General features: G+C 36.2%; 35 protein-coding genes, 2 long non-coding RNA genes and 1 other non-coding gene across 56 annotated transcripts; 16 read left to right on the top strand and 22 right to left on the bottom strand.

Annotated features, from left to right (window-relative positions):
• Nucleotides 1-47,329: 47,329 nt before the first annotated feature.
• On the bottom strand, nucleotides 47,330-48,544 carry LOC123321211. Its single transcript, XM_044908682.1, has 2 exons — nucleotides 48,457-48,544; nucleotides 47,330-47,593 (listed from the first exon to the last, which is right to left on the bottom strand). Exons 1-2 carry the CDS (start codon nucleotides 48,523-48,525, stop codon nucleotides 47,330-47,332), a joined length of 333 nt encoding a protein of 110 aa, XP_044764617.1. The 5' UTR covers nucleotides 48,526-48,544.
• A 23,274-nt stretch (nucleotides 48,545-71,818) lies between these two features.
• LOC123317259 (ninjurin-1-like) lies at nucleotides 71,819-76,183 on the top strand. Its single transcript, XM_044903696.1, has 3 exons — nucleotides 71,819-72,020; nucleotides 75,268-75,372; nucleotides 75,801-76,183. The coding sequence occupies exons 1-3, from the start codon at nucleotides 71,885-71,887 to the stop codon at nucleotides 76,136-76,138; spliced, it is 579 nt and encodes a 192-aa protein (XP_044759631.1). The 5' UTR covers nucleotides 71,819-71,884; the 3' UTR covers nucleotides 76,139-76,183.
• Nucleotides 76,184-109,780: 33,597 nt separating this feature from the next.
• On the top strand, nucleotides 109,781-119,727 carry LOC123321355 (coiled-coil domain-containing protein 102A). Of its 4 annotated transcripts, none has more exons than XM_044908889.1 (8): nucleotides 109,781-110,015; nucleotides 110,414-111,054; nucleotides 111,109-111,334; nucleotides 114,939-115,145; nucleotides 115,229-115,503; nucleotides 118,646-118,700; nucleotides 118,760-118,831; nucleotides 119,490-119,625. In XM_044908889.1, the coding sequence occupies exons 1-7, from the start codon at nucleotides 109,905-109,907 to the stop codon at nucleotides 118,790-118,792; spliced, it is 1,548 nt and encodes a 515-aa protein (XP_044764824.1). In that variant the 5' UTR covers nucleotides 109,781-109,904; the 3' UTR covers nucleotides 118,793-118,831; nucleotides 119,490-119,625. The 4 variants fall into 4 exon arrangements, 3 of the variants coding, with proteins under 3 accessions (XP_044764824.1, XP_044764833.1, XP_044764815.1); XR_006538858.1 differs by having other exon boundaries at nucleotides 118,757-118,831; nucleotides 119,490-119,556; XM_044908898.1 differs by lacking the exon at nucleotides 118,760-118,831 and having other exon boundaries at nucleotides 119,490-119,727.
• Nucleotides 119,728-121,820: 2,093 nt separating this feature from the next.
• On the bottom strand, nucleotides 121,821-131,979 carry LOC123321095 (collagen alpha-5(IV) chain). Its single transcript, XM_044908601.1, has 7 exons — nucleotides 131,770-131,979; nucleotides 128,725-128,790; nucleotides 128,500-128,655; nucleotides 127,453-127,729; nucleotides 127,227-127,375; nucleotides 125,214-126,965; nucleotides 121,821-124,056 (listed from the first exon to the last, which is right to left on the bottom strand). The coding sequence occupies exons 1-7, from the start codon at nucleotides 131,842-131,844 to the stop codon at nucleotides 121,927-121,929; spliced, it is 4,605 nt and encodes a 1,534-aa protein (XP_044764536.1). The 5' UTR covers nucleotides 131,845-131,979; the 3' UTR covers nucleotides 121,821-121,926.
• A 2,508-nt stretch (nucleotides 131,980-134,487) lies between these two features.
• Nucleotides 134,488-139,678, bottom strand: LOC123311300 (WD repeat-containing protein 43). Its single transcript, XM_044895189.1, has 8 exons — nucleotides 139,414-139,678; nucleotides 139,085-139,323; nucleotides 138,745-138,958; nucleotides 138,502-138,686; nucleotides 138,197-138,368; nucleotides 137,631-138,052; nucleotides 134,695-134,939; nucleotides 134,488-134,632 (listed from the first exon to the last, which is right to left on the bottom strand). The coding sequence occupies exons 1-8, from the start codon at nucleotides 139,588-139,590 to the stop codon at nucleotides 134,535-134,537; spliced, it is 1,752 nt and encodes a 583-aa protein (XP_044751124.1). The 5' UTR covers nucleotides 139,591-139,678; the 3' UTR covers nucleotides 134,488-134,534.
• A 2,347-nt stretch (nucleotides 139,679-142,025) lies between these two features.
• Nucleotides 142,026-190,828, bottom strand: LOC123320546 (sushi, von Willebrand factor type A, EGF and pentraxin domain-containing protein 1). Its single transcript, XM_044907896.1, has 17 exons — nucleotides 190,468-190,828; nucleotides 163,135-163,311; nucleotides 159,672-159,974; nucleotides 158,450-158,572; nucleotides 157,149-157,439; nucleotides 155,698-155,847; nucleotides 155,366-155,542; nucleotides 153,471-153,769; nucleotides 149,645-149,879; nucleotides 149,402-149,575; nucleotides 148,916-149,095; nucleotides 146,298-146,537; nucleotides 145,888-146,067; nucleotides 145,564-145,737; nucleotides 144,228-144,404; nucleotides 142,911-143,019; nucleotides 142,026-142,350 (listed from the first exon to the last, which is right to left on the bottom strand). Exons 1-17 carry the CDS (start codon nucleotides 190,574-190,576, stop codon nucleotides 142,095-142,097), a joined length of 3,354 nt encoding a protein of 1,117 aa, XP_044763831.1. The 5' UTR covers nucleotides 190,577-190,828; the 3' UTR covers nucleotides 142,026-142,094.
• Nucleotides 190,829-199,088: 8,260 nt separating this feature from the next.
• Nucleotides 199,089-536,586, top strand: LOC123311204 (protein bric-a-brac 1-like). Of its 6 annotated transcripts, none has more exons than XM_044895067.1 (8): nucleotides 199,089-199,443; nucleotides 200,022-200,075; nucleotides 240,850-240,901; nucleotides 263,084-263,886; nucleotides 520,830-520,887; nucleotides 532,587-532,853; nucleotides 534,803-534,951; nucleotides 535,601-536,586. In XM_044895067.1, exons 4-8 carry the CDS (start codon nucleotides 263,110-263,112, stop codon nucleotides 536,258-536,260), a joined length of 1,911 nt encoding a protein of 636 aa, XP_044751002.1. In that variant the 5' UTR covers nucleotides 199,089-199,443; nucleotides 200,022-200,075; nucleotides 240,850-240,901; nucleotides 263,084-263,109; the 3' UTR covers nucleotides 536,261-536,586. The 6 variants fall into 6 exon arrangements, with proteins under 6 accessions (XP_044751002.1, XP_044750970.1, XP_044750978.1 ...); XM_044895035.1 differs by having other exon boundaries at nucleotides 532,584-532,853; XM_044895077.1 differs by having other exon boundaries at nucleotides 199,090-199,443; nucleotides 532,587-532,850; nucleotides 535,601-536,585.
• Nucleotides 536,587-543,245: 6,659 nt separating this feature from the next.
• LOC123313495 (active breakpoint cluster region-related protein) lies at nucleotides 543,246-559,500 on the bottom strand. Its single transcript, XM_044898407.1, has 15 exons — nucleotides 559,096-559,500; nucleotides 556,268-556,479; nucleotides 554,371-554,525; nucleotides 553,929-554,061; nucleotides 553,724-553,874; nucleotides 553,558-553,668; nucleotides 549,864-550,043; nucleotides 549,458-549,784; nucleotides 549,277-549,399; nucleotides 549,034-549,222; nucleotides 548,593-548,977; nucleotides 545,825-546,197; nucleotides 545,604-545,743; nucleotides 545,293-545,539; nucleotides 543,246-544,932 (listed from the first exon to the last, which is right to left on the bottom strand). The coding sequence occupies exons 1-15, from the start codon at nucleotides 559,360-559,362 to the stop codon at nucleotides 544,731-544,733; spliced, it is 3,195 nt and encodes a 1,064-aa protein (XP_044754342.1). The 5' UTR covers nucleotides 559,363-559,500; the 3' UTR covers nucleotides 543,246-544,730.
• Nucleotides 559,501-559,797: 297 nt separating this feature from the next.
• Nucleotides 559,798-570,405, top strand: LOC123310926 (protein virilizer). Of its 2 annotated transcripts, none has more exons than XM_044894650.1 (4): nucleotides 559,798-560,805; nucleotides 560,863-563,528; nucleotides 566,188-567,241; nucleotides 569,664-570,405. In XM_044894650.1, exons 1-4 carry the CDS (start codon nucleotides 559,917-559,919, stop codon nucleotides 570,350-570,352), a joined length of 5,298 nt encoding a protein of 1,765 aa, XP_044750585.1. In that variant the 5' UTR covers nucleotides 559,798-559,916; the 3' UTR covers nucleotides 570,353-570,405. The 2 variants fall into 2 exon arrangements, with proteins under 2 accessions (XP_044750585.1, XP_044750577.1); XM_044894642.1 differs by having other exon boundaries at nucleotides 559,799-560,805; nucleotides 569,649-570,405.
• A 3,175-nt stretch (nucleotides 570,406-573,580) lies between these two features.
• Nucleotides 573,581-575,341, bottom strand: LOC123310784 (actin-related protein 2/3 complex subunit 1A-A). Its single transcript, XM_044894436.1, has 5 exons — nucleotides 575,187-575,341; nucleotides 575,062-575,134; nucleotides 574,520-574,953; nucleotides 574,109-574,468; nucleotides 573,581-574,031 (listed from the first exon to the last, which is right to left on the bottom strand). Exons 2-5 carry the CDS (start codon nucleotides 575,132-575,134, stop codon nucleotides 573,774-573,776), a joined length of 1,125 nt encoding a protein of 374 aa, XP_044750371.1. The 5' UTR covers nucleotides 575,187-575,341; the 3' UTR covers nucleotides 573,581-573,773.
• A 1,815-nt stretch (nucleotides 575,342-577,156) lies between these two features.
• LOC123308653 (F-box/LRR-repeat protein 16) lies at nucleotides 577,157-594,466 on the bottom strand. The gene is made up of 6 exons (XM_044891416.1): nucleotides 593,865-594,466; nucleotides 585,207-585,500; nucleotides 581,805-582,096; nucleotides 580,332-580,527; nucleotides 579,812-579,960; nucleotides 577,157-578,287 (listed from the first exon to the last, which is right to left on the bottom strand). Exons 1-6 carry the CDS (start codon nucleotides 594,240-594,242, stop codon nucleotides 578,139-578,141), a joined length of 1,458 nt encoding a protein of 485 aa, XP_044747351.1. The 5' UTR covers nucleotides 594,243-594,466; the 3' UTR covers nucleotides 577,157-578,138.
• Nucleotides 585,708-585,779, bottom strand: Trnae-uuc. Its single transcript has one exon. It is a non-coding gene; the product is annotated as a tRNA-Glu (tRNA).
• A 2,845-nt stretch (nucleotides 594,467-597,311) lies between the features above and the next one.
• On the bottom strand, nucleotides 597,312-598,739 carry LOC123308660 (2-(3-amino-3-carboxypropyl)histidine synthase subunit 1). The gene has a single exon (XM_044891424.1). The coding sequence runs from the start codon at nucleotides 598,643-598,645 to the stop codon at nucleotides 597,437-597,439; it is 1,209 nt and encodes a 402-aa protein (XP_044747359.1). The 5' UTR covers nucleotides 598,646-598,739; the 3' UTR covers nucleotides 597,312-597,436.
• A 1,810-nt stretch (nucleotides 598,740-600,549) lies between these two features.
• On the bottom strand, nucleotides 600,550-613,221 carry LOC123308667. The gene is made up of 4 exons (XR_006537154.1): nucleotides 613,043-613,221; nucleotides 612,817-612,971; nucleotides 602,791-602,915; nucleotides 600,550-600,614 (listed from the first exon to the last, which is right to left on the bottom strand). It is a non-coding gene; the product is annotated as an uncharacterized LOC123308667 (long non-coding RNA).
• Nucleotides 609,589-612,820, top strand: LOC123308644 (activating transcription factor 7-interacting protein 1). The gene has a single exon (XM_044891405.1). It carries the CDS (start codon nucleotides 609,793-609,795, stop codon nucleotides 612,472-612,474), a length of 2,682 nt encoding a protein of 893 aa, XP_044747340.1. The 5' UTR covers nucleotides 609,589-609,792; the 3' UTR covers nucleotides 612,475-612,820.
• A 4,605-nt stretch (nucleotides 613,222-617,826) lies between the features above and the next one.
• On the top strand, nucleotides 617,827-648,110 carry LOC123320993 (activating transcription factor of chaperone). The gene is made up of 4 exons (XM_044908497.1): nucleotides 617,827-617,984; nucleotides 621,422-621,600; nucleotides 622,076-622,259; nucleotides 647,047-648,110. The coding sequence occupies exons 2-4, from the start codon at nucleotides 621,535-621,537 to the stop codon at nucleotides 647,871-647,873; spliced, it is 1,077 nt and encodes a 358-aa protein (XP_044764432.1). The 5' UTR covers nucleotides 617,827-617,984; nucleotides 621,422-621,534; the 3' UTR covers nucleotides 647,874-648,110.
• On the bottom strand, nucleotides 641,130-651,726 carry LOC123321003 (N-acetyltransferase 9-like protein). Of its 3 annotated transcripts, none has more exons than XM_044908512.1 (4): nucleotides 651,590-651,726; nucleotides 651,159-651,268; nucleotides 650,697-651,016; nucleotides 641,130-641,650 (listed from the first exon to the last, which is right to left on the bottom strand). In XM_044908512.1, the coding sequence occupies exons 1-4, from the start codon at nucleotides 651,664-651,666 to the stop codon at nucleotides 641,639-641,641; spliced, it is 519 nt and encodes a 172-aa protein (XP_044764447.1). In that variant the 5' UTR covers nucleotides 651,667-651,726; the 3' UTR covers nucleotides 641,130-641,638. The 3 variants fall into 3 exon arrangements, with proteins under 3 accessions (XP_044764447.1, XP_044764454.1, XP_044764442.1); XM_044908519.1 differs by having other exon boundaries at nucleotides 641,130-641,647; XM_044908507.1 differs by lacking the exon at nucleotides 641,130-641,650 and having other exon boundaries at nucleotides 650,482-651,016.
• Nucleotides 651,727-651,766: 40 nt separating this feature from the next.
• LOC123320979 lies at nucleotides 651,767-653,127 on the top strand. Its single transcript, XM_044908482.1, has 3 exons — nucleotides 651,767-652,424; nucleotides 652,481-652,680; nucleotides 652,736-653,127. Exons 1-3 carry the CDS (start codon nucleotides 652,237-652,239, stop codon nucleotides 652,903-652,905), a joined length of 558 nt encoding a protein of 185 aa, XP_044764417.1. The 5' UTR covers nucleotides 651,767-652,236; the 3' UTR covers nucleotides 652,906-653,127.
• On the bottom strand, nucleotides 653,026-684,735 carry LOC123320971 (putative ATP-dependent RNA helicase TDRD12). The gene is made up of 18 exons (XM_044908475.1): nucleotides 684,398-684,735; nucleotides 683,555-683,761; nucleotides 682,993-683,312; nucleotides 680,285-680,518; nucleotides 679,958-680,214; nucleotides 677,473-678,066; nucleotides 674,735-674,978; nucleotides 674,290-674,680; nucleotides 666,654-667,023; nucleotides 663,589-663,780; nucleotides 663,378-663,532; nucleotides 663,194-663,316; nucleotides 662,573-663,086; nucleotides 659,394-659,874; nucleotides 658,936-659,336; nucleotides 656,661-657,028; nucleotides 656,360-656,565; nucleotides 653,026-653,741 (listed from the first exon to the last, which is right to left on the bottom strand). Exons 1-18 carry the CDS (start codon nucleotides 684,554-684,556, stop codon nucleotides 653,390-653,392), a joined length of 5,568 nt encoding a protein of 1,855 aa, XP_044764410.1. The 5' UTR covers nucleotides 684,557-684,735; the 3' UTR covers nucleotides 653,026-653,389.
• A 286-nt stretch (nucleotides 684,736-685,021) lies between these two features.
• Nucleotides 685,022-685,959, top strand: LOC123320986 (thioredoxin, mitochondrial-like). The gene is made up of 3 exons (XM_044908488.1): nucleotides 685,022-685,315; nucleotides 685,396-685,519; nucleotides 685,572-685,959. Exons 1-3 carry the CDS (start codon nucleotides 685,149-685,151, stop codon nucleotides 685,689-685,691), a joined length of 411 nt encoding a protein of 136 aa, XP_044764423.1. The 5' UTR covers nucleotides 685,022-685,148; the 3' UTR covers nucleotides 685,692-685,959.
• A 929-nt stretch (nucleotides 685,960-686,888) lies between these two features.
• On the bottom strand, nucleotides 686,889-689,402 carry LOC123315151. 2 transcript variants are annotated; one of them, XM_044900747.1, is made up of 3 exons: nucleotides 689,313-689,402; nucleotides 688,343-688,467; nucleotides 686,889-688,286 (listed from the first exon to the last, which is right to left on the bottom strand). In XM_044900747.1, the coding sequence occupies exons 1-3, from the start codon at nucleotides 689,321-689,323 to the stop codon at nucleotides 687,181-687,183; spliced, it is 1,242 nt and encodes a 413-aa protein (XP_044756682.1). In that variant the 5' UTR covers nucleotides 689,324-689,402; the 3' UTR covers nucleotides 686,889-687,180. The 2 variants fall into 2 exon arrangements, with proteins under 2 accessions (XP_044756682.1, XP_044756674.1); XM_044900739.1 differs by having other exon boundaries at nucleotides 688,343-689,401.
• On the bottom strand, nucleotides 689,377-690,620 carry LOC123321062. Its single transcript, XM_044908570.1, has 5 exons — nucleotides 690,286-690,620; nucleotides 690,031-690,194; nucleotides 689,836-689,922; nucleotides 689,624-689,704; nucleotides 689,377-689,555 (listed from the first exon to the last, which is right to left on the bottom strand). The coding sequence occupies exons 1-5, from the start codon at nucleotides 690,366-690,368 to the stop codon at nucleotides 689,377-689,379; spliced, it is 594 nt and encodes a 197-aa protein (XP_044764505.1). The 5' UTR covers nucleotides 690,369-690,620.
• Nucleotides 690,621-690,757: 137 nt separating this feature from the next.
• On the top strand, nucleotides 690,758-693,481 carry LOC123321302 (G patch domain-containing protein 1 homolog). The gene is made up of 4 exons (XM_044908776.1): nucleotides 690,758-690,921; nucleotides 691,027-691,328; nucleotides 691,425-692,485; nucleotides 692,542-693,481. Exons 1-4 carry the CDS (start codon nucleotides 690,858-690,860, stop codon nucleotides 693,380-693,382), a joined length of 2,268 nt encoding a protein of 755 aa, XP_044764711.1. The 5' UTR covers nucleotides 690,758-690,857; the 3' UTR covers nucleotides 693,383-693,481.
• Nucleotides 693,482-725,996: 32,515 nt separating this feature from the next.
• On the top strand, nucleotides 725,997-854,988 carry LOC123308636 (transcriptional regulator Myc-2). The gene is made up of 6 exons (XM_044891394.1): nucleotides 725,997-726,412; nucleotides 738,754-739,491; nucleotides 744,542-744,848; nucleotides 781,894-781,938; nucleotides 851,015-851,303; nucleotides 851,387-854,988. Exons 2-6 carry the CDS (start codon nucleotides 738,862-738,864, stop codon nucleotides 851,763-851,765), a joined length of 1,650 nt encoding a protein of 549 aa, XP_044747329.1. The 5' UTR covers nucleotides 725,997-726,412; nucleotides 738,754-738,861; the 3' UTR covers nucleotides 851,766-854,988.
• A 3,919-nt stretch (nucleotides 854,989-858,907) lies between these two features.
• On the bottom strand, nucleotides 858,908-861,357 carry LOC123317103 (WW domain-binding protein 11). Its single transcript, XM_044903479.1, has 6 exons — nucleotides 861,171-861,357; nucleotides 860,973-861,098; nucleotides 860,414-860,511; nucleotides 860,099-860,350; nucleotides 859,535-859,923; nucleotides 858,908-859,464 (listed from the first exon to the last, which is right to left on the bottom strand). The coding sequence occupies exons 1-6, from the start codon at nucleotides 861,232-861,234 to the stop codon at nucleotides 859,008-859,010; spliced, it is 1,386 nt and encodes a 461-aa protein (XP_044759414.1). The 5' UTR covers nucleotides 861,235-861,357; the 3' UTR covers nucleotides 858,908-859,007.
• Nucleotides 861,358-861,619: 262 nt separating this feature from the next.
• On the top strand, nucleotides 861,620-866,973 carry LOC123317111 (arf-GAP with dual PH domain-containing protein 1-like). Of its 2 annotated transcripts, none has more exons than XM_044903499.1 (6): nucleotides 861,620-861,815; nucleotides 862,278-862,503; nucleotides 862,608-862,864; nucleotides 862,920-863,249; nucleotides 865,409-865,600; nucleotides 866,017-866,564. In XM_044903499.1, the coding sequence occupies exons 1-6, from the start codon at nucleotides 861,734-861,736 to the stop codon at nucleotides 866,070-866,072; spliced, it is 1,143 nt and encodes a 380-aa protein (XP_044759434.1). In that variant the 5' UTR covers nucleotides 861,620-861,733; the 3' UTR covers nucleotides 866,073-866,564. The 2 variants fall into 2 exon arrangements, with proteins under 2 accessions (XP_044759434.1, XP_044759427.1); XM_044903492.1 differs by lacking the exon at nucleotides 866,017-866,564 and adding an exon at nucleotides 866,621-866,973 and having other exon boundaries at nucleotides 861,622-861,815.
• A 1,442-nt stretch (nucleotides 866,974-868,415) lies between these two features.
• On the bottom strand, nucleotides 868,416-936,245 carry LOC123322567 (dynein axonemal heavy chain 6). Its single transcript, XM_044910512.1, has 61 exons — nucleotides 936,007-936,245; nucleotides 935,448-935,532; nucleotides 935,295-935,385; nucleotides 934,764-934,959; nucleotides 934,492-934,704; nucleotides 932,409-932,580; nucleotides 932,071-932,206; nucleotides 931,937-932,012; nucleotides 931,693-931,876; nucleotides 931,092-931,258; nucleotides 929,854-930,080; nucleotides 929,161-929,335; nucleotides 927,931-928,312; nucleotides 927,525-927,653; nucleotides 927,150-927,407; nucleotides 926,674-926,883; nucleotides 922,753-922,965; nucleotides 922,491-922,637; nucleotides 922,229-922,405; nucleotides 921,766-921,985; nucleotides 918,285-918,544; nucleotides 918,057-918,193; nucleotides 917,809-917,999; nucleotides 913,090-913,351; nucleotides 912,887-913,032; nucleotides 912,555-912,826; nucleotides 910,570-910,782; nucleotides 909,739-909,924; nucleotides 909,420-909,616; nucleotides 909,171-909,357; nucleotides 908,612-908,835; nucleotides 905,187-905,398; nucleotides 904,853-905,108; nucleotides 904,606-904,798; nucleotides 901,523-901,715; nucleotides 901,135-901,421; nucleotides 898,781-898,971; nucleotides 898,525-898,697; nucleotides 892,269-892,452; nucleotides 892,040-892,205; nucleotides 891,648-891,809; nucleotides 889,164-889,340; nucleotides 888,186-888,382; nucleotides 887,890-888,135; nucleotides 885,815-886,052; nucleotides 885,595-885,755; nucleotides 880,311-880,638; nucleotides 878,811-878,983; nucleotides 878,570-878,750; nucleotides 878,271-878,450; nucleotides 876,773-876,984; nucleotides 876,552-876,720; nucleotides 876,262-876,452; nucleotides 874,529-874,730; nucleotides 874,197-874,437; nucleotides 873,133-873,333; nucleotides 871,260-871,672; nucleotides 870,928-871,200; nucleotides 868,976-869,176; nucleotides 868,797-868,914; nucleotides 868,416-868,710 (listed from the first exon to the last, which is right to left on the bottom strand). Exons 1-61 carry the CDS (start codon nucleotides 936,147-936,149, stop codon nucleotides 868,481-868,483), a joined length of 12,225 nt encoding a protein of 4,074 aa, XP_044766447.1. The 5' UTR covers nucleotides 936,150-936,245; the 3' UTR covers nucleotides 868,416-868,480.
• Nucleotides 936,246-936,699: 454 nt separating this feature from the next.
• On the bottom strand, nucleotides 936,700-937,041 carry LOC123321179 (zinc finger protein 706-like). Its single transcript, XM_044908680.1, has one exon. It carries the CDS (start codon nucleotides 936,963-936,965, stop codon nucleotides 936,738-936,740), a length of 228 nt encoding a protein of 75 aa, XP_044764615.1. The 5' UTR covers nucleotides 936,966-937,041; the 3' UTR covers nucleotides 936,700-936,737.
• A 609-nt stretch (nucleotides 937,042-937,650) lies between these two features.
• Nucleotides 937,651-944,141, bottom strand: LOC123314951 (opsin, ultraviolet-sensitive-like). Of its 2 annotated transcripts, none has more exons than XM_044900434.1 (6): nucleotides 944,010-944,141; nucleotides 941,621-941,821; nucleotides 940,904-941,250; nucleotides 940,052-940,224; nucleotides 939,133-939,399; nucleotides 937,651-938,085 (listed from the first exon to the last, which is right to left on the bottom strand). In XM_044900434.1, exons 1-6 carry the CDS (start codon nucleotides 944,060-944,062, stop codon nucleotides 937,981-937,983), a joined length of 1,146 nt encoding a protein of 381 aa, XP_044756369.1. In that variant the 5' UTR covers nucleotides 944,063-944,141; the 3' UTR covers nucleotides 937,651-937,980. The 2 variants fall into 2 exon arrangements, with proteins under 2 accessions (XP_044756369.1, XP_044756378.1); XM_044900443.1 differs by having other exon boundaries at nucleotides 937,651-938,089; nucleotides 939,137-939,399.
• Nucleotides 944,142-946,660: 2,519 nt separating this feature from the next.
• Nucleotides 946,661-953,208, bottom strand: LOC123312821 (opsin, ultraviolet-sensitive-like). Of its 2 annotated transcripts, XM_044897337.1 has the most exons (7): nucleotides 953,083-953,208; nucleotides 950,351-950,551; nucleotides 949,913-950,259; nucleotides 948,460-948,632; nucleotides 947,264-947,526; nucleotides 946,946-947,085; nucleotides 946,661-946,884 (listed from the first exon to the last, which is right to left on the bottom strand). In XM_044897337.1, the coding sequence occupies exons 1-6, from the start codon at nucleotides 953,172-953,174 to the stop codon at nucleotides 946,974-946,976; spliced, it is 1,188 nt and encodes a 395-aa protein (XP_044753272.1). In that variant the 5' UTR covers nucleotides 953,175-953,208; the 3' UTR covers nucleotides 946,661-946,884; nucleotides 946,946-946,973. The 2 variants fall into 2 exon arrangements, with proteins under 2 accessions (XP_044753272.1, XP_044753264.1); XM_044897329.1 differs by having other exon boundaries at nucleotides 946,661-947,085.
• Nucleotides 953,209-959,655: 6,447 nt separating this feature from the next.
• Nucleotides 959,656-964,698, top strand: LOC123311137 (ubiquitin carboxyl-terminal hydrolase 10-like). Its single transcript, XM_044894931.1, has 7 exons — nucleotides 959,656-959,797; nucleotides 960,026-960,149; nucleotides 960,249-960,511; nucleotides 960,621-961,140; nucleotides 961,251-961,449; nucleotides 961,510-961,750; nucleotides 963,824-964,698. The coding sequence occupies exons 1-7, from the start codon at nucleotides 959,777-959,779 to the stop codon at nucleotides 964,523-964,525; spliced, it is 2,070 nt and encodes a 689-aa protein (XP_044750866.1). The 5' UTR covers nucleotides 959,656-959,776; the 3' UTR covers nucleotides 964,526-964,698.
• A 2,576-nt stretch (nucleotides 964,699-967,274) lies between these two features.
• Nucleotides 967,275-971,772, bottom strand: LOC123315314 (FAD synthase-like). The gene is made up of 3 exons (XM_044900968.1): nucleotides 970,889-971,772; nucleotides 968,172-968,522; nucleotides 967,275-967,740 (listed from the first exon to the last, which is right to left on the bottom strand). Exons 1-3 carry the CDS (start codon nucleotides 971,630-971,632, stop codon nucleotides 967,477-967,479), a joined length of 1,359 nt encoding a protein of 452 aa, XP_044756903.1. The 5' UTR covers nucleotides 971,633-971,772; the 3' UTR covers nucleotides 967,275-967,476.
• Nucleotides 971,773-971,915: 143 nt separating this feature from the next.
• Nucleotides 971,916-973,722, top strand: LOC123315321 (glucose-fructose oxidoreductase domain-containing protein 2). The gene is made up of 3 exons (XM_044900978.1): nucleotides 971,916-972,553; nucleotides 972,609-972,917; nucleotides 972,973-973,722. The coding sequence occupies exons 1-3, from the start codon at nucleotides 972,031-972,033 to the stop codon at nucleotides 973,305-973,307; spliced, it is 1,167 nt and encodes a 388-aa protein (XP_044756913.1). The 5' UTR covers nucleotides 971,916-972,030; the 3' UTR covers nucleotides 973,308-973,722.
• A 2,062-nt stretch (nucleotides 973,723-975,784) lies between these two features.
• On the bottom strand, nucleotides 975,785-979,617 carry LOC123317650 (transcription factor 21). The gene is made up of 2 exons (XM_044904258.1): nucleotides 979,316-979,617; nucleotides 975,785-976,223 (listed from the first exon to the last, which is right to left on the bottom strand). Exons 1-2 carry the CDS (start codon nucleotides 979,610-979,612, stop codon nucleotides 976,065-976,067), a joined length of 456 nt encoding a protein of 151 aa, XP_044760193.1. The 5' UTR covers nucleotides 979,613-979,617; the 3' UTR covers nucleotides 975,785-976,064.
• Nucleotides 979,618-984,625: 5,008 nt separating this feature from the next.
• Nucleotides 984,626-988,146, bottom strand: LOC123319311. The gene is made up of 4 exons (XM_044906212.1): nucleotides 987,874-988,146; nucleotides 987,480-987,581; nucleotides 985,581-985,729; nucleotides 984,626-984,913 (listed from the first exon to the last, which is right to left on the bottom strand). The coding sequence occupies exons 1-4, from the start codon at nucleotides 988,078-988,080 to the stop codon at nucleotides 984,685-984,687; spliced, it is 687 nt and encodes a 228-aa protein (XP_044762147.1). The 5' UTR covers nucleotides 988,081-988,146; the 3' UTR covers nucleotides 984,626-984,684.
• Nucleotides 988,147-988,640: 494 nt separating this feature from the next.
• LOC123321596 lies at nucleotides 988,641-995,334 on the top strand. Its single transcript, XM_044909279.1, has 6 exons — nucleotides 988,641-989,350; nucleotides 989,486-989,707; nucleotides 990,549-990,815; nucleotides 990,912-991,251; nucleotides 991,468-991,901; nucleotides 994,638-995,334. The coding sequence occupies exons 1-6, from the start codon at nucleotides 988,759-988,761 to the stop codon at nucleotides 995,273-995,275; spliced, it is 2,493 nt and encodes an 830-aa protein (XP_044765214.1). The 5' UTR covers nucleotides 988,641-988,758; the 3' UTR covers nucleotides 995,276-995,334.
• Nucleotides 995,335-998,109: 2,775 nt separating this feature from the next.
• Nucleotides 998,110-1,014,464, top strand: LOC123320043 (flightin). 4 transcript variants are annotated; one of them, XM_044907196.1, is made up of 4 exons: nucleotides 998,121-998,268; nucleotides 999,116-999,118; nucleotides 999,507-999,739; nucleotides 1,011,341-1,011,803. In XM_044907196.1, exons 3-4 carry the CDS (start codon nucleotides 999,513-999,515, stop codon nucleotides 1,011,639-1,011,641), a joined length of 528 nt encoding a protein of 175 aa, XP_044763131.1. In that variant the 5' UTR covers nucleotides 998,121-998,268; nucleotides 999,116-999,118; nucleotides 999,507-999,512; the 3' UTR covers nucleotides 1,011,642-1,011,803. The 4 variants fall into 4 exon arrangements, with proteins under 4 accessions (XP_044763157.1, XP_044763148.1, XP_044763131.1 ...); XM_044907222.1 differs by lacking the exons at nucleotides 999,116-999,118; nucleotides 1,011,341-1,011,803 and adding an exon at nucleotides 1,014,116-1,014,464 and having other exon boundaries at nucleotides 998,110-998,268; XM_044907213.1 differs by lacking the exon at nucleotides 999,116-999,118 and having other exon boundaries at nucleotides 998,120-998,268; nucleotides 999,508-999,739.
• A 2,130-nt stretch (nucleotides 1,014,465-1,016,594) lies between these two features.
• On the top strand, nucleotides 1,016,595-1,017,980 carry LOC123319149. Its single transcript, XR_006538455.1, has 2 exons — nucleotides 1,016,595-1,016,821; nucleotides 1,017,773-1,017,980. It is a non-coding gene; the product is annotated as an uncharacterized LOC123319149 (long non-coding RNA).
• Nucleotides 1,017,981-1,018,376: the final 396 nt, after the last annotated feature.

Raw genomic sequence — 1,018,376 nt, 5'->3', positions numbered from 1 at the left:
AACACGGATCTCATTCATTTATTTTGTTTTTTCATAGGGTGACTTGAGAAAAGGCCGAATAGATACAATCTGCTCATTGGCAGCAGGAAATATGCCGATTTTTCGCAGGATATTACTATTTACGTTAGTTCCACAAAGAAATCACCAAAGAATGAAAGAAATCAAATTTCCCTTGTTTTGTTTAGTTTTTTTACATTTGAGTTGCAATATATTTACTTTCGCTGAAATAGGGGTATATCATTTAATTCCCTCACCTATTTCATTTGAGAATTGAGAAATCAGTAGTTTTTAACTTGTGTCCCAAGCTTCCCAAATCGGTGGGTGACTTGGACAAGTATATTTTATTTTTTTTTCAAAAATATCCGAATTATGAAGCATGGTATATATCCTAATCAATTGTCTGAGTCATTAAGCATTTTCGAACCTCATTTTCGGATAAAAATAGGTCGATATCAGGTGATAAACTAAATGAAACAGGCTACAAATAGACAATAGTAACAATAGGTTTATTGTTACAGGAGTGTAGACCGACCATCAGAAGGTAAATATGGTTCTTGAAAAGAAAACTGTCATCGTCGTGTTATATTTTCAAAAGAATCGAGCCTCTAGGGGACAGGGGACCATATGTCCCTGGCCACCTTCGAATCATTTGTCATCCAAAAAAGCCTTTTCTGACGAAAGAAATTAATCTTGATTTCCTACTGGGCACAAATGGTTCCTGGGATTTGAATCGAATTGCGTAATTCGCTTGTAAGAATGAGAATTTAATTCCTACATCATAGAAAGAGATCGAATGGGCTCTTAAGCGAGCTATTAAACCAAACTATTCTCTCGGCAAATGTGGATACTGAGGTTTGAAATCAGGGAAAGATCCCAAGCGGAATAGAAATATTCCGCCTTTATCCCCCGGTGTAAAAGTTATTCAGAGATTGGAATTTTCCACACTCGACTAACATTATATATTTAATGGAACCTTTTATTCGAATCATGCCATTCTCCTTTCTTTCCTGAATTAACGGAAATATAATAGGCCGTATGTATTCATGGGTTTTTAAATGATCTTTTTTTCGGGATATAGAGTAGGTATCCCAGATAATACTGCTTTCCAGTACTGGGTAAACTTTCAATTTTCAATGTTATTTTTTCTTCATATGAGATTTTTCGACATTGTTGCCATGGAAATTTTTTCAACGATTCTGACCCAAGCGAGTATACTTCATTCAATTTTATTTTAGCAGTCGGTTGGCCATGGAAATTTGACACATTTCACTCTGTATGGTACGAAAATGTGGGGTTATGAAGCTTGTCAAAACATTTTTGGGTTTTAAATCAACGCTATGTTGCCCGTTCTACGTTAAAGTTTCTGTTATTACGTATTTAATCACAATGTCGAATCTCTTTGGAAAATATGTGACGAACATAATTGAAGTTTATAGAAAATGTTTGAAGGCATACCAAATCCAGTTATTTGCATGGAAAACACAAGAGATCAGTATAATATCATAATATGCACTAGCTTGAGGAGAGTTAATGTTCGTTATCTTCTTTGGCTTACATCATTTGTAGATTTCAGAAATATTAACCCGAAGATGAAATGAATATGACGCAGTGGTTGAAAATGGGTATCCCCCGAAGGAATTAACAGATAATTACAAGAATGTTAAATTCTTCAACAAAAATCATCTTGCATCAATATAAGTAAAAGGAATTGAAGGAAGTTTCAAGTTAAGATGCAACTTCACCGTTGAACAAAAATTTCACATGAATAAACAAGTAACAGGGCAACTTGCGCGTATTTGTGGCTATTCATCTTAATACATTGATGTAATAATAATAATTAGGTATTTATTAGTACCTTAAGACTTTTACATTGTATAGGACAAGTCAAATGAAAAATGGAAAAATCCATTTTAGGGAACTTATTCTCCTATGACATTTATCGAAAATCCTGTAGTAATTTTTTCGCATTAATTCACTCAAACATAAAATTCTCAAATGCCACCACTTTTTTGGGTGTCCCAATAGAAGGAAATTCTTTGTCATCCTCTTCATTCACATTCTTTCTGATTGTGGAAATATTCAGCTGAAATATAAGTCTTTTAGATCCAGATAAAACATTATATAAAATCTCTTACATTGAATATGTTCGCTACCGTCTGACGTATTGTGGATTTTAGAATACCAGGGTATAACTTCGAATGAGCGGACCTGAATTCTAAATAGCACTTCCTGAAACCCTGTCCCTTTTTTCAATCACTTTCGGCATTTTCGTAATAAAAATTGATATTAGTTGTGGCAACGACGTTATGACATTAACGACAGTTCATGAGTGCCAACTCAACTTCTAGTTACAAAAACTTGAGAATATTATTTCATGGCCAACCGACTGCTAAAATAAACTATAGAGTATAAAGTATAGATAGTTGAAAAAATTGTGTTTCTACATTTATAAGGCAACATAAGCTTTTATTCTGGAAAAAAGTCCTCTTTCACAAAATGCAACAAGGTGAAAACAACTCTATATGGTATTGAAATGTACCCACTCAAAAACACAGTAGCAATATTAAAATAGCGGGCACTAGTTTAACAATACTTAATTTTATTCATCGACTTCCAGATTCAGAGTGTTCCACCATATTTACCGATCATCTCACAATCATTCCTCATCACGCATGATCAATCATCATAATAATATAAATTATCGAAATGAAATAAATCTTCACTTCACAGTAGAGTGTAAATCTTCCCCTAAAAAATCATTTTTAGCTCAAAATGCTGAAACATGTCGACTCATATATTTTCTGATCACCGAATTTTTGACATTCATGTGAAAGAGATTACTGATTTTTTTAACGGGAAATTATGTCACGTGACACCTCAATTTGATGGTCTTTCAATTACAATACTATTACACAGAGTGAGACTCTGACCCGTACAAATATTTTAACAGTAGATTCTTGAGGTTGAAAGAACCACTTTTTTTTCTATACGATTTTTTCCAATTCGCCCTGATAAAAGTTATAGCCATAGTTTTCATAATGGGCTGTGCAACCCCTAGAAAAAAAAATTCCTTTCAGAATAACTACCTGAATCTGTGACACTACAAATCTGTGGATCTTTTAAACAGTGTTGTTTGTTTGTTATATTCAGCTCAAGTACCCGATTTTTCAAATTTCACAGATACTTTTTAATTTTTGACAATCAAATTACTCGAGAACGGAACATTATACGAGAAAACATAAAGAATACTTTCATTTTACAAAACGTTCAAACATTCATTAGATAGCGTCCCACTTAGTTTCAGAAATTGGGTTCTTTGAATTTTGGTACGTAATGGTTATAATGAGAAAACTGGAAAACGTGGGTGATATCTTGTGAATTTTTTTATGGTTTTTAAACAGCCTGTTACTCTTAAACTGAGCCGATTCGGAGAAAATGGTATGTAGGAAATGTAATAATTTCCTCGAAAATAAATTCACATGCCGAATTCCTACAACAAATTCGACGAGAAAATCAAAACGGAGAAACATAGGAAACCACTCCTCCTTCGTCGTACAATTTCATTGGTGCAGAGAAAATGTTCCGAAAATGGTATAAAAAGAACCCATATGAAAAGCAAGATTCATTCACATTCACACTCAGCGATCGAGACAGACGACCACCAGCTAAGAAAATTACGCATATCGCTTCCGCATTCCAAGCCTGCACACAAAAAGGTTTTTCTCAAAACCGCTCCAGCTACTCGAAGACGTGCGGTACCAACACATCTGGCAACAATTATCAGGGCGACACTTGACCTGCATCCCGAGCCTGCATTCCGGACGTCAACAGTGACCGCACATTAGGGCGAAACAAATTCGTTTTTGTTAAAACGACATTGCACATATTTTACTCTTCAGGGCAACCCTCATAAAAGTTGGGTTGAATAAAAACTGTGATATTCTGTTGGAATATTTTATTTCACTTCCCTTTTCCCTGAAAATACTAACGATAGTTCCAGCTCAACAGACTATTCAACCCACAAATTGGTGACCCCGACGTGATCGAAAAGGAAGCCCCGAAGAAAAATGGAACAAGAAGCAGCCCAGGTCTCAAGAGTCGCCGTTCGGATGCCAGAGTTTGTAGCCGCCGACCCCGAATTATGGTTCGCCATGGCTGAAGGAAGTTTTCTTTGCTCCGGAGTGACACAAGACCGGACTAAGTTTGGTTACATCGTAGGAGCCCTGCCAGCAAAATTTGCCGCCGAGGTGAAGGACATAATCATGAACCCACCAACCAACGGGGCCTACGAGAAATTGAAGATGGAGCTGGTGCGACGTCTGAGTGCCTCCCAAGAAGAGAAGATCCGCCGCCTACTTGAACGAGAGGAAATTGGAGATCGTAAGCCGTCACAATTCCTTCGTCATTTACAGGGACTCGCAGATCGAACCGTCCCAGATGCCCTGATGAAATCCCTGTGGATGAGCCGGCTACCCAAGTGTGTCCAGGTGTCATTGGCCATCATCAAGGACATAAATCTCGAAGACTTGGCAACCCATGCAGACCATATAATGGAAGCCTCCCGACCTATCTTCCACCAGATAGCGGAGACAACCAACATAGAGGCCGTCATCAATAGGAAGCTGGAGCAGATGTTCTTAGGACTGAACCTAGAGATAGCAACCCTGCGAGCAGAGCTGGCAGCACACCACCGACCCAGGAGAGATGGTAGCCGAAGCCGTTCCCACGACCGTCGAAGAAGCCAGAGTCGCAGACGATCGTCAACTGATGGAAAGTGCTGGTACCATGCGAGATTTGGAGCCAGGTCCACGAAGTGCGTGCAGCCCTGCAACTACACCTCGGGAAACGAAGGGGGCCTTCACTAGAAGCGGCCAGTGATCCCAGCCCAACGACGCGCCGCTTGTTTATCACGGATCAGGACTCCAAGTTGCAGTTCCTGGTCGACACTGGGGCAGACCTGTGCGTCTTCCCACGCAGCGCAGTCACTGGCAGACGAGAGAAGTCCGACTACGTCCTTTCAGCAGCCAATGGGACATCCATCGCCACGTATGGTACAACCACCCTCACGCTGAACCTAGGACTACGCCGAGATTTCACATGGAGGTTCGTGATAGCAGACGTATCAAAACCCATCATCGGCGTCGACTTCTTGAGTTTCTACAACCTGCTAGTGGACGTGAGGAACCGAAGACTTTTGGACGGAACCACCCAACTCACTACCCAAGGAGAAGTGGCTGAGTGCTCCATCCCAGAAGTCAAGACTGTCAACGGATCCTCCAGGTATCATGATCTACTAACGCATTTTCCAGAGATCACCAGACCTGCAGGAGCACCAGGACGCATCAGGCACAACACGAGGCATCACATCAAGACGATGCCCGGACCACCAGTAGCTTCGAGACCACGACGTTTGGCACCAGATAAGTACAAGGCAGCCAAAAAGGAGTTCGAAGCCATGCTACGACTAGGAATCGCCCGTCCATCCAAGAGTCCATGGTCATCCCCACTGCATCTCGCACCAAAGAAGGGTTCTGAAGAATGGAGACCGTGTGGAGACTACCGTGCCCTAAACGCCCGGACTGTCCCCGATCAGTATCCCGTGAGGCACATCCAGGACTACGCCCACATCCTCCAGGGGAAGAAAATTTTCTCAACCCTCGATCTAGTGAGGGCATACAACCAGATTCCCTTGGCCGAAGAAGATGTTCCCAAGACCGCCATCACAACACCATTTGGACTGTTCGAGTTCCCAGTCATGACGTTTGGACTACGGAACGCAGCACAGACTTTCCAAAGGTTCATCGATGAGGTTCTACAAGGACTGGACTTTTGCTTCAGCTACATTGATGACGTACTGATCGCCTCATCGTCCGAAGAGGAACACATGGAACATCTCCGGATCATCTTCGAGAGGTTCCGCAACTACTCCATCGTCCTCAACCCAGCCAAGTGTATCTTTGGACAACCAGAAGTAAAGTTCCTTGGTTACCTCGTCTCTACCGATGGAACAAGACCACTGCCAGACAGAATCCAAGACATACTGGGGTACAGTCAACCAACAACCGCCAAAGACCTTCGAAGATTCCTGGGTATGATAAACTTCTATCGTCGTTTCATACCCCGAGCATCACAGACACTTGCACCTCTCCACGACCTGCTTGTGCCAAAACTGAAAGGAAAGGCGAAGATCTCATGGACCCCAGAAGCCACTGCAGCCTTTGAAGAAGGGAAGAAGATGCTAGCTTCAGCCACCTTGCTTGCGCATCCCAAGGACGCCGCTCCTCTAGCCTTAGTAACCGACGCGTCAGACACTGCAGTAGGAGCTACTCTGCAACAATTGGTCAACAGCGAATGGCAACCACTGGCATTCTTCTCCAAGAAACTGTCACCACCAGAGACTCGTTATGGAGCATACGACCGTGAACTGCTAGCCATCTACCTAGCCATCAAACACTTCAGACACATGGTAGAGGCCCGAAACTTTACCATTTTCACGGATCACAAGCCATTGACGTATGCCTTCAAGCAGAAGCCAGAGAAGTGCTCGCCCAGACAGTTCCGCCATCTGGATTATATATCGCAATTCTCCACCGACATACGCTACGTACCAGGATTGCAGAATGTCGTCGCTGATGCCCTTTCAAGAGTGGACGAAGTGACTCCCATCTTGGACTATGCAGCATTGGCCACATCGCAAGATGATGACGACGAACTGCAGAGATATCTTCAAGGTGACACAGGATTGCTGCTACGGAAGATGAAACCACATGGGTCAGAAATCGCGGTGTACTGTGATACATCCACACCTCAGGCACGTCCATTTCTCACCAAATCATTTCGCAGAGCAGCCTTCGATACCATTCACAGACTGGCACATCCCGGAGTGGATGCATCCATCAAAATGGTCAAACAACGTTTCGTATGGCCTTCAATCAACGCAGACTGCAGAAAATGGTCCCGCAGCTGTATAGAGTGTCAGCGAGCCAAAGTCACTCGCCACGTCAATGCTCCACTGGGTACTTTCATGCCACCAACACGTCGATTCGACCACGTGCACATGGACATCATCACCATGCCACACTCTGAGGGCTACCGATACTGCCTCACTTGTGTCGACCGATTCACTAGATGGCCAGAAGCCATCCCACTCCAAAACCAGGAGGCATCTACCATCGCCAGAGAATTTTACACAAACTGGATAACGAGGTTCGGTACTCCACTTCGGATCACCACTGATCAGGGAAGACAATTCGAGTCGAGCCTGTTCAACGAATTAAGTAAGTTGACTGGCACGAATCACATCCGTACCACTGCCTATCACCCAGCAGCAAACGGCATGGTGGAGAGAATCCATCGACAACTTAAGGCAGCAATAAAATGCCACAAAAACGACCGATGGACCGAAACACTCCCTACCGTCCTCCTCGGAATGCGAGCAGCCTGGCGAGAAGACCTTAAAGCAACGGCAGCAGAACTGGTATATGGAGAGCCACTCAGATTGCCTGGAGAGTTCCTGGATTCCAGAAGTACGGATGACAGCGAGAACACATCCGACTTCATAGTGAACCTGAGGCAACAAATGCAAGAAATAAGGCCCACTGATGGAAGCCACCACGTAGAGCGGACCAGCTTTATATTCAAGGACTTGTTAACTTCACCTTACGTGTTCGTCCGGCATGATGGTCCGAAGAAAGGCCTGCAAAACCCCTACGACGGACCATACGAAGTGTTGAGTCGAAGTCCAAAACACTTCGTAATAAAAATAAACGGCAAGGAAACGACAGTGACAATCGACAGGTTAAAACCAGCCTATGTCATCGCGGACGACGATATGAAGAACCAGCCAATGCAAGAACACCCTGTAGAACCCGATAGAGAAGATCAAACTCCAGCCCAGGAAAGAACAACTACTAGATCCGGCAGAAGAGTTCATTTTCCCAAGAGATTTCTACAATATGTTTCGTAACTTCGTCACTGGTGGGGGAGTGTGTAGGAAATGTAATAATTTCCTCGAAAATAAATTCACATGCCGAATTCCTACAACAAATTCGACGAGAAAATCAAAACGGAGAAACATAGGAAACCACTCCTCCTTCGTCGTACAATTTCATTGGTGCAGAGAAAATGTTCCGAAAATGGTATAAAAAGAACCCATATGAAAAGCAAGATTCATTCACATTCACACTCAGCGATCGAGACAGACGACCACCAGCTAAGAAAATTACGCATATCGCTTCCGCATTCCAAGCCTGCACACAAAAAGGTTTTTCTCAAAACCGCTCCAGCTACTCGAAGACGTGCGGTACCAACACATCTGGCAACAATTATCAGGGCGACACTTGACCTGCATCCCGAGCCTGCATTCCGGACGTCAACAGTGACCGCACATTAGGGCGAAACAAATTCGTTTTTGTTAAAACGACATTGCACATATTTTACTCTTCAGGGCAACCCTCATAAAAGTTGGGTTGAATAAAAACTGTGATATTCTGTTGGAATATTTTATTTCACTTCCCTTTTCCCTGAAAATACTAACGATAGTTCCAGCTCAACAGACTATTCAACCCACAGGTAAAAGAAAATAGTGTTTCTTTTGACATCAAGAATCTACTGTTGAAATATTTGTTCTCACCTTGTAGATATTAATCATGGTTATTAAAATTATAATAAATGCCCATCCTGATGACATTCAGCAATTATGCAATGAGAAAGAAGAAAGAAGAAACATTTTCCAAGAATTTTCGGGTTAACGCATCATGACATGACATTACACCAATAACGCCAGAAGTCTTGGAAAATATTAAAAAGAGTTAATCTCCCGTCTTTTTCATTGCATTTTTGCAAAAGGCATTGACTGGAAGACCAATAAGAATGCGTAATTCTTGCTCATATCACTAGAAAATACAAAAAATCCCGAAGAATTCCGAAAAAAAATTCGGGAAGTTTTGCAAAATGACACTCACAACTCCAATCCAATTGACCACAATGTATAATATTCCACTTTTATATCTTTTCATAACCGTTGTTTTTATCGTCCTTCTTCGATCATTTATGATGCAATAAAGGGAGGTCCCGTACAGCTCCAACAGTCCTCTCATTGGGCGTATCGGAAATAACCATAAATTATTTCCTATAAAATAATCGAATTAGGAAATTCATCCCATCTATCACTTTTTCTCGCTGCTTCGAGTTCACCAACACAAAATCAATATACATATCCTCTTCATAAATAAGAGCAAAAACGTTTCAAGGATCGTTCGATAAACCTACCAAACAGCTCCTAAAGGAGCCATCTTCGCAGCGATAAACTAGAACAACTGCAAGAAGGAAAGCTGATCAGGCCCCTCGAGGATTGAATAACGCCATTCTGACAACGTGCCTGTTTTGGAAAAAACACACAGATAGCAAATTAAAAGGCTCACCGGAGAATGAGATTCCCCGATTAAAAAGGAGGAAGTGTTAACTGGAATTAATTAATTAAATGGGTTTCGACGTATACAGGGTGAGTCTTTGACTCGTACGCTTTCTTCCTATGCCATTTATTCCTAGTCGGCCCTGATATAAGGATATAGCCATTTTTAATTTTCTTTATGAGCTGCACCACCCCTGGAAAAACAAAATACTTGCTGAATCTATGACACTAGACATCTGTAGATCTGCCAAATAGAGTCTTATTCAGCCAAAGTACCCAATTTTCCAAATTTCATAGATACTTCTTAATTTTTGATCATAAAATTAGTAGAAAACGGCACATTATGCGAGAAAGTATGAGGAATACTTTTATTTCACAGAACGTTCAAAACTATATATCCCCAAATATAAGACTGCCAAGTTTGAAGCATCCCCTTTGTTCCAATTATAACAAATTCAAGAAAAATGTAAAAATTTATTGCTAAATAGATACTATGAATGATTGTATCAGAGATTATCTGAAATTTGTTAGTTCTCTTTGATTTGTCCTATATGCATGTACACACATGTCCTAAAGGATCAATGAATTATTATGACGTTAGCCTTGCGGCTTTCACACTCCCCTCCAGAGGAACATTCACTTATTCCAGAGATCTCAGAAATCAAAAGGATTAGGCTCTGTTGGAGCCCTTTCCAGGTTTTCGGGCTCTCTGGTAGTTTCTTCGGTATCAGGCCTGTAGATGAAATGACAATAGTTATGGTCTTGATATCTTTCAGCTTCCACTGTCTTCTGTGTTTAATTTTCATTAAAATAGCGTGCGTGTTCATGTCATATTAGTTACTAGGGTGATTCGTTAATATAAAAAGACAGTCGAAAATACATCAGTCAATTCATCAGAAGCTTTTCAATTTTCTATCCTAAAATAATCAATTCTAAAAAGAATATTCGTTGAGTGACCAGGACCGACCTACAGTATTGTTCAATTCTTCGTTCACTAATAAAAACCAGCAACACAAATATTTATGTGTTCATCTTTTTGAATGGATACATAAATTTGGTCCAATTCGAGACGTATTTGAGAGTGAAGGTTGATTTCAATTCCTATCCCGAGGAGTAGTGAAGAGGTTTGCTGTTTCATGGTTGGATTTTAATCACCCCCAGAAGACAGAGGAATCGGGTGACAGCTGGTTGTTTACTACTGAGCGAGTTCATCGCTGGATTTTCGATAAGTAGCACTATCATCGTGCAAATTTCGTCTTATTTTTATTGAGCTTTGTTTTCTACTGTGCTTATAACAATTACAATGTCTGAAGATAATTCAAAATCGAGTGAAGTCGATGATGAAGTGAGAACTCTGATTAAAAACAGAGGTATAGTTAAAGCCAAGATGACTAGAATGGAAAATTGGTTCAAACAAGATAAACCTCTTGATATTGTTCAATGAAAATTACGTTTGGAACAACTAATGCAAATTTTCAAAGACTATGACAATTTTCAAACTGAATTAGAGGTTATGGATTATGAATCACATCATCAAGACAGAGAAATTATGGAAGATAAATATTTTGATTTGATTTCTTTTGTAACTAAAATTGTTAATCAGTCTGAGGACACTCAACAATTCAATTCTTCAACTGATAATCGGTCTACAATATCTCATTCAATTATAAAGTTACCTGAAATTTCTATTCCAAATTTCTCGGGCGATATCAAACACTGGCCAAGCTTCTTCGAACTATTTACTGCACTGATAACAAATAATCAAAAATTATCTAATATTCAAAAATTAATGTATCTGAAATCTGCTCTAACAGGGGAGCCATTACAACTCATAGAAAATTTGGAAGTGATCGGGTTGAACTTTCCCATAGCTATTAATACGTTGAGGGATAGATTTGATAATAAATACCTAATTGTTAACGCATATATAAGAAATTTACTGAATGTTCCATCCTTAACAAAAGGTAATGATAACAATCTGAGAAACTTTATTTCACAAATTAAAACAAATTTGGCAGCTTTACACACCTATAATTTATCAGAAAAACTTACTGACTTGATCCTTATTCAAATTTTCACACAGAAGCTAGATTTTGGTTTAAGAAAAGAATTTGAAGGGGAAAGAAATGTTCGCGATTTTCCAACGCTCCCAGAATTTATACAATTTTTAGAAAGAAAATATAAGGTTCTCGAAAATTTGAGTGAGTCAACTCAAAATTCAAAATTAAATTCTTCGCACAAAAATAATAATACTTCTCGTAGTTCTTATCATGTTGATACTTCAGATAAAACTAAATTCTTCAAATGTTTCATCTGTGGTACCGATGAGCACAGAATATATTCCTGTAAAAGGTTCCTGAATTTATCTCCAAACGATCGTCATGCTGCTGCTAAAGCAAAAAATGCCTGTTTGAATTGTCTTTCATCAGGCCATACTATTCAGTCATGTTCTAGTCAACGCAAATGTTCCAATTGTCAAAGGTCTCATCATAGTTTATTGCATTTCAATAAGAATTCATCTCGAAATTCATTTTCCCATTCCAAATCTCATGATGAACCATCCAGATCAACTAGTTCGACGCAAGCATCTTCCCATTTATCCACTAGTGCTCAACCATACATTCCAGTGCGAGAAGAGGTTGATTCTTCTGCTCAAAATTTGTCTTCTCTTTCAGTACAGTCCTCTAATAATGAAGTGCTTCTAGCTACGGCATGTGTCAAATTGTATAATTCTCACAACCAGACAATTATAGCTCGTTGTTTGACAGACTCAGCAAGTCAAACATCATTTGTAACTGAAGATTTAGTTAGAAAACTCAATCTCAAAACTTATGACCAGAAAATTCAAATTTCCGGTATCTCTCAAAGTTGTTCTATGTCAAATAGAATGATTGATCTAAAAATTCACTCATTAGTACACACCGACCGAAAAGTTAGTGTTTCTTGTGCTGTTCTTAAAACTATAACTTGTAAACAACCACAGTTACCAATTAGTTTGAGTTCTATTCCTATTCCAATGAACATTCAATTAGCAGATATCCATTTCAACACTCCATCTAATGTTGATATACTTTTGGGTGCAGACATATACTTTGACATCATTACTGATGTTATAATTAAATTAGGTCCTGGATTGCCTGTTCTTCAAAATTCACATCTAGGATATTTAATTGCTGGAAATATTCCTCAGTCAGGATGCATGTCTCGTGCAACTCATTTAAATGCATCACAATATTTATTCGAATGTACAGAACCTACTGCCAATCCAGATGATATGTTGAATGATACTTTAACCAAATTTTGGGAAATTGAAGAAGTACAAATTCAATCTGAATCTATATTGACTCAAGCAGAGCAACAAGCTGAACAAATATTCAAAGACACAACCATTCGGTTGCCGTCTGGTAGATTTCAGGTTGACCTACCATTCAAAGGTCCAAATGAACCTTCCAAACTAGGTGATTCATTCTCTCAAGCAAAAAAGAGATTTTTAAATTTAGAAAAGAGACTTGAAAGTTTCCCTGAACGAAAGGCCCAATATTCAGAATTCATCAATGAATATTTATCCTTAGGACATGCAGCAATTGTACCTTCAACTCTAACCAATGAATTGTCCCTTAACAAATATTTCGTACCTCATCATTGTGTCATTCGTGATCAAAGTATCACAACTAAGCTTCGTGTAGTATTTGATGGTTCTATGAAAACCTCAACTGGTTTTTCTCTTAATGATATTATGCTTAAAGGTTATACTGTACAACCAGACTTATTCGATATATTAATACGTTTTCGTACATTCAGGTACGTTCTTATTGCTGACATTGAAAAAATGTTTAGGCAAATTCAAATAAATCCTAATCACACATATTTATTGAACATCTTGTGGCGTGACAATCCTCAAGATAAACTGAAGTGTATAGAATTGAAAACAGTTACTTATGGCACAAATTCAGCCCCCTTCTTAAGTACAAGATGCTTAAAAGAACTAGCAATGCAAAATAGGGAGAAATTTCCTCTCGCAAGCGAAGCAATTCTGAACTCCTGTTATGTGGATGATTTTCTTTTTGGCTGTCATGATGTATCAACTTTGATTGAGGCTCACCATCAACTCACTAATTGCTTACAATCAGCTTGCATATCACTCCACAAGTGGGGTTCAAATTCTCAGGAATTCTTAAATTCTATTTCAAAAAATTCTCACAAGGAAAATTATACTTTAGATTCAGGAAAATCTTCAAACAAAATTTTAGGTATGCTATGGGATTCGCGTTCTGATAATTTTAGAATTGCATTGCCAAAATTTTCAATGAAAGAATCTTATAGTAAACGAGAAGTTCTCTCCACCATAGCATCCATTTATGATCCTCTAGGAATCATAAATCCTTTTGTTTTTGTTGTTAGTTTGAAAATTCTCTTGCAAAAAATTTGGATTTCAAAAATTGGATGGGATGAAAACATAAGTTCAGAACTTCTTTTTGATTGGAAGACTGCCTTAAAAGGTCTTTCAATGCTTTCCCAATTAAAAATTCCAAGAACTATTCTTCAATTTGAATCAAAAATTTTACGACATGAAATTCACGGATTTGCCGATGCCAGCTCTCAGGCATATGGAGCCTGTATTCATTTAAGGACAGTCTATTTGAATAAATCTGTCTCTTCAAAGCTGATAACAGCTAAAAGTCGTGTTGCACCATTGAAAATCTTATCTATACCTAAACTAGAATTGATGGGAGTTGTACTCTTATCAAAACTAATTTCAAAAATCTCTAATTCATTGTCATCCCACTTACAAAATATTGATTCCATTAATCTATGGTCTGATTCAGAAATAGTGTTAGCATGGATCCGATCTCATCCATCCCGTTGGTCTGTGTTTGTTTCTAATAGGGTAGTTCAAATCCAAGAAAATTCAAAAGGTGCCACATGGAGATATATAAGTTCCAAACTCAATCCTGCTGATTTACTCTCCAGAGGTACATTGCCAGCACAATTGATAGTCTCAGATTTGTGGTGGCACGGTCCCAGTTTCTTTTTTCAACCAGACCTTGATTTAACCCTATTCAATGTCAAGGAATTCTTTGGTAATCTTCCAGAGCAAAAGAAAACTGTTCATTTCGTTCAAAACACTTTGGATATTTATGATGTTTTCACACAGTATTCTGATTTATTTCACTTAAAAAGGGTAATGGCCTATTGCCTCAGATTCATTCAAAATTGCAGAAGACCATTCAAAAAATTGATTGATTCGTTATCTGTTACTGAACTCAACTCAGCAAGGATCAAAATTGTTGAAGTTACTCAACGACGGTATTTTTCCTGTGAAATAGGAAATATAAAGAACGAAAAGATATTGAAAAACAAAGTTATTCAAAAACTCAATCCATTTATCGATTCCATGGGTATTCTGAGAGTTGGGGGTAGACTCTCAAATGCTATTCTTCCCTTCAATCAAAGATTTCCCATATTACTTCCTTCTAAAAATCATATTTCAACACTTTTGTTGAAATCAGAACATTTGAAACTATTGCATGCAGGCCCTCAAAACACGCTTTCGAGTATCAGACTTAAATATTGGCCACTAGATGGACTGAGAGAAATAAAGCGTATCATTAATAAATGTCATACTTGTTATAAATTCAAACCACAATTGTGTTCACAATTAATGGGAGATCTTCCGAAGGAAAGGCTTCAAGTATCACGCCCTTTCACAAACACCTCTGTTGACTTTGGTGGTCCTTATTTAATAAAATCTTCTCCGCTGAGAAGGTCTCCACTTATGAAATGCTATATGGCAGTGTTTGTTTGTATGACAACTCGTGCAGTTCACATCGAATTGGTTTCAGGGTTAAGTACAGAGTCATTTCTACTCACTCTAAAAAGATTCATAGCTAGACGTGGAAATCCTTCTATAATATTCTTTGACAATGCCACTAATTTCCTGGGCGCAAAAAAACAGTTGAAGGAATTAAATGAATTCTTCAGAAAACCTGGAACTTCTGAAATATTGCAAAGGTATGCTGTTCAAAACAATATTCAGTGGAAATTTATTCCCCCTCGTTCACCTCATCATGGTGGCCTGTGGGAGGCAGCCATTAAGAGCGCAAAATATCATCTCATAAGAATTATGAAAAATTATATTTTCACTTTCGAGGAATTTAGTACTGTACTAGCCCAAATTGAGGCAGTACTTAATTCACGCCCCATCTGTGGCATTTCCAATGACCCTTCAGATTTTAACGTTTTAACACCAGGACATTGTTTGATAGGGACTAGTTTGACAACTTATCCAGAAAAAGATATCACTTGTTCTCCAATGAATAGATTATCGCTTTGGCAGAAATGCGGCCAAATTCAACAGCATTTCTGGGCACGTTGGAAAACCGACTACTTGAATAGATTACAAAATAGACCTAAATGGTTCATTCCTTATAATAATATTCATGTAAATGATATTGTATTTTGAAGGATGAAGCAACACCTCCGCTCAAATGGCCACTAGCACGTGTTATTGAATTGATTAAGGGCAAAGACTCACGCGTTCGTATTGTCAAAGTTAAAACTCAAGGAGGAACATTCACTAGATCAATCACTAAAATATGCCCTCTTCCATATTGCGATAACAATATTGAATCTTAATATGAAGTGTTAAAATATATCGCAATTTTAGAACTCTTTATTTTCAATTCTTAACCTCAACGGTTCAGCCCGGGGAGTATGTTTAATTTTCATTAAAATAGCGTGCGTGTTCATGTCATATTAGTTACTAGGGTGATTCGTTAATATAAAAAGACAGTCGAAAATACATCAGTCAATTCATCAGAAGCTTTTCAATTTTCTATCCTAAAATAATCAATTCTAAAAAGAATATTCGTTGAGTGACCAGGACCGACCTACAGTATTGTTCAATTCTTCGTTCACTAATAAAAACCAGCAACACAAATATTTATGTGTTCATCTTATTGAATGGATACATTCTGGTTTGTTCCTCTAGATCTCTGTATTTTGGAATTTTTTCGGTGTGTCTATCCAGAAGATTGTTATTTTTTGAATCGCCACGTCGATGAATAGTGCTCTGTCCTCATCCTTATTGAGCAATATGAGGTCTGGTCTATTGTGAGTTATTTTTAGGTTTGTGAGAACCTTGCGATCCCAGTAGAGCTTGTAATGTTTATTTTCCAACACAGCATCCGGATGGTAATTGTAATGAGGAACCTTTTTCGAACTTAGAAGTTGGTGTTTTAGTGCCAATTCTTGGTAAAGAATCTTGGCAGCAGCATTATGTCTATTTTTGTACTCCGTGCCCGCAAACTTCTGACATCCCCCGGTGATGTCATGGATAGTTTCATGTGTCGCACAGCCATAACGACAGATGTCATCCTTCACTGAAGCATCCTTGACCCCATTATTATCTGCCTATAAGGTACTAGGGCAGAAGCCTAACGACAGTGAGCATCTGGTGGCAACCCCGACTACTGCAGCTCTAGTCTCCAGTTCCTTCTTGATTTTACACCATCTAAGGATAATGGATTCGCTTTATTCAATCTTCCTTCCTACCATCGTAGAATGTAAAGTGTTTTTCGATAGGGGGAGTCCGAGAGACTTGCTCAGGTAGGAGACTTGAACCACCTCAAATATTTCAATTCAAATTTCGCGCTACCGATATCGTTAATAGCTTGCGACATACTCGTAACAAGTGAGTGAGAGTGAGAGGGTTAAACGTGATTTTATTGTTAGGAAGTGAGAAATTGAATAATTTTGGTTTGTTACACTCTCTGAAAAGTTTAATAGTTGCGTGGTGTTATTTAGTTTCATTGCTTTTATTGATTAATATTGTTTTACAAACGATGAGCCTTTTTAATAATAGTTGTAAGAGTTTCAAGAAAACATCTGTTGAATAGACTACAAGGGAGTGCGGGAGACTTGACCCATGCTATGGTCGGGAGACATAATCAGTGATCAAAAAATAAAATTGAATAATACAAATGAATATAAAAAAATAAACAAAGGTTCAAAAAGTAGAAAACATCTCGGAAATAAGGCAGAGTGACTCTGAAATAGAAAATATGTATTCCATATGCTGATACATCTGATGATGAAAACCTTAACATAGACAAACTTATGGTCAAGTCTCCCTCGCCCTCTGTTCAACTCTCCCATGGGTTAGGGAGACATGAGCTAATTTTCTTAAAAATAGAATTGCTGTACTCAAAATGTTCATCTCACCATCACTCTACCATTAACTTTTGATACAGGCTTATATCCGCGGTCTGTAGCCGTTTTCAAAAGTATTATACTAGTGAACACTATTCTTTGGCAGAGGGCATTGCGTGACGTTAATCTGTAAGGCTAACAGTAGTTTGTTTGTGAAATATTCAACAAAGAGTGTTTCGAGGTGAGAAATTGTTTCAACTCAAGTGACCTAAGGGTTTTATGATCATGCATTGATTCTTCGGCATAAACAAACATGTCACTGGGAAATATGCATAAAACTACTCAATCACAGTTTTATTCGGTTTTCGAAATATTGAGTGTAAGATGAAAACATGAATCACTTTAAAAATTGCTTTCAGGGAGGTTTGAGACATTTCTCGTGGGGAGGCCTGGTACATGTATCATCTTCAAAAAATATTCCGTAGCTAGTTGGATAGGCCTACATGAAGGCGTTTTCACCATCCAACATAACAAGAGGATTTTTAACAACTGGAATTCATCCTCACAATCCCCATGTATTTAACGAGGCCGACTTTTCTTGTGCGGAAGTGACTAACCGACCATTTCCTGATTTTTCTACACCTAGGGGACCTAAGCAAGCTAGTATCATTGCTGAACTACCTACTGAGCTAAATAATCCTAGTACATCCAGCAGCATACATAGCCGAGGCAGAACAATAACCAAGAAAATCAAACAAAAGAGGTATACGAAAGAAAGAGTATGTAGACCGGGGTATTTCGGACAATGAGGATGACACGGTTGAAGAATATGACTGAGAGGGCGAAGATGTAGCCTATATATATATATATATTGCAATGGTTCATTTTAATCCTCTAGATCAAACGAATTCTGGATCAGGTGTCAGGTGTGCTCGCAATGGCGCGACGAAGAATCTGCCGGTGTTAGAAAAGGCACAAAAATTTTTATATGTGACATTTGCAAGTGATGCCAATGGGACTTATATTTTCAATTTGTGTCTCATGCCTCCCAGTAAATCGTATCAATCCTCCCATATGTGGGGAGGCTTGAGACAGTTTGCATGTTTTTGGTGTTCAACGTTCTGTACAGAATAAGATGTTTATGTTTTGAGACTTCTATATTTATTTTGTTGATCGATTAATTGAAGAATTATATAATATAAGAAAAGTCCTGTTTCTTCATATAATTCAGTTTCCAAAATAAAAATTCCAAAAAACGTATCAACCCTCCCCAGTCTCCCCTATATAGTTGAAATTCGGTATGGAAATTAAATGATAAACCCTTATTACTGCGAAAATGAATATATTGCAACTCAAATGTAAAAAAACAAAAAAAGTGAACTTTGATTTCTTTCATTCTTCGGTGATTTCTTTGTGGAAATAACGTAAATAATAATTGCCTGCGAAAAATCGGCATATATCCTGCTGCCAATGCGCCGCTTGTATCTATTCGTCATTGTTTGTCCCAAGTCAAGCAATGAAACAACAAAATAATTGGGTGAGATCCGTGTTGCCGTTTGATTTGTAAACAACCTTGTTTCATGACATATCTAATATTCCGATATCTCCCGTATCCAGAAAAAAAAATTACACATGCACAAATTGAAACACATGTAAAGGACACTAGAAAGTTCAAGGGCCATAAAAAAACGCGCTTTTACTCTTCTGAAATGGTTAATTTTTCCTGTCGATTCAAACGCTCTGGTCACGGCAAACTCAACAGGAATTAATTGTTAAACTAACAGAAAAGACGCTACACAATCTTATAAGTTTGTCCCTTCGCTCATAAATGGTAAGAAACAAAGAAATTTGCAAGGGGGGTAACTGTCCCAAGTTACAGGACTGTCCCAAGTCACCCGATTCTACCAGTACTCATTTTTTGATTGTATTATCCTTGGGAGATTCACTGATGAGATTTACTTGGTTAGAGAGCACCAAGATTTCCAAATCTTTAAGGCGCGTACTCACTGGCGAGCAGCAACATCAACCGGCCATAAAAATCCTATAAAATTCTACGACCTTCTTCGTTCGTCGCAGTCTTCGAAGCGACCCGAGATCGGTCTTCGCCACTCTCAAAGGAAAGTAAGGCCTACCGCAGACATGTAATTTTTAATTTTGCAACTGTTTAGTTGCAGAAGTGAGTACAATGCATTTATATGGGGCCGCGCAGACATGCAACTGAAAAGTTGCAGCGATTGCCTTCGTGTACGCCCTCGAACCGCTTGCAATCAAACTGTTGCGCAACTGAGAAGTTGCATGTCTGCGGCAAGCCTAAAGGCGCGCACTCATTGGCGAGCAGCAACAGCAACCGGCCATAAAAATCCCATAAAATTTTATGACCTTCCTCGTTCGTCGCGGACTTCGAAGCGATCCGAGACTTGTCGGTACTCACATTTTATGGCATTTTTATGGCCGCAGTGAGTACGCCAATATTAAAATAAGACAAATCAAAAAAGAATATTGGGAAAAGTTCTCCACCGACATGCAACATGACATGTACGGAGGACAACGGAGAATATGGAACCTCATTAGATCGCAGAAGAGACCAGTTAACGAACAGATCACAGTCAATATCACCGCTGAAGAATGGACAGACCACCTCAAGAGTCTGTACAATACTGAAGAACAAGCAGATCTATGGACCGTGCCCGACAACATAGACGAATACATTATAGACAAAACAGAGATCGAAGCAACAACCAACAAATTGAAGAACAGAAAATCACCAGGCCCAGATAAAATAACCAACGAAATGCTCAAATATGGCGGCGATGAATTGATGATGGAGCTATCACATCTTTTCAGTATGATAATGTCCACAGGAGAAGTACCCCAGGAATGGAAATCTAGCATCACAATACCTATCTACAAAAAGGGAGCAAAGAAAGACCCAAGGAACTATCGAGGCATAAGCCTGCTCAACACCACTATGAAGCTGCTCACCAAAATTATAACCCAACATCTATCAAGTACAATCAGCATCAACGAAGAACAACAAGGCTTTAGGAAGAATAGGTCAACAATCGACGCTATATTCATATTGCGACAAATCATCGAAAAGTCCATAGAATTTAACAAACCTGCGTTCCTTTGCTTTGCTGACCTAACTCAAGCATTTGATAGAGTGCAACTAAAGGATGTGCTAAAAATCCTCCAAGAACGAGGAGTCAACAACAATATTATCCAGTTTATAAAACAACTCAATACCAACAACAGCACAAGAATACAGTCAGGCACCTCAACCACAGAGGAAATACCGATATCGATAGGTATCAGGCAAGGAGATAGCTTGAGTCCAGAACTCTTCAACCTGGTAATGGACCACATCATAAGCCGGGTGAAGAGGGTAGGGCGAGGTTACAGGATGGGACAAATCCAATTCAAAATATTGTGCTACGCTGACGATGCGGTTCTCATAGCAGAGAATGAGGACGACTTGCAGCGACTGCTATTCGAGCTAAACCAGGCCGCCAAGGAATATAATATGAGCATCTCGATATCGAAAACCAAGTCTATGACCATCAGCAAGGAACCGATACGATGCAAACTAGCACTAAACGACCAACCAATCGAACAAGTGATGAGTTTTGAATACCTGGGGATAATAGCTTCAAGCAGCCGAAACACATATGACGGGGTGAAAGCACAAGTGAATAAAGCAGCAAGAGTGTCTGGCTGTCTGCACAGTACTATTTGGAAGAACAAATGCATGTCGATAACCAGCAAGGCAAGGATCTACAGAACAGCAGTGAGGCCCATCCTCACCTACGCAGCAGAAACGAGAGCGGACACTAGCCGGACGAAAAGAGCACTACGAACAACCGAAATGAGGACCCTTCGAGCGATCGCAGGCGTTACACTGTGGGACAGACAGCGAAGCAGTGAGATCCGGGAGCGGTGCGATAATATGCCAGATGTCGTAAGGTGGTCACGAGGGGGAAGAAGAGAATGGAGACAGCATGTATAGAGGATGCAGGACGATAGACTCGCCAAAGCCGCATACAAGGAGAAACCGAACACAACTAGACCCTTAGGAAGACCACCGAAGAGATGGGCTGACTCCTGGACTTCATCGTCACAGGACATCGAATGAAAGTTGGAGAAAACAGGACATCGTCCTAGCAGAAGAAGAAGAAGAAAGAAGTGAGTACGCGCCTTAAAACTGTGCTTCGAAACGAAGAACGGGACTTACTCACTGGTGCAACATGTGACGTCGTTAAATTGTATTGGATAAATGACGTCTTCGATGAAAAGAGTCATTTATTGGCGCCCGAAACGAAACGTCCAACCGGAAAATTGTATCAGGACCCAACGTACAAGCTAATTTCAATTGCGAACCCGGACGCAATATCGGCAAACATAGCCGCGCTTTGTCGAGGACGCGACTTGAATTGGCATTATTCCGTTCGGCGTGTTACCCGCTACTTTTCGAATTATCCCGTCACTCGTAAATCCGTCCCGGCCGATGACAGTTTCCACTTATTCATCGCCTGATTTATCGACGGGTACAACGACGCCGATTTCGGCCAGATTTATGAGCTGTCGGTGAACTAAAACGCCGCCGACAGATGCCTCCTTTGTTTCTATTTCGAGGATTTCGGAGGCGCAGGGAAAAATCCCGATTTTCTAGTCGATTGAGAGCTGGATGGAGCGCGTCTGGCTCGAACGGCTCTATCGGAAATGAAGAGGGAAATCCGCGGGATTGTCGAGTGGGGGGTTTTCGGTTATGTGTGGATTATGTACTGGTTTTCGGAAAGTCCCAACATCGACTGGGAGTCAATCGAAAGCAATTACAGTTTCTGTGCCAAAACTTAGGGCAGCACCTGATTGTTATGTTTGGAGCGTCAACAAAACCTGAACAAACTCGAAAAAATTGACTGGCATGCCCCTTTACGTCGAAGGCATGCCACTGTAACCTTACTGCGGCTATGGAGATGCCTAGTACCATTAGCCAGTCTTCAGTCACTGTAAGACCTTGCACCCTTATATATATTATAATGGACGAGAAGCAAGACTATCAACTCACAAACTTCACAACTCAGCCCTGATTCATTGCTGAATCTCGTTAACAAGAATGAATCTACAAAAAGACTAACGGCCGGTTTCAAATCAAACCTAAAGTCCCTTTAATTTTAAAGCCTCCTTTAACCCTACTACAATAGACCGTTGGTCGCAATGGCAGGTTTGGGTTTATCCGTCCAACCCTACTAAAAATGACAGTAAAGGAAGCTTTAAGCTTAAAGTGACTTTAAATTTTATAATGAAACTGGACGTTAAAAACCAAACGGTGCGATCAAACTTATCATTTCTTAGGGCTACTTGAGACTGTGTGCTTTCCTGTGACTGAAGAAACCCAACCGCGACCTACAGATCATTCCACACTCCGGGCATGGATGGTCACCAACCAGATCTTGCCGCCGCTGTATTCTTCTCGAGTCTCCATTATAACTGTGGACCAAAGACCTCCTCTGTGATTTGTCTAACACTAGTTATGATTGGCATTAACTCATTTTATGGATTAATGCAGTATATACTTAAGCCGCTTATAAAGGCCTCCTCGTTTCCGAGCTCCCTCTGTAAATTCTCCATACAGAGCTAAGTTGTTATACTACTCCTTAGACCGAACAGACCCAACCGTGACCTATAGATCCTTCCACACTCCGGGCATGGATAGTCACCAACCAGATCTGGCCGCCGCTGTATTCTTCTCGAGTCTCCATTATAACTGTGGACTAAAGACCTCTACTATGATCTGTCTAACGCTAGTTGTTCCCAGTTTTGATTGGCATCAATCGATTTTAGGGATTGATGCAGTATATCCTTAAACCGCTTATAATGGCCTCCTGGTTTCCGAGCTCCCTCTGTAAATTCGCCATACAGAGCTAAGTTGTTATACTACTCCTTAGACTGAACAGACCCAACCGTGACCTACAGATCCTTCCACACTCCGGGCATGGATAGTCACCAACCAGATCTGGCCACCGCTGTATTCTTCTTGAGTCTCCATTATTACTCTGTACTAAAGACCTCCACTATGATCTGTCTAACGCTAGTTGTTCCCAGTTATGATTGGCATCAACTGATTTCAGGGATTGATGCATTGAATCCTTAAACGGCTTATACTGGCCTCCTGGTTTCCGAGATCCCTCTGTGAATTCGCCATACAGAGCCATTTTGGATAGTCTTGTGTCTTGCATCCTCAGAATGTGGCCGCTCTATCTGAGTCGGGCCCTCGTTACTCGAGTCTCAATTGTTATACAACTCGCGCGCTGCAAGACTTCTGCATTTGAAACTTTGTGGAACCATCTGATGTGCATTATTTGTTATAAGTCTCAGATGACGTTGTTACGTTTGTTCAAGCTCTTTAATGTGTCGACTGTGGGGCGTCAAGCTTTCGCTTCAATAATGAAGCGTTGGGAGGACTGCTTTGTAAACAGCTGTCTTGGTCTTCAGATTGAGGTCGTGATTTTAAAACACTCTGTGCTTTAGCTTCCAGAATGCCCGTGATTCCGAATTGATACGGTTGTGTATTTCCGTGCCTAGGTTAGCCCTAGTATTTATGAAGCTTCCCAAGTATTTGAACTGCTCGATCTGTTCTAGAGTTTCATCCTCCCGGTTGATATCTATTTGAAGGCTTTGGGGCGGATTTACCAAGATTTTGGTTTTGTCAATATTGAGTCTAAGGCCTAGAGCTCTACATCCTCTGAGTGTCGTCTGCATATTAAAGTTTCGTGATAAACTTTGTACGGGTTTTCGCTCTGAGGCGCCTCAGGCCTCAGGTTGAACAGGCCTTCATCAAATCTGAACCTTAATCCAACACCTCTTAGTTGGCGTTGCAACGATGTATCGGATGCTCTAGCCAGAGAAGGCGCGACATCAACGCTTATTGGCCCGGAACCCAGTATAGGAATTTCTAATTCCTTAATCAGGGACCGAAACAACAGCTGGATAAGGCAAAAGGTCCTAGAGCGCTGGCGCAACCGTCCTGGATTGCGTCACTCGCATAGGGCTATTTCAGTTCCTCCCAGCCCATACACCAGTCGCTGGCTAGAATTTTCTAGAACTAATCTGAGATCCATAATAGCGGTTTTTACAGGACACTGCAGACTCAGAGCCCACCTCAAAAAACTCAGCATCGTCAATGACCCACTCTGCAGACTCTGCTTAGAGGAAGACGAAACAATTGAGCATATCCTCTGTGACTGCCCGGCGGCAGACAGGGTCAGACTTGGAGTTTTCGGCTCTCCGAAGATGATCCTAGAGGAACTCAAGAATCACTCCCCCTCCGACATCATCTCCTTTTTGGGTAGGATGGGACTAGAGGGTGAGATCTAGCTCTTTGAGCATGCTTGTGTGCTACAATAGACCGTTGGTCGCAGTGGCAGGTTTGGGTTTATCCGTCCAACACACCCAGCAATCAGTAATCAGTAATCAGTAGTTGGCGTTTGCACCAAACGCACTTAGTGTTAAGTGTCCCTTAAAATGAACCCTTAACTTAAATTACGTTGCACCAACTGTAAAGTGACATTTAAGTGGCTAAAGCTTGCCTTAAATTTAAGCGCTCTTGTAATGACCACTTAGGTATTTAAGGGCGGGATTCTAACCTAAAATAATTTGTTGAACTCATAAACTGGCTGCAGAAGTGCTGTGGTTTTTCTAATAACGTCAAGTACCTTTTATTTGACAATCCATTCCATTATCAATAATAATGCTAATTCAGCCACAAAGAGTTGTAACTCTTTGATAATAATATTATAGTTTATTTGACACTGACTGACAGGACAATAAAGTTAGGTTAATGAAATGACAACGATCATCGGCCAACCAATGAAATGGCTTTCTTGGACTAGGATGAAGTTGCACCAAAATAAAAAACTGAAATATCACTAGATATGAAAACTTAAGGGCCCCTTACGATTCTGTTAAGCCGCAGTCGTGCAACTGACAATAAAATTAAGCGTCCATCAACTTCAAACTACGCTTAGTTAAGTACTCAATTTAAGGAGGATTGGTGCAAACGGGCCTTACAGGCATACTCATGTTAGCAATTATTGAGAGAGCTATGGCGAAAATATTGAATAGTAAAGGCGCTAACACGCAGCCTTGTTTTATTCCAAAGTTGGTTAAGAAATAGTCGGTTGTAGAGCCATTATGTTGTATTCTAGCGGTATTATTGGAATGCAGCCCTGTACGATCATGACCTGCCATAAAAGATCTCTGCAAGTCATTCTAGAATATGCATCGCATTCAGATCTGCAATGATTATTCTGTGAGATACGAGTGTAGAAACTGCCAACACACATCCGTTGTACCGAGCTCGATGAAATTTCGAGATTTATCACTTAAAGAGTTTCCCTTTAAAAATATTTACCACAATTAAATCTATGGTTATTTCTCTGGGATATACGCATGTCGATAGTTGACCTTCGAAAAATCCCGAAAAAGATGTGTCAGCTGAAAATTCGTCAAGACCGAAGCTCGATGAAATTCCAAGACACAAATCTTGCCTAATCCATCCTAAATATTCAAATCCTAACTTCGCCAACTAATTCAAAGTTAAGTGTGAGTGCTGAACTGCAACGAAAGACAATCAATAAAAAGGGAAGAAAGCAAAAGTGTTTCATTCGAAGCCCCCAGATTGAAACTAAGTGCCCCCTTAAGACTCGCTTCATCTCGAGGCGTCTCTTTGACAATGAAAATTAATGATTCAAGAAAATAGACGGCTATTATTTGCCGAGTTCTCTTTTTCAAGCTTTCCTTACATTTTTTCTTTAGACCTACGCCGAATATAGACAATTTTTTTTCGAAAGTCTGAAATTTCACCTGGTTAAATCTACGTGATTACTTTCCACCATTTGCTGGATGAAAATAAATGATAGTGGGTATATTTGATACCCTTTAATCATTCTTTAAATGAAAATCCCTAATATAGGTCATTCTCCGATATCCCCATGAAATTTATTAAAGATGATACATTCTATCAAAGGCTTCTTGTGAAAACTCGTGGGTGTTTATCAGCTCAATCAGCTCATTTGGTGACTCCTTAGTCATTCGAAGGTACTCAAGAAGATTTTTACATAATTTATTTCTCTTGATATATGAATATTTTATCCCAAATTGATTTGTTACTGAAAAAAATTCTCTTACGAAAGGTTTTCCTCATTTTCTAGCATTGAATCAAGTGGTGTTGAAAAAAGCATAGTGTGCCTCATGAAAATGAAGTGTGCCAGAGTTCAATAAGAGGAAAAAATTGGCAGCAGTTCCTAAACACTTTGTCTAATTCAATATCATGAAGTTACGAGATTTATTCAGATTAAATTCCAAAAAAAATGGAATACAGGATCTTGCAAACATGGTTCGGTGTTCTAAAATCCGTGCAGTATAATTCAATATTTTCTGTAATTTTAAAAAAGGCTCGAGTTCGACAAAATACAGGGTGTTTTTGAAGGTGAGACTTTTTTTCAACAGAAGGTAGAACTGGTCAAAATAAAGCGTTTCATCAAAAATCACCTATACAAAACTTTCAAAAGGGCAAAGTTGAAAGTTTAATTGAAAATGATTGCTGAAATAGATCATAATACGACCTTAGACCGTTTGTTAGCTGAATTATCGCAGTAGAAAAAAACTTATCTTCTGATTCGACCATGTGGTTTCGTTTAGGATATTGGCTCGTTCGATATTTACGTGGTAATGAAAATGGAAACTTAGAATTGCCGAATTGTTATCGTTATTGTTACACTTACACGATTTTATGGAATGACTCATTTCTATACCAACTGACACAAGGGGCTTAGGACACAAGTGTAAAAAATATAAAAAAATACTTCGAAATCTCACCAACAAAATTCGTCTAAATCATTCGAGAATTTGTTCACAATGGGCATCACAATATTCTTGTCCGAACATTCCAACAATAGTCGTAAAAATGAGATGAAATGGAAAAAGATCATAGCACTTTTTCAACATAACTAAAATAAGCACTTTCAAGAAACTGCCTCGATTTTCTACATTTTTTTTCACCCTAAATTGCACGATTTAAAAATTATGATTCTTTCAAAAGTGACCTGTTGCATCTAATCCGATGAACTTGGTACTGAATCATTAATTGTCCAACCATATGTTTATGTTTCGTTTCGTTTTTGCGATGCCGGAGTCACCTTCCACAGATCTGTACCTACATGAAATTCAATGCAATTTTGTCGAAATTCTAGGGGTTGTACCTCAGCCATCTTGGATATTTTATCTAGACAATTTTTAGTTGAACGACTTATTTTGATGAGTTCTACCTTCTGTCAAAAAAAAAGAGACTCGCCTTTGAAAACATTCCGTATAGATATTATTTTAACAACTGCGGACTTCGATAAAATAAAGTTGTAACAGTTAAAATCGAGCACCCTGTGTTAACAATATATTATTCATTTTATTCAGCTCGAACTATTAGGTAGAATTATACAAAAATAGCCTCCTAACTGTGTCTTAAATGGAGATATGGAAAATTACACCATTGCTTCAGAACTCTATGTATTTATTGGGAAGATTGCATAAGTTGGACAAAAAGTGGAATGCAAATAAATAATGACTTTGCTAAGCATGTAGTAAAAAAGGCGAATGGCCCCACGTGGCTGAAAATGACATGCAATTTCTGTACCATGTGTATTATTCAATTTGAATTCAATCAAACTATTTTGAACGCTATATAAACGTAATTTAGTCCAAAAACATAGGTACTGGAATGCAGAATTCACGGTCGGAACAATCCATAATTTGTATGTGATAGAATTATCTTTATGGTAATTAATTCGCATGTATAACAAAGCAAATGGCTGTCGTTTTGAATCCTACGGTTGAAGCAGATTTGATAAACAACCAGCCACAGACAGACGTCATGTTTTGTCATGTCGGGTGCAGGAAATTTGAACCGCATTTTCACTATCTGAATTGAAACGAAATAATTCATTATTGAATTATACATTCGATAGAGAGCAACCGCTGTTCTTTTTTGTGGCTTCTGGCATGCACCGCGCAAATACAACGCCATAATAAATGATGTTCCGTTTTCATTTGACAATTTCGAGGTTGACTAGGAGTTGGAAAAGTTTCAGGTTGTTGTGAGTTGAATTATAATCGATGTAGGAGGTCTGGCTATTAAATAACGGGACTAGTTAGACCCTAAATTAGTTCAAAGAGCCATACTTCTTGTTGCGTTATTTAGGACAGTTATCTCTTACAAGATGTTCCCCAGGGTTCCCATCTAGGATCTTTAATATTCTTAATTTATGTGAATGATATATTTTGCTGGCGTTCTTCAAGTCTATTGGCAGCCTTTTTTCACAATGGGCATCACAATCTTCTTGTTCGAACATTCCAGCAATCGTCGTAAAAATGGGATGAAATGGAGAAAAATCATAGAATTTTTTCAACATAACTAACGTAAGCACTTTTAAGAAACTGCCTCGATTTTCAACGTTTTTTTTCACCCTAAATTGCACGATACAACAATTATGATTCTCCCAAAAGTGACCTGATGCATAATCCGATGAACTTGGTATTCAACCACTCATTGACCAGCCATATGGTTATATTTTGTTTCGTTTTTGCGATGCCGGAGTCACCGTCCACAGTCCCGTACTTGGAATTCAATGAAATTTTGTCGAACTTCTAGGGGTTGTATCTCAGCCATCTTGTATATTTTATATGGACCAGTTTTTGTTGAACGACTTATTTTGATGAGTTCTACCTTCTGGCAAAAAAAAAGCCTCACTTCTGAAAATACCCTGTAAATACACTGCGCAAAAAAATTAACGCACATTATGGAAATCTCAAATTTATTCTACAACTGAAGCTGTTCTCAAGGATAATTATTTTTATCAGAATTATGCATGCATATGTTATCCACTTTCAATGGTTTTTTTCAATACAGATGTTTTTTCCCAGTAGGAATAAAAAAAGATTATATTATCAGATTTTGAATGTATTGGCTCCATTCTACAATGAGTTTTTCTCGATCAATTCTAGTGGTCAATAGTTTTTCTTTCGTTTGATTTTCTACACTCGATCGCTATGCAACGCGAAACACGCAATTTGACCCAAGAGAAATGTACCCAAGCGGTAGTTTTGCGAGAAGAAGGGTGGACATACACAAGAATTGCAGAAAGGTTTGGAGTTTCCCACACAAGTGTGTCCAGAATGTTGCAGCGATTCAGGGAGACAGGTGTGAATGTCCGAAGACTAGGACAGGGTAGACCATGCGTAACAACTGCCATTCAAGAACGTTATTTGAGAGTTTCTTCGTTGAGACAACGGTTTGCAACCGCTCGCCTCCTTCAAATTCAGCTTGAGCAAACTCATGAGGTGCAAATTAGCACTCAGACAATAAGAAATCGCCTCAGAGAATATGATTTAAGGCCTCGTGTCGCGGCAAGAGGCTCAGCTCTTACCCCAGCCCACCGAAGGGCGCGTTTGGATTTTGCGAGAGAGCATATCCATTGGGAAGAGGCCGATTGATAAAGAGTCTCTTCACAGATGAGTCTAGATTCTGCCTCTACCATTGTGATCGACGTTCCCTTGTATACAGACGTCCACATGAAAGATACGCTTAGTGCAATTTCCTGAATACTACTGGTTTCGGGGGAGGATCGATTATGGTATGGAATGGAATATCTTTGACTGCTCGCACAGACCTATTGGTAGTTGATAATGGAGCTATGAATGCTGATAAGTATATAAGGAACATTCTTGAAGAACATGTAGTGCCTTTTGCCCCATACATTTGTGAAAGTTTCATTTTTATGGACGATAATGCCAGAACCCATCGTGCGCGCATCGTTCAGGAGTACCTTGAAGAGGTTGAAGTCTCCCAAATGGAATGGCCAGCAAGAAGTCCAGATCTCAATCCGATTGAGCAGGTTTGGGACAACCTCAGTAGAAGGCTGAGAAGTTGAGAAAATCATCCAGCTACTCTTAATGACTTAGGAATCCAACTCGGAGAAATCTGGGAAGGATTAGATCAGAACATTTTGAGATCACTCATTTTGAGTATGAACCGTCGTTGACGAGCTGTAATTAACGCAATGGGTGGAAATACCAAGTATCAAATCACTTATCAGCATTTCAGTATTTTGAAAATTGTTCATTTCTCTTCTTTCACATAAGATTCGGTGAAATCCTGAATATTTCTTCCATTTAATGTGTCTTGTTTCGTTCGAAACCTTCTCGAGAGAACATAAAAAATAAGTTATAAAATCAATGTGGAGTTAACTTTCATTAAAATTGAGATTTTCAGAATGTGCGTTAATTTTTTTGCGCAGTGTATGTGATTTCGTATACGAATGAGTTAGTCTTATTGTATGAATAATTATTGAAGACTGATTTATCCAGAATTAATTTTACTTGAATTTTTTTTTCTGTAGCTCCTATAGATTCGCTTATAAGGTATAGGGTCATTTTCTGGCGGACACTCTGTACATTCTGTTAATTCCAAATTTTTTTGTATCAATGCTTCACTATTAAGACATATTCATGTTGATAAACATTACTGAACATAGATATTTGGATGAATAAATACTTATTCTACTTTCTGACCAAGATTTCCTTGTCGATTGTAAAAAATCAGAAAATTTACGTGGTCCATTGGCGAATAGAATTTTAATAGTGGCGCATTTATAGCTCCACCAGTGATTCAAGCGAAAACCATAAACCACAATCCGTATTTTCAGCATAACTACCAATCACAGAAGTCCTGGAACATCCGTTTCTATTATGAATGCGTTGATCTAATAAAGTTTGATGTAGCATCAGGCTGAACATTGATGGCTACAGCAGCTGCTGCCATCTCCGTAATTGCAGTAATTATGTACAAGGGAAGGCTGATTCGTAGTTTCAAACATTGAAATTATTAGCCGTTATCAATCTAAATGGCTTCCTTGCCACGGGATGAGTCTTGTAATTGAAAGGATATGTATGAATTTATATGCCCTGTGGTTCGAAATTGAGTTATCCACAAATTCAAACTTACTGGATAGATTTTCATGAAGTGTAAGGACATTGGAACCATGTAAGAATCGATGCTCTGAAAATTCTTCACTAATGAAAAAAAAATTTGGTACTTCCAGTTTCATAATCAAATTTAAAGTCACTTTAAGCTTAAAGAAAGCTTCCTTTACTGTCATTTTTAGTAGCGTTAAAGGAAGCTTTAAAATTAAAAAGACTTTCGGCCGGTTTCATAATCAGTCTCTTTAATTTTAAAGCTTCCTTCAAGACCCGTTTGCACCAAGCGCACTTAGTGTTAAGTGTCCCTTATATATATAAATAATCTTTTGAATTCAGCAATACATTTTTAGGTATCAAACAATAAAGCATATGTGTGAGTTTTTGCAAAGGTTAGTGTAACGGGGTACCATACAATTTAGAGTATGATACAAGAGCTTAGGGAAAAACCTCAGTAAAAAAACCCTATCTCCCCGTGAGTAGTGTAGTTATGTCAAATTTGTTTACAGAATAAGCTTTCAATACTGAAGGTTGAAGGGCTTCTTTTCCATCGATATCAAAATTTCTTTATCCTCTTTCCCATTTCGAAATAATATCTGAAACAAAGAAACAGAGTAGAAAAAGAGAAAAAAAGTGAATAATAAAGCTTTCATCAAAACTTATTTGAAGACTTGATGATGACTGAAGAAAAAAAATAATCATAGATACATAACTTGGCCTTCAATTGCACTGGGTGGAATATGATCTTGGTGGAGGATCACCCTCGTCGTTAGAAATGCCTTCAGTACTTATATTACGTTGCACCAACTGTTAAGTGACATTTAAATGGCTAAAGCTAGCCTTATATTTAAGCGCTCCTGTAATGACCACTTAGGTATTTAAGGGCTGGATTCTAACCTACAATAATTTGTTGAACTGGCTGCAGAACATCCCATTTTTGATGGATTTTGAAAATTGAATAAATTCATTATTGAATATCGAGCCTTTTCTTTTGCCTTTATTGTTATGCCATCAGTCTTTTTTAATTTTCAATGTGGTGTCACAAATCATACTATAGTTAGCAACAAACTCTTTTCTTCTGTTGAGAAGTTGAGTGCCCTTTGTAGATTACCACCACTTGCTTGGCAATCATTCACCGTATTCGTACTAACAAGGGCAATAAGGACATTTTCTTCACGTTCCTGTTCAACATTAGTAAAACAAATTCACAGACCTTTCAAAGAAAGTGTTGTAGTTATATAAACTCAGGTACATTTTATTTGACAATCATTATCATTATCAATGTTAATGCTAATTCAACAACAAAAAGTTGTTACTCTTTGATAATATTATAATAATATCCTTGAAACCGACTGACAGGACAATAAAGATAGGTTAATGAAATGACAACGATCATCAGCAACCGGCCAACCAATGAAATGGCTTTATTGGACTAGAATGAAGTTGCACCAAAATAAAAAACTGAAATATCACTAGATATAAAAACTTAAGGGCTCCTTACTCAAAATTCTGTTAAACCACAGTCGTGCAACTGAGAATAAAATTAAGCGTCCATTAATTTTAAACGACACTTGTACTCGTTTTAAGGGGTATTGGTGCAAACGGGCCTAAGGGATAGTAAAAGTCTAGTAACTTCCTATTTACTCTCATAATAAGACTATATTATACAGGGTGCTTTATTACGTAATAAACCCTGCCCTTCCAGAATTAGGACTGCCACAAATTTCCAGTTTTTCGTTGGGCCAACATCACCCTGAAAACCCGACTGAAGGCTACCTCTCCAGAAATTCAAATTTGTCCCCGTAAATTTACATAAATTAATCAGCCCCTGAAGGTCCAAGACCAGACATGACTCGCTTTCATTTTCCACTGATGAACAGGAATTTGCCTCGGTACATCATAAACCGAACTTTCTGACAGGGGTCAATTCAATTACAGCTCCACGAGATACCCCGTACTATTATGACTAGAACCGCACATGCCTCAAGTTGTTAGTTCACCCTCTCTCCCCCGCTGACATGATGCTTTCGGTTTCTTGGGAAGCCCCGGCGATGCCACAAAGCGGATAGTATTAAAAGTTCCATGTTGACATAACTTTGAGGAAACTCATTATCATCTTAGGCACAATGGGTGTATTACTGCAGATAAGGACGAAAATAACAGCGAAATGAATGTCCATAAATAATGGCCCTTTCACAAAAGGATCTGATAATAAGGCCGGATTTGCACGAGCTGCCAACCGGACGTTTCGGCGATATTTAGAGTGATATTAGGGAGGCATTATCCTCGGTCCCGTGAGCATTTGCGGAGGTGGCTGCCTCGAGAGGAGTAACCCGAGAAGTAACCCTTTTTGAGTGGGCGAAGAGAATGGAAATGTTTCAAAGTTGGCTTTAATAGCTTTGATTCCCTGCAGGACGTTATAATGCGTTTCAGAGTTCGCACAGTCAGTCTGTCTCATCCGATCAGCTGAATTCTCGATCATTTTCAATATTGCGGGGTGCAGGGGGGTAAAATATATTCATTTGCGCATATGAAGTATTCTATTGGTTGAATTGGAATGGGAAATGCCGAGCCACCCCGATTATTAAGGGGTGCTATAACTGTCACGAAGGATCTATTTTTGCTAGATAACATAAAGGTACCATATATACATGGTTTATTCGAGAACTCATCGAAATAAGTCATTTAACCAAAAACTTTCTATATAAAATATCCGAGATGGCTGAGATACAACCCCTAGATCTTCGACACAATTTCATCGAACTTCAAATACAGGACTGTGGAAGGTGACACCAGCATCGCAAAAACGAAACAAAACATAAACGTATGCCTGGACAATAGTTCAGTACCAAGTTCATCGGGTTAGATCAGATCACTTTTGACAGAATCATAATTGTTGTATCGTTTGTATCCATATACAGGGTGGCCATTTGAAAACGAAACAGACGAGATTACAGACGAAATAAATTTTTTCGATAGAAATGCTCGGACAGGTCGATTTCTGTTTCGAGGCGGACAACTTAAGATGTAGGTTACGGACGCATAGCGCTTCAACCCTTGCTACTACAACCCTCACCCCCAATTTTTGAAAAGGGAAGATGGGGTGAGTGATACCTCATTTGAAAGGTATTTTTATACTGATTTCAGCACAGTAATTGTTTTTTCATTTTATGCATTGGTTCTCGAAATATTCTTAACTATGTATTTGAAAATGAAGTGGTGTTTTCATGGCACTTGTAGTGTTTTTTTGTGAAAAATCGACATTTTGAGCTTCAAAACAACCATGACTGTGGCTTCCTTCCTCCAATCCACTGACATAGAAATCTTTAATCAAGATGTCGAACAAACAAAGCGTATTGCGAAGAAGCTCAATCTTGCTGAAACTCAATCTAAATTATCTTCGATATAATTTGCAGGATTTCCAATAACATGCGGTAACACTTGATCGATAGAAATCTCCAAAAAGTCCAAATACGTACATATCAGATTACCAGGTAAGAAAATCAAATCATTAATGATGCCACAGAAATATTCCAGTCCCAATTCGTGAAACGATTTCCGACTTAATTATGAAGTGTTTTCTCAGTTGGCTTCAATAATGTTTTCATTTTGTTGATTATTGAATTCATATCTTTTTCAAAAAAATGAGAATCGATAATTTTTTATTTATTACGAACAGATCATTAAGTTGGCTTACTGGTTCTTTGACATGTGAATTATTCTTAGTTTTGAATCGAGACTTGTATGTGTTCTAATTCATTGTTCGACGTGGTTTATTCAATGGGGTATTTTCCTAAATTTCAAAATATATATCAACGAAATCCTCATATCTCAAATATATGGAAAAGTATTTTTTTTCTATTTTAACAGTTGTATTTTGCCTGTTTTTAATTACGGAAATTCACATCGCGGAGGCATTCTCCCAGAAACATTCTACGTCACTTTTACAATCCGGCATCGTTGGAACACTCATCCACGTTTCTCATCAAATTTTCTGATCTCCATATATTATTGCGTCTATGGTTGTGTATTGCCATCAATGACTCTCATCGATGTTTTCTGATCTCCATAGACTTGATAATATATTATTGAGTCTATGGTTGTTTATTGTCAGTTAATATTCGATCTTCCTTGGGCTGTTATTGTTGATGAAAGAAGGCATTGCTGATATATTTTATAGGTTCCTAAAGTCATCAATATGAAAAAGTTTACAGGTGGTAAATTTTCACTGCCTGCTTTTGAAAAATTCGACTCCATTTCCACAAGTTATATCATCTGACAAGAACGTTTAAAACAATGTCAGAAACTGTCATCGGTTTCAGGAAGATATAATTCTGTATCTTGGAACATAAATACATAAATGCATTTATGTTCCAAGTTCTATATAATATCCTCTTGATCAGTTCCGATGTTGTCGAATTCACAAAAATTACTAGACTCTAGTAAAGGCATTCTACGTCACAAGCTCTCACAAATTTTTTTTCAAAGGCTATATTTTTATTCCTACTGAATTTTGAGTGGAACCTTTTATGTGGTGACTAACCAATGGAAAATGGTTTCCAAAAATAATTTTTAATTCTTTTTTTTAGTTTTAGGAAAATACCCCATTGCAGAGCGGGTGGAAATAATTTCACTTTTTTTTGCAAACAATCAATGTGCGAATAGAACCGCAGAATTCTACAATGAACGACATTTAGATAAACATGTTAATAGGAAGTATGTTTTGAAGCTCAAAATGTCGATTTTTCACAAAAAAACACTACAAGTGCCATGAAAACACCACTTCATTTTCAAATACTTAGTTGAGAATATTTCGAGAACTAATGCATAATATGAAAAAACAATTACTGTGCTGAAATCAGTATAAAAATACCTTTCAAATGAGTTATCACTCACCCCATCTTCCCTATTCAAAAATTGGGGGTGAGGGTTGAAGTAGCAAGGGTTGAAGCGCTATGCGTCCGTAACCTACATCTTAAGTTGTCCCCCTCGAAATAGAAATCGACCTGTCCGAGCATTCCTATCGAAAAAATTTATTTCGTCTGTAATCTCGTCTGTTTCGTTTTCAAATGGCCACCTTGTATACAGGGTTTATTGGAAATTGACCCTTTTTTTGACAGAAGGTAGAACTCATCGAAATAAGTCGTTCAACCAAAAACTTTCCATATAAAATATCCGAGATGGCTGAGATACAACCCCTAGAATTTCGACACAATTTCATTGAACTTCAAGTACAGGACTGTGGAAGGTGACTACGACATCGCAAAAACGAAACAAAACATAAACGTATGCCTGGACAATGAATAGTTCAGTACCAAGTTCATCGGATTAGATCAGGTCACTCTTGACAGTATCATAATTGTTGTATCGTTTGTATCCATATATATATGGAAACAAAATTTGATGTCTCAATGAAGAATGTTGTTTTGGCTCCTCAACATCTTCGTATATTTGGACTTGACATCCCTAAAAAGATGCTTATGAAAAAAAATATTGATTCAAGTTATCAATAAATTGATGGAGAAATCACTGGCAGAAGGCCTTCCTACGACGGTAATCAACGTCTTCAATTCCAATTTTCTGATTACACGTCCATTTATGTCGAAAAAAATTGATGTACCCTTTCAAACTCCTGTAACATGAGCTAACGCAGACTCCAGACTGTTGAAAAAAAAAACGCGAACAGAGAGGCTCTCATCTTTGGTCGACCACTTCTTGTATTTCTTTGAAAAGAAAATATGTTATGTTATATGTTTATATATATGTTTATGAAAAAATGGAGTTTGATGTGCCCTTAGTCAAAGGTGAATTGTGAGACATATTTTCTTTGATAGATCTTTAACTACAGAACGTTATGAAAAAATGATCATACATGGAACTATTGAAACAGTTAAATTCAGTTCAACAAGGATACATGGAGACTTTATTTTCCCCTATTTCATGCGATTCACTGAGAGCATTGGAAACACTACCCTCATTTTCCAACATATTCATTCGCCTTCTTGTACAAATTTTGTTTGAGGTTTGTAGAAATTCAATTAATTTTAATTGGCATTATGAAAAATGAGAAACTGCTGCGTTTCAACAACTTCGAAATTTTTATTCAGAATTAATTCTCCTTTAGGATAAACAAGATATATGTTAAATTCGTGCAGTACTGTATTCAAGCTATGTCATTCACTTCCCCAAAAATTTTTTGGGATCATCAGAAAAAATAATTTCGCTTACATTGATAAAATTGAAAAATGTCTGTTGTGAATTCTTGGGTTCATCCATTAACAACCAGATTCGTATGAAATTCAATCAAATCATCAGACACTTGCTAGACTCCGCAATCTATTCGTTTTCGAAATGAAAATTTCCACCTTCTAGAGTATGTCAGACTACCAATTTAATGAATATATAAGAATATCCTTTCTTCACCTTTATGAGAAAACGTCTGGATGTTATTTCAATGTTTCCAACGTAAACCGGGAAGGAGAACGGTTACGTGGTATTTCAATTACGCAAATGAAAAAAAATTGTCGTTTTATACTCGGGCACGAAAGTAGAACGCACCAGAACAACCTCCAATTCCGACGAGGTAAAAAGGGAGGACCATTAGACAATGTGGATGGTAAAAGGGCAGATATTTGAAGTGAGGTGAATTTTTTCATTAAGGAATAATGGGAACAAAGGTAGAGGATTCTTTAAGATGGAATTATATTTGACCTCGCCTCGATTTTTAATGAGACGAATTATCATCTTGTTAAATGATTGAATACTAATACAGTGTGGTCCAACGAAAATTTAACTCCTCGATTTTCGAGCTTTAAAATAGAAATGTGGAAAATCACTCGAAACCGTCAATTTCTGATTCGGGGGGTAACAACTTTTTCGTTTTTTGCATCCCCGTAACTGCAACTCCCTAACAGGGGTGAGCACAATCCACTAAGGGGGTGTTCCGATACCTCACGTTGAAGATCTTATCGAGTACTATCTGATCTGAAATGGGCACCATTCACTTCCGTGACTCAGGCTGGGTAGCGTAAATCTTGGATTTCAGATGACCCCATGAAAAAAAGTCAAGTGGAGCCAGATCAGGTGATCTGGGAGTCTTCTTCTTCCAATCCAGGCGTGAGAAAAATTTTCATCTGAGAACTGACGTACCGAAAAGAAGTGGTGCGCCATATTGATCGTCTTCTCTATTCTCCAATACTTGCACGAGGGCTGGTGTTAAAAATTGAGCGAAGCCCCCCTCCAATCTTTCTTTAGTCGACGCTCCTGAACAACTCCGGTGGCCACGTATAATACCCCGATGCTGCGGTGCTCTAATTGACCGAAGCAGCAACCCCACTCTCAGTGTTTTCAGAGAAAATCTACACATTTTCTTATTACTCTCTATAGTCACGTTGATGAATTGACTTCTCATTAAAATCGATGTCTTTGTGAAACTTCTCCAACAGTTCACTTCATTTAAGTAATTCTCTTTCTAGTCTTTCTCATTCAATTCTCGTGCTAAATTGTTCTGCTCAAAAGGTAATGTTTTCTCAAAATTATTAGTTCAACCATTTTTATGTTCTTTTCATTATGTACGAAATATGCCCACGTGTGAATTATTTCAGAATCTTCAAACAGATTTATAATCCTTTCTAGTACTGCTCCATAAATATGTCAAATCGAGGCAAATCATTAATTTCTCTCCTCATAACTATATATTTTATTATTATATATTTTCATAATTTACATACATTTTGAGACCTCTCTAGATTTCTCACATGGGTACCTATATAGCACCAGAATAAATACTGATTTACTGCATTCTCATGCTTATTTCTTTGATTTGAATCAGGTTATTTCATTTCTCAGCCAACTCTGTAAACTGCTCAATTACATATGACTTAGTACTGATGTCGAGGTCCAGATTGATGAATCCTCATGTTCTCCAGGGTGGACCTGGAACTTCACAAATATGGTTCAACGGTCAGTTGTAAGCCATGATACTGGTTGATAGTCTCTCGTCCTTGACTCCACCCTGGAAGGTCTGCTCTAGTAATCGTGCATACTCAATTCTACATTCTCATATTCATTCATCGTGTTCGATATATTACACAGGCCAACAAAATGAAAAAAAAAATTTGGTGCCGGAAATCTAACATCTGATTTTAGATGTTTTTAATGTGCTGATTCAAAAAATGCCACCAGATTTTTTCTATCAGCTCTAGTTTCTGAGATACACGTTACAGGTTAAATGGTATATTTTTTTCTGATAAAGGACAACAAATGTGTTCTTTTACATAACGGTAACAAATATGGCTCAATTCCTATTGGTTATTCTACTACCATGAAGGAAGAATATGAAACAATAGCATTAGTTTTGAGAAAAATTAAATACGAAGAACATCAGTGGTCAATTTGTGTTGATTTAAAAATGATTAACTTTCTCCTTGGACAGCAGAGTGGTTATACAAAATATCCTTGTTTTTTGTGCCTTTGGGACAGCAGAGCTAAAAATGAGCACTGGGTTAACAAAAATTGGCCTTCGAGAGATGTCATGATTCAAGGAATACAAAACTTGATCAACGAACCTTTGGTTTCAAGAGAAAAAATCTTACTTCCGCCCTTGCATATCAAGCTAGGCCTAATGAAGCAGTTTGTGAAGGCTTTAAATCGAGATGGAAATTGTTTTGGGTATTTGTCACGTAAATGTCCTGGCATTAGCACGGAAAAACTAAAAGCTGGTATGTTTGATGGTCCTCAAATAAGGCAACTTGTTAAAGATCCACAATTCACCACATCAATGAACGAGACTGAATCTAACGCTTGGAGTTCATTTGTTCAAGTAGTACAAAATTTTCACTAAAAAAGTTCACTACCTCCACAGCCACCTAGATCGTTTTCCAGAAAACTTAGGTGATTGTAGTGAAGAACAGAGGGAAAGATTCCATCAGGATATTAAAACTATGGAAGATCGTGATCAAGGACGATGGGATAGCCACATGATGGCGGACTAATGCTGGAGCCTTCAGCGAGACTGCCCTAGTAAACTCCATTCTAGAAAATCGTATAAAAGAAAATTTTTATGTGATTAGTGACTAATGTAATTATGTAAATTAAGTTTTCGCAATAAATACTTAAATCCATGTGTCTTTGTTTTTTCTAACTGTCAATAGTTATATTATATATTACAACAGTTATAACGTAAATTATATATACAATATTTTCAAAAAATCTCAAAAACTAGATTTGATAGACAAAATCTGAGAAATTTTTTACATTCTGCATCCAAAAATTACTCAGGAACAGTTAAAACATCGCAGGCACCAAAATGTGTGTTGGCCTGTGTTATATGTTATCGATATGTTAGTTTTCAGACTTTTGCACTTCTCGAAACCAACGATTAGTAGATTCCCTCCTTAGTTCTCTCGATTTGTACCTCTCATAATTTATCAATTTTATCTTTTGTTTTTCAGATGGACGTTTTAATCGTGTTAGTGTTCAGTCTCTGTAAATGTTGTGTTCATTGATAAATTTTCGCACCCTTCAAGACCAACGTAATTTATATTAATTATAATATTCTTGCTCTGCTCATAGTTAAATAATAATTATTGCCCAACCCACATATAATGTATTGATCCCTCATTTATGATCAGAATAGGATAATTTAGTTCCACCTCTTGGCCTATTTCACTATTACAACTCGGTTTCCTTATTAAAATTCATTATCCCAACCTTCTGTTATTCTGATGGAATAAAAAGGCTCTCGCAATCAATTTCCATTGATTGCTCTGTCACGGTAAACGCTGTGTAAATTTTGAGTGACTTCTCATCTGAACTGCTCTGGATTATCTCTGCTTTTAGTTGAATAATGTCTCTCTGAGTCTATAGATGTTGTTAATATTTTTTTTGTTTATTATTGCTGTATTAGCTTCGTGCAAGTGACTCATTCATTTTATGATTGTGAACGATATACAATAAATGTTTTCATACCATATCCAACTCAATTATCTTGTCATACAGTCCACTATTCTTTTTTTACAAAATCATAACACCCATGATTTTGAACAGCTGGATGAATAGTGTTCTCCAATAGATCTAATTAAATTTCGAAAGTGTATAATGAATGCCATTTTGTTGTGATCCTCAACGAGATGCAGAACATTTTTGCTACCCCCGTGAACGGTTTGTAACCCACAAATTTCAATATTGAGATCTCCCGACATTCCAGAATATATAAGCTACAGATTAATAAATGCGGCTGCAAAATTCCTAACCCCATCCCTCGTCTGTGAGAGCACAAAACGTAACATCCCCCGGTTTGCGTTGGAGGAAATTCCGATGGGATCAGGATCTTATTGCTGCTCATCAAGAGAGGCGGATAAATTAGAAGGAATTTTCCAGATGTATTTCGTACCGTCCTCTCTGAGAATTCAATTTCGAGCAAGACTAGAATGCGAGCAGTATCATCAATTTGAATTTTCAACCGAATATAATTACTTCAGGATACCGAGTATTCTAAAAATTTGGATATCCCTAGAGGTCAATTAGGTTCACTCGCTCTTGCAGAAGAGTTAATTGCTGGAATGAAATTGAAAATATCAGGTGAATTGTATTTAAAGGCGATGACGTCTTGAGTAAGTTGGAAACATCGTTGCCAGACGGTCAAATTCAACGTTTATGTTATCTGACAATGATACTATACTTCATTCAAATTTATTTTAGCAGTCGGTTGGCCATGATATAATTTTCTCAAGTTTCTGTAACTAGAACGAAGTTAGGTTGGCACTCATGAAATGTCGTTAATGTCATAACGCCGTTGCAACAACTGATATCAATTTTTATTACGAAAATGCCGAAAGTGATTGAAAAAAGAGACAGGGTTTCAGGAAGTGCTATTTAGAATTCAGGTCCGCTCATTCAAATAGTTATACCCTGATATTCTAAAATCCACAATACGTCAGTCGATAGCGAACATATTCAATGTAAGAGAATTTATATAATGTTTCATCTGAATCTAAACGACTTACATTTCAGCTGAATATTTCCACAATCAGAAAGATTGTGAATGAAGAGGATGACAAAGAATTTCCTTCTATTGGGAAACCCAAAAAAGTGGTGGCATTTGAGAACTTTTCATTTGAGTGAAGTAATGCGAAAAATTTACTTTTGGATTTTCCATAAATATCATCGGAGAATAAGTTCCCTAAAATGGATTTTTCTAATTTTCATATTGTCCTATACAATGTAAATGTCTTAAGGTACTAATAAATACCTAATTATTATTATAACATCAATGTATTAAGATGAATAGCCACAAATACACGCAAATTGCCCTGTTACTTGTTTATTCATGTGAAATTTTTGTTCAACGGTGAAGTTTTGCATCTTAACTTGAAACTGCCTTTAATTCCTTTCACTTATATATTGATGCAAGATGATTTTTGTTGAAGAATTTAACATTCTTGTAATTATCTGTTGATTCCTTCGGGGGATACCCATTCCCAACAACTGCATAATATGCAGTTCAACTTCGGGTTATTATTTTTGAAATCTACAAATGATGTAAGCCAAAGAAGATAACGAACATTAACTCTCCTCAAGCTAGTGCATATCATGATATTATACTGATCTCTTGTATTTTCCATGCAAATAACTGGATTTGGTATGCCTTCAAACATTTTGTATAAACTTCAATTATGTTCGTCACATATTTTCCGAAGAGATTCGACATTGTGATAAAATACGTAATAACAGAAACTTTTACGTAGAACGGGCAACATAGCGTTGATTTAAAACCCAAAAATGTTTTGACAAACTTCATAACCCCACATTTTCGTACTATACAGAGTGAAATGTGTCAAATTTCCATGGCCAACCGACTGCTAAAATAAAATTAAATGAAGTATAGGTATCATCCTGATTTCTATCTATGTTTATCAAAAAGGAACCCTTCTATGTACTAAGACTAACAAAATGTAATTAAAGTTTATCGAAGAGGCTCTGACTGCTCCAAGTCTTGTCTCATTCGATATTTCAATGGGAATTCAGATTTAATCCCTCACTGAATCATTTCTGTATTGACTCATATCGAGGTCTTTGAATTTCCATATTTGCCTAAATACAGGGATGCAGGGGTAGTGAAATTTATTCGACTATGAATAAGGTTTCCTGAAAGAGAAACGGCAACCTCAACTTCAAAGCAAAGCTTGGTCAATAATGTATTCCGACAAGCCGAAGTAATTTCTTCATGAAATTATTGATGTTATTGAATTTGCCCCTTATGAGTCCGCGAATCGTAAATATTGATACGAAATCTTTATTTTCCATTTGCGACTACACTTCGGATTATAAATGAGTTGGCAATTAAGTCGAATATGAGTTATATCAAAAAAATATTCAATAGTTTTATAATATACGAGGATGTATTGATATCGAGTTAGATATTGCGTTACCATAGCAACGAACAATAACTCATTAGAAGTGTCAGTGTGGAGTTTGAGGTCAAAAAAGTAAACCAGAGTTGCGCAATAAATTAAAAGAAAGAAGATATCCACCGAAATTGTGAAAATCGAAAAATTGGAGTATCGAGCCATCATCAAGTACCTGTATTTAAAAGGGTAAAGAGGTAAGCAGATTTACAAAGATATGCTTAATACTCTTGGTGATCGATGTCATTCGTATGCGACCGTGAAAAATTGGACTGCAAGCTTCGAAAGAGGTAAATTTTCTATTGAAGATAATGACCGATCGGAAAGGCCAATTTCTGTGTCAGTCCCCGAAAACATCGATGCAGTTCATGACATGATTTTATCAAACCGTCGAATTGTGCTAAGACGGATATCTGAAGCACTGAATATTTCATACAAACGCGTTCATCATATATTTCACGTCAATTTGGACATGAGAAAAATTGCTGCAAAATGGATCCCCAAATGTTTGAATGTTGACCAAAAGCGAACATCGAGTCCGATCTGTGCTCGATTTGAAAACGATGTAGACTTCTTGAACCGAATTGTTACTATGGATGAGACTTGGGTACATTTCTACGATCCAGAAACAAAGCAACAATCGATGGAATGGCGACACTCTGGTTCTCCAAAACCTAAAAAGTTTCGTGTACAAAAATCTACTAGAGAAGTTCTTGCTTCAGTTTTTTTGGAGTTGCCATGGAGTAATCATGATTGATTTTTTGAATAAGAGTAGAACAATAACCGGAGATTACTATTCGATATCACTGAACACCATACAGAAAAAAAATTAAAGAGAAAAGACGCGGAAAGCTATCCAAAGGTGTTTTGTTTCTGCAGGACAACGCCTCTGCACACAAATCTCCCCCCTCATTCACCAGATTTGGCTCCATCCGATTATCATCTCTTTCTTCAAGTAAAAAAAAATTTAAAAGGTCGTAAATTTTCTTCCAACGAGTAGGTAATAAAAGCTGTAGAGGTCTGGTTTGCAGAACAGGAAGTGAAATTTTTGTCGAAAGGTCTAGAGACGTTGCAGGTTTGCTGTAATAAACGTATCCAATTAACAGGAGAATATTTTGAGTAATAAAATATTTCTACATTGAAATTCTGTTTGGTTCCATACTAGGCTAAGAATTTTTCAATATATCCTCGTAAGGATGGAACTTCTCTTCTCCTGGTGACAGAACATAGTGACTTCCACAAATATTAATCTTATTGGCTGTATGTTTTTGAGCAAAATGAATCGAAAAAACTTCTATCTAATGAAAAATATCATCAGAACCCTCGGATAGAATCCTGTCTACACATTTCCTTTCTCCGTACAAACTGCCATTTTATCAACGCCTTATCCGAGCAATTTCCAAGCTTCTAAACGTTCCAAATTGCGACACTGATAATTTATGCAAGGAACGAAATAACACTCGACTGAATGAAAATGCAACGAAATATAACTGGAAAGCGGAAAAGCCAGTTCAGCATTATCTTTATATGCAAGCTACCAAATGTGATGCTCCGCTGGAAAACCCGTTAGGGTATTCCAAACCCGCTCCCCTGTCTATTCATAGCCATATCTGACAATCGAATGGCAAGAAAGGAGTAATTACCGTTTATAAGGGAACCTTATCTGAACTTCATTGTGTTTCAATTATATGGGCATTAACAGTTAAAAAGAATGGGCTATTTCTGGGGATTGTCATTAGTGGTATAGGAGGGGATGTGGAGTATGGAAAGATAAGTGTTACCATTTAGTATTATTGGGGATATATATTCAATGGTGTTACGGAAGACTGGATTCATGATACAGGGTGTTCCACGGTGGGTGGCGGACTATTATGAACGTTTACAGAGAACAGATCATAGGATTGTTGTGAAAAGTTGTCGTCCTCTTCATTCACAATCTTTCTGATTCTGGAAATATTCAGCTAAAATACACTGCGCAAAAAAATTAACGCACATTATGGAAATCTCAAATTTATACTACAACTGAAGGTGTTCCCAATAATAATTATTTTTATTAGAATTATGCATGCATATGTTATCCACTTTCTACGGTTTTCTTCAATACAGATGTTTTTTCCCAGCAGGAATAAAAAAAAATGATATTATCAAATTTTGAATGTATCGGCTCCATTCAAAAATCAGTTGTTCTCGATCAATTCTAGTGATCAATAGTTTTTCTTTCGTTTGATTTTCTACACTCGATCGCTATGCAACGCGAAACACGCAATTTGACACAAGATTGCAGAAAGGTTTGGAGTTTTCCATACAAGTGTGTCCAGATTGTTGCAGCCATTCAGGGAGACAGGTATGAATGTCCGAAGACCAGGACAGGGTAGACTACGGGTAACAACTGCCATTCAAGAACGTTACTTGAGAGTTTCTTCGTTGAGACAACGGTTTGCAACCGCTCGCCTCCTTCAAATTCAGCTTGAGCAAACTCATGAGGTGCAAATTAGCACTCAGACAATAAGAAATCGCCTCAGAGAATATGATTTAAGGCCTCGTGTCGCGGCAAGAGGCCCAGCTCTTACCCCAGCCCATCGAAGGGCGCGTTTGGATTTTGCGAGAGAGCATATCCATTGGGAAGAGGCCGATTGGGAAAGAGTTCTCTTCACAGATGAGTCTAGATTCTGCCTCTACCATTGTGATCGACGTTCCCTTGTATACAGACGTCCACATGAAAGATATGCTCAGTGCAATTTCCTGAATACTACTGGTTTCGGGGGAGGATCGATTATGGTATGGGGTGGAATATCTTTGACTGCTCGCACAGACCTAGTGGTCGTTGATAATGGAATGCTGATAAGTATATAAGGAACATTCTTGAAGAGCATGTAGTGCCATTTGCCCCTTCTTCTTCTTCTTCTTTCTCTTTTCTTAAGACTTAGTCTTGTTTCTTCCACTATTCAGCCTCCTGGGAAACAGATGTCCAGCTTTCGTGCCATCTCTTCGGAGGTCGGCCGGGGGGTCTCCGTGAATTTGGTCTTCTATCCTTTGCCCATTTTGCCCATCGATCTTCCGTCATCCTGTCGACGTGGTCTCTCCAATAACGTCGTCTCGATCTCGTGAATCGGACTACGTCCTGAATGTTCAGATCTTCTCTTATAGCGTCACTCCTTATTTGGTCTCTTAAGCTCACTCCTTTGATAGTTCTCAACGTTTTCATCTCAGCTACCCTCATCATGTTCTTTGTTTTTGCTGCATCCGCTCGAGTTTCCACTGCATATGTAAGTATTGGTCTTACGACTGTTTTGTATATGCGGACTTTACTATCGGTAGATATATATTTGTTCGTTCATATGAGGTCCCTGAGGTAGCCAGAGGTTCTTGAGGCTTTATTTACTTGTGTTCGTACTTCTTGTTGTAAGTTTTTGGAACTTGTGATCTCGACTCCTAAGTATGTGCATTGCATACATTGGTGAATAGGTTTGTCGTTCACAGCTAATTTACATCTTGTAGGCTCTTTTGCTATGACCATTGATTCAGTTTTTTCCAAGGATATCTGCATATTAAGCTTTTCGGCTGTTGTTTGGAACCTATATAGCAGTCTCTGTAAGTCGTCCTCGTCACAGAACACACCGACTTTCTGACCAGTGGCGTAGCTTGCCTTAGAGGGGCCCTGTATCAAAATGTGTTGAGGGGCCCTAAGGAAGGGTGAAGTAAAAACAAAAGTAGCAAAAAATGTTCGATTAGTATCGAAATGATTATATGTACTTATAATTATTCTAACACATACTTGGTGCTGGGAGCGAAATAATATACAAACAAATAACATACAAACAATATAAAATAATATACAAACGAATAATATTCAAACAACATAAAATGATAAACAAACAATACAAAAAATTAAAGATACACTTTTCTAGCCTTTATTTCATCAAATCTATCTATTGAATCAGCCATAGCTGATGACGACTTCAGTTTTTTAAGTTGTTCCCCCTCTATTGACAATAACGACATGTCTGACAGCTGTTCCTGTCCCATACAAGTCCTCAGATAATTTTTTAGGACTTTTAATTTTGAAAAACTCCTTTCAGCGGTTGCAGTTGTAACTGGAAGGGTCAAAAATGAAAGGCATGCAGTAATAACGTCCGGAAAACTGGATGCAAGGCTATTGAATTTTATCAGGACTAATTCTAAAAGTTCTTTGATGGCACGAATTTTCTGAATTTCAGATAATAAGTATTCGTATCTATCTGAATGATCGATTCGGTGTAATGAAAAGGATTTTGAAATGAATGGTTGTCTTAGCAGTTATTCTCAAAAATGCTATCGAAAAAACCTGTAAGAGGTTTTGGTAAACATTTTTAGGAATTTTTTGCTTACAGACATTCGGGGGCCCCTAAAGCCTGGGGGCCCCGTATCACTGATAACGCTGATACCGCGGTAGCTACGCCCCTGTTTCTGACTTACTTTATGGTCCTCGTTATCCGCCATCAAGATTACGTCATCAGCATAGCATAATATCTTTATTGATCGTAGCCCCATTCTGTATCCACCACAGACTTTTTTCACATCATCAATTATCCGGTCCATAATTAAATTAATCAAGAATGGGCTCAGACAGTCTCCCTGGCGAATTCCTGTTAGTATTGGACCTTGCTCGGTGAGCCCCTGCGATGTTTTGATTTGTGTTCGGTTGTTTTTATTGAGATCTTTTATCACATTAATGTAATTTACGGGTGTTCTGTGTTCCTGAAGTATATCAATGATGTCGTCTATCCGAACTCTATCAAATTTGCCCCATTGGTGAAAATTTCATTTTTATGGACGATAATGCCAGACCCCCATCGTGCGCGCATCGTTCAGGAGTACCTTGAAGAGGTTGAAGTCTCTCGAATGGAATGACCAGAAAGAAGTCCAGATCTCAATCCGATTGAGCAGGTTTGGGACAACCTCAATAGAAGGCTGAGAAGTTCAGAAAATCATCCAGCTACTCTTAATGACTTAGGAATCCAACTCGGAGAAATCTGGGAAGGATTAGATCAGAACATTTTAAGATCCCTCATTTTGAGTATGAACCGTCGTTGCCGAGCTGTAATTAACGCAAGGGGTGGAAATACCAAGTATTAAATCACTTATCAGCATTTCAGTATTTTGAAAATTGTTCATTTCTCTTCTTTCACATAAGATTCGGTGAAATCCTGAATTTTTCTTTCATTTAATGTGTCTTGTTTCGTTCAAAACCTTCCCGAGAGAACATAAAAAATAAGCTAATGAAGTCAATGTAGTTAACTTTCATTAAAATTGAGATTTTCAGAATGTGCGTCAATTTTTTTGGGCAGTGTATAAGTCGATTATATTCAGATGAAACGTTATATAAATTCACTTATTTTAATATATGTTCGCTACCTTGAGATGTATTGTAGATAGTAGAATATCATAGTTACCTACTATTTGAAATAGCGGACCTGAATTCTGAGCACTTCCTGAAACCCTATCTTCTCTCTTTTTCAATCACTTTCGGTATTTTTGCAATATCAATTGATATTAGTTGTAGCGACGGCTTTATGACATTAAGGTCATTTCATGGCCAACCTAGTGCTAAAATAAAAGTGAATGTAGTATAGAAACCAGAGCGTTATCATTATACCTGTATATCTGTCATTTTAAAAATTTTGTGACTCAAATGCCTAGAAACTAGTGCGCAAAAAATCCACTTTCACCTGTGCCAGGGTATCGAGCCCGATATTATTATTCGCTTTTGATCCACGAAAACGACTGTGTTTTACCCATTCAAATCCGTACAGTGGAACCATCTGCAGCTCAGTCCTATTCTGCACGTATTATGTAATTCGTTTGGGAATGAGAGCTTTATGGTTTGCCCGGCGGTATTTTGAACTTGCAAAATCTGAGATTTATGACAAAACTGTTGCAGTAAACGCTCGCTGCGAGTTTGCACAAATAACCCATTACACGTGAGCTCATGCAGGCATTTGATTTACATATACTATGCGACGGAACTCTGAAAAAAACGCCTGAAATGGACAGACTGGAACATATAGTTTAATTTAAGGTAGAACGCTGTCATTCCCGTTGTCGCTACGAATGCGCTGCATATTCAGATTCTCTAACGCTGGGAATTTTTTCCCGTCGCGTTTTGTTCCATTTTGATGTAACTTAGTATACACTAAGTGACACTAAAAGAAAAATACCTAATATCTGCGAATTTGGAACAAAAGTACAAATTATATTTTCCTCCGCAACAGTGTATAAATAAGCTTTTCACATATTCACAAAGTAAGTAGAGGGTGACAATTTAAAAACTTGCCAGGCCAATTATGTCGCGAAAGCCTAAATCCACTCAACCCTAGGTGTAGGTTTTTCAACAGCTTGTCTTTTTTAAACCGTGCCGATTCGGAAAAAATGGTGAAGCAAAAGAGTGTTCCTTTTGACCTCAAAAATGTAGTGTTGAAATATTTGTACTACCCTGCATAGTAACGCATTCAAAGTGTATATGATTAGGTGAACCATATTCCTTAAATTCAAATCTTGTGTGCCTAATTATACCGAACTTATTGCATGCCCACTTCTTTGCCTCATTATATTGCATATTCTAGAATTGAATATGATGGGGTAGGTACATTTATACAGGCAAATTTTATGGTCACTCTCATTGAAGTCAGTTTTCTAGCTTCTAAGAAAGAAATAAAAAAATTCTGTACCATCTTTATGGATCTCTATCTAATCAAATTCATATTATGATTCATACTATTTTTTGTCACCCCTTCAAATTTCAACATATCAACATTTCTCTTTTCTTTTATTTCCACATGTGCTCTTACCAAGAAGAATCACATCTCAATGTGATGATTGAGCCATAAACTAAAGGCGATCAAAGAATTGTAGGATCATGTGAGAAAATTAACAAATCTTAATCTTTACTCCTATCCACAGTTGTAGGATTATCTTCTGGTGAATACCAATTCTTCAAGAAATATATATATTGATCTTGTCTCCATCCACAATAGGACAAATTTTTCAGATCATACAAAATCTGAACCGCAAAACATCTTTTACCAATGCTTCTGCTCCTCTCTCTGAAGAATGGGCTGAAGAACTGATGTCAGTCCATTCTGAGAGAATCAAGGCATGCCTCGAGAGAGTTAAAACTTTGTAGACCAAGCTGGCCGAAACGGGAAAAAAAGAAGAGGGACCTAAATAACATTCTTTCAATATGTTTCTTCCTCAGACCAACAGAAACTACATTCCCCAGTTTCTTCTAGACCTTTTCTTATTAGGTCGCCTGAAGCGACGATGATAAATGTAGTCAGTGAGTTGGTGTAGCATATGTTTGCTTTTTAGATTACCCAGTTTTAGAGTGCCAAAGGAACTTTTCGAGATGATATAGCCCTGAAAGATTTTTTTTCAGATTATCTGTCTTTCTAGGTGCGTTTCGTTATATGTACATGTATGTATACAGGGTGGCCATTTGAAACGAAACAGACGAGATTACAGACGAAATAAATTTTTTCGATAGAAATGCTCGGACAGGTCGATTTCTGTTTCGAGGGGGACAACTTGAGATGTAGGTTACGGACGCATAGCGCTTCAACCCTTGCTACTACAACCCTCACCCCCAATTTTTGAATAGAGAACATGGGGTGAGTGATACCTCATTTGAAAGGTATTTTTATACTGATTTCAGCACAGTAATTGTTTCTTCATTTTATGCATTAGTTCTCGAAATATTCTTAACTAAGTATTTGAAAATGAAGTGGTGTTTTCATGGCACTTGTAGTGTTTTTTTGTGAAAAATCGACATTTTGAGCTTCAAAACAACCATGACTGTGGCTTCCTTCCTCCAATCCACTGAAATCTTTAATCAAGATGTCGAACAAACAAAGCGTATTGCGAAGGAGCTCAATCTTGCTGAAACTCAATCTAAATTATCTTCGATATAATTTGCAGTATTTCCAATAACATGCGGTAACACTTGATCGATAGAAATCTCCAAAAAGTCCAAATACGTACATATCTCTAATCAGATTACCAGGTAAGAAAATCAAATCATTAATGATGCCACAGAAATATTCCAGTCCTAATTCGTGAAACGATTTCCGACTTAATTATGAAGTGTTTTTTCAGTTGGCTTCAATAATGTTTTCATTTTGTTGATTATTGAATTCATATCTTTTTCAAAAAAATGAGAATCGATAATTTTTTATTTATTACGTACAGATCATTAAGTTGGCTTACTGGTTCTTTGACATGTGAATTATTCTTAGTTTTGAATCGAGACTTGTATGTGTTCTAATTCATTGTTCGATGGTTTATTCAATTGCAGAGCGGGTGGAAATAATTTCACTTTTTTTGCAAACAATCAATGTGCGAATAGAACCGCAGAATTCTTCAATCAACGACATTTAGATAAACATAGGAAGTATGTTTTGAAGCTCAAAATGTCGATTTTTCACAAAAAAACACTACAAGTGCCATGAAAACACCACTTCATCTTCAAATACATAGTTAAGAATATTTCGAGAACTAAGGCGAAAAATGAAAAAACAATTACTGTGCTGAAATCAGTATAAAAATACCTTTCAAATGAGGTATCACTCACCCCCATCTTCCCTATTTAAAAATTGGGGGTGAGGGTTGTAGTACCAAGTGTTGAAGCGCTATGCGTCCGTAACCTACATCTTAAGTTGTCCCCCTCGAAACAGAAATCGACCTGTCCGAGCATTTCTATCGAAAAAATTTATTTCGTCTGTAATCTCGTCTGTTTCGTTTTCAAATGGCCACCCTGTATGATTCATATCACCTTTGAATAGATAACATTAAAGCTTCGCAATAATACAATATTTTATTGCAATCAGTGTGCTTTTGATTAGATCTCCTAAACAATTTTTCCCTCTCATAACTTAATCATGAATATTTCTTTGATTTACAGTGTTATTCAACGCCGTTGCATCATTGAGCCCTCAGCCCAATACGCATCGAATGACGTACTCTGCTACCCTCTCAAACGTTGAAGTAGCTTGAAATTCAAAAGGGAGAAAAAACACTAGACATAGCTATGTCGCGGAAGCGCGATTGCATGGTAGGGGAGTAAAAATTATTAATCTCAGTATCCCTCATTATAAGTCTCAGACCCATGTATGCAGAACGTACATGAATACTGCTTTGCAATTAATCCGCTCGTTATACATACATATTATTCGGAATGGCTCTCGATCCTACAACCCTTTTTTATTCGCTACAGGTGCGGGAGCCTATAAAAATTTGTTAGGCAAATTTTACGACCTCAAACTGTTTCTAATCGCCGTTGTTTACGAAAGATACGGTTGCTTCCATTTATCACCATGAATATCTTCTTTCGAGCGAATTCACCGATAGCTAGTGAGGCAAGATTGGGATGCATACAATGTGGTCCAAGGAAAACTCAACATCTCGATTTTCCGAGTTTGAAATGAAAATGTCGGAAATCGCTCACAACTATGATTTCAAATAGGGATGAGGGGTGTTACGTTGCGATAACTAATTTTGTAGATCGTATCGAGTACTATCTGACCCTAAAATTTCGCTTCAAAATATCCATCGATAAAAAAATAACTGCGAAAATAGTGGAACTGTCTATGTGGAATTTATCCTGATAATATTATTCGTATTCGACACATTTCAAAAGTTTTTGTAGTCATGTTGTCAATTTTTTGTCCAAGATTGAATTAATTTGCTGTCCAACAAAGTAGATGGACCATGTTTTTGATTCATCTTAGTCTATCGTGAAGTTTTAAGAATGTTTCAAGTGACTCAAAGCGATTGTAAAATCCTAGTAGAATTGAAATATTTAAAATGATAATTTTTTTTTATTTAACGTCACTTTAAACTTAAAGCTTCCTTTACTGTCATTTGTCATATGTACAGTTTCATAATCAAATTAAAAGTCACTTTAAGCTCAAAGCTTCCTTTAACCCTACTAACGGCTGGTTTCATAATTAAACCTAAAGTCGCTTTAAGCTTAAAGCTTCCTTTACTGTCATTTTTAGTAGGGTTAAAGGAAGCTTTAAAATTAAAGCGACTTTAGGTTTGATTATGAAACGGGCCGTAACGTCCAGTTTCATAATCGAATTTAACGTCACTTCAAGCTTAAAGCTTCCTTTACTGTCATTTTTACGTACAGTTTCATAATCAAATTAAAAGTCACTTTAAGCTCAAAGCTTCCTTTACTGTGATTTTTAGTAGGGTTAAAGGAAGCTTTAAAATTAAAGCGACTTTAGGTTTGATTATGAAACCGGCCGTAAAGGAAGTAGCTTAAAGTGACTTTAAATTTGATTTAGAAACTGGACGTAAAAATGACAGTAAAGGAAGCTTTAAGCTTAAAGTGACTTTAAATTTGATTATGAAACTGGACGTTAGAAGGGTTGGAGGAAGCTTTAAAATTAAAGCGACTTTAGGTTTGATTATGAAACCGGCCGTAAAGGAAGTAGCTTAAAGTGACTTTAAATTTGATTTAGAAACTGGACGAAAAAATGACAGTAAAGGAAGCTTTAAGCTTAAAATGACTTTAAATTTGATTATGAAACTGGACGTTAGAAGGGTTGAAGGAAGCTTTGAAATTAAAGCGACTTTAGGTTTGATTATGAAACCGGCCGTAAAGGAAGTAGCTTAAAGTGACTTTAAATTTGAAAATGACAGTAAAGGAAGCTTTAAGCTTAAAGTGACTTTAAATTTGATTATGAAACTGGACGTTAGAAGGTTGAAGGAAGCTTTAAAATTAAAGCGACTTTAGGTTTTATGCAAAAGTTTACTACAGGATTTTCGATTAATGTAATCGAAAAATAAGTTCCCGAAAACTGATTTTTCATCACATACCTAATTATTATTATTATCATCTTTATCAATGTATTAAGATGAACAGCCTTAAATACGCGCCAGTTGTCCTGTTAATTGTTTATTCATGTTCAAAGGTGAAGTTCAACTTGACTTGAAACTTCCTTTAATTCCTTGTACTTATATTGATGCAAGATGATTTTTGTTGAAGAATTTAACATTCTTGTAATTATCTGTTAATTCCTTCGGGAGATACCCATTCCCAACCACTGCATCATATGCATTTCATCTTCGGGTTCATATTTTTGTAATCTACAACTGATGTAACGTATTCAAACTTTAGCCAAAGAAGATAACGAACATTAACTCTCCTCAAGCTAGTGCATATTATGATATTATACTGATCTCTTGTATTTTCGATGCAAAGAACTGGATTTGGTATGCCTTCAATCAGTTTGTATAAACTTCAATTATGTTCGTCACATATTTTTCGAAGAGATTCGACATTGTGATAAAATACGTAATAACAGAAACTTTCACCTAGAACGGGTAATATAGCGTTGATTTAAGACCCAAAAATATTTTGACAATCTTCATAACCCCACATTTTCGTACTATACAGATTGAAATGTGTCAAACTTCCATGGCCAACCGAGTACTAAAAATAAACGTGAATGGAGTAAAGGTTGCTATATATGTCAAAAACATTCGTCACTTATTTAAGTATTCGATAGAGGATCGACTCTCAGGCTTTCATAATTAAGGGTATCGTTTAGCGTTTAAGTATCCCCTAAACGTTGGTAGAAACGAAATCCCTTTAGTGAGTAAAAATGGATGACGAGTGAATCAATATCCGTCTACTGCAGGACACTCCAACAGGCTACAGGTTGGGTGTGAAAAGGTCCTGGTTGTATCAGCTTACTTATTCGAAAATGAATTATCTGCCAACAGATATAATTCATAGGCTCGAAACCCGGACGAACTCAGCGAATTGAATTGTAGATTTTGTCAGAGCAGATTAACCTGAATAGCGAGACGGATACGTCTTTGTCTTCCGAATTTCACGAAATCCATTGCAATTACAGGAATTCTCACTATGAGTTTCCAAGTCGAGCGGGGAATTCAGGCAGACGAACGGAAAAGCTTTGATGTTAATGTATTTCAGACACACACACACACATACAACATATCGGTAGGTACCTTGCAAAATGAGTAGTAAGTCTGCTCCTCCCTGGGAAACTCCGGACAGAGGAGCGTATATCGGGACGAGTTTGCTTCCCTCTAGGCCGTCTTCGATCTGAAATTCAAAGTGGAATATTCACTTAAAATTTCGTTATTCCCTTTGTGAGTTCAATGTCGCAATTGGCTGAATTAATTCTGCATTACTATTCCTGGAACATTGGAACACAATAAGTCTTCTGTGCTAGTTTCCGGAACTTGAGTTCAAGGTGTGGAGGTTGATGGAGTTTTTTTTGCTACAAGATAAAAGTTGGCCTCAGTGTTGTCTAGATAATGGTGAGTACCAAAGAATCGATTGGCGTGAAACTTATTAAAAAAAAAATTCGTATTAGACTTTTCTAAAAAAATTAATAGTATGACCTGAGTCACTCTGAAGAGGTGACATATGCTCAGAAAATAGAATCACAGTTTAGGTTGTAAAGTCGAAAAGTCCTCATGGATGGCCTGAAAATTTTATGTCCTTTTAAACTTTTTTTCAGTTAAGGATGATAGTCGGATGAAACCAAATCTGGTGAATAAGGGGGGTGTTCTAGTAATTCAAACCCTAAATCACGAATTTCTACCCTTATCCAAAAAATCAATCATGAATACTCCATGGCAATCCCAAAAAACTGAAGCAAGAACTTTTCCAGCAGATTTTTGGACACGAAACTTCTTAGGTCTTGGAGAACCAGAGGGTCGCCATTCCATCGATTGTTGCTTTGTTTCTGGATCGTACAAATGTACCCGAGTCTCATCCTTAGTAACAATTCGGTTTAAGAAGTCTACATCGTTTTCAAATCGAGCACAGATCGAACGCGATGCTTCTGCACTTGCACGCTTTTGGTCAACATTAAAACATTTGGGGATCCATTTTGCAGCAGTTTTTCTCATGTTAAAATTGGCTTGAATTATATGATGAAACTCGTGATGAAAGCGTTCGTATGAAATATTCTATGCTTCACATATCCGTTTTAGCCCAATTCGACGGTCTGATAAAACGAAATATTTTCGGGGACTGACACAGAAACTGGCCTTCCCGATCGGTCATCATCTTCAATGGAAAATTTACCTCTTTTGAAGCTGGCAGTCCAATTTTTCACAGTCGCATACGAAGGTCAGTGATCACTAAGGGTATTAAGCATATCTTCGTAAATCTGCTTACCTCTTAACCCTTTTAAATACAGGTACTTGATGATGGCTCGATACTCCAATTTTCCGATTTTCACAATATCGGTGGACATCTTCTTCCTTTTAATTCATTGCGTAACTCTGGTTCACTTTTTTGACCTAAAACTTCACACTGATACTTCTAATGAGTTTTTGTTCGTTGCTATGGTAACGCAATATTTTGTTCATGCATGGAACCATAGATAAACGCATGGAACTAGATGACAATACATTCTCGTAAAACGAAGAAAGGATTCTTCTGATCCTAGTAGTTATCCACCCATTAATTTATTGAGTGTTCCTTTCAAAATTTCAAAGGGGCTAATTCTTTTAAGGATTGAATCGACTCTAGAAGACGCTTTCCAAAATTGTCAAGGGAATTTCAGGAAAAATAGAAATTGTTATGATCAGGTTTTGAGCCCTATCACTTTCATTGAAACACGATAAACTGAAAACAGGAACAGCATTTGTGGATTTATCTGCAGCATATGACACAGTATGGAAGGATGGTTTGATTTTCAAACGTTATACAGATCTGAAGTGTGGAAAGATGGTTCGCTTACAAGAACACATGTTGTCAGATAGAAAGTTTAGTATTTTTATTGATGATAATAGTAGTATTATCATCATGTTTTCTTGTAACAAAACTATGAATAATGGTCTTCCAAAAGGATCAGTTTTAGCATCTTCTCTTTTTAATTTATATCTATCTGTGTGATATCTCTACTTCCTCTTTTGAGAAATTTTATACGCTGATGATTTTGCCCTCTCATTCCGTCGTTCTTATATTTTAGATGTATAGAGAATAATCAATCTACAGATTCAAAAATTTTTAGGAACATAACTTCAGTCCAAAATATTTAGGTGTTAAGCTGGATTCCTCGCTGAATTTTAAAGCAGATTTGGAAAATTTACTTTTCGAAAAGCAACCCTAGCTTTGGTTTTTTCTGCTGCAGAATATTGTTGTCCCGTTTGGGTAAATAGTGCTCATGTGCAAAGAATTGACGCATCTTTCTATGAGAATTATTATTACTGGATCTATTAGATCTATCATTCAATGGTAACCAGTTCTTTCAAATATTGTGTCTCTCCATATTCGAAGACAGAGTGCAGTTATAAATTCTTGTGATAAATTTCACTCCTTTACCGACTCATTTCCACTTCTGTCCTATTTTCCACAAAATACGATTTCCAGACTGAAGTCGCCTTCAACCCTCATGGTCCAACTCTTCTCTTGATTAAAATGTAAGAGACAAGGGCATTTGTCAGTCTGAATGGAATACGTGCACTATTTTCAACTAAGAACTAGATCACTAACTGATAGAGTTCCTGGTTTTGATTTTCCTAGGAAAATACAGTGTATTCTTAATCGTACAAGAACAAGTCACGGCCGTTGGAATTCAGTTAAAAGCCTTAGTTGTGAATGCAGGCAACTGAAGAAACAATGAATCATTGAAATCAATCAGTTCCAAGCCTGCAGGAGTGAATAATTCTTCTAGCTCTGGTCTAAATCTTTATGTATGAGATCTGATGAGATGGAAAGATGCAACTTTGTGCCAATTACTTAAAAGGAAAAAGGAAATTGAAACCATGAATGCAATAGAAAATCAATCATCAAGCAGCAACTGTTTACGATTGCATGAAAATCGATGTTGAAGTAGGAAAGGCCTACAATGAGAAATTGATTAGGTGTGCACTAAATTGTAGGAGAGGCTGTTAACATCAGGCGAACACCGATTCATTTTCCGCTTCTATAACGAATTCAACAGAGTATATGATATCACCATAGGAACAATATCTCGAACATCAGCATCGAAAACCACCAATTAAATGCCGATTTAGCTGATCTCAGTTACAGATAATAATAAATAGGATGCCGTAATTAGAAAGACAAAAACGATCCCAGTAAGGCGATGTGAGCCATCAATGACTCGCCGAATAGAATAGTTGTACTTTCGTTGACTCATGTGATATTGTTTGGGAGGAACCTTGAAATATGATTTGGAAGGTTTGGCTGTGTTGCCTTTATTGTTTTTCATTTTTTGTAAAAGTTCCGGAATGATCTTGACAAAAGATTTAGGGTGTCTATTATTTCGTAATATGTTCCTTACTTCATTTATGTTTTGGTCGTGATATACGGGGTTGCTTAAGTTTATTGCTCTATAAAGTAAATTGTTGAGGCACCGATCTTATAACAAGTGGCATGATTTGATAGATAATTCAAGATAATCCCAGAGCTAGAAGGCTTAGTATACCAATTAGTGATGAGCCCCTGTTCTCCTGTTCATCCAAATCATATTTCAAGGTTCCTTACATCCCAGAGCTTTCACAAAAGATTAAAAAAACACACAAGAGAAAATAACGAATTAGTTTTTTATAACATGAAAACTGTTGCTTCATTGTATAGAAAAAAGACCCTATCGATAAAGATATCAGACGTGATATACGGGATTCCTTGTCTAGACTGTGATAAGATATATGTAGGCCAAACCAGACAACATTTACAGAGTAGAATTAAACAGCACAAATATGATATTAGAGACATTAAAAATAGTGAAAAGACAGCTTTGTGTTCCCATTATTTCAAAGATAAACACAAACTTGATTTTTCTAATGTAAAAATATTAGATAACGAGCAACATTTTAAGAAAAGAAACATCTTAGAGACGATACACATCAACATCAATAACTCTGTGAATGTTAGGTCTGATTCTGAACACCTAAGCAGATTGTACAATTCCATCCTGACTAAATACACGAATTTGAGATGAGTTAATCGTTGTGGTTGTAATATAAAGAATTGGTGTTCCGTGGTTGGTAGACAGTTGATGACTGGGCCTCTTTGAGGTTAATATTTTCTGTAACCCTTCATTCTGTAATTTTCTAACGTCATTTGGTTTGGATGTGCTTTTTATATGATGAATTTTATGATTGATGACTGATGTTACCTTTTAATTTATGTTCAATGCTTTTTAAAAACTATAATTTATAGAGGTAATTTTTATACCATTGTTGTGTATAGTTGTGTAGTCATTCTCAATGTTTTCAGGCCTGATGAAGTGTATGAAAATCTACGAAACGTCGCCAAATATAACACAGGCCAACAAAATGAAAAAAAAAATTGGTGCCGGAAATCTAACATCTTATTTTAGATGTTTGTAATGTGCTGATTCCAAAAATCCCACCAGATTTTTTCTATCAGCTCTAGTTTTTGAGATACACGTTACAGGTTAAATGGTATTGACAGTTCAAAACGTAGTTTAAAATGTGTTCTTTTACATAACGGTAACAAATATGGCTCAATTCCTATTGGTCATTCTACTACCATGAAGGAAGAATATGAAACAATAGCATTAGTTTTGAGAAAAATTAAATACGAAGAACATCAGTGGTCAATTTGTGTTGATTTAAAAATGATTAACTTCCTCCTTGGACAGCAGAGTGGTTATACAAAATATCCTTGTTTTTTGTGCCTTTGGGACAGCAGAGCTAAAAATGAGCACTGGGTTAACAAAAATTGGCCTTCAAGAGATGTCATGATTCAAGGAATACAAAACGTGATCAACGAACCTTTGGTTTCAAGAGAAAAAAATCTTACTTCCGCCCTTGCATATCAAGCTAGGCCTAATGAAGCAATTTGTGAAGGCTTTAAATCGAGATGGAAATTGTTTTGGGTATTTGTCACGTAAATTTTCTGGCATTAGCACGGAAAAACTAAAAGCTGGTATATTTGATGGTCCTCAAATAAGGCAACTTGTTAAAGATCCGCAATTCACCACATCAATGAACAAGACTGAATCTAACGCTTGGAGTTCATTTGTTCAAGTAATACAAAATTTTCTTGGCAATCATAAAGAATTACGTAGAATTAGTGGAAACTATGCTTTCAAATTTTAATATTCTCGGCTGTAACATGAGTATAAAAGTTCACTACCTCCACAGCCACCTAGATCGTTTTCCAGAAAACTTAGGTGATTGTAGGGAAGAACAGGGGAAAAGATTCCATCAGGATATTAAAACTATGGAAGATCGTTATCAAGGACGATGGGATAGCCACATGATGGCGGACTACTGCTGGAGCTTTCTGCGAGACTGCCCTAGTAAACTCCATTCTAAAAAATCGTATAAAAGAAAATTTTTATGTGATAAGTGACTGATGTAATTATGTAAATTAAGTTTTTGCAATAAATACTTAAATCCATGTGTTTTTGTTTTTTTTAACTGTCAATAGTAATATTATATATTATAACAGTTATAACGTAAATTATTTACACAATTTTTTTTAAAAATCTCAAAAACTAGATCTGATAGACAAAATCTGAGAACTTTTTTACATTCTGCATCCAAAAATTCAGGAACAGGAAAATCAGGAACAGTTAAAAAATCGCAGGCACCAAAATGTGTGTTGGCCTGTGTAATCTAAGAGTTTTTCGTTGTTTTTCCTTGTTCCCACTAAAAGATTTTTTTTTTGATTGTCAACATGTATATGTTTTAGCCTCTCTGGGAATACCTGCTCTGATTCATGACTAGCTCGCTTTAATGTAACGAAAATTCTGAATTGTCGTCTCCATTTTAGACAGGAGCGCAGTACTGTGTGCTCCGTGGTACAGGTCTTTCTTTTTCATTAGGAGCTTGCGATAATCCATCCTGGGGCCAGGCTCAGTTTCCAGTTCCCAATTTCCATCATCGCTATAATCGATGAAAAATGAACTCGATCCGACCCGGGACTGCTCGCGATGGAAATCATGGGAATAATAAATGCCGAAATTGAAAAATATAAGAAACACACAACACGGTTCGCGCTCAGAGAATCGAAGTCGAGTTTGCGTTTTTGCGATTTATGATCGCCGTTCCGGTTTCAGATGGAAATTGAATTAACAAGAAGTATGCACGATATTGCCTTTTCACTCTCTCGACATTTCCAATTTCAGAAAGCGAAAAGATCTGTACGTGCTCGGCGCTGAAAAAACCTTGATTCGTGTTTTTCGCCGCTGCAATATTTTTGATTTTAGATAATGGAAATATTTTTTTTATTTTCGATAGCACGATTTGGGTGTATTACTACGATAGTTTTTTTACGTTTTTTTTTTAGCTAAGTGTATTGAGGAAATGAACAAACTACTGACTGATTACTTTACTTAACTGGGACGATGGTATCGTGGTGTAGAAAATATATAGTCCATTCATATTAGTACGATAAATTGCCCAATTAGGATTCAGGTTACATTGTTAAAATTTATTTTTACTAACCCTGACCCCAGTACTATTATCCTAGCGAAATAAGCTAGAACTTTTTTTAATTTCTTTCTCGTTTTTTCAATTTTCTACTGAATAAGCACTGGTATATCTATGGAAGATGATTCCTCAACATAAGGGTCATGTAGCGTTCCTCGAACAACTGAAGAATCATCACTCGGAAGACTGGACCTGGTCGATAGATCCTCCCAGTCAAAAGCAAGATTTGGCTATTATTAATTTGAGTACTGGATGCATTTCTAATGACGAGGGTGATCCTCCACCAAGATCAGCACAAAATTTTTGACGCAGAGATGATTCCTCACAGTGCAATTAAGGTATGTACCTATGATTATTTTTTTTTTCATTCATCATCAAGTCTCTGAATAAGTTTTGATGAAAGCTTTATTATTCACTTTTTCTTCTCGTTTTCTGCCCTGTTTCTTTGTTTCAGATATTATTTCGAAATGGAAAGAGGATAAAGAATTTTTTATATCGATGGAAAATAAGCCCTTCAGTATTAAAAGATTATTCTGTAAACAATTTTGTCATCACTACACTACTCACGGGGAGACAGGGTTTTTTACTGAGGTTTTTCCCTATAAGCCTTGTATCATACTCCAAATTATATGGTACCTCGTTACACTAACCTTCGTTAAAACTCATACATATGCTTTATCGTCTTATAACCAAAAAATGTATTGCTTACATTCAAAAGAATATATATATGATAAGCTCAACTTATTCTGACTAAAAATGTGCCCTCAAAGAGATGTTTCCATACAGGGTGAGGCTTTTTTTTTGACAGAAGGTAGAACTCATCAAAATAAGTCGTTCAACTAAAAATTGTCTATATAAAATATCCAAGACGCCTGAGATACAACCCCTAGAAGTTCTGTGGACTGTGGAAGGTGACTCCGGCATCGCAAAAACGAAACAAAACATGAACATATGGCTGGACAATGAATGGTTCAGTACAAAGTTAATCGGATTAGATGCACTTTTGAAAGAATCACAATTGTTGTATCGTGCAATTTAGGGTGAAAAAAAAAAATTTGAAAATCGAGGCAGTTTCTTGAAAGTGCTTATGTCAGTTATGTTGAAAAAGTGTTATGATGTTTCCCCATTTCATCCCATTTTTACGACGATTGTTGGAATGTTCGAACAAGGAAATTGTGATGCCCATTGTGGAAAAATTCTTGAATAATATAGACGAATATTATTGGTGAGATTTTGAACAAATTTTTTTTTTCTCACTAATGTCTCTTCTGTCAGTTGGTATCGAAATGAGCGATTTCATAACATCGTATAAGTTACTAAAAAATAATGAGAACAATTCCGGCAATCCTAAGTTTCCATTTTCATTACCACGTAAATATCGAACGAGCCGATATCCTAAACGAAACCACATGGTCGAATCGATGAGTTTTTTCCCACTGCTTTGCGATAATTCAGCTAACAAACGTTCTAGGGTCGTATTAGGATCTCTTTCAGTAATCATTTTCAATTTTTTTTGCAACTTTGTCACTTTGAAAGTTTTGTATAGGTGATTTTTGGTGAAACGCTTCATTTTAACCAGTTCTACCTCAGCTTTAAATATACCCTGTATTTGTTCGGTTTTATGTCCTGCGAATATCCGAATAACCTCTGAGCAATTACCATAAAGTTGTGGAGCATGGAATTCTCCGTCGATTCACGCTGTATAGTTCCTTTTCATCATATCAAACACGGGTTTGATTCATTGACAAATGTCAATGATCCTTTATCGAGATAAAACTCAGGATTACACTGTTACTCGCACAAATGAGTATTGAATTGGAATGCTAAAATAATGAAAACATTAAACATTCGCCCTATCTCTTTATGAATCCTTAATGTAACGGGTAAATACTTCATTTCTGAAAACTAATTGGGCCAGCAGAAAAACGTGACAGATTTCCAGTATAACCAATAGACATCTGGCAACATTTTCGAAAAAGAACTTCAGAAGCCCCGCTAAATTTCAGCCATCCCTTGCAACCCTAAACCCTATATCGACCCGGCATGTGCCAGCAAGGTTGCATTCTACAAAACGGCCAAATCCCACCCGTATTAGCCGGATGAATTTATTCAACGGCATGAGATAAAGTTAGCGAAAAATTGTATTAATTCAGCAGGGAAAATACACGACCTCCCCTAGCGAAATAACAAGCAGGATCTTTGTAACTGATATTTCGTGTACTGCACGTGCTTATATCAAAGTGAATTAGCCAAGTCTGCTTGTGACTTCTAACAGGCGTTGAGATACCTACACCCCTCTACACATTCACGTCAATCCTTGGGGCCATGGTTTCGATGGCCATTTTCGTGCATATCCATCAGAATCAGAAGGGGTTCTACTCTGTAATCTGTGGGGTTCACCGCTCAGTCGTATTACATGGTTGGTGCACTCAATTTTTTATTCTTCCGAGAACAGTTGGGTCAGAGGTGAAGGAATTAGTAACAGCGCATGTTTTGAAGATTCAATAAACCGCACCTAGCGGAAAATTCATATACAGGGCCATTCACGAAGACCCTTCGTTAGAATATTTTTGGCGGCGCTGTGCTGGGGTGAGTTCACGCCATTTGAAGAATGGCGTGCTCTTGGGGTGATTGTTTCGTCCCACTGCTAGGGTCGGACTCATCAGGTAGGTTAATGAACCCTAGCAGCTACCTACGACAATCGCCGAAGCAGCGTAGTTTGTGCCTGCTATAAACGCCGGTTACGTCGAGGGTATAGAGTGTTGCGTCGCCGGTGGCGCCATCGTTTGGCGTATGCTGCACCGCAATAGACGTATAATCTACCCTGTGATCGCAACCGTCGTGCGCAGTGATGCCATCGTTTGGCTACCCTTGGTACCATCATGGTGAGATGAAGTATCCCTCTACCATGGGTACAACTACGCCGCCACAACACTCCCCCACCAGCGGCGCTGACTGGGGAAGCGATGCGATACGGTAGGCAGGGTACCGCCGTTTACGAAGATGGGAAAGGGCGTCTAGAGTAGCGTCAGAAATACCAGAGATGGGAGCGTGCATTGTGAGCGAGCTATTGTCTCAACCGGTCTGGCCTTCTGGGATAAGTCGTTAAGACGGCCCTCCCACATCACGTCGGGGTCACCACTTTGGCGGCGCTGTGCTGGGGTGAGTTCACGCCATTTGAAGAATGGCGTGCTCTTGGGGTGATTGTTTCGTCCCACTGCTAGGGTCGGACTCATCAGGTAGGTTAATGAACCCTAGCAGCTACCTACGACAATCGCCGAAGCAGCGTAGTTTGTGCCTGCTATAAACGCCGGTTACGTCGAGGGTATAGAGTGTTGCGTCGCCGGTGGCGCCATCGTTTGGCGTATGCTGCACCGCAATAGACGTATAATCTACCCTGTGATCGCAACCGTCGTGCGCAGTGATGCCATCGTTTGGCTACCCTTGGTACCATCATGGTGAGATGAAGTATCCCTCTACCATGGGTACAACTACGCCGCCACATATTTAAAAGAAACACACACAAGATTTCAGATTCAACTTTCATTTCTTAATGTTATACCCAGTGTTTTTATTGATAATAGTTAGGTTAGGTTAGGTTAGGTTAGGTATCCACTGTTTTAATGTATCACTTACATATTATTCGCAGAAAATTTGTGTGCAATTTGAAAAACCCCTTTATTTTCTCAAATAAAACCTCATTCCAATGTCAATAACTTGTAGATTTTTGCATGGAAATTCCTAATTTTCTAGCTTCTATCAGAGACATGCCAATGCTGCTCCCTCCGTTAATTAAAATGGATGATTTGCCAATCCATTGGATTAATAATCGTTGGTTGCAAATGGATGGAGCGCCAGCTCATTTCAGCATAGACGTAGATGCCAAGCGAATGGATTTATTCGAAGATCGTCGGTGGGAAATAGAGGTCCTTTTCTCTGGCCTGCTCGATCACCGGATCCCAGTCCTCTAGACTCTTATTTATGGGGTCGGAACACGGAATCGATTTGAAATAATCATATTATGCATTAACAAGATCTGAAAATTGAAATTGTTGTGGCTTTTGATAGTTTGGATCCTGCCGATATTCGTAGAGCAAAAACAATCCGTTAGAGAACGTCTTTTGAAATGCCTCGATGAAAACGGTGAACATATTGAACATTTGTAATTGAAAACCCATTGAAACAAATTTAATTAATGAATCAATGAAACAGTGTTGTCGTACTACATAATGGAAAAATTGAAAATGGCAAAGATTTTTCATTAAATCTCCGTACTTCCCATTCTCTCCATTTTTTCCAAAAGAATCCCAATAACTCATAAATCGTCTAATAGGCCATCGCGATGAATCACGATATGATATAATGTATATTATATGGTTCAACGTTTTTGAGGTTCTGTATACATATGTGAATATGAGAGACAACAAACACAATTTTCGGTGAATCATCACTGTGGTACTCAGGGTGATCACATCAATACACTTATCAGCGATCCAATTTATTTATTTATTTATTTATAATAATCCCAAAATAACAATCTAACTAACACTTATAAATTCAGTGGTGAACTAAATGTCTCTACACCCGCTGTCGTTATCACACTGCTTTTTCCCTTCACTGTTCACATCTCGTTCAACACTTGGAGTGAGTCATCGCTTATGACTATTCCTGACTAATCGCCGGTCTCCACAATCACCAATCCCTTGCATATCTACTATTTTGGTAATCTTAAGTTGATAATGATCTTGGAATCATTCAAGTAATTAGTTTTGCAAAAACTCGAATTCAAAATTCACATAACAGTCACTGTCAAATAGTTTGGGAGCCGAAGAGGGACATTCGGGATATTAACGAGCGTGTCAGATTAATATAAGGGCAGATACCTTGGACCATATAGAGTACTTCTACCAAAAATTATATATAGGAGGAATTATCTAGGACAGCCTGTCAAAATAGTGAAAAAAAGGTCATTGTACACACACGAGCATGTCAGATTGAGATATATGTGGTTAACTACTATGTTGAAAAGTAAATATGTATCCTCTTAATCTGACAATTTAAGCGTGATTAAAATGTGTAGGAGGGCGCCATACATCCAAAAAAAACTTTTCTTCTTATTTTGAAGCTAATAATTCAAGAATAATAGAAAAAATATAATCTGACAGTTTCAGCAAGCCGAATCTATAGGTCCTTTCGTTTGCATACAAGGTGTAGCACTTTTCTACAGTCGATTTTAGTATTTGTTTGCTGATTGAATTTACACCAGTATAGAGGAGGTGTAGTTTATCTAAATCTCTTTTTGACTATGTGTAGATGAACTACACTTCCTCTACACTGGTGTAAATCAAATCGAGTGTAGAAAAGTGCTACACTTTTTATGCAAACGAAAGGAAATTAGCCATAAAGGACACAAAAATGAGTCTTATTGAATTATCTCCTCTCCTGGGCTTCAAATTCTTTTCGCATTCATTATAAAAGTTGTAGAGCATAACATTTTCCACCAATTTTGTTCGAAGAAATTTTCTCTACGTTTGAATATTTTTGAGATATATGGCGATGAATACATTGACCTTGGCCTTTTGCATGTGTGGCTAAGCTCCTCGCCCTTATCGCCCTCTAACTCGAAAAAAAACGCTTAAGAATATGTGAAATTGCTTTAGACAAAAATTGCATAGAATTTTATTCTCTAAAACTTTCAGAATGAAAACAGAAACGATTAGAGGTACAGGAAGAGAGATATTTAAAGAAAATGCCTTGTTATCAACTTCAAACTCTCAGATTAACAAACCCCCGCCCTGATTAGTGTCAGATTAATGAGTCAACAGGTCTGAAACACCGGAATGAACCATCTGTATGAAAATCTGACACGCTCAAGAATGTACAAGTAACGATTTTTTTGCATTTTCAGAGTCGCTGCTGTGACTTTGCTTCACGTCCGAATCGTCAGTATCTTGAAAAATAGCTTCCTTTGGGTCCAATTAAAGTGCATACATCATGAAACTTTTTTTTCTTTCTACCATCTTATCTTCAAAATCCACTAGGTCTCCACGACGCTCGAGTAAATCCCGATTTAGCATCGTCGGCTCCCCAACTAAAGCCTTCGATCACGATAAATTAAAAAAGGAGGACTATCGGAATTCAAGTATCAAAGGATATCCCTATAAACAAAATTATTTCTTCCGCACCAACTAATTCCTTCGCTTTGGACATTTCCTCCGGTCAAATATCGCCTTTCGTATCATTTTGAATAATTCCCATTTCTCCGTTGTTAGATAAAAATAATCGAGTTTTCTTCCCCATTGCACATAGTCCTACTCAGCAATCGTGGTTTCCCCGTCTGATTGGTGAGGAAAAATGAAAGTTATTATAATAAATCGGCCATAATTCTACGGATTACTGTAGAAAACCTTTCCCGGTGGCGCCATATCGATTCCAGAACCGCTTCTCTATTGAGTATCGTCATTCCTCTCGGTTTTACGCACTTTATTGCGTCAGCAGCAGGCAATATACATTTCTTCGAGACTTCCACTCCACTCTCCTTACTGATATATCGTGCATTCAAGCTGGGAAATTCCGTAAACCCATGCAGCTCTTTATGACGAATAAATATCCGTACATTTTCGCTTTGTTGTCAATGCTCGATCGTTTTATGAATCAAAATATCATATGCCACAAAAGAGATTCACGAATATTGCTGTTCAATATGGCAGCAAAGCGTTATCCAAAGTAGATTTTTCCATTCTCAAGAAGTCTTATAATATTTGTCCATTATCAAAAATGGAAATTAGTCTGGGGTTAATATTACACCACGACTTCATAACCTATTGTGCCCTCTTTCTCCTTGTGCTGAATGAGGAATCAACTAGTCAGCAGCTCATTATCCTGTTGTGGAGTTCTAATGAACACTAGATGAGATAGCTTCACAGAAGGCACTTTTTATCCTTTATAATTTCCCGGAACAATTATCCTTCGCGTTGGCACTCAATGGCAAGGCGTGCAGTTGGCAGGAACTGAGAAGTTTTTCATTATTGCCCACAGAATATACATTCGGGATTTTCTGCTAGTTACAACCAATAGAAGTGCTTTCTGAGGAAACAATGTCTTATGAGAAAGCCTATAAGAAGATGCAGCATGCTCTCTGTGATTCAAAATGTTGAATTTGTTGAATTTCCGAAAAAAGTCTTTGGAGTTTTCCCAGAAGGCTTTCTCTCGTTTCATGGATCATTCTCTAAGGAGGGGCTTATAGACTTTCTTTTTTTCCCCTAGTTTCTGTGTGTCCACATGAAAGGAATGAAGTTTTTCTACACCATCTTTCTCATTGGGGTTTTGCCGTGTTTTCTGATACATCCACGATTTACGAAACATCTCTACTAGATTTTGAAGGAGGGTCCATCAATTTCCATAGTATTTCCGATAATTCTCGGACTTTTTCGGTTATCTAGCATTCGGTTCATCAGGTTTCGATAATGCTGGGTAGAATTGCAGTGGATTTCTTTCGATAGTTTCATCGCAAGGTAAGTTTGCAGAAGAGATGTACATACTTGGGGACAGATGATCAAATCCTCTGATTTTGCATTCTCTCATCATCCATTTCTTCTCAGATATTCAAAGAATTGATTTGTGGGCCGTTCTGCCCAACTCTTCGAGAGGCGTGGGATTCTGATTTCTACTTATCTATAGTGACACCGAATACGGTATGTTTAGCCTGAGTGCTAGATCACTAGTGAATCAATGGAAATAAAGACGCCAATGCACTTGTCATCATCCGAGACTGGAAGAAAGCTCATTGAGAACACTGCGACATCTATACGAGGATGTTTTGATATCTAGTTAGCCTAGAAGTTTCTGTGTTAGTCCCCGAAAATAACGATGCAGTTCATGACATGATTTCATCAGATCATCGAAGTGGGCTACAACATATATCTGAAGAAAGCACTGAATATTTCATTCGAACGCGTTCATCATATAGTTCACGTCAATTTGGACATGAGAAAAATTGCTGCAAAATGGATCCCCAAATGTTTGAATGTTGACCAAAAGAGTGCGAGGGTAGAAGCATCGCGTTCGATCTGTGCTCGATTTGAAAACGATGTAGACTTCTTAAACGGAATTGTTACTATGGATGAGACTTGGGTACATTTCTACGATCCAGAAACAAAGCAACAATCATGATTGAGTTTTTGGATAAGGGTAGAACAATAGCCGGAGATAACTATTCGACATTACGGACCACCCTACATGAAAAAATTAAAGAGAAAAGACGAGAAAAGCTATCCAAAGGTATTTTGTTTTTGCAGGACAACGCCCCTAAACACAAATCTCATGTTGCCATGCAAAGAATTCGTGATTTAGGGTTTGAATTACTAGAACACCCCCTATATTCACCAGATTTGGCTCCATCCGACTATCATTTCTTTCCTCAACTGAAAAAAAGTTTAAAAGGTCGTAAATTTTCTTCCAACGAGGAGGTATTAAAGCTGTGGAGGTCTGGTTTGCAAGAAGAAACATTTTTTTGAAAGGTCTAGAGACGTTGCAGGTTCGCTGTAATAAATGTATCCAATTAAGAGGAGAATATGTTGAGTAATAAAATATTTTGACATTGAAATTTTGTTTGGTTCTATAGTAGGCTAAGCATTTTTCAATATATCCTCGTATAAGCACCTTATCCAGTGCTTTTCAATAAATCAATAATATTATCCTGATTCTCCCTCAGAAGCTCTGTGTTCTGTGTAGGTATACAAATTAGTGTATATCGCAAGTACTGAGCTGACGCCTGACTACCAGGCTACGGACGCTCTGTAGTAGGTACTTCCTTCTTCCTGACAAGCGAAGTTTCCAGGTATTAGGTTAAGCGGGTTGATTCCATCAAACCGAAGAAAAAAGTTTACAGGTGAACCAGTTAACAATCCATTGGTCTTCACTCTTCTTGATGTTTGTTGGGCTTCGAGTAAATTTAAGTTGATTCTTACTCGAAGATGAACTCATGATGTCAAGATATCATACACGTGCCGTGATGTGAATAAAACTGAGAGCTCAATCCGGACAGTTCTCAATTCTCACAACATTATCGATGGATTGAACTTCGCAGATATAAAAATATTGGTATCTACACTATTTTATCGCGAAAACATAGGTGGAGAATGGAAAATAAACTAATTTTTCCAGTAATAATAATTAGAAGGATGAATGATTGAAGTAGAAGGCATAAGTGTTTTGGAAAGCCATTTTCTCACTGATATCTAATTAGGGTTTACCTTTCAGAGGAAGGTATCGGCGATATGATCACCTACGCTCTTTCTGATCGTTCTCCATTATCTCATCTACATTACATCCTCTGCGGTTATACACTATCGGGTTATTTATTGTTTTCATGTGGGCACAAACATACCAGGTAATCGAAATTTTGTTACAGTGAACGTACCTACTAACCGACTAACTGGTGAAAATAACTATGTGTGATGTGAACGAAGAGACAAAACATGTGAAAATTGATTTGGACAACGATGATGAGGACGAAGATAATGATAATGATGGTCCGAAAAAGGGGAAAAAAAATAAGCGGGCCAAGGAAGAACCTGAAGAGGAAGGTTGGTTGATAAGACACCCAGTTTCCTTCCATTTTAGCAGCAACCGAGAGAGTGCTTTATACGTGGTTAATATTTAAGAAATTCCTGGAATTCTGTCATTCGCATATTATTTTTCTACAAAATAAATTTTTGATTCAATAAAATTGGAAAATTGAACAATGTAATTTAAAATTTTTCATTCAGGTTCACAGATACCTACAAGTTTTTTGCAGGTTTCAATCATAAGTCACCTAGACCTCTATGATCTCGAGTACTGCGTAAATTTTTATTATCTTGTCCACTTTATACGAACAAGGAGGATAATTTGAGTTTTTTGAAATATCTCTATTCCATATCTCAAATCGTTTTAGGATTTTTTACAAAATCGGTAGATTATAAAATTCTCTACAAATCTTGTCTGAATCAATTTCTTATTCATTGAATTTTCTTTCATATACAGATAGAAGGATTGTAGGTACATTCCTTAGACTTTTGTTTAAGGTACCTTCTATGATAGAATAGAAAAGAGAAGACTGATGAAATATTATAAATGAGATCATTTTCAGATAACTCCCGTATAATTTGAAATAATCCACCGTTTGGATAATTTCTCCTAATCCCTGTATACAGGGTGTCTGTGAACAAATGCGAAGGATTTAGGGAGGTCATAAATTTTTTTCGAAATTGACTTCCCTTCCAAAAAAAATCCTTTGGAAGGCGATGACGAATTGAGAGTTCTTAATTTTTTTACGGGTTCTAAAGAACAATGAGTCATAAAACTATATATAATATGAAGCATGAAGTAGATATTATTCACACAATTTTTTCGAACTGCTTGTAAGCTCTCATTTATTCTGAGCAAAGTAACGAATGTATCGAAAATATCCAAAAGACTTTTTTTCTCCAGAATTGAATGGGAAACCAGAAGAGAATTCAATTTTTTGAAAATCTATCCTACGAAAACAATTTTTGAAGGAAAATCATAAGGGGTTGTCATTTTCATTTTTCAACCCCTAATAATAAAGTTATGAGATATAAAAAAATTGTATGAGTAACATCTACCTAGTTAGTGCTCCATATTATGTATAGTTTTATGACTCAGTGTTTTTTAGAACCCGTAAAAAAAATTAAAAACTGTCAAATCGTCATCGCCTTCCAAAGGCTGTATCTTGGAAGGGAGGTCAATTTCGAAAAAAATTTATAGGAACTACCCCTGCTTATTTTCATCGAGGAATCATCTCCCTAAGTCCTTCGCATTCGTTTACAGACACCCTGTATTTACATATCCTGGCACTACAGTAAATTGAAATAATTAAAGACATCATTCAAACTGACTAAAACTCAGCCCACAGGATGTTGTAAAAGATCCCCATTATTTCACTGCTAACTAGTTAAAATGCGAGCACTCCCAGATGATAACCCCTTGAAAACCTCCCTTTAGGAGTTCGATATAAATAAATCCCAGGAAAACAAATTCCAGATTTGCCGTTGTGGAAAACATTCCCTGAAGGAGGAATCTATATTCTACGGTTCGGCGAATATATAGTACATATTAGGTTGAACTTAACCCGTGACTTGTATGCGTTCAACGCAAACGGAATTCTAATAGCTCCCGAATGATTAATTAAACAAACATTTCAGCTGGCAACACGTAAAGAGAGAATCCCTTGTTTGGGAGAGTAGAGAATGGACCGTGTGGAGCTTTGGAATATTGATGAAATCTATACACACAGGAGTGGTTCCAAAGTTTTCTACGCCTCTTACTGATACCCTCTCTTTTGGAAGCAGGAAAAACGAGCAATTTGTTCTCGTTCCGAAGGTGATATCTCGTGAGATAAAAGCAATGAGGGGTCTAAATGAAAAAACCGGAATTTAATATCGCTATGTCCGTGATCGCCGGGAACCAGAACACATTGCGTAATTTCCGTCTACTTGGAACTCTGAAGAATAATATACTTTTTATATTGGTACTTTAAAACAATACGAGGATGTATTGATAACTTGTTAGCCTAGACCAGCTCCATGCATAAAAAAATATTGCATTACCATAGTAACGAACAATAACTTATTAGAAGTGTCATTGTGAAGTTTGAGGCCAAAAAAGTAAACCAGAGTTACGCAATAAATTGAAAGAAGATGTCCACCGAAATTGTGAAAATCGAAAAATTGGAGTATCGAGCCATCATCAAGTACCTGTATTTAAAAGGGTTAAGAGGTGAACTGATTTACGAAGATATGCTTAATACCCTTGGTGATCAATATCCTTCGTATGCGACCGTGAAAAATTGCACTACAAGCTTCAAAAGAGGTAAATTTTCCATTGAAGATAATGACCGATCGGAAAGGCCAGTTTCTGTGTCAGTCCTCGAAAACATCGATGCAGTTCATGACATGATTTCATCAGACCGTCAAATTGGCCTAAAACGGATATCTGAAGCACTGAATATTTCATACGAACGCGTTCATCATATAGTTCACTTCAATTCGGACATGAGAAAAATTGCTGCAAAATGGATCCCCAAATGTTTGAATTTTGACCAAAAGCGTGCAAGGGTAGAAGCATCGCGTTCGATCTGTGGTCGATTTGAAAACGATGTAGACTTCTTAAACCGAATTGTTGCTATGGATGATACTTGGGTTCATTTCTGCGATCCAGAAACAAAGCCACAATCGATGGAATGGCAACACTCTGGTTCTCCAAGACCTAAGAAGTTTCGTGTCCAAAAATCTGCTGTAAAAGTTCTTGCTTCAGTTTTTTGGGATTGCCGTGGAATAATCATGATTGATTTTTTGGATAAGGGTAGAGCAATAACCGGAGATTGCTATTCGATATTACTGACCACTTTATGGAAAAAAATTAAAGAGAAAAGAAGCGGAAAACTATCCAAAGGTGTTTTGTTTGCGCAAGACAACGCCCCTGGACACAAATCTCATGTTGCCATGCAAAAAATTCGTGATTTAGGGTTTGAATTACTAGAATGCCCTCCTTATTCGACAGATTTTGCTCCATCCGACTATCAACTCAAAGCTCAACTGAAAAAAAGTTTAAAAGGTCGTAAATTTTCTTCCAACGAGGAGGTAATAAAAGCTGTGTAGGTCTGGTTTGCAAAGTAATAAATGCATTCAATTAAGAGGAGAATATGTTGAGAAATAATAATATTTTGACATTGAAATTTTGTTTGATTCTACAGTATGCTAAAGCATAAGGATTGAGAAATACATATTCCTATAATAAAAAAAATTAAAATTACATTCAATCTATTTTCAGAGGAGCTCTCTCCAGAAGAGACAATGGTAGTTGCTGAAGATGAAGCCGACATTGTGGCCACTAGAACAAGCAACTCTTATGCTGCCAAAAAAACAGTTGCTCAAGGTTTGTTTCTGGGGTTTATTTTTGCTGCATATCTTGAGTAGAATACACAAATTAATGATCTAAACGAACCTTTGTGTGCAAAAAAAGTAAGAGTAAATTTTTTGAATCGCGGAAAAATTGATGATCCATCATCCAGGAATAGACTATTCGCTCGCCAAATTTGTAATTCTATGACATATATTATTATGTAGTTCATATCCTTTAGTAGGGAGTACTTAATTCAAAGTCTACTGCGATGTCATCATTGTCTGCAATCATTTAGAGCCTATATTTATTTGCTCTGAATCGTAGTTGAATTGAAAATGGAAATAAAATCATAATATACTCGTAGGAGAAATGAACAATTATGCAGAGCATATATGGGGTGTTCGGTTGATACTTCTTATTTCGAACTCTATAACCTAAATTCATATTCCAATTTTTTTCAGGAATGATGGATATAGCTTTGATAACCTCAAACGCAAACCAGCTTCGATATTTGATGGAGTACGCCAGTGAAACAAAGACCTATTATTTGAATTTAGTTCTGATATCAATATCACTGCTATTACAGGTGGCTGTAGGGGTTTCTCTTCTATTCAAAGGGCGGTATCAGTTGCGAGGCGACCCGAAGCACAAGAACGTCTCGAAAATCAACAACTTTTCGGTGATCGGCGTTTTTCTGGTCACCTTGATCAACGTGTTCATAGCTAGCTTCACGATGAGTGAGAAACAAGAGGCACCTAAGCCGGTACTGAATCCAGTTGTGATGTATCCATCAACATAGTGATAAAAAATAAAATCCGTTTCATTTATCGAGATAAACAAAAAGTTTTTCCCCAATTGGAAAACTGTGTAAAGGAGACCGGGTACAAAATTTATACTCTCTGGTTTCGCTTAAAATTCTAAACATTAATCATGTTTGTGGTAGAATATGACCCTTCTACATCATGCCTCCCTTCAATAAATGGTTCAAATTTTACTTCGTTGCTTAAAAACAACATACAAAACAAAGAAGTAGGTTGATACTTTCGTCCACAGAGTCAGTTGAAAACCATCGTTGACGTCATGCCTATAAGACCATATGCACAACTACTACTTATTTTTAAAAATTCCTATAAAATATGTTCCATGAGTGACTAGAACATATAGCTAGAAAGGTAAGTGGTCGTGAGAAATCAGTGAAAAATAACAGATATGACTGATATTTTCGCAAAATCTTCTTCATTATCCAAAGAGATTTTTTCATTTACTGTTTCCTTTCAATGCACTATTAATATCTATTCTCCTTGTGTTCCTATAGACGTTGGTTTAGTATACCTTATTTCCTTGGTGGTAGTTTCGTTTACTTTCATTTTTTCACTTATTTACCTGTCATGCTTCAAACTATCAGGGACATTTCTTTATGCTTTGACAATATCTTTCTTTGTGAGTATCAATGATTTTCTTCAAATAATCTTGTTTTATATAATTAGAGATCTATTTCATCAGATGTCATATGTTATTTTTGTCCCTGATTCTGTGTTAAAGTATTTATAACAAATCATGTTTCTGGAGTTATAATGTCAGAGATTTCAAAACTAAATACGTAGCATAATCATATTTCATTAATGCCAAAGTGCTTTAATAGGTAACTGAAATAAATCTGATATTGTTGTGTGTGTATTTTTCCAAATCCAAGCAGAAAACGGATTCTCACTAGTTTTGAGCAGCAAACACTCTCAACAAGTGCTGCAGTATTATCATCAGTTAAAACTGGTAAGTACTGCTCGAAAAAAAACTGTAAATGGTATGGGCTTCGGCTAACTTGGACGGCGATTCGCATGAAAAGTAAAATTACAGGGTGAGTCTTTGACTTCTGCATACAGGGTGTCCCAGAAACCGACGTCATTCCTGCACATGGCTCAATTCATTTCAGACTAGAATATCAAAATTTGATTCTAGTAAAAGTGTCTTGGATTTAGAGATATTGCCAGTTTTGTTGTTTTTTTCTAATCGAATATTAAAGATGAATCAGCCTATTCAATATGATCAAAGATTATCCCAAGGTTACTATGGTTACATTATAAATGTGGGACTGCAAATGCTTCGTAATCGAGATACCTACAGTATTTCACTTGAAGTTTTAATTTAAAATTTGAATTGTTCATTCAATTATTCTCCCCCCCCCCAGAAATTCAGCCTCAAAGTAAATCCGCCACTGGATCAATGTGCAGGTACTTTACAACTACCACTAGAAGGAGAATTTGTTGGAGAATCTTTTGTAATTTGTACTTCTTTTCTATTCAGTCTAGATATCACACCACTCTATATTATGAACTCAATCGGTTAGAAAAAATGTGGTGGGTATGGGTGAGATTATTTCGCAGAAATATCTCATTTCGATTTTGCATTTCATTAAGTTCATCTTATTCTGTTACCCCAGTGAGTTTGCCTGAATAAATATCATTTACTTGGCTGATGAATTCGTCACAGGCCTGAAGCCAGAGATTGAATACAGTCAAGGCAATCAGTTTGGCAGCCAGCGCAAACCAAAATTTTCATTGTTGGATATAAAAGTGATACTTATTTCGAATAAGTCCAGTCCATCTGGCTACAGGCTTGATTCAGCATTTTCTGAGAAAATAATTCTCATAAAACATCTGAGAATTATTCCCCAACGGACTCATGAACTTATGAAATGTTTCCTCTGGGTAAAATATCTTCCAAAATTCGAAGGCTTATTATACCAATAAAATTCATGAAAATAAATTGAGTGTAAATGAAATTTAGAGTGAACAGTCTGTATCTTCGAAGAGATTCGAGATGGAAACAAATTTTACTGAAAAATCTCTTTATTTTAACTAGAAAGATCACTCTCTAATGTTATGACCTAGACTTTTTAAATTTTAATTCCCCTGTATAAGGTTTCAATTGGGACAGCCTGTACATCGTTTTCAGTAGAACAAAGTAAGAAATAGAGTTTCCGAAATTATTTATTGATTGGACGTCTAACGCAGCATAATCAACCCCAAGATAGATATTCAGAGCAGCCTTTGTCAAAATCAGCACTGGCAAAGTGAACCGAATATATCCCGTGTTGTTGTAGTTTGATGAAGTTATAATGTTCTCGCCCAGTAGTCGGAGAAACTTCGGAGTCATCCGCATAGAAACTCGTTTGTGCTTGGATAATCCTCAAGAAGTCCCAAGTCCTCCTCCTGGTAAAATATATATTAGAAAGTATACGCGACAGCTGTTTTGATAATAAAAGTAATTAAATGGCACTCAGGCTTTCAATTAAGCTCACTTCACGACCGTTATTAAATCCTTATAGCAGTATCTTTGTAAATCGACGCAGATTTACTCCAAGTATTTATTCCGTCAAAGCTTTTGTATCTAGGATACGCAGGAATCAAAGTAAAACCTGAATGAATCTAATTAACACGTCCCCTTTGAAACAGACGGGGAATCGGAGTATTTTCTGGGTTCGGATGAGATTCCTTAATTAAAACGACTGGAAATTCGGATTTACGGCTTGATCGAAGCATCAACAAATAATCCTTCAACCTTCCAAATTCGCAACACTTGAATTAATCACCGAAAACTGACAGCAGAGAATTGCTCAGAACCTCCAAAATATGTGTGAGTTGTAAAAGCGTCAAAGTAAAGATTTGAAGTAAATTGCATGGTCTGCGAAATTCATATCACAGTGAGGTGTTCTAGACATAGAAAATTGATATTAAAGGTAGATCCAATTCTATTACTTGCAAATAAATTCCTAATGTTGAACAGATCTGGCCTGATTACGAGGATGTATTAATATCTAGTTAGATTAGACCAGTTCCATGCATAAAAAAAATATTGGGTTACCCTAGCAACGAACAATAACTCATTAGAAGTGTCAGTGTGAAGTTTGAGGTTTAAAAAGTAAACCAGAGTTGCGCAATAAATCAAAAGAAAGAAGATGTCCACCGAAATTGTGAAAATCGAAAAATTGGAGTATCGAGCCATCATCAAGTACCTGTATTTAAAAGGGTTAAGAGGTAAGCAGATTTACGAAGATATGCTTAATGCCCTTGGTGATCAATGTCCTTCGTATGCGACCGTGAAAAATTGGACTGCAAGCTTCAAACGAGGTGAATTTTTCATTGAAGATTATGACCGATCAGGAAGGCCAGTTTCTGTGTCAGTCCCCAAAAATATCGATGCAGTTCTTGACATCATTTTATCAGACCGTCGAATTGGACTAAAACGAATATCTGAAGCATTGAATATTTCATACGAACGCCTTCATCATATGGTTCACATCAATTTGGACATGAGAAAAATTGCTACAAAATGGATCCCCAAATGTTTGAATGTTGACCAAAAGCGTGCAAGTGTAGAAGCATCGAGTTCGATCTGTGCTCGATTTGAAAACGATGTAGACTTCTTAAACCGAATTGTTACTATGGATGAGACTTGGATACATTTCTACGATCCAGAAAAAAAGCAACAATCGATGGAATGGCGACACTCTGGCTCTCCAAGACCTAAGAATTTTCGTGTCCAAAAATCTGCTATAAAAGTTCTTGCTTGCAGTTTTTCAGGATTGCCACGAAGTAATCATAATTGATTTTTTGGATAAGCGTAGAAAAATAACCGGAGATTACTATTTGACATTACTGACCACTCTACGGAAAAAAATTAAGGAGAAAAGACGCGGAAAGCTATCCAAAGGTGTTATCCAATGAAGACGAGAATATGTTGAGTAATAAAATATTTTGTTTGACATTCAAATTTGTTTGGTTTTATAGTAGGCCAAAACTTTTCAATATATCCTCGTACTCCGCGTTTCACAATTCTTCTGGTAGGCAGAAGTTTTGAGTGTTTTTAACAGTTTGGGCGCTAAGCTTTACACATTCAAATCCTAGTCTGGACTGAGCTCTGAGAAGAAGAAAAGTCTGATCTGGCAAAAAATATTTCCTAGCTTTGAACTGACATCCTAGCTAATTTGTAGCAAATTTTGTAATATTAGTCACATGATTCTCCCAAGGAACCAAAAGGTTGACAGTGACACTCGACAGTTTACACTTCTTGGCTTAAGCATGATACATTCATGAACTCAAAAGCCACCATGATCATGTCATCCATGATACTCAAGGTGAAAATACTTGTTGGGTTTGGGAACGTTATTAAAAGAAACCACTTTGTGTGATGGCCAACGTTTCGCAAAATTTATAATTGCATCATCAGGTCTCTAGAAATACAACCAAAAGTTAGAAAACTACATCGCAACCGAACAATTTGATACAACCTTCAACCAACAGAAAACCAAGAGGAGTACAATCATTTAAAACATTATTTTCTATTGTTTTTTTACATTTTTTATATTTTTCTGTTTATATTCATGTTTTTTATATTTATATCATTCAGGAAACGAATCCTTTTTATATATGTGTCCGTGTTTATATTTCTGATTTAAATGATTGTACTCCTCTTGGTTTTCTGTTGGTTGAAGGTTGTATCAAATTGTTCGGTTGCGATGTAGTTTTCTGACTTTTGGTTGTATTTCTAGAGCCCTGATGATGCAATTATAAATTTAGGGAAACGTTGGCCATCACACAAAGTGGTTTCTTTCAATAACGTTCCCAAACCCAACAAGTATTTTCACCTTGATAATTTACTGGAACGAAAAATCTATCTGTTGAATCCATGATACTGAAGATGCTGTTCTCACTTGGACAGAGATCATTTCGAGAAATAATTATCCATTGAGAAAATCCACAAACAAATGCCACCAAAAGTGGCTCTAACTGCAGTCGCCCAATAATCCATGAATCGTTACTTCCATTCGAATTAAGCCATTCACTCCTGATGGAAATGTTTGATAGAGACCTGATTGCCGACTAAGAGGACCATCCAGCTCAGAACGATGGCTCCACTCGACCAGGATTATAATAAAATTTTCAGAATATCCCCGCATAAAGCAGACAGGATTTCACGCCAGATGAACGAGATAATTGGATAAACTTGTTTAATTTTTGAAACAAGCGCCCGTCAGCTCAGAAAATCTTCCGTTACGGCTTAAACCCAGCTGGCAGTTATCCCTATTCCTCCGCTACGAATTTCCGGCGGGATAGGTTAGAAGTTTGCATTACTCGAAGGAAACAAACTTGTATTTTCAAAGTCCATCATGAAGTAAGGGAGGCCCTTTTACTTCTAATCGTGGATGAGCTATGAGAAGTAAGAAAACTGGCGGTAAATCGCACAGAAATTACTCGTGCAAAATACGCACTTCTTTTTTAAACCCTAGGGAGGGTGGGAGTATTAGAAGGCGAGTAATAAATAGTGAAAAAAGTCGAGCAGGAATCAGTAAATCAAGTGAAATATTCATAGCAGCACTAGTGAAAGTACTACTATTACTCTGAGGCCCGTTTGCACCAATACCCCTTAAAACGAGTACTTAACTGAGTGTCGTTTAAAGTTAATGGACGCTTAATTTTATTCCCAGTTGCACAACTGTGGCTAAACAGAATCTTAAGTAAGGGGCCCCTAAGTTTTTATATCTAGTGATATTTCTGTTTTTTATTTTGGTGCAACTTCATACTAGTTCAATAAAGCTATGTCATTGGTTGGCCGGTTGCCGATGATCGATGATCGTTGTCATTTCACTAACCTAACTTTATTGTCCTGTCAGTCAGTTTCGAGTAAATTATTATATTATTATCGAAGAGTAACAACTTTTTGTTGTTGAATTAGTATTATTATTGGTAATGATAAGGATTGTCAAATAAAGGGTACCTAATAAGTTTATATAAATACAACACTTTCTTTGTAAGGTCTTTTGTGATTTTATTTTATTAATGTTGAAGAGGAACGTGAAGAAAATGTTCTTATTGTCCTCGAATACGATGAATGATTGCCAAGCAAGTGGTGGTAATTTACGAAGGGCACTCAACTTCTCAACAGAAGAAAAGAGTTTGTTCCTAACTATAGTATGATTTGTGACACCAAATTGAAAATTGAGAGACTGTTGGCATAACAATAAAGGCAAAAGAAAAGGCTTGGCATTCAGTAATGAATTCATTCAATTTTGAAAATCCATCAAAAATGGTTCTGCAGCCAGTTCAACAAATTATTCTAGGTTAGAATCCCGCCCTCAAATATTTAAGTTGTCATTAGAGGAGCGCTTAAATTTAAGGTTAGCTTTAGCCCTTTAAATGTCACTTAACAGTTGGTGCAACGTAATTTAAGTTAAGAGTTCATTTCAAGGGACACTTAACAATAAGTATGTTTTGTGCAAACGGGTCTGAACGATTTTAGTTTTTTCTCTTATGTTTTTCCAGCAAAGTTAAATGTGTATTTTTCGAATATTGCAACTGCATCTTTCCAAAAGATTCTGTTTTGTGTTACAACCAACATTTCCATATTATGATACTATAGGTAATATATTCTCTTGTTTTTGAGATATGATCCGAAAGCATCGGAAAATTACTTTACCTTTCGGGTAGAAATAAGGAATTTGAAACCTTGTAGACAAGGCGCCAGAGCGCAGGTCTATAAACCCATTCGGCAGGTATAACAAGCCAGAATCACCAGATAGAGATTCAGTATCAATTTGGCAAGTTACCATTTGTAACCAAAACATATCTCAGCAAAATGAACTATGTTTTCATCTTCGTCAAGTGTTTCAATGATACCCGTAAAAAAAAGTTGAGTATTCAGCCAAAGTACCCATTTTTTCAAATTTCACAGATATTTTTTTATTTTTGAACATTATTCGAGAAAATATACAGAATACTTTCATTTCACAAAAAGTTCAAATTCATTCATTCATTCATTGCTGTATCTCGTTACCGAGAATAAATCTACAAAAAGAGTCCAAAAACAAAACTGTCGGTGCGATCAAACTTATAATTTCTTAGGGCTACTTGCGACTGTGTCCCCTCCTGTGGGGAATGAAGAGACCCAAGCGTGACCTACAGATCTTTCCACACTCCGGGCATGGATAGTCACCAACCAGATCTGGCCGCCGCTGTATTCTTCTCGAGTCTCCATTATAACTGTGGACCAAAGACCTCCACTGTGACCTGTCTAATGCTAGTTGTTCCCAGTTATGATTGGCATTAACTGATTTTAGGGATTGATGTAGTGTATCCTTAAACCGCTTGTACTGGCCTCCTGGTTTCCGAGCTCCCTCTGTGAATTCGCCATACAGAGCTATTTTGGGGTCTCATCCTCAGAATGTGGCCGCTCCATCTGAGTCGGGTCCTCGTTATTTGAGTCTCAATTGTTATACAACTCGCGCGCTGCAAGACTTCTGCATTTGAAACTTTGTGGAACCATCTGATGTGCATTATTTGTCTTAGATGACGTTGTTGCGTTTGTTCAAGATGTTTAATATGTCTCCTGTAGGGTGTCCAGCTTTCGCTTCCGTAAAGAAGCGTTGAGAGGACGACTGCTTTATAAACAGCTGTCTTGGTCTTCAGATTGAGGTCGTGATTTTGAAACACTCTGACCTTTAGCTTCCAGAATGCCCGTGATGCCGAATTGATACGATTGTGTATTTTTGTGTTCAGGTTAGCCCTAGTTCAAATATTCATTAGATAGCGTCAAGAGTTGGGTTTTTTGAATTTTTGGTATTTTTATTATACGAAATGGTCTTAATGAGAAAACTGGAAGACGTGGGTAATATCTTGTGTTCGAAAAATATTCGTCAAATAAAGGAAAAACTATATTTCGATAGAACTAAAAATAACTTTTTTTGTGGTTTTTCACAAGCTTGCATATTTTAAACCGAGACGATTCGGAAAAAATGGTAAAGGAAAAAAGTGTTTCTTTTGACCTTAAGAATCTACTGTTGAAATATTTGCAAGAGCTAAAGACTCACCTTGTATTGAAATGCAGAGAGTTGCATTTCAAGGAAATCATAGAAAGGATCATTTCATAACGTTGAATAAAAATTATACTCGAACATGTAGCTTCTTTCTTGTAATTTTACTCTAATGCTATTGTTAACAATCATCTACAATTTTGTCTTCACCAGAGTACCAGGCATATTGGATCGTTAATTAATCGTGAATTCAGTCCATTTTAAATCTCGGAGAGTGAAGAGTGAAGTGGGCATTTTGGTCGAAGAAGTAGGTACTAAAATGTTTTAATTCGTTGTAACGTGGGTACCTCGGAGAAAACTTATCTCGAGCGCCAGCTCTTCTTTTCACTAGGAAGAATAGCAAACCTACCAGAGTAGCTGCTAGTCGGAGACAGAGTTCGCTGTTATCTAGGGTGGTAGCGATAACGAAGTAGTCAAAATCAAATTATGTACCAGTTTATTCACACCTTCGGAAACTGATTATATAAACAACGGAAATATGTGTAGGTATGAAATATGAGCGAATCGAGTAAACATACATTCGGGAAATTCGATCCGATCACGAGCACTTTATAAAGTTTATGCCGGGTACAGTGAAAAATCAAAGGATGTTCAATAAAATGCGCCAACCAGAACTGACGAAATGGATAATAAGCATGACGAAGTGAAATGACTTGCTATACGGTATCGGGATGTAATTGTATTTCTCCAGAAATGAAAGAAACACAACCAGGGCGGATCTATTCGAGACTTTTACTCGATACCCCAAGGGCTACGCTCCATGACTGATAGCGAAGAAAAGGTCTATCTTGAGCGCAACTACGGGATTTCACTGACTACGAGCGGTATCTCTTATTCTCTACCCCAAGGGCTTACGCACCATGACTGATAGAAAAGAAGAGATTTCAGATTCAACATTTATGACGCGGAACGCGAACAGGGGGGTTAACGGGACTTTCCCTTCAGTACCCCAAGGGCTTACGCTCCATGACTGATAGCCAAGGGAAAAGTCAGACTCGCGAAACAGGGTAAAGTACGATAAAATATAACAGAAAGAGATACAGTACAGCAGTGTCAAAGAAGTAACCGGTGTAGGTCTAATTAAGAAACTGAATGGTAAAGAAGGGGACCTACCTCCTTTATTTCAGGCACTCGCGGAAAACAAACGAAATCCAAAAATTAATTCCTAAGAACACTAACTTCGCAACACAAAATTATTTCTAAAATCGTTGAACGGCTTGTCGTGCACACAATTAAAGTCGAATCGCAGAGAAAATATAGTACGGAGCGTAAAAGCGACTAAAGAGTCAAAGTAAAAAAGACTGAAGTAAAAGAGCAGAAATCAAACAGTTACCGTCGCGGGGGAAAATCTGCTTTTATAGGCAAATCCCCCTACACGTTAAAAATCTGAAAATTCCAGAATGCGACAAGAGTGGAAAACGTCGTCAGCTCCGGTGTATCGCATATCAACATCAGAAAAACGTCGAAATCTTCAACGGCATGCAAGAAAAACAACGTTAAACATAGATAAACGGTTTTTTACATTCACTCTGCCTATCGGAATGAATGTACTGAATATTTGAGAATTAAATATTTTCAAAGAAGGAAATGTGAAATGAAAGGAATGCACTAAAATGAACTCCAATTTTTCTCAGAAAACTAGAGATACATTACATCGTTAAACACTTATATGAAGGGTGGAATACTTTTTCCTTTGAAATGTTACCTTCCCTCCCGTACCCTCTCCGGAGAAAACAAACTGATAGCCTGCAAGTCCATCATACGACAACGGGTGTAAAAGGAGCAGACATTTCGGAAAGTTTAAACAGCGCCAATGAATGTGCCCGAGAATCGAAAATGAAACCCCACAGGGATCGGGATTGCTGTACGAAGTTGAACGAGAAAATGATACGACCAAATGGGAATTCGATATAAAGGAGTTCTTGGTATTGGGAAAAAATTCCCAGTCGATTTGGGACTTTTGTGAGTTTTATTTGGGACAAATTTTCACGGCGATTCTATTTTTATTAGTTTCTCTCTTTGGGTTGCGGCAAAGCTATGGGGGGAAATTGCGAAAGTCTCTTGAACGGAAATAAGAATCGAGTTACCGAGGAATATGAAAAATTCATTTGAATTCAAAGGGGGCGGATTTGCGCTTTATAATGGCGACTTTAGCGGGAAAGAAAATGAGAAAAAGAACAAGAGAAATTGATTTGTGAGTTTGTATGAATATTTTGGACGCAATGTATCCGAAGATTGCATAGTTAAATATTCGAGATTTAATAATTTTATACCCTTTTACTCTTGGTGTACCTCAGAGTGTCATCTCTGAATATGATAAGCAGTTGGGGAGCCCAAGATAGAAATTTGAGATTGAGATAAGCTAACTAGATATCAATACATCTTCGTAAAATCTCCAGAAATTCGAGGTAAGAGTAAACAGGCTGCCATTTTTCAATCAAGGGCTCAAAGGAGATTTCCTCTCGAGTGTCTCATGCATAATTACTGCTAAGCATCGTGAGATTGGTAGATATAAACCTGAAAACGAACTATCGGAAATACGACACAGTGATCCAGAGTAACGCTGCTATCAGAGCACCAGGTTCTTATATGTCATCGATTCAAAGTCGATATGGAAAAAGGTAAAAATAACAGTCACTCAGTAATTAAAGGAAATGAGGAGACTTTACTCTTGCCAGAAAGAGATCACGAAAGCAACTTACTGTCAAAAAAACTTTTTTGTGCTACAGGAAGATGCATCTATAAGAAATTTGGGGAAATGAACGAAACTGGGAGAGAAAATCTCTGGTTATACAGGGTAGGCTTTTCAAAACGAAAAAGACGAGATAACGGGCGGAATAAATTTATTTCGAGAAAATGCTCGGACACGTCGATTTTTGTTTTGAGGGGGACCACTTTTAAGGTCAAATTCACAACTATATCGCTTCAACCCTTAATGTAAGAACACCAACCCCTAAATTTTGAATAGGAAAGATAGGGTGAGTGATACCTCATTTGAAAGGCTTTTTTATGCTGAATTCAGCGTATTAATTTTTTCCTCATTCAATTCATTCGTTTTCGAGATATTCAATTTTGAATTTCGTACAGTACCAGTTATTCCGCTAACCATGCTATGTGAAATCATCAATTATTTGACTAATTCATTCTGTGGTTACGATGGTAACCGTTAATTGTCAAGATTAGACAACGAAATAATTATTATGGGTTCTTATTTTCTTCAACAATTAAGGTGAAAATGGTTTATTCTTTGGCAGAAAGAATTGAAATAATTTCTGTTTTTTTCATTGTTGATGAGAGAAATGACCATTATTTTGATGTCTGGTGTATGGCAATTATGGAGTTCCATCAAATCTACAAAATAAATGAAAAAATTCGCTTGATTCAGACAGCTTGCTTGACGATAATACCATAGTTGTTACAAATTCAAATGTCAATATTTCAAAAATCAATGAATCAAATGAAGAAAAAACCAATATGCTGAACTCAGGATGAGAAGATCTTCTAAACGAGGTGAAATTTACCCCATCTTCCTTATTAAAAATTTAGGGGTTGTTGTTCTAATACTAAGGGTTGAAGCGATATAGTTGTGAATTTGACTTTAAATGTTGTCCCCCTCGAAACAAAAATCGACGTGTCCAAGCATTTTTTCGAAATAAATTTATTCCACCCGTTATCTCGTCTGTTTCGTTTTAAAAAGCCCACCCTGTATATGTATTCCAGGGATGGATCATTCCAAAAAACTGCTCAAAACTGCAACAACTCTGTAACAGTAAGCAAACATCTTATGGAAAAGGGTTCATCAGAAAGTGACTACAGTAGATTCTGTGGAAAGGAAAAGGAAATGAATGTTTACCTGGTGGTTACAGTGTTACAGCATGCCTAGCCATTGCAAGCCAACGGAAAGAATTCTTTGTTCGGGAAACTTCAAGGAGTGAGGACATAACTTCCTTGAGATTAGAGCACTATTCATCGGCGTGACGACTCCAAATAACAACAACCTACTAAATAGGCACATCGAGAAGATTTCGAAATGCAGGGACCTCGAGGATCAAACCAGGAAACAATGGAAGAACAAGACCATCATCAACAGGCCTAACCAAAGAATTAGAAGAAACTTGAATTGGGTGAAGCTATCTATAGAGTCAGTCATGCAGAAAGCTAGGGAAGAAGAGAACAGTACTACAAGTTCCTGGGAAATGCAGCAGAACATGGAAGAGAGCAGCCTCCACTTCGACAAGAAGTACGTGGAGATCAGGAACCCAACAAACCCCAAGGATAAGAGGAGAAACAGAAGGGGCTCCAAAACTTCTCAATCCTTTTGATATCTGAGATATCTGGGATAAGTGAATGTAATTAAAAGATGCACATCCATATTTCTTCTTCCTGCACTCTCGAAAACATTCCTTTCAGCACAATTAATAGTTGTTCGAATTTTATCGGACATCCTCTTGAATGTAAACTTGGAGGTTATAAATTCAGCATCGGCCTCGCTCCGCTAACAGCGCGATTTAGATGTTCTAATTCACACGATAATGAGATTATCGGAATTGCCCTGTTAAGCCCCGGGAATTCGCTCGATGCCGATCTTTAGCCTTTTACCGCCGATGTCGATTGATGTTGCTTTTTTAACCAGGGCGTTCTCGAAAAAGGAAAAACGGTACCTAATTTCTTTTTTGGGATACTAGCGCCGTCTGGGATTGAGGGATACGGAGGTATCAACTCTTCCCGAATCACTGCTTTCGTTGGATTGCGTTGAAATATATATATATATATTCTTTTGATGGTATGTACCTATAAGTTTTAGAAGGTTTAATTGAAGAATGTAAAAAATGTTCAATTCCTGAATTTATCTCTTAAAGGAGTTTTGAAACAACTAGTATAAGAAATAGGGTAAATAAACTGCTCACCTCAAAAGCCTACGCTGTTTCCATAGAGCAATTGAATGTAGTGGCAGGCATTGTTATGGTTTATCTTATATAGTGTTTCCCCAATATAGTTAGTTTGTTCAAAGAGTTTTGAGTATTAGGAAATGAAAGAAATTTGTGTTAATCTATAAGCACTAAGAAATTTATCACAGATGCTTGGAATTGAAAAATTTTGGATGGTATGGTAACATACAAAAAAATTAGAGGATTCATTCGCCAGCCAGTGTCAAGACTCGCACTTGACGGGAATGATGTCGAAACTCAGCAGGGTTAAGGTCAAGACGGCACAGAAATATGGCGATTCTGCTCCCCCCGGGTATCCACACCTGCAGAGATTCGTACTAACAGTAGAGGTAGACACTAGCAAGTTTGGAGTGCGTTTTGTTACCCCCGTGTTTTCACAATAGCAGGGAATCGTACTAACGATTGCCAGAAATTGGATGGGTAAAGGTTAAGGCTAAGAGGGAAGGAAAGGGGGTCGAGTGCGAGCGAGTTCTCTCGCTCCAGATTATAGCCCTAGAGTTTGAAGTTTCTAGTGTTATCTTTGTTAACATGACAGCTTGTCAAAATTCCCAATTTTATTAGTTTTCTCAAGCTGTCATATTAACAGAAATCAAGGTAGCAACTTCAAACACAAGGGTTATAACTATACTCCATTCACATTTATTTTAGCAGTCGGTTGGCCATGAAATAATTTTCTCAAGTTTTTGTAACTAGAACGGAATAAGGTTGGCACTCATGAAATGTCGTTAATGTCATAACGCCGTTGCCACAACTGATATCAATTTTTATTACGAAAATGCCGAAAGTGATTGAAAAAAGAGACAGGGTTTCAGGAAGTGCTATTTAGAATTCAGGTCCGCTCATTCAAATAGTTAAACCCTGATATTCTAAAATCCACAATACGTCAGACGGTAGCGAACATATTCAATGTAAGAGAATTTATAAGTATAATGTTTCATCTGAATCTGAAAGACTTATATTTCAGCTGAATATTTCCTCAATCAGAAAGATTGTGAATGAAGATGATGACAAAGAATTTCCTTCTATAGAGAGAACCAAAAAAATGGTGGCATTTGAAAATTTTATGTTTGGGTGGTTTAATGCGAAAAATTACTACAGGATTTTCGATTAATGTCATCGTAGAATAAGTCCCCAAAAATTGATTTTTCTATTTTTCATTTGACTTGTCCTATACATTATAAATGTCTTAAGGTACCTATAAACGCCTAATCATTGATATTATATTAATGTATTAAGATGAACAGCCACAAATACGCACCAGTTGTCCTGTTAATTGTTTATTTATGTGAAATTTTTGTTGAAAGGTGAAGTTCATCTTGACTTGAAACTTCAATCAATTCCTTTTACTTATATTGATGCATAATGATTTTTGTTGAAGAATTTAACATTGTTGTAATTATCTGTTATTCCTTCGAGAGATACCCATTCCCAACCACTGCATTATATGCATTTCATCTAATATTTTTGAAATCTACAACTGATGTTACCTATTCAAACCTTAGCCAAAGAAGATAACGAACATTAACTCTCCTCAAGCTAGTGCATATTATGATATTATACTGATCTCTTGTATTTTCCATGCAAATAACTGGATTTGGTATGCCTTGAATCAGTTTGTATAAATTTCAATTATGTTCGTCACATATTTTCCGAAGAGATTCGACATTCTGATAAAATACGTAATAACGGAAACTTTTACGTAGAATGGGCAACATAGCGTTGATTTACCAAAAATGTTTTGACAAGCTTCATAACCCCATATTTTCGTACTATACCTACAGAGTGAAATGTGTCAAATTTCCATGGCCAACCGAGTGCTAAAATAAAAGTGAATGGAGTATAGGTAAGAACGTTTGTAGGTGGTTATAACCCTAGAGTTTGAAGTTTTTCCGGCTATTGATCACATTTATCATTCTAGCAAGATAGACATACGTCTTTGAAAATTCATAGTAGTTTCGTTGTAGTCAATGTATCCAATCGAGAAGGAAGTTTGTTGAATAATGAAATATTTGAGCTTTAAGAGTTTATTTGCTCTTATAAAATGCCAAGAATTCATCAATTCTATCAACTTCATGCATACTACAGCCAACGTAATATCCATAAAATCGAATAATGAAGAAAGGAGAAACGTCTAGAGTGAATTCCCTGGCGATAGAAGAAAGCCTCATTTCTGCCAAATCTCAGAAAATGCCATCAAACTAATGAATTAACCAACGAACGAAGTCATGCATCCATTTCCCCAAAGGCTAGATTGAATTGAAAATGTTTTTCCATTCCATTCGAACAATTCCAGAGGCCGTGTTCCGAACTGTCTGAGAAAATATTAAAGGAGAACTTCCAAATCCGCCAACTCCACCGGAGGTTATGCAGGTGACAGACAAGGTGTTGAAGTTTTCAAACAAATTGAATTGATACATACACACGAATTCGTTGTGGAACATACATGACCAACTTTTTCAAATGAGGAATTTGTGCAAACCAATAAATTAAATTCAGCTGAAATATGATTTCTAGTATACCTATATTTATGGTTCGACTATATGCCTCGAACTCAACCTAAAGATGACAAAGACAATGGACTGAATCTCCAATTAACCCAGCCAATTCATCTTTCACTTCTCAACTCATTCGTGGTGAACTTTCCTGGCGTTCAGAATGTGTTTCAATATTGGAATTAGAGAGGTTTCATGCATAGTTCCTAGTTATTGCTGAGCGTGACTTATGACAACTAATCAACCACAATATTGTACTCTCCTGGCCTCAAATTACCTTGCGCTGGTCAGTGACGCGTATATATAATTCTTTTTCATTCGAAGATACTTACGAATGACAGCACTTCAAAGACACCTAACTACTCTATGGCCAAAAATCGTGATCGTCTAGTTTTGGTAGGACTTTACATTACGTAGCCAGTAAAAAAGTACTTACCCTGATTACTAATAGAAAAATTGAAGAGAGGAGAGAAGATTCAAAAGCAAACAACACATTTAAAACCAAAAAGAAACGTTTATTACGGGTTTCATTAGAAACCAATGTCATAGCTCTGAGGTGCAATGGAAAGGAGGAAAAAGAGCAACAATCACCTATACACAGGTATGTTTTTACGTAGCTACAGCAACAGGTTCAACTGGCGAGAGATTACCTCAAGTGAAATGTAAACTTGTTGGAATGAGTTACATCTTCAGCTATCAACTCCTTAATGGAGACTCATAACCGATAATTCAGTGAGATGATTTACTTTCAGAATATACAACAGTTCTGAATTGAGCAGGGTTCTGGTTGTGGGAAAGTTTCAGCGGTGATACAATGGCATCAGGCCTTCAGAGTGCTCAAAAAAGCGCTCCTGATATTGTTGCAAACAGAAGTACAACGGTGCGTCATGAGTTAAGAAATATGGAAAACATAGGAAACTCTTGCTAAAAATCCACAAAAATTGTATATTGGTCCTTAATGCAATTAGAGTATATACCCTGTTGGTCGTACCTCAGTAATCAAATCATTGACTTGGCTTGGGGACGCTTCAGTGAGAGATGCAAGTACCTACTTACAAGAAACGTAGAAAGCAAACGGATTTTCACATTTATATCGAGGATATTATTATTCTGACCATGAAAATTTGACACATTTCACTCTGTATAGTACGAAAATGTGGGGTTATGACGCTTGTCAAAAATTTTTGGGTTTTAAATCAACGCTATGTTGCCCGTTCTACGTAAAAGTTTCTGTTATTACGTATTTTATCACAATGTCGAATCTCTTCGGAAAATATGTGACGAACATAATTGAAGTTTATACAAACTGATTGAAGGCATACCCAATCCAGTTATTTGCATGGAAAATACAAGAGATCAGTATAATATGATAATATGCATTAGCTTGAGAAGAGTTATATTCTTTGGCTAAAGTTTGAATACTGTACATCAGTTGTAGATTTCAATAATATTAACCCGAAAATGAAATGCATATGATGCAGTGGTTGGGAATGGGTATCTCTCGAAGGAATTAACAGATAATTACAAGAATGTTAAATTCTTCAACAAAAATTATTATGCATCAATATAAGTAAAAGGAATTGAAGGAAGTTTCAAGTCAAGATGAATTTCACCTTTGAACAAAAATTTCACACGAATAAACAATTAGCAGGACAACTGGCGCGTATTTGTGGCTGTTCATGTTAATGCATTGATATCAGTGGCGGCGGAAGGCGTAGGCGACGTGGGCGACGGCCTACGGCCTCGCGGCTTGAGGGGCCTCGCGGGCCGAGGAGCCCCTCGCATCAGGTTTATGCAATAAAAACAGTAAACGTGTCTAAATCTGAGAGGGTTGTGGGTATATCCAGAAAATTGTTCTGCCATTTTCAAGTTCCACCAACATGTTTGGTATGAGACATATTCCTGTAGTAATCTAAACAAGTTAATTTAAAAGTTCCTTTACTTTACAACATTTGCGGACATTTTCAAACAGTATCAAAGAATATTGATTAGAGTCGGAGAGTTGATTAAGGAGAACCGTTTTGATCTTCAAAATTACTTCAGAAAGGAAGGAGTACCCAAAAGAAAAAGAATGTTCTGTCATGAAAACAGCGATTAACATAATACATTCACTCAAGAAACTCTATGAAATAGACCGACTTTTTAAAAAGCGCCTAGTGTAGAGGTATTGAGCGAAGATTATAAGTTTTGGTACCGAGTAATTGCCGGGCTAGGGCCCTCACTGCGAGTCGGTGGTCTGTTGGTTTTTATCAGCGCATCAAAGGTCTCTACACGCGACAATTTCGCTCTGCATGAATTGCGCTTTGTTTTAGGTAGTGCGAAATTTCGCTCGAAGCGAATAATTTTCGCCCGAGTGACTTGACTGTGGACGCTTACCTTGAGGATCCACTACACCGCTTGAGCTTGACGTCCAACAGTGGGTTATCAACAATTTGACATCAACTCAATTTTCAGAATGAATCCATGAAACCATGAAATTTTTTCATGCTTAAATAGGGATGTTAAAAAAAAGCCATTGAGACTCACTAAATTGGCGTATAAAGTTCATAATTCTATACGACTATGATATTAGGTACTTTTGTTTGCATAAAGGTGTAGCACTTTTCTACACTCGAGTTGATTCGCCTACATCTACACCTAGTCAAAAGGAGGTGTAGATAAACTACACCTACTCTACACTGGTGTAAATCCAATCAGCAAACGAATACTAAAATCGAGTGTAGAAAAGTGCTATACTTTTTATGCAAACGAAAGGACCTATACTGAATGCACATAACTGAATAAGGCTTAGTTCAGATGATAGCGCGTAAACGCGCGATCCACAAACCGCGCGACTAAAGATACAGAGGAGTCAAATATAAATGTTCATATGCGAGTAGACTCCTCTGTATCTTTAGTAGTCCGGTTTTTGGTTCGAATCATCTGAACTAAACCTTAAGATACAGTGGAGTCTACGCGCGATGTCGCCCGACCATATGAACATTTGTATATGACTCCTCTGTATCTTTAGTCGCGCGGTTTGTGGATCGCGCGTTTACGCACTATCATCTGAACTAAGCCTACTAAATACACTGAAGCCTAGTTCAAAGGATAGCGCGACTCCGGCAACCGTTTACGCTTAATTAATTACGCGCGACTATGTAAACGGTTGAACGAGTTTATCACAATCTTGCACTGTGTATGGATCCAATCACAGGTTGTTGCGCGTTCATTTGAATTAGTCCTCAGTAGTTATTTTGAAATTTTTCAACTAAGCATGATCTAGCATCTCAGGTGGGCCATGACTCGATAATTAATTAGTTCAGTTAAGTGAGTTAGGCTGAAAGTAGTAAATTCTATATTTCTTAAATTTCATTTTTCATTATCAGTCGCTTTCTCATGAAAACGTCCTCTGGCATCACCAGAGGGCCACGCAAAATGTATCTTGCCCACATCAAATTAAGGTCTTGCGCCGCCACTGATTGATATAATAATAATAATTAGGTATTTATTGTTACCTTAAGACATTTACAATGTATAGGACAAGTCAAATGAAAAATCAATTTTTGGGAACTTATTCTACGATGATATTAATCGAAAATCCTGTAGTAAACTTTTCGCATTAATTCACTCAAACATAAAATTCTCAAATGCCACCACTTTTTTGGGTCTCCCAATAGAAGGAAGTTCTTTGTTATCCTATTCATTCACAATCTTTCTAATTGTGGAAATATTCAGCTGAAATATAAGTAGTTTAGATTCAGATGAAACATTATATAAATTCACTTACATTGAATATGTTCGCTACCGTCTGACGTATTGTGTATTTTAGAACATCAGGGTATATCTATTTGAATGAGCGGACTGAATTCTAAATAGCACTTCCTGAAACCCTGTCTCTTTTTTCAATCACTTTCTGCAATTTCGTAATATTAATTGATATAAGTTGTGGCAACGGCGTTATGACATTAACGACATTTCAAGAGTGCCAACCTTACTCCGTTCTAGTTACAAAAACTTGAGAAAATTATTTCATGGCCAACCGACGGCTAAAATAAATGTGAATGCAGTATCACATATCATATCATATCATATCATATCACATCACAGATTAAGCTTGTTAATCTGAAGGTATTTTTGGCACAGCTCATTACGAAAACTCAAAATGGGTATATCTTTTTATCAGAGCGAAATCAGAAAAAATGTTATAGGAAAAATTTTTTTCTTTTGACCTCAAGAATCTACTGTTAATACATTGGTATGACTCAAAGACTCACCCTGTATGTATAGATATATTTCCCTTTGACTAAAATAAGTACACAGTTTGATTGTCCATCATTCACCGAAATATCCGTCAGAAGATTAATTGCGTGCTGATGACGTAAACATGTCACAACCTCGATTTTCTGTTAACATCACCGAAAGCAGGCGACGCCACACCGAGCGGAATTCCCGATAAACCTTTCCGCATTTCGAATACGTTCAGATACACCTACCGCGTTGTTTTATTCATTTATCTCTTCAGGCATTCGGGGAATCCATCACGGGAAATGGAATTGAGCCATTTTTCTATGCGAATTTTCGTATTCAACCTCCGCCCCTTACAATGGGGAAGAATGGCAAGAATGTAATGCCTACCGGTTATTAGTATACAAGCCGCGAAAGCACGCTGATATTTCGGGATATCGGGAATGCGGAGATATGAATGCAGATTCTGAATTATAGACGCTGAGAAATATCTTTTTGGCCGTGAAACCGGGCCGCAATGTTAATATCCGACCCAGAAAGTTGGGGGTTTTATATATTTCGTAAAGTTGGGAGTTGGTAATATATTGGGGTTTTAACTCTCAACTGGAAGGGGTGCTGTTACACTGTAACCAGAATTCTGATTTGAAGATCTAATGAAAAACACTGCAAACAACTGTTCATTTTTTCCGAAATCTTGAGCTATTCTGACATAGGTCAGGTCCAAATAAACTGGAAAAAAATGGGGCAAACCTCGAGCTTCAATTTCATAAACGGGTTACAGGATTTCAGGACTTCTTTGTTTAGAAAAATTAAAAAGTAAACCATCAGTATGGCAGCATTTTCCAAGAGATGTCCAAATATTATAGCAGAAAATTATATTAGGGATATCCAGGATGTAAAGGACTACTTGCGAAAAAATTTAAGGAGTCATGCCTTGTGATTCTTCATACACCTCCTGTTTTGAGACAGTCCCCTAAACATGGCACCAGAAAAGCCATTTTTAATTTTTTTCTTAGTAATCAGAAAAATAAATAATAACTTAAATTATGCACACATTTGATTGGAGCGAGAAGGCATTAAAAAATATTTATTTGTCAACCCCTATAGTGTAGGAAAAGCCACCCTTGAAAATGGTTTCGCAAGAATCTTTTTTCCTTATTATTATTCATTCCTTCATAATTTTTTAACCATTGCAAAATTAGCAAATGAAGTATCTTGTAGTTCTCGTTGAAACTAACGATTCTTGAGAAACGAAATTTTATATAGGATGATTCTTTGACTAATACAAATATGTCAAAAGATTCTTGAGGTCAAAAGAAACACTTTTATCCCATACCATTTTTTCCGATTCCGTCCTGATGAAAAGATATAGCCATTTTACATTTTCATAATGAGCTGTGTGCCACCCCTGGACACAAAACACACACAAAAATTCTGAACTAAACCTTCAGAAAAACTACCTATATCTGTGACAACACACATCTGTGGATCATTTAAACAGAGTTATATTCAGTCAAAGCACCCAATTCTTCAAATTTCACATATACTTTTTAATTTTTGAACATCAAATTACTCAAAAACGGCGCATTATATGAGAAAATTTGAGGAATACTTTGATTTTACAAAATTCATTAAATAGCGTCCAACTTAGCCGATTCGAAAAAAATTGAATCTAAAGGAAAAAAATGTTTCCTTCGACCGCAAGAATCTGAATTTACTGTTGGAATTTTTGTACGAGTCAAAGACTCATCCTGTATAAACAACTTACGTAGCGTCGTATGGGGTAGAATCTTCTACCTTCTTCACCTTCCCTTTTGGTTCAAAAACTCCCTTATATAGACTTATTTCCAACGAAAATCCAACTTCATTTCAAGATGATTCGGTCACTTTTTCCGTTTTTGGTGTTAATTGGCATAATTTCAATACCAATTCACGATTCAGACATCGTTGGAAACTGTAAACACTCCGGTTCTGAAAAACGATGTAAAATCGTGAACGTGAAGAACACTGTAATCAGTGCTAGCTACTGCGAAACCCCTTGACCCACTGACATCAAGAAATGGGAGACACCATGTCCTGTGCCAGTTCTGCCCCTGCTATAAGTACGATTCTTTGCTGGTGCGAAAGCCCGTAAAGGGCAAACCCGTAACTTTTGAGGCTGAGCTACGAGTCTATTGTCCGCACCATAAATATTATGCACGAAACACGAAAAAAAAACGGCTGAATAATTACAAAACTCACCTAGAAAAAGAATATAAATTTTCTTTCATATCACTTGGATTTGAGAATCGGCGACATTCCAAGGGTTTCAGAATGCTTGAAGCAACCGATAGGCACAAATATAAGAGGATATTAAAAAATTCTTAGCCTACTATAGAACCAAACAAAATTTTAATGTCAAAATATTTTATTACCTACCCAACATATTCTCCTCTTAATTGGATACATTTATTACAGCGAACCTGCAACGTCTCTAGACCTTTCAAAAAAAATGTTTCTTCTTGCTCTGCGAACCAGACCTCCACAGCTTTTATTACCTCCTCGTTGGAAGAAAATTAACGACCTTTCAAACTTTTTTTCAGTTGAGGAAAGAGATGATAGTCGGATGGAGCTAAATCTGGTGAATAAGGGTGGTGTTCTAATAATTCAAACCCTAAATCACGAATTTTTTACATGGCACCATGAGATTTGTGTGCAGGGGCGTTGTCCTGCAAAAACAAAACATCTTTGGAAAGCTTTCCGCGGCTTTTCTATTCAATTTTTTCCCGTAGAGTGGTTAGTAATGTCGAATAGTAATCTCCGGATATTGTTCTACATTTATACAAAAAATCAATCATAATTACTCCATGGCAATCCCAAAAAACCTAAGCAAGAACTTTTCCAGCTGATTTTTTGAAACCAAACTTTTTAGGCCTTGGAGAACCAGTGTGTCGCCATTCCATCGATTGTTGATTTGTTTCTGGATCGTAGAAATGTACCCAAGTCTCATCCATAGTAACAATTCGGTTCAAGAAGTCTACATCGTTTTCAAATCGAGCACAGATCGAACGCGATGCTTCTACCCCCTTGCACGCTTTTAGTCAACATTCAAACATTTGGGGATCCATTTTGCAGCAATTTCTCTCATGTCCAAATTGACGTGAACTACATATATGATGAACGCGTTCGTATGAAAGTTTCAGTGCTTCAGATATCCGTTTCAGCCCAATTCGACGGTCTGATAAAATCATGTCATGAACTGCATCGATATTTTCGGGAACTGGCACAGAAACTGGCCCTCCCGATCATACATCATCTTCAATGGAAAATTTACCTATTTTGAAGCAATGCAGACATTCTGATCACCAAGGCTATTAAGCATATCTTAAATCTGCTTACCTCTTAACCCTCTTAAATACAAGTACTTGATGATCGCTCGATACTCCAATTTTTCGATTTTCACAATTTCGATGGACATCTTTTTTCTTTTAATTTTTTGCGTAACTCTAGTTTACTTTTTTGACCTCAAACTTCACACTGACACTTCTAATGAGTTATTGTTCGTTGCTATGGTAACGCAATATTTTTTTATGCATGGAACTGGTCTAGGCTAACTAGATATCAATACATCCTCGTAATTGAAAAAAAATGGGTTTCCATTGTAAGAGTGTAGTCGAATATTTACAAGGTTGGCAAACGTTTCTGATCTCGTCCATTGCAACTCGAACAAAAGCTAATATCATCTTCAAATTGAAACACATCAATATGGGTAATTCTTGGCACGATTATCGGAATCACATGCTTCCGTGCTTCAGAGTTATATCGTCGTTCGTCCAACAAATAGGATTTCCTCTCTCCGACAACAGCGGAGTCTCATTTATTTAACTTCATGAGCAACCAACCCCGTTTTCATGTCCCAAACCCGCGATAAGACCTTCTTGATATTGCTGATGTAAAAACGTTCGTAAAATTCTTCCCAGGGCGAAGAAAACTAATAAAAGAAACGCATTCACCTCTGCTGCCGAAACAGCTCCGGCAAAAACTAATCTTGCTGCGAGATCAGGAAATAATCTGAAACCGAGGCTCTTTGTTTCACGGCTGACATTTTCGATACCATCAGGCGTATTTTATAAAATAATAAGCCGCGTTGCCAGCGCGGCAGATAAGCCATGGAGCTCATGAAAGGCTATATTTTCGGAATATACTTCACCCAAAGGCATAGTTCGAAGAAACTGCTGCTACGGAGTTCACAATCCGCCAGTACTCTTCCCAGCTTTTTCCATCCTTCATAGGAATCCTGAATGAAAGACGGTTTTTTTTCACGCTCGCGTCGCTGAAGATAAGATGAAAGGAACCGAAAGGATATCTGAGGTGGCTGGGGAATTATGAGGCTGTAATTTCATGAAACCCTGTTGGTTCGAAATTCCCACTCATTATAATTAATATACAAGGATGTATTGATATCTGGTTAGCCTAGACCAGTTCCATGCAAAAAAAAATATTGCGTTACCCTAGCAACGAACAATAATTCATTAGAAGTGTCAGTGTGAAGTTTGAGGTCAAAAAAGTGAATCAGAGTTACGGAATAAATTAAAAGAAAGAAGATGTCCACCGAAATAGTGAAATTCGAACAATTGGAGCATCGAGCAATCATCAAGTAGCTGTAGATATGCTTAGTACTGGGTACTAAGCTTTGATCACCAAGGGTTTAGTGATCAAGGTCCTTCGTATGCGACCGTGAAAAATTGGACTGCAAGCTTCAAAAGAGGTAAATTTTCCATTGAAGATGGTGACCGATCTGAAAGGCCAGTTTCTGTGTCAGTCCCCGAAAATATCGATGCAGTTCATGACATGATTTTATCAGACCGTCGAATTGGGCTAAAACGGATATATGAAGCACTGAATATTTCATACGAACGCGTTCATCATATAGTTCACGTGAATTTAGACATGAGAAAAATAGCTGCAAAATGGATCCCCAAATGTTTGAATGTTGACCAAAAGCGTGCAAGGGTAGAAGCATCGCGTTCGATCTGTGCTCGATTTGAAAACGATGTAGACTTCTTAAACCGAATTGTTACTATGGATGAGGCTTGGGTACATTTCTACGATCCAGAAACAAAGCAACAATCGATGGAATGGCGACATTCTACTTCTCCAAGACCTAAGAAGTTTCGTGTCCAAAAATCTTCTGAAAAAGTTCTTGCTTCAGTTTTTTAGGATTGCCATAGAGGAATCATGATTGATTTTTTGGATAAGGTTAGAACAATAACCGGAGATTAATATTTAACATTACTGACCACTCTACGGGAAAAAATTAAAGAGAAAAGACGCGGAAAGTTATCCAAAGGTGTTGAGTAATTAAATATTTTGACAATGAAATTTTGTTTTGTTCTATAGTAGGCTAAGAATTTTTCAATACTCGTAAATCCTCGTACTCCACGTTTCACAATTCATCTGGTAGACAGAAGTTTTGAGAGTTTTTAACAGTTTGGGCGCTAAGCTTTACACATTCAAATCCTAGTCCGAACTGAGCCCTGAGAAGAAAAAAAATCTGATCTGGCAAAAAAAATTTCCTAGCTTGGAACTGAAATCCTAGCTTAGTTGTAGCTAATTTTGTAATATTAGTCATATGATCCTCTCAAGGAACCAAAAGGTTGACAGTGACACTTGACAGTTGACACTTCTTGGCTTAAGCATGATACATCCATGAACTCAAAAGCCACCAATTGAGTCTTCAAAGCATTGAATGGTACCAGATTCCTTTGGATCCATTCATTTATCTTCTTGAGGTGCTCTCTCAAGGAGTCGATTTCATGGCATCTTATGAAGATTAGATGGTGCTTGAAGGTGGTGAAGACACTTGTAAAAGGGGAGATCAACATGCTGTCATCCATGATACTGACGATGCTGAACTCACTTGAACAGAGATCATTTTAAGAAATAATTATCCATTTAGAAAATTCGCCAACAAATGCCACCAAACGTGGCTCTAACTGCAATCGGCCAATAATCCATGAATCGTTATTTCCATTCGAATTAAGCCATTCACTTCTGATGGAAATGTTTGATAGAGATGATAAAATGAAAAGACTCGGAAAGTTATCCAAAGATGTGTTGCTTTTGCAGGACAATGCCCCTGCATACAAATCTCATGTTACCATGCAAAAAATTCGTGATTTAGGGTTTGAATTACTAGAACACCCTCCTTATTCACCAGATTTGGCTCCATCCGACTATAATCTCTTTCCTCAACTGAAAAAAGTTTTAAAGGTTGTAAATTTTCTTCCAACGAGGAAGTAATAAAAGCTGTGTAGGTCTGGTTTGGAGAGCAAGAAGAAACATTTTTTTTTAAAGATCTAGAGACGTTGCAGGTTCGCTGTAATAAATGTATCCAACTAAGGGGAGAATATGTTGAGTAATAAAATATTTTGACATTGAAATTTTGTTTGGTTCTATAGTAGGCTAAGAATTTTTCAATATATCTTCGTAAACTCCAAAATTTCATGACTACAACTATCTTCCAATTTTTTCCTAGAGGTGATAAGGATAAGGGGTGGGTGATTTATGATGAATAACCCTGTACAGGCCCTACCATACCGTCGTTGTTTATGACGATGGAATCACATATAACATGTCCCATCACATAATGGATTCCAGCAGAGATCCAGTTCCATCTCCACGAGCGACGACCTCTCAAATCGGATTACACTAATATGCAGATCAAATTAATAGAATGGCCTCATTTTGGAGACATGTAGCGCAGCCGAAATCTGGGCGCGTCGCTGTTGAGGACGCGAAATTGATGTTCGAGCCTGCATTGTGCTGATGATTTATGGCGATTTCTATACAGAACATGGCTATTATCTCATGTTAATCTGCGATCGGATATACTATACCACTTCGGCTATACTGTGTGGGGAGCTTCAACCGAATTGGCGTATATAAGGGGGGGGGGTTTATTAAACAGAAGTACCGATCTATTGGTAGAAGTAATCAATTTTCGTTTAAAAAAAATTCCATCGGAAATTTCACACAAAATATCATAGTTTTCATACGCAAAACAGCAGTGACGAAACGTGTGACTGATGGGTCTTTTAATTTGACGTTGCCTCTAGATGCGTACAGGGTGGGCAAAATTCGGGGATTAAATGGCAGCTCTGTAACCGTAAGAGCTAGGGAAAAATGGACGGCACGTTTCCTACCTCGATTTCAAAAGATTGTTAATGGCCAAAACCGCATCCCTCTATCTTCTTTTGTTTTCAGTTTATAAGTGTCAACTCATTTTTGGGCTCTTCGTAGTGGTGCCTCTATTTCGGAAAATATCAGTGATATCGTTTCTACACACTTTTTCTGTAGAATGCTACGAAAGCGCTGAAGTGCCACACAAAAAAAAAATCCAAATGTACAATTCCGACTTGCAAGTCGGAATTCTGAGATACATGTCAGAATTATGACTTGCAAGTCGGAATTCTGAGATGCATCAAGTAAGAATTCTGACTTGCAATTCCAAATTCTGAGATACAAGTCGAAATTCTGAGATACAAGTCGGAATTCTATGAAAGCGCTGGCGGGCCACACAAAAAAAAATCCAAATGTTTATATTCCGACTTGCTAAGTCAGAATTCTGAGTTACAAGTCGGAATTTCGAATTGCAAGTCAGAATTTTGAGTTACAAGTCGGAATTCTGAGTTACAAGTCGGAATTCTGAAATACAAGTCGGAATTCCGACTTGCAAGTCGGAATTCTGAGTTACAAGTCGGAATTCTGAGATACAAGTCGGAATTCCGACTTGCAAGTCGGAATTCTGAGTTACAAGTCGGAATTCCGACTTGCAAGTCGGAATTCTGAGTTACAAGTCGGAATTCTGAAATACAAGTCGGAATTCCGACTTGCAAGTCGGAATTCTGAGTTACAAGTCGGAATTCTGAGATACAAGTCGGAATTCCGACTTGCAAGTCGGAATTCTGAGTTACAAGTCGGAATTCTGAGATACAAGTCGGAATTCCGACTTGCAAGTCGGAATTCTGAGTTACAAGTCGGAATTCCGACTTGCAAGTCGGAATTCTGAGTTACAAGTCGGAATTCTGAAATACAAGTCGGAATTCCGACTTGCAAGTCGGAATTCTGAGTTACAAGTCGGAATTCTGAGATACAAGTCGGAATTCCGACTTGCAAGTCGGAATTCTGAGTTACAAGTCGGAATTCTGAGATACAAGTCGGAATTCCGACTTGCAAGTCGGAATTCTGAGTTACAAGTCGGAATTCCGACTTGCAAGTCGGAATTCTGAGTTACAAGTCGGAATTCTGAAATACAAGTCGGAATTCCGACTTGCAAGTCGGAATTCTGAGTTACAAGTCGGAATTCTGAGATACAAGTCGGAATTCCGACTTGCAAGTCGGAATTCTGAGATACGCAATTCAGAATTCTGAGATGCAAGACAGTAGTGGGACTAGAATTGGTCGAATGATATTTGATTTGTTGCATTCGATTGTTGCCGAATCATGTGAGCAATTTAAGGCATGTATAGGCACATTTGGACCCTTAACCTACGCCTACCCTATCTCTTTTCTTTCAAAAGTTTTAACGGACGTTATTGATTCTGACAAGCTCGTAGGGTGACAATAAATCGATCGCTTCCTCGTGTTTTGACACGATTTCCGAAGGCCTCTAGCGAGCACTTTATAGGGATTACTAAGAACTAACGGCCAGTTTCATAATCAAACTTGAAGCCCCTTCAATTTTAGAGCTTTTCTTTAACCCTACCGAAACTGACACTAAACGAAACTCAAAGTGACTTCTAACTTGATTTTGAAACTGGATGTAGGAATTTCGATAAAGTGCTCGAATCACTAAGCACTAAGAAAGGTTTTGAAAAGTTCCAAGGAGCATAATTCTCGGGAGTAAAAATATACTCCAAGTACTTTTACAAGTACTGATCACGAAGCTTTCGGAAAGCTCAGCTATGGTGCAACCGAAGAGAAAAATAGAATATTATTTCATTCATCCAGAAGCCAAAAACACAATCACGGATCAAATGCAAAAAAACAAAAGTCATTAGACCTATTTTAGCCCTCCTCCTGCCTGGCATCTCAAAATTCCGACTTACAAGTCGGAATTCCGACTTGTATCTCAGAATTCGGAGTTGTAAGTCAGAATTCTGACTTACATATCAGAATTCCGACTTTCAAGTCAGAATTCTGACATGTATCTCATGTCATGTACATTTGGAATTTTTTTTGTGCGGCACTTCAGCGCTTTCGTAGAAACCTCAACAGAAAACCCATTTAATAATCTTGTATCTGATCGAACATATGCCTGAAACATGGGAATAATGTATCATTCACCGTGAAAACCAGACCTATAGCAGCTAATGACTTCTTACTTCCACAGTTAAGTAATGACTAGGGATTCACGTTTCACATCAGCTGATGAAGACTCTTGTAAAAATGAAATAAAGTAAGTGACCTGGAAGTTGGAGGAATTTTTTTTCAAGAATTCACAATGAAAAACGGAAAAGTACAGGTTAAACATTCCTGAATGAAGGTTCCATTGCACTACATACAGTGAAGAACACCGGATGCGGATGCTTCGTCTACAAAACTTTGGATACCTACCTAAAAATTCCAACTGTGAACTTGAAGTGCTGTTGTGTTATATTTGCAATTTTTTTTTAAATTTTTGTATACATATTTTCGGACACAAGCGGTAGGGGGGGGGGTGTTCTGTCTTAGAAGTCTGCATTATCAAATTTTTTAAGACTACAATTGTTTCAAGCCAAGACACATAGATACACAACATGAGTCTGATATGGATATTGTACAGAACGTGTCATCTGTGCGAAACGAATGGAAGCAGCAGCAACAGAGAACGTTAAATAGTTAGAATATCGAGAAGAGAACTGTATCAGAAGTCAGAAGTTATTGATTTCATATGAAATGAATAGAGGGTAGAAGTCTCACTACCATAAAAAACCATAAAAAAATACTCAGACTGAGACTGTTAGCGTTAAACTTGAAATTAACGATTTTTATCTTAATGTTATGTTAATGTGCCCGATGTATGCGCCATTTTGCATTCTTTACTTGACTTTATTTTATTGATAATAATTTTCGGTAAATTTATCTACGTTCGACTAATTCTGTTTTTACATTGCGATTGACGGATATTTTATATTTGCTTTTTTTCTTATTATCTACAATTTTGAAAACTTTAACAATAACAGAGGTATTTTCATCCAATCTTTTTCACCCATATTATCTGGATATTCAGAGTTCTGTAGAATCCTTCTAGAATTGATTTTCGGTCCAATATTACTCGATAGCAATTCTCACTTGTGAGATATATGAAAAATCGACCTGAAATGTGGAAAAAAACAGCTTGCCAAACATTGTGAATAAAAATTCCAAGGGAGCACCCTGTATTCAATCAATTCATAAAATCTTCAGAAGATCTAGAAAATGTATACAGTATTTCCTTCGAAAAAATCTATTTATTTTTCGGTAAAACTAGTGGACTGATGTTTCATCAGTAAGACAGCTCGTCCTTTGATTATAAAAGTTGGCCTCGAGAAAATGAAAAAATTTAAGAATTCAACCTGGATATAACTCGATAATTAGGCGCCCAGATGTGAGTATCATAAGTAATGGACCAAGAAATTTCGAGCAATTTTTATAGAATTCAATCATAAGAAATTTTTTGCTGCAAAGAATAATTTTGTTGTTTTCCTGTTTCCAATTAAACTTCAACACATTTTTAATCCGAAACGAAGCCTTTTTGGACCATAGTTTATTAGGAAAAATTCTGAAGCTACGATTGTATGGCCATTTACTTTCGGGTCATTCTGTAATATCCTTAGGGTATGAAATTATTGAAATTTTAATGAGACCCTCGAGAAGGTTGACCTGAATATCAGGGAATTCGAGAAAAAAATCCTGCGAGCAGTGAAATCCTTCTGTCAGAAGTTGCTGAACGTGATTTCGGATGTACGAATAAGGATTGGATGAAAAGGAGGCTGCGCTACATCTATTACAAAAATAATCGGATAATTCGCACAGAAACTCCCTGTTCACTTCCTGTTTCCCCCATTTGTGAATTTCTAGGACGCCATTCACGGAATACCCCATTTGAGCTCGTCCTGAAGCTTGAATGGGATAAACTGAAAGAGCCCCATATACTCCGAGATATGAGATGAGAGTAATAAACTTGTTCGAGATGAGCGATAAAACGCTCGACATTAAGTAGGTATAAAATGACCCTTCCTCGATCGAGTTGATTAAGACTCCATTCTTTTATCATTCTGATGAGAAGGGTAAAATATAAAAACGTAGATTAGGCCGAATCTTTCCTGTCTATTCAGACTGTGGATTTTCATCTGCGTCGTTAAGGCACATCGCTGTTTGTTTCGAGGCAAGTCTCTTTCATTCGTGGGGATTAAGGGCAGATTCTATGAGGAAAATCACCCTATTAGAGCTTGTCGGATCCACTTCGTCCTAGAATCTGAAATCTCCCAGGAACAAAGAAAGATGAGTCGATTTTGAGATTAGTTATGGACGACGTTTCTGTGTACGTTTTTCTACGAAGGCAAAGAAGGTCCAAGGAATTATTTTATTTTCGATACCGACCTATTTGACTTAAAAATCGGGATTTTGAATATTGACTTCGACAAAACACTCAAAAAGTTGGACAATATCACATTTTCGATTATATCGATCGGAAAAGTCCAGAAAAGAATCGTCATGAATTTGTTTGTCGAAGGACGTACTGACCAATAATGGGAAGTAAAGTATATATATATTCTTCTGAATGTAAGCAATACATTTTTGGTTATCAAACAATATAGCATATGTATGAGCTTTAGCAAAGGTTAGTGTAACGTGGTTTAATCGGAGAAACTTATCTCGAGCGCCAGCCATTCTTTTCACTAGGAAGAATAGCAAACCTACCAGAGTAGCTGCTAGTCGGAGACAGAGTTCGCTGTTATCTAGGGTGGTAGCGATAACGAAGTAGTCAAAATCAAATTATGTACCAGTTTATTCACACCTTCGGAAACTGATTATATATATATATACAACGGAAATATGTGTAGGTATGAAATATGAGCGAATCGATCAGCAAACATGCATTCGGGAAATTCGATCCGATCACGAGCACTTTATAAAGTTTATACCGGGTACAGTGGAAAATCAAAGGTTGTTCAATAAAATGCGCCAACCAGAACTGACGAAATGGATACTAAGGATGACCTCGCGAAGTGAAATGACTTGCTATACGGTATCGGGATGTAATTAATTATATTTCTCCGAAAATAAAAGAAACACAACCAGTGCGGATCTACTCGAGACTTTTATTTACTACCCCATAAGGGCTTACGCTCCATGACTGATAGCGAAGAGAAGGTCTATTTTGAGCGCAACTACGGGATTTCACTGACGACGAGCGGTATCTCTTATTCTCCACCCCAAGGGCTTACGCTCCATGACTGATAGAAAAGAAGAGATTTCTATTTCAACACATAAGACGCGGGAACGCGAACAGGGGGTTGACGGGACTTCCTCTTCACTACCCCAAGGGCTGACGCTCCATGACTGATAGCGAAGGAAAAGTCAGACTCGCGAAACAGGGTAAAATACGTTAAAAGATAGCTAAACAGAAAGCGATACAGTACAGCAGTGTCAAATAAATAACCGGTATAGGTCTAATAAAGAAACTGAACGGTATAGACGGGGACCTACCTCCTTTACTTCAAAGCACTCGCGGAAAACGAAAGTAAAAATTAATTTCAAAAGCACTAAACCTCGCAAAACAAAATTTACTCTAATAAAACGTCTCGAACTAAAAATTTGTTGAACGGCTCGTCGCAAACACAGGTAATCAAAGGTTATCGAAGAGAAAAGAGACCCGTCGCGGGGTAAAATCTGCTTTTATAGGCAAATCCCCCACACGTTAAAAATCTGAAAATTCCAGAATTCGACAAGAGTAAAAAAACGTCGTCGGCTCCGGTTTATCGCATATCAACATCATAAAAACGTCGAAATCTTCAACGGCATGCAAAAAAAACAACGTTAAACACAGATAAACGGTTTTTTACATTTACTCTGCTTATCGGAATGAATGCATTGAAGAGTTGAGAATTAAATAGGTATTTTTAAAGGCGGAAATGTGAAATGAAGAGAATGCACTAAAATGAATTCCAATTTGTCAGAAAATTCGGATTCATAACACGGGGTAGCATACAATTTGGAGTATGATACAAGAGCTTAGGGAAAAACCTCAGTAAAAAAACCCTGTCTCCCCGTGAGTAGTGTAGTGATGACAAATTTGTTTACAGAATAAGCTTTTAATACTGAAGGGCTTCTTTTCCATTGATATAAATATTTCTTTATGCTCTTTCCATTTCGAAATAATATATTTGAAACAAAGAAACAGCAGAAAACGAGGAAAAAGTGGATAATAAAGCTTTCATCAAAACTTATTCGAAGATTTGATGATGAGTGAAGAAGAAAATAAATAATTATAGGTACATAATTTGTCCTCTTCAATTGCACTGGGAGGAATATCATTTCTGCGTCAAAAACAAAGAAAAAAAAATACTTTCTCAGCCTGGAGAAGAAATATTCTTTCATTACAGACAATAAATATATTTGGAGCCTTGAACACAAATAAGTTTAATTATCGACATAATTTGCCTGCTTGACTATTACAATAGCCTCGTCAGGTGGGTGAAGCATCTTATCCTAGTGAAAATAATGTTTTTCAGGTTCTATTATGGATTTTCATCAATTCGGTGCAAAACTAGTTTTGGATTAAAAGACAAACAGTCGCTGACTGGTTTCCGACAAGTAGCGAGATAACAGTAACCGACTGAAAAAATATCACGGTATATCCCGTTGTTTCAATTCAAGATATTCTATGTATGTATGTCAATTGCCATGTCAAATTCTATATGTCAAGTAATCAACAAATCAAATTTGTTGTATTTATAAACAAGTTTTCGAAATTATGTAGGTATGGTTCGAAAGTTATGAAATTTGATAAAACACAAGGAAATCATGGCTCAAAGTTCTACAAGCGGTACTGCACCTAGACGTCATCTCAGGGAAAATGATTCTGTTTCCATTAGTTCTAGGGTGGCAGATATTGCTGAGTGGGAGGCAAATGAGGTAGATATTTAAGAATGTTACAATATTCTCTAATTTGAATCAATATATATTCATTCTATCTCTTTTTTCTGTCTATTCCAATGTGCCATCTCAGAAATTGGGATTACGAAGAAAGGTCTTTTGTTATTTCTTTCCCAGAAGAACTATAAAAACGTTCCCACAAGATATTCCACTCAGCCTGTAGAAACACCAGAATGATACCTCTCATTTCATGCATTCACTATATGTAGCACAAACTCAATACATAACATATAACCCTCATTAAAAATTACAATATGTTGGGAATGACTGTTCACTACAAATTCAACTGTATACGATAGTTTCTCGTTTTTCATTCATGAAAATGTTTGTTTTCCATTCATTCACATATAGGTATTATAATTTTTGGTTGTTCGCAGGCTCTACGGCAGCGAGAGCTTGAAGAAGCTCGAGGCAGAGCCGCACAAATGGAAAAAACCATGAGATGGTGGTCAGATTGCACAGCCAACTGGAGAGAAAAATGGAGTAAAGTTCGTAATGAAAGGAACAAAGCTAGGGAAGAATGCAAGCAGCTTAGAACGAAGCTAGACTCGGTTCTGAAAGAAACTTCTTCCAGTAAAAAGAAGAAAGAAGAGTTGGAAATTCAGAATGAACATTTGAAAAAAGAAATAGAGAAAATTCACCTCATACTACTCAAGCATGCCGGACAATTCGATAGTCAGCTATTTGAAGCTTTAAGTGAAGATCCGCTGAAAGATTTCGTTTTCAATAGTTCCTCACCGGTGAAGCTTGAGAATGGTGTTTATTGCACGGAAAATCAGGATAGTGATACATTGAGTACAATTTCGAAGGAGATATCCATAGATGACTATATTCTAAAAGGAGCTGTACCTAAATATGTTAGTGACCTGAAGGGAGATACTTCAGACAAAAATGCTGAAGTTGCTCAGTCAGAAGTAGAATCTAAGGATAGTTGTGATGAGGAGTATGTCATGCAGAAGTTGTCAATGCTGCAGCTCAGACTAGACGAGACAACAAAAACATTACAAATAGAAAGAGAGTAAGAATTGTTGAAAAATGTTTGGCCTTAATCATAATTTGTTTTTTCTCTTAGTGAAAAAACCCAACTACATCATACAATAGATGACTTGAAATCTGAATTGCTAGAAATGAAAACTAAATGCGACGAACTGCGGGAACTACGTCAAGATTCGGCAAGGGAACTGCTTAGCCTTCAGGATCAGCATCAGGAAGAGGTGCGACTATTGAAAGCCGATCTGCAGGATGAAGCAAATTCAAGGGAAGGGTTGGAAAGGAGAATCAACGATCTGAGAGCTGAGGTGAGATATTAATTTGGTTCTGGCCTTTATGAATGATTGTGATAACACAAAAGAATTTACAGGGTGAGTCTTTGACTCATACAAATACAATTCAGGTTCTTGAGGTCAATTGAAACTTTATTCCTATACCATTTTTTCTGATTCGGCCCTGATAAAATGATATAGCCATTTTAAGTTTTCATAATGTGCTGTGCCACCCATGGAAAAGCAAAATTATCTTCAGAATGAGTAGCTAAATCTGTGACATTACACATCTATGTATCTGTTAAACAGAGTTGTATTCAACCAAAGTACCCAATTTTTTAAAACTTACAGATACTTTTCAATTTTAGAACATCAAATTACTCGAAAACGGCGCATTACACGAGAAAATACGAAGAATACTTTTATTTTGCAAAAAAATATATTTTGCAAAAAAATATTCATTAATTAGCTTCCAAGTTAGTTTCATGAGTTGGGTCCTTTGAATTTTTGGCATTTTTAAGGTAGGTAATGTTCTTAATGAGAAAACTGAAAGACATGGGTGATATCTTGTGTTCGAATAAAATTCATGAAATAAATGAAAATCTATATTCCGAAATTATAATGTCATACAATACATATGGTTTGTGAGATATGAACACTAAAACTAACATTTTTTTATGGTTTTTCAACAGCCTGTATATTTTTTTTTCGGAAACCCTGCATACAGGGTGTCCAGGAAAATGTGGGAAATCTATGGGATTCAGATAAAACATAAAAAATAAGATGACAAGTTCCCATCATTTTTTTTCCTAGGGGCCCTCCCTACGAAGATACAACCTCCTAAATGACGTCACTGGAAATCATTTTACTGGAAGTTTGTGTAGTTTACCAGGGGCGGACTAGGTTGTGCATTTTAATGCTTACCTTCTTACTACCCTCCGTAAGGAGGGGCGCTAGAAAAAAAATTATGGGAACTTGTCATCTAATTTTTTTATGTTTTATCTGAATCCTAGAGATTTCCCACATTTTCCGGACAGCCTGCATATATAGGGTGGGCAAAATTGGTGATACCTGAATTAGGACTTTTTCAACCCAACGAGATAGAGAAAAAAGCATAGCACATTACGGTCGTCTTTTTTCTAAAAACTAATAATGCCATCAACTGCATTACTCTATAATATTCTTTTGTTTTCGAGTTATAGGTCAAAATTAAAATTTCAACTTTGGTCATCATCTCCGTTTCTGTTTAAGCTAGGATGTTGGAATGAAAACATTATATGGACACTTTTTTGATAGTAATCCAGTGGCGTACTATGATTTTTTCCAAAAGGTATATTTGCTGAGCTATAACAAAAAGATGTATTTTTTCTTAAGAAAACAGTAGTTTAAAATGACTTAGAAAGACTGAAGGTGATGTATATTATATTTCTGAAACGGTGAAAAAATGGCGATTCTTTCAAAGTCATTTCAAACTACTGTTTTCATAAGAAAAAACACAACTTTATGTTATATTATGGCAAATAAACCTGTAGGAAAAAATCATAGTACGCCACTGGATGGCTATCAAAAAAGTGTCTATATAATGTCTTCATTTCAACATCTTAGCACGAACATAAACGGAGATAATGACCAAAGTTGAAATCGCCCAAATTTAAATTTTAGCCTATAACTCAAAAACAAAAGAAGATAGAGGAATGCAGTTGATGGCATTATTAGTTTCTCGAAAAAAGACGACATGAATGGTACATTAATTTTTCTGTATCTCGTTGGGTTGAAAAGTTGTGTTTCAGGTATGACCAATTTTGTCCACTCTGTACATATTTTCTTCTGATATAGAGCATTGCAATTTTTAACATCAAACAATAATTATAGCATGTGTATGAGGTACAGTTTCAGCAGAGGTTAGCTTAACGGGGTACCATACAAATTGGTGTATGATACAAGAGCTTAGGGAAAAACCTCAGTAAAAAAACCCTTTGGATTGTAAGAAATGAAATTATTCACGAAATAAGCTGAAATATTTTATATTGAAGGGCATCTCGCACTGCAAAAATTGATCCTTTCTTCAACAAAAAGGAAAATACAGAAAATCTTCTCCAAGATACGAGAAACTTTTATCTGAAATAGAGAGAAAACAAAGGCAGAAAAAGGTAAAATAATGAAATTAGATTCAATATGTCAGATTGACCTACTTCACAAACCAATTCAAAAAAGATTCGGAAACAGCATGAATAGCTCTAAAACCATCCTGAAATTTATAAATGGGACAATAATTAACCAGATGATTTATGTTTTCTTCTGGTTCCTCGCATTCACAACTAGGGCTTTCAACTGAATTCGACCTGAAAAGCATACTATTGCAACGTCCGTAACCTGTTCTTATACGATTCAGAATAAACCATATTTTCCTGGGAAGATCAAAACCAGGAACTCTATTCGAGGGATCAGTAACTAATTCTTGGTTGAAAATAGTGCAAGTATTTCATTTAGACTGCCAAATGTCCTTGTCTCTTACATTCGAATTAAGGAAGGAGTTGGACCATAAAGGTTTACGCGACTTCAGTCTGGGAATCGTATTTTGTGGAATATAGGACAGAATTGGAAATGAATCGGGAAATGAGTTGAATTTATTCCAAGAATTAATAAATGCACTCTGTATACGAATATGGGGCGGTACAATATTTGAAAGAACTGGTAACCATTGGATAGGTGAAGATCTAATAGTTCCAGTTATAGTTCTCATGGAAAGATTCAGCTGTGCATCAATTTTTTGCACATGAGCACTTTTAACCCAAAAGATTTCAACAATATTCAGCAGCCGAAAAAACCAAAGTTAGGGCTGCCGTTCGAAGAGTGGCTGCATCAGCACCCCATGAAGTACCAGCTAGTTTATGGAGGATATTATTCCTGGTTTTTAACTTTAGACGCAAATTTTCCAAATGGGCTTTGAAATTCAGCGAGGAATCCAGCTTAACTCCTAGATATGTAGATAATATATGTTATGTTCCAAAAAAGAATTACCGAAAACTACACTCAATTTTCTATATTTTTTGATGATTATTCAAATGGTAACACGAAACCTCGGTTTTATTTAGGTTAGGACGCAAACGCCACTCGAAATAGTAATTCCTCAACATTTCTAAATCTGTAGATAGATAATTCTCTAAAAATCGTAATGCGGTGTCAATATCATCAGCGTATATAGATTTCTCAGAAGAAGTAGTAGGGATATCACACAGATATAAATTAAAAAGAAGAGGTGCTAAAACTGATCCTTGTGGAATACCATCATAACTATTATTATCATCATATTATCAGCCATATTCACTGAGCGAATACTTTGTAGCTTCAAAACGTTTGTAGATGTATTTTTGTGACGTCAATTTCATTTGATCTTTGTATAAAGTTTTCTATTATTTATTCATTTATTTGTTTATTTCAACAAACACGAAACCTTCTATCTGGCCAGTTAAAGTGAAACTAGGAAGCTTCAAAATTAAAGGGAATTGATTTTGAAACTGCCATAGTCCTTATTTTTACTAGAGCCTAAGTAAGCTTAAAATTGAAGAGAGTTTGAAACAGACTATGAAACTGATTGTAACAGGTTTTCATTTGATACAAAAAAATAATTTAATTTCAGTTGGAAAGACTGCAGGCTGAAAACGCAGCTGAGTGGGGTAAGAAAGAACGTCTTGAAACTGAGAAATTAGCTTTGGAGAGGGATAATAAAAAATTAAGAACAGAATTGCGAGACATGCAAGAGAGAATGGAGAGAAGGGGGCGACCGTGGCAAACTTCTGATGAAGATGTGCGACATTTACAGCAAGAATTATTGGATAAAAATAAGGTCAGAATCATAGGTGTTGTCTCTACTGTCAAGTCTCAACTAATCGTTGAATATTTTTCGAAAAATCCTCTGGTTTGTTCTAGGAAATCGCCGAACTCAGGCATTCTCAGAGTAAAATGAAGAAAATGGTACAAGATAAAATTGGCGAACTGGCCCACGCGTCTCGGAGGGCCGAACAGTACGAGGCGGAAGTGAAAAAACTCAGGACGAGGGTGGAAGAACTAAAGAAAGATCTGGCGGTGGCAGAAGACGAGTTAGATACGGCCAGCAACAATGTTAAGAGACTGCAGAGAACGAACGACGAGTTGCAGGAGCAGGTCGATAATTTCCAGATTCAATTACAGCATCTTCACAGCAGGTGAGTTTCAATCATATTTGGATGTTTGTAACCTATTGGTGAAAGGTTAATCGATGAAATTATTTCAAATAACTTTTTTAATGGAAAGTTCATTATGACATTGCTGGGTGACCTGAAGGTTCTATGCGCCATTCACTTTTATTTTAGCACTCGGTTGGCCATGGAAATTTGACACATTCCACTCTGTATAGTACGAAAATGTGGGGTTATGACGCTTGTCAACACATTTTTGGGTTTTAAATCAGCGCTATGTTGTCTGTTCTACGTAAAAGTCTTAGACCTGTTTGCACCAAACGCACTTATGGCCGTTTGCACCGTTTGTCTAAACAACGATTATATTCTTAAACAACGTTTAATTCCTTAACCGGGTTGCACCGTTACTAAACGTTGATTATAAATAAATCAATTGCTACCTACATTGAGGTTTTATGCTAGTGCTGGTCAGTTGGCTTCTGTTGATTTCATAAATGTAGATGTATCGAAAGGATCAAGAATTATTCCCGCAGTTTCATTAGCAATTGATAATTATATTCCGAATTCCTTAAAATGACCAAAGATGAGGATATAGTGCAAATTCAACAGTCCTTCCACAAGAAGGCTTCTTTTCCTAGAGTAATAGGATGTGTTGATGTTACCCATGTTCGCACTTCAAATTCAAAACACAACACCGAATCTCCAAAAAAAAAAGGTTCAAATTTCCCACCTTGACAACGAAAGTTTAGTCAGAAAACCTTGACTTCTTTTTCTTTTTAATTTATCTTCTATGATGTGCTTGGCTGAAATTTTGAATTTTTTATGCTGTGAGTGGTGTTGCCAAACCTATCGATGATTAAAGTAAACAACGATTATGATTCCACGGTGCAAACCGTCAACCGCTAAGCAACGTTTAAATATTAAACATCGATAAGTTTAACCATGGTTACCAGCGAAACGGTGCAAACGGGCATTAGTGTTAAGTGTCCCTTAAAATGAACCCTTAACTTAAATTACGTTGCACCAACTGTTAAGTGACATTTAAATGGCTGAAGCTAGCCTTAAATTTAAGAGCTCCTGTAATGACCACTTAGGTATTTAAGGGCGGGATTCTAACCTGAAATAATTTGTTGAACTGCATGCAGAACTTCCCATTTTGATGGATTTTGAAAATTGAATGAATTCATTACTGAATACGAAGCCTTTTCTTTTGCCTTTATTGTAATGCCATCAGTCTTTTTTAATTTTCAATTTGGTGTCACAAATCATACTATAGTTAGCAACAAACTCTTTTCTTCTGTTGACAAGTTGAGTGCCCTTCGTAAATTACCACCACTTGCTTGGCAATCATTCATCGTATTCGTACTAACAAGGACAATAAGGACATTTTCTTCACGTTCCCCTTCAACAATAATAAAACAAATTCACACAAGACCTTACAAAGAAAGTGTTGTACTTATATAAGCTTAGTTACCTTTTATTTGACAATCTTTATCATTATCAATAATAATGCTAATTCAACAACAAAAAGTTGGTACTTTTTGATAATAATATAATATTTTACTTGAAACTGACTGACAGGACAATTAAGTTAGGTTAATGAAATGACAACCATCATCAGCAACCGGCCAACCAATGAAATGGCTTTATTGGACTAGGATGAAGTTGCACCAAAATAAAAACTGAAATATCACTAGATATAAAAACTTAAGGGCCCCTTACTTAAGAATCTGTTAAGCCACAGTCGTGCAACTGGGAATAAAATTAAGCGTCCATTAACTTTAAACGACGCTTAGTTAAATACTTCTTTTAAGGGGTATTGGTGCAAACGGGCTTTAGTAATCACGTAGTTTATCACAATGTCGAATCACTTCGGATAATATGAAGTCGAAAATTTGTGACAAACACAGTTGACGTTTATACAAATTGATTGAAGGTATACCCAATCTAGTTATTTGCATTGAAAATACAGTTTTTAAATATATTTATTTTTGGTACCTAGTGAATTATTGACACATAACATGCAGTAGCTTGAAGAGGGTTAATGTTAGTTATCTTCTTTGGCTAAAGGTTGAATATACTACGGCAGTTGCAGATTTCAAAAAAATCAACGCAAAGGTGAAATGCATCTGATGCAGTGGTAGGAAATGGGTATCTCTTGAAGGAATTAACAGATAATTACAAGAATGTTAAATTCTTCTGCATCAATGGAAGTCAAAAGAATTAAAGGAAGTTTCAAGGCAAGAGGAACTTCACCTTCAAACAAAAATTTCAAATGAATTAACAATTAACAGAACAACTGGCTGGTATTTATTGCTGTTTATTTTAAATACTCCGAAATAATAATAATTATTTATTTATTGATCCCTTGAGACATTTACAATGTATAGGACAATTCAAATGAAATGGAGCTGACTCTACGATGACATTCATCAAAAATCCTTTACTTTTTGTTAGGTATGTCAATATCGGTTGATGGTTGAAGGAGCAATAAAAAACCTAAATCTCTATGGCGACGTTTCGTGGTTTATTTCTCACCTTCCTCAAGCTACAATAGGTAATAATGACGAAAATCGTCACATTTTGAAAAAACCATTTCAACCGTTTCCCAAAGAAAATCATTTTAAGTAACCCAAATTGAGGAGAATTCCCCATTGTTAAAAAACAATTTCAAACACAATAACGACATTACAATGGTACACAAAATACAAAAAGATTTTTATATTGTATATGTATTTTTGTACGACATTGCAAGAGTGCCAACCTTACTCCTTTCTAGTTACAGAAACTTACGAAAAATATTTCATGGCCAACCGAGTGCTTTTATAAAATTGAATGGTGTATATCCTATAAAAAAATGTCGAACATCAAGATGACAATGACAGATTTCACCCGGCAATACCAGTGTTGCCGGTTTCAATACATAAAAATATTAACCCTCGTAATTCAGTAGCTACTGAAAATTGAATATTGACAAATCACAAAAAAACGCTCTTTACATTGAAATTTGTAGATGGAGTACTCAATGATTACTCATTTTAATTTTTTACTTTTCTATATCTTCTTGGGAAAATAACACGATTATATCAATGATACTAATCGATTCAGGTGTTTGTTTTTGAGTAGAATAATTTTATAACAGAGCTTCATTATTTACTTTGCTTCTTAGTATGGAAAAGGAAGATGGTGGCGAAGAAATGGCTTTGTATGTAGAAGAATCGGAGGTGAGGATTTACAAATGTTTTAATATCTAAGTGTAAGCTTATATGTTTCATTGTAGTAGATAATGAGTAATCTTGAAGATCTGGAATATTGAGGATAATGAATTGACAGTTCGATTCTGATGCGGAAAATGGTTAGAATGATTTTCTTGCATGCCGAATTGTTTCGAAATAAGCTTTCTGTAAAGATTATTTTTTGCATGATTGTTATCGTCAAAGGTTTAATCACAGTTTTAAGATAATCCCAGCTTAGTCTCAGTTGTTTTACTTAAAATAGAGTATACGATTTTCACAAAATGAGTTTTTAAACTACATCACGTGTTTCGCTATCCCAATAGCATCTTCAGGTGGGTGAAGGTTGTTTTAAGAAAACGATTCATTTATGTATCACAGTATTTTGCTTAAAAATCAAAGAATTATTTGGCAACGCATTCGATAGAATGGCGTTTCAATCATAAACATCGAAATTGAAAAGTTCAAATTGATAGTGAAAAAAATTATGATAATGCAAAACAAACTTCAGCCTTTCTGAAAGTTCACATTTGTGTGCCACAATTTTAACCAAAAACGAAAAAATCTAATAAATCTTTCATACAGAATCAAAACATTCTCATCTCACAGAATTGAAACATTCACTCTAGATTCCTCATATTCTTTAACAGTTTTGAGAAAACCAATATTAAAAAAAAAACTAATCCTGGGCTTGAGTAGTGCTTTCTTTTTTAATTCTCTTTAGAATTTTGCTGTGATGTTGCATCAATCTAGAAATTCTTAGATATTACCACTTTCCAGGTTACGTAATTCAGCTCCCACAACTTTACTATCTCATCGAGGAGTTCTCTCCAACGAGGAAGGAAGTGATGATGATTTACCAAGTATTCATTATTAGTTTAATGAACCCATTCTGAGTACGAATCTTAGAATATTTATACAGTGTATTGTGACGGGAAATTCTGCCAATAGTCTCACATAAAAATTTATTTATTTATTTATGAAAATGTACATAATAAACGACTCACATACTAATAAATTTCAATTGCTTCATAATATATCCCTCAAAAATATTTTGGTGATATGATAAACAGATCAGTATGAAATCAGCCCACATATTTGTAAAAAATTAGTGCACAAAATATAATATCCCAAAAAGAATAAGGGAAAAGGGTGCACAATTGTTCACCATTCTGGTTTCTGCTTCCAACGGGTTTGCACACCTGCAAAATCGTACTTCCAGCGAAGAAAACCTCAAAAGGATAAGGGAAAAGGTGCACAATCGTTAACCACTCTGGTTTCTGCTCCCAACAGGTTTGCACTTCGACCAGAAATCGTACTCCCAGAAGTGGTAGAACTAGGTAGGATGAGGGGTTGAAACTGAGGTTTCCAAGTGAAATTCAACTGATCTCCATCCCTCGTATAGATAGTATGACAGACTCCTCATTTGTGAATGAAAAAATCGGTAATTTCGAATAAAAATTGACTTGTCAAGCATTTTTCTACAATGTGCTCAATACAGACAAGTGCGCAAAAAAATTAACGCATATTCTGAAAATTTCAATTTTAATGAAAGTTAACTCTACATTGACTTTATAACTTATTTTTTATGTTCTATCGGGAAGGTTTTGAACGAAACAAAGACACATTAAATGGAAGAAAAATTCAGGATTTCACCGAATCTTATGTGAAAGAAGAGTAATGAACAATTTTCAAAATACTGAAATGCTGATAAGTGATTTAATACTTGGTATTTCCACCCCTTGCGTTAATTGCAGCTCGGCAACGACGGTTCATACTCAAAATGAGTGATCTTAAAATGTTCTGATCTAATCCTTCCCAGATTTCTCCAAGTTGGATTCCTAAGTCATTAAGAGTAGCTGGATGATTTTCTGAACTTCTCAGCCTTCTATTGAGGTTGTCCCAAACCTGCTCAATCGGATTGAGATCTGGACTTCTTGCTGGCCATTCCATTCGACTTCAACCTCTTCAAGGTACTCCTGAACGATGCGCGCACGATGGGGTCCATAAAAATAAAATTTTCACCAATGTATGAGGCAAATGGCCCTACATGCTCTTCAAGAATGTTCCTTATATACTTATCAGCATTCATAGCTCCATTATCAACGACCACGATGTCTGCGAGCAGTCAAAGATATTCCACCCCATACCATAATCGATCCTCCCCCGAAACCAGTAGTATTCAGGAAATTGCACTGAGCATATCTTTCATGTGGACGTCTGTATACAAGGGAACGTCGATCACAATGGTAGAGGCAAAATCTAGACTCAACTGTGAAGAGAACTCTTTCCCAATCGGCCTCTTCCTAATGGATATGCTCTCTCGAAAAATCCAAACGCGCCCTTCGATGGGCTGGGGTAAGAGCTGGGCCTCTTGCCCGACACGTGGCCTTAAATCATATTCTCTGAGGCGATTTCTTATTGTCTGAGTGCACCTCATGAGTTTGCTCAAGCTGAATTTGAAGGAGGCGAGCGGTTGTAAACCGTTGTCTCAACGAAGAAACTCTCAATTAACGTTCTTGAATGGAAGTTGTTACCCGTGGTCTACCCTGTCCTGGTCTTCGGACATTCATACCTGTCTCCCTGCAACATTCTGGACACACTTGTATGGGAAACTCCAAACCTTTCTGCAATTCTTGTGTATGTCCACCCCTCTTCTCGCAAAACTACCGCTTGGGAACATTCCTCTTGGGTCAAATTGCGTGTTTCGCGTTGCATAGCGATCGATTGTAGAAAATCAAACAAAAGAAAAACTATTGATCACTAGAATTGATCGAGAACAACTGATTTTAGAATGGAGCCAATACATTCAGAATCTGATAATATCATCTTTTTTTATTCCTGCTGGGAAAAAACATCTTTATTGAAAAAAACCGTTGAAAGTGGATAACATATGCATGCATTATTCTGATAAAAATAATTATCATTGAGAACACCTTCAGTTGTAGAATAAATTTGAGATTTCCATAATGTGCGTTAATTTTTTTGCGCAGTGTATTTGCACCTTACTTTTTACTGACTGTATGTCATAATGATTTCCTGAAACAGCTCTTATGAAACTCACTCTAAATAAAAAAGTAAAGGGTAAGGTGGCACAGGAAATAATGAGTATTATAAAAATAATCAGTTTATTTCCTAGAATTAAATACTAAGTATGAACACAAACTGTTGAAATTTGCATATTGGACAAGATTTTTCAAAACCAAACATCTCTTATTCAACAAATTCTGATGGAACCATCTGCATTCCTTACAAAGTTTGGTAGACACACTCTCTGATTGTTCCTTATAACACACGTATTAGTGATAAAACCACAAGTCGAAGATTGGGTGTAATGGGTTGAGGATACTCTTTTTCCAGTCTTAGGGTTATCATATCCCGTTTCGGATTTGGATATGGAGAAAAAGTTGGGCACTGCCGTCTCGCCACTTCTGAAGAAATATTGATAAGGTTCGTGATTGTTGTAGGAAGTTTCATAATTGTTGATTCTTTTTTTACTCGGTTTTTGATAGGTGATTCGTCCGGTTCCAGGTGTTATCGTTACACTTTGAGCTTGGGAATTTTTGCCAATGGCGTAGGTTTGCGTGGGACTTGCGACTGACTTCACTTTCCCCCTAAATCCTGGGGGAATTCTGTAACCCGAAATCCCAGGAATTCCCTGGCCTGATTCAAAAGTATCCCCGTTTCTCAAATGCACGTTATCATTTGGTTGATAGACTCGTTCGTGGAAATCATCGAAATTAGTTTGGACCACCTTAGCATCGTAATTTCTCAAATTGGGTAGGACTATGTGTTGGGTTTGACCATCCCTAGTTTGAGTTAAAACCTGATTGTTTGCGGGTTTTTCGGTTTCGTTTTCTTCGTAATCGTATTCTTCGTTGTCTTCGGTGTCGGTTTTCGTGGGAACTGAACCTTGACTCGCTGGTTTTATCGAATCCTGATCATCGGGCCTGATTGTGTTTTCGTCGTTCGAATTAGATTCGTCTCGTGTTGCTTCTTTCTTGTATTCGGTGTCAAATGTGCCAGTATTTGTATTTTGAGTGTTGGATGGTGGAAGGGGAATTATGGGTTTAATTTGAAATTTTGGATCGAACGTAATCTGGGTGAAATTTTTATCTTTTCCATTTCCAGTTTGCGCCTGGGCCCCACCGCTATATTTTATACCGTATTTAAACTTCCCTTGTATTTGAGATTGTGACTGTCCGTAGACCGAACCACCTTGTGCGCTAGCTGTTCCCCCTCCCAAGAAATGATTCTGTTGATTCGCATCAGCCGGATCGTCTTTTTTGTAGGGAGAAAAACCGATCTGGGCTTGCGAGGACGTTTGACCCGAACCATTCGACTGTGCATTGGCCATTCCTCCTTCTTCCCCTCCTTGTACCTGAGTTTGAGAAGTGAAGGCTTTCCCCCCACTTTGCGCAGCGGAAAGGATTCTCCCTGTATCTGAGAATAGTTGCATTTGAGCTTGAGACTGGCCTTGACCGCCGTGACCTTGAGCCGCGCTAGTGGCGCCCTGTTTACCTCCGGATATTTGTGTGAGGGCACCTCGTCTTCCGTCGTCGCTTCCCGCAGACGCACTGAAAGATCCACTTCCCGAATATGTTCCGGTTACTTGTGATTGGGCTGTGCCACCTTCGAATTTCCCTTGAGCTTGCGCACTTGCCTGCGTTTGGTTGCTATTTTGCTGCACAGATGCCAGCACTTGAGAATCGCCGTCTTCGGTTGGCCGATACTGCTCGCCTGCTTGTCCATTTCCAATTTGGCCATTGGTGGCAGTGGGCGTGTATTGACCTTGTCCAGGAATGTACTGAGCTTGCCCAGTCTGGTCTGTTCCAGGCGGGTACTGTATCTTTCCTGGAACTTTCTCGGGTTTGTATTGAATTTGGCCGGGAGCTGTGCCTGGCAGATATTGTATCTGCCCTGGAATTGGATTCAATGGGTATTGGGTCTGGCCTCCAGAGGGATATTGTGCTTGACCAGGTATTGGCCCGGTGGGATACCCCACTTGTCCTGGCACTATTTCAGAAGGGTAAGGGCCAGTTGGAGGCTGTCCTTGGCCTGTACCTATTCCTGGGGGATAGCGTTCTGGATATGAAACACCTCCAGGTGGGTATTGTACTTGCCCAGGTCGATATTCAGTACCTGGCAAATGCTGGATTTGCCCTGATGGTGCTCTTGGCGGATACTGTGGTTGCCCTCCGTTTGGTGTTGGGTACCAAGTCCCTTGTGAAGGAGGTCCGGGTGGCTGTACAGGCCTCACATAACCTGGATAACTTGGTTTCTCCGTAGAATATGGGTATCTGTATCCTGTATATGGACCGTTATCAGTAGGCTCTGAAAAAATGCTCTGAATTAAGTTAACCTTTTCGTAGCATTTCATTAATTTTGTTGGTGTATATGTAGTAGTTTCATTGTAAAATCAGTCATATTATAACACGCCTAGGCTTTTTCAATACGACTAGGCATATTGCAATATCACAGCAATAATCCAGGATCTCATAGTTTGACTGACAATTTGAGGCGTATTATAATACGCCTGCTGCTCATTAGGCTTGTTATTGTCAAAATTCAAAAACGCGGGAACACTTTGGATTCTGATTGTGTGTAATTTATGCAAAAATTAAGAAATAGTGATAATGACCAAAAAAAGAGCAGTAGTGTAATGTAATGGGCCAAAAAAGACTGCAGAAAAAATGCTGAACTTGAGTAATAAGAAATTGAAACTTCTTGAGATAGGTCAAACCGTAGCAATCGAAGTTCCTAGATAGAGGACCTCTGGATCCCAAAAATATCTTAGGAACCATAGTAAAAATCTCCAATGATGTTCACCAAATTGGTACCATCCATGGACTGTTAAACCGATGGTTTCGAGGGATGAGATTGCCACAGTAATGAAGTGATTAATATTCCAGAGAATAGGGTAATTTCCTCAAGGGAAGCTTCAAGATTATTTCCAAAATTCGAAGGACAGGGATTCGAAGAGTGTTCTCGCAAACCAAATCAAATCCCTTATGAAATATACAAGCAAATGTGATAAGGATGAACCATGTTGTAATAAATAATCAAAATCTATAATTATTTATGTTTTTGTCCTATAAGGGATTTCTATGATTTGCCTGGTACACTGCCAGTCGTATTATAATACGACGTATTTTATACAGTCAAATTCTAAAAACATCACGTACAATAACAATAAGACTAAGAAGCGTCAGGCGTATTATAACACGTCTTAAATAATCAGTCATATTGTCCGATTTTCATTTACTTCGTTAGTTTTACAATTCTCCTAGTCATATTGAAAGCGCCTAGGCGTATTATAATAAGACGGATATTATGATAAGCCTGCGACATATACAATAATAGTGGAAGTGTAGATTTGGGTGCCTGGCAATTATTGTTCGGGCAAATATCAACAACAACATAAAAATAGAGATTCAAAAGTACTTCAAAACGAAGAAAAATTATTTCAATTCACAAAATTGATGACAACTAATACGCTGATACGAAATGAACATATCTGAATATACCTTGGGAGACTCTATGCCCATTTGTGTCGAATACTCCTGAAAATTGACCAGAAAATCTTCCACTATGACCTATGTTTGTGTGGTAGTCTCCCCCGAAATCACCTCCGAACGTTCCCCCTGATCCAGTTGTTGGTGGTTGTGATGGTTGACTTGGATACCCAGGCTGTGTGCGGATTCCCGGTTGTGTTGGTTCAACAGGATATCCAGGTTGGGATGGTACTGAGGGGTATCCTGTTACTACTGGATATCCAGGTTGTGTTTGTTTCCCCGGATATGAAGGTTTCGATGGTGTAACTAAAGATCCAGGTTGGGGAGGTCTACCTCGAGATCCAGGTTGTCCAGGTCCGCCGGGATAAGCAGGCTGACCTGTTCCAACGGGGTATCCTGGCTGTGACGGTCCGACAGGATATCCCGATGGCGTTCTCCCACCAGGATACCCAGGTTGAGTTGGAATTACAGGGTATTCAGTTATCGTTGGTCCACTTGGATAACCAGGTTGTGTTGGTCCCACTGGACCACCTGGTTGGGGTGCTCCACCTGGATAACCAGTTGGTATTGGTTCACCTGGATATCCAGGTTGTGTTCCTCCAACTGGATAGCCAGGTTGTGTTGGTCCAAGGGGATACCCAGGTTGTATTGCTCCACTTGGATAACCAGGTTGTGTTGGTGCCACTGGACGACCTGGTTGGCGTCCTTCACCTGGATAACCACTTGGTATCGGTTCACCTGGATATCCAGGTTGTGTTCCTCCAACTGGATAACCAGGTTGTGTTGATTCACCTGGATATCCAGGTTGTATTGCTCCGCCTGGATAACCAGGTTGTGTTGGTTCACCTGGATATCCAGGTTGTGTTCCTCCAACTGGATAACCAGTTGGTCTTGGTTCACCTGGATATCCAGGTTGTGCTCCTCCAACTGGATAACCAGTTGGTCTTGGTTCACCTGGATATCCAGGTTGTGTTCCTCCAACTGGATAACCAGGTTGTGTTGGTTCACCTGGATATCCAGGTTGTGCTCCTCCAACTGGATAACCAGTTGGTCTTGGTTCACCTGGATATCCAGGTAGTGTTCCTCCAACTGGATAACCAGTTGGTCTTGGTTCATTTGGATATCCAGGTTGTTTTCCTCCAACTGGATAACCAGTTGGTTTTGGTTCACCTGGATATCCAGGTTGTGTTCCTCCAACTGGATAACCAGTTGGTCTTGGTTCACTTGGATATCCAGGTTGTTTTCCTCCAACTGGATAACCAGTTGGTTTTGGTTCACCTGGATATCCAGGTTGTGTTCCTCCAACTGGATAACCAGGTTGTGTTGGTCCAACTGGATATCCAGGTTGTATTGCTCCGTCTGGATATCCAGGTTGTGTTGGTGTAACTGGATAACCAGTTTGTGTTGGTCCAACTGGATATCCAGGTTGTATTGCTCCGCCTGGATAGCTAGGTTTCGTGGGTTTCGCTGGATATCCGGGTTGTATTGGTCCGCTTGGATACAAAGGTTGTGTGGGTCCAACTGGATATCCAGGTTGCTTTGGCTGTACTGGGTACGGAGGTTCTGTTGGCCTCCCTAAAAATCCAGGTTCCGATGGATATCCCGTTGGATGTTCTGGATAACCAGGTTGTTGTGGAACTAATGGATATTTTGGTTGTGTTGGCCCAGTTGGTTGATATCCAGGTATTTGTCTTCCAGGTGATCCTGGTTGAGTTATAGCTCCTGGTCCTCTTCCAGGTTTCTATATAAAAAAAATTAAGTGCTTCAGTTCAATAGCATTTATCCACCTGAAACCTTATATATTCATAAAAGCTTTTGAATATTTTTCATCGACATCATTAATGCTTTCCAGGGGCAACTCATATGCTTATCAAAAAGGCTCATTTATTGATATTGGGCATTTCATTTATTATTTTTTAGGTCTAATTAATTTGCATGTTTGGAATCTTAAGCAGATGCAAGTGCACTTGAATGAAATATCCATAAAAAAAGATGTACTCACTCCAGGATAGCCCGATTCTGACGTAGTGTCCCATTCGCCGGCCGCAGGGCCACGGACTGGTTCATATTCGGTTTTGATCGGCCTATAACACTCATCGCAATCCAGTGGGCTGCTTTGGCTTTGCGCTTGGCCCATTCCATTCGTACCCACTGCAAAATGGATTATTGTAAATGATCTCTCGAGAGTTACGGTTAGGTTAGCGAATTGAATAAAGATATCAGCTCACCGACTGTGGCTCTGGATAAACCGTATTCTGATTCCGCTTCTGCTTTTCCATTAGAACTGTTGGAATGGCCGAAGTTCATATACTGAGATTGCGTTTGTCCTCTCAATCTCCCAACGAAATAATGTCTGGTAGATCTCCTCTTCCTCAAACGGGATTTCATAATGTCGTTATCGTCTGGGTCAACTGCTTTGGGATCCCTATTCTTCACTTCTTGGATTAAATACGTTGGAAAACCTCTGCAAAATTCCCATATCCTTGGACCGGCGAGATCCCAAATCTGTTAAATTGGAAGGAACAAATTGTTTCTTTTGACAGTCACTGTATTCAGTTTGAAATGGAAGGATAAAATTAAGTGGTTTTTGAACAGTATATGAAATAGCATCCTAGACAATATTTATATTATCATAATTGATGATCTGCCATCCCGTGCGAAGAAATGCAGCTTTCCTCTGGAAAAACACTTTTGGAGTAACTCAGTCAAAGAAATTCTTGATGATTTCACAGACCTGTACCAGAAGGCTGCTGAAGCTGTCACGAGCTGAGCTTCGGGTGATGGGACTGCTGACTGGTAAGTCTTGGAAATGAGAATGTAGTCTTTACAAGAGAATGTGTAGTCTTAACAATCTGAGTATGGACATGAGGAGAGAGCGATGTTTTTGTATCGAGTTGAAGGACTTTGTGAGACTTTCGAGAAAATGAATATAATGGCTTTATTCGGTTAAACATCTTCACGCATTATAGCAGTATAGCCAATTAATTGGTCAAAGCCATTAAAAAATGAGTAAAAGCCTTAGCTTGGAATATCACAAAAGCAGGATCGTGATAGATTAAGCGAGGATAGGAGGTCGATGAAACGACTAAAAAGAGGCAGAAAGCTGCCTCAACAAATACATGACTTAAATATTGGAGAACAGCCCTTTAAGTTTTTGTCTAGGGGGAGAAAAACTTCAGTTCAAACGGCTTTAGCTAAAATTATGCTTCCTCAGAAGGGTCCTAGGGTATCCAGAAGAAAAGGAATTTGTTTTTTATGTCTCGTTCTGTACTTACCCTACCCTTTGATAATTTTTCTTCGGATATATAAAGCTCAGCAGGTAGTTTCTTATTTGGATAGTCTCGTATTCTTCCACTCAGAGATGGTTCCCCATTTTTTATGAACTCTATGTAACATCCCGAACCAACCAAATCCTTGTAAGCTGACATTCTCTGTGAAATATGAATTGTTTCGTATAGGTGCACTTCTTTGTGAGAAATGACAATGAAATGTATCCTTACCGTATGGTAATCATACATTGTGGTGGATTTCCTTGAATTCTCATCTTGTAGCTTTTCCAAAGAATTCTGTAACCAACGTAAACTCTTAATAAGATCTCCATGATGTATATTCCCAGTGAAATCCATGGATGTAAAGTTATTATAAACAGGCGAATTAAAACTTTGGAATGGGTGCAGTCATAGTCTCAGAAATTGTTTATATGGAATAATACAAACAACAACAAACTACCTTTGTATTGTTGTAAATATTGAAAATTGTTCAAAATTCGTTTCATACTTAGATTAATCTATGGCTTCACACCGCATATACAGTACTGCTAAAGCAAAGAAGGGCAATGGCTAATAAGCTCGAGACCATATTTCCTAAGGATATTTTCTTAGGTTTACTTTCCTTTAAGCCTCATATTGTATAACGCCCCACGACTATGAGTGCTATTATCTCAAAAAAAAAAAACATGAATCAAATATCTATAAGATTTTACTTTTGGCCTTGCGTAAGAATTCCTAATATATAATCGCTTCAGTAGAAGAAATAAAAAACACGAAATTAGCTTTGATGTCAGAACACCAGATACCTAGATTTGTTGGATAAATCGTAATAATATATTCATATCCAATTTCTTAACAAATTCTAACTAGGATTTGGATCAGTGATATTTCACCTTTGCATGTCAACTTTGTCATCTAATTATTATCATCGTTGTTATCGCGTATCAAACTAGAGCGAAGTTTCAATGAACCATTAAATGGAACAAATATATAAACTGACACACTGATACCATGATTTATGTGAAGATGGAAAGAGTAAATAAGAAAAATTATTTCACGAATTCACCCTTCTATCTTGATCTTGCTCATTTTTAAAATAAGATCGACGACGAGAATATAATTTTGAATTTCTGAAAATAATATGACAAACTCGCTTTTTCAGGAGTTTTCAGCGAGTTTGATATATTTTTCAGCGAGTTCCATCTATTTTTGTACAGACATTTTTTCAAAAGAAATAACTCCGTGATGTTTTTCGATTTTCACAGTTTATAATAAGTCCTAGTACGAAAAATACTTAATGAAAAAAATAAACTACAAATTTTTGTAAAAATATCCAGAAGTTCCCATTTTTTCAGCCTCCAAAATTGGTTTATTTTGTAGCCATTCTCAAATTCTTCAAAAGTAAACATCGAAAATTTCGTATAGTATTTTTTGTGCTCGAATCTAATGTTTATTAATCATTACGGTAAACAAAACACCGGAATAAAAGGGCATAAAGCATTTCGCCAATAAAAATGGAATTGTGGTTGATCTTGAAAATACGAATATTCCAATTCCTACAAACACCCGTGTTAGAAAGAAAAGTGTGATTAGCTGTTGAGTTTCATTGATTGTGTAAATGTTTTGGTTTTAGTCTAAATCAGTACTGCATCAGCGGTTTTTTCTCTTAGGTCAGTCGAAATTGTATTCCCAAATATAATTTGAAAATTTTCATTCTATTTTGGCATGATCTGCAAGATAAAGTATAATGAAGCGCGTGGGGATTTTATCAAATACGTATTTTATATTTTTTCAGGTAATTTTTTGAAAGCGACTTCCCCCACGTTTGATTATTGAATTTTTAAAAATTTAGGTACCAACTGTTCGAATGGATGTGGAAAACCTAAAACCGATATTGGTTACGCCCAAAAATAAGACGTTTTGCTATTGAAAAAAGTCTAGAATACCCATAACTCCGAAACCATCGAATTGTGCTCAATAAGACAACTGGCGCATTGGGATAATCTCTTTTCCTTCGTAATAAGTTTGAGTGTTTACAGCAGGACAGATGACATAGTAAGTAAGTATTATATTTCGATATTTTTTACGAATTTTTATTATAATTAAAAGCATTCTTTTATTTGTATGTAATTTTTCTAGCGAAGGAAAGAAAAATTGTGAATTATTTAATAAAGCTAAGTTGAATCTTTTGTTATTCAATGCAATAAGTTAGATGAAAAACTTATTCTTCATATTTAAAATACTCATTCCGTTTGTTTCAGTCCTCTAGCAGAAGAGGATTCTATTTGTCTAAACCATACATTCTCATATTTCCATAATTCAGAATTAATATTGTTCCATTTATGTTATAATGTGATTAATGCCTGAAGCCTTGGCTCTGTGATAACCTCGTGGAAAAGCCTTCTGAAGTAAATTTTTAACCGCAATGGGCTTCTGCATTTATATTTTCACATTGGAAATTGGTTTAAGTCCTTCTTTTAGGCCGAATGAAAAAAATCATGTTCTGAAACTGGATATTGAAGAACAAAAAAACCTTTTATAACTGATTTGTTTCGCTCAATTCCTTTCAGTATTAAAAATGCAGTGCGTAATATTTCAATTTTTATTATATGAATAACTGAAGGGGTTATGGTTGCCATGTCTTCACGTTAAATCCATTGCCGAAATCTCATACGTTTCGAGCTAAATCTAGGGCAACTTACGCACATTTCTTGAACTTAAGACGGTATTTTGAATTATGAATGTGGAAGATTGAGCAGAAAGGTTAACAGATATCTCGCGACCAAAATATTTATGTTTTCTTATACAAATAATAGTTTCTATTTCATGTGAGAAATTCCATTGGGGTCATGTTGTATAAGACCTATAATTTTCATCCGATACAACTGAGGGTATTTTACTGGTAACTTACATATTAAAGTGTATTAACAGAGCCCTTCATCTGATTGGAAAAATGTTTTCTCCAGTCATTTTGAAATATTTATCACGAATACCCAATAGTTCATGGGCATTTTTTAAACTTGCTTAGAGTCAGTTTTTTCATCTAATTTGATAGAGTAGATCATTCGAACATAAAATCAACCTGTGCAAGGGTTTCTTCGAAGAATCCCAGAATCAACAAAAGCTAAAACTATAAAATTAACTACCCTTTTCATTCATCGATTTGAAATTAATACTATGCATGTGGTGTATTTTTGATAATATAATATAGCCGACACTCTTTTGTATTTTCTCTTTAAAATTGAGTGAAGTCATTCGAAATTTGTCGTCACTTACGTTGATTTTTTCCGTACACCCCAAATGCAAACACCAAAAAATCACCAACACATATTTATAGAACATTGGCGCCATAATACGCTGGACATAGAGAAAGCCCTCTATCAAATAAAACTGGATCTATTTCTGTTTACTACTGACCCTTGACATAACATCGCATCCTAACACTTATCTGAATACCGACACTTCGAAGTCGTTTTATATACATCAATCATTCGAAAAACTCATTCATAATGAGACGACACGATACAGATTATGTAATTCTGCGGAACGCAGTAGCTATGGGCATCTTAAAAGATATTGAGGTTTGCCTAGGGTGGACAATCAGAATTTTGATGGTAGATGTACAAAGGCGAAATTAGATTTCATACATTTCATTTATTAACTGTTTACGATCGATAAAATTCTCCTGAAAAAGTAAAAACAATTAATCTTCGAAGAAATTATAGGTAGCCTCAAGCTGATTCTATACACTTATGTTCAATTTCTTTTAGTTAGATGCTCATGTTATTACATTTTAGAAATGCAGTTTAGTTACAGAGATTTTATCAAAATATTGAGCAAAAATTTCTTTAATTCGTTTGCAGGAATATAGTCATGCAGACTCAAAAAACTTTTGCAATATGTGATTTACACTGGACCTACAAATTTGAGCGCTACCATTGAGTATTAAACATTCAGTATATGCTTAATGGCGCTACTTATAAAAAGTCCAAGGCTTCCCCACAAAAATCGTCAAGAGTTTTATAATGGCTCGCATATTCAAATATGTGTTAATGTTGACAGTCTACACGAGTCAGCATTGTCAACACCTACTCGCAAGATCAGTACAGTACTAGGTAGATCAGTACTATATACCCCCAAAGGTATATAGTCACTGTAAAGATAAGGTAGTGACAGCGACACCTATTGAAATTACAATACCCGCAATTTGAGCGACTGCTGACTACCTCTATTCCTGTAATCTGTGGCCTGACTATTTTATTCTCAAATACTACAGTGTGGTCCAACGAAAACTGAAAGCCTTGATTTTTCGATTTCAAAATGAATAGAGGCAATAATAATGTGGGATTTATCTCGATAATATTATTCGTATCCCACACATTTCTAAGGTACTTAGTACTAATGTTGTTAATTTTTTGTTCAAAAAGTATTAATTTTTTGTTTAAAAAAGTAGACGGTCCATGTTTTTGATTAATCTTAGTCTATCGTGAATTTTTAAGAACGTTACAAGTGGTCAAGGCGATTGTAAATTTGTGGGAGAATTAAAATGGTGTATTTCGTAGAAGAATGGGTGGAAATGATAAAATTATTCATTAGAAATAACGACTCTGCGCGAACAACGCGACATATCCTGGAAAAAATACACAAGAATTGCAGAAAGGTTTGGAGTTTCCCATACAAGTGTGTCCAGAATGTTGCAGCGATTCAGGGAGACAGGTATGAATGTCCGAAGACCAGGACAGGGTAGACCACGGGTAGTTTGTCTATGACCACGGGTAACAACTGCCATTCAAGAACGTTACTTGAGAGTTTCTTCGTTGAGACAACAGTTTGCAACCGCTCGCCTCCTTCAAATTCAGCTTGAGCAAACTCATGAGGTGCAAATTAGCACTCAGACAATAAGAAATCGCCTCAGAGAATATGATTTAAGGCCTCGTGTCGCGGCAAGAGGCCCAGCTCTTACCCCAGCCCATCGAAGGGCGCGTTTGGATTTTGCGAGAGAGCATATCCATTGGAAAGAGGCCGATTGGGAAAGAGTTCTCTTCACAGATGAGTCTAGATTCTGCCTCTTCCACTGTGATCGACGTTCCCTTGTATACAGACGTCCACATGAAAGATACGCTCAGTGCAATTTCCTGAATACTACTGGTTTCGGGGGAGGATCGATTATGGTATGGGATGGAATATCTTTGACTGCTCGCACAGACCGAGTGGTCGTTGATAATGGAGCTATGAATGCTGATAAGTATATACGGAACATTGTTGAAGAGCATGTAGTGCCATTTGCCCCATACATTGGTGAAAATTTCATTTTTATGGACGATAATGCCAGACCCCATCGTGCGCGCATCGTTCAGGAGTACCTTGAAGAGGTTGAAGTCTCTCGAATGGAATGGCCAGCAAGAAGTCCAGATCTCAATCCGATTGAGCTACTCTTAATGACTTAGGAATCCAACTCGGAGAAATCTGGGAAAGATTAGATCTGAACATTTTAAGATCACTCATTTTGAGTATGAACCGTCGTTGCCGAGCTGTAATTAACGCAAGGGGTTGAAATACCAAGTATTATATCACTTATCAGCATTTCAGTATTTTGAAAAAAATTGTTCATTTCTCTTCTTTCACATAAGATTCGGTGAAATCCTGAATTTTTCTTCCATTTAATGTGTCTTGTTTCGTTCAAAACCTTCCCGAGAGAACATAAAAAATAAGTTATAAAGTCAATGTAGAGTTAATTTTCATTAAAATTGACGAGGCTGTCTTAGGTCATGTAGCAATGAATCTGACCTTTAATACTCGGCTGAGTGTCTACTTAGCCAAACTGGAGGCTGGCTGAGAATTGATCTAGTTGTAACAAGAATTACCATTCCGGACAGAACCTTAAGCGTTCTGTTTCCCTTAGAGAAGACAGGCTCTGCCTGTCAATCACCCAGATCAACCCCCCAGTATAAGGAGCGTGCAACTCATTTGGGAACTTGGACAAATAAAACCTAATTTTTTATAAAAAACTTTATTTTACAGAATATACAAAACAATTTCTTTCAATCTGATAATTCCTCTTCCATACTGTCAATATCCATGTCGAATTCTTCATCATCGCTTGAATCTTTAGATTCTGCCTCTGATTCACTACTTGAATCTGAAATAGAATAAATGATTACATTCGTCCCTTGTCAGATTATAATTTTTTGTTGCTCCTACCTCTATCATTGAATATGAGCGCTTCATCTTCATTTTCCTGAACGTCATTAGACGTTTTATTAACTTTCCCAGAAAGCAACAAGTCCAGCTTCATTTTGAATTTCCTTTTATCGATTATGGAAGCTAACCGATTTTGCGTGCATTTTCTTATGTGAGCAAAAATTGTGGGTAACTCAGGGTTGGATATAAATAGGGATACATGTACCTCTAATAAAAGTTTCAACCACACTGCTGCAGCTCGAGCTCTGAAATTTCATATAACACATTCAAGCAATGATCTCAATACTCGGATTATGTTGATTTAGGAGGAGATTAAGGAAATTTAATATTTATTGCAAAGTTTCTGGAGCTACAGAAAACCGATAGAATATGCAATAAAAGAGTATATTGCATATTTCAGAGTTGGAAATAATTCACTGAGGGCCAAATGCACTGCTTAAGCTTAACTTTTAAGCGTAGGTTATTTCAATACACAGCCATACACAGCTTCTTTTTTTGTGTTGCCACTAGATTCTTCGCATCTTTCTTTTTGTTTTTGTTGCACTTTTTCAACGATTCCTTGGACAAAATAAATATCGGCAGTTTAACATGCTGTTAAACTGCCGGTATGAGCAGATTGAATTAAAAATTTCATGTAAAACCTCCATTTTTTTCTTCTTAAATAGAAAATTGTATCTATTTTATTTTATACCGTGGTATACAGGACGAGTCTTTGACTCGTACAAATATTTTAACAGTAGATTCTTGAGGTCAAATGAACACTTCTTTTCTTTATGATTTTTTCGGAATTGGCTCGGTTTAAAAGATACAGGCTCTTGAAAAACCATGAAAAATGTTATTTTTAGTTTCATCTCTCAAACGGTTTTATCGAATGAAATGAATTTCGGAACATAGTTTTTCATTTATTTGATGAATCTTCTTCGAACACAAGATATCACCCACGTCTTCCAGTTTTCTCGTCATAACCATTACGTACCATAAAAATTCAAGAATTCAAAGAACCCAACTCTTGAAACTAAGTTGGACGTTATCTAATGAATATTTGTACTTTTTGTAAAATAAAAGTATTCTTCATTTTTTCTCGTATAATGCGTCGTTTTCCAGTAATTTGATGTTCTAAAATTAAAAAGTATCTGTGAAATTTGAAAAATTGGGTACTTTGGCTGAATACAACTCTGTTTAAAGATCCACAGATGTGAAATGTCACAGATTTAGCTACTCATTCTGAAGGTAATTTTGCTTTTCCATGGGTGGTACAGCACATTATAAAAACTTAAAATGGCTGTATCTTTTTATCAGGTCCGAATCGAAAAAAATTGTATACGAAAAAAGTGTTCCTTTTGACCTCAAGATTCTACGGTTCAAATATTAGTATGAGTCAAAGACTCAGCCTGTATAAGTAAAGCGCCTCTTAATTTTCGACGGTACAGTTCAACCCATAAATGGAGCTTAGCTGAGCCCCACTTAGAAATGTTTACGGTGCAGCCAGCCCTAAGACAGTAACCCCTTTAAGATTTCAAAAAGGAAATACAGCAAGGTACTGTCTTCCCCAGTATAATTATACAAGGTGTTTTCAAAGGTGAGTCTTTTGTTTTAAAGACGGTAGAACGCGTCTGAATAAACAGTGTCGCCAAAAATCACCTATACAATATTTTCTAGATAACGAAGTTGAAAAAACCATCGATAAAATTTCTTGTAACTAGAGAAAGTGCACAGATATTTGTTTACATGAAGAAACGGTGAAAATTTCTTGTGTTCTATTCAATAAGAGTTTTCATAAACTCATGAAGTGTGGTGCTTCTGGCGATTGTGAATAGGGAATACTCCTTCGGACGAAAATGATGTATTTCTTATGAAATATCTTTGAAATGTCACATTTTGAAATAACCATTTCAACATTTTCCCAAAAAAATTATTTTAAACATTTTAAAGCGTTTCATTTCAATTGCACAAGTTGGCAACATCGACTGAAATATGCCTTGATAATAAAGGACAACAAATACATTATCTTGATGAGATAGACAAAGATGGCTGTCTATATATGAAGTCTGCGACGAACGAGGAAGGTCGTAAAATTTTATGGCATTTTTATGGCCGGTTGCAGTTGAGGCTCGCCAGTAAGTACGCGCTGTTATTTTATAAACAAGCTGATCGGACATTGTTCTTTTCATTTTCTAATAGGCGCTGTTGCCAAATCGTAAACTTGAAACCAAGCTATTTAAATTTTAACACCCCATATTTGAAGAATGATTTTGAATAGTTTCCGCGGTGCATTTGAAAAAATCATGAATGAAACTCATAATTATCCAGTTTAAACTTGCATATGCAGTGATAGCCCAAATTGTGGAGAATTCCCCATTGGGTCTACTCTGAATCTACCATCTTCTGATCCACTTCAAGTTAAATATCTACTTTTAACATCATTATAGTGTTTAGATAAGACCGAAAAAAATTCTTTGGCAATCATTCGTGACAAGTTTGGGCTCGAAATCCGAAAATTACAGACAGGCAATATTAGAGTAGAGTGTGTAAAAATAGATTGAGCCAATTCAAAATTGAGGATATGCTACAAGTCAAACTTTCCAGATACTTCTTGAAATGAATTCAATTGACACAGAACACTGAAATAACTCTAATGATTGGATGTTTTGAGGACTCAAACATTCAGAGTATTTAAAAATCATCATGATATCAGTCAGCATTGAAATATTCCATTTTTCCGATTTCAATAAATTCAAAGTGTTTTGGAAACAGAAAAATCACAAAATTTCAATAAGAATTGAAAAAATAATAACAAAAATGACAGCAAATTGCAAACTTTCTTAGTATGGAGCTGCAAAGAATAATTTAAAGCCCACTGTGGGGTTACTCTGTATTTAAAACACAAAGTTCATAACCTCGGTGAAAAATTAGGAAATATTGGTGGAATAACTCACTGCGCATTATATCCTTGAATAAAAGTTTCCAGCTGACTGACCAACTCCATTATAACATTAATCGGTATCGTTTCTAATGTATTCCTAATTATTTCTTCGTTCGCTGAATGTAGTACAGTTTCAATTATACTTTTATCTTTGCTCCTCAGACCCTGAAGCAACAAATGCGCCATATTGTTACTTCTAGGTACAGAACCAACATCTTTGTTAAATGTTAGATTTTCTAGTCTCCTCTCCATAGTTATTTCTGGAGAACTACCCAACTTTCTCTTTGTGACCGCAGAAACGTTGCTGTATGGCGTCAGATAAGTGGCATTATTTCCTATAATTGGCGTAATTACTTTATCTATTTGTACATCACTTGGTTTTTTGGTATGTGGATGCTGCCTCAGAAGACATACCAACTTTTTGTTGCTGGTTTCCTGAAAATAAAGAGATACAATATGATATTTTTATATATTTTACCAATATAACATTGTTATAAAGCAGTAATCTCTTCAAAAAATAAGTAGAGATTCTCTATGAACTGTCCTACTCGAGAATATATCTGTAACATTGAGACTTACCAGTTCCTCAAATGTGAGAACTAAATTGCTACCATGAGCAATCAATAATGAGTTCTCTTTTCTGAAATGACTAGAAAAAATTAAAATGGGTAGTATAGCCCCTTTTTTTTCTTGTCCAGTATCAGCTACAACCTTGATAGTTGATTTAGGCTTAATTGGTTTGATGCACCGCCTGTAACAAAATATCAATTGTTCAACAAACATCGCCATATGTTTAGGTACTAATGGGATTGAAGAATACATTTACAGAGTGTCTTTTGGGATAACCAAAGCACCCAATAGACTGAATTAAATCATTTACTCACCCGTTGAAAGCCACTTCAAATATATGAACTGCACCATTTGCAACAGATGCAGACAGTTTAGTTGAACCATCTTCGTTTGCATGTAACGAAATATTATAAACATAATCTTCTGAAAGTAAAGAGGCTGTTGTGTTAACCTCTTTAACATCATCACTTATATTCCAGCAGTTTAATACTCTATCACTCTGAAAAAATTGAAATTTGTAAGTACCTATAATGTCATGCATAAAAATTTGAACTTACCTTAGAACCACTAATCACATATTTGGGTTCAGTCAAATCATAATTGGGTATACAATGTAAGAAATTTACATCTGAAGAATGCCCTGTAAAAGTTTTGAGCAGCGTTCGATCTTCTGAATTCCACAGTTTTATACTTTTTGATGCAGTCAATAGCTTCTTTGAATTAGGAATTGCAAGAATAGCAGAAATTTTATCATTTCCCACTTTCCATTCCCTGCAACAAACATATAGAAAAATTTTATGGTGGTGGTGCATAAAATTGAAAATAAACAATTTCTTGTAGACCTAAATGTTTATGGGTCTTATTAAAATAACAATATCATTTGTTCAATAAACACACCTCAAAAACGAGCGTTGTCGAATATTCCAAACACCAACACTGTTGCCCATTCCAGAATAAACGATGTCTTCCAAATTTGGTGATAAGCAGCTCAATGGTAAACTGATGTTACCATCAATAGTACATTTGATGTCACCCTTTGAAATTGAATATATTAATAATTTACCAGAAGATGTGCCAAGCAATATTTCACTGGAAAATTCTCGTCTTTTCCTTTTTTTATTTTTTGGAGACCCATTCTGAAAAAAAATGAAAACATGATTATCTGGAGAATTTAGAGTAAATGGAGAAATTCATATAAATAAATAAATTTTCAGTATATTACGTACCTCTCTAGAATTTTGTAAACATTCAACAAAGTGTAAACATGTGCATGGAGAAACTAAGTGTATATCTGGTACATATTCCTGTTCTAATGAGTTAGCAGCAGTATTCCAAATTTTGAGAATTCCATCATCGGATATTTGGGCGAAATATCTTCCATCTGGGTCAAACTGGGATGTCATTTTAATAAAATATTCTTTAGCAATATCTTGTAACAACTACTCTCCTCGTTCCCGACAACTTTCGAAATAACCTCAAAATTTTAAAGTCTTTCATAGAATCCAATCACTGGTGCACCATAGAGCAGAGTGACATCAAATATGTTGTTTTTCTTCGGCATATTCAGCCTTCGAGTGCAACTGATAGATCAGTGAAATGTTCAATTTTTTTTCGCATAAATTGATCAAAATGATATTGAAGTTCACAATAGACTAATTGAACAGTTGATCTATGAAAGTTCACGGAGTTCTTGTTGCTCCTCAATTTCGGTTATCATAGCATTTGCAAGTTTAAACTGAATAATTATGAGTTTCATTCATGAATTTTTCAAATGCAAAGCGGAAACTATTCAAAATCATTCTTTAAATATGAGGTTTTAAAATTTAAAGCGCTTTGTTTCTACTTTACGATTTGGCAACAGCTCCTACTAGAAAATGAAAAGAACAATGGCTTGTTTATAAAATAACAGCTGTTGATTTACAGCCATCATAATATAAGGCGCGTAGTCACTGGCGAGCCTCAACAGCAAATGGCCACAAAAATACCAAAAAATTTTGCGACCTTCCTCGTTCGTCGCGGACTTCATAGACAGCCATCTTTGTCTATCTCATTGTATTTGTTGTCCTTTATTATCAACGCATATTTCAGTCGATGTTGCCGATTTGAGCAAAAGAAACGAATAGCTTTAAATTTTAAATTCCCATTTTTATTTTTCATTTATCAGTACTTGAAATAATTTTTTTTGGGAAACGGTTGAAATGGTTATTTAAAAATGTGACGTTTCAAAGATATTTTATGAAAAATACATACTTTCTCCAGAAGGAATATAGATTTATAGCTTCGACATCTCGTCGCGTGAGTAATATCATTAATTTATAATTATATTATCATTATTATTATCAAGCCTAATGTGTTAAAATGCTAACAGACGTCACGTGTGAGCTCAGATGCTGCAATATCGAGGAGGAAATGCGCCGAATTCTTCAGGAACAAGGATCGAAAAAGTATCCAGATAATGGAACTGTGCATTTATATCGATGGTAAAATCAGGTGACGAAACCATCGTGCAGGTTTTGGTCCAGAATTTCAGCCATATCTGGACATCTTCGAGAGTAACACTAAAGAAGAGAACAAAGAGAAAAAAAAAAGAAAAAACGGTGCGAACAGATTTATAACTTCTTGGGGCTAATTGCGACTCTGTGCCTTCCTGAGACTGAATAAGAGACCCAACCGTCATAAAGTAAGTAAGTGGGTCTGTTCTGTGCCAACCGTGACCTACAGAACCTTCCACACTCCGGGCATGGATAGTCACCAACCAGATCTGGCCGCACCTGTATTGTTCTCGAGTCTCCATTATAACTGTGTACCATAGACCTCCACTGTGACCTGTCTAACGCTCATTGTTCCCAGTTGTGATTGGCATTAACTGATTTTAGGGATTGATGCAATATATCCTTAAACCGCTTATACTGGCCTCCTGGTTTCCGAGCTCCCACTGTGAATTCGCCATACAGAGCTATTTTGAGGAGTCTTGTGTCTTGCATCCTCAGAATGTGGCCGCTCCAACTGAGTCGGGCCCTCGTTACTTGAGTCTCAATTGTTATACAACTCGCGCGTTGCAAGACTTTTGCATTCGAAACTTTGTGGAACCATCTGATGTGCATTATTTGTCTTAGATGACGTTGTTGCGTTTGTTCAAGCTGTTTAATATGTCGCCTGTAGGGTGTCCAGCTTTCACTTCCGTAAAGAAGCGTTGGGATGACCACTGCTTTGTAAACAGCTGTCTTGGTCTTCAGATTGAGGTCGTGATTTTGCAACACTCTGACCTTTAGCTTTCAGAATGCCCGTGATGCCGAATTGATACGGTTGTGTATTTCCGTGTCTAGGTTAGCCCTAGTATTTATGAAGCTTCCCATGTATTTGAACTGCTCGACCTGTTTTAGAGTTTCATCCTCCAGGCTGATATCTGTTTCGAGAGAAGACGCATCCATATTAACACGGGTGTACCGTCTGAATTGCAATTGAAACTGCTCGAAGCCACTGAGGCCAGCGGTTGGCACATCCTCACTATAAATTTCCGTTGGCTTTCTTTGATCTAGACCGACAGTTCAGCGATTTTTCAGCGGCATGGTGGCATAATCCGACGGTGCATCCACATACGCAGCGGCTTTGCCGAGCGGCCTTGCCAATTGGCACACAGCGGCATAATGTGGATGCAGCTTTGCTGTCATACTTATGTCAGCAATTATCGAGACAGCTATGGCGAAAATATTGAACAATAAAGGCGCTAACACGCAGCTTTGTTTTATTCCAGTGAGCAGTATTATTAAGTCCTAGCTTGTAGTAAAATTGGTGAAGGGGGCACGTAGGGACATTTTCAGAAGAAAAATCGTCAACGTATACCTAAAATAGATTTATTTTACAATAGACACAATGTACACAGAATAATTACAATTTTTGGTTGAATTCATCGCACAGAAACGCCATTGATAGTGATGGCGTTACCGACAGGTTCAGGCTCGTATGTCTCGCTCTCTCCGCCCGTTTCTTCGTATGGGGAATTGTACATGTTTTCGTCGTCTACGTTCGAATAGATCGAGGATGGCATCCTGTAGCCGTTCCTGTCGCTGAAAGTCGAGTAGCTCACCACCGATGCGCTCCTGTCGTCTTTCATCTCCGCGCTCTGGATATTGTCGGTATTTTTCACAGGAACGGGCGTCTTCCTAAAAAATACAAAAAGCGATGTTCAAATACACGCGATTGTAAAAGCAATTGTAAAATGAAATCAATTTTTGTCCGCAAACATTTTTCGTTCGCAAACATTTTTCGTCCGCAAACATTTTTCGTCCGCAAACATTTTTTGTCCGTTGTCGTCATTATGACACGGCACACTACGAGAGTGGTGATTGAGGTATTTTCGTGAATTAACAATATATTTGAGGGCCATTTGCCCTTAAAAATCTCCTAGTGAATTAAGAACCTATCTTGAATAATGGTGTCCATAAAAATGAAATTTCAAAAGGCATTTTTTATAATTTTTTCCTTCCTGAGCTGCTCCGAATTTAATGAGTTACGTCTTCTGAAGTGAAACTATAACTTTTATTTTTTCTCATTGTGAAGCCCATAACGCCAAAAATTATAAACAAACTAGTAATTGGAATAATACCGACGAAATCATAGTGAAGCTTAAATGAGAAATCGAAAATTTATTGGTACTAATACAGAAGCTAGCAGAACCACCGGTTTGTTAATATATGAATTGTTTAGGAGTAGGCATACTTACAGTTTCAAATAAATTAATCCTAATAATATTAAAAGTATCACAACGATGCTGGCTCCTATGCCCATATTCTGTCCCAAGTTAGAGCTCTCTTGAGGTTCTTCGATAGCAACTGAAAATAGAAATTGGAATCAATATCTAGAAAACTGAACAAAATTTAGAGTTTTGTATCACTTCTTGAAGAGTTACAGCTAATAGCGCACTAATGGTTCTAAAAGTAGAAAAACGTACAGAATAGTTGAGAGAAACGAGTTAAAAAAGTGGAAAAAGGTGAAAGATGAGAAACCTATTCTAGAAAGTAAAAGATAAATCAAGTATAGAGAAAGAGACGTCAAAAGAAAGGTCATTAGATTTCTTCAGAGTTGAGAGCTCGTAGTTCATGTGAGGTTATATCTGGGCATAGTAAACTACAAGGAAGTAGTACCAAAGATTCCTCTTCGGAAGTACTAGGTACTAGTAGTCTACGATCTGGGACGGGCAGATTAACAACATTTGCTAACCCTAAAATAATGTTGTATTGTGATGTATTTCATCACAATACAATAGGGCTAGTTGCGATTGTGTGCCCTTCTGTGACTGAAGAGACCCAACCGTGACCTGCAGATCCTTCCCCGCTCAGGGCATGGATAGTCACCAACCAGATCTGGCCGCCGCTGAATCCTTCTCGAGTCTCCATTATAACTGTGTATCAAAGACCTCCGCTGTGACCTGTCTAACGCTATTTGTTCCCAGTTATGATTGGCATTAACTGATTTTAGGGATTGATGCAGTATACCTTAAACCACTTATACTGGCCCCCTGGTTTTCGGGCTCCCTCTGTGAATTCGCCATACAGAGATATTTTGGGGAGTGTTGTGTCTTGCATCCTCAGAATGTGGCCGCTTCATCTGAGTCGAGCCCTCGTTACTTGAGTCTAAATTGTTGTACAACTCGCGCGTTGCAAGACTTCTGCGTTTCAAACTTTGTGGAACCATCTGATGTGCATTATTTGTCTTATATAACGTTGTTGCGTTTGTTCAAGCTGTTTAATATGTCGCCTGTAGGGCGTCCAGCTTTTGCTTCTGTAAAGAAGAGTGGGGAGGACCACTGCTTTGTAAACAGTTGCCTTGGTCTTCAGATTGAGGTCGTGATTTTGAAACACTCTGACCTTTAGCTTTCACAATGCCCGTGATGCCGAATTGATACGGTTGTGTATTTTTGTGTCTAGGTCAGCTCTAGTATTTATAAAGCTTCCCAAGTATTCGAACTTGGTTTATTTTTATTACAAACTAGTACAGCACCAAGTCTAACCTATAGGTATAAAAATATCTGATTACTCACCTTCACATCTTGGCTCTTCTCCTGACCAGTTGCCAGTCTCTAAACATTTTCTGAGATACGGTCCCACTCTTTTGAATCCAGGTATGCAATGGTACTCAATTGCACTATTATAAATTGTACCATTAGTGATGATTACATGTCCGTTTTCCAGTTTCTTGGGCTCCACGCACTCCACAGCTGAAATGGATATTTTGATTATCCTACTGTGTTTTTATAAATGATTGAAATATCGCAATTGGCTTTTAATTATTCCTTGTTGCTCCTAGCTAATCATCATAGAATATAGAAATTCCGCTGCTATGCTACATTTAGGTACGTTAATTTTCATCTTCTATTGAGACCCCCTATAAGTACATATTGACCAATGAATTCTACTAAATTTTCATTATTGGCATTAAAGGGTTGTTGGGCTTTAAAACAGTAAAAGGGTCATTTTTAACAGCAGATTCTTGAGGTCAAAAGAAACCCTTTTTTCCCCTACCACTTTTTCTGATTAGGCCCTGACACTGACAAACAGATATAGCCATTTTAAGTTTTCATAATGAGCTATGCCACCCCTGGAAAAACAAAATTACCTTCAGAATAAAAAGCTGAATCTATAACACTACCATAGACACTACCTATTAGACCCATTAAAAAAAATTTAATAGGTCTATGGACACTACACATCAGTGGATCTTTCAAACAGAGTTGCATTCAGCCAAAGTACCCAATTTTTAGAATATCATAGAAATTACCTTCAGAATAACTAGCTAAATCTGTGCTGTGATACTACATAACTGTAGATCTTTCAACAGAGTTGTATTCAGCCAAACCACACAATTTTTCAAATTTGACAAATACACTTCTCAATTTTTGAACATCAAATTACTCGAAAACAGCGCATTATACGAGAAAACATACATAATGGTCATAATGAGAAAACTGGATGACGTGGGTGATATCTTGTGTGGAAAAAAGATTCATCAAATAAATGATGGAAATCGATAAAACCGTTTGTGTGATAGAACTGAAAATAACATTTTTTTATGGTTTCTCAACAGCCTGTATCTTTGAAACTGAGCCGATTCGAAAAAAATGGTAAAGGAAAAAAGGGTTTCTTTTGACCTCAAGAATCTACTGTTGAACTTTTTCTACGAGTCAAAGACTCACCCTGTATATAATAATAATAATAATGTTTATTAAGTAAAGAAAACAACAATAGGCCATAACATACAACAAAGAGTTTAAGAATTTAATAAACACTGAAAGAATATATTTTGAAATGCCGCTTCCTGATTCTTCTCACTACAATTTCAGTATCGCCTATATTATTAAAAATGATAATTTAACTTACGAACACATAAAGGTGGTCTCCCACTCCACTTTCCAGTGGATAGACATTGCCTAGTAGCATTTCCTTGCATATTGTGGCCCCTTGGACAACTGTATTGCATTGTACCACCCGCACTGTAAGTATCCACCGTGAATGAAGCTCCATTGTGAACTTCTGGCGACTTGCATTGTATTTCTAGAAAATAATAAAAATGAGGAAATTTAGGATTTCGAAAAATTTCAGCTCCTTATTTTCGATCCATTCACACTTCATCACTTCACAACATGGACATCTGAATTTTTTTAAACTTTGAGATTATGAATGTTACGACTGGCAAATGCTTACCTCTACAGATTGGGGGCTGGAGACTCCATGTAGCATTCTCCAAGCAAATTCTTCTGGAAACGCCATCAAGCTCGTAATTGGTTTCACAGGAATACAGGGCGATAGCTCCATAATAGGTTGCGTTCGAGGTTAAAATCACTTTGCCGTGGTTCACAGCTTCTGGTTCTCCACAATCCACATCTGGAAAAATCAATTGAATCATTTCATCACTAGGTACTAAGTACAAGTAGTCAGTAATTGAATTAACCGCTATATTTTTTGCCATGGTGAAACCTTAAAAAACGCCTCCGGAACGATTTTCATCAAGCATGTAGCTATGGGTGCCCCCTCTCCATAATATCATATACATTATTTAATGGTCTTGGTCTGTAAATCGGGTTATCCAGAATATGTATAAAATTTCTTCTTACATGAACACTCTGGAACAGCCCCACTCCACTGACCGGTCTCTTCGCATGTACTCAGAGATTCTCCGATGATTTTGTATCCTCTTTCGCATCGGTACTTAACCAGGGCTGACACTTTATAAGTGGCAATGGATGCGCTGCTCGACTCCGACGTTTTGATCAAGGTCCTTCCGTACATCCTGTCGTTGTTGGTAACGGACAGGATACTGTGTTCGGCCAAGATGGGTTCTGGACAACGTATCTCTGAAAAATTACGATTAAAATTGGTATATCCAGCTAGGATGATCCATACAGAAAGAATTCTACTACTAACTATAATTCGTGAAAGAGGAAATTAATGAATAGAAGAGTTATGTCGACGTTTTTCGAGTGGGAAGTAAATACTTGATCTGTCAGTGCAATATTTCATTTTAATGATGTAACGTGGTTTCCTCGGAGAAAACTTATCTCGAGCGAATAGCAAACCTACCAGAGTAGCTGCTAGTGGAAGACAGAGTTCGCTGTTATCTAGGGTGGTAGCGATAACGAAGTAGTCAGAATCAAATTATGTACCAGTTTATTCACACCTTCGGAAAATATATATAAACAACGGAAATATGTGTAGGTATGAAATATGAGCGAATCGATTAGCAAACATACATTCTGGAAATTCTATCCGATCACGAGCACTTTATAAAGTTTATACCGGATACAGTGAAAAAATCAAAGGTTGTTCAATAAAATGCGCCAACCAGAACTGACGAAATGGATACTAAGGATGACCTCGCGAAGTGAAATGACTTACTTTACGGTATCGGGATGTAATTAATTGTATTTCTCCAAAAATAAAAGAAACACAACCAGGGCGGATCTATTCGAGACTTTTATTCGCTACCCCAAGGGCTACGCTCCATGACTGATAGCGAAGAAAAGGTCTATTTTGAGCGCAACTACGGGATTTCACTGACGACAAGCGGTATCTCTTATTCTCTACCCCAAGGGCTTACGCACCATGACTGATAGAAAAGAAGAGATTTCTATTTCAACACTTATGACGCGGGAACGCGAACAGGGGGGGTTGACGGGACTTCCTCTTCACTACCCCAAGGGCTTACGCACCATGACTGATAGCGAAGGGAAAAGTCAGACTCGCGAAACAGGGTAAAGTACGGCAGAAAGCGATACAGTACAGCAGTGTCAAAGAAGTAACCGGTGTAGGTCTAATGAAGGAACTGAACGGTATAGACGGGGACCTACCTCCTTTATTCAAGGCACTCGCGGAAAACGAAAAATAAAAATTAATTTCTAAGAGCGGTACCCTCGTAACACAAAATTTATTCTAAATTCGTTGAACGGCTCGTCGTGAACACAATCAAAGAAGAATCGCAGAGAAAAGAGCAAAGAGAGTAAAAAGACAAAAGAGACCGTCGCGGGGGAAAATCCCCCACACGTTAAAAATCTGAAAATTCCAGAACGCGACAAGAGTAAAAACGTCGTCAGCTCCGGTTTATCGCATATCAACATCAGAAAAACGTCGAAATCTTCAACGACATGCAAGAAAAACAACGATAACCACAGATAAACGGTTTTTTACATTTACTCTGCCTATCAGAATGAATGCACTAAATATTTGAGAATTAAATATTTTTAAAGGCGGAAGTGTGAAACGAAAGGAATGCACTGAAATGAACCCCAATTTTCTCAGAAAACTAGGATTCATTACAATGACTGAATAAAATGAACAGCTTAGTAATCAACTGTTCAGAAAAAAGATTCGGACGTTAACCCTATCACTCACGCGGCATTTATTTGGCTGCTTAATAAATATGGATATAATATAATGCAATAGGGTTGACTTCTTATGAGATATATTATCTCCTAAACAAGCCAAGAAGACGACATATGAATCTAGACTCGATAGATTCGAGAAATTTACTCAAGAGAATTAAGCGTGTTTGAATCAGGACTGCGTGAGGGTCAATTATTGATTCTGACAGAGACCAATTTCCGTGGGAAAAGTAAATATATTGTAACGCCTTTTTCCTCGGAGAACTCGACCGCCAACTATTCTTTAAAAGGAAAATAGCAAACCTACCCTGGTAGCTTCGAGTCGAAGAAAAAGTTCCGCGGTGTCTAGGGTGTTAGCGACACCCAGTCAAAAACAAAGTACACACATTTTATTTGTCGAGCTGTAAAAGGTAGCACAAAAATCTGCACCCTCCGGGTATCCACACCAGCGGAGTATCGTACTAACAGTAGGGGTGCACACTGGAGAGTAAAGAAAAATTGAGGATGGATAGCCACCCCGAAGTGCGTTCTGTACCCCCCAGGTATCCACGCCGGAAGGGTATCATACACTAACAGTAGGGGTGGAAACTAGATGTGGCCCGGATGCCGAAAATGAGTAAATTTTGCGTCGATGAAGACGAAGACGTCTTATTTTCGGCTTATCTGTACTGACAAACGACAACTCGATTATTTTCCAACTCAGGATGTTTTATATGGTGCGACATCGTTTTTCAGGACTGAAAACGGAATAAAAATGCTACACTTCTTTACTGGATTCCTTACAGGGCATTGTTGCCACAGGGTGCACCTTATAAGAATGGGTCTAGCAGTACCTTTCGTATTTCTCATCTTACCTTCGCATTTTGGCATTGTTTCACTCCACTGCTTGCTTTCCGTACACGTTCTTTTCGATGGCCCAACAAGTCTATATCCTTTGGAACATTTGTATGTGATTTCGCTGAACAGATAGGTCGATTTGTTCGTGTGAATTACTTCTCCGTGGATTAGTGGAGGAACCTGACCGCAATCGATGACTGTAAATATGAAAAGAGTACCCACGTTAGCATGCCACAATTAAAAGTACAGATTTCAAAGTATGAGATAATATAACTTTGAAATTTCAGTATGAATTTTATCCACAATCGATGCATAAAGTAATCATAATCTAACCGTTTCCTTGAGCATTAATCACTTGTGATTTATAAGCCATTATTCACTGCTCTAACAAACTTTATGATCCGACCATAAGACTGAGGATTTATCTTCGAGAATATCCTGTGCCTGTATATGTGGACTAGATGAATTCAAATATGTTCAAGAATATATCTTCTACTACTCACATTCACAAATAGGAACAATTCCCGACCATTCTCCTGACCTTAAACAAGTGAGCGTCGACTGCCCCTTCAAAACATGACCGGCTTCGCAATGGTATTCGATTACAGAGTTCACGTTGAAGTCATAACCCACAACGTAGCTTCCAGGTGGAACATCAGGTTCTGGACAGGTTATTACTGAAAATACGCAGAATTTAAAGAAATCGAATCTCTTTTCAAGTATGTGTCGATATGGTGCTTACTCACATTCACAAGAAGGCGTATCTCCCGACCATTTCCCTTCACTCGTACACCTTTGGAATTTCTCGCCATCTATCCAGTAATCTGCATCACACGTGTATTCAACCACACTGTCTAGAAAGGTTGTTTCGTTGAGGAGTTGGTAGGATCCTTTCTGTATCCTTGGGGGTGGTCCGCAGTCGATGTATCTACAGGAGGGAGTTTTTCCCAACCATTTTCCTCCAAATTCACAGGTGAGAGTCTATAAGGGAAAAATTGGTGTAAAATTGAGCTTCAACAGGATGAAGAATGACTCGAAAATTGCATTTAATCTAAGCAGTTTGACAAGCTATGAAATCGCTTCTGTTTCTTGAAATTCTAGCTATAACTTCGAGATTCCTTCGCGGATGTTGAATTTTTCGCCAGTAATGCAAAGCACATGCAGTGCTTAGTCTTTATGCAAGTGATTCATGGTATGTTTTTTTCAAGCTCTTCTTGTGTTACAAGGTGAGAATATGAGGAAGCCAATAATTTACATCATTCTTTCGATTTATTGCATTTTTATGAAAATAACACTTTTTTATAAGATTTCGTTTTTCTCAGGAAATTCCCCTTTTTTTACAATAGCAGAGTTTAAGTATACGGGGTGAGTCTTTACCTCGTACGAATATTTCAACAGTAAATTCTCGAGGTTGAAAGAAGCGCTTATTTCCTTTACCATTATTTCCGATTCGGTTAAAAACCAATTGCCTGCTCAATTACTTATGACTAATTACTGTTGTCGAGTCGAATGAATCCTCATGTTCGCCAGGGTGGACCCTGGATTTGGTAGTTTTCCTTCAAAACACGATGTGAATATCTCAACCATGGTTTAACGACACATGGTAAACAAGATGATACAATCTCGTCTCTGGCTCCACCCTGGAAGTCCTGCTCTGGTAATCGTGCACACTCAATTGGTATGATCTACTCATTAAAATTTCTATTTTCATAGATATATCCTCATATTTATTCATCTTGCTCGATATACATGTTAGTTTTCAGCCTAATGCACTTCTCGAAACCAACGATTAGTGGTTATCTCAGTACTCTCGATTTGCACGTCTCATCATTTATTAATTGTATCTTCTGTTTTTCTGATGGACGTTCTAATCGTGCTTACTTGTAAGCAGTCCGTCTCTGTAAATGTTGTATTCATTGATAAATTTTAGCACTCTTCAAGACCAACCCAATGTATATATTTATCATACTATTCTTGCTCTTCTCAGATTAATTATGATCGTTCTTCTCATTTTATTAGTTAATTTTGATCTTCTCATTTTTAATATTCTAACACTTCTCAGATTAATTAATTTTGCTTTTCTCATTTTCATTTCACTTGTACGATTCATGCACTTCTCATACTTACATCATAATTATTGGTCAACTAACATTTAATGTATTAATCTCTTCTTGTTGATCAGACTTATACATATAATGTAGTTTCACCGCTTGGCCTATTTCACTTTTAAAACTCGGTCCTCTCATTGAAATTCGTTATTCTAACCTTCTGTTTTTCTGATGGAATAAAGAGGCTTTCGCCATCAATTTTTATCGATTGCTCTGTCACTATAGTGACTGGGCAATCAATAGCGTTTATAAACAGGGTGTCCGGGGAATAACTGTACATACTCTTACCAGAGATAGAGTTGGACTAGCTGGTTACGGATTGAGTATAAAAAATTAATTTCTGGATTTCCCTAGAAAGCTACAGGTTGATTTTCCAACTTCATGGAAATACTTAGACCATCATAAAATCCAAACTTATTGACAGATATTATTGAAACTTGGGAGGTTATTGACACATGCTAAGATCAAGTCAGAAAGATATCAATTATTTCATTATTCCAGGGCCGGAGTCATTAATCTTCATTTAAGGTGTTCAGGGTAAAAAAAACACTTTGTATTTCGAATTACAAATAATTGATTCGTTTTTTAGAAAGAAGCTGAATTATGCTTCAATTTTTGGTATCACTCAAAGTTGTCACATCAACAATTATTTTTTTATGAATTTCTGAATTTGGAATAAGTTCAAAAAACTGAATTTTTCATCATGAAGAGAACTGAAAATCTCATGTTTGAATATAAAATGCGAATGTATTAGTAGAAGATTTACAAAAAAATTCAGCGCTTTTAAGCACTTCAATAACGAAACAATAACAAATGAAAAAAGCGCAAATACAGTAAAGAGTACCTAATAAAAATAAAAGTAGGAACGAATGAATTGCTGAGTCAACAAAAAAAAAAAGTGGTTCGAAATGAAAACCATCAGCTTGTATACATTTTTCTTGCCGAATTTTCAAATTGGATACAGCCTTCCGAATCATATCGCCATTATTTCTTAAAATATCGCAACAGTTGATTATTCTGTTCATCAGCTGTTCTCTTGACTGGAAGAAGTGTAACTTTGGTCTATATCATTGTTGTCGAACACCCGGTATACATAAGAATAATTTTGAAATATACTTCTGTATACCCTATACACATCGCCATTTTTTTTTTCAAAATACCTTCATTTACTCCCTCAAATTGAAATTCGCGTCTGGGGTGGCCACCCAGTATATCAACAAATTATTATAGTCTTCTTGACCTTCAGTGACTTTTTTAAGAATATTTATTATTTATTTTCGACCTGCACAAGATGGCTATGTCCTGTTCAGGTAAATAAATTGCAATTTTCGAACTTTATCCAAATTGAGAAATTCATAAAAAAATAATTGTTGATGTGACAACTTTGAGCGTTACCAAAAATTGAAGCATAATTTAGCTTCTTTCTATAAAGCGAATCAATTATTCGTAATTCTAAATGCAAAGTGTTTTTTTTACCCCGAACACTTTAAATGAAGTTTAATGAGTCCGGCCCTGAAATAATGGAATAATTGATATCTTTTTAACTCAACCTTAGCATGTGTCAATAACCTCTTAAGTTTCAATAATATCCGTCAATAAGTTTGGATTTTATGATGGACTAAGTATTTCCATGAAGTTGGAAAATCACCCTGTAGCTTTCTAGGGAAATCCAGAAATTAATTTTTTATAGTCAATCCGTAATCAGCTAGTCCAACTCTATCTCTAGTATGAGTATGTACAGTTACTCCCCGGACACCCTGTATAAATGCTGTTTTAATTTTGAATTTATTAAACTTGTCTAAGTCTGACCTCAAGTGACTTCTCATTTGAGCTGCTCTGGATTATATCTTATTTTAGTTGAATAATGTCTCTATATAGAATATAGTATATAGATGTTGTAAATATTTGTTATTTATTACTGTATAAGTTTCATATAAGTGACTTATTCATTTTATGATTGTGAACGATATACAATAAATGTTTTTATATCATCTCCAACTCAATTATCTTGTCATACACATACAGTCCACTACTCTTTTTCGACAAAATCATAACACTTTAAAATAAGCTTATGAGAAATAATTGAATAAAATTAAGGAATGAAGTTTCAATCAGTATTAATTCAGATGCAAACTATCCTGCGATATAAATATCAGTAAATTAGGAAATCTGTGTCGAACTAGCTGCATACCATCATTCAAGTTACCAACAGAAATTATATTCCATCAAAAAAAAGTAGTAGCGCACAATTGTTTCGGTCCTATTATTTGACTTTATCAGAACAACAAAGCTTTCATCTCAATGGAAAAGACTCGTGAAAACAAACATCACCACCGCCAAATGCCACCGTTTTTTCTGGTGAGATCAGAATATTAAGTGTAAGTAAGCTCTATGTGTGCCATTGAGGGAAATATATCACGCTGTTTTAACGAACGCAACAAAATGTTTGGAGATACCTACTTACCGGTTTTCCCATCAACAAGAATCCAGGTTCGCAGGAGTAAACGGCCACATCTCCTGCTTTTTTCCCGACCACTTTCACCACTCCACCTTCAATACCAGGCGGATCATCGCACCAAGTAAAAAGACATTGCGGTGCACTATCCGACCATATTCCGTTCTCGTCGCATTCTCTCATTTTGTTCCCGACCAGCGTGTAGTTATCCCCGCAGGTATATACAGCCTGTGCCCCGAACGTTGTTCGGCTTTCTTTCAACGTCACGTAGCCATGTTCAATGTCGGGAAGAGGGCCACAATTCACATCTGAAAATCCACGGAGAAAGAAGTAGTTAGACGGTAGATCAACGATATGTATTGGTATATATGGAAAACACATAAATTTTATACGAGAATATGCCAGTATAGCCCTGTGACTATCATGCATTCTTTTCGCTTTGTTTCTTCCAAAAGATGCGATAAAAATACCTCAGAACCGAAAAAAAGAATGCGAAATGCGAACAAGACACGTCACTGGTAATTTTCAATCGTGAAATGCCCAGTGGAATGTTACGCTCATGCCTGTGCCGTCCCGTTCCGATCTATCTTCGGGAAGTAACGTATAAATTTCGATTATTATTTCGCGCCTTAATGTGAAGGTATACCTAAATCTAAGACATTCTGTGTCGACTCCTTTTCACGTCGCGTCGGGATGCTCGAAATTTCCAAAATATACAGGGTGAGACTTTGACTCGTACAAATATTTCAACAGTAGATTCTTCACGTCAAGAGAAACACATTTTCCCTTTATCATTTTTTTCGATTCGACCCTGATAAAAATATAAAGCCATTTTAAGTTTTCATAATGAGCCTTAGAACAACTATGTTCTAAGTAATGAGCTGTGTCACCCTGGAAAAACAAAATTACCTTCAGAATAACTAACTAAATCTGTGATACTACACACTACACATCTGTGGATGTGGAACAGGTCGAGCAATTCAAATACTTGGGAAGCTTCATAGATACTAGGGCTAACCTGGACACGGAAATACACAACCGTATCAATTCGGCATCGCGGGCATTCTGGAAGCTAAAGGGCAGACTGTTTCAAAATCACGACCTCAATATGAAGACCAAGACAGCTGTTTATAAAGCAGTGGTCCTCCCAACGCTTCTTAACGAAAGCGAAAGCTGGACGCCCTACAGACGACATATTAAACAGCTTGAGCAAACGTAACAACATCATATAAAACATATAATGCACATCAGATGGTTCCACAAAGTTTCGAATGCAGAAGTCTTGCAGCGCGCGAGTTGTATAACAATTGAGACTCGAGTAACGAGGGGCGGACTCAGATGCAGAGGCCACATTCTGAGGATGCAAGACATAAGACTACGCAAAATAGCTGTGTATGGCGAATTCACAGAGGGAACTCGGAAACCAGTAAGCCAGTATAAGGGGTTTAAGGATATACTGCATCAATCCCTAAAATCAGTTAATGCCAATCATAACTGGGAACAACTAGCGTTAGACAGGTCACAGTGGAGGTCTTTGGTACACAGTTATAATGGAGACTCGAAAAGAATACAGCGGCGGCCAGATCTGGTTGGTGACTATTTCGTGGAAGGATCTGTTGGTCACGGTTGGGTTTATGCACTCACAGGAGGGTAACACACAGTCGCAAATAGCCCTAAGAAATTATAAGTTTGATCGCACCGGTGACAGTCCAGTTTTTTAGTCTTTTTGTAGATTCATTCTCGTTAACGAGATTCAGCAATGAATGAATGAATTGTGAGCTGACTCTGAATTGTTGAACACCAAGTTTGGTCGAAATATTCCTCCTCTAGACCGGTTTTGCGATTACAGTGACGCCATTGAGTATGGTACTCAATGGTGACACATATAAGAAGAAAATACTCACATCTACAGGAGGGAGGCCCCCCAGACCAAACGCCATTGTTTAAACAGCGCCTCGATGGTTCCCCAACTAGCATGTGGCCTTCGGGGCATTTATATTGTACAATGGATCCGATTCTGTAGTCTGTGCCTATTATGGTTGTGTTCTCTTTCTTATCGGGACTCCCACAACTTGATGGTTCTGGTAAGAAAATCAATCAATGATGATCACTATTATTCGATGAAGTAATATGGTTTTTTCTTATTAAGATTGAAAATAAGGTTATACACAAATCAACCATATTGAAAATTATGCATACCAATGATTAATTCATAAGTATTTCTTAGTATAATTACCATATTGGCAGATCCAATGTAAGTAATCCAAATTGCAGCCAACATCGTTCCAGAGCCATTTCCTACCACCATCCAGAACCACGCAGTTTTGTTCTCCGTTGTAGTTATTTGGTTGATCACTGCCCCATGCTGGACCCGAGATTATTTCTCCTGAAAGTTTTAAGGATAAAATTAACCATTTTTAACGAATTTTTGTTTATGAATATCGTAAATATTACGAGGATATATTGAAAGATTCTCAGCCTACTGTAGAACCAAAGAAAATTTCAATATCAAAATATTTCATTACTCAACATATTCCTCTCTTAATTGGATATTATTATAGCGAACCTGCAACATCTCTAGACCTTTCAGAAAAAATGTTTCTTCTTGCTCTGCAAACTAGAACACCACATTTCATTACCTACTCGTTGGAAGAAAATTTACTACCTTTTAAACTTTTTTTCACTTGAGGAAAGAGATGATAGTCGGATGGAGCCAAATCTGGTGAATAAGGGGGGTGTTCTAGTAATTCAAACCTTAACTCACGAATTTTTTGCATGGCAACATGAGATTTGTGTGCAGGGGCGTTGTCCTGCAAAAACAAAACACCTTTGGATAGCTTTCCGCGTCTTTTCTCTTCAATTTTTTCCCGTTGAGTGGCCAGTTATGTCGAATAGTAATCTTCGGTTATTGTTCTACCCTTATCCAAAAAATCAATTATGATTACTCCATGGTAATCCCAAAAAACTGAAGCAAGAACTTTTCCAGCAGATTTTTGGACAGGAAACTTCTTAGGTCTTGGAGAACCAGAGTGTCGCCACTCCATCGATTGTTGCTTTGTTTCTGAATCGTAGAAATGTACTCAAGTCTCATCCATTTTAACAATTCGGTTTAAGAAGTCTACATCGTTTTCAAATCGAGCACAGATCGAACGCGATGCTTCTACCCTTGCACGCTTTTGGTCAACATTCAAAAATTTGGGGATCCATTTTGCAGCAATTTTTCTCAGGTAGAAATTGACGTGTACCATATGATGAACGCGTTCGTATGAAATATTCAATGCTTCAAACATCCGTTTTAGCTCAATACGACGGTCTCATGAAATCATGTCATGAACTGCATCGATATTTTCGGGGACTGACACAGAAACTGGCCTTCCCGATCGGTCATCATCTATGATGCTATGGTAGCGCAATTTTTTTTTATGCATGGAACTGGTCTAGACTTCCTAGATATCAATACATCCTCGTATTTCATTGGTAGTCAAAAACAAAGAAGTACTCCGCTTTTCCAATTATTTTTAAAGATATCGAAAAAACGAAACCCAGATGATAATGAAGAAATACAATTGTTTGAATCAAGTAACATAGGAAAACTGCGACTTCGAGGCAAAGCAAGTAATTTGGCCAAAAAATGTAAATTGAACTGAGTGTAATACGCAACCTCGAAATTTCGTCTTTCTATCTTACCATTAGTCCACCTCCATGTCCTCGATGCTTTATTGGGTTCCTTCTGCGCTCCTATCCAAACCAGCTGAGTTTTGAAGGAGCTTTTCCTCCTCTCCAACTCCGAGTAAAGGAATGACGTCGCACTTCTTCCCATACCGTGGACCAGGTCGCCTTTGAACTTTTGACAATAAGATCGGGCATCTTTGAACGACCTTCCTTGTGTCACACCGAATTCGTAGCAGGTTCTGTTGAATGAGGTCAACTGCAAATCTGCGGGTGCACCTGGTGGAGAGCAATCATCTATGGAGAGCTCTGAAAATGCAAGATAAATATACAGGGTGTCTAAACGAATGCGAAGGATTTAGGGAGATGATTCCACGATGAAAATAAGCAGGGTTAGTTCCTATAATTTTTTTTTCGAAATCGATCTCCTTTCCAAGGCCTTTGGAAGGCGATGACGAGTTGACAGTTTTCACGGGTTCTAAAAAACACTGAGTCATAAAACTATACATAATATGAAGCACTAAGTAGATGTTACCTATTCACACAACTCTTTTAGATCTCATAACTCAATGAATAAATATAATATAAATTTGGATATAGGTTCAAAACCTCAAAATGAGTTCCTATGGAGTCCCGGAAACGCTTCGTTGAAGTGTTACGTTTCTTTAAAGATGACGACTTGATTATGGATTGATTTTCTGGGGTTGGACAAATATATTATTATTGAAAATAGGTGTTGAAAATAGGATTTTATATGGAAACTTGGAGCTATGGAGGTGAGTGAGCGAATGAGTTTCAGGTGAACCTCTATTTGAAAAATACCTCTGCATAATTTTATTTGTTCATCTCTGTCCCACTTTGAAAAAATTTAACAACTCCATAATGAAGTAGTGATCTTTGAAGCAACGTAATTCTTCAACGAAGCGTTTCCGGAAATGCTTCTATGGGAACTTTTTATCCTATTTTTGGGTCCTCTGACACTATATCCAAATTGGTACATCCTGTATACTGTTTTCATTCTGGTCATAGGCGGAAATAGGAGGGGGGGCAGGGGGGGGCCGTGCCCCCCCCAGATGCCCATGGTGCCCCCCCCCAGAAAAGAAGAAAAATAGGAAAACAACAGTAAGAAGCAGTTATTCTGGAGCTTTTTCGTTTTTTTAGCCATTTCTAGAATTTTTGCACATCTTCTCCACCCAACATCTTTACCTCGGGGGCGGTCACCTCAGACCTCCCTAAGGAGTGCCCCCCCCACAAAAAATGTTTATTTCCGCCTATGATTCTGGTCATAATTTTCAATTCACGATGAGCTGCTTACTCACCATCTGACGTAAATACCTCTACATCGCAAAGTGACAGGGATCCATCCACTCCAACCAATTGCAGGAAGACATATTGACCAATTATATTTCTCGCACACGTGAATGATTTTGTGATGCCTTCATCTGAAAAACAAAAAAGTGTTGATTCACATTTCAGTTCTCCCTTTCTGATTCACTCAGTGGGAATGATAAGAAATCGGCTTACTATACAGGGTGTTTTCAAAAGTGAGGCTTTTTTTTTTTACAGAAGGCAGAACTCATCAAAATAAGTCGTTTAACCAAAAATTGTCTACGGTACTGTGGAAGGTGACTCCGGCTTCGCAAAAACGAAACAAAACATGAACATATGGCTGGACAATGACTGGTTCAGTACCAAGTTCATCGGATAAGATGCATCAGGTCACTTTTGACAGAATCATAATTGTTGTATCGTGCAATTTAGGGTGGAAAAAAAATTTTGAAAATCGAAGCAGTTTCTTGAAAGTACTTATGTTAGTTACGTTGAAAAAGCGCTATGATGTTTCCCCATTTCATCCCATTTTTACGACGATTGTTGGAATGTTCGAACAAGAAGATTGTCATGTCCATTGTGAAAAAATTCGTGAATAATTTAGACGAATTTTATTGGTGAAGTATTATTCTATTTTTTTCACTTGTGACCTGAGTCTCTTCTGACAGTTGGTATCGAAATGAACCATTTCATAAGATCGTGTAAGTTACTAAGAAATAATAAGAACAATTCGGCAATCCTAAGTTTCCATTTTCATTACCACGTAAATATCGAACGAGCCAATATCCTCAACGAAACCACATGGTCCGAATCAGGAGATTTTTCCCACAGCTTTGCGATAATTCAGCTAACAAACGGTCTGATGTCGTATTAGTATCTATTTCAGTGATCATTTTCAATTGTGATTTTCAGTGAAACGCTTCATTTTGACCAGTTCTACCTTCTATAGAAAAAAAGCCTCACCTTCAAATACACTGTATTGTACCTGATTTTTCCTGATTTTCCGAATTTTTCGAGATTGAGTGTCAAAGAATGTAAACGTGTGAAATAAAGTTTTATTCGTTTTGATTGAATACGGGTCGTTCATACTATGGAAATATGCCCATTTTCCTTTATATCTCCCCTATATAGATATTGAAAATATCATATAGTCGTCATTCAACCTACTAAGATTGAGAAATAAATTTGGCTAATGGATTTCATCATTATTACCTAAGGTCCCAGGAAACCATGCACATAGAGGATTCCTCTGAAGTTGACCACTGCTATTTCCAACCCGTATTTCTAAATCCTGCAGGGGCTGATGACCACAACAACCTCTGGTGGTGATCCGGACAACCTTCACTGGATAAGGCTTCAGAAGATCGACGCTCCACCACGGGCTAGCTTCCTTTTGGGTTTCAGAGCATTTCGAGTTTTCTGATTCGGCTTTTTGTCCACTGTTTGCGTTCTCTGCACTTCCGCCTCTCACAGATGTGGACTGATTGCTTGGTTTTCTGTATGCTACGTTGGTACCTGAAATATTACATATTTAACATTAAAAAGGCTCACGCCTAAACACCACCCGCCGATATGAATATCAACAAGTCTTACGATCTGAATTGAACTAGCCAATTTGCCATCGTCAGGGCCCTAAATGGAACACGCTCCACCGAAGAAAAGCAGATGCTGACCATGGTTTTGATCTCATTTTACCTCAATGTCAAAGGTCAAGGTCAGCATCTGCTTTTCCTCGCTGGAGCATTCTCCATTTAGGGCCCTGACGATGGCAAATTGGCTAGTTCAATTTGTTGATATTCATATCGGCAGGTGGTATGCGTCCGAATTAATTCTTATTATTACATATTTAATTTCATAAGCTTTAGCTCATTCATTTATCACGTCTAACTGTTCAGGACACTCGACTTAGTAGCTTAATTGTCGGTTCACCATAAGGCGAAACGTCCTTTAATCATATTCTCAAAATGTACAAGTTGATTCTGTTAACCTGTTTTCATTTGACGAAGCTTATTAAAGGTCAAATTCAGTAAAGAATTCTGGACCATAAGTTTGTTTATCAGGAAAAACATTGAAAGAAAACAATTGATGAAATATAGGTACATTTTCTATTTCAGAATCACTCTCACTTATTTCCGAAATGTTTTTTACTTTTCTAAACCTTTGTATATTTTTTTATATTTTTTTCTATTATTAATTTTTTTTTTGAAGCAAACTATTATCTACGCTCAATGTGGAAAACTTGGACCACTGATTATGTCTCCCTATCATAACATGGGTCAAGTCTCCCGCACTCCCTTTCAGTCTATTCAACATGTTTTCTTGAAACTTTTACAACTATTATCAAAAAGGCTCACCGTTTGTAAAACAATATTAATCAATGAAAGCAATAAAACTTAATGACACCACGCACCTACTAAACTTTTCAGACAGTGTAGCAAACAAAAATTATTCAAAATCTTACGTTGTAACAATAAAATCACGTTCAACCCTCTCAGTCCCGAATTGTTCTGATGGCGGCCAAAATGGAGCCGGTAGCGCGAAATTTGAATTGAAATATATGAGGTAGTTCAAGTCTCCTACACATTCTCATTTTCTCTAACTTCCACTATTCGTTTGGGTCAATCAATGCAGAAATCTTTCTAGTAATGTCTATCAGGATTTCGGAAACTCTAACATCATTCCAATTCTCCGTTTATTCCATGTCTGCATCAATTAAAATAATGGCAAACTCTTGTAGTTCGTTGTTGTTAATCATCGAATATTCTTGAAGAAATTTGACCTGAATGATTTGTGGCGTGAAACTGTTCTCATTATTTCTTTGTTACACCAAGTATTCTGAGAAACGTTCTAGTTTTCTCCAGAATATTCACAGCATAAACGGAGAAACCCATTCGCATTCTTGATGAAAAATGCAAAAATGAACGTCCCGGATAAAGAAGAGTATGCTAATGTTTGCGCAGTTTTATGCACAATTGCAACTTATCTTCGAGTCCCCATTGATCCGGTTGATAATTGCCATCATTCGCAGCTAGCAGCTTAATTAATAAGCGTGTGGAAAATGGCTCATTAAAATTATGTTTGTTGTATCCACTTCGGAAACACAATAACTTATTTTACACATTATTAACAGATCTCAATGAAGTGATAATAATTGTTTTCTCGCAAGGCATATGTGAATAGATGTTGATGTTGATGTACTAGTTCTACTTAGTATCACAACTAAAGCACTCCATCTATAGCTGGGCTCTGGGCTGCTTTCGAAAAAAGTGTTTCTTTTGACCTCAAGAATCTATACTGTTCGAATATTTGTATGAGTCAAAGACTCGCCCTGTAGAGGTTGTAATATTTTCACATTTCATGGTACTGGACAGTTACCATGTTTCCAAATTCCGAAAGGGCTTTTTATACAGATAAAACAAAAAATGTGATGAAAAATTTGACGAATCGAATTCTTCAAAACTCAAGATTTTCAAAATCCAAGCTACATTTTTTGATATTTCGGTCGATTCTACGTGAGATACAGGGGGTTTTATAAATAAATCTTCTACTTTGAGGTCCATAGACATAGACACCTAAATAAGGTGCATTCATTGAAATTTCATGCCTACTGTTACAATTTTTTCTGAATTTTCAGGGACTGATTGTCCAATCAAGCTATTGAAGTAAAAAGACAAAAGTTCAGTGAATCTGGTTGATAAAAATCTCTAAATTTATCGATTGATTAATTATACAGCTATAGGTATTAGGTATATGAGAAAAATTATACTGGCAACAATGATTAAGGGCCGTTTGCACCAATCCCCCTTAAAATGAGTACTTAACTAAGCGTAGTTTAAAGTTATTGGCCCTTAATTTTATTGCCAATTGCACAACTGCGGCTTAAAAGAATCTTGAGTAAGGGGCCCTTTAGTTTTTATATCTAGTGATATTTCAGTTTTTTATTTGGGTGCCACTTCATCCTAGTCCAATAAAGCCATTTCATTGGTTGGCCGGTTGCCGATGATCGTTGTCATTTCATTAACCTAACTTTATTGTCCTGTCAGTCAGTGTCAAGGATATTATTATAGTATTATCAAAGAGTAACAACTTTGTTGCTGAATTAGCATTAATATTGATAATAATGATAATGATTGTCAAATAAAAGGTACCTTAGTTTATATAAGTACAACACTTTCTTTGTAAGGTCTTGTGTGAATTTGTTTTACTAATGTTGAAGAGGAACGTGAAGAAAATGTCCTTATTGCCCTTGTTAGTACGAATACAGTGAATGATGCCAAGCAAGTGGTGGTAATTTACTTGGGGCACTCAACTTGTCAACAGAAGAAAAGAGTTTGTTGCTAACTATAGTATGATTTGTGACACCAAATTGAAAATTAAAAAAGACTGATGGCATTACAATAAAGACAAAAGAAAAGGCTTGGTATTCAGTAATGAATGTATTCAATTTTCAAAATCCATCAAAAATGGGAAGTTCTGCAGGCAGTTCAACAAATTATTTTAGGTTAGAATCCCGCCCTTAAATATCTAAGTGGTCATTACAGGGGCGCTTAAATTTAAGGCTAGCTTTAGCCATTTAAATGTCACTTAACAGTTGGTGCAACGTAATTTAAGTTAAGGGTTCATTTTAAGGGACACTTAACACTGAGTGCGTTTGGTGCAAACGGGTCTTACTCACCGCAAAATGGTAATTCTCCTTTCCATCTTCCAGATTGTTGACAAACTACCTCACTATTGCCAAAAAGTTCAAACCCTTCTTTACATTTGTAGGAAGCTATAGTCCCGTAAGTCAAATCAGTCTTGCTGAGTGTCAGTTCGGCGTTAACTGGAACTGCAGGATGCGGACATCTGATATCTGAAAAAAATATACAGTTATGTAAATAATTTGTTCTGTAGTACGAAAAAATGTCTTTCTATATTTCTTTTATAAGCACAGTGGATTTTAAAAGCGGAATTGGAGTGAAATGTATTCCAAACTTTTCATAGGTAATATTTTTGGCACGTTTTCTATTTAAAAACTGAATCAGCATCTTTGAGCCCAAAATTTTCTCATACGACTGTGTTGATCTTATTGCTGAAGAACTGGTGGTCCAATACAAACTCGAATACAAATTTAAATTCAAATAATAAGTGGTTATGTAATTCGATTGCTTCTCAAAAATGTAATTTTTGAATTGATATTTCAAATAGGTACTTGGCTATTTTGTTGTTAGTACAAAATCTGATTTTTAAATTGGTTGTTTAATGCAAATGATGGTTTCGTAGGAATCAATATTTAAATTAGACATATAGCCTATTATTTTCTACGAAACAGTAGGAGTAGATAATCACCAATCACATAATTATCTGAGATCTGATATTCATTCCTCTGTTTTTCAAATTTAATTATACTTATCGATAATGTGCAACCATTTCCACAATACGTTGAGATATTCTTGACGAAATAGTATGCACTACCAGGATCTCTTATCTAATCAAATTATCTGTTCTGTAGGCGTGTCATTGTCATTTTTTTTTTACGTAAAAGCAGTGGTGTAAATCGCGTACAATAGATTCGTATTAGGTAACGAACACAAGAAACCCTACAAGGCTTGGTATACTTTTCCTGTTGTGAAAAAAAAAAGAGTTCTTCGGTGAAACAAAAACACCTTCACCGTTTCAATAGTTCACCTTGACGTTATCTACCTACCTGCAAAGTGCAAACGGTTGAACATTCCCGAATGAAATAAACGAGTTTCAACTCGACGTGATCGAAATACCACGAAAAATTTGAAAGTGCATGACCTCTCGCTGAAAATTGAGTGTCGATCAGTTGTCGCAAGTGATTGTTGACTCATTTGAATTCATGAGATCAAGTTGGTAAATAGGAAATCCTTACTTATTCCAACTTACCACTTAGTTGACGTTATTTAATTATTCAGTAAGGAATACATACGAGGTAGATCTCATAAAGAATTTTCATGAATAAAATAGGCACAACCTACACTAAGATACAAAAATTTACCAAATACTGAATACAGGGTGACAATTTGAGAACTTGCCAGTCCAATTATGTCACGACAAGGATGATTTCAGAGAAAATGCCGGAACAGGTCAATTTCTATTCGTAGGGGGACCTAATTTGAGCAGAATTGTAAGCCGAAATCTCCTCAACCCTAGGTGTAGGAGCTATCACTCGTAAATTCTCAATAGGGAATAGGGGGTGAGCTAAACCTCAATTGAAAGATCACTTGACCCTCTAAATGAATACTATGGTTTGCAAATTCTTATTGAGTCCTTGAAGTAGTTACAGGGGCTGACAATTCGAAAACTTGCCAGGCTAATTATGTCTAGACAAGGATGTTTTCAAAGAAAATGCCGGAACAGGTCAATTTTTATTCGGAGGGGACAATTTCTAGCAGAATTGTTCAAAATCTCCTCAATCTTAGGTGTAGGGGTTGTCACCCATAAATTCTTAATAGGGAATAGAGGGGTGAGCTATACCTCAATTGGAAGACAATAGTATTTTGTAGAGGGTCATATTGTCTTCCAATGTCTGCCAATTTTTCCGGCAAATGTTATCATTATGATGGTTTCACTTATATCTTGTAAACCGTTCTAGATACATTTATTATGGCAGTCACCCAGTATATCTAAAGACATTCAAATACCCTTGATATTCTGTAATAACCTGACGACAGTAATTTCACTCACTAGCCTAATTTCCATAGAAAATAAGAATAGTTTCTTACGCAAGAACCAATCAAGCGATAATATTGACAAATTGATTTTTTTTTCCTGTAAGACAAAAAACGTAGGTATACTTTCCATTGCTTATTATCATGAAATGCAGCTTATTACGTAATCGTTATCGAATAGTGGGTGGCACAGGTTGATCGAACACTTTGACCTGAATCGTTGGTTAAATGTCAGGAAAGTGCATCAAGCGGATAAGAAATATCTACTATTTTTCTTTAGCCACCTGACGTTGCCATGCCAGGTATTATAGTACCTTCTATAAGGAACGAATTTACTGTGATTTGAATTGATGTAAACGACGAATGAGGAAATTATACAGGGTGTAAAAAATGAAGAGTTGAGAAAAAGGGGTTGATTTTCTCTCAGAAAATATGTGTGTGGCCCTTTCACATTTTTTTTTGAGCAGCCCTGCTTAAACATAGTTCCCTTAAGATGACACTCCCAAACTTTTCTCTCTATTCATAGCATAACATTGAAAAATTAATTTTCTATAGATTCATTCATTTTTAACACACAAAGTTTCTTGTACTTTCTTGAAACATTTACTTCGAATTTGAATTCACCGAGTATCATGCTGACATTAGAGGGAATTTTGTTTGATTGTTATCTCGTTCTCCTAGAATTTTTGCTCAGTTTCATTTCTGTAGAAAATCTTAATCTAAAATTGTTTTTCAGGTGCCATCTTCAGGAGGCTGCATCGAAGTAAAGGCTACTAAAAAAAATTGTGAAAGACCGATAACCCTACAATTTTGTAAGAACCTACAAAAGATCATTTCAGGTCCAAATCTCTCAATTTCATCAAGCAGCATCAATGGAGTTCAGTACCTGGATGGATGACCAAGATAATAAATTGTAAATAATTCATGAGGAAAATATTTTCTGGATACAAATGAAGAGGGTGCAAATTATGTTTCTTTTCAGGTAAAATCGATGAACTGATCACAGATATCCATGTCTGCTTTATCGTAGAGTTGTCCTCTTCAAAAAATTTAAATCAATAGACTAACAATAAAAATTAATGGTTAAATCTATCGTGATTTATATTCAAAACAAATAATTCGTGAAAACGTCCCCGTAACATTGAAATCGCGTAAGCTTCATCCATTTGTCACACGGTTAATGAGAAAGTGAAATCGACAAACCAACGAAAATTTAATCTTACAATAATCCGATCGTTTCATTCAATTCCAGTTTGTTGCACTTTCATTTTTAAGCGCCAAGTTCACACATACGTACTATCTAATGGAGTTTCGGAATGAAAGGAAAGTGGATTTGTTACTACTTTCTTAATCATTGTATTTTTATCTATACATTTCCACATTGTTGGATTGTTCTGAATCAAGTACATATTTGTCGTTTTAGAGAAAGGAAAATTTGATTTTTTCTCGAATTATTAAAAAACGAAGTTGAAAAGTCTTTGACATCGACTCCTTTTGATTCGAATTGCGTAGTGGCAAAACAGTTCGAAGCAAATCTTACAGAATCCCACCTCTTATAGGGATATAATATAGACCTTAAGGTCATGGTGCGATATAACCCCCAAAAAATCTGAATCTGGATATAATGAATGTCCTTGCTGTATCTAAAATAAATCACAAAATGACCTTATACTAACTGAGCACTCTCAAATGCGGAAAATCAACTTCAAAAATACCATTGATTTGACACTTATTATACATATACCTATATGTATTATAAATCATCAGAAACTAGATCATCGATTGTTAGCGACAGACGGCAAATGAGATCTCTTTGCTTCTGATGGAATAACTCGTTTTCTCTATTATTGATGAATTACTTTCCCACTGACCCAGAACAATATTATAATAATCATAATTTATTGATCCTTTGAGTCATACAGATGAAAAAAATATCCAGACTGAGTCTCTGACTGTAGATTCTTCAGGCCACAAGAAACACTTTTTTCCTCTACCATTTTTTCCGAATCGGCTCGGTTTGAAAGATACAGGCTGTTGAAAAACCATAAAGAAAAATTATTTTTAGTTTTATCTCACGAACGAATTCATCGAATGAAATGAATTTCCGAATGTAGTTTTTTACTTATTTGAGGAATCTTTTTCGAACACAAGATATCACCCACGTCTTCCAGTTTTCTCATTATGCCTATTATGTACCATATACCATAAAAATACCAAAAATTTGAAGACCCAACTCTTGAAACTAAGTTGGAAGCTATCTAATTAATATTTTAACCTTTTTTTAAATCAAAAGTATTCTTCATATTTTTTCGTATAATGCGTCGTTCTCGAGTAGTTTGATGTCCAAAAAAGTATCTGTGAAATTTGAAAAATTGTGTACTTTGGCTGAATACAACTCTTTTTAAATGGTCCACAGATGTGTAGTGACACAGATTGAACTATAGTTATTCTGAAGGTAATTTTATTTTTCCGGAGATGGCACAACTCATTATGAAAACTTAAAATGACTATATCTATATCAGGTCTCAAAACTTTGCGATAATACCTCACATAGCACCTGAAGATCATCGAACGTTGGGGCCGAAACCACTACCGCAACATCATCAGCAAATAGAGTCAACAAAAACTTTATAATCGAGATTCAGGAACATCGCTCTCAAATTAATGGGGACATCGTTGATGAAGACCAGAAATAGAAGAGGCCCAAGGACTGATCCTTGTGGCACCCCCAGACTAAGATCGTGGTCGTCAGGAAAGATATTCTTATTCATCAGTAGCTACTATCTATCAGTTTATTACACCTACTCTGGGACACCCTGTATATTAGATGCAACTCTTTTTCCCAAAAAACATAACCAAAAATCACTCGGACGAAATTCAATATTATTTTCCAGTTGTACAGGTAAAAAGTATTGGTTTAATTCTGAATCTTAATCTTATGCAAGAACTGATGAAGTGAAAATCCGCATTGTTATTCTTGAGAGTATTTCGCGAAAGTTTTCGCTAATGAGAAAAAAGAATCAGGTACTTGATTATAGGTGAGGATCGCTGATGAATCGATGTTATTCTAATCAGCAACATGGAATGGGACGAAAGTTACGTCAGTAATACCAAGATTGCATTGCATTGCAAATTAGAATAATTGTTTCCCACATTATTATTTCTAGAATGCATTCCAGAAAACAAAAAACAGAAAATTTTAATCCGCCATACATACAAGGTAAATCTTCAATATTTCTTTTTCTATTTCTTCTTCGATACTCTTAGAGCTCCTGCCGAAAATATTTATTTATGTTATTATTATAGTTATTTTAGTTGTTAACCTAACTTAACCTAACCCAATAACATAGAAAGACTTTGTCTTTTCCTCTTATCTTATCTTAATTATAGAAAAGATCTATTGATTTTTTTTTTAATTATTGTTTCCATAAATCATGAAACCCAAAAGTTCAGAAGATTCCTAACAAAAAAATCTTAGTTGTCCAATAACAATGCAGTCTAATAATATAAAGGTATACGCCATTCAGATATATTTTAGCAATCGGTTGGCTATGAAATAATTTTCTAAAGTTTGTAACTAGAACGGAGTAAAGTTGGCACTCATGAAATGTCGTTAATGTCATAGATAACCTATAATGTCATAACGCCGTTGCCACAACTAATATCAATTTTTATTACAAAAATGCCGAAAGTGATTGAAAAAGGAGACAGGGTTTCAGTTAGTGCTAATTAGAATTCAGGTCCGCTCATTCAAATAGTTATACCCTGATATTCTAAAATCCACAATATATCAGACGGTAGCGAACATATTCAATGTAAGAGAATTTATATAATGTTTCATCTTAATCTAAACGACTTATATTTTATCTGAATATTTCAACAATCAGAAAGATTGTGAATGAAGAGTTTGACAAAGAATTTCCTTCTATTGGGAGACCCAAAAAAGTGGTGGCATTTGAGAATTTTATGTTTGAGTGAATTAATGCGAAAAGTTTACTACAGGATTTTCGATTAATGTCATCTTAGAATAAAAATTGATTTTTCTATTTTTCATTTTACTTGTCCTATACATTGTAAATATGCCTTAAGGTACCAATATATTCCTAATTTTTATTATTATATCAATGTATTAAGATGAACAACCACAAATACGCGCCAGTTGTCCTGTTAATTGTTTATTCATGTGAAATTTTTGTTCAAAGGTGAAGTTCATCTTGATTTGAAACTTCCTTTAATTCCTTTTACTTATATCGAAGCAAGATGATTTTTGTTGAAGAATTTAACATTCTTGTAATTATCTGTTAATTCCTTCGGGAGACACCCATTCCCAACCACTGCATCATATGCATTTCATCTTCGGGTTAATATTTTTGAAATCTACAACTGATGTAACGTATTCAAACTTTAGCCAAAGAAGATAACGAACATTAATTCTCTTCAAGCTAGTGCATATTATGATATTATACTGATCTCTTGTATTTTCCATGCAAATAACTGGATTTGGTATGGCTTTAATCAGTTTGTATAAACTTCAATTATGTTCGTCACATATTGTCCGAAGGGATTCGACATTGTGATAAAATACGTTGTAACAAAAACTTTTACGTAGAACGGGCAACAGCGCATTCATTTAAAACCCAAAAATGTTTTGACAAGCGTCACAACCGCACATTTTCGTACTATACAGAGTGAAATGTGTCAAATTTCCATGACCAACCGTGTGCTAAAATGAAAGTGAATGGAGTATACGCCTCACAACAGAAATTTTTGTAGAAATAGAATACTTATGGAATTTTGCTTTGATTTATATTAAACAAACAAATTTTAAACCCATTCGGTACCTTGTCATCGTATATAAAAGAAAGGATAGAGGAAGCTTAAACATTCGAAAATTACAGGGATAATAATCCTTTGAAATTTTTTTTAAATAAGGCCAAAGACTGTACACACCGATCGATTACCAAATTCGGACAGCAGCGTTAACAATCATTCTGCGCTCGCCATTTCACTCACGTCTCATTACACAGGCATCGCTTAAAAAATTATACATGATTACAAAAGAACTCCATGTTGTTATCAAATAATAATTAACATCAGAATATTCGGTTAGGTTCTAGACAATGAATGAACGTGAAATGCATTTAAAATTATCCAAGGCGTTCGAAATAAGCAAGTACAAAAACGTTGAAAGTAACGGTTGCAAAAATTCAATTTCTTCACTTGATGGGGGATAGTAATGCGTATTTGTTGGGTCAATAATGAAATTGCTGGTTTTCTAGATGTGTGGAGTGAAACCAGTGATTGGCCTCGTATTTAATAGGACTTCAGTTATTCCTTTCTATGAATGAAGAGTATAATCTTACTTTTTGCTCACTTATTCGATTATTCTATCTGGGTTTATACAAGAAAAGTTCTTGTTTCATCAACCGATAATTACCTACTTTCCTGAAGTTCTTTTTGATATGGATATAAGGAAGTTGACTTGTCCCCAATTATTTGCACTTTCTATTGGAATTTATCCATATCATTTCGAGATTCAAGAACTATTGTGGATTTTTTGATGGAAAGCTTCTAAAAATTTTAACCCACAATGATGTGGGTCTACTGACGAATAGTACGCGATACGATATATGAAATATATACCCTCATCTGTTATTTGATGATGACAAATGTTATAAGATAGACAATATCTGCATTGAAAGATCGCAAATGGGTTGCCTAGATAATTCAGGGGCCAATAGTGTTAAATCATGTTAACTTTCATCAACTTTTTTTGATCTACTACCCTAATTTGTTATTTACGAGAATCCAGCATAATTCGACAGAATATTACACGAGGAATCAAGAAAACATGCCTAGTTTTTCCTTGGTACTCCTATGAGGTTGCCGGGTACAAAGAGGTAGACAACCGTCATTTATATACCCTCATCAGTTATTTAATTGGCTTTTTTTAAATGAAGGGTTACTTTATTCCATATCTCACAGTATTAGGTTGCCTGGTCAAAAGTGGGGCACATCCATGGTTGCCTAGACTTTATCTGTTAAGGTTTAAACGCTAGCAGGGAGATCGACAGAAGAGTTCAGAAAGACAATTTTTCCGATCTTAGGAGGGTGCTTTATTGATTAAATGCTGGAATTGAAACATATTGAATATTAACGATAATTTCGAATTTATTTGGCGGGCTCATCAAAGAAAACCAATCAATTCAATCTGATTCAATTCCAGCATTTAATCAATAAAGCACCCTCCTAAGATCGGAAAAATCGTCTTTCTGAACTCTCTGTCGATCTCCCTGCTAGCGTTCAAATCTTAACATATAAAATCTAGGCAACCATGGATGTGCCCCACTTTTGACCAGGCAACCTAATACTGTAAGATATGGAATAAAGTAACCTTTCATTTAAATAATTGATGAGGGTATATAAATGACCGTTGTCTACCTCTTTGTACCCGGCAACCTCATAGGAGTACCAAGGAAAAACTAGGCAACCCATGTTTTCTTGATTCCTCGTGTAATATTCTGTCGAATTATGCTGGATTTTCATAAATAACAAATGAGGGTAGTAGATCGAAAAAAGTTGATGAAAGTTAACACTATTTAACACTATTGGCCCCTGATTCGTCAAGGCAACCCATTTGCGATCTATCAATTCACATATATCTATCTCATATATAGAGTCATTCGGGGTAACTGAGCGCAGTGGGTAAGTGTGCGCAGTGCGTATATCTCGACTATGCAATGTATGAAAGAGGGGTTCATTTGGGTGAAGCAAGGGCGCAGAATCGCCATATTAGTTTTTCATAGGAGTGCGCCGTGCCACGTTTCTTTAACTTTTTATTTGCAATCAATCAAATTCACTAGTTTTATTGTTAATTTTTAGCATCTCCGCACATTCTGCCAGGTCCAAGTTCCGAGTCCCTCAGTGTTAAACAATATTTTATTCGATCATGGGCATATTAATCTAAATATATAATAAAAAATTCTAGGTTCTCTTAGCTGCTCAACTCTATAAGAACGTCAATTCAAATTTTAGCTTGCTGGGGAAAGTGTGCGCGGGTAAGTGTGCGCATAGATTCATTATATGGGCATTAGTTCAATGAGGAATAAATTATGACATTGTTGATTTTCTTGGTTAAGACTCGATCAATATTGTCCTATTTGTTCAGAAAAATATGAAGAGCCACCAACAGAGGAATGTATCAAGTGTTGTGTTCGCCAAGAATTGTGGCACGAACAATAATGCACTGCTTGTAAAAAGGTGCTTCTGTATTGACAATAAACAGCATTTCTCTAATATTGTAACATTTTGATGACATTATTTTGTAATTTGTTTTGATTGTGTGGTTCACAAAGCACTGCGTTCACTTACCCCGTGAGGGTGCGCACACTTACACGCAATACGGGGCATGTGAACGCACTCCAACTTTCTCTATCAAATTCTTTTTTGCGGAAAGAAAACGTTTTTGTTTGTTTGCTTTTTGATGTTTTCTCATAGATTAGAAAATTCTCTATCTTATGAATATGTTTTAATTTTCATAGCTTCAACATTTGAAACAGGGTATGGCTTGAAAGGCAAAAGTGCGCACAGTTGCCCCGAATGACTCTATCTATCTCATAACATTTGTCATCATCAAATAACAGATGAGGGTATATATTTCTTATATCGTATCTTAGACTAAGAGCAAATATACCCAATGTATTGCAGTTACATTTGTTTTCACTTTTCCTACTCATTTTATATATTTTTTATTTCACTTGCATGAATTATTGCTGTGCATAGAGGTGTCCTGGTGTCATTCTACAATATTTACCTCCTTTCTTTGAGAATGCAGCATAATTTTACACAATACAATACCACCTGAAAAACGTACGAAAACGGATATTGAAAACCAAGGTTAACAGAAACAGTGTATTGAACTTTCTGAGTGAAAAACATATGAAATCCACACTTCAGCTAGAAAAACGTAGCCTGCAATGCCAACTCTGGAACTCCTCACCTTGCCCTCGTTAATGGCACGGTTCATCACTCTCAAGACTAGTTACTAGACGTTGAAGAACCTACATGACCCAGTTCTTGGTCCAGGCGTATATTGTACTCGCCATATTTCAGTCACTTTCGATCCCATTCAAATGATACCCTTCCGAGGACAATGTCGCATGCAAAACCGGTTATAATTGGCTTTGTACTTCCACAACCAACGCTACTCAACCAGAGCAAGAGCTGCTGGTGATGCGTCAAGCGTTCAAATAAGATAATGAACAAAATAGGTGACGACGTGCTCGAGACAACTAACTGTTTTACGGTTACAGCGTAACTGTGAAGACGTCAATAAACTGTTGAAACGCAATTTACAATGCAATGATGAAGATGCCCTGCCTTTGCTTCAGGAACACTATTTCTGTCACGTAGAGATGAGTTGATGAGTGCCTATTAATTTGAAAGCCTTTATTCACTTTTTTGACTACTGTAGGATGTATCAAGCTATTTCCATGATTTTGGAGTATTCTATTCACTGTTACTGTAGGTATTCACCAGTCGTCTCCAAGGATATCTTGTTGTTCTTTCGGAAAAAATTTGTCAGACTTAACAGTTTCATCAAATTATTATCAATAAACCTGTTCCACTGTGTGGTTCGAATATACCAGATTTACGTTTCTATTCTGTTTGGGTTTGGTTCAGTAAAACTTGGATTTTCTAACTTTCAAATCCTCATCTTTTATGTTTTTTTTTATTGAAGCTCAGTAAGATTTGTTGAATCCCTCTCGATCATGCACTGAAAAAGTTCGAATTTTTTTCTTGCTTTGATATTATGTAAGCTTTATCCTATTTGATTCTAAGGTTGAACCTTAGATTGTGTCGGTCGGTTTCGTGTGAATACAGTCAATACAACAGAAGTTCTTCCGCGTTTGGCTTTTTTATTCGATTATCAGATCAAGATTAACTTGAGTATTGTCATCTCTGATAACCTTTTTCTTATAGTATGGCAGTGTTTATCATCTGGAGCAAAACAGCGCCATTAAAAATAGACACAAGGACTCAAATAGCCTTTTCTGAGAATATCGGTTTTCTTGAGATTGTCGATTAACATCTCTCATTTTCTATTTGTCATTCTTGTCGAGAAAATTCAGGCTAGTCATGAAAACTTTTGGTTACACCCAGTTTGCAGTTGAGATGGTTATTTGATTAGGGGTACTGCGATGTATTACACAGGGTGTATTTGAAGGTGAGGCTTTTTTTTCAACATAAGGTAGAAGTGGTCAAAATGAAGAGGTTCACCAAAAATCACCTATACAAAACTTTCAAAATGACAAAGTTGAAAAAAAACTTGAAAATGATTACTGAAATAGATCCTAATACGACCCTAGACCGGTTGTTAGCTGAATTATCGCAAAGCAGTGGGAGAAAACTTATCTCCTGATTCGACCATGTGGTTTCGTTTAGGATATTGGCTAGTTCGATATTTACGTGGTAATGAAAATGGAAACTTAAGACTGCCGAATTATTCTCATTATTTTTTAGTAACTTACACGATTTTATGAAATGGTTCATTTTTATACCAACTGACAGAAGCCACACAAGTGTAAAAAAATAGAATAATACTTCAAAATCTCACCAATAAAATTCGTCTAAATTATTCACGACTTTTTCAAAATGGGCGTCACAATCTTCTTGTATGAACGTTCCAACAATCGTAGTAAAAATGGGAAACATCATAGCACTTTTTCAACATAACTAACATAAGCACTTTCAAGAAACTCCCTCGATTTTCAAAATTTTTGTTCACCCTAAATTGCACGATACAACAATTATAATTCTCTCAAAAGTGACCTGATGCATCTAATCCGATGAACTTGGTACTGAACCATTCATTTTCCAGCCATATGTTTATGGTTTGTTTCGTTTTTCTGAAGCCGGAGTCACCTTCCACAGTCCCTTACTTGAAATTCAATGAAATTTTGTCGAACTTCTAGGGGTTGTATCTCAGCCATCTTGGATATTTTATAAAGACAGTTTTTGGTAGAACGACTCATTTTGATTAATTCTACCTCGAGTTATACCTTCTACAAAAAAAGCCTCGCCTTTGAAAACACCTTGTATTGTTTGTTGTTTTCCGATTTCCATGTTTAATTTGATAGAAATATTGAATTTATAAATTCTACAATAACTTCAACTCAATTGCTCAAACCTTTTTATATCTGTTATGTAAATGAAACAAACAGTTTTTCCACCAGGACGGCAATATTAGGTACCCATACCCAAAAAATTTTTACCGTGGATTGTTTATAAGCATAAGTTGGAAACTGTTTCTGAAAGTATTCTCTAGAGAAAGCGATTCTAATTCCTATTTTCCAATTTCTAATTCGAACTGTTAATCATATCGAAACCAAATTTTTACCTACAATGTAATAAGGCTAAAAAATATAGGGTACCCAAAACCAGTGGCGGAGATGGGGGGTGATCAGCAATTTTATGATAAAATTCATATGAGCATTCCAATCATTTCAATTAATTATTTAATTTATATTGTCCATGAATGTGCATGTGAGATCCTTATTGTGCGAAAGATTCCATCATTAATAATTGTTGAATTCACAATACAATTTATTACAACACTGTGTCATGTTCTTGGACTTTTTTTCTATCTTGATCATTCAAGGCTATCAGATAGAGGATGATAATATTAGGTTGATTTATTCTGACCGGCAATGGTCTTTTTATTCTTTCAGAAATTGGAAATGGTTGTTTTCTTTGACGTCAATGGAAAAAACTTGACTTCTATTGCACTAACTTTGATTCCATATCGATTTAGAATTTGGGTCTTGAGATCATAGCTTGTAATTCTAAGCGAGTTGAAAAAAAGCTCACAAACGATTCAGCTTTTTGCGAAGGCATGATTTTAGCATCATAGAATCTCGAAATTCTTACTCTCTTGAGTAAGGAGCAGCAAAGAATAATTCAAAGCCCATTGAGATATTAAAATCGTTTATTGAAAACCTGTATAGAAATCTGCTCAGTGATGCTTCCTGAAATTGGCAGACAAAGGTAATTCTTAATATGCAGTTTTATAATACAATAGGTGCCATTTTATACATAGTTCAACTATTGCATTTCATATTATATTTCATAATATGAATGTTATTGTGTACACACAATTTGACCGTAAAAAATAATGTCATGTTAACAACTTCTTGAAATCCATATATCCGAATAGATATAGAGTCATTCGGGGCAACTGTGCGCACTTTTGCCTTTCAAGCCATACCCTGTTTCAAATATTGAAGCTAGGAAAATTAAAACATATTCATAAGATAGAGAATTTTCTAATCTATAAGAAAACATCCAAAAGCAAACAAACAAAAACGTTTTCTTTCCGCAAAAAAGAATTTAATAGAGAAAGTCGGAGTGCGTTCACATGCCCCGTATTGCTGGTAAGTGTGCGCACCCTCACGGGGTAAGTGAACGCAGTGCTTAGTGAACCACACAATCAAAACAAATTACAAAATAATGTCATCAAAATGTTACAATATTAGAGAAATGCTGTTTATTGTCAATACAGAAGCGCCTTTTTACAAGCAGTGCATTATTGTTCGTGCCACAATTCTTGGTGAACACAACACTTGATACATTCCCCTGTTGGTGGCTCTTCATATTTTTCTGAACAAATAGGACAATATTGATCGAGTCTTAACCAAGAAAATCAACAATGTCATAATTTATTCCTCAATGAACTATGCCCATATAATGAATCTATGCGCACACTTACCCGCGCACACTTTCCCCAGTAAGCCAAAATTTGAATTGACGGTTCTTATAGAGTTGAGCAGCTAAGAGAACCTAAAATTTTTTATTATATATTTAGATTAATATGCCCATAATCGAATAAAATATTGTTCAACACTGCCGGACTCGGAACTTGGACCTGGCAGAATTTGCAGAGATGCTAAAAATTAACAAGAAAACTAGTGAATTTGATTGATTGCAAATAAAAAGTTAAAGAAACGTGGCACGACGCACTCCTATGAAAAACTTATTTGGCGATTCTGCGAACTTGCTTCACCCAAATGAACCCCTCTTTCATACATTTTGCATAGTCGAGATATACGCACTGCGCACACTTACCCACTGCGCTCAGCTACCCCGAATGACTCTAAGTGAAATATAATAACTGGCTTTATTTTTCTACCTTATTTGAGACTGATTTTCAGGAATCCTCCAAATCTTCAACGATATCTTTGCTGAAGAAAGATTAAGGGTACCTATTCTATAATTTCGTAACCTTTTGAACAGTCAAAACGAATAATGATTATGTCAACTTCCGAATGAAAATCAATCCAGACACACCGTCATTATAATTTGATAATTTAACGTAAAACAAACGGAATTCAATTAAGTTCGCTTTCATTTCGTCTGATCACCGAGTGTGACAGCCGTGCAACATCCGGTCTGCATGTTTGTCCATCCGGTTCAACATGAGCCAGTTTGCGTAACACCTGCATTTACACCACCAATTCAACCTTCTTGTTTTTGTAGATTTCGATTGGTGAAAATATGACACTGTGCTAAAAGGTACCTCAAAAACCTTTCACTTCTGTGTCTACCATAAACGTTAAGTTACTTCAACATTTACATCAACAATTTACGTAGATTGTTCGGAGACTTCAACTGTGGGTCAAGAAAGAAACCTCTATGCATTGAATCGTTTCTGTTTCGATAGTTTGACCACAAAAAAACACTAAAAAATTAAATTATGGACTAATTTATGTATTCCGCCAGTGAATTTTTTCTCTCCAATTATTGGAGATAACGTTTAGCTAGCAGAATACAGAAGCTAATGGAATGTTTATCTGATCTTATCATGATTTTAAGCCTTCTTTTAAACCCACACCGGATTTCCCACATTTCCTTGAAGTAAGTAAAGTTCGGAAACACTCCGGCTCAAAAAAATTGGACAGAAACTTTTTTCACCAAATTCATTTTGAAATAACTTCTCGAGGTGTGCATCGATTTAGATGATATTTTTGTCTATTTGTAGCCTATTTCATCTAGTTTATCATCTGATGTCGAGTCTGCAGGAATTTCAATTGAATTCGATAGTATACACTATATCTACAGGGTAGAACTGAAAGTTGCAATTTCCTCTGAATTTCTGAACACTCTGTGGAGGTAATTACTGATGCAGTGATGTGTCTTCAAAAGAATTTTCGAAGCCTGATCTTCTCTTAACGTTTTCCTTTCTTTTTCTTAGATACTTCCTGAAATTTTCGAAGGGAACTACGCAATTTATAACATTAAGACTCTCGCGTAGCAATATTAGGATTTGTGTTTATGTAATTCATCCTTTCACTTACAGGTCACTGGAATTTAGCATTCCATTTAGCAAGTGTTTTTTTTTTAAATGCGCAAGCAGTTGCCAATATGGTGAGAATTGTATCAGATTATCTCGATGAGATGAACATCAGAACACCCATCGATTAGATTGGCCTCCACTTAGCCCCGATCTGAACCCAATTGAGAATGAGTATGTGTGGGACATATTAGGGAGGCTTATTCCCAACCGGAAACCTTTCTAGCTCTCAGAACAGCTCTTCTTGACGAATTGGAAAACGCTCCACAACAGGCAATTTCCAATTGTATTGGAAGCACGTGGAGTCTCAATATTAGAATATAGGAAGGCCTTTATTTTTCATAAATTCCTCTGTATATTCTTTGTGTTATCGTTATTGTTATAAATTGCATAGTTTCACTTGAAAAATCGTATTTCCTTTCAGGAAAGAGCTATGGACGTGAATTGAACAACAAAATGTTAAGAGAAGATCAGGCTTCAAGGACTCATTCAAAGACCCATAATTTCGTCACTAATTACCTCTACAGGGTGTTCAGAAATTAAGAGGAAATTGCAACTTTCAGCTCTGCCCTGTATACCATCAAATTCAACCAAATCGTCAATCGAATTTTTATCGAGAATTTGATTACACTATACTTTCAGTCTGTTTAGAGGGTTATTCCGGTGAAAATTCGCTCTACAATTTTCGAAGAAATCGCAGATTCTGCTAGATCAACGCTTAGCCAGCTGTATCAAACCGAAAATCACTTATTTATCCAGAATCTGATCTCACCATAACTCAAAACTTCAAATTTTAGGGTAATTTATGTGTGGGCAAAAAAAAATCGAGAATTCCAATGTCAAAATCATTCTGAAACTATCGGAAAATAAATTAACACATATACGAGGATGTATTGATATCTAGTTAACCTAGACCAGTTCCATGCATAAAAAATATATTGCGTTACCATAGCAACGAACAATAACTCATTAGATGTGTCAGTTTGAAGTTTGAGGTCAAAAAAGTAAACCAGAGTTACGCAATATATTAAAAGAAAGAAGATGTCCACCGAAATTGTGAAAAACGAAAAATTGGAGTATCGAGCCATCATCAAGTACCTGTATTTAAAAGGGTTAAGAGGTAAGCAGATTCACGAAGATATGCTTAATACCCTTGGTGATCAATGTCCTTCGTATGCGACAGTGAAAAATTGGACTGCAAGCCTCAAAAGAGGTAAATTTTCCATTGAAGATGGTAACCGATCGGGAAGGCCAGTTTCTGTGTCAGTCCCCGAAAATATAGATGCAGTTCATGACATGATTTTATCAGACCGTCGAATTGGGCTAAAACGGATATCTGAAGCACTGAATATTTCGTACGAACGCGTTCATCATATAGTTCACGTCAATTTGGACATGAGAAAATTGCTGCAAAATGGATCCCCAAATGTTTGAATGTTGACCAAAAGCGTGCAAGGGCAGAAGTATCGCGTTCGATCTGTGCTCGATTCGAAAATGGTGTAGACTTCTTAAGCCGAATTGTTACTATGGATGAGACTTGGGTACATTTCTACGATCAAGAAACAAAGCAACAATCGATGGAATGGCGACACTCTGGTTCTCCAAGACCTAAGAAGTTTCGTGTCCAAAAATCTGCTGGAAAAGTTCTTGCTTCATTGTTTTTGGATTGCCATGGAGTAATCATGATTGATTTTTTGGATAAGCGTAGAATAATAACCGGAGATTACTATTCGACATTACTGACCACTCTACAAAAATAATTAAAGTGAAGAGACTCGGAAAGCTATACAAAGGTGTTTTGTTTTTGCAGGACAACGCCCCTGCACACAAATCTCATGTTGCCATGCAGAATATTCGTGATTTAGGGTTTGAATTACTAGAACACCCCCCTCATTCACCAGATTTGGCTCCATCCGACTATCATCTCTTTTCTCAACTGAAAAAAAAAGTTTAAAAGGTCGTAAATTTTCTTCCAACAAGGAGGTAATGAAAGCTGTGGAGGTCTGGTTTGCAGAGCAAAAAGAAACATTTTTTTGAAAGGTCTAGAGACGTTGCAGGTTCGCTGTAATAAATGAATCCAATTATGTTAAGAAATAAAATATTTTGACATTGAAATTTTGTTTGGTTCTATAGTAGGCTAAGAATTTTTCAATATATTCTCGTATGCCAAACTTTCAGGTGTCTACATACTTTCATTTTGTACTGCGGAAGTCAACTCATTGACTCAACCTTTGATTGAAGCTGGATTTCAGACACTCCCAAAATCAGCAAATATTGAAGGTCAAGAATTTATTGTACCGAAAGAGTCACGGCTATCCGTTTCACAATTCAAGAACATCGTATATTTCACAGGTTGATCGGCCGCAAACAAGAATTGTTCTTTCTGTTAGGAAATATGAGGATATTATTTATATGTCGTGATTTGATATTCAAATGTGTAGGTTGCAAATGTGGGTGGGGAATCTGGAACTAGCTTTTTCGCAATAGCCAAGAATGGAATTTTTTGTTTTCGTCAGAAAAGTAACGGTGTGAAGGTCAGGAATTGAAACAAAATGCATAAGTAATTGTAGTATGGATTATAAGGAATGTTATATAACATCTAGAACTGCTGTGTTGGTATAGACAGTCGACAATATCGGCGATGATTATCACCATGATCAAATATGGCATACCATATCCGTATATGGCTGAACCAAGTGATGACGAAAACATTTGAGACATAGAAATCTCTCCATATACTTACTTCATTATTTTTTATATTAGATGTCAAAAGTATTCTGAAATACAGATTAGGCTTGTCTTTAAAAGTTTTTGCAATTCTTAACTGTGGCAGGTGCACATTTGGATGAAATATTTCAGGATAGATTGGAAAAAAATACAGATGATGGTGTTCATCATTTCTGAGATGAGAGATAATGACAAGAGTCTCCTTGTTCGTTCATTCAACTTTAAAAATTACTTATCTTATCCTGGACGAATAACTATGAAATTTTATTTCGATTTGACGAAAGAATAAAACACAGGGTGTCCCGAAATGAACGCAACAAAATCTGATACACAGTACCTATTGTTTTATGATATGGACACATATCATTTTTTTGCTAAGATGTCTTTGGAACATCGCCCATTTGAAAGATTTTGAGAAAAATCTAAAAATGTGATACAAATTATTTTATTTTTGGCACTCATACGAGGATATATTGAAAAATTCTTAGCCTTCTATAGAACCAAACAAAATTTCAATGTCAAAATTTTATTACTGAAAATATTCTCCTCTTAATTGGATACATTTATTATAGCGAACCTGCAACATCTCTAGACCTTTCAAAAAAAATGTTTCTTCTTGCTCTGCAAACCAGACCTCCACAGCTTTTATTACTTCCTCGTTGGAAGAATATTCACGACTTTATAAACTTTTTTTCAATTGGGGAAGGAGATGATAGTCGGATGGAGCCAAATCTGGTGAATAAGGGTAGTGTTCTAGTAATTCAAACTCTGAATGAAGAATTTTTTGCATGGCAACATGAGATTTGTGTGCAGGGGCGTTGTCCTGCAAAAACAAAACACCTTTGGATAGCTTTCCGCGTCTTTTCTTTTCAATTTGTTTCCATAGAGTAGTCAGTAATGTCGTATAGTAATCACCGCTTATTGTTCTACCCTTATCCAAAAAATTAATCATGATTACTCCATGGCAATCCCGAAAAACTGAAGCAAGAACTTTTCCAGTAGATTTTTGGACACGCAACTTCTTAGGTCTTGAAGAACCAGAGTGTCGCCATTCCATCGATTGTTGCTTTGTTTCTAGATCGCAGAAATGTACCCAAGTCTCATCCATAGTAACGATTCGGTTTGAGAAGTCTACATCGTTTTCAAATCGAGCACAGATCGAACGCGATGCTTCTACCCTTGCACGCTTTTGGTTAACATTCAAACATTTGGGGATCCATTTTGCAGCAATTTTTCTCATGTCCAAATTGACGTGAACTAAATGATAAACGCGTTCGTATGAAATATTCAGTGCTTCAGAGATGAGTACTCATGATGAAGTATAATCAAAAGTACAACCTCTCAAAATCCAATAACACGACTTCAACCTTGATAACCTAAGTTTCCTATGATTAATTTAAAAGCCCAACAGTAATTGATTTCTTTATTGGAATCCTTGTATGAACGAATCATGACAAAATTTGGAAGGTATTCAGTTGAACGTATGCCTATTAACCTCTCAACTTGTCATATTCAAGGCGTCATGATCACGTTAAATTAAGTTTAGATGGATCTATTCGCTAATCCCAAGAAATAGATAGCAATAGAATTTGAATGAATTGGAATAAATTGTTGGGGATTTTCATATTTTTCACTGCTAACTCTGCTGTTGCAGAATTTTGTTTTATACGTTTGCATATAAAGGGTGTTACATAAACATTGGCGGGCTATTGTTCCCTGAGTTATTCGGAATGGACTTCTAGACTTTTGTCTGCAAATGCTTCATTTCCAATTTGCTAGCTTTCAATTACCATATAAAGAATATAGGAGATACAATTTTATCATTTCACTTTGATTCTCATTTCGAAGCATACTTCGATGTATAAATACAAATGCTATTTAATGTGGAAGAACATGTTTGATTTGAAATTAATCTATAACTTTCTGTTCTGGGTACGAACATGGGAGATGTTGCAACAATTCGTGAATTCAAAATCAAGCTCTGCTGCTTGCACAATATTCACTGGCATGATTATAGGTATGTACAACCTGTTGAGTACATCTTGTAAGAAGGTCAAACTAACATTTTTTCACCGTGATGAGAGATTTTTATACTCCGTTTAACAGAACATTATATCTTATGCACTTTGGAATAAAGTAAGTATAGAACCAAGTGAATATTTGTCAAACGAAATGGACGATATTTGTGAAATTTTGTAGGTAAGTACAACGACGCAAAAGGCCTCTGATGCCCTTTTTTTACTTCTGACTTTCGATTTCATCACAAATGCTTCCATCTTTTCAAATTTGAATAGCACACATATTTTTGCAGATTTTAACATTGTAATTTCGAATTCGTACATACGCAGTGCTGTATCTTGCTACTAAATGAAACACATAGAGTAACTACCGATAAAAGAAGAACAATTTGTATTTTTCTTCAATCGCATTTTTTGGGGGTTTGTTATTGAGTAATAAAAATTTTCATTTATATCACGATACAGCTTATATCGAGGCTTAGATGTAGGTAGTTTTTGCAAGAGTTTGGGACAGGACAATTCTTTATCTAGATGGCGTTCTAGAGAATTCTTCCTGTCTTCTCAAATGATTTTATAGCTCCTACTAAGTAAATAAAGAAACATCAACCTTCATACCAGAAAGACCTTCGAAATTATTGTTATCTCGATCCACATTGATCTACATGAAAAAATTTGAGATTTTTATCATGAGATAACGGAGTTGAGTAAGAGACATTCAAATCATGAAATCAGATTAGGTCCAAACAAGAACAAAACAAATTACCTACGTGTGTCGAATATCAGTTGTGTGGCTAGTTGAAAAAGGTGGTTGAATTTTATTTAAACGTACGAAACATTATCCAAATAAGTATGTTAACCTGTATGGAAACACTAAAACTTTAAATTGTATATTTTTCAGAGTAAAATTCTTATAATAGGTTGTGGTGAAACTTTTTTCATCCCAACATTGTTAAACATTCTATTTCGCACACCCTAGAAAGCTCCAATCCATTGAACCTTGAATCGAAGTTGAAATATTCAAGCTATACATATTTATGCATAAGTATTGCATTAATTATGTCGCATTGGAGAACTTGATTTGCAATGCGATGAATATGTCTGTTGTTAAATAAAAAATAATGTAATGTCATCTTGGGATAATGGCGTAAGTAAATGGAAATAATCAAGAAATGAATCTATATGCAAATGAATCATCAAAAAATATAATCCAGAAATAATACTTATTTAGTTTTTATCATATTTTGGTTTCGTTCTAGAAATATCTTAAAGAGTGACAGGATTTAAAATTCCTAAGTTATCAAAAATATTGGGACTTCATATGGAGGTCATATACCTAAAACTTGGGTACTAATACAGAATAACTTAGTAGTGCTCTGTGACGAAACCATAAATTCAACAATAAAATAAATTCAGTTATAAAATAAGAAAAAAAAACCAAATAAGCAAGCGTTTCCTAACTAGTCCATTGATACTGAATCATAGAGTTAAAAGTTATATTATGTTCATGTGTATATAAGCACATTTATTATTTTCGAGTGGGTATACAGACCAAGAGCAGTGGAAAGTAAAAGTTGAAGTGAAACCTCCATTCATTTCGAAAACAGTTATGTGAACCTTTCAGTTGATTCAGTTGTCATTTATTTAAATAGCCAATTAACGATTTTTTAATATACCCACACAATCTTGATCCTCATTTTTTGACACAACCTGTTCGAATGACTAACAAGAAGATAATGAAATTACCGATTGATATTTCATGTTGGATTGAATCGATAGACGTCGTTTAGTGGTACTTTTACTGTAAATTCGCATCATAAACACTTCCAATTAAAACTCGGAATCTGTTTTGGTGGGAACACCCACAATAGAAATAAATTAATTTCTCAGCATTACCCTGGGTGGAGAAATTATTCATTTGCATTGAATATGGATGTGAAAAGGATGCTGCATGAAAGGTCAAGAGAAGAATCCAAGAAAATCAACTACGATTCGAATCACGAGTGAGAATTGTCGTTTCAGACTGAAGATCTGTTGGAGACTTCAATGCTCGATAAGACGCGAAATCAATCATAGCAACTACTATACTTCATTCACTTTTATTTTAGCAGTCGGTTGGCCATGGAAATTTGACACATTTCACTCTGTATAGTACAAAAATGTGGGGTTATGAAGCTTGTCAAAACATTTTTGGGTTTTAAATCAACGCTATGTTGCCCGTTCTACGTTAAAGTTTCTGTTATTACGTATTTTATCACAATGTCGAATCTCTTCGGAAAATATGTGACGAACATAATTGAAATTTATAAAAACTGATTGAAGTCATACCAAATCCAGTTATTTGCATGGAAAATACAAGAGATCAGTATAATATCATAATATGCACCAGCTTGAGGAGAGTTAATGTTCGTTATCTTCTTTGGCTTACATCATTTGTATATTTCAAAAATATGAACTCGAAGATGAAATGCATATGATGCAGTGGTTTGGAATGGGTTTCTCCCTAAGGAATTAACAGATAATTACAAGAATGTTAAATTCTTCAACAAAAATCATCTTGCATCAATAAAAGTAAAATGAATTGAAGGAAGTTTCAAGTTAAGATGAACCTTTGACCAAAAATTTCACATGAATAAACAAGTAACAGGGCAACTTGCGCGTATTTGTGGCTATTCATCTTGATACATTGATGTAATAATATAATAATTATAGGTATTTATTAGTACCTTAAGACATTTACATTGTATAGGACAAGTCCAATGAAATATAGAAAAATCCATTTTAGGGAACTTATTGTCCGATAACATTTATCGAAAATCCTGCAGTGAACTTTTCGCATTAATTCACTCAAACATAAAATTCTCAAATGCCACCACTTTTTTGGGTCTCCCAATAGAAGGAAATTCTTTGTCATCCTCTTCATTCACAATCTTTCTGATTGTGGAAATATCCAGCTGAAATATGAGTCGTTTAGATTCAGATGAAACATTATATAAATTCTCTTACATTGAATATGTTCGCTACCGTCTGACGTATTGTCGATTTTAGAATATCAGGGTGTAACTATTTGAATGAGTGGACCTGAATTCTAAATAGCACTTCTTGAAACCCTGTCTATTTTTTCAATCACTTTCGGCATTTTCGTAATAAAAATTGATATTAGTTGTGGCAACGGCGTTATGACATTAACGACATTTCATGAGTGCCAACCTAACTTCGTTCTAGTTACAAAAACTTGAGAAAATTATTTCATGGCCAACCGACTGCTGAAATAAATTTGAATGAGGTATACTTGGATATTATATTTCGACGAATAGAGAGTTCCTAAAGGAACTCTATTTCTCTACATTTAAACTAGTTAAATACAGAGTCTTTCTACATGATTTTCACATCGACAGTTTGTTTTGAATTAGGTATTCTGTGCTACTCTTTACTGAAGGGTCTTGATCTTAATTTCATAGAATTTCAAAATAGACACTCACTGCGGTGTTCCAATAATTTCCGAAGTTATATACAGGGTATCTCAAGAGTGGTTGGCCATAGTCTAATAGTGAATGAGGGTCATCAAGGCCTTTTCAGAAAAGTTGCTTCTTTTGTACCCAAAGGTCATTAGATTGGAATATACAGAGGGATTTATGGATTTTGGCTTAAATTTTTGATATCCATAACTTGAGAACGACTAGTCCGATTTTGATGAAAATTTGTGGGCTCTTTTACTTCCAAAAGCCCTTCGGGGTGGCACAGGCAGAACGTATATTATCAGGACTGAACTCAGAATATTGTGATTTATTTTTCAAATTGCAAAATCTATATTTTCTGGATCGGTTGAACAATTTTTGTTTTCAGAATTGAAAAAACATATTTTTTTCAATCAAATTCAATATACACTTCGCATGGCACACTTGCTCCAAAAGAGAAACGACTGAACGAAATCATATTTCAAGTTAATTTTGGAGAATACAGACCTGTTTTCAATTATTTAGTTATAACTTTCAATGCCACCTGCCGAGATTTTGAATAATGAAAGCTCTCTTTTCAATTATTAATCATTCTGAATCATCAACACACACCAAATGTTCAACTGCGCTGACCAAAAATTTTATTTGACAAATGTATTATTGAACTATGAATTCTTTCGAAATTATCAAATCTTAGGCAGAATGATTTCTTCGAAATCAATTCACATAATGGATGCTCAATGTACAAAAAATCTATATATTCTGAGCAATACGAACTTCTTCATATTGCAGAGCAAACTAATATCTATCTGATAATTTCAAAAAAATTCATAGTTCAATATTTAATACATTTTTCAAATATATTTTTTATGCAACGTGTTTGAACACTTGGTTAGTTGATGTCTCAGAGTGAAAAATAAATGATTTTATGGCTTTTGTTATCCAAAATATCGGCATAGGTGGAAATGAAAATTATATAATTTGAAACAGGATCGGATTCTCAAAAATGCACATAGCAATATGATTTCGTTTCACATAATTCGATGTGAAAATTGAATTTGATCAACGTGCTCACAGAATTTCATTAAAATCGGACCACTCATTCTCACGTTAGAGATACAGAAAATTAAGATCAAAATCAATTAATCACCCTGTAACTACAAAACTAATGGCCTGAAGTACAAAAGAAGCAACTTTCCTGAAAGGCCCAGATGAGCTGCATTCACCACTAGCCTATGGCCAACCACTTGTTAAACAACCTGTATACCTAATGAAATAAAATTGAAAAAAATTCAAATCAAGTAGGAAGTTCGTTTTTTGCCTTGGATAGCAGAAGCCCTGGAAAAATCTCATGATTTTATAACAACTGCAATGAAGAATTTCGATTGAAAATGTTATTCAATTCCTATCTGATAATACTAGCTATCTTTTCAGCTAGGGCATTGCCAATTTGATTCAGTCTATAGATACTGATTAAAAGCTCGATAACGAAGTTTTCACAGTGAAACACCCTGTACAACCATGACTATTCCATCTTAGAATATTTATTGTTTTGATTCTAAATAAACGTTTCCCTGTTGCTTCCAAGGTAAAAAAACAAAGTGGCATACTATTAATAAATATTTCTAATGTCATGATATTCTTACGCCAACAGATAACTATAGTAATTAAGTATGATTGTTCCTAGATCAAGCGAGAACAACTTACCATACCGTTTTAACAGATTGTCTCTGTAGGGGGAATCAGATCACCTTCGATATAAATTATAACTTCGATTCAATGTCTGTGTGCATTTTCTCACCTTGATGTCTAAATATGGCGGAAAGCTTTTTTAACCGAAGGTTGATGTAATATAATAGATATTTATGATCCGTGAAGTGCTGATCGAAATAATTCGATATATTTGATCGATTTCAATCCTAAAAAAAATATGGTCCAGATTCAATACAATTCCAATATATAGGTATCAATAATTATGAATGAGAAATTTCACGTTGCTTTTAGTGAATGTGGATTCAAAAATTTCATGATATTCAAAACCATTGTGTTAGCTAAAAGAAAAGCAGGCGAATCAACATGCACACAATTGATTATTAGTGAAAAAAATTTTTTTATTGAATAATATACAGGTCTTTGACTCGTACAAATATTTAAACGGTGGATTTTTGAGTTCAAAAGAAACAATATTTTTCTTTCATTTTTTTTCTGAATTGGTCCTGGTGAAAAGATACAGGCTGTTGAAAATCCATAAAAATTTGTTATTTTTAGTTCTATCTCACAAATGGTTTCATCGAATGAAACGAATTTCGGAATATAGTTTTTCATTTATTTGATGAATCTTTTTCGAACACAAGATATCACCCACGTCTTCCAGTTTTCTCATTACGACCATTACGTAACATAAAAATACCAAAAATTCAAAGAACCCAACCCTTGAAACTAAGTTGAAGTATCTAATGAATACTTGGACGTTTTGTAAAATGAAAGTATTCTTCATATTTTCTCGTATAAAGCGCCATTTTTGAGTAATTTGATGTTCAAAAATCAAAAAGTATCTGTGAAATTTGAAGAATTGAGTGCTTTCACTGAATATAACTCTGTTTAAGAGATCCACAGACATGTAGTGTCAGATTCAGCTAGATATTCTGAGGGTAATTTTGATTTTCCAGGGGCGGAATAAGTCAGCTCATTATAAAAACTGGCTATATCTTTTTATCGGAAAAAATGGTATAGGTGAAAAATGTTTCTTTTGACCTCAAGAATCTACTGTTAAAATATTCGTACAAGTCAAAGACTCACCCTGTATGTATATAATTCATTCCAATCTTTGTACCATTGGTATTTCGTTTGAATTCAGCAACAAAAACAATAAAACAAAAAGAGAATGTCAAATGGCACTAAATTGAAGTAGGTACGTAACTTTTATATCTTCAATTTTTTTTTAATAGATAAAGTATTTAAATGCATTATTTATTGATAGTAATAGATTCATATTGGGAATTACGATCTATTCAAATTAAAGGTAATCGTGAAGCTAAATTAAATGTCAAATCGGAAAAAAATGAAGGTAATCCACTTTTGTTTCGGTTCTGTAAATTTATCGCCAGTAGCTTTTTTTTAGAAATGAATTCATTTCAGACGTAACTAATCTTGGTTACCACTTGAATATTACACTTTTGTTTTCTCCCCATAAAAATAAAAATACGTCTATGGTCTAGATACTACAGTCCGTCATGATTTCAGTTAGAAGTTAGAACCTTCATCAATGCTTTTTCAGTTCTAAGGATTCGCAGAAAAAAACATTGTGGAGCTCTTTTCGTAAGGGAATCAAGTGTAGGTAGTCCACAGTAGTCAAGTTTGATTGAGAAATGAATCCATCCTAGTGGTAATGCAAAACATATACAGGGTGTCACATTGGAAACAGAGGTCTTTCTAGTAAAATCAAGATTTTGGAAAATCTTCATGGTCTAGTCATAACACGTTGACTTTCATGCATTTCCGGGTCACGCACTTGGTTTTTCATTATACGCAGATAGAGTTTTCGCATGAATTTTCAATAGAAATATTATGCGAAGTGTAATAATGTTCCACAGTCTGTAGACAATAGCCGGAATTTCATTTTGTGGGTTGCGATGTTAGTGACTCATTCAATATTCATACTGAAACTGCGAATTTAATTCTCCTCTTTTTTGTGATACATTCCTGATATATTCTATGGAAAATTTCAAATGAAATCGGGATTTTTTTTCAACCCACTCTACATTAAGCCTCTTCCACAAAACTCACCCGATGAACTGACGTTGGTAATCCATGAGGAAACCGCCAAAAAAACCACTGTTCTTAACCAATCACTAACACTCGATCTACTCGTAGTCCAACCACCGATCACCAACATAGTTCACATAAACCTAACTACAATCACAGAGATCACAATTTCCTCATTGTTCACAGAATAACAAACCCTCGAAACTGGACGCGGAAGATTTAAAACATATTGTGGCACGCTCACAAACTACCGAGCATACTGTGAAGCACGATGGCATGCCTACTTCGGCTGAGGTAATTATCGAATGAGAATTGAGAATGAAAGGAAAGTCTTGAGACTTGTACGAAACAATATTCAGGGACGTATTCGCGCCATGAAAGTGTTGTGTTGCTGGTCGTTTCGGTTGAAAGAGACTGAATTAAATTAGTGGAGTCAACGTTATTTCAGCAGGTGAACTGTGCGGAATTGCATATATTATAAGGGAATGATACATCATGATAGACGGCGTTCCAGCGAAGGTATTCAAAGCCCTAGATGAAGACATTGTCAATGGTCTCCTAGCACTATTCCGTAAGATCTGGGAACAAGGAGATGTGCCACAAGACTTCAGAGACGCTTTAGTTATCAACCTCTATAAGAACAAAGGCGATACGTCAAATTGCAACAATTACAGGGGCATATCATTGCTTAGTGTGGCCGGCAAAATTCTCTCGAAGATTATAGCTAATCGTCTGATTCCACTGTAGAAAAGCTTTTACTCGAATCCCAGTGCTACTTTCGACCAAATCGAAGTACGGTGGACCTAATTTTCACACTGCGACAGCTGCAAGAGAAGGCCCGTGAACAACAATCAAGGATCTATACAGCCTACATCGATTTAAGTGAGGCCTTCGACTCAGTGAGTCGGAGAGCGCTATGGAAAATCATGGGACGCCTTGGAGTACCAGAAAAATTCTTAGCAGTGTGTAAAAGCCTTCATACCAACAACACCGCTAGAATACAGCATAATGGCTCTACAACCGACCATTTATTAACCAATTCTGGAATAAAACAAGGCTGCGTGTTAGCGCCTTTAATGTTCAATATTTTCGCCATAGCTGTCTCGATAATTGCTGACATGAGTATGCCTGTAAGAAGTGTTGGAATAAGATTCAGATTTGATGGAGGCCTATTTAACCTGAAACGCCTCAGAGCAAAAAGCCGTACTGAATTTCAATATGCAGACGACTGCGCACTTATCGCTAGCAGCCCAGAGGATCTACATATAATGCTGGACACCTATGAACATATATACGAAGCTTTAGGCCTTAGACTCAATATCGACAAAACCAAAATCCTGGTAAGTCCGCCAGAAAGCCTTCAAACACATATCAGCCTGGAGAATGAAACTCTGGAACAGGTCGAGCAGTTCAAATACTTGGGAAGCTTTATAAATACTAAGGCTAACCTAGACACGAAAATACACAACCGTATCAATTCGGCATCACGGGCATTCGGGAAGCTAAAGGTCAGAGTGTTTCAAAATCACGACCTCAATCTGAAGACCAAGACAGCTGTTTACAAAGCAGTCGTCCTCCCAACACTTCTTTACGGAAGCGAAAGCTGGACGCCCTACAGGCGACATATTAAACACCTTGAACAAACGCAACAACGTCATCTAAAACAGATAATGCACATCAGATGGTTCCACAAAGTTTCGAATGCAGAAGTCTTGCAACGCGCGAGTTGTACAACAATTGAGACTCAAGTAATGAGGGCACGATGCAGAGGAATGCATCCATCTTAATAAATATGGATTTGTCCCAATTTTCACAAAACTACAAAGTTAAATGGAGTAATTAAAACATTTCAGCAGCAAGGCTTCACCAAGTGCAGAGAGTACAAAATCTACAACCACAAGAATTTTTCAATCGTATTGAATTGAAATAATAATCCTAGTATTTTATAGCTCATACTTTTTAAAGATGATGCAATCTTTCTATTCTGCGAAACGAAAGAAATTGTCAATAGCAGGTCCTCATTATTATCACTGATACATATTTTTTTCGTTTGGAATGAATGCAAATTGAATTACGTTAATTATGTATTGAAAATAAACCTACACTTGTTGTTTACTTCCTTATTCTGCTCCTTATTTCTTTCAACGTATTTTTCTTGTTCTTGGAGTTGAGCAGGAACGTTTTGGTATTCTGTGTAAACGCTAGATCAGGGAGAAAAATTTATGTTCGACCTCAAATTATTCACATGTAGAGCGATCGCATTCAAATTACTCCACTGGTTCTTGACCTTGCAGTGTTGTGGAATCATATTTGACGAAATTCCCCTCTTGCCATGGATCACCAATTGTTTGGAGGTGATATTTAGTGAATCTGAATGAAGTGAAGGGTTGTTCTAACTATCAATTTAGATTCAAACACTAGTGGCCTGCGTACAACCGGCTAAGAACCTCTGAACTGAACGAATACAACGATGATGGACATTGAAGGGCATTTCTATGAAATTTTTGTCTTGTTTAACGAAATAATGAAGAGTCGAAATAGGTACAAGCAAAAAAACTGCAAGAAAATCAGTTCCCAACTATACACCCTATGGTCCCCGGACAATCTAGTCCTACTAGAGCAACAGGTGACCATACAACCCCAACCCAAGGTTAATTATCTAATCAATCAGATACCCAACCAGCATTTCCACAGGGCACTTCTTTTAGAGCCCTGCTTATTTCTTTCAGCATTCACGAACATCGCAAATCCAACACTACATTTGAGGATAAGACTTTCCAAGATGGAGGTACTGAAGGACCTCAGGGTCATCAGGTACTTACAGTTATCCTGAAGGCTTCACTGTAACTTTGTCTTCTTCATTTGCTCCAGAACAGCTCCCAAATAGATACAGCTCTTCGAGCAAATCTTAAGGGGGCAATACGTGTTGAGTTCGGACCTGCATTTGTTGTCTTCAGTTAGACAATCTAGCGGTATTTGGAAACCTACTTTTCCACACGAGAGCCGGCCCTAGCAGCAGCAGAATTGAGGTGGGAAGTTATAAATCCCTCGTGGCCGACTATAGTGAGCAATTTCTCGATCAATCATCCGTTGAGCATCCTTAGATCGTGCCTAGTGAAATCTCGAGAATGAGGAAGATAATATCGGAAATTGCACATTATTTCGTCGAAGCTTTATGGTTCATATGACATGGAGATTATTGTATTAGATTGCGTATGACGATCCGAGGAATATTTGGCGTTGAAATTTTATACATTGGTTCTTTATTTCCAAACTCTTTTTTTGTTTTTCTTTCAGATTGAATGAGAAGCTTCAAAACCACATCGACTTCCGAACCTTCGATGTGGGAGTTGCATGCTATAAACAAAATCGACCCCAAAAAGTAATTGAGGTAGAGCAACAAGGGAGGAATTTTTGATGGGTATAATTAAGGAAATATGTACATACACTGCGCAAAAAAATTAACGCACATTCTGGAAATCTCAATTTTAATGAAAGTTAACTCTACATAGACTTTATAACTTATTTTTTATGTTCTCTCGGGAAGGTTTTGAACGAAACAAGACACATTAAATGGAAGAAAAATTCAGGATTTCACCGAATCTTATATGAAAGAAGAGAAATGAACAATTTTCAAAATACTGAAATGCTGATAAGTGATTTAATACTTGGTATTTCCTCCGCTTGCTTTAATTACAGCTAGGCAACGACGGTTCATACTCAAAATGAGTGATCTTAAAATGTTCTGATCTAATCCTTCCCAGATTTCTCCGAGTTGGATTCGTAAGTCATTAAGAGCAGCTGGATGATTTTCTGAACTTCTCAGCCTTCTATTGAGGTTGTCCCAAACCTGTTCAACAGATTGAGATCTGGACTTCTTGCTGGCCATTCCATTCGAGAGACTTCAACCTCTTCAAGGTACTCCTGAACGATGCGCGCACGATGGGGTCTGGCATTATCGTCCATTCAAAATGAAATTTTCACCGATGTATGGGGCAAATGGCACTACATGCTCTTCAGGAATGTTCCTTATATACTTATCAGCATTCATAGCTCCATTATCAACGACCACTAGGTCTGTGCGAGCAGTCAAAGATATTCCACCCCATAATCGATCCTCTCCCGAAACCAGTAGTATTCAGGAAATTGCACTGAGCATATCTTTCATGTGGACTTCTGTATACAAGAGAACGTCGATTACAATGGTAGAGGCAGAATCTAGACTCATCTGTGAAGAGAACTCTTTCCCAATCGGCCTCTTCCCAATGGATATGCTCTCTCGCAAAATCCAAACGCGCCCTTCGATGGGCTGGGGTAAGAGCTGGGCCTCTTGCCGCGACGCGAGGCCTTAAATCATATTATGAATATGTTAACGGCGTGCATTGTATTTAATTTTCAGACATTAACTCCACTTCTCAATTTAAATCATATTCTCTGAGGCGATTTCTTATTGTCTAAGTGCTAATTTGCACCTCATGAGTTTGCTCAAGCTGAATTTGAAGGAGGCGAGCGGTTGCAAACCGTTGTCTCAACGAATAAACTGTCAAGTAACGTTCTTGAATGGCAGTTGTTACCCGTGGTCTACCCTGTCCTGGTCTTCGGACATTCATACCTGTCTCCCTGAATCGCTGCAACATTCTGGAAACACTTGTATGGGAAACTCCAAACCTTTCTGCAATTCTTGTGTATGTCCACCCTTCTTCTCGCAAAACTACCGCTTGGGCACATTCCTCTTGGGTCAAATTGCGTGTTTCGCGTTGCATAGCGATCGAGTGTAGAAAATCAAACGAAAGAAAAACTATTGATCACTAGAATTGATCGAGAACAACTGATTTTAGAATGGAGCCAATACATTCAGAATCTGATAATATCATCTTTTTTTTTTATTCCTGCTGGGAAAAAACATCTGTATTGAAGAAAACCGTTGAAAGTGGATAACATATGCATGCATAATTCTTATAAAAATAATTATCATTGAGAACACCTTCAGTTGTAGAATTAATTTGAGATTTCCATAATGTGCGTTAATTTTTTTGCACAGTGTATTTTGAAATAAAGGAATGTAATTACATGATTTATTACATTCTCTAGGATCTTGAAGCGTAGTTGAGTGTTTGCAACCACTTCTGCAAGTTTTTAAGATCGTCTGTGCAATTCAAAAAAATTAACCCATTTTTCACATTGCTCATTGATATGATCGATATGTTTAAACTATTTAAAGCGTGTTATTTACAAAATTGTATAACTCATCATTGGCAATTTGTGTTACACCCCTTTACATATAAATCAAAGCACAGTATGCTATGAAGATTAGATTCTTAAATTTTTCGTTGAAAGATAGGTCTTTTTTTGTTAATTTTCTCTAGGGGGTTTGGACAATATGCAAACTTTTGGTTTACACCGTATATAATACCAAAATCAATTGCATTCTAACAGCTATCTATACAATCAGGTAAAAAACATGATTGTTGCCCACCTCTTGTATAAAAATGATAAAATCGAACGAAAATTTTGAAGGTTATTGATGATTGACTTAAAATAAAATTGGTTGTTCAGTTTTTTTTCCAGAAGTGTAATACCAGGTAATCTTTAGATGATATTACCTCCTTTTGGATTATGTATCATAATTGTCAGGTAGACAAGCCTACAGATTTTGTACAATCAGATTGAATCGATGAATACAAATCACATTTCAAAGCACCCACAAATGAATAACATGACTTCCTACACCTAAAGGTTGTTGTACCAATGTAACGCTGTTAAGTGTGTGTTCTTAAATTCTTCAGAATTCGTTTCTTACAACCGTTACCATGATCTCATTCGTTACTTGAATCCTAATTGGTATATCATTAGGTAGTTTTGAAAAACTGAGAAAATAACCATTTCAAGATCGCGCCTATCTTGCCATTTGATTAAGCTCTATTGTATTCGGATGAGGAAGAAATATTTGTGAGGAATTTGATCCGTCCTTGTTGGTAATAACATGATTTGTGTAATTGGCTGAGAGTTTCTCTTCTCTGTATATTCTAGAAACATATGCACAATGTGGGAATGATCGTGCAATCAAAGAGAAATCTATCCAGTGTATCATTCCATAAACTATTTCTTTTATACAAAAATATGGTATTCTATTTCTTTTTTGATATATTATATGGCCCACTCAAGGGCAAAAGACATAATGACAAAGCAATTTGTTGTAGAATAGGTAAGTATAAGAAAAAATATATTTTATATCATTGAGTATTTGTTTAATAATTTTAATACTCCGATGTTTATATCGGAATTTTACACGAAAAATAAAATATAAAATATCATATAATACACAAACAAAATTCATTCTAATATATTTTACTTTATATGGAGAAAACTGCAATATTCATGTTTCCATCAAATAGCTATGTCTTATATTCATTTTATGCATTCAGTAGAATTTAACCTGAATAATGTAGAATATCACCTCGCATTCTATGAATGAGAACAAGACAGCAACTATTGTATGACGAGTAATATCAGCGTGGCAATGATAACTAGGTATCACCAGATATCGATTGAAATTCAATCTGGGAGGCTTCTGCATTTTCTGAAATTTTTAAGGGTTTTCGCTCCAAATCTCTGGAACAAAATCAATTAAAAAATTGAAATATACGGATTTGCACCAGCGTAAATTTTTGTACTAATTTGTCAGAAGTAAATCAATTAGAAAATTTTTTGCCTGACAATGAACTGAAAAGAAGAACTTTGAAATTATAATTATATATAGTAAATTTTTTCTAATTGATTTGCTCCTGACAGATTGGTGTGAGAATTTACGCAGGAGTAAATCGTTTATTTCAATTTTTTTAATTGATTTGGTTCCAAAGATTAGAAGTGCAAACCCTAAAAAATTTCTGAAAATATATATCACCACTATCGACATTGCAAATTTTTATTTAAACTTCTCTTATAGTGGGTTTCATAAAACTTTGATTCTCCGATCAACGATTTGACAGTTACTCGATTTCTAAAACGATTTCATTGAAACCTTTTCATTTTTGAATATATTGAAGAACTAACAATTGAGAATCATTGAATGGACGTATGAACATCATAATTTGATCTGAGAATGATATTTTGAGTGATCATGACTGAATTATCGATTGAAAACAAATTGACGTCTATTCGTCAATCAAGCGTTGATTACCGGATCAAGCTTTATGAAACCCGGCGTCTGTCAAAGCTTCATTTATAAAAAAAAATTATTTTAAGAACTTAAAAATGAAAAATAAAAATGGGTATTTAAAATTTAAAGAGTTTCATTTCCATTGCACAAGTTGGCAACATCGACTGAAATATGCCATAAAGGACAACAAATACATTATCTTGATGAGATGGACAAAGATGGCTGTCTATGAAGTCTGCGACGAACGAGGAAGGTCGTAAAATTTTATGGCATTTTTATCATTTATAGATTGTCTATGATTTTTATGGCCGTTGCAGTTGGAGCTCGCCAGTAAGTACGCGCCTGTAAATCAACAGCTATTATTTTATAAACAAGCTGATCGGATCAATGTTCGATCAGCTTGAAAAGAACAATTTCTTTTCATTGTCTTGTATGCGCTGTTGCCGAATCGTAAACTCCGCACAAAGCGATTTAAATTTGAAAACCCCATATTTGAAGAATGACTTTGAATAGTTTCTGCGGTGCATTTGAAAAAATCATGAATGAAACTCATAATTATTTAGTTTGAACTTGCATTTGCAGTCATAACCCAAATTGAGGAGAATTCCTTATTCACTTCAAGAACATTATTTACCCCTCCGAATATCTCACATCCGCAACACACATCACACAATGGGGCTTATAAAATTCTGTAAGTTTTAGCGTCATCTATTCATGTTGGCGTCTGATTGTACTAGATGGCAGCATCATGTTCATTCTGGAGATTTCCGACGTTGTCATGTCGTACGTAACTTCCGGATTTTAGATGATGTTTATTGAGCAAACTGCTTGGGCAGTACAATATAGGGATTGGGTAGTTTGTAAATTTTCCTGTTTTCAATTCACAACGAAACTTGTTGGTGATCAGAAATGAAATAATTCTTAATTTTATACACAACATGTAAAACATTGTTTTTGATTTGTCGAACAAAATTGTATTTTGTATTTTGAAAGCATGAAAGCTATCACGAATAGGTATTTTACGGTCTATAATGTAAATTAAATACATATTAAATCTTATACTTTTGTTGTTATATTATCAGTCATGCCCGAGTCACTGGGATTTGCTATCTCTGTAATATTATTCATTGAAATGTTGTGGGAACTGGGAACGATAATTAACAGTGTTCTATTCAAGACCAAAACTAAGAAAATATTATGGGTTCCTTAACATGTGAAAAATTCAGGATTTCACCTAAATCCGAAGTTTTATGACTGAGAAATATGCTATACCGAATTACATTATACAAAAATCATTATTTTCATACCCCTTATTGTACTATTGTAGATACCGTAAGCACTGACCAGTGTAGCTTATGTGGGGAATAGGCATAGACATATAGACTCTATCTCATGATAGAGTCATCGTGATTTTTCAATGTGACAATCCGGCAACAGCGCATATTGAGCGTCTTCCCATTAGCTTTTACCAGCAATCGTACCGGAACAGAATAATAACAAAACATTATCGCAGAACTGTCAGAAAGCACGTGGTTCTTTTTGCCAAATAGGTAACCTAAGCCGACAATGAGACAATTTCCCTATTATCCTCCAAAAATTAAATAGGCATCGATGAGAGGTAAGATGGCGTTTTGTGGAGGCGCCGCGACGACAGCGCCGATATTTGCGACGTTGTCCGCGCCACGACGCGTCCTACCCACCTGTTTGATGGTCCAGAGTTGAAGCAACAGATAGTTGGATTTGTTTTTGAAGTTGTTTTGAGTTTTGTTTTGCAATTTGGGTTTTGTTTAGTTGAGTTTTAGTGTGTTGTTCATTTGAATTTAGTTTTTTTTATTCAGGTGAGCCTCCCTTATTTTTCCCTCAGGTTTTGAGGGAATTTTGTTCGTGCTTATTTGTAGGTTAGGTTTATGATATGACTGTAATTTAGTATTCTTCGTATTTTGTTCTGTAGCTTTTTTGTAGAGAAACTGCAAACGTTCACTTTCGAAATGAGTAACTGTTCTAATGGTGGGGTTAGATTGTTTCATTGTTTTTATTTCAACGGTAATGAACATGGAGCAGTGGCGTGGAATGTGATTGGCATCAGGTGCTATGTTCTTTCAAGTTGATGCATGATAATTGAAGAAACCTTCTTGTTTACTTTGAAATTCTGGATTTATTATTCATTATTATTGACAGGATGAGGAATTCTCAAAAAAAAAAAAAATTACTGAGGTACTGCTCAGCTCATTTATAATTCCCTAAGGATTTAATCTAAATTTTTTCTTTCTAATAGGCAGTTTGATGTCTAATTGGTAAAAGTATTTTATAAAAAATATATTGGTTGTACATTGTCCAAAGGCGCGATAACTTATTTTATCACATGCCATAATCAGTTTAACCATTGTGAAGCACGAATTCTTTTTCTTTCTTACAGGTTATTCTGTTTATATCGTTTAATCACGATATCTGGAATCTGTTAAAGATAAAGGTATGTTATTTCCTGACTAGCTCCATTGCAATGAAATTGGCGAAAATGACCTGAAATTCGCTTCAGAATTGGTATAAATGTAACTAAAATGATATTTTGAAAATACTGAATAAATAAGAGTTGAAGTAGTTAATTTCTTTCTCAGTATTTCTGTTTCAATTACAAATATTCTTACAAAGTTGATTATAGCTGGACATACCTCTTGAGCTTAGCCCTTGACCAATTTCAAGATACTGGTTCTTTGTGTCTACCTGTGTGGCCTGTGACAATCGATAATGATAATTTCCTAGAATTCATAGGAAGCAAATCGAGAAATTTCAACGTATATTTGGTTTTCTAGGAATTATTGTACAGATTTTTCAGAAGAAGCGAAATTATCAACGGTTTCACGGACCAAGGGTCATTCTCCCGACATTTTTGTATGTTTTGTGGAATGTCGGAAAAATTCCCCGATAATTCCAGCCTTCAGGTTGATTGATTTTGGATGCTGATAATAAGAAAAGAGAATTGAAAAAATTATATACCTACAAAGATTCACTAGAACTTATATCGACTCCAGAAACTAGAGGTACAACACGTAATTGATATACGGAGGATCTAGTTAGCTTAGACCATGCATAAAAAAATATTGCTTTATCATAGCAACGAACAATAACTCATTAGAAGTGTCAGTGTGAAGTTTGAGGTCTAAAAAGTAAACCAGAGTTACGCAATTAATTGAAAGAAAGAAGATGTCCACCGAAATTGTGAGAATCGAAAAATTAGAGTATCGAGCCATCATCGCTTACCTGTATTTAACAGAGTTAAGAGGTAAGCAGATTTACGAATATATGCTTAATACCCTTGGTGATCAATGTCCTTCGTATGCGACCGTGAAAAATTGTACTGCAAGCTTCAAAAGAGGTAAATTTTCCATTGAAGATGATGATCGATCGGGAAGGCCAGTTTCTGTGTCAGTCTCCGAAAATATCGATGCAGTTCATGACATGATTTTATCAGACCGTCGAATTGGGCTAAAACGCATATCTTAAGCACTGAATATTTCATACGAACGCGTTCATCATATAAATAGTTCACGTCAATTTGGACATTACTGACTACTATACGGAAAAAAATTAAAGAGAAGAGACGCGCAAAGTTATCCAAAGGTGTTTGGTTTTTGCAGGACAAAGCTCCTGCATACAAATCTCATGTTACCATGCAAAAATTCGTCATTTTGAGTTTGAATTACTAGAACACACCCCTTATTCACCAGATTTAGCTTCATCCGACTATCATCTCTTTCCTCAATTGAAAAGAAGTTTTAAAAGGTCGTAAATTTTCTTCCAACGAGGAGGTAATGAAAGCTGTGGAGGTCTGGTGTTCAGAGCAAGAAGAAAAATTTTTTTTGAAAGGTCTAGATACGTTGCTGTATTAAATGTATCCAATTAAGAGGAGAATATGTTGAGTAATAAAATATTTTGTCATTGAAATTTTGTTTGGTTCTATCGTAGGCTAAGAATTTTTCAATATATCCTCGTAGTACCTACGATTTTACTCAACTTGCCTGCACTTGCAGAAATGTTCTGGGAGATACAGAGTGTGACAATAAAGCTAATATAGTGGTATTGAAAATACATATCTCTGAAACGTAGTATTGAGCAAGAATACGTTTTTAAGCAAGAAATGTCTGTTCTCCAAGTTCTCTCAACCTCTTTTCCATTTTATAAATGGAATGTATGTGTTTGCATCTTGATTTCTCTCCTAAAAAACACGGGTTGTCAATTTTCATGTTGCTACCGTCGAAATTATCAGAATTTTAACCTTTACTCAATTTTTGTGGAACATTTTCACACCCTGTCTTTTTTGAATGGAAATATGTATACCTAATGCTTGCTTATCGTAGTCGTCAAATGAATTTCTGGGTTCTTTTTCGTATGAAAACCTATTCCTACAAGTCGGAGAATATCCATCTTGAAATGGGTAAGATAATACATGAAACATGTGAATCATCTGAGTTTCAATACTCGAATCGAGAAAGGAATCTACAAAGTCGTATGTTCCTTGTTGTCTCAACGAATACTTCAATTGACACAAAGAATAACGAAAATCTTCCAACGTCTGCTGTCAAGCTGTGAATTTTGTTTTAAGATGAAACTGGCATTCAGTAGATATGCCCATTTCGACTCGTAACTTCTCACTTCATTTCATGTATCTTACAACGACCTCAGTCGACAATTTTTAACCTTCACTGATGAAATTTTCTCGTTCGCATAAACGTCGAATATTATTCGATCTTACAATAATTTCAGAGATTGAAATGCTATCGAAATCGTATCAGCGTAATGAGGCGACATATGGAAGTTTTATTTTGTTCATATTCGGATGAAATCGAAAGCGACTATTGTGCCAGGACCGTACTTGTCGAATTAGATACGTGTGTTGGAAATACTCATGCATTTTAGTTATTTTTCAACGTCAATTTCATTGTGGCTATAGAACAAATGGGGTTTTCATTTGAAAAAATTGAGTTCTCACCTTTTGGGGATTGCCAACTAACAATGGTTTTGTGACTTGTATCAGGTTATTCATGTTCCATCACAGCAGAATTTTATGAAAAATCAGTTTTCATCAACTCAACACAACTTCTAAAGAGCAAACGTGAATTTGAAGTCCTTCCCAAAAATACAATAAGGATATTTTCTTCCCTTTCCTCTTCAATGTTAGTAAAACAAATTCACACAAGACCTTACAAAGAAAGTGTTGTACTTATATAACTTTGGGTACTCTTTATTTGAAAATCATTATCATCATCAATATTGATACTAATTCAACAACAAAAAGTTGACATTCTGAAAATCTCAATTTTAATGGAAGTCAACTCTACATTGACTTTATAACTCATTTTTTATGTTCCCTCGGGAAGGTTTTGAACGAAACAAGAAACATTAAATGGAAGAAAAATTCAGGATTTCACCGAATTTTATGTGAAAGAAGAGAAATGAACAATTTTCAAAATACTGAAATGCTGATAAGTGATTTAATACTTGGTATTTCCACCTCTTGCGTTAATTACAGCTCATACTCAAAATGAATGATCTTAAAATGTTCTGATCTAATCCTTCCCAGAATTCTCCGAGTTGGATTCCTAAGTCATTAAGAGTAGCTGGATGATTTTCTGAACTTCTCAGCCTTCTATTGGTTATCCCAAACCTGCTCAATCGGATTGAGATCTGGACTTCTTGCTGGCCATTCCATTCGAGAGACTTCAATCTCTTCAAGGTACTCCTGAACGATGCGCGCACGTTGGGGTCTAGCATTATCGTCCATAAAAATGGCACTTCATGCTCTTCAAGAATGTTTCTTATATACTTATCAGCATTCATAGCTCCATTATCAACGACCACTATGTCTGTGCGAGCAGTCAAAGATATTCCACCCCATATCATAATCGATCCTCTCCCGAAACCAGTAGTATTCAGGAAATTGCACTGAGCATATCTTTCATGTGGACGTCTGTATACAAGGGAACGTCGATCACAATGGTAGAGGCAGAATCTAGACTCATCTGTGACGAGAACTCTTTCCCAATCGGCCTCTTCCCAATGGATATGCTCTCTCGCAAAATCCAAACGCGCCCTTCGATGGGCTGGGGTAAGAGCTGAGCCTCTTGCCGCGACACGAGGCCTTAAATCAAATTCTCTGAGGCGATTTCTTATTGTCTGAGTGCTAATTTGCACCTCATGAGTTCGCTCAAGCTGAATTTGAAGGAGGCGAGCGGTTGCAAACCGTTGTCTCAACGAAGAAACTCTCAAGTAACGTTCTTGAATGGCAGTTGTTACCCGTGGTCTACCCTGTCCTGGTCTTCGGACATTCATACCTGTCTCCCTGAATCGCTGCAACATTGTGGACCCACTTGTATGGGAAACTCCAAACCTTTCTGCAATTCTTGTGTATGTCCACCCTTCTTCTCTCAAACTACCGCTTGGGCACATTCCTCTTGGGTCAAATTGCGTGTTTCGCGTTGCATAGCGATCGAGTGTAGAAAATCAAACGAAAGAAAAACTATTGATCACTAGAATTGATCGAGAACAACTGATTTCAGAATGGAGCCAATACATTCAAAATCTGATAATATCATCTTTTTTTATTCCTGTTGGGAAAAAACATCTGTATTGAAGAAAACCGTTGAAAGTGGATAACATATGCATGCATAATTCTGATAAAAATAATTATCATTGAAAACACCTTCAGTTGTAGAATAAATTTTAGATTTCCATAATGTGCGTTAATTTTTTTGCGCAGTATATAATAATTTACCCGAAACTGACTGACAGGACAATAAAGTTAGATTGATGAAATGACAACGACCATCGGCAACCGTCCAAAAATTGAAATGGCTTTATTGGACTAGGATGAAGTTGCACCAAAATAAAAAACTGAAATATCACTAGATATAAAAACTTAAGGGCCCCTTACTTAAGATTCTGTTAAGCCACAGTCGTGCAACTGGGAATAAAATTAAGCGTCCATTAACTTTAAACGACGCTTAGTTAAGTACTACCTTTAAGGGGTATTGGTGCAAACGGGCCTCAAACAAAAACCAAACATTTTTCACCACATACTAAATTGTGGATCTTTGCAATAGTTCGGTCCTGTGCCGGCGTCGCCATTTCGGTATCAAAAAGTCAAAATTGCAATATGGATCTGGCGCAGGGGGAAACGCCGGTGGCGTCTGCTCTCTCGTGTATCTTAATTTGTCGCTTATCGGAGGCCCCCCTCGATCGCGAAAACCTGTTGGCTGAATGAGACAGGAAACCGAATTATCGAAGAAAACCTCAGGGGGTGTGACGGTGGCGCAGCTTATTCGCCTTCGGAAAAACTACGCCTGTTCCTCGCTCCCCCGACCTCAATCAACGGCGAATATCATTTAGATCATCGATGATGGGAATGGCCCACCCACCATGGAGACGTACACGTTTCTGGTCGTGGGATCTTCGACGTGAATTGCTGCCACGCACCAGTGGCGCACCCGGTAGCTCCGGAAGTGGTTTTCAAGGCTTTACCATGGCAGAATCAGTTGGTTTTACGACGCTTGGATGAGGGGGGGGCACGTGCCCCCCAAACAACAAGAGTAAATGAACAAACCATATGACTGAAAAGGACAATTTCTTGGCATCTTTTACAAAAACAGCCTATCCACTTGTGATAAACTTTTCAGCGCATCAATTAAGTTGAGATTCACAAGAATCAATAAATACTTTTATGTACTCGCCCAAGTTATTGGCCTCGCTCGCTTTGCTCGCTCTGCCATAAACTTTTGGACTCGTCCATAAAGATCTAATTTATGTATTTGTTACATAAATAGCTATTATTTGTTTCTCATTTGTAAACGTCAGTTTCCAAAAACATAATATTAATCAAGAAAGTTCATTTTATCAAGTCACTAACTTGTAAAACTGACAGTTAACTTGCAAAATTTTTACAAGTTAGTAGTATTATTTACATTACAAAATTTTGTTTCATCGTCATATATGTTGAAAATCATGGTACAATTGTTATTTCCAGTAACACAGATTTTTGATGATGAAAGAGTTGATACTGATGATGATGAACCATCTGTTGACTCAGAAACTGCTGAACACGAGGACTGCAGAACATTGGTACTCTCCTTACTACCAAATAATTTGCTAGACATTTCGATTTTTTTGTTGACTGAATCATCGACATAACTCATCGCAATTTCGGTGCCCTTCCACCCTCCTGCACGCTTTAGTGCTAAAATATCTCCACCCGAATCCGCAACCATAGTGGCTCCAGTTCTGCGAAAAGAGTGGCCGGTGTATAACTCTGGGTCTTTTAAACCTAAATATTTCGCTATTTGCTTTGGGACACCACCAATAGTGTGCTGGCCAGCATTAAGGGAAATGCACTTTCCATGTCGGTATGTCAAAAAAAATCTTAGGCTTTCTGTTCCAGGAGGCCGAAGATTTACATATTTTCTGTATAACATGCAGGGCTTGAAGCTGCAGCCATCATCGGTTATGGTGAATCTTCTTGTTGTTAAATTTTTTGTTTGCCGCAATGTCACAATAACGTATTTTCCCATATCTTCTACATCATTCATGTTTAAGGAGAGAATTTCGTCACATCGACAACATCCAAAAATCCCAAATATTGTTACAATTTTCGCCATCAACCACTGGTCATCAGGAGCATGTAAAAGAAATTGTTCAGCCTCTTCTTTACTTAATACCTTGGCCTTTTTTGGCGTATAACGCTCATTTTTTCGTTTCAGAAACGCTATTACCTTTTGAAATCTGCAAATGACAACTAAACGTCATATTTTTCAATAAATTTTTTAAGGAAAACAAACCTGCGAACAGGAGCATTTTCTTTCATTTCCAAGCAGCTTTTCATCATAGACCATTTTGCCCATAAAGTATTAGGGCTGAATCTAGCTGATAGTTGATTCAAGTAGACCAACAAAATATCTTCAGTTACCCCAATCACACTATTTTTGTTTTTCCACTTTCTGAAGTCGTCGTATTCTCCTCGTACTTTGAAGCTGATTTTGCAGGTAATAAACTTGAAGCTACACTGCTGGCTGCCTAATTTCCTTTGGTACATTCATTTTCACTTTCGCCAAAACAAATGTAAAGAAAAATAAACAGACATGTTCATGGCAACGCTTCTATCGCTTACGACATTTGCGACAAATTATTGAGATTTTTTTGGAATTTATCTAACCTTTTTACAAATGAGAAACAAATAAAATATAAAACAATACACGCAAGGTAACGGGTTTTACTGGCTAAAGGAGGTAACTGACGAGCCGCAGGCGCCGGTAAAAATCCTCTCACCTTGCTAGTAATGTTATATATGTACTATATTCATAAATTACTATATTCGGTATGTGCTTTAAAATACATAGCTTACTTCAGAGGGAAGTATCTTTTGTGTGGAATTTCTTTCCATGGAAGTTGAACTGTGATTGTGTAATTTGCGACGTAATACAGAGTGAAAACTCTGGATATTTATCCTCATTTTCGTACTACACTATAGAAAGACATCGAGCATCGAGCTCTGCTTCAGACTATAGATGCTCGAAGGCTTCCACCCCTTATTATTATTTTTATTGTCCTCTCAGCCCTCTCTGCCGAATCCGCAATACAGTACCGTCCATAATTAAAAGTTGATATTTCGCGAGTCCTCCCCAACCGAATCCGAAATCGAATAAGTCGCAGCGGGTAATTCCTGCTAATAATATTAAATACCTTTTCAACACCTCCCGCCCTCCTAGACCGAATCTCATTATGTCGCGAACAGCGGGTGTCTCTCTACTCGTCGATACGAACGGAGTGCGAAATCGCTCGATAGAAAACCGCCGATTTCGGGGCCCATTGTCCAAGTAACGCTCTCTCGAATGATTTCAATTGCACTTTTATACGCAATTAAATCCCCATTTGGCGCGCACTCTGCGGGCGTAGAGCCAGCCCGTACGGTTCTTGCGCGCCCTGGTTTTGCGTGTTTCCTGATGGTACTCGATTTTCGGATGTAGGTATAATAATTGTTCAAATAAATAATCGGAATCGATGTTTCGGTCCGTAACAAGACTAGGGGCAAGGGTCTTGTCAGGGGCGCAGACAGGGTTTTGTGTTAAGGGTTAAAAACTGAACAAGAGATGAAAATGAATTGATGAAAAAGAAAAGGAATTAAACAAAAATGGGCAAAATAAATTGTGAATCTACCTCATACCTAGGTATTTGACACTGAAAAAATAGTCGAAAATGATGATTTGAAACAACAATAACGATAAATGTCGACCAAACAAAAATTTGTCGTCAAAAAATTACATTTTGACGATTTCGAAAAGTTCTCATAACTTTTTTGTCTTTGAAGATACAGATCTGAAACTTGAACCTTCTTAGTCACTTTTAAAAGTAGTATCTACTGACCAGTGGCGGATTTGCTCTGGGGCCAAGTAGGCCCGGGCCTAGGGCGGCCAGTTATTAGAGGAGGCCAGTCGTGCCTGCCACTGGGAATTGCACTCAGAGAAGATATGGAGTTGTCTCGTAGATTCCGGAAAACCAAACAGTTCATTATTTAATAAAGAATTACACTCTAGAAAATGAATAGTGGAAAAACAAAAAATTAGATTTCCTGGTAAAAAGTGTTAGATATCCGGAAGTTTGGTATGCAAATTTAAAAAAATTGCTCAGAAATATAATGTTCCCATTTATAAAAACATAACTTTGGGTCATAGCTTCGTAATTAAAAATCCTGCTAAAAAGGCGAGCACGCCACTGGATTCTACGTGAAGAAGTGCCTGTATAATGTTTCAATTTCAGAGCTCTATCATCAGTATTAGCGGAGATATAAATTTATTTCGATATCGCCATTTTTCCAATTTTTGCTTATAACTCGAAAACAAAAGAAAGTGGCCAAAAATCACTACTACTATTGTAAGTTTCTCAGAAAAAGAGAACGAGAATGGGGTATCAGATTTGGTCTATCTCCTCTGGTTTAAAAGCTGTAGTGCTAAAACATCGAAATTTTCCCGCCCTGTACATGGCGAAGGGCCTATATCCGCGACTGCTACTGACAAAATAATTTTTTTTTTGAATTCAAAAATAACAAATTCAATAAAAGTTTTCCATTGAAAAAACGTTCGCCTAATGATTCGAAATGAAAAAAATATTTTGAACTCGCCAGTGGATTCTACGTGAGAAAGTGCCTGTAGAAGGTTCAAGTTTCAGATCTGTAACTTCAAAGACAAAAAAGTTATGACGACCTTTCGAAATCGTCAAAATCTCAATTTTTAGCTAATAACTCATAAACGAAGAATCGTAGGAGACTTCGGTTCTTACCATTTTTTGTTTCTCTGAAGAAGATCTAGGAAATGTGTCATCAGTTTTCTTCTAGCTCTTATAGTTCTCGAGATCCCCTCAGTAGACAACGAATTTTGCCCACCCTGGGATACAGGGTATACCAATTTGCTCGATTCTGGCTGTTTCTGGTAATTGCGGACTATGTTATTGTTCTAATGTGACAAACTCTACAAATAGGTCATTTTTAGAAAGGAATTGCGTTTTTCCGAAGAGAAAACACCAATCAATTCAAAATGTTCAACTTATGACGAACAGATTGTTCAAAATAATGTTTTCTCTCTGAGGATGGTCCAGTTCTGTATTTTTTATGAAATATCTTTGAAACGTCACATTTTGAAATAACCATTTCAACCGTTTCCCAAATAAAAATTATTTTAAGTATGTACTTAAAAATGAAAAATAAAAATGGGCATTTAAAATTTAAAGCGTTTCATGTCGATTGCACAAGTTGGCAACATCGACTGAAATATGCGTTGATAATAAAGGACAACAAATACATTATCTTGATGACATAGATAAAGATGGCTGTGTATGAAGTCTGCGACGATCGAGGAAGGTCGTAAAATTTATGGGATTTTTATGACCGGTTGCAGTTGAGGCTCGCCAGTAAGTAGGCGCCTGTAAATCAACAGCTATTATTTTATAAACAAGCTGATCGGATATTGTTCTTTTTATTATATAGTAGACGCTGTTGCCAAATCGTAAACTAGAAACGAAGCGATTTAAAATCCCATATTTGAAGAATGATTTTGAATAGTTTCCGCGGTGCATTTGAAAAAATCATTAATGAAACTCATAATTATTCAGTTTAAACTTGCATATGCAGTGATAACCCAAATTGAGGAGAATTCCCCATTCTTTCCATGGATAATCTGCATGCATTCAAGTTGATGGACGTAAAGGATATTTTCGTGACTACACATTCCTAGTTCTTCACGATAAACTGCGGGATGAAGGCAACTGTAACCAATTCCAGCAAAAATCAGACTCTCCATCTGCCCTTTCACATTGGGTACCATGCCCAATGTGGGCTCGCGGCTCAGCTCGCAGCCTCCCAAGATATTACTTGTAGAAACATTCCGATAGGCGTGCACGTCTCCATTTCAGATATCATTGTATCGATTATGCCGATAGTCGTCGGATCGGGGGGAACAGTTCCTCTATAATCAACGCCGAAAAAAAAGATCACAGATGCGAGTACATTTACATTTTATAAGAATTTCACGAATTCAGTTTGTTCAGTTCCCATAATTACATCCCATTATCGGAGTATGGAAACCGCTGGCGGATAATTTGCGGATCATTCGTAATTCCCTAATGAATATCTTTGAATTGAAACAGAGAAACAAATGAAATTGTTATAAATAAATAATTGACGGTTGATGGGTATCTCCGTCTCGGATATCATTCGAATGTCAGAGCCGTAGCGCCAAAGGTTCCATTGCCTGAAGATTTCACGGTTATCCATTTATTTTTGAGGATCAGAAAAATCCAAAATCCTATCACGACATATTTCAAATAATTTTTGAAAAGCCCCCCTATGAATAGAACAAGTCTTCTATCGATAGAAGTGGAAGCTCCTAAAAATATCACCAGAAATCACCAATATAAAACATTGAAGATGGCGGAGCAATCATCCCCCAAAGTCTTGGTGTATCGTTCATGGAAAAGGAAAGCGTGTGGAAGGAGACACAGAAACTAAAAAAATTGCTGCATTATTCTACCTATTTTTTTCATGGGAGAATGAAACTCTAGAACAGGTCGAGCAGTTCAAATACTTGGGAAGCTTCATAAATAGTAGGGCTAATCTAGACACGGAAATACAAAACCATATCAATTCGGCATCACAGGCATTCTGGAAGCTGAAGGACAGAGTGTTTCAAAATCACGACCTCAATCTGAAGACCAAGACAACTGTTTACAAAGCAGTCGTCCTCCCAAGGCTTCTTCACGGAAGCAAAGCTGGACGCCCTACAGGCGACATATTAAACACCTTGACAAACGCAACAACGTCATCTAAGACAGATAATGCACATCAGATTGTTCCACAAAGTTTCGAATGCAGAAGTCTTGCAACGCGCGAGTTGTACAACAATTGAGACTCAAGTAACGAGGGCCCGACTCAGTTGGAGCGGCCACATTTTGAGGTTGCAAGACACAAGACTCCCCAAAATAGCTCTATATGGCGAATTCACTGAGGGAGCCCGGAAACCAGAAGGCCAGTATAACCGGTTTAAGGTTATACTACATCAATCCCTAAAATCCGTTAATGCCAATCATAACTGGGAACAACTAGCGTTAGACAGGTCACAGTGGAGGTCTTTGGTACACAGTTATAATGAGGACTCGAGAAGAATTCAGCGGTGGCCAGATCTGGTTGGTGACTATCCATGCCCTGAGTGTGGAAGGATCTGCAGGTCACGGTTGGGTCTCTTTAGTCTCAGGAGGGCACACAGTCGCAACTAGCCCTAAGAAATTACAAGTCTGTTCGCAATTTTTTTTCTTTTTTCTTCTTTTTGTAGATTTATTCCCGGTAACGGGATACAGCAATGAATGAATGAACGTCAGGCAAGACTGTGCGGTCATCAAACTATTGATGACAACGCTAAACAATTTTTTTAACAATCCAGGCAGGGTGACAATTGGATTCTCTGGATTATTTCCAAGAGAGGAATTATGTTATGTGAAAATAGAAGATTCGGATGGCATCAAAAAAAATTGTCATTTCGGCTTTATAAATTGCTAGGTTTCTGGATTTTGTAGAGTTTTATCGGGAATCTATTTTTATTGTTTATTGTAAATTGTACCATTACCACTATACAATTTTTGGCCCGTTAAACATACATGGGGTGTCTTCTATTTACTTGAACAGTGTAAATAGAAGTATTATATTACAAATCGAAAATATATACATTAATCACTAAAATATTAACCTAGAAAAGGCACACATGAAGGTATATCACAAGAACACAAAAAACAACAATGTTACCAAACGCATATGCATATCAGTCTATTGGGCCTCCGAATTAATCTTCCAATTTATAGTAGGCTTTTTCCCCCTGTATACAGGGTGAGTCTTTGACCGTACAAATATTTTAACAGTAGATTCTTGACGTCGAAAGAAACACTTTTTTCCTATTGAATTTTTTCCGATTCGGCCTCCTGATAAAAAGATAGAGATATTTCATTTCATTTCATAATGAGCTGTGCCACCCCTGGAAAAACAGAATTTCAGCATAACTTGATGAATTTGTGACACTGTGGATCTTTTAAAAAAAGTTGCTGTCGGTCAAGTACCAAATTTTCCGAATTTACAGATATTTTCTATTTTTAATCATCAAATTACTCGAAAAAGGTGCATTTACGAGAAAATATGAAGAATTATCTGAAAAAACGTTCAAATTTTCATTAGATAGTGTCCAAATTTCAGGGGTTGGGTTCTCTGAATTGTTGGTATTTTTATGGTACTCATGTTAATAATGAGAAATAACAAATAAATGAAAAACTTACGTGATTTTGGGTTATGAGGACCTGTTGTTTCAATATATAAGTTGTGTTTTAATGGGTTTAAGGTCCGAAGGTGGCAAAAACCAATTTCAATAACTTTTATTATCATCATCAGGGCTCTGAAATGAGAGGCACATATTATCAAACATCATGGCATAAACACTTTAAGATATATAAATTACAATGATTCAAACATACAAAACAAAACTACAATGGTTATCCACGAAGGTCAAGAAAAAACAAATAGCTCTCACCACATGTGAATTTTCTTGCATATTAGTTTATCGTTTGTGAATTTGTAAACAAGAGTTCCATGTTCGATCTTTACAGTTCATTTCCAAATATTTCATTAATTAGACTAGAAAAACTAAAACTTAGTTGTAACTACCAATTATATAAAGATGAACCCTTGAATTCCTAGTTTTTGTGTGTGATTTCTTCCTATTTGTTTTTTCTTGACCTTCGTGGATAACCATTGTACTTTTGTTGTGAATCATTGTAATTTATATATCTTAAAGTGTTTATGCCAGGATGTTTGATAATATGTGCCTCTCATTTCAGAGCCCTGAGGATGATAATAAAAGTTATCGAAACTGTCGGCAATTAAATAATTGGTTTTTGTCACATTCGGACCTTGAACCCATTAAAACACAACTTATATAAATGAAAAACTATAAACCGAACTTCATTTCATTCTATAAAACCGTTTGTGAGTTTTTCATGGTTTTTCAACAGCCTGTATCTGTTAAACCGAGCCGATTTGGAAAAAAAGGTAAAGGAAATAAGTGTTTCTCCTTAAATCAAGAATCTACTGTTAAAATATTCGTACTCACCCTGTATATGTGCCTGGGAGTATTGAGTGCTACCTGACTATTAATTTTTCAACTGAACCAACTGGTATTCCCGAAAAATACACTCTTCAACCTGTATTTGTTTGAAGGGGAGTAGGTACCTACAGTAGAAAACTCGTAAACTAATTTTGGTCAGAAAATTTCTACGTCTTCTTGTGGTCAATGACACTGATCAAGAGCACTTGATTTTTCTGAAACACCCGGTTTTTTGCATGTTGCGTTTTGCTGAGCAATCAGATCAAAGTTATCCCACTCATGTGAAGTTGGCGCCGACTTTTTAGAGAACCACTATTGGGGTAGTTCTGGTAGGTTTGAAAGAGTTCTGGAGTTGCTGATAAAAATTTTGAATGGCCAACCGAGTGCTTTTATAAAAGGGAATGAAGTATTATGCGTTACGACCCTGTAAAAGTATGGATGGAACACCTCGACTGCGATATCCTATCAGGCATCGTTTTCGGAAAAGTCTTGTAATTTAAGTCGAACAACAAACGGGGCGACCGAAACCAAGAGAAGAAACGTAATAATAATACAATTTCGCAGTGATATTTATGTATATCTCGATTGATTTCGTCTCGGGTGCCCTGAGGCCGTCTCGAACTGCACTTATCCGTCTGTCTGCCTCGATAATATCCAGTTGCTCCGAGTGAAAATGCCATTAAATCAAATGATATTAGTCCGAACTGCGGGCAAAAATGTTATAGAAATCATCGCATGTCACTGAACTTTGTCGCTGACGATATTTGGGATTTTATATTGATGATGAAGTAGACTCGAGAAAAAACGAAAATATATACTGCTCCACATAAATTATGGAAGTTCAGATTTTGAGACTGGTGTTTCGGAAGTTTCCTCTTTTCAAAATCACTCAGTAAAGAATAGGTACGCCTAGTCGAACATCAACCACAAAGTGACAACGTCTTTACCTGGAAAATGGTACATTAGAAGCTAAGGATCACGTTTAGACATAGAATATATACTCCATTCACTTTTATTTTAGCACTCGGTGGGCCATGAAATAATTTTCACACCATTGCCACAACTAATATCAATTAATATTACAAAAATGCCGAAAGTGATTGAAAAAGAGATAATATATTGAAAAATTCTTAGCCTACTATAGAAATAAACAAAATTTCAATGTCAAAATATTTTATTACTCAACATATTCTCCCCTTAATTGGAAACATTCATTACAGCGAACCTGCAGCGTCTCTAGACCTTTAAAAAAAATGTTTCTTCTTGCTCTGCAAACTAGACCTCCACAGCGCTTATTACCTCCTCGTTGGAAGAAAATTTACGATCTTTTAAACTTTTTTTCAGTTGAGGAAAGAGATGATAGTCGGATGGAGCCAAATCTGGTTAATAAGGGGAATGTTCTAGTAATTCAAAACCTAAATCACGAATTTTTTGCATGACAACATGAGATTTGTGTGCAGGGGCGTTGTCCTGCACCTGCATCTCTGGTTATTGTTCTACCCTTATCCAAAAAATCAATCATGATTACTCCATGGCAATCCCAAAAAACTGAAGCAAGAACTTTTCCAGCAGATTTTTGGACACGAAACCTCTTAGGTCTTGGAGAACCAGAGGTTTGCAGTTCCATCGATTGTTGCTCTGTTTCTGGATCGTAGAAATGTACCCAAGTCTCATCCATAGTAACAATTCGGTTTAAGAAGTCTACATCGTTTTCAAATCGAGCACAGATCGAACGCGATGCTTCTACCCTTGCACGCTTTTGGTCAACATTCAAACATTTGGGAATCCATTTTGCAGCAATTTTTCTCATGTCTAAATTGACGAATACCTCAAGTATTAAAAATGAACAGCTATAAATACGAGCCAGTTGTCCTGTTAATTGTTAATTCATGTGATATTTTTGTTTGACGGTGTTTGCCTTGAAAGTTCCTTTAATTCTTTTGACTTCCATTGATGCAAGATGATTTTTATTGAAGAATTTAACATTTTTGTAATTATGCGTTAATTCCTTCGAGGGCTACCCATTCTCAACCACTCTATCATATGCATTTCATCTTCGGGTTGATTTTTGTGAAATCTACAACTGATGTAACGTCTTCAACCTTAACCCAAAGAAGATGACAAATCATAACTCGCCTCAAGCTACTGCATATTATGTGTCAATAATTCAATTTCTTCCATACCAAAATATAGTTATTTTCCTATCAAGTGCGGGCAAGACACTTTCCGCAAGAGTTAGGAACAATATTTTTTCTACAAACGCTTGAAATATATAAATGTATCCATTTCACGAAGCAGATCATATCTCATTTGATTAATTCATATATAATGACAGACGTAATTCTGCATGTCGTAACTATGGGTTTCTCATCGTTGACGTTCTGTGCATAGAAACATGATTGAATTTAATTTACTCTATAATATTTGCGTGCGGGAAAAACCCCTGCTAATCCATTCCCGCACGCATTTGCGTGCGGGAAAGAAATAGCAGGCGTTTTTCCCGCACCCTTTGGGAAAGTGACTCTTTGCAACTTGGAATGCGTGCGGGAAAAAGGTTGAACGCGCACGCTTGTAGAAAAAATATATTTCAAAACTGATCTTTTGTGTTTTTCATGCAAATAACTAGATTTGGTATGCCTTCAATCAGTTTGTATAAACGTCAATTATGTTCGTCACATATTAATTCGACATTGTGATAAAATACGTAAATACTGAGACTTTTATGTAGAACGGACAACATAACGCTGATTCAAAACCCAAAAATATTTTGACAAGCGTCCTAACCCCGCATTTTCGTACTATACAGAGTGAAATGGTGTCAAATTTTCATGACCAACCGAGTGCTAAAATAAAAGTGAATGGAGTATAGACGGACATTGAAAATTCCATAGCTAACTTCACGACGAATTTTTTAGGATCCACGTCAGATTTTCTCCAGTAGCCAAAAAAAATGTCCAATCCATCGTCCGGCAAAATTAAGGCTACTGTTCGTTAGGGCCGATAAGGTTTTTCGTGAGGCAGAATGAACCGTGACCCGACTTCCTTTCGACCGGACATTGATCGAAATGAATACAATAAAGATTATGTCATTAGGCTAGTGAACTTTCATTTTCGAGTCAATAATTACAATACAATTCCGAGGCTCGCAAAACGCAAGCGTGTCATTATCTTTTCAGTTTTTTTCGATATATTTGATGAAGTGGAAATAACTGAGAGCGTAACTACCGAATCTCTGCATAATTTATCCTTCTCCGGTTTCAATAACCGAACCTCTTACATGAATAATCCTTTCGAGGACCGTAATTAAAATATAACATTCAATTATTGGGTTAGTCCTCTAGCTGGTCGTGTCCATTTATTCTCGTTTTAATTGAATGTTGTGGATTTCTTTCTTGATAATAACTCGCTCCTTGAATAAGGAAACAGCAGATGCGGGGCAGTTGGTTTTTAAATATTTTTTTTGATCGATACGCGACCACGCTTTGGTCTCTCAACCAACGAATTGCTTCATTGACATCTGTGGTAAGCAGTTTATAAAAGAAGAGCTCAATTCTATTGTCCTATTATCAGGATTCAACATGTTTTTAATTAGTCCCTAAAAGCCGTTGAAATTTTCACTAAAATTTTTGTAGTTTCTCGAAAAAGAAAGATTTTGTTAAAAAGTTGGACAAGTATCTTCAATTCTTAATAAACTTTTTAGGGTTTTCACTCCCAATCTCTGAAACAAAATCAATTAAAAATGAAATAAACGATTTGCTCCTGCGTAAATTCTTGCACTTATTTGTCAGGAGCAAATCAACTAGAAAAAATTGTTGCCTGACAATGAACTGAAAATAAACAACGTTGAAATTATAATTTCATGTTGTAACGTTTCGGAGTCTATATCAGACTCCTTCATCAGAAGAAAAATCAATTTTCGTACCTTCATGCTTTTTTGTTGAAAATTTGGTAAATAGTTGTGTTACATTTGTGCTGACTTGTGTCGTTGAGATTCTCAGAAAAAGCTCCTAACTTTTTCTTCGGTGGATATTAGAAAAAATAAGTAGATTTTTTTTTAAATTGGTGTAGGGGGAGTCCGGGAGACTTGCTCAGGTAGGAGACTTGAACCACCTCAAAATTTTCAATTCAAATTTCACGCTACTGGTATCGCAAATAGCTTGTGACATACTCGTAAAAAGGCACAACTAGTGGCGGCTCCATTTTGGCCGCCATCAGATCAATTCGGGAGTGACAGGGTTGAACGTGATTTTGTTGTTAGGAATTAAGAAATTGAATAATTTTTGTTTGTTACACTGTCTGAAAAGTTCAATAGGTGCGTGGTGTTATTCAGTTTTATTGCTTTCATTGATTAATATTGTTCTACAAACGATGAGCCTTTTTAATAGTAGTTGTAAAAGTTTCAAGAAAACATCTGTTGAATATACTAAAAGGAAGAGACTTGACCTATGCTATGGTCGAGAGACATAATCGGTGGTCCAAGTTTCCCGCACTGAGCTCAGTGTGTAGTTTGTTTCAAAAAAAGAAAATTGAATAATAGAAATAAATATAAAAAAATATACAAAGGAACAGAAGTACAAAACATCTCGGAAATAAGTGAGAGTGACTATGAAATAGAAAATATTTGATACGCTGATGATGAAAACCTTGACAGGGACAATCATTGGTCATTGAAAATTGTTTCACTCAATTTTTCCTGATAAACAAACTTATGGTCTCTCGCCCCCTGTTCAACTCTCCCATTGGTTAGGTAGACATGAGCCAATTTTTGGTTCGTAAAAAAAGAATTGCTGTACTCAAAATGTTCATTTCACCATCACTCTACTATTATCTATCGTTACCTATTCGGGCATGATATCTTCATGCAAAAAAATGAGTTGCTACTATTAACATGTACAACTTAAGTAACTTCAAAGTGAAAAGGGGTTCAACTCTCCCGCACTCGTAAAATCTAGCAGATTTCGTAAAGAGTTAATTTGTAAATGACAGTTATTGTCACAGGCACTTATGTTTTTATCAAATTATTCACAAAATTGATTCAATCGCCCCTCTATTATTGGTATCTTAGTGACGACGAACTAGGCCAGACGAAAGGAGTGCGGACGAAAAGTGAATGCGGACGATTAGTACCTGCCATCTAAAAGAAGGCGGAAATTAAAACGTAATATGTAATTTTTTGTGTTAGCCGACGAAAAAAATATCGCATCTTCGGAGAACATCAATATCCTCATACACTGCGCAAAAATATTAACGCACATTATGGAAATCTCAAATTTATTCTACAACTGAAGGTGTTCTCAATGATGATTATTTTTATCAGAATTATGCATGCATATGTTATCCACTTTCAACGGTTTTCTTCAATACAGATGTTTTTTCCCAGCAGGAATAAAAAAAGATGATATTATCAGATTTTGAATGTATTGGCTCCATTCTAAAATCAGTTCTCGATCAATTCTAGTAATCAATAGTTTTACTTGCGTTTGATTTTCTACACTCGATCGCTATGCAACGCGAAACACGCAATTTGACCCAAGAGGAATGTGCCCAAGCGGTATTTTTGCGAGAAGAAGGGTGGACATACACAAGAATTGCAGAAAGGTTTGGAGTTTCCCATACAAGTGTGTCCAGAATGTTGCAGCGATTCAGGGAGACAGGTATGAATGTCCGAAGACCAGGACAGGGTAGACCACGGGTAAAGACTGCCATTCAAGAACGTTACTTGAGAGTTTCTTCGTTGAGACAACGGTTTGCAACCGCTCGCCTTCTTCAAATTCAGCTTGAGCAAACTCATGAGGTGCAAATTAGCACTCAGACAATAAGAAATCGCCTCAGAGAATATGATTTAAGGCCTCGTGTCGCGGCAAGAGGCCCAGCTCTTACCCCAGCCCATCGAAGGGAGCGTTTGGATTTTGCGAGAGAGCATATCCATTGGGGTGAGGCCGATTGGGAAAAAGTGCTCTTCACAGATGAGTCTAGATTCTGCCTCTTCCATTGTGATCGACGTTCCCTTGTATACAGACGTCCACATGAAAGATATGCTCAGTGCAATTTCCTGAATACTACTGGTTTCGGGGGAGGATCGATTATGGTATGGGGTGGAATATCTTTGACTGCTCGCACAGACCTAGTGGTCGTTGATAATGGAGCTATGAATGCTGATAAGTATATAAGGAACATTCTTGAAGAGCATGTAGTGCCATTTGCCCCATACATTGGTGAAAATTTCATTTTTATGGACGATAATGCCAGGCCCCATCGTGCGCGCATCGTTCAGGAGTACCTTGAAGAGGTTGAAGTCTCTCGAATGGAATGGCCAGCAAGAAGTCCAGATCTCAATCCGATTGAGCAGGTTTGGGACAACCTCAATAGAAGGCTGAGAAGTTCAGAAAATCATCCAGCTACTCTTAATGACTTAGGAATCCAACTCGGAGAAATCTGGGAAGGATTAGATCAGAACATTTTAAGATCACTCATTTTGAGTATGAACCGTCGTCGCCGAGCTGTAATTAACGCAAGGGGTGGAAATACCAAGTATTTCAGTATTTTGAAAATTGTTCATTTATCTTCTTTCACCTAAGATTCGGTGAAATCCTGAATTTTTCTTCCATTTAATGCGTCTTGTTTCGCTCAAAACATTCCCGAGAGAACATAAAAAATAAGTTATAAAATTGAGATTTTCAGAATGTGCGTTTAGCGAGCATATTATATTATATGAGATCCTGTATTGTGATCGAAGGTAATCATACTGAACATCGAGTGACTGACTATTATCTACGTGATTCGGCTATTGATTCTAGCTGCTGATGATTATAGCGCCGCATACATAAGTTAAAGTGCATGGCTTCATCAGCAGAAGTTCAGAGAACACACTCCTAGTGTTCATAGTACAATCGGATCATTTCTATCGCTCGAATAACGCGTATTAGTAATGGCGCACCACTGATTTATGCAATTCAGTATTAGGTCCCATAAAATATCTTAAAACGGACTATCAGAATGGAATTTCATTAAAATGGCCGGCTTGAATGGCGATATCGGATGATTTATGACGTATAGCCTCGAATTTAGTTGCAATTAGACAACAAAAACATGTGTGTGCTGGGGACCGTACATTTTGTATTAATTAATAATACAGTCGATAGGTGGATCACGATGTTATATTCAAATATAATGGCCGCAGAGCAGTTTGTCAACTACAATTGTTGGGCTCCAACGTTGGTAAATAATATATGTTCTGTGCTTGTCACTATCAGATTTATCGGACGGAGTCTTACCATATCCGATTGCCGTTATTCCCGTCCTGTTGATTGTATCGGAAAGATCCGCCTGGAAACTGGCATAGACGTGTGCAGGCAAGGGTGAGGGGGTCAATAATTTTTTGCGATATTCCCGATTCTATGGATAATTGTTGGGTTAACGAGTCCAGACATATAAAGGATGCGTTTTTGACTCCTACAAATATTTTAACAGTAGATTCTTGAGGTGAAAAAAAACACTTTTTTCCTTTACCTACCATTTTTCTCGAATCGGCCCTGATAAAAAGATATAGCTCTCTCTCTTAAGTCTTCATAATGAGCTGTGCCACCTCTGAAAAAACAAGGTTACCTTCAGAATAACTACCTAAATCTATGACACTACACATCTGTGGATCTTTTAAACAAAATTGTATTTAGCCAAAGTACCCAATTTTTCAAATATCATAGATTACTTTTTTATTTTTGAACACGAAATAACTCGAAAACGATACCATTATACGATAAAAATGAGGAATACTTTCATTTCAAAAAACGTTCAAATATTCATTAAACTTGGTTGAAAGAGTTGGATTCTTTGAATTTTTGGTATTTTATGGTACGTAGATAAATAATCATAATGAGAAAACTGGAAGACGTGTGTGATATCTTGTGTTCGAAAGGAATTCATCAAATGAATGAATGTGGGGATTTAAGCGTCAATTTGAAATGAACAGCCTTCATTTTATTTTAGGATATGTGCCATCTTAGTTTATTTTGATTATTTATCAAATACGTTTCTTCAAATCTGTAATAAATATGAATTTTCTGAATTATATGCAATAATTCACAATTCACATTTTAAAGGAGACTAAATTATTAGCTCGATTATTAGCTTTATTCATTCATAATAAATGACGAAATCGATGAAATTCAAAAGAAATCACTGATCAAAAAAATGATACCAACATATTATGTTTATCATTGTTTATTGATAACAGGATATGTTAGTTGGTTTAGGCCCCGTACTTTCACCTTCGAATAAATTTTATTCACTGTCAATAAGTATCTGTCGAATAATTTCCTATCTGAAGGATAACTTATTTCGATGCTTTCAGATGAAATTATTTAACGAATAACAATTCTATGAAAACACGGTATACTACTTTTCACTGATTAATGTAAAATAAAACAAAGCATTGTAGAAATTGTCATAATTCCAACTAGAAAGCAAATATTTCGTGAAAATCACACAAAGAATAACCATATATCAGGAATGTAAAAAATTCAACCAATAATGACGTACTGATATTCGATCTATGACAAATAAACTTTCATTATTAAGTTTCAATGACAGATTTATTCGATGAATAACACTATCTGAAACTGAAAACACAGCATTTTTACTTATTCTATGAATAAGACTTATCTATGGAATAAATTTATTTATTCGCACGTGAAAGTACCGGGCCTTAGTGTAATCTTGAAAATGATATACATTTGCTGTGAGGAGTAGAACATATCAAGACAACAAAAGGTAGCAATCTCAGATTTATCACTTATTAGTGTAGATTCTGTTTCCAATATAATGTTATGCCAAAAATTCTTCAAGAATATCCACTTCTGAACCATGTAGTTTTATTGGTTAGATATTCTTATGCAGAAGAGTCCACTTCTCACGGGAGTTGACAATGTCGATTTCGTTTAAAATCATCTTTTTTGATATCTTCATCGCAAAAATGCTCTTGAACAAATTGATTCAGAGTCGATTCTCGAGGAAAGGTTTTTTCCAATTTTCTCTCAAAAATGCACTCGGAAATTTATCTCTTCTCCTTTTCTTTCCGATGCCAAAACACTAACAACATGAACTATCAATTGGTACATATTTTAGGGGACAAATAATCTGTGGTTTCAAATCACTGATCGTTCTCCTTCTCTACACTCTCCATAGAGTTTGGCAACGTTTGAATTTTCAGAGAAAATATTGTTTATTCATATGAAAATAAAATGTTAAATGGGTTATGTTTGAATCTAGTAACTCTTGCACTAAATGAACAACGATAATAAGAATTTCACTAGCTGGTTTACCTATGGCAATATCTGCACACTTTTTCGATTCGTATTGCTTCGTCCATTACCGATTCTTGAGCACAAAAACGGGCTCTCTGATCCTGGATGCTAAAAATTTCAGAGGTTAGAGAGTGGAGAATACCGAGCCCTGTCGGTTTGAAATTAATCGGGTGAAAGGAAAATACGTTTTGTTCGGAACGTACATGGAGGCTTCCATAAATATCGGTTACGTTTGATATGTATATCAGAGCAGCAAACGTTTGATGTCATGTGCAAACAACTCGTACGACTCATCTTCCTAAACACCAACACGTAAGCATAACGGAGTGATGCTCCGGGAAATGCAGATACTGATTCATGCTGGGTGGAAATGGACCAGACTTACGATGCGATGCGAAAATTAAAAATTGGGAAAGCGCTGCCGTGGGTTATGAGCTTCTGCGCTGTTGTACGAATTCATTAACAGAGCGGTCACCCAGGTAAGTATGGAAGCTTGGATCTCCGAAGAAAAAAATTATTTTCCCTATATTTTCTATGTTTCTGTAAAATTCGAGTGTTCTGAATCCAAAGACTGGATATGAAATTCAATTTCGCTGTCTTTATATGTCGATTATATTTTCGAGATATTTCAGATTTTCAGAATTTCAGAGGAGGCTATTATGCACATATCAGCATTTGTCAACCACACCCAGCTCAAATATTGTTAAAATAATCCTATACAGGGTAAGTCCTTGACTCGTACATATATTTCAACAGAAGATTCTTGAGGTCAAAAGAAACACTTTTTTTCTATACCATTTTTTTCGATTAGGCCCTGATAAAAATATATAGCCATTTTCAGTTTTCATTACGAGCTATGCTACCCCTGGAGAAACAAAATTACCTTCAGAATAACAGGCTAGATCTAGGACACTACACTTTAATCATTTTTTAAAAGAGTTGCATTTCAATTTAGATTTTGAGTAGTTGGAGTTAGACTACACTGCGCAAAAAAATTAACGCACATTATGGAAATCTCAAATTTATTCTACAACTGAAGGTGTTCTGAATAATAATTATTCAGATGATATTATCAGATTTTGAATGTATTGGCTCCATTCTAAAATCAGTTGTTCTCGATCAATTCTAGTGATCAATAGTTTTTCTTTCGTTTGATTTTCTACACTCGATCGCTATGCAACGCGAAACACGCAATTTGACCCAAGAGGAATGTGCCCAAGCGGTAGTTTTGCGAGAAGAAGGGTGGACATACACAAGAATTGCAGAAAGGTTTGGAGTTTCCCATACAAGTGTGTCCAGAATGTTGCAGCGATTCAGGGAGACAGGTATGAATGTCCGAAGACCAGGACAGGGTAGACCACTTGTAACAACTGCCATTCAAGAACGTTACTTGAGAGTTTCTTCGTTGAGACAACGGTTTGCAACCGCTCGCCTCCTTCAAATTCAGCTTGAGCAAACTCATGAGGTGCAAATTAGCACTCAGACAATAAGAAATCGCCTCAGAGAATATGAAATCGCCTCAGAGAATATGATTTAAGGCCTCGTGTCGCGGCAAGAGGCCCAGCTCTTACCCCAGCCCATCGAAGGGCGCGTTTGGATTTTGCGAGAGAGCATATCCATTGGGAAGAGGCCGATTGGGAAAGAGTTCTCTTCACAGATGAGTCTAGATTCTGCCTTTACCATTGTGATCGACGTTCCCTTGTATACAGACGTCCACATGAAAGATATGCCCAGTGCAATTTCCTGAATACTACTGGTTTCGGGGGAGGATCGATTATGGTATGGGGTGGAATATCGTTGACTGCTCGCACAGACCTAGTGGTCGTTGATAATGGAGCTATGAATGCTGATAAGTATATAAGGAACATTCTTGAAGAGCATGTGGTGCCATTTGTCCCATACATTGGTGAAAATTTCATTTTTATGGACGAGAATGCCAGACCCCATCGTGCGCGCATCGTTCAGGAGTACCTTGAAGAGGTTGAAGTCTCTCGAATGGAATGGCCAGCAAGAAGTCCAGATCTCAATCCGATTGAGCAGGTTTGGGACAACCTCAATAGAAGGCTGAGAAGTTCAGAAAATCATCCAGCTACTCTTAATGACTTAGGAATCCAACTCGGAGATATCTGGGAAGGATTTGATCAGAACATTTTAAGATCACTCATTTGAGTATGAACCGTCGTTGCCGAGCTGTAATTAACGCAAGGGGTGGAAATACCAAGTATTAAATCACTTATCAGCATTTCATTATTTTGAAAATTGTTCATTTCTCTTCTTTCACATAAGATTCGGTGAAATCCTGAATTTTTCTTCCATTTAATGTGTCTTGTTTCGTTCAAAACCTTCCCGAGAGAACATAAAAAATAAGTTATAAAGTTAATGTAGAGTTAACTTTCATTAAAATTGAGATTTTCAGAAAGTGGTCGCAGTTTTTTCTTAGACTCAGTATTTCTTTAAAGTGATGAAAATTTTTCATCTGTTTCATGTTCAACGCAACCGGTACGTCCCTGTACATATATTCCTTAGTCGGGTTCAACGAGTCCGAAGCATGATGAATGCGATGACGAATTATTTACATGTATGCTTTATTTTATATAAATTATTCCTCACATAAAATCATGATATGCATGCAATGACCTATTATTTAAAGAATGGTAATAGTTCACCGCGATATATTATACGAGGAACTCCATTGTCTCTCACTCAGCCATCAATAACATATGTATACAATATACAATAATAAACATTTTGAATTCCGATGTCATATATTTTTTTCTGCCTCGTATAATATACCTTCGAGTTCAGCCTGATCGTTCAAACATTTTCATTTCACACTTAATGATATGCTTGTTTGTGCGTCTTCCATCGAATAGGGTCAGCGTGAAAATGGTAGTTGGATCGTTTTAATGGGAATGAAAAATTCTTGATGTATGGATTAGGAGTAGAATGCAATCATGACTTCCGATGTCTTGATTGTAGTTCTTCAACTTAGTCCGTATTGTTCGGTATTTCAATAAGAGAATGAATATTAATAAATCTAGATCAAGTGGTGCATGGTACCACTCATATCATGCTTGAATTATACTCAGTGCCTGTACAGTGTACATGCCTTTTCACACAAAATTGAGGATCTCTTCTTTCACCACATCACCCTCTCACGGCTATCATACATGTCCAAACAGGAACTAGAGTCATCACTATGGTTGTATTCTGCTTTTCATCTGTAAGTTACAAATCTATAGCGTACGATCGATCTGTCTGTGTCCTGTGTCCGTTTGACAGATTCGTAAATAATGCAATTCTGGAAATGTTCCTGTAACTATCTTCACTTATCGTGAATAGATACGGATTCCTGTAAGCTACAGATCACTAAAAACTTCCAGAAATGCATAATTTTCCAGCAGAACATCTTCCTGTTTCATCTACATGAGAATTACATACCATAAAATTATAAGAAATTTCAAGAACCCAACTCTTGAAAGTGAGTTGGAGGCTATCTGATGAATACCTACTTGACCGTTTTTGGAAATGAAAGTATTTTTTATATTTTCTCGTATAATGCGCCGTTTTCGAGTAATTTGATATTCGAAAATAAATATTATATATCTGCAAAATTCGAAAAATTTAGTAACTACTTCGGCTGAATCACGTAATACATTACAAATATGTAGTGACATAGATTTAGCCTGATATTCTGAAGGGTTGTCATTATAGTATTCTTTGTTTGTCAACTTGACAACGTTTGAATGTTCACAGAAAATATCATTTATTCATTTCATAGAATATAAAATAATAGGAAGAAGCATGTCTCGGGCTTTTATTTTGAAGAATCTTGCGAATAACAACGACCATATTAGAGTACCTTAACTCTTCAGTCATGTGTTTGAAAAAATATCAATAGGTGATGTCTATAGTTTTTCTTCATCATAGGCCTAATATCAATCAATGCGATATTAGATCTATGTTCTCTATCAACATTTGTCTTCATTGCTGTCAAAGTTTTAGGCAAGTACATATTTCAAAATGGTTAGTTGTTCATCTTGTGGCTGTACTAAACACAAAAACAAACGGATATTGGTAGAAAATTTCACAGGTTAGTGCTCAATAATTAATATATTTATAATATATTATAATACGGAAACAGGAGTCGGCCATATGCAAATACCTACCTATCTGATTTTCTATTTCGGGTCTTATGCTCCCTCCTGTTATTCTACACCCAAAGATTCATTTATATAAAAATAAAAGTTGAATGGGTCATGTTAAAATCTGATAACTCTTGGAAGAAATGAAATGAACATCGATAATGAATGATTATATTATTATCTTGGAGATCAATAACGAATTTGTGATTATTACCAATCGAAAGTGAAATAGATATTTGAAAAGTGAGTCAATATATTTTCCGAATACACTATCTTATTTCCAAGGTTATGTCAGGTTTCCAGAGACATAGCTCATTATGAAAACTTGAAATGCCAGTATTTTTATTTATCTAGGCCGAATCTGAAAAATGGTCAAGGAAAAAAGTGTTCCTTTTGACCTCAAGAATCTATTGTACACAGGGTGTATTCGAAAGTGAGGCTTTTTTATCAACAGAAAGTAGAACTGGTCAAAATGAAGCGTTCACCAAAAATCACCTATACGAAACTTTCAAAATGACAAAGTTGAAAAAAATTTAAAATGATGACTGAAATAGATCTTAATACACTAGACCGTTTGTTAGCTGAATTATCGCAAAGCAGTGGAAAAAAACCTGATTGGACCATGTGGTTTCGTTTAGGATATTGGCTCGTTCGATATTTACGTGGTAATGTACATAATGGAAACTTAGGATTGCCGAATTGTTCTCATTATTTTTTAGTAACTTACACGATTACATGAAATGGTTCATTTCAGTATCAACTGACAGAAGAGACTTAGGACACAAGTGTAAAAAATAGAATAATACATCCTTCAAAATCTCACCAATAAAATTCGTCTAAATTATTCACGAATTTTTTCACAACGAGCATCACAATCTTCTTGTTCGAACATTCCAACAATCGTCTTAAAAATGGAATGAAATGGGAAAACATAATAGCACTTTTTCAACTAACATAAGCACTTTCAAAAAACTGCCTCGATTTTCTACATTTTTTTTCACTCTTAATTGCACGATATAACAATTATTATTCTCTCAAAAGTGACCTGATGCATCTAAACCGATTAATTTGGTACTGAACCATTCATTGTCCAGCCATATGTTTATGTTTTGTTTCGTTTTTGCGATGCCGGAGTCACCTTCCACAGTACCGTACTTGAAATTCAATGAAATTCTGTCGAACTTCTAGGGGTTGTATCTCAGCCATCTTGGATATTTTATATAGACAATTTATGGTTGAACGATTTATTTTGATGAGTTTTTATCTTAAAATTATTCAGTGAAGTCGCTTGTTCCAACTCGTTCATTTATCGAGCAAAGATCTCAAAAATTCCCCCTTCCAGAGATAAAATCGATATTAATTAACGGAAACGATGGGAATCTGCAACTAATTTGGCATTAATAATAACAGAAAATCACGATCGGCTTTAATGGCGAGGCGAAAGATGGCAGACGTGCTCATCCGTCCAATCCCGACCGAAAAGAATCAATATAATGACATATCGATTCGAAATCAATTCAAAATGGCTGCCCATCGTGTATTTTCACTTGGGGCATATCCATACATAAATGCATATCTCCTAAGCTACTGACAAATCATATCCATGCATTATCCTGGATAAAAATTTAAATATAAACGACCATTCGTGATAGAGCCGCATCTACATTAAGTCGAACACGGTCTATGTTTTATTCAGCGGATGCAGCATTTGCCAAAGAAATTATCTACTTGTCTTATTTGCCCATCTCTATTATTTAAGCATGCAATACTGAGAAACTGACTTTTCTGTTATATATTCCGATTGTAGATGGAAAGTTTAATACGCCGCTCTTTGTTTTTGATTAGAAAACACACTTGAATATTTTATGAGCTTTTATTCCGAATCATCTATGTAGGAGTTCTTTCTCGGAAAATTGAGTTCTCTCGTTTCTAGACGCGACTCATTCCTGGAAATTTCAACGATTCGATATTTCACATTATGATGAGTAATTGGGTACAAGAAATCACTCTCCATAATTTTCCGCAATTGATGTTTATTTATAGAACTATGTGTACAGGGTGTTTTCAAAGGTAATGCTTTGTTTTGACAAAGGTAGAACTCATCAAAATAAGTCGTTCAATCTATATAAAATATCCGAAATGGCTTCAATGCAACCCCTAGAATTTCGACAAAATTTCATTGAATTTTCAGTAGGGGACTGTGGAAGGTGACTCCGGCATCGCAAAAACGAAACAAAACATGAACATATTGCTGGACAATGAATGGTTCAGTACTAAGTTCATCGGATTAGATGCTTCAGATCACTTTTGAGAGAATCATAATTGTTGTATCGTGCAATTTAGGGTGAAAAAAAATTTTGAAAATCGAGGCAGTTTCTTGAAAGTGTTTATGTTAGTTATGTTGAAAAAGTGCTATAATGTTTCCCCATTTCATCCCATTTTTACGAAGATTGTTGGAATGTTCGAATACGAAGATTTTGATGCCCATTTTGAAAAATTCGTGAATAATTTAGACGAATTTTATTGGTGAGATTTTGAAGTATTATTCTATTTTTTACACTTGTGTCCTAAGTTGTATTCTTCTGTCAGTTGGTATCAAAATGAGCCATTTCATCAAATCGTGTAAGTTACAAAAAATAATGAGAACAATTCGACCAATTTCATTACCACGTAAATATCGAAAGAGCCAATATCTTAAACGAAACCACATGGTTTATTCAGGAGATATGTTTTTTTTCCCACTGCTTTGCGATAATTCAGTTAACAAACGGTCTAGGATCGTATTAGGATCTATTTCAGTACTCACTTTGTCATTTTGAAAGTTTTTTATAATTGATTTTTGGTGAAACGCTTTATGTTGTCAAGTTCTACCTTCTGTTGAGGAAAAACCTCACCTTCAAATACACCCTGTATAAGTACAGAAATTAGGAGTTGGATTTGCTTCATATATTCTAGAGATACTATTTCCTTACGCGAATCTTTTCTAGATAACTTAGTTTTTTAATCATCAAGACCGCTTTTTACAATTTTTATGTGAATATTGATTCTAATCTCACTGTCACCATTAGAATGAATGAATGTGACAAGGTGCATTGTCTTGGTGAATGAGCACTTTTTCCTCTTCATTTGGTGAGCTTTTTTTTTTGGGATTTCTTACTTCAAACGCACCAGATACATATCTTCTACATCATTCATGTTTGAAGAGAGAATTTCGTCATCGACAACATCCAAAAATCCCAAATATTGTTACAATTTTCGCCAGCAACCACTGGTCATCAGGAGCATGTAAAAGAAATTGTTCAGCCTCTTCTTTGCTTAATACCTTGGCCTTTTTTGGCTTTTAATGCTCATTTTTTCGTTTCAGAAACGCTATTACCTTTTGGAATCTGCAATTGACAACAAAACGTCATATTTTTCAATAAATTTTTTAAGGAAAACAAACCTGCGGACAGGGGCATTTTCTTTAATTTCCAAGCATCTTTTCAGCATAGACCATTTTGCCCATAAAGTATTAGGGCTGAATCTAGCTTATAGTTGATTCAAGTAGACCAACAAAACATCTTCAGTTACCCCAATCACTCTATTTTTGTTTTGCCACTTTTTGAAGTCGTCGTATTCTCGCTCGTACCTTGAAGCTGATTTTGCAGGTAATTAAATTGAAGCTACACTGCTGGCTGCCCCAATAATTTCTTTTGGTACATTCATTTTCGCTTTCGCCAAAACAAATTTAAAGAAAAATAAACAGACATGTTCATGGCAACGCTTCCATAGCTTACGATATTTGCGACAAATTATTGAGATTTTTTTGGAATTTATCTAACATTTTTACAAATGAGAAACAAATAAAATATAAAACAATACACGCAAGGTGACGGGTTTTACTGGCTCAATGAGGTAACTGACTAGCCTGCGGCTCGTCAGTAAAAACCCTCTTACCTTGCTAGTAATGTTATCTACTATATCATTTTATCAGGGCCGAATCGGAAAAAAATGGTATAGGAAGAAAGTTTTTCTTTTGACTTCAGAATCTACTGTTAGCAAGCTACATGTCAGTATTTTCCTCGTTCTTTCAAATCTACAACAGTCTGAATGAAACTGCAAATTTCAAAGGATTTTTTTTCTTTCTTGAAGCGGGGTTGGAAAACTCTCCAGCTTTTTGTTTTATGAAATATTCATGTTGAAGTGGGAATTATTGATACGCTGAACTGATGTGAAATTGTAGTAGATGTTTGATCGTTTTTTTTTCGTTTCGGCCGAAACTGCTGAATTCCAAAATATGTGAATATAGTGGAAAAAATTATGTATGGAAAAACTGTTCCAAGAAAAGTGAATAACAAGTACCCATCTATTCTATCCAAAATATTCTGGAATTTTAAAAATCGCAGCAGAAGATTAATTAAAATTTCGACGAGCAACATTTAAACGTCCGCGCATTCGACACACAAGTGACTTCACAACTGGAAATTCCATTATTTTATTATTTTCGTTATTCGTCCCTTTCTTCCAAACTCGATTTTTGCGTACAGAGTGAAAATTCATTCGGTCCCCTCCATTCCGAAAATTCAGTTTGATATGATAAATTAACGAATAACCGGCATATATCATATTGCCCAAATAACCAGACAATCAAATCAAGCTTTTCAACGAAAGTGCAACGAATAATGCCCACGCACGAAATGACGGACCTCAACGAAGTTAACGGACAGAGAGAGCATGCATATTTCCTCTTATGACAATTTTATAACAATCTGGTTTTCTTTGTAGATTCAATACGGGTACTACGCGGCATGGGGCTGTTTCTGCTCTATCGAATTACCCTCGGACTAGACGTTATTTTCCGATCTATTCAAGCCCATGCTGGAAGAGCACGGTCAAGCGGACGAAGGAACAAATCAACGTTTTACTTCTCCGAGATATTCGCGTGTATAAAAATGCATATTGGGTAATGGGGTTTCGGATGGGAAAATGCGATTGGAATAGGTCGACGTCATGTTGCCTATTTTGTCCGGCTTTCGTGGAATAGAAGTTTAATTATACGTTTTCTGGACATATCCTTCGATTTTCCATTCCGTTTTCGAAAGTTAAAAATATTCAATGGTTAGGGTTAACGATCTGTTTTCGATATACAGGCTCCTGAAATATTTCACTTAGGGGGAGTCCGCGGGAGACTTGCTCAAGTAGGAGACTTGAACCACCTCAAATATTCAAATTTCGCGCTACCGGTATCGTAAATAGCTTGCGACATACTCAATGGAATATCCTCCATTCGCCAGTAAAACCCGTTACCTTGCGTGTATTGTTTTATATTTTATTTGTTTCTCATTTGTAAAAAGGTTAGATAAATTCCAAAAAAATCTCAATAATTTGTCGCAAATGTCGTAAGCTATGGAAGCGTTGCCATGAACATGTCTGTTTATTTTTCTTTACATTTGTTTTGGCGAAAGCGAAAATGAATGTACCAAAAGAGGCAGCCAGCTATGTAGCTTCAAGTTTATCACCTGCAAAATCAGCTTCAAGGTACGAGCGAGAATACGACGACTTCAAAAAGTGGCAAAACAAAAATAGTGTGATTGGGGTAACTGAAGATATTTTGTTGGTCTACTTGAATCAACTATCAGCTAGATTCAGCCCTGATAATTTATGGGCAAAATGGTCTATGCTGAAAAGCTGCTTGGAAATGAAAGAAAATGCCCCTGTTCGCAGGTTTGTTTTCCTGAAAAAATTTATTGAAAAATATGACGTTTAGTTGTCATTTGCAGATTTCAAAAGGTAATAGCGTTTCTGAAACGAAAAAATGAGCGTTATACGCCAAAAAAGGCCAAGGTATTAAGTAAAGAAGAGGTTCAACAATTTCTTTTACATGCTCCTGATGACCAGTGGTTGTTGGCGAAAATTGTAACAATATTTGGGATTTTTGGATTTTGTCGATGTGACGGAATTCTTTCCTTAAACATGAATGATGTAGAAGATATGGGAAAATACGTTATTGTGACATTGCGGCAAACAAAAAATTTAACAACAAGAAGATTCACCAGAACCGATGATGGCTGCAGCTTCAAGCATTGCATGTTATACAGAATATATGTAAATCTTCGGCCTCCTGGAACCGAAAGCCTATGATTTTTTTTGACATACCGACATGGAAAGTGCATTTCCCTTAATGCTGGCCAGCACACTATTGGTGGTGTCCCAAAGCAAATAGCGAAATATTTAGGTTTAAAAGACTCAGAGTTATACACTGGCCACTCTTTTCGCAGAACTGGAGCCACTATGGTTGCGGATTCGAGTGGAGATATTTTAGCACTAAAGCGTGCAGGAGGGTGGAAGAGCACCGAAATTGCGATGAGTTATGTCGATGATTCGGCCAACAAAAAAATCGAAATGTCTAACAAATTATTTGGTAGTAAGGAGAGTACAAATGTTCTGCAGTCCTCAACAGATGGTTCATCATCATCATCAGTATCAACTCTTTCATCATCAAAAATCTGTGTTACTGGAAATAACAATTGTACCATGATTTTCAACATATATGACGATAAAACAAAACTTTCTAATGTAAATAATACTACTAACTTGTAAAAATTTTTCAAGTTAACTGTCAGTTTTACAAGTTAGTGACCTGATAAAATAAACTTTCTTGATTAATATTGTGTTTTTGGAAACTGACGTTTACAAATGAGAAACAAATAAAAAAAATTACAATTCAAGTTCACCTACTCCTAAACGACAATCAAAAATATTGAATCTGTATTACAATTCCTTCCTCGAATACGTTGTGGAGGTTTTGAGAAGTGTCGAGAACATCGAGTGACAGCCGTTTGAATCACCATACATCGACAATGATGTTATGATTAAGAAGAAAAATACCTTTAGAGTCATTCGGGGTAACTGAGCGCAGAGGGTAAGTGTGCGCAGTGCGTATATTTCGACTATGCCATGTATGAAAGAGGGGTTCATTTGGGTGGAGCAAGGGCGCAGAATCGCCATATTAGTTTTTCATAGGAGTGCGCCGTGCCACGTTTCTTTAACTTTTTATTTGCAATCAATCAAATTCACTAGTTTTCTTGTTAATTTTTAGCATTTCTGCACATTCTGCCAGGTCCAAGTTCCGAGTCCCTCAGTGTTAAACAATATTTTATTCGATCATGGGCATATTAATGTAAATATATAATAAAAAATTTTAGGTTCTCTTAGCTGCTCAACTCTATAAGAACGTCAATTCAAATTTTGGCTTACTGGGGAAAGTGTGCGCGGGTAAGTGTGCGCATAGATTAATTATATGGGCATTAGTTCAGTGAGGAATAAATCATGACATTGTTGATTTTCTTGGTTAAGACTCGATCAATATCGTCCTATTTGTTCGGAAAAATATGAAGAGCCACCAACAGGGGAATGTATCAAGTGTTGTGTTCACCAAGAATTGTGGCACGAACAATAATACACTGCTTGTAAAAAGGCGCTTCTGTATTGACAATAAACAGCATTTCTTTGATATTGTAACATTTTGATGACATTATTTTGTAATTTGTTTTGATTGTGTGGTTCACTAAGCACTGCGTTCACTTACCCCGTGAGGGTGCGCACACTTACCCGCAATACGGGGCATGTGAACGCACTCCGACTTTCTCTGGTAAATCCTTTTTTGCGGAAAGAAAACGTTTTTGTTTGTTTGCTTTTTGATGTTTTTTTATAGATTAGAAAATTCTCTATCTTATGAATATGTTTTAATTTTCATAGCTCCAACATTTGAAACAGGGTATGGCTTGAAAGGCAAAAGTGCGCACAGTTGCCCCGGATGATTCTAATAAAACACACAAAAATCAGCTTGCCTAACTCTGGGACGATGTTAGACCTCGATGTGCGTTATGAACATGCAGCGATTTTTTTCGGCCGAACCATAAACCTATACCAATTAATTTCCCGATGAACTGGAACGGCCGATTGTTTGCGAAATATACGGGAGAGCAACGCCGTGTCGCACATCCCATTCCCAGTATCGATTCGGATTAGGGAAGTAGGTGATTTAATCATTATAATTAAACCGAACACAGCACCCAGATGACGGTGTACACCGTTTCAGTTTCCTAACGTAAATATCTCCACTCATTGAGCCCGCTGAATACATCCACTCTCGCAGCACAGACAGACACACAAATAGTTATTTACGATGCACCGGGGGATGGGACAGAACTAATAATATCGTGACACTAATTAATTCAGAATATCATTCCATTATCGAATGCGAATTGATAGCTCTACCGACGCCGGTCGCGTCCCTATCAAACTAATTGAATATTCCGTGTTTCTTCCGCGGACGGTAGCGAGGGACAATTTCCTGATTAGTGTTAAGTTTTTTTTTTCCAATCGACCGAATTCTCATGGAGAAACCATCGATGGATTGGTTCGGACAGAGTGGATAGTGTTTCAGTATCGTCCCAGTGTGTTAGCTCTGAAACCTCTCTTGAAACGAAAAATTCAGTTGGTCTATTGTCTACGTTTGTCCAGCCAAATTTTTTCTTTTGTCGCATCCGGGAGAGTTTTACCTCTTTTCACTCTGACTGAAGCCACTTAAGCTGTATCTGTAAGGCCCGTTTGTACCAATATCCCTTAAAACGATTACTTAACTGAGTGTCGTTCAAAGTTAATGGACGCTTAATTTTATTCCCAGTTGCACGACTGTGGCTTAACAGAATCTTAAGTAAGGGGCCCTTAAGTTTTTATATCTAGTGATATTTCAGTTTTTTATTTAGGTGCAACTTCATCCTAGTCCAATAAAGCCATTTCATTGGCTGACCGGTTGCCAAAGATCGTTGTCATTTCATTAACCTAACTTAATTGTTCTGTCAGTCAGTTTCAAATAAATTATTATACAGGGTGGCCATTTGAAAACGAAACAGACGAGATTACAGACGAAATGAATTTTTTCGATAGAAATGCTCGGACAGGTCGATTTCTGTTTCGAGGGGGACAACTTAAGATGTAGGTTACGGACGCATAGCGCTTCAACCCTTGCTACTACAACCCTCACCCCCAATTTTTGAATAGGGAAGATGGGGTGAGTGATACCTCATTTGAAAGGTATTTTTATACTGATTTCAGCACAGTAATTGATTTTTCATTTTATGCATTAGTTCTCGAAATATTCTTAACTAAGTATTTGAAAAAGAAGTGGTGTTTTCATGGCACTGTAGTGTTTTTTTGTGAAAAATCGACATTTTGAGCTTCAAAACATACTTCCTATTAACATGTTTATCTAAATGTCGTTGATTGAAGAATTCTGCGGTTCTATTCGCACATTGATTGTTTGCAAAAAAAAAGGAAATTTATTCCACCCGCTCTGCAATTGAATAAACCATGCCGAACAATGAATTAGAACACATACAAGTCTCGATTCAAAACTAAGAATAATTCACATGTCAAAGAACCAGTAAGCCAACTTAATGATCTGTTCGTAATAAATAAAAACTTATCGATTCTCATTTTTTTGAGAAAGATATGAATTGAATAATCAACAAAATGAAAACATTATTGAAGCCAACTGAGAAAACACTTCATAATTAAGTCGGAAATCGTTTCACGAATTGGGACTGGAATATTTCTGTGGCATCATTAATGATTGATTTTCTTACCTGGTAATCTGATTAGAGATATGTACGTATTTGGACTTTTTGGAGATTTCTATCGATCAAGTGTTACCGCATGTTATTGGAAATACTGCAAATTATATCGAAGATAATTTAGATTGAGTTTCAGCAAGATTGAGCTCCTTCGCAATACGCTTTGTTTGTTCGACATCTTGATTAAATGATTTTTATGTCAGTGGATTGGAGGAAGGAAGCCACAGTCATGGTTGTTTTGAAGCTCAAAATGTCGATTTTTCACAAAAAAACACTACAAGTGCCATGAAAACACCACTTCATTTTCAAATACTTAGTTAAGAATATTTCGAGAACTAATGCATAAAATGAAAAAACAATTACTGTGCTGAAATCAGTATAAAAATACCTTTCAAATGAGGTATCACTCACCCCATCTTCCCTATTCAAAAATTGGGGGTGAGGGTTGTAGTAGCAAGGGTTGAAGCGCTATGCGTCCGTAACCTACATCTTAAGTTGTCCCCCTCGAAACAGAAATCGACCTGTCCGAGCATTTCTATCGAAAAAATTTATTTCGTCTGTAATCTCGTCTGTTTCGTTTTCAAATGGCCACCCTGTATTATTATCAAAGAGGTGGACACCCGAAAATGTGTGCAATAAATAGAAATAGGTATATTTCATGTTAAAATATGTTATCTTTTTCACAAACAGACATGTTTTAGCATAATCACGGTTAGACAAGATATTTCAAGATTTCTTGACATAAAATTTCTTGTCTTGCCTTGAAATTCTGAAATTACTTCTTGTTTTGATCTTGTTTTGATCTTGTCTTGATTCTTGTCTTGATCTTGTCCCCGTATAAATAGAATTATAAATTAAAAAATTCGAATTCTGTATGATGGTGCAACAAATTTTTGCTGATACTAATGCTGAAACTAATAAGTTTGCTTTTAGAGTTATTTTTGCGAAAATAATCGTACAGGTCCCCACAAAAATTCATAAATCCCAAAATATCGTTACGAGAAACAATAATGCAACTTCTTGTTGTAATGTCTTCAGTTGTAGCCAATAATCTGTTATAGACTCCGAGGAGAAATGTTCGCTTTTCTCATTCTCTGGTGATCTATATTTTAATTTTGGCGGAAATTACTTTTCTCTCGAAGTAATTCCGTTCTCTCCCTTCAAATTGGCGCTCTACCGAAGGACGTAAATATTTATTTGCATGCTTAGCGGTCGGAACTCTGGGCGAATTTCATATTTTTATAAAACTAGGGAAAGAACAATGTGATATATTGCATTTTTAATGAAAAATTCGAGTCGACGATCTTTCACTCGCATCGAATGTGAAAAACCTAAGCACCTCACTGGCAGTTATTGCTCGTCTGTAATATTTTTTTCATTTTTACTTCAATTACTTTTTCTATATCTTATTTCTTCTACTGCTTACATTATCATATTTCAAAACGAATAGTTTTGAAATTTGATCAAAAACAATCATGATCACCTCATGTGCTTATATAACAACACCTATTTTTTTGGTACAGGAAGCTGAATTCTAAACTCCATAAAACTATATTTTATTCCTCTGTTATTAAGGCCCGGTACTTTCACCTTCGAATAAATTTTATTCAGGGCCTGTTTCACCACTTACTGTTAAAGTGGCAGATAAGCTATCCACAACTAATCCACCAGATAAATCTGAAAATTGTGTTTCACAGGTGTCTGTTAGGTTATCCTTACTGTTAAACTGTCGAATATTTTGACTGAGAGATCGAATGGCTGATAAAAGTTCATGTACCAGATAACGTCACTCCGAACTGTCAAAACTTCGAGAAAATTTTGCTCTCGATCAGTTTATCTCGAAGGTATTTCGTGAACGTTTGCAGACGCAACACCAGATTTTGTGATAATGGATCTTTTTGAGTGTCTTGAAGATGAGAGTGACTATTATTTTGCGAGCTTATCGAGGCCTCGCAAACGTCGTGAAATTATTATAGAACTAGAATGGAACATTTTGAAAACAATGATGACGAAGAATTCAGGTGCCGATTCCGACTGACGAAGTCATCTGTTAATTACGTTCTGTCTCTCATAGAGGATGACATAAGAACAACAACTAACTTGTAAGTACCTGCACATTCATATAATTTCGTTATATTGTGATAAAAAATTGCACTTACAATGTGATTGAGAATATTATTATGTTGTAATAAATGTATGTTATTTTTTTTTTCAGGAACTCTGCAATATCTCCAGTGAATAGATTGCTACTCACACTTCGATACTATGCGACAGGATGCTTTCTTAGAGCTGTTGCAGATTTGAGTGGTGTCAGTGCAGCATCAGCATGTAGAATTGTTGCAGAGGTTTCTCTGGCAATTGCAAATTTGAGAACCGAATTTGTTTGGCTTCACACAATTTATTAAACACCCTTTTCTCTTTTGGTTGGCCTGGAAAATGAGTTATAAAATATGTTCGCAGAAAAAAAATCAATAGAATACTTACACAAAGCAGGATGTTTTTTTGTTTTTAGGGAAGCAGGTTTCCATTGGCTCCATGTATTTTCAGTTGCCTTCTATTGAATTTGATGAAAGAACTGATGGAGAAAGAGGTTTTTCTTGTTCCGTTTGTCTATGATTATCACCTGAATCGCTATGCTGCTCCATGTAAATAACTTTTATATTTGGCTCCAATGGCACAAATCCTTCAGTTCTATTCTCTTCAATAACTGACAATAAATAAATATATCACTGCAGATATTATCATATATTATAATGATAGCAAGTACTCACTAATTTGATCAGAATCACATATGCTCTCTTCCCCTTCAACAGATAATAAGATCATTTCTTTGACTTTCTTTTCTGTTTTTGTATAAGGTGGTGCTTCATTTATTCCACCACCTGTCTTATATAACTCGGCGCGGATGGTACTAGCTTTTTTTCTGGTATTTTTTTTATCGCCTCATATTTAATTTTGAGGTGCTTCGCATCACGAAAAGGCCCTAATCCTCTACTATTGAAAGTCATTTCTATATATTTCCACGCTTTCTCCTTCTCTTGCCAAGTCACAGCATCACTTTTTTTGTTCTCGATTATATTTTTACGCTCTGTTATAATCGAGACGAGAGCATCGGTCTCCTCACGTGAAAAATTCACATTTCTTTCCCTTTTTTTTTAACATGCTTTCACATTCACTAAAAATTCACCAACCAATTTGAAAATGATAGAATTTGAATTTTGGATATTTCAAATCAGAGCATAGAGACATGAGAAAAGTCTTCATAATTCTTCTTCTTCTGTCAATGTACTTCATAACTGACTAACTCTGTCCTCATTCTATGCTCATTTATCCTAATTTCAATCACGAGTACGGCGTTGCCAAACTGTCATTCAGTAAAATTTTCAGATAGTTAACTAGCAGATAAATTACTTGGAACTTGGGCGGTGAAACTGATAAATATTTAACTGACAGATTTATTATGATGTTAGCATATCTGCTGAATACATATCGAACACTTTAACAGTAAGTGGTGAAACAGCCCCTCAGTCAAATAATTTCCTATCTGAAGGATACCTTATTTCGGTGCTTTCAGATGAAATTATTTGACGAATAACAATTCTATGAAAACACGGTATACAACTTTCCACTGATTAATGTAGAATAAGACACCGCATTGTAGAAATTGCCATATCTCCAACTAGAAAGCAAATATTTCGCGAAAATCACACGAAGAATAACCATACATCAAGAATCTAAAAAATTCAACCAATAATGACGTACCGATATTCGATCTATGACAAATAAACTCTCATTATTAAGTTTCAGTGACAGATATATTAGATGAATAACACTATCTGAAAGTGAAAAGACAGCATTTTTACTTATCCTAAGGCGTAAACGTAATTGAAAGAGTTTATTTGTCATAGATCGAATATCGGTACGTCATTATTGGTTGAATTTTTTAGATTCTTGATATATGGTTATTTTTTGTGTGATTTTCACGAAATATTTGCTTTCTAGTTGGAATTATGACAATTTCTACAATGCGGTGTCTTATTTTACATTAATCAGTGAAAAGTAGTATACAGCGTTTTCATAGAATTGTTATTCGTCAAATAATTTCATCTGAAAGCACCGAAATAAGGTATCCGTCAGATAGGAAATGATTAGACAGATACTTATTGACATTGAATAAAATTTATTCGAAGGTGAAAGTACCGGGCCTAAGAATAAGACTTATCTATCGAATAAATTTAGTTATTGCACGTGAAAGTATCGGGCCTAAAGAGCAACTGGGTAATTTCAATAGCATTAATTTCATTGTAACATGAGAGCGAGAGCATATCTTTGATGCTCAGCTTTAGAAAAATGAATGTTGATGTTTTTTCACGTGAGGAAATAATATAGAGTAAAAATACGGAGTACAGAATATATACGAATTGAAAATACATCCCCATCATACATAAAATAAAGATCAAGAATATAACACAAATTTATATTTAATAATATTTTTTTTTGTTACAGGAATAATTTTAAAATGGTGTCCCCAACAACTTGCTGTTTTTAGACATTGGAGGTAGGTACTTTTGACTCCATATTACACACAAAAGAACAGTGATATTCGAATCAGTTGCGGACTAGCAGTCTTCTTGTAATGAATGCGTAAATTTCATCCTCCTCGATGCAATCCTTCGGTCTTGACGAAGTTTCAACTGACCCAATATTTTTGGGAATTTTTCGAACATCGGCTTTCGACTCGCGTACTTTCCAGGAAAATTGTCTTAGATCTCAATGCGATACATATTCGGAAAGAGCAACTCTTCTCGTAATTAATCTGAAAATTTCATCGACCTCGGTACAACCGTTCGGTCTTGACGAATTGAAATTTGCCATTTTTGAAAAAATGCCATTTAAACGATGAAAATCTAAGCGAATGGAGATAGATTCACGAAGATGCTTGGAATAGATTCAGCGTATTCGAAAACCCTTATTTGCATACCAAACTTCCGGATATCAAACACTCTTTACGAGGAAATCAATTTTTTTGTTTTTCCACTTTTCATTTTCGGGTTAACTTTGAACGGCCTTCTAGAGTGCATTTCTCTATTGAAGCATGAACTGTTAGGTTTTCTGGAATCTACAAAACAACATCTATGTACTTCATATCCAAGGACAGTAGTAGAACAACCTGGTTTGTAGACAAAAGTTCAAATAGGTCATTTTAGGGGTGACTAACCCCTTGCTCGTTTTTGGACCAAAAATCGAGATTTTCGAAATCGTTTTTGTGCTAGGGTGGGAGTTTTGGCAACGCTGATTATATAAATGGAAACCCCAATTGGTGCAGACGAATATAACAGGAGAAATCGCTGATTGAAATTTTCAGTTTTTTAAAAATGACGTTTTGGAGATGAAAATCTAAACGAAGAATTGATCGATGAACCCTCCTCTCACTTTATTCAGAATAGTCACAACGATAGATGAGAGCAGGGAGAGGAACAAAATTCGTTAGATATTATCAGATATTATTTGTAATGTGTCATGGCTAGAAGTTGCTCCTATTCTTCAGGAAAATTCGATTACGTCTAAACATTCTATTTTCCATTAGATAAATGGAAAACTGCATTTCCAAGTTCGACGGCTACGCCAACCGAAAGACTAATAATTCAGCGTTTTCACTGGAAAACTTCCAAATGGTCGAAGTTGACAAGAGATACATTCGGATTTTCTGTTTTGGGATTGTAACGATTTCTGTTTAATTATAACTTGTCGGAAAACTGCCGCAAAAAACACCTCTGAAAAATTCTCGTGGCGATAAATTTCTCCCTTGGGTTATACCGAGCATAAAAATTGCTGCAGGATCTGACGGAGAGCGTTTCCCTTTTTTAGCCAGTGGCGTCGGTTTGGACATTTCCATATGGTTATCAGCTACATATCGGATGTATATCCAGGATTTTAATGAACATAAAGAGGTACAGGGTATCCCAAATTGCTTGATTTTGGCTGTTTCTGGTTCTTCTTGACCAGATAGGAAAAACTTTGAGAGGAGTTCTTGGCTCGATTTTCCTGAAAAGTCCATCAGTGGAAACCGCTTCACGATATCTTCATTTATCTTGAAGATTTAACCAAATTTTTATATTTTGTCGATTTCGAGAATGTTCAATTTCTTGATTTTAGAGAATACTTGATTGAACAAATGAAGATATCGTGAAATGGTTTTTCACTAATGGACTTTTCACGACAATCAAGCCCAGGTCTCTTTTAAAGTTTTTTCCCTATCTAGGCTTGAAGTACCACAAACAGCCGAAAACAAGCAATTTGGGATATTCTTTTTATAGATAGATAGATATACTTTATTTGATCCATTATATCTTTATTTGTTTCTCATTTGTAAACGTCAGTTTCCAAAAACACAATATTAATCAAGAAAGTTTATTTCATCAAGTCACTAACTTGTAAAACTGACAGTTAACTTGCAAAATTTTTACGAGTTAGTAGTATTATTTACATTAGAAAATTTTGTTTTATCGTCATATATGTTGAAAATGTTGGTACAATTGTTATTTCCAATAACAAAGATTTTTGATGATGAAAGAGTTGATACTGATGATGATGAACCATCTGTTGACTCAGAAACTGCTGAACTCGAGTACTGCAGAACATTTGTACTCTCCTTACTACCAAATAATTTGCTAGACATTTCGATTTTTTTGTTGGCCTAATTATCGACATAACTCATCGCAATTTCGGTGCTCTTCCACTCTCCTGCACGCTTAAGTGCTAAAATATCTCCACCCGAATCCGCAACCATAGTGGCTCCAGTTCTGCGAAAAGAGTGGCCGGTGTATAACTCTGGGTCTTTTAAACCTAAATATTTCGCTATTTGCTTTGGGACACCACCAATAGTGTGCTGGCCAGCATTAAGGGAAATGCACTTTCCATGTCGGTATGTCAAAAAAAATCTTAGGCTTTCTGTTCCAGGAGGCCGAAGATTTACATATTTTCTGTACAACATACAGGGCTCGAAGCTGCAGCCATCATCGGTTATGGTGAATCTTCTTGTTAAATTTTTTGTTTGCCGCAATGTCACAGTAACGTATTTTCCCATATCTTCTACATCACTCATGTCTGAGGAGAGAATTTCGTCACATCGACAACATCCAAAAATCCCAAATATTGTTACAATTTTCGCCAGCAACCACTGGTCATCAGGAGCATGTGAGAGAAATTGTTCAGCCTCTTCTTTACTTAATACTTTGGCCCTTTTTTGGCGTATAACGCTCATTTTTTCGTTTCAGAAACGCTATTACCTTTTGAAATCTGCAAATGACAACTAAACGTCATATTTTTCAATAAATTTTCTAAGGAAAACAAACCTGCGATATTTTATTTCATTTCCAAGCAGCTTTTCAGCATAGACTATTTTGCCCATAAAGTATTAGGGCTGAATCTAGCTGATAGTTGATTCAAGTAGACCAACAAAACATCTTCAGTTACCCCAATCACACTATTTTTGTTTTGTCACTTTTAGAAGTCGTCGTAATCTCGCTCGTACCTTGAAGCTGATTTTTCAGGTAATAAACTTGAAGCTACGCTTTTGGCTGCCTCAATAATTTCTTTTGGTACATTCATTTTCGCTCAAGGAGGTTATATCCTCCATTCGTCAGTAAAAACCCTCTTACCTTGCTAGTCATGTTATATACTATTATACTTGAGAACTTTGAAGTGCTGGGCAATGTATAGTGGAGAAAATCGATCAGGATATGAGGTAGAATAATTAAATGAACATTGAAATATAACCTTTACTAATTATACTTAATTTTATTTTGATTATTGGAAAGAGTCTCGTGTTTTCTTTGTGTGAAATGATTTAATCATTGTTGAATTCAACGGAGTAACAGAGTATCTAACCTCGTTTATTCGTCCTGTATCACTTGTATGTGTTCATTGGAATTTCAATTAAAAAAAAAACTGTATGTATGGGGTTTCTTCACTCACGAGCTAGCAATAACTTTTTGTGTAGGTCCTCGGTAAATCGCCAAATTTCATCGCGTAATTTCATAACGAACTTATCAGCGAAGGGTTAAATTATTAAATCCAAATTTCCACGAATGTGTTCCGACCTTCGAAGCAATTCGGTAAATGCAATTAGACTGTCGTCAGTAAAAACCCTCTTACCTTGCTAGTCATGTTATATACTATTATACTTGAGAACTTTGAAGTGCTGGGCAATGTATAGTGGAGAAAATCGATCAGGATATGAGGTAGAATAATTAAATGAACATTGAAATATAACCTTTACTAATTATACTTAATTTTATTTTGATTATTGGAAAGAGTCTCGTGTTTTCTTTGTGTGAAATGATTTAATCATTGTTGAATTCAACGGAGTAACTTTTGCTCTCAATAATGAAAAATGCACTACTGGACAAAATTGCAAATTACTAGATGATTTTCAACAGGCTGTAACTTGAAGAAAAATTATGGTATAGCGAATGTCCTGTTTTTGGATCTCAACTGGGAATCCAAAAATACTCTACCATATTTCAATTTGATCCATCCAGCAGTAATATGAATTACTTGAAGTCTCTGAAACCTATCAGCAATTCTCTGTATGGCTATTGGTTGCTGAGATATTGATAATCAAAAACAAAATGAGATAATAAGCAATAGAACAATTTGATTTACGTAAACCTTACATGACATAAGATTTCCAAACTCATTACTATTTTTTCAATATAGTTTTTATTAGCATTTTATTATGTATTTTATTTTTAAAGGAAAACAAAATAATTATGAATACTCTTCTATTTTTTGAAGTTGTATTCGAATATTAAAAAAGAATTACTAAATTTGTTCGAATTCAATTTAGTTAACCTCAGTAGAATTGAAGTAAGGGAATGTGGATCGAGTGATAGATCATACCCGAAGCGTCCTCTGGGTGAGGTCGTGTATGGTCTTCAAGTAACACCCTAATCATAAAATATTTCACACCAGAAAATTTCATCACATCACTGTCCAGAATCTTTCACCTTGACAGCTCAATTTGTTGCAGAATATTCGGTACACCTGTACTTGTTCATGGAAAAAGTCCCTGTGTTGGTATAGCGCGATAAAAAAATATGTTCTTGTCTCGGCATCACCAATTCCCTTAATCAATTTTCATTTTAATGTAATTCTCTCTCAGAGCAATGATTATTCTTCATAAATATCCCAAAATATACTTCTTCCGTAGGGAGTGAAATTACTCGTTCATTTCGCGAACATCCAGAGTGCACATAATACTGGTGAAGTCTCCACACTGTTACCCAGAGTTTCATTCATTAACAATTTATATCGGGCGGATGGAATTGAGTTGGATTGCTGTTGAACACCCCTATATCACCACTATTCCAAAGATTAGGGCGCAGCGCCTGCATTTTTAACGACCCCTTCTCTTTATTTAATTATTGCAATATATTTGAGAGCATTTTCGGTAATGTATCGACTTGAAACTGATTCGGTTTCAATTCGTTGGAGTTATGCTGTATAATTTCGATTCACAGCAATATTTTCAATTCGCTTTTATGCTGGAGAGTAGATGTCAACTCCATAATAAATATAATGATTTGAAAGGTGAATGTTTAACTGAATTTCATTTCCATTGAAAGCTTTTATTATATTCCATGCTGTTGAATTGAAGCGTCCCAGTTTATAATTCGAAATTTTTACGTTTTTTTGTCTGCAATCGGGCATTTATGGGGAGTCCGGGAGAGTTGAACCCCTTTTCACTTTGAAGCTACTCAAGTTGTATCTGTAAATGGTAGCAACTCATTTTTTTGCGTAAAGATATCAGGCCAAAATAGGTCAAGATAGATAATAGTAGAGTGATGGTGAGATGAACATTTTGAGTACAGCAATACTTTTTTTACGAAACGAAAATTGGCTCATGTCTCCCTAACCCATGGGAGAGTTGAACAGGGGGCCAGAGAGACTTGACCATAAGTTTGTTTATCAGGAAAGAAATCAATTTCCAATGACCAACGATTCTCCTTGTCAAGGTTTTCATCATCAAATGTATCTCTCACTTATTTCATAGATGTTTTTTACTTTCTTTAACCTTTGTGTATTTTTTTGTATTTATTTCTATTATTCAATTTTCTTTTTTTGAAGAAAACTATTATCTAAGCTCAGTGCGGAAAACTTGGACCACTGATTATGTCTCTGGACCATAGCATGATTCTGTTTTAGTCTAACAACAGAATCATCTTCAACCCTCTCACTCCCAAACTGTTTTGATGGCGGCCAAAATGGAGCCACTAGTTGTGCCTTGTTAAGAGTATATTGTAGATAAGCTATTTGCGATATCGGTAGCGCGAAATTTGAATAGAAATATTTGAGGTGGTTCAAGTCTCTTACCTTAGCAAGTCTCCTGTACTTCCCCTACACCCCAACAGAACCAGTGTATACTTTGTCATACGATTTATTTTCACGAACATTTCATACCCTTCAATGGTTGTTTGAGTTATGTCGCTGGGCTATTTCATTAACTTAATGGGTGTCTCCCCTGGTTATGAATTTTCAAATTCTCATGAAAGCTTCTTCCCTTATTTTGAGTCACTACGATAAGGAAACGTTTCTTATTGGTTGCTACGGTAACGGGTTGTTTAATGATTTCTTCTTCAACGTTGATCGTTTCTTGCCCGTTATTGAGTATACGTTGTAAAACCACGAGAATTACACGTTTCTTATTGGTAGGTATAGTAACGAGTGGAATTATATACAGGGTGCATTTGAAGTTGAGGTTTTTTTTCAACAGAAGTTAAAACTGGTCAAAATGAAGCGTTTCATAAAAAATCACTTGAAAAAACGACAAAGTTGAACAAAAATTAAAAATGATTACTGAAATAGATCCTAAAACAATTGAATTATCGCGAAGCAGTGGGAAAAAACCTATTTCCTGATTCGACCATGTGGTTTCGTTTAGGATATTCGCTCGTTCGATATTTACGTGGCAATGAAAATGGAAACTTAGGATTGCCGAATTGTTCTCATTATTTCTTAGCAACTTACACGATTTTATAAAATGGCTCACTTCGATACCAACTGACAGAGAGACTTATTACACAAGTGTGAAAAAAAAGAATATTACTTCAAAATCTCACCAATAAAATTCGTCTAAATTATTCACGAATCTTTTCACAATGGGCAACACAATCTTCTTGTTCGAACATTCCAACAATCGTCGTAAAAATGGGATGAAATGGGGAAACATAATAGCACTTGTTCAACATAACTAACATAAGCACTTTCAAGAAACTGCTTCGATTTTCTACATTTTTTTTTTCATCCTAAATTGCACGATACAACAATTATGATTCTCCTTAAAGTGACCTGATGCATCTAATCCGATGAACTTAGTACTGAACCATTCATTGTCCAGCCATATGTTTATGTTTTGTTTCGTTTTTGCGATGCCGGAGTCACCTTCCACAGTCCCGTACTTGAAATTCAATGAAATTTTGTCGAACTTCTAGGGGTTGTATCTCAGCCATCTTGGATATTTTATATAGACAATTTTTGCTGAAACGACTTATTTTGAGAGTTCTGCCTTATGTCAAAAAAGAAGCCTCACCTTTGAAGACACCCTGTATATGTTGACTATAGGTGGAATCAACGTATGGTTGAATTTAGGTTTCGAAAAACACCTTTAGAAATTCAAAGAGTATCTAACCTCGTTTATTCGTCCTGTATCACTTGTATGTGTTCATTGGAATTTCAATTAAAAAAAAAACTGTATGTATGGGGTTTCTTCACTCACGAGCTAGCAATAACTTTTTGTGTAGGTCCTCGGTAAATCGCCAAATTTCATCGCGTAATTTCATAACGAACTTATCAGCGAAGGGTTAAATTATTAAATCCAAATTTCCACGAATGTGTTCCGACCTTCGAAGCAATTCGGTAAATGCAATTAGACTGAGATTAATTTCAAAGGAACAGTGAGTTCTACATTAGTTGTGAGCCGACCTCACTGCTGCTGGTGCTACCTATTTCTGATAACTCAGAATTATCGTTTAATCTCATACTTTAATTAAATAAGGAATCGGCTAGACTGATGGAGAGACCGAGTATGTGTAATAGTTCCATGGAATAATTTCTGTTATATCCGAAGCGCTCCTCGTAACTGTTCGTATTATATATTACCCCGGTGAACTATTAAAATGTGGGTACCTATTTGTTGGGTGGAAAATTCGGCCCAATTTATTGAATATTTGAAGGAATTATATTGCTAAATATACGCATATCACGCTTAGTACATGATAAACATTAATTTATAAACCGAGCGTTATTCAGTGTTGAAACTAATGCATATACAGGGTGTTCCTAAATTGAACGTACAAACGAAAAGGGGAGATTCCTTAAGTGAGTTTGAGAAAAAAGGTCCCATAAACATGGGGTCGCAAACGTTCCGTTTTCGAGATACAGAGTGTTGAAGTTTGAATTTTTTTCAAGTTTTTTTTCTCATAGTATCTACACTTCACAAGATATTCAACTGAAATTTGGCATAGATATTACATTTTAGAGTTCTCACCACGTGACATGGCAATTTCGATAGAAGATCTACAGGGTGATATTTTTTCTGGAACACTGCCACCTGTTCTTCTGCAGAACTTTTTTTTGGTGCGCAACTGTTAATTTGAAAAAATGTAAAAAGAAGCTTTGTTCTTATACTAAACTTTTCGGTCTCTTGTAGTTTTGTCGTATCTACCAACGATTTCGAGAAAAAAAATTTTGAACGATTCTCTCGAAATACTCGTGAACATCCAAATTATTTTTTTTCTCGAAATCGGTGGTAGATACGACAAAACTACAAGAGACCGAAAAGTTTAGTATAAGAACAAAGCTTCTTTTTACTTTTTTTCAAATTAACAGTTGCTCACCAAAGTTCTGCAGAAGAACAGGTGGCAGTGTTCCAGAAAAAATATCACCCTGTAGATCTTCTATCGAAATTGCCATGTCACGTGGTGAGAACTCTAAAATGTAATATCTATGCCAAATTTCAGTTGAATATCTTGTGAAGTGACTTCTTTAGATTTTAAAAGGTTATGCTTACATACACATTACACGAATCTAAAGAAGTCACTTTTGAATTAATTGGTCATAAACAACTTCTAAGCCATTTATCTCAAAACTAGGCTGCATGGACTTGGTTCACTTCAGCTATGAAGCCCTCATATGTACAAGTCAGACACGCATACTGGGTGAGACTTGTACAAATATTCAAACAGCAGATTCTTGAGATCAAAAGAAACACTTTTTTCCTATACCATTTTGTCCGATTCTGCCCTGATAAAGAGATATAGAATGTAAGCATATGCTTACATTCACATTACACAAATCTAAATAAGTCACTTTACAATTAATTGGTGATAAACAACTTCTAAGTTGTTTTATCTCAAAACTAGACTGCATGGACTTGGTTCACTTCAGCTATGAACCCCTCATATATTATAACAGAGGATCCAAGCATTAAATACACCATCACCTTGGAAATAAGCTTCTTTTACAAAAACCAAGCATAAACAAATTCTAACTTTTTTCATTCCATTTGGTTACCGAAGTAGTTTTAATAAGACACCAAATGAGTTACCGCAATTTCGTCGTCAATCAATACAGAATCGATATTTTTCTCTCGATTTCTATTTCATTTTCGATATTCTTTTTTTTGTCGAATAGTATGGAATATCTCATCGAAAACAGGGTCGGTTCAGTCGATTCTAATCAGTTCCATAAACAGAGATTGAGACATTTACTACTCTAAAGTCAAAATCCTCGATGTACCAACACCGTTAAACCAATTCGTAACATTGTTTTCGGTTGATCGAAAAGAAAAAACAGGCAGATCAAAGCAGAAACCTTAATTTCTTAAGAAATACTTGTACATTTCCCAGAGGCAACTTCAATCTCTGCACTATATTTTATTCAGGAGATTTTATCGGACCTTACCTATATCCAGTTGGAAAATAATTCACTTTACGTTCTTCTATGGTGGAGCATGACTTGAAGGGACAAATCGGTATCGATTTTCCCTGTAAAAATAATTCCCATTAAATATTTCAGTATTTTGTACTTCCCGACTTAATAAAAATTGACTGAATTTTTCATCGGGTTACCTTTTAATAATGCATCAGTACATTTTCGCTGGAGCGCAGCTGCCTCGTAAACAAATAAATTCATCGAGTTGCACTGTAATCAATGCAACGTTTAGGTATGGCGGGTAGTTTAGAGAGAGAATTAATACTAGATATCGATGCTTCTCTTAGGATTTCCATAAGTTTTTATTCCTCATTTTCCTGAGGTGAGTTTATACAGCAATAATAGTCATTACATCAGTACGATATCTCAACGAGCTATTATTTACGCAGAGGACGTTTATAAAACGAAAAACGAAATCATAGAATTTGGTAAAGGCCCACTCACAATGAATGTAAGTCTAAGGTCTAAGGTATAGTGTTGGAGTAACAGTTGTGGAGCCGATGATGCTAAATCTGGATTTAATGGAGCGTCGTGGAGACCTAGTGTATTTTGAAGATTAGATGGTAGAAAGAAAAAAAGGTTCTATGACCTTCAGGGTGGGGAAAGCGTCTGCAGGTTTTCAAAGATGTAAAAAAAATCGTCAGGTGTACATACTCGAGCGTGTCAGATTAAGATACTCTATATGCCCTACGTGTCTCTGATGATTAATTTATGTTAATCTGACAGTTCGGAAGAGTTGAAAATTGTAAAAAAAAATTTTTCGGCCATGTCAGATTTTTAGAGGATATGTTAATTGGACCCAAAGGAAGCTACTTTTCAAGAGCCTGACAATTTGAACGTGACGCAAGCTAACGATGGTCCTTTGAAAATGCAAAAAATAAATCGTTACTTGTACATACTCGAGCGTGTCAGACTTTCATACAGAAGGTTAATCTTGTTGTTGCAGACGTGTTGACCCATTAATATGACACTAATCAGGGGGGGTTTTCTCAATCTGACAGTTTGAAGATGATAACAAGGCATTTTTTTGAAATATCTCCCTTCCTGTACCTCTAATCGTTTCTGGAGTCATTATGAAAGTTGTAGATAATAAAATTCTATACAACTTTTGTCTGGAGCAATTTCACATACTCTTAACCGTTTCCGAGCTAGATGGTGATGAGGCCGAGGAGCTTAGCCACACATGCGAAAGGCCAAGGTCAATGTGGAACCATCGCCATATATCTCGTATATTTCGAATAAAACGTTCAAACGTAGAGAAAATTGCTTCAGACGAACTTTGTAGAAAATGTTATGCTCTACAACTTTTATAATGAATGCGAAAACATGTCAAAATTTGATCAACTGTCAAATATAACTTTATGCATGTTGAAACAACAAGTAATCCATGTCTCCTATTGAAATATACTAGACGGCAAATGAAGTGGGACACCTAAAAATTGCTTAAGTTTGACAGTTTGAGCTATAACTTGGACATTACTTTGTTTCTTTTGGATTTTTACCTATTTGCATATCTGCAACTGGAATAGGGTAATTTTTTTCATTCTTTCTCTTGTTGTACAGGGTGTGAATGTAAGGCAGCCAAAAATTTTAGTTTTTTGGCGAAGAATTTGGGAATAGTAGAGGTTTTCACAAATTTTTTTTTGATAAACAGATGTTATGTTTTCTCAGATCAATAGATCTTACCTAGTTTTTTGTAGTTTGAATGGGTAGTTTGATGATATGTATGCTTGTTTTCCATATAAGCTATGTGTAAATAAGTTGTTAGTCGGAGATGATTTATTCTGTAGCTCCTGGCTCCTGAGGTGCAAAGCATGCCTCTGATTTAAGTCCATTGACTCAACGTTTCTGCCCTTAACGACCTTATTTGAAGAGCCATATAGCAATGCGAGAATGGAAAAGGTAACAATAGACGCCTCTCGAACACCAATATTCCGCATATTGTTCAATAAAAATAAAACAAAAGCTGTAAACGTGCTCATATGCACATATTTGAATGAATTAAACCATTATAATATTTCTAGCCTATGGAGTGTTTTGTTATTAACATACCCCGAGCATTTACGACTTCTTGCTATAATAAATCTGTAATAAGTTTTTCAACATTCGCACACGTGTTCCGTGAGCAAATCCAAACGGAAACTATCGGAATTATTAAAAACAAATATTTGCAGATGGAAAAATAACAAAGCTGCGATTGTGCACAGTTTCTTTAGGTGCAACTGCTTACGTGGGTCGTATTTTATATTCAAGGCGTTGAAGGCTTGTGGAAGCTGCGGAATGAACTATCCTATATAATTTCTCTCGTTTTGTACAGACGTCGTTTCATGGAAAATAGGTTTGTATCGAAACCAGTTTCCAAAAACACAATATTAATCAAGAAAGTTTATTTGATCAAGTCACTAACTTGTAAAACTGACAGTTAACTTGCAAAATTTTTACAAGTTAGTAAGTATTATTTACATTAGAAAATTTTGTTTTATCGTCATATATGTTGAAAATCATGGTACAATTGTTATTTCCAGTAATACAGATTTTTGATGATGGAAGAGTTGATACTGATGATGATGAACCATCTGTTGACTCAGAAACTGCTGAACTCGAGGACTGCAGAACATCTGTACTCTCCTTACTACCAAATAATTTGCTAGACATTTCGATTTTTTTGTTGACCGAATCATCGACATAACTCATCGCAATTTCGGTGCTCTTCCACCCTCCTGCACGCTTTAGTGCTAAAATATCTCCACCCGAATCCGCAACCATAGTGGCTCCAGTTCTGCGAAAAGAGTGGCCGGTGTATAACTCTGGGTCTTTTAAACCTAAATATTTCGCTATTTGCTTTGGTACACTACCAATAGTGTGCTGGCCAGCATTGAGGGAAATGCACTTTCCATGTCGGTATGTCAAAAAAATCTTAGGCTTTCTGTTCCAGGAGGCCGAAGATTTACATATTTTCTGTATAACATGCAGGGCTTGAAGCTGCAGCCATCATCGGTTATGGTGAATCTTCTTGTTGTTAAATATTTTGTTTGCCGCAATGTCACAATAACGTATTTTCCCATATCTTCTACATCATTCATGTTTAAGGAGAGAATTTCGTCACATCGACAACATCCAAAAATCCCAAATATTGTTACAATTTTCGCCAGCAACCACTGGTTATCAGGAGCATGTAAAAGAAATTGTTCAGCTTCTTCTTTACTTAATACCTTGGCCTTTTTTGGCGTATAACGCTCATTTTTTCATTTCAGAAACGCTATTACCTTTTGAAATCTGCGAATGACAACTAAACGTCATATTTTTCAATGAATTTTTTAAGGAAAACAAACCTGCGAACAGGGGCATTTTCTTTCATTTCCAGGCAGCTTTTCAGCATAGACCATTTTGCCCATAAAGTATTAGGGCTGAATCTAGCTGATAGATTTTCAAGACCAAACAATAATTATAGCTTTGATGTATTTTTAAAGACCTTATTTTAATTTGATAACTGTTGAGAGGGTCCTTGTTGGTCTGGGACCAACAAGGACAATGCTTGATGTAATGTCTCGATAGAGGCCCCTAGCCGTAAGCCAGTAATTGATTCAAAACCGTCTTGGCTAGTATAATATAAACTTCTCCTAAAATATGACGATTTTGCGCTAGAGCGCATAGTTGTCCAGATATCTGAGAGAAAAAGAGAAAAAACTAATTAATTTTTCAACTTCTAATCCCTTCCCTCTTAAATCCGATGCTTTCACTTTGGATGCTGCGGTTTTTATCTAAATGTAAAAGCGTGGCAGTAGGTACGTTAGGGCATGAAAGATTTCAAGTTCCGTTGTCTACTAGAAGATATTTTTTTCTATCCTCATTAAAGGCTTTAATCCTCTTGTGACGAATGACAAAATCTGCATCATCTTTTGTCCCGTTTAATGGAGTCAGATTTATGTATCATTCACCCTCTTCGTTATTCATCGACGTGAGAATGTCAATTCTCGATTGGAAATCGAGCTTTATTACTTTCTGGATTGCGTTACATCTCGACTGTTGACCCCGCAGATGTTAGAATCGTGATTTCAACTCCTCTCCTAGTACTCTTCGCTCCAATTTTATCCGGGTGTTTTCATGGACAACATTGCGTTGAACAGATGTACCATCCCCATTTGGCATTCGACTTCGAAATTGATTTCTTCGCGATGCGGTATTGAATTACAGCCCTTAATCATATTATGACGTTTGACACGACTGGAACAACATCGATTATTATTATTATTGACACAAGTATCAGAGCAGAGGAAATTTCCTTTAATTATTTTTATCAGAATTATGCACGCATATGTTATCCACTTTCAACGGTTTTCTTCAATACAGATGTTTTTTCCCAGCAGGAATAAAAAAAGATGATATTATCAGATTTTGAATGTATTGGCTCCATTCTGAAATCAGTTGTTCTCGATCTATTCTAGTGATAAATAGTTTTTCTTTCGTTTGATTTTCTACACTCGATCGCTATGCAACGCGAAACACGCAATTTGACCCAAGAGGAATGTACCCAAGCGGTAGTTTTGCGAGAAGAAGGGTGGACATACACAAGAATTGCAGAAAGGTTTGGAGTTTCCCATACAAGTGTGTCCAGAATGTTGCAGTGATTCAGGGATACAGGTATGAATGTCCGAAGACCAGGACAGGGTAGACCACGGGTAACAACTGCCATTCAAGAACGTTACTTGAGAGTATCTTCGTTGAGACAACGGTTTGCAACCGCTCGGCTCTTTCAAATTAAGCTTGAGCAAACTCATGAAGTGCAAATTAGCTCTCAGACAATAAGAAACCGCCTCAGAGAATATGATTAAAGGCCTCGTATCGCGGTAAGAGGCCCAGCTTTTACCCCAGCCCATCGAAGGGCGCGTTTGGATTTTGCGAGAGAGCATATCCATTGGGAAGAGGCCGATTGGGAAAGAGTTCTCTTCACAGATGAGTCTAGATTCTGCCTCTACCATTGTGATCGACGTTCCCTTGTATACAGACGTCCACATGAAAGATATGCTCAGTGCAATTTCCTGAATACTACTGGTTTCGGGGGAGGATCGATTATGGTATGGGTTGGAATATCTTTGACTGCTCGCACAGACCTGGTGGTCGTTGATATTGAAGCTATGGATGCTGATAAGTATATAAGGAACATTCTTGAAGAGCATGTAGTGCCATTTGCCCCATTCATTGGTGAAAATTTCATTTGTATGGACGATAATGCCAGACCCTATCGTGCGCGCATCGTTCAGGAGTACCTCGAAGAGGTTGAAGTCTCTCGAATGGAATGGCCAGCAAGAAGTCTGGATCTCAATCCGATTGAGCAGGTTTGGGACAACCTCAATAGAAGGCTGAGGAGTTCAGAAAATCATCCAGCTTCGCTTAATGACTTAGGAATCCAACTCGGAGAAATCTGGGAAGGATTAGATCAGAACATTTTGAGATCACTCATTTTGATATAAACCGTCGTTGCCGAGCTGTAATTAACGCAAGGGGTGGAAATACCAAGTATTAAATCACTTATCAGCATTTCAGTATTTTGAAAATTGTTAATTTTTCTTCTTTCACATAAGATTCGGTCAACTTTCATCAAAATTGAGATTTTCAGAATGTGCGTTGATTTTTTGCGCAGTGTTTCCAACAGTAGATTCTTGAGATAATTTTATACTTGAGAACTTCAAAGTGCTGGGCAATGTTGTTTGACTTATTGAATAAATAAATCTTATAATTTTCCTAGATATCGAAGGAGTTGTGAATTCAGGAACTCCATGAAATTTGTCGAATGCGGACCTGCAAATCGAGAAATATTTTGCTGCAATATTTTTCGACCCACTGAGGATCGATATCAGAAAAATCGGTCTCTTTGTTCAGGAGTTATAGTGGTTTTGATATAATTTTTTTTACATTGTTATGAAACAATCACTGATGAGAAGAGACGTTTTTAATACAGTTCAAAGTTTAATACAACTCCACAAACAAGAATTTCTGTAATTGTGCATCTATATGAACGCACGTAATCCACAATCACATAAAATCAACCCAAATAACATTAACATCCTAACTTTGAAGACTGAATCTGAGCCAGATAGCGCTAAACGTTATTCTATCAACGCAGTAGGTGGGCGTTTAACGCTTCACCAATATCTCTTGTATTCTCCAGAAAATCAAAGAGACAGTCTGGCCCTTCGTCTTATGTATTTTATGATAGAATTCTTAGAAGCAAAGGTGAAAATTTAGAACACATAGGTACCCACCATTTCCAAGAACTAGAACTGCTTCTTGAAGGAACAGTTTAATAATTGAATCATCATGAAATCCTCCGAAGTTTCAGAAGAATAACTTCCCGGAATCGCGAAAAGGCAGCTCTGGATTAGTTTCTTTCACCCAGCCTCCTACGAATCCATTCTAAATGCCGCGTTAATATTGAACAATACGTATACTACATCTGGAGCTCCATTTCTCAGAATGTTCTCAAGCAATTGAATTATTTAACGAAAGAATCGGCATAGAAAAGCGAGTTCTATTCAAATTGCATCTTTAATATTGTATAAGTGGGATAAAATAATTCATAAGTTTGTAGTCTGCGCGTTTAGGCTTATTTACAATGCACAGGGAAATATTTATGCCTCGGCCCTATTCTGCTAAGGAAGGATTGCCAAGCCAGTGTTGTCTTACCCCCAGTCTGATTCACCCCTGAAGTATTAATGTAACGTCGTATTAAATATTAAAAATACTTGATACTTTTCGGATCGCGACAAATTTTCCGCTATTGGGATTGAAAGTGATCCCACAAAGTACATTTTCACTTGTATACATTAATTTCAATATAGTTGATCCCAGTAACTATAGAAAAAAGTATTTTTTATGAAATACCGTTTCCCCAAAAAATGTGAAAAATAAAAATGTGTATTTAAAATTTAAAGCGTTTCGTTTCTATTGCACAAGTTGGCAACATCGACTGAAATATGCGTTGATAATAAAGGACAACAAATACACTGTCTTGATGAGATAGACAGAGATGGCTGTCTATGAAGTCTGCGACGAACGAGGAAGGTCGTAAAATTTTATGGGATTTTTATGGCCGGTTGCTGCTGTGGCTCGCCAGTGAGTACGCGCCTTATTATGGCTCTGGATCAACAGCTGTTATTTTATAAGGAAACCATTGTTCTTTTTATTTTTTAGTAGGCGCTGTTGTCAAATCGTAAACTAGAAACGAAGCGATTTAAAATTTAAAACCTCATATTTGAAGAATGATTCTGAATAGTTTCCGCGGTGCATTTGAAAATTTCATGCATGAAACTCATAATTATTCAGTTTGAACTTGCATATGCTGAGATAACCAAAATAGAGGAGATTTCTCCATTGACAAAACTGGGTCCGTTAGCAGTGGCGTTCTTGTGTAACGTGGCGTGTGGAGGTACCAAAGAGAGCTGAGTATTTTCGGTCTCTTATTGAGCCATCTCAATGAACAAGGAAAAGTTCGCCGGGTGATCGACCATGTACGGTGTCACTGTTTAAGCAACAAATTTCAAAATCTTGAATTACCATGTATGTAACCAAGTTCGTTGTCATATAAATACAACTGGATATTCTGTTAACTTCCAACCTCAAGAATTACAGCAACGGAACAACAAAGTTTCAAAATATAAACAAGTCCGAATATCCCTCCAAATTCCAGGGAATTAATTATAAACTCCGCTATTCCCTAAATGTGTCTCATTTTATTCGGTCGTGGGGGATGTTGTCATCTTTATTAAATTTCAACTCTGAGCCCCCTTGTGCGCGTGGATTTTGGGCGTTTGTGACGAGATTCGTTGGAACATGCATGTCTTCGAATTAGGGCGTTGTGTATTTTTCAACTTTCATTGAGATTAACGGCCCCAATGTATATGTGGCAGTTAGAGCGGTCTTGTCCGAGATGTTTTTTAAAATTTCATTCGGGAGGTATTTATCCTGCTTGGTCTTCATTTGAATGCTTTGGGCCCTGTGAATGGGGCGACCCAATTTCCATGGAAAATACAGACTCTAAACTAATCCAGAATTTAATCGTGATTCCTATTTTTCATATCATTACTAAAATATAGAATGTGTTTTCGGAAACACTATATTCTTCACATATATAAACAGGGTGTGCCACGTTGGATGACCAATTAGACGTTAATAACGTCAAAAACCACAATTTTCTGCTAAAAATGATGTAGTTTTCGACTGTGAAACACAGCTGTAACGTGCGTTTCTCGGAGAAGCCTTAATCTCGAGCGCCAGCTATTCTTTTCAATAGGAAGAATAGCAAACCTACCAGAGTAGCTGCTAGCCGGAGACAGAGCTCGGTGTTGTCTAGGGTAGTAGCGACAACGAAGAAGTCAAAATCGAATTATGTAAAAGTTTATTCACACCTTCGGAAACTAGTTATATGTACAAGGGAGATACGTGAGATATGAGTGATTCTATAAGTGAAAATACATTCGGGAAATCTTATCCGGTCACGAGCACTTTATGAAATTTATACCGGGTGTAGTGAAAAATTAACGGTTCAATAAAATGCGCCAACCAGAACTGACGAATGCTAAGGACTTGCTATACGGTATCGGTGTGTAGTTGTATTTTTTTCCGGGAATGAAACACAATAAGGGCGGGTCTGTTCGAGACTTTTATTCGCTGCCCCAAGGGTTTTAGCACGCCATGACTGACAGTGAAGAAAATGTCTATTTTTAACGCAACCACGGGATTTCACTGACTACGTGCGGTATCTCTTATTCTCTGCCCCAAGGGTTATAGCACGCCATGACTGACAGAAAAGAAGAGATTTCGGATTTAACACTTATGACGCGGAACGCGGACAGGGTAAAGAACGATAAAATACAACAGGAAACGATACAGTACAGCAGTGTCAAAGTTAAAGAAGTAACGGCGTAGGTCTAACAAAGAAACTGAACGGTACAGATGGGGACCTACCTCCTTTGTTTCAAGCACTCGAAACTCAAAGGATTTAAAAGAAAAAAAAACTAAAAAATTAACTCTAAGCACTGATGCAAATATCACAAAATGATTATCTTCAACGGCGAAAGTAATACGGAAAATCAACTGAATTTATAACAGAAGTTAGAAACCACGTTAGAAAGCGAAATGTACTCAAGCGAAAGGAAAGCACTGAAGTAAAATTCAAAAGTCAGCCGAAGAACTGAAGTAACAGTCGAAAAGTCGAAAAAGTGACCGTCGCGGGGGGAAAATTTGCTTTTATAGGCATATCCCCTCTCACGGTAAAAATCTGAAAATTCCAGAATGCGACAAGAATGAAAAACGTCGTCAGCTCCGGTTTATCGCATATCAACAGATGAAAAACGTCGAAATCTTCAGCGGCATGTAAGAAAAACAACGTGAAATACAGATAAACGGTTTTTTACATTTACTCTGCCTGTCGGAATGAACGTACGGAATATTCGAGAATTAAAATATTTTCAAAGACGGAAATTTAAAACGAAAAAATGCACTAAGATGAACTCCAATTTTCCTCAGAAAACTGGGGTTCATTACACAGCTCGCTGACGATCGTCTCAATGTCCGAGGCGACTTGAGCTACTCGAGGTGTTCATTACACCCTGTATACATAAATGTAATTTGATCGAATAATCCAGCGTTATTATTATATTGAACATGGTGAGATATTCAAAAACTTGAGCATTTCGAAGGAAAATATTTTTGAGGGTGTCGTGCTGAGTAAAATAGCACTGAAGTTGCTCGCGGACGATCGTCCTGATGTCCGAGGCGACTTGAGCTAATCGAGTTGTTCATTACACCTCGCATACGTAAATGTAATTCGATCGAGTTATGATTATATTGAACTCAGTGAGATTTCGAAGGAAAAAATCGAAAATCTTCTTGAGGGTGTCGTGCTGAGTAAAACAGAGCTCTGAAGTTGCTCGCAGACGATCGTCCTGATATCCGAGGCGACTTGAGCTACTCGAGTTGTTCATTACACCTTGTATACGTAAATGTAACTCGAACGAGTTATGATTATATTGAACTCGGTGAGATTTCGAAGGAAAATCGAAAATCTTCTTGAGGGTGTCGTGCTGAGTAATACACATCTCTGAAGTTGCTCGCAGACGATCGTCCTGATGTCCGAGACGACTTGAGCTACTCGAGTTGTTCATTACACCTTGTATACGTAAATGTAATTCGATCGAGTTATGATTATATTGAACTCGGTGAGATTTCGAAGGAAAAAATCGAAAATCTTCTTCAGGGTGTCGTGCTGAGTGAAACACAGCTCTGAAGTTGCTCGCAGACGATCGTCCTGATGTCCGAGACGACTTGAGCTACTCGAGTTGTTCATTACAACTTGTATACGTGAATGTAATTCGATCGAGTTATGATTATATTGAACTCGGTGAGATTTCGAAGGAAAAAATCGAAAATCTTCTTCAGGGTGTCGTGCTGAGTGAAACACAGATCTGAAGTTGCTCGCAGACGATCGTCCTGATGTCCGAGACGACTTGAGCTACTCGAGTTGTTCATTACACCTTGTATACGTAAATGTAATTCGATCGAGTTATGATTATATTGAACTCGGTGAGATTTCGAAGGAAAAAATCGAAAATCTTCTTCAGGGTGTCGTGCTGAGTGAAACACAGCTCTGAAGTTGCTCGCAGACGATCGTCCTGATGTCCGAGACGACTTGAGCTACTCGAGTTGTTCATTACACCTTGTATACGTAAATGTAATATGATCGAGTTATGATTATATTGAACTAGGTGAGATTTCGAAGAAAAAAATCGAAAATCTTCTCGAGGGTGTCGTGCTGAGTAAAACACAGCTCTGAAGTTACTCGCAGACGATCGTCCTGATGTCTGAGACGACTTGAGCTACTCGAGTTGTTCATTACACCTTGTATACGTAAATGTAATTCGACCGAGTTATGATTATATTGAACTAGGTGAGATTTCGAAGAAAAAAATCGAAAATCTTCTTGAGGGTGTCGTGCTGAGTAAAACACAGAACTGATGTTGCTCGCGGACGATCGTCCTGATGTCCGAGGCGACTTGAGCTACTCGAGTTGTTCATTACACCTTGTATACGTGAATGTAATTCGATCGAGTCATGATTATATTGAACTCGGTGAGATTTCGAAGGAAAAAATCGAAAATCTCCTTGAGGGTGTCGTGCTGAGTAAAACACAGCTTTGAAGTTGCTCGCAGACGATCGTCCTGATGTCTGAGACGACTTGAGCTACTCGAGTTGTTCATTACACTTGGTATACATAAATGTAATTCGATCGAGTTATGATTATATTGAACTAGGTGAGATTTCGAAGCAAAAAATCGAAAATCTTCTTGAGGGTGTCGTGCTGAGTAAAACACAGCTCTAAAGTTGCTCGCAGACGATCGTCCTGATGTCCGAGACGACTTGAGCTACTCGAGTTGTTCATTACACCTTATATACGTAAATGTAATTCCATCGAGTTATGATTATATTGAACTCGGTGAGATTTCGAAGGAAAAATCGAAAATCTTCTTGAGGGTGTCGTGCTGAGTAAAACACAGCTCTAAAGTTGCTCGCAGACGATCGTCCTGATGTCCGAGACGACTTGAGCTACTCGAGTTGTTCATTACACCTTATATACGTAAATGTAATTCCATCGAGTTATGATTATATTGAACTCGGTGAGATTTCGAAGGAAAAATCGAAAATCTTCTTGAGGGTGTCGTGCTGAGTAAAACACAGCTCTGAAGTTGCTCGCAGACGATCGTCCTGATGTCCGAGACGACTTGAGCTACTCGAGTTGTTCATTACACCTTGTATACGTAAATGTAATTCGATCGAGTTATCCTTATATTGAACTCGGTGAGATTTCGAAGGAAAAAATCGAAAATCTTCTTGAGGGTGTCGTGCTGAGTAAAACCCAGCTCTGAAGTTGCTCGCAGACGATCGTCCTGATGTCCGAGACGACTTGAGCTACTCGAGTTGTTCATTACACCTTGTATACGTGAATGTAATTCGATGGAGTTCTGATTATATTGAACTCGGTGAGATTTCGAAGAAAAAAATCGAAAATCTTCTTGAGGGTGTCGTGCTGAGTAAAACACAGCTCTGAAGTTGCTCGCAGACGATCGTCCTGATGTCCGAGACGACTTGAGCTACTCGAGGTGTTCATTAAACCCTGTATACGTAAATGTAATTCGATTTATTATATTGAACTCGGTGAGATTTTCCAAACATTCAACATTTCGAAGGAAAAGAACGAAAATGTTCTTGAGGGTGTCGTGCTGAGTATAACATAACTCTTAAGTTGCTCGCAGACGATCGTCTTGCTGTCCGAGCTACTCGAGGTGTTAATGTATCGACGTAATTAGGATCGTACGACGGCGGTGATTTCCTCGCGGTGGCCACGCGGTGTCGTGGGTGGATGGGTGGGGTAAGGGCGGGCTCGCGGGTTCTGGAAGGGGCACCAAGGCGTGCGCGGGAGGCGGCCTCAACCCTCCTGCCGAGTCCGCTCGCGGCACCGACCGAGCATCAGTTCGCCACTACGCGTTATGACGAGCGACGCTGGTTCTCGCTACTACCGACCCAACACGCGAAAACATTCGGACTTTTAACCGCCGCCACGTGCTTCTCATGGCCAGGATTGCGCCGCGAGTCCTCTCCCAACGTAACCGATCCTAAACTCAAGTTGTGCTTTGACTGTTTCTCGATGTTTGTGATTGTTGTGTAAACGAAGGTGTTGTTGAACTTTCAGGTGCGAACAAGACAAGGGACAACAAGATGCAGCACACGGCGGGATCGCCTCAGCAGTTCTGTCTGCGATGGAACAATTACCAGTCGAATCTGACGAACGTTTTCGATCAGCTGCTACAGAGTGAGTCGTTTGTCGATGTGACGCTGGCTTGCGATGGGCACTCGATGAAGTGTCACAAGATGGTCCTGTCTGCGTGCAGCCCGTACTTTCAATCGTTGTTCTTCGAGAATCCGTGTCAGCACCCCATCGTGATCATGAGGGACATCAAGTGGCCGGAGCTCAAGGCGGCCGTGGAGTTTATGTACAAGGGCGAGATAAACGTGTCGCAGGAACAGATAGGTCCTCTGCTCCGCGTGGCCGAGTCCCTGAAGATCAGGGGTCTGGCCGATGTGAACGGCGAGCAAGACACCGTGACAACGGCCGCCGGCGAGATAACCACCAAGCCGTCCCCGATCAAACAGCTGTCTACCACGACTCCCGTGCCGATGACCCCGAATTCCAACAGCGCGATGGAATGGGAGTCCGGGAACGGTCATCCCGCCAAGAAGAGACGCCGTTCCGGGGAGAGGAGCAGCATCAGCAGTCCTGGCGAGAGCGCGGCCAGCACGACCGCGGACGTCCCCGAGCCCCCGCTGTCGGTGGAGATGTCCCCGGCGCCTTCATCGACCCCCTTGCCCCCTTCTAGCTCGGCCGAACCGATGCCGCTGAATTTGCCCTTGCCGTCGCACGTGGCGCACATGCCTCCCTCTGACGATATGGAGATCAAACCTGGTATTGCTGAGATGATACGCGAGGAAGAACGGGTAAGTCGAATTTCATGTTTATTCTTCAGTTAATCGCCTCTGATCTTCTTACGCCAGGTTTAATTGACCTTAAAACTTAACATTTGCTCCTTAAGAAGGGTCTACACCGTTGTAGTAGTCAGTTCAAGAAGAGAAATTGAATATCTTACGTCAGAAACCACTAATTTATATGGGGTTTTCACTATTATTCAATTCAATCAGTTCGTTACCTCGGAAAGTCAGAATTTATTTTATTCGTCAATAGGAAAAGAAAATGAAAAAATTATTTCAATGAAGAACAAATATTCATTCATGTCATTAACTTTCCGAGGTACAATCAACTCTTCTATGAATTTCCACATGAAGAAATTTCTCGAAAAGTCTCTCTATTGGCTACAATTCGTATCCTGGTGAAATTGAAAAAAGACGTTCGTTAACTGCTGGAAACTATTGTAATATCCGTAACTTTTATATGATTTCAATATCGGGAAAAGAAGTCAACAATGGGTCTTTTTAATTATTCTTTATTGAGGTTTTCCAAGCTTCTTCAGATACTTAAAAATATAAGCACAATATAAACAAACTGCTATGTATAAGATGGATAAAGATCATTGCAATTTCTAACATCAAGCAATAATCAAGTATATAGCACGTGTATCAGATACAGTTTTAGCAGAGGTTAGCGTAATACTACAAATTGGAAGATTACTTCGCAGACCCAATAGACTGATATACATATACATTTGTTAACATTGTTGGGAAGTATTTCTCTTTTGTGTTCTTGTCATATACCTTCATGTGTGCCTTTTATAGGTTAATATTTTAGTGATTAATGTATATATTTTTGATTTGTAATATAATACTTCTATTTACTGACACCCCATGTATGTGTGATGGGTCAAAAATTGTATACATTATTTACAATAATGTATGGTGGTACCATACAATTTTGCGTAAGATACAAAAACTTGGAAAAAAAACCCCAGTAAAATACCCTTTCTCCACGTGAGTGTAGTGGATTGTAAAAGATGAAACTGTTGACAAAATAAGCTGAAATATTTCATATTGAAGAGCATCTCGCACTGTAAAAATTGATCCTTTTCTCGAAGAAAAAGAAAATTCAGGGAGTCTTCTCCAAGTTACCAGAAAAATTTTATCGTAAATAAAAAAAAAAACAGAAGCAGAAAAATATCGGATAATAAGATTTACCAGAAATTTACAAGCCAATTCTGAAAAGATTCAGAATTGGCACTAAAACCATCCAGAAATTTATAAATGGGACAATGATTAGCCAGATGATTTATGGTTTCTTCTGGTTCCCCGTATTCACAACTAGGGCTTTTAACTGAATTCCATCGGAAAAGCATACTATTGCAACGTCAGTGACCTGTTCTTATACGATTCAGAATACACCATATTTATTTTCCTGGAAAGATCAAAACCAGGAACTGGTAACTATTGAATAGGAAAGGATATATTAAGTTTCAGTAAATCTCATAGAAAGATTTAGCTCTGCATCATATTTCTTGCACATGAGCACTATTAACCTAAAAGGTTTCAACAATATTCAGCAGCCGAAAAAAGCAAAGCACCCCATGAAGTTCCAGCTAGTTTATGCAGGATATTATTTCTAGTTTTCAACTTCAGACGCAAATTTTCCAAATGCGCTTTAAAATTCATCGAGGAATCCATCGTAACCCCTAGATTTTTCGGATTGAAGTTAAGTCCCAAGAAATAATCACCGAAAACTACGGTTTTACATGAATATGAAGTAATATCAACATTATTATCAACAACAATAAAAATTATGAAACTCAGTTATACTGCAAAATGGAAACTAGGCATGAAAAAAAAAAAAGAGAAACGTAATCAAATTAAGAAGTTATTATTCAGTAAAGAATTAGATAATTGAGTGGTTGCATCTTGTCATAGAGCAAAAATTATAGTGAATTTTCAAGTAAATATCACCTAAGTAGTAAGTACCTATGTCTGTATATATGATGAAATGATATAATGATATTTCACACCATCATCTTTACTTTGAAATGCATTCAATTTGATAAAAATGACTCGATTCGCTTGTTCCCGAAAGGTACACCATAACCGAAGAGTTGCTAATGCTTCAATTTCCTCTATCCATTTTAACAATTTGAATTATGATTGATATTCGATGTAAATGATATAGCTTCCCGATAAATGTATAAATAATATGGAGGAAATCTATTGATAATTTTACGATCCATTATAAAGCAATAAGAAAAAGTCTATTGATGGACTGAGCTACAATAGAAATTCGAAAAGGATGTGTTGGGAATATTATTATTCTTCTGAAAGAATATGATCCTTTGTTGCATTATTCATATTTTTATATGATTTCTTTAGATCAAAGGGTAAATTGTCTACATTAACAAATTCTATTCTATTTCCACGGAGATCGTGAAGAATTTCATTTAGAATATGTGGTTACAAGAAAGAAATTTCGTCGAAGAAATATTTACAATGGTCAATAGACCTTTAAGTTTGACTCAGAAATGGTTAAGAGGCTTGGGCAGAGTTGCCAGTTCTACTGAAATTTCAGTAGATCTACTGATTTTGATATTAATCTACTGATCTACTGAAACATTTCTTAATCTACTGAAAAAAAATTATGTCTCTTCCTCATTATTCTTAATCCTCAATTAATCACATACTCTTATATCTTGCATGATATTTCGACAAGCTCTATTCAAATAATATTTAATGATAATAAATAATCTAGAAGAGCAAATTTCACTTACGTTACCTTTACAAAAGAAGTAATAAATTTACATAATAATGATATGTATAAATCAAAAAAAGACGATAGTTTATCTGTTTCAAATTAAATGCAATTTTTTATATACCTCTATCAAGTCCGCTTGAACAGTTACTTACTTATGTTTAATTTTTTTCATTCGTTTTGAATTTTTGTTGTTTTTTCATTCCTGTTTTTCATTCAGTCTAATCTGATAAGTACAATTAAGTACATATGTAACGTCATTTTGTGATACTTGTGAGTGAATTAATAATTAGCGGTATACATATACAATGTTCATTTCTCCTATAAAGATATTTTGCTTGTTCCTATTTTTTTGGATAGGTGATAGATTACGTATATTGTTTAATATAAATATATATTTTTTGACGTCATAGGTTTATTTCATTACCCCTTCCTGAAATTTGTAGAGCGTAGAATAAATCTACTGAAATCTACTGAATTTTTGACAAGAAATATACTGATGAAGTAAAAATTGAACTGGCAACCCTGGGCTTGGGCGATTATATTTTGATTTGACATCGATTAATTCAATTGCATAATTGATTTTCACAAAGGAAGATGTTGATCCTCATATACAGGGTGTTTTCAAAGGTGAGGCTTTGTTTTTGACAGAGGTAGAACTCATCAAAATAAGTCGTTTAACCAAAAATTGTCTTTATAAAATATCCAAGAAGACTGAGATATAACCTCAAAAAGTTCGACAAAATTTCATTGAATTTCAAGTAGGGGACTGTGGAAGGTGACTCCGGCATCGCAAAAACGAAACAAAACATAAACATATGGCTGGACAATGAATGGTTCAGTACCAAGTTCATCGGATTAGATGCATCAGGTCACTTTTGAGAGAATCATAATTGTTGTATCGTTAAATTTAGGGTGAAAAAAAATTTAGAAAATCGAGGCAGTTCCTTGAAAGTGATTATGTTAGTTATGTTGAAAAAGTACTATGATGTTTCTCCATTTCATGCCTTTTTTACGACGATTGTTGGAATGTTCGAACAAGAAGATTGTGATGCCCATTGTGAAAAAATTCGTGAATAATTTAGACGAATTTTATTGGTGAGACTTTGAAGTATTAGTCTATTTTTTACACTTGTGTCCTGAGTCTCTTCTGTCAGTTGGTATCGAAATGAGCCGTTTTATAAAATCGTGTAAGTTACTGAAAAATAATGAGAACAATTCAACAATACCAAGTTTCCATTATCATTACCACGTAAATATCGAACTAGCCAATATCCTAAACAAAACCACATGGTCGAATCAGGTGATAAGTTTTTTCCCACTGCTTTGCAATAATTCAGCTAACAAACGGTCTAGGGTCGTATAAGGATCTATTTCAGTAATCATTCTCAAACTTTTTTCAACTTTGTCATTTTGAAAGTTTTGTATGGTGATTTTTGGTGAAACGCTTCATTTTGACCAATTCTACCTTCAGTTGAATTAAAGGCATGCTCCAAAAAATTGGAAATGATCACAAAGTTAAAAGGAGTGAAAGAAGATAAGCAATAGGGAGTTCAATTAATTAATTTTATTCCATTTTTCCCATATAAATAATATAGGGCGTATATATAGGGGGCTATGTTGCCAGTAAATAGGATGGTCCTTACAAACTAAAATATAATACGAGTCTATTTCCTCTTATATACCTACCTATTTATGTGATCTCAGTTTTTGCATTTATTTTATTCTACTTTCACATTTTTGTTCAAATTATGACTTTAGGTTTTTCCATCACAAAAGCATCATCTCTGCAAATTTCACACATATTTTTATTTCTGAACGTTTTTTTCAAAACGCTCAAATGTTCATTAGATAGCGTCCAACTTAGCTTCAAGAGTTGATGGGTTCTTTGAATTTTTGGTACTTTTACGGTATCTAATGATCATAATGAAAAACTTGGAAGGCGTGGGTGATATCTTGTGTTCGAGAAAGATTCATCGAATAAATTACAAACTATAATCATAAATTCATTTCATTCGGTAAAACCGTTTGCGAGATATAAGTAAAAATAACATTTTTTTATGGTTTTTCAACAGACTGTATCTTTTAAACCGAGTCGATTCGGAAAAAATGGTATAAGAAAAAAGTGTTTCTTTTGACCCCAAGAATCTACTGTTGGAACATTTGTACGAGTCAAAGACTCACCCTGTCTACTTCCACAAAATATGTGACATTTATCTCTTCCATTCGAGGCGCGACCAACACTCGCCAACAATGAACCTATCCGACCTTTCGTCAGTCCTTCGAACAAGACCGCGGGGAGCCCTCTCAACCCTTCGAACCCTCTCCGCCCTCCCGCTCATCAATTCCCACCGAATTCGCCCGGGTAATAATTTCACGATATCGATTGTGGGGAGAGTATTCAAAAACATCACCCTTTTATGTACCGCAAAGCGGCCGTGTTAAATTCAATAGAGAAAATGGCACTCCTCCAGTAGTCGGTGCAACGGAACACTCGAATCTATCGATTCCATCTGACCTAGCCGGAGAATACAGCCAGCCAGCAGCAGCCAGTTCGCAATCTGAAGAGCGGCCGGGTTCGGGGGCCGGGCGGCCTGTTCGAAAGTGGGACATAGTTCGTGCTGAGCATTAAGTTTTGCCTCTCGAGTGGCCCGATGTGCTTGAAAGTGAATCGGGCATTTCAATTTTGTTTTACGCCCTTGTTGTTTCTGCGGTTCGCCTCTCTGTAATCATCGCGTTGCATACACAGGGTGGACGAAATGCGGGTTGCGTCATTGGTGTCTCAGGAACGACGGGAGATACAGGGTCGGTTGCGTAGGGAACTTTGACAGTCGTCGTTGAAGTCGTGGATCCAGAAATTTCTAGCCTTTTTCTGTATTCCGAAATGAATTCATCATGTCATTCGTACTGGGGTGTGCATTATTACCATTTCCTATTTGAACCTGGGTCGTTGTGGCTCGATTAGCCTTTCTGGAACTGCGACCATGTGGATCTTTCGTTCTCTGCCCTACTCATTCATTGACAAATTGTCAATGAAGTGTCAGAAGTTTTTTGAATTTCTTCCCCGTTTTTTTTGAATTTTCTACTGAATAACCACTGGTTCATCTATGGGAGATGATTCCCCAAAATAAGGGTTCTGTAGCGTTCCTCGAACAACTGAAGAACAGAAGAATCATCACTTGGAAGACTGAACCTGGTCGAAAGACCCTCCCAGTCAAAAGCAAGATTTGACTATTATTAATTTGAGTACTGAAGGCATTTCTAACGACGAGGGTGATCCTCCACCAAGATCAGCAGATGATTTTTGACGTAGAGATGATATTCCTCCCAGTGCAATTGAAGGGCAAGTTATGTACCTATGATTATTTCCTTTTTCTTCAGTCATCATCAAGTCTTCGAATAAGTTTTGATGAAAGCTTTATTATTAACTTTTTTTCTCGTTTTCTGCTCTGTTTCTTTGTTTCAGATATTATTTCGAAATGGAAAGAGGATGAAGAAATTTTTATGCCAATAGAAAGGGAGCCCTTCAGTATTAAAAGCTTATTCTGTGAACAAATTTGTCATCACAACACTACTCACGGGGAGACAGGGTTTTTTTACTGAGGTTTTTCCCTAAGCTCTTGTATCGTACTCCAAATTGTATGGTACCCCGTTACACTAACCTTTGCTAAAACTCATACATATGCTATATTGTTTGATACTAAAAATGTATTGCTGACATTCAAAAGAAATCCAAGGAGGTCGTCAATGGTGTTGATAAAACCAACAACATCCTTAGGGGCCTTGGGCCTTTACCTCTTAAGTATCCTGAACCGGTTTCCCCATATGAATGATTCTTAGGCTAGCCAGCTCTGGACACTTGCATACCATGTGTTCAGCTGTTTCTGCTTCTGAGCCACAGAGCCTACAAATCTCATCTGCTGACTTCTCCATACGGTACAAGTGATATTTGTATCGACAGTGCCCTGTCAGAAGTCCCACCATCACCCGAAGATCAGCTCTTGGCAGCTCCAGCAGCTTTCTGGTGTAGGTCGGTGAAATCATCACCAATTTCTTTGACTGAGTATGTCCAGGAGTGTTTCACCAGTGGGTTATTCTGTTGTTCAACTCCCATTGTTGTACCGCTGCCTTACATTGGTCTTTTTCAAGCCCACAGAAAGGCTCAGGTCCAGCAAGTGTTAACCTTGATGCTCTTTTTGCAAGTTCATGGGCTTTTTCATTTCCTTCAATACCACAATGCTCTGGTACCCATAGTAGAGTCACTTTGTTGTCTCTGGCCAGTTGATTTATGGTATGACGGCACACTCATGTCAGCAGAGATCCCAGGTAGTGTGGTTCCAGGGACCTCAGCGTGGACAGGCTGTCCATGGTGTTATAGATATGCGTCCATTTGAGGTTCATTTCAAGACACTCCTCATCGCATACGTGAATCTTAGAACATAGATACATGGAATGGAAAATGAGACTGGAGTGAGATAGTTGCTTAGTGTCGCCAATCACAATTGAGACAGTTGATTCGGACATCATTGGCGCATCAATTTTCAGTGCGAATAGATAGGACGCATGTGAATTTTTCAATAAAACGCCACTGCCTTAGTGTCGCGCTAGACAGAGAAACATCGAATGTGTGTACTACAAACAATTCATTCGTAGCACTGAATGCCCATTCCATGTACCTATGTTCTAAGACGTGAACAGCCAGTGTCTAGGTCTGTAAAATAGAGTAGAGGTCCTCAGTTTAGGTCCATATACGCCAATGCCAGAGCCTGTTTCTGATTCTGATCCATCAGTAAACCACGAATAACGAAACTTATTGCACTAGGACGGTCAGCTATGGGCGTTTTGAAATCGAAGATGATTGGCATAACATCCGATGGTTTTACCAAGAGGTTTGAGTCTAGTAAATTCAATATCCTCATGTGTCCAACCAAGTGTCCTTGTAGGAGATTCCCATTGAGTTCTTATTGCTTCTAGCAGGCTACATTTCCTCACATGTAGGTGTAGGGGAGGCAGATCAAGTTTGGTCTCAAGCCCTTCTGTAAGAGCTGTGTGCATAGCTCCTGCAAAACCAACACAGGCTAGCCTTTGCAGTTTCTGCAGCCGGTTGCGTGTGGTGACCTCTTCGGTTTTTGTCCTACCGCTGTGTATAGCCACAGTACCATTTTAGGCACCTACGGGCTGTGCAAATTATCTCTGTCCATATTTCTCAGAGTGATACTCCATGCAATCTGCAACAGAAAAGTATGGTCCAATTCTGTTATTGAAGATTCTAATAATGAAGAATCTTTCCTATGGTGTACAGGGTGTCCCAAATTCGATGCCCAGTGAGGTAATCTCGGAAACGTGAATAACTAGAGCAAAACCGAGGACACATCTTCGAGCTCTTCATCAGAGAAACAAGGAATGGTGAAAACCGTAGCCTCCTACGATTCTTCGTTTTTGAGTTATTAGAAAAAATTAGATTTTGACGATTTCGAAAAGTTACAGATCTGAAACTTGAACCTTCTTAGGCACTTTTATACGTAGAATCTATTGACGAGCTTGAAATATTCTTTCATTTCGAATCATTAGGCGAAATCTCGTTTTTCAAATGCAAACTTTTATTGAATTTGTTATTTTTGAATTGGAAAAAAAATCTTTCTTAAGTAGATTCTACGTAAAAAAGTGCCTCTAGAAAGATCAAGTTTCAGATCTGTAACTTCAAAGGCAATCATAAGTCATAAGTTATTTTTCGAAAAGAGCTCAAAGTTATGTCTATCTAAAATTTGTTGTCACAAACTGCAATTCAATCGCTGAAATGATATTATCATTTTACTGTTGGGCCAGTTTCTCTGAATATCAATGAATCTGAAACGTTCAATCTGGGATCCATGAAACATAAAACCATAGATAAGTTTTTGAAATCGTACATTTCATCCGGTTTATGTTTCATGAAACACTTGTTATTGATGGCACAGTTTGAAATTTTGAATGATATTCATGCGGGAGATCCTGAAAATCAAAAATCGATATAATATAATAAAAACCACTCATTTTCATAAAACTTCGATAAACATGGCAAACCTCTAAATAATTGATGGAGAAATTTGTGTAAACTGTTCCCCCATCAGTGCTCATTTCAGAACTTGAATCATTGATGAAGAAATTATAGATCGAATTACGAATGAATTTCTGTATATTTTGTGACGATATTACAAGGAAGAGAGTGCATCATACCATTACAACTTCTGAACTCTCATCGCAATATATATATGTATATATTTTTATATGATCCGAAATAGAACTTGTCCTACTTAATGATATATTCTCAAATAAAATCTGTTATTATTCGAAAATCAATCGTCATTACATGTAATGAAGCCTGGCCGTAATTTGACCAGGAAAAAACGTAGAACGTAAAGATTTCCCTGAATTGGCTACTAAATAATTCACGATTCCTAGTTTGCCCTTAGCTGGATGACGATATCCAATCAGTTGACTAAAACATTTGATGTGAGCGTTCACTTATTCAGATACTTGCCTCATCAATTTTTCTGGAGGGTATATATGGGAAAATGCGTCCTGGTAATTTAATGCCCGTTTAGAATACAGGGTGAATCTTCTACTTTCAAGAGTATATATGTACCATTTTTTCCGATTCGACCCTGATAAAAAAATATAGCCATTTTAAGTTGTGCCACTCCTGGACCCTGGAAAAAAATTATCCTCGGAATAACTAGCTAAATCTGTGACACTACACATCTGTGGATCTCTCAAATTGAGTTGTATTCAGGCGCATTATGCGAGAAAATCTGAGGAATACTTCTACACTGCGCAAAAAAATTAACGCACATTCTGAAAATCTCAATTTTAATGAAAGTTAACTCTACATTGACTTTATAACTTATTTTTTATGTTCTCTCGGGAAGGTTTTGAACGAAAGAAGACACATTAAATGGAAGAAAAATTCAGGATTTCACCGAATCTTATGTGGAAGAAGAGAAATGAACAATTTTCAAAATACTGAAATGCTGATAAGTGATTTAATACTTGGTATTTCCACCCATTGCGTTAATTACAGCTCGGCAACGACGGTTCATACTCAAAATGAGTGATCTTAAAATGTTCTGATCTAATCCTTCCCAGATTTCTCCGAGTTGGATTCCTGAGTCATTAAGAGTAGCTGGATGATTTTCTGAACTTCTCAGCCTTATTTTGAGGTTGTCCCAAACCTGCTCAATCGGATTGAGATCTCGACTTCTTGCTGGCCATTCCATTCGAGAGACTTCAACCTCTTCAAGGTACTCCTGAACGATGCGCGCACGATGGGGTCTGGCATTATCGTCCATAAAAATGAAATTTTCACCAATGTATGGGGCAAATGGCACTACATGCTCTTCAAGAATGCTCCTTATATACTTATCAGCATTCGTAGCTCCATTATCAACGACCACTAGGTCTGTGCGAGCAGTCAAAGATATTCCACTCCATACCATAATCGATCCTCCCCCGAAAGCAGTAGTATTCAGGAAATTGCACTGAGCATATCTTTCATGTGGACATCTGTATACAAGGGAACGTCGATCACAATGGTAGAGGCAGAATCTAGACTCATCTGTGAAGAGAACTCTTTCCCAATCGGCCTCTTCCCAATGGATATGCTCTCTCGCAAAATCCAAACGCGCCCTTCGATGGGCTGGGGTAAGAGCTGGGCCTCTTGCCGCGACACGAGGCCTTAAATCATATTCTCTGAGGCGATTTCTTATTGTCTGAGTGCTAATTTGCACCTCATGAGTTTGCTCAAGCTGAATTTGAAGGAGGCGAGCGGTTGCAAACCGTTGTCTCAACGAAGAAACTCTCAAGTAACGTTCTTGAATGGCAGTTGTTACCAGTGGTCTACCCTGTCCTGGTCTTCGGACATTCATACCTGTCTCCCTGAATCGCTGCAACATTCTGGACACACTTGTATGGGAAACTCCAAACCTTTCTGCAATTCTTGTGTATGTCCACCGTTCTTCTCGCAAAACTACCGCTTGGGCACATTCCTCTTGGGTCAAATTGCGTGTTTCGCGTTGCATAGCGATCGAGTGTAGAAAATCAAACGAAAGAAAAACTATTGATCACTAGAATTGATCGAGAACAATTGATTTTAGAATGGAGCCAATACATTCAAAATTTGATAATATCATCTTTTTTTATTCCTGCTGGGAAAAAACATCTGTATTGAAGAAAACCGTTGAAAGTTGATAACAAATGCATGCATAATTCTGATAAAAATAATTATCATTGAGAACACCTTCAGTTGTAGAATAAATTTGAGATTTCCACAATGTGTGTTAATTTTTTTGCGTAGTGTATTTTATAAAACGTTCAAATATTCCTTAGATAGCGTCCAACTTAGTTGGATTCTTTGAATTTTTGCTATTTTTATGGTACGTAATAGTCATAATGAGAAAACTGGATGACGTAGGCGATATCTTGTGTTCGAAAAAGATTCATTAAATTCATGAAAAACTATAATCCGAAATTCATTTCATTCGATAAATCCGTTTGTGAGATACTACTGAAAATAACATTTTTTTATGGTTTTTCAACAGCCTGTATCTTTTGAACCGAGCCGATTAGGAAAAAATGGTATAGGAAAAAAGTGTTTCTTTCGACCTCAATAATATACTGTTAAAATATTTGTACGATTCAAAGACTCAGCCTGTACATGAATTAAATGTTGAAAACGTCGCATCGTCCTTAGCGCCATTCTTAAAAATAATAAGCTCTCGTGTGAGGAGCGAGCCAGGCCGAGTGAAATATATTCCGTATTGCCCAGACCCGCGACATCTGGCAATTTAGCCGTAGATATTCCTTTCAGGAGATCCCACCACACACACCCCCCAACCGCTGGCGCTCCCACGTTTCACTGGAATTTCCCTTTCATTACATTCTTTGTTCTATTTCCAACGACGAGCGTCTTCATTCACCCCCTTCTTTATTTATGCATTTATTCCGAGATTCGTTCCGTGTTATATAAACACGATGCATATTTTAATGCCCGAGGCGGTTTGGATCGGTATTTTGTTTTTATTTTTTGTGTTGAGGATGATATGTTTATTATAATTACAAATTTTATGTCGATGATGGGACTGTATCTTAATAAATGAATGAATGCGATGGAAGTGAACAAACTCAATTTTTAATTTATCGATTAGGCATTCCATCCATCGACGTTAATGGTAACCCGTATCTTTACATTAAAGCCTGACGTCAACATTATCTTGTTCATAACTTTTCTGAGCGATTGCTTGACTTAATTGTCAACTGTATTTGGAATTATTTTCCTGTGTTGCCAGATTCTTGATATCATCATCCACAGAATTTCTACCTCTGTTGGTAATATCGCCTATTTATCATCATGACGTGAAGGTTTTTTTGCAGTAGGTCTGGAAAACTCGAAAAAAAACTTGATATTGATGTTGTAGAGCATTAAATTTTGACTAAATCATTCATTCCACAGGCCCCAGAAAACCAAATAATAAAGCAACCAAAAAAAAAATGAATAAATGTGTGATCTGAGAAGAAATTAAAGCCTTGTAAATTACTTAAATCATTAAATATTTTTCATTTTGAGCTTCCTTGATGAATTTTTCGATTTCTTCCTTCGTTAAAATCTTAGATTTCTTTGCTCTATAATCTTGAGTTTGCCGTTTCAATAAGGAACGAAGTTTTGAATACGTAGATATATCTACATTCTGTTTAATTGCAAGGGTTGACTTCAGCATTGAATGATTTTCTCACATTGTGTAACAAAGGTCTAGGAATCGATTGAAATTTATTCTGGGAGGATTCTGCATCTCTTCATGAACTTTTTAAGGTTTTTAATCCCAATCTCTGAAACAAAATCAATTAAAAATGAAATCAACGATTTGCTCCTGCGTAAATTCTTGCACTAATTTGTCAGGAGCAAATTAACTAGAAAAAATTGTTGCCTGACAATGAACTCAAAATAAATAACGTTGAAATTATAATTCTTTAACGTTTCGGAGTCTATATCAGACTCCTTCATCAGACGAAAAATCTATTTTTTAGAAAATCTTCTGAGTTGTGGTTTTTGTTTGACATTAATTGTCAACACACAGAAACAGAGACTGCAAAGAAACGTTGATTCATTTAATTTTGAAATTACCGGATGACCGTTCCTTCTTTAGTAAATTGATCCAAATATGATCTATTCCTACCGAACGATTTGCCAAATTATTATCTTGATCTAATAGAATACACGTAGACTCTTTAATTTTTCGTTTAAAATGGTCTGGTTCCGTCATTAAAATTTTAGTGTTGTCCCAATCCATCATGTGGTCCCCCGTATTAGAACAAATGTGATCTGCGATTTGTGATCGATTAATTTCTCTATTTTTAATATTATTTTTATGTTCGCGTTTTCTTATTTCTAGAGGTCTGGACGTTTCACCTGTATATGTTTTACCACAAATACAGGGTATGTTGTAAATTCAATTTTTTGATTTTTGTTTTTCGTTCAAAGGTTTAGTTTTTGTTAATATAGATCTTAAATCGTTTTGCGTTTTGAAAACAGTTCGTATGTTGAACTTCGAACCGATTCTTCTTATTTTTTCTGAAAGGCCATCAACATAAGGAATTACATTCAACAAATTTGGTTGTTTTTGACGGTAATAATGATCAGGAACAACCAACAAACCGTCAAGAACAACCAAATTTGTTGTGTGTAATTCCTTATGTTAATGGCCTTTCAGAAAAAATAAGAAGAATCGGTTCGAAGTTCAACATACGAACTGTTTTCAAAACGCAAAACGATTTAAGATCTATATTAACAAAAACTAAACCTTTGAACGAAAAACAAAAATCAAAAAATTGTATTTACAACATACCCTGTATTTGTGGTAAAACATATACAGGTGAAACGTCCAGACCTCTAGAAATAAGAAAACGCGAACATAAAAATAATATTAAAAATAGAGAAATTAATCGATCACAAATCGCAGATCACATTTGTTCTAATACGGGGGACCACATGATGGATTGGGACAACACTAAAATTTTAATGACGGAACCAGACCATTTTAAACGAAAAATTAAAGAGTCTACGTGTATTCTATTAGATCAAGATAATAATTTGGCAAATTGTTCGGTAGGAATAGATCATATTTGGATCAATTTACTAAAGAAGGAACTGTCATCCGGTAATTTCAAAATTAAATGAATCAACGTTTCTTTGCAGTCTCTGTTTCTGTGTGTTGACAATTAATGTCAAACAAAAGCCACAACTCAGAAGATTTTCTAAAAAATAGATTTTTCGTCTGATGAAGGAGTCTGATGTAGACTCCGAAACGTTACAGAATTATAATTTCAACGTTATTTATTTTGAGTTCATTGTCAGGCAACAATTTTTTCTAGTTAATTTGCTCCTGACAAATTAGTGCAAGAATTTACGCAGGAGCAAATCGTTGATTTCATTTTTAATTGATTTTGTTTCAGAGATGGGGAGTGAAAACCCTAAAAAGTTTATGAAGAGATTTTCTCACATTGTTTAAACAAAGGTCTAGGAAGTATGCCATCATAACATTGTCCGAGAAAGAACTCGTATTTTAACTCTTACGATAGTCCACAAAACGTTTATATGCATATTCGTACTTTTCTCTCAATTTCCTCGGCAATAATTTTAATGAAACAGTATTCACTACCTCAATCAACTCTGGAGGAGTTCCAGAAATGGAAATTTCATCATCACTTATCATTTCACATTGTTTGGCTTTCGAAAACACCAGCAATTATTAACCCATAATAACCTAGTGTTACACATATGTAACGCAAATTTCACTGGCAAATCTATTTTATTTTTCAGTAACTGTAGCTATTAGCGTTACATATATGTAACACCATTTTTCTCTAACAAAAACCATACAATTTTCAAACAGAAATTGAGTTGTTTTTGTCTTGTACACTCTATAAAGAATATTTATTGAATTAGAATAGTGATCATAACTCAGGTTATTAAGGGTTAAACTTATATGCGTCAAGTGTGACAATTCAAAATTAATACGTTTCCATAGTAACGCAACCAATTTCATTACGAATGGATAAAATAATTCAAGATTTGCTCAAAATAAATCAATATCTGCCTAATTTTGAACGATTTGCGGAAAAATAGTATGTTTACCTCGTAGGAGAAGCCACATTTCTGTACTCTGTGTTGCTAATCTATCTTCTTCACAGTGATCCAGAAAAATAAAAACACATAAAAAAAAGGTCATTTAACAGTACAATGTTGCATCGTATGTCCATTTTGAAGATGGACACAATGTTTCATTTATTCCATAAGAAAAAGGCATACATTTATTTTCTTCCCAAAGTTCCTAAACCAAAATTAGTAACTCCGCTGTGTTGAAGACTGACCGTCGAGGTTTACCGAAAGATCAATCTCACGATTCCGAACTCCCAACAGAGCCGTCTGGCACAAAACGACCCTAAATTTATTGTGTAGCGCCTTCAAATTAGAGAACGAAAGTACCCACTAAACCGGCCATATTGCAATCGTCCGCATAATAACCCCATCCGATTTCCATGGGCCACAATGATCAATCAAACACATGTTATTAGTTGTAACACACGTAAAGAGTAACCAACTATTCCTATATCAAACCAATATAATTAGGAATATTATTTTTTTCAACGGCGTAGAACGCGTTGTTGGATTGTAGGTCGCCGTGATGTGCAATTATTCACGTCATTATTTTGTTTTTATTTATTATAACAAGTCGGATAATTCCGATTTAATTGAGGAGTTTTGTCGAATAATTATATGCATTGATATTGCTAATAAATTGCGATGGCTCTCTACGGTTGTGCGTTCATTATGAGGCCGGCGAGATGTTGACATGATTGAATTGAATCTGCCTGATTCAATTTTTGTTTTTAATCCTAATAACAGTGAACTCGTGTATTGAGCTCGGATGAAACCAGGGCTGAAACATATTTGATCCTTTTTTGAACAATTTCAATATATTCATCCGTATTTATTCAAAATTGGTGCATCAAAGATGAAAACAACAAATGCGAGAACGCAGATCGTTGTGAAAAAGCAGTAAAAACAAGCCTTTCTAGTGCACCACTGGCCTGGCTGGTATAATTAATAACAAACGTGACGTTCCGATCACTACTCGAATATACCTAAAAAAAGGAGATCCACCTTTACAGGAAGATTTTTTTGTTCGTTTTTTGTGTATTTTAGAGATTGATAAAGCAACAATAGAGTTTCGAAACGTGGCTCATTGATCAAATTGAATGTTTTCTTCTTATATACGAGGATATATTGAAAAATTCTTAGCCTACTATAGAACCAAGCAAACTTTCAATGTCAAAATATTTTATTTGTTTCTCATTTGTGAAAGTCAGTTTCCAAAATCACAATATTAATCAAGAAAGTTCATTTTATCAAGTCACTAACTTGTAAAACTGACAGTTAACTTGCAAAATTTTTACAAGTTAGTAGTATTATTTACATTAGAAAATTTTTTTTTATCGTCATATATGTTGAAAATCATGGCACAATTGTTATTTCCAGTAACACAGATTTTTGATGATGAAAAAGTTGATACTGATAATGATGAACCATCTGTTGACTCAGAAACTGCTGAACTCGAGGACTGCAGAACATTTGTACTCTCCTTACTACCAAATAATTTGCTAGACATTTCGATTTTTTGGTGACCGAATCATCGACATAACTCATCGCAATTTCGGTGCTCTTCCATCCTCCTGCACGCTTTAGTGCTAAAATATCTCCACCCGAATCCGCAACCATAGTGGCTCCAGTTCTGCGAAAAGAGTGGCCGGTGTATAACTCTGGGTCTTTTAAACATAAATATTTCGCTATTTGCTTTGGGACACCACCAATAGTGTGCTGGCCAGCATTAAAGGAAATGCACTTTCCATGTCCGTATGTCAAAAAAAATCTTAGGCTTTCTGTTCCAGGAGGCCGAAGATTTACATATTTTCTGTATAACATGCAGGGCTTGAAGCTGCAGCCATCATCGGTTATGGTGAATCTTCTTGTTGTTAAATTTTTTGTTTGCCGCAATGTCACAATAACGTATTTTCCCATATCTTCTACATCATTCATGTTTAAGGAGAGAATTTCGTCACATCGACAACTTCCAAAAATCCCAAATATTGTTACAATTTTCGCCAGCAACCACTGTTCATCAGGAGCATGTAAAAGAAATTGTTCAGCCTCTTCTTTACTTAATACCTTGTCCTTTTTTGGCGTATAACGCTCATTATTTCGTTTCAGACGATTTGAAATCTGCAAATGACAACTAAACTTCATATTTTTCAATAAATTTTTTAAGGAAAACAAACCTGCGAACAGGGGCATTTTCTATCATTTCCAAGCAGCTTTTCAGCATAGACCATTTTGCCCATAAAATATTAGGGCTGAAACTAGCTGATAGTTAATTCAAGTGGACCAACAAAACATCTTCAGTTACCCCAATCACACTATTTTTGTTTTGCCACTTTTTGAAGTCGTCGTATTCTCGCTCGTTCCTTGAAGCTGATTTTGCAGGTAATAAACTTGAAGCTACACTGCTGGCTGCCTCAATAATTTCTTTTGGTACATTCATTTTCGCTTTTGGGAAACAAATGTAAAGAAAAATAAACAGACATGTTCATGGCAACGCTTCCATATTTTAGGACATTTGCGACAAATTATTGAGATTTTTTTGGAATTTATCTAACCTTTTTACAAATGAGAAACAAATAAAATATAAAACAATACACGCAAGGTAACGCTGGTGACCAAATTTGGTTGCGTTAATTTCGGGACAAGCTGTATATTTTGCACGATTCTGTCGAATATTTCAACAAGAAAGATGAGGTGAAAATCTTCGATGATCTACGAAGACTTATAGCGTAGTATTTGTGTATGAAAAATTCAGCCGACTTTGCGACAATTCTGGTTGATTCCTTGAAATCAAAGCGCAAGACTCGCCCTGTATTCCTTTGTTCGCTCGAAAAATTTAAGCATCGATAGGAAATATCCTATGTAAGTATATTTCAGTCTATAATTAGATCGCAACACATCATGTGCTGTATGCTTCATGACATTGAATATTAATGAAGTGGGTGTTATTGTATATTATATTTCATAACAATATTTTATTGATGGTTATACCATTATATTCAATATAATCAGTTGACGTCAACGTTCTATTATATTAAATCAAAATCCATTATAATAACTGTCCAGGGAAAATAGCATGCCGCATAAATAATTGAGTTCTTATTGAATTCGAAATAATGATACACATCTCGTATACATATGGGTTAAACCGGGCACTAAAACGATTCCAAGAAAATAACACTGACGTCCCGAGCCATTATTCGATATGACTGTTCGAATTTTTTTCAGAATTGTTATTTGGTAGATAATTGCTACTAGATAATATATCGAGTAATCACTAAAATTGGGAATCTATTCCGAACATAAGTTCGGTTATGATGGTTATAATATGTCGATCATGAAATCATAGATTACCAAAGGAAAAAATAAAATCAGAAAAATTGCACTGGTTCATTTCGTTAGAATATTGTGTTTTTTTTTCTAGAAAAAATCTGATTACTCACAATCAATGTATGTTATTTGTGATTTCATAAAAATATTGCTTGTCCTCGTGCTGGTCATTATGTGATCATTTTCTTCATAGTAAAAAATTAGTCATAATAGCTAGACATGGGACAATTTAAATCAAAGTATAAAATTCGTAGTTTGTTGATAGAGAAGCTTCGTTTGTTACTTGATGTGGATGATTTTTTTTTTAAAGTCAATCATTTTTTCATCAAGAAATTGGAAAAGTAAATATACCTCCAACGGTCTTCCTTATGATACAATGTTATTTATGAGATTTCAGAACGATTATTATTATGTCTGTTGTGACCACAAGAAGCTCAATGCTTCAATATTATACCTGGCCCGTTTTTGACTTTGGCCATTTCCGACTTTATATTCAACTCATCAGAAATAGGGGTGATGGCAGGTGTTGAAAAGAGCTCGTTACACCCTGAGGGTTTGAAGGTGCAGTTACGTTGCAATCATTCGAAAGCTCGTTTCGAAGCCATTATAGGGTGGAAGAGTCCAAGGACATTTTCGGCTTGACCTTGATTTCGTATATATCTTTGTTTTCGAATGTAACAGATGATTTTAATGACCAGTATATTTTTCTGCTCAATTTCTGTAAAAATAATTAGTTATATGATCTGTAAAACCTTCATTTTGAGTGACACATGGAAAGGGTGAATTTCTAAAATGTTATTTTCCGAAAACTATTTCTTTTTTCACAACTTACACTCTTTATTCTTGTAGGTGTTATGTGATATCTTATGTTCGAAAAAGATTCATCAAATTAATGAAAAACTATTTTCCGAAATTTATTTCATTCGATAAAACCGTTTTTCAGATAGAACTGAAAATAAATTTTTTTTTAATGGTTTTTCAACAGTCTGTATCTTTTAAACCAAGGCTATTCGGAAAAAATGGTTAGGGAAAAAAGTGTTCACCTCAAGAAACTATTGTTGAAATATTTGTACGTATCAAAGACTCATCGTGTATGAATATTGAGGTAATTTTCATTTAGTTCAATCCACATCATCCCAAATTACTCTGGAGAAATAAAATCAACCGTTGAAAGATATATCCATGTTGTCTATGGTTCAATGAGTATTGGAGTCATATCTAACGTGCGTTCAAAAAAATTCGTCGTCAAGTAGGCTATGGAATTTCAAACGTCAATATTGCGTATCTAAACGTAGTTCTTAGCTTGTGCTCTATTATTATTACAGGTTAGCTGTCAAGTTAGCGTTTTGGATTGTTGTTAAATTAAAATTACCAGCAAATAATAAAGATGGTTTTTACCGACGTACAAAAAGCATTCATTATTGAATCCTACTTCAGAAATGGGGAGAAAATAGAAGGCGAGTGGAAATATTCTGTTGAGAAATGTCTCAGCGACTTCAGGATCGAGTATCCCAACGTTGCTGTAGATTACCAATCTTTCCAGAGTACTGTTTCGCGATGTGTGAGCGTTTTTCGTGAAACAGGTAGCGTTCAAAGAAAAAAAGGAAGTGGTCGACCAAAGAAAAGAACACCCGAGTTAATCGAAAATGTTGAGAATGTGATGACAGAAGCTCCACGAACCTCTGTTCGGGTTTTATCTCAACTAGCTGGAGTCTCTGTTGGTACATGTCACACAATTTTGAAAGAAGACATCAATTTGTATCCTTATAGATTGACATGTTATCAGAAGATTGAAGAAGTTGATTACCCTCGTAGAATGGCCTTCTGTCAGTGGTTTCTAAACGAATTCATCGATAACCTGAATAAAGTTTTCTTCTCCGACGAAGCCTGGTTTCATCTTTCTGGATATGTCAACTCCCAAAATATGAGAATGTGGAGCAGTCAAAAACCGGAAAATTTTTACATTGAGACACCACTTCATTCTCAGAAAATTGGAGTTTGGTGTGCTATCAGTCAGAGAAGAATTGTTGGACCTATTTTTTTTGACGGAACTTTAACAGCAGAACGCTATAAAGAGGATATTATCATGCCTTTTATAGCTGAATTAAATTTCGAAGAATGGTCATATAGTTATTTTCAACAAGATGGAGCCAGAGCACACACAGCTGTAGAAACATTGGCTACACTAAGGAATATTTTTCAGGATCGACTCATTAGCCTCAATACTGAAAATGAATTTCCTCCAAGATCGTGTGATCTTACACCATGTGATTTCTTCTTATGGCCTCATTTGAAGAATTCTATCTTCCAATCACCTATTTCTAATCTGGACGAACTCAAGACTAGGATCATTGAAAAAATTCATCTAATTAACGATGATCCTTTTATATTGAATAATGTCTTTGAATCTCTCAAAAGAAGATGTGAGAAGTGTTTGGAGCAAAGAGGAGGACATTTCCAACAGCTACTTTAATTATATAGAACTCTTAAACGTGAAACTCATTGTAATGAAAATCCTATAATTCAGTTTCTTCAGTTATGGCAGAGACTGCCTCTGGTTATGGATTTTCACTGTCAGCGTCAATTCAATATTTTATTCATTGAGAAATAAACATATTCTGAGGTTCTTAGTGTGATTTATTTCTATTACCTACTGTTATAGGTACAACCTTTTCACATAATTGTAAGTACAAAAACCATAATACTCGATTCGTTCAAGATTCATGTCTTTGACTTATGAACTCAGGTTAATTTTTCCAATCGCCTCAGATTATTTGGATTCTTGTAATCTAATTCAATGAAAAAATGCTAATAAATCATTATTGAATGTGCAAGTAATTTTTTCTGAGAAATTGCCTTTTCATAGAAAATTATGATAAATAGGTTAATGTCATCAATGTTTACATTTGGCTGTGATGACTGATGAGTGTGATGTAAGGAAAGAATTACGTTCAGTCACAGAAAATCAACCTACTAAATTCCATAGCCTACTTGACGACGAATTTTTTTGAACGCACGTTATATTATATTTTCGATTCGATGGATGAAAAGATGCGTATCTAAGCAACGAATTTGTTCCTTTGTATTCGGGAATATGATTTCCTTTATGTTGAAAAACGCAATATTTAGGAGGTAAAAATAAAATTCCAATAATGAACAATAGAAATGGCTGCATTATGTCTAATATTCTCGGATATGTTTCAAGACCCATATAGTGTGTCTTTATCCGGGCCGGATCGTTTCATCATCATTAACATGAATAGAGCATACAGTTGATCTTTCCTAACAATAATCCTAGGTTCGCGTTCACTTAAAAAGAGTTATCATTCTTAGGCACTGACGTGGTCTCATGATTAAAGAGTAATAATGCTGATTTTTTCTTGGATATAAATATAATGAACATGAATTATATATTGACGGATCGATTCCTTTGACAGAAATTATACCTTTCAATGAAACTAGTCCGAAGGATGGGTTTCTATTTCGTCAGTAGTTCGGTAATCTACGAACTTGTGTACCTACATAATTGACGCGTTGACTACAAAGAGGCATCAGTCGTTAATGTTTTGAATGACTCAATCTATGATCGAAACTATTTCTTGGTTATATGTGGTTTAATACTCTGAATTTTAGACTCAGAGCATTAAACCAGGAGTAACTTTATTTTTGATGAACAGACCAAGGTTTCAATTCTTTTCGTTATCGTATAATGTTTATATATCCATCAAGAATAGCTGAACCTGTGATTTTCTATAAGAAAATCATAGGTTCTTTTTTCTCTATAAAAATGTCGGGAAAACTATCAGCAACTCAGGTGAAAATTGTTTCAAGTCACGTTCTTCAAAAGAATTAATTTTCACAAATCATTATTGAAAAAAAAGAAAAATGCAGTAAACGTTGAAGAAAAACATCCAACAAAAATTGAATTTTGCAAAAACTTCGATATTCACCCAAATCACGATTTCACCTCAACTCTGAGGTGCTTTCACACCAACCGTCGGGTTTTCACCTGAAGACGAACCGATGGAAAATTATCTATCAGGATTTATCCTGGCACCTCGTGCCAGTTGAGTGATTATTGATTCATTTTGTATCTCGATCTTCTCAAAATATTGCTGAAATCCTGGTGACCAAATTTTTATCTATGCAGCTCGTATTTTTGGTCGATTTTTGTGATCGGACGATAACTTGCCCCAAATGAAAGGAGGGGCCTGCACAATAAAAACATTTTCCTCAATGCGTAGTCTGAAATGAACATAGAAAATGATTATCAACATGCTGAACACATTCAACGTAGACATATAGATTGATATCGATGATTGTCAATTGAAATTTCACAAAATACTAGAGAAAATGGTAGTTTCGAAACAGAAAACTGTTAAAAACATTCATTAGCGGGAATAGGAAGTATTTAATTCCGTCTCAGTCTCAGTAATCATACAAACTGATAGAAATGATGCCTAGTTATTTGTATGGAAATTACAAGAGATCGGTTTTTAAATATACATATTGATTTTCGCCATGGAAGAACGTTAAGTTATTGAAACATAATATGCACTTGTTTGAGAAGAGTTGATAGTCCTTATCTTCTTTGGCTACTGGTGGAAGACTTTACATCAATTGTAGAAGTCAAAAAATAATTAACCTAAAGATGAAATGCAGTGATAGGGGATGGGTATCTCTCAAAGGAATCAACAAGGATCATTACAAGAGTGTCAAATTCTTCAACAAAAATCATCTTGCATCAATGGAAGTCAGAATAATTAAAGGGGATTCCAAGGCAATAGGAAATTCACCTTTGAACAAAAATTTCACATAAATTAACAATTAACAGGAAAATTGGCTCATTTGAAAATACACCTTTTTCAAGATTTTTCGAAGGTCAGTTTTCGAGTCCTTTATCTCTCAATAAAAGGAATCGTAGATGGAAATGTGATACATATTCTGAAAGAGTAATTCTTCTAGTTATAAATCTGAGAATTTCATCCATCTCGGCGCAACCGTTCGGTCTTAAAGAATTTTTAACTGAACCCATCTTTTTCAGGATTTTTCGAAGGTCACCTTTCGAGTCATTTATCTCTCAATAAAAGTAACCATAGATGAAAATGTGATACATATTCTGAAAGAGCAACTCTTCTAGTAATAAATCTGAGAATTTCATTCATCTCGGCGCAACCCTCCGGTCTTGACGAATTTTTAATTGAACCCATCTTTTTCAGGATTTTTCGAAGGTCAGATTTCAACTCCTTTATCTCTAAATGTAATACATATTCTGCAACTTCTCGGTATTGACAAATTTTTTATGCAACGTCAACTTTTTCGGAATCTTTCAAAGGTCAAATTTCGGCGCGCGCATCACCCACAAAGTCATGTTTCATTTAAATGAGAAGCACTAAGTTTTATAATTGATCCGACTAAAAAGCAATGCTTTCAGAACGCCAAGTGATTCCATATTATTTCCAGCGAACGCCACTGATCCATAGAAAATTCCCTATCTGATTCTCGTGTTCGTAATGTATGATTAACGCTTTATTACCTACCTCCCGCCCTCCCCGCTCTACCTCGCGCCACCAATTCCACTCATTTCATCACAAGATACCGCTATCTCTGAAATATATTTTATGTTTATGTTTTATATTTTTACGGCGTATAAAAAGAAATGTAATTAGAATATAAATAATAAAAGGAATTATTCCCTTATTGCGGACATTAAAATATTACGTCCGAATAAATAATGACTTTAAATTGCGGCTGTGAGCAATACAAAGTTTATATATATGTGATAAATTGACGTTGGAATGTTTTTATCCTTGCTCGGAGTTTTTCGTGCCTGAACTGATGGGATTTACCAACAGAATAACAATTATAAAAACGAGAACGCGAACATTGTTTTGTTAAGTAGTATTATATTATCGGTGAAGAATATAGAATTGAAAAATCATCATAGCTGTCTTTAATCTTTAAATTTGCTTCAATTTCTATTCCAGATTTGTTTGTTTCTTCAAAATCTACAGAATTTTCCGAGCGTTCCTATCTTCGAATGAAACTGTATTCAATTCACTGTTTTCCTTGAATATCAGATTTTGGTCAAGCACGTGCCTGGATATCTCGATTTATGAAGTCATAATAACACTTATATAAAAGCTTCGTCAAGACCGAGCGGTTGCATCGAGGTCGATGAAATTTACGAATTCATCACTAGAAAAGTGGCTCTTTCGGAATATGTATCACATTCAGATCTATGATGATTTTTCTGAGAGGTGTCGAAAACCTACCATCGAAAAATACCCAAAAAGATGGGGTCAGTTAAAACTTCGTCAAGACCGAACGGTTGCGCCGAGGTGGATGAAATTTTGAGATTTAATACGAGAAGGAACGCTCTTTCAGAATATGTATCGCATTTCCATCTTTGGTTACTTTTATTGAGAAATGAACGACTCGAAAACTGACCTTCGAAAAATACTGAAAAAGATGGGTTCAGTTAAAAATTTGTCAATACCGAACGGTTGCGCTGAGATGGATGATATTCTCAGATTTATTACTAGAAGAGTTGCTATTTCAGAATATGTAGCACATTGCCATCTACGGTTACTTTTATTGAGAGATAAACTACTCGAAAGCAGACCTTCGAAAAATTTTTAAAAAGATGGGTATAGTTAAAAATTTGTCAAGACCGATCGGTTGCGCCGAGATGAATGAAATTCCCATATTTATTACTAGAAGAGTTGCTCTTCCGGAATATGTATCACATTGTTTTCTGGGTGATACGCGTGTCAAAAGTTGTCCTTCTGATAATCCCGAAAAATATAATATGGTCGGTAAAAAATTCCTCAAGACCAAGCTAGTTAAAGTTTAAATTCACAACAGGCCGAGGTTAATCAGCCCAGAAAGGTGAATCTACCAATAAAGGGATCTACGAGCTTACTAGTTATTTTTATTACAGCGAGTTTTCGAAGTACGAGTACAATACATTAGTTTCTCTTTATTAGTTAATTCTATTGATCGATTAGATCAACCCCTTTATGTAATATTCACTCATCTTACTCTGCGACACATGCATAGTTGAAACGGGTTATAGGTCTACGAGAACTTGAGGTGCCCTGCATCAGAGCTGTTCGCACCACTGTGCCATCTACAGCTCGCCTCCCAGGTCCATGAATAAACTTCACTATCTGGAAAGGTTTCAAGGAGGTTATGTCTTCATTCCTACAAGTTTCTTGTCCAATGATTTTTTTTTTGTTAACTTGCTATGGCGAGGCGAATAGGAGTTTCCCACAAAATCTACACTCGTCTGTTTCTGACAAACCCATTTCCATAGAATGCTCCCTAAGGTGACAGTGTACTCCAATGTTAAACAGCCAGTCAGGTGGTGTAACTTATACTACTGATCCAGTTATGGGGAGTCCGGGAGAGTTGAACCCCTTTTCACTCTGAAGCCACTTAAGTCGTATGTGTAAATTGTAGCGACTCATTTTTTTGCTTGAAGATATCACGCCCAAATAGGTTAGGTTACGATAGATAATAGTATTGATGGTGAGATGAACATTTTGAGTACAGCAATTCTTTTTTTAGGAACCGAAAATTGGCTCATGTCTCCCTAACCCATGGGAGAATTGAACAGGGGTGAGAGAGACTTGACCATAAGTTTGTTTATCAGGAAAAACATTAAAAGAAAACAATTTCCAATGACCAACGATTGTCTCTGTAAAGGTTTTGATCATCAGATGATGATGAGAGAGACTTGACTATGAGTTTGTTTATCAGGGAAAACATTGAAAGAAAACAATTTCAAATGACCAACGATTGTCCACGTCACGGTTTTCATCATCTGATGTATCAGCGTATGAAATACATATTTTCTATTTCAGAGTTACCCTCACTTATTTCCGAGATGTTTTTTACTTTTTTGGACCTTTGTTTATTTTTTATATTCATTTCTAGTATTCAATTATTTTTTTGAAGCAAACTATTATCTTAGCTCAGTGCGGGAAACTTGGACGACTTATTATGTCTCCCTTTTAGTCAGTTGTTTTCTTGAAACTTTTACAACTATTATTAAGAAGACGCGTCGTTTGTAAAACAACATTAATCAATGAAAGCAATGAAACTAAATAACACCACGCACCTATTAAACTTTTCAGACAGTGTAACAAACAACAATTATTCAATTTTTTATTTATTCCTTACAACAAAATCTCGTTCAACCCTCTCACTCCCGATCTGTTCTGATGGCGGCCAAAATGGAGCCTGCACTGGTTGTGCCTTGTTACGAGCATGTCGTAAGCTATTTACGATACCGGTAGCGCAAAATTTGAATTGAAATATTTGAGGTGGTTCAAGTCTCCTACCTGAGCAAGTCTCCCAGACTCCCCCTACTCTTTGGATCTCGCAGTTTTGAAGTTCCGTAAGGACTTTATGGAGTAAAGAGTGTCACTCTGTGGTTAACCTCCCTCTTCCGAATCTCTTTCTTATAGATGCAGCTTCCTATAGCAGAAACAGAAGGTTCTGGACCAGTAAGTGAAGTTCGTGATCCCTTTCTGGCAAGTGTATTGTTCCACAATTAGAAAAACCTTGTTATTCTTCTTTATTTTATTAAGTTGCGAATCGTGGATGCTAAGAATTATCAAAACCTTCTAGCTGTTATTGCGGACTATTGTCACTCCCGATGCAAGAAAACGAAAACGGGGAAATGCAGCAAACCGCCTAGACTCTAGTGGGATGATGCCGACCTCCCAAAAAATCGGTTACCGACTTCCGCGCCTGCAGCCTATGATGATGTCCGAATTGGGTTACCGAACGTTGCCCCTAGTGTACGCCCGCCGGAACTCGGTCGAGTCTTCTTCTTTCCTCCTCGTGTTAGCGGGTCAGTGTCACGCGGTCTGATGGTCGTCTGGTGCCGCCGGGCCACGCGACCCACGCCGCCTTTATATCTCTATTCCACCATAAATCTCTACACGTCCCCTGCGACGTTGAAAAGGTTGAGCCCGGCTCTCGTGTCTGCGATTATCTCTGATGATGTTACTAGCTTTTCCTCGATGTCAGGTGACACTCGCCCGACTGTCCCTCGGCGACGATACTGTGTTATGTGGCTTTTGAAATGATCGCGAGAATTATTCTAGAAATTATCGAAGATTATGGAGTAGAAAGATATAGGAAACGTCCTCATATCACCAGTACTGAAACCGGCCACGTTTTGGTCAGTGTTTTCCACATTTGACAATGAGATGGCGCTGAAAGCGTACTGTCAATACAGTTACTATATACCCCCACAGTGGCGAAAACGGGTCATAAAACTGTCAAAAATCCGCCATGTTTTGTCAATGAGGTAGACAAATAATCATAGAAATAATAATATAGGTTAGAAAATCTATGCGAATAACAGTCATTTTGACGGCCGACAAAACATGGCGGATCAATCAATAGAAAATGAGACAGCCTATGTCACCACTGTGGGGGGTATATAGTCATTGTAACTGCCAATACAGAAAAACTGTTTAATAACAATCTTCTGTTTTTTCATTGAGGGGCGCGAAATTCGGATTCTATTCCTTGTATTGAATTTCAATATCGACTTTGTTGAGACCAGAAAACAAACATCCTGAGCGACAAAACAAAAGTATGGTTTTGTTTTGTGATCAGAATGTTAGTTTTCATCTGAACATTGTTTGGAATAAATTGATATTGAATTCGACATTATGGACATCAAATAGAGCATCGACTAGGACAGGTGATCTGCTTGAAGTCAAAGTTGTTATTTGTGTGCAATACATTGTTTTGAATTGATAAACTTAGTTTACATAGAAAATACTTTCCAGCATATTCTCACAAAGGTAAACACGGTTACCTGTTTGTGAGACTGGTTGTTTAAATCTAAGAAAGTAATTATATACCAAACCAAATTACAAAAAAAACCTGTTTGTGAGACTGGTTGTTTAAATCTAGGAAAGTAATTGCAAACCAAACCAAATTACAAGAAAAAAACAGACTTCAATATCAAAGCAAAAATCCAACATCAAAATAAAAGTACCTTTGAGTGCTCTCCCGTTCTTTTAATATCTTGTTCTGTTGACAATTATTATCAGTGTAATTATATTATTATATATTTTTCCTCCTATTTATTTGAATTTGTACAATTTATATCAGAAATTAATATGAACCGATAGTCAATATACTCTCATAGCACACACATTACAGTTACCCACATATTATTTGAAGAAGTTCCAGAAACACAATTTAAAGAGAAAACCTTACAGAGGTATAAAAGACCTGTATGTTAGCCTTTCAGTATAGTTTCTCCATGCTTTTTTATAATTTCTTTATGTATGGTCTCTTTATGGAACAATATACAAATTGATTGATGAATGAACAAAAAACTCACAGCAGGTTTCATAAAACAGTTCTCAATTGACTTGCAGTAAAATGTTTACTGCACATGGTGTGGTCAATAGTGTTTGCTCAAGTCATTGTCTTTACGCCCTGAAAATTGTATCCACTTCGGAGAACTGAAAATAAAAATCACTGAATGACCGAGTCACATGTTACCAGTTTTAATACTTACACATCCATTTTCCTTAGTGGAGTAAAAACCCCAATTTCTGAAAATCCATTTTATTTGATCCACAGTTCTTCACAATGCAATAATTTTCCAACGATTTTTTGAGGTTTTCACCAAGAATTTAGACAAAAAATTACAATAATCGGCAATTAGAACGAGATAGATAAAAAAAACGGTACGAGAATCAAAATATTCAAAACCTCTTTGATCAAAATGGCAAATGGCCTTCAAATTGATATTTTAACCAGTCTTAGGGTCTTAGTAACACATTTGAAACACGAGATGGCGCTCACATCAATGTAGTCGCTTCGTTTCCCATCTTTCCTACTCTATAATCTTTGGCTCAGATGATGAACATGACATGAAAATGACATGAAAACTTGAAAGTGACATAGAATCATGATCTCTCATTCTACACTTCGTGTAACTCGTGAGTTGTGCGTTCCGGTTTAATTTTCCCACAAATTCTTCTTCTCTTGTCCATCAATAATGTTGGTTTTTTGCACGTATTAGATGATAAACATGACGAATTTTTACGTGGCTTCAGTTGATTCGAAATAGAGCAAAAATATGACTTATCCACTAATCAAATTGGTCGTATTCGTTTCCTACACATCATTTTCGAACACACGGTGGGAGTAAATGGACGAAATCCATTTAATGCCGACTGGCTCTAGCCAGATAATGTTAATTAAATATGTTATTATGAAGGAACGCATGGAGAATTTCTCATTAACTATATTACGAAAGCAACTATCGAGCTCGGTTACGATTTATAGCCATTGGAAATACAATTTAATGCTTTATGTTTTATACAAGTATATCATTATATAAATAATCTTAATGCTCGCATTTCCATTGGCAGGCCGATGATAAATTTCAATATTAACAATTTGAATGTACATTTTACTATGAGTAACTCGCTATCTTGAAAAGCCCGAAATGCATATCCAGAGTAATTTAGTACTCTAGCAATCATTCTTTATTGATATCGAAAATCGTTTACTTCTTGATATTGCCATTATGTACCTAATTGAAAAAAGGAATAACTTCTCGATTGAACACAAGATATTGGAATTCGAATGAAACTTTTCAGGGAGTTTACATTACCAGTGCTCTATTTCGTTTCTAGTGCACGAATGATTACATTATCAGTGGCGTAGAAATTATCTGTCGGTAAAGATAATGTGAGAATTAATGAACTTCCAACTTCGTGACTGCTCTAAACTGGATTCAACAAATTTTACAACTCTGTTCCATATCCAAATCTTTTTCAACCATACCCAAACTCAACAGGGAATGGGCTCAGGTCTCTCACTGAATCCCTCGTTGTTTATATGAAAAGAAAATAAATCAACACGCCTTGCTTAAGAAGGCCCTGTCCATATCAATTTAACCTTCCGATGAAATTGAAACTTTTTATTGATATAGGAAAAAAGTCTTTCCTTCGATCTCAAGAATCTACAGTTAGAATATTTGTACGACTCAAAGACTCAGCCTGTATAAACTGACGCTTGATTTGCTTTCGCCGAGAAAAAGCTACGGAAACGATTAATGGATTTGAAATTAATATTTTGCCTTATGTCTTAGATATTTCATTCGCTTACGTCTAAAAGTGTAGATATAACTGGAAACTGCAATGGAATATTAATGTTTCCTGCAATATTTCACGCTCAAAGAATTGACGAAGTTGATTGAAGTTATTGGCAAAGATTTGGAATTTCAGAATAATTATCCACGATGTGTATATTTCTCAAGAGCTTATTTTATCTTACCTATGTTCGACGGTTATTCTGCTGATTCAGTGAAATTTCTTCAAAAATACATACATAGTAGATGAAGTTGTTGTAAACTTTATAATCAATGATCTTAATTTAATCTTTAATTTGATTATTTTCAGAAAACTACAGAGTGAGTAAAAAATTACGCACAAAATTCATACTCTGTATTTGTAATTTTTGAAACTTGTTATTTTACAAACTACAAAATTGTGAATACCGAATGAGATATGAATTGTTCACGTTTTCATTTTAATTAATCAAAATTCCTACATCGTTATACTCAAGTTATAAATATACATTTTTGGTTCAATTTCTCTCTAAAGTTTGATTTAATTTTTATAAAATCTTTATAAAACTTTTCTACCAACTCTATACTATTCTTCAAATTTTTTGGCGAAGGAATGTTCAAAATAATTTATTGAAAGAAATTCACTCGAAACCCTTCACATAGTTATAAATAAGCAGGTATTTAATTCCGAAGGCCGAATGAAATTAGGCAATAACAATATGAAATTTTTTTCTGCCTTTCAAATTCGGAGCTGAAATAATGAATTCACACATTCAGTACATTGAAAAATTCAGTTTCACTGAATACTTTAATATTCCAATGAACACAAAGGTATTTATTCAAATTTTCGTATGGTGACAAAGTCAAAGGTCGCAAAGTATCTAATAATACGTTTCAACGAATAAAATGCGGCAGATATTTTTTTTACCTGACTGCTAGTTTCATTTTACCTATACGTATGAAGTTTCGCGGACTTCACAAGTAATCTAAATGAAATGCTGAAAACATTCTTTGTTTTCGTGAGCCATTCAAAGTTTGATGCTGAAAGAATTACAATTAATATTCAAATGGAATTGCACATAAAAAGGGAAAAGTTATTATAACTTTTTTAATATCAAGATCTCAAGTGGGGCTAAGTGGATTGAAAGGAAACTCTGATGTTTTTCCAAGTTATATTAAATGTCTAGAAAATAACGACGAGAGGCAATATGTTTTAAAGTTTCACTTTCGTTTCGTATCTAATTTTGTATTAATGTTCCTTATCGAACTGTCGAATTATATTAATTGAAGGTGAAAGATAGTGAACCACTTCGTCGCACCTCTTTTTCAATGTTTTCTTGTCAAAATTGACGCCAATGAAAATTGCTTACTTTAAAATACCGTTCTCTTTTTATTCATTATCTTTTTTGTTGCAGGTGAGTCTGAGTTTATTCTAATGAGACGTTTTTCATATTGGTAAGTATAATGATTTAATTCGGAATAACATTTAATTAATTTAAGAAAAAAACACTTCTGGTGCTACTCGACTGAGTATAACAAGAGTCCGAAGTTGAACTCTCCTGAAAGACGTCCTATGAAGCATTGGAATCATGAACATAAAATAATAAACCCCTTCAAATTTTTACCTTTCACGTCTTGAAAACCAAATAAACTCTGCCCAGATCTTTGACATCAATCTATTAGTTTTAAATAGGGATGTGAATTAAGATGTGAAACATGAAAAATCATATTACCATTTCTCTGATTTTCATTTTACAAAACGTTCAAATATTCATTAGATAGCGTCCAACTTAGTTTCAAGAGTTGGATTCTCTGAATTTTTTGTATTTTAATGGTACATGATGGTCATAATGAGAAAACTGGAAGACGTGGGTGATATTTTGGGTTCGAAAAAGATTCATCAAATCAATAAAAAACTATATTCCGAAATTCATTTCATTCGATAAAACCGTTTGTGAGATAAAACTAAAAATAACATTTTTCATGATTTTTCAACAGCCTGTATCTTTCAAACCCAGCCGATTCGGAAAAAATGCTAAAGGAAAAAAGTGTTTCTTTTGACCTCAAGAATTCACTGTTGAAATATTTGTACAAGTCAAAGACTCACACTGTAGAATCAGTTTGTTAGGTACAATGCAATGAAAATGAAAATCAAGCAGGCTATACTTCATTCAGTTTTATTTCTATAGTTTTCTGAATATCACAATCAGATTTTGAATCATAATTATTGTAATAAATAATAACAGCCAAACGACACGATTAAAAAAAAGTCGATTAGGGCGGTAACTTGAAGGGAAAGAGGTTTTGGACAAAAAGTTATACCAAAAAAATCCCACTTCTTTGCATCAATCAAGAAACACTCTGTATAATTTAAAATTTCTTCAGAACCACCACTTCCAGGTTTCTGTTAACATATTTTCGACCGTAAGTTATTTCAACTGTGGAGGGCTTCAAGAGAAAGGAGAGGAAGAATAAAGAAAGCAACCAAGACCAGTCGATGTGTGGGCTGGGGACAAATGAAACGTGTCAACAACGCCGTCCGTAAATAAGAAACTCGCATCTTGTTCTTAATATTATATATATTTATACTGGAGAGCAAGATAAATACGGAATCTTAGCACCAGCTTCATTCGAAAAATAAATAAATAACTGGCATATTATATTTACCATGAAGAGAAATTTTATCTTTCCCTCTTTCTCTATCGGCGACGTTTCTCTTTGACTTGGAATGCCCGGCTGCTTCTCATGCACGAAATGCGGACAAAGTGTTTGTATATTCAATTAAAGCGTTGAACGTTATGGACGATGGATTTCGGATATCTAAGTAGGGGAGCTTAATACCGAACTTTCCTATCAAACCGAAAAATTTCATTTGGGTTATGTTTGCGTAGGTACGTCCTGTATAGTACAGTACGTACTGACATTGCCTTTCATAGAAAGTAGTACCTACGCCCTTGCTTTTCGCCAAAAACAAATTCATTTGTAAATTTCTTATTGACGTCAACAAATGTAATTTAAAGTTATTTCAAGTACCTTAATGGGTTAATACAATTGTCTAGAGAGAGTCACACTAATTGTATCAGTGCACTTTTAAGTATGGTATCACTTCTAATGGCATATATATTACATGAGCTCATGTGATTTTATAAAAGTCTGTTTCCGCCTTCGACACTGTCTGTATTATACTGTTGGTATAATCCTCTGCTGGTGTGAAAACCCGGGGGGGGGCAGAACGCACTCAGGGATGAACAATCTTCCCTTTTTTCCGAACGTATGTTAAACAGAGCGGTAAAATACTTCATATGCAGAGGGAGTTTTCGAGTGAAAATGAAAAATGTTCATGTATTCCAATCCAGACCGATTTTTAATAGTGTCGTCGAGTGTGTGTGAACCTTTAATTCGGTCAATGTCATTCGAAGGTACGTTTATTGAAATTCGAGCCGTTCGAGCTGGAGTAAATCCGAATAATTCCTTAAATCATTACATCGATTCATAATACCGATAATACATCCGAGAAGTTGTCGAATAAATCTATTCCTCTGTGCGGAATAATAACACTTTACGACGTGAATTCGTTTCGAGAATGAGTTATTTCGGAACGGCCATATATATCTGCGTGACTCATTTAAAATTCAACGCCAAGAAAAACTAATTTAATATGAATAAGTAATTCAGAATAAATATGAAAGCCGTACGATGTACCCGGCCCCGAGCGAGGGTATTAACTAATATAATATTCTATTATTTTTTATTCGATATCATTAAATATGGAAGGGAAGCATATTTTTTCCTGAGTGCATATAAATTATTTATATTCAAATCCATTGTTGGCAGACTGGGGACTGCATAATTTAGAGGTACCGCCTTATTTATACATATGTCATGAAAGCTATATGAGTTCGGTGAAACGAACATACGGTCCTAACTGAAGTCGACGACGTATCACTGCTCTGACACGGACGTGTGCTCTGTTCTTCTGAAATTATTTCCAGCTATCTTGGATTTTTCGTCATTTTCACCTGTTCGAAATATGAATTAATTCATATAGTTTTTTTTAATGAAAAACACGGTTTTTTATTATAATTTTGAAAAATTTTTTTCGCAGAGATTTTATGACTGTTTTGGTTAGATTTTTCCAGATCGGTTTAAAACTATCGCACATTTATTACTATCACTATCGTTGAACTCTTGAAATGCAGAATATTTCAACACTAAATTCTTGGAGTCAAAAGAAACACTTTTTTCCTTTACTATTTTTTTTAATAAGGGTTGAAAACCCATGAAAAATGCTATTTTTAAATGTCGGTTTTGTCGAATGAAATGAATTTCGGAACACAGTTTTTCATTTATCTGATTAATCTTTTTCGAACACAAGATATCACCCACATCTTCCAGTTTTCTCATTATGACTTATGTACCAATAAAATACCAAAATTTCAAAGAATCCAACTTTGAAACTAAGTTGGACGCTATCTAATGAATATTTTAACGTTTTGCAAAATAAAAGTATTCTCCATATTTTCTCGTATAATGCGCCGATTTCGAGTAATTTTTTGTTCAAAAATAACAAATATCTGTGAAATTCGAAAAATTGGGTACAACTCTTTTTAAAAGATCGACAGATGTGTAGTGTCACATATTTTATTTGTTTCTCATTTGTAAACGTCAGTTTCCAAAAACACAATATTAATCAAGAAAGTTTATTTTATCAAGTCACTAACTTGTAAAACTGACAGTGACTTGCAAAATTTTTACAAGTTAGTTGTATTATTTAAATTAGAAAATTTTGTTTTATCGTCATATATGTTGAAAATCATGGTACAATTGTTATTTCCAGTAACACAGATTTTTGAGGATGAAAGAGTTGATACTGATGATGATCCAACCATCTGTTGACTCAGAAACTGCTGAACTCGAGGACTGCAGAACATTTGTACTCTCCTTACTACCAAATAATTTGCTAGACATTTCGATTTTTTTGTTGACCGAATCATCGACATAACTCATCGCAATTTCGGTGCTCTTCCACCCTCCTGCACGCTTTAGTGCTAAAATATCTCCACCCGAATCCGCAACCATAGTGGCTCCAGTTCTGCGAAAAGAGTGGCCGGTGTATAACTCTGGGTCTTTTAAACCTAAATATTTCGCTATTTGCTTTGGGACACCACCAATAGTGTGCTGGCCAGCATTAAGGGAAATGCACTTTCCATGTCGGTATGTCAAAAAAAATCTTAGGCTTTCTGTTCCAGGAGGCCGAAGATTTACATATTTTCTGTATAACATGGAGGGCTTGAAGCTGCAGCCATCATCGGTTATGGTGAATCTTCTTGTTGTTAAATTTTTTGTTTGTCGCAATGTCACAATAACGTATTTTCCCATATCTTCTACATCATTCATGTTTCAGGAGAGAATTCCATGATATTGACAACATCCAAAAATCCCAAATATTGTTACAATTTTCGCCAGCAACCACTGGTCATCAGGAAATTGTTCAGCCTCTTCTTTACTTAATACCTTGGCCTTTTTTGGCGTATAACGCTCATTATTTCGTTTTTTTTATAGCAATCCAGTGGCGTACCTTAATTTTTTCCTACAGGTTTATTTGCTGAGCTATAACATGAAACTGTGTTTTTTCTTATGAAAAAGTAGTTTGAAATAATTTAAAAAGAATAGCCATTTTTTTCCTGTTTCAGAAATTTATCATACATCGCCCTCAGTCTTTCAAAGTTATTTCAAACTACTGTTTTCATAAGAAAAAACACATCTTCATGTTATAGCTCGGCAAATATACCTCAATCATTGTACTACACTGGATTGCTGGCAAAAAAGTGTCTGTATAATGTTTTCATTTCAACATCCTAGCACAAATAGAAACGGAGATAATGACCAAAGTTGAAATTTAAATTTTGGCCTTTAACACAAAAACAAAAGAATATAGAGGAATGCAGTTGATGGCATTATTATTTTCTCGAAAAAACAGGACCGTAATGTGCCATGCATTTTCCACTATGTCGTTGGTTTGAAAAAAGGTGTATTTCAGGTATCACCAATTTTGCCCACCCTGTACGTGTCAAAGACTCACCCTGTATAAAATACATCATGAATAAAACAATTTCTGGATTTTGTTTCTCGAAAGTTCAAAGCTTCTTTGAGAATCAAGATGAAGTCGTCAGTGCAAGTTGGGCAGATCTAATACTCAGTGAAAAGTGTGATTATCCTGGGATTCAAAGGATTCTAAACTTCTGAACGCATTTTTGTCCGTTCCTGATGACGAAATGACTATCTGTTCACTAATCTCACCCCTTCGATGAAGCGAACGAATGAAAGGCCTGCTCACTTCACTTGACCATCGGACAATTATTCATCTCGTAGTGGAAAAAAATCTCCGACTTGGATGTATTGTTCTCGGTATAAATCATCGGAAGGTCTGTTAAATTACACCGTTTTGTACGGCGAAGCAAGATTGATGACCGTGGCTCGTCCAGGTGAGCAGACCGACCTGATGATAATGTGTGCGAACGATATATATTTTCGAGGGATCAGTCTCCGCTCTCCGAGATTTATTTCGTGAAATATATGTTTACACTCGTAAGTTTCGGCTTCCTGGCCGGCAATTAAAAACGATACAGAAGTCCTACCTGAAGTTCGAGCGGATTCTTGCTCCGAATCCTGCAAGAAGGAAAAATGTTGGATCTATCGAGAAAAATTATATTTTTGTGTGCATACCTTAGGCCATCGTGAATTTCAAAGATCGTTACAAGTGTGTCAAAGCGATTGTAAATTTGTAGTAGAATTAAAATGGTGTGGAAATGATAAAATTATTTTATTTGTTTCTCATTTGTAAACGTCAGTTTCCAAAAACACAATATTAATCAAGAAAGTTTATTTTATCAAGTCACTAACTCGTAAAACTGACAGTTAACTTGCAAAATTTTTACAAGTCAGTAGTATTATTTACATTAAAAAATTTTAATTTGTCGTCATATATGTTGAAAATCATGGTACAATTTTTATTTCCAGTAACACAGATTTTTGATGATGAAAGAGTTGATACTGATGATGATGAACCATCTGTTGACTCATAAACTGCTGAACTCGAGGACTGCAGAACATTTGTACTCTCCTTACTACCAAATAATCATCGACATAACTCATCGCAATTTCGGTGCTCTTCCACCCTCCTGCACGCTTTAGTGCTAAAATATCTCCACCCGAATCCGCAACCATAGTGGCTCCAGTTCTGCGAAAAGTGTGGCCGGTGTATAACTCTGGGTCTTTTAAACCTAAATATTTCGCTATTTGCTTTGGGACACCACCAATAGTGTGCTGGCCAGCATTAAGGGAAATGCACTTTCCATGTCGGTATGTCAAAAAAATCTTAGGCTTTCTGTTACAGGAGGCCGAAGATTTACATATTTTCTGTATAACATGCAGGGCTTGAAGCTGCAGCCATCATCGGTTATGGTGAATCTTCTTGTTGTTAAATTTTTCGTTTGCCGCAATGTCACAATAACGTATTTTCCCATATTATTATCTTCTACATCATTCATGTTTGAGGAGAGAATTTCGTCACATCGACAACATCCAAAAATCCCAAATATTGTTACAATTTTCGCCAGCAACCACTGGTCATCAGGAGCATGTAAAAGAAATTGTTCAGCCTCTTCTTTACTTAATACCTTGGCCTTTTTCGGCGTATAACGTTCATTTTTTCGTTTCAGAAACGCTATTTCCTTTTGAAATCTGCAAATGACAACTAAACGTCATATTTTCCAATAAATTTTTTAAGGAAAACGAACCTGCGAACAGGGGCATTTTCTTTCATTTCCAAGCAGCATTTCAGCATAGACCATTTTGCACATAAAGTATTAGGGCTGAATCTAGCTGATAGTTGATTCAAGTAGACCAACAAAACATCTTCAGTTACCCCAATCACACCATTTTTGTTTTGCCACTTTTTGAAGTCATCGTATTCTCGCTCGTACCTTGAAGCTGATTTTGCAGGTAATAAACTTGAAGCTACACTGCTGGCTGCCTCAATAATTTCTTTTGGTACATTCATTTTCGCTTTCGCCAAAACAATTGTAAAGAAAAATAAACAGACATGTTCATGGCAACGCTTCCATAGCTTACGACATTTGCGACAAATTATTGAGATTTTCCTCCATTCGCCAGTAAAAACCCTCTTACCTTGCTAGTAATGTTATATACTATTCTCACTGCTTTGCGATAATTCAGCTAACAAACGGTCTAGGGTCGTATTAAGATCTATGTCACTAATCATTTTCAATTTTTTTTTCAACTTCGTCATTTTGAAAGTTTTGTATAGGTGATTTTTGGTGAAACGCTTCATTTCGACCAGTTCTACCTTCTGTTGGAAAAAAGCCTCACCTTCAAATACACCCTGTATATCGTGGGTGAATAATACTACAACAGAAATAGGCACCTTAAACGACAAAACGAATCCACATTTCGCATGCTTTTTCGAGAAGGACACACCCAAAGTAAACACAGAGGAGGATCAATCAATCCCCGCCGAATTCAGATTTCATCGAGCCAACCAACGAAACCATTCAGTTTCAATATTAATTGATGGAGAACGTAGCCCCCGACATTATTATTGAAAAAGTGGAGTATTTATTTTCCACCGTTGTACGCCGCCCGTTTCGAGAGCAAACGAACGAAATTACGTTTCCTGATACGAGAGATTCGTCGGGATTCGGAACAAATTCAATAAAATACAATATATTTCGGGACGTAATACACTCGTTGTTTTTTCGTTCAATCTAAAATACAATTCTTGCTCGTTTCATGAAACAAGAGTCGGACAGACGATAATTTATTTTACTTTTTTTTTCGCTTTCATATTCGTCGGGCCTTTGTTTGACGAGAGCTCTCGTAAAAATTGGGTTTTATTATTACAAACAACATTTGCGTTCGAACTTCAATTATTTAATATATATTTTCGTTATTCCGCGCGATATTCCCTGTTTTTTCGAAGCGCGATGTTTGTTCAGTCGCTCCTGTTTATTTTGCCGATTGAGTGCCCCTCTCCAGAAATGTATCTGAAATTAATTTCATTCGTCAGATGGAGGATACAATGTGGTGGCGTGGCGGGGGACGTATTGATTTTCGCGAAATATCGGGGCACGTTCATTTACTTTTCATCATTTCCAAGTCCTGCGGTGCTGAAGAATTAATAAAAATTTTATCCAAACAGAACGATGCGCGCAATCAATGAAATGAAAAATGTTCGGGCCAGTGCTTCCTTGCCGCAGATCGCATGTATAACAGAAATTTTGCATGATGTTACTTCTTGGTTCGTTGTTTTAAATGATGTAGTTTCAGAATTGAGGTTGAAGAAAAGTTCAAGTTTTAAGATCTGTAGATTTTGAAAAACGAATGAAAAAGTTCGATGTCCTTTCTTCAGTTTTTCTTAAATCCAATCGACCAATTCTTGTTTTCATGGAAAAAATTTAAAATCAATGATTTATTGAAAAAACTCATGTTTTTCTCTATCTATCAAGATATCACTGTTTTGAACTGATATATTTATTTCTTGAAACTCATTTGTAGGTGTATCAACATCAAAACGAGTGTTTTGTTGTACATTTTTTAACGCTCCAGTAATCAAGACACCGCTAAAATTCGGACATTTTGAAATTTTCACCTCTCAAATCAGAACGCCAAAATATTCATATGCAAAATTCCTCAAAGAAAAAGTCAAGATTTACCAACTGTTGTGAAATATTCATTTTCTTAGGTACTGTAAGTAACTTATTGGAAACACATCTACAGGGTGTATTTGAACGTGATTCGACCATGATATTTACGTGATAATGGAAATGGAAACTTAAAATTTCCGAATTGTTCTCATTATTTTTAAGTTACTTACAGGATTTTATGAAATGCTTCATTTCAGTATCAACTGACAGCAGGACACAAGTGTAAAAAATAGAATAATACTTCAAAATCTCACCAATAAAATTCGTCTAAATTATTCACGAATTTTTTCACAATGGGCATCACAATTTTCACAATGGGCATCACAATCTTCTTGTTCGAACATTCCAACAATCGTCGTAAAAATGGGATGAAATGGGGAAACATCATAGCACTCTTTCATCATATTTAACATACCTAAGCACTTTCAAGAAACTGCCCCGATTTTTTACTTTTTATTTCACCCTAAATTGCACGATACAACAATTATGATTTTCTCAAAAGTGACCTGATGCATCTAGTCCGATGAACTTGGTACTGAACCATTCATTCTACAGCCATATGTTTATGTTTTGTTTCGTTTTTGCGATGCCGGAGTCACCTTCCACAGTCCCGTACTTGAAATTCGATGAAATTTCGTCGAACTTCTAGGGGTTGTATCTCAGCCATCTTGGATATTTTATATAGACAATTATTGGTTAAACGACTTATTTCGATGAGTTCTACCTTCCGTCAAAAAAAACCTCACCATTGAAAACACCCTGTATAAGGAATCAATTTATATTTTGAGAATCTCGATGCATTGCAGGATACATTGCAAAGTAAGTTTGTTGTATTGGCAGTATTTAACAGTTAGTAGTATAATTATTGAAAATTGAAGGAACAATTTTGGACAACTTGCGAGGTATAAGGGTCATTTCGTTGAATATTTTGTACTGTGAAAATTTGATTTGCCACCTCAAGCATATCATTGAAAGATTCTTCGATATATCCTGGAGCAACGTTTGATGATTTCCATCCGCCATGCCTCTTCAAACTAGTTATGTCGACACCAGAGTCGATTAATATTGTTTGAGAAAACCGACGAAAACAGTGACCAGTATATTTTGTCAGATTCTCCAAGTTCAAAAAAACTGGCAACTATTTTAGGCATTCTTCTAAATTTATGTTTTCGTACTAATTGTCTACAACCCTTTCTGCTTCGATATTTGAAGAAAAATCGGTCATTGTTCATATTTTCTGGTCTTAACGAAACATAGTTTCGATAAAGATTCAAGTATCTGATTAACTACAAATGATCTTGTTTTGTTGGTCTTCGAATCAGGTATACTAATTAAAAGCTTAGATTCTAGGTCTTCTATATCGTGTAGAGTCATTTGGACTAACTCATCTATTCTACAAGCTCCAGAAATACCAAATAATAAAGCAACCTAAAAAATGAATAAACGTGTAATCTGAATAGGAATTAAAACCTTGTAGATTACCTTAATCATAAAATTTATTTTTTCTTGATGAATTTTTCGATTTCTTTCTTCGTTAAAATCTTAGATTTCTTTGCCCTATAACCTTGAGTTTGCCGTTTCAATAAAGAACGAAGTTTTGAATATCTAGATTGTGTTTAATTGCAAGGGTTGACTACAACATTGAATAACTTTCTCACATTGTTAAAGATTTCATCTTTAAACAAAGGTCTAGGAAGTATGCCATCACAACATCTTCCGAGAAAGAACTCGTGTTTTTACTCTCGCGATAGTCCATGAAACGTTTATATGCATATTCGTACTGTTCTGTCGATTTCTTTGGCAATAATTTCAATGAATCAGTATTCACTTCCTCAACCAGTTCTGGAGGATTCCCAGAAATGGAAAATTCTTCATCACTTATCATTTTACTCTGTTTTGTTTTCGAAAACACCAGCAATTATTAAATTTATATGCGTCAAGTTTGACAATTCGAAATTAATACGTTTCCCTAGTAACGCAACCAATTTCATTACGAATTTTAAAGCACCTCGACGTAGCAGTCTTCACAGTCGTCCAGGAATGTTAGGCTTTTACTACCCGGTAAACAATGTACTTGTATGAACAAGTAAAAAACAGTTGCATGACTGTTGGAAAACGGCACAGTGCGCCGGCGGAATCTTTCTTTCTGCATTTGGCTTCATTTACTACTTAATTTTTCTATTACTCATTGACAAGTCTAAAATGTACCTTGTTGCAGGAAAAAATAGATACACGTCAGAATTCGATCAGGAATAGATTCGGAAATCAGCATTTCTGAAAACAAAAAACAAACTCGGTTATTACTTTACCGCTTGATGTCGAAAAATAAAACGAATAGAACAAAGAGCTCACTCCTTTCGGCCTTTCTGATATTTCACATGCTCAACCATCTCTTAAACCCCCTTAACCTTGATCCAATACGCCATGCATGTATAATTTCGAGAACGCCAAAATAAAATAATTTGCGATCACATAAAAAGGAGTGAACGATTTACTGGAAATTTCGTGTATTTACAGCCGAAATTCAACTTAAAATATAAGGTCTAAAGAATACAATCAACGACGAATAATAAGGATCCATAATCAGCGAGAAAAGCGGATCTACCTTGATAATGATACGGGGGGATCGATATTTGTGAGTTGGATCGGTATTATGATTGGCAACGTGGCCAATGCAATTATGTATATGTTATGGGGTACAATTTCACGTCTGGTCCAGTAAATATAAATCCGAAGTCATAATAGAGCGACGTTTTTCGTAATATATGTATTTGGAGGATGCCCTTGAAACTTGATGAAATCCGTTTATTATTTTCGGTTATAAATATGGCGCATATCGAAGAGTCAACAATGTTTCCGAAACGGAAATTTCGTTTTCAGTAGGGACTACAGAAGTTTCCATTATTTTCTGAAAAAAAAAATAGAGAAATAAGAAGCTTGGCAGTTATTCAAACTCATAACCTTAGTGGTCACCCATCCAGTTACTGAACTCGTCCAATGTTGTTAGGTTAGACCCATCAGAGAATAGTAAAAGCCTAACATTCCTGGACGTCTGTAAAGATTGCTAAGTGTAGGCCATAGACATAGAGACATGGACTGTGTCTTCCCTTTATATCTATGCATGAAATACGGTCAAAAAAAGTGACAGAGAGAAAAACACGTCGGGAATGCAGTTGTCTTTTTCTAGAATTTTGATTGGTCTACACTCACCTCTATGTGAACAAAAAAGAGAAAGGTATGTCCCGACGAGCTTTTCTCTCTTTCTAATAAATAGCCAATTTCATGCTGGCATTGCTCAGTCCATGTCTCTATGTCTATGGTGTAGGCGCAATGGTGCTTTGAAATTCGTGGTGACAATTGGTTGCGTTACTATGAAAACGTTTTAATAATGAATTGTCAAACTTGACGCATATAAATTTATCTACTAATTGCTGGTGTTTTCGAATACAAAACAGTGTAAAATGATAAGTGATGATGAATTTTCCATTTCTGGGACTCCTCCAGAGCTGGTTGAGGCAGTGAATACTGCTTCATTAGAATTATTGCCAAAGAAATCAAGTGAAGAGTACGAATATGCATAGAAAGGTTTCATGGACTAGCCCAAGAGTAAAAACACAGGTTCTTTCTAGAAAAAAGTTGTTCCTAGCCCTTCCTTTATGGATGAAATTGTGGGCCAATTATTTAATGTTGAAGTCAACCCTTGCAACACAATTTAGATATATCAACATATTCAAAACTTCGTTCTTTATTGAAATGGCAAGCTCAAGGTTACCTATAGGGCAAAGAAATCTAAGATTTTAACCAGGGAAGAAATCAAAATGTCCAGGAAGCTCCAGATGAAGAAAATTTAATGATTGAGGTAATAAACAAGGTTTTAATTTCCATTCAGATTACACATTTATTCATTAATGAGTAGTAGAATGACTCTACACGATATAGAAGATCTAGAATCTAAGCATCTTAGCATACCTGATTCCCAAAATCATTTGCCGTTAATTAGATGATTGATAGATCGAAACTATGTTCCCTTAAGACCAAAAAATATTAATAATGACCGATTTTTCTTCAAATATCAAAGGAGAAAGTAGGAAATCAATATAGAATTAATATAGAAAAATGCATAAAATACCGTAGATTCTGGTGACTTGGGACGATTATTGAATTCAACTAGTCATATTTTCAAAACGGTGACCTATTTTTTTATGAAAAAGAGGTTCGAATATGCTCAATGACTCAGACTATTGATTAGGATATATACCATGCTTCAGAATTCGAATATAAATTTTGAAAAAATAAAATATACTTGTCCCAAGTCACCCACCGATTTGGGAGGCTTGGGACACAAGTTAAAATCTATTGATTTCTCAACTCTCAAATGAAATAGGTGACTTGGGACGGTGTATAGTTTTGAAATTGCATTATTTGGTGATTTCTTTGTGTAAATAACGTAAATAATAATATCCTGCGAAAAATCGGCATGTTTCCTGCTGCCAATGCGCCGCTTGTATCTATTCGGCATTGTCCCAAGTCACCCTATGAAACAACAAAAAACATAATGAGATCCGTGTTGCCGTTTGATTTGTAAACAACCTTGTTTCATGACATATCTAATATCCCAATAATCCACGTATCCAGAAAAAAATTACACATGGACAAAGTGAAACACATGTACAGGACACTAGAAAGTATAAGGGCTATAATAAAACGCGCTTTCACTCTCCTGAATTCGTTAATTTTTCTTGTCAATTCAAACGCTCTAGTCAGGGCAAACTCAACAGGAATTAATTGTTAAACTTACCGAAAAGACGCTGCACAATCTTATAAGTTTGTCCCTTCACTCATAAATGGTGAGAAACAAAGAAATCTGCAAGGAAGGTAATTGTCCCAAGTCACAGGACTGTCCCAAGTCACCCGAATCTACCGGTAGTCGCTAGTTATTTGCACTTGGAATATCCGACATAATATACTGGCCAATTCTGTCGTCGATCTTCTGCAACAATATTGGTGGACTTAAAGAGGCATAGCGGATGGAAATCATCAAACATTGCTGAAGGATCTACCGAAGAATCTCTTAACGTGGCAGGATCATTTTCCCCAATTTCTTCAAAATTGTTACCAACTTGGCATTTAGAAGTGGATGATTGAAAAACTCCCATAGAGTATTTCGTTGACATTCATTATGCTAAAAAGCCAATATATCCAAGCGGAATGCATTATTAATATTTAACCGAGAACTTTGGGATAAACCTGTTCCACACAAAAAATACGTATTCCTCGACTATGGCGAGACATTCCTACAACTTTTGCGCTCTATTGTTCCATTCAAGTTTACGACGCATAATTTCATATTATATATTTATTTATATAATCTTCTCGTTTCTTTCTTGGCAATCCGGAATGTGTAATCTCTTGGGATGCTGCCTCAAGATGCAACTGTACGGGAAGTCCTAAAAGTTTGTACAAAATCGTTTCATAGTTATATTCACCTCAAACTGAAGATTTATCCGAGTCCATGATTCCTGTTTTGAATTTTCTATGAATATTTCGAATGAGGTTCAAAAAGAAATTCAACCCCCTAAAATTTCCAGAGTTTACATTCGGCGTGATTTCAAAAATCGGACGAAATCAAAGACTCACCCTGTAAAGAAGAGGTCTAAGACTGAATTGGTCCTCCGATATTCCAACAAAGATAGATTATCTGATTTCCTTCGAAAATACAGGGTGTTTTCAAAGGTGAGGCTTCTTTTTTGACAGAAGGTAGAACTCATCAAAATAAGTCGTTTAATCAAAAATTGTCTATATAAAATATCCAATATGGCTGAGATACAAACCCTAGAAATTCGACAAAATTTCATTGAATTTCAAGTACGGGACTGTGGAAGGTGACTCCGGTATCGCAAAAACGAAACAAAACATAAACATATGGCTAGACAATGAATGGTTCAGTACCAAGTTCATCGGATTAGATGCATCAGGTCACTTTTGAGGGAATCATAATTGTTGTATTGTACAATTTAGGGTGAAGAAAAAAGTAGAAAATCGAGGCAGTTTCTTGACAGTGCTTTTGTTAGTTATGTTGAAAAAGTGCTATGATGTTCCCCATTTCATCCCATTTTTACGATTATTGTTGGAATGTTCGAACAAAAAAATTGTGATGCCCATTGTGACATAATTCGTGAATAATTTAGACGAATTTTATCGGTTTTTATTTTTTACACTTGTGTCCTAAGTCTCTTCTATCAGTTGGTATCGAAATGGGCCATTTCATAAAATCGTGTAAGTTACTAAAAAATAATGAGAACAATTCGGCAATCCTAAGTTTCCATTTTCATTACCACGTAAATATTGAACGAGCCAATATCCTAAACGAAACCACATGGTCGAATCAGCAGATAAGTTTTTTTTGCCACTGCTTTGTGATAATTCAGCTAACAAACGGTCTAGGGTCGTATTAGGATCTATTTCAGTAATCATTTTCAATTTTTTTTTTTCAACTTTGTCATTTTGAAAGTTTTTCTATGGGTGATTTTTGGTGAAACGCTTAATTTTGACCAGTTCTAACTTCTGTTGAAAAAAAAGCTCTTTAGCAAATTGATTGAGCTTTGTTACATTCGTATAAACCTTCCTGGTCCGGTTTAACTACCTACCGCTTTTGTCTAAAGTTCCTTGGCTTTTTATATATTTTCTCATGAACCCACGACAATATAAAACGGCTCTCCGAATACCTTTCTGATGCATGTTTTCCTTCCCTGGTTCATATATAAATTAAATCTGAACTAGCGCAGATTATAAAAACCCCTTATTTTCCGTATAAAATTCATGTGCTTAACGAAGCTTGTTACGACCTCCCGTTCGAAAAAATTCCATAAACGAAGAAATATTAACAGAGAGAGATTTCGCGACATAAATATGCAATTACCACATTAACCCCCCCTTATCATTCAAAGTACATTTTATACAATGTATATTAGTTTTGCCACTACTAATTTATTTTCCTACAAAGCAACTTAATGCAACTTCCACGTCTCCGGGAATGAATTTATAATACGGCTCAGGGTATGCCCGATGAAACATCGCTGTGGGATTTTTTAATAGGCACGATGTGGAGGAACATTCCTATACTGGGTGTTGCCCGTTGAGTCGGTTATCTTTCACGCTGAACATCTCTAAAAACCGAGTAAATTATTGTTATTTTCAATACCGTCTTTTTGTTGGGTAACAACATTGTTTGGCTTCGAATGTTACTCGATCACATCTAAATCACAGACACAGAGAGAAGGCATGACAACCATCAATTTTCGCACTTATTGCCCACAAACATGAGAGAGAAGAAGAAGTGAAAAAGAAGCAATTGAAATCGGTTCAGCAGAAGAAACCAAGGAGTAAAATGGCCAAAGAATGGCTTTTGGGAGAGGTATCAAAGGTAGATTAGACAATATTCTTCGATTTCCCCTTTGAGCTCATGGAATTGGGGAAGAAAAATATAAATTCTGCTTATCTTCTTTGATATGAAATTCACAAGTGGGTCTGTAGAGTCAGAATATGGGGGTTGCTACTAGAACAAGAAGGTTTGTGAACGAAATACAAAAAGTATTGGATTGGCAAATGAAATAGGGACATGCAAGTATTCAGAGATATTCGAACAGTGTATAGATCCTAATACGACCCTAGACTAACGTCTAGGGTCGTATTAGGATCTATACACTGAATTATCCCAAAGTAGTGTGAAAAATTTATTTCCTGATACGACCAGGTGAATTCGTTTAGGATTTTGGCTGGTTTGATATTTACGTGGTCATCAAAATGGAAACTTGTATTGCCTTGGATTGTACTCATTATTTTTAAGTTAGTTACACGATTTTATGAAATGGCTCATTTCAATACCAACTGACAGAAAGGATTTAGGACACAAATGTAACAAATAGAATAATACTTCAAAATCTCACCAATAAAATTTGTCCAAATTATTCAGGAATTTTTTCACAATGGGCATCACAATCTTCTTGTTCGAACATTGCAACAATCGTCTTAAAAATGGAATGAAAGGGGGAAACATCATAGCACTTTTTCAACATAACTAACATAAGCACTTTCAAGAAATTTCCTCGATTTTCTACAATTTTTTTCCACCCTAAATTGTACGATACAACAATTATGATTATCTCAAAAGTGAGCTGATGCATCTAAACCGATGAACTTGGTACTGAACCATTCATTGTCCAGCCATATGTTTATGTTCTGTTTCGTTTTTACGATGCCGAAGTCACCTTTCACAGTCCCCTACTTGAAATTCGATGAAATTTTGTGGAAATTCTAGGGGTTGTAGCTCAGTCATCTTGGATATTTTATATAGACAGTTTTTGGTTAAACGACTCATTTTGATGAGTTCTACCTTCTGTCAAAAAAAAGCCTCACCTTTGAAAACACCCTGTATAAATGTTTTCGGACAAGGAATGATCTCTTGTTATTTTGCTTCATCTTCCATAAACATCCAGTGCTGTTTCATTTTCGAATCCTAATAATGAGATCCACTAAGCTTGTACATCTTAAACCTAAGATACAGTACAATGTTTGGAATCGCTCAGTATGAATCATCCTCTTGGATTACACGTGAAGTTTTGTTCCTTGGAAATGAACCTCGGTAATGCATTAAAAACATGGCCGATACGCCAGACTTGAAAATTATTACACAGCACAATTCCATATAGGAACTGTAATTTATTTACTTACATGTATTAAATATATATTATTACGTAGCAATCAAGTATGAATGGTCTCTCGAAATAAAACTTATAATATTTAATGATAACGACCGTGAACCCGTTTTCTTGTTGGTATAATAAAATAAAAAAATAATTACTTAGCAAGCGTCCGAGGCGGACCAGTGGCGTACCGAGACTCGTGAATCTTTGATGTCGGGTAGTGGTTCGGGGGTATACGTGAGGATGTGGTTTTGGGGGTGGGCAGGCTTTGATCGAATGTTTACAAGAAAACGTTCGGTGTATATCTTCTTGCCTTCAGGTCTACGGAGTTTTCGCAGTTTGTTACATTATGTATCGTCGTAAAATCCGATATAGGACTACGTCTGTGTTGCCGGGAGTCGAACATTGTAGCAGGCATTGAATCAATATTTGGTAGTTGACATTGGAAGTTCGCTGCATAATTCGTGTAGTTGTGTTAATAAAATTTGTCGTCCGTCAGCTTGGGTCGTTCGTTTTAGAGTATTTTGATTTTTGAGCACAAATATCAAGATCTAATAAATCTAATAAAATGAGGAAGAAATTTGTGCTTACTAGATGTCGATGTCGAATAGACTCTTCTCAATCTTGGAGAGTTTCATTAATAAAAAGCAGCGACTTCTACGTTGTATTTAGATTACAAAACATGTTGTGGTCCTTCGAGCCGGATATGCACCATCAGCGACCTACATACAGGGTGTGTTTTTGACTCGTACAAATTTTTTAACAGTATATTCTTGAGGACAAAAGAAACACCTTTCTCCTTCACCATTTTTTCCGAATTGGCTCGGCTTGAAAGATACAGGCTGTAGTTTTTTATTTACTCTTTTTCGAACACAAGATATCACCCACGTCTTCTAGTTTTCTCATAATGACCATTAGGTATGAGGGTATATTGAAAAATTCTTAACTTACTATGAAACCAAACAAACACAACATATTCTCCTGTTAATTGGATACATTTATTACAGCGAACCTGCAACTTCCCTAGACCTTTCAAAAATAATGTTTCTTCTTGCTGTGCAAACCAGACCTCCACAGCTTTTATTACCTCCTCGTTGGAAGAAAATTTACGACCTTTCAAACTTCTTTTCAGTTGAGGAAAAAGATGATAGTCGGATGGAGCCAAATCTGACGAATAAGGGCGGTGTTCTAGTGATTCAAACCCTAAATCACGAATTTTCTCTATGGAAACATTTAAGATTTGTGTGCATGGGCGTTGTCCTGCAAAAGCAAAACACCTTTGGATAGCTTTCCGCTTATTTTCTCTTTATTTTTTCAATATTGTGGTCAGTAATGTCGAATAGTAATCTCCGGTTATTGTTCTACCCTTATTCGAAAAATGAATCATGATTACTCCATGGCAATCCCAAAAAACTGAAGCAAGAACTCTTCCAGCAGATTTTTGGACATGAAATTTCTTGTATCTTGGAGAACCAGAGTGTTGCCATTCCATCGATTGTTGCTTTGTTTTTGGATCGTAGAAATGTACCCAAGTCTGATCCATAGTAACAATTCGGTTTAAGAAGTCTACATCGTTTTCAAATCGAGCATAGATCGAACGCGATGCTTCTACTCTTGCGCGCTTTTGGTCAAGATTGAAATATTTGGGGATCCATTTTGCAGCAATTTTTCTCATGTCCTGATGTCCAAAAATCAAAAAGTATAATTAGAGCAATTGGGTACTTTGGCTGAAAGCAACGCTGTTTAGAAGATCCACAGATCTTTAGCATCACAGATTCAGTTAGTTATTCTGAAGGTAATTTTGTTCCTCCAGGGTGGCACAGTTCATTATAAAAACTTAAAATGGCCATATCTCATTATCAGGGCCGAATCGGAAAAAATGGTAAGGAAAAGAAGTGTTTCTTTTGACCTCAAGAATTATTATGTATGTATAATTTTTAGTGTTTGTTATCATTTGGGCAATAACACAACTGAACTCACAGTTTCTGCATTTCGATTCCTGTTTGATCTCCTTGTATTCGAGGTGTTGTTCATCGAAAATTCACAGGAGAGAAAAGGACGATGCTCCCTTCCCAGAAATCAGAATCGATAATTTTCACGATGTCGTTAGATTGATTGCCGCCCGTCCAATGTCGAGCCTGTGGTAGATATTTTGAGGGGTCATATCTTAACGTAACGACGAACGATTTTCAAACATTACCCGAACGCGTTCGGGAAGCGCAACATGGACGAATCTGACGATAAGAACGATTATTAAAACGTTCCGAAATATTTTTCGACTTTATTGCCCCGGGGATTGTCACAATCAGCGCTAGTGATGAAACAACCACCATTAGTTATCCGCGATCTGATCATCAATTGGGCACGATCATCTGCTTTTACGATTTCGCATTATTCGAATGAACTCCAGTCGTAAATTTGCATTTCACCGCAGATTGTGCGTTGATTTTGAACAAATAATGCGGGTTGCCCTTCGCAGCCAATATCGACAAACAAAGGGCATGTAGTATTTCAGCGGCAGTTCATGCCGTTAACGGTAAAACCTTTCGGTTTTCTTCGAAAATGAGGGTGGAACTCCTCAAGATTCATCGTGAATCATTCTGATCCAGATGACGTGGTCTCGTTCACTTACGAAGATGTATTGATATCTAGCTAGCCTAGACCAGTTCCAATCATGAAAAAAATATTGCGTTACCATAGCAACGAACAATAACTCATTATAAGTGTCAGTGTGAAGTTTGAGGTAAAAAAAGTAAACCACAGTTACCCAATAAATTAAAAGAAAGAAGATGAAACGGAATTGTGAAAATCGAAAAATTGGAGTATGGAGCCATCATCGAGTACCTGTATTTAAAAGGGTTAAGAGGTAAGCAGATTTACGAAGATATGCTTAATACTCTTGGTGATCAATGTCCTTCGTATGCGACCGTAAAAAATTGAACTGCAAGCTTCAAAAGAGATCAATTTTGCATTGAAGATGATGACCGATCGGGAAGGCCAGTTTCTATGTCAGTCCCCGAAAATATCGATGATTTTATCAGACCGTCGAATTGGGCTAAAACGGATATCTAAAGCACTGAATAATTCATACGAATGCGTTCATCATATAGTTCACGTCAATTTGGACATAAGAAAAATTGCTGCAAAATGGATCCCCAAACGTTTGAATGTTGACCAAAAGCGTGCAAGGGTAGAAGCATCGCGTTCGATCTGTGCTCGATTTGAAAACGATGTAGACTTCTTAAACCAAATTGTTAGTATTGATGAGACTTGGATACATTTCTACGATCCAGAAACAAAGCAACAATCGATGAAATGGCGACACTCTGGTTCTCCAAGACCTAGGAAATTTCGTGTCCAAAAATCTGCTGAAAAAGTTCTTGCTTCAGTTTTTTGGGATTGCAATGGAGTAGTCATGCCCCTGAACACAAATCTTATGTTGCCATGCAAACAATTCGTGATTTAGGGTTTGAATTACTAGAAAACCCCCCTCATTCACCAGATTTGGCTCCCTCCGTCTATCATCTCTTTCCTCAACTGAAAAAAATGTTTAAAAGGTCGTAAATTTTCTTCCAACGAGGAGGTGATGAAAGATGTGGAAGTCTGGTTTGCAGAGCAATAAGAGACATTTTTTTGAAAGGTCTAAAGACGTTGCAGGTTCACTGCAATAAATGAATCCAATTAAGAGGAGAATATGTTGAGTTATGAAATATTTTGACATTGAATTTTGTTTGGTTCTATAGTAGGCTAAGAATTTTTCAATTTATCCTCGTGTTACTATACTCGAGGCAAAATCAACATTTTATGAAATGTCCGTTTATGAAACCATTGACAGCAAAAATATTCAATACCAATAAAACTCCATCCCTATGATACGAATTAAAATTTCCTTTGTTAGCTGAAACATCTATAACTTCAATAAAATATAACTCATAAAGAGTTCTCAAATTGAGTACCATTATTCTGTAAACAAATTCGACATCTTCTTCCCACAAAATTTACTGTATTCAACAGCATAACTCGGGAAATTTCTCTGATGACTCTCTGCTCTAAATCGTCCCAATTTATGACTGAAGTCTTGAAAATTTTATCTTCAACATATCTCCATACGAAAAAATCCAAACGATTGAGGCCTGGTGATCTTGCTGGCCTGGTGAGCTTGCAACTACCCATATTAGCTGTGTTGCTAATATTCTGAAACCGCCATGACATTTAACTGTCAGGGACTTTTAAAATTGGCTAGGCCGCAGGTAACATTTCTGCGGCGAAAATTTTGTGACCTCTGGGAGGAATACCTGGAAATGAAATATTTTATTTGAATTTCAATTTACTATTCGATGTCAATAATTCTTTATTATTATATTGGTTTTTTTATTCAATTTATTTCTTTTGTTTCAGGTGAGTTGTCTATGGTCTGAAAAATAACAAAGATCGCATTGGGACAACCAGTGAGTACAAAGCGAATTCTTTACCTTATTTTTCCACCTTCACAGAACGGTTCAGTGTAAAATTACCTACTTTATTGAAGGTTTCGCAGAATTCAAGCCGATTCAAGCACTTTTCAGATATAATGAATTTAAACGTCATTGCGGCCACAAAACATTGAATCAAACGGTCAATTGTCAAACTGTTTTTTTTTTTTTATTGGCTGCACTCTAGTGCACAAATGGCGGAAACACCCTAGGGCCTAGATAAAGAATCATATCATTACCCAACTTCAAAGCCATCGTAACCGCCGAACGTTTTCCTTCTCCGTTGTGCTAATAAGAACGACGTCTCATTGCCATAGCGACATCATCACGACATGTTGTTGTCAATACCAATTCTCTATTTTTGTACAAAATGGAAGATGACGATGCGATGACCGCTTTATAACGAATTTAATTCTGATGTGGGAAGTATTTTATTAGATCTGCCCTTGACGCAGTTGTCATTTAATACTGTTATTGTTAAAATAAATTTAATTGGTAATTATAACATGGGACTGCCTCATTGTGACAGAATAAGTATTCAGTCTGAGCGTGTATAGAAATTTCGTTTCGTAAGTTTTTTGTTCCGAAAGCAGTACGTTATTATATTCATTAGAATTGTTGTGTGATTTTCTAACGCGGAGTCGGTCGTAAATCATTTCCTCTGCAATTATTTTCATTTTAGACAAGAATTATCTAGGTAAATCTCACAGAATTGAAATATGCATGGGCGTCGTTCAGACAAGGGCGTAAGGTAAAATCCTTGAACACCTACCCAAAAAACCTAGTTTACAAATGGGTAAAAAGATTCTCTTTTTGTTCTTCGTTATTGTTTAAGTTCAAAATGATTCAAAAGGAACATAAATTTGAATCAAGTCATACTCCCATAAATATGCTCTAAGATCAAAGCAACATCTGAGAGTAGCAGCACTTCATGATAATCCAATAGATAACATATCAAAAAACGTCATTCCATCACAAATATTTTCAAATAATATTAAGATGTGCTATAATCAGAATTGTTCAAGGACAGGCGTTTATGACCTAGTCATATGTTGTGTATTTCTATTTTTTTTCATATTAATTTTGTAAACTCGTAATTTTGTCCAGCATTTAATGTCCGAAATAGAAAAATAATCAATACCTAGTTGTTGAGCTCTAATATTTTTTTGAATTCAGCTGTCATAATTTGATCATCAAATTAATATGAAAATTGGTATGAATATAAGGAATTCTATGGATCAAATGAATGTGAGCTCAACAACTTAGTATTGCATGTATTTTGATGTAGGTAAAATGTAGGTACCTACTATTAGTTCTGAAACGATAGGTATACATGGTGTTTTAAAAGGTTAGCCTTTTTTTGACGGATGGTAGAACTCATCAAAATGAGTCGTTGAACCAAAAATTGTCTATATAAAATATCCAAGATGGATGAGATACAACCCCTAGGTGTTCGACAAAATTTCATTGAATTTCAAGTATGGGACTGTGGAAGGTGACTCCGGCATCGCAAAAACGAAAAAAAACATAAACATATGGCTGGACAATGAATAGTTCAGTACCAAGTTCATCGGATTAGATGCATCAGGTCACTTCTGAGAGAATCATAATTGTTGTATCGTGCAATTTAGGGTGAAAAAATGTAGAAAATCGAGGCAGTTTCTTGAAAGTGCTTGTGTTAGTTATGTTGAAAAAGTGCTTCGATGTGTCCCCATTTCATCCCATTTTTACGACGGTTGTTGGAATGTTCGAACAAGAAGATTGTGATGCCCATTGTAGAAAAATTCGTGAATAATTTAGACGAATTTTATTGGTGAGATTTTGTAGTATTATTCTGTTTTTTACACTTGTGTTCTAAGTCTCTTCTGTCAGTTGATACTGAAATGAACCATTTCATGTAACGTGTAAGTTACTAAATAATAATGAGAACAATTCGGCAATCCTAAGTTTATATTTTTATCACCACGTAAATATCGAACAAGCCCATATCCTAAACGAAACCACATGGTCGAATCAGGGGTTAGTTTTCTCCCACTGCTTTGCGATAATTCAGCTAACAAACGGTCTAGGGTCGTATTAGAAACCATTTCAATAATCATTTTCAATTTTTTTTCAACTTTGTCATTTTGAAAGTTTTGTATAGGCGATATTTGGTGAAACGCTTCATTTGGACCAGTTCTACTTTCTGTTGAAAAAAAGCCTCACCTTCAATTACACCCTGTATAGCTATGAACATAATGGGTGGGTGGATTTATAATATTGATGAATCATCTTGACAACTTTCAATTTATAGATGTGCGTTGTCCGGTGGCACGATAAAATGCAGTTATAGTGAACCCTTCAATACTTGTTCCAAACAGCATCCTTATCGATTCAGATCTCTTTGCCGCTGACGTACGATATCTGTGAGGTTATTAACAATGGAGAATTTCTATTGAACAACTTTTTTGCAGCATGTTACGTCGCACAAAAGACTTGCAGTTCATCAGAACTAATCTTTTGAACACACACATAACAGCAGAGATGAACTGCCGGGGTATAATACATTTGCGAGGGATTTTTACATTGAATGACTCGTGCTTTAAAATTTTTCCGTATGCGAGATTTACCGCGCTCAACCATTTTAAATATGTAATTGTACTTTTTTCAATACACGCCAGGCTACGAGGCAGTAATATCGTGGAAGTTGGAGGCTGTCGTACTCCATGCGATTGCATTTTCGAGTACTTATCCCACTCAAAACTTATGCAATATATGATACTGAATAAAATGGGGATTTTTATGCGTGAAGGGTTGCCAGATTGCCGAAGGTTGCTTACGATCCCGGACGAAGAGCACAGAATACCGTGACGTTTCGGTCTCAGTATGGGATTTATAAGATGTCTAAAAACATGGCGTCTTCAAATTTTTAAATGCAATCACGTTCGATCAATTCGAGAATGAGAGATTTGTTTGTACTATCAAAGAAAGTCTATTGATACTATTCTGTTCTGCGTTAATATCGATCACAGAATACAGCCAAATACTTACGAAGCTCCATAAATACCTGGACAAGGAAATATAAAACCGAATCAATTCGGCATCACGGGCATTCTGGAAGCTGAAGGACAGAGTGTTTCAAAATCACGACCTCAATCTGAAGACCAAGACAGCTGTTTACAAAGCAGTGGTCCTCCCAACGCTTCTTTGAAGAAGCGAAAGCTGGACGCTGGACAGGCGACACATTAAACAGCTTGAACAAACGCAACAACGTCATCTAAGACAGATAATGCACATCAGATGGTTCCACAAAGTTTCAAATGCAAAGGTCTTGCAGCGCGCGAGTTGTATAACAATTGAGATTCAAGTAACGAGGGCCGGACTCAGATGAAGCGGCCACATTCTGATGATGCAGGACACAAGACTCCACAAAATAGCTCTGTATGGCGAATTCACAGAGGAAGCTCGAAAACCAGGAGGCCAGTATAAGCGGTTCAAGGATATACTGCATCAATCCCTAAAATCAGTTAATGCCAATCATAACAGGGAACATCTAGCGTTAGACAGATCACAGTGGAGGTCTTTGGTCCACAGTTATAATGGAGACTCGAGAAGAATACAGCGGTGGCCAGATCTGGTTGGTGACTATCCATGCCCGGAGTGTCGAAGGATCTGTAGGTCACGGTTGGGTCTCTTCAGTCACAGGAGGGCACACAGTAGCAAGTAGCCCAAAAAATTATAAGTTTGATTGCACCGATAGTTTTTTTGTAGATTTATACTCGGTAACGGGATACAGCAATGAATGAATGAATCACAGATTTAAATTTTCTGTGATCTCGATCTATCAACGAGATCAAAAAACGAATTGGTCATTTCCCCAGTTGTTAATTAATATTTTGATTCATACTTTTATTTTCGCTGTAAAATCCAATCTGTAGATAGATAGATATCCTAAAATTATTGAGAACTATGCAAAGTGTTTCTTCTGCACAGCTATCAACTTCGTTATTTTAAATGGCACACCCTATAAATTTTTACATTTTTGAATTTCTTGTTAAATTTGAATATGAGTTAGATAACACAACTATGTCTGAATTCTAAACGGTTTTCGAGAAATTTCACTTTATATTAATATTTTGACAGTTTGAGGTACTTACATAAAGGACTATAGCTCCGTCCCTTTCCTGAATAATTAATTCAAATTTGGACTGCGTCTAGTCAATAAATGAAGCACTAAAGATATTCTTTATATATAACCACATTATATACAGGGTCTACGAAAACGTAGATCCATTATCAAAACAGAAATTCATCGAAATCTTAATTTTTTTAAATGGCAAGCCATATTTTTTTCTGTTCATTATTTAAACATTTTTTGTTCGCTTTTAGTTGTTTTTAATAATGAACAGAAAAAAAATATCGGTTGACATTCAAAAAATGAAGATTTTGAAGATTTTCTGTTTTGAGAATGAACCTACGTTTTCGTGGACCCTGTATATAATAGGGTTATTTACAGAGAAAATATTAAGGGTTAACTTTATTGACTAGATCTAGTCCAAATTTGAATCAATTACATAGAATATGGACGGAGCTATAGTCCTTTATGTAAGTACCTCAAACTGTAAAAATATTAATAAAAAGTCAAATTTCTCGAAAACCGTTGAGAATTCAGACATAGTTGTGTTATTAAACTCATATTCAAATTTAAATAAGAATTCAAAAATGTAAAAATATATAGGGTGTTCCATTTAAAATAACGAAGTTGATAAGCTGTGTAAAAAAAACGAAACACTTTGTATAGTAGGGAGTATTCTTTGTGGGAATAAGGACAAATACTTAAGAACTTTCAAAATATATTTGGCGACGTTTCGTAGATTTTCATCTGCTTCATCAGGCCTAAAAAAACACCAGAGATGGCAAAAACATACAAAACAATAAGATAAAATTAACCTCTATAAATTAAAGCTCTATTGGGACACTTTGAACAACATTGAATGCTAACATCAGTTATTAAAATATCTTAATAAAAAATACACATATCATTATCAGAACCGTCAGAAAGGGAATGTTCTAGAACAATTCATAGAGCACCATCAACCCAAAAAGTAACATTCAAAAACCCACCACAGATACACTGTCAAAACCTTGACCAACATTATTTTAAATTTTTGTATTTACTATGTATTAGTATAATAATATATAGTATAAGTATATTACTTGTATTTACTAAGATGTTCGGTGTCTGATCTAAAATTAACAGACTTATTAATATTTATATGTATCATTTCCAAGATGTTTCTTTTTTTGAAATGTTCTTAACATTTGAAAAATCAAATCTATGGTCATCCCTGAAATGATGGGAGCACAAAGCAGTCTTTTCGATATTTTCTACATCTCCTATGTCACATCTATGTTGATTAACCCTACTTTTTAAATATTGCCCAGTTTGGCCCACATACAAACTATCACAGTCTAAACAAGGAACCCCGTATACCACGCCCGATCTAAGTTCATTGTCAACAAACAATACCCCCTGTTAAACCTTGGAGGACACAAAACTCACTTACTTTGTATAGTTTTAAATAATTTTAGGAGATGCTTTACTTAAAAAGAGGAAAGTCTTATTTGAAACTCTTTCTGTTTATGTTAATAGAATTAGAGTAATCGACCGCTGCCCAATGGCGCCGACACCCTGTATAAGAAACACCCAAAATCAAGCAATTTGAGATACTATTATTATGGAGTCTACCTAGATTGTTTCCATTCGTACACCCTGTAGAGTCGGTTGGTTTCCTGCACATCGAATAACTCATGAAATGACTCGGTTTTTATTTCTGCCCACTGAAGTGATATAGGCATATATCTGATTGTAACCGTATATCGACGTACATACTTCAAAAGTTGGAACGCTGGATAATATCATCCTGCGTATGCATCGCCTGTTTTCGATGGAATTCGCTCGGCGAAATATGACAATCGAAGACTAATGAATAGAGGCCTCCGAAAAATGAAAGGAAAAAAAAAGTCGAGGGAATAATTGAACGTCGGGCGAATAAGGGAATCGACGAAATTCAACGTTCGGCCTCGCTTTGAAATCATCCGCATATTCGAAACATGCTACGCGAATTTTTATACACAATATGTTATTTATCGATTACACATTAAAACCGACGTCGAAAAAACGGAAAAACGGGCACATTGTAAAGTCGTTTCGCCAATCAGATGCTCGGAAATTACATCCAGCAGTCGAACGGTCGGCATGGAAAAAAAAAAGCAACGGGGAAAAAAGGCAACGACGAAATGGCAGCGGGACGTATCGGTCCCCCCTCATTCCCGCCCCCTTCGCTCGCGCTGGGTGTACGAAAACACAACTGTACACGTTTTCCTATACTCTCTCATATTTCAAATGACCATTTTTATTTGTCTGTCAAACTTTTTCCGCATGCCTGAAAAATGTTTAATTATTTTTGCGTTTCATATCGAGAGAAACGTGGGCGGCCGCGTCTATATCGCCCCGATATTTCATTTAAAAAAATGTGTCCAAACGAGAACCGAGCCATCATATATTTATATTCTCGGCGGACCGCCATTGTTTCGCTGCGACCAGACAAAAATCCGATGTGATTTTTTAAATTTAATGAAACAAAACGAAGCCGTCGAATACGTAAAATATCGCGCTGTCATATCTGCCGTTCTCTGCGGCGCTACCTTACCCGAGATGACGTCCGTTTCGATTGCGCGCTATATTGAACGAACGGTTCTGGCATTCGAAAATTCATAGCTCGATGGATTTTCAGGGTTTTCAAAGATGAGTCTGTTTTTTTTTTGACAGAAGCTAGAACTCATCAAAAGAAATCATTTCGCAGTTTCACAAGAGAAGTTTGATCAAATGGTGTTCAAATGTGCCTGTTTTGTAACAACGTAGTCTAATGGTACCTGTCCACCTGCGACAAAATAGTCTCGAGAGCAGTCTCAAGCAGTGTCCGAAACCAGTCAATACTAGTCTCCGAGACTGAACGTGTCTCAAGTGCTCAGATGAACAACTTCCTGAGATCAATCTCGAAACTTTCTCTCGTGATTTTATCTCAGGTGGACATTTACCACTCAAGACACGTTCAGTCTCGGAGGCTAGTATTGACTGGTTTCGGACACTGCTTGAGACTGCTCTCGAGACTATTTTGTCGCAGGTGGACAGGAACCACAAGATCCCAGAGCGATCAAACATAACTTCTTTTCACACAGATGAAACTCAGTAGTAGTTTGGGAGCCGAAGATGCTAAATGGGGATTTGCACGAGCTTCGTGGAGACCTAGTGAATTTTGAAGATAACATGGTAGAAAGAAAAAAAGTTTCTATGACGTATGCACTTTCAGCGGTGGGGAAGTTTTCAAAGATGTAAAAAAAACCCTCACGTGTACATACTCGAGCGTCTCAGATTAAGATAGTGTATATGCCCTACGTGTCTCTGATGATAAATTCATGTTGATCTGACAGTTTGCGTGGTGGGGCTGGCCGTATAGAAGAGTTGGAAATGGCGAAAAAAAATTTTTTGCTCGCGTTTCAGAGTTTTAGAGGATATGTTAATTGGGCTCAAAGGAAGCCACTTTTTAACAGACTGACAATTCGAACGAGACGAAAGGTCACCGGTCCTTTGAAAATGCATAAAAAAATGGTTACTTGTACATACTAAACCTGTGAACGAAAAACAAAAATAAAAATATTGTATTCACAACATACCCTGTATTTGTGGTAAAACTTATACAGGTGAAACGCCCAGACCTCTAGAAATAAGATAAAAATAATATTACAAATAGAGAAATAAATCGATCGCAGATCATATTTGTTCCAATACGGGAGACCACATGATAGATTGGAATAACACTAAAATTTTAATGTATAGCCAGCCCATTATAAACAAAAGATTAAAGAGTCTACGTGTATTTTATTGGATCAAGATAATAATTTGGTAAATTGTTCGGTAGGAATAGATCATATTTGGATCAATTTACTGAAGAAGGAACTGTCATCCGGTAATCTCAAAATTAAATGAATCAACGTTTCTATGCAGTCTCTGCTTCTATGTATTGATGACAATTAATGTCAAACAAAAAAAACAATTCAGAAGATTTTCGAAAATTGATTTCTCGTCTGATGAAGGAGTCTGATATAGACTCCGAAAAGTTACAACATAAAATTACAATTTCAACGTTCTTTATTTTCAGTTCATTGTCAGGCAACAATTTTCTTCTAGTTGATTTGCTCCTGACAAATTAGTGCAAGAATTTACGCAGGAGCAAATCGTTTATTTCATTTTTAATTGATTTTTTTTTCAGAGATTGGGAGTGAAAACCCTAAAAAGTTTATGAAGAAGAATTCTTTGTTCTGCCCGCAAGCTATCGCTAGCGACTGGGACAAATATCGCCTGACAAACCCGAGTAAGGTAACCCGGACCATTTCCATGGACCAAAACTCTGACGTGCTGTTTCAAAATCAAATTCAAAGTCACTAAAAGCTTAAAGCTTCCTTTCCTAATGTCATTTTCAGTAGGGTTAAAGAAAGCTTTAAAATTAAAGCGACTTTAGGTTTGATTTTGAAACCGGTCGTAATATTCCCAAATTCTACGCCAACAAATTTTGGCTGCCTTACATTCACACCCTGTACAACAAACGCATTCAGTGTATCAACGTCCATACTTGGGTATAAAAACGTCGATGCATTTATAAAGCCCATATATACTACATTCAATCCTCTAAAAGAAAAATGACGCCTTTATGTCACATCCAACGAGTCAAACACTGGAAGTAAGTCATATTTCTCTGATCGATAGGTGATTAATGATGTGTACAACAGCCACATACTCTTTCCCTTGGGTGGAATTCATTATTAGGAATCGAAAGCATGAAATCGAATATTATTCTTCCCAACAAACACTGCCTGTTCAATGAAATCGAACCTCCTCTAATGGAATAGCATGTTCGTTAGCACAACAATCATTATTTGACTTTTTTGTTTTCGTAGAGCACATAATACAAACGTTACCATATTACCATAACATTATTGCGGAAACGGGCTACATGACAAATGAACTCCTACTCTTAATATTTTCAATTGTTCTCCATGTATTATTCATAATCATATACTCGATTGTCTGCACAGTAAAAAATACACTTCTGCATTACATAAATCACATTATATTATGTTGCTGTTCGCGGAGTAACTGGTATTTTACGGACAGAACGAAATAAAATAAATACCCGCTACATAGTAACTCATTCTCAGGACGGCGATAGAAGGTATGATACAACTATAAATAATAAAAATAATCTTCTTGGTCTCAAATTATACCCGACAATAAAAAGGGAACTTGGAACGATAGTTGTAAGTAATAATAATGGGACGACCTTGGGTTTCAGATACAAAGAATGTTCGTCTGATTTGAGTCTTTCGCCCGTGAACGCGTTCTGTAGATTTTGATGTTCAATTTCCAAGTAACCCGAGCTTTCTCTTCGTTTTGTTATTTAACTACACAGAACATAAATAAATTCATTCTTTTCAGACAGCACTTACGAGAATTTACAGGAAAACCTTCCATTTGTGTCTTCAAATCGGACAAGTGACGTTTAATAACTTCCGCAAGTGCATTAATTTGACACTTTTCCATCATAATGAAAGAGGTGAACGTTTAAACGTTTAAAAACCTCTTATCGCTAAAAGGAATTAAAAACATAATGTAAAACGCCGAGGCCAAAAACCAGTGTTCTATGAGTCCGATCGGTGTGAAACACCCAGCTCAGTGATCGCTGTCAAAATTAATTAGATTGTGGCATATATACTCCATTCACTTTTATTTTAGCAGTGGGTTGGCCATGGAAATTTGACACATTCCATTCTGTATAGTACGAAAATGTGGGGTTATGACGCTTGTCAAAACCTTTTTGGGTTTTAAATTAGCGCTATGTTGTACTTTTACGTAGAAGTCTCAGTAATTGCGAATTTTACCACGATGTCTAATCATTTCGGAAAATATGAATTCGAAAATATGTGACGGACATAATTTACATTTATACAAACTGATTGAAGGTATACTAAATCTAGTTATTTGCATGGAAAATTCAAGAGATCAGTTTTTAAATCTATTTTATTTGTTTCTCATTTGTAAACGTCAGTTTCCAAAAAAACAATATTAATCAAGAAAGTTTATTTTATCAAGTCACTAACTTGTAAAACTGACAGTTAACTTGCAAAATTTTTACAAGTTAGTAGTATTATTTACATTAGAAAATTTTGTTTTATCGTCATATATGTTGAAAATCATGGTACAATTGTTATTTCCAGTAAGCGAGATTTTTTATGATGAAAGAGTTGATACTGATGATGATGAACTATCTGTTGACTCAGAAACTGCTGAACTCGAGGACTGCAGAACATTTGTACTCTCCTTACTACCAAATAATTTGCTAGACATTTCGATTTTTTTGTTGACCGAATCATCGACATAACTCATCGCAATTTCGGTGCTCTTCCACCCTCCTGCACGCTTTAGTGCTAAAATATCTCTAACCGAATCCGCAACCATAGTGGCTCCAGTTCTGCGAAAAGAGTGGCCGGTGTATAACTCTGGATCTTTTAAACCTAAATATTTCGCTATTTTCTTTGGGACACCACCAATAGTGTGCTGGCCAGCATTAAGTGAAATGCACTTTCCATGTCGGTATATCAAAAAAAATCTTAGGCTTTCTGTTCCAGGAGGCCGAAGATTTACATATTTTCTGTATAACATGCAGGGCTTGAAGCTGCAGCCATCATCGGTTATGGTGAATCTTCTTGTTGTTAAATAATTTGTTTACAGCAATGTCACAATAACGTATTTTCCCATATCTTCTACATCATTCATGTTAAAGGAGAGAATTTCGTCACATCGACAACATCCAAAAATCCCAAATATTGTTACAATTTTCGCCAGCAAACACTGGTCATCAGGAGCATGTGAAAGAAATTGTTCAGCCTCTTCTTTACTTAATACCTTGGCCTTTTTTGGCGTATAACGCTCATTTTTTCGTTTCAGAAACGCTATTACCTTTTGAAATCTGCAAATGACAACTAAACATCATATTTTTCAATAAATTTTTTAAGGAAAACAAACCTGCGAACAGGGGCATTTGCTTTCATTTCCAATCAGCTTTTCAGCATAGACAATTTTGCCCATAAAGTATTAGGGCTGAATCTAGCTGATAGTTGATTCAAGTAGACCAACAAAACATCTTCAGTTACCCCAATCACACTATTTTTGTTTTGCCACTTTTTGAAGTCGACGTATTCTCGCTCGTACCTTGAAGCTGATTTTGCAGGTAATAAACTTGAAGCTACACTACTGGCTGCCTCAGTAATTTCTTTTGGTACGTTCCTTTTCGCTTTCGCCAAAACAAATGTAAAGAAAAATAAACAGACATGTTCATGGCAACGCTTCCATAGCTTTCGACATTTGCGACAAATTATTGAGATTTTTTTGGAATTTATCTAACCTTTTTACAAATGAGAAACAAATAAAATATAAAACAATAAAGCCAAGGTAACGGGTTTTACTGGCTCAATGGAGTTATACCCTCCATTCGCCAGTAAAAACCCTCTTACCTTGCTAGTAACGTTATATACTATACTTACATTGAATATGTTCACTACTGTCTGATATATTGTAGATAATAGAATATCAGTGTCACCTTCTTTTTGAATGAGCGGACCTGAATTCTAAATGGAACTTCCTGAAACCCTGTCTTCTCTCTTTTTCAATCATTGTCGGCATTTTTGCAGTATTAATTGATATTATTTGTGGCAACGTCTTTATGACATTGACGACATTTCATGAGTGCCAACCTTACTCCTTACTAGTCACAAAAACTTGAGGAAATTGTTTCATGGCCAACCGAGTGCTTTTATGAAAGTGAATGGAGTATACAATGTTTCATCCAATTTCCAAAACGACTGGTGGTGGTCTCAGAATATTCGGGATGATATTGGAATAAATTAATCAGTTCGAAACGAGAGCTCGAATGTTGCACACATACACACACACGTATATGAAAATATGAGTGCAGATCAATAGGCGGCTATGCGAAAATATAAAAACAACTCTCCTGAGGATTGGAGCGGCGGGGGAGAAGGAGGTGCAGGCCCTTCGACTGTGGCTCGGCACCCCTCCCGCACCCCCACAACCCTCAGATGGATAGTGACAAACAACTGTCGTTCACCCTCTCGTCACTCGCTACTTTGATTGTTGGCACCGTTCATTGCGCGCTATATTATTCACCGATGCTTGGGAATAGGTGGAATTTTATGTATAGTTGCCCATTCTTATTTTCTTCGTTTCTGAATGTTCTTTCGAGAATTTGGTTTTTCGAGAAATTTTGATGAGTAGTCTGAGTGCCGAACTGACCCAATCTGACCACCAAAGGCCCAGTTGTCTCTGGCTCACAAGAAAATCTACTTTTTGATGAAAAAAAAAACATAAATCACATCAGGGGTAGATTCGAGAAGAGTTTCGTGATAAACTTATGATTCTTGATCATATACAGGGTATCTTGTAAACCTTGTACAATATTTTTGAACTGATGACAGACCAGACTTAACCGAGTGACTGTAAAAATCTCAATGTTTGCGAGATAATGCGGATTTTTTTGAGTTTTGGAAAATCTCTACCTCTGCTTGGGTTTTCCACTGTCATTTCTTATTTATGTCACTTATTTTCAACCAAGTTTGATCGCCAGAGAATATTTTTGAAAGGCTATTTTTTTGTAAAATAAGAGACAATGGGACAATTACCCCCCTTGCAGATTTCTTTGATTCGTACCATTTATGAGTGAAGGGACAAACTTATAAGATTGTGTAGCGTCTTTTCGGTAAGTTTAACAATTAATTCCTGTTTAGTTTGCCGTGACCAGAACTTTTGAATTGACAGGAAAAATTAACCATTTCAGGAGAGTAAAAGCGCTTTTTTTATGGCTCTTATACTTTCTAGTGTCCTGCACATATGTTCCACTTTGTGCATGTGTGATTTTTTTCCTGGATACGTGGGACATTGGGATATTGATATGTCATGAAACAAGGTTGTTTGCAAATCAAACGTCAACACGGATCTCATTCATTTATTTTGTTGTTTCATAGGGTGACTTGGGACAATGCCGAATAGATACAAGCGGCGCATTGGCAGCAGGAAATATGCCGATTTTTCACAGGATATTATTATTTACATTATTTTCATAAAGAAAACACCAAAGAATTAAGGAAATCAAAGTTTCCTTGAGTTGCAATATATCCACTTTTGGTGTAATTGGGGTTTATCATTTAATTTCCTTACCGAATTTCAACTGTATAATCACAAATTCTTAATTTTCCAAATTATACAGCGTCTCAAGTCACTTACTTCATTAGAAAATTGGGAAATCAATAGATTTTAACTTGTGTCCCAAGCCCAAGCCTCCCAAATCGGTGGGTGACTTGGGACAAGTATATTTTATTTTTTTCAAAATTTATATCCGAATTCTGAAGCATGGTATATATCCTAATCAATAGTCTGAGTCATTAAGCATATTCGAACTTCTTTTTCAGATAAAAATAGGTCACCGTTTTGAAAATATTACAAGTTGAATTTAACAATCGTCCCAAGTCACCCGAATCTACGGTTTTCAAAATTAAGAAGTTTTTGTTTTCACCCTTAGTACAAGAGTTGAAAAAAATTGAATATAGTACCGTATTTCCAGTGAAAAGGTGCCTGTAGGAATTTTTTATCGTTTTAATATATTTTGGAGGATAAAGAAGTTATGACACATTTTCGAAATCGACAAAATATCAAAAATGTACAAATTCGTCAAACAGATGGACTTTTCACGAAAATCCAGCCCAGCACTCCTTTAAACGATTTCACGTATCTAGTCCGGAAGTACCAGAAACAGCCAAAATCAAGCAATGTGGGATACCCCGCACATAAATAAATAAAGAGCCTCATATATCAATACAAACTTCATTTTAAATGAACCATGGTTCCAAGCCCAATCGTAATACTTATTATATTCGAATAACAGGGCTGCTTTGTATTTGGGGTTTAGGTCGATGAACTCAATCGAAGAATGCTTTTATTAATCAAGCAAGGGTATTTAGAGATGAATCGATAACATATTAGGTTTGAGTATTACGCACATATTAGGGAGCAATGTAATCAGAGTTCATCCGATGAAGTAACCAATAAGTAGCAACATAAGAGTTTTCCAATATCGGCAAATCCAGATGTTCAAATCCCCATTATGATGGGTAGTTGAGTTTTTTTTTTAAATTGCAACTGTTCAGTTAAAAGCTTATTATAAGAAAAATAAAATGACATGTGAAAGTTTATTAGGTAGTTGTTTATGACATGGTTTAATGTTCTATGATTGGCGCAGGCGTTTAGAGATGATCATTTGTGGATTGTAAAGGATTTTATTATTTCATGCTGAAAATTATAGCAATTTTTGACCATTTTTTAATTTTTTTATATATATTGACGAATATCAGTTTAGAATTCAGGTGAGGAGGAACTTTGTGGGAGAAAATTATTTTGAGAATGATGAGGTATTACATTTGAAGAAAAAGAGAAAACAATGCATTTTCAAAATTTGGCTTCAATGCGTTTGACCTCTTGGAAATGATCTGTTTATAAAAAAAGCTCTAAGTTGAATAATCCTAATTTTGTTTGGCAAAAACAAAATTTGTTGGAAAGTGGGTCATGTGGTACTTTTTTGGCAAGGTCTTTGTTTCCCCTTTACAGGCGTGCAGAAATTAGTTAGTTCAAAGAGGTTTTTTCAGTATGGACACTTTGTCATGGCTTATTTACTTTGAGACGATGGTAGTTGATGAAATTTGTCACCGAATGAAAGTCGACCATTACAGTTTTGTTCATGCACAACTTTTAAACCCTACGAACCCTTGAATGGAGAAAAAAATGGAGTGACATTGGAAATTTATTAAGGCATTGAAGTACCACCCAGAGAATCATTGTGCATTACAAGATAACTTAAATTGAATGCTCAAAATGACCACCATCCTGAGGGGGTTGAAAGTTGTCACGAACAAAACTGTAATGGTCGACTTTCATACGGTGACAAATTTCATCAACTACCATCGTCCCAAAGTACAGGGTGGGCAAATTTCGATGTTTTAGCACTACAGCTTTTCAACCAGAGGAGATAGACAAAATCTGATACCCCATTCTCGTTCTCTTTTTCCTAGAAACTTACAATAGTAGTAGTGATTTTTGGCCACTTGCTTTTGTTTTCGAGTTATAAGCAAAAATTGAAAAAATGGCGATTTCGAAATAAATTTATATCTCCGCTAATTCTGATGATAGAGCTCTGAAATTGAAACATTATACAGGCACTTTTTTACGGAGAATCCAGTGGCGTGCTCGCCTTTTTAGCAGGATTTTTAATTACGAAGCTATGATCCAAAGTTATGTTTTCTTAAATGGGAACATAAGATTTCTGTGCAATTTTTTGAAAGCTTAATTTTTACTGATTTCAAAAATATATAACATCATAGGGTTTGTATCAATTTAAATAATAGAAAATGGTCAAAAACACTTTTTCCCAATATTTCTATGGTTTCTACTTTTGACGAGCACAGAAAAATAGAGTTTCCTATAACAAAAGCAGTCTCCTTCCGGCAATGACATTCTTTCTATGCTTTTTACCAATTTTCACAAAATTTGAATCAAGATATTATATATTTCATAAATTTTCATAATAATGAAAGGACTCATAGAAGAAGACAGTGGTAATTATAGAATGCTATATTTTTTTATGCTCATCAAAAGTTGAAACCATAGAAATATTGAGAAAAAAGGTTTTTGACCATTTTCTATTATTTAAATTGATACAAACCATATGATGTTATATATTTTTGAAATCAGTAAAAATTAAGCTTTCAAAAAATTGCACAGAAAACTAGTGTTCCCAATTAAAAAAAACATAACTTTGGGTCATAGCTTCGTAATTAAAAATTCTGCTAAAAAGGCGAGCAGGCCACTGGATTCTACGTAAAAAAGTGCCTGTATAATGTTTCAATTTCAGAGCTCTATCATCAGTATTAGCGGAGAAATAAATTTATTTCAATATCGCCATTTTTCCAACTTTTGCTTATAACTCGAAAACAAAAGAAAGTGGCCAAAAATCACTACTACTGTTGTAAGTTTCTCAGAAAAAGAGAACGAGAATGGGGTATCAGATTTTGTCTATCTCCTCTGGTTTAAAAACTGTGGTGCTAAAACATCGAAATTTGCCCACCCTGTACATGAACCATGACAAAGTGCACATACTGAAAACCTCTTTGAACTAACTAATTTTTCAAGAAAAAAAATTTCTGCATGCCTGTAGAGAAGATACAAAGACCTTGCCAAAAAAGTACCACATGACCCACTTTCCCTATTCAAAAACTTAGAGGGTTGATGGGTAAGGCAAAGGGTGCAACAAAAATCTTTCAAAAATGCATAAAAATTTGGTAAAAGTGAAACAAAAATTGACCTGTTTCAGGATTTTGTTGCCAAATATTTTTCTTCTGAGAAAATGACTTTGTTTCACAATTTTGACGCTCATTGTATAGCTTACAAAAATTGGAAGTAAACTAACTAGTAATCATATCTGGAGATATAAGGAAACGAGGAATTCCAACAGACTATAGCCTATAGCTGGTAAAATGAAAATACTGTTTCGGTGTAAGGAATCCATGGATGAAATTAGGCGAGTCGAGGATATTTTCTATATAAACTGCTCGAAATGTTTCAATGTATGAATAATTGATCTACTTATTTCACGGCATAGAAACACGACCCGAATCTGTTCCTAGCAGATGATACGTTTTATTGCTCTGTCATTGACCCTGAGTGAATCACGATCACAAACGAAACGAACGCCTTCAACAGTGTGGGCTCATTTCAAGGTATTTCCAGCGTTTCAACGTGCACCAACCATCATGGATTCACATTTAAATCCATTTATTCGTCATACCTATTCATCTTCACTTATGATTAAATATTAAAATATTCATAGTCGCTGCGGTATTTACATATGTTTCTCATAAATATATGGCGCAAACAAAAAGCCTCTGGTATTTTCAACACGCTCCGAGAGTGATTCATCTATCTTTGTAATTTTAATGGATTTTCTCATTATTAGGCGTGGATTATATCTAGCATGCAGCCGATGGAATTATTCTCGACTATTTAATGTTGTGAAGCGACTGGGGAACGAAAGTAATCAGGTCCTGCGGAAATGGTTTCTTAGCATTCAACGTACGGGTGCTGACCGAAATTTCATGATTGTAAAGATTTATTCGGATTGCTTTTCTGTGCGAAAACAGTTATTATGACGAAACGATTAATGTATCGTATTATAAAAATGTAATTAAGTAAACTATACCACTTTGAACAGGAACAAAATTATTTTATACTCCATTCACTTTTATTTTAGCACTCTCAATAATTTGTCGCAAATGTCGTAAGCTATAGAAGTGTTGCCATGAACATGTCTGTTTATTTTTCTTTACATTTGTTTTGGCGAAAGCGAAAATGAATGTACCAAAAGAAATTATTGAGGCAGCCAGCAGTGTAGCTCCACTAACTATTGCAAAATCAGCTTCAAGGTACGAGCGAGAATACGACTACTTCAAAAAGTGGCAAAACAAAAATAGTATGATTGGGGTAACTGAAGAAGTTTTGTTGGTCTACTTGAATCAACTATCAACTAGATTCAGCCCTAGTACTTTATGGGCAAAATGGTCTATGCTGAAAAGTTGCTTGGAAATGAAAGAAAATGCCCCTGTTCGCAGATTTGTTTTCCTTAAAAAATTTATTGAAAAATATGACGTTTAGTTGTCATTTGCAGATTTCACAAGGTAATAGCGTTTCTGAAACGAAAAAATGAGCGTTATTCGCCAAGAAAGGCCAAGGTATAAAGTAAAGAAGTTGCTGAACAATTTCTTTTACACGCTCCTGATGACCAGTGGTTGCTGGCGAAAATTGTAACAATATTTGGGATTTTTGGATGTTGTCGATGTGATGAAATTCTCTCCTTAAACATGAATGATGTAGAAGATATGGGAAAATACGTTATTGTGACATTGCGGCAAAAAAAAAAATTTAACAACAAGCAGATTCACCATAACCGATGATGGCTGCAGCTTCAAGCCCTGCATGTTATACAGAAAATATGTAAATCTTCGGCCTCCTGGAACAGAAAGCCTAAGATTTTTTTTGACATACCGACATGGAAAGTGCATTTCTCTTAATGCTGGCCAGCACACTATTGGTGGTGTCCCAAAGCAAATAGCAAAATATTTAGGTTTAAAAGACCCAGAGTTATACATCGGCCACTCTTTTCGCAGAACTGGAGCCACTATGGTTGCGGATTCGGGTGGAGATATTTTAGCACTAAAGCGTGCAGGAGGGTGGAAGAGCCCTGAAATTGCGATGAGTTATGTCGATGATTCGGTCAACAAAAAAATCGAAATGTCTAGCAAATTATTTGGTAGTAAGGAGAGTACAAATGTTCTGCAGTCCTCGAGTTCAGCAGTTTCTGAGTCAACAGATGGTTCATCATCATCAACTCCTTCATCATCAAAAATCTGTGTTACTGGAAATAACAATTGTACCATGATTTTCAACATATATGACGATAAAACAAAATTTTCTAATGTTAATAATACTACTAACTTGTAAAAATTTTGCAAGTTAACTGTCAGTTTTACAATTTAGTGATTTGATGAAATAAACTTTCTTGATTAATATTGTGTTTTTGGAAACTGACGTTTACAAATGAGAAACAAATAAATTCATTATCCTCTCCTCTGAAAAGAAAAGAAAATCCGCAGGGAGTTTTCTACAAGTTACCAAAAAATTTCATCTGAAATAAAAAAAAAATATGTGAGATAAGAAATTAAGTTCTATATATCAGATGGACCTAAGAATGGTGTTTAGAGGAATATTGGACAGAATTGGAAAAGAGTCGAAAAAGGAGTGGATATGCCAAGATTTTATAACTCTGCACTCTGTCTACGAATATGGGGCGGTACAATGTTTGAAAGAACTGGTAACAAGTGGATTTGTGAAGATCTAATAGTTCCATAATGATTCTCATAGAAAAATTCACAAAATTTTGCACATGAGCACTATTAACCCAAACGGGGCATCAATATTCAGCAGCCTGAAAAACCAAAGCTAGGGCTGTCTTTCGAAGACTAGCTACATCAGCACCCCATGAAGTACCAGCTAGTTAATGCAGGATATTATTCGTAGTTTTCAACTTCAGACGCAAATTTTCCAAATGCGCTTTGAAATTCAGCGAGGAATCCATCTCAACTCCTAGATAAACACGTGTTTCCTGAAGGTAACACTTATAAAAATAAAATCTTATTCAATTTGCCTACGTTTCGGAGACAATTACTCCTTCCTCAGGGCTAAAGAATATCAATCTGTTAGAGACAAACATTTAGTTCCTAACAAATATTCAACGAAACTTCCAGAAAACATCGCCAACAAACAGTCGAAACAGAAACGTCAAATACGAATTTGTATATTTTGTTCTCCATGTCCGCTCAAAGCTTTCGTACAGGTTAACCTTCAGTTCATATTATTAAGATTAATCTGCAGCCTTTTTTTTTCGTTTTACACTTCTCCCCGGTAGAAAACTTTTTCGATTTCTGTCACAGTGCCACTAACAATGATACTGAATATCGGAGGGTGGTGGTTAAAACTATCAACTTCAACTCCAACTGAAGCTTCGAATATTCGAACGAACAAACCTCGAACAAAAAAAGGAGTCGCAGTCATTTTTGTACGAAATTATCAGTCCCAGCGAAAACATCGAACCGATAATTCTGTTGTTGGAAATAAAAAAAAGTGACGCTTGCAGCAGTCGGCATTTTTTCGATGTCGACTACCGAAATGAAAAACCATTGTAGGAGTAGGGTTAACTGAGTGAATAAAACATCGCGCCTTTCAATATTTCAACATAAAAGAGGCGATTTTTTCGCCGTCATGCGCCGTCATAAGGGTGGCGGGGCCGGGGGGTTCTAATTCAATCTATGGCGGAGTGGAGACGATACTTTTTGGTTCGTTTGTGACGCACTCTGTGCCGCTAAAAGTTCGCCATAAATTCTGAAATATTTATTCACTGCGCGCGTTTTTTAAATATATTGCGTTTCCTGATTGATCTGCCGTTTTCGGCCTGCCTCTTTCCCTCTCTCTCTCACTTCCCCCGGCAGCCACCGTACTCCTGTATCTGGGGATGAATCGATGTATATTTCATTTTAATAGCTGGCCATGTTTTCGAATTCCGCGGGTGACGGCTCCCTCTCAGAAATATATGGAAATGAAAACGAAATTGCATTTTTTCGAGTGAAAGGGGTTGGTGGTGGACGTTTGATGAGGCCGATATGTATATTCGCGACTGATGGAAAACGCTGCGTCGGACATAAAAGATCCGCAATATCCATTAGATTCGTCGTGGAAACTCGATTTTTTCAGAATCGGACGGATTTTTTGCCGCGACGAGAAATCAATCGCGCAGCTCGTCGAAAAAGATGCAGTTACGTTTAAACGCAACTGTCATTTCGAATCTAGATTCTAAATGACGTTCTGTCGGGCTCAATGATCGTGAGTCCAAAATCGATAGTTTCAAAAACATTCCTACTCTCATCTTCAAATCTAGCATGAAAATAGAAATAAATGTGCAGCAAGTCGTAGGACATTTCGACTTGAATTTTCATCATATACAGGGTGTCCCAAAACTAGTGAATCAAACGTCACACCACGATAGAGTAGATCAAATACTATCGAATGACACCAACATAAGTTGTGTTTCTGAAAAAACCTAACCTCAAGTTGCCAATTTTCGAACTATTTTTTCAATCACAATGCCAATTTGTGATAAAGGATAGCGTTTTTCTCCCATATTATCACCCCTATAAAGGGGGTTTATTCTGAGTAATAAAAATCATGTAGAAAAAACTTACTTATACTTAGGTTATCGATTAACTACTTAAAATAATTTCAATTAGGGTAGATAAAACAATAATCTCAGTTCAATATAATTTAAAATCGATACTTACCTTTTTTCTGAGATTAAGAAAAATAGTTCGAAAATCGGCAACTTTAGGTATTTCAATAAAATTCTGATTATTTTGGAAACGGTACATTTTCGCTGAACTGATGTTGGTTTCATTCGATAATATTTGGTCTACTCTATCGTAGTGTGACGTTTGATTCACTAGTTTTGGGACACCATGTATACAGGGTGTATTTGAAGGTCAGGCTTTTTTTTCAACACAGGTTAGAACTGGTCAAAATGAAGCGTTTCACCAAAAATCACCTATACGAAACTTTCAAAATGACAAAGTTGAAAGAAAAATTGAAAATGATTACTGAGATAGATCCTAATACGATCCTAGACCGTTTGTTACCTGAATTATGGCAAGGCAGTGGAAAAAAACTTATCTCCTGATCGGACCATGTGGTTTCGTTTAGAGTTACCCTGTCTATCACTAGATGTAGAGGAGTGAGATCTGTTGGATACGTCCTCATAGCTCCAGTGATGCATGCACATCCTCGTGCTGGTCTGCTCTGCTTTAGCAAACCAGACTACTACCCCATATGTTATTATCAGTCTCACATTCATGACGTATATCTATCGCAGTATTTTAGGGTAATAGCCCCAATTTTCATCGGATAGATGCCTATTTGAGCTGTATTTCTAACGAGCTGAAAGCCAAACTCCGTTAGGTTGTGCAGCAGTTCATCTACTACCAACCTCCATAGGAAAGGAGATATTGCTCAACAATGTCTCAACTGTCCTCGTCGTCAGCACCTTATACGTCCATCATAATGGTATTGTTGAATCGAGCAGCGATTGTTTGAATTTATAACCCGAGTGGTCACCCACCCAGATAAAGAACTCGTCCGAAGCTGCTTTTATAATTTTTCCTAACATCGAACAAGACTTTTAATCATTTTTATCTTAAGTTGAGGTAATAATCAATTTTTCACATTGATTTTCAAGATCCTGGATATCGAGATTTTCCTCTAATTTATTTCAAGTCAGGATCTGAAGTGAAACGATAAGAAAAAAGGATCAAACCATCGTGCTCGAAGAAGGATTGAAAATCAAATAAACCAACCGCGGTTCCAGTAGCGCAGTAAGTACTACGAAACGCCGCGGGGACCAGAACACAATACTCGCTCTATTTCGTTGATTATTCGACTAATTAAATGATTAATCAATTGATTGGCCTGCCGGGCAGTTCTAATTGATTTTAATTAAATTCTTGAGTCATTAACATGCAGGGTTTGCCGGCATCGATAAGCAAAGTCGGTCATCATGATAGGGCGTTTCAATTATATTTGATATTTCAAGTACCTTCGGTTCGTCCATTAATATCTGTATCGGCATCCGTCATCTTTCATATTTCCCATGGAGGATATACCTATGGATATCCCGAGACCACTGCGTCATCCGGGATCCCGTTAAAGGAGGTGTTCTCACGTCATATTTAGCGTTTCGATAGGTCACCGACTTATAGGAACAATAGAGACGCGGTTTACGATCTTTGAAACGAATATAAGATCTGGATTTCAGCCCAAACGCCCAAAATGGCAGGACACATTTTTAACAAATTTCTACCTCTACAGAAAAACTTCAATATTTCACTAGAAATCAAATATGTTCAATACCCATACAGTGCATTTATATACCTACTGTTACGAAGCGTAGATACTCAACACTTCCAATTATAGAGTTACATTTGACTGGGGTCAATACTCTTGCCTTGTGCGCCTTCACCATTTAGCAACATCCAAGGTTGGTTGGATGCCTTTAAATGCCCCCGTCACAAAATGAAACCTCATCAGGAGGTATTTGGAATGAGGGCCATTTTATGAGCCATTAACCTATAACCTATTAACCTTGGGTGGTCAGAGTTGACCACCCAAGAAAAATCACCCTCAATTTTGTCGGCCAGTGTTTAATAAAACCTATATTTTATATTGAATATTGTTACGTGTACAAATAAATAGGGAGTGAATCTACTTTGAAATCTCTAAGAAAGACTATTTTTTTAAATGGTTAGAAACTCGGGCTCTCATATATGTTTTTCTCATCACGTATGCTCGAACTTTCACGAAATGAAGTATTTCCATTTCATGATATTGCCCTCGCATTCCCGTCATTCTGATTTTGGATGTATAGAGAATAATCTATCTTCAGATTAAGAAATCCACAGGAATTACTTTTTCGAGTGGCATTTGCCCTTTAACCCAAATAAATCCATTAGACGGTAGCCATTAAGGTCATCCTCAGACTATCTAGGAAAGGTACAGGTAATGAGAGAATTAAAAGTCAGAGAGCCTGGTCCTCTTGAAACAACTACATCTCATCAGAGAAGCTACCTAGTGATGTTATGATGAACAAAGTATACATTGAGGAGAACTTTAACACGATGCTTTCTTCAAAGGAAGGAATGAGAAAAGGAATATACTACCCATATTTTCAAAGTTAATACCATTAAATGGTATAGGGGAGACTGGGGAGGGTTGATACGTTTTTTGAAATTTTTATTCTGGAATCGGAATTATATGAAGAAGCAGGACTTTTCTTATATTATATAATTCTTCAATTAATCGTTCAACAAAATAAATATAGAAGTCGCAAAACATAAACATCTTATTCTGTACAGAACGTTGAACACAAAAACATGCAAACTGTCTCAAGCCTCCCCATATATGGGATGATTGATACGATGTACTGGGAGAGTAATCGAGAGGATTATTCAGCTCAGTAGGTAGGTCAGCAATGATACTGGCTTGCTTTGGTCCTATAGGTGTAGAAAAATCAGGAAATTGTCAGTTAGTCACTTCCACACAAGAAAAGTCGACCTCGTCGGGGATTGTACGGATAAATTCCAGTTGTTAAAAATCCCTTTGATATGTTGGATGGTGAAGACGCCTTCATGTAGGCCTATCCAACTAGCTACGGAATATTTTTTGAAGATTATACATGTATCAGGCCTCCCCACGACAAATGTCTCAAACCTCCCTGAAAGCAATTTTTAAAGAGATTTATGTTTTCATCTTATACCCATATATTTTGAAAAACGAATAAAACTGTAAATTGAGTAGTTTTATGCATATTTCCCAGTGAAATGTTTGTTTATGCCGAAGAATTAATGCATGATCATAAAACCCTTAGGTAACTTGAGTAAAAACTTACAATTTCTCACCTCGAAACACTCTTCGTTGAATATTTCACAAACAAATTACTGTTAGCCTTACATATTAACGTCACGCAATGCCCTCTGCCAAAGAATAGTGTTCACTAGTATAATACTTTTGAAAACGGCTACAGATCGCGGATATAAGCCTGTATCAAGCCTCCCCATGTATCAATGCTCCCTAGTCTCCCCTACTGATGGTTCAAAAACCATTTTTCAGGCAGAAATACTTGCAATCGAAAGATGCGTAGACATAAACCTGGAAGAATCAAGGATGTGACATAGTAATCCATTCTGATAGTCAAGCCTCTCGTGAAGATAAATCTAACGTCAATTACTGATGTCTTTGGACTTTTTGTTGCTTGGTTGGTGTTATGTTAGTTTAGGTTAGGTTGTATGTGATCACGCGTAGTTTCATCGTATTGAGTTATATTAGATGGCGTTACGTCACTTTCTCAAAGGAAATCAGTTGGTACATCAGCTGTCAAAGAATAACGCAAGTGTACTAAGACCAGCTCAGCGAGGACAGAAACCTCGTGTAGAGTAATAGGTCAAATGCTGACTTGATCCCGATGTTCAGTAGGCATAGGGACTGTGAAAGCACGGCCTATCGATCCTTTTGGCTTGAAGAGTTTACAGCAAAGGGTGTCAGAAATGTTACCACAGCTGACATAGGAGTGCCGAAGGAAAGTCATTGAAATAGGCAATAAAAACCAAGGTCTCTTTAGTCTGGGTTCCAGGTGTCACTGGAATCAAAGGAAAGTAGAAAACCAACACACTCGCCAGAAAAGGAAGCACAAACTCTACTTACTTGTCCATAGTCTTTCTGTGATATAGAAAAATGCACCTATAAGGAAGAGGTTCTGGTGAAGGAAGAAACCAAAAGAGGAATGAGGACTTAGCCTCTTTGAAGGCCTCTCAAATACTGGAGTTCTTTGGAACACTAGAGCTGAAGGGCGAGCTGAAGATGACGCAGTTGTGAGAACAGCTCTGTAGGGGCACGAAAGACCCTAAAGTCGCAGTGAACTGTAACCCTACAACCAAATTCCGAAGGAAAGCATCCGATCCAACTGAATTTAAACTCAGTAAGTGTAAGATGGACAGAAACTATTCGAATGACATACGTCAAAATGTCCTTCCATTAAATCATCTCGAAATCGATAAAACACGCTCTCGAACATCTCAGGAACACATTGTGGTACGAACGAATGAATGCCGGATGCCGTTCCCCGCACATAACAAGGATTCCGTGGAATCCTGCCCTTTGGCAGGTACGCCCGAGCATCCAGCAGACGAAGAATATTATCTGTGCCGCATCCGTAGATTAAATTCGGCCGGTAACGAAGCAATATCGTCCATTGCTGGCTGATCCGATGAGACATGTTTGTGCGTTGAATGCGGAGGCAATGTATACACGTTCACTGTGTGTGTACCGCCGCAACACAGCGCTGCGATGTCATGCACGGTCCTTCTCCCTTCCTCACGTGTCGCCAGGACCCTTGAGCACAGCACCCCAAGCTTCGTCGGCGTCGGGCAGACGGGCTACTTCCAACGAATACTTGGCTGACCGTTTGGCCCGCTGGACGTGGCTATTTGCATAGTGCATTCAATACCTATTGATCAGCGGCATTTACTCTCATGATGCCGTGAATTATGGTCGACCACTATCTATTTGTATAGCTGATTAGTTAGTAACATAATTAGATCAGTGCGATACCTGCTAATCAATTAATTATTTATGTATGATCGGCCATTGTTGTGTCCGACCGGGGCTTGGTTCGTTAATTTCAAGATATTACAGTTACATTATGCGTCTCTGCGCTTTCCCCCGATACACTATGGCCGGTTCGGATTCCAATTTGGGTCTGTTTGAGGATTTATTGTGCTGCAAGTTTCAGCCGAGTCCAGGGCGGTATTCTGGTAACGGACATGACTGCTTCTACGCGTCTCAAGGTTCAGATTGAGGGTTTTTCGCTTCAGCTCTCAGATTATACGAGTAATTAGAAGTAGGAATAGATTTTAATGGAGCTGGAATGTATTCCATCACCATCCACGTTTGAATAGTATTTCTTTTGAAGTGTGGAAAAACGCAGAGTTCGTATGAGTGTTTACACATTCATTCATTCATTCATTCATTGCTGTATTCCGTTACCGGGAATAATTCTACAAAAAGAAGAAGAAGAAAAAAAAAAAAAATTCGAACAGACTTGTAATTTCTTAGTGCTAGTTGCGACTGTGTGTCCTCCTGTGACTAAAGAGACCCAACCGTGACCTGCAGATCCTTCCACACTCAGGGCATGGATAGTCACCAACCAGATCTGGCCGCCGCTGTATCCTTCTCGATTTTCCATTATAACTGTGGACCGAAGACCTCCACTGTGACCTGTCTAACGCTAGTTGTTCCCAGTTATGATTGGCATTAACTGATTTTAGGGATTGATGTAGTGTATCCTTAAACCGCTTATACTGGCCTCCTGGTTTCCGGGCTCCCTCAGTGAGTTCGCCGTATAGAGCTATTTTGGGGAGTCTTGTGTCTTGCATCCTCAGAATGTGGCCGCTCCATCTGAGTCGGGCCCTCGTTACTTGAGTCTCAATTGTTGTACAACTCGCGCGCTGCAAGACTTCTGCATTCGAAACTTTGTGGAACCATCTGATGTGCATTATCTGTCTTAGATGACGTTGCTGCGTCTGTTCAAGCTGTTTAATATGTCGCCTGTAGGGAGTCCAGCTTTCGCTTCCGTAAAGAAGCGTTGGGAGGACCACTGCTCTGTAAACAGCTGTTTTGGTCTTCAGATTGAGGTCGTGATTTTGAAACACTCTGTCCTTCAGCTTCCAGAATGCCCGTGATGCCGAATTGATACACATAGGTTTGGACTCGAAACCACATCAATAACGAAAATTCATCGATTATTTTCTCTTTTGTGACGTCCTTCAGTTTTGAACAAAACTATAAACGAGGATGTATTGATATCCAGTTAGCCTAGATCAGTTCCATGCATGAAGAACATCTTCCGTTGCCATAGCAATGAACAATAACTCATTAGAAGTGTCAGTGTGAAGTTTGAGCTCAAAAAAGTGAACCAGAATGGGGAATTCTCCTCAATTTGGGTTATCACTGCATATGCAATTTTAAACTGAATAATTATGAGTTTCATTCATGATTTTTTCAAATTCACCGCGGACACTATTAAAAATCATCCTTCAAATATGGGGATTTAAAATTTAAATAGCTTTGTGCGGAGGTTACGATTTGGCAACAGCGCATACAAGACAATGAAAAGAACAATGTCCGATCAGCTTGTTTATAAAATAACAGCTGTTGATCTACAGGCGCGAACTTACTGGCGAGCTTCAACTGCAACCGGCCATAAAAATCCCATAAAATTGTACGACCTTCCTCGTTCGTCGCAGACTTCATAGACGCCATCTTTGTCTATCTCATCAAGATAATGTATTTGTTGTCCTTTATTATCAAGGCATATTTCAGTCGATGTTGCCAACTTGTGCAATCCACATGAAACGCTTTAAATTTTAAATACCCATTTTTATTTTTCATTTTTAAGTGCTCAAAATATTTTTTTTTGGGAAATGGTTGAATTGGTTATTTCGAAATGTGACGTTTCAAAGATATTCCATAAAAAATACATCATTTTCGTCAGAAGGAGTATTCCCTATTACGAAATAAATTAAAAGAAAGAAGATGTCCTTCGTATGCAACCGAGAAAATTGGACTGCAAGCTTCAAAACAGGTAAATTTTCAACTGAAGATGATGACCGATCGGAAAAGCCAGTTTCTGTGGCAGATGCAGTTCATGACATGATTTTATCAGACCGTCGAATTGGGCTAAAATGGATATCTGAATTACTGAATATTCCATACGAACGCGTTCATCATATAGTTCACCTCAATTTGGACATGAGAAAAATTGCTGCAAAATGGATCCCCAAATGTTTGAATGTTGATCAAAAGCGTGCAAGGGTAGAAGCATCGCGTTCGATCTGTGCTCGATTTGAAAACGATGTAGACTTCTTAAACCGAAATGTTACTATGGATGAGACTTGGGTACATTTCTACGATCCAGAAACAAAGCAACAATCGATGGAACGGCAAACCTCTGGTTCTCCAAGACTTAAGAAGTTTCGGGTCCAAAAATCTGCTGAAAAAGATCTTGTTTCAGTTTTTTGGGATTGCCATGAAATAATCATGATTGATTTTTTGGATGAGGGTAGAACAATAACCGGAGATTACTATTCGATATTACTGACCACTATAGAGAAAAAACGCGTGAGTAATATAATATTTTGGCATTTAAATTTTGTTGGTTCCATATTAGGCTAAGAATTTTTTAATATATCCTTGTAGATACATAAAAATATGCATCTATATTGTACTGAAACCGAAGACTTGTTGGCGATATATAGATAGATGACATTTTTGTTCAATGGTTTGGTTTTTACTTTCATAATCTTACATTTCGTGTTTTGAAAACAGTTGTCATGTTGAGTTTGGAACCAATTCGTCTCATTTTTTCCGAAAGGCCCCTAACATAAGGAATGACGTTCAATAAAGGTTTTTCTTGACTGTTTCCTGGTTGTTCCTGATCATCATTATGAAGAGTTCATCATCAATTATGATATCATCATTTTTACAGTTTAGAGTTCATTTGATTTCTTCTACACCCTAAATTAGAAATTGACTACAAGAGCGGTGAAAGCCAAATCGCATAGCCTTCTCAAATTCGTCTCTACTTCCTGGACACCCTATATACAATCCAAACTGAAATATTTTCTTCTGCGCCAATAAAACGGGAAAATTTCCAATTAATTCCAGAATCGTCGGCAATCAGAGTTTTTGCCCGAGCCAATTCATCGAGGATTCTCCAGAACTCTGGTTTTTTCCATGGCGAAGATGTCGAACTCCTGATTCAATACCGAAGGCGTTCGCCGAACTAAATAATTCATTCGGACTGAAAGGGTTCGCACAAACAAGTCCGTAGCCGTTGCAGTCGGACTCAGAAATCATAACGTATTTTTAATTCAGTCTTTCTCAATTTGAATTTCAAATCATCGTTAATAATTAATTTGTCGTTTTTTACGTTGTTTTTATTTTCTCATTGAACGGGAAATTTTAATTGAAGAATGCAAGATTAATGAAGGGAGGGCGAAACGAACGAGAACTCTCTTTCGTCTTTGTTGGTATTGAAAGGACTGGTGGAAATATATTAATTTATTCCTCTCGTCGGGATCGCCAGAGAAAGGTATCTACATCACGATTGTTGATTGATTAGAACGATCAATTGATGACTAATTAGCTTCAACGTTCTCTTGCTAGCAACAAGGGCTTTTTCAACTGCTTTTACTCGCTTGTTCAATACCGATTTCCACTTGAGCGATTAGCTCTTAAAAAAAAAAATATCTACAAAAGTTCGGCGAGAATTTTCGACTACCCTTGCTCAATACAGGGTAAGAATCTGCGCAACCCTTGGTGTAGGGATCTACCCTAAATTCTTAATAGGGAATAGGGGATGAGATTTACCTCAATTGAAAGATCACTTGACCCTCTACATGAATACTATGGTTTGCAAATTTTTATTGAGTCCTTGAAGTAGTTACAGCGGCTGACAATTTGAAAACTTGCCAGGCCAATTATGTCTCGACCAGAATGTTTTCGAAGAAAAAGCCGGAACAGATCAATTTTCAAAGGGAGGGGGACATATTTCGAGTAAAATTGTAAGCCGAAATCTCCTCGAACCTAGGTGTAGGGGCTATCACCCCTAAATTCTTCATAAGAATAGAGGGTGAGCTAAACCTCGATTAGAAGACAATATGTCCCTCTACATAATACTTTGGTCTTCCATAGTATAGCTCACCCTCTATTGCCTATTAAGAATTGAGGGGTGACAACACCTACACCTAAGATTGAGGAGATTTTGACTTACAATTCTGCTAGAAACTTTCCTCCTCCGAATAAAAATTGACCTGTTCCGGCATTTTCTCTGAAAACATCCTTGACGAGACAAATTTTCAAATTGTCAGCCTCTGTAACTGTAGAGTTTATGTTGAAAAATGAAAAATTACTGCGACCTTCGAAAAATTGGGTACTTTGGCTGAATGCAACTCTGTTTAAAAGATCGACAGCTTGTTAATCTGAAAGGAGTTTTTTGCTCTAGTGTGGCATAACCCATTATAAAAACCTAAAATGCCTATATCTTTTTATCAGCGCCGAATCGAAAAACGGCATAAGAAAAAAGTGTTCCTTTTGCCAACAAGAATCTCCTGTTGAAATATTTGTACGAGTCAAAGACTCGCCCTGTAGAGCTTACTCCGAAGATTGTCCGGATGTATTAAAGAGTTGACTTCAAGAAAATTTCAGTGGTGTGGTCTTCCGCATCGCATATCTATTTCAGAGATCTGAATAATGAATAGAACGTCGAGGTTCTACCAAATTCCCACAAATTAATTAAATACGATCGCATCCTAGCTAAGCCGTTCCCTCCGAGACGTCAGTGACGTCAGGCGTCTGAACCCTTATTTGCATCATCCCTTGTTTCATTTGACCTCGAAGTTGAAGGAAAAATCGACGTTTCGTACTTATTGTATGCACCATCGGAAGCTGAGTAACGAATTGTGCGGAATTCAGTGAAGAACACCAGAAAATTTTCAAAAAAATCATTTTTCAACTCCACGTCTGTACTTTCTCTATTTTCATTATCGCTTTCTGAATTCTTTCTCTAGATATATAGAAATATCTCTATACTGCATTCACATTTATTTTTGCTGTTGGTTGGCCATGAAATAATTTTCTCAAGTTTTTGTAACTAGAACGGAGTAAGGTTGGCACTCATGAAATGTCGTTAATGTCATAACGCCGCTGCCACAACTAATATCAATTTTTATTACGAAAATGCCGAAAGTGATTTAAAAAAGAGACAGGGTTTCAGGAAGTGCTATTTAGAATTCTGGTCCGCTCATTCAAATAGTTATACCCTGATATTCTAAAATCCACAATAAGTCAGACGGTAGCGAACATATTCAATATAAGAGAATTTATATAATGTTTCATCTGAATCTAAACGACTTATATTTCAGCTGAATATTTCCACAATCAGAAAGATTGTGAATGAAGAGGATGACAAAGAATTTCCCTCTATTGGTAGACCCAAAAAAGTGGTGGCATTTGAGAATTTTGTGTTTCAGTGAATTAATGCGAAAAGTTTACTACAGGATTTTCGATTAATGTCATCGTAGAATAAGTTCCAGAAAATTGATTTTTCTATTCTTCATTTGACTTGTCCTATACATTGTAAATGTCTTAAGGTACCAATAAATACCTAATTATTTATTAATTATAAATAATAATTATTATTATTATATCAATTTATTAAGATGAACAGCCACAAATACGCACCAGTTGTCCTGCTTATTATTTATTCATGTGAATTTTTTGTTTAAAGGTGAATTTCATCTTGATTGAAACTTCCTTTAATTCCTTTTACTTAAATTTTTGCAAGATGATTTTTGTTGAAGAATTCAACATTCTTGTAATTATCTGTTAATTCCTTCGGGAGATACCCATTCCCAACCACTGCGTCATATGCATTTCATCTTCGGGTTAATATTTTTGAAATCTACAACTGATGTAACGTATTCAAACTTTAGCCAAAGAAGATAACGAACATTAACTCTCCTCAAGCTAGTGCATATTATGATATTATACTGATCTCTTGTATTTTCCATGCAAATAAATGGATTTGGTATGCCTTCAATCAGTTTGTATAGACTTAAATTATGTTCGTCGCAAATTTTGCGAGAAGATTCGACATTATATTGATAAAATACGTAATAACAGAAACTTTTACGTAGAACGGGCAACATAGCGTTGATTTATTAAAACCCAAAAATGTTTTGATAAGCGTCATATCCCCACATTTTCGCACTATACACAGTGAAATGTGTCAAATTTCCATGGCCATTTCATATAAGTTCCGCAAATTTTCAGATTGTGAATGGTATTTCAAGAACGAAAAACCATTCAACTGATCAAAAATTCTTAGAAACTCAAAACGACGAGAACATGCCTGAACTGAAAAAGGTTACAAACGAGGAGCAAAAAAAACCCCTCAGATATAAGAGAGTAACTATATTTGATTTCTCATGAACAATGAACATTCTGTGCATATATCTATCCATCAGAATTTAACCTAGGAGGACCCTGCATCTTCTGGAAACCCTAAATGATTTCAGAAGAACATTTGATGGTCAAGAATCGGCAATTTTTGAAACAAAATTTCTGAGCATCCTTCCTTTGTGGTGCAGAATATCTTCAGTTCGAATGGTTTTCTAGGTTATATCATATTTCCCAGATTGAAATCAGAGCAACTATTGGAGATCTTTCGTGACCAGATATTAGGCTGCGTCTGGACTTCCAAGGCCTACTGTCATATCAATAATTCTGTAATGGACTACACCTACTGACATAATTTTGAGGATTCTGAAGTTCAAACTGAAATTGGTGATCGTTCTTCGAATTCCGGCACATTTTCGTTAGGAGAGAAAGAAGCCGAAACTCCGTCCCTCCACAATTCGAAGAAACTTTCGTTTCCGCTTCCTTCCTCGGTGCTCTTTTGTTCGTACGCCGTGCAGGATCAGCTGATCATCCCGCCCGCCGCGATGCTGAAACCGAAAATAACCTTTGTGCGGAGGGAAAACGACCTTGTGACGACGACGAGGACTACTACGACGGGCAGCATCATGAGCGGGCCCCCCGAGTGCATCGTACAGGGCCGCGCCAGACTGAGGTCAGGTCAGGAAAAGATGCCGGGGCATCGATTATTCTCTCCTCCGAGACCTTTTCCACTCTAGTAGGGTTCATTATGTTTCTCCGAGTCCGTCGAACGGCTTTTACCGTTCCCGATTTTCGCAATAGATTGTCCATTATGTAGGTCTATACTTTATGATCTGTCCCCGAAATTTGCTGCTGCTCCGTTCTTGTGTGAAGTGCATTTCGGGGTTTCCTTTTGGTGGATTATTTCTATGATAAATCTTCAGAGTGGGACGAGAGAAATAAATGTTAACCCACCCTGCATCATGTCACAAGGTACAGGATGCTAAATCAATGTCATGCACACAAATTACACGGGTCAACACCAAATTTGACTGCAAAACATGAAATTTCGATAGTTTAGATCCTAATTAGACGAAAAAAAAATATATGGCAAGAAAAAGTTTGCTTCTGTGTTTAGGAGACTGATTCAACTTTATCATTTACAATAACTACAAGCAACATGTAGAGCCCATGGCTTGTCTTGATTCCAAACAGAAAAGTCAAAATATGCTTCATAGGCTTCAGAGAGAACGTGAAATGTCTTTAATTCGTATTTCACGTCACGAATTATAATAAATTGACAACATATAAAACAAAATGCATCAGCATCGTATTTACACTTTCTTGACGACATTTGAAGTTTGTCTGGGCTTGTTAACAACACCTTATCATTGTTTATGGCTCGAGTGCTCACTAGTGACACTTTGTAAGGGTGAACACCCCTCTCTCATCGCACGGTTTTTGAATTATTAAAAATTATAAAAAAAAATGAAGAATGAGTATTAATACTATAACTATCACAAAAGCAAACTTTATACCAAAAAAAGGTATTTTCTTTTCGTTTTGGCGCATAATTAACCGGAAAATCCTAGTATAAACGTTAGGACAAAGAACGAAAAATTTTTTGTAGAGTCGTGTTATCAATTCAAATTAAAACACTGAGGTGCCAATCAAGCGTTGATCTCCATATTGTTGAAACAGGGTGTATCATCGTCATAAAACCGCAGAAAATTCTCAAGTGTTCTGTGACCAAAACTTTATATGTTATGCACAAAACACGAAAAAACTTCCTGAGTAGTGTCATAATAGTTGGGGAACCCTAGAGAGAAAATCGCTATTTACTCGTGCGTGTCAGATTAATATAGAGGATGAGACCTTGGACCCTGTAGTGTACCTCTACCAAAAATTTGACCGATATATAGGGGGAATTGTCTGGGCCACCCTGTCAGAATATAAAAAAACGACGATTGTACATACTTGAGCGTGTCAGATTAAGATATAATACGTGGTTAATTACATGTTGAAAAGTATACGAGGATGTATCTAGTTAACCTAAATCAGTTCCATGCATAAAAAAAAATTGCGTTACCATAGCAACGAACAATAACTCATTAGAAGTGTCAGTGTGAATTTTGAGGTCAAAGAACTAAACCAGAGTTACGCAATAATTTGAAAGAAAGATGTGCACCGAAATTGTGAAAATCGAAAAATTGGAGTATCGAGCCATCATCAAGTACCTGTATTTAAAAGGGTTAAGAGGTAAGCAGATTTAAGAAGATATGCATAATATGGTGATCAATGTTTTTCCTATGCGATCGTAAAAAATTGGACTGCAAGCTTCAAAAGAGGTAAATTTTCCATTGAAGATGATGACCGATCGGGAAGGCCAGTTTCTGTGTCAGTCCCCAAAAATATCGATGCAGTTCATGACATGATTTCATCAGACCGTTGAATTGGGCTAAAACGGATATCTGAAGCACTGAATATTTCATACGAACGCGTTCATCATATGGTTCACGTCAATTTGGACATGAGAAAAATTGCTGCAAAATGGGTCTCCAAATGTTTCAATGTTGACCAAAATCGTGCAAGGGTAGAAGCATCGCGTTCGATCTGTGCTAGATTTGAAAACGATATAGACTTCTTAAACCGAATTGTTAGAATGGATGAGACTTGGGTACATTTCTACGATCCAGAAACAAAGCAACAATCGATTGAATGGCGACACTCTGGTTCTCCAAGACCTACGAAATTTCGTGTCCAAAAATTTGCTGGAAAAGTTCTTGCTTCAGTTTTTTGGGATTGCCATCGAGTAATAATGATCGATTTTTTGTATGAGGGCAGAACAATAACCGGAGATTACTATTCGACTCACTGACCACTCAAGAGAAAAGACGCGTAAAGCTATCCAAAGGTGTTTTGTTTTTGCGGGACAACTCCCCTGCACACAAATCTCATGTTGCCATGCAAAAAATTCGTGATTTAGGGTTTGAATTACTAGAACACCAACCATTTTCAAAGGACTGCTGTGACCTTGCGTCACGTCCGACATTTCAGTCTCTTTAAAAGTAGCTTCCTTTGGGTCCACTTAACATATCCTCCAACAAATGAGACACGCTTGAAAATTTCTTCAACTTTTTCAACACTACGGCCAGGCCTCGGGCCAAGCTGTACCACGCAAACTGTCAGATCAACATGAATTCATTATCAGAGACAAGTAGGGCATATACGGTATCTTAATCTGACTTGCTCGTATATACACCTGACAATTTTTTTTACATCTTCGAAAACCTCACCGCTGGAAATGCATACAAGTATCATTGAACCTTGTTTTGTTTCTACCATCTATCCCCATTAGCATCTTGGGCTCCCCAACTGCAACTTATCATATGGAATCCAAAACCAGGAGCGTTTCCAACAATTGCTAAATAATTAAACAGAATGCCTATCCAGATGTTATGTTGTTTAGATACAACAAAGTTGATAAGAAATTTCAGCATATTTCGAAGAAGAATATCAACCATAAACAAAATATGACCTCATTATCTCCGGTTTCAATGAAGAAATCTTCTCTATTTCGTGCATCCTCTCTTATAGAAATCACTATGGCCGAACAAACCGAGAAACTCTGCAGCGGTTCGTAACTAGATTTCAACTAGTTTTATATTTAGCCAACTCCAACGTTGTCATTAGGTCGCATATAATTATACGTGTGGGTTAATTATTCAGTGGATCAAACTAACTATTGTATTCATCGATTGGTCTGTATGCTCTAGCCTGTATCAGGGTGGTCTTGGATACACGTTCAGTCTCTCAAATTCCAGTGCAATGCGAGATTCATTATAATATTATATTATTGCTCCATCGACCAGTTCATATGTTGGTATATAACAACGATCGAATTTCAATTTCTTGAACCTCAACGTCCATTATGACGAAAAGTCACGGAATGTTGAATAATTCATTGTTTTGTCAATAAAGAATTTTTCAAAATGGTGTGAAAAGTCAAGGAGTTACTATTTTGATAGTAAGTGTAAATTGTATATTATTCAACGTGCATATTATAATATAACCAAGTGTATTGGGTATTGATACTCAACAGTAGCTATCAATAAGAGTCAGTTTCTGGGATGATTTCACTAATTACTTCGACATCCAAGATTTAAATGCTGAACATAACGACGATTCATGCCAAAACGATTCGAACAAAAATAACGTTTTGTGAAACTAAATAAAATATAGTCCTGGAAGATATATCTCCAATTCGCCTAGCAAAACTGATTAACCGTATCCAATGGCATTACTCGGGAGCCATAAAAAATATTGATGATATATAATTCCGATAAAAGAGTAATATACAGTTTATCATACAAGCCAATTTTCGACTTCTTCATCAGAGGATGATTGCTTTCGGCCGAATGTGCAATTAAGCTCTTCTAAACGAGTATTGTTTTTGTTCTTGGGAAATGGGCATGATATGAATTTGTTTTGTATTTTATTATATATTCGTTTGGAAATTGATACGCTCAATTTTAGGCGAACTGCGTGATAAAATATTATTGCGATTTCTATGGGAATCTATAAATCAAATCATAGATGAGATACCCAATCGCTTCGATATTTTTTGATCAATATATTCCTCGTTTATTGTATATCTATTACTTCGTCCATTCCAACTTATCAATTTCGTATTTTTTCCATACACTCTCTTTTTATTTTCTTTGTTTTTACAGTACACCAGCTACTCGTTATCAATATTATCAAACTTTATTAATGGATTCTCGCATCATTCCCTTTTTCGAATAAACGCGATGATATGAATATATTTTTATGTCATACGAATGTTTCCAAGCCACTCTATTTGCATTTCTGGCTACTGCTCGGCCAACGAGTCCTTCATGTACAAACACAAACTTCTCGAATCGATATATGATTATATAAAGAACACAATAAAGTTTGGTCATTGTCTTCGTCTGACACATAACGAAATAAAACCGGAAACAATGATATGTTAGCAATCTATTATTCAAAATGTGAATAGCTCGACTTAACTGTACATGTTTATCGTGCTACCAAAACAAGAACCTTATACAAACTTACACATTTGAGTGGACGAATAACAATAGGAAGAATTATTAATAGAGTCCATTGTTCTTATTTTTGGGTTTTTTATTATGTATGTACGATGTTATGAGGACATGTAAATGACCTTTTTCGATTTCTGTTCGTTCAGTTGAATGCGGAATGTTGAAATGAATTCAGCTTACCGGAGCAATGTCTGATTGACATTTCTTTGTGATGTTCTCCAAATTCAGGTAGTTTTATTAACTAACTCGAACCAGTTTTTTACATTCTTTCTCAGAATTTGCACACCTGATCGTCAAAATGAATCGTTTCACCAAAAACACCAGCAAAAACAGACCATTCAAGATGACGATGAAGTTGGAGAAAACATCAACTCTGGATTTTGTGTGAGCTTCAGAAAAGTCATTTATGACTGTGACATATGAATAATGTGGTGACACAAGCTAATAATCGTGTTTTATACCCAGAACATCAATCTTCAAAATTCTATGGTCAACTTGACTACGAATATGAATATGAATGGTGTATTTGCAAACAAACTCAAGATAGCCATGGTGAAGCCCATGCTCTAGCAAGGAGACCCATCTGATTTTGGTACACATTCTCTGAAAGACAACATGGATATCTGAAAGGAAGATCTATACAGACTTCCATATACTACTTCACCAAATGCCTTTGAGGATGGAAGTCTTGCCTTATGACTATTTCTGGAATTATCTAGAGCATTCGACTGTGTGGAGCTCAATAAAGTACACAACCAGAAAGCTGAGAAATTTAGGAATAAGAGGGCTAGCTTTGGAAAGGGTCATATCTTATTTCAAGGAGACATCACAACTAGTGGAAATTAGGCACATTGAACATTCTGACATAATTTTTCACGTTAGCCTTACGGCTTTCACACTTCTCTCCAGAGGAACATTCACTCATCCCAGATATCTCAGATACCAAAAGGATTAAGCTCTGTTGGAGTCCTTCGTTCGTTAGGTTCCTGATATCCCCGCATTTCTTGTCGAAGTGGATGGTGTTCTCTTTGTGATCCATCTATCATTCTGCTGTCCTGGGAATGCCGGAATATCATACAGCAAGGGGATAGAGTTAATAAAGTGACTCTCTACGGGTGACAGGACGCTATGCATCAAGTAATGAGAACCTGATGAACTTGCGAAAAGTGCATCAAAGTTTAAAATGTCGAACTTGAGACCCCTTGTGGTCTTGGGACACAAAACATGTAGAAGAATTCTAGGAGAATATTTCAGCGTCTTGCACAAAGAAGCAGTTGCCTTGGCCAAAGCTTCTTGGAGTATTGTAGGACTGCTCACGAGGCACTTTCGGTACAAATATTATACCTTCTGCGTTGAATGGGCGAATCAGCAGATGACATTTACAGGAGCTTTAACCCAAAGAAGCAAACTGTAAAACATATAAAGTTAAATTGCCCAGAGCTTGCCCCTCTAATATCACTTGGATAAGCCAGATGTTTATTCTCACCATGTGACTACGAATAGACCTAGGGAGATTGCTAGATTTATGAGGGTGATTGATGATATTCTAATATCCCATTCACAGGAACATAAGGAGGTCGTCAATGGTGTTGATAAAACCGACAACATCCTTTGGGGCTTTGGCCGTTACCTCGCGAGTATCCAGGACGGGTTTCCCCATATGAATAGCTCTTAGGCCAGCCAGCTCTGGACACTTGCTTACCACGTGTTCAGCTGTTTCTGCTTCTGATCCACAGATCCTACAAATCTTATCTGCCAACTTTCCCATAAGGTACAAATGATATATTTACCGACAGTACCTTGTCAGCAGTCCCACCATCACTCGAAGCTCAGCTAGTGACCGCTTTAGCAGTTTTCTGGTGTAGTTCGGTGAAATCAACACGAATTTCTTTATCTTAGTAAGTTCAAGACTGTTTCTCCAGAGGGTTATTCTGTTGTTTAACTTCCATTGTTGGACCGCTGTTATAAGGCTTTATTCGGTATTCAGACTACAGGTAGTACAAGCAGATCAAAATCTTGAGCTAATGGGTCACATGACCTCAGAGATGACTCAATGTCAGGTTCAAAAGTTAAAAAAATAAAAACAATAGACCAGTACATCACATCTTTGACAAACAACAGAGAGAGAACAAGTCAGTACACCACTTATAGAACGAAGTTCACGAACACTATCGCACGAACAAACTCTCTCGAACAGCATCCATAGCCGCACCAGTAGCCCGAACACACAACCGGTACCCGCACTCGCGAGACCAGCTGAAGCTTTACCACTGAGATCTTGCAGTGGGACGAACTACACGAACCCTACGAGAACTGCGCCACACCACGCGGTTGAACTGCTTGTGTATGATGCAGCCACCCCTCAGAGCGGTATGGATTATGTCTCCAATATCCGCATCCGTAGCGCCAACCATCTTGATGATGTTCAGGTTTTCAGGGCACCATCCTGCCCTAGCACCCACAATGAGCGGAAGTACTTCGATAATTTTATCGGGATATTGTTCTTCAACCTTCTCTAGGAAGGTGGGAGTGGAGTATATGGCTTTTTTAACTGCGTAAGCCATGCTCAAAGGCTCTGGGCACTCCCAGCTAACTGAAACGTCAGATATTATGACGTGCTGATCTTTAGTTAGAAGAAGGTCGGGTTTTAAAAGTTTTCCTTCCCTGTCCCTAATCCTGGGCTCCCTCGTCACCTGCCAGCCGTTCCTTATCGCTATGTATTGGTATTTTCCAAGTCCAAAGAAAGGCTCAGGTCCAGCAGGTGTTAATCTTGATGTTATTTTTTGCAAGTTCATCGGCTTTTTCATTTCCTTCAACACCACAATGCCTTGGTAGCCACAGTAGAGTCTCTTTATTGCCTCTGGACAGTTGCCTTATGTTATTACGGCACTCCCATGTCAGAGATCTCTGGCAGTGTGATTCCAGGGACCTCAGCGTGGCCTGGCTGTCTGTGGTGATATAGATATGATTGAGGGAATGAATTCTCACTTTAACTGTGATTCTATCAGCCAATCTGACCATCAACGTCCGACTATAATTCGGCCGATCGCTGTTTTACTCCCCAGATTGTTACTGAAGGGATGCAAATCTTTCGTATTCGCTTACTTAACATAATGGAGGCAAATTGACGCCATATATGTCGTCTATCATGCGCCTTGACAAGTCACATCGGCGGTTCGTAGGTCTCATCGGCGTTTCGGTATAAATCTGACATAAGCGATATGGAATAATTGCGCCGAGCAAGGGCCTAATGGACTGTGCTCAGAAACGAAGTAATCACATTAACGGCCATAATTACAAACCCCTTTGAGAACGGAAATGCATCCATATCCTGTTGTGCAATGGCATCAGCATCGGGGATTTTTCTGACGCTCGTCAATCGCCCTCCTCCACCCTATACCTGGGAACGACCTGAGTCTGTTTAATGCGCATAATTCGATTAATTTATTGTCAAATTGGCTCGGGGTGGAAAAAATGGCGATTCGCGTTAGGGGAGTGTCGACTTTTGAAGACGCGATGGTTTTCTGATCCTCGGTTCAATTGGAGAAACGTTATGTAGGTTGATGAGATAATTTATTGCAGTTTGGTTTCTCATTGGATACATATTTTGAATGCCAATCAAGGATCAAGATTTTCTTCATTTCTTCTCAAATGTGAAGTATTTGAATTCTTTGGAGGGTAGATTATACAATATCGATATATGTATTTTGATGGTTGAAGAGTAAAACATATACATATAAATGATATTATCGATTGTCGAGTCATACCTCGGAGTGGCAAAATTCTACACTTTCAGTATGCCATGGAGAACGTGCCCACATCGATGGTAAGTAGTTATAGACCGGTTTCGCTCTTGTTTGAGCTCGTTAGTATCACATGACTCCACCAAACGACATCGCAGACTGAATGAAGCAGAGGACCTTTTGTTGAAAGCCAGCAGCGGCATCAAAGTATCAAATAACTCGATGCGACACCTGGCGTTCAACGACCTAAGCTTTCTCATACATGGCTACTCAAAGGTAGATATCTACGTACATTTCTCTTCTCCCTTCGCCAGGTGTCGCTTCGATTTATTTAATACTTCGATGCCGCTGCTGGCTTTCAACAAAAGGTCCTCTGCTTCATTCAGTCGGTAGTGGCGTTAATCTGTTTTATGATATAAGCGAAGCTAATGCTGGATAATACTGACCTACTCAAAATAGTCGTACGGGGTATCCTGGATACTTGATATTAAAGTGATTAAAGTAGCTCTTCGAGTGGCTTGTTGCAATCTATAGTCTATCCAAATCCGAGAGGCCAGCGTAAACACACTGACTAACGCGTGATCTTATTTAAGGTACTACTCTTATTGGTCAAAGCTTCAGGAACGCCATGTTTGCAGGTGGGAGTAATGCAGTACCGCATTACGTTTGATTCATTGATTGTATGCGAATTGTTGTGCAGAACTGCAGAGATCATTCATTGCTTTTTCTTTCGTAAATTGGTTTATAGTTGTAGCAAGTTATTCAAGTTACAAGCATTTAAGATAATATCAAGTACTGATACTGCTGAGGAATCGCGTGTTGACTTAAGTCCTCCAAAAAAGGGACGTCTGAAACGACACTTCAGTGACGAGATAAAAGATATGATTTTGAATACTTATAAAATTGAGATTATTCAAAATGCAGGAATGTGTTTAAAGGACGTAGAACTCCGAGTTGCTGAGAGACTTGGCATTAGAGCTCGAAGTGTTAGGAGAATTATTTCCGAATACATAAATTCCGGTGTTCTATCACAGCCGGCAACAAATCAAAATCGGACCACCAAATGGGAGTCCTTATCAGATTTCGATAAAAATGTAATACGGCGAAAAGTTCACGAGTTTTTCTTCAGAAATGAACACCCGACTATAGAGAAAGTATTAAAAATAGTTAATGAAGACTCGAACTTGCCAAATTTTAAGAAGAGTACCTTCTCTATAATATTGAAAAAACTTAATTTCAAATATGGACGTCGCCAACGCAACAGTTTTTCAATGAACCGTGACGACATTAAATGTTGGAGAAGAAACTATCTCACGAAAATTAGGACCTTCCGTGATGAATCAGGAAGATTTACTGCTTGGATGAAACTTGGGTAAATACCGGTCATACTAAATCCAAAGTGTGGACCGATGAAACAGTTACATCTTCTCGCCAAGCGTTACTTGCTGGATTATCTACTGGATTAAAAATCCGTCTGGGAAGGTCTTGAGTTTTGAGTTTAACCCTTTGGTTTCATAAAGCTTGATCAGAGAATCAACGATCGAGTGACGGATGAACGTCAATTAGTTTTCAGTCGATAAGTTGGTCATAAGCATTCTGAATATCATTCTTTCACCAAATAATTATCTATACACGCCCATTTGATGATTCTCAACTGCTACTCCTCCAATATATTCGGAAATATGAAAGTTTCAATGATTTCCTTCGGGAAATCGAATGCCAAATCGTTGATCGAGCAATCAAAGTTTTGTGAAACTTGATGTAAGTACCTTTTTGGTGGAAAACAATTTCAACATTCTTTTTCAAATGAAGTGAATATATTTTTCCAGGCAAAGGGCAAAGAATTATAGTGTGTCATATTGGCAGTGACTCTGGTTTTTTAACTGGAGGACTCTGGACTTTCCAATCCAAAAAAACTGGTGACTACCATGAAGAAATGGATGGTCAGTCCTTCGAAAAGTGGTCGAGGGTATAGTTCCTAAATTGGAGGAAAATTCTATAGTAGTTTTAGATAATGCTCCTTACCATTCAAGGAAAATGGAAAAAATTCCTAATTCACAATTCAGAAAGAGTGATATCCAACAATGGTTGAGGGAGAAAAATATTGATTTCACCCCTGACCTCATAAAAGCGCAATAGTTGCAGATAGTCAGGCAGAACAAAGAAAACTTTGAAAAATACATTGTGGATGAAACCGCAAAGGCCCAAAATATTACTGTACTTAGATTACCGCCCTACCACTGCGAACTGAACCCTATTGAATTGATTTGGGCCGATGTCAAGAATTTTGTGGCAGATAAAAACACCACATTTAAAATGGCTGACGTCCAAAATCTTTTTCAAGAGGCTCTCTCACGGGTTACTTCCGAAAGATGGAGAAAGTGCATGAAACCTGTCAAACAAAAAGTTGAGGTAGACATGTGGAAACTGGATAATATTATGGATGATATAACACCAGTCATCGTCAACTTAGAGGAAAGTTCTGCATCTTCTGACGACACTACGGGGTAGTCACTTTTACAAAAAAAATATTGTTACACATTTATATACATAGTATTTATTAAAGTGGGAACTTTAGATTAATTGTTCATTACTCAGACTCGTAGATAAGCATACACATTTTTCACCGAAACTGGAACACTCAAAAAGTTTTAAAATATAACGCTCTCGGAATTCAATTTATTAGTACACCTCTGCGTTATCACGTTCTTGACGCGTGATCACTTCATGCTGCAATGTTTACCGGTGGCCTCTTGGATTTGGATATACTATAACTTGTTAAACTTTCGAAGCGGAAAATCTTTGGGCAAATTTTTTGTCACTATACAGCACTCCATAAAGTTCTGGGACAATCATGTGACGAATTCATCGTTTCGCATACTAAAAAAATAAACATGGTATTGAAATAATTTGTTGAATTTCAATGATCTACATAGAATACCATATAGAAATTTTATATTTTCAGCCGTAGATGTGTTTATCCACATGAAACAAAACCGATGTCATTACCGCAATATTTTTTCAAACATTCTGTTGTTATTCAATTGCAACTGTATATTCGCAGTGTCGGAATTTGGCCTGTGACGGCGATCAAATAATAACGCGGAATAATAATACCAACAGCCGAAATAAATATCATTTCCTACGGTTAACGACAACATAATTTCGCATTTAGGCTGTTTGAAATTGAAAACGATACCGCGAGATAGATGTACACATTGATCCGAGCTCATAGTGGATTATAATGAAATAATACAACATTAATAAACAATCCATTAATAAATACATTAAACGCTGGCGAAAATTACTCTTCGACGCCAGTCCAAATAAACAGATATGAAACTTTGTGTGCGCGGCTAGGCTTAAAATAACCGCAAGTTATTACGTCTCATATGGCTGAGAATGCTTTATAAAATATTCTGATTCAAATGTTATCCATCCGCGAAGAAATGTCATTAATTTCAAATCGGGAATTCTATGGATGTTTCCATCGACCAAAGATTATTTTTTTCTCCGTGTTAACTGGTGAATAACCAGATTTGAATTTAATAATAATAATACTCTATCAGGACGTATACAAAAAATATATACACATACGAGCTACTCTTTATATTCATATAATTTACAATGCAGTTTCTAACATTTTTCTCATCACGTATAGTATTTTAATTCCATTTTCTTTTTCAGGTAAGCTCTTTCGAAAATATCTTGAATTTACTGTCAAGCAACACGAGGGAAGTTCTTGGTGGTAAGTCCCAAAGAAAACGACAATTTCAATAGATCTTATCCTTATACATATATTTACTCAATCGAATTTAAGCACCGGAGGTACGTTTAATTTATAAATTCAATAGAAAATTGATTCGGGATTATGTGAAGAAGGGACGTTGCGTAGTGAGCCGTATTAGCAGATCTTGTGTGACGGCTGTAGCTCATTAAACAACACACTAATTGTTCAAGTTCGAAGGCTTCTGAATGCATAATAAACCTGTGACAATTAAAACACAATAAATTGATACCACACAACACCAAATGAGGGACCACAAAAAAAATCGCAGGAAATGCGTTTCTTGCAATTTTTTTCAATTGAGTCATCAAGTATCAAGAGGACCATATTTTGTGTGTTTAATTCCCGGAATTGTATCTTTGTATCCATTAAATATGATATGAACTTTGCGCTAGTTGCAAAATGGCGAAGGCGCTTGCCATTATTTTGTGTTGAACGATGAATGAAAAATCAAAAAGAATAGAATTGTAGATGTGACAACTTTGAGTGATACCAAGGATTGATGAGCCCGGCCCTGGAATATTGAAATAATCGATATCTCTCTGACCCGATCCCAGCATGCGTCAATGACCTTTCAAGTTTCAATAAATTCCGTATGTATGCACTGTTACTCCCGGGACACCCTGTATATTTTTTATAAACTATGAATAAGTAACAAAGGTGACATGCCATGATGATGAGAAATAATTTCAGAAATACAGTATGTACATATACAATATTAGGGAAAAATAACTAACTTGGGTACTCGGCAATAGTCACGTTTCGGAGTCTATATCAGACTCCTTCATCAGACGAAAATCAATTTCCGAAAATCTTCTTAATTGTTGCTTTTATTTGACATTAATTGTCAATACATAGAAACAGAGACTGCATAGAAACGTTGATTCATTTAATTTTGAATTTACGCAGGGACAAATAGTTTATTTCAATTTTTTTAATTGATTTTGTTCCAGAGATAGGGAGTGAAAACCCTAAAAAGTTTCAGGAAATGCATAATCCCCCAGAATGAATTTCAATCGATATAAAAAATCATTTGTATCCATCGATAAATTAAGCAATATGACACTCATACATCACTTGTGATTAATGAACTATTCACTGATTGTACACTGAACTTCATGGTTATAATCACAGATAGAGGCTCTCAACATAGAGAATATTGCTATGTAGAGAAGTGAGAAGTAGGGAGTATTGAGGTGAATAGAGATGTCATTGAAATAGAGGTGAAATATTTTGGAAGTAATCATTTCAGAATGGTGAATAAAATGCAGTATCCTACTCGCATATGTTTTTCACTTGAATGACGAAGTCGACACTATCCTTCTATGGAAAAATTCTTTCCTTCTGTATAAAAGCCGGTCATAATTTCTGAGTGAGATCATGATCTTGTTATGGGAGTTAGAGATGCCACGACACTGACATCGGCTATGACTCCCATTATGTGCCTTCGTAACTCAATTCCAGCAGGTTTCGGCGCAGCATTAAGAGCATCAAACGAGCTCTGGTTACTCCCATTTGATCGTTAACACTACGCCACTTGCAAACTGCACCAGACTGTATGCATCGAGTGGAAGTTCACCTACTTGATGTATAGTAAAATGGAAGCGGTATCGACAGCTTAGAGCCCTGAAAGCTGATTAGGTACGGAAAAATTGGGATTGGATTTGGCAGGTTGGTGGAAGATGCGGCAGCAAAGATAGGTGATGGTTGAGAGTGCAGGCATGTGAGGAGTGAAATTTAATCGGTCAGTTGAAGAATAGTACTAGTAAGAGGGGTCTACACCGTTTTAGTGACCAGTTTAAAAAGAGTTTCGTTGTCGGCGAACCAGTCTGACTCTCAATGTCGTCGTTATGATCCGGTGGTGTTAGGCTATCTTTGACGGCAGCTGTGAATCTTTCTGTTGTAGAAGGGGTTTTGTAGTTTGGAGATTTGAAGGCGCTCTCTTAGTAACTTTGGCTTGCGTTGGTATTTTGGGAGCATTGAGGTCTTCATTCTCGAGATTACCAGCCTATGATCAGTCCAGCATTCCAGATCTGCTCTGGGTTCAGTGATCAACACCTCTTTGAGATCTTTTCTTCTCACGATTACATAGTCGAGAGTATGCCCTGAGCGCGGGTGGCGCCAGGTTCCTCTTGAATTGAGTCTCGTAATAAAATAGGTGTTCGTTATACACAGATTTTGTTCTGCACAGAGAGCCAGCAGACGTTCTCCGTTCGAATTGATGCTGTCTGTGCCGTGTTTCCCTATTATTCCTGGCCACAGTTCTGCGTCTTGGCATATACCCACCCATATACTGGCGTTGAAGTCTCCAAGAAGGATAATTCGTTCCCGTTTTGAAATTTTACTTAATGTAGCAACGAGTGTTTCGTAGAAAGTGTCCTTTAAGTTGTCAGAGGAGTTCAAAGTGTGTGCGTATACTGCAATGATGTTCACGAAAGTGTTATTTGCTGCAGGAAAGCCTAGGGTCATTAAACGTTCTGAGATGCTAATTGGATTTTCGGTTAGTTTGGCGACCAGGTCGTTTCTAATGGCAAAGCCTACGCCATGTTGGCTGATTTCGCCTTCCGGCAAGTATACGTTTGTTCTACCAAGCTACCTTCGTCCGAAAAGCGTGTCTCGCTTAAGGCAACTATTGCAATGGATGTTCGTTGCAGTTCCTTATCGATTAGGGCAGTACGCCTTTCTGGTCGGTCGGCCTTAGGGTTGTCCAGCAAGGTTCTGACGTTCCATGCTGCAAAAGCTATGTGCTTTTCATCGGTGGTTGTACGATGATTCACTCGCTCAGGCACCCTCCCCCGGAGATCCGAATGGGAGGGTATTTTACCTCCGGATACAAATTTTGTCCTGTTCAACTGATCCATCTTTTTGTAGGAGTTGCGTTAGAAGGTGTTTAAAAGCTGTACTGGTAGCGCTGTCAGTGCAACTTTGGTTGTGTTTTCGACTAGGTTATCTTGAGGCATAGGTATCCTGAGACGACAAAGTCCAAGACGTAGCCTAAGCATCGCAGAGAGCCATTTCCTGCTCAAGCCAATGTTCATGCTAGGTAATTATATGAAACAGAGTTATACCGCTAATGTTTGTAAGAACAGGGTGCACCGCGAGTAGGTGAGGTTGGCATTTGAGGGGAAAGGCTATAAAACGCATCCTTCCCCCTTACACCCCAGTTCAAAAAGAAAAACAGCTCTGGCCGTTCGATTGAACGCTAAAAAAATTCCCCGCGTACCTTTTTATGTGTGCCGGTACACTAATCAAATCCGATTTGTTTGAACGGACACAACGTAAAAAGGTTTTTATAATGAAGTGCTTTCTACACGTCCCGTCCGATTCCCGTCCGGCCCTAAGTTATTTTATGGAATATGGGGTACAAGTTGCTCTCACTGTTAATCCAATCATCTGTCGAAATTTTGTTATTTTATATGTCCGTTCAGCGGAAGGCCTTTTCCGATCAGAGCAGTACGAGCTTTCGTGATTTTATGCAGTTTTGCGGCCGACGTTTTTGTATTTTTTTTTTCGGATATTCGTGATATAATCATCATGCCTAAATCAGATTAAAAGGTTCGTTGAACTTGATCTCTTTGATAGTTGGTGACCTGTTTTCGAAATAATGAGATTTGGGTTACCTAAATAAGTTAAAACATGTGTGTTAGTTTTGGAGCGAAATGTGCCATCACACCGGCATTTTTCTCAACCCCAATGGTGCTTACATGTGCCTCATATAAAGCGGTATTTTGTTCACAACATGGAATATGGGAAGTTTTTGAGCTCCACTGTTTTTTATTTCTTCGATACTCAAAGGTACCTTCGATGTGAATTTTTGTACCCCCAAATAAAATGGGTGAATTACATACATTTTCAATTATGTACAGGGTGGGCAAAATTCGTTGTCTATTGAAGGGATTTAGCTCTTTTTCTTGACTAATCCAAAACTGAAAACAGATCCAGCCTAACGTTCATAGATTTTGAGTTATAAACGATAATTTAGAAATTGTCATTTTCAATGAAGCTGAGTGCCTCGCTTATTTGAATTGGTATTCGAAATCCGTTGTTACATTCTACAGGCACTTTTTTAATACCATAATTGCACTCCAACCCCTAATTAACGGCTAGGTATTTTACAATTTTAATATTAGGGCTGTCCAGATTTTGAGTTTTCATAATGAGCTGTGTCATCCCTGGAAAGACAAAATTACCTTCAGTATAACTAAATCTGTGACAAACAGAGTTGTACTCAGTTAAAGTAGCCAATTTTTCGAATTTCGAAGCTATTTTTCATTTTCAAACATCAAATTACTAGAAAACGCTGCATTATACGAGAAAATATGAAAAAAACTTTTATTTTACAAAACGTTCAAATATTCGTTAGATAACGTCCGCGTTAGTATCAAGAGTTGGGTTCTTTGAAATGTTGGTATCTTTGTTCTACATTATGGTCATAATGAGAAAACTGGATGTAGTGGGTAATATCTTGTGTTCGAAAAACATTCATCGAATAAATTAAAAACTGTATTCCGAAATTCATTTAATTCGTTAAAACCGTTCGTGAGATATAGACATTTTTTTATGGTTTTTCAACAGCCTGTATCTTTTAGACCGTGCCGAATCGGAAGAAATGGTAAAGGAGAAAATGTTTCTTTTGACTTCAAGAATCTACTGTTGAAATATTCGAACCAGTCAAATACTCACCACTTGTAAGATCAAATTCAAAACCGTATGAGGTTAATGAATAATAATCAAAAAAACATTGACAATATATTTTCGATAAGGAATACTGGATGTACCAGAATTTTATTGTGAGTGTACTATATTACATTACGAGGAATGATAGTTAATTACAGACTCTATCGTGTCAGCCTTAAACTATGAAAGTACTAATTAAAATGCAGACAATGTGAGAAATAGTAGAGATCCATATAAAATTGTGCAAGAGAATAATTAATAGGCACAATGCTCATTTTAATATCAATTCATATCAGAAAATTAAACTCATATCGCGACAGAAGATCCAACGATAATGACAAGGTGCCATTTTGACTACAAAAGCCACAATCGCTAATTATAGAGTTATAGAAATGTCAAATGCGCTAAATATATTTCCGAATACTCTCCAGACCCAATAATTAGAAAAACAATTATAACAGTGGAGATAGAATAACCTCAAATTAATATTGAGCGCTATAGAAACTATTAAGATAATTAAATAACCCTACCGCAGGAAATACTTCGTCAATATTTCTAATTGTATGACGTCGGGACCAATTAATGGTTTCAATATTTTATGCAAATATTTAGGCCAAACCCCCTTAATTGGAATGATGGCTTTTTTCGCTGTTCAATCCATAAATGGAACGATCGCTTGCGCATTATTCTTTCAGGACTGATTAAAAATTTGTTATTTACCGTCCCGAATTTATCTTGCATCGATTTCAATTCGTTGGTCCGGGAGGAAAATGTCACCTTGAAAATTTCCGAAGTAACAATCGGAAAAAAACTAGAATTCAAAAATCAAACTGACAATATCAACAAAATATCCAGTAATCTACAACGATCGACTTCCAATGAACGGTGATTTGAAATTGGAGCAAAAAAATTAACGCACATTCTGAAAATCTCAATTTTAATGATAGTTAACTCTCTACATTGACTTTATAACTCATTTTTTATGTCCTCTCGGGGAGGTTTTCAACGAAACAAGACACATTAAATGGAAGAAAAATTAGGGATTTCATCGAATCTTATGTGAAAGAAGCGGAATGAACAATTTTCAAAATACTGAAATGCTGATAAGTGATTTAATATTTGATATTTCCACCCCTTGCGTTAATTACAGCTCGGCAACGACGGTTCATACTCAAAATGAGTGATCTTAAAATGTTCTGATCTAATCCTTCCCAGATTTCTCCGAATTATTCCTAAGTCATTAAAAGTAGCTGGATGATTTTCTGAACTTCTCAGCCTTCTATGGAGGTCGTCCCAAACCTTCTTGCTGGCCATTCCATTCGAGAGACTTCAACCTCTTCAAGGTACTCCTGAACGATGCGCGCACGATGGGGTCTGGCATTATCGTCAATAAAAATGAAATTTTCACCAATGTATGGGGCAAATGGCACTACATGCTCTTCAAGAATGTTCCTTATATACTTATCAGCATTCATAGCTCCATTATCCACGACCACTAGGTCTGTGCGAGCAGTCAAAGATATTCCACCCCATACCATAATCGATCCTCCCCCGAAACCAGTAGTATTCAGGTAATTACACTGAGCATATCTTTCATGTGGACGTCTGTATACAAGGGAACGTCGATCACAATGGTAGAGGCAGAATCTAGACTCATCTGTGAAGAGAACTCGGCCACTTCCCAATGGATATGCTCTCTCGCAAAATCCAAACGCGCCCTTCGATGGGTTGGGGTAAGAGCTGGGCCTCTGGCCGCGACACGAGGCCTTAAATCATATTCTCTGAGGCGATTTCTCATTGTCTGAGTGCTAATTTGCATCTCATGAGTTCGCTCAAGCTGAATTTGAAGGAGGCGAGCGGTTGCAAACCGTTGTCTCAACGAAGAAACTCTCAAGTAACGTTCTTGAATAGCAGTTGTTACCCGTGGTCTACCCTGTCCTGGTCTTCGGACATTCATACCTGTCTCCCTGAATCGCTGCAACATTCTGGACACACTTGTATGGGAAACTCCAAACCTTTCTGCAATTCTTGTGTATGTCCACCCTTCTTCTCGCAAAACTACCGCTTGGGCACATTCCTCTTGGGTCAAATTGCGTGTTTCGCGTTGCATAGCGATCGACTGTAGAAAATGAAACGAAAGAAAAACTATTGATCACTAGAATTGATCGAGAACAACTGATTTTAGAATGGAGCACATTCAAAATCTGATAATATCATCTTCTTTTATTCCTGCTGGGTAAAAACATCTGTATTGAAGAAAACCGTTGAAAGTGGATAAGATATGCTTGCATAATTCTGATAAAAACAATTATCATTGGGAACACCTTCAGTTGTAGAATAAATTTGAGATTTCCATAATGTGCGTTAATTGTTTTGCGCAGTGTATATGATTTTTTTTGAGCAGACCCTGCTTAGGTATAGCTTCCTGAAGATGGCACCTGAAAATAACTCTTTTTCGCTCAGAAAACTGACAATAATCAAAATGAGCATACATTCTAATGGCAGTGAGAAAGCAATGAAAAAATTGTTGGTTATGTTCTCCTATAGAAAATTGCAAAACCACCACTTATGTTTCATTCGGAAGAAACTTTTTTCTTTATTCATAATACACCGAAATCGATTGAAATTTAATCTTGGAGGACTCTGCATCATCTGAAATTCCTAAGAAAGACTCCCAATGTCTGAAACAAAGTAAATTAAAAAATTGAAATAATCGATTTGCTCCTGCGTAAATTCTTTGACGAATTTGTCTGGAGCAAATCAGAGGGAAAAAATTGTTGTCTGGCAATTAACGAAATATGGAACTTTATGGTAAAACATTTCGGAATCTATATCATACGAATTCTTAAAAATCTTCAGATTGTCTATTGATATTTGTCAACACACGGAGACTTTGATTCTGAGATTACCGGATGTCAGTTCTTTCCTCAGTAAATTAATTCAAATACGATCTATTCCTGCCGAACATTTGGCCGAATTATTATTTTGATCGCAACAAAATACACGTTGAGTTTTTAATTTTTCGTTTATAATGATCGGGTTATGTCATTAAAATTTCAGTGTTCCAATCCATCATGTGGTCTCCTGTATTAGAACACACAATCTGTGATCTATTAATTTCTCTATTTTTAATGTTATTTTCATGTTCGCGCTTTCTTATTTCTAGAGGTCTAGAAGTTTCACCTGTATAATTTTTACCACAAAGACAGGGAATGTTTAAACAAGTTTTTTTTATTTTGTTCTTTATTCAATGGTGACGTTCTTGTTAGTATAGATCTTAAATCATTTTGTGTTTTGAGAACAGATTCTTCGCATTTTTCTGAAAGGCCATTAACATAAGGAATGACGTTTAATAAATTTGTTTGCTCTTCTTTCACACCTGGCGTAAAATATTTTACATTTTTAAATTACAAACTTCAAATCTACTAGCATTTCTCAAATCGAAAAAAAAACGACGTCACCATAATCAAGCCAAATACAAGGCGTTTTTCTTGGTGCTGTATATTTTACTTCGGCTGAAACAGTGCCCAGCACGTACTCGTTTGTATACGTTGAAATAATGAAATTAATAATCGTAATGGCACAAACGTCCGTAATAGAGAGCATTTCACACAAGGTAATAACAACGTTATTGCGTATATATTTACAATTCCAGTTATTTATTGTATTATCGAATGTTCTGCAATGCTGGACCCGAGTGTATACAAATATCTGTGACACATGACTAACGCCCTTTGTCCCAATTACAATTATCATTGTCTGATTTAGTTTCGGAGCAGCCGATTCTGTAGCCCAGGCTCTAATTTCCCTCGTAACGTTGAATGGTGCGAACTGGCCGATCGAAGAAAAACCGAATTGATTTGGCTAAATTATCGTTGTGACAAGCCGGAAGCAGGGCCAGAGCCGGTATTTCATTGTGAATTGGCATAGTTGTGACTCTGTTGGCGCGTAGTTGTTCGAGGCGATTCGGTGGTTTTTGCAAAAAGGGAAACGGCAGTATCGATACGATGTGCGGAATCGGTGACCGTTAAATGCATGATGGTCTTCTTTGCGGCTGACCTAAACCACGACAAATATTTCATACAAGCGACAGCTTTCAGTAGAATCTACATAAAAGCCATGGCGTTTTATTCATTCCTGTGAAAATTTGGGACGAAATAGGTGACACCAAACCTCAGACTTAGTTGAAAATGGCGTCTTCAAAACATACAACTACACTGCGCAAAAAATTAAGGCACATTCTGAAAATCTCAATTTTAATGAAAGTTAACTCTACATTGACTTTATAACTTATTTTTTATGTACTCTCGGGAAGGTTTTTAACGAAACAAGACACATTGAATGGAAGAAAAATTCAGGATTTCACCGAATCTTATGTGAAAGAAGAGAAATGAACAATTCTCAAAATACTGATAAGTGATTTAATACTTGGTATTTCCACCCCTTGCGTTAATTACAGCTCGGCAACGACGGTTCATACTCAAAATGAGTGATCTTAAAATGTTCTGATCTAATCCTTCCCAGATTTCTCCGAGTTGGATTCCTAAGTCATTAAGAGTAGCTGGATGATTTTTTGAAATTCTCAGCCTTCTATTGAGGTTTTCCCAAACCTGCTCAATCGGATTTTGAGATCTGAACTTCTTGCTGGCCATTCCATTCGAGAGACTTCAACCTCTTCAAGGTACTGCTGAACGATGCGCGCAATGAAATTTTCACCAATGTATGGAGCAAATGGCACTACATGCTCTTCAAGAATGTTCCTTATATACTTATCAGCATTCATAACTCCATTATCAACGACCACTAGGTCTGTGCGAGCAGTCAAAGATGAATATCTTCAGTCAAAGATATTCCACCCCATACCATAATCGATCCTCCCCCGAAACCAGTAGTATTCAGGAAATTGCACTGAGCATATCTTTCATGTGGACATCTGTACACAAGGGAACGTCGATCGCAATGGTAGAGGCAGAATCTAGACTCATCTGTGAAGAGAACTCTTTCCCAATCGGCCCCTTCCCAATGGATATGCTCTCTCGCAAAATCCAAACGCGCCCTTCGATGGGCTGGGGTAAGAGCTGGGCCTCTTGCCGCGACACGAGGCCTTAAATCATATTTTCTGAGGCGATTTATTATTGTCTGAGTGCTAATTTGCACCTCATGAGTTTGCTCAAGCTGAATTTGAAGGAGGCGAGCGGTTGCAAACCGTTGTCTCAACGAAGAAACTCTCAAGTAACGTTCTTGAATGGCAGTTGTTACCCGTGGTCTACCCTGTCCTGGTCTTTGGACATTCTCCCTGAATCGCTGCAATATTCTGGACACACTTGTATGGGAAACTCCAAACCTTTCTGCAATTCTTGTGTATGTCCACCCTTCTTCTCGCAAAACTACCGCTTGGGCACATTCCTCTTGGGTCAAATTGCGTGTTTCTCGTTGCATAGCGATCGAGTGTAGAAAATCAAACGAAAGAAAAACTATTGATCTCTAGAATTGATCGAGAACAACTGATTTTAGAATGGAGCCAATACATTCAAAATCTGATAATATCATCTTTTTTTATATAATTCTGATAAAAATAATTATCATTGAGAACAATTTCAGTTGTAGAATAAATTTGAGATTTCCATAATGTGCGTTAATTTTTTTGCGCAGTGTACATACAGGATAATCCAACCAAAACTTAACACCTCGATTTTCCGATGTTGAAATGAAAATTCGAGGGAAAACAACTTCTCAACGCTTCTTTCATCCCTGTAATATCAACCCCCGTTAGGGGATGAGCACAACTTCTTGATTCTGAACAGGGATGAGTTATGTTGCGATAACTTATTTTGAACGTATCGAGTACTACTGACCCTAAAATTTCGTCGAAAATAGTAGTTGGGGAGCCGAAGAGGGAAATTCGGGATTTACTTGAGCGTGTCAGATTAATATAAGGGGACATACCTTGGACCCTGTAGAGTACCTCTACCAAAAATTAGACCTGTATATAGGGGAAATTGTCTAGGACAGCCTGTCAGAATAGTAAAAACAAAAACGATCATTGTACATACTCGAGCGTGTCAGATTAAGATATATGTACATGTTAAAAAGTATACCTATATTCCCTTAATCTGACAATTTAAGCGAGTCGAAAATGTGTGGGAGGGCGCAGAAGTTGCAAAAAAAAAATCGTCACTCGTACATTCTCGAGCGCGGTGGCGTTTTTTTTTTTATTCTGACGCTAATGATTCAAGAATAACGGAAAAAATATAATCTAACAGTTTAAGCAAGACGAAACAATAAAAATTGGCCATAAAGGTCACAAAAATCAGATTTTTTGAATTATCTCCTCCCTTGTGCTACAAATCTTTTTCGCATTCATTATAAAAGTTGTAGAGAATAACATTTTGTACAAATTTTGTCCGAAGCAATTTTTTCTACGTTCGAACGTTTTCGAGATATATAGCGTTGAATGTACATTAGACAGGGTTTCTACATTGACCTTAGCCTTTCGCATGTGTGGCTAAGCTCCTCGCCCTTATCGCCCTCTAACTCGGGAACGGTTAAGAGTATGTAAAACTGCTACAGACAAAAGTTGTGTAGAATTTTATTATCTTCAACCTTCATGATAAAAACTATCTGTGAAATTCGAAAAATTCAGTACATACTTTGAACGAATGCAACTCTAAAAGATCGACATATCTGTACTGTCACAGATTTAGCTGGTTATTCTGAAAGTAATTTGTTTTTACAGGTGTGGCACTGCTCATTGTGAAAACTTAGAATGGCTATATCTTTTTATTTGTTCCTTTTGACCTCAAGAACCTACTGTTGCAATATTTGTAGGAGTCAGAGAAACACCCTGTAACAGGATGATTCAAAAGTCCGAGTCATAACTTCTATCTTGAGTTCCTTCGAAGATGCAGGCTGTTAAACATTTTTTTTTCATTCACTTTTATGAATTCTAAAAGAGTTGGATTAATATGCTCTTGAATTTCAGAGGATATTAGTTCTGAACATGGATGAGCTCAGATACTTATGACCCTTTACACCTTTTCAGTAAATAATGATCGTATTCCTAAACCACGTTCAATCATCGAATTTCGATTAGCTAAACGTGGTTGAGAATTCAATCACTGATTACTGAAACGGTACTAATTGGTCGCAAATCCTTTGCGACAGATGGTTATTATTGTGGATAGTGAGCAATTGGTCAGGTGAAAACGCAATTAATTTATTACTTACCTCAACGGGCTTAAGAAGAAACCTAGCCGAATCTCCACTGGTCTGAAGCAGAAAGGGGTTTTCAGTGGGAGAGGAAACACTTCTGCACAAACTTCGTGGTTATCTCCTCGCAGATATAGAAGACACGAAGTACTCCACGCAAAGTTGCTCGATGTCACTCTGGTTTAATTAATAGATGATTTTACTACAGTTGACAAATGATATGATAAACGCGGCTATAATACTTTGCTTTCCGAAAAAACCTTTCGGAGCGTCCGACGAAGAATTTTTTTTCCTGTCCGCAAGTTGTCGCTAGCAACTGGGACAAAAACCGCCCGATAAACCCGAGTCAGGCAACCATAATATTCACGATTGGATAGATGCAAACGGCAATAAATATAAATATGTATTGTCAACTTGGATTTGGGATAGTCGAAATAGAAAATTTATGAAATTCGCCGAATTTTGTCATTTTTTTTTCGAAAACTTTTAATGTAACAATTAAGGGGGTACAATTTTGTGGTAAATTTTCAAAGGGCGTTTAAGGAAAATAATGAACCAAAACTGATAGCATTCGTTCCCGTTCAATCACTTGGCATTGCAGATGCGAATGGGGCGGTCGTATTCCGCCGCCAATAAATAATACCAGATCGGTTATTTGATATGTTCCGACTCGGTTCGAGAGCATGATCCGATAAATCACCGAAGAAAACCGGATAACATATGATAACCGGCATCGATTATAATATAACGCATACGTCCAGAGACGAACATGAAATTGGCCTGGCCATAAATATGGGGGCACTTAAGACGTCCCGGGGCCGAGAAAGGGGCGCGGCATCCATAAAACCGCCGATATGTAACAAAATCTGACACCGCAAGTCGCTAATTACCAATGATATATCACTATATAAACAGCGGCTTCGGGCAGCCTGATCCTGGAAGTGTTAAAACTGCGAAATATATTAGTTCCCCCTCATTTACATGGCGTACGGACGCGTATGTTTTATTATACTTATCTAAGAATATTCCTTATTCCCATACATTTGCATAACATTTCCATACATCATAACGCGGAAATTTTCCGTTTTCAACGCTGTCGTTACTGCATTAATTACAAGTTGAAAGCTTCCCTCGGATAGGCCCAACGACGTGTACTTTTAAGGCCGTGAATGACATTAAAAAAGGTTCTTCGCCGGAATATTCAGATTATTTTCGGGTCTAATAACCTAGCTTGACTTTCAATAATACCATTCCAATTGAATTAAAACTTCTTAACCAGTTTCAAGGTACAGATACGAAGATTTGCAGGTATTATTAGCAACTGAAAATTGGAAGTCAATAAAAAAAAATGTGCATCTCTAAAACTTTTCTCCAAGTAACGCACGAATTTTGACAGAGCAGTCAAAATGTCACTTTAGAGCCAATCAACTCGATTGGATATGTGGTATTGGAAATATTTAGATACACTCGTATCTCCCAGAAAACTCATGGCAGATCTGTATGTGATACATATTCTGAAACAGCAACCCTTCTAGTGATAAATCTCGTAATTTCATCGACCTCGGTGCAACCGTCCGGTCTCGACAACTTTTTAACTAACATCTTTTTGGGAATTTTTCGAAGGTCAACTTTCGACACTCGTATCTTGCAGAAAAATAATAGCAGATCTTAATGTGATACATATTCTTAAAGAGCAAGCCTTCTAGTGATCAATCTCAATATTTCGTCGATATCGGAGCAACCGTTCGGTCTTGACGAATTTCTAACTGACCCCATATTTTTTGGGAATTTTTCGTAGGTCAGTCGTTTATCTCTCAATGAAAATACCCGTAGATGGAAATGTGATACATATTCTGAAAGAGCAACTCTTCTAGTAATACATCTGAGAATTTCATCCATCTAGGTACAACCTTTCGGTCTTGACGGATTTTAATCTGAACCCATATTTTTGGGAATTTTTATCAGGTCAGCTTTCGAGTCGTTTAGCTCTCAATAAAAGTAACCGTTGATGGAAATGTTATCCATATTCTGAAAGAGCGACTCTTCTGGTGATAAATCTGAGAAGTTCATCCATCTAGGTGCAACCGTTCGGTCTTGACGGATTTTTAACTGAACCAAGCATTTTCAGGATTTTTTGAAGGTCAGCTTTCGAGTCGTTTATATCTCAATAAAAGTAACCGTTGATGGAAATGTGATACATATTCTGAAAGAGCGACTCTTCTGGTGATAAATCTGAGAATTTCATCCATCTAGATGCAACCGTTCGGTCTTGACGGATTTTTAACTGAACCAAGCATTTTCAGGATTTTTTGAAGGTCAGCTTTCGAGTCGTTTATATCTCAATAAAAGTAACCGTTGATGGAAATGTTATCCATATTCTGAAAGAGCGACTATTCTGGTGATAAATCTGAGAATTTCATCCATCTAGGTGCAACCGTTCGGTCTTGACGGATTTTTAACTGAACCAAGCATTTTCAGGATTTTTTGAAGGTCAGCTTTCGAGTCGTTTATATCTCAATAAAAGTAACCGTTGATGGAAATGTTATCCATATTCTGAAAGAGCGACTCTTCTGGTGATAAATCTGAGAATTTCATCCATCTAGGTGCAACCGTTCGGTCTTGACGGATTTTTAACTGAACCAAGCATTTTCAGGATTTTTTGAAGGTCAGCTTTCGAGTCGTTTATATCTCAATAAAAGTAACCGTTGATGGAAATGTTATCCATATTCTGAAAGAGCGACTCTTCTGGTGATAAATCTGAGAATTTCATCCATCTAGGTGCAACCGTTCGGTCTTGACGGATTTTTAACTGAACCAAGCATTTTCAGGATTTTTTGAAGGTCAGCTTTCGAGTCGTTTATATCTCAATAAAAGTAACCGTTGATGGAAATGTTATCCATATTCTGAAAGAGCGACTATTCTGGTGATAAATCTGAGAATTTCATCCATCTAGGTGCAACCGTTCGGTCTTGACGGATTTTTAACTGAACCAAGCATTTTCAGGATTTTTTGAAGGTCAGCTTTCGAGTCGTTTATATCTCAATAAAAGTAACCGTTGATGGAAATGTTATCCATATTCTGAAAGAGCGACTATTCTGGTGATAAATCTGAGAATTTCATCCATCTAGGTGCAACCGTTCGGTCTTGACGGATTTTTAACTGAACCAAGCATTTTCAGGATTTTTTGAAGGTCAGCTTTCGAGTCGTTTATATCTCAATAAAAGTAACCGTTGATGGAAATGTTATCCATATTCTGAAAGAGCGACTATTCTGGTGATAAATCTGAGAATTTCATCCATCTAGGTGCAACCGTTCGGTCTTGACGGATTTTTAACTGAACCAAGCATTTTCAGGATTTTTTGAAGGTCAGCTTTCGAGTCGTTTATATCTCAATAAAAATAACGGTAGATGGAAATGTGTTACATATGCCGAAAAGACTCTTCTAGTAATAAATCTAAAAATTTTATCCATCTTTGCAACCGTTCGGTTTTGACGGATTTTTAACTGACCCCATCTTTTTGTCCATTTTTCGATAGTCAGCGTTCGAGTCGTTTATCTCTCAATCAAAATAACCGTACATGAAAATGTGATACATATTCTGAAAGAGCGACTCTTCTAGTGATAAATCTGAGAATTTCATCCATCTCGGCGCAAACGTTCGGTCTTGACGAATTTTTAACTGAACCCATCTTTTTTAGGATTTTTCGAAGGTCAGCTTTCGAGTCGTTTATCTCTCAATGAAAATAACCGTAGATGGAAATGCGATACATATTCTGAAAGAGCAACTCTTCTAGTGATAAATCTGAGAATTTCATCCATCTAGGTGCAACCGTTCGGTCTTGAAGAATTTTTAACTGAACCCATTTTATTCAGGATTTTTCGAAGGTCAGCTTTCGAGTCGTTTATATCTCAATAAAAATAACGGTAGATGGAAATGTATTACATATTCCGAAAAAGAGAGTCTTCTAGTAATAAATCTGAAAAGAGCGACTCTTCTTGTGATAAATCTCGAAATTTCATCGACCTCAGTGCAACCGTTCGGTCTTGACAAATTTTTAACTGAACCCATCTTTTTGAGAATTTTTCGAATGTCAACATTCGACACTCGTATCTTCCAGAAAATTCATAGTAGGTCTAAATGTGATACATATTCAATCAATCATCAATTATATGTCAAATCATGAAGCAGTTGTGTTTCAGTTGGTACACCGTGTATACAATCTCGACACTCTCTTCAGTAGTTGACACGTAGCTGTTCCTAATTACGCGAACATCTCCATCCCGACAATCATAAAAGAAACCCCTTTGACAATATTCGCAGTTCCTTAGTTCAACGGAATCATTGATCTAGACGACGACATATCTCTTCTGACGACAACGAAGGCTCGTCTCCTTTCACGAACCCTAATATATAATAAAGCGAGGCGTGTTTTTTAATATTCGCCCAGATTTTACATACCCTCCTCTAATAGTTGCAACGGCTTTTTTCATATTTGAGAGCGTGTACTTCGCGACATCTTCAAAGGGAAATTCTTTGGAGTGTGTACAATAGGCGTCTCTTTCATCTTTATGAGAGAAACTACATATTTTATACCCACTGTATGAGTAGAGAAAAGTTGCATTACTGAATATGTTGAGACTTGAAAAACGGAGGGTTGGTATGGATAATGTAACCATACTTGTTTTCCACACTGCACATGGAAAGGCCCGGATAAAACATTCCTGATTATCCGACACGGGTCCATATGAACGTCTCCGTAACACACCACTTTCTTTATATCTAGGAAATCTCGGCTTATGAGGATCGGTTTTTTTCGTCATGCGATAAATCCTTCTGCTTCGCGGTTATTTGAAATGTATGAATTCTCATCTGATGAATTTTTTAATAGGGATTCTGAACACGTCAAATACCACCAAGCAAGCGTTGCAAATAGAGGAAAGATTAACATTATCCGAAGGAAACAATATAACTATAACAAATATCTAGAGAAGATGTTGTGGCAATGAATGCAACATGGAATAGGGAAAGCAAATAACAGTCAATAAATCCCATTGTAAATTCATCGAGTAATTCATGTTTCTTTATACACCAACAGTGTATTATTGCATCAAAAGTTGAACGACCTCTGTATATGACACTTTGTGAGAGTTCTCACAATAAATTACTTCGTTTTTATTATGAGAACTACTTCTAGTACTATCAAGAACTATGTTTATTCCCACTACATTTTAGGTGGAACAAAAATTCTTGTGGATTGATGAAAATTATCATATAATAATTAATAATAGTTATTTATGTACCAAGGACCATAAACTCTCTATTACAGTCGAGCCAACAAATTGATAGCAAAGGCGCAGCCGAGGATAGCAGGTAGGCGAGACAATATGGACAGTTTTTTGCCGAGGTCCATATTACATTTTTTCGTCGACCTCACATACCTTTATGGTAAGCAGTTTCCGATTTATGGCCTCATCTAGGTGTTCGTAATTGCCGATTCCCTGAACTCTGGTAAAGTGCTACTGTTATCCATATGGCTATCACTATATATCCTTGATTATACTGAACTGTAACATTCAGACCGCGTACCTGATTCACTGGTAAAATCAAGCCGATTTCATAAAGAATTAATTTGACAACATCAAATGACAGTTATTGTAATGGCACTTATTTTAGCAGTCGTTTGGCCATGAAATAATTTTCTTAAGTTTTTGTAACTAGAACAGAGTAAGGTTGGCATTCATGAAATGTCGTTAGTGTCATAACGCCGTTGTCACAACTGATATCAATTTCTGTTACGAAAATGCCGAAAGTGATTGAAAAAAGAGACAGGGTTTCAGGAAGTGCTATTTAGAATTCAGGTCCGCTCATTCAAGTAGTTATACCCTGATATTCTATAATCCACAATACGTCAGACGGTAGCGAACATATTCAATGTGAGAGAATTTATATAAAGTTTCATCTTAATCTAAACGACTTATATTTCAGCTGAATATTTCCACAATCAGAAAGATTGTGAATGAAGAGGATGACAAAGAATTTCCTTCTATTGGGAGACCCAAAAAAGTGTTGGCATTTGAGAATTTTATGTTTGAGTGAATTAATGCGAAAAGTTTACTACGGGATTTTCGATTAATGTCATCGTAGAATAATTTCCCGAAAATTGAATTTTCTATTTTTCATTCGACTTGTCCTATACATTGTAAATGTCTTAAGGTACCAATAAATACCTCATTATTATTATTATATCAATAAATTAAGATGAACAGCCACAAATACGCGCCAGTTGTCCTGTTAATTGTTTATTCATGTGAAATTTTTGTTGAACGGTGAAGTTCATCTTGACTCGAAACTTCCTTTAATTCCTTTTACTTATATTGATCCAAGATGATTTTTGTTGAAGAATTTAACATTCTTGTAATTATCTGTTAATTCCTTCGGGAGATACCCATTCCCAACCACTGCATCATATGCATTTCATTTTCGGGTTAATATTTTTGAAATCTACAACTGTAACGTATTCAAACTTAGCCAAAGAAGATAACGAACATTAACTCTCCTCACGCTAGTGCATATTATGATGCATCTCTTGTATTTTCCATGCAAATAACTGAATTTGGTATGTCTTCAATCATTTTGTATAAACTTATATTATGTTCGTCACATATTTTCCGAAGAGATTCGACATTGTGATAAAATACGTAATAACAGAAACGGGCAACATAGCGTTGATTTAAAACCCAAATATGTTTGACAAGAGTCATAACCCCACATTTTCTCCATTCCAAGAATACCTCAATATATTCAAGCATTAACAGATAGTCGAAACATACCAATCTCAGACAATAACACACATCAAGTTGTTGTTGAGAACTTTCTTGTTTCAATAAATTGTTGTTTTCCTGGATGAGCGTGAGATTGCTGCTGGTTATTAATTCAAAATACAGGACGTTAACTGATCGATCAGGATTTTTCGCTCACCAAATAATTGTTATAACACGCTAAAGCAAGAACACCGTTATGCCTTTCATTTTTACTATTCGCGCTGTATGCTTGGAAGGAATAAAATCGTTAACTGTTCTGTATAATTCCTTTTCCTATCTGTACACATTAATGATACATACGCTTCATATTAGTAAGTTATATTATAGTGTAATGATGGGGAAATAGAATATTTCTCCAATTTCGTTTTATTATTACAAGGAATCGTACTTGATTCTGTTCAGAAGGAAATATTTCATTACATCGATCACTAGGAAACGACTCGTTTAAGGACAGGACCGGAATAAAATTGTTCCAAACAATACTGTAAACGAGTTAGCTTGCTCTCCTTATAAGTTACTTGTCCAAACTACTGTTCTTGTCTAAGAATATTTTGATTATGACCATAGAGAGCTGTCAAACTTCGCCAGTCCTGTTTTGACAGCACCTCACGCTACTTAGTCATTGAATAAGAAAATGTGTTGGTTGAAAGGAATAAAACTAGCAACTGTCTCAGATTACACCTATAAAACGAACGTCCAAATAAATTCGTCTACAACAAGAAGATATAGAAAGTATCAGATGTCAATGTCAAGCTCGATTGAGAGAATAAAGGACTCCATAGGCAATGGCTAAAGTTATAAGGAAGATAATTAAAAATACCTTCCACTTTTGTGTGCAAACATTATTTATATAATGAATACGTCACAGGAAATTTCGCGAATACTTGCACGAGCTAGTAAGTTAAATCTATTAAATATTGCATTGTAAGGCCTCATTTTAAGATAGCTACGCCAATGCTTGCTAGTGTGACGTAGAGTGTGGCAAAACCCGAAGGACCTGGAGTATTTTCGATCTACTATAGCGCTTACTTTCAATATATTTTTGGTCCATATCAAAAATAAAGTTAGAGGTTAATCAGTTTGGTTTTCATCCATCAATATGATTTGAGTAAAAAAGGTTTTCATGAATTTGGATGTGTACTTATTCTCAAATATTAATCTATTTGCTTACGTTTTGGAGGTATAGTGTTCCTTCTTCTTCGGGGCTGAAAAGACAAAATGTATGCATGAGCAAACATTCATCAATCATTAGAGGTTAATGTTCACATAATTTCTATCTGCTAATCATGGGTTTCACAAGATGTGACAAAAGATTAAGCTGCAAACTTCCATTGCCTTATTGACGAAAAATTTCTCAGAACAGTTATTGTATTACATTGCAGTTTTATGAATAAAAGTTGTTAGAGTTGTCAACTGGGATTAATGCTCGGTTGAAGTGACTAATGTTTGGTTATCGAATTTTGAAAGCATAGAAACTAATGATTCATACAACCACATCGATTGTATTATTATAGTTGTAATGAAATATGGTAATTACCAACATTTTATGACGATATAAAATTCCAAATCAATAAGCATCGAAACATATCAATCTTTACAGCAACTTCATCATTTAAAAGTTATTTCTTTCATTCTCAATGAACATACATACTCATAACACTCATTATCAATTCAAAACTCATAATGTATCTTTGAAATATAGTATATTCTCCATATTGCATATTAGTATCATCTCAAGAATGCTACATAATATTTTAGTCAGTAATCAAAACAACGTTGGAATGTTGTTAATATGGCAATTGGCCAATTCAGTCTTGATTATCTATGAATGATGATTTCTTCTTTGCATTTTCGCAATTCATAATACGAAAATTGAGTTCGCTACAGGCCTGCGGCTTCGTCTCACAGTATTCATCTAATAACACGGAAACGTAAAATCTAAAATTGTTTCAGTGGATTGAAAACTTGGAGCGAAACGATTACTTTGAATTGCATACCGCCCCAGAGTCAATTGACAAAAGTTTCGCTCTAATCTAACGAAATATATTTCGAACAACATACCAGACAGAATAATGCCAGGAATTATATCCTGAATACTCGGTGAAACGTTAGTTACGGTTCGCATTTCTTTGTTGTTGTTGTTCGAGGAAAGGCCATAAGATTAATTTCGCCGATTCGATGCATAAATGCCCTTGGGGTATTTTTATTAGCGAATATAGCATATGGTTGATGTCCACGTGACTCTTTTCGTTTTATGGCATTCATGTATAACGTATTTTCATGTGAACTTTCCGTGGATTCATTCAATTCATTATATAAAAATACCTATACTCCAGTTACTTTTATTTGAGCACTCGGTTGGCCATGGAAATTTGACACATTCCACTCTGTATAGTACGACAAGGTGAGGTTATGACGCTTGTCAAAACATTTTTGGGTTTTTGAATCAGCGCTATGTTGTCCGTTCTACGTAAAAATCTCAGTGATTACGTATCTCATCACAATTTCGAATCACTTGGGAAAATATGAAGTCGAAATATGCGACGAACATAATTAACGTTTATACAAACTGATTGAAGGCATACCAAATCTACTTATTTGCATGGAAAATACAGTTTTTATATACATTGCACAAAAAAATTAACGCTCATTATGGAAATCTCAAATTTATTCTACAACTGGAGGTGTTCTCAATGATAATTATTTTTATCAGAATTTTGCATGCATATGATATCCACTTTCAACGGTTTTCTTCTATACAGATGTTTTTTCCCAGCAGGAATAAAAAAAGATGATATTATCAGATTTTGAATGTAATGGCTCCATTCTAAAATCAATTGTTTTCGATCAATTCTAGTGATCAATAGTTTTTCTTTCGTTTGATTTTCTACACTCGATCGCTATGCAACGCGAAACACGCAATTTGACCCAAGAGGAATGTGCCCAAGTGGTAGTTTTGCGGGAAGAAGGGTGGACATACACAAGAATTGCAGAAAGGTTTGGAGTTTCCCATACAAGTGTGTCCAGAATGTTGCAGCGATTCAGCGAGACAGGTATGAATGTCCGAAGACCAGGACAGGGTAGACCACGGGTAACAACTGCCATTGAAACAACGGTTTGCAACCGCTCGCCTCCTTCAAATTCAGCTTGAGCAAACTCATGAGGTGCAAATAAGCACTCAGACAATAAGAAATCGCCCTCAGAGAATATGATTTAAGGCCTCGTGTCGCGGCAAGAGGCCCAGCTCTCACCCCAGCCCATCGAAGGGCGCGTTTGGATTTTGCGAGAGAGCATATCCATTGGGAAGAGGCCGATTGGGAAAGAGTTCTCTTCACAGATTAGTCTAGATTCTGCCTCTACCATTGTGATCGACGTTTCCTTGTATACAGACGTCCACATGAAAGATATGCTCAGTGCAATTTCCTGAATACTACTGGTTTCGGGGGAGGATCGATTATGGTATGGGGTGGAATATCTTTGACTGCTCGCACAGACCTAGTGGTCGTTGATAATGGAGATATGAATGCTGATAAGTATATAAGGAACATTCTTGAAGAGCATGTAGTGCCATTTTTATGGACTTAACGCAAGGGGTGGAAATACCAAGTATTAAATCACTTATCAGCATTTCAGTATTTTGAAAATTGTTCATTTCTCTTCTGTCACATAAGATTCGGTGAAATCCTGAATTTTTCTTCCATTTAATGTGCCTTGTTTCGTTCAAAACCTTCCCGAGAGAACATAAAAATAAGTTATGAGGTCAATGTAGAGTTAACTTTCATTAAAATTGAGATTTTCAGAATGTGCGTTAATTTTTTTGCGCAGTGTATTTATTTTTGCTATGGAAGAAAATTGAACTATTGACACATAACATGCAGTAACTACTACTACATGCAGTTGGTTGAAGACGATCCAATATATTGCTTAGTGATGAATATCCGGACAAAAAGTGAATCAGTACGAAAAGTACTCGCCTTCAAAAATAGTCGACTTTTCGTTCGGAAATTAGTACGTAAAGAGTCATTTTTTGCTCAGATCGACGAAAAATAATATTTTTCCGTGCTCGATGCAGAAGCTTCATTATCGCAAATAATAACAACCAAAAACGTTGTCGTTATCGTTGGATTCCCAACATCCCCAGACATTCCTAGCCGGAGACGTTCCCAAGGACAGGGATAGCAGCATTTGCATATCTCTATCGTTGTAGGATACTTTAATTAGTTTATAAGTTTGCAGTTGCCCCGCCAGCGTCGGGGTCGATCTGCCGTTTCCCGAGTTTATCCAATCAATACAACGCCCAAGTTTGCCAAGTTAACGTTTGTTATATAAACAATGTGTACCTTATACTCACTACAATAATAACATTCGGGAAGTTTATTTATCTTGGCGCCGGGGGAGAACTTGATAATAATTACAAATAAACCAATTCACCTTTATTGATGTAACCCGATTCAGATCTACAACTTGCAGGGCAGGGAAAAACTGAGGCGGCCGTGATCCGTCATCGGGAAACGGGACACAAGAAGAAAAGTAAGATCGTCACTCTTTCTAGAAACTATAGTATATAACATTACTAACAAGGTAAGAGGGTTTTTACTGGCGAATGGAGGATATAACTGACGAGCCGCAGGCGAGTCAGTTACCTCCTTGAACCAGTAAAACCCGTTACCTTGCGTGTATTGTTTTATATTTTATTTGTTTCTCATTTGTAAAAAGGTTAGATGAATTCCAAAAAAATCTCAATAATTTGTCGCAAATGTCGTAAGCTATGGAAGCGTTGCCATGAACATGTCTGTTTATTTTTCTTTACATTTGATTTGGCGAAAGCGAAAATGAATGTACCAAAAGAAATTATTGAGGCAGCCAGCAGTGTAGCTTCAAGTTTATTACCTGCAAAATCAGCTTCAAGGTACGAGCGAGAATACGACGACTTCAAAAAGTGGCAAAACAAAAATAGTGTGAACTAACTGAAGATGTTTTGTTGGTCTACTTGAATCCTCTATCAGCTAGATTCAGCTCTAATAGTTTATGGGCAAAATGGTCTATGCTGAAAAGCTGCTTGGAAATGAAAGAAAATGCCCCTGTTCGCAGGTTTGTTTTCCTTAAAAAATGTATTGAAAAATATGACGTTTAGTTGTCATTTGCAGATTTTAAAAGGTAATAGCGTTTCTGAAACGAAAAAATGAGCGTTATACGCCAAAAAAGGCCAAGGTATTAAGTAAAGAAGAGGCTGAACAATTTCTTTTACATGCTCCTGATGACCAGTGGTTGCTGGCGAAAATTGTAACAATATTTGGGATTTTTGGATGTTGTCGATATGACGAAATTCTCTCCCTAAACGTGAATGATGTAGAAGATATGGGAAAATACGTTATTGTGACATTGCGGCAAACAAAAAATTTAACAACAAGAAGATTCACCATAACCGATGATGGCTGCAGCTTCAAGCCCTGCATGTTATACAGAAAATATGTAAATCTTCGGCCTCCTGGAACAGAAAGCCTAAGATTTTTTTTGACATACTGACATGGAAAGTGCATTTCCCTTAATGCTGGCCAGCACACTATTGGTGGTGTCTCAAAGCAAATAGCGAAATATTTAGGTTTAAAAGACTCAGAGTTATACACCGGCCACTCTTTTCGCAGAACTGGAGCCACTATGGTTGCGGATTCGGGTGGAGATATTTTAGCACTAAAGCGTGCAGGAGGGTGGAAGAGCACCGAAATTGCGATGAGTTATGTCGATGATTCGGTCAACAAAAAAATCGAAATGTCTAGCAAATTATTTGGTAGTAAGGAGAGTACAAATGTTCTGCAGTCCTCGAGTTCAGCAGTTTCTGAGTCAACAGATGGTTCATCATCATCAGTATCAAGTCTTTCATCATCAAAAATCTGTGTTACTGGAAATAACAATTGTACCATGATTTTCAACATATATGACGATAAAACGAAATTTTCTAATGTAAATAATACTACTAACTTGTAAAAGTTTTGCAAGTTAACTGTCAGTTTTACAGGTTAGTGACTTAAAAATAAACATTCTTGGTTAATATTGTGTTTTTGGAAACTGACGTTCACAATTGAGAAACAAATAAACACATTTCTCTGAGAATTCGACTAAATACACTGTGAGGTGCTGTTATAGATGTATATTCCAACTACCATTCGCTTAAACGCACGCACCAAAATGCGGAATCTTCACACCTCATAAAAGTGATAACTCGGGATATGCTGAAAACAATTTACATTAAAACAGAGCGCGAGCGAACCGTGAACCGGATTAGCAACGCGGCGCTAGGCTACATAAGTAATAAAAAAAAATTCGCTGAAAATTTCGACGCAATCTGCATATTTGATGAACGCTTTGTATTTTAATTACGGTATAATATTTAATTCAAATTTTCCGTACAATTAACTACAAGTGAAATACGGAACGCGGCACTTTCGCATTAAAGAGTTATGACAGCATTTCATTGCCGTGAAACGTATTTTATGTCGAAAGACCCCCGCTAATAATGTACCGCACATTGTTGTTGCTCTTCACTTTTGGCGTTTCTGGAAACTAGTCCCGCTTTGTTTCGTGTTTTGTAATTCACCTTCGCTTTCAGACCGACGACGATTCGACGCTACCTTTGTACGGTATAATTTGAGCTTTCAATTTCATATGTCGGCCATTCATCGAACGCATAAAACCATAATTCAAATTAAAACGGAATTAACCTGCACTAGCGCAGCTCAAATAAGCCAAACGAACATATACTCCATTCACTTTTATTTTAGCACTCGGTTGGCCATGGAAATGTATAGTACGAATATGTGAGGTTATGACGCTTGTCAAAACATTTTTTGGTTTTGAATCGGCGCTATGTTGTCCGTTCTTGCCACTTCTGCCACTTCTGCAATTTTTTGAAGATCGTCTGTGCAATTCAAAAAATTAACCCATTTTACACATTGCTATCGACATGATCAATATGTTTAAACTACACTGCGCGACAAAATTAACGCACATTCTGAAAACCTCAATTTAATGAAAGTTAACTCTACATTGACTTTATAACTTATTTTTTATGTTCTCTCGGGAAGGTTTTGAACGAAACAAGACACATTAAATGGAAGAAAAATTCAGGATTTCACCGAATCTTCTGTGAAAGAAGAGAAATGAACAATTTTCAAAATACTGAAATGCTGATAAGTGATTTAATACTTGGTATTTCCACCCCTTGCGTTAATTACAGCTCGGCAACGACGGTTCATACTCAAAATGAGTGATCTTAAAATGTTCTGATCTAATCCTTCCCAGATTTCTCCGAGTTGGATTCCTAAGTCATTAAGAGTAGCTGGATGATTTTCTGAACTTCTCAGCCTTCTATTGAGGTTGTCCCAAACCTGCTCAATCGGATTGAGATCTGGACTTCTTGCTGGCCATTCCATTCGAGAGACTTCAACCTCTTCAAGGTACTCCTGAACGATGCGCGCACGATGGGGTCTGGTATTATCGTCCATAAAAATGAAATTTTCACCAATGTATGGGGCAAATGGCACTACATGCTCTTCAAGAATGTTCCTTATATACTCATCAGCATTCATAGCTCCATTATCAACGACCACTAGGTCTGTGCGAGCAGTCAAAGATATTCCACCCCATACCATAATCGATCCTCCCCCGAAACCAGTAGTATTCAGGAAATTGCACTGAGCATATCTTTCATGTGGACGTCTGTATACAAGGGAACATCGATCACAATGGTAGAGGCAGAATCTAGACTCATCTGTAAAGAAAACCCTTTCCCAATCGGCCTCTTGGATATGCTCTCTCGCAAAATTCAAACGGGCCCTTCGATGGGCTGGGGTAAGAGCTGGGCCTCTTACCGCGACACGAGGCCCTAAATCATATTCTCTGAGGCGATTTCTTAATGTCTGAGTGCTAATTTGCACCTCATGAGTTTGGTCAAGCTGAATTTGAAGGAGACGAGCGGTTGCAAACCGTTGTCTCAACGAAGAAACTCTCAAGTAATGTTCTTGAATGGCAGTTGTTATCCGTGGTCTACCCTGTCCTGGTCTTCGGACATTTATACCTGTCTCCTTGAATCGCTGCAACATTCTGGACACACTTTTATGGGAAACTCCAAACCTTTATGCTATTCTTGTGTATGTCCACCCTTCTTCTCGCAAAACTACCGCTTGGGCACATTCCTCTTGGGTCAAATTGCGTGTTTCGCGTTGCATAGCGATCGAGTGTAGAAAATCAAACGAAATAAAAACTATGGATCACTAGAATTGATCGAGAACAGCTGATTTTAGAATGAAGCCAATACATTCAAAATCTGATAATATCATCTTTTTTTATTCCTGCTGGGAGAAAACATCTGTATTAAAGAAAACCGTTGAAAGTGAATAACATATGCATGCATAATTCTGATAAAAATAATTATCATTGAGAACACCTCCAGTTGTAGAATAAATTTGAGATTTCCATAATGTGCGTTAGTTTTTTTGCGCATTGTATTAAGAAGGTACAAGGTAGTCAAGAGTTTCTGAACTCGTCTATTCAATCAGATATGTATCTTTAGGAAATATTGGAACGGAACGAATCTATGACCAGTGTTATTATGAATTTGAATGAGGCTAGAAGAGCTCCCGACTTCCGGTCAGTGATTTCCTGATTTTTGTGTGTCCGCGCCTTCGAATTGTCGTGTCGACCGTCAATAAACAGTGGCAATTTGCGCGAATTCATGACGGAGATGCAACTCGTTTCCCGAAATATTCGATTAATATGAATTGAAACCGCTCTCACCGTCCGGGCTCGGTTCTCGGTACACAATTTACATATTCCGCTCCCTCGAAAACCCATTTCCCGGAATTATTGCCCATGCCCTTCGATATATTCCGTTCATTATCTAAATTCGCTGATAATTTTAATGTCTTCCAACGACGCCGCCGCCGCCATCGTTTCGTGCTTTCCGATCGTTATATCTCCGCCGCTGTCGAAATAATCAACTAAAGTAAATATGGCTTTTTATAAATAAAACATGTCTGCCCCCGCCGTTACACCCCCCCGCCTCCCTGCGAACATTATTTGCATATTTGATTTACCTTTATTCCCGGAGAATGTTTTCGCCGATTCGTATGTATGAAATGAAAATAACCGATGAAAAAGCGGCTATCTGTCTGAATTCATTTTCTTTGTTCGTGTCTTCTTTTTCGCGTTATCATTCTTTTCCATGAAGTATTCACGCCGCCCGGGCGCTCCACGCCCGAACGATCCGACGTTGATATGCATTTATACAATGGAAGAACAATAAAATCTAAATTCATCACGAAGGAGCGAAATTGATAATTGAAGTCTCTCTTTATGCTCAACTTCGCTCCGAGCTATACCTTCTGAATTGTTGTGAAGGGTTCTCTATGTAGCAAAATGTTTGTGTTGACTTATACTTACTTACAGGGTGTCCGAAATTTGAGTTGGGAGTATAATATTGTTCTATTTTCTCTACGGAGCTAAAATATTTTGATCTGTTGTTCAAATAGTGTTGAGAATATTGTTTTGAAATTTTTAAATATTGTGTATGTATGATAAAACAAATTTCAAGAATACTGAGGCAGAAACAATACTCTTCGATCTATTACCGATGAGAGGAATAGGTGCTCATCTTACTTTCGTCAAACACGTAACACGTCAAAAATCTCGAAACACTTTTTTGCTTTACCATTTTTTCCGATTTGGCCCTGATGAAAAGATATACGTCCAGTTGCAGGAAAGTCCATTAAAATTTAATACTTCATTAAAATCTTAATCCTCCATTTTCCCCTTCAAAAATGACAGTTTTTAATTTTGATGGGACATCAAATCTTAATGGACTTTCCTGCAACTGGGCCATAGCCATTTTAAGTTTTCTTAATGAGCTGGGCCATTCCTGGAAGAACAAAATTATCTTCAACTAGCTGAATCTGAGATACTACACATCTGTGGATCTTTTAATCAGAGTTGCATTCGGTCAAAGTAGCCAATTTTTCGAATTTCACCCTTTTTCAATTTTTAAACATAAAATTATTCGAAAACGGCACCTTATACGAGAAAATATATTTTTATTTAACGAAACGTTGAATTTGATGAAAACTCTATGAGATAGAACTAAAAATAGCATTGTTTTATGGTTTTTCAAGAGCCTGTATCTTTTAATCTGAGCCGATTCGGTAAAACTGGTACAGGCAAATAGTTATATTATATACCAATCTTATTTGTAGCTAATCAGATGTAGGTACTTGAATATTTATCGAAACTATGTTTCGTTGAGAGCAGAAAATATGAGCAGTGATCGATTTTTCTTTAAATATTAAAGGGGGAAAGGGTTGTAGATAGCTAGTAGGAATACATCAATTTAATAAAATGCCTAGAATAGTTGCTAGTTATTGGTTGGTGAGCCACTATTAATTTGAAAACATGTAAAAACAAGCTTTGTTATGTTATACTAAACTTTATGATCTCCTGTAGTTTCGTCGTATCTGCTATCGATTTAGAAAAATCCAAATTATCATAACAAATTCAGTTTGTAAGCTGTGGTGAATAATTTCATTGTTAGTTCTGATACGTCAAATCAAACTCGATATTTCTGATGATGAATGTGTTTTCACGACCTGTTTTGATACGAATCCAAACATTCTAACTGTATCTCGAAATGAAACATTTGCGAACCCATGTTCCTGGAACTTTTTTCTCAAAATTACCTAAGGAATCTTCCCTCTTCGTTTTTACATCCAATTCAAGAACACCCTGTGTAGAACAAGAATCACAAAGTCATTTGTATAGCTGAAATTTCCAATTGAAAGTCGGTTATCTTAGATAGGCCACCTCACTCGAAACGCCCTGTATAATCATAGCCGATGAAACGTTCCCGATCTGACAAAACCGCAGGACGACCTGCGATATGAAATACTTAACCCGAATCGGAAACTTTTGTCCTCGCAGTTTACAGATCTGATCAGTATTTATAAGCGCCCTGTGCTTGGCTTGCTTCCGCCTTGTTGACAGCTTCTCGGTGGTGTGCTTTTCGGCTCAGCTGCCTCCGTGTGCCTGTTCAACCTGCCTGTCCCCCTTGTCTCTTTACCCTTGCTTCCCCTTCCTACACTGTTAATCTATTTGTTCAAAGAACAAAATTCCAGCGATACGACTTGTATTTTTTCAAGGATCGCTGGGGCAGCAGACCGAGTTTTATTTGGAAGGGTCAGAATAGCTGTTCTTCAAAAGCTTATATCCTCCTTTTGTGTTGCTCACGCTTTTAATCGATGGGTAGCTTTTGAATCCTCCGCCATTGAGTGGATTCTAAAATAAAAGAACATCCAGTTCGTCTCTCCAAGATACCAGAAAACTTTTATCTGAAATAGAGAGAAAAAAAAGGAGAAAAATGTAAAATTATAAAACTAGATTCAATGTCAGACCTTAAATTGACTACCCAATTTAGGAAAGAATCGGAAACTGCATGTATAGCCCTGAAACCATCCTGAAATTTATAAATAGGACAATTATTGAACAGATGATTTATGGTTTCTTCTGGTTCCCCACATTGACAAATAGGGCTTTCAACTGAATTCCAAAGCAGACTATTGCAGCATCCGTGACCTATTCTTATACGATTCAGAATACACCATATTTTCCTGGGAAGATCAAAACCAGGAACTCTATTCGAGGGATCAGTAACTAATTCTTTGTTTAAAATGGTGCAAGTATTCCATTCAGACTGCCAAAGGTCTTTGTCCCTTATATTCGAATTAAGAAAAGAGTAAACCATAAGGGTTTACGGGACTTCAGTCTTGGAATCGTATTTTCTGAAATGTAGGATGGAATTGGAAACGAGTCGGGATAGGATTGGAATTTATTCCCGAAATTCATAACCGCAGTCTGTCTACGAATATGAGGCGGTAAATGTTTGAAAGAACTGGTGACCATTGAATAGATGAAGATCTAATAATTCCAGTAATACTTCACATAGAAAGATTTAGCTGTGCGTCAGTTTTTTGAACGTACTCACTATTAAACCAAAAAGGACAACAATATTCAGCAACCGAAAAAACCAAAGCTAGGGCTGCCGTTCGAAGAGTAGTTGCATCAGCACCCCATGAAGTACCATCTAGTTTATACAGGATGTTATGGGGTATTTTCCTAAATTTCAAAATATATGTCATAAAAATCCTTATAACTCAAATATCTCGAAATATATTTTTTTCGAATTTTAACATATTGCATTTTGTCTGTATTCGATTACGAAAATTCTGATTTCAGGAGTGCTCTTGTGAACATTCTACGTCATTTTTACAATCCGGCAACGCCCATTTGTGTCAGTAATGGTCATGAAAGTTTTCTGATCACCATAGATGTAATAAATATCAAGTTTGATGATCACATTATTCACATTTGACAAGAAAAACACACAATGACACAAAATGTCATCGGTTTTAAGAAGGTAAAGACACAGATTACAGAAACAATTTTTTGTAATCTGTGGGATATCCTCTTGATCGGTTCCAGTGTTGTCGAATTAACAAAAATTTCTATATTTAAATAAAGGCATTCTACGTCACAAGTTCACATAGTCGAAGTTTCGAAGGGTGTATTTCTGAAATGTCTGAATTTTGAAGCGAATCTTTTACGTGTTGAATAACTAGTAGAAAAGGCTTTCCATAAATAATCTCAAATTCGGTTTTGGAGTTTTAGGAAACTTGCCCATTCCTAGTTTTCAACTTCAGACAATTTTCCAAATGCGCCTTGGAATTCAGCGGGGAATCCAGCTCAACTTCTAGATAGTTTGGATAAAAGTTATGTTCCGAAAAAGAATTACTGAAAACTACGCTCAATTTTCTATATTTTCGATGATTTTTCAAAATGGAACACCAAACCTCGGTTTTATTTGGTTTGAGACGCAAACCCTCAAAATTTCGAAAATTGTAGATAGATTATTCTCTATGCATCTCAAATCAGAATGGCGGAATACGAGGGCAATATCATCAGCATATACAAGGTGCTTTCAATTTCAAAGGTGAGGTTTTTTTCTACAAAAGATATAACTCATCAAAATAACCAAAAATTGTCTAGATAAAATATCCAAAATGGCTGGGATATAACCCCTAGAAGTTAGACAAAATTTCATTGAATTTCAAGTACTGGACTGTGAAAGGCGACTCCGGCAAAAACGAAACAATACATAAACATATGGCTGGACAATGAATGGTTCAGTACCAAGTTCATCGGTTAAGATGCATCAGGTCACTTTTGAGGGAATCATAATTGTTGTATCGTGCAATTTAGGGTGAAAAAAAATATAGAAAATCGAGGCAGTTTCTTGAGAGTGCTTATGTTAGTTATGTTGAAAAAGTGCTATGATGTTTCCCCATTTCTTCCCATTTTTACGACGATTGTTGGAATGTTCGAACAATGAGATTGTGATGCCCATTGTAAAAAAATTCGTGAATAATTTAGACGAAATTTGTTGGTGAGATTTTGAAGTATTCTATTTTTTAATAATGAGATTGTGATGCCCATTGTAAAAAAATTCGTGAATAAGTTAGACGAATTTTGTTGGTGAGATTTTGAAGCATTATTCTATTTTTTAACTTGTGTTCTAAGTCTATTCTGTCAGTTGGTATCGAAATGAGTTATTTCATAAAATCGTGTGAGTTACTAAAAATAATGAGAACATTGAGAACAATTCGGAAATTCTAAGTTTCCATTTTCATTACTACGTAAATATCGAACGAGCCAATATCCTAAACGAAACTACATGGTCGAATCAGGAAATAAGTTTTTCCCATTGCTTTGCGATAATTCAGCTAACAAACGGTCTGGGATGTATTTCAGTAATCATTTTCAATTTTTCTTGTCAAGTTATTCATTTTGAAAGTTTTGTATGGTGATTTCTGGTGAAATTTGGCCAGTTTTACCTTCTGTTGAATAAAAAGCCCCACCTTCAAAAACACCCTATATAAATTTCTCAGATGAAGTAGTAGGGATATCACAAGGCGTTGCTGCCTCAGGAACCTACTGAGAATGGATCCAGATTGAAGCTTCAATTAGAAAAATGGAAAATGAAATAAATATCGTTCAGATACAGTGCTCCTTAACCTAAGATCATTCTCCGCTTCTTTTCTTAATAGCTAATTTATTACAGCATGTAAAATCCCTAACTAGAGTAGAGTTTTCGACTCAGTCTATGCATCAATACAGAAATCATTCTTATTTCTTGTATTATATCCCCATTATGAAAGGATAAAAATATCTCGACGAACTTTTATGCTGAGCTTCCGCAGAAGATTATACAACGAGAATCTCGTCTAATTGGGGGTGAGACTACACGAAAGACGCACCATTTTCCCGGAAAATCGAGAGGGGGTTTCTCATCGCCCCACCGTGGAGGACAATAATAATCAAGACTGTCGCCGAACCCAAACGGCCACTCTGCGGCGGGCATCGTCTGCCGCTCGTATACACAACACACGGAGAGAGCCCTCTTGTTTCAGAAGGGTTGCAGCGTAGAGAGCATCGCGGTGTGCGAGTGCAGGAGAGGATGCAGTGTGTATCAACCCCGCTGCTTAATCAATACCGTGATACTTATACGGCCTCGACGGGTAGGGCGACGCTACCCTGATTGCTAATTTAATATTATGCATACCGCATTGGTCCTTGTTCGCCAGGTCGGATGCGAGAGGGGGTTTGCACACGCCGATTTTCGGCTATTAGGGGATGGAGAAAGAGAAAAATGGTCGGGATGTGCGAGTTTAAGTCGGACATGTATAATTAGGCTTCGACTGTCAAATATAAGATGTAGAAAGGCCTTCCTTTCATTCTCGAAGAAAATTAAGGGAGTCTTTCATATAAATTTTTGTTCTTAGTCCCCTCTACGTCCAGTTTACTGACTCTTATGCTGGGGAAAAAATTGTTTCCATTGGATCTCCTATATGGAACATTTCAAAACTTTGATATTGATATTTGGCTGAAAGTTAATGATTGGTTTTTGAAATTCAGAAATGTTATTTTTGATTTTTGACTTTTAAGCTGGGGAAAAAATCGTATCCATTGAATATATCCTGTATGAAATTCAAAACAATTTTTTATTTCTTTTGGCAGTTTTGGATAGCTTTCCGCGTCTTCTCTTTTTAATTTTTTCCCGTAGAGTGGTCAGTAATGTCGAATAGTAATCTCCGGTTATTGTTCTACCCTAATCCAAAAAATCAATCATGATTACTCCATGACAAACCAAAAAAACTGAAGCAAGAACTTTTCCAACAGATTTTTGGACACGAAACTTCTTAGGTCTTGGAGAACCAGAGTGTCGCCATTCCATCGATTGTTGCTTCGTTTCTGGATCGTATATGTGTACCGAAGTCTCATCCATAGTAACAATTCGGTTTAAGAAGTCTTCATCGTTTTCAAATCGGGCACAGATCGAACGCGATGCTTCTACCCATGCACGCTTTTGGTCAACATTCAAACATTTGGGGATTCATTTTGCATGAATTTCTCTCATGTCCGAATTGTCGTGAACTATATGATGAACGCGTTCGTATGAAATATTCAGTGGTTCAGATATCCATTTTAGTCCAATTCGACGGTCTGATAAAATCGTGTCATGAACTGCATCGATATTTTCGGGGACTGACACAGAAACTGGCCTTCCCGATCGGTCATCATCTTCATAGGAAAATTTACCTCTTTTGAGGCTTGCAGTCCAATTTTTCACGGTCGCATACGAAGGACATCGTTCACCAAAGCATATCTTCGTAAATCTGCTTACCTCTTAACCCTTTCAAATACAGGTACTTGATGATGGATCGATACTTCACACTGACACTTCTAATGAGTTATTGTTCGTTGCCATGGTAACGCAATATTTTTTTTTATGCGTGGAACTGGTCTAGGCCAACTATCAATACATCCTCGTATTATCTCACATTTTGCTACTTTTATTTTTTTTTATTGAGATGAAAGATTCTGGTAACTTGGAGAAGACTCTTTATTTTTCTTCGTGAAAAGAATCAATTTTTGCAGTGCGAGATACCCTTCAATATGAAATATTTCAGCTTATTTTTTAAACAGTTTCAATTCTTACAATCCTCTATAGTGACGGGGAGTAAAGGTTTTTTTATTGGGGTTTTTCCCTAAGCTCTTGTATCATACGCAAAATTGTATGGTACAGCGTTATGCTAACCTCTGCTAAAACTGTATCTTATACATATGCTACAATTATTGTTTATGTTGAAAATTGTAATGCTCCATATCAAAATAATATATATTCCAGGACAACTTGAAGCTCTCTGAATTTGCCAGAAAAAGGCACCAATTCAAATTATCTTCTATCTGATTTCATACAGCTCCGTATAAAGGCGATATAAAATTAACAGAATCAAAAAAGGAAGATGAATTAAAAGCCTACCTGAATGTTAGGGACTTCGACTTCTGCCAGACCAATTCGAGAACTTAAAGCTAGTCCCTTTTGTTTGCATGTGAATCGATTTCATGAACAATTAGGTAGAATTTTCATTCATGCAATTGAAGATAAGAATTTCGCTAAGCACGTTTTTACTTTTCAGCGGATAATTTTCGTTCTCCTACAGATCCATAAATCAACTAAGTAGATTCGCCAAATTGCACCCATTTGAAAAATATACATTTTCCTTCCATTAGCATAAAATGTTATATTTTCTCGACATTACTCATGCATTATTACAATATAAGATATGAAAAACAAAAATTCAAATTCCCTTTCCTCGCTGTTATAATTTGCATGGCATTATATCCACGCGCATGGAATATCATGTGCTTTATGAATCTTTATTTCTATATTATGTAAAAGACGACACGGGACTTAACTATATTGTGATATATTCCTCCGTTTCTCGCTGGAAAATGACTTTGGCGAGATCTCAGTTCATATTTTGTCTCTCGTATAGTTCCGGTCAAATGGGTGAGAATACAAACAGTCCTAACTATTCCGGAACTAATCATTGGTGGATAAAAATTTTTATTCATCAGATGATCAACAAACTACACTGATCAAAAAAATTAACGCACATTCTGAAAATCTCAATTTTAATGGATGTTAACTCTGCATTGACTTTATAACTTATTTTTTATGTTCTCTCGGGAAGGTTTTGAACGAAACAAGGCACATTAAATGGAAGAAAAATTCAGGATTTCACCGAATCTTATGTGACAGAAGAGAAATGAACAATTTTCAAAATACTGAAATGCTGATTAGTGATTTAATACTTGGTATTTCCACCCCTTGCGTTGATTACAGCTCGGCAACGACGGTTCATACTCAAAATGAGTGATCTTAAAATGTTCTGATCTAATCCTTCCCAGATTTCTCCGAGTTGGATTCCTAAGTCATTAAGAGTAGCTGGATGATTTTCTGCCTTCTATTGAGGTTGTCCCAAACCTGCTCAATCGGATTGAGATCTGGACTTCTTGCTGGCCTTTCCATTCGAGAGACCTCTTCAAGGTACTCCTGAACGATGCGCGCACGATGGGGTCTGGCATTATCGTCCATAAAAATGAAATTTTCACCAATGTAATGGGCAAATGGCACTACATGCTCTTTGAATGTTCCTTATATACTTCTCAGCATTCATAGCGCCATTATCAACGACCACTAGGTCTGTGCGAGCAGTCAAAGATATTCCACCCCATATCATAATCGATCCTCCCCCGAAACCAGTAGTATTCAGGAAATTGCACTGAGCATATCTTTCATGTGGACGTCTGTATACAAGGGAACGTCGATCACAATGGTAGAGGCAGAATCTAGACTCATCTGTGAAGAGAACTCTTTCCCAATCGGCCTCTTCCCAATGGATATGCTCTCTCGCAAAATCTAAACGCACCTTTCGAAGGGCTGGAGTAAGAGCTGAGCCTCTTGCCGCGACACGAGGCCTTAAATCATATTCTCTGAGGCGATTTCTTATTGTCTGAGTGCTAATTTTTACGTCATGAGTTTGTTCAAGCTGAATTTGAAGGAGGCGAGCGGTTGCAAACCGTTGTCTCAACGAAGAAACTCTCAAGTAACGTTCTTGAATGGCAGTTGTTACCCGTGGTCTACCCTGTCCTGGTCTTCTGACATTCATGCCTGTCTCCCTGAATCGCTGCAACCATTTGGACACACATGTATGGGAAACTCCAAACCTTTCTGCAATTCTTGTGTATGTCCACCCTTCTTCTCGCAAAACTACCGCTTGGGCACATTCCTCTTGGGTCAAATTGCGTGTTTCGCGTTGCATAGCGATCGAGTATGGAAAATCAAACGAAAGAAAAACTATTGATTACTAGAATTGATCGAGAACAACTGATTTTAAAATGGAGCCAATACATTCAAAATCTGATAATATCATCTTTTTTTATTCCTGCTAGGAAAAAACATCTGTATTAAAGAAAACCGTTGAAAGTGGATAAAATATGCATGCATAATTCTGTTAAAAATAATTATCATTGAGAACACCTTCAGTTGTAGAATAAATTTGAGATTTCCATAATGTGCGTTAATTTTTTTGCGCAGTGTATTTGAGATTGCTTTCAGTTCATCTTTCTTCCTTCACTATTATTGAAGCTTCTCCATTCCAAACGTTTTCTCCCTTAGTGTTTGAAAATCTATTGATCACTACCCTACTGAGCAACCCCTTCGTCCAGTTGGTGAATCGATATACATATAGCCTTATGAGTCGGAGCATGAAAATATGGCGATGTGGATGAAAAAATACGATGGAAATATCCTGAATACAGTTCTGACAGCTTGCATTATCAGCCATCTAGACGCAATCTCCCCCCCATCATTTTTATTTCCCGCACCCCGAATTAACACCACATCAAATTAGATATTATTATGACAAGTAGCTGAATCCGCGGCCCTAATTTACGGTATACATAAAGTTTCAATAGGAATAATAATAAAATATGGCCGGTGAGCGATGTTCCATAATAAGCACTTGGCCAGACAATAATTACTACCTGCGATGTTTGTGATCTTTCTGCATCAATTAGACCTTATATTCAGTATATAAATTTCGATGGATGCTTGGATCACTATACAGAGCGAAATTGCTTAATATACAATTATTAGGTACGCATTGCGAGGCATGGAATTAGCTTTCTGTCGGATTGAAATTGCATCCTCATTAGCAGAAATCTTCTGATTCAATTATATCCACCGTGCATGTCTGTATATGTGTACCTACATCGTATTCCAAACATGAATATCTATTTTGCCGAAATTGATTTTCTTTAATCAACGGCGCTATGGATGTGGGTTTATGCTGGTGGTATAAGGGGTGGGTCGATGACCATTTCGGACTGATGAGCTTTATCCTGCGAGCAATTGAATAACGTTTCGACTCGTTGAGAAATCATCATAGGGGGGATATTTTATCCGAGCTCAATCAAATTTTAAGTATATTGCCTAAAAATGAGTAAGTACAATCGGGACTCAATTAACGTGTTTCAGCGTCTAAATTTCAAGTTATTGGTTAAAAACCATTGTATAATTTTATTTTCTTACGAGACAAAATGGAAAAAGAAACAAAGATTATGAGAGAGATTGCATTTTCCGTCAAATTTCTTAAGGGCTTATCCAAAGGGTTAAGAGGTAAGCAGATTTACGAAGATATGCTTAATACCCTTGGTGATCAATGTCCTTCGTATGCGACCGTGAAAAATTGGACTGCAAGCCTCAAAAGCGGTAAATTTTTCTATGAAGATGATGACCGATCGGAAAGGCCAGTTTCTGTGTCAGTCCCCGAAAATATCGATGCAGTGCATGACATGATTTCATCAGACCGTCGAATTGGACTAAAATGGATATCTGAACCACTGATTATTTCATACGAACGCGTTCATCATTTAGTTCACGTCAATTTAGACATGAGAGAAATTCATGCAAAATGAATCCCCAAATATTTGAATGTTGACCAAAAGCGTGCAAGGGTAGAAGCATCGCGTTCGATCTGTGCTCGATTTGAAAACGATGAAGACTTCTTAAAGCGAATTGATACTATGGATGAGACTTGGGTACATTTCTAGGTTCCAAAAACAAAGCAACAATCGATGGAATGGCGACACTCTGGTTCTCCAAGACCTAAGAAGTTTCGTGTCAAAAAATCTGCTGGAAAAGTTCTTGCTTCAGTTTTTTGGGATTGCCATGAATGATTTTTTAAATAAGGGTAGAACATAAACCGGAGATCTCTATTCGGCATTACTAACCACTTTATGGAAAAAAATTGAAGAGAAAAGACGCGGAAAGCTATCCAGAGGTGTTTTGTTTTTGCTGGACAACGCCCCTGCACAGAAATCTCATGTTGCCATGCAAAAAATTCGTGAAATTACTGGAACACCCCCCTTATTCACCAGATTTGGCGCGATCTGACTATCATCTCTTTCCTCAACTGAAAAAAAATTTAAAAGGTCGTAAATTATCTTCCAAAGAGGAGGTAATAAAAGCTGTTAAGGTCTTTTTTGCAGAGCAAAAAGAAACATTTTTTTTAAAGGTCAAGGGACGTTGCAAGTTCGATGTTATAAATGTATCCAATTAAGAGGAGAATATGTTGAGTAATAAAATATTTTGACATTGAAATCTTGTTTGGCTAAGAATTTTTCAATATATCCTCGTAAATTAAGTTCTATATAGCACTTTGACCTAAAATTCACAACCCAATTCAAAAAAGATTCGGAAACTGCATGTATAGCTCTAAAACCATCCTGAAATTTATAAATGGGACAATTATTAAACACATGATTTATTCGACAACAAAAACTATTCAATTTCTTACTTCCTAACAAAAAAATTACGTTCAAGCCTCTCACTCCCCTAACTGTTCTGATGGCGGCCAAAATGGAGGCGAAAATAGTTGTGCCTTGTTACCAATAGGTCTCAAGCTACTTACGATACCTGTTGCTTGAAATTTGAATTGAAATATTTGAGGTAGTTCAAGTCTCCTACCTGAGCAAGTCCCGGACTCCCCTTTACTATATTTTCATTTCGCATCATACTCACTACTACACCTCACTAATGCCTTTATTTCGATATCACACACTGGAAATAAACCAATATTGATTAATTTTTTGTTTGTTCCAGGTATGTAACAGTTTCACATTCCACATCTCGAATCTGCGCATGACGTAAGTAGAAAAATTCCCAACCAACAGCGATGAATTCCACATATCGTGTTTCAATCATCCAACAGATATCAGAATCACCACCTACCCTCCCTCGAACCTGCCAAACATTCGTCGAAATCCGAGAAAAACGTTATCAAAAATCCGTTCCAAAGGATTCATTATTCTATCCCTCATTAATCAAAGCGGACCCACGCGTAAATTTAAAAACTCGTTAACGAAATAACCCGCTTCTCGCCGGCCGACCAACCACCCCCCGTCTCCCAACCCCTATATTATAGATTTGAAAGCGACTGCTTCAAATTTGACTGAGAGGGGGCGCGGCAGGGTTCGAATTAAATAAATGCGGGGGGGAAGTTGCATGTGTGTTTTTGAACGGAATTGATTCATTGTTCAAGGATGATGGAAGGTTTGTTCCTGTACACAGTTCTGTTACTATCCTGAACTAGTTCAGAACCGAATCAATGATCGATTCTACATATCTGTTCTTGGTCTAGTTCATAACTGTTCTTGGTCTAGTTCAGAACGGGTTCGGAATCAAGCATTGTATTCCATAAATCTTCATAAATCATCGTTAAATTCGAGTGGATAGCGATCATATGTAGGGTGAATCTTTGATTTGTGCATATATTTCAACACAAAATTCCTAAGGTCAAAAAAAACACTTTTTCCTTTACCATTTTTTTCCAATTCGGTTCGGTTGAAAGAATGAGGTAGGAAAAGCCTAACATTCCTGGAGTACTGTGAAAATAGCAACACGGAGTCAAGAAATGTGGATTTTCCTACGATGTAATAGTATATAACATTACTAGCAAGGTAAAAGGGTTTTTACTGGCGAATGGAGGATATAACTGACGAGCCGCAGGCGAGTCAGTTACCTCCTTGAGCCAGTAAAACCCGTTACCTTGCGTGTATTGTTTTATATTTTATTTGTTTCTCATTTGTAAAAAGGTTAGATAAATTCCAAAAAAATCTCAATAATTTGTCGCAAATGTCGTAAGCTATGGAAGCGTTGCCATAAACATGTCTGTTTATTTTTCTTCACATTTGTTTTCCTTAAAAAATTTATTGAAAAATATGACGTTCAGTTGTCATTTGCAGATTTCAAAAGGTAATAGCGTTTCTGAAACGAAAAAATGAGCGTTATACGCCAAAAAAGGTAAGTAAAGAAGAGGCTGAACAATTTCTTTTACATGCTCCTGATGACCAGTGGTTGCTGGCGAAATTTGTAACAATATTTGCTTTACTCTAGTTTTGTTGTCACTATCGTGTTCTTTGTTTGTTAACTTGGCAACATTCGAACATTCAGAGAAAATATAATTTATATATTTATATGGAAATGAAAGGTTGAATGGGTTATGTTTGAATCTGGTTACTCTTGTGCGAAATGAAAAAATAAACAACGATAATAAGTGATAAAATCATGGAAACTTAAAATGGCTATATCTTTTCATCTAGACCGAGTCAGAAAAAAAGGCAAATGAAAAAAGTCTTTCTTAGGACCTCATAAATACACTGTTGGATGATATGTATGTACAAGTCAAAGACCTACCCCTGTATATGTCGTATATTGATCTGATTCAAACAATTCTTAAATGTTTACAATAGTTTTCGGACATTTTTCGTCATACATACTTCTAGTCTAGAAGAAGCCGGCCGAGGGGGAGCCATGTTCGACAAATTTCCCGATCCATTTTAATTTTTTTCTTGTCACGATCCGAATTAAAATACACATAATCCCCGGGCTGCGATTAATCAATGGCGCGCCGCGTAGTGGCGAACAATTTCGTCGAAATTATTTTTAATTAAGTTAATTCGAGGTGATTTATAGTCCGCATTAAAAATATAACATAGAATTGAAGACAAAAGCGCAACGGCAAAATATTCCGCGACCGTTCATCATTCAAATTGGATTAGGGACGTTCATTATAAAAATTGAAGTTTTGTTCCTGATTCGAACGGAATATCGATGTGCTGCCAACAGCGAACAGCGCCTGAAACGAGCAGGGGTGTAGCCGGTTTTCACCCCGCCGGGAAAAAAATTCGAACGTTGGATTTCCGACTTTGAGTGATCACCTTCGGGGTGACTTGTAACGCTGAAAAATAAACGTGTCTAGTCGACTGGTTGCGAAAGAAATTGTTTTGATCGCTAAAATTGCCGCTGACGGGTCTTTTTATTGGACGCGGGTATTGGTTTCGTTAATCAGAAATAACCTGCAATTTCCTGATAGCAATGCAGTGTAGATCTAACGATCGACTACCTAACTAAAGGATACAAAATATTGTTATCATGATTGACAGATTGCTAGAGTTTATTTCCTGCCCGCAAGGCGTCGCTAGCAACTTGGACAACAAGAGTCTTTCAAACCCGAGTCGAGCAATCTTCACGACCGAACAGCTTTTTTGAATAGTATGTGTTTAAGAAAAATTTCATATTAATTGAATGTTAGCTCTTGTAGAAAACGCACAAAATGCTACTAGTAACAAACCTTTTTTGCCTTTAACGGTGATTACCCGTTGTGCTGTGTTTTCCTCCATGAGAATGCAGAATCTGTATAAATGAGTGAATCTCGAAATATTGTGATAGATTTTGATTATTTTACTACTTTGGACACAGAAAGACTTTAGATTTCAATGAGGGTTGCATTGATTTGCGACCTTATGATCTATTGTGCTGCTATTAGAGCTGTTTTTGCCTCTATATCGTCTACAGCTCGTCGCCTTGTTTCAGATACTGGAGTTCTAATGACCTCTTCGCTCCTGCAATTTTGTCGTCCAAGGCATTTTCTGCTTTGGCTAGCAATGTCGGGCCATTTTGGCACTAGGTGATCTGGAGTTTCAGCAACCTCTCCCCCACAGATTATTCACTCATCAGTTCCCCTAGGCCCCTTGTCCTAAGGTGTTTCCTGAAACTCTTTCGTGTGGGTACATTTTCCTATGATGATGAGATCTATGTGCATCTATGTGTATGAACTCAATGATTTTCCAAAGGTTTCTAGATCAATGATTTATTCGTAAATCAGCTTTCTGAAAAAATAACCGTGATTAATACTTCGAAGTGGAGCCGAAACTAGTTGACAATTTCTCCAAAACGCTGGCTTTAGGTGACGTGTGAGCTCAGTTCTCTGATGGCAGTTGATGACTGTCAAAATGTCAATATTATATTATATTTCTTTCTATGTTTATATTCTACACGTACACAGAAGGTTCGCCAAATTTTAATAGGAATCGAGAATACATTAATTAGCATGACTGTCAATTTCGAAATTCCTTGATATTTGTTTGTATGGGACGTCGAAAAATAACTCAAGTCCACTGCGATGTTACAATAATTTATAAAGACCAAATTAGGATTGTCGGCGTATAATTTTCATGTTAAAATGATGAAAGGTCATAATTATCAGGCAACTATCAATAATAATTTCTTTTAAAACCTTGAATAAGTATTCAACCGAAAACATCGACGCTAGACAATGTTCATTTTGGATGAAATATTTTCCAATACACCCCTGAATTCAAGCTTGTTATCGTCGTGAAGAACTTTAAAACTTTTATTTGCAAGTTTGAAGTGGAGGACGAATTTGGAAATTATTTCTATCTCGTCAACACTCGAATTAAATCAGATGTAAAATTTGAGATGATTTTTTTATTGTCTCGTGTATTTCATTCAGCTCTTATAGATTTGAGTGAAATTACTACGAGATCGCTTAGTCGAGTTATTATGAGTGAGTAAATTCCAAAAAGTAAATTGATCACAAGAATTGGTAGCCATAATCTAAGGTTTGAATTGAATTGAAATAATAAGGATAACACCCGTCGATATGGGCATGAATAACAATGAATGTTAGGTCCTAAACCTACCAGTCACCCCATCATTCAGACCATAAACCAACTGGCTATAGACTATAATAGGGTGATTCTCCTACGGAAGACAGGACATTGTGGTATTGAAGCTAACGAAATGTTCTAAAAAGACATCAGGTCAGGTTTACGAGGATGTATTGATGTCTAGTTAGCCTAGACCAGTTCCATGCATAAAAAAATATTTCGTTACCATAGCAACGAACAATAACTCATTAGAAGTGTCAGTATGAATTTCGAGGTCAAAAAAGTAAACCAGAGTTACGCAATAAATTAAAAGAAAGAAGATGCCCGCCGAAATTGTGAAAATCGAAAAATTGGAGTATCGAGCCATCATCAAGTATTCAAAAGGGTTAAGAGGTAAGCAGATTTACGAAGATATGCTTAATACCATTGGTGATCAATGTTCTTCGTATGCGACCGTGAAAAATTGGACTGCAAACTTCAAAAGAGGTAAATTTTCCATTGAAGATGATGACCGATCGGGAAGGCCAGTTTCTTTGTCAATCCCCGAAAATATCGATGCAGTTCATGACTTCATTTTATCAGATCGTCGAATTGGGATAAAACTGATATCTGAAGCAATGAATATTTCATACAAACGCGTTCATCATATAGTTCAGTTCTGTGCTCGATTTGAAAACGATGTAGACTTCTTAAACCGAATTGTTACTATGGATGAGTTTTAGGTACATTTCTTCGATCCAGAAACAAAGCAACAATCGGTGGAATGGCGACACTCTGGTTCTCCAAGATGTAAGAAGTCTCGTGTCCAACAATTTGCTGGAAAAGTTCTTGCTTCAGTTTTTTTGGGATTGCTATGAAGTTATAATGATTGATTTTCTGGATAAGGGTAGAACAATAACCGGAGATTATTATTCGACATTACTGACCACTCTACAGAAAAAAAATCAAAGAAAAAAGACGCGGAAAGCTATCCAAAGATGTTTTTCCTTTGCAGGACAACGCCCCTGCACACAAATCTCATGTTGCCATGCAAAAAATTCGTGATTTAGCGTTTGATTTACTGGAACAACCCCCTTATTCACCAGATTTGGATCCATCCGACTTCCTCAACTGAGAAAAAGTTTAAATGGTCGAAAATTTTCTTCCAACGAGGAGGTAATAAAAGCTGTGGAGGTCAAGAAGAAAATTTTTTTTTGAAAGGTCTAGAGACGTTGCAGGTTCGCTGTGAAAAATGTATACAATTAAGAGGAGAATATGTTGATTTATAAAATATTTTGATATTGAAATTTTGTTTGGTTCTATAGTAGGCTGAGAATTTTTCAATAGATCCTCGTAACATCTGCTTGATCTGAAACCTTGTTTGGATTTGGGAAAGACCAAAACAAAGCAGAGGGAAGTGAAAAATAGAACAACCCTCTGGAGGAACAGGCAAAAATTTAGAAAAACCATATAATTTTTGTTTTTTCCTAGTGCTTTTTCTCACTTGTTGTTTTAGTATATTCAGCCTAATAATTCGATATTCGAGTGATGGCAATTATATTATTACATGCTGCCTCAACATTCTGTAAATAATGGAACGCGCCCCCCAACGATGAAGTTTCAGAATAACCGCCCTGATCGATTCCGTGCCGTGCACATGGATCCAACACTCCTCATACAACTAATAGCCCCTTTCAACTACGATGCATCGCCGCAAACAAAGGGAAAAACCGTATGGAGTTGCGTAAACTCCCAGAAAAACCACCCCCAACCCCGCGAAAGGGGAGAAACGTTCGTGGCGGCGCGAAAGGGGTTGCTCAAGAGATGACAGGTTTGATTTGCATGTTCGCATGAAACCGTCGCGTAGGGAGACAACTGATCCAGGGTGGCTGGTTAATGTGTGTGTGGCGCAATCCGCAACCCCTCTCGATCGGAATCCGCCGCCGCCTTCCCTCGCTTCGCCCCTCGCGAGGGCACATATTCCAATATCGCAAATCGCGAATGTATTTTTTAGATTTATTTTCCCGGCACAGAAAATCGCATCGACCCAATATATTCACATCCATCTGAAAAATTAATTACACTTTTTATACGGCCGAGCGTGGACGGTCCGTGTGATCGGGGCCGTAACGGAGGGTGGGGGGCGGGGGTGCGGATACAGGCTTTCTCATCCCTGTCGTCGTTAATTAGTAATTTTCAGCTGCGGGGAAAATCGATGTCAGGAAAAAATTCGTGATGAATATTATATCGACTCTGGCTAGTGTGGGGGGGTGGAAAAGACCTGGATTTTGGGTTGTTGGAGGTCCTGCTGCCGTGTACATTTTACGAACGATGGCATATATAATTATTAAATTGGAATCGTGAATTATTTTGGAATTTGACAGGTAGATGGACAGAGTCCCGAGTTGGATGAAGGTTTGCGTTCACAATGCTTCAGCCAATAGACTTTATTGTGTCATCCTGGTCAGCTCGTGTTAAAAAGGTTATGGGTCTTGATTAGATCTGATAGCCCTTTAGCTAGGCTCCGATTGTAGTAGAACTTCCTCAGCAAATGTCATTTCGGAGTTTTTCATCTCCAAAGATATAAACTTTCGTATTTGAGGATAACATTATCATTAAACAACCTCTTCAATGGATCTTCTTTAAAGATACCAAAGGTTCCCATAAATTATCAGTTTATTAGTCCTTAAGGGCTTACGATCAATTTATATATTTTATATTTTTTGACAAGCCTTATGAAAATTTAATGGCAAGTACCTATTTACACATGTAATTCAATTGGTTGTAACATGTAAGAGGATATATTGAAAAATTCCTAGCCTACTATAGAACCAAACAAAACTTCAATGTCAAAATATTTTATTACTCTTCATATTCTCCTTTTAATTGGATACATTTATTAAAGCGAACCTGCAACATCTCTAGACCTTTCAAAAAAAAATCTTACTTCTTGCTCTGCAAACCAGACCTCCACAGCTTCTATAACCTCCTCGTTGGAAGAAAATTTATGACTTTTTAAAAAAATTTTCAGTTGAGGAAAGAGATGATAGTCGGATGGAGCCAAATCTGGTGAATAAGGGGGGTGTTCTAGTAATTCAAGCCCTAAATTTTTTCCCGTAGAGTGGTCAGTAATGTCGAATAATAGTCTCCGGTTATTGTTCTAGTCTAATCCAAAAAATCAATCATGATTACTCCATGGCAATCCCAGAAAACTGAAGCAAGAACTTTTCCAGCGGATTTTTGGACACGAAACTTCTTAGTTCTTGAAGAACCAGAGTGTCGCCATTCCATCGATTGTTGCTTTGTTTCTGGATCGTAGAAATGTTCCCAAGTCTCATCCATAGTAACAATTTGGTTTAAGAAGTTCACATCGTTTTCAAATCGAGCACAGATCGAACGCGATGCTTCTACCCTTGCACGCTTTTGGTCAACATTCAAACATTTTGGGATCCATTTTGCAGCAATTTTTCTCATGTCCAAATTGACGTGAACTATATGATGGACGCGTTCGTATGAAATATTCAGTGCTTCAGATATCCGTTTTAGCCCAATTCGACGGTCTGATAAAATCATGTCATGAACTGCATCGATATTTTCGGGGACTGACACAGAAACTGGCCTTCCCGATCGGTCATCATCTTCAATGGAAAATTTACCTCTTTTGAAGCTTGCAGTCCAATTTTTCACAGTCGCATACGATGGACATTGATCACCAAGGGTTTTAAGCATATCTTCGTAAATTTGCTTACCTCTCAACTCTATACAGGTAATTGATGATTGCTCGATACTCCAATTTTTCGATATTCGCAATTTCGGTGGACATCTTCTTTCTTTTAATTTATTGTGGAACTCTGGTCTACTTTTTTGACCTCAAACTTCACACTGACAATTCTAATGAGCAATAGTGTTTTTTTATGCATGGAACTGGTCTAAGCTAACTAGATATCAATACATCCTCGTATGTATCGGAACACTGAAATCCACCAAAAAAGATCAAAAACATAAAAGATGAATTTCATGGCAATCATGAAAAATTCAAGGCTCATATAAATCATATTTTTTGATGCCAATGACCTGGGCATTTATTTAATTCTTCAAGTAGATCACATGAGACGAGAGAGTGATTATAGAACTGGAAATCCCAATTGGATCAGGAGATATCGCTCATTGATATGATGAAAATCTAAACGAAGGGAGACCTATCCACCTTCGTTTAGAACGAAATTGCCTGAAATAGATTCAGCGTATTCGAAAATCCAAACTTCTTCGCGCCTTAAATCAGTATGTCTAATCATAACGAGTGAACTGTTCAGGTTGGTATGCTTTGTATTTTAATTATTTGAACTTTTGACGTTTTGAATAAATAGTGGAAATGCATAGGGGTCGAAAACCACATCAATTTCTTTTCGAAGAGAAATGCAGGTGTGATGGGTTTGATAATAATAATAATAATAGCGTTTCATTGAAATCGCGCTGTCGCAAGTTATCTAAATCAGATTCGCTTCGTTTATTCCGAGGAAGTGAGTAAATATTGGCCGAAACAATAACGAGTAGACGCTAAAACAAAAAGATTCCCGTGTTCTACCCCAATATTGCGAAACTACCGACTATGCAAATACCCCTCAACAATGAAAACTAATGGACGATGTAGAAGCAACTTAATTCCGTTAAAACGCAGCAAGGAGAAGCAGATAGCAATGAATTAATATCAGCGCTTTTCAATTCAATTTGAACCGTTGGAAATGAAGAAAAATATCAAGACGGACGGAGGAGTAGGTTGAGGTATTGTTGTTTTGGGCCGGGCGGGGGTTGGGGGATGCGGTAGTCTGCGCTACATTTCAGACTTTTGATTTAATTTAATCTGTAGAGAAATATTAGTTTTCCGAGAATCGTTCCTTTCATTCGGGATAATGGCTCTTCCACGGCGAACGCTCGGCATTGTAATATTTGCGCCATTAAAGTTAATGTAGAGGTATCGGGAATGTGGAAATAGGTTTCCCTCTCGGGTCGAAAATTGAAACGTTTGTTGGTCTTACGGGTGCAATAATCGCTTGGAAAATTTCCTCCGGAGCGTGTACTTCAATTTCCGATTTGCAGGAAGATTGGGAATGTTCTGAGGTAATCTGAGAGGATGAATCAGAAACGTTTTTTCCTCTTTTCGAAAACTGGGATCAGTCACGAATAGGGAATACTCCTTCTGAAGAAAATGATGTATTTTTTATGAAATATGTTTGAAACGTCACATTTTGAAATAACCATTTCAACCGTTTCCCAAAAAAAAATTATTGTAAGCACTCAAAAATGAAAAATAAAAATGGGTATTCAAAATTTAAAGCGTTTCATGTCGATTCCACAAGTTGGCAACATCGACTGAAATATGCCTTGATAATAAAGGACAACAAATGCATTTTCTTGATGAGATAGACAAAGATGACTGTCTATGAAGTCTGCGACGAACGAGGAAGGTCGTAAAATTTTATGGGATTTTTATGGCCGCTTGCAGTTGAAGCTCGCCAGTAAGTAGGCGCCTGTGAATCAACAGCTGTTATTTTAAAAACAAGCTGATCGGACATTGTTCTTTTCATTGCCTTGTATGCGCTGTTGCCAAATCGTAAACTCCGCACAAAGCTATTTAAATTTTAAAACCCCATATTTGAAGAATGATTTTGAATAGTTTTCGCGGTGAATTTGAAAAATTCATGAATGAAACTCATAATTATTCAGTTTAAACTTGCATATGCAGTGATAACCCAAATTGAGGAGAAATCCCCATTGTACCGAGGCTCACCCTGTATACATTTTGTCTAGATAGTACCTGGAATTGATCATTCGAAAAGCTCTCTGAGGATGATTGTCGAAGTGCCCTTTCACACCATCCGGTTTTTACTCTCAGGTTTTTATCCGATATCCTTAATACAGGGTGCAGAAGAGCGGACTGAAGAGTTTCAATCTCTGAACAAAATTGATGAAAGTTGGAGGAAATAGTACATTCTTTAACGAGTAAGAAAAGCCTATCATTCCTAGACCACTGTTAAGATTTCTTAGCAAAACAGAGGACTGTGGCTTTTCGTACGAGGTAAACGTACTATTTTTCGCAAATCGTTCAAAATTCGACAGATAATAATAGGTTCTTTCGTTTGCATAGAAAGTGTAGCACTTTTCTAGACTTAGGCTAAATTTATTCGATAGGTAAGTCTTATTCTTAGGATAAGTAAAAATGCAGTCTTTTCACTTTCAGATAGTGTTATTCATCGAATAAATCTGTCATTGAAACTCGTTAATAAGATTTTATTTGTCATAGATCGATTGTCGGTACGTCATTGTTGGTTGAATTTTTTAGATTCTTGATGTATAGTTATTCTTTGTGTGATTTTCACGAAATATTTGCTTCCTAGTTGGAATTATGACAATTTCTACAATGCGGTGTCTTATTTTACATTAATCAGTGAAAAGTAGTATACCGTGTTTTCATAGAATTGTTAATCGTCAAATAATTTCATCTGAAAGCACCGAAATAAGGTATCCTTCAGATAGGAAATTTTTTGACGGATACTTATTGACAGTGAATAAAATTTATTCGAAGGTGAAAGTACCGGGCCTAAAAGAGTTTATTTGTCATAGATCGAATGTTGGTACGTCATTATTGGTTGAATTCTTTAGATTCTTGATATATGGTTATTCTTTGTGTGATTTTCACGAAATATTTGCTTTCTAGTTGGAATTATGACAATTTCTACAATGCGGTGTCTTATTTTACATTAATCAGTGAAAAGTAGTATACCGTGTTTTCATAGAATTGTTATTCGTCAAACAATTCCATCTGCAAGCACATACTTATTGACAGTGAATAAAATTTATTCGAAGGTGAAAGTACCAGGCCTTAGTCAAAAAGAGGTATAATATTAGTGTTCTGTGGCGTGAGATGCAAAATTTGATATTAATGTCACGGACGTCACAGTAATCTACTTCGTAATGGATACGATTAAATTTAAAATTTGCGATAAATTCATCACTTCACAAGGGGATGAAAAAGTAACACATCTTCTGAGAAACGTAACCATATTTCGAATTCGGATTATTAGTCTATGAGCGTGACAACCTAAGGTCAGTGTTTTCTTCATTCGTTTGCGCAATTACACTGAAAATCAGCTGATTTGAAGTGCAGTGTAGATTACACTACACTGAGAAACAGACGATAGGACCTAGTGAAATATGAAAAAAATCCCGAATTATTCAATTCATAAATGAATGGTTCTTTGAAATTCGTAATGAAATTGGTTGTAGGTTATCTATGATTGGTTGCGTCACTATGGAAACGTATTAATGTTGAATTGTCAAACTTGACGCATCTAAGGATACTTGCATAGATAACCTTCGTTACCTGCTGGTGTTTTCGACAACAAAACAGTTTGAAATGATAAGTGATGATGATTTTTCCATTCCTGGAACTTCTCCAGAACTGGTTGAGGCAGTGAATACTGCTTCATTAGAATTATTGCCAAAGAAATCAGGAGAAAAGTGCAAATATGCTTATAAACGTTTTGTGGACTATTGCAAGAGTAAAAACACTAGTTCATTTTCGGAAAATGTTGTAATGGCATACTTCCTAGTCCTTTGTTTAAAGAAGAAATCTCGAACATTGTGAGGAAATTATTCAATGTTGAAGTCAACCCTTGTAGTTGAACACAATGTAGATATGTCTACATTTCAAACCTTCGTTCTTTATTGAAACGGCTAGCCAGGGCAAATTGGCAAAGAAATCTAAGATTTCTACGAAGGAAGGAATCGAATAATTTATACAGGAAGCTCTTGATGAAGAAAATTTTATGATTAAGGTAATTTACAAGGTTTTTATATCTATTCATATTACACATTCATTCATTTTTTACTTGGTATTATTATTTGGTATTTCTTGGGCCTGTGCCCTGTAGAAGGGATGAGTTAGTCAGAATGACTCTACACAATATAGAAGACCCAGAATCTAAGCTTTTAATTAGCATACCTGATTCGAAGACCAACAAACCTGGATCATTTGTAGTTAATAAGATGTACATGAATCTTTATCGAAACTATGTTTCGTTAAGATCAGAAAATATGAAGAGGGACCGATTTTTCTTTAAAAATTAAAACTGAAAGGGTTGTAGACAATTAGTAGGAATACATCAATGTAGAAAAATGCCTAAAATAGTTGCTAGTTATTTGAACTTGGAAAATCGGAGAGAATATACTGGTCACTGCTTTCGTCGGTCTTGTGCAACAATATTGGTTGACTCCGGTGCCGAGATAACTAGTTTAAAGAGCCATGGCGAATGGAAATCATCAAAGGTTGGTGAAGGATATATGGAAGAATCTCTTAACAGTAAGGTTGAGGTGGCAAATAGAATTTTCACAGTACAGAATATTCAACAAAATAACCCTACTACTTCGAAAGTTGTCCAAAATGTTTCTCATAGTTCTAATAATGTTCCTCCAATTTTCAATAATTGTAGTAACTGTCAAATAACTGTAAATATAACAAACTGATTCTAAAATGTATTCTGCAATACATCGAAATTTTCAAATTATGAAGCAATTTCTTATAGACAACGTGTTTTCAATCATTTATGTTGAACACTAACATCATTTCCTGATTCCTCACAGTAAGGGAATGAATATTTCCTAAAAGTTGGGAAATCTTGACATTTTCTTCGAGGAATTTTGTCTGCCATGCCAAAATTTCCTAGCAACTTGCGGAAAAACAGTTTTATTCATTTGCTCAGAGTCTGAGCCGTTTTCTTGTAACGTACACAACTAATTCGTGATTTTTGACGCTTGTTTCATTTTCGTAATCAACGAAAAACGCCCCCTTCCTTTTCGTCGAATATAAGAGACGAAAGTTCGGTGTGAAAGTCAACCGGCTTCGGCCTGACGTGAATTCGAGAATTTCCCGCTTTTCGGCTCACCCTCAACCCACTTCATCGCCGTCGTGTAGAACACGACGAGGGTAATCCCGGGGTTCCGGTTGAGATGTCTGTATTAGTGGCGACGCGACGCGGTGTGATTAGTGGCCTCCGATCCGACCGGATTGCCGCGTGAATCGTTCTTTGATTTCGTTGCTTTCCCGACCTTGGTCGGACATCGGAATTGAAGATTCAATGCTCTTCAAAGAATTAGTATATTGTTCGATGATCACATATATGTACCTACCTAATTGTTGTATTGGAATAATTTTTTAGAAAAGAGCACAGTACTATTTCTACAATCACATAAGTATACGGGATGAATCTTTGACTCGCACAGATATTTTAACAGTAAATTCTCGAGGTCAAGAGAAACACTTTTCTCTCATAACATTTTTTCTGATTCGGCCCTGATAAAAAGATACAACCATTTAAAATTTTCCTAATGTGCTGTGTAATGTGTACCAAATTTTCGAATTTCACAGATATTTTTATGTTTGATCTTTAGAAAATTACTCGGAAACGGCGCATTATACGAGAAAAATACTTTTGTTTTACGAAACTTTCAGATATTCATTGGATAGCGTCATTCGCCAGCTTAGTTGCAAGAGTCGGGTTTCTTGAATTTTTGGTATTTTTATAGTAAGTAACAGTCATAATGAGAAAGCGTGAGTGATATCTTGTGTTGTGTTCGAAGAAGATCAATCAGATAAATGAAGAACTATACTTCATTCAAATTTATTTTAGCAGTCGGTTGGCCATGAAATAATTTTCCCAAGTTTTTGTAACCAGAACGGAATAAGGTTGGCACTCATGAAATGTCGTTAATGTCATAACGCCGTTGCCACAACTGATATCAATTTTTATTACGAAAATGCCGCAAGTGATTGAAAAAAAGAGACAGGGTTTCTGGAAGTGCTATTTAGAATTCAGGTCCGCTCATTCAAATAGTGATACCCTGATATTCTAAAATCCACAATACGTTAGACGGTAGCGAACATATTCAATGTAAGAGAATTTATATAATGTTTCATCTGAATCTAAACACCACATATTTCAGCTGAATATTTCCACAATCAGAAAGATTGTGAATGAAAAGGATGACAATGAATTTCCTTCTATTGGGAGACACAAAAAAGTGGTGGCATTTGAGAATTTTATGTTTGGGTGAATTAATGCGAAAAGTTACTACAAGATTTTCAATGAATGTCATCGTAGAATAAGTTCCCCAAAATGGATTTTCCTATTTTTCATTTGACTTGTCCTATACATTGTAAATGTCTTAAGGTACCAATAAATACCTAATTATTATTATTACATCAACGTACATATTAACATGAACAGCCACAAATACGCGCCAGTTGTACTGCTAATTGTTTATTCATGTGAAATTTTTGTTCAAAGGTGAAGTTCATCTTAACTTGAAACTTCCTTCAATTCCTTTTACTTATATTGATGCAAGATGATTTTTGTTGAAGAATATAACATTCTCGTAATTATCTGTTAATTCCTTCGGGAGATACCCATTCCCAACCACTGCATCATATGCATTTCATCTTCGGGTTAATATTTTTGAAATCTACAAATGATGTTAGCCAAAGAAGATAACGAACATTAACTCTCCTCAAGCTAGTGCATATTATGATATTATACTGATCTCATGTATTCTCCAAGCAAATAACTGGATTTGGTATGCCTTCAATCAGTTTGTATAAACTTCAATTATGTTCGTCACATATTTTCCGAAGAGATTCGACATTGTGATGAAATACGTAGTAACAGAAACTTTTACGTAGAACGGGCAACATAGCGTTGATTTAAAACCCAAAAATGTTTTGACAAGCTTCATAACCCCACATTTTCGTACTACAGAGTGAAATGTGTCAAATTTCCATGGTCAACCGACTGCTAAAATAAAAGTGAATGAAGTATATCTTCCTACATTCCTTCTGCCGTCCTGAAATGAAAGGTCCTATCTGCAAAATTTAGGTTTTGAAAATATCCAGGGTTTTTGCTTCTTTTCATTGTATAACACATGGTATCGATTGACATTCTTTCCCGGAGGATTCTCTGTATTTCCTGAAACTTTTTAGGGTTTTCACTCCCAATCTCTGGAACAAAATCAATTAAATAAAAAATTGAAATAATCGATTTGCTCCTGCGTAAATTCTTGCACTAATTTGTCAGGAGCAAATCAAGTGGAAAAAATTGTTGCCTGACAATGAACTGAAAAAAATCCTTTAGATGACGTTGAACAGGCTATACACACTTCCAAGGCCCATAACTTTGTGAATTTTTGCTATAATTTAACGAGACGAGTGTCAAACTGTAGATATTCATGAAGTCTTTTGAAACAATTCAGTTCGTTTTTTTTCTAGATGGACAGAGTAATTCAAGGTGCCTTTAAATAACCTATACTTAATGGGTCTCTCTTTATTACTAGGATACAGGGTAATTCAGTAATTTTCCCCAGTTTTTCAATTAATCGTAATTTATTAACCACGCTAAAAATTTTCATAATATTTAGCTTATTCATTCTTCGTCCTTTCAGTTATTCAAAGAAAAAAACAGAAGCTTTTGAGCATTTGTGAACTTCCATAGCAATAAGCACAACAGCGGTCAACCGAGCACGTATTGAACACGCCAACATTGCTCAGAGAAAAAATTTAACCAGTATAAGTCAGCTCGTTTACTAGGCATTCATGTGAAGCTCCTTATGCTAAAATAAAGAAATTTCTTCAGGAGTACGAAAAACTAACACTGTCTCTGTTTCCTTGGCCTCCATATCTAACAACACAACAAGAGAATGGCATAATAATTCACTTCCTGCTGAAATACTGTGTTACTTGCCTAAATTATTGAATACTTTCATTTCAATTTCAATACACTTTTAGCGGAAGAATCACTAGGACAAGTACCACCAGCAAATTTAAAACAAAAATAATGCTATTTCAATGTAAGTACGTACAAGGATGAATTGATATCTAGTTAGCCTAGACCAGTTCCATGTAATATAAAAAATATTGCTTTACCATAGCAACGAACAATAACTCATTAAAATTGTCAGTGTGAAGTTTGAGGTCAAAAAAAGTGAACCAGAATCACGCAATAAATTAAAAGAAAGAAGATGTCCACCGAAATTGTGAAAATCGAAAAATTGGAGTATCGAGCCATAATCAAGTACCTACCTGTATTTAAAAGGGTTAAGAGGTAAGGAAAATATGCTTAATACTCTTGGTGATCAATGTTCTTCGTATGCGACCGTGAAAAATTGGACTGCAAGCTTCAAAAGAGGTAAATTTTCCATTGAAGATGATGACCGATCGGTAAGGCCAGTTTCTGTGTCAGTCCCCGAAAATATCGATGCAGTTCATGACATGATTTTATTAGACCGTCCAATTGGGCTAAAACGGATATCTGAAGCACTGAATATTTCATACGAACGCATTCATCATATTAGTTCACATCAATTTGGACATGAGAAAAATTGCTGCAAAATGGATCCCCAAATGTTGACCAAAAGCGTGCAAGGGTCGCGTTCGATCTGTGCTCGATTTAAAAACGATGTAAACTTCTTAAACCGAATTGTTACTATGGATGAGACTTGGGTACATTTCTACGATCCAGAAACAAAGCGATGGAATGGCGAAACTCTGGTTCTCCAAGACATAAGAAGTTTCGTGTGCAAAAATCTGCTGGAAAAGTTCTTGCTTCAGTATTTTGGGATTGCCATGGAGTAATCATGATTGATTTTTTGGATGAGGGTAGAACAATAACTAGAGATTACTATTCGACAGTACGGACCACTATACGGAAAAAAATTAAAGACAAAAAATGCGGAAAGCTATCCAAAGGTGTTTTGTTTTTGCAGAACAACGCCCCTGCACACAAATCTCATGTTGCCATGCAAAAAATTCGTTATTTAGGGAATTACTAGAACACCTCCCTTATTCACCAGATTTGGCTCCATCCGACTATCATCTTTTTCCTCAACTGAAAAAAAGTTTAAAAGGTCGTAAATTTTCTTCCAACGAGGAGATAATGAAAGCTGTGGAGGTCTGGTTTGCAGAGAAGCAAGAAGAAACATTTTTTTTTGAAAGGTCTAGAGGCGTTGCAGGTTCGGTGTAATGAATGTATCCAATTATAATAAGAGGAGAATATGTTGAGTAATAAAATATTTTAACATTGAAATTTTGTTTTATTCTATAGTAGGCTAAGAATTTTTCAATATATCCTCGTATTCCTTTATTCCTGAAATAACTGGTAACTTTCATCTCTTCTTTCCTTCCTCTGTGATCTTAATCGAACTAGCAAACCACCATCGCTCGAAGTATTAACAGATGTGCCGCATTTTCTATTAATGTATGTGTATTCCATACGCTGTGCTGTGATATATCTTATGATGAAAACCTTGACATTGACAATCGTTGGTCATTGGAAATTGTTTTCTTCCAATAATTTTCCTGATAAACAAACTTATGGTCAAGTCTCTCTGGCCCCCTGTTCCACTCTCCCATGGGTTAGGGAGACATGAGCCAATTTTCGGTTCCTAAACAAAGAATTGGTGAACTCGAAATGTTCGTCCCACCATCACTTTACTATTGTGGCTTTAGGGTGAAAAGGAGTTCAACTCTCCCCGACTTCCCATTCTTATAAATTAGGAAGAAAAATAACAAGGTTCACTCTTGAATAGTTTTTCGACTATTTTTCCAGCAATATATTATAATTAAAATTGATAACGAAGATTTATAAATATGTTTGTTTCGATTAATCGATAAATGAAAGTTTGAACTAACGGTTTTTTGAAATATTGATCAAACCACTTCCCTGGATACAAAAACAAACTATTTCTTGTCGGATGGTTTTTACTCGTTTAACTATCGACGAATCTATCGAAATTTCGTACCCTCTTATCAATAAGTTATCGAAAGTGTTTTCCGATGGTCCACGAAAAGGTCCATTCTTAGACAGTCGCGTCTACGGGCAAATACGAAAAACTCAAAACGACGCCGTCCGAAATATACGGCAAACGACGGCGTGAGGCGTCTCCGTCTATATACCGTATCCCGTAGGAGACGGGGGGCTGAATCGAAAGTGATTCCGGGGTCAGATCAACAAGTGAAACCGGAAGCGAAATCAGCTGCGAGCGACAAAAAGGAAAACCGCAACTTGTTTTCCGCATGTAAAGGCATCCGAATAACGGCGGGCGGACGTGACACCACCACGGGCGGCGAGACGCCAGCCGGGGACCCCGAGCCAATAAAACGCCTCGACCCGGATTAGATGGATTTCGGGGAAGAGAGTGAATAAGTGAAGATGAATGGAGGAGGTAGAGGGAATCCGGGTATCGTTTCGACGAGGCAGGTTTTGGGCTCACGTGCTGTCTGGAATTCTTTGCGGGCGTAGAGGCTTTTAGGTCTTTGAGGCTTTTATACGTATGGAAGTGACACGGGAATAGCTCATTCAGCAAGCACCATTCGAAGGAAACCCATTAGATTGGTGAAGATTGAGGACATGTAATAGGCCATTCCAACCAGCTGTCAGATAGACAGCCAAACCAAAATTGTGGAGAACAAACATAGGTGTTGTGTACGCCAACATAACACATAATTTGAAATATTATTATTTACTTTAAGTTGATAAACGAGGATATATTGAAAAATTCTTAGCCTGCTATAGAACCAAACAAAATTTCAATGTCAAAATATTTTATTACTCAACATATTCTCCTCTTAATTGGATACATTTATTACAGCAAACCTGCAACGTCTCTAGACCTTTTTATTACTTCCTCGTTGGAAGAAAATTTACGACCTTTTAAACTTTTTTTCAGTTGAGGAAAGAGATGATAGTCGGATGGAGCCAAATCTGGTTGATAATGGGGGTGTTCTAGTGATTCAAACCCTAAATCACGAATTTTTGCATGGCAACATGAGATTTGTGTGCAGGGGCGTTGTTCTGCAAAAACAACACCTTTGGATAGCTTTCCGCGTCTTTTTTCTTTAATTTTTTTCCATAGGGTGGTCAGTAATGTCGAATAGTAATCTTCGGTTATTGTTCTACCCTTATCCAGGAAATCAATCATGATTACTCCATGGCAAACCCAAAAAACTGAAGCAAGAACTTTTCCAGCAGATTTTTGGACACGAAACTTCTTAGGTCTTGGAGAACCAGAGTGTCGCCATTCCATCGATTGTTGCTTTGTTTCTGAATTGTAGAAATGTACCCAAGTTCATCCATAGTAACAATTCGGTTTAAGCAGTCTACATCGTTTTCAAATCGAGCACAGATCGAACGCGATGCTTCTACCCTTGCACGCTTTTTGTCAACATTCAAACATGTAGGGATCCATTTTGCAGCAATGCGTTCGTATGAAATATTTAGTGCTTCAGATATCCGTTTTAGCCCGAAGGTCTGATAAAATCATGTCATGAACTCTTCAGTGGAAAATGTACCTCTTTTGAAGCTTGCAGTGCAATTTTTCACGGTCGCATACGAAGGACATTGATCACCAAGGGTATTAAGCATATCCTCGTGAATCTGCTTACCTCTTAACCCTTTCAAATACAGGTACTTGATGATGGCTCGATACTCCAATTTTTCGATTTTCACAATTTCGGTGGACATCTTCTTTCTTTTAATTTATTGCGTAACTCTGGTTTACTTTTTTGACTTCAAACTTCACACTGACATTTCTAATGAGTTAGTGTTCGTTGCTATGGTAACGCAATTTTTTTATGCATGGACCTGTTCTAGGCTAAGTAGACCAAAAAAGATTATAAATATTAAAGATGAATTTTACGGCTCATTTAAACCATATTTTTGATGTCAATGACCTGGGCATTTATTTAGTTCTTCAAGTAGATCACATGAGACGAGAGAGTGTTTCCATCAACGGATTAGTTACACTTATTAAAATAACAAGTGACTCATTATACCAACCTAGCGGCTATCAATTAGAAATATAATAATTGTAAGAATCATTCCGAATGTGACTTCTATCTGAGTAATAGACGAATGAGTCATTACAAATTATTGTGGGCAGTGGTAGAGTGAACTATGAGAAATAAATTCGTAGGCAAACGAAAAAAAAACAACTGAATTATTGATCGAAGCAGGGTTATTAACCATAATATTTACTTCCCCTAGTGCTGATCCAAATGTGCAAAACTCTTCAATTTAATTTGCCATTTAAAAAGTAAAAATGGAAGAGAGAATCTGATTGGATGTAAAATTCGTCGTTTATTCAATTTTTTTTTCCGTTGGCAAGAAAAAGATCGAAAAATACTTCTTAGACATGGAATACGCTAACATTTTGCTTCCTTTTCAATGTTCTATATTACTTTGTGTTTTTCTGTGCCCACCCTCCCCGTAGTTTCATTAAATTCGTTTCCTTGTCGTGCATTCGGAAATCTGGAAAAACCGACGGTCACGTTCGAAAAAAAACTCGATTATCTCCTCGGCCAAATGACCCAATTCCTGATCCATCACGACACAAAACTGAATTTCCATCAAGGAGAGGAAGTGTATTAACGAAGAAAAAAATTACTCCCGATTGTTTTCCTGCGCGACTCCAGTAGATCCGGTCATTTTGCGGGCTGCCAACGCAAATGGAACATGAAACAATCGGGAGCTGAAAGTACCCATAATGATATCGCCAGTGTTTCTGCCATTCTAATTTCCAATTAAATATGGTGGAGGCATTTCATAATTTTTAATGCAGATCGGTATCGCATTAATAACACGGTCGTAGAGTGGCCACAGAGGCCGAGCAGGAGGTGCATTTCTACCTCTGGACGTATGGGCGAGTGGGTATTTTTACGTTTGATAAATTGTGAGATAAAGTGGTGTATTAGAACGACGACGAATTGGACATGTTTTGTTGGTAATACTTGATCGAGAATTGTCGTTTCGTGGTGGAGATTGTATCTCTTTGGTATACAGGGTGATTCACGAAGGCCGTTCGTTAAAATGAACACTTGACATTTTATAGTAGGGTGAATAAACTTTTATGTGATCAACATCAGGCGCTCAGAGTCCCTGATCGATAATATAAATTTATGTAAAAGTAATCAGTTTTATTTGTATTCCGTTATGTTCCCATTGATATTATCTGATTAGTTGTCTAATTATTGTCCAATTCCCTGTGGAAATTCTCTAATATTCATCATGGACACGAACACTGACGGATGTGATAAGATTTTTACTTGAGAAATATGAACATTCTAATGCTTGACACCCAATTTCCAACAGTTGATATCCTGTCTTAAGACTTAGGACCTTTCGCTTTGAAGTTATTATTTTGTAAGATTGTTTATTATTATAGTTGGGGAGCCGACGATGCTAAAACGGTATTTACTCGAGCGTCATGAATACCTAGTGCATTTTGAAGATTATATGGTAGAAAGAAAAAAAGGTTCTATGATGTATGCACTTTCAGCGGTGGGGAAAGCGTCTGCAGGTTCTCAAAGATGTAAAAAAAAATCGTCAGGTGTACATACTCAAGCGTGTCAGATTAAGATACTGTATATGCCCTTCGTGTCTCTGATAATGAATTCATTCTTATCTGACAGTTTGCGCGGTGGGACTGGCCGTACGGAAGAGTTGAAAATTCCAGCGTGTCAGAGTTTTGGAGGATATGTTAATTGGACCCAAAGGAAGCTTCTTTTCAAGGGACTGACAATTTGGACGTGACGCAAGGTCACTGCGGTCCTTTGAAAATGTAAAAAAAAAAATCGTTAATTGTACATACTCGAGATTGTCAGATTTTAATGCAGATGGTTAATCTCGGTGTTGTAGACGTGTTGACCCATTAATCTGACACTAATCAGGGGGGTTTTCTTAATCTGACACTTTGAAGATGATAAAAATCCCTTTTTTTTCGAATATTTTCCTGCCTGTACCTCTAATCGTTTTTGTATTCATTATGAAAGTTGTAAATAATAAAATTCTACACAACTTTTGTCTGAAGCAATTTCACATACTCTTAACCGTTCTCGAGTTAGAGGGCGATAAGGGCGAGAAGCTTAGCCACATAAGCGAAAGGGCGAGGTCAATATAGAATCCCAGTCTAATCTACAATTGTCAAAATGACAAGGTATTTCTATGATGACAATTCCGAAATTTGTCACGAAAATTTTAGTGTTGTCTGTGACTGAACCTTAGAATGTATTATTTTCCAAGGAGTGAATTTTCGCTTCAGCATGTATCGCTAAACACCTCGCATTAATCGCCATATATCTCAAAAACGTTTGAACGTTAAAAAAATTGCTTGGGACAAAATTTGTAGAAAATGTTATGCTTTACAACTTTTATAATGAATGCGAAAAATATTTGAAGCCCAGGGAAGGTGATAGTTCAAAAAAACTGATTTTTGTGACCTTTATGGCCAATTTTTATTGTTTCGACTTGCTAAAACTGTCAGATTATATTTTTTTTTTTATTCTTGAATCATTAGCTTCAAAAGAAGAAAAAACGCCACCGCGCTCGAGAATGCACACGTGACGTTTTGTTTTGCAAGTTTGGCGGCCTCCCACACATTTTTGACACGCTTAAATTGTCAGATTAAGAGAATATATACTTTTCAACATGTAATTAACTACATATATCTTAATCTGACACGCTCGAGTATGTACAATGATCATTTTTTTTTTTACTATTCTGACAGGCTGTCCTAGACAATTCCCCCTATATACAGGTCTAATTTTTGGTAGAGGTACTCTACAGGGTCCAAGGTGTGTCCCCTTATATTAATCTGACACGCTCGAGTAAATCCCGAATTTCCCTCTTCGGCTCCCCAACTATTAAGAACTTTGAGAACGTTTTTACTGTCCGGTGTGCCATATCATTAAAACTGCTGGTACTGATACTTTATTGAATTTGGTTCATTTAGTACCTTCTTTGAGATTGTTGGATGTAATATTTCTATTGGACAACCAGATATGTCTGTGGAACAACTAAGTTGTCCCTAAATTAAAAACACATATAACCGTTTTTTCTCTTCTAGAATAGTTCATAATTTTTTAAATATTGAATTACACAATATAAAACAATGTAGCAGGTGGAATTCTCTTCCATTACTATAACTATTTCGCAATCCAGTTAACAAGTTCCTATTCTGTGAAATTAGAGTTGTCCGGGGGACCTAATTATGAAAAATATTCTGAAATTTCGTGAGATATCTGCCATATAGAAAGATAAAAATGAAACTGTATAGTTTGGGGAATGTGAGTTATGTAATTGTTTCAACAATAATGGATGTATAGTCGGTTTAAAAATACTTTTGAATGGTGCTCCAGGGGACAGGCCAGATGGGGGGTGTTTTTTTCAGTAAAATTAACTAATTTCTCGAAGAAACAGCTCTGCTCTATACATAATCGTAAACAGTATAAAAGGATCGTTTGAATAAAGTATTTAATTGTGGACAATAAGAAAGAAAAATCAAAATCCACAATTTTATCATGAGGAAATTTAAAAGATGATTCACCCAGTAAAGCTTCGTTAGGAGAGATGAATTCTTGACAAAAATTCAAACCAACTTTCGTTTTCTATATGTATTACCCAATTTTTCAATCGATAGTCAGATTACCCATTGAATTCTACATTATTTTAATGTGTCACTTGAATATTTTTCTCAGAAAATTCATCTAAAATCTGAAAAAACCTTGAAATTTTCTCGAATGAGGCTTCGTTCCAATGTTGCAATGTCTGGTTTGAACAGAGGCCAGGCCTCTGTTCCTCTTCCAAGTTTTCCCTTCATTTCTGTCATTTATCACGTATGATTTCGCAAGCGCAATATAACAGAAAATATTAATGCCTTCATCCGGGAAATAAAATACCAAAACTCTCCAAACAATTCCCCGATGAAGAAGGAATTGATGTATCCACTTGGCCGGATGCTCGACGCGAAATTTGTATATTTTGTTATGAATCTTCATTTTTATTACACAGTAAAACCTAATCCAGAATTTATTGCGAAGAATATTAAATTATTCCGTCGGGCGTAAGATAATAAATATAAGATATTAAAAGCTAAATACTCGACCGTTTCATCCCCGTATATTTTTATTCCATGAGAAAGACGATTTTCATCGTTCAACATCCGCGCATAAAGTTCGGCTATTAAAGATACAAGTTCATAATCTTCAATTTTATACTTTTTCTGGTAATGTCCGCCCCTAACTCCGGCGCACCCTTATATTTTCGAATCTTTTTATTATCCCATTCCGGGTGCAACAAAGCTATCCAGAAGCCAACTTTTTCCATGATCTCGAGGAGGTTCAACCCGATGAATTTTTATTGGTCTAGTTTGTCTCGAACTTGCGGCAGAGGGGGGAGGGTAGTGGTCGAAACGATTTCTTCGTATGGGAAAATGAAATCGCGAATAGCTCTCGTCTTTGACGAAATTTTATGCTTTCCGAGGAATTAATTGTCAACTTTTGGAATATTAGAATAAACTTCTCCACATGAGTTAGGGATATTATAATAATAATAATAAAAATAATAATTTTATTCAATCCCCTCTGACATTTACATATGTATGGGCACGTCGATAAAGCAAACAAAACAATACAATACAAGTAATAAACATAAAGACTAAAGAAAAATTATCAAACCAACATAGAACAAGTATTGACTTAAATTGCAAAAAAATATAGTTGTTATAAGATTTTTGTGATGAAAATTCATATTAATATGATTTCAAGTTGCAAATTAATTTTAGCCTATAGGTCTGCAGCGTATACAAGGTGGTTAAGAAAAATCGAGTAAAATAACGAAATTTTATTCCCAGAGAATTCAAGCATTTTGAGACTATCAATACAATGTATGGCCTCCACGGGCATCAATAACAGTTTGACATCTTCTTTGCATACTACACACGAGGTTGTTGAACATTTCTTTAGGAATTTGGTTCCATAAACGGGGCAGAAGCTCTCTCCGATCATTTAAAGATTCTGGGGTAGGTTGATGATTATCTAATCTTCTTTGGAGCATATCCCATGCATGTTCTATGCAATTCGAATCTGGTGAGTGCGGAGGTATTGGTAAATGTGGAATACCAAGCTCCTCGTGCGCAGTCTCAACTATGGCTGCACGGTGCGGTCTAGCGTTATCGTCTAGAAATTGAAAAGTTTCACCAATAGCAGCGTGAAAATTTGGCACAACATTGTCAATGACATGCTTCCTATAGTGTAAGGCGGTCATATTCCACGGACAAATGTGTAGATCTGTGCGCCCGTTGAAACATATCCCGGTCCATACCATAACACTACCCCCTCGGAATGGATGGACTTCTTGGACATGGCGACGATTACGGGGTATGCGTGGGATTGTCCATACCCTTATTCTTCGAGAATCTGTAAATCGTCCATATCTGGATTCATCAGTGAAAAGGACACTACGCCATTGATCGTTCCTTGCCCATTCCAGTCTTTGACGCTTATGGTCACGTGTTAATGGAACTCCTCTTAATGGACGTCTAGAACCTAGATTCACCTCTCTCAAACGTCGTCTGATGGTTTCGATGGAAACTTGAACCCCATATGCATTTTGAAGAGTATTCCGTAACATTCTACACGTAGATGTAGGGTTTCTTCTCGCCGAAACGGCGATGAAACGATCCTGAGCAGGTGTTGTTTTTCGTCGCCCACTAAGCCTTGGTCTTTCCAACACGGAACCTGTCTCCCTGAACCTATTCCAAAGTCCAGATATCACACTTTGGCTGACTTGGAGCCTTTCCGCTACAACAACCTGAGTAAGGCCACCCTGTAGCATTCCTGTAGCCTCAGCGTTTGTTAATTTACGTCTTGGCATTTTCAGAAAACTCATTTCAAATCGAACCGTTGATAAACTGACTTCATTTCAAAACAAGAACATTCATGAAGCATATGCAAAGAACCAAACTTCAGAAAAAAGGCGACCAGATTGACGAAATGTCTCATAATGATTTTTATTGGATCGATTCAAGTTGTTATTGAGTTTTAAATGATTTTACAGCGATTTTCTCAAAGATTACAAACTTTTAAAAACGATTGATTACGATATCCCTGAATATTGTGAAGCAGTTTACATGGTGTTTCACCGGTGACGCTTAAGCGTAAAATTCTGTGATTAGTGCATTAATACGAGTTGTTTTTTTTTTCTTACTTGGCGTACATTTCTATTATCTTCAATAATTGCTTCTTGATATAGTTTGACATATTATCAAACTGCTCGGGCTTACTTCAATTATTCTAGGATACAGACTAATTTATACACCCTAACTAGGTGAAATATTGTTCATTTTTGTCCCTGGTTTTCCGATCTTGATATTTTCTCGATTGAATTTCGAAATAATAACCAAACTTAAAGATGAATTGCCATTTTAATTAGCTTTCTTTGTTTCAGGTATGTGAAATTCCAAACTCAATCGTAACATCCAATCGTGAGTAGATAATCCTTTATTCAGAATTGGGAAAATACGGCTCTGCACGCTTATCATACGTCCCCCACCTGATTGATATCATTACGTCGGCACTCGAAAAAGTTGAGATACATCTCCACCGACGAAGAAAAATCTTCCCTTGTTCTAATTCAATTTTCAACCTCGCGGATCCGACGATAATTTACATAAAGCGAGAAATTTTCGAATCGGGCGAAAAAGACGGGCCGCTACAAGAAGGGAAGGCGAAATATAAAATGGAATAATAAAAAATCAGGCCAACCCTTCACTTTTCTGCCTCGAACGAGATTCGAGAAGGGGGAAATGACAAAGGAACGTTCTCGTCCTGTCCTAGTTTCATAAAAATGTAAAGAGCGCTGCGCTACGTAAGAAATTTAAATGTGTAAATTAGATTATTGCATTTCTTTTGTCGGGTCCGCGACAATGTTGAAATACGCGAAAAGGAAAACTGGGAATATCTCACCATCCCCCCTCTTGTAATTTTATCACGAAAACGTCTGTTGGAAATCGGAGGAAATGTTGTATTAATCTTAAGGATTTCTGTCGCCATTTCTATGCTACATGTTGGTGCCAAACAGTTGATGACATGAAATATGCACAAGAATCAAGCTAGGATATTTCCTAATTTCGGTAAGGAGAGTTCGGGAGACTTGCTCAGGTAGGAGACTTGAACCACCTCAAATATTTCAATTCAAATTTCGCGCTACCGGTATCGTAAATAGCTTGCGACATACTCGTAATAAGGCACAACTAGTGGCGACTCCATTTTGGCCGCCCTCAAAACAGTTGGGGAGTGAGAGGGTTGAACGTGATTTTGTTGTTAAGAAGTAAGAAATTCAATAATTTTTGTTTGTTACACTGTCTGAAAAGTTTAATAGGTTTGTTGTTTCATTTAGTTTTATTGATTTCATTGATTAATATTGTTTTACAAACGATGAAACTTTTTAATATTAATTGTGAAAGTTTCAGGAAAACATCTGTTGAATAGACTAAAAGGGAATGCGAGAGACTTGACCCATCTCAGGAGACATAATCAGTGGTCTAAGTTTCCCGCACTGAGTTTGAAGAGTATCTTGCTTCAAAAAAAGAAAATTGACTAATAGAAATGAATATAAAAAATATACAAAGGTTCAAAAAAGTATAAAACACCTCGGAAATAAGTGAGAGTGACTCTGAAATTGAAAATATGTATTTCTGATGATAAAAACCTTGACATAGAATATCCTTGGTCATTGGAAATTGTTTTCTTTCAATGTTTTTCCTGATAAACAAACTTATAGTAAAGTCTCTCTCTTCCTCTGTTCAACTCTCCCATGGAGCCAATTTTCGGTTCCTAGACAAAGAATTGCTTTACTCAAAATGTTCATCTTACCATCACTCTACTATTATCTATCGTTACCTATTTGGGCATGATATCTTCACGCAAAAAATGAGTTGCTACCATTTAACGATACAACTTAAGTGGCTTCAGAGTTAAAAGGGGTTCAACACTCCTGGACTCCCCATAATTATGCAGGGTCTTTATAAATATTCATGATTTTTTACTCCAAACTCTTTAGCATAGAATCAAAGAGTAACAACTCTCTTTGATAAAATATTTCAAAGGCAATTGTCTCAAAACTTGACTTTCTCCCGACAAATTAATACTCTTACAGCCCCTGTTACTCTAGAACCGTTAATTTCAGATAATTTGAAAAGTAAAGAACAATTTCTTTCGCAATTTAATATAGTTTTTTCATAAAAAAAAACATTTTAAATAATATATTCTTCTGAATGTCGGCAATACATTTTAAGTTATCAATCAACATAGCATAATATCGGCGTATGATACAAGAACTTAGGGAAAACCTCAGTGAAAAAATCCTGTTTCCCCGTGAGTGATGCAGAGACAAATTAAACAGAATAAGCTTTCAATACTGAAGGGCTTCTTTTCCATTGATATTAATTATCTTTATTTTTTCTCCATCTCGGAATTATGTCTGAAACAGAACCGGAACAGAAAACGAGAAAGAAAAAGTAAATAATACAGCCTGCAGCAAACTGGTGAAAACTAAGGAAAAAATAATTAATCATAAGTACATAACACAACTACAATTGCACTTTGAAGAAAATCATCTCTGAGTAAAAAATTCTCTGTTGATTTTGCTATTCCAAATCTTGCTTCTGACCGGGAGGGTCTTTCGACCAAGTTCGGTCTTCCAAGTGATGATTCCTTATGTTGGAGAATCATTTCTCATAGATTTATCAGTGGTTATTCATTAGAGATAGGAAAAAACGAAAGGGAAATTTATAAAACTTCTGACGCTTCATTGACAATATTTTCAGAAAGATAAACGTGGAGAACATTATGAATGCGTTTATACAAGATGTAAGGTGAAAAAGGAGAAAGAACGAAATGGTAAACCTATTTTTTTTTATTTTATTGCTTGAGAACCGATAATGCTCATGATAAAATATGTTTCTTCCTAACCATAGACGGACAAAAATGAATAAAAAGCAAACATTTTTGATTGGATTTGTTTGTCGCAAAGGGAATTTCTTCATCATATATAATGTTTCAACTAGAGACAATTTCAAACTTTTCTTGATTAATTGAAAACTTCGCCATCCTAACTGAAAGGAAGGATTTTCACTGAAGCTCTTATGAAACTTCGATTTGGACGACTTCAAAACTCTTCAATATTCCGTCCACTTCGTCAATAATGTATCGATCAAATCTGACAAACCAATCAAAATGGTGCATTATTAAACTGATTTTTTTTTCTACAAACAAGTCCTCACAACTTTCAAGTTATCGTCAACATTCGAGTCGATACTATTACGAGTTCCGTTCGCGTCATGTAAATTACAATTAAAAGTTAATTTTCATCACAATCGAAGTTGGTACAACGTAGACGAGTCGCATATTCTGCACTATTCAGGTTTTGGTATACCTTATTCCAATGTAATTCAGCATTTTGATGGCACCGTTAGAATGTTATATTGAATTTACTCAACTTATAATTAATGTTCTGTCGCATACGTGGTTCGGGAAAGCATCCTTGGATTATGGGAAATAACTTTGTACCCTCGTGGTCTATGGGTGCGATATTCCACGTACGAATCAGAATCGGATTACTCAGTTGAAGATGAGTTTTATATCGATTTGTCGGGGACTGCAGACGTTCTGGGGAAGTTCATGAAAAGATAATAATTATGTATCTCCCAGTGGATTTGCCTATCTGTAGCGAGCTGCTTCGAACTAGGATTATTGGTGAAATGGCACATATCGTGTTATCCTAGCACTTGCTGTCTACGTACCAGATTATTTTCACCTGTTCTTCGGAGTCTCTCGTCTTTCTAAAGCTTCTGTGCGTGAAAAGGGCGTTGAAAGAACAAGCCAAAGTATCCCTTTTATAAGGGTTGTGTCGAGGAACAATTACATCTGAATATCAACGACTGTCAAAAATATCGAATTCTGATAGGATTTAGGCTTTTATTAACAAAATATGCAGGAGTTGTACTGAGAAATTTTAAAATTCCCGAAAAATGAGGAGTTTTGTTCGGTCCACCTAAGGCATAACGCAACAAACATCTTTATTATTGTTTACATTGGAATTTTTTGGGAAAAACAAGAGAGATGATCATTACTCGTCACTGGAGGCGATACTAGCATATTTGGGAAAATAGTGATTTCCATTAGAATCATTCAGGCCCCTTCAATGAACCCAGTTTTCCTGAATAATTTTTCCACAAAAATCTCAATGCAAAGCAAATATTAAGCCATTTTTGTCAATGATACGTAAAACACCTCCAAAATCATCTTACATTATCCATTAATATACGCAACGACAAAATACTTGAATCCTTTATACAGAGTTAGTGAAAAGTTAGCACAAAATTTATATTGTAACATTTTCTTCACTTAATTAAAGCGTCCGACTGATTAATACTATTCATTAACACTTATACTAACACTAATAACTAAAACTAACTATGTCACTACTATTTTCACACTGTAAACCGTACTGTCCTGACCTGCTGCTCCGCTGGTCTTATACACAGTGTTTTTGAAGGTAAGGCTTCTTTTTCAACAGAAGGTAGGACTAGTCAAACTGCGCTTTTTACCAAAAATTACATATATATATAAAACTTTTCAAATGACAAACTTGCCAAAAAAATTGAAAATGATCAATGAAATAGATCCTTATATGACCCTAGACCGTTTGTTAGCTGAATTATCGCAAAGCAGTGAAAAAAACTTATCTCCTGATTCGACCATATGGATATTGGCTCGTTCGATATTTACGTGATAATGAAAATGGAAACTTTGGATTGCCGAATTGTTCTCATTATTTTTTACTAACTTACAAGATATTATGAAATGGTTCATTTCGATATCAACTGACAAAAGAGACTTAGGACACAAGTGTAAAAAATAAAATAATACTTCAAAATCTCACCAATAAAGTTCGTCTAAATTATTCACTAATTTTTTCACAACGGGCATCACAATATTCTTGTTCGAACATTCCAACAATCGTACTAAAAATGGGATGAAATGGGGTAATATCATAGCACTTTTTCAGCATAACTAACACAAGAACTTTCAAGAAACTGCCTAGATTTTCTACATTTTTCTCACCGTATCTTGCACTATACAACAATTATGATTCTCTCAAAAGTGACCTGATACATCTAATCAGATGAACTTGGTAGTGAACCGTTCATTGTCCATCCATATGTTTATCTTTTGTTTCGTTTTTGCGATGCCGATGTCACCTTCCACAGTCCCGTACTTGAAATTCAATGAAATTTTTATTTAGGGGTTGTATCTCAGCCATCTTGGATATTTTATATAGACAATTTTTGGTTAAACGACTTATTTTGATGAGTTCTACCTTCTGTCAGAAAAGCCTCAACTATGAAAACATCCTATATGGGCGCTGGAAACTTTTTCGAGGCATCTCACACTTTCTAGAAGGAACAGTCCTAGACTGGTTATAATATCTTTTTTATTTACTATTTCGTATTCAAATTCTTGAAGAGGCAAATATCATTCTATTGGAGAAATGTTCATGCAAAATGAACACGTTCCCTTGACATCTTTGGTTTAGGGTGTCAGCTTTCTCCTGCAACTTCACTTTACGATTTGCCAATACGACTTTATGGATATTTTTTATGTTTTAAGGTGCAACCATTAGTTACACCTACTAGTCGATGATGGTGAATTTTCCTTTGAAAATCTCAAAAGTAGCGTTACTTGTAAACAAATGATTGAAATGACATGAAATTTTGACAGTTATCATTTGAAGGGTGGTTCTTCCCAAAAACCGTAAGGATTTTGTGCCTGTGGTGCCACCTGAGGGTCAGACCGGGAGTTTTTTGCCAAGTCGTGCAGTTCTGTAATCAAATCAAAAATTGAGCCACTGTTGACGACCTGGTTCTCCCTCATCTTTTCGAATAATGTCGTTACTCAGCAGTCCAAGTCTGGTTTCTAATTTCAGAAACAATATGATTTTATGGAAATCTAGGTTAAGTGCTGAATATTCCTCCGAGGAGTATCCATCATAAACCGATGCCCGAAGATCGATAGAGGACTGTTGGCTGATGCAGCTACGGCCAGTTGAGGCCAGAACACTTGTTCCAGTTGTTACCATGATCCGTTGATCTGGAGCGGATCCCAAATGAAGATGAAGTATCCGCGTACGCTTTGCCGGCGAACATCCTCGCAATCGAGCGCTGAATTAATCAAAGTTTAAGCTCCGTAATAATGTACGGCGCCTATACGTCAGCATTATTCCTATTTTACAGCAAAACTCAATCAGGGACTAATATATTAGAGCTGTAAATTGGCAATCAATGTTTCCATGCATATGTATATATGAGTGTATGTATGTGTATATCGGAGAAATGCACAGGTACGGGGCGTAGCAGGGACGGACTGGTAGTTTGGTTACCAGAAAATACCTAGGACAAGGGGTCCAAAAATGATCAATGTCAAGGCGTCAATCTTTATTTTAAGAGGGACGTGTTTCAATCAGCATTTATCTTTTCCAAGGTCTCTTCGAACTAGTAAAAATGTCTTCATCTTCTGGTTGGAAACAACAAAAACTATTGCATAATTTATCAAAATCTCAAAATCTACTCTAAACTTAAATTCAAGGAATGGAAAGTACACACTGAAGTTAGATTGTGGCTTATTGTCGCAATTACAAATGAGATACAAAGTATAAGATAAATGTATCCATGTTACGCTACTTCCTTAGTGTCGCGCTAGACAGAGAAGTATAGAATGTGAGTTCAAATGCATTTGTGTAGCACTGCAATCTCCACTTCTTGTATTTATGTTCCAAGGCTCTAAATGACATCCAGTTTTAGATTTTAGGAGCACAGTATTGTAGTTATACTCTAGTTAAAAAGGTGCATTTCTTTAATATAATGTCAATGGTACCCTTGCTATCTCTGATAATTTCACTCATATTGTTAAATTTTGAATATCAAGTGTTCAACTTACTTTTAAGGGTAGAGTTCTTTGAATTTTTTGTATTTTTACGGTATACAGGGTGTTTCTAAATTGGATATACAAACGAAAAGGGGGAATTCCTTAAGAAATTCCAACGAAAAAGTCCCCTAAACATGGGATAGTAAACGTTTTGTTTTCGAGTAGAGAGGAGAAACTGAAAGGATGGGTTGTTTTGGAAAATGCGGAAATTTCAAAAATTCCTTCGAAGATTTCTATAATAGCTGAGTGGATGGCATTTTCTCCATTTCTGTTCATAACTCGATATCTATATATGAAAGGCCGGTTCTGTTTTCAGATTTGGATTAATCAGGAAAAAAGCTCGAGAATTTGTCATCTGTTTTCTTCTAGCTCTTATAGTTCTCGAGATCCCCTCAGTAGACAACGAATTGGTTGTCTACTGAAATCTCGAAGAACTATAGCAGCTAGGAGAAAACAGATGACACATTTTCAAATTCTTCCTCAGAGAAACAGAGACTGGTGAAAACCGTAGCCTCCTACGATTATTCGTTTTTGAGTTATTAGCAAAAAATGAGATTTTGACGATTTCGAAAAGTTCTCGTGATTTCTTTGTCTTTGAAATTACAGATCTGAAACTTGAACCTTCTACAGGCACTTTTTACATAGAATCTACTGAGGATCTCAAAATATTTTTTCATTTCGAATCATTAGGCGAACATCCGTTTTTTTTAATGCTAACTTTTATTTAATTTGTTATTTTTGAATTGGAAAAATCTTTTGTCAGTAGATTTTACGTATAGAAGTAACTGTAGAAGATTCAAGTTTCAGATCTATAACTTCAAAGACAAAAAAGTTATGAGAACTCTTCGAAATAGTCAAAATTTCATTTTTTGCTGATAACTTACAAACGAAGAATCGTAGGAGACTAACGTTTTCCCCATTCTTTGTTTCTTTGAAAAAGAGCTCCGAAATGTGTCATCCGTTTTCTTCTAGCTCAATAGACAACGAATTTTGCAACCCTTGTTTTTATTAATGTAGGACCACATCTGGATGCAGTTCGATGCTTCGTGAAAATCGAAGAAACTACGTCCCTGCACAAGGGTCTTTTCTGCCACTTCGGACGTAATAACAGGGAACGCTAGATTGCGCCGTATATCGAGCAGCATCCAATATAGATGGGACAGTTTTAAAATCAAATTTTCTCTATCTATCACGTGTACGGTTTATAATTTCCAACATTAATACAATGCACGGGATGCTAATCTGCAATAACCATTCGCGCTCTGGGATTTGATAACACCAGGCGATTCTGCCTCCGATTTCGAATGCAAATGTGCCCCGATGTCGCCGCCGCCGCCCCCCTGCTGCCCCTCAAACTTGGTGCCGATGCCTCGTTGTTTATTTTGTTTTGCCGATAATCGCATTCTGCGTCGAGGAGCGTCGCTCGTCTCTTCATCGTGATTGATTGCACTTCCGTATCCAGGATTCACGCCTGGCTTCTGTCCGTTTCTACGTCTCTGTTCACCTAGTTCGCCATGTCCTTGGTCAACCTGTCGTGAGAGTAATCTCTGACGTTATGTTTTTCCTTGCCCATACTGGACCACTTCATTGCCATGATAATATCCTTAATTGAACGAAAGAAAATCTCTGTTCTTATAGATTTCGAAGCAGTTGGCTAGGAGATCCACCTTAGGTGACCTTGCTATTATTTGAACCGGATTCGTTGTGGCTCGATTAGCCTTTTGGGAACTGCGACCATGTAGATCTTTCGTTCTCTACCCTACTCATTCATAGAAACCCAAGGAGGTTGTCAATGGTGTTGATAAAACCAACAGCATCCTTAGGGGCTTGGCTGTTACCTCGTGAGTATCCAGGAACGGTTTCCCCATATGAATGGTTCTTAGGCCAGACACCTGCATACCATGTGTTCAGCTTTTCTGCTTCTGAGCCACAGAGCCTATAAATCTCATCTGCTGAGCTCAGCTCGTGACAGATTCAGCAGCCTTCTGTTATGGGTCGGTGAAATCATCACGAATTTCTTTGACTGAGTGAGCCCAAAAGTGTTTCCCGAGATGTTTATTCTGTTGTTCAACTCCCATTTTTGGACTGCTGCCTGGTTTTCGTACTTTTCAAGTCCACAGAAAGGCTCAGGTCCAGCAGGTATTAACCTTGGTGCGCTTTTTACCAAGTTCATCGGCTTTCTCGTTTCCTTCAACACCACAATGCCCTGGTACCCATAGTAGAGTCACTTTATTGCCTCTTATGGCCAGTTGCTTTATGGTATTATGGCACTCCCATGTCAGCAGAGATTTCTGGCATGGTGATTCCAGAGACCTCAGCTAAGCCTGGCTGTTCGTGGTGATATAGATATTTGCCCCTTTGAGGTTCATTTTAAGACACTCCTGAGCGCATACATAAACAGCCACTGTCTCGGTCTGTAAAATAGAGGATTCAGTAGAAGTTCAGTACTCTACTCTATTAGTCGAATTGGTACCATGTCTAAAAACATGGTGTATGCACACGTCAATTCTTGAATGCAATGACGTTTGACTAAATCGAGATTTGTTACGCCACCATGTCATTTGCTTCGTTCGATCTTTGTTCTATCAAAGAAAGCCCAATGATTCTAGCTTTTTTTATTTTGTTTTGCGTTTATATCGATCACAGATTAGAGTAAAACGAGGATAGAACGAAGCAAATGACATGGTGACGCCGTCACGAAACAAATCTCGATTTAATGAAACGTCATTGCATTCAAGAATTGACGAGTGCGTACACCATGATATCACAAAGTAACATCCACGTTTTCCAGTTTTCTCATATGACCATTATAACGTAAGTACCATTAAAATACCAAAAATTCAAGGAACCCAACTCTCGAAATTAAATTGATCGCCATCTAATGAATATTCGAATATTTTGTAAATTAAAAGTATTCTTCATATTTCTCATAAATAATGCGCAGTTTTCGAGTAATTTCATGTCCAAAAATAAAAAATATGGCAACAATTTTTTCTACTTGATTTGCTCCTGACAAATTGGTACAAGTATTTACGCAGGAGCAAATCGGAGATTGGGAGTGAAACCCCAATAAAAAGTTTCAGAAGATGCAGATTTAGCTTGTTATTCTGAAGGTGATTTTGTTTTTCCAGGGGTGGCGCACCTCATAAAGAAAATTTAAATTGGCTATAACTTTTATCAGGACCGAATCAGGAAAAATGGTAAAGGAAAAAGCGTTCCTTTTCACCTCAAGAACCTACTGTTAAAATATTTGTAGGAGTCAAACTCTAGACCTCAAAAACAAAAGCAAAAATACGAGTTTAACCATTTTATCCATAAAAAAGTTCTCATTATATTCGTGTTTCCCATAATATGTACCCACCGACTATTCCACACGAAATTTTCTGATAGAAGTGATGGTTTTGATTGACTTTTCAATTGTAATTTTTTCTTCTACTAATTTATCCATCTTGTAAACTTGTTTATATCTGTCGAAAATTCTGCTGATAAGTTTTGAATCCTGGGTTAACTATAACAATAACTAATGGCTCAGCAACGAAAGGTGTAGGTAGGTATCTTCTTCTGTCACAAAAAGTTGTGTTTGCCCTACACTTTCCTCAGAGGGTCCATGATGAACTTCTGAATTATACATAGAATGATGCGTAATTGCAATGAAAAATTGACCTGTTCAAGCATTTTCTCACAGAATGGAAAATATCGAAAATAGGAATTCTGTGCGTATATTATAATGAGTGACCTAAAAATGAACAGCCAATTTTGGAAGCCGGTAAAGAGTTGAAACAGATGGGGGTTCACCTTCGATACATTCACCATTCACGAGCCCGTCCCATGAAGTAGATCACATTTTACCTGTACTTTTATCGACAAGAATCACCTGATTAAGTATTCCATCGCTTTACGAAAGAGTATTGTACCTGTACTTAACCAACCAACTACCTGGTAGTTTCTTATTGGTCCAAATGAAAAATTCATTTTTTCACGGACAAATACCGTAATCTTAATGTTACCACCCGTACCTAAACTGTCATTATGCAGCAGCAACTGTACGTATCGGCGAAAAATGCAAATTTCTTTGCGTTGCTCCCACCCGAATCGGGAGTAACGAAAATAATAAGTGGGCAAGCTGAAAATATAAATAATAATTTGCGAGTTACAGAAGAATGATATTTAGCTGAATTTGCGGAGAGGATATTATGCGAGAGCTCGTTGATTTTCCTGTTAAACTGCCCATTATTGATGAATATTTTTAAAGGTTGACTTGCGGCAATACGTAGTGTTTGAATAAGTGAATTGGGGGGCGGGATCAACGAGAAAAATAGTAATTAACTCCTTAGAGAATACGGAGCTGGCGGATATAATGCACACGCATTATTCCTAGTGGGAATTTTTGTTACTTTGTAAGTGGATGTTATGGACAATTCTTCATTAAGGCCTTGTCAAACAGACAGCGAGACGGAAATCTCCCTCAACAGGGTATTAAGTTTGGGAATGAAACATAAAAACTAGTGTCAACTTGGATGGTAATGTCAACAATGATATATACAGTGGGAGTCATTGCCTCGTACAAATAAATATTTTAACAGGAAATTCTTGGGGTCAAAAGAAACACTTTTTTCCTTCAACATTTTTTTCGGATCGGTTCGGTTTGAAAAATACAGGCTGTTGAAAAACCATGAAAACAAGTTATTTTTAGTTCTATTTCACAAACGGTTTTATCGAATGAAATGAATTTCGGAATATAGTTTTTCATTTTCTTGATGAATCTTTTTCGAATGCAAGATATCCTCCACGTATTCCAGTTTTCTCATTATGACGTACCATAAAAATACCAAAAATTTGAAGGACACAACTCTTTTAACTAAGTTAGACACTATTTGATGAATATTTGAACGTTCTGTAAAATAAAAGTATTCTTCATATTTTCTCGTATAATGCGCCGTTTTCGAGTAATTTGATGTTCAAAAATAAAAAATATCTGTGATATTCGAAAAATTTCGTATTTTGGCTGAATACAATTCACAGATTTAGCTAGTTACTCTGAAGGTAATTTTGTGCTTCTAGGGATGGCACAGCTCATTTTGAAAACTAAAAATGGCTATATCTTTTTATCAGAGCCGAATCGGAAAAAATGGTATAGGAAAAAAGTGTTCCTTTTGACCTCAAGAATCTACTGTTAAAATATTTATTTGTTTCTCATTTGTAAACGTCAGTTTCCAAAAACACAATATTAATCATGAAAGTTTATTTTATCACGTCACTAACTTGTAAAACTGACAGTTAACTTGCAAAATTTTTACATGTTTGTAGTATTATTTACATTAGAAAATTTTGTTTTATCGTCATATATGTTGAAAATCATGGTACAATTGTTATTTCCAGTAACACAGATTTTTGATGATGAAAGAGTTGATACTGATGATGATGAACCATCTGTTGACTCAGAAACTGCTGAACTCGAGGACTGCAGAACATTTGTACTCTCCTTACTACCAAATAATTTGCTAGACATTTCGATTTTTTTATTGACCGAATCATCGACATAACTCATCGCAATTTCGGTGCTCTTCCACCCTCCTGCACGCTTTAGTGCTAAAATATCTCCACCCGAATCCGCAACCATAGTGGCTCCAGTTCTGCGAAAAGAGTGGCCGGTGTATAACTCTGGGTCTTTTAAACCTAAATATTTCGCTATTTGCTTTGGGACACCACCAATAGTGTGCTGGCCAGCATTAAGGGAAATGTACTTTCCATGTCGGTATGTCAAAAAAAATCTTAGGCTTTCTGTTCCAGGAGGCCGAAGATTTACATTCTGTATAACATGCAGGGCTTGAAGCTGCAGCCATCATCGGTTATGGTGAATCTTCTTGTTGTTAAATTTTTTGTTTGCCGCAATGTCACTCAGGATTCTGAGTGAGGAATTTTTCGATAATTGGAGTTTGTTTTTAGTTTTCTTCATCGTGACGGTTTTCGTTACATGCTTTATAATTTTCTGGTCTTGATTATTGTTGTTGATTATAAATCATTATTTCTTTTCTAGTTCATTTTTCGTTGTGAGTTTTTTGATATTTTTCTCATTATTTTTCTTGAAATATTCTAAATATTATACGTGCGTTTTACACTGATGAAATATTATGCAAGCTAGTCGCGAATAAAAGGAATGGCTTGAAAAAAATAATAAATCGATTTGTGGCGTCCTTCAACAGAAGATGGCAGAATAAGGTCATAGAACGTTTGCAGGGATTTAAGAAAAAGTTCTATTATTTTCAATCCTGATGCCTTCTCGGATACATATGTACACAGATAGTCGTCTTGTTGATAACGATAATTATCGCAGCTCTCACAGCACAATCAGAACGAACGATCCAAACAGCCAGACATAAAATAATACATGCAATTGAATTAGTTATGGTGAATCACGACTGGCAGCCATATTGGATCTATGTCATTTGAATGCCGGAGTTCAATTTATGACGTTGTAGGATGGAAAGTCGAAGCCAAGGGTTGGGTATGTTTCAGCTTAACGTTGTGTTGGCTGGCTTAATATTAATTTAGTTTTATTATACAGTTATACGGAGATTGCATGCGATGGCGCATTGTGCTCATATTCGAAAGGAAATTAAATGTCCGAACGCTGTTAAATTACACATTGCATTTCCAGGGAAAAAAATGCATTTATCGATTTATGAATTAACACCCTGTATGAAAGGAATGGGGAGGTCAGAAACGTATTTTTTTAAATTCTATTTGAGCCTTTCGGTTGCCTTGATGATTTAATGATATGAAATTTATATTGTATTTTCAATGAAAGTTTTGAGATTATTTGGTAATTTTTCTGGTTTTCCTCTTACATTTATGGTTTCGTCACAGAAGACCAAAACTACTTGAGGATTTTGTAGTAGTATCATAGTGTTATATCAGTTCTATGTGAAGTTGCAATATTTGTGATAATCTGAGTTCATTATCTATGTCTATGTTTTCAATAACTAACTTTGACACTTTAGTAGTATTGGTTCTGTGACGAAACCATCAATGTTATGCACAAAACACAGAAGAATATTCCGAATTATGCCAAAAACCTACATCGAAAACATCCTAAGAGATCTGTTGGCATGTTCATCGGATAAAATTTGTCTCGGCATTATAAAAATTCAGTTTTTAATTGGGTAGAACGGTTTGATATCATCGAAAATAAAATATAGATATGAAGAGAAACTCCCTACAATGTGCAGTTTTGTCACACACCGACAGAAAATTATTATGGTGAGTTTATGTAGAGTTACTATAAGAACTAATACCTAAGAAAGAACCAATCTGTTGGGCAGATGGCAAACACGTGGACGCCGTCTACTAATTAGATTGTTTTCGTTTCTTAGGCCTTAGTTCTGGGCTAAAATTCAGCAGGATTTTTCTCGAAAAGTATTCCAAAATCCTCGGTCCTATAAAACCGTAATTTCGGTTCGCAAGTTCGATGTATTTATACCAAGGTCAATGAATAACGGATATTCGGCGCAACATCAATCATCGCTACTGTTTTGGTGTTTTACCAATAGAGATTATAGAACGCTTTCAGCTCATCAACGGCTCCGCAATTGGTCGATCAATTGGTGTAATGCAATCGTTTCGCGTTAATTATAAAACAGTACGGCAAAGAGGTGACCGCAGCGTGATGTTGGAACGTGCAAAGCTACAAAAAGGCGATCGAGTATGGTTAATTGTTTCCTATTTGAAAATGGGTATAACCACCATTCGACACAAATGCGTTATATAATAATTGATTAAATAAAACATAGTTTACCAGATAAGATGGGAAACATTTTAATGTGAGATAGAGAACACCTAGATGATCACGAGAATACCCCATATGTAGAATAAAGGAGTTCTAGATTCTGATTCACAGGATGTTCTCCTTCAAATTTGAATGGAAATTGAAACCACTCTATCTCCTGAATGGAATCGCGTATTCATCCGAAATTTCGAATGAAGATAGCTTCCACGAGGCTCCAGAAAACTGCAGTCACAAATCATTTGATATGCAGCACCGTATCACATGAATTTCGACAGTTATTAAAAGTTCGGGAAACTACCATGTACAAGGCAAAATTCGATGGGATTGAATGGCAGCTCTGTACCAGTAAGAGCTAGGGAAAAATAGCTAACACGTTTCTGACCTCGATTTTCAAAAGATTGTTAATGGCCAAAACCGAATCCCTCTATCTTCTTTTGTTTTGGCCGTTAACAATCTTTAGAAAATCGCGGTTGAAAACGTGCCATCATTGTATATCTTCGAAATCGTTACCCGACAAAATGGATCACGATGTGTCGGTAAACGTTTGCAATATCACATGTCGACAATGTTGCACATCCCTTTATCATCGAATTGACGAATCTCGCTCTGAGAAATCAAAGAACCCACCATGAAATGTTTATAACAACACTGTATATGTGTAAATGAACAATAACTCTACCGAATATAATACCCATTGATATCATCCAGCATAAATGCGGGCGTTAAAAATTTAGTTATTGAAACACTTTTATGCGTCAATAAAGTGTCTCAAATACGGGTCCGATGAAATTAACTAAGGCGAACGGTCTACATTCATTTTACTACGCGCTGTAACCCGTGTAACTATGACAATATGGTCACATTTGATAACAAACTATTATTTTTACGGAGTAGAGCCTGGGATGTGAACCAAAGTTACGTGGTCCCAGCAGGGGGCACGTGTCCCCCCATAAAATCTATCTGAGTGCTCCACTGGATTTCAGTGGCGGAGATTATCTCGAATTTCTCAGTACTTTTGATGTGAAAGCCAGTGTATTGGAGAGAAGGTAATAAAATTCCCAATCTCTGTGGACCAAAGATCTGGATATTGGGATGGCCATAGTGAAAGATTTTCTGTAATTCATTTCATGGATAATAATCTTTCTGCGTTTTTATAGGAAAAAAGTGTCTATTTCGATCCCAAAAATCTACTATTAAAATATTTGTACGAGTCAAAGACTCGCCCTTTAAATTTCAATGGAACACGTTTTTTTTTAGGTAAACATATTTTGGCTTGTGTGAATGAATAAAAACGAGAATTAATGAATAATTAATTTAATTAGTTTTTCATTACATGAAAAACGTGACGTTTAGACAACACTGGTGAAGCCTCGACTTCTTAAATAAAGGCAAACATAAGTTGCCATGTTTTCTGTGGGGATTGCAAAAATCCCAAAGTAACACGATTTGGTTTTTATGTTTTTATTTGTTTCTCATTTGTAAACGTCAGTTTCCAAAAACACAATATTAATCAAGAAAGTTTATTTCATCAAGTCACTAACTTGTAAATCTGACAGTTAACTTGCAAAATTTTCACAAGTTAGTAGTATTATTTACATTAGAAAATTTTGTTTTATCGCCATATATGTTGAAAATCATGGTACAATTGTTATTTCCAGTAACACAGATTTTTGATGATGAAAGAGTTGATACTGATGATGATGAACCATCTGTTGACTCAGAAACTGCTGAACTCGAGGGCTGCAGAACATTTGTACTCTCCTTACTACCAAATAATTTGCTAGACATTTCGATTTTTTTGTTGACCGAATCATCGACATAACTCATCGCAATTTCGGTGCTCTTCCACCCTCCTGCACGCTTTAGTGTTAAAATATCTCCACCCGAATCCGCAACCATAGTGGCTCCAGTTCGGCGAAAAGAGTGGCCGGCTATTTGCTTTGGGACACTACCAAAAGTGTGCTGGCCAGCATTAAGGAAAATGCACTTTCCATGTCGGTATGTCAAAAAAAATCTTAGGCTTTCTGTTCCAGGAGGCCGAAGATTTACATATTTTCTGTATAACATGCAGGGCTTGAAGCTGCAGCCATCATCGGTTATGGTGAATCTTCTTGTTGTTAAATTTTTTGTTTGCCGCAATGTCACAATAACGTACTTTCCCATATCTTCTACATCATTCATGTTTAAGGAGAGAATTTCCAAGCAGCTTTTCAGCATAGACCATTTTGCCCATAAAGTATTAGGACTGAATGTAGCTGAAAGTTGATTCAAGTAGACCAACAAAACATCTTCAGCTACCCCAATCACACTATTTCTGTTTTGCCACTTTTTGAAGTCGTCGTATTCTCGCTCGTACCTTGAAGCTGATTTTGCAGGTAATAAACTTGAAGCTACACTGCTGGCTGCCTCAATAATTTCTTTTGGTACATTCATTTCGCTTTCGCCATAAACAGACATGTTCATGTCAACGCTTCCATAGCTTACGACATTTGCGACAAATTATTGAGATTTTTTTGGAATTCATCTAACCTTTTTACAAATGAGGAACAAATAAAATATAAAACAATACACACGAGGTAACGGGTTTTACTGGCTCAAGGAGGTAACTGACTCGCCTGCGGCTCGTCAGTTATATCCTCCATTCGCCAGTAAAAACCCTCTTACCTTGCTAGTAATGTTATATACTATTGTTCGAGTCAGAGACTACCCTGTACAGTGGAAGACTTACAGGCTCAGGATTCTTGCGCGAATTTTTCGATAATTGGAGTTTGTTTTTAGTTTTCTTCTTCGTGACGGTTTTCGTTACATGCTTTATAATTTTCTGGTCTTGATTATTGTTGTTGATTATAATTCATTATTTCTTTTCTATTAGTTCATTTTTCGTTGTGAGTTTTTCGATATTCATCTCATTATCTTTCTTGAAATATTCTAAATATTATACGTGCGTTTTACATTGAAATATTATGCGAGCTAGTCTAGAATAAAAGGAATGACCTGAAAAAATAATGAATCGATTTGTGGCGTTCTTCAATAGAAGATGGCAGAATGAGGTCATAGAACGTTTGCAGGGATTCAAGAAATAGTTCTATTATTTTCAATGCTGATGCCTTCTCGGATACAATATATGTACACAGATAGTCGTCTTGTTGATAACGATAATTATCGCAGCTCTCACAGCACAATCAGAACGAACGATCCAAACAGCCAGACATAAAATAATACATGCAATTGAATTAGTTATGGTGAATCACGACTGGCAGCCATATTGGATCTATGTCATTTGAATGCCGGAGTTCAATTTATGACGTTGTAGGATGGAAAGTCGAAGCCAAGGGTTGGGTATGTTTCAGCTTAACGTTGTGTTGGCTGGCTTAATATTAATTTAGTTTTATTATACAGTTATACGGAGATTGCATGCGATGGCGCATTGTGCTCATATTCGAAAGGAAATTAAATGTCCGAACGCTGTTAAATTACACATTGCATTACCAGGAAAAAAAATGCATTTATCGATTTATGAATTAACACCCTGTATGAAAGGAATGGGGGAAGTTTTGAGATTATTTGGTAATTTTTCTGGTTTTCCTCTTACATTTAAGGTTTCGTCACAGAAGACCAAAACTACTTAAGGATTTTGTAGTAGTATCATAGTGTTATATCAGTTCTATGTGAAGTTGCAATATTTGTGATAATCTGAGTTCATTATCTATGTCTATGTTTTCAATAACTAACTTTGACACTTTAGTAGTATTGGTTCTGTGACGAAACCATCAATGTTATGCACAAAACACAGAAAAATATTCTGAATTATGCCAAAAACCTACTTTGAAAACATCCCAAGAGATCTGTTGGCATGGTCATCGGATAAAATTTGTCTCGACATTATCAAAATTCAGTTTTTAATTGGGTAGAACGGTTTGATCTGATCGAAAACAAAATATAGACAGGAGAGAAACTCCCTACAATGTGCAGTTTTGCAACGCATCGACAGAAAAGTATTATGGTGAGTTTATGTAGAGTTACTATAAGAACTAATACCTAAGAAAGGGACCAATCTGTTGGGCAGATGGCAAACACGTGGACGCCGTCTACTAATTAGATTGTTTCCTTTCTTAGGCCTTAGTTCTGGGCTAAAATTCAGCAGGATTTTTTTCGAAAAGTATTCCAAAATCCCCGGACCTATAAAACCGTAATTTCGGTTCGCAATTTCGATGTATTTATACCAAGGTCAATGAATAACGGATATTCGGCGCAACATCAATCATCGCTACTGTTTTGGTGTTTTACCAATAGAGATTATAGAACGCTTTCAGCTCATCAACGGCTCCGCAATTGGTCGATCAATTGGTGTAATGCAATCGTTTCGCGTTAATTATAAAACAGTACGGCAAAGAGGTGACCGCAGCGTGATGTTGGAACGTCCAAACCTACAAAAAGGCGATCGAGTATGGGAAATTGTTTCCTATTTGAAAATAGGTGTACCACCATACTCGACACAAATGCGTAATGTAATCAATTAAATAATACATTGTGTGCCGAATAAGATGGGAAATGTTTTAATGAGAGATAGAGAACACCTAGAGGACCACGAAAAAGCCCCATATGTAGTATGTATCTAGATTCTGATTTACAGGGTGTTCTTCTTAAAATTCGAATGGACATTAAAACCACTCTAAACCGAACGGAATCCGAAATAGTTTTTGAGTTTTTTTATTGGAGGAACAATCAGAAACACGACGTATGTTATATATTCTGAATCAGAAAAAATTAGGGACTGGAATATGTAAAAATAACACAGGGTTTATATTCAAGTTCAAGTTATCACTATATCACTATATCACTACGCCACTGCATTCTACATGAAAAAGTGTCTGTAAAATGTAACATTTGTTTTTCGAAATCACTGATACTTTACGAAATAGAGGCACCAGAACGAAGAGTCAAAAAATTATATTTAACAAAAGAAGATATAGGGATGTGGTTTTGACCGTTAACAATCTTTAGAAAATCGAGGTTGGAACGTGCCATCATTTCATATCTTCGACATCGTTACCCGACGAAATGGATCACGATGTGTCAGTAAACGTTTGCAATATCACATATCGACAATGTTGCACATCCCTTTATCATCGAATTGACGAATCTCGCTCTGAGGAATCAAAGAACCCACCATGAAATGTTTATAACAACACTGTATATGTGTAAATGAACAATAACTCCACCGAATATAATACCCATTGATATCATCCAGCATAAATGCGGGCGTTAAAAATTTAGTTATTGAAACACTTTTATGCGTCAATAAAGTGTCTCAAATACGGGTCCGATGAAATTAACTAAGGCGAACGGTGTACATTCATTTTACTACGCGCTGTAACCCGTGTAACTATGACAATATGGTCACTTTTGATAACAAACTATTATTTTTACGAAGTAGAGCCTGGGATGTGAACCAAAGTTATGTGGTCCCAGCAGGGGGCACGTGTCCCCCCATAAAATCTATCTGAATGCGCCACTGGATTTCAGTGGCGGAGATTATCTCGAATTTCTCAGTCCAGTGTATTGGAGAGAAGGTATTGAATTTCCCAATCTCTGTGGACTAAAGATCTGGATATTGGGATGGCCATAGTGAAAGATTTTCTGTAATTCATTTCATGGATAATCTTTCTGCGTATTGGAAAAAAGTGTCTATTTCGATCCCAAAAATCTACTGTTAAAATATTTGTACGAGTCAAAGACTCGCCCTTTAAATTTCAATGGAACACGTTTTTTTTATAGGTAAACATATTTTGGCTTGTGTAAATGAATAAAAACGAGAATTAATAAATAATTAATTTAATTAGTTTTTCATTGCATGAAAAACGTGACGTTTAGACAACACTGGTGAAGCCTCGACTTCTTAAATAAAGGCAAACATAAGTTGCCATGTTTTCTGTGGGGATTCCAGAAATCCCAAAGTAACACGATTTTGGTTTTTATTTGTTTCTCATTTGTAAACGTCAGTTTCCAAAAACACAACACTAATCAAGAAAGTTTATTTTATCAAGTCACTAACTTTTAAAACTGACAGTTAACTTGCCAAATTTTTACAAGTTAGTATTATTATTTACATTAGAAAATTTTGTTTTATCGTCATATATGTTGAAAATCATGGTACAATTGTTATTTCCAGTAACACAGATTTTTGATGATGAAAGAGTTGATACTGATGATGATGAACCATCTGTTGACTCAGAAACTGCTGAACTCGAAGACTGCAGAACATTTGTACCTTACTACCAAATAATTTGCTAGACATTTCGATTTTTTTGTTGACCGAATCATCGACATAACTCATCGCAATTTCGGTGCTCTTACACCCTCCTGCACGCTTTAGTGCTAAAATATCTCCACCTCCACTACCTGTTCCGAATGTGTGAAAATTTATTTAATTTGGCATTGTAATTTTTTGTTAGTTTTTTCTCTCTTCTTAGTTGTGTGCACGCAATTCTTGTGCAGGTTGCTGGTTTTTGATATGTACTGCCCACGTACAAGTCTTGAACTTTTGTGGGAAACAAAATGTTTGTTTTTGATATAGAATGCTGTAGTAATTTTGTTATTGTGACAATTTTCTTGGGAGCAAATAAACATTCATTCATTTGCCTTGGGACACCACCAATAGTGTGCTGGCCAGCATTAAGGGAAATGCACTTTCCATGTCGGTATGTCAAAAAAAATCTTAGGCTTTCTGTTCCAGGAGGCCGAAGATTTACATATTTTCTGTATAACATACAGGGCTCAAAGCTGCAGCCATCATCGGTTATGGTGAATCTTCTTGTTGTTAAATTTTTTGTTTGCCGCAATGTCACAATAACGTATTTTCCCATATCTTCTACATCATTCATGTTTAAGGAGAGAATTTCGTCACATCGACAACATCCAAAAATCCCAAATATTGTTACAATTTGCTCCAGCAACCACTGGTCATGAGGAGCATGTAAAAGAAATTGTTCAGCAACTTCTTTACTTAATACCTTGGCCTTTTTTGCGTATAACGCTCATTTTTACCTTGTGAAATCTGCAAATGACAACTAAGCGTCATATTTTTCAATAAATTTTTTAAGGAAAACAAACCTGCGAACAGGGGCATTTTCTTTCATTTCAAAGCAGCTTTTCAGCATAGACCATTTTGCCCATAAAGTATTAGGGCTGAATCTGGCTGATAGTTGATTCAAGTAGACCAACAAAACATCTTCAGTTACCCCAATCACACTATTTTTGTTTTGCCACTTTTTGAAGTAGTCGTATTCTCGCTCGTACCTTGAAGCTGATTTTGCAGGTAATAAACTTGAAGCTACACTGCTGGCTGCCTCAATAATTTCTTTTGGTACATTCATTTTCGCTTTCGCCAAAACAAATGTAAAGAAAAATAAACAGACATGTTCATTGCAACGCTTCCATAGCTTACGACATTTGCGACAAATTATTGAGATTTTTTTGGAATTTATCTAACCTTTACAAATGAGAAACAAATAAAATATAAAACAATACACGTAAGGTAACGGTTTTACTGGCTCAAGGAGGTATATCCTCCATTCGCCAGTAAAAACCCTCTTACCTTACTAGTAATGTTATATACTATTTCTCATTACTTTAAGAAAACGAGCATTTCGTTCACGAGTGATAGTCACAAAATCCAGCGACCTGTTCAACTGAAAAACTGATGGAAAGTCTTTTGGTTCATTATTCACTACCATTATAAAGCAACTGTCAAACACGCGGTTAAATGGTTGAATAACGAAAAATTACTCTCGTACCGGAATAGCAATCTTTAAAGTCCTCGCTAAATAACGAAGCAAACTGTATATTCGTAAGATGAAAATTAATTTAAGAGAATCACTATTGTGTAGTTGGCATATACATACGCAGTCTGGATTTTAATCATTGAAAAGCGTTGGGGAACTGTCCAATATCTATAAAATTAAAATCGAACAGATATTTCCTTTTGATCTCAGTTGATATGTATAGAGGTACACCATTCGAAGACTCATAGCATGGAAAAAAATTATCGAATACCTATTGCTACTGCAAGACGGGAATTTTCATTAAAATCCGCCAATCCGAATAGCACTCCTGAATATTTCACTTTACGCCAACCTACTGCTAAAAAGCAATATTTCATTGTTTCGCACGCGAACAATAAAATTTTCGTTTCCATATCGGTTGAAAAAATACAATGTCGGGCAGTTTTTACATTTTATAACATTTTTCATTGCAAAAATATACAGCCCGACCGGGGCTCATAAAGCCGGGGATATAGACTGCAATTCTGATCGCGGTAATGGAAAACAACATCCAATAGGCAAGGGTATAAAAAGTTTTCATATAACATAATAAAAACCTGCGTCACCGCCGTTACCGTCCTGCAGTTCAGCGCCGTAACAAAATATTATTGCTGGCTGTAGGGACATCGCGTAATGACGGCTGCTGGAAGTGTGTTGACATTATATCGGACTTCATTTACATCCGATATTGGGCAGGATATTGCGGCTATCGGGTAGATTTCGAAGAATTTTCGGCAAGCGATGGTTCAATCTACCCTAGGAGCGTTATTTCATATACATACCTATATATGACCGAATGAATAAACATTTATAGCTCGCGTGTTAATAAAAAATGATTAAATGAATTTAACCTTGAAACAACACTCTTATATCCAACTTTTGAAAATTAGTTCGCATATTTAACAAGAGCACAAAAAAATAAACTTTTTCTACGCAGACAGTTTTACTGCAACAATTCTTAACTTTAATCTGAAGTTTTTAAGATCTTCTTACAAGTGACATTTGATAATAAACAGGGTGTATTTGAAAGTAAGACTTTTTTTTCCAACAGAAGGCAGAACCGGTCAAAATGAAGCGTTTCACCTAATATCACCTATACAAAACTTTCAAATTGACAAAATTGAAAATGATTACTGAACTAGGTCCTTATACTACCCTAGACCGTTTGTTAGCTGAATTATCGCAAAGCAGTAGGAGAAAACTTATCTCCTGATTCGACCATGTGGTTTCGTTTAGGATATTGGCTCGTTCGATATTTACGTGGTAATGAAAATGGAAACTTAGGATTGCCGAATTGTTCTCATTATTTTTTAGTAACTTACACGTTTTTATGAAATGGTACATTTTTATACCAACTGACAGAAGAGACTTAGGACACAAGTGTAAAATATAGAATAATACTTCAAAATCTCACCAACAAAATTCGTCTAAATTATTCACGAATTTTTTCACAATGGGCATCACAATCTTCTTGTTCGAACATTTCAACAATAGTCGTAAAAATGAGATGAAATGGGGAAACATCATAGCACTTTTTCAACATAACTAACATAAGCACTTTCAAGATACTGCCTCAATTTTCTAAATTTTTTTTCACCCTAAATTGCACAATACAACAATTATAATTCCCTCAAAAGTGACCTGATGCATCTAATCCGATGAACTTGGTACTGAACTTTTCATTGTCCAGCCATATGTTTATGTTTTGTTTCGTTTTTGCGATGCCGGAATTTGTCGAACTTCTAGGGGTTGTATCTCAGCCTTCGTGGATATTTCACATAGACAATTTTTGGTTAAACGATTTAATTTGATGAGTTTTTCTTTCTGTCAAAAAGAAAGCCTCACCTTTTAAAATATCCTGTATACTATTGCGTTTAGGCGTACCATAGAGGTTGGTGAAAAGTAAAAACAATATCTCCGCCTAAATGGGCTTAAGTGTTCTTCAAAGTCTAGGGATGGTTGGTGAAAACGAGAAAAAGTGTATGCCGCATACAGACATATATACTAACGTTTCTTATTCGTAGGCCGGATGGCACTTACTACGTTTTAAATGCTGCGAAAAATTGTGGAAGCTTTTCGCGTGGTACATTTGAATCCGGCAGAGTAAACATTCAAAAATGGTATGCCAGATAAATACGAAGAGCTCTTCGACAGATAAATTCTCACGCAGAATTCCTTGGTTATATAAATTTCATTTATTCATCTTGAGGATGTTTCTTCTGAATCATAAAAAGAATCACAACGAATGTTCCTTGATTAAAAGTACCCCAAGCCATCGAAATAGAGAAGAACATCATATCGTTTGCGCCTATTATTTCCTTCCTAGTTGTTAAACATTCGAGAAATCTAATCAAATTCGATCTCTATGGAGACATCCTTCTTTGTAAGTACGTCCAATTCGGAACGGAACGGTTTTGCGTTGAATAAATTATAGGAAAACATACAAATGTAATATGAAGTAGGGGGAGTCACCATTTGAGAATACCTGTAGGAGGCATAAATGGAAAATATCACATATTTCATTGAAGCCTCGTGCGTTCCAATTTGTGGTTGCAAAATGGCGAATTCGCCTAGAACAAACTTGGTCCTTTCGCGGTTGTTTCTTGTAACGAGGGCGTCGCCATTTGCTCAAACTTCCGTAAGTTGTGAATTTAGGACCGAAAGTGATTCCATACCGTAAGGAAAAAAACTAGAGACTTGACAGGGTAGATTGAGGGGTTAAATGCGTCGTTTGATGGTAGGCACAATCCCCTCGATGATTTTGTCGATATTCAAAAAAATTCCTATCTAATTGAAATGAAACTTCGGTAGATGTTATAGGAATTTAATTGGAAACTTAAAATTGTATTAAAAAAAACGTGCATTTTCACCAAGATAGCATGTTACTTCATTTTAAAAAAAAATGAATGATTTTATGGCGTACCTAATATCGTAATGTTAATTATCATTGTCCACCAGAGTCATATTTCTCCACATATTCCCATTATTCAATTGGGAATTACATACGTCCAAAATAGCTTTCTGAATTCAAAGAACAAATTATTAATTATTCGGTTTTTGGTGGACTGGAACAGAATTAAGATATCAACAAGAATGATAATATTTCGCAAATGTTTTTTTCAAATTACCTGTTTCGATTATTATCTAAAACTCAAAAGTACTGTTAAGAGAAGAAACGTTAGGAACGTATTGTCATTCGTTATGAACGTGTTCTCTTAAAATACGTTGAAGAAGGAGGAGGCAGGCCGAAGACTACTCGAAAACTGGTCGCAGAGATGCGATGGCCAGTTCCGTCAGTCGGCAACCCACACTCTATTCGATTTCGACACATTTGCGGTGACAAAGTGCGAACGAGTGGCCTGGGATTGCATGTCTGTCACCACACGAGTGGCCCGTGCGTGAATCTACGTTTGCCGCACGCTAGCTCCACTGGCACAGAATCGCCGTCGACGTTTTATCCGGTTATTGTTGAATTTTACACAAGTTATGTAATTTGGAACCTTGCTGTCTGGTCATTGCGACGCGATGAGTTTTTGTTACAGTGGATGACATCATTGAATTTGGGGTAGATTGGTGTTCGAAGATCAGCTCTGCTGAACGTGAGGAATGAAGTAGTATTCCAATATTTGATTTGCACGTCAGTTTGCAGGAGTCATTCTTCCCTTTTTTCAAGAATAGGAAGCTGATGCAGTAATGGCGCTTGGTGAACATTTTATGTGCCTAAAGTGGGGCAACTTCGATATCATCACGAGTTTTCACTTGCTCGTAGCGGTCTTAAACAAGTCCATTCCAAATTGCTTGTCTGCCGGTTTGGTGACCTGAATTGACTTTTTCCTGTCAGATTTTTAGTGTCACAGGACTCACAGTATTCGGGGTGATTCACGAAGACCGTCCTTTAGAATAATTCGAAGAAACACTCAAGATGAACACTTGAAATTTTTCAGTAGAGCTTTGTTAGAAGAGATGAATTCTTGAATTTTGAATGTAATACCAATTGTGTTCATTGATAATCAGATAACCCATATACCTATTGAATTCTACATTATTTTAATGAGTCAATTGCCTATTTCTCTCAGAAAATTCCTCTGAAATCTGAAAGAAGCCTTGAAACTTTCTCAAATAGAATTCATTGCAATGTTAATATCTTGTAGATTTTTCCTAAATTTCTAGCTTCTATCAGAAAACATACCAACGATTCTCTTTCATTATTTAAAAATTCCATTGAACATACAGGGTGCTTCTATTTCAAACTCCCCCTACCTTAAATGAAAATCTTCATAAACCAAACAAAAAAAAATTAAAATTTTATATTTCGATAGTAAAATTGACATTTTATGATTTGCTGATGAATTTTCATCATGTAATTTTATCGGTATCTCCAAAACCAAAGGAGCTATCTAAATTCTGCTCGCCCCATTTTTTATTTGATTAAAAAGTGGCACATTTTCGGAAAATCCGCAATCCTCTATCTTGACGATGTTTAAAGATGAGGGCTATACGCAAAAGTGTCCAAAATGGGTTATCCTGCACTATCATTCATGAAAATCCTATCTTGATAAGAATTGATCATGTGGATCATGTTTCGCTGGCAACGGGGTGAATAATAACAGCAATTAAGTACAAAAGAGAAGAGAATTTAATAATTCGGAAATGGAAGCAACGAAAACAGGAAAACTGGTTCACGTGTCGGCTAAATGAATTCGCAAAGTTCCGGAATAATCGCACAATTTACTCGTAAACATAACATATATTACAAACATATTATGATAGCGAAATAAAGCTCGTGTTCAGTTGACGCTTTTAAGCCCCAAATACGAGTTATAAAATTACGCGTGTAGTTGCAGATAAAATTCGCAAATTTACAGAACTGCACACAACAGCCGTTATGACCAATTTATTTATGGTATGGCGGAAGGAAATTTAAATGATATATTTCTGTTATGATTCATTAATGGTTAGTGGTGGCTTCCGAAAACGATACTAGTGTAGGGAGGAATATGCCTGGTATATGCATTGGACACATGTTTTGAATTAAGGGCGATAAAGGAAGATTTGTGAAAATTTCGCACAGTGATGAATATACATATTGGATGAAATAAATACATAGATGTCTTCAAAATCATGTGTAATATCACTAAATAACTAAATAACAATTGAGCACTTTGATGGAAAATTCGAGATCAAAATCCATTATGGAGGAAGAAAGATAGTTAGGTACATATTTGAAATTTTCAGGGTAGGTTGAGTAGGTATTCGAAGTTATTCATAGTCATTTTCAAGTTTTTTCTCGTTGATCAAAAGTCGGTGCTTTCACAAATTTTTTCAGCGGTTTGTATTTAAAAGTAAACCACTCGACTACTATCATCAATTTCACACTTCGCCTTATAATTTAATCCTTAAAAAAAGATTCAAGTGAAGTCGTCGTCAAGTAGAAGGTAGAACTTATCAAAATAAGTCGTTTCATCAAAAATATCCAAAATGGCTGAGATACAACCCCTAGAAGATCGACAAAATTTCATTGGACTGTGGAAAGTGACTCCGGCTTCGTTTAAACGAAACAAAACATAAACAATGGACAATGAATGGTTCAGTACCAAGTTCATGGGATTAGATTCATCATTTCACTTTTGAGGCAATCATAATTGTTGTATCGTGCAATTGAGGGTGAAAAAAAACGTAGAAAATCGAGGCATTTTCTTGAAAGTGTTTATGTTAGTTATAATATGTTGGAAAAAGTGCTATGATGTTTCCCCATTTCATTCCATTTTTACGACGATTCTTGAAATGTTCGAACAAGAAGATTGTAATGCCCATTGTGAAAAAATTCGTGAATAATTTAGACGAATTTTATTGGTGAGATTTTGGAGTAGGGGAGACTGGGGAGGGTTGATACGTTTTTTGGAATTTTTATTTTGGAAACTGAATTATATGAAGAAACAGGACTTTTCTTATATTATATAATTCTTCAATTAATCGTTCAACAAAATAAATATAGAAGTCTCAAAACATAAACATCTTATTTTGTACAGAACGTTGAACACAAAAACATGCAAAGTGTCTCAAGCCTCCCCACATATGGGAGGATTGATACGATGTACTGGGAGGCATGAGACACCAATTGAAAATATGAAGTCCCATTGGCATCACTTGCAAATGTCACATATAAACATTTTTGTGCCTTTTCTAGCACCCGCAAATTCTTCGTGGCGCCATTGCTAGCACACCTGACACCTGATCCAGAATTCGTTTGATCTAGAGGATGAAAATGATCCATTGCAATATATATAGGCTACATCTTCGCCCTCTCAATCATATTCTTCAACCGTGTCATCCTCATTGTCCGAAATACCCCGGTCTACATACTCTTCCTTTCGTATACCTCTTTTGTTTGATTTTCTTGGTTCTTGTTCTGCCTTGGCTATGTATGCTGCTGGATGTACTAGGATTAGTTAGCTCAGTAGGTGGGTCAGCAATGATACTGGCTTGCTTTGGTCCCATAGGTGTAGAAAAATCAGGAAATGGTCGGTTACTCACTTCCGCACAAGAAAAGTCGGCCTCGTTAAATACATGAGGATTGTACGGATAAATTCCAGTTGTTAAAAATCCCCTTGATATGTTGGATGGTGAAAACGCCTTCATGTGGGCCTATCCAACTAGCTACGGAATATTTTTTGAAGATGATACGTGTATCAGGCCTCCCCACGAGAAATGTCTCAAACCTCCCTGAAAGCTATTTTTAGAGTGATTCATGTTTTTATCTCATACTCATATATTTTGAAAACCGAATAAAACTGTAAATTGAGTAGTTTTATGCACATTTCCCAGTGAAATGTTTGTTTATGCCTAATAATTAATGCATGATCATAAAACCCTTAGGTAACTTGAGTGAAAACTTTTACAATTTCTCACCTCGAAACACCTCTTTGTTGGATATTTCACGAACAAACTACTGTTAGCCTTACAGATTAACGTCACGCAATGCCCTCTGCTAAAGAATAGTGTTCACTAGTATAATACTTTTGAAAACGGCTACAGACCGCGGATATAAGCCTGTATCAAGCCTCCCCATGTATCAATGCTCCCTAGTCTCCCCTAATATTCTTTTTTTTTCACACTTGTGTCCTAAGTCCCTTCTGTCAATTGGTATCGAAGGAAGCCATTTCATAAAATCGTGATAATTCAGCTAACAAACGTTCTCGAGTCGTATTAGGATCTATTTCAGTAATCATTTTAAATTTTTCTTCAACTTTGTCATTTTGAACGTTTTGTATAGGTGATTTTTGGTGAAACGCTTCATTTTGACCAGTTCTACCTTCTGTTGAAAAAAAATCCTCACCTTTAAATACACCGTGCATATGTCAGTATCAGCAATGATTCAACCCTTAATCACATTGAATATTTGGCAGATTTAATTAATTCTTCTATATCCTCCTGCATAGCGTCCCGCCTCGAATAGCACAGCATTTTCCAATTGTTATTAAAACAAAATGAAATAAAACCAGATTTCCCACAGAGATAACAAGACGATCAGTGGAAATTTCGCAATCTTGTACCGTATTTCCTCTTCCACATGGTTTTTACGGCCCATCAAATTGCGCCATCGCCTCATCCCGTCCATGGACCTTTATCTCCATCTCTGGTAATTGAACGGTCCAACGATTACGTTCTAGTAACGAGAAATAGTTGTAACACGTCCACCGCTCATCCATCCATTTAGATAGACAATAAAACAATACAACAATAGCTACTTTGAATATTTATTGTATATATGGCTTATTCATACTGCCGGTTTGTTCTTCGTTTATTAATGAAAATAAATTACCCATAAAAGGATGTCGGTATTTCGAGAACCGTTGAGTCGGATTTCCTAAGAAAACACATCGGTTACAGTTTATTCAACTTATTTTATTGCTGCTGCAAGAGATGGGTACCTCTACTACACAAGCGAAGGAAATGTACAATGTACGTTGTTGTTGATGAATGGTTGGTTCATTTGAGAAAGGGCGGAAGAAGATATTATCATCATAGTGATAGTGAGAGAATCTTTCCAGAAGGGAGTTACGTATTTTTGCGCATGGCTCATTAAAATTCCCATAAGCTAACATTTATTGATTTTAGGTCAATCGAAGTCAAGTAGGAATGTTATCCCCCCCCGGTCAGTTCCTCACATCATTCAATATTGCTCCCTTTGGTTCGGAAAAGTCCCGGTCCACTGCTATCTGCGACATCTCCCTATCGGCGTAAGTCCCGACAAAATTATTCATAATCGTCGTCGTTCACTATCACCCTGCAGAATTTAAAAGGAAAATTATCATGGAAATTGAACGGATTCCATTCTGACCGCGAAGCGAGCACTTTATTAATTGGAATATTTTTCGATTACGTGAAGACCTAGATTCTGCCAGCGGAGACTTCTCGTCGTCCTATTCGGTGCAAATTCAATGATAGATCTTTCGAATTCCAGAGACGGGATGCAGGGCAGGCACCGAGGAGTCTGCGTGGGTATGGCGTTCACCAAGGGGTCTAAAGTGTTTCTTGAATCATTCAGGTGTTCACATTTGAAGGTATATTTGATGATAAGTTTCTGTATCGAACACAGAAGATAATCTGTTCTCAATAAACTCAACATCCGTATTTTCTGCTGGACTCTCCAAATACCCATATACACTGCGCAAAAAAATTAAGGCACATTCTGAGAATCTCAATTTTAATGAAAGTTAACTCTACATTGACTTTATAACTTATTTTTTATGTTCTCTCGGGAAGGTTGCGAACGAAACAAGACACATTAAATGGAAGAAAAATTCAGGATTTCACCGAATCTTATGTGAAAGGAGAGAAATGAACAATTTTCAAAATACTGAAATGCTGATAAGTGATTTAATACTTGGTATTTCCACCCCTTGAGTTAATTACAGCTCGGCAACGACGGTTCATACTCAAAATGAGTGATCTTGAAATGTTCTGATCTAATCCTTCCCAGATTTCTCCGAGTTGGATTCCTAAGTCATTAAGAGTACCTGGACGATTTTCTGAACTTCTCAGCCTTCTATTGAGGTTGTCCCAAACCTGCTCAGTCGGATTGAGATCTGGACTTCTTGCTGGCCATTCCATTCTAGAGACTTCAACCTCTTCAAGATACTCCTGAACGATGCGCGCACGATGGGGTCTGGCATTATCGTCCATAAAAATGAAATTTTCACCAATGTATGGGGCAAATGGCACTACATGCTCTTCAAGAATGTTCCTTATATACTTATCAGCATTCATAGCTCCATTATCAACGACCACTAGGTCTGTGCGAGCAGTCAAAGATATTCCACCCCCTACCATAATCGATCCTCCCCCGAAATCAGTAGTATTCAGGTAATTGCACTGAGCATATCTTTCATGTGGACGTCTGTATACAAGGAAACGTCGATCACAATGGTAGAGGCAGAATCTAGACTCATCTGTGAAGAGAAGTCTTTCCCAATCGGCCTCTTCCCAATGGATATGCTCTCTCGCAAAATCCAAATGCGCCCTTCGATGGGCTGGAGTAAGAGCTGGGCCTCTTGCCGCGACACGAGGCCTTAAATCATATTCTCTGAGGCGATTTCTTATTGTCTGAGTGCTAATTCGCACCTCATGAGTTTGCTCAAGCTGAATTAAAAGGAGGCGAGCGGTTGCAAACCATTGTCTTAACGAAGAAACTCTCAAGTAACGTTCTTGAATGGCAGTTGTTACCCTGTCCTGGTCTTCGGAAATTCATACCTGTCTCCCTGAATCCCTGCAACATTCTGGACACACTTGTATGGGAAACTCCAAACCTTTCTGCAATTCTTGTGTATGTCCACCCTTCTTCTCGCAAAACTACCGCTTGGGCACATTCCTCTTGGGTCAAATTGCGTGTTTCGCGTTGCATAGCGATCGAGTGTAGAAAATCAAACGAAAGAAAAACTATTGATTACTAGAATTGATCGAAAACAACTGATTTTAGAATGGAGCCAATACATTCAAAATCTGATAATATCATCTTTTTTTATTCCTGCTGGGAAAAAACATCTATATTGAAGAACACCGTTGAAAGTGGATAACATATGCATGCATAATTCTGATAAAAATAATTATCATTAAGAACACCTTCAGTTGCAGAATAAATTTGAGATTTCCATAATATGCGTTAATCTTTTTGCGCAGTGTATGAAACTCACATTTCAGACCATGTATACAGGTTGCCATCGATGGACACTTTTCTAGTTTTCACAGATAAATACTGTGCCCAGGATCAAGATATGGCGTCAGCACTCAGCAGAGACTTCAACATCATAAAAAAGCAAGAAGAAATCCGCAAATGAGTAGACTCTGGAGGGGATTCCTTGTGACTCAACGGAGTCGATATTTTACAGGATTTCCTCTGTCACAACAGACTCGACAATTGCTGCTGGAACAAATGTTGGGGTTTTTGTTCAAAGTTCGCAAATATTTTTCACTCTCCAACCTGAGAATACTTCTGAGGGCCCAATTACGAGCGGGATTGGCATACTGACCCATGTTTGGCACCACCAACTTCGATAACTTGACTCAGCTCATCTGATCTATCTATCTGTCTGAAAACCCTATCAGCTAACTCTCGCGTGCTTTGCTTCTTTTATACGCTCAGCTTTTGGATTGTTACGAGAAATAATCAAACATGGTAAATTCAGGGGACAATGACATGTCTCGAATAAAGTTACATGTGACGTCTTCTTGATATCGATTGAAATTTATTCTGGGAGAATTCTGCATTTCTTAATAAACTTTTTTGGGTCTTCTCGAACTCAAAAGTGATTCCCAACTCAGAGTCGAAGATGGATGCAGACGAACTAGGTCCCGATCCAACCCTGTCTCGAGATCGGTCTCTCGGTGCCGGTGAGAAACGCTGCGCACCCCCCTCTCCCCCCACTTAATTACTGCCCGTCTTGGATTACGGAGAAATTAATTTCTCGGGAGAACCGGAGAAATTCTCTATATAATATATTAAATATTGCCTTATATTAAATTTTCCGTCTGCATCTGGGTCGTAGAGAGAGCTCGAAGACGACGCCATTAGTACTTCTCTGGTCGCAGTAGGCCCAGACTCTCTCTACACATATCCTGCACCGGAATTTATTAGCATATTCTCAGAATAAATTACATTTCCCAACTAACTTTCCTAATTCGATATTTTCGACTTACTATAGGATGTTGAGTTTCTACGGCGTCGTTAAATATTTGAAATCGTCTTCCGTAGTTGCCGAGCTGGAAGGGAAACGAACATGGAGTAGGTGTACCTACGTACCTCGTGTTTGCAGCACGCTGGAAATGTTATCTAATAAGTTCTTCGTAAATAGGTTATATTGCAAGTGCTCGAATTAGGATATTCTTGGTATTCCCAGGAATCGATACTATATTAATTTTGATCTAAGGGGTATCTTTGAGGATGTTCCAAATCGGTGGTGTTTAGGTTTTGTCAAATTAATGCAGTGGACTGTTACCAGATAATTGGGATGGAGATGGTAGTGTAGAAACATTTATCGTATACCGTTCACAGTCATAAAATGGAAAGTAAGCCTCGTGAAGCTGAAACAGTATTAAATACTAAAACTAAGAACATCTATAGACTCAGAGTGACATTATTCAAGTAAAATCAGAGATAATCCAGAGTAGTTCGAATGAGATGTCACTCGAAGTTAGACTTAGACACTGAGAAAGTTCAACAAATTCAATATTAACACAACATTGACAGAGCAATCAATGAGAATTGATAATGAGAGCCTCTTTATTCCGCCAGAAAAATAGAAGGTTTAATGGGAAGGCTGAGTTGTAATAATGATACAGGCCAAGAGGTGAAAGCTAAGTAGTCTAAGCCAGGTCAACAATATTATAATTGATATTAACATCGTTGGTCTTGAAGAGTGCAAAATTTATCAATGAATACAAAATTAACAGCGACGGACTGCTGACAAGTAAGCACGATTGGAATGTCCGTCAGAAATATAGGAGATACAAATGATATTATAAATCATGAGGGAATCCAATAATCGTTGGTTTCGAGAAGAGCAGAATGCTTTATATCTAATCTGTATATCGAGCACAATGAATGAATCTGAGAATATATTTACGAGAATACAAAGTATAATAAAGTGATTATACCAACGATTACCAGAGCAGACCTTATAGGGTTACACCAGGACGCGCGACTGTCAGCCAGTGCTATGCTTTACTATTGAGCCTTGAACCATATTGGAGAAGTTCACATCGCGTTCTGAAGGAAATCAACTAAATCCAGGATGCACCCTGGAGAAGATGACGATTGGTTCTTCTGAAACTCGATAACAGTAAGTAGTCATATGTAAGTGAGTGGTTAACAACAGAGTTAACTAGAGAAATGAAATAATCTGATTCAAATTATTGAGGTGAGGATGAGAAGACAATGAAAATCAATGAGAAAGACATGAGTAAGTTCAATTCTGGTATAACATAACCATTTCCATGTGAGAAATCAAGAGAAGTCTGAAAAATCTATGTTAATTGTAAAATATGATAAAATACATATTTCTGAGGAGGCGCATAAATGAGTTGACTCGAGTAAACATGTCCATTGAGCAATACTAGTGAGTAAAAACTTGAAACAGATTATACGATTTCCACAAATAAGTTTTTAAACAACAACACATAGTTAACCTTCGTGGGTTTACCCACTTTGGTAGGTAACATATTGACATATTGACACAGCGTTTACAGCGAGAGCCTCTTCATTCAACCAGAAAAACAGAAGGTTAGAATAATGAATTTTAATGAGAAGAATGAAAAGCAATATCAGGAATATGGACTTTATTGAATATTAATTACAGCTTCGCCGACGTTTCGTTCTTAATGAGAAGGCTGAATTGTTGTAAAGATGCAGGCCAAGAGGTTAAAGCTAAATGGTCTGGTCATCAATTAGATCAATATATCAAATATTAATAGAGCAATAATATTATAATTGATATAAACAACGTTGGTCTTGAAGAGTGCAAAATTTTTCAATGAATAATATTTACATTAAATTAACATTTACGGACTGCTTACAAGTAAGCATAATTAGAATGTCTAACAGAAATATGGCAGATACAAATGATAAATTATGAGAGTTACAAAATGAGGGAAACTACTAATCGTTGGTTTCGAGTAGAGCAGAATGCTTTATATCTAATCTGTATATCGAGCAAGATGAATGAATATGAAAATATATTTACGAGAATACAAAGTATAATCAAGAGATTATACCAACGATTACCAGAGCAGACCTTCCAGGGTTACACCAGGACGGACGGATTGTCAACCAGTGCTATGCTTTACTATTGAGCGTTGAACCATATCGGAAAAGTTCACATCACGTTTTGAAGGAAATCAACTAAATCCAGGAGAAGATGAGGATTGGTTCATCTGAAACTCGATAACAGTAAGTAGTCATGTGTATGTGAGAGGTTAGATTATTGAGGTGAGCATTAGAAGACAATAAATCATTCATATTCATTGAGAAAGACATGAGTAAGTTCAATTTTATTGTAACATGCCCATTTCCATGTGAGAAACCAAGTGTAAAATATGATAAAATACAGCAATCAATGATAGCTCTCATTTTTAATGAGAAGGCTGAATTGTTTTAATGATGCAGGCCAAGAGTTGAAGGCTGGTCTTCAATATATCGAATATTAATAAAGCATATTAATATTATAATTGATATAAACAACGTTGGCCTTGAAGAGTGCAAAATTCATCAATAAATACAACATTTACAGCGACGGACTGCTTACAAGTAAGCACAATTAGAATGTCCGTCAGAAAAATAGAAGATACAAATGATAAATTATGAGAGTTAAAAAATGAGAGTACTAATGAGGGAAACAACTAATCGTTGGTTTCGAGAAGAGCAGAAGGCTTGAGATCTGTATATCGAGCAAGATGAATGAATATAAGAATACAAATCATAATGAGGAGATCATACCAATTGAGAGAGTACATGAATTCTATAACGGGCCTTCTAGGGTGGAACCAGGACGAAAGAAATTAATTTTTTATGTTTCGATTCGGAAAAAATTGTATAGGAAAAAAATGTTTCTTTTGACCTGAAGAATTAACTGTTGAAATATTTGTACGAGTCAAAGGTTCACCCTGCGTATCTGAGTGATTTTTGGTGAAATGATTCATTTTGATAGGTTCCACCTCTCAGAAATACCCTGTATATAAGCGCCCCAACGTGAAAAATGCGTTCGTCCCATTATAAGTCGTAATTAGATTCGTTCATGACGGAGTTGACGTGCGGCAATCACTCGCTAATCAGAAAAAAGTCGCAGCTCGAGTCCTTCCACGTGTCAGTTTTTGCAATGGACGCGGCTTAATTTGAATTTAACTCTATTATCGGGTGCCGGAATTATATTCCGGACACATTCTATCCGAGGCGGGAGGCAGAGGAGGTGGAGGAGGAGGAGAGTGTGTGAAATCGACTGAAAATGAATCGGCGACGGACATCAATTTTCCAAGCTATATAATTTGGTAGCCAGCCGAGTTTCGCTAGGTCGGGGGCGGCCGGGCGGCCTGGCATCCCGACCGCCCGATCGATACCAGAGGGCCGTTCGCCCCCCCGACTTGCCGGTGTCTTGCTTTACACTTCATCTACACAATTCCCGACGTCATGATCTGCGTGCGGCGCAAAGTGCTCGTTTGAGGTTGTATTGTATTGTTTTCGCTACGGATTTCTGACGCTACTCGCTCGAGTCTTTTGTATTCCGAGCGTCTATACAGGTTATGGCAAGTTTCGTGATTTTTTCGGTGTCTGATTTCTCGCCGACAGTGTGGAATTCATAATTTTTCATTGGGCAACAACAATGTCAAAAAATCACATGTAAATACATGGCAATTTAATTTTACGCAGTTTTACAAGTAATGCCAAAAACAATATCTAACTACGCCAACTGCCGGCAAAGATTATAGAGTTAGGATGATAGCAAAAGCCCCCATAGCTCAAGTACTAAAGACATTTTGGTCTATGTTTCCCACATTTGATAATGAGATGGCGCTGTCAATTCGATAACCTACAGTGACTCTAACCCACGTCGGTGGCTTCAACAAATTCAATATTGACATAACGTTTAAAGCGAGAGAGCAATCAATGATTGCTCTCATTTTTAATGAGAAGGCTGAATTGTTGTAATGATGCAGGCCAAGTGGTGAAAGATGAATAGTATAATAGTATAAACAACGTTGGCCTTGAAGAGTGCAAAATTCATCAATAAATACAACATTTACAGCAACGGACTGCTTACAAGTAGGCACGATTAGAATGTCCGTCAAAAATATAGGAGATACAAATGATAAAATATGAGAGTTACATAATGAGAGTACTAATGAGGGAAACTACTAATCGTTGATTTCGAGAAGAGCAGAAAGCTTTAGATCTGTATATCGAGCAAGATTAATGAATATAAGAATACGAATCATAATGAGGAAAGACAGTGGGGATAATTGGAAATTTTGCAAGGTTATGGCGGATTAGAAGCCAGATCACTATAGTGTAATCCGGAATGCGGATTAGGCCACGCCACGTCACGTGGCCAAATCCGCCATGTTAGCAAAAATGATGGAAAACGAAACCACAATTGTCGCCACTGTCTTGTTACTCACTGTAGGAAAATCTGTTCAATAACAGTTCTCTATCGTCTTTGTCGAGACCAGAAAAAACATCTTGGGTCACAGAACAAAAGAAGGGTTTCGTTTTTTGATCAGTATGATATTTTTCATCTGAGCATGTCTCCGGTGTCAGGCTCTTTCTCTGAAAATGAACACGCTGACATGCGTAATTATGGGTAATTTTGTTCCACAATTAGTTACGATAATGCATTTACGTCTCAAGATATCAATTTCCCTCTTCTTCATTTCCATCCTTTGCAATGAAGCACCCCCGTAAATGTTCGTTGTACATTTCGAAAAAACGAACTACTAGATGCAGATCTGGACAATGGATTCATTTTTCTTAAACCGTCCTCATACTTCGTCGAGATTGTCGTGAAAGAAAATTTAAAGAAGGTGCTTGGGAAAATCACGAAAACGAAACACAATTTAAATTTAATAAGCAGATGCATGTTGGGTATTCTATCCTCCTCCAACAAATCAAAAAAGTCAATGTTAAAAAAAATGGACAAAGTTCAGAAAATAGATTATCATTTATTCAATTGATCCTATTAGAACACAAGATATCACTCACGTCTTCCAGTTTTCTCATGATGACCATTACGTACCATGAAAATACCGAAAATTCAAAGAACCCCACTCTTGGAACTAAGTTGGACGCTATGTAATGAATATTTGAAAGTTTTGTAAAATTCTTCATATACGTATATTCGAGTAATTTGATATTCAAAAATGGAAAATATCTGGGTACTTATACCGAATGCAACTCTTTTTAAAAGATCCATAGATGTTTAATGTCACAGATTTATCTGGTTATTCTGAAGGTAATTTCGTATTTACTTGACAATTTGAAGTACAGTACGGTTGCGGTGCTGCAGTTAGAAAATTGACATATACACGATACAACAAGTTTTTCACCTACCACGGGAAATTATTAGCAATATATTCGCGCATTCGCCATTTTGTTATTTAGATTATACATCGTGTACCTAGTGTGAATGGGATAATGATCACACATATCAAAAATGTATTCACTGGACGAATCAAAAGAGGTGGGTGTTCTTGTTGAATTCCGAGGTGTGTACCTAGGTATCAGAATAGATGAAAAGTAACTTGCTTTAAAATGAAATTCGTCGTCAAATACGCTATTTTTATGGATATAGTTGATATTCTGCGTTTGAATGTAATTCTTAGCTTCTACTATAACATTCTGTGTTCATCTTTCAAATTTGATGAATGAAACCAAATTAGAATTTCGAATATTGCTATAAGAAATTCATACTTCATAACTTATGTTATAAAATATTAACTTCCATTCACAAAATTAACAATTTATTTTCATTTTATTGAAAAATTTTACTTGATCAGCCCATGTATTTATGCGGCATGAGTAAATCTTCATTGACATAATCATTTACATAAAAATACGGTATTCTTACGCAAATCCTGCAGACGTAATCAAGAATCCTGTTTGTGGGTTTGGTACAATAGATCTAATATATTATACACTGAATAACAATATTATAATTATTGTGACATCTATAATCTCTGTCAACTTCAGACGAAGCCAATAATATTGAATGCCCGCCGCACCTATGTACCGGTATATGATCTAGTCCTGCTTAAAACTAACCTTCGTGTGCTAATTCTTTTTATTTTTACAGGTAAGCTATGGAACAAATTCGATATGTTGTCATATGTACGAAGACTCTCCGCAAAGGAATTTGGTATGAATTACAAAAGTATCATTTTAATTATAAATCACTAAATAGATGAACAGGTCTTGTATCACCTCGGCAGTTCCATGATTTTCAACCCTAATCCTGAGAAAAATTTATCTACCACAACGAAAGTTTCATCCATGGGTTATCAATAAATAATCAAATTGAGCAGATATTTGAAATTTTGGTATGAAAATTTAGGTTTTCGAACACGCTGAATCTATTGCGAGCCTATTTTGAAAGGTCAGTTGAAACTTCCTCAAGACCGAACGGTTGTGCCTTGTTACTAGAAGAGTTGCTCTTTCAGAATGTGTATCAAGTTTAGACCTACACGATAATTTCCCTGGAAGTTAAATCTCTCTAAAGATGACCTCCTAAAAATTTCCAAAAAGTTGGGTTCAGTCAAAACTTCCCTAAGACCGAACAGTTGTACCGGGGTGAATGAAATTCTCAGATTTGTTACTAGAAGAGTTGCTCTTTCAGAATGTGTATCACATTTGAATCTACGATAATTTTCCTGGAATAAAAACTACTCGAAAGTTGACCATCGAAAAATTCCCAAAAAGATGGGGTCAGTTAAAACTTCCTCAAGAACGAACGGTTGTGCCGAAATGGATGAAATTCTCGAATTTATTACTAGAAGAGTTGCTCTTTCAGAATATGAATCACATTTGAATCTACGATAAATTTCCTGGAAGAAAAACTACTCGAAAATTGACATTGGAAAAATTTCCAAAAAGATGTGGTCAGTTGAAACTGACCAGACCAGACCGAACGGTTGTGCCGAAATAGGTGAAATTCTCAGATTTGTTACTAGAAAAGTTGCTCTTTCAGAATATGTATTACGTTTAGATCTACGATAATTTTCCTCGAAGATAAATTACTCTAAAGATGACCTTCAAAAATTTTCAAAAAGTTGGGTGCAGTTAAAACTTCCCTAAGAAATTTCAGAGGATTTTAGAGTTGAGCCATAAATAAGGGTTGTGATAGGTGACGTATCACGATTTATCCGAAACTCATAACAAAATGAACTGGGTAGTGCACGTCGAAGAGGAATAATTCGGTGGAATAAATAAACAGAACGGGAATATCGGTAAGCGGTTTGTCCGTCAAAAACATCGAAAGTTCGCGCATATAAGGACGGGCGAACCGGAGTCGGTGGATTCTGGAAGTAAATTCCGGTTAATATTTATTTCGCATTTATCAAATTGAACGTCTCCCCGGAGAATCGAAGGCCGTCTCGCGCGTTCCGTATAAATTTGTATTCTATATTTTAAATTAGAATATATACGCATACGAGGGCGCATATTTCATGTAAAAACGGATCTTGGAAACTTTCGGGATGTACCACTATATTTTAGAAATTTCCATTTTATGGCGAAACTTGCGAATTGCCGAAAACGCGGTCTGGAACTTTCGCATATATTAAATTAGAAATGGAGGCTGGGCGTCGTTGTTACGCCTGCATTTCGAATGTTTTTTCGTGCCACCGTAGATATATCGATTCCGAGTATACGTTTCGTCTTTATACTCTTTCACGCGGCAATTTTAATTTATTCACATCATATTTTAAGGGTTCAATTCTTTCGATGTCAGACAGGGTGTTTTCAAAGGTGAGGCTTTTTTTTGACAGAAGGTAGAACTCATCAAAATAAGTCGTTGAAACAAAAATTGTCTATATAAAATACCAAGATGGCTGAGATACAACCCCTAGAAGTTCGACAAAATTTCATCGAATTTCAAGGACAGGACTGTGGAAGGTGATCCCGGCATCGCAAAAACGAAACAAAACATAAATACATGGCTGGACAATGAAGGGTTCAGTACCAAGTTCATAGGATTAGATGCATCAGGTCACTTTTGAGAGAATCATAATTGTTATATCGTGCAATTTAGGGTGAGAAAAAAATGTAGAAAATCGAGGCAGTTTCTTGAAAGTGCTTATGTTAGTTATGTTTAAAAAGTGCTATGATGTTTCCCCATTTCATTCCATTTTCACGACGAATGTTGGAATGTTCGAACAAGAAGATTGTAATGCCCATTGTGAAAAAATTCGTGTATAATTTAGATGAATTTTATTGGTGATATTTTGAAGTATTATTCTGTTTTTTACACTTGTGTCCTAAGTCTCTTCTGTCAGTTGGTATCGAAATAAGCAATTTCATAAAATCTTGTAAGTTACTAAAAAATAATGAGAACAATTCGGCATTCCTAAGTTCCCGTTTTCATTACCACGTTAATATCGAACGAGTCAATATCCCAAACGAAACCACATGGTCGAATCAGAGTTTTTTCCCACTGCTTTGCGATAATTCAGCTAACAAACGGTCTAGGGTCGTATTAGGATCTATTTAAGTAATCATTTTAAATTTTTTTTCAACTTTGTAATTTTTAAACTTTTGTATAGGTGATTTTTGGTGAAACGCTTCATTTTGACCAGTTCTACATTCTGTTGAAAAAAAAGCCTCCCCTTCAAATACACCCTGTATATTGGGTGAGTCCCAGCCTTGAAACGCATAGACGATTTTTATTCGAACTGCATACAATGATCAACATGCAGCCGCCGATTTTATTTAACGACTCCAGCATTAACATTGAAAGTTGTTGGTTGATTGATGCAAACTCCCAATTTTACGGAACTTGCATTTATTTGTCGAATAACAATTATTGAGCAGACTGATGTTTTCAATGGACTGTATGTTAGGTTACCTGACGTACAATTATTTTTGGTACTGCTCTAATCGGATGCTAGAGAGACACTGATTAGTGACAATTCCACAGTAAAGTTCATGCATATGTGTTTATACTAAATCTTTGGATTTACAGGGTTTAATATCTTCAAAACAAAACGGGCGATATTTTTGAAATTTGGCAGCTGCGTATAATGGACCACAATGCATCTGATGAACATATTTTCATTAATGAGATACTTCCGGTTTAACCGGAAATGACAAAACTTTTTTTTAATTTAAATGGGACACCCTGTATATTTCTGCAGATTCTGAAAGTGCACCTTGTTGCGGATCTGTCCATATCGGGTCCATGTAAAAATTATCTGTAAAAAGAAGAAATTCAGTCTTTTTGTACATTGGAGAAAAAATCCATTCAAATAAATAAATCGTTGTTATTTGTATCAATAGTGAGAAATCAAACGAAATACTTTTCATTAGATAACTCTTTCTGCTTTTCATGACGTATTTTTTATGAAAATCTATAAAAAGAAGAAATAATTACCGTCCGTTCCGTTTTAAATATATTAATTTGGTGCCAAACTTTATCCCAACCCTGTATACTTAAGGCGAGGTTGTCAATAGTACAATATGGAACACTCATAATCGAAAGTTTGCGATTATTCGAAGAATCTGATTACCGATTTTTTTTCCATCCGATTTTCACCCAACACTTATTCATGGGCCATTCCTAATACTGAACGGTTTTCCTGATATAATAGGCAAACCATTAACTAGAAACGTATTCTGGTCGAGCGCGACCTCGTAAAACGCTAGGAAGTGTAGAACCAAACCCATACACCGTTTTCGTGTTATGAGAATTGATTTTCAATAATTAATATCGAAGCCATTTCCACGGAATAATATAGTTATATCACGGTCTCGTGGGAATGCCGCTTGTTATTTCGGGAAGATGGCAGAAAAAACATCGATATCGGCTTTGAGCCAGGCAAACATGTAGGACAGACTATTTGACTTGTACGCAATTATCAATTTCAGGTCTTATGCTCCCTCCTGTTATTCTTCACTGAAAGACCATAATATAGTAGCAAATATTAATAATCGGAAAGATGCTTGCATATGGCCGACTACTAGAGACTACTTACGAGAAGTGAAAATATAATACTTTTATTTTACAAAATGTTCAAATATTCATTAGATGGCGAGGAACTTAGTTTCAAGTGTTTGGTTCTTTGAATTTTTATGGTAGGTAAGTAGGTCATAATGACAAAACTGGAATACGTGAGTGATATCTTTTATTCGAAAAAGATTCATCAAATAAAAGAAGAAAAGGAAGAAATTGTTTCTTTTGACCTCAAGAATGAGGTCTTAAAGACTCACCCTGTATATGAAATATTCAAGATGGTGAAGTCGAATGTGACTTTGAGAATTATCGAATACGGTCTTCCCATGAAGACTAAGAACTTATGTATTAATTCAGTACAGTATACCTTAAAAAATTTATTGAAAAATATGACGTTTAGTTGTCATTTGCAGATTTCAAAAGGTAATAGCGTTTCTGAAACGAAAAAATGAGCGTTATACGCCAAAAAAGGGCAAGGTATTAAGTAAAGAAGAGGCTGAACAATTTTTTTTTACATGCTCCTGATGACCAGTGCCTATCCTCTATGGATGTTGGCTATCACATTGGTCCAAATAACTTTAGAAGTTGGCGAAAATTTTAACAATATTTGGGATTTTTGGATGTTGTCGATGTGACGAAATTCTCTCCTCTCCTCTCCTTAAACATGAATGATGTAGAAGATATGGGAAAATACGTTATTGTGACATTGCGGCAAACAAAAAATTTAACAACAAGAAGATTCACCATAACCGATGATGACTGCAGCTTCAAGCCCTGCATGTTATACAGAAAATATGTAAATCTTCGGCCTCCTGAAACAGAAAGCCTAAGATTTTTTTTACATACCTATATGGAAAGTGCATTTTCCTTAATGCTGGCCAGCACACTATTGGTGGTGTCCCAAAGCAAATAGCGAAATATTTAGGTTTAAAAGACCCAAAGTTATACACCGGCCACTCTTTTCGCAGAACTGGAGCCACTATGGCTGCAGATTCGGGTGGAGATATTTTAGCACTAAAGTTTGCAGGAGGGTGGAAGAGCACCGAAATTGCGATGAGTTATGTCGATGATTCGGTCAACAAAAAAATTGAAATGTCTAGCAAATTATTTGGTAGTAAGGAGAGTACAAATGTTCTGCAGTCCTCGAGTTCAGCAGTTTCTGAGTCAACAGATGGTTCATCATCATCAGTATCAACTCTTTCATCATCAAAAATCTGTGTTACTGGAAATAACAATTGTACCATGATTTTCAACATATATGACGATAAAACAAGATTTTCTAATGTAAATAATACTACTAACTTGTGAAAATTTTGCAAGTTAACTGTCAGTTTTACAAGTTAGTGACTTGATAAAATAAACTTTCTTGATTAATATTGTGTTTTTGGAAACTGACGTTTACAAATGAGAAACGAATAAAAAAAATTACGACTTAATACACAGAAGATCATAGCATATTTCTTTCGATGGTTATAAAATATTAATGAGTATAAGAACTTCAAACGTATGAATAGCGGTGCCAACAGCATATATATAACGTAACATCAAAGTTTGAATTGTTCTTCCCCGAATCAAATTCCCTACTGAATATTATGCAGAGCTTACCGACCCGTCAGGCATGATGAATAGGATGTAAATATATTGTCCTGAAAAAAGTCGAACATACATAGGACATCGCTTCATTATGAGAGTGTCAAACTGCGCGTCCGGACGCGTGTGAATCATGTTTCGGCATGACAACTTCGATGCAAAAATATGCATCTCCCCGTTATAAAAGGGAACATATATTGCCCCATAAATTATTAATATAACCTGAAAAATGAATCAAAAAGATTCCATCGGAGCCCGTTGCGACGCTGTCGCCGTTTGTTTGTTTTTCCGTCCTTCGAAAAATGAAAAAAATGGGCCTTGTCACGGAACGTCGAATGCGCGCATTGAGGGCTGTTTTTTCCATCCCGTTTTGCTGCAGTTGTAATAAATGATTCCGAGGCGAATTTCCAATTTTCTCTGATCAACGATTGGAAATTGGCGATCTACATTCGACGTTGACGAAGTTTCGGTTACGTCATACGTCGGCAATCAGGAAAATATGGCCGTTTATCCATTTCGGATGCAGAAAATCTCTTGATGCGATCGATGGTGTCGCATATCGAATGAAATATGAAGCATAACCTTAGGAACGAGAGGTTAACAAAGGAAGAATGAATTTACCGATTTTCATTTGTATCTGCCAAATTGTGACGAAATAATCACCAAATTCAGATTTTTGGTGGTAATAATGAAGAGGCTTCAACTCTCTAGGGGTGCATATAAGAACATACGAGAATATATTGAAAAATTCTCATCCTACTATAGAATCAAACGAAATTTCAATGTCAAAATATTTTATTACTCAACATATTCTCCTCTTAATTGGATACATTTATTACAGCAAACCTGCAACGTCTTTAGATCTTTAAAAAAAACGTTTTTTCTTGCTCTGCAAATCAGACCTCCACAGCTTTTATTACCTCGTCGTTGGAAGAAAATTTACGACTTTTCAAACTTTTTCTCAGTCAAGGAAAGAGATGTTAGTCGGATGGAGCCAAATCTGTTGAATAAGGGGGGTGTTCTAGTAATTCAAACCCTAAATCACGAATTTTTTGCATGGCAACATGAGATTTGTGTGCACCTTTGGATAGGTTTCCGCGTCTTTTCTCTTCAATTTTTTTTCCGTAGAGTGGTCAGTAATGTCGAATAGTAGTCTCCGGATATTGTTCTACCCTTATCCACAAAATCAATCATGATTACTCCAAGGCAATCCCAAAGAACTGAAGCAAGAAATTTCCAGAAGATTTTTGTGCACGAAACTTCTTAGGTCTTGGAGAACCAGAGTGTCGCCATTTCATCGATTGTTGCTCTGTTTCTGAATCGTAGTCTCATCCATAGTAACAATTCGGTTTAAGAAGTCTACATCATTTTCAAATCGAGCACAGATCGAACGCGATGCTTTTCTACCCTTGCACGCTTTTGGTCAACATTCAAACTTTTGGGGATCCATTTTGCAGCAATTTTTCTCATGTCCAAATTGACGTGAACTATATGATGAACGCGTTCGTATGAAATATTCAGTGCTTCAGATATCCGTTTTAGCCCAATTCGACGGTTTGATAAAATCATGTCATGAACTGCATCGATATTTTCGGGGATTTACACAAAAACTGCCTTCTCGATCGGTCATCATCTTCAATGGAAAATTTACCTCGTTTGAAGCTTGCAGTCCAATTTTTCACGGTCGCATACGAAGGACATTGATCACCAAGGTTATTTAGCATATCTTCGTAAATCTGCTTACCTCTTAACCCTTTTAAATACAGGTACTTGATGATGGCTCGATACTCCAATTTTTCGATTTTCACAATTTCGGTGGACATCTTCTTTCTTTTAATTCATTGCGTTCCTCTGGTTCACTTTTTTGACCTCAAACTTCACACTGACCCTTCTAATGAGTTATTGTTCGTAACTATAGTATCGCAATTTTTTTTTCATGCATGGAACGGCTCTAGGCTAACTAGATATCAGTACATTCTCGTACATCAAAAAATTGCAATGAGGGCTTAAGATGGCTGTGAAACTGTTCTGCCAAAATAGCTGAAACTGATTGGGAGCACGTAGAATTTTGAATTATTCTCTAAAATTTTCCCCCAACAAGGTATTGGGAAAACCGATCGCAGCTTTTGTGAATGCTCTTTTTTTATTCCTTTTTTCATCTCCATACGCCGCGTTTCGTCAATGTGAATTACCCCACAAAAAAAAATCCAAATCCCTACGCCTCACAAGTAACACAACCTTCAAAAGTGTCTACGCAAATAATCGATCATGTCTCGACCGAGGGTGAAGCAGAGAAAACGGGGGTATCGTACGAGAGAATAAGGGCGAGAACGTAACATCCAGGATGTGAATAAGAACATAGGCACGCAGCCTCCCGCTCTGTCACTGACCTGCCCCGTGTAACTGCTAGTTCCCCTTCGCCCCCGCAACCCCCGTCAACTCTTTAATCTGTGTCAGGCTCCAGACTATGCATCCCTTGCATCGCCGTCTGTTCCACGGCTGTACAGGTTGCTTTTCCTGTCCTCTTTTTGCTATATACCAACGCCGGCTAATCTGCGGACAATGTCGTTGTTCGCTTTTCTCCTCTCATTCGGACCTTCGTTTTCGTTTCGTTGAATAGGTGAATGAAAGGAAAACGGTCTTTTGGTCGGTCGATGTGACTTTCGGTAAGTGGATTTTGGCTTTGAAGTGCCGACGATCGCTCGGAGCTTTGCTTAATTGGCGGAAACATCGAAGTTGGTCATATTCGTGAAGCCTGAAAGCCTGATTTTGATGTATTTTACTTGTGTCTTGCTGAACTGGGGGAATTTTCGTAATCAAGGGCTTTTTCTCGGAAACTACTGTGGTTAATAATGATAGTAATCAATGTTTATTTCATATCCTGATTACAGTCTATAGAACTGGTAACAGAGCCTGTAAGTGTAAGTTATACAGGCTGGTGACAAATTTGCTACCCACCATTGCGATCTTCCGAACTATACCAGATTCAAATTTCGTTTATTAACGAAGAAGTTCTACCTCCAACATGGCGTCCCTCAAATCTGGATATCTTTTTTGTTCTAGGTTTATGTTGAAAATGAGATATATGATTATCTAAAACTTCTTTTTTCCACGGAAGATTTCCATGAAATTGTGAATTGTCGAACTTGACGCATCTCTGTCTCTTCTTTGAAATTCGTAATGAAATTGGTTGCGTTACTATGGAAACGTATTAATGTTGAATTGTTAAACTTGACGCATATAACGTTACTTGCTGGTGTTTTCGAAAACAAAACAGTGTAAAATGATAAGTGATGGTGAATTTTCCATTTCTGGGGCACCTCTAAAGCTGGTTGAGGCAGTGAATACTGCTTCAATAGAATTATTGCCAAAGAAATCAAGAGAAAAGTACGAATATGCATATAAACGTTTCATGGACTATCGCAAGAGTAAAAACACGAGTTCTTTCTCGGAAGATGTTGTGATGGCATACTTCCTAGGCCTTTGTTCAAAGATGAAATCTTCAGCATTGTGGACCAATTTTTCAATGTTGAAGTCAACCCTTGCAATTAAGCACAATGTAGATATATCTACATATTCAAAACTTCGTTCTTTATTGAAACGGCAAGCTCAAGATTATATGGCAAAGAAATGTAAGATTTTAACGAAGGAAGAAATCGAAAAATCTATCCAGGAAGCTCCAGATAAAGAAAATTCAATGATCAATTCAATTTACAAGGTCTTAATTTGTATTCGGATTACACATTTATTCATTTTTTAGGTTGTTTTATTATTTGGTATTGCTGGGGCCTGTAGAATGGAGGAGTTAGTACGAATGACTCTACACAATATAGAAGACCCAACAAGACCTTTTAATTAGCGTACCTGATTTGAAGACCAACAAACCAAGATCATTGGTAGTTAATCAAATTTACTTGAATCTTCATCGAAAATATGTTTCATTTAGACCAGAAAATATGAACATAGGTCCATTTTTCTTTGAATATCAAAGCGGAAATTGTTGTAGACAATTAGTAGGAATGCGTCAATGTTGAAAAATGCCTAAAATAGTTGCTAGTTATTTGAACTTGGAAAACCGACACAATATAATGGTCACTGCTTTCGTCGGTCTTTTGCAACAATATTGGTTGACTCTGGTGCCGACATAAATAGTGCAGAGCCATGGCGAATGGAAATTTTCAAACGTTGCTGAAGGATATATCGAAGAATCTCTTAACAATAAGGTTGAGGTGGTAAATGGAATTTTCACAGTACAAAATATACAACAAAATAACCCTACTACCTCGCAAGTTGTCCAAAATGTTTCTCATAGTTCTAATAAATGTTCTGTAACGTGGTTACCTCGGAGAAAACTTATCTAGAGCGCCAGCTATTCTTTTCACTAGGAAGAAAAGCAAACCTACCAGAGTAGCGGCTAGTCGGAGACAGAGTTCGCTGTTATCTAGGGTGGTAGCGATAACGAAGTAGTCAAAATCAAATTGTGTACCAGTTTATTCACACCTTCGGAAACTGATTATATAAACGACGGAAATATGTGTAGGTATGAAATATGAGCGAATCGATCAGCAAACATACATTCTGGAAATTCGATCCGATCACGAGCACTTTATAAAGTTTATACCGGGTACAGTGAAAAATCAAAGGTTGTTCGATGAAATGCGCCAACCAAAACTGACGAAATTGATACAAAGGATGACCTCGAAGTGAAATGACTCTCTATACGGTATCGGGAGGTAATTAATTGTATTTCTTCAGAAATAAAAGAAACACAACCAAGGCGGATCTACTCGAGACTTTTACTCGCTACCCCAAGGGCTAACGCTCCATGACTGATAGCGAAGAAAAGGTCTATTTTTAGCGCAACTACGGGACTTCACTGACGACGAGCGGTATCTCTTATTCTCTTCCCCAAGGGCTTACGCGCCATGACTGGTAGAAAAGAAGAGATTACGGATTCAACATTTATGACGCGGAACGCGAACAGGGGGGTTGACGGGACTTTCCCTTCAGTACCCCAAGGGCTTACGCACCATGACTGATAGCGAAGGGAAAAGTCAGACTCGCGAAACAGGGTAAAGTACGATAAAATATAACAGAAAGCGATACAGTACAGCAGTGTCAAAGAAGTAACCGGTGTAGGTCTAATTAAGAAACTGAACGATAAAGACGGGAACCTACCTCCTTTATTTCAGGTACTCGCGGAAAACAAACGAAAACTGAAAATTGATTCCTAAGAGCACTAATACTCGCAACACAAAATTATTTATAAATTTGTTGAACTGCTTGTCGTGCACACAATTAAAGTCGAATCGCAAAGAAAAGAGAGTACGGAGCGTAAAAGTGACTAAAGAGTGAAAGAGTCGAAGTAAAGAGACTGAAGTAAAGAAGAGGCCGTCGCGGGGGGAAATCTGCTTTTATAGGCAAATCCCCCCACGTTAAAAATCTGAAAATTCCAGAATGCGACAAGAGTGGAAAACGTCGTCAGCTCCGGTTTATCGCATATCAACATCAGAAAAACGTCGAAATCTTCAACGGCATGCAAAAAAAACAACTTTAAACATAGATAAACGGTTTTTTACATTTACTCTGCCTATCGGAATGAATGTACTAAATATCATTTCCTTACAGTAAGGAAATAGTAAGGAAATGAATATTTCCTAACAGTTGGGAAATCTTGACTTTTTCTTTGAGAAATTTTGTCTGAAATGTCAAAATTTGGATTTTCCCCGAATCGTAAGCTGCAAAATTTCCCATCCGTGTATTCTCAAATTGAACAAACCGAAAGGAAACCTTTCCTTTCATAACTGGTCATCGGCGAAGTTTTTCCCGGCCGTTGGCCGCGAAGAAAGCGGCGTGTGCCTTCGGCGGTCCGACCTCGTCGACGGCTCGGAAGATGCATCGGCTCGGAAGATCGAATCTCACAGCTGGCGCGCCCGTAGGGGACGAAAAGGGTTACTCACTGGGTCAACTCGGCCTCCTCCGCATCGCGCCGCTCGGTCGTGTTTACACATGGCCATGCATAATGAAGGGCCCTATCTCGAAAATGATTAAACTTGCATCGGATTCGGACGAACCGCTTTATCATTTAATTTAATATGTATGGCTTGCTATTCTCAACCTGAGTGATTTTATTTATTAACGATAGACATCACGCAGAATCAACTCTTTTATGACAACTATTCGCGTGTTGTAAGGGTGGGCGGAAAAGTGAGAACGGGAAACTGGGGGGACGTCTACCCTTCGGGGACTATTTGACACTGGGAAATCCTCCCCCGGACCCTCTGCTGCATTAATATTCGAAAGAAAAGTTGCGAAATTTTACGAACTTTTTACGAATTTAAACGGTTTCCCTTCCATCACATTTAAAAAGGAGGGGAAAGCAGTGAAGTGAAGGCGCGCACGTTCAAATTTATAATCGGGTGGTCACCCATCTACAGGATGTCCCACTAGTGGCTCAGCAGACGATATGACTGTAGCGATCGAAGTTTGGCAAGAGTTTTTGATGTAAACTTGAATTACTCCAAGAATAGCACAACCTTAAAATATTTTCGAATATATCGGGTATATATCATAGAAATGAACAGGCCCGGATCTAGGGGGGGGCAAGCGGGGCGCTTGCCCCGGGCGCCAGCTCAAGGGGGCGCCAAAATCAACCAGAGGTTAAAGTTTTTTTAGTTTTGATTTTATCGGAAAAAATTAATTTCCTAGTGCTAAAATGGAAAATGTAGAATGGAAACATGATAAACCATCACTATGCCTAAAATCTTTAAAATCAATGAGGGATCAATTAACTGCATATTATTCAGTCATCTACGAATGACAGCCACACTTGGGTGAAATAGGTTGAAAGATCTGATATGTTCACACTGCATCGCAAGCAGTAATTTCTTTGCCTGCCAACTCATCGCCTTCTCATCTGGAACTAAGGGCCAAAATTTCCGAATTTCTATAGACCATAACTTAAAAACTAATCCTTTCAGCATAATTCTGTTTGCATTATCGTAATCTATGCCCTAGTAAGAACACCAATTTTGGTGGGAATCGGTAAGATTGAAATTTTTTCAAATTTTCCATGTACCGAGTTTTTCACCATAATTTGAGCCCGCATTTAACTTTGTTACTAAGAGAGGTACAAAAAAATGTTTTATACAAAAGTTTCACGAAATTGAGTTTTTCAAAATGTTTTCACAAAATGAAATATATACAGAGTGGGCGATTTTTTGAAGAATATTTTTGGTCTCCGATCAAAACCGAATTCATTCTGTATACTAATTCGGGGGCGTAGAACACAAATATGCAAACAGTTATTTAAAAAAAATCATTTTTCAAGTTATGGTCGATGGAAAATCGGAAATTTTGGACGCGGAAAAATTCATAAAATCTGAACTGTTCGTGATAGATGAATGAAGTGTGGTTTTTTATATTTGCAAAGAACCAATTCATCAAAAAAAAAAGCAGCATATGACTAGTGCCTTTTTTCTAGTTGCTAGGCTGCTACAGTTCCTCAAAGTTGACCAATATTTTCGAAATTTTGCACTAAAAGTGATTCATTCCTCAAAATACTGATCCTCCAAAAATCTTATTGCATATTCGTGATCTTCGACCTTGAATTAATATGTAAAATGATCCGGGTCGATATATGCAGCTGAAAAAATAAATTTTTGTTCGGAATAATTTCGTTCATGAAGCGCGGGTAACAACGATAGACGAGGGCGGGTTGCAAACGACATTCTTGTAAATACAAACTTTTTTATTTTTCGAACGATTGCAACCCGAGTCATTTTTTCTACTAATACGAGGTCGTTGAATACGAATATGCAATTTTTGGGAGTATTTTGGGAAAAAAATAACTTTTAAAGGAACAATGAGAAAAAATATCTTTTGATGGAACAATGGGAAAAAAATAAGAGTGATTTTTTCTCCAAAGTACTCATCTTAGGAAAAATCTAATTGCATATTCGTAATCTATACGATCTCAAACTAGTGAAAAAAATAACTCGGGTTGAAAGCGATGACGAATGTGCAATTAGATTTTTCCTACGAACCTTAGAGGGGGGGGGGGGGGGGGCGCCATCATGAATTTTTGCCCCGGTCAGAAAAAATCGTAGATCCGGGCCTGGAAATGAAGGGTGACTTTGATTCTTCAAATGGGACACACTATATTCAGTAGTGTTTTCAGTTTTCTGAAACTTGTACATGTATTTCTATACTTTACACATATTTTTTTCAATAGTTTTCGAAATATTTGTCATTTTGACAGAAAATGATACCTGTAGAGGCTATGTTATTTAATTATAATTCACGAACCCTTGCACATACCAATCAAAGCTTTACATGGATTGAAAGACAAGATTTCCAAGAATCATAGCCAGCTAAAATAAAGCATCTCCAACATATGAAGTGTCCAGAAAAAGACTATCAACATGACGAATTATTGATGGCTATGATTCTTGGAAATCTTGTCTTTCAATACCGCCACACGCTACGTCATACTAGCTCGCAATAGCTTAGCTGTAGCTCATATAAAATTAGACGGTGCAATAACTTTAAATACTTTTCATTTTTATCGATTTTGATCTGAATTGCACCTCCTTAGCCAATCTTCTTGATTGTTTCTCAATAATGCCAACAAGCAATTCATAAGGTACAGAAATTATTTATCTGAATTTTAGTTTCTTCTTGTGTATTCCCTAAGTCAGAGAAGTTCGAAATTGCTATTTTCCCTTTTGTAAAGTTTTTCTTCGATAACTCTGAATGTTTTCACTTTAGGATCAAGTTCATTTAGGCAGGTAATTTTCAATTATTCTCAGTTTTTTTAAAGTTTATGTTTTGGTTGAACTAGTAATATACAAACTTATTTTTTCATCAATTTTATATGCTTCTCGAAACTGATGCATATAATTCAAGTGTAATTTCGGAAAAGCGCCGTTTTGCGTTGAGTAATTAATCGATCAAGTAATTTAATATTTTACACGAAATTCGAAACTTTCGTTTCGCATCAATTATTCAACGTCAGTCATTATGACGACTTACCCAAAGGGCAGTCATGCATAAAACATCGCCTCTTACAATGGATTATTTATATCCTTCATTTTTAACATTTCCATTGAATTCCATCATTTATTCATATTCGCGAACAAAAAAAGGATGAATAATAAAAAGGAGGGAACGTAGCTGAATATAAAAGCGTTCTCATAATAGCTACAAATGTTTTCCTGGGTATAAAAAACCCACAGAAATTTAAACCGGGAAATCGATGAAATTTACCCGTTTTATATCGTTGTTTGTGAATTATAAAGACATCGGTTTTTCAATTCATAGGAATACTCAGTAGTCATTTTTGCTCTTTGGAGTACATTAACCAGACGTTCTTATAGAATTATTAATTTTAATAAGATACAGAAATCAAAATGAATTTCATCAAAACGTATTTTTTTAAATTATATTTGTAAATTTTTTTTTATATCACTTGGATTTGAGACCCGGGGACATTCCAAGGATTGTAAAATGATTAGAGCAACCGAAAGGCACAAATATAATTTAAAGAAAATACGTTTTGATAAAATTTATTTCGATGTGATATAAAAAAAATTTATATTTTGAATTTTCAACAAATAATGTCAAAATGTAAAAATTCAATATAAATTTTCTTTTATATCACTTGGATTTGAGAGCCGGGGACATTCCAAAAATTTCACAATGATGATAACAACCAAAAGGCAGAAATATAATTTAGAAAAAATATGTCTCCATTTAAAGAGTTCTTTCTATTATTTACAAGGTTGGCAAACGTTCCTGAACTCGTCCATTGTCTACCTCTCAAATTTTTTTGCATCAGCGGTTTTTGATTTATTTTGATGTTTTGATGCTAGGGGTGTTCGACTTAAAATCTATATGGAACCGATAAATTGTTCATTCATATACAATTTTAATTTTTTTTTTCGGAGAACTTGATTCGATCCCTTCTTTCTGGGCAAGGGGAATTTGAATGGAAATAAATAATTTCTTCTTTACTTATTTATACCTCAGCAAGGGTTTCACCCTTGAATTAATTGCCTTCAATATTAGTTCTTGTGAAAAAAGTTTTTATTTTTTTTATGTCCTCTGCGGCTTTACGAAAAGGACATTCGAGTTTGAAGTCCTGAAAAAAACGTTATCGATGGCGGGGGAATAACCTGGTTTAAATTTACACAACAAAAAATGGCCTTTCGACGGCTGGTTGGATTAAAAAAAGGGAAAAGGTTCGTGGAAATAGCAAATAATAATATCAGGTCTAATGATTCGTTCCTTTCAGCGCATTCGAAACGCGGTAATTACGATACGAATCTGCTTTTCCAGGAAAAGCCCCAATCGAAAAAGTGACGGACTTCAAATTTTTCGCTGGAAAGTTGGACAGCCTATTCATTGTTTAATTACCAAACCCCGATGGATCTGCGCCGTAATTATGGAGTGGGTGGTTATTAGTGAGAAACATAAATGAATTATCCTCCAAGTTGGTACATGTTGGTACAGAACCGGAGGGTTTAGAGCTCATATTCATTATGAAAGGAAACGAATTAATCAATATCCCATGTTCATTAGCACGTAGTTCAATTGGAAATACGTTCAAACTCAAATTATTATTTGATTAAAGTCTTGTCCATATTTTCTTCAACGCAACACGCCATTCTCTGTTCGACGTTGAATTTCTAATTCTCGTTTTAATTTTTGATGAGGTTATGGAAGTTTTATCCATATTCTGTGGTGTAGAACGGATATAGGGTGACGTTCTCGAACATCGTTTAATGTTTGCCGTACCACGAAAGGATATATGCAGTGCATGAATGAGTAACGATCAAACAAGATCAAGGCGCAAATGGCGATTACCACAAGCGATTGTTTCCTCGCAATGTATTGAAAATACTCAGTTCTCACTTATACCTGTTAGAGTTTTAAAGAGAAGTGGCTACACTTTATCACATGACGATAACGTCGAAGACTTTGGTCCAAGTTGACAACCCAAAAGTTTTAAAGATTTTATTTGTTTCTCATTTCTAAACGTCAGTTTCCAAAAACACAATATTAACCAAGAAAATTTATTTTATCAAGTCACTAACTTGAAAAACTGACAGTTAACTTGCAAAATTTTTACAAGTTAGTAGTATTATTTACATTAAAAATTTTGTTTTATCGTCATATATGTTGAAAATCATGGTACAATTGTTATTTCCAGTAACACAGATTTTTGATGATGAAAGAGTTGATACTGATGATGATGAACCATCTGTTGACTCAGAAACTGCTGAACTCGAGGACTGCAGAACATTTGTACTCTCCTTACTACCAAATAATTTGCTAGACATTTCGATTTTTTTGTTGACCGAATCATCGACATAACTCATCGCAATTTTGGTGCTCTTCCACCCTCCTGCACGCTTTAGTGCTAAAATATCTCCACCCGAATCCGCAACCATACTGGTTCCAGTTCTGCGAAAAGAGTGGCCGGTCTATAACTCTGGGTCTTTTAAACCTAAATCTTTCGCTATTTGCTTTGGGACACCACCAATAGTGTGCTGGCCAGCATTAAGGGAAATGCACTTTCCATGTCGGTATGTCAACAAAAGTCTTAGGCTTTCTGTTTCAGGAGGCCGAAGATTTACATATTTTCTGTATAACATGCAGGGCTTGAAGCTGCAGCCATCATCGGTTATGGTGAATCTTCTTGTTGTTGAATTTTTTGTTTGCCGCAATGTCACAATAACGTATTTTCTCATATCTTCTCATCATTCATGTTTAAGGAGAGAACTTCGACAACATCCAAAAATCCCAAATATTGTTACAATTTTCGCCAGCAACCACTGGTCATCAGGAGCATGTAAAAGAAATTGTTCAGCCTCTTCTTTACTTAATACCTTGGCCTTTTTTGGCGTATAACGCTCATTTTTTCGTTTCAGAAACGCTATTACCTTTAGAAATCTGCAAATGACAACTAAACATCATATTTTTCAATGAATTTTTTAAGGAAAACAAACCTGCGAACAGGGGCATTTTCTTTCTTTTCCAAGCAGCTTTTCAGCATAGACCATTTTGCCCATAAATTATCAGGGCTGAATCTAGATGATAATTGATTCAAGTAGACCAACAAAATATCTTCAGTTACCCCAATCACACTATTTTTGTTTTACCACTTTTTGAAGTCGTCGTATTCTCGCTCGTACCTTGGAGCTGATTTTGCAGGTAATAAACTTGAAGCTACACTGCTGGCTGCCTCAACAATTTCTTTTGGTACATTCATTTTCGCTTTCGCCAAAACAAATGTAAAGAAAAATAAACAGACATGTTCATGGCAACGCTTCCATAGCTTACGACATTTGCGACAAATTATTGAGATTTTTTTGGAATTCATCTAACCTTTTTACAAATGAGAAACAAATAAAATATAAAACAATACACGCAAGGTAACGGGTTTTACTGGCTCAAGGGGGTAACTTATATCCTCCATTCGCCAGTAAAAACCCTTTTACCTTGCTAGTAATGTTATATACTATTTCTTACTCCAAAAGAAGCAAAATTTAGAATACTAATCGATCTGTCCGAGCAAACTGACTCTGATTTAGGTACTGAATTATTCCAAGTTGAAGAGTCTCTACAACTCTGCGTCACTCTATGGTGTCGCAACGCAGCATCTTTTCTCCATTTTTTTGAAGTTTCTCGAGTTAATAATCTCAGAGAGAATCGACAGAGATTCTTGGATCTTATAAGATGAGGATTGTATGTTTTTTTTATAGCTTCGATTTGAGAATGAAAGTGGTGAACCCTTGATGATGGCGGCAGATGAACGAAAAGCTTTCATACTCGCGTGGCCGAATACAATAAGCTTAAATTTCCCATTACGATCGAATAATTTCGTAAATAACTCGCCAAGAGAATATTAAGCTAAACGTAGGGAGCCGTTCGATCTAGATATCACACAGAGATAAAATCCGAATAGATGCATTTCTCAACACCGTACAATTTGCAGCAACATCCAACAACATCTGATTGCCGTTCACAGCTCTATCTACACGGCTGTATCGACGAAAAAACCGCGCAGCAAATGTTAATTTCAATAAAACAGCCGAGTATTCGTTGTAAAACGTTGGAAATACGCCCACCACTGGATAAATTATAGAAGAGATATTTAAGTCATCATATCCCGCATTTATTAAACTTAATTACCGATACAAATTATATAATAGATGGCAATAAATTAAATACGTAAGTATTATTTAATTATAGATCGCGGTTGTGGAATATTTTTTTTCTCAATATATACTTCGATTTCCTCACATTGCACATCCTATTGTACATTGTAATTAGGTTTAATTGCTGAGATCCCTTGGCGTTTTATTTATAGTGGAAGCGATGATAAATAGGGATCGTTAGCATGGTTTTTACGGTTTTTAATACCGGGATGCAGGGATGTACATCATTCTCGGGTTGTCGTTATCAAAAATTAATTTTGTGGTGGAACAATTCCGGTTCTATGTTACAAAGGCGAGCAAAATGCTATTTCACGATAGAGTATGGGTAATCCATAAACATTACATTTTTACTTCGCGATGATATGTTAGTTAGGTTTCGAAAGTGAGACATAAACATATTGCATACCGGGTATCCCAAATTTTGGTACTTCTAGACTAGATAGCTGAAAATGTTGAGAGGACTCCTGGGCTCGATTTTTGTGAAAAGTCCCTTAGTGGAAACTATTTCACGATATATTTGTTTGTCTTGAAGATATATCTAAAAACGTTAAAAAATCTACACGCATTTTTCCACTGTGGATACAACCCTATATTCAACTGCTTCTATGTCTTGTAATAAGGGTGGAAAAAAATTTTGTTTATTTTATATACGGATGGTACCTTTTTTTATCTCATGTTATAAAAAAATTTACCTCTTCAAAAATATATAGGTCGATATACGAGGATATATTGAAAAATTCTTAGCCTACTGTAGAACCAAACAAAATTTCAATGTCAAAATATTTTATTACTCAACATATTCTCCTTTTAATTGGATACAATTACTACAGCGAACCTGCAACGACTCTATTCCTTTCAAAAAAAATGTTTCGTTTTGCTCTGCAAACCAGAACTCCACAGCTTTTATTACCTCCACGTTGGAAGAAAATTTACGACCTTTTAAACTTTCTTTCAGTTGAGGAAAGATATGATAATCGGATGGAGCCAAATCTGGTGAATAAGGGGGGTGTTCTAGTAATTCAAACCCTAAATCACGTATAAACATGAGATTGTGTGCAGGGGCGTTGTCCTGCAAAAACAAAATATCTTTGGATAGCTTTCCGCGTCTTTTCTCTTCAATTTTTTTCCGTAGAGTGCTCAGTAATGTCGAATAGTAATCTCCAGTTATTGTTCTACCCTTATACAAAAAATCAATCATGATTACTCCATGGCAATCCCAAAAAACTGAAGCAAGAACTTTTCCAGCAGATTTTTTGACACGAAACTTCTTAGGTCTTGGAGAACCAGAGTGTCGCCATCCCATCGATTGTTGCTTTGTTTCTGGATCGTAGAAATGTACCCAACAATTCGGTTTAAGAAGTCTACATCGTTTTCAAATCGAGCACAGATCGAACGCGATGCTTCTACCCTTGCACGCTTCTGGTCAACATTCAAACATTTGGGGATCCATTTTGCAGCAATTTTTCTCATGTCCAAATTGACGTGAACTATATGATGAACGCGTTCGTATGAAATATTCAGTGCTTCAGATATCCGTTTTAGCCCAATTCGACTGTCTGATAAAATCATGTCATGAACTGCATCTATATTTTCGGAGACTGACACAGAAACTGGCCTTCCCGATCGGTCATCATCTTCAATGGGAAATTTACCTCTTTTGAAGCCTGCAGTAGAATTTTTCACGGTCGCATGCGAAGGACAATAAGCATATCTTCGTAAATCTGCTTACCTCTTTACCCTTTAAAATGCAGGTACTTGATGATGGCTCGATACTCCAATTTTTCGATTTTCACAATTCCGGTGGACACCTTCTATCTTTTAATTTATTGCGTAACTCTGATTTACTTTTTTGACCTCAAACTTCACACTGACACTTCTAATGAGTTATTGTTCGTTGCTATGGTAACGCAATATTTTTTTTTATGCGTGGAACTGGTCTAGGCTAACTAGATATCAATACATCCACGTACACCGCAAAAATTCGCGAGGCCGTTGCGACGTTTAAACCACGGTTAAATTCCAAAAATTCGCAGTCAATTGGCCTGAAAATAGGCTCACGCCGCCCTCGGAACAACCACGGGCCAAATTGAGTGCATGAACCGATTAACGCACAATTAAAGGCCACTCGAATCGCGCGTACGTATATCGAAACGCGGAGTGCCATTGTCGCAAATAGTGAAGTTGTAATAACAACGGGTAAAATAATTACGTCGATGAACAAAAACAATTAATCACACCATTTTATGTGTAATTTCGGCCCGTTCGACCGGGCCCGGAAAATTGGAAATAACAGGTGTCAGTGCGTTCCGGACGCTACGCAAAAAGCAGAAAACTGGGCTTCCAACACCCCGGATTATTTATGACGATCGGAAAATCGTCGACTGGGCCAGATCGTGAACATTATGGAACATCACATCATGATTAGATAGTTCTGTGAGATGGTATTTTTTGAATCCATCAAAAACCTCGGATTTGACAAAGTTCAGGGAGACAGGTTCCTTGTTGGAAAGACCAAGGGTTGATGGGCCACGAAAAACAACACTTGCTCAGGATCGTTTCATCACCGTTTCGGCGAGAAGAAACCCTACATCTACGTGTAGAATGCTACGGAATTCTCTTCAAAATGCAGATGGGGTCCAAGTTTCCATCGAAACCATCAGACGACGTTTGAGAGAGGTTAATCTAGGTTCTAGACGTCCATTAAGAGGAGTTCCATTAACACGTGACCATAAGCGTCAAAGATTGGAATGGGCAAGGCAACATATCAATTGGAACGATCAATGGCGTAGTGTCCTTTTCACTGATGAATCCAGATATGGACGATTTTCAGATTTTCGAAGAATAAGGGTATGGACAGTCCCACGCATACCCCGTAATCGTCGCTATGTCCAAGAAGTCCATGCATTCCGAGAGGGTAGTGTTATGGGATATGTTTCAACGGGCGCACAGATCTACACATTTGTCCTGGGAATATGACCGCTTACACTATAGGGAGCATGCCATTGACAATGTTGTGCCAAATTTTCACGCTGCCATTGGTGAAATTTTTCAATTTCTAGACGATAACGCTAGACCGCACCGTGCAGCCATAGTTGAGAATGCGCGCGAGGAGCTTAGTATTCCACATTTACCAATACATCCGCACTCACCAGATTTGAATTGCATAGAACATGCACGGGATATGCTCCAAAGAAGATTAGATAATCATCAAAATCTTTAAATGATCAGAGAGAGCTTCTGCCCCGTTTATGGAATCAAATGCCTCAAGAAATGTTCAACAACCTCGTGTGTAGTATGCAAAGAAGATATCGAGCTGTTATTGATGCCCGTGGAGGCCATACATTGTATTTATAGTCTTAAAATTCTTGAATTCTCTGGAAATAAAATTTCGTTATTTTGCTCGATTTTTCTTAATCACCCTGTATACGCTGCAGACCTACAGGCTAAAATTAATTTGCTACTTGAAATCATATTAGTAAGAATTTTCATCACAAAATTTTTATTTTAACTATAGTTTTTTGCGATTTAAGTTAATATCCCTAAAGCATGTGGAGCAGTTTAGTTTTTCATTTATTTGACTAATCTTTTTTGAACACAAGATATCACCCACATCTTCCAGTTTTCTCAGTATGACCATAACGTACTATTAGATACCATGAAAATACCAAAAATTCAAAGAAACCAACTCTTGAAACTATGTTGGACGTTATCTAATGAATGTTTTAACGTTTTCTAGAATAAAAGAATTCTTCTTATTTTCTCGTATAATGGTACCGTTTTCGAGTAAAAATAACAAATATCTGTGAAATTCAAAAAATTGTGTACTTTATCCAAATACAACTAAAAGAATTATTATTCAAAAAAACGAAGTTGTAATATTCCCAGTAAAAAAGAGTATGTAGAAAGTTTTTGTCGTTTTTAGATATTTTCGAAAATAAAGAAGTTATGACACATTTTCAAATAATTCAAATGCACATCAGATGGTTCCACAAAGTTTCAAATGCAGAAGTCTTGCAACGCGCGAGTTGTACAACAGTTGAGACTCAAGTAACGAGGGCCCGACTCAGATGGAGCGGCCACATTCTGAGGATGCAAGACACAAGACTCCCCAAAATAGCTCTAATTCACTGAGGGAGCCCGGAAACCAGGAGGCCAGTATATGCGGTTTGAGGATATACTACATCAATCCCTAAAATCAGTTAATGCCAATCATAACTGCGAACAACTAGCGTTAGACAGGTCACAGTGGAGGTCTTTGGTACACAGTTATAATGGAGAATCGAGAAGGATACAGCGGCGGCCAGATCTGGTTGGTGACTATCCATGCCCGAAATGTGGTAGGACCTGCAGGTCAGGGTTGGGTCTCTTTAGTCGCAGGAGGGCACACAGTCGCAACTAGCCCTAAGAAATTACATATCTGTTCGCAATTTTTTTTTCTTCTTTTTTCCTCTTTTTGTAGATTTATTCCCGGTAACGGGATACAGCAATGATGATGATGATGATGATGATAATGATGACATTTTCGAAATCGACAAAGTATAAAAATTTGGTTTTATCTTGAAAAAAATGAAAAGTGAAATGCTTTTCACTAATGGACTTTTCATGAAAATCGATGCCAGGATTTTTTTCAACGTATTTACCAATTTAGTCTAGAAATACTAGAAACACGAAATCAATCAATTTGTACATAAAAGGTTGCACAATTCAAAATAAAAATTGACCTGTTTGGGTATTCTCCTGTAAAAGAAGATAACTGATTTACTTTTTTGTTGTTTGCCCACTTGAAGAAACCATTGTGACAGGGAATAGCTTGTAGCGATAAAAGCTCATCGTCAGTGAAAATTAACGTAATCAGGGTTAACGAAGTGCGAATATTCGACTGGCCTCAAAGTCTGCTCGCATTCCGGCAATCGCCACGTATCTGTCATTAAACATTATCACTGACCATCATCACAAACTATTAAAGCCGTAATCGGCCAAAATCCGCAACCGAACCCTCCGAAATTCCTGACATTCCGATTGATCTGTCACAGTCCGCACCGTCGGTCGGCCGAACCGAGAGCGCCGATAAAATACAGTGTGCACGGTGTAGCTGTCGATGTAAAACACGGCGAATAATCAGTTTGATTTACGGTGAAAATTAGCGAGCGCTAATAATAAAATAATCCAAAACAACCCGAGGCACTTTAAACCTGGTTATTGAAACATTATCTGCGATAGAAAATCGGATAGTTAAATGGCGGCGCACCGCGCTCTGCATAAACAATACGGATAGGTGTTCCGGCAAATTGCCGGCCATTCAAACAGGTGGTATCTGATAGTGGTCCTGCTGAAAATAGCACGGCTCTCGTCGGTATTTTTTTTTTTTTTTTGTTTCGTGTTACACCGTATGAGGAAATTACACAGAAATTAGTTGGGTATTGAATAGATTCTCAACAAAGTTTCCATTTAGAATCAATACTTCAAATATTATTATATGAAATGCCCCAATTAGAACAGGCCACTGTGAATTTTACTCATCCAGCTTTCCGATAGCTCGAACATTTACCCCTTGAAGTTCAAAAGAGGGTTCGAATGACATTATTTCACAAGCCTAAAACGATAAAATCATCTGAATAATAATACCCTAAAATCTAAATCTCCTGTTTCATCCAGGACGTAAAAACAGTGAATTTCTTAGTTGTAATCTCACGAAAAACATATCTTTGATTGTTCATGGTAATTTCGATGTTTCTACTGATAAATCTGTAACTTTTGAAGATAATATTTCGTTTTTTATCAATGCCAGATAATATTATAATGATTTCTCTGTTTAAAGTTGATAATATTGAAATTGAATATTTTTCACTAGTTTATTCAAATAGTTTTATTCAATTTCCAATCAAAATGTGATATAGTTCATCCTTGGATTGAAGAAAAATGAAATAATCTGTCACCAGACCTACTTAATTACGTGTTCACCATCGGCCAATTATACTGGTTATTGATCTTAGGTCATGTTTCCTACCCTGATGAGAATTTCCCCAAGAACTAAGACCCAAAAATTATGATCAGAAGTGTGGCCAACTCCAGGCCAAAGGTCTTTTTGCAGAATTCCTAAGAAAAGGACCATTCATCTGATGAAAATTTCCCTAAGAACTAAGACTCGAAAATTATGACCAGAAATGTAAATTCCAGGCCAAAGGTCGTTTTATGCAGAGTTCCTCCTAAGACCTAAGAAAGGAACCGTAAACCTAAATTTCCCTAAGAACCAGAAATAACGACGAAAAAAGTGGTAAACTGTAGGCCAAAGGCCGATTAAGGCAGAGTTCCTAAGAAGTAAGACCTAAGAAAAGAACAGTCACCTGAAAAAAATTCCCTAAGAACAAAGATTCAAAAATTATAACGAGGAATGTGGTAAATTTCAGGCCGAAGGTACTTTTTAGGAGTTCCTCCTAAGAACTAAGACCTAAGAAAGGAACCGTTCACCTAAATTTCCCTAAGAACCAAAAATAACGACCAGAAAAGAGGTCAACTCTTGGCCAAAGGTCGTTTTAGGCAGAGTTCCTAAAAAGTAAGACCTAGGAAAGGAACCATTCACCTGAAAAAAATTCCCTAAGAATTAAGATTCAAAAATTATAACAAGAAATGTGATCAATTCCAGGCCAAAGGTCGTTTTATGCAGAGTTCCTCCTAAGAACTAAGACCTAGGAAAGGAAGCGTAAACCTAAATTTCACTAAGAAACAAGAATAACGACCAGAAAAGTGGTCAACTCTTGGCCAAAGGTCGTTTTAGGCAGAGTTCCTAAAAAGTAAGACCTAGGAAAGGAACCATTCACCTGAAAAAAATTCCCTAAGAACTAAAATTCAAAAATTATAACGAGAAATGTGGTCACTTCCAGGCCAAAGGTCGTTTGATGCAGAATTCCTCCTAAGAACTAAAAATAACGACCAGAAAAGTGGTAAACTTTAGGCCAAAGGCCGTTTTAGGCAGAATTCCCAAGAATGAACTAATACCTAAGAAAGGAACCAGTCTGATTGGTAGACGGCGAATGAGCCTGATGAAAATTTACCCAAGGACTAAGACCCAAAAGTTATGTTCGGAAATGTGCGAAAGGTCGTTTTATGCTGAGTTTCTTTGAAGTAAAATCTATAAAAGGAACCATGCACCTGAAAAAAAATTCCCTTAAAACTAATACTCAAATTTCAAGACCAAAGGTCGTTTTAAGAAGAGTTACTAAGACCTAAGAGAGGAACCATTCTGATAGTCAGATGGCGATTACGTGAACTCGAACTGTCAGTGACATCGTTCTTCTAGTAGGTCTTAGTTCTTAGGAACTCTACGTAACCCACCAATAGATCTAAGAATAAAAAATTAATGGTGAGTTTATGCAGAGTAACTAATAAGCAATACCTAAGAAAAAGACCAATCTCATAAGCAGATGGCAAACACGTACATTACATCTGTCAATTGAATTGGTCTCCTCCTCGAGTATTTGTTCTTAGTAGCTCTGCATAAACCCATCATAACGGACATTTGCCCTATGCCAATCTCAATCTTAGGTCTTAGTTCTTAGGAATGCTGCATAAACCCACCCTGATAGAAATTCCTCAAAGAACTACGACCCAAGAATTATGATCAGAAATGTGGTCAACCCTAGGCTAAAGGTCGTTTTATGGTAAGTTTGTTACTAAGAACCAAGACCCATGAAACGAACCAATCTAATTGGAAGACGCAGATCACTTGAACGCCTTCTGCCAATGAGATTGTTCTTTTCTAAAGTCTTTCTTAGGACTTTCTCAGTAACGCTGCATGAACCGTCCCTAACACTCGAATATGGTTCTCTGTTAACTAAGAACTAGGAATCTAATCGGCAGACAGCGATCATGTGAACCCTATTTGCCAGTGAGATTGTTCCTTTCATAGGTCTTCTTAGGAACTCTGCATGAATGCAGAGTGACTAGACACTCTGGATGAATCATAAGAATTCATACACAGTTCCTAAGAATTAATACCTATGATATGGGCCTATCTCATGGGCAGATGACAAACACATGCTTGCCATTTGCCAATAAGGTTGGTCCCTTTCTTAGGTATGAGTTCTTAGTTACCCTTCATGAACTGAGAATTGAGTCCCAAGTACCAAGAAGTAATGGTAGGTTTATGCAGGCTTCCTAAGACCTAAGAAGGAAACCAATCCAATTGGCAGATGGCGATTGATTTTCTTGGTTCTTGGATATTAGGTCTCTAGAAAATGCTGTATGAACGTCTCGTCAAGTTTTCCGTATTGTTCGTTGCCCTGGTCATCAAATCGTCCGCCACGAATCACCCTGTACAATTTCCTCCTTTATCAACGTTCCATGAGATCGAAAGAGTCGAGTGGGTCCCAAACTGGCCGTCTCATCCCCAATAATTCCAGCGCACCGCCCGCCAAAGGTGGTCCGTCGAATACGCAACGTAACTACAAAAGAAAATTATAAAAATCTCAAACCATCCATCACGGGGGCTGCCGTAGAATTATTGGTCGGCCGTTGAGGCATCGGTATCATTAGAAAGGAATGCCAATGCCGTCGAAACGAATATAACGTTCCGTATAATGCCGTAAGATTCTCCTTGTACGTTCGGTTCGGGCAACATAATTCAGAATGTATCGTTGTCAATTTAGACATAAACGTACCGTGGAAGCGGTTGATAAATATGTAGGAACCGAATAAAGAAGTCGAGATGCATGAAGTTGTCCGCGCTACCGTGGCCGAGGAGACGTCCCCGAGGCTTTGTGGGTGGCACGAGGAGTCTCGTTCGAGTCGTGAAATGGATGCTGGATGCTGGGGAGCGTACCGGACCTATGGACCGGACACGTTGGTCCGGTGCAGTTTCTCCGGTGAATGATTGGTCCCTCGACAGATTTAAGGAGGTATTAATTGATAATGAAGAAAAGAGCGAATGAACTCCGTTCGCCAATGGCGACGTCTTCTCGAGCGTTATTTGGTTTTCAGTTCATCGTTCTCGATTATGTTCAGGGTGTCCCATATTCGATGCTCACTGAGAGCATCTCGAGAACTATAAGATTAAGGCCCGTTTGCACCAATCCCCCTTGAAAGGAGTACTTAACTAAGCCTCGTTTAAAGTTAATGGACGCTTAATTTTATTCCCAGTTGCACGACTGTGGCTTAACAGAATCTTGAGTAAAGGGGCCTTAAGTTTTTATATCTAGTGATATTTCTGTTTTTTATTTTGGTGCAACTTCATTCTAGTCAAATAAAGTCATTTCATTGGTTGACCGGTTGCCGATGATCGTTGTCATTTCATTAACCTAACTTTATTGTCCTGTCAGTCAGTTTCAAGTAAATTATTATATTATTATCAAAGGGTAACAACTTTTTGTTGTTGAATTAGCATTAATATTGATAATGATAATGATTGTCAAATAAAAGGTACCTAAGTTTATATAAGTACAACACTTTCTTTGTAAGGTCTTGTGTGAATTTGTTTTACTAATGTCATTGAGTATTAAATCCACCATCCAAATAAACAAATGGGTTTAATACTCAATGCTAATGTTGAAGAGGAACGTGAAGAAAATGTCCTTATTGCCCTTGTTAGTACGAATACGGTGAATGATTGCCAAGCAAGTGGTGGTAATTTACGAAGGGCACTTCTCAACAGAAGAAAATAGTTTGTTGCTAACTATAGTATGATTTGTGACACCAAATTGAAAATTAAAAAAGACTGATGGCATTACAATAAAGGCAAAAGAAAAGGCTTGGTATTTAGTAATGAATACATTCAATTTTCAAAATCCATCAAAAATGGGAAGTTCTGCAGCCAGTTCAACAAATTATTTCAGGTTAGAATCTCGCCCTTAAATATCTAAGTGGTCATTACAGGAGCGCTTTAATTTAAGGCTAGCTTTAGCCATTTAAATGTCACTTAACAGTTGGTGCAACATAATTTAAGTAAAGGGTTCATTTTAAGGGACACTTTACACTAAGTGCGTTTGGTGCAAACGGGTCAAACATTTAAATGTCACTTAACAGTTGGTGCAACATAATTTAAGTAAAGGGTTCATTTTAAGGGACACTTTACACTAAGTGCGTTTGGTGCAAACGGGTCTAAGACATTGCACCAACTGTTAACTGACATTTAAATGGCTAAAGCTAACCTTAAATTCAAGCGCTCCTTTAATGACCACTTAGGTATTTAAGGGCGGGATTCTAACCTAAAATAATTTGTTGAACTGGCTGCAGAACTTCCCATTTTTGATGGATTTTGAAAATCGAATGAATTCATTACTGAGTACCAAGCCTTTTCTTTTGCCTTTATTGTAATGCCATCAGTCTTTTTTAATTTTCAATTTGGTGTCACAAATCATACTATAGTTAGCAACAAACTCTTTTCTTCTGTTGAGAAGTTGAGTGTCCTTCGTAAATTACCACCACTTGCTTGGCAATCATTCACCTTATTCGTACTAACAAGGGTAATGAGGACATTTTCTTCACGTTCCTCTTCAACATTAGTAAAACAAATTCACACAAGAACTTACAAAGAAAGTGTTGTACTTATATAAACTTAGGTACCTTTTATTTGACAATCATTATCAATATTAATGCTAATTCAACAACAAAAAGTTGTTACTCTTTGATAATATTATAATATCCTTGACACTGACTGACAGGACAATAAAGTTAGGTTAATGAAATGACAACGATCATCGGCAACCGGCCAGCCAATGAAATGGCTTTATTGGACTAGGATGAAGTTGCACCAAAATAAAAAACAGAAATATCACTAGATATAAAAACTTAAGGGCCCCTTACTTAAGATTCTGTTAAGCTACAGTCGTGCAACTGGGAATAAAATTAAGGGTCCATTAACTTTAAACGACAGTTAGTTAAGTAGTCGTTTTAAGGCGTATTGGTGCAAACGGGCCTTAGAGATAAAATCTTCAAGAATCAATCAGAAAGAAGATCATAGATATCTTGATTCGTTCTAGAGTTACAGGGCGTTTCTGAAAAATAACTATTTCAAATATTTCGCTATATCTCAGTTTATTTTCGAGATATCTGAAGAATTCCGAAACACTTTTTTCGGTAATTTTCATGTTTTATGTGATACTCGGAACGGATCTTAGAAATTTATCACCATTTCAGAGATGAAGTGGAGAATCAGTGATTTTTCAATGGAAGACCCTATATTTTTCAACGCAGTTTTGAAGTCCCAAATTTTTCAAAAAGCATCCAGTTATCGTTTTTTCAAGAATGTCATCAGTCTCGTAGATATTTGGTGTTTCGCCTTCATTCCTTATATGGGAAACCTTATACCTACAGGGTGAGTTTTGACTTTCGTACCTCAAGAATCTACTGTTGACTCAGTAGATTCTTGAGGTCAAAAGAAATTCTTTTTTTCCTATACCATTTTTTCGATTCAGCCCTGATAACAAGATATAGCCATTTTAAGTTTTCATAGCTCTGCTTCCCCTGCAAAAACGAAATTACCCTCAGAGTAACTAGTTAAATCTGTGACACTACAAATATGTGGAACTTTCAAAGAGAGTTGTATTCAGACAAAGTACCCAATTTTTCGAATTTCACAGATACTTTTTAATTTTTGACCATCAAATTACTCGAAAACGGCGCATTATACGGCGTCCAACTTAGTTTCAAGAGTTAACTATGCCTGAATTTTCATAGGTTTTCGAGAAATTTGACTTTTTTCAATATTTTGACAGTTTGAGGTACTTACATAAAATACTATAGCTCCGTCCCTATTCTATGTAATTGATTCAAATTTGGACTGTGTCTAGTCAATAAATGATACACTGAAAATTTCCTTTGTAAATAACCATATTATATACAGGGTCCACGAAAAAGTAGATCCATTATCAAAACAGAAATTCATCAAAATCATTTTTCTAAATGGCAATCCATTTTTTTTCCGTTCATTATTTGAACATTTCTTGCTCGCTTTCAGTTGTTTTAAATAATGAACAGAAAAAAAAAATGGGGTGTAATTTAAAAAAATCAAGATTTTGATGAATTTCTATTTTGATAATAGATCTACGTTTTCGAGGACCCTGTATAAAATATGGGTATTTACAAAGAAAATTTGTAGTTTATCATTTATTGACTAGACAAAGTCCAAATTTGAATCAATTACATAGAATAGGGACGGAGCTATAGTCCTTTATGTAAGTACTCCAAATTGTCAAAATATTGATAAAAAGTCAAATTTCTCGAAAACCGTTGAGAATTCAGACATAGTTGTGTTATTAAACTTATATTCAAATGTAACAAGGAATTCAAAAAAGTGAAAATATATAGGGTGTTCCATTTAAAATAACGAAGTTAATAGCTGTGCTGAAGAAACGAAACACTTTGTATAGTTTTAAATGATTTTAGGAGATGCTCTACTCAAAAAAAGGAAAGTTTTATTTGAAACTCTTTTCTGTAAAGTTAATAAAATTCGAGAAATCCACCGCTGCCCCATGGCGCGGACACCCTGTATGATTCCCATCTCTCATTAAAAATCATATTAATGTGCTTCTGCATATTACATGGCATACATTCGTTGCATTCTCTTCAATCCGATAGTTATGCAAATAACTTGGACGTAAAGGATCCAAAAAATCCTAAAAATTGCAACACAAATAATAATAACCTCAGATAAGAGATCTTTCTCTCACTAAAATGAAATCTGCCGGCCGACAGGAAGGAACATCTTTTGTCCGTCGTATGATATTGTAAATGTACAGCGTAACAGTAAATTCCAGCCGATACCATATCGTTAGCATAAATTAGATTGATGTAGATATGATATATACGTAAGAGTGCCCTACCGGAAGATATAAAACAAATTAATAACATATTTAAGCAGCAACGATGAAATCTGAAACAATGGCCGTTTATTCTGGGGCAGATGTCCGGGCCATTCGATATCATGGAGAATAAGCGACAGGAAAGTATTTATTATCTGGAATGGATTTATTTATTGTGGCATTGTTACTACGCTAACATACACTTAATTTTTATGGAATGCAACTGAGGCCTCTGCTGTGTTATTATTTTCGATAAAAAGAGGAGTCGACCAAAGGTGGAACATGGCAGATATGTCAGAAACACATGCCTCGTACAGACTCATACTGATAATTTCACCACGGGTGTCACTAATAACAATTTCTTGCTGAAAATTTGCTTGTTTCATACTTCAGAGCAGTCAAGGAAAAACTTGTTGAAATCCACGAAAAAACGGAATTTCAAACTGCTTAATTGGTCTGTAACCACAGATGGAAACTGAAATTCGATGTAACATGTAGATTATGTTATTAGTACAAAAAAAAACAGAAAAAATTAGTTTAGGTTTGAAGATACGACTATTCTTAATAATAGTGTTTTTATGTTTATTTACGAAATAGAATTTGACAGGAACGTCAGTTTTCGTGACAGATTTGTATTATTCGAACACGTTTAAAGCTGTATATCTCTCAATTTTATAAATTGCCGGCTGGCAAATTCCAAATGTCAATATCTATTGAAGTATCAATTGTAAAGTAGAACAAATATAACCTCGCAAAATATTGCGCCCACATTGAAACGATCATCCTTTCAACTTGGTCGATTAATTTTTATCAATAACCTAAAACAATCCATTAGAGTGATATTAATATTAATCATTTCATATTCGTTTTATTTCGTGATGTAGACTTCCTAAATTGTTTTTTAGGGACAATAATTTCGTTCAATTCGACAATCTCGAAGCAGGGCAAGCACAAACTTCAAATTAAGTAGAATTACTCTAATAACAATAACTACGAGTTGTCTTTACGGGCCTGAGACCAAAAAAATGATCTCCCAAGTTTATTCTTCGTATCCACGTTTCGATTAAATATTTTCCAACGCGTAATTCAGACTGAGTGTTCGCCCAAAAATGGTGATTAAGCTTGATTAGATTTCCCGGAATATAAAATATCTACAGTCGGGAATGGTTATTGTTATTGTTATCCATCCCCCGTTTATAGTTGAAAAATATATAAATCCTCACGACTTTAATTCTTCCCCGTATTTTTTATCTCCATTGTCTCTCCTATTATTTTGATCTCTATCTAATCTCTTAGATATTATTGATATTAATTTTTAATTTTTTGTTGCAGGTATGTTGACGGCCTCATTTCCTGTATTGGTATGGACTTATGAGGGTAATATGCATGAAAATTTTCTTTGGATAAAGATCACATAGTAATATGAAAATACTGTAGCATATAAGACGAGCCTTTTACTCGTAAAAATATTTTAACAGTAGATTCTTGAGGTCAAAAGAAACACTTTTTTCTTATACCAATTTTCCGATTCGGTCCTGATGAAAATATATAGTATTTTAAGTTTATTTATTATTTATTAGCTTTCCGCGTCTTTTCTCTGAATTAAGTCATGATTTTATAATTATTTCACTCATTCATTAAAATCTGCAGACAGAACAAAAAAAACTGTAGTATACTATACAGAATACTTGTATACAGTATTCAAAAACAGGAAGAAAAGAAGAGATAAAAGTTACCCGTTATGTCAGGAATAAAGGAATACGATCTTACGTCTACGTCTTAGACTACTATATAACCAAACAAAATTTCAAATATTTCATTACTCAACATATTCTCCTCTTAATTGGATACATTTATTACAGCGAACCTGCAACGTCTCTAGACCTCTCAAAAACAAATGTTCCTTCTTGCTCTACAAACCAGACCTCCACAGCTTTTATTACCGCTTCGTTGGAAGAAACTTTAAGACCTTTTAAACTCTTTTTAAACTCTTCTTCAGTTGAGGAAAGAGATGATAGTCGGATGAAGCCAAATCTGCTGAATAAAAGGAGTGTTCTAGTAATTCAAACCCTAAATCACGAATTTTTGCATGGCAACATGAGATTTGTGTGCAGGGGCGTTGTCCTGCAAAAACAAAACACCTTGGGATAGCTTTCCGCGACTTTTCTCTTCAATTTGTTTCCGAGAAGTGGTCAGTAATGTCGGATAGAAATCTCCGGTTATTGTTCTACCATTATTCAAAAAATCAATCATGATTACTCCATGGCAATACCAAAAAACTGAAGCAAGAACTTTTCCAGCAGATTTTTGGATACGGAATTTCTTAGGTCTGGGAGAACCAGAGTGTCGCCATTCCATCGATTGTTGCTTTGTTTCTAGAACGTAGAATCGTAGAAATGCACCCAAGTCTCATCGTTTTCAAATCGGGCACAGATCGAACACGATGCTTATACCGTTGCACGCTTTTGGTCAACATTCAAACATTTGGGGATCCATTTTGCAGCAATTTTTCTCATGTCCAAATTGCCGTGAACTATATGATGAAAGCGTTCGTATGAAATAGTCAGTGCTTCATATATCCGTTTTAGCTCAATTCGACGGTCTGATAAAATCATGTCATGAACTGCATCGATATTTTCGGGGACTGACACAGAATCTGGGCTTCCTGATCGGTCATCATCTCAACCCTATTAAATACAGGTACTTTATGATGGCTCGATACTCCAATTTTTCGATTTTCACAATTTCGGTGGACATCTTCTTTCTTTTAATTCATTGCGTAACTCTGTTTTTCTTTTTACCTCAAACTTCACACTGACCCTTCTAATGAGTTTTTGTTCGTTGCGATGGTAACGCAATATTTTTTTCATGCATGGAACTGGTCTAGGCTAACTAGATATCAATACATCCTCGTAAATCCTGTTCGATTGAAAAAGTTTTACTCAGGCAATTTTTTATGAAACGCAAGATTTTTGGTACAAATCTAAAAATGTGATTTAACGCATTTTTCACGGAATCAAGTTCTCGCTTATTGTTTAGTGGTTCCAAAGACATTGTGGCCCGGTAAAAAGTCTCTTATCGCATATCATAAAATTCCTGTATTTTGGTATAACCGGATTTTGAAATAAAAAGAAAAGGCAATTTTCAGGGCTGTAACTCTGAAAGAGGGGGTTACCTGGCAAAAATCTAAAATAGGTGTTGTCTTCTCGAGAATCTGTGATCAAATTTTGTTGCACCTGTATTACTTGAAATAATCAATCTTTCAATTTTCCTGATCGAGCATAAATTGTTTAAATTTCTACAGTTTAGGTTTCGGGATATGTTGATAAGGAAACGCGAATAAAAAGTCGCTGAAAACTATCAATCATTTCCTCAACTGGCAGAACTTTTTTTTATGAGTTTGTAAATTTCTGCTTAGAATGTATATGCAACGCAAACCGTACTCGCTTCTAGAATTGAAGCAACAATGTTCAGTTGAAGAAATTCCTCTCTCTCCTCGACAAAACGTATTGGTATTTTGACCCTGGTTCCGGCGCCAAGCCAATTTTATAAACAAGTTTATTTTGCACATAAATATAGGGTAATTACTGTGAAATATTATTTTTAGGAATAATATAAGCATAGAGCCCATTAAATTGCAGCTCATGCTCGAAGGATATTAATACTTCCAATTATTTCGTATGATTTACTTCCCTGTTATTAATTTTCGCCCGGCTTATTCAACTTTTCTCCCTTCCGTTCTTGGATACATGCACGTCTTTCTTCCAAATGTAGATGTCATTTTCCCCGGTAATTATCCAGGAAATGGATGCAGGTGGCTTATTAATTTCCTTTGCGAAATGGGCTTTTGTGATTGCTGGTACTGAAATAGTCCCTTGTCGACTCTATTGAAAACAATCAAAAATAAATTCGCAGTCGGTAATTTGCTATATGGATTGTGAAAACTTCATCGTAAACATCTCCAAGGTGATGAAATTCAAGGCTGCACCTTGCTTCGAAATCAGACACGCAGCATAGAAAGAATAGCGATAAAATCACCCCATAAATACTCTTTCATCTCAAAAAAAGTCCGTCTTTCGGTATTATTAATTCATCAGTCTCTAAAAATTTTCGGAATCATGCTTTATCAGGTATACTCCATTCATATTTATTTTAGCAGTCGGTTAGCCATGAGATAATTTTCTCAAGTTTTTGTAACTAGAACGGAGTAAAGTTGGCACTCATGAAATGTCATTAATGTCATAACGCCGTTGCCACAACTATTATCAATTTTTATTACGGAAATGCCGAAAGTGCTGTTCAGAATTCAGGTCCGCTCATTCAAATAGTAATACCCTGATATTTTAAAATCCACAATTCGTCAGACGGTAGCGAACATATTCAAAGTAAGAGAATTTATATAATGTTACATCTGAATCTAAACGACTTATATTTCAGCTGAATATCTCCACAATCAGAAAGATTGTGAATGAAGAGGATGACAAAGAATTTCCTTCTATTGGGAGACCCAAAAAAGTGGTGGCATTTGAGAATTTTATGTTTAAGTGAATTAATGCGAAAAGTTTACTACAGGATTTCCGATTAATGTCATCGTAGAATAAGTTCTCGAAAATTAATTTTTCTATTTTTCATTTGACTTGTCCTATACATTGTAAATGTCTTAAGGTACCAATAAAAACCTTATTATTATATCAATGTATTAAGATGTACAGCCACAAATACGCGCCAGTTGTCCTGTTTTGTTTATTAATGTGAAATTTTTGTTCAAAGGTGAAGTTCATCTTGACTTGAAACTTACTTTAATTCCTTTTGCTTACATTGATGCAAGATGATTTTTGTTGAAGAATTTAACATTCTTGTAATTATCTGTCCTTCGGGAGATACCCATTCTCAACCACTGCAGCATATGCATTTCATCTTCGGGTTAATATTTTTGAAATATACTGATGTGTAACGTATTCAAACTTCGGCCAAAGAAGATAACGAACATTAACTCTCCTCAAGCTAGTGCATATTATGATATTATACTTATCTCTTATATTTTCCATGCAAATAACTGGATTTGGTATGCCTTCAATCAGTTTGTATAAACTTCAATTATGTTCGTCACATATTTTCCGAAGAGATTCGACATTGTTATAAAATACGTAATAACAGAAAATTTTTTGTAGAACGGCAACATAGCGTTGATTTAAAACCCAAAAATGTTTTGACAAACGTTCTAACCCCACATTTTCGAACTATACAGAGTGAAGTGTGTCAAATTTCCATGGCCAACCGAGTGCTAAAATAAACATGAATGGAGTATATTTACGACAACTAGCTTCAAATCATGATGCTATACCCCGTAGTGATGCCCTTGCTCAGTGGCGTGTGAAGGAGGATGGTGGCTAAATGCCGCCGTTAACTTCAAAACTTCTTCATGGGGACATCGGCGACGCCAATATCCTTGCGGAATTAGTCAAAGCGTATTCCTTAATCCGTTAATTACCACGACAAGCAACCGACAATGAGGCCATTCAATTAAGCAATTAGCCGACTAATTTCAATCAGACCTGATGTTGAAGCCAGCGGGAAGTATTTGGTAATTCCTAATGTATCGTAGACCTTGTTGATATCCAACAAAATGGGCGAAATCATGTGATATCCAGATACTCGATATATTCAATATTGGAATATGATATCAATAGGTAGTGCAGTAGGACCCTATGTTTGTCGAAACAACGTCGTAACATCAATGTCGGAGATGTTGTTTGGTTCAAGGTGTATCTTACAATACATATATTGTTTTCGTTTGGATTATGGTTGGATGTTATTTCCAACGATTGAGATTATTGGTTCATGATAAATCGAAGTTAATGTTTCAAGGCATATGAAATCCAGGAAGCCAATAAAGGATTTTCTATTTTCTCATCGTATTGCCACAACAAATATGATATAGTATATAACATTACTAGCAAGGTAAGAGGGTTTTTACTGACGAATGGAGGACATAGTTACCTCCTTGAGCCAGTAAAACCTGTTACCTTGCGTGTATTGTTTTATATTTTATTTGTTTCCCATTTGTAAAAAGGTTAGATAAATTCCAAAAAAATCTCAATAATTTGTCGCAAATGTCGTAAGCTATAGAAGCGTTGCCATAAACATGTCTGTTTATTTTTCTTCACATTTGTTTTGGCGAAAGCGAAAATGAATGTACCAAAAGAAATTATTGAGGCAGCCAGCAGTGTAGCTTCAAGTTTATTACCTGCAAAATCAGCTTCAAGGTACGAGCGAGAATACGACGACTTCAAAAAGTGGCAAAACAAAAATAGTGTGATTGGGGTAACTGAAGATGTTTTGTTGGTCTACTTGAATCAACTATCAGCTAGATTCAGCCCTAATACTTTATGGGCAAAATGGTCTATGCTGAAAAGCTGCTTGGAAATGAAAGGAAATGCCCCTGTTCGCGGGTTTGTTTTCCTTAAAAAATGTATCGAAAAATATGACGTTTAGTTGTTATTTGCAGATTTCAAAAGATAATAGCGTTTCTGAAACGAAAAAATGAGCGCCAAAAAAGGTAAGTAAAGAAGAGGCTGAACAATTTCTTTTACATGCTCCTGATGACCAGTGGTTGCTGGCGAAAATTGTAACAATATTTGGGATTTTTGGATGTTGTCGATGTGACGAAATTCTCGCCTTCAACATGAATGATGTAGAAGAAATGGGAAAATACGTTATTGTGACATTGCGGCTAACAAAAAATTTAACAACAAGAAGATTCACCATAACCGATGATAGCTGCAGCTTCAAGCCCTGCATTTTACATATACAGAAAATATGTAAATCTTCGGTCTCCTGGAACAGAAAGCCTAAGATTTTTTTGACATACCGACATGGAAAGTGCATTTCCCTTAATGCTGGCCAGCACACTATTGGTGGTGTCCCAAAGCAAATAGCGAAATATTTAGGTTTGAAAGACCCAGAGTTATACACCGGCCACTCTTTTCGCAGAACTGGAGCCACTATGGTTGAGGATTCGGGTGGAGATATTTTACCACTAAAGCTGGCAGGAGGGTGGAATAGCACCGACATTGCGATGAGTTATGTCGATGATTCGGCCAACAAAAAATCGAAATGTCTAGCAAATTATTTGGTAGTAAGGAGAGTACAAATGTTCTGCAGTCCTCGAGTTCAGCAATTTCTGATGATGGTTCATCATCATCAGTATCAACTGTTTCATCATCAAAAATCTGTGTTACTGGAAATAACAATTGTACCATGATTTTCAACATATATGACGATAAAACAAAATTTTCTAATGTAAATAATACTACTAACTTGTAAAAATTTTGCAAGTTAACTGTCAGTTTTACAAGTTAGTGATTTGATTAAATAAACTTTCTTGATTAATATTGTGTTTTTGGAAACTGACGTTTGAAAATGATAAACAAATAAAATCTATTACATTGTATATCTATAATATAAATATATTATATTTGACTTTTCTTGGCGAATAATTTTGATTTAAAAATTTTCAACATAGGCCTGAAGATGACCCTATTTTTGTGAGAGTCGAAACATATGTCGCGTTTTTAATAAAGAAAATTTGGAGAAGACATGAAGATTTCTTTTCCATTATCTTACACCTCTTACGAATAAGATTCTGAAACCGTAAACATTCTGCACCGTCTTTATTCCTTTCTAAGTTCTGAAAAACAACGTAACACCGTTGAAAACATCCTGAATTTAGAGATAACCGAGTTTTTTTTTTTTCATTAGTACCGATAAGCCACAGTCGAGACCTTTTGACGAATTCGCGAATTTTACCGATTTTCGGCAGATGAGAGACATTATGTTTGCACACCTCACCGGTGGATACAAGAGGAGATGTATTGATTTTGATTAAGATCATAATTAGTTCTGATTTTCAACGCTCAAGTAGACAGCACTATTATCTGAAAACCTCAGTTTCCACCTTTACCCATCCTTTGCCCCTACTGTTAGTACAAATCTCTGCTATATTGAAAACTCTGGTGGTGTGAAAACACGGGGGGAGCAGAAAGCACTCGGAGATGAGCCGTCGTGTTTATGTGCCGTCTTACTCGAACTCTATACCTGCTGATATTTGCTATGTTCCCTTCAAAGAATAGCTGGCGCTCAAGATATCCGTGAAAACGTCGTTATAAACATGATATACCCTTAAAAAATGATCACAAAAAAGCATTTTCTCTCCTTAAAAAACGCAATTTAAAATATTAACCGACAAAAACCTGTCTTTGATTTACTGAATTCATTGCAAGGGGCTCGGACTGTATTGTCTGTATATCTATTATAGTGACAGATGTCACTTGCCACTAACACGCTTATTAGAGTGAAAAACGCCCAGAATCGAGCCTACGTAAATGACGAATGTTACAGTTCGTCCTAAACCTCGCATTAAAGGCCCTAAACGCCATAAACTTCATTCCGATCCGCGTTTCGCGTAACAAAACCCTTTTTTATCGGATCCTTTCTGCGCGCATTCGTCACTCGCGAGATTTGGAATGTCGTAACGCGATTGTCATTCGGAATTTTTTCTATGTATCATATACCTTTGACAAGCGACCGGGCCAGCCAGCGGGAGCCTCCGTGCCTAGCCGGCGTTATAATTTATGAAAGCGGCATAAAAATCCAATTTCGGCTGCAACAATAACAGGAGAGTGTATGTAGAATAATCGGCGAACACGCGCTATCGCTCCAGATCTGCTTTATTTGCCATTATTAAAACAATAAATTCGCGCCAAACGTCACATTCTGTATTTTTATTATTTTCGCCGCCGACAAGTGATCTGCATTGTGCGCCACGTTTCCCTTTATAAATATCTAAAATAAACTGTTTTAATCTAGAATAAAAGCGGTGAAATATGTAAACGTTACGCCGCCGCTCCAAAAATTGCGCCATAAATATGGCTTTATTAATTTTATAATATGTTACTGGAAATCTAATTTCACGTTTCAGCCGGATAAGTGTTCGTTTTCGCGGATCGCGTCCGCGTTGTTTCAGTTATGGCGGCGTTTTTTTTAATCCGCCTTTTTCAGCAAGTACCGCATAAAGGACATACGTCGACGGTATTGAACGACCTTCTCGGCCGTTTCGGATAATGTGGATATTTTGCAAGTTTTCTCTATTGAGCAATAATAGACGACATTCGAATGGAATGTATAATCAAAATTTAAGAGGGAAACAAACTTTTCAGATGCGGTTAAATTGAAGTTACGTCTCTTGCAAATTATCACTGATCAAAGAAATAGTCAAGAGGCACTACACAAAAGAGAATTTCAATTCCGAAGATTCGTTCTGCTGGCTTGACTGTTCTTTTTTATTTCATTAATTATAAACTTTGTTGTTTATATGAATGTGTTTTTACAACTTTTGATACGAATCCAAAAATTCAAACTTTAACATTGAAGGTAAATATCGGCACAAGGAACATGAAATTAAAACACTTATTCTCTCAGCGACGTTTCGGAAATTGTATTCCCTTCATCAGGCTACAACAAGAGGTAATTGTTAACAAGCATTCAGGTTGAGTCAAAAATCAACAAAAAGGTCCAGAATATGAAAAAAGAGGTCAAAAATACATATGAAACTAATATATGAATAAAATGTGAACAACCGAATGAAATTTATTTGGATAAATTATGTGAAAACGAAGCATAGAATGAAAACAAACGTACAAAAATATCAATTGTGTAAAAACATCATAGTTAAAATCATATATATACACATATCATAAAACTTTGTTTGTTGATATATTTATTCCACCAGTTTATTGTTGTGTTAAATTAATTGATCGTCTGGAATTTTCTTAACCTGATTTATTTAAGTCAAATATAAGACGTTTCGGGTTCGGGCCCTTTTTCAATCTAAAAACAAACATCAAAATACAGTTACATATACAATTCTTCGAGATAGAAACCTGTTACCTAATGGTAACACCATTATCACTATCACCAAGGATATATCCTTGGTGATATTCAAATAAAAATACTAAGCAATACAGGGTCTTTATGAATGAATGCAAAGCCGCAGCTCACTTTGATTTATTCTGTGCTGCATAGTAGATGTAACATACGAAATAAGAATGAGGAAAACAACAATTTCAATCTTCACTTCAGGGCCGTATCCACGAGGGGGACTGGGGGTTATTAACCATCCAGAAAAGTGTATTTTTCCTGAATAAATCAAGGTTTGGAAAAATTGTCGAAAATGCCGAATATCAAATCGATTTTGCCCCAAAATTTTCGAATATGATTTACCAACACCGAAATATTTCCATTGGTTTCGATTTTCGCCCACACTTAGAGCAAAATTCCAACCTTGGTTTCGTCATCTGTAATCGTTATCGGAAAAGTTTATAATCGAATGATTGTCGCACGAATAACATTCAAATGTATTGGAGAATATGTCGAGGTGACTAAATACCAAGTAGCGCTTGTCGTGGAATAATTGCTTCAGATTGTTTTGTTTTCGAGATCGAACGAACACCAATAAAATTTTATTTCCTGATTCAAATATACAAATGGATGTTTATTCGTTGAAATAAATATTTGTTTAGTTTAGGACCATTATAATGTTTACAATAAATACAGTTACGTGTATCGATCGGTTACTAAAATATTTATGTTGGTTGGTACCTATTATTCTAAGGCGGGTGTTACAACAATCAAACTTGATTAAGAGTGCTCACCTCATAGGTATTATGATGTCGAGACGTTGTTCCTGATATTATGTAAAAAATGGTTTAAGCTTATAGTTGGGGAGCCCGAGAAGGAAATTCGGGAGTAACTCGAGCGCGTCAAGTTAATATAATGGGAGATGATACCTTGGACCCCGTCGAGTACCTCTACTAAAAATAAGACCTGTATATAGGGGGAATTGTCTAGAACAGCCTGTCAGAAAAGTAAAAAGAAAAACGATCAATTTTACATACTCGAGCTTGTCAGATTGAAATATATGTGGTTTATGACATGTTGAAAAGTATGTATCCTCTTAATCTGACAACTTCAGCGTGAAAAAAATGTGTTGGAGGGCGCCAAACTTGCACAAAAAAAACGTCACGTGTAAATTCTCGAGTGCTATGGTTTTTCTCATATATTCAAGCTAATGCTTCGAGAATAAAATATAATATGACAGTTTCAGCAAGACGAAACAATAAAAAAAGTCTATAAAATCAGTTTTTTTGAATTATCTCCTCTCCTGGGCTTCAAATTGTTTCCGTATTCATTATGAAAGTTGTAGGGCATAAGATTTTCTACAAATTTTGTCCGAAGCAATTTTTTCTACTTTTGAACATTTTTGAGATATATGGCGATGAATTTACATTAATACTGGGTTCCTACATTGACCTTGGCCTTTCGCATGTGCGGCTAAGCTCCTCTCCCTCATTACCCTCTATCTCGAAAAAGGCTACGTGTATTTGAAGTTGCTTCAGACAAAAGTTGTATAGAATTTTATTATCATTATCTACAACTTTCATAATGAATATAGAAACAATTAGTATTACAGCAAGGGAGATATTTTTTTAAATGCTTTGTTATCATCTTTAACTGTCAGATTGAGAAAACCTCCCCTGATAAGTATCAGATTAATGGGTCAACATGTCTGCAACACCAGGTTTATTGGTTATCAATTATATTCGGCTATAAGTTGCCTAGATTTTCTAGTTCTATGTACAATGAACACCTCAAACTCGAACACTCTATGAAAATGATCATGATTTCGCAGACTAAACGTTTGTTTCATATACTACAAGTTACAAAAAGCTCGACAATGTGGCACAGGAACTGATCCTTCGCTTATCACGGTGCGTTATTCAAACTTCTGACCTGAGACAGAAATTCGCTCTATTGACACATAGCACGATGAAACGATTCTCGAATATTTTTGAATAAGTCTGTATCACTACCTCACAACTACTTATTGAGTTCATTTTAATTGGATCGGTAATTTTTTGAATACGGAAAGAATTCAGATGCCCATAAATCGAAGTTTCTCATTGCAATAGTTCGGAATAAATTCTACTTTAAGTAGTCTATTTAATGTTATACCGTAGGCGTATCTATATCTATTTATTCCTCCGAATCCGATAGTTTGAGAAAACTCGGTTGGTTTCATTTTCGAATAAACTATTCGGATATAAAACGTAATGATATAGCCGTAAAACTGCCATTGTTTATTTCACTAGAATTTATCGACTAATAAAATGCAATTCGAATTTATCATATACTTATTTCGAGTTCAATCTACACACATCTGCTAATGAAATATTCGCATAGCTAACTTTTATAATATGCAGATTGTGATGAAAAAACTTCTCATTTTTTTGAACTCATTTGGGTACGTCTTTTCAGTCATATTTGGTATCTTTATGCAGGGTCTTCATTAATGCGACATGACCCTATATAATTACAATTTAGAGAAAATAACAAAAATTCAATTCAATTCAATTATTATCATTTTTATACCAATAATACGAATAATTAATGCATCCTCATGTTCAAGTCGGTAGTGAGTTTTCAAACTTGACTTATCACGCAACTTCAAAGATAATTGTCTAATGGTGTCAAATTATATAATTTTGGTTGCCAATTATTATCGCCGTTTTCTGTCAAGAAAGTTTGCTACGCAAAAGAGTGACTTTCTAGATATTCAAAATGTTTTAATCAATATTATTCAGCTAGCATTTCAAAATAAGTCTAGCAACGTTCAAATATTCATTAGATAGCGTTCAACTTAGTTTCAAGAGTTGAGTTCTTTGAATGTTTGGTATTTTTACGGTACGTAATGTTCATAATGAGGAAACTGGAAGACGTGGGTGATATCTTGTGTTCGATTTATCGAATAATATCAAGAAATAAGCGCTAACATGAAAGATCCTTTACAACTTAAAAGGGAATCCCATTCCAATTTCAATGACATTTTTCTCTCGTTATAGAACTCCTATTGATGTGTGGTTTACAAGGATATTTATGAAAAAAGTATAGTTCATTGATCAACTATAGTTGAACCATTTCTGCTTCTCTTGAATTTAGATTTTTTTATGTTTTAAAAAAATTTCTAATTATAAAATAAAAACTCCTGCAAGAAGGAAGATCCCCGATTCAATTCCAAAGAAGCATTCAGTTGGGTACGTAACAAGATTTCCAGAATACCCGCTAGATTACCCTCTTACTCACTAATTATTATTGCCAAATGAAACATGACGTACTATACCAGCGTTCCGTTAGAATCCTCTTGATCTTTAAATTGAGTTGAGATTGCCGTGGACAAAAATAAACGCAATAAAACAGTTTATTATGCTTGTAAATTACTTTACAACGTACAAGGAATAATGTTCGAATCATCTCGTTACGTTTATTTATTTATTCCGATAATTAAAATACGGAAAATTAATAGGAATAGTTCGATTCCGTTTCGAATTACTGTGATTTCGTTTGAGAAGTGTGTATTTTAAATTAGCCCTTGGTGAATAGAAGAATTCCTGTTTATAGAATGGAGAACGAGCCGGAACGAAGTTTATTATTTTCGTTACAGGATGTTGCACGAATGGAATGTTGAATGATAATAATATAAGGAAAAAATGTAAATTGAACTTTCCTTGAAGAAACGAGATGATTCTTATATTTCCTCGTTTGTTGAGGAGTGTTTTTTTGGGGAATGAACATCTAAGGTCATTGGCTGCTGAATCGATTCAATAAATAAAGTTACCATTTTAAATCTTCGTTTGTTATATGCAGTTTGGTCGAAAGAATTAAATACAGCCCATTCTAACAAATAAATTAGAAAAACCAGAAAATTACTGAAAAAACTTGGAGCTGCAAGGTGACTCAAATTTTGAGTTGAATTAAAATGTTTTTTTTTCTTTTATTTTTCGCATATTCAGCCTTTAAGCCAAGTCTTATTCTGTGAAAGGCTATATAAATAAAATGGCGTGTTTTAAATACAGGTATGTAAAGAATCATTAACGATTAAAAAGTTTTCATACAGGCATATTATCGTATTAGAAAGGCTTGATTAGCATGCGCCAACATGAATATATCCTGTGGCAGATCCCTAGTCGATGAATTACTTATAAATACACGTACATACACACAGGGTCCAGTCATACATAACATAAAGGTTGTTAGTGAATCGGTTAATTATTCAGGGAAACAAATATAATCAACTATTAATGAACATGTATATTTAATGTGGTAAGAAGGCCATACGTGATGTCATTCCGGGGGTCTAATGCACAGAGGGTGTAAAACAAAAGGAAACTGAAACTGTGAATCTATTGTTTTGCTACCTCGCAAAAAACGTCGCTTTGTCTTCTCTGCAATAAATGATGAAAAAAGGACACATATTTCGCACATAAATGATTGTAATTTGGGGGACTATACAGGGTCTTTGACTCGTACAAATTTGCATTTGGGTTGTAGGTACACATTGATGAGAAAATACTGATCGAATTGACACCTGTGCAAAATTTCTTAGGGATCGTATGATTCATTCAAACAGAATGTGACATTGATGATATCTAATTCATTCAACTTCCACAAGAACTAAATTATAATGTAGACAGCGGCTGGAATGTATCATTTGAACGGAGTTAGAAGACTGACCGGATGTATTCGGTATATGGAATAACATTAATTCCGTCATGAAAACTCCTCAAACCATGCAAAAACTTGATTCACCTAGTTAGGTACTCGATACCTGATAGTTTAGTTTTGAGGAACGAATGAATGAAATATAATTTCAGCCTCGTTACACGGTCAGCTGAAAAATTTATGTAGAACAGGTAATCAGAATTCTATAGCAGATTTAGATAATCTAGATGTCATTGTATGAAAGATATTTCGGAAGGCAATATGATTTTTACCAATAATGAACCTACATTCTTAACTAGATCTAGATCTAGACCGTTCACTAGACGTTTTGGTAGAGCTATACCGACCTGAATATCCTTACCAATGTGTGTTGGAAACTGATATTCTCAACTGGAATATTCCCATAGAAGAGCCACTTCCGAGTATACCGAAAACAACAAAGGTACTATTTTTTTATTTCGTATGACCAAGTATTTTATAACGACTAACAACATAAGAAAGCCCATTCAAAAGCAATTTCAACAATGTGCCATGCTTGAGGTATAAAGTCAACGGTTTTCGAATTACATAATATTAAGATTTTTGCAAAAAAATAGCGTTCGAGCTGTTCCACTTTTCGTCAAATAACTAAGGACTCGAAATTGAGGACCTTGCTGTGATCATTGATTACCCAAACTTTTTCACTTATCTATGACATGATTTTATACCTCAAGTGAGGCAGCACGAGTCAGAACAGTAAGAGGAGAACTCTCCATCAGAGTAGAAAGATGGGAAACGAAGCGACTAAAGTGATGTGAGCGCCATCTGTGTTTCAAATGTGTCTCTAAGATCCTAAGACTGGTTAACATATTGATTCGAGGGCCATTTGCAGAAACATATGAAATTTTGTAAGATTTCAGATGGCCATTTTGATCAAGAGGTTTTGAATGTTTCGATTCTAGTACCGCCTTGTGTTTAACTAGCTCGTTCTAGTTGCTGATCATTGAATTTTCTTGTCTAATTTCGAGATGAACACCTCAAAATATCGTTCGAAAATTATCACATGGTGAAGAACTGTGGATCAAATAAAATGGATTTTCCAAAATTGAGTTTTTTACTTTACTGGAGGAAAATGGAAATGTAAATACTGTGACTCGGTCATTCCTTGATTTTTATTTTGTGTATTCCGAAGTGGATAAAATATTCAAGGCGTAGAGACCTGCAAAATCCTGCCTATAACATGTTCGTTGAACATTTTAATGCAAATCATCCATGTAAATTGTTATATGCAAGAAGCATCCCTTGCATGAAGGGCCCATTTAGGTGAAATTATGACCTTTATAGGTCCATTCAATGATTGCTCCTCCTTCAATATATTCAGAAATGCAAAGAGTTTATTGATTTCGATTTGGGGATCGAGTCAAATTGTTGTTTGGAAAGTCAAAGTTTCATGAAACCTGCTGTGAGTGTTTTGTTCATTCATTAATCAATTTGTATATTGTGTCATAAAGAGACCATATGATCAAGAAATCATGAAAAAAAACATGAAGAAGCTATACTGACGGGCTAACATAGGTTTTGTATACCTCTGTAAGGTTTTTTTTATTGTTGTTCTGAAAATTCTGTAAATACTATTTATGTGTAACTAACTGAAATTTTGTATGATTAATATTCATTTCTGATATAAATTGTACAAATACAACTAAGCTCATTAATTCAAAATAACGTCGTATTGCACAGAAATAACACTCTTGATGTATAGCAGATCACCATATGCTCTTGTGATCTAGTCAAATCTCTAATCGTTGTCCATAATTTCAAATTTTTGTAAATTTTTTATAAATTGCAAATAAAAATATAACACTAACGACAGCGTATTTCATTGATATCAATTGATTCCAAACAATGTTGAGATGAAAACTAACATCCTGGTCACAAAACCATACTTTCGTTTTGTCGCTCAGGATGTTTGTTTTCTGGTCTCAACAAAGTTGATATTGAAAATATTGAAATGCAATACAAGGAATAGAATACGAATTTCACGCCCCTAAATCATAAAACAGAAAACTGTTTTTGAACAGTTTTTCTGTATTGACAGTACGTTTCCAGCGCCATCTCATTGTCAACTGTGTTTTTACCGACCAAAATAAAGTCGGTTTTTAGTACTAGAGATATGAGGGCGTTTCCTATTTTTCCGCTCTATAATCTTTGCCCTACATAGAATCAAATACTAGCCTGTGTTTGCATTATTGGAGCTACCAGAATCTTGGGTTTCATGAAGCTTGATCGGGGAATCAACGCTTGATTGACGAATAGACGTCGCTTTGTTTTTAATCGATAATTCAGTCTTGATCATTCAGAGTATCATTCTCGCTTCAAATCATGATGTTTATACGTCCATTCAATTCTTCTCAAATGCTACTCCTTCAATGTATCCAGAAATGAAAAGGTTTCAGTGATTTTTTTTAGAAATCAAGTGACTGTCAAATCGTTGATCGGACAATCAAAGTTTTATGAAACCCACTGATAGTCTCGCTAACTCGTTTATATTTCTAAGCAGAGTAAAATCGATGCGCCTTGAAAGTTATGGCCAGTGAAATAAATTTATTTCACACTGGTCCTTCACAAGAACTCAAGATTCATGGGGACACTTAACTTGGCCTCATTACCCTGGTCTGATGTCACTGGCTGTGCGACTACTAAGTCGCAGTCTACTAAGATTGAGGGTTAGTTGTCTGGTTCTAATGTTCTGATCTGATTTTTTCATCTTGATTCGGAAATTAAAATAAAATATTTCATTTGTAGCGAAGCTCCTCGTGAAATTTTCAGCGGTTTTCGAATGACAAATAGGATTCATCAGATCGATTCCCCAAGGAATCGGAGGAAGTAAAAGCTCTAGACGACGCTTCACCTGGTTCGGCAATCAACTACCGACCGTTATCACATAATGGTCCCATCCTATAATTTCCAAATGCCCGTTCTATGCTTCCATTCTCCCATGGCTTCCTCCATTCATAACCGGTAACGACTTTTATGACTTCATTTATCCAGTCCAAGAGCCGTCCCCTGTTTATATACGCAGACGGAAAAAAGTATATTCTTGCGTGCGTCTTGCGTGACGCACTATTAAAATTCAATGTAAACACCTCGAGGTAATTTGTCGGACCCTTGTGCTAATGCGTTAGAAACACATGTTTAGAGATGTAGATTTCGAAGAAATGTACGCGATAAAATCTCTGGTAAGTAATATTTTTTTGGGTTGACGATAGAAAGTGGCAAACCGTGAAGCCAAGAATCTATTCCGAAATCTATTTTAGTCGCTGTGGGAGCGAAAGGTTAAGAGAAATATTGCACATCACTTTGAAGGTGTTATCAGTATTAGTTGATTCTGTTTCTACTTTTTATTTGAAACTCTTCTCGTTTATTTTGAATAATGGACCAAAATTTTATTTCTATAAATTTTGAAAAAACACTACTTTAAAATTTAATTGGATATTCAAGACAAAACTTACTTTTTGCACTTGAATCAAATTTCCAATATTACTGTACAGGATGGGCAAAATTCGTTGCTTACTGAGGTTGCAGTACTGAGGTATAAGAGCTAGAAGAAAATGATGTTTTTTCAGAGGCCCAAAGAATAGTGAAAACCGTAGCCTCCTACGATTCTTCATTTTAAGTTATTAGCAAAAAATGAGAGTTTTACCATTTCGAAGTTACAGATCTGAAACTTGAACCTTCTTAGGCACTTTTATACGAAGAATTAAGTGACAAAAGTTTATAGTTTCTGCAAATAAAATTATTATTATTATTATTTATTTAAAAAAACCTTTATGGAAAAGGCTTCGCCCTCGTTCGTATAGACTAGTAAGACTAATGATTCGAAATGAAAAAATATTTTCAGCTTGTCAGTGGATTCTACGTGAAAAAGTGCCGGTAGAAGGTTCAAGTTTCAGATCTGTAACGTCAAAGACAAAAACCTTATGAGAACTTTTCGAAATCGTCAAAATCTTATTTTTTGCTAATAACTCAAAACTAAAAATCGTAGGAGGCTACGGTTTTCACCATTCTTTATTTCTCTGAAAAAGAACTCGGAAATATGTAATTCGTTTTCTTCTTGCTCTTATTATTTTTTTTATTTCCCTTTATATACCTATTATTACATATACGCAAATTATCCACTTCAATTTTTGAGCAGTGTATATTTGGTTATTTAAAAATAACAACCAACTGATTATAGCTGTTTTCACTTCCAATCTCTGAAACAAAATCAATTAAAAAATGAAATAAACGATTTGCTCCTGTGTAAATTCTTGCACTAATTTGTCAGGAGCAAATCGACTAGAAAAAATTGTTGCCTGAGGATGAACTGAAAATAAAGAATGTTGAAATTATAATTGTGTATAACGTTGCGGAGTCTATATCAGACTCCTTCATCAGACGAAAATCAATTTTCGAAAATCTTCTGAATTGTATCTTTTGTTTGACATGTATTGACAATTAATGTAATGGTACTGTACTGTATGTCTGTAGGTCTCTCTGGCATCTCCGATACGAATACGAAATTTCTGGCCAACCATCGTACAAAAGCCATAAACGAAAAGCCACTTATACGTTCGTTACGACGTTGAACGTAAGTCGGTGGTGTTTCCAATGAATAATGGAATTTCCAGATTTATTGTAGGTCTAGCATGCGACAATAATAAATTGATGAAATCAATAATCAATTCGGTTGCTGTATTATTACATAGAGTAATGTCTCCCCCCGCCATTTAAGCTTTCAGAACAAAACTCGATTGGATTCGGTGAAAGTAGACCAGATGAGCTTGATACAAAATTGAACATGCACAATTTATTCCGATCGTTTCGGTTCGACGCAGGTTTGAACATCGAACGGCCTTAATAGAGATAGGTGGATGTTTTTTAGGAAGGTATCTGAAGGTTAGGGAAGACAGGGAAATATTTAATATGGTTTCTATTGGTAAAACTAGTGCTGCACTGGATCACAGAACGTCGAATATGAATCCAGTGTTGGCAGTCTTCAAAATTGAGAAAAAAACAACTATCAACTGAGAGAAAAGGATTTATTAGACAAAATATCTAAAATCTCCTTAAAAAATGACAATGATTCTACTAATGATTTAGTTCAAACTGTCATCACCATATCGCTGCGATCTACATTTGAATTCCTAATAGTCTTGAGACTTTTGGTCCTAAACAACCATAATCACGGACAATGGTAGGAGTGGACTCAGTGGACTGTGATGGTTTTGTTATAAACTCCTCAATACTTCTGACAAAATCAGCACATTGGCAACGTAGCAGAGTGTTAACACCAGAATCTTCAGAAATTGCGTAGTTTTATGCGTTTTTGAACGTTTTCAGGCTAACAACAATACGTTCATTGCTAAAACAAATAGACTATTAGATGTGAACATAAATCATCAAAATAAGGCGCTGGATATTTGTTATTTTTGTTTCCCGGCTTACATGTAGTTTTCCAATATTCTCAAGAATAACTCAGCCTAATTATTGCTGCCATTAAGGTCTCCGTCCTACTGGAGCTGTCTCATTAAAAAATGACAAATGCCAACGTCACTCATAACCGCAACCATCAAACATTTATCCAAAGTATATTTCTAGCTTTTCGATTTATATATTCGATATTAACGCTCCCAGGTGAGCTAATGCCGTTTATTATGCATTTATGCTGTCGCCTGTAATTACAGTTTATTATCGTAATTACCGACAGAGAACTCATTCGGTGTCAGAGTCACGTGATATGTTTGTTTGATGTCGAGGAGGAAAGCCCCCTTCGCCGGCAGACGAGGTGTGTTCCTTGTACTTTGCCGAAGAGGCAGGTGATTACGCTCGATGAGACGAAGACCTCGAGAATGGAGATTAGCGGCGAATAGGTTGTCGTTGTTAATCGTTTTGAGCTATCGGCCCTGTCAGATCGAAGGAAACATTTTCATTTCACGAAAAGTAACACCGGAAATAAGGCTGGCACTGCAAGGAAGATAGGACAGAAAAAAGGTGGAATATCAATAAGCCGTTCATAAATATTTGGATCAAAAGGGTATTGTCATCGTACGTAGACTGTAGGTAGTATACAGCGTAGGCCATTGACTGGTACAAATATCTCAACAGTGGATTCTTGAGGTCGAAAGAAACACTTTTTTCCTTTACTATTTTTTCGGATTCGGCCTTGATAAGAAGCTCTAGCCATTTTAAGTTTCCATAATGAGCCTTCAGAATAACAAGCTACATCTACGACACTACACATCTGTGCATCCTCCCAGAATGTGGCCGCTCCATCTGAGTCGGGCCCTCGTTACTTGAGTCTCAATTGTTGTACAACTCGCGCGTTGCAAGACTTCTGCATTCGAAACTTTGTGGATCCATCTGATGTGCATTATTTGTCTTTGATGACGTTGTTGCGTTTGTTAAACGTTGAAATATTCATAAGATAGAATCCAACTTAGTTTCAAGTGTTGGGTTCTTTCGTTCTTTGAATTTTTGATATTTCTATTCTACGTTATGCTTATAATGGGAATACTGGACGTGGCTGATATCTTTCGAGAAAGATTAATCAAATAAATGGAAAACCATATTCAGAAATTCAATTCATTCGATAAAACCGTTTGTGAGAGAGAACTAAAAATAACAGTTTTTATAGTTTTTCAACAACCTGTATCTTTTAAACCGAGCCGATTCGGAAAAAATGATAAAGGTAAAAAGTGTTTCTTTTGACCTAAAGAATTTACTGTTAAAATATTTGTACGAGTGAAAAACATCTTTTGTATTTATCTGTCCTTCATGACATTATAATTTTTTTAGTTGTACTCTGATCAAGATACGCACTGGAGTATTTTGAAGAAGAAAAGAAAGAAAACGTTGTTTTCAATTTGCTTGATTTTCACATTCTTTATTACAGATAGCTGAGATAGCTACGTTTGGCATATATTCAACCAATGATAAAAAAATTAATAAAACAGTTGAAGAAGTTATTCTTATTATTATTAAATAATGTCATTCAGTTTCTGGTTTGAACCTAATAGACTTTACTCTGAATTCTCCCGACTCTATAGTCTATTTATATAATTTACATTTTTATTGATATTTTTTCTTTTTTTTTCAGGCTAAGCTTTTGGAATCTTCCCATGCTTGGCTCGGCGCTTCCACATCATCAATAGCCGGTAAGTGCCAATGTTGAAAAATATTTGGATGTAGTTTCGTTCGTAGTTTTTTCAAAATATCATAGAACAACGCATTCTCTGTTTGTGGAACAAGGATCAATTATATCACAATATCACATATGAAAGACAAGACAAAAAGGTATTAAAATTGAATTATTATTTCTTGTTGTCATCTTCTACCATATACATAGTGATGATTTGTTTGACAAACAAAAATGCGTTGCTGATTTCGATATTATTTTTGTTGTGGTGTGTGTCATGTTTGTGTTGTGAATATTTTTTTAAACCTTAAGTCTTCTTATTTAAACTGCTACCAGATTCTTATTTTCTGTCAGTTGCGTTTTTTAGATTATTTTTATGTATAGATGAGTACCTATTATTCTCGAGAGATCAGGTTCTTTCGTTTGCATAAAAAGTGTAGCACTTTTCTACACTCGATTTTAGTATTCGTTTGCTGATTGAATTTACACCAGTGTAGAGGAAGTGCAGTTTATCTACATCTCCTTTTGACCATGTGTAGAATAAACTACACTTCCTCTACACTGGTGTAAATCAAATCTAGTGTAGAAAAGTGCTACACTTTTTATGCAAACGAAAGGCATTCAGGTCAATGCCATTTCTTTGAATGAAAAAGTACGTAGAAATTTGAAGAGACAAGACGACTCCAAACTACCAGAAATCTATTCATGATCGTGATAAAAATGTTGCAGTTGCTCTTTTATTCTCACTTCAATTTTAATTAGTATAAGGAGCGGAAGACACCTACTATTCCATGAAAGTGGAAGCTCTTAATTACGAGGATATATTGAAAAATTTTTAGCCTACTATGGAACCAAACAAAATTTCAATGTCAAAATATTTTATTACTCAACATATTCTCCTCTTAATTGGATACATTTATTACTGCGAATCTGCAACGTCCCTAGACGTTTGAAAAAAAGGTTCTTCTTGCTCTGCAAACCAGACCTTCTCAGCTTTTATTACCTCCTCGTTGGAAAGAAATTTACGACCTTTTAAACTTTTTCAATCATGATTACTCCATGGCAATCCCAAAAAACGGAAGCAAGAACTTTTCCACCAGATTTTTGGACACGAAATTCCTTAGGTCTTGGAGAACCAAAGTGTCGCCATTTCATCGATTGTTGCTTTGTTTCTGGATCGTACAAATTTACTCAAGTCTCATCCATAGCTACAATTCGATTTAAGAAGTCTACATCATTTTCAAATCGAGCACAGATCGAACGCGATGCTTCTACCCTTGCAGGCTTTTGGTCAACATACAAACATTTGGGTATCCATTTTTCAGCAATTATTCTCATGTCCAAATTGACGTGAACTAACGTGCGTTCAAAAAAATTCGTCGTCAAGTAGGCTATGAAATTTTGAAGGCTGATGTTCGGTATATCGACGTTCAAAATTCCATAGCCTACTTGACAACGAATTTTTTTGAACGCACGTTATATGATGAACGCGTTCGTATGAAATATTCAGTGCTTCAAATATCCGTTTTAGCCCAATTCGACGGTCTGATAAAATCATGTCATGAACTGCATGGATATTTTCGGAGACTGACACAAAAACTGGCCTTCCCGATCGGTCATCATCTTTAAAAAGATGATTTACCTCTTTTGAAGCTTGCAGTCCAATTTTTCACGGTCGCATACGAAGGACATTGATCACTAAGGGTATTAAGCATATCTTAGTAAATCTGCTTACCTCTTAACCTTTTAAATGCAGGTACTTGATGATGGCTCGATACTCCAATTTTTCGATTTTCACAATTTCGGTGGACATCTTCTTTCTGCGTAACTCTGGTTTACTTTTTTGACCTCAAACTTCACACTGACACATTCAATGAATTATTGTTCGTTGCTATCGTGACACAATATTTTTTTATGCATGGTACTGGTCTAGGCTAACTAGATATCAATACATCCTCCATTGAAAGTGAATTCCAGGAGCGCAGTTATTTCATTCTAAAGAGTGTTATTTACCAAATCTAATCGATGTTGGTCAATTCGTGAATAAAAGTAGGTTCTTCGAGACATGTCGGATTCTTTTTTTTTTCAAGGCGAGATCCCCATCAAACTTGGTAGTTTGGATGTCCGATGTCTTGTGGTCCAACGAAAACTCAACACCTCGAATTTCCGACTTCAAAATGAAAATGTGGAAAATCTCTCGGACCTGTCAATTTTTTATTCGAGGAGGAACAACTTTTCCACTCTTTGCATCACCGTAACTGCAACCCCCTAACGGGGGTGAGTACGACCACTTGATTTTGGATAAAGATAAGGGGTGTTGCGATACCTCATGTTGAAGATCTTAAATTTCGCTTCAAAATTTCCATCGATAACGAAATGACAGATAAAATAGTGGAGTTTTCGTTGGTCCGCCCTGTATATAAAATGGCTGCTCTAGTCGCCGCATAAATAGTGTCGAATAAAGTACGCCTCCGTAAATCATACCAGAGAACAGTTTATATGCGGTTTGTACTCTCTATACGAGTGCACATGTATGACTATTTGGACAAGGTAACCTCAGTTTTATTTATAATATATGAAGCCGCAAAACGACAAAACATTTCGACATTAATACGCAATGTTACATCGATAAATTATTAACCTATGCGAATAAACTACAGCAGATAAATTAGTTATCCGCTGTTGATTCCCGAATCCCTGTTACAAGCCAACAGAATATTGAGATAACTGATATGTACGTATGAATCTTTAATAATTCCATTACTGTTTCGCCTGACAAAGGGCATTTCATTCTATAGGTCACGTGGTTGTACTTTGAGGACATCAACATCAACCAATAATATCGTTGCGTGTTATTTCAATATGACTGTGTAACTTTTATATTATTTGTAAAGATGTTCACATATCCATTATTGATATCTTGGGGGTAGAAGAGTTGCATAAATTCCCAAAAAGATGGTCAGTTGAAACTTCGTCAAGAACTAACGGTTACGCCGAGGTGGATGAAATTTCGAGATTCATTACAAGAAGAGTCGTTCTTTCGTATCATTCACCAAATCTAGATATTTGATGATTTTTCTGAGAGATATGCTTGTCGAAAGCTGACCTTCGAAAAATTTCTAAAAAGATAGGATCAGTTGATAATTCAGAATACAGCAATGATGGATATTTTATATTAAAACCAGCAAAACTTTATATTTCATTCATTATCATTTTCCAAAATAATTACTTTGATTTCGTGATTAGCTTGTAGAGAAATTTAAAGAGGATTAGCTATCTTTCAATATGGTATGAATTTTTGAAGCCAATTGGTCGAAAAAATTGAGGGAAAAATAATTAACATATCTAATAATGTACCTATCAAATTCCAATCCATCCAAAATCCCTATTCTTGGGATATAAAAAATGCGTATTTTCATCACAGCTGAACTCTGGAAGAATGATTAATGAAAAAGCTTTCATTGTACCTACTGGGCGTTCGGTATCTATGTGACCAAACTTCAGGAGGAAAAAAATCAACAAATGAAACAAAAATGGATGAGTCAGCTCTCTTTTTTTCACATACCACGTTTTTTCACCTGAAGGCTCCAATAACATTTGTTTTATTGGCGCAATCCATCGTGAAGAAGATCTGATAAAAATGTATATCAAAATAACTCACGATGGTCCTTGCAAATTGCGAATTTAATCAGTTACCACTAGAATTTCCGCACCGTCGTTAAAACAAAAGTTATTGAAGCCACTAGCCGGGGAAACTAATTTACTTAGATGATACAGGCTGTTTGACACAAAAATTTTTTCATCTATTTTCATGAATTCCAGAGTTGGGATAAAACGCTTTTGAATTTTGGAGTATGATGAGGAATTCTCCTCAGTTTGGGTTATTACAGGATATGCAAGTTTAGACTGAGTAATTATGAGTTTCATTCATGAATTTTTCGAATGCACCGCGGAAACTATTCGAAATCATTCTTCAAATATGAGGTTTAAAAATTTAAATCGCTTCGTTCCTAGTTTACGATTTGGCAACAGCGCCTACTAGAAAATAACGGCTATAAAATAACATCTGTTGATTTACAGCCAACATAAGGCGCGTACTCATTGGCGAGCCTCAACAGCAACCGGCCATAAAAAACCCATAAAATTTTACGACCTTCCTCGTTCGTCGCAGACTTCATAGACAGCCATCTTTGTCTAGCTCATCAAGATAGTGTATTCGTTGTCCTTTATTATCAACGCATATTTCAGTCGACGTTGCCAACTTGTGAAATAGAAACGAAACGCTTTGAATTTTAAATACCCATTTTTATTTTTCATTTTTGAGTACTTTATAAAAACAGTGCAATAACTTCAAGATATCCTAATTCACATTTGATGTTCTGTGATCCAGTGCAGCACTAGTTTTACCAATAGAAAACGCTATAAGAGTGAAAAGGGGTTCAACTCTCCCGGACTTTCCATACCAAGTGGATTTCCAATATTTTAATGTTTATTTTTTGAGTTCCCACAAACCCCCAGTGGCGTAGTTTTGGGGTTATCGTGTCTTCAGTCGCCCCTAACTTCCAAGCCAATGATGATTAGGGCAATTTAGAGCCATTATCCTTTTTTTTCTACTTTCCTTCACCAAAAAGGTGGGATTCTCAAAAGAAGTTAGGACGAACCGATTAGGTAAATCAAAATTACCGAGACACCAGAATTTGGTTCACAGCAATCAACCCATGAAATATTTTTTCTGAGTACAATATCCTACAAAATTCAATCGCACATTTATGCCAACTCATTTAAAATTATATAGATAAATGAAACAATAATTTATGTTCAAGAGCGCGTGTGTATCTCTGAAGTGATTCGAGATATAAAAAGAAGTTTTTGGAAGAAAATTCTTATCTTAGCTAGAACTATTATTTCCCGAAGTTCCCTAGACTTTTAACCTTGCATAATATAGAACAGGATCCATTAAAAAAAAGTGTTTTCATACATTTTGTTGCATTTGACGTATATCTCCTTCTGAAGTTTGGTCACATTCTTATGGAATTAACATCCTGTATAAGGGGAAACAAGTCCCTGAATTAGTGGAAATCACATTCGAATCCCCTCTCATTATTATTTCTATCAACGTCCCATTTTATATTTTGTTTTTTCATAACCCATTTATTTCTGTCCCAATTAGATTATCCCACATTATTAAAGCTTAAAACACCGACATGGACGCAAGAACAACTGAAAGAGGCGATCGAGGCAGTTGTCACGCAAAAAATGCGTTTCACACAAGCTTCGACAAGGTACGGGATACCCAAGGGAACGCTCTACGACAACATCTTGGGAAAGTCCAAGAGGATGGCGGTCCTAGAGGAGGCAGGTCTGACCGCCGAAGAGGAAAACGCGGTGCTGGAGTTCTGCTGCGACGTTTCCGTGTCGCCCTACAACAGAAGAACGAAAAAATCCCTAAAGGCCGTTCTGGGATACGTCGAGAAGTTGAGGAGAATAAGAGATCCCGAATTCTTGTTCACTGGACTGTCGGGGTTCAGATGGTGGTGGGCGTTCTGTAAAAAGCACAGCATCGTATCTTTACACTACGAAAACAGCATAAGTAGAAATTCCTTATAGTTTTCATCGTGGAAATGAATTTTAATTACGTTATCAAACCGTAAGATAGAGATATTATTCGAATTGGCTGTTTATTACGCTTAAGAAAACATTCCTCGTTTCGAAAATTCATGGTTTATTTTATTCTTGAGGTTAATTTCATTTAAGATGTTCGTTCTGTGAACACTGAGTAACAGGGGTGTCTATAACGTTGGTGGTGCATTAGAAATTTTTTAACTTCCTTTTGGGTCAGAATCTTGAAATTTGATATGCTTCCATGAACAGCTACTACCTCCCTACCTGAAATATTTGTGGTCCAGCAAATATACTGAAGACATAGAGACAATTTCTGACTGTTAATTCTTTCATTTTAACTTCCAGTTTCCCGAGAATGACACAATATAGTTTGAACAATTCTGCTCATATTTTCTGAATGCTTAATCAACTCTCGATTCAAATATGTACAGGATGATCAAAATTCGTTGTCTTCTGAGGGGATCTCGAGAACTATGAGAGCTAGGAGAAAACGGATGACACATTTTCTAGCTCTTTTTCAGAGAAACAGAGAATGGTGAAAACCGTAGCCTCCTAAGATTCTTCGTTTTTGAGTTATTAGCGAAAATTGAGATTTTGACGATTTCGAAAAGTTCTCGTAACTTTTTTATCTTTGAAGTTACAGATGTGAAACTTAAACCTTCTTTGGAACTTTTATACGTAGAATCTACTGACAAAAGATTTTTTCCAATTCAAAAATAAAAATTTCAATAAAAGTTTGTATTTGAAAAAACTAAATGTTCGAAATGAAAAAATATTTTCAGCTTGTCAGTGGATTCTAATTGAAAAAGTGCCTATAGAAGGTCCAAGTTGCAGATCTGTAACTTCAAAGACAAAAAAGTTATGACAACTTTTCGAAATTGTCAAAATCTAAATTTTTAGCTAATAATTCACAACCGAAGAATCGTAGGAGGCTACGGTTTTCACCATTTTCTGTTTCTCTGAAAAAAAGCTCGGAAATGTGTCATCTAGCTCTTAGAGTTCTCGAGATCCCCTCAATAGACAACAAATTTTGCCCAGCCTGTATATATATGAATATAATGGTACTTTTATATAGATCAATTACATTCAAAATTTTGCGTTTTTGGGAAAACCGGAAGTTAAAATAAAAAATATTGGTCGGAAATCGTCTTTATACAATTTAATTTTAAAAACCAGTAAAATTCGCACGAAATTTTTTTTGTAGTAATGATTTTTCCGTAACAACTCCCCATGCCTTTGTTCATTAGTTTTTCCATTGGTACTTTAGTTACACAATCTATAGTTGGAGGAATAAAATTTTTTTGACTGGAATGAAAAGAATGCCAAATTTCATTTATTTTTCTGGTGAATGACCATCAATTTTCAACTAAAAGTTGAAAAATTTCTAATCTTGTATATGTATTTATACAATTACTCATTTTTTAATTATTTGTTCTTGATGGTTGTCAATTTTCGACGTTATCATATAATAACCTTATTTCAAATATCAACTCAACCACCTTGTACGAAAATACTTCCACTGGGATACAATAAGTTTGAAAATTGCTCATTTTTCAACTACAAAGACATGAGAATGTTAATGTCTTTCGCAACTCGTTAAATTTAATATTATCTTTATGAAATTGTTTCAAATTTGATATTTGCTTAACTCCTAGTATATAAGCAATATTTTTAGCATTCCATTAATGTTTTATTTCGATTGTTACTACATATGTAGGATCTGGTAAATAATGCATTCCTACAGTAAAAAAAAATTGAGAGGTGAAACAAGAATCGTTTTCCTGGAAATGAAATTGCCTTATTCCTGTGATTAACTGATGGAAAATTAACTTAAAATAATAGACTTCTGACAAGTTGAATAATTTGAAATTCAACTATTGATATTTTATTATCGCATATATAGCAATACCCCAGAGGAAAGGATAGGATAATTTTGATATTTGTTTATTATGTAACTGTTCTTCTGATCTTTGCATTCATAAGGCGCTGGAAAAAAGTTACACTCTGAACCCTCATTTATATTTATCGCCAAAATCGATTTCAGTTCTATTCGTTTTATTTTTGATTTTTGCCAGAATTGGATTTAGGGCTGAATAATATAATTTTGCTGATTTCAAAGTCATAATTTTATTATTCAAATCAGCCAACGAATGGCTTGCTCAACAAGCTACATGAAAATGTTCAATCATTCAAATGGGCCCAATAAACAATTCAATAACTTAATTTTCGCAAAAAAAAAAACGCGAATCCCTCCACCGATAGAACTCCACATGTTCGCTTTTTTGTTTGAACAATCAATTGGTAGTTTGAAGCCGCAGTAATCACTGATCCATTTATTAAATAACGGAAATTAAAATTGCGTAAAATAATAAAACACTTGATGATTTCGCGTTCGCAAAATGCTTTTATATGGACGAACGATGAATCAGTCAATTGGTCCATGTTTCGCATGTGATATTCGGTAAAATATAAAAGCCAATGAATTTTCCCAAACATCCGGATGCTCATTCATTGAATCATTATCAATATGTTCGATATTCATCAAATACTTGTAATTCTCTCATCGGGATACATCATTTATGAATTTATTTGCGTGTTGTCGTTATATTACGGCCAATAATCCTGTCGTTTGATCCTGACAATTGGAAATACAATAGTTGCAGAAAGTTAAATAGGGACATTATTCGATTGGCCGATAATAAACCCATTTGGAAATGGGAAGTATGACTGGAACTGAAATTATTTTCATGAGACTGAACGAAATGATATTACTGAAATAATACGAAATTAATTTCAAACACTTTCACCCACTTATTTCTCGACATTTTTGGCAAAGTCTCTATTGAATTTTACGGTATTTTTTCTGCGCCATAAAGTTTCAAAGATATTCAATTTTTCTGTCAAAGTCTGAGGGTTTCAATGAATGAGTATTCGCGTCAGACATTAACCATATACTCGATTTCTTTCAACTCTGCCCTGCATCAATTAAAAGAAAATCCTCGAAGTCGACAAACAATTTGCAATGCGCAAAAACTTGAGTAGAATTACATATTTCGCTTTTACTTTCGATAAAAACATTATGATCGTTAAAATCCCATGCATTGTTCCAGATATATCATCTATTTTTCCAGCGTCTTATTCATACTATGACCTCATATTACTTCCGAGTTTAAAACCTCATCATTGTATTATAATTGCCATATTCTTTTTTATGAAGTAAGAGAGATAATTTCGTTTTATTTCTGTGTATAATTAGATTTGAGAAAATGTGTTTTGTTCGAATCCCTTCAATTCTTTATTTTGATATTCCAAGATGTACATAGTTTGCTTTTAGTACGATTCCATTGAAAGATGTGATTTAAGGAATAGATTTAGGATAACGTTATTCCGATCTTGTTCAGAAAGCTAAGTGCCTTTATTCAGAGTTTATTGTTGATGTATGCCAGAAAATAATCTTGTTGAATTTGTTAAATTTCATAAAACGATTTCCAAGTGAATTCTAATAAGTAACACTTGAAAAGGCTGCTTGAAGGCATCATTTTTGTGTGGTGAGAAGTTCATCTTCAATGTAACTTTTAACTTAATTTTGTTAGATTGTAGCTGGATATGTATTGATGGTCGCCCTTGTTTTTATCAATAATTAACTCGATGATTAAATTTCAGGTAACTGAATTATTATCGATAGCATCAAAAATCCATTATAATGTTCATTTATTGTAGAATATAATGAACTTTCAAATTCATTTGCCTTTATCGATTATGTCCTAGAAAATATATTATGATTTTCGTAATTATAAATAGCAATAACAGAGCAATCAATTTTTATACCTTTCTGATTTGTGATAAAGTGAAGGCTTTCGAAAACTTCCTTGTAGTTATCCATTTTAATGAAGATATGTAATATTAAGAAAATTCAATAAATATTTGTTCCGATTTTACCAAATTATTGCCAATTGTTTTTGCACCATGATTGCACCAGAATAGCAAGTTTCGATTAAACTTCAAACTCTTTGAATCTTGTTTGAAGTACCTCCTCAGTTATAAAGGATGTTTCATTAAGAGCGCAAGATTTGAATTGCTAGAAATTCCACATTGACTTTGTTCTTACCGATCTATAGGTGACATAATATGGCAGTGAATATGAAGTGTAAACGTGCATACAGATTGCTCTGACGTAATACGCATGATTCAAAAATCTAACCTAGGATTTTGCGCAGAAGCGTTCAAATTGATCTGACGTGGGAGTGCACATCCCAAGTGACGTCAAATGTCTACGACATAAGCCAAATAGCATCAAGTTGCTGCTGTTGATAATCATGTTTTAAAACCTCTGAATAGTCTGAATCTTGCACTCTTATTGAAACAATCTTTACAATATTAGCAATTCAATTAGAACCCCTCACATCTTTGAAAAGTGGTTTTAAGAAACTTCTGGAATATATCACACAAATATTTTGTACAATGCTGATCGATATAGAGTAGAATCTGGGAAAGATTACACAAAAACTGTCGAAGATAGGTGTATCAAAGGTGGGGTGAGGCTTTTTTTTAACAGAAGGTAGAACTGGTCTAAATAAGGCGTTTCATCTGTACAAAACTTTCGAAATGGCAATGCGAATTATCTCAATGCAATGGTAAATAATAGCACTTGTCAAAGTAAGCACAGTCAAATTCTTTTCACCCCAAATAGCACAATAAATCAATTTTTTCAAGTGACCTAATGCAACTAATCAGATAGACTCAGATGTACCCATTAATTTGCCATCAGCCATATGTTTATGTTTTGTTTCGTTTTTCATATGTCAGAGTCACCTTCCACAGTCCTGTACTCGAAATTTAATGAAATTTAGTCGAAACTCTAGGGGTTGTAGCTCAGCCATCTTGAATATTTTATGCAGCCAATTTTCGGTTAAATGACTTATTTTGATGACTTCTACCTTCTGTCAAAAAAACCTCATTTTTGAAAACACGCTGTATATGAACTTGTTGAGATGCAAATGTAAAAAGATGTTCTTGGTTAGTTATCGATTGCGTTCTTTGAAAGAGCACCTCAAGTTGATGATCTAAGTTTGAAAGTAATGCTCAGCGAGTGGGAATATTCTGTGGGTTGATTCAAGCATACTGAAATTTCAGCAAGTTTTTCTCAGCAATTTTCACCATTTTCACCACAGTTTTGGTGGGGAAGCACCTAAACTTCACAAAAAAATTTTTTTCAATGGAAGTTAAGGTCTCCAGTTATCTTTTCAATTAATTTTCGTATTATTCTAATGTCGTTCGATTTTTTTGATTAATGAAAATAAAACAACTTATATATAGTAACTGAATTTACAAACACTTTATTTAACTTTAACTCACATTTGCTATAGACTATTTTCAATCTGGGAACCACGTGGTACTAGTTTTCTGGTTGAGCACTACTTTCAAATCAAGAATCTCTACCTTCAAAACGTCGACATGTTTTGAGCACTTGTTATTTTTTTTTGGGAAAATAACAATTATACAGAATTAGATAAAATATGGAACCAGTAATAATATCTGAAACGTGGAGGACGATATAAATATAGGTACTTTGCAGGCAAGAACAATGACTCATAACGCAAGATATTTATTTGGTTACATACTTTATCCCAAACCTGTGTCTGAACTGATATTTTCAAATAGCATCTCAACAAATTCCAAAAAAACAACAATCTTTCTTCAGTTGCTCTATCTATATGCTTGAAATAATTATCTGAGTTTCAAGCTCTGCTTCCACTTTTCTCGAAATTGATCAGAGAAAGCAAAGAAATTGAAGTAAGTCTTCCTCACAGAAAAGAGTAACAAGTTAGACAGTGAAGAAAAAACCGATCTGTTCTGTCGACATGAAATCATCTGTTGTTTATAGGGAGATACAAAATGTTGAATATTATTTGAGAAAATTGATTATTTTTTGTGTTACAGTCCACGAGAAGCCCAAAGCAGTCGAGTGGTAACCACTAGGTATCCCGAAAAGCACCAGTAACCGTTTGAAAGATAAATGTTGTTTGCTTGCTTGTTTCTTAATTTTCCGCGGAAAACTCGCTAGTTACTAATAAGTAATTTTCTTCATTTCAGCAGATAGCTACCAGTACCAATTGCAATCCATGTGGCAAAAGTGCTGGAACACAAATCAGAGTCTTGTTCATCACTTACGCTTCAGGGAAAGGGGACCTTTGAAATCCTGGAGACCAGAAACGATGGCCGAGGCAATTTTCTCCGTGTTGAAGGAAGGTTTATCGCTCTCGCAGGCCGCTAGAAAATACGACATTCCCTATCCTACTTTTGTGCTTTACGCTAATCGAGTTCACAACATGTTGGGACCCTCTGCAGATGGTGGATCAGGTAATAGTTATCTGATCAATTTTTATGTAGGAGTATATCTGACTAATTTCTTCATCGATAATCACTCAAACTCCACTAAATGAGTGAATGTATTTTCATTATTTATAATGGTGACGGAATGAACATATACATATAAGAAAAACATCAAAAAGTATAATAAAATTTATTTGTTTCTCATTTGTAAACGTCAGTTTCCAAAAACACAATATTAATCAAGAAAGTTTATTTTATCAAGTCACTAACTTGTAAAACTGGCAGTTAACTTGCAAAATTTTTACAAGTTAGTATGTAGTATTATTTACATTAGAAAATTTTGTTTTATCGTCATATATGTTGAAAATCATGGTACAATTGTTATTTCCAGTAACACAGATTTTTTATGATGAAAGAGTTGATACTGATGATGATGAACCATCTGTTGACTCAGAAACTGCTGAACTCGAGGACTGCAGAACATTTTTACTCTCCTTACTACCAAATAATTTGCTAGACATTTCGATTTTTTTGTTGACCGAATCATCGACATAACTCATCGCAATTTCGGTACTCTTCCACCCTCCTGCACGCTTTAGTGCTAAAATATCTCCACCCGAATCCGCAACCATAGTGGCTCCAGTTCTGCGAAAAGAGTGGCCGGTGTATAACTCTGGGTCTTTTAAACCTAAATATTTCGCTATTTGCTTTGGGACACCACCAATAGTGTGCTGGCCAGCATTAAGGGAAATGCACTTTCCATGTCGGTATGTCAAAAAAAAATCTTAGGCTTTCTGTTCCAGGAGGCCGAAGATTTACATATTTTCTGTATAACATGCAGGGCTTGAAGCTGCAGCCATCGTCAGTTATGGTGAATCTTCTTCTTGTTAAATTTTTTGTTCGCCGCAATGTCACAATAACGTATTTTCCCATATCTTCTACATCATTCATGTTTAAGGAGAGAACTTCGTCACATCGACAACATCCAAAAATCCCAAATATTGTTACAATTTTCGCCAGCAACCACTGGTCATCAGGAGCATGTAAAAGAAATTGTTCAGCCTCTTCTTTACTTAATACCTTGGCCTTTTTTGGCGTATAACGCTCATTTTTTCGTTTCAGAAACGCTATTACCTTTCGAAATCTGCAAATGACAACTAAACGTCATATTTTTCAATAAATTTTTTAAGGGAAACAAACCTACGAACAGGGGCATCTTCTTTCATTTCCAAGCAGCTTTTCAGCATAGACCATTTTGCCCATAAAGTATTAGGGCTGAATCTAGCTGATAGTTGATTCAAGTAGATCAACAAAACATCTTCAGTTACCCCAATCATACTATTTTTGTTTTGCCACTTTTTGAAGTCGTCGTATTCTCGCTCGTACCTTGAAGCTGATTTTGCAGGTAATAAACTTGAAGTTACACTGCTGGCTGCCAATAATAATTTCTTTTGGTACATTCATTTTCGCTTTCGCCAAAACAAATTTAAAGAAAAATAAACAGACATGTTCATGGCAATGATTCCATAGCTTACGACATTTGCGACAAATTATTGAGATTTTTTTGGAATTTATCTAACCTTTTTACAAATGAGAAACAAATAAAATATAAAACAATACACGCAAGGTAACGGGTTTTACTGGCTCAAGGAGGTTATATCCTCCATTCGCTCTTACCTTGCTAGTAATGTTATATACTATTGTAACATGTTTGACTATCTCTGGACCACAATATGAAAACTACCAAAATTTCATGGAATCAGCCAGTTAGGTATTGAGACATTCTGCACATCACATAGAACATCAGACTTCATGGACTACATATTTTTTTAATTGAATAACAAAATTAGGTTATTTTCAGAAATGGAACAACAACAATGGAACAAATAAAATAATAATTGAGAAAATTAATAATTTTTTATGAACTAGTTTCATGCTTGGCGATTCGGCAATAATTCATAGTAACCTTCTCCTTCCAGATCTCAGGCCCAAGGGTCGTGGCCGACCTCAGCGCATCCTCCTCGGGATCTGGCCGGATGAGCACATAAGAGGTGTTATAAGAGCAGTTGTTTTCAGAGACTCCCACCATATCAAAGAAGAACAACAAATTCATTATCCCAGAATTCATGTGAGTTGAAACATTATTTATAAGGAATACAAGAAATACAACGTTCATTGATCGAAGTTCTTCTTCTAACATTCAAATTAAAAGATATTCCTTGAAGAAATTGAATTGAATTGAAGACTGTATGTGGGTTGCTCGCGCCAAGCTCGGCTAAGTGGGAGCGGCCACCAAAGTAGCGTAGCACTGACATGGCACATACATGACAAAAGCGATTCGAAATTTTCAGATATCGCACATCTGAGTGAAGTTTCAATTATTATTTTTCATCGCCTTTGTCGTGTATGTGCCATGTCAGTGTTACTCTACTTTGGTGAGCGCCATTGACGCACCCCCCCGCAAGCATCGAGAAGCTAACTGATTCTGCCTTAAAAAATGCTTCTGCAACTACTTTCATCAAGCATGAAGTTATTTAATTTTATATCATCAACTACTCATGAAAGGAAACGTCCATATTTTCCACAAATAAAACGCCTTTTTCACAAATTATTTCAACCACAATTGCATTTTCAACCACATCAAACTAAGAAAAGAATAAGATTAGATTTATTTTTCGCGTCAGTCTCTCCCTCTAGCAACGTGTTGGTAATTACCTATGTATAAGTCAGAGAATTTTCAGAACCTCTTTGTAATGTTGCTACAAATACTTTTTCAGGATTCGGTAAGCAGTGTCAACACATCCGGAGTGAACACTGGTACCACAGCTAATATCCAAAACTTCCCAAACACAACCTGCAACGATGCTTCGGATCCGAACGTATCCCCAGCTGCGGCCGCAGCAGCCGTTGCCGCAGTAGCGCAAGGTTTACGACAGCAGATGTGCAGCATGGTAGCGGCGGCTAATCAAAGTTCTGCCCACGAAACAAACCCCGTAGCGAGTCTGGTGAACTCTCTCGCATTCGGCAACGCTTGCGGCAACATGCAAAATAACGGTTCGCTTCCAATGGGTATGATGCCCAATATGAGCCACATAACCTCTCTGCGTAGTATAAGCAGCCCCGCCGGTTGCATACAAGACCTTAGGATAAGCCCGTCGGAATCGGCACTAGAAAGTCCCATCTCTTCCCCGCTCGGCCTAACAGTTCCCAGTTCCATGGAGCAGACCATGAACTTATCTCTGTCCCACAATATGAACACTACCAGTGCGACGGGTATGACGTACAAATCCTCGCGGCCGTACTCGTCTCCGAGACCTGAAAATCTCTTCCAAGAAGATATTAACGATCTGGTGAAACCGATCAATTCTTCCACCCCCAACACGAGAGAGTCCATGCCTATCAAACTGGAACCGATGACGGACTGTCGAGGCGAATGAGAGAGTACCATGATCGAGTACAATGTGATAAATTCTCATTAGTTAAAACAGTTGATTGTAAAATAAGGCGCATCTAATTCTCCCCCAGGACAATGACTGCAAAACAAAGACAGATTTCTGGGACGATGAAAATTGATCCCCTTTATCTTTAATGGAAACAATCTTGGATTTAGTGTTATGATAAATTAAATTCCATTTAGGTATCGCAAACTGCAAGAAGACAATTTAAAAACTTGCCAGGCCAATTATGTCTCGACAAGGATGTTTTCAGAGAAAATGCCGGAACAGGTCAATTTTTAAAGGGAGGGGGGCATATTTTGAGCAGAATTGTAAGCCGAAATCTCCTCAACCCTAGGTGTAGGGGCTATCGCCCCTAAATTCTTAATAGGGAATAGGGGGAGAGCTATACCTCAATTAAAAGATCACTTGACTCTCTACATGAATACTATGCTTTGCAAATTTTTATTAATTCCTTGAAGTAGTTACAGGAGGTGACAATTTGAAAACTTGCCAGGCAAATTATGTCTCGACAAGGATGTTTTCAGAGAAAATGCCGAAACAGGTCAATATTTATTCGGAGGGGGGCATATTTCTAGCAGAATTGTAAGCCAAAATCTCCTCAATCTTAGGTGTAGGGGTTGTCACCCCTAAATTCTTAATAGGGGATAGAGAGTGAGCTATACCTCAATTGGAAGACAATAGTATTATGTAGGTAGAGGGACATATAGTCTTCCAATTGAGGTTTAGCTCTAGTCTATTCCCTATGAAGAATTTAGGGGTGATGGCCCCTACACCTAGGTTTTAGGAGATTTCGGTTTACAATTTTGCTTAAAATATGTCCCCTCCCTTTAAAAATTGACCGTCCCGGCTTTTTCTTTGAAAATTTGTCCCCAATTTGGGTTATCACAGCATATACAAGTTTAAACTGCATAATTATGAGTTTCATTCATGAATTTTTCAAATGCACCGCGGAAACTATTCAAAATCATTCTTCAAATATGAGGTTTTAAAATTAAAATCGCTTCGTTTCTAGTTTACGATTTGGCAACAGCGCCTACTATAAAATAAAATGGCTTGTTTATAAAATAACAGCTGTTGATTTACAGCCATCATAAGGCGCGTACTCACTGGCGAGCCTGAACAGCAACGAGCTATAAAAATCCCATAAAACTTTACGACCTTCCTCGTTCGTCGCAGACTTTGACAGCCATCTTTGTCTATCTCATCAAGATAGTGTATTTGTTGTCCTTTATTATCAACACATATCTCAGTCGTTGTTGCCAACTTGTGCAATAGAAACGAAACGCTTTAAATTTTAAACACCCATTTTTATTTTTCATTTGAATACTTAATTTCATCAGAAGGAGTATTCCCTATCAGCCTGGCAAATTTCAAATTGTCACCTCACGTAACTGCTTCAAGGAATCAATAAAAATTTGCAAACCACAGTATTCATGTAGAGGGGCAAGTGATCTTTTAATTGAGGTAAACCGCACCCCTATTCCCTTTTAAGAATTTAGGGATGATAGCCCCTACACACAGGGTTGAGGAGAATTCTGCTCAAATTATGTCGAGACATAATTGTCCAAGCAAGTTTTTAAATTGTCACCCTGTAGATATATCATCTTGCCAATTCCAAATTAAAACTAGAGAATTAGGTTTAAGTTACATTTCACATAGAGAATAATCACATTCGACAAATTACCAGTAATGAGAATTATTGGCCAATTGATTGGAATATATGGATAAATTTTTTCTGCACTCCCAGATGTCTGCTCTTGTGAAGTCGGTTTGTTGACGGGGAAAAATTATTGTTTCTTACCTTGAAAAATTTTATTATTGGACTATTTTATATAAATTTATTAAAAATTAAGCCAAAGTTTCGGCCAGTTTATTAAAAGACTGTTATATATGTATACTGTTCTCTGAAATTCAAAATTGAAGTGAATTTTTCGCGTTAGAATATACCTTTGGAACAAATTATACGTTCGATGACATTCCCACATTCGCTTATCGACAATCTGCCTCGGATAGAACCTATATATGTTTGAATGAGAGTGGTCCTCGATTTTTTTATGATGCTTAAATCTTGCATAATATTCTGCAGTTTGCATACGCGTCTGCGATTTATTCTGAACATGAAATTTCCTGACAATACCTCTAAAAAAGATTTATATATTGTTGTTAATTTTCAGCAACTTTTTTGCATTTGTAACAAAATTCTTATTATGGAGCTGATGCAAACTGTAGAATATCTTTTTTCAATTTGTGTTGTAAAATGGAAAATTTCGACTGTCCCTTCGAAGGGGAGTTGAAAAATTATTATTTTGTTATAGCAGAATGATTTTTCCATTTAACAAACCCAAACATTTTACCACTCTTTTCTTTTATTGGTGCAATAATGTTTTCTTTCTTGTTCTGTTTTATGGTCAGTGATTATCAGTATTTCATAGGTCAACTGGTTTTCTTTATTTATTTATTTATGTATAAAAAATAATGTGTACAATATGAATAAAATACATAGATTTATAAGTTAGTTATGCCATGAAGCTGAGTTAATATTAACTCAATATTATATTCCAATGTAACTAATGATACAGAATAATCAAAAATTGTTTCACAAGTTTTCCCTGACAGCCGCAGATATACAATAGTTTTGATCATATCTTTCAGTGCGATTTTAAAAACTTTATTATTGGAGAATAATTGAATTTATTCACAACATCAAAATTAACATATCTTTCCTATTTCATCATTAAATCAATCGATAATTTCTCTCCTCATATTTTGGCGATAAGAAAACAAAAAATTAAATTCAGTGGCTTCCATATAGTATTTCTTGCACTCTATTTTTATTATTTTGTCTTGTTTTTTTTTTGTTTTTGTTTATTTTGTTATTTTGGAATATGTAATTGAAATATATGGTCAACTTTATTGCTATAGTTTTAGTTGGTATAAAATCTTAATAGTACAGAAATGCCAAACAAAATGTAAGTATGTATTAATTATCAAAATACAAGTAGCTACAGTTATTCAAATAGTGAGTATAAATGTTGTGTATGTATCAGAATTTAGTGCAACCTCATGGAACAATTAATTAAAAATAGATCCATTGTTTTCATGAAAATAAAACTAAACTCAGTATCCTCCTGAATCTTTTTAGTAGCACATTTCTTTTTCTTCATTGTATTTGTTTTATACGGATTCTTCAATTGTTTAGGATATAACATCTCGTGGGTGTAATTCATCTGAAATTTACTGAAATATTCCGTTGATCGAGAAATTTATATCGTGCAGAAGCCAGAAGTTCAGTTTTTGTTTTTTTTTTCTATCATCAATAATTTTCCGTTCTATTTTTCAGAATTTTTGTCAAGAAGAGGGTGTATGTCTACTCAATGCAACCATTATTATGCTTATCATCAATAATGGTTCATTTTCACTCTTCTTGTTATACTTTGCTAACTTCGATTTAAAATTTATCTTTTCCACATAGTCTTCTAGATGAACCCAATGAGCCAAGAAAGATATTTTTGTGATTTGTTTAGATCGTAGAATGATAATGTACAAAATTTATATATCTCGTATAAATGTAAAAAATCACGATTATTGAGGAAAAAAACGTAAATGGAATTATATTGCCTTCCTGCCATTTATGGGTCTACCACATTGTTTGACTTCATGAATGTTCAGACGTGATAAATATTTTCAAAAGTGGCCTTCGAATTTTGATTTTTTTTCGAGTTATTTTTGGACATTTGGAAAAATCTCGAAAATACTATTTTTATGATTTGATTTAGTTGGGACTGAGATTATACCGATACAATGCGACATTTACTAATTTTGAAGGATAATATAAAATTTTATAGATGTAAAGTTTGGTAAAAATTAAAATTTCCTATGTAGCATTGTAATGGTGTAATTCGGTTCGATTTTCTTTTGATTTCAACTAGGCTTAAATGTGTTCAAAAAGAGTAGTAAGTGCCTTTCATGCTATGACCACTTATGTCATTCGAAATACTAGATTTTTACAAAATTGTACATTTTAATGTGTTTAGAAATGGTATTACCCTGAATGGCATGTTTTTCATATCTATTGTGAATTTAAAAAGAGAACTAAAAAATTTGTTGTTTTTGTGTACAGATTTTACATTCTTTGTCCTTATAAATTTCTACTGGACTTTATCTAATTGTTCATAAATATAACTGTTTGAGATTGACTCGAAATTTCTTGAACTAATGTTGAACATATAGTGCAATAGAGCATAAATAAAATCAACTCTGGGCACATAGGGACAAGAAGTGTATACTTATGTATTTTCCAATTGAGATCCAAAAAGAATGCTTTAATTTAATGTGTACTGTGAAAATATTTAGGATAATTATTGATGTTAGGGCCAAATATAACACTGACTTATTATTAACAGTGTTATATTCGGAATAGTCCCTTAGTATACAATAAATATTCATTGTGCTACTCTTATAGACGGGCTACTATATAGACAATGGGACAACCTATTTTACACCACACCAGTTGCTCGCAAATTTTATTTGAACTCGTAATTTCTCATATGATTTCTTTGAAATGAAAGCCTTTAGTCAACTCATTTTAATTAATTATGCACTTTATTAATTTTTGTCTGCATAGTATGAATAAATAATGGTAAATTGAAGTTTCAATAATTTTTTTCCACCTTTCCACTCCTTGAACACAATATAGTACTTGAAATTAGTGAACTAGATTTATGGAACTACTTACCTGCAAAAAATGAGTGAAAAAACAGTAATGAAGTTACAAAAATGCACCCTCATTTCAGATTTTTTTCTTTTTGATTTTTAATTGGCATACTTTTAATTTAAATGCAGGATTCCGACATCGTTCCAAAACATTCTGGACCTTTTTTATCTCTTTTTCAATTATGTAAAACGATGTTAAACATCCTGAATTTGAAGAAAACCGAGTTTTTTCTGCTTGCACCGATAAGCAAGAATCGAGACATTTTCATCGACGTGAATTTAACCGATTTTCGGTAGATTCATTCATTCATAGATTTGAGATTAACATTTTGCCCTTTCAGACAGGAGTACTTCTCTTCAAAGTACGTGTAGAGATGGGCTTGTAGCCATCGTGTTTTCTTTCTCAGCTTTTTTTTTAAGTTCCGGCGCTGAAGTAGACAGCACTATTATCTGGGAACCCCAGCTTCCACCTTTACCCATCCTACTGTTAGTACAATTCTCTGCTGGATTGAAAATACGCTGGGAACAGAAAGTACTCAGGGGTAACTTGCCAGTGATCCACCCCTACTATTAGTACGATTTCCTGGTGTGAAAACCCGGGGGGAGCAGAAAGCACTCAGAGGTGAACCGTCGTGTTTCTGTGTCGTCTCGCTCGAACCCTATCCCTGCTGAGGTTTGCTATAATCCCTTCAAATAATAGCTGGCGATCGAGAAACCCTTAAATAATGGTCATGAAAAAATTAGGATTGCTATTTAAAAAAATTATCGATGATCATATCCCAGATTTCGGATACGCTGTGAAACATTTTCTCACATAAAAGGCGCAATTTAAAATGGCAATCGAACTATCCAAGAATATTTACTACAAAAACATGTCTTTGATTTACTGAATTCATTCCAAGGGACTCGTATAGTCTGTATATCTATTTTAGTGACAGATGTCACTTGTCACGAACACGATTATATGAGTTAATCGAGCCTACGTAAATGATTAATGTAACAATTCTTCCTAACCCTCGCATTAATGGGCCTAAACGCCATAATAAACTTCATTCCAATCCATTCGCTGTTCGCTAGTACCGATAAGTCAGAGTCAAGACATTTTCATCAACGCGAATTTGATCGATTTTCGGCACATGAGAGACATTCCGTTTCCACCCCCCACCGGTGGGTACAAAAATGGATAGTTTCCTCATTCGCCTTTCGTCCGAATGATTCTATTCAAAGTACTTGTAGAGATAGGGCTTGTAGCCAGGTTTTTCTCATTTTCTTTAGCGTTTAAGTCAAGGTTCGCCACTGCTCAACAAGTAGTTAGAAGCAGCTGGAAAACTAACTTAGACCGAGTCCAGAGGTAAGACAGCACTCCGTAGTTTTACTTAGGAACCTCAGTTTCAATCCCTTATCCTACTTAGTTCTACCACTTTCTGGCTGGAGTGCAAACCCGTTGGAAACAGAAACTACAGTGGTGAACAATTGTGCACCCTTTTCCCTCATCCTTTTTGGTTTCTTTCCACTGGAAGTTAGAATTCTGGCCGGCGTGTAAACCCGTTGGAAGCAGAAATCAGAGTAGAGAGCTGTTTCCCAACGCAGTGTTTTATTTCCTACCCAACCTGTAATCCCGTAGTTTTGAAACTGAGCACCGACTCCATTGCCTGTTAAGGGTCTCTTAGTTCTAGCTGGCGAACAAATATGTAACACCCGTGGCGCGTTTGAGATCGGATCCCCCCTTTTTCTTTCCTCCGATTAACCACCTTCTTTTAATTGCTATTCGTATTATGTACTGTTCTTTTACGCCCATTGTATTTCGTGATTTTATAATAGTGCCTGTTGTGTTTTTTTTTGCGAGTCAACGAATAAATTTAATGAACTATGATTTTGTCTTTCACTGGTTGTCCCTAATGATAATGATATACTTTTTTTATAATAACCCAGACAATACGAAACCTTGTCTTTGACTCGAGGCCATCAGGTTATGTTTGCTATTTTCCCCTCCAAAGAATAGCTGGCGCTCGAGATACCCCGAGGAAACGTCCCTGCTCGGGCGCCATTTTTTTTAACAACGTTTTCTCGATTTCATCATTTTAAAATGAGGGTTTCGTAGAAAAAAATGGAACTTCATTACAAACCTCCAACTTCCATATGCCATATTGTTTCTTTCCATCCTCTGATTATTTTAGTTTTCGTTTTACGAGATGTTTTTCCGTTAAAGTTCACTTGTCAATTGGAAAAGGTCAACCCAATAAAACAAAAATTATATTTCGAAATTGTATTCTGATCATATATAAATATATACAAATTCACATTAAAGTTGTTATAAAATAATTTAACTACATAATATTCAAGTACAAATACATACATACAAAAATACCTACTTATAAAAAATTTGGTAATGTAAAAACTTACAGCTTGAAACAAATACTTAAGATAATACTCAAAGAAATAATCCAAAAGTATAATTTCATCTGACTAATATACTTTATTTTACCTCCTTCAACTTAAACTTCCAACTCATTTCAAATTGTATATATCAGAATTGAAATATCAATACATGTGTAATAACTTATGGGGAGGTGATATTGCTTACCTAAAAAGAGTAATATCTGGAAGAATGCTAAAGTTGTAAGGGCTCTTATTTTCTCATCGGAATTATTAAGTATAATACGTACTTCATAAGAGGAGTCGATATGAAGCACAATAAGAAACAATCACACACGGAAAAAAGCGCATGCGAATCACTCTATCAACATATTAAGCACCTTAAAGTTCAACAATTTTTCGTACTATCAACTAGTATAAAAATGCTCAGCAAGTTGACTTTTTATGGACTAGATATTCAATGCAATATATGAACACGCCAATAATATCTGGCCATTCCTCAAATATTCAAGAGGTAGACGATACTTGATGAAAACCCATAATTAAACTCTACTTACACTTATATATGACCTTTATCGGTCTGAACATGCTATTATAATAGCAATAGAGCTGGATGCTTTCATCTTGTAGCCACAGTTTGAGAACTGTTGTACATGCATACCCCTAAAAACTTTCAAGAGAAAAAAAACGAAGAAATTAAAACAAAACGTGCCCTCTATACAGTAAGCAATCTGTATATTAAGATTTAGGAAGAGCAAATTGGGCATGTCTACTAATGAAAATTCTACAATTTTGAAATCTAAACTGTAGTACATTCATTTATTTGCTTTAAATTATGAAAAATTCGATATTGACATTGTAATGTAGATGTAACATCTCTGCCATATTCTCTTTTCAAAAGAATATTCATTTTCACTCCTAACAAAGAGTTATGATAATTATTACAACAATGAAACGTTCAGTGACAAAAGTCTTCTATTTGAGAAAAACAGCCAATTCGGACTGTCAATAGTTTCCGAGTCGATGATTTTTACTGTTGAGGTCAAAAAATTCAAAATAAATATATGAAAAGCGTCAGTTCACCATGAATAAGTATTTTTTTCGTATTTTTCATTCTATGACTTCAAAAATTTGTATTTCAGGTAGGTTAATTGACTTACTTTGGAAATTCGCTATAGGCAGTTGCTCAGACATAACTAGGTGGCGATGGGGGTCAAACATATCGCAATGTTTTCATAGCTCTAAAGTTACATTGCAATATGTGTAACACTGTATATTTGATGCTTAATATGTTAATTTCACAAGCAAGGTCCATAATAATACATTATTATTTTGAAGGGCTAAGAGACAATGGTTTCAGTCAGCATTTGTTCTGCATGTTATTCATTCCCTGAAGGTAACAATAGAGAATACCTGCTTGGGCCATCACGTCAACAGTGGCGGCAGGCATATCTTTGTGTTTGGAACTGTCTCCTTTGATACTAGGTCGCAGTAGAGTTGGTCCAAACACAGTTGCCAAATTGTGGAGTGACATCTTGTTTTCGTTTTCATGCTTATGCACTCTGCGAATAAGATATATGAGAAAAATTGCCGCAAATATTCATAGAAATATTGCGCATGACGATTATAGAAAACATCAACTGAAGATTGCGGAAGAAGATAGAAATTTATTTACAATGACAAACCGAAAACATGGCTAACGGTGAATAACGTTCAACGTACCAGTGAATAATGGCCTATAAATCACAAGTGATTAATGAATCTTTGGTACTGGCTTTAAAAACCGATAATGAAAAAAATGTATTTACTATGTGTCAACCACAAAAAAGTGGATGGGCTGACAAATTCACCAAAACCAAATAAATCGAATACGAAGGTTCGAAATTTCAACCAATTTGTCATCATATTATACGAAAACTCACCTTATCAGATGTTCCAAGATGCAGGTAATGGTAGCTTTATTTTGTTGTGGTAATTTCTCAAAACAATCATTCAACAATTCTGTCCTCTTCATAAGATTGCCGTTGCTCTGATTGAATGATTCTAAAAGAGTAGGATACAATTGATCCGTGAAAAGCGCTTCTGGTAACTCTCTCAAAAACAATTTCAACACTCCTGTAACGGAATGTATGTCTACTTCTTTCAATAGTTGCTCTGCTTCATAAGAATCTGAAAATGGAAAATTCGGTGAAAAATTTGAGTTTCAATCGAATCAACTATTTTAATCACTTACTAGTTTCAAATGACTTCCTTAATTTGGCAAGATCCAAAGCCGATCCAGATACTCGATACACGCCAACTTCCATCATTCCCCTTCTTTCAACTTCTCGTATACAAGCAGTAACAATGAAGGGAATGTCTCGTTTTTGCCTCCTTGAAATTAAAGCATTAATCAAGTCTCATCCAATGAGTGAAAAATGAAAATGAATTTTTTTTAGGTATAAAGTTATTTACTTGCATATTTGTTGGATCTTTTCACCGAACAAGTTCCCCACCTTCCCAGCTGGCACCCTCCTGAGACTGACCTCGCAGGGGATAAATTTCAAACCTATTCTCAGTGTGCATCCATTTATGAGCAGTTTTTTCTCGATCAAATCCGGCCCTTGACCCAGCAACCACTGCCTGCTCAATTTTTGGGTATGCTTCCCAAACAACGTATCGACTGGACTGTTCTCCCTATAGATCAAGATACGTAGGTTCTCGCAACCCTCCAGATCAATAATGAAATTTTCATTCCAAACGGGCGTGCTGGTGTTGCACGCCAACTTCGTTTTGGCCTTTTGGAAGAAATGTCCGTAAAAATCTACTTCGATACAGATATACAAGTCTGAAAGAAAAGTTTTAACTTAAAAACATATTTGTGGTGTAAAATACATATGAATTTCAAGGTATTGACTTGATACGCTAAAATTATCCTGATGCTTGGTTGCCAGATTGAATTCCCAAAATGATGATGCTCTCTTTCCTAGGAAAAAAAGAGCAAACAACCTGTTTTTCACTTCAGACAGAATAACATTAAAACTAGATCAACCTTCGAAGTGGATCGAAATATCATGTGTGTGAATTAAGCCCAGCACTTTTCGACTTTTGTAAAAAAAAATTGTGCTGAATTGTGCAAGGTTTGTGCTACTTTGTGCCATTGAATTTTTTTTTCAATTTCATAAGGTTCTCAAGATATTCCACAAAATGTATGGAATGGCCCAGCACTGAGAAAAAATGGTTTTTTTATGGCTGAAATAGATTGTGCTATACATGTACTGAGTTGTGCCTTTGGATTTTTTGCGAAATTTCCTCTTATTTCCCGGAAAAACAACAATGAAGATAAAAGTTAGCACAGCACTTTTGTTTTTATTCCTAAAATTGAGTGGAATAATTTGTGCTACATTTGCGTTGACTTTAGCTGTAAATGTTTCATCGAAAATTCATCAAATTTTCCGCGAAATCAGGAAATTGAAAAAACTTGTGCTGGTGGAATTTTCACGAAGATTTTCTAGTATCTCGAAAATAAAGATTTTGGAAAGAAATTAGCCCAACTATACAAGGTGTATTTGAAGGTGGGACTTTTTTCAACAGAAGATAGAACTGGTCAAAATGAAGCGTTTCACCAAAAATCACCTATACAAAACTTAAAAAATGATGAAGTTGAAAAAAAAAAAAGAAAATAATTACTGAAATAGACCCTAATACGACCCTAGATCGTTTATTAGCTGAATTATCGCAAAACCAGTGGGGAAAAAACTTATCTCCTGACTCGACCATATGGTTTCGTTTAGGATATTGGCTCGTTCGATATTTACGTGGTCATTAAAATGGCAACTTAGGATTGCCGAATTGTTTTCATTGTAGTAACTTACACGATTTTATTAAATGGCTCATTTTAATACCAACTGACAGAAGAGACTTAGGACACAAGTGTAAAAAAATAGAATAATACTTCAAAATCTCTCCAATAAAATTATTCACGAATTTTTTCACAATGGGCATTACAATCTTCTTGTTCGAACATTCTAAGAATCGTCGTAAAAATGGGATGAAATGGGGAAACATCATAGCACTTTTTCAACATAACTAACATAAGCACTTTCAAGAAACTGCCTCGATTTTCTACATTTTTTGTTCACCTTAAATTGCACGATACAACAATTATGTTCCCTCAAAAGTGACCTGATGCATCTAATCAGATGAACTTGGTACTGAACCATATGTTTATGTTTTGTTTCGTTTTTGCGATGCCGGAGTCACCTTCCACAGTCCCATACTTGAAATTCAATGAAATTGAACTTCTAGGGGTTGTATCTCAGCCATCTTGGATATTTTATATTGACAAATTTTGGTTGAACGACTTATTTTGATGAGTTCTACCTTCTGTCAAAAAGCCTCAGCTTTGAAAACACCCTGTATTTGTGCTGACTTGTAACGTTGAGATTTTCACAGAAAGCTTTCAACTTTTTCTTCAAATGGTGGATATTAGAAAAAATCTGTGGATTTTTTATATTTTTGAACATAAAATTACTCGGAAAAGGCGCTTTATACGAGAAAATATAAAGAATACTTTTATTTTACAAAACGTTCAAATATTCATCAGACAGCGCCCAATTTTCAAGAGTTGGGTTCTTTGACTTTTTGGTATTTTTATGGTACGTAATGGTCATAATGGGAAAACTGGATGACGTAGGCGATATCTTGTGTTCGAAAAAGATTCATCAAATGAATGAAAAACTATATTCCGAAATTCATTTCATTCGATAAAACCGTTTGTGAGTACTGAAAAAATAACATTTTTTATAGTTTTTCAACAGCCTGTATCTTTTAAACTGAGCCGATTCAGAAAAAATGGTAAAGGAAAAAAGTGTTTCTTTTGACCTCAAGAATCTACTGTTGAAATATTTGTACGAGTCAAAGATTCACCCTGTATGAATGTAACTGCATCGCGATTTTTTGCGAAAACCCGTTCTCTCTTTCACATTCTGAAATTAAATTCGTTCGAAAGTCCCCATACCTGACGAGCAAAAAAATCCAAAAAGACTATATTGATTCTGACTAGGCTTCCTCACGCCACAGATGACCACCAACATTCAAAATTTCACACCGATAGATTCAAAATTGCGAACTGTAACGCGCCCACAACAACTCTCTTGAAAATTCGAATAACTGAAAAGGAAGAATCGGGAAAAGGAGAATTCCCGAAGATCAATCAATATTTCCAAAATACTGAAACTCACCACTAGTATACTCCAAACCGTTAAGGTCGTATATGAAAACGTGCAGATCCCCAACCAGAAGACTCTCGTCCTGACCGCTCCTCAAAAGATACGAACCCATGTTGGTCTTCAGGAACGTTCTGCAGGCCGTTATCCACGTTTGCAACTCGAACATACTGGCGTTGTTAGTTGTGGGCGACGGCGGAATGCCGGTCCTCTGCAGGGTCTGGATGGCCTCGATCCACTGCGTCCTCTCGAAATCGGAGGACAGGAAGAACAGATAAGTCCTCCCGTTCTGTCTATGTTTTATTCTGAACACCAGATTCGGCGATACTAACACTAATTGACTCTCCAGCTCCACGAGCCTCTTCCGGAACTTTTCGGAACCTCTCCCTAATCGAATCCTCTGCAAAAATTTTACCTCTTTCATAAAAGAGACTCGATTAACAATTAAAAGCTTACTCTATCTTCTGTCGATTTCTCCTCTTGTCTCAGTTGATCTCTAACGTTTGAAGCTTGAGATTTCAAAGAAACGATATTGGAAGCAGGTACTTCATGGAGATTTGCAGTGGATTCTTCTAATATAATAATATCTTCTACCGGAATGAACCACTTCAATTCGAACGTGTACTTTTCAGTCCGCCCAGATGACTAACAACAAAACACGAGGATAAAAGTCGCATTTTCCACTAAATCACCTCTTACCTTATATTTAGCACAAGCTATAACGTCGTTAAACAAAAATAAATGCCGCAATTTCCTATGGTTATCTGCGAATTCAACTATAAACGAATTTTTGACTAGCCTCCTTTGAGCTCTATCAGCCGACTGAAAAAAAATCGAAAAGCTATTTTCCACCTTCTGCCGATTTTAAATTCAAACTTACAGGGAACATTGACTTGGTTTGGATCATGTTGAACTGGTCCAAGAATCTTTGCGTTATCTGCAAAGCGTCCGTCAGGGTTTTGTAATCGGGATGTTTCTGGTGAACGTATTTCAACATATCGTGTAAGACGAGCGCGTTTTTCTGCACTCGAGCCACAGGTTTATGCAGTAAGTCCTCCAAAGACACCGGCTGACCCGACAGTTGTTTACATGTGATGTTCTTCGTTATTTCGTGGAACTGAGAATTGTTCGCGCTGCACTTTCTCACAGTGTCTATCGCACGACCATAATTGCTAAGGAATGCCCCGTAAATTGTCAAATTATTTGCCTGAAATATGAAATGGAAAATGAAACAACAAATGAAATTTCAATCCACGTATAAACTCATGGAATTACATTGTTCTTACCATAGTCTTGAAGCTCTCTCCAATCTTACTATCCCACTTTTGTGTATGTCTCTGAAGAGCCTCTAAGAAATTCACGTGTAACGCGTACAGCTCTGGGATTTTATAAAATATTGTTCTCAATTCAGTCTCACTAACTATAGGTTGAGATGTGCCTAGGGTTGACTGAATTGCTTTCATATACTGAAAAGAAACCGAAAGTGAGGGGTAATTTTTCTAAACTGTTATAATGTTTCTAGTCGCCATTGAAATTTGCCCAACTATACTTCAATCACTTTTATGAAAGCACTCGGTTGGCCATGAAATAATTTCCTCAAGTTTTTGTGACTAAGACCCGTTTGCACCAAACGCACTTAGTGTTAAGTGTCCCTTAAAATGAACCGTTAACTTAAATTACGTTGCACCAACTGTTCAGTGACATCTAAATGGCTAAAGCTAGCCTTAAATTTAAGCGCTCCTGTAATGACCACTTAGGTATTTAAGGGCGGGATTCTAACTTAAAATAATTTGTTGAACTCATAAACTGGCTGCAGAACTGCTGCGGTTTTTCTAATAAAGTCAAGTACCTTTTATTTGACAATCCATTTCATTATCAATAATGCTAATTCAGCAACAAAAAGTTGTCACTCTTTGATAATAATATAATAGTTTACTTGACACTGACTGACAGGACAATAAAGTTAGGTTAATGAAATGACAACGATCATCGGCAACCGGCCAACCAATGAAAAGGCTTTATTGGACTAGAATGAAGTTGCACCAAAATAAAAAACTGAAATATCACTAGATATCAAAACTTAAGGGCCCCTTACTTAAGATTCTGTTAAGCCGCAGTCGTGCAACTGGCAATAAAATTAAGCGTCCATTAACTCTAAACTACGCTTAGTTAAGTTCTCATTTTAAGGGGGGTTGGTGCAAACGGGCCTAAAAAGGAGTAAGATTGGCACTCATGAAATGTCGTTGACACAACAATATTAATTAATATTTCAAGAATGCCGAGAGTGATTGAAGAAGAGAAAAGACATCAGGAAGTGCTATTTAGAATGCAGGTCCGCTCATTCTCTACCACTGCATCAGATGCATTTCATCTTAGGGTTGATTTTTTTAATTCTTCAACTGATGTAACGTCTTCAATTCAGAATATAAAATATTCTAAGGTCTCCAACCTTTAGCCAAAGAAGATGATCAACATAAACTGGCTTTGCGGCGAAACACTATGCATACCAGAAAGGCAAATCTACGGATCTTGCCCTCAACAACCTTGTCGCCAGGATCTCTTTCAATTCCAGAGAGATTTCGGTATCTGCCTTTCTGGATATTGAAGGAGACGTTGCGGCTCACTGAGTATTTAGTGAGGGCTGCCAAGGTTAGGGGTGTACCTCTTACCATATCAAACTGACGTATACGTTGAAGCATATGCGGATGATATAGTTGTTTTGCTGACGGGCAATGGCGATGTAACCATCTCATCTGTTCTTCAAGAACACTAACTGTAATTAAAGGTTGGTGCGAGGTTGCGCATTTGGGCTTCCACCCTTGCAAAACCTTTATTGTGCCCGTAACTATGAGGAGAACATTTCAAATTTCTGCTCCTATTATATACGGCAAGTGATGGGCATCAGAACTGATCAGATAATCACAAGAACCAACGCGGACGGAACCTTCAGTTCTCTGATTCCAAGCAGAAACGAATGGCTCTGGCACAAGGAACTCTATTCACAAGGACCTTGTTGGTTTACTGATAGCTCCAGAACCAAACAGGTCTCCAGAGCCGGAGTCTACAGTCGTAGACCGCTGACCGAACTCAGTGTTAGTCTGGTCAGTCTCGCAGCTGACAAATGCAATTCAGCACAGGTACTCGAATGCAGATATAACCTCTGCGAATTGGGAATTCACAACAGAGTGCAACTTATTTGGGTACCTGGACACTCAGGCTTCAAAGGCAAAGAGTTTTCGGATGCTTTCGGAGAAGGTTCAATCTCAGCGTTTATTGGCCGGGAACCTACACTCGATCGCTATGCAACGCGAAACACGCAATTTGACCCAAGAGGAATGTGCCCAAGCGGTAGTTTTGCGAGAAGAAGGGTGGACATACACAAGAATTGCAGAAAGGTTTGGAGTTTCCCATATAAGTGTGTCCAGAATGTTGCAGCCATTCAGGGAGACAGGTATGAATGTCCGAAGACCAGGACAGGGTAGACAACGGGTAACAACTGCCATTCAAGAACGTTACTTGAGAGTTTCTTCGTTGGGACATCGGTTTGCAACCGCTCGCCTCCTTCAAATTCAGCTTGAGCAAACTCATGAGGTGCAAATTAGCACTCAGACAATAAGAAATCGCCTCAGAGAATATGATTTAAGGCCTCGTGTCGCGGCAAGAGGCCCAGCTCTTACCCCAGCCCATCGAAGGGCGCGTATGGATTTTGCGAGAGAACATATCCATTGGGAAGAGGCCGATTGGGAAAGAGTTCTCTTCACAGATGAGTCTAGATTCTGCCTCTACCATTGTGATCAACGTTCCCTTGTATACAGACGTCCACATGAAAGATATGCTCAGTGCAATTTCCTGAATACTACTGGTTTCGGGGGAGGATCGATTATGGTATGGGGTGGAATATCTTTGACTGCTCGCACAGACCTAGTGGTCGTTGATAATGGAGCTATGAATGCTGATAAGTATATAAGGAACATTCTTGAAGAGCATGTAGTGCCATTTGCCCCATACATTGGTGAAAATTTCATTTTTATGGACGATAATGCCAGACCCCATCGTGCGCACATCGTTCAGGAGTACCTTGAAGAGGTTGAAGTCTCTCGAATGGAATGGCCAGCAAGAAGTTCAGATCTCAGTCCGATTGAGCAGGTTTGGGACAACCTCAATAGAAGGCTGAGAAGTTCAGAAAATCATCCAGCTACTCTTAATGACTTAGGAATCCAACTCGGAGAAATCTGGGAAGGATTAGATCAGAACATTTTAAGATCACTCATTTTGAGTATGAACCGTCGTTGCCGAGCTTTAATTAACGCAAGGGGTAGAAATACCAAGTATAAAATCACTTATCAGCATTTCAGTATTTTGAAAATTGTTCATTTCTCTTCTTTCACATAAGATTCGGTGAAATCCTGAATTTTTCTTCCATTTAATGTGTCTTGTTTCGTTCAAAACCTTCCCGAGAGAACATAAAAAATAAGTTATAAAGTCAATGTAGAGTTAACTTTCATTAAAATTGAGATTTTCAGAATATGCGTTAATTTTTTTGCGCAGTGTATATGTTAATAATTCAATTTTCTTTCATTGCAAAAATAAATATACATTTTTAAAAACTGATCTTTTGTCCTTTCTATGCAAATAACTAAAATTGAAATACAGTTTGTATAAATTCTGTTTGTCACATATTTTCGACTTAATATTTTTCGAAGTAATTTGATATTGTGATAAAATATGTAATTAATGACACTTTTACGTAAAACGGACAACACAGCGCTGATTTGAAACCCAAAAACGTTTCGACAAGCGTCATAACCTCAAATTTTCGTATCATACAGTGTGGAATGTGTCAAATTCCCAAGACCAACCGAGTGCTTTTATATAAGTGAATGTAGTAATGTGCGAAAAAGAGTGCTTGTAATGGATATTCGTGAAGCGAAAATATACAATTCCGCCAGTAATTTCCAACCAAAAAATACAACATCTTACCTTAATAGCTATGCCGAGCCACTCCACATAATTCGTTTCACTGTCAATTATATTCAATAAAATACATCGATACATGGTCATTCTTTCGGCTTCAACCTTAACATCTCCCTCCTGAAAATAATAATAATTATAACAGAAATTATAGAATACGAAACTTTCAATTAACCTGACTGAATTTTCTTCTTGTCGACGGAGTTGACGATTCTAGAGAGCTAGAACTCGCGTACGAACCATTGTCGGCGGTATTAGAACGCAAAGGGGCAATTTCTTCCTCATCTTCACTGCTACTCGGATCGTTATCGTTTCCTTTGGTACATCTAGAAAAGTTTTCAATAATAAAAGCATTAGATCAATGTACGGTCGAAACCTACTTTATAAAATACTCAATATTAACATAATTCGACGTCCCAGGCGACTGCGGTTCCTGAATGACCGATTCTAGTTTAGCGGTCAACGGTAAAGTGGAAGAAGTACTGAATACGTTCTCAGTACTGGAAGTGTCACCTAAAATGAAGAATGAATTGAATTTCTGCCTACTGTTTATTCACTTTGTTCTTCTTGAATGGATTCATAATTTCCAAATCATTCAAGTTCACAAATTCCTCCTACTTGAGACTGATTGCCAGATTGTGATATTTTCCCATGTTAACACCTAAATACCGATTGTAAATATTCTTCCATATCCTTGTCGATGCTAACTATGAAGTAAATTCAAACACTCGAAGAGAGCTACATTATAGAAAAAAAAAACTACAAATTGATTAGTTCTTCCAGCACCTCATCCAAAAATACTCTTTTAATGAAAATACTCACTCTGTTGTAGATTCGATTCATCCTCCCCTGCTACTATATCGTAGAATGGTTCGTCTCCTGTGTGTACATCCGATGAAGACTCAAGAGAGTCGCTTCTACTAGAGGAATGTTCAAGAAGTGTCTTTTTAAGTTGGGAATCTGGTTTTTCGGGAACCCTGAAATGAGAGTTATTTTTCATCTGCATTTATTGAAAAAAACGATTAGTCTTTTCAAAAAAACAATAAACACGAGTAGAAAAGAGATAAAAGGGCAATGGATGAAAAAACTATCTGGATAATGGATATTTCCAATAACTAAAAGAATGCATTTTTATACAGGGAGAGTCTTTGACTAGTACAATTATTTTAACCGTAGATTCTTGAGATCAAAAGAAACCCTTTTTTCCTTTATCATTTTTTTCCGAATCGGCACGATTTAAAAGATACGAGCTGTTGAGAAAACCATAAAAAATGTCATTTTTCGTTCTATTTCACAAAAATTTTCTCGTATAATGCGGCATTTTTGAGTATTTCGATGTCCAAAAATTGAAAACTATCTGTGAAATATTAAAAATTGGGTACTTTGACCGAATACAACTCTTTTTAAAAGATCCACAGATGTGTAGTGTCACAGATTAAGACCCGTTTGCACCAAACGCACTTAGTGTTAAGTGTCCCTTAAAATGAACCCTTAACTTAAATTACGTTGCACAAACTGTTAAGTGACATTTAAATGGCTAAAGCTAGCCTTAAATTTAAGCGCTCCTGTAATGACCACTTAGGTATTTAAGTGCGGGATTCTAACCTAAAATAATTTGTTGAACTGTCTGCAGAACTTCGAACTTCCCATTTTTGATGGATTTTGAAAATTGAATGAATTCATTACTGAATACCAAGCCTTTTCTTTTGCCTTTATTGTAATGCCATCAGTCTTTTTTAATTTTCAATTTGGTGTCACAAATCATACTATAGTTAGCAACAAACTCTTTTCTTCTGTTGAGAAGTTGAGTGCCTTTTGTAGATTACCACCACTTGCTTGGCAATCATTCACCTTATTCGTACTAACAAGGGCAATAAGGATATTTTCTTCATGTTCCTCTTCAACAATAATAAAACAAATTCACACAAGACCTTACAAAGAAAGTGTTGTACTTATATAAACTCAGGTACCTTTTATTTGACAATCATTATTATTATCAATGTTAATGCTAATTCAACAACAAAAAGTTGTTACTCTTTGATAATATTATAATAATATCCTTGACACCGACTGACAGGACAATAAAGTTAGGTTAATGAAATGACAACGATCATCGGCAACCGGCCATCCAATGAAAAGGCTTTATTGGACTAGAATGAAGTTGCACCAAAATAAAAAACAGAAATATCACTAGATATAAAAACTTAAGGGCCCCTTACTTAAGATTCTGTTAAGCCACAGTCGTGCAACTGGGAATAAAATTAAGCGTCCATTAACTTTACGAGGCTTAGTTAAGTACTCCTTTCAAGGGGGATTGGTGCAAACGGGCCTTAGCTAATTATTCTGAAAGTAATTTTGTTTTTCCAGGGGTGGCACAGCTCATTATGAAAACTTAAAAAAGCTATATCAGGGACGAATCCGAAATAATGGTATAGAAAAAGTGTTTCTTTTGACCTCAAGAATCTACTGTTAAAAAATTTGAACGAGTCAAAGACTCATCCTGTATACAGTTATAATATATGTTATGTCGATTTTGCCTGATATGACATCGATACCAAGCTACTCTTTTATTGGTTTAAATAATCAAGAGTTGGAACATAAATAACTCGAATTTATTGTCATATGATAGTGTCAATTTAGGCCGTTTGATAAAACTGTAACTGATGGCATCTGAATTCGAGATTTTTTTTTCATGTGACTTCATCCCTTCAATACTTACTTCGGAGGAATTTTATCCTGATTCAACTCTGTATTCTTCAAACCGTTGACTTCAATCACAGTCACAAAAGTACCGTCGTCTGTATCAGTCTTTTTATTACCATCAGTGCCGCCTACTGAATGCGATTTGGATAATTCATTAATGCACATATTTGCGGATAAAGATTCGATGTCAACTTCTGTTGGATTCTCATCGTCATCTTTGGAAGTTTCCTGGAAAGAGGGCGGATTTTTTAAGCTCAAAGACTCTAAACGAAAACCAAAATGAATCGAAAAGCAGAATTAGACCAAGTGATTATTTCAACGAAACAAAATCCACGGACGCCACTGGTCAATGCAAATCATAAAAGATATCTTGAAATAATTACATCAAGTAATCATCCTTAAGCAATTTTTTTCAGTAAAGTGTTTTAGAGAAATTTCAGGACATGTTGTGTTCTGGAAACTTCACGACTCAAAATGAGGAAATAAAGTTTTTCAATTTCCTTCAATGTATATCAGCAATCATCCCAAAGGTATGAATAATACAACAGTCGGCTTATTCATAGACTGGTAAAACATATATAATAAATATTTTGAGTTTGAGGTATCAATACACGCTCGTTGAATATTATACTAGCGTTTATTAAACAATATAAGAGTAGGAATTGCCTACATGAAGAAGAAAAAAAATCTTATACTGGTGAAATTAGAATATTCGGAAAATTGGACATGAACACAAAGTTTGAAAAGAAGTATAGCACAATTTTGAAAATATTTACCCAAGATACTCTAACTAAAAGTTAGAGGACTAAAATATTGGAGAAACTGTTTTATTAACTGTCCATCAGCTCTAAGCTCAATGATTTCACTGATGCAAATCATATAATATCACTTATCACCTCCAGAAACCACTCAAGAAGAAAACAAAACTCTCAATATAAAAATCACTCTATATATTCCTTCGGCCGGGAATAATTCCCATTCACTACTAGACACACAAGAGGAATCCAGGAATTACCACCCAGAGCGCCAGCGTGCTAAGAAAACTATTTTAAGTCATATGAAAAATCAACAGGTCTATGTAGATGCCAGCTTGGATAATCACTATTTTTTTTTCACCACCGATATCCGGTATGTCTTGACTGAAAGTATATTGTTAGAAAACATACAGTGTGCGCATCTGAACATATAAATTTTATTCAAATCCATTGAATTTCGAGAAAAATTGATTCTAGCGCTAGTCTAATTTTTTTGCAATTCATTTCAATGATAATGTTTTCAATTAAATAAATTATGTATTGGAGAATTCATTCTGCACTTGCGCTGCACTGGTTTTTCCTGATTTCGTCGATTCCAGTATATTTCGTAATATATACATATATGCTTTTAAACATAATATATAAATGAATGAGTAGTTCAAATATTTGAATTCTATTTGTTTGTGAAGAGAGATGAGAACATTCAGAGTTGTAATTAACGGAAGCAGTAATTGAGCATTTTTATAAAACTTATTATTAATTATACCAAATGTTCAAATTAATTTTTTTTTGAGTTCTTATGAAGATTCTAGTTTGTTGAATATTAAAGCGAAGAATCTAAGGGAAGTTTCATTTTCAATTGAATTTCCCACGTCATTCCTTTCCCTAGTAAGTCTTAATTGGTGAATAAATAATTAGGTTTGGCAGATCAAGAGCAATTTTACAGGGTGATGATCATCCATTGTTAAAATTAATGTATCCACTTGTGTACATGTTATGGTATGTTTATGCACAGTTCCTAAGGACTAAGGCCTAATAGGCAGATGGCGATTGAGTGAATACCACATACAAATCAGAATGGACTTTCTCAGGTTATTTCCATAGGTCCTGGTTCTTAATAACGCTGTATAAACCAATCTTTAAATGAAATAAGAATAGGAAAACTTGTCCGACTCTCAAGAATAATCATCAGTTCTTTAACAAATGGATACAAGTGTTTGATATATAAGTAACCCTTTTCACAAGTGGTGGTTTTTGCAGTGCTCAATGAGTGGAGATGTTAGTCGAGTGGAATAGAATTTTTAAACTCGCACATGAGCAGACTGTCCCCTCTCCCCTTCTATTGTTTAGGCAGTGAAAAAACTAGAATATTGAACCTCTTACATAAAGCTCAGCACTGCAAAATGTCACATGCCTGCTAAGTGTATCCTTATGCTCTTTTGACCATGTGAAGGATATAACCGAAACGTGAATGAATTAGAAAATGCCTGAACAAATATTTGGTTCTTTTATTTCAGAAATTGCCTCAAATTTTCAAACATTTATGTCAATAATGATAATATGATAAAATATAGCAGAATTTTGCAATAAAATCATTAAAATATAATTCTTCTTTCGTCATTCAGACAATCAAAATCATAGTCCATAATAACAAATTATGAATACTTTGAAAGGGGCATAAAAATATAGTCTGAAGGAACAAATTTAAATTTATATGTTCATCTATACTCTGCACTCTTAATATACTATACATACACTTAATTCAAAACTGATCAATAAGAAAACCATTAAAACAATATTATGAAGCCTATTCCTACTACAAATAGAAAATTGTAATTGTTTCTGAACTGCCTGCATTATAAAATTAAATTACTTCCTGAGATTTCGGACTGGGAATGAAAATAAAAAGGAGAAAATTCATTTCAAAGCTTGACATTTAATGAATATGATTCATCCAAGCAGTGACCAGAGTAATAGCAAGAAAAATATGCTATGTATGAGAAAAAATTCGGTGGATTAATGCAGTGACATTCTGCTATTACTATTATTAACCTATGCAGGTGCACACCTGTAAAATATCAATATTTACCTTAGATAAATCAGTCTCGATGACATCATTACGAATATCTGTCTTTTTCCCACCTTCGATCTGTTTCTTATGCTGTTCCACATCATTAAGTAGTCTTTCTAAATATTCAACGTAAAATTGTTCTTTTTCCAATTCTTCCCTGAGTAATAAGACTTTTTGTTTATGTTTTAAAAGATTGGCTCGGACATCTTCCTCCCATGCTCCGGGTAACGGACTCTCTGGAAATCTCTGTAACCATACTTGTTGGAAATCGCCGAAAACACTCATATTTGTTTTATAGAACACTTAATAATAGCATTATCGAACAAAAATCTTTTATTTTCAACGCATTTCACAATTCGAAGGTTCAGTTCAATAAACACACGACCCAAATCACCTGTCAAAATCTGAACGTCAGTATCTGACAGAAATCGAAAATATTTGCGTTGACGTTCTGTCATAACAAAAACATTACCGTATCACAGAATTGTGATTTTTTTTACTGATTATAAATCAGATAAATCTGTCTACAATTTTTAATATTAGGCTTTATTGGAATACTTCCACCATTTATTCGTTTAGGCAAACGTTCACCTGCCGTCTTCAGTCATGGTTCATTCGAAAAAAATTTGTTACTCTACTCCCATAGAAAGAAAAGAAAGAAAGTTTCTGGTTTCTGTATTTTGTGACTTTTTCATTTGACATATCTCAAAACAAACGATTTTTTTTGTGGTTAGGAAACGCGAAGGTGAAATAAAAATAATCAACAATACAACATTTCGATTTCTGATATTAGATATTTACCTTTATCTTTTTTCACATGAAAATCAAGAAAGTGAAGTATGGAAAATTTAAGTGAATTTGTTGAATTGTTATTTTTCGACACATTTGCACACGACAATACAGAAGAAATCAATTTGGATTTGGTTCAATTTCCAAAACCTGTCTATGTAACTGAAGTGAGAATAATTCCTCTTGGTGCAAGAGTTCAAGCAGATTTTCCAGGCGGTGTACGTCTTGGTGCTACCAATCCAAGCCAATTCAAAATTGAATTTTTCGTGAATGATCTTGGTAAACCAGGTGCCAGTACTTTTGAAAGTTTGGGAGGGTTTGAATATAATCAGAATGGATGTATAAATTTGGAATGTGCGCCTGATGAAACAATACGAAAGATCCCCACTGATGGATTAGTTTTGAGGGGATGGTATACAACAATAACTCTAGCAGTTTATGGTACATTAACCAAGAATATAGCCGAACAAATTGTTCAACCCGTAGTTAATCCACCAGTGGTTCCTAGTCAACCAAATTTGGTTGAAACCCAGCAAATACTTCCAACAAACCATCTAGAGACAGAATGGCCCACAGAAAATATAACAATCCCTATAGATTATAATCAGCCAGCTCAGCCTTACCAACAACCTTATACACAGCCAGAACCATATCAACCTGAATATACAGAATATTATCCAGATCCCCCTAAGGATCCTAGAAATTATCATGTTGAGAATGCAGAATGGAATAAGGTTTGCCCAAGACCAAATGAGAATGAAAGGGAAAGAGAGAGATCAAGAGATACAGGTTATGAGAAGTCTGATAGGGATCATAGGAACGAATCTGATAAGAGAGATAGAGAAAGGGACAAGATCCACTCGAGTAACACAAGTAGAGACAGGGAAAGACAGCCCAGGGATTATAGAGGCTCACCGAGAGACAATGATCATGATAGAAGTAAGTAAGATTCTGATATGATATGTATGTAAATATGACATAATGGCATTGTTGCAGGTTCAGATAGGGAAAGGATCCGGGATCGTTCATATAAACATGAAGATTCATGTCGTCGCTCTTATAGCAGAACTGAGGAAAAGGAACGAGAAGATAGGAAAAGGCCGCGAACTCCTCCAATAATGTCGCCAAAACGGCCTAAAACACCTCATGAAGCTATAGAGAATCCCCCTGAAAGTGAGAAAGAATCTAACATTGATTCTTCTGATAAGAAGGGTTTCAAAGGTAATGTAGAAGAGAAAGAACAATCTGCAACAGCGGAAGAACCATCCAAGATAGATGTGGAAGAGTTTGAGCCAATCTTGAGTGATGAAGATATTCTGGATGATAATGAACAGTATCAGGACGTTCCGGAAGATTTCAATGAAATTGGTGATACTGATGATTTAGTTAGGGTGTTTATACCAGGCTCTACTGATCTCACTTCTTACCAGCCTGAAGAGCCTTATAAAATTTCGGAAGATTCCATTGAAGTCAGTGAAAATTTGAAGATCGTGATCGGTATTTGTGATGATTATTTCAAGTCGAGCATTACGAAGTATTCCACTGAAAATTTCAGCAAGCTAAGTCCGGAAATCAAAGAAGAATTCATTCATTTGTGCGAGAAACTCACTTTCACGATTGGTTCAGTTGAAAAATTCATAACGATAATCAAACTCTATCAAGAAATACAGAGTTTTGCCAGTCATAAATGGAATGCGGTAGATACGGAAATTTCTGATCAAATTAATTTCATTTTCGATTCAACAGTTGATTGGCTTAAAATCGCCCTCAACTATGACTTGGCGAATAGCCAAGATCAGCCGATTTACAAAATTCGTCATATCAAGTGTGGATTGAGAATAGCTCAGTTTTGTTTCGAGAGCAACATTTTTCTAGAGAATCTCTTCAAGAAAAATTTCGGTGTTTTCAAAGTTTTATTGAACTTATATCAGGAAGAATTCATGGCTCCTTCCATAAAACTCATGATTTTGAAGGCTCTAGATACTTGTTTGATTCATAAATTTGGAATGGACAAATTTTTAGAAATTGTGAATAGAAATACGGGAAAACAGAACGGGTTCAGTCGGGAAGAGAATAAAAGCAATTACAGTATTCTTTTGAATCAACTGAAATACAATACACCAGTTCGATTGAAATTCTCCCTGTGTTCAATCATAAAAAAAATTAATATATACGAAATTTTCACTGTATTTCACTCGGTTATCTCGAAACTGAAAAATTCTGAATCCAACGTATCTACGAGTGAAATTAATTTGATTGGTAAGTTCTTAGAACAAATTTTACAATATTTGAGGAACGAACAATTTACTCTGACCCAACCCAAAAGGTTCCTACCTGTTTCTTCTCAATTTGAAATCGTGAGGGAGCAATCGAAAAACGTTTTGCTGGAGTATTTCAAGATATTCAACTTTGTGGAGTCTCTTGTACTGTTATTAACGCATCCTCTTCTTTCTAATCTCCCAGTGCTGAAAATTCCGATTTTAGAGGTTGTATATAATTTATCCGAAACTCGTGATGGAATAGATTACATGTCTTCTCGTTCGGAGACTATGAACGTACTTCTGAAATATCTTTTACAAACCGAGGAGGATGAACAATATTCCATGGATATTAAATCGCAAAGTTTAGGCATCGTGCTGGCATACAAATTGAGGACCCATTATCATATAGCTAAACTTCTGGATATTGGAGAGAAAAATATCGATTTATCATCGAACGATATTCTAGACGAACTTCATGGACTTTTTTGCTTATCGTTATCTCCAGTGGGAAAAATTGCAATGGCAAACGTGCTCGGCATGACGGAAAATTTCAAAGCCGTTATTCAGTTCATAAATATCAAGGAAAAACCTGAAAGTCAGTCTTCGAAACTTAAGAAATCCCCGGCTATTCTATACGTTATCGATTTAGTCCACATCGTTTTGATTCACTCGTCGAATATCGAAATATTGGAAAAGTTCAAAAAGGAAATTTCACATCTTTCGAATTACGAAGGTCAACAGGAAATTTGTTCAAACAAATTGAACAGCATCAACGCTTATATTTCGCCCGTTCAGAACACGATCACTTATGATAATATATCGTCGTTTGTGGATATTATTGCGAAGGAAATAGATAATTTGATAGAAAGGCCGGAACAAATAATCACGAGTTTGAGGATAATATACAGCCTTGGAGTTTCGAAACATGCGGCGAAATCGGCAATATTCGAAAATCCGTTCAACAATTACGTCGAGTTAAAATACAAACACGTTATTTTGCAACTTTTCTCCCTCGATGGCGTTGCGCTAATCACGAAGATTCTACATAAGATCTGCGATTATTATGAACAGCCTAGCGTGCACTTGGCGAATTTCATGTCGCAACAAGGACTTTCATTGGTCGAAATCGTATACCCGTGTGTGATACTCCTGAAGCAAATGTTGACTTATGCCATCCAATGTAGAAATACCAACTTCAAGGACTTGACTGCTGTTCCCGTTCTTCTGCAAACTTATAATCTTATGAACTCGTATCCCATGGATTCGCCGCATTTCGTCAAATGCGGTAAAGTGAAAGAGAGCATCGTTGAGATTTTACTGGTGTACACGCAGCCGATTTCTGATGAAATCCATGAAAAGGACACACTCAATAAAACATTGTGGAGTCTGATGTGCAAAGAGGTGAGCATATGATATGGTACTTAATATAAATTGAAGTAGTGTTAACGGTTATGCCAAATCAACCTTATAATACTGTCTTGTATCCTGTGTTCAATATCTTGGTTTGATATTGGACCGCAAACTACTGTGGAACTAACACATTGAAACCCAAACAAATATGGGTTATGTGATCCTCTGGTCTTCTAGGAGAGCAGAGCATGCACATTATGCATTGGTCATTCATTCATTCATTGCTGTATCCCGTTACCGAGAATAAATCTACAAAAAGACTCGCAAACAAAACTATCGATCAGATAAAACTTATAATTTCTTAGGACTACTTGCGCCTGTTTGCCCTCCTGTGACTGAAGAAGCCCAACCGTGACCTACAGATCCTTCCACACTCCGGGCATGGATAGTCACCAACCCGATCTGGCCGCCGCTGTATTTTTCTCGAGTATCCATTATAACTGTGGACCAAAGACCTCCACTGTGACCTGTCTAACGCTAGTTGTTCCCAGTTATAATTGGCATTAACTGATTTTAGGGATTGATGCAGTATATCCTTAAACCGCTTATACTGGCCTCCTGGTTTTCGAGCTTCCTCTGTAAATTCGCCATACAGAGCTATTTTGGGGAGTCTTGTGTCTTGCATCCTCAGAATGTGGCCGCTCCAACTGAGTCGGGCCCTCGTTACTTAAGTCTCAACTGTTATACAACTCGCGCACTGCAAGACTTCCGAATTTGGAACTTTGCGGAACCATCTGATGTGCAATATTTGTCTTAGATGACGTTATTGCGTTTGTTCAAGCTATTCAATATGTCGCCTATAGGGCGTCCTGCTCTCGCTCTCTTAAGAAGCGTTTTGAGGATCACTGCTTTGTAAACAGCTGTCTGTCAGATCGAGGTCGTGATTTTGAAACACTCTGTTCTTTAGCTTCCAGAATGCCCGTGATGCCTAATTGATATGGTTGTGTATTTCCGTGTCTAGGTTAGCCCTAGTAAACTGCGCATTCTCAACTATGGCTGCACGGTGAGATCTAGCGTTATCGTCTAGAAATTGAAAAGTTTCACCAATAGCAGCGTGAAAATTTGGCACAACATTGTCAATGACGTGGTCCCTATAGTGTAAGACGGTCATATTCCTAGGGAAAATGTGTAGATCTGTGCGCCCGTTGAAACATATCCCGGCCCATACCATAACACTACCCCCTCAGAATGCATGGACTTCTTGGACATAACGGGGACTGTCCATACCCTTATTCTTCGAGAATCTGAAAATCGTCCATATCTGGATTCATCAGTGAAAAGGACACTACGCCATTGATCGTTCCCATTGATATGTTGCCTTGCCCATTCCATTCTTTAACGCTTATGGTCACGTGTTAATGGAACTCCTCTTAATGGACGTCTTGAACCTAGATTCACCTCTCTCAAATGTCGTCTCATGGTTTCGATGGAAACTTGGACCCCATCTGCATTTTGAAGAGAATTCCGTAGCATTCTACACGTAGATGTAGGGTTTCTTCTCGCCGAAACGGTGATGAAACGATCCTGAGCAGGTGTCGTTTTTCGTCGCCCACCAAGCCTTGGTCTTTCCAACACGGAACCTGTCTCCCTGAACCTATTCCAAAGTCGAGAAATCACAATTTGGCTGACTTGGAGCCTTTCCGCTACAATAACCTGAGTTAGGCTACCCTGTAGCATTCCGATAGCCCTATTAGCCTCAGAGTTTGTGAATTTACGTCTTGGCATTTTCAAAAAACTCGTTTCAAATCGAAGCCGTTGATAAACTAACTTTATTTCAAAGTAGGAACATTCGTGAAGCACATGCAAAGAACCAAACTTCAGAAAAAAGAAGACCAGATTGACGAAATGTCTCATACTGATTTTTATTGGATCGATTCAAGTTTTTATTGAGTTTTGAATGATTTTACAGCGATTTTCTCGAAGATCACATACTTTTAAAAACGATTGAATACATCTCTATTAGATGGCCACGTGTTTAATGAGAATTTGAAGAAAATAGGAGTCACTGGTTGTTTCTTTTTCTTTTCTGGTACAGTAGCACTGATGAATCTGTTGTAGGTTACAGTAGTAACCTTAAGGAGTTAAGGGCATTTCACCTAGGCACAGTGGCGTACCGACATAGTTCGGGGCCTGGGGCGGCTTTTGATGAGGGGGCCCCTTGCGCAAGCTTTGAGTGAAAGCTGCCCAGTGGACTGTATTTTGAATGTTGACGGAACAATAACTAACTAACCATTTGTATAATGTGGAGGTCTTTGCCGTCATGGGGCCTGATAAGTTATTTAAATTTTTTTTTTAAAATATGTTTGGTTTTTTTTTGCCCATCATTTGGGGGCCTATGCTGGTGCGGGGCCTGGGGCGGACCGCCCCACCGCCCCCCCCTACGGTACGCTACTGCCTAGGCAACTCAACACTTGCCATCACTATTACTATGAGAGAGTGATTCCCATTTTTCGACTCGTGGCATTTTTATCACCGTCTTTTAGGATACGAATCTCTCCAACTACATGCGTATGAACAATGCGCCACAAAGCTTCAGTTCAGACGCACGTAGAAGAAGAAGCAAATCATATGTTCAGCATAAATGTGCTTAAAACAGTGAAATACGAAATTAGAAACAAATGACATCCGAAATATTTCTGTTATTTTTCAGGTCATCCAGTACATAACTACGGCTCCTTACACATTTATATCTGGACTGTTGGTATTCTCTGAGCTGCTTCCCCTTCCACTACCAATCCAAACTAACGAAGAACTTCAAGAAAACGACACTGCGTGGATGATAAACTTGAGAAAATTGTGGGCCGCACACTTGCATCCATTGAGTCCTCTAATACAGGACTTTGTAAATAAACTATGTACGACGTCAAACCAATCGTTACTGAATCTTCTGAGGAGAATATGTGTTCAAATATCAGACTTGGCGGCAAATTCCGCCCTGATGATTGCAAGAGGAGTTTTGGATGCCGTTAATGAAGAGATCACACCCAAGGAGAACGCGAAAGTAACTTGCACTTTACATTTGGCCCGACTGTTGAACTTTTTGGCTTGTCTTGTTACGCATTGCACACTGAAGTGCGCCGTGTTATCCCTTTTTCAAACGCAAGAACAAAAGTATTCCCCACTGATTTCCTACTTTGTGCAAATTTTGAAAACGAATAATCAGATCAGCCATCATATACAATGTCAAGAATGCATTCTGAGCATAATTCAGAGTTTTTGTGATGCTGAAATAAGCTTAATGCAAAATTCTTCCGAACAAACATCCAATCTGTATCTCTCCAACGCGCTCCCAACCAAAGATCATCTAATAAGTTTCATAGAAGTCATCTCGGAACATTTGTTCAATAACAATTCCTTTGTCACATATTTACCAGCGGTTAGGACTATCTTCCTTCTAACTGAGCACGATTATGGTTTTTATCATCTCAGAGAAATACTTCTGAAGCGATCTGGATTATTCTCGATCTTACTGGATAAACTCAGCAAAAGTTTCGCAAAAGACAATGCAGAATGTATTTCTGTCCTTAACACTCTGATAGAGTTCTTCTGCATCAGTATTGTTGTCGAAGATGTTGTTGTACCCCTCACATATTCTCCGAGGACCATGAAGTTCAGTTTGAAGGAGCTCAAAGCACTGATTGCTTGGAAAGATGAGAAGAATGAAGAAAAACATCCCCTGGAAATTCTCAAGGAATCTGTACAAGGTGAATTATGAGATTAGTTAATTATAAAAAGTAGCATAACAATTATTTTATCCAACAGATATGTCCGCTTAAAATATCTAGAGAATTTTAGTGTTAAAATTTGTAGATAATGATGAATGTCAGGGATATATTCGACGAAAATATTCTCGTGCAGGTCGTTATTACAGTTATGCCTGAAATTGAGCCAAATTTTCTAATTCAGATGGGACACCCTATAATTTATTACATTTTTGGATTCTACACGAAATTTTAACTACGATTTATTGACCAAAAACCTCAAGGTTCTGGAAATATCATTTGTCTGAAATTTGATAGTCCTTGCTCACTCTTTTTTTGTGCAGTTGGTGAAAATGCCAATTCGCACTGATACTAGGTGACATAAAAAAAGTTATTGTTAGGAGGTCGCCAAATATTTTTTCTAACTTTGGGGGATGTGTCATGGAAATAGTTGAAAAACACTGCTCTTAGATACTAGGGAATACTCCTTCTGGCAAAAATAGTTATTTTTTATGGAATATCTTTGAAACGTCACATTTTGAAATAACCATTTCTACCGTTTCCCAAAAAAAAAAAAATATTTTAAGTACTTAAAATGGGTATTTAAAATTTAAAGCGTTTTGTGTCAATTGCACAAGCTGGCAACGTCGACTGAAATATGCGTTGATAATAAAGGACAACAAATACACTATCTTGATGAGATAGACAAAGATGGCTGTCTATGAAGCCTGCGACGAACGAGGAAGATCGTGAAATTTTATGGTGTTTTTATGGCCGGTTGCTGTTGAGGCCCGCCAGTAAGCACGCGCCTTATGATGGCTGTAAATAAACAGCTGTTATTTTATAAACAGGCTGATCGGACATTGTTCTTTTTATTTTCTAGTAGGCGCTGTTGCCAAATCGTTAACTTGAAACAAAGCGATTTAAATTTCAAAAACCCATATTTGAAGATTTATTTTGAATAGTTTCCGCGGTGAATTTGAAAAATTCATGAATGAAACTCATAATTATTCAGTTTAAACTTTCATATGCAGTGATAACCCAAATTGAGGAGAAAAGGGAATACTCCTTCTGACGAAAATGATGTATTTTTTGAAATATCTCTGAAACGTCAAATTTTTACCTAACCATTTCAACCGTTTCCCAAAAAAAATTATTTTAAGCACTTAAAAATAAAAATGGGTATTTAAAGTTTAAAGCGTTTTGTGAGAATTGCACAAGCTGGCAACATCGACTGAAATATGCCTTGATAATAAAGGACAACAAATGCATTATCTTGATGAGATAGACAAAGATGGCTGTCTATGAAGTCTGCGACGAACGAGGAAGGTCGTAAAATTTTATGGAATTTTTATGGCCGGTTGCAGTTGAAGCTCGCTAGTTAGTACGCGCCTGTAGATCAACACCTGTTATTCTATAAACAACCTGATCGGACATTGTTGCCAAATCGTAAACTCCGCACAAAGCGATTTAAATTTTAAAACCCCATATTTGAAGGATGATTTTGAATAGTTTCCGCGGTGAATTCGAAAAAATCATGAATGAAACTCATAATTATTCAGTTTAAACTTGCATATGCAGTGATAACCGAAATTGAGGAGAATTCCCCATTCTAGTGAGCACTTTGCATGAAACACACTGTATTCATGAGAAGTAGTATTTGGAAAGTAAGATTAAGTTCATTTACATCATTTTCAAATTACCAATGCTAATAATAATGTCACGAAACATTCAAGAAAAAAGTTCATTAATCACTTTTCATATAAATACAAGGTGAGTCTTTGACTCATACAAATATTTTAAGAGTAGATTCTTGAGAACAAAAGAAACACTTTGTTCCTTTATCATTTCTTCCGAATCGGCTCGGTTTGAAAGATACAGGCTGTTGAAAAACCATAAAAAAAAATTTTAGTTCTGTCTCACAACCGGTTTTATCGAATGAAATGAATATCGGAATATAGTTTTTCATTTATTTGATTAATCTTTTTCGAACACAAGATATCGCCTACGTCCTCCAGTTTTCTCCTTATAACCATTACGTAACATAAAAATACCAAAAACTCAAAGAATCCAACTCTTGAAAGTAAGTTGGACGCTATCTAATGAATATTTGAATGTTTTGTAAAATAAAAGTATTCTTCATATTTTCTGGTATAATGCGCCGTTTTCGGGTAATTTCATGTTCAGAAATTTAAAAATATCTGTGATATTCGAAAAATTGGGCACTTTGGCTGAATGCAACTCTGTTTAAAAGATCCATAGACGTCTAGTGTCACAGATTTAGCTTGTTATTCTGAAGGGAAATTTGTTTTTCCAGGGGTGGCATAGCTCATTATGACGAATTAGTATGACATTTGTCATACTTTGGTTGCTTTTCACCAAATATATTTTAAAGGTACTTACTTTGCAGGCGTGGCAACTGAAGACAGCACCTTCGAAGGCCTCCGGGATAAATTGTCCGCTCTCTTGAACTCATTGAACAACGAAACTCAAGTTGAAGGAGGAGAAATATTTACTGAACCCACGTTGCCAATTCCTGAACCATTACTGGCTCAATTTTCGCGAAGAGTCGTATACAATTGTACCGATACATTCAACGAAAGATTAACTGCAGAATATTGGCTTTCGGTGCCAAATGAAGAAACGGATTCTGAGATCGAGAATATCGCGTCTGACTTGACAGAATTGTGTAAACAGAACTTATCAGACGAATACAATTTGGTCAGAGAAATTGAAATATTATGCAGGATCAGCTCAGCAAACATAATAGAGAAGGAAAAGAAAAATGATGATCAAAAAATCAAGAAACCACTAACCGGACCCTTAAGGACCAGAGGTTTTCCTAGAATGGTGCAACAAAGACCAGATCTGTTCAGGTCGAGACCTCCAAATACGTCTAGACCTCCTTCGTTACACGTTGATGATTTCGTGGCTTTAGAAACGTGTGGAGCTCAACCTACTGGGCCTACAGGATACAACAAAGTGAGTAGGGAGTTGATGGCATCTAGAAATTCAAGAGGTTCGAGAGGGAGAGCTTTTGTTACTTCTGAAAGAGCTGTACAGTACAGGCAAATGTCCTGGTGGGGTTCTGGTTTCGGTAGATTTCCATATTGATTTGTATTTTGGATGATTAGGTTAAGTTTGTAAATAAATGTAATTTCAGTTTCTGTTTGATGTTGAGTACAATGAGCCTTTCCCCACCTCATATTTTTTTGTCAAAGTAGAATTTTTCCGTTTGCAAGCACTACAGTTTAAAGAATTCTCGAGGAAATCCGTTGACCGAGTGTAGAGGTAAGACTGTACTCTTAATTGGGATCTTCAGTTTCGAACCCTTATCCTACCTAGTTCTACCACTTCTGTGAGTACGATCTAGCTGGAGTGCAAGCCTGTTGGAGCAGAAACTAGAGTGCTGAACACAGTGGCGGATTTACCATAGAGGCTAAGTAGGCTGCAGCCTAGGGCGGCAGATTTCAGGGGCGGCAAATTTTGGGACAATTTTGCTTACACTAATTATAGAAACTGAAATACTTATATTTCATAGATATTTTAATATCTATCTACATCTGATTTTCCCTAATTATAAAAAAAATGACCAAGTAGTGCATCATTACTATTTTCCTGTCCAACTCTTATTTCGGCCGCTTTGGACTCTATACTGAAATTTCGTGAGGTTGAAAAATTTTGGTGTAACCAGATTCTGAATCGTTGGGATGTGTTTCTTCGGTTCCTACGAAAACACAATTCAAGAAATGTTTGTCCAGAAGTTCGTATCTATGGCTCTATTGCCACTATTTACAAGGTGAGCAAAATTCGTTGGTAGACAACGAATTTTGTTCGAGATCCCCTCAGTAGATGAGGGGATCTCGAGAACTATCAGAGCAAGAAGAAAACGGATGACACATTATCGAGCTCTTTTTTCATGACCAATAAAATTCTGAAAAGAGAACCGGCCTATCATTTCTAGATTTTGAGTTATAATCAAAAATGGGGATTTTGACGAATTCGAAAAGTTCTCATAGCTTTATTTTGTTTGAAGTTATATATCTGAAACTTACTTTCTTAGTCACTTTTATACGTAGATTCTACTGACAGAATCTTTTTTTCCAATTCAAAAATTACAAATTCAATTTAAAAAAACGAAAGTTCGCCTAATGTTTCGAAATGAAAAAAAAATTTGGTGCTCGTCAGTGGATTCTACGTAAAAAAGGGTCTGTAGAAGTTTCAAGTTTCAGATCTGTAACTTCAAAGACAAAAAAGTTATGAGAACTTTTCGAAATCGTAAAAATTTCATTTTTTGGTAATAACTCAAAATCGGTTCTCAACATTCCTTGTTTTTCTGAGCTCGAAAATGTGTCATCCGTTTTCTTTCAGCTGCCATAGTTCTCGAGTTTCCCTCGCAGTAGATAAAGAATTTTGCTCACCCTGTATACACCATCGACTTATTGTTCGGGTGAGAGAAGCTTTTTTTGCTTGAAAAAGGTGAAAAGTTAGGTACCTAAGAACCACATTGAGCCAAGAAAAGCTGAACGCTTTGGCTCTTTCGTGTATAAAGTCATAACTAAACAAAATTTCGTCTTCTGTTTTCGTGAATTTTCCCAAAAAACTACAAGAGACCTTATTTATTAGGAATGGATCAAGCTATCCAAAATCAATCTTTTATTTTGAAATACGGATATGGAAAAAAGTTTCTTGCGGAACAATGTTTAGGGGTAGCTTTTTCTAGCACTTTCAATCATAGAGCAACAGCACGGAGATTTTCTACCCCGCATAAAATATCTGCTTGATTTCGTTCTTGTCGCAAGAAAAAAATTGAAAACTGCTTTTCGGGCTGTAACTAAGCAGGAGGACTCAGAAAAGAAAATTGCATATTAAAGGTCCACCCTATTTTCTGTCAAAGAATCACCCCCTTAATTTTTTTGCAACTATTCGTATGGACCATGTAACCATGTATATATGCTGTGCCATACTTAATGATAATAAATTTCTTCTATTCGTTTGATATAGAATTTATCTATTCTATTTTGAACTGTGTGACCAACAAAAATGATCAAGTTCACTGAATGTATATCACTGTGTGACTAATATCAATTAATATATCCATTACTTTACCTTATTAGAAGTCTATGACTAAATTTTCTTTCATTCAGAAATAAACGTTCTATTTCTTGTGAAATCTCAACTTAATCGTTGCGTTGTAAAAATGATCTGGAAACTCGGATACATCGATTCCCTAGGTCACAATAATTATGAGTTGTTATTAGGACCAACGTGTACAAATCCCAAAGTTACATTTTTACTGACACAAAAATTGTCATTAATATTTTGAACTAAATAATTATGGTAAGGGCGGCAAAATTTGAATAGCCTACTGGCGGCAAATATGTAAATCCGCCACTGGCTGAACAAGTGTGCCTTTTCCCTATCCTAATCAGTTCTATCAGTTCTGGGAGTACGGTTTTCTGGCTGGTGTGCAAACCCGTTGGAACCAGAAACCAGAGTGATGAACAATTGTGCACCCTTTTCCCTTTGAGTTTCTCTTCGCTGGAAGTAAGATTTTTGGCTGGCGTGCAAACCCATTGGAAGCAGAAAACAGAGTACAGAATTCTGTAGACGGTTTTTATTCCACCCATTGTAGGTTCCTTTTCACTTGACTGATTTTATAATAGTGCCTAGGTTGTGTTCCGAGTGTGCGAGTCAACGAATTCAATAAAAGTTTGCACTCAAAAAAAAACGAAAGATCGCCTAATGAGTCGAAATTAAAAAATGTTATGAGCTCGTCAGTGGAGTCTACGTAAAAAAGTGCCTGTAGAAGTTAAAGTTTCAAATATGCAACTTCAAAGACAAAAAAGTTATGAGAACTTTTCGAAAAAGTCAAAATCTTATTTTTCCTGATAACTCAAAAATGTAGAATCGTAGGAGGCTACGGTTTTCAGCATTCTTTTTCTCTGTGAAAAAGAGCTAGGACATGTGTCATCCGTTTCTTCTAGCTCTTATAGTTCTCAGGATCCCCTCAGTAGACAACGCCTTTTGCCCACCCTGGATGAAAAAAATAAATATTTTCAACGTTAATTGAAGAAGATACTTCAGTCAACGATTTTCAAAAATAAAATAATAAAGGGAAAATATTCAACAACAATTGGCATAGAAATGATCATCCCTGTAGTGTCCTAACCTATATCTTATTAAGGTTAGGTTAGGGTCGCTCTTATCTCGTATGTTACCAAAGGTACTATGACAAGTTTAAAATACCTAAATACCACCCTAAAGTCTTAGTATCCTATGCAACCCTGATTACCCCTCAGCAAAGTTATTGTTAGTGGTGTAGTTTCTATAAAAATACTCTAACAGAAAAAATATTTTATTAGAAAAAAACTCTTTTTCATTAAAGCAGGGATAAATGAATAAACAATATGAAAGGAATTTCAACATTTCCATTCAGTAAATAAATTTCAAGTAGCATTGTTCGACATATAAAACCAAGGGATTAATTATACAATTCACAAAATTCGAAGAAATGTTAAATTAAACGAATAATTCAAACAATCTTCAAACCCTGAATCGATCTCTCTAAAGAGTTTATATCCCAAATAACAAGAAGCCCATCAAGGCCTGAAGTACTCAATTTCTTACAGTTCGCTTTTGTACCATCATACAAACATATGCAAGTTATGGCATTCTGGTGAATTGAGTGAATAGAAGTATCGGAAGATTCACTCCTTGCCTGCTTATCTAGGGAGTGAAACATTTTCATTGCTGATAATCCCCCAGATTCCTTTTTCTGGGAGGCATCCAACTAAAAAACGATGTTTTGGCAATTATATAAATTTAAAAATGAAATAATAAGTGAAGTATTTCATTTCCAATTCTTACCTTAGCACTGAACACAAGTCCATTATCTGTATGGTGGTATAGCACAGGAATGCAGCTATGTCCAGCTGCAACTATGGAATTATTGCTAATCCAAGTGCAACTCACAAATGGCAAAAATTCCGTTCTTAGCTTGATGGTGGCATTTCCTTTGGAAGCATCAGCCACATTCACTGTCGAGTCATGAGCTACCCAACAAATCTTATTTCCATCAGGGGAGAAGCTAACACTCTGCACCCAACCACCACCAGATGATGAATTTGAAAATTCAGCTAAAAGGGTTCCAAGAGTCGTCTTGGAACCCCATGGAGTAGGTTCAGGGGCATTTTCAATGTCCTTGATGTGGGCAGAAAACACCCGAACCTAAAATAAGTTTGAAAATAATCCATCCAACTTCTGTACATTAGTAAATACCTTAAAATCAGTGGAGCCAACAACCAGCAATGTATTATTTGGATGCCAGTCTAATGCAGTAACTGTGGACCTCAGAGGCTTCTTGATATGTTTGGATACCCACCAATCATTTTCAGATTCAAAGAAACAAACGCTGACGAGTCTGGCACCAGACCCAACCGCAAATTTATTCTCATCTGGTGACCATTTAACACAGGTTGCAGCTCTGTTGATCCTCAACAGAACCAAAGTTGGCTTCCACTTCTTATCAGAATCTTGGTTCCAAACGTATGCGTTCCTATCTGCGGAACATGTAACGATACGATTGGTGTTCGGTGCCCAATCTATTCCCATAACTCTCAAGTCATGTTGGGCTAGGTTATCTGTTATTTTCCATTCTGAACCAGATTTTTCGTAAATATGAACTTCTTGATTGTTAGGAGAAATTGCAATCTCTGAAATTAAATCAGCAAAGGTTCATGACCAATCCTTTCGATTCTTCTTGCCTCCATTGAAATTATTCTATTTCATTGAATAATTCGACCTAGAATATTCCTACTTACGGTTTTTCTTCTTATTCCAAGCATGACAAGTTATGGGGGCTATGGTTGTTCCAAACCGGTGTTGTTCAGTCATCTGGAATAAACTTGAGGTAGAAAAAATTCAATTGGAAAATCATCATTATTACGATTAATCCAATTCGCGGACTCTGGTCAGTCTACACGAATTCTGTTCGATATTCAAGCAATTTTAAATTTTTGTTTTAAACTTTAGGGAGGTACCCCACACTGACAACTGCTGTCAGCTTGAATTTGACATTTATTACTCATCTGTTTGAGACAAAACACCATGGGCGGAGGTCAGGTTTCCACAAGGGGACACATAGAAAAATAATTTTGACATTATACCATTGGCGTACCCAGAATGACATTATGGCAAGCACACTGAGAACTGAGATTCTTGTTTGGGACTTACTTTTCTGGTGACTGTATATCTCGATATGAAGATAACAAAATTTTATAATTAGTCCATATGGACTAAATTTATCTTTATTCTGTCAATAATAAAATCAGTAGATTTGTATTTTTTGAAGAAGATGCGGGTTGAAAAAAATATTCTTTACAAAATATCTAATTTATTGAATCTCATCTGGAATATTTACATATCAGAAAAGTTAAGGAATCACAACTCATAAGCTCCTTATTATATACATTTGGAAACATATAACACATATATACCAAACACATTCACAAACAAAATTCTAAACAGGTCAGTATTTATAAAAAAAACTCGCTGTTTGTTATATGAAAACTGGAAGAAAGTGCCGAGGTAAAAGACATAAATTTACATCCAATGTTGTGCGTGTTATTCTTATACAAACAATAATTTTGCTTATGAAAGACACCCATTATCAGTTAAAGGACTTTTTTCTTATTTTTTTCCTATGAAGAGGAGGCAAAGTTAACTTTATTACACATTGAAGTTATTGAATAAAGAGTCAAATTCTTATACGAGTGACTCAATGATCTCTGTATGAAAATAAAATGTTACATCACAAAAAACACCAAAATACAAACATAAATTCAACACTCAGCAACAATGATTTTGGGGGTAAGATCAAAACCTTACACATCTTGAATATCTGCTCTTTTACTATTATTTCTTGCAAACTTGCGTTGGAAAATGTTAGCGAGATTTAATGGGGAACCAAAAATTCGGCAATAAACTGTTCTCCTTTTTTATTCTCAAATTATTGTCATTGGAATTGAAAAAGATCACTTAAGTACCTAGTTGTTTTATTAGAAAATAAAATGAATTATTGCCTCGCCCACTCCAATAATCACCTGAAATGCCGAACATCAGTACAATCAATTATTGACAAGAAAAATACAATTTAAATTCAAAATTCCCTCAACTTCGAAATACATATGTTTTATTTTATTTTTCGCTGTCATCCTGAATTTACTCATTCGAAATTCACAGTCTTCTATTCATTACAGACCTGATATGTTGAGCATTATTAAACGTTTCTATTCGATATAGCTTTTCAATTGCACTATTTACCACAGAACAATCACTGATGTTGTGTTTACAATAGTTGGGGAGCCGACGATGATAAATCGGGATTTACTCGAGCGTCTTGGATTTTGGAGATTAGATGGTAGAAAGAAAAAAGGTTCTATGATGTATGCACTTTCAGAGGTGGGGAAAGCGTCTGCAGGTTTTCAAAGATGTTAAAAAAATCGTCAGGTGTACGGTCCTTTTGAAATGCACTTGTACATACTCAGTCAGATTTTCGTACAGATGGTTAATCTCGGTGTTGCAGACGTGTTGACCCATTAATCTGACACTAATCAGGGGGGTTTTCTCAATCTAACTGTTGGAAGATGATAACAAGGCATTTTTTTTTAATATCTGCCTTCCTGTACCTTTAATCGTTTCTGTCTTCATTATGAAAGTTGTAGAAAATAAACTTTTATACAACTTTTGTCTGAAGCAATTTTACATACACTCAACCATTTTCGAGTTAGAGGCCGATAAGGGCGAGGAGCTTGGCGAAAGGCCAAGGTCAATGTGGAAACCCAGTCTAATGTATCTTATAGCAATATATCTCGAAAACGTTCCAATGTAGAAAAAACTGCTTCGGACAAAATTTGTAGAAAATGCTATGCCCTACAACTTTTATGATGAATGCGAAAACAATTTGAAGCCCAGGAGAGGAGATAATTTAAAAAAGCTGATTTTTGTGACACTTTATGGCCAATTTTTATTGTTTCGACTTGTTGAAACTGTCATCCCTATATTTAGGTCTAATTTTTGGTAGATGTACTGTACAGGGTTCAAGGTATCTAACCTTATATTAATCTGAAACGCTAGAGTAAATCACGAATTTCACTCTTGGGCTCCCCAACTACAATATCTGAGCTTTCATTTCACACTTATAATTGATAATTTTATTCGAAAAAATAATCGAATCGAATGCTTAAATTGACATGATGATAAATTTTTATATTGTCTTACGCTTTACTATATATGCCAAGAAAACATGTTGTTTCCATTTCACATCACAACCACAATTTTCACCCCGTTAGCAGTTGTATTGGGATGAGAATTTTTTCTTTTCTCAAAACATTTTGTAATTATCCTTTGAATAATAATATTTATTTCCATAAACTGCAATGCATGCATTTTTCAGGAAAATTTTTGTTCTTGAAATCCTACATAATTGAATTGTGTGACAATTTAATGTGATAATTGTCCAATTCTGCTGAAATCATCAACTAATTAAATAATTCAACAGAATTTGAAAAAAAATAATCCTTGAGTAATCATAACATTTTCTATCAAAATGATCCGATATAGTTCTTGAGAATTTCACCTCTCTTGTTAGATATAGCTGTTCTCTTCACTTACCTCAAAAAACCTCCAAAATAAATCTGACCTGCTTAGAATCAACACAGTCTGACATCAAAAGAAAATAGAATTATTGCACTAGGATATCAAACGTAACAAGAGTAGTTGTTGACGAAAAGCCAATTCAGGTGAAGGGGAATTTTTCGAGTAGAAATTCGGATTCCTTTAGCACCCCAGCCATCTGAATCGGCCTTTATTGAATTCAAGAAATTAGGTAAGTACGTCTTTATTCTATCACCAGGCAGCGAGGCAAATGTTCCCTTAGGTACTCAAATAATTCCTTCGAGGCCCCAGGGCAATTAGTGAGTTCTAATTCACGCATATGACGGAGTTGAATCAGGCTGGACAGGCCGCTAGAAGTCAGCAGGGGACAACCTACATATTAAAAATATTTTATTATTGAAAGAATAAAAAAACAGTGAAAATGAACAAAAAATTACTAATCCGATAAAATTCACCAAGGATTTTTGGTGAAATTCTTATTTCACCAAAGTGAAGTGCTACTAACTTTGACTTTCTATTCTCGGAGTGAATTTGCTCACTTTTTATTTATAATTCAAAAGGGAATATTTCATTTTTTTTACTATTACTGAATTTTTTTTTAGGTTATAAAGGGAAATCGACTTGTTTTCCATCAGAAAGAGTCATGGAAATAAATACAGGGTGTCCGCGCCATGGGGCCTGCAGCGGTCGATTACTCTAACTCTATTAACTTTACAAAAAAGAGTTTCAAATGAAACTTTCCTTTTTTTAAGTAGAGGATCTCCTAAAATTATTTGAAACTATACAAAGTGCTTTGTTTCTTCTGCACAGCTTATCAACTTCGTTATTTTGAATGGAACACCCTATATATTTTTACATTTTTGAATTCCTTGTTTAGTTTGAATATAAGTTTGATAACACAACTATGTCTGAATTCTCAATGGTTTTCGAGAAATTTGACTTTTTATTTATATTTTGACAGTATGAGGTACTTACATGAAGGACTATAGCTCCGTCCCTATTCTATGTAATTGATTCAAATTTGGACTGTGTCTAGTCAATAAATGATACACTAAAAATTTTCTTTGTGAATAACCATAATATATACAGGGTCCACGAAAACGTAGATCCTTTATCAAAACAGAAATTCATCAAAATCTTCATTTTTTTAAATGGCAACCCATATTTATTTCTGTTAATTATATAGAACAACCGAAAGCAAATAAAAATGTTTAAATAATGAACAGAAAAAAAAATTTATTTTGATGAATTTCTCTTTTGATAATGGATCAACTTTTTCGTGGATCCTGTATATCATATGGTTATTCATAAAGAATATTTTTAGTGTATCATTTATTGACTAGACACAGTCCAAATTTGAATCAATTACATAGAATAGGGACGGAGCTATAGTCCTATGTAAGTACTGCAAACTGTCAAAATAAAAAAGTCATATTTCTCGAAAACTGTTGATAATTCATACATAGTTGTGTTATCAAACTTATATTCAAATTTAACAAGGATTTCAAAAATGTAAAAATATATAGGGTGTTCCATTTAAAAAAAAATTAAGTTGATAGCTGTGCAGAAGAAACGAAACACTTTGTATAGTTCTAAATAATTTTAGGAGATGCTCTACTTAAAAAGAGGAAAGTTTTGTTTGAAACTTTTTTTTGTAAAGTTAATAGAATTACAGTAATCGACCGCTGCCCCATGGCGCGGACACGCTGTATATTATGTAGAAGTTATATTTTACGAATTGTCCACTTTTTATACCTTTTAAATCATGTATCTTTTTTTTACTTGCAACATAAATAATTTTTTATTTTCTAAAACAAATATGTAATTTGATTTGTTTCAAATTTTATTATTTTAAAAAACAGCTTCGTTGTACCAGTTTATGATAGTATACATTACCTGCTAAGGATAATATGTGAAGATTTCTCATGCCACACAAATGTTGAAGACCAAAATCTCTTATCTGTGAGCACCAACGCAGGTACAACGCTGATAAAGTCAACATTGTAGAAATATATCCTATTCCAATATCCGTAATGTGTACACACCTGCAAGAATAGATGATTTTTGGACACTCACGCCAAGTTGCGTCAATTATAATTTGATGGCCCATCAAACGGGGTATATACTCCGGTTAATGGACCATTAAATTATAATTGACGTCCTGCAATTGGGTGCTAAAAATATTATTATTATATGATACTATTCAACAAAGCTGCAACAGATATACAGAGGTTGATTCAAAAATCCAGCTCCAACTCTTTGAGTAATTGTTCTATTGTTTTTTCAAGTAAAATTTTTCTCATAAAGTTATGACCTGGTCTTTTGAATCACCATCTATATTTACAATAGGTTCATGAGGAAATACATGAACTCTCCACTGTAAAGGTTTTCAGGTGGAATAAGACAGTTTTATCACCTGTCGAGGGTGAGTTCCTCAAGTTGATTCAAATCACAGGCTATATATTCCAAGGCTGCATCTGTTATCCTCGGACACCAAGAGAGATCCAAAGAACGTAATTTTTGAAGGTTTTCCGCAATCAATTCAACGCCATCGTCTGTAATTTTACTGCATCCAGATAAACTGAGAATAGTCAGATTCGGCAGAGAATGAACTGCAAAGAAAATACAGTATTTGTAACAATTCAGAATTCCGGATAGTATTTTCTGTATTACTCTAAGACCCCCTTGCACCAAACACACTTAGTGTTAAGTGTCCCTTAAAAGGAACCCTTAACTTAAATTTCGTTGCACCAACTGTTAAGTGACATTTAAATGGCTAAAGCTAACCTTAAATTTAAGTGCTCCTGTAATGACCGCTTAAATAGGGAACTCTAACGATTTGTCAAAATCAGCTAAGCATTCGCTGTCGTGGGGCACACAAGCTTTTTCCTCCATTGATTAGCATGCTGTTTTGGTCGAGTATTGTGTTTTGTGCATGTTTTTGGAAAAAATGTTCTTCCCTACGTTAAATTAGAGTGATTAGACTATAACTTTCTAAGAAATGCCTCTTTACACTGATAATAAAAAGCTTTGTGTACCCCACGGCAATGAAGGGTCAGCTGATTTTGACAAATCGTTAGAGTCCCTATATTTGAGGGCGGGACTCTAACCTAAAATAATTTGTTGAACTGTCTGCAGAACTTCGAACTTCCAATTTTTAATGGATTTTGAAAATTGAATGAATTCATTATTGAATACCAAGCCTTTTCTTTTGCCTTTATTATTGTATTGCCATCAGTCATTTTATTTTCAATTTTGTGTCACAAATCATACTGTAGTTAGCAACAAACTCTTTTCTTCTGTTCAGAAGTTCAGTGCCTTTATTAGATTACCACCACCTGCTTGGTAATCATTCACCGTATTCGTAATAACAAGGGCATTTTCTACATGTTCCTCTTCATCATTAGTAAAACAAATTCACACAAGAACTTACAAAGAAAGTGTTGTACTTATATAAACTCAGGTACCTTTTATTTGACAATCATTATCAATTTTAATGCTAATTCAACAGCAAAAAGTTGTTACCCTTTGATAATAATATAATAATTTACTTGAAACTGACTGACAGGACAATAAAGTTAGGTTAATGAAATGACAACGATCATCGGCAACCGTCCAACCAATGAAATGGCTTTATTGGATTAGGATGAAGTTGCACCAAAATAAATAACAGAAATATCACTTAGATATAAAAACTTAAGGGCCCCTCACTTAAGAATCTGTTAAGCCACAGTCGTGCAACTGGGAATAAAATTAAGCGTCCATTAACTTTAAACGACACTTAGTTAAGTACTCGTTTTAAGGGGTATTGGTGCAAACCGGCCTAAGAATATCCTGCCTCAAAAGCTTTAATTATTAATAGGGAGCAGTTGAAGGTATCAATACTCACCAATATTTACAATTCCATGATTCGTGATCTCCCAACAAGAATGCAACCTTAATACATTCAGCGACGATCCTTGTTTCGGCGAAAAATAACCCAAAGCCGCGTCTGTAACGTGATAAGCCTGGAGGGAAAACTCATATAAACCTGGCAAAAGCTGAGCTACGGCCGCCACTGCTTCATCGGCCACGTTTATGCAATCGCTCAAGGTGAGGGAGACAATGCGGGGGTTCAAACAGGCCCATAAACCCGCTTCGGTTATTTCATTGCAACCTGCCAGCTCTAGTTCATAAAGGGCCTGCGGAAAGAACAAAAGCGCTCTTTAAATCACACGGTTCAGGTGATTGTGCTGAATGAGATGAGCCGAAAGGAATTGCTACTTCAATATAAGGGAGTTTTTACGATAAGGTAGATACGCTTACGCCTTTGATCAAGCAATTCGTAGATATCAATCGGTTCTAGAGTTCAAAAACTCACAATTTTTATTGGCATGTTATTCTCATCTTATATCTATGAATATCTTTTTCAGGCGGGTTTGATGAGACTGCGCAAAAAATATTGTTCTGCGCAATCATATCTAGAAAAAAAATTTGACCTCAATATTTCATTCAATGTGAATAGTTGGAGAGCCGACGATGCTATATTGGGATTTACTCGAGCGTCGTGGAGACCTAGTGGATTTTGAAGATTAGATGGTAGAAAGAAAAAAAGGTTCTATGATGTATGCACTTTCAGCGGTGGGGAAAGCGTCTGCAGGGTCTCAAAGATGAGAAAAAAAATCGTCAGGTGTACATACTCGAGCGTGTCAGATTAAGATACTGTATATGCTTTACGTGTTTCTGATTATGAATTCATGCTCATCTGACTGTTTGCGCGGTGGGACTGGCCGTACGGAAGAGCTGAAAATGGTAAAAAAAAATTTCCAGCGTGTCAGATTTTTGGAGGATATGTTAATTGGACCCAAAGGAAGTTCTTTTCAAGGGACTGACAATTTGGACTTGACGCAAAGACACAGCGGTCCTTTGAAAATGTACAAAAAAATCGTTACTTGTACATACTCGAGTGTGTCAGATTTTCATGCAGATGGTTAATCTGGGTATTGTAGACGTGTTGACCCATTAATCTGACACTAATCAGGGGGGGGTTTCTTAATCTGACACTTTGAAGATGATAAAAATCCCTTTTTTTTCGAATATTTCCCTCCCTGTATATCTAATCGTTTTTGTATTCATTATGAAAGTTGTAGATAATACAATTCTACACAATTTTTTCTGAAGCAATTTTACAAACTCTTAACCGTTCTTGAGTTAGAGGGCGATAAGGGCGAGAAGCTTAGCCATACATGCGAAAGGGAAAGGTCAATGTAGAATCCCAGTCTAATCTACAATTGTCGAAATGACAAGGTATTTCTATGATGACAATTTCTAAATTAGTCACAAAAATTTTAGTGTTGTCTGTGACTGAACCTTAGAATGTACTATTTTCCAACGAGTGAATTTTCGCTTCAGCATGTATCGCTAACAACTCGCATTAATCGCCATATATCTCGAAAACGTTTGAACGTAGAAAAAATTGCTTGGGACAAAATTTGTAGAAAATGTTATGCTTTACAACTTTTGAAATAAATGCGAAAAAGATTTGAAGCCCAGGGAAGGAGATAATTCAAAAAAACTGATTTTTGTTACCTTTATGGCCAATTTTTATTGTTTCGGCTTGCTAAAACTGTCAGATTATATTTTTTCCGTTATCCTTGAATCATTAGCTTCAAAATAAAAGAAACGCCACCGCGCTCGAGAATGCACACGTGACGTTTTTTTTGCAACTTTGGCACCCTCCCACACATTTTCGACACGCTTAAATTGTCAAATTAAGAGAATATATACTTTTCATCATGTAATTAACCACATATATCTTAATCTGACACGCTCGAGTATGTACAATGATCGGTTTTTTTTTACTATTCTGACAGGTTGTCCTAGACAATTCCCCTTACATACAGGTCTAATTTTTGATAGAGGTACTCTACAGGGTCCAAGGCATGTCCCCTTATATTAATCTGACACGCTCGAGTAAATCCCGAATTTCCCTCTTCGGCTCCCCAACTAGAAGTTTTGAAAACATTCCAAAACCACGTCGATTTGATGGCAATGATAAATCTCTGCCACCTTGAATAATATATACCTATCTGAGATAATTAGTGAAATGATGACTTATTTTGATGAATTCTATCTTCTGTCACAAAAAAATCACCTATACACATCAATTTACTAGAATACCTTTGAAAATTTGAATGAAAAAAATCATCTTTGAGGTGTTCCACTCGTCTTTGATACAGGAGCATGTATACTGTATACAGCGTTAAATAAAGTTGCGACAAAAATTAAGGTGAGTTAATTTATGCATCCGTTTTGAGAATACTGGAATGTGTGGTATCAAAACTGTGTAGTTCATAAACACCACAAATACATAGACTAATTGAAAGTTAATTTATGCACATATATTGTATGAAGCTGAATATGGAGAGTTATCTCCATAAAGCGGTTCTTTAAATGTAAAACTAATTTACAGAAACCTACTAAGAGCGGAAAAACCTAAAATTATTCAGTTTATGCAACTTCGCTTAATTTTTTATCAATACCGAATAATTCCTTTGTAGCTTGTACCGAACTGTATTCCATATTTTCGATGGGTTAATATGAAAGGCTGGAAGTCTACTTTGATGTATTTTAATTGAATTTAGGCTCATTTCATGCAATAATTCGAACATCAAACAGCGTTTTAACTATACTCGAATCGAATTGGCTATATAGGGTAATAAGATCACTTCAATCAATAACATCAAACAATTTCAGCCTTCGCATCCAGTTATTCCTGGAAATTAGTGGAACTGTCTGACAATAATGAATTGATTATATATGCAGGGCTATATGGGTGCAGAAGGTGATACCTTGTCAGAAAACAATGACAATGATAAAAACAATTAAGTGAAAACGCCTTAAGAGAATGAATACAATAATAAGAATTAAATTCAGATGCATTACCACCCGCTGATAATAAAATATCAACAAGTGTTACGATCTGAATTGAGCTAGCAAATTTGCCATCGTCAAGACAACTAAATGGAGAACGTTCCACCGCAAAAGGCAGATGCTGACAATGGTTTCGGCCTCATTTGACCTCGTCAGAGCAACACAGCTTCTTCTCCGATGGAAAAACGTTTGGAATTTATAGACCTTAACGTTTAAACCGCTCCTCTTCGGTGGAACGTTCTCCATTTAGTTGTCCTGACGATGGCAAATTGGCTAGTTCAATTCAGATCGTAACATTTGTTAATATTCATATGCTACGTTTTCGTTGATGAAATCGAAAGGGAAAGAGATATTTCCTTAAATGGTAAATTATCTTTACCTGTAGATGATCCATGAGAGTCTCTAATCCTCTATCTGTGATACTCGAGCATCTCAAGCTTAAATTGTGAATATGTTTGGACGCAAGTGGGAATGAATTTACTAGATCTATGGCATCTTCATCGGAGGCACCCATGAGGCAAATACAATGGAAACCTCTCCTAAGTAGCGAGGAATATAAACGTGCTCTTTCATTCATCTGTGAAGAACGTAGTTCCCTACACTGTAACACCGGAAACAAGCCTGTCCAGTTTCTGGGACTTCTGTACAAGATGTCTCTCCACCTGGTGCAAACCTGAGGAAGAAAAACGGCCAGGATTAGAGACCACAGTGATTTCAGAATTTGAAAAAAAAAATCAAAAGGAGTATTTCAGGCCAGTCTTATTGTATTGTTTTTACATAGAAATGAAAGTATTTAGTATAAAGGTGGCAATTTGGTTGAAGATTTTAAACATCACATTCGAATTGTAACTTCTTTATTTTCGAAAATACAAAAAGAAATTTCCGATACCGGGAATCGAACCCGAGCCTCCTGGGTGAAAGCCAGGTATCCTAGCCACTAGACCATATCGGAGTTACACGTTAAAGCTCATTATAGAAATTTTACCCTGAGTTGCAGAAATATAAAATTTAATGCTCCATTAAAATTTTATGACACCATTATTTAAGAATGACATAAAATAATTTTCATATGGCATTAAATCTTAATGGATGTTTATCTGCAAATGAGCCAAATAATTCTCGAAAAAATGATTCTAGTTTTTGTATATATTCTCTTCTCAAAAAATCTACTTGACCTTGAAATATAACTCCAAGGTTATATTGAAAGCTTGCATTCGATGTTCGATGTCTCCCTGAAGACTGAAAAACTTTTATTCGAAACATTTTCTGATCCAGGTTCTCACCAAGGAGTTATTTTAGTGGATCGTTTAAAATGGGTCACCCTGTATGTCTAGATTAATTTCAGCTATTCTATAGGAAAGGTATGTAGAGTTTCAATGTTATCGTATTATGCCATCCATGCACTGGAATGGCAGACATTCCAGAATGCCCGCATTTCCAACTATTGAACATTATATAATGATTGGAATTGAACAAAAAGTTTTAGAATAACTAACTACATACATAATATTATAACTAGCACCCTACAGAAACTGTCATCATTAGGTACAGCAAGACAAACTTTTAATCAGGGATTATCCTATTTCCATTTGTTTTTTGCTGCGTTCTGAAATTAATAGCTAATTAAAAAGTTGACTATTCAGCAAAGGCGATCCTATATAGTATATAGGCTGAATTTCTGGATTATCTGGGGAGGAGGTAATAAAATAATTTTATGAACAACGCGAATGTGTCACAAACAATTTCATTATAATATGTTTATTTGGTATTATTTCATTTATAAAATAATTGAAATGGTACGAGTTCTCGGAGGGGGGTATATGCCCCCTTCAGCTCTCCATTCGTAGGACCACCTATGCTAGCAAGTTCAATGAGAACTAATAGCAAATAATCCGATTAAGATACTGAAGGTACAGATTGATCCGATTTCCGATAATTATTATTAGATAGTATTTTTTTTCAATAGGTAATGCACAGGAACATCTACATTTATGAAAATATATTATTCAACCCCCTATCGCCAAGTTAAAAGTTCCACTATCGTCGGATTTCATGTGGGAGATTACAAGTAGGATTCATTATAATACCTCTATGAGGTAAACTAGGCGGATTAATCCATTGAATATAATACCCAATGTATTAGGATTTAGGTGGGATTACAGCGAATTATAAAAGCGAATCTATTCCATGGAAATTGCATTTTTCGAATCAGGTACAAATCTGAGTAGGACGGTTGATAGATTTTGAATTCCACTGAATTCCGATGATGAACTGATACTGGGGACGTGATTTTTTTCAATCGATAATAATCATGAGCAATCAGAATATCATTCTTTCATTTAATTATGTTATATATATATACAGAGTGTCCCAGAACTCAACGTCAAGCCGAAACGGGGTGACAGGATTGATTGTAACCATCATAAGAAAAATAAATCTATCCCATGCAGTTTGAAAATTATGGGCATTTAAAAAACACCTAAAAATTTGGTCGAAGTGTAACCATTTTTCGGTTATTGTGGTTAATTTTTATTATTTTTGTTCATTTAAGCTTTGGAACCGTAACCCTAAATAACATTTGTAGAATCACAGTCAAAAATAATGACACAATTGCCCCAAGTTTCTCAGAATTAATACTATTTGTTAAACTATGAATTTAAAATTTTCAAAATTTGTCGACTTTCATAGGCCCTCCTTAAAAAAAAAATGTACTAGAGTGCCTTGGAAAATGCCATTAAAAGTTGGCGCATTTAATCAGGATTGTAAAATGGTAAATACTTGTTAGTTTCATACTGAAAAAAAAAAAGAAAAAAATAAAAACCTCAAGTACCTAACCCGATTTTTGCTAACCCATTCTACTCAGTCAAAATGTTTTTTATTCGCATAAGTTCTTGGTAGGTTCTTAATTTTACGGTCCAAAGCTTAAATGAACAAAAATAATAAAAATTAACCACAACAACAGGAAAATGATTACACTTCGACCAAATTTTTAGGTTTTTTTCAATGCCCATAATTTTCAAACTGATGGATAGATTTTTTTTCTGATTATTATTATGATGGTTACAAAATCAATCCTGTCACCCCGTTTCGGCTTGACGTTGAGTTCTGGGACACCCTGTATACAGGGTGAGTCGTTGACTCGTACAAATATTTTAACAGTAGATTCTTGAGGTCAAAAGAAACACTTTTTTCCTTACGATTTTTTCCGAATGTACTCGGTTTAAAAGATACAGGCTGTTGAAAAACCATAAAAAAATTTATTTTCAGTTCTATATCACAAATGGTTTCATCGAATGAAATAAATCTCGGAATATAGTTTTTCATTTATTTGATGATTCTTTTGCGAACACAAGATATCACCCACTTCTTCCAGTTTTCCCATTATGACCATGACCCTAAAAATACTGAAAATTCAAAGAACCCAACTATTGAAACTAAGTTGGACGCAATCTAATGAATGTTTGAACATTTTGTAAAATAAAAGTATTCTTCATATTTTCTCTTATAATGCGCCGTTTTCAAGAAAATTGATGTTCAAAAATTAAAAAGTACCTATGAAATTTGAAAAATTGGATAGTTTGGCTAAATACAACTCTGTGTAAAAGATCCACAGATCTGTAGTGCCACAGATTTAGCTAGTTATTCTGAAGGTAATTTTGTTTGTCCAGGGATGACACAGCTTATTATGAAAACTTAAAATGGCTATATCTTTTTATCATGGCCAAATCGGAAAAAATGGTATGGGAAAAAATGGTTTCTTTTGACCTGAAGAATCTACTGTTAATATTTGTACAAATCAAAGACTCACCCTGTATATACGTCCATTCAATGATTCTCAATTGATACTACTTGAATATATTCAGAAATGAAAAGAATTTCGATACGCACAAAACATAAAAACTACTGAGAAAATGTTTTGGAAATTTTCGAATATCTCTAATAAGATATAGCGATATGGGTATATCGCTATATGAACGAATCAAGATATCTATGACCTAATATCCAATAATCTCGGAAAAAGGGATCGGGGTTCCTTGAAGATTTTTTTCTTTAACTCTTATAGTCCTTGAAATGCTCTCATGACTAATTCTAGAATTTGGGATACCCTGTACAAGACCTACAGTGCTGCGACCTGGTCAGCAGAGGACGTTTTACCGTTTTTCCAAATCCTCACGTCCCACATTTAAATGTTGAAAATTTCAGAGATATCATGACTTTATTCAGTATAGGTATACGCCTCAAAGTGAAAATCGAATGACGAGATTTCTCTCCGTCTTCCAACCAGTATTGAACCTTTGCCAACAAAATTTCTTGAACTCAGTAGAGCTGAAATATCATCAGAAATGTAACCCACTTTCAGTTTGCCGCATTAATAAAACATACTAGTCACATTTATCTTCTTTCGTATCAGCGAACCTTTTATCGATTGATTTTTGTTTATTTTCCTCTTCCCCAACAGGAATTAGAACGTCAAAAGCCAGGGAAAAATTTATAATATTCCAAAGTTTCTCCTATACATTCTGGGCATCAGAGTATAAAGTTTATGTATCCTATATGGAAATAAAGAATTTCATCATTTCGTTATATAAGGCAGAAAATTTGAAAATATCTCAGCTTTCTGAGTAGGTTAAATTCAAGGATTTTTTTTGTACTCTACTCAGAAAGTTGAGATATTTACAAATTTTTATTTCCCAATGAACAATATCACCTTAAGGTAGTTTGCTATAGTTTGGTTCTCTTTTTCTGTCAGATTTATCTACAGTTGGCTAGACCTGTGACTGACATCAAATAAAGGGGCCATCAATTCTTTCCGTTTTCATGGGGGATTGAGTTGTGTTGCTCTGACAAGGTCAAATGAGACCGAAACTACGGTCAGGATCTAGGTACTCTTCAACGACGAGATGGAGCTTCTGTTAACACTTTCAGTGTAGATGTAGTGTAGTATTTTCAGGTAGATCCTGACTATGGTTACGGTCTCATTTGACCTCGTCAGTGCAGCACAACTCGAACCCCAATGAATTGATTCATTATCGTCAAAAATAAACCCTTTTTGGTGGAGTTTTTTCTGAGCATATTTTCCCAACGTTTTTGAAGCCTTTTGTAATGTAAATTTAAGTATGTTGACCACACATGTTATTAGAAAAAACTAGGTTTTACCTTAGTTTCAAGACTTTTACTGTATGAGTTATCGAAGCACACACCATCAACCCCCTTGTGAAAAAGACTGTAGCACGTTTCACAGCTAATTCTGAATTACTGAGTTTCCCACGTAATCCTCTTATACACTCTTCCTCCCTCTCGTTCATCATGGACCGAAAGACAGAATCAGGACGCGTCGGGAAACATAACACGATTCCATTCAACATCCGAGTTAGATTTTCCGTTACTACCCTCCATCTGAGCAGCAATACGTCCGACGTCGAAGATAAAAAGCTCCAGAGATGTCACACAGAGGATTATCATACCCCACGTCAAACTGATGGTCAAAATATTCTAACTCAAATTACTTCAAATCAAAGAAAAAAATTTCTTGGATTCGAGTTCTGCTTCAGCTCTATTCGAAGCACACACATTATTGAAAATTGTGTAATTGATAATAAAATTGGTTTTAAGTGACACCATCTTTTTGGGAATTTTTCGAAGGTCGATTTTCGATACGCGTATCTTACAGAAAAATCATGATAGATCTAAATGTTATACGTATTTTAAAAAAGCAACTCTTCCTGTGATAAATCTCAGAATCTCATCGAGCTTGGTGCAACCGTTCGGTCTTGACGAATTTTCAATTGAAATTTGCCATTTTTGGAGAAATGCCATTTCAACTTTTCATTTTCGAGTTCACTTTGAACGGCTCTCTATTGAAGCATGAACTGTTTGGTTTTCTGGAATCTACAAAACAACTTCTATGCACACCATATCCTAGGACAATAGTAGGACAACCTGGTTTTTAGACAGAAGTGCAAATAGGTCATTTTAGGGGGGTCTAACCCCTTGATCACTTTTGACCCAAAAAATCGAGATTTTCGAAATCGGGTTTTTGTGCTAGGGTGGAAGCCTTTGCAACGATGGTTATAGAACCGGAAATCCCATAATTGGATCAGACGAATATCAGGCCGCCCTAGGCCTGGGCCTACTTGGCCTCAAAGCAAATCCACCTCTGGATGTCTAGTTAAAACCATCATAACCATGAAATTTTTCGGAAAATGTGACCTACGTCAAAAAAGAATTCATGTGGATTCAGAATATACAGGGTGTCCCAAAACTAGTGAATCAAACGTCACACCACGATAGAGTAGACCAAATATCATCGAATGACATCAACATTAGTTCAACGAAAATGTACCGTTTTCAAAATAATCAGAATTTTATTAAAATACCTATGAATGCCGATTTTCGAAATATTTTTCTTAATCACAGGGCCAGTTTGTGAAAAAGGATATCGATTTTAAATTATATTGAACTAAGATTATTGTTTTATCTCCCCTAATTGAAATTATTTCAAGTAGTTAATCGATAATCTAAGTAGGTAAATGTAAATTAAAACAATTGTTTTTTCTACATGATTTTCATTACTCAGAATAAACCCCCTCTATAGGGGTGATAATATGGTAGAAAAACGCTATCCTCAATCACAAATTGGCCTTGTGATTGAAAAAATAGTTCGAAAATCGGCAATTTTAGGTTAGGTTTTTTCAGAAACGGTACATTTTCGCTCAACTAATGTTGGTGTCTTTCGATAAGTTTTTGATCTACTCTATCGTGGTGTGACGTTTGATTTACTAGTTTTGGGACACCCTGTATGTTTACCTTTGCACGAATCCAGGCTCTAATCAAATCATTCATAAATCAAAATATTTTGTAAAACTCAACACGAGGATTTAAACTTCTTTCGGTTGAAATATTAATATCCTCGGTATTCACTCTATTATGTTATAGGTGTATCCATTACAAATTAATCGTTTTCGGGAATGTAATTTAAGTAAGGAAAATATAAAAGAAAAGAGTACCATTCCAAACCACACAATTCTTTTCATTTAATTAAATCAACTACAATCTTCAGACTTTGAGAGAAGGAGAAAAAAAAACACAAGGTCACGAAACTGCAGTTCACTTTTAATTAAATGAGAAGAATTGTGTGCTCAAAAGAAGCACTCCTTCTATACAGGGTGTTCCTAAATTGAACGTACAAACGAAAAGGGGAGATTCCTTAAGTGAGTTTAAGAAAAAAAAGTCCCATAAACATGGGGTCGCAAACGTTTCGTTTTCGAGATACAGAGTGTTGAAGTTTGAATTTTTTTCAAGTTTTTTTCTCATAGTATCTACACTTCACAAGATATTCAACTGAAATTTGGCATAGATATTACATTTTAGAGTTCTCACCACGTGACATGGCAATTTCGATAGAAAATCTATATAGGGTGATATTTTTTCTGGAACAATGCCACCTGTTCTTCTGCAGAACTTTTTTTTTGTGAGCAAATGTTAATTTGAAAAAATGTAAAAAGAAGCTTTGTTCTTATACTAAACTTTTCGGTCTCTTGTAGTTTTGTCGTATCTATCACAGATTACAAACTGGCCTTCCTATCATAGTTACGAGAATTTCGAGAGAATCGTTCAACATTTTTTTTCTCGAAATCGTTGGTAGATGCGACAAAACTACAAGAGACCGAAAAGTTTAGTATAAGAACAAAGCTTCTTTTTACATTTTTTCAAATTAACAGTTGCTCACCAAAAAAAGTTCTGCAGAAGAACAGGTGGCATTGTTCCAGAAAAAATATCACCCTGTAGATCTTCTATCGAAATTGCCATGTCACGTGGTGAGAACTCTAAAATGTAATATCTATGCCAAATTTCAGTTGAATATCTTGTGAAGTGTAGATACTATGAGAAAAAAACTTGAAAAAAATTCAAACTTCAACACTCTGTATCTCGAAAACGAAACGTTTGCGACCCTATGTTTATGGGACTTTTTTTTCTTAAACTCACTTAAGGAATCTCCCCTTTTCGTTTGTACGTTCAATTTAGGAACACCCTGTATATTCCTTACCTGCCTTTTTGATCATATAATGGACACCTCATTATAGATATAGGATATATAAATTCGTTCTTAAAAGAGTAAAACATCTGAACAAATTTGTTGTGTATGTACTTTCAAATATTGTGAGGGGTGTTAAAATGCCAAGAAATATGTATAGTGAGTGTATGTAAAGTGTTGTGAGGGTGTAAACCTTTCAAAAAGCTTATTGATAATAGGTTTTTCCTAAATAATTTCCCAAAGTAGTATTCCATAATGCATTTGAATTATGACATTAAGAGTGCCTTCTTAGGTTTGTGGAACCCCCAATCGACGCTTTCAAGCTTAAGCGATCAAAAGAAAAAGTTAATACAAACGTGATACCATTACCTTCAGCACTATTTAGTAATAATTAATATTGGTTCACCTTGCTGGCGAATCTTGGATTAGGTATTCGAAACCAGTTGATTTCTGTTCAATGTAGAAAGAGTACCTAACTATTTTCAAGAAAAAACTTACTGTTAATATGTATTATGTATATCATTATCTCAAGGACTGACAATAAGAGAAATATGCTCAGAAAACTGTAACTCACTTCTTGACAATTACCCTCAGTGAATCCAAAGAATCAATGGAGCATAATTGAATTACGTGTCTTGGTATCCTCAAATAAAGCCCAACGTTTGAATGTATTATGGTAACCCTGAAGATGATTAGGACATTTCGTATTCACCTTGTATGCTACCTAATATTTATGTTTGTTAGTGTTTCCTTTGTGGAAATGTCATGGTAACTGAGTAGGTACCAAGTCGAATGTTTTAATAATTCGGAATTAAGCTGGTTGATAACTTATTTTGGGATATTTCTGGCCAATCGAAAAATATGAAAAATTCAGATTGTAAGGTTTGTTTATGCTGGCCCCCAATAACCGTATATCCCTAAATAATCGTAGTAAGTGAGCATACGTGAATAATTTTTCGAAAATATAAAGATTTTAGCGTCACGAGTAACAGAGAGACATACCTGCGCTAGTACGCATCTCTCACAGGGGGTAAAATAGGTGAAAAACCTCCCTAGGAACTTCTCGTCCATCATCAACTGATCCCACGTTAGGTAGACCGGCTGTACCCTGTGTGTCCGTCTGCTGGCCATCGCCATGTGGTTCTGATGCGTGCTCCCCTGGATCTTCGAAGAGCCCCGCATCGTCGGCAGCAGCCTGGACGGTTTTTCCGGAGCGGCCACAGCTGCATTATTGCCGCCCCCGCAGAAGACGTTCGTAACTCGCTCCATCACGCTGCCCTTCGTGGAATGTTTGTCCCTCCTGAGGCCCAGGCCATTGATGCGTTTGGAGAGCTCCGCGGAGGCTCTCTCCACGACCCCTTGGGCTGACATGGAGGACATCCTGGTCCTCTGGTCTCCTTCGAAGTCACGATTTTGACATTTCGTCCCACCGGAACCGTATAAGAAGAGGACAGCTCGCGTCGCGCGACGTTGTGTTTGTTTGGGGTCGTTATTGGGGGTGAACTGAATCGAATATTGTACGTTCGGAATCACCCCCGATTGTACGCGGCACTCGTGGTGCGATCAATAGCGATTCAAGCACGCGCCGGAGTCGTCGCGACGGTTCTACGTTTACGGCTTGCTCTGATTTTTGACGTATATGGTAAAGCTACCTCAATGTACAGGATGTTTCCCGTACGTGTTCGATGTTCGTAACGATTTTTTTTTTGCTCATTAACATGAGTATTATCATCAAATTAACATTTGGTCCTGCTTTTCTTTCAATGCTTCTGTTCGTTATTTCAAGAATTTTATTCAATAGTGATTGGAAACCATCCCTTGACTGCCTTAAATAGCGCCTCTCTCTCTCTCTCTCTCTCTCTCTCTCTCTCTCTCTCTCGATTAGATCAGAATCTTATCTGAATTCGTTCAATTTACAGAGGGCGAGTCTTTGATTCGTACAAATATTTCAACAGTTAAATCTTCAAGTCAAAAGAAACCATTTTTTCCTGTAGATTCGGGCGACTTGGGACGATTGTTGAATGGGGAATTCTTCTCAATTGGGATTATCACAGTTTAAACTGAATAATTATGAGTTTCATTCATGATTTTTTCAAATTCACCGCGGAAACTATTCAAAATCATCCTTCAAATATGGGGTTATAAAATTTAAATCGCTTTGTGCGGAGTTTACGATTTGGCAACAGCGCATACAAGACAATGAAAAAAACAATGTCCGATCAGCTTGTTTATAAAATAACAGCTGTTGATCTACAGGGCGCGTACTTACTGGCGAGCTTCAACTGCAACCAGCCATAAAAATCCCATAAAATTTTACGACCTTCCTTGTTCGTAGCAGACTTCATAGATAGCCATCTTTGTCTATCTCATCAAGATAATGCATTTGTTGTCCTTTATTAGCAAGGCATATTTCAGTCGATGTTGCCAGCTCATGCAATTCTCACAAAACGCTTTAAACTTTAAATACCCATTTTTATTTTTCATTTTTAAGTGCTTAAAATAATTTTTTTTGGGAAACGGTTGAAATGGTTATTTCCAAATGTGACGTTTCAAAGATATTTCATAAAAAATACATCATTTTCGTAAGAAGGAGTATTCCCTATTCAACTTGTCTAATTTCAAAACGGTGACCTATTTTTATCTGAAAAAGAGGTTCGAATATGCTTAATGATTCAGACTATTGATTAGGATACATATCATGCATCAGAATTCGGATATAAGTTTTGAAAAAATAAAATACACTTGCCCCGAGTCCCCACCGAATTGGGAGGCTAGGGGGACACAAGTTAAAATCCATTGATTTGTCAACTCTCAAATGAAATAGGTCACTTGGCACGGTGTATAGTTTTGAAAAATTAGAATTTGTGATTATATAGTTGAAATTCGCTGAGGATATTAAATGATAAACCCCTATTACAGCGAAAGAAAATATATTGCAACTCAAATGTAAAATAACTAAAAAAACAAGGGAACTTTGATTTCTTTCATTCTTTGGTGATTTCTTTGTGGAAATAACGTAAATAATAATATCCTGCGAAAAATCGGCATATTTCCTGCTGCCAATGCGCCGCTTGTATCTATTCGGCATTGTCCCAAGTCATGAAACAACAAAATGAATGAATGAGATTCGTGTTGCCATTTGATTTGTAAACAACCTTTTGTTTCATGACATATCTAATATACCAATATCCCACGTATCCAGAAAAAAAATTACACATGCACAACACCTGTACACATGTACAGGACACTAGAAAGTATAAGGGCCATAAAAAACGCGCTTTTACTCTCCTGATTTCGTTAATTTTTCCCGTCAATTCAAACGCTCTGGTCACGCCAAACTCAACAGGAATTAATTGTTAAACTAACCGAAAAGACGCTACACAATCTTATAAGTTTGTACAAACTTGTCCCTTCACTCATAAATGGTAAGAAACAAAGAAATCTACAAGGGCGGTAATTGTCCCAAGTGACAGGACTGATAAAAAGATATAGCCATTTTAAGTTTTCGTAATGAGCTGCGACACCTCTGGAAAAACAAAATTACCTTCAGAATAGCTAAACCTGTGACACTACGTAGTGTATATGTCGCAGGCTTATCATAATATCAGTCTTATTATAATACGCCTAGGCTTTTTCAATATGACTAGGCGAATTGTAAAACTAACAAAGTAAATGAAAATCGAGGTATAATCAATCAGAATTCAAAGTATTCGCGAGTTTTTGAATTTTGACAATAATAATATAATAATACGCTTCAAATTGTCAGTCAAACTGTGAGATCCTGGATTATTGCTGTGATATTGCAATATGCCTAGTCGTATTGAAAAAGCCTAGGCTTATTATAATATGACTGATTTTACAATAAGACTACGACATATACACATCGGCGGATTTTTTTAATTTTTGTATATCAAATTACTCAAGAACGGCGCGATATACGACAAAATATGAAGAAAATACTTTTATTTTACAAAACGTTCAAATATTCATTAGATAGCGTCCAACTCAGTTTCAAGAGTTGGGTTATTTGAATTTTTGGTATTTTTATGGTACATGATGGTCATAATGGGAAGATTCGATAAAACCGTTTGTGAGATAGAACTAAAAATAATTTTTTTATGATTTTTCAACAGCCTGTATCTTTTAAACCGAGCCGATTCGGAAAAAATGGTAAAGGAAAAATGTGCTTCTTTTGATCTCAAGAATATACTGTTAGAATATTTGTAAGAGTCAAAGTTTCACCCTGTATCTATAGGTGGTCCATGGATAACATAGTTGAAAAATAGACAACCAGAAATTAACAATTTATATGGGTTAAGGCTCTTCGTTTCCGATGTACAGGGTGATTTATTTCAAGTGATTTGGGCGGAAATTTGGATTAACTATAACTACCGAAACGTCCAACGAATTTCTTTTCTTTGTAAATGGGCTTGAATTGAAAGGCATAAAAAAATTAAAATCTGGTAATTATAACAATAAATATTTATTTGCACTTCAATTTTATGAAGACCATCAATAGAACCAGTCAAGTTCATGGTAATAACAATTATTGCTGTCGTGTTAAAAAAATATTTTCATCCACACTTTCCACAACATTTTTCGGTATTAATTTCTCCTGGTTTGTGGTTAGGAGTCCATGGACCCAAGCTACCGGAGGCATAAAAGTCCATCGGATAACTCTTCTCAGAATGCCACTGCGAATCACCGATAACAACTGACAACTCATATGGAGTTAAGAGAGGCTTGCTGAATGATCTACCCCAATCTATCGACAACCTTGGGCATGCAATCTGTACAAAAGATTCTAACTGCGGGAATAGTTCTAACTTTTTTGGGAATATTTCTGACAACATAATGACAACTGCTTTTTTGTCAACTTCTTCTAAGCGCTTTCTCAATCGTTCAACTACATTTGGATTTCCCTGCCTACCCAAAGTTCCCATAATAACACCAAATTTACTACAATTTTTGCTATCGTCAATACATTTTTTTCTTATCGAGTTCATCAAGTCATAATCGTAATGTTCTTGAGTGAAACTTTTCTCATAAGGATCATATCTATATGCTTTTATTTTAGGATTTGCAATCATGATTGCTTCTAAGTGGAATCTTCCATCCCCCAAATAAATTATTGCATCTGTACAACGTAAGACTGGGGCAGTACATCCTAAGATTTCTCCAGCAGATAAGGGTTTCGATTGTGGGAGGATTATGTCATAGCCAATTTCTTTTAGTTTATTTGCAATGTTATGTAGAGTAGCTAGGAACTGGATTGTACTAACTAAACTCAGCTTAGAACCAGAAGGAAAGTTAAATTTTATAGTTTCCAAGAAATGAAGAGGATCAATACTAATGTCCACAAAAACATACAGCACATTCACTCCTTTAGTTTGATCAACCGGCACTAAGCAACTGTGACCATAATGGACAAGAAGGTCAACTCCCAAGCTCTTTGCAGTTAAATCATCAATGCAACAAGCTCCATAAGTAACGTCGCCCATTATGATAGTTTCTGCTTCGGTGAATTCCTCGATTATATCAGCAATTGTTGTAGCATATAGGAGCAACCCTTCAGGCATTTGTAGTGCTACAACTTTTGAATTGGTTTCCTTTATTCTCCATAAGGTTTTTGGTATTTCGAACGAATAATTATTCGGAAGAGCTTCGATAGCTGACTTCAATTTGGGATCCTGGAGAAAATAATCCGGAACCTTGGTGATTTTTTTCGCTTTGAATACTTTTCTTGCAGGTTTCGCTTTGACCACAATTGCTGAATCACCCATTTTGTGTTTTTGATTAAGTCTTCACCATTTCAGTCGAATTCTGAATACACAAAAAACATGTGTTTATGTTGATTTGATTTGTCAACAAGGTGAATAATTTTAAGGTTAGAGAACTTAACTTATCTACCGGTCATAGGAACTAAAGATTAAATCTACAAAGATTCTATGTTCGGTTTTCTTTTTAACAATTCAGTATGAATGATTAGAAAATCAACGTAATGACTAAATTATATAATAATAAATAGTTAATAAGATGTTTTTAGACATCTCAGTAGTTAAATTATACAACCACTCAACTTCATCCATAGATCAGGAAAGATTTTCGGTTGAAGGTAGCACCGATAGATGGCAATGTTAAACTTGAAAGTTGAGAATTTATTAATTAAATAGAAATCACTTGAGTGATTAATAACTTGGATCAGATTAGAACAAATAACCTAGAATCTTAGCCTGATCCCGTTGGGGTACATGATAATTTCTATTTATATTTCGTAGTCGACAACCTAGGTTTTCGTTTACAAATTCTCAACACGCTTTATTGAACTTTTTCTTGAGTTTAATGATTAAAACAATCCGCACGGTGGTTTAGGATTGAATTAAAAATCAAAATGCTCGCGATCTGATACAAAGACTTCAAGTTGAACCGCTAAAGCATTGGTTGAATAAAACAGCTCCGCATCATGTATCGGTACATGTAGCTTTAAATTTTGATTTACATACCTACCAGGTATGTATGTATGTATACTAAGTATAAGTCTTTCCACAAATGCGGAGGAGAGAAAATGTGAAAAAATCAGCATTATTTGGGTTAGCACTATCCTGTTTTATTTTGTCCCAAAACCTCCCATAAGTACGAGCAGTTTTTTCAATGAGAATACGGAAACAACTGTTCTTTCACATGAAAAACATGTTGAAGATGTCTGTGAAATGAGCAAACTTGCAGAGCAAGTTTTGAGTAATTAGGTGTGTTCAAATTGCGACACATTTCTTAATTCAGAAAGTGATGAAATATTTATATTCCTCTAACATTGTGCATCATTAAGTTTAGGTGGTTGTGTCATGCATTCTCTCGCTTTTCGGGAGTGAAGATTTTGTAAACAGTTTTTTGAAATATTAGTTAGAAAATTATTCAAAAAAAAAGAAAAGATGATATACTGCCGTGGGATTTGCAACTCCTGTAATACACTTTCTACATCAGCATTCTCAAAAATAGTGGAATCATCTTTTCTTTTTTACCCTAAGTTATCTAGATTAAACACCAATGATCAAAAAATGTTATAAGCAATTACTTTCTTCCTATAATGGTACCATGTATAGTGAAACCATTCTATTAACCGATGATAAGCCACGTTGTTGACGTTATGCAATTTAGTTTTCTGATGGGTTTGAATGTTTGAACCACATTTAGGTTGAATCAACAATGGTCATGCATTCGAAATATTTCAAGGAATCGGTTCTAATTATGTTACACTGTATACTATTTTTCTTAATAAGCATTGTACATTTTCTGCTGGTACACTTGGTTTCGTCAAGTGTGGTTTTATATGGTAGGTATTGGTACCTATTTGGACCAATCTTTGGTTTTATAATAGTCATATAAACATCAACAACATTAGCTGAGCATGACAACCTGTGCAATTTCCAGTCGTGCGATGTGAGATGTGCAAATACAAGGTTGAGCAACAATTAATGGGTGGGGGAAAGAGTAATGAAATGAAAGTAGGCCAAATAACTGGACTTAACTCGATTGATTAATCATCACAGCTACTTACGTGAGCTGAAGTTTCGTCCACAAAGAAAAACTATTACCACAACCCGTAGTTAACGAAGAATAGGTAAGTACCATCGCTTCGCAGAATTGTTTCTCGTGTTCTTGCTTCCCATCAACTCCATCGGTAAGTAGTCCTAACAAGCATGCCGAATTAGGGTGGAAAGGCGTGGCGCAGAACTATTATAGCTGGAGTTGAGTCTAAAAAAAGTTGAAGAGAAGAAAACACTAAATACACGTTTTAGGTATTTGGTAATAAGATGCAGTTATATTAGTTTTTCTTTTAAATAATTTATGTCCTGTTCATTTCAATTGGCGTAATCATTTTAAAAAACTTCATTTGATTTCGTGCAATTTTTATATGATTTTTTTTAGGGTGTCCGCGCCATGGAGCGCTACTCCATTACGATTACGATTACTCTAATTCTATTAGCTTTACAAAAAAGCGTTGGAAATAAAACTTTCCGCTTTTTAATACCTCTGCAAGTCTGCAAAATTTCATTTGCTCATCTTTGAAGCAACGTAATTCTTCAACGAAGCATTTCCAGACATATACCTGCATGGGAATTTTTCTTCTTATTTTAATGTTCTGAACCTATATCCAGATTCATTCGCATTTATCCTGGGATAACCTGTATACAGTAGTATACAGTATACTAACTACATACATATACAGTATGTAGTTAGTAGCTATAATAAGCGTAAGGGTTTTCTCCCACAAATTCGAATAAATTAACATGCTTTTCTAAATCAAGCTTAGTACAATGGCCTAAGATGAGGAAATTTGTCATTTAACCACCACCCACTCTGCTCAAGGAGCGAAGCAACCAGAAGAATCGATACATAGTAGGTATCTAACCTAGCTAGAGAAAACACATGAATTCAGGTCACCGAAGCCTAGGGTGTAGGTTCATTCATTCGTCATTTATTAACCCTTTATGAAAGAAAATATAACCTTTTAGAACTTCATATTACAGGGTGTAAATGAATAGCCCCATAAAAATGACACCCAAATAGCAATTTTTAATTGAGACTGACGAAAAATAAATTCAGCATACATTCTGCAGGAGCAAAAAGACTATGAAAACAATTTCGTTGGTATTTCTCTATAATTGCAAGGGTTATGAGAAGCCACTCATAAAATTTGTTTACCAAGAAATTTTCTTTCTTATTTATGTATTATACCAAAGATTATAGAGAAGAAAGATGGAAGACGCCCTCATATCTCTCAAAAAAGTAATACATTTTGGCCTGTGTTTGCCACATTTGACAATGAGATGGCGCTGATAACGTAACAACATTCGGCAAACGGTTCTCCTATCTCGAGGATTGAAAATTGTGCAAAAGAAACCTGGAGAAAAACATTTTTCAATTGTTCAAATTAGACTCGTGAAAATAAAAATATCTTTTGTCATTATAATACTCCTTATAGTTTGTATAGGTTTGGCTTAGCTCTACCACTTATTAAGTAATGGAAATCTAAAATTCTATCATGACATGAAGCAGTACCTACACCTTCTTCAATTCTGCAAGGAATCTTGTAGCGCAGTGGGCTTTGAAAATTCCGTTAATATTTCCCTAGTAAAATCAGGAATTATATAATAGGAAGAGGGTATTCGAAAGATGCGATTTATTTGGAAAGCATTCCATGGAACCGTTGTGTTGTTTCATCAGGATTTAACTTTATATCACCACGAATTGTTTACACGGCAACATCCGAATTGTGTGTTGTGGCATTACCCTATAACCTGTGCAAACAATACAACTTCGTCCTCTGAGTGAACTGTTGAATATTTTCTGGATGAAACGCCCAGAGACTACTGGGTAATTAAATGGCGTCAATTGAGGTAGGGTACTAAGAACTCAAACTTTAAAATGGACCAATAATATAATCAGCAAATGGCCAAGCAGGATATGGTCCTTTCTTAGGACTTAGGTCTTCCGTTGAGTATTAAAAAAGTATTAGAAGTTTAATACTCAATGGTTCTTCTCAACTCTGCAGCAAAAGAACCCATCATAATATCCAGCTTGACTTTTTCACCTTTGACATAGTCCACATAAAACAATACAACATTAAATTACTTTCTGCGTATCATGAACTGTTCTAGGCAATTTTCGAACTTCTTAGGATTTTATTTCTGGGATGTAGAGGTAGAATTCAAGGCTCAGTAAGCCTAGTGACATTTTGCCATCCATTTCGCAATTTTTTTTATATCGTGAACTATATATCTGCCTTACATAGCCATCTAAGGCCAATCTAACGGTCTAATAAAAACATGTGTATATATAGGTACCAGATACACATGATTGGTCCTTTTCTTAGGTATTAGGTATTGGTAACTCTGCATAAACTCACCATTAGATTGTGTGTACTTACTTTCTTAGGTCTGAGTTCTTAATGAGTCTGCGAAACTACCATCAATGGATTTTGAAGATGAGAACACACCAAGGTTGTGGGACGCTCACTCTGAATAAATGGATGTGCGACTGTGTTGAACCGATCTGGAACCATCAAAACAGCCAATAATAACCAGTTTTAAATCATGGATTAAAATATGGATTGGCATTAGACTTTGTACTTTCGATTTTGCATTTTGGTTTAGCTTAGCACTACTCGCATTGACCTCTTTTCTAAAAACTATTTTATGATATTTATGATATTAAATATGTATAAAATTTTCATAATGAATTTAAAAAATATTTGAGGCACATGAAGAGAGATATTTAAAAAAACAACTTATTTTTGTGATATGGATAGACGTTTTTTGTTGCTTCGGCTTGTAAAAACGGTCAGATTTTATTTTTTATCGATATTGCAAATTAAGATGATTCCTTTTGTCTGGAAGGTATTTTTTTCAGAATTCAATTCTTGTCTGTATGCCGTGAATTTTTCATTATATATTTTTTACGTTGATTATCATTTCTTTTCGATTCCCTGCCCTAAACTTTTCAACATGTAATCAATAAAATTTCAGGGTGAGTCTTTGTCTCGTACAAATAGTTCAATAGTAGATTCTTGAGATCAGAAGACACCCTTTTTTCTTTTACCATTTTTTTGAAAAATTGGATACGTTGACTCAATAAAGCTCTGTTTAAAAGATTCACGTATGTAATATCACAGAATTAACTAATTATTATGAAGGTAATTTTGTTATTCCAGGGGTGGCACAGCTCATTATGAAAACTTAAAATGGCTTTATCTTTTTATCAGGGCCGAATCGGAAAAAATGGTATAGAAAAAAAGTGTTTCTTGTGACCTCAAGAATCTACTGTTGAAATATTAGGTACGAGTCAAATACCCTGTATACTACTATTTGGACTCGCTGATCTCACTTATATTGGCCTATCCTATCCTCGTTTTTGTTTAATAGGTAGGGATACTTGGTTAGGGGTATCATATGCCTAATATCAATCTGTCAGACTTGAGAAAATCTCATATTTCTCTATTGGCCTACTCTCCTTCACTCATATTTTTAAATGGATGATTTGGACTCAGACTAAATATGACCAAATGGAGAAAGGGGGCCCTCTCATTGTCTCTCATATACCGTATGTTCATATTGGACCTGGTGATTCGACTTTTATTTTAAGATAATGTATGAAAAAAAAACAGTTGATTTCCGAATACCTCAAGTGCTTAGGATATGATTCTCTCAATGTGAGGTCTTGTTTCCTGTTCCCTGATGATCTTTAAAACGTCGAAACATGCCGTTTGTATTCTCAAAGGATTTCATGAAGATATTCTCCTAAACAACTGTCATAACGTAGCACCAATTACAGTCCTGACCTCTATCGGCAGATATTTTTATCCATCGGAAACTATGCTTTCGCCTTGAATTCTCTGAAGGTGGTCGGCACCTGGTTACGTATCTGACGCAGCAATCGACTTCTCCTTGAGCACTCTTGTTCTCTTCCGCTGCGGATTTCACCGCCCCAGTAAGTTTGAACTTTCCTGCTATTTACCATTATGGAGATTATATTTATAAGTAGGTGGACTGTTGCTCTGTTTCTTAAATCCCCAAACGGATGGTGGGGATCCGAATTAAGCAGAGCCATATTGATCAAAGGGACTTTGTTATGATTATAATACAGGGTGTATTTGGAGGTGAGGTAGAACTGGTCAATATGGAGCGTTTCACCAAAGATCGCCTATAAAAAACTTTCAAAATGACAATCTTCCGTCAAAAAAAAGCCTCACCTTTTAAAACACCCTGTATAATATACGATAAACAGAGTTTGACCAGTAAACTCGTCGCACTAGGTGAGGATCAAAACCTCAATTGAGTTACCTAATTATATAAAGAAGATTACAACAAAGTCAAAAAAATAGATATAATACCTACTTATACAACTCGAGAACAATACATGCCTCATAAAAGATTCACAGGAATGCTTCAAGCCAATGACCTCTTGTATCCGGTCATGGTATCATGATCCTTTATCCCATTTTGAATTTCTTCTTTACGCCTTCTCATTCTCATATTCTGTACGTCTCAGATATCAGATATTCCTGAATTAGGTACCTTCAAACTTTTTTGGGTTTCAGTTATCGTGTGTCTCTTATTATTCTCAAACTGTCTTTTTTATTTTTCTAGAAAACATTTCTGTCCACTATAATATGTATACAAGTACCTACATATTCGTCATGTGGCTCACGCCATCATTATCAATATTTCTCGACATTTTTTCCTCTCGTATCAGAAACGCTTCCATTTGCAAGTATAGGGAAATTATCAGCCAGTATCCAGCATGTCTGAACCTGTGCTTAAGGTACTCAGAACCACAAATTCCATTCCCCTCTAATTCCTTTTTCATCCGGAACTCTATGAGCAATTATGAAGGCTTCGTAAACAACTGATATACAAAGATCTCGGTCAACTGATGTGACCTGGGATTATTTCCCCCATAATTATTTTTTTAAACTTTTCTGGAGTTTAACATGCTGCTGACTTTTGGTTATTCAGTTCATTATTGTGAGTTGAAATTTTCAGTTGTGTACAATCTTTGAGTATTCGAATTGTTGAACACTCAAAGGGACTATGTAGTTTACAACGGGAAGAGCACAATAGAGCAGGTAACAGATTGCTGTCTCATTTCACCAACAAGTTCTAGTAAACAATGGTTGTGTACCTGGTGTGCCATTCAGAGTTGACCATTCTACCAAAGATCAACTTTTTGGTTCTACGTTGCTCTGGAGTTGCGGATGCCACATGACCATTATATCATTTTTTTTTTTGGATATGGCTGTTTAAGAACCGACTGCTATTCAGTATCGGGCTCAGAAATCCAAGATTCTGTAATTTATATGATACACCAACATTTATTTCACCGCTGCTATATTTTTGACTATTTGATGATGTTTTTATTCGGGAATGGTTGATTCAGGTCGAAAGTCTTGAAAAATCATCCCCTGGAAATATTCACGATTCAAATTCTTTTTTGGAGGCTACAAATTTTAAATTAAAAGGTCTACGAATAGATTCTCTTTATATAACACAGTTTTTTGAATATACATGTATTGTCAAAGATTCCAGATCTTGGAATGGCACAGTTAAATCGCATTTATCAAAACCTCTGGTCCAATACATACGATGAATTAAAAAAAATATAATAGGTATGTAGCGTGAAGTATACGCTGATGATATACTTGGGCTAAAGAAGAAATAATGTAGAAACACAAAAATATTCATCGATAATAGATTTTTAATATTTATGCCATTAACATTTTTAATTTCCAAATTAATTAACTAACTTACGAGGCTCCTAACTGCCATTTATCCTAGTTATGCTCATCGAATATTCGTTTTCATTATCTTCTTTTATTGTACCTACTCTTTTTTAAGCTAAGTTTTTTTTATCAAAGTGACTATTTTAACAGAAAAAGATTAAAGTGAGATTGCCTAACAATTTATTGTTTTGCTGGATCATTTAACATGAGGTCATATGAAAAAAAATCTTATTGTTAATGATAACATTCAAAAATGAAAACCATTAATAAGTGTACCATGTATTCCAGCTCTTATATGAAATATTAATTTAAATAAAACATAAATATTCGTCAAATACACAAGAGAAAATACGTTTTTCGAAATATGGTCCTAAAAATTCGATTTCTTAAACACTAATATTCGTTACGTGGACGAAAGGAGGAATACTTTCGACAGTCTGGCAACGGTGGAGGTAACTGATTTGTGACGTCATTGCCTTGCAGGAATAGACCAAAGATTATAGATCTCTATAATATTTGGAATAGACCATAATTCCTAATTCGCTAATATATGTTAAAGATACAGGAAGTAGAGTTGACACTATGATCAAAGAGGAACTTTTTGCTCTGATCTCACAGAGTGAGCACAGTAATGGATGAGTTTTCGTTTGTCTTATGGAGGCTTGTTTGTGCGCTGGGTTAGTAGTAGTGGTTTGTACCTGCCAACGGTTTATAAGCCGTTCTAAGGTTCTATAGAACCTTACAGAACCTTTCTATGCTGGTCGGCCACATGAAGGAGCTTACTTTGTTAGGTAAAAATATAACGTAAGTTATGTTACTCCTGATCGAATTTACTGTAAGAAGCTGAAATTGGCCATTATTCTATTAATGTTCAGACGTAATTGCAATATAATCATTATTTCACTATAATGTAATATTTGGAATGCATAGGTACAAGAATGAACAATGCAGGTACCTGGAGGTCTACACATATAGCGATTCTTTATTCACTTCAGATTTCCAACATTTGCTGTAGGGGGAATTCCTAAAAATTCTGCTGGAGTGCTGATACACCTTCAGTTCCTACGTTATAATGAAGAATAAAAATTTTTGACGGGGATAAATGTAAAATATCAAACACGATCCAAACAACACCAAACGTAAGGACCTAGTTGGTGTTTTCTTTGGAGGTGGGTACATAACCAAACGATCGATGCTACGAAGCCTACGAAGGAAGGAATTCGTCAAGAGAGGACCACCAGCTGGCCTCTGCCCCCCAGAGCCTCCTACTCGGTTTCAGAGGCGCATGCACCAAACATACCGATAAGCGAATGAGTTATTTAATTCCCATCATAAACGAAATGGGTACTGCATTTATGATGACAATTTCAACTTTACATCAACATGGGGATGATCGTCGAGGTACATTTCTTTCTTTGTTTCTCAGTTCCTTGAAATATGTAATTGTCAATTACCATTGATTCTGTCGAAATTCTTCAAAATTTCGGCTTAAACGCTCAATCATTTCTGTTATTCAATTGGTTTATGAATAACTTCCCAATGAATTGGCCGAAACTTCGTGATTAGAATAGAAACAAGGATTCAGTTCGTTAATTCATCCTCTGATGAAAACATGCCAGTTGCATTACTGAGTTTAGTTGTTTCTGATCCTGATGGACGTATTGCGCACCTATAATCACAATTAAAAAAGTACCTGAGGCCCTTGAGGGTACAATTCCGCCAACATTCACACCTCAGCCTCATGCAGACGTCTACTGCCTTAACAGCCATAAATAGCTTTTCGGTGCCCAACACCAACGCATCGCTCTGTTAATTTCGAGACTTTTATATTTTCTTCATGTTATTTGGCCAATTGTATTGGGATAATTTGTCATTATTAGTCCAAATGCAACACGGAGTTTGGTGGTTTCAGAGTTTGGAATAGGATGTTTGGTATTTATCATAGTACATCAGTTTAATTAATTAGCATTTTCAGAGGAATGCGGTGGGTGTTTTGCCGTTTGCATATAGCTTTTACTTTTCGTATCGTTGTTTTCGTCGATAATACCTATATATTTTCTGAATTTCCTCGAATGCAGCCTTGAACACTTGATATGGATGGCACGGCGCAAACGCCGTAGCACTGCTACGACGCGGCGTCAGTTCGGGCAATGCTCCAAGCTCCAACAATTATATCGACTATTTGTCTGGACGAATGTAATGCAAGCCACGCCTTATCTTGACTACCAGTCACCATGAGAACAATCCTCAAATTCATAAATTTGCGACTACCAGGTCAATAGAAACTGATAAAATTCAAACAGACCTGACAAACATTTAAACCTTTGGTTTAGTTTCGTTTTATTTTTTATGCATCCAACGGAAGGAAATTCCACATGTCCGCTTGGTAATACTGATTTTGGAATTTTTTCTATTGTTGTTTCGGTCGTCATTAGAGCTTGTTACCGAGTAATTTTCGGAAAGACCAAACCTTCTTTGGTGTTACCCCATTTTTTTTTTCATCATGGAAATCGTTAAAATTTGCTATACTAATCAACGTATTGGCATAGGTGGGAGTGTTATAGGATATGGGAGGAATGCAAAATATTTGAATTCATACCCCGTAACTTAAATTTATATAAGAGGATCAAAGTAGCAGATATGGTGGATTGAAGCCAACACCATTTGACAATCACCTAAATCCCCCCCTTCAAATTTTTTCATACAGAATAATTGTTTTGGTTAGGTTCCTTCGGACACAGCTATTTCACCTTTTTTCCTCAGTAGGCGCAAATCTACTCAAAATAAAAAGTTGGGAATATTGATGAAAAAGGATCGGACGACCTAATGTCTTTCTACAGAACTGAAAATATTGGGATAGTTTCAATAAGCCGATCATTGCTGAGAAACCTCAATGGTCATTCTTGGTGGCTTTTGGTATCCATGTTTTATCATCTTGGTGAATCAAACATATCCTCTGTTTTCGAGTTGCTTCAAGGCCAACTCATCAATCACCTCATTCTGACTTTTCGGTCCAAAGCGGAATCTCACTGAAATTGAGGAAGTTTTCCACTTTCCAGCCAACGCTCAAACCGAGGAATATATATCTGGTCGACTGAGCCAGATAAAGCCTCAAGGGGACCGAAGGTCATATTTTTGCCTGGTAACAGTAGCGGTGGACGGGGCAGAAGGCAGAACCAGTTGAATCGTGTATTGATTCAAATGCATCTTGGCCAACCTTTTTTGTGTGAAGATCTTTTCAAGTGCGAAAGTTGAATGTCTCTAGTAATTACTCAGATATCATTGGAAAAATTATCCAGTTTTGGATCAAGTGATCAATTAATCTATAATTTTGTGCCACAACTTGGAGGTATTTCGTGGAGAGGAAAATTAACTGAAGCGAGATAGAGGATCAAACGAAACTCTGCGCATGTGTATTGAAGATCGGCAACGATGTTTCTCTAGTCAGTGTTGTCCGGCTCTCTGCGTTGGATGCGGCGTCTGTGTTTAAATTATAACGGTGAAGTCGTTTTTATCTATGCCAAACTTAACCTAACATTGAAGGACGTTCCGTACAGGGTAACTGAGTAACTCGATTCAAACATAAGTGATAAGTGCATAGAATTTATAATTTGACGCATGTTTTAATGAACATTTTCAAAATACAAAACAATGTCAGCTGTTCAGTCGCCTTTAGAAACCAAGGAGATGTCGGAAACAACCGAATTGATGGAATCTTTCGAAACTGTAGACGAAGATAAGGATTCGGATGAAGAAAGTTTTCATTTATTCTTAGAAGGAGATGAAGAGCATAATAAAAGTGACGATAAAATAACAAATGAATTTGAAGATGAGGCCAATGAAGAAATTAATGAAGAAGGACAACGCAAAAGCCCAACTTCAGTTCTAGACAAGGAAAACACAGAATCTGTTGAAGAGAAAAAAGATAATGATGATGGTCAGTTAACTTTTGAAGAAGATATTCCATGTGATAAGGTTAAAGAAGAAAAATTGGATATAGAAGAAGCAGATAACACACAATGCACTCAGGAAGAAAATCTTGAGGATATAATATCTGAAAAAACTATTAGTGATGAAAATAAATTGAACTCTGATGCATCAAGTGAAAATGAGGATGAAATACTGAATAAACATATTAATGAAGGTTCAGAAGACTTGGGTAATAGTGTAGAAGAATTGGATCCCAATATTGAAGAAAGTCTTTTGAATGAATGTGATGAAATTGAGAACCATGAAAATAACAAAATATCTGGCGAAGAAAAACTTGAAACAATCTCTGTGAGTGCAAGTGAAAATAAGCAAACCGAAGTGAGTGATAGTGTGGTGGAAGAGCAGACTGTCAATACGGATCAGAACTTGCCAGTAAATGGTGAGGATTCCAGTGAAACAACTGAAGAGAATATTGAAAAGAACATTGTATCAGTCACGAACTCTCAAAAATGTGATGAAAATTCAAGTAGTTCCAATCCTGATACCGATGATCTTCTTGATATATCTATGATCAAAGATTCAGCGCAAGATGATGCTGATATAGCAGAAGATGCACGTCAATTGGAACAAGAAAATGATGATTCTAATTCTAAAGGTATTGACAATATAGAGAATACAGATGATACATCTAATTCAGATAATTCAGATGAAGATGGTAGAACAGAATCGGAAATATTGGAAAACGTACAAAATGAAATATCTGATTCAGAAAAACAGAATGGCGTACAAGAAAGTGATAGGGATAATTTAACACCTAAAAACTACGAAACAGATAAGGAAAAAGACAATGTAGAAATAACCAATTCCGAAGATTCCGAAACTTGTGAACAAAAAACAGAAAAATTAGGCAAAAGAAATATTTCCAATTCTGATATTGAACCTTCATCGAAAAGAATTAGACTAGTCGATACCTTATTAGATGATGTTGAAATGGATTCTTGGGATATAACAGAACTCCAATCTCTCATTTCATTTTCCAAGTTCATGACAAAATCTCATTTGAAAAAGTTAACCAGGGCCGATTTGGAAGAATTTTGTATTCAAAAATTGTGTGAGGCTATTCTCCATAAAAGTGAACTTGGAGAAACAAATCACCAACTTAAAATCCAAGAACAGACAATCGAGACCCTCAGGAGAGACCAAACGGTCCTCACTAAACAAATAAAAGACTTGGAAATTGTGAATAAGAAATTGATGAATGAAATTTTAGCTTCAAATGGAATAAAGCCTGTCCTCCCTGTCAAAATAACCAGATCAGTGGGTTTGCAAGTCAGGTTACCTACAGCAAATGATCCTAACCTAGCTAAACGTAGGTCACTGCCCACACCTCATAAAATAACTGCTACTCAAACGCAAGCAAGCACTCCAAAAACACGTAATGTTCCAAATAATATCCCTAATAGAACTATAATGCAACCTAGTCCGCAAAAACAGCCAACAACACTTTTGACTCAAGCCTTGCAAAATAGAACTAGAACTCCAGTGAAAACTGTCCAAGTACATAATAATAATAATAATGCAGCACAAAGGACAAATGTTACACCTAAACCTATTCCTCCTCCAGAAAAGAGGCCAAGGACATCTGGATCTTTCATCGACTTAACAGATGAAGACGACAAGAAATCAAATAATAAGAATGTGAAGTCTATCGTGCCACAAGGAGTCAGGATCAATAGTGTTCCTAAGAGTACTGCTTCGTCTGTGTTACCCTCTGTTGTTTCTACAACCACTCCGCAGCTCATGTATGTAGTGCAGCCAAATTCACAGTTAAAACAAGGAGTTTTGACAACATCAGCTGGCCAGAAAGCCCTCCTTGTGAACTTTCAACCAACTAACGGGGTTATAAACACTTTGAATTCTTCTTCAGTGTCTGTAATACCAAAAGTTACTGGGACTATTCCCATAAAACCTAAACCAAGTGCTCACAATTCCTTATTGAAGGCGAACAAAAATTCAACCCCATCATCTAACAAACACCCAGCTCCGTTACCTAACCCACCAGCAGTTCAAGGTCCAAATGATAAAAACCTTAAAGCAATTCCACCAAAACCAGTACTCTCTATACGAAAAACAGCTACAGGTATAATATTGCAATGGAGGATGCCCTATGACCTTGGGAACTATGAAGCAATTGCCAGTTATCAACTTTATGCCTATCAAGAAACTTCAGCTGTTCCAAGCACAGATATGTGGAGGAAGGTGGGTGATGTTAAAGCTATGGCTTTGCCAATGGCTTGTACATTAACTCAGTTCGCTGATAAGAATAAGTATTATTTTGCTGTAAGGCCTGTGGATATTCATAAAAGAATAGGTAAATTTAGTCACCCTGTATTGTCGGAATAAATGAACCTTTCATTTTCTGATGAATGATTTCTATGTTGCTTTGAGTCTTTTATAATTTATATTTTGAACTGAATGTAAAAATCTTACCAAATGAAATTAGGGAACTTGTATATTAAACTTGAATTTATTTCTGAATTTTTATATCATTAGGCAAAATAAGTAAGTTGTATGGTTGTATCATTTCTTCGAATTATCTTGTTGATCAAGAACATTTTTTAGTTTATAAAAATCTTTGAATGCAAAATGTTATGGAAGTAAATCCAAAAGATTTTAATTAATGAAAATTTGTTAACAGTTAACATGAGTTTTGAAATTTGTATTCCAAATAAAACTTGTACATACTTTATCCTTGGTTCATATCGACCTCAAATAACTAGCGTTATTTTCCCAAGTGGTAGCAATATGTCCGAATTTCATGAAAATATATTCGAGAATTTTTATGTATTTTGGTTATTTTTTTCTCTTCGATCCATCTTTGATGCTTAGAAAACTTGTACCTTTGGTTAAAAAAAATATTTCAATTTTTTTAAGTTTACCCATAGATAAAAGATTTATAAAGTAAACATACTTAAATTGTAATCAAAAACTGATAAGTAACCAGATTTGCATTTAAGTGTTCTTCACAAAGCAATTTGAAATTATTTATTCATTTTTCATTTGATTTCGAATTAATTTGAAACTTTCTATTCGTTGGTAATTATTTAAATCTCGAAAAATCAAGCTATTTCTTAGGAAAATTAAAAAATAAATTAGTTTGATACTTATAGGTTAGATCGATAGACGAATTCCAACATGGCGGCAATTCCATAGCATAACAGGATTTTATTTTTGTTAAATGTTTTTCAAAATTCTGTAGGTGGTGAATGAGAGAAAAATATTTTAAAAGTATCTGAATTATGTATAATAACATGTTTGGAAGCTTTTCAAATAGCTTTCTCAATCTCCTTTAAGATACTAATAATTTGATATTTTATACCTGGCAGTGCGTAGAATATGTAAATTTCTTGTTTCATTCAAACTTTTATTTTCGATTTTTTTTTGAAATTTTGATGATGGTGAGGACCAGAGTTGAAGCGGTTGACTAAATAATTATTACTAAATTGACAAATTAGGGAAGCAAAAAGGAAATTGAGCTATAAGTTTGTTCTAGAGTTATAAGATCTGATGAACTTTTTTCGGTGGATTTCGATGTTTTTCGTCCAGTTGCAGGAAAGTCCATTAAAATTTAATACTCCATCAAAATGTTAATGCTCCATTTTTCCCTACAAAAATGACAGTTTCAAATTTTGATGGGTCATCAAATCTTAATGGATTTTTCTATAACTGGGCCTTTTTTTAACAAATACAGGGTAAGAAAAATTAACGTATTGAATGCATATATTCGGTATTAAGTATTTTGTAGGGAAATGCGCGAACGGGTCAGTTATTATTTCAAGTTGCCTAACTTTTCATGTATCAGTTGATGAATCTGAAGTGGACGTCACAATTACAAAAAATTGATACCTACGTTCCTCAGTCAATTTTGGTACCCTACGAAAAAGTCGTAGTATATCATTGACCTCACAATACATGTATAAAAAAAGTAAAACTCGAATTCAATACAAGCATTGAGTATTAAATACTCAATCTATCATAAGAAAAGGGTTGATAAAAAACCTATCAATCATAAAATCATACTCAGCAACAACATGTAACGAAGAGTTACGGTTGCCAATTTAAAAAAAACAAATACCTTACACCTCCCATAAAGGGGTCCATGACAAACTCCTCATTTAAACATGAAAAGAAGTAATTTAAAATATAACAGATCATTAATGATATACAGATAGTAATTTTCGAATATCTGACATTTTTCGAGTTTTTGGGTTGTTCGCGCGTCATCTAAACCTGATCAATCTTTTTTTAAATCTGCGGATTGACCCAACCAGAGACCATCAACTGGACCAAACAGATTTTCAGGAGACTTCTAATGTTGTTAAGGCTTTTGACTACAAAAAAAGTGAAGTATGGAGTAGGGCAGAGGAGATTAGAGAAAATAAAGTTTGAGGGTAATTTTTCTAATTGTAATAAGATTGAAGGCAACAGAATTCTATTAGATTTCCTTGTCAGTACATATATCCTTTCATGCATCATTATTTTTGGGATCTTTTCAGAAACACCGTTAGGAATCATTTTTATATTAGTATATGCTATTGCCACTCAATTTGAATGGAAAAAACTACACCAATTAACTTTTGAGGAGTGAAAATATCAAATAAAACTCGAAGAAATTAATTAAAATATCAATTTTTTCAACTTGGTTCCTAATTTGGTACATAGCCCTCGCCTAACTCAATAGAGCAGGGAGCAGGTGCATGTCAAACTCTGAACTGAATGCAACGAGACTTGCTTATTATCCTCTATTCAGCCCAGTTTGGCAAACTGAGATCAATCGAATCTCCCTTGTTTGACCTGTGATTAACTGGATTCGTCGTTTGTTTCGCCATCTTGTACCTCCTTATCAGTAGAACTCTATTGAATAAAGAAAGAGAATGGCAGCGTACAACTAAAATATACTATCTAGTTTAGTTATTTTAGGATGAGTTCATGCAGTCTTATTGAAAACTAGGATCTATGAAGTAGATAGGCAGATGGCGATGTCCTAAACGCCATCTGCTAGTTGAATTTGTCCATTCCTTAGGTGCCCTTCATAAAACTACCATCAGTTGTACTGTCAGTAGTTTACGAGGGCCACCATTTCTTTATTCAATGATGAACTCTCCATACCTAGAACTCCATCGAGTTCAGTGATCTTTGTACACACTTTCCAGGTACCATCCTTATTCAATGCTGGTACGTGGGAATTTCATCTTAGCGCATCCACCACATCTTAAAGCTGACGTCTAGCCAAGTGGATGGTTCAATGATGAACAAACAGATTTCAGTCCAAGGAGATCGAAGTATAATCTCCCTGGTTCTTGTCCCAATTTAAAATAATTTTGGTAACTAGTAATTTCAAAAAATATTGGATCGGACCTTCGTTTTCCTGAGCTGTCTTCTAACGTGTTACGCAGCAACCCTTATTATTCAAAAGATAGATGGCGCTCTACTTCTTTGATTCGACCGCATTCCTTGATCAATGAGTGGATATTTGGTCCTTTTGTTTGCATAAAAAGTGTTGCACTTTTCTACACTCGATTTTAGTATTTGTTTGCTGATTGAATTTACAGAGGAGGTGTAGTTTATCTACATCTCCTTTTGACTATATGTAGATAAACTACACTTCCTCTACACTGGTGTAAATCAAATCGAGTGTAGAAAAGTGCTACACTTTTTATGCAAACCTATTATGTACTCTCTTTAGACTTTTAAGTGTTTACTTTTTCTGTAAAAACTTTTCATTGCTTTCTGATGCGGTTTCATTTGTATGTTTTTGAAAATATGACTATATGTAATATATTCATATTCACTAGTGAAAACATTGTAGGTACACGAACGAGACTGTCCTTATGCAAAGCTATACATCCTAATTGAATATCAGAGCATGGTATAGTAAGATTGAAGATGAGTAAGGTTAAACGAAGAAGGGTTTTTGGAAACACTATTTCAAAAGACCAACGACGAGAAAATACAGTGTTCCATTAGAAATTTTCCTTTTTTTTTTTTGGTGTTTCGAACATATTCGCTATGGTACTATGCTGAAGATGGCTGATTACATAAAGCAAGAAAACCATATGAGTTGTTACTTCATAATATTCAACTGAAAGTGAAAGAAAATTAGAATTAACGCTTTGAATTGATATTCCGAATCGAAGGCTCGAAAACGCAATAACTAACATAGTTTAAATTTTGATGCTTCGCATTTTGTCCAAAAAACATTGTTCGTGTTTTATGATATTGTGCTCACTCAGAAAGCCCTATGACAACATCATTTAAAGAACCGTTTATGCTGATATGCTGTTCATACCAATGAAGGTGGGACTGCATGTGCCATGGAAAGTGTCACTGATGAAGGAAAAGCCCATCAACACATACAGGGTGTATTTAAAGGTGAGGCTTTTTTTAACAGAATGTAGAACTGGTCAAAATGAAGCGTTTCACCGAAAAACACCAATACAAAACTTTCAAAATGACAAAGTTGAAAAAAAATTGAGAATGATTACTGAAATAGATCCTAATACGATCCTAGACCGTTTGTTAGCTGAATTATCGCAAAGCAGTGGGAAAAACTTATCGATTGGACCATGTGGTTTCGTTTAGATATTAAAGCTGTAATGAAAATGGAAACTTAGGATTGCCGAATTTTTCTCATTATTTTTTAGTAACTTACACGATTTTATAAAATGGCTCATTTCGATACCAACTGACAGAAGAGACTTAGGACACAAGTGTAAAAAATAGAATAAGACTTCAAAATCTCACCAATAAAATTCGTCTAAATGTGTTACGAATTTTTTCACAATGGGTATCACAATCTTCTTGTTCGAACATTCCAACAATCGTCGTAAAAATGGGATGAAATGGGGAAACATCATAGCAATTTTTCAACATAACTTACATAAGCACTTTCAAGAAACTGCCTCGATTTTCTACATTCTTTTCACCCCAAATTGCACGATACAACAATTATTTCTCTAAAAAGTGACCTGATGCATCTAATCCGATGAACTTGGTACTGAACCATTCATTGTCCAGCCATATGTTTATGTTTTGTTTCGTCTTTGCGATGCTGGAGTCACCTTCCACAGTCCCGTACTTGAAATTCGTTGAAATTTTGTCGGACTACTAGGGGTTGTATCTCAGCCATCTTGGATATTTCATATAGACAATTTTTGGCGAAACGACTTATTTTGATGAGTTCTACCTTCACCCTGTATGTCTGATGATTTGGTTGTGGGAAATAAGGACAGGGGCGGTCAGTGACAGTACAACTGGCGGTGAGGCATATCAGAAGGAAAATGTATTCAGGGTTGGGGCAAGTGCGATACAAAATTCTATCAGTTCATATCTTATGAGGCATGAGCCAACACCCACCAGGAGTTTTATCCGTTCTTGGCAGCGCTTTTAGAACTTTCCTTCCACTTTAGAAACTTATGACAAAAAGTTAAGGTTGCCATTTGAAAAACTTAACTACCCCTCACCTCTCATGCATGAAAAATTGCATAATTTACGATCAAATTGACCTGTCCGCATTTTTTTTTAAATACCGCCGATATGAATGTTGCGCATTACTTTTTACCAGCACCGTAGAAGCTTCTCTCCTCGAGGAATGTTTAAGAATGTGAAAGGTATCAATCAAAATTAGTGAAACTCCGAACGCTGATTACAAAATTTCCCCCTGACGCTGCGCATTCACGTCAAGGAGTCAGCGCCAGTGTCGAGGACCTACGAAGCCGCCATTGTTGATTCACCCATGGAGTTGTAAAGTGTTGTTAAATTTTCTCAGCTGGAATCCTCGAGGGGGAAGATGGGTTACTAAGTCGAATTAGGTTTGCACACGAAAGTGTGCCAGTACAAGTTAACAAAATGACGTGAGTACTTTTATACTATGGAATGTGATTTTTCCAATTTGTATGTTATATATACATCGTGTCACAATGCTTCAATGCATGTGTTTACTTTCACCGTTTACATTAATAAGGCCATTATAGTTTTTCTTCGTCGAAGCTCTTATAGGGTAATTGGTTGCCAATGACAACCACTATTGAGGAACAATTACAAAATGATTGTTTATATACCGCAAAATAATCGCTTTTGATCCTAAATTGTTTGAATTGCCGTTTCTAAGCAACCGAATGATTTTCAAGTTCAATTCGGGAAATTTTATTATTTTATCGTTTTCAATGTTCGCAGGAATATTCAATAGTTAGAAGTTTTGGAGATAACTTTTATTAACAGGGCAAGAGTCAAAGGCCCTTTTGATCCTTTGATCACTTTGCCACCAGGGCACCAAGCTTGTTTATTTTGGGACTGACACGTGCTCCACAGAAGTATTTGAGTATTGTTGTGTTGATAAATCTCCGAAATTATTATCAGGAAGGAGCCATTCGTGTTGCTTTTGGGTATTTGCTTCTCCTCAATCATGAATTAATTCCAATCCAATATTTATTAAATATTGGCTTCACTGGGATGAGTTAGGCTTGCCAATTTTTGCATCTAGAGATGACCATCATCCTTAAAAAGCACAAAAAATTATTTAACCATCGATACAATATGAAATGATTTCAATATTATGCACCTTTAAAATGAAGGGTGAGTCGAAATATTAACGACAAACTTTTTATTCAAATTCCAAACTTATTTATACAAGAAGAAATTACTACCGATAAATTTCTCCTTTCTGAAATGGTTTGGAGGGTAGACAAAATACAGACCTGTCTGATCGAAGCTCAAAAATTCAAAAAGCCACGAATGGAATAGAAATTTTACTGACCGACCTTTTTTAGATGAGAATTTATAGGAGTCTAGAAGTTAAGCAAATATGTAACCTTTATTTACGACCTATTAGGCATTGGGGCATTGTAAATCACGAGGGAAGGACTCGTGACAGTCCTCGACCGAAACGAAGCATCAGGTGCACAGCTTGAGACTCTTTAGTTCAGTGAGAAGATCATTTCTTGAAATGTAGGGGTAATACAAGATTAGGACATTAAATACATTGCACCATTCGAGGTGAAATATAAAAATTAAGAAAACACTAGGGTGAATCATGAATTTTTGCGGGCTTGTTCGAATTCATAACCAGAACGGTCATCCATCCAGGTACTGAACTCGCATATCGCTTCTTGGTTACCCATGGACAATGATACAGCAAGTGAAAAAAAGGCAGAAAGTCAGGTGCAGCTTTTGAAATATTTTATGGAATAAACATAACCAAACCTCGTCAATTGAACTAGTGCAAATGGAATTTGGGAATACCGAAACTTTTTCACCGAAAAGTAAGAAACCAAATAGACTCCTTATCAATTGAGTGCCATGAAATATTTATTACGAAACTTCACCACAATATGCATATTAACTATGGGGAGATTCATGCATGGACGTCTTCGTTTCAAGATAAGAAAATGACAGGAAATCATTTGTCATACGATAAGAGCCGCCACGTATCAGCTGGACCATGGTTCTAATGGGTGTCATACGAACTATGAAATAGGCTCTTATTATTCGAAATCATCAAGCTTTTAATATTCCACATTAGCGTTGAAAGATAATTTTCTGGAGCTTGCTTGCAGTTGAGTTTTTGCGAATGGCAACCCTAACTTTTTGTGCCAGAAAAGAGTCATATTATTTAAATGAGCATATGAGGTCGGTGCTTCTTGAAACACTAGGTGAAATAATTTCAAATAATTTGCGTTATGAATTTATGAAGAACTTACAAACAAATAGAGTCTTTAATTCTGGATGATTATCATGTAGTGGTAGTAAATAACCAGTTCTCGAATAGATCTTTTTAATCGCATGAAACTGGTGTTGTCTGCAAAAAAAAAACTAGGTTCCAATGTGTAATACTTATTATGACATACTTTCTCAAGTGATTGGTTATTTCTCTAACGTAGCGTAGTCCTGTTGTTGGTCTTGCTATAGGAATCTTCCGAGTATGTTGAATATTTTAAAGCGAAGGATAACCTACTTTTCAGTTGCTTGCAGCTTATTTTCTTATAGTTATTTAGTTGAAGCAATGTTTACATACAACATTTGTATATCGTATTCAATGATGTTTTATTTTGTTTTTGTAATTTGCGGCTTGACCTCAGCTAATGTAGAAGATTGTCGGAACAGAATTATTATAATTCATATCTGATTATTGTATTTTCATCTATACAGGGTGAGTCTTTGACTCGTACAAATATTTTAGCAGTAGATTCTTGAGGTGAAAAGAAACACTTTTTTCCTTTACCATTTTTTCCTATTCGGCTCGGTTTAAACGATACAGGATGTTGAAAACCCATAAAAAAATATATTTTTAGTTATTTAGTGATTAATGTCTCATATATAGGCAACTGATTTTGGTGTTTTCAGAGAAGTGGGTCTACAGTCTATAATATCAATAAATAAGTTCATACAAAATCATGTTTTTTACTGTAAGGAATCTGTTTATACGTGTTAACGAAACATAAATTGCGAAAGGTTTTATTTTTCCGCTTTAACTGGAAGAAACGTGCAGCAGAAATTCATTAAATGCTCAAAGTGACAAACCTCCAACTCATAAATCATGTATAGAATGGTAATTTCAGCGTTGGAAGCAAACCTTTTACTGGACAGCCAAAAAATTAAAGACAAAGAACTGGAGCCATTACTCGATAAAGATCCCATTGAAACGCTTGCAGAATTTTGCGTGCTTCGTATCGCAAAAGTCTTAAAAAAATATTTAGAAAAGTTCAAGTACAGTGGCGGATTTGCCTCTGGCTCGCCTCACATGATGAGGCATTTTTTCGAGATGGAATTGGAAAATTGTCTGAGAGATGGAAAAAAGTTGTAGCCAGCGATGGAGAATACTTTGAATGATGCGTTCACTGATTTTGCTCTGAAATAAATGAATTCTTGACAATTAAAAACTAATTTGTACTGCCAATATGAGAGAACTTCGTCATTTTCGTGAATTTTCGAATAGCCCAACGTCGTAGAGTAGCAGACGGGGACTAAGTACTACTCGTAGTCTTTTGGCCTAAACTCATCAAATGTTTTCCCTTGCCATATCAACGACAACTGAACTGACGAACAGCGTCTATCATTTTCACTATCGGTTATTTGAAAATTATCAATTTCGAATGCTATTTTCAACTTATTGTCGTTTTAGTGTAACAATTTTTGTTAAAACTTAAGTTTCGAATATAATCGAATGTTCCTTTCACGCTCTCAGGTTCTGTTGATAAAAGGTTGTTTGCGAGATACACAATATTTTATCCTTGTTTTAATTAATCTGTTTATCGATATATTTTATTTTAACTCTTTCTCAATCATTTTTCAGGGCCAAGATGGCATCTTCAATTTTATCCGCGGTCCAAGTGACATCACAAAAATCAGATCATTTCATACTGAATCTTTCCTCAAGCATCGTCAGCCCTGCAGTACCGACACAAGATGTCTTCCACGGTGCTGACTTTACCCTCTTGGAAGCAAGAGCCCCTGTCGCCGCCCTCCTCTGAGGTAATTACAATTTATCAATTAAGATCGTGTAAAAAAAATTGTCCATAACAATCCTATACTATTTCTAGCTAGGAAGAGAATATGTTGATTAGGCAGTTTCGGATATTTTTGTCCTCAGAAAAGCTATGAACTTGACAGTCTACGTTATAAGTTAGGCAGACTCTGAAAAGTATCATTAAGACCCCAGCGCCACCTAGCAGAAAACGAGGCAAGAATCGATTTCTTCATCGTGACTGTCAATTTCGTAACTTCTTTCATCAAGTTCTGTTGCTCTGATGAGGAAAAAATTCGAAACCATAGTCAGCATTTGATTTTCTTCTAAACGAGTAGTTTTTCCGTTGATTTCCCTGAATTATAATATGAATTATTCAGAAAAAACAACCTATCTTGATATTTGTATCAGTGGGTTGTATACGAATATATTATTTTTGTATTTTAACTTGTTATTTCACTGAAATCTGATTTTTTCAATCAGGACTCGATATGGGCATCTTCTTCAGAAGAGGCTCTCTTCTATTCTACCTTGGAGCAAAATGTAGACCTTAAATTGGAAACGGATCTGTTCGGTCTCAACGATGGCGATTCTAAAGCTGATGTAGCCTCGCAGTTACTGAAAGATCTGGAGAAATTGGTCGACATCGATGAGTTGATTAAGGAAGGTAAGATGTGAAAAATTGATGATTTTTGACGATTTTCGGAAATATATATTTTGTATCCTAACACATATTATGGGTACCAATTATAAGCTATTATCCAGTTGAAAGTAAGCCTAAGAGAGAGAAGTGGCATTTTCACTTGAATAATATTCTGAAATAATCAAGTATAGGTCATAAAAATAATCTTCCTCAAGAAAAAAATCGAAATTACAAGTTCGATGCATGGTGATTGAATAGCAGGGGTGAAAAAAGCCTGTAAAAAAATAAGAACTCTCGTAGCTTTTTGTCCTTTTCAAGCACTTGAGAAGCTTGTCAACTGGTTTTGGAGATGGGGACTGTTTTTCAGATGCATTTGGGATCAAATGTTTTTGGGACGTTCTTTCATTTTTTGCCATTTTGCAAATGTACAAGTTCCCCTTGTCGTTAATCTTATGCATCAGCTACGAATTTCAATATTTCTTGACCCAGCATTAGCCTTGTGTTATCCCAAGAAAACACAACAACAAGTTTACTTGGCAAAGATACATTTTCCCTTAGTTTGTTTTAAATTTTGACCGTTGATTGAAGTACCCAAACCCAAGTTTACCACAGTTACCAAAAAGTAACAACCACAACTTACTGTTGTTAGTCTTTGCACACTTTCATCAAAGAGGAATCTTCACTTTGATTTTTACCTCAACAACGGTGAGCTGCTCTAGAGAGTAATAACTCTGACTCTCTGTGGGATATAGCTATTAGCTATCTGCATAACGATAACTGTGCCGCTGCTAGCGCTATCTACTAGCCACTGTTCTTACTATCGACTTCGCCGGGTTGCCAAAAGTTCTATCCCCTTGAAATTCGCGTCGGCTGCGCCATCTCCTGGCGACAATAAATAGTTCAAATTATAAAATATTTGGAATTCACACCGTTTGGATCAAAAGTATCTTAAAATATATAAATTATCTTCTGTCAATATTTGTTAATTGTGGTGGTATTTAATATTTTCCGTACGGATATATTTATCCCATAAAAATAGTATATTATGTGAATAAAAGAATATGAAATTGTCACTGGAGACATCTATAACTGACTTCGGTAGGCTATATTGCTATATCTCGCATGCGATATCAATGAACTCAGTGAATCAATGATAGAGTTGCAATTGTTCCCGATAGATGACTCGTGTAACACTGAACGGACAGAGTATCTCATTTCAGACTTCTTCGATTTAAACTTTGTGTTACTTTTCATTTTCACCATGTATCTCAATAACGAAAAAAGCTATAAAAAATTGGCACACGCCATTTTTTATATCATAAAAAAAGCACACTATCTCGAATACCGCAATCCTTCATCTTTAAAGAAAAGGGAGATATCCCTCAAAGGTGCCCAAAATAGGATAACCTATCCCCATACAGATATAGATGTTATTCCCAAACTTATTAGGCCTAGTGACCCATTTTCAGCAGAAAATTACTAATTTTCACATATAATTTTTTCTTATTTTGAAGCATTGCAATAGAAAGACCTACAGCGTGTTCAGAATTAGTGATCATTAATTCATCAACGTATTCTGGGAATTTTTTTTGATAGAGTTTTTTCGACAGAGTTCAACTCTTGAGATGGCAATAGGTGGCATTTGGTGTGACTCTTGGTACTTGGGGGCTTAAACTACTACCTACTGTAGGGCTGCCATAAATGTCGGAATATCGACCGGGACAAAGACAAAAGAAGGTTCAAAATCCTAAACATTAAAAACTCATCTGATAGGTTTATGATTTTTTTATTATTATTATTTTTATGTTTGATGTCTTGTTTGTCTACATGTCATCAATTTATCATTTGTTTATTATGCACTGTATGATCATCTGTGAAAAACTCTTTCAATGGCACCTATAACTTTATAGCAATCGTTCGACAGCTGGAAGTAGTGAAAGCCATCGACTTCTAGAATGAAAGAGTTTATTGCTATAAGTTATTTCACCATACTCACAAAAGCTATTCAGTCGTTCTACCCTTACAGTAGGCAAATTTGAAAATTTTGAGAACAATAGACTCCACATCAATGGACATCATATCGGCGGCACTGGAAGCAGTATTATGAAGTATGTGCGCAGGACAACCGATGCCTTTGATGTCTTTAGACAAAATCTCTTTCAATTAAAAAAAAAAAACATTACCTGTTCACTCCACGCCTATCTTTTCCTCCGAAATGAGCATTCGTATTATCCGCGCTGAAAGCAACAATATTTTGTATTGGAATATTTAGATTCTCTGAAGATTTAATGAAGAATGAATCAGACGATTTATTTGGCAATGTATCTAATTTTAATAATTTTGATTTCAAACCTCAAACATCTTTTCGGCTTTATGATTACTGGAATAAGTTGAAATTCCATAAAACGGAATATTTTCCATTTCTGTTTTGATTTGCTCAATGGAGTGTGGAGCTATTTATACAAAAAATGAATTGAATGAATGTTTATTCATGAGAAGAAAGTTTAACGTTTATCTAGTTGAGTTCATGTTATTTGATTCAACTTGTGAGTTAAAAAAATTTTATTTCACTGAATGGATAAACGTCAACTTACCCTTGTTTCTATGGGTTGAGTTATGTCGTGTATAAACGTCAAAATGGAATAAAATATTTTAAACTATTGTCGTACCCTTGGTTCTGGCAGTTGATTGTTTTACTGCGATGCTCGAATCCGGATACATGATAGCATTTAGTTTTGTCGAACAATCTATCGAATTAAACGATTGGTGGTGCTTCACAACTTTATAAGCAGTGGTAAGTTCAGCAGCGCATATCAGAGTATCTTCTGTCGAATTTTGTTTGATCATAAAAGACAATATATCTTTCGACGTTGATGCAACTGACAATCTGGAGTTGTGATTTTTGCTTTGAATATGATCTTTCACACTCGATTTACCGCCATGACTTACGGATATATAAAGTTCAAAAATTGAACATAAAGCTTCCTGGTAATTTCTTCCTTTTTTAATGAATGACCACTCTTTAGTGTATTCGGCGGAAAAACTACACTTTCTCTTCGGCATAACTTCTTTTGAATATTGAGTATTACAATTATTACAAATCCTACGTAAAACTGGGCAGCGCTGTACGTTTTCGACTGAATGGTTAATATGTACTTATTATCCGCCGCGCCGACGCCGTACGTGGAGTGTGGGTGACATGCCATTGGTGTGCGATTGCGTAGAGTGTAGACGTAGCGTAGACCCTCCTTTGTTGGACTGCCAGGGAGACGTCGGCTGATTACGTGCTTACCTCTTAACTACAATAGGTTAGGAAATATGAATCACGATAACGACCAAATTGATGACCGGGACAACCGAACAACTAACCGGGACACGGGGACTCAATGCCTCAAACCGGGACATGTCCCGGTGTACCGGGACGTATGGCAGCCATAACCTACTGTGAACACTTCAATTAGGTGTGCCACGAAATGTTATTCACTGCATATTCAATTAAAAAACATTGGATTTTCAAAATGTTTCATACTCGTAAAATAAAAATAAATAAATGAATATTTTTTGTTAAACTTATCCTTAGTCCGCAGTGACAAGAGGCATTCCAAATTTCATGTTTTTAGCTGCAGTAGTTCGACTGTTTGTAATTTTCGAATTTGTGCCGAAAAACTATTAATAAAAATTTTTTTTTTCACTTTCCATATTTTACTAATTTTCAGCTCAATCGCGGATCAGGAAGTCTTTGAAAGAATTGGCAACACCTACATATGCTGAAACAAATTCTGAAAATTTTCGAGTATCTAAAAATAATCCGATTGATTTATCTGTTACATGAAATTGGAATCAATATCACCTCCCAGTTTCTAAGAATTATCACGCTAAATAGTGATGTCCCCTTGATTGGGCAAAAAATTGTTTCTTTCGAACGATAAATCTGTTCATACTTTTCCATAATTGTGTTTTATCAAATTGTGTTTTTATCAATTCGGAAAGCCGAATTCGATGAATAAGCCGCTCTCGACTATTATTGGTCCAACATTCAATAAACTCTAATAACCTCAGTAAACAGTCGGGAGGATCCTAATCGTGAGCCAATTTTCTGATTGTGTTTTGATGATTTTTCGTAATTTCGTTGAACGTACGTTTTATCAATCGGGGACAAAAACAGTGTTATCGGGTAGTACATAAAGATAGGATATCGGGATAGACGACAAATCATATTGTAGGCTAATGGGTATACATTTGTCTCTTTGATGGGATCCAAAATGGCGCCACCTACCTTCCTGGAACAGGTGATAAATGCACAATAGTGTACGTTAGCAGGTACTTCATACTGATCTGGTGATTTAGGTCCTCCGTCGTCATAATTTTCAACTAGTCCAAAAGTCGCGTACATTGTGACTGAAAGCACGTGTCACCGAACACCCAACTTTGACCTAAAGGTCCATCCAAGCTTCAATAATGTTGATACATACCCATAGGATCAACATCAGAAATATGTGCAGGCATTGAGGTGTTTGGGACTTGAGCTGCCTATCATACAGGCAGAAGCACTGTCTATCTAGACCACAACCCCAGCTGAGTTCACACAGCCAGGCTGCTATGCTGACATGAAAATGCTGTTATACTATAAAGCAACTATACTTCATTCAATTTTATTTTAGCAGTCGGTTGGCCATGGAAATTTGACACATTTCACTCTGTATAGTACGAAAATGTGGGGTTATGAAGCTTGTCAAAACATTTTTGGGTTTTAAATCAACGCTATGTTGCCCGTTCTACGTAAAAGTTTCTGTTATTACGTATTTTATCACAATGTCGAATCTCTCAGGAAAATATGTGACGAACATAATTGAAGTTTATACAAACTGATTGAAGGCATACCAAATTCAGTTATTTGCATGGAAAATACAAGAGATCAGTATAATACCATAATATGCACTAGCTTGAGGAGAGTTAATGTTCGTTATCTTCTTTGGCTTACATCATTTGTAGATTTCAAAAATATTAACCCGAAGATGAAATGCATATGATGCAGTGGTTGGAAATAAGTATCTCCCGAAGTAATTAACAGATAATTACAAGAATGATGAATTCTTCAACAAAAATCATGTTGCATCAATATGAGTAAAAGGAATTGAAGGAACTTTCAAGTTGAGATGCAACTTCACCGTTGAACAAAAATTTCACATGAATAAACAAGTAACAGGGCAACTTGCGCGTATTTGTGGCTATTCATCTTAATAAATTGATGTAATAATAATAATTAGGTATTTATTAGTACCTTAAGACATTTACATTGTATAGGACAAGTCAAATGAAAAATAGAAAAATCCATTTTAGGGAACTTATTCTCCGATGACATTTATCGAAAATCCTGTAGTAAACTTATCGCATTAATTCACTCAAACATAAAATTCTCAAATGCCACCACTTTTTTGGGTCTCCCAATAGAAGGAAATTCTCGATCATCCTCTTCATTCACATTCTTTCTGATTGTGGAAATATCCAGCTGAAATTTGAGTCGTTTAGATTCAGATGAAACCTTAGGTTTGTTCGTAGAGTGGTTTGCAACGGTTGTGAACTGTACAGAGCAAGCGCAATTCCATTTTAGGGTAGCGAAAATCCATTTGCGCTTGCTCTGTACAGTTCACAACCGTTGTGTACCACACTACGAACAGGCCTATTATATAAATTCTCTTACATTGATTTGTTCGCTAGCGTCTGACGTATTGTGGATTTTAGAATATCAGGGTATAACTATTTGAATGAGGGGACCTGAATTCTAAATAGCACTTCCTGAAAACCTGGCTCATTTTTCAATCACTTTCGGCATTTTCGTAATAAAAATTGATATTAGTTGTGGCAACGGCGTTATGACATTAACGACATTTCATGAGTGCCAACCTAACTTCGTTCTAGTTACAAAAACTTGAGAAAATTATTTCATGGCCAACCGACTGCTAAAATAAATTTGAATGCAGTATAGTTAGGAGCAATAGGGGTGACTCTCATCCTATGGGTGTTAAGGAATTGTGGCGTTGAAGGAAATAAACTCCTCTGGAAGACCAGGACTTGCACAGGCCGACAGATTTATGGTGCCTTCGCCTACCTTAACCAGTAATCTCCTGAAGCTACCTCGAGCTGAGCTTCTGGTAACGGTGGGAATGCCAATGTGGGCGCAAATGATAATTGTACTGTATGGAAACGCCAGCAGATCAGGCTCTGTGGATCGGAAAAAAAAATAGTCGAGTACATAGTATAGAACTCATAAATGGGGAAGCCAGTCATATCAGAAGGTAGCAACCACGCGTTTTAATGACGTCTTCGGATTTGTCTATGTCTATGACCGTTGAAAGTCTCTTTATGATAGTGGCTAGGGTAGTGGGACAAAAAAACCAAGTGTTTATTATGACTTTATAGCCTTTCGATTTCTCAGATATCAAAAGTATTGAGCTCTGTAGGATAATCTGGATGGTAATTGTATGAAGGAACCTTTTTTGACCTTAGAGAAGTCAGTATTTTATTGCCAATTCTTGGTGTATAATCTTGCATCTGCAATATTCTTGTATTCGGTGTACTGGATGATTTCATGTGTCGCACAGCCATAACGACAGCTATCGTCCGCCACTGAGGCATCCTTGACGATATATTTTATATATGTAGTTACTTGTTGGAATCACTTGATTCTGGATGGCAACTATCAAGCCCTCTGTCTCCGTAGTCAACCAGTAGTTTGACGCAGACATGTCAACGTAATCATGTTTGACCTTGTTCTAGTGTCCTCCATGCAAAGGTTTTCCAATCAGTTTCTGCATTTTTGCTTTCTGCAGCTTTCGCAGCAGGTAGAACTATTCAGCATCACAAACTACCCGTTGAACTTCCGATGGGACGGCTTGTTCAGGAAATATTCTAGAAGTGCTTCAATTTCCTGGGACAAACAGTTAGACAAGCCAACAATTCCTAGGCTCCCAAACTATCATGGCAGCTCTATTCGTTCTATTGAGCTTTTAGAATGATAATTGTTCATATTTTTTTTCTGTAGGGCTGCTAAATCGGTGGTGGTCCAAGATATCATATCGAATGAGTAGCTCAGTGTTGAGCAAGTGTAAGAAAGTAAGTAATAAATTATTACCAAGTGAAAATAGTGGGCTGGCATCTTCGGTATTTATTCAAACTAAAAAACTCTTCAGATTGCCCTCAAAAACGATCGTTTGAAGAAACATAGATAATACTGTGACCGCATTCATTTGTTGATTGCATGGGTTAGAATGTCAATGGTTATTAAAGAAAAAACGATATCAGAAGAATATATGTACATGTGTTATCATTTCCCAGTGCTGAATTTATTGCACTGTCCAGAATAAACATAATAATCGAACGAATTTTAATTAACGCTGCACTTGGCAACAGGATCTGGAACCCAAAAAGTTTTCAGTTCGTAGAAAATTATTCCCAATCATGAATCCTATCAGGCACCGAATGATTCTTTAATCATGGAAGATGAGACAAATTTATTATCCGGATCAGGATATATGGTTTTTCCTATTGTATTGTACTTCTAACCACTTTCAGCACTTGTAGTAGTTGGGGCTATGAGTTGTAATCTGCAAAAAAGTGTGAGCAACCATCTTTATGAAGGATATGAAGGAATTTTTTTACGTTGAAGCGCAAGAGCGCTCTGGTAAAGATACCTACTCACGATTGTGAATTACTCCTTCAATATGAAAAGCAAAAGTGAAGTATTCGGATTACAAGGAAAAATGTCACCACTATCAAATTCCTAATTTAAATACTTTGAAAATATCATTCTCTTTTTCGGTATACTTCATGTCCCATAAGAGAAAGGTTATCAGTATCAACTCTCAAGAACACTCAACAAAATTTAGTTGAAATATAACCTCAAATTTATCACGCGCAAGTAAACATCAGATGCGGTCATGGCTAGGGGTCTGCTGTTTTCTAAAATTCGCAAAATCTCGTGAAATGCGTATATTCTAGCGGAAATCTACGACTGATGACCTAGAAATGCTTTTCCTGACAACCCTTCGTGAAGCCCTGACGCATTACCAAATTTTCCAGCCTATGACAGGGGCATAGAACGTGTCCATAGATATTCAGGTGAATGCATCAACTTTCGATTAAAAAGGTAACCTAGAAGGGGGTGCATCACCTAACCTAACCTACCGGGGGGTAAGATGATAGTGCATTTCTCAAGAAAACTGAGTACCCACAATAAACACATACGAATAGGTATTGATATCTAGTTAGCTTAGACCAGTTCCATGCATGAAAAAATATTGCGTTACCGGAGCAACGAACAATAACTCATTAGAAGTGTCAGTGTGAAGTTTGAGGTCAAAAAAGTAAACCAGAATTACGCAATGAATTAAAAGAAACAAGATGTCCACCGAAATAGTGAAAATCGAAAAATTGGAGTATCGAGCCATCATCGCGTACCTGTATTTAACAGAGTTAAGAGGTAAGCAGATTTACGAAGATATGCTGATCAATGTCGTTCGTATGCGACCGTAAAAAATTGGACTGCAAGCTTCAAAAGAAGTAAAATTTCCATTGAAGATGATGACTGATCGGCAAGGCCAGTTTCTGTGTCAGTCCCCGAAATATGCAGTTCATAACATGATTTCATCAGACCGTCGAATTGGGCCAAAACGGATATCTGAAGCACTGAATATTTCATACGAACGCGTTCATCATATAGATCACCTCAATTCGGACATGAGAAAAATTGCTGCAAAATGGATCCCAAAATGTTTGAATGTTGACTAAAAGCGTGCAAGGGTAGAAGCATCGCGTTCGATCTGTGCTAGATTTGAAAACGATTTAGACTTCTTAAACCGGACTGTTATACTATGGATGAGACTTGGATACATTTCTACCATCCAGAAACGAAACAACAATCGATGGAATGGCGACACTCTGGTTCTCCAAGACCTAAGAAGTTTCGTGTCCAAAAATCTGCTGGAAAAGTTCTTGCTTCAGTTCTTTGGGATTACCATGGAATAATCATGATTGATTTTTTGGATAAGGGTAGAACAATAATCGGAGATTACTATTCGACATTACTTTACGGGAAAAAATTTAAGAAAAAAGACGCGGAAACCTATCCAAAGGTCTTTTGTTTTTTCAGGACAACGCCCCTGCACACAAATTTCAAGTTTCCATGCAAAAAATTCGTGATTTAGGGTTTGAATTACTAGAACACACCCCTTATTCACCAGATTTGGCTCCATCCAAATATCATCACGTTCCTCAACTGAAAAAAAGTTTAAAAGGTGGTAAATTTTCTTTAAACGAGGAGGTAATAAAAGCTGTTTAGGTCTGGTTTGCAGAGCAATAAGAAACATTTTTTTGAAAGGCCTAGAGACGTTGCAGGTTCGCTGTAATAAATGTATCCAATTAAGAGGAGAATATGTTGAGTAATAAAATATTGTGACATTGAAATTTTGTTTGGTTCTATAGTAGGCTTAGAATTTTTCAATTTATCTTCGTATTCATCACTGGAACACAGTCTTCCAATTGAAGTTCCGATGCTGGAGTGAAAACCAAGACTGAGCATGAGAAGTGTAGGAAGGCCTATCACAAGATGGAGAGACATTAACAAATAGCAGGAAAAAAAATGGATGTAAATCGCGCAAAACAAGTGGAAATGGAAGGAAATGGGAAAAGCCTACATCTGGCAGTGGATTGAGATAGGCAGATTGTGATGGTTTGCTGTCAAATCCAAATGGAGGCTGGTAGAAGATGTTCCACCTCTGGTTTTCACATATGAATTTGTTCATTAGATAAAGAAGAGTATAGATGAGATTCAAAGAAAATATTTCTAACACAATTATTGAGAATTATAACTTTTACTGAAGATTTCGTAAGTAATACGTTCCTTGGGTGAGAGGTTCCTTGAAAATGGTACATGGCCCTCCCACTGTTCCTGTGGGACCCTTCAGGGGCAGCCCAAGTGATTGGGCTGAAGCTTTATTCTACCCTGAGAAGATTTTTGTGCAATCCAGAACATTCAAACTTTCACTGCTGTTCTGGGGAGTAACAATTTGAAATCGATCGTGTGCCTACACAATCAAAGTAAAAACACAAGTCGATTGTAAGGGCCTACTTTGTCAGGCCCTCGGCGCAACTTGGCTAGTCAAGACGTGTTCTTTGCTGCGGAAACTTTTCCTTCTGCATCCACCAGTTTCCATGAATAGGTCGAACTTCAACAACCGCCACTGCCACTCTTTCTTATCACGACATAATTGATAGCCTCGATCGCCTTGATAGGATCATTGGTGGGGAAAGGCGTTCCAGTGAAGGCTGCCCGACCAGCTATCCGCTCAAAACAACACCAGCTTCTTTCTGATCAGCACGTGAAACCGCTCACGACGTTAGCGAACCGCAAACGCAGAACCGAATCGTGTGAAAGTGCGTGTGACATCCGATCATTTTCGGCGTCCCATCCTTCCTTTCGTTCGTGAAAACCCCAAAAAAACGTGAAAATATCACCTCGATGCTCGCATGTGTCAATGAATCGTCGTGGAACCGACGTGTGTAGCATGAAGTGCATTTATCACTACACGTGGAACCAAGAAATTGTGTTCAATTCCCAGAAATTGGTAAAAAGACGCTGAGGACTGTAACGTAAGAGACAGGAAACTTCGAAACACTGCCTGAAATTGCCAAATTCAAAGTATCAATTATTCTCGTTAAGTCTAAATCGATAAAATAAGTCTGTGAACTATTTAGTCCTTAGTTTTTTTTTTAACACCGCTTCAGTGACCTTTTGTTTGGAAATAAATACGAGGATGGCTGTTTGTTATGGTAGGTTATTTTTTATCCTGCAGGAGATAAATGTGAATGTCAGTGGTGTGGCAGAGAAATCATAATTTCCGTCTACTTCAAGATAAACCATACCCACAGGTGTCAGTAGTTAATAATGTTTTTCAAAAGACTATTATTAATACACCGTATCTCATATGCAACATCTCAAATAACGTTTCAATTAAAACTGTGGTGGTAAAAGAGTCAGAACCGATTTAGCACAAGCAGAAAGATGCAAAGTTGTACGAAATATAATAAAACTGTGAAAAGTAACATGCATATAGAATATACCCTTTGAATAGCATCGCTAATCAATCCCAATTGAACAACGATATGGTAAATGAACTGAAATTGCCACTGGGTGACAGTATATTGAACCCACAAATAGGGCTCAAGTAGATATTATGTGAAAAGTTGTACAATCAAGAGTGTTATACATATGTATATACTGCAAGTTGCAAATTATTCTCTCGTCCCTATATTGTCCATTTTTGACCGGAGGAAAATGAATAATCGTTGTTGTATGTGATGCTCCTGTGTACCAGGAAATGATATTGCATATTTTATGATTTTGGCAAACTCCTTATGTAATTTCTCAGTCGTTTAAGTTTATTTTTCTTCATTCTTGAGTTTCCATCAAAAGCTTGAGGAATTTCTCTGGAACAGATTTTAATCAATTCGATAAATCATGATTGAAGATGAGTAGGTTCATAGTAGAATTAAATATCTATCGATCAACCTCCACTGAAGATCACAGATTTGATTTTTATAATTGACATATTTCTCAGTGTGTTTTAAAATATCAATCAGGGCAATGTCATATCATACCCAACAGACTGACTAGGGATTCAAATACCTCTCTCCATAAGAGACCGATTGCTTGTATACCATAGACAAAATCCCTGTTGCCCGCCTCTGATATGTAGCGTGGCATACATGCTTTCTGCTAGATTGCATATCGTTGTTTTGTTTCCTTCGCCTTGAAGTCGGTTTTATTTATATTTCGTGCTCCTAAGTATCTTTACATAAGCGAAGACAGGCGTCGTGTCTTCCGAGCTATCAGTGTACCGAGTGTACTACAAACCTGAACAAACGGCGATCGATCAAAAGAAGATGATGGAAAGCAAACATATGACTAATGATATGAATTCTCATTTTTCTACGCGTCCCAAAATATTCATTGTCCAGAAATGGTTTTAAAGTTCATTCCGGTCGTCGTACCACTGAATTTTTGAGAAAACCAGTGGTATCATATAAGATTAATGTGATTATCTTTCCACCAATGATCCTCGTACAATCATCATGCCTCCAAACTGCACCGATGCTCACTTTAGATCAGCTATTCCAAACAAGCTATTAGGCACAAGCTAAGATAACTATGGCAAACATATTTTTTTTTCGTTACAAAACGATCTAAGTTGGGTAATACACTGCGCAAAAAAATTAACGCACATTATGGAAATCTCAAATTTATTCTACAACTGAAGGTGTTCTCAATGATAATTATTTTTATCAGAATTATGCATGCATATGTTATCCACTTTCAACGGTTTTCTTCAATACTGATGTTTTTTCCCAGCAGGAATAAAAAAATATGATATTATCAGATTTTGAATGTATTGGCTCTATTCTAAAATGAGTTGTTCTCGGTCAATTCTAGTGATCAATAGTTTTTCTTTCGTTTGATTTTCTACACTCGATCGCTATGCAACGCGAAACACGCAATTTGACCCAAGAGGAATGTGCCCAAGCGGTAGTTTTGCGAGAAGAAGGGTGGACATACACAAGAATTGCAGAAAGGTTTGGAGTTTCCCATACAAGTGTGTCGAGAATGTTGCAGCGATTCAGGGAGACAGGTATGAATGTCCGAAGACCAGGACAGGGTAGACCACGGGTAACAACCCATGCCATTCAAGAACGTTTCTTGAGAGTTTCTTGGTTGAGACAACGGTTTGCAACCGCTCGCCTCCTTCAAATTCAGCTTGAGCAAACTCATGAGGTGCAAATTAGTACTCAGACAATAAGAAATCGCCCCAGAGAATATGATTTAAGGCCTCGTGTCGCGGCAAGAGGCCCAGCTCTTACCCCAGCCCATCGAAGGGCGCGTTTGGATTTTGCGAGAGAGCATATCCATTGGGAAGAGGCCGATTGGGAAAGAGTTCTCTTCACAGATGAGTCTAGATTCTGCCTCTACCATTGTGATCGACGTTCCCTTGTTTACAGACGTCCACATGAAAGATATGCTCAGTGCAATTTCCTGAATACTACTGGTTTCGGGGGAGGATCGATTATGGTATGGGGTGGAATATCTTTGACTGCTCGCACAGACCTAGTGATCGTTGATAATGGAGCTATGAATGCTGATAAGTATATAAGGAACATTCTTGAAGAGCATGTAGTGCCATTTGCCCCATACATTGGTGAAAATTTCATTTTTATGGACGATAATGCCAGAACCCATCGTGCGCGCATCGTTCAGGAGTACCTTGAAGAGGTTGAAGTCTCTCGAATGGAATGGCCAGCAAAAAGTCCAGATCTCAATCCGATTGAGCAGGTTTGAGACAACCTCAATAGAAGGCTGAGTAGTTCAGAAAATCATCCAGCTACTCTTAATGACTTAGGAATCCAACTCGGAGGAATCTGGGAAGGATTAGATCAGAACATTTTAAGATCACTCATTTTGAGTATGAACCGTCGTTGCCGAGCTGTAATTAACGCAAGGGGTGGAAATACCAAGTATTAAATCACTTATCAGCATTTCATTATTTTGAAAATTGTTCATTTCTCTCCTTTCACATAAGATTCGGTGAAATCCTGAATTTTTCTTCCATTTAATGTGTCTTGTTCCGTTCGAAACCTTCCCGAGAGAACATAAAAAATAAATTATATAGTCAATGTAGACTTGACTTTCATTAAAATTGAGATTTTCAGAATGTGCGTTAATTTTTTTGCGCAGTGTATATTCAGGGTAAATCTTTGACTCGTACAAATATTTTAACAGCAGATTCTTGAGGTCTTGAGAAACACTGCTTTCCTTTACAATTTTTCCGGTTGGTTTAAAAGATACAGGCTGTTGAAAAACCAAAAAAAAAAAAAAACGGTATTTTTAGTTCATCTCATAAACGGTTTTATCGAATGAAATGAATATAGATCCACAGATGTGCAGTGTCATAGATCTAGCTTGTTATTCTCCAGGGGTGGCATGGCTCATTATGAAAACTTAAAATGGCTATATCTTTCTATCAGGGCAGAATCGGAAAAAATGGTATTTGAAAAAATTGTTCCTTTTGACCTCGAGAATCTACTGTTAAAATATTTGTACGAGTCAAAGACTCACTCAATATATATCATACAAGAATCGCTGTCATGTTCTCTTTCTCAGTGCCGCAATTTCCATGTCGGCAGTATGACACCAAAAATACGCGATTTCCTCTTTGTTGAAATATTGATTCTCATCACAGTGTGCTCTCCTCAATCACTTCCTTTTTTCGAAGGCTTCGCCCATTCATAGACAAACCGCGGGACCGTTTTACTACGACAAAACGCCGAAAATAATTATTTACACACAAACCTGAATACGTTGATTGCCTTCGACGGTCGTAAAAAAATTCTTCCGACTAGAATAGATCAACGAAAAAAATCCATTCTAGCGGGCAGTTGTCGATTCTCAAGGTCTTCCATTTCACGCTCCACAATGCGAGTCGCTGCTTTGTAAGAACAATATTAATTCACATATTCCGATCGGAGTAACCTTGAGATTATTGCTGAATCGGTAACGTGGTAAACACGTAGTAGCTTGAAAATCAGTTCAAACTAATAAAAAGGTTTCCACGAGGACCAAGGGTCGGTTAATGCAGCGTTACTAAGAACTAAGAAAGGAACAATCTGATTAGTTATGTTTTAGTTAGTAGTTCTTAGCGTTTTTCATGGTTTTTCAACAGCCTGTATCTTTTAAACCGAGCCGATTCGGAAAAAATGGTAATGTGATTTATCGACACAGAAGTGGAACAAAATAGTTCGATCTGTTAACGATCCGAGCAGCTATCTCTGTTCGAAACAAAAGATTTACATTATGCGTTTTATCAATTAGACTTTGACACCACGATCTTCCGATTGAAACTTCTTCAATTCTTTATTGTTTACCACTGCCTACTCGATGTTTGGATTAATATTTCCATAACCCTGGATAACATGAACCTTCACGCTATTAAAAAAAATTTTTATTGGAAGAAAGGAAGGAAGAACGAAAGTTTTAATATTGAGAAAGTATCAAGACATCTCATAAGTTTTTAATTGACTCTTGAAATTTAATCTCATTTCCTGTAATGGATGGAGTACAATTATAACCTTTCATTCGAAATTTTATCAATTCACCGAATCGCTTCAACAGGTGTTCCTCATATGAAGTTATCACGAAAAATTCATTCATCAAACTAGATCCTTGACCGTGCGTTTCATAGGCAGATTTTCTCCAGACAAAATCAGTATCAAATCAAGATCATTCGATGTAATCTTTTTTCCTACTGTAGATAACCTTAACCGATTTTCGGTACGATAAATATCAGAAATTCTATTTTATGTATCTAATCTATTATGTAGTCAGGACGGTTTATCTCCTACTATATATAAAGTATCCTGTACGAAATTAGTTCAAAAATAAAACAAATGATTGTCAATAGGACGGAAATGAATGAGTCGTGATCTTCAAAATAATAAGATTTCAAAAAACGACTAAAATCATCCTACTATAAAAAAATTGACGCAAGACTTATGAAACTCAAAATAAGTATACCTACTTCTTATAACACTCTTTACTGCTCAAGCTTAACTCCGTTATACAAATATGTAGTATGATAATTCGAATTTTGTGTCGCAGTATATCTCTTTGAAACTACTTTGACTATTTTGAGTGAACTGATTTTGTACTACAAATAATAAAAATGAAGTTTCATCTTACGGCCAGTTTCATAATCAAACTTGAAGTCTCTTTAATTTTAAAGTTGCCTTTAAACCTACTATCGGCCTGTTGCATAATTTAATTTGAAATCCCTTTAATTTTAAAGCTTTCTTTACGGCTAGTTTCATAATCAAACCTAAAGCCCCTTCAATTTTAAAGCTTCCTTTAACCCTATTAACAGCCGGTTTCATAATTAAACCTAAAGTCGCTTTAATTTTAAAGCTTCCTTTAACCCTACTAACGTCCAGTTTCATAATCAAATTTAAAGTCACTTTAAGCTTAAAGCTTCCTTTAGTGTCATTTTAACGGCCGGTTTTATAATCAAACCTAAAGTCGCTTTAATTTTAAATCTTCCTTTAACCCTTCTAAAAATGACAGTAAAGGAAGCTTCAAGCTTAAAGTGACTTTACATTTGATTATGAAACTGGACGTTGTAGTGTTAAAGGAAGCTTTAAAATTAAAGGGACTTTAGGTTTGATTATAAAACCGGCCATAAAAATGACAGTAAAGGAAGCTTTAAACTTAAAGTGACATTAAATTTTATTATGAAACTGGACGTTAAAATGACAGTAAAGTAAGCTTAAAGTGACTTTAAATTTGATTATGATCTGGACGTGTGTAACGGCCGGTTTCATAATGAACCCTAAAGTCCCTTTAATTATAAAGCTTCCTTTAACCCTACTAACGTCCAGTTTCATAATCGAATTAAACGTCACTTTAAGCTTCCTTTACTGTCATTTTCACGGCCAGTTTCATAATTGAACCTGAAGTCGCTTTAATATTAAAGCTTCCTTTAACCCTACTAAAAAGGACGCTAAAGGAACCTTTAAGCTTAAAGTGACTTTGAATTCGATTATGAAACTGGTTAAAGGAAGCCTTAAAATTAAAGGGACTTTAGGTTTGATTATGAAACCGGCCGTTAAAATGACATTAAAGGAAGCTTTAAGCTTAAAGTGATTTCAAATTTGATTATGAAACTGAACGTTAGTCCTAGCAAAAATGATTCTAAAGGAAGCTTTAAGCTTAAAGGGGCCTCAAATTTGATTATGAAACTGGCTGTAAAAATGACCCTAAAAAAGCTTCAAGCCTACATTGACTTTTAACTCGATTATAAAACTGTACGTTGAAGTGTGAAACTAAAAAAATGGTCAAAAGATTAAGTTGGATAATTAAATATAATAATATAAAATAATTAAATTAAATTGGTGAAGAAAAAATGGAAACCTTTGAAACAGTCTCAAAATTTAACAGTATATTCAGGGTGAGTCTTTGACTCGTACAAATATATTAAGAGTGGATTCTTGAGGTCAAAAGAAACATTTTTTTCCTTTACCATTTTTTTCGAATCGGCTCGGTTTAAAAAATACAGGTTGTTGAGAAACAATAAAAAAAATATTATTTTTAGTTCTATCTCACAAACGGTTCTATCGAATGAAATAAATTTCTGAAGATAGTTTTTCATTTATTTGATTTTTTTTTTTCGAATACAAGATATCATCCACGTCTTCCAATTTTCTGATTATGATCATTACGAACCATAAAAATACCATAAATTCAAAGAACCCAACTCTTGAAACTGAGTCGGACGCTATCTAATGAAAATTTGAACGTTTTGTAAAATGAAAGTATTCTTCATATTTTCGAGTAATTTGATGTTCAAAAATTAAAAAGAATCTGTGAAATTTGTACCATTGGGTACTTTGGCTGAATACACCTCTGTTTAAAAGATCTACAGATTTGTAGTGCTCAGATTTAGCTAGTTATTCTGAAGGTAATTTTGTTTTTCCAGGGTTGGCACAGGTTATTATGAAAACTTAAAATGGCTATATATTTTTATCAGGGCCGAATCGGAAAAAATGTTATGGGAAAAAAGTGTTTCTTTTGACTTCAAGAATCTACTGTTAAAATATACATACAAGTCAAAGACTCACTCTGTATATTCAATGAAATCAAGTATACGGTGCCGTCTGAACCTATGCTTCATGGCGCTCAGTTCTCTTGAATTACTTTTGTTCGATAATGCCCCTATCTTTCTTAACATTCATTATTGCTATATATAATCTGAAACAAATTTTATCGCCTCCGAGACACCATTATAACTTTTCGGTTTCGCTTGCCTACCCATGATAATTCCAATTCCGACAATCTGGTCATATCGATTTTAGAAAGGTGACCAATCTGATGTATTCATTTACGCAGGTTGTTTTTTTTTCGCACGAAACCGCAATAATTTATCATCTATAGAAATGCAAGACATTCGTCGGGAATATGTCGCAATCGCGATATTTTAATTAATTCCTTGAGCAATGTTTGCAGAACTAGTTTTCGTACAACTATGTGGAAAATATCGATAATATACGACGTTATGCATACCAGATCACCTCGACTGATTCCGATGGATTAAACTACACATAAACAAATTATATAAACCCGATCATTCGGTACACGCCTCACTTTCTACACCGATATTGTGTATTTTTAGCCGAAGTTGGAATCTCATGAAGTTTTTTTCAGTCAATCTCACTATTAATAATTATACATTCGTTCTTTTGTGCTTATTTCCTTGTTTTCTTTTTAATGAGTTTTCTTTCCAAAAAATAATAAGAATAGATGAAGTTTTATACGAAAATCCCGGCGTAGACCTTGTTGAATCCAGGGAGGTGCAATTCAGTTCAAAACTGTTTGGAAGGGTGATGACGTAGAAGGTGGCAATGTCAAGTTCACTGACAGAACAGAGGCGTAGCATAGATAATGAGTGAAGTTGAAGTTATAAGGAAAAATATGGTGTTTCAACGGCCTGTATCTTTTGATAAAACCGTATTAGCCAAACTTTTGGATACTCAACCTGTTATGGGAGCATTAAACGAACGTATATTAATTTGAGTGAAGATTGGCCTGCAGACGGAAGCAAATTGAAGGTGAACGTGATATCGTTTTTTTTTAACGGAAGGATAAAGAAATGAGATAATAGATAGTTCAAAGGGTTGTATTTCCTATTATATTAGAAAGGAGTTCAGTTGGAGGTCTATTGTTCTAAAGTATTCCCAGCCTGAATTTTTTTAGCTTAACTTTGGAGTTTTACGTGACAATAGATAATAATATCTTCTGTATCTGGGTTATAGTATTTAGAACCAACCTGAATACTACGCTTTATTTTTAGAAACGCTCTGGCATACTCAGTGGCGGATTAACTTAACAGTTTTGGTCAACCTAGGCCCTTAGTTATGAAGAATGTTGAATTTAAACAAATAATTCTTACTCACTCTGTGAAGCTACTTTGAATTGGGCCCTAGGCCCGGGCCTACTTGACCTCAAAGCAAATCCGCCACTCTGCATACTTTATTCGAAGTATGAATCTCTTACAATATGATTGTTACCTTTATGGTCGGGTACTATTGAAGTTTATTCTTTGCACGCCTACATTATCAGTAAATTAACATTGCTTCCTACCTCAACATGAATTGTTATGAAGAAGACTTCAAACTCACATGAATATTATTCATCCAACCCAACTGTAACCACATTGGTGAAGCCCATACTCTTCTTCTTCATAGAGTCTAGACCCACGGTACTCATTTGGTCAAGGTCTTAAATACTTGCTATTTTGCTGAGGCATTTTTCAGTAGTGCTGCTTGAAGAAAACAAGAAAAAATAAATACATATAGGTACTGTGTTGTATACTTCGCAATTAAAAAAGAAGTGAGAAATGAAGAAAATAAATTATTTATCAGTTTAGTGCTGCTTCAACCTAATAATTATCTTTGTGTGTACCTTCACCCACCTGAAGATGCTACTCCAATAGTTTCTCAGTTTAATTTTACTCATGATTTTCGTTTTCAAATTCGATTGATATCAAACAAATCTTCAGAACATTTGGTAGGGTACATAATAACGGAGTACATTGCAAATTGTAATCGTAAATCAGTTAGCAGAATAAATGAGTAATGTTCACGAAGCTGTAAACAAAAACTTTATTCGTTGTTGATTTCCAATAATATTAATCAACTGAATGGTATCTTTCCACCCAAGGTAAAAAAGCGAATAACTTCACGAAGGTTATTGTTACAGATTTCTGGAATATTTAATGCGAAAAGTTTCTCTTCTGTACTCCTTTCTGTATCTAATCAACGAAATCGCGAGGTCGAAAGATATCTGGAAGTAGATGATGGAAATAATCCATTAACTTCCTAGACACGTTGTTTTCGATAAACTTGCAACATTGACTCTTGGTTCTGGACTTAATTAATTGAGATTCGCGATGTTTATGAATAATGTATCAGGGTTAAACGATGTAGTTTAGGAATTATTACTTTAAACATTCATGATAGGATGTCAAGTATCTTTATGTTTTGAATTAGCAGAAATCAAGGAAGAGAAAGCTTAAATTTCCATTCATTATTGAAACAGTTTTTCTCTATCAATAAAATATGTGAAGAGTAATCAAATTGTTGAAAAGTTTTTTGTGGCATTGTGCACAATGCTTTTAAAACTCGAATGAGGTAAACCATGTGTAAGTTTAGAACTCTCGGAATGCTTTAAATATTTTCGTGAAGGAATGGATGGTTATGTGTGAAAAACAAAAAACCAATTGAGCTGCCAGTTCTCATATCCATTGATTATCGCGTTTTTAATCGCCTTGATCTGTATTCTAAATATGGAAGAACATCAAATCACGATTTTTTTAGTGAATGGGATTCTTCGAATTTTTTATCATATCTATTTTAATATTATTTCCGGGTTGATATAGTTTTGTTATCAGTGTTTCTACACATATTTAAAAATAAACTGCAAAATACGAGAGTCAACATATCTTGCTTTCTGAATTCCTTCCTGGATACGTGCCATTGTCTATTGATCACAACTTTTCCCACTTGAGATTTTCATTCATAAAATGGAAAATTTTTATGAATGACTATCCACTTCAGATCGTTACTTGTTGTGATGAGCTCACACAATAAAATACAATGCGAAAAAAAATTATGAAAACTGCAGCGAAAACTTTCAATCTTCAAATATTCATATCCTATAAAATTTTTCAATTTTAGGACACCCACACACGAGCATTTGAGACGTTTATCGCCTTTATTCATCGATAATACATTTAAAAGACGTTGGGGTTTCAAAGAATGTAAAATATCATACAAATCGCGATGAACCAAAAAAAAAAAGAAATCAAAGAAGCTGTATTGATAGTAATGGTTAGGTGAGAGCGTTGTAAACGATCATTATCTTAAGAAATTGATCATTGACTTACAATAAATTCGTGTTAATTAATCTGGCATCGACATAATCAAAAAAATGGGCAATTATACTAATTTTACTCCCAAACAATTATAGTTTTGCAGGAAAATTAAGAATGCCAATGTGCTGTTGTTATGTCTCTTCGGGTTTTCCCAGTTTATTTGGTTTATCTAGTGAACTTCTACCTGGAATCAACATATCAGGGAATTCCTTGATTTCTTGAACCTGTTTGCAGTTTTCCCAAACGAGCATAACTTTCTTATTGTAAGGTTGGTACACACTCCAATCCAAGCATGATCCCGTTGAAGTTGAATACTCAGAATTGTCATTTAGCTGGTCGGTTAACTACTACAAATAACTTGGTTGGTTTCGAACTTGAATGTTTGTAGAACACACTTCCATCAAGCCTTTAGGACCATGGAGAAATAAACGAAATTCTTATCGGAAACACACAACTGTTGAAACTACAAGTTTTAAACGCAGCTAAAACTAACACGTTCATTTATTATTATTTGAATCAGGGTCGTTGTGGCTCGGTTACCTTTTTGGCAACTGCGACCATGTGGATCTTTTGTTCTTTATCCTACTCCTTCATAGTAACCCAAGGAGCTCGTCAATGGTGTTGATAAAACCGACAACATCCTTAGGAGCTTTGGCCGTTGCCTCGTGAGTATCCAGGAACGGTGTCCCTATATGAATGATTCTTAGGCCAGCCAGCTTTGGACACCATGTTTTCAGCTGTTTCTGCTTCTGATCCACAGAGCCTACACATCTAATCTGCTGTCTTTCCCTGTGCCCAGTCAGCAGTCCCACCATCACCCGAATCTCAGCTCGTGGCAGCTTCAGCAGCTTTCTGTTGTAGGTCGGTGAAATCATCACGAATTTCTTTGACTGAGTAAGTCCAGGACTGTTTCTTCTGAGGGTTATTCTGTTGTTCAACGCCAACCGCTGCCTTACATTGGTCTTTTCCAAGACCACAGAAAAGCTCAGGTACAGCAAGTGTTGATGCTCTTTTGGCAAGTTCATCGGCTTTTTCATTTCCTTCAACACCACAATGCCCTGGTACCCATAGTATAGTCACTTTATTGCCTCTGGCCAGTTGCTTTATGGTATTACGGCACTCCTATGTCAGCAGAGATCCCTGGCAGTGTCATTTCAGGTACCTCGGCGAGGCCTGGCTGTCACTGGCTATATAGATATGCGCCCCTTTGAGGGGCGCATACGTATGCAGCCAGTGTCTTGTAAAATAGAGGGTTCACTTCCCAGGGCTTTAGAGATCCTCAGATTAGGTCCATATAGCTCATGCCGGTGCTTCTCTCTGATTTTGATCCATCAGTAAACCATGTGGATGACTTTTTGTCCAAACGATTCACGAAACTTATTGCACTAGAACGGTCAGCTATGACCGTTTCAAAGGGGATCATTTTTTCCCAATGAAAATCTTGCTATGACCGTTTCAAAGGGGATCATTTTTTCCCAATGAAAATCTTGACGCGTGTACCAAGCCTTACGAGTTCAAATGCCCCTGTCTGGGATGCGGTTAATCGATTCTTCGAATCTATAATTTCGCCGATTTGATGGCAATGTTCATTGCGATTAATTCCCCCTTTGACTCGTCCGTACCAGTTCCATATCTCTGTCCTCTTGTTTAATTAACCTTTCACTCCAATCAGTCGATGAAAACATTCCTTTAAGGATAATTTCCATAAGAACCTTTTTCGAAGGAAGTTTCACATCAAATTTCCACATATTGAACTTTATGATTTAGTTCCATTCAATATTTTCTAGAATGGATCACTCACTGAAACACTGGCTTCAATCATGATTGGAAAAATGCAGTTTTATTGTATTAGTACTGGCGTATATCATCGAACCAGTCAGGCGTTTCCCATATTAACCCACATAAACGAAAGTGTCGGATCGAATATGTTACTAACGGTTAACAGCATAAACACAAGGAATGTTGCAACTATCGAAATAGAGAATGGTAATTCTTATGTTCCGACCTTTTATCGGTTCATCGACCGTTATGGACATATATGAACCAAGAACAACACTATTTGAAATCACAAACCATAATAAACGAGTACCTACACCAAAATATGAACGCTAATTTATTGGCAGAGTATTCAACTCAACACTGACCAATCAATTCATCCGAATATTTGAAAGCAAAAAGTAACAGTAATTCCATAAAGCAAAAGTAAACAAATGGCGGGAAAACTATCGAAATTTATTGTAAATTAACGATTTTCTCGACCATTTTTGAAAAGTATTATTTCACTAGATTATACCAGATAAACCTACAGATATAGATATAAGGAATCTTCTTGAATCCAGGGTAAAAATGTCGGAAAACACACTAAGCTGTGACACACTGCGAAATTTCTTTAAATTTGAGGAGAAACTTTATGACCTATAAATGATTTATAGGCGAAACTATTGTTACATTTTACAGTTTTATCGTCAAGTTTTCCTATCGAGAAGCGGAAACAAGGCGTCCTTAAAAACCTTCGATTTACAAGATATTTTACAAGCATACAATAAATCAAAGCTTCCAACTGTTTCATTTCCTCTTTGATTTCTAATGAATATCAACCCCACCTTGGTAACGAGGACTTCTACTTTTACTCAAATAGGTTAATTAATTCTTTTTCGCGCTCCTGTTACTTTTCTATTTTAGTACAAAATGTTTCTATTTGCCGACTTGAATATTCCATACTCGCCGTTTGTTCATGAGATTATTATTTATGCATTATCTCTTCCTCTTTTGAAATAATAAATTGAATATATACATTGCTACACCCACATTATTCTGTAGCAATCAATGTAATCAATTAATCAATTATGTACTATGCAGGGTGAGTCTTTTACTCGTACAAATATTTTAACAGTAGATTCCTGAGATCAAAAGAAACACTTTTTTCCTTTACCATTTTATCTAAATCAGCTCGTCTTAAAAGATACCGGCTGTTGAAAAACCATAAAAAAAGGTATTTCTAAGTCCATTCCACAATCGGTTTCATCGAATGAAATGAATTTCGGAATATGGTTTTTTATTTATTTGATTAATCTTTTTCGAACACAAGATATCACCCACGTGACCCTTACCATAAAAATACCAAAAATTCAAAGAACCCAATTGTTGAAACTAACGCTATCTAATGAATATTTGAACGTTTTGTAAGATAAAAGTATTCTTCATATTTTCTCGTATAATGTGCTGTTTTCGAGAAATTTTATGTTCAAAAATTAAAAAAGTATCTGTGAAATTTGAAAAATTGGGTACTTTGGCCGAATACAACTCTGTTTAAAATATCTACAGATGTGTAGTGTCACAGATTTAGCTAGTTATTCTGAAGGAAATTTTGTTTTTCCAGGGGTGCCATAGCTCATTATGAAAACTTAAAATGGCTATATATTTTTATCAGGGCCGAATCGGAAAAAATAGTATAGGAAAAGCGTTTCTTTTGATCTTACTGTTAAAATATTTGTTTAGTTTGTTTTATTAAACCTCATTATTATCTGTTAAAGAGTTCACGAATAGATAGATCTGACAAAAATTCCAACAAATTCTTAAAACTCCTGTGGGAAACGCTCATTGCTTGCAAAAAGATTTCTTTTGATATTAATTTGGAAGATTACAATTCTTATATATTTGAAAAGTTCCTGTCGTTTTTTTGTGAGTTTACTCTGCCATAATCTGCATTTTTTTTTGTTTGACAAAAATTTTTTAGACTACCCTACAGTTTTCATCTTTTAACAGTGATTTCCTCCATGTTTCAGAACCTTTCTTTCTCGATGTGAAGATGCTGCCCGTCCTGGACGAATTGGATCAGTCCCGCTATCCGGTGAAGGTTGAAAACTTCAAGGCTCCGTCCAAGTCCATGATCTTGAGCGAGTTCGACTCTGTCCCCATGTGCGACATGATCGAATGCGCACCTGCAACCACCATTCTTACACCACCGCAGAGCCCCCCTAGCGAGACTACCATGTTGACCACCCTAAAACCACTAGTGGCGACACAAGCACCGATATTCCAAGTTTTCCAGCACGAACAAGCATCTTCTGGTATTGTACCTGATAAGCAGCCTCTCGACAACGTTCTCGTTTACCAACAGGTTGACTACCCTGAAGTGGTGACCCCTCAACCTGACATTGCGCACGAGCTTGCAGTGGTAGATGAATTGGTACGAAGCCGTGTCGAGAACATGCAATGGAGCAGCGGACCATCTTCTCCTTGCAGCAACAGCTGCAGTAACAGCAGTTACGAAGACTCTTGCTCTTCAAGCGATCCAGAATGGGTACCGGAACCAATTGACAATCTAAACCAACCTCCAAGCGATGTTAAGACTCACACACGCAAACGTTCGAAGCCCTATTCACGCACTGTTGAAGACAAGAAATCACGAAAAAAGGAACAAAATAAAAACGCTGCGACACGCTATCGCTTGAAGAAAAAGGCCGAAGTGGAAGGGATACTATCGGAAGAAAAACAACTCGTACAACAAGGAGAAAAACTGACCAATCAAATAACAGATATCAAGCGAGAAATCAAATACTTGAAGGGATTGATGCGTGATTTATTCAAAGCAAAAGGTCTAATCAATTGAAATTGTTGTATGGAAATTCTGTATTTAAATGTTGATCCAATTTCTGTTTCTTGTATATTTTGCTTCAAGTTTAGATTGAAGTGTAGCTTAAGGAAAGATGTTATAAAGTTATGTTGTCAATGAATTATTTCCTCTGAGATTGTTCATCGATGACATAATTTGATTCTTAATCATTTGTGCTTACTCATACTTATATTAACATGTAGGTTTTCATCTCAAAATAAAGGATGATTTGGGGCCATTATTTCATTCATTCTTAAAAAACCGTGTCCCCATCTAAAGCAATAGGAATTTTTTCATAATACATTTCCTTTTGTTTAGTATTGGAGATCACTTTAATTTTCCACATCTCAACAGAAATTAAGAGCTCAGTACAATTCAAGTATCGAAGGTATTATGAGGAAACAGCGCATTTTATTTCCGTCATTTTATTTTTCAAATGGCAGCACTATTGCACGATATACTCGGAGGTAAGGCGTTTTAAGTCACATTTTCAGGAATGTACTTGTCTATCTTACGAAATAATAAATGCAAACAAAAAATTTAAAACTTCAATGAATTATCGAGTTTCACTGATAGCGAATTCCATTGGTATACTAATATTGCACTAGATCAGGATATTTTAAAACACGGAGTTTATAATATGGACTCAATGCTTAGGTACCAGTTCAACCAATGGAATCTGCGATAATTTCAAATTCAATTGGTGATGTTAAGTTTAGATCTTTTGGAATTATGCACTTAGTGAGAACTACCCATGGAATTCGCTATATAACCTCGATATTCAGAATATTTACGGTTTGCTCAAACAATCAATGAATACTCAATAATACCTTCACCGAAAAATTTATTTTTTATTCATTATAGAATATCTTCGTTTTGATTTTTAATTCAATCCAGGATTCCGGACCGTCTTTATTCCTTTGTCAATCCTGAAAAACGATGTAGCACAGTGGAAAATATCCTAAATTTGGGAGATAACCGAGTCCGCAGATTGCTGCCAGGGTACGCCCAACTTAACTTCGTAGCCGGGATTCCTCACCGTTCAACTTTTTCGTAATTCGGCTATCATTCATTTTTTTTTTTGTTACCGTTATAGTAAATTACAAAGGAGTCCACCGGTGCAAGGGCAATTGTTGAAACCGACCCTCTAGACGAGCCTCCCAGTGTCCAGAGATAAGATCCTCCTCCTATCCTCCACCTATCCTTTGCCACAATTTGTGTTGTACCCTTACTGTTAGTACTGCTGGTGTGAAAACCCGGGGGAGCAGAACGATCTCGCTCCTCAGGGGTGGACTGCCTTTCCTTTTTTCTTAACTTGCCAGTGTCCAGCCCCTTCTGTTGGTACGAAAGTACGAATTTCTGCTGGTGTGTAAACCCAGGGGGAACAGAAAGCACTCAGAGGTGAACCGCCTTATTTTTGTGTCGTCTTGCTCGAACCCTAACCCTGCTGAGTTCCGAATTCATTGCTCGTTAAGTGTGAGTCTTGGTTTTGGCTGAAGAACGAATCCGTAACACCCGTGGCGCGTTTGAGATCTGATCCCCTTTTCTTTCAACTCACTCCGTGAATTCACCACCTTTGCTGTTGCTGTTTGTATGTAATTCCAAGAATTGAAAAAAGACAGTTTCTATGTCACCTATTGCACTGTGATCTAGTTTATCTCCCAGTGAAACGGTGGATTTTAAGAGTTGTGTAATAGTGCGTATTGTGTTTCTTATTGCGAGTCAGCGAATAAAAGTTTTGAACTATGATTTTTTTTTTCACTGGTTCCCACTAACCTCCTAGATAACAAGAAACCTTGTCTTCGACTCAAAGCTCCCAGGTTTGGTTTGCTATTTTTCCCTTTAAAGAATAGGTGGCGCTCGAGACAAGTGCGGAAACGTCGTTACATTGGACTTAACACACCTTACCTCTGATATACTGAAATATTTTCAATGCAGCATCATTGTACCGATTTTCTAACAAAGCATATAAACATCACAATAGGGAATACTCCTTCTTACAAAAATGATGTATTTTTTATGAAATATCTTCAAAACGTCACATTTTAAAATAACCATTTCAACCATTTCCCAAAAAAATTGATTTAAGTACTCAAAAATGAAAAATAAAAATGGGTATATAAAATTTAAAGCGTTTTGTGTCAATTGCACAAGCTGGAAACGTCGACTGAAATATGCGTTGATAATAAAGGGCAGCAAATACATTATCTTGACAAGATAGACAAAGATGGCTGTCTATGAAGTCTACGACGAACGAGGAAGGTCGTAAAATTTTATGGGATTTTTATGGCCGATTGCTGTTGAGGCTCGCCAGTAAGTACACGCCTTATGATGGCTGTGAATAAACAGCTGTTATTTTATGAACAAGCTGATCGGACATTGTTCTTTTTATTTTCTAGTAGGCGCTGTTGCCAGTTAAACTTGAAACAAAGCCATTTAAATTTTAAAACCCCATATTTGAAGATTGATTTTGAATAGTTTCCGTGGTGAATTCGATAAATTCATGAATGAAACTCATAATTATTCAGTTTAAACTTTCATATGCATTGATAACTCAAATTGAGGAGAATTCCCCATTATTCATCCATGGTTTTTCAACCGAATGAATGAAAATATGTTCATTTAACATATTGACTGTATCAGCTTAGGTTGAAGCTATCTCAGTCATATTGACTGAGATTGCTGTTAAAGTGTTAATACGAGGTATTGATAAAAAATCGAACATCACCCGAATTTCTCATCATTTAATACTCCATGAATAGGTAATTGACTTTCAATCCATTCTATCCACTTAGAGTCTACATCCTTCTCCATAGTTACCTCATTGAAAACGTCAACTTCTTTTGTCTGAATAAATCCCATTTTCCGGAACATACTGATGCTTTTTGAGTTGGAGTTTCCTATTTTCACAATGAAATGTTTGATGTGGATAAAAGCAATGCCATATAGGAACATATGTAACATTGAATCCCAACCTCGTTTCTTCCCTTGACTCGTTACTTCTGCGATCATAATTTCAGCCTCAGCGCAAAGTACTCCATTTATATCGGTTAAGAAAAAATTCGTATCTCCAATCATAGCAACAATCTCATCTTTAGAATTAGTATAGATCTCTTTATCCAATATTATGAATGTGCATTCTGGAAAAAATTTAATTTGAAGATTCGGAAATATACTCATTTTTTATGTATGATAAATTAATTTAGAAAGCATGCCAGTTTATTGGATCTTACACCGATTAAGTTGTCTATGTTATATACATGAAGCAAATGAAAGACTTACTGTTTTCATCAAGAAGCCATGATTGTTGCATATTATATTCTTCTTCGAGAGATAGTTGTTCGGATGAAGTGAGGTTTCTTAACTCCTCTGATTGCATCCAGGTATGATACCTGAAAATGCTTAAGAAATAAGTCTAGATCCTTGGTAAGCACTTATAAATATGTAGATGGACATGTATCTTATTATGTTGACTAAGAAATTATCCCTTTTCATTCAAAAATGTTGCAATAACCGATGGAATGAATCTACTGAAAGAGGAAAGCTCAGCTCAGTTCAATAGATGGAATTGTGGGGTTTTATACTCAATAATTACTATATTCACTATTCAGCCCCGTCTATCCTTCTTTCCTCTCATCACTATCACGAATCATATTTTTGATAGCAGCACATACCCAAACCTGACAAAATCTTTGTTAAAATAAAGAACTCACTTTGGTACATGCTTCTTCTGGTAGGGTACTAATATGACTCTGCTCCCAATTATTTTTGTATTTTTATTAAGTATCATTCTTTGCAATAAAAATATACTGCTTCTTGACAAAATCTACATCCAAAGATTAACCTCTTCTTTGCTACATGCTACATCAAACAATTAGGTTAGGAAAAACATCAAGATAAAAAGTAGCAAAAAGCAAAAAGTTTATTTTGAGTCAACATGAACTTCCTGAGCTAGAGAGTTTGAAAACTGCAACATGAATTTGTGTAAAAATGGAAAATCCTATATATCTGAAATATTCGTTCGAATGATTCAAGAAAAATGGCAGAATCTAAAATTAGATTCGGACCGGTGTAGTTCATTCAAATCTAATAAAACTGCCCGTATCTGCTAAACGCATGAGGGTATACATTATCCAGATTATTTACATGTATTTGTTTCCGAATGCTTGCCCGTCTTTGTGGGCGTTTCCGGCTGATTCTTTCTCAAAAGTTGAAATGAAGCTTTTATCTCAGTTCACGAAGATTATTCAACGCTAGTGTTTTCAAATTCAAAAAGAAACCATCGCATTTATTATCGATCAATTATTTGAATTTCAAATTGTAGGTGCTCAGACTATTCGTTGTTTAGATTTAGTGCACGATGACGAGAACGCGGTGGAAGTTCGCTAGAATAATTGGTATAATTGCCGCGTCAATTTTACTTTATTTATTGCTGGGAGTCAAAACTTACCTTTACAAAGCCAGTGTATTCTTGCCGAATGCTCACCCCAACGAAGTGTGGGAGTACGTTGCAGATTTCAGCAATATGAAATATCTAAATCCCACAATGTAAGTTTCAAATGAGCAACTCTTTCCTCGAACTAACTGAAACATGATTTTTGTAGAGAGGATTTTGAAATCATCGAAGAAAATGGCAATTACAACCATTGGCAGTACACTGTGCAGTATAAGGAACATCTGTCACACTGGCCCTATTTGCCGAACTATGCCAAAGCTAGATTTAGCATAAAACCCGACGAATCTAAATCCAAGTTTTTCATCAAATCATTTCATACCACGTGTTTAATCAATGATTTTCTGTGTCGTAAGTTGTTTTTTTTTGTGTGGTTCTAAATGATTTTCAAAGTGTTTTGTTTTAGTGAATTCGGAAAGTGAATTTTCATTCACTCGGGGATATTCGTCACATGGAGTGCATTGTGACGAAGAAATAGCTTATGAATGTCCAGCCATCTTTGCTAGATTTTGTGAAAGAGAAGTGAAATATCAACGAGATGCTATAATGTTGAATCTAAAGAGACGTTTCCAATGAACGTTAAATATGAAAGTACCATTTTTTGTTAACATTAAATAAAATATTCATGTTAGTTTTTCATATGTACCAAAATAATGTATTGATCGCCTACTCACAGGTAATATCAATAACACGTGATTTTTGTTATGAAAATATATTTAAAACTTCATAAAAAACAGTCTCAGTGTCTTACATATATAAACTTAATTGATCATTATAATATAACATTATATCAGAAAATTTTCATTTTTCCTTAAGAGGGTACAAAGATTCCCATTTTATTACATCACATCCTTTAAAATTTCTTCAAACAAAATATAAAAACTTTCATTTAACAATAACACAATAATCACATGTTCATTGAAAACTCACATATAGAAGAATAAGAAAAAACTGGAAAATAAAAAAAATTCCATGAAAAAAAAAGTAGTAACTGAATGGGATTCACTCGTAATACTGACAAGATTGGATGTCAACGGTCCTGACAAATTTGTCAAATAAATCACGAGAGATCTATGATATCATCGGGAATTTCCTGTTCGTATTCGCTGTCCTCGTCTGTATAAACGTCAAAAATGGCACCGTCAGATTCGTTATCAGTCTCCATGTGGAATTCTTCTCCAAAGTCTAAAAACAATTTCTTGTCGTCCTTATCTTCCATCTCCTCCTTGCTGAGCATGTAGTACACATTCCTCAAACGCTTCTTGCTCCTCGACAGTTTGGGCCATTCTTCCTCTTTGTTCTTTGTTAGGGTGACTTTTATCTCCAATCCTCCAAGGTTATGTTTGAAGTTCTTTTCTACGCTTTCATACAACACCAGGTTTACTACGTACTTCTTTTCGTCAACAGTGGTTCTGTAAAATGGTTTATTTACAAAATATTTACAACAGATCAGACATACAGTGCGCGTCGAAATTATGGAACAAATTCATTTTCTCAGAAGAAAAACATTTAGCAACAAAATCCTGAAACAGGTCAATTTTCGTTTCACTTTTACCAAATTTGTATGCATTTTTGAAGGATTTTTGTTGCACCCTGGCCATCATCCCCATCAACCCTCTAAATAATTTGAGGGTAAGTGAGTTGTGTGGTATTTTTTTTGGCAAAGTCTGTATCTTCTTCACAGGCGTGCAGAAATTTTCAAGAATTTTTCAAAGAGGTTTTCAGTATGTGTACTTTGTCATGGCTCATTTACTTTGAGACGATGGTAGCTGATGAAATTTGTCACCGAATGAAAGTCGACCTTTACAGTTTTGTTCATGCACAACCCATTGTAACCCCGTCACGATGGTAGTCATTTTGAACATTTAATTTAACTTAACTTTAATCTTGTAATGCACAATGCCGAAATAAATTTCCAAAGTCACTCCATTTTTTTTCTCCATTAAAGGGTTCGTAGGGGTTGAAGTTTGTGCATGAACAAAACTGTAATGGTCGACTTTCATTCAGTGACAAATTTCATCAGGTACCATCGTCTCAAAGTAAATGAGCCATGACAAAGTCCACATACTGAAAACCTCTGAACTAATTTTTCAACAAAAAAAATTGAAAATTTTTGCACACCTGTAAAGAAGATACAAAGACCTTGCCAAAAAAGTACCACAAGACCCAATTTCCCTATTAAAAAAATTTATAGGGTTGATGGGGATGGCGCAGGGTGCAACAAAAACCCTTCAAAAATGCATAAACATTTGGTAAAAGTGAAACAAAAATTGACCTGTTTCAGGATTTTGTTTCCGAATATTTTTCTTTTGAGGAAATGAATTTGTTCCATAATTTTGACGCGCACTTTATAACTTATCCAACTCGTAATGTTTTATAAGGATTGTTGAAATTTCTAGTAAAAAAGCACTATTCAATTTATATTTCCCTTAGATTTTAATTTTTTTTTACTCCGCCGACAAATGCCACGGGCACCACGGAAATATCAATAAAAAATAAAACGACAATTCTTTGAATTGTTCCGTTAATGCGAGCTAGTCATAAATCAGCGCAACAATTCCCAGAGAGGCTGAAACATCTAATCACAAACTGAAGACCGCTTTCGGGATTATTGTCCCTCATTAATACAGTGCAGTGATAACCATCATTGTTTATCACTACACTGTACTGATGAGGGACAATAATGTTTCAGCCCCTCCGGGAATTTCTGCGCTGATTCATGACTTGCTCGCATTATTGCAACGATAATTGTTCTAGTTGTGTCTCCATTATTGTAACAAATCATCACTGTCTCGGAGGAAGTAGATTCAGAAGCCGTAAAAAATTCTGTCACTGTGTGTGTTTGTGTAACGCTTTGTTGTTCTTCTAACCGAAAAAAAAAAACGCTTTGCAACAACATTCTATATAAATGCGGTAATTTAAAAAAAGTCGACATCATCATTCTTTAACAACGACGTTTCATCGAGTATCTCGAGCATCAGCTATTCTTTAGGGGGGAAAATAGCAAACCTACCCTGGTGGCTTCGAGATAAGGTTATCTGGAGTGTTAGCGACAGCCAGTGGAAGTCAAAATCAGAGTTCAGAAATTTTATTCGTTGACTCGCAAAAAGGAACACAACAGGCAATATTATGAATATAAGTGAAAAGCGCAATACAATGAGTGGAAGAGAAACAGTCTACTTTGCACAACTAAGGAGGTTTTCCTCGGTGGTAAACACACGAAGTGAATCGCAGGGAAAGAAAAAAGGGGGGGATCCGATCTCAAACGCGCCACGGGTGTTACGGATTCGTACGCCTTGACACCCTTGACGGCAATGGAGTCGGGGCTCAGTTTCAAAACTACGGGATTGCAGGTTTGGGAGGAAACAAAACACGGCGTTAGAAACGGCTCTCTAATCTGTTTTCTGCTACCAACGGGTTTGCACGCCGGCAAGAAATCTTACTCCCAGAAGTGGCAGAACTAGGTAAGGGATTGAAACTGAGGTTCCCAAGTAAAAGTGCGGAGTGCTATCTTCTCTAGCGGTTGCTCTGGCACTAACGACTTGATGAGTGGTTAAATTCACTGTGGCGAACCTTAACTTAAACGTTTGAATAGAATCACCCAAAAAAAAAATCGCTCATCAGGTTCAACGGCCTAAACGTTAGACAAGATTCAGGACTGTTTAAAATGAATTTTCAGAAGTTGAATCGCTCCTAATCACAGACTCGAACACTCAGCACAGACTTAATCAGAATTAAGAATTAATTGACTTGCGGGAGGGACATCTCCCTTTATACCCACCGGTGCGGGGTGGAAACGGGAAGTCTCAGATGCCGAAAATCGGTAAAATTCCCGTCGATAAAGAGGTCTTGACTCTGGCTTTTGGGTACTAGCGAACAAAAACTCTGTAATCTTCCAATGCACGTGATTTTTTTACGTTGCGAGCAATGGAGACGATTTTTGGTTTTTCAAAAAGAGACTCGTGAAGTGCCACACTACTGACACTTGTGTATCCTCTGCTAGATCTACTTTCAATCTTTTTCTACTTACTCCAAATTGAAAATCCTCGACTTCAGAAGTTTAACGTTGTAATTTTGCACATTTGGCAATTTTATATGCAAATCTACGGTTTTTCTTGTTTGACTCCAGTACACATCGGGTGTGAGGTAATCTACCTCAAACGGAGCAGCTTCAATGGCCGGAAGAGCATTGTGAGTGTTAACGGGGTGTGTTTGCTCCATTGAGTTTTTAGTCATCTGAAATTGGAACATTAACAAAATAATAAAAAAAAAGTTCTCTTATAGGACATAAATAAATCAGGAAATAAAATTATAATTTCAAATGTTCTTACCGCAGTCATGAATTCAATAAAATTGTCGACCTCGTCTCCGGAACTGCCACAAAAGAATTCTAGATCATTGTTCTCCTCGGTAAACTTGGGACGATCTCTGGGAGCGAAACCTTTGGGCATAACTTGATTGGAAGAGATCGAATTGGAAGTATTGACGATTTCTTTGATTTTTTCAACCTCGTCATTTTCGAAATCCGACGTTTCCCCTTCACTCTCGAATTGTACGACCGGGACTTCGAAATCGTCCAACGTAAATCCGGAAATCACTTCAGCCCATCCGCAATCTACCAAGAGTTGGTTTATAAGGATCGGTTTTTCCCAAACATCTTTCAGCATGATGGAAAAGAAGGATTGTCCCTTGTTCATTCCTGCAAGAAATTCGAATTTGCAACTGATATATTCTACTGTTTAAAAACTTCCTAAACGTAATGCACCAATATTTTAAATTGTGGGATAGGACAATAGTATTAATTATAATTATTGATCGAAGTTTAGTTCAAAAATATACAAAAGCTTTATAAAATTCATTTATACAGTCATTCTTTTTTTACCTCACCCAAAATTATATGGAGAACTATACGAGGATGTATTGACATCTAGTTAGTTTAGACCAGTTCCATGCATTAAAAAAACATTGCGTTATCGTAGCAACGAACAGTAACTCATTAGAAGTGTCAGTGCGAAGTTTGGGGTAAAAAAAAAAAGAACCAGAGTTACGCAATTAATTAAAAGAAAGAAGATCCACCGAAATTCTGAAAATCGAAAAATTGGAGTATCGCGCGATCATCATGTACCTGTATTTAAAAGGGTTAAGAGGTGAGCAGATTTACGAAGATATGCTTAATACCCTTGGTCATCAATGTCCTTCGTATGAGACCGTGAAAAATTGGACTGCAAGCTTCAAAAGAGGTAAATTTTTCATTGAAGATGATGACCGATCGAGAAGGCCAGTTTCTGTGTCAGTCCCCGAACATATCGATGCATGACATGATTTTATAAGACCGTCGAATTGGGCTAAAATTGATATCTGAAGCACTGAATATTTCATACGAACGCGTTCATCATATAAGTAGTTCAGGTCAATTTGGACATGAGAAAAATTGCTGCAAAATGGATCCCCAAATGTTTGAATGTTGACCAAAAGCCTGCGAGGGTAGAAGCATCGCGTTCGATCTGTGCTCGATTTGAAAAGGAAGTAGACTTCTTAAACCGAATTGTTACTATGGATGAGACTTGGGTACACTTCTACGATCCAAAAACAAGCAACAATCGATGGAATGGCGACACTCTGGTTCCCCAAGACCTAAGAAGTTTCGTGTCCAAAAATCTGCTGGAAAAGTTCTTGCTTCAGTTTTTTGGGATTGCCATGGAGTAATCATGATTGATTTTTTTGGATAAGGGTAGAACAATAACCGGAGATCACTATTCGACACTACTGACCACTCTACGAGAAAAAATTGAGGAGAAAAGACGCGGAAAGCTATACAAAGGTGTTTTGTTTTTGCAGGACAACGCCCCTGCACACAAATCTCATGTTGCCATGCAAAAAATTCGTGATTTAGCGTTTGATTTACTGGAACAACCCCCTTATTCACCAGATTTGTCTCCATCCGATTATCATCTCTTTCCACAACCGAAAAAAAGTTTAATATCGTAATTTTTCTTCCAACGAGGAAGGTAATAAAAGCTGTGGAGGTCTGGTTTGCAGAGCAAGAAGAAACATTTTTTTGAAAGGTCTAGAGACGCTGCAGATTCGCTGTTATAAATGTATCCAATTAAGAGGAGAATATGTTGAATAATAAAATATTTTGACATTGAAATTTTTGTTTGGTTCTATAGTAGGCTGAAAATTTTTCAATATATCCTCGTATTTTAAATAATCTTGATCGAAGTTTAGTTTAAAAATATACAAAAGCTTTATAAAATTGATTTATACAGTCATTCTTTTTTTACCTCACCCAAATTTATATGGAGAACTATATAAGCTATTTTCATAAAAATTTTTTTCAATGTGTTATCCCGGATGACAGGGTATTAAATAGTAGTATTAAATATTTTCGAGTTTTTTCAATTCCAGTTGTTTTACCAGAAGTAGTTCTTTCATACTCCCGTCAAATATCTCAAAAAACGAGATAATTTATTGGGAAACCCCAGTCAACTACTTTCTGTATAACTGGAAGTGACCTTTTATTTTAGATTTTCCCTTCCAATTTTAGGTGAGGTTGAGAAAGAACGACCCTGTATATTATTGAATCGAATTGAGTTCAAGACTAACCTTTTTCATAAAGTACGCATTTCGCATACAAAGTTTTATAGATGTCCGAGTCGGCTTCGAATGTGAAGTTCTGGTATAGAACATCAACCGCCTCGACTGACCAATCTCCCTCTATCGGCGCAATCCCGAACAATCTGCAATGTATAGCTTGGAAGGGCAGTTTTTGTATCATATAATTGGAGAGATATCTGATGTCCCCCAAAGGCACGATAAATTCGTCTCCATAATCCACCGAAAAACACAGGGCTTTACCGTCTTCTACTTTCTTCAGAAGAACGCGGATGAATTTATCCTCTAAGGGATCTTTGGCAAGGTAGTATCTCCCCTGAATGATGGCAAAGTCTTGTTTTGAACCTTGGCGAAGTGCAACGTCGATCAAATCTTTTTCCAAACTGTGCAATCTGGAAAATTTTCACATGAAGTACATATTTATATCTAAAATAGGGATCAATACTTACAAAGTATCAAATTTGACCAATCTCACGTATATCTCATCTGGAGTAACAGCGCTCGAGAAATAAACCTTGTTGCAAAAATCCATATCTAAGAAAGCCCACTGCGGTGTCGTTTGAGGCGGTTCTCGGATGATCTGCTCCTCGACCGGAACGTTGTACTTTGGTAGAACTATCCCAGCTTCTTTGCAAAGTGCGTACAGATTATCCATATGCTCTAGATTTAATTCCGCCAATTGCCGTTTAACCAATTCCTTGGTTAGGTTCGATTTTGTCAACTTCAAGTCGTATACATTCACTTCTTCGTTTACTGTATTGACCCAGATAGTGTTTTCAAGTTGCAAGCAGATATTGGAAGCGAAAAAGTTATCATCATATGCGATATCTTCGATGTAACTGTTGAGTTTGAAAAAAGATCTAGCCGAAAATTTCTCGTCCTTGTAGGGAGGTTTGAAATTTGCTATGATGATTTCTGTGTGAGAAGATTCTGAAAGAGAACAGATGCTGAATCGAAAATATCATAATCATTAAAAAGTAAAAGTATTCCTACACTCTACATGTATTATCATGCAAGATATAGTGCCATAAAAATTTAATTTAAGATTAACCCACACTATTGAAAGTGGATAAGATATCAATGATCAAAGATTTCCAACAAAAAAAAAATGAAATAGTACAGGTATTGACCATTTGAATAAATAAATGATTTCATCCAGAATAGTTTTCAGAAATGGACGAATTCAGAAACGTTTGCCAACCTGTAACGACGTTTCCTCGAGTATCCTGAACGCCATCTATTTTTTTAAGGGGAAAATAGCAAACCCACCCTCTAGTGACTTCGAGTCGAAGACAAGGTTCCGTGTTAGCTGGGGTGTAAGCGACAACCAGTGAAAGTATCGATAATTGCTGACATGAGTATGCCTGTAAGGGGCGGTGGAATAAGATTAAGATTTGATGGAAGCCTGTTTAACCTGAAGGGCCTCAGAGCAAAAACCCGTAAGTTTATCACGGAACATCAATATGCAGACGACTGCGCACTTATCGCTAGAAGCTCAAAGGATCTACAGATAATGTTGGACACCTATAAACATATACAGGGTGATTCATATCTATTGGGACATAGGCTAAGTGCAGATTGTTTGTAACACCAAATATACCTCAATAAAATATTGCTGTGGAAAAAGATAGAGGGCGTTAAAGTTGAATTTTTTATAAGGGGACAGAATAATATTTTTTTCGAAGTTCGAAAGTCCTTAAAAGAATCAGAAAAGGCCACGTAGAAAATTTAATTTAAGTTTATTCTTTTTATGTTACATTGCTTTTAATTATACTTTATCGTCGAAATAAATATATAAAATAAATAAATCGTTACTTCAAACCCCCTTCCGATGCTCTGAACTGTTCAATTGTGTTTTTCTTAAAAACGTATGAAAAAATATACAGTAAAATTATTAGCAAAAAACCAAAAAAAAAATCAACTCTAACGCCCTCTACCTTTTTCATACAGCAATATTTTATTTAGGTATATTTGGTCCTATCGCAATATTTTGGTCCAAACAATCTGCTCTTAGCCTATGTCCCAATAGTTATGTATACGAAGCTTTAGGCCTTAGATTCAATATTGACAAAACCAAAATCCTGGTAAGTCCACCAGAAAACCTTCAAACTGATATCAGCCTGGAGGATGAAACTCTAGAACAGGTCGAGCAGTTCAAATACTTGGGAAGCTTAATAAATACTAGGGCTAACCTAGACGGGGAAAAACACAACCGGCATCACGGGCATTCTGGAAGCTAAAGGACAGAATGTTTCAAAATCCCGACCTCAATCTGAAGACCAAGATAACTGTTTACAAAGCAGTGGTCCTCCCAACGCTTCTTTACGGAAGCGAAAGCTGGACACCCTACAGGCGACACATTAAACAGCTTAAACAAACGCAACAACGTCATCTAAGACAAATAATGCACATCAGATGGTTCCACAAAGTTTCAAATGCGGAAGTCTTGCAGCGCGCGAATTGTATAACAATTGAGACTCAAGTAACGAGGGCTGACTCAGATGGAGCGGCCACATTCTGAGGATACAAGACACAAGACTCCCCAAAATAGCTCTGTACGGCGAATTTACAGAGGGAGCTCGGAAACCAGGAGGCTAGTATAAGCGGTTTAAGGATGTACTGCATCAATCCCTAAAATCAGTTAATGCCAATCATAACTGGGAACAACTAGCGTTAGACAGGTCACAGTGGAGGTCTTTGGTACACAGCTATAATGGAGACTCGAGAAGGATACAGCGGCGGCCAGATCTGGACTATCCATGCCCGGAGTGTGGAAGGATTTGTAGGTCACGGTTGAGTCTCTTCAGTCACAGGAGGGCATACAATCTCAAGTACCCCTAAGAAATTATAAGTTTGATGGCACCGATAGTTTTGTTTTTGAGTCTTTCTGTAGATTTATTCTCGGTAACGGGATACAGCAATGAATGAATAAATTTTATTCGCAATAAGGATCACAAGAGGCACTATTATAAATATGAGTGAAATGCGCAATACAATGGGTGGAATAGAAACAGTCTACTTCACACATTTAAGGAGATTTTCCACGGAATGAAATACAAATACCAATGCAAAGGTGGTGAATTCACTCAAAAGAAAAAGGAAGGATCAGATCTCAAACGCGCCACGGGTGTTACGGATTCGTTCACCAGCCAGAACCAAGACACCCTCAACAGGCAGTGGAGTCGGGGCTCAGTTTCAAAACTACGGGATTGCAGTAGGTTGGGGGAAACAGAGCACGGCGTTTGGAAACAGTCAGAAATCATACTTCCAGCGAAGAGAAACGCGAAAGGATAAAGGAAAAGGGTGCACAACTGTTCACCACTCTGGTTTCCGCTTCCAACTGGATTGCACACCAGCCAGAAATCGTACTCCCAGAAGTGGTAGACTAGATAGGTTAAGGGGTTGAAATTGAGGTTTAAGTAAAAGTACGGAGTGCTATCAATTCCAAGGCATTCCAAGGTTTGTAAAATGATTAATGGTGGGTTCCTGCAATCCTGGGCCAAAATATATTTAAAAAAAACTCTGTAACCATAGTAAGAGTTTTCGGGTTTGGCAAGTTTTACTGAAATCTTCCGTCGAATCTTTTGTGGAACATAGGACAACATCATCAATGAATAAATTGACTCACCTTCATCTTTATCCCTGCTAAATCCTTCGGGCAGTTGGAAAATTTTACTTTTGCTCACTGTCGTTCTTTTCCCACTGCTCTTGACCAATATATCAACCACATCAGTCTTAATATTTTCTACAATACATTCTCTAAACATATCATTGAAGTCTTCCTCATCCCAATACGCATATGAAGATTGTTTATCGATATTTTCAACTTTCACCTTCTTCTGGTTCATCATAGAAGTCAGTTTCTCATCGTCGAGGAATTTTTGGGACTTGAAACCTGTTATCTTACCCTCAGTATCTCTATGCTCAACGATGTTAACCTTGAGATGATTCACATCGATTAATTTGACTATTTTATATTTTATAGTTCCGTTCTGAGGTAGGGAGTTGTTGCAATCCAGCTCACGATCGAGAAGATGCCTTTCGGGGCAATTCACTGTGTGACAATAACCGAATTGTTTCAAAGAAGTACATAACGGTATTTGATCATTGATTTTGACCTCCTCCCTCTCGATTTCAAGTTGCTAAAAGAGTATGGTTAGATTAAGAGAGATATAAATATTAATTTAGCAGAAATATCATAACATTTTTCATCAGTCATTGTATGTTGAAAGAAAGTTCAATTTCTTACCTTACAAACAGGTTCAAATTGTTGCAAAGAAACATTGTAGTTCTTCAATAATTTCAACAATCTTGGTATTTGATCTACGCAAAGCTCGTCTGTTAAAATATATCCCTCACATTTCAGTTTATCCTGATAAAAGAACAGATCAAAATTAGAAAATTCTATTTCCTTGCAATGAATGACCACTTACGTTGGATTTTGTGAGAGGACTCTTGTAATTTTCAAGCAGGCAATAAAACCTTTTTATCCAAAAACTCCATTTCGGCGGTAACGAAAAATGTATGATCAAAGATGCACTGGTAATGGATAACATAGTGTGCAGAACAAGATCGGTACAGATGAGAACTGAAATATTTCAATTGATAATTTTTTTTTTGAAAAAAAAATTCTTTCAAATTTACCTATGAACTGGCCCGCACAGTGACTCTCCCAATTGCTTTCATACTGGGAAATTTGCTCAGCGGGAAGATCATCTGTGACTGCTATGTAAGATATACTGGCAAGATCCAGCGAAGTCTTCAATTGGTTGATTTCCTCATTGGTATTGCATACTATTATAGATTTATGGAATTTCCATACGTCCCTCAGAATATCTGTGAGAATAGGAGTTTCATTCATCAACCGAACTTTCTTAAATAAGGCAGGCGATATTCTAACTTGAATCAATGAAAAATTCATGATCTCTGCTAGATTCAAGTCGGCGCAGAGTGATATTTTAACGATCTATACTATACAGTGCGCGTCAAAATAGGTAATACTCCTTCTGACGAAAATTATGTATTTCTTATGAAATATCTTTGAAACGTCACATTTTGAAATAACCATTTCAACCGTTTTCCAAATAAAATTATTTTAGACCCGTTTGCACCAAACGCACTTTGTGTTAAGTGACCCTTAAAATGAACCCTTAACTTAATTTACGTTACACCAACTGTTAAGTGACATTTGAATGGCTAAAGCTAGCCTTAAATTTAAGCGCTCCTGTAATGACCACTTAGGTTTTTAAGGGCGGGATTCTAACCTAAAATAATTTGTTGAACTGGCTGCAGAACTTCCCATTTTTGATGGATTTTGAAAATTGAATGAATTCATTACTGAATACCAAGCCTTTTCTTTTGCCTTTATTGTAATGCCATCAGTGTTTTTTAATTTTCAATTTGGTGTCACAAATCATACTATAGTTAGTAACAAACTCTTTTCTTCTATTGAGAAGTTGAGTGTCCTTCGTAAATTACCACCACTTGCTTGGCAATCATTCACCGTATTCGTACTAACAAGGGCAATAAGGACATTTTCTTCACGTTCCTCTTCAACATTAGTAAAACAAATTCACACAAGACCTTACAAAGAAAGTGTTGTACTTACATAAACTTAGGTGCCTTTTATTTGACAATCATTATCATTATCAATGTTAATGCTAATTCAACAACAAAAAGTTGTTACTCTTTGATAATATTATAATAATATCTTTGACACCGACTGACAGGACGATAAAGTTAGGTTAATGAAATGACAACGATCATCGGCAACCGGCCAACCAATGAAATGGCTTTATTGGACTAGGATGAAGTTGCACCAAAATAAAAAACTGAAATATCACTAGATACAAAAACTTAAGGGCCCCTTACTTAAGATTCTGTTTTGCCACAGTCGTGCAACTGGGAATGAAATTAAGCGTCCCTTAACTTTAAACGAGGCTTACGGCCGGTTTCATAATCAAACCTAAAGTAGCTTTAATTTTAAAGCTTCCTTTAACCCTACTAAAAATGACACTAAAGGAAGCTTTAAGCTTAAAGTGACTTTAAATTTGATTATGAAACTGGACGTTAGTTAAGTACTCCTTTTGAGGGGGATTGGTGGAAACGGGCCTTAAGCACTTAGAAATGAAAAATAAAAATGGATATTTCAAATTTAAAGCGTTTCATTTCGATTGCACAAGTTGGCAACATCGACTGAAATATGCGTTGATAATAAAGGACAACAAATACACTATCTTGATGACATAGACAAAGATGGCTGTCTATGAAGTCTGCGACGAAAGAGAAAGGTCGTAAAATTTTATGGGATTTTTATGGCCGGTTGCAGTTGAAGCTCGCCAGTAAGTACGCGCCTGTAAATCATCAGCTGTTATTTTATAAACAAGAAACAAGCTGATCGGACATTGTTCTTTTTATTTTCTAGTAGGCGCTGTTGCCAAATCGTAAACTTGAAACCAAGCGATTTAAATTTTAAAACCTCATATTTGAAGAATGATTTTGAATAGTTTCCTCGGTGCATTCGAAAAAATCATGAATTAAACTCATAATTATTCAGTTTAAACTTGCATATGCAGTGATAACCCAAATTGAGGAGATTTCCTCATTATGGAACAAATTCATTTTCTCAGAAAAAAAATATTCGTCACCAAATCCTGAAACAGTCAATTTTTGTTTCACTTTTACCAAATTTTTATGCATTTTTGAAGGATTTTGTTGCACCCTGTGCCATCCCCATCAACCCTCTAAATTTTTTGAATAGGGAAAGCGGGTCACGTGGAACTTTTTTGGCAAGGTCTTTGTATGTTCTTCACACGCATGCAGAAATTTTCAAGAAAAATTTATATTTATTTTTTAAATAGTTAGTTCAAAGAGGTTTTCAGTATCTGTAATTTGTCATGGCTCATTTGTCTCCAGACGATGGTACCTGATGAAATTTGTCACCGAATGAAAGTCGTTCATTACAGTTTTGTTCATGCACAACCCCTTCTAACCCCCTCACGATGGTGGTCATTTTGAACAATTTAACTTATCTTGTAATGCACAATGCCGAAATAAATTTTCAATGTCACTCCATTTTTTTCTCCATTGAAGGGTTCGTAGATGTTGAAAGTTGTGCATGAACAAAACTGTAATGGTCGACCTTCATTCGGTGACAAATTTCATCAGGTACCATCGTCTCAAAGTAAATGAGCCATGACAAAGGGCACATAGTGAAAACCTCTTTGAGCTAACTAGTTTTTCAACAACAAAAATTGAAAATTTCTGCACGTCTGTAAAGAAGATACAAATACCTTGCCAAAAAAGTACCACATGACCCACTTTCCCTATTCAAAAAATTCAGAAGGTGTATGAGGATGGTACAGGGTGCAACAAACATCCTTCAAAAATGCATAAAAATTTGGTAAAAGTGAAACAAAAATTGACCAGTTTCAGGATTTTGTTGCGAAATATTTTTCTTCTGATCAAATGAATTTGTTCCATAATTTTGACGCGCACTGTATTATAATATGGACAAATAACTATTTTGACATATAAAGTGAGACTTTTTAAAACTCATCGAGGCTTGAAACCAGTTACGAAAAGTAAAATATTTCGCAACTGGTGACGAAAATTTTTTCTTCTATCGAAGACGTACTAGCGGATCATTCAAATGTTTGCTAAATTTCGTTATCTTCAGAAATAAAAAAAAAATCCAAATGAAAACTCACCAACAGTAGCATCACACTTGGCCTTCGCCTCCAACAATTTCACTTTCAATTTTATGCCCCCATAAATAGAAGCCTCCAGATAATCCCCTATAGATACAAGGGGTATATCTCTCAGATTGCTCAAAAATTTTTCTACTTTCAACGTCCAATGTTCGCCGCCCATAATCATCTGGACGCCCTGTCTGGTCGATCTCTGCAGAAGCATGCTTTCGATTGCTGCAACCGTCGATTTCATTTCTTCCGGGTATTTCTCAAGAAGCACGTCTATGTTTTCGAGGACCAGATGGCAGAGCCGCTTCAGGTTTGTCGCATTCCTCTTCAAAAGCTCGATTAAAATCGGAGGAATGGTGATCAGCATGTCGACTGAACTCTGAAAACAAAAAGGGAATTCAATTTCATTTAAACTATTGAATTAATGTTTTATTTATTTATTTCTACACATACACCCAAAAAGGTAATTACATATGCAGAACAAACACAAAAACACTATTAACTACTTAACCTAGGAGAACAATCTTCTCACATTTCCCAAACTAGTATTGAACAAATCCAAGTCGAATTTTTCAATCAACTCATTGCATATAAGCATCATTTTATTAATGGGAGATGAACTACTTGGCGTTACATGAAAAGTTTCCCTATTTCTAAGCCTCAGATATAAATAAGGTACTTTAAATTTGACAAGATCAACAAAATTACAGTCTTGAAATGTTAAATTATTTAAAATCTTGAAAATGAAAAGAACTGCGTTGCACTTGCGTCCGTTTATCAATGTGCACATATTGAAGTCTTCCAACATTGAAATATATGACTTCATGAAAGGATACTCATTGTACTTTTTCAGGTATAAGTATCGAAGAAATCTTTTTTGAACTCTTTCAATCATGTCAACATGATTTATGGTTAATGGCATCCATACCACTGAAGCATAATAATCAAGGTGTGGTCTCACAAGAGTTTTATATAGTAGAATGTGACCGATACTTGATGAAAATCCATAATTGAAATAACAGATTCTCACAAAATGAGTTTTTATGCCACGACACGCGTTTCGCTTTTACAATAGCATCTTCAGGTGGGTGAAGGTTAACTGTTGCATAGGGAAGTTAGCTTTTCTGCTTGGACCGTTAACAGTTCTAATAGCTTCGAAAAAACGAATGTAGTCATGGTTATCGGCGTAAGCTCGTATTTCCCTAGCCTTTTCCTTTTCTCTCTACCAGCTAGCCTTGATTTTTCTTATTTCTTGACGGACCTCGCGTTTTATGTTTATAAGACTGTTTTGCGCTGCAAAATCGCCAGGCTTGTTAATTTCTGTTTTCATTGCTTTGTGTTTCGCCTCCAAAAGGGGTGAGAAATGAGTTTTGTTGTCGGCGAACCAGTCTGGGAATTTTCAGGAGCGTTTTGTGCTCAGTATTTCTTTGGCTATATGTGAAAGAGAGTCCATTGGTGTTAAACTAATTTTGACGGCAGCTGTGAATCTTTCGTTTGTAGAAGGGTTTTGTAGTTTGGAGATTTGAAGGCGCTCTCTTAGGAACTTTGTGGGAGCATTGAGATTTTCATTCTCGAAATTACCAGTCTATGATCAGTCCAGCACTCCAGATCTGCTCTGGGTTTAGTGACCAACACATCTTTGAGATCTTTTCTTCTCACGATTACATAGTCGAGAGTGTGCCAATGCCCTGACCGCTGATGGCGCCAGGTCCTCCTTGAATTGGGTCTCGTAATAAAATAGGTGTTAGTTATACACAGATTGTGTTCTGCACAAAGAGCCAGCAGACGTTCTCCGTTCGAATCGATGCTGCTGTATGTGCCGTGTTTCCCTATTATTCCTGGCCACAGTTCTGAGTCTTGGCATCTACTCACTCTGGCGTTGAAGTCTCCAAGGAGAATAATTCGTTCCCGGTTTGGGATTTTACTTAATGTAGCAACGAGTGTTTCGTAGAAAGTGTCCTTTAAGTTGTCAGAGGAGTTCAAAGTGGGTGCGTATACTACAATGATGTTCACAAACGTGTTATTCGCAGTAGAAAAGCGTAGGATCATTAAACGTTCTGAGATGCCAACTATGGATTTTCGGTTAGTTTGGCGGCCAGGTCGTTTCACCAAGCTTCCTTCGTCCGAAAAGCGTGTCTCGCTTAAGGCAACTGTTGCAATGGATGTTCGTTGCAATTCCTTATCGATAAGGGCAGTACGCCTCTTTGGTCGGTCAGCCTTGGGGTTGTCTAGCAAGGTTATGACGTTCCATCCTGCAAAAGCTATGTGCTTTTCATTGGTTGTTGTACGATGATTCACTCGCTCAGGCACCCTCCCCCGGAGATCCGAATGTGAGGGTATTTTACCTCCGGATACAAATTTTGTCCTGTTCGGCTGATCCATCTTTTTGTAGGAGCTGCGTTAGAAGGTGTTTAAATCTGCATTGGTAACGCTGTCAGTGCAACTTTGGTTGCGGTTTCGACTAGATTATCTTGTAGCACAGGTATCCTGAGAAGACAAGGTCCAAGACGTAACTTAGGCAACGCAGAGAGCCATTTCCTGCTCAAGCCAATGTTTAGGCTAGGTAATTATGGGAAACAGAGTTATGCCGCTCAGGTGTATGTGACGCTTTAGCTGAAGGTGTATGTGACGTTTTAGCTGATGTGCTCTTTCATATTTCGCTCCGAGTTTTATTTGCCATTCTCTGTGGCTGATTGCGAATTAATTGTTGTGACTCATCTCTGTTGGTGCCTTACTGGGACTTTCACACAGTGACCCGAGTTTCGACAACTTCTACTGGAGATCACGCAAGTTTTGGAACAATTTTGTTGATATTTCGTTAGTTCTCAGTTTGTTTATCAACTCTTATCACTTATCGGTGACACAGGTGTGTTAACTCTCTACATATTTTAAGGCGTACCACACACTTTCCGAGTTGTCTGCCTTGACCTAGGAGATATTTAAGCATTATGCCGTCCTGTAGCAGTTGTTCGAGACCGATTCAAAAAACCGAAGAATTTGCTCATTGTTCATTATGCTCAAGTCCATTTCATCTCGGCTGCGGAACTCTCACTCCTACCGACAAGAAATCGCTGGTTGAGCTCGGAAAGAAATGGTTATGCGCCTTTTGCGCCTATTACGCCTCACGATTGAAGAGAGCGGAGGCTGCAGTCGGTCCTCAGACACAGCTAGCATCACCATCACTTGATGAGGCTCCTATCACCATGAGAGAGTTCAAATTGCTGATGAATAAAATTTCTTCTCAGTGTAGTACTCTTGATATTCTTTCTTCATCTGTAGCTTCCATTAAAGAAGATATTAATGCGATCAAACTTTCTCAAGAACAACTAACTGCCCACGTATCACGATGCACCTCCCGCCTTGATGAGCAAGAATCGAGACTGGTATCCCACGATGACTCACTCCGGAGGCTGAATTCGATGGTTTCCACCCTATCTTCCGATATATCCATGTTGAAGACAGAGGTCCCCAACTTACAGGGCGTTGCACGAGAGTTGAAGGAGGAAATTCTCAAGGAGTTGCCACCTACCAATACCACAATAGAGTATCGAGAAATTATTGATAGAGTACGCCGTTCGCACAACATCATTGCTCGTCACGTCCCTGAGAATCCGGATGTCCCATCCGAGAACTGTACTGTGGAGCAGATTATCGACCACATCTTGCCATCCTACTCCCAACACATAGTTCATCACACTCGTCTTGGCCAGTCCTCCCGTGGCCCTAGACCCCTGGCCATCACTTTCTCAAATCCTATTTTTGTTCGTAAAATCCTGCAGAATAAAGCCGTGCTAGCGTCTTCACCGACTTTCCGGAACATCAAGCTTTCCGACGATATCACACCCAGCCAGGCTAACTGTTTGAAACTTGCGAGAGAGGAACTAAAGCGTCGAGAATCTAATGGCGAAGAGAACTTAACCATTAAGTATGTTAAAGGTGTGCCAAGGGTGGTTGGTCTGACGACAGCTGCTTCAAAAAACTGAACCCATCCGCCCTACAGCAGCGGACTCTCCTTTACACAAATGCTCGTTCAATAAAAAATAAGTTCCATGAATTGTGTGTGAATGTTGATCTTCTTAATCCCGATATTATTTGCATAACAGAAACGTGGCTGCATAGCACACTCCCGATCAGCTTTACAGTATAAAGGGTTACTCTTTGTTTCGCTGTGACAGCTCTCTCAATGTCGGCTATAACGGTGTCTGTATATACTTGAGTGATAAAATTTCCGAAATCTATAATATAAACGCTCTCTCCTATGATATTCCACACATCGACAACTTGTTTCTCAGCATATCCTCGTCTACGTTCTCTATTTGTGTTGGATGCATTTATAGACCTCATGCATCCCCATCAGACGAAATACTTTTGGATCATGTAGGAGTCAATATCTCATTTTACCAAAAAAAAGTTAATCAAATCCGTCACATCTAAACCATGGTTAACAGATGAGATCCTTTCCATGCAGCGTCGCAAAAAGAAACTGTGGAAGTGTTATCTTCGCAGTAGGACTGAACTAGATTACATTATTCATCGTCGCTACTCTAATGCACTAAGTCTGAGAATTAAGAATGCTAGAAAAATGTTTCACAGTTCCTTGGCACTACCAAAAAATCGAAAGAAGTTCTATAAGCACATCCGTCAGACTCTCAATTCCAAGGTGTCGATTCCTCTTGTCAAGGATGACACTGGTAATCTGTGTTCTAATACCTCTGAATGCGCTGCTATCTTTGCCGATACTTTCGCCAATTCCTTTTCCGTGGATACGGACGAGCTTATGCCACAAATTTCGACACCTCGTAATACTAACTCTCTGTGTTCTATTAATGTCAGCGAGGGAGAGATATTGAAGCTTTTAAATGAGTTGGACCCATCCACCACCCCCGGCCTGGGTGATATCTCGGCCAGTGTGCTGAAGAGGTGCTCCGCTTCTCTCTCGATACAAATAACCAAGATCATCAAGTTGTCATTCAGTTCTGGCCAGTTGCCTTCTGCATGGAAGTTATCCATGGTTACTCCCATTTTCAAGAAAGGGGACAAACTGTCTGCGAACAATTACCGTCCGATTAGTCTTCTTCCTATCATTGCCGAGGTTGCTGAGAGAGTAGTATGTAGCAGGTTGCTCCAATTTTTGCTTGAGAACAAAATCATACCTGAGCACCAGCATGGTTTCTTACCGGGACGATCAGTGATCACATGTCTGCTTCAATGTCTCGATCACTGGACCAAATCCACCGACAGAGGTATACCTGTAGATGTTATCTATCTGGATCTTTCACGAGCCTTCGATCGTGTCCCTTTAAATCGACTGCTTTTAAAGTTGGAGCATTTTGGCGTGAGAGGTGGCGTCCTGGAATGGCTTCGATCCTTCGTTTTTGGCAGGTATTTCTCGGTCAAGGTTGGTGATTCCCTATCTGACTTTAGGGCGGTCATCAGTGGCGTCCCACAGGGCTCCGTGTTGGGCCCCATTCTATTCCTGGCATACATCTCAGATCTACCGGTTTTACTTTCATCCTTCTACTCTCGATATGCAGACGACCTCAAGCTTTTCTATGATGCTCGATTTCCTGGGGTTCTTCAAAATGACCTGCTACTGCTGACTCAGTGGTGTCAAAGGTGGCTTCTTCCCCTGAACGTAGAGAAATGCAGAGTTCTTCATCTTGGTAGGGGCAATCCACGGCATCAGTATTTGATTGATGGCAGGATAATTGAAGCGACTGCAGAGAATAACGATCTTGGTGTGACCATAACGGAGGATCTCTCCTGGACTTCTCACGTTAGCAACATATTATCGAAAGCTAACAAGATCCTGTACATGGTACGACGAGCGTTTCCTAGATGTTCAGTGGATACATGTAGGCAACTATATATCACATATATACGACCGATTTTGGAATACGCTGGCCCTGCATGGTTCCCACATCTTCTCTCTGACCAACACCGTTTGGAACGAATACAGCGCGCCACAACTAGGATCCCTTTTGGTAGAGTTCGGCCATCTTATGAGGAGAGACTTCAAATGTTCGGGCTTGGCAGTTTTCACGACCGTAGAATGCGTGGAGACCTCATAATGACTTTTCGCGTACTTCATAATTTTATTGGTGGCAACCTCGGCAACATCTTCACTATGAATGACAATAATCTTCGTGGTCACCAGTTCAAACTCTATCACGAGGTGTTTCGAACTCGTGCGAGACAGTTTTTTCCTGCCCAACCGGGTATTCACTAGGTGGAACTCTTTGCCGGAGGATGTAGTGAGTGCGGAAAGTGTTAATTCCTTCAAAAACCGACTAGACTCTTTATCTCTGTTAGAATAGTTTTCAGTTTGTTTATGTCTAAAGTGTCATTTATGTATAAGATTCATAGGCTTCGGCCTCATCTTATTATCTGGAATAATAATAATAATGTTCGGTCGATAAAGTTTGATATGGTAAGAGGGACACCCCTAATCCTGGCAGCCCTCACTAAACACTCAGTAGGCGCCTTCAATGTCCAGCAACTACCGAAATCTCTCTGGAATAGGGAATACTCCTTCTGACAAAAGTAATGCATTTTTTATGAAATATCTTTGAAACGTCACATTTTAAGATACCCATTTCAACCGTTTCCCACAAAAAAATTATTTTAAGTACTTAAAAATGAAAAATAAAAATGGATATTTAAAATTTAAAGCGTTTTGTGTCAATTGCACAAGCTGGCAACGTCGACTGAAATATGCGTTGATAATAAAGACAACAAATACACTATCTTGATGAGATAGACAAAGATGGCTGTCTATGAATTCTGCGACGAACGAGGAAGGTCGTAAAATTTGATGGGATTTTTATGGCCGGTTGCTGTTGAGGCTCGCCAGTAAGTACGCGCCTTATGATGGCTGTAAATAAACAGATGTTATTTTATAAACAAGCTGATCGGACATTGTTCTTTTTATTTTCTAGTAGGCGCAGTTGCCAAATCGTAAACTCCGCACAAAGCGATTTAAATTTTAAAACCCCATATTGGAAGATTTATTTGGAATAGTTTCCGTGGTGAATTTGAAAAATTCATGAATAAAACTCATAATTATTCAGTTTAAACTTGCATATGCAGTGATAACCCAAATTGAGGAGAATTCCCCATTGAGAGAGTCTGAGATCCTGCCGACAAGATTCTTGAGGGCAAGATCCGTAGATTTTTCAATCTGGTATGCATACTGCTGAGCATTCAGGGGATGTTTTCGCAGATTCACCTCTCTGACGTGTTGTCCAGTACATTTTCGAGGGTTTTCATCACGAACTAAATCGAACTAATCGGTAGGTATGATTTAGGCTGCTACATATAAAAAACTGCATATTTACAATTTTTAGCCATTATCTTGTGAAGGGTGCTTCTAAGATATGACGTGATCTGAAGAAACTCATCATAATTTGAGCTTGCCGTTCCATTTTTGAGGTCAAATGCAGGGTGTTACATTTAAAAAAGTGTAACTTTGGTTAATATCTTTTTTTGAACATTCTGTATATATGGCAATAATTTTAAATTGTGCTTTTGAACACCATACACACACCACATGAAAAGATTTTCAAAATATCTTCCTTTACTCCCTCAAAATGAGCGCCGCGTCTGGGGTGGGCCACCCAATATAGGATGAAAGAAAAAAACTTACCAAGTTTACATATTGAAATGGATAAGTAACCAGCAACGTCCTCGGTTTGTTATGGCCCGTCCCTTCCATCAGTTTATTGGCTAGATCATAAACATCTTCGCACTCGCTAGAAGACTTTCCCAAAATAATGGCTATAGGTCCGCCCTTTTTCAAATCATTATATCTGTCCTCCTTTTCTAATAAAAATGAGCAAACAGGCGGTAGATAAGCCAAGGTCTTCCCCGATTGCTTCCTGTGAATGAAGCACACGTTCATGGAACGGGATATGGCCGGCCATATGTAAGACTGAACCTTTTTGGTTCGGATATATTTCAGCTTCTTGAGGGACCTGTGAATGACCGAATGGAACGGTGCTTCGACCACAAGATCGATAGGTTGAGGAATCAACCGGCTGAAAATAAAAATTAATAAACGATAATTCTTTCACCGAAGTAAGAATACAAACCCGTGGACTAGTATCTTGAAGCTGGCGTCCTTCTCGATTTTGGTCATAAATCTGTATTCGATAGAGGCCAATTTGACATCTTCTTTTCTCTGCTCCTTCAGCATGAGGCTCGAAGGCCTCATCTTTTGCCTCTTACATTTTTCCTCTTCGGTGAAATTTTCGCGCCCGATGTCCCAACCTTCGGATTTTGTCCAAAATTGGCATTGGTCGCAGTTGCAATACGGCTTTATTACCATTTGGGAATCTGAGTATTGAAATGACATGGTTGATATGTGGTGTTCGTTGAAACAATATTGGAAATTTTATACATTCCTATACGAAAAGAAGGGGACAGAAAAAATTTCCACCAAATTCATTTTGAAATAACTTTTTAGGGTGTGCATCAATTTTGATCATTCTGTTTTCTATTTGTAGTTATCTGCAGGAATTTCAATTGATTCTGATGGTATACAGGGTAGAACTGAAAGTTGCAATTTCCTCTAAATTTCACCCTGTGGAGGTGATTAGTGAAGCAATAATAATATAATAAACGTCGCCAAGAATGTGGATAAACGTTAATATCTATTTTCTTTGTCCTATTTCCTGCCACTTTTTTGTCGTTTTTATTAATAATAATAACAGGTCTATATTTTAACCCCAGCGAAGTCAAGCTATAAGCTTCTCCACTTAACTGAGGACCATAATCATGGTTCCTCATTCAATTTTGGAGAAAAAAAGTCTCTTGCGAAATTTCGATACACTCGATACTTTTCTCAGAATAAATAAAAACTTAGAGAATTTTATTTTTTGAAAATCTATCCCTCGAAAACAATTATCGAAGGAAAATCATAAGGGGTTGTTGTTTTCAACCACTAATAATAAAGGTACGAGATCTAAAAAACTTATGTGAGTAACATCTACTTAGTAGTATATGATATGTATAGTTTTACGACTCAGTGTTTTTTAGAACTCGTAAAAAAAATTAAAAACTGTCAACACGCCATAGCTTTCCAAAGGCTGTATCTGGGAAGGGAGGTCGATTTCGAAAACAATTTATAGGAACTACCCCTGCTTATTTTCATCGAGGAATCATCTCCCTAAGTCCTTCGCTTTTGTTTACAAACACCCTGTATATTTACGATATTAGAAGCGCCACCTCGTAGATTTTCTAAGGATTTATTGAACGATCTTCTTATCTTGTCAGTTCCAGTTCACCGGAATGTAGCATTGCATTTAGCAATGATTTTTTTTCAATATGCGGTTAGAAAAATTGCGCAAGCACTTGCCCATGTGGCGAGAATTGTATCGATTAGACTGGCCCCCACGTAGCCCCGATCTAAACCCAATTGAGCATATGTGGGACATGTTAGGGAGGCTTATTCGCAACCGTCAACCGCTTTTCTCAACTCAACATTAGAATATAAGAATGTGTTTATTTTCCATAATAGGGAATACTCCTTCTGACGAAAATGATGTATTTATTATGAAATATCTGTGACACGTCACATTTTGAAACAACCATTTCAACCGTTACCGAAAAAAAATATTTTAAGTACTTAAAAATGAAAAATATTTGAAATTTAATGCGTTTCGTTTCTAATGCACGAGTTGGCAACATCGACTGAAATATGCTTTGATAATAAAGGACAGCAAATACACTATTTTGATGAGATAGACAAAGATGGCTGTCTATCAAGTCTGCGACGAACGAGGAAGGTCGTAAGATGTTATGGGATTTTTATAGGCGGTTGCTGTTGAGGCTCACCAGTGAGTACGCGCCTTATGATGGCTATAAAACAAGAGCTCTTATTTTATAAACAAGCCATTGTTCTTTTTATTTTCTAGTAGGCGCTGTTGCCAAATCGTAAACTAGAAACGAGGCGATTTAAATTTTAAAACCTCATATTTGAAGAATGATTTTGAATAGTTTCCGCGGTGCATTTGAAAAATTCATGAACGAAACTCATAATTATTCAGTTTAAACTTGCATATGCTGTGATAACCCAAATTTATATTATTATTTTATCTGCGTATTCTTAATTTGTTATCGTCAATGTTATAAATTGCACAGTTTCTTTTGAAAAATCGTATTTCCTTTCTGAAAGGAGCTATTTACGTGAACCAAACAAGAAAATGTTAAGAGAAGATCAGGCTTCAAAAACTCATTTAAAGATCCATGATTGTGTCACTAATTAGTTACACAGGGTGTTCAGAAATTTAGAGGAAATTGCAACTTTCAGTTCTACCCTGTATAACATCAGATTCAATTAAAATTCCTGCAGACTCGACAACAGGTGATAAACTAGATGAGATAGGTTACAAATAGAGAATAAAATGATCAAAATCGATGCACTCCTTAAAGAGTTATTTTGAAATTAATTTGGTGAAAAATTACTTTTTGTCCACGAGTGCAATTTGTATGCAGCTAAAATTTTACAGAGAACTAGATAGTTTTCTGAGAAATTTATTTCAAGTGTGTTATCGGGGATAACTAGAAAATCTAAAATATTTTCTTGTTCTTGTCACTCCTGGTAATGCCTGAAGTAACAAACATCCCTGTGATCATCCTGATTTGAGATTATTTGTGTTAAAGCTTCCGAATATCGTTGATAGCCACTTCTGTTACAACCCGAAGTGACAGAAATTCGAAAATATTCAAGACTTTGAAAATAAATTTCGTAAAAATTTCTTTTGTAGTTCTCCGTATAATTTCGTGCGAAGTTGAGAAAGAAAGACCTAGCATAGTTAGTATAGCTCACCTGCCGCATTCTCATGGTTACATTTCGAATCGTTGCCAGATACCAACTCTGTTTTAATCCCATTCTCCGTTTCTTTCACTTCTTCCTCACTTTCCATACTCTCCGACGAACTCCACTTATCTTCTTTGGCAACGTTAATTCTGACCTTCTTGACCGAATCTTCTTCTTTACTTGGTGATTTGTTATCGACACTTGCAATTTGGATTTCCGAGGAAGTATTATCAGTACTCACTTTCGGAGGGTTTTTATCTATATTTATACCGCTTAAATTTTTTTGAGGTGCTCGGTCACCCATCTCCCCTACGTCTGAAGCATCAGTGGTATTACTCAGTACACTTTGAGATCTGGACACTCTTTTTTTCATCATGTTAATTCTCAAATGGGATAAATTTCTCTCCTTTGCACTTCCACTACATGCATCCTTCGAGGATTGATCACTTTCACAGTTGGAACTTGTCACTAAGTTCGTCGTGTTTTTTTTACTGCCTGAAGTAGTTGATGCATCACTAACTTTCACTTTCTTTCTATCTCTTATTCCACCGGGAAGATAGACAGCATGAGGACCTTGAAGTATCTTTGGTTCACCTATGTTCTCTGAAATTTCATTCAAATCTTTACAGTGTGGAAATTCAATGAACAACAATATAGATTATGGAATATAATGAGAAATATTCATCATGAAAGAAGAGGCAATTGATGAATGTGGCATCGAAGTACATACTTTCCATTTTATCCTGCTTTGACTATGGGTATTTGGAAATTCAACTAGTGATCAATCTACTGCATAAAACCAAAATCTAAATTTCCATTGGTGAAATTTTTGATACTTATTTAGATTTCCACGAAAAGGAAAATAAATCCAGATGATCTTTCCTGTTAGTAAACAACACATGGGAGAAGATAAAAAGATATACAATGTCGTAAAGCTATCCACACACTGAGAAGACAAGTATACTTTACATCACCTTCGGTTTTCTATCCAACACAACATCAAGAGCAATTTCTTCAAGAAAAAAAAAATATTTTGTAAAATCAGCACTCAACTTCAATGAGATAATTGAATGAGTAAACGACAAATATGAAGGCGACTGAACTGGATTCATCTGTGTCTAGACGATTTCGGAAGTAATCTTAAAATTTCGTAGCTCTCAGATAAAACTGCTTTTTATTTTTTATCTTAGGAAGTATTTATCGCAGGTGAAAAACTCAAGACGCCATTCTCACTGTGAATTATCGAGTAATTACGAAAAAATCTCAAATTTGAAAAAAAGCATTGGCGACCCATTTTTTCACCGGATTTATTCGGACAGAAGTCTGTACGGACGCCTCTGGTGAAAATAAAAAATAATAACAATGTTAACAATGCGTCAGAGACCCATAATCCATAGAATCTCTGTATCATACAATCCTCTGAGGAATAAGATCCCGAATTTATGGAACCTTTTTCTGAAACACCCTGTACAGGGTGAGTCTTTGACTTTAACAAATATTTTAACAGTAGATTCTTAAGGTCAAAAGAAACACTTTTTTCCTATACCAATTATTCCGGATCGGCCCTGATAAAAAGAAATAGCCATTTTAAGTTTTCGTAATGAACTATGCCACCCCTGGAAAAACAAAATAACCTTCAGAATAACTAGCTGAATCTGTGATACTACACATCTGTGGATCTTTTAAACAGAGTTGTATTCAGCCAAAGTACCCAATTTTGCGAATTTCACAGATATTTTCTATTTTTTAACATCAAATTACTCGAAAACGGCTCATAATACAAGAAAATATGAAGAATACTTTTATTTGACAAAACCTTCAAATATTCATTAGATAGTGTCCAACTTAGTTTTAACAGTTCGGTTCTGTGAATTTTTGGCATTTTTATGGTATGTAATGGTCATAATGAGAAAACTGGAAGATGTGGGTGATATTTTGTGTCCGACTTATCAAATAAAGGAAAACTATATTCCGTTTGTGAGACAGAACTAGAAATAACACTTTTTCAACAGCCTGTATCTTTTAAACCGAGCCGATCGGAAAAAATATCAAAGAAAAAGAGTGTTTATTTTGACCTCAAGAATCTACTGTTAAAATATATGCATGAGTCGAAGATGGAGATATTTGAACAATAAAAAAAATTGGATCTGATTTCTTTAATCCCCTAGGATAATAATCAAATGAAATTTTGGGAAAATGATAAAACCAATTCATCAAAAGCAAAATATACACTTTATTCTTAACAGAAACTTTAGTATAACTCAAAATCAGAAAAATAAATCGAAATAATGAATTTTCCATCTCGTAATCTAAAAAAAATTTTGAATTCTTTTTCCATAGGATAACAAATATATCCTTCAAAATTGAGCGAAACCTCTCAAAATATCTGAAAGGAAATTCAAACTCAAAAGTTGCATCGATTGTTGTAACCATGTCATTCATATCCATTTAATGTATTTAATATAAATAAAAAGTTAAATATGTTATTACATACCTTTCAATGGCTCATCTTTTCTATCATCACCAGCGTTTGCATTTTTTTCTTCAAGTCTTTTCATTCTTTGTTTCATAGCAGCTAACTTGCTTGTAACGGAAACTGTACTTCCGCTGACACCACTGGTCGCTTCAGAACCACTGGTCACTTCTTCAGTGCAAGATTGACCAACTTCAAGAGCCGACCTTCTCCGGTTGATCAAATTTTTCAGCCTCATAGCTCTTGAAAGTGGTTTTTCCACATTTGAAGAAGATTTTCTGTAAGTTAGAATTATTATTGGCGATTTCAAGATCAATTTTTTTGATTGAAGATCCCTTCAGAACTTACCTATTAGCTTCTATCACAGTTTCCTCCATTTCTGATTCAGTACAGCTCAAAGTCTCCATTTTCCTTATTTCAGCTTTTTTTCTCATACTCCTCATCAATTCACTTATGGGTACATCTTTCGCTGAACTTTTAGTTTCGTGGGATTGTGATTGGACATCATTTACCACAGAAATACCTCTAGACGCATTTCTCATGAAAACTTCATCCATTAAGAGTGATAAATCGAAAGAAAACCTGAAGAATCGTTAAGAGAGTGAAATTTGGATAATATTTCGTATGACATCGTCATTAATGGAAAATATTGGTAGTTTAAATATACAGGGTGAGACTTTGACTCGTACAAATACACTGCGCAAAAAATTAACGCACATTATGGAAATCTCAAATTTATTCTACAACTGAAAGTGTTTAGTTTATTGACCAAAATTCCTCCAAAAATTCACAATAAATGAAGGACCCAAAGGAGGCATAAATGCCTGTACATGGGTGGTTCCAAAAAAAAAAACACAATTATAATTGTGTTCTCAATGATAATTATTTTTATCAGAATTATGCATGCATATGTTATCCACTTTCCACGGTTTTCTTCAATACAGATGTTTTTTCCCACCAGGAATAAAAAAAGATGATATTATCAGATTTTGAATGTATTGGCTCCATTCTAAAATCAATTCTCGATCAATTCTAGTGATCAATAGTTTTTCTTTCGTTTGATTTTCTACACTCGATCGCTATGCAACGCGAAACACGCTTTTTGACCCAAGAGGAATGTGCCCAAGCGGTAGTTTTGCGAGAAGAAGGGTGGACATACACAAGAATTGCAGAAAGGTTTGGAGTTTCCCATACAAGTGTGTCCAGAATGTTGCAGCGATTCAGGGAGACAGGTATGAATGTCCGAAGACCAGGACAGGGTAGACCACGGGTAACAACTGCCATTCAAGAACGTTACTTGAGAGTTTCTTCGTTGAGACAACGGTTTGCAACCGCTCGCCTCCTTCAAATTCAGCTTGAGCAAACTCATGAGTTGCAAATTAGCACTCAGACAATAAGAAATCGCCTCAGAGAATATGATTTAAGGCCTCGTGTCGCGGCAAGAGGCCCAGCTCTTACCCCAGCCCATCGAAGGGCGCGTTTGGATTTTGCGAGAGAGCATATCCATTGGGAAGAGACCGATTGGGAAAGAGTTCTCTTTACAGATGAGTCTAGATTCTGCCTCTACCATTGTGATCGACGTTCCCTTGTATACAGACGTCCACATGAAAGATATGCTCAGTGCAATTTCCTAAATACTACTGGTTTCGGGGGAGGATCGATTAGGGTATGGGGTGGAATATCTTTGACTGCTCGCACAGACCTTGTGGTCGTTGATAATGGAGCTATGAATGCTGATAAGTTTATAAGGAACATTCTTGAAGAGCATGTAGTGCCGTTTACCCCATACATTAGTGAAAATTTCATTTTTATGGACGATAATACCAGACCTCATCGTGCGCGCATCGTTCAGGAGTACCTTGAAGAGGTTGAAGTCTCTCGAATGGAATGGCCAGCAAGAAGTCCAGATCTCATTCTGATTGAACAGGTTTGGAACAACCTCAATAGAAGGCTGAGAAGTTCAGAAAATCATCCAGCTACTCTTAATGACTTAGGAATCCAACTCGGAGAAATCTGGGAAGGATTAGATCAGAACATTTTAAGATCACTCATTTTGAGTATGAACCGTCGTTGCCGAGCTGTAATTAACGCAAGGGGTGGAAATACCAAGTATTAAATCACTTATCAGCATTTCAGTATTTTGAAAATTGTTCATTTCTCTTCTTTCACATAAGATTCGGTGAAATCCTGAATTTTTCTTCCATTTAATGTGTCTTGTTTCGATCAAAACCTTCCCGAGAGAACATAAAAAATAAGTTATAAAGTCAATGTAGAGTTAACTTTCATTAAAATTGAGATTTTCAGAATATGCGTTAATTTTTTTGCGCAGTGTATTATACCAGTAGATTCTTGAGGTCAAAAGAAACACTTTTTTCCTTTATCATTTTTTCCGAATCGGCACGGTTGAAAACGATACAGGCTGTTAAAAAACCATAAAAAAATGTTATTTTTAGTTCTCTCACAAATGGTTCTATCGAATGGAATGAATTTCGGAATATAGTTTTTCATTTATTTGATGAATCTTTCTCGAACACAAGATATCACCCACATCTTCCAATCTTCTTATTACGACCATCATGTACCATAAAAATACCAAAAATTCAAAGAACCAAACTCTTGAAACTAAGTTGGACGCTATCTAATGAATATTTGAACGTTTTGTCAACTAAAAGTATTCTTCATATTTTCTTGTAATATGAGCCATTTTCGAATAATCTGGTGTTAAAAAAAAAATTCTGTGAAATGCAAAAAAATTGGGTACTTGGCTGAATACAACTCTGTGTAAAAGATCCACAGATCTTGTTTTTCTTAAGGGAATTTTGTTAGTCCAGGGGTGGCACAGCTCATTATGAAAACTTAAAATGGCTATAACTTCTCATCAGGGCCGGATGGGAAAAAATAGTATAGGAAAAAAGTGTTTCTTTTGACTGAAAACCTTCTGTTAAAATATTTGTACAAGTCAAAGACGCACCCTTTATATTGACGAAACTCCTAAATCACAGGATATCCTATATAGGATGTGGCAGTAGTTGGAAACATGGTTTCTTTGAACTCACCTGCTGTCTTCATGCTTTTTACTCGCCGCTCTCAAAGCTGCTAAGTGAAAAACTTTATCACTGACTCTGTTAGATTCAACTTTGGAAAAAAGTTCCGCGTCTTCTACCATCAGTTTTTTATCAATCAGAGATTTGGTTAGAGAAGTGGTTTCACCATCCTTTTTATACAAAATATCACCGAATAGTATACCGTTCACCTCCTTGTGTATCTTGAAGAATAACTGATAGTTACCCATGAACTGGAGAGCATTCAATGTTGCTCCAGCATTTGGAAGTGGATTTCTGTGTTGATCTATTGAATTTTTCTCAATATTCAAATCCTAGAAGAAATTTTAATGAAAATATCCATTCGTCAAGTTAGTATCATTGAATTTGTGAAATTCGATTCTATTTATGTAGAATTACCAAGTTTCATCAAATCTTTTCCAGAAAACTCAATTAAAAGAACAATGGGATCAGAGAGAGGCAACAGAGTGTATTTTTTAACTTGGTATCTAAATATCTTATATAAACTATAGGCCTTAGAAGTTTCGGAATGAAAAGTTTGTTGCATAGAACTCACCTCATTTAAAAATACAACATTCCATAAACTTGCTTGATGAACTAATGGAGGATACCTATCCAGATTAAACTTTGGATTCAATTTATAGACTGTGCTACTATGCTCCAGATGCCCATAATCAATAAGCCAAACTTCATACTTGCTATCTTCAAGTTTTTCCTCTATTATAGCTCGTTTGCAAATGAGATTTTTTTTTACCATAACAAGCTGAAAATAAAAATGTACAAATTTGGCAGGTGAGAAAAAATGAGGATCAATCTAAATCAATGAACTCAATCAGAAAAACAATTTAATGCATTTTTCAATGCTATAAAGTCAGATTTGGAAATGAAAATACTGACACAATTGAATAGGGAAGAAAAGTTTAAAAAATGCTTTTCCTGCAGAAGATTGAGGTGCAATTGTTTATTTAAATATTAACCCTGCATTCTGAACAACAAAAATATGACTATCATTGAATGATAAACTTGTGAAGCTTGAAACAATTTTCAGGTAATTTTATTAGCATCATTATATTGCATATTCATTAGTAAATATTCATAAAATTGATAAGCAGTGAGGATCAATTAGGTATCTAAAGTGAAAATATAACATTCAGTGATGATTTTATTCGATTTAATATGAAGAACTGTATTTAAGAAAATATTTCATTGAAACATTCCTCTCAAGTCGAACGAACATGAAAGGAACTAAAGTAGAAATCGATATGAAAAGTAATATTATTTCTGAGAAAGTAAAACTTAACTGAACAAAGTTAAAGGGTATATGAAAACCTTGATGTTAAAATAATGATTGAAATTGTACAACTGTTTTTCTATAAGGAATTTTTAAAACTATACTCACTTCTCCAATTTCGAAATTTTCATCCTTAGGTTGTAAACGATTACATTCTTTAGAGAGATCATTTTGTAACTGGAGCCTCTTCTTGATGTCTCTCCTCCAAAATATCCAAAAGAGATGGGGATGCAAAAATATTGGAATTTCTATTTCCCTTATATCCATCTTTTAACATTAAATTATTAAATCTGATACGGGTTCGGCACAACACAGTTATCCAGTTTTAATTCAATTTTATCACATAAAACCAAAAATTCGACACAAAAATGGTTCCTCTTTGGTAAAAATTTCATATTTTGAATAACCTGTACTCAACAAAGAGGTTAATTTAATCTTCGGTAAAAGAGGTTACCCGTCTGTTCCGATATTCCTGAATAGTACTGTCAGTATTTCAGAAACGATGCCTATTGGCCCAGTCGTTCGAGTTCTATTGTTATTCGATTGCGGGCCAGTACTAACAGCAATATCGGAACAGGCCCTACATGATACATCCATAGAGTAGTTTGGAAGTTTTTCTTTTCATGTGTTCGTTTTTTTCTTTGTCATAACCAGAGATATATCTCTGGTCATAACCTCTCCAACTCTAGTTTTCTGTGGTTAGCATTTTCATTTTCATCATCTTTTTCTCTCTGCTTTTCTCCTTTCTCCTAATTCTCCCTCCCATCCTGCTGCAGGATATGCGCGAAAACAGAAAAGGATATCAATCAATCAAAATCCTACATTGAAATAAGGAAGAGGTCACATACTCAAGTTTTCCATGATGCAGACGGCTAGAAAAATATTTCCCAGAGCAGTAGTGACATTCTCAAGAACCCTCCAAACATCTTCATGCGTGAAGAAATCTTTTAAAGTTCAAGATGACCAGGACTTCATGGAGAAAGTGGAAAATAGCAAGAAGCCAGTAATTGTTGACTTTTTTGCTACGTTAGTACTTAATTTCCCATAAGCAAAAAATAATATTTTTATAATAATCATTCATTTCTTGATTGTAAATCGTATTCCAGTTGGTGTGGACCATGTAGAGCATTGGAACCTAGATTAGAAAATGTAGTTGCAAAACGTAGTGATAAAATAACCTTAGCAAAGGTTGATGTAGATTCGTTGGGAGAGTTGGCTGCAAAATATGAGGTATGTATCATGTTCAAATTCGATTTTTTTATAACTTATTTGTTTTTTTGAGGTTGGGACTATTCCTGCATTGGTGATTTTCAAAAATGGCAAAGTAGAAAGCAGACTTGTTGGTCTACAAGATGAAGATAAATTGGGTAACTGGTTAGATGCTACTCTAGAGGAAAAATAAATGTATAATATGTATACAACACAAGATGAAAATATATAAAAGATAACAAATTATGTGAATTAAAATGTTTGTTAGAAATTCATTACACTGAGCTAGTCACACATACTTTCAAGAATTATTTTTTGTTGAAAATTTTTCTGTTCTTGTTATGTATATTGAATCTTTCCTATGTTTGTATATTTGAATTATTTTGGTTGAGAACATTGTGAACTATATGACAAAATTTATGAAATTTGTGTGTGGAAGTAATAAAAATAGTCAATGTCGACATTGATTAAATGAGGTTGCCTCATTCTTACTAAGTAAATAATGTATGTTTTGTATATGAAAGAATTCAATATCATATTTGAAATGATACATATATTTTATATACGAAACGTGAATAGTGAAGTAGTAAAAAATACATCACGAAAAATAAAGTATATTTTCTCTCGGAATCAAACTCTAGCAATTCGACGTCCATATACAACTGATTTTATTCTACTCATATCAATCGATAAAATTTTCGAAGTAGAATCTCATATTTTCCATTTCTCGTGAACTCAGTTTTGACAGTTTTTCCAAAGAGGAAAAGTTTTTTCCTCTGTCATGGAGTTGCAGAACCACAGAACATCAACTCTTTGACGCTTTGGTTCATTCATTGCACTCAGTCATAGTTTGTCTATGACTCAGATTATCTCTGATTGTACTCAATAAAGAAAATTAATACAAAGATATCTATGGTTTAATGGGATCATTGGCTGCCCTACATGAACTTATTTGATGTTTTTGATTGAATGTGATGTTTTGATCGAATGAAAAATATTAGTATTCTGTGGTTTTGATTATGCACAGACAGAGACAACCGAGACCGTCAACCTCAAACAAAATCTATGTCCGATCTTATCATCCATCTCTTTCTAACTTTTGACGAGTTGTATAGTAGGTGGCGCTTGAATCGAGGGAACAAACGAATAGCGGGAAATTTGAATTTCTCTTATTCATTAGAGCATCCAATAATTATTCTATGTTTGCAAACATGATGAAGAAACTTTCACTTTTGATTTTTTCATTTTGCTCTTCAAAATATTAGAGGCAAATATTGGATTATTAAAAAAAAAATGAAGAAAATCAAAAGAGAGAGTTTCTTCCATCATGTACAAAATTGTGGTTTCATTTCAACTTGGAGGAATCGAGTAACACTTCAGATAAAGGACTTAATTTTTTATTTAACAATAATTATAACAACAATAAGTCTGCCTTGCTAACAAGAAAGGTCCTATCTGCAGAATGTGATGGACATAATGCAATATCTCCTAATCGGGAATAGTTCTGTTCGTCAACATTATATCTAAATGAAAACATGGAGAGTTTGTTGAAATACTATCTGTTATACAATGAAAAAAAACAGAAACCCCGGATTTTCTCAAAACTTAAATTCTACAGATAGGACCTTTCATGTTAGGACAGCAGAATTTTAACAACAATAATTATAACAACATATGCTTCATTACTGATGCAATATCTTTTTTAATTTTTTGTTCATGCTTCTTGTTTTAGCTTCCGTTTTCACCTCTTCACACTTCCTTCTGCACCACCATGGAATGCCAATCCTACAGAGAGCAGCTGTCGTTATGTCCCTTATGTGACTTTTATGTTCAGAACATGCAAGATGATCAAAGTTCATGGTAGACAGTACCGCAAGTGCAGTCACTTTTACTTTAGGATGGGAAGGGGATTCATCCAAAAATTCCTCCAACACTGTTATTCCGCAACCTATAGAAACAGTGTAGCTTTCACTTGGGTACAGTAATACCGATCTTTGATCAGACCACTCTTTATTCATTATAAATAAATTTTGTGGCTCTAAATCTGAAGCTGTGAGCATAGAATCACATAAGGAACAGCATATGTGTTTTTTCACCACCTTAAGAATGGCTCCAGCCACATATGCCACAGACAGGATCTTGGGGCTTCCAGAAGAAACTTCTCCCGCAATTTCAGCAGACAATACCTCTACTGATATTTGCGGTGCTTCATTAGTCAGAGAAGCCTCTTCTACAGTTTCCCTTTCCAAACTTTGAGGGGGAATATTGAGGAATGACTTCAAATTACAGACAAGTTCATTGTCGTCCTTCTCACAATTTCTCCCACGAAAGCTTTGGCTTACCAATCCATTTAGAAGTTGAGTTTTCAAACTTCCAATGAATTGCTGAACTGTAGGATTGTCATTGCATCCACAACCATACCTAATTTGTCCAAACAGGTTCTCCAATGGATCTTGATTGAGAGTTCTTGTTTTGAGGGATTTGAAACCCAATTCCCTCAAATACTCCCAGAGCCCTTGAACAGCTTTGATCGATTGGAGCCAACCTGTTTGGGAAGGTGGCATGGATTGTTTCAGGGTGCCAGTTTTGGTGTATCGAATGAAGCTCCACTTTTTAATCCTTTGTGATTCCTCCTCCCAATATTGGATGTGGGGTGAGCGGACACTCAATGGACCCTTCAGCTCTTTCCCAAAGGGACCATCATCTGACTTGCCATTCATACTGTCAAACAGTGTGTCCACCTCTTTTATGAAGGAAGCAGTCCCAATGGCCTCGGGGTTCATTTGCCCTGAAAAAAAATATAAATGTAAAACGTATCAAGTTAGACCAGAAAAAATATATTACCTGCACTAATCAAGGAAAATATGTATGCTGCAACTGTGTGGCTCATTACTTTGGCAGCTATATTCACCTTCATTGCATACTGCAATATGGGTTTCAGGTATGTGGCTTTTATTTTCCATAAAGTCCTGAAAACGATTGTATTTCTATTATCTATTTCGTAAGCTGCAATGACATCCTGAAATTTGGCAACTTTATTCAAGATGGTTTCGCCAATGGTTACAGGAAGACTAACATTGTGCTTACGAAATAGAGAATAGGTACATTTCAATAAGTGAGGTGGATCAAACATGCAATGAACTTTTGAGTTTTCAAAAAAAAAGAAAGGTGTTTCTTTAGTAGCACCAAGTTCTTTGATGCACCTCACATTACTTGTACCCATATCACAGACTGTAACAGCAACGTCCACTTTGGCAACATGTTTTGCTGCAGAGAGAACTTCTAATAGACATTTTTTCAACTCTGCAGCATTACAACCCCTATGGCTGAAATAGTAGGCCACTGGCTGCTTCCAATTTTTACCCAACCCTACCAGCATGAACACTAACGCTTTTGTGGCAAGCCTTTTACTGAAATTAGTATCTCCAAAATCCTCAAAACCAAGGATTTTGTCTTCCCCCATATCATACTGGACACCTTCTTTGATGTCCATTTCATCAAATAAAAGGGCACAGCATCTCTGATGTATGTCCTTGGGGAGATTCTCATTCAGTTGATTGAAAATGCTTTCGTTGATTCCAACTTTGAACGGAACCATTTTCAACAACTTTAATATTGTGTTTTTGCTTGGTAGGGCCGCAAATTTTCTGAGGAGGTTATAGCACCGGGGACTCCTCTTGAAAAGGGAAAGAGCAATGATTTTGTCATCAAGGGTCCATCTTCGTGCATTGGCACTCTTTGCTTTAAAATTCCTGATTTGGGATAGCATAAAATTAGCCGTCACTGACGGCATGTCCTTAAAAAGGTTCCTTACCACTCCCTCATCAGATAGGTTCGTGATACTATTGATGGTGTGGTTTCTCTTTTTACACAGAGCTTTAACTTTGCGTAGTTGGTCTTCCTTTTTCCGATATAAGAACAACCAACTTCATCTTTCTAGGGGTAGAATTTGATAAGGTAAAATTATCAATATTACGGAATATCTTCGCCCTAGACCTCCCATGTGGTGTACTTGGGCATGCTGATGAAGATGCGCTAGGGGTAGGATCTTGTGCATCTAAAAATACAACAACAAAAAATGACATCAGTTTGTTGGAAAAAAATTTTTGCAAATAAATATAATACCTGATGAAGGAATTGTTGAAGTCCTAGATGCAAATTCCTTTTCATTCGAAGAAGGTATAGTGTTTCCCTCTTTAGCTAGAACTGAATGAAAGAACATTAAAATTGTACATTATAAGTGAATAAACTATCGTATTGAAATTAAAATATAATGGACAGAGTAAAAGAATATCATTAGTTATTTCAAAGGAAATATTTGCAGATAAAAACTGTACCTGATGAAGATAATGTTGAAGAACTAGATTCAACTGGAAATACGTCTTCAATTACAGAAGGCATAGTGTCTCCCTCTTTTGCTAGAACTAAATGGTAGTGCATTAGAATGGTACCTTAAGAGTGAATAACCTATTTACTAATGGTATGATATAATCTTGTAGATAAATAGCTATATTACTGAAACATAATAATACCTGGAAATGAAGGAATTACCCATGCTATAGGAATAGCATCTCTCTTCAGTTTTAATAACCTCAAGTCCATGTAAGCTTCGTTGCTGAAATGCTTATCACAAATTCGATGGTGTTTTTTAAATTGGGTGTTTTTGAAACCTAGAATTTTCATCCACGATTCACATCTACAAAATAAAATATGGATTTTACCTGGATTCACTTTAAACAATGCCTTTATTGAAATCTGCTTTTGAATGAGATAATTTTTACTCTTACCTTCCTGGATTTGATGGAAAACAAAATAATTTCTTCACTTCGAACTCGGTGTCTCCACAGACTATACAACTTTTTGCAGCCATACTCGAACTCACTTTGTATTATAAAAAAAGGAAAACTTATTCAGCGTACTGCGACCCAAACTGCAAGAAGTTTGAATTTGAAAAGGTTTGTTGTTGTTGTTGTTTGTTTACACGTGGTGAGGTTATTTCTGTAAGTGCCATTGCGCATGTTTTTTCTTTTTCTTTATTCTATTTCACACCAAATTTCGAATTCCCCAGAAGTCGAACGTAGCTCCACCTAGGGCTAGACTCAAGTAAAGTGCAACAAAGATAGACTTATGCCATTTCAACTAAATAGAGAGAGATGCAAGAGGGTTCTTAAAATCGGACAAATTTCTACTTGAGGTTGACGGTCTCGGTTGTCTCTGTGCACAGATAACATTTTTTTGAGGTTGCGATTTTTTGAGAAGTGAATTTATCTATGATTGTTACTAATGTTACTTCCCAAATGGAAACTTCTTAATTTATAATTTATTAAAATAACAATCCATTCATTTGAAGTGTTGAAGGATGTCTGATAACGAAGAGGAAAATTTCTGCTTTTACGGCAAACCGCTTGATCCATACGATGAAGGTTGACATATTATTATTATCTTATTAGTGTGCATAATTACCTTATTATTATCCTATTGTAATTAAGATTTGAACATTTGGTAAACATTTAACTGTTGATTTTCAGATGCCTTTCCCAAGAAAAGGCCCATCACGGTGGAGGAACAAATTGCTACTGATTCTCAAGGTAGAAGAAGATTCCATGGAGCCTTTACTGGGGGATTTTCAGCAGGATTCTTCAATACTGTGGGATCCTTAGAAGGTTGGACCCCTAGTGAATTCAAAAGTAGTCGGGGGGATAAACAAAAACATGTTACACGAAACCCTGAAGATTTTATGGATGATGAAGATATGGACGAATTTGGATTTGCTCCCCAATCCATACGTGCTACGAAGGATTATGATACTAGTAAAAAAAGGAAGCGAAAGGTTAGTGTCAAGTCAACTTAGGAATTAACTGAGATGAATGTAGGAAAATTCTTTGAGGCTGTATAAGCTACCTTCTGACATAAATAAAATTTTCAGGTGTTTTCCGAAGGACCAATTCCTGGAGAACCAGTTCTGCATACTTTATTAACTGCAGGTAATGAAACAGTTGGCTATCTCCTCTTGAAGAACATAGGAATGAAAGAAAAAATAAAAACTAGAGATGAAGAATGCTCCACCAACAGAACGTATGGCTGTGAAATGCCCAAAACCTCTTCTCTTCCAGAAAAATTAGATACTAGCGATTATGAATTACCAGAATTTTACAATAAATTTTTAATGAATCCTAAGAATGATACATTTAGTTTAGGTTACGTTGGTCTGGATAAGAGCCAATTTAACTTATTCAAAAGCTCTGATTTAATAGTTCAAGAAAAAAATAAAAAATTATCTATACGAGGACAAGCTTTTGGCGTTGGGGCATTTGAAAATGATGATGATGACATATATGCTAAAGAAGATATGTCAAATTATGATTTTGAACTCACTAAAGAAAGAGTGAAATCTGTTAATAACTTGAATAATCCTACAGAAAAAGTTTTCAATACATTTTTGAAGGCTAAAGTGAATACTTTTAGAAGAGAAATATACCCTCCTCCAGTTATACCTAAAAGTTTCACTGGAAAGCATAAAGTTAAAAAGTCCAGATTTGAACCTATAGCAACACCTGAAGCAGATAAAATCAGTCGAAGTAAGATCGATCCAACCCATCGTGCTGAACTACTTGGTGAAGAAACTAATGAAAAGTACACCGCATCAAAAAGTGTAAAATCTCATAGCAATTATGTGGATGAAAAATATATAAAAAAAGAAGAACCAAGTGAAACAGGGAAAAATATGAATGTACCCGGTGATATCCCTAAAAAAACTGGGTTTGATCCAAGTAGTCTTTGGAATGATCGTTTTGTAACCGGCGCACAAGATGACGAAGCAACAAACATATTGGCCCCTGTTAAAAAATACGAAAGTGACCATTACAGTAAGGAGATGAGAGATGCAGCGAAACTGAAGATGTTTGGGCCTCTTACGAGAATTTCTGAAGATTGGCAGCCATGTTCATTACTGTGTAAGAGGTTCAACGTTCCGGAGCCCTTAGCTGAGTAAGTAAAATTGATTTTTTATAGTTATATTTTTTCTTTATAATTGAATTTTTCAGTAAACCACGTGCCACGCAGAACAGAATTAAAATGAAGAATCTCATTTTCGAATATCAGAAACATCACGAAGAAAATGTTGCGTTCAAATCTGGCTTGACTCAAGTAGCCCCCGAACCACCTGAATTGATTACAATTGATGATATCCCAACTGAAAGTAAATCTCAAGACTCGGAAAACGTAGATGATCCTAAAATATCAGAGACACAAGTTGCGGAAGTAAAACAAGAAGTTGTGGAAACGGATGATAATAATGAAAAAATACAACAATTAAAAACCGAACAAAACGATAAAGTACCAGATGTGACGGATCGACTGAATATTGAAGAAAAAGGGGATTTATTCAGGGCGGTTTTCCTGAGTAGTAGCGAGTCTGAAGATGAAGAAGACAGTAATGAAAACGTAGAGGAAAGAGATGATACGTCTGATAAAAGAGAACTTGAATTGAAGTCGAATATGTTGGGTGAAGATTTGCAGTTACCGAAAATTAAACCTCTCAAGGAGGGAATTCTTTCCGGACTCAATTTCAAGAGCGTCCACACTTTCACGAAACCATTGGTTGAAAATAAAGAGGCTACAGCTGAAACTACTACTCCGACAACTGATGGCTCTAGCACCAACGAGTCAAATCTATACGGACCGAAACTGCCTGAAACTCTGCAAATTCGTAATATTATTGCAAGTGCGACTAGCAGTTCGAGCTTGAAAAAATATTCTGAAAGTAGCAGTGACGAGTGGGTGGAGAAGGATGATGTTGAAAAACCAAAAAAGAAGAAGAAGAAACAGAAAAAACATAAATCTTCTCACAAAAAGAAACATAAGCACTCAAAAAAAAATAGCTAGTGAGAGTATGGTGTTTCTATTATGATGATGTGAAATAATTACTTTAATGGCTGTGATTAAACCTAGGATAGTTGTAAATAAATAATCAACTAAATCTGATGTAGTTTGATTTCTGCGTTGATTGAGAGTAAAAAAATCACTTCATTGATATTCTATGCGTAGTGCTTAGCTCCTACCATACTGTTTGGTCATTTTTATAGAGTTAGGTTAGCTAACTGGCGACAATTGGGAATTTAGCAAGAATATGGCGGCTTAGAAGCATAGTTTTCAATGCTATGATCTCTAATTCGGAATGCGGATTGACTCACGTCACGTGACAAAATCCGCCATATTCTTGCTAAAACGATGAAAATCGAGACCACAATTGTCGCCACTGTGTTTGATAGAGTCAGTGTAGTTTGGCCTATTTCTTGTGTTTGCCACATTTGACAATGAGATGGCGCTGAAAACAAACTGTCAATACAGAAAACTTGTTTGATAACAGTTTTCTGTTTTTCAATTAAAGGGCGCGAAATTCGAATTCTATTCCTTGTATTCGAATACCGACTTTGTGGAGACCAGAAAACAAAAAACAAACATCCTGAACGACCAAACAAAAGAATGGATATTTTTGTGTCCAGGATGTTAGGTTTCATCAGAACATTGTTTGGAATCATTTGATATCAATGAAATAGGCTGTCGGATGTGTCATATTCTTATTTCAATTTATAAAAAAAAATTACAAACATTTTAAATTATCGACGAAAAATAGAGCCTCGAATAGAACACAATAGTTTATGGTGATCTGTTTTATGCCAAAGGGCTTATTTCTAGACATGTACCCGGAGCACACAGTACTCCGCCGTCACGTACTGCTTGTACCACGGTGTAGGATTCTACAGAGTAAGTGAGGCTTGTGGTTCAGTCTTGTGTGGGCAGATGGCGCATCGTGGTCCCCTTTCTCGCTTAAAGACTCCATCCTCCGGCTAAGATGTGTTACACTGCACTGTACTGATGAGGAACAATCATCACGAAACCGGTCTAGAGATTGAGTATACAGGGTGATTCATAACTGTTGGTACATAGGCTAAGGGCAGATTGTTTGGACCAAATATACCTCAATAAAATATTGCTGTGGAAAAAGATAGAGGACGTTAAAGTTGAATTTTTTTTTCGTTTTTGGCTAATAATTTCACTGTATATTTTCTGATCCGTTTTTGAGAAAAACACAATTGAACAGTTCAGAGCATTGGAAGGGGATTTGAAGTAACGATTTATTTATTTTATTTATTTATTTCGACGATAATGCATAATTAAATACAATGTAACATAAAAATAATGAACTTGAATTCAACTCTCCTCCAACTTCTATGCCTTTTCTAATTCTTTTAATAAAGGACTTTCGAACTTCGAAGAAAATATTATTCTGTCCCCTTATAAAAAATTCAACTTTCACGCCCTCTATCTTTTTTCACAGCAATATTTTATTGAGGTATATTTGGTCCTATCGCCATTTATGAATCACCCTGTATATGTTTCAGCCTCTCTGGGAATTCCTTCGCTGATTCATGAATAGAACACACAATTTTACGAATTGCATTGTGAGTTGCATGTTACGAGTTTCAATACTTATATTTCCATTTTCCTTAGTAAAGTGGAAAACTTAATTTCGGAAAATCCATTTTATTTGTTCCACAGTTCTTCACCTTGAAATAATTTTCGAATGAAATTTTGAGGTTTTCACCAAGAAATTAGACAAAAAAATTTAAGAATTAACAACTGGAAGGAGCTAGATTAACAAAAGGCAGTTCTAGATAGAGAAACTAGATAGACAAAAGGCGGTACGATAATCAAAACATTCAAAACCCCTTTGATAAAAATGGCGATCTTTAAAATTCCATATGTTTCTACAAATGGCCCTCAAATTAATATTTTAATCAGTATTAAAGTCTTGGTAACACATTTGAAACACAGATGGCACTCATATCACTTTAGTAGCTTCGTTTCCCATCTTTCTACTCTATAATATTTGAACCTAAGATTAAGATTAATTGCCTTGACCCTGCCACTTGAAAGGAAAGGGCACTCAGAAAGTGTGAAATGTTTGTAACACCCCAATATCACTTGGCCTGTTTCATTCTACTAGTCTTATATTGCGATGTATTTATCAATAAAGGAATTTGTTTTTAACGAATTTTTATATTTATTTCCTTTTTTCTATACATTATTCGTAAAAAAAGTAATTGTTCATATGACTTTCTATACCTATACCTGTCATCTCGATGTATGATACGCCCCTGTAATTGTAGGCAGCATTGTGAACTGATCGAATTTCAAGTCTCGCGACGGCAAAATGTTTCACAATCCTCTTTAATATGGAAAATATATGGACTTTATTTTTCAAACCTGCAAGGTTTCGACAAATTGCGATCATTCCACGCCGGAAATGTAGTAATTGCAGTACGAACATTGAAATTTTCGCACTGGCATCATAACTTTTACAGAATGGTGTAATATTATACCCTCCGATTGTTGATGAAAGGAATTTGTCGATTATGAGAATTCCCAGGTTCATTCTGTAGTATTGATCTCGAGCAGAAGTTCAAATGTCAAACGGTCATCGCTAAACTAGGCGAAATAAAGTAGAAAGTGAAAAATGGAAAATTATGATTTGGCATTTCCAATAATGAACCTCAGAGTCGAACACAATAAAAATCTTAACTTATCTCCCCTAAATTTCGCACTTTATATTTGGACATGTGTACCTACTCTGAATGAAAAAAAATAAAAAAAATTATGTGACCAATGTCCGGTGCACAGATCTTCTGTCACTATATTAAGAAAAACATAATTTAATTTGGTGCAAAACTCTTGTGACGCCAATTGAAATATTGGAAAATTAGGCCAAGAAAGATGAAAAAGAATCTGGAGCTAAGATCTAACTTACCTATAATTAATGCAATCCTACAAAATACGAGACTTCTTAGCGTATACTATAGGTACTTAATTTTATCTCAATTAGTTTTCTAGCGATTGGGATTTCAAACCCCTTTTGCTACTTTTTACAAGAAATGCCTTCCTTCTGGTTATAAATTATTTAACTCATCTAGTCCCTCGGAAAAATAACAATAAGTATTTTCATTTAAGTTTGCAACATTTTGAGGTTCAAATGAAAAAAACAACAGTCGCGAGCCAAGAAGCAAAAGAAATAAAAAAATAATCATTATTATTTATTCAATTTCTAAAATGTCAGCCGTTTTTTCGTATTTTTTTTTGGCCATTGACTTATAACATACCTATTTAGTTATTCCCAAACATAAAATTACAAAATTGTTGTTTTGTTCGCTGAATCTTTGTTTTATTTGATTTTTCTCCTCTTCATTCATTGATTTTCATCTTTTATATCTTTGTTTTTTAATTTTCAATTATTTAAATAAAATCCTGGCTGCGCCACTGTATATACACACTATACATAGGTACAGCAAAAATTATAATAAACATAAACATCCACTGACTAGCAGACCACCATCACCCAAAATACCTTTTAACAGAAATACAATTTCGTCGAGAAAAAGTAGAAGTTGGCCATGGTGAAGAATACACCCTAGCGCCATCTGACAGGAAACGAGGACCAACTAAATCCACTTTCCTAACTCTCAGAGTGAAGATGGCACTAGGGTGTATTCCTTCACCATACGTACTACTGATATCGAATAAAGGGGCCATCAATTCATTCCATGTTGGTATTTTCGTCGAGGAATGAATTGAGTTGCTCAGAGTCCGAAACCATGATTCTGCATCTACTCTTTTTCGACGAAATAGTATTTCTTTTAATAGATGTGTAGTTTTGCTACTTCTATTTGCATCGTAACATTCGTTTATGTTAACAATAATCAGCAGATGTAATGTATCTAAATTAATATGTCGTTTATTCCTCACTTGTCAGATGGAGCGATCAATTTATGATACATAATAATACATATTTTGATAATCTTAGAAGTAAGAAGTAACAATCCTAAATATCTTTACTGAAATGAAATTGTTAATCAATAATAATATTTTTATATTGTTTTGTTCATTATAATTATCTTTACTTCGAGTACTGTACTTACTCCCCCAGAAGCCCAAAGTCAAATGTAAATGGAAGAAATTTTTTTTCATTATTATTCATTCAAAAATAAATTCAAAAGAGGGTTAGGTATACTTTATGCCCTGCATTCAGGGTTGAATATTCTATGAGCATATAAACATCCCAATTCTCAGTGAGGGTGAAACTTACGATAACAGTTATTCAGATAACCGTAAACTTGCCGATATTCTTTGAAGTTTGAAGTATTGAACTGTCTTCTTATCTTTTATCCGTATAGGGTACGGAATAAGATAATAATATTCACGAGCCTCTTTTATTTGTTCAGGATTTCGTCCCTTGTAATTTTGCGTGTGGTCCATTGAAACCCAAGAAATGGGTTTTGGAATAGCGATTAATAAAATGGCATTAGCTGTTTATGATATATTCTCTTTCACGAGACACGAATGCTTTCTGCAAATAGTAAAGATACCTACCTGCAAACTAATTTTGTTCCGATTATCCAGTTTGGAGACTTAATCCCTATTGAAATTTATTGTTATTATTTAAAAAAATCATGTTCGATGTGCATCCAATCTGAAATGTTGCATTTGTTTTTCGATAATAGTAAAACTTTACGAAATAGCGGCCCCAACTCATGCAAAGAGCCGAATAATGAGTTGAAAAAAAAAAAAGAAAAAAAAAAAAGAAGATGGGCCATGATTTTAAACCGAACCGATTCGGAAAAATTGGTAAGGGAAAAAGTGTTTTTTTTTACCTCAAGAATGTACTCTTGAAATATTTGTACCAGTCAAAACCAATTCTTCAGGAGTAAAAAAAGTTTGCACATTTCATGCTGGCCTCTTTTAAAAACATATAAGCGCGCCAGCGGTCCCATCTTGACCGATGGTTCCCAAAATGGTTTGATTTATGTGCGGTGTAACCTATAATGATGCCATCAAAAGCATCGATTTTATTAACTGCAATCGATGAACCTTAATATGCGGTAAAGTATATTGTTCTACTCGAAATAACAGGAGTGAGAGGACTAGTTCTGAAACACCGTATAATTATCATATAAATAGGTTTTTGAAAAGTGCCTCCTCAATTATCGAATTAGAGATACATATTCTAGAGATACGAAAGTTAGTTACGCCTAGCACCTTTATCACCTTTATAAGCTGTGGTATTTCCTACAGGGTGATTGATACCACCGTATAACTTTTTTTTTATCACTGTGTAGAAACAAAGTTTCATACAAAAGTTTTATGACTGAAAATGAATTAAAAAAAACTTCTATTCATTTATACAGTGTGATTCACCAAGTTCGGACGTGATCCCACTTCCTTAAATCCAATTTCTTTTATTTAATCTCTTCATTGTTCTGGAAAATTAGAAAATTCTATATCTGATATACAGAATATACTGCACTCACTGGGAAAAGGGTTTTTACTGGGGTTTTCCCCTAAGCTCTTATATCATACGCCAAATATGGTTTTCCGTTAAGCTTACCATTTTAGGAATAGGTTTTTAAATTCATTTCAGGCCTTGAATGTTTCGATTAAAATGAAGACCACCTGCAAGGGTATCCAAGGGACAAATTCAGGATATCCCATCAGAAAAATCTACTAATTGGCATTTTTTAAAGGTTATAATTCAATGTCTTTCCGGACACCTGTAGAATGATCCGTATAAAACTGGAGAGGAATTGAAAACTTTTCAGGAATTACAAAAAAAATGATACATTCATCTCGAAAGATCCTAAAGATATGATCTCTAGTCAAAACCTTCACATCTATGATAAAACACGGTCGTGTCCAGGATACAGCTCCTCCTCGATTTTATACTTTCAATTTAAATTTGGTGTTTTGTTTGGACACTGTGGCGGAATGAGAATAATGAGAATTTTTGTGAAGTTTGAGGAAGCTCGTTGCGTAAATCACTATTACGTGAACTAATATTAACGTAAATTACTATTTTCGAGTTTAATGATCACAGAAAATTCACTCCAAAAACACTGTGGTGTCCAGGACACTGATTTTGTCCATTGAATTTCAATTTAGAATATTTGTTTGAACACTTTGGTAATGATGAAAATTGGCGTAGCTTGTTACGTCAATTACTATTAACATAAATTACTATTTTCGTATTAAATTAAATCAGGACACTGATTTTGTCCTTTGAATTTCAATTTGGTTTATTTGTTTGAACACTTTGGAAGCTTGTTACGTAAATTACTATTTTCGTATTGAATGATCAAAGAAAAATTTAATACAAAAACACGGTCGTTTCCAGGACACTGATTTTGTCCTTTGAATTTCAATTTGGTATATTTGTTTGGACACTTCGAAATCTAAATAATGAGAATTTGTCTAGGAAATAAGGTAGCTTTTGTTACGTGAATAATTATGCTATTTACTACTATTTTTGTATTGAATGATCAAATAAAATAAAAAAACGATCTTGTCCAGGACACAGCATCTTTCCGATTTTGTCCTTCCAATTTCAAATTGGTATATTTGTTTGGACACTTCAAAATGGAAATAATGAGAATTTGTCTAGAAAATAAGGTAGCTTTAGTTACGTGAATAATTGTTATTCAGTACTATTTTTGTGAAATAAAAAAACGATCCTGTCCAGGACAGAACATCTTTCCGATTTTGTCCTTTGAATTTCAATTTGGTATATTTGTTTGGACACTTCCAAATGGAAATAATGAGAATTTGTCTAGAAAATAAAGTAGCTTTTGTTACGTGAATAATTATGTTATTCACTATTTTTGTATTGAATGATCAAAAAAAATCAAAAAAACGATCTTTTACATGACACAGCATCTTCCCGATTTTGTCCTTCCAATTACAATTTGGTATATTTGTTTGAACACTTTGGAAATAATTATGTTATTTACTATTTTCTTACTAAATGATCAAAGAAAATCTAAAACACGATCTTGTCCAGGACACAGCATCTGCCCGATTTTGACCTCCCAATTTTAATTTGGTATATTTGTTTGAACACTCTGGATATAAATATGTTATTTATTATTTTCGTATTAAATGATCAAAGAAAATTTCTCTAAAAAAATACGGTCGAGTCCAGAACACTGATTTTGTCCTTTGATTTTCAATTTGGTATATTTGTTTGGACACTTCGAAATGGAAATAATGAGAATTTGTCGAGAAAATGAGGTAGCCTTTGTTACGTGAATAATTATGTTATTTACTGGTTTTTTATTAAATGATCAAAGAAAATCAAAAAACGATCTTTTCCAGGACACAGCATCTTACCGATTTTGTCCTTCCAATTTCAATATGGTATATTTGTTTGAACACTTTGGAAAAAATTATTTTATTTACTATTTTCGTACTAAATGATCAAAGAAAATCGAAAAAACCATCTTGTCCAGGACACAGCATCTCCCCGATTGTATCCTTCCAATTTTAATTTGGTATATTTGTTTGGACACTTCGAAATGGAAATAATGAGAATTTGTCTAGAAAATAAGGTAGCTTTTGTTACGTGAATAATTATGGTATTTACTATTTTTGTATTGAATGATCAAAGAAAATCAAAAAAACGATCTTGTCCAGGACACAGCATCTCCCCGATTGTGTCCTTCCAATTTTAATTTGGTATATTTGTTTGGACACTTCGAAATGGAAATAATGAGAATTTGTCTAGAAAATAAGGTAGCTTTTGTTACGTGAATAATTATGGTATTTACTATTTTTGTATTGAATGATCAAAGAAAATCAAAAACACGATCTTGTCCAGGACACATCATCTTTCCGATTTTGTCCTTTGAATTTCAATTTGGTACATTTGTTTGGACACTTCGAAATGGAAAAAATGAGAATTTTTCTAGAAAATAAGGTAGCTTTTGTTACGTGAATAATTATGTTATTTACTATTTTTGTATTAAATGATCAGGGAAAATCAAAACAACGATCTTGTCCAGGAACAGCATCTTACCGATTTTATACTTCCAATTTCAATTTGGTATATTTGTTTGAACACTTTGGAAATAAATTTTCGTATTAAATGATCAAAGAAAATTTCTCTACAAAAATACGGTCGTGTCCAGAACACTGATTTTGTAATTTAATTTTCAATTTGGTATATTTGTTTGGACACTTCGAAATGGAAATAATGAGAATTTGTCTAGAAAATAAGGTAGCTTTCGTTACGTGAATAATTATGGTATTTGCTATTTTTGTATTGAATGATCAAAGAAAATCAAAAAAACGATCTTGTCCAGGACACAGCATCTTCCCGATTGTGTCCTTCCAATTTTAATTTGGTATATTTGTTCGAATACTTTGGAAATAATGAAAACTGGTATGAACTTTGAGGTGGCTTTTTATGAAAAAAAGTTAAAAGATTTTAACAAGCGTGCGATATCAACGCCGACACAAATCAGATATTGACAACTTCGCATGCACCCAATTAGCAACAATTCCTGGAACGAATCCAGTGTGGAAATTCGTGTCGTTGCCATCATCGGCGGAAAATTTATATCGTGATTCAAAAGCTTGGGTTCCGGAGGGATTTAGAATTTTCAGAAGGGGGGGTTTATGTTGTGAAAACTTGGAAAATTCGCCCACTCACTACGCCCGTTCGGAATTGATTTTCTTCTTTATGCGTCATGCGATCGGACAGCTAGATAATAGGCCTCCGAAAATGTATTTCCCTAATGTTGCACAATGTTTTCTTCGGGTTATTCTCGACTGGAATCGAGTAAAATGAGAAATCCAGATGCAAAGATAGATAGAAAACTCTGCAAGTTGTATTTATAGATTCAATTAGTCCTTCCCACTACATCGGGTCCAAATTGAAATGAAAACCCACCTGAGGAGAACTGGGAACTCTTTCACGTCATAAAACTTTTGATATGTATAAATTGGACTCTGAAATATCATTAGAATTCGATGCGATGGGAATTCGACAAAGAAGAGACTTCGGAACTGAACCAATGTGTCAAATTTGGTGATACTTTTTTCCATTAGAAATACACCGCGCAAAAAAATTAACGCACATTTTGAAAATCTCAATTTTAATGAAAGTTAACTCTACATTGACTTTATAACTTATTTTTTATGTTCTTTCGGGAAGGTTTTAAACGAAACAAGACACATTAAATGGAAGAAAAATTCGGGATTTCACCGAATCTTATGTGAAAGAAGAGAAATGAACAATTTTCAAAATACTGATAAGTGATTTAATACTTGGTATTTCCACCCCTTGCGTTAATTACAGCTCGGCAACGACGGTTCATACTCAAAATGAGTGATCTTAAAATGTTCTGATCTAATCCTTCCTAGATTTCTCCGAACCTGCTCAATCGGATTGAGATCTGGACTTCTTGCTGACCATTCCATTCGGGAGACTTCAACCTCAAGGTACTCCTGAACGATGCGCGCACGATGGGGTCTGGCATTATCGTCCATAAAAATGAAATTTTCAACAATGTATGGGGCAGATGGCACTACATGCTCTTCAAGAATGTTCCTTATATACTTATCAGCATTCATAGCTCCATTATCAACGACCACTAGGACTGTGCGAGCAGTCAAAGATATTCCACCCCATACCATAATTGATCCTCCCCCGAAACCAGTAGTATTCAGGAAATTGCACTGAGCATATCTTTCATGTGGACGTCTGTATACAAGGGAACGTCGATCACAATGGTAGACCCAGAATCTAGACTCATCTGTGAAGAGAACTCTTTCCCAATCGGCCTCTTCCCAATGGATATGCTCTCTCGCAAAATCCAAACACGCCCTTCGATGGGCTGGGGTAAGAGCTGGGCCTCTTGCCGCGACACGAGGCCTTAAATCATATTCTCTGAGGCGATTTCTTATTGTCTGAGTGCTAATTTGCACCTCATGAGTTTGCTCAAGCTGAATTTGAAGGAGGTTGAAATTTCACAATCAATAATATGAATGATATGAAATATAAATTACATATAATATTTTTAGGAAATCAACTCCAGTATTGGATGTCATTTCTGATCCACTCATTATGGATGAATTAAAATCAGTAATTTAAACCACCAAAGCTCGGAAATCTGCTATTTTCGATAGTCTCATAGGAAGTTTTGGAAGTCTCCTAGGAATTTTAAAACGTGGAAAAGATTCTTCTGATCCTAATAGTTATCTATCTACTACTTTATTGAGTGTTCTGTTCCTAGAGAGGCTAATTCTTTTTAGAATTGAATCGACTCTAGAAGATGCTTTCCAAGGGGTTTCAGGAAAAATAGAAATTGTTGTAATCAGATTTTGAGCCTCACTACTTTCATTCAAGCATGTTTCAATGATAAACTAAAACCAGAAACAGCTTTTGTGGATTTATCTGCAGCATATGACACAGCATGGAAGGATGCCAAGTAGGGTTTGATTTTCAAACGTTATACACATCTGAAGTGTGAAAAGATGGTTCGTTTACTAGAAAACATCCTGTCAGATAGAAAGTTTCGTGTTTTTGTTGATAATAAAAGTAGTAATTTCAAAATTTGGAATAACGTTCTTCCACAAGGATCAGTTTCAGTACCTCTTCTTTACAATTTATATCTGTGTGATATCCCTACTACATCTTCTGATAAATCAATATACGCTGATGATATTGCACTAGCATTCCGTCGTTCTGATTTTAGATGCATAGGGAATAATCTATCTACAGAAATTTTGAGGAATTTCTTCAATAAAGGCCTTTGCGTCCTAACCCAAACAAAATCGTGTTTCCATTTGAATAAATTTAGAAAATTGAGCGTAGTTTTCGGTAATTCTTTTTTGGAATATACCTTCAATCCAAAATTTCTAGGAGTCAAGTTCGCTGAATTTCAAAGTCCATTTGGAAAATTTGCGTCTGAAGTTGAAAACTAGGAATAATATCCTGCATAAACTAGCTGGTACTTCATGGGGTGCTAATGCAACTATTCTTAGAACGGCAGCCCTAGCTTTGGTTTTTTCGGCTGCTGAATATTGTTGCCCGTTTGGGTTAATAGTGCTCATGTACGAAAAATTGATGCACAACTAGATATTTCTATGAGAATTATTACTGGAACTATTGGATCTTCATCTACTCAATGGTTAACAGTTCTTTCAAACATTTTACCGCCCCATATTCGTAGACAGAGTGCAGTTATACATTCTTGGAATGAATTCCACTCCTTTTTCGACTCATTTTCAATTCTGTCCTATATTTCACAAAATTCCAAGACTGAAGTCGCGTAAACCCTTATGGTCCAACTCTTTCCTTAATACGAATGTAAGGGACAAGGATATTTGGCAGTCTGAATGGAATACGAGCACTATTTTCAACCAAGAATTAGTTATTGATCCCTCGAATAGAGTTCCTGGTTTTGATCTTCCTTGGAAAATATGGTGTATTCTGAATCGTATAAGAACAGGTCACAGAAGTTGTAATAGTATGCTAGAATGCAAGGAATCATAAGAAACCAACTCATCTAGTTAATCATTGTTCCATTTATTTATTTCAGGGTGGTTTTAGAGCTATTCATGCATTTTCCGATTTTTTTTGAATTGGCTTGTGAATTTTAAGTTAAGCTGACATATAGAATTTAATTGTATTACCGATTTCATATTTTCTGCTTTTGTTTTTTTTTATTACATTTAAAATTTTCTGGTAACTTGGAGAAGGCTTTCTGGATTTTCTTTTTCTTCGAGAAAAGTATCAATTTTTGCAGTGTGAGATGCCTTTCAATATGAAATATTTCAGCTTATTTCGTAAACAGTTTAATCTCTTACAATCCACTACATTCACGGAGATAAACCGTAACTTTGTAAAGTTCAGGGGAAAACAGAGAAGAAGAGAGTGGAAACAGTATTCAAAAGATGGCTTGATAACTGGCAGTCTACATCAAAGATACATATGCAGGGCACAAGGGTTGGAAGATGGTCAAGAAAAGAACAGGCCTAAGAGCTAACAAAGTAGAACAAGAAAAATATATTTTTGTGCTAATATAATTTTGTCATTATTTCCTTGAATTTTCTTGTAGTTTCTGGTCTGATAATGTGACGAAATAGTCAAGTTTTATCAAAAAAGAAGACACTTTTGAGAAGAATTTTGTTTTATTATTCAATTAAACATGGTACATGTACAGTTTCTTCTCATAGGAATTCCTTGATTAGTCAGTCATTCATAATAATGAAGTTCCTTCCAGTTGAATACCTTATTCCGAAGAATAATTTCGTGTAACTGGACATTCAAAATATGGTTCTTTACGAAAACGATGTTTTTATCCGCCAAGTAGGCGATCAAAGTGAATGATTCGGCTGTTTTCAATAATATAAAGGAAAAAACGGTGCCACCAGTACATTCAATGGAACAAACATTCAGCAAATTCCTCAGAACTCCGATCATCGCTTCCTTGCAAATAAATAAATAATGCACTATCTATTGTTTACTACTGTTTGTGATCCACCCAACTCATGATTACTGAATGAAATTTCTCCATGCTTTATCGTATTATAATGAATGTTTAATTCTTTTCCTGGAGTATTTATGTTTTCGAATGTTAATTCAAATTAATTCCAGGATTTTCTGGCGAAAGGATTTGTTTATTGTAATCCTCGATAGATAAAAACAACATTTTTTTAATTGCACGTATATAGTTTTGAGAATTATTTACATATTTAATATTATGTTGGTTCTAGTATTCTTATTGAATAAAATGAACAGAGTATAAATCTCAATTGATAAGATTTTGTTTGATGAGTGAGTTGGAAGTCTACTAAATCTCATTTTGAGTACTTAACGGTTTATTGACAATTAACCAAATAATCAACCAGGGGTGGATCCAGCTGGTCTGGTTTGAACACGATTCCGGTTTATTGGTATTGTCTGTAAACAGTTCGTTAATAAGCAATGAAGCTAATGTACATTTCTCTATTATTCCTGGTTCGAAATTGTTTGACCCTCAGCCCGTATTTCTGGTATTTTTCCATCTAATTGGACTGTAAATCTAGTAGACCGGGGTCTATGACGCTTGGGTGCTTATTCTGAATGAATTTGGCACATTCCAACCCAGGTAGAAGAGGAGAGTCGGAAAGCTGGCTGGGGGTTGGTATTTGTTTGGTATCATAAAATCTGAAAGTGACATCTGCAGTTCATATTATAGCTGTATTCGGGTTCGGCTTTTGGACGGTCCGAGGATGGTTCTAGAACTGCGCAGAGGATTTAATACTAGGGCGCAAGAGTTTTGCGCAGTCCTAGAACAATTCTCGGACTGTCAGAAAGCCGAACCCGAATACGACTCTTGTAAATCTCGAATCCATAACTCAGTGTTCAATGGGAAATTCATAGAACATCGCGAATGTCACAAGGGAAGTTAAAATTGACCGTTTCAGAATCCGTGAAATTCTGATGAGGGCATTCAACATTTTTTTTTCTGTTACATTCCGTTTATCGGACATCGGGTTCTTGTGAAATCATGATAAATATAATTCTGACCACAACTCGGAAAATATGCATTTCAGGGCTATGATTATATTCCCACACCTACATTATTTTTCACGTAGATTTCATTATAATTAAAAAAAAAATGAGGTTCTAATTTGAAATAATTGAATTTTCACCTTCTCGAGATTGCCACCTTTAACAACGATTTTGTGACTTCCTGTATTATATGATTTCTAATTTTGACTATTTGAATAAAAACATTATGTAGGTATTCTTCACGAACATTTTCCAATGGAGTTATTCATTTTTAGACTTGTTTTTGTTGGAAAACGATTTAAGGTCGAAAATTTGGAATTCAAACAAAGCAGAATCTTATGACGAATATAAAATAAAGAACTACCCATTTGAAAAACGAAAGTTGGGGTCATTTCCGGTGAAACCGGAAGTAATATAAAAATATAATATAATTGATGTGTTTCATGAATAAGAACCCTAACTTTTGTGCAAGAAATGGATAGATCTTTTGTTTCTGGGAATGATTCGGTCTTTCATGGGGTTTTTATCAACCCTTCTTTTTATTATATTGAAAATTGAAGAAATGCACTGGAGTAGGGACCAAGGTGGGCATGTTTTTTTCGTATACAAGTTTTTAGGGGGTGATTCCTTGGAGATAATTGAAAAGAATCTTCGGTGTTTCTTCGAAAATAAGCGTCATCATATCATCCCCCTATAATAAGAAGGCCTGATAAAAAGACCATCAATGACCAAATCATCCAAAGCAACAAAAGGTTATCCATTTCTGCTACAATAAGTTAGTGTTACCAGTTGAAAAACTCAACTACTCCCCTCCTCCTAGAGGGTTTATTTCTCGATAAAAGTAATCGTAGATATAAGTGTGATACATATTCTGGAAGAAAAACTGTTCTAGTAATAAATCTGAAAATTTCATCCATCTCGGCGCAACCGTTCGGTCTTGACGAATTTTTAACTGAACCCATCTTTTTCAGGATTTCTCGAAGGTCAGCTTTCGAGTCGTTTATATCTCAATAAAAGTAACCGTAGATGGAAATGTGATACATAATCTGGGAGAGCAACTCTTCTTGTAATAAATCTGAGAATTTCATCCATCTCGGCGCAACCGTTCAGTCTTGACGAATTTTTAACTGAACCCAGCTTTTTCAGGATTTTTCGAAGGTCAGCTTTGAGTCGTGTATCACTCAATAAAAGTTACTGTAGATGGAAATGTGATACACACTCTGAAAGAGCAACTCTTCTAGTAATTAATCTAAAAATTTCATCCCTCTAGGCTCAACCGTTCGGTCTTGACGAATTTTCAACTGAACCCATCTTTTTCAGGATTTTTCGAAGGTCAGCTTTCGAGTCATTTATCTCTAAATAAAAGTAACTGTAGATGAAAATGTGATACACATTCTGAAAGAGCAACTCTTCTAGTAATTAATCTGAAAATTTCATCCATCTCGGCGCAACCTTTCGGTCTTGACGAATTTTTAACTGAACCCAGCTTTTTCAGGATTTTTCGAAGGTAAGCTTTCGAGTCGTTTATCTCTCAATAAAAGTAACCGTAGATGGAAATGTGATACATATTCTGAAAGAGCAACTCTTCTAGTAATAAATCTGAGAATTTTAGCCATCTCGGCGCAACCATTCGGTCTTGACGAATTTTTAACTTAACCCATCTTTTTCAGGATTTTTCGAAGGTAAGCTTTCGAGTCGTTTATCTCTCAATAAAAGTAACCGTAGATGGAAATGTGATACATATTCTGAAAGAGCAACTCTTCTAGTAATAAATCTGAGAATTTTAGCCATCTCGGCGCAACCATTCGGTCTTGACGAATTTTTAACTTAACCCATCTTTTTCAGGATTTTTCGAAGGTAAGCTTTCGAGTCGTTTATCTCTCAATAAAAGTAACCGTAGATGGAAATGTGATACATATTCTGAAAGAGCAACTCTTCTAGTAATAAATCTGAGAATTTCATCTATCTAGGTGCAGATGTTCGGATATTCGAATTTTTAACTGAACACACGGTGGGTTTAATACTGAATGACTGAACCCATATTTTTGGGAATTTTTCGAAAGTCGCGTATCTTCCAGGAAAATTATCGTAGATCTGAATGTGATACATACTCTGAAAGAGCAACTCTTTTAGTAATTAATCTGAAAATTTCATCCATCTCGGCGCAACCGTTCGGTCTTGACGAAGTTAACTGACTCCATATTTTTCGGAATAATACATAGGTGTATCGTGATCGGTATCAATAACAAGATTCCTCTCCGGTTTTCTTGACATTTTCCATAGAAACGTTTGAAGTTTTAATTGGCGCTAATGTAAAAGAAAAGCGGAACCTATTCATCTTCCAGATCAAGTCGGCGGTCCCTTCAAAAATGTTGCGTTTATCTCTGCAGCTTTTGAACCATTCTCCGTGAGAATCACGTGAAATAGGCCCAAAAGGCGCCTACTCCCATAAATGATACCTGCTTCTACGAGATAATCACCAGCGGATTATTTGGGTTGAACCAGGTCAAAAACTTTTCTTATTCTTCTATTTCCGTGTGCAGTTTTCCGACCCCATTAAAACAGATGAGATCTACTTTAGTTTCGATGATGCACAGTAGCTTTTCCTGTAGATACTCTCCATTCTTTCAATATTATGGAATCTAAATCTACTGTGAATATTGTAGAGAGTATCCCAAATTGCTTGATTTTGGCTGTTTCTGGTAATCGATTTTCGTGAAAAGTGGACACCGATTCACGATATCTTCTTTTGTCTTGAAGTGATGCCTCGATTTTCTACATTTTATATTATTTTACAATAATTATGATTCTTTCAAGAGTGACCTGATGCATCTAATCTGATGAACTTAGTACTGAACCATTCATTGTCCAGCCATATATTAAGCATCTCTTCTAGTAATAAATCTGAAAATTTCATCCACTTCGACGTAACCATTCGGTCTTGACGAATTTTCAAAATTTGTCAATTTTGGGAAAAATGCCATTTCAACGATGAACAGTAATAGGCTCAGGAAACTACTTGGAAAGGATTCAGCGTATTCGAAAACCTATATTTGCATACCAAACTTTCGAATATTTATCACTATTTACGATAAGATCGAATTTTTTGTATTTCCGCTTTTAATTTTCGAGTTCGAGTGCAATTCTGTATTGAAGCATAAACTGTTAGATTTTCTGGTATCTACAAAACAATTTCTATGCACTCCACAGTAGTAGGACAACCTGCTTTTGGTAAATAAGTCATTTTAGGGAGGTTGTTTTTCCTCCTTCCATTTTCTGGAGTGCAATTCTTCATTAAATAATGAACTGTTTGGTTTTCTGTAATCTACGAAACATCTCCATATCCTCTCTGAGTACAATTCCCAGTGACAAGGAATTTTTTGTCACGATTGGCCGCCCTAGGCCCGGGCCTACTTGGCCTCAAAGCAAATCAGCCCCTGCGGACGTAACGATCATGTGTATAGGCGTGAAGCCCTAATTCACATAAATCCTTCTTGAAAGGAAATATGTAATTGACGACTTAATGAAATCTTAATTCAAATTCGTAGGGTCCCTAATGAAAAAATTTCAATTTTCAGCGGACTCAGTTCCTAATGTTTGGATTGTGATGGTCATGGTATTATGATCGAGGATTTAATAAGTTTAATTGTTCATTATGAAAATTTCCGAGATAAATTGTCTACCTCGTGAGTATACATATTCATTTTTAAATAAAATTGTCCTTGGATTCAGTATACTTTTCGTGTTAAATGAGTGAATGAATCACGTTTTATAAATTTGAAAAAATTAGGTTTTTCTTCTTCGACGTAACAACTAAACTGAAATATTAGTTTAACAAGAATATTTCTTGGCGTGGATGGAGAGAATCTAAAAGAATTATTGAGCAGTATTTTATTTTAACATATGATGAATTGTTGATTATTATATTTTATAGGAGATTAGCATAACTGGCATTGGAAAAAATGAGTTGAGTTATCTTGACAATTTGATCACAGACTATTTCGAGGGGATTGAAAAATATACAACAGATAATATTATTAATATAGAAATAAAAAAAAAATCTTCGAACATAAATATAACACTCATTTTAGCAGAGCAACACCAATTTTTTCTTTTCGCTGAATGTCAGTTTCATTAAAAATTGCTTTTAAGGCGCTATCTGTGAAAATAATGTCCAAAACTAAACTGTGAACATTTCAGGGGTGTTATATTTTTGCACGTTGTTTCTAGGAACGACAGCTTTATAATTTCACTCAAATGACCACAATTCTCGAATTTTAAGTGTCAAACGATTGGGTCGGACTCATTGATGAAGAATCCTCGGTAACATTCAGTTATGTCTGACCTAATCTAATTTCCGAAGGAAAGAAGCTAGAGATTTTGATCTTACCAGCTCACCCTTACTTATCGACATTATCCCACTGGTTGATATTGTTAATGGCCAGAATGCACCTGATAGTTTCGAAGTTTGCTACCAACATCTTGTGAATATTTGAATGTTTTTTAAAATGAAAGTATTCTTCATAATTTCTCCTATAATGCGCCATTTTCGAGTCACTTGATGTTCAAAAGTATCTGTGGAATTTGAAAAATTGGGTACTTTGGCTGAATACATCTGAATACATATTTAGTTAGTTATTCTGAAGGTAGTTTTGTTTTTAAATGGGTGGCACAGCTCATTATGAAAATATAATCTATATCTTTTTATCGTGATCGATTCGGAAGAAATGGTATAGGAAAAAAATGTTTCTTTGGAGCTCAAAAATCTACTTTTAAAATATTTGTACGAGTCAAAGACCCACCCTGTAATTCTCGAGAACAATTTCAGTTTGTCTAAACTTGTTTCTGCCTTGTTTTCAAAATGATAGAAAATCATCTAAGGCTCAAATTCTGAGCTACGTAGCAGAGGAGGCTGAGCTCTTTTTCGGAACAGATTAAATATGCACCTTTCAGTTTGTTACGCCGCTTAAAATCCGGAATGTATTGAATTCAGACATACGTTTTAACAAAAAACATTCCATACCAAGGTATAGGCTTTAACACAATTGCCGTTGTGTTTGAGATTGTATAGATTCGGTTCAGTGGGTGAAATGATGATTTTGAGAAATGCGTTAGGTTAAGTGAAGTTTACATTGTCGACCACAGTGATATCTCTTTTTCATCTTGAATACATGGTCGAGGAATATTCTTCCATCTCGATGGAAGAAATTCTCAGATTTATTACTAGAAGAGTTGTTCTTTCAGAATATGTATCACATTTCTATTTACGGTTTCTCTCATTGAGAGATAAACGACTCGAAAGCTGACCTTCGAAAAATCCTGAAAAAGATGGGTTCAGTTAAAAATTCTTTAAGATCGAACGGTTGCGCCGAGATGGATGAAATTCTCAGAGTTATTACTAGAAGAGTTGTTCTTTCAGAATATGTATCACATTTCCATCTACGGTTACATTTATCGAGTGATAAACGACTCGAAACTGACCTTCGAAAAATCCTGAAAAAGATGGGTTCAGTTAAAAATTCGTCAAGACCGAACGGTTGCACATAGATGGATGAAATTCGCAGATTATTTACTGAAAGAGTTGCTCTTCCAGAATATGTATCACATTTCTATTTACGGTTTCTCTTATTGAGAGATAAACGACTCGAATGCTGACCTTCGAAAAATCCTGAAAAAGATGGGTTCAGTTAAAAATTCTTTAAGATCGAACGGTTGCGCCGAGATGGATGAAATTCTCAGAGTTATTACTAGAAGAGTTGTTCTTTCAGAATATGTATCACATTTCCATCTACGGTTACATTTATCGAGTGATAAACGACTCGAAACTGACCTTCGAAAAATCCTGAAAAAGATGGGTTCAGTTAAAAATTCGTCAAGACCGAACGGTTGCACATAGATGGATGAAATTCGCAGATTATTTACTGAAAGAGTTGCTCTTCCAGAATATGTATCACATTTCTATTTACGGTTTCTCTTATTGAGAGATAAACGACTCGAATGCTGACCTTCGAAAAATCCTGAAAAAGATGGGTTCAGTTAAAAATTCTTCAAGATCGAACGGTTGCGCTGAGATGGATGAAATTCTCAGAGTTATTACTAGAAGAGTTGGTCTTTCAGAATATGTATCACATTTCTATCTGTACCAAGTATGTTGGTACGTATAAATCAATTCTTTCGAGTTTCAAAAAATTTAGATTTTTTCAATTGTTCATTATTGTTCCTAACACCTACAAAATAACCGAAAATATTCTAAAAAACCTTATCATTGCGAATAGTGTGAATCAAATTCATTACGGATTACGAAAACTTCTAAACAGCGAATGTCCGACATTAGAAAATAGATACAGTGGATAACCTTCACCAGTAATTTTATTCAAAATTTCAATACTAGCGAAAACGAATAAGTGTATTGCAAAAAATTGATTTCATTCAGCGACATCAAAACAATAGATGTTGTATGCTGAATAGAATATATAATTTTGTTTGAAATTTCATTTCCAACTTTTGAAATCAGTAGGTAGGTATATTGAATCTTGGAAGATCATTGTATCGTGAAATTTGTTTTTGTAATTTTAAGGTCGAATAGGAAAATCATGGATAGACTTCGCCTTGGGCAGTCCGTCAAATATTGCACTTATAAATTTGCAAACAATGGGGGCCACATTTAATTATAATCAAGGGTGAATTTTCTGAAATCCAGCCAATTTCATCAGGGGATGAACGACTTGATTCGATGAGGGTTTAAGTTGATCATCCCTGCGTCTAAAATTACCCCCTCAACAAGGAATATAGTAGTATGTTGTAAAAGTCTCTTGAATCCGAAAAAAACACTTTTTCTAACATTTATTAAAGACAATAAAATTTTCTAGGACAAATATTTGATCTCAATTAGTTTTAAATTTGATCCGTCTTCTCTAGATCTTTCAGCGATACAAAGAGACTGTGCAGAGAAAAGATAGAGCCAACCGTTTTGGTGTTCTCTTTTCGATAAACAAAAAATGGTGAAAACCGCATCGTCCTATGGCACTTTTGTTTTAAATTATCAGTTGAAATTGAGACTTTGACGGTTTAGAAATCTCCTCATAACTTTTTTGTCTCTGAATTAAACAAGAATCTTCTGCAAGTACTTTTTCGAGTTGAATCTCAATTTAGGAACTGCAAATTAGATCATCTTTTACATTAACGTCCTTGTTACTGAATTGGCATCAATGAAAGGGTGTTGACTGTTGAGACCACCTGGTGCCCACAGATTCGCTCTGAGTAAACCAATACTCTTTGCCTGCAGCTGATTATTCTACCGCACGTACAAGTTGCATCCCTGACATCTGCTTGGGATTTAACATATTTATGTAAACTATGGAAAAATTTATGAACTCCCTTGACTCCAACAACCTCGAATTTTGCCAAGTCGAAAGTCTCAAAGCCACAAGGGATATAATACGAGTTCTTTTTATAGGGTGAGGCAGAATAAATTCGATGATAATAATCTTGGTTTTATATCGAAAACTCGAGTACAAGAATAAAGTATATGAAAATGATCTTGAGTCATATCTTCAACATATCAAATGAAACATCAGTTTATAGATCTTCACCGAAGATTTCTTCACCACATACATTACATGTATGAATTTGTGAATAATTGAGGAATTTACAACTTTTTTCTGTGTATTGAACAAAATAAGCTGAAAAATTTCATATCGAAGGGTATCTCGAACTGCAAAAAAGTGATCCTTTCCTCGAAGAAAAAAAAACAGGGAGTCTTCTCCAAGTTACCAGAAAATTTTATTTGGAAAAAAAAGAGAAGCAGAAAATGTGAGATAATATTATAAATTAAGTATCAGATTGATCTAAAATTCACAACCCAATTCAAAAAAGATTCGGAAACTGCATTAATAGCCCTAAAACTATCCTGAAATTTATATAAATGGGACAATGATTAACCAGATGATTTATGGTGTGAAATTTGTTCCAAAAATTCATAACTGCACTCTGTCTACGAATATGGGGCTTGACAATGTTTGAAAGAACTGGCAACCATTGGATGGGTGAAGATCTAATAGTTCCAGTTATAGTTGTCATAGAAATATTCAGCTGTGCATCAATTTTTTACAGCCGAAAAAACCAAAGATAGGGCTTCTGTTCGAAGAGTCGCTGCATCAGCACCCCACCAGCTAGTTTATGTAGTAGTTTTCAACTTCAGACGCAAATTTTCCAAATGCGTCTTAAAATTCAACGAGGAATCCAGCTTAATTCCTAGATATTTCGGATTGAAGTTATGTTCCAAGAAATATTTACCGAATTCAACATTTAATTTTCTATATTTTTGATTAATATTTAGATGAAAATACAAAACCTTGGTTTTATTTGGGTTAGGACGCTAACGCCACTCGAAAAAGAGATTCCTCAAAATTTCTAAATCTGTAGATAGATTATTCTCTGTACATCTAAAATCAGAACGACGGAATGCGAGGGCAATATCATCAGCGTATATAAACTTCTCAGAAGAAGTAGTAGGGATATCACAACACATATAAATTGAAAAGAAGAGGTGCCAAAACTGATCCTTGTGGAAGACCATTATTCATAGTTTTGAAACTACTACTGTTATCATCAACAAAAACACGAAACCTTCTATCTGACAGCATGTATTTTGGTAAGCGAACCGTCTTTCCACACTTCAGATGTCTGTATAAAGTTTGAAGATCAAACCATCCTTCCATACTTCCATATGCTGCAGATAAATCCACAAATACTGTTCCTGTTTTGAGTTCATCATTGAAACCTGCTTCAATAAAAATGAATGAGGCTCAGAACCTATTCACAACAATTTCTATTTTTCCTGAAACCCCCTTTTTTGGAAAGCGTATTCTAGATTCGATTCAATCCTAAAAAGAATTAGACTCTCTAAAATTTTGAAAGGATCACTCAGTCAAAGATTATAGAGTACAAAGATAGGAAACGCCCTCATATCTCTAATACTAAAAGCAGGCTACATTTTGGCCAGTGAAAACACATTTGACAACGAGATGGCGCTGAAAACGCACTGTCAATACAGAAAAACTGTTTAATAACAGGTTTCTGTTTTATAATTGAGGGGCGCAAAATTCGAAATCTATTCCTTGTATTGAATTTCAATATCGACTTTGTTGGGACCAGAAAACAAACATCCTGAGCGACAAAACAAAAATATGGTTTTGTTTTGTGACTAGGATGTTTTCATGTGAACATTGTTTGGAATCAATTGATATCAATGAAATACTCTGTCGTATAATTTTAATTTGCAATTTTCTAACAATTATAAAAATTTTAAATTATTGACAACAAATAGAGCTTCGACTATAGGACAACTCCTGTGATCTGCTATACGTCAAAGGTGTTATTTCTGCGCAATATGTTTTTTAGATATTATAAACTTAGTGGAATTTGTACTATTTATATCAGAAATTAATATGAACCAATATTCAATATACCATCATACCTACACATTTCAATTACTCATATATTATTTACAGAATTTTCGAAGCCACAATTAAATAAACTTTACAGAGCTATACAAGACCTGTATGTTAGCCTATCAGTATAGTTTCTCTATAATTTCTTTATTATATGGTCTCTTTATGACACAATATATACTTCATTCACTTTTATTTTAGCAGTCGGTTGGCAATGGAAATTTGACACATTTCACTCTGTATAGTATGAAAATGTGGGGTTATGAAGCTTGTCAAAACATTTTTGGGTTTTATATCAACTTTATGTTGCCCGTTCTACGTAAAAGTTTCTGTTATTACGTATTTTATCACAATGTCGAATCGATTCGGAAAATATGTGACGAACATAATTGAAGTTTGTACAAACTGATTGAAGGCATACCAAATCCAGTTATTTGCATGGAAAATACAAGAGATCAGTATAATATCATAATATGCACTAGCTTGAGGAGAGTTAATTTTCGTTATCTTCTTTGGCTTACATCATTTGTAGATTTCAAAAATATGAACCCGAAGATGAAATGCATATGATGCAGTGGTTGGGAAAGGGTATCTCCCGAAGGAATCAACAGATAATTACAAGAATGTTAAATTCTTCAACAAAAATCATCTTGCATCAATATAAGTAAAAGGAATTGAAGGAAGTTTCAAGTTAAGATGAACTTCACCTTTGAACAAAAATTTCAGATGAATAAACAAGTAACAGGCAACTTGCGCGTATTTCTGGCTATTCATCTTAATACATTGATGTAATAATAATAATTAGGTATTTATTAGTACCTTAAGGCATTTACATTGTATAGGACAAGTCAAATGAAAAATAGAAAAATCCATTTTAGGGAACTTATTCTCCGATGACATTTATCGAAAATCCTGTAGTGAACTTTTCGCATTAATTCAGTCAAACATAAAATTCTCAAATGCCACCACTTTTTTGGGTCTCCCAACAGAAGGATATTCTTAATCATCCTCTTCATTTACAATCTTTCTGATTGTGGAAATATCCAGCTGAAATATAAGTCGTTTAGATTCAGATGAAACATTATATACATTTTCTTACATTGAATATGTTCGCTACCGTCTGACGTATTGTGGATTTTAGAATATCAGGGTATAACTATTTGAATGAGCGGACCTGATTCTAAATAGCACTTCCTGAAACCCTGTCTCTTTTTTCAATCACTTTCGGCATTTTTCGTAATAAAAATTGATATTAGTTGCGGCAACGGCGTTATGACATTAACGACATTTCATGAGTGCCAACCTAACTTCGTTCTAGTTACAAAAACTTGAGAAAATTATTTCATGGCCAACCGACTGCTAAAATAAATTTGAATGAAGTATGCAAATTGATTAATAACTGAACAAAACACTCTCAGCAGGTTTCATAAAACTTTGACTTTCCAAACAACAATTTGACAGTGACTCGATGCCCAAAACGAAATCAATAAAACCTTTGCATTTCTGAATATATTAAAGGAGTAGAAATTGAGAATCTTTGAATGAACGTATAAAAGTCATAATTTCCCCTAAAGAGGCCCTTCAAGCAAGGGATGCTTCCTGCATACAACAATTTACGTGGATGAACAGTTCTCAATTGACTTGCAGTAAAATGTTCACTGCAGTCAGTAGTGTTTACAGGCCTTTATGCCCGCGTGATAAAAATAAGAGTGAATTTCAAGATCAATAGGATTCGCTCTCAGAAATGTGAGGTTGGTAATCATGCAGGCCTCGATAGCCGGGCAGTCTAAGTTGTAGACACTTCCATTCTTGATCAGATGGTCCCGGGTTCAAAACTCACTAAAATCTTTTACGTAAGAAAACAAAAATTCTTATATAGGCATAGAAGACCACCATATAGTGCTGCACCTCATTCGTGAATGATGGATTAAATAACTATCCGACTTATCGCATAATAACACAGGTGACAAATGCTTGAATTTACTACCTATTCATTCATCGAACCGTATGGTTGTAAACAAATTAAGATCCTCTGCTGGCGGTACATCAGTTTGGACACCTATAAAAGCATGATCACACCTTACTAATGTGGGAAAAAATACCTGACACGGAAGTTGTGGTTGACACCGTACAAACCAAAACATTGGTGTGAAACGAGACACTTTCATCCTAGGATGAAAAAACTTGCTCTCTCTAGGATGCAATTTTTCTTGTTTTTTTCCCTATTTACTCTTTCATTAGATTTTTTGAATAATGCAAAACTTTAGGTACGTTTGAGTTATTATTGGTTTTCAAACTCCTTCTGAAAATTTCATACGTTCCTTATAAACCCAAGCACATCGTAAATAATTCCACCAACCAGAGTTTGAAATTTTTGATGAATAAGGATCTTAGTACCTAGTGCTTACCTTGTATACATGTAAAGAATTCTTCATTCAAATTCTTTCAATAAACTTTCCTAGATCGAGCATGGCGTGTGACTTGGAGATTCTGTGACAACGTCACGAGAATGTCAGTCGAGAGAGAAATACACGAGTGAACGGATAATAATAAACTGTAATTGTTGTTTCTTTTGTATTACAGGTAATTTTGTAATTTGTACAAATAATGTAAATAATAACTAATAAACTTTTGTATTACAGAGAAACCAAACTTTATATTATTATCCAGACAGATATAACCTCTTATATACATATACAGGGTGAGACTTTGACTCGTACAAATATTTTAACAGTAGATTCTTGAGGTTGAAAGAAACAATTTTTCCAATACCTTTTTTTCAGATTCGGCCCTGATAAAAAGGTATAGACATTTGAAGTTTTCATAATGAGCTCTGCCACCCCTAGAAAAACAAAATTACCTTCAGAATAACTAGCTAAATCTGTGACAGTACGCATCTGTGGATCTTTTAAAAATATTTGCATTCGATCAAATTATTTTCGAATTTCAAAGATACTTTTTATTTTTGAATCAAATTTCTCGAAAACGGCGCATTATACGAGAAAATATGAAGAATACTTATTTTAAAACGTTCAAATATTCATCAGATAGCGTCCAAATTGATTTCGAGAGTTGGGTTCTTTGAATTTTCGGTATTTTTATGGTTCGTAATGGTCATAATGAGAAAACTGGAAGACGTGGATGATATCTTGTGTTCGAAAAAGATTCATCAAATAAAGGAAAAACTATGTTCTGAAATTCATTTCATTCCATAAAACCGTTTGGGAGAACTAAAAATAACCTTTTTTATGGTTTTTCAACAGCCTGTATCTTTTAAACCGAGCCGATTCGAAAAAAAAAGAAAAAAAGTGTTTCTTTTGACCTCAAGAATCTGTCAGAATATTTTTACGATTCAAAGATTCACTCCGTATAATAATTCCAGATTGATTAGATACGTAAAAAAATGTCATAAATGATTTTCCAAATAAAATTAAATTCACTCCATTTTCCAATTTGTAATAACAGGTTTAATTGATTTTCCGGTGATATTCGACAATTTGAAGTGAATAAAATAATAAAATAGTATGGTAAAACGCAGGACATTACCGTAACTATCAAGATTCCATATTAAACTGGACCACAATTTTTTCAGAGCTCTTTTCATTATTCACCTTGTACTCACATTCCTTGCTCCCTGAACAATGCACAGGGCGTCTCAAATTTGATGCTTTTTTAGAGAATCTCGGAAAGTATAAGAGTTAGAGAAGAGATCTCAAAGCTCGAAGTTACTTATGTTATTTTCAAAATAATATTCAGCATATATTACATTGGTAGGTCGATACAGAAAGATCTGAATCTAAATGGAATCGAGGGAAAATTATTTCACAAACGTTTAAAACTCTCTTCCTAATTCTAAATGGGTTCCTTATACATTTTCTAGCCGTTAAGCCGGTCCTGTATGGATGCATAACTTACTTGCCAACTGCAGAAATGACATTCCAAAAATCATTATTCTTATCTGTACTCCTACTCTCTCTTCTTACCGCTAAGCTGTATGGCAAGTCTAAAGCCCTTTGAATAGTTACGGTGCAAGTATGAACAAGTCTACCACCTACCTCTCAAAAACTTGACCGTCAAGTCATATTTTCATTGTTGGAACTGTATTTATGAGCCTCTTTTCTAGGTAAGGTAGAAAATGTTGGAACGAACGACCTTGACGAATTGAAGGTCTTGTCCGAAAGTCGGAGGGTTGAAAACAATATGGGTACCTAGGTACTCTTTATTGAATTTCTGTACACTTGTACAGAATCCTCAACACCGTTCTGTTGAGTTGACTTGTAATGGAAAAATACTGGAAATAATTTGTTTCTATTAGATTGGATACTTTTAGTTTTCTGATACTCCCGGTTGAACCTCAGCTTTTAAATTTCAATTAGAAGATATCATATTATTTGTAACTTACTGATTAATTAAAAAAAAAATGTTTTTGAAGGGTGCCTTCCAAATAATATAATTCTTATTACAATACGATACAGTGGGATTATTTTCAAATACAATATTGAATTATTGATAGAAACAGTCGAAAAAAAATTCAGTGGTTTGTATAATTGGAAATGAATTGGAGAAAAACTACCCCTAAAACTTGTTTCGCAAGAAACTACTTTCAATATATTTTTATTATATCTATACGATTGAAAAATTACAGATTAAAGATATCCTGATTCATTTTGAATAATTAAGGTATCTAAGCAGGGTCTGATCAAAAAATAAATTTTATATGAGAGACCCAGACTATTTTCTAACAAAGAATTAAATTTTTTTCAACAATTCGTTTACATCCTGTATTTTATACCGATAAAATATTGAATTCGACCGTGACTCGCTGAATGACCAAATATATAACAAATGAAGATAAAATTTAAAAAAAAAATGAATTTATAATGAAGAATTCGAATTTTCACAATATTTGTAGTACCTAGGGGTAAATTTAAATAACTTATGTTTTTTTTGGCTTCTGGATTTACTGCGGGATTTGCAAATAGGAATTAAATTAAATTTAAAGTTAAGAATAAAATTACGAATACATATAATGAAATTCGGCATTAGAGAAATAAATGTTTGAATTACCACAAAATTTTGTTAGGCTGTACTGTTATAGGTATAACTTATACCATAGAACGGTTAAATTTATTCTCAAAATTTGATAAAAAAATTGTGGTGCATTTATTAAAATTCTAAAAGTCGTTATTAAGTGGGTAGATCAAAAGTCGATAGCAAAATAATTTAAAATAACTTCTCAAAGGTTTCAATTGTGGAAGTATAGACCAATTTTCCATTTCCTGATAGTTCTTGAAAACGAACACTCGAATGTCGAAGTTTAATATAAAAGAGTTATATTCAACAAAAGTTTTTTATATAAGTAATCGTATAAAAGTATATGCGGACGATATTGATAAGACAATATCTACAAATATAAAATTTCACTCTATAGAAATAATTTCTCGAATGGATGTATGAATTTAAATGTTTTCAACCAGTCAACAGCGTTATACATGGGACGCTTCATGCCAATGGTAGAAATGGCGCGAAAACGCTTGGCGTAGGAATCTCATTCATCTCGCAGCACTCGAAATTATTCGCATGCGAAAAGAGTACCCTATTGACAATGATGGAAATTATTTAACATTCAATAGTTCGACTTTTTGAGGTATTGAGTGAGTATACAATTTCCTAATAAAATGACAAACTTTGTTCCTACTAAAAATAAAAAGTTATGAATAAAAAAATATAGGTTCATTGTTTTGACAACGTACAAAGTGTAACTATAGCGAGAGTCACACGAGTTCTGAATCCAATTTTCAGAATTTGACAACAATCAAATTCTACAACTCAAATTTATTAGGGAAATTTGAAAAGGATGATGTTGACGATTTTATACGAGTAAATGGGTATATAAAAGTGTTTTTCCTTCTAAAAATTTCTGAAAATATTTAAAATTAATTCAATTTTCCTTACGTGTTTTCCAATGAGTATTTTTTCAACATTTTTCACATTTTTAGAATGAGTTAGTTCAACCACAGAAGTTCGTTATGTTTGAGCTTGGGGACGCCACGCCATATTGCAAAGATGGCGGTCGGACATTTCGCGCAAATGCTGACGCGCAATATATTGCAGAAGCAAACTGAAACTGATATATTTCTCTCACAAATACATGAATAAAAATCTGCTGTTATTTTTTATTAGCCCCCTACTATTTTGAATAAACACACACAAAGAATCAATAATATGGAGAAAATGATTATTTATGTATCAAAAATTCATTGACCAATTTGCTTTTCCTTTTATATAATTAACTGAGTATTTCTAAATAACTACCTGATAAGGGTAATTTATCTGCAGACAAAATATATAGGTAATAATTCGACTGGAATTTTGGATGACTATTAAATTTTTTCTATTTATGTATGTACATATATATCTAAGTTATGATTATGAATAGTTTAGAATTAATAACATTTCAATCAAATAATTCATCATTCAATGTTTGATATTCATAATTTCCAAAACCTATCGATTTAGTGAATTAATTTAGAAAAAATAATAAAATTTTTATTTCCATGTCAATTGAAGAATTTACCATATTTAAGTCATATTTATTCCTTCTAATTGTCCTATTGGTCAGAAAGTTTATTCAACATGTGTGAAAAATGTATCAAATCCAAAATTTAAATCCATAATAGGTGATCACCAATTTCTGGTTGTAATTGAGTCATTTTTATTTATTTACAATTTTTTTATTTCGATCTTTTATATTGTTATGATAGTGATTATTCGGTAGGTATATCTATACTCCCGGAAAAAATAAAAAAAATCTTCTCCCCACCTGAAAAATGCAAATAGCAGTCTCGAAAAATAACACCCTATTCATACTTCCTTTATGGCGTACTAAAACATTTTCTTCCTGTACTCGCAATCAGCAAAACTTGTCGAAATTGTTGACCACCCACCGGCGTCAACTACCTCGATGGGTCAATTTGCGCCGGGTAGTTAGGTACCTACCAAAATTTGGAAAATTAGAAATGCGAGGGTAGGCCCCATCCTACGTTCAGTTCACGTTTGGACTTCACCCTGTGCAGTAGTACCATTAAGGGCGTCCGATATTGCTGGATTCCGAGTGTTTGCTAAGAGTGAAAATTTGTGTTTGAAGTTTCCAGTCACAGGTGTATCATGTAAGTTAACTTGATTTTTTTTTCCTTAAAATATCCCGAACAATTCGGTACGAATAAAAATAAAATAAATTTTTCTTGATTTTTCGCACAAAATTAACTGCGAATTAAATTGAATTTGCAAGAAGTTGGAAAATATAAATTAAAAATATACTTAGGTAAAAATAGAATTCGGAATTATGACTTTAAATTTTTGAATTTCCTGCTCAAAAAAAAGTGTTAGGTTGTACTATTAATATTACCGCATTGGCAATATTTCCATTATTTTGTCATTTTTCAATATTTTTATCGCGATTTTCATTCTACAATAAAAATTTTGGTGCGAATTTTTTATTATAGCTGTATATAATATTTAAATTTAACTACCTGTGTATATAAAGTGAGTTGATTGAAAGTTGATGTGCAAAATAAATATAAAATAATATTATAAAATATAACCGATTTTCCGATTCCTGTAAGATTTTTTTATATATCCGTATTATACCTATTTATGGACGATATTTATTAAACTACCTATATCTATAAAATTCTCGACTCTTGAAATAGTTGCTCAAAATTTGTGGATCAATTTTTATTTTTATTTGCAAAATTTGTCATCAGTGTTTTTTTATCTATTGGGCATTTTTGAGTTATTGTTGTAAAAGATATACAAATGTCTACTTTCTCGACTAGAAGAATCTTAATGCCAAACGAATTAATATTTAAATTCATGCCGGATAAAAATAGCAAATGAAGATCTGTTCAAAAAATAATTATCAACACTTTTCTCATCATGAAAACAATATTATTCTCGTTGTCATATTTCGTCGAGATTTTGCTTAGTTGAGCAAATAATTAGCGAAAATCGATTTTAAATGAATTTGCAAAAAAAAAACAATAATGACTGTTGGGGTTTTCTCAAAATTCATCTTTTCTTTCTCTTCTTTCTTGGAACTCATCTAAAGCATGATCTGAGTACCTAAGTTGAAATTATGTGTACCTACTTTTATTCTGCGACTGTTTGAAGAGAGAAGGGTTGTAACGAGTTTATAATTTCATTTAGTAAATTCAATAGTCACTATTTTTGGGACAGTTGTTTGAGGTTGTTCAATAAATAAAGTTGAGAATCATTCAGTTTATGAAGATCAATTTGAAGCTTTTAACTATTTCTAGAGATGAATCATTTCGTGACAATAGAATCAATGGCCAAACACTGATAAACAAATTCAAAGGGGGCATTATTACCTCTCGTTATTTAACAGTAATAATATTTTGCTCATAGAAAAGTAATTATTAGATATATTAGGGAAAACTTAGGTATTTTCTGGAAATCTTCGGATTCTGAATAAGAATTCTGTATTTGATGAAAAAAAAAAAAGAAAATAATCGGAAATGATAGTTATAGTAGATATTATTAATTGAAAAATATTTTCGAGAACTTTCCATCAAGATAATTCGTGAAAAAACATTTTTCGACATTTTTCTTGTGTTCCTTGTTTCACAATTCGTTTTCGTACAATACCCAATACTGTTGAGCTAAATAATAATATTTAAGATTTAAATCTGCGTCGTCTTCAGTTTGAATATTTTTTCAATAGATCAACGAGATAATACCTAAAATTTTTCGTTTTTATTTTCACAATATATTGGATTTATCATTCAACTAAAAATAATCTAAGCTACAATAAAATGGTGAAAATCCATTGCGATTTTGAATATACCAAATGCAATATTTTCAATTGAAAAAATAGTGTGCGAAGCGAAAGAATAAAAATAACAATATATTTTGCTATAAATTTCTAGCATAATTTTCAATGACTCGGTATTGTCAAAAATGTCAAAATATATGAGGATCAGGGTTTTCACCTAATTTTTTGTGAAGGAAAATATGTAGTATTTTTCATCATTCTGCATAATACAAAAAAGTGCATATTCGCTTTATTTCAAAATCGAACATTATTTTAAAAAAGGAAATTATACCGCCAACAAATTGGCATTTTGACATAGACATTAATATCATGCATAAACATTATGGGACATGTTCCATTATATTATTTTCCGTATTGTCCGATGCATGTAGAATAAATAGTCGCTTTTTTCGCAAGTTCCTAGAAAACTCGAGACCTCCGCCTATTCAAAATGCGGTGCCGGTCTAGTCTACGGAAATTTCGTACATTCCATTGCGGATATTCAGACGCAGCCGGTGTCAAATACAGGTCTCGTGATTGGTTGCCACGCCGCGTCCTGACGCGCTGTCAAGTAGTTCCACGTTTCACGCACGGATATCGTTGAAAGTACGCTACGACAACTGCAAAATAACACGGCAGAAGATGAATAGGTGACAGTTTCATCTAATTCCGTTGATAATTTCGCCGGTACCTTTTTATTTGGCAGATATTCGGAAGAATCATTAATTGGGAGGGGGCCCTTACGCACGTCTTTGATTATGAAAGTCGAGCCGAAGAAAGCCGAACGCTTCCCGCCCATGGTCCCGAACTCCGCCGGCCGGCATTTCTTACTTTAGAGCTCGGCTCCTACCAAAGGCGGTTGTATCTCGCGATTTAACAACTGTAGTTGTCAGTTCGGTTCGGCATTCGGCGTTTAGTAGTCGTGCTTCCCGGTCAAGTCCGTGTCAGTTTCAATAAACACGGGTGTTTAATTTTTCGGTAACCGGCGATAGGTCATCAATCGTAAATTCTACCGCTGCAAGACCTACGAGTCAAAAGGAACTTTTATATAATACTAAGCATGTATACAAAGTTGGTTGTCAAAGTAAAGGAGTGTGGTTTTGTTAATAATATTGTCCTCTCAACTTCGATAATCTGTTTTGTGCTACATACTCCGTGTGTCAGAAAAAAAACTACGAACTACTAGGAGTAACTACTGCAGAGAATTCAGTGCTTTAACTTGATATACCTCAGCTTTTAAGGTGAGCTTCTAGCTAACTTGAAACTACACCTTAAAAATCATCAAGCTAGGATATCATCAGATTGAGGAAAACATGAAACTGTTTATATCTCCTGTTGTCACTTTTCAATTTCTCAGTGAAAACATTCCACGCATATGTAGTTTTGATTTTTTGCTTACAAGAAAGGCCATAGTTTCTGATTTTTCCATATGTTGAGAAAAGTTGATTACGTAGCTGAATTAATTGAAGTATTTGGTGTGTGGTCAATCAACATTCCTGAAAGTGCACTGTTCTTGGAATTCTTCGCTGCATTGACGCATATTTCAAATACCAATACCTGCGACGTGTAACAGAATAGTAATTGAACCGGTACCAGCGCCTACTCGTGAAAGTAATGCAAGCCATACGTAAAATGTCATTTACCCGTGTTTGATATTTTAACAGCAATTAATCGGTGATACACCAATTTGCCAATTTTAGTAAAAAGATATTTGAACAATTATGAATGGAAACGTTTAATCATAATACGTGAATCGATGAATAATGGGATAGGTTTAGTTTGATTAATATGGATTCAGCAGTTTTAATATCCATTCAATTGATCCGCAAGAAGTCAATCAAAGATATTGACATTTTAGAAGCGATTTCAAAATGAAAACTTCCTATTTCTCCGACTCAAGGATAATTCCATAAATACAACAATGAGTTATAATGATCGTCATTAAGTTTCGATTGAGCTAAACGCCTCATAGTCATGAGTTCAAAAATCCTACCTTCTTGAGCGCCAACATTGTGCAATATGTATGTAATGATGTGATGCATCATTTTATGGGACAATTTAATTTGCCGGGCACAAGTAACTCACTTCAATTGCCTGCTGAAATAATGTCATCGAATTGGGACATTTACTGCAGGAAATATATCAGTTCCTCTCAGGAACTGTAATGGAAAAGGGGATTTGATTGATCTTGGTTTCTAAATGTTGCGGCTTCATGATTGGATTTAGTGGGTGTTTGCGGGTTAATGTTTCGAGCTTTATTTCAACAGATTAACGAAATTATACCCCCGATACCATATCGAATACTCGCGAGAAAGAAAAATCGTATAAATGAATTGAACTTCGTGATATTACGTCCATTATGTAATTTTGTTGAGGATGTGTCTGTTCCGCATTGATTAATTACGATTATCATTATCTACTCTAATTATTTTATTCAATTCCGTTGAATCAAGAGGTTGTAGAACATAAACAATTCATGTCATTCAATTATACTACTACTGAACTAGGTATTCATTTTGAGCGATTCTTGGGAAAAAATAATTAATTTTCGTTTGGTTTTGAGTTCAAAGCCAAAAAAAAAAGTTTATTAATGTTGTATACTCCAAAAAGGATTACTCAAAAAAGCTAAGCTAGCAGTGACAAGATAAGATTTTAAATTAGGACACCGCTAGTTTTCGACCTTGAAAGTTCGTACAAAATGGTGGATGCGCTTTCTATTATTAGCGGCCCCCGCTCTATTAATCATTATAACGACTTAATTTGGACCTTCTATTGTGTTTTGGGTGAACCTAAAATATACAAGGCGGTTAGAAAGTGGGATGTTTTGTTCTAAGCTAGAATAATTTCTTGAAAAATTATTGAAAAGTGCATGGGAAAGGATGATTTGGACTGTGATTCCTCGAAGTAAAATCGTCGGATTATAATGGCCATTTCAAACATTATCGGAGCCTTTTCGAGTCAATCAGAACTCAGGTATGCAAAGTCGGTCTGTAATATTCTCGGAACAGATTTCGCGCAGGTACTTCGATGAATGAAGAACGTTCCGCGAACCACCGGTGTGAACTTAGCAGCCACTTTCCAGCAGCCACTTCAGATCTAGCGGCCGTTTGACCAGTGGCGTCGGGTACTTTTTTTTTCGCGTACTGTGCTTACTGAAATCGGTATTAGGTCTCGGAAATGAATGAATTCTTTCAAACCCAGTGTGTTTATTCATTAGAAGATGATAAATACTATTTGAAAGATTTTTTATTCCAAGAATGTTGAAGTGTCAGTACCAGCCTTAAAATGGATATTCGAAATAAAATCGAAAATAGGTCTAAAAAATGAATAAAGGGTTTGAAATTCGGTGTATGTATTTATAAACTCTCAAAGAACGATATTCCAAGAGCTTTTTCATTTGCAGGACTTGGAAGGGTGAATTTCACCCCCTCTCCTCAGAGTCCACAGAATAAGTCGAAAATAGGTCTTAAAAATGAATAAAGGGTTTGAAATTCGGTGTATGTATTTATAAACCCACAACGAACGATATTCCAAGAGCTTTTTCATTTGCAGGACTTGGAAGGGTGAATTTCACCCCCTCTTGTCAGAGTCCACAGAATAAATCGAAAATAGGTCTTAAAAATGAATAAAGGGTTTGAAAATCGGTGTATGTATTTATAAACCCTCAAGGAACCATATTCCAAGAGCTTTTTCATTTGCAGGACTTGGAAGGGTGAATTTCACCCCTATTTCTAATAATGAAAAAAACATCGAAAATAGGTCTCAAAAATGAATAAAGGGTTTGAAATTCGGTGTATGTATTTATAAACCCACAACGAACGATATTCCAAGAGCTTTTTCATTTGCAGGACTTGGAAGGGTGAATTTTACCCCTATTTCTAATAATAAAAAAAACATTGAAAATAGGTCTCAAAAATGAATAAAGGGTTTGAAATTCGGTGTATGTATTTATAAACCCACAACGAACGATATTCCAAGAGCTTTTTCATTTGCAGGACTTGGAAGGGTGAATTTCACCCCCTCTTGTCAGAGTCCACAGAATAAATCGAAAATAGGTCTTAAAAATGAATAAAGGGTTTGAAATTCGGTGTATGTATTTATAAACCCACAACGAACGATATTCCAAGAGCTTTTTCATTTGCAGGACTTGGAAGGGTGAATTTCACCCCCTCTTCTCAGAGTCCACAGAATAAATTCGAAAATAGGTCTGAAAAATGAATAAAGGGATTGAAATTCGGTGTATGTATTTATAAACCCACAACGAACGATATTCCAAGAGCTTTTTCATTTGCAGGACTTGGAAGGGTGAATTTCACCCCCTCTTGTCAGAGTCCACAGAATAAATCGAAAATAGGTCTGAAAAATGAATAAAGGGTTTGAAATTCGGTGTATGTATTTATAAGCCCACAACGAACGATATTCCAAGAGCTTTTTCATTTGCAGGACTTGGAAGGGTGAATTTCACCCCTATTTCTAATAATGAAAAAACCATCGAAAATAGGTCTTAAAAATGAATAAAGGGTTTGAAATTCGGTGTATGTATTTATAAACCCTCAAGGTACCATATTCCAAGAGCTTTTTCATTTGCAGGACTTGGAAGGGTGAATTTCACCCCCTCTTCTCAGAGTCCACAGAATAAATCGAAAATAGGTCTTAAAAATTAATAAAGGGTTTGAAATTCGGTGTATGTATTTATGAACCCTCAAGGAACCATATTCCAAGAGCTTTTTCATTTGCAGGACTTGGAAGGGTGAATTTCACCCCCTCTTCTCAGAGTCCACAGAATAAATTCGAAAATAGGTCTGAAAAATGAATAAAGGGTTTGAAATTCGGTGTATGTATTTATAAACCCACAACGAACGATATTCCAAGAGCTTTTTCATTTGCAGGACTTGGAAGGGTGAATTTCACCCCCTCTTGTCAGAGTCCACAGAATAAATCGAAAATAGGTCTTAAAAATGAATAAAGGGTTTGAAATTCGGTGTATGTATTTATAAACCCACAACGAACGATATTCCAAGAGCTTTTTCATTTGCAGGACTTGGAAGGGTGAATTTCACCCCCTCTTGTCAGAGTCCACAGAATAAATCGAAAATAGGTCTTAAAAATGAATAAAGGGTTTGAAATTCGGTGTATGTATTTATAAACCCACAACGAACGATATTCCAAGAGCTTTTTCATTTGCAGGACTTGGAAGGGTGAGTTTCACCCCCTCTCCTCAGAGTCCACAGAATAAATCGAAAATAGGTCTTAAAAATGAATAAAGGGTTTGAAATTCGGTGTATGTATTTATAAACCCTCAAGGAACCATATTCCAAGAGCTTTTTCATTTGCAGGACTTGGAAGGGTGAATTTCACCCCTATTTCTAATAATGAAAAAAACATCGAAAATAAGTCTCAAAAATGAATAAAGGGTTTGAAATTCGGTGTATGTATTTATAAACCCTCAAGGAACCATATTCCAAGAGCTTTTTCATTTGCAGGACTTGGAAGGGTGAATTTCACCCCCTCTTCTCAGAGTCCACAGAATAAATTCGAAAATAGGTCTGAAAAATGAATAAAGGGTTTGAAATTCGGTGTATGTATTTATAAACCCACAACGAACGATATTCCAAGAGCTTTTTCATTTGCAGGACTTGGAAGGGTGAATTTCACCCCCTCTTGTCAGAGTCCACAGAATAAATCGAAAATAGGTCTGAAAAATGAATAAAGGGTTTGAAATTCGGTGTATGTATTTATAAGCCCACAACGAACGATATTCCAAGAGCTTTTTCATTTGCAGGACTTGGAAGGGTGAATTTCACCCCTATTTCTAATAATGAAAAAACCATCGAAAATAGGTCTTAAAAATGAATAAAGGGTTTGAAATTCGGTGTATGTATTTATAAACCCTCAAGGTACCATATTCCAAGAGCTTTTTCATTTGCAGGACTTGGAAGGGTGAATTTCACCCCTATTTCTAATAATGAAAAAAACATCGAAAATAGGTCTCAAAAATGAATAAAGGGTTTGAAATTCGGTGTATGTATTTATAAACCCTCAAGGAACCATATTCCAAGAGCTTTTTCATTTGCAGGACTTGGAAGGGTGAATTTCACCCCCTCTTCTCAGAGTCCACAGAATAAATTCGAAAATAGGTCTGAAAAATGAATAAAGGGTTTCATTTTTAAGACCTATTTTCGATTTATTCTGTGGACTCTGACAAGAGGGGGTGAAATTCACCCTTCCAAGTCCTGCAAATGAAAAAGCTCTTGGAATATCGTTCGTTGTGGGCTTATAAATACATACACCGAATTTCAAACCCTTTATTCATTTTTCAGACCTATTTTCGATTTATTCTGTGGACTCTGACAAGAGGGGGTGAAATTCACCCTTCCAAGTCCTGCAAATGAAAAAGCTCTTGGAATATCGTTCGTTGTGGGTTTATAAATACATACACCGAATTTCAAACCCTTTATTCATTTTTAAGACCTATTTTCGATTTATTCTGTGGACTCTGACAAGAGGGGGTGAAATTCACCCTTCCAAGTCCTGCAAATGAAAAAGCTCTTGGAATATCGTTCGTTGTGGGTTTATAAATACATACACCGAATTTCAAACCCTTTATTCATTTTTCAGACCTATTTTCGAATTTATTCTGTGGACTCTGAGAAGAGGGGGTGAAATTCACCCTTCCAAGTCCTGCAAATGAAAGAGCTCTTGGAATATGGTTCCTTGAGGGTTTATAAATACATACACCGAATTTCAAACCCTTTATTCATTTTTGAGACCTATTTTCGATGTTTTTTTCATTATTAGAAATAGGGGTGAAATTCACCCTTCCAAGTCCTGCAAATGAAAAAGCTCTTGGAATATGGTACCTTGAGGGTTTATAAATACATACACCGAATTTCAAACCCTTTATTCATTTTTAAGACCTATTTTCGATGGTTTTTTCATTATTAGAAATAGGGGTGAAATTCACCCTTCCAAGTCCTGCAAATGAAAAAGCTCTTGGAATATCGTTCGTTGTGGGCTTATAAATACATACACCGAATTTCAAACCCTTTATTCATTTTTCAGACCTATTTTCGATTTATTCTGTGGACTCTGACAAGAGGGGGTGAAATTCACCCTTCCAAGTCCTGCAAATGAAAAAGCTCTTGGAATATCGTTCGTTGTGGGCTTATAAATTCATACACCGAATTTCAAACCCTTTATTCATTTTTCAGACCTATTTTCGATTTATTCTGTGGACTCTGACAAGAGGGGGTGAAATTCACCCTTCCAAGTCCTGCAAATGAAAAAGCTCTTGGAATATCGTTCGTTGTGGGTTTATGAATACATACACCGAATTTCAAACCCTTTATTCATTTTTCAGACCTATTTTCGAATTTATTCTGTGGACTCTGAGAAGAGGGGGTGAAATTCACCCTTCCAAGTCCTGCAAATGAAAAAGCTCTTGGAATATGGTTCCTTGAGGGTTCATAAATACATACACCGAATTTCAAACCCTTTATTCATTTTTAAGACCTATTTTCGATGGTTTTTTCATTATTAGAAATAGGGGTGAAATTCACCCTTCCAAGTCCTGCAAATGAAAAAGCTCTTGGAATATCGTTCGTTGTGGGCTTATAAATACATACACCGAATTTCAAACCCTTTATTCATTTTTCAGACCTATTTTCGATTTATTCTGTGGACTCTGACAAGAGGGGGTGAAATTCACCCTTCCAAGTCCTGCAAATGAAAAAGCTCTTGGAATATCGTTCGTTGTGGGCTTATAAATTCATACACCGAATTTCAAACCCTTTATTCATTTTTCAGACCTATTTTCGATTTATTCTGTGGACTCTGACAAGAGGGGGTGAAATTCACCCTTCCAAGTCCTGCAAATGAAAAAGCTCTTGGAATATCGTTCGTTGTGGGTTTATGAATACATACACCGAATTTCAAACCCTTTATTCATTTTTCAGACCTATTTTCGAATTTATTCTGTGGACTCTGAGAAGAGGGGGTGAAATTCACCCTTCCAAGTCCTGCAAATGAAAAAGCTCTTGGAATATGGTTCCTTGAGGGTTCATAAATACATACACCGAATTTCAAACCCTTTATTCATTTTTAAGACCTATTTTCGATTTATTCTGTGGACTCTGAGAAGAGGGGGTGAAATTCACCCTTCCAAGTCCTGCAAATGAAAAAGCTCTTGGAATATGGTACCTTGAGGGTTTATAAATACATACACCGAATTTCAAACCCTTTATTCATTTTTAAGACCTATTTTCGATGGTTTTTTCATTATTAGAAATAGGGGTGAAATTCACCCTTCCAAGTCCTGCAAATGAAAAAGCTCTTGGAATATCGTTCGTTGTGGGCTTATAAATACATACACCGAATTTCAAACCCTTTATTCATTTTTCAGACCTATTTTCGATTTATTCTGTGGACTCTGACAAGAGGGGGTGAAATTCACCCTTCCAAGTCCTGCAAATGAAAAAGCTCTTGGAATATCGTTCGTTGTGGGTTTATAAATACATACACCGAATTTCAAACCCTTCATTCATTTTTAAGACCTATTTTCGATTTATTCTGTGGACTCTGACAAGAGGGGGTGAAATTCACCCTTCCAAGTCCTGCAAATGAAAAAGCTCTTGGAATATCGTTCGTTGTGGGTTTATAAATACATACACCGAATTTCAAACCCTTTATTCATTTTTCAGACCTATTTTCAAATTTATTCTGTGGACTCTGAGAAGAGGGGGTGAAATTCACCCTTCCAAGTCCTGCAAATGAAAAAGCTCTTGGAATATGGTTCCTTGAGGGTTCATAAATACATACACCGAATTTCAAACCCTTTATTCATTTTTAAGACCTATTTTCGATTTATTCTGTGGACTCTGACAAGAGGGGGTGAAATTCACCCTTCCAAGTCCTGCAAATGAAAAAGCTCTTGGAATATCGTTCGTTGTGGGTTTATGAATACATACACCGAATTTCAAACCCTTTATTCATTTTTCAGACCTATTTTCGAATTTATTCTGTGGACTCTGAGAAGAGGGGGTGAAATTCACCCTTCCAAGTCCTGCAAATGAAAAAGCTCTCGGAATATGGTTCCTTGAGGGTTCATAAATACATACACCGAATTTCAAACCCTTTATTCATTTTTAAGACCTATTTTCGATTTATTCTGTGGACTCTGAGAAGAGGGGGTGAAATTCACCCTTCCAAGTCCTGCAAATGAAAAAGCTCTTGGAATATGGTACCTTGAGGGTTTATAAATACATACACCGAATTTCAAACCCTTTATTCATTTTTAAGACCTATTTTCGATGGTTTTTTCATTATTAGAAATAGGGGTGAAATTCACCCTTCCAAGTCCTGCAAATGAAAAAGCTCTTGGAATATCGTTCGTTGTGGGCTTATAAATACATACACCGAATTTCAAACCCTTTATTCATTTTTCAGACCTATTTTCGATTTATTCTGTGGACTCTGACAAGAGGGGGTGAAATTCACCCTTCCAAGTCCTGCAAATGAAAAAGCTCTTGGAATATCGTTCGTTGTGGGTTTATAAATACATACACCGAATTTCAAACCCTTTATTCATTTTTAAGACCTATTTTCGATTTATTCTGTGGACTCTGACAAGAGGGGGTGAAATTCACCCTTCCAAGTCCTGCAAATGAAAAAGCTCTTGGAATATCGTTCGTTGTGGGTTTATAAATACATACACCGAATTTCAAACCCTTTATTCATTTTTCAGACCTATTTTCGAATTTATTCTGTGGACTCTGAGAAGAGGGGGTGAAATTCACCCTTCCAAGTCCTGCAAATGAAAAAGCTCTTGGAATATGGTTCCTTGAGGGTTCATAAATACATACACCGAATTTCAAACCCTTTATTCATTTTTAAGACCTATTTTCGATTTATTCTGTGGACTCTGAGAAGAGGGGGTGAAATTCACCCTTCCAAGTCCTGCAAATGAAAAAGCTCTTGGAATATGGTACCTTGAGGGTTTATAAATACATACACCGAATTTCAAACCCTTTATTCATTTTTAAGACCTATTTTCGATGGTTTTTTCATTATTAGAAATAGGGGTGAAATTCACCCTTCCAAGTCCTGCAAATGAAAAAGCTCTTGGAATATCGTTCGTTGTGGGCTTATAAATACATACACCGAATTTCAAACCCTTTATTCATTTTTCAGACCTATTTTCGATTTATTCTGTGGACTCTGACAAGAGGGGGTGAAATTCACCCTTCCAAGTCCTGCAAATGAAAAAGCTCTTGGAATATCGTTCGTTGTGGGTTTATAAATACATACACCGAATTTCAAACCCTTTATTCATTTTTAAGACCTATTTTCGATTTATTCTGTGGACTCTGACAAGAGGGGGTGAAATTCACCCTTCCAAGTCCTGCAAATGAAAAAGCTCTTGGAATATCGTTCGTTGTGGGTTTATAAATACATACACCGAATTTCAAACCCTTTATTCATTTTTCAGACCTATTTTCGAATTTATTCTGTGGACTCTGAGAAGAGGGGGTGAAATTCACCCTTCCAAGTCCTGCAAATGAAAAAGCTCTTGGAATATGGTTCCTTGAGGGTTTATAAATACATACACCGAATTTCAAACCCTTTATTCATTTTTGAGACCTATTTTCGATGTTTTTTTCATTATTAGAAATAGGGGTGAAATTCACCCTTCCAAGTCCTGCAAATGAAAAAGCTCTTGGAATATGGTTCCTTGAGGGTTTATAAATACATACACCGAATTTCAAACCCTTTATTCATTTTTGAGACCTATTTTCAATGTTTTTTTTATTATTAGAAATAGGGGTGAAATTCACCCTTCCAAGTCCTGCAAATGAAAAAGCTCTTGGAATATCGTTCGTTGTGGGTTTATAAATACATACACCTAATTTCAAACCCTTTATTCATTTTTAAGACCTATTTTCGATTTATTCTGTGGACTCTGAGGAGAGGGGGTGAAATTCACCCTTCCAAGTCCTGCAAATGAAAAAGCTCTTGGAATATCGTTCTTTGAGAGTTTATAAATACATACCCCGAATTTCAAACCCTTTATTCATTTTTTAGACCTATTTTCGATTTTATTTCGAATATCCATTTTAAGGCTGGTACTGACACTTCAACATTCTTGGAATAAAAAATCTTTCAAATAGTATTTATCATCTTCTAATGAATAAACACACTGGGTTTGAAAGAATTCATTCATTTCCGAGACCTAATACCGATTTCAGTAAGCACAGTACGCGAAAAAAAAGTACCCGACGCCACTGGTCAAACGGCCGCTAGATCTGAAGTGGCTGCTGGAAAGTGGCTGCTAAGTTCACACCGGTCCGCGAACCGGTTCTTGTGTTATGAAGTAGAGAGAGGATCGTGAGAAGCGTTCCAGAATTCGAACGCAACCGCCTACTCTTAGATCAGGTATACCCTGATTTGGCACTATAGTGCCGCACACTTATGCACCGCTGGAAACCGGATGTTGAGGTGATGGCGAAGATCTTCATCGATCTTGGGTTATTGTACCTTTGACAGAAGAAAAGGGTTCGAAGGGCATTCATCCCATCGACTGCGTTCGATCATCGGATGCATAATATTGTTTGACAGCAGATGAATATTCTTCTATGACTAGGTCACTGTTTTCGCTTGAGAATGGAATGGATGAATGAGAAGATTATGATCTATGACCATGAATCAAATTTGTCAGTTCATTTCTTACATAGACATAGAGAGTGTCTATATGTCTATGATTGCTTATCCCAAAACTCTATGGAGAATGATATCTTTATTCTTTTACTGAATGACAGATGAGTTATTATCATTAAAATGTGTGTGAAAAAGGTCTTCATTTTAGCTCTAGAGAAACAAAAATTTGATAACTTTGGCGGGAAAATCAGGAACAATATAATGCATCAGGATTATTCGTGAAAAATGGCCAACTAATAGGTTATAAAAAATGAATAAAACCTTATTCTCCGAAAACGAACATAATCTGAAACTGAATGAAATGCATTTCCAATGCCGATAAAACAATGCCCATAATCTCCGATATTGCAATAAGCGCCTATAATAACAGTCTGACACGTGCTGTTTTTCAACATATTTATTCATTAACCGCATTACCTGAATGTGTGTAAAGTGCAGGGACCACTATCACACGCTCCTTGGAAATATCCTGTTATCATTAGCGTTGTTCATCCTTCACTTTTCACCTGAATGGGTATAAATCTATTTTTGAACATCCGTCCTCAATTTTTATTCCGCGTTCGTTCTCTAACCTGAAATTTCATTCTGTTTATCGTTATTAAAAACACATTTGAAAGATTGCACTTTGCTTTTAATTGAGTGGTTACACCACATTAATCGAATCAATTCGGGATCATTGTTGATAAATAAGGTACTTTCACCTACGAATAAATTTTATTCACTGTCAATAAGTATCTGTCAAATAATTTCCTATCTGAAGGATACCTTATTTCGGTGCTTTCGGATGAAATTATTTGACGAATAACAATTCTATGAGAACACGGTATACTGCTTTTCACTGATTAATGTAAAATAAGACACCGCATTGTAGAAATGGTCATAATTCCAACTAGAAAGCAAATATTTCGTGAAAATCACACAAAGAATAACCATATATCAAAAATCTAAAGAATTCAACCAATAATGACGTACCGACATTCGATCTATGACAAATAAACTCTTTTAATTGAGTTTCAATGACAGATTTATTCGATGAATAACACTATCTGAAAGTGAAAAGACTGCATATTTACTTATCCTAAGAATAAGACTTATCTATCCAATTAATTTAGTTATTCGCACGTGAAAGTACCGGGCCTAAGAGGACTATTATTTTTTTATGCTCGAAAATGACATTCTTACGAATTTTATGACTTCTTCTGTGCACCTGCAGTGCGACTTTACTGGGAGGTTCTATGGATTTAGTTGATGAATATTTATGGATCGATCAAAGATTATATACCGTGAATAAGGGATTCACGAGGCTGCACCTGCAGATTGATGCTGAGATTAAATGAGTGGCGTTTGATAATTCTCTTAAGGGTTAACCAGGGCTGCTAATCCCGTAAAAAAATTCAATCTGCCCATCGACCACCATCTGCCCCGAATACTGACCTGCTCAGGAACAAGAACACCTTGTGCACCCAAGGGAGCGTTTTTTAATGACCTTCGATGACATAAGACGATCGAAAGATGTTCGGGGCGGTTTTGGTGCGTGCCGAAGAACTACAATCGGTCACAATCACCTCGAGAATCCTCATTCTATCCGAACAATGAGGATTTTAAGAAAGCGCCAGCTGCGGGCCTACCTTAATGTTGTTCTGTGGCAGCTGCTTTCACAGAGCGGAAGCTGACAGTAAAGTATCACCTGTGGTACGATTTTCGTTGATGTTGAACAGATTTATGGATGGTCGGATTTTTCCTAAGGTGCGAAAGTGTTTCTGCAACTGAAATAAGATATCTGTGCTTGACATTTAGTTTGTTGATGGGATATTTTGAAATTATTGTGTGTATATGTGGGAAAATTGATTGATTTCTGTGATTTTTTCAGGGCAGCTGCCGTTCATAAGACGGAAGCGTGAAGCCAGGGCCCACCTGTGATACTTAGCGTTTAGTTGGAAGAGAATTTTTTTAGAAGACGTAGAATTAATAAATAGTCATGCAATTACCGTATAAGTACGATGATCTTTTGAATGACGATTTCGGTCTAGAGACTAACAGTACGACACTGCGAGAAGTGAATAAAAAAGATAAATTAAGAGAAAAAGACACGGATACGACGTCGATCGACTCGATAGACACGATGGTCGAGTGGACATGCTCCGAGTACTTGGCCGACGACCTCTGGAACAGCCTGACATCGGACAGCGCGAGCGGGATGTTCTCCAGGACCTTCTTCGACGACATAGCCCTCGAACTGGGCCTAGACAACACCTACGACAGCCTGTTCGCTGAAACGATACCCTATCACTGTGACCGCTGGTCCGGGCCGCCGATCAACAAGGACGTGCTGATCAAGAGCCACGACTGCATGTGGGCAGGCCACTGCGCCAGCAGCGAGCACAAGGATGATTACGACAAGGCGCTGCACAAGTTCTGGGCTGGATTCCTCAATACGCCGAAGGCGCCAGCACCAGCCGCTCCTGCTGCTGCTGCTGTGCCCATACCGACCTCTCAGCAGAGCCTGCTCAAGCCGAATCTCAGGAACGCCGGTGTTCCTGTCATCAACATGATCACCCCGCACACGCCGCCCATGTCCGATACCGACGACGAATCGAAGAAGAAGAGGGTAAGCATCTTTTATTTATTTCTTTATTGGAAATGATAACTATACAAGGTGTCCCAACTACTCGTTACCACTCGCCGAGCTTATCGTTCACCTTCGGTTGATTTCTTCAGAAAAACTCAAATCCGCTGGTTTTTTTTGTCGGTTGGTACGTGTTGTACTTGCTCGCTTAGAAGCTAGCAACGAAAGCATTCTGTACAATTTCTTTCTATTTTTGGTCCAGTCCAGTTCTGTATACCCGTAAAAAATGTGACTCGTTTCGAAACTATAGATACAGTTTAAGTTTGTTGAAATCTTGTTTTATGGTTTTCGAGTTACGAAACTTTTTGAAAAATCGCACTCAAATTTTGTGAAAACCTCCTAAATGCTATTTTAGAGCCAAGTGGTAGTTTCCAATTTAATGCCATTCTAATATCAAAAAAAACTGGGAAATAACTTTTTTCTCAGACCAAACAACATCAGGCCTTCATTACTCATACGAGGATATATTGAAAAATTCTTAGCCTACTATAGGACCAAACAAAATTTCATTGTCAAAATATTTTATTACTCAACATATTCTCCTCTTAGTTGGATACATTTATTACAGCGAACCTACAACGTCTCTAGACCTTTCAAAAAAAATGTTTCTTCTTGCTCTGCAAACCAAACCTCCACAGCTTTTATTACCTCCTCGTTGGAAGAAAATTTACGACCTTTCAAACTTTTTGTCAGTTGAGGAAAGAGATGATAGTCGGATGGAGCCAAATCTGGCGAATAAGAGGAGTGTTCTAGTAATTCAAACCCTTAATCACGAATTTTTTGCATGGAAACATGAGATTTGTGTGCAAGGGAATTGTCCTGCAAATGCAAAACACCTTTGGATAACTTTCCGCGTCTTTTCTCTTTAATTTTTTCGCGTAGAGTGGGCAGTAATGTTGAATAGTAATCTCCGGATATTGTTCTACCCTTATCCAAAAAATCAATCATGATTACTCCATGGCAATCCCAAAAAACTGAATCAAGAACTTTTCCAGCAGATTTTTGGACACGAAACTTCTTAGGTCTTGGAGAACCAGAGTGTCGCCATTCCATCGATTGTTGCTTTGTTTCTGGATCGTAGAAATGTACCCAAGTCTCATCCATAGTAACAATTCGTTTTAAGAAGTCTACATCGTTTTCAAATCGAGCACAGATCGAACGTGATGCTTCTACCCTTGCACGCTTTTGGTGATTTTGCAGCAATTTTTCTCATGTCCAAATAGACGTGAACTATTTGGTGAACGCGTTCGTATGAAATATTCAGTGCTTCAGATATCCTTTTAGCCCAATTCGACAGTCTGATAAAATCATGTCATGAACTGCATCGATATTTTCGGGGATTGACATAGAAACTGACCTTCCCGATCGGTCATAATCTTCAATAGAAAATTTACCTCTTTTGAAGCTTGCAGTCCAATTTTTTACGATCGCATACGAAGGACATGGATCACCAAGGGTATTAAGCATATCTTCGTAAATCTGCTTACCTCTTAACCCTTTTAAATACAGGTACTTGATGATGGCTCGATATTCCAATTTTTCGATTTTCACAATTTCGGTAGACATCTTCTTTCTTTTAATTCATTGCGTAACTCTGGTTCACTCTTTTGACCTTAAACTTCACACTGACACTTCTAATGAGTTATTGTTCGTTGCTATGGTAACGCAATATTTTTTTTATGCATGGAAATGATCTAGGCTAACTAGATATTAGTACATTCTCGTAGCAATCGATAAAATTCCTTAAACTCAAAATACGATTGGAAAGGTTATGAAAAAGTCCGTTTTGTAACCTCCAGATGACGTATTAAGTTGGGACACCCAGTAGAACATCTCTATATTATATAGTTAGTTGAAACACCCCACACAAATAAGCCGGCCGTTTATCACGTCTAGTGTGAAAATGGTGTGCTCGTAGTGGGAACAGCAACGCCTTTTCTTGTGTATGATTGCCCATCCTTTATATGGAACAATCAAAGGACGAACAGGGACATTTTCCTTCATGAATAAAATTAACACGTTGAGCGCCATCGAAATATCAATATATTTTCTTGTGGGGCCAAATTTTTTGTGACGATATTTTGTTTTGCTCTTATATCATATAGATAATCCCTTTGATTAGATTTTCCCCTTAAAGTGCAGTATCGCCTGATATCAAGAATATTGATGTGCGGTCCCACGGGACCGCTCTGGTCCCCAGAAAAATAGAAACGCACAGCAGATGCGGTACAGGTGAAATTTGTCTAGTCCAATCTCCCTATTATATCCATAACAACACCTGTTCAATTTTTTTCGAATAAAAATTCGAAAAAAATACTACTAAAAAGTAGTCGTAAATTCCAAAACAGCGGTCCCTACGGACCGCCGTGGTCCCACAAGTAAGACTATCAGCGGTCCCTATGGACCGCTGTGGCGCTCAACGTGTTAAGAAAAGTGAAAAGAGCCAAAACGGGTCATTCTCTTATTCTCTCGCAAAAATTGTTATGTTGCTTGCTTTGAAACGAACGAAAGACCTTTTTATAATGACCGAATCTCAATTAATTTTTTTTCTTCGTCGAACGAGACGAACAGGAACGCATTAAAGAATTTCTTATGGATCTGAACTATGCAAAATCGGTCCATATGAATAATTCCCGAACGTTCGAATGCAATTTTAGACTTTCGTCTATTATCTAGATCCCCTTGAATATATCTATCGGTTTTTGCACAAATTTCGACCTATTCCAGATTTCCTTGGTTCGTAAATGTCAATCGAATGCTCGATTTTGCATTAACACATCGTTATAACATTAATGTTCGCTACTACTATACATTATTCATCGGTATATTTCGATATTGATTCTAATTCAGTAGACAGAAGGCTATTTCGAAATTTTTTCTAATCTAATTCAATAATCGGATTCTTTTGTTGTGACATACACTATCTGTTCCATTCATTCAAGTTTATTTTCTGGGAGCTCACAGATTAGACAGATGAGAGGTCTTTAAATGTTTGATTTCTACGCTTCTATTTTGCCTCTAACGTTAAATAATGGCGATAAGGTGTTAGAACACGACGAGCTTCCTAATTTTGTATCGATTGAAACGTCCTGCTCGGTGACCTTCCAGTTATATTACCGCACAGATAACACATTTAATGGGATCTTTAAATCGCAGATACGACGAGTGTTTGTCGACCTTGGGTTCGTTATGAAATGTGCCGAATCCGACAGTTCTGTGGACGTTCGTACACCCCTTGCCCGTAACCATCGAGAATATCTCCCCCATCGCCCACCATAGATGTCATCATAACCTCACCCCATGCGTGTTTTCGCGTGTCCCAACTCCAATATCTAATCCCGCGTCACATAAATTCCGACCGAAGAGGTTTTCAATATATCCGTCTCGAATTTTATTCGATTATAATGACGTACCGGGGATTTCAATTCCCACAGCCCACCTATAGACGTCAACGTGTGTTGTACCCACCGCATATGTGCTTATTTTTGCCGCGGGGACAATAGGGGACCCTTCCAGAAGATCGTAAAAGTTGCAATCGCTCTGCGGGAAGGAAAACAAGCAACAAATTCGAGAGGGGGTTGTTGGTGGTGAAACAGAACGAGCATCATCGAAACAGGTGGTTAGGTACGCGTTGTTTTTTCAACCACTCGTAAATCGGGATTTTTTTACGGGTAAAAGTTTAGGTTAGTGCCCACCACCGATTTTGTCGTCAATTTTTTTTGATATTGAGTATTGTATGAAAAATCGATTGGAACATGTCACAACTTCAGGAGACTTGTAGTTTGGGAGATATGATTTTTTTAAAGTTCTTATAAAAATTGCAAATATTCGGTGTAAATCAGTCGAATTGTTATATTTTTCGAGTTCAGCGCTTGAATAACAGAATCAAATCATTTATTCGTTTCATAAATATCTTAAAATGGTACAAATATGATTTTTCACTGTCCCAACCTAAACTAACCTAACCTAACCTCAAAACCATTATGTTTTCATCGAAAATTTAAGAATTCCCACATTTTCAAGAATAAAAGTAACTGAAAACGTTAACTCATCGAGTTCTCTTAAAGCTAACATTCGAATTCATTGAAATTGATGCAAAAATCGAAGATAAAAATTCAAGGTGGGCGCTTAAGTAAACAGGAGCCTTTTTACGATAACATCGTAGATTCTTGAGGTAAAAATAAGCACTTTTTCCCTATACGATTTTTTCCGATTCGGCCCTGATAAAGAGAAACAGCCATTTTAAGTTTTCATGATGAGCTGTGCCAACCCTGGAAAAAACAGAATTACCTTCACAAAAACTGACTAAATCTATGACGCTACACATCTGTAGATCTTTTGAACAGAGTTGTATTCAGCCAAAGTACCCAAATTTTCAAATTTCTCAGATACTTTTTAATTTTTGAACATTAAATTACTTGAAAACGGCGCATCATACGAGAAAATATGAAGAATGCTTTTATTTTACAAAACGTTCAAATATTCATAAGATAGCGTCCAACTTAGTTTCAAAAGTTGGGTTCTTTGAATTTTTGGTATTTTTATGGTAACTAATGGTCATAACGACAAAACTGGAAGACGTGGGTGATATCTTGTGTTCCAAAAAGATTCACCTAATAAATGAAAAACCATATTCCGAAATTCATTTCAATCGATAAAACCGTTTGTGAGATAGAACTAAAAATATAAATTTTTTTTATGGTTTTTCAACAGCCTGTATCTTTTAAACCGAGCCGTTTCGAAAAAAATGGTAAAGGAAAAAAGTGTTTCTTTTGACCTCAAGAATCTACTCTTAAAATATTAGTACGAGTTAAAGACTCACCCTTAATAATAGACCCCACACAAATAAGCCGGCCGTTTATCACGTCTAGTGTGAAAATGGTGTGCTCGTAGTGGGAACAGCAACGCCTTTTCTTGTGTATGATTGCCCATCCTTCATATGGAACAATCAAAGGACGAACAGGGACATAAATCCACGTTCAACAATTCCATCGATCATCCCTTGAAGTTGACCAAAACGATTTTTTTCCAGGCCGAGGGCGCTTCCTCCGACATCGATGAGGCCGACCAAGAACTCCGCGAATACTTCGGTTCCTCCCTGGTCGCCCTGGACGGACCACACCAGGAAGTCGAGGAATCCTCCGAGTCCTCTTCTGAATCCGAATCTTCCGAGTCCGAGGACGAGCCGTATCAGCAAGCCGGACCTAGCAGGGTTGCGCCGAATGTCACCTCGTTGCAGCGTAACATGTACGCGACGCAGAACGATCACAGTTACCACAAGGACAAGAACTCGTCCATGATCATGTCTGATCTTGGCATCGACACCCCTTCGGATTCAGGTAGGTTTTTTTTATGCTTTCAGTTCGTCAAGTCTATATTTCGAGCTTCAAAGAATCGTTCCATACATTCAGGGTCAATTGGACAGCTATGGACGCTTTACAAGTTAAGCGCTTTTTTTTCAACGCACCCGCCAACGCATTTTTATAGCGCGTCATTTATTTCTAAGCGTTGTCGTGTCTTCAACATGCTGTTTAGTCTCGTAGCCTTCAAGGCAAAGCTCTTGTTCCTCTCATCTTTCTAGAAAAAGGAAGGGCACTTCTTTTAGCCCCAGAACACGAGATCAAGCCATGTGAATACAATTCGGCTTGAATGGGGAAGTCTCCTCAATTTGGGTTATCACAGCATATGCAAGTTTAAACCGAATAATTACGAGTTTCATTCATGATTTTTTCAAACGCATCTCGAAAACTATTCAAAATCATTCTTCAAATATGAGGTTTTAAAATTTAAATAGCTTCGTGTCTAGTTTACGATTTGGCAACAGCGCCTACTAGAAAATAAAAAGTACAATGGCTTGTTCATAAAATAACAGCTGTTGATTTACAGCCATCATAAGGCGCGTACTCACTGGCGAGCCTGAACAGCAACGAGCTATAAAAATCCCATAAAATTTTACGACCCTTCCTTGTTCGTAGCAGACTTCATAGACAGCCATCTTTGTCTATGTCATCAAGATAGTGTATTTGTTGTCCTTTATTATCAACGCATACTTCAGTCGATGTTGCCTACTTGTGCAATAGAAACGAAACGCTTTAAATTTTAAATATCCATTTTATTTTTCGTTTTCAAGTACTTAAAATATTTTTTTTGAGAAACGGTTGAAATCGTCATTTCAAAATGTGACGTTTCAAAGATATTTCATAAAAAATATATAAAATATATAAAACGCATTCGCTTGATCATTATAAAAGCTATTATTCGAAAATTTTCCAAAGTACGACCGATGCCACTTGCAATGTTTGCGCTTTCAAATTGTTCCCTTCCTTCTAGAAAAAAATATGTCGCTGATAGCAAAAAAATTACAGCTAATTCGCATTGATAAAACCGACACGGAATTTCCAATGTCTGTTGGAATCTAGTGGCACAGAATGGTAATGTAATGAGAATAACGCCTACTCATTGAAATGCAGATATCTGAAATTCTCTCTGGATATTTATTTTTAGAATCTATGTTTGATATTGGGTTATGTGGAATTAATTTTTTTACGGAAGGCCTTGGGAAGCTAAACAAAGATTATGCGACTCTGTTCAGTTTTACACAGTCTGTCATTGCAGGTTGTTACGTAATCGAGTGTGTTACCATCATTTCTATGGTGGATCGATTCACAAATTATCAACATGAGATTATTGTTTCTGTCACTTTATATCGGTGGTCCAATTCGGCATTTCTGTGTTCGCTCTCGGCTAATGTCAAAGTTTTTCTCGGATTTATTTCCAGGAATGAATTTTCCGTTGTCACTCGTCAAGGCTTGAATGAAACGCAATCTAGATTCAAGATAACCCACGATGTGACATATTCAAAAGCTGTCAGCTTCCTAATCGTAGACTTTATCTGTTCTCGCGTCAATTCCAAGCCTGCTTATCTTCCGCTGTTATCCAGTTCCGTTCTGAACAGAAGGAAGAGGACCTTTCTGTTCGTTCTCACCGTTTTTCAACTATCGACGCGATAATGGTAATTTCCCCGTGGTGACCGACTGGTTATTGATTACGACTGGGATGTAATGAATCGTTTCTCACAAAGTACTTTGAGACGCCGATCCGTTCGACATTAATTTATGGTCGAAAGTCATTATTATTATCATCGCGGGAACCGTCCATTCACCATTTCGATAGTTCGGAGTGTATAAGCGGAAAAAAGCGTTACGTTCTTGGCCGCTTGTCCGGCTACGTTGTTAACAAGCGCCAGCTACAATTTTACGCTTCATTTTATCACGGAAATTTTTCATTTTCTAAAAGAAAACTTCGTAATATCCGGTTTAGTGTGCGTGCAAATGTCAGCCTTTCTCATGTTAGGAATTAACGAACGAATCTTTCTGTATACCATAAACGGGCCTTCAAAAAATGCGATGATGCCACGCAATTGGAAATTCCGAAAATTCAGGATTTTTTTATGTCGAATCCAAAGGTTTTGAGGTCGAACATAGAGAAGAATTTAATTCTCTGTCACGTTATTACGGAAATGGTTGCAATAGATCCACGCAAACGTGATATGTGCAGTGATAATTGGTTATTATTGATTTTTTGTGATATATATGTACATATATTCAAGTTGGAATATCGAAACAACAATTTGAAATCGCGATTTAACTAGATCGCAATTAGTTTCGATCGCCTTCTACGACGCGTTTATTCATGAGAAATCGTTCACGTCCGATTCCAATTAATAAATTATTGACTGCATTCATGGGAGGTGTGAAAAGTAGTTGTTCCCATTGACACCCGGCTCGTGAATTAGGAGGTATCACGTGTTACCATATTTTCCGATTTGCCCTGAATAAAGAGACCATTTTCGATAATAATAACTATGTAATTCATTTGGCAACCACCCATATTAGATATGATATTCATCGCCGATATATCGTTTTTGCTTCATTTCGTAAAAGATTCAACCGGTTTAAACATAACCTTTCATTTCATAACAAATAAACGATATTTTCTTCGAACGTTCAAGCGTTGCCAAACACAGAACTATAATAACAACAAAATTCCCTTCAGAATAATAAGCTTGATCTACTATAACCAAAGAGGTAAATGTTAATCTTTGCTGTGACACAACCTCAGAACATAGATATCTATGTTCTAAGGACACAACACATCTGACATCTGCAATGCTACACAACTCATAGACAACTCAATAACAAGATAGAGAGGAAAGTTTAATGTCATTCTGTGTATTTTTGAAACACAGTTGCATTCAGCCATAGAACCCAATTTTTCGAATTTGACAGATAATTTTTATTTTGAAGAGCTGGGTTCTTTGAATTTCTGGTATTATTATGGCATGTGATGGTCACAATTTCTTCAATTTTTGATGTAAGTACAATAGTTATTAAGATTTCAAAATATTAAAAATACAGCAGAGATATGAAAAAGTATTGGCCAAATGGGAAATCTCCAGCTTGGTTTTCTTGATAATTTTCGCTAGCTTTCGACATTTCGGCTTCTTGTTTGAACAAACTTGCCAACCGCAGACTGGAAAACTGGGTGAAAATATACCTAGTGCCGCATATTAAAATTCAATACTTTGAATAAATAAAACTAGGTTCGAAAAAAGGATTTGCATTTCAAGTTCGACGTCTACCGTCTGCAAATTATGCATACAGCCTCGGGCGTCGTTTTATCTAGCCGACAAAGTACGACGTAATTCTTTGGCAAATTCATGATTTTACTATTAACCTTGTTGCGAGAACAGGCTCTCTCTCCGGTCAATACGCAAAGTTACATAATCGCCAAGATGGAAATACCGGACGGCTCCATTCTTGCTCAAAAGAATTTTCAACTCGAGAACACGATGCAAATTTTACCGATTTGTTTATTTCTTGAAGAAACAATTACCACAATTTGAAATAATGAAAATTGGTAATCGGGAACGAAAAAAATTCGTCTGAAATCTCCAATATTCACTTTTTTTCGGAATCTAAACGGTTTTAACGGAAATCGAAAGTAATAGGGAGAAATTTTTGGCGAAAATCAAGTCGACAATAATCGACTTCCGGTCGCGCTAAATTCGGGAACGGAGATAAAATACGCTGGCCTTATCGAGGGCACCAGATAAAAATTTAACGACGAACCTTGAGGCGCCGAAACGTGGCCCGTTATATAACGCAGAAAAATCGGACGATGTTACGAAAAAAAAACCTTGGGATTAGGACGAGTGCGAAATAATTAAAATTGATAAGTTTGTTGAAGAATCCACGGGTCGTAATGATAAGGAAAAATCCGTACTTTGTAAACAGTAGTAATGCATCAAATGCAGATCAGACGCGCAATTAGGGATTAGGAGGATTTTCGGGTATTTCTGTGGGTGGCGTGGGAGACAGGAGGATCCCGACAGTGGCGCCAAGGGCTTCAGGGGCATTAATTAAGATTTGGAAGGGAAATACACTTGTCACCGAGATGGTAGCTTGTTTAACGAGCCGTCAAGCGCTGCGATACGGTCTGTTACTCTGTTCCGCATCAATTTCAACCCCCGGGCTGAAGATTTCTTCATATCGGGGTCCGCACTACGATGCATTGCGGTTTTGAATTATATTCAAGAGAAAACTTGCATCCCCTTAATGCTCGATCATAACGTAAGTATCTGCCAAAAAGTTGAAGTTTATTTTCTATGCTCTGTAATACAGAAAACCAATAATTTAGTTTGACACGATAATCTGTCTTGATTGTGTACCAAATTCCAAAATAGTAACTTAACGAATAGATTATGGGTTATCTTGATAAGGTTGAACATGGTTTCTTCAAGAATACATGTCTCTACGAGGATGTTTTGATATCTGGTTAGCCTAGATCAGTTCTATGCATAAAAAAATATTGCGTTACCATAACAACGAACAATAACTCATAAGAAGTGTCAGTGTGGAGTTTGAGGTCAAAAAAGTAAACCAGAGTTACGCAATAAATCAAAAGAAAGATGTCCTAAGTACCTGTATTTAAAAGGGTTAAGAGGTAAGCAGATTTACGAAGATATGCTTAATACCTTTGGTGATCAATGCCCTTCGTATGCGACCGTGAAAAATTAGACTGCAAGCTTCAAAAGAGGTAAATTTTCCATTGAAGATGATGACCGATCGGGAAGGCCAGTTTTTGTGTCAGTCCCCGAAAATATCGATGCAGTTCATGACATGATTTTATCAGACTGTCGAATTGGGCTAAAACGGATAGCTGAAGCACTGAATATTTCATAAGAACGCGTTTATCATATATTATAGTTCACGTCAATTTGGATATGAAAAAATTGCTGCAAAATGGATCCACAAATGTTTGAATGTTGACCAAAAGCGTGCAAGGATAGAAGCACAGATCGAACGCGATGTTCGATCTGTGCCCGATTTGAAAACGATGTAGACTTTTTAAACCGAATTGTTTCTATGGATGAGACTTGGGTACATTTCTACGAACCAGAAACAAAGCAACAATCAATGGAATGGCGACACTCTGGTTCTCCAAGAAAACCTAAGAAGTTTCGTGTCCAAAAATCTGCTGGAAAAGTTCTTGCTTCAGTTTTTTGCGATTGTCAAGGAGTAATTATGATTGATTTTTTGGATAAGGGTAGAACAATAACCGGAGATCATTATTCTACATTACTGACCACTCTTCGGGAGAAAATTGAGGAGAAAAGACATGGAAAGCTATCCAAAAGTGTTGACTTTTTGCAGGACAACGCTCCTGCACACAAATCTCATGTTGCCATGCAAAAAATTCGTGATTTAGGGTTTGAATTACTAGAACACCCCTCTTTTTCACCAGATTTGGCTCCATCCGACTATCATCTCTTTCCTCAACTGAAAAAAAGTTCAAAAGGTCGTAAATTTTCTTCCAACCAAGAGGTAATAAAAGCTGTGGAGGTCTGGTTTGCAGATCAAGAAGAAACATTTATTTTCAAAGGTCTAGAGACGTTGCAGGTTTGCTGTAATAAATGGATCCAATTAAGATGAGAATATGGTGAGAAACAAAATATTTTGACATTGAAATTTTGTTTGGTTCTATAGTGGGCTAAAAATTTTTCAATATATCCTCGTATTCATCTCTGATAAGCCGCATTACCGAAGAATCTGCTTGACCAACGTATTCTATTAATAAGTTCCCTTCTCTTGCGTCATCGGGATCTCTCATGGTGGCATTTCCCGAGAATTCGCAGTCATAGGCGGCATGGAAAGGCGCCTACCGGGATTCCCTGAAACCGCCGGAGCGTGTTTTCTCGCAGCACTCGGAACCGGTGCATCGTCACGAGGTGCCGGCGTGATCTGGATGCAATATGCAGCTGTTGCATTTCGACCGACCGAGGCGCCCCGCGCTGCGTTGCCGGCTCTCCGTTCTCGGAACAACGATGAATAATGGGACGGTTATTTTTGTCGCGATTTTCACGGATGAGTAATACGCCGATTATCGAGAGGATTATGTCATTTAGGTCTATGGTCACGGAACGCCGCATATAGAAATCGATTCGGTTTGATCGAATGCGTCCAATCTGACAGATATGGTTATTATTCATAAATAATTCGTTAACCCAGCCTTACGAGTGGTTCGTCCGAGTGGCCCAGGGGATAGAGTAGGTGGGTCGCGTAGTGTGCCCAGGTGTGAGGGCAGGTTCGAGCCCGGGTGTATTATAAAACTTTTCTTGTTATTCTGATGTAATATTATCCTTGCACATTCTTGCTATCGCTTGGTTCATGATAACCAACGCGGAAAACGATATGTGCGACATCGAAAGGAGTTTGTCGCCTCCGATCCATCAGTCGTGGTGGGTTGGAGTGAATCAAAGTCCGACATTTTATCGTCCATAAAGCGAACCTTTTAATAAGCATTTACCGATTATTATGATGAAAGTGATCAATTTCCCTAACAATCTTGTACGCCTTCTCTCTTAACAACGGGACGCGTAGTGGACAGTCGGCCAATCCGACACGAACCTTGGAGAAACGCGACAATAAGTCGTAAAAACGACGGGGAGACGTAAAATTTTACGAGCGCGTTCCACGTTACGGCATTCATCACTCTTTATAGGTCACAGAAAGGTAAATCGGAATTTTACTAGAATCGGCACGTGCGGCGTATCCCCATTCTCTACTTTTACCCGGAACATTTTCGCTTATCACGAAAAACGCCAGTTTCAGGCAAATTCCGAGCGCCGCCGGTCCAACGACCGGCGACGCGTCATCGTTTCCCGCCGTGTTGCGCGCGCAAATACGCCGAGGACTGCATCTACGTCCGCGGTGCAACGTGTTGCAATAATTGTAGTAACGTAACGCCGTACTACGCCCTGGAATCTATCACTGTCACGCCGAGCCGAGGTTGCTGCGGCGGAAACGATTCGCGTTCATTAAAATGGCGTATAGGCGGCGGCGTTTTCGTTGCATTGCGGTGTGTGGATTGATCTGCATCCGATGCACACATACACAACCGTCCGATTCGGGCGTCGTCGCTCGGCGCCTGCTGCGATGCGCCGTTATCTCGGCGTTTACGTCATCGCGATCGTTTTCGCGCCGCATCGTACTGAATGAAAGTGCAACGTGTCCACGATTTTCGCCGATGATCTTTTACGTCGTCGTACTCCGGATGTTTGGGGTCGATCGAGCGATTGCGTTCGCGGTTTCGCACAAAGATGTAATTACGACGTCGTTGGTGGTTTTTGCCCGTTTCTGGACCTTTCGGTCGTTGGACTTGGTGGTGGTGCATGTACCCACCATCTGCGTTGCTTCTATGCCGAGAGACTAAAGGGATGTGTCGTGTTCTTTTTCTATACCTCCAAATTTCTTCTCAACTATTATGTATTATGATGCTTTTCCCCCTGGAAATTAATTTTTGTTTGTTAACGACATTTTCCTATTTTTTGATATCTTGCCGTTTATTGATGGTAGGTGCGAATTTCTCAACAATAAGATTAAGTTACTTTATTTTCATGTCGTGTCTCTTTTACCTTTTTCTGTATGATCTGTTATTTCTTGTGATGCGTTCTTCGAATTTCTGCTTGTAAGCTGCATTTCCCCATTTCAACGATATTTTACGTTTCTTCATAATATGTTCGAGTTTCTCAACTACATTTCGAGGTTTCTTGACTGTACAGGACGAGTCTTTGACTCGTACCAATATTTCAACAGTTGATTCTTGAGGTCAAAAGAAACACTTTTTTCCCGTACTATTTTTTCCGATTCGGCCCTGATAAAAAGATACAGCCATTTTAAGTTTTCATAATGTGCTGTACCACCCATGGAAAAACGAAATAACCTTCAGAATAACTAGCTAAATCTGTGACACTACACATCTGTGGATCTTTCTGACAGAGTTGTATTCAGCCAAAGCACCCAATTTTTCAAATTTCACAGATACTTCTTGAAGTTTGAACATCAAATTACTCGAAAACGGCGCATTATACGAGAAAATATGAGGTATACTTTTATTTTACAAAACGATCAAATATTCATTAGATAGCTTTCAACTTAGTTTCAAAAATTGGTTTCTTTGAATTTTTGGTATTTTTATGGTACGTAATGTTCATAATGGGAAAACTAAAAGACTTGGGTGATATCTTGTGTTCGAAAAAGATTCATCAAATAAATGAAAAACTATATTCCGAAATTAATTCCATTCGATAAAACCGTTTGTGAGGTAGAACTAAAAATAACATTTTTATGGTTTTTCAACAGCCTGTATCTTTTAAACCGAGCCGATTCGCAAAAAATCGTAAAGGAAAAAAGTGTTTCTTTCGACCTCAAAAATCTACTGTTAAAATATTGGTACCAGTCCAAGACTCACCCTGTATTGATTTCAACCCCACACAAATAAGCCGGCCGTTTGTCACGTCCAGTGTGAAAATGGTGTGCTCGTAGTGGGAACAGCAACGCCTTTTCTTGTGTATGATTGCCCATCCTTTATATGGAACAATCAAAGGACGATCAGGGACATCCGTACGAGTTAAAGACTCACCCTGTATTAAAGTCAACTCTTTCTGTTTTTGTGTTTCTCTTATAATAATTTTTTTTTTCTTAACAATCTTCTCCTGTTTCCAAACGAAATTTTCAGTTTCTTAACAATAAGATTATAAGATTAGGTCTTTTTAACGATATTAGTAAGTTTCTTAGCTGTAAGATTAGGTTTATTTACGAGTTTTCAGATTATTTCTTATTTTCTTTTTCTTTTTTGAAGATATTCTCGAGTTTTTTTGATAAATTCAGTTTCTCAGCGAAAAGACCAAGTTTCTTAACGGAAAGACTATATTTTAAACGACATTCCTCGTTTTAATATCTCCCAACCACTTATGTCGTCTCTTCATCTTGTTTTGTATTGTATATTTACATACATTTTTTTTTTATTTCTCAACAATATCTTTCCATTTTCCAACGAAATTCCGAGCTTCTCAACGAAATTTCTACATTTCCTTAGTATCTATGTAGTGAAACTGTTAAGGCCAGTCCACACTACTCGCACGAGTAGTGTGTACCGGCCTTTAGGGAAATTTCATCAATAATCTCAAAGAAATGCATTTCCCAACGCCATTTGTTGTCACTTAACTTCATTTCTTAACATTTTTCTTGTTCTCAACGCCTGTGGCCGATAAATCAAGTACCGCCTTATTCAGCAGGTGTCTTGTGGCACCCTCAACATCGGCGTAATTGGCCGAGTCTCTGACCTGCCGTATCGGTACGAATTAATGAGGACACGATGGAATCATGGAAGTTAATCCAATTTCCCGATTTATCGAGCGTGATGCCTCCTCTTCTGCGGGTGCATAACTAAGCTCTTAGGCGTTGTTCCGAGGACCTCCGGTCAGCGCCAAGAACCGCGACGGTAACATATCATTAAGAGGCGACTTATTATTTTTTCACGGTTTTCAAAGACCATAACAAGAGGTGTTGTTGTTATTATCGGGCCTTATTATTCATCCGCAGTCGCTCAATGGACTACATTTCCTCCCGTGTGCGAGCGCGTATAGGTTTTGTGTGTACCTTGGCTTCCGGAACAAGCGCGTGTCTGTCTGGGAGTTTTTTAATTGAACGCGGCATGAGTAATTGGCGGTCTCGACAGAGTCTGGACAATATACAGGTCGATAAGATTGCGGGGCGCTGACTTGGATGGGAACTGTTGAATCATGTTGCGTTTTTCTCGTTGATAGAGCGTTCGCGAATGGCTTGAATATGTTGGGAACAAAGGGGACGTACGCCGATGGTATTTTGCTGGCAAAATCGATCAACTACACGACGATTAACTATACGGCAAGATCCCAGATTGCCAGCTTACATATATCATGTGAAAATCACTCACTTAGGTTATAATCGAAGAAAAAAATTAAAGGGAATTCCTTGAAATCCAGTAGATACAACAGTATATTCTTGAGGTCAAAAGAAACACTTTTTTCTTATACCATTTTTTCCGATTCGGCCCTGATAAAAATATACAGCCGTCTTAAGTTTTCATAATTTCAAAATTACCTTCAGAGTAAATAACTGAATCTGTGTCACTACACATCTGTGGATCTTCTAAACAGAGTTGTATTCAGCCAAAGTACCCGTTTTTTGAACATCAAATCACTCTAAAACTTAGTTTCTCTTAGTGCTTTGAATTTTTGGTATTTTTATGGTACGTAATGGTCATAATGAGAAAACTGGAAGACGTGGGTGATATATTGGGTTCGAAAAAGATTCATCGAATAAATAAAAAACTTCCGAAATTCATTTGTGAGATAACATTTTTTATGGTTTTTCAACAGCATATATCTTTTGAAGCGAGCCGATTCGGAAAAAACGATCAAGGAAAAAAGTATTTCTTTCAACCTCAAGAATCTACTGTTGAAATATTTGTACGAGTCAAAGACTCGTACCTGTATATTAAGAATGACCTTTTTGACTGCATGAGCAAACAATATTGCTGTGACGTTAGTACACAAATTTTAACCCTGACGGGAAAAACTCCAGCAGCTTTCATAATAACATACGCAGTTCTTGATGTCCTTTAAAATGAACATATTTATAAAGAAATAATGCTCTCATTACTCTGCATGGCGGGCCGACCACGTGAGAAAGTTCTGTGCTGTCAGATAAGAAAATATTTCGATGCATTCACAGCAATACCGCACATTATTGGTTTATTAAATATTGAACCCTAATCGAGGCGAAGTTTTCCACGAAATCTCATACCTGTATTAAAATCAGCGACGCAAAATTCAGGTAATATTTCTCAATCAAGGGTGCTATCGTATACTCATTAATCCCGCCACGATATGACATAACTTGGCAACGTCGTCAGTTGTCATAAATAGCGCGGGCCAATAGGGTAAAGACCCCTCTCGCATTCTTCCGTCATTCCCATAGTAACGTACTCCCACGTTGCCAGTCGAGGTGCAACGATTTAACGATATGTTCTCGTTTTCTCAACGTCGTATATCACAAATAGAATTTTCGAAATGAATTTATGGTAAAACTAGTAAATTATACCATAAACCGTGGTTAATAAGCCACGTATATAAGGTGTTAATCAAATATCGGACACCCATGGTCATTCGGAAGCAATTGACGCGAGTTTTTCTTACAGCGTTGCCAGACGAAGTGTCACGACAAGACGTTTCGTCTCCCAAATAAAATAAGTCTGTGCCTGCTATGCCTAGAGCTTTGAGGACGTCATTCTTATTCATCTCTCGTTGTCTTAGACACGTGTAATGGATGTCGGTTGACATTTCCAGTCGTAGTCCGCGATGTGGACGGAAAATCTCCGATCTGGAGGTCGCACACGCGTGTCGCAAGAACGTCTTCATGCGTACGAAATTGGGACGTCGACCATGATGGTGGGAACCTTCGCCAAAACGTGCCAAAAAGATCCACACACGACGGTTGCGCAACGTCCGTCCGTCTGGCCGCCTTGATATCTCCGCATTAATTTACGACTATCGTCTTCCTATAGTCGCTATAAAAATGCGTAATATCGCCTTCGAAACCTCCAATAAATTAATTTATTCGTCGGGGCACCTTCTCGTTATTAATTGGGCAGGTCTCTCTTAATCTGTATTCGACCACGGTTCAGATGCTCCTAGACTTAATTCATCAGACCGAGGAGAGGCCTCTATTTCCATTTCGAGTCGGCCGTGATGATATGTCATAGACCACGGTTTCGGTAAAAGTTACGACCGCTCAGACGGTTGTTAATTTGGAAGGAAAATGATAATCGCGATACCGGGGTATCTAAAGGTTGATATTTTTTAAGTAACCGCTTCCGGGTCGTCCATTCAGGTGTCCATTCGGGCCTTATCGACGTTTGAATTTGAAGGTTTTCGTAGTCGTGAGAAAGCGGGTTAAAGACTTACTGCCCCTTATATGTTAATTGGATTTTTTCATTAAGGATGCGCCGGTAGATTCGGGAATTAGGGTAGGAGACAATGGATAGCTTCCGTGAATTACAGCCAGGTGGTTTCTGATCGATTCCTCGGAAATCGTCAGTGGAATTCACTTAATAATCGGAGTCAGAAAAATCAGGCTACTCCCAATGGGGTATTTTCCTAAATTTCAAAATATATGTCATTAAAATCCTTATAACTCAAATATATCGTAATAATTTTAACATATTGCGTTTTGTCTGTATTCACTTACGAAAATTCTGATTTCAGAAGTGCTGTCTTATGAACATTCTACGTCATTATCTATGATTTTCACAATCTAGCAACGCCCATCGAATCAATAATGGTCATGAAAGTTTTCTCATCACCATAGACTTATTAAATATCAAGTTTGGTGATCACATTCGACAAGGAAAACAAACAATGCATAGAAATATCAAACAATGACACAAAATGTCATCGGTTTTAACAGGGTATAGAAACAGATTACAGAAATAATTTTTCTTAATCTGTGGATATAGAATTCTATATCTTCTTGATCAGTTCCACTGTTGTCTAATTAACAAAAATCACTAGACTTTAGTAAAGGCATTCTACGTCACAAGCTTTTACATATTCGAATATTCACTAAGTTTCGAAGGGTATATATCTGAAATTTCTTACTTAAATCCTTAACTTGTTGGATAACTAATGGAATAGGGTTTCCATAAATAATTTTAAATTTTGGATTTTTAGGAAACTTGCCCATTCTTGGTAAACTTTCAGTGCCATTTGTACAGTTTCATAATTTTTTTCTCACGCCGCATGTTCCACTTGAACATGTCTTTTTAATTCCCAAATTGATTCGGACAAAATTATCTATTATAAGACAAACACGCACGCATAATTCAACCATGAGTTCCCATGTTTAAGGACTCCGTCATTGTCCCATTCTTTAACTAGAGTAAATACAAATAGTAGAAACAGAAAGTTTAGTGTCATTATTTCTGTGAAGGTTGAACAGGATCCCCGGTATTCTGTTCATACATGTGTAAATACGTTACGAAATAGGAACTGTTTGCTTTTTCTCACGGTACACTTGTCTCATAGTTGGGAATCGTTTTTAACATGTCGCTAATAATTTTATTCGACAAATGAAATTAACCAAAGTGTTGAGTACATGATGTTCAACGAGAACTTTGTGAAATTTAAACTTTGGGATAGCAACGATTCATTTCCTCTTTCCTCACCTAGTACTTGCTGCTTTTTGATTAGGAAATGAACCAACAGATCTTTACAATTCGATAGGTATTCATGAAAAATTCACTGATGAACGAATGTCGATGAGAAAAATGATCATACCCGATTTAATGCTGCCTGTATTTATTTCATATACTGGCAGTTATGCTATCGGGTTAAATAAAAGTGGTAACTGTCTTATGGGATTCAATTTTATTGGATTCAAGATTGTCCGCCAAACAATAAGTCTGGTTGTGTGATATGAATGAAATAAATAAATATGTTTTGGTATATTTTGTGGGAATTTTACGTAGTCAGCCCAGAAACAGGTTAAGCTGGTATAAGACCCAATATCTCTTATAGAGAATACATATTGTGTATCGGAGATCGATATATTCGAAGGTATCAAAGTTCAGACTACACGTGCCACGTCTACCTAATGCTGTGTGTGTCCTAATATCGTTGGCCAATTTCGGATAATAATGGAGATCAGTTCCTAATCGATTCGACTTCAACTGGAGATAATTCTGTATTACATTGTAAATATTATAAATACGCATTTTCCGAACGATCAGGCGCCTACTTGTGTTCGGTTCCCAAACTTTGTTGTTCATTTGTAAACACGGAATTCTCCATAGATAACCGACGCTTACCTACCAGTGGCGTAGGATTAGTTTCAAGGCTCTAGGACGCCTTGGAATTTCGATGAGTTTCGTAATAATTGAGGATATCATACATTTATCGGAAAAATCTATCTGTTCATCAGTAGGAATCACGATAAGTCAAATTTTTTTATGTATTGATGAATGCATTGTACATTATGATTTTTGGGTGTATATGTGTGGGTATATTCCGAGATTCATTTCATTCGATTCAATTGTTTGTGGGATAAAACTGAGAATAACATTTTTTTATGCCTGTATCTTTTAAACCGAGTCGATACGAAAAAAAATGGTACAAAATAAAAATGTTTGTTTTGACTTCAAGAATCTACTGTTATATTTGTACGAGTCGAAAACTCACCCTGTATTTCAGGTGTAGTTTCGAATCATGACATGGCAGTAAGTGATGTTGTTCAGACAACAATTTTTGTGGCTTTTAACGACGATAGTAGCTGTCGTTTACAACTGTCTATGGTCACAACTTTCGATGTTGTTCACGACAACCAATTGTCGCTGTTGTTCATAACAATAATTGAAGCTGTTGTTTACAACCGGCTCTGTTTTTCACGAACGCCAATCTAGTGGACGAGACATTTGTCGCTGTTGTTTACCATATAAACGGACGCTATTGTCACAACTGGTTCTGCTGTTCACGACAACCAATTTTCGCTGTTGTTCATGACAATAATTGAAGCTGTTGCTTACAACCGGATCTGTTATTCACAACAGCTGGCGATGTTGTTCACAAACATCAATCTAGTGGGACGAGACAGTTGTCGCTGTTGTTTACCACAACAATTGTCGCTATTGTCACAACTGGCTCTGGTGTACACGACAACCAATTGTCGCTGTTGTTCATAACAATAATTGGAGCTGTTGTTTACAACTGGATCTGTTATTCACGACAATAATTGGCGCTGTTGTGCACGACAACAACTGGCTCTGTTTTTCACGAACGCCAATCTATTGGATGAGACAGTTGTCGCTGTTGTTTACCACAACAATTGTCGCCATTGTCACAACTGGCTCTGCTGTACACGACAACCAATTGTCGCTGTTGTTCATGACACTAATTGGAGCTGTTGTTCATGATAATAATTGGAGCTGTTATTCACAATTGTATCTGATATTCACGACAACAACTGGCGCTGTTGTTTACGACAATACCTGGCACTGTTGTTCACGACAACAACTGGTTCTTCACGAAAACCAATTGAATGTGGCTTTTGTTCATTATGATAATTAGTGTCGCTGTTGTCCATGACAATAAGTGAGTCTGTTCACGACAGTTGGAGCTGGTCGAAACTGTCGCTCTTGTTAACAACTGGCGCTGTTGTTTACCACAACAATTGTCGCTATTGTCACAACTGGCCCTGGTGTACACGACAACCAATTGTCGCTGTTGTTCATGATACTAATTGGAGCTGTTGTTCATAGCACTGAATGGAGCTGTTGTTCACGATAATAATTGGAGCTGTTATTCACAATTGTATCTAATATTCACGACAATAACTGGCGCTGTTGTTTCCGACAATACCTGGCACTGTTGTTCACGACAACAACTGGTTCTTCACGAAAACCAATTGAATGTGGCTGTTGTTCATTATGATAATTATTGTCGCTGTTGTCCACGACAACAAGTCAGTCTGTTCACGACAGTTGGAGCTGGTCGAAACTGTCGCTCTTGTTAACAATTGTCGCTGTTGTTCATGACAATAATTGGAGCTGTTGTTTACAACCGGATCTGTTATTCACAACAGCTGGCGATGTTGTTCACAAACATCAATCTAGTGGGACGAGACAGTTGTCGCTGTTGTTTACCACAACAATTGTCGCTATTGTCACAACTGGCTCTGTTTTTCACGAATGCCAGTCTATTGGATGAGACAGTTGTCGCTGTTGTTTACCACAACAATTGTCGCCATTGTCACAACTGGCTCTGGTGTACACGACAACCAATTGTCGCTGTTGTTCATGACACTAATTGGAGCTGTTGTTCATGGCACCGAATGGAGCTGTTGTTCATGATAATAATTGGAGCTGTTATTCACAATTGTATCTGATATTCACGACAATAACTGGCGCTGTTGTTTACGTTAATACCTGGCACTGTTGTTCACGACTACATATGGTTCTTCCCGAAAACCAATTGAATGTGGCTGTTGCTCATTATGATAATTAGTGTTGCCGTTGTCCGTGACAACAAGTGAGTGTGTTCACGACAGTTAGAGCTGGTCGAAACTGTCGCTCTTGTTAACAATTGGCGCTGTTGTTCTCCACATCAACTCTCGCTGTTGGAAATATCTTTCACGTCCAAATTTTAGAACCTCACATTTTCGAGATTCAATCACCCAAATGGCACTCCGACAGGACGGTGAGTGCCTAGTCCGAATTTTCCAAAGGCCTCCTCACGAATCTCAATGAGACCGGAGACCTGGGTCTGCACACCCCTTAGGAAACCGCCCTCCGTAATCAACTTCCGAAACTATAAACTAATTAAAGCGTACGTAGTCTGCGTGCTAGACGAGGAAGGCCAGAAATGAATGAGATTCGATTTCACGGACCCGTTCGCGTCTAGAGGAAAGCGGGTCTACGACCGTCGACGTCGTCATCGACTGGTTGTTCGCTTCGAAGAAGTTCAAGGGAGTTGGCATTCCTCAGGAGCAGGTCTTTTAATTTTCGACATTTCGGGAATTATTCACATTGCTGGGGGCCCGTGGCATTCATCGAAGTGGTCCGATTCGGTCTGGCTCATAATCTATATTCATTATTGGCACTTATACAGGGTGATTCAACGTGATGGCTCATTTTGGACGTTTATTGAAAACTAATCATAATTTTGTACTCTTCGTCTGGCTATTCGTCACTAAGCAACATTGGCGATTGAAACAATCTTATGAACACAGAATTTGATAAAAACATAAGTGTCTGTGACAACAACTGTCATTTGCTGTTGCTGTCAAATTAGGAAATGAAAAATTGGCGAAGATTCGATCACCGATCTTCACCGAACCTTGTACAAAGTTGACTCCGGTAAGAAATCTTCGAGTTCGCCAGTCGCCGAGTAAATTGATCAAGACAGCGAATTATTCCGACTTGGCAGTTGCCAATGACAATCTAAAAACCCATTACTCGCGTAACTCTACGCATGGGAAAGCCGGGTTTGGAAGAGGCTCGCCAATGCGGTCCTTACCATAAGGGAAGTGTTGCAGTGAACAAAGACCGCCCTGGCATCTGAGCGATTTCAATTATCTCCCATATTTTTCAGCTTTTTCGAGACTGGCCGATGAACTGGATGATGCGCAGTGATAAGAGATTCACTCGATTCGCGAATTTTTGCAGTTTCGTTCATCGAGATCATTGGAAATGTGAAAAACCAAATTTTGTCTGATGTCTTGGTCGTTTTCGACGTCTATTTCTCTCTAGCCCCGCAGTAATTTTCTTCCTAGTATCGCCGCCTTATTACGTCTGCCCCATTTCTCGTCTCCAGACGTGCATTTACCAATTTAGACGTTTAAAAATACATACGACACGCGACAAAGTTGACATGTAGAGAGACAATGTCGTCTTGCTGATGCATAATGATTTCTCTGTCTGGTTATTTCGAAATGCGACCGGTTAGCTTCCGAATATTCTTCCTCTCTCGTTAAAAGTTTCGTTTTCGGTACCAGGACGGTGATTTTATGATGTACAGATAAAAAAAAAATTTTAATAATTCTTTTTACAGGTCAATGAAATCTTTACTTAATCAGATCAGTTTCATAATCAATTTTGAATTCTCTTACGTCCAGTTTCATAATTAAATTTTAAGTCACTTTAAGCTTAAAGCTTTCTTTAGTGTCATTTTTAGTAGGGTTAAAGGAATTTTAAAATTCAAGGGACTAACGTCCAGTTTCATAATCGAATTAAACGTCACTTTAAGCTTAAAGCTTCCTTTACTGTCATTTTTAGTAAGGTTAAAGCGACTTTAGGTTTGATTATGAAACCGGCCGTTACAATTTGAAGCCTACTAAAAATATAAACCAAAGGAAGCTCTAAAATTTAAGGGACTGGTCGTTAATAGAACAAAGTTTTGATGATGGGTGCGCATAAAGTTGTTCAGCAGCCTGTATCTTTTAAACCGAGCCGATTTGGAAAAAACGGTATAGGAAAAAAGTGTTTCTTTTGACCTCAATAATCAACTGGTAAAATATTTGTACGAGTCGAATTTCAAGAATTTCCGATCCGAGAAGGCCTTCGATCTCTCTTCAGTGTGTCACACTGCTCGAATGTGATAATTTCTCCGTTCTATTTCGGTTTGTATTAAATGTTCGAGACGCGGAGAGTGGAAACGTCTGATTCAGCCTTATCTGCATCATACCATCCGCGTTTTGCATAATGGCATAGACGTAATGTTTCATTGTCACGAGTACAGCGTCGTAATTCATGTAGCCCTTCCGCAGGAGGAGGACTCTTGGAATGGCTGTTTTATCGGCGGAGAACTGGCGCGTTGCATTGACTCCTTGGAGTCGCGGTCCTCCTCCTGTTTTAATGAACGCGGGGTTGGAGGATCTGCTTCTTAGAGCTGTCGCCACCAGGATGTCCGGATGAATGATTATTTTTGAGCGGTTCATCGCTGCTTTTAAACGTGAAAAATTGATCAGGGCTAGATACGAGGATGTATTTTGATATCTAGTTAGCCTATAGACATAAAAAAGTGTTGCGTTACCATAGCAACGAACAACAACTCATTAGAAGTGTCAGTGTCAAGTTTGAGGTCAAAAAAGTAAACCAGAGTTACGCAATAAATTGAAAGAAAGAAGATGTCCACCGAAATTGTGAAAATCGAAAAATTGGAGTATCGACCCATCATCAAGTACCTGTATTTAAAAGGGTTAGAAGCAAATAATAGTACGAGTCAAAGACTCACCCTGTACAATAGAAACGAAAAGTATGACATCATCAGATGCGTTTCGTGTCATTAAAAGTTTTATAGGTAAATATCGTCCTGTTTATTTCCAAGTTATTGACTTAGTCCATACTTTATATGAACCTTGTATAAAAAAGAGAAATCTCAAAAACATTCAAGTTATATACTTCATTCACTTTTATTTTAGCAGTCGGTTGGCCATGGAAATTTGACACATTTCACTGTGTATAGTACGAAAATGTGGGGTTATGACGCTTGTCAAAACATTTTTGGGTTTTAAATCAACGCTATGTTGGCCGTTCTACGTGAAAGTTTCTGTTATTACGTATTTTATCACAATGTCGAATCTCTTCGGAAAATATGTGACGAACATAATTGATGTTTATACAAACTGATTGAAGGCATACCAAATCCAGTTATTTGCATGGAAAATCAGTATAATATCATAATATGCACTAGCTTGAGCAGAGTTAATGTTCGTTATCTTCTTAGGCTTACATCATTTGTAGATTTCAAAAATATTAACCCGAAGATGAAATGCATATGATGCAGTGGTTGGGAATGGGTATTTCCCGAAGGAATTAACAGATAATTACAAGAATGTTAAATTCTTCAACAAAAATCATCTTGCATCAATATAAGTAAAAGGAATTAAAGGAAGTTTCAAGTTAAGATGAGCTTCACCTTTGAACAAAAATTTCACATGAATAAACAAGTAACAGGGCAACTTGCGCGTTTTTGTGGCTATTCATCTTAATACATTGATGTACCGTAAAATGGGGTTACTTTGAACGGTTTTTTGTTTTGAATCTATATATCTTCAGTAAGGCAGTGAATGAAAAATTCCAAAAAAATATATGTTACGGGCGTCAGTTCGACCTTTCTAATGACAAAAAAATGAGAGCTCAAAACGATCAATAACATTTTTTTTTAATTAATTTGTGGCTGTTCAAAGTAACCCCGCAGTCGGGGTTACTTTGAAAGCATATAATGAAACCATGCAATTTCGATGTAACTCCACAGATAAGGTTTCTTTGAACACTTCAAAACTAGAAACTTCTTGTTTTCGGAAGAAAAAAAAATTATTCAACAGAAATACACAATTTACATAAAATGAGGTATTTTATTATCAACAACAGAATTCTAACATAATAAAAAATGAAAGGAACTAACATATGTTCTGGACGCTTCACGCAAAGACTTCTTGTTTGATTTTATTTCACTTAGAGCTTTCTTTAAGGCTCCTGGTGTAAAGTTGGCATATTTTCTTGCTCCAATTTTTCTTTTATAAGAGCGGACCATTTTCTGCAAGATAATAATAGAGCTAATTCGTATGTGGGGCTTCATTGATCACGTGCTAGGGCATCATTGAACACGGTTCAAAGTAACCCCGAAAACGATGTCTAACCTCATTGTTGTAATAAAAAATTCATACAAAAAAAGTAAGTTGTAATATTTCAAATTGTTTCAATATAGCTCTGCTATGAAAATGTATTGTTGTAGCAAATATATTTTGTGAACATTTAGTGTAAATACTTACGGCTGCAGCAACAGAAGTTTGCACACCTTTTCGAACGTTACTTTTTTAGATTAGAAATGAAATGCCGAGATTACCTACTTCATACAAATAAGTTTCATACCAGTGTGGCCATACCATTCTTAAATGTGTGACGAATTGAGTGGTGGAAACTAGATGTCGCTAAGCCTAATGATTATTTCAATATGAGTCAATATAACGAAATTTATTTTTTGTTCAAAGTAGCCACGTGGTTCAAAGTAACCCCGTTTTACGGTAATAATAATAATTAGGTATTAATTTATTAGTACCTTAAGACATTTACATTGTATAGGACAAGTCAAATGAAAAATAGAAAAATCCATTTTAGGGTTCTTATTCTCCGATGACATTCATCGAGAATCCAGTAGTAAACTTTTCGCATTAATTCACTCAAACATAAAATTCTCAAATGCCACCACTTTTTTGGGTCTCCCAATAGAAGGAAATTCCTCTTCATTCACAATCTTTCTGATTGTGGAAATATTCTGCTGAAATGTAAGTCATTTAGATTCAGATGAAACATTATATAAATTCTCTTACATTGAATATGTTCGCTACCGTCTGACGTATTGGGGATTTTAGAATATAAGGGTATAACTATTTGAATGAGCGGAGCTGAATTTTAAATAGCACTTTCTGAAACCCTGTCTCTTTTTTCAATCACTTTCGGCATTTTCGTAATAAAAATTGATATTAGTTGTGGCAACTGGGTTATCTATGGTGGCAACGGCGTTATGACATTAACGACATTTCATGATTGCCAACCTTACTTCGTTCTAGTTACAAAAACTTGAGAAAATTATTTCATGGCCAACCGACTGCTAAAATAAATTTGAATGAAGTATAGGTAATCAGCAGCGAATATCTGTCAAATTAGTTGAAAATGTACGGAAAGGCTGGAATAGAACACAGTTTTCCAGTCCTTTTCCGGCTCACAGTAACTTCTCCGAATAAGGACCCAAGGCGATGACATAACGCACAAATGACTAAGGAGTCGCGTGGCCGTCTAAGTCAACGGTCCTAAATCGGCGATCCGGCTAAAAATAAAGACGTAATCTCGTTGCGTATACCCACTTATAACTTCATAAAGACGGCTTTACGCCGTTCCGACGAACGCTCGTGTCTTTCGGCGTTACAACGGAGAAGAATAAACGAAACGAATATTCCGAACGCCGGGCGTTAATTACGTAAAGGAGGTGAACGATTCGCCGAGGCCCCAAAACGCCTAAATTCAAGGCCAGAGGTGAATGCATCCAGAGATTTTCCCCCGCAAGTACCTCGCCCGATCTCGTTACTACGACCAACAACGTTGCGGAGCGGTCATTTGAACTCGTGATTTGGCAGACAAATTCGATATTTATATACCTAACGTGATGGTGCTTTCACACGTCCAAGCTATCCAAAATTTCCCATAAGGAGTTCCCATACGCTAACGCTTTTGTTCAATGGAAAAAGATTAACCACAATTTCAATAAATTAACGATGTATCAGGTACTTATCTGACGGATGTATGACTAGGGGCCAATAAAATCCAACGACGGCCCTGGCACAAACTCAAAACTGCTAATAAACCGAATTGGACATGTCTGTGCTATGATAGCTAACCTGCAACGTCTCTGGACCTATGAAAAAAATGTTTCTTCTTGCTCTGCAAACCAGACCTCCACAGCTTTTATTACCTCCTCGTTGCAAGAAAATTTAAGACCATTTAAACATTTTTTCATTAGGGGAAAAAGATGATGGTCGGATGGAGCCAAATCTGGTGGATGAGGGGAGTGTTCTAGTAATTCAAACCCTAAATCACGAATTTTTTGCATGGCAACAAGAGATTTGTGTGCAGGGGCGTTGTCCTGCAAAAACAAAATGCCTTTGGACAGCTTTCCAAAAATTGATCATGATTACTCCATGGCAACCCCAAAAAACTGAAGCAAGAACTTTTTCTGCAGATTTTTGGACACTAAACTTCTTAAGTCTTGGGGTACCAGAGTGTCGCCATTCCATCGATTGTTGCTTTGTTTCTGGATCGTATAGATGTACCGAAGTCCCATCCATAGTAACAATTCGGTCTAAGAAGTCTACATCGTTTTCAAATCGATCAAAGATCAAACGCGATGCTTCTACCCTTGCACGCTTTTGGTCAACATTCAAACATTTGGGGATCCATTTTGCAGCAATTTTTCTCATGTCCAAATAGACGTGAATTATTTGATGAACGCGTTCGTATGAAATATTCAGTGCTTCAGATATCCGTTTCAGTCCAATTCGACGATCTGATAAAATCATGTCATGAACTGCATCGATATTTTCGGGGACTGACACAGAAATTGGCCATCCTGATCGGTCATCATCTTCAATGGAAAATTTACCTCTTGCTTGCAGTCCAATTTTTCACAATAATCGAATTAAAAGGAGAATATGTTGAGTAATAAAATATTTTGGCATTGAAATTTTGTTTGGTTCTATAGTAGGCTAAGATTTTTCAATATATCTTCGTACATTTGAAATCATCAATTTTCGTTTTGTTTTCGAACGGTTATTCTCGTTATGGTTTAGGGGCCTCAACTTCATCCGTTTCCATATTGAAATAGGGCTTTCCACGGTACAATCCCGAGAAATTCAGACCGCGTTTTCGACGACATTTTCCATTATCCTTCTGCTAACGGATCTCCCATAAATGACGGAGCATTATGCAAATTCCTACGTCCGCGTTTTCGAAAACGCCCAAGGTCGTCTCATAGACGGAAACCACTCTCTATGTCAGTCGTGGGGAATACGCAGAATACCGTTCGCGATCGACAATAGAAAATAGGTGAGCGTGGTGCGTATTCGAGGCGTTTTATTTCAGGAGGACGATATGGCGTTTATTTACTTGTCCGCGTCCTTCGACCCGTTAAAGACGACCTGGTCGGAGATCGCAGAGGTTGAGCCGGCTAGCTCGCTAGATTCGTTGGTTTTTGGACCGAAATTATGGTCCTCGATGAAAATTGCTGTAGATCTACAAAAAACCCAGTGGTGTTAAATCTGGGGTTCTTCAGGGTCATCCCATCAGATAGAAATTCACAACTATTATGTATTTATATTATATTAATGCTTCGAATACTCCTCCGAAATGAAAGTTTCGGCGAAGGATTTCAATTTTTACTATGACTTCGTGAATATGTTTGGTGAAAATGTTCAGGAAACTTGGCCAGTTCTTTTCTTGAGATGTGGTCAACTTCCCAATTCTCAAATACTCAAAATTGGCCATAAAAGTCACAAAAATAATTTTTTTTTCAATTATCTCCTTTCCTGGGCTTCAAATCTTTTCTGCATTCATTATAAAAGTTGTAGAGCATAGCATTTTCTTCAAATTTTGTCCCAAGCAATTTTTTCTACGTTCATACGTTTTTGAAATATATGGCGATTAATGCGAGTTGTTTAGCGATACATGCTGAAGTGAAAATTCACTCGTTGGAAAATAGTACATTCTAAGGTTCAGTCAGAGAAAATACCAAAGTTTTCGTGACTAATTTCGAAGTTGTCATCATAGAAATATCTTGTCATTTTGACAATTGTAGATTAGACTGGGATTCTACATTGACCTTGCCCTTTCGCATGTGTGGCTAAGCTCCTTGCCCTTATCGCCCTCTAACTCGAGAACGGTTGAGAGTATGTAAAATTGCTTCAGACAAAAGTTGTGTAGAATTTTATTATCTACAACTTTCATAATGAATACAAAAACGATTAGAGGTACAAGGAGGGAAATATTCGAAAAAAAGGGATTTTTGTCATCTTCAGAGTGTCAGATTAAGAAAACCCCCGCTGATAAGTGTCAGATTAATGGGTCAACACGTCTACAACACTCAGATTAACCTACTGTATGAATATCTTACACGCTCGAGTATGTACAAATAACGATTTTTTTTTACATTTTCAAAGGACCGCTGTGACCTTGCGTCACGTCCAAATTGTCAGTTCCTTGAAAAGTGGCTTCCTTTGGGTGCAATTAACATATCCTCCGAAAATCTGACACGCTGGAAATTTTTTTTTTACCAATTTCAACTCTTCTGACGGCCAATTCCACCGCGCAAACTGTCAGATAAGCATGAATTCATTATCAAAGACACGTAGGGCATATACAGTATCTTAATCTGACACGCTCGAGTATGTACACCTGACGATTTTTTTCTACATCTTAGAGACCCTGCAGACGCTTTCGCCACCGCTGAAAGTGCATACATCAAAGAACCTTTTTTTCTTTCTACCATCTAATCTTCAAAATCCACTAGGTCTCCACGACGCCCGGTTTGGCATCGTCGGCTCCCCAACTATATAGATTCAGTACTGCCATGAAATCGCCAACAATCAATCTATGAATCGAAATTCCACAGATAACAATGTACCTGTAGCTCACGTCCATCCTCTCATTGCTATTCTATGCCAGCGTTTATGGCCGCCGCTACCACAGAACCGAAATTACAACTCATTTTCCGATTCTCCCCCTATATAACTACGCTCGCATTTGTCGTCTCGCCCGTCCAAAGCAGGTTATTCGAAATTCCTCCGGAGTTATATTGGTATTCCACTCTTATTTTTCCCCGATCCGTTCGTCTATTTTCGTTGACCCGCTTGGTGCATAGATAATACGCCGTACCGTATCTCTTTTTAGACTTGACCCTTCGACTTCTTTACGACTGTCTCGCACTGTCCTTAGTTATGTAACCAACTGTATTTGTTTTATTATCCGTGCGGATATGTCTGTTTTGATTTCGCACCTTATCAGTATTGCCGTATGTCGTTAATTAATCAACTGAATGTTTGTAACGCCTGATAGCGAATTTGCATTTGGGGCGTAAGTACGTGTTCTTGACATTAATGACACGACGTTTATGTAACGGCTTTTTGCCGATAATCTCTACTATGAATGACATCATAATGAAGTTATATCTACGTATACCAACACTTGATGAATGTCATTTTTTATAAATTTTTCCAATTGCTGAAACAAAACGTTTTCTTCTTCAAGTAAGGGTTTTAAGTAGCCTTAAACCCCAATTATCGTTATATACTCCATTCACCTTTATTTTAGCAGTCGGTTGGCCATGGAATTTCAACACATTTCACTCTGTAGAGTACGAAAGTGTGGGGTTATGAAGCTTGTCAAAACATTTTTGGGTTTTAAATCAGAGCTATGTTGGCCGTTCTACGTAAAAGTTTCTGTTATTACGTATTTTATGACAATGTCGAATCTCTTCGGAAAATATGTGATGAACATAATTGAAGTTTATACAAACTGATTGAAGGCATACCAAATCCAGTTATTTGCATCATAATATGCACTAGCTTGAGGAGAGTTAATGTTCGTTATCTTCTTTGGCTAAAGTTTGAATACGTTACATCAGTTGTAGATTTCAAAAATATTAACCCGAAGATGAAATGCATATGATGCAGTGGTTGGGAATGGGTATCTCCCGAATGAATTAACAGATAATTACAAGAATGTTGAATTCTTCAACAAAATATCATCTTGCATTAATATAAGTAAAAGGAATTAAAGGAAGTTTCAAGTCAAGAGGAACTTCACCTTTGAACAAAAATTTCACATGAATAAACAATTAACAGGACAACTGGCCCGTATTTGTGGCTGTTCATCTTAATACATTGATATAATACTAATAATAATTAGGTATTTATTGGTACCTTAAGACATTTACAATGTATAGGACAAGTCAAATGAAAAATAGAAAAATCAATTTTCGGGAACTTATTGTACGATGACATTCATCGAAAATCATGTAGTAAACTTTTCGCATTAATTCACTCAAACATAAAATTCTCAAAAGCCACCACTTTTTTGGGTCTCCCAATAGAAGGAAATTCTTTGTTATCCTCTTCATTCACAATCTTTCTGATTGTGGAAATATTCAACTGAATAATAAGTCGTTTAGATTCAGATGAAACATTATATAAATTCTCTTACATTGAATATGTTCGCTACCGTCTGACGTATTGTGGATTTTAGAATATCACTATTTAAAGACTATCAACTATTTAAATGAGCGGACCTGAATTCTAAATAGCACTTCCTGAAACCCTGTCTTTTTTTCAATCACTTTCGGCATTTTCGAAATAAAAATTGATATTAGTTGTGGCAACGGCGTTATGACATTAACGACATTTCATGAGTGCCAACCTTACTCCGTTCTAGTTACAAAAACTTGACAAAATTATTTCATGGCCAACCGACTGCTAAAATAAATGTGAATGGAGTATAGATATGAACTTCCTTTAGAAAGAAAGGAAGAATTGACTTCTGATTGAGATGGAACTATACTTTATCACTCACGAAAATATTTAACTTCTGTGTCCTTATTTTAATGTCATTCAATATATTTAAGTAAGTTTTAGTCGAATCCTTATTCGAAATGCGATAATTTTGGCGGAAACGTATTTGGGTCTGTGGCCATTCAAAGATCTAATAATGGTAATTTCGCATATTCAAATGCGTGTTAAATACTCCAGACTGTCGTCGTGGAATATTGGAATTGTTAATGATATTCACACTCGAAAATCCCATTCATTAGCGTCTCATTTGAATGAAAGGATTTTTCCGGTAAAGGTCCGAATATATGGCCCGTTCTTTGTTTAATTTAACATATCCGTTTCAAGGTCTACCAGGCTACCAATATTCATAAGTTTCAGCTTAGATAATTCGATGATCTATTGTGACTTATTATTCAAAAAATGAATTATCCTCGAACTTTCGCAGGGAATATAATTAGGATGGCGCATTATATTAGTCCTGAATATTCGAGTTCGTTCTTTGATGCGTAGTTACTGTAATCGTTACGTATGAATTCTTTGCCTTGATAAAATAATCTTTTAACTTTTAAGTACTTGCGTTTATCTCGCCAATTCAAATGATGCTCGAAAAATAGGCTCTCGAACGAAACTTATTGATTAATATGTCGTTTTTCCTGCGTTTTCGATTTAAACTAAATTTGTTCTTTTTGTTGCAGGTAATATATTGGACAATGATGCCATGCACGTAAGAGTTTCGGTGAGATGTGAGAAGTTGCAAGTTCTAGCAGGTCGTACGCGCCCTTTAACGTACGGTCTTCCTGAAACTTGCTACATTAATTTGTCCTGTTTGAGGCTGCCTCAATTCCTATATTGAAACAGCTATAGAAAGGCTCATACAATTACGTTCTTTCTCATCAGTGAATTTCGAATTATGTGGCTACTCAAAATGGATTCATCTCAGATGAACCTTCTGCCGCAAGTTCTAGCAGATTTTATGTGGTCTTATCATTTGATCTTCCTGAGACTTGCAATATTATGGTTGATCTGTTTGAAGCTGTTTCTATTCGATGTTGAAATGGCTATAGAAAGTTTCATACAAGTGCTCTACGCGACGTTATATTGAAGCCCATCGAAGATTATATAGACTGCTGATTAGCAAATCAATGTTGATTCACAGATGTTCACCATATCAACATCTGAACAGATTTGATTTGCCAAATAAACTGAACTATTAGAGGTTTTTTCGGTTTAAATGCCGATTAAACTGTAGGTAGGTTCATACAGTGAACGAAATCGAAATAGTGGGTTTCTTCGGGATTGGCTGGCACTCCAACATTAATAAATCGAAAGGCAAGTAACGTTTCAATAAAAATCTGATGGCGACTCGAATTTGGAAGTGTTACATTACATGCTTATCACGAATTTTATTGATATCAAACGGGATCCTTTTTGAGGGTATCGAGTGTTTATGACGAACCTGATTGCGTGCAATTATTCACTTTGTTTGATTGAGAGAAAGGTCCACTTGGTTCAATTTTAATGCGTCAATATACAGATGAAATAACTTGGATAACCACCTATGACAATTGGCGATGGAAAATTTATACCTCGTTAGTTCTCGATTTTGTAGAAATAGTTGAATGGGAAAAACGTAATAATGTGATTTGGAATGGCGTAGATATCCTTCGGATCGCAATAAATATTCAAAATTGACTCAGGAACGTTTCTCAATGGAAAATTTTCATCACTACCAATAAACACTTGACCTGGAGACGAAAGATCACCTCTTATTTGCGTCATCATTATGTTCCATTTATTTTATTTTCTTTTTATTCCGTTTTATTCGTGAAATAGTTTTCCTTTTAAATTTTCATTGTGCTGTTATGAAAATACTTCTGTTCGTTTCAGTTGAACTCTCTGATACTAAATCCATACTGTGGAATGATTCTACTCCATCCGTAGTCTTTTCCTGCTATTTTCGTTGAAGATCTATGTTTGTTTAAATGACAGTTCTTTGAGTACAATAAGGTCCGTTTGCACCAATCCCCCTTAAAAGGAGTACTTAACTAAGCCTCGTTCAAAGTTAATGGATGCTTAATTTTATTCCCAGTTGCACGACTGTGGCTTAACAGAATCTTAAGTAAGGGGCCCTTAAGTTTTTATATCTAGTGATATTTCAGCTTTTTATTTTGGTGCAACTTTATCCTAGTCCAATAAAGCCATTTCATTGGTTGGCCGGTTGCCGATGATCGTTGTCATTTCATTAACCTAACTTTATTGTCCTGTCAGTCAGTGTCAAGGATATTATTATAATATTATCAAAGAGTAACAACTCTTTATTGTTGAATTAGCATTAATATTGATAATGATAATGATTGTCAAATAAAAGGTACCTAAGTTTATATAAGTACAACACTTTCTTTGTAAAGTCTTGTGTGAATTTGTTTTACTAATGTTGAAGAGGAACGTGAAGAAAATGTCCTTATTGCCCTTGTTAGTACGACTACGGTGAATGATTGCCAAGCAAGTGGTGGTAATTTACGAAGGGCACTCAACTTCTCAACAGAAAAAAACAGTTTGTTGCTAACTATAGTATTATTTGTGACACCAAATTGAAAATTAAAAAAGACTGATGGCATTACAATAAAGACGAAAGAAAAGGCTTGGTATTCAGCAATGAATTCATTCAATTTTCAAAATCCATCAAAAATGGGAAGTTCTGCAGCCAGTTCAACAAATTATTTTAGGTTAGAATCCCGCCCTTAAATACCTAAGTGGTCATTACAGGAGCGCTTAAATTTAAGGCTAGCTTTAGCCATTTAAATATCACTTAACGTAATATAAGTTAAGGTTTCATTTTAAGGGACACTTAACACTAAGTGCGTTTGGTGCAAACGGATCTAATAGGGTTAGGGAAAACCTGTTTTTGCTGGGCCTATGTATATACATTTAAACATCACATTTGTCTATCAGGCTTTACTTATGGTTTTGATGTTTTGATCTTTGGTGTTCAAGGAATCGTTAACTGTAACTTTATGTGAACCCACGGAAAATGAATAAGGGTGTTAAATCGTGAGAACAAAGTGGCCACTTCATTTCAACGAGCCATTGGATGTTACAGTCAGGAAAGGCAAGACAATCAGTGTTTTGTCAAGTGGCAGCGTCTTGCTGAGACCATGCCAAAGTCTTCTGACTGCTTGATTTTTTCGGCAAATCATTCGTTTACTTCAAGATTACACAATGAATTGTTCTCGTACAGTATTGACCCCTTAATCGGATTATCACAGACAGGTGGTGTCGGTTTTAGAGTCAGCTACCAAAACCACGATGATATTCTCGCATCGTAGTGGGTTTATACAGACGCCTCCTCCGTTAATGAAATTAGGAGTGATCAAATAGCCTGCAATCTATCACCGTACCTACCGTGGCCCCTTGGAAGTCACTGATCCTGCCGATTGTCTCACTAGCCAGGTATTCCTCCTCATGACTAGCAGTTTGTTGACTTTTAGCGAATCTTAGAACGCACTATATTTGTTTGGTACAGTGAGCGGCGTAGCCTTGACGTTCTGCCCAAAAAAATCGATCGGGTTCGTTAACTCTCTCTATCTCTCTCTCTCTGTCTATGTATGCGTGCAATATTCAGCAGTTGAACGTGTTTTGGCATCGTTAGATCGTCATTAGGGTTTCGGTAAAAGGTGATTGGATTCGGGTCTAAGTCGGAAAAAAAATTGGATGATCTTGTGGACGACAATGATCATTGTTTTCTGTCGCTTCCTTGGACTTTCCTTTTCGATTATGAACAGTTTGGATGATATATGATTATGGTTTTTGCCCAGTTGAATTGGAGCTTGGATATGTGGTACGTGGAAGTCGATGCGGAGGAGATGAGAAGAAAGTTTTAGAGATGATTTTTTTTAAATCCAATTAGGAACTTTATAACATTATAAATTCCTCCTAAACGTACTCTCTCGCAAAGAATCACCCCCCATTTGAATTGGAAGATGAAGAACTTTCCACTTGAGCTTTGAGTTTTTTTAAATCTCTTTCAACCCCAAATATTCGTTATCGGACTTTTTGTGTAACTACTTTGTTGATTTTTTTTCACTATTAAAGTTCGAGGCGAATTTGGCACATACAGGGTGATTATCTGACTCCTACAAACATTTCAACTTAACAGTCGATTCTTGACGTCACAAGAAACGCTTTTCCTATACCATTTTTTCTGATTCGGCCCTGATAAAAAATATAGCCATCTTGAGTTTTTATAATGAGCTGTGCCAACCCTGCGAAAACAAAATTACCATCAGAATAACTAGCTAAATCTGTGCATCTTCAAAACAGAGATGTATTCAGCCGAAGTACCCAATTTTTCAAATTTCACACATACTTTTTAACATCAAATTACTCGAAAACGGCGCATCATACGAGAAAATATGAAGAATACTTTTATTTTACAAAATGTTCAAATATTCATTAGCTAGCGTCCAACTTAGTTCCAAGAGTTGGGTTCTTTGAATTTTTGGCCTTTTTATGGTACTTAATGGTTATAATGAGAAAACTGGAAGAAGTGGGTGATATCTTGGGTTCGCAAAAGATTCATCGAATGGACGAAAAACTATATTCCAAAATTCATTTAATTCGATAAAACCGTTTGTGAGATAAAACCAAAAATAATTTTTTTTAATGGTTTTTCAACAGCCTGTATCTTTAAAACCGAGCCGATTCGGAAAAATGGTATGGGAAAAAAGTGTTTTCTTAAGAATCTACTGTTAAAATATTCAAAGACTCGCCCTGTATATGCCAATCGTCCCAGAAATGCGAATATCCATTCAAAAAAACCAACCCCCTTTAAAATTTTCAGCTTTTAGCGTTAGCCTCGTCCCTTCTAATGAGATCTACGATAATAGTCAGATAATACGATAAAATAGGATGAAATCATTCCCCACTAATGGGTCCCTATCTCCCGATCTTCTCCCTTTCGTTAGTTAGCACGCTTTACCGGCCATGAAATGATCGTTTCCTGCCCGAGTCTAGGCGGCGGGACCTTGACTCGCATTATTCACCTGTCAAAATATTGCCGAGGAAATCTTGGGCAGATGTTGACATACATTCCCCGGGAGTCCTAACAACAAACCTGTTATGGGAGAATTCGAGAAGAACCGAGTCAGATTAATGTCTCTAATTATGCGAAGACACCTGCCGTCGAATATGATAAAAGGCGTATTCGGGAACGAAAAAGATCGTAAAATTTGATCGGTCTAGTTCTTATTAATAGAAATTTTTATAGATTCGTGAAATTTTCTCCCAACGACCTATTTAGTCGTAGCTAGGGAACAATAGGGCCGGCTTTGGGTTAGTAGTTCACTTGGTCACGGTTAATCGAATCCAGAGGCATGGTTCTGCATGCATTGTTTCAGGCATTTTTATTGCCGACCATTAAACTTCCTGGTTCGATCCAGTATCCCCGAAGTGTTTCTAGTTTCTATTTTCGAACCACTAATTTTAGACGATGAGCCGGTGTCGATTTCAAATTTTCGCTTCATTACTTCCTGTGATGCCAATTCGCGCGCCGTATGAGTCAGTAGATCTTCTTTTCTTTTTAATAATCTTTAAACCAGGGTTAAAATCTGTATTGACAAGTGTAAATCTGCTTGTTTACATGTTTAGCTACAATAAGATGGTGTAAACGATTTTTAATTTGGTACTCGTAAAATTCCCTTTGGTTTCCAGCGGGATTCGAACCCGCCACAAGTCTTTCCAACACGGTAGTGTTCCAGGCAACTAACCGTGGAACTGTTTAGACATGGAGAAACTTTGGTTAAGTCGTGAATGACCTTGCCCATTTCAAATACGTCGCTTTTTGGTTAAAATTAATCTGGTCACGTATTTGCAGCATCGATTTAGAAATACGAAATTAACTTGATATTCATTAATTCAAATAGTCTCGAAAACTTGAAATATCACAGAAAAATTCGCCGATAAACCGGTTCTGTTGAAACAATATCGATTATGTCAGTTTTGTCCATTTAAGAAGAATGGGTTTTGATGAACTTTGTTTCTCTATTACACGCTTCGTCGTGAAACATAATTTCTAACATTCCATTCGCCGTCGAGGTAAAAATAATTCTAGTTTCGCCATTATAATCAACAAAAGAGACCATCTAGAAATAAAAACACGCACAATTTATTTTATTGAGATTTTTACGTTTCGATTCACGACGGGAGTAGTACCTTGAAACCGAGAACGTTTCGTGATTATTGGGACGCACGTGTTATTGCCGTGTAGATAAAATAAATTTCGGGTCTCTGAGGAAATGTCACCGGATAAAAATGTTGATATGATAATTATATTCGACATTGGCGCTTCTTCGTCGGTCGATTTGTATTCCGCGGGGATTTCAGGGATGGGCAATCGGAAAATTTTCGTGTTTCATCCATCTTGGGCACTTTTATACAGGGTGCCCGCGCCATGAGGCAGCGGTTGATTACTCTAATTCTATTAACTCTACAAAAAAGAATTTCGAATAAAAGTTGCCTCTTTTTCAGTAGAGCATCTCCTAAAATTATTTAGAACTATACAAAGTGTTTCGTTTCTTCTGCACAGCTATCAACTTCGTTATTTTAAATGGAACACCCTATATATTTTTACATTTTTGAATTCCTCGTTTAATTTGAATATAAGTTTGATAATAAAACTATGTCTGAATTCTCAACGGTTTTCGAGAAATTTGACTTTTTATTAATATTTTGACAGTTTGAGGTGCTTACATAAAGGACTATAGCTGCGTCCCTATTCTATGTAATTGACTCAAATTTGGACTGTGTCTAGTCAACTAATGATACACTATAAATTTTCTTCGTTAATAACCATATTATATACAGGGTCCACGAAAACGTAGATCCATTATCAAAACAGAAATTCATCAAAATCTTTTTTAAAGGCAACCCATATTTTTTTCTGTGTATTATTTAAACATTTTTTGTTCGCTCTTAGTTGTTTTTAATAATAAACAGAAAAAAATATGGGTTGCCATTTAAAAAAATGAAGATTTTAATCAATTTCTGTCTTGATAATGGACTTACGTTTTCGTGGACCCTGTATATAATATGGTTATTTACAAAGAAAATTTTTAATGTTTCATTTATTGACTAGACACAGTCCAAATTTGAATCAATTACATAGAATAGGGACGGAGCCATAGTCCTTTATGTAAGTACCTCAAACTGTCAAAATATTAATAAAAAGTCAAATTTCTCGAAAACCGTTGAGATTTCAGACATAGTTGTGTCATCAAACTTATATTCAAATTCAACAAGGAATTCAAAAATGTAAAAATATATAGGGTGTTCCATTTAAAATAACGAAGTTGATAGCTGTGCATAAGAAACGAAACACTTTGTATAGTTCCAAATAATGTCAGGAGATGCTCTACTTAAAAAGAGGAAAGTTTTATTTGAAACTCTTTTTTGTATAGTTAATAGAATGATGGCGCGGAGACCCTGTATAGATGGAATCTACTGAAATGATTTTTTTTTCAATTCAATGAAAGTTGGCATCTGAAGAAACAATTCAAAACGAAAAAATATTTTAAGCTTGTCAGTGAATTCTACGTGAAAAAGTGCCTGTAGACAGTTCAAGTTTCTGACCTGTAACTTCAAAGACAAAGAAGTCTTTTCGAAATCTCATTTTTTGCTAATAACTCAGGAACGAAGAATCGTAGGAAGCTACGGTTTTCACCATTCTTTGTTTCTCTGAAAAAGAGCAAAGAAATGTGTCACCGGTTTTGCTCTAGCTATTCTAGTTTCCGAGACCACAGTTCACACCTAATTAAAAACTCATCGTGGAGTTTCACCGTATAAAAGAAGACAGAGCTTTTTTATCGAATCCAGAGTGCGAGAAAATTCTTTAAAAGAAGTTCGGAAATGATAAACAAACGCATTTTCCGCCATGGCCGCCCTTCTTTGCAATCTTTTTGTTTCGATCCCCTCCTACGTTGCGAGAAAATCGAAGAAGAAGAAGAAGCGCTGGTTCAGTGAAACGAAATACGTTACGGCCATGCTGGGCACGTTTCCGTCATTTCAATCTCCGCGATTTTTTCCCTGAACGAAGGAAGCGTTTTGCGCCGTCCCTCCGTCCTGGGGTCCATTTAAATTTCGAAGGTCGAAAGGTCACGGTCCTACGGGAAGATGGACCGTCTAGAAATTGCGTATGACTCATCAATTTGGGGCCATTAGCTGTTTTCGGCGACGAAATGTCACCTTCAAACTGACGCTAAACGAATTAGCGAAATTAGAACGTGGCTACTCGCGTTTAATTATTGATGTCTCCAAATTTTTGTCGGTCTTTCGGTCTGTTAATTTCTCCAGGGGGTTATTCGTGTCTGCCTTCAGAATTGTCAAGGCTCACTTTTGAGAATGTTATCGTTTTTCCCCTCTTGTTTTATTTTTCCCTGAGCGTCTGAGAGCGAAAACGCCAATGATATCTATCAGAAACGGTGGCCGTGCGATATGCGATGTTGAAATGACGACGTTTTGTTTACTGTCAAGGTCGGCGGCCGCCGCCGCAGAGGAGAATTTGGGGCCCGCAGCCACCCGCCCGAAATTCGGGGGCGTCCTTGCCGCGCGACGTCAGCGCCGCTCGGGCCGCTGACCGACGCCTCGTGCGAAGGTCGCGACAAGCTTTTCCGTTTCCCCCGACCGTACCTCAGACGGCGGGAAAGAGCCGGTTCGACGTTGCCGCGAGGAACGGAAAAACGGGAGATTAGATTCGAACTAGGATGATGGAAATTTGATTGACACCTTTATAAGTAAATGTCGTCATCCTTCTTGAGCACTTCACCCTTTGTTTTTTTTATCAAACAGTTAACAATCGGAACTCCAAAGCCAAAGAAAGTTTTTTTACCCCATGGGGGTTCGAAACCGAGCCCTTTCGGTTCATAGCTAGGATTCCTACCACCAGACTAATCACCTGTGTAGGTGATTTGAAATTATTTTGAATAACTCTTTTTAATTATCTTGATCTAGACCGTGTTTCATCCATTTTCGATTCGTTATCTCCAATAATTAACGTTTGAAATCGAATGAGCCAAAAGGCACTGGAAAACGACTTTTTAACAAAAACTCTTGGATAAGATTTTGAAATTTGAGGAGTGGTGTCATAAAAAACCTATTTTCGAAAACGTTGAAGTTGGATAGATGAAATTCAAGATTCGTGTGTACCTATACAGGGTGAGCCTTTGACTCGTACAAATATTTCGACTCAAGAGAGTTCAAAAGAAACACTTTTTTTCCTACACAATTTTTTCTGATTCGAAGTTCTGAGCTTTGCCACCCCTGAAAAGAACAAAATAACCTTCAGAATAACTAGCTAAATCTGTGACACTACACATCTGTAAATCTTCCAAACAGAGTTTAATTCAGCTAAAGTACCCAATTTTTCAAATTTCACAGATACTTTTTGAATTTTGGACATCAAATTACTCGAAAACGGCGCATTATATGAGAAAATATGAAGAATACTTTTATTTTACAAAACGATCAAATATTCATTAGATAGCGTCCAACTTATTTTCAAGAGTTGGTTTCTTTGAATTTTTGGTATTTTTATGGTACGTTACGGTCATAATGAGGAAACTGGAAGACGTGGGTGATATCTTGTATTCGAAAAATATTCATCAAATAAATGAAAAACTATATTCCGGAATTCATTTCATTCGATAAAACCATTTGTGAGATATAACTAAAAATGACATTTTTTATGGTTTTTCAACAGCCTGTATCTTTTAAACCTAGCCGATTCGCGAAAAATCGTAAGGGAAAAACTGTTTCTTTTGACCTCAAGAATGTACTGTTGAAATATTTATATACGAGTCAAGACTCACCCTGCATATAGTTTTCTATACTGCAGAAGATTGTCTGATGCTGATTCGAATCTTTTAATATTATATACCCATTACAGTTAACTCTCTGTAAATCAACTGTGATGAACGTCTTTTCTGGTTTTTAAGTGTCTTTCTTTCAATTCCCATTAGAATGTTGGAAGCAATATTTCAACCATTGTGAGTGATTTGCTGCGTTTTGATAGGTTTCGGTGAAAGGTTTTTCAATGAAATTGTGGGTTTTGTGATGGATATCCATAACAGTAAATAAGCCTTCTTTCTCCCTTTACTTTCGAGAAGTCATTGGATTTTTATTGATTTCCTTGTTTGCCACCAAAAGAGCTTTTACTTTAACAGTCGATTACGAGTAAAATTGAAGTATTTTACCTTTTATCATGTTTATTCTATTATAAATTTATATTTCTCTTTGGAATTCAGAAGAAATGATTATATTATTATCCTTAGTTGACAGAGAGTATCAATTATTTTTTTTTCAGGTGGATCCACCCCTCCCCGATGCGATTCGGTCAAGAGTTTAGAAGGTGAGTTGAAAATTTTCAAAAATGTCAAAATGTGAGACAACTGCTTGTCTTGGATGTTTCACGTTGATGTGTCTGTGACGAAGAAAAGTTTTGTAACCGATAAGAGAGGTACGGAGAGTGCTGTTTACAAGATTGTTTATCAAACAAACAATGGTTATATAATTGATTTAGTGCGGTCGTGCGTAATCGTTCGAGGGACAGGTTTATCATTAGTAAATAATGGCGGTTAATCGAGTTTAATTTTCATTCATGTGAACATCGATGGTTAACGAGGCGGCAGGTTAATAACCCGGGGAATACGCCAGAAGTCACTTTTTTAGCATCAGGTGTTGCACCGTCATCGACGTCCTCGTCATTCGCTTGACGTCATCGTTCCTGATGAGATTTTTCCCATTCTCCGGAATACCCTTTTGAGATTTTGCCCACCCTGTACAGGGTGGGCAAAATTCGTTGTCTACTGAAGGGATCTCGAGAACTATAGCAGCTAGAAGAAAACGGATGACACATTCTCCAGCTCTTTTTTCTTGACTAATCTAAAACTGAAAACAGACCCAGCCTAACAGTCATAGATTTTGAGTTATGAACGAAAATTGAGAAATTGTCATTTTCAATGAAGCTGAATAACTCGCTTATTTCAACTCGTATTCGAAATCTGTTGTTACATTCTACGGGCACTTTTTATGAGGAATTCGAATATGATATTAATAAATTTTTTGATCCAGTCGTTTTCGAGATACGACAGGGATTTCTGATTTTTCAAATGTAAACTATAGTTGAAACTTCTTTCATCTTGCTGCAATTTTTTTTGCTGATTTCAAAAATGTATGATATGTCGCTATTCACATGAATATAACGTAAGAAAAAAAATTCAATACTTTTTCCTGCTTTTCGATTCACTGTTGAATTTTCAGTAGGCTGGCGTAACCATAGCGACCGTTGAAAATGCATTATGGTTCGTGAACTCCACATAATCCTATGTGAACTCAACCTTCTGTGATAAGAATCACCGACTGACGAATAATTATTTCTTTTATATATCGATATCGAGATCAATATCCTCTTAAAGAGAGTAAAAGACTTTCGTCTGTTTATTAAAGAAGAAAATTTATTCAATTATCGTTTTTCTATTTATGAAAGAATCTTCAAGAGTCAGTAATATAATAAATAAAATACGATACCTATCTATAATTATAATTTTTACAGAAGTAAGATGATAAAAAATAGGTATTTCTGTCAACGGTAGTATTCGAATTGTGAACCATCGTAAGATAAGCATGCCAAACATCGCGAGAACAAACGATGGCAAATTAATCATCGAAATATTTATTCAGCAATCCGTGATTTCAATCATAGAGGCTCAGGTTCACAAAAGATAATGCATATTCAACGGTTGCTATGGTATCCCAGCCTACTTATAATTCAACAAAGAATCGAAAAGCAGGAAAAAGTATTGAATTTTTTCTCGTTCATGTGAATAGCGACATATGATAGAATAGAATAGAATAGAACTTTCAACTATAGTTTTCATTTGAAAAATCAGAAATCCCTGTCGTATCTCGAAAATGACTGGATCGAAAAATTTCTCAATATCATATTCGAATTCCTCATAAAAAAGTGCCTGTAGAATGTAACAACGGATTTCGAATACGAGTTTAAATAAGCGAGTTATTCAGCTTCATTGAAAATGACAATTTCTCAATTTTCGGTCATAACTCAAAATCTATGAGCGTTAGGCTGGATCTGTTTTCAGATTTGGAATAGTCAGGAAAAAAGAACTCGAGAATGTGTCATCCGTTTTCTTCTAGCTGCTATAGTTCTCGAGTTCCTCTCAGTAGACAACGAATTTTGCCCACCCTGTACATTAGAACAAGAGGGCGAACTGTAGACGACGAATTGATGCTACCTTTGCAATATCGCAGAAAAATTGGGGAACAATACATCAAGTCGATTAGTTTTCTGTTCCTAGCCAATTTCGCATTCATTTGACGCCAAAGCATTGCGCGTAAACGACTGCTTCATAGCCTCCCGGGATCCTCCCGTGCATATCCTGCGGATCGCGTCATCGCAACTTGACAGAAACCGATAGTGCAACGCGAGTAACAATGTAGATACTCATCGCCAAGACACACACACACACACATATTTGTAGAAGGGCATTGACATTCGCGTGGCGTGCGGTTTTAGACCGTCCCTTGCCGCATCGTTCATTGAGCGAAGGTTCGAATTACGCGATACTGAAGGAGGTTTAGGTGCAAGGAACGTTCAACTATGCACTAAAAATAGTTGGGAGCAGGTTGGGTTTCTCCTTCCCGGTGGGAAGTTGCTGCTTTCCGAGAAAACGCTTTTCTCCTCGTGCGAAGTTGCGGACTCGTCTTTTTCTTGGTCTGTGGGCGCAAACTTTGTTCCAGGATGATGCTCCGAGCTGGAAGAAGCATTTTTCGACGCGGTAGATCATTTTGTCCGAATACTATTTTGTATCTCTACTATTCGGAATATAGCAGCTTTGGGTGAGTTGTGTACCTGGATGGGTGCCCGTCTTGACCCTCCAACTATCAAGAATTTAAGAGCGTTGCAAATAATCCTCAAACTCTCAATTGAAATGATAGAAGAAAGAACAATGCTGATACTGAAAGGAAAAACGTTAGGAAAATTTCTTTTTCCGTGTTCATTTTCTGCGTCGTTTTCGATCGCCCAACCTGCGATTTCCCTTTTATTCCAATGGAAAACGGCTGATTTACATTGAATGTCGGCGAAAGTTCGGATGAACACGTGGTTTTATTACGTAGTGTAAGGATATGGCGCTGAATATGTATAAGGACGTGGTCGTCTGTAGCCCCCCGAATCTACACCCGTCCGTTTTTCCCGTTCCATCGTCGCCCACTCAAAAGGCCCGTGCCCATTCATGCCCTCACACCTACATAACCTCAATGATCGTTTAAAGTTCATTCAACAACCACACGCTCGTTTCATTCATGCCGAACACTCCTCACCTTATTATTTTCTGTTTGTTTTCACAAATCTTCACAACTATTTTGAGATTCTGAACAGAAAGGTTCATAAAGCACGGTTTTTCATCGATAGAAACAATGATGGATGCTTTCCACACTTCCGAATGAGTGGAAAACTGCCTTGGGAAAATTTCCATGATGAATTTAGCTTTCGAAGGAGCTAATTGAAAATGGAGTAGTATTACGGCAGGTATCAATTATTATTATGGTTGATACGCTTTCCGGTTCGTAATGATATGAGGTGGCTGAATAATTGTATCTATTAAAATTGTGGGGTGATAAATGCAGCGAGAATTGCATGTTTTATCTTGCCTTTGATACGTCACGTTTGCGGAAGTAGTTGCTGCGTTACATAAACAGTACATTTCGTTGACTACTTGTGCAGAAGAGGGTATTGAGGCTTCTCAAGAAGCGATATTCGATCGTTGTACTGATCCCAGAATCTGGGAGGTTTTTTGTCACTACACGTTCTTCATATGAAGGGATATACGTGTCAAATTTTTATTCTTTTCTCTACAGAATGAATCTTTCACTCGTGCAAATATTTTAACTGTAGATCCTTGAGGTGAAAAGAAACACTTTTTTCCTATACCATTTTTCCTGACCCGGCCCTGATAAAAAGATATAGCCATTTTAAGTTTTCATCATGAGCTGTGCCACCCCTGGAAAAACAAAATTAGCTTCAGAATAACAAGCTATACTCCATTCAATTATATCTTAGCACTCGGTTGGTCATGGAAATTTGACACATTTCACTCTGTATACTACGAAAATGTGGGGTTTTGACGATTGTCAAGATATTTTTGGGTTTTAAATCAACGCTATGTTGCCCGTTCTACGTAAAAGTTTCTGTTATTACGTATTTTATCACAATGTCGAATCTCTTCGGAACATATGTGACGAACATAATTGAAGTTTATACAAACTGATTGAAGGCATAACAAATCCTGTTATTTGCATGGAAAATACAAGAGATCAGTATAATATCATAATATGCATTAGCTTGAGGAGAGTAAATGTTGGATATCTTCTTTGGCTAAAGTTTGAATACGTTTATCAGTTTTAGATTTCAAAAATATTAACCCGAAGATGAAATGCATATGATGCAGTGGTTGGGAATGGGTATCTCCCGAAGGAATTAGCAGATAATTACAAGAATGTCAAATTCTTCAACAAAAATCATCTTGCATCAATATAAGTAAAATGAATTGAAGGAAGTTTCAAGTCAAGATGAACTTCACCTTTGAACAAAAATTTCACATTAATAAGCAATTAACAAGACGACTGGCCCGTATTTGTGGCTGTTCATCTTAATACATTGATATAATAATAATATGTAATTAGGTATTTATTGGTACCTTAAGACATTTATAATGTATAGGACAAGTCAAATGAAAAATAGAAAAATCAATTTTCAGGAACTTATTCTACGATGACATTTAACGAAAATCCTGTAGTAAACTTTTCGCATTAATTCACTCAAACATAAAATTCTCAAATGCCACCACTTTTTTTGGGTCTCCCAATAGAAGGAAATTCTTTGTCATCCTCTTCATTCACAATCTTTCTGATTGTGGAAATGATCAGCTGAAATATAAGTCGTTTAGATTCAGATGAAACATTATATAAATTCTCTTACATTGAATATGTTCGCTACCGTCTGACGTATTGTGGATTTTAGAATATCAGGGTATAACTATTTGAATGTGCGGATCTGAATTCTTTAGCACTTCCTGAAACCCTGTCTTTTTTTTCAATCACTTTCGGCATTTTCGTAATAAAAATTGATATTAGTTGTGACAACGGCGTTATGACATTAACGACATTTCATGAGTGCCAACCTTACTCCGTTCTAGTTACAAAAACTTGTGAGATAAGAGTAAAAATAACATTTTTTATGGTTTTTTAACAGCCTGTATCTTTTAAACCGAGCCAATTCGGTAAAAAACGTTGAAGGAAAAAAGTGTTTCTTCTGACCTCAAGAATCTACCGTTGAAATATTTGTCTCACCCTGTACAAAGTATTCAAGATGGCTGAGATGCAACCACTAGAATTTCGACAAAATTCCAAGTACGGATCTAGAGCATTGGAAAAACGAAAGAAAACGTAACATATGGCTGGACAATAAATGCTTCAGTACATCCGAGTCTATCTGATTAGTTGCATCAGGTCACGTGAAAAACATTGTTGTATCGTGCGATATGGTTGAGTCAGTCATTACGAGATACGTGTCTTCCCATTGCTTTGCAATAATTCAGATAACAAATGATCTATTTTTAATTGTACAGGTGATTTTTGGTGGAACGCTTCTTTTTGACCAGTTCTACCTTTTGTTACAAAAAAGTGTAAGCTGAATACACCCTGTATAGGTTTTTTCCTCTGGGTCCATGAATAGGATGCTGAAAAACCCCGGACAACTTTCTCTTCCCCCGAAACAGGTCGAAAAATGCAGAAAAAACCGGGCCATCTTTCAAAACGGCAATTTCTCAAGTCGACTAATTGGAAACCGCCAATTAATCTCGGGGTCCAGATTCCGCTGCGCTTCGCTTGTACAGAAATTATCGAAAAATGAAAAACTCGCCGGTAAATGAATTCCCCCATCCCAAATTGAGAAATTTATCAGCGAGGGATCCCGAACCGACCAGAATTCAGGAACGCGACCGGTTAGAGAGACCGCATTAAAGATGCATCGCCCAGATAATTAGCCGAAATTAAGCGAAAAAACGTGGTATAATGACAGTTCACATCGGTCCGGTTACACCCCGCTAAGAAAACAATAATTTTAACGAGGTCCGTATGTAAGTGAAGCAGGAGAAGAAGAAGAAGAACCGGCCCGCGGATGACGATTCTTCGATGATTGACCGATAGTCGATGCCGGTAACGGGAGCGCAGATATGCCGGCGCGGGCAAAAAGTCGCTCACGGTTCGGGGAACCTCGAATACGTCCAGTTAATTGGTGGGCCCAGGAATGCGAGCGGTTTTTTTTTCGCTTTGGCCGATCGATTTTTTTCGGACAGGCCGCCTTCGTCGGACACGCTGCGTATAATGCGACATATCCCGTTGTTAGAGATGCGAGAGCTCCCCGATTGGACTTTTTCACGAAATTAAGTTTTTCCGATAATGAATCCTTATGCAATCGTATAATACAGGGTGTTCCTAAATTGAACGTACAAACGAAAAGGGGAGGTTCCTTAAGTGAGTTTAAGAAAAAAAAGTCCCATAAACATGGGGTCGCAAACGTTTCGTTTTCGAGATACAGAGTGTTGAAGTTTGAATTTTTTTCAAGTTTTTTTCTCATAGTATCTACACTTCACAAGATATTCAACTGAAATTTGGCATAGATATTACATTTTAGAGTTCTCACCACGTGACATGGCAATTTCGATAGAAGATCTACAGGGTGATATTTTTTCTGGAACACTGCCACCTGTTCTTCTGCAGAACTTTTTTTTGGTGAGCAACTGTTAATTTGAAAAAATTTAAAAAGAAGCTTTGTTCTTATACTAAACTTTTCGGTCTCTTGTAGTTTTGTCGTATCTACCAACGATTTCGAGAAAAAAAATTTTGAACGATTCTCTCGAAATCCTCGTGAAAATCCAAATTATGATAGGAAGGCCACTTTGTAAGCTGTGGTGAATGAATTCAGTGTCAGTTTTTATGGAAATTTTCCTGATCTGTAGCGATGATTCATAAAGATTCTTGTGAAGTGTAGATACTATGAGAAAAAAAACTTGAAAAACATTCAAACTTCAACACTCTGTATCTCGAAAACGAAACGTTTGCGACCCCATGTTTATGGGACTTTTTTTTCTTGAACTCACCTAAGGAATCTCACCCTGTATAGTTGGGGAGCCGAAGAGGAAAATTCGGGATTTACTCGAACCTACCTCTACCAACAATTAGACCTGTATATAGGGAGAATTGTCTATGACAGCCTGTCAGAATAGTAAAAAAAAACGATCATTGTACATACTCGAGCGTGTCAGATTAAGATATATGTGGTTAATTACATGTTGAAAAGTATATATTCTCTCAATCTGACACTTTGAATGTGTCGAAAATGTGTGGGAGGTCGCCAAAGTTGCAAAAAAAAAGTCACGTGTACATTCTCGAGCGCGGTGGCGTTTTTTCTTATTTTGAAGCTAATGATTCAAGAAAAACGGAAAAAATATAATCTGACAGTTTTATCAAGCCGAAACAATAAAAATTGGCCATAAAGGTCACAAAAATCAGTTTTTTTGAATCATCTCCTCCCCTGGGCTTCAAATCTTTTTCGCATTCATTATTAAAGTTGTAGAGCCTAACATTTTCCACAAATTTTGTCCCAAGCAATTTTTTCTACGTTCAAACGTTTTCGAGATATATGGCGATTAATGCGAGGTGTTTAGCGATACATGCTGAAGCGAAAATTCACTCGTTGGAAAATAGTACATTCTAAGGTTCAGTCACAGACAACACTAAAATTTTCGTGACTAATTTCGAAATTGTCATCATAGAAATACCTTGTCATTTTGACAATTGTAGATTAGACTGGGATTCTACATTGACCTTGCCCTTTCGCATGTGTGGCTAAGCTCCTTGCCCTTATCGCCCTCTAACTCGAGAACGGTTAAGAGTATGTAAAATTGCTTCAGACAAAAGTTGTGCACAACTCATTATGAAAACTTAAAATGGCTATATCTGGTCGGTTCCATGGCCAACCGAGTGCTAAAATAAAAGTGAATGGATTATATCTAAAACTTCTCCCAAACGTTGATGTTCAATGGTGAGAACACGACAATAAATTTCGATACCTCATTTTGGCGCGAAATTCGAAAGTTACAACAAGCCCCAAGCATAGAAATTCAAATGATCGTCATCGAGATGCGCCAAAAACCCCCCAGCTTGTTTCACAGTCCCTAACCCCCTCTCGAAAGTGCCAATTAAAAGGCGAGTAAGCTGAATTTATTAGATTTTCACACGAGCACAATAAACATCTGTCGAACTGGACTAATCCCTCACGAAAGAATAACACCGACAAAAGATCATCCGAATCGGGGTTGTCAAAGTTCAATATACGGAGGGAAAAGTGGAAGGCATCGACACATAATAATGGGTGTAGAGAACAAATTGTAACGTTTTTTATGTGCGCGTAAAAGGAACCTCCCTCCTTCCTGTTCGGCGTAAAAAAGCGAGAAGATAGTAAAAAATTAGACGTAGAGACGCTTTGACATCGGAAGTATCGGGTGTTGATGATGGACTAGTTTCAGATCAGGTATATAGTGCGTATTCAGGTCGATGTCGATAGTTCGTTCTCACGTTCACAACAATTTGTTAGGGCGTTTTTTAAAATTATTTCGTATTCCTTTTATGGACGTATTAAACATTTTTGGCTCTTTTCCATCGCACCTTCTTTGTTTCGTGCAGAGAAGGTTTGCAATTTGAGACATATTTCTTCACCAACTAAACGTGATCGATTGGTGTGTATCAAAATAATTGAGTCTTCTAATTGTCCAGATTTTACTTTGAAGCGGTTCGGCGCAGAGATTTAACTGCGACTTCAAAGCGATTGTTTGCATCTCCTGTCGTCCCCCGCTACATAAAACGCACTATAAAACGTTTTATGCGAATAGGAATTTCATTAATCCCACAGGAACTATGGGGAGAATTTTACGGCGGAGGCATAAATCTTATTTACGTCAACACGTTGAGTTAAGGCGCCGACAACATTGTTTTCGAGACGTTTTAGCGAAATGGGACCAACAGGGGCGGATCGGGGGTGGCGAAATGTGTGCTGGGGGAACCGCACAATTTATACCCCAATTTCGGACCGAATATCCAAAAATTACTGCCGCCGCGAGCACTCGATCGTGGCTCGGCCGCGATAATTCAGCAAGAGTCGGGAGTTCCATCCGCTTTATTAAGCCGAAACGGGTCCGGGACTGGGGTAATGGATAAGCCGCCCCGCCGACTGTTCAGCAAACAGTTCAATCAATTATACAAATCGAGTTCTGTCCTTTCAAATGTTTTTTAATACTTATAGTGCTTGAGGAATCGACTAGTACGAGGATGTATTGATATCTAGTTAGCCTAGAACAGTTCCATGCATAAAAACTATATTGCATTATCATAGCAAAGAACAATAACGGATTAGAAGTATCAGTGTGAAGTTTGAGGTCAAAAAAGTAAACCAGAGTTACGCAATAAATTAAAAGGAAGAAGATGTCCACGGAAATTGTATTTAAAAGGGTAAAGAGGTAAGCAGATTTACGAAGATATGCTTAATACCCTTGGTGAACAATGTCCTTCTTATGCGACCGTGAAAAAAGAGCTTCAAAAGAGGTAAATTTTCCATTGAAGATGATGACTGATCGGGAAGGCCAGTTTCTGTGTCATTCCCCGAAAATACCGATGCAGATCATGACATGATTTTATCAGACCGTCGAATCGGGCTAAAACGGATATCTGAAGCACTGAATATTTCATACGAACGCGTTCATCATACAGTTCACGTCAATTTGGACGTGAGAAAAATTGCTGCAAAATGGATCCCCAAATGTTTGAATGTCGACCAAAAGCGTGCAAGGGTAGAAGCATCGCGTTCGATCTGTGCGCTATTTGAAAACGATGTAGACTTCTTAAATCGAATTGTTACTATGGATGAGACTTGGGTACATTTCTACGATTCAGAAACAAAGCAACAATCGATAGAATGACGACACTTTGGTTCTCCAAGACCTAAGAAGTTTCGTGTCCAAAAATCTGCTGGAAAAGTTCTTGATTCAGTTTCTTGGGATTGCCATGGCGTAATTATGATTGATTTTTTGGATCAGGGTGGAACAATAACCGGAGATTACTATTCGACATAACTGACCACTATACAGGAAAAATTAAAGAGAAAAGACGCGGGAAGCTATCCAAAGATGTTTCGTTTTTGCAGGACAACGCCCCTGCACACAAATCTCATAAAATTCGTGATTTAGGGTTTGAATTACTAGAACACCTCACTCATTCACCAGATTTGTCTCCATCCGACTCTCTTTCCTCAACTAAAAAAAAGTTTAAACGGTCATAAATTTTCTTCCAACGCGGAGGTTATAAAAGCTGTGGAGGTTGCAGGTTCGCTGTAATAAATGTATCCAATTAAGAGAAGAATATGTTGAGTAATAAAATATTTTGACAATGAAATTTTGTTTGGTTCTGTAGTAGGCTAAGAATTCTTCAGCTGATTTTCTTCTGACATTAGCCAAGCTATTCAGTTCATTCCTACAAGATAAACATCATAGCAAATACGATTATTACCCGATAATCTTGGCTGGCACCATATGATCGTTGCTTTCACCAGCTCGAAGTAGCCGAGACCAGTTAAATTGAAGAAGAATGATGCATGTATCTTCCTCTTCGTATCGACCGTTCTCTCACATCCGCGTTACTGTACAGTTTGCGGACCTGCGAAGTATGTGACCTTTCGAAATATCGAAACATTCTTCGGTATGCAATCTCCACTTCTGATCTGGATAGTCCGCTTAATTGACGATATATATAATATTATTAAAAAGTATCACGCCCACCCGGTCGGACCACGCCCGTACGAGAAAACAAGTAGAAATTCAATAAGCAACAATGGGAGCAACGAGGAAAAAAAGTTTAATTCAGGTCGATCAACTCCCGACAAGCTATTCTAAGTCGTTCTCTGACAACTCGCCAAACGAATGATACTAGTTTCTGGGTTTTTTTTCCCGTCAGTTTAGCTAGGCCGATTACGAACATGATCGGTTGACTATGTATGCAAATTCGGGCTTAGTATATCATCGATCTTTTTCGCCTAATTGCTACGTTACGTCATATTATTCGGCTCTGGGGGGTGGACGTAGTAGAATTTGTGTTTTAGCTGTTTACCGATACCGAGGCATCTACAGAATATCTGCAGGCTCAGTGGTTCCTATATTTATGAACAAAATGTTGAAAAAACGCTCGTGAGGAGATGCTAAGCATGCTCTCCTCGACATTTTTCAGTATAGACTTTAATGTCCGATACCAAAGAAACCATGGTGTATATTCTTGGATTCTTAAGTTGACCCAGGTTCTCCTATACCATTTTTCGACAGGGGTTGTTATTGCTATTTAAACAACATCCTAAAAAAGTGAGTTTTATCAAGACCAAATCGGAAAAAATGGTATAGGAAAAAAGTGTTTCTTTTGACCTCAAAATCTACTGTTGAAATATTTCTACTAGTCAGAAACACAACACGGTATTATGTAGATTCAAAAATTACTTGAATAATCAAGCAAAAGGTCTTTTAATCAGGAACAAACATAATATGTACCTAATTTGAATTCGAAGTATTTTCGTCTGCTTATAATAAGAAACGTCCACTTTCCATTAGCTAAACTTGCGAACCTGACCATCATTCGAGGCTAATTCTGGTTGCATAAGCTATAATTTATAATTTTGCAATAATTATACGTATTGATAATAAGTCGAATCCATATTTAATCATGTTCCCATGGATGCTCATTGACTCACAAAATAGGTTAGAAAGTTAGACCGATTCTTGCGGCTGTCTCATTCCAACTTTTTTTTTTAATGCCGAATAAGATGTAGAATTAAATGGCAGGTGTCTCTCCGATAATTACAGGTAGTTCAATTTAGCTGAATATAGTAATCAAGAGATCTGACATGTGTACATACTAGGATGAGAAGACATTCCTTTCGTTATCCATATCGTCACACAAACGATAAGAAAATAGATTAATGTTCGCCTGGTAAAGTGCACAAGGAGATCGTGGGAAAGCAAAAATTGAAAGAAGTGACGCAAATTCTGTGATAAATGAATTCAGTCAAAAATCTTTATTCTCAAAATGGGGAATTCTCCTCAATTTGGGTTATCACAGCCTATGCAAGTTTGAACTGAATAATTCATGAACTTTTCAAATGCACTGCGGATACTATTCAAAATTATTCTCCAAATATGAGGTTTTAAAATTTAAATAGCTTCGTTTCAAGTTTACGATTTGGCAACTGCGCCTACTAGAAAATAAAGAAAACAATGGCTTTTTTATAGAATAAGAGCTGTTTATTTACAGCCATCATAAGGCGCGTACTTACTGACGAGCCTCAACAGCCACCGGCCATAAAAATATAATAAAATTTTACGACCTTTCTCGTTCGTCGCAGACTTCATGGACGGCCATCTTTGTCTATCTCATCAAGATAAAGTTTTCGTTGTCCTTTATCATCAACGCATATTTCAGTCGACGTTGCCAGCTTGTGCAATCGACAGAAAAGGCTTCAAATATAAATATCCATTTTTATTTTTCATTTTTAAGTACTTAAATTATTTTTTTTGGGAAACGGTTGAAATGGTTATTTCAAAATGTGATATTTCATAAAAAAAACATCATTTTTGTCAGATGGAGTATTCCCAATTCGTGGGAAGTAAGTGTGTTCCTCTTTAACGTCGAATTCTGAGGAAAAGAATGAATATCGGCAATTTGAAGTTGTGGAAAGACAGAAAACATTTTCGATGTCAACCACAGAGTCGACAAGCAATCAAGACGCGCCATTTTCGGCTGCTATCGATCTAGAAAACCCCGAAAATATACAGAAACGAAAGTGGGCTTCGATAATCGAACAAAACGCACTAGTTTCCCATAGAGACCTCCACTCCCCACACACAAAGCGGAATCGTTAGAAAGTAATAATAGCAACGACATTTACCGCTTTTCTATGACCGTACGAACATCTTGCTGACCGCATAAATCTAATTCAACAATGGGGCGACCCAACTTCCTGGGGCCCCCATCGTACCCGGCACCTTTTCATAAATCAAAAACGTACCAAAGTGACGCCGATATTTCTGGGGTAACTAAATAATGGGAAACTGCGGATCCTAGGCCGGCTCTTCCTAGAACCGAAGGTCCCACATAAGTGGCAGGGGATGAACGTCAGAAACATTGTCCTAGGAGCGTTGAATGAAGCAATAACGGTGCACCATACGGGTAGGAAGTTTGCACCCCCCCGCCGTATAATACCATACCAATTATATCTCCCCCCCGTATTAGGTTTCAATGAGATATTAATTGGTGCGCTTTCTGTTGAACGACTTTTACGACTTCTACGATGCTCGTGTTTGATTCCGAGTTGAATTATGACACCCCATAAAACTAGCCGGCATCGTAAAGTCGTCGAACGATGAGCCCTTGACAGATTGGTGATTGTCAACGCCTCCGACACGTAATGGTGTTTAGCGAACAAGGAGAAAACACCCCAAGAGAATGGGGAAGGCAAAACGATGCCATCTTTCGTCGTTTAACACATTCGAAATATTTTTTTTTTTAGAGAAAGTTATAATGAATCTATACTTCATTCAAATTTATTTTAGCAGTCGGTTGGCCATGAAATAATTTTCTCAAGTTTTTGTAACTAGAACGAAGTTAGGTTGGCACTCATGAAATGTCGTTAATATCATAACGCCGTTGCCACAACTAATATCAATTTTTATTCACAGATTACAGAGTAGTAGTAGTGATTTTTATTGCGAAAATTCGAAAATGCCAAAAGTGAGACAGGGTTTCAGGAAGTGCTAGTTATAATTCAGGTCCGCTCATTCAAATAGTTATACCCTGATATTCTAAAATCCACAATACGTCAGACGGTAGCGAATATATTCAATGTAAGAGAATTTATTTAATGTTTCATCTGAATCTAAACGACGTATATTGCAGCTGGTTATTTCCACAATCAGAAAGATTATGAATGAAGAGGATGTCAAAGAATTTCCTTCTATTGGGAGACCCAAAAAAGTGGTGGCATTTGAGAATTTTATGTTTGAGTGAATTAATGCGAAAAGTTTACTACAGGATTTTCGATAAATGTCATCGGAGAATAAGTTCCCTAAAATGGATTTTTCATTTGACTTGACCTATACAATGTAAATGTCTTAAGGTACTAATAAATACCTAATTATTATTATTACATCAATGTATTAAGATGAATAGCCACAAATACGCGCAAGTTGCCCTGTTACTTGTTTATTCATGTGAAATTTTTGTTCAACGGTGAAGTTGCATCTCAACTTGAAACTTCCTTCAATTCCTTTTACTTATATTGATGCAAGATGATTTTTGTTGAAGAATTTAACATTCTTGTAATTATCTGTTAATTCCTTCGGGAGATACCCATTCCCAACCACTGTATCATATGCATTTCATCTTCGGGTTAATATTTTTGAAATCTACAAATGATGTAAGCCGAAGAAGATAACGAACATTAACTCTCCTCAAGCTAGTGCATATTATGATATTATACTGATCTCTTGTATTTTCCATGCAAATAACTGGATTTGGTATGCCTTCAAACAGTTTGTATAAACTTCAATTATATTCGTCACATATTTTCCGAAGAGATTCGACATTGTGATAAAATACGTAATAACAGAAACTTTTACGTAGAAAGGGCAACATAGCGTTGATTTAAAACCCAAAAATGTTTGGACAAGCTTCATAACCCCACATTTTCGTACTCAGAGTGAAATATGTCAAATTTCCATGGCCAACCGACTGCTAAAATAAAATTGAATGAAGTATAGATTCTAGAGCACTGCAAATCAACAGGCTTTTTCAAGCTTATCGTGAAAACTTTGAGTCAAGAATCTTTCCGGAATAGTGTCGAAAACGGATGTCCGAATCGGAAAAAATGGTATAGGAAAAAAGTATTTCTTTGCACCTCAAGGATCTACCGTTGAAATACTTGTACGAGTCAAAGACTCACCCTGTATATCATGAAAACTTCCAAAGTACCTATTTTATAGAAAATTAATCCCAGGTTTCAGTGGTAATTAATTGCTACCATAGAATCTGAAACTTTTTTCTTGTTCTGCCAAGAAACCTTTTCATCACTTATGACTCTCTGTCAGGGATCCCAGAAATATGATGATTAACCATCATCACGTATCAAATAAATCGGTAATACCGATAAATTACGACGATGAATCTAAAAAATGAATCCAAAAAAACCTTCTTATCCCATATTGTCGAGGGGTGACCAAACGCCATAGAGCTCGGACCTTGATCCTGTTCCCACATTATCGCTTCAATCCAGAAACGTCGCCGTCTTATGTATGACCTCATGCCCGTACGGCATGTATTATTATTATCATTTCGACGGATGGAATCATTCATTCATTCATCCATCGTGATTCAACAAGGGGAACAACGATCCACGATAAGATAGACTTGGCCGATCATGTAGGAGCGATGAGTTAAGCGTGTGGGAGTAACACCAGCCCTACCGGATGATCGATCTGGTGCTGCTCTGGTACCGTTAAATAGTATCCGTAATGATATATGTATCGGCTTGCTTTGGGTGGGGCAGAAATTGATTATTTGAAACGCGATCATCGTTTGACGATGACAAAATTGGTGCGTGATAGCAACAGAGAAACTACCATACTAAAAAGTTACTTATTTCATTTTTCCACACATTTTTCGCTGATGCTGATTTTTAAGCAATGAAAGAGGGCCTGTATAATACAGATTACCAAATTTCAACTTCTTTCGTCCAATAAGTTTTCCAAAAAAAAACAAAAGACGAGGTGGAGCATCAGAATAGATTCCTTCATTCATCAAAAATTCCAAATTGATAAACGCTATACAGAGTGAGCCTTTGATTCGTACAAATATTTCAAAAGTAGTCTAAAATGGGTATATCTTTTTCATAATGAGCTGTTCCACCCCTGGAAAAACAAAACTACCTTTTAAACAGAGTTGCATTCAGCCAAAGTACCAAATTTCTCGAATTTCACAGATATTCCTTGTTTTTGAACGTCAAATTACTCGAAAACGGAGGATTATACGAGAAAATATGAAGAATACTTTGATTTCACAAAACATTCAAATATTCATTAGATAGCTTGAACTTAGTTTCAAGAGTTGGGTTCATAATTAGAAAACTGGAAGACGAGGGTGATATCTAGTTTTCGAAAAAGATTCATCGAATAAATGAAAAACTACATTCCGAAATTCATTTCCTTCAATAAAACCGTTTGTGAGATAAAACTAAAAATAATTTTTTTGATGGTTTTTCAACAGCCTGTATCTTTTAAACCGAGCCGATTCGGAAAAAATGGTAAAGGAAAAGAGTGTTTCTATGGACCTCAAGAATCTACTGTTAAAATATTCCTAAGAGTAAAAGACTCACCCTGTATCTATGTAGTTGAAGGGGAATCTTATTTGCCTTATGATTTTCAATAATTCGAACGAAAGGAATTCTGTTGACTCAACTATAAATCCTCGTAGATTTTATGGAAAGAAATGGAACTATAAAATATACCTCGATGAATATTCTCGAAAATAATTCAGGAAATGTCGGTAAAATTCGCAACACATCAAAAACGTACCGAGTCGTTCGTCTAGGTCTAGGCATCGACGCTTGTCATTTATGTTAATCGTATTCTTTTTATTGTGATGTTCCCGATTAATTGCAATCATTAGACGGGATCAAACATCCGCCACAATTAAACATCGGTATTGGGTGAATAACAAGCAGATTTATTCATATTTATCTTCACCAATTAAGGAAAATATGCGGATGAAATGGTTTTATTTCTTCTACTGCCGCTGGTCAGTTGATCTCCACTTTTTATTGTTTTATCATTTCTGAAAAGGAAAGGCCTTGCTAATCATGATACTTAAATATAACGTCCACTGTCCAAAGTTCATCTGTTGAAATGGATTAAATTCGGCGAAGAAATTGATCGAATGGTTTTTTTGCGAGCAGTGAAAGCTGTGAAATCTTGAAGATATTTCCCCAAAGTTTCCTAATAGAACACTTTTTTCTGCATGGCTTCAGGTCAATAAGTTGGAGAGTAACTATCGTCAGCTGGATTGAAACTTGTTCGGGATAAAAACTTCTGGTGTGAATTGTAGCGAAAGACGAAGAAAAATTTGACCTGAAAACATTTGAGGTTCAGCATTAGTTTAGGTATTATGTCTCAGAAAAACTGGCGATTAGTATATAAGATATTCGTTATTAAAGTCAACCCCTTCTAAGATTTTCATTACAACTTTGCCATTTCCCCAAATTATGATGCTGGACTATACTCCATTAACTTTTATTTTAGCAGTCGGTTGGCCTTGGAAATTTGACATATTCACTCTGTATAGTACGAAAATCTGGGGTTATGACGCTTGTCAAAACATTTTTGGGTTTTAAATCAAAGCTATGTTGCCCGTTCTACGTAAAAGTTTCTGTTATTACGTATTTTATCACAATGTCGAATCTCTTCGGAAAATATGTGACAAACATAATTGAAGTTAATTACATGGAAAATACAAGAGATCAGTATAATATCATAATATGCACTAGCTTGAGGATAGTTAATGTTCGTTATCTTCTTTGGCTAAAGTTTGAATACGTTTATCAGTTTTAGATTTCAAAAATATTACCCCGAAGATGAAATGCATATGATGCAGTGGTTGGGAATGGGTATCTCCCGAAGGAATTAACAGATAATTAAAAGAATGTTAAATTCTTGAACAAAAATCATCTTGCATCAATATAAGTAAAAGGAATTAAAGGAAGTTTCAATCAAGATGAAAACCTTTGAACAAAAATTTCACATGAATAAACAATTAGCTGGACTACTGTTGCGTATTTGTGGCTGTTCATCTTAATGCATCGATATAATAATAATAACTGGGTATTTATTGGTACCTTAAGGCATTTACAATTTATAGGACAAGTCAAATGAAAAATAGAAAAATAAATTTCGGGAACTTATTCTACGAGAACACTCATCGAAAATCCTGTAGTAAACTTTTCGCATTAATTCACTCAAACATAAAATTCTCAAATGCCACCACTTTTTTGGGTCTCCCAATAGAAGGAAATTCTTTGTCATCCTCTTCATTCACAATCTTTCTGATTGTGGAAATATTCAGCTGAAATATAAGTCGTTTAGATTCAGATGAAACATTATATGAATTCTCTTACATTGAATAGGTTCGCTACCTTCTGACGTATTGTGTATTTTAGAATATAAGGGTATAACTATTTGAATGAGCGGACCTGAATTTTAAATGGCACTTCCTGAAACCCTGTCTCTTTTTTCAATCACTTTCGGCATTTTCGTAATAAAAATTGATATTAGTTGTGGCAACGGCGTTATGACATTAACGACATTTCATGAGTGCCAACTTTGCTCCATTTTAGTTACAAAAACTTGAGAAAATTATTTCATGGCCAACCGACTGCTAAAATAAATGTGAATGCAGTATAGATATAAAGAAGATGAAGATTCCAAGGAAATTTCGGAAAATATCAATGAGCAATGCACTTCTTGATCTCCTTCGAGATTAATTCGGAACCGAATAGTCTTAATGGTCCAGATGATGCTACTCTCGTTCCGACCGGCCCACAACCTGTAATTTCTGTCTGAAAGCCCGCCGGTTACTCAGTGTAGGCAATAGACGATCGGGAATCTTCAGGGCATCAGATCTTTATCTCGCATCGTCCTTAATGGAATCATTTCGGTAGAGATGCTGACGATATTCAAAGTCTGCGGATTCCACCGCCGCCAATTAGTGAACCGGTCGGAAATTCGCTAAATGCACCAGATTTACGACGCTCATTAACCGGCTGTTATGCCAATCCGTAACGGGTCCACGGATGCTGGATGCTGCCGTGATAATTTGTCGAGAACCTCAAAAATTCGAACGTCTGGAGCGTCAACGTCTGCGGCAACGTCGCACCCTCGGCATCAAAACATGCAAATAATATTTATTGTGCATCAACAATTGCGTCTGGCCGAAAGAAAGGAGGAAAAAAAAAAGATGCGCGCAAAACAACATCCGTCGAAGGCGAAACGATTACAGAATAGGAAACAAATGGAGAACGGGAAATGGCAGCTGCCACTACCGCAGGACGGGTCGCCGCACACTACCGGACTTACCGTACGACATGTCCGAACGAAAATTTTAATCTTACGGTCTTCGACCCAAATGGAAATAATACCTCGCGAAAGCTTGTTCGTTATGACTAATATTCCATTGCCGAATTGATGTCTCTGTGAAAATTCCCAGGAGAAAACGTTTTCGTACATGGCTTTATTTTATATTCTCACGATTTCTCTCTTCACACTGCATGCCTCTATTTGCATATTTTCATCAGGTTTCTCCTTCCATGATGTTATTTCTTTACTTTTCCAAAGTCGGATGAATCGGTGGTTATGTTATACACTGTGTAACACTTTTTTTTTACGAATCCTCCCATTACTGTTATATTGTTTCATTTGAATTTTTGTTTTCTTGGAAGCGAATCGGAAAGATGAAGCATTATGTAGGTACCGTAAAAGTAATATTCTTCGTCTTATACAGGGTTGGGCAAAATTCTTTGTCTACTGAGGGAACCTTGAAATCTATGGCAGTTAGAAGAAAACGGATGACACATTCTAGAGCTCTGTTTCGGAGAAACAAAGAATGATGAAAACCGCAAAAAATGAAATTTTGACGATTTCGAAAACTTTTTTGTCTTTGAAGTTACAGACCTGGAATTTTAACCTTCTACAGGCCGTTTTTTACGTAGAATCCATCGATGAGCACCAAATATTTTTTTTACGGAACATTAGGCGAACTTAAGTTTTTTTAAATCAAACTCATATTGAATTTGTTATTTTTAAATTGGAAAAAAGATTCTGTCAGTCGAGTCTACGTATGAAAGGTTCAAGTTTCAGATCTGTAACTTCGAACACAAAAAAGTTTTGAGAACTTTTCGAGTTAGGCAAAATTCCAATTTTTGTTTATAACTCAAAATCTAGAAATGATAGGCCGGTTCTGTTTTCAGATGTGGATTAGTCATGAAAAAAGAGCTAAAGAATGTGTCATCCGTTTTCTTCTAGCTGCTATAGTTCTCGAGATCCCTTCAGTAGACAACGAATTTTGACCATCCTGTAGATAATACGCGTTTTTCGCATGGGTTTCAGCGGTTTCCAATATTTCAATCCTGAAGAACTGTGCATGGAGTCCCCATTAGACTCTGGAACTCAGACCGCGTCACGTTTCGCATTCGAAAAAAAAAATCGATCGAACCTCGATCAACATCGACATTAGGAGAGGTCGGATTTCGATAAACGAATCACGACACGGCCGTCTAGACGCGCGGTTAACGATCAAACAATAATAATTGGTATATAACAAAACACATTCGGCCGGTGTTTGTTTTTCGTCCGGTCCACACCATCCGGCCGCCGCTCTTTTTCGCATACGCCCTCTCGGTACCGCGAAGGTCACGGGTGCACTTACTTACGTCGTCGCCACCGCCGTCGTCGTGGGAAAACGTCGTCGCCCGAATAAACGAGATGGATCCTTTTGATTTATTTCGCTCTCCGCTTATCCGGCGTGTCTTCCGACCTTTCGGGGACGTTAAATTAAATTGGCGCGTTTAGCTTCCATTCCGCCGGACCGTTGTCGTAATACGACTGCATTCCGAATATGACGGCGGCAACGAGCAGAAAAGCTCGGCGAAAAGTTTACGCGGAGCAGGCCGAACTGTCAAGAAAACAGTTTCTTCTATGACGATCGGAGATTTGTCAATCGTTGCTAACCCTTCGACCTATCTGACATCTACTGTCAGTGAGCAGGAACACAGAATCTCTTAATGACATACTGGATGGGTTCCGATTCGATAAACGGAGACATTTCAGGAATTTTTGAATGGTTAAGGCCCGTTTCCACCAATACACCTTAAGATCTGGTTGTTCAATTCGTGATTTAAATTAATCCAGGATTAACTTAAATCTCGGCTTAAACCAAAATTGAACAACCGAGCCTTAAAACGAGTACTTAATTAAGTGTCTTTTAAAGTTAATGGACGCTTAATTTTGTTCCCAGTTGAACGACTGTGGCTTAACAGAATCTTAAGTAAGGGGCCCTTAAGTTTTTATATCTAGTAATATTCCAGTTTTTTATTTTGGTGCAACTTCATCCTAGTCCAATAAAGCTATTTCATTGGTTGGCCGGTTGCCGATGATCGTTGTCATTTCATTAACCTAATTTTATTGTCCTGTCAGTCAGTTTCAAGTAAATTATTATCAAAGAGTAACGTTACTTTTTGCTGTTGAATTAGTATTATCATTGATAATGATATAGATTGTCAAATAAAGGGAACCTAAGTTTATGTAAGTACAACACTTTCTTTGTAAAGTATTGTGTGAATTTATTTTATTAATGTTGAAGAGGAACGTGAAGGAAATCCTTATTGTCCTTGATAGTACGAATGCGATGAATGATTGCTAAGCAAGTGTTGGTAATCTACAAAGGGCACTCAACTTCTCAACAGAAGAAAAGAGTTTGTTGCTAACTATAGTATGATTTGTAACACAAAATTGAAAATTGAAAGACTGATGGCATAACAATAAAGGCAAAAGAAATGGCTTGGTATTCAGTAATGAATTCATTCAATTTTCAATATCCATCAAAAATAGTAAGTTCTGCAGCCATTTCATCAAATTATTCTAGGTTAGAATACCGCCCTTAAATACCTAAGTGGTCAATACAGGAGCGCTTAAATTTAAGGTTAGCTTTAGTCATTTAAATGTCACTAAACAGTTGGTTCAACGTAATTTAAGTTAAGGGTTCATATTAAGGGACACTTAACACTAAGTGTGTTTGGTGCAAACGGGTCTTAGGCAACTCAAAGGCACGAATTGAATTGGATAAGGAATTGGTTTCCACTTTCCAGTGATATAAATTTCTCGAACTTCTTCTGCGTAGGCAAAGAAACCAACCTTGTCGAGTGTCATTGAAAAACTTCTTTTTACCATTTGGAGAAAAATTTACTTTTTGTCAACATTAAGGATAATCCCTAAAATTAAGAAAAAAAAACGCAAATGCATATTTTTCGAAACAGCAGTTATTTCGAAGCCAAAAGACGGATTTTTGAAACTTTTTGTTGGAAACGCCATATTTGTTATTTTTGTATATGGTTTTCAAACTATAACCTCCTAATTTTCGTTATTTTCAGTCCAAATGAAAAGAACTTCACAGTTCTTCTTTCTCTGTTTTTGTGGAGTAAAGAAAATCCGTTCAAGTACTGTAATTTCCAGAACAGCTAAGTAGTATTCGGTATGAGTAAGCTTATTCGGTAACCTTGAAAATTAGCTACCGTCGCCAGCTATACAGGGCGAATCTTTGACTTGTACAATTATTTTAACAGTAGATTCTTGAGGTCGAAAGAAAAACTTTTTTCTTTTTCCTTTTTTTTCAAATCGACACGGTTTAAAAAATACAGGCTGTTGAAAAACCATAAAAAATGTTATTTTTAGTTCTATTTTTTCAGTTATGTGATTAATCTTTTTCAAACACAAGATATCACCTACGTCTTGTAGTTATCTCATTATGACCATTACGTACCATAAAAATACCAAAAATTCAAAGAGCCCAACTGTTGAAACTAAGTTGGACGCTGTCTAATGAATATTTGAATGTCTACAGATGTGTAGTGTCACAGATTTAACTAATTATTCTGAAGGTAATTCTGTTTTTCAGGGGTGGCATTGCTCATTATGAAAACATAAAATGGCTCTATCTTATTATCAGGGCCGATTCGGAAAAAATGGTTAAGGAAAAGAGTGTTCCTCTCGACATCAATGATCTACTGTTGAAATAGTTTACGAGTCAAAGACTCACCATTTCAAAAGTGAGCATCTATGAATTGGAAAATGATTTGAGTAACAGAGCATTCCTACCATTCCCAATCGAAGAGAATCTGAACTAACTAGCTAGTGACAACAGATGATCATTATCAACCATTCTTACAATCTGAATAGCTTCAGATCTTATCGACATACGATAAATCCCCGCGTGTGTGCCACCCCTTCGGCCTTCCCTTCTCGGTACGCCAGATAACGACCCGCGTGCAGGTCGGAACTTGTCGCAGCGGCAAAAAGGTCACGAGACGCCGACCTGCATCAAAAACCCTAGCGAAGTAAGTACCTTGCCTTCCGTCTGCCGGAGTCCATTCAAATTCCCGAGAACTGCCCGGTCCATTCTTCGCGTTAAGAGAGCCGAACGAGACGAGAGAAAGGCGGTAAGAACCTGTAATTTCGATAATCACACGCATGTTCGGGATAACGATGATCGACGCGAGAGGGGCTTTTTGGGCAGTTCGCAAAAAGGGAAAAAAATTGGGGACGCCAGAGGCTCTCCCCGTCAGATTTGATGTGATCTCCGCGCAACAGGTGAAGTTTTGACTGTCGGATTCTTAATTAAACTTGCTCATTCGGTATTTCGAAGATTACTTTCACCACTTTGAGTGTACGAAGGGACCAGGTAATGAATTGAATCGTCTGAATCGCTGAAAATGTACAGGCCGAGTCTTTGACATGAGTTATAGCAATTTCGTAGGCGATAAATATGAGATTCTTCTCTTGATTCATGTTACATAATGGATAAGAGCGGGATAGCGAATTCAGCTAATATTTTAACAATAGATTTTTGAGGTCAAAAGAATCACTTTTTTCCTATACCTTTTTTTTGTTTCGGCCCTGATAAAAAGATATAGCCATTTTAAGATTTCATAATCAGCTGTCCCACAACTGGAAAAACAAAATAACCTTCATAATAACTAGCTAAATCTGTGACACTACACACCTGTGGATCTCTCAAACAGAGTTGTATTCAGCCAAAGTACCCAATTTTTCAAATTTCACAGATACTTTTTAAATTTTAAACATGAAATTACTCGAAAACGGCGCATTATACAAGAAAATATGAAGAATACTTTTATTTTATAACACGTTCAAATATTCATTAAATAGCGTCCAACTTAGTTCCAAGTGTTGGGTTCTTTGAATTTCTGGTATTCTAATTAATCGTTCGTAATGGTCATAATGAGAAAACTCGAAGATGTGGGTGATATCTTGTGTTCGAAAAAGATTCATCAAATAGATGAAAAACTATATTCCGAAATTCATTTCATTCCATAAAACCATTTGTTAGTGAACTAAAAATTACAATTTTATGGGTTTTCAACAACCTGTATCTTTTAAACCGAGCCGATTCGGAAAACATGGTAAAGAAAAATGTGTTTCTTTGGAATTCAGGATACTACTGTTGAAATATTTTTGTACGAGTCAAAAACTCACCCTGTATATTGAGAAAAAAACATATATAATATAATACAATACAATATAATATTCTATGGCCCATTCTGCACTCATATTCTCTATCGGTTCGACAAAACTCTCCTGTGTTTTACTCTGTTATATAGTCCTAATTTTGTTTCTTTTTTTCAGGTAAGGACAATGAACTATTCATCATCTTATTTTCGAATGTTTGAGGTGGATGCTTCCTCGTAGGTAAAGTAATTAAATCAATGCTTTCATGATAGGCGATTCCCAAATGAATCAAAAATAAAAGGATCATCAATACAGATGAAAATGTCCCATATTGCCTCCTTCTCTCTTGGAGTACCTACTTATCTGAAACATTCAAACGAACCTAATGGCACCTATGGCTAATCCAATTTCTCGGGCACGTTTGGTCGTACCATAGAATTTCCTAACGGACGATTATTCCGTGAATCGTATAGGAAGCCGAATTTTTTTTCTGCATTTGATGTGAAATTTATTCTTGGGAAAACGACAAATTCTGGATGTTTAATTGTTTTATTATGTTAATTGAGATTCGAAACGGACGAGAGACGACGTTTAAGATCGCAGATAAGAAGGGACGATATGAAGGACCTCGAAACCTATCTCCAGTTTTGATTCTTGTGAACATTCACGGTGTGAATACATTTATACAAACTTATTCATGAATTTGCCCTCATACTACGAAGTATGTACGTTGATATTCTATGATTAGGATTATGGAGAGTAGAGAGAAAATAATAATATTATTCTAATCATCTGTCACCAGGAAGACAGTTCACTCAGCCAACTTCAACTAGTTTATATCAAAATTTCGCCATCCTGTCGTCGCCAGCGCGGCTATTGGCAAAAACATGAACTACCTATTGTTACATATTTTAGGGGACAAATACTCCGTGGTCTGAAAGCAGCGATCGTTCTCCTTCTCTCTACTCTCCATAGTATCAATGGGATTAGAAAGCCAATGGCAGGCTTGAATGAAATTTCAAAAATTCGTCGTTGTTTCCGGATCCGTTTCCGTTTCCGAGTTTGATTTCCCAGCGAAAGGCCCCGTTTCGTTCAGAAACGAACGCACGGGTGGAAAAGCCGCCTAATCAATTCCTGTACGTTCAGTTCCTTCCTATTTCCTGCCTACACCGCAATTGTTCAAGTACGCTCCGCGATAATGTTCACTCGGGAATAATATTGTTATCTGTTCCCGCAAGAATCTATTTTTCTTATCTCGGACTCTCGGGGACACGTAGCCGACCATCTTCCAAGTCGTTGAAAGTAACGTGAAACCTAGAATGCCTGACTTCGAGACTCGTGGAACGCTAGAACGGAAGGAATGTGCAGTTTTTCAGTTTTGTTTCACCTATTCGAGACCGTTTCAGTTCATTGGTAACAATAGTAGGCCAAAAGATCCACCTCTGCTTAAAAAACCATAATGAAATGATATTCTCTAATATCCAGGCCAAAACACTTCTTATCGCTTATCGACTATGAGTCAAATCGGTTTTACCCACCCCTGTCTGTGATTGATGTCAACCTCACTTTTGTCGAACTGACCTTAACCTGTTGGAAACGTCAGAAACGTCAAAAATCTTGAATATAGACCCGTTTGCACCAAACGTACTTAGTGTTAAGTGTCCCTTAAAATGAACCCTTAACTTAATTTACGTTGCACCATCTGTTAAGTGACATTTAAATGGCTAAAGCTAGACTTAAATTTAAGCGCTACTGTAATGACCACTTAGGTATTCAAGGGCGGGATTCTAACCTAAAATAATTTGTTGAACTGGCTGCAGAACTTCCCATTTTTGATGGATTTTGAAAATTGAATGAATTCATTACTGAATTCCAAGCCTTTTCTTTTGCCTTTATTGTAATGCCATCAGTCTTTTTTAATTTTCAATTTGGCGTCACAAATTATACTATAGTTAGCAACAAACTCTTTTCTTCTGTTGAGAAGTCAAGTGCCCTTCGTAAATTACCACCACTTGCTTGGCAATCATTCACCGTATTCGTACTAACAAGGGCAATAAGGACATTTTCTTCACGTTCCTCTTCAACATTAGTAAAACAAATTCACACAAGACCTTACAAAGAAAGTGTTGTATTTATATAAACTTAGGTACCTTCTATTTGACAATCATTATCATTATGAATATTAATGCTAATTCAGCAACAAAAAGTTGTTACTCTTTGATAATAATATAATAATTTACTTGAAACTGACTGACAGGACAATTAAGTTAGGTTAATGAAATGACAACGATCATCGGCAACCGGCCAACCAATGAAATGACTTTATTGGACTATGATGAAGTTGCACCAAAATAAAAAACAGAAATATCACTAGATATCAAAACTTGAGGGCCCCTTACTTAAGATTCTGTTAAGCCACAGTCGTGCAACTGGGAATAAAATAAAGCGTCCATTAACTTTAAACGACACTTAGTTAAGTACTCGTTTTAAGGGGTATTGGTGCAAACGGGCCTTACTTCAAACTATTTTAAGGCAAGCTTATAATACTCTCTCTATTGACGCAATATTTGGTAATTCCTATAGTGGGATATTTTATATACGATAAAAGTCCAAATGAAGACTATTAAATGAGCAAAAACCATAAGAGAGCTATCGACTATACGCCTCCCAAAAATCTACCATATCGGCAGACATTTCCTTACTTTTAGGTACACCTGTTTGTTAGATAGACTCTTTCGGCTAATGCAAGTAAATACATAATCGAATTGAAAAACCGGAAAATTAAGTATGTATAGTCTAAAAAAAAAATTTAATACGGAAACCCGTCCAAAAATCCCCTTTGAAATATGCCCGTATAACAATCTTTATTTTTCGTTTTTTATCGAAAAAATGCGATAAAATGTGTTGGAATCGAAAAAACCCCGAAAGATGCTAAAACGGCACGTCATTGGTGAATTTCAGCCCTGTCGAATGTTACGCCCATGTCTGCGCCGTTCTCGAGCTATTTGCACGTTCTTCCGGATGCATAATCTGCGGTCGTTGTATGTATAACGTACAGTTAGCCAAAACCCGCTGTATCGTTTCTTCGAATATTCCCAAATTTTCGTTGATTTTTTTCGAAATATTTTCGTTCATCGTTATGTAAAGAGAAAAACTTTAGTCGGGTAAGATTGGTGGACTTGCGACATGTGCTAAAAGTAAAACGCTTGTTTATATCCTGGGAAACAATATACAACAAATATGAAGACTATTTGTCGTATTCATTGCAGATCGAGAAGTGACATTAGAAATATCACGCCTTTACCGACCATTCTTGGGTTTCTAACTATAGAGTCATTCGGGGCAACTGTGCGCACTTTTGCCTTTCAAGCCATACCCTGTTTCAAATGTTGAAACTAGGAATATTAAAACATATTCATAGGATAGAGAATTTTCTAGTCTATAAGAAAACATCAAAAAGCAAACAAACAAAAACGTTTTCTTTCCGCAAAAAAGAATTTAATAGAGAAAGTCGGAGTGCGTTCACATGCCCCGTATTGCGGGTAAGTGTGCGCACCCTCACGGGGTAAGTGAACGCAGTGCTAAGTGAACAACACAATCAAAACAAATTACAAAATAATGTCATCAAAATGTTACAATATTAGAGAAATGCTGTTTATTGTCAATACAGAAGCGCCTTTTTACAAGCAGTGCATTATTGTTCGTGCCACAATTCTTGGTGAACACAACACTTGATACATTCCCCTGTTGGTGGCTATTTTTCTGAACATATAGAACAATATTGATCGAGTCTTAACCAAGAAAATCAAGAATGTCATAATTTATTCCTCACTGAACTAATGCCCATATAATGAATCTATGCGCACACTTACCCGCGCACACTTTCCCCAGTAAGCCAAAATTTGAATTGACGTTCTTACAGAGTTGAGCAGCTAAGAGAACCTAACAATTGTTATTATATATTTAGATTAATATGCCCATGATCGAATAAAATATTGTTTAACACTGAGGGACTCGGAACTTAGACCTGGCAGAATGTGCAGAGATGCTAAAAATTAATAAGAAAACTAGTGAATTTGATTGATTGCAAATAAAAAGTTAAAGAAACGTGGCACGGCGCACTCCTATGAAAAACTAATATGGCGATTCTGCGCCCTTGTTTCACCCAAATGAACCCCTCTTTCATACATTGCATAGTCGAGATATACGTCTACAATATTCCACTTGAAATTTTTATTTTAACGTCGATTTGACCAAATAAATTGTAGGCCTTTGAATTTTTCATAGTTTTTGATCCATTGCAATACCACCATTGATTTTTTCAATACACTATCTCGAAAATTTGACGTAAATTCATTACTTATGCATGAACTCATATGGATCAGACTAAACAAGAAATTTTTCAATTTTTCTAAAGAAACATGGCCACTCAGTCGGAACGGGATCAATTAGCGAGCTCCAAAAACGCGTTGTAAGCGTTTTCACAATCTTGCACGTTTCCTCGGCGTACGAAAAATGACGGACGTTATCGGATCAGGGGCCATCTCTCTCGAAATTAAAAACGAAAGTAAATCACCAACGCCGATAACCCAAATATTCGGCGCAACAACTCGATTACATTGTGATAACTGCGTCGCCGTTTTCCAAAACTTCCAAATCCAGATTTTTCCCGTATCGCGCGGCTCTTATCGGCCTGTGTGTACACACACACACGTTAATTTCACGGAAAATATGGGTCATCTAGATAATCGGATCGGGAAGATACACGGGGTTACGTAACGCGCACTTTAAAAAATTCCTTGGCCGGGCGAGGAAGACCATTGTGTTCTCGATTTGGAAATTGATAAAAGTACCTATCGCTGTTTGCGCGATAAGAATTCGCGAATTCGTTTCCCCCTTTTCTAAAAGTGGAAGATTGGTGGCTTTTTTCGCGATTTCTTCGATAGTTGCGACATGAATTGGATAGAGTGGATTTCATTCATTTTCGCCGTGTCATTTCGACGTGTAAACATTGCGCCACTGTACAGATTATTGCCGAAATTCACGAGTGAAATGATGATGCTACAGAATAATGAAACAAGCTAGAAGCTAGTAAATACTGAATGGACGAGTTCAGAAACGCTTATACCAACCTTGAAAATACTCACAAAAAAAAACACTGACAATGCAAACGTTTTAAGAGGAAAAATTCTTAGCCTACTATAGAACCAAACAAAATTCGATGTCCAAAAGTTTTTTCCAACTTCATACTTACAATTACATCTATCTGTGTTTGAATCACAGGGTTTTTGGCTGGCCAAAGTTGTTTCTTCCTTTCAGTTCGATTTGAAAGGATTAAAACCAGAAAGTTTCGAAAATTTTGGGAATAATGAAGGCTTCTGTGGAATAGCGTTTTCTTCGAGCAGATTACGAGGATGCATTGAAAAATTCTTAGCCTACTAAACAAAATTTCAATGTCAAAATATTTTATTACTCAACATATTCTCCTGTTAATTGGATACATTCATTACAGCGAACCTGCAACGTCTCTAGACCTGTTTCTTCTTGCTCTGCAAACCAGACCTCCACAGCTTTTATTACCTCCTCGTTGGAAGAAAATTTACGATCTTTTAAACTTTTTTTTCAGTTGAGGAAAGAGATGATAGTCAGATCGAGCCAAATCTGGTGAATACGGGGGGTGTTCTAGTAATTCAAACCCTAAATCACGAATTTTTTGCATGGCAACATGAGATTTGTTAGCAGGGGCGTTGTCCAGCAAAAACAAAACACCTTTGGATAGCTTTCCGCGTCTTTTCTCTTTAATTTTTTCCAGTAAAATGGCCAGTAATGTCGAATAGTAATCTCCGGTTATTGTTCTACCCTTATCCAGAAAAATCAATCATGGTTACTCCATGGCAATACCAAAAAACTGAAGCAAGAACTTTTTCAGCAGATTTTTTGACACGAAACTCCTTTGGTCTTGGAAAACCAGAGTGTCGCCATTTCATCGATTGTTGCTTTGTTTCTGGATCGTAGAAATGTACCCAAGTCTCATCCATAGAAACAATTCGGTTTAAGAAGTCTACATCGTCTTCAAATCGAGAACAGATCGAACGCGATGCTTCTACCCTTGCACGCTTTCGATCAACATTCAAACATTTGGGGATCCATTTTGCAGCAATTTTTCTCATGTCCAAATTGACGTGAACTATATCATGAACGCGTTCGTATGAAATATTCAGTGCTTCAGATATCCGTCTTAGCCCAATTCGACGGTCTGATTAAATCATATCATGAACTACATCGATATTTTCGGGGACTGACACAGAAATTGGCCTTCCCGATCGGTCATCATCTTCAATGGAAAATTTACCTCTTTTGAAGCTTGCAGTCCAATTTTTCACGGCCGTATACGAAGGACATTGATCACCAAGGGTATTAAGCATATCTTCGTAAATCTGCTTACCTCTTAACCCTTTTAAATAGAGGCTCGATACTTCAATTTTTCGATTTTCACAATTTCGGCTTACACCTTCTTTCTTTTAATTTATTGCGTAACTCTGGTTTACTTTTTGACCTCAAACTTCACACTGACACTTCTAATGACTTATTGTTCGTTGCTATGGTAACGCAATATTTTTTTTATGCATGTAACTGGTCTATGCTAACTAGATATCAATACATCCTCGTAAAATTATATTTATACCAATTTCACCAGACCTAGAAATGGCGCAGCTTCCTGCAGGAATGTATGGGAATGAAGAACTTTATCGACCATATACCAGAACTTAAAATCGCCGATCCCCTTAGAGGCCGATCGGATTTTTGCAAGAATCATCCTTTAATTAAACTTCGGTGGTCTTAACGGGCTCAACTGCTTAAAATACCTAACCGGCATTAATTGGGAACGCGAACTTGGTCCTGGTTAAATTATATCGTCAGTAATTGTTGTTCTTCGCCACACACGACGGCCGTCTATGCGTCGAGAATTTGTGACTCTCGCGGGAAAAGTGGATGCGGAGACGCTCGGTGCAAAACCCCCAAACCATGAAATTAAGGCCATCACTGGACGAGTTTCATCTTCAATCTACCACTGATTGAATTCTGTTTTTGGGTCCATATTATGACAGTTGCGACTAACTGGGGGCCGGTTTTCCGAACGTCGTCGTATCAAGAATGTCGTTCATTACAGAATCAATTCAATTCGAAGAGAAGAAAAATGCATTCATAGCAATTTTAGTGATTGAACTTGATGATGATTTCTATGCACTTTGAAGTGGAAAGTGTATGAGAGAGTTCTATGAGGGACTATAGAATGACAAAGAAAGCATTGTACGTTCTTCTACTGCTTCTTCTTTTATATCCCCACAGTTTTGTCTTTGAGTGTCTCTGAATCTCACCTTATAATTTCTATACAGCTTTGATCAGATGATATGTCATACGTCGGTTTTTTAGGCTCGTTTGCACCAATCCCCTTTAAAAGGAGTACTTAACTAAGCCTCGTTTAAAGTTAATGGACGCTTAATTTCATTCCCAGTTGCACGACTGTGGCTTAACAGAATCTTGAGTAAGGGGCCCTTAAGTTTTTATATCTAGTGATATTTTAGTTTTTTTTTTGGTGCAACTTCATCCTAGTCCAATGAAGCCATTTCATTGGTTGGCTGGTTGCCGATGATCGTTGTCATTTCATTAACCTAACTTTATTGTCCTGTCAGTCGGTGTCAAGGATATTATTATAATATTATCAAATAGTAACAACTTTTTGTTGTTGAATTAGCATTCATATTGATGATAATAATGATTGTCAAATAAAAGGTACCTAAGTTTATATAAGTACAACACTTTCTTGGTGAGATCTTGCGTGAACTTGTTTCACTAATGTTAAAGAGGAACGTGAAGAAAATGTCCTTATTGTCCTTGTTAGTACGAATACGATGAAGGATTGCCAAGCAAGTGGTGGTAATCTACAAAGGGCACTCTACTTCTCAACAGAAGAAAAGAGTTTGTTGCTAACTATAGTATGATTTGCGACACCAAATCGAAAATTAAAAAACACTGATGACATTACAATACAGGCAAAAGGAAAAGTTTGGTATTCAGTAATGAATTCATTCAATTTTCAAAATCCATCAAAAATGGGAAGTTCTGCAGCCAGTTCAACAAATTATTTTAGGTTAGAATCCCGCCCTTAAATACCTAAGTGGTCATTACAGGAGCGCTTAAATTTAAGGCTAGCTTTGGCCATTCAAATGTCACTTAACAGTTTGTGCAACGTAATTTAAGTTAAGGGCTCATTTTAAGGGACACTTAACACTAAGTGCGTTTGGTGCAAACGGGTCTAAATTGCAGATATAATGTACAAACCTCGTTAAATAGAGTCGAAACTTTGGCGAACTTTCTAGCACCATTTCGTGGCCTTCCACGCCGCTTCCAGCCAGATACGAATCGTAATTTTTCCTGTTACGTAAGCGATAAAACACGTGGAGCGGTCGTCCTTGACATATTATTCCCGAACCGCACAGGATTCGGGTCGCCTAATCTAAACGCGAAAATTAAAGAGTGCTCTTTCTACGCACAACTACGCAATTTTATCGAGGGCGGTCATGCGTGGTCGTATCGTCGTCGGGCCAAAACAGGCGTTCGCTGAATTGACAACGAAGAATGACAAGACGACCGTCGCCTCGTACTCTACTACAGCGGGCCTAGAGAATGTCATTCATTCATAGTTGGCTGTTCACGTAATATCAGTGGTGCGAGCAAAGGAACTATTTTAATTGGGTCTTCCAGTCACGATTCCATTCGGGCTGTGGTGGTTAGGACAGGGATAACCAAACGTAGTATCTCTTGCTGTCGCACCATGTTTTGTCTCGTCCTTTTCCAAGTGGTAATGCCATAAAGAAATGAATTCCATCAATACCAAGGCCAGAATCATTTCTCTGTGCTCTACGAGTCTAATCAGTAATACGTAATACCCATCCAGTGGATTATATTTGGGGCTAAGTAGGCCTGGGCCTAGGGCGGCCAGTTATTAGAAGATGCGGCCAGTTATTAGGGATGCTATTCAATAGGGAATACTCCTTCTGACAAAAATGGTGTATTTTTCATGAAATATCTTCGAAACGTCACATTTTGAAATAACCATTTCAAACGTTTCCAAAAACAATTATTTTAAGTACTTGAAAAAGTAAAATAAAAATGGGTATTTAAAATTTCAAGCGTTTCGTTTCTATTGCACAAGTTGGCAACTTCGACTGAAATATGCGTCGATAATAAAGGACAACAAATACACTATCTTGATGAGATAGACAAAGATGGCTATGAAGTCTGCGACGAACGAGGAAGGTCATAAAATTTTATGGGATTTTTATGGCCGGTTGCAGTTGAAGCTCGCCAGTGAGTACACGCCTTATGATGGCTGTACATCAACACCTGTTATTTCATAAACAAACCATTGTTCTTTTTATTTTCTAGTAGGTGCTGTTGCCAAATCGTAAACTTGAAACCAAGCGATTTAAATTTTAAAACCTCATATTTGAAGAATGATTTTGAATAGTTTCCGCGGTGCATTTGAAAAATTCATAAATGAAACTCATAATTATTCAGTGAACTTGCATATGCTGTGATCACCCAAATTGAAGAGAATTCCCCATTGAGCACAAACTCTCCAAATACTAGAGCTGTATCGAAAGGAACGGATGATCGTTCCCAATCAAGATTACCTGCCCATATGAATCCGTCCTGGGCACCTGCCAAATTCTATAGTTAAAGAGCGACCCGAATCCTAATCGTAACTGCGAAGTTGGTTATGTAAATCTCCCGAAACAAAAGACATCTAAACGCGGAAATTATCGGGCCGTGTTCGATGTTAAGGACAAGCAGCCAATAAAATGAATGATGTATTAAACCTCTGAGCACCGTCAGTCAGGTTTGTTCACCTGTTTCGATGACTAGTTCTGTCGAAATTTCAAATTCAAGGGCGACTCGGTCAGCGTAAGAGAGCGCTTCCTCTGAATTTTTATAACCTACGGAAAAGGCATTAGTTATAAATATGCAATTATACGTTATTGCTACGCTGGACGGAGCTGGATAGAGAGGGGAGGATTAATGATTCAATTTCGATTCATCTCCTTTTTTTTTTCTTCGTTTAATTAACCGACATATGTCAAGAGCGGGCGCGGTTCTCCACTTTGTAGATAATTATGTCTGCAGACGGGATTGTTAACACACTTATTATAAACAGCGTGAGTCTTTGACTCGTAAAATTATTTCAACAATAGATTCTTGAGGTCAAAAGAAACACTTTTTTCCCTTACCATTTTTTCCGAATCGGCTCGGTTTAAAAGATACAGGCTGTTGAAAAACCATAAAAAAAATTTTTTGTTCCATCTCAAAAACGGTTTTATCGCATAAGATGAATTTCGGAATGTAGTGTTTCATTTATTTTAAGAATCATTTTCGAAAACAAGACATCAACGTTTTCTCATTATGACCATTACTTATCATAAAAATACCAAAAATTCAAAGAACCAAACTCTTGAAATTAAATTGGACACTATCCAATGAATATTTGAACGTTTTTCAAAATAAAAGTATTCTTTATGTTTTCTCGCATAATGCGCCGTTTTCGAGTAATTTGATGTTCAAAAATTGAAAAGTATCTGTGAAATTTGAAAAATTGATTACTTTTATTTGGTGTTCTTCGATTACATAGACATATAGACATGGACTGTGCCTTCCCTTTATATCTAGGCATGAAATACGGTCAAAACAAGTGACAGAGAGAAATGCACGTAGGGCATGCAGTTGTCTTTTTTTAGAATTTTGATTGGTCCACACTCACCTCTATGTGAATAAAAAAGAGACAGGTAAATTCCCGACGATCATTTCTCTCTTTCTATAAAAAAGACATTTTCATGGTGACATTGCGCAGTCCATGTCTCTATGTCTATGTTCGATTACCATAGATTGAAAAACTGCTAGGCACATCCTTAGATCGGCGCACTGATAAACTACAGAAGAAAGTAGCATAGAAAATTATCCCATAGAACCTTATCTAGTTTGATTCGTCTTACTCCAGGTGGCACCAGGTTCCTTATATTCATCATAAACTGCTCAAAACAAAAACCTCTGATAATTTTTTCAATAATATGTAATTCTTATTTAATAAGCCGTTATCATGGGACGGGCAGGGATGCCAATTTAATCACTCACTGCTCTTGCAGCGATGAACATCAGACATTTTTCCGTTAGAAAGTGAGAACGTCGTTCTTTCCAGTCTAGACTAGACGTTTAGATCGGCCAGTCTAACATAACGGTCCAGGGTCGTTCTCACACGGGGAAAAAACCCGTTGACATTTCAATGCAAACCTCTATTACACTGCGTTGCGTTGCATAATGACCCGTTTCGCATTATACAGTCATTTCGCGTAAATTTTTTCGATCCAGTTCGAGAAGTATAAACTCGTTTCGTCGTCCGTCTATGAATTGAAAAAGACTTTCTTATCTTCTATGGTCGACATTTCGAGAAAGAAATGGAGGAGTGAAACATGAATCATGTTTCGAAAAAATGACGTTACTCGACTCCTGAAATTTGATGTAATGGAATTTTGACTTCACGTTTTATGGTATAACCATAGATTAAAGCGAAACTGCTTATGTCTCAAATGTCAATGATTTGAAACAGTGAAAGCCTCTTGGATAATTTTGGAAAATCCATTATCTTCTATGTGTATATTTACGAAAATGTATTGATTTCTAGTTATCCTAGAGCAGTTCCATGCATAAAAAATATTGCGTTACCATAGCAACGAACGATAAGAGTTACGCAATAAATTACAAGAAAGTATCTAGCCACCATCAAGTACCTGCATTTAAAAGGGTTGAGAGGTGAGCAGATTTACGAAGATATGCTTAATACCCTTGGTGATCAATGCCCTTCGTATGAGACCGTGAAAAATTGGCTGCAAGCTTCAAGAGAGGTAAATTTTCCATTGAAGATGATGATAGATCGGGAAGGCCAGTTTCTGTGTCAGTCCCCGAAAATATCGATGTAGTTCATGACATGATTTTATCAGACCGTCGAATTGGGCTAAAACAGATATCTGAAGCACTGAATATTTCATACGAACGCGTTCATCATATAGTTCACGTCAATTTGGACATGAGAAAAACTGCTGCAAAATGGATCCCCAAATGTTTGAATGTTGACCAAAAACGTGCAAGGGTAGAAGCATCGCGTTCGATCTGTGCTCGATTTGAAAACGATGTAGACTTCTTAAACCGAATTGTTACTATGGATGACACCTGGGTACATTTCTACGATCCAGAAACGAAGCAAAAATCGATGGAATGGTAACACTCTGGTTCTCCAAGACCCAAGAAGTTTCGTGTCCAAAAATCTGCTGGAAAAGTTCTTGCTTTAGTTTTTTGGGATTGCTATGGAGTAATCATGATTGATTTTTTGGATAAGGGTAGAACAATAACCGGAGATTACTATTCGACATTACTGACCACTCTACGGGAATAAATTAAAGAGTAAAGACGCGGAGCGCTATCCAAAGGTAGTAGTAGGCTAAGAATTTTTAAATATATCCTCGTATGCATGCTACATCCAAATACGAAGAAGTTATAATCCGGTGGGACGCAAAAAAAGCTGAGCGCATTTCTTTAATTGTTAAATCCAAGGTTCAAACGTCGAAATAGAACCGGCGAATTAAATATACGATTGTCTGTTGATTTTTATATAAATTCCGCGGGCGTGGGCGGGTGCTAGATAGGCGACCTCGGCCCTGATAATGACATATGGACGCGGGTCGTTTGGCAGCGATGCGAACGGCATAGTTTTGACAAGTTGGGCGTCTCGCTAAGTTAGTGGTCCTCAAGTAATGGAAACTAAACGTCGGATTCAGCGACGTATTTATCGCGAAGCGTATTTTTTCAATGTTTATTTTCCCCGTCAAGGCCGGCTTTTTTAATTTGGTGCCATTGTGTTGATTTGGAATGACCTTGACAGCCCGACTGACATATCGTCAAAGTTCGCATTTGGGAACGGAAAATTTTTTGGCGATGTTTTCACTGTAAAGTTTTTTAGCTGTGCTCTTCAAAATCCCTTTGGCGTATAATCTTTTCATAATAAGTTAAAATTGCTTCAGAAATAACGGACCTGTTGTTGAGGCTTCTAGGTTTGTTATTCATCCGAAAAATTTCCAGATGATCTTCGCTTTCCCAAATCTGATCTCACATTTCATCAATCTCGCCAATCCTCCCGTCATTTTTCGTCGTTTCTGATTCATCCTCTCTTCCAACGATACAGGGGTGGTCGCTCACTTGTCGGAACTTTTCCCGCTAGAGTTATCTCGAAAAATCGTGCTTAATTTCGTCCGTCTCCCCATTCTCAAAGTTGCGCGATTCCCATCGTCAGTCCGGACACGTTCTCGTCATAAATCTCCCCGAGTTCTCATAAGAATGCAAATACAGGGGGATAATTTTGACCCCCTCCGTCACCCAGCCCATACCGTCTGGGGGGAAACATATTGGACTTATTGTCATCGTCGAAAAGCTCTGCCGAAGGCGTGTATATCTGATATATTTCCAATCAGCCGCAGGCATTTCCAATTCATAAATATCAGTTAGTCGAATTTGCTAGAAGTAATGTGATTGAGTTATTATTGCGTCATAAATATCCCATTATTATTCCTGACCCAAGTGATCACACACAAGAATTTACCATTTCGAACGATATTTTCAAGTTTTCACCAAGAAATTAGACGAAAAAATTCAATAATCAGCAATTAGAACATTCAAAACCCCCTTGATCAAAATTGCCGTCTAAATTTCATATGTTTCTGCAAATGCCTCTCAAATTAAGTCTTAGGGTACTACTAACACATTTGAAACACAGATGGCTCTCTGGTGACTTTAGTCGCTTCGTTTTCCATCGTTCCACTCTTTAATCTTTACGTGAGGCAATATATCCATGTGAAAAATTCTGCATTCGTCTTGGAAATGTTCGAATTAATGTTCTACAAAACCTCAGCGATACCGAATATCGTTTCTCGATAAATACTGTGGCATTCCCCGTCTACCTGTGATATCTTCGTCCATTGTCTCAACTGCGCTACGTCTTATCGGTCGCACCCGGTATATCGCGCGCAATATGCCACCGTACATCGCATTTGCTCGTTGTCGATTCATGGACGGTTAAACCATAGAAGGTAATAAAAATTCCTTTATGTTTCATTGTTCGTTATGGCCGTGGATTAAAAAGCCGGTCTTGGGATATTTTTTCATTGCCGGCGAAACGTTGTGTATGGGTACTCGAGATGAAATGAAAAAATTTATTGGACGACATTTGCGTATAGTGATCACCTTCATTCATTGTTAGACCTTGGCTCTATTCTCATTTCCTCAAAGTAAACGTGATAGCATTTTTTTGGTTACGATATTCGATTTCATTTTAATTTTTTATGTTGTAGACAGTCATTCTTTCCAGGCAGGGTGCTTTGGATGGTATAGGCTTAAGTCACTAAGCTTGGCCTACACCAGTCCCATACCTAACCTATCCCTGAAGTGTCACTGATAACATTCCCATATTATCAGTTGCAGCTCAACCCAAGTTGAATATTTTTTTTAGGCATAAGCTGATACACTATCGCGAAAGAGTCTGAAAAATCGAAATCGATAAAATTGTGTCTGTCGATGCATTGCCAACAAATAAATGTGGCGCCTATTATTTTCGGATAGTCATTCCACTATTACATACATGCAAGCTCCGCAATCGTATCATAGTTAATTTCGTTTTCGCCGATATTTTTGGACCCAGAACGTAAACGTCCACGTGTTAACGTATACGTACGCGGAACCGTTTAGCGTATGTTATGTTTTGCATGATTTCGTTCTTTGTTTTGTCAGGATATAAATCTACCGAGGGCGTTAAGCGTCTTTCAGACGTCTCCGATTATGTTCATGCCTCTATGCGTGAAAATTGGTAGGAGTATCTCGTGAAAAATTTAAAGAAGGAAGATATAAACACGATTTTCAAATGGAGGGCCAATCTTTTCTCACATTTCCACCATTGTGGAACTTGCAGCTTCTGCATGCCTAAGAATAACTGGTACATATTAAGCGGATTTATAATTTCTTCCTATTGGAAGAAAAATTAGTCAGAACTGTTTTTATCACCTGCCACAATGAGATTTGATAACAGTCGAAACCATTTTTTAAAGTCGCCTGAACTGTGTGTCTTAGACCCGTTTGCACCAAGTGTTAAGTGTCCCTTAAAATGAACCCTTAACTTAAATTACGTTGCACCATCTGTTAAGGACATTTAACTGGCTAAAGCTAGCCTGAAATTTAAGCGCTCCTGTAATGACCACTTAGGTATTTAAGGGCGGGATTTTAACCTAAAATAATTTGTTGAACTGGCTGCAGAATTTCCCATTTTTGATGAATTTTGAAAATTGAATGAATTCATTACTGAATTCCAAGCCTTTTCTTTTGCCTTTATTGTAATGCCATCGGTGTTTTTTAATTTTCAATTTGGTGTCACAAATCATACTATAGTTAGCAACAAACTCTTTAATTCTGTTGAGAAGTTGAGTGCCCTTCGTAAATTACCACCACTTGCTTGGCAATCATTCATCGTATTCGTACTAACAAGGGCAATAAGGACATTTTCTTCACGTTCCTCTTCAACATTAGTAAAAAAAATTCACACAAGACCTTACAAAGAAAATGTTGTACTTATATAAACTTAGGTACCTTTTATTTGACAATCATTATCATTATGAATAGCTAATTCAACATCAAAAAGTTGTTACTCTTTGATAATAATATAATAATTTACATAGGTATGTAGTCGACTGTTCTGTTTGATCTGACTGCAACCCAAATAACCTAAATCCAAATATAATAATTTACTTGAAACTGACTGACAGGACAATTAAGTTAGGTTAATGAAATGACAACGATCATCAGCAACCGGCTAACCAATGAAATGGCTTTATTGGACTAGGATGAAATTGCACCAAATTAAAAAACAGAAATATCACTAGATATAAAAACTTAAGGGCCCCTTACTTAAGATTCTGTTAAGCCACAGTCGTGCAACTGGGAATAAAATAAAGCGACACTTAGTTAAGTACTCGTTTTAAGGGGTATTGGTGCAAACGGGCCTTACTTCAAACTATTTTGAAGCAGCTCTCTCTATTGACGCAATATTTGGTAATTCCTATAGTGGAATATTCTATTTACGATAAAAGTCCAAATGAAGACTATTATATGAGCAAAAACAATAAAAGAATTATCAACTATAAGCCTCCCAAAACCGTATTGAATAAACTGAACAAACAAGCAATTTCCACTTGATACACATATAAGAAATCGTAATCGATTACTTCGTTGCAGTACTCGAACGTTTCTTCCACGTTTGGTCCAAAAATTTCAGCCCTTTGTTGGCGTTTCGTTTATATTTGGTTGCGCGCATTCGCCATTTTGCAACCGAATTTCTCGTCCATGGGCGTTCTGTGGTCGTATCTATCTATTCATAGCACGATCGTATGGACTTGGGAAATACCAATGACTCCATCGCCGTTCCCAGTAATACCCATCTGTACAGGCTACTCGGAAGTCGCGATCCATTCATAAATTCGTATTTTCATTCCGCGTAGAGAGCTATAAATAATAAATCAGCCGGGCAATTAGGAGGCATACCAATACGTCGGGGCATTCTTCTACCAACAGACCGTGCTAACCCGACGAGAATATTCGTTTGGTTCACGACCCAAGGCCATGTAAATTACCCAGTGTTTGGTCCTCCTCCGCGCGCGTCCGCGGGAGCGACTTTATGCGAGATGTCTCATCTTTTTTCCGTTTATAACTGGTGTCGATGAAAAAATCGTAACCGGAGGCGAATCTTCCGTTTCCTCTTCATCTGCGAATCGTTTTTCGTCGTCTAGTTGGTAAGTCGATATCGGTTGGATTTCGCCATGAAATTGTTACATGATTATTCTTTTTTTTTCTTCAAATCTTTTATCACGACTTCAGTTGTTTATATGAGAAAACATGTGCTAATAATTTTTCTGATAGAGCAGCTGATTAAAAAGTTTATACTCTATTTATGTATCAATGAACATGCAGGGTTAGAATTTTTATTATTCATTAGCAATTTATTTCTCATTTTCTGGCAAAAAATTTAGTCTTTTTCCTTTTAACCCTTAAGCTGTAACCCTATCCAACTTATGTACCATTTCTGGGATTGTTGGAAAATAGAATCCCACCAAAATATTTTTAATTTAATTTTGTTAATTTTATATTTTTTCAATAATTTCTTTTTATTTTTTCCTTTATTTTACGCCATTATTTACCTCTTTAGCATTAGATGAAAATCACATTCATTTTTCTCATCGGTTCGTTTACCTAATTTATTTCACACATCTTTAAAATTTTTCTCAATAATATTTTTCAGTAATTTCCTAATTTTGCTTCTTTCTTTTCCAGGTAAGAACGATAAACTATCCACCATCTTGTTTATTGAATTTTTGAGATGGATACTTCCTGATAGGTAAAGTAGATAAACCAACCATGCTTTAAGGTGATTTCTTCTAGGTTAAATCAATTTTAAATATTTTCGCCGATGGCGACCTTCGTTTTCGCTGTAACGATAAGGTTAATTTTGCGGTTATAAACTCTTCGGTATCGGCAACGAAAAAATAATTATAAATACGGGTCAAACTGTGACAAATCGGGCGTGACATACGATTGTTATATACTGGGGGATATCGGAAACGTCTCATATCCTGAAGGTGAGGCTTTTTTTTCAACAGAAGGTAGAAGGCTCTTATATAGTTGGCAACACTTATGCCGATCATGCTATTGTCCAAATGCCGACATTTGATGCTCTTGTCACATTTCTTCATGCTGTTCGTGAGATGACAGTTTTATCCAAGAGCTTTCCGCTTATTTTTGGAAAATTGCCTTCAGTTATCCAGGCAATCGTTTTTTTGTTTTTTTTTCAACAGAAGGTAGAACTGGTCAAAATGTAGCGTTTCACCAAAAATCACTTGTACAAAACTTTCAACATGACAAAGTTGAAAAAAAAATTGAAAATGATTACTGAAATAGATCCAATTACGACTGTAGAACGTTTGTTAGCTGAATTATTGCAAAGAAGTGAGAAAAAACTTATCTCCTGATTCGACCATGTGGTTTCGTTTAGGATATTGGCTAGTTCGATATTTACGTGTTAATGAAAATGGAAACTTAGGATTGCCGAATTTTTCTCATTATTTTTCAGTAACTTACACGATTTTATGAAATGGCTCATTTCGATACCAACTGACAGAAGAGACTGAGGACACAAGTGCAAAAAATAGAATCATACTTCAAAATCTCACCGATAAAATTCGTCTAAATTATTCACGAATTTTTTTTCACAATGGGCATCACAATCTTCTTGTTCGAACATTCCAACAATCGTCGTAAAAATGGGATGAAATGGGGAATCAACATAGCACTTTTTCAACATAACTAACATAAGCACTTTCAAGAAACTGCCTCGATTTTCTACATTTTTTTCACCCTAAATTGCACGATACAAAAATTATGATTCTCCCAAATGTATCTTGATGCATCTAATCCGATGAACTTGGTACTTAACCATTCATTGTCCAGTCATTTGTTTATGTTTTGTTTCGTTTTTGCGATGCCAGAGTCAACTTTCACAGTCCCGTACTTGAAATTCAATGAAATTTTGTGGAACTTCTAGGGGTTGTATCTCAGAAATCTTGGATATTTTATATAGACAATTTTTGGTTAAACGATTTATTTTGATGAGTTCTACCTTCTGTCAATAAAAGCCTTACTTTTGAAAACACCCTGTCTGTATTTGGTTCAAAAGTATCATTTATTTATTTCCCATTGTCCTAGAGGTTTTACCTATGTATTCGAGGTAGTGTAGTTTTAGTTAAACTACTTATTTTTATGAGTTCTACTTTCTGTCAAAAAAATAAGTCTCACCTTCGAAAACACTCTGTATAACATGTTCCCAACATCGTAGTCGGCTCTTTGTAATTGCAATTATGATCAGACTGATTGAGATAATTGAATTAAGAGTGTTTAATCAACCAGTTAAAGTAATAGCACAGTAAAAGGGGGAATAATGATAACCCTGCATTTCTAGAAGTGGAAAGTGAAATGGAAATTCAACTCTGCTTTCGAAAACCTTTTCAACGATACCCATGAAGACGGGGTGCGCAAGAGAAGGGAATTATTTGGCGGTCAGATATACAGGGTGTCCCAAAAAATTCCTAAATGGTATGAGACATTCTTTTTCAATTAAACCATGAGGTGTTCTAGTCTGCGTCTCCCATATACGGCCAGATCGTCGATGAATTCGCAGAAAGCGTCGTGGTATATAACTGTGTCGGCCCTCGAGAGACGACGCGCGCCAGTTTCTCGCTGTCGACACGTCCGAATATAGAGGTGAAATTTTGACAAGTCAATCAAACTCCAATTTTCCAATCGCTCTCCGCGACCCGCGATTCAATCGTCGCTTTACGATCTCATTATCGGATAGAAGACCTTTTCGCCATCTTGGGGAATCCGTTTCAGACGTTTACCGTTCGGTTTACCGATCGACTTTTAATCGTTCAATTGTGAAAGGCCGATCCGGGTCTCTAGTTCTTTCGGTCCGGTTTCCGCCGTGCGAATACGGCTCCCACACACACACACACGTGATATCTTCGAGATATGCCGAGATTTTTTTTGCCGGTTCAGATCCGGATGGAAACGGTGTTGTCGTTAAACGTCAAGTTCGAGGACCGTCAAGAATTCGATTCTATGATATTAGAGTCAAAAGCTGATCGTGAAATCTAAATCTAGAAAACTGATGACGACGTCAACTCATCAGAAACCAAAATTTGGTCCTTTCTTCCTAATAATCCACCTGATCTGCATTGGTATAATGAAGTGTGTTGATTTTTCGATGATTTTTGGAATAATCAACCTTTCTGCGAAATTTTCACAGTTTTTATGGTCCAAAATATTAATTTTAGATACATTATTTTGATACTCGATTTAATTCTTCTCGCTCTTTGTACTTTCAAAATAGATTTTATGATAATACAGGGTTTTCGACTAGTACAAATATTTTAACAGAAGATTCTTGAGGTCGAAAGAAACACTTTTTTCCTATACCATTTATTACGATTCGGCCTTGATAAAAAGATATAGCCATTTTAAGTTTTCATAATGAGCTATGCCACCCCAGGAAAAACAAAAAAACTTTCTAAATAACTAGTGAAATCTGTGACTCCATTCACTTTTATTTTAGCAGTCGGTTGGCCATGGAAATTTGACACATTTCACTCTGTATAGTTCGAAAATGTGAGGTTATGACGCTTGTCAAAACATTTTTGGGTTTTAAATCAACGCTATGTTGCCCGTTCTGCGTAAAAGTTTCTGTTATTACGTATTTTATCGCAATGTCGAATCTCTTCGGAAAATATGTGACGAACATAATTGAAGTTTATACAAACTGATTGAAGGCATACCAAATCCAGTTATTTGCATGGAGAATACAAGAGATCTGTATAATATCATAATATGCACTAACTTGAGGAGAGTAAATGTTCGTTATCTTCTGTGGCTAAAGTTTGAATACGTTACATCAGCTGTAGATTTCAAAAATATTAATCCGAAGATGAAATGCATACTTTGCAGTGGTTAGGAATGTGTATCTCCCGAAGGAATTAACAGATAATTACAAGAATGTTAGATTCTTCAACAAAAATCATCTTGCATCAATATAAGTAAAAGGAATTGAAGGAAATTTCAATCAAGATGAACTTTACCTTTGAATGAAAATTTCACATGAATAAACAATTAGCAGGACAACTGGCGCTTATTTGTGGCTGTTCATCTCAATACATTGATATAATAATAATAATAAGGAATTTATTGGTACCTTAAGACATTCACAATTTATAGGACAAGTCAAATGAAAAATAGAAAAATAAATTTTCGAAAACTTATTCTACGATGGCATTCATCGAAAATCTTGTAGTAAGTAAACTTTTCGCATTAATTCAGTCAAACATAAAATTCTCAAATGCCACCACTTTTTTGGATCCCCCAATAGAAGGAAATTCTTTGTCATCCTCTTCAGTCACAATCTTTCTGATTGTGGAAATATTGAGCTGAAATATAAGTCGTTTAAATTCAGATGAAACATTAAATAAATTCTCTTACATTGAATATTTTCGCTACCGTCTGACGTATTGTGGATTTTAGAATATCAGTGTATAAATATTTGAATGAGTGGACCTGAAGTCTAAATGGCACTTCCTGAAACCCTGTCTCTTTTTTCAATCACTTTCGGCATTTTCGTTACAAAGATTGATATTAGTTGTGGCAACGCCGTTATGACATTAACGACATTTCATGAGTGCCAACCTTACTCCGTTCTGGTTACAAAAACTTGAGAAGATTATTTCATGGCCAACCGACTGCTAAAATAAATTTGAATGGACTATATATTTGGAAATTCATTTTATTCGATAAAACCGTTTGTGAGATAGAACTAAAAATAACATTTTTTATGGTTTTCCAACAGCCTGTATCTTTTAAACCGAGTCGATTCGGAAAAATGGTAAAGGAAAAAAGTGTTTCTTTTGAACCGAAGAATCTACTATTACAATATTTATATTACTCACCTTGTATAATATGCTTTTTTTTCTTGATTGCAGTGAATGAATATCTCTCTCGTTTTCACAAAATCTAGAGAACCCACGCAAATTCAGTGGGTCACAATGAATATTTCATTCATTTGACAGACTCCCTATTTGTTTGTTTTGTGTTTACGCCGGTGAAATGCACCTGTCATTCTGACATTCAGAATTTCCCTCTTTCCGACAAATTGTCAGCCGCGTTAATTAGCTCTTAACGATGCCAGACCGTGAACCCTCAACCCAGATATCACGAAACCCAACTTTTTTCAGCGGTGGAAAAAACCCAATGCCACTCTCTCGCTCAAAAAATTACATCGGGGATGAAATATGAATGGAGGAACCCTCTGATTCTCGGAAATGATCGGGAAGACCGTGTGACAGGTCCCCGAAATGTTCCCGCGTTATTAACATGTGTCAATGTGGAGGGTCTCCGGTTGACACTTTTAAGTTGGTAGAAAATTTGGGAAACGGAAAACGGCGTAGAAATATGTCGATAGCTACGAACGGTCGTAAATCTATGAAGGGACCTGTGTCGTTGATAAGGAAGCACCCTCTTTATTTGTAACTTGATAGCGTTGCACGCAATCAGTGACAGAAAGATGATCAATTGAGCAGCCGAAAAAATCTTATCGAGGATATTCAAAAAAAAATCGTTCGAAGGTGGTACTGATACGATACAGGGTGGTGACAAATTCAATGTTTATCACTATTACTATTTTACAAACTACTGTGTATTCGGGTGACTTGGGACGATTTTGAAATTCAACTTGTCATATTTCAAAAACGGTGACCTATTTTCATGCGAGAAAGAGGTTCAAATATGCTTAATGATTCAGACTAATGATTAGGATATACATATACCATGCTTCAGAGTTCGGATATAAATTTTGAAAAAATAAAATATACTTGTCCCAAGTCACCCACCGATTTGGGAGGCTTGGGACACAAGTTAGAATCTATTGATTCCTCAACTGTCAAATGAAATAGGTGACTTGGGACGGTTTATAGTTTTGAAAAATTAGAATTTGTGATTATATAGTTGAAATTCGGTAAGGAAATTAAATGATAAACGCCTATTACAGTGAAAGTAAATACAGTGAAAGCTGTTTATTGCGACACCGGTTATAACGAAAATCCGTATATAACGAAGAAATTATCGACAATTGTTTGAAATTCTAAGTAATTCAACATAAAACCATTCGGACGTAACGACTTCGACTATAACGACGAAGTCGGTTATTGCGACAAAAATTTTCTAAGCTTGTTCTATTTCTTCCGTTTATAACGACGTACCAGAAACAATTCGCCGTTGCAAGCGCTGTCGACTCTATCATCGGGGAAATACCGGAGCGATACTCATTTTTTTAAGCCTACTACTCACTACTGTTTAATTGTATATATAAATAAGTTCGATGTTGTAACATATACTTATTTACAGTATGAATTTGATGATCTTATCCATGTATTCGCATATGTATATACCTATTTGTATTTTGTATTCGTTATGTATGCAGTTATAACAATCTCAAAGTAAAATACATAGATGGTTCCTATTTCTGAGTTCTTTATACACATTTTTGGATATAACGACCATCGGATATAACGACTTAATATTCACGGTCCCCCCAATGTCGTTATAACAGGATTTTACGTATATTGCAACTCAAATGTAAAAAAAACTGAACAAAACCAAGGAACTTTGATTTCTTTCATTCTTTGGTGATTTCTTTGTGGAAATAACGTAAATAATAATATCCTGCGAAAAATCGGCATATTTCCTGCTGCCAATGCGCCGCTTGTATCTATTCGGCATTGTCTTAAGTCACCCTATGATACAACAAAATAAATGAATGAGATCCGTGTTGCCGTTTGATTTGTAAACAACCTTGTTGCATGGCATATCTAATATCCCAAATGCCCACGTATCCAGAAAAGAAATTACACATGCCTAAAGTGAAACACATGTACAGGACACTAGAAAGTATGAGGGCCATAAAAAACGCTTTTACTCTCCTGAATTCGTTAATTTTTCCTGTCAATTCAAACGCTCTGGTCACGGCAAACTCAACAGGAACCAATTGTTAAACTAACCGAAAAGACTCTACACAATCTTATAAGTTTGTCCCCTCACTCATAAATGGTAAGAAACAAAGAAATCTGCAAGGGAGGTAATTGTCCCAAGTTACAGGACTGTCCCAAGTCTCCCGAATCTACCGGTAGTTCTGCCTTTGTGGGTGCTCCAACTAAAATCTTTATATATTCTTTATTTCATCATCGATTCCCATTAATCCTTCAATGTTATCGTTAGCGGGAGAGTCTTGTAAACTCTGAATTAGAAAATTTGTATTTCATACGCTGATACATCTGACGATGAAAACCTTGACGTAGACAGTCGTAGATCATTGTAAATTGTTTTCAATTCAATGTTTTTCCCCATAAACAAACTTATGGTCAAGTCTCTCTCGCCCCTGTTCAATTCTCCCATGGGTTAGGGAGACATGAGCCAATTTTCGGTTCCTAAAAAAAGAATTGCTGTACTAAAAATGTTCATCTCACCATCACTCTACTATTAGCTATCGTTACCTATTTGGGCATGATATCTTCACGCAAAAAAATGAGTTGCTACCATTTACACATACAACTTAAGTGGCTTCAGAGTAAAGAGGGGTTCAGCTCTCCCCATTTAATGAAATTATACCAGTTTTATTGAAATCGGCCTTCTAGATTTCGAGATACCACTGTCAACTTTTTTTTATGGCAGTCATTATGAATTGTCGCATTGAGAAATAAATAATAATATTCTATAATGACCTATTTCATCCCCAACTTGTCAAACGACAAAAATAATAATAGATATCGCCCACCCATGGTCGGACGCACAGCGAAATATGCAATAATAAAGAACGTCGTTTTTTCTATCGGTCGATTTTTCTTTCCGTCTCATTTCGATGCGGCGGCATCGTGGAGTATGCGAATAGGGGCCGCGACGTCTAGCCGTCAGGGGATGGTTGAGCGATCCGCAGAGCTGAGGTCGTTTGCCGCCCCCAGCCCGGGCGGCGGCGATTGAAACTCCGTTGGCACCGTTGCCAAACTGTTACATAACGAAAAACGTATTTTATGTCTCTGTAATGGGCACGGCCGTCCGCATTATTTTATACAGGATGGTTCTCGATCGTGAAGACGTTTGTGAATTTTTTATCGTTTCCGCATATCCATAAGGTCCTTGATTCCCATATAAACCCCCATGGATTGGGAACCTCAGCTCAGTTCCAGAAGGAATTTTTGTGGAAATTGCTTTTTCAGTCTTCACTCTTTAGATTAAATTTTATTTTGGACGTATCTTTTCATTATCATCTTTTCTTTTCGAAAAGTTTATTTTTTCCAGTTCATTAAAGGCGATGGATGAAAATATTGATTTGTAGGTCATCTGCTTTTATCCTTGTCGAAAACGTTAACCAGTTTCAAAAAGCTATTTATACAAAGATTTGATTTCCCCTTCTAAATGGCTTGTCGGAGGAATCTTTTTTCATTTGGCCCTCTCTTTGTTCTCATTTTTATTTTGGTTATCTGCATAATATGAATCATCCATTGGACTAATTATTCCTCATTTTATTCACGACCTATATTTTCACCAGAAAAACTATTTTTACAGTGTATAAATTGACATAAAGGAACATTTGAAAACTATTAAGTATATATATTAAAAGTTGTTCAGACCAATTTTCAACACATTTCGCATCATAAATACGGTAAAATCTGATATACATCACTGACGAGATACAAAAAGGTTCAGTATTTGCAAATTCTTCGAAATCTAACTTCAATTACTCATTACAAATTAAAAATTCATCGTGAACTGAGCCAGCTATAGACTATGATTTGTTTGTTCAACCCAATCCCAATAACAAGCTTTGGAATCGCATAAGCAGAAATCGTTAATCAAAAAAATCCCTACATCCGTCATGCGAGATTTTTCTGAGAAACTTTTATTGTGAATCGATGAGTCACGGTATAAATATCGAGAATTCAGATAACTATCCTTCCTGATCCTGCTAACTACATCGCTTCAACCAAATTTATCGTCGGAAAAGGAAGTATTAATATACAGGGTGAGTCTTCAACGGTAGATTCTTGAGATCAGAAGAAACACTTTTTTCCTTTACCATTTTCACCCAATCAGCTCGGTTTAAAACATACAGGCTGTTGAAAAACCATAAAAAATATTATTTTTAGTTATAACTCACAAACTGTTTTATCGAATAAAATTAAATTCGGGAAACAGTTTTTCGTTTATTTGATTAATCTTTTTCGAACACAAGATATCACTCACGTCTTTCAGTTTTCTCATAAAGACCATTGTGTATCATGAAAATACCAGAAATTCAAAGAAACCAACTCTTGATATTAAGTTGGACGCTATCTAATGAATATTTGGAAGTTTTGTAAAATAAAAGTTCATATTTCTCGTATAATGCGCCGTTTTCGAGTAATTTGATTCGGAAAATTGGATACCTTGTTTAAATGCACTCTGCTTAAAAGATCATTATGATTCAGCTTGTTATTCTGAGGGGGAATTTTGTTTTATTCAGGGGTGACACTCAATGAGAAAGTGTTTCTTTTGACTTCAAGAATCTATTGTTAAAATATATGTAACAGCCTGTATATGTGACCAATAAAATAAAGGGGTTTAATATAAACTTGTTACATTGCATCCATTGTGAAATGGACAAATTCAGAAACGCTTCCCTACCTTGCAAATATTCGATAAAACATTTACATGAAAAAGTATTTTTTTAACATTCTGTATTTGTGCCTTTTGGCTGTCTTAATAATTGACAGCAAGTGGGTGTTTTGATAAAATTTCTGATTTTTTCTGTCTTTTGGGAATAACATTCCTGGTTTCGCCATAAAACAACTACTACAAGTATCCAAATTAGTTATTAAAAATGTTGCAACTTCACATATAAAGCTTTGGTACTGCCACAAAACACTGTCGAAATTTTCCTTGAAAATAAAATAAGTTATAAATTTCATATCATCACTTCAATTTGATAGCTGTAGGTTTAGCAAGGATGGTTACCTGATCAAGGCAACCTAAAGGCTCAAATATAATTGAAAAAATAAAGTTTACATTGCATATAAGTGTTTTGACGGATATTTACAAGGTTGGCAAGGGTTTCTTAACTCGTCGATTCTGTGACATTACTCACAGTTTCAGCACAGAATAATTCGAAGCCAAATTCTTTGTTTAAATCATTTATAAAGGCGCTGTACTTTGTAGGCGAAGGTTGGCCACACAAAAACGTTTAGCATTCGAAATAGTTTCAATTTTTTTATCACTTGTTGACTATATTCATCAATCAGTGGATGGAATATTCCGATTTCCCATCATGGTAATTTTCCACATGTCTATTGTCGGTGAAAATACCCCCTACCCAGGAAAACTTTTTTCTCAAGTCGTCGGACTTCGCCACACGCGAAGCCTTTCACCAACGTCCTGTCCTAAATCCCGTCTTCGATTAATTAACGTTACACGCATCTTACATCTGGAGATCTAACGAAGGGAGAGAAAAAAAAATGTCTCCAACTTGGAACGACGCATGTAATCGCACTTAGTCTATCCAAAAATACTCAGTGGGTTTTGGTTTCGAAACGAACACAATATTTCGTGGGGTCTGTGTCTGGTATTAAGTGTCGAAATAGTAAAAATAGAAACGACGGATAGAGGATAAGCGACCATTACACCTCGGTGTTTCCCGAAAATGTATTCATAGACGAACAAGTGCGTTGATCCGAGATGTCCCTTCATTTCAATGGTACAAAAATCAAAAATCAAAATGAACAGTTTCAACAGAAAAACTCACATAAGAAGATTATCCTTTCAAGCTCTTGGTACTGGGGTTATATTTGAAAAATTTCTGGAAGAAACTGAAAACATATACATTTAAAATGACACTAAAAAATCATGTGAAAATAGGATATTCTTGGACATCTTTCTATCGTCAATTTTGCAGAAGAAATAAAGAAAAATGTATATATTATGTCGCTTCCAGATCAAAACTTGTAATATCTGGGGGTAGGTATAGTGATGAATAATTCGTGGGTCAAATTGCTGAACAAATCTAGCCTTCATCGAATCACCTTTTTTCTTGATAAATTGCCGCTAATTGACCTTGTTTCGTTGCACAGATGAGTGATTTTCAATAGATAATCTTTCTCCGGGAAACTGACGTATATTATCTGACGAATTTACCAAAAAAAAAAATTGAGAAATTCTTGATTTATTAAGGAGGATATCTAAAAATCGTTGCACCTCTGACCCCCGCTATCTTATCGAAAAATGTTACAAAGTTATATTTAGAAACGACGCCAGGAAATTGAGCTGAAGCGTTCGTAAATAAAAATTCGTGTCAGATAGTGCTGGCAACGCGTGCCATAAAGTTCGGATCTACAGGGCATATTACATGCTTACTAAGGAAATTTGACAGATTTTTTGTCCAGCGTGTGCTTTTATTTCTTATCTGATCGAGAAATGAGCTACTAGTGACTTTGTATTTGCCAAAAAATACAGCTCCCATTGAGATTTATGAGTATTATAACTCATCAATGTAAAGGTTTCTTCAGAATAACTATACTCCATTCACTTTTATTTTAGCACTCGGTTGGCTATGAAGTACGAAAATGTGGGATTATGAAGCTTGTCAAAACATTTTTGGGTTTTAAATCAACGCTATGTTGCCCGTTCTACGTAAAAGTTTCTGTTATTACGTATTTTATCACAATGTCGAATATCTTCGGAAAATATGTAACGAACATAATTGAAGTTTAAACAAACTGATTTAAGGCATACCAAATCCAATTATTTGCATGAAAAATACAAGAGATCAGTATAATATCATAATATGCACTATCTTGAGGAGAGTTAATGTTCGGTATCTTCTTTGGCTAAAGTTTGAATACGTTACATCAGTTGTAGATTTCAAAAATATTAACCTGAAGATGAAATGCATATGATGCAGTGGTTGGGAATGGGTATCTCCCGAAGGAATTAACAGATAATTACAAGAATGTTAAATTTTTAAACCAAAATCATCTTGCATCAATATAAATAAAAGGAATTAAATGAAGTTTCGTCAAGATGAATTTCACCGTTGAACAGAAATTTCACATGAATAAACAAGTAACAGGACAACTGGCGCGTATTTGTGGCTGTTCATCTTAATACATTGATATAATAATAATAATTAGGTATTTATTGGTACCTTAGACATTTACAATGTATAGGACAAGTCAAATGAAAAATAGAAAAATCAATGTTCGGGAACTTATTCCACGATGACATTCACCAAAAATCCTGTAGTAAACTTTTCGCATTAATTCACTCATGCATAAAATTCTCAAATACCTACCATCACTTTTTTGCTCCTCCAAATAGAAGGAAATTCTTTGTCGTCATCTTCATTCACAATCTTTCTGATTGTGGAAATATTCAGCTGAAATATAAGTCGTTTAGATTCAGATGAAACATTATATAAATTCTCTTAAATTGAATATGTTCGCTACCTTCTGACGTATTTTAGAATATCGGGGTATAACTATTTGAATGAGCGGACCTGAATTCTAAATAGCACTTCCTGAAACACTGTCTCTTTTTTCGATCACTTTCGGCATTTTCGTGATAAAAATTGATATTAGTTGTGGCAACGGCGTTATGACATTAACGACATTTCATGAGAGCCAACCTTACTCCGTTCTAGTTACAAAAACTTGAGAAAGTTATTTCATGGCCAACCGACTGCTAAAATAAATGTGAATGGAGTATAGTTAAATCTGTGACATTACACATCTGTGGATCTTTTAAAAAGAGTTGCTTTCGGTCAAAGTACCCAATTTTCAAAATTTCACATATACTTTTTAATTTTCGAACATCAAATTACTCGAAAACGGCGCATTATACGAGAATATATGAAGAATACTTTCATTTTACAAGACGTTCAAATCTTGTATTCGAAAGAGAATTCATCAAATAAATGAATATTCTCAGATTTATTTCATTGGATAAAACCTTGTGTTGGATATAACTAGAAATAACAATTTTTTATGTTTTTTCATAGGCTGTATCTTAACAGAGCCTATTCGGAAAAATTTCTGAAGGAAAAGAGTATTTCTTTTGACCTCAAGAATCTACAGTTTAAATATTCGTACGAGTCAAAGACTCACACTGTATATTAAGTTGGAAATTTTGATTAAAGGAATTTGTGAGAGAGGCAAGCATTTTTTAGCAACTTCTTGTGGTTTTTCTCTCCCAATATTTATGATACAATGAGATACAAGGAGATAAAGATGAAAATGAAGAATTATTTTTGTTCTTAATGTTCCAGATATTGAAAATAAGGATTTTTCACAATAAACTTAATAATTTGTCAACCAATCGATAGTTTGCTAATCTGTGAGTTGGGGGCACAATTTTTCCAATTTCCTCCCCATCCATCATCCCTTCACCACTTTCTGCATCCACGTTCGGAGCGTATCCGACTATGGTACCATCAATTTGGCAGATGTCCATCTCCAAATTATAACAATAATTTAAATTGCCCATTTAGACCGGCACACAATGACTCATAAATTCCAGAGTATGACACCCACCGATTAAATTTTAACTCCCGACGATCTTGGTATTCAAATCATCCAATGATCTAACTCGTTGGCTTTGTCGTTTAACGAGAAGAAATATTGTACCTCGGATCGGTCGTTAAGGGATAAACATTGACTCACTGAGAGAGCGGGAAAATTGTAAATATCTTGCGAGGTGAGAGTGTACTCGATATTTCCAATCTAAACAATACCAATGAGGATGATTCATCCCAGATTTTCGCCGATGTTATCGCGTACTGTTTGTTTTGGTCAGTGCTGGTTGTTTCTGGATTTTCCTCCATTCATTTCGGATTCGCGCGTAGGAAAGTAGAGCACATCCATCGCTTTTATTTCGGTTGGATACTGTTATCAGCTTAACGGTTCGGGTTCCTGCCGAAATTTTCGTCAAAGCGACGTCATAACATCCATACGCGTGATCTGATTTATGACGAATGGTCAGGGCAAATTAGATTTATTATATCAACTTCGGTTTTTATTTAGAGCAACCTGAATATCTAGCAGGCGTAACGTTCAAATTTAGAACCAGGAAATCGTACATTGTAGCGGTGTCGGCGGCTGCTAAAATAATAGTCTCTGATTTTAGATATCCTCGTTCCTGATCGCGACTTTTTCTCCGAGCCAGCCCTGCTTCTCCATAATGTTCGAATATCGCAAAATTATTGGCGATATCACAATTGCTTCATTTGGAATCGAACACTACAAAAAATTTATAGTTCAGATTTCAAAAAAAGGATATATAATCTCAGATACTTCTGGAGGTATGTAGATTCCTTGCAACAATGATCTTCCCAGCTTTTCTCACTAAATTTATGGGTGAAAATTTGAGGAACTCAATATGAAAAAGAGTTTTTTTCCACTTCATACTTACAATAACATTCCTCTGTGTTGGAATCTGTGATAACAGGGTAGTTCTTGCCGGGCCAAAGTTGTTTCTTCCTTTCAGTTCGATTTGAAAGGATTGAAACCAGAAAGTTTCGAAAATTTCGGAAATATTGAAGGCTTCTGTGAAAATTACGGTGTTTTCTTCGAGCAGATTACGAGGATATACCGAAAAATCTTAGCCCACTAGAACCAAACAGAATTTCAATGCCAAAATATTTTTATTACTCAGCATATTCTCCTCTTAATTGGATACATTCATTACAGCGAACCTAAAACGTCTCAGACCTTTCAGAAACAATGTTTCTTCTTGCTCTGCAAACCAGAACTCCACAGCTTTCATAACCTTCTCGTTGGAAGAAAATTTACGACCTTTGAAACATTTTTTCAGTTGAGGAAAGAGATAATAGTCGGATGGAGCCAAATCTGGTGAATAAGGAAGATGTTTTAAGAATTCAAACCTCAAATCACAAATTTTTTGCATGGCAACATGAGATTTGTGTGCAAGGGCGTTGACCTGCAAAAACAAAACATCTTTGGATAGCTTTCGGCATCTTTTCTTTTTAATTTTCTCCCGTAGAGTGGTCAGTAATGTAGAATAGTAATCTCCGGTTATTGTTCTACCCTTATCCAAAAAATCAATCATGATTACTCCATGGCAATCCCAAAAAACTGAAGCAGGAATTTTTCCAGCAGATTTTTGGATACGAAACTTCTTAGGTCTTGGAGAACCAGAGTGTAGCCATTCCATCGATTGTTGCTTTGTTTCTGGATCGTGGAAATGTAACCAAGTCTCATCCATAGCAACAATTCGGTTTAAAACGTCTACATCGTTTTCAAATCGAGCACAGATCGAACGCGATGCTTCTAAACTTGCACGCTTTTGGTCAACATTCAAACCTTTGGGGATCCATTTTGCAGCAATTTTTCTCATGTCCAAATTGAGGTGAACTCTACGATGAACGCGTTGGTATGAAATATTCAGTGCTTCAGATATCCGTTTTAGCCCAATTTGACGGTCTGATAAAATCATGTCCTGAACTGCATCGATATTTTCGGGGACTGACACAGAAACTAGCCTTCCCGATCGGTCATCATCTTCAATGGAAAATTTACCTCTTTTGAAGCTTGCAGTCCAATTTTTCACGGTCGCATACGATGAACATTGATCACCAAGGGTATTAAGCATATCTTCGTAAATCTGCTTACTTCTTAACCCTTTTAAATAATCTGAATGACTAAAATTAACCTAAAAAAATAACCCTACAAAGTTGCTTTCGCTTTCCAATGTTTCCATTTTCAATAGGCAAAAATAAGAAGAGAATAGAAAATATTTTAACGTTTTTGCACTTGATATGGTTGAAATATATCAAATTTGGTCAATAAGTAAATGAGAGAATTTGAAACGAACCATCTAAGAAGCTCAAAAAGTAAGATGGCTCCTGCTGATGATATAATGAATAGAATACGCGAATCATGTTATCTATTACAATACGAATTGTTTGCTCTCAAAGAAAGGATCGATCAACCTTCCAATAACACGGTTAGTAGGTACGTGTGAAAATCATTTTCAAGGTAACTACTCTCGATACTACGCTCGTGAAAAAAATCTAATCGTGATTTCAATTACGCCACGATGTTCATTGTAACAATGCTCATTCACCATATATTGAATCGAGAGTGTTTGAAATTATCGCAGAATACGAAGGTTTTTCCTTATGTCGCTTTGGATCGATAATCATACCGATCCATACAACTTCTCCAAACAACCTATTCAATTCAGAAACGTCCAGACTCTCCGCATATAATTGCTTTAATTAATGCTAGTTTATTAAAGCGATTCTTGAGCATCGCTGTTTCAAATGGCAAAGGATATTGTTCAGGAGTGTACCGGAAACTTAGCAAGGGTTCAACTTACTAATTACACGGCGGAAGCGTGTTGTTGTTTCGTGTTTTTATGTGCACCAATCCTAAAACACATCGATTACTTCAGGGGACTGTTCTTAAACCGTGGAAATATTTTTGTAACAATTCGGGCTAAGCTGGACCTGGATGAGAGGCTCCATTTCAAGATTCATATCATGCGTTTTTCCAACCGCATTTGGGGGACCGCACGAGCGTTTTTCAGCCGCAGTGCGGTTTGAGGGACGCGTCGATTTTTTCGAGAGCCTTCGTCGAGGGAATTAACGTATCGGAGGATAAGCATCGGCCGTAATGTGCCCCCGGAGACGGCGGCGTTCTGTACGCCGTGAAAATGAGAGATATCTGGTCGAAATTCCGTTATAGTCCGATGAATGGAATGTGAAAGGCAACCATGGTGTAGGTCCAGTTTCGAGACGTCGTAGACATTCTCATTTCTCCTCTCTCTCTCTCTCTCTGTGTCTCTGTTTCTTCTCCACCGGGTCATTTTGCACCGGTATCTGGGGCTAATTGCCGTTGTGCGGTATGTGGCATTCTGCTGTTGCACATCTGAACTTGCGACGTACGAAAATCTACAACTGAGCGAGCCTAAGGTTTAACATTCCCAATAATTAGCCACCAGAAAATTGTAATTGTCACTGTTTTGAGACTCGAGTACTTGTACCTGGGCAGGGTCACCTTTTCAATTATAAATATACAGGATATCCCAGAATTTATGCAATAAAATTGGTCACAAATTCTCGAGACAAAGTCAGGAAACTTATTTTTTTTATTTCTCCAGTTATCCAGTCAACTTTTTCGAATTTTTCTTCCGTAAAACCAAACAATAATTATATCATGTGTATAAGATACAGTTTTAGCAGATGTGGGCGTAAAGGGGTACCATACAATTCTGCGTATGATACAAGAGCTTAGGGAAAAACCCCAGTAAAGAAACCCTTTTTGAGTGTAGTGAATTATAATAGGAGATGAAACTGTGCACAAAATGAGCTGAAATATTTCATATTGAAGGACATCTCGCCTTGCAAAAATTCCACGAAAAGAAATAAAGTCCGGGGACTCCAAGTTATCAGAAAATTTCATCTGAAATAAAAAAAAACGAAAGCGAAGTGAATTGAGTTCTCATATATCAGATTGACCTAAAATTCACAACCCAATTCAAGAAAGATTCGGATGTTGCCCGTTCTACGTAAAAGTTTCTGTTATTACGTATTTCATCACAATGTCGAATCTCTTCGGAAAATATGTGACGAGCATAATTGAAGTTTATACAAACTGATTGAAGGCATACCAAGTTATTTGCATGGAAAATACAAGAGATCAGTGTAATATCTTAATATGCACTAGCTTGAGGAGAGTTAATGTTCGTTATCTTCTTTGGCTAAAGTTTGAATACGTTACATCTGTTGTAGATTTCAAAAATATTAATCCGAAGATAAAATGCATATGCTGCAGTGGTTAGGAATGGGTATCTCCCGAAAGAATTAACAGATAATTACAAGAATGTCAAATTCTTCAACAAAAATCATCTTGCATCATTATAAGTAAAAGGAATAAAAGGAAGTTTCAAGTCAAGATAAACTTCACCTTTGAACAAAAATTTCACATGAATAATCGATTAACAGGACAACTGGCGCGTATTTGTAGCTGCTCATTTTAATACATTGATATAATAATAATAATTAGGTATTTATCGGTACCTTAAAACATTTATAATGTGTAGGACAAGTCAAATGAAAAATAGAAAAATCAAATTTCGGGAACTTATTCTACGATGACATTCATCGAAAATCCTGTAGTAAACTTTTCGCATTAATTCACTCAAACATAAAATTCTCAAATGCCACCACTTTTTTGGGTCTCCCCATAGAAGGAAATTCTTTGTCATCCTCTTTATTCACAATCTTTCTGATTGTTGAAACATTCAGTTGAAATATAAGTCGTTTGGATTCAGATGAAACATGAAAGGTTAAATTCTCTTACATTGAATACGTTCGCTACCGTCTGACGTATTGTGGATTTTAGAATATCAGGGTATAACTATTTCAATGAGCGGAACTGAATTTTAAATAGCACCTCCTGAAACTATGTCAATAAAAATTGATATCAGTTTTGGCAACGGCGTTAGGACATTAACGACATTTCATGAGTGCCATCAACCTTACTCCGTTCTAGTAACAAAAACTTGAGAAAATTATTTCATGGCCAATTGACTGCTAAAATAAATTTGAATGGAGTATACCCTTCTATACTGTGTCTTATGTTGCAGATAAACGAGGAAGGTCTCAAAAAAAATGATTAAAATCGGTTCAGTCGTCTTCAGGTTATGCGATGTCGACGCAGTAGAGTGCTCTATTTTTATTTTTAACAATTTTTTAAATTGCACCCGAAAAACGGTATTTCACGGTCTTATTCGTGTTTCTCGATCAACTTGTCGGCGTCCAGTTGGGGGGGCTTCCATCGGGAGCGATAACAACAGGTGAAGGCAGAAATAACAACGAAAGTGTCAGTGCACCCTGATGAAGACGATCGAGGAGAGCTTGTTGTAAAGTGCATCCGACGACAACAACCTCTGCGGGCTTACGCCGAAGCAGCTGGCGTGTATGCATGAGGTGACTCAATTCGCGTTTTACGTCAAGAATAAATTCTCAACGCTGTGCTGATCTATCCTGCCCGCACATCCGGTCAAGGCTCGCGCAAATTAACAATTAACACGACGCGAAAAGTACTACTTGGTGTTCGATGGTAAAAGTGGGAGGGTTAATTGCCCGTGTTGAGGATATTTCGAATTATCGGCGTGGGATAGAAATTAGAAGGAAAAATTCGATCTAAGTGGGTTTGGGAAGTAAATAGACAGATTTCCTGTCATACAGCCAATAACACATTTGATACACAGATGGCGCTCACATCACTTTAGTCGCTTCGTTTCCTATCTTTCTACTCTATGATCTAAGGATAGGCAAAATGGCGGTCCTGTCAAAATCAGCCGATGAAAGTAGGAAGAAAACCAGATTAAATCCTTATACTCTACGATTCTGCTCTAATCGATTAACGAGCGAACAATCAGGTCTCTCTTGGTGGATATACGAATATTTGGAAAGTGAAATCGGTCTAACGATACAATTCACATGATGGCAATTGCCGCCGAGTAAGATTCCTCATGAATGAGTAGTAATTTTACGGCTTCCAAACATGGCCGTAACGATTTTATTATACCCCGTCGGTCATCGAATCGACAAGGAGATTCATCTCTCGATCGCTGGCGCTGTCCTCGCTCGTTCTATACGCGACAAAAACCTTCAGGAATTGGGATTTGCATCGATGTAATGTTATGACTAGCCTTCGTCCGGTCGTTTATTACTACTATATGACCCGTCTAATTTCCTAGAAGTCGATTGTGGGTCGCCGGCACCCACTCTCGAGGAAATTTTCCCAGAAGGCTCGCCGTTTCTCGTCGTGTGTTTGCCGTATCAGGTAAAGAACCGTGGGGAGCCTATAGGGCCCGTTTTTAATATTTATCGAAAATAAACTTCCTGATAAACGACTTATCGATAAGTCGGCTTGACGTTCTGTTGACAGACCGCGATACGAAGAGGCACCAAGTCGACAAGTCGGAAGATGTCTATCATCTTATACATATTGATAATGGTGCAAGGACGTGTGATATTCATCTATTTCATGTTTAAACTTGTGAACACCGAGTTATACCTAATAAAATTAAAAGTTGTGGAGCCGACGATGCTGAATCGGGATTAACTCGAGCGTCGTGGATTTTGAAGATTAGATGGTAAAAAGAAAAAAAAGGTTCTATGATGTATGCACTTTCTATGGTGGGGAAAGCGTCTGCAGGTTTTTAAAGATGTAAAAAAAAATCGTCAGGTGTACAGGGTGGGCAAATTTCGATGTTTTAGCACTACAGTTTTCAAACCAGAGGAGATACACAAAATCTAATACCCCATTCTCGTTCTCTTTTTCTGAGAAACTAACAATAGTAGTAGTCATTTTTGGCCACTTTCTTTTGTTTTCGAGTTATAAGCAAAATTTGGAAAAATGGCGATATCGAAATAAATTTATATCTCCGCCAATACTGATGATAAAGCTCTGAAATTGAAACATTACACAGGCACTTTTTTACGTAGAATTCAGTGGCGTGCTCGCCTTTTTAGCAGGATTTTTAATTACGAAGCTATGACACAAAGTTATGTTTTTTTAAATGGGAACACTAGGTTTCTGTGCAATTTTTTGAGAGCTTAATTTTTACTGATTTCAAAAATATATATCATCATAGGGTTTGTATCATTATAAATAATAGAAAATGGTCAAAAACCTTTTTTCTCAATATTTCTATGGTTTCAATTTTTGATGAGCATAGAAAAATGAAGCATCGTATGATTACCAGTGTCTCCTTCTATAAGTCCTTTCTTTATTATGAAAATTTATGAAATATATCTGGATTCAAATTTTGTGGAAATTGGTAAAAAGCATAGAAAGAATGACATTGCCGGAAGGAGACTGCTTTTGTTATATTAAACTCTATTTTTCTGTGCTCGTCTAAAGTTGAAACCATAGAAATATTGGGAAAAAATGTTTTTGACCATTTTCTATTATTTATACTGATACAAACCATATGATGTTATATATTTTTGGAATCAATAAAAATTAAGCATTCAAAAAATTGCACATAAAACTATTGTTCCCATTTAAAAAAACATAACTTTGGGTCATAGCTCCGTAATTAAAAATCCTGCTAAAAAGGCGAGCACGCCACTGGATTCTACGTGAAAAAGTGCCTGTGTAATGTTTCAATTTCAGAGCTCTATCATCAGTATTAGCGGAGATATAAATTTATTTCGAAATCGCCATTTTTCCAATTTTCGCTTATAACTCCTAAACAAAAGAAGGTGGCCAAAAATGACTACTACTCTTGTTAGTTTCTCAGAAAAAGAGAACGAGAATGGGGTATCAGATTTTGTCTATCTCCTCTGGTTTAAAAGCTGTAGTTTTAAAACATCGAAATTTGCCCACCCTGTACATACTAGAGCCTGTCAGATTAAGACACTGTATGTGTCCTTTGAAAATGCAAAAAAAAATCGTTATTTCTACGTACTCGAGCGTGTCAGATTTTCATACAGATGGTTAATTTCGGTGTTGCAGACGTGTTAACCCATTAATCTGACAGTAATCAGGGGGATTTTTCTTAATCTGACAGTTTGAAGATGATAACAAGGCATTTCTTTTAAATATCTCCCTTATTTTACCTCTAATCGTTTCTTTAGTCATTATGAAAGTTGTAGATAATAAAATTCTATACAACTTTTGTTTGAATCAATTTTAGATACTCCAAACCGTTTTCGAGCTAGAGGGTGATGAGGGCGAGGAGCTTAGCCACACATGCGAAAGGCCAAGGTCAATGCAGAAATCCAGTCTAATGTACATTCGTCGCCATATATCTCAGAAACGTTCAAACGTAGAAAACATTGCTTCGGACAAAATTTGTAGAAACTTTTATGCTCTACAACTTTTATAATGAATGCGAAAACAAATTAAAGCCCAGGAGAGGAGGAAATTCAAAAAAACTGATCTCGGCGCAACCGTTCGGTCTTTTTCGGGATTTTTCGAAGGTCAGCTTTCGAGTCGTTTATCTCTCGATGAAAGTAACCATAGATGGAAATGTGATACATATTCTGAAAGAGCAACTACTCTTGTAATAAATCTGAGAATTCCATTAATCTCGGCGTAACTGTTCGGTCTTGAAGAATTTTTAACTGAACCCATCTTTTTCTGGATTTTTCGAAGGTCAGCTTTCGAGTCGTTTATCTCTCAATAAAAGTAACCGTAGATGGAAATGTGATACATATTCTGAAAGAGCAACTCTTCTACTAATAGATCTGAGAATTTCATCCATCTCGGCGCAACCGTTCGGTCTTGACGAATTTTTATTTGAACCCATCTTTTTCAGGATATTTCGAAGGTCAGCTTTCGATGACCTTTATGGCCAATTTTTATTTCGGCTTGCTAAAACTGTTATAATATTATTTCAGTTATTCTTGAATCATTAGCTTCAATATAAGAAAAAAAGAATTACTAGCTCCCATTACCCAATATGAAAATTCAATCAAGTCCACAAATAATATTCAATAATCTCTCTAGTAAAATTTCGTATCTCAATTGCTAATTATTTTCGATATTCCGAATCAATTACTACTCATTACTGGATAAAATACACCACTATCGTAAAGTTCATCATCAGTTTTATCAATCGTTCCTGAAGAACATCGGGCACGACATTCACTCAGTAGGACTGTAAAAAATCAACCACCATCGGTCATAAATAGCTGTAAGGGTCACCGTTTCGTAATTAACTGGCCCATAAACAAGTTCCTATCTTTCGGGTATGCTCCTTCGGGCACGGGCCCCACTAGCCTATTCGCCCGATGAAAATGATATCAGTAACAGTAAAACGTCGATTATCACCTTTTATATTCTCGAATTCTGAAATCTGGAGATCTGGAAATTCCCCTTAGCCTTCAAATCGAAATTTCTTGGTATCCAAGCCTTGGAGGGAATATAGCAGATTGGAACGTGGAGTGTAGACCGACCCTTAGCTATGGCGAGGTACTTGTTTCTTACTCATCTCGAAATTTACATAACAGATAACGAGTCCGACAGCGTGTAAATTGTGTGAATGGAAGGTTCCCCCCAAAAAATATTATCATTCGATAACGAAAGCGGAAGATGTATTGATAAGAGGGTCTGTTAATGAAATGGCAATCAAGCTGGTTGGAATTGACTGATGGAAATTTCGAAGGTGACACATCCAGACTCTCGAAAGGATCTCGTTAATTTTGAGTGAATGTGGAGGATGTGCCACGATATCTATTCTTGATGTTTAGAACAATGACCGGGGCTTATTTTTAGATGTTGAAACAAAACGAACTTTTTCTTAACCTCATCGTGTGTGGCATATACACTCCGCAAAAAAATTAACGCACATTCTGAAAATCTCAATTTTAATGAAAGTTAACTCTACATTGACTTTATAACTTATTTCTATGTTCTCTCGGGAATGTTTTGAACGAAACAAGACACATTAAATGGAACAAAAATTCAGGATTTCACCGAATCTTATGTGAAAGAAGAGAAATGAACAATTTTCAAAATACTGAAATGCTGATAAGTGATTTAATACTTGGTATTTCCACCCCTTGCGTTAATTACAGCTCGGCAACGACGGTTCATGCTCAAAATGAGTGATCTTAAAATGTTCTGATCTAATCTTTCCCAGATTTCTCCGAGTTGGAGTGCTAATTTGCACCTTATGAGTTTGCTCAAGCTGAATTTGAAGGAGGCGAGCGGTTGCAAACCGTTGTCTCAACGAAAAAACTCTCAAGTAAGGTTCTTGAATGGCAGTTGTTACCCGTGGTCTACCCTGTCCTGGTCTTCGGACATTCATACCTGTCTCCCTGAATCACTGCAACATTCTGGACACACTTGTATGGGAAACTCCAAACCTTTCTGCAATTCTTGTGTATGTCCACCCTTCTTCTCGCAAAACTACCGCTTGGGCACATTCCTCTTGGGTCAAATTGCGTGTTTCGCGTTGCATAGCGATCGAGTGTAGAAAATCAAACGAAAGAAAAACTATTGATCACTAGAATTGATCGAGAACAACTGATTTTAGAATGGAGCCAATACATTCAAAATCTGATAATACCATCTTTTTTTACTCCTGCTAGGAAAAAACATCTATATTGAAGAAAACCTTTGAAAGTGGATAACAAATGCATGCATAATTCTGATAAAAATAATTATCATTGAGAATACCTTCAGTTGTAGAATAAATTTGAGATTCCCATAATTTGCGTTAATTTTTTTGCGCAGTGTACTTAATCGAAAATTTAGCGCGATCATTTTGTATCCAACTATTCCGAATAGAAATGGGAAAAATGACGAGAAACAATTCTCATTGTATGAGGGAGTGAATTATAAATGAATGGTTGCGAAAAAATTACAGCGTTGTCAAAAAATAGTGTGGGTTTTCATATAATTTTTTGTTGATGGTTCGTGTTCTGTGCCATTGTCTCCGGATAAACCCGAAAAATGTCCGAATACAATACCCCAACCTTGGCGAATCCGTTCTCCTATTTCCCTTTAAAATTACGAAAATAATACCGGATTTCCAAACTGCAGAGAACAACAATTTCCACTATCCCTAAATCCAGTCTCAACTTGTTGCGTCCCTCGATAAGTATCCGCCTTTTGTTTGCCATTTCCTTCTATGCCTCGGATTTCAGACATCTGCCAGATCTATCTCTGAAAACGTCACCATTGTGGGTGTATTATACCTCACTTAGAATTGGGATTTCGAAATAATAAGTAATAGTTTCTTACTCTCTACCTACTTTCATTATGTTGCATTTCTTTTGAAGCGTATTACAATGAAAGGGTATATTATACATACACCTAGTTGTTTGGAAATGGGGCCACTTTACCTGCCCACGTCTTTCTACCTGGGCCCCCGATGCAGTTTCGAAATGTTATCTCGGGAATCGTAAAATTCCTCTTTGGCGATGCCGGTTCGCAGGGTATTTATTCTTGTTTTTTATTCGTTTCTCACTTTGAACGCCCCGCTTAGCGCCGCTGGTGATAATGGATGGTGTTTATTGCTCTCATATAGTTGGCAACACAGTTTATGCCGATCATCCTAATGTCCAAATGCCGACATTTGATGCTCTAGTTACATTTCTTCATGCTGTTCGTAAGATGGCAGCTTTGTTCAAGAGCTTTCCACTTATTTTTGGAAAATTGCCTGCAGTTATCCAGGCAATCGTTTTTTTTTTTTCAACAGAAGGTAGAACTGATCAAAAGGAAGCATTTCACCAAGAATCACCTGTACAAAACTTTGAAAATGACAAGATGTAAAGAAAAAATTGAAAATGATTACTGAAATATCTCCCAATACGACCTTAAACCGTTTGTTAGCTGAATTATCGCAAAACAGTTGAAAAAACTTATCTCCTGATACCAACTGACAGAAGAGACTTAGTATACAAATGTGAAAAATAGAATAATACTTCGAAATCTCAACAATAAAATTCATTTAAATTATTCACGAATTTTTTCACAATGGGCATCACAATCTTATTGTTCGAACATTCCAACAATCGTCGTAAAAATGGGAAGAAATGGGGAAACATCATAGCACTTTTTCAACATAACTAACATAAGCACTTTCGAGAAACTGCCTCGATTTTCTACTTTTTTTTTCACCCTAAATTGCACGATACAACAATTATGATTCTCTCAAAAGTGACCTGGTGCATCTAATCCGATGAACTTGGTACTGAACCCTTAATTGTCCAGCCATTTGTTTATGTTTTTTTTTTCGTTTTTACGATGCCGGAGTCACCTTCCACAGTCCCCTTCTTGAAATTCAACAAAATTTTATCGAACTTCTAGGGGTTGTATCTTAGCTTGGATATTTTATATAGACAATTTTTGACGAGTTTGACGACTTATTTTGATGAGTTCTACCTTCTGTCAAAAATATGTATTTATGTATCATTTATTTATTTCCTATGTATTCGTGGCAGTAAAATAAATTTTTTGGAGGAGCCCTCATAACCCAAAAAAAATAGTTTATATCACAGTGATATGTTCCGATTTCCGCATTTATATTACGTTTTTTCGTGGGTTGAATCCAGGAAAGGCTTCTGTCGTTGAGCAAACTCAAACTTCCACTCTTGAAATCGTTTTATCTACTTCGTGTTATCAGCATTAAGTAGTATCTTATAACCGTAACGTTTTTTCGGAGGTACTCCATCAATTATTTAATCGATCGTTCCAATCAGAACGCTGTAAATATTGGACGAATGTAAACAAGGAACGCATCAGAGGAGTCGTTCTCAAAAAATCAAATATAGTTTCATTCAGGTACTGAGGTAACAGATAAGGACAATCTTGATTTAATATTTATTCGACGATCTAAAAACGCGATAAATGTCAGTTTCTAGGTAAAAGCATCCATCGTTTAGCTGCAGGATGAGTTCAGTGGCTTCCTAGAAAATTTCCTTTCGATAACTTTATTGAGTTCCTACTATCTCATAGTAAAAATAAATATATTGATTTCGGGTTTGAATGATGTAGTCTTTAGGTTTTGGTTCACGAAAAGCTTCGCCACTTTGTATTTCAACGGATTTCAAGTTCATCTTCAAAATCTTTAATCGACTGATGCAAATGACTATAATCTTTGCTACTTTTCTTTCTTCAAAGTAGGTAACATTGCACCTTAGGAAAAATTAAAAATTTCAGTAATTGGAAAATAAGTTATGTTGAAAAAGTTTTTCTAAAGCCTAAAGCAGTTACCACTGAACCGGAGGTAGATCTAATCTCATAAATGAATATTGATCTACGACTATCTAATATTCGTTTCATCTATCTGACACCAATATAACACAATGTAACATCTACCATCCTGATACAGCCTGTAAGTGATTGAAAAGTTGTTTGATCAGTTTGGTAGATCATGTACCCATTCTCATTAATCACGAGAATTCATTAGTCGACGAATATTCTCCGTTCAAACGTTGCACATCCAGATGAATCTTTCAACAACGTATACCCATTGATTTGGTGGCATCAGATTCACAACTATAAGGTATACGATACGTAAACTGAGAAACCAATGAACTTTCTTCGGTAACGTTGACCTGTTCACTATTTGGATTACACCGCGAATCGTAGCTATTCGAAAACAAAAACAAAACAGGCGTTATTGCACCCAAACAAAACCGTATCAATTCGACATAGTCATCGAAATACTGTACGAGTAAAATTTGCATTAGACCCGTTTGCACCAAACGCACTTAGTGTTAAGTGTCCCTTAAAATGAACCCTTAACTTGAATTACGTTGCACCAACTGTTAAGTGACATTTAAATGGCTAAAGCTAGCCTTAAATTTAAGCGCTCCTGTAATGACCACTTAGGTATTTAAGGGCGGGATTCTAACCTAAAATAATTTGTTGAACTGGCTGCAGAACTTCCCATTTTTGATGGATTTTGAAAATTGAATGAATTCATACTGAATACCAAGCCTTTTTTCTGCCTTTATTGTAATGCCATCAATGTTTTTTAATTTTCAATTTGGTGTCACAAATCATAATATATTCAGCAACAAACTCTTTTCTTCTCTTGAGAAGTTGAGAGCTCTTTGTAGATTACCACCACCTGCTTGGCAATCATTCACCGTATTCTTACTAACAAGGACAATACGGACATTTTCTTGACGTTCCTGTTCAACATCAATGAAGCAAATTCACACAAGACCGTACAAAAAAAGTGAAAAAAACTCATATAAACTTAGGTACCTTTTATTTGACAATCGATATCTTTATCAATAATAAAACAAAAAGTTGTCACTCCTTGATAATAATATAATAATTTACTTGAAACTGACTGACAAGACAATGAAGTTAGGTTAAAGAAGTGACAACGATCATCAGCAACCGGCCAACCAATGAAATGGCTTTATTGGACTAGGATGAAGTTGCACCAAAATGAAAAACTGAAAAATTGCTAGTTATAAAAACTTAAGGACCCCTTACTTAAGATTCTATTAAGCCACAGTCGTGCAACTGGGAATAAAATTAAGCGTCCATTAACTTTAAGCGACACTTAGTTAAGTACTCGTTTTAGGGGGTATTGGTGCAAACGGCCCTTAATCGCAAAAAAATTTAACGTCCAATCTCAAAAATTCAATTTCAACGCCTAGACCAATCGATAGATCGGTTACTAAATGTCCTCCTCTCTTTACAGAAGAAGAAATCGATGTCGTCTCTGTACCAGATAAGAAATATCCCGTCGGCACCAGGATGGGTTACATACCGCCCACGAATCCACCAAACGGCGGTCGTCGAAACATGCAAAGACCCTCCGAACCCGCCATGACCCAGGGACGCAACAACAGAAACGGCGTCAAGGTCATGTTACCCACCAAACGGACTATTCCAGCCACGGATTACCCACCAGCCAAGAGGAGAGCAACAGCAGCAGCAGCACCAGCTCCCGCCACCGAGAATAAAGGAAGAAGACCTAGGCAAACAAGGTGAGCTTCGACTCCACAACGAAATGCTATAAAATAACTAAAATGTTATCCTCCTTTTACGCCATTCACGATCTTCATTCCAGAACTACCAACCAGTCCAGAAGACGGTCCAATAACAGTCATGACAGCGAAGGTAGCGAGAACGATCAGCATCATCCCATCGAGAAACGCAATCTCCACAATGACATGGAGCGCCAGAGACGAGTGGATCTTCGTAAGGCTTTCGAGGATCTCAGAAAGTTGGTACCTGAAGTTATGAGGAAAGAGAGAGCAGCCAAAGTGGTGATATTGCGCGAGGCAGCGAAATACTGCAACAACCTGACTCAAACGTCGAAAAGCATGGAGCAGCACATGGTAGACTTGGAGAATTACCAGGAGAAGCTGATATGGAAACTGTCTTATTTGAGGAGGAAAGCGGCCAAGGAGAACGGATTTCTCTGCAATCAAGACTACGACGACTAGAAGAAAGATTGAGCATCTAGCGGCCTTGGGAAGGAGTCCCATCAATACAATTTATGCTGTGAAAATTCGAGGAAAGGGGTTCGAAATTCTTATTTGATTCTGATTTTTTTACATCCGAAAATGTTGAAATGATGTATTATGCCATCAAGTTTCATAAATGAAACAACGCCTGCGTTTGAAGTACTACTTCAGTTGTGTAGCAGGTATTTGCCAATTTTCGTATCTTACAAAAGTGTTTGTAAGAGGATATAATTAATACTGATTTCCCTGTTATTTGAAATTAATTGTATCTTCATTTAATTCGAGTAATTTATGTTGCTCTGGTTTTCGTATTTTTTTTTTTGGAATTATAAATGGGCGATGATGAAGAAGCCCTGTCAAAAATTACATCGCTTCTGATGGAAGTTTGTAAATTTGTAAAAAAAAATCCAAGATTGAGGTTACGAATATAATCCCCCTAGATAATTGTGAAAATAATTTCTCAATGCCAGAAGAAAATCGACGTAGAATCGAAAATATATATTTTGATAATAGATTAACTTGTTAGAGTTTTCAATTCATATAGAATTTTCAATTAAACTGTGAATGAATCACTGTGATTTTAGCTTGATTTAAGTTCATTTTTTTAGGGTAAGGATTATGTTTATATATTTTCAAGGCTTATTGTACAGTGTTCTTTTTGATTTATATTATCAGAAAAAAAAAATTCAATTTTATCCGGTTTTCGATTTTTTGCGATTTTAAATTTCATTTTTTCCATTTTATGTATCTTTTTCCATTTCCCAATGTTATTTGAAAATAATCAAGAAATAGTGTTTATTTTAGCTAATTTTACATCTTATCTTCGCATCATTTTTTCAGTTATACAATTTTACATATTTTTTAGCAAATTGCAATATGTTACTCGTGTGTATATTTTTTTATGATGTTGAGGATAGTTGTTTTTTGCTGTAAACAATTTTTTTTTATAATGTCAACTGTAGATACTTTTATTCAGTCAGAGTTTTATCTGACGTTGTGTACAAATACTTTTTTAAAATCTTCATTTAGTTTTGAAGATAAACTTCAGTTGAGCGTTTTTCTACTTATGTTTTTTATTAAATCATGAGATTTTTTCTGAAAGCCCACTTTAAAGGAAGCTTCATAAGAGTGTATTGGTCTAGCAATGCGATGTGTTTTAAACATACTTGAAGATAAAAATGTGCACCAAGTTGAATTTCTTCATTGAAAAGTAATCATTTTTCTGAAATAATGATGATTTTCGGTTCGCAGCACGGTAATCCGGTATGCCTTGACTGATGAAATTGAAAAGAATTCGATAAAATTTTATACTTTATAATATGTTTTGCTTTCTCAACATTTATACCGAACTTGTATCGAGATTTCGTACAGTTTGATGAATAATACAAAATTATTTCTTATGTAATTTTTTTTATACGATTCAGCATTTCTCACAACTAGCCACTAGTGTAGAAACATGAAATCAATTCTTCATATTATGTACATTATATATTTCAATTTTGACAACCTATTTTCATCTTTTGTCACAAAATCGAAAAGTTGAGGGTTTGACCTTCTACCTCCATTTCGAGTTTTGTCTATTTTTTAATTCCCAAGATTATAAAAGTCCATGTATAATTGGAATAGTAACATTTTGGACCAGTTGGAGGAATCTGATTGAAGCAATCATGGCATTCTCATTTCCTTGCTAAAACGGAGGAAAAATTGGTCAAAAGCACTTTGTCGATTTTTAATATTTGGAATAGGAACCATCATGATATAATTCTGAAATTTGAGTTTTCAATGGATATTATCATCTTAGGTCTGTGTACCATATATCTAGATCTTAAGTGCTTGAACTTCATAATATTTAACAACTATATATAATGGGAGATTGTAAGCTATTCTTAATCTTATACTTAAGGTAAATACGGTGGATTTTAGTGATCTTGAATATTAATTGCACTATTTCATGAAGTGGGTTGAATTTTATAACTTTATATTGTTTCATTTTTTATTGATTGAATGAACATTTTAAATTGGTATTTCTGAATGGATAAGTGAAGGAACAGGATTTTTTGGCCATTTCTCAAGGAATCTGCTCTTTTTTGTTTCAATCCATTTGCGTGATGAAGTTATTGCTACATTTCATCAATTAAAACTTCTTTTCAGTGAGTGATTAGAAATTGTGATTCTGTTCCAGATCCTTATCCATGTGTCAGATGTGATAATAACTAAAAGAAATCGATATTTCTGAATGCTTTCATTTGAAGAATATTTTGCTGAATATCCATTTCTTTCAATCAACTGGTAGTGTTTTGTTGTAGTGATTAAAGTTATTTTATGCGTTACATGATTATTGAAATTTATACATTGAAATGTTTTAGTCTTCCCTAGGCTCCTATGAGCAAGATTTGTTTTATTATTTAGTCGTAAGATGAAGAGAATTGTTGTGTTCATAAAACTATTTCACAGTATTTTATACTTTTGATAAATACTTGCAAAATAGAAAAAAATGTAAAAAACCAAAATACAAAAAAAAAATTGTAATTGTAAACCATGATTACCTGAGATGTTCATGCATCTATTCCTCTGAAAAATAATAAATAAAAAAATTTCAATCAAAACAGTGCTGAAATTTTTCAATGAAGTGTCTTGAGGATATAGAAGAAATGGAAAATGTGCCATAAATTTTTAATGTGCATTTTTTTAGTTTGTGTACGTAAAATTTTTGAAACTGAAATTTGCTCATTTTTAATTACAGAACATAAGCATTTTAAAGTGAATCTCGAAGTTAAAGAATTGCGTCTACATGTATTTATTGTTGAACAGGAGATGCTTTTTTTCTTCGTTTATTTTTGGAAATATTCAGTAGTTGATTCAAAATTTTTAATTACAGTGTTAATCAGTCCAACAGTTCATTCTTACATATCTGTGATTTTACCTCGCTATCGACCAAATATTTAGAAATAGCTATTTGAGAAGAAAATCACACATGCTATATTCCCATTAAATATGTCAACAGGGCAATTCTCTAAGCTTAGCGACCACTTGTAGTTAAGAAATACTACTATTTGTGTTTGTGTGAAGAAATTACTGATTATCCAATGTTATATATTCTGTACTTATGCGTTTTCTAACATTTAAGTTACATTTCATTTAATGGTTTTTAATAGTTCCTCAGTAATAAGTTTACAAATAAAATGTTGCTTTATAAAATAAATGTGCGTTGTTTATTTCAAAAGTAACCCCACCTTACCATTTTCTAATCCTCAACTCCTACTATCAGTAAATATATTGTTTGATGACTAAAAATGTATTGCTGACATTCAAAAGAATATATAGGTATACAGGGTGGTCCAACGAAAACTTAGCACCTCGATTTTCCGATTTTGAAATGAAAATGTGGAACAACTTTTCCGCTGATTTTGAAGAGGGATGAGGGGTGTTGCGATAACTAATTTTGAGGATCGTATCGACTACTACTTATTATTATTATTATACTTATTAGTATTATATGACCCTTAAATTTCGCTTCGAATTATCCATCGATTTTGAAATAACAGCGAAAATAATGAAAGAGGCAATGTGGAAATTAAATCGAGAATATTATTCGTATCAAACACATTTCAAAGGTATTTGGTGCAACTGGTTCAGTCGGAAGCAAAAAGAAGGTAAATGAAAGAGACGAAGCGAGGGACATGGCTGTCTTAGGTCATGTAGGAATGGATCTGACCTTGAGTACTAGGAAATTGTCTGATGTATCTCTAGTGTTTCACCAAAGAGTAACAACAAGAGGTTTCACTTCGCCGATTTACAAGGGAAGATCGAATGCATGGAATTTCAACCTTGAAGTGGGGAGACGCTACGCGCCAGCAATACTGCGCTCAGATTTACTATAGTCAAACGAGAATCTGGGCGACCAATCAGATTGGGACCTGCGAACAGAACGAACATCTGCTTTCGTTTTCGTCCCTCCACTAAACCAAGGAACATTCAAGGGCATTGAAACGCAACCGGCCAAAATGGTAGAGTGAATCCTCTTGTTGATACTCTTTGGTTTCACGCACAAGAATCATGAGACACCTTAAACAACAAATTTCATCCTTATAAGATACGGCATTGTAAACCGGCATATAAATGTCGGTATTCTTGGTCAGATGAAAGTTCAAGATTATTTCACCTTTACCCATCCTTTGCCACAGTTTGTGTTCTACCCCTACTGGTGTGAAAACACGGGGGGAGTAGAACGCACTCATTAATAAACTGCCTCTCTTTTTTCTTAACTTGATTCAGCTCTGAAAAACTATGTCTCCTGAAATCTCCTGGAATTTTTGTTTGCTAGTACCGATCTTGGAACATAGATACAAGGAATGGAAAATAAACATTTGTTGTTGTCCAAAGACTGGAGTGAGATAGTTGCTCAGTGTCGCCAATCAAAATTGAGATAGTTGAATCTGACATCATTTTCCGTACAAAAAGGTAGGAGCTATGTAAATTTATTTATTTAACGCCACTGCCTTAGTGTCGCGCTTGACAGAGAAGCATCGAATGTTTGTACCACAACAAATACATTCATAGACGTGTGTCCATTCCATGTATTTATGTTCTAAGGTACCGATAAGCCAGAGTTTAGACATTTTCATCGACGCGGATTTCATCTATTTTCGGCACATGAAACATTCCGTTTCCACCCCCCACCGGTGGGTATAAAAAGAGATGCCCCCTACCCGCAGATCAATTAATTCTGTTTTGAGTTTTCATGCGGTAGCTAGTATTCATACTGATTTAGTGTGTGCTGAGTATTCGAGTCTGTAATTAGAAGTGATTCCGTATTTGGTAGCGATTAAAATTCTGACATTCATTCCAATTAGTCCTGAATTCTGTGTAGTGTCTAGGACGTTAACTCCGTGTATTATTATCAGGGAACCTCAGCCTCCACCTTTATCCATCCTTTGCCACAATTTGTGTTCTATCCTACTGGTGTGAACACACGGGGGGAGCACGCACTCATTGGTAAACTGCCTTTCCTTTTTGTCCTAACTTGCCAGTGTCCACCTCTACTGTTACTACGAATCTCTGCTGGTGTGTAAACCCGGGGAGAACAGAAAGCACTCAGTGGTGAACCGCCATATTTCTATGTCGTCTTTCTCAAACCCTAACCCTGTTGAGTTCCGGCATCATTGCCCGTAAAGTGCGAGCCTTGGTTCTGGCTGGCGAACGAACACCCGTGGCGCGTTTTAAATCGGATCCCCTTTTCTTTCCGTTCAAGTCGCTCAGAGAAATCACCACCTTTGCATTGCTGTTTGTATATAGTTTTGAGAAAAATCCTCCAAGAAGTGTGAAGAAGACTTCTATTCCACCTATTGCACTGTGATTTTCACTTGACTCCATGCGGTAGCTGGTGTTAATTCTTATTAAGTTTGTGCTGAGAAGTTGAATAGTAGTGATTATGGATCTAGTGGCGATTTGAATTCTATCAGTTATTCTGATTTTGCTCGATTGTTCTAGGCAATTGTTGAGACCGATCCTCTAGACGAGCATGTAACGTGGTTACCTCGGAGAAAACTTATCTCGAGTGCCAGCTATTCTTTTCACTAGGAAGCAAACCTACCAGAGTAGCTGCTAGTCGGAGACAGAGTTCGCTGTTATCTAGGGTGGTAGCGATAACGAAGTAGTCAAAATCAAATTATGTACCAGTTTATTCACACCTTCGGAAACTGATTATATATATACAACGGAAATATGTGTAGGTATGAAATATGAGCGAATCGATCAGCAAACATACATTCTGGAAATTCTATCCGATCACGAGCACTTTGTAAAGCTTATACCGGGTACAGTGAAAAATCAAAGGTTGTTCAACCAGAACTGACGAAATGGATACTAAGGATGACCTCGCGAAGTGAAATGACGTGCTATATGGTATCGGGATGTAATTAATTGTATTTCTCCAGGAAGAAAAGAAACAACCAGGGCGGATCTATTCGAAACTTTTATTCGCTACCCCAAGGTCTAACGCTCCAGGACTGATAGCGGAGAAAAGGTCTATTTTGAGCGTAACTACGGAATTTCACTGACGACGAGCGGTATCTCTTATTCTCTGCCCCAAGGGCTCACGCACCATAACTGATAGAAAAGAAGAGATTTCGGTTTCAACACTTATGACGCTGAACGCGAACAGGGGGGTTGACGGGACTTTCCCTTCAGTACCCCAAGGGCTTACGCACCATGACTGATAGCGAAGGGAAAAGTCAGACTCGCGAAACAGGGTAAGGTACGATAAAATATAACAGAAAGCGATACAGTACAGCAGTGTTAAAGAAGTAACCGGTGTAGGTCTAATTAAGAAACTGAACGGTAAAGACGGGGACCTACCTCCTTTATGTCAGGCATTCGCGGAAAACAAACGAAAACTAAAAATTAATTCCTAAGAGCACTAACCCTCGCAACACAAAATTATTTCTAAATTCGTTGAACGGCTTGTCGTGCACACAATTAAAGAGTACGGAGCGTAAAAGTGACTAAAGAGTAAAAGAGTCAAAGTAAAAAGAGTCGAAAGTAAAAGAGGCCGTCGCGGGGGAAAATCTGCTTTTATAGGCAAATCCCCCCCACACGTCAAAATCTGAAAATTCAGAATGCGACAAGAGTGGAAAACGTCGTCAGCTCCGGTTTATCGCATATCAACATCAGAAAAACAGCATGCAAGAAAAACAACGTTAAACACAGATAAACGGTTTTTTACATTTACTCTGCCTATCGGAATGAATGTATTGAATATTTGAGAATTAAATATTTTCAAAAGCGGAAATGTGAAATGAAAGGAATGCACTAAAATGAACTCCAATTTTTCTCAGAAAACTGGAGATCATTACAAGCCTTCCAGAGGTAAGACAGTACTCCCTATTATTATCTGGGAACCTCAGCCTCCACCTTTGCGCATCATTTGCCACGATTTGTGCTCTACCCCTACTGGTGTGAAAACCCGGGGGGAGTAGAACGCACTCATTGGTAAACTGCATTTCCTTTATTTTCCCAACTTGCCAGTGATCAACTCTACTGTTAGTACGAATCTCTGCTGGTGTGTAAGCCCGGGGGAGAACCGAAAGGGGAGGTTTGCTATTTTTCAAAGTCTATCGGAATTGCAAATCATAAAATAAAAATTTATTACGAATGACAGCAATTACATTTCAAATTAAATAAAGATATATACATATAGTATTTACAGTCCAGAACAACTTTTCACATAAGATTCTGCATTTCTTGCATGAATTGTTTGTAAGCATCATCCTTAGTATGCTGTTTGGCCATTGCTTGTTGATGAAAATGCATTTCTTTCTGTTTCAATTCTTGCACCAACACTCTTGTATTTGATTTCGATTTTTTGTCTTCCCTCTTGACCCTCAATGCTGAAGGAACGAATCTAGTAACATCGGCACTCAAGTTTCTTATTTGTGGTTTGGCTGATATAGTTGCCCCTTGCTTATGACTGCCAGACTCCGATCTACTTATTAGCTGTGGACCAGCAGAAAGAACATTGGGAGTGGCTAATGACAGATTAGATGATGCAGAAAGGGCTGGTGGTGGTCCTGGTATTCTGATGAGCCTTGGTGGTGCAGGAGGCAGACGTATGGGTATTCTTGGAGGTGGTAAGCCAGGAGGGAGAAGTGGTCTACCGGGAGGTGGTCCAGGAGGCAATCTGTGAAAATATCAAAATAAACAATTTGTATAAATATAAAATAAAGTTGAAACTGAAATCTTTGACTTACCTGAGTCCGCTTGGGAACATAACTGGCATTGCTGGTGGGTTGGGGGGAGCAGGAACCACAACAGGTGGGTCTGTGCCAGGTGGAAGCAAAGGTTCCACATGAGCAACTATTTTTCTACTGTTTTGTAAGTCTTTTCCAATTTCTCCCCTTTTTTGGACTGATTCCATTTCTTTCATGAACTCATCAATATTTTGACCGGATAAAGCAACCATTTTCTGTTGTAAAGAGGTAGGCTTGCTTGTATTTGAATCAGATTCGTTACTTTCGTTTGTGGCCTCTTCTTCTTCATCTCCCTTTGTCAAATCATCATAATCCATTATTTCTCCATCTTCATTCACTACCGGAGGGGGTCCAGGTGGGCAACCTGGTGGCTCCCTGATTGGTTTACCCTGAAAAGGATAATATTAATTTTTCAAATGGTTACCCGAAATTTTTTATGAAATAATCACTTCTCATAAAAAAAATTGTATGTTAAGTCTTATCTGAAAAATTAGTGGAGATCTCAACCTACAAATTATATAAATATAAAGTATCACATCATATATGTTTAATTATTGTACTCACTAGAGCTTGAAGCTTCATGGCTGTAGCAATAGAATATATAGTATGTTCTTGTTTTTTCTCTGCAGGCAACGGTATTGAAGCTGTGGTATTCTGAGGTTGTTGCTGTGGAAGTTGTGGTAACGGAATTTCATCAACTTGTACTTGTTGTGCACTTTTCACCGATTCATAAAACACAACTAATTGATTTCTTTTATGTTCATATTCTGTTTGTTTTCTTTTGAGTTCAGCCCACTTTTCTGAATCATCTTTATACTGAAAAAACGATACAAAGTTATTAATATGAATATTAATTCATATCTAGAACTGTTTACTCACATACATAGACAAAACTCTGTCTAATGTTTCACGCAGTTTTTTACGCTTGTCCTTCAGGACTTTTTCGTTCAATGGAGATGGCTGATTTACATTATATTCTAAAAAAAATAGGTATGCATAAATACAATATGAACATTTCTAGAAAATCATTACACATTTTTCTTAATTTAAAATAAAATATACTGAACAATAACATTAAAGCTTCATTTATGTAAGATTTCCTAGAATCCTCATAGTTCCCATAACTGTGAAAACATCAAACAGCCACTCATTTTTGTTAACGTTGAATTATTACTTTTGATATCTTCGCTGTTAGTAAAAAAAAAGTTCATTTACAGATACAAAATGTGAGTAATCACTGATGCAAACTTGAATTGACTCAAAAAAATTGTGTGGAAAAGTAGATCACAAGTATTGAATCAAGTCGAGCCGTGCATCTTTTCCAACGCATGAAATCAATACATTGAATGATTTTTGGGTTGAATCATTTGGTTTGTTAAACCTTAAAAGCGTGCTTGATATGAAAAAGGCATGAAATAATTCAGGTAATTTCACCAACCCATTTGGTCTATTTTCTCGAGTTCTTCTAGAATTTGATGTGGATCTTTTCCTTTGAGCACAGCGGCTCGCACCATCTGCCGTTGCTTTTTATTCTTTTTCAATTCTTGTTTTCGAGCTTCTTTTCCTAGAAGAATACGAATTTATTTTAGTATATTCATTTATAAACATGGTTAAAAAACCATTATTCTTGACTTACTTGCTTGGTCTGTTGGATTCATATATTTACCACTTTTAGTGGTATTTATTGACCTGCGACCCATTCTTCGAAATTATTAGGATATTTACCAGAAAAAGAAAATATAATAATTCAAACAAAATCAGGACGCAAATTGAAATTGCCTTTTATTATCGGATGACAGATAGCCATAACCTAAAAATGAATCGATTTTCTGTGGTCTTTGTAAGTAACTGTCAGATATGTTGACGGCCAGTGGCGTCGACAGTGAAATTCCCTTCTGTACTGGCTTTCTTGATACTCCATATCACCTCGTTTTGCTGTATTATTGATAGTTGAACTATGTAATATTATCCCAAAGATGTAATATCTTTGTATTATCCTGTTCCTCATAGGTGATAAGGTTTAAAATCAAGAGATACCATCAGATGGTGTTCTATGATTTTTATATTTAGTTTTCTGTGCGCGTAGACAAGATTCAGAAAGTTCATAACAGACCCAAAACTGTCTCTGTTTATTATATGTGTAGATTTAAACAATCAACAATATTTTAGTATAATTTCTCCCAGCTTTGCAGCGAAATTATGGCTGAGAGAAACGAAAAAATAATTTTGGAACTTCTCAAATGTCCAGGCAATAGTGTTTGTGCAGATTGTGATTGTGAAAGTAAGTAGTAATTATTTATTGAGTACTTTATTCAGATTGTCTGTATTTACATTCCAAGTTTATCAATTAAAAGTCAATGCGTAATCGGTCGTTTTAATTAAAAATACAAGCTGCGTAATGAAAATCCGTATTTATACTAAGGTGAAGAAACTATCGAAATTTTATAATCTACGATTCAAAAATTTCGAGAACAGTATGAAATTACGCATTTGGCTGTGATGTTTACAAATTAATAATGAGTTAAACGTAATATTTTTCCTTTGAATTATGTTAGTGAGGACCTAACTGAATTATAATTGCTAAATTTTTTGACAAAAATGATATTAGATACCCTTTCTTATAGACGATAACGTTAATTTGTTATTCCTACCAGTATTTCTATCTTGATGAGATAAGAGCTTCACTCAAACCATAAACAATGTATCCCTTCATCTAGTAGCAACAAACCGTTTTCATTTCTAGATCCAGAATGGGCATCTTACAACATTGGTATCTTTATTTGTACCCGTTGCTCTGGTATTCATCGTAGCATGGGTGTTCATATCAGCAAGGTGAAACACTTGAAGCTGGATAGATGGGAGGATTCACAAGTACAAAGAATGAAAGAAGTTGGAAATGTGAAAGCAAAGTTGAAATATGAGGAAAGGGTACCACCGTGTTATAGGAGACCCAAGCATAATGATCCACAGTAAGAAGTCCCTATTTTCAACAGCACATGCCAAATGAAAAATTCCATTAAACAGCAAACCCTCAAATAAAATTATCTGATAATAAGGCTTGGTAATGTTTCAGAGTTTTAGTAGAACAGTGGATAAGAGCCAAATATGAAAGGGAAGAATTTAGTCGTCCAGAAAAGCAAACTTATACCAAAGGACACATGCAAGGGTTTTTGATGAAAAGGGGTAAAGAGGATAGCAGATATCAGCCAAGAAAATTCATTTTATCAGAAGCTGACGATACCCTGAAATATTTCATAAAAGAGGACAGGGAACCTAAAGCTACTTTACGTTTATCAGAGTTAAACGTAGTTTTTGCTCCTGAAAAAGTCGGTATGTGAGAACTTCATACATCGTGAAATTAGTTGCAACATTTCTTTGAATTTAGGAATAAATACATCACTTCAATTCACTTACCTGAAGGACGGCACAACTCGTCACATTTACGTCTATCACGAGGAACCGGAAATCATCAACAACTGGTATATGGCAATAAGGTGTGCTAAGCTACATCGTCTTCAAGTAGCATATCCTTCAGTTGCCGAATATGATTTGGTCCATCACTTAACCCAAGACTTCGCTAAGGAAGGGTGGTTATGGAAGACTGGCCCGAGACTGAGTGATGGATTCAAAAAACGCTGGTTCACACTCGACAATAGAAAATTGATGTACCACGATGATCCGCTAGATGCCTATCCAAAAGGGGAAATATTTATTGGTAAGTGGTTGTTCTGACTTATTGCATGACCGACACAATTTGTTAGGTGCAAAAAGGGCCAAAAGATTCCAGAGCAATTGAGAAATCTACATATATGCATTGGTTTAGTAGTCTTTCCACTCTCTTCAAGTCCAATGATAGAGTAGCTGTAATAAATGTGAAATGTGTTTGTTTGTCACTTGATCCAAATGCCAGATGTCAGATGTCAAATGTCAGATGTCAGATGTCGAATGTCAGATTTTCATGGGGACTTGATTATTGTGTAGAAATTTCATTACAGACGGTTTTCTTGTAAAATTCATTGCTATTCAGGGTTTGGCATAATGAATGAATAATATGGTCCCTGCAGCTAGAGAACGTCGTGTCGGTCCAGAAAAATAAGTTTCACGTTCAGTAAAAGTCTCTGGGTTTTCAAGATATTCGACATTTTCGAAAATTTCAACAAATTATACCCTTTGCCACTTTTTTTGGTGTCAAGACTCCAAACTAAAAATAGCCCACCTATCTAGGAATAAAAAAACAGATTGAAAAACAAAGGACGGCGTTGGGAAACGGTTCTCTACTCTGTTTTCTGCTTCCTACGGGTTTGCACGCCAGCGAGATATCGTATTTCCAGCGAAGAAAAACCCAAAAGAATAAGGGAAAAGGGTGCACAATGGGGAATTCTCAATTTGGGTTATCACAGCATATGCAAGTTCAAACTGAATAATTCTGAGTTTCATTCATGAATTTTTCAAATGCACCGCGTAAACTGTTCAAAATCATTCTTCAAATATGAGGTTTTAAAATTTAAATCGCTCCGTTTCTAGTTCACGATTTGGCAACAGCGCCTACTCGATAATAAAAAGAACAATGGCTTGTTTATAAAATAACAGCTGTTGATTCACAGCCATCATAAGGCGCGTACTCACTGGCGAGCCTCAACAGCAACCGGCCATAAGAATCCCATAAAATTTTACGACCTTCCTCGTTCGTCGCGGACTTCATAGACAGCCATCTTTGTCTATCTCATCAAGATAGTGTATTTGTTGTCCTTTATTATCAACGTATATTTCAGTCGATGTTGCCAACTTGTACAATAGAAACGTAACGCTTTTAATTTTGATTACCCATTTTTATTTTTCATGTTTAAGTACTTAAAATATTTTTTTTGGGAAACGGTTGAAATGGTTATTTCAAAATGTGACGTTTTAAAAATATTTTGTAAAAAATACATCATTTTCGTCAGAAGGAGTATTCCCTATTGTTTACCACTCTGGTTTCTGCTTCCAACGGGTTTGCACTCCAGCCAGAAATCCTACTCCCAGAAATGTAAGAATTAATCAGATTTAATTAATGAAAATTAAATGTTTCGTGTCTGCTCCTAATTTTCTTTTATGAATAAAAGCTACATATGTTTCGACCCGTTCCAAATTATGATCATCTTCAGGCATATGTTAAAATTAATCAGAAAGATTTGTCAAGAATAACATTACCCCAATTTTGAAGGGGTCGAAACGTATGTAGCTTTTATTTATCAAAGAAAATTTGGAACAGACACGAAAAATTTCATTTTCATTATCTACCTCCAATGAATACGATGGATGGCAGATTGAAGATTCAATTAACACTAGCTACCGCATGACTACTCAAGACAGAATCAATCAGAAAGAATTGACCAGCGGTGGGACATCTACTTTTGTACCCACCGGTGAGGGGTGGAAAAGGAATGTCTCTCATGTGCCGAAAATCGGTCAAATACGCGTTGATGAATGGGGGTGCATTTTTGTGAAAAAAAAGGAAACTTCATTACAATTTATCCATTCATTACGCCACACCCTGTATAATGAATGAGAAATCTCGTGTCTACGAAAATATCTTGAGGCGCGAGATTTTATTCATGAGACTTTCATAAAACTTTCAGAACACTGTTATGAAGTTTACAGCTTATTATTCTCCTTTAGAGGCTGATCTTTTTCGGCTTAAATCATTGGTTTAAAAATGATATTATGGAATTTATTGGGTTATTTCTTTCATTTTCGTAGTTTATTCTATCCAATGAATCCTACAAAAATTTTACAATTAATTATTTCACATCATCGAAATATAGAATTACTTGGCTCATTTTCAATAAAGTTGTCATCTCCAAGCCCATAAGAAATTACAAAGGTAATGTTTAGGTTATGCTCTGGATGGATACAGCATAAGAATTGGCGTTTCTACTGGTGTGAAAGACATGGGTTTTTCATTTTCTCTAACAACTCCTGAAAGAATTTATCATCTATCTGCTCAGACAGAAGATGATCGAGACCAATGGATTGACGTTATTGAAAACGTGATCAGACGACAAATGACTCCTCAGGAATCTGCAAGTGAGTATTCTAATACTGTATGAATGTGAGCATGTTTGGAAATAGAACCTTCATACTTGAGATGATTACAAAAAGAGTTATAATGGTGATGGTAGGTGGACCAAAATCTCAATTTAGTTTCTTCTGACAAGGCTCTGACCTTTATTTCTTTTCATTATTATGGAATATAGCTTTTTTGTTGAGATATCATACGTCTATTCATTCCTCTGAACATACATTTCAGAGGATAAGGCTCAATGTAGGAGAGTAAGGTAGTAAAATTGAACACTGATCCTAACCTGATTTCATAGTATAAACATATGAATTTTTTCTCTCTTTCTTAGTATGATAATATATTAATTTCGAATTTTTAATAGGAAAATCTCTAAATAAATAATCTAAAAATTACTTCGAATTCAATTTTCAATTTTTTCCAGTAGCAGCAAGAATAATTCGAAAACGAAGAAATTTTTTTTACAGTTTGAGCTGGTAACTCTTATAGATATGTTCAAACTGATACTTTTTTGTTCAAACCTTGAAAAAATATCGGAAGCAAGATCAGATAGGAAAATGAGAGCGGCAAGCAAGAAATTCATATTGCATTGAATTGAAGATAGGCTTTCAGTATTGAACTTGCTGAAAATTATGAAGGAATTGGAAATTTATTGGTCAAGACCAAAGTTTCATAGTCTGCGGACAGAAGATAAATCAAGATATATGGTGGTTGTTTCAGAAAACAAGTAAATGTTGCATTATCAATGAAGATAATAATTGAAATGCTCAGTTCATGTCATATGATTTTTTGGAAGAGATAATTACAATACATATTTGATATGATACATATTTCTAAAATTGTTGTTGTGTCTGTACCATATAACGTAATATATTTGTGTGATTACTAATTCATCTTGTGTATTATTTCAAATTTCGATTCATGCATTTTTCCGATGATTGAAATGAAACAATTCTGAAGAAAATGACGTACTTTCAGAAGTAATTTCCTGATATTGGGAAATAAGTTGAAGTGGATTTTTGTTTCAGTATCTGCTAGACTTGTTCGAAAGCGAAATAACAGTAATTCGATCAGTCTTTTTTCACCGAGGTAGTCTATAGGATTCCCATAATGGCACAAAGATGGGTCAACTAGCCAATGGTGAGTAAGAGTGCTCAAACTCAGTGAAGTATTCAACTTTCTCTATCACTGCCAAAATAGATCACATCAAATATTTTCACATCTCAGATATGTCAGAGTTGAATAAGATACTTGCCTAATATTTCAGAAATCTTCAAAGACTGCAAATTGTTTATTGATATTGTATATCATGTTTATTGAATTAGGTTAGTCAGAATGATAATATTGAAGACCTTAAAGGTAAATAAAACATTCTATACTATTTGCATGTGTTTTAATGTAAACCTTCGTCGACACAGAAGTTTGAAAATCAAGGAATTCACATTCTAACGATTGTATTCGTCGACTCGCAATAAGGAACACAACAGGCACTTCTATAAAATCAGTCATACAATAGGTGGAATAGAAACAGTCTCCTTTACACAACAAAGGAGGTTTTCCTCCGAATGAAATACAAATACCAATGCAAAGGTGGCCAATTTACGCAAAAGAAAAAGGGGGATCCGATCTCAAACGCGCCACGGGTGTTACGGATTCGTTCGCCAGCCAGAACCAAGACACCATTAACGGGCAACGGAGTCGGGGCTCAGTTTCGAAATTATGTGATTGCAGGTTGGGGGAAACGAAGCACGGCGTTGGGAAACGGTTCTCTACTCTGTTTTTTTGCTTCCAACGGGTTTGCACGCCAGCCAGAAATCGTACTTCCAGAGAAGAGAAACCCAAAAAAGAAGGGAAAAGGGTGCCACAATTGTTCACCACTCTGGTTTCTGCATCCAACAGGTTTGCACTCCAGCCAGAAATCGTACTCCCAGGAGAAGGAAGGATAAGGGGTTGAAACTGAGGTTTCCGATTGAAAGTACGGAGTCCTGTCTAATTTCTGGACTCTGTCTCCGGAAATTATCTCCAGCGGTTGTTCTGGCACTAGCTACTTGTCTAGCGGTTAAAATTACTGTGGCGTACCTTAACTTAAACTCCAAGAACAGAAAAAAAAATAGAAAGAAAAGTAAAACCTGCCGACAAAAATTATCTGTACACGTACTTTGAATAGAAGCAAATAAAAAAATTGCTCGGACTAAAAGAGAAAATCACACTATCGTTGTTGACAGCCTAGACATTACACAGAATTCATGACTAATTAGAATGAATTTCATCTCCCAATTCAGGAGACATAGTTTTTCAGAGCTGAATCAAGTTGGGAAAAAAAGGGAGGCAGTTTACCAATGGGTGCATTCTACTCCCCCCCGTGTTTTCACACCAGTAGGGGTAGAACACAAATTGTGGCAAAGGTTGGGTAAAGGTGGAGGCTGAGGTTCCCAGATAATAATACGGAGTGCTGTCTTACATCCGAATGCTTTGCAACGGTTCCATGGCGTTAACCTGTTTTCGTTCAGAGAGGAACAAGCAATTTCACTGTGTAAACGAAGGTTTAACTCAACAGGAAGTTGCTTACTTCTACGGGTTTTGCAAAGTCTAGTTTGTATACCGTGGAGGCAGGAAGATCTAGCCTTTTTTGTTTCAATAAAGTTTATTACTACTAGTACTATAGCGTGGTACTGGTTGAAGTCCTGCATATACTCATGGGGATGGCAAAGCAAGAGCTACAACTGTCGCACAAGATTGGCTAACCGTACGACGAAATTATGGGGATATCCAAAGTGGCCAAATTTGTTTTTGAAGATCTGATGAAATTATTCATAGAGAAAATTCATAACATTTTCATTTATTAACTAAAAAATAATTTATAATAAAATCGAATACTTAAAATGGAGTTAATTAGTAATCTGAGTTAGAAGAGCTGTTCCTTTTAAAATCCAGTAGTGGGGATTTTTTGCTGAAGGTAGAAGAACCGCTATAACGAAATTCGTACTATGTCCAGTTGTTGATAGAACGCCTGCCCTTATGGATGTTTTGTAAAGGGGACATTCATAACGTGGATCGGGATCTGGCATTTTCGTAGTTGGTACCATCATCACAGATGGCAATGAGGGATTTATCTCTCCTGAAAAAATTTGAATTTATGCACATTTTGCCGCAGTCCTGAACTACGATCAATTCCAGAGAAATGTTAAATGGGCAATATCTCACCTGGTTTCGCATCTACTAACTGCTGTTTAGTTGTGTCCCATCTGCCAGCGTCTATGAAAAGACCATGTATGATGACGCCATCCTTTGGCGCTTTCAGTGGAAGGTATACATCGTAATTCTGAAAATTTATTTCGATAATATAAAGTATTCAAGAGAAATATTCGGAGTTATGAGTTTACCTCTTTTCCGGCTTCATCGTGAGCCTCCTTGACCACCTCTTGATCTATCAGTACTTGCTGTATGAAGAAGTCGAATTTTAATTGATCGATTGGTAAGTTGTATTTTCTTGCGTGCGTTTGAAGTGTTCCCGTCAGAAATCCTTGCGGAAAGAAGAATCCAGATAGCCAGTAAGAAGTTGGATGTCCGGATCTAACCCAGGTCTATATGAAGAAAATTCGGAAATAAATACACTGCGCAAAAAAATTAACGCACATTATGGAAATCTCAAATTTATTCTACAACTGAAGGTGTTCTCAATGATAATTATTTTTATCAGAATTATGCATGCATATGTTATCCACTTTCAACGGTTTTCTTCAATACAGATGTTTTTTCCCAGCAGGAATAAAAAAAGATGATATCAGATTTTGAATGTATTGGCTCCATTCTAAAATCAGTTGGTCTCGATCAATTCTAGTGATCAATAGTTTTTCTTTCGTTTGATTTTCTACACTCGATCGCTATGCAACGCGAAACACGCAATTTGACCCAAGAGGAATGTGCCCAAGCGGTAGTTTTGCGAGAAGAAGGGTGGACATACGCAAGAATTGCAGAAAGGTTTGGAGTTTCCCATACAAGTGTGTCCAGAATGTTGCAACGATTCAGGGAGACAGGTATGAATGTCCGAAGACCAGGACAGGGTAGACCACGGGTAACAACTGCCATTCAAGAACGTTACTTGAGAGTTTCTTCGTTGAGACATCGGTTTGCAATGGCTCGCCTCCTTCAAATTCAGCTTGAGCAAACTCATTAGGTGCAAATTAGCACTCAGACAATAAGAAATCGCCTCAGAGAATATGATTTAAGGCCTCGTGTCGCGGCAAGAGGCCCAGCTCTTACCCCAGCCCATCGAAGGGCGCGTTTTGGATTTTGCGAGAGGGCATATCCATTGGGAAGAGGCCGATTGGGAAAGAGTTCTCTTCACAGATGAGTCTAGATTCTGCCTCTACCATTGTGACAGACGTCCACGTGAAAGATATGCTCAGTGTAATTTCCTGAATACTACTGGTTTCGGGGGAGGATCGATTATTGAATGGGGTGGAATATCTTTGACTGCTCGCACAGACCTAGTGGTCGTTGATAATGGAACTATGAATGCTGATAATTATAAAAGGAACATTCTTGAAGAGCATGTTGTGCCATTTGCCCCATACATTAGTGAAAATTTCATTTTTATGGACGATAATGCCAGATCCCGTCGTGAGCGCATCGTTCAGGAGTACCTTGAAGAGGTTGAAATCTCTCGAATGGAATGGCCAGCAAGATGTCCAGATCTCAATCCGATTGAGCAGGGTTGGGACAACCTCAATAGAAGGCTGAGAAGTTCAGAAAATCATCCAGCTACTCTTAATGACTTAGGAATCCAACTCGGAGAAATCTGGGAAGGATTAGATCAGAACATTTTAAGATCACTCATTTTGAGTATGAACCGTCGCGTCGTTGCCGAGCTGTAATTAACGCAAGGGGTGGAAATACCAAGTATTAAATCACTTATCAGCCTTTCAGTATTTTGAAAATTGTTCATTTCTCTTCTTTCACATAAGATTCGGTGAAATCCTGAATTTTTCTTCCATTTAATGTGTCTTGTTTCGTTCAAAACCTTCCCGAGAGAACATAAAAAATAAGTTATAAAGTCAATGTAGAGTTAACTTTCATTAAAATTGAGATTTTCAGAATGTGCGTTAATTTTTTTGCGCAGTGTATAAAATTTTCTATAGCAGTTAAGCACTACGTACAACAGCAGAATATATAAATCTTCAGAATTTCACTAATCACTTATCGATTAGGGTGGAAAATAAAATGATAAGGTATCAATAAAGGCATTTCAGTTCCATAAAAATAAAATATTATCCAGTTTTTATCACTGAAAGACTCTTCTGCTTAATCTAACTTCGGGTTGAGAATAACTTACACAGATAAAATCTAATCTCAGGACCAGGTCTTTGATCCAGCTCCCCAAACTTTTGAGCGAATTATAAGATTTCTTGGACCACAAATTCGGCACCTGATTATTGATGAACGCTTTATAGACTTCCTCCAATTCTTCGGACATGACCACCAGACCTTTAATGGCCTTCTTCAAATCACCCATCGACCGGTGGATCAAACTCAAGAGAATGTTATACCGGTCGATTTCTTGTAGAAGGACGGTGGTCAGAGATTGATAACGATCCTTATCGTCTTTCTGCAAGGGAAGGATATTTCAGATGGAAGCTGTTATACAAATTATCCTTTGGGTATCACCTTCAGTAGATATGGATTGATTTCATCTGTGTCTATTTTAGTTAGGATTTGTTCAATCACATAATCGGCCAGTTCATAAACGATCTCGTCGCTTGACTTCCCCGTGCCACCACCAGCTGTTCTGGGCTGACTCTCCAGTATCGTCAATATTACAGCTTCGGTTTCTTTCTTCTGAAAAGCTATGTTGGCGTTTTCGTGCATGCCGAATATTTCGGGTTCCTCCAAAATCGGCAGTTCGTCGATGAAGCTTCTGTAGTCGTGTAGTTTTTCGTATCTGGGGCAATAGTAAGTGCCCGAAGGCGAGTATTGGTAACCCGCTTTGAGGGTGTGCGGGGCGAAGAAAATCTTCAGGATCGTTTTGAGACATCTCAGATCCCAGTAGTCGGTCACTCTGCCGCCGTATGTTATTTCACCTTACAGAAAAAAATATAAGTTTGGTACATCAAATTATCACGGTAATAACGGATGCTTTGATGAGATGAGACGTTCAAAACATTGGTCATTATCTTATTATTATTATTATTAACAGTTCTTTATTGGAACAATCCAAAAGGCCATCGACCGATCTGCGATGTAGGTAATATGGAATGGCATTTTATCTGTTGGCTTACTGAATTTTGGCGTGTGACTATTTCGATTCATATCGTAACATATATGTCGTTTTTCAGATTGAGTAAATCCCAACAGGGTCCAAGATTTTGCGCGGTGTCTCTGTAAAATAAGCTTCCTGGTGGGGTGTGAATCTGCCAATTGTTAGGTTCAGGGGTAAATTGAAGAAGATGTTGGCAGTTAATATATTTTGTTCAGTTGACGAATTTCATGGTCGGACTCTGGATGACATGGATTTTATGTAAATTTTATTTATTTAACTGTTGTTTGGTCTTTGGCTTTTTATTCTATTTATATTTATTAAAGTTTCTATCTTGAAGTGTGAAAACAATGTAATGTTTGTGACAATCACCAATAAATCTCTCTCTCTCTCTCTCTCACCTATACAAAACTTTCAAAATGACAAAGTTGAAAAAAAAAATTGAAAATGGTTACTGAAATGATCCCAATACGACCCTAGACCGTTTGTTAGCTGAATTATCGCAAAGCAGTGGGAGAAAACTTATCTCCTGATTCGACCATGTGGTTTCGTTTAGGATATTTTGGCTCGTTTGATATTTACGTGGTAATGAAAATGGAAACTTAGGATTGCCGAATTGTTCTCATTATTTTTTAGTAACTTACACGATTTTAGGAAATTGCTCATTTCGATACCAACTGACAGAAGAGATTTAGGACACAAGTGTAAAAAATAGAAAAATACTTCAAGATCTCACCAATAAAATTCGTCTAAATTATTAACGAATTTTTTCACAATGGACATCGCAATCTTCTTGTTCGAACATTTCAACAATCGTCGTAAAAATGGGATGAAATGGGAAAACATCATAGCACTTTCTCAACATAACTAACATTAGCACTTTCAAGAAACTGCCTCGATTTTCTGCATTTTTTTTCACCCTAAATTGCATGATACAACAATTATGATTCTCTCAAAAGTGACCTGATGCATCTAATCCGATGAACTTGGTACTGAACCATTCATTGTCCAGCCATATGTTTAAGTTTTATTTCGTTTTTGCGATGCCAGAGTCACCTTACACAGTCCCGTACTTGAAATTCAATGAAACTTTGTCGAACTTATATCTCAGCCATCTTGGATATTTTATATTATAGACAATTTTTGGTTAAACGACTTATTTTCTATGAGTGACCGTGACCTTCTGTCAAATAAAAGCCTCACCTTTGAAAACACCCTGTATAGACGCGTACTAAATATGCCTTATGATGTCTTAACTTATTGTATTTGTATTATTATAAATACCTGTTAAATATTCAAGAGCCTTCCAAGGGATTACACCATCAGCACAGTACATCTTCAACGTGTTGAAAGCAAATTCTCTATCGCTATCGTTAAATTCATAAACTATGTTCCAACCTAATGGACCGAATTTTTTCCTTTCTTGAATAATTGCGTGGAACATACATAGACCGAAAATCATGGTCCTCCAGTCTTGCTTCAGAACTGAAATTAAATACAGGGAATTTTTTTTTATTTCAATGGCGGCAGCCATAAATCATATACAGGGAGAGTCTTTGATTTCGTACAAATATTTCAACAGTAGATTATTGAGGTCAAAAGAAACACTTTTTACCTTTACCATTTTTTCCGAATCGGCTTGGTTTAAAAGATACAGGTTGTTGAAAAGCCATAAAAATGTTATTTTTAGTCTTCATCGGTTCATCGAATGAAATGAATTTTCGGATATAGTTTTTCATTTATTTGATGAATCTTTTTTGTACACAAGATATTTTCCACGTCTTCCAGTTTTCTCATTATGACCCTTCGTATCATAAAAATAACAAAATTTCGAAGAAATTAATTTGGACGCTATCTAATGAATATTTGAACGTTTTGTAAATTAAAGGTATTCTTCATATTCCTCGAATAATGTGCAGTTTTTGAGTAATTTGATGGTCAAAAATAAAAAATACTTTGGCCGAATGCAACTCTGTTCGAAAGATCAACAGATGTGTAGTATCACAGATTCAGCTTTTTATTCTGAAGGTAATTCTGTTTTTCCAGGGGTGGCATAGCTCATTATGAAAACTTTAATTGCCTATATATTTTTATCAGGGCCGAATCGGAAAAAATGGTATAGGAAAAAAGTGTATCTTTTGTCCTCAAGAATCTACTATTAAAATATTTGTACGATTCAAAGACTCACTGTATACTGTTTACCCAATTTCAACGAAACTGTGAAACAGTTTCAAATGTTTGTTGGCTTTCCAGTAAATATTCTGGAAGGCAACCACAATTTTCTGTTACAGAAAACTACGTCCAATTGTTGAACCGCCGAATTTTGCTTATATTCATTTCAAACTTACTGTGGCCCTCGAAGAAATCTTCGGTCATTTCTAGGAAAGCCCTCTTGATGTTCGCCCTGAGACCTTTCGGAGGCTCGTTGGTGACTTTGACGGAGTTCTGTAGGACTGCCACCGGAAAACTTGTGCTCGGCATCGAACTAAGGTAGAGGCGGAAGTCTTTGTGCACTCTGTAGTCTTCCTCGGCTATCTTCAGAATCAGTCTTTCCATCGGTAACATCCACGAGGCGCATAAGTGGCAATTCTAAACGAAAATCCGAATTCGTAAAGTTCGGCCACATCAAAATGCAAAAACTTCAAATCGCGATCGAGTTTCGAAAGGAAAATTGGATTACCTGAAGAAATATCCAATCACCCCTTTCCAAGCCTTGATCGATCAATTTTTCGGCGACCGGCCCTTGTCCCTGACCCAGAGATATTGACTGTACTCTCTTACTGAAGCCCATTTCGGTGGCGAATCTCATGAAGGAGCCAAAGGGATCCGAACCAGTACTCAATATGAAAACCAAGGGCACTGTATTCGACGTATCTTGGTATCTTGAAAAAGTTCATTATGGATTATACGAGTCACATACGAGGATATATTGATATCTAGTTAGCCTAGACCAGTTCCGTGCATAAAAAAATATTGCGTTACCATAGCAACGAACAATAACTCATTAGAAGTGTCAGTGTGAATTTGAGTAAGGCCCGTTCGCACCAATCCCCCTTAAAATGAGTATTTAACTGAGTGTAGTTTAAAGTTAATGGACGATAAATTTTATTGCCAGTTGCACGACTGCGGCTTAACAGAATCTTAAGTAAGGGGCCCTTAAGTTTTGATATCTAGTGATATTTCAGTTTTTTATTTTGGTGCAACTTCATTCTAGTCCAATAAAGCCTTTTCATTGGTTGGCCGGTTGCCGATGATCGTTGTCATTTCATTAACCTAACTTTGTTGTCCTGTCAGTCGGTGTAAAGTAAACTATTTTATATTATTATCAAAGAGTGACAACTTTTTGTTGTTGAATTAGCATTATTATTGATAATGAAATGGATTGTCAAATAAAATAAGGAACTTGACGTTATAAGAAAAACCACAGCAGTTCTGCAGCCATCAGATTATGAGTTCAACAAATTATTTTAGGTTAGAATCCCGCCCTTAAATATCTAAGAGGTCATTACAGGAGCGCTTAAATTTAAGGCTAGCTTTAGCCATTTAAATGTCACTTAACAGTTGGTACAACGTAATTTAAGTTAGGGGTTCATTTTAAGCGACACTTAACACTAAGTGCGTTTGGTGCAAACGGGTTTTACGCAATAAATTTAAAAAAAAGAAGATGTCCACCGGAATTGTGAAAATTGAAAAATTGGAGGTAAGCACATTTACGAAGATATGGGTTATACCCTTGGTGATGAATGTCCTTCGTATGCGACCGTGAAAAATTGGACTGCAAGCTTCAAAAGAGGTAAATTTTCCATTGAAGATGATGATCGATTGGGAAGGCCAGTTTCTGTGTCAGTCCCCGAAAATATCGATTCAGTTCATGACACGATTTTATCAGACCGTCGAATTGGGCTAAAACGGAGATCTGAAGCACTGAATATTTCATACGAACGTGTTCATCATATAGTTCACGTTAATTTGGACACGAGAAAAATTGCTGCAAAATCCCCAAATTTTTGAATGTTGACCAAAAGCGTGCAAGGGTAAAAGCATCGCGTTCGATCTGTGCTCGATTTGAAAACGATGTAGACTTCTTAAACCGAATTGTTACTATGGATGAGACTTGGGTACATTTCTACGAACCAGAAACAAAACAAGAAAGAAGATCATAAATTTTTTTCCAACGAGAAGATTAAAAGGCGTGGAGTTCTGGTTTGTAGAGCAAGAAGGAACATTTGTTTTTGAAAGGTCTAGAGACGTTTCAAGTTTGCTGTAATAAATGTATCCAATTAAGAGGAGAATATGTTGAGAAATAAAATATTTTGACATTGAAATTTTGTTCGGTTGTATAGTAGGCTAAGAATTTTTTTTTACATTGGATGCGTTTGATCATCGTGGTTGTGTTAAACGCTGTGTACTCACAGAAGTTGAAGAGACACCTGAGGGCTCTCGATGAACGCTTGACCAAGCTTCATCTTGACGAACTCGGTGATGGCGAAAACCAGCTTCTCCTCCTTCAGCGTCTTCAGAAACATCAGTTTTTCGAAATCGGTGAGACGTTCATTCCACGGAATAGGGCTGTTATCTTTAGCTGTGGGTATCACCTTGATATCCTTGAATATTAGATGAATATTAAGTTGATAACTCGACAAAAATTCATTTTCAATTTGATGAAAGTGAAATTGAAAAGAAGGGAAAAAATGTCAGCATACCAATTTGTAATCCCCAACTTCCAAAGGCATCACGTTTTCTATATCATCCGGTAAACCCTTAAAGTTTTTCGATATTGTCTCTAACACATGCGTCGACAACCACATTATTTCAGTAACTTGCGGATAATCCGGTCGTTTTCCCACTTGCACGCTAGCTCCAACAGGTCCTCTGAAGGAAACAAGAATAGGAATTTTCTGGAGTACAACACTAATTACCATACCTAAGTAAAAAATTCCATTCGGCAGATTTGATGACACCAGCGTCTGTCAGTATGGCGATACAGAGCAGGAAACTGAAGACCAGTTTGTGACGCTCGAAAAGACCTCTCGAAACGTTGGTATACACCGAAAGCGTTATTTCACGAATGAGAATCTCCAGTCGGATATCAAGATTCTCGCTTTTTTCACTGGTTTCTATCACAGTGTTGAAGATCTAAAATAAAATGATTTTCCTATACTCCATTCACATTTATTTTAGCAGTCGGTTGGCCAGGAAATAATTTTCTCAAGTTTCTGTAACTAGAACGGTGTAAGGTTGGCACTCATGAAATGTCGTTAATTTCATAACGCCGTTGCCAAAACTTATATCAATTTTTATTACAAAAATGCCGAAACTAATTGAAAAAAGAGACAGGGTTTCAGGAAGTGCTATTTAGAATTCAGATCCGCTCATTCAAATAGATATACTCTGGTATTCTAAAATCCACAATACGTCAGACGGTTGCGAACATATTCAATGTAAGAGAATTTATATAATGTTTCATCTGAATCTAAACTACTTATATTTCAGCTGAATATTTCCACAATCAGAAAGATTGTGAATGATTAGGATAACAAAGAATTTCCTTCTATTGGGAGACCCAAAAAAGTGGTGACATTTGAGAATTTTATCTTTGAGTGAATTAATGCGAAAAGTTTACTACAGGATTTTCGATGAATGTCATCGTAGAATAAGTTCCCGAAAATTGATTTTTCTATTTCTCAATTGACTGTTCCTATACATTGTAAATGTCTTAAGGTACCAATAAATACCTAATTATTATTATTATATCAATGCATTAAAATGAACAGCCACAAATACGCGCCAGTTGTCCTGTTAATTGTTTATTCATGTGAAATTTTTGTTCAAAGGTGAAGTTCATCTTGACTAGAAACTTCCTTTAATTCCTTTTACTCATATCGATGCAAGATGATTTTTGTTGAAGAATTTAACATTCTTGTAATAATTTGTTAATTCCTTCGGGAGATACCCATTCCCAACCACTGCATCATATGCATTTCATCTTCGGGTTAATATTTTTGAAATCTACAACTGATGTAATATATTCAAACTTTATTCAAAGAAGATAACGAACATTAACTCTCCTCAAGCTAGTGCATATTATGACATTATACCTATCTCTTGTATTTTCCATGCAAATAACTGAATTTGGTATGCCTTCTATCAGTTTGTATAAACTTCAATTATATTCGTCACATATTTTCCGTAGAGATTCGACATTGTGATAAAATACGTAATAACAGAAACTTTTACGTAGAACAGGCAACATAGCGTTGATTTAAAACCCAAAAATGTTTTGACAAGCGTCATAACCCCACATTTTCGTACTATACAGAGTGAAATGTGTCAAATTTCCATGGCCAACCGAGTGCTAAAATAAAAGTGAATGGAGTGTAGAAGTTGCTGCATTCGCAACAATAAATTCTGTTCAAATTTACCTGGGTGAAGTATTTCAAGGAATATTGGTACATGGGATCGATTTCGGCTAATTGAGCTACCACAAAGTACATCACCGAGCCTCGCGTAGCAACAGATCTGTATTTTTCCCTGGCAACAGAAATCTTTATTTCCGTAGATTCTGTCTCTATCAGTCGGGCAGCTATTACTTCGGAAGTTTCCTTAAGACAAAGAAAGAGCAGTTTATTGAAAGAAATTAAGGGATTCACGACCTCAATTTGTAACCCCTAAAGTCACGAAGGAAATCATCTTTCGAAAGAGACTATCAAATTTCAAACACCTTACTCTCGTTGAGCGTCTCGATAAGCTCCTCATCGTCCAGTATATTTCCTTCAGACTGATCCAGCATCCTCAAAATCTTGTCTTCGATGGCCTTCAGTTGGGCCTTGTCGGCGTTTATCCTTATGATCAGTTCGCTCCTCATGTTTTCCAGGTCCGGACGTTCCAAGCTCACGACGTTTCTGTGAAAATCCATGAATGTTTTAAGAGACCTTAACGATCGAAATACGAACGTCACTCACGCCAAGAGCTGGTCTTCGAGTCCCGAGGGCGTGACGGTAAAATTGACGATGGTCACCTGGATGCATATCTCGGGAAGGTAATGCGGATTGGCCAGTTTGGTCGTGATGAAAAATCTGAAGTTGTTGTCGTATTCGATGTCCGAATCGCCCAGTCTTATCAAGGTTCTGCCACCCTGTAGAACGATCGTTATAATTTATATCGTGAAAAGAACCCTTGGAATTGCAGGGTTCTCAACGCATCCTGGCTCAAATAAGTCAAATTTTTTTTCTAAGAATCCCCTGTGATAAAGGGGTAGTCCGGGAGAGTTGCTCAGGTGGGAGACTTGAACCGCCTCAAATATTTCAATTCAAATTTTGCGCTACCGGTATCGTAAATAGCTTGCGACATACTCGTAACATGGCACAACTAGTGGCTGCTCTATTTTGGCCGCCATCAGAACAGCCTAAGGCCCGTTTGCACCAATCCCCCTCAAAAGGAGTACTTAACTAAGCCTCGTTTGAAGTTAATGGACGCTTAATTTTATTCCCAGTTGCACGACTGTGGCTTAACAGATTCTTAAGTAAGGGGCCCTTAAGTTTTTATATCTAGTGATGTTTCTGTTTTTTATTTTGGTGCAACTTCATCCTAGTCCAATTACGCCATTTCATTGGTTGGCCGGTTGCAGATGATCGTTGTCATTTCATTAACCTAACTTTACTGTCCTGTCATTCAGTGTCAAGGATATTATTATAATATTATCAAAGAATAACAACTTTTTGTTGTTGAATTAGAATTAATATTGATAAAAATAATAATTATTGTCAAATAAAAGGTACCTTAGTTTATATAAGTACAACACTTTCTTTGTAAGGTCTTGTGTGAATTTGTTTTACTGATGTTGAAGAGGAACGTGATGAAAATGTCCTTATTGCCCTTGTTAGTACGAATACGATGAATGATTGCCAAGCAAGTGGTGGTAATCTACAAAGGGCACTCAACTTCTCAACAGAAAAAAGAGTTTGTTGCTAACTATATTATGATTTGTGACACCAAATTGAAAATTAAAAAACACTGATTACATTACAATAAAGACGAAAGAAAAGGCTTGGTATTCAGTAATGAATTCATTCAATTTTCAAAATCCATCAAAAATGGGAAGTTCTGTAGCCAGTTCAACAAATTATTTTAGGTTAGAATCCCGCCCTTAAATACCTAAGTGGTCATTATATGAGCGCTTACATTTAAGGCTGACTTTAGCCATTTAAATGTCACTTAACAGTTGGTGCAACGTAATTTAAGTTAAGGGTTCATTTTAAGGGACACTTAACACTAAGTGCATTTGGTGCAAACGGGCCTCACAGATACAACTTCAGTGGCTTCAGAGTGAAAAGGGGTTCAACTCTCCCCCGAACTCCCCATACCCTAAATCTCAGGGATGTTTGAATAAAGCCTCCCTCCTTCACACAATATGAAGATTCCGGTTAAAATAAGGACTGAAAAATGACTACGTCGACACACACCTGTTGAAAAGTTTGCCTCAGCAGAATGGGCGACAACGTCGGATCCAAGGTTTCCCCCACCTCTTCGAGCAGAACAGGATATCCCAGCCTGATCGCCATCTCGAGTATCCTCAAGAAATTCGGATCGGTCAGTTTGATGATTTTCAGATTGTTCGGTAGCTCCATCTGCTTTATCCAACGGTTGGCTTGCTCCTGGGGGTCGATCATAAGGGACCACCTGCCAGAACGAGTGACCAAGATCGCGTTCTCGGTCGAGACAGTGTCTCTGGGAAGACCTGCCGTGTTCCACTGACGAATTTCGTAGGCGTCTGCCAATACGCCGATCAAGCTATTTGAAATGAAAGTTTTTATGAACATCATTGTTCTACTTGTCACAAATATTATTGTGACGTGGTGACGATCTAGAAAATTTATATGTTGCAATTTATACAGGATATTACGAAAGCGCTGAAGTGCCACACAAAAATAAATTCCAAATGTACACTGAGATACATGTCAGAATTCTGACTTGCAAGTCGGAATTCTGAGATACAAGTCGGAATTATGAGATACAAGTCGAAATTCTGAGATACATGTCAGAATTCTGACTTGCAAGTCGGAATTCTGAGATACAAGTCGAAATTCTGAGATACATGTCAGAATTCTGACTTGCAAGTCGGAATTCTGAGATACAAGTCGGAATTCTGAGATACAAGTCGGAATTCTGAGATATACAAGTCGGAATTCTGAGATATGTAAGTCGGAATTCTGAGATACAAGTCGAAATTCTGAGATACAAGTCGGAATTCTGAGATACAAGTCGAAATTCTGAGATACAAGTCGGAATTCTGAGATACATGTCAGAATTCTGACTTGCAAGTCGGAATTCTGAGATACAAGTCGGAATTCTGAGATACAAGTCGGAATTCTGAGATATACAAGTCGGAATTCTGAGATACAAGTCGAAATTCTGAGATACATGTCAGAATTCTGACTTGCAAGTCGGAATTCTGAGATACAAGTCGAAATTCTGAGATACAAGTCGAAATTCTGAGATACAAGTCGGAATTCTGAGATACAAGTCGAAATTCTGAGATACAATTCGGAATTCTGAGATGCATGTCAGAATTGTGACTTGCAAGTCGGAATTCTGAGATACAAGTCGGAATTCTGAGATACAAGTCGGAATTCTGAGATATACAAGTCGGAATTCTGAGATACAAGTCGAAATTCTAAGATACAAGTCGGAATTCTGAGATACAAGTCGAAATTCTAAGATACAAGTCGGAATTCTGAGATAAAAGTCGGAATTCTGAGATACAAGTCGAAATTCTGAGATACAAGTCGGAATTCTGAGATACATGTCAGAATTCTGACTTGCAAGTCGGAATTCTGAGATACAAGTCGGAATTCTGAGATACAAGTCAAAATTCTGAGATACATGTCAGAATTCTGAGATACAAGTCGGAATTCTGAGATACAAGTCGGAATTCTGAGATACAAGTCGGAATTCTGAGATATACAAGTCGGAATTCTGAGATACAAGTCGAAATTCTGAGATACATGTCAGAATTCTGACTTGCAAGTCGGAATTCTGAGATACAAGTCGGAATTCTGAGATACAAGTCGGAATTCTGAGATATACAAGTCGGAATTCTGAGATATGTAAGTCGGAATTCTGAGATACATGTCAGAATTCTGACTTGCAAGTCGGAATTCTGAGATACAAGTCGGAATTCTGAGATACAAGTCAAAATTCGGAAGATACATGTCAGAATTCTGACTTGCAAGTCGGAATTCTGAGATACAAGTCGGAATTCTGAGATACAAGTCGGAATTCTGAGATACAAGTCGGAATTCTGAGATATACAAGTCGGAATTCTGAGATATATAAGTCGAAATTCTGAGATACAAGTCGGAATTCTGAACTACAAGTCGTAATTCTGAGAGAAAAGTCGGAATTCTGAGAGACAAGGAAGTAGGAGGGCTAAAATATACTTCATTCAAATTTATTTTAGCAGTCGGTTGGCCATGAAATAATTTTCTCAAGTTTTTGTAACTAGAGCGAAGTTAGGTTGGCACTCATGAAATGTCGTTAATGTCATAACGCCGTTGCCACAACTAATATCAATTTTTATTACAAAAATGCCGAAAGTGATTGAAAAAAGAGACATGGTTTCAGGAAGTGCTATTTAGAATACAGGTCCGCTCATTCAAATAGTAATACCTTGATATTCTAAAATTCACAATACGTCAGACGGTAGCGAACATATTCAATGTAAGAGAATTTATATAATGTTTCATCTGAATCTAAACGACTTATATTTCAGCTGGATATTTCCACAATCAGAAAGATTGTGAATGGAGAGGATGACAAAGAATTTCCTTCTATTGGGAGACCCAAAAGTGGTGGCATTTGAGAATTTTATGTTTGAGTGAATTAATGCGAAAAGCTTACTACAGGATTTTCGATAAATGTCATCGGAGAATAAGTTCCCTAAAATGGATTTTTCTATTTTTCATTTGACTTGTCCTTTACAATGTTAATGTCTTAAGGTACTAATAAATACCTAATTATTATTATTACATCAATGTATTAAGATGAATAGCCACAAATACGCGCAAGTTGCCCTGTTACTTGTTTATTCATGTGAAATTTTTGTTCAACGGTGAAGTTGCATCTTAACTTGAAACTTCCTTCAATTCCTTTTACTTATATTGATGCAAGATGATTTTTGTTGAAGAATTTAACATTCTTGTAATTATCTGTTAATTCCTTCGGGAGATACCCATTCCCAACCACTGCATCATATGCATTTTATCTTCGGTTTAATATTTTTGAAATCTACAAATGATGTAAGCCAGAGAAGATAACGAACATTAACTCTCCTCAAGCTAGTGCATATTATGATATTATACTGATCTCTTGTATTTTCCATGCAGGTAACTGGATTTGGTATGCCTTCAATCAGTTTGTATAAACTTCAATTATGTTCGTCACATATTTTCCGAAGAGATTCGACATTGTGATAAAATACGTAATAACAGAAACTTTTACGTAGAACGGGCAACATAGCGTGGATTTAAAATCCAAAAATGTTTTGACAAGCTTCATAACCCCACAATTTCGTACTATACAGAGTGAAATGTGTCAAATTTCCATGGCCAACCGACTGCTAAAATAAAAGTGAATGAAGTATAGGTCTAATGACTTTTGTTTTTTTGAATTTGATCCGTGAATGCCGTGAATGCTTCTTGGAGGAATCATGAATGAATGAAATGATATTCTATTTTTCTCTTCGGTTGCACCATAGCTGAGCTGTCCCAAAGCTTCGTGCTCAGTGCTTGTGAAAGCACTAGGAGTATTTTTGTACTCCCAAGAATTATGCTCCTGGAAACTTTTCAAAACCTTTCTTAGTGCTAAGTGATTCGAGCACTTTATCGATATTCCTACATCCAGTTTCATAATCAAGTTCAAAGTCACTTTGAGTTTCGTTTAGTGTCAGTTTCGGTAGGGTTGAAGAAAAGCTTTAAAATTGAAGGGGTTTTAAGTTTGATTATGAAACTGGCCGTTAGTCCTTAGTAATCCATATAAAGTGCTCGCGAGAGGCCTTCCGAAATCGTGTCAAAACACGAAGAAGCGATCGACTTATTGTCACCCTACGAGCATATATGGATACTACAGATATATTATACAGGGTGTTCCTAAATTGAACGTACAAACGAAAAGGGGAGATTCCTCAAGTGAGTTTAAGAAAAAAAAGTCCCATAAACATGGGGTCGCAAACTTTTCGTTTTCGAGATACAGAGTGTTGAAGTTTGAATTTTTTTCAAGTTTTTTTCTTATAGTATCTACACTTCACAAGATATTCAACTGAAATTTGGCATAGATATTACATTTTAGAGTTCTCACCACGTGACATGGCAATTTCGATAGAAGATCTACAGGGTGATATTTTTTCTGGAACACTGCCACCTGTTCTTCTGCAGAACTTTTTTTTGGTGCGCAACTGTTAATTTGAAAAAATTTAAAAAGAAGCTTTGTTCTTATACTAAACTTTTCGGTCTCTTGTAGTTTTGTCGTATCTACCAACGATTTCGAGAAAAAAAAATTTTAAACGATTCTCTCGAAATTCTCGTAACTATGATAGGAAGGCCAGTTTGTAATCTGTGATAGATACGACAAAACTACAAGAGACCGAAAAGTTTAGTATAAGAACAAAGCTTCTTTTTACATTTTTTCAAATTAACAGTTGCTCACCAAAAAAAAGTTCTGCAGAAGAACAGGTGGCAGTGTTCCAGAAAAAATATCACCCTGTAGATCTTCTATCGAAATTGCCATGTCACGTGGTGAGAACTCTAAAATGTAATATCTATGCCAAATTTCAGTTGAATATCTTGTGAAGTGTAGATACTATGAGAAAAAACTTGAAAAAAATTCAAACTTCAACACTCTGTATCTCGAAAACGAAACGTTTGCGACCCCATGTTTATGGGACTTTTTTTTCTTAAACTCACTTAAGGAATCTCCCCTTTTCGTTTGTACGTTCAATTTAGGAACACCCTGTATATTATCAGATTATCCTGATTCCCCGTAGGTAACGACGAACCCCTCAGAAGCTCTGTGAGCTTGTCAGAATCAATAACGTCCGTTAAAACTTTTGAAAGAAAAGGGATAGGGTAGGCGTAGGTTAAGGGTCCAAATGTGCCTATATATGCCTTAAATGAGACAAATCTGCTCTACAGATGGCATTTTGCTCACATGATTCGGCAACAATCGAATGCAACAAAGCAAATGTCATTCGACCAATTCTAGCCCCACTACTGTCTTGCATCTCAGAATTCTGAATTGTATCTCAGAATTCCGACTTGTAACTCAGAATTCCGACTTGTAAGTCAGAAATACGACTTGCAAGTCGGAATTCTGACTTGCAATTCGGAATTCCGACTTGTAACTCAGAATTCTGACTTAGCAAGTCGGAATTATACATTTGGATTTTTTTTGTGTGGCCCGCCAGCGCTTTCGTAGGATATTTACTACAGAAGGGGCAAAAATGGATGCGACGATTTCTTGTCCGAAAACATAATTTTTTCCTGAAGAAAGATGGGGACAATCACAAATATGCACCCATTCTGAGACATGGGGTGTTGAAAATGGGAATTTTTCTCACATTTCGGTTGATAGAGTTGAAAACGAGAAGGCCAGATATATTTCTTGCTACCCCCTAACGGGAGTGAGTACCATCGAGTGTTCCATCAGACTCCGATCGAAAATATAATGATTCTTTCGTTTCGCAAAGATTACCTGAATTGCTCACAAGAAGGAATGGCATATTCTTTGCACATCGAAACCCAGAGATCAGTCAGTTCGTTCCGATATTTACTTGTGAATGCTCCCAGGTATGCTACGCTACCAGCAGCAACCAACACATCTCCAATCACGTTCAAGAGCTGATTCTCTAGCGTCTGGAAGATACAGTGACGCTTACAAAAGACCCCTATCGAATGATGATGAAAACACCGACCTGGACAGTTTCCTCCCAACGCGTTTGTTCATCCCCCAGTGCCACGTTTAACCTGCCGGCTCTATTCAATCGAGCTGCTGTTAGAGCCATGTTATCTTCTAAGGCTTGCTTTTCGTTGACAGCTCCCGTGAACTGAGCTTCCAGTCGTGCTATCATCGCTTCTACCTCGGCCAGTTGCCTCTGCTTCTCTCTCAGAAGACCCATGGTTTGGTTCAATTCTTTTTCGGCGATCTCTAATCTAAAGTGAAGAAGTGTTCCATTTTATGTTGGGTTCTTTCGGTCAAAATAGTACTTTATGTACCAAGGACGAAAAACTGTCTATTATACAGGGTGTCTGTAAACAAATGCGAAGGACTTAGGGAGATGATTACTCGATGAAAATAAGCAGGGATAGTTCCTATAAACTTTTTTCTAAATTGACATTCCTTCCAAGATACAGCCTTTGAAGGCGATGACGAGTTGACAGTTTTTAATTTTTTTAAGGGTTTTATAAAACGCTGAGTCATAAAACTATATATAAAATGAAGCACTTAGTAGAAGTTACTCAGAAATTTTTTTTAGATCTCGTAACTTTATTATCAGGGGTTGAAAATAACAACCCTTCACGATTTTCCTTCAAAAGTTGTTTTCGTGGGATAGATTTTCCGAAAATAAAATTCTATAATGGTTTCCCATTCAATTCTGGAGAAAAAAAGGCTCCTGCTAAATTTCAATACAGTCGATACTTTTCTCGGAATAAATAAAAACTTACAAGTAGTTCTGATCACTGTTCATTCCATTTCATGTTATATTTGTTCCATAGAATGACTACCTTCCGCTAAAATACATGTTATTATTTTCAACCCCACAAAAAATTGTCATCTACTTAGGCCCGTTTGCACCAATACCCCTTAAAACGAGCACTTAACTAAGTGTCGTTTAAAGTTAATAGACGCTTAATTTTATTCCCAGTTGCACGACTGTGGCTTAACAGAATCTTCAGTAAGGGGCCCTTAAGTTTTTATATCTAGTGATATTTCAGTTTTTTATTTTGGTGAAACTTCATCCTAGTCCAATAAAGCCATTTCATTGGTTGGCCGGTTGCCGTTGATCGTTGTCATTTCATTAACCTAACTTTATTGTCCTGTCACTCAGTGTCAAGGATATTATTATAATATTATCAAATAGTAACAACTTCTTGTTGTTGAATTAGCATTAATATTGATAATGAAATGTATTGTCAAATAAAAGGTTCCTGAGTTTATATAAGTACAACACTTCCTTTGTAAGATCTTGTGTGAATTTGTTTTACTAATGTTGAAGAGGAACGTGAAGAAAATGCCCTTATTAGTACGAATACGGTGAATGATTGCCAAGCAAGTGGTGGTAATTTACGAAGGGCACTCAACTTCTCAACAGAAGAAAAGAGTTTGTTGCTAACTATAGTATGATTTGTGACACCAAATTGAAAATTAAAAAAGACTGATGGCATTACAATAAAGGCAAAAGAAAAGGCTTGGTATTCAGAAATGAATTCATTCAATTTTCAAAATCCATCAAAAATGGGAAGTTCTGCAGCCAGTTCAACAAATTATTTTAAGTTAGAATCCCGCCCTTAAATACCTAAGTGGTCATTAAAGGAGCGCTTAAATTTAAGGTTAGCTTTAACCATTTAAGTGTCACTTAACAGTTTGTGCAAAGTAATTTAAGTTAAGGGTTCATTTTAAGGGACACTTAACACTAAGTGCGTTTGGTGCAAACGGGTCTTGGTGCTTCATAGCTTCATTCTTGAGTATTAAAGTTTAATACTCAATGATATTATGTATAGTTTTATGACTCTGTGTTTTATAGAACCCGAAAAAAAAAACAGAAACTGTCAACTCGTCATCGCCTTCAAAGGCTGTATCTTGGAAGTGAGGTCGATTTCGAAAAAATTTTATAGGAACTACCCCTGCCTATTTTCATCGAGCAATCATCTCCCTAAGTCCTTGGCATTTGTTCGCAGACACCCTATATTCGAGCCTGCAAATTGACAGCCAAGTTTAACATCCATCACGTTTGATGAACGAAACTTGAAACGAATATTCAGTTTTTACCTTTTGCGTTTTGGTTCAACGATTTTATATACTCTTGCATACATGTCTATAGCCCTTGCCCACATGCACATACTTTTAGCGACCCTGGACACGTTCGCAACTTTTTCCGGTATGAAATCGGGGTTCTCCACGTAATGCTTCAATTTCTGCAGAATTTTTTCGGGTATATGGTTCTTGTCGTAATCCTGCAGTCGTTTCAGAAAGTTCGTGTCTCCTAAAACCACCTTCGCGGAAGCCCAATCTGTTCTGGAAAAAATATCAGAAAAATTCGAGCTTTCGATGTAGGTTAGACTCACTTGGCTCCTAAGAGGAGGCATATTGCTTCCATAACGAACTGTACTAGTTTCGGCGGCTTCTGAAACACTTTGAGCTCATTGATGTCGTTCTTATTTAGAGCCTCCAGAGCTTTGGTGGCTGCTTCCAGGGCCGGTAGTGCTGTATCTAAATCTCTCTGGGCGTCATCTGCTATTGCCTGGGTTTCATCCGCTTTTCCCTAGGAATTTCATCAAACCTTCAAACGGAGTATTTCTACGTCTCCAAGTTTATTATTTTCAATCTCAATTAAACACCCTATCGTTTAAATGCTCTCTTATTGGTCTTTCTGTCGTTAACTGGTTGTGTTTCCCCGTTTGGAATCCTGAATTTTTGATGATAGTCCAAAGACTACTCCTTCTGACGAAAATGATGTATTTATTATGAAATATCTTTGAAACATTACATTTTGAAATGACCATTTCAACCGTTTCCCAAAAAAAATTATTTTAAGTACTTCAAAATGAAAATGGGTATTTAAAATTTAAAGCGTTTCGTTTCTATTTCACAAGTTGGCAACATCGACTGAAATATGCATTAATAATAAAGGACAACAAATACACAATCTTGATGGGATAGACAAAGATGGCTGTCTATGAAGTCTGCGACGAACGAGGAAGGTCGTAAAATTTTATGGGATTTTTATGGCCGGTTGCTGTTGAGGCTCGCCTTATGATGGCTGTACATCAACAGCTGTTATTTTATAAACAAGTCATTGTTCTCTTTATTTTCTAGTAGGCGCTGTTGCAAAATCGTAAACTAGAAACGATTTAAATTTTAAGACCTCATATTTGAAGAATGATTTCGAATATTTTCCGCGGTGCATTTGAAAAATTCATGAATGAAACTCATAATTACTCAGTTTAAACTTTCATATGCAGTAATAATCCAAATTGAGAAGAATACCCCATTGCTCAAAGATGAACTGACTTGTCGAGATTTTCATGTGGTTTTTTTCTTACCTTAGCGATTTCCTCATCGCCTTTAACGACCTCAGCTACCTTGTCGGCCTGTTTTTGCTCCTTCTCCAGATGTATCATAAGTTCTCCTACTTCTTTGGATTTCTTTGCCAAAATCGGTTCCAGTTCGGTCAGAGTTTCCTTCATCGAGTCTATGACAGCGTTCGTTTCGTAGAGTTTCTATTTTATTTATGAAACAAACAGAAGACTTATATAGTTTTCGCAGACCACGAATGATCGTTGACCATTCTAAATACGGGGTGTTTTCAAAGATGACACTTTTTTTAACAGAATTTTCATCACAATCAATCATTTTCCCAAAAAACAACTATACAGGGTGAGTCTTGGACTCGTACAAATATTTTAACAGTAGATTCTTGAGGTCAAAAGAAACACTTTTTCCTTTACCATTTTTACCGAATCGACTCGGTTTAAAATATATAGGCTGTTTAAAAACTATGAGAAATGTTATTTTTAATTAGGTATGTCACGGTTTTATCGAATAAAATGAATTTCGGAATAAAGTTCTTCATTTATTTGATTGACCTTTTTCAAAAACAAGATATCGCCCACGTCTTCGAGTTTTCTACTATGACTATTACGTACCATAAAAATACCAAAACTAAGTTGGACGCTATATTTAATGAATATTTGAACGTTTTGTAAAATAAAAGTATTCTTCATAATTTCCTGTATAATGCACCGTTTTCGATTAAATTGATGTTCAAAAATAAAAATATCTATGAAATTCGGAATATTAGGTACTTTGACTGAATTAAGATGTTTTTAGACATCTTAGACTGAATGCAATTTTTTTCAAAAGATCCACAGATGTGTAGTGTCACAGATTTAGCTAGTTATTCTGAAGGTGATTCTGTTTTTCTACGTGTGGAACAGCTCACTATGAAATCCTGAAATATCCAAATCTTTTTATCAGGACCGAATCGGAAAAAATGGTATAAGAAAGAGAAGAAGAATCTACAGCTAAAATATAGTCAAAGAATCACCCTGTGAAAATATTCATCATTGGCGGAATTTTCTTTCCTTCAAGTTCGATGCGACTCCATTAAATTCCAAATACGGTACTGTGGAAGGCGACGTGGCAAAATAAAACCAGATGACTGAACCTTCAATGTTCACGCTGATTTAAAATATTCGAGATATCTGAATAATTGTTTGGGTTCATTTGAAACAGCCTGTGACATTGTACGCGGACAAAGTTCTATTATTGTTACAGTATTTTTACCCCAGTTCAATCTCATTTCTATCAGTTTTCTGGTTTCTAAGAAAAAAAATTAAAATTGTTTTTGAGGGGCCATCTTTGGGGAGCTGTATTTAAGCAGGAACTGCTCAAAAAATTATATGAAAGACTCACACTTAATCTTAAAAAGGAATCATCCTTTGAATTCTTTGGAAACTGTTCATTTTCACCATGTATTTTTCAGGAAGTTCTCCAATTACTTTGTGAACATATTAAAAATGAATGAATATTACAGGTTTATTTTAATTGGAGCTATTTTGCCAATGCAATCGGTGACTGACAGCTATTTTTACAAGAAAGAAGAAGGGAAGCAGTGTGTTACAGGGTGATTTTTACCTTATTCACCGTTATTTGCATGATTTCTAACTCGAATCTTTTTCTATTCACGAAATTAAAGATTCCTTATAGCCCGATTATGTAAAAGAATTGCTGCAATTGGAAGGTATTTTCACAGGATGAGGACAGGCTCAATGAAACAACTTTATAATACCGATCGACGTTACGTTAGATATTCTAACTTTATCAAGGCTGTAAATGAGGTACAACATTTGTTGAAGCATAATATCTTTCAATTACTGATGTTTCATTGAGCCTTTCCTTAATCTTTTTAGGTTTTTCACTCCAAATCTCTGAAACAAAATCAATTAAAAAATGAAATAAACGATTTGCTCCTGCTTAAATTCTTGCACTAATTTGTCAGGAGCAAATCAACTAGAAAAAATTGTTGCCTGACAATGAACTGAAAATAAAGAACTGAAATTATAATTTTATATTGTAACGTTTCGGAGTCTATATCAGACTCCTTCATCAGACGAAACTCAATTTCCGAAAATCTTCTGAATTGTATCTTTTGTTTGACATAGACTCCGGAACGTTACAATATAAAATTATAATTTCAGTTCTTTATTTTCAGTTCATTGTCAGGCAACAATTTTTTTTAGTTGATTTGCTCCTGACAAATTAGTGCAAGAATTTACGCAGGAGCAAATCGTTTATTTAATTTTTTAATTGATTTTGTTTCAGAAATTGGAAGTGAAAACCCTAAAAAGATTAAGGAAATGCAGAATCCTCCCAGAATAAATTTCAATCGATATTTCATTGAGCCTGTCCTCATCCTGTAAGAATACCTTCCAATATTTAAAATAAAGGACGTGAAAGAGTTCATACTATAGAATTGCAGCTGTTTATATTACAGAAAAAATGTGTAAATCACTGCAGGGCCTTACTTTCAAACCGTTCGCTATTCTGTCCCTCATTTTTGTAACCAGATCCCTCCTGAGGACCAACATAGAGAGATAAGATTTGAGCAGTTCCAGATAACTGCTAGGGGTTGTGTAGTATCTCCTCCTCATCTCTTCATAGAAGCGGACTGTCATGTTTTCAACACTCTGTAAATTTGATCATCATAGATTTCCTTCAGAATGTAGTAAAAAGTTTACCCTGCACAGGAATCTGAGTGAAAATTAATATCGGAAATAAGGGTTAAAACGCAAATAGGTAGAAAAAATGTATTGAACATGAAAAAAACTGAAATTTTTTTAATTCGAATAATAAATTGTTCCTTTGTTTTGTAATATCCACATCAATTATTGTTGAGCGGTTATTCGAATATTCTCACCTCATGTATGATAACGCATAAGTTCGAAAGCCTCGTCACCATACTTTCATCCCCCAAATTCTGGAGGGAATTTTGAGCGACCGACAGCAACGCCTCTCTCGGCCATTTTTCGAACCAATCTATGGTACAGTTGTTCACGAGCGAAGGGAACATACGACAGCGTCGTCTGAAATATACGGACGATTAAGAAAATAACAACGGTAATTCACAAAATAGTCGGACATCCCACCTGAACGCATCACCGACGGGACTCATGCAAATGACCAGATGCAGGAATGCCCTCACTCTTTTGGTGAAAAAGTCGAATATACCATCTCTGTTGGCTGGGTTTATGCCAACTTCCTTCGCGGGGTCCCGACAGGTTATTATAACTTTCTCGTATTCGTCTGATTCGAAGAGGTTTGGTACCTCGCCTATATAGAATATTCAGTTGGAATGGTCAACAAAAATTTCAAACATTTTCCATTTTGAGGAAGATAGTGAGGGGAATGATGAAAATGAAAACGAAAGGAAATTTTTTCCACGATTGTTTTTCAACAGCAGGCATTTTTCTCTTGAAAAACTAGAAAATTGAACCTTTTTTCAGTTCAATATCTAAAGGAGACGATCGAAAAAAATTGCAGCATGAAATAATCGCAAGATTATAAATTGTTTTATGTTTTACATGGCCATCTTATCTGGGATACGAAAAGTAAGAAACAAGGGCATCTCTTAGGAGGGTTGATACTATTTATATTTCTTATTTCTATTATCGATGTGATTGACAACAAAGAAAAAACTAACCAAGAAAATGTTCTTGACGCCTATGTTTAGAAATACGTCAATTCACAGGTATTTACTAGACAGGTTTGCAAATTGGCGAATGCGTCGGTTAAAAATTTTGTTGTTGGAATGTTTCCATCTATATAGATACAATGAATGGATGAAGAAATTAAAATTTCACCTCAGAACAGATCATGCCTTGCAAGATTTTCTACTTTAGAAGCAGTAATATACAGGCTGGGTCTTTGACTCGTACAAATATTTCAACAGTAGATTCCTGATGTCAAAAGATATATTTTTTCCTACACCATCTTTTCCGATTCGGCCCTGATAAAAAGCTATACATCGGGTTTCATAAAACTTTGATTGTCCGATCAACGCTTTGACAGTCACTCGATTTCTGAAACGAAATCACTGAAACCTTTTAATTTCTGAAAATATTGAAGAAGTAGCAATTGGGAATAATTGAATGGATGTATGAACATCATAATTTGATGCGAGAATGATAATCTGAACGATCATGACTGAATTATCGATTGAAAACAAATTGACGTTTATTCGTCAATCAAGCGTTCATTCAGCGATCAAGCTTTATGAAACCCGGAGATAGCCATTTAAAGTTCTCATAATGAGCTGTGACACCCCTGGAAAAACGAAAAAACCTCCAGAATAACTAGCTAAATTTGTGACACACACACAAACACTTCTTGCTCTGCAAGCCATACCTCCACAGCATTTATTACCTCCTAGTTGGAAGAAAATTTACAACTTTTTATACTTTTTTTCTGTTGAGGAAAGAGATGATAGTCAGATGGTGCCAAATCTACTGAATATGGGGGTGTTCTAGTAATTCAAACCCTAAATCACGAATTTTTTGCATGGCAACATGAGATTTGTGTGCAGGGACGTTGTCCTGCAAAAACAAAACACCTTTGTATAGCTTTCCGCATCTTTTCTCTTTAATTTTTTTCCCGTAGAGTGGTCAGTAATGTCGAATAGTAATATCCGGATATTGTTCTACCCTTATCCGAAAAATCAATCATAATTACTCCATGCCGATCCGAAAAAACTGAAGCAAGAACTTTTTCAGCAGATTTTTGGACACGAAACTTGCAGCAATTTTTCTAATGTCCAAATTGACGTGAACTATATGATGAACACGTTCGTATGAAATATTCAGTGCTTCAGATATCCGTTTTAGCCAAATTCCATGGTCTGATAAAATTATGTCATGAACTGCATCGACATTTTCGGGCACTGACACAGAAACTGGCCTTTCCGATCGGTCATCAGTCATCATCATCTTCAATGGAAAATTTAACTCTTTTGAAGCTTGCAGTCCAATTTTTCACGGTCGCATACGAAAGACATTGATCACCAAAGGTATTAAGCATATCTTCGTAAATCTGTTCACCCCGTAAACCTTTAAAATACAGGTAGTTGATGAAGGTTCGATACTCCAATTTTTCGATTTTCTTAATTTCGGTGGACATCTTCTTTCTTGTAATTTATTGCGTGACTCTGGTTTACTTTTTTTGACCCCAAACTTCACAATGACACTTCTAATGAAGTTTTTTTAATTTCTTCCCTGTTTTTTCAATTTTCTACTGAATAACCACTGGTATATCTATGGGAGATGATTCCCCAACATAAGGGTCCTGTAGCGTTCCTCGAACAACTGAAGAACAGAAGAATCATCACTTGGAAGACTGGACCTGGTCGAAAGGCCCTCCCAGTCAAAAGCAAGATTTGGTTATTATTAATTTGAGTACTGAAGGCATTTCTAACGACGAGGGTGATCCTCCACCAAGATCAGCAGAAGATTTTTGACGCAGAGATGATATTCCTCCCAATGCAATTGAAAAACAAGTTATGTACCTATGATTATTTATTTTTTTCTTCAGTCATCATCAGGTCTTGAAATAAGTTTGGATGAAGGCTTTATTATGCGCCTTTTTTCTCGTTTTCTGCTCTTTTCTTCAGTTTCTTTGTTTCAGATATTATTTCGAGATGGAAAGAGGATAAAGAAATTTTTATGTCAATGGAAAGGAAGCCCTTCAGTATTTAAAGCTTATTCTGTAAACAAATTTGTCATCACTACACTTCTCACGGGGAGACAAGGTTTTTTTACTGAGGTTTTTCCCTAAGCTCTTATATCATACTCTAAATTGTATGGTACCCCGTTACACTAACCTCTGCTAAAACTCATACATATGCTATATTGTTTGATAACTAAAAATGTATTGCTGACATTCAAAAGAATATATATATATGAGTTATTGTCCGTTTCTATGGTAACGCAATTTTTTTTTGTGCATGGAACTGGTCTAGGCTAACCTGGCTAACTAGATATCAATACATAATCGTATGGATTTTTTGAAAAGTTGCATTCGGACAAAGTACTCAATTTTTAGAATTTCATAGATATTTTTAATGTTTGAAAATAACGAATAACTCGAAAATTTTGAAAAACGTTCATTAGATAGTGTCCAACTTAGTTTCAAGACTTGGTTTCTTTGAATTTTTGGTGTTCCTATGGCACGTAATGGTCATAATAAGAAAGCTGGAAACGTGGGTGATATCTTGTATTCGCAAAAGAAAAGTCGTTCGATAAATTCTTTTGTGAGAATAATTTTTTTTTAAGGTTTTTCAACAGCCTCTATCTTTTAAACCGAGACGATTCGCGAGAAATGGTAAAGGAAAAAAGTATTTCTTTTAACCTCAAGAGTCTACTGTTTAAATAATTGTACGACTCAAAAACTCACTCTGTATAGAAGGTGAGAAAATCAAAAATGTACGTTGAGGATTCCGAAAGGTTCTATTCTAGGGCCCAGGTCGTGGAGCTTAATGTATGATGAGATGCTAAGGCCCGTTTGCACCAATCCCCCTTAAAATGAGTACTTAACTAAGCGTAGTTTAAAGTTGATTTAATTTTATTGCCAGTTGCACGACTGCGTCTTAACAGAATCTTAAGTAAGGGGCCCTTAAATTTTTATATCTAGTGATATTTCTGTTTTTTATTTTGGTGCAACTTCATCCTAGTCCAATAAAGCCTTTTCATTGGTTGGCCGGTTGAGGATGATCGTTGTCATTTCATTAACCTAACTTTATTGTCCTGTCAGTCAGTGTCAAGTAAACTATTATATTATTATCAAAGAGTAACAACTTTTTGTTGCTCAATTAGCATTATTATTGATAATGAAATGGATTGTCAAATAAAAGATACTTGACGTTATTAGAAAAACCACAGCAGTTCTGCAGCCAGTTTATGAGTTCCAAAAAATTATTTTAGGTTAGAATCCCGCCCTTAACACGTTGAGCGCCACAGCGGTCCGTAGGGACCGCTGATAGTCTTACTTGTAGGACCACGGCGGTCCGTAGGGACCGCTGTTTTGGAATTTACGACTACTCTTCAGTAGTATTTTTTTTCGAATTTTTATTCGAAAAAAATTAAACAGGTGTTGTTATGGTTATAATAATACGAAGGCGTAGAAGGGCCACATAATATTTTAAAAATATTTTTCCTTAAATTCCGACTTTGAAGTCGGAATTTAGTTAAATTCCGAGTTCAAAGTCGGAATTTAACAAAATTCCGAGTTCAAAGTCGGAATTTAACAATATTCCGAGTTCAAAGTCGGAATTTAGTAAAATTCCGACTTTGAAGTCGGAATTTTATTTACTTCGAAACTGATACAGGCTAGATGCACAGGGTGTTGTTCTACGACGACATAGATTATTTCTTCATATGTATGTACTGAGGGGGGGCCTGGGAGCTCGATGTTATTTTATGGTTACTATTTCAGTACTGGGGTGGGGGGAGGTTGTGCCCAACCTTACCTATACCTGTCTACGACCATAATTTCATAATTATTCAAAAACATGGACCTAATGACAATTTTCTCCAATAAAATACATCGAGTTCAATATTTATTAAAGAACAACGCGTGTTTATTTTGTGAGATCTGAACCTCTCGTGAATATCTCAGCATATTTGGAAATGAACCAATTCGTCATAGAGCAGCCTATATGAGTTTTTCTCACCGTTGTAATGACCTCTTCATGTAAGAAACATCAAAGCACACCGGGTGTACCTGGGGGTGTACTGATTTCTTGTCCATTGAGCCTCACGAGTACATATGAGAAGAAAATTTATTCATAAAATATCCGGAATATACCTAAAAACCAGTTATGTCTAAAAAAATATTCATGTCATGTCTGTCAAAGTTTGTCAAAGTTTGTCATATCATTGTTATGACCTCTCATAGAAGAAAACTCAAATAATAATGTACACCCTGTGTACATAATTATTCATTCATCATAAATATGGGAACACCTTGTTATATGAATTTGACTATTTGTAGAAACGCAAACTGTAATTCAGGAACAAATCTACGTCGTCGTAGAACACCCTGTAGAAGTTCGGAAGTGAATAAAATTCCGAGTTTGAAGTCGGAATTTAGTAAATTCCGACTTTGAACTCGGAATTTAACAAAATTCCGACTTTGAACTCGGAATTTAGTTAAATTCCGACTTTGAACTCGGAATTTAACAAAATTCCGACTTTGAACTCGGAATTTAACTAAATTCCGACTTCAAAGTCGGAATTTAAGGAAAAATATTTTTAAAATATTATGTGGCCCTTCTACGCCTTCGTATAATAAGGAGATTGGACTCGACAAATTTCACCTGTACCGCATTTGCTGTGCGTTTCTATTTTTCTGGGGACCAGAGCGGTCCCGTGGGCCCGCAATATGGGCAATATTCTTGATATCAGGCGATATTGCACTTTTAGCGAGAATCTGAGCAAAGGGATTATCTATATGATATAAGAGCAAATCAAAATATCGACACAGAAAATTTGGCCCCACAAGAAAATATATCGATATTTGGATGGCGCTCAACGTGTTAAATACCTAAGTGGTCATTACAGGAGCGCTTAAATTTAATGCTAGCTTTAGCCATTTAAATGTCACTTAACAGTTGGTGCAACGTAATTTAAGTTAAGGGTTCATTTTAAGGGACACTTAACACTAATGTCCGGTTTCATAATCAAATTTAAAGTCACTTTAAGCTTAAAGCTTCCTTTACTGTCATTTTTAGTAGGGTTAAAGGAAGCTTTAAAGTTAAAGCGGCTTTAGGATTGATTATGAAACCGGTCGTAAGTACGTTTGGTGCAAACGGGTCTAACTGCCATTTCACAATGATGTTAATGGTAATGGTAATGTTGAAAGTGAGCTACGATGTTAACGCTTAAATAATAATAAATTCAAGAAATATCTATCATTATCATTAACATTACGCTTGACATTAACATTGATGTGAACAGTATCGTAGTAGCTCTATCATTTAATATTATTTAAACGTTTACATTGTAGCTCACCGTTAACATTACCATAACCATTAACATCATTGTGAATTGGCAATAAGACTACATTAGATTAAGTGGTGGGTGACCATTGTATACGGCAATGGCATGAGCCTCCTTATAGGGGAAGAAATTCTCGGAAAACTGATAATAAATTAAAAATATAAGGAAAAAGGAGACCGTACTTCACGACAAGATCTAGTATCATTAATAAGGAAATGTGTCGATTTGGTGGGTAGGTATATCAAGTTTTGGTTCTTTCAGTTCAACATATTGAACATTTTCAAGGAAATATCTCTCGAACTGATATCAGTTTCTACCATTCGAAGAAAAAATCAAGACGTTTCTGATGTCTTACCCGAATTCAATATATTATTGATATCTTCAAGCATTTCCTCCTGTATGATTTGAGTGTCGGTGAAAAGGAACACAGTATCCTCCTTTAGAGCGCCAGCAGCAAACAGCATCCTCCGCAAATCTTCGAAAAACGAGCTATGATCGTAGTTTCTCGTGAGCTCTATTTGACTACATCTGTAAGGACGTGATTTAAATAATTTTTTCTCGCTTTGGGGTCAGATTGTGGATTCTGTTGTTGAAATGGTAGAATATCTCACTTGTATCCGTTAACGTGAGAGCCTAGTTTGGTCAAACTTTGTTTCCCCATTCCACCAACACCGACCAAAAGAGCGTTGCCCCTCTCAGCTCGAAGTATCCTTGCTATTCTCACGACATGCTCCAGGGCATCCATGAAGAATATCAGTTTCATCTCTTTGGCTGTTAATAAGCTATAATCGTCCATGTAATCCTGAAATAAAATATGATCTTCCAATTCGTGTTTAGTGCGCTTCAAAATTATGGAACAAATTCATTTTTGCAGAACAAAAATATTTGGTAACAAAATCCTGAAACAGGTCAATTTTTGTTTCACTTATACCAAGTTTTATGCATTTTTGAAGGATTTTTTTGCACCCTGTGCCATCCCCGTCAACCCTCCAAATTTTTGAATAGGGAAAGTGGGTCATGTCTTTGTGTCTTCTTTACAGGCGTGCAGACATTTTCAAAAAAAAAATTTGTTTTTTGGAAAAATTATAATAGTTGGTTCAGAGAGGTTTTCAGTATGCGCACTTTGTCACGGCTCATTTACTTTGAGACGGTGGTACCTGATGAAATTTTTCATCGACTGAAAGTCGACCATTACAGTTTTGTTCATGCACAACTTCCAAACCCTACGAACCCTTTAATAGAAAAAAAAATGGAGTGACATTGGAAATTTATTTCGGCATTGAAGTACCATTCGGAGAATTATTCTGCATTACAAGATAAGTTAAATTAAATGTTCAAAAGGACCACCATCGTGAGGGAGTTGAAAGTTTTGCATGAACAAAACTGTAATGGTCGACTTTCATTCGGTGACAAATTTCATCACAGTGCACATACTGAAAACCTTTTTGAACTAACTAACGGCTGGTTTCACAATCAAACCGAAAGTCCCTTTAATTTTAAAGCTTCCTTTAGCCCTGCTAAAGTCCAGTTTAATAATCGAATTTAACGTCACTTTAAGCTTAAAGCTTCCTTTACTATCATTTTTACGTCCAGTTTCATAATAAAATTTACGTCCAATTTCATAATCGAGTTAAATGTCACTTTAAGCTTAAGGCTTCCTTTACTGTCATTTTAAGTAGGGTTAAAGGAAGCTTTAAAATTAAAGCGACACACGGCCGGTTTCATAATCAAACCTAAAGTCGCTTTAATTTTAAAGCTTCCTTTAACCCTACTAAAAATGACAGTAAAGGAAGCTTTAAGCTTAAAGTGACGTTAAATTCGATTATGAAACTGGACGTTAAGGTTTACGGCCGGTTTCATAATCAAACCTAAAGTCGCTTTAATTTTAAAGCTTCCTTTAACCCTACTTAAAATGACACTAAAGGAAACTTTAAGCTCAAAGTGACTTTAAATTTCATTATGAAACTGGACGTTAATTATGAAACCGGCCGTTAAAGTCACTTTAAGCTTAAAGCTTGCTTTACTGTCATTTTTAGTAGGGTTAAAGGAAGCTTTAAAATTGAAGCGACTTTAGGTTTAATTATGAAACCGGCCGTTAAAGTCACTTTAAGCTTAAAGCTTCCTTTACGGCCGGTTTCATAATCAAACCTAAAGTCCCTTTAATTTTAAAGCCTCCTTTAACCCTACTAAAAATGACAGTAAAGGAAGCTTTAAGCTTAAAGTGACGTTTAATTTGATTATGAAACTGGACGTTAGTGTCAGTAGGGTTAAAGGAAGCTTTAAAATTAAAGCGACTTTAGGTTTAATTATGAAACCGGCCGTTAAAGTCACTTTAAGCTCAAAGCTTGCTTTACTGTCATTTTTAGTAGGCTTGAAGGAGGCTTTAAAATTAAAATGACTTTAGGTTTGATTATGAAACCGGCTGTAAGTAGGGTTAAAGGAAGCTTTAGAATTTAAGGGACTGTAAAAATGACATTAAAGGAAGCTTTAAGCTTAAAGTGACTTTAAAATTGATTATGAAACTGGACGTTATTTAAAGAAAAAAAAATTTTTTGAAAATTTCTTGAAAATTTCTTGAAAATTTCTGCACGTCTGTGAAGAAGATACAAAGACCTTGCCAAAAAAGTACCACATGACCCACTTTCCCTATTCAAAAAATTTAGAGGGTTGATGGGGATGGCACAGGATGCAACAAAAATCCTTTAAAAATGCATAAAAATTTGGTAAAAGTGAAACAAAAATTGACCTGTTTCGGGATTTTCTTGCTAAATATTTTTCTTCTGATCAAATGAATTTGTTCCATAATTTTGAAGCGCACTCTATACATTGGATGGTTATATAAATAATTTCGAAAGCCTTCATATTCTTAAAATATGATCCTATCCAGTTGATTCTTCCCGTTCTATTATTTTTTCACGAATGAAACAATTCTCCCTTTGAAGACGTGAACGTTTTCTACACTTACTTGCAGAATGTTCCTCATTTTGTCGATGTTCGTTATTTCCTCGTATATTCTGTCTTTTTTTTCTGCGCCAAATCTCATGAAATCACCGAAAAAGAGCGCCGGTGGTGTATCTATGATCGCCACTTCCGGTAACGTTAGCACTGGCGTTCCAAAGTTTCGTTGACAAACTTCCTTCATCAGGAAGTAGAAATAGGACTTGTCTTCCACGTTGATCAGTCGGTCGTGAAAAACTCTCAGACATTCGTGGTAGAAGAGCTTCAACATAGCCAACTCTTCTCGCACAGTTCCTGCAATAAAAAGCTTATTTCAGAAAAATCAAATCATTTATAATTATAAATTCCAGTTTTCTTTACATTATCTGAAAGCAACTAGAAACATCAAATTTTACCTGAGTCAGCTTGGCATACTCCTTGCATGCATTTCGACAAATCTCTCAAGTTGAAGACGTAGTGTGATTTCATAGGTGTTGGAAGGAGATCAGTTTCTATTCTCTGGTACACTTCAACAGCTGCACCAACCATGTTTTCTCCTAGATCTCTAACTTCGTTTGCAAATTCTCGTAGGAATCCTTTGAGGATCGCCTTAACACAGATGTGGGAAAGAATGGGTTTTAGTATATTTAGAAATGGGAAACACATTTGAATTTATTTTGGGATAATATTTCCATCATTTCAGAATAATCTACCTAGTCAATTTCATTTTGTCAGTTTCTGGCTTTGAGAAAAGATTGAAATTTGTCTTCCTGATGCCATCTTTTTTTTTTGGGAGCTGCATATAGGCAGGCAAGCAGGGGCTGCTCCAAAAGAAATTGTGAAAGACACTATTTTTTGACATAGAATCACTCCTCAAATTTTTTCACAACTATATTCATTTATAACCTGCATAATGCAGAAGCTACCAGATGAAACTAATTCTTTGACGATCATTCCAAATTCCAAAACAAAGTAGATCAAAAGTAAAGCGAAAAGTTTTGACTTAAAATCTTGCAAAATATGGATCTCCTCTAAAATGCTGACAGACTTATCATTTCTTAGGGCTAATTGCGGCTTTGTGTCCTCCTGTGACTGAAGAGGCCCAACCGTGACCTACAGATCCTTCCACACTCTGGACATGGATAGTCACCAACCAGATCTAGCTGCCGCTGTATTCTTCTCGAGTCTCCATTATAACTGTGGACCAAAGACCTCCACTGTGACCTGTCCAACGCTAGTTGTTTCCAGTTATGATTAGCATTAACTGATTTTAGGGATTGATGCAGTATATCCTTAAATCGCTTATACTGGCCTCCTGGTTTTCAAGCTGCCTCTGTGAATTTGCCATACAGAGCTATTTTGGGGAGTCTCGTGTCTTGCATCCTCAGAATGTGGCCGCTCCATCTGAGTCGGGCCCTCGTTACTTGAGTCTTAATTGTTGTACAACTCGCGCGTTGCAAGACTTTTCTGCATTCGAAACTTTGTGGAACCATCTGATGTGCATTATTTGTCTTAGATGATTTTGTTGCATTTGTTAAAGCTGTTTAATATGTCGCCTGTAGGGTGTTCAGCTTTCGCTTCCGTAAAGAAGCGTTTGGAGGAGCACTGCTTTGTAAACAGCTGTCTTGGTCTTCGGATTGAGGTCGTGATTTTGAAACACTTTGTCCTTCAGCTTCCCGAATGCCCGTGATGCCAAATTGATACGGTTGTGTATTTCCGTGTCTAGGTAAGGTTAGGTTAAGTTAGGTATTAACCCTAGTATTTATGAAGCTTCCCAAGTATTTGAACTGCTCGACCTGTTCTAGAGTTTCATCCTCCAGGCTGATATCTGTTTGAAGGCTTTCTAGCAGACTTACCAGGATTTTGGTTTTGTCGATATTAGTCATTATTGTTTGTGTGTCTACATATTGTTTCGTTCCCTTCTTGACATCTGATTATTTCACGCTGAATATTTTTCATTTCTGATTTAATTCGAGTTAGATTCCGTAGTATGCCTGTTATCATATCATCCTTCAATTATTTATTACTAAAGATGACAATAGAGACCAACTGACAATGTGAGTAGCTTCAATTAATTTCATTGAAGGGTCAAAAATATATACTCTTTTTATATTTATATATATATGTAACCATGTTGTTAATTTCTTCATAAACTTGTTAGGGTTTTCACTCCCAATCTCTGAAACAAAATCAATTAAAAATGAAATCAACGATTTGCTCCTGCGTAAATTCTTGCACAAATTTGTCAGGAGCAAATTAACTAGAAAAAATTGTTGCCTGACAATGAACTGAAAATAAATAACGTTGAAATTATAATTCTAAGTTGTAACGTTTCGGAGTCTATATCAGACTCCTTCATCAGACGAAAAATTTACGCAGGAGCAAATCGTTGATTTCATTTTTAATTGATTTTGTTTCAGAGATTGGGAGTGAAAACCCTAAAAAGTTTATGAAGAAATGCAGAATCCTCCCAGAATAAATTTCAATCGAAATGTTGTTAATTTGTTCGATCCTTTTTTTCCTTTGCCCTTCATTAATGTTTGTTTGCTTTAGTGGATTGTTCGTATACAAAACTTTTTATTTGTGTTTCCTTCCAGATTGTTCTGATATTTTTCTTGTTGATTTGTAATGCCACTTTTTTTTAATAACGTCTTAATGTTGTACCATCTATTGTAGAGCCCTGAAGACGATTTTTAATAAATCGAAACGTCGGCATTTTGTTAAATTGAGTCTCTTAAACCCATACCAACAAGGACCCTCTCAATAGTCTGTCAAATTAAAATGAGGTCTTTAAAAAGACATCAAAATTGCGTCTAAGGCTTAAAGCTTCGTATATATGTTTATAGGTGTCCAACATTATCTGTAGATCCTCTGAGCTGCTAGCGATAAGTGAATAGTCGTCTGCATATTGAAGTTCCGTGATAAACTTTGTACGGGTTTTCGCTCTGAGACGCTTCAGGTTAAATCCAACATCTCTTACAGGCATACTCATGTCAGCAATTATCGAGACAGCTATGGCGAAAATATTGAACAGTAAAGACGCTAACACGTAGCCTTGTTTTTTTCCAGATTTGGTTGAGAAATGGTCGGTTGTAGAGCCATTATGCTGTATTCTAGCGGTGTTGTTAGCATGGAGGCTTTTACACACTGCTAAGAATTTTTCGGGTACTCCAAGGCGTCCCATGATTTTCCATAGCGCTCTCCGATTCACCGAGTCGAAGGCCTTACTTAAATCGATGTAGGCTGTATAGATCTTTGATTGCTGCTCACGGGCCTTCTCTTGCAGCTGTCGCAGTGTAAAAATTAGGTCCACCGCACCTCGATTTGGTCGAAAGCCGCACTGTATAATTCAATCTTTGAACTTCAAAGGATATTTCAAAACTTAAAAGAAACTGAATGAATTTTTAAGCCGATTTGTTCGTTTTGTTAACGTTAAGGTCGAATCAGACGATTGTCTCTTCTATATAGAGAAACAACGGATTTTTGTGATCCAACTCACCTTAAAAATTGCCTTCAACGTGAATTCGTTAGGTGGCGGTATGAGCAACATTCCGAAATGCCTCACGAATCTCGGAGTGAGCGGATTCCTACCACCACCAGGTGGCGCACATCCAGCTGCAATAACGACATCTTCTATCTTTTTCCAGAAGAGTTTCTCTCTGTCGTAAAGGCCACCGTGGTCCAGAAACTGTCTATATCGGTCAAATATCGGTTATTTCGAGGACCTCTACCATTTCGCAACGTACCTTAGCAATTCGATCGGAGGCTGAGCCCCGTAAATTTCCAATTTGGGCATATTCACGTCGTCCACGAAGATGACGATCCTTTTACCGACAGGCGCGCCCAGCAAGGTCTTCTTCTTCCTCTCCAGCTTCAGTTCGATTATTTCCTGCGTCCTAGCGCTGCTGGTTTGGGCGGAAAAGTTCATGGTAACCGGTACGAACTTGCCGGTTTCGTACAATTTATTCAATACGGCTTTGGCTACCACCGATTTCCCGACTCCTGAAAATCAATGGAATAGGAATATCCGATGCATTGCTCCGTTTAGCTACTATAGTATTCATTTAATGATAATTTCACCTGTATCTCCCGTCAAAAGTACCGGTCGATTCACATATATCAGCCTTTCCATGACGAAACCGAAACGGATGGTATCGATGGTAGGTACCAGCATCTCGAAAAATGGCACTTCTTTGTTGTATTTGAAATCTGGAATTATCTTCGACCATGGATCTAACGCATGCCTTTGAATATTGATGTAGACCTCCCAAAGATCGAATGATCCTTGCAATCTGTAAGGACATCAACTATAGGCATCGTCGTCATTTAAATTTTAGAAGCTTATGCTAGATACAAATAAGAGGTATACTGCATTCACATTTATTTTGGCAGTCGGTTGGCCATGAAATAATTTTCTCAAGTTTTTGTAACTAGAACGAACTAGGGTTGGCACTAATGAAATGTCGTGAATGTCATAACGCCGTTGCCACAACTAATGTCAATTTTTGTTACGAAAATGCCGAAAGTGATTGAAAAAAGAGACAGGGTTTCAGGAAGTGCTATTTAGAATTCAGTTCCGCCCATTCAAATAGTTATACCCTGATATTCTAAAATCCACAATACGTCAGACGGTAGCGAACATATTCAATGTAAGAGAATTTATATAATGTTTCATCTGAATCTAAACGACTTATTTTTCAGCTGAATATTTCCTCAATCAGAAAGATTGTGAATGAAGAGGATGACAAAGAATTTCCTTCTATTGGGAGACCCAAAAAACTGGTGGCATGTGAGAATTTTATGTTTGAGTGAATTAATGCGAAAAGTTTACTACAGGATTTTCGATGAATGTCATAGTAGAATAAGTTCCCGAAAATTGATTTTTCTATTTTTCATTTGACTTGTCCTATACATTGTAACTGTCTTAAGGTACCAATAAATACCTAATTATTATTATTATCTCAATGCATTAAGATGAACAGCCACAAATACGCGCCAGTTGTCCTGCTAATTGCTTATTCATGTGAAATTTTTGTTCAAAGGTGAAGTTCATCTTGATTGAAACTTCCTTTAATTCCTTTTACTTATATTGATGCAAGATGATTTTTGTTGAAGAATTCAACATTCTTGTAATTATCTGTTAATTCCTTCTGGAGATACCCATTCCCAACCACTGCAACATATGCATTTTATCTTCGGCTTAATATTTTTGAAATCTACAACTGATGTAACGTATTCAACCTTTAGCCAAAGAAGATAACGAACATTGACTCTCCTCAAGCTAGTGCATATTATAATATTATACTGATCTCTTGTATTTTCCATACAAATAACTGGATTTGGTATGCCTTCAATCAGTTTGTATAAACTTCAATTATGTTCGTCAAATGTTTTCCGAAGAGATTCGACATTGTGATAAAATACGTAATAAGAGAAACTTTTACTTAGAACGGGCAACATAGCGTTGATTTAAAACCCAAAAATGTTTTGACAAGCGTCATAACCCCACATTTTCGTACTATACAGAGTGAAATGTGTCAAATTTCCATGGCCAACCGTCTGCTAAAATAAAAGTGAATGGAGTATAGGTACATAAAAATTTATCTCAAAATGAAGACTAAGCCATATTTTGGCGATTAAGCGTCTTAATCGATGTCTTAAAGCGTCTTTAAGCGTGACGTCATTAATTTTGTTGTCGCAAAAATAGAATATCGCTGATGGTTGAGTCATCTGTCGTTATCATTAGACAGCGAATCGAATTGTGAATTTTTCAATTTCTGTTCTTTGGCTATTATTTGAAAAATATTTATTTATTCTAAATGATAATGCAGAAACTGCATTATTGGCAATAAAAGCACTCTTCCCTAGTAGGAATTCAAATCAAATTCGATATAAACAACATATTCTCCCTTCTTTATATAACCTCTTTTCGCATAAGACGACACAGGCCAGAGACAAGATGACTCTATGACACAGGCGCTCTCCACAGACCGCCAGGTTCCGCTTAAAGCGTCTTAAAGACTGACGTCATGACTTATTCGCTCGAATAGGAACGCTTAAAGACGCTTCACGCGTCTTAATCGCGAAAATATGGCTCATATCATTTGCTCTAAAAATCTCTAAATTCGCGAAAATATGGGGTCACTTAAAAATTTATCAAGACCGAATGGTTGCGCTGAGATAGATGAAATTCAGAGATTTATCACAAGAAGAGTTGCTCTTTCAGGATTTGTATTGTAATGAACCCCAGTTTTCTGAGAAAAATTGGAGTTCATTTCAGTGCATTCTTTTCATTTCACATTTCCGCCTTTGAAAATATTTAATTCTCAAATATTCAGTACATTCATTCCGATAGGCAGAGTAAGTGTAAAAAACCGTTTATCCGTGTTTAACGTTGTTTTTCTTGCATGCCGTTGAAGATTTTGACGTTTTTCTGATGTTGATATGCGATAAACCGGAGCTGACGACGTTTTTCACTCTTGTCGCATTCTGGAATTTTCAGATTTTTAACGTGTGGGGGGATTTGCCTATAAAAGCAGATTTTTCCCCCGCGACGGCCTCTTTTACACTTTTGACTCTTTTACTCTTTAGTCTCTTTCACGCTCGGTACTCTCTTTTCTCTGCGATTCGATTTTAATTGTGTGCACGACAAGCCGTTCAGCGAATTCAGAATAAATTTTGTATTACGAAGTTAGTGCTCTTAGGAATTAATTTTTAGTTTTCGTTTGTTTTCCGCGAGTGCCTGAAATAAAGGAGGTAGGTCCCCGTCTTTACCGTTCAGTTTCTTCACTAGACCTACACCGGTTACTTCTTTATCACTGCTGTACTGTATCGCTTTCTGTTATATTTTATTGTACTTTACCCTGTTTCGCGAGTCTGACTTTTCCCTTCGCTAACAGTCATGGTGCGTAAGCCCTTGGGGTAGTGAAGAGAAAGTCCCGTCAACCCCCTGTTCACGTTCCGCGTCATAAGTGTTGAAATCGAAATCTCTTCTTTTCTATCAGTCATGGTGCGTAAGCCCTTGGGGTAGCGTATAAAAGTCTCGAATAGATACGCCCTGGTTGCGTTTCTTTTCATTTCTGGAGAAATACAATTAATTACATCCCGATACCATATAGCAAGTCATTTCACTTCGCGAGGTCATCCTTAGCATTCATTTCGTCAGTTCTGGTTGGCGCATTTTATTGAACAACCTTTGATTTTTCACTGTACCCGGTATAAACTTTATAAAGTGCTCGTGACCGGATAGAATTTCCCGAATGTATGTTTTCTGATAGATTCGCTCATATTTCATACCTACACATATCTCCGTTGTACATATAATCAGTTTCCGAAGGTGTGAATAAACTGGTACATAATTTGATTTTGACTACTTCGTTATCGCTACCACCCTAGATAACAGCGAACTCTGTCACCGACTAGCAGCTACTCTGGTAGGTTTGCTATTCTTCCTAGTGAAAAGAATAGCTGGCGCTCTGGATTAGTTTTCTCCGATAAAGACTTACTTGGCATCAGGATTCTCATCAAATTGGCTCATTATGAAACTTTCCAACTTATCCCTACCGCTGTCGTGCAGGTTACCCCCTATGCCCCATATATACGAAAATATGAAAGTTTGGCACACGAACTGTCTCACTTTCCTTTTCTCCCCTATTTTCTCCATCGCTCCAGGCATCTTGAAGAAACTTTCGATGAGGGCACATATCATAGTAATTTTGCTTATGTCCACCTATCGAAAAGGATTATTAATTGATAAAGTCGTTTTTGAAACTCAAGGGAAACTAACATTAGAGTAGTGGGAGACCATCAGTAATAAAATTAATTTCACACAGATAAAAGTACAGATTAGAAATAGATCAATAAAAAATTTTATATAGTTTTCGTATATAATCTAGGCTCTAATGTCTGGTGCTTGAGTTATGAGTGCAAGCTTGAAAATAATTCGATGATTGTTCAACCGTACACCATGTTTTTAAGCCTTTGCTCTAGTAGTTTTTCATTAATAAAAATAGGATCTAGCTTTTCATCGAAGCCTCTAAAATTTTCATGTTTCCGATTACTGACCTGCGGTATTGCACTTGTGCAATTTTTCCTGACGAAAATCAAACACTTTTCCACTAGATTTTCGAAGAGCTCGCGTAATTGATCTTTGTATTCTTGAGCGACCAAGGTATCGTTCAACCTGTTCAACCAGGACAACACGTAGGGCATCCACTTCAATTGGCCTGGATCTATGTACACCATTCCGCATCTGAATCGAATATTACTTATTTGGTCATTGAAACCATAGGGGGCGCATAAATGAATATTCACCTGCTCACTGTAGCTGGAGATGCTTGGGCTAGATCTTGCACTTCGAACACCATATGCACGAAAGGCGTCAGCTTGATCCTCTCTGAATTGGCCAAGCACAGCATCTTGTTATCGTCCAAGACCGTATTCAGATTTTCTATCCAGACAGCATCAACTGGCCCGTCGCATATTATCCATTGATGATCCTCATTAGTAGCCTATAGTTATAAAAACATTCTGTAGGAATTCGCTAATGTTGAGTCCCAATTGGAATTCCGAATGAACGCAAAAATAATGGTTTTGATGGTCTGTGTGAGAACTAAAAAATGTTTCGACTTACTGTTACCGCCGTTCTGGTCATAATCCCAATTAATCCATCCCTCCACTCCATGGTGAAGGGGTTCACTTCCCCGTACAACTCCCCAGCAGTTACTGCCTTGGGATTCAGGGTATAAGTGTGGACGGGCTTATAATATGGGCCATCGACTTTATCGCCGTTCATTTTCGTCAAGGCTCTATTCAGTGTCTTTGAACGAAGAAAAAACTAATATTATTGACTAGAACTAATTGATAGTGGAGGTCCACCTCAATTACCTTTCCTAACGGTTATAGTGAAGATGGCAGCACGTATCCATTTGATTCGAAGTCTTAGTTTGCAGGAGACGTGATTGCGGTCTTCAAGCAGTTGGGAGGGAGAGGGGAAACGTTCGAATTCATGGCAGAAACAGTTTACCCTGACATCGGAATCATGAAGCAAATATATACATGCTGTATCTTTACTTTAAGGGTTAGGAATTGAGTTGGACCACGTTAGGTGGCGTTAGGGCATATTCTTCACCGTAGAAACTACCAGCATCGAATAAAGGGGTCATCAATTCGATTCGTCGAGGTAGGAGTTGTGTTGGACTGACGAGGTCAAATGAGACGGAAATCATGTTTATGCATCTACTCTTCCCCGACGGAATTGTCTTTGTATTGATACTTTGGGTGATGGAGATTCGCTAGGTCGATTTTGATTTAGAACATTTGTTTGTTATGTCTATGTTATGTATCTAAATTAATTTAAATTCTTCTCAATATTTATTATACTTTTTAAATGATCGTAAAATCGTAGTGGGTGTAAATTTTGAAAATTCTATGATATTCAGTTCAAAAAGACTAATGCGGTTACCTTCAAAACTACCGTTTTTCCGCCACCTGTAGGCCCGACTAACATGACCCCCCATCGGACTATCATGGTTTCATAAAGCTGGATGACTTTGGCGATTTGAGCGGGTACCGGTTGAAAGTTCCATTCGATCAGGCAGAATTCGATGGCTTTGAATAAGAGACCATAGTCTTCTATTGGAAGTTCGATACCAGGAAAAAGGTCACTCAGGATACCCTAAAAAGCAAATTATTTTGTATGAAGAAGTAAGCACTAAGAAAGCTTCTAGAAACAAGTAGCATTATTTATTCTTCTAAAGGTCAAAGCGAAGTTTGAAAGTTTATTTTTGATCTTCTTCCGTGGTCTAGAATGACAATGTCAACTATTTCCTAGAGCATTTTTTCAGATTCGGCCCTGATAAAAAGATATAGCCTTTTTAATTTTTCATAATGAACCATGAAACCCCTAGAAACACAAAATGATCCTCAGAATAACTAGATAAATCTGTGACACCACACATCTGTGGATCTTTTAACTGAAACCAGCTTTTTCAGAATTTTTCGAAAGTCAGCTTTGGAGTCATTTATCTGTCAATAAAAGTAACCTTAGGTAGAAATGTGATACATAATCTGAAAGAGCAACTCTTCTAGAGATAAATCTGAGAACTTCATCCATCTCGGCGCAACCGTTCGATCTTGACGAATTTTTAACTGACTCTATCTTTTTCAGGCTTTTTCGAAGGTTAGCTTTCGAGCTGTTTATCTCTCAACAAAAGTAACCGCAGATGGAAATATTATACATATTTTGAAAGAGCAACTCTTCTTAAAATAAATCTGAGAATTTCATCCATCTAGATGCCACCGTTCGGTCTTGACGAATCTTTAACTGAACCCAGCTTATTCAAGATTTTTCGTAGGTCAGTTTTCGAGTCGTTTATCTCTCAACAAAAGTAACCGTAGATAGAATTCTGATAAATATTCTGAAAGAGCAACTCGTCTAGTAATGAATCGAAGAATTTCATTAATCTTGGTGCAACCGTTCGGTCTTGACGAATTTTTAACTGAACTCATCTTTTTTAGGATTTTTCGAAGGTCAGCTTTCGAGTCGTTTATCTCTCAACAAAAGTAACCGTAGATAGAATTCTGATAAATAATCTGAAAGAGCAACTCTTCTAGTAATGAATCGAAGAATTTCATTAATCTTGGTGCAACCGTTCGGTCTTGACGAATTTTTAACTGAACCCATCTTTTTTAGGATTTTTCGAAGGTCAGCTTTCGAGTCGATTATCGGTTTATATCTCAACAAAAGTAATCGTAGATGGAAATGTGATACATATTTTGAAAGAGCCACTCTTCTAGTAATAAATCTGAGAATTTCATCCATCGCGGCGCAACCGTTCGGCCTTGACGAATTTTTAACCGAACCCATCTTTTTCAGGATTTTTCGAAGGTCAGCTTTCGAGTCCTTTATCTCTCAACAAAAGTAACCGTAGATGGAAATGTGATACATATTCTGAAAGAGCAACTCTTGTGAAGCTGGCACCCTCAAATGAAAATCTTGGAACAAAATTTCAGCGTCGTTTGTCCATCGTAGGTCCATGTTCGTCCACCCTTCTTTGTCATTTGTCCAGGTACCGTTCTATAGATATCGAAAAAGAACTCTTTTCTGTTCATTTTCTGTGCAGCACCCCCAAATCGTAAAAACTTATTTATAATGGTACAGATCGTTTGTCCAACATAAGTCATTATCTCTAAAACGGTGCCTGGACAAATGAAAAAAAAAAAAGGGTGGACTAACATGGACCTACGATGGACCTCTGGGCCTCCTTGATGGTGTGTGTTCACAAGGAGAATGTCGTTTTTCTAGAAGTTGCCAAGTTTTTGTGTACCTGCTCAGATTATTCTGATTCTCCTGTTGCTACCAAGAAATCGCACAACTTTCCGACAGGTATAACGCACCTCAGAAAGCAAAACAGGCGAACATCGTGTCACACAATCTGAAAAACTAACCTGGAAGAGCAGGGCGTCATCCGCTAAGAACTTGGGCAAATTGCTGTCCCTCAGAGCACAAATCAAGACGACGTCTTCGCTCCTATCCGGATTGCTTCTCTTCAGCGAACCAGCCATCACTAAAACGCTCTTAACCGCTCTCATGCCGAAGTCGTAATGGTCCTGCTGCGACAACTGCTCGCTGCACAATTTGTACATCTGCACCATCTTCTGGGAAAGTCCACGAGAAGATTCGAAACCCTCGGAGTACAGTATAACCTCGGCAATGAGAGCTGAAAGGATGAGAGAATACTTATTGTAGCTAAATCGAATTGCTGTTTTTTTGGCCTCACCATAATCTGGTACCATCATAGATATTGGCCTGAAAAGGGCCTTCAAGTTATCTGGTAGCTCTGTCCTGCCAGCGTAACCAGGGTTCATGGTTATGAAGGCAGCGCATTTGTGGACGAGCTTTATCTCCCTGCCTTCGAACATGAATCTGTGGGGAAACGTTAGAAATCAGCCGCTATTATATATCCATATAAGCTGCTTTTACCTCGTTTGTTTAGCTGCCTTGGCATTTCTGATCGTTATAATCTGCTGCGCTATCACAGACAAGACTTCTATGTTTAATCTGTTGAATTCGTCGAAACAACACCAGGCGCCGGATTGGGCCAGACCGGAAAAGAACCTGCCCATCATCTTGTAGTCCAGGCCCTCGGAACAGTTGAAAACGACGCATTGAATCGCCAGGGCTTTCGCCAAGTCCTTGGTGGTCTCCGTCTTTCCAGTACCTGCTGGTCCAGCTGGCGCTCCTCCTAGAAAAGAGGTCCGTAAGGAAGAAGGCATGATACAGTTAATGAATCTATTGAAACCATTTTGTAGTATATGGAAAACTCTTTTTTTCCTATACCCGTAGTCAGAGTAACGTAGAAAAAACTGAAATGTCCTCTTAACTGAAGATAATTCAATAATTGTTATTTTGTGTTGGCGAATCGAATTGACATTACTTGTCTGCTCGATGAAATTAATTTTGCTCGATAACTTTCGATGGTAGATAGAATAGGGAATACTCCTTCTGATGAAAATGATGTATTATTTATGAAATATGAAACGTCACATTTTGAAATAACCATTCCAACCGTTTCCCAAAAAAATTTTTTTAAGCACTCAAAAATGAAAAATAAAAATGGGTATTTGAAGTTTAAAGCATTTTGTGTCAATTGCACAAGCTGGCAACGTCGACTGAAATATGCCTTGATAATAAAGGAAAACAAATACATTATCTTGATGAGATGGCTGTCTATGAAGTCTGCGACGAACGAGGAAGGTCGTAAAATTTTATGGGATTTTTATGGCCGGTTGCGGTTGAGGCTCGATAGTAAGTACGCGCCTGTAAATCAACAGCTGTCATTTTATAAACAACCTGATCGGACATTGTTCTTTTCATTTTCTAGTAGGCGCTGTTGCCAAATCGTAAACTTGAAACCAAGCGATTAAAATTTTAAAACCGCATATTTGAGGAATTATTTTGAATAGTTTCCGCGGTGCATTTGAAAAGACCATTAATGAAACTCATTATTATTCAGTTTAAACTTGCATATGCTGAGATAACCTAAATTGAGGAGAATTCCCCATTTCTTAATAACAGTTGCAAAATGGCGTATGCGTAGGTTCATCTTCATAATTCTCGTATGATTATATCGATAATATGAAACTCACTGATGAAGAAATCAATTACTCGAAATTATAAATACGCCAATCAAGAAACTAGGAGATATTTAAGAAATCCAGCTGCATATTTCCGTGAGTATCATTTTTTCTGAAACAAGGGGAGATTGAAAAATCGTTGACATACAATCATCCCTCAAGAATATTTAATCAAAATCGGAGTCGAGTGTCGCATCGTTTTGAAGGTTTTCCATTTTTCATTGCATTTCATTTATCGAATATGCACCTCACCTATAATTTCCGAAGAATTTTCCTGCATCAAAACGAACGTCATATAAACCTTTTGAAGTATATTCATAAAAAAAAAGTTTGAAACTTTGAAGACGATATACAGGGTGAGTTAACAGGGATTCTTGAAGTCGAAGGAAACACTTTTTTTAACATTTTTTTCCGAATCGACTCGGTTTAAAAGAAACAGTCTGTTGAAAAACCATAAAAAATGTTATTTTTATTTCAATCTCATAAACGGTTTTATCGAATGAAATGAATTTTGGAATATAGTTTTTCATTTATTTGATAAATTTTTTTCTAACACACGATTTTTCTCATTAGGACCATTACGTACCATAAAAATTCGAAGATTCCAACTCTTGCAACTAAGTTGGACTCTATTTAATGAATATTTGAAGGTTTTGTAAAATAAAAGTATGATTCATAGTTTCTCTTATAATGCGACGTTTTCGAATAATTTGATGTTGAAAAATAAAAAATATCTGTGAAATTCCAAAAATTGAAAGCAACTCTTTTTCAAATATCCAGAGATGTGTAGTGTCGCAGATTTAGCTAGTTATTGTGAAGGTAATTTTATTCTTCCAGGGGTCTCATAGATCATTATGAAAATTTTAAATGGCTATATATTTTTATCAGCGCTGAATTGGAAAAAATAGTATAGGAAAAAGTGTTTCCTTTGACCTCAACAATCTACTGTTACGAATCAAAGACTTACCCTGTACAGGGTGGGCAAAATTCGTTGTCTACTGAGCTAAAAGAAAATGGATGACACATTTCCTAGCTTTTTTTCAGAGAAACAAAGAAGGGTGAAAACCACATTCTTCGTTTTTGAGTTATTTGCAAAAAATGAGATTTCGACGAATTCGAAAAGTTCTCATAACTTTTTAGGGTTTTCACTCCCAATCTCTGAAACAAAATCAATTAAAAATGAAATCGACGATTTGCTCCTGCGTAAATTCTTGCACTAATTTGTCAGGAGCAAATTAACTAGAAAAAATTGTTGCCTGACAATGAACTGAAAATAAATAACGTTGAATTTATAATTTTAAGTGGTAACGTTTCGTAGTCTATATCAGACTCCTTCATCAGATGAAAAATCTATTTTCGAAAATCTTCTGAATTGTGGCTTTTGTTTGACATTAATTGTCAATACATAGAAACAGAGATTTTTCATCTGATGAAGGAGTCTGACATAGACTCCGAAACGTTACCACTTAAAATTATAATTTCAACGTTATTTATTTTCAGTTCATTGTCAGGCAACAATTTTTTCTAGTTAATTTGCTCCTGACAAATTAGTGCAAGAATTTACGCAGGAGCAAATCGTCGATTTCATTTTTAATTGATTTTGTTTCAGAGATTGGGAGTGAAAACCCTAAAAAGTTTATTAAGAAATGTAAACTTTCATTGAATTTTTTATTTTTGAATTGAATTAAAATATTCTGTCAGTAGATTCTACGTATTAAAGTGCCTAAGATGGTTTAAAAGTTTCAGATCTGTAACTTCAAAGACAGAAAAGTTATGAGAAATTAAATCATCAGAATCTCGCTTTTTGCTAATAACTCAAAAACGAAGAATCGTAGGAGGCTACGGTTTTCACCATTCATTGTTTCTCTTAAAAAATGTCATCGTTTTTCTTCTAGCTCTTATAGTTCTCGAGATCCCCTCAGAATTCTGCCCACCCTGTACAAATAACTCACATAACAGCAGATTGAAAACAAAACAGACTTGATGAAAATATTAAAATGATTAATTAAACTCAAATATTTACTCATCTGTAACTACGTCTCATTAAAAAATATAAAATTCAATCAATTCAATCATAGTTTACATTTAAAAGGACAGTACTTTGTTTCATAAATCGAATTATAAAATAGTAAAAAATTTCTGCTGAATGCCAAAAGATTCTGCTCAAAAAATTGCCTCCATCTGAAGATGGTTAAACTTTCAGATCTGTAGCTTAAAAAATTTATGGGTATTCTTTCGAAATAGTTAAAGCGAAGGATCAGAGGAAAGAGATCTCGTAAACGTGCCATCTGTACACCCTGTACAGGGTGGGCAAATTTCGATGTTTTAGCACTACAGCTTTAAAACCAGAGGAGATAGACAAAATCTGATATCACATTCTCGTTCTCTTTTTCTGAGAAACTAACAATGATAGTAGTCATTTTTGGCCACTTTCTTTTGTTTTCGAGATATAAGCAAAAAGTGGAAAAATGGCGATATCGAAATAAATTTATATTTCGGCTAATATTTATGATAGAGCTCTGAAATTGAAACATTATACAGGCACTTTTTTACGCAGAATCCAGTGGCGTGCTCGCCATTTTAGCAGGATTTTTAATTACGAAGCTATGACCCAGAGTTATGTTTTTTTAAATGGGAACACTACTTTTCTGTGCAATTTTTTGAAAGCTTAATTTTTACTGATTTCAAAAATATATAACATCATATGGTTTGTTTCAATATAAATAATAGAAAATGGTCAAATCCACTTTTTCCCAATATTTCTATGGTTTCAACTTTTGACGAGCAGAGAAAAATAGAGTTTCCTATAACAAAAGCAGTCTCCTTCCGGCAATGTCATTCTTTCTATGCTTTTTACCAATTTTCACAAAATTTGAATCAAGATATATTTCATAAATTTTCATAATAATGAAAGGACTTATAGAAAGAGACACTGGTAATCATACGATGCTATATTTTTTTATGCTAATCAAAAGTTGAAACCATAGAAATATTGAGAAAAAAGGTTTTTGACCATTTTCTATTATTTATATTGATACAAACCATATGATGTTATATATTTTTGAAATCAGTAAAAATTAAGCTTCCAAAAAATTGCACAGAAAAGTAGTGTTCCCATTTAAACAAACATAACTTTGGGTCATAGCTTCGTAATTAAAAATCCTGCTAAAATGGCGAGCACGCCACTGGATTCTGCGTAAAAAAGTGCCTGTATAATGTTTCAATTTCAGAGCTCTATCATAAATATTAGCCGAAATATAAATTTATTTCGATATCGCCATTTTTCCACTTTCTGCTTATAACTCGAAAACAAAAGAAAGTGGCCAAAAATGACTACTACTATTGTTAGTTTCTCAGAAAAAGAGAACGAGAATGGGGTATCAGATTTTGTGTATCTCCTCTGGTTTAAAAACTGTAGTGCTAAAACATCGAAATTTGCCCACCCTGTACAGCTACGAATTCACAGTAAAAGAATTCTCCCCCTCTATGGTCTGTTTTATGTGGGCCTCTCTGCATAAAAAATTCCAACGAAGGTACAACCGCAAGAAATTGTGTCATTTCTTACCTAGATCCAACTGAAGCGCCCCCATAAGACATAAGTAGCACTTATCGGTCAGCGGGGTGATGACCAGCACGCCGGAAGCGCCCAAATATTCGTATCCGTAGACGTAACTCGCGCTAGACATCTTGGCAACGCAATCGTCAATTTTATCATCCCAGTAATAGCGAAGCACCTTCAGCCATTCGAAACTGAAACTGTTGAACGCAAAATTCAATCATGAAAACGATCGATGAATATTTCATAAAGATTACCAATCGTTGATCTTTTTAGATACGATATTACTCAAAGTGTCCCTGGCGTGTACGTCTATGGTGATCAGAGCTATCAGGACAAGTCGAGTGACTTTCGGGAGATCGCTCCTGATCAATATGGCCAAGTCGTTGAGGTCCTGTTAGAAAAAGAATTAACAATTATAAATCAATATAACTCAAGCTTTTCTAGATGAATACCGAAGAAAGATACATAAAAACATTACTTGCCCCTATACACTTTTTAAGGTATAACTCGATTTTTTTATGTTTGTGTTCATCCTTCGCGTCTAGGATATCGTGAACTCCTTTGGCCCACATTATTTGTGACACAGCGAGTACGATCTGACTAGGATGTCTAGTCACCCAATCCGTTCGTTGCCGCACTTGATAGTCTCCTAAAGCGGCTTTCATGATCCTCCTCAATGAGGTCACCATAGCCTCCTCCACTTTTCCAAGCCAGTCTTCCACGTTTCCTCTTGCTTTCAGTCCTACACAAGATGTGGAAGATCTGGTTAAAATACCGTTTCAAAATGCAGCTTGCAAGTTTGGACAAAAGATTATAGAGTAGAAAGATGGGACAAGAAATGATGTGAGCGCCATCTGTGTTTCAAATGTGTTTCTAAGACCCTAAGTCTGGTTGAATTATTAGGTCGAGGGCCATTTGCAAAAATATATGAAATTTTGCCATTTTGTTCAAAGAGGTTTTGAATGTTTTGATTATCGTAGGTACCGCTTTTTGTTTATCTAGCTCGTTATAGTATATGTTTTGGATTTTTTGTCTAATTTCTTGGTGAAAACCTCTAAACATCGTTAAAATTACTTCACTAAGGAAAATGGAAATGCAGAGTATTAAAACTGGAAACATGAAACTGGGTCATTCATTGATTTTTATTCTCAGTGTTCCGAAGTTGATAAAATTTTCAGGGCGTAAAGACAATGACTTAAGCAAACACTACACTACACCATGTGCAGTGAACATTTTACTGCATTTTACCGTTCATCCAAGTAAATTGTTGTATGCAGGAAGCATCCCTTACATGAAGGGCCCATTTAGGCCCGTTTGCACGTTTGCCGTTTGTCCCTTAAAGGGCCTCGTTCTCGTTTAAAGTTAAGGGACGCTTAATTTTATTCCCAGTTGCACGACTGTGGCTTAACAGAATCTAAAGTAAGGGGCCCTTAAGTTTTTATATCTAGTGATATTTTAGTTTTTTTTTTGGTGCAACTTCATCCTAGTCCAATTAAGCCATTTCATTGGTTGGCTGGTTGCCGATGATCGTTGTCATTTCATTAACCTAACTTTATTGTCCTGTCAGTCAGTGTCAAGGATATTATTATAATATTATCAAAGAGTAACAACTTTTGTTGTTGAATTAGCATTAATATTGATATTAAAATGATAATGATTGTTAAATAAAAGGTACCTAAGTTTATATAAGTACAACACTTTCTTTGTAAAGTCTTGTGCGAATTTGTTTTACCAATGTTGAAGAGGAACGTGAAGAAAATGTCCTTGTTAGTACGAATACGGTGAATGATTGCCAAGCAAGTGGTGGTAATTTACGAAGGACACTCAACTTCTCAACAGAAGAAAAGAGTTTGTTGCTAACTATAGTATGATTTGTGACACCAAATGGAAAATTAAAAAACACTGATGGCATTACAATAAAAGCAAAAGAAAAGTCTTGGTATTCAGTAATAAATTCATTCAATTTTCAAAATCCATCAAAAATGGGAAGTTCTGCAGCCAGTTCAACAAATTATTTTAGGTTAGAATCCTGCCCTTAAATACCTAAGTGGTCATTACAGGAGCGCTTAAATTTAAGGCTAGCTTTAGCCATTTAAATGTCACTTAACAGTTGGTGCAACGTAATTTAAGTTAAGGGTTCATTTTAAGGGACATTTAACATTAAGTGCGTTTGGTGCAAACGGATCTTAGGGGAATTTATGACCTTTTTAGGTCCATTAATGATTCTCAATTGCTACTCCTCCGATATATTCAGAAATGCAGAGGTTTTATTGATTTCTATTTGGGAACCAAGTGACTGTCAAATTGTTGTTTGGAAAGTCAAAGTTTTATGAAACCCGCTGTGAGTGCTTAGTTCATTCGTTAATTCCTCTGTATATTGTATCATAACGAGACCATAACATAAAGAAACCATAAAATAAGCATAAAGAAGCTATACTGACGAGCTAACACACAGGTCTTGTATATCTCTGTAAGGTTTTTTTTCACTGTGGTTTTTAAAATTCTGAAAATAATATGTGAGTAACTTAAATGTGTGTGCTATGATGGTATATTGAATATTGGTTCATATTTCTGATATTAATTGTAGAAATTCAACTAAGTTTATTAATCCAAAACAACGTAGTGCATAGAAATAACACTTTTGACGTATAGCAGATCACCATCTTAGAACATAAATACATGGAATGGACATTGACGTGCTATGAATGTATTTGTTGTGGTACAAACATTCGATGCTTCCCTCTAGCGCGACACTAAGGCAGTGGCGTAAAATAAATAAATTCATATAGCTCCTACCAGAGAGTACAGAGTTGTCTCTGGCTCCAACCTTTTTGTACGGAAAATTGGCGTGACAATGATGTCAGATTCAACTATCTCAATTGTGATTGGCGACACTAAGCAACTATCTCACTCCATCAGTCTTTGGACAACAACAAATGTTTATTTTCCATTCCTAGAATCTATGTTCCAAGATCTCCATATACTCTTGTATCCTAGTCAGAGCTCTATTCGTTGTCCATAATTTCAAATTTTTATAAATTTTTTATAAATTGCAAATAAAAATATAGCACATCCGACAGCGTATTTGATTGATATAAATTGATTTCAAACAATGTTCAGATGAAAACTAACATCTTGGGTACAAAACAAAACCATATTTTTGTTTTGTTTTGTAGCTGAGGATGTTTGTTTTCTGCTCTCAACAAAGTCGATATTGAAATTCGATAAAAGGAATAGAATTCGAATTTCGCGCCCCTCAATTATAAAACAGAAAACTGTTATTAAGCAGTTTTCTGTATTGAGTGTACGTTCTCAGCGCCATCTCATTGTCAAATGTGGCAAGCACAGTCCAAAATGTAGTCGGTTTTTAGTACTAGAGATATGAGGACGCTTCTTATCTTTTTCCCCAATAAAATTCGCGTTTAATGCTTGTATCGTAATGTCATGGTTGGTCAGAGTAAAGTGACTCCGGAACGTCTTGTAATGCTAATTTTGTAGTCCGGATAACTTACTGACTTCAAGAAAACAAAAACTTACTGACTTCAAGAAAACAAAAACGCTACTCATTGGCTTACTGTTTTCAGTGTTTTCCTGTATTGACAGTCACAGTGACCAGTGACTCTAACGAGACAGTGGCGACAATTGTGGTCTCGTTTTTCATCGTTTTAGCAAGAATATGACGGACATGCTCACGTGACGTGACGTGAGCCAATCCGCATTCCGAATTAGAGATCATAGCATTGAAATATGTGCTTCTAAGCCGCCATATTCTTGCTAAATTTCAAATTGTCGCCACTGTGTTTGATGGAGTCACTGTATTGGCAGTTCGTTTTCAGCTCCATCTCATTGTCAAATGTGTTTTCACTGACCAAAATGTAGTCGGTTTTTAGTTCTAGATGTATGAGGACGTTTCCTATCTTTCTACTCCATAATATTTGGTTTGGACCCTATCCATCTTCCTACCTTTAGTCAAGGGAACTCTTTCACCTTCCGGACTCAGCATCGCCATAATGTCTGTCGTCAAGACCATACCGGATTTGCTTTTCTTCAGATTAGCGGAGGCTGACAATTTCAATTTACTCTTCGTAACGGGAATATCTTCCTCTTTCACGCCAAATTCCAATTTGGCTATAGCGTCGAAGCACTTCCTCAGATGTGGCTGAACGGCATGCGGATTTCTTGTCTGGAAAATGAACAGTTTGACAATGAAGTTCCAAGGGAATTCATTGTCCTAATGCTTCTTCTCAACCCTTGGATTATATCTATGTAAAGAATGAGTGACTATATCTTAGACATTCGTTCGAGTACGAATAAAGATCTCATGAATAAGACCAGGAAACACACTGGAACACCTAATGTCTGGAGCAAAATCCCGATACTTATATCGATTGTCATAAAGTAGTGAATAATACAATGTGACATTTACCTGGGCGAGGATATCCAGAAGTTCGTCATTCGATAAGAAATAAAAGCGAGGGAATGCCACCCGTTTCGTTTCCAAATAAGATTCCAAACATTTCATGATTTGTTCGAGTAACGTATTATTCTTCTGTAGTATTTCCAACAGATTTGGATAGTTAGCCGCTTCTAAAGCTAGAGGTACCTAGAGTTTCGATTGGTAGGCGAATCGAAGGAATAAATATTTATCAGCATTTGTATAATATTCAGACTGACAAAGAAATACTCACTTTGGCAGTGCGTCTCATCAGTTCTTTCCAGGCCTTGTCCACGATCAGGAAAAGTTTCGATTCCGCTGGCAGCTGTCTCTGAATATCAGGAGCAGAAAAAATCACCTCTAGGTATACCCAGTTCTGTTGGCACATCATCCATTCATCCTGAAAAAGACTCAAGCGATGCATCTACTATTTTGCTGGGGAGATTTTTCGAAAGCGTTTTGTTCATGAATTCTTATTATTGTTTTCATCGTTATCATTCTTTCATTATTCTCACCAAGGTTTTCGAGAACCTCTCCAGAAACTTGGCCCATTCGTCCACCCTAGATTTGATGGGGCCCACATGGCGCGAAGCGGATATTGTATTGATATTTATGTTGCTCTCGTCCAAAGTTGCCTGGACCTCCTCCGTCGTTCCAAGAATATATATGTCTTTCGAATCCTTGTGAGGCACAACAACGAATTCCAAGGTTTTCCACGCTTCCTCAACCTAAAAAAGGATATCGAAAGACGTTCATTCGTCTTATATCACACATTCTCATGAGACGTGGTTTCTCTTTTAGACCACGCATCCACAATTGCGTCCAAACAACCAAATGGTCCATCGACTCTTCTATTTTTCCGCGTAGGATGTGTTAGGTAAATATTTTAGAATGAAAGGGCTGTGAACTCTTGCGATTGTGGCAGTGAACAACCTTTTCAATTAACAAAGTCTGCTTGAAAAAAAAAAAGATGATATTGGTTTTCCTCCGAAAACGTAGTCTTCTAGTACCCACATGAGTCTCATTCTTCCAATCGTTACACATAGTAGATCTACATTCAAGCAGCTGACAAAAATCTATCAGCAGCTTGAATATCCCTCTTGGTTTTTTCGAACTCATTCTAAGGTCTGTTACAGCAGACCAGTGATCCCTTGCTGGTTAGCAAGACGAGCTAGTCTTTCTCAGCACCAGGTCAGTAGCCTCTACCTACAGGGTGAGTCTTTGACTCGTACAAATATTTTAATAGTAGATTGTTGAGGTCAAAAGAAACACTTTTTTTCCCTGACATTTTTTCCGAATTGGTCTGGTTTGAAAGATACAGACAGTTGAAAAACCATAAAAAAAAATATTTTCAGTTCCATCTCACAAATGGTTTTATCGAATGAAACGAATTTCGGAATATAGATTTCCATTTATTTGATGAATCTTTTTCGAATACAAGATATTACCCACGTCTTCCAGTTTTCTCATTATGACCATTACGTATCATAAAAATACCTAATTTCAAAGAACCCAACACTTGAAACTAATTTGGACGATATCTAATGAATATTTGAACGTTTTGTAAAATGAAAGTATTCTGCATTCTTTCTCATATAATGCGCCATTTTCCAGAAATTTGATGTTCAAAAATAAAAAATATCTTCAAAATTCGAAAATATGGGTACCAGTAGATTCGGGTGACTTGGGACAGTCCTGTAACTTGGGACAATTACCCCCCTTGCAGATTTCTCTGTTTCCTACAATTTATGAGTGAAGGGACAAACTTATAAGATTGTGTAGCGTCTTTTCGGTTAGTTTAACAATTAATTTCTGTTGAGTTTGCCGTGACCAGAGCTTTTAAACTGACAGGAAAAATTAACGAATTCAGGAGAGTAAAAGCGCGTTTTTTTATGGCCCTTATACTTTCTAGTGTCCTGTACATGTGTTTCACTTTGTGCATGTGTAAATTTTTTTCTGGATACGTGGGATATTGGGATATTAGATATGTCATGAAACAAGGTTGTTTACAAATCAAACGGCAACACGGATCTCATTCATTTATTTTGTTGTTTCATAAGGTGACTTGGGACAATGCCGAATAGATACAAGCCACGCATTGGCAGCAGGAAATATGCCGATTTTTCGCAGGATATTATCATTTACGTTATTTCCACAAAAAATCAACAAATAATGAAAGAAATCAAAGTTCCCTTGTTTTGTTTAATTTTTTTTACATTTGAGTTGCAATATATTTACTTTCGCTGTAATAGGGGTTTATCATTTAATTTCCTTACCGAATTTCAAATATATAATCACAAATTCAATTTTTTCAAAAATGTACACCGTTCCAAGTCACCTATTTCATTTGAGAGTTGAGAAATCAATGGATTTTAACTTGTGTCCCAAGCCTCCCAAATCGGTGGGTGACTTGGGACAAGTATATTTTATTTTTTTCAAAATTTATAGCCGAATTCTGAATCATGGTATATATCCTAATCAATAGTCTGAGTCATTAAGCATATTCGAACCTCTTTTTCAGACAAAAATTGGTCACCGTTCTGAAAATATGGCAAGTTGAATTCAACAATCGTCCCAAGTCACTCGAATCTACGTACTTTGACCAAATACAATTAATTCTGTTTAGAAGATCCACAGATGTCTTGTGTCATAGATTTAGCTCGTTATTTTAAAGAGAATTGTATTTCTCCAGGGGTGGCATAGCTTATTATGAAAACATAAAATGGCTATATCGTTTTATCAGGGCCCAATAGGGAAAAAGTGTTTCTTTTGACCTCAAGGATCTACTGTTAAAATATTTTACGAGTCAAAGGTCAAAGACTCATCCTGTATATCTGGAAACAAGTTAGGCACGAAAATTAGCCTGAAGCGTTCAGAGCTGAGATTGAATGTCTTGCCTCTTTTTGTTCTAGTATATGAAGAGGTATATGAAGCATTTCCGACGCCACTGTGTAAGTAAAGCTTAAATGTCTCCTATACAGGGTGTTCCTAAATTGAACGTACAAACGAAAAGAGGAGATTCCTTAAGTGAGTTTAAGAAAAAAAAGTCCCATAAACATGGGGTCGCAAACGTTTCGTTTTCGAGATACAGAGTGTTGAAGTTTGAATTTTTTTCAAGTTTTTTTCTCATAGTATCTACACTTCACAAGATATTCAACTGAAATTTGGCATAGATATTACATTTTAGAGTTCTCACCACGTGATGATGTGGGTGCATATTTGTGATTGTCCCCATCTTTCTTCAGGAAAAAATTATGTTTTCGGACAAGAAATCGTCTCATCCATTTTTGCCCCTTCTGTAGTAAATATCCTACGAAAGCGCTGGCGGGCCACACAAAAAAAAATTCAAATGTATAATCGCGACTTGCTAAGTCAGAATTCTGAGCTACAAGTCGGAATTCCGAATTGCAAGTCAGAATTCTGAGTTACAAGTCGGAATTCTGACTTACAAGTCGGAATTCTGAGATACAATTCAGAATTCTGAGATACAATTCAGAATTCTGAGATGCAAGACACTAGTGGGGCTAGAATTGGTCGAATGCTTTGTTGCATTCGATTGTTGCCGAATCATGTGAGCAAAATACCCTCTGTAGAGCAGATTTATCTCATTTAAGGCATATATAGGCACATTTGGACCCTTAACCTACGCCTACCCTATCCCTTTTCTTTCAAAAGTTTTAACGGACGTTATTGATTCTGACAAGCTCACAGAGCTTCTGAGGGGTTCGTCGTTACCTACGGGGAATCAGGATAATCTGATAATATACAGGGTGTTCCTAAATTGAACGTACAAACGAAAAGGGGAGATTCCTTAAGTGAGTTTAAGAAAAAAAGTCCCATAAACATGGGGTCGCAAACGTTTCGTTTTCGAGATACAGAGTGTTGAAGTTTGAATTTTTTTCAAGTTTTTTCTCATAGTATCTACACTTCACAAGATATTCAACTGAAATTTGGCATAGATATTACATTTTAGAGTTCTCACCACGTGATTCGATAGAAGATCTACAGGGTGATATTTTTTCTGGAACACTGCCACCTGTTCTTCTGCAGAACTTTTTTTTGTTGAGCAACTGTTAATTTGAAAAAATTTAAAAAGAAGCTTTGTTCTTATACTAAACTTTTCGGTCTCTTGTAGTTTTGTCGTATCTACCAACGAAATCGTTGAAAAAAATTCAAACTTCAACACTCTGTATCTCGAAAACGAAACGTTTGCGACCCCAGGTTTATGGGACTTTTTTTTCTTAAACTCACGTAAGGAATCTCCCATTTTCGTTTGAACGTTAAATTTAGGGACACCCTGTATATTTTCGTTCTTCGGAGCTTTGGGTTAGGTGATTCTTTGTACTAGGCACAACTCATAAAAGTTAGGTTTGACGATAAAAAAAAATATCCATACAATCAACAACAACCAATATAAATTGTGAAAATATTTTCACCTTTTTGAGTAGAGATTCCAATCCAGCCTCGCTGCTCGCCTGTCCAGAGACCTCTTGTAGTTCGTTGGGATAGTTGAAACACTTCAAATTCTCCAACACCTCTAACGTTATGACATCGTCCGGCTTGAATTTGTGGTTCAGAATTGTTTCGATTTTGATCCAATGTCTCTGTCTCAAGGCGGGATTTCGTAGATAAGTAATCACGGACATCTGAAAGAATATTGCTAAAATCGTCATTGAAATTAGAATTATCAATCTTGAAATTATCATGAAACATATCACGCAGATTTATTATCTCTTCTTTCGATCAAAACCAATAGGAATTGTTGTCTACTCAGCAAATGTACTTGTCTTGATATTGTCAAGTTAATTCTTGATTATTTCTATGGCAGTTACCATAGCAATCACTGAATAAACTTTAATTCTGTCTTAAATAAGTCGGTGCAATCGGGTTTCAATACCAGTTAAAATATTACCTTATCCTTCATAAGTTCCACGTCGTCCTTGAGTTTTGGCACTATAAGGTTTTTAGGTAGACCTTTTTCCAACTGATTTACACTCTTCACGTTCTTGGCAATGAACGCATTCATATCTTCAACGTTCAGTGTATTAAAATCGCAGTGATACCACTCTTCGATGGTCTTGGCCCAGGAGTCGACAGATTCCCATAGAAGAAGCCTAAGCTTCACGTCATTCTGCACCTCATCCAACATATCGAATCTTGTAACTTCCATCTTAAAAATATAGGCGATTTACTTTATTGAATCATATTCACCCAGAATATATCCAGGTAAATGCTGAGAAGAAAATTAAAAAAAAAATATAATCATTGTGGTTTTTATCATTCTTACACGAAACTGCTTCTGATACGATTTATATTCGGATGCTTTATTCATACACTTAGTGAGCCTCTCATTCAGGTCATTCAAAGCTTCTATTACCACGGACATGTTGGATTCTATATCATATAACCAAGGTTCCTGAAAAAAAGATTATTGTAGAAATTCATTTCTGTTTAAAAGTAGATCAAAATAAAATATAAGTTATCGGTATGATATTTATCAGAATAAATATTGACAGTCTTCATCTTCTAACAGCTGTCACTGAAATTTTGGGATATGTATCCATAGATAGAATAATTTATTTTAGATATGACTATATATATGGTGAATTCATCCAATAATAAGTACTCTAATTACAGAATCCAATGCGAATACACATGAATTATATCATTTTTTTTTAAATGCAAGCACATACCATGCACTCATCCTTTATAACTCCAACTTCTGATATCAGAACGCTGATATCCTTGTTCATGGTGACTGTAAATTTCCTTATTATCATCGTCGTGTCTTCGATCTTTTTATCCACCAAGTTCCTGAGCACCCCCAACTGAACGCTGAGACCGAGATAAGCATTCAATTCTTCTATGGCGACAGATATCTGATACTCTTCCAACATGTCGTATAGTTCCTTGCAATAATCGAGGATGACTTCCATGTTGTCTACTTTTTCCGTAGCTTTTTCAACGTATTCAAGATATTCCACGAAATCCAACGTTTGCACTGGATCTTTCTCGAGGAAAGCCATTGCGTCTTCAACTTCTACCGTCAGATTATCCACCTTTGTTTTACCAATCCTAAAGAAATCATTGTCAGCTCATTATACCATACCATTAGTTTTGTTATTCCCGAATTTTTTTTTCAAGCTGATTTCTTATAGTAGTTGCAAGAATGTATCGAAACATGAATATAAACAGTTCTAAAGGTAATTAAATTCATTTTTCATTCTTTATTCAGAAAAAACATAACTAGAGCATTCGCCAATTTGCATCCAGAAGTCAATTAAATTTAAATAAGGTACTTTCACCTTCGAATAAATTTTATTCAGTGTCAATAAGTATCTGTCAAATAATTTCCTATCTGAAGGATACCTTATTTCGGTGTTTTCAGAAGAAATTATTTGACGAATAACAATTCTATGAAAGCACGGTATACTACTTTTCACTGATTGATGTAAAACTCGATGTAAAATAAGACACCGCATTGTAGAAATTGTCATAATTCCAACTAGAAAGCAAATATTTCGTGAAAATCACACAAAGAATAACCATACATCCAGAATCTAAAAAATTCAACCAATAATGACGTACGGACATTCGATCTACGACAAAGAAAATCTTATTTACGAGTTTCAGTGACAGATTGATTCGATGAATAACACTATCTGAAAGTGAAAAGACAGCATTTTTACTTATTCTACGAATAAGACTTATCTATCGAATAAATTTATTTATTCGCACGTGAAAGAACCGGGCCTCAGTATAAGAAATTCTTGATCTTGCTAGAAACTGAGTGAATTTGCTGTAAATCAAGCTCGTGAAAACGAGCTGGTCTTGAAAAAATTGCTATAAAATATGCATACTGCTTCACCAAAACATTCAAATCTATGTCCTAGTTTTTCTTATTTTTTTTTAACAATATTTACCAGGGTATTGTATCTTCTACCAATTCCAACAATCTGGTAGGCGCTGGCAATGCAGTCTTCTTCAAATAAGTCAAGTCTATTCTCATCATTCCTAAATTCTGGAAATCAACCACACCTTCAACCGTTTTTATTTCATGGTGATATTTTTCCAACCAATTGCGAAACACCTCCAAACCTGCAAAATTCCAGACGTATGATCTATTCAATTCGTATCAGGTAACAAATGTTTTGCTCTACAAGTTATAGGAGAGGATTCATTTTCATTACATACTTCATGTTTGACACCATTCCTAATGCCGAATATCTAAATAGTATAAAGTCGAAAATGAAGTATTTCAGGATCAGATGTCTCTTATTGTGGTTATTGTGAAAAAACTCGAAATTGATAACATTGGAACATTGGAAAAAAAGTTGCAGAACTTCTTGGGAAGTGGATGAAAACCAGTTTAGTTGTTGAAGATTTTAGACCTTCAGACGAAAAGATAAAGATGAAAAAACTTATGTCATTATAGCAAAATACGAACAAAGGGTTATAAAGCCCTATTTAATAGAATTAGCTTAGTTATTCTATACATGGTGTTCCAACTGAAACACTACTTTTCTAAGCCAGTTCTCTAGATCTGGAAGTTTCCTCCTTATTATCAAGAAGACACGTTTGTTGGGATAAGTTGTGCATTTATCTCAGGGACTTACTTCTTTCATCGATAACTGTACTATCTGCCGTCTCGACGTCCTCAGTGTAAAATTGCATGAGACCGTTGAACCGATCGCAATAATCTTGTGCAGCCTCGTAGCTTCTCCCAATTAGATTGTAGTAGTGCTGCCTTGATTCCTCCAATTCTTCATCGCAACTCAGATAGAATGTCAACGTTGGTCCAAAACCGCATATTCTCTCTTCGGTTTTACCGTTTATGATCGGGCTGTGAATATTGTTTTATTGGTCAGAAGATTTTGTACTATTTCGCTATCAAACTTGGCAGAAAAACGATTGACTACAAGAGTAGGGTGAATAAAGGAAATTTATTTAAAAAGCATCAAATTACAAAGAGTCATCTGATAATTTTTTAATTTTTCTGCCAACATTATAAGAAGTGCATATTTTGAAAGAATTTCTTAAGTTTTAAAAATTTTATTTTGAGCTTTTATTTTCAGTGTATGAATTTGAAAATTGAGAGAATTTGATTTAGTTGGCCCCAAAGTAATTTCTCATCGTATACTGCTATCAAACATCAGTAATACGAGTTTTTGACACGTACAAATATTTTAACAGTAGATTCTTGAGGTCAAAAGAAACAGTTTTTTCCTGTATCATTTTTGCTGGATCGGCTTGGTTTAAAAGATACAGGCTGTTGAAAAACCATAAAAAATTGTTATTCTTAGACGTATCTCACAAACGCATTGCAGAATAAAAGTATTCTTCATACTTTGGCTGAATACAACTCTGTTCAGGAGATCCACAGATGTGTAGTGTCAAAGATTCATCTAGTTATTCTGAAGGTAATTTTTTTCCAGATGTGGTATAGCTCATTATGAAAACTTAAAATGGTTATATCTTTTTGTCAGGGCCGAATAACAAAAAAAAGATATAAAAAAAAGTGTTTCTTTTGACCTCAAGAATCTACTGTTAAAATATTTGTACGATTCAAAGACTCACGCTGTATATTTTCCCCAATACGAAATACGAACAGATTTCTTGGGAGAAAATCCACCACACTCTGGGTTGAATAAAACAAAAAAATTTTTTTCCTGATTTCGAAATTTGACCAAATTGGTGGATTATAGTAGCTCGTTTACTGAGTAAACTTTTTCCCTTTAAGTATTGAATACCCTCCAAGAAGTTACATCGAAATGAATCGAACTTTGTAGAAAGTTTTCACATAATCGAATATTATAAAGAGTACCTACAATACCTCGAATATAACTCAACCTACCAAGTGAAGCAATTGAAGGTTGCATCGGCTACGAAACACTTGATCGATGTTGTATGTTCCCTCCACATATCTTCCACTTGAGTCAGTATATTGAGTGTTACTTCTATTGACGGATCTATCTTCAGTGAACTCGGTTTCAGGAAGAAATATAAATAGAAGAACGGCAACTAGAACAAGATGAGACAACGTTAAGTTAGATAAATGAACACGAATCATCACTTCAATAGGATACGTCAGATCGGAAGAATACATAAGGTCCATTGATTTGCCATTCCACTGACAGAAAAAGGTTAAGTATAAATGATGATGACGACAATTCCTCACAATGGACTTGTGCTCAAATGATCACATGATTTGTTGCATAAAAAATTCAGAAATGTCTACTTACATTGAAATACCAGATATACTAGTTTAAAAAGAAAAACTTTCTGGGTTTTCAAATCTTGCGCTGTTTTTGAAAGAATCCTACATTTCTAATCAAAGAATAAGTGAATTCTTTGAAAAAAAGTAATTCTCATTCAACAAGATACCTACAAAACTTCGTCATCGATTTCGGAGTGTTTGAGACACGGAATTAGATACAGAAAAAATTTTTGCTCACTTGGGGTGCGTCTGGAGGTCTCTGCTTTTCTAAGGTCACACTGAGATCTTCCATTTCAACAATTTCCTCTTTAGACGGCAGGAACTGAATGTGCTGTTCAAAAACATGATTCATTTGTTCGAGAGTTTTCGTAAGCAATAAATGAAGCATATTGATCATCATGTAATCGGCCAGAATTATGTAGCTACAAACGATAGATATAAAGAGGCGGTTGAATATCGGAATAGATTCCAGGAGTTCTTACCAACTCAAACGCTCGCAAAATTTTTTCTTGTTAGCCTGTTCGATGTATGACGATTTTTGTACTCTCTTTTTTTTATCTGAAAATTATTTCTCCCTCTCTATATCTTTGATTCGTTAAAACACCTAAAAATTTACCTTTGCCTTCGAACACAGTTTCATCAACGACGAAACCCTTCCCTAATAAGGCACCATGACATGCGTTGAATATAATGTCCTTCCCAAGTACTCTGAAATTCTTTATTTTCCTGATTACGTTTTCCATCTTGAACATCTATCAAAAAAATTCCATAAATTATTGACAATAATATGTGTAAATATCTTTATTTATTATAGTTTTCACTCGATAAGGTTCATTTAGACATCTTCATTATCAAAATTTCGAATTATTTCAAATTGTTTTATCATGAAGAAACTTTCTAGTGAAAAAGGCTTTTTCACCACCCGATGGAAAGGATAAATCGATGTTAAATCACCTGATCTTCGATGAAATAAAAGAGCCAACGATTTTCAATATCTGCAGTATCCACGAAAGTAGTTTCGTACATGCTAACACACATCTCTTGCAGATCTAGTAGTCCATTGCGTAGTGTCGGGTTCAGTATGAAAAGGTTCGCGTCAATGTAGTTCCGAGCCTGTGTGAATTTCCTGTAAAATCCGACCAGTCTTTAATTAGGAATAATCATAAACAGGTTCAAAGCCTTTAAGATTAAGACAGGTGAATAACAAACGGAATTAATTCAGATACATAGCATTTGTTGATATAAAATCAAGAGTTGCTTCTTTTCAAAGTACATACGTGTAGAGATAGGGCTTTTGTAGCCGGGTTCTACTTTTTCTCTCATTTTTTTTTCAAGAAAGTACGCCAACGTCATTTTAACCGCTCAAAAAGTAGCTAGTGACAGAAATAACACTAGAGATAACTTCCGTAGGTAAGACAGAACTAACTACTTTTACTGGGGAACCTGATTTTCAACCACTTATCCTACCTATACGAGGATATATTGATATCTAGCCTAAACCAGTTCCATGCATAAAAAAATATTGCGTTACCATAGCAACGAACAATAACTCATTAGAAGTGTCAGTGTGAAGTTTAAGGTCAAATGAGTAAATCGGAGTTACGCAATAAATTAAAAGAAAGAAAATGTCCACCGACATTGTGAAAATCGAAAAATTGGAGTATCGAGCCATCATCACGTACCTGTATTTAAAAAGGTTAAGAGGTAAGCAGATTTGCGAAGATAAGCTCAATACCCTTGGTGATCAATGTGTATGCGTCCGTGAAAATTGGACTGCAAGCTTCAAAAGAGGTAAATTTTCCATTGAAGATGATGACCGATCGGGAAGGCCAGTTTCTCTGTCAGTCCCCGAAAATATCGATGCAGTTCATGACATGATTTTATCAGACCGTCGAATTGGGCTAAAACGGATATCTGAAGCATTGAATATTTCATACGAACGCGTTCATCATATAGTTCACATTAATTTGGAGATGAGAAAAATTGCTGCAAAATGGATCCCCAAATGTTTGAATGTTGACCAAAAGCGTGCAAGGGTAGAAGAATCGCTTTCGATATGTGCTCGATTTGAAAACGTTGTAGACTTCTTGAACCGAATTGTTACTATGGATGAGACTTCTACGATCCAGAAACAAAACAACAATCGATGGAATGGCGACACTCTGGTTCTCCAAGACCTAAGAAGTTTCGTGTCCAACAATCTGCTGGAAAAGTCCTTGCCTCAGTTTTTTGGGATTGCCATGTAGTAATCATGATTGATTTTTTGGATAAGGGTAGAACAATAATCGGAGATTACTATTCGACATTACTGACCATCCTACGGTAAAAAATTAAAGAGAAAAGAGAAACTTATCCAAAGGTGTTTTTGCAGGACAACGCCCCTGCACACAAATCTCATGTTGCCATGCAAAAAATTCGTGATTTGGGTATTGAATTACTAGAACACTCCTCTTATTCACCAGATTTGGCTCCATCCGACTATCATCTCTTTCCTCAACTAAAAAAAAGTTTAAAAGGTCGTAAATTTTCTTCCAACGAGGAGGTAATAAAAGCTATGGAGGTCTGTTTTGTAGAGCAAGAAGAAACATTTTTTTTGAAAGGTCTAGAGACGTTGCAGGTTCGCTGTAATTAATGAATCCAATTAAGAGGAGAATATGTTGAATAATAAAATATTTTGACATTGAAATTTTGTTTGGTTTTATAGTAGGCTAAGAATTTTTCAATATATCCTCGTAGTTCTATCACTTCTAGGAGTATGATTTCTGGCAGGAGTTCAAACCCGTTGGAAACAACAGAAACTAGAGTGATAAAAAATTGTGCACTCTTTTCCCCTATCATAATCAGTTTTATCACTTCTGCTTCCAACGTATTGGCACTCTTTCCCATTATCCTTTTGTGTTTCTCTTCACTGGAAGTATGATTTCTGGCTGGCGTGCAAACCCGTTTGAAGCAGAAAGGGATAACGCGTAAACGTTCGAATTCCACTCTCTCACAATGGATTTGTCGTACATTCGAATTATTCAGCTTGTTTTCTCACCGGAAAATGATCAGCTTGCGCCAAACATTGAAACCTTTCCACATCCTGAAATAATAAAAAGACTTGATACGCATCAGCCGGCAGTACATTTCGTACTCTGCCTCCCATTTATCCAGGGAAGTGTAGATGGCATCGTTGCCTATTTGCTGCATGACACCTTTGCAACTCATGGTGAAAAAATTCAACCTGTCCACTTCAGGAAAGGTGACGATTCTGGAATAGGAACCGTTTAATTATAGTCGTTTGGTAATTCAGAATAATGATGTATCCACTTTAGAGCATATGGCGTGTACATCTCTGAAGACTTTGGAACTGCGTAAGTCAGATAGATGAAAGAACCGTCAGTGGTCTTTCTCATCTTATCGATGAGTTGTTTCTGATCGACCACACTAGGAACTTTATGATGGGGCAGAGGGAAATGATTTCTCTTAGGTTCCTCGTACATTTCATGATATGAAGGCGCCAAACCTGGAAGATGAAGTAGTTTTATGCTAAGGTAAAGCAGTTTGGTGGAAAAAAATGCTTAGGGAATCGGAATCTTGAGGAATATTGTCGCACAAAACATATTTCAGCCTCTCTGTACTTGGTTTTTGACTGATTCAAGAAGCTAACAGATTAAATTCATAATAACTCACTTGAGAAAAGGTCCAAATGAAAACAATGAAGTTTTTAAAAATTAATTAGATTGAACAAAAATGGATTATTGTTTTTTCGTTAATCAAGATGATGGATCATTTCTTTCAGCTAGTCTATTGAAATCAATTACCAAAATTACATGACTGCCTCTCATTCATTTAACTCACCCTTTGATCTCTCTGTCAGGGAGTCAAAAGAAGACATCCTCCTATCGTTTGTATGTCGAACTAAAGCCATCCTCTTAGCAGCAAAACCTGTCTGAACGAGCAAAAAATTGTTATTGATTGAATGGTTTTAAATGTTATGCAGTCATTGCTCACCAATGGTTCTGCTTGTTTCTTCTTAAACTCGATCTTTTCGAGAAGCTTGCGATGCGGTATGTGAAAGGGTATGGCATTTCTAGGTCTGAAAAGTTTGGGAACTTTTATGTCAATCTTCAGTGAAAACTTACGAAGGAAATTTTATATCCATTCTACACTTTCTATAGGTGATAATAATATTAATTTCACCTTTAGTGGGCTAATCAATTGATTCAATCCAGGTAATCGAATCTGCGGATTATAGTTTCGACTTAATTGAGTCTTAAATCTGCGAAACTTGAAACTCTTACGTCTCGATCTTCGATCGAATTAGGTTAGGAATTAAAAAAAAAATCTGTAGCAAAGGGATGCCATTTTTCAGATAATGCATAAAACATATTCGACCCTAAATACAGAATGTACATGAATAGTACGAACGAAAAAGGAGTTATTTTTTGTCGCAAAATAGTGTGGGTCTTTCGTATGATTATTTTGTGCAGACCCTGCTTTGATACAGCTTCCTAAGGATGGCACCTGTGCCATATGTGCAATATGAATGTTCCCTACATCACTCACTCACCTTTTGAGGGCTACAGGTGGCCTGCACATTAATCTTCCTCCAACATCGGGAGTCTTGTCCACTTTAGTCTTCAACCCTTCATTTTCCTTAGAGGCTCTCTTCTTCTTCACTATGTCACCGCCACCACTTGGATCTGGTTCCATTTTTATCTAAATATTCTTTTTCAAACTTATATACTCGATATTCAAGTGAATTATTCTCCCTTTTCTTTCATAAATATTTACATTATTGATCTGTCGTCATGACAGTAGTTTGTTCGATCAAACTCGAGATTGAGTAGGGAAACTAATTTATAATTGTTGCCGTAACAATAATAGTAGAAGTTCTCGATTGGATTATTATATTGCTGCTTGAATTATTTAATGAGTTTCAAGTCGATGCACTATAAAATATTGAACTTTGAAGTTAAATTAATGGGTCCACCACTCTTTTGAATATATATGATTTTTTTTGGATCAATCAAATCAAATCGCTCAAAGGCAAGATCTAAAAGGATGCAGAAGAGGCAATTTTGATTGCCTCTTTGCCTCAGCTGTTTATTTGTAATATTTCCTAATTCTTCCATCTTTTGAAAAATTTGAACCTTTGTGCAAAGTTCGCAGCGCTGTTTTTCGATTTCAAATGTTCATTTTCGATGATAAGTATTGTACTAAAATCTATGAAAAAGGTGATAACCAATCCCAAAAATCACAATAAAACACCAAACACATTTATTGAACTGCACATAGCTTTCAAAAATCTTTCAAAAATTCAGGCATCTCCATTTTGGGATGCTTATTCTCGAAATGTTGTTTATAGGTTTTCGGATCGGGCATTTGAGCTTTGCAGATGCTGCAAATGTGCTGGAGGGCTTTCTGTGCAGCTTTTTTCTGATCATTGGCGTTATGTCCCTTCTTCAGCTTTGCTGCTTTTTCGGCAGCCTTTTGTTGAGATTGAACTTTCTGTTGTCCCCTCGCCATAATAGTAGTTGAATTTTTTAAAGGATATTCGACACAGACATTTCATCGAAATCGGAATGTCATTTCGATTCTTGACGTCTTTCTTCTTTTTATACTTTTTTAACTATATTGGATTGATGTGGCCCATATTTGATGAAAATACATAATTGAACTTAAAAAAGATCATACGATTTCCACAAAATGAGTTTTTAAACCACCTAGTTTACCTTCACCCACCTGAAGATGCTATTGTGATAGAGAAACACGTGTCGTGATTTGAGAACTCATTTTGTGAAAATCTTATAATCTGTTTTGAGTTTTTTTAACTATGTTCGCGGGTACTGAGATGATACAGACAAGTTTCAAGTCTCCTTTCAAATTCAAATACTCTATCTAGTTTAACTTTTATCGTGGTCTAAAAAAATGAAGGAGTCATAATTATATTAATATAAGGAATTTTGATAAAAAAATATAAAATGAATATGTAATAATATATTATTTGGATAAAAACGAAAATATATTAAGACTAGTGTGAGTTTCATTTAAAAAAAGCAATCATATACTAGTTCATTTCTGTTCCTCATAAAATTTATTCCGAATATTATCCCCTTATGTGTGCTTATTATTTTCACTTGTTATGAAATGTCTGACATCCCATAGAATTGAGAGCTATAACTAAAAGGGATGAGCATAAAACAGAAACATCTTTTCATGAATGCTTGATAACTATTTATTAAGTAACATAATAATCTCTATCTACAGCTATTTACAATATCTTGTCCTGTTTCATCGCATGTCGTTAATTGTATCAGTCAGTAGTAATAGTTTATCGTGGAATAATTTACATTAGAATATAAAAATATTTAAATTACGAATTTCTATTAATGAGTGAAAAATAGACGCCTAAGTAGGAAACCGAGCATAAGCTCAGCATTGGAAAAACTCTCATGAATTCTTCAGTGGATCCAAGTTGATATATTGTGTCTTTAGTATATTTCGAATATTTGTTCAATCTCATAATCGCCCCTTCTTATTTCTACGCTTTCTGTTCTTGATCGTTATTTGTGGCAGCTGTGGCAACGGATTTGGTGTCATCTGAAGGTTCATTTATTGCTAACCAAGGAAGCCTCTTCTGGAGCTCCTGCCTAAAAAAAAAAAATAATAAATTAATTTAATTAGTAGCTAACCGAACTATAATTATAAGTATATAATATATAAGTTATAACAACATTCAATTCTTTTTTATTTCTTATAATGCAAATGAGTGCAAATCTACTACAGCTCAATTTTTCTCCACTCAAATCTACATTCTACAGGGTGAGTCTTCGACTGCTACAAATATTTTAAGGGTAGATTCTTGAGGTCATAAGAAACACTATTTTTTACCATTTTTTCCGAATCAGCACGGTTTGAAAGATACAGGCTGTTGAAAAATCATAAAAAATATTATTTTCAGTTCTATCTCACAAATGGTTTCATCGAATGAAATGAATTTCGGAATATACTTTTCCATTCATTTGATTAATCTTTTTCGTACACAAGATTTTACTTACGCCTTCCAATTTTCTCAATATGACCATTACGTACCATGAAAATACAAAAATTCAAAGAACCCAACACTTGAAACGAGTTGGACGCTATCCAATGAATATCTGAACCTTTTGTAAAATAAAGATATTCTTCATATTTTCTCGTATAATGCGCCGTTTTCGAGTAATTTGATGTTCAAAAATTAAAAAGTATACATCGTTGGTTGAATACAACTCTGTTTAAAAGATCTCACTGATTATAGTTCAGTGAGTGTCACAGATTTAGCTATTTATTCTAAAAGTAATTTTGTTTTTCCAGGGGTGGCATAGCTCATAATGAAAATTTAAAATGACTATATCTTTTCATCAGGGCCGAATCAGAAAAAATGGTATTGGAAAAAAGTGTAACTTTTGACCTCAAGAATCTACTGTTGCAATTTTTGTACTAGACAAAGACTCACCTTCTATAAACACGGTACATGTAGAATGTAGATTCAAAAATTACATAACACTCAATAAAGCATTTGAGTACGCTTGTGTAAAGCTGGCCTTGGAAGCTAATGGATATGTTCATCCCCATCGAAATGTTAATATTAGTTGCGCTGATGCACAATAGAATAATTTAACTTCTTTACCTGTCAAAATGACCTTATTGCTACTTGCCTATATTTGGGATGGCTTATGGCATAAACATAAGGATCCAAACACGCAACAAATTTACATGTACATGCAGGTATCATGGTCACTCCTGGGGTGAGAAGTGTTTGATCCCCAAATGTGCCAATTAAGGCCAATGCAGCGTAAGGTGTCCACGAAGCAACGAACAGAAAACAAATGGTTATGGCTGCTTTGGCAATTCGAACTTCTGCCGATTGGTTGCCCTGATTCTGGTTACTACGTAGTGAATCTACATTCATTTTTTTAGCCTGAAAAAAAAGTTGGCCTGAATAAGCAGGGAAGAACTACAAACGTCTAGTTACCGGAAAAATTATGATTTTATGGCTCATTGAGTTTTAATCCTCCATTTAACATGATGAGGGATTAAAATATTGAATGACATTAAATTATAATTGGCGTTCCTGCAACTGGGTGTATATGAAAAAGCTGTATTACCTATTCACAGTATGTAAAACAATCGAAATATGAAGGAATTTTTATGAATTTTCGTATTAATACCTACTTGCACCTTAACTTTACTTGAACAATAATGAAAAAACGATTCAAACCGAATACACCAAATTATAGTGTGAAAACAAAATTCACCTAGTTTAGCTGTTAATTGCAATAAATAATAGAAAGAGATCTCAAATTTACCTATGTAAGATACTAAGAGATTATGCCAGTTTTCCAAGTTGTAGGAACAAGATTTTTTGGCTTATATATAAGTATGTATAAGAGGGATTCAAAAAAAAATTATAATAAAAAACAGTAATAGAATATTTCATTGGATACTGAATCTTCTGACGAGTTTTCGAATATTGAATGATAGAATATTACTTCCGAACAGTTTTAAACGAAATTTTCCAAATGAATTAGACATTGAGCTTTATGTATTTCATCACTGTTCCTATCACTTACCTGTTCTCGAAGGGCCTTTTCATGATTAAACACAGTACTGACTATTTTGCTATAGAAAAACACGATCATACTCATTGGTACCACGTATGAACAAGAGAATATTACTGCTACGAACATTTTGTTATCGAATGTAGTCGTCACATAGTCAAAACTACAAGATGTTAGGTAACCCTCTGAAAATCAAAATCATATGTAAATTACAGGGACGTGCAAGAACAAAATCATCCAACAATAATAATCTACTTAGCCATTTTGGAGTACCTACCTACAGACTTATTTCAATGAGAGGGTTCTCTAATTAGAGTTGATAGGTTTTATTCGGTTTTTCACTTCATTGTTAGCTACATGAACAATTTTTGTTTCCAAGACGTTTTAATTGAACCATTGAATTATGAATTTAAAAACTTTTCAAAAGAACGATTTCTAAATAGATTCAGAAGTAATGAGAATAACAAAGTGAAAAATTAAATAATCTTTTGTTGTACAAGTTCAAATGAAATTTCATTCCTTTCAAGTTTTGCCTGGTTTGCCCGCAATTTTGTTGAAGAATTTAACATTCTTGTAATTATCTGTTAATTCCTTCGGGAGATACCCATTCCCAACCACTGCGTCATATGCATTTCATCTTCGGGTTAATATTTTTGAAATCTACAACTGATGTAACGTATTCAAACTTTAGCCAAAGAAGTTAACGAACATTGACTCTCCTCAAGCTAGTGCATATTATGATATTATACTGATCTCTTGTATTTTCCATGCAAATAACTGGATTTGGTATGCTTTCAATCAGTTTGTATAAACTTCAATTATTTTCGTCACATAAAAAAAATTATACTAATTGAACCAACTAACCTGGTACAAATCTTCCCCATACTTCAAGTAAAGGCATCACCGCCCATGGTATCGCATATATCCACACGCCCACTATCATCAGGAAAGCCTTAGTTCTTGTCAGTTTCCCATCAAAGGGTTTCGTGATGGTTGTGTATCTATCGTACGCTATACAGGCGTTCGTCATCCCAGCGCCAATTCCAGATAAGGAACCAATACAACCGAAAATCTGGCAGCCTAAGTGGCCAAGGGCGTAACCTCGGTGGAAAGAGTTGTAGATGAAAATGGGAATCTTCACGAACATGATGAAATCGCAAAAAGCTAAATTAACGACGAACATGTTCGATGAAGTTCGTAGACTTTTCGCCCTGCAAAAAAAAACGGAAACAGTCACTAATTTCCTGCACTAGTTTCAGTTTAGAAAGTGTCACTTTCCCACACTGGTGCGGAAATTTCTTCTCTGCTATGAACGGAAAGTGATGTTTGAGAAAATGAAATGGGAAAAAAGGTCGTGGAAAAAATTATGTTCCCAACTGGTGCGGAAAGTCCCTTTCCTGCACTGCTTACCCGAACTTTGCTTCGTAGTCCCGTTCGGGAAAGTATCACTTTCGGCACATGTTACGAAAATAACTATTTTTCCACACCGTGTGTTTTCTTTCATCTACTTTTCCGCCCTCATTTCAGAAATTACGTTTTCGAAACCGAACAAGTGCGGGAAATGATGGATTAACCACTTACGATGAGAAAATCCATAAAACCAATCCATTACCAATAATGGCCATGAAGAAAAATACAATATAGAGCATGCCAAGCAGCAAATGCATTGAAGCCGGAGGTTCAATATACGAAAGCCAATGTTGAGGAATGTGGATCAGTTCTTCGGGTGGGATGTTCCACCCAATTAGATGAAGGCCGTCTGCTCCCTCTGATCCCATTGCTCTATAAAAAAAATATTAATATTTTTGGGAATTTTTATTGGCGTACATATCGATAGGTATACTAAAATCTATAGAACTTTTATAGATTTGGAATTGTGGATTTTAGATTGACATATGAGTGGGCAAAATTCGTTGTCTACTGTCTCGACAACTATAGCAGCTAGAAGAAAACGGATGACACATTCTCGGGCTCTTTTTGGCTGACTATTCCAAATCTGAAAACAGATCCAACATAACGGTCTTAGATTTTGAGTTATGAACGAAAATTGAGAAATTGTCATTTTCAATGAAGCTGAATAACTCGCTTATTTGAACTCGTATTTGAAATCCGTTCTTACATTCCACAGGCACTTTTTTATCAGGAATTTGAATATATTATTGAACTTTTTGATCCAGTCATTTTCGACATACGACAGGGAATTTTGATTTTTCAAATGTAAACTATAGTGGGAAGTTCTTTCATCTTGCTGCAATTTTTTTGCTGATTTAAAAAATTTATCATATGTCGCTATTCACATGAATATTACACGAGAAAAAAATTTCAATACTTTTTCCTGCTTTTCGATTCTCTGTTGAATTATAAGTAGGCTGGATTACCATAGCAACCGTTGAATATGCATTATATTTTGTGAACTTGAGCCTCCATGATTGAAATCACGGATTGCTGAATAAATATTTCGATGATTAATTTGCGTCGTTTGTTCTCGCGATGTTTGTCATGCTTATCTTACGATGGTTCACAATTCGAACACTACCGTTGACAGAAGTACCTATTTTTCATCATCTTACTTCTGTAAAAATTATAATTATAGATAGCTATCGTATTTTATTTATATTACTGACTCTTAAAGTTTCCTTCATAAATAGAAAAAAGATAACTGAATAAATTTTCTTCTTCAATAATCAGACGAAAGTCTTTTACTCTCTTTAAAAGGATATCGATCTCGATATCGATATAAAAAAGAAATAATTATTCGTCAGTCGGTGATTCCTATCACAGAAGGTTGAGTTCACATAGGATTATGTGGAGTTCACGAACCATAATGCATTTTTGACGGTCGCTATGGTTACGCCAGCCTACTGAAAATTCAACAGTGAATCGAAAGGCAGGAACAAGTATTAAATTTTTTTTCTTACGTTATATTCATGTGAATAGTGACATATGATACATTTTTGAAATCAGCAAAAAAATTGCAGCAAGATGAAAGAACTTTCAACTATAGTTTACATTTGAAAAATCAGAAATCTCTGTCGTATCTCGGAAATGACTGGATCAAAAAATTTATTGATATCATATTCGAATTCCTCATAAAAAAGTACCTGTAGAAAGTAATAACGGATTTCGAATACGAGTTCAAATTAGCGAGTTATTCAGCTTCATTGAAAATGACAATTTCTCAATTTTCGTTCATAACTCAAAATCTAGGAACGTTAGGCTGGATCTGTTTTCAGATTTGGAATAGTAAGGAAAAAAGAGCTCGAGGATGTGTCGTCCGTTTTCTTCTAGCTGCCATAGTTCTCGAGATCCCTTCAGTAGACAACGAATTTTGGCCACCCTGTACTTTAGTGAGTCTTTGACTCGTACAAATATTTTAAAAGTAAATACTTGAGGTCAAAACAAACACATTTTTCCTTTACCATTTTTTCTGAAACGGCTCTGTTTAAAAAGTAGAGGCTGTTGAAATACCATAATATTTTTTCATCTCACAAACGGTTTCGTGGAATTAATTGAATTTCGGAATATAGTTTTTCATTAATCTTTTTCGAACACAAGATATCACCCACGTCTTCTAGTTTTCTCATTATGACCATTACATACCATAAAAATACAAAAAACTCAAGGAACCAAACTCTTGAAACTAAATTGAACGCTATCTAATGAATATTTGAACGTTTTGTGAAATAAAAGGATGCTTCCTATTTTCTCTTATAATTGAGACGTTTTCGAGTAATTTGCTGTTCAAAAATAAAAAATATCTGTGATATTCGGAAAATTTGGTACTTTGGCTGTTTAAGTTGATCCACAGATGTGTAGTGTCATAAATTTAACTCGTTATTCTGAAAGGAATTTTGTTTCTCCAAGGGTGGAATAGCTTCAATGATAATGAAAACTTAAAATGGCTATTTTTGACCTTTTATCTACTGAGTGATTGTCTAAATTAATCTAAAATAATGAATTTGTTACTCACCTGCTTTGCAAGGCAGAGGGAGCACCCAGACCGGTCCAGTTGTGTAAACGCATATTCAAATTTGTTTGAAGCCGTTTACCACCAACTGACAACGTCAGTTCCTATCATTTTTCCTTTTATATAATTTTCTTTAATCGGATTTCATGCGATAATCCTGTGGCGGTCGTGATATGATGTGTGGTTCATTTTATAATTGCATCAAAAACGCATATAGTTCAACTAATCCTTTGAAGCTCACAAAGGTACACAGATTTCATTGATTTATGCAAAAATTATATTCAATCGCTCAATGTCTGCTGAAAGGTATCGAGGTCTTGTTCTGATAAATCACAAGGAAAAGAGGTAGAAGATTCGGAACACAATGATTGAATCCTTCTCTATTATATAGGGTGAGTCTTTGACAGTAGATTCTTGCGGTCAAAAGAAACAGTTTTTTCCCATACCACCTGATAAAAAGACATAGCCATTTTAAGTTTTCCTAATGAGCTGTGTCAACCCTGGAAAAACAAGATTACCTTCAGAATAACTAACTGAATCTATGACACCACACATCTGAGGATCTTATATGAACAGAGTTGTATCAAGCCGAAGTATCCAATTTTTCAAATTTCACAAATATTTTTTAAATTTTGGACATCAAATTACTCGGAAATGGCGCATTATACGAGAGAATATGAGGAATACTTTTATTTTACAAAACTTTCAAATAATTAGATAGCATCCAACTTAGTTTCCAGAGTCAGAGTCAGGTTTTTTTTTTGGTATTTTTATGAAATGGTCATGATGAGAAAACTGAAAGACGGTCACATCTTGTGTTTGAAGAAGATTAGGTAATCAAATAAATAAAAAACTATAAATTTATTTCATTCGACGAAACCGTTTGTGAGATGGAACTAAAAATAACATTTTTTATGGTTTTTCAACAGCCTGCATCTTTCAAACCGAGCCAATTTGGAGAAAATGGTATAGAAAAAAGTGTTTCTTTTGACCCCAAGAATCTACTGTTGAAATATGTGTATGAGTCAAAAACTCACCTTGTATATAAGCGGATTAACAGTTTTCTGTGCTTAAATCTAAATTTTCATTATTGTGGGTAAATATTGAACCTATCAGGTTGATTGGTGTTTTCAAAGTAAGAAAATAAAAGTTAAGTAAGTATTTGCTTCAAGGGAAAAAGTAACAAGCCATACAAATATTCTTTTTATGATTATAACACTTAAATCGTCATATTTCTAAGTAATAAAAACAATTGGTTATCAAAATTTAAGATTTTAAAATAATAGATAGGTACCTATATGTTTTCCCTAAAAAATGGAATTACTTCAAACGATTCTCCTTGGAAGAAAAAAAATTATTTATTGAACAGTTAACAAATAGAATGATTCATTGAACAGTTTATACTACATACTCGTAGGTTTAAAATCTTATCGATTTCTCTGAAGGAACCCTTTTTCCCTTCATAAATTTAAACATTATTGTTCCATACCTCATTTTCTTTGAAAAGCAAGTCTTTTCAGACCTAACATTTTATTATTTCTCTAGAATCTATTTCTTATCGATATTCATAATTACACCACATCCCTTTTGGAAATGGTCATTCTACGAAGGGTTTGAATCCCTTTATCGCCGTTAATCGGAACTATTACCTACCTACCCATTTTCTAAGAAATTTCAATGAACGGATTATGCAGATAAAAGAGTCATAATTCATTTCACAATATTTCGGTCAAGAAAGTTAATATGGGTACACGTAAGTTGAAAATAATCATACACCCTAATGAATTTCTGGATGTTGAGAAAACGAGAATGTCGAAGTCGAAGATTTCTTCAAAAGTGTTGGTCGCTAATGAAGCGAATTAATTACGGGTTTAGAGTTTCAATGAGCCCGTCTCAAAATAATTATTTCAGGGTGTGATTACAGACAAAAATTTTGAACTTCCTAGTTGATCTTCAATTAATTTTTGTTTAGAATTTATTTTTATTTGAACCTTCCTTCACATTATTGGTGAAGTACCTAATATATAAAATTATTTTTCTTATGGTATTTGAACAACCTCAAAAATCTACTGCTAAAATATTTGTACGGGTCAAAGCCTCACCCCGTATAGTCTTGAAAGGAATTCAAGAAGTATAGGATGCATCCTATAACTGAATTTTTTTTATGTGAGTTTATTTCATAAGGGATTGTATTTATTATGAAAATATCTGAGTAAAGATGTTGATTTTGAATCTGAGCTGTCTTAGCTCAATAATAAATAGTTTATGCTCAAATAAGGCTTATATATTTAGAGAAAGGAAGTCTCTATATTATTTGCTTCTGGTGATTTTTATTGGCAACTCATTTCTCATCTATCAATAGTTCTCATTGTTCTTTCAGCTCAACCATTTTGCTCAGGTTTATATGAAACACAATTTTTTTTTTTATAAAGTTTCACTGAAATTCTCTCCACTTTCTTTGACCTGCCATAGTTAGTTTACTACCTTCTTCGTTGTTTCTTTTTTTAGTGGGGCTGTTTTCCATCAGTAGTACTATTTTCATAGTCTGCTAATTGATCCAAAACATGGTAACTGTGGATGTTCTGATATCTATGACACCCGCTTTAGCACGTTTTCAGTTTGTCGATAATATCTGGGGTAAAAAATAAAATAACTTTCAATGTTCAGGAATTTATTATGGGATTTTAATATATATGGGATTTTTTATACAGTTCCAAGCATTCAACATTTACTCGTATCCTTTACCGTTCAAATAGTCTTATTTCCAAGTATGAAGAGAAATCCTTCAATATAAACTACAAATATCCATGAAAAATATTACTCATTTATAAATATTCGTGTAGAAGATGATTTATACAAAAAGAAGGATATGAACAACCTTAAAAATAAAGAAGATACTATATCACATCACAGAGCAATCAGTATTCTCTTACAAGTACCTTTTTTCACAGATTTAGATGTTGCTTATTACGCTTTCTGTTCTTGTTCGTTGTTTTGTGTCGCAGCAGTTGCAACAGATTTGGTATCTTCAGCTGGTTCGTTGATAGCCAACCATGGCATCCTCTTCTGGAGCTCTTGTCTGAAAATTTGAAAGGAGATCGAAATTTCAGACAGAAAAACATGATGATCTTTCAGGTTGATTCCAGCAGTATTCCCTTAGAGTTAAGTAGATGGAAGACAATGTATTTTCATTTCACTCAAAAACAATTTTTATAAGAAAGTTTGAATTTTTATTAATGGCTATAGCAATTGGTTACCTGTATCTTGGATGACTGATAGCATACACGTAAGGATCTAAACATGCAACAAACTTGCATGTGCATGCTGGTATCATCGAAACACCTGGTGTTAATAGTTTCTGATCACCAAATGCTCCAATTAGAGCTAACACAGCGTAGGGTGTCCAAGAAGCAACGAACAGGAAACAGATAGTGATGGCAGCTTTCGCTATTCGCACTTCTGCAGTCTGACTTCCTTGATTCTGATTGCTCCGCAAAGAATCTACGTTCATTTTCTTAGCCTGAAAGGAATTTTACCAAAAGACAATCAATGGGCAAGTTTCCTAAAACTCCAAAATCGAATTTAAAATTATATATGGAAACCCTTTTCCATTAGTTATCCAACACGTAAAAGATTCGCTTCAAAATTAAGATATTTCAGAAATATACCCTTCCAAAATTCGAGTGTGTAAAGGCTTGTGACGTAGAATGCCTTCACTAAAGTCAAGTAATTTTTGTTAATTAGACAATGGTGGAACTGATCAAGAAGATATAGAATTCTATATCCACACATTTCAAAAAATTGTTTCTGTAATCTGTGTCTATATATTCTTAAACGATAAAATTTTGTGTCATTGTTTGATATTTCTATGCACTGTTTGTGTTCCTTGTCAAATGTGATCACCAAACTTAATATTTATTAAGTCTATGATGATTACAAGACTTTCATGACCTTTATTGATTCGACGGGCGTTGCCGGATTGTGAAAATGACGTAGAATGTTCATAAGAGAGCACTTCTGAAATCAGAGTTTTCGTAAGTGAATATAGACAAAACGCAATATGTTAAAATTCTAAAAAAATATAGTTCGATATATTTGAGTTATAAGGATTTCAATGACATATATTTTGAAATTTAGGAAAATACCCCATTGTCGAACAATTGCATGACTGGACAAGAATTCATTCTAAACCACCAATCTAAAATCACCGTTTTGGTCATTATATGATATTTTAAAAGCTTGAATTATCAAAAAATTAAAATATCACTAGTTGAAGTCAGTTTATGAAGTTTTTGGAAGACAAAAAAGAATTATTTAAAAAATAGGAAAAAAAGCATTTTTGTATACTTTATATTGCTCTATTGAAACCCAGAAATAACTAAAAATTAGATTGTTCCTCACCAAAAATTCCAGAATTATAACCAACTTGCTAGAATTTTCTTGATTTACTCACCTGTTCTCGTAGTGCTTTTTCATGATTGAATACAGTACTGACTATTTTACTGTAGAAATATACTATCATACTCATTGGAATGCAGTAAGAACAGAAAAAGATTGAGCCAACAAACATTTTGTTGTCGAAGGTATTCGTTAAATAATCGAACGTACAAGCTGTTAGGAAACCCTCTGGAAAAAAATTATTAGTTGATTTTCAGTAAAGCAACAAATCAAATATTATCAATTCAATATTTTATTAGAAGTTAAAAATTGTACGTAATTTATCAGAAGGGTAAGTATTTGTTGCAAAATGGCGAATGCATTGGTTATAACTTGCAGTATTACTACACTTTTCGCACTTATACAATGATCATGCTTAAACAGGCTCGGTACATATCTCCATTCAGTAAAGAGATGAAAATTTAATTTTTTAAGCGGTAGAAACTCTGCAAAGTGAAGAAATTCCGGCCACACAGGATACTCAGTTTCTTGGCGATCCTGAACTTTGTAAAACTTAATAAATTCTTTAGAGCTCCGATAATATACAGGATGTTACATTGGAAATAAGGAGGGTTTTTCAATTTTTTATTTAAAATGTCTCTCTTACCGCTGCCGATGGGTTAATGGTCAGAAATCATCCTGTATTGAATTAGTTATGAGGTAATTGAAGATGAACTAACCGAAGGTTATTTCTACTGAATATTATCACAGTACCTACATTATACAGGGTGTCCCGGAAAATGTGGGAAATCTCTCGGATTCAGATAGAACATAAAAAAATGAGATGACAAGTTCCCATAATTTTTTTTCCTAGCGGCCCTCCTTACGAAGATACGACCTCCTAAATGACGCCACTGGAAATTCATTTCAGTGGAATAAATTTCAAAGTACTTGATATAATTTAATGAAAATACGATATGATTGATAGTATTAACTTTCGTATCACACTTTTTTGCAGACAAAAAACTAGACTTCATGTTATTTTTAATAGAAATTAAAAAATTACTTACTTCTTTCATTATTTTTTTTTTCGAAAACGGTTCATTTTATCGACACTGAACAAGAGTACCTTTTCTTTAGCTTAATGTTCAAGGTATCCAAATTTGTTGTTTTTAGCATTCCATCATACAGGGTGTAAAAAATGTAAGCATTAAAATGTACAACCTAGTCCGCCCCTGGTAACCTGAACAAGCTAATTGAAATTTGAGTGCAGTGATTTAAGAGGTCCTTACTACTATTAATCATATTATTCATATTATTATCATTAAATTATATCAAGTATTTTGAAACTTATTCCACTAAAATGAATTTCCAGTGGCGTCATTTAGGAAGTCGTATCTCCGTAGGTAGGGCCGCTAGGAAAAAAAATTATGGGAACTCGTCATCTTCATTTTTTATGTTCTATCTGAATCCGAGCGATTTCCCACATTTTCCGGGACACCCTGTATACATTGAGCTTAAAAATATACCTGGTCCAAATCTCCCCCATACTTCAGTTAACGGCATCACAGCCCACGGTATCGTATACAGCCAAATCAACAGTATGAAAACAAAGGCCTTCGTTCTCGTCAATTTACCATCGAAGGGTTTCGTAATGGTGGTGTATCTGTCGTATGCTATGAATGCATTCGTCATGCCAGCGCCGATCCCAGATAGTGATCCCATAAAAGCGAATATCTGGCAACCTAATTGACCTAACGCAAATCCCCTGTAGAAAGAGTTGTATATGAAGATAGGTGTCTTCAGCATCATCACGAAATCGCAGAAGGCCAAATTCACCACAAACATGTTCGATGCGGTCCTTAAACTTTTAGCGCTGAAAATATTCGGACCATGTTACAATTCAGATCTATAAAATACTGAGACTCTTCTAGAGGAACAGTCAGATTTTTATTTGATACACTTACGATGAAAAAATCCATAGCACCAACCCATTCCCGATTATAGCCATGAGGAAGAAGCCAATATATACCAAGCCTAGCAGGAAATGCATTGATGCTGGTGGTTCCAGAAAAGTGAGCCAGTGTTCCTGTATATGAATTAGTTCTTCCTTAGGAAGATTCCATCCTAGTCGATGAAGGACTTCTGTTCCCTCCAAACCCATTGCTCTAAAAGAGAATCGGCCTATTATATTGCGACTTGAATTCAAAACTGAGCAGCAAATGCAGTGGGACAGCTAAAAATTTTATAAGTTCGACTAGCTATACGTATCAGTGGCGCCGGGTATTTTTTAAATCCCACCTTATTGGAATTTCTGTTATTTTGTAGAAGAGCTAGGAATAGTAGGTGACCTTACAAAGTTTTTTTTAATGCTGGGATGTCTTTGCCACTTTTCAGATACAAAACGTCGCTAAGGAAATATCGTTCAGAGTTTCAGGCTAGAGGATGACCAACATCTCACTAAAAATACTAATTTCATGTTGTTTTTTCCTTAGTTTTTTCAAAAATTTTTGTTTTTTGCATAGGTATGTATCATATCTTGAAATCACGCTGCTTATTGAATGTTGAATGAATAAGATTGAAATTCTCTTTTTTATAGAATGTTGAAATACGTTTTTTGTTCATAAGCTTCATACTTTTGAATCACGGTATACAGGGCGAGTCTTGACTCGTACAAATATTTTAACAGTAGTTTCTTGAGGTCAGAAGAAATACTTTTTTTCCTTACGATTTTTCGCGAATCGGCTCGGTTTAAAAGATACAGGCTGTTGAAAAACCATAGAAAAATGTCATTTTTAGGTATATCTCACAAACGGTTTCATCGAATGGAATGAATTTCTGAATATAGTTTTTCATTTATTTGATCTTTTTTCGAACATAAGATATCACCCACGTCTTCCAGTTTTCTCACTATGACCATTACGTACCAACGTACCATAAAAATACCAAAAATTCAAAGAACCTAACTCTTGGAACTAAGTTGGACTATCTATCTAATGATTATTTGAATGTTTTGAAAAATAAAAGTATTCCTTATATTTTCTGGTATAATGCGCCGTTTTCGAGTAATTTGTTGTTCAAAAATTAAAAAGTATCTGTGAAATTTGAAAAATTGGGTAAATTGGCTGAATACAACTCCGTTTAAAAAATCCGCAGATGTGTACTGTCACAGATTTAGGTAGTTATCCTGAAGGTAATTTTGTTTTTCTAGGGGTGGCACAGCTTATTGAGAAAACTTAAAATAACTATGTAGGTATATTTTTTAACCAAAGCCGAATCGAAAAATGGTATAGAAAAAAATGGATTCTTTTGACCTAAAGAATTCACTGTCTGAATTTGTACGAGTCAATGACTCACCCTGTATATTGATCATTGACACGTTATTCCCACAAGTAACAATGAATTTCATACTCATTCCAGGTAATCTCAGGTGAATTCACATTGAAATTTGGCTACCAAATCGCGGATTAAAAACTCGCTGTCATAAAGCCCTCTACAAAATCTAGGTGCATACAAAAGTTTTTATATTAATTTTTTGAATAATAAACCAATGATTATGAGAATAAACTATTTTCGAGTGACTTGAGACAGTCCTGTAACTTGGGACAATTACTTCCCTTGCAGATGTCTTTGTTTCTTACCATTTATGAGTGAAGGGACAAACTTATAAGATTGTCTTTTCGATTAGTTTAACAATTAATTCCTCTTGAGTTTGCCCTGACCAGAGCGTTTTGAATTGACAGGAAAAATTAACGAATACAGGAGAGTAAAAGCGTGTTTTTTTATAGCCCTAATACTTTCTAGTGTCCTGTACATGTATTTCATTTTGTGCATGTGTAATTTTTTTTCTGGATACGAGGGATATTGGGATAATAGATATGTCATGAAACAAGGTTGTTTACAAATCAAACGGCAACACGGATCTCATTCATTTATTTTGTTTTTTCATAGGTTGACTTGGGAAAATGCTGAATAGATACAAGCGGCGCATTGGCAGCAGGAAATATGCAGATTTTTCGCAGGATATTATTATTTACGTTATTTCCACGAAGAAATCACCAAAGAATGAAAGAAATCAAAATTCCCTTGTTTTGTTTAGTTTTTTTCACATTTGAGTTGTAATATATTTACTTTCGCTGTAATAGGGGTTTATCATTTAATTTCCTTACCGAATTTCAACTATATAATCACAAATTCTAATTTTTCAAAACCATACACCGTCCCCAGTCACCTATTTCATGAGAATTGAGAAATTAATAGATTTTAACTTGTGTCCCAAGCCTTCCAAACCGGTGGGTGACTTGGGACAAGTATATTTTATTTTTTCAAAATTTATATCCAAATTCTGATGCATGATATGTATCCTAATCAATAGTCTGATTCATTAAGCATATTCGAACCTCTTTTTCAGATAAAAATAGGTCACTGTTTCGAAAATATGACAAGTTGAATACAACAATCGTACCAACCTACCTTAAAATATATAAGAGATGGATCACGTCTTCATAGTATGGTCGGTAAATATTGAACAAATTAATTCGTTATCTGCGGATGTCATGCATCTGAATTAATTTGTTTATTACTTAACATATATGGTGTACGAATATAAAACAAATGAATGTTCATGATTAAAAAACAATGAAGCCGATTAAAAATCAAGGGAGGCGAATTTTCAGAAAATTTAAAAAAGAGTACTCACCTGCTCTGTAAGGCCGAGGGAGCGCCAACACCGGTCCAGTTGTGTAAACGCATGTCCAAAATTCTTTGAAGCCGTTTACCGCCAACTGACATCCAAATCGTTGTCCGCCATCTCTTTATATCTATTTATTCAATGTAATTAGATCCGATTGGTAATCTTATTTGATTCTGATTTGATGGGACATTCGACTCATTGAAATTCAATGCTGAAAATAGTCAACTGAATCCCCTGAAAGGCTTAAGAAGACATGTCAGATTTTACTAAGTGGTTCAAGGTCAGGGTTGATGAAAATCTCCACAATGAAAAATGGGGGAACTCCACACAACTATTGCGCGTTTGGGAAATTCAATGTCAGTTCATGTGTGCTTTCTTCAGTCAGTACACAGAAAAAGTTCTCCACAAAAGTTATTCTGATCACATATAGAGAATGGAAGTATTGAATTAATATTAGTGCAAGAACAAATGAAGATAAATTGTATATTATTAACAAGTGTTCAGAAAATAAACTGACATAAAGGAGACAGACAACATACTTCATGGATGTTTTCCAGTAAAAGAAGAGCACTTTGATATAATGGATTTGTTGTTTTTCGAAATTATACAAATAAAGAAAGTAAACACTCTGTGTACAATATAGGTAACTTTGATTTCATTATTAATGAATATGAATATGAATATTAACAACCCTATGAAATTTTCAGTTTTCGTTTTGAAGCACGTGCATTACTGGAATGAATGAATTTTCGGAACAGCCATGATCTGGTCTCTCACAAGTTCCATTGTTGTACAAAGTTCACTGGAAATGGTGAAAGTTGATTTCATCGATTTAAACACTAATAATTCTTTGTGAAAAATTTGCGGCGTTTTTTCATTCAACTTCAAATAAGTCTCGAAGAGTAAAATTTGATAATTGCCTTCATACTAGATTAGTTTTTTAGAAATAATGAACAAATAGTTATTTCCGCCGACCTATTAATAATAGCACTGTTTAACTTACACGAAATTAGCTGTTAATGAACCCTTTTATTGGTTGATTTCCTATTAACACGTTGAGCGTGTGATCACAGATCACAGCAGGAGCAAATCGTTTATTCCATTTTTAATTGATTTTGTTTCAGAGATTAGGAGTGAAATCCCTAAAAAGTTTATTAAGAAATGCAGAATCCTCCCAGAATAAATTTCAATCGATATCTTTCTAGTTGATCTTCAGATTTATTTTGTTTCGAGTTTATTTTTATTTGAACTTTCCTTCACATGATTGGTGAAGTACCTAATATATAAAATTATTTTTCCGCCGACCTCTTAATAATAGCACTGTTTAACGTAAACGAAATTAGCTGTTAATAAACCCTTTTATTGGTTAATTTCCTATTAATGCATTGTTGTCATGGAGATCGAACATATAAGTATTCAGCAGCTTCCCAAATAATTATTTCATTTGTATGTAGCATTGATTTTCGTAGTACCTAGCGGGTGAATTGAGAAGAGATTAATTGTGGAGGTTGCAGAAAAATTATGATGGTTAGAGAGTAATCAATATATATATATATATATATATGTACTACAACTCCAGCTTCCACCAGCTCCACACATTCTTTAACAGATATAATAGGTACTGATATCAATATGATTTACTCAAAATGTCACAACTCGAAAATGCCCTCTATGGACTTCTCAAATTGTTCGATGGGCCGCATAAAAAATATCAACTCCGATATGAGCATAGAAAATTTATAAGGTGTCAAATTTGACTAGGTATGGATACAAAATTTTTGCAATCAAGAAAAATCGGAAAAATCTTGTAATCAACTCGTTTATTAATTGAGCGATTAATGATCTCGAACATTAACGTGCTCCCTTTGCTCGCACGTTAAAATATCTCAATCATTAATCGCTTTTATTAATAATCTTGTTGAGTAAATATAAATAACTATTTAATCAATTAGGTTATTAATGAAAGCGATTAATGATTGAGATATTTTAACGTTAATATTCGAGATCATTAATCGCTCAATTAATAAACGAGTTGATTACAAGATTTTTCCGTCGACCACATTTTGAATAGAATGTAAATTCTTGATTGAAAAAATTTTCTATCGATACCTAGTCAAATTTGACACCTTTTAAATTTTCTATGTTCATATTGGAATGTTGATATTTATGCGGCCGATCGAACAATTCGAGAAGTCCATAGAGGGCATATTCGAGTTGTGACATTTTGAGTAAATCACATTGATAAGTTCCCTATAATATATGTCAAAGAATGTGTGGAGTTGGTGGAAGCCGGAGTTGTAGTACTTAGATATATTGATTACTCTCTAACCATCATAATTTTTCTGCAACCTCCACAATTCATCTCTTATCAATTCACCAGCTAGGTACTACGAAAATCAATGCGACATACAAATAAAATAATTATTTGGGAAGCTGCTGAATACTTCTATGTTCGATTTCCCATGACAATAATGCATTAACAGAAAATTAACCAATAAAAGGGATCATTAACAGCTAATTTCGTGTACGTTAAACAGTGCTAATTATTAAGAGGTCGGCCGAAAAATAATTTTATATATTAGGTACTTCACCAATCATGTGAAGGAAAGTTCAAATAAAAATAAATTCGAAACAAAAATTATTCTGAAGATCAACTAGGAAGATATCGATTGAAATTTATTCTGGGAGGATTCTGCATTTCTTAATAAACTAATTTAGGGTTTTCACTCCTAATCTCTGAAACAAAATCAATTAGAAATGAAATAAACGATTTGCTCCTGCGTAAATTCTTGCACTAATTTGTCAGGAGCAAATTAACTAGAAAAAATTGTTGCCTGACAATGAACTGAAAATAAAGAACGTTGAAATTATAATGTTATGTTGTAACGTTTCGGAGTCTATATCAGACTCCTTCATCAGACGAAAAATCAATTTTCGAAAATCTTCTGAATTGTAGCTTTTATTTGACATTAATTGTCAATACATAGAAACAGAGACTGCATAGAAACGTTGATTCATTTATTTTTGAAATTACCGGATGACAGTTCCTTCTTCAGTAAATTGATCCAAATATGATCTATTCCTACAGAACAATTTGCCTAATTATTATCTTGATCCAATAGAATACACGTAGATTCTGTAATCTTTCGTTGATAATGGTCTGATTCCGTCATTCCAATCCATCATGTGGTCTCCCGTATTAAAACAAATACAGGGTGGCCATTTGAAAACGAAACAGACGAGATTACAGACGAAATAAATTTTTTCGATAGAAATGCTCGGACAGGTCGATTTCTGTTTCGAGGGGGACAACTTAAGATGTAGGTTACGTTTTCAAATGGCCACCCTGTATGATCTGCGATCTGTGATCGATTAATTTCTCTATTTTTGATATTATTTTTATGTTCGCGTTTTCTTATTTCTAGAGGTCTGGACGTTTCACCTGTGATCATACCCTGAAATAATTATTTTGAGACGGGCTCATTGAAACTCTAAACCCGTAATTAATTCGCTTCATTAGCGACCAACACTTTTGAAGAAATCTTCGACTTCAACATTCTCGTTTTCTCAACTTCCAGAAATTCATTAGGGTGTATGATTATTTTCAACTTACGTGTACCCATATTAACTTTCTTGACCGAAATATTGTGGAATGAATTATGACTCTTTTATCTGCATAATCCGTTCATTGAAATTTCTCAGAAAATGGATAGGTAGGTAATAGTTCCGATTAACGGCGGTAAAGGGATTCAAACCCTTCGTAGAATGACCATTTCCAAAAGGGATGTTTTGTAATTATGAAAATATCGATAAGAAATATAATTCAAAAAAATAATAAAACTTAACGTCTGAAAAGACTTGCTTTTCAAAGAAAATGAGGAATGGAACAATAATGTTTAAATTTACCCATATTAACTTTCTTGACCGAAATATTGTGAAATGAATTAAGACTCTTTTATCTGCATAATCCGTTCATTGAAATTTCTTAGAAAATGGGTAGGTAGGTAATAGTTCCCATTAACGGCGGTAAAGGGATTCAAACCCTTCGTTGAATGACCATTTCCAAAAGGGATGTGGTGTTATTATGAATATCGATAAGAAATAGATTCCAGAGAAATAATAAAACTTAACGCCTGAAAAAACTTGCCTTTCAAAGAAAATGAGGTATGGAACAATAATGTTTAAATTTACCCATATTAACTTTCTTGACCGAAATATTGGGAAATGAATAAAGACTCTTTTATCTGCATAATCCGTTCATTGAAATTTCTTAGAAAATGGGTAGGTAGGTAATAGTTCCGATTAACGGCGGTAAAGGGATTCAAACCCTTCGGAGAATGACCATTTCCAAAAGGGATGTGGTGTAATTATGAATATCGATAAGAAATAGAATTCAGAGAAATAATAAAACGTTAAGTCTGAAAAGACTTACTTTTCGAAGAAAATGAGATATGGAACAATAATGTTTAAATTTACCCATATTAACTTTCTTGACCGAAATATTGTGGAATGAATTAAGACTCTTTTATCTGCATAATCCCTTCATTGAAATTTCTTAGAAAATGGATAGGTAGGTAATAGTTCCGATTAATGGCGGTAAAGGGATTCAAACCCTTCGTAGAATGACCATTTCCAAAAGGGATGTGCTGTAATTATGAATATCGATAAGAAATAGAATTCAGAGAAATAATAAAACGTCTGAAAAGACTTGATTTTCAAAAAAAATCAGGTATGGAACAATAATGTTTAAATTTATGAAGGGCAAAATGGTTCCTTCAGAGAAATCGATAAGGAAGATGTTAAGCTTACGAGTAATATAACAACCTGAATAAACTGTTCAATTACGTATCCTTCAGATTAGTTGACTGTTCAAAATCATTTTTCATGATATAATATACAGGGTGTCCCAAAACTATTCGTTAAATATAGAAACGACAACAAAACTAGGAGAATAAACTCTGTACTCTATCCAAGTCATAGATTACCTATGACCTAAAAAACTGCATTTTATTCCTCTATAAGGTTTTTTAACTGCCTTCCAACGAATATCAGGAAAGAGAGAAATTTTGTAGTCTTTAAAAAAACTATATTGTCCTTAATTTTGAGAATAGAACCATATAGCATTGAAGAATTTTGTTCAGCATGTTACAGATTGAGATGAATTTGTTTGGTACCTATATATTGTGTGTTTAGATTAAGTTCAAATTTTGTATGTGACGTATTTTCTTTTCACTTGTATCTTTGTTGAGCTGCAGTGATGTGAAAATAAAGTTATCTATCTATCTATCTAGTGAATCAAACGTCACACCACGATAGAGTAGGCCAAATATTATTGAATGACACCAACATTAGGTCAACGAAAATGCACCGTTTCCAAAATAATCAGAATTTTATTAGAATACCTAAAGTTGTCGATTTTCGAAATATTTTTCTTAATCACAGGGCCAGTTTGTGAAGAAGCATATCGATTTTAAATTATATTGAACTAAGAATATTGTTTTATCTCCCCTAATTGAATTTATTTTAAGTAGTTGATCGATAACCTGAGTAAATGTAAATTGAAACAATTGTTTTTTCTACATGACTTTTATTACTCAGGATAAACACCCTTTATAGGGGTGATGATTGTTTTTATAACTTAGAAGTATGAGGATCTTTTTCGAACACAAGATATCACCCCCGTCTTCCAGTTTTTTCACTAAGAACATTACGTACCATGAAAAATACCAAAAAAAAAAGAATCCAACGCGTGAAACTAAGTTTGACGCTATCTAATGAATATTTGAAAGTTTTGTAAGATGAAAGTGTTCTTCATATTTTCCCGTATAATGCGACATTTTCGATTAATTTGATGTTCAAAAATTAAGAAGTATCTGTGAATTTTTGAAAATTGGGTACTTTGGCTGATTACAACTATTTTTAAAAGATATACAGATGTGTAGTGTCACCAGTAAACTAATAACCCAAATTGAGTTATTAGATCACCTAGCTCCTTATGAAAACTTAAAATTACTAAATCTATTGATCAGGGTCGAATCAGAAAAAATGGTATGGGAAAAAAGTGTTTTTTTGACCTCAAGAATCTACTTATGAAATATTTGTACGAGTTAAAGACTTACCCTGTATAGATTTTAAAAAATATGGAAAACTGCAAATTTCACACAATTTCACGAATAGAAGTGAATATGATAAATATTGAAGAATGAGATTTCATTGAAATGATTCCTTTTCTTCGACAAAACTTACTCTTAGAATATTTCCGGTATGTTCAATTTATGAATTATACGCGATAAAATAATAAAAATGATTTGTGACGAAAACGAAAATACAAAAATTAGATGAAATAAAACTCAATTTTTCTAGAAAAATATTAGTATGCGCTTTTAACTGAAGAAATAGATATTAAAATATCTATTATCAAATATTTGAAATCGAAAATTAGTCAGATTTCCAAATTGTGCGCAAGAGGGCGTTCCCAACCCCAGGTAGAAGCATGAGGCCATTAGTCAGAAACGACGAAATTAGGTAGAAAGAGTGGGAGAAACGGCAGCGTGCTATATAACCTAGCGGTCAGTTGACAGATCTCAGACTTGAGTTAACCTCAATGGTGTTAAGATTGTTTAGACTGTTTGAATACTCGCAAGTTTTCGAATATTATAAACGAACTTTAAGGTGATATTAGTGTTGTGATTGATGATTGATGGATTTTCAAGTTATGGATGTGAGTAATTCTTTTCTTTTATCTGTAGTCAATTGGTTGCTATTTAATAATTTGCTTGTTGTTCAGATTTTCTGTTTCAAACAGGTATGTGTTATTTTTTTATTTGAAAATGATCATGTACCTATATGGTAGTATCTCTAGAAGTTCAATGATATTTTCAGCACTTTGAATATAACATTACATTAACTTCAATATCTGAAATGACATTAATGTTTATTTTATTTTCAGAATATGCAGTTTTTAGATATAACAGGGTTGGAAGTGGACGAGATTCGTCACATAAATTCTTGTCTGTTCGATACCCCTAGAAAAATCTCCTTGCCTTGGACTCTCAAGAAGAAATCTCCCCAAAGTGAGTATTGTGATGTATTTTTCAATAATAATATCCTTTCTACCGTAGTCCATGAAAGATTTGATGTAACTAGAAATTTAATAATCAACTTATTTTCAGAAAAATTACACAGAAAACCAAAAGCAGCAGTCGAATGTAATGGAGTTTCAGTGGAAAACTACGAGAACTCTCTAAACCACGTAAACCCACCCATGACTTACTTTGGAGTTCATTATAACCCCAATCAACCACCCCCCATGGTATCTTACGTTAACTATCAGCAACCTGCAATGTACGGCGGCTTTCATCCTTCCCAGATTGTGAATACAGATAACGGCATACAGTTCATGTATCCAGCGAACCAAATCTATAACTATGCACAGGTAAGAAAACCCATTGTACATATTGTTCATCTTCGCATTGTAGAAACTTTATCAGCCTATCCACAATTCTAATTGCCCTTCTATAATAGATCTATGTTATATTTTTCAGGTTCCACATAATGCTCAATATTGTCCTCCAGTTCTTCACGACCGAAGGATACCAGAAGTGCAAATGTATAACGGAATGTCTCATGAGAAGCCATCAGACGTTGTTGAAGAAACACCGATCTCACACGACAATGTTACATCTGTCGATACACCCACACAAATTTCTGCAACGGCTGAGAAAGAAACAATTCCCTGCAATGGAATTGTGGAAGAACTTCCAAATTCACCGAGTGATACTGTTAAAGTTGAAAATATTGTGGCAACATCCTCGAACAAGACTGATGAACTGAAGACTAAGCCTGTAAAGGTCCAGACTTGTGACGTGAAAGAAAATGGAGTCGAATCAGGTGTTAATGCACCTGTAAACGTATGGGCCAAGAAATCATGGACGAGTCTCTTCAAGAAAGAGGAACCCACGACAAATGGAGAGTTAGTGACTGAACGCAGTGATGTGAAAGTTGAATCGTTGGATACTGTTGAAGAGAGCAAAACTATTGATCCAGCCACTCACAGACTAGCAGGTTAGTTAGATTTTACAGTCAGTTGTTTGAGTTGAAGAATCAATTATTTTCGTTGTGATATCAAAAAACTTTTTCTATATTTGTTACTAAACATTTTATTTTATTTCCAGAATTTCTATCGAATTTCGAAATTGATGGAAAAAGTGCTAATCTACAACCGAGAGGCTTAATCAATAGGAGCAATTATTGCTACATAAATTCGATTTTACAAGCCTTGCTGGCCTGCCCACCTTTATGCAATCTGCTGATAGGACTTTCGAAGAATTTGACGGAGAACGGACATGGCCTACCACCCATGATAAAGAACATGTAAGTTTTACAACAATCCTTCGCTTTGACAGCATCTAACTCAATTTTGAAATCTTCCAGGTGCCAATTCATCAATAATTTCGACAAGATGCCCGATTCCCATACGAACCGTACGTCGAAAAGGAACAAGAAGAAACGGGGGAGTTTCGACTTCTCATGTGGTGACTCCATCGAAGCCTCTTCGTTCTACACCATCCTGAACGGTACCAGAAGCGACTCTTTTCTCGTCGAGGGACGTCAAGAGGACGCCGAGGAATTTTTGGGCCTCCTGCTGAACGGGCTGAACGACGAAATGATGAATGTAAGTAGTCAAAATTTATTAATCGCATGACTCTTGGTTAAACATGATGAACGAGAACACTTGACTTAGCTTCGCAATTTTTAATTGAGATATTTGTTGATTCGCGTGTTTCGGGATTTATCCTATTTTCAAAATTTAATACATAAATATAAAAAGAACACATTCATATAATAATCAAATAATACATGTTAAAATCGGAGATAGGGGGATTACTAACTGATCGTTTAAAATTGGGAGATTTTTGTTTTTGGGCTGAAGATATTTCTAGGATTTTTAAAAGATCTAAACGTTCACCTTTATCACCTTTATGTAGAATTTTTACATTATTGAAATCTACGAAGTGGTTGGAAGTTACACAATGATTAGAGGAACCAGTTGTTGATTTATTCTGCAGAATAGATCTTTGCCATTGAAAAATATTTATCTTAAATTCTTCTTACATACGAGGATATATTGAAAAATTCTTAGCCTACTGTAGAACTAAACAAAATTTTAGTGTTAAAATATTTTATTACTCAACATATTCTCCTCTTAATTGGATATACATTTATTACAAAGAACCTGCAACATCTTCCTTTCAAAATTAATTTTTCTTCTTGCTCTGCAAACCAGACCTCCACAGCTTTTATTAATTCCTTGTTGGAAGGAAATTTACGACCTTTTAAACTTTTTGTCAGTTGAGGAAAGAGATGATAGTCAGATGGAGCCAAATCTGGTGAACAAGGGGGGTGTTCTAGTAATTGAAACTCTAAATCACGAATTTTTTTCATCGCAACATGAGAATTTCGTGCAGGGACTTTGTCCTCCAACATAACACCTTTGGATAGCTTTCCGCGTCTTTTCTCTTTAATTTTTTCCCGTAGAATGGTCAGAAATGTCTAATAGTAATCTCCAGTTATCGTTCTACCCTCATCCAAAAAATCAATCTTGATTACCCTATGGCAATCCCAAAAAACTGTAACAAGAACTTTTCTTGCCGATTTTTGGGCATGAAACTTCTTAGGTCTTGGAGAACCAGAGTGTCGCCATTCCATCGATTGTTGCTTTGTTTCTGGATCGTAGAAATGCACCCAAGTCTCATCCTTAGTAACAATTCGGTTTAAGAAGTCTACATCGTTTTCAAATCGAGCTCAGATCGAACGCGATGATTCTACCTTTGCACGCTTTCGGTCATCATTCAAACATTTGGGGATCCATTTTGCAGCAATTTTTCTCATGTCCAAATTGACGTAAACTATATGATGAACGCGATCCTATGAAATATACAGTGTTTCAGATATCAATTTTAGCCCAATTCGACGGTCTTATAAAATCATGTCATGCATCGATATGTTCGGGGACTGACACAAAAACTGACTTTCCAGATCGGTCATCATCTTCAATGGAAAATTTACCTCTTTTGAAGCTTGCAGTCCAATTTTTCACGGTCGCATACAAAGAACATTGATCACCAAGGGTATTAAGCATATCTTCGTAAATCTGCTCACCTCTTTACCCTTTTAAATACAGGTACTTGATGATGGCTCGGTACTCCAATTTTTCGATTTTAACAATTTCGGTGGACATCTTCTTCCTTTTAATTTATTGCGTAACTCTGGTTTACTTTTTTGACCTCAAACTTCACACTGACACTTCTAATGAGTTATTGTTCGTTGCTATGGTAACGCAATATTTTTTTTATGCATGGAACTGGTCTAGGCTAACTAGATATCAATACATCCTAGTATATCGACATCGATTCATTCACTCCTTTAATCTGAATATCTAAGAAATTCAAACTTCCTCTACCTCCAAAGTTAACTCATCTATAGTCTCTCAAAACTCCTCACAATTAAATTGCAGTTTAAACGAATGCTGAATTGAATTTTGAAACGAAAATGATGTTATATGTACCAATAAGAAGAATTTAAGATCAATATTTTTTAATAGTTCAATTAAAATTGTGAAATTTAGTCAAGTATTTCCTTCTCTTCTTTTATTATTCGAATGTACGTAGTGTTTGGCATAATTTGACATCATTACATGCAAAATATTATTGCTTGTCGTATCTCACAACTTCTTTTATCCTTCCAGATAATCAAATCCGTCAAAAATGAGACCAAGGTAGAAATGAATCACGACTCCGACGACTGGAAACAAATGGGACCAAAGAACAAGGGTAACATCACGAGAAAGGTCCAATTCGACAAGACTCCAATCAGCGACATATTCGGCGGTCTCTTGTGCTCGAAGATCCACAAAACGGGGGATGAATCCACGGTAAACATACAGCCGTTCCTGACCCTTCAGCTGAACATCAGGACAGCCAAAACCATCGCGGAAGCCCTGGAACAGCTGACGTTGAAGAATCAACTCGAAGGATTAACTTCGACCAAGACGAATCAAAAGGTGGAAGCGTGGCAGCAGGTGCTGATCGAAAAATTGCCGGCTGTTCTCGTCCTCCATCTGAAATGTTTCGATTACAAGTGGAACGGTTGCACGAAGATTATGAAGACGGTGGAGTTCCCCATCGACCTCCAGGTTGATTCCAAGATCCTGTCGGGAAAACCTAGCAGTTCTCAAGAGAAGCAGTACAAGCTTTTCGCCGTCGTTTACCATGAAGGTAAAGAGGCCAGCAAGGGACACTATGTGGCGGACGCGTTCCACTCTGGACATCATACTTGGTTGAGGTTTGACGATGCGAAAGTGAGGTCAGTGTCGGTGGAAAGTGTTTTAAAACCGCAAGGAGACAGAGTTCCTTATCTTTTATTTTATAAAAGATGTGATGTAGTTTAAGGTGTATAAATTGAACTTAGAATAAAAAATTTGTACATATTAGCGATAAGGATCGACTAAAATTGTTTTTTGTTATTTTATGAGTAATGTATTGTAAATCTGAAAAACTATAATTATATTTATGATGTTATGTAAATATATACTATATTTTAATAAACAGACTTTATAATATATTTCTTTAGTTTTTTTGAGCAGAATTTCCCTGGAATATACGATTTAAAAAAGCCTAAATTAGCAGTGAATAAAAAAAAACATAGACTAAAAGATAGTATGTAATAAACTCAATTGCCTTCTAATGACTAAGTATTGCGAAAGTTTTAAACTGGAAAAAAAATAAAAACTATTATAAATAGCATATTTCTCAAGAAAATTCTCATGAGTTTTCTCTCTCAACAAGAAAATGAATAGTAACAAAAATTTTTATTATATCATGAATAATAAATATTTTTTTATTATCCATTGTGTTTCATATGTTGGAGGACTTAAATCTTAATCAATATCTTGAATAGAAATGGACAACAAACTTTTTGGAAAAAAATCCCTTTGATTTATTATTGAAAAAGACCCGAAATATTTGAGTAAAAAGCTGTTTTTTCATCAAATAAAACACGAAATTTGATTCCTGTAATAATGAACTACACTGCGCAAAAAAATTAACGCACATTCTGAAAATCTCAATTTTAATGAAAGTTAACTCTACATTGACTTCATAACTTATTTTTTATGTTCTCTCGGGAAGGTTTTGAACGAAACAAGACACATTAAATGGAAGAAAAATTCAGGATTTCACCGAATCTTATGTGAAAGAAGAGAAATGAACAATTTTCGAAATACTGAAATGCTGATAAGTGATTTAACACTTGGTATTTCCACCCCTTGCGTTGATTACAGCTCGGCAACGACGGTTCATACTCAAAATGAGTGATCTTAAAATGTTCTGATCTAATCCTTCCCAGATTTCTCCGAGTTGGAGTCCTAAGTCATTAAGAGTAGCTGGATGATTTTCTGAACTTCTCAGCCTTCTATTGAGGCTGTCCCAAACCTGCTCAATCTGATTGAGATCTGGACTTCTTGCTGGCCATTCCATTCGAGAGACTTCAATCTCTTCAAGGTACTCCTGAACGATGCGCGCACGATGGGGTCTGGCATTATCGTCCATAAAAAGGAAATTTTCACCAATGTATGGGGCAAATGGCACTACATGCTCTTCAAGAATGTTCCTTATATACTTATCAGCATTCATAGCTTCATTATCAACGACCACTAGGTCTGTGCGAGCAGTCAAAGATATTCCACCCCATACCATAATCGATCCTCCCCCGAAACCAGTAGTATTCAGGAAATTGCACTGAGCATATCTTTCATGTGGACGTCTGTATACAAGGGAAGTCGATCATAATGGTAGAGGCAGAATCTAGACTCATCTGTGAAGAGAACTTTTTTCCAATCGGCCTCTTTCCAATGGATATGCTCTCTCGCAAAATCCAAACGCGCCCTTCGATGGGCTGGGGTAAGAGCTGGGCCTCTTGCCGCGACACGAGGCCTTAAATCATATTCTCTGAGGCGATTTCTTATTGCCTGAGTGCTAATTTGCACCTCATGAGTTTGCTCAAGCTGAATTTGAAGGAGGCGAGCGGTTGCAAACCGTTGTCTCAAGGAAGAAACTCTCAAGTAACGTTCTTGAATGGCAGTTGTTACCCGTGGTCTACCCTCTCCTGGTCTTCGGACATTCATACCTGTCTCCCTGAATCGCTGCAACATTCTGGACACACTTGTATGGGAAACTCCAAACCTTTCTGCAATTCTTGTGTATGTCCGCCCTTCTTCTCGCAAAACTACCGCTTGGGCACATTCCTCTTGGGTCAAATTGCGTGTTTCGCGTTGCATAGCGATCGAGTGTAGAAAATCAAACGAAAGAAAAACTATTGATCACTAGAATTGATCGAGAACAACCGATTTTAGAATGGAGCCAATACATTCAAAATCTGATAATATCATCTTTTTTTATTCCTGCTGGGAAAAAACATCTGTATTGAAGAAAAACGTTGAAAGTGGATAACATATGCATGCATAATTCTGATAAAAATAATTATCATTGAGAACACGTTCAGTTGTAGAATAAATTGGAGATTTCCATAATGTGCGTTAATTTTTTTGCGCACTGTATAAAGGGGGAATAATAGTGATACCATTAGGGACTCTTGCATTATAGCTATCCCAAAACCAAGGGTTTTAGAGTTAAATCTTTGCCCCCAATCAAGAAATTCTAAAGGTAATCTTCAACTTGTGATACATCATTCAAGAGCTTTGAAATTCCGCAGCCTACTTTACGCAAATCACGCACATTCGTGTATTTTAGAAATACATTCTAGCCACCTGGTGGCGAGATTCACAAGCAGTGGTAAGTATGTTATTTGCGAAATTCGAATGCTTCAAAGTCGAGTTACTTCAGATGTAAAAATCGACGAGAGAGTGTTGAGCTGTGTATGGACGTGATAGTTGGGCCAAAAGGGCATCCTTGAATCGATAATTCGGTAATTTAAGTTCAAGAAAAATTTGTTGTGCGAAACAAGCTGAATTCCCCCATTTTTATGAAGTTTTTCACCCTTGAATCAGGCTTACTCTGTTGAAATTACAGTGTATATAGTCACTCCAGTTAAAATTATTGGTAAAAGCCCTCTATAGGGGACTGTGGTGAAAGATAATAAAACTTATGCCAAAAATAGTAAATATATCAAACACATTTGAGTTAAATTTAAATTACATTTTATTTCTGTAGTTCTCTATATACAAATATAAACTTTGGTAGCGTTAACAAAGATATTTTCTTATTATTCCAAATTACTTAGGAAATATAACATTTTTATTTACACAAGTACGGAGTATTGCAGGAATTTTTTGTAATTGACTAACTGAAAATAATGAAGAATTGCAAGAAAGATGCTCACACATCACCTATTCCTCCCAATTCTCTCACTTCCTTCCTGTAGGAGCTTATACGCAGGTAAGTATTCTTCACTCTCTTTTATTGGATCACTGTATAACAAGAGAGGATTCTTAAGAGTATTATCTACATTTCCCAAGGATGTATACCCCATATCATACAGTTTACAATAGGGAACTTTATAGTAGAGTAGATAGTCCCAAATATGGTAGTAACTCCAGTTGAGAAGAGGATTTACTCGCATTACTTCAGGATAATCTTTGTCAGTAAGCTGCAAGGAAAAGTCTATCAAGAATTGGCTATGCACTTGATTTCTTCAGTAGGTTAAACGTTGAATAAATACGGGAGTTTCACGCAAAGTCTCTACTAGAAGTATCTAGAGAACCAAACTTTGTTTTTTCAAATGGGATACCCCATATTTTATGACACTTTTCGACTTTCCACAAAATTTTAGCTAGGTATATTTCAGCTTCTCCATATCCAAGCCACAAGGTTCTTTCATTTGTCTCAAACTTGACATAAAGATGGTTTTGAATGAATTATTATTGTAACTTTCTTCTGACCAAATTAACAGATTTGAAAATTTTGCTATCCTCAGAGAATACTCCCTAGATTCCACTTGTTGTCCAAGTTAATCACAAGTGTGGTAGTTAAAGAGGAAAAAATTAATATTTTCAAATACATTTTATTGATAAGGATTACCTGAAACTCTGATAGAGTTTGAGAAAATGGATCTGTTTTCCTAGTTCCCATGAGACAAGCTTTAAGATTAGGACAATCCCTCAATATGCTCGCCAACGCATCCTTGATACCCATTTTCAATGTAACAATCTCCAAATTGTAATATTGCTGACATTTTAGAATGAATTCTTCTTGTTCCTTAAATGGCTGATCTCCTTGCACATATAAACATAACGGTTTTTGTGAATAGCACGGATAGTGCTTCTCTAGAACAATCAGAGTTAGATGAAGGAGAACAGTACAATCTTTGCCTCCATTGAAACTCAAGAACGTATTTTCTGGGCCGTATTTCTCAAAGCATGTCTCTATTACCTGAAATGGAAAGAAAATGATCTGATACAAATACTGATCTTTGTCAAGAGCTAGAAAAAAGTTTCATAGAGTGTGATTTATAAAATTTCTATCACAAACAGAACTTCAACATTACCATTTGAAACAATATCTATACATATATGTAATTCAGAATTTAATTAAATCTTGGTTTCCACTGATTTTAATTTATTTCTTACAATCTGTGAAAAAGAAAACAAAGTACCATATTCCATTATTCCCAGATTCTATCAACTCTTGGATGGTTGAAAATATAGAGATTATATAAGATTATATCAAAGAGACATCGTCAACATTTTCCTTAATTTTTGTACTGATCAGTTTTTATTTATATTAATTTTTTCAAATGATTTTTTTTTCTTGCGAATATTTTTGCTAATACTCATTCTATTCATTATTATGAAATGAACAACAGGTTTTCATGTAGGAAATGAAAATATTTGTAATCAAAACTACAAAGTATTCATAACGATAGCACATGAAATCCCTTAATTTCTAACAAGAATAAATTCCTGTTTGGTAATTCAAGCACCTTGAAATACCTCTTCAAATAACTGATAATATTCAATAGGAAGAAATTATTTTTAGCTGATAAGCTTAGTGGGTTAGATATAATAATACTGAAAACAATGATTATAATTTTTATGTCCGTCTAGTTAGAATTTCCTTTATTTAAATAGAATATTCCCGAATAATTACTGGATAATACTTCAAATTTTTGAAATTGCCTACCTAATCTAATATGTATTAGAGTACCAACCAAAGAGAACTTCACAGTGCTTATAACATGGAATCATATTCATATCAGCAATGATTATTTATTTATAGCGATTATTTTCTTGTTTTTAAGTCATGACTGGTAAATTTGTATCACAAAAAATCCTACAAAATTCCAAAAACACTAAGGTTTTCCTTTTTTTTTATACAATTAATGGAATTTTTTTAAAAATATTCTTAAATTCAATCTGATTCATTCTGATTTAAAAAAAAACTGCAAAATTTCACATTTGAAAAATAAAATTGAAATTCAACAAGTTACGTACAGAATGTTTCCTAATTGAATATCAATATTTATGGTGGTGATGTTTGGGTCCATTTTAAGAAAAAAACATTTTTATGAACATATGTCCTAAACATCTTACCTTTTGAGATACAGGGTGGTAAAGTTTTCAAAAATAAATCATTTCTCATTAATATCTACAATACCACTTCAGATATTTTGATGAAATTTATCATGCATCTACTATGAATCAAGAGGCATTTTTTAATGTATCACATTTCTTTAAATTTCTACCAGTGGCGTTCGTACGTAATTTGACCTACCTTTTTTGGCAGATATTGATGATACGCCACAGATTTTTAATAAAAATTATTTTTGAAATTCCCAATCATTTCTTACAGAGTTAATCACTTGATTTTTTCAATCCTATGCACGGTTTCCGCTTAAAAAAATTAATACCGTTTCTCTGTATGATCATTTCAAGTTCTTTATGACAATATCACCATTTAGGCATACATAGAATTTATTTTTTAGATGAAACCCGTGCGTCGGACTAAAAAAATTCAAGAGACCAAATTTGCTCATAATTGAATACCGTCAGTGGCGTGCCTCTTGATTCATGTATGACAAATTTCAATATAATATCGGAAGTGTGGTATTGTAGATATTAATAATAAATGATATATTTTTGAAAACTTTACCAGCCTGTATCTCAAAAGGTAAGACACGTTTAGGACATATGTTCATATAAAGTTTTTTTCTTAAAATGGGCCCAATAATCACCCCCATAAATATTGACATATTCGATTAGGAAACATCCTGTATACCACATATATTCATATTATTTGTTGAATTTTCTCTTCAACAGTTCTCTTTTTTATAATAAATAGTATTTTGCCTTTCCATGTGTACCAACCATGTATAAGATAAAGAAATTAAAAGAATAAATTCGGAGTGAATTAATGTAATTTAGAATAAACATGCCCATTGGGCATACTTAACAAAAATCAAAATTTAAATTAGATTTCACGATTGACTTCTTCTAATAATTTTAATACATGTAATATCTACATGTGTATCAAGTGATAGCTAAACATTATATACAATGTCAGTTTTGTGGAAATGTTGATTTCTTGCCAATCAACTCAAGTACCTATTGTACAACTATAGGATATAAAATAAAGAATATAAAATATACTGAGAATGAGTTAAAAATTTGGAGAAAAGTGGTGTACACCTTTTAAAACCAAAACGTTCACACAAAATAAAAAGAATTAATGCCTTTGAATTTTTTCAAGATCAAAATAATGAAAAGCATTTTTTTTCCCATTAACATATTACAACTCACCTGAATCGCGTTTTTCACTTGCAAATTCATATCTGAATACAAATGATCGTGCAATATTGGCTTAGAACAATTTACAAACACTAACCGTCGCAAATCATCTTCAAATTCAAGAAGGCAATCTATGTCTTCACATTTATATTCCATAAGTACACTGTTGTCGGTTGTTTTGGTGAGTTGGTACTTTATCATATTATACTTCAATTCGTCCAATTTACTACTATTACCATTCAGATAAATATCAGCGATTTTTTCAAATGATGAAGGTTCGCTGTATTTCCTCAAGTATGGTTTGAATACTGATCGGAATATGCTATCAATATATTTCTCGTTAATCAGGAATAATCTCTGGATATGAATAAGAGGATATTTTTCCCCTTCTAGAATATTGACACAAATAGGATATTGTAATTCCTCTCCACTGTATGGAATATTCTTCTCTGATAATATCCTTTCTAGTTCATCATTCTTTTCCAATTTTTTCTGAAATAACTTTCCTAAAGCTTGTCCAACAATTCCATTAGATAAATTAGTCACGATTAATGTTAAATCATATTGTCTATTTGATAAAGTAAGTTCTTGTATAATTGTTCTAAAATCACTTGGAATTATAATAATTTTGGATACAGTATAACCTAAATTCTTCAGATTTGTTATGAAAAAGGAACTGTAAGTATCACCCGCTGTATTGTTCAGAATAGAATCATTTATGATGATCAAATTACATTCTTTTTTTGATTTCAACATTTTAAATTAATGAGTTTGTTTGAGTTAGTCGTCAACTAATCAACACAAGAGTACCCACAAATGAGATCATACTCAACACTCAACACTCTTCAAATGAATAATGAAAAATGAGTTTGAATTTGAAAGTTTTGTCAAGGATTAATTAACCTCTTTTTGCGTAACAGCTGATTTCTTGTCAGGATTATATGTTACAGAATGCAAATCGAACAGAAACAACAGAAACTTATCTCTGGAACATATCCTTGCCTTGTGTCATCTTGACGTTTTTGTCAACCTCAAAATTAAAAAAAAAAAACAAATAAAGCATTTGAACTACTTGAAATTTGTATACATATAAATTTAATTTATAAATACAATTCCATCCTAACTTTTTATGAATCTCTTTATTTATTTATAATATGTTACCAGGAATCGGTGTTTTTGGCACAGGACCAGTTGTTAAAGTGCTTGTACCAATTCTCCAAGAGAATGGTTTCAAAATTGAAGCAATCTGGAGCAACATCATTCAAGATGCTCAAGAGGTAGCTAAAGAATTGAAAATACCGTTTTACACTGATAAAATTGATGATGTATTGCTCAGAAAGGATGTTGATCTTATATTTGTGCTTTGTGCACCTAATCTTCATACACAAATATCAGTAAAAGCACTTGGAATTGGAAAACATATAGTCTGTGATAAGCCTGCTGGTTTAAATCAGACAGATGCTTTGAAGATGGTGAAAGCAGGACAATATTATCCTTCCCTAATATCTTTGGTAAACCATTCCTTTCGTTTCCTACCAGCTTTCACACATTTAAGGAAAGCATTGATAGAAAATTACTTGGGTAGCCCTGTTACCCTGATTGATATCAAGATCCAATGTAGTTCTTTGTTCAATGAAAATGATCCTTTCAACTGGAAATGTGACGATGTTATGGGAGGTAACTACTCAACAAAATCAAAAAAGATATTTTGTGTTATCAAAATATTTTTTAGGCGGAGCGCTGAACCTTATAGGCAGTCATGTGGTTGACTTAGTGACATTCCTAACTAATCAAAAAGCTATAAGAGTTCATGGTATAGTTAGAACATTCATGAAGACCACTGATACAATCAAGGGTATCAGGAATATTTCAGCACCTGATTTTTGTTGTTTTCAAATGGAACTTGCAAACAATATTCTGGTTACGGCAACTATTAATAGTCATATAGCAGGGAGCTCCTTCCATCAAGAAGTTTTAGTATGTAGTAGTACTGGTCATTTACTAGTGAGAGGGGGAGATCTATTTGGTAGAAAGAGCAAAGGTGAGATAGGGAAGATACTCCGAATAAGAAGGGGTGAAGTATTTTATTTTTCTAGGAAATGAAGAAGTTATTTATCTTGATGTTGAAGACTTGAACTGTTCAGTACCGAATCTGAACTTGCCTAAACCATTCATAAAAGGCATCTGCAAAATGGTGTCTGCTCTTCGTGAAGCATTCCTTCCGGTAAAAGAGAAAGCTGGTTGGATAAAAGAACCTGTATCTTCTGCAGCTAATTTTGAAGATGGGCTTTATGTTCAGGCTGTTTTGAGTGCTATCAGACAATCTTCTAAGAATAGAGAATGGGTGAAAGTTAACATTATAACAGAACAACCTGATACTAATGCTTTACTCAGTGCAGCTGTTAGAAGAACAGCAATATCTATGAATTAGTTCTCACTTTTAATATTCATGGCATCCACGATGAATCAGTTGTGTAATTTGTGATGAATGTTGCATTAATTTTTTTTTGTATCTTTTGATATTTCAGTGAAAATATTTTGTGATATGTTGTTCTTCTACTTTGAATTGATTTAATATTTAATTACTCTTTTTATACTTCTGTTGATTTTTCATTTTTGTATATCAAGGTTGTAACTAAATTCAATTGGGCAATTAATTTTTATAAGGGTATTGGAGCATTCAACAATACCTTGTATCATTTGTTTTCTTCTGTTATTGAGTTTTTAAAAATGCTAACTTTTGTGATCACTTAAGGTTGTGTTAAATTTTTCTCTATTTGAATTATTTAATATTTATTTAAATTGTATCATTGGTCTGCTAGAACTAATATATTTTTACAAAACCATTTATGATTTTTTTTTATTATGAACCACCTAACCCACCTATCAAATTTTGAATCAGAGCCATATTTTCGGAGAAAATAAGATGCTGTTACAGACATAATATGGAATTTATGCAAGGAGGTATCATCCATAAGACATACAAATACACGGTTTTTTATCATCAGGTAGATCTAATTTACCACCTGTCTAGGATTTTCTCCAGAATCTAAAGAATAAATTCACTGAAATTTGGTGCGAAAATCGGGTAGCATTCGATAACTGTCTTCTAAGCTCTTGACTTCCATCGACTCATTCTGGAGTCGACTGAAAAAATTGATAAATGAACATAAAATATATGTGTGAGTGTGAGCCAGGAGAAGCACATCAGCTTGATCGTAGCGGGTTCAAATCTGGGTCAGGACTGATATTTTTTTCTTTCAAATTTGCTTTGTGGTGGTGTAGAATATTTTGGAAAAATAAAACTAAGGAAGCGTTGTTTGAAATACACAGCAATTTTTGACCTAAATAAGTTATATCCTGGTTTTGGTGGAATTGGTATGTTCTCTGTTTCGAAATGTTTGTGAAGTTGGCCAAGCACGAATTCCGAGAAAAAAATTGTGCTAGGTTTGTGCTGCTCTGTGCCGTGGACATTTTTTTTTAAATTCCATAGGTACACGGTTCTCAAGATATTCCACAAAATGTATGGATGAGTGGGCCAGCCCTTTTTGAAAAAATGGGTTTTTATGGTTGAAATAGATTGTGCTATATATGTGCTGAGTTTTGCCGTTCGATGTTTCGCGAATTTTCCTCTTATTTCCCGGAAAATCGAAAATAAGAGAAAAGCGATATAGCCCAGCACTTTTGTTTTTTGTTCCCAAAAATGCATGACATAATTTGTGCTATATTTGTGCCGACTTGCGCCGTAAATATTTTGTCGAAAATTCATCGAATTCTCCGGGGAATTTCCAAATTGAAAAAAAACTAGCCCAACAATCTCGTTTTTTCTTAACGAAAACATATATGGAAAAAAAATTGTTACACGTGTACTTACTTGAGCACAAATTTAGCACAACTAGGTACATATATAAAAAAATTTCAACAAAAAAACACGAAAGTGCTGGGCTATAACGTTTCTCCAAAATTTTTATTTTTCGAGGTAGAAAACTTCATGTGAAAATTTTAACGATACAAGTTAGTATTCGTGTAGCACAATTTCTTCCATATGTTTTCGTTAAGAAAAAACGAGTGCTTGGGCTAGCATTTTTTTAAATTTTGCAATTTCTCGAAAATTCGTCGAATTTTCCTAGGAATCGAAAAAATATTTGCGGCACGAGCAGCACAAATTATCAAATTCATTTTTAGGAACAAAAAACCATGCTGGGCTAACTTATTTTTCTGGCTGGAATGGCCACTCCATACATTTTGTGGAATTTCTCCCGTATGGAATTAAAAAAATCTCCACGCCACGAAGCAGCACAAACCTAGCACAATTCAGCACAAAAATTGTTTTTTTGAAAATCGAAAAATGTTGGACCAAAACTTGACACACATCAACGAGAAACTTTTTCTCTTGTTTTACGAGGAATAAAATTGTCCCTATATTATAGAGGGTGTTTTCTAAAGATGTGGTAAAAACGCAAGAGGAAAGAGACATTTAATATTTCGTAAAAAAAACATGGTCTATATATAGCTCATGCTGACAGAGATAACAAAAATCTTCTCTTCTCACGTTTTCGTCGATAAAATTAAAAGAGCATTTCCGATATAAGAGTATGTAACACAAAACAAGGCTTTATAAATATTTTATTTAAAATTAATCTTGGATAAAAAACATATGGAAACACTAATATATAATACAAAGAAGGAACATAATATATAATAATCGATATACTACCTATACATAATATTGAAACTCATAAATAAATAAATACTTCGAAAAATAATGAAAATTATTGATCTGTTAGCTGCATATAATTCACAATAGCAACGGGAAATTATATATCCATGTATTCAAGAAATACAATAACTAGAATAATTAGCATTTTATACATAATGAATCTTGGAGAATACAAACATATATTTGTAATTCTAGAATCACCTAAGATTTCCACAGTATCAGGTAGGTAACATAATAACTTAATCCACAAATACTCAAACAGAGCGGAGAGATAATGCGGGGTCCAAGCAATAAATAGGGATGATTATAAATTACTTTTCACAATGCATCCACCCTCTTTTATAACGACACGGCAATTTGTTAAACCTTCAAAGTCCAATCATTCAAATATTATAAATAGTTCTCACATTTTGCGGTTGATGCCGAGCACCCTGGAGGTGCAGAAAGAGATTTTCGAAGAGGCATAAATTAGTAGTAATAGGATACATCCTTATCCCCGATGACAGCGTTCGGTGGCTGGATAGAAGGCACCATATCTGTCCAGGAAGACGGGAAGAAGTCTGATCCCCCTCTGGATTCGTTTCCGTCAGAATTGCTCTCGTTTTTCACGAAACTGAACGGCCATGTCTGCAATGAGTTTATCAAAATTAGATTATAGGTAGGTACATAGCATCGTGTCTCTGAAAGGAAATTTATCCAAAAAAAGAGATCTAAAAGAAATTTTCTTACGAAATAATTTGGGTTTTCTATGTTTTTTCCATTCATTCCGTGAAGTACCCACTACCTACCCTCGTACTGCAAAATTCCATTTCACGAACCCTAGAGAATGACACCCTTTTTAGGAGTATTGTACCTATCAGAAAAGGATGTATGAAATATTTTTCCTCAGAGGAAATGAAAAATCGGACTGAATAAGATGTACCGGTGGATTCGGGTGACTTGGGACAGTCCTGTAACTTGGGACAATTACCCCCCTTGCAGATTTCTTTGTTTCTTACCATTTATGAGTGAAGGGACAAACTTATAAGATTGTGTACCGTCTTTTCGGTTAGTTTAACAATTAATTCCTGTTCAGTTTGTCGTGACCAGAGCGTTTGAATTGACAGGAAAAATTAACGAATTCAGGAGAGTAAAAGCGCGTATTTTATGGCTCTTATACTTTCTAGTGTCCTGTACATGTGTTTCACTTTGTGCATGTGTAATTTTTTTTCCTGGATACGTGGGATATTGGGATTTTAGATATGTCATGAAACAAGATTGTTTACAAATCAAACGGCAACACGGATCTCATTCATTTATTTTGTTTATTCATAGGGTGACTTGGGACAATGCCGAATAGATACAAGCGACGCATTGGCAGCAGGAAATATGCCGATTTTTCGCAGGATATTATTATTTACGTTATTTCCACAAAGAAATCACCAAAGAATTAAAGAAATCAAAGTACTCTTGTTTTGTTTAGTTTTTTTTACATTCGAGTTGCAATATATTTGCTTTCGCTGTAATAGGGGTTGATATCATTTAATTTCTTTACCGAATTTCAACTACATAATTACAAATTCTAATTTTTCAAAACTATACACCGTCCCAAGTCACCTATTTCATTTGAGAGTTGAGAAATCAATGGATTTTAACTTGTGTCCCAAGCCTCCCAAATCGGTGGGTGACTTGGGACAAGTATATTTTATTTTTTTCAAAATTTATATCTGAATTCTGAAGCATGGTATATATCCTAATCAATAGTCTGAGTCATTAAGTATATTTGAACCTCTTTCTCGTATGAAAATAAGTCGCCGTTTTTGAAATATGACAAGTTGAATTTCAAAATTGTCCCAAGTCACCCGAATCTACGGTAACAGTCCAGTCAAGGTGAATCTTTGACTCGTACAAATATTTTAACAGTAGATCTTCAAGTTTAAAAAAAACACTCTTTTCCTTTACCGTTTCTTTACAATTTTTTCCGAATTGGCTCGGTTTGAAAGATACAAACTGTTGAAAAACCATAAAAAACCATAAAACGATTTTCATTTTGGATTAATGTTTTCCTACTATATAGTGTTTCGAAAGTATTACTTTCCACAAACATTGACGTTTGGAAAGAGGTACTTTTCCACAGAAAACACCCCTCGATTTACTTTATGGTACTTTTCCGCAGGCAAATATTAAAGAGGCGGATCAATCATGAAATTTTGGCATGTCTCTATGCGCCAATCATAAAATTCAAACGTTTCTTTATGCGGCCGAAAGCACAAAAATATTATTTCTCATAACGTCAGTTGTAATGTCGATATCAAGACAAAAACTCAAAGTGAAAGTGTTTCATTATTCACGCTAGCAGGAAAAATAATGTTCCTAACTCATGTGGAAAGTGCCTTTTCCGCACACGATATAGCTTGACCGAACTCAACTGCAGTCTGTTGCGGAAAAGTATCACTTTCCACATTTGTTAGGAAAATAACTATTTCCATTTATTTCCTGAATCTTTTTCGAACATAATATATCACCGAAAATTCAAAGAATCCAACAGATGAAACGAAATTGAAGGCTTTCTAATGAATATTTGAACGTTTCGCAAAAAAAAATATTCTTCATATTTTCTCATACCTATAATGCGCCGTTTTCGAGTAATTTGATGTTCACAAATAAAAAATTTCTGTGAAATTCGAAAAGTTGGGTACTTATTTGACCAAAAGCAGCTCTTTTTGAGAGATCCATAGATGTATAGTGTCAGAGATTTAGCTCGAAGGTAATTTTGTTTTTCCAGGGGTGGACAGCTCATTATGAAAACTTAAAATGGCTATATTTTCTTATCAGGACCGAATCGAAAAAAATCGTATAGGAAAAAAGTGTTTATTCTGAACTCATGAATATAAGTGTTGGTAAAATATTTGTACGAGTCAAAAAAACAAGACAAAATTGTTGTACGACAAATTTTGAAGCAAATTTCTTGTAGATTAAACAGCTTGATCATTACAAACCTGAATAAACTACAAATTTATGGCCATGGCCACTCCTGATATGCATTTCTCTTTTATTTAATTCTATGATTATTTACAGGTTACAGGAATTCAAGCATCATATTTATTATTCGAGTTTGAATGATGATTTCGAATAAAAAAAATAATCCTAGCGCCCGGAATTCGTTATACAAAGATTTTGACCGCAAAACAGCTGGGAACATTTCGTAGCCGTCTGATATTTTAGATGTTTATTTAAGCGAAGTACGTCCGCTTGTGCCCACACGACATAACAACAGAGGCTTCCTCTAAAATTATACATCATTAGAAATTTAAGTGTCTTTTGTCTTTGTCGATATACGTAAAGAGAGGGCGAATATGACGAGTAGGAAATAAACATTCGAGAAAATAACACTATGCTGGAATTCGAATTCGTTTTTCAACGTTTTTTATTTGCTTTTTTTAGAGAACTCTTTGAACGTGTGTCGAAAAATGACCTAACAAAATTCCCAAAAAGTTGGGGTCAGTTAAAAATTCGTCAAGCCCGAACGTTTGCACCGAGCTCTATGAAATTTCGTGATTTATTACTAGAAGAGTTGCTCTTTTAGAATATGTATCGTATTGGGATCTGTGTTGATTTTGCTGGGAGATACGCGTGCCAAAAGTTGTCCTTCCACAATCGCCATTCCCATCTTCGAAAAGATGGGGTCAGTTAAAAAATCGCTACACCAACCACTTGTTGTTTTATGTTTTTGTACTCACCAAACTAAGGGGATGTTTATGCATCATCTCCGAAGACGTCAAATTCTGATCCATCAATATCGCCCTCAAATGCGCGATATAACTGGTTGCCAGTCTCAAAGTGTCCAGTTTCGATAGTTTGGTATCTACAGGTACCCAGGGTAGTGTTGTCTTCAGTCGGTAAAAGGCTTTACTTAGGACTCTCATCCTAGCTCTTTCTCTGGCATTTGCAGCGTTCCTTTGGGGATGTAATCTGGATTCTTCCAGTTCGTCTTCTGAATCCTCCATTTCCGAAGAAGTTCGTTTCTTCCGGGGCATCGTTCATCTGCCAAATATTACCAATATAACAATATTAATGAGCAGGTATTAGGTTTTCCCGAAAAACAAGACCAAATTGGTTGTATCTCATATTATTTTAATCGTAAAAGTACAGGTGCCATATTTCCGAATATTCTATGCTTATATTACGATACTCATATTGATATCTTTGAAGTTATCATTTCCTATTCAAAACATTTTGAGGTAACTCAACACCATACGAGGATGTATTGCTATCTATAGTTAGCCTAGACCAGTTCCATGCATGAAAAAAATATTGCGTCACCACAGCAACGAACAATAACTCATTAGAAGTGTCAGTGTGAAGTTTGAGGTGAAAAAAGTAAACCAGAGTTACGCAATAAATTGAAAGAAAGAAGATGTCCACCGAAATTGTGTCTGAAAAATTGGAGTATCGAGCCATCATCAAGTACCTGTATTTAAGAGGGTTAAGTGGTAAGCAGATTTACGAAGATATGCTTAATACCCTTGGTCATCAATGTTCTTCGTATGCGACCGTGAAAACTTGGACTTCAAACTTCAAAAGAGGTAAATTTTCCATTGAAGATGATGACCATTTGGGCTAAAACGGATATCTGAAGCACTGATATAGATATTTCATACGAACGCGTTCATCATATAGTTCTCGTCAATTTGGACATGAGGAAAAATTGCTGCAAAATGGATCCCCAAATGTTTGAATGTTGACCAAAAACCAAAAGCGTGCAAGGGTAGGAGCATCGCGTTCGATCTGTGCTCGATTTGAAAACGATGTAGACTTCTTAAACCGAATTGTTACATACTATGTATGAGACTTGGGTATACATTTCATTTCTACGATCCAGAAACAAAACAACAATCGATGGAATGGCGACACTCTGGTTCTCCAAGACCTAAGAAGTTTCGTGTTCAAAAATCTGCTGGAAAAGTTCTTGCTTCAGTTTTTGCTTCAGTTTTTTGGAATTGCCATAGAATAATCATGATTTATTTTTTGGATAAGGGTGGAACAATATCAGGAGACTACTATTTGACATTACTGACCGCTCTACAGGAAAAAATTAAAGAAAAAAGACGCAGAAAGCTAACCAAAGTTGTTTTGTTTTTGCAGAACAACGCAATCTCATATTGCCATGCAAAAAATTCGTGATTTAGGGTTTGAATTACTAGAACACCCCCCTTATTCACCAGATTTGGCCATCCAGCTATCATCTCTTTCCTCAACTGAAAAAAAGTTTAAAAGGTCGTAAATTTTCTTTCAACGAGGAAGTTATAAAAGCTGTGGAGGTCTGGTTTGCAGAGCAAGAAGAAACATTTTTTTCAAAGGACTAGAGACGTTGCAGGTTCTCTGTAATAAATGTATCCAATTAAGAGCAGAATATGTTGAGTAATAAAATATTTTGACATTGAAATTTTGTTTGGTTCTATAGTAGGCTAATAATTTTTCAATATATCCTCGTATAGGTACTACGACACTCGTATTGATATCTTTCAAGTGATTATTTCTTATTCAAAACATTTAAGGATAACCTAGCACCATGTATGTATGTTAAAATAATTTTATTATTCGTCTACGAATTTAGAAAACATGAACTTCTTGCTGGAAAATTAAGTTTTATGACTAGTTATTATGTTTTATACATGGGATGTTTTTTTAACAGTAACTTGTGCACCTACTGATGAACATAACGTTTTCTAAATTTGACATCGAGCATTTGTCTCTGGAAATAGTGGAAACAAACACAAAAATAATCTTTTTGCATCAGGAAGTTCACTGGTCGAATAAAAAAAAGTTTGAGATTCCGTAAACAAGTATTTTTGCGTCTAATTCAATAGTTGCCTGGAAATTTTAGTGATGCTATTGAAAGCAGCTTTGATATTAAAAAAATTCTTATAGTTACGTATACCAGAAAACACAAATCTTTAAGATGAATCAATGATTGGAATTCGAGCTATAAAGATTTTCTAGAAAATTTCAAAATGTACATGTACTATAGTGAGACTTCATGATTATTATGCAAAATCAACATACGGCTATTTAAAAAATCAACGGTTAATCTAGTTCACTGTACTAAGGTATTCCATATGTTTTCCATGATTTGATGTTGAATATCAAGATACATACAGAAAGAAACTCCACTTGGCAGTTCTATAAAGTATCAAAGGGTTGAATACTGAGTGATTCCAAAAATTTATTCAATTTTCCTTCAAATCCAGACAGGGAATGGAATGAAAATATTCAAGGGGCTAAAATTTTAATTTTTTTTTCCAAAATTATAATCCATGAGAATGATACATTTACGCACAAAAAAAATTATCGGTATGAAAATAGATACTCACTTGAGTTTAGCGTTTCTCCTTTGAGAAATCTGAAATTCACGATTCACGAACTGCCCACAAATTTGTTAATTGGACTAATTGACGATTTGAAGAAATCTGAGAATACACACTTTGGAAGATTTAGGGCTGGTCCAGAATCATCTTGGCTCCTCCTATTCATTAGTAGAATGACCGGGATAGGTCCCCAAAATTAAGAGGAACATGATCAAGAACGGGATGTTGGTTGTGCTGTCATAATCTACTTAGTACTATTGAATTTTTGAAATCGATTATTTATCCGAATATTCTCATTTTTCCTGATATAATTCAATTTTATTATATTATTAGTGACGAAAAAGGTAAGCAATGAATAAATATAATTGTTGCTATTCCAGATTACCATTTCCCAAGAAAACAAATATTTTCCGATCCTAGTTTGAGATATTATACACCAGATCGCCATTTTCCAGGAAAATAATAATTTATTCGAATTTAGGATAGAAAATTTCCATTTCGCTTGAGTTTTTCACATGCGTACAGTTTAGTTTCCTTTGGTTGATTGGTTGTCCATTTTTATCATTTTATCCTTCACTGTGATTAAATTTTTATATTTTAAATTTGGAGGGTTCAGTATTGAGGAATGAAAAATAAAGAAAAGAGTCTACTATTCTTCTTGTAATATGTTTTAATGCTGTTAAACATTTAAACACAAAATTCGTTAAGGACCTACATAATGCTATATGTTATAACAAATCATCGGTTAGGTAATAATTGATAAATCAAAACGTAATTGGTCAACCTAAGTGTGAAAAATCATCATTAAGTCACTTTTCTTTTTCGAAATTTTCATGGAAATGTAAGTAAATGATGTAAATTATAAAGGCGGGGATATTTTTTACCTAAAGAGTGATTAATAAATCATTTTATACAGAATTCTTTGTGTTGTTCAGGGTTCTCTCATATGAGAGGACAGGGCGAGTCCAAAGACTCGTGTACAAATATTTTAACAGTAGATTTTTGAGGTAAAAAGAAACACCTCTTTCCTATACTTTTTTTTCTGATAGGGCCTGATAAAAAGATAAAGCCATTTCAAGTTTTCATAATGAGCTCTGCCACCCCCGGGTAAAACAAAATTACTTTCAGATTAACTAGCTAAATCTGTGACACTACATCATCTACACTACACATCTGTGGATCTTTTAAAAAGAGTTGAATTCGGTGAAAGTACCAAAAAAAAATCAGTTCCCTGAGGTAATAGAATCATTATCATATTTGTTATTTTCAATTCCATTATTTCTCTTACTACTTTTACTTTACCTTTTATACAATTCATGAATACAGTTTTTGTGAGAACTGATTGCTATGAATTTCTCGTCTATTCTGTCATAAATTAACACCTATGAATATCTAGATGACTAAACTAAAATCATATAACAGATTGCAAACGTTAAATCCAATTAAATATTCAAGAATCAAAAATTTTTTCGTTCATCACATCCCAATGTCTTCTGAAAAGACCTACGTATCAATCACTTTCCTTGTAGTCCTTTGTGTTGTTGTCGTAAGAAAACAAACAGTAGATGCGTGTGAATTATTCTCGCTAACCGAAAGCAAAACATCTACATGGTCACCCACTTGGTTTATGATTGAGGGATGAGCACAAAGTATTTTATTACGGATATCTTTCAGGAAAATAAACAATTTGGTAGGATCCGGCATGGGGATGCCACGAAGGGCATCAGGGTATATTTATTTATATGTGTCCCATTTAGGTATATTATTTCCAATATTGACCTTTTGGAATTGAGCATACAAAATATGTTACATCCTTGGAATTTTCATAGTTTTCTTTTCGATTCATGTATATATTTCAAAAAACGAATACATACCCTTTAAGAATAGTCATAAAAAATTAGAAGTACCATTGATAAAATAATTATAATTAAAATTGAATTGAAAAAATTAAAACAAATAAAGCAGAGTTTAGTATTCTGAATTTGTTCGCTGCACGCTGCTTGCTGTATAATTATCTATTGAAATCTCTATTACCAGATCAAGCAATCGATAAATGTCAGGTTCTGTAAATTTTTTGTGTGTTTCTATTATTAAGTACGGCTTCAACCATATTGATTTGTTCTGATCAAGTATGTTTCCATTTTATTCCGAAAATCTTCCGTTGAATCATGCACCTAAAGAGGAAAAGTTGTTCAGTCTAGCGTAAATAAGAATCACTTAAATTTAGACCACTCCAGGTGCGTGATTTCACCAACTCGTAAGTAGTCTTTCAGTCAGAATACAATTCTTATAATGACAGTTTCCGCTCCTCTTTATTTGCATACATTCGACGAAGACAGAATCTGCATTGGGGATCATTTCCAACGTAAATGTTTTTCAGATGTTTCGAAAATTAAAATAAACACGATTTAAATCATATGAATTATGAATGCTGATAAATAGAAATCTGCGAAAAGGAAAGTTCTAGTTAAAATCTTAGTTAGCATCATTTTCTTCAGATACATAAGAAAAAAGTCCTTTTTTTTTCGTTTTGGTCTTTTCATAATCGAAGAAAAATATAAATACCTACCTCTGTTTTCACCTGAGTGTAAATTATTCATTTTTATTTTTATATTTTAAAAGGGAAGTAAGCGTTCATATTTTACTTATCGCTTAACATTCGAATCTCTATATAATTTCAGATTAGAACAAAGCATTTTATTAATCGAATTTCACATAATAAAAGACAATATTGTTTTGTTTTATGCAATAACTCGGTCTTTGAAATTGGGCAAAAGAATCATGGACCTACAGTTCCTGACACAATCAGGAAGACTTCTTGTACTTCCTGGTATATTGACCTCAGCACTGGCTGTCCTTCTTGACAAACCATTTTTGTTGCATTTAGAAGGAATTGTAAATCTAGGCGCATTCTCCAACAACTGGCCAGCAGGTCCCATCTCAGTCCTCATCCATCTGTTCTCACCAGCCCTATGAAAGTATTAAAAAAAAATCGAAAACCTCTCTTTTCTTTCCGTAAAAATGCCGATATTTCCCAAAAATGAAAAATCAATAATAGTTTCTCAGATATAGATTTGTTTTTGAGAATTTTATTATTTTTTTTTTTCATTTTGGTGATAGGAATTCCACGAAACTTAACAGAAGTCTGCGAATCGCTACTTTACATCTGTTTGCTGAGTTTTAGTTCAATTGGTATTTTCTGAATATTGGAAAAATATTCCAAAACTATAACTCCATTTTCGGCACAAAATTCGTAAGGTACAGACATTTATGGACCAAATGATAATTTCGCTTGGTCCTAAATTCAGTCAAACTTTTCCATGTTCTGATAACCCTAATACAAATTGTGGAAAGAGATTTCCCATACGACGGTATAATGATCCGAACTTTTTTTAACGATTTCTGGTGAAAATAATATTAACCTACAACAAACTAACAAAGAACCGATCTCTGGAATGTTTAGGATGATTACATTCGAAAATCTTTTTTTATCGAATTTGATTCCATTTTCCATTATCTTTCATCATAATTATGTGCTAAATCTTGCATTTGATTTTTAACTTCTTCATTTTCTTCATTTCTTATCAGTCTATGCATATATCATAATATCTATTGAAAAGTAATATGAATGTATTACCATAAAAGAAAGTTTGGAATGTCATCCTTGAAGAAATATTGTACCAACATAATCGTTACTGGTAAGAGAGCTGCTGATGTTAGGGAACAGAATATACAGAATCTGCTGAAGACTTTATTGAAAGAAACTTCTGCTGGTGACGACACTTTCTGGAAGAAGCAGAAACAGTTAATGAATATCGGTTTTATGGTTCAGAAATGGTCCTACACTGAAGGGGTCCTATCATTTCCTTTTATGAAAATTAGCGGTGCATTCGTGGATTTCGAAAAAAAATGCCCTATTATTAACATTTCCTTCGATAATAACATTTAACATTGTCAGATCTTCAGATGATATTGGCTGAATTTGGAGCAACTATAGTTATGTTCAATGTAGTTATTGATCTCGACGGAATGATATTCGACATACTCGCATTAATTTCTCAAGAGAACATATATAAGTATGTTAATTTTTCAATATAACGCCACTGCCCTAGTGTCGCGTTAGACAGAGAAACATCGAATGTGTGTACTAAAAAACATTCATTTGTAGCACTGAATGTGCATTCCATGTATCTATACTTCATTCAAATTTATTTTAGCAGTCGGTTGGCCATGAAATAATTTTCTCAAGTTTTTGTAACTAGAACGAAGTTAGGTTGGCACTCATGAAATGTCGTTAATGTCATAACGCCGTTGCCACAACTAATATCAATTTTTATTACGAAAATTCGAAAATGCCGAAAGTGATTGAAAAAAGAGACAGGGTTTCAGGAAGTGCTATTTAGAATTCAGGTCCGCTCATTCAAATAGTTATACCCTGATATTCTAAAATCCACAATACGTCAGACGGTAGCGAACATATTCAATGTAAGAGAATTTATATAATGTTTCATCTGAATCTAAACGACTTATATTTCAGCTGAAAATTTCTACAATCAGAAAGATTGTGAATGAAGAGTATGACAAAGAATTTCCTTCTATTGGGAGACCCAAAAAAGTGGTGGCATTTGGGAATTTTATGTTTGAGTGAATTAATGCGAAAAGTTTACTACAGGATTTTCGATAAATGTCATCGGAGAATAAGTTCCCTAAAATGGATTTTTTTTGTTTTTCATTTGACTTGTCCTATACAATGTAAATGTCTTAAGGTACTAATAAATACCTAATTATTATAATTACATCAATGTATTAAGATGAATAGCCACAAATACGCGCAAGCGGCGCAAGTTGCCCTGTTACTTGTTTATTCATGTGAAATTTTTGTTCAACAGTGAAGTTGCATCTTAACTTGAAACTTCCTTCAACTCCTTTTTTGATGCAAGATGTTTTTTGTTGAAAAATTTAACATTCTTGTAATTATCTGTAAATTCCTTCGGGAGATACCCATTGCCAACCACTGCAACATATGCATTTCATCTTCGGGTTAATATTTTTGAAATCTACAAATGATGTAAGCCAAAGAAGATAACGAACATCAACTCTCCTCAAGCTAGTGCATATTATGATATTATACTGATCTCTTGTATTTTCCATGCAAATAACTGGATTTGGTATGCCTTCAATCAGTTTGTATAAACTTCAATTATGTTCGTCACATATTTTCCGAAGAGATTCGACATTGTGATAAAATACGTAATAACAGAAACTTTTACGTAGTACGGGCAACATAGCGTTGATTTAAAACCCAAAAATGTTTTGACAAGCTTCATAACCCCACATTTTCGTACTATACAGAGTGAAATGTGTCAAATTTTCATGGCCAACCGACTGCTAAAATAAAGTTGAATGAAGTATATGTTCTAAGAAACCGACGAAATGATGGAAACAGTCTAAATAATTATCCAGAAATTAATCAATCTCCCATAGATCATTTAACGTTCGTGTTTCTGGTTTTAGTATGATGCCTCGTGCATTTTACCTCAACATAATCATCGAAATATAGGCTTGTCCATTTGAATAATCTCATGACAATGAACCAAAATCTGGTGAGATAGAAGAATGACGACTGCAATCCAAGTTCCTGAAAAAGATGAATCTCCTTAAAAATGCAATCTGTATAAATCACAATAATACGAATTATTATTATTAATATGCCCGAAATTACTGGAGACCGCCAAAAATGTCATCTGGATTTTCTGTTCCAGGGAACAAAGTATGCCATAAAAAATTATCTGCTAGCCTGCTGTAGCGGGTGTAATTTTACCAAAGATACTCCATTGCCCTTCCCGGTTATTTAAAAATATGCCAGATAAAGCAGAACCCCAACAAAGGATACGTTCTGAGAGAAGAATAAGAAATTCTTCAAAACTTACTCTATAAATGAATGTTTTCCATCTTGTCCTTCTCCTGGTGAATCTATGAAAATGGTCGAAAAGTAAAATGAACGATGAAATGAAGAAGACGAAAGTTGGTAGGGCCGATAATCCTGGTTCGTATAACTTTGAACCTTCATATATATCTTTCACGAATTTGTAGTGTAAACCGTATATTGAAAAATTGCGATTCGAGAATATTTCCATCAAACTGAGAATTTTTAGATATCATTGAGAGACACAAGCTCTCATTTCTGAACGATCTAACGTCATATTGATTAATTTGAACCAATTTTCTGTGTCAATATTTAGCGCGGAAATAATAATATAAAAATAATGTCGTAATAATGTGGTTCTATCTGACTGGGGCTATTTTCAAAATTTTCGCTGATTCTTCGAATAGTTTCGGTTCAGTCGTTATTTGCACGATATCGAAGCTTTCAGGAATTTGAAAATTTCTGGTCTAGAATATTAAAAATTTAACTTATATTTCTCCGTTTTATTTCTAGTGTTTTTTATCTGAAAAACGTTCTATAACGTAAAGAAAGAAAACTTCATTGAAATTTTTATATCAACTGATGCTGATGTATCAAATACGATACATTTTAGCCATTGTAGAAAGTAGAAATTGAAAATATATTTGGATGGAAATGTGCCACTTTCTTGAAAATTTGTGTGTACGAGACGCCACTGGAACTGTCAGAGCCAAAGCCAAAGCTCAAACGAACTACTGCGTAGTTCTAATGTCCTGTTCTAACCTTACTTTTTGACTGGTTTTCAAAACAGTCAAAACAAAAATAAACAAGTTTTCTTGAGTTCTAATTTCGATTGTGTTCTTTATTAATGGATTCACTATTGAATTACTATTACATCATTTCATGAAAAATGGGACTCGTTTTGAAGAATTTAGAAACAATATCGTTGAGCGACAAATTGTCCACTTCTTTCGCCACTGAAATATGTGAGGATGGGAGGATATCCTTACTTACTGAAAACAATGTTTATGTGTATACTTTGACGAATTACATGGATAATGAATTTAGTGATATGGCATTCAAAAAAAAGATGATACATCTTCCGAAATCATCATTGAGAGACGAGTTTGAGAAGGATTTAACAGAGCTTTTCGATGATATTGGTGGTGATGATTTGAACCAATTCATGGCTGAATTAGACATAAATAATTGCCTAGAATTTTCTGCTTCCACTGACATCAAACCATTAGCACTGAAATGGGGTCCTAAAGGTTTGCAAGGCAATTCATTTTGTGTATTAGCAGTTCTTACTAATCTATATGGACTTTCAATCATGGTGGAATGTAGAGATGAAACAGATTCTGTAGATTTTTGCTGTATCAGCAATGTTACGAAATATATAGTCGAACAGGCTTCTAAAGAATGGGATTCAGTTAGTGAAGTAATCGGTGAACTTAGCATTGAAGAATGGAAAGAACGTGCTTTATCTATTCGACCAATAGGTTTGCTGCAATTTTTTTTTATTTCACATTCACATAACACTTTTCTCATTGTATATTATTCATTGAAGAAATGCCTCATCACCAATTCTTCATGCTGTTATAGTAAAGTTTGTAGCCTTTAAACTTCTGTTGTAGCATTTGAATGGAGTCATCTCATTAATAATTCAGATGAAACTTATGCGATTTTATTTGTGGCACATCCAAGTGGTTCAATCACATCTTGGAAATTCACAAAAATCAGTAGGAGCACTTTGGAATCAAAACCTCTACAATTAGAACCCGTGCAATTTGTAGGAATGTTTATTTCGTCATTAGTAAATGTTTCCTCCATGTATTGGAAGAAACTGGGAGGAAATGGTGAGTAATTTAATGAATTAATTCAAAATGAAGCAACTTTTCATTTAGTTGTTCATTCAATCACTTTTATACCACATCATGTACTAACTGTTTTTTCAAAATAATAATCACGAAAAATTACCATGGAAGATATACCAAATTGTTTACTGTTTTGTAGTTACTGGATAATGCATCATTTGGCAGGATCTTCTTCAATAATATCTGACAGATAGAAAGAAAATTCAGAATAGTATATTACCCAAGAACTAGAAATTTTGATGTAAAGAATTGCATTTTTTAGTGTAAAAAGTGAATCAACTACTTAAATCTGAGTGAGGTTTTTCTTTTCATTGAAATATTGAAATATCAAAAAGAATTTCTATCACTTTATAACTTTTCAAATACAAATCTGAAATCCTGAAAACTAGTATACACATTTAAATTGAATATTATAGATAGGTTGTTCAAAATAAAAAGTCAATTATTTAAATATACAGGTTGTTGCCAAATAAGTGTCGTAATGGAAATCCATAATTCCTCCTGAACAAACGAAAAAAAAATTTTTCTTCCATTTTTCTCTCCAGGCTCTTGTTTTTGTGATATAGGGTGTGAAATAATAATTTTGATACAATTAAGGATACGTAGGTAGATGTGTGTTACCAAAAAACTATAAAAATTTCATCAACCAATTAAATAATAATATGAATGATAATATACTTATAAGTACAAAAAATGATATGAAATATAAAATGAGGATAATTAATCAATTTTTTGCGTAATCTGAATCTTTTTTTGATATTTCATTACACTGCAAACATGTAACACTGCTTTTTAAAATGAATATTGAAAAAAATTGTTTTAGTTGGAGCGCTTTTTTTGGGAAACGATGAAGGAAAATTATCAGTGTTAAGAGTATCCAATATGAATACAGAAACCCTAGTGTTTGAGGAAGAAATCTTCGGTATCAAAGAAACTAAAAGGAGAGTAAATTACATAACTTCAATTGAATATAATCGTTTCACTTTTATTGTTATTGCCTTTGAGGCATTTTTGAGTATTATCTTGATTTTGGAGGATGGAAATATTTTGGATGAAGTTTCATATAATACAGGAACTATGGCTACCACAGGTAATCAATGATGAAAGAAATAGAAAGGTCTACTTATATGTTTGATGTAATGAGAATGAAGCTATCATTTGCATATTACATTTAAAATCTTTTCAGGACTATGTCACTTCAAAAAAAATATTTTGTTGTTGCTCACAGGAGAAAAATTAAGGCAACTGACATTGAATGTTGAAGATGACAAAATACAAATAAAAGATGAAAATGTCTCGGTTGATTTCGATGGAGCAAGGTTCAGGAGTTGTGGTCTTGTGTTGTCTAGGAATAGAATATTTCTCGGTATTCTAGCACATCCATGTCGTTTGAAAGATATAACTAGGCATCCCACACCATCAAAGTTCTTCATTTATCATGATACTGCGAAAATACCATTGAAAATGATTCTGGAAAATACCGAAAAGAGCATAGCAGACTATTGGGATTGTTTTGAAGTTTTGAGGTATGTAAATTGTTGTTACTCTCATTGAGCATATACATTAATTATTTATATGTTTGGGTTTCTTGTTTGTCCTTTTGAATTATGAACTTAGAGAAATGGATATTGAGTTGCTTTTAATTTGAATTCTGTTATGTAGTTATGTTTGTACGTTCTGGATTGTTTTTTATAAAAAGGAAATTGGATTTAGTTGAAATGTTAATCTGTTATAATTCATAGGATGATATCCCTGAAAGAAAAGAAGTTCCCATGGGAGGGAATCGACAATTTGGATTATGACAAGTTAACAATAACTCAGTTGAAATCTTTGAGGTTGATTTCGAAATTATCAGAGAAAGTTTACAATATCATTCCTCAGATCAAAGGTTACAACATAAAACCTTACATCCTTCTCCATTACTTGGTGACGATTCAGATAGTGGTTCAGCGAATGAGGAGGTTGTTGAATGATTTGTGCCAAGGGAAACAGTTGTCACTTTTTCAAATGCAAAGCTTGGATATCAGCAACATGTACTTGAAAGAAATGGTTTTACTGAAAATACTCGAGAAATGCAAAGTGGGAGAAAGATTTGTCGATGATATAATTGGTGTAATGGAGCTCGCTAATGAACTAGAATATCCCGATATGCCTGCATGCTTCTGGTGCCAAGAAAATATCCTTTTTATCAAGTTTTTTTTTTCAGCTCAGTTTAATGAAATACTGGACCAGACAGACATCGAATTCAATATCCTCACAACTTTGAATTTCAAGTGTTTTATTCAATATTTTTATTCACAAACTATTTAATTACATAAGCACTAAAAATTTCAGGAATTCAGAAAATATTCTTCGATCCAACTTCAACTCAACAACTCCAACAATTCGAAGGTCTACCTGAAAACATAAAAAATTTCATTAACAGTTTTCCAAAACATTAAAAAACAACTCCACAACTCAACTCCAACACCACCTACCGAAAACATTCGCGAACCTAAACCATACAAAGCTTTATCTGAACATACACACAAAATGTCATCAAGATTGTAACAGCCATTCGGGATTTTTTTTTATAACTTGACCGCAATGCCAATGTGCTCGATAACAAATTTAAATCATCTGAGCCTTTCCCCAACATACACACTTAAAATATCATTCAAATCGATTCAACCGTTTGAGGAACAATAATGCAAAGGTGGTGAAGTCACGGAATGAATTGGACGGAAGAAAAAATGGGGGATCCGATCTCAAACGCGCCACGGGTGTTACGGATTAGTTTGCCAACCAGAACCAAGACACCCTTAACCGGCAATGGAATCGGGGCTCAGTTTCAAAACTAAGGGATTGCAGGTTGGGGGGAAACAAAGGACGGCGTTGGGAAACGGTTATCTTCTCTATTTTCTGCTTCCAACGGGCTTGCGCGCCAGCCAGAAATCTAACTTCCAGCGAAGAGCAACCCAAAAGGATAAGGGAAAAGGGTGCATAATTGTTCACCACTTTGGTTTCTGCTTCCAACGGGTTTGCACTCCAGCCAAAAATCGTACTTCCAGAAGTGATTAAGGATAGGGTAAAAGGCACACTTTTTCACCACTCTAGTGTCTGCTTCCAACGGGTGTGCACGCCAGCCATAAATCAAACCAACCAAAAAGGATAAGGGAAAAGAGAGCACTGTTGTTAACCATTGTGGATTCTGCTTCCAACGGCTTTGCACTCCAGCCAGAAATCGCACTTCCAGATACGAGAAACCCAAAAGGGAAAGGGAAAAGGGTGCACAATTATTCAAAACTCTGGTTTCTGCTTCCAACGGGTTTGCACTCCAGCCAAAAATCGTACTCCCAGAAGTGATATAATGGGGAATTCTCCTCAGTTTGGGTTATCACTGCATATGCAAGTTTAAACTGAATAATTATGAGTTCCATTCATGATTTTTTCAAATTCACCGCGGAAACTATTCAAAATCATCCTTCAAATATGGGGTTTTAAAATTTAAATCGCTTTGTGCAGAGTTTACAATTTGGCAACAGCGCATACAAGACAATGAAAAGAACAATGTCCGATCAGCTTGTTTATAAAATAACAGCTGTTGATCTACAGGCGCGTATTTACTGGCGAGCTTCAACTGCAACCGGCCATAAAAATCCCATAAAATTTTACGACCTTCCTCGTTCGTCGCAGACTTCATAGACAGCCATCTTTGTCTATCTCGTCAAGATAATGCATTTGTTGTCCTTTATTATCAAGGCATATTTCAGTCGATGTTGCCAACTTGTGCAATCGAAATGAAACGCTTTAAATTTTAAATACCCATTTTAATTTTTAATTTTTAAGTGTTTAAAATATTTTTTTTTGGAAAACGGTTGAAATGGTTATTTCAAAACGTGACGTTTCGAAGATATTTCATAAAAAATACATCATTTTCGTCAGAAGGAGTATTCCCTATTGATTAGGATAGGGTAAAAAGTACACTTGTTCATCACTCTAGTTTCTGCTCCCAACGGGTTTGCACGCCAACCACAAATTGTACTTCCAGCGAATAGCAACCAAAAAGGATAAGGGAAAAGAGAGCACAATTGTTCACCATTCTGGTTTCTGCTTCCAATGGGTTTGCACTCCAGCCAGAAATCGTACTCTCGGAAGTAATTGAACTGATTAGGATAGAAGAGAAGGTACCCTTGTTCACTACTCTAATTTCTGCTTCCAACGGGTTTGCACACCAGCCAGAAATCGCACTTCCAGCGAAGAAAAACCCAAAAGGATAAGGGAAAAGAAATTGTTCACCACTCTAGTTTCTGCTTCCAGCGGGTTTGCACTTCAATCAGAAAATCGTACTTCCAGAAGTGGTAGAACTAGGTAGGATGAGGGGTTGAAACTGAGGTTGCCAAGTAAAAGTACGGAGTTGTGTCTTACCTCTGTACTCGGCCTACGGTAGTTGTCTCCAGCGGTTGCTTTGGCACTAGCTACTTGTTGAGCGGTTAAAATCACGGTGGCGCACTTTTACTTAAACTTTTGAATAGAAGCAACTTCAAGAATCAATCAGACTAAAAGCGAAAGAGGAAATCGTAAACGTTATACAGAATTCAGGATTAATAAGAATGAATTTCAGAATTTGAATCGCTACCAAATAACAATGATACACGAATACTCAGCACAGACTTAACACTAGCTGTCGCATTTATTTATTATACCCACCGGTGAGGTGTGGAAACGGAATGTCCCTCATGTGCCGAAAATCCTCCATGAAAATGTCTCGACTCTGGCTTATCGGTACTAGCAAACAAAAACTCGGTAATCTCCAAATTCAGGCTGTTTTTCACAGTTGTAAACCTAAACCATCTGTGCCCCCAATGCCATTTGTCGTTATTCTCTCCCTTTTTCACAAATTTTCTTGAGATTGTTCCTTAACGAAGCACACAGATTATAGGTCCAAACTGCCTACCACCTCACAAAGATAGCCGATGCGTCATATCAATGATGCAGATTTACCTAACACCTGGGTACAAATGTCCATTGTGCGGGTGTGTGGCACATATCGAGATGGAAAAAGAATATGATATTGTGACATGTCCTTACTGCGATGTTCCAATGTACGAGAGGTATTCATCGAAGAATGTCCAGAATGCTTTGGAAAAAACGGATGTGCTCACTAGGAGGAAAATGGAACTTTCTCTCATGAAGGATGTCCCCAAGAATATCGATATGTGTTTTGATGGTGACGTGGAGGAAGATGATACTCTGGACGTTGTTGAAAATGCTGTGGACTATTTGGCAGTGAGTGATAGTGATGAAGAAGAAATCAACAAGGAAAGAATGACTAGTCTCTATAACGAACTTTTTGATGTGAATAAAACGAGTTCAGATCGAACTGAGATGATAGATGATTTAGAAGGTTTAAATGCCCAACAAAATGATCATAAGGGTGGCAATTATAATGATGAAACAAGAGAAGATGATAGTTCAGAAGACCAGGCGAAAGAAGATGATAGTTCTGATGATCAGCTGAAGGAAAATGATAGTTCTGACGATCAAGAAGAAGAAGAACTTGAAAGTTGATTTTCAGTTCATCATAGATGTATTTGTTGATAGTTTTAATAAAATGAATTTTTTACATACATACTCTCTTATTCATTGCGCTATTATCAAAACTCCTTTTCTATAAATGAAGGTATAGAATTCTATTTTAGGTAAAAATTCACGAAACTCATATTTTTTGTCCTGAAGCTTTCATTGGTCCGATCAGAAAGTGAAATCGAATCCTTTCACAATTCCTATTGTTTTCTCTCCTGCTGGTCCTTGATCTTTCGTTGAAAGATTGATTCCTAACATTATCGAAGACGTTTACCGAGGACGAAAATAACATGTCTCCTAAAGGTTCGCGGCAATCAAAGCTCTGCCAAAACAATAATTAAATTCGCACAGAATGGCCAATGGATTTTCAGATTGTGAATGCCTCGTGCCTGTGAAATTGTTTCATGCGGAGGTATCAAAGCTTTGTAACCCAAAAATTTGCCACTATGGAAATTCGAACTCCGCTTTTGACATATAATACGCGAAATATCGGTGGAAAATCTATCAACTTTAACAAATATTGCCATGAAATTGAACATCACATGCACTTCATCTACTCTATGCGATTATAAACTATTTTCATGAACATTTGGACAATGTGAGAAGCAGCTTAAGCTGCTTCTCAGCAATTGCTGAATTACCTACGTTTTTTCTTAATTTTTTGCTCTCATACTTCTGAACCACGCTATGTAGTCATTATTGAATGTCCACACATAATTCTCACAAAGAATAATGAACTCTATACTCATTCTACTCCCAGGTGAATTCACATTGAAAAATTACTAAAGAACACAAAATTACATTTTTCACATTTTCACTAAACATTTAAAAACCTTCGCTTGAATTGTAAAAATCAACAAAACTGTGGAAAATTCAATATAGAATTAAGGTTTTCTTTTTTTTATATCACATATCCCTTTTATTTGCACGAAACTGCTATTGTTGAAGAGGTAGAAAAATGTTCGCTTATCCTTTTTCACACCCTGTAGAAAAAAGAAAGATCGGAAATGAATACCCTGCGCCAGTTAGGTACTTATAGACCAAGAATGGTGGTTCACAGCACTGTATAGAAAAATTCACCAACATAACCGAAGAAATTATAGTGGATTTTTAAGAAAAAAAGGTTATTTTATGAAATGGTGACGTAGCAATTCAATGCAATGGCGGTCCTAGACTGAATTTCTGAATGAGGGGGGGTAATAATTGAAAGAACAATTAAAATTTCAAATCAAGACTTTAAATAACACCCTGTAGGTATCTCTAGGTAGCATTTGCAGTCCAATATATTTTCTTAAAATTGTACAAGGAATCTCTCCTTTTCTTTTTCTGAGTTTTTTCATGAATAAAATTTAAAAAATCGAATTCGTTGTGGTCTCTGAGTGAGGGGGGTACTTACCCTCTTTACCCCCCGTAGGACCGCTTTTTTTCCTTATGCTGGGAGGATTTTCGTGTCCGAAAAGTGGCAAAGTCTTCCCGAGGTGTTGAAATAACAAAAACCCCTCAGCATAAGGAGAAATCTTGCAAAGACCCTCTACTATTTCCAATTTCTTCTCCAAAAAACAAACATTTTGATTTTTATCCAGGGGGGTAACTTTCAAGATTGAATTCACAACCATAACGCTTCTACCCTGAGTGTTACAAGTTACAACCCCAACTTCTATATTTCGAATAGGGAAGATAGCATAAGTGATACCTCATTCAAAATCGGTTTGAGATACAGGCTGTTAAATAACCATAAAAAATGTTATTTTTTCTTCTATCTCACGAACGGTTTTATCGAATGAAATGGATGTCGGAATATAGTTTGTCATTTATTTTATGAATCTTTTTCGAACACAAGATATCACCCACGTCTTCCAGTTTTCCCATTATGACATGACCATTATGTAATGTATTTTTAAAGACCTTATTTTAATTTGATAACTATTAAGAGGGTCCTTGTTGGTCTAGGTTAAAGAGACTCAATTTAACGAAAGGCGACGTTTCGATTTATTTAAAAATCGTCTTCAGGGCTCTACACAATAGATGGTACAAAATGAATAAGACGCTATTTAAAGAAGGTGGCATTGCAAATTCACAAGAAAAATATCAGAACAATTTGGAAGGAAACACATATAAGAAGTTTTGTATACGAACAATCCAATGAATATATTTCATTTTCATTTCTGATTAATTCGAATTAAGTTCCGTAGTATGCCTGTTATCATATCATCCTTCAATTATTTATTACTAAAGATGACAATAGAGACCAACTGACAATGTGAGTAGCTTCAATTAATTTCATTGAAGGGTCAATAATAAATACTCTTTTTATATTTATATATATATGTAACCAAGTTGTTAATTTGTTCGATCTTTTTTTTTACCCTTGCCCTTCATTAATGTTTGCTTGTTTTAGTGGATTGTTCGTATACAAAACTTTTTATATGTGTTTCTTTCCAAATTGTTCTGATATTTTTCTTGTTGATTTGCAATGCCACCTTCTTTAAATAGCGTCTTAACGTTGTATCATCTATTGTAAAGCCCTGAAGACGATTTTAAATAAATCGAAACATCGGCATAGACCAACAAGGACCCTCTCAATAGTTATCAACCTAAACGAAACTTTCGAAAAGTTTCCAAATCCATATTGAGATGAGATAGTTTTTGAAAGAACTTCCGTAAAAAAAAACACTGTTTTCTCCGTTTTCTCCGGTGGTGACAAATCTACATATATGCAGGAAGCTTCGAGTAAGTGCATGGCATGCTCCGCAATGAATGTAAATAAACAATACGCTATCGGATATCTTGAAAATGCTGCTGATCAAAAGGTTGGATGTTCCCGAGCTAATGATATATAAGACATTGAAAAATTGGCAACTATCAGGGTAGTAGGTAGGGATAATAGATTGTGGCTAATTTAAAAGTGCCGTTGTCACAACGTCCGAAATTACAATACTGAAAGGGTCTAGTAGTGTCCTGTACCGGATTTAATCAAGGTAAGTGAATTGAATCGAGATGAAATTTTCGATTACGCTTGTTTGCACTAATTGATTATATCGGGGAAATTTTCAGTTTTCAATGTCCTAGCTTTACTACACATCCTGCGTGCATTGTTTTACTCCCTTCTAATCAGAGAAATCAATCGAGGGTGGTAGGAAAAGTTTAATTCAATGATTGATAGTGAATTTTGAACTATATTTTACGACTTAATAAACTTGATCGGTAGAAGTATTTGCCTTTGTCCTTTCTGTGTTCGTTGTTGTCCGTATAAGAACGAAAAAATTCATTTTTGTATTTACGGTTGATTAAATTTTTTTTTATTGTACCTTTCATTTCAATTTTGTCAGTAGATAATAATATCGAAAATATTTTCTGGGAGATACAAGACTTCAAGATTGGCTTATTGGATTTCATCTGTATTTGAATCGAATGAAAAATTCTATGGAATCTAAAAAAGGATCAAATCTCATGGAATTAACTGTTTTTTCTTTTATACAGGGTGATTTAAAAGTCCAGGTTCTAACTGATAAAAAATAATATTACTTCTAGTTGAAATAAGAATTTTTTTCAAGTGAAATTTGTTTCTATCTCGTTTCTCTTTGGAGATACAGGTTGTTGAAATGTTTTTCATTTTTACTAATTCTGAACTAAGTTGGAAAAATAGGCGTGCGGATTTTGGTGCATATTGTACTAGAGTTAACATTTCATAAGCTGGAAAAAAAGAGTTCGAATTAAAAGTGTTGATTATTTTGAGTCAAATATTGGTGTCTCAGTAAATGTGAAGTCAGTTCTCTCGAAAATGGTAGGTCTTATTGGCTTCAATAAGAGTACTTTTCTGTGGAGAAAGTTGGAAAAATTACGAAATGGCTTTAAATACCTTCTATTCTCATTGGCGTAGAAATTGTAGGTGCGACTGAAAACACACGCCACTGCTCTTTTATAGGAACTCAAAAAAAAACATGAAAATATTGGAAATGTGCTGAGCACAATTTTAGCCAGAATTCAAACGCTTATTATCGCAACTCGTTAAGAATTTATATCAAAGAAATCGAAGGGATTCGATAGAGAAAAGATTTACTTGAAAAAACTTATTTTAATCAGAACTATCACTCCTCAAAATTATCACCAGGACCTTTTAATTACCCTGTATAAGTAATTTAATTATATGTCAACTTCTGCAAGGTTGAATATCGTTGAATTATTTATTCATACTACAATGGTGATTCATTCTTAGAAAAAAATGGGTGACGAAAACGATGATTGGTTCACATCTATGGACGAAGAACCAGCTCCAGCGCCTGAGCCAGAAAAAAAAGGAGCAAAAGGTGCAAAACCGAGTGAAGCCGCACCCCAAGACCAAAAGGAAGCTGCTCAAAGCGCCGAAGAACAAGCACAACAAGAGGAGGCTGCTGCTGAGGACGAATATTTAGATCCCGACAAGCTAATCCTCTTCAAACATTGGATAAGGTAGGAGAGTAGGAACAGAAATATCCAAAAAATAATGAAACAAGTGATAAATTCGTTTTTTTTTTACATGTTGTTCTGTTGTTCCATTTGAAGTAACGTTGTGGAAGTTTGTTTTTATGTTACTTATAATTTCTTGAAAATCACGCAGTTAGCTCGGAAAACATTTTTTTTTGTAGCATGCCTTTGGAGATGAAAAACACTTCACTAATCAGTCCAAAGTTTTCTGGACGTATTTTTTTTCCTTCACTGCTTGCAAATATGCAACTCCTCGATTAAATAAATGGCTGGTCCATCCTACAAAACGTGAATTGTATGAACTCGTATTCCATGTATTTTGAATTTGTTATTTTATTCAAGACATATTGTTATTTTGAAGAAGTGTGAATATCTTCACGGAAACTTTGGCTAAGATTTTGGAGTGTTTTCGATGAATTAAGGCATATACCGTTAATACAAGAACACTTACTAAAATAAAGGTCCTCTAAACAATACTTATTAACTGAAGGAATGAGCAACTCAATCAAATCACTAATGGCATATTCAGCTTACCGCAACGTAAGGTGTTATGATATTTTTCAATCTGATAGAAAAGAACAAGAATGTTCAAATCCTCTAATTCTAAAGATGCAAATGCAAGTTACTTATTATGTAATTTGTGTCAGCGATTTGTTGAATCGATGTGGCCATCACTGGACAAAAATTCGTAACTACTACACTTACATGACTTATTTATCCATGATATGTGTTTCGCTAGGAGGGTGAAGGTAAAGTTTACCAGTAATGACTCATATGACCAGTAGTACGAGGATATATTGAAAAATTCTTAGCCTACTATAGAACCAAACAAAATTTCAATGTCAATATATTTTATTACTCAGCATATTCTCTTTCAAAAAAAAAGTTTCTTCTTGCTCTGCAAACCGGACCTCCACAGCTTCTATTACATCCTCGTTGGAAGAAAATTTACGACTTTTTTCAGTTGAGGAACGAGATGATTCAAATTCTACATCACGAATTTTTTGCATGGCAACATGAGATTTGTGTGCAGGGGCGTTGTCCTGCAAAAAGAAAACACCTTTGGATAGCTTTTTGCGTCTTTTCTCTTAAATTTTTTCCCGTAGAGTGGCAGTAATGTCGTATAGTAATCTTCGGTTATAGTTCTAATCATGATTACTCCATGGCAATCCCAAAAAACAGAAGCAAGAACTTTTCCAGCAGATTCTTGGACACGAAACTTCTTAGGTCTTGGAGAACCAGAGTGTCGCCATTTCATCGATTTTTGCTTTGTTTCTGGTTCGTAGCAATGTATCCAAGTCACATTCATATAAACAATTCGGTTTAAGAAGTCTACATCGTTGTCAAATCGAGCACAGATCGAACGCGATGCATTTACCCTTGCACGCATTTGGTCAACACTTGGGGATCCATTTTGCAGCAATTTTTCCCATGTCCAAAATGACGTGAACTATAGGATGAAAGCATTCGTATGAAATATTCAGTGCTTCAGATATCCCTTTAGCCCAATTCGACGGTCTGATAAAATCATGTCATGAACTGCTTCGATATTTTCGGGGACTGACACAGAAACTGGCCTTCCCGATCGGTCATCATCTTCAATGGAAACTTTACCTCTTTTGAAGCTTGCATGCAGTCCAATTTTTTTCACGGTCGCATACGAAGGACATTGATCACCAAGGGTATTAAGCATATCTTCGTAAATCTGCTTACCTCTTAACCCTTTTAAATACAGGTACTCGATGATGGCTCGATACTCCAATTTTTCGATTTTCACAATTTCGGTGGACTCTTTTTCCTTTTAATTTATTGCGTAACTCTGGTTTACTTTTTTACCTCAAACTTCACACTGACACTTCTAACGAGTTATTGTTCGTTGCTATGGTAACGCAATATTTTTTGTATGCATGGAACTGGTCTAGGCTAACTCATATTATTGAAAATCATGTTATACAGTTTTCAGATCAAAAAAATTGCATTAAATTTGGCAATATTGCATTCATTGCTTGAGTCGGAAAGGAGATATTGTCAAAAGACTGTTTTAGGCGCCATTTGAAAATATGGCGAAGATATGAGGTGGCAAAGAAGTTAGTTGATGTTTATGCTTTCAGTGAAATAAATTTTTTTAACGGCAATAATTATCGGATTTTTGGTCAAAAGAATGAAGGTTTGATTTTATTGCTGCTATTACAATTGGATGGCCGATACATTTCATTGAAATGTGAAATAAAATAGTGGATAAACGTCATCTTGCGCTTAATGCGCTTGTTGCTATGGATTGAATAATGCCCTAGCAACAATCAATCGAAGCGACACCTTTCATGTCATTTCATAAATGAGATCATTTTCTGGAAACTGTTATCATTTGAATCCTAATAAAAATTTTGTATACAACACGTGAGTTATAAATGTTTATTCTTCGAAGAAATAAATCTACTCGCCCTTTGGGCTCGTGGATTAACCTTTCTTCTCATGAATAAACATTCTTTTAACTCACTTGCTGTATAAATAACTAATATGTATTATTGTATTCGTTGATTCACATATCACTCTGTACGAACGCTAGAGGAACCAACCACCTTAAAGATCATTGATAGAATTTCAAGGGCAAACAGCTCAACCTTTTGTATTCATTACGAAACGTAAGCCTGAATGACATAACTCTTTGATAACATTTTGGCATTAGTTCAGTATGGTTTGAATTTACATTCATGAAATGGACATGTATCCTAACTTTATTTTTCGATTATCATAATCAAACAATCTACAGTTGCAAATTAATGTATTCCTTAACTTAACGTCAGGTGTTTTGCTACTTTAGGAGAAAAGTGAATAAAGGTGGAAGGGGTACATATATAGGACATTTTGTTGAAATTGTTTTTGCTATTTGTTGTTGATAAGAATAAACAGTATTTGATCTGCAGCACTCAATTTGACCGACAAGTCTCTTGAATCTCATATCATTACTACCGGTAGATTCAGGTGACTTGGGACAGTCCTGTAACTTGGGACAGTTAACCCCCTTGCAGATAGATTTCTTTGTTTCTTACCATTAATGAGTGAAGGGACAAACTTATAAGGTTGTGTAGCGTCTTTTCGGTTAGTTTAACAATTAATTCCTGTTGAGTTAGCCGTGACCAGAGCGTTTGAATTGATAGGAAAAATTAACGAACTCAGGAGAGTAAAAGCGCGTTTATTATGGGCCTTATACTTTCTAGTGTCCTGTACATGTGTTTCACTTTGTGCAGGTGTATTTTTTTTTGGATACGTGGGATATTGGGGTTTAGATATCTCATGAAACAAGGTTGTTTACAAATCAAACGGCAACACGGTCACATTCATTTATTTTGTTGTTTCACAGTATATTATTATTTACGTTATTTCCACAAAGAAGTCACCAAAGAATGAAAGAAATCAAAGTTCCCTTATTTTGTTTAGTTTTTTTACATTTGAGTCGCAATATATTTACTTTCGCTGTAATAGGGGTTTATCATTTAATTTCCTCACCGAATTTCAACTATAAAATCACAAATTCTAGTTTTTCAAAACTATACATCGTCCCAAGTCACCTATTTCATTTGAGAGTTGAGAAATCAATATATTTTAACTTGTGTCCCCAAGCAAATCGGTGGGTGACTTGGGACAAGTATATTTTATTGTTTTCAAAATTTATATCCTAATTCTGACGCATGGTTATGGTATATATCCTAATCAATACCTAGTCTGAGTCATTAAGCATATTCGAACCTCTTTTTCAGATAAAAAGAGATCACCGTTTTGAAAATATACATTGAATTCAAAAATCGTCCCAAGTCACCCGAATCTACAGTAGGTTAATTCTTTTTGGAAAGATTCTTGAGAATATAGGTACAAACTTGATTCTGTATACCTATATGAGTCATTTCATACCTTTAGCATTGAACCTTTCTATTCAAAATATTTAGCTGTTTTCGATTTTTCTATATTCAGCGATGGGGAATTGTTTTGGGAGATTCACTTCCCCAATATTATTTCCGTAGTTTCTATTTCTATATGAATTATTGAAATGAAAATTCGGTCAATACATTTCCAGAAAATTTGTTTAATACATGAAAAAAAAAACATATGCTGATATGCAGTGTTAGGAGGAGACTGAAGAGACTACCAACTTCAGATCCCGAATGAAGTTGAGGAAGTGAAATCTCAATAAAGTGATATATCATCTCGGCACAATACTTAATTTTATACGAAATATTTCGCAACTATATGTATATCTTCATCTAGCATTATCTCTCAACGAGTATTATCTTTTTAACGAGCCACATCCATAAATTAACGTCTTTTTACTATGCCATAAATTGAATTTCATGTCTTGTTGAACATTCTGTATAATGACTGTACCATATCTTCTGACAGAACGAATTGACGGGTCACAAGTTGCTGCGACAAAGAAAATTATTGTACTTGTAATTTGCCCGAAAAATATTCCCATACGTCCATTCGTTCATTTACTCTGACAGGGATATAATTGTCCGCTGATGAGGAACGATAAATCACACTTTCTCATAGACACAAATCACAAATGCATAATTCAATTACATCAGCTTAGGAACAATCGGTTTCACACCAAGGTCTCTACGATCCGTTGTCCTATTTTTAGTCCTTGTTGCTCCTTTAAACATTCAGTGCGAATAAATCACTTCAGAGAACAATGTTAGTGTCTACTGTAGATGCTATTTCGATACATTCTAAATTAAGATTGATTTGACAAATAATACATAATCAGATATTTTGTTGTGGGCCGAAACCGCAAAACCATTATGTCCTCTTTCATTAAAATTAAGCTTCGAAATTAACGTCAGACGGTCCCTCATGTAAGTAAGTCATGACGCAGTCGAACAATTGCATAGTTACTTATACTAACAGACAGATATTAGTATATAGTGAGTGGAAAAAAATGCAAAAGGGTCTCGTTTTTGATGCGAGACTTGGCAGGCGACTCCATATTTAATTGGCGAACGAGAAATGAAAGTTTTTTCCCTACATGTCTACACACGTGTCGACTACCAGTCAGCCGTATACAACTCGACATAAAGTAATGGTAGACAGAGGACACCAAAGTCCTCTAAATAATCTACAGGGTGTCTGTAAATAAATGCGAAGGACTTACGGCCTTTTTCAATAAACCTATCTATCCATCGTTTCACTGACGATTGGTAAACATTCTAAAATATATCTACAGATAGATCATAGAAACGAAATCACATGGTTTTTCTACATATCTTCGGTAAGTGAAACAATGGATAGATAGGTTTATTGAAAACGGCCGTATGGGAGATGATTCCTCGATGAAAATAAGCATGGGTAGTTCCTATAATTTTTTTTTCGAAATCGACCTCCCTTCCAAGATACAGCCTTTGGAAGGCGATGACGTGACGAGTTGACAGTTTTTAATTTTTTTATGATTTCTAAAAAACACTGAGTCATAAAATTATACATAATATGAAGCACTAAGACCCGTTTGCACCAAACGCACTTAGTGTTAAGTGTCCCTTAAAATGAACCCTTAACTTAAATTACGTTGCACCTACTGTTAAGTGACATTTAAATGGCTAAAGCTAGCCTTAAATTTAAGCGCTCCTGTAATGACCACTTAGGTATTTAAGGGCGGGATTCTAACCTAAAATAATTTGTTGAACTCATAAACTGGCTGCAGGACTGCTGTGGTTTTTCTAATAACGTCAAGTACCTTTTATTTGACAATCCATTTCATTATCAATAATAATACCTATTCAGCAACAAAAAGTTGTCACTCTTTGATAATAATATAATAGTTTACTTGACACTGACTGACAGGACAATAAAGTTAGGTTGATGAAATGACAACGATCATCGGCAACCGGCCAACCAATGAAAAGGCTTTATTGGACTAGAATGAAGTTGCACCAAAATAAAAAACTGAAATATCACTAGATATCAAAACTTAAGGGCTCCTTACTTAAGATTCTGTTAAGCCGCAGTCGTGCACAGTAGCGTACCGTAGGGGGGGGCGGTGGGGCGGTCCGCCCCAGGCCCCGCACCAGCATAGGCCCCCAAATGATGGGCAAAAAAAAACCAAACATATTTAAAAAAAAAAATTTAAATAACTTATCAGGCCCCATGACGGCAAAGACCTCCACATTATACAAATGGTTAGTTAGTTATTGTTCCGTCAACATTCAAAATACAGTCCACTGGGCAGCTTTCACTCAAAGCTTGCGCAAGTACAATGCGCACGGACAAAAACGGTTAAGCGAGCTGAGGCGTCTGTTCATCCCGAGACAGAGGGTCCTTTTCGCTGCTAGCTCTCAAGCTGTAGACAGTGAAAAGACTTATTAGTGTTACTATGTGGGGTGTTCATCACGATGCATTAAAACTAACCTTCAAAAAATTTTGAGGAAAAGTTTCATCTTTAAATATATTCTATAGGGCCCCCTCATCAAAAGCCGCCCCAGGCCCCGAACTATGTCGGTACGCCACTGGTCGTGCAACTGGCAATAAAATTAAGCGTCCATTAACTTTAAACTACGCTTAGTTGAGTACTCATTTTAAGGGGGATTGGTGCAAACGGGCCTGTCCTGTCAGTCAGTGTCAAGTAAACTATTATATTATTATCAAAGAGTGACAACGTTTTGTTGCTGAATTAGCATTATGATGGATAATGAAATGGATTGTCAAATAAAAGGTACTTGACGTTAATAGAAAAACCACAGCAGTTCTGCAGCCAGTTTATGAGTTCAACAAATTATTTTAGGTTAAAATCCCGCCCTTAAATACCTAAGTGGTCATTACAGGAGCGCTTAAATTTAAGGCTAGCTTTAGCTAAGATGTCTAAAAACATGGTGTATGCACTGATTAGATTTTGTTTTTCCCGCTTCGAAAATAAGAGATAAGTTTCGTTTTTCTCACTGTAGGTAGCGCCGTTTAGGAATTGACAGTTGTCAAATGATATTTGAAAATAATTTGAATGCATTCCTACGACTTCCGAATGTGCTGTATTTATAAGCGATTATTGGTGTGTGAAAATGTATTACTTTCGGGAAAGGTCGTATAATATTCATTTATTGAGCAGTTTTCTGTATGGACAATCAAGAACTATAGCTAAGAATTCGGTGTTGTTGGACTATCGCCCTTTGTTGTTGGAAATTGAGGCAGAGCCAAATCAGATGAACATTCGGGACGGATAGAGCTAACAGTTTTATGGCAACTTCAGCAATATTTAAGCAATAAAGGAACTGTATTGAAAAAATGTAATGTGAATTGTGAGCATGTATTAAGAAACAGAAGTATGTTAATCTGTTGGAATCTGTTCTTCAAATATTCTTCACAAGTATAGTGAAAATTGCGTTTGAGTCAACTGAATATATTGAATATTTCGCCAATCAACTGTGTTTTATTGAAATCATATTGAATTGCCTTCCTCACGAATACAATTTGTCAAATAAAAATTATCTTGAAGAAAAATAGAAGTACTCCTTCGAATCCTTCTATAGTGTGTTGAAATATCTGCAGATTCGTTTTTACAACAAAAATACAAGCAGAGACAGACAATTTGTTTCTGATACAAGTGTAAATCACAAATATTCGTTAACAGCTGATTTTTTGATGGATCAGGAACACAGAGATGACTGTAATCTGTGATCGATATAAACGCAGAACAAAATAAAGCGAGAGAGTATCATTAGATTTTCTTTCATAGAACAAGGATAGAACATGGTGGCCCCGCCACGAAACGAATCTCTTATTTTCGATTTAGTCTAATGTCATTCCATTCAAAAATTGACGAGTGCATACACCATATTTTCAGATCTTAGCTTTAGCCATTTAAATGTCACTTAACAGTTGGTGCAACGTAATTTAAGTTAAGGGTTCATTTTAAGGGACACTTAACTCTAAGTGCGTTTGGTGCAAACGGGTCTTAGTGCTCCATATTATGTGTAGTTTTATGGTTCAGTGTTTTTTAGCACCCGTAAAAAAAATTAAAAACTGTCAACTCGCCATCTCCTTCCACATGCTGTATCTTGAAAGGGAGGTCGATTTCGAAAAAAAATTATAGGAACTACCTATACTTATTTTCATTGAGGAATCATCTCCCCAAGTCCTTCGCATTTTTTACAGATACCCTGTATATTTAATGGGTCTATCTTTTTCATTAGTTTGATACAGGCTGGTTTAGTAATTCTCCCCATGGCTTATACATTCTTCGTCCCCAGTTGAGACGATAAAAATTATAAAAAACGCCTTTTTTTAGGTGCAGTCTCAAAAAATTTACATAAATAGTAGGTCTTGAATCGAAAAAAACCCTGTATGTCAATATTTTAAATTTTATTTACAAATTTTGAAAGACCGAAAGAAAAAAAACAGTAAAACTGAATGTATTATGAGTCTCTCCAACTGCATGCGGATGATTAATGGGACAAAAAGCCTCAGTAGAGCTCGGAAGGAGCACCTCATGAAGGCGAAAAAGAAGACGGTTATTGGCAGATGGTGAGACATAATAATTGGGGCTTTCGATAGGAGATATCGCAGGAGACTTGAGTCATATTATCATTTTAGAAAGACGAAACTAATCGATATTTTTTGTAGCCACGACTCGGAATTTAGCCGTTGAAGCAGATCTGAGTTATAACGATGAGCCTTATTTTTGTCAGATAGTATACACTCGTACAACATCGCGAAACACGTTTCGCCATAAATCGGACAGATTGCTACGATATAATTCGTACCAAATTAACGAGCTCGTTCATTTAACACAGAAATAACTTCATTATTCACGATATGAACATATGCCAGTGGAAATTTCCTGGCTTTGTTCTCTCGAAAAATTGACACGAGCCCACTCGACAAATTTATTCACGCCCGAACACGGACGTCTGCAAAAAAAGCATATCCATAAGGAAAATGGCAGAAAACAGAATGATCAAAACAATATTTCATCATATCTTAATTTTTGAAATTCAATTTATCAAAGATCTCTTTCAAAAAAATTCCATCGATGTAATAAAAAGCTTACGGTCTGAATCGAACTATCCAATTTGCCATTATGTGGAGCCCCCTGGAAAAAAACGTCCCATTGAAGAAGAGTAGATGTTGACCATGCTTTCGGTCTCATTTGACCTCGCCAGACCAACACAACTCCTTCGTCGACGAAAAGCCCTTTTATTCGATGTCAATAGCGGATATGAATGATATGATGTAGATATAAATACACCGTAGCGACATCTGACCAACCCAATTCAACTTCCTAACTCTCATAGTGAAGATAGCACTGATAGCAGTATGCATCCATATGCTCAAGTTCCAAGATTGCAAATATCGTATATTACGATAATTAAACAAGTAAAAAAAGCGCTGAATGGTTCGAATTCATGGCAGTTACCTTTCAGCGCTTTTTTCCTTGTTTCGTAATATGTTTGCGTAATATACCTAGGATATTTGGTGTGTAAAGGCTCATCTCGCGGCAAAGAATGTTTATTTCAGAATATTCTAAAATGTTGAGTTTTTGCTTCATATCCCTGCAAAAATCTCAACTTTTGTCAAGTACTTGAGTACTAGCTATTCGTCAAATTAGAATCATTACTTTGTCTATGCAGGGTGAGCCTGACTAGTACAAATTTTCAACAGTAGATTCTTGAGGTCCGAAGAAACACCTTTTTCCTATACCATTTTTTCCGATTCGGCCCTGATAAAAGGATATAGCCATTTTAATTTTTTATAATGAGCTGTGCCACCTCTTGAAAAACAAAATAATCTTCAGAATAACTAGCTGAATCTGTGACACTACACATCTGCGGATCTTTTTAACAGAGTTGTATTCAGCTAAAGTAACCAATTTTTCGAATTTCACAGATACTTTTTGATTTTTGAACATTTTGGAACAAGATTCATAAAATTAATGAAAAACTATATTCCGACATTCATTTCAATCGATAAAACCGACATTTTTTATGGTTTATCAACAGCCTGTATCTTTCAAACTGAGCTGTAAAGGAAAAAATGTCTACTGTTAAAATATTTATACGAGTCACGGAAAAAATTGAGCTGTATACTCCATTCACTTTTATTTTAGCAGTCGGTTGGCCATGGAAATTTGAGACATTTCACTCTGTATAGTACGAAAATGTGGGGTTATGACGCTTGTCAAAACATTTTCGGATTTTAAATCAACGCTATGTAGCCCGTTCTACGTAAAAGTTTCTGTTATTACGTATTTTATCACAATGTCAAAACTCTTCGGAAAATATGTGACGAACATAATTGAAGTTTATACAAACTGATTGAAGGCAAACCAAATCCAGTTATTTGCATGGAAAATACAAGAGATCAGTATAATATCATAATATGCACTAGTTTGAATACTTTACATCAGTTGTAGATTGCAAAAATATTAACCCGAATATAAAATGCATATGTTGTTGAGGTTGGGAATGGGTATCTCCCGAAGGAATTAACAGATAATTACAAGCATATTAAATTCTTCAACGAAAAACATCTTGCATCAATATAAGTAAAAGGAATTAAAGGAATTTTCAATTAAGATGAACTTTCACATAAACAAACAATTAGCAGGACATCTGGCGCATCTTTGTGGTTGTTCATCTTAATGCATTGAGATAATAATAATAATTAGGTATTCATTGGTACCTTAAGACATTTACAATGTATAGGACAAGTCAAATGAAAAAGAGAAAAATCAATTTTCGGGAACTTATTCTACGATGACATTCATCGAAAATTCTGTAGTAAACTTTTCGTATTAATTCACTCAAACATAAAATTCTCAAATGCCACCACTTTTTTGAGCCTCTTGATAGAAGGGAATTCTTTGTCATCCTCTTCATTCACAATCTTTCTGACTGTGGAAATATTCAACTGAAATATAAGTCGTTTAGATTCAGATGAAACATTATATAAATTCTCTTACATTGAATATGTTCGCTACCGTCTGACGTATTGTGGATTTCAGAATATCGGGATATAACTATTTGAATGAGCGGACCTGAATTCTAAATAGCACTTTCTGAAACCCTGTCTCTTTTTTCAATCACTTTCGACATTTCGTAATATTAGTTGTGGCAACGGCGTTATGACATTAACGACATTTCATGAGTGCCAACCCTACTCCGTTCTAGTTACAAAAACTTGAGAAAATTATTTCATGGCCAACCGACTGCTAAAATGAATGTGAATGCAGTATAGTAGCTGTCTAATCACATCATGAAAACAATTTTTAGAAACTTAAATTACGTCCAATTTCATAATCGAATTTAAAGTCACTTTGAGCTTCCTTTAGTGTCATTTTCAGTAGGGTTAAAGGAAGCTTTAAAATTAAAGCGACTTTAGGTTTAATTATGAAACCGGCCCTTAGTGTACGAATCGGTTCAGAGTCTATCGAAGGGGTCCTCAGATTCTTAATCTTAAAATTCAACCCGTTTGGGTGGATTAATTTTAGACGTCATCAGGAATCACCAATGTGTCCAAGTCTGCTAATACCACTTCATCGTAACATTCAGTGTTCAACATCATCCAATGAGAGCACACCAACATTTTCAAAATATCTCTTTACAGGCCGAAATTTCTACAGTACAATTATCTGTATGATTATCAACATAGCTACTATAACGATGTGATCGACTACTTGGACAGAAAAAGTAGGGGGTTAAATTCAGAAATACCCCGACCTCAAACATGGGCAGAAAGGGCATTACGCACTTATGTCAGTAAAATAGACAAATTAGAGTCTTACAGAAGAGAGATAGAAGAAAAACTCAAGATGGCGAAGAAGATCGAGAAGAAAACCAGGCGGTCAACATTCATATCTTACCACTCGAAGGAATACATGAGTAGGAGGGTGTCATCCATGATGTGATCGATAAATTGAGTTTCATGAAAACATGGAAAATTTTCATTGAGTGACATAGACTTTAGAGGAATGAAGTTCAGAACGTATCGGCTGACAAATGAAATTATAGAGTATAATACAATTAATATTGTTAAGTTGTTGACGATTAAATTCTTCGTTTTAATAAAAGGTATCTTATTTCCATAGTTTAGGTATATGAAGATCCATCTTGGCTCAACCGTACGGTCTTGACGATTATTCAATTGATTCCATCTTTTTGGAAATTTTTCGATAGTCACCTTTCGAGTGGATTATCTCTTAATAACAATAACCATAGATGAGAATGTGATACATATTCTGAAAGAGCAACTCTTTTGGTAATAAATCTGAGAATTTCATCCAAATCATCCATTCATACAAATGTTGGGAAATTTCGAAAAAAATGGCGAAAAGATTTTTGAGAATGATAGGTATGATAATATGCTATTCAAATTAAATATGAAACAAATATAGAATATAAAATTTAGCGGCAGAGATTTGAGATAGTACTTCAAAAGAAATTTAATTCTTAGTGCCTGATTTTCTACTAGCTGACGAAAACTATCATTCACAAAATAGAATAGCTTTTTGTCCACAATATATCCTAAAAAAAAATTTCTTTTTAAAACCTGATTGTCGCTAACGCCTTAAGCGTGGAAAAATATAAGAGTTCTCATTTTCCAAAATTCGTATCAAATTCTCATATCCTATACTCCCTAGACTTTTCGATAAAATTTTAATGATAATATTAAAAATAAGTACAGTGTACAAAAGCAATTTCTTCCTGAAATAACTAATTTTTTTGAACAGTAATTAGTACACTACGAAAAAAAAAAACGGAATAAAGCACAAATGTACCCATAAAACTCAACGCTGTGTATGAGTAGGTACATAAATGATTTTAAACATATAATGGAAAAAAAAACAAAGAATGGAGGCAAGTTATATTGCTACATTTAATTTGAAAAAAATCATTCACCATTTGTGCACCATCACCAAGTAGAAATGAGTTCACTTTGATTTTCATCTTGAACAAAATTATAATACCTTTGTTGCATTTATAGGTATACTCCATTCACTTTTATTTTAGCAGTCGGTTGGCCATGGAAATTTGACACATTTCACTCTGTATAGTACGAAAATGTGGGGTTATGACGCTTGTCAAAACATTTTTGGGTTTTAAATCAACGCTATGTTGCCCGTTCTACGTAAAAGTTTCTGATATTACGTATTTTATCACAATGTCGAATCTCTTCGGAAAATATGTGACGAACATAATTGAAGTTTATACAAACTGATTGAAGGCATACCAAATCCAGTTATTTGCATGGAAAATACAAGAGATCAGTATAATATCATAATATGCACTAGCTTGAGGAGAGTTAATGTTCGTTATCTTCCTTGGCTAAAGTTTGAATACGTTACATCAGTTGTAGATTTCAAAAATATTAACCCGAAGATGAAATGCATATGATGCAGTGGTTGGGAATGGGTATCTCCCGAATGAATTAACAGACAATTACAAGAATGTTAAATTCTTCAACAAAAATCATCTTGCATCAATATAAGTGGAAGGAATTGAAGGAAGTTTCAAGTCAAGATGAACTTCATCTTTGAACAAAAATTTCACATGAATAAACAATCAACAAGACAACTGGCGCGTGTTTGTGGCTGTTCATCATTGATATAATAATAATGGTATTTATTGGTACCTTAAGACATTTACAATGTATAGGACAAGTCAAATGAAAAATAGAAAAATCAATTTTCGGGAACTTATTCTACGATGACATCCATCGAAAATCCTGTAGTAAACTTTTCGCATTAATTCAAACATGAAATTCTCAAATGCCACCACTTTTTTGGGTCTCCCAATAGAAGGAAATTCTTTGTTATCCTCTTCATTTACAATCTTTCTGATTGTGGGAATATTCAGCTGAAATATAAGTCGTTTAGATTCAGATGAAACATTATATAAATTCTCTTACATTGAATATGTTAGCTACCGTCTGGACGTTTTGTGGATTTTAGAATATCAGTGTATAACTATTTGAATGAGCGGACCTGAATTCCAAATAGCACTTCCTGAAACCCTGTCTCTCTTTTTCAATCACTTTCGGCATTTTCGTAATAAAAATTGATATTAGTTGTGGCAACGGCGTTATGACATTAACGACATTTCATGAGTGCCAACCTTACTCCGTTCTAGTTACACAAACTTGAGAAAATTATTTCATGGCCAACCGACTGCTAAAATAAATGTGAATGGAGTATACCTATGCATTTTTCTACTGTACTTTTATATATATGTTTTACCTGACATTTCTTTCGAGCAACTACATATTTTTAAATTATTGATCACGTTTTCATCAATCCTCTCAACTGATATAAGCCAATTTGTAAGTCTTTGAGGTACCAAACTGTTGTTTTGAACAGATCCAAACTTATTTTTCTCATTCTAGACCGAAATTCCAGCAGTACAAATGTCTGTACGATTACCAGTACAGCTACTACGACAATGTCCTCGATTACTTGGAGAAACGATCAAAGGGGTACAGGACGGAGCCTCCTCGAGCCCAAACCTGGGCTGAACGTGCTCTGAGGACCTACTCGAAGAGGGACAACCAGAATCAGAAATTTCGAAGGTCGTTGGAAGACATCAAAATGGTCACTAGATCCGAGATAAGCGGCGTTTTCCAGAGTTATCACGCTAGACAATATCTCAATAGACGACTGACTACCAGGTGCTGATTTTTCGTGTTGTAATTATGTACCTACATGGTTGTAAGAAATAAACATGCGGACTGAAAATAAATTTCTAAATTTCCCTTGACCCCTATGACGAGTCGCCCTTGCAGTGAGTACACTTCTTTATAGGGCCAGTCAATATGAAAGCAATAGAGAAGTTTTCCACAGTTTTTGTGAAAAAATGGGAGGCTGTGGCTTCTAAAAAAAGTAATATGCAGGTACATTTCAGCACAGGGATTTTGAAATCCATTTTTTTTAACAAATACTGGTAAGATAATTCAAGATTTAGTTTTATATTCGGTAATTCTTATATATCATGTTGAAATGTGCGGAAAAGGAAAGAATTGAAATGAACGATTCTTGCCATAAAAGTTTTCATTCTCCTTCGCAATTTTCTTATTTGTTAAATAACCGAATTTATGAATAAGAATAATGACAGGATCGGATGTTTGATACTCCAGTTTGCCAATATTCTATACCTACCTCCAGAGTTTAAAAATATGAAAAGATTGGAAGGAATTACTCCAGAAAAAAGTATACTACAGCATAGATGAATATATTCGGGAGATGTTGTAATGCGAGGATATATTGAAAAATTCTTAGCCTACTATAGAAACAAACAAAATTTCAATGTCGAAATATTTTATTACTCAACATATTCTCCTCTTAATTGGATACATTTATTACAGCGAACCTGCAAAATCTCCAAAACTTAAAAAAAATGTTTCTTCTTGCTCTGCAAACCAGACCTCCACAGCTTTTATTAATTCCTCGTTGGAAGAAAATTTACGACCTTTAAACTTTTTTCAGTTGAGGAAAGAGATGATAGTGTGATGGAGCCAAATCTGGTGAATAAGGGGGGTGTTCTAGTAATTCAAACCCTAAATCACGAATTTTTTGCATGGCAACATGAGATTTGTGTGCAGGGGCGTTGTCCTGTGAAAACAAAACAACTTTGGTTAGCTTTCCGCGTCTTTTCTCTTTAATTTTTTCCCGTAGAGTGGTCAGTAATGTCCAGTTATTGTTCTACCCTTATCCAAAAAATCAATCATGATTACTTCATAATCATGATTACTTCAAAAAACTGAAACAAGAACTTTTCCAGCAGATTTTTGGACACGAAACTTCTAAGGTGTTGGAGAACCAGAGTGTCGCCATTCCATCGATTGTTGCTTTGTTTCTGGATCGTAGAAATGTACCCAAGTTTCATCCATAGTAAAAATTCGTTTTAAGAAGTCAACATCGTTTTCAAATCGAGCATAGATCGAAAGCGATGCTTCTACGCTTTTGGTCAACATTCAAACATATGGGGAATCATTTTGCAGCAATTTTTCTCATGTACAAATTGACGTGAATTATATGATGAACGCGTTCGTGTGAAATATTTAATGCTTCAGATATCCGTTTTAGTCCAATTCGACGGTGTGATAAAATCATGTCATGAACTGCATCAATATTTTCGGGGACTGACACAGAAGCTGGCCTTCCCGATAGGTCATCATCTACAATGTATAATTTACCCCTTTTGAAGCTTGCAGGCCAATTTTTCACTGTCGCATACGAAGGACATTGATCACCAAGGGTATTGAGTATATCTTCGTAAATCTGCTTACCTCTTAACCCTTTTAAATACAGGTACTTGATGATGACTCGATACTCCAAGTTTTCGATTTTCACAATTTCGGTGGACATCTTCTTTCTTTTAATTTATTTCGTAACTCTGGTTTACTTTTCGACATTAAACTTCATACTGACACTTCTAATGAGTTATTGATCGTTGCTATATTTTTTTCATGCATGGAACTGGTCTAGGCTAACTAGATATCAATAGAGCCTCGTAGTTGCCATTCTATTGAATATTATTTAATTATTTCATTTGAATCTGTTTATCTATGTATCCTTTCTATCATGTTTTAATTGATACCCCATAATTCAGTCATAACCATTCAGAATATCATTCTCACATCGAATTATGATCTACATACGTCAATTGAATAATTCTCGAGTGTTACCACTATATTCAGAAATGAAAATGTACCAGTGATTTCTTTTTGGAAATCGAGTGACTGTCAAATCGTTGATCGGGTAATCAGTGTTTTTTGAAACGCTCTGTGAATGTATATAACTATTGTTCCTGAAACTGAATGTTATTAATCATCTACTTGAATTCATTTCGTCCTACCCAATGAAAAATTAATTGAATTCGATTAACGATTTTTGCAATTAATCGGAAAAGTGTAATAAAGAAATTCAATTTCATAACTCATTATCATAATAAAAGTGTTTATATCTTCTTGCTCCTTATAAGATTGATTTCTTGTCATAGATTTCAATAAAAAAAATATTTTAAATCCCAACGTTCATAATAGTATTCTATCACCATGATCTTTTGGGCTACGATGACATATGCCATTATAGAGGTATGTTTAATTCGTTTAGTGAATATTACTTCATCTGATTATGAAAATATGTATTTGTTACCGGATGAACTAAAAAAACTAAAATTGGCCTAATTTTTAGTTTTTCAGTTTATCGAGTGAATTACACTCGCAAGTTAAAGGCAACATTGATTCTTATATAATCAACCTATAAAAATCAGCATCGGTAACTCGTACATATTGAGTATAAAAATTGTATCATTTGCGACGAAAGTTAAAAATTCAGCCCTGTGGAGTGTAACATATAAATATTTATTGTTTCCCTTATTTTCACGAGGACTATTATAGTGGGCTTGATAACATTCAATGTTTTATTCACTGATATCAGGTTTGGCCAGTAACATACATATTTATTTAATAAAGATAAATTTAATGTTATACACACATTTACATTTACATTTACAAAAAATTCAAATAGCCTAAAATCTACCTAGGTATCTGGCAACTGGGGTTAATATTCGACTCCCGACTATCGTATGCACTGTATAGGAGAATTCATATAATATGTACTTTTTGTGCCTATATATTTCTATACCTATATACTTACTTGCAGTGCAAAAGAATTAAGAAGGTGGTAGTGGCAATTTTTTTTTGCATTTTTTCTTATTTGAAAATGGACACAGTGTATAGTATACTTCAACGATACATTGTTTTTGAAATTTTTCAAAACTAGCAGATTTGACTTCGTATCAGTGGGAAGTTGACGAGGATCATTTAAATTGAATTTCAATCGATATCATTTAAATTACAAATTACTCCATCAATCTACATGAAGTATGTATGTACCTACTTCAAGAAATTTGTTCGATAATTTTGAACAAAGATTTCTGGGTTGAAAGAATTCTACCTTCGCAAATTTTGTATGATCATTCAGGTTTAATACACCATGGTATTATACATTCATATAGATTTTAATTATATTTTTTTTTACAGATGGCAATGTCTTTCCTCATGTCCATCTCATAATTATAGACAGAACGACCCTTTCATTTCGATTGTGAGATGTAAACTCAAATGATATTCAAAACTTTTGGCATTTATGAGAAATTTTATTGAATCACATCTTTTCACTGGATTGTAGATTTTTAATCAGATAATGTTATTGTGTGAAATTAATTGAATAAATGAAAATGGAACTTTATTACTAGTGGAAGTTTATATATTCCGACGTTTTTTTATTCTCTTTCTAAGTCTGATGAATTTTTAAATGCATTTGGATAATATTATCAGGAATTATGGAATAAGGAAAAAAAGATATAGAAGATGAATATAATTTATTAGAATTCATCGATCCTTTGAAACATAATAACGAGCTTTTTTTACTTTTCTCACGTTCCTATACTTGAATAAAGTTATGAATTTGAATAGACTATTCTTCACACCAGTACAATGCTGTTTTTCATCATTGGATCAATTTACCTGAAAACTACTGCCGATGGCATCAAGAATAGCATGTAGTAACAATTTTTTTGGCTTTTGCAACAGTGAAATTCTTTTTTTTCATATAATGCAATCTCTATTCTATTTTTGGAGTGCA

Source organism: Coccinella septempunctata, chromosome 1 (genome assembly GCF_907165205.1).
Source record: "Coccinella septempunctata chromosome 1, icCocSept1.1, whole genome shotgun sequence".
Taxonomy (NCBI): Eukaryota; Metazoa; Arthropoda; class Insecta; order Coleoptera; family Coccinellidae; genus Coccinella; species Coccinella septempunctata.
The sequence above is the reverse complement of the archived record's forward strand: the minus strand, read 5'-3'. Positions and strand labels throughout refer to the sequence as shown.

What these genes read in the sequence shown, in the direction of transcription:
- LOC123317650 (XM_044904258.1), bottom strand. Translation starts at nt 979,612, where the DNA reads ATGCCCCGGAAGAAACGAACTTCTTCGGAAATGGAGGATTCAGAAGAC. An exon ending in ATAAACATCCCCTTAGTTTG is followed by an intron (nt 976,224 to 979,315) that starts GTGAGTACAAAA and finishes AACTCATTGCAG; the next exon opens with ACATGGCCGTTCAGTTTCGT.
- LOC123321095 (XM_044908601.1), bottom strand. Translation starts at nt 131,844, where the DNA reads ATGGCGCCAATGTTCTATAAATATGTGTTGGTGATTTTTTGGTGTTTG. An exon ending in GGTGTACGGAAAAAATCAAC is followed by an intron (nt 128,791 to 131,769) that starts GTAAGTGACGAC and finishes CGTTGGTTACAG; the next exon opens with AATTCTTTGGAAAAGCTACA. An exon ending in TATTCAGATATGTTCATTTC is followed by an intron (nt 124,057 to 125,213) that starts GTATCAGCGTAT and finishes AACTTAATTCAG; the next exon opens with AGCATTTTTTCAGAGCCTAC.
- LOC123321003 (XM_044908507.1), bottom strand. Translation starts at nt 651,666, where the DNA reads ATGATACTTAATAAAAATACAAAAATAATTGGGAGCAGAGTCATATTA. An exon ending in CAGAAGAAGCATGTACCAAA is followed by an intron (nt 651,269 to 651,589) that starts GTGAGTTCTTTA and finishes AAGCATTTTCAG; the next exon opens with GTATCATACCTGGATGCAAT. An exon ending in ATGGCTTCTTGATGAAAACA is followed by an intron (nt 651,017 to 651,158) that starts GTAAGTCTTTCA and finishes AATTTTTTCCAG; the next exon opens with AATGCACATTCATAATATTG.
- LOC123320043 (XM_044907213.1), top strand. Translation starts at nt 999,513, where the DNA reads ATGGGTGACGAAAACGATGATTGGTTCACATCTATGGACGAAGAACCA. An exon ending in CTCTTCAAACATTGGATAAG is followed by an intron (nt 999,740 to 1,011,340) that starts GTAGGAGAGTAG and finishes ATCTCTTTACAG; the next exon opens with GCCGAAATTTCTACAGTACA.
- LOC123311300 (XM_044895189.1), bottom strand. Translation starts at nt 139,590, where the DNA reads ATGACATCCCAGTTTGACCCAGATGGAAGATATTTCGCCCAAATATCC. An exon ending in ATGTGATTAGTGGTTCTAAG is followed by an intron (nt 138,687 to 138,744) that starts GTAAGTTCAAAT and finishes CAATTTTTTCAG; the next exon opens with AGTGATAGAGTATTAAACTG. An exon ending in TTTGAAGTGGCTTTCAACGG is followed by an intron (nt 138,369 to 138,501) that starts GTGAGTAAATGA and finishes ATTTTGTTACAG; the next exon opens with GCGGTGCATCAAACCAATTA.
- LOC123321062 (XM_044908570.1), bottom strand. Translation starts at nt 690,368, where the DNA reads ATGGCTGCAAAAAGTTGTATAGTCTGTGGAGACACCGAGTTCGAAGTG. An exon ending in GGTAATTCCTTCATTTCCAG is followed by an intron (nt 689,923 to 690,030) that starts GTATTATTATGT and finishes ACTACCATTTAG; the next exon opens with TTCTAGCAAAAGAGGGAGAC. An exon ending in TTCAACATTATCTTCATCAG is followed by an intron (nt 689,705 to 689,835) that starts GTACAGTTTTTA and finishes TCTTTCATTCAG; the next exon opens with TTCTAGCTAAAGAGGGAAAC.
- LOC123308644 (XM_044891405.1), top strand. Translation starts at nt 609,793, where the DNA reads ATGTCAGCTGTTCAGTCGCCTTTAGAAACCAAGGAGATGTCGGAAACA.
- LOC123312821 (XM_044897329.1), bottom strand. Translation starts at nt 953,174, where the DNA reads ATGTCAGTTGGCGGTAAACGGCTTCAAAGAATTTTGGACATGCGTTTA. An exon ending in CCCTCGGCCTTACAGAGCAG is followed by an intron (nt 950,552 to 953,082) that starts GTGAGTACTCTT and finishes ATTCTCTTTTAG; the next exon opens with AGCAATGGGTTTGGAGGGAA. An exon ending in ATCAGTCATCCAAGATACAG is followed by an intron (nt 947,086 to 947,263) that starts GTAACCAATTGC and finishes TCAAATTTTCAG; the next exon opens with ACAAGAGCTCCAGAAGAGGA.
- LOC123320993 (XM_044908497.1), top strand. Translation starts at nt 621,535, where the DNA reads ATGTCTTCCACGGTGCTGACTTTACCCTCTTGGAAGCAAGAGCCCCTG. An exon ending in TGTCGCCGCCCTCCTCTGAG is followed by an intron (nt 621,601 to 622,075) that starts GTAATTACAATT and finishes TTTTTCAATCAG; the next exon opens with GACTCGATATGGGCATCTTC. An exon ending in CGATGAGTTGATTAAGGAAG is followed by an intron (nt 622,260 to 647,046) that starts GTAAGATGTGAA and finishes TCCATGTTTCAG; the next exon opens with AACCTTTCTTTCTCGATGTG.
- LOC123313495 (XM_044898407.1), bottom strand. Translation starts at nt 559,362, where the DNA reads ATGAGTGTTTTCGGCGATTTCCAACAAGTATGGTTACAGAGATTTCCA. An exon ending in CGGTTTGGAGTATACTAGTG is followed by an intron (nt 546,198 to 548,592) that starts GTGAGTTTCAGT and finishes CTTTTCTTTCAG; the next exon opens with ACTTGTATATCTGTATCGAA. An exon ending in ATCTTGGAACATCTGATAAG is followed by an intron (nt 544,933 to 545,292) that starts GTGAGTTTTCGT and finishes TCTTATTCGCAG; the next exon opens with AGTGCATAAGCATGAAAACG.
- LOC123315151 (XM_044900739.1), bottom strand. Translation starts at nt 689,291, where the DNA reads ATGCCGTCAGTGACGGCTAATTTTATGCTATCCCAAATCAGGAATTTT. An exon ending in ATTTTCCTTGATTAGTGCAG is followed by an intron (nt 688,287 to 688,342) that starts GTAATATATTTT and finishes ATTTTTTTTCAG; the next exon opens with GGCAAATGAACCCCGAGGCC.
- LOC123315321 (XM_044900978.1), top strand. Translation starts at nt 972,031, where the DNA reads ATGTTACCAGGAATCGGTGTTTTTGGCACAGGACCAGTTGTTAAAGTG. An exon ending in ATGTGACGATGTTATGGGAG is followed by an intron (nt 972,554 to 972,608) that starts GTAACTACTCAA and finishes AATATTTTTTAG; the next exon opens with GCGGAGCGCTGAACCTTATA. An exon ending in ATTTGGTAGAAAGAGCAAAG is followed by an intron (nt 972,918 to 972,972) that starts GTGAGATAGGGA and finishes TTATTTTTCTAG; the next exon opens with GAAATGAAGAAGTTATTTAT.
- LOC123310926 (XM_044894642.1), top strand. Translation starts at nt 559,917, where the DNA reads ATGGAAAATTTAAGTGAATTTGTTGAATTGTTATTTTTCGACACATTT. An exon ending in AGACAATGATCATGATAGAA is followed by an intron (nt 560,806 to 560,862) that starts GTAAGTAAGATT and finishes GCATTGTTGCAG; the next exon opens with GTTCAGATAGGGAAAGGATC. An exon ending in TCTCAAGGAATCTGTACAAG is followed by an intron (nt 567,242 to 569,648) that starts GTGAATTATGAG and finishes CTTACTTTGCAG; the next exon opens with GCGTGGCAACTGAAGACAGC.
- LOC123310784 (XM_044894436.1), bottom strand. Translation starts at nt 575,134, where the DNA reads ATGACTGAACAACACCGGTTTGGAACAACCATAGCCCCCATAACTTGT. An exon ending in TTGGAATAAGAAGAAAAACC is followed by an intron (nt 574,954 to 575,061) that starts GTAAGTAGGAAT and finishes ATTTAATTTCAG; the next exon opens with AGATTGCAATTTCTCCTAAC. An exon ending in TTGGCTCCACTGATTTTAAG is followed by an intron (nt 574,469 to 574,519) that starts GTATTTACTAAT and finishes AACTTATTTTAG; the next exon opens with GTTCGGGTGTTTTCTGCCCA.
- LOC123320979 (XM_044908482.1), top strand. Translation starts at nt 652,237, where the DNA reads ATGACGAGAACGCGGTGGAAGTTCGCTAGAATAATTGGTATAATTGCC. An exon ending in AAATATCTAAATCCCACAAT is followed by an intron (nt 652,425 to 652,480) that starts GTAAGTTTCAAA and finishes TGATTTTTGTAG; the next exon opens with AGAGGATTTTGAAATCATCG. An exon ending in AATCAATGATTTTCTGTGTC is followed by an intron (nt 652,681 to 652,735) that starts GTAAGTTGTTTT and finishes GTTTTGTTTTAG; the next exon opens with TGAATTCGGAAAGTGAATTT.
- LOC123321179 (XM_044908680.1), bottom strand. Translation starts at nt 936,965, where the DNA reads ATGGCGAGGGGACAACAGAAAGTTCAATCTCAACAAAAGGCTGCCGAA.
- LOC123321355 (XM_044908880.1), top strand. Translation starts at nt 109,905, where the DNA reads ATGGCTCAAAGTTCTACAAGCGGTACTGCACCTAGACGTCATCTCAGG. An exon ending in CTGAGTGGGAGGCAAATGAG is followed by an intron (nt 110,016 to 110,413) that starts GTAGATATTTAA and finishes GGTTGTTCGCAG; the next exon opens with GCTCTACGGCAGCGAGAGCT. An exon ending in TCAACGATCTGAGAGCTGAG is followed by an intron (nt 111,335 to 114,938) that starts GTGAGATATTAA and finishes ATTTAATTTCAG; the next exon opens with TTGGAAAGACTGCAGGCTGA.
- LOC123322567 (XM_044910512.1), bottom strand. Translation starts at nt 936,149, where the DNA reads ATGGAACCAGATCCAAGTGGTGGCGGTGACATAGTGAAGAAGAAGAGA. An exon ending in CAATAATATATTGAATTCGG is followed by an intron (nt 892,453 to 898,524) that starts GTAAGACATCAG and finishes TATTCTATATAG; the next exon opens with GCGAGGTACCAAACCTCTTC. An exon ending in TGAGGCAAACTTTTCAACAG is followed by an intron (nt 878,984 to 880,310) that starts GTGTGTGTCGAC and finishes ATCGTTCTACAG; the next exon opens with GGTGGCAGAACCTTGATAAG.
- LOC123317259 (XM_044903696.1), top strand. Translation starts at nt 71,885, where the DNA reads ATGTGTGATGTGAACGAAGAGACAAAACATGTGAAAATTGATTTGGAC. An exon ending in GGAAGAACCTGAAGAGGAAG is followed by an intron (nt 72,021 to 75,267) that starts GTTGGTTGATAA and finishes ATCTATTTTCAG; the next exon opens with AGGAGCTCTCTCCAGAAGAG. An exon ending in CAAAAAAACAGTTGCTCAAG is followed by an intron (nt 75,373 to 75,800) that starts GTTTGTTTCTGG and finishes AATTTTTTTCAG; the next exon opens with GAATGATGGATATAGCTTTG.
- LOC123311204 (XM_044895043.1), top strand. Translation starts at nt 263,110, where the DNA reads ATGCAGCACACGGCGGGATCGCCTCAGCAGTTCTGTCTGCGATGGAAC. An exon ending in TGCAGATGGTGGATCAGGTA is followed by an intron (nt 532,854 to 534,802) that starts ATAGTTATCTGA and finishes TTCTCCTTCCAG; the next exon opens with ATCTCAGGCCCAAGGGTCGT. An exon ending in TTCATTATCCCAGAATTCAT is followed by an intron (nt 534,952 to 535,600) that starts GTGAGTTGAAAC and finishes ATACTTTTTCAG; the next exon opens with GATTCGGTAAGCAGTGTCAA.
- LOC123315314 (XM_044900968.1), bottom strand. Translation starts at nt 971,632, where the DNA reads ATGTTGAAATCAAAAAAAGAATGTAATTTGATCATCATAAATGATTCT. An exon ending in AAGTGAAAAACGCGATTCAG is followed by an intron (nt 968,523 to 970,888) that starts GTGAGTTGTAAT and finishes TTTCCATTTCAG; the next exon opens with GTAATAGAGACATGCTTTGA. An exon ending in AAACTCTATCAGAGTTTCAG is followed by an intron (nt 967,741 to 968,171) that starts GTAATCCTTATC and finishes TTTTCCTTGCAG; the next exon opens with CTTACTGACAAAGATTATCC.
- LOC123308636 (XM_044891394.1), top strand. Translation starts at nt 738,862, where the DNA reads ATGCAATTACCGTATAAGTACGATGATCTTTTGAATGACGATTTCGGT. An exon ending in CGACACCCCTTCGGATTCAG is followed by an intron (nt 744,849 to 781,893) that starts GTAGGTTTTTTT and finishes TTTTTTTTTCAG; the next exon opens with GTGGATCCACCCCTCCCCGA. An exon ending in TTCGGTCAAGAGTTTAGAAG is followed by an intron (nt 781,939 to 851,014) that starts GTGAGTTGAAAA and finishes CTCTCTTTACAG; the next exon opens with AAGAAGAAATCGATGTCGTC.
- LOC123317111 (XM_044903492.1), top strand. Translation starts at nt 861,734, where the DNA reads ATGGCTGAGAGAAACGAAAAAATAATTTTGGAACTTCTCAAATGTCCA. An exon ending in TGCAGATTGTGATTGTGAAA is followed by an intron (nt 861,816 to 862,277) that starts GTAAGTAGTAAT and finishes TTTCATTTCTAG; the next exon opens with ATCCAGAATGGGCATCTTAC. An exon ending in AAAAGGGGAAATATTTATTG is followed by an intron (nt 863,250 to 865,408) that starts GTAAGTGGTTGT and finishes GGTAATGTTTAG; the next exon opens with GTTATGCTCTGGATGGATAC.
- LOC123319311 (XM_044906212.1), bottom strand. Translation starts at nt 988,080, where the DNA reads ATGGAAATATTCTCGAATCGCAATTTTTCAATATACGGTTTACACTAC. An exon ending in ATTTCGATGATTATGTTGAG is followed by an intron (nt 985,730 to 987,479) that starts GTAAAATGCACG and finishes TGCTTCTTCCAG; the next exon opens with AAAGTGTCGTCACCAGCAGA. An exon ending in ATTCCAAACTTTCTTTTATG is followed by an intron (nt 984,914 to 985,580) that starts GTAATACATTCA and finishes ATACTTTCATAG; the next exon opens with GGCTGGTGAGAACAGATGGA.
- LOC123311137 (XM_044894931.1), top strand. Translation starts at nt 959,777, where the DNA reads ATGGATTTTCAAGTTATGGAT. An exon ending in CAAGAAGAAATCTCCCCAAA is followed by an intron (nt 960,150 to 960,248) that starts GTGAGTATTGTG and finishes ACTTATTTTCAG; the next exon opens with AAAAATTACACAGAAAACCA. An exon ending in AGCCACTCACAGACTAGCAG is followed by an intron (nt 961,141 to 961,250) that starts GTTAGTTAGATT and finishes TTTTATTTCCAG; the next exon opens with AATTTCTATCGAATTTCGAA.
- LOC123320546 (XM_044907896.1), bottom strand. Translation starts at nt 190,576, where the DNA reads ATGTTGGTGATCGGTGGTTGGACTACGAGTAGATCGAGTGTTAGTGAT. An exon ending in AGATACGCCTTCTTGTGAAT is followed by an intron (nt 149,576 to 149,644) that starts GTGAGTAAGCAC and finishes GCGTATTTTCAG; the next exon opens with TAATAACCTGTCCAGAACCT. An exon ending in CCAGCCCCCAATCTGTAGAG is followed by an intron (nt 145,738 to 145,887) that starts GTAAGCATTTGC and finishes ATTATTTTCTAG; the next exon opens with AAATACAATGCAAGTCGCCA.
- LOC123314951 (XM_044900434.1), bottom strand. Translation starts at nt 944,062, where the DNA reads ATGCGTTTACACAACTGGACCGGTCTGGGTGCTCCCTCTGCCTTGCAA. An exon ending in CCCTCTGCCTTGCAAAGCAG is followed by an intron (nt 941,822 to 944,009) that starts GTGAGTAACAAA and finishes TTTTTTTTATAG; the next exon opens with AGCAATGGGATCAGAGGGAG. An exon ending in GCCATCCCAAATATAGGCAA is followed by an intron (nt 938,086 to 939,132) that starts GTAGCAATAAGG and finishes TTTTTTAGGCAG; the next exon opens with GAGCTCCAGAAGAGGCTTCC.
- LOC123320986 (XM_044908488.1), top strand. Translation starts at nt 685,149, where the DNA reads ATGATGCAGACGGCTAGAAAAATATTTCCCAGAGCAGTAGTGACATTC. An exon ending in ATTGTTGACTTTTTTGCTAC is followed by an intron (nt 685,316 to 685,395) that starts GTTAGTACTTAA and finishes ATCGTATTCCAG; the next exon opens with TTGGTGTGGACCATGTAGAG. An exon ending in AGTTGGCTGCAAAATATGAG is followed by an intron (nt 685,520 to 685,571) that starts GTATGTATCATG and finishes TGTTTTTTTGAG; the next exon opens with GTTGGGACTATTCCTGCATT.
- LOC123308653 (XM_044891416.1), bottom strand. Translation starts at nt 594,242, where the DNA reads ATGTCCTCCATGTCAGCCCAAGGGGTCGTGGAGAGAGCCTCCGCGGAG. An exon ending in AGAGATGCGTACTAGCGCAG is followed by an intron (nt 585,501 to 593,864) that starts GTATGTCTCTCT and finishes TTTCTTCCTCAG; the next exon opens with GTTTGCACCAGGTGGAGAGA. An exon ending in CTCTCATGGATCATCTACAG is followed by an intron (nt 582,097 to 585,206) that starts GTAAAGATAATT and finishes TTCTTTCCGCAG; the next exon opens with GCCCTTTATGAACTAGAGCT.
- LOC123308660 (XM_044891424.1), bottom strand. Translation starts at nt 598,645, where the DNA reads ATGGGTGATTCAGCAATTGTGGTCAAAGCGAAACCTGCAAGAAAAGTA.
- LOC123321596 (XM_044909279.1), top strand. Translation starts at nt 988,759, where the DNA reads ATGGGACTCGTTTTGAAGAATTTAGAAACAATATCGTTGAGCGACAAA. An exon ending in TTTATCTATTCGACCAATAG is followed by an intron (nt 989,351 to 989,485) that starts GTTTGCTGCAAT and finishes CTTCTGTTGTAG; the next exon opens with CATTTGAATGGAGTCATCTC. An exon ending in ATGCTTCTGGTGCCAAGAAA is followed by an intron (nt 991,902 to 994,637) that starts ATATCCTTTTTA and finishes AACGAAGCACAC; the next exon opens with AGATTATAGGTCCAAACTGC.
- LOC123321302 (XM_044908776.1), top strand. Translation starts at nt 690,858, where the DNA reads ATGTCTGATAACGAAGAGGAAAATTTCTGCTTTTACGGCAAACCGCTT. An exon ending in GCTTGATCCATACGATGAAG is followed by an intron (nt 690,922 to 691,026) that starts GTTGACATATTA and finishes GTTGATTTTCAG; the next exon opens with ATGCCTTTCCCAAGAAAAGG. An exon ending in GTTCCGGAGCCCTTAGCTGA is followed by an intron (nt 692,486 to 692,541) that starts GTAAGTAAAATT and finishes TGAATTTTTCAG; the next exon opens with TAAACCACGTGCCACGCAGA.
- LOC123317103 (XM_044903479.1), bottom strand. Translation starts at nt 861,234, where the DNA reads ATGGGTCGCAGGTCAATAAATACCACTAAAAGTGGTAAATATATGAAT. An exon ending in GAATCCAACAGACCAAGCAA is followed by an intron (nt 861,099 to 861,170) that starts GTAAGTCAAGAA and finishes GTATTCTTCTAG; the next exon opens with GAAAAGAAGCTCGAAAACAA. An exon ending in CCATGAAGCTTCAAGCTCTA is followed by an intron (nt 859,924 to 860,098) that starts GTGAGTACAATA and finishes TATCCTTTTCAG; the next exon opens with GGTAAACCAATCAGGGAGCC.
- LOC123320971 (XM_044908475.1), bottom strand. Translation starts at nt 684,556, where the DNA reads ATGGATATAAGGGAAATAGAAATTCCAATATTTTTGCATCCCCATCTC. An exon ending in AAAAGATGAGCCATTGAAAG is followed by an intron (nt 678,067 to 679,957) that starts GTATGTAATAAC and finishes ATGAAATTTCAG; the next exon opens with AGAACATAGGTGAACCAAAG. An exon ending in AATTTGAACCTGTTTGTAAG is followed by an intron (nt 663,087 to 663,193) that starts GTAAGAAATTGA and finishes ATACTCTTTTAG; the next exon opens with CAACTTGAAATCGAGAGGGA.
- LOC123321211 (XM_044908682.1), bottom strand. Translation starts at nt 48,525, where the DNA reads ATGGGGCTACGATCAATAAAGATATTATGCTATGCTGATGACGTAATC. An exon ending in TGATGGCGGATAACGAGGAC is followed by an intron (nt 47,594 to 48,456) that starts CATAAAGTAAGT and finishes TGTGACGAGGAC; the next exon opens with GACTTACAGAGACTGCTATA.